Source organism: Talpa occidentalis, unplaced genomic scaffold (assembly GCF_014898055.3).
Source record: "Talpa occidentalis isolate TD23 unplaced genomic scaffold, MPIMG_talOcc4v2.1 talOcc4.8, whole genome shotgun sequence".
NCBI lineage: Eukaryota > Metazoa > Chordata > Mammalia > Eulipotyphla > Talpidae > Talpa > Talpa occidentalis.
The window spans coordinates 112,387,421-113,464,074 of NW_023605194.1; the positions used below are offsets into that span (position 1 = coordinate 112,387,421).

The 1,076,654-nt window shown below is 47.9% G+C and overlaps 14 protein-coding genes and 6 long non-coding RNA genes across 41 annotated transcripts; 12 read left to right on the forward strand and 8 right to left on the reverse strand.

Moving 5' to 3' along the window:
• The first annotated feature begins 549 nt into the window (after positions 1–549).
• On the forward strand, positions 550–125,314 carry RNF150 (ring finger protein 150). 2 transcript variants are annotated; one of them, XM_037497294.2, is made up of 7 exons: positions 550–1,040; positions 78,107–78,357; positions 81,529–81,600; positions 82,785–82,867; positions 101,981–102,077; positions 106,528–106,738; positions 123,543–125,314. In XM_037497294.2, exons 1-7 carry the CDS (start codon positions 560–562, stop codon positions 123,656–123,658), a joined length of 1,311 nt encoding a protein of 436 aa, XP_037353191.1. In that variant the 5' UTR covers positions 550–559; the 3' UTR covers positions 123,659–125,314. The 2 variants fall into 2 exon arrangements, with proteins under 2 accessions (XP_037353191.1, XP_037353192.1); XM_037497295.2 differs by lacking the exon at positions 123,543–125,314 and adding an exon at positions 109,281–111,523.
• Positions 125,315–145,903: 20,589 nt separating this feature from the next.
• LOC119233477 (uncharacterized) lies at positions 145,904–159,183 on the forward strand. 2 transcript variants are annotated; one of them, XR_005122409.2, is made up of 3 exons: positions 145,904–146,174; positions 154,164–154,343; positions 155,580–159,183. It is a non-coding gene; the product is annotated as an uncharacterized LOC119233477 (long non-coding RNA). The 2 variants fall into 2 exon arrangements; XR_008550025.1 differs by having other exon boundaries at positions 154,164–154,332.
• A 6,117-nt stretch (positions 159,184–165,300) lies between these two features.
• On the forward strand, positions 165,301–232,593 carry TBC1D9 (TBC1 domain family member 9). Of its 2 annotated transcripts, XM_037497877.2 has the most exons (21): positions 165,301–165,466; positions 195,311–195,421; positions 200,185–200,303; positions 206,175–206,403; positions 206,826–207,087; positions 207,582–207,789; positions 211,464–211,670; positions 212,465–212,635; positions 212,867–213,017; positions 214,414–214,628; positions 216,744–216,861; positions 218,778–219,063; positions 219,363–219,492; positions 225,080–225,178; positions 225,332–225,400; positions 226,114–226,354; positions 227,681–227,746; positions 228,576–228,662; positions 229,156–229,230; positions 229,325–229,428; positions 230,524–232,593. In XM_037497877.2, exons 1-21 carry the CDS (start codon positions 165,340–165,342, stop codon positions 231,232–231,234), a joined length of 3,786 nt encoding a protein of 1,261 aa, XP_037353774.1. In that variant the 5' UTR covers positions 165,301–165,339; the 3' UTR covers positions 231,235–232,593. The 2 variants fall into 2 exon arrangements, with proteins under 2 accessions (XP_037353774.1, XP_054545905.1); XM_054689930.1 differs by lacking the exons at positions 165,301–165,466; positions 195,311–195,421; positions 200,185–200,303 and adding an exon at positions 202,756–202,882.
• Positions 232,594–248,095: 15,502 nt separating this feature from the next.
• On the forward strand, positions 248,096–255,104 carry UCP1 (uncoupling protein 1). The gene is made up of 7 exons (XM_037496480.1): positions 248,096–248,224; positions 249,084–249,282; positions 250,881–251,081; positions 251,169–251,270; positions 251,936–252,116; positions 253,734–254,044; positions 254,770–255,104. The coding sequence occupies exons 1-6, from the start codon at positions 248,096–248,098 to the stop codon at positions 253,846–253,848; spliced, it is 927 nt and encodes a 308-aa protein (XP_037352377.1). The 3' UTR covers positions 253,849–254,044; positions 254,770–255,104.
• Positions 255,105–255,718: 614 nt separating this feature from the next.
• On the reverse strand, positions 255,719–267,957 carry ELMOD2 (ELMO domain containing 2). The gene is made up of 9 exons (XM_037496382.2): positions 267,873–267,957; positions 266,725–266,881; positions 265,091–265,119; positions 263,823–263,917; positions 262,840–262,969; positions 262,156–262,289; positions 261,558–261,626; positions 260,367–260,500; positions 255,719–258,974 (listed from the first exon to the last, which is right to left on the reverse strand). Exons 2-9 carry the CDS (start codon positions 266,864–266,866, stop codon positions 258,829–258,831), a joined length of 879 nt encoding a protein of 292 aa, XP_037352279.1. The 5' UTR covers positions 266,867–266,881; positions 267,873–267,957; the 3' UTR covers positions 255,719–258,828.
• A 271-nt stretch (positions 267,958–268,228) lies between these two features.
• Positions 268,229–297,279, forward strand: MGAT4D (MGAT4 family member D). Of its 4 annotated transcripts, none has more exons than XM_054690239.1 (13): positions 268,229–268,501; positions 281,415–281,573; positions 282,625–282,756; positions 284,098–284,231; positions 286,738–286,784; positions 289,531–289,644; positions 289,908–290,021; positions 291,439–291,514; positions 292,748–292,862; positions 293,086–293,216; positions 294,386–294,493; positions 295,578–295,746; positions 297,088–297,279. In XM_054690239.1, the coding sequence occupies exons 2-12, from the start codon at positions 281,465–281,467 to the stop codon at positions 295,590–295,592; spliced, it is 1,095 nt and encodes a 364-aa protein (XP_054546214.1). In that variant the 5' UTR covers positions 268,229–268,501; positions 281,415–281,464; the 3' UTR covers positions 295,593–295,746; positions 297,088–297,279. The 4 variants fall into 4 exon arrangements, with proteins under 4 accessions (XP_054546214.1, XP_054546212.1, XP_054546213.1 ...); XM_054690237.1 differs by lacking the exon at positions 268,229–268,501 and adding an exon at positions 273,160–273,251; XM_054690238.1 differs by lacking the exons at positions 268,229–268,501; positions 297,088–297,279 and adding exons at positions 273,160–273,251; positions 296,136–296,318.
• Positions 297,280–298,122: 843 nt separating this feature from the next.
• On the forward strand, positions 298,123–324,263 carry CLGN (calmegin). 6 transcript variants are annotated; one of them, XM_054690200.1, is made up of 16 exons: positions 298,143–298,174; positions 301,813–301,837; positions 306,392–306,547; positions 308,443–308,516; positions 309,206–309,264; positions 309,596–309,737; positions 312,983–313,064; positions 314,327–314,519; positions 314,757–314,946; positions 316,335–316,448; positions 316,550–316,700; positions 317,926–318,141; positions 319,247–319,372; positions 319,573–319,735; positions 320,598–320,663; positions 322,593–324,263. In XM_054690200.1, exons 3-16 carry the CDS (start codon positions 306,401–306,403, stop codon positions 322,784–322,786), a joined length of 1,917 nt encoding a protein of 638 aa, XP_054546175.1. In that variant the 5' UTR covers positions 298,143–298,174; positions 301,813–301,837; positions 306,392–306,400; the 3' UTR covers positions 322,787–324,263. The 6 variants fall into 6 exon arrangements, with proteins under 6 accessions (XP_054546174.1, XP_054546175.1, XP_054546172.1 ...); XM_054690197.1 differs by lacking the exons at positions 298,143–298,174; positions 301,813–301,837 and adding exons at positions 301,844–302,048; positions 302,718–302,913; XM_054690201.1 differs by lacking the exons at positions 298,143–298,174; positions 301,813–301,837 and adding exons at positions 301,918–302,048; positions 306,126–306,274.
• A 3,310-nt stretch (positions 324,264–327,573) lies between these two features.
• On the reverse strand, positions 327,574–336,770 carry SCOC (short coiled-coil protein). Of its 5 annotated transcripts, none has more exons than XM_037495823.2 (4): positions 336,748–336,770; positions 331,017–331,088; positions 330,573–330,653; positions 327,574–329,204 (listed from the first exon to the last, which is right to left on the reverse strand). In XM_037495823.2, exons 2-4 carry the CDS (start codon positions 331,036–331,038, stop codon positions 329,062–329,064), a joined length of 246 nt encoding a protein of 81 aa, XP_037351720.1. In that variant the 5' UTR covers positions 331,039–331,088; positions 336,748–336,770; the 3' UTR covers positions 327,574–329,061. The 5 variants fall into 5 exon arrangements, with proteins under 5 accessions (XP_037351720.1, XP_037351721.1, XP_037351717.1 ...); XM_037495824.2 differs by lacking the exon at positions 336,748–336,770 and adding an exon at positions 335,793–335,886 and having other exon boundaries at positions 327,576–329,204; positions 330,573–330,656; XM_037495820.2 differs by lacking the exon at positions 336,748–336,770 and adding an exon at positions 334,719–335,190 and having other exon boundaries at positions 327,576–329,204; positions 330,573–330,656.
• Positions 336,130–497,706, forward strand: LOC119233453 (uncharacterized). Of its 3 annotated transcripts, none has more exons than XR_008549795.1 (4): positions 336,130–336,226; positions 340,498–340,538; positions 368,502–368,594; positions 497,528–497,706. It is a non-coding gene; the product is annotated as an uncharacterized LOC119233453 (long non-coding RNA). The 3 variants fall into 3 exon arrangements; XR_005122399.2 differs by lacking the exon at positions 497,528–497,706 and adding an exon at positions 379,339–379,762; XR_005122400.2 differs by lacking the exon at positions 497,528–497,706 and adding an exon at positions 379,585–379,762.
• On the reverse strand, positions 381,912–390,690 carry LOC119233452 (uncharacterized). 3 transcript variants are annotated; one of them, XR_005122398.1, is made up of 4 exons: positions 390,041–390,598; positions 388,978–389,054; positions 382,888–383,273; positions 381,912–382,267 (listed from the first exon to the last, which is right to left on the reverse strand). It is a non-coding gene; the product is annotated as an uncharacterized LOC119233452 (long non-coding RNA). The 3 variants fall into 3 exon arrangements; XR_005122397.1 differs by lacking the exon at positions 381,912–382,267 and adding an exon at positions 390,605–390,690 and having other exon boundaries at positions 382,745–383,273; positions 390,041–390,094; XR_005122396.1 differs by lacking the exon at positions 381,912–382,267 and having other exon boundaries at positions 382,745–383,273.
• Positions 427,165–432,428, reverse strand: LOC119233713 (uncharacterized). The gene is made up of 3 exons (XR_005122445.2): positions 432,265–432,428; positions 427,319–427,454; positions 427,165–427,239 (listed from the first exon to the last, which is right to left on the reverse strand). It is a non-coding gene; the product is annotated as an uncharacterized LOC119233713 (long non-coding RNA).
• Positions 497,707–498,870: 1,164 nt separating the features above from the next.
• On the forward strand, positions 498,871–838,276 carry MAML3 (mastermind like transcriptional coactivator 3). Its single transcript, XM_037496361.2, has 5 exons — positions 498,871–499,932; positions 700,248–701,801; positions 826,873–827,175; positions 830,486–830,570; positions 834,830–838,276. Exons 1-5 carry the CDS (start codon positions 499,474–499,476, stop codon positions 835,825–835,827), a joined length of 3,399 nt encoding a protein of 1,132 aa, XP_037352258.2. The 5' UTR covers positions 498,871–499,473; the 3' UTR covers positions 835,828–838,276.
• A 3,138-nt stretch (positions 838,277–841,414) lies between these two features.
• Positions 841,415–851,177, reverse strand: MGST2 (microsomal glutathione S-transferase 2). 2 transcript variants are annotated; one of them, XM_037497102.2, is made up of 5 exons: positions 851,056–851,177; positions 847,759–847,858; positions 844,779–844,849; positions 842,365–842,446; positions 841,415–841,890 (listed from the first exon to the last, which is right to left on the reverse strand). In XM_037497102.2, exons 1-5 carry the CDS (start codon positions 851,111–851,113, stop codon positions 841,758–841,760), a joined length of 444 nt encoding a protein of 147 aa, XP_037352999.1. In that variant the 5' UTR covers positions 851,114–851,177; the 3' UTR covers positions 841,415–841,757. The 2 variants fall into 2 exon arrangements, with proteins under 2 accessions (XP_037352999.1, XP_037353000.1); XM_037497103.1 differs by lacking the exons at positions 841,415–841,890; positions 844,779–844,849 and having other exon boundaries at positions 842,371–842,446.
• Positions 851,178–902,637: 51,460 nt separating this feature from the next.
• On the forward strand, positions 902,638–934,669 carry SETD7 (SET domain containing 7, histone lysine methyltransferase). The gene is made up of 8 exons (XM_037495579.2): positions 902,638–902,722; positions 909,679–909,808; positions 918,644–918,845; positions 922,325–922,514; positions 923,608–923,689; positions 926,293–926,410; positions 928,619–928,776; positions 931,869–934,669. The coding sequence occupies exons 1-8, from the start codon at positions 902,683–902,685 to the stop codon at positions 932,047–932,049; spliced, it is 1,101 nt and encodes a 366-aa protein (XP_037351476.1). The 5' UTR covers positions 902,638–902,682; the 3' UTR covers positions 932,050–934,669.
• Positions 903,377–907,566, reverse strand: LOC119233343 (uncharacterized). Its single transcript, XR_005122380.1, has 3 exons — positions 907,480–907,566; positions 903,921–904,318; positions 903,377–903,630 (listed from the first exon to the last, which is right to left on the reverse strand). It is a non-coding gene; the product is annotated as an uncharacterized LOC119233343 (long non-coding RNA).
• A 16,054-nt stretch (positions 934,670–950,723) lies between the features above and the next one.
• Positions 950,724–961,648, reverse strand: RAB33B (RAB33B, member RAS oncogene family). Its single transcript, XM_037496825.2, has 2 exons — positions 961,391–961,648; positions 950,724–953,506 (listed from the first exon to the last, which is right to left on the reverse strand). The coding sequence occupies exons 1-2, from the start codon at positions 961,637–961,639 to the stop codon at positions 953,066–953,068; spliced, it is 690 nt and encodes a 229-aa protein (XP_037352722.1). The 5' UTR covers positions 961,640–961,648; the 3' UTR covers positions 950,724–953,065.
• Positions 961,649–973,739: 12,091 nt separating this feature from the next.
• On the reverse strand, positions 973,740–1,041,939 carry NAA15 (N-alpha-acetyltransferase 15, NatA auxiliary subunit). Of its 2 annotated transcripts, none has more exons than XM_037497490.2 (20): positions 1,041,586–1,041,939; positions 1,015,697–1,015,781; positions 1,013,660–1,013,764; positions 1,009,188–1,009,345; positions 1,007,984–1,008,118; positions 1,006,559–1,006,712; positions 1,003,243–1,003,362; positions 1,001,662–1,001,757; positions 1,001,152–1,001,258; positions 999,629–999,701; positions 996,977–997,146; positions 994,702–994,854; positions 994,030–994,158; positions 992,944–993,157; positions 986,509–986,702; positions 981,116–981,224; positions 980,211–980,309; positions 978,880–979,026; positions 977,819–977,916; positions 973,740–976,631 (listed from the first exon to the last, which is right to left on the reverse strand). In XM_037497490.2, exons 1-20 carry the CDS (start codon positions 1,041,637–1,041,639, stop codon positions 976,431–976,433), a joined length of 2,601 nt encoding a protein of 866 aa, XP_037353387.1. In that variant the 5' UTR covers positions 1,041,640–1,041,939; the 3' UTR covers positions 973,740–976,430. The 2 variants fall into 2 exon arrangements, with proteins under 2 accessions (XP_037353387.1, XP_054545964.1); XM_054689989.1 differs by lacking the exon at positions 1,041,586–1,041,939 and adding an exon at positions 1,040,721–1,040,894 and having other exon boundaries at positions 973,741–976,631.
• On the forward strand, positions 1,040,861–1,046,379 carry LOC119234509 (uncharacterized). Its single transcript, XR_005122641.2, has 4 exons — positions 1,040,861–1,041,134; positions 1,045,499–1,045,565; positions 1,045,943–1,046,128; positions 1,046,215–1,046,379. It is a non-coding gene; the product is annotated as an uncharacterized LOC119234509 (long non-coding RNA).
• Positions 1,046,380–1,046,450: 71 nt separating this feature from the next.
• NDUFC1 (NADH:ubiquinone oxidoreductase subunit C1) lies at positions 1,046,451–1,051,166 on the forward strand. Its single transcript, XM_037497491.2, has 4 exons — positions 1,046,451–1,046,518; positions 1,046,921–1,047,024; positions 1,049,573–1,049,652; positions 1,050,880–1,051,166. Exons 1-3 carry the CDS (start codon positions 1,046,452–1,046,454, stop codon positions 1,049,630–1,049,632), a joined length of 231 nt encoding a protein of 76 aa, XP_037353388.1. The 5' UTR covers position 1,046,451; the 3' UTR covers positions 1,049,633–1,049,652; positions 1,050,880–1,051,166.
• Positions 1,051,167–1,055,861: 4,695 nt separating this feature from the next.
• Positions 1,055,862–1,064,873, forward strand: MGARP (mitochondria localized glutamic acid rich protein). Its single transcript, XM_037496315.2, has 4 exons — positions 1,055,862–1,055,937; positions 1,060,612–1,060,715; positions 1,061,381–1,061,477; positions 1,063,534–1,064,873. The coding sequence occupies exons 1-4, from the start codon at positions 1,055,871–1,055,873 to the stop codon at positions 1,063,971–1,063,973; spliced, it is 708 nt and encodes a 235-aa protein (XP_037352212.1). The 5' UTR covers positions 1,055,862–1,055,870; the 3' UTR covers positions 1,063,974–1,064,873.
• Positions 1,064,874–1,076,654: the final 11,781 nt, after the last annotated feature.

The window sequence follows — 1,076,654 nt, forward strand, 5'->3', positions numbered from 1 at the left end:
CGGGCTCCGGCTCCCCGCGCGCGCCCCTCCCGCGGCCAGTGCGCGCCCGGCGCCGGCACCGGCGGAGCCAGGAACCCGGCGCCCCGGACCCAGGACCTCGCGCCGAGGGTCCCCGGGCGCCGCCGCCGGGGCCGCCGCCCGCCCGAGCGCTCGGTCCGGCGCCGGGACCTTCGGCCACGCTCGGGGCGGGCGAGCAGCCGCGCCCGCCGGGGCTGGAGGGCGCAGGGCCGCCCCCGCGCGCGCGCGCCGAGCCCCCGGCCACCCCATGAGAGACGGCGCGGCCCGGCCCAGGCGCAGGACGCTCGGCAGCCGGACCCCCCCGCACGCCCCGAGCGCCCCCGGCCCCCGCGCCCCGCCGGCGCCCGGGCGGCGAAATGCGGCCGCCGCGCTCGGCCTGAAAGGGGAAGAAGCGGCCGGCGCCGCCCGCGCGCTCGGAGCCGCGGCCCCTGCGGCCGGCGCGTGAGCGGGAGGCGCGGCCGGCCCGAGCTCGGCCGGGGCCGGGGCGCAGGCACGGGGCGGGGGCGCGCGGGGGGCGGGGCGGGCGCCCCGGCGGCTCGCCATGGCGCTGTCGCTCATCCAGGCGTGCCGCAGCCTGGCGCTCTCAACATGGCTGCTCTCCTTTTGTTTCGTGCATCTGCTCTGCCTGGACTTCACCGTGGCCGGCAAGGAGGAGTGGTACACCGCCTTCGTGAACATCACCTACGCCGAGCCCGCGCCGGGGCCCGGGGCCGGGCCGGCGGGCGGCGGCCCGGAGCTGCGCTCGGAGCGCAGCGAGTGCGGGCGCTACGGCGAGCACTCGCCCAAGCAGGACGCCCGCGGCGAGGTGGTGCTGGCGAGCTCGGCGCACGAGCGCCTGGCCTGCGACCCCAACACCAAGTTCGCCGCGCCGGCCGGCGGCAGGAGCTGGATCGCGCTCATCCCCAAGGGCAACTGCACCTACGGGGAGAAGATCCGCACCGCGTCCCTGCAGAACGCCTCGGCCGTGGTCATCTTCAACGTGGGCTCCGGCGCCAACGAGACCATCACCATGCCCCACGCAGGTGAGCGCGCGCGCGGGGCCGGGCCCGGGCTGGGGGCGCGCGGCGCGCTGGGCGCTGCTCCGGGCCGGCGCCCCGGGAAGTTTGGCTCGGCGCCCCCCTGGGGTGGACTCTGGGGAGAGCGTGCGCCGCTCGGTCGTGGCTCGCCCAGGTGGGCTCGCTTGTCCGAGGCGGCGCTGGAAGGTGGGGGCCGGCGGCCGGCTCGGGTACCGCCGTCGTGGGCGCCGGCCCGCGGCTGTTGGGAGCCGGGGAGCCGGACCCCGAGCTCTGCGCCCGGCGCGGGCACCGAGGACGCGTCTGTGCCGGCGTTTGCCTGCCCCGAGGCGGGCGGGGTTCTGGGGCGCGCAGCTCCGCGCCGCGAACTTGCTTCTTCAAGTCAGGTTTCGGCTCTTCTGCGCGTCTGAGTCCCCAGCTGGGTGGACACACTTCGCTGGTAAAGCCTAGCCCCGCGCGCCGCCGAGCTGTCACCCTGGGCTGCTGGGGCCTGGCGCGGGGCAAAGAATAACAACCCCCGCGGCCGGGCAGTCGGCCTGGTTCCCGGGCGCTGCCTGTCCGGGCTGGCGCGACCCTAGGCCTGAAGGTGAAGTTAATATGCCGGAGTTTTGCTTTCTGGTGAGAGTGAAAAAAAAAAAAATCAGCCTCTCTTAACAATCACAGGGTGCCGAACTAGAAACACCTCGCTTCCCTAAAACTCAAACATGATGCGTATGCCTGCGGGGTGTAGCCCCGATGCCAGGGGAGGAACCAAAACCAGAAGTCCTCTCCAGCCTCTGCCGGGGAAGCAGCGGTTTGAGCTGCGCGTCTGCTTGGGGCCAGGCGGCTGCTGGTTTCTCTGGGCCTGAGCAGGACCCTCCCCTAGAGTTCTGCTGGGCTGAGGGGGTGGCTTGGAGGGAGGGGCAGGAACAGAGGTGAGAGATGCCTTTGCTGACCACAGTCACCTACTCAAAACCATTATTTTCCTGAAAAGCCAGGTTTTAATGAAGTTAGCTGCAGAAAGGGACCACCGGGCTGGGCAACATCCATGGCAGGAGGGAGGTGCTTCCTGGGCCAAGTTCTCACCCCCAGCGCTCAGCCACCTGTTGGGGAGGTGGAGGAGCTTTCCCTGGTGGGTAATCAGCACCTGCTGTGCTGGACGAGGAAGTTGTGGCCCAAACACCAACAGGTGGGGTGGGGGAGCCTCCATGCTTCTGCCACAGGCTCCCCATGCCAGCTTTAGGGACATTCCATACCCTCTTGAGCTTGATGGTTTTGGGGTGGCATGGCGGGAGCTTGTACTCTGACCTTGAGCCACAGGATAGCAACCGAGTAATTCAGTCAAGGATTTGGAGAATGATGAAGTGTAAATATTAAATACGTTTACAAAGGGGTTACCTAGACCTTGATAGGGGAGGTGAAGGAGGTTCTTTTTAGTTCTTTAAATTCCGAGATTGTGAGCTGAGTGCAGGATTCTGCAAGTGCTTCCCTTGCCCAGCTTTAAAAAACACGGTAAGCTGATTTTCCATACAAATGATGCTTAACACACCATAAAAGAACATTTTATTAATAAATGGGCAGCTGAAGACTCCAAAACATGAAATTCTCTGCAGTCTTATAGTTCTGTTTCCAGTAATGTGCTGATTATTGGGATAATCAGGCCCCGTGGATTCCCATCACTTGACCCGCTGCAGCTGGAGACCTCACTGTGGTCTGAGAGGCGCTGATTCCACTTGCCCCACTGAGGAGCCCCGGGCGGGTAGCCTGGTGCACCTGCACTTACTCTCACATTCCTCTGCGTGCATCGGAAATGGTGCCAGCCCAGTGTTTCTGTCTCCTTTGCTGACTTCCAGAACGTGAAGGTTTAGCTTTTAGTAGTTCAATTTCAGTTCAATTTCTAGATTCATTTTAGATGCCAGCCAGAATCTTATTTTGTAAACATGGAGATGATATGCCAGAGGATTCTTACACTTGTAAATTTTTATATTCAGTCTCAAAAGTTAGTCTGTACTTTTTTTTTTAAATTATTGCTCTCACCTCTCCTCTAAATCCTTTATTTTTGGAACTGAGAGTTTCAGGTGAGAAGGTCTGATTTTAGGGTTATGTAATCTCCACGCAATGAAATTGTGTCAAATAGGAATCATTTCCCCCTCCCCATTCTGTGTAGACATTCTGATTTTTTTTCTTTACCTGCTTTTGGGTTTTTGCCACTTCTGCAATTATGATTTCTCATTCACAAAAACACAACTTCTCCTGGGATAGTCTAGGGATTTGACGCTAACCCGTTTTATATCTCCTAAGAAATGTGACAGCTTTGTTGAGAGAGAATTCAGTCATCCTGACTTGCTTCACCACACGTAACTCCCTCGAACCCCGTCCATATTGCTGAAAATGGCCGCATCCTGTCTTCCGGCTGGGGAATATTCCAGGGTGTGACTGGGCCGCCCGTCCTTGTCCTCCGTCCGCAGGCACCTAGGTTGTTCCACGTCCTAGTTATTGTAGGAAATGCCTCCACAGCATTGTGGAGCACGGAATTGTTTGAGTTGGTGGTTTCATGTTCTTCAAAGGCCCACCAGTGGGATTGCTGGTCAGTACTATTTCCATGTTTAATTATTCAAGGTAAACCCAGACGGCTTTCCAGAATGGCCGCACCAGTTTCCACGCTCACCGGCAGTGGCATTGGGCTCCTCCCTGTGATGTATTGTCGGGGGTCACCTACAATTGTTGTGTGTTGTTTCTGTTAGGCATACCTGGGTGTGCAGCGTGGGGGTCCTCTGGTCACCGCGGATTAACCTCTTGAGGATCGGCCAGTTTGTTTTCCAAAGTGACTGCCGCTTTTCTAGTCCCATCAGCTGGGCAGGGTGACTCCCCACATCCTCAGCAGCAGAGTCAGTGCCTTTTATTGTTGTCACGGTTTATTTGGGGCCATCCCAGGGGTTAAGAAGTAGCTTCTTCATGTGGTTTCGTCTGCATTTCCCTGATGACAAATGGTTACTTTCTAACACTCTTAATTCTTTCCTGCTTTACATTTTGTTCCGTCTCCCTTGTCATTTCTTTTCTGAACTTCAGCTCATACACTTTTTGACCTGGGGACGGGGGAGGAGGCACAGGGAGGGAGAGATTAATACAGAAAATAAATCCACATCTTCCAATTAAAAATAAAATCCCATGGACCTGACATTTCTGGGCCCCTTGAAGGATGCCTTAGCCAGCCTTGCCACGTTTGCCTGTGAAGGAGCAGCAGGAAGGCAGAGTGGAAAGCCAGGCAGGAGCAGGGTCTCCACCTGGTGTAAGCCCTGGGCGTGAACTTTCAGGTAAAGGAAAGGCAGCCAGACAGGCATGGCCTCCCCGGAGCCGGCCCCGCGCCTGTGGAGCTTCTCATACAGTTGACCCTCAGACAACATAGGTCCACATCCGGGGATTCAGCCAGCCCACATTTGAGGTTGGTTTTGAGTTCTTGAAGGCAGAACCAAGGGTCGAAAAATTCTGTTTGTTAATGGACCACCACAGTTCAAACCATGTTCGAGAATCTACTGGTGTAAATATACTGAGGAAAGTGATACCAGAAATGTTGGGAAGCAATTTTGGAAAATCATGAATTGGGGAGTAACTCTCGAGCAAACCACAGAGCTTGTATAAGACTCTGCTTCCTTGCTGTGGGACTTGGGGCAAGTTACTCAACCTCTCTGGGCCTCCTTGTCCTCTGTGAACCAGCTGCTACTATCTTTTTGTAGGACGTACATTTTTCTAGGATATTTGCATGTTTTACATAGGGAAACCTTTTTGGGTATCGATAACATGGGCCTTGCGGCGCTCACGCTGGGCCAGTCATGCTGTAAGCGTTTGTGTAGGAATTTATTTAATTCTCACGCTGGTGCTGGGACTGGAGTGCTGCTGTCCCTGCTTCACAGTGTAGGGCAAGGTAAACAATATCAGGCTTTTCTGCCAGCCTCCCGGCCCCCCAGCACCCCTGCCTGCCATATGCCTGGTAAATTCCATTAAAAGACCTGCAAAAGCCACTGAGGTCTCCAGGACTCTGTCCTCCTTTACCCGGTCTGCTGGATCATAGAAAACCTGCCCTGTGTCGCTCCTGACCCTACAACAGACAGGGAACTAAGGGCGAGAGTAGGGAGGAGACTTCTACCTGGCCATGCAGGTAGAAGGGGTGGAGCCAGGCCCGCACACCTGGGCCAGGCATCTCTGGGTCTGTGCTGTAACCTCTCCACGTGCTGTCCCAACTGGAAAGGCTGCTGTAAGCCCTCGGTGTGGGCTGGATGACTTCATGGGTATGGGAAGTGAGTGAAGTGAATCCTCTTGGGATACTTGAGCAAACCTAAAGGTCAAGTGCACTGTTGAGGGGCAGCCTGCATTTTTGTGGCAGGGGACATGGGACCTGGCCTTGAAATCCTTCGCTGGTGACCCATGACTCTGGGGCAGCCACATCTTCCATCCTGGGCCTTGGTTTTCTCACTTATAAATCAAGAGATTTGGATTTATTAATCGCTAAGAGTGCCCTGTTGTAGCGCCAGCGAGGCACAGAGCAGGATCTCTATGATCCAGGCAGGTGAGTAAAGGAGAGTCCTGGAGCCCTCGGTGGCTTTTTCAGGCTTTTATTATTTTACATGTAGTTTGGCAACCAAGTACACAGCATGCAGGGGGCCTGGGGAGAGGGTGCAGGCAGGCCTCCCAGCCCCCGGCGAATCCTCACTCTTACTGGGCTCTCTGGTGTTCTCTTGTGGGCTCTGCTTCTCTGCTGTTCTTTCTCTTGCTCTTCTTTCTGCTCTTCTACTCCACTGGTGTCCCTGTGACGCCGCCCTTATAAGCCCAATCTCTCAGCCCAGGTGTGCCCATCTATGCAGGTCCACCTCCTACTCCAGGTGCCCACCATCAGGCATGCGTGTAGGACCTCAGGGATCTATCATTAATGCTAATGGCAGGAGGGTGGAAAATCCTGATAATTTTCACTCACCCTACAACTGTATATTCTTGTGTCTTCAAAGATCAGGACATTTTTACTGAAATTCAAATCTCTGGCTGAGCAGAAAATCCATGCAGGGGGCCTGTGTGCCTGTGAGGCTGCAGGTGGCTGCAGCAGAGCAGCAACTGGGCCGTGAGCCTTTGGGTACCCTGGGATGGCGCCACTCACTACGCATCTGGCCTCCATCCCAAGGCCAATGAGTCCAGCTTCGGGGAGTGAAAGTGAGGTCAGTGAGGAGACGTTACTGAAAACAGACTGGGTGGAGTAAAGGGGGAAATCCCTTGGGCTAGAATCACATAGAAATGGAAGCTCTTTCCGTGGGCCTGAAGCTGCTCATGCCTTCAGGTGGGACCTGGTCCCGAGGGTTGTGGGTGCTGAGCCCTGGAGGATGATGCCTGAAGGCCCTTCCCAAGCCTGAGGACTCATGACTTCCTCCCTTAGGTTTTAGGAACATTTCTTGAGAGTCTCCAGTTTGTTTCGCTTTTCTCTAAGATGCCTACAGAAAAGCTATCATTTATCTTAATCTGCCCACCCAGAACAATCCTGCCCTCCCCACTTAGTGTTTGTTTATTTGTTTATTTATTTATTTATTTATTTATTTATTTATTTATTTAGTGCTAGAATGTAGCTCTTCACCTGTCCCTACAGTGGCAGACAGAGATACCCAGTAGCCCAGGACTCCAAACTCTGCTATTAAAAGCCTTCATTCAGCTTCAGGCTTTGATAACAGTCTTGGCAGTGGACTTATATGGTCTGAGCATTTCAAGGAACTATGGCTTGTCTGCTCATTCCAGGCCCCAGAAACACATATCTGAGGGATATGGAAAGATCCTGCCTTCTAATCTCTGGTAAAAACCTCACCTCATCTCTTCTGAAGCCTCTGTTCTTAAAAGTCCTCTGCTCAAAAAGGGAGGAATTTCATCACATGAAATCTGGAAAGATCTGGAAAGAACCTGGGACTTTATAACTCATCCTTCCCTTTTTTTTTAGAAAGTGTTGATTGATACCGATGATGCAAAGTTAATTTGTTTAGAAACCAGGTCAACTTGTGAGGCGAAGGAGCTTGATCGTATTTAGTGTGTTTGTGAACATGAAACTTCATGCCTAAGGAAATTACACTTTGATAAGGCCCAGAAAGTCAGTTTATGCTCAGAGGTATCCTGTGTGTGTATGCTAAAGAGGATCTTTACTTATTGCCAAGTCACTGACGTGACACTGGATTCTGTGTGTTTGATCATGTAAATTGAGAGATGATAATTTTGAATTAAACTGAATAGGATTTGAATTTCATTTTATCTTAGCCCTTAAGAACTACGTTGGTAATATAAAACCCAGAGAAACAAGGCAGCCTTGTGCTGTGCGATTGTCCCCCACCAAGCCTCAACTGTGGTGGCTCTGTAGAAGGGAAACCTTGCCTGCAGGTATTATGTTATCTTGTACTTTAAACTTCCAGAGATTAATCACTTAGCAGCTTATTTCGTGTAGGGTTAGTGTGGTTTTTAGATTGAACTCAAAATATTAATGATGACTTGATCTAGTTCTTTTATTTCTATATGAAAGGGAAATTTCTTTTATTGTTTCAGAAGCATTGATGATAGCTTGATTTAAGTATCCTTTTAAAATATTTGTCAATTTCATTAGTGATATTTAGAAAAACTCAGTAGAAAGAATCATTTGTCAAATGAAAGCTTATGCATTGAAATGTTAGGTTTTTCCATATTTAGTGCATGAACATATATTTCATATCTTTTCATATAGTTCCTATTTTCATATAGTTCATATATTCATTTTTTAAAAGGGTTTGAGAAACAATTTTGTATGAAATATGTGGCTCATTCATGTCCTTTCCAGTACCGATACAGGAGTGCTCCTATCAGATGAGACCCAGCGAATGGCTTGTTTCTCATCCGCTTCTGCCTGCTCTCTCCAGCATGACTGGCTTTTCCTTGCACATTCAGTTTCCACACTGTGGAGGGGCTAAGAGTGGAGGGCTGTCAGAGGTGTCCAAACATACGCAAATGCCTTTTTTTTTTCACCTTGAAGTTTTTCTTTTCCCTGGTTCCTACTTTCTGCAGAAGATTCTTGCCTGGCCCTTCTGTTGCCATGAGCTGACTAATCCACATCAGGAATGTGATTCCCATGACCTGAAGAGTAGGGGGATGACAAGTATGTTCCCCTTGATTTAGCAGGAAGATGCTTGGAATGTTCTTTCTCCCTGAGACCCCCAGGCCTAGCTGCCTCTCTGGGGTCCTCTCTTATCACTAAGACTCCCCAGCTGTTCTGTAAATACCAGCATCCCTCCCTATTTCCCAGCGCTGCTCACACCTACCTTGCTGCCTCATTTGACTGGTCATTCACATGTTTGGCTTCTGTCTCCTCCCACCAGAATGTAAATGCCACAGTAAACATGGCTGTTAGACATGTCTTAGTGAGTGGCAAAGTTCCCAAATCTGGAAGAGTCCCGGATGCATGGAAAGTACTCAAGTAAATACTGAGATCTGTTCAGTAGCCTGGAGCCCAGAAACACAGACTGTGTTAATATTAGTCTCTAATGCCATGAAAAAATGTAAAGCTGGGATGCAGTTGTATTTGTGACTTTGGCATGTATAAATGAAGTCAGGGAGATTCTAATTGGAGTCTCCCATTAATGTGTTTATCCGTCTTGTAGACTGTGGCCTGAGCTGGGTGCCTGGTTTATGTCTTGGGCAGAAGAGGAAAAAGACATACTGGTAACAAGCAGAGGAACACAGGCTTCAAAAACTGTAACCAAATACAACGCTGTGGGCCTGTGTTTATTGTCTTGCAGATTTAAAATACATGTAACGCCCTCCCCTCACCTTATTTTAAACGACATTTACTTTATAGAAAGCTGGAAATACAGAGCATTTAAAAAGAGGAAGGTAATAGAAACCAGGCATCATCCAGCCACTTACTCAACGCTAGTGTCTTTTTATTATGTGGTGTAGACTTCTACCCGTGTGGGAATATTTCACAGGTATGTTTTTGTAGCTTTTTCGAATTTAGCAAGGAAATTTCCAAATGTGCCCTATTTCTAGGCTGTTTCCCCTTCCCCCACACAAACAGCTGCCTCACGTGTCCTTGCGTACCCAACACTGGCGCGTCTGCATGACTGCTGCCTGGGTCAAGTCCCTGCATGGAGGACTGTCCCCTGCATGTAGGAGCTGCAGAGCTGGAGTCTTGGTGGCCCACTTAGTGATGTCTGGGGCCACGCCACCACGTGGCCCCGTTTGGTGCTGCTGATGCTACTTCTCGGTGTCACCTGCTGCCAGTCAGGCCACTTTGACGGCAGGGACAAGAGCACCGGAGGTGGCGAATCCCGGACCAGGAGTCCTGGGCCTTACGCGTGGGGCCCTCCCTTGCCGTTTCCCCATATTTTCCACACCTGGGGCATGTTAAATGCAGATGGAATGGGGGGTTCGGGAACCCAGTTTGGGTTGTGGCCTTGCCTCAAGTTGCCTTTACCGTGGGTGGGGTCATGTCTTCCCTCTGGGTCTCATTTTCTTCCGTTGGACAATGATGGGCAGGTACTCCTGGAGGGGAACTTGGTTTACATGGTGATTCTCTACCCTAGCTGCCCATTATGATCACCCAGGAGTTGAAGCGCTGTTGCTCCCACATGCAGGTACTGAAGTCATTGGTGCGGGGGACTCCCCAGGTGATTCTAATGTGGAGCCAGGTTGACAAATGAATCTGTTGGCCCCTCAGATTCCTGTAGCCCATGATTCTTTACTAGTGAAAGAAATATGCCTATTCCTTTGGTATCAAAACCCTGGTTGCTTTGGATTTCAAAATCCAACATGGAAAAGATTTTTAAAATTACTTAGAATCCTGGGGTTTTATTGCTTAAGTGACCAGTGAGAGTAACCAGACCCCACCATCAATTTTTGCAGAATCTACCCCCCAGGCATTTGCATAGATCCCTGCTCAGTCCCTCCCTTCATCTGAGTGTTTTGATTACTGTAAACATTTCAGCTGTTCCTCAGCCTCTCTTGCCTTTATTTTTCTTCATAGTAGTTAGCGCTACTGAAAATAATTACTTCTGGAAGTTGTCATCATTTCAGTAATTGACTTGACTACTTACTGTCTGTCTCCCCTATGAGACAATGACCTCCATGAGAACGAGGTTCTTGTCTTGCTAACAGCTGTATTCCCACAGTCTGGTACATGAAAGGATTCCAGAAAATATCTGTTAAATAAAAATGTGTCCCCGTCCATGAATCTCAGCTGCATTGCTCACTTAGCAGATGAGGTAATGACTATCTTATGTGTACTTAAGTTGAAGACAAGATTTAACTTGATTAAAAACTTGATTCCTGGGCCTCCCTGGTGGTGCAGGCAGTTGAGCGCCACACTGTGAAGCTGTCCGCAGCCTCTGCAGTGCGGGTACAATCCCGGCCAGCCGGCGAGAATCCCACATGGTGCCGCAGACCTCTCCTGTCTCGCCCGCTGCTCCCCTCAGCAGTGTATTTTGTCAGTCAGCCTGTTCTGTTCCCCACTCTGGCTCTGGTGAATCCTCTCACTCTCCCGCGCATCTGGCCTGTACCCCGGTTCTTGTGTAAAAATAAATAACTTTAAAAAAATTAAAAAAAAAAAACTTGATTCCTTATCCTGGGCACAGTGGAGCTATTCTTGCTGGGCCTGGGTAAAGGATTCTTCTGCTCTCCAACGTGAACTGAACTCTTGACAAGTTACCTCCTGAGAGACGCTTTCTAGCTGTTCAGTGTAGTGAAGAGGGCAAAGGTAGCCCCTGTGTCCATTCTCTTCTGGCTTCCCTTTAGGGTTGGTGGGAGATCCGGAGCAGGAAGCCAGTCATGATTTCCCAAGAGCTTCTTTGATCCTAAGCATTCTGAGGAAACCTGGATTCCGTCTCCTCATGCATGCGCATCTCTGTTTTGCGAGCTTTGCTTTGGTGGTCTCTAAGGGGGCTTTCTATAGGTGATGGAATAGAGCTATCCATTGGAGTCAGCTGTTGTCACACAAAGAAGCAGCTGGGAATAGCACTGCCTGGGTGTTGTTACTGGGAGTAAGACATCTGGTAGACCTGGTACATCAAAGGGACCCCACTGCAACTGGAAGGAAATCTTGTAGGTTGGCAGTAAGCTCTCCCTGTATAGATGTCAAGTATGACTTTGTCTAGGTGCACACAGCTTCATTCCAGGAGAATTTAAAATTAATGGGACTAGAAGGATGTCAGGATTTTTCCAAATGAAGGGAATAGCAAATGACCACTTCAGATAGACCAGGTTGTGACCTTTTGGACAATGAGAGAAAGCTCGAGTTTTCTCTTAAATAAGAGGAATTGGTTGAAGCAGTTATTTGCTGCAGCAATTGAAGTTTGCCCTAGAATGAATTTAATTTGTGCATTTGCATACCTTCACCTTTTAGTCTGGAGAAAACTGTGCATAGAGCACTTCAAGCAAATAGGTGATGTTGTTCATATGAGTTTAATATTTCATTCCTATAGAAAACACATGTTGTCTCATGGATGTCTTCCTTTCATAAATGCCTTGGCTATGTGTAATAACCCATTTTGCTGAGGTTAATTCCCTACCTGGCTGGTTCTCTGGTTGGACTGTGAGCTGAGTGAGGGTGCTTTATGCAGCCAGCACCTTCCTCTCTTGCAACTGGCAACATGCTTCTGGAATGACTCCATCTATGGTAAGATTAGCTAATTGTTCTGATTAATCAGGATCCATTTTGACACCTATTACCTAGTGGTAGGTACTTGATTTTAGACCAAGTATTGAAAAAACATGATTGGTACCTATGAGACATGCCATGCAACTCTAACTCTGCACAGGGAGATAGATGACCCTCTAGCAGGGCAGTGCTGAGAGGCAGAATGTGATGCTTTGTTCTAATTCAAGTTCTGTAGTTAAGATGTCATTAGTCTCTGCCAGCCCCTTGACCTTTGAGTCTGTCTTGAAAACCTACCCACCTAATTAAAGGTCCATTCTTTTAAATGAGAAAGTCTTACTCTTTTTGGTAATGGTAAATGCCTTAGTTTGCTTACTCCTGTCTGAAACTAATCAACTTTTCTATCAAGTTACTATATTAAGTATATCTTAGCTTATTACTCATAAAATGGCTTTTGTGTTTTATTAATTTAGTCATATTGTGAAAAATACATTGTTGGCAAAAAGGAGGAAAAGACATTTTCTTTAGTGAAGCTAATTAGAATTCATTTTGCACCACAGCATAACTGTGAGCCTGCTCGCTATTTTTATATTTAGTCTTTGAAAAGGTAGCACATAATTACTACAGAACAGTTTGTGCATTCCAGAATGAGAGGTGTTTTGGCATTAAAGTGAACATTTGTATGAGTAGATTAAGATACTGGAATAGAGCAAGCTATCACTGTTATGTTAAAACAGTTGTGGTCCATTGATTTGTGAAAATATATTCTGCTGTTTCCTGTTTGTTGTTCATCACATGTACCTCTAGAACAATTTACATAAGGAAAAAGAAAAACAGCTCCAACTTTGGCCCTTGACTGATTTGAGTTTTGGTCACTGAAATGGGGCATCATTTTTTTCAAAGGAACAGGGGCCCCGACTAGGCCTGAAATAGGCCTTCGCTGCGCCTGGTCTGTTTGGTACCTGCCATCTTGCTAACAGACATGCATATCCAGACTGATGGGGTGGGCACCACGGGACTCTCCATCACTGGCCATGCACTGGCTCAGGTGAGATTCCATCCTTTCCTGGCTTTTAGAGGAATAGGAATATGTGGTGAAGTGGAGACTCTACCCATCTGTAGCTTGCAGACAATTTGAATAAGATACTGTTTCAACACCATATAGCTCGTCACCCATAGGTGCACACTTCACATAACACACTTAACCACCGTTCCACACTGAGAAAAACCCAAGATACAGGAACCCAGTGTCATCCAAAGGTCACAGGGTAACAGTTCAGATGGAAGTCAGTGTGACCTGCCTTTGCCTGCCACATCTCATCTGGAAATCCACTGATGGACACAGTATCCTTGAGCTGAGGTTTTTTTTTCCCCCTTCTATGAATCATGTTTCAATGTATTTATGAGAAAAACGTTTCTTAGAGATATTAAACTGTCTGGAAACACTTTTTTCCTATAAAATTGGGTAACATAATGACTCGCTACTGTTATGAAATGTATATTTTCAGCAATGCAATTCTTTGTTACATGAAAAATATTTTTTATTGTATATATAATGTATACATTATTGTGGAATTAATCTTAGTCAAGCCTTGCCCCTGTGAGTAGGGCAGTGTTTTTGGAATGTTATACAAACTACATATTTTCATAAAGTGATTTATTGCCCTTAGTTAAAAATTACTTTTCTGAGAAAATTGAATCAGACTCCTTTTTGTTAATGCCATTAAAAGAAAAGCATCTAGTTGTATTTCTCCTCCTAAATATTTTTAGTTTTGGAAATCATTCTTGTGATGTTCATCTTACTGTGTTTTTCCTGAATTTCTAATTACTATTAACATTTGCAGAACAGTAACAAATCCCATTTACCTGCAATGGGTCAAAATAAAAGAATGATGTGGTCACTGTCAACATGGAATCAAAACTGTGTGTGTCCATGTGTATGCAGTATACAGTTGGTTTAGGATTTTAATTGGGCATAGATGGTGCCTGATTCATGTAAACTCAGAGCAACTTCGCTTGCTCCTTAAATTACTGCGTTCTTGGCCTCTCCAGTGATGCAGCGGGTTGAGCGCAGTGCTGTGAAGCTGTCCGCAGCCTCAGCAGCGTGGGTTCAATTCCCAGCCAGCCAGGGAGCAACCCACATGGCGCAACAGACCTCTCCTGTCTCGCCTGCTGCTCCCCTCAGCAGTGTACTTCAGTCCTTCTGCTTGTTCTGCTCCCTGATCTGTCTCTGGTGAATCCTCTCACCCTCCTACACCTCTGGCCTGTACCCCAGCTCTTGTATAAATAAATAAATCTTTAAAAAAAAACTTGCTGCATTCTTGATTTTAAATAAGATTTTCTTTAATTGCATTTGTGGTTACTCATGCTCAGTAATTCATTTGTCTATTTTTAGTGTTCATTCTGCTACTTATTTTAACATAAATCCCAGGGCTTTCACTTGTAAGGTTCTTATTAGGAAGTATCAGTATCCCTTAATTTTTTTCTTCTGAGCATGTATATGTTGTACATAAAATCTCCTCAAGTACAAGTCAGCCATTAAGGCCATCACATTGTGAGTTTGTGTCTACCTGTAGGTGAGTGGATATATTGTTTCTCTCTGTATTATCAAAATCCTTCCAGATATTTTTTTAATTAACCATAAAATAAAAACGTATTTTATAAATTATAATTTATAAATATAAATAAAACAGGCTAAAAACACCTTGAAGATCAAGTTTAATCATTTTATTGATTAAAATTATTAATCACCATATCAATAAAAAACAGGAAGCCCTAGGAGTTTCCTCATCTTGCTGGAGGTGGCCCAGCAGGTAAGAAGCAGGGCTGGGGGGGAACCTCACTGTCCTCCTTTGTGAAAGAGCCAGAGACCCCTCCAGAGGCTCGGGGCCCCCAGCCTCAGCACCGATGACCCTCTGTGTGCAAGTCCTTTCTTGTCTGGGACACTGGGTCTCGGCGTACTGCTCAGCTCGGGTCTGTGGTTCCTCCTGGGACTTGTCACTCAGGCAGCTTAAGGGATGACCCCCTCCTCAGGGGATCAGCTGCAAGATTTGTTCTCCAGCACGTGCGCTGAGACTGCCAGAAACACGGGTCTCTTTTTAGCCTCTTACTAGTGCTGCTTCTGCCTGGCTTCCAAGCATCTTGCCTCATCATGAGCCTTTTAGGGGAGCCAGCAAGACACTTGGAGAGGAAAGTGTATGCAGGATGCTGTTAGGACTTCCCTCCTGGCTCTTGGGCCCCAGGTCCTGGCAGCTTGGGGTGCCAAGCCTCCCCCCCAGTCCTGGGTGACTGCAGTGAGCCCCAGGCTGCTCCTTTCTCTTTGGCTCCCATGGTTTGCAATGGAAATTGGCAACTTCCCCCATCAAGAACAAAAACCCCAAACCCAGCAGCAAATACAGGCTCATCAGGGTATTTTCCCTGTCTAGGATCTTGGTCCCTCCTGTCCTCATTGCTTTGTTCTCTTGATCTTTTAAATAGCTATTTGATATTTGCTTAATCCAGTTTTATTATGATCAGTGGGGAGCTCATTCTGGTGCATGAACTTGAATGCACCTGTCTGCCCTTGTCTGCCTAACCGGCCAGTCTACCTTAACCGCAGCCTCTTTTTTTTTTAATGGAAATCCTTTATTTTTCCTTTATAAATGCTTTGTTTTTACAAAGAAAATGGGCTAATTTAAAATATAAAGAAGCGGGCCTCCCTGATGGGTGGCTCAGTGGTTGAGGGGTTGAGCGCTGGGTTGCTAAGCTGCCAGCAGCCTCTGCAGCGCCTGTTTGATCCCCAGCTGCTCCCTGGGGCCAGGTGAGGGTCCCGCATGGCGCGCAGACCTCTCCTGCCACCCCGCTGCTCCCCTCAGCAGTGTACTTCGGTCCTTCTGCCTGCTCTGCTCCCCGCTCTGGCTCTGGTGAATTCTCTCACCCTCCTGCGCTTCTGACTGTACCCAGTGCTTGTATAAATAAATAAATAAATAAATCTTTTTTAAAAAATAAAATAAAATATAAAGAAGCAAATCTTCTGAGAGGGAAGGAGGGAGAGGTGGAGATTGGGAGGGAAAGGGAGAGAGAGAACTAAATGAGAGTACACACAGTGGGCATAAGAGATATTGAAAAGTGGGCAAAAGAGATCTCCTTTGGAATACAGTTATTACTCCAAGTTGATTTCTTATCTGAGTCTTCCATATCCTGCACATGTTTGCCTTTGAAATGCTGCCTCTTTTCTGAGGCTTCCCCTCTGCTCCCTCCTAGATGGAAACTCGCCCTTACTTGTTCTGTTAGATTTCTTGACATGATGCTTTACTCAACTCAGAATGTTCTGTATTTTACTTTGGTATATTTGTGTGTGTCTCCATCACTGCTTGTTAGATTGTAAATGCCTGGGAGGTGGGTAATTCCTTCTTCATCTTGATTCCTTTGTACCAGGACATGACACAGGCAGGTGCTCAGAATGTTTTCTAGAGTCGAGATGCCTGCAAGGCACTACCTAGAGGAGACCTCTCGCGGGCGCGGGGCTGAAATGTATACCCTGCTCAGTGTTCTTGGCAGGATGGAAACAGAATCCTGCCAAAGGTAATACTGTATTGGGGATAAAATTGGGCCAGGAGTAAATAGCAAAACAGACCTAATTATCCCCTTTTTTCTTAAATTTAATGGCATCCTCATCATCTCTGCTACTTGATGATCACTGTATTGTACAGTGAGCTGTCACCCAGAGGAGCTCACTGAAAAGTCTCAGATCCCTCGGGGGTTTAGGCTTTTATTGTAACTATAGGTGAGATTAATAAGTTTAAATAACATGCCCCAAGTCACACAGTCCAGTGGCAGAATTAGGTCTTGAGTCACAGTGAAACCCCAGAGCCTGAGCTGTGGGTCGAATGTCTTCTCTTCATCCTACAGTTAATGGTTAAAAAGGAAATTCATGGTTCCTTCTGAAGTGCACAGAGGTCTGTGTGCTTACTGTGTACACTCAATGAATCTATAGCAAGTTCCTTAATATAACCGAACTTCTGTTTTTAACTTGAAAATGGGAATAAGTATGGTACTTGCCAAATTTCTTCGGTACTAAAATGCCACAGATGTTAAGATGCAACAATATTTTGTGTACTTTGGGGTGGGGGAACTATCGCACCTTTGACAGGTATTAATTGTAGGAGCATCCTGATTTCAGAGGTGTGAAGTGTGAGAATGAAATCTTAGAATTGATGGATACACGCCATATTTTCATTACAGGAGCTTTATGAGAGGATGCACAGAAGATACTTAGTGCAGAAGCTGGCACGTGCTAAGTGCTGAATAATTATTAGCTACGTGACTGACAGTATTGGCTCCAGGCCTGTGCGCCCTCTAAGGAGCCTGTGTAACCGTGTGGAAGAACACGGAAAGTACTGAAAGAGAACTTGGTGTTAAACTAGAAAAAAACTGCTTTAAGGAGACAGCCAAGAGCATGCTGGTGCCAAGAAGGCCTGTCAGAATCTACCGAGTTGGAAGTACTCCGAGGAGGGCTGGTCTACCCCAAGGGTGGTCTCCAGATGTGAGATATATCCATGTGCAGGTGCTGAAGAGGGGCCTTACATGTGTGCTTCTGTCTCTAGCGGGGTGTTTCTCCATGCTCATGCATGATGCCACTACCCTGTAGAGATCACATTAAATTGATGTCACCCTTAATTTCAAAGAACACTCAGTGCTAAGAGCCCTATTTTTCATCATGTGTATAGCCATCCCAATTTGTGCATTAGCCCAGAATTTCTTAACTTTTGATATGTTTCAGGTAAAAGAATGAACCTTCAAAAATTATACCCTTGGACTATATTTAATATACTTGTCTATATATTCGACATAGCACTTTCCTCTCTTTGATTTCATTTGGCTGTTGTAACAGCACTTCATAGTTGGGTAAGATGCTATTATCTCAGCAGTTCCTACAGAGGCAGGAATTAAAGCTCACAGCGTTTGAGTCCTTGCCAAAGTAGACTCAGATTCACATCTTCTTTACTCTTAATTCAAAAGGGGTTCTCACTGGGTGGACATTTATTTAGCAACTACTAACTGAGCACTTAGTATGTGCGGGTATATTAAGTCCTTGCTATGCAAACAGCAGGACACCACCTTTTCGCTAAAGCGGGTTACTGTCTAGCAGACAAGAAGGATAGAGTCGATGTGTGATGTTACTAGTGTGAATCTAGTGTTGTGGGAACATCCAGGGCTGATTGAGACTTGAGAGAAACTCTGTAGAGAAGGTCACTGTAAAATACAAGTTGTGAGAAAAGCAGAAGGTGGGGATAGTCGTTTAAGCAGAGGGAACTGACTCTTAATTTGGAATCTTTCTCTAGATTGGTCCAAAGACAGTATCAGGTAAGTTAGTCACTTTGGAGAAAACTTCATTTATAAGCCATTGCTGGGTAGGAATTTGGGGCTTCTATTGCTAATGCTGCCACTGAAATCTCCAGAAAGGATGTTGTTAGTGGCTAGTTGTAGAGAAGTCAGAATACTCTCTAAATTAACACTCAGGGTCAGGGCTATGTGAGGACACAGGGTATCACGAATATCTGGATGCCGGGTCGTGATGGGGTGATGATCTGGAAACTGCAGGTGGAGTATGGAGGTGCAGGGGTGGGTTTGGGGGAGAGAGAAGGAGACAGATCAGTACATCCTCACCTTGGTGCTGAAAGCATCTGAGTTCCCATTTGGGCCTTGCTGGATTGCGACACGCACGTCCTTTCCAGGCTCACCAAGTCGTAAGCGGGCGCTCAGAACCTGCGTGGCTTGAACGACCATCATTGATTGTCCCATTGCAACTGCGGGGACTTCAGCAACCGTTACTTTCTCTTTGCAAAAAGAGATTGAAAATTGGGGCTTCTCTTCAGACTATAGCCAGTGTGGGGCTTGGGGTATGGCACCCTCACACCATCCTTGTGGTTGTGTTTTCACACTGGGTCGTTGACGGCTTCGGCAGGGGACGTGGCTTCACTGTCCCCTTCCTCCTGGTTGTTTTGCAGTGTGTGGGTGCTGAGGTCGTGCTGACTTACAGCGCTGTGACTTAGGGGTACCGGCTCCCTCCTGGAATGTGTGTCTCCACCAGGCAGACCCCCAAAGCTCTCAGAGTTCTCTGTGAGCTGGGCTCCCCACCCACCCCCTCTAGGAGCCTCAATTCTGCAGGTTTCCAGGGACCATTCCTGATGTATAGAGAAATCTGAAGGTAAAGCCATTTAATTCTTTCCCTTAAAGCATGGGAATATTTCACTGCTCTTCTGCCCGAGTTGCTACTCAGCTCTGGCTGCCACTGGCTCTACCAGACTCAGGCAGAAAACAGAGACTTTGCACCGAGGATCTTGCTGGTGGCATGTTGTCCTGGGCAGCTGTAGAGGTGAGTGGGTCAAAAATCTAACAAAGTTTGTTGAGGTTTCTAACCTTGATTTTCAAGTCAGCCCAGTCCTTGTGAAAGGAAGGAAAACAGATCAAACTGCTCTGTGAAGGTGAGACAGTGTAGCAAGATGTTGGGGTCACACCTTTGGAGAAAGATACACTTGCAGTTGTTTAATTGGCAGATTGAGTTAGGTGTATATCTGCCCTAAAACCAAAAACGTGGTCTTTGGAAAGGACCCTGGAGATCCAGCGTTCCAACCTCCTATGCTTACAGCAGCCAGCTGGGCCCAGCGAGGTAAAACTACTCCATGGTCCCATCTCCAGTCAGGGGCACAGTCAAGGTCAGGACCGTGACTCCTGGCCCCAGCACACGGCCAAGCCCACCAGCCTGCCTCTGGGGTCTGGCCACACTGTGGGGTTGTGCTGTGCTTGTGACCTGGGGGTCCCTCCTGCCACAGCGCCAGGGCCTGCCTGCCTGCCACGTCAGGGGCTGATAGCTGGGAGTGGTGGAGTGAAGCTATTCTTGACTTTTGAACAATGCAGGGGTGAGGGGTTTGGGGGGTGGGGAAGATAGTGGGTTCCAACCCCCCTGCTGTAGAAAATCTGCCATAAATCTCATCTCCCCCCAAACTTAACTAACAGCCTTCCATTGACTGGAAACTTACCCACAGCATAGAGATTGTTGTGACGCTGAGTACAAGGTTACAGAGCCCCCAGAGCGCAGGGCCCCAGGCGGGACAGTCCAGGAATGGGATGTTCATTGTCTATTTGCTGGAGAATTCTCAGCACTCAGTACGTCCACAGCGCTGTGGTAGGTGGTATGAGGCCGCAGCCTGCTGGGTGGGAATGGTGGTGGGGAGAGGCACAAGCAAAGTGCAGAGGTGGCTTAGAGGAGGGAAAACAATCAGGCCCAGGGCCCTGGCATCAGAATTAGAGGATGGAGGGAGGGTTGACCATGCCCTGGGGTCCTGTGAGCAGTGAGAGGAATCACTTACACGAGCCATGTGCTTCTCTAAAAGTGTGATCCTTCTGTAAGGTGAACTTCATATTAAGGTGTAATATGTGTATATTTGTGTGATTTGTGTCCAAATCACAAACACATCGTTTAATGGAGTTTGAAAGTCATCACACCCAAATTAAAAATCAAAACACTAACCCACTAGCTCCCCTTATGACCACTTCTAGTCCCTAATCTTCTCAGGAGTAGCACTGGCTCCACTTCAGATTCCATAGACAAGGTTTGTCTGGTTTTGAACTTTCTGTAAGCAGCACCTTGCAGAAGTTTCTCCTCAGTCCAGCACTTTGGCCTACACGTGGTGTTTGTGAGGCCTGTGTGTGTCGTTGCTGGATCATATAATTATAAACTATACTTTGGTAGAGACTAAACTTTTAAAAGAGATCAAAGTGTATTCATCATATTTTTAGTATCGGTATCTACTGCTGTCCTGGTTCAGAGTTGGCACCAGCCAACCCAAATGCAGGGATGGATGATGAAGGAAATTCTTGGGCTGCAAAGCAAGCAAATACGCTCAGCAGTCGTTGGTTCCAGGGTGTTCCTGGCACAGAGCGAGGCCATGCAGCGCTGGGAGGCTCGCTCCAGGTCCCCTGTCCTGTGGACTCATGTCCTATTTGGGAGAAGTCAAGATGCCAAACCACACAGTCCTGCAGATTGTGGTCGGCTCGGGAAACAGCTGGTCTCTGGGAAGCCACATGAAGAGAGTCTAATTGCATTACATTTTCCAGTTACTGAGGCCATGGCTGCATTCAAATGAAGCCCAAAAGATTTTAGCCTGGAGAGCATTAGGGAGCATTAAGTCCCACATCAAGATCTCCTCCCTCTGGTTATTGACCACTGTTAATCACACAGAGGAATTTTGAAGTCACTTCAGGATAAAAGAAAGACAGCACTCATGGTTCTTAAAGTTTCTGGAAATTTCAGCCAAGTGTGCAGAGTACTTTCTCCAACTGGCTAATCAGGACTTAAGATGTTGGTGCAGTTTGCTGTCATGTAAGTCATGGAATGCTCCCCCAGGAGGGACAAGCCCAAGGTCTCATGCAAGGGGAAGGGGCCAGTGGCTAGAGCTGATGAGTGCTCACGGGCTTCAACTATTCTTGGCTCCATATAATCAGCTACTAATGTTCTGGAAAGGATAGAAAGGGAACTGACTTGATCCTATCCTTGACTTTTCATCCATTCTCAAGCCTGATGGTTTCTTAAAGCCGTTGCTTTTTGACCAGTTCAAAGGTCTTTGGCCCAATTCAAGTGAAACAGCTAATGCAATTTCTCAGTAATGGCTCCTGGCTTCATTTTCAAAGGCTTCACAGGTGTCTCTCTCACTGTGTCACCTACCAAGCCCTCCGTGGACTTGAGATGTTTTCATTTCTGAAAGTTTGCTTTCTGTTTTGTTTAAGTTTATTTAGTCGGTTTTTTATCAGATCTTTGATCTTACATTATACTTTTAACCTTTCACACTTTTAAATATAACCTGTCCATTCACCATCCAGCTGCTGCCCACGTGCTCTGCCCGCCTGTGTCTTGCTCGTGGACACTTGCTCTTGCTTTCCTGTGTGTGGGGAGTTGGCCTTGAGCTGAAAGAAAGGGGCCGGCGGGGCACAGCCTGTAGACCCCAGGGTTAGGTGCTAAACCAAGGCAATCTAGTGGACTTGTGACATGGTCTTTAGAAGTTCACATTTTAGCATACATTCTTGAGAAATAAGTAATGCAAAATATATGATTTGAAGGACGTAGAGAGTTAGGCACAGTTACTAAGTGGAAAGAGAGGAAGCATGGACCTTTTGGAGAAAAGGACACATTGGAAGAGTAGAATGGAGTGGGGGAGTAGCAGTGGTCCAGGCTGGCTGGGGTTTGGGAAGGAAAAAAGACTTTGTGGGGAGCAGCCGTTGTGTCTAATGGGCCTCTGGATAGAAGGAGCTGATCCTTTTCCTGGGCTGCCATAACAGATTCCCACTACTGGGTGCCTTAAAATGCTAGAAAATTATTCTCACAGTTGTGGAGGCCAAAAGTCTGAAGTCACAGGGTTCACAGGGTCGCGTTCCTCAGGAAGGCTCTGGGGGACAGTGCCGTTGCCCCCAAAGCTTCTGGTGGCTCTCGGTCTTGCTTGGCTTGAGACTGCCTCGCCCTGAGCTTGCCTGTCTTCATGCGGCCTGTCTCTGAGTCCAGCTCCTGAATATTCCTCTTTCCTCTTAGAAGGACATTAAGGTCCTTAAGTTATATCAACAAAGACCTTTTTTCCAAATAATGTCTCCTCCTCAGAGTCCAGGGTTAGGGCCTGGCATGCTGTTTTAGGAGCCCCCCCCCCCCCCCCAACCCGCTAGAGAGCACAGAAGAGGATATTTAGGAATTTTTTTGCACTGTGGTTACCTCTTCGCTACCTGTCAGAATTTAGGAAAGATGTACTTTTTTTCACCTTCAGAAGTTTTGGGGCTTGTGCTTATCCTTTAGTTTCATGATGCTCTGCTGCGGGCTTGTCACCGCGCCTGGGTTAGGAATAAGGCCTCGCTCGTGCTGGTTGCACTTATGACTTTAATGCTTCCTACCACATGCTAGGGTTTATATCACTGTGAACTGCAATTTATTCCTCTTTTATGCAAATTACTTTTGTAATTTACATTTGTATGCCTGTGTTGAATGAATGCACAGTGAATGAGTGAATGAAAATCTGGAGTCGAGGTAGAAACCCTTCTGCCTCACCCTGCCTTTAGTGGGCATGCTGCAGGACACTGTAGGGGGAGGGAGGAGCCACAAAGTCCTGAGAGATTCTTCTGTCAAGTGTTTCATCTATAAATGGAGAGGTTTGGATTAAATGACCTCAAAGGACCCTTCTAGCTAAGTCCTCTGGTTCAAGTTCATATCCTTGGATTCATTGACCATTTCTAGCTGGTAGTGATTTGTTGTTTCCCCAAGGTTTTCAGTTTTTAGTCTTGTTGCCAGTGTTTGTTTTTTGGAGAGGAGTCAAGACATCAGAGGCGGATGGAGCCCAGCCTCTTGGGGAGTCTCTGGGTCTCATCAACCAGCGTAATCCTGGCTCTCCACTTAGCAAACTCTATTCCAGGTCACCACACTTACACTTCAGTTTTCCCTTGAAGTATTTTGCACAGGTGTTAATTAGCCAGCTGTACCCAAGTAACTTCCTTTATTATATATGTTAAATTCACATAAGTACAATGAAACTGAAACACAGTTGAAGAATCCACTAAGAGTATTTTAATAAAGAGTTGGGTCAACTCTTACTGAAAATATTTCCATTGGTAACTTTAAACTTCTTGGTGACCATGAGGATATCCCTCAACCATCTTGGCCACTTTGGGACCATGTCTTTCTCGCCCACGGCCTGGACAAAGCCTTGCAAGGGGTGAGGGTGAGGTTTGGAGGAAGACACCAAACAAATGCTTGGATCCAGGAGGGTGTTAGACGCCTCTGGTTGCTGTAGCAAATACCATACACGGGGGCACTTAAACAGTAGAAATTTATTTCTCACAGTTCTAGAGACTGGACCGCCAAGGTCAGGGCTGAAGGGTTGGTTTCACTAGCAGACAGTGGCTTTCGTAGATTGCCACCTCGTGCCATGCCCTCACTAGGCGGAGAGTGGCTCTTCCTCTAGTCAAGACACAGCCCTGTGGGATCAGGCCCCATCCTGCGACCTCACTTAACCCTGGTCCTCTCCTCTTGGGCTCTGTCCCCAAATGTGGGCACACCAAGGGTTAGAGCTTCAAGTATGAATTCTAAGAAGATAAATCAGTTCAGAGCAGGCAGGAAACAAGAAGGAAGAGGAGGAATTAGTCATATTAAATAGGTTTTTCTCTGAAACTGCTTTTTGTGCCTGGCAACCACAGATGCCCTATAAATCTTGAGCACATGGCCCTCTCTTTTGCTTTTATATATTCTTTCCAGAGGGCGATTCTGCTTTACACTTGATCCACTTACACAGACAACGTGTGGATCTTGGCGCATGTCATCTGCATTCTGGCCCTTTACTGAGGCTGTTTCTGGTAAAGGGACTGTCTCTGGGAGCCCCTCCACTGGGCAGATTTCTGGAGCCTCAGATGGAAGCGTCCTTTCTTTGTGTCCTGACTCCCTGCGGGCCGGAGGGGCAGGGAGGAGACTTCTTTCCCTTTTCCAGTTCTTTAGCATGAAACCTTGTCGACTTCCAATTAAATTCTTAGCCCCCTCACCTCTAGTCTGCATCCCAGTTCTTGTATGTATAAATAAATACATCTTTAAAAATAAAAGCCTTCAGGAAGTATGGCCAATAATCTGCCTGGCTCTTGTGGAGATGACAGTCCCTTTCTGTGAAGCGGGCCGAGCGGCAGCAAAGCTGGGGCGACCCTACAAGCGGCACCTCTGGCCTGTGCGCGTGACCCCAGGTGTTCACCCGAAAGCAGAGCTGCAGTGCCTGTGGGGCCAGATGCTCCCGGAGGTTTTTGTACAAACGTGTAATTATACTTTGACTGAGAAACAGCATCAAATAGAGTGACCAGAAAATTCTGAGAACCCAGGGGCACATGCAGAACGATTTATGGTTTTAAAAATTAAACACAGTTCTCCACAGGGAGTGGAAATCTGAGCACTGAAAGCTCTTCTATTCCGTTGCTGTTGAATGGCAGGGCATGCGTCATACAAATGCAAGTGAAGGAGTCAGTGGAAGTGGTTCTTTGAACGCACAAAAGATGGCTTATCTCTAGAGGAACTGTCAGTTTTAGAAAATTATCAATCTCTCCTTCCTCCTAAATATAAGGAGACACACTTGCTCACACACTTTTGTTCTAGAAATTCTTGAGCCTCACGCATATCTACGCTTTTGCTTATATTTCTATATTATGCTGGTTAGTGATAATTAGGGTGGTTTCTCCCAATAAAGTTTTGAAGAGATGCATTTAATTCTTTACTAAGAAGAGTTCATAAATCTAAAATATCTAGAGGTGGAACACAAATCCCTCTCGTGGTTAGTAATGCTGTTTTTTTGTTCACTTCAGACAGGGGAGTAAGGTTCTACCAGTTGGTGGAGAGGGTCTTCCTGAGCTTCCCTTGTGTCCTGTTCTCAGTCTGTCCACAGAAGTGGCCTCTCCTGCCATCTGCTTGCTGGGAATGTCATCCTCTGTAACTGGAGCTAGAGGGAGCCCAGAGAGGACAGAGGACGACAACTAGCTCAAAAGAACAGCTCACCTAACATCTGAGCAGCATTGACTTTAGTGACTGAGCGGGCTGTTTGTAGAATTCCCCAATCGTTGACATGTCCTTAGCTCCATTTGTCCAGTGAAGAAACTGATACCCCAGATCATTTGACTTTGAAGCAGCGGAATGGAATTTGGGCCTGGGGTGTCTGATCCCAGCAGGGAATCATTAAACACACTCCTCAGAAAATGCTGATGGGGCAAAGTGAAGAAGAGAAAGTATTAAAGCAGCCCTTTGACTTTCTCAGGGTTTCCATGGCCTGAGAATCAAACCAGGCTGGTTTGATCACCAAATGGGGGGCAGGATATGTTCAGTGCAGGTAGCTGGGGTGGGAGAGCGGAGCCCACACAGCAGCAGAGATGACCTGTCCCGGCGGATTCCATACCAGGCCGCCACAGCAGCTCAGAGCCCTCGTCACTTCTCACGTGAGTCAGAGACACCTGATAACAAACTGTCCCGTGAGAAGCCGAGGGGAGCATTTAGAGCTTGGGAACAGGCTCCAGCAGATAAGCCTCCAAACCCCCACCTCTGTGAGTTGCACTGAGATAGTTTGCATTTGAAATGGGAGACTTTTTAGGAGCCTATCTTTAATCTTAAACTCCTTTTAAAAACTATTTATAGATACAGTCTCCTCTGATTCTGAAAGCAAGCCTGGTAATAATTTAATATGGGAGAGAGTGAAATCATTTCCCTGGCAAAGCAGCAAAGCTCGTCCCCAGCACACCTTATCAGAAATCCCACACGGTCCTCTGAGATTTTGGAGATAAAAGAGACACCTGCTCCTTTAGTTACTGAGGTCCTGTTGGCCTTCTCAGCATTTCCCCCCAGGAAGGTCAAGTCCAGGCACCTCTAGGCCCATGGCTCTCATTCGGGACCGTATTCTCCGAGATCAGTTCAGGCCTATGTGCAACTTCCTCTGCTAGAGGGTGTTGCTTCCACCAGCCACTTCGGTGCTTGATAGATGTCATTCATGATGGGGTTTGAATATATTCTCAGAGTTCAGGATCAGTAATTGCATTAAATTATACTGTGGTTCCTGTAAAGTCGTGCTTCCTTCCCTGCCTGCAAAACCCAGGAGGAAGGGGAACCAGTAAGTAGCAGAACATTTCATCCTTTCAGCATATATAAAGCACATTTTTTTTAGTCCCTTTCAAAATACAAAACTATCTGTTTGGACAGCTCCTGAGACACTGTGGCTTGGTTGTGGGCGTGAGAATGATCTTCAGTGCTAATGTCCTAGAAGCCTCTGCTCACAGCAGAATCTCAGGGCCCGGACCTCCTGGGTTGGAACCTGGATTCCAATGAGACCCCTAGGTGACTCCTGGGCACATTGAAGTTTGAATAGTACTGTTCTAGAAGTTGCTTTGAATTATGGCAGAATTTCCTGCTGGTATTTGATTTTTTTTTTATCTCTTGAAGAATAAAAAAATGTTACCAGGACTCAGCAGTGCTGGCCCCGCACTGTGGCTTCCGGCCTGTGGGGCTGTGCAGATGCAGCGTGAGCAGGTCTGAGAAAACGGCCTTTGTCTGAGCAGAACAAGAGGCCCCATCCTGCTATCTGTGGATTTAAACAGCCTTTCGCCCTGCAAGTGTGTAGGTGGCTCTGCTCCCCCGTAGAATTCCCCTGTGGCTCTCTGCACCATCCTTTCAAGAGCTGGAGGATGTGGTGCTTTCATGGGACAATGTTACCAAACCCAGAAACCTGGAATTTAGCTCTCTGTCATAAGCTAATTAGACCATAGGCCAGAACACTGCCTGCTGCTCCCAGCAGTAAATGAGCGTGTCCCTCCTATCTCCCTCCTAACTTCCTTCCTTCCTCGCCCCCTCCCTTGGTTTTCTGTCTGCTTTTTCCCTTGTTGATAATGCAAAAGTATTTGAGGTCTTCAGCTCTTGAGAATTAATGAGAAATGCTATTCAATTTTCTTATTCTAATTTTTTAAAGACAAAATTCACCACTAAGAACCTGGGAAATACTTTTTGCTTGTGCCATCTCAGTGATAAAACTTACCATATAATTCCAACAATGGAGCCAGTTTTGTTCACTGAGAAAAGTATATCCTCACCCAATCCCAGTAATAGAAAAAGGTATTTTATACGTCACTTTTTCTCAGAGATGTTTAATTTTTACTTGTATCTTTAGGTGATTGTCAAACACTTCATTTGGCTTTTTTTTTGTGCACCTGTTGAAATATTTTCCATCTACCACAAAAAGGCCTTTATGAAAAATGATCTCCTCTGACCTTGAAAAAAGACTAGAGGCTGAAGACTGTGAGAGCCCACTTTTGAGTAAGGTCCTCTGGCAAACAATTATGCAGTGATGTTGACTGATCAAGAAAGCCAGTATGGCTCATTGAGACCAGAGACACTGCCCTTTGCAAGGCAGGGAGATTTACCAAGTCACATCAACGTTCCCTCTGTTGCTTTTGACTGTGTCAAGACAGGCACCAGTTGCTTACCTAGAACAGTCTGATTCTTGCATACCACCATATGGTCACATACCATAGATGTGACCAGCTACAGACTTTGACCTGAAATAGCTTGGCCTCTCATTGCAAGAGCTACAGTAAGTTCATTTGCTTGAACTGTCCGAAAGATTTATCTTACAGTGCAAAGAACTTGAAAGGATGATCTCGAATTTTTGCCCATGAATATTTTATAGGTAACCTTGCTCATGCTAATACATGATTTTATAAATAATCGATTGACATCTGACAACTTATTTTATCCATTATTTAAGCAATTCACATAAAAACTGAATTAGGCAGGCTATGATGTACAAGTAAATAATTCGAAGTTATTAAAAAACATTTGTGGTATAAAAACTTATGTCAAGTACTGTGGCTCTTGGTATAAATTATTCAGACTTCATGCTCACATTAGTAGTCCACCAAGTAGTCTACATTATTTATGTTTCGTGGTTTTAGAAGTTTTTCATGTTTAGGGGGGAAATCTGCTTTGCAAAAACAATTACGAAAATGTTAGAATGAATATTCCAGAGACCTTTGACTTCATAAACTGTCACAGCAGAATGCTACAAAGGTGCTGTTAACTCTTAGAAAATTTTAGAACATGTATATTTGAATTAAAATAATTTCTTTTGACGTTGTCTATCAGTATGGATAACTGCTTCAGCATCAATTCATATTTCTGTGTGCATCCAAAATATTTTGAAAGTGTAAACTAGGAACTTCACTAGGGGCGACGTTAGTATGCTGCTTTCAGATTAGGCTTCAGCGTCTGAATTGCTCATTTGTTCATGGTTCATGCATCGCTTTCCACATCTTCTCCATGGAAAGGAAGCACTGACATTGGTGCAAAGAATAAACTCACCTTGCAGACTGTGGAGATGCACATTTCTGAAATTTGAAGTAGACCGTGGAGAGTGCTAGGATCACTCAGGAAGATTAATTATTAATAGATTAATTATTTTAATGCAGATAGTGACAAGCAATAGCATTTAATAGTTGCACCTGGCTCTGCTGTTCTTGCATCCAGAGGAGGCGAGTCATGCAAAGGAATAATTTCACAATAGGAGGAGTGACTTCATGCTGCTTCATCCCTTTCCAATTTGAACACACTTGGATCAGATGAATCAAATAATGTCGGGAAGGGTGAGCAGATAATCACAAAGAGGAGATTGGGAGGACGAAGCTACCCATGCAGGCAGAATGCCTGACGCGTCTTATTTCAGCTCGAGCAGCTTCAAGCATGTCGGTCTTTTCTGAGGTTACTCTCTAAAGGTCTAAGACTCCAGCTGATTTCAGCATCAAAACAGAGGGATTTGCTAATGGTACATCATCTCCCTTCGGGGATCGCATGCCAGTCACGTCACTTGGTGTGGTTAGATGAGGAGCTTACAAGTGGAAGGAACTGAAGTTTGATGGACAAAGTGAAATGAGTATGGCTCTCACACCCCAGTCGGGAGGAAATCAAAGTCAGTGTTTAGAGGATTTGACTTTAGAAGCAGAAACATCATCAATCCAAACTCAGCAATTTATCTTCAAAGAGTGCATGATAATGAATTTCTTAGCATGCACACACCCTAATGTGCTGCCTCTTAAAACTTGCCGTCACTAGCAAGCATCTCTTGACGGTGAGCCGCTCTCATCCATGTTGGGGCCATTCCACCTTTAGGTAAGCCCAGCATGAGGGTACCCGGCTGATACTAGAGAAGCGGGTTGATCTGGAGACTTGCCTTGTGATGCACATCTTGCTTATTTCAGAATTGTCAGGCTGCTTTGAAAGACACAGCTCAGTGCCAGGCGTCCGCCCTGCCTTTCACCCACAAAGTGAGGGCACCACGCTCAGTCTCTGCTGTGCACACCCACCACCACCACAGTTTTTGTCTGTTGTTATTGATTCTTTAACCCGAATGGAATATAAATATAGCTTGTTAGCTTTTTAAAAAACATTTATTTGTTTATGCATACAAGAGCTGGGGTGTAGACCAGGGGCGTAGGGGGTGAAAGGATTCAACAGAGACAGAGTGGGGAGCAGAACAGGCAGCTCCACTGAAATAGGCTGCTGAGGGGAGCAGCTGGCATGGCAGGAAAGGTCTGCTGTGCCATGTGGGTCAGCTCCTTGTCTGGGGATTGAACTCAGGCCTCATAGTGCTGAGACTTAACCCCTGCACCACCAGGGAGGCTCTAGCTCATTAGCTTTTTATGCTGGAAGGAAGGTGAATACAAAACAGTAGTCAAAACCGTGGACCTACCTCAGGATTCACAACCTACAGGGCAAATCACAGCATCGCAGCCCATCATGTGAAGGAAGATTCCCTACCCTGTGGACAGCAGAGCGTGAGTGTTTATTTAATCCACAAAGCTTCAGACACTGCCTCTGCCACTTACCCACTGTGTGGTCTGCTTCCCCAGACATAAAACGTGAGCCTTAACAGTTTGTAGCTCTTAGGGCTGCTGCCAGCCTCAAATTGGTTGTGGTGGGCTCAGTGCTTAGAATAGCCAATACACAGCCCAGGCTCAGCGCGTATGCGGGGTTATTGAGCAGCACTGAGGAAGCTGAAAGAGTAAGGAATGCTGGACTCATATGGTTTAATGAGGAAGGTATGTTTTTTAACTTTGATTTTTTTTTTAAACAACAAATGTATTGTAAAAAAACCAAACAATACAAAATTGCCTCCACATAGCATCTCAGCTATCTGAAGAATGCATAGAACAGGTCAGCTGGCCGCGTGCCACGTGCTCAGAGGTGCTATTTCTACACGAAATGTTACAAGGGGGTTTTCCCTCCAAGTGCTTTACACATACACACACACACACACACATATACACACATATCTACAAAGAAATTTAAACTTATCAATTTTTTACAAAGGAAACTTCATTTAAGAAACAGATTTGAACATAATTCTTCACTTTCATATCTCAGTTTACCTTGGGCTAAATAGTTCATTTTATTTTTTTAGGTTAAAACTTTTTTTTCCTGCTGAGAATAAAAATAATCTTCCCAAATCTTCAAATCTTAAGAATGAAAGAATCAAAAACAACTCAACTACAAGTTGAGAAAAGTGTTCAGTGTGCTCCAGCAGTTCTGTTGAACATGATTATCTGATTCCCTTAACTGCTTCAACTGACTTCAAAATCTATGTGCTTCTGGAAGACATTTCCTTTCCTTTTGAAGTTTGGTTTATTTATATCAATTAAAGGCAGAATCTACTTAATTCTGATCCTTTGTGAGGAGGTGGAATATGCTATAATAAGTAAATTTGCTAATGATTCATCTAATGTATGATAAAATAGCTTTAGTGTTATATTTTTGAGTGTATTATTTCTTAATTTTTTTCATGTGCAGTTGCCACTGTCCCCCTCAGCAGAGAGAGCCTGCATTTGCCAGGGTTCCTTGATGCAGTAAGAATTTGACACTTTTCTTTGATGTGCTGTACCTGATGTTCTCGAAACCAAGTGAGACTTCTTTTATCATGAGTTTGATGGCTTTTTCTCACTCACATACTCTCTACTCCATTCTGCCGCCTTTTAGAAGAGCAGTGCTGCATTTTGCTTATTGTGAACCAGCATTTCCACTGGTCCAACAATTTTCAAGGATTATTTCTGTTATATGAAATATTAGGTAACAGTGAACTCCTATTTCCAAGTCCCCCTTTCTTTAAGAGTACATTTTATTTATCCCCAATTTATAAGCAAATAGCACCAGTGGATCTTGGCAATAAATTATGTTTTTATCACCCCAGTTGGCTGAATTAAATTCTGAGTCTCACAGAATTGGCTCTTAAATTGAAAGTCTTCTGTTTCACGTTGCCTGCATGATTTAATAATTATCCCCAAGGCATTCTGTCTTGATCAAAATGTACCATTTCTCCTTTCACACCATTTTTTATTGCCAATTGTTCAACAAAAAACAATAGATGAAGTTGTGTCACTTTAATCACATTCATCAACAATAATAACTTTGAGATGTTTTTGTATATTTCAGCGTAATGGCTTTATGAACCATCCCAGGCTTTGTGACCCCAATTTTATTCATTTTCACGTTTGCTTTAGAAGTTTCTCAGATACTCAATTTGATTTATAGTTCCAATTAGATGTGTGCACTCACATCACCCTTCCATCCTTCCACTGCCCGGTGCAGTCCAAAGCAATGTCTTGCTCCTAATTCTCAGTGTTGGATCATTCCTGCTCATTAGATTGTAAGGTCTGCAGATCCTCTAGCTCAGCCATCCAGAGCAGTTCATCTAAAGAGAGAAAATTGCAACTTAAGTCTTTACTATCAACACATTAAGTTTGTAGGAGGAATTAAGGGGAAAGACTTGTCCTGACATTCAGCTGGTCTCTGTTAAACAGCCCATTTCTAGTGTGTTCAGACCCTGATGAGGTCAGGGGGTGTTTTTAGAACTGAGGTGTGAGGTACATGAATCACGCTCCAGGCGAGGCATCTGGTTATGTATCCGAGTCCCCGGTTCTCCAGCCATAATGTTATAATCTGTGTTCTCCTCTGATGTAGAAATCAAAGGAAAATTAAAATGTGGGTTTCTTTTAGCCCAGTCATCCTGCTCCTTTGAATTCATCCTGAGGAAATTGCCCAAGAGCATAAACACAGAACTCAGTGCAGGGAGCACTGCTGGCGACAGAAAAGAATGGCCTTATTTAGACGCCTCGTGTAGGTGAGGGTGAGTGGACTTGATGAACTACACGGACTTGAATTAGATGGGCCCATCTGCATTGCATGGAATTGTTACCTTTTGGAGTGAAAGATATTTTTATTTATTTAAGACATTTCCCTAAATGCCATTCTATGGTTTTTACAACAAATGTGGCCAGGGCAGGACACACCAACACAGGATTCTGCTACCACTATCTCATGCACTTATTGAATTTCAGCAGTTGTCACTCTCTGAACACATGTGGGTGTGACTGGATTGTGTGTGTGTGTGTGTGCACAGTGCTGTGTGCATATATGTAATTATGCATTGCACACATAGTTCTGCTCTTTGCCAGTGAGAAACGTGTCTGCATAAACATCCCTTACCTACAGACCTCTGTTAAATACTACACCCATCGACTTTAGAGGCACCTGTTTCTGAAGAGAAAGTTGACAAGAGCCAAATTTTTTCTTGAGTATTTGCTCATTGAGAGGGGACTCTTACACCAGCCAGACCATCAGTGACTTTCAGTAAAGTTGTCCCTTTCTGGGATCATGCTCAACGAAATAAGCCGGAAAGAAAAAGACAAATACCGGCTGGTCTCACTCATAGCAGGAATCTAGAAAACCTAAATAAGGGACCAGGAAAAAGAATAACTATAAGAAAGAAAAAATCAAAATCAACAAACAACTATGAACCAGAGACACACTATGGGGGGGAGGGACGGGGAAGGGAGGGTTTGGGGTAAAATCAGGGGCTTGTAATTGTATGGGGAATATAAAAATAAAATTAAAAAAAAGTTGTCCCTTTCTCTGAGTCTCAGTCTATAAATGCATATGTTCTCTGGGGCTTCTTGCTTCATTCCCTCCAGTGTTTTTCCCTGGATGGGGACCAGCTGCTGTGAATCAACCCCCCTGTTCCCCTTCTTGCTGTGTGCATGCGGGGTGCTGTGTTAGAGCAAGCAGCTTTCACTGTTCTGTGCAGGACTGTGTTTCTGGGGGTGTAAGAGGTGATGGCACATGGGTGAAAGGACCCAGGAGGGTGAAGTGGGGTGCAGGTGGAGCAGGGACCCAGTCCTTTCTCCTCTCTTCGGTTCTCTGGCACCTTGGCGGACCCCCAGCAGATGTCCTCTGGACCAGCACAGCCTCATTTTCCTCTCCTCTCTTCTCTCTCTCCTGGGGGGCTCGGCAGGACAGGTCAGGGCTGCTGGGTAATTCTTCATTGCAAGTGGAAGCTTCCACGACCTTTGAGCGACCACAGAAAAAATTTCCTCCCCTAGAAATACAGATCAACTGGGTAAGGACATTCCTGGAGTCCGTCTGAAATTAATTTTAAGGGAAATTGGGCATTTAAAAGTATTAGGTCCCCATTTTTTGTTTTTCAAAGTAAAATGATTTACGACCAACATCTGTGGACAGATCGCTGGAATGTGTTTGTTTCGACGCAGAGTATCCCGTGTCCCCATCTGTGTGGGGCCAGTCTGGGATCAGCTTGGAATTGTGCTTGGAGTTACATGACCAGGGTCTGGATCTGGACCAGCCCCTGCCTTTCTCTGCTACAAAAGGAAATGGGGTGCACCAGGGAGGGACTGGGGGCAGAGGGCCTCCCTGCTCCGTCAGTGGGAGAGGGCGGGGACATTAACACCCCTAGAACACAGTCATGGTGCTTTAACATGTGCAGAAGCTAACAGCTTGAAAAGGTCAACCTTCACATGCTATTTTGGACTTCTTTCTGATGTAGGCAAGCTGTGATAGGTTTCAGCGGGGACACACACACACTCACACACATACACACTCACACACACACTCACACTCTCTCTCTCTCTCCCTCCCTCCCCCCACGGGCTGGGGACGATTCAGACAGGACTTCAAAAACGGAGGTTGAGAGCTTTTTTTTCCTTCCCAGAAGGGGGGAAGAGGTAGCTTGGTATCTAGGGCACATGGCAATTTGAAAAGCAAAGCAATCATGTGATCCAAAAATGTACTGCAAGGGGTGCAACAGCAGGCTGTCTCCTGTATCTTCGCACCTGTTCCCCAGGGCTGACAAGCGGCCTCCTGCCTCCCAGGCCAGGAACCGGTCCTCTTCCTCCGCTCTCTCCTCTCACCACTGGAATAAATGTGAAGGCTGAGCGTGATGGATCGCCTTTGATTTGGATTAATCATCAGCTGGCAAAAACCAAAAACAAAATAAAAACAGCCAGGCGAGCAGAGCAGCACAGATGTTTGGGCCTGAGGAAGCAAACCGCAGCTCGAGAGAATTCCGCGTCCCTCGCGCTCCAGCGGCGGGAGCCGTGACTCACGGAGACGGAGCTCAGTGTCGGCCCTGGTGGGTGTCAGCAGTAACAGTTGTATGAAAGCAGCGTCCCCTCGGCAGCCTCCTCCAGACTTGTGGTCGTGTGTTTCCTAGAATGCTCCAGTGAGAAGTTTACGTAACTTGTCCCAGTCTTGGCAACCCAAGAACCTTCTCTCGTCCAGGCACCAGTGGGAGTTACAGGAAAGAGCATTTTGTTCAAGGGGGAATCTTGGTGTCCACTTACGTAGGGCACAGAATTTGAAAGCTTTGTGGAAATATAGTTTCCCCGGCCCCTGTCCAAGGTTATAAGAAGAGAAATCCCCGTCCGCCACTGATCAGACCAACTGATAACTCACAGCCCTGGACCATGGTGCTGGGTCCCGTCTTAGCTCAGAGCTGGTCCCGGCATTTCTGCATTTTTAAAATGTTCCCATTTCTATCCATTTCCAGTATGTCCCCCTACGTATGTACCCATCTCCTTGGCCTCCTGTGAAGTCATTTTCCCTTACATTTATAATTTATTTCAGTTCTACCCTTCCTGCGGAGACCTTGGCCAAGCAAGATCCCATGTCTGGATTTTAATTTCTTATAAAATATATTCCAAAGATATTTATTCTTAAGTAATATTTACACTTAAGGGTTCCTCTCACCCTTATCTAAATATGGCAGTAGCAATGGATAAGAATGTGTTTGTGCGGTAAAATGGGTCAGTAAGCTGCATCAGTTACAACATCAGCAGAATTGCTTGAATCAGCGACTTAATAAATGTTTATGACCCCAGATCTGAAGCAGAGTTCTGGATGAACGGGACCTGCAGTGAGTGTTCACTGACTTTAATTTCAGATTTGTTGTATTAAAAAATGATTCTGGCTGTAGCAGATAGGGTTGCTATGAACACAGGAGTGCAGAAATCTCTTCACATTAGTGTTTTCTTATCCTTGGGTAAATCCCCAGCAGTGGTGTCGCGGGATCAGATGGCATTTCCAATTTGGTCTGTTTTTCAGGATCTAAATGTCATTGTCCACGGAGGCTGCTCCAAGTTACAGTCCCAACAACAGTGGCTGAGTTTCCCTCTTCACATCCTCATCAGCATTTGTTGTTTCCAGTCTTTTGCACACACAGAAGTGTGAAGTTGCACTTCCAAAATTATACCAGTGGCAAATCAATAAAACTTGGGAAAAGTGATCTTGACAACACTCACCCAGCTCCTGACACACACCTACGCACACAGGAGTGTCTCTGCTCCATGACGAGATGTTTCTGTGTAGCCACCTGTTGGATGTAAAAGCAGGGGCGGCTCCGACACTTCAGTCTTGGGGGTTCAGTTGGGCAAAATCATTCACAACAGACTTGCATTCCCGGAACCAGTACTTTTTAGCCAAAGGCCTTTGTATAAATTTCTTAACCTCGCAAAGCTGCCAGTTCTCTTAGCCGACGTGGGCGTTCTGTGCCAGGTGCCTCCAAGGGTCAGCTGGTAGAATGCTCAGCCCAGCCCCTGCACCGGAGCAGACTCCACGGACAGGAGCTGTGAGTATGCATGAGGACGCTGGGGGATGCGTCCTCTTCCTGAACGAAGACACCTCTTGAGCTCAATAGGTGTCCAGTAAGATATGCTGTGGATTTCAGAGTTTAGATCTTGAGTCATTTGTTTTTCAGCTGTCAAACAATCCTATTATGGAAATATTCAGCAGAGGACGCTGAAAGAACAAGAATGACCTGTGAAAGGTTGGGGTCCACTTTTCGTATATTAGGTTGCACACAATGGGGGCTCCCTCCTCTGTTACCAGGGTTTGAATGTCAACCCACAGTTCCTTTAAGAAGACCAGCCTTTGAGCCTTTGGCAGTGGGGTGTGAAGTTTGTTGTTAGGAGGGCCCGCTAAGCTCAGGTCTGTGTACAGGGCACTAATGGGTCAGGACTGTAATTGTCCATGTTACTTAATGGGTATGATTTTATTGAAATATTTGAATTTACAGCCACGTTCTTCCTGTAGGCAACGTGGGGATCCTTTGGAACAGCCTTATTCTGATGTTAATGACAATTTAACTTCATTTTTGTGGGATATGGTGGTGTTCGCCTCTGATGATGTGATTGTTCTGTGGTTTTGTCAGTAGAATGTGTGGCTGAATAACGCATGTGGTGATGAACCCTTGACCTTGACCAAAAAAATAGGATTTTGGTAAGACAGAATTCATCAATGAAACCATGAAGTATTAATTAGGGAAAAAATTTGAGTTTTAACATCATCAAGGCGTTTTGCTGGCTGCTGTGTGCACGTCCCTTCTCCTGCCCCTCCCAAAAGCCTGATGTGCTGGCTCTGGCGCCGCAAACACCTTGCGTAGAGAAGAGAAGAAAATCAGTGATATCCACAGGTGGATAGCCAGAAAAACCGTTCACTGCAACCCTACTCCAGACCCTGCGATTCCAATGAGAGGTTACAAAGGGCCTGAGTACCTCCCAACTGCTGGTTGCCGTGGGGTGCTCTGAGCCTTAACACGGCCACTTGTGTATTGGGCTTGGGAGCTTATCCGTCTGGGATGACATCAAGGGTGTGGGCCAAGTCTCCTGAGTGCTGTTTTTACCTCTGCGTGTACTGTCACTGTAGGGTAGACTTGACTCTTCCGTAATACAAGAGGGATGATTTCTAATCAAACCTTTGTATCCCATGGATCCAGAGACTGTGTCATTGGCCCGCCCACCTCATCCTTTGCACAGTGTCTTCCCTTCTCTTATTCCAGCCTCCACTTCTCCTGCCCTAAGTGGCTTCATTCTGCATGCGTCCCCAGGGCTGCTGTGGTTAAGGACACTGAGTGCTGGAAATCTGGGCTTAGATGTCAAGATCATGTTTGTAAGAAGAAAGTATTTATGTATTTATATATTTTTCATGTCCTTTTGTAGAACTTCTCTAGGAAAGAGGTTACCACTCACTTATCTTGTGAATTTGACAAGTTTGGCATAAAATTGGACCCGATGTTGCTGAGCAATGAATGTCTGTGCTCAGCCATTTTACAGGAGTGAGTGCTTCGTGAATTCTCGTTCCAAGAAACAGTGAACCTTTGCCGTGTTAGTGGGGAGGCTCTTTGAAAACTCCCCTTGGCTGCCTTCTGTGTGTAGGTTGATATCTTGCCTTTATCAGAGATCCATGGGCCAGTTTGAACAGGGCCTGCCCCTCTGCTTCACAAACACCATGTTTTGTCTTAAAACCTGCACACGCCTCCAGACTCATCACCCACCTCTCTCTTTAGACCATTTCGGTTTTCTTTCCAAATGAGTCTGTGTTATTTATCAGATGGCTCACTTTCCATAAATCACACTTGAACATTTTCCCTACATATTGATACTCAGATTTTATTTTCCAATAAAAAAGACATATTTCCCCCAAATGATCTAATCATCATCAAAACCCATTTTGAATCTGAAAAAAGACCATCTTACAAACTACCAGGTTCTCTCTGAAATAGTTAATCCTCAGTTTACCTGAAATCCTATGCTGAAGACAAGGAGTGCAAGGACTTTGGAAACTTCCCTGAGGGTGCTTTGTACGTGTGTGTTTGGTGAGAATATGAGGAAGAAGGACAGATGCCACCATCCCCAGCAAGAAAGGAGGGACTGAGGAACTGAGAATGATTATGTGACAATCAGAAAATGGAAAAGACCATCACTGGTGCGGGAGCTGGAAGTCTCCACCCTCAACAGGAATTAGCAGTTAGCTCTGACTTGAAGTGTTCAATTTCTGTGTTCTGGTATTTATTTTTCTGTTTGGTGCTGGTGGCAATTGCCATGTCTGTTGCTTTCCTTGTAATTTCAAGATCTGTTTTCTTTAGGACATAGGAAAAATGAGGGATGCAGAAAAGGATCCAGATTGCATTTTTTCAGACTTATCTCATCTTGCATAGAAAGAACCTTTTAAAAAAAAAAAAAAAAAAAGAGCCTCAAGGACAGCCAGCGTGAATTAAACTAGTTGAAATTTTAGAAAGTACCCAGCTTTTAAACTGCCTCCTATTTTTCTTTCATAATAATGCCAGAGGTATTAGATGGCATGTTCAAGAGACCCAGAGGAGTGGACTTGTCCCTTTTGAGATTTGGTTGATTTAGAATTTTGCCTTGAGAAATCTAATTCTGTAGTAGATAAAACGAGCTTCCCATTTTATGTAATGAGACTGGCAGTCTCCAAATGCAAAATGTCCCCTTCAACACACTGCTAAGTAAATTGAATTTCTGTGATTCACTAGAAGTCATTGGGTTTTATTGATTTTCCTTCCCTGTTTTTCCTATAGGCAGGTGAACTGTGAATGGCAATGCCAAAAAACATGTCCAGTAAATACATGTTTAATTTTTTACTGATGATTCCATGTCCATGAATCAGTGACCTCTTGTCAGAAAATCACTCTTTCCGGTCTGGGCCCTCAGAGCTGCAATTATATAACGATGCGGTTGTCGGGATGGACCTTCCTGAAGTAAGTTAGAGCTTATGTTTTCTTTAGGACCTGTCATTCCCTCAAAATACAATGCTTTCAAAGGGCGCACAGGGGCCTGTAGTGTCCTACTGTGGGGTTGGGTCTTACGGGGTGATCATACCTATCGGGGGCGACCCTGTGCTTCTGAAGCACAAACAATGGCTGTGAAGCCACCTTACTTCACTGAGACAGGTAACAGGCGTTCACTGGCCCTTGGCTCTTAGATAGAGTTCATGGCCACTGCAGATGGGGAAAGGCTGGATCTCATTTATTACTCACTTATTTAATGGACGTTGGAAAATTTTATTCAAATCTTTTCTATTTTCGCCCATTATACTTGATCCCAAGCAGATACCTATTGACAGCTCATCCAAGCCGCCGTGTACTTGCGTTCATTCTTGGGTGGTTTTCTTTTTCTGAATTTCTTCCCTGGTAGCAGCCGAGGTCATCCAACTTCTTTTTTAGCCATAATGTCCCACAGAAGAAATGTATTTGAAAAATTCTGCTCCTCATCCGAGAGAGCTGTCCGAACCGAATTTTTAGATGTGTGGTATCTGGGTACTTGGGGTCAGATGTCCCTGCTTGTGAAAAGCACAATTTCTTTGTTGGCTGGGTTCAGGGGAGGCTGTTTCTGCCTGCATATCCTTGGGGCTGCTTCCTGTCTCCTTGTGTTTGCTCTTCCTCATCCCGAGTGTCCTCTCTACCCTCCTGTCCGTCCTCACTGCACCCCAGGGGGTCAGTCCACCCCTTGTTCCTGTCTCTATGCGGCCTTCTCCTTGGCATGTGGTGGTTTGTCTGCTGACATGAGGCGTCAGTGCACTTGTGCCATGTAGACCGCGTTGCCGTCCGTGTGTCTGTCTTCCTCACTGGGCCCTGAACTCCAAGAGGGAAGCCACATTCAGATTCTTGCTGTGAGCTTGGCTGTTACTATAAGCGTAGGCCTAACACTTACTGACATTTTGGTCAATGTTTGGATAACTGTGAACCACAAACCTTCTTTATTTAGAGGTTTTTATTCTGGAACCTGAAAATCAGCCAAGCGTTCTCTTCACCTGGAGGGAGGGAGGGAGGGACCTGACATCCCAGGTTTCTCAGGGCAGGGGATCCAGAACAGTCTCCCTTCACTGCACGTATTAAGATCATCTTATGCATAATTAAAATTCTATAAAATAGAAGTGCTTTCGGGCCTCCCTGGTGGCGCAAGGGGTTAAGACCCAACCTATGAAGCTGTCCGCAGCCACTGCAGCATGAGTTCGATCCCCTGGCCAGCCAGGGAGTTACCACATGGCACAGCAGACCTCTCCTGTCTTGCCTGCTGCTCCCCTCAGCAGTGTATTTCGTCAGTCTGCCTGTTCTGCTCCCTGCTCTGTCTCTGGTGAATCCTCTCGCCCCCTGCATCTCTGGCCTGTGTCCTAGTTTTTGTATGCATAAATAAATAAATTTTTTTTTAAAAAAGAAGTCCATTCACTTAGCATATAATCACATTTTAACATGCTAGCACTTATGACGATTTGCACATTGACTGTTTGAACATACAAATTCCTCCCGCCTAGATATGTTGAGGTGGGAACTGAAATATATTTTGACTGATGGTTTTGTAAGTTTGTGTATTTGTGACACTGGCCAACTGGCATCACTTATCTTCCATTGATTATCTTCCCTTAAATACTAAATGGCATTGAATTGGGTTGCTACCAGCTTTCCTAGGAAAATTGAAATCAACTTTTACAGCTGGAAATAATTTGGACTTTGGCACTGAGCTCCTTAACTTTCTATCTTGGGAAAAATGATGTTTTGATCCCACAGTTTATTGCAAAACGGTTCAAGCTTCTGTTCACACGATGAAAAAAGAAAGCAAGTTATGTTATTTTATTGGGAAACTGGGACCAACACACCTTCAAAGTCATTTGAAAATACCAAATCCTCTCAAGCTATTTTATTTTCTTAGGGGAAAAAAATGAACATTTAATGTTTCATCAGAATCTGTTTAGAGTTTTGTCTTCTTCCAAATTTTCATAATGAAATTGGTTTCTCTAGTTAATTGCCAGTTTATCCTCACATTAAAAAATTTCCCCATAAACATTATTCATTGATTTCTTAAAATCCTTTTAAATAGGATGTACTCACCTCAAGTGGGATGGCTTCATTAAACACCACCTTTGTGAGCCATGGAGTCTCCTGTTGTTTCATAGCTGGGTTCTTAGACTCGCCCTAAGGACTGTGTTTGGTTTTCTTTCTAAGTTACAGTTTTAATTGTGATAGAAAATACATAAAATTACCATCTTAACCGGTGTTAAGTGTACAGTTGAGTAGCATTAAGCACATCTGCATTTTTGTGCAAAAGGTCTCAGAACTTTTTCATCTTGCAAAACTGTAGCTCTCTACCTAGTCAATAGCTCCCACACCCTCCCCAACCCAGCCCTACCAAACACCATTCTTTCTGCTCCAGTAAATTCGACGACTTTACGATAACACACATGAGTAGAATCATACAGTGTTTGTCTTTTTTGACTTGCCTTTTCACTTAGCACAATGTCCTCAACTTTCATCCCTGTTATAGCACGTAACAGGCAATTCTTCCTTTTTGAGACCAAAAGAGCATTTCATTGTCTGTGGCGTGAATCTGCTTTATATCTGTGCATCCGTGGACCCTGGGGTTGTGTCCACCTCTTGCCTCTTGTGAATAATATTGCTGTGAATATAAGTGTGCAAACATCTTTGTGAGAGCCACTTTCAGTTATTTGGCCAGATACACAGAACTGGGTTTGTTGATTGTCTGGTAATCCTGTTGGTCTTTGGGACTCTGCCGAACTGTCTTCCACAGCAGCTGCGTCATCTTACTCTCCCACCAAGAGTGCACAAGGGGCCAGTCGCTCCACATTCTCACCAACATGTTTTCTATGTGTTTGGTTTTTTGATGGTTGCCATCCCGGTACTAGGAGGCGAGTCCTCACTGTGTTTTCATTTGCATTTCTCTGATGATGAGTGATGTTGACTGCCTTTTTATTATGCTTGGTGGCGATTTCTATGTCTTTCGAGAAATGTCTATGCAAATTCTTGCCCACTTTTTAATTGGATATTTTTTGTGTGATTGAGTGCTAGTTCTAGGTATATTCTGAATTTTAACTCCTCACTAGATGTGACTTGCCAATATTTTCTCTCCTTCCACAGTTTGCCTTTTTACTCTTGCTCAGTAGGACTGGCTTTAACACTCGATGTCATCACCTGCGCAGGAACCGACTTTGGCAGATCTGCTGATGTACAACCTATCACTCTGCCCAAATATTGATCAGTACTGACCGGCTCTGTGTGCAGTTAAGGTTGCCCAACTTCCATAACCAATACAGTAGTCATGGTAATATTTTTAAACTTCTGTGCACTGAAGCTGGATTGCAAACAGGTGCTCATACTACTTGTCATTGTAGTGGGTATAAGCTGGTAAGGGTGCTCTGATTTAAGTGCTCTGCCAATAAACAAGGGGGTGGGCAGGAGCAGGGAGGCTGTTTGCTTTAAGTGGTATGTGCTCGGGGTGTAATGGAGGGTGCTTGCTTTGTGTCTTGTGACCTCACCCAGGTACTTAGGAAAGACAGGCGATCCCATGGGGTGATCTGGAAGTCCCTTGGCATTGCATGGGAATACAGCCTGTTTCTATAAGTTATCCAGGAGACAACATGCCAAGTTATCAGGATAGACTCCAAGAAAAAGGCTTTTCTCCCCCACCCCCCTCCCCTCTTGTTTAAGGAAATATGTGCATTCTGTGGTTTCTGCAGAACCTTTTATCTCAGGAATATCAACGTGTTCACAAGTTATATATAGTCAGCCTCTCCATTAAAATGCAGCTCTTGGGTGACTGTCAGAATAGCTGTGATGCTATCTAGGCCACCCACTCTCAGAGCCCAGCCCTTCCTGAGCACTCATGGGAAAAACAGGTGATCCGTGATGTTTATGACATAGTTTAACACATGATATTGAATTGGGAGACTATCAGTTATTTTCTATGACTAATTTCCAAATTTCTCCTAAATTAATGTCTATCAAAGTCAGTCCAAGAAATATTACCTTGTAGGAAATGAGCTTCCTGAACAAAACAGTTTTAAGATTTGAAATATTTTTCACTATTGGATAATATGAAGTATAAAGAGTCCCTATGGGAATTCCATGGTGGTGTGAATTTCAGCAACCTTTCATTTCCACCATAACCCCGGCTCCCACATTGAAGTCCAGAGCCTCAAATACTCAACAGGTCTCCTTTGAAAAGAAATTACAGAATCATAATCAATTTTTAATTTTAAAGAAAGAGCATGGCCCTACAATGTTGCTTTCTTGTATTACTTTGAGGAGTGTGTGTGTGTTCTCTGCTAATAAAATTCATACTCCCTTTGTCGAAAGCACCATAAAACTAGAGTTTCCTAAGGATACTGTCTAGACTGATGATAGCAAAATCCCAAAATTGTCCAGGGGAGACAGACTATTCTTTGGTAAACTGTTGAGCTGTTGGCAAAAGCAAACACTCCACTTAAATGACTAAGCAAATGGTTTCTGAGCCGCTCTGACCCTTCAGAAGCTTCCATAAGGAAGATCTACTAGCTCAATGCGCACAGCTTGTGGCCTTGCCACTCACAGATTAATCACCACGCAGGCTGACTCATCCCAGTCTTGCCTCTAAGTGAATGTCAAATTTAATGAATGCCAAATGTGAGCCCCATCGGCCTTTTTTTTTTTTTGCTTGACATCAGTAACATCTGAATGAGCCATGGTCTGGTGCTCTGTGCAGTGATGTGATTAATTCAACAGAGGGGTTGGGGTCCCAACTTGTCCCCACATGGTGTGGGCAGGAGCCAAAGTTAGATTTCAACAGCATCTGCATCCATAGTATCCTCACCCTTGCTGTCCTTCGTCTGATATTCTAGCTTTAAGAGATTTGCTTTGCATTAGGTATACATCTTGATCAAACAGCATTGGACAATAAACTATTCTAAGTTCATCATCTAATCTTTTTTTTTTTATTTTTTTTTTTTAGATTATTTATTTAATTTTTATTTATACAAGCACTGGGTGCAGTCAGAAGCGCGGGAGGGTGAGAGAATTCACCAGAGCCAGAGCGGGGAGCAGAGCAGGCAGAAGGACCGAAGTACACTGCTGAGGGGAGCAGCGGGCGGCAGGAGAGGTCTGTGCTCCATGTGGGACCCTCCTCCAGTGGCCGGGGAGCAGCCGGGGATCAAACCGGCGCTGCAGAGGCTGCGGGCAGCTTCGCAACCCAGTGCTCAACCGCTGCGCCATCGGGGAGGCCCTCATCATCTAATCTTTAAGAATTCTATTGTAGCATCAGGAAGATGAAAAATCAATGTGTAATCTATATGTCCATGAGAAAGAGACTGGCTGAGTCAAGTGGATTATACCCAGTCAGTCTGGCCAGGCAGGAAGGGCTGCTCTGCTCCATCAAGTCATACAGGGTCCAAGGCCAAGGCTTCACCTTTCTTATCACAGTGCTTCCAAGGTAGATGTGGTTGTGGACATTCAGTTAGCAGGTGGGTTAAGAGAAGGCGCATATGCAGTGCAGGAGGTTTCCTCAACAGGCCAGGTGGGGAGGTGGCAGGCATCCGCCTAAGCTTAATCACATGGTCGTCACATCTAATTGCAAGGGAGGCTGGGAGTTGTAGTCTCTGTGCCCAGAGGAAGAAGCACTGGTTTAGACACCTGCATCCTGTCTCAGCTACAGAGGTGATGGGTGCTGGGCAGAAGCACGTGTGGGGATTGAGGCTTTGCATGGTATACCTGGAGAATGCCCCCTCGTCTCTCTTCTCAGTTGGTGGGTGCACTGTAGAGGAATGGTGGTGTGATGAGCTTACAAGAAAGATGTTCTCCCTGACCGTGCAGAACTGGGGGAGCCTCCAGCTAACCCCTTAGCCAGGTCGCTGTGAGGACAGTCCTCTTGAATCTGGGGAGGTGGCTGCAAAGTACACCTTCATTTGTGTGGCCTGATATGACATCACTCCTCACTCCACCTGTTCAGTCGTCATCAGAGCTTCATATTGCTTATTATGGCAAGAGCTAAAACTCAGCCTAAAAAATATAATTCTGATCTGACAGTTTCCTACTTTCCCACTTTACTTCTTGCCAATTCCTTTGATTTTTTTTTCCCCCTGTGACTGATATTCCTCCCAGATCCTTCTGGGAGGCATTACCAGGTGTGCTGTAGACAGGAAGCGATACAGGAGCAAACACACATGGGACTCACACCACATACCATATGTCCTCTCATGGGCTGTGTACTGGAGGCGCTGAGAAGCTCTGTAGCTTTGATCCCCTAGAATTTACCAAGCTCAACTGTGGCACAAAGTGCGCTGCAAACGCCACCTAAACCTCTTCAGGATGGGCTGCTGTAGACCTGTGTGGGTCTCCACTGGCCATGGGGGATGCCCAGGGCCTCAGCGCACATCTCAGGTTTCAACTGGGCCCCAGGAGTCCTGCTGTTTCTTCCCTGTGTGTCTAATGCGGAAGTAAATCTTTCCCTGTAACATACTCTTACTTCGTCTTTTCTCACTGCACATACACATTTGCTTATGTTTGTTATTCATTAACTATGCGGGCCTCCCTGTGGCACAAGGGGTAAAGACACAACCTATGAAGCTGTCAGTAGCCACTGCAGCATGAGTTCAATCCCCGGCCAGGGAGCTACGCACATGGCACAGCAGACCTCTCCTGTCTCGCCCGCTGCTCTCCTCAGCAGTGTATTTCTGTCAGTCTGCCTGTTCTGTTCCCTGCTCTGTCTCTGGTGGGTCCTCTCACCCCCCACACCTCTGGCCTGTACCCCAGCTCTTGTATCCATAAATAAATCTTTAGAAAAAAAATACTATATGGCTTTTCCTTGTTAATTCCCTTAGTCAGCCTGGGGGTTTCAGCGTACAGAGCAGTACCCGGCTCACAGTGTTACAGTCAGGTTAATTTGTCCTCTCTTTCCTCTCTGCATGTTTTTAAGTTAACGTATTTCAAGTTCTAATTTTATACTTAAGATTTTGCTTTGCATAGATCACCTAAAGTATAAAGCTCATAAGTACCTTATCTTGGAAGAAACCTAGAACAATTTCATTCCAATTAGCTCCCTCCCCTGTTGTTTTTTAGGTCTATTTTTATAAATTTATGGTTGTTATTTTCCCTGTTTAGAGCAATTTATTCTTGTTTTATATAAGCCCCCTCCCCCCTGGTTTTTTGGTGTTTTTTTTTTTTTTTTTTTTTTGACCCATTTCTTCATTCTACCTTTCTTTCTCATGTCTCATTACTTTCTTCTGGGTTTAATTTCCTTATTCCTAAATAATGTATTTTAATTTTTTCTGCCCAAGGTCTTTTAGTCTTAAATGCTAAATCTTTGCCCCAAAATGCCCTTATTTCAACATAATTCTGAAGTGATAGTTTATCAAGCTATGGACTTATAGAGCATTTTCTTTCAGTTCACTAACTCTCCAAATGGGATCTAAGTAACCAACTCAATCCTCAAATGTTTTTTTTTTTTTTTTAAAGATTTATTTATTTATACAAGCACTGGGTACAGTCAGAAGCGCGGGAGGGTGAGAGAATCCACCAGAGCCAGAGCGGGGAGCAGAACAGGTGGACTGATGAAATACACTGCTGAGGGGAGCAGTAGGCGTGGCAGGAGAGGTCTACGCACCATGTGGGACCCTCACGGTGGCCGGGGATCGAACCGGCGCTGCAGAGGCTGCGGGCAGCTTCGCAACCCAGCGCTCAACCGCTGCGCCACCGGGGAGGCCCAATCCTTGAATGTTTTTAGTTGACGTATTCATCATTTCAAGTATAATGTGGCTATTTGTTTTACCTGTCTGATCTTTTTTCATGATCTTCTTTTCTTATGGTTTGCTGACTCCTTTTATGACTTTAATATCTGTTGTGTGTTAATTTACAAGCTCGCTTTGATATTTCCATCTCAGAAATTTCTGAGGAGGGCTAGTCCCACCGCCTGCTCTGCCAACGGAGTCAGTCTTACCCGGGAGGTGTAACTTCCTTGCTTGTTTTGAAGCTGTGAGCTCCTGTTTGGAGGAGCTGAGCCAGTCATGATCCTGTGACCCCAGGATGAGGGTTTACCCAGGAGGTGCTTTGCAGTATTTCTGGGGGCTCTCGGGACACGTGTGTATGTTTAAATATGGGGTGAGACTTATCTATAAGAAATTTGGGAGCAGGTGCTTGTTCCGACTTAGAGGCTGGGCTGAGACCGTTGAGCATGTCCTTGTTTTCTGCTGTGACGGGGGAGACCCCCAACTGCACTTCCCTGTGAAATATTATCCTGTGCCCATCGCTGGGGAGGGGTTGCCAATGGATCTCATGTCTTGAGTCAAACCTTGTTTCTTGTTACGGGGACACCAGATTCTAGTCACCTGGGCCCCAGCCAGGAGCAGCTCGGACCAGCCACCACCTCTACTGACTGCACTTGAGCTCTCGCTTTAGCTCTGACTCTGGCAATTTTCCTTATGCTCCTGCAATCCTAGCTGTTTCTAAGAATGTGTTTTACCACACCTTCTTTTGGGTTCTATTAGAGGTCAGTTTGGAGGCTCTTTATTCTGCCATGTCCCTGGGATATTTCCTTTATCCCTAGGAATTGCCTTCCAGGGCCGGTGGATGCTGGAAGCACGGACGGTACCGAATGCTGCAGATCTTGTCTCTTCCCTGTGCACATCTGTGCCTGTGAGAGTTTAATTTCTATGTCAGGTGCAGCAGGAGACTAACAACAACTAATAATAAAACAACAATTATAACAGTATACGATAATAAATATTCTGTGAATGTGCTCTTTCTCTTCCCCTCTGACTGTCAGAATATCTTATTGTATGTCACATTTTTGGCCGCGGTTGACCGAGGGCAACTGAAACCACAGAAAGCAAAACCGCAAGTCAGGGGCAACAACTGTGTAAGAACATTCTGGCGAAGAAAACAGCAAACAAGTAAGAGAGGCAGGAAGCACAGATGTGGTTATTATTAGGTTTGTCCAGAGATAAACTTCCCAACTTGGCGTCCTGTGGGTCTGTGTGGTTGCTGTGGATGGCGAGCGGAGACATCTTAAGGTGTAAAATGCAAACGAGACTTTGAGGATTTATTACTAAAAAAAATAAAATCATCTCAATCACTTTCATGTTGCTAATGTATTGGAATGATTATTTTGATATGTTGGGTAAAATAAAACTTTGACATTAATATCACCTTATTTTCACTGAAAACTTAAAATTTTATTCATGGTTCCTTATTTGTATCGGCGACAACAAATGCCGGTGGACAGAGGAAGCGCTTAGTCCGCTCACGTGATCTCACTATTTCTGCATTTGGCCTACGAGGCGTCAAGCAATATCTGCAAACACGCCTCCTGCTGGGCCGCTGTGGTCAGGGTCTGGAGTGAGCGGAGAGGACAGTGTGGCCAGTTTGGGCGGAAAGCATTAGGGGAAGTGAGTTTAGAGAAGTGGTTTTGACAGTGCATTGAGTAGAAGAACATGCCTGTCTTCAGGAATAGCCGTCATGTCTTTGCCACATTTGTTGCATGAGGAGCAATGCTTTTCACACAACATCCAACGACAAGCCCATCAGAAAAGGAAGCTCAAAAACATGACCAAAGGCTCTCTTGATACTGATTTTTTTAAATTTTATTTTAAATATTTTATATAATTCTTACATCATTTTTCATTTTTGCACAATGTATGCATTTTCATTTTGGCTATATTCCCCATACAATGGCACCCCCCTTATTTTGACCCTAATCCCTCCTCTTCCTGCTCCCCCACACCCCCCCAGTAGTGTCTCTGGTTTATGGTTGCTTGTTGATTTTGATTTTTACTTTCTCTGACATTTTAACCAATCCGCTTCCCTAACTCAGTTCTCATTCATTCACCATTTGGGTATACAAAGTGAAAAGAAGGTGCTAGAGGTGGGGAACCCTGTGAGCTCAAAGCGTTTGTTTCATCCTGGGCGTTTATGCTGCCTTGGCCACCGGTGGTATTTTGCCTTTACGTCGGGAAATGAACTGGCCCTGGCAAGGTCAGCTGCCCACAGCAAGGGGCAGCTCGTCCTGTCTGTACAGACCCACTGGGCCAGTAACGTAACTTTGTCAGGGTGTTTTGCCGCATTTTGCCCTTTGTCATTAGGCACATCCCACAATAGCCCGTCTCCCCAGCTCTGCCTGCTCTTTTACAGGCGGGAGAGACACCCCTCTCGCCAGGGAGCGCCCCCTCTCTCTCGTTGCCCCTTATTCTTGTCAGTTGGCACCAATGTCTCCACACATTTGCCGGGTCTCCAGTTGTAGGTGCAGCAGCTGCTGCCGGGATTCTGCTGAGCCGAGGAATGGGCACGAGCTGCAGTGCAGATCCTCTGTCTCATGGGGTGCAGGGAGCCAGCAAGCGGGGTGCCTCTGAGCAGACCTCGTGTTTTCTCTTCTGGATCCTCCTGCCTCGGGTGTTGACTCCATCCACGGCCTCTGCCGGGTGGGGAGATCTGCACGGGGTCTCACTAATGGCCTGACACCCACTTGTTGGCCTTACGTGCAGCAGCGGGTCCTTGCTGCTCCCCGGGGCCTCTGAGGGAAATAGGCATGCGGGCCAAATGATTAAAGCCTCTGGAAATGGAAGGCACAGCTACCTTTGAAGTGGAATTATCTGTAACGCGTATCAGCTGTCCTCCTGATTCCATCCTTGTGCTCCACATGCCAGCTCACGAGCAAGGAGCTGTGCATGTGCCTCCAGCCTTAGCCGGGCAGCACAAGGTCTCCAGAGCCCAGTGGAAGGCCAGGTTGAGCCCGATGACTCTCTCTGCCATTTCCTTTAGACTCCTTTGCTTCTGATGCCACTCAGTCATGTCTGTGAACTTTGTGGCCCGAGGGTGCCGCCAGGCTGCAGAGACGAGACAGAGCCTTATCTGTTCATGAGGCTCAGCCAGTGCGTGTTTATCTTCCTGGCCAACGGGAGGGCTAATCTAGGCAGGACCTCAGCTTCCACCCGCTGTGGATCTTAATAAGTTAATCAGTGAAAGAGCTTTAATAACCAAAAGCATCATGACATGCTGATGCGAGTGCCGGTGCCTGGCTTCAGCCTGGCTGGCAGGCCTGTGTGCCGAGGCGGCAGCGACTGTGCTATCAGCTGTGGCGGCCAGGCCTTGCCATAGTCTCCTGACTTGAGAAAGATTGGGAGGAAGATGCCCACACCCCGTGGAATCCTGGGTGGTAGGAAGAGACCTCAGACAAAGAGACCAGACAAAGAAGGTGCTTTCTAGAGCCAGGACACATCATTCCTGGGAGGCCTCTCCCATGGGTGTGAGGCTCACCTGACAGAGGTTAAACCATCCCAACACCTGTTGGCCCCTTAGCCGCATGCCCTGCGAGGCACGCTCTGCCCTTCCCAGCGGCTCACTCTAGAATGTGGAGAGGTATCCTTATACATATAAATGACTCAATGAAACGCTTACCTACTGGGGAGGGGGAGAGACAAATATCTTTTAATATCCCTGCTGAGCAGTCAGTGAGAGCGCAGCAGGTCGAAGCAGTCAAGCACACCCCAGAGGAGCCTATAAAATGCATGTAGCAAAGATTGTCAGGATTTTTCCTGCCATTGACCAATACAACAAATCAAGGAAAAAAATAGAAAGACCAAGGAACAGAAAAGTGAACACCCAGGAGTCACGAGGACTCAGGCAGCACGTCTCAGTGCTGAAGGAGCAGGGCCAGGCAGGTGGTGCACACACACAAACCGAGTCTTGTGCTGCACCTGTACAGGTGAGTCAGGGAGCGCGCCAGGCTACTTTCAGCTTGCAAGCTGGATCTAAAAGGCTCACTATAAAATGCCAGGCTGTCTTGCCTATTTACAGCTCTCTGCTCTGGCAACTTGAGAGGGTCTATCGAAGAACAAAGCAATGACCTTGCTGCTGGAACCTTCTATCATTTCTGAACCTGTTGTTCAGAAAACCATTTGAGTTGCATTAAACCATTGACTTAGCATTAAGGTTCATGAGAGAGACATTTGCTCTTACAGACTTGGAAGCATGGAAAGGTTTTCATATGCATTTCCAGATGGCAGATATTTAAATCTCTGTTTAGTTCTTAAACATATGCTGGGGAATTTGGCAATGGGGGTGGGGCAAGGTGACAGTAATGATTTTGAAAATTGAGCACATATTTCTGATCCTGAAAACGGCTTGCTGGAGAAGTCACTTGAAAACACTCTATATTGTTCTGAGATTTTTTTTTTTTTACAGTAAAATTTCCATTAAAATGAAAGATCTGTTGTTGATTTTCTCCATCTAATAGGACTAACTATAGTCTTTCAGTGACTCTCTTACAAAGCATGACAGTGATACTTTAAAAAGCACCCTTCCTCATACCTGGAGAAAGAAATTTCAATCAGCTACATAGAACTAGGATAGTATCAGCCACAAATAGGTGAAATTATTTTCTTGATGATTGTAGAGTAAGGAAAAATGTCGGGCTTTTCTGCCCTCCCACCAATAGGATAGATGAAGGATCTTTGCGGTCCTGAATGCATGCCTGATGGCGGCACCTGGAGTAGGATGTGGGCATAGGTAGATGGGATTCACCTGGGCTGAGACTAGGCTTTTTTTAAGGGCTGTGTCACAGGGACGTCAGCAGAAGCCAAGAACGAACAGAAGCTGAGAGAGAAGCCAAGAGAGAAGTTGAGATCACCTGAGAGCCCAGATAGCGTGAGGATTTGCTGGGGGCTGGGAGGCCTGCCAGCCTCCCGGCCCCCCAGCACCCCTGCCTGCTGTGTACCTGGTAATCCCAATAAAAGACCTGCAAAAAACCTCCTTTACCCGGTCTGCTGGATCCTAGAAAACCTGCACTGTGGTCCATTCCTGGCCTTACAATGATTATAAGGTACTTCACACTTGACATGCATCTTTTCATCCTAAACCACTGATTTTATTTATATTCGGAGAGCCAGGAATTTGTCTTTTTGTAAACAAGATTAAAACTCTTAATATGGTCTGTACCGGAGCCAGAAATTGTTTCAGGAAACTCTGAGCTCATTTTCATTGCAATTCATTTTTTCAAACATTCTTTGCATAAGGTTTTATTTATTTATATATACATGTATATGTATATTCAGGGACATTTTTGGTGATTTTTCAGATAAACAGGAGGAAAAACCTAGCAATGTTGTATAATTGAGACAACTGCAGGGGGAAAGATGTGTGCAACCTTTCAGTGAATTACCACCTTCCCACTTTATTTCTTTGAGCCAAAAAATGCGGGGTCTTTTTATTGTCCTTATTTTTTTTTAAATGTAATGCATGGTGTAGGGCAAATGTTTGTCAGGTTTTTCTGCCCTCCCACCATTAGGATGGATGATGGCTCTCTGTAGTCCTGAATGCAGGCCTGATGGCGGGCACCTGGAGTGGGGTGTGGGCATGCGTAGGTGTGTACACCTGGGTTGAGACAGGGCTTTTAAGGGCAGCATCACGGGAATGGAACCACCAGCAGAGAAGCAGAAACCACGAGAGAACGCTGGAGAGCCCAGAAAGAGTGAATATGTGGGTGTGTGGTGGCTTTATCCATACCGGCAACTGGAGATGGGGGGTGGTGGGTGAGATCCTCTAGTGGGGAACTCCTTAGCCTATCTTGGTGGAGGTCCAGGTGGTGGAGTACCAGGTCCAGGACCAGGTGGCAAAGGTTAGAGGCAGACAGGATGAACAGAATGAAGATCCTGTTGCTGCAAAGTAATAGCTGGTGCTAATTTGGTGTTTACCACGTGGCTGGTGCTGCTGAGTACTCTCGTGTGTTCAGTCACTCAACACAACACCCTATGAGTTAGCTGATGCTCTTCTCCCTATTTTATAGGTGAGGAAACAGGTTCAGAGAGGTTTAGCAATTTGCCTAAAGTTACACAGTTCGTGCAAGTGTAGGAGCCAGAACTCAAAGCCAACAATTCAATCATCAGAAGACAGTAGTGAAGCACTGCTCGATATCATCTAATTTGAGTCTAATAAAAAATTTAAATCTACGTACAAATAAAGGGACCCACAGAACCTCGAGTGAAGGGACGTGAGATGACATAAAATGCCAAAGGAGGGAGTTTGACTAAGTCTCCCCAGAAAGCAAAAGGTGCAGACGCAGGTATCACCAGGGCCGTGGGGCCCAATTTGCAAGAATCAGGACAAGTGGTGGGGAGCTGCAGCCCTGCTGGGGCAGAGAAGGGCGGTGCTGGGGCCTGGCAGAGCCGGCAGATTTACAGGGATATTGTGGGTGGTGGCCCGTGTGTCCTGGGGTGCATAGCAGGGGAAGTAGGGGCTGTACAGCAAGGCCTTACATGGGGCCACTCACAGAGGACTCTTTAGGAGGAAGAAGAGCAGAGACTCAGACAGACGCTTCTAGATTCTTCTCTCTACCCCATTGTTCTTGCTTGTCCTAACCATGTTCACCAGATTTGTCTTTGAAGATTCAAATGCCGGCAGGTCCTTGAATAAGGTCCTTTTGCTCCACTTGTCATAAAGTTAATGAGAAAAATCCCAGCCTTCCCTATTCGAGCACCTGGTTTCATTAAGTCCTTTTACTTAAAGTCCCAACGTCCAGGAACCTCTCAGATGTTAGTGAGGAAGGAGTCACAGTGTCCTCCCTGGGAAACGGTCTTTTTTTAAAATTGTGGCATCGATGTTGTTCTTTTGGTTTAGCTCAAAGAAGAATTTACACCATCAGACACTGACTTCTTTACACCCTTTAATTTATTGGGGAAGAAATAAATCTTTCTCCCGATTGGAAGGCCCGTTTGGGTTCTTCATCGTCCTGGGGACTTGCTTCTCTGTACGTGGTCCCCGGCGTCCTGGGTTCACAGCAGGGAGCTCGGACGCCCCAGGGTTCACGCTGAATCAGAAGGGCCTCGGCAACTGGTCACAGGGGTTGGTTTTCAGACGTTCTCAGACGTGCCTTCAGCATAAGGCCTGTGTGCTCCTCGCAAGATCTCCTGTGCCTTCGAGGGTTCCGCCCTGAGGCTTCTCACAGATCTCACTCAGCACCTGCACTGGGCTTGGATGCCTTGTTTGCAGACAAATACCGGAAATTTACATGTCCCCACAGTTTCCTTTAAACATCACATGGGTGTGTCTGTGACAACAGCTTGGAGTTATTTTCTTGAGTAAAAAAGTTAAGAGCATTTTTCATATATAAAGAGAAAACACTGCAATACTTATTTATTTTTTTTAATATTTATTTATTTATTTATACAAGCACTGGGTACAGTCAGAAGCGCGGGAGGGCGAGAGAATTCACCAGAGCCAGAGCGGGGAGCAGAGCAGGCAGAAGTGTTATAGAGCAGCCCCGATATTGAACGGGTTCCTGGCTGTGGGTCCTCACCCGCGCGCTTTAAAGGGACTTATGAATACTCCACTACAGGCACACACAGAAGGTTAATAAAAGGTTTATTTACAAGGAAAAAGGAAATAAGGAAAATGTACAACTCAGGGAGAAAATAGGAAAATAAAGTCTTTAATGCGTCCTACCCGATCCAAAGACCTGGAAACCCAAAGTCACTCTCAGAGCTGGCCGGACGCTGCGAGCTGGCGGAGAGCCAAAATGGGGGATCCCCAAAGCCCACGTGTCTGCCTTTTGTATCCACCTGGCTGCTTAACCCCACCCTCAGGTCCCAGCCACCTTCCCTTTGGTGGGGATGGGACTTGGAGTTCCCAGTGTCTTTGCCTTTGACCTGGGGTGGGGGTGGAGTCCACAAAGCCTGTATGGAATTAGCTTTGGGACATCCTGTTCCCCCTAACAGAAGGACCGAAGTACACTGCTGAGGGGAGCAGCGGGCGGCAGGAGAGGTCTGCGCGCCATGTGGGACCCTCCTCCGGTGGCCGGGGAGCAGCCGGGGATGGAACTGGTGCTGCAGAGGCTGCGGGCAGCTTCGCAACCCAGCGCTCAACCGCTGCGCCACCAGGGAGGCCCAACACTTCTTTATATTAACAGTCTCCATTTTTTCCTATGAATCTTTGCACTTGCTGAGATGGTATCTCTCTCTCCCTCTCCTTCCCTCCCTCTTTCTCTGCTCCGCCCCCCCCCACCCCATGCTATTGCCATGCAAGAGGACAGAGGAAGCTGGCCATGCCTTCGCCCACCCACAGCCAGCAAGTCCAATCAGGGACACGCACGTTGAGTCCCGGGCGCGCCAGTGCAGGTTCCTCCAGGTCAGGACCAGGGGCCTCCTCCCAGGACCAGGGTCTCTTCCCTTCTTTTCAAGCAGCTTTGAGGCAGTTCTCCAAGACAGACAACATCTGGGGAGCTTTCATAGCTCAGTGGAGCACCCCGTGTTATGATTTGAATTGTGGCTTTTCGGAAAAAAAGATCCTTTATTTCACAAGAGCCTCAATATGATTGGCAGCAATGCGTGAGTCATTTCTGAACAGAGGAGCTGTGCTCGGAACAGAATGAGGGGCGCGGGAAGGCGGCTCCAGCTCTGGCTAGGAGTCCCCCCACTGTCTCCTTGCTAGCCTGCTCTTTGTTCTCTGCAGCCACCAGGTATAGCTCTTGATAAGCTTTCACAATTCCTTTCACTCGGAGCTGCTTTTTGTGCCTGTGACTCTGCGTTTGGTTTTGCATGGCCTAATGCAGAATTTATAGCCATCGAGTGCATGAAAGTCACTTATATTTTAATTTATTGTTATGGATCTGTTTGTGATGACTTCACAAATTTGAGTCAAACGCAGTGAAGAGAAATAGAAAGGACAGGAGAAGATAACTTATTGAACATCTCAGTGCCGTGTCCTATCCTTTTATCTCGATGGTTCTATTTAACCCTTAGCATTTGTGTCCTTTGTCCTGTTACCTACGTCATCCTCTGCTACAGTGACAGAGCTAAATGCAGTCGAACCTATTAGACTTCAAAGCTGCTTTTTGAGCTGTTTGGGAATTTCATCCGGATAGGGAGGTATCTTAGATAATATATCATAGCTTTGGTTTTTCTCAGAGTGGGAAGAGAAATCTGATGTCCTAACATCTGCATTTCTGAGGGAAGCACAGAACCTTGAGGAGATGAATCGAGCAGGCATGGACCACTCTGTTCAATTGCCAGAAAAGCGAGTTTCTGATAAGCATTTGCCAATGACAGCTCATCCTCCATTTGTCAAGCAGTGCCCATTAGGATGTGGTTTTAAAGAAAATCCACAATTTTCTCTTTTCCTTATGAATTAGTCTGAAGGAGGTAGACCCGGCACCAGGCCTGTGGCTCTCAGAATTACAGTAGGAACAAGCCCAGGGGAAATTGCTTGCCTTCTGGTAACTAGTTGTATCTTAGTATTACAACAAATTCTTTAAAGTTTAAGGCTTTTTGTTGATGGGGAGCACAAGTTACAGCAGAATTGTGTTCAGATTCTAGCGTAGGTGATTGGGATTGCTACTAATAAAACCGAAGATTCTCCTGAGATAAAAAATATTCCATGATTAATGCATATTAAATTAGCTTCAATACTAGCTCTTTGGCCCAAGCAAGAAGAATCTACACTTAAAGAAAATCTTGGCTTCTTCCAGCCTATTTCACCCCCCAATACAAGGGCAGGGCCAGCACAGAACCCGAGCCTCCTGCCTTCAAGACCCTGCTGCAGCACTCCTTGAGTTCCGCCATTGGTTTAAGAGCAATTCTCATGACAAGTCCTGTTAAAAAATTTAGCAGTGTGTCCGCGGGAAATATCCAAATATCTGGCCTCTATCTTAATGGGTTAAATCTGTGCATCTCAAATGTATTTCCAGCATAATTATTCAATTATAAGTAAGGTCAGGCTAATTTATTTAATTCCTTTTTCATGTAGCAATTTTCAAAAGGCCACAGATAAATTAGTACTTAGTGAGTCATTCTGATAGTTATTATGACATTAGACTCACAAAATGCAACTGAAAAGTTTATTATTTATACTTGGTACAATTTGTAATTCTAGCAAAGTGAAATAACTTGATGAAGGATCTGTGTCTCAAGGGGTTAAAATTTGTGAAACCCCCCACCCAAACAAAATGCATGTTGAAATACAACCTTTAAGGCGACATCTCATTTTGGGTGAGGGTGGGGAACAAACAAACCCCATTACTTTTGTCTTGACTTTTTGTCTTGACTAAGTTTACCAAGAACAGCATTAACTATTTTAAACCAACGTGGATAATCTTAAAGTGAGTGTACATTTTAACAGCTTTTGATTTGTGCAGGAAAATTTTATTGCATGTAACTTTTAATTTTTCTCCAAGAGTTATTTAGTCTGCCATGTGCATGGCAACTCAAGGCTGCTCCAAACTGCATCCATGGGTCCATTAAACAATTATGTCCTGTGTAATCACGGCATGTGAGAACGACTCAGGAGGAAAACCTTTTCTTCATCCAGAGCTCTAGAGACTTCACAGGGTTAAAAACTCTAGCCTATATACTGACCCAAGGAATCTAGAATGAATTTTATGAAATCTGTGCTTAGGTATCTTAACCGTCCTTGTTTTTAAACTACTTCAGTGGCTAAAAAGTTGCCACATCTGGGAGAGAAATAGGAGCAGAATTTCCCTAAACTGACTCCCCGGAGAGGTTTACTCCTTCCAGCTGTTCTCAGGCCATTTCAGTTCCCGATATGATCACGCTCCTTCGAGTCTTTGCTAGGAATGGACAGTAGAAGTGTGTCCTGCCCACCGCTCGGGATGGGTCCAGTGATAAAAAATGTTGCCCACAGCCCTGGGACATATTTTCTCTTGCCATCCCCCCGCCCCTTTGCCCCGCCGCCAGGACATTTGCCCCTAGATGTTGCCACATCATGGTACACTGCAAAATAAGAATCCAAACCTTAGACTGAAAATAGCAGCACCCGCCCTCTGGTGGGGCTCCCCAGAGTTGCTGTTCAGCTGTGATGTGTCCGTGTCAACCACAAGAATATTTCCGGCTCTTTCCCTTTCAAGTGCAGCTCAGCCCAGGAGCAGGCCCCTGGCCTCCAGGGGGTGAGTGGCACCTGGGTCTTGTGGCTTCATCCTTATTGTTGTTGGGGCTGCATTTTTTTTAAGGTGATGCTGGTTCCCAACACTGTGGGGATTTGCAGGCACAGGTTCCCGGCACCCCGTCCCCCCCCGAGGCACCCTCACCCGCAGTCCACAGGAGCTCCCCCCAGGCCTCCTCTGGGAGTTTGGGCGTTTCCTTTATTCTGTTTCTCTCATTCCGCAGAGGCGTGAGATGGCCCAGTGTTTCTCTTTCTCCTTCCGACCTTTTTCACGTGAAACCATCCCCTCCAGTCCCAGCCATGATTTTATCTTTTTGTTTTTTGTTGTTGTTTTTTTACAGCTGAGTGACTATTCACTGTGCAGATGCATCTCACTCCGCTCCTGCCCTGGGCACTCGGGCGCTGTCCACCCCGTGTGTTCCAGGCAGGGCCTGTGCCCCTCCCCAGGAGTGTTTTGTTTCTCGGGACGCCCAGGGTGCAGTTGCCTCTGGGGAGCCCCCCGCTGCTTCTTCCTTGACCCTTGCAGGTCTGTCCATGCCGTGGGCTGCCTCCTTCCTGCCCTGTACTGAGGGCCGGGCTTGCGGATGGGTGTCCCCAGCAGCGGGTCCTCGGGCGCAGCTCGCCCGCTTCCCTCCTCGGAGGGTGCAGGCCGCGCCGCAGAGCGGGAGGGGCCTCGGTGGTCAGGGCAGCAGGTCTGTTCCCTAGGCGGGCTCGGTTACACGCCCTATTTTTGGACGTGAACTTGACTCTGAGTGGCATACTTTGCTGTCTGTGTCAGAGATCCTGGAACCCATGAGCTGGAAGGAATTTAGTTATGGTTTGTTTTTCATCTAAGCAGGCTTTTGTGTTAATTGAGGGCTTACATATTTACTCATTTATAAGTGCACAGGTTCCACTCACCCTGCCCCAAACCATAGGTGCCAGCACCCTGTCTACTTCCTCTCCCACCCCCGTTCCCTTCTGGTAACCTGTAAATGTGTTCACTAAGTCCAAGAGTTGTTTTTGCTGGATGTGCCAGTGTCTGTTTTTGGTTATTTATGTCGCACAGATGAATGAAGCCATCTGATCTCTGTCCTTCACGTCTAACTTACTTCACTAAACACAATCACGTTGAGGCCCGTCCATCTTTTTCCAATAGGTACTATTTCATCTTTTTAATAGCTGTGTAGTATTCCATTGAGTAGATATTCCAGTTTCTTTATTCATGTATTAATGGGTGCTTAGGAATTTTTATTCTTGAAACAAATCCTACAGAGTTTGATGGTCCAGTGGAACAGTCTGGGGGGCTAGTGGGGCAGGACCCTGGGCTACTCCTCACACGTTCCTGCAGTTGTACATAGGGGTGTGTTGCGGGGTTCAGCAGTGCCCCTGCTCCCAGCCATTGTAGTTCTGCTTGAGCTCAGCTGCCCTCTCCTGGCACTCCCCTCCCTCCTCCGAGCATCCAGGCTGGCACCTGTCTCTGTCAGCTGGAACTGCCACTACACAACATCACACGCTGAGTGGCTTCCACAGGATTTTACTCTGTGTCAGTTCTGGAGGCAGACAGGCCAAGGGCAAGGTGCCATGGTTGGTTTCTGGTAAGCTTGACGTGTGCTGACTACCTCCTGCCTGGTGTCTTCAGCTGGTAGAAAGAAAGAAAGCTCTATTATCTCTTCTTATAAGGACTCCAGACCTATAGGATTAGGGCTCCATTCTTATGACCCCATTTCATGTTAATGACCTCCATAAAGGCTCTGTCTCCAAATGCAGCCACATCAGCAGAAACAGTTAAGGCCTTAATATGAAATAAAGCCCCCAGGGACTGGACTAGACTCACCGTGGGACAGAGACACGCACACAGTTGTTGGCCTGAGAGCACCCCTCTTGTTGGATTTGAGCTTTTGCCTTTGAGGCAACCCAGTGACCCCCTTCTGTAAGGAGAGGCTCATCTGCTTGCAACTTTTAACACTTTACCTTATTTAAGAACTTTTAGGATTGGGCTGGGTCGGTTGGACTGGCCTAATCTTTGATGTCCACTCCAGATGAACTGGCTCTTGTTTTCGCTGGTTACGAGCACTTCTCTTGGAGGGAGACAAGAAGCTTCAGTCTCCATGAAGTTTCTGAAGGGCTAGAGGGAGCTGAGATGGGGCGGGCCATGATCTGGAAGGCTCTTATGTTTTCAGATCTGATGGCAGCTATTTTTAGGCCCTAGCGGCCAGTTATCACTGTTTTGCCAACAACACATACACGTGCAGTTGTTCTGCATGTCAGACTGGACCAGGCCTGTCATCCTTCCTGCCCAGTGTTTCATGATACATCTCACTGCCTTGCTTAGAATCCGCTCCCCCAAATCTTGCTAATGGCTGAATGCCTGTCAGGTGCTAGAATTTTCACTGGGGGTGAGAAGAGAGGTGAAGCAGCAACTTAACGGTCCTTCTGAGCATTGCAAAGAATATGACTTTAATGTTTATTGAGATAAGGTCCTGGCTGAAGTCAAGCAGGGTGAAGACCTTGGGGACTCATACACAGTCTTTTTTCTCCAGGCCACATAGGCAGCTGGGAGATCATGGGGCCTGAACTAGGGGAGAACGAGGCACCATGATCAGGGCAGATCTGGCTCCAGTTATGTATCCTTGGGTGCTCTCCTCCAGAAATCCCTCCTCCTGCCACCTTCACTGTAGTAGGCAGGTGACAGCCCCAGAAGTGCCCATTCCCAACCCCCATGACCTGTGAATAGGTTGCCTTACCTGGAGAAAGGGACTTTAGAGATTAAGATTAGAGTCTTGAGCTTACCCTGCATTATCCAGTGTCATTATAAGGAAACTTATAAAAAGGAGATGGAATTATAAGGAAACTTACAAAAAGGAGATGGAGGGAGGAGAGGTGACAGAGGAAGCAGAGGTTGGGGTGATGCGGCCACAAGCTGAGGATGTAAGCCACCTCCAGGAGCTCATAAAACCAAGGAAACAATCCTCCCAGAGCCTCCAGAAGGCTCTCAGTCCTGCTGTGACATCTCAGTGTTAGCCCTGGGACATGCATTTCGGACATCTGATCTCAAATCAGTATGAATCTAAGGCAGCATTGCTTTAAGTCACTAAATTTATAATAATCTGTCACAGCAGAGCACACCCTCCAGCAAAGATTGTCCCTCCTAAGAGTGTCATCTCCCATCCTCGACATCCCTCATGCGTCCCAGGAGAGGATTGAGGCCCCTGTTCCTGGTCCCACCCCCCTGTCGCTCTTCTCCAAGGGATTCCCCGACCCCCGTGGCAGAGGAGGCTGTTCTGTCATTGAAGTCAGGTCTCAGTTGGCTTCTGCACCAGCTCAGGCATCCTCAGAGCCCTTGACGTGCCACCAAATCCACCAAACTCCCGTCCTTTTCCAGACCAGCATCAGACCCCTCTCCAGTAGGGTGGTCAGCATCCACAGTCGTGCTAGCGTATGGGAGGGAGGGAGATTGCAAGGTTCTCATTAGCGTGCCCAGCGCACCCTCTTTTCATGGGGGAGGGGCTACTAGAATTATATAATGTGATAAATATCACTACAAAAGCAACCTTGTTACAACATATAAATGCATCAAAGTAATATATTGTACACCTTAAATTTACACACAGTTCTATGTCAAACATAGGCAGTAAAAAAGAATAGTAAAAAAATAGTCATACTTTTTAAGTATCAAAGACAAAGTCTGCCAGATCCAGTTTCCCCTTTGGACGATACATTTCTGAGCCCCTGCTCCCCACTGGGAAGGACCAGCACCGAGAGCTTTGTCACGCTCAGGAAAGAAGGCTTCACCCGGTCACAGGGGGAGCCTGTAGTGGCTCTTCCCACAGCTCCCACAGGCCTGGCCCCTCTGCTCACAGCCCAGGAGGGAGCCCCGGGCCTGCTTGAACAGTCACAGCTGCCTCCGTGTGTCCAGGCCCAAACCAGGGACACAACAGCTCACTCCTGCTCACTCTCCCTTCCTCCTCATCATCACCCTGTTAACGCTGTGTCTCGTTATCCCCAGCAAGCTTGCCTGAAAATTCCCGTGGACTCAAGTGGGAACTCTGAAGGCTGAGAACAAGGTACATGAAAATGTACCCCAGCATGGACATCTCAGAAAGAGCCCAACCTGCAATCCCTACGACCCATTCTTTTGTAACAAGGAATCTGAGAACTTGAAGAATTTTTCATATAATCAATAAAATCCCTTCCTACTAGGAAGAAGCCAGATTTTCTACATTGTATGTATTTTCAGAAAACATTCTGTGTTATTTTAAGAATTTTAATTCTTGGATGACCTCATTAACACTTGGACCATCTGAAAACAAGAACAGTAACGATTCTCATCTTTCTGCATTGGGTGTAATTATTCTATCATCATGCTGAGGAAGGCAGCCGTGCTTTGCTTTGCTTTTGCTTTCTAAATTTATCCTTTAGTTAATATTATTCCCTTATAATTTTTGTTCTTAAGTTCAGTTCGAATATATTTATTTGCCTCCAATTTGAAAAGATGCTTTACTGGTTGCTCGGCAACCTAAACAGTAACTGTCTTTTGCCTTAATTAGAATCCTACCTACTGCTACATTCTTGGCACTCAGAGAGCCCTGTTTCTAGTGAGGAAATGGAGTCTGACGGTTGTAATCTCTGCGGCTGGTTCCGAAGCTCTAAAAACTAATATTTGCAAGTGATTTTCCAAATGAAAGTTGTTTCTGTGAAGAGAGCTATCATTTTCCTTCACTTCAGAGTTGCTTACAAAAGAGAAAAACAGTCATAATTTCCAGAATGATTATGGGAAATGATTAGCACCAGCTAATGGACATGGGGCTTTGGCTGTGAAGGTGGCCCGTGGGAGGCCCACGAGCGTCTGGGGCTGTTTGTGCAGAACGTGGCCCCTGGGCACATGTGACCAGGAAACATGCAGGGGCAGGGGGATGAGAATACCCTGGGTGTGATCTGGAAAATTCAGATAGATACTAAAAATCAGATCCAAAAGAAAGGACAATTCTTTTTCACTTTTTATTAATTACTGACTTTTTTGTTTAATTTGGAAAATACATGTGTTTTCCATAAATCTATTATGTAGGATATCATGTGACTTGCTTTTTTAAAAAAAGTTTATTTTTTTGTTGAAGTAACACTGTGTTATAAGATCATGTGCTGATCTCGTTCTGCCCACTTGTGTCTGTGCAAAATCCTGTTCTCTCCCTTTATAATTAACCTGTTCTTTTGGATATATAAAAAAGGACCGTATATATTTTAGCTGCGCATCATTATAAATCAACAACTGTGTATGCCCCGACGTCATGCTGCTGGTCACAGCCTCTTACACAGTGGGCATAACCCCATTGGCAAGGCGCTTGCTGAATGACTGCTGCCTGGCTGAGACTTTCTAGAACCAGCCTGTCAGCATTTACCTGTCACCTGCTTCCTTACTGTCCTGTCTGAAGCCAGTGAACAATGACTAAGTCCTCAAGATTTATGTGGTAGGCCTCCCTGGTTGCACAAGGGGTTAAGTTCCACACTATGAAGCAATCCGCAGCCTCTGCAGCACAAGTTCCACCCCTGGCGGCCAGAGAGCAACCCACATGACACAGCAGACCTCTCCTGCCTTGCCCGCTGCTCCCCTCAGCAGTGGATTTCAGTGGATCTGCCTGTTCTGCTCCCCACTCTGTCTCTGGTGAATCCTCTCACCCCTGCATCTCTGGCCTGTACCCCAGCTCTTGTATGCATAAGTAAATAAGTCTTAAAAAAAAAATTTATGTGGTAAAAACACAACTAGACAGAAAATTGTGACTTAATGCCCACACGTTTGGTTATAATAGTGTTATAGGAAAAATGCCCATGACTGTTTAAATGACTTTGCTTCTTCCGGGAAGCTTAGCCTGGGTAAAATGACAGCATCCATCTGTCTGACCCTAATTTATCTGCAAGCTACCAGTTGTTTCCTTCTAAGTGTTTTCTAAGCTGCCACCAGCCTCCGTTCAGTTGCGGGCCAGTCTCTATCTAGACTTCAGTTTTCTTCTCTTTTCCAAATAGGGAGTTGGGCTTGGCAAGTGTTTCCTCTCAGAAGTAGAACTTGATGGTCCTGTGACTCTCCACGTCTGGAATCTCTTTTGGTGGGTACTTTTGTCGGATGAGCAGATCTGATCAGCACACATCTGTCTTTATGTTCCATCTGGGTCTACACGGTCTTGGCATAAAAACCTCCCAGCCCATTCTGAAAGTGATGAGTTACCTTGTTAGGAAGAAACACAGAGGAATCCCAGAAGCAGTGTGTAGCCCACCCCTGCATTCTTGGGTCTCAGAGCACTTGGGAAGTTACTGGGCAGCAGTAAGGCTGGAGCTCTGTGACTGGCCAAGGCGCTGGTTGAGCAGGCAACCGAGTGCCTCAGCAAGGACACGCCCCTTCGGCTGCACGTACTCAACTGTGGCTGATACTTCAAGTGTGTAAGCCATTTCCTTGCGGTGCTGGAGGTACCATTGTGCGGTGATTTTAATAAATGTCTGCAAGATAAAAATAAGAGACGGTTTCAAGGTTGGCTCTAAAGTGAAAGGGGGAAGTGAAGTCAAGCACACCATCCACAGATGAGGCCTCAGCTGTCAGCTCCGGGATGAAGCAAGGCGACCTCTCCCTGCTGGAGGAGAACTGTGGCTCCAGAAGGGGTGTGTCTCAATCGAAAAGACAAATGGAGCGAATGTGTCTAAATAAGATGCAAAATGTTATTGGTGAGCATATGGCAGGGACAGTAGCATTTCAGGAAAAATAACAAGGGAAATGTGGCAAATCAGGCAGAAGAGGAAAGAATGCAGCCATTCACTTCAGGAAAACTGACAAAGGTGCATAATTACAGACACTTCTGGCACCACTGGACAGGGTGTGCACCGAGCTCTGCTGGTACGCCCAGGGAGGGGTGAAGTAGGGCTAGGGAAGGTAGACTTATCTCCGGCCGAGGCACACACACCCAGGCCCTGTCCTGAGGGAGTTAGGTCCACAGAAGTGTCCACAAGCATTAATCCAAGAAATAATCGTATAAACATGTTATTCAGAAATATTAAGGGCGACTGAAAAGGACTATCAGGAAGAGTTGGTACCTCTGAGAACCACAGGTTTAAACGTAGCTTTGTCACGGCGAAGAGCTTTTGACTAAGAGAAACATCAATTATATTTGAGGGTTAATGGATTTTCCTTTAAGAAAGAACAATAATTTCTCACCTTAAACAAGCCAGCCAACCCGGCTCAACCACTTTTTGAGTATCTGTAGAATGAAGGAGGAGATAGTGTCAGCTGACGGTCGGGGCCTGACGCCTGGTTCTGTGACTCTGGGCAGCTCCAGAGCCTTCACGTCACTTCGGGCAGAGCAAGCTTGTGTGGCATCTGAAGAGGGCAGAGCTGTGTTTCTGAAACCACATTCTGTGATTTAATTAATATCAGTCATCTCGTCACTGGGGGAGAAGCCAGCTGCATTCCATGAGATTTAGATGCTTTCACTGCGTATTTTTGCTTTTTTTTGGCTTCAATATTATTAGCAAATCTGGGACACGCCTTTAAAATGTCAGCTCCTGAGGAGCAGGGCATGTTGTTTTCTTATCTTTGTCTTCAGACAAGGGTGATTTCACCCACAGAGCCAGCAAGTGAGAGCTGAGGATGCAGGGGCCGGCAGTGCCAACGGCTCCAGTGAGATCCAGTCACTTGTCCCAGACCCATGTTCCAGCGGCCGCCTTTTTTAAAAAAAGGAAAAAGAAACTAAATGTAACATTTTCTGTGGCCCAATATACCCAAAAGAGTGTCATTGCACATGTCATTCCATGTAAAGATGTCTCATCGCTGTCGACTCTGCGTGATCGCTAATGACGGTTTGTGCACCGGCTCCATATTGCACGTCAGCTCATCTCGACTCCGACGCTAGGCTGTCAGCAGACATATTTGATCTGTATTTAGATTTTGTAAAACACTTGAAAAAAGTTGCTTCTCACATCCAGGTTGTTTCAGCTAAACTTAAAAGTCTTCTAATGATCGAACTGAGTAATGGTTTTAAATTAGAATTTAAATTAACTAAAAAAATTCAACCTCCCAGTCATCCTAGCTACATTTCAGGTGCTCATTAACAATGTGCAGTGAGGGCATTGCACAGCGAGCCTTCCAGAAGGACTGACGTGCTCAGTCATTCCAGTGAGTGTCTGCTCAGCGTGCAGAGAGCCCCCTCCCCTCTCTGTGCTGAGTGTGGGGTGCCCAGCTCACTCCAGGGGGTGGTTTGGATGGTGGTGGTCAGAAGCTGTCTGTGACTGTAACCACAACAGGGCAATGGAACATGAGATGGTTTGACTTGGAAGATTCTAGAACTGCTACTGGTGATTTTTTTTTTTTCAGCTAGAAATAATAAGTGGGGAAGAATTCATGTTTTTGCCTTTGCTTTTTTTCTATTTGTAAACCCATTGAAGAGTTTCTTTAAGAAGCTGGGTGAGGGCCTCCCCGGTGGCGCAGCGGTTGAGCGCTGGGTTGCAAAGCTGCCCGCGGCCTCTGCGGCATCGGTTCGATCCCCGGCTGCTCCCCGGCCACCAGAGGAGGGTCCCACATGGCGCGCAGACCTCTCCTGCCGCCCGCTGCTCCCCTCAGCAGTGTACTTCGGTCCTTCTGCCTGCTCTGCTCCCCGCTCTGGCTCTGGTAAATTCTCTCACCCTCCCGCGCTTCTGACTGTACCCAGTGCATGTATAAATAAAACAAACAAACAAATAAAACATGCCTCTATTGAAAAAAAAAAGAAGAAGAAGAAGCTGGGTGATGTGCTAAGGCAGGAACTGTTAGACCAGTGCTTAATAGTCAGTGGATTCTGAAGAGCAATAAAAGAAGAGAAATCCTTTTTGGTACAGTCTTAGTTTGAGTTTCCCCAAAAGCAGACCCAAAACAAGGACTCAACCGCAGGCCATTTGTTTGAGAGTCATTTGCAGGGAGCACCAGTGGGGTTGGGGAGGAGAAACATGACGGGAGGGTAGCCTGTCCAGGGTACGACCCACCATGGGGCCCTGGAGCTTGGTCCTCCTGGGGAGCCCTGGGAGATGGTGTGGAAATAAGCCACAGGTCTTGCATGGGCAAGAGGGAGCCGACCATGTCCATACCAGCTTCCTCATCATTCCCCCAGGACTTAACTGGGGTGCAGGTGACATTCCCCTCCTGTGGCCCACACACTATCAGAGCATGAACTCAAGTGGTCAAGGGAAGCCACAGAGGCAAGGAAATCCAGGCACTGCAGCTGAAAGTCAGGACCGTGTGCCCCGAGATGGTACAGGTCAGGGAGTGCAGGGGAAGAGCGACAGCATCTGCTGTGCACACTCTGACTCAGCGCGGAAGGCACCCACCTGAGGGCACGCAAGGGCCTGTGGAACTCTTCCTAAATTCATGCTCAACCGCCAGCCCTTCCACCTTCTTAGACGTGAGACCCTATAAAATGCAGCCAGAGATCTGTGCCAGAGGCATGAAGACCAAGGAAGCTTAAAGACAGCACACGGCTTTCTAAACGCATTTCATAAACGGTTGCCACACCAGTTACTGGAAGTCACTGATCCAGCCGAAAGGTTTGCAGTTTCTGCTGCTTTGGTGTGGGAGCCCCGCTCCACCGAGAGAGACACAGCCTCCAGCAGGCCCGTTTTTTGCTGTGTTCTCCATGTAGTCATCGCTGGTCTTTTCACTGACCTTAATGTTACTGCTGCGTCCATAGCCCACATCATCTTATATAGGGAAGCCTGTGTGGGAAGTCCCAGCTTCTAGAAACCAAAATAGTCACTTCAGTTGCATTTCAGAAAGGGATTTTCCAATCTGTACTTGTCATAAGGGATTTCTCGTGTCCAGTTTTCAAAGACTTTTGAAGACAACTTTGGAGATTACTAAGAAGCAGCACAGAGATGAATCAAGTAAAGCAATGAGGCATTCATTAGTTACGCAGTGACCTGGGCCTCCCAGGGTGCTGCTGCCAAACAAATCAGCAAAGCATGAGGCGCTGCTTCCCGGGTGTGTCCCCTCTATGCAGCGCCACAGAATATAACGCCATCTACCTCTCAAAGATAGCCAAGGTACTGTGATTGTGTTTTAACTGCAACTCCTCGAAGTTCTTGCCAGACACTGTTAAAAATAATCTAATAGGGAGTAAGCGATGTGATTTCCCCTCCCCCCAGTAATTCAAAGCAAAATAAAACAAATCCACATTTGCTTTGACTCTGTGACTGTTTCAAACTAAAAATTACACCACTTTTGTTTTTTGCTGCCTTGAGAAAGAGAGAGAGCAAGTGATTTGGGCCAGTCCCTGCTCATCCGATTATTATGTTTATCTTTTTCCTTTGAAGATTGGTTTTCTATTCACCTGCCCCAGGGTTTCCTTTCAGTGACCAATGTGCTGTGGAAAGTTAACACTTGCGCGTTGCAGGAATGAATAGCTGGGCACGCTCCCTGGCTGTTGGGAGTCCTGTAGCATTCAGGGCTCTAGACACCTCACAAAGGTGTCTGGACACCCCACCTTTGTTTCTGAGCCCCAGCGGAAGCCAAAACCAGTAGGCACCGTCCCAACTCCACCTTTCTCTGGTCCAGGGGCAGCTGTCTAGCTAGGATGCTCTGAATAACTCTTTGATGTGATGCTGGTATCATACTACCTTATACTTACCGAGCACTTCCTATGTCCTAGGTCAATGATATGTATTGTCTCATTTAATCCTCTCTCTGCCCTTTGGGTTAGCTACATTTGCAATTAGAGATTTGGAGATAATGAGCCTGAACCTTAAAGATTTAGTCCATCTTCCAAGATGACCCAGTTAGAAGTTATGATAAATGACTTGGCCATTTAATTGCATGCATTAAATTATTAGGAAGAGAGATATGCTGGGGAATTTTGGTCTGTCCTATCTTCTGTCCTGTGAATAATGGAGGTTAGTCTGCTCTTTAATGAGACTACATGTATATTTTGTCCAAACAAATTTAGAATTTTGACATTTTCTACATAAGCAGATGTTTCTTTAAGCCTGATTTGCTCAAATAAAAACTGAATTATGTTAAAGATCAGAGTGGTGCAGGATTCTATGATGTTTTATTTCAGCCTGCGTTCTATCATATTATTTTTAACCATTTGAAATTATCACAAAAACTAAAAAGTTATTTTTAATTCTCATTTACTGTCTTTGTTCTAAGAAAATGCTACAGATAAAGCTATAAATAATATACCTTATTTTATATCCATCACTCCCCTACAGTTATTATAAGTGCATAGAAAATTCTACACACTGTAGAAAAGGAAAAAAAATATGAATTTTTTTAAAAGTATGAATCATTGATCATGTTAAGTATGGCTGAGAAACTGACATCAGTTAATTAAGTTACTAGAGTCTCTACAAAGAAAATAAAATTGGCTATTGGTAGCATCTCCTTTAAAGATTGTTTTGCTCTCATAAAAGTTAGTTCTTGAGTGTCTGCCTCTGACTAGAATGACAAATCTCCACTTAAGGGATCTGGTGCATAATTAAAATGCACTCAGTAACCTGCAGCATTTGACATAATTCAGATTTTCAGCAGCGCTTCGTGGGAGCACAGATTAACCAGCTTTTACTCTACAACCCAGATGAACCTTTAACAATTCGAATTCCGAGGACTTCCAGAGAAATATTGACAGCTTGCACGACCAATGATCAGTTTGGTTCCAGAGTGATAAATTTTCACACTTTTAAATTAATCCTACTATGAATTTAAATTTTAATCCCCTGAAAATTAATTTCATTGCAGGTTAGCTGGCACTAGCTGTCCTCAGGGTGGAAGAGCTAACAGGACAAACTTTGGAACCGTATGGAAGATGACTCATTTATGACCCAGAATGACTTTGAATCATACATGTGAGGAAGTCATTTTGCTGGATATGGACATTCTTTTCTGAAATGTACACATGAATACACAGCGGGTATGAATGTGAATTCAAATAAGTGAAGTTTTTGAAACCTAAGAAAGTTTATAGAAGTACAATGAGGTTCATTAACAGTGGTTTTGGATTCGGAAGACCTGGATTTTTAGAATTTTTTTGTTACCACCTGTTTATGTAACATCAGAGCAGAAGACAGCAAACTCAGCCCATATTGCCTTTAGCAAAATAACTGCATAACAGTAGGCTAACTTCAGGTACAGCTTGATCAAGGCTCAAGTTCTGTCAGGATAATTTTCTTTTTTTTTTTTTGTTACCTAATATTATAGATTTACAATACTATATGTATATTTCAGGGATCCAGCTTACCACTCTGTGTAAGCCTCACCTCACCCACCACTGAAGCCCTTCCTCTTTCAGATTGCTGCCGTCTACCCTTCCTGCCCACGCCCTTACCCTCTAGTAACCCTTATTTTTCAACAGTGTAGGACTTTTTTTGTTGTGATCTGTTCATTTGCTTTGGTTATTTATATTTCATAGTTGAGAGAAACTGTTCGCTAATTGTCTTTCTCTTTCTGATTATTTCACTTGGCATAATCAACTCAAGTTCCATCTGCATTGTCCCAAAAGGCAACATTTTATCACTTTTAATAATTGAATAGCATGCCGTTGAGTACAAATACCATAAGTTCTCTGGCCAGCCATGTGTCACTAGGCATAAAGGTTGTTTGCATGTCATGGCTCTTGTGAATAATGCCTCTATGAACATAGGGGGCAGATATCTTTTTGAATCCATGTCTTCATGTTATTTGGAAGAACACCTAGGAGAGGTGTTGCTGGGTCACATGGCACTGCCATTTTTAGATTTTTGAGGAATATCTACACTTAGTAAGTACCAGCTTTCTTTCCCACCAACAGTGGCACCTGCTGCCCCCTCTCTAGCCCTTGTTGTTTCTAATCTTTTTGTTCCAGGATATTGTCACAGGTGTGAGGTGGTCTCTCATATGGTTTGGGTTTGCTTTGCCCTAATAAGTGAAAATGAGCATTTTCATGGGTCCATGAGGCTTTTGCCCCAAAATTTGGGAGCTCTTCCTCTTCCTACATCAGCTCTGTTTCTAGCCTTTTCCCCGAGGGTGCTAAGTGATCCCACGGCTTAACATTGCTCATGCCCCCGTAGACATCAGCAGGAAAAGAGGACATTTGCTTTCTTCATATCTTGAAGAAGTCCCGTGTCCCTCACCAGTGACTGCGAGGGTGGTATGCTGTACCCTGACAGGATTAGGCCTTTGTAGCATAGGGGACACTAAGTCAAAGTGACAGGAAGGTGGGCAGATGCACCCCTGTGTGTGCTTGGCAGTGGTGAAGCAACAGCTGTGATCTCGATAAACGACATCTATTTTATGAGATTTATATGGCGGTTCTCATGCTAAATGCTTCACTGTAAATTTCCACTATTATTGATAGCAACTTTATTCTTAATAGTCAAGAACAGGAAATACTCATCTGTCCACTCCTGGGTGCATAGTCAAGCCGCAGCAGAGCACACTCCATGCCATGGAACGCCAGCCAGCAGGAAGGGAGGGGTCACTGACATGCATGCCAAGATGGATGATGTTAAGGGCATATGTTGATTGGGGGAAAAAAGGCTAATCTCAAAGGGTTATTACTATCAGGGTCCATTTATATAGCATTCTAGAAAGGAAAAAATTTATAGAAATTGAGAATAGATAAATGGACAAACGTTAGGAAGAGGAAGGAATTCCCTTGTGGTGATGGAATATTTCAATATTTTAATTGCAGTCATAGTTCTGTGACTATACGTGTGATAACATATCATAGAAGTTTACACGAAGACATTTGAAAAATCTTTACATGCCAAAATCTGGTTAAATGCAAGTAAATTCTGTAATCGAGTTAATTCTATTGTGCTCATCAGTTTCCTGTTCTGCTCAGGCCCCCACCGCTGGAGGGAGCTGCATGAATGGGGTCTCTGTGGCTATTTTTACCACTTTTCATTCATGTATCATTATCTCAAAATAAAAAGTTTATAAATGAGGGAGGAGGAGAGCGTAAGAAGTATGGAAAACAGAAGAATAAGTGCCACCAAGATAATAGGAACCCCAGGAGAGGAAAAAATATAGGAGGGAATATTTGAATAAACTATAAAGATGATTGTTTTAGAATAAAAGAATAAATCTGAGACCTCAGATTGAAAGTATTCATGTACTAGCTTCTGAATGGTGGTGACATTCAAGGACATCACAGACCGTGCTCAAATATAACTGCAAAAGGTCACAAGGCGGAAGGACAGACGCCCACTTCTAAAGAGCAAGAACTGAGGTGGTGCTGCCGCCTGCAGAGGTGGTGATGGCAATGATGGAAACCCCTGGAATCATGCATCTAGCTCTAGAAATTCAAAAGATCAAGCTGCAACTGATGAAACTTCAAAGAGAAACAGATCAGCAATTGTGTGAGACATTTCAGCACACTCCTTTCAATCATTCAAGCAACAAAAATAAGCTGACATATGGAAGATCTGAATACAATTAATAAATCCAATCAAGGAGCTATGCATCCTCTTCAGAAATGATTTTGTAGTACAATGTTTCTGAACACTCAGGGAAAATCTACCGCCACCTGGAGATGCATTAAATGATTGGGGATCAATATCAAGTGACTATGTTCCTTGACCATAATGCAGACAACAATAAAAAATAAATCTAGTTAGTTTGCAAACTAAGTAGATAGTACTAAAAATATTTTAAAAAACAGAGACTATGTAGTATTTTTCATATAGGGCTAATATTTAATATTTATATTCTTAAATATTTTTTGACATATCTACTATTATGCATAGATCATTTTTTCCATTCTATTTCCTGATTCAGTGTTATTGGTGTATAGAGAGCTCTTCGGTTTTGCATGTCGCTCTTGCATCTTGGATTTTTCTGAGTGTTCTTCTAATTTTGATAGTTGAATTATCTTGGTTTTTTTAAGTGGTCATGTGATTCCCCCAAATAATCACAAAATCCTTTCTGAGATCAACACTCTAATTTCTATGCCTCTTTGCACCAGATAGCACTTTTGCTTGAAATGTTGGCTAATTCATCATCTTATTCATGATTAGTTGTCTTATGATTTGAATTGGAAAACTTTCAATGTTTCTATTTACTGTACTATTTCTGGAAGTTCCTCCATCACATTAAGGAAATTTCACAATAAGAAAGGTTAGTCTGTTAATTTACACTTCTTGATAAGAATCAGGAATGGGGCTGTCTTTGACATACGGCCTCCCTCCCTAAGAACTGGCTGCTCCACCTCCTCTGTCTGGAGTCACAGAAGAGGGGAGAGAGGACCTGAGGGGCACCTGCTTCGTCCTTTCATGCAGAGGAATCAGGAGGGGCAAGCATATTTGCCTCTCACTTCTCAATGGCCAGGTATTAACCACAAAGCCACACCTAGCTGCAAGGGAGGCTGTGGATGAAGGCTTTGTCTGGACAGCCAGTGCCCTACCAAACACTACTCCGGAGAGACCAGATGTCCTAGCACAGCTTGCTACCTAAGATGATCGTGAGCTTGAATCCTTTTGTTTGCTAATGTCCTGAGAAAGCATTAATATATTTTCCAATGTTTAATTCCCTCACATTCCTTGGATCATTGCCATGTGGTCATACTTTGTACTATACTCTTGGATTCTACTCGTGAAAGCTTTATTTAGGATTTTTACATCTGTGTTTAGTTTTAAAATATTTTTAAGGCACAACATGGTGACACTTCACATTTATATGCTGCTTTGCAGTTTTAAAAATCATTTCACCTACATTTTCCTCACTTGAAAGCAGATGATAATCAGGAGCTGACTGTAAAAATAAACAGCAGATATTAAGTTTATAAATAGAAATGATCCACAAATGAAACACTGTAGTCTTTTCTTTTTATTGCCTAAATTCTAAGGGTTCTCAGTGAGACGAAAGTACTGATTAGGGAGGAGAGAGGATGTGGAAAATTGCAAAAGGATTTTTGACTACATAAACCCAGAAACGAATGTTACCACCCTCCAATAGGCACAAGGAGGCTGCAGTATAAATGCCAAGCCCTTGGCTGGCTATCCAGGCATTCTATTACTGTAAGGTTTCAAAACAGCCTGGTTTTGAATTTACAAGGTTTTCCTGATTACTAAGCATCCTCTGGCTTTCTGGACTTTTGTTTTGATTCCTTATCTGCATATCACCAATTAGAGTTGCCACGAAGCATGTCCTGGGAAACGGAAGCACTTGAGCACAGGATGCTCCGGCTGTCTGTCTGGCGGGTTATGTGTGTCCTGGCCACACAGTCTCTCCCAGGGCTGAAGAGCTTGTCCAGATTCACAGTCATTACATAACAGCCATCCCCCAGAAGTGAGCAGTGCCTTTGGGAGGAAAATCGATGGTAGGCTGACATAATTCTGCAAATAGAGGCACTCAATATTAGAGTAGACATCATGGGAAACAGAGAATTGCCCAAATAACAGGCTGCTCTGTAATTTCTGTCCCTGCCAAGCATACATGTTAGCTTCTCTTCCCTGAGGCCAGGAGTATCATAGATTAGATTAGACACTTAGGACAGAATTTAGCTTAGAGGAGAAACTGGACTGGTCTTTCACTGGTACTGTCTATCCCCCACTTCACCCCTGCTTCCTTCTCCCTCACACCCTCCCTCTCACTCCTTCAGGAGCAATTACCTACAATATAAGATCCTCCTTGGTTAACAATGGGGGCTACATCCCCATAATCCACTGTACGTCACAGCTGTCACATTGGAAGTACATTTAACACACAGCCAGCCAAACCCCGTAGCTTAGCCGCTGATTGTGTTGCTTTGCCTGGGACAAGATCAGTATTTAAATCTGAAGTACAGTTTCTAACTGGTGCTACAGTAAACAGACCAGTGCAGGTTCCTTTTGAATGAGTGTTTTTGTGTTCTTTGGGTAGATTCCTAGCAGTGGAATCACTGGGTCATAAGGTAGATCCGTTTTTAGTGTTTTGAGGAATATACGCTATGGAATACTACTCAGCGATCAAAAGAGATGATCTCATGCCACGTGTAGCAACATGGATGCAGCTGGAAGGGATGATGCTAAGTCAAATAAGTCAGAAAGAGAAAGATAAATATCAGATGGTTTCCCTTATAGAAGGAATATAGAGAAATGGAACAAAAGGTCAAGAAAAAAGACAATTTGCAGGCTCAACATAGCACCGAGGCAGACAGCAGGGGAGGGAGTCAAAACAGGGGAGGAAAGAGCACAAGGGACTGTGGTGATGGATCTCAGGTGCCGTGGCGGTGGGAGAACCATGGGAACTACACCTGAGGGGAGATACCAATTATTGTACAAAGATGAACAATTATATGAGAAAATTAATAAATTTAGAAATAAGTTGAAAAATCATAAAGCCAAGCTGTGGCATGTGGGACCGTCCATCCCTGGAGAGTCTGCAGGCTTCTCCCTGGCATGTAGCTGCACATTCCATTTCATCGAGGGCACAGCCTGCTTTTCCCCCACCTCTCAGCCCCCCAACCCCCACGCACAAGTCTCGTTTGTCAGCTTCCATCCTATGGAAGCCTTTTGCCCTGGGCCTGTGCCGTGATCAGACTGATCACCTTATTCATCCAGATCCGCCTCACTGTATCATTTTTGAACCCCCCTGAGCACCCCACTCTTAAATCACCATTCCTATTGGGATAAACGCACAGCCCAGTGTCTCCTCTTACCATGCACACAGAGAAAAGAGCCCACGTTGCCATGTAATTTTTTTTATTGGCACCCTGAAGTTCATAGTGCACACTGGAAATGAATGGGGGGAGGCCAGGTGAAGAGAACCGTGTTCAGTCTGTCTGTCCGCGTGGGTGTCTCAGACGGTGGAGGCACAGACACATGTGGTGTCACTAAGCCCTGAAGTTTAAAATAAGTGCATTAAAATAGTTTTATGTCACCTGACAGGAAGAGAAAATGTTTTCTCACATCCCTGAAAACAGATGATGAGTAATTGAAAATGTGGATAGCCAAACTGTGGTCCAAGCCTATTTATAAAATTTGGAGCTGGGTTTTGAAACAAGCAGCCTGGTTCCAGGGCCCAGCGCTACACTAGACCAGAGACTGTGGTCTCTGATGTATATGCAAATAATAAGAGGATTGTCTGGGGAAGGAGTTGGGGAGGAAGACTTAGGTTACCGGCCTGAATGGGTGAACCTTATAAAAACCAAGGCTAGATGCAAGGGTGTCTAGAATTTAAGGGGAAAATGAGTTGATCCTATCTGCCTCCTGTCTGCCCATCACATGACAAGACCTCTACAAACATTGTACTGATAACAAAAGACATTCAGGTTGCTTCAGACTGAAATGTGAAAAAGTAAAGCTGTAGAATTCTGAAAGCAATTTTTGAATATTTCTATCATCTTGGGCAGAGAAGAGCTTTCTAAACAGTACCAAAACTGGGAACCACAAAGGAATATATTAATAAATATTGATTACCAAGAAATGTAAGACTTGTGCAACTCCAAGCATAGAAAATCTTTTAAAATCCCAAGATCCCTGATCAGATAAAAAATCTAAGTCTAGGGGATTGAGAAGATATGCTTAAAATTTATAAAACAAGGGAGTAAATTAAGTGAAAAATTATATAAATATCTACAAAATAGCCACAGTGCCAGGATGAGCCTCACCAGGTCAGGTCAGTTCAGTCTACAAAGATCATATTTCTGTGCAGACAAAACCTGCCAGCAGCCTAAATCCCTCGCAGAAACCTCAGACCACACTCAGCCCATTAGCCAAAGTAAACATGAAAAGAGAGGCAGCCTCGGAATTGTCAATAAATTCTGTAAAGTTGAAATTGAAGCCATCGGGTTCAGTAATTCCCAGAAATAACAGCCGAATCTAAACACGATGTGGCTTTATGGGTTTACAGTAGGATCAATGTAAAGGTTGTAGGAGTTTTTAAAAATACAGAATTGACGTAGCACACACAGACCCTTTTGTGCGGGGTTAGCTTTTAAAGTATTTATTCAGCCTAAGTGAAATCCCATCAAGGAGTTTAGGATTGAAAACCTGCACAAAGATCAAGGTCCAGTGAAAGCCCGAAGTAACTTCTAAGAGACTGACAACAGCCCGAACAAATGTAACCCGCTTGTTCTACCTGCTGACCGACTCGGCATGGGCCACGGCCAGCTCTGAGCAGTGGCTGGAGCAGCGGTTAGTCTTGTCCGGGACCTACAACATGTTAACGGCATCCTCATTTGCTCCCTGCAGTGTGCAGGGACTCCTGGTAATGAGACATGTCCCCGTGGAAATGAGGCCCATGAGTTCTGCGGGCATGTATTTGAATTGGTGGGGGGCGGGGGATTTCCTGAGAACCCATCCCAGTGAGGCTGATGTTCTGTGCATGCAGCAGTCACGTAGGCGTGTCCAGTTGCTTCACTGGATCTTTGCCGAAACCACTGGCTGAGGCTCGGGGACTCCCCCCACGACGCTGTACTGGCCCCACAGCCTGTCACGAAGAATAGGACAGTGACCAGCTAACTCAGGCCCAAGGGACTCACCCTTTTCCCTTCAAACTGTCCAGCTGCAGGGGTGTCGTGGTGGGAATATTTGAGGGTGGAGGGAAAATAATTTTGGAATTGTCCGTCTGGCCTCCCTCGTCCCTTGCTCGGCCAGATGGTCCCCCACAGCTGAATACACCAAATCAGACTGAGCAGGAAATAGTTCTGAGAGCACTTTGTGTTGGCAAATCATGTGAGAGTCTTTAGGACGCCTTATTTTGGGCAGCTTTGGGTATTTGTTGTGGGAGAAAATCGCCATGGGAATGCTGGAGCTCTGTGATCGAATGTTCTCCGTGTCTGGGGGCCAGTGGGGAGAAGGAGGGTCCCCAGACAGAGGCCGTAAAACTCAGCATTCCACCCCTTTGCCCTGGGGAACAAAGGCCCTTTTCCCCTCCTCCGGGAGATCTTTGACATGTAACATATAACTGTCAACTGGACTAGTCGGGGAAGGGCCGCCCTGACCAGCCCTTGCTGGTTCCAGACCATGAGCTCGTTTTGGCTCCGTACTCAGAGCAGGACAGCAGCCTCGGTGGCTGGAGAGACGCCCCTGGGGTCAGACCTGGCTGCCGGGACCACTGTCAGTTGTCACGATGCCATCATCGTGGGGTTGGGGTTACTTTGTCCAGACCTTTTCCTGTGATGCCCCCTCTCACCTCGCCCCTACTGTCCCTCTCCGGACAGGTGTGGAGGACATCGTGGCCATAATGATTCCTGAGCTGAAAGGGCGGGAGATCGTCAGCCTCCTGGAGCGGAACCTCACCGTCACCATGTACATCACCATCGGCACCCGGAACCTGCAGAAATACGTGAGCCGCACGTCCGTGGTGTTCGTATCCATCTCCTTCATCGTCCTGATGATCATCTCCCTCGCCTGGCTGGTCTTTTATTACATCCAGAGGTTCCGCTATGCAAACGCCAGGGACAGGAACCAGGTAAGAAGCAAAACAGTGAAAAAGAAATTATCAAGAAAGTAAAACCTGTTGTCATAGAAACTTCGGAAAGCACAGACATTAGCAAGACAAAACCAGAGCCCCCAGGGGAACCCCCACTCAAGGTCAACACCATTAGTGTGTTTTCAGACCTTTTCCAAATGCCCGTGTTTTGATGGCTTACTGATGTTGTTCTGTAACACGGAGGTGCTTTGTCCCATATTCCTGCTGCTGAGGTTTTCAATGGTTATTTAATTAGGCACATGGTAAGAGGGGAAAGGGGAAGCGAGCTGAGATTATGTTAACGGTGGCAATATAATGTGGAAAGAGCCAGGATTTCCTCCTGTGAACAGAAGAAAAAGCAGAGTAATTGCTTTTTAAAATAACCTTTAAAAAATTGGAACAGGGCCTCCCCGGTGGCGCAGCGGTTGAGCGCTGGGCTACGAAGCTGCCCACAGCCTCTGCAGCACCGGTTCGACCCCCAGCCACTGGCGAGGGTCCCACATGGCGCGCAGACCTCTCCTGCCGCCCGCTGCTCCCCTCAGCAGTGTACTTCGGTCCTTCTGCCTGCTCTGCTCCCCGCTCTGGCTCTGGTGAATTCTCTCACCCTCCCGCACTTCTGACTGTACCCAGTGCTCGTATAAATAAATAAATAAATGTTTAAAAAAAAATGCACCCAAAAGGATCACATCTAAGCCTGGCTCAGAGAATATGGGACCAACTACTTCCCCATATCCAATTGATGTTACCAGGCATTGCAACAGGCTCTTCCCAGTCATGAGCTCCTGTGGTCTTTCTGGGTGAAATCTCCACTGAGGGCCTCCACGGTGGCGCAGCAGTTGAGCGCTGGGTTGCAAAGCTGCCCGCAGCCTCTGCAGCGCCAGTTCGATCCCCGGCTGCTCCCCGGCCACCAGAGGAGGGTCCCGCATGGCGCACAGACCTCTCCTGCCGCCCGCTGCTCCCCTCAGCAGTGTACTTCGGTCCTTCTGCCTGCTCTGCTCCCCGCTCTGGCTCTGGTGAATTCTCTCACCCTCCCGCGCTTCTGACTGTACCCAGTGCTTGTATAAATAAATAAATAAATAAATAAATAAATAAATAAATAAATCTTATAAAAATATTGGAACAGATAACATATTTACATGGCATAAAATGGTGCACAATGAAAAGTAATTCTCTTTCCATGTCTCTCCCTCTGTTATCAGGTCCTCGCCTGGAATATCTTCTCTTCCATGGTATTTTATGTGCTTACACACACACACACACATACATGCGCATATGCACATTTTTATACAGATGATAGCACACTTCACTCCATACCATTATTTTTCACTTCCTCTTGGAAATTCATTCATATCAGCACTCAACCAAGCTGCCTTTTCTCATTTCTACTGACTATTAGCAACTTATTTTCTATACAAGTAACATTAAACCAGCTTCTATCCATAGACATGTCTTCTCTTACCAAACACACAAAAAAATTTTTTAAATCCAAAAACATGTACTTGAGATGTTGAGCACATTGAAGAAGGTGTCTGTAAGGTACATTCTAGAGGTTTCGTAGCTAGGGAGAGGGTGTGTATATTTTAAACTATGATAGATTCTGCCAAGTTATCTGCCAAAAAGATTGCAGCAATTTATACATTTAATAACAACACACTAATAGTTTATACCAATATAGTTTATAGCTATAATAGCATCTGCTCTTTCCCCATATCCTCACCAGGAGTATATTACAGCTCTTAAATGCTGGGTATGACTTGATTTTGTAAGTCAAAAAATGGTCTCACATTTTTCTTGTTACACTAACACTGAACTTCTTTTCAAGTAAAATTAAAGCAGTGAATGTTTTCTAAATGCTTATAATATTTGACCACTTTTTAATTGAGTTGCTAGCTATCTTCTTATCGATCCATACAAACCCTTTATTAGTCAAAAACTTAGCCCTTTTTGTTTCTTACCCGCCCCCAACTTGTTATTGTCTTTGATTTATCTATGCGTGTTTGCTATGCAGAAATTGGGGAGTTACCAAGAAACTCAACTCAAACTGACAGTAGTAACTGCAAACTGAGGCCAGGATGACGTTTTAAGCTGGAATTACTTAAGTAATTATTTCAATCACTGATTTACCCTGTACAGGTAGATGTAGCTTGCAGGTCTGTCTAAGCATCTGCAAGGATAGAAGTGACGTTGTAGACAAAGCTGTAGCATGAGACCCAGTCTGTGTCTACTACCCCTTGGTATGTGTTCACTCTTTTAAAGAAAATAAACTTGAGAGTTATTTCCAAAAGGAACAAAAGTAGTGAAAGCAAATAGTAATTCTGTTTAAATGTTTGTCCTACTTAACTCAGCTTTCAAATGTTTGCTGCGAATACTCCCCTATTACAGAGCAGAAGGGCATGGACCTGAGGAGGAAACACAACACGTAGAAAACCCACAACAAACCCCTTCTCCTTGGCAGAGTCACCTGAACCCTCTCTAGCCCTGCCCCTCGTCCACTCTTCCTAACTGCCCTGGCTCTGTAGATACCAGGATTCATCAGGATAGTAATTTTGTGTATTAGAAAAATGAGTGTATCATGTTTTATGACAAGGACGGTGGCAGTTCCCCGGGTGTTTGCTTTATAACTATTTGTTACACTGACCACGTTTTATGTGTTTCTCTACATGCACTCACTTCACACAAACCCGAACACCAAGGGAGTGCAGCTGGCGTGTAAGAAAGATGGAACAGGATAGTACAGAGCAAATGTAAACCTAGCTTGGGCTAGAAAAACCCAGGCAATCGTTTAAACCTCCAAATTTCTTTAAATGTGCAGGCTATAAGAAAAAAAAAAAGAGAGATGATCATGAGAAAGAGATGACGCTTCTCCCAGCTGCTCCAGTGTGGCTGTCACCACCAACAGACAGAGCGGCTATAAGCAACACATGGCTAAGCCCCTCCTGTCTTTGCCAGTCTGTGCGGCCTTCGGCTGTGCTGGAGCTGCTGGGCAGGAGGTGCTTCTTGGTGACAAAGCTGTGGGCGAGGCCCCACTTTGCACAGAATCCCCCACATCGCGCCTCTAGGTGCCACTTGTGCACGGCTTCAGGGAGAGCTACCGGGATTTACTAAACACCAGCCGCAAGCGTATCAGGAATGCACGTCTATGTGGCTAACAAGCAGCTTTTGCTTTTTCAGCGTCGACTGGGAGATGCAGCCAAGAAAGCCATCAGCAAGCTCCAGGTCAGGACCATCAAGAGGGGCGACAAGGTAACAGCCTTTTCTCTCTGGTGAGGAGCTTGTTCCAGAAGCTCCCGACCCTCCTGGCCGCCAGGGTAGACCAGAGCGCGGGCTGGGGAAGGGAACCCATAGGATAGGCCTCTCAGGGTTGTTCCTGTACCCTGCTCCACTGAGTATGATTTCAGCCACTGATAAAATGTAGACAACAGAGCCGTTGGATTGAAAGCAGGAGAAACTGAAAAGTAACTGTAGGATAAACAGATGCAGCCAGAATAACGTTACTGTGCAGAAGAGTTACCTGAACTGTGTCCAGAATGGCTTCCTAGCAGTGCAAAGGACCATGTTCAGTCGTCAAGCAATATCGAGCTAAAACTTTAGCTTAATAAGCTAAAATTCATTTAAAAGCAATTCCAAATTTAGAGTACTTTTCTCATTACTTTTTCCCCTCAAACAGAGAGCGATGAAAGAATAAGAGCCGTGGGGCCTCCCTGGTGGCGCAGCGGTTGAGCGCTGGGTTGCGAAGCTGCCCGCAGCCTCTGCAGGGCCGGTTTGATCCCCGGCTGCTCCCCGGCCACCAGAGGAGGGTCCCACATGGCGCGCAGACCTCTCCTGCCGCCCGCTGCTCCCCTCAGCAGTGTCCTTCGGTCCTTCTGCCTGCTCTGCTCCCCGCTCTGGCTCTGGTGAATTCTCTCACCCTCCCGCGCTTCTGACTGTACCTAGTGTTTGTATGTATGTATGTATAAATCAATCAATCAATCAATAAATAAATAAATCTTTAAAAAAAAAAAAAGAATAAGAGCCGTGGCATAAGTAACATCTTATGGGTATTTAAAGAGATTTAGATAGTCACTTGAAAAAATGTTAGACCACTGTTGTAGAGCTGTATACATGCGCTCCTGTCAAATGGAAAGATTAAGTATCATTCAGACAAGTCTCCACAAATAGTGTTTCTCACCCTGGAGATCTTGATATGTCACTTCTAATTCTAATAAATAAATTCTAATAAATAGTGTTGGTAGTAATGGTGCATTAAATCATTGTTTCTTTACGGAAGCACTTTACAAAAGAAAGAAACAGAAAGAGTTTGGAAGGAGGGGAAACTCGGCCACTGTGCAGAAGATTCAGAACGCTGCACCAAGCATGGGGGGTTCGCTTCGGGCCGGCTCCCGCGGGCACGCTGGCGGGCAGGCTCACCTGCACGATCTCTGTTGCAGGAGACAGAGCCTGATTTCGACAACTGTGCCGTCTGCATCGAAGGCTACAAGCCCAATGATGTGGTCCGGATCCTGCCCTGCCGGTGAGTCACTCAGCCCGGTGTTGTTTTTATTTGTTTGTTATTTTATGGATCGTCAGCCGACACTGATTGTGATTCAGAAGTACAGGTCAGCACCTCCTCAATGGATGTCACAAGCCACACCCACCACCAGGACCCCCACAGGGCTCCCCCATGCCCCCCACCACCTCCCCTTCTGTGTTCTCAATTTTATAGTCAGATTTCTAGGGTTCGATATCGGTTTTGTTTGATATGACCCTTTGGTTTTCTCTCTGTATTCCACATATAAGCGAGGCCATTTGCCTTTCTCCTCTGACTTATTTCGCTTGGCATCATCCCCTCCAGCTCCACACACATGGCAGAAGTTCGCCTCCTGGCTGGGGTGTGCCTTTGGTCCTGAGCTGGCTCGGCCCTGCCTGGCCACACGGGCCAGAACAGCCTGCGTAGAGGGCTCTGGGCTTAACAGCAAACAACCTCAGGCCGCTCGTTTTGTATGACCCGTCTCCTAGGGAACATTTTATCTTGTGAAATTAGAATGATTTTTAAGACCCTCTTTGTACCAAAGGAAGCCTCCTGCCCCTGGGAGCCAGGACCCAGGATGCGGGATCCAATGAGGGGCCCGAGTTTTCCTCAACAGCAAATCTGAGAGAACAGAAGAATTCTTGATTTTACAAGTGCTATTTGCATGAAGATAATAAATTCCTAAAAATATTTTATGAAGGGTGAGCAGCCAGAAGATGGTCAGAAGAGGATGGGAAGGCAAAGGCAGATTCCACTTGCCTTGATTTTTCACTAACAGTCGCCTCAGATATTCTAGCATCGGGGAGAGGGTGCCAGCATTTGTAGCTGGAGCCATTCCCAGCTGATCATGGACTCCCCCCAACTGAAGCGCACCATTGAGTTTTCTGGATCCTCTTTATATAGTTAAAGTTATCTAAATCTGCATGTTTTGATAGTCAAATATTTTTAAGTTGCATCAAAGCTGTCCTCCTGAAGCCGAAAGTCGTTTTTTAGTGTTTTTGCACTTGTGCAAAGTCCTAAAAACACAAGTTAAATTATGCCTTGAAGGCACGGGTCTTCAGGTAGAGTAGCTTTCAAATTCTTAGAGTATTTAAGTAAAAAAAAGTAGAAAAAAATCGCACAGCTATCAAGCAACCCATACTTCCTTCCTGCACAAAACAACGCACTTGAACACCCACTAGAAATATAAAGAAATAAAGTAAGTCTTTAGAGGAATGGGTGTGATAATCCCCAAAATGACAAAAAAAAGACCCAAAAAATGTATATCATACTCAAATAGAGGCAGAAACGCGCCCAAGGTATGGGTGGTCCTTGAAATGCTCTGAGGAAAATGCATCCTTAGGGAAGGCCACAGATGCTTGACCTTGCTCAGCCTGTCACAAATCTGGACACTCCGGGAAAGATCTGGGCGTGTCCTCACATGAGCCACTCCAAGCAAGTTCTCTCTCCACGTGACACTAGGCCTGTCCTTGGTGATTTCTAGAGACACTGGCCCAAAATGTAGACAACAGAAGCCTTACAGGGCCTGGTCTCCATCCCTGGTCCTTTTACTAAGGGTTCTCCAAGCCTCATAATGACAAGCTTGCGTGAGCTCCTTACTTGGCTGCTTGGCGATTGTTAGCGGCCATGAGGCTGCTGAGAATAAAAAATACCCAAGGCCTTGTCCTGGGGCGCCGAAGAACTTTACAAACATAATCAGAACAATACATAACATGACTTAGCTCTGTAATAGACCGTATAAAATAGCTTGTTAGGTGAGGCTCGGTCGTGAGGCTCCTCCTCTGTCACCTAGGGGTGGCGCACTGTGGCGGCCACATAGCCCCAACATTTATCAGCCCACCCCACCCCACTGCAAGCAGTACTGGCTGATTTCAGTGTCTGATGATGATATCTCACATAACTTGAGCAGTATTTTGACTTTCAGGATATATTATTATTATTCCGGGTTGCTTTCACAATATCATTTGGGGGAATTATTCATCACAAGAAAATAGCATTTTAATACTTGGCATTAAAAAAAAAAAGCCTCTAGGCACCCTCATCATATTGATGCTACAGCCCATGCCCAGCTCAGCGTGGTCTCAGGCTCTGCTTTGTGCGTCGGTATTTGGTTTTCAGCGCTGTCTTGATTCTGCTTGCTTTCAGCTCCTTCCTGTCCATCTGTTTTTATTTCTTTTTTGTGGGCCTTGCCTTTGATAACAAAATAGACAGCGCATTCCTGAGCACGACAGCTAATTACTGTGTGATCTTGGGCTGGCCACCCCGAGGAGCACACACATTTTTTCCATACTGATTTACAAACCAAGTTACTTGCACGCATGCCCCTTGCTGGTTTCTGCCGGACTGTGTGGACTAATGCCATGTTACCAAACAAGTGCCCTGGCCTTCGCGTTTTGCTGAATGCCTCCCTTGGGCATGTTATTAAGCCTTTGCTCCTGTGAGCACCAGACTTTCTTTCCCATTATTTCCAGGCCGACTCATAGAATTCTTCCTGGCTCCTTGGAGTAAAAGCTGTGACCAAAACTGTGCCCCTAGCTGTCTTCCTCCTCCTCTTCCCTGTGGTCTCTGAACCCCACATGGCTTGCCGCTCCTCTGTTGGTGTCACCCAGGGAGTTAGTTCTGTGACCTATTAAAAATTACTCTCATTTTAGCTCTTTTGTCGATGCTTGGCCAAACTCAGATGACATGGGAAATGCCTTACCCTCATGCTGTGTCGCCATGGAGATCACTAAGTTTAGTCCTGCACAGTCACACCCACCAGCCTCCCTGTCCCCTGGAGTGTGGGTCAGGCCCCCTGGGGAGAGCTGGAGGCCCCAGCTCAGGCAGCACACACAGCCCACAGGGCCAGGCAGCTCTTAGTTTTGGTTTAGATTTGCTCTTAATACACCACCACAGTGTTTTCCAAGGAGCTTTGGGGTTCCTGCAGCGTAGGTATGTTGAAACATACTTTCCGTCTATGTCAGGGCTGGTTTTTGGTGACTCTGTCAGTATTCTTGAGTGTGCATTTTAGCCACCCGATGCCTGGTGGAGGTTGTATTGTCTTGTCTGGAGAATAAGCTGGGTGCCTTGACTCTCCAGGGCTTTCTGCCTGTGTTGTCTCTGCTCTTCTCCATTTTAACCACCCGATTTCAGACACTGGCTGGGAAGGACGGGACCTGTGTGGGCAGAGCAGAAGTCCTTGGTGCCTTTTCTAAGAACAAAGATGTGTGTCTGTCTCTCTGTGCAGACTATGACATGCTTCCTTCTGACTTACCACGATAACATCACCACCAGTTTGCAGGGATGAGAGCTGCTCCTGTACTGTCTTTTCCTTTGATTTTGCAAAGTCTCCTCCACACTTTTACAAAAAAATTGAAGATCTCCCTTGTAACATGCAGATGCAGGCCATAAACTTTCTAGTCCCTGACCCTGCCTGCCTCGTTGGCAGCCACAAACACCTGCAGCAAATGTATGTCAAGAAGAGTATGACGTGTCAGAGAGGTGAACCTCGCTCTGAAGGAATCTGTCCAGTGGGGAGGGACAGGACTTGAGATAAGCAATTGCCACAGAAGTGATATGCACAACAGTAATAGCAAAATGGACAAAAATTCAGGGGGACTAATATCACACTCAAGGAAGTTCATAAAGGCTCCAGAGAAAGGGGAATGTCTTCGTATTTTCTAGCAATGGTCCATCTTGCCCAGTACATCCTTGTTGGAGGAAATGTGTAATATGGATTTCACCTGCCTTGCTCCCTCGAAGAGGTAACAACTGTGAACATTTTAATCTCGTGCCTTTGATTCCCTATGCCTGTTCCGGAGTGGTTGCGATGCTGATGTCAACATCATTTAACAGCCTTCTCTTTGCACTTAAGATTACAGGAATTTGCAAGAATTTGCTCAACATGGTCCTAGATCACTTGTGACTTACGTTGACATTCCTTTGGCCTCAGACTCCCTCTTGGCAGCAGCTGATGAAGTTCTAAGTTGAATAGATCAACCAGACTATGTGGGCGGGGGTGCTTTTGTAGAACCTGCTCCTCTAAAGTCAGGGTCTTTTCAGGAGCCAAGAAGAGTTTTCCACTAAGGTAGAACAGGAACGTGCCTGGTTCCTTTCTGCTTTTTTCTTCAGATCCTGTTGAGGACCTGCGGGCACATCATCACCACACATATACCTACTCTCTCTGTCCACCCCTCTCTTCCCCTGTCCCTCCCTCCCCATCCACACCTCTCCCCCACACTGGGGAAGACAGAAATTCTGCTTTCTGAACCCAGAGCACCATCGGGTTGTATCCCAGTGGCCCAGAGAGGTCAGAGTCCTGCTGGCTTACCATTGTCCAGGTGGGATTGCAAATAAAATCCTCTAAGACTCCAGTTGTTACCTTTGGTAGATGCACCCCAACTTTTAACTTGTTCATAAGCAAAATTCTCCAGATTTTTTTTTTGTATGTTTGATAGGATCTTAAGAACCAAACTACCCAGGGCCAAAGAGGATTTTTCTACCCTCCTTCCTCCTATTTTGCTTTCTTCTTTTACATTAATGACATCCTTTTTGTACATCTGCATTTTCTAAGTCACCTTAAGTCCTTTCTAGAACAAACATTTCCATGTCTTTAAAACTTTGTCAACATCATTTTTAATTGGTCGATAATAGCCCATATTATTTCACTATTTTCACTATTTTTATGGCGGTGAGAGGGTGGGGTGCAGCCTCCCTGACCATGGCCTGTCTGGGCCTGCCCCGAAGCCTGCTTGCTCGGCCTCTCCGTGTCCTGTTCTCACTGGCTGTGTCCCACCATCCCACCTGGCCAGTTGCCGCCTCCCTGCTCCTCCTGACCCTCCAGCGTGGCCCCCATATCACGACACTTCCATGCACCCGAGGGTCCCCACATTTGAGCTCCACACTCTCTCGTGATCCTCCCTCTTGGGTCGGGGAAGTGCTCTCCTTCACTCTCCCCGCCAGATGCAACATGAGATAAGAATTAGAACTTGATTTTAAAAAACGTTGCTGTAATATTTGGAAACTCCAAGAACCATATCCAGTTTTACAGAAAGCACTAAAAATAGACACTAGCCAGATGTTTTCAACCCAGGGACCCATCTAATTTTCAGATGAATCAAATGAACTGACTGTCTTTGTAGACGGAAAATTCCAAATCCCGTATGAGTAAAAAAGCTGGCAGGCTGCTGGGGTGTGTGCGGGACCCTCCTGGGAGCCCCAAGACACAGGAGCTGAGAACAAAGGATGCTTTCTGTGGCCAGGGACCGGCTGTCCCGGCCTCACTCCGCCCTGCCCTGCCTGTTCCGGAGGCCTGATTAGGAGCAGAGAGTTCCCAAGTTCTTTTTTCCTCTCTTTTTGAAAAGAGTGATGCGTGTTGGCTCATTTTCATAAAGTCCAACTTATCCATGTCATGTAAATTAGATTACCAGGGATCTTATTCACAGTATTTGTTTATAGATGTGATTTTTAAAAACACTTTTAGGGTTTCACAGCCAACTGTGGGAAATTTTGAAAATAAAAGCAAAAGTCTCACCACCAGGAAATAATCACTATTAATATATGTATATTTCAAATGCATGTATATAAACACAAACCACATGCACTTTTTAAAAAAATGTGATAGCCAGGTCATTAATACTGGTTTCCATTCTGATTTTTTAAAAGAGACAAATGTGATCAGGAAAATGAATAACTATAAGAAAGTGAAAATCAAAATCAACAAAAACTATGAACCAGAGACACTTTTTGGGGGGTGGGGGCCGGGAGGGGAGGGATTGGGGTCAGAATGGGGCATGTGCAGTTGTATGGGGGAATATAAAAATAAAATTTATTATTAAAAAAATAATAATAAAAGAGACAAATGTGATTTTAACCTGATGAAGCATCTGTATTTGTTAAGCAGTACTTCAAGTATTCAGAGGTTGCCTTGACAAGTGGGGGGGCGCAGACTATTAACAAAATAGCTGAATCTGTAAATGGAATAGTCCCCTTATTCCAAGGTGGGCGGTGTGGGCAGCCCGAAAGGAGCCTGTGGGTGCCTTTCCTCAGGGAGTTCACACCCAGGGTCACGTCCTCAAGCGGGATGTCTGCAGCCCGCACACCAGGTCAGGCTCTCAACCAATCTCTGCACTTACCTTGTTGTTTTTTTTTTTTTTTTTTTTTTTCATTTGAAGTAACATCGCGTTGTAACATTATATAAGCTCTGGGTGTGAATCAATCCAAGTCATCATCTATATATTAAGTTCACCCCTGAAGTCCAATTCTGTCTGTCACCATACATTGATCCCTTTTATTTTTAAAGATTTATTTTATTTATTTATGCATACAAGAGCTGGGGTACAGGCCAGAGTTGCAGGAGGTGAGAGGATTCACCAGAGACAGAGTGGGGAGCAGAACAGGCAGACAGACCGAAGACACTGCTGAGGGAAGCAGCGGGCGCGACAGGAGAGGTCTGCTGCGCCATGTGGGTCAGCTCCCTGGCCAGGGATGGAACTCGTGCTGCAGTGGCTGCGGATAGCTTCATAGTGCTGACACTTAACCCCTTGCACCACCAGGGAGGCCCCCACATTAATCCTGTTTACCCAATTTCCCCGCCCACCTCTTCCCCCTTCCTTTTTGGTTGCCATTAATTGATCTTACAGTCTAAAAGTTTTTATTTCATCCATTTGTTTGGTTTCTCTCTAAACTGCCTGTGAGTGAAATTAGATGTTCGTCTTTCTTCCTTACCCACTCCTCTATCAATGGGCACTTAGGCTGTTTCAAGCTCTTGGCTATTGTAAATAGTGCTGTAGTGAACAGGGACTCAATATCTCTCTTCACATTACTAGGTTTTATTCAGGCAGATACTGAGAAGTAGGATAACTGGATTGTATAGAATTTCTGACTTTTCTTTTCTTGCACAATCTCCAAACTGCTTTCCATATTGGCCACACCAATTTACATTTCCATCAACAGTGCACAGAGTTTCTTTCTCTCCTCATCCTCTCCAATATTTGCTGCTCCTTGTCTTTTTGAATATTAGCACCTCTCACAGGCACAAATATCTCATCATTGTTTTGATTTTCATTTCCCTAATAATAAGAAGAGAGCATTCTTCATGTGCATGTTGGCCATCTGTTTGTCTTCTTCAGATCTTCTGCCCATTTTTTAATTGGGTGGCTTGTTTCTTTTTTGTTGAGTTTAATGAGTTCTTTGTATACCTTGGATGTTAACACCTTGTCAGATGTATAATGTGCAAACATCTCCCCCTTTCAGTTGGATGACTTTTCACTTTGATGATAGCTTCGTTGGCTGCCCAGAAACATTTGGTCTGAGGTGGTCCCATTTATTTTTGCTTTTGTTTCCCTTTCCACCAGAATTAGGTCCCCCAAAGCATCTCTCAGGCCAATACTATTTATCATTAACACTTTTCTATTTAACCTCCAAAAGTGTTTTAACTTCTGAGGTTGTTTTAAAATATTGTGGTGGCTGCATCGCAGTTCATTAGAATTTATTTAACTGCTTTTCTATTGGTCAGTATCTAAGTTGCTTCTAATTTTCATCATGATAAAAAAGACCTTTTTTCCCCTTTATTTATTCTTTGAGATACATTCCTAAAAGTAAACTTACGGTGTCAGAAGTGATCTTTAAAGGTATTGATAAGATTTGTTCTGCTTTCCTGAAAGGTGACAATGACATGTATCCTACAAGCAGGATGTCTGAGTATTGTTCCTTCAGAACCAAGTAGTACTATTGTAAACACCATCTTCACGTAAAGGTAGCACCTAATTTTCACTGGCATGTCTTTGATTCTGTGAGATAACACTGTTGACTCACAGGAGCTCTTTATATATTATAGCTAATGCTAATTGTCCTCGGTTGTAGGATCCTTCCAAATGTCAGAGATGTTAAATTATGGCAGGAAAATAGTATGAACTAAATATTGTAAAATGTACTGTTAACTATTGTTAGAATTACCATTTCCCTTTTTTGGTAAGTAGTACATTTTCTAATTTGAAGTTGATGATGCTTCTTAAGAGAAAAATATTGTTACAGAATTTATGAACTTTTGTTTTGACCTTTTTAATTTTTTCCTCCCCCAAACTAAGAGATCATTAAACTATATCTTCCAGATTTATCTGAAATTTGTTCCTGTAACAACCCACTCAACAGTCATTGTTTATAACCATTATTTTAGAGCCTCATTCTTTCAGATATATAATTTTACATACTCTGCCAAACTGAAAGTTATGTGGTATGGTGGGAGTTTAAAATAACACAACTGCCTTGGAAATGTTTGACAGTTCCCAGCAATGTTAAACACACTCCCCTCTAACCTAGCAATTCCATTCTTGGAGGTACACCCAAGAGAAACGAGTGCATGTGTTCACAGCAGAGTTGGACCAGAGTGCATATCCCATTTTATTATACTAGCCAAGAAACGATAATCATCTGAATGTCTAAAGCAGAAAAGTCTATAAACAGATTGTGGCACATTCACAGAATAAAGTACTCATAAATAAAAGAAACAAGCTATTGACATCCATGAAAAAAATATGTTGAGCAAAAGAAGCCAGACACAAAAGAATACATATCTGATTATTCCATTTATGTGATGTACAGTCATAGGCAAAGCTAACTTGTGGGGAGCCAAGAGATTGAGGAGGAGCATTCTAGAACTCTCCGGGGTGATGGAAGCAGTGTGTACACACGTACGTACATACATACATACATACTTAAATCATATTGCTAAAGATGTGTGCTTTTTATTGGATATTCATTTAAGACAATGGGGGAAATTTTAAGTACCACAGAAACTTTGCTGTGGTCTTGAAAATTTTTCTCATTCTGCACATTGATCAAAATTACATAACATTTTCAAAGTTTGCTGATAGCATTTTCCTAGTCATCTTTCTTTGATGGCTATGTAGGTACTCATGGTCCAAAACCAGCTCTCGGTTACTGTAGGGGATCCCAGGAGGGCCATGAAAGGAGACGCGGTGGTGGAAGAGGAGGCCCCACGTGTCGCTCTGTGTTGTCTGTTCAGCAGAGCAAACGCTGCCTGCAGAGAGAAGTCTTGAACCGTAACGGCCCTGTTAAATATGGCATCCTGACTTCAGCTGTCCCGATGCCCGGCTCCATCAATCACACAGACAGGCGGGAAGAATGCCAAGCAGCATCGCTGCCCAGCCAAGTGATATAATTAGACAGGGGTCAGCTGTAAGCACAGGGCCTCCCTCCTCCAGAGCCAAAGAGGCAAGACCCCCCCACACAGTGAGGGCTCCTCCTGGGGTCCCCCCGAAGTGCATTCCCCAAAAAGCGATATTCCCTCCATGGTCGCTAAAAAAGACATCGAGTTTGGCGGCAAGAGGAGCCGATGCAATGTCTCACACTTTTAAGTTGTTCTTTTCTTTAATGATGTTTCAACCCAGTGCTGTGGGCAACTGGACAAGACAAGTGGCTGTTTACTATATTACATTGAAAGCCGCTGCTCTGTTCACAGCTCCCACACACACTGCGCCCCACCGCTCCCTGTGTTCTGCTAAAAGCAAGACTTTCCTGGGAGAGTTGGGCACAGGACCCAAAGCAAAGTCAGGTTTTCTGATTTTTTTTTTTAAGATTTATTTATTTATTTATACAAGCACTGGGTACAGTCAGAAGCGCGGGAGGGTGAGAGGATTCACCAGAGCCAGAGCGGGGAGCAGAGCAGGCAGAAGGACCGAAGTACACTGCTGAGGGGAGCAGCGGGCGGCAGGAGAGGTCTGCGCGCCATGTGGGACCCTCCTCTGGTGGCCGGGGAGCAGCCGGGGATCGAACCGGCACTGCAGAGGCTGCGGGCAGCTTCACAACCCAGCGCTCAACCGCTGCGCCACCGGGGGGGCGGGGGGGGGGCGGTTTAATTTTTAATTTATTACATCATTGTTAAATTTGGACAGTATTCGATTTCTCCCGTCAGGTGTAGTCCCCGTAGGTCTCCCACTGCCAGAGCACCGTGACGCACCCCTACATCCCCTTGGGGGTCTTCCCTCCCGTGTTGACCCCTCTCCTCCCCCAGCCCACCCTGCCGTGTGCCTCACATCTGTGGTCAGCTGTGGGTTTTGTCTTTTCCCTGACCTGTTGCTGGCTTTCTTGATTATTCCACCTTTAAGTGAAACCATCTGATATTTATCTTTTTCCTTCTGACTGACTTCTTAGAGTATCATCCTTCCAGCTCCACCCACGTGGCCCCAAGTGGCATGAGTTGTACTCCACTGTGTATGTATGTCACATCTTCTGGATCCACTCTTCTGCTTTCATATGCTTTCTGATTTCTTACCCAGGAATCTTGCCACTGTGCTGCTGGCTGTGGGTGGACAACCTCGTCCCTCCTCACCTGCCCCAGCGGGTGGCTCTGCTGGACACCTAGTACCCTAGGAATTTAGTTTTGTCCAAAATTCTGCCCCAGAAATCCTCATCTTGCGCCTTATTATAAGCTCTTGGACATTAAATGTCCAAGAGCCTCCAGGAAACCAAATCAGGTCTGTCCGGCTTTAAGGATTTTACTTTCTCGACAATGATGGTTACTGGGGCCGGGGACGGAGCAGCCTGCTTCACAGAAGGGCAGTGCTGGGCGCAGGCACAGCGGCTCTCTACCCGAGAGAGGTTTGCATGCCGAGTGTGGTTTTTGGTTGGTTTGCTTTTGCCCTGTCCGGGAAGGCTCCCAGCGTAGCACATGGCCTTGCAAAACAGAGTAACTACGTTTGTGACAGTAGCCAAGATACGGTTACTGCCGTCGGGGGTCAACTCCTGTCTTTCCGCTTGAGGCTGCCTCCCCATGTGCACCCAGGAGCTGCGGCTTCATTCTGTCCCGAAGCCATTATGTCAGCCAGGCACTTGGCTCACTAGTAGGATGGCGATGAACGCTGCGAGGTGACATAGTACGGTGTGGTGGAAATGGGTGATGCGTGGCCATCTGGGCGGCTGGGTACGGGACCACAGCCAGCATCTGAGCCAAAGAGAATGCACAGCAAAGGTATGTGTTTCCCTAAGCCAGGGCCATCAGGATGCTGGTGAAGTTCTTTGTGAAGTCACCTGCTTTAGGAGTTGCTGAATGGAATCCCATTTCAGGAAATCAGTGAGAGCAGTTTGAAGTCCTCTGGTCTCTGGGTGGGGCAGGGTGGACTGCATCTCCCCTGCAACATCCATCATGCTGTCCAGCCCTGTTCAGGACGCGCCAGCACCGTCGTGGTCAAATGATGGGAAACCAGACACACCGCGATGCTCTAGGCCCCTCGCCCGGGGTACCCCACAGGCCCGTGTCCTTTGTCCATAGAGTGTAGCAACAACCCTCTAAAGGGAGATGCCGGAGGACGATCCTGCCTCAGAGGTGACTGTCAGGGTGTGTCCCTGTAAGACTCCAGCAGAGGGGAAAGGGAACCCCCACACCCTGTTCTTAGCACCCAGGGTGGTCCCCACACGCTGACACCAGCGCCTGCTGGCTGCTGTGCCCCATGTGGGACTCAGAAGAGGAAAAGAACCAACTCTCCCTGGCGGTTGAGAGGAAAGGGGCGGGGTGTCAGGACCAGAAAGGACATCTGAGCCGTAACTTGACATTTGGGCAAGATTTATTTTTGCATGCCAGAAAAAACAAGTAGGCCATTGCTGAGTGCTGGTGAGAGTGTGGGGTCTGCGAGGAGGCGAGTGGAGGAGGTGATGCCCACCAGCCCAGACACCCGCTCCCTGGGGGCTAAGGCCCTGGGCTGCGCTGCAGGCAGGGGGAGCAGCTGACATACTTCAGGCTGGGGAGCAACACCCCATCTGTATTTTAAAAACTGTAGTGAGAGAGAGACGTCAGACTTGATGGAGAAGAGTGTCATGAAAAGTGAACATGACTTTGCGGGATGCTTACTGCTGCCAAGGCGCACGCTCTGGGGGAGGGCCGTGCTTGCCAGGCCACCTCCCCAGAGCCTCTGGGCAGTGGAGACCAGAGGATGAGGCAGCACTGCCCTCTTCACGCTTAAGTCACGCAGAGTCACAGCGACAGAGCCGAGGCCAGCACGTGGCAGCTTGTCCCTTCTGTAGCTAGGGAGCACAAGGCGCAGGCCCTTCCCTCTGGGCTCGCTGTCCCCAGCCCCGTGACTGAGAGGCTGCCTCCTTGATTGAAGTTGGGGGGGCGTCGTGAGTTGCTCCAACTCCCACATTGCCCGTGACAGCTCCCTAGCAGGGAAGAGGTGATGACGTGTAGAGTTGGGGGAAACACTGACTCTAGAACCTGCTGGGGCTGGGTCTGAGTCCTGGCTCTACAACTCACCAGCTCTTTGGACCATTTATTTTAACAAGCTTGAGCTTCCTCCTCCAAAGGAAGGAAATTTCTGCTTCTTACAGTTGCTGTGAATTGATAATATAGGTAACACGCCTGGTTCGAACTAGGCAGTGAACAACCGATAGAGACTGCTTGTTAATTAGGTCAGTATTTATTAATTTAAAATACATTCATTTGGTTGACAATGTTGAAAATAAGATTCAGATTATCTGGAGAAACATTTGGCTACCCTGTTAGATGCATGTTGCATAACAGGATTCTTAGATCCTATAGTGATCGATAGCCTGTCTGAGAGATATAATTGACATGTTCCTTTCAGTGTATGACATGATGATTCAATATTTTATATATTGTCAAATGATTACCACAGTAAGTCCAGTCAGGACCACCATTTATAGTGACAAGTTTTTTTTTTCTTGTGATGAATCTTTTAAGATTTACTCTTAGTGACTTTCAAATATTACAATACAGTATTACCAACTGTATTGCATTCACCACTAACTGTTATTATCACCACTATGCTGTATATTCTATCCCCATCACTGACTTATTTAAGATCTGGGAGTTTGTACTTTTATTTTTTTTTTAAAGATTTATTTATTTATACAAGAACCGGGGTACAGGCCAGATGCGCGGGAGGTGAGAAGATTCACCAGAGACAGAACAGAACAGGCAGACTGACTGAAATACACTGCTGAGGGGAGCAGCAGGTGAGACAGGAGAGGTCTGCTGCGCCATGTGGGACCCTTGCCAGCCGGCTGTGATCGAACCAGTGCTGCAGAGGCTGTGGACAGCTTCACAGCGCGGCACTCAACCACCTGCGCCACCAGGGGAGGCCTGAGTTTGTACTTTTAACCTTTACTCATTTTGCCCACTTTTCCCCAAGTGTATTTTTTTAAAATAAATTTTATTTTTATATTCTCCATACAATTGCAACCCCCTTATTTTGACCCCAATCCCTCCCCTCCCCGCGCGCCCCCCCATAGAGTGTCTCTGGTTCATAGTTGTTTGTTGATTTTGATTTTCACTTTCTTATAGTTATTCATTTTCCTGGTCCCTTATTTAGGTTTTCTAGATTCCTGCTATGAGTGAGACCATCCGGTGTTTTTCCTTTTTCTTTTTGGCTTATTTCGCTGAGCATGATCCCTTCCAGCGCCATCCATGTTGCTGCAAACTGCATGTGTTTATCTTTTTTGAATGCTGAGTAATATTCCATGGTATATATGGACCACATCTTCTTGATCCAGTCATCTATTTTTGGGCATTTGGGTTGTTTCCAGAGCTTAGTGTATTCTTGAGCATGTTTTCTTTTGTTTTCAGAATCCACGTATAAATGAGATCATATCAATTTGTTTTTCTCTGACTTAATATAATGCCATGTTGGCACAAATGACAGGATTTCCTTCTCTCTGATGGCTGAACAACGTCCAGTGTTGTACTTATACCACATCTTCCTTGTCCATCCATCCCTGGATGAACAATAGGTGGCCTCCTGTGGCATCCCCAACCCTCCTTGTTCTTGGGCTATTGTCTTGATGCCCAGAGTTCCTGCTGGTCAGCTAAGCAAACAGGCAGGCAGGGGACCTCTCACCAGGACAAAAGTCCTGGTATGAGGAACACACTGGGAAACCAGCATCTGCTGAAAAAGCAGGCAGATACTATGGCCATACTAGCAAGATCAGCTAGAACACCTTTCTTGTAAGGATGAGGATAAAGTTAGGTAAGAATAGGGAACAGAGACCCAATGCTTTGATTAGCAGGACCTATGGCACCCCCTGCCCCAAGCAATAGCCCCTGGTCACTCCATCCCAACAGACACCAGACAACAACACACCCCCACTTACACGCCCCCACACATGTCCATCCCCCGCATGCTGGCCTGCCTTCTCTGAACCTGACTATAAATAAAAAACAAGACTGTCTTGGGTCGGGGCTGCACTGTCTGGCATAGTCCTTCTAGGCTTCTCATCAAAGCCCAGTTTTGGACCTTGAGAATCTCCCCTTGTTCCGCATCCTCCCAACGCTCGCTCTGCGAGGCGGCAGCATCCACGTCTTCCCACCTGTCTATAGCATTGCAGTAAACAGGGTGATGATGTCTTTTTTTAGTCTTTTTGTCCTCTTCAAATAAATACCCAGAATTTCTAGATCATATGGTAGTTCTATTTTTAACTTTCTTGAGCACTTGCACCCATTTCTACCCCGCCCACAGTGCACCAGGTCCCTGCTCTGCATCTGCACCAGGACGTGTTCTTTCTGGTCTTTTTCAGTAATAGCCATTCTGGGAGGTGTGAGGTGATGGCTCGTGGTGGTTTTGATTTGTATTTGCCCGAGGGCTAGTGATGTTTGAGCACATTTTTATGTACCTGCTGGCCACATGTATGTCTTCTCTGGAAAAAATATCCAGAGCCTCTGCCCATTTGTTTCATTTTTTTGCTTCTTTTTTTTTGCTGTTGAGTTGTATGAGTTCTTTATATATTTCAGAATACTCTTTAAAGACAGCCTTTGCAAATTATTGGACTGTTTTTCTATTTAAAATGCCAATGAAATTTTAATAGATTGTACTGGGTCTTTAGATTGTGCTTAGTAGTGTGAACATATAAATTTTCTTCAATCCATGAGCATGTAATACCTTTTCATTAATTTTTGTCTTTAATTTATTGTACTGGTGTTTTATACTTTCTAGTTTATAGGTTTTCACCTTCTTGGTTAACTTTATTCCCACATATTTTAGTCTCTGATGCCAATATAAGTGGAACTGGTTTCTTAATTTTTCTGAGAGCACATTATTTGGATATAGCAATGCAAGATTTTTATGATGATTTTGTATCCTGCAACTTTACTCAATTTGTATATTAGGTTTCATAGCGTTTGGGTGGAGTCTTTAGTTTTCTGTGTATAATATGTTATCTGTAGAAAGTGACAGTTTTACTTCCTTTCCAATGTGGGTGCCTTTTATTTCTTTTTCTTGCCTAATTGCACTATGACATTCAATACTAGGTTGAACAGAAGCAGAGAGAGTGGGCATCCTTGTCTTTAAGAAGCATCTTAGAAGAAAAGCTTTCAGATTGTCACTGTGGAGTATAGTGTTCACTGACGGTCTTTGCTGTGTTGAGGTACAAGCCCTCTATATCCACTTTGTTGAAAGTTTTTACCATAAAGATGTTCAATTTTGGCAAAGCTTTTCTGCATCTATTGAGATGACCATGATTTTTATCTTTCATTTTGTCAATGTAAAGAGCACATGGACTGGTTTGTGGATGCTGAAACATCCTTGCACGCCTGGGATAAATCCCACTTGATCATGGTGTATGAGCATCTTAGTGTATTAGTGAATTTGGTTGCTGACATTTTATTGCAAATTTTTGTATCCATGTTCATCGAGGATGTGAGTCACATCTTTAATGAACATCCCACCAAAGGGAGTGCAACGGCCTTGGGGCCAAAAGGAAACCATGACTCTACTCTCAATGACAGAGTGACAGGGTCAAAAAAAAACCCACACAGCGAATGAGCTGGAAAGCCCGCAGCAGCTCCTTTCTCCTCCCGGTGGGGAGAGGACATGTAAGGGAGGGAGATGGACATAAGGTGAAAAGACAACAGAAAACAAGAACTGATCCAGGTGGAAATGAGCTTAGCTGGGTTTGTCCTGACTGCTGGGAAATGTGAACTTGTTACTCATAATGGGCTAAGCATTTTGTGCATTTTGTCACATGTGTGTCAGGTTCTTGGAACGACGCTTTCTTTCTGAGATGGTTGCTTCCCTTTGTGAAGAAGAAGAGTTTTCTCTTCAACCCTCTGTTGTACTTCTAGCTTGTCAAGGTCATTAACAGAACATCTTGTCCCCTTGTCCCCGGTACGTAGTTTCTCGTCACACAGCCCTCGCTAAAACACGGAAGGGACAGTGCTTGACTGTGAATTGTGCAAGTAGGATGAGTGGAGACTGGCTCTGCCTTGGAGTTGTTTACCAACTCATTGATGCATGTCACCAAACTCTAGATTCTGCCCCTGTTCCTTTATTTAATCCTGTGACATTTTTCTTTCCATTTGGGAGGGAAAATACTGTCTTGCAATCCAAATTACAAACACTTCATATTTGATGGTCGACACAAAAACTATGGGGCCAGAAATAATCACATGAACACACCGGGGTTTTGCCCTTAGTTCACCCTTTGATTTTTAAAATTTGAAATTACTTGTTTTCAACATCTGAAAGGTTATTTCTGAAGAGGGTCTTCTAACGTACTGTCTAGAAACGAGATAAAATAGAGTAGTAGTAATAAGATTAACTTGTAGCTGGGCGTGGGGGCTGACTCAGGGCCTGTTAGAAGCTCTGCGGGCATTCTTCCCGCTCATGCACACACACGCGCTCGTTTACTGGCCAACTTACCAATAAGTAACGTCTCACGCATGAGGAGCTGAGTCTTTGCAGGCTGCGCTTACTTGGCGAAGATCAAAAAGTCAAGGAATGATGAGTCGGGGAGTGGGGCCTTTCGCTGTAGGTCCTGGGGGACCTCTGAAGGGCCGTGGTCCTGCCTTGGAGGGAGGGACCTCATTGTATTATTCACTGTCGCCCAGAACAGAATGGAACAAGAGGATGACATAACCAGTGCTTTATTTTAGGAAGATAAATCTGGTGAGGATGAGTGGGCTGCAAAGCCCGGGGGCATGGAGAATGGTTCAGGTGCTATTGCAGCATCACAGAATGAGCTATTACAGAATGAGAGTATGAATGAGCAGCACTCATGTGACAGCCTTTGGGAGAGTGAGTGACCAGGCCCTTGGTAAAGGTCCATTCTTGTAGCAGATTCTCCCTGAGCATCCTATGTGTGCTGCATCCATGCCGGGCGCTGCGGACAGGACAGTGGATTAGGCAGAGAAGTATTGTATTTTGTCTCATGGAATTTAAGGTTCTAATTGGGGGAATGAATCGGCTGGGCCCAGGTTCTCCAGAACCTCCACCAAGAGACTTAATAAATATCCTATTGTGTTTCTATAAATATGACATCTTTTCAAGGCATTGATTTGTCAGAGTATTGACTCAGGTGGCAAGTCGAGTCTGCAGGGCAGGAGCGATGCTGCGGCCTTGAGGCAGGATCCCTTCTTCCACAGGGCGTCCTTAGTTCTGCTCTTCAGACCTTCCAGCTGTTGGCTGAGCCCCTCCCCAGATTATTATTATTAATGTCCTCTATTTAAAATAGCAATTGATTGAATACCTGAGTACTGCGGGCTAACTATCCCATCCCACGGGTGGTGTAAGAATGACAAGTGAACAGAGAAATTTAGAATGTTAGGAAATAACTGCCAGCCTCCGTGGTTGGAGACTCGGGGAGGTGTCTTGGTGTGAATGGATGCATCTCCATTTTACAGATGAGATGACTCGGGGATATCGACCTATTTACGCTCACGACAGCCTTGCTGTCCCTGTGACTCAGCTTACGTGCAGGAAGCCAGAAGCCGGCCTCCCGGGGCAATGGAGGGACCCCCACCCCTTGTTCCCAGGAGCAGCCCCAGTTAGTGAGCAAATTCAGATCAGGAATGGGACCTGAGTGTGGGGCTTAAAGAGAGGGAGGCACGGATTGCTTTCAGAGGAGCAGCGGGTGGCTTCAGCCAGCACCAGCCCCCACCCCCAGGTGGCTTCCTTGGGTGTCTAGTCCCGAGCTTCTGTGCAAGTCAGTCATTGTGCCTGGCACATGCCCTCCCCCGTGTGGACAACGAGTAGGTGGGCCCCACATCTCGGCTCCGACGCTTCTGGGAAGCCTCCCTACCTTCCTGAACTAGGATAAATCTCCGGGTTATAAGCCCCACCGGCTCCCTGTGGCTCTTGGTGGCTTATGTCCGGCTCTCCTGCTCTACAGCCAAGGGGAAGTCAGATCTCGCTGGTGACCTGACATGGAACTTGATCGCTGGCCTCTGCCACCTGTGGGTTATGTGCACGAGTAGAGGAATGAGACACAGACCTTCCCCGCGACACGTCTTCAGTGACACATCCTGTTGCTATGCAACCTCTTCTGATCCCCCCCCTTGGCGTGCGGCTTCTTCTCGGTCCCCAGGGCAGCTTTTCCTGTGCTCTTTTCTAATGTCGGGGTAGCATGAGCCTGACGCCCCTTAGCACAAAGGGGCATGAGAACAAAGACAAAGGAAGAGAAGAGGGAGAGGGGAGAGCCTTGAGTGGGCTTGCTGCGAGCCCCTTAGGAGCCCCCCGTCCTGCCCCAGGTGGGGAATTCTGCCTGTGGTCGGCACAGAGGCTTCCGACGCCGGTGGGCCCTGGTGTCCTTCCACGCGTGGGCTCTTGGGAGCCAAGTTGAGAGAAGGTTCCTTCTGGAGGCCCCTGCACTTACCGAGTCACTCGTGGTCCCACCATGCGTCCAGAGGGCGTGACGAGGACGGGGCAGGAGTCACCCATTGGTGGGACAGGCAGAGGGTCCCGCGCAGCCGCTCCACGTCTGACCGGACAGCCAGCGCCGCCCGTGCAGTCAGCTGTCCCGCCCCTCTGCCCCTCGTGCCCCGGCGAGTGCAGCGAGCCTTGACCCTGCCCTCGTCTTCCGACTGCAGGGAAAGAAATGGCGGGTTGATGTTGATGCACAAGCAGCACCCACGGGGTCTCTGGAAGTCTGCCTGAGAGTCCTCACTTGCATTCTGTCCAGGAAATATCCGTCCCAGTGAGAAAGAAACCTGGGTTTTGACATTCTCTCCACTTTCCGAGCCTCGGACGACTCAGAGGTCAGCCCCACCAGACGGCCCCGGGGTGAGCCGGGCAGGACGGCCCCGGTGCCGGGCGCTGGAGGGCGGCGTCCGGCTCGGGCTGTGGTGGACTCTGCGCAGCTGCGCCGCTCTAAGATGTGTGGTTCTCATTGCAGGCATCTTTTCCACAAGTCCTGTGTTGACCCCTGGCTTCTAGACCACCGCACCTGCCCCATGTGCAAGATGAACATTCTTAAAGCCCTAGGGATCCCGGTAAGCACGGCGCAGCCTGCGGCATCGCTATGTCTGTCTTTCTGCATCACCCCCTCGGCAGGGAGAGCATCTCACCCCTGATTTGCTGTGTCCCCTCTAAGGAGGGCCCTGGAGCGCCCCGTCACGCTTCTCTCAAATGGAGCACGTCACCCCCTCCCCGGCCCTCTCTTGTCTGAGTGTCGATGCTGCTGCTGCGGATCCCCTCCCGGGCACTGTGAGTGCAGGGGCTCCATGGTGTCTGGGGGCCCAGGGCACGTTGTGTCCCCCCCTGGATCCATCACCCAAGGAGACCTGCAGGCCCCAGAAGCACCTGGCCCAGGTCTGGGAGGGGAGACCATCAGGGACTAGCTCAGAGCCTGTGGGGCCCCCCGGGAGCAGGACACCAGAGCCGTTGAGCTCTGGCACCGCCACCACCTGTGCCCTTAGCTGGTTTCTAACATTGAGTCTCTCCTCCCATGCCAGGAGAGCCCACGTGCTGGCCGGGCCCTCCCGGGACAGCCAGACCAGATGTGCTGAAGCCAGCCTGGGGTTAGGGGAGAGCAGGACACAGGAGTGTCTAAAAGCAGCTGGACAAAGAGCATAGGGACCTGCTGCTCCCCACCCCGCTGTCTCTCCTCCAGGCGAACATGAGAGTGTTAACAGTCTGAAGCTGTCACTGGAGGAAGGTCAGATCTCAAAGTTTCTTCAATGCCAAAGGGCGCGCCCAGGACCCACAGCAGGCTGCAGGGGGGGCACCCTGTCCTGTGCTCTCTGCTGATTTTCACGGTGGATGCACCAAGCTCACATAAACCCGGTGACTCTGGCTTTGGGCTCGCTGTTGAGAGGCGATGAATTCGGTTTTCCGACCAGAGCTGTGCATTCAGGGTGCAAATCAGTGACAGCGGGTGTGAGACATTAGCCCAAACCTCCAGCAGGTGCTGCTGATGCGCCAGGTGGGACTCTGTGCTCCCACCTGCAGGTTCTGCTGTGACTGTTCTCCGGGGGAGGGAGTGGGTGAAGGTGTGCACGCGCGTGGGGGTCTGGTCTCCGGCGTCTTTAGATCCTTGCAGCTGACTACCACGTCCTGGACCTACTGCTCAAAACACTTCCAAGGCTCTCAGCATGGACCCCGTGTGCTGGGTCAGGGCAATAAGGCCGAATGGCCTGCGCCAGCTGAATCAGGCACTGAATAGCATCGGCCGCCACGCTTTTCCCGGGGCTCTAACTTTGCCAGAAGCTACTTGCCAACCAGTTGAGGCTCCAGCTAATAACTGTTGTTTAAATATAGTTCTCGGTGGCCTTTTGTCTTATTTCCAAAACTAGTAACGTTTTGGGTGTCAGGCGTTTTGGCTGTGTCTTGACGCCTCCCAAGTCTGGGCAGCATTTTACTTAGGACAACTGAGCGCCAGGAAAGTAAAACATCGTAGCATCTTCTAGATTCTGCCAAGGATTCTTGAAGCCAGGGGACCAGGAACATGACAGGCATCGGATTCATCCCAGAGCCCCCCACCGCCCCCAGGAGGGAGGAGGCAGGTGGGCTGGTGCTTTGTGCACACCATGCCCCTCCATGCATTTCTGGCTTTGTCTTGGGGGGGTGGCGATTCTGAAGTATGGCTCTGGGAGTAACTTGGGCTGTTCTCACTCACTGCACGCTTCGCTGTTGGCCAGCATGTGCCTCCGCTGTCCCAAAGAGGTGACCTGTTGGCTCCTCTCTCTCAACTCCCCATGTCCCCAGCCAGGCCCACAGCCTTCTCACTTAGAAAATGCTTCTGTATAGCTCACTGGGGCCCTTTCCAAGCAGCTTAAACAATTTGTTGTACAATTTTCCTAAGCCCCTTGTACTCCATTTCCTAAGGCACGGTGAAAGGAGCGAGTCTTTCTCTCTGGGAAGCCGTGCTGCGGTCCTTCTGCCTCTGGCGTCTGCCAGGGGTGCCTGCGCCTCCCTCCAGAGGCTGAAGGCTGCCAGCCCTTGAGCTCCGCTCCCCCATCCTCCTCTGGCCAGCGGCCGCTCCCCAAGGACTTAGCTGTAGACCCAACCCATGAGCTTCTCCTGCACAGGGGCAAGGATTCCTGGTGTTAACTGGTTGCCCTGGTGCCTGCCTCTTGCTAAAAGGCGAGCTAGAAAGCTAGGGCTGAGGGCATTTTTGTTTCTTAGTTGATGAATGAGGGCGGAGCAGATGGGGGATATGACGTTTTTATCACAATGGAGCCCTTTACCAATGCATTTTTGGCCAAAGAGAAATAAAATACTGACCTAAAAGGCGGGGATGGGGCCTTTGGGGTCAGGCGTGTTTCCTCACTTCTGCGGTGTCACGATGCTTCCGTCTCGCTCCCGTCCCGCTGGCGTCCGTGCACCTGCCTGGACTCCCATAAGCTGCCCGGGTCTCCCAGGCCCCAGCGAACACCTCCGTCACCGGCAGGCTGCGTAGGACTGTGACTAAAAGGAAACCCACATGGCTGGGTGTTCACAAGCCCCTCACCCTGTGGCAGTGGGGAGGTTTCCCCAGACTAGCCTGGATCCCTTTATTCAAGATGGCATGTACCACGTCTTTGTAAAGAGTTGGGCTGTCATTTTCTCTTAGAGGCATATAACTTGGGTTTTTCAAAAATCTTATCCTGTTTGAATCATTTAGAGCAGAGAGAGACTGTGAGCTTGGTCTGTTAAGTATCTCTAACCCAGTTATTGTTCACACCTGCCAGCTTATTCAGCTAACTCTTTCCATCCCCCTTCAAGATGCAATGCTCTTACTAGCCCACAAAACACCCCGTATCAAAACCACTATTTTTACAGAAATAAAGGGACAAGTATTTCTGTGGCTGCCTTCAAAGGCAGGCGCCCATCTCATCAGGGGGTCTTCTCTCCCCTCATGAATGGCGCCACTTACAAGCGTCCTCGCGTCATATAGAGCAGGAAAAGAATTATTTTCCCTTCTACCCTCCTCGATTCTCTGACCCGGGGCCTGTAAATTACACTGGCTTATTTTGTTTCTGCTGGTCTTAACTGGGAGGAGGATACGTGTGTGATCCCGAAGCTGAAGGTGGGGCTGGCCAGGTGGGGTGCGGGGTGCTGTCGGGGAAGAAAAAGATTCATACCTGTGGGTCTGGGAAGGTGTGCTCCAGGGAGAAGCAGGGCAGGGCACCTGTGGGGGAGGAGCCGCAGGGGAATGGAGAGGCAGGGACAGGAGAGGAAACCTCAGCACAGCCCTCCGGCCTGTTGTGGAGGGTTGGCCCGGAGTGAAGTGGCTTGTGTCAGTGAATTGGCTTGCTGCCAGCAGAGACAGAAGGCAAAAAGCATATAGAGGGAAAGGAGTGAGCTGAGGCTGAGGGTTTAGTGGGGTGATGGGGATTTCCAACCTGACTACTTGGAGCACAGGTGGGGGCACTGGAGACAGCTGAGATCAAGACATGGGACTCCTGCTTTGTGCTCCAGCTCCATCCCCGAGGGGCAGGTTTTCTCTTTGAATGAACTTTGAGCACAATGTCTTCATCGTGGTGTGAACTCGGGATTCTCACCTGATCTTTCCCAGCCTGGTCTTCATCCTTTTTGGTGTAAAACCATTTAATGAGTGTCAAGGCAATGCTGATTTTCAGATCAGAGCAAGAAGATTAATGGCCGTGTTTAGTGTTTCTAAGACTTTCTCCAGTACCTCCCTTCTAAAACCACTTTTATTATAAGTTTGGGTACAGGGATAACAACTTTTGTGTGTGTGGAAGGCATAGAAATTTGTTCATAATCACTTCAACAGCAGAACTAAAGAGTAAAACTTGACCACTAATAGATAGAATTATGACTATTACAGAAATATTCTAATGGCATGACAACCATGCTTGGCCACGGGGCTACCTCTCAAAGCAGAGTGTTCCCAGTTCTGTCGTGGTGCTGCTAGGATATTGGGGGTTCTGTAATGAGTAGGTTATTAAACTAGGTGGTCCCCCACTTTTATGAGTGTAAGAGATTAACTTATTGAATTTACTGTACAATCAGCTGCATTTTACGTAAATAGGGCTTTTTCTACAGCAGGTTTTGGCTTATTTTTAACAAGTAGCCTCAGCCCTGTGGTGAGCCTCACTAATGAGCCATTCAAATGAGGCAGGCCCAGCCTCCTCCTATCTCTTGTCAGTATATCTGCAAACAACGCCTGGGGCTAGTTAGCAGTCTGTCAGCTACTTCCTACATAAGAACAGATACTATGAGAAGGAAGGGCTATCATTACAAATAAATATCATATTGTCCCCTAAGTAGTTATGTCAATGGATTCCACTGCTACTCCTGGAATTAAAACTTTATGTAGATACTCATCTAGCAGAACCATTGGAAAGGGAACTTTGAAAGCTGTTTCTGTACTAACTACAAAAACTATGCATGGAATATTTTTAAAGAAAATGATTCAGGAAGTAGCCTATAGCCATTTCACCTTGAATGTGAGGACCTGCCAATGTGGTCACACACCTCCTTTCCTCCTCCCGTCAGCCCAATGCCGACTGCATGGACGACCTGCCCACCGACTTTGAGGGCTCCCTGGGAGGTCCACCGACCAACCAGATCACAGGCGCCAGCGACACCACCGTGAATGAGAGTTCAGTCACCTTGGACCCTGCCGTCCGGACTGTGGGTGCCTTGCAGGTTGTCCAGGACACAGACCCAGCTCCTCAGGAGGGAGACGCCATCTTCACTGCTAACAGTAAGTGCTGCTGTGTTGGCCATGGCGTTGCCAGAAGGGCTGTTACCTGGGGGGGCTGAAGAAACACTTTTGTCAAGCAGTGCATAGGCCGTGACCAGGCTAAACTGCCAGACCCCTAGCGCTTTGTAGAGGTGGGGGGTGTGGGTAATGGAGGGACAGTCAGCAGGCCTGGCTCTGTCTTCCTGCCACACCCCAGGGTGCCTGAGGCTGGTGCATCTGGCCAGGGAGCAGCCGGGGATTGAACTGGCGCTGCAGAGGCTGCGGGCAGCTTTGCAAGCCAGCGCTCAACCGCTGCGCCACCGGGGAGGCCCACCTTATGGGTATTTCACATGCAGCCTCAGTACTTGCGCACACCATGCCAGCGCCCTATCTTGTGGGTGTTTCTGCCCCCTCTCCTGCATGGGCTGTAAATACCATTCTGTTTGATAGAAGGTGTAAAAATATCAAAATAGCTGCATTAGCATCACAATCTCAAGTACCTACTACTCTTCAGTCAAATACAGCCAGGATGAAAGTTTCAGGAGCTGAGAAAATCAATATGCAAATTAACTTACCTTTAAGGGTGAGAGGGTTGGGGGATGTTGCAATTTTCAAAGTGTTTCTTCTCCCCCTGCTAGAAGCAACCTGTGTGCCATAAAAATGTGGAAATACAGAAAAGCAGATTAAAGCATTTTGGGACATTGCTTTATATATATATATTTGTGATTTGCATAGAATTTATAAAATCATAGTGATTTAAGTACATACCTCATTGAAAGATGAAAAAAAGAATGCAAAAATCACTCAGTTACCCCAACTATGGGGAAATCATAATATTTTGGTGTTTTTCCTGATAATCTTTGGAAACAAAGCCATGGGGGTTGAACTTTTAGTATTGTAATCTGCAGCCTACACAAAAAGTAACTTGAGGCACTACGGCAAAAATCCACCCACGTACAGTTGGAGATAGTAGTTTGGAGATAGGTAAGAGCTTTAACTTTGAAACCTTAAAGCTTAGAGGCACATGAGCCTCAGCACTGAAACACTGACCATTACACAACAGAAAGTTTTTAAAGGAGATTCCAATCCCTTTGTGTTAAAGGTCTAGAGTGATGCTGTCCAGTATTAACATACGTAATTAAAATTTTCTATGGCCATGCTAAAATAGTTAATGGGTGGAGTTTATATTAATATGTCTTATTTAATGCAGAATATTTCACAGTCCAAAATCTGGTGTATAGTGTGCACTCACCACTCCTCTCAAGACGGGCCAGCCCCGCTTCCATTGCTCAGGAGCCACATGTGGCTGCCGTGCTGGAGAACACGGACACAGAAGCCTGCCAATTTAGGGGTCAGAAAAGCACTTAAATCTTCGTCATGACAACAACCCTCTCATTTTGACCAAATTGTGGCTGACTCAAGTTAAGCAATAGATTCTCTTTTCAGAGAAAGATTGTCCCATAATTTCTCCATTTAATGGGTAGCTTCAGTTAGCCTCAATATATCACCATAGTAGGCAAGTGGAGTGTCAGAGGCCTGCTCAAGTTCTGCTAGCAGTTCCAAATACTGCATCCTTAAACTTTTTTGAGCCCTTAAGAAGAGCTAAATCAAAACTGGATCATTTTCCTGGCTATACAATGATTATTTGAGTTTTAAGAGAAAATGCGTCACTTGTCAGATTCCTTATTTTGCAGAGAGGCCACATCCTCCATACACTTTAGTGACGCCCAGGGGACATATAAGAAGGCACAGATGGTAGGTTAAAACAAATCTAAAGATGAAATAGAAAATGATGGTCTATGTCCACATCATTCTTAGTCCCACTGGGTTTTGCTGAGTGTTTCTAACATAGAGGCAGCTGGTAGATGTGTTTTGAATGAGTCGAGAGGACTTGACCTAAGCTTGAAGCAGGGGCCTCTGTTCACAACAAGATCAAGTGCAGCTGATTTCAAAGGAGAGCATTTGGTAAAACCGAGATACAACAGGAGACACCTCACTGTAGTCGAAGACAGACGGGGGATATCAATGTGGCTAGAGATAGCCATCTTAGCACAGAAACGGGATTTTTCTGACAGGATCTTTTTCCTAGACCATTGGTTTCCGACTAGCTGTTCATGGTTTATACCATTCACCAAATGGCTGTAGATTCCTGGCAGGGAAATTCTCTTCTCTGTACAGGCTGGTAAATTGCCTAGTGTTCTAGTCAAATAAATAACTAATATACAAACATAAACGCATGACTAAATGAGGACAAAGATTCATTCTCATCAACATTACTGCAGCCAGCTCACTAATGGTGTCTAAAAATAACATGGAGGAAAAAGTGTAGTTGGATGCAGGAATGCTGCAAGTCACAGTAACTCAGTGGAGGTTGGAACGCACATGTCTGCAGACCCAGGAAATTACTAGAAAATGAGGAATATCAACTAGCAAATACATAGCACCACCTGTGCACTGGGCACCCTCGGAAATACCAGCTTACAACAACCCTGCGAACTTACAGTACAATACGATACAACAACCCTATGATGTCAGTAACATTACCTTCCTCTTACTGATGCAGGGATAAAGGCACAGAGATTAATGCAGTGACCCCGGTCACAGGCTAGTGAGCCCCTCCAGCTCCACAGTGCCCAGAGGACGACCAAGGGGACAGATGGCCAGTGTTGCTCAATCCCTTCTCCTTTATTCTCTTCCTCCCTGTATCTAAATTACTGAAAAATCTAAAAGGTTGGGCTCCTCCTTGCATTCTCATCCCTACCTGTTCCTCTCCTGGGGTCCTTCGAGTCCACACAGAAGCCACTTCAGCTCTAAAGGGGAGAGCGGAGAGCAGGCTGCCTTTAGGGAGACAGTGGGAGAGCCGGCATTAAAGATCCTTTTCCCAGCAAAAGGAAAAGCATTTACAAAGCCAAGGCAATCTGGACGTGTGGCCAGTCTGACATTTGGAGAGGGGCGCCCGTGTGCAGGCCTGAGGTGTCCCCGACACTCCGATGGGAAGCCCCCACCCCATGTCTCCCTCACTCCCACCCAGGCCCCTCTTTACCTGCATGCCTGGTGCCCGGGAACAGCTTTGCCTTCTGAATTCCCAGCCCAGACAGCAGACTGTGGAATTTGCTTCAGCAGGAAAAACATTCCTTCGACCCAAAGGAAAACACAGCTAAACCAACAGCTCTGTGGTCCTGCAGCCTCCAGGCAGGAGCTAGAGAAAGACACAGAGGACAAGGCTACCGCCCTCCCCAAACACCAGCGCCTTCATGTGTCCTCTGAGGGCCCTCAGAGCTGCCCACCGGAGCTGCGGCCCCACCGGGTCTAGCACAGCCGCCAGCTCAGCCCCGCTTGCCATCCTTCCTCAAGCTGCAAGGAGTCAGCAGACCCCCCGGGGGTGGGGAGCTGGAGGCACGTGCAGGGGACAGAATCAAGATGGCAAAGGCAGGAAGCTGCCCACCTGCCACGGGAGCACCGGGAGCCGCCCACGTCCTCAGCTCGGCTCCACAGGACACTGCTGGTCCATGTTCCACCAGCCCGACTGCTGAGGTGTGTTCAGGGGTCCGTGTTGCTGCAGCCACTTTAGACACACTGAGCGTCTACAGGACCCCTGGCCCTGTGTGAAGATCCCTGCATGCCCAGAGTTTTCTACTCTGAGGCAATTGACAGTCCTGACAGTCTCCTCCTTAGGTCCAAGTACAAAGGGTAGCTTTCCCTGACGGCTTTTCCTTTGTGATGCCTGTGAGTCAGGACAGAGGGGTGTCTCCTGCTTACTCACAGGCCTCCTGCTGCCCTCCGTCTGCTGAGGTCCCCTCAGGCCCCAGGAGGTCCCTTGAGGCCATCGTGAACCCAGTGCTGCTCACCCTCCCACGTCGCCTCTCCCTCGCAGCAGCTGTCTCCCACCCCAGCCCACTCAGCCTTCTCCCTGCAGACCCCAGCCAGGCAGAGGCGAAGGCCCCAGTCAGCTCCAGCTTGAGCCAGTTTCTGAGTCGCACCTCCAGGGGACATGATTCAGAGTCTGTTGGGGGCCCTCATCACTGGGTGTGGCAGTGCCCCCCCTTCGATCTTACTCAGCATGGAACTGCCTCTGCAGACTGTTTCCCAGGTCCCGGCCTTCCTCACCTCCACTCTCTCCTGTTTATGTCTCTGAGTGGTTAGTGAGGTCAGAGTCACAACTGACAGCAGAACACAGGCCCAGGGACGGGGCCCAGGGAGGCCGCCTCACATGCTTTGCCGTCCACAACTCTTCTGTGGGCAGAGGCAGGAATGTCCCAGCAGAGAATTCATCCTGGAGAGATGCATCCTGAACAACTTGCTGGTCGCCTTAGCTGCCGTCGCTTCTGGAAGAACCTGGAGAGAGGTCAGCCTTCAGTGGGGGGAAATACATGCTTCAGAAAGCTCTGCTGGGACAGAAATAATTGTCAAAGCACAGCCAAAACTGCAGCCCAGAAACCACTCATGTTAGGAGAAAAATAAGTCACTAACAGCCTGCACCGCCATCACCAAGCACTCCCCGGGGACACACACTCCATGCTAATTATGGAAGAAACTTCCAGACTCTTCATTCAGAGACTGGGTGTCGTCTCTGGGATGATTCACTCTGTCATCTGAGGGACTCGATATAGACCTCTCGGGGGATGCGCCGTTCCTACAGGCACAGGCTCTGAAAACGAGGCCAGAAATGACATTCACGCTGCTTTGTTCTAAGTTTGGATTGGCTATTTTGGGAGCAGTGATGAGGCTTGCAGAACACACACAAGGTGTAACAGCCCCTCAGCTCGCTTTGACCACTGCCCAAACATGAACAAGACAAAGGGGGGGTGGGGCTGGGGCTCTCCTGGGGCCCAGTGTGGACCTCTAGGGTTGATGTGGAATGACAGAGGACAGGAGGGCTGGCACAAACAGCCGATTTCTGCTTCCAGACTTGCTGCTGCAGGGACAAGTAGCAATGTCAAGGTTTGGGGTGACTGCAAAATATTTGGGTGCATCCAGAAATAAGCATGTCTAGATATGGCTTTCCAGGGTTTATAAGGCAGGACCAAGGCAGTGGCCACGTCTGCCTTCTCCACTTGCATCAAAGCTGTGAATGGCACAGCAGCTCCCCTTGACTGCCAATAAGTCTGCTGGCTGGAGCCTGTGATGGAAACTGTCTCCCTCGGTGCCCGTAAGAGTCACGTTAGCCCTGGAAAGATGCTGCTTGGTTTGTGAGGCTCTCCTCTGTGGCAGACAACAGAATCAGGCAACTGTTTAAGAAGTGGGTGAACCACCTTCAGCTCCTTCTGTCGGAAGTGCAATCGCTGCAGAGCATGCCACTGCTCCCCACAGTCGTCTCCATGTGTCCACTGCCCTCTCCCACCCAGGACCCGTCGCCTGTGAGCAGCGCCCCCCACCCACCATGCACTCAATCCTAGGGCCGCATCCGCAGATATGAATGGAGAGCAAGGATAGCGAGACATTTGTGGAAATCACCTAATTAGAGACTGAAACATTTTTGTAAACTCCAAGGAAACCAGGATAATTCAGCACACAGAATTCTCTAAATATCATTTGTATCCTTGCAGAGAAATAAGACAATAATACACTCATGAGCTAGAAACAGGAATTTTCAGAGGTTGAGCAAGAGCTCTTGGAAATTAACAACTACAGCAGAGTGAAGATCCCCACAGATCAGGGATTAACATTCAAGACATACTCAAAAAACTCATAGAATTCAACAATTAAAAGAAAAAAACAATAAATGGGCAGCAGGTGTGAACAATTCACCAAAGAGGAAGGCCAAAAGACACGGAAAAATGTTCACCATCACCTCTCATAAGAGATGCAGATGAAAGCCACAGTGACAGAACACTGCTTACCTGTGAGAATGGCTCGTGTTAAAAATGCCCCCAACAGGTGTTGGCGAGGATGCAGACAAAGAGGAACGCTTTACACTGTTGGTGGAAACGGCAACTGACACAATCATCATGAAAGCCATCTGGATGGGCCTTTCAGAACTAAAAGTGGAAATGCTGTATGATCTGGCAACCCCATTCTTGGGCAAATGGACACAGAATATGAAACCGTCCATCAGAAAACTCATCCCACGGTTCTCACAGCAGCTTTATTTCCCACCGCTGGAACATGGACGTGGTCTAAATGGCCATCGACAGATGCTTGGATCACGCAGATGTGGTACGTGCACGCGATGGAATAGTACACAGCCATAAGAAATGCAGCTGTTGTCAACAAAATGTAGGGAATTTTATGCAGCAAAGTAAGACAATGATAAAAATACTGGACATTTACATAGAAGAAATTTGATAAAACACTTTCAAAAACTAGTGGCTCTGAGGTTGAGGGGGAAAGACAAGTGGGCACAGGGGATGGGGAAGGAGAAAAATCCCCGTAGAATGATTAAAAGATTAAGATAAAATACTATTTGTCTTGTTCTGGTGTGAACTCGAAATGACAAAAACATTTTCTATCAAATTAAGTTTGAAAAATAGGGAAAAACAGGCAAGCGACGTGTCTGAAAAACCCGCTTGTTCACCACCGCTCGCTGCAGCAGCCTCCCCCGCCCACGCGTGCTTTCTGCTGCAGTCAAGTGTGTGGCGACAGCACACTTGGTTCAGAAAATGTGTAAGGCACCAAACTTTTATGAGAGTTCCCCCCTGCATGCTGCGTTTGTATTGTATTTACAGTACGCGCGTGCGTGGGTGTGTTTGCAGTCTTAGTGCTTTCAGTTTTTACAGTAAAATCACTTCCCCGCGCTCAAGCCAATCCTGGGCATCACAATATATCCCTTCCACTCTGTCGCCTTCAGAGTCAAACGATTCCCTCATGTATCATCATTGCCTTTTCAGCATCCCCGGGCAGTAGCTCTGCCACCGCCATAGCCAAGACCCTGTCCTCTCTGACCTTGAGTTTTGCCCCAGCTGCCATTTCACTCTCCCTGAATCTGGTCTTAGCCGTCCTGATCAATCTACTGAAATCTGATCAGGTCACTGTTTTGCTCAAAACATTGTTTCCACGGATGGGTTGAAATTGTGAGCTGGCTCATCTAACCAAGTCATTAGCATTTGGCCTCTGCCTCTCTCACTGCTGTCCCCCGCCAGGCTGGCTCTTAGCATGCAGGCATTTCTGAGCCCCTGTGGTTCCAAAGCCTCCCCACCCCCCTGCTGCTTCCCCTGCCTGTCGCGCGTCCTCCAGACAGGTCCTCGCTGTGTATCCTGAGCATCAATCTCTGCTGCTCCTTCTATAATCAGTTCCTTTCAGACAGTTCCCTCTGCTATGATTTCTTAAGAAAGCATCTATTGGGCCTCCCTGGTGGCGCAGGGGTTAAGACTCAGTGCTTTTCAAGCTATTGCCAGCCACTGCGGCGTGAGCCATCCCGGCCAGGGAGCTACTCACATGGCGCGGCAGACCTCTCCTGTCTCCTGCTGCTCCCCACTCTGTCTCTGGTGAATCCTCTCACCCCCTCACCTCTGACCTACACCCCAGTTCTTATGTGCATAAATAAATAAAAAATCTTTAAAAAAAAAAAAAAGCATCTGTCACCCAGTAAATATATAAAGGTACAGCCTGCGATGGCACACTTGGTGTCAGATGTCCTTAAAGAGTTCCCACTGTGACTTTTCACCTTCACGTTACAGAAGCCAGCGGCGGGTGGCACTGACTCGGTGTCAGTTGACTAAATGAGCAACGTGCTGAATTTTAAATTTTAAAATTTTAAAGAAAGTGAACAGCAGCAACATCTAGAAGGTGCAACATACACTTGCATTTTGTCTGCTAGTGGAAAGAGTAACCTGTGTGTGCACACAGTCTCCCCAGGACAGATGTCCAAGCAGGAGCTGAGGCTCCAGCGGATGGAAGAGCCTCCCCAGAGCCTCTAGGACAATAGCACGGCCTCGCCCCATTTGAGGAGGTCCCCAGTAGCAGGGAGGGAGCAGGACTGTGCCTTGTAGAAGTGTATCGGTGGTTTATTATTTCTCACCACTGAGGCTGTGTCACGGAGCAGCCATGGGGCTAGAGGCTGCGCAGGGAGCGGAGGGGGAGTGGCAGCGAGGGCAAGCCTCGGGGAAGGGCTCGGCCAGCCCCGGCGTCCATTCTGCAATGCCCTGGCGTCGTCCCCAAACCGAGCCCAGACGCCACGCATTTTTGTTTCAGTCCATTGATGCTATTATCTGTGTGAGCCACGAGGAGCAAAGCTGACCCTCCCAGAGATAAGGGGAAGCCACGAGACCTTGGCATTGGACAGAGCTGGGCTCAGGTCCTGGCCTGCCCTCTGCCTCAGCAGCTGTGATCGACCCACAGACCCTCATGGGCCTCCTTTCCCTCGTCCTGAGAACTGTCCAGATGGAAGCCACAGGGGGGCCGTGAGGGGAGGTGCATGGACACCTGTGCAGCTGCCGGGTCAGAGCCCAGCCTCGGGGAGTCACCATGTCGCCCCTGCTGGCCACGCACTGCACCCCTCCCTCGTGAACACACGCGTGACGCACATGCTTATATAACTGGTATCACTGAAACGTCTTGATTTTATAAAAGTACCTACAAAGAGCCTTTGTCAGGTGGAGCCCAAGACCCATTAGCTCTAGGTTGAGTCCAAAACCATTTGCCCGGCATGAACTGGGGCTGCCTTCCTTGGCTTCAGTTACCAGGACCACGTCACTTCCTGAGCCGGAACTGTGTGCACGTGTTACTTCACCTTGTCCGTGATCATGTCAGTGCTACTGTTATCCACTGCCATCTTTATTACTATGATCTCATGTAAAATGGCGACTGTCCTGATAGCCCTGCTTGTAGAGAGGCCACTTGGGTCCAGGTCATCACTGGCCAGCCCGCGAGCCGTCCACAGCTGCTAATGCCGTCTTCACGCCTCCCTGCCCCTGGCTCTGTTTGGCTCTACTTGACACACAGCCGCCCAGCCAAGTCTCAAGTCTCAGTGCTTTCCATATAAAGACCTCCCAGACAGATGATTTGTGATTTCACATTTGCTAAAGCTTGCTGTCCTCTCTGTGTTTGTAAGACAAACCCCAAGAGACAGCTTGAAGCAAAAATTTGCAAAATACCCATTGATATAAACCTTCAAGTTTGCAGCAAATGGGTCCCACACAACCACCAGGTGATGCTTGAAAATGCAGAAGGACAGAACTCACCAGCTTCTTCTCCAGGGGTCCTCGTTGTACTCCCCCCCTCCCTTTAGGGAGAAAATTGTAGAAATCTTCTGGAGGAAAGAAGGTAGATTGTGGTAAGTGATCTAGCCAGACTCCGGTCGCAGCCCCAGGACACCCCTGTGGTGGTATCATGGTCACACGCCCCTGGTCTGGATGAGTGTGGGAATGCCAGGAGGTGGGGCGACTGTCCCTCCTCACGCTTCACCAGGACACAGGGGCAAGGTGAGCCAGCATCCCTGCACACCCCACCCTTTGGCAGTCAACGCCAGCGTGTGCTCATGCAGCTGGCTTCTGTGCAGGTGCACACATTTGCACATCGCATGAGTGTGCACAGATGTTCATGCCTGTGCATGTGTGTGCACACACACCACCAGTCCCCAGGGGTCCAGCTCACCATCCACATCCACCAGGAATTACAGCACTAGGATGCACAGGAATCATCCTAGGCAGAGCCAGCAGGTGCATTTGTGGCTCACGTGACAACTGCTGCTGCTGACTGTGGTCCTATGGCTGCTTTGGCCCTGGCAGTGCTTGTTGTGTTCAGCTGATCGCCAACACCTGCACATGACGGGATTTTACATGCAAATCTGAACTTAGCTGAAAATGCTGGAAATGGCAGCAAGCTGGGCCTCTTCCCTGGCGGTGAAAACTGACCAGACCTGGGAGCAGGCGGCTCCCTCGAGGCAACACACATGCTGGGCAGCTCCTCACCAGCTGCAGCCCCAGAGTCAGGGCAGCCTCAGGCATCAGCGACCCCTCCTGTGCACTGGGGCAGATCAATGTCCTGAATTATCCTGTGAGAGCTCATTAAAAGGTCTCCTGGAGAAGCCACCCAGTGTGAGCGCTGAGGAGCAGCTACACGTTTAATACTCTCACTAGTAACTAATGTTCACCACAGGGAGCAACAATTAGTAGATTTATGGACTGAAGTTCCATCAAAAAATTTTTGTCAAACAACTCATTCATTTGTATAAATAAAGACGCGCCTTCTCAGAGCTGTCAGCACAGGAAGAGCCAGCTGCTCCCCGCTCCTGCACAGCAAGCCCCGGGGAATGGATTTCTTAAGGAAAGACAAGACCATAATGATCCTACAGTGGTTCTTTAAATAGGTTCATTCAGAAATTGGATTTGGAAATCCAAGTTTTTCAGCAGGAACACAATGGCTTAAAAAGCATGTCTTTCCTGTTAGGAAACTGAGGGACATGTGCACAGTGGGAGAGAGGCAACCTGGGCACACATGTGCGTGCAGATGAGAAGCACGTGTGTGTGCTCTGACCACGGTGCACCTGCCTCCACACAGCTTTCGTGGGCACATCTTCCACCCCACTGCCCGTGTTTAGTGAAATCAGTCAGGAAAATGGAAATCACTGTAGGTGCGTCAACATAAAATTAAATCACGAAACTGGGGGGCCTCTCTGGTGGTGCAAGGGGTTAAGCACCTCACTGTGAAGCAATCCGCAGCCTCTGCAGCAGGAGTTCGATCCCCCGGCAGCCAGGGAAAAACCCACATGGTGCAGCAGACCTCTCCTGACTCACCCGCTGCTCCCCTCAGCAGTGTATTTCAGTTAATCTGCCTGTTCTGCTGCCCACTGTGTCTCTGATGAATCCTCTCACCCTCCCACATCTCTGGCCTGTACCCAGCTCTTGTATGCATAAATAAATCTTTAAAAGAAAAAAAGAAACTGGTTACAACATTGAGGGAGATGAACATTTACCTGGCACCATACACAAAATTAACTGATGTTGGGCCAGAGAGCTCACTGTAATTGCTAAAGTTGTAAGACTTCCAGAGAAAAACACAGGAATAAACACTTGCAACTTTTGGGTAGGCAAAGATTATTTAGACGGGACCCAAAAAGCAAGCAGCACAGACCACAAAAATGGACAAGTGGGCTTTTATCAAAATTAAATCCTTTGACTTGCTGAAGGTCATCCTTAAGCAAACAAAGAGGCAAGCCACAGACTGAGAAAAAAAATCATTGCAGTGGTTGTCTCTGATAAACAACTTGCACTGAGAATGTAAAATAAACATACAGCTCAGCGAAAGACAGAATGCCCGAATGAACAATGAGCAGGACGTGTGGTCAAGAGTCCTGTCATGCTGGAAGCTTGATGGGGCTCAGCTTTCCCTGTTCTACTGCTCACCCCACTCAGCACGTCCACATGTGCATCCATGTTTGCATACGAGCGTGCACGCACACACACACACACACACACACACACACACCCCTCTGGTCTAGAACATCACGGAGTATAAGCAAAAAATAAAGCTGACATTGATTGAAGGGGGAAAATGAGCAAAGAACTTGCACACTTTTTAAACAATGACACACACATTGCTTTAAAAACACACAGAATAAAACCATGGTCAGGGAAACACTTGTAGACCCTCCAGCCAGATGCCACCCCAGACCTGCTGGAGTGGCAGTTCTGCAAAGACTGGTGCTCTGTGCCAGCAAGGATGCCAAGGAACCGAGCCCTTCCAGGCTATGTAGAAATGAGAAATAGCAGAGCCACATTCCAAAGCAGAGGTGACATCAGCAAGGGGACATAAGAGAAGGCCCGACCCTGGAGGCGCTAACTCAACAATTCAATGCCTTTTGGAAAAATCTAGAAATTTGTTGGATCACTCACCTGTGTTCCTCAGCATCCCAACTCCTTCCTGAAGAGGGAAAGAGAAGAGTAGAATGTACTTCTAACATTCTGACCTGTCAAGGGCCTGCCTGAGGGCCGATTCTTATTTTGCCTGTGGACAGGACAGACACCAGGTTGAGGATGGACCAAGCAGCCTTGAGGCTTGGGTCCCCCGGGTTCAGCAGTACCACATGTGGACACTAGAGGGCTCCAAACCCCTGAATTGCTGCAGCACCAGAGGGACCCCCAGAGGAGACCCAGGAATGTCTTCAGTTAGGAGGGAGCTCCCAGGAGCCCATGGGGGACACATCCCCAGAAAAGGCTTGAGGCTGCCCAGTGCCTCCAGGGGGGCAGATTGGTGAAAGTTCTTGTACAAACCCAGACTGCCAAACCAGGAGAGGTGCTGCTTTTTTCAAATGCCAGAGCCCCGGGTAAGGCACAGGGCATCCTGAGAAACAGAAAGGCATGTTCAACCACAGAAATAACTCCAGAAACAGACCCAAAGAGATGGAGGTTCTTCCGTTACTTCTGAACTCAGTCACTGAAAGCTTCTCAAAAAAAAAAAAAAAAAAAAAAAAAACACAGGACCAGATGGTTTCACTGGAAAATTCTACCACTCAGAGAAGAATGAAGGCCAGGCTTCCTAAAACACTTGCCAAAAAAGCCGAAGAGGAGGGATCACTTCTGAACTCGTTTTATGAAACCAGCGTTATCCTGATACCCAAAGCCACACAAAGACAACGCTGCCAACACTTCTGGAGCCCGGTCACCTCTCGGAGGCAGAAGGGTAGTTGCCTGCTCTTCCTCCGCCTTCCAGGCTCCCTGGCAGGGCCTGATAAATGGGCTGGAAAGGGGCTTGGGAAATGCAGTCCCAGCCTTCTAGCTTGACGCAATTTAAGAAATGCACGCGGCTGCGTGATCTCTGCCTGCCTCTCCGAACCCTCTGGCAGTGGCCCTTTTTCATTTTTTATTCCGATGCTTTGCACGGTCCTGGGGACACTCCTGTAGCAGGTGCACGGCCAGGAGCGGATGGCTTCCGCAGGTAGTGCTCGCGGCGGTCAGAACACGCCGCTGACCTCATGGATGTGAGCTGGGCTTTGCCTCCTTTCCTGCCAAAACTACTGTAAAATGAGCACAAAACCCACACTGTCCTCTGGGCGCTTGATAAGGTCTCATTCCATGAAGGGCTGTTCATGAAGGATGTCAGTGTCTCAGCAAGTAGAGAAAACCTCCCACGGTGTGAAGTGTCACTGGGAGAGAAAACAGGCTGAAGAGAGAAAAACAGTGAAATTATGACTACGTGATCTGGTTTAATGTACGACGAGCTTGCAGGGAATTCTCCTCCACCAAGTCAAAATAAAAACAAAGCTTCCAACCTCCCCGTCTGGAAGGTGAGACAGAATCTTCCCGATCGGAGCTCATTACCTGCAGCTGTAGAATCACAGAGCAAGAATGCAGAAAGGCAAACATGCCTGTTATGCCCGAATGATTTTAGGAGGCACTTGGCCAAACGGGTAAATTTATATCGCAAGCCTGGAATGTTTCCCAAAGGTGGACAAGTGGTGTCTGTGAGAAAAATTAACAGCCAAGTAGAAATTTTGCAGCGCTGACATCCTGGAGTAACCTGGTTGTCAACAACCCTGCCTGGAGGCGCGAGGGGAGAGTGGGGGCTCCAATTCACCCATCTTTGGGGGTGATGTGCACCCACTTCAGGGTGTGTGTGTGAGCACAGCAGAAGCAGCCTGTAATTTCTTTGCACAGGGCTTGGCAGAAGGAAACCACAGTATGTTCTAGCTATTTATTATTATTATTATTATTATTATTATTATTATTATTATTATTATTATACAACCTGAGGCTCACAGGCCAGAACCTTGCCATTCTCCCTGCAGAAGAAGAAGGAAAATTTAAATCAAATCAGGGGTTTCTTGCCTTAGAAATTCTTGTGAAGCCAAGGAATTCAAATGAACACAAAACACTCTGCATTTGAAGTCTAATTCACTTTCGCACTAAGATCCTGACAGTCAATACCAGGCAATGTCCCAGCTCTGAGAAACCTCAATTCTGAGATGAAAAGCAACTTTGTAACTGAGCCAGCCCCTGGGAGCCTCTGCAGGCCACGGGGTTGACTGGAGAAGATGTCCTGTTTTCAAGAAGACGAGCATCACTAGCGTGGCAGGAAGGATGCTGTTTTTCTTTGAAGTCTTATTTTTCAAGTACATGGGGAACTCAGCTTTTATATAACGAAGGGAGCATCTCCCAGTGCGTGAACCCCAAACCTCCTGCTGGAGCAGGACTCCTGGGGTTTACAGTCATCACCACCTGAGTCTCTCAACACAGCACATGGGCTCTGCGGGCGAGGCTTGTGCACACCAGGCCTCTGTGGCCTGTGCCTCCTCTCATCAAACCGGCAGTAGCATCAGTAACAAATCCCACTCTGAGGGGGAGAATTTCCTTTGGCTTTGAGTAACAGTCGGAGGCAATTAAATAGGAAGGCAGAGACTGTGTGAAAAGTGTCATGTCCAGTTAATGGACAACACGTGGTCAGTGAAACGTAAACCAAAATATGCATTTACAAAGCCACGCCAGTCTTGTGTGGTGAGCGCGCGCGCAGCTCACCAGAGCGCAGTCTGCGGGAGTGCTTCTCAGCCTTCTGTGGATTTCTGAGAGAACCCAATGAAAGCAACTCCTCTCCAAAGCGTTCAGGGAGGGAGGTGAGGAGAGAGTCACACAGCTTGGTCAGATGAAAGGTCCCTGCACCTGACCCAGCGTGAGCCCCGCGCCTGGCGTGAGCTGCGCGGTGCAGAGTCGGGGCTTCCTCCAGCCGGCACGAGCCCAGCCAGCATGAGCCCAGCACGAGCCCAGCCCCGCCTTCCTGGCTAAGGGTTCCCCAGAGGGCGGACGGTTCTGGCGGCCGCTGCCTCGGAGAAGATATATAAGAAGTGCTCAAAATAAAGATGGGGGCAGAGACAGATTTTGGTGAGGGAGAGACTCCATTTCACTGTTGACTCAATGACTCATTTCATCAAATATTGTTGAAAGCCACCACGTTCAAATACTGCCTACCCCCTCCCAAAGCTGTTCCTGATGCTTTGTCCTAGCGGTCGGTCCCCTGATGTTCCTGTGAACGCCACGCACCCGCGGCGCCGGGAGACACACGAGGGTGTGCTTTAGGATGGGTGTCTTCCTGGAAACACCCCGTTCCTCCAAGACCACGCTGTCGCTAACTCACTGTGGCCTGGGTTACATGTCTTCTTCAAAATATCTTAAGAGATTACCGCCCTTGGGCCTCCCTAGTGGCGCAAGGAGTTAAGATGCAACCTATGAAGCAATCTGCAGCCTCTGTAGCACGAGTTTGATCCCTGGCCAGGGAGCTACCCACATGGCGCAGCAGACCTCTCCTGACTCGCCCGCTGCTCCCCTCAGCAGTGTGTTTCAGTCAGTCTGCCTGTTCTGTTCCCCATTCTGTCTCTGATGAATCCTCTCACCGCCCGCACCTCTGGCCTGTACCCCTGTTCTTGTATGCATAAATAAATAAATTTTAAAAAAAAAAGTTTACTGCCCTTTATGAAACTCATTTCCCTACTGTACCTCAACATGAAAGAAATAAGCGATCGTCAGAGCAAAAGTATCATAACCAGCAATATTCCGAGGTTCTCAGCCATCTTGCTGGTCAGTTAGCTGCATGTTTCTTCCACAGGATAATGGGACACACGAGATCTTTTTGGCTTGTGGGCTGTCTTGCTGCATCTGAGCTCCCCCGCCCTGCCTGGCTCCTGGCTTGGCTCTGCACTTAGTTATATCTAAAGAAGAGGGCGGGTTGGGCAATCCAGGTAAAGGGGCGTCCATTGTCCAGTGGCGAATGGAAACCAGATTGTGGCTCAGACCACCCTGCTGTTGATGTACACGAGCTTGACCCTGACACCTCCACAAACTGTGTAAGCCAGTTACAGCCTCATGTCCACCTGCACGCAGGCTCCCTGCCCCCCAGCCACCTACATATGCTATTGCCAATGCCCAGAAGGTCCTTCCTTCTTCATCTGGCTGACACAAATTATCAGTTCAACCTGGCACCCTATGGGAAGCCACCTCCGACCCAGCAGAGGGCACCTGCAACAGCTGGTACCTCCTGCCGCTGAGTGTCACCCCACTGTGTGGTGCCTGACTAGTGACCAGCCTGCCCACTGGACAGTCAGCTCCTGGAGGATGGAGCTGTCTTACTCTCACCTGTATCCCTAGCATCTAGCATAAGCCTTAGCACGTAGTAGGGACTCGTGAATAAGGTAGTCACGGGTGTTCACTTACAGAATGTTTGGGAGTAAAACTGGGGAAAAAATGTTTTAAAGAAAATGAAAATAATTCCCAAAGCCTGAGACAACTCTTACTAGAATGTTTTATTCCTTTGCTTCCAGATAACTTTCTCTGTTGAGCTCACTGCCTAGAAAGCCTCAAGTACTTCTGTTTTTGCTTCACTGCATACTGTTTTCACATGTAACTGCGCATTCTTTGGAAACCGCTTTGTTGTTAAGAAGACTGTCCCTTAGGAATAAGTTAATTCAGATATTCACTATCATTGGACTTTGTTACTTGCAATTTTTGTTGCTATCAATAAGACTTAAGGGAATATTTTTGCATCTCTGATGATTTCTCTATAATTCTGGAAACGTAATTACTGGGTGACAATTTCACAGTTACGCATGCAGTATGTGCCAGTGCCCACCTCAGTCTTAAGTGCAATATCCTATTTTTTTAAAGATTGAAAATTTCATGAACAATTTAAGTCGCTCCCTTTTACCTGTATTTATCAGTCATTTACATTAGATCCTCTGGACCGCCTAACAGTGACGTTTGCCCATGTTTCTGGTGGACTATTGATTTTTCTTATCCAATTAGAAGAGATACAGGGTAAGACGATGCTTAGATTTTTTTGTTTGTTTTACAAAGTAGCCAAGTTTTCTAATACCTTCTCTCACCTTAAATGTTATTAAAAGCCACCATGTTGGCATAGCCAGCGCCCCAGGCACCCTCACGATGAACTGTGCTCTCTCCTCCAGGCGAGGAGCCGGCCGTGAGCAGCGACTCCGACATCTCGCTCATCATGGCCATGGAGGTTGGACTGTCCGACGTAGAACTTTCCACTGACCAAGACTGCGAAGAGGTGAAATCCTGAAATGGTGACTGCGGAAAACAGGGTGACAGGACCCACAGGGAAGGGGGGGGAGTGCCCCACATCTTGGACTGGACGCTACTGGACGCACGGGCCTCCAGCACATCAGGACCCCCCAGGACACGCTCGAGAATGGCAACGAAAAGCAATACCCAAAGTCACGTTCATGGGGCTGCGCTTTCTCCATCTCGCCGTAGCCCGTGTCCTTGGCAGCTCGGGGGAGCCTGAAGCAGAGCCCCTGCCCGTCCTCGCAGCCCACGGCCACAGGGCCTGAGAACGGCTGAGCGGATGCTTTCTGGCCTTCTCAGTTTCTTATCAGCTTCAGGTCTTGTTTTCACGTTCGGGGAATGTGGTGTGACTTCTTTGCCAGTTTCTTTAAGGATGATGTGTAGTTTGTTTTATGTGCACCCTGTTATTTTTCCTTTTCACCCTGGCTTTCAGTTTAGGAACCCCAGTTCCTGGTCTGATCAGGCATCTCTCCATCTCTGACATGAATGGCCTTGACCTTTGGACAAGTGTGCATGACCTTGGGAAGTGCCTCTGCACCCTGAAACAGGCCCAGGCCCGCTGTCCTTGAGGATCCAAATTCAGTTCCAGTGGATCATGAGGATTCCAGCTGCCAGAGACTTGCTCTGATCTCTGGATCTGCCAAGGTCCCGGCTCTGCCCATTCAGCTACACGCACCAGCTGCCCCGGTCAGCTCTGTGGAGGCCCTGGCACCCGAGACGTAAGACCCAGGGAGGCCCTTTGCTGTCTCCAGGTCCCGGTACCTCTGGCTGGGGACTCTGAAATCTTGTCCAGGGCCTACACTAGCCTTCCTGGCTCCAGGGCTGGTAGCTGGGCCTGAAGCCTCATTTAAAACAGGATCCCACCTATTCTCTGGAAAGCAAGAATCTTGTGTTGATTTCTCCAAGGCCACAACAGTCTCTGGTGACCTCCCAAAATAGGCTCTGCTGGAGGTGGAAGCATCAGAAATGACTCAGCACCATGCAGCCGCAGGCCTTGGGCACCCCATCAACCCCTGTCCCTGTCACACCTACCAGACCTCCAGGGAGATCCAGATGACTGCTCGGCAGGCAGCTTCTGGGGCCTGACACCAAGCAAGGCAGGAGGTGTGCTTTGAGAAACCCTTTGCTCTAAATAGTGGAAATTTGCTAAATCAAGTTTCTCCCGACAGAAAGAAAGTGCCAGGGAAAGAGAAAGAAGCGTCAAATGCACAGGGAAACCTGCCCTCGGCTAGAAGCTGCTTGTGTTCTCTCTGCAACCATGATAGAGCTGTGTTATTTCTTCAGCGGCCGCCCAGATGCAGGGGTGACCAGGCAGTGGGTAGCTATCTGGACAATAGTAAGGACCTGGGCCCTGTTGCTGCTGCGTCCATGGCCAGGAAAGCCAGCTTTGCTCCCCGAGGTACCTGCACATTTGACGAGGGCTCCAGCACCTTGGTCCCTCAATGCTCGTCCTAAAGCAGAGCTGGGTCCTCAGGGGACACCACTGCTGCACTTTTTCCCCATTAGCCAGTTGCTGGTTGGCGCTTAGAAGTAGGCAGCAAGGCGAGGAGAATGATCCCTCTTCAGAAAGGTCATCGCTCAGAGTCCAGCACTTCCTGGCCGGAGGGCAGGGGCTGGCGTGGGAAGGCGGGGGTGAAGGGGTTTCCCAGCCAGGACGTGGGGGCCAAGATGAGCCTGCACATGCGGGCGCTGAGCTTCTCCAACTGTCAAGTGCACGAGGCCCACAGGCTGCTTCTGGGCTTGCAACCACAGGGGCGGCGGAGGGGGGGGGTTTTGCAGAAAGCCTTGACGGGGAGCAGGCACCATACCTTGGGGAGGCAGGATCACTTGCCGGACGAGAACAGCGCTTCTGATCCAGCACCCGTGTTGCTGAGGACCGAAAGCTCAGTGCTTGGAGCCGGAAGTCAGGTGGGATCAGAATGGCTCACCTTGTCTCAGGCATCGCTGATCCCTTCAGCTCCGAGTTCTCAGTGCTGACCCTTGACCTAAGGTCGCCCTGCGCCACCTCCCCCTCTCCAGCCAAACGTCCCACCAACTGTTAGATTAAGTGGAATGACAATAATTTAGCAGCAAAAGAAATATAAATTATATTCCCTGCCTTCTGAGTTGGGCATCCCTGATGGCGGGGCACTCGCTGCAGCCGGCGACCAGCTCGCCAGGCCCTGAGTGTGTCTGTGACCACAGGACGCCATCCAGGTGCCGAGGGCCCAGGAGCCTGCGGATCCGACCCCAGCGGGGGTCTGCCAGCCCAAGTCTCGGCAGTTCTCCATCACCAAAGGTTCGTTCTAGAGGATTCTCCTGTGACTCCGGCAGCAAACAAAGTTGAACTGGCACGCAAGGGATCAAGACTGGCAGAAGCTATCCTTGCCCATAGTCTTCCTCACCACGTCCCCCATAAGAAGACACACTGAGGCGGGACCCCGTGACTCACAGACCCCCAAGGGCAGGGGCCCGCTGGACATCCAGGCAGCCTCTGTTTGCAGACGTGCGTGTTCTGTCCGTCCAAGAGAAGTAAAATACAAGTCAGGCGTGTAATTGTCAATTTCTGACCAGCCACATTTTAAAAGGGAAAGAAACGGGGGGAGATCGTTTTAATAAGTGTCTCATTATTGCCACGCCATGGAATCAGTGTAAGAAGTAGAAATGACACACTTCGGTCTTTTTTTGTCGAAGTCTTCTCAGGCCACGCGGGTGCAGCTGTGTGGGCCCGCAGGCCCTCAGCACCCACAGCCCTGGGGCCAGAGCTGCCCCAGCCTCCTCGCAAGCCCCTGCCCATCACAAGAGAAAAGGCTAAAGGCTGAGTCGCCTCCAGAAAGCTCGACCTCACCCAAGTTGCCTAATGAAAGGCCAGAATCGGTTTGTTTTGTAATGAATAAATATTCAGGCGGCCTTTTTGAAATTTCAGCTTCACCTTTCTAAGCAACCACTGCTGCTGCTACTGTTTATCGTTACTTCTGACCAGTCAGGTTTTGTTGTTGTTGTTGTTTTTTAAGTCACACAAACCATGTTGTTTTGGTGCTGAAACAAAATCCTACCCTCCATTGCTAAGAGAGAACCTTAGGCTAAGGCACCCAGGAGCCAGAGAGAATGCGGGCTGCAGTCAGCCAGCTGGGCCTCGACTCCCAGTTTGCCGCCTTCCCTGACAGCTGAAGGTCCTTCCCCAGCTCCAGTACCCCGAGCCCCACAGCTGCGGTTGACATTGCAGGGATCTGGGAGGGAGACATACCAGACCTCACTTGGCCTTGGCCTTGTGGAGAAGCCTTGGGGGCCTGTTACCATCCACCCTCGACTGGCCCAGACATGGCGGTCATGCCTCCGCCCCCAGCCCAGGTTCAGGATAAGAGAAGCAGCATTTCTGTCCCCTGGGAACAGTGCAGGTCACCTCCAAGAACTGCTACCTCCTGTGGCTGGGCCCATGGGACAAGCCGAGCCCTGATCCTCATGGAGACCACAACCAAATGTTAATTTAGTCTCCAGGGACCTGCCAGCCCAGACACGCCATCGTCTCTGTTAGCAGGAAGAGGTGGCCGGCAAGGAGCCAGCAGGAGGGTCAGTCATGACCAGCACGTGGCGCCATGATAACCACATAACCACTCTGTCTGCGGGTCTGTTTGTTTGCTCCCATGCATTTCCCTGGTCCTGACAGAAAAGCCCTGCAAGTCCAGGGGTCTGGGCCGCTCCTCCGAGAACCCACAGCCTGCTGGCCATTGCAGAGAACACCCAGACATCACTGCGGCTGCCACCCTCTCAGAAACAGAAGCGGAGACAGCCCAGGACAGGATTCTTTGAGTTTTGTTTCAGTGAAAATTCTTACAGAGCATAAAAATCAAAATGGCATGCACTTATCCACTGACCGCTTCCCTGAGTGAAAACAAGGAAATCTCATTAAATGGAAACCCTTTCAGAAGACCTGGATGGAGCCACCCCCTCCAGAGAGCCCTCCCAGCCCTCCCCAGGACAGGGGCTCCTGGGCCTCATGCTCTGCGTGGTCTCCCCGACGGCCCCACTCCGTCTGTGCCTCCATCTCTGCCTTCACCAATTGCCGGTGTCCCTCATACACCCCCTGCCTGCTCCCATCTCCCAGGACAGGAAACCTTGGCGGCTGTGGGTCCAGAGTCACACCCTTGGGGTCCCGTGGTCGCTGCTTCGCGTGGCGGTAGCTGTGTCTGCAGCGATGGGGAAGGCAGCTCGCTGGAGGGGGCGGCCCGCGGCCCTTCCTCCCCATGTAGTCTGTTTCCTCCTCCCAGTACAGCCTCGGCTCAGACACGCACAGCAGGTGCCTTACTTCTTCTCTTTGGATGTCCTTGCCAGAAGTTTCCTGGGCACCTAAGGCCAGGGAGCCACTGCAGGGTGTGCCTCACCTACTGTCCACAGCGCTGGGTCCTGCGAGGTGGTCGAGGTGATCACGGGATCCCAGGGGCCAGGGTTTCTCAGGCCCATGCGGGCTGGGCTGTGTCCAGCATCCACTGGTGACCATCTCAGCACGTGCTTCCCTCCTGAGTGAGCCAGGAGGGCGCATTTCCTTAAGGCTGAGAAAGAGACACCGAGACCCCACCCTCCCGGGGGTGCACCGCCGCAGGGCCACCCCCGCAGGCAGTCAGCAGGGAGGAGGAGGTAGGGCCCCCTCCTGGGAGCTGGCAGCAGAGCGGGAAAGCTCAAAGAACCTGGACTCTCTGAATAAATGCTCACCCTTGCCTCTCCGGCTGATCTGGGCGTGGGGATGTGCTTTAAGGGTAAAATACAATAGCAAAGAAGGTTGGGGTCACTGAAAAACTATGTCACCCTGGGAAGCAGGCGGGAGTGTCTCCTTATCTGACCACCTCCCTTTCCCCATTTTTCTTCTCATCTCACAACTCCAGTCCTTGGCAATAGGAACAATAGCTCATGAGGACCCGACGCCAGTGGCCACATGTGTGGGCTCTCGGGCTTTCGATGGCACGATGTTCTCGGAGAAACGAAAGCGATTCCAGGTCCTAGATGCAGGCCTGAGTCGTGGAGCCCTTGCATTGCAAACCTTGCTGGCTCTGTGGGAACCTCTGGGCTCAGTCACCCCTCTCCGTGTCACCCTCTCAGCTCTGCCCGCCTCCAGGACGTCACGATCAAGTGGCTTTTCCTGGAACCTCCGTGTCAAAGCCTCCCTCGTCCCGGGCTGCCGCGGACGCTGGCGCTCACAGCCGCTGGCCCGGTGCGCCCGACGACACCTGTTGACAAGGTAGGAGCAGACATCTCCGGAGAAGCCTGCGGGCCCTGGCAGAGCGAGGGCCGAAGTCCATGGAGAAAGCAGTTGCCAGCTCAGGTGGTCAGCCCGAGTTACCAAAGTCACCATGGCCGCCTCCGGGGCAGGGAGGGTTCGAGGCAGGACCACGTGTACAATGTAAACCAAAGACACTCCCCAGCCAGCGGCTCACACTCCCCGCAGTGACAGCCCGAGCTTCGCCTGGTTTTCTAATCAAGTGAAGGAGGGTCGCCTGGTTAATTAAAACTATAAAAACCCTTATGGGGTCTCCTCCCGAGGCTGACCTCGCTGACTCCAGAAGCTGGAACACGAATGTCTCGTGGTGTCTCTGCCGCACCATCTCGCAAGCCAGGGTCCCGCCCACTCTTTCCCTCAAAAGTTTCAGACAAATCTAGCAATTTATTGAACTCAGAATCCTGTTCTCTTTGAGAATGGGAAGATTTTAAGTAGCCAAAGAATGTTCATATGGAAGAGCTAGGTAGTTACAGCCCATCCCGCTCATTTGAGGAAGACACAACCGTTGCCTGTACTGAAGGGGTGGAGAGCAGGTGCGGGGGGACGGCCTGGGCCAGCTCTCTGGGACTCCTGGCGCCTGCGGTTCTCGAGGGTCAGTGGATGATAGTGCGAGGGTGCAGCGCACACTCTGCTGCAGGAGTACCAGGAGGCGCTCAGCTGGCAGGTTTCCCCGGGACGCCCGATCTCCTGCTCTACCCCTTACCTGCCTTTCATCCTGCAGTGTCCTCAGTTGAGAATTTGGTCCACGTTTATCAAAAAAGGAAAGCATGTCACAAACTCGGGAAAGCTGAAGGCGACCCCCACGCCAGACCTGCTCGCTGTCAGCAGCCTTTGCTTCTGCAGTATGCTAAAGCGAGTTGTTGGCAGAGGAGCCGCCTCCGGCTGGAACGTGTACGTGACCCTCCAAGGCAAGGGCCTGGTGGTTTTGTAACTTATCTGAACTTTATTCTGTCAAATTGCCGGGAAGGTCAATAAACAAACTTCTTTCATATGAATGTAAATGGCGTGAGATACGGATGTGTTTTGTACATGTACATAATAATATATTTACTTCCTGCTTTCACAGTAGAAAACTGAAATGGTGGTTCCATTTTCTAATTAGAAAGAGCTGAGGGTGGGGAGGGGCTGTTATTTTTATAATGGGATATCCCTTATGAAGTAATTTTGTACTTGTGAAAAGTTACATTCCATTCATTTCCTGAAAAAAAAAAGTGGGTTTTGTTCTTTAAAATATTCATGAGCTGGGCGGAGGCTCACTCTGGTTTCCAGTGTAGACGAGACACCCGGTTCTGGAGGCTGCAGGCCATGACCAGCAATTGCCAGTTCAAAAATGTGAAAAGAAGAAAACCCAACTTCTTTGGAACCCCTTCACACCCAGCACTTCACCTACCCCCCAAAGACACATCTACCCCACAGGATGAATTTGCCAGAATGAAATGGTCAGACACGGTATCCTAAGTGTGTTTTACTACCTCCCTACTAGCAAGAAGAAAAAAAATCCATGGGTTTATGTTTCCTTCCTAAACGCAGATTGTATGTTTTTGCTATAAGGTGATGTCACACGCAGCCCGCCCCCGAGCTGGCCTGCTGGCCTCTCCTGTCACCTGTTCTCCAGGTCACAGAACAAAGCTCCCTTGATTCATTGCCACATGACTCAAAACCGTGAAAGTTACTCCTCTTGCCAGGTGTGTGGGCAACTTGGCACTTGGACTTTGGTTTGCTCTCACTGCGGAAAGATGTAGTGGGCCACGTAGCCATCTGGTCCCAGCAGCATCTTCTGGACAAAGTCACAGGCATATTTAAAATAGGGAAGACAGTGTTGGTTTTTTTTCCCCCGTATAAATCTCTTTCCTCACCTCTGGCACCTGCCGACTCCTTCCTAAGCACTTTATCTCTCTCTTGAATTACACAGAAGTTTTAAAAAGCTGTCTTTAAAGGGTCTGTCTCTATCAGGAGACAAGGGCTTTTGCTTTGCTTTGTTCTGTTCTCAGTGTGCTTGGAGGGCGTGAGCGGCCGGCCTGACCCAGGCTGGCGGGGAGACATTTAGGACGACAGTGGGACAGTCGATAATGATATGACTGGGTTATTTTTGTTACCTAGGAGACGATTGTGTAAATAAGTGCAGTTGTGTTCTTATGTACCGGTTACAAAAATTTGCAACTATTAAGGTTTGACAAAAATTGTGAATTCCAGGAAACTTCCTTGCAGAATTTTGTTTGGTTTTGTTTTTTAATAAAATGGAATCTGATGTGCGTGTGATCCTTATTTCCTCTCTGTCCGCCCCCTCTGGAGGTGGCACCACGGCTTTTACTGTATCGATGTTTATCATTAGATCACTTTTATGTTAATAGAGATTTTAAGAGCTTTTTCCCTTCTCTGGCCAGTGAGCGCCAGGTGCCGGAACCACCCCGAGGCCTGAGCCGCCGAGGGAAGCGATCGGGAATTGAAGCAGTTCAGAGGCCGAGCTTGAGGACATCTGTTCAGTGGGACCTGCGGCCTGTTCTGAGCCATCTGGGGCAAGTTTCCCGACGCCAGCACCCTGGAGCCAGCCAGATGGGGCGGCCAAGTCCTTTTCTATATTTACTTGTGCACCATTACGGGATTTACAGTGCAATTCCTTTGCATTAAGGGAATGCTAAGCAAATAAAAAAGATAAGAGCTGCCAGCCTGGGATGGTGGGCAAGGAGAGAGGTGCCCCTTTCCCTGTTCCACCCACTGGATGCTGCAGGCCCCTGGTGGCTCGGCACCTTGTGGGCCCCAGGCTGCAGGTGGGCTGGGCACCCCAGGGCAGTTTGGCCCTTGATGGAAGCCCATCCCCGGCCAGGCAGCCTTCTGGGAACTGAATTCCACGTCTGCTGGCAAATGTCAAACTGCAAAGGGCTGTGGCCTCTGGGTCCTTCCCCACCAAGATGCCACTGCCATGGGGACAGCGCTGGGCATGGCACTGGGCCTTATCCCGCTGGGAGAACAGGTAGAGGACAGGTAGCAAGACGGCTGTCGGCAACAGCAGCGACAGTGCCCTGTCAGGAGATCTGTTATTTTCAGCTGCCTACCTGTCAGGAGCAGTGACTGGGGGGTGACACTATGACCCAAGATCTAGAAGCTTCCTCCTAGCTCTGGCGTCCACAGCCTCCCAGGAGACCAGGGGCTCCCAAATGGGGAAAGGTGTCCTGAGTGGCGGGGGTGGGGGGAAAGGTGCCATGCCCTGGGGTCTGGGAGAAACCACAGCACAGCATCCCGAGGTCAACTCAGGTGGAGTAAGGCTTCGTGCAGCACAGGCTGGCTCCCGGAAGGATGTCATGAGTCAGCGATCGCAATGCGAGTTATTACTTCCCAGATTCATAAGATTGATTTTGTGCTTTCCAACACCGGCTCCCAGGCAACAGCCTTCCCTTGCTCTAGCTCCTGAAAACTGTTTGGCAGGAACTGTACAGGGAGAACTTCTTTTTTCAAATATCACATGAGATTAAATGTCCAGAGACACCCCCCAACTACAGAACACTTAATGATATGGGGTAGAGTATTGGAGATCACCTTTAAGATGACAAGCTAAGCTGGTAGGGAAGAGAAATTCATGGGATTCGGAGACTGTCAGAAAGCAGAACCCACAAGGGAGATGAGCCCCAGGAAAGGAGTCTGCCCCGAGTGTGTGCTGATCCCCAAATGTTCCGGGAGCCACACATTAGGTTTAGTGGTTCTCCTGCTATTTGTCACTTTATTTCATTGTTGTGTATTTTTAAACAACCATTTCTCAATGTAAAAACTGTTCTTAACCCAAAGGTTATTACAAAAGAAAAAAAAAAAAAAGGCCATGGGGATGTTTGAGCTGCTCTACAGGGACAGGAACAGAATTGAGATTCAGAATCAGAAACTGGAACCACACTGCACCCGCCATGGTGGGTGAACCAGGAGACCCCAGAGAGCACGTGATGTTCGTGAACAAGAGTCAGTTCCAGCCATCACCCTACACTTGAGCCCTTCACCCAATTTACCCCTCCTCCCTTCCCTTCTGGTATGTGGACAGCGCTTACCAGTATCTTCTGGTAACCACTATGTTGTTCTTTTAGTCTACGTTTAATTTTGCTTTGTTTTGTTTATTCATTTGTTTTATGTTCCTGTTCACATATGAAATCATACTGAGTTTATCTTTCTTCATCCAATTTATTTCATTAAGCATAATTCCCTGTAGGTCACTTCACATTGTTACAAATGTCAGGATTTTATCTTTCATATTGCCTGAGACATTATACAGACTCAATTCAATCCCTATCAAAACCCCAATGGCATTCTCCATAGAAACAAAACCAAAAAGTCATAAAATTTGGAACTAAAAAAAGCCCCCCAAATAGCCAAAACAATCCTGAGAGAAATAACATAAATGGATATCTCACACCCTGAGTTCAAACTAGATTACAAAATGGAAGTAATCAAAGCAGCATGGTATTGAAATAAAAACAGACACACAGATCAATGGAATAGAATTGGGAGACCAGAAATAAAGACACATATATGAACAACATGACAAAGGAGAAGGGACTGAAAAATGGCTCTTCAATAAATGGTGCTGGGAGAACTGGACAGTGGCATGCAAAAGAAAGAAACCAGATGACTATCTCAGACCATTCACAAAAATTCAAAATAAATTAAAACCTTGAATGCATGTTGCAAAACCATAATATGCATAGAAGAAAACAGACAATTATCTCCTGACAAACCTCAGAGATGCCTTTGAGGACTTTACAGCACAGGAAGCAAAAGCAAAAGTAAACAAAGGGGAAGCTTTCAACTAAAAACTTTCATATGGCCAAAAACAAATTGCATCAAAATGAAAAGGCAACCTACCTTGGGAGAAGATATTTGCAAATCATACATCTACAAAGGGTTAATACCTAAAAATACATTATCAAGGACAAGAACCCTTTGGATTACAAGAAACAAATTGGGGCCTCCCTGGTGGTGCAGCGGTTGAGCACTGGCTGGAGAAGCTGCCCGCAGCCTCTGCAGCGCCAGTTCGATCCCTGGCTGCTCCCCGGCCACCCCCACCCCCGGCCACTGGAGGAGGGTCCCACATGGCGCGCAGACCTCTCCTGCCGCCTGCTGCTCCCCTCAGCAGTGTACTTCGGTCCTTCTGCCTGCTCTGCTCCCCGCTCTGGCTCTGGTGAATTCTCTCACCCTCCCGCGCTTCTGACTATACCCAGTGCTTGTATAAATAAATAAATAAATCTTTTTTTTAAAAAAATGACTTTTTGAATGATATTGTGGAATGTCCTTCTCTGGAAACTTCAGGAACAGAGAACTCAGTGTCCGGAAGAGGCTACATGTTCTTTCTCTTAACATGGGAGACTACACCAGATTAGTTCCATGTCTATTCCAGAATTTTTAGACTATAAATTTATAATTTGTATTGTTACAATGACTTCAATCCAGAGCAACTGGAAAGTGTACTCAGTGAGACTTCTAATATTTGTAACTACATGTCAAAGTTACTGAAAAGGTAATGAGTAGGGTTTGTAGGTGGGGCAGCACTTCATGTTGGGCAGAAGGACCACTCACAAATGCATGAAATGACACCAGGCTCTTGCCCTTTGTGTTGGTTTTTACATAGCTGCGCTGTTTCTCCCAGTAGGCGGCGCTGCTGACCATCAAATGGAAAAGATGCCTGGCTTAGAAGACTCAGGTGCATGGATTCTACGGTGAAGTGTTTGTAGGGTAACTTTGAGGAACATTGGCCGTTCACAAATCTTCTCCAGTAATGCTTATGCGGTAAGAAGAGGGATTAAGGAACAGCAACGAACTTGGTTGGGTGGAGGTGTTCAACAGAACAGAGAAGGTACTTTAGACTAGAAAAACGGAAACTTTAGTCCTGGGTATCACTGAGACCATATATGTCCCAGTGAAAAGCCCCTAAGAAATGCCAAGACTAAAAATGCCTCCTCCTAGGTCACACCTGTGTTCCTGAACAGTCACCAGGAAGGAATGTTCTTAGAGTATCATTTGACAAAGGACTGCAAACGCTTTGTAACATAGCATTTTGATACCGTAATTTCAGGCTTTGAGGCCTAGTCTCCCAGCCAGGAGCAGCTCCCAGGCTGCGGGGGCAGTGCTGAGCCCAGCCACTGGACCACCACAGGTCGGTGTCTCACAAAGCCACAGCGGGAACTTTGCTGATGCTCAGGCAAGCAAGCGAAAAGAGGCAGATTTGCTTAGAGAAAGAAAAAGTCTATTAAGGAGAAAAGGAACAGAAATAAAGTGGGACTCCCAGGTGGATGGAACCAGGCCAGGGAGGGCAAGGGAGCTGAAGTGGAGTCATGTCTCAGGGAATACACACCTGCTCCCCCTGGTTATTCCAAAGCTCCGCCAGTCTCTGTGTGATTGGTGAGTTCTCGGTGGTCTCACTCCCTCTGCCTTAATGTCTCTGTGCCCAGAACTAAGTCTCTGTGTCCCAGCCCTTATCTTCTCATACTGTTCTTTATCATCCTTGTTCCAGAATATCCTGTTGCCCCTAGTCTGGGGGTGGGGGGTTTGATTAGTCTCCGTTGGAATTTGTTGCCCGTATCTCTGGAGCCTTCCTTAATGCTCTTGAAGTTCCTTTCTCCACTGGCCCTGAAGCTGCCTAATTATCCCTAACTTGCCCTAGGACTCAATTCACAATATACAATAGACCATGCACTAAGTCTTTACCTAAACCCAGCACAAGAGCAGCCTATACGCATGCGCCCAGGTTAGCAGACAGCAGTAACTTTGGGGCAGAAAGTTCATGCCAAAACATGGAATTAGCCATATGTCAGAAAATAATGCTGTCACTGCCAATGCCCACTGCTACCAGCCTGGTTATTGCTTCTATGCTTCCTCGGTCATTTTTTCTTAAGTAAACTCAAATTCATATTGACACATTCAAGTTTAGCACCACAAAGTGTTTTAGTTAAGCATTTCTCTATTACACCTACATACACCTTCTTTATTCCATGATGATAGTTCTGAATCTGAAGTACTCGGGAATGACAGACTGACAATAGCTTTTTTTATTATTATTTTTTTTTAGAAATGATGGAAATTTTATTTATTTATTTATTTATTTATTTATTTATTTATACACGCACTGGGTACAGTCAGAAGCGCAGGAGGGTGAGAGAATTCACCAGAGCCAGAGCGGGGAGCAGAGCAGGCAGAAGGACCGAAGTACACTGCTGAGGGGAGCAGCGGGCGGCAGGAGAGGTCTGCGCGCCATGTGGGACCCTCCCCCGGTGGCCAGGGAGCAGCCGGGGATCGAACTGGTGCTGCAGAGGCTGTGGACAGCTTCGCAACCCAGCGCTCAACCGCTGCGCCACCGGGGAGGCCCTGACAATAGCTTTTAATTATTCATTTATGCCATACCCCCCCCCACACACACACACCTCAAAAGCGCTTAGACTTCAGAACTTACTTCTGATGAGATGAAAAACCATTGCTACTGACCTCCGAGGAAGTAAAGCCAGGAAGACAAACAATAAAAGAAAATCTTTGCCCATAATGTGTAGGTTTTGTGACATTTATTCTCGTGACAAAATGTATCCTGTTTTCTGACAAGCTCTTAGGTTATTCAAACCAGATCAATGCTTCAGGTAAAAACTTAATTTAAAAAATATATACAGCATGCACACACACAGTGCAATTTGAAAGACTTAAAAGAATCAAAAAACAAGATAGTAAGGAATTACTAGGACTACAATGATGGGAAATGTAGACCCCACGGGTGCAAATAAAAACAGAAGGGTTTTCCCTCTGAAAGCGGTTATCCACCATAAGGATTCTGGGTTTTCATTTTGCTGGCCTTGTGGGAGAGGAAACGAGACATTAAAGAGACCACATAGAAAAGGAGATCTAACAAGAGATTCCCCTTATCAATAATCGAGGGTGCAAGGGCTGCACCCCCATGCAGCCTATCAAACCAGAATTGTCACACCCCCCCCCCAGTCAAAGGGACCCTAGTGTTGCCTTTATTTTCCAGGGAATTTTAATACTTGAATTTCATTTGCATTTCTCTTAACCCAGTAATACCTCCAAGGGCCTGGCAACATCCTTTCCGGAAAAAGTCATTTTCCTACTAAGTCTCAGATAATTTATCCAACAAATTTTTTAAATCCAAGATTAAGTCAAAAATAACCAGGTACATAAAGAAAGTAAATGCTATATGTGATACTCACCATAAGTGAAAATTATACATTAAGTTATAGAAACAAACTATAAACTATGGTAGTCCCATAGTTTTTTTTTCAAATTTTTGTTTGAAAATTAATATCCAATATATACTTTTATAAAGCATAGAACAATTTCTGGAGGATCAAATGGAAGTTTTATAAATAAGAAATAAAATCACCAAAATTTAGACCCACTCACTGAGCTACAGTAGACTAGACACAAGTGAACACAAAATGACCTGGAAAACAGGGAGCCAGCTGGTGGGTGGTGGGTGTGGTACCAGGTAAAAACGGTGCACCATGGGCTTCCCTGGTGGCACAGGAGGTTAAGACACAACCTATGAAGCTGTCAGCAGCCACTGACGCGTGAGTTTGATCCCCAGCCAGGGAGCAACCCACATGGCACAGCAGACCTCTCCTGTCTCCCCGCTGCTCCCCTCAGCAGTGTATTTCGTCAGTCTGCCTGTTCTGTTCCTCACTCTGTCTCTGGTGAATCCTCTCACCCCCAACATCTCTGGCCTGTACCCCAGTTCTTGTATGCATAAATAAATAAATCTTTAAAAAATAAAAAAGAAAATTTTAATAAGAAAAATTAAAAACTGTGCACCTGAAACCAGTACAGTTTTATGAGCTCATGTTACAGCAATAAAAAGGGAAAACTTTAAATAAATTAAATAAAAGAACCTGCGGAGGCTTCACCAGTCTCAAGACCCCTCCCCTAATCAGTGCCCATTTTCTGTTCCGTTCCTAATACAAACCATGGAGTCGTTTATTGTTCTAAATTTCATCTTTAAGCTGATTGCAATCAGGTTATTCAGAAAAGCGTTGCTTCTTTCCAAAACATGGCACAAAATCCTGGCTGCGTGCCTTGCTCACCGACCTCGGGGACTCCGCAGCTCCTAACTCCCTAATCCCACGGGCCTGCGGTTCGTGGCTGCGGTGTCCGCCTTCATGGGATTCTGCTGTGCTAATGGTGATGTCAACACATTAATCTTCCTTCGGCTTGAAGACCTATTGGCTCTCAGACTCTGAACTGAAAGCTGACTTCCCACTCCATGACACTCCAGCAGTTCCCAGAAAATGGAGCACCAGTAACTATTTTTGTAGAAGCGTCTCAGAAGTAGCCCCGGGGAAATGTCTGTCAAAGCCAGTAGTGTGTGGGCCACACACCTTGACAACAGCAACAACCACGTTACCCTCCTCACAAACCAACTGCGGAACAATGCAGGCTTCTGAGTGCACACGCCACTGCGAGGAGAGCGGACCTCTCACCCTCGAGCTCCCTTGATAAAGCATATGTTCAATAAATCCCCGGCTCCATCGATTTGCCAATTATTTATTGGTTTGCCCAGTTTGAATGGTCTTTTTCATGATGTGAGGATCCATTATGGGCTCAATGCGGTCACCTTTCAAATTTGGGTTACAGAGCTGGTTCTTTCCCATTAGTTCTATCTCTGCAGTTTGATTAACTATCATCAGTGGAAAGATTACTCATTTGTAATCTTATTATAAAGTGATCTAATTAAACAAAATGAACTTATTACTTAAAGCAAGGGAGCCTTTATTTACATTAGTGATTTCCAAGCTGGAGAACCCATTAGCACCACCCAGGGAGATTTTCCACCACCTGATGCCCAGGCTGCATAGACTTTAGCTCCATCAGTGTCTGGGGGTGGGAGCAGGTACCCTACATCCCCAGGTGATTCCAACATGTTTGGGAACTACTGACTTACAGGGAGATTTTTTTTTAAGACTTATCCTAATAGGGAACATCGTGGTATTTTGCCTGCTACGAACCAGGCACTGCTGTAAGCATTTATGAATATAAACTCATTTCACCCTAACTGCATGGCTCTATACTCTCTCTCAACATTACAGTTGATGGAAACAAGTAGCAGAAATTTAGTGATTTGCACGAGCTCACCTGTGTTGTAAACAGCTCAGTGGTGATTTTTGCTTGATAAGTTTGGCTCTTCACCCAGATTCTATTCTGCCTATTACTTTTTGTTATTTTTTCAATGTGTGGATTACAAGGGAGGAAGGAAAAGTTCTTTGACGGATGCTGCTGGGAAACATGGAGAGCCTCATGCAAAAAACACGAAACCAGACCCTAACTTAACTGCAAGCACAGAAATTCAAATGGACTGAAGGCTTGGGGTTAAGACCAGCAACCATGAAACACTGAACACGCAGGAGATGCAAGCCCAACTATCAACTGCAGGGATGTATTTGGGGACGCTACCCAAAGGGAAGAGAAAGAGAAGCAAAAATAAACCAGCAGGACCACATCAGACGAGAAGGCTTCTGCATGCTGAAGAGAAACTACCACAAAGCAGCAAACAGCTGAGCAACAGGAGCGTCTGCACAGCAGTCGGGCGAGAGGCTGTCTCCACCACTCAGAAAACTCAGCACTCCACAACCATTGAGACATGGCCAGAGACTAAGGAGACACTTCTCCAAAGACACACAGATGCCCAAGGGCCACAGGAGGCAAAGCTCAAGGTCACTTGCTGCAGGGAAACGCAGACACTTCTAAGCTGGACACGCAGGGACATGCACCTGCACGAACAGAACCCGCTCTTCCTAGTCACTCCTGACCCACATCTATGTTTATATGTCCCCAAATATTTATTTACTCTCCTTTCCTCGCTGTGGGCCCCAGCTGGCATTAGGCGCACTCTCTGTCTCTGAGGACTCGGCCCCGCCCGAGACTGCCCCGTGCCTGATTTACCTCCTTGCACTTTCTGGCCACAGTCTCAGGACAAAACCCAAGTGCTCACAGGCCCCCAGGCCCAGGAGCAGCACTTACCTTCCTGAGGCTGCAGCAGGAGGCAGAGGGGGCGCTCCCAGCTCCGAGAGGGCCCTGGGCTACCTCCTGCTCTTGGGCACTGGCCTCGGCCTGGGCTTCTGCACCTGTGCTACCCACAACTCTCCGCCGAGCCCCTCGTGGCCTGCAGCTGGAGCCACTTACCTGCCAGGACCCGCCTCCGGGCGCCACAGGGAAGTCCGCAGGGCACATTTTCCAGGGGTGCGTGAGCTGTCTCTGCTCCCAAAGAGGCTGTTGACCACACCTTTCCTTATAGATTAATTTTAAGATCTAGGTCTCTGTTTTCCTCTTCTCCTGCCCATTTACTTTCTTGTCCCAAACTCTCCTGCAGGCCGGGACCCTTTCATCCACCTGGCCTGCTCATCGTCAGGGAAATGCTAATCAAAGCGTCATCTCACACCTGTTAAAACACAAAGACCAACCAGCACTGGCAAGGACCTAGAGGAAAAGGAATCCTGTGGGTAGATGTACTGGGAGTTTCTTCCTATAAAACACTAGGGAGGTTAGAAGAACTACCATTTAACTGGGTAATTCCACTTTGGGGTATTTAGTCAAAGAAAACAAAAACAGCATCTTTGAAAAATATCTGCACTCCTATGTTCATTGCAGCATTATTTACAATTGCCAAAGACATGGAAGCCACTTAAGTGCCCATCAGTGGATGAATGAGTACAGAAAATGTGGTATATAGAAGAAATGTGCACATAGGAATACCACTCAGTCATGCGAGAGAATGAAATCTTGCCGTTTGCAACAGTATGAAAGGCTCTAGGGGGCATTGTACTAAGTACAAATCACAAATCCAACAGAGGACTCGAAAAAACTCTCAAAATCAACAATAAAAGCAAACAATCCAATTAGAAGAAGGGAAAAATGTATGGAGAGACATTACATTGAAAGAGATGAAAAAAAAATATGTGGGCCTCCCCTGGTGGCGCAGGCGATTCAGTGCAGCGCTGTGAAGCTGTCCGCAGCCTCTGCAGTGCCGGTTCGATCCCTGCTGGCCTCGGAGCAACCCACATGGCGAGCAAACCTCTCCTGTCTCGCCCGCTGCTCCCCTCAGCAGTGGATTTCAGTCAGTCTGCCTGTTCTGTTCCCCACTCTGTCTGGTGAATTCTCTCACCCTCCCACGCATCTGGTCTGTACCCTGGTTCTTGAATAAATAAGTAAATAAATAAATCTTTAAAAAAATATGTGAAGTCATTCAAGGAAATGCAAATTAAATCACAACGGGATACTCCAACACACCTCTGGCTACACACACATGAATGAAAAATACAGCCACGTGGCTAAAGTGAAAAAACAGTGACAGCAGCAAACATTGTGAACAAGCTGCCTCGTTTGTGCACTGTTGATGTGTATGTTACAGAAAGGCTTTAAGAGACTCAGATACGGGGGCCTCCCTGGTGGCGCATGGGGTTAAGCACCACACTATGAAGCAATCCTCAGCCTCTGCAGCACGAGTTTGATGCCCAGCTGGCCAGGGAGAAACCCACCACATGGCGAGGCAGACCTCTCCTGTCTCACCTGCTGCTCCCCTAGCAGTGTGTTTCAGCCAGTCTGCCTGTTCTGTTCCCCACTCTGTCTCTGGTGGATCTTCTCACGCCCCATCTCTGGCCTGTACCCCAGCTCTTGTATGCATAAATAAATAAATTTAAAAAAAAGAGACTCAGAAATGAATATCAGGAAATGGGTGGGGAAGAGAAGGGGCATGTGGCTAAGACACCAGTTATAAAGCACCTTGACCTAATTCAATCACACGCCACAATCTCACCAATGTTATAATTTGTGAAATTATGGGTGGTTTTAACTTTTTCCTTATGCTTCTTTATTTCCCCATTTTCAATAAACAAATGACGTGTTTGGTAATGAAAGAAAAAGTCACGTTTAATGAAAACAAGATACAAATGAAAAAGAAGAAAAATAAGGATGGAGAAAAAAAATACTCCTTTGTAGTTTATCCAGGGATAAAAGCAAATGGAGTTAGGGGCTTAAAATCCCAAAGGCCCGCAGTACCTTACTGGAGGAGTCACAGTCAGGTTTAATCCATGAAGAAAGGCCAACGCATCAGGGGCGTGAGGCATGTGCCCACCCAGAACTCTTAACTGCTCAGAAGTACAACTAGTTGGTACATGTCCGCTTCATTCTGGACCATTCTATTTTTTTTTTAAAGATTTATTTATTTATTTAATGCAAGACCTGGGGTACAGACCAGGGGGGAGGTGAGAGGATTCACCAGAGACAGAGTGGGGAGCAGAACAGGCAGACCGACTGAAGCACACTGCTGAGGGGAGCAGCGGGCGAGACAGGGGAGGTCTGCTGTGCCATGTGGGTTTCTCCCTGGCTGGCCGGGGATCGAACTTGTGCTGCAGAGGCTGTGGCTTGCTTCATAGTGCAGAGCTTAACCCCTTGTGCCACCAGGGAGGCCCTTTTCTGGACCATTCTAAATGAAAGGAGAGGCATGAAGGAAAGGGGAGGAGAGAGAACTCCAGGAGAACTCGTGGAGGGCGGGGGAGGGACTTGGAGAAGGACAAGGCGGATGGAGCATGGAGCGGGGCATCCTTGAGTAGGGAAAGGAGCGGCACCTGTTCCTGCTCAGGTGCGGTTACTCAGGCCAGGAGCCAGCCTGGGCCTCAAGCCCTTTTCCATCTTCGCCTGGTTGCTCGTGGTTTGACACCACTTCAAAGTGAACTGAAATTAATGACTGGCAGCCTGGGCCAGCAGGGAGGAAGCAGAAGTGAGATTTTGAGGGGACAGAGAAGACGGGAAGCAGGAGCAGGGGAGCCTTGCTCCCCTCTGAAGCCACCCCAGGAGCCAGGCAGAGTCGGGTGCTTCTCACCGTCTGGATGGGCGGGTGGTTCAGCTCACCAACGAAATCAGACTCAGTAACCGGCTCCCCAACCAGCAACTCATGAGGGGCTCAGCTGCGGGATGAGGCTTCCCATCAAGCACCCTATTAAGAGCACAGAAGACACGAGGGAGAAGCAAATCAAACCGAAAGGGCGGGGCAGCCAGCGTGGCTTCACTTCCCAGAACCATTTCCTACCATCTGTGAGACCAGGAGAAACTTTCTGAACTGCGGGCCGGGCGCAGTTGTTGCTCCCCAGCAGCTCCCCGTTCTTTGGGGGTGGGGGGAAAGGGTGAGAGCTGCTCATTCCAATGAGACACAACCGCCTTCAAATGCAGAGGCGGCCCCAGGCCTGCTGCCTCGCTGCCCCGCCGCCTGCCCCCGTGGGCCCTCGTGGGCAGGGGCTTGCTGGGCCCGCGTGAAAGCAGACGCCCTGGGCCGGACTCCACGGAAGAGAGTGCCCGGGCAAGGGTGCGCAGCCCCCGCTGGCCAGTGACCAACGGTGCCTCATTCCTGAGCCCCACGACACACTCGATGATCTGGCTCCACAGCTGGGTGCACCCCTGCTTTCCTCTGCATCTCTACTCTTCATGAAAACGTTCCCACACCACAAAGTGGGGCCCGAAAAAGCAGCTGACCTGGCAGGGCTCAGTGCACCGCGTCGGCACGCTGGCTGGGCAGTGACTGTGTGGCAGGTTATGCTCTAGGCTTTGGGGTACAGGAGAACAGAAAATAGAGGACCCCTTCCTGCCTGAGTGTAGATTCCAACAGAGGGAAGATGCACAGGAGACTGATAACAAGCAGGACACCCGGTGGGGGCAGCAGCCTGCAGGAGGGGAGTCCCCCCCTGGGTCTCAGGGCTTCCTGGGGGCTGGCTGCATGTTGGGACCTAAAACAAGGAGCCCAGCACTCGGAGCAAAGCCATGTGCCCCGAATACTGACCTCGAGGGGGGCCGGTGGCCAGGGAGGTGGTTTCCCAGGTGAGTGTCATCCATGCTGACCCCACTGTTTCCCCAAAATGGGGGGAACTCGGCTGCATAATTTGTAGTTCCCACTCATCACTAAAAGCGAAAGCGATGTGCCCCCCGTGTCAGCCGTTATGAGCTGTGGCGGGCCAGAAGGGGGAAGTGAAACCTGCCAGAGGAACTCCAGAGCCAGGTCACAGGGTGAAGTTTTCGCGTCCCTGCGCAGAGACAGCCGGGTGTGAGGAGCGCCTCGGTCGTGCAGCCGTCCCTTCACACACAGAACGACGCCGACTCAGAACATCAGAACAGACTGACCCTAGCGCAGGGGACCCAACCCAGGGAAAAAAGGAAAGAGGACTTAAAATCAAGGAAATTTCCTCTGCAATGAGGCCACGTGACCTTAGCACATCTCAGGGAAACGGGGGAGGCTCCTGCAGCAAGGTCCCCGGCGAATAACTGGCCGGCATCCTCCTCGGAGGCTGATGCCACCCGGGGGCTGAGCGTGCGCTGCGCTGTGTGAGCTGGGAAACTAATTCTCACAAGTTCCTGCAAGTTTGGTTCCTCTGCTCTCATTTTTCCCAGTAAGACAGTTAGTTACAGCCATGGAATTTTTTCGTACTTTCTACGCTAAATTCCAGGACAACCTCACTGACATTTTCAGGAAGATGACCTTTAGGCTGGGGGGGGGGTTGTTTCAGTTCTGTCATGGGTTACTGTTTTTCTTTTATTTATTATAAATAATTGCAAATTATTTTTTATTATGATTTTTTTATGCCCAGTAATTTACCTGCCACCAGGTTCGCGTGAGCAGCCACGCACTGTTCTCTGCCTCTGATCGTCCCTTTGGCAGCATCACACGGTCTGGCCATGGCATTCACACCCTGCTCACAGCTCTGAGCTCTGCCTTTGCAATTAAACACACAGTAGGCCCCCAACCTCATGGACTGCATGAACACCTGCAAACGGGGATATCCCCCTACTGAGCACACCCACCAGGAGCCCAGGGAACCCCCCCAGTCTCTGCCAATCAGCCCACCTCCCTGCTGCCCCGCAGGAAGCTGGTAGCAGAGGACACATTTTCACTTCCATGTTCTGAAGGCTGATGCAAATGAGGGGAGCCTCCAGAGCAGCACAGAGCAAGCCAAAGAGCCACTGCAATGCTGGGCCCCCCACCCCACCTGCACCCCAGCTTAAGCTGAGCTGATGCAGATGCACAGAAGTGAACGGCCCGTGTCAGCTGCACCTCTGGAAGCTGGACCACCAGGTTTGGAACGATTCACATGGAACAAAAATTCATAAAGCCATGAAACCTTTAGGAGAGAAAAGCAGATGGATATAGTGTTGAATCGCTGCAGAGATGTCAGAATCAGCAGCCACGGGTCTCAGGGGCCCAAGACCCTGACTCCCACGTGCATGTGGCATGATGTGCACTGGACAAAGCTCATGGGCCTGGAGTGTGGGCCACCTGCATGTCCACTCATTCTACCCACATTTCTCGGGTACCTACTATGCGCCTGTCTCTGCACCAGGGTGCTGAGCTTCAGGTGGAGACTAGTAGATAACAAGCAGGTGAATAAGTAAACCTATAATAAGTGCAGTCAGTGCATTCATTTTTCCAGTAAACATTCCAGTTGTTCAGAAGGCAAAGTCAGAAAGGTCACAGCGCACAGAGTGCTGGGTCCACTGGGCCATTGCGAGGACTCTCAGGCGCCCTTCAGTTCTGAACTGGTGTAGAGAGGTTTGCTCGAATTGCATAGAGCTATGTTGAGAACAAGCGCTTCCTCTGATACATCAAAAACAGTTTAAAACCCCTAATGTGACATTCTGAGTACACCCTGATGCAAAGAAGATAAAAAGAAAGAACACAAAAGGGTAAAGGAAAAGAGAAAGAAAATAACCCAGAGAAAACGAATTTTTATTATGTCTTACCCGGCATAAGTCAATCATTCAGAGAAAATCAGATAATACGCTAATGAGTAAAACCAGCCACGGTGCCACCACGCACTGACCAGAGTTCCGTGTGACTCACATTTGTCTTCTGTCCAGAAAGTCTGCCCATCGCAGTTCCAACATTGCACGGTAAATAAAGATAAAAATGAAGAAAAAAAAAAAGAAAGATAAATATGCGGGAGGAATGAGCACACATCAAGGGCATGTGGAGGTCAGGGAAAGCCGAATGCAAGCAGCACTCCAGCCATCGAGGAGAAACAAAACCAGACTCGAGTTAAGCGGTAAGGGGAGGTCTAGGGAAGAGCCCAGTGTGGACAGAACGCCACTCGGCTGGACACAAGGCAGGGTGGAGGACCAAGGAGGTGCTGAGAAGGTGAAAGGGGTTCGTCCCTGTGATCTGGCCTTCAGGGTGCGCTAATTGGTGCTTATCCAGAGGAAAACCAGGATGCAGCGATGCAAATTGGACCCTCTGCCCACCAGGCTGGGAGAAAGAGTGAGTCTTTCCTGGGGTCTCTGCATTTCAAACAGGGCTCTTGGGTCCTCAGAAACACGGCTCTGGGTAGTGGGAGGTTCCAAAAAGGCAGAGAAAGGGTTTGTAATTGCAACCTTGGTAAGTAAACTGTTCTAGGAGGGGGTTCAGAGGTCTGGCTGTTGCAGGAATTGACTGGAACAAACAGTACATTCTCCTGCAGCCCTGAGCTTTCCCAAGCAGGCACTTAAAAGGGGGCTGGAGTCGTTCTGTGGGTGTGGCCTGGAGCTGTTAGGAATCAGGGAGGGAGGGTGTGTGTGTGTGTGTGTGTGTGTGTGTGTGTGTGTGTGTGTGTGTGTGTGTGTGTGTGTGTGTGTGTGTGTGTGTGTGTGTGTACTGCATACCTTGCAGCCAGGGGAGGGAGGAGTCTGCAGTCTTTTGAGTCTTAGTAGAGAAATAACCTCAAGGAGCTGGCCCAGCGCTGGCCAAGGCGAGTACGAGTCATGACCCAGCTACAGAAGCCTTGTAGAGGCCTCAACTTTATCTCCCTTGCAAAGGACTGATCATTTTATTCAGTGGTTCTGCAAGGCAGACACGTGGAAGGGATCAATCAAGAGGGGAGAGGGAGCAGAGGGAATAGAGGAACTAACAAAAAGCCCCGGGGCAACAGGCCGGCCGTTTGGTAGACGTGGGTTCAGTTCTGACTAAGCTATGCATGGCAGGCTCCTTGCAGGCTTTCGGGCCTGAGGGCCCTGCAAGCTCTTTCCATTTTCCTTCTCCAAGGGTGGTGAGCTTCGTTCAGACAGACACGAGTTCCATGCCCTGTGTGTGTCCGAACAGTGACCCCCAGGCCTGGGGGCCCCCAGAGCTCGCAGAAGAGCCTCCCGGAGACACCGGCCCCTTCTGCCTCCACCCCTCTGACAGAACTCAGCCGCACAGAAGTGCACACAAAATGGCAGCACAGAAAACGGCGGCCCCATCCAGGCAGAGGCCCCAGAAGTCAGGAGTGAGTGCAGCAAACGACCGCGGTTGGCCTGAGGCTTCGATAACCGTGAGAAGGGCGTGAGCAGGAGCCTCGGCCAAAACAAAGTCTGGGCGAAGAAGGTATTTCACTGAAAACCAAGACGGCTGTGACAGCGCGTGTCCACACCCCAGACAACCCAGAGAGTCCAGCTCCTGCTTTATTCTATGTTTTCTGTTAAAGAGACTCATCTTTGGTTTGGAACATGAACCTGAAAGAAAAAAAAGTGAGGCCATTTAGAAGGAATCTTATAACCTCTAAATCAATCTCACGGCACAAAGGAACCATCTCATCATCCTGAAAGAAGCTGCAGAATAAACCGCCCTATGGCTGCAGAGCTGCTGGAGACCCCGAGTCCACCTGGGCCTGTCCCCGCGGTGACGTGTCCGAGCGCGGCCTCAGCCGGCTCCCCAGTGAGGCTGCTGGCTGGAGCATCACTGGCAGAAATGCTTGCAAGAGCAAACTAGAATAATCTGTTCAGCCACAGCGTATGTTGTTAAAATAAAATTTAACCCATACGTGAAAAATCGGGTAATGATGTCCACGTAACATGGGAGTTACATCGGATCAGATCCATTTTTCCCCAGGCAAGGAAATTTGGAAGAGTTGGACTAGAATCAATAACCTTCTAGAAGAAAAACATGAGCACATCAAAAGGAGAATGCGCCTAGAGGAGAGATGCAGTGAAGCACTAGGTGGGGCATTCTGGCTAAAGGCACCACCACAGGACAGCTGGAGGCTGGACTCGGGTAGGGCCACTGTCACAGACCAGAGCGGCACAGGGGAGGCGACTCCTCTCCAAGAGGTGGGGGGTTCAAACGTTCTCAGACGAGCTGCTCCGCACAGAACAGCTTTTCAACCCTATGAACAGCACCCAAATTCAACACCCGCATCCTCATTTGAAAAGTCAATGGGGGCCTCCCCTGGTGGCGCAGCGGTTGAGCGCTGGGCTGCGAGGCTGCCCGCAGCCTCTGCAGCACCGATTCGTTCCCCGGTTGCCGGCGAGGGTCCCACAAATAAATAAATATGTAATAAATAAATAAATATATATATATTTTTTTTAAAGTCAATGGACTTAACAGCCATTAAAAATCCAATATAGGGCCTCCCCGGTGGTGCAGCAGTTGAGCGTTGGGTTGCGGAGGTGCCCGCAGCCTCTGCAGCGCCAGTTCGATCCCCAGCTGCTCCCCGGCCACCAGTGAGGGTCCTACATGGCGTACAGACCTCTCCTGCCGCCCGCTGCTCCCCTCAGCAGTGTACTTTGGTCCTTCTGCCTGTTCTGTTCCCCGCTCTGGCTCTGGTGAATTCTCTCACCCTCCCGCGCTTCTGACTGTATCCAGTGCTTGTATAAATAAATAAATAAATCTTTTAAAAAATCCAATATAAAAAAGGAATGGGAGGCACATAAGACAATGGCAGAAAGCACTGACTCAGGGGCCAGAGTGTGAATTTGAGGCCCAGGTTTGTTATTTTATATCCATGGGACCTTGAACTATTTATCTTCTCTGTACCTGTTTCTGCTGCACAGAGGTACCTAAATCCCTTAGGAAATACCTGGTGCACATATTTTTTTTTATAGGAATTTGAGCTGATTTTTTAATTTCAAAAAATACAACTTAGGTCATTTTAAGTATTGTTTGTGCTTTAACTTATTGGGTGATAGTCATTCTTCAACATTGCAATGGTTACTTAGAAGGCAGAAGGATTATAAAGCGAAAGTGCATTATTACAAATAACCCTTAGATGTAATTAGAGCTTTTAGAGGAGGGATTAGATGCTTGTTCCAGTGCAAACCAGTTCAATCAACAGGCACAAAGAAGACCGTCCAGTGACCTGTCACCTTAGACCCACCTACTTAATAAAATCGCCTCCAGAATGACGAGGCTGACATTTTCTGGACATGCAGCCCACAAAAAGGCATGATGTTGTCGTGGAATTACTACCTGCCTGGGCAACCAAAACTAGGTTATTCCTCCCTGCCCCCCACTCAAAACACCAAGAAGCCCACAGAAAGCCTAACTCACTCTAGGAAGCAAGATGACACCTCAGAAGCCACCCTCTGTTTCCTACTTGATTCAAGTAATTAATTATCTTTGCCAGGAATCTTAGGCTTGGCCTGTCAAGTGGCTGATGCAATCAGACTACGAACCTCTTCTGCTTGGTAACACAATCGCTATTCAATTATTCTTGTCAGCTCATTTCAATTTTTTGCTCAACTACTTTCACATCAGAACATGGAGGATGCCAGTCTGCCCTCCAAACTTGGGGAGATGCCTCCTCTTTCTAGTTGGCCTTAAAAAGACCCCTTCATACTTTCCAAACACATTACCATGTGGTCTCCACATGTGTATAGGCCAAAGCCATACCCTGCCAGGCTGGAGGCCAGACCTGGGGGAGGGGTAGCCCAAGGACAGAGAGAGCAGCAATGTCAAAGCAGTGGAAAAGACACCCCAGGACAGGTCTCCAGCAGCTTGTCAGTGGGGCTGGCCAGCTCAGGACCTCAGTCTCGATTGTCAACGTGGCAAGGGATCTGGGCTGGTCCAGAAGAGTCTTTATCCACAGCCATTATAAAACCTTCAAAATTAAAGAGCCTTAGAAGGAGAAGCAAGAATGATTTTATGGTCCATAAAAAAATTAAATAACTGCCTTTACACCAGCTGTCTTTTCTTCCAGTCTTAGTCCTCAGTGGTTTGATAATTAAATATAATATTTTAAATCCAAGAACTACTATTGAAAATGAGCATAAGCACAAATCCAATTCATCACTTTATTGGGATCAATAAAAATGCTTCATGAATTCTTCATTACAAGTGAAAGTTTTATCCTTTAAACCAGTCTTTTTGTTCACAAATTTGAGTTAAAAATCTTCTAAGCATTACAGAATAAAGGAGTGTTTATTTGATGAGCTCAACCATTGGGTTTTAGCATTCTAGAGCACACATAGAGCCCCCCAGGCATTAATGAGGTTTGGTTCTGCTGGGGGTATTGCTGTCACCGCCCCCCATGGGGATGCTGGTGGTGGCCTCAACTTGCATCATTGTCTGTTCTTCAGGGACCTCACAGGGACAAGGCACCCCACCCAACCCAACACCAAAAGGGGAACTGAAAGAGGAACACACAGCCCAGAGGAATAGAGACAGACCAGGGGCCTATGCACAGCCCCGAACCCCCTGATTCCTGAGACAGTGCAGAGACCAGGCCAGTCCCTCTCTAGGTCACTCAAGACCATGCAGTACTCACACTTCACAAACAGGGACACACCATCTCACTGCATCCCGAGGACAGCAAGTTTACTAAGCTCCCCATGTGCTAAGCACTGCTCAAACCCTGCTGAGGTGTCAGGAGAGGTTGAAATATTTGCCTAAGACCACCAGCTGAGGACAGGCCAGGCCAGGCCGGGCAGGAACCCTGCAGGGTCTCTCCAGAACCATACACTTTTCACCTCTCCCTCGGCTCCCTCCCTTAGCTTCTCTCTGTTTTAATGTCTTCAAAATAAAGATAAAAGTACCCCACTTGTAAAGATCTGCTAAGAATCAGAAAACTGTAAAACCCTCGACGCTGAGTACCAGCCCCTCACTGGCCCAGGCACACTCCTACGTAAGGTCATCCCCAACCTGGGAGTGACAGGCCTGACTCGAATTCCACCTTGGGCAGGTGCACCGCGCAGGTGAGGCAGGTTTGCTTGCAGACACCACAATAAAGCAAATAGCTCAAGAGAGCAAATGACTTGGATTTCTGGATCCCCAGTTCGTAGCAGTTATGTCTCCACTAGACTGGAGCCTGCTGGATGTGCCGCAGCACCTTGTCTACAAAGCTATGATGTACCTGAGTTAAAGCACTGCATTGCTAAAAAACACCATCCGTCAAAAAAGAAATAACTTCCCACCAGCTGAGCCACGGGACAAGGGCCCCGGAGGTGCAGCGAGCAGGTGGCCACAGCCCTTCGACTTGCAGAAGTGCAGTATCTGGGGGGGCGATAAGGGAAGCACGGTGAGACGAGGTGCACCCCACATCTTCTCTCTGCTAATGCCAGACAAAAAGTAAAGCCCATGAAACAAGACGCAATTTGAAAAAATATAACGTGTGGCTTCATCACCGGCCCTCGGGTCATCTCGCTCCGTCGTCTGGAAACCGCCGACTGTGGGGAGTCGCCCGTGTCCCCAGCTTGCCCAGCGTCCCTCACCTGTGCCGGGCAGCTGTCAGCGTGAACACTCCAGCTCCTGTCCTGTCTCAAGGACGTGAGCAGCGCCTTACATGTCCTTCACAACACGACAGTGCGATTTGGGAGTTTTCTCCTCTGGAAATCTCTAGCCCCACACGCTGTGGAAGAGGCATCGCCCTTGCGCTCCGCGACAGCCGTCTTTCGGTCATGTCACAGGAGACTCTACCTTCTCGCCTTGTCTACATTGCAAACCAAACCTTAAATATACCCACAGAAAACGCGTGGCAGCTCGGTCACGCCTGGAGGAGAGAGGCCTGTGGCCCCTTCTGGGCCTCTCTCTGCCTCCCCCCCCCTTCTACGACCACCTCCTCGGGTCAGCTGGGAGCATTGCGGACTTGGCGAGGCCCTCCGTGCCCACCGTTCCCCAAACGCCCCTCGCTGCCATAGTTGAGTGTAGAACCACACCAGGTAGTCCCGGCACTGTAGCAAAGGCGGTCAGGAGTTCGCTGAGGTCACTGGTCTGGCTGAAAACCAAGGATCAGTTCAAAGTGTTACTAGCCCAGCACCGGGCAGAAAAGATGCAGGATACTGCAGGCGGGTTCTGGCTTTTGGGGACGGTTCAGGTGCACAGGAGGAACGCGTGTTAATGTGAGACTTTTTGGCTTTTTCTCTTATCAATCTAGCTGAGGCTAGTCCGATTACTTGCCAATCGAGAAGAACAATAGGAGGATGGTATAATCTGCTTCCGCACTTGACAAAGGTTTTCGCTTCTGGTCTAGCAGGAAGAAAGCTTTCCCTTTTTGAAGGGAAAGAAAGGCAACCTTTTTAAACAGGTTAGGGTTCCAATTAAGGGCCTGGAGAAGGGGGAACTAAGTGAACACTAATACAGTCACAAAGTTATCCCATCACAGTTCGACTAAAAGGGTTTGACCATAAGTGTTTTACTCTCTGCAACCAAGACTGTTCAACTTCCAGGAATAAATCACTCTTCAAAAACCCCTGTTGACATGTATCTCCTTTATATTTCCTTGGGGGTGGAGGAAGTAAATGCTTCTTAAATTTTTTGAGAAATAGGAAAGTTTAAATTGGTTCAGACATATTGAGTTCTACATAAACATTACCAACAACGACAAAAAAAGTTTCCTTGTTCATCAAGAAATGGGCCATGATCCCCCTTAGTCTGACTTGCATACACGTTTCTGAGGATTTGTGGAACTGGGATTTATTATGGTCTTGTGGGATACGACGTTGGAGTAGAATGAAAGTAAGACGTGAGAGGCAGCCTAAGAATCTAGAAGCAATGTTTTGGTTCTGATAGTACCTGAGGACAGGTGGGGTTAGGTGTCCAAGTGTTAGAATTAACTGATCCATAAAAGGATGTCCAGCAGCAGAGGGCCCACGGATTGCAGCAAGAGCCTAGTCACTGTCATGCCCTTTCAAGTATTTCCTAAGCGATTTGTTTCTCTTTTGGATCTTCTTAGGTTTAGTAATTTAGCATTTGAAATTGGGAAATCCCAGTCTGCTTCAGCTGGGCTAAGAGGAGGGCTTATTTGGCCCTTGTTGGAGTCAGGGAGAAAATGAGAAGATCTGAAATCTGGAAATCTTGCAAGATCCTAAGTATGAAGTCTAAAATGAGGGGTATATAAGGGGTTTGCTAACCCAGACAGTTTAAGCTTCAGTAACAGACACGGCACTGACTCCACTAAGTCTTAGGGATAAAATTTTGTTTTATGAAGTCTTAATTTTCAAAAAGAAAACCAATTTTCCATTTGAACTATTTATAGAATCTAATTATCCAGACTACATTTTATTTGATCACTCTAACATTTAGATTGTACTGAATGCAATGACTATATAGAGAGACTTTGTTGAGTCAGACGAGCGTGTTAGACTGAATTCTACTGTTCAGGTCAAGAGGAGGTTCTAGAGGAACACAGCTGTGACTAATTTAAATAGATAGCGTAGAATTTACCAAAGTTAATGCAGCCCTTTCTTACTCTTGAACAAAGTATGCAGATTTTTGCAAATGTGCCAGTTCTCAGAACTGAGAGATGCCTGCCATACATAAAGTGACTTTTGCTTAGGGAAAGAAATCTAACTTCCAAATTTATGTAGCAGTTTCCAAATTTACATAACTCAAATTCACAAACTGTCTAGTTGGGCCTTTCAAAGCCAAGTGTTTTCATTTTGCCCCAATCACATAGTAGGCAGTTTCTCAAGATTGCAAAGCAGCGCCCTTTGCTATGCCTTATGGAAACACGATGCACTCACATCGTGGGGACACTCACATCCAGGGACAGGGACATTTCCTGCTCTCTAGAGTCAAGAATGTGTTTCTTGAGGGAGGTATGCCCTAGGTGTCAGGACTAGGTGGCTAGCCCTAAATCGCGCTCTGGGGAAAACACGTCTCTTTAGGAGCCAATAAGTCTCATTAGAAGCCTGAGCTTTTTGGATAAAGCAGGTCATGTTTTTCTTGTTGAAAACAGGATCTTTGCTTTATTTGCTATTTTCCTCACAAAACATCTGCCTCTGTCTCCTCTTTTCACAGGAGCGGCCTGCAGACACACAGTATGCACACAGCACAGGGCCTTTGCTGCAGAGTGCCTCCCGGACGCCTGGCACATGTCTAAATTCCCCAAAATTAGGATAGAACATATTTTTCTCATAAAATGCAGTATAGAAAAAATTATTATTTTCTCCCCTCAGGAATATATTAATATATTAAAATTCTGAGAGATGGACACGAAAGATTAGAGCCAACACAGGCTGAGATGCGGGTTATTGGACAGGTTCACTCACTAGCTGAGAGTTCATTTTCTCTGATGCTCAGATCTTGGTGGAGGACAGATCACTACCCAGCAAGCGCCCCTGGCCAGAACAGTGAGCTTCAAATCCTGGAGGAGGAGCCTTTGTGTCTGTTGACCCATCCATCAGCCAAACAAGATGGAGAATCCAGGAGCACAGTGTCCTTGTTACCAGCATCCTGAAGGCCCCGCACGGTGAGGCTGTGGTGAGTGAGGGCTGGTGAGTTTTACCAGCCTGGGGTGGGGGTGGGGGGAGACCTCCTGGCTTGGTAACTGCTCTCACTATTTCTATGGGGAAGCATCTCTCTAGCGGTACTTCCAGAACACAGACAGCCAGCAGCCAGGCACCTCCGTGTGCTGAATTTCGGTGATTAATAATTATATGAATAAAATCCACCTCTATTTCTGTCTGGACTTCTCCAATCACTGGTTTAACTAGAAGAAAGATCTGGTTGCTGTGAAGAGCTACCAGACTTGTCAGATGCGTTATTAAATGTGACCTGTTCAAGTCAACACACATTTTAAAATGCCTACTGTGCACCTGGCACTGTGCCAGCTGGTTAAGCCACAAAGTCAGTGATGAAGAGAGAGCGGGGGAAGAAGGGGGGTTGGGGGGAGCAGCAGGGAGCAGGGGAGAAAGGAACGGAGGAGAAAGGTAGTAAGTGGTCAGAGTGGAGGAGACAGTACAGAGGCACTTAGCCTGTGACCTAAGGGGCTTGGAGGAGGTAACAACTCCTGCTGAATGTTGAAAGATGAGACAGTTAGCAACACCACGGCACATGCAAGGGGATTTCACCCTGGGCACATCTGAATGGAGGCTGGAATCACCTGAAGGGAGTAGCTGCCAGAGGCTCAGGAGGGTGAGAGGATTCACCAGAGACAGAGCAGGGAACAGAACAGGCAGACTGAAGAAATACACTGCTGAGGGGAGCAGCAGGCAAGACAGGAGAGGCCTGCTGCGCCATGTGGGTATCTCCCTGGCTGGCCTGGAATCGAACCTGTACTGCAGAGGCTGTGGACAGCTTCACAGTGCTGCGTTCAACCCACTGCGCCACCAGGGAGGCCTGATGAACCCCCTTTTTAACCAACAGCAGCACTCTATAGTGCCTCAAATCTTGCATATTTTAATTTATCAAAATTTCTTATAAGCTCATTTCATAGTGAAGAGACATGTAGAAGGGCCTCGTATTTTCAAAGTTGTGACTTTAATCATTTCTAAGAATTTAGCACAATTCATATCATCTCTTCTGGCAGAAGAACATTCAGGCCATTTGGTCTTTATGCTTATCCACATTCCTGCTTTTTTTGACATAAAACACAAGAAAGCAGACACGCATTCACCTCTGCACACATCCAAGTCTGTGTGTAAGATCAGTTCCTAAGACACGAGATTCTGAGTCAAAGGTATTTGCATTTTTGGATAATGTATGTTTATCTTGCAGGAACTCTTCCAATTCCCAGGACCAGCAGGAGGCATTTGCTCAGTGACACGGCCACCCCTCCCCATGATGTCATTACCTAAGGTCTTTCCTCAACAGCCTCTGTGTGTCCAAACACTTGTGGCTAACCCCAGCCTGCACCTGACCTAGGGAGGAACCCCTGGCTGCTGGGTCACGGTAATCATCTGATCTGCAGAGAGACAGGCAGCCCCGTGATGACACCTGCCCAGATCCTCCTCCTTTTCCACCTGCCGCCACAGGAATTTCTTTACCTCAACTTATCAAGGTCTTCATAGCTTCGACGTTGGACTAGAAAAGAAAGGGAGTCAGATAAAGGTTGGATCTCACTACCACACTCTCAGGGATGTGCTCAGATCTTTAACAAACACTGGGGAGAGGAGATCATTTCTTGAGAAGTCCTGTCCTCGACACTGATGGCAGCTGTGCGGATTAGGTCAGAGGATGGCGCGGGTGTGCTCAGGTGAGGCGGACAGCCTGGCCTCGTGCTCTCCTGTTCCCCCGTGGAGGAGCAGCGTGACTAGAATGGGTGGTTCTCCAAGAAACCTGGGAAGACCAGACTTTTCTCAGCTCTCGATGGACTCTTTCTCCCTACCAAAGGGGATGCCCTGTACAAGTGAGAAATAAGCCTAGAAAATTCTTACAACTTTTGTGTGATGTTTTAGGACTTGCTTTGGGGGCTCAAAGTACAGAACGCAGGGGATTCGTCACCCCTGCAACCCCACATCTCCTGGGCATCAGCAGCCGGGGCTCCTGGGCTCTTGGTGCTGCCGCTGAGCATTCTCCTCCTGCTAATATTTTCTATTTACTGTTAATTGGATATTTGAAATAAGCATCATTTGAAATATCTTCCCCTGAGTTTGGTAGTGAGACATTTACTGCCTCCATGGGCCCCCCCCTCCCCGGAGCAGCCCTGAGGCGGAGAGGAAGAGGCCCTAATTCCACGCTTCAGGCTAACTCTCCACACGGAAACATGCGGAACCCCTGGAGAACAGGGCCAAAGCTGTGCGTCTGGAGGAGCCTTAGCCACGGGCCCAGCCCTCTCTGTGGAGCGTTGCCCTTCACGGCGGTGATGCGCCTCAGTCTGTGTGTTAACAGGCACCAATTGATATTCAGAAAGATGTTCCCGAACATCTTCAGGGATACTTTGAGAAGCCTTACTTTCTCTCCAATGCTCGTCTATCACGCTCCCTTTGTGTGATAAACATTTTTATAATCAGAAAAGCAAAACTATTTTAATCTTGGGGGAAAGTATGGTTAGGTCTGTTGAGAGCTCTAAGTGTATTAAAAATGCAGAGTCACATTCTCTTATGCCACCCCAAGCAAGAGACACTGTCACCCAAACATTTTAGATGAGCGTGGAGGAACAGTTACCTCCAAGCTCCGGGGTCCGGGGTCCAAGCCCATCTTTACAGGGAGAGATTTGCCAGGGTGGCTCAAGAACACTACAAAGATATGTTCTAGATCACCTAGAAATTCCCCTCTTAGAAATTTATACTAAGAGAAAACAACTAGACAGATGTGCAAATATACAGTCAGACATGTTCACCAGAGATGTGTGGTAAGAATATTCTTAAGATGCAAACAATCATGGCAAATGAACTAAATAAAAGAAGGTGCACCACATAATTAAATACTATGTGATCAATAAAGTAATGGTATAAAGGTACGTTTTTTAAAAAATCTGGAACGTGTTCACAGCACCGTTATGTGTAAAGCAAGTTACAAAAGTTCATGTGTCCTGTGAACTTATTTCAAGATACTCTACGCATTTGTAAATTTACTTTTTTCTCTTTGCTTATCTGTGCTTTCTAATTTTTCTATAGTCAATACAACTTACTCATGTGATTAAAATTAAATATCAGAAAGAATATTAATTAGAGATGTTCAGATATGCAAAGTAGTTCGTGTGACCTCATGCACATGCATACACGCGCACACACACACACGCACACACATACACACACACACACCCTATACTACAGGTGGTTACTTGCTCCAGGTTCTAGTAAAATCTAGACTATATAATCTGGCATTAGCTTCTAGTTGTCTCACTGCTGCTATAGAAGCCGGTACATAAAGTTGATTTCCTCCAGGTCACCTCTCACCTGTACTGCTCATTCAGTCACCAATCAGCTACCTTTGTCTGCAATTCTGAGAACTCCTGCACGGTCAAGATAGATTTTCTCATTTCTTTCAAAAAGCTTCTTAATTGAGACTTACAACCTGAGGACCAGAGCAATGGAGAAGGAGGTTTTCTCTAGCTATTTAGTTTTCTTTTCAATAAGTGCTTCCCACCGCAACGTTCTCAGGTGAGTGAGGGTTTTCTATGTGTAAGGAGAGAAAGGGGAAGTTTTGTTTTAAAAAAATCCCATTCTGGGACAGAATGTCTTAAGCTTCCAGTTTGAGTGACTGAGTCATTCCCATTAAAACAAACTGTAATTTTCACTGGAATAGAAATCGTGATTTACCACATCCCTTTGTGTAGAAGATTGCATTTCACAGCCAAGAAGATCACAAGTGACAAAAGATGAAAATTCTCGCCAGTACCATTTATGATGAAAATGCCGATTTCCTTCTAGCCTTCATAGAGCAAATAAAAGACGTCACTGTTGGGTGATATGTCCTGTAAGAGAAATCCCAGGGACACATGCCTAAGAGAGGGCATGGAGAGGCAGGGACAAAAGAAGACTGACAAATACAGAGAGTAATGTTTTGCCTTTTCTTAATCCTGATTACTCAAAATTTTGTCCCTTGGGGTTGAGGTGACCTGAACTCTGTGGGTACAGTAAGTCCATTTTCTCACTTAGTGTTTTGTACCACGTGTTTCTCAAAGACTTGTGATCTTCAAGTGGTTTTTTTCTTTTACAATCTGTAGTCTTCTTTGGGAGCTCTGAAGAGCTGGACAGCAAGAGGGAAAGGATTTAAATAATGAACACATTAGCACTTGTTATTTTGTGTCAGTACTGATGCCTGGGTATTTTTTTTATATCATTTAGCTAAATTCACCATAAAATGTTTTTAAAGATTTGAGATTCAAGATAAAATTAGTATTTCTCTAATGAGAATATCGCCAATGTAAAAATAAGATAGTTAAAAAGGAAACTGCAATTTCCCCTAAAGTCTTAAAGTAGAAAATCTGTGTTAAGCTAACCATCATTAAAAAAGTGTTTGAATAAAACTGTTTAGTCCAAAAAGGTTGATAAAAATGCTAGTTCTTATCTTCAGATTTAAGCGATTGTATTCTATTTAAAAATGAAAACACGGATGTATTAGTTAACAGGGCCACGCACAACTCAGACAAACACTACTTTTAATTTGACATGCTTGGTACTAGCACTTGGGGTGATTTTAAAAATCTGGTTAATGGGGGGCCTCCCCTGGTGGCGCAGCGGTTGAGCGCGGGGCTGCGAAACTGCCCGCAGCCTCTGCAGCACCGGTTTGATCCCCGGCCACCAGGGAGGGTCCCACATGGCACGTAGACCTCTCCTGCCGCCCGCTGCTCCCCTCAGCAGTGTATTTCTTCAGTCTGCCTGTTCTGCTCCCCGCTCTGGCTCTGGTGAATTCTCTTGCCCTCCCGCGCTTCTGACTGTACCCAGTGCTTGTTTAAATAAATAAATAAATCTTAAAAAAAAAAATCTGGTTAATGGGTCTTTTGTGTTTCAAATGAGAGAAACTGGACATGTGAGTAACTAGCAAAAGAAGAACATGACGATGGGGGAAAACTTGATCCCTAAAAGGATCGAGGAGGTTATTTTATAGGCTTCGGGTCTCACAACAGTACCCACATGAACCAGTGTGTCCGCTTAATCGGTGTGGCTGATCCGCTTATGTGAACCAGGGGAGACTTCAGACATTTCCCGGATGGAGGGTGCTTGAAGGCCATGTAATGGGTTAACTCTCAAAATGACTAATTTTATACCAAAAATTAAGTTTAGTGGGAATCTATAAAGTATTGGTGGCATAAAATGTGCATACTCAACTGCCAGACTCGGGAGCTGACCAGTCGTGGCCTGGGCAACAAGATGAGGTGAGCCGATGGGTTTCCCTCATGCATTACAGCTAAGAAACCCCAAGACAAGCATTTCACTAGTGGTGAGAACGACAGCATGAAAGCAACCTTAGAGATGGAGCCAGGGAGGCATCTGTGTGCCATGTGGATGTGGTTAATGGGGCTTTTGTTGTGCATCTACCTGTGTTTGGGTGAGAGAAGAGGCGTGGCGAAATCACCAGAACAAATGTATAGAGGCAAATGGAGAAGCAGGAGGGGCCAAGGAGGTCCCATGCTCCCTGTCCTAGTTTAGTCTGAGTCTTTTTAATAACCTCCTTTTTTTTTTTTTAAAGGCAACTTAAGTGACTTCTCACCAGACTACTAGGTTTGTTAGCATTAAAAAAAAAGAGAGAGAAAAAGTTTTCTACGTGTGTAATACAAAGTATTACAACCAAGCTGATAGAGACATTGAAAACAAATTGTCCACTATCGACTATCTGGCCCACAACCCTGTCACCTTATTCCAATAAGACCTCTCTGAGTCTACTTTGGGGACCACACACCCCGACAGGCCCTGTCCTCTGTGAGCACTCTCCGGGGCGGGCTGCTGGCTCAGGTGTAGCCAATGAGTGGCTCCTAACACCCAGATCATGGTGCTATATAATTGATAGAGCAATTGACACACAATTGATATAATTGTACATATTTCCATTCCTCAGAAAGATGTGACACATAAGATGCAGAGAAGAAGGAAAAGATGCAATTTAGATTTGGGGTCATAATAGTTTCCTAATTAGGAAGACGAGGTTCTATCTCTGCTCCTAATTACCCAAGTGAACCAAGCCAAATTTGTTAGCATGCAACCGTCGGGCACCCAGGGCCCACAAACTCTGAGGGGCTGCGTGCTCTGAGAAGCAGCCCGCCACCTGCACACACAAAGGCAAAGGAAGCAGACTCTTAATGTGGAAGGTGGAATTTAATAGAATTGGTGTGTGCGGAGAGAGGGAGGGAGGTGTTTCAATAGAGCTTTCCCTAGAAAACTCCAAAAATTACCCTCTCGGGAGCAAATGCCCAGACAAACTTGGCCCAAAAGGGACTGCTGAGACCCCAAAATTTGCCATACATCACAAGAAAGGTATCAGGCAGGCCCCAAAGATATGGGACAGGAGAGACTCAAAATTCTAAATACACCACATAGTAATCCACGATGAAGTCAGCATAGTGGCCGCCTTTCTCTCTGCCACGGAGCAGGGCAGCTTCCTGTGTGTCCCTCGCCTTGTGTCTCTTCAAGTATCTCTTCCAAGTGTCTCTACATTTCTTTCCTTCATGTGTCTCCTCCCACGAGTCCCCCTCTAAGTCCCTTCCCCCTTTGTTCCACCTCCCTTTGCAGATCCACCTTGCTTCTTCCCAGCCGCCCCAGCCGAAAGCCCCCTGGGGCGTACTGGGTCTTGCATGCAAGTGGGGCAGCAACAGGGCGCTGCCCACTGCACTGTGATGCTGCTCCCGGTTTACGCAGGTGCATCTGGAACAAAGCCCCTTCCCTTTCTGAGCTTCAGGCTCCTTGTATAGAAGGTGAGAGGCTCAGCATGACCGCTGTCAGAGTCTCTTTAAGCCCCTTTCCTTCCCAAGTCTCTAAATTTGTTTTAAGTTGAGAAATTCAGCACTCAGGAAGCTCCTCTGGGCTTGACAGAGACCTGGTGCCAAGTCTGGGATTTAACAAGGGTCTTCTCCCAGTCTCAGGCCCAGAGCTGCAGTGGAGGATTCTGGAAAAGGCCAGGTGTGCCCCACCCTTCCGTGTGGTCTAAAACCCTTAGCTTATCACTTTTCCAGACACTAACACTTGCTCTTTTTCATGATAGTGAATCAGAAAATGAATCTCTGCTCATACCTTGCTTTATGCTTTCTTCTGGGGGGGCGGTGGGGCATGGGGTCATCTGGCCAGTTCTCCAGCAGTAAGAGAAACAGTGCTTTATTCATTTTTGATTTACAGAACATCACAGAATTCAAAAAGTGGGGGTGGCCCCTGAGTGGAAGCAAGGTAGTTCTATCACAGATCAAACCTATTTTGAAGGATTTTTTTTCGCTCAAACCACACTGCAGTTGACCCTCAAACAATGCCACAGTTAGGGGTGTTTCTCCTCACCCCAAATTGAAAATCTACATATAACTTTTAACTCTCCCAAAGCTTAACTAGTGATAGTCTGTTGTTAATCAGAAGCCTTAAAATAATGTAAAGTCAGTTAACACATCTTGTACGTTACATGTATTAAATAATTATTAAGTCATCTAGTAATTGTTATTAAATGATTAAATCACTTAATCAAATAATTTAATGTAATGCTATAGTAAATAATTGATTAATTGAATAGTAAATACTTAACATTGTGATATTAATAATTCAATATTTTAATAATATTCTTACAATCAAGTAAGCAAGAGAAAAGAAAGTGTTATTGAGAACATCAAAAGGAAGAGAAGATACATCAACACTGTATGTTGATGTCAGTTGTTTGCAAGTTCAAGTCCCTCTGGTCAAGGGTAAACTACCTATGAGAATGGTCCTGGCTGCAGATCTGGTCAGCCTCTTAAAGCTGATATGACAAAACCATGGCTTCTGTATCATCAAGGAGCTTTATGACTTGCCAGGTCGACACTGTGGTAACTGGTTGATCTAGTTTTTCCAGTTGGGCTAGTAACTCAGATCCTCGTGAAGGTCTCCACAGCAGATATCAAAGCTACGGCCAAGGCTTGAATCTCTGAAACCAAATAAGCTTTTCTGTCCCAACTGGTCGCCCCGCCTCCTCTACCTCACCAGACACAGAAATCCCACATACCTTACTAGAACTCCTGCCCTTAGATGGTGAGCAGAGAAGGTCTGTGCATTTAAAAAAAAAAAAAAATTATTGTTCACATGTTTAAAACAAAACTCACGAATTTAGAGATCTAATTGGCTTTCTTCAAGGATTTATGAAATGGTCAGCATCAGGTCCAGATAATGCAACGATTTTCATAAAATGGAGTTGTATTTATTGACAGAAAGAGGGTGGGACCAGAGAAAATATTATCAGGGAAAGCTTCCTTCCGTCGGGAGAAGCCAAGTGGATCTTATCATGCAGATGACCTCAGTGGAGCTGATAGGACACTCCAGATTGATTGGCTAATATCTTTCCTTCTGGAGAGGTTGAAAGCACAATAGGTAATAATTAAGTATGGGTAGGGGCCCAGCCTGAAGAACTCCATTTTGGAACTGTTTTTTCTATTTTTAACACACGCTGCCTTCAGCTAGGGGACTCTGGGAGGAGTTGGCTTCTTTTTCACTGGTTAGGTGAATTCTCTCTGCCGACACTAGAGCTGAATTTTTTTTTTTTTTTTTTTTACCAAATGCTGGATGATAAAATGGTTAGTAAGACTTGGGTGTGAGGGAGGCGCTTGGGAGGTGGGGGTCTGGGCTCTGAAAATACTCTCTTGTTTATTAAATAAGTGTTGTCTCCTTCTGTTCCCTTCCAGTGTCTGGTCTTCTCAGTCCTGACTGGAGCTTCCCACGAGCCCAAGCAAGCAGGCAGAGATTTTTGTGTGTTTTGTTGACTTGTTTTCCCCATAGTCTAGAGCACAGTAGGAATTCTATAATTACACGTTGAAAGAGTGATAAAAGTAAATAGTATTTTGGCACCAATAAATTAAAGAAGCTAAGCTAAAGTCACACACTGGCTGGAGGACAGATGTGGCCAGGTCTACTCTGAGCAGTAAGTAAGGGTCCTCAAAAGACAGCGTGAAGGCTCTGGGTATGTTAGAGGGAAAGGATGTCCTGAGCTAATCCCATACAGGCTTTGTGGACCCCACCCCCACTCCAGACTAAAGCCATCAGGACATTGGGAAAGACAAATCCCATCACCACCAAAGGGAGGGTGGCTGGGACCTGAGGGTGGAGTTGGGCAGCCAGGTTGGATATAAAAACCAAACATGTGGACCTTGGGGGGCTCGCTGTTGCTCGCCTCCTGGCTTCACGGCTCCTGGCTCGCAGCCAGCTCTCAGGGTGCCATTTTGGGATTCCTGATCGGTGGATTGGGTAGGACTCATTTAAACTTTGTCTCCCACTTTTCTCCCTGAGTTGTACATTTCCTCGTTTCCCCTGCCCTTGTAAATAAACCTTTTATGAACCTTTCGCGTGTGCCTGCAGTAGAGCATTGATAAGTCCTTTTAAGCGCGCGGGTGAGGACCCACAGTCAGGCACCCCGTTTTGTATCGGGGCTGCTCTACAACCGGTATACTTACCCTGAAAAAATACCAATTGTGTAAAATAACACCTACAGAAGCACTTCAAGAATATATACATGTATTATTAAAGCAATTGTAACGGACATAAGATGACCGCCTGGTGCTTATTGTGCTTTATTTGTAATGGGTTCTTTGGCTGAAGGCACTGCAGTGCGACCCAAGGAGGCAGGTGTCATTCTCGGGTGTTAAATATGTGAAGTCCTGGCAAATAGCTGGTGGCCTGAAATGTCTTCTAAAGAGCCCAAGGTCAGTCAGTGTGAGGGAGTAAAGGGCCTGCCATTCCCACTGGGAAGGAAACCAAGAGAACAAGTCAGCTGCGCGGGCCAATGTTCACAGCAAGTGTCACCCAACGCTCCGCTGCTCTGGAAAGGGAGCACCCCCGGGGTGTCCACAGCGGAGCCTGGTAAACAAACCCCCATCACCTGGGAAGAAGGGCCTCTTTGCTGGGTGTAGAAAGATCTGATGAGATGTGCAGACCGAGGGGCTGTGATCACCTCGGGACAGCAATCACCCAGACTGGGGGCGGGGTTGGGGGTGTGCAGGGCTCTCCCTGGATAAGGCAGGGGCCTGGTGTTCGAGCTTTAGGTTTCACTGATTTTTCAAAACCTTCATCCATCTAGCAAGTGTGGCTAGACCCCGAATTCTGCCAGGGACAGCCGCGGTGTGGACGCCGGGTCCGAGCGCCGGGGCGGGTTCCGGCTCCTCCGGGGGTGCCGGCGGGTCACGCAGAGCGGTGATGTCATGCCCGAGCCCGGCCGCTGGAATTACAAAGGAATGGCGCGGGGGAGGGGTCGCGGGCGTGACAAGTCTGGCGCAGGACTCGCCCCAGGGAGGCAGGCAACAAAAACATCGCCGCCCATTGGCTGCGTCCACTTCCGACCCGCCGTGCGCCCGGAGGCTGGACCCTCGGGGCGGCGCCGGCCGCGGGGCGGGGACCGGAGCGCACGCCCGGCACACGCCCCCGCCGCGCCCGCCGCGCCCGGGGCTGGGATGGGGTGAGGCCGCGCGCCGGCCGCCGGGTGCCCCGCTGGTTCCGCCCGAGGCCGCCGGCGCGGCGGGGCCGGGTGCGCAGAGCCGGGGGCGCGGACCCGCGCTGTCGTCATCCCTCGCCGTGACCCGCGCGTCCTTCCCGGGCCGGGTGCGCCGCGGCGACTCCAGGGCGCGGAGCGCGCGCTGCTCGCTCGGGGGCGCCGCCGCGTCCCCGCCTGCTCGGGGGCGATCCGGGGCTGAGCGCCCCCGCTCCGCGCCTCCTGCAGCCGCGCTCCCCGCGGCGCGCGGGCCCGGCCGGGCGGGGAGCGGCGGGCCTGGGCGCGGCGCCGGGAGGATGGTGCGCGCCGCGCCCGCGCCCTCGCCGCTGACCCGGGCGCCGCGGGCCGCCGCTGCTGAGGGCGCCGGCCGCCGCCGAGCCTAGGGCCGGGCGCGCCCGGGTGCCGGACCCCACCTGCCGCCCCCCGCCGGCGGCGCGCGGCGGCCGGGACCATGTGGGTGAACCCCGAAGAGGTGCTGCTGGCCAACGCGCTGTGGATCACCGAGAGGGCCAACCCCTACTTCATCCTGCAGCGCAGGAAGGGGCACGCGGGCGACGGCGGCGGCGGAGGGCTGGCCGGTAAGCACCCCGCCGGAATGGGGGCGCCGCCCGCTCCCCCGGGGCTCGAGCGCGCCCGAAGCCCGAGCCGGGCTTCTTTGCGGACCCTGCCGCGCGCGGGGCCTGGGAAGCGGGTGCCGCTGTTGGGGCTGAGATGAGGGAGCCTGGGGCCGGGGAGCGCCAGCCCGCGGGAGTCGGGTGCGGTCATCTGCACCCCCTTTTCATCGCGCTTTATGTATGGGCGGGAGCGGTGGCCGGTGGCTCGCTCTCTGCTTCTCCTTCTGGTGATGGCAGGACCAGGTCTCAGATGCCCTTTTGTTTCCAGGGACGCGGGCAGCGAGGAGCTGACGTGGGGTGGGCATTGCCTGTGCTAGTGTGACCCACGCCAGTGCATGATGAACAATGCATTTTTTTTTTTTTTTGGTGCATCTAAGTAGACGTGCAGCAAGGCAGGTGATGTGTTGTGGAAGAAATGGCTGTGTAACTAACTGCAGTTTAACAATTTTAACACATTCTCTCCTTCCCCGGCCCCTCCACCGGGCATTCCTAACCCTTTAGCTAAAGGCGGGTCTGTTGTTGCTGATTTAAGACCAGTCGGATCCCAGTGGTGCCATCTGAGAACGCTTGACAGGCCTGGCGACAGTCTGGAGCTCACACCATGCTAGAGAGGCTGGACCTGCTGGTTAGAATGTCCAGAAAACTGGGAATACTTTCCACAGTGGAAAAGTTAGGAGGAGAACTAGCAGAGGTTTCACAAGAAAGAGACTGCAGAGAGAGGTCAACCTTGACCTCTGTAGATTGAGGCTATATCCCATCCCCGACCTGGCCCACTAGGTAAATTATTGCTTGCAGAACAGCCAGCTGTAAACTAAAAATTCTTGATCTGGTGTATATTTAGTGTGATTCTCACTCAAGAGTATAGTTTTCTCAGGACTACAATTCAAGCGTCTCATGGTACAAGGTTTTTGAAAGATCCAGCTGGTGCCTTGGAAGGCCTTTAGGGAATCTGGTTTTTCTACATTTTTTGTAGCAAAAAAGAGAAAGGAAATCTGCAGAACTCCGGGCCCTGTTCTGGAAATTCTGATCAGTGGCTTAGAATCAGAATCTCCCAGTTCTTTCTGTAGATGTTGTGGGAGCATCTATACTGACAGGGAGTCGCTTGTCTCATGTGGGGGTCGGCCTGGACTGTCCCTCTTTAAGTATGAAGCATGATGCAGCAACCATCATTTCATGTGTTAACAAAGGACATTTTCTGCCTGGAGTTCACCCTCCTCCACCACGTAACTGCTATTTCTTTTCTAGTATCACTCACTGTAGGTTATAAAAAAACGCAGAATCAGAGTCTTCTTTTTCTACTTAATATTTTTTTGCGCCCCTCCTGACTCAGCTGTAACTGGAGTTCACTTTCATTCTCTTCATTGACGTCAGATGCATAGTCTGTCTTTATAGTGGGGAAATAATAGTTTTATTCACATATTGCTAGAATAATTAAAATTATCCTGAGTAGAAATATTCCTGCCAACAAAAGTTCTTTTCAACTGTGATAAGGTCTGCTCTGGTAGCTTGGTGCCACGTCCACCGTCACAGGAACCTTTCAGGGATTCTCGCACCAGGCTTGGTGTATTCTAGTTCTGATGTGAGTTCATCCACGCGCTCACTAACTCACTAAATCATTTAACAAACATGTGTTGGCACCTTCTGATGTGTCGGTGTCATGGAGCTCACAGCCAAGCGGGAGAAGACCAGTGCTGATAAAATCATTATATAAATTTAATATAAAATTGCCACTCCGTGGGCTTCCAGCAGAAGATGGAAGCCAACGTAGTTCAAAGGAAGAGAGTTTAGTGAAAAGACAACTTTAAAAGGCAGAGGCAGGGGCTCCTGAGCCTGGGAAAGGCGCTGCAGGAGGGCAGTGCTGAGCCCAGGCCTGGGCCAAGGAGCAACATGATCTTACCGGAGCCCCTGTGAGCTGAGCCACCGGAGGATGTGGGGATGTGGTCCTCCAGGGAAGCAGCAGTCTCAGAAATGCAGGCTGCAGCTGCGAGTGAGTGGGGAGGGCATGCTTGCTCACCCTCTCTTCCCCTCCCAGCTTCTGCCACTGCCCTCCACAGTGGAGCCCCATGGAGATCAGGTCCTGGGGATCAGCCTCCCAGGGTGGGCCTGGGAGGTGGGGGCAAGCTGAGAATGGCCAGCACTAATAGCAAAGGGAGATGCTAGTGACTGGTTGGGGAAGGACGGGTGGGGACAAAGAAAGACCCCTGAGAAAGGGCACTTGGCTGGGAAGTGAAGAACAGGCCTGTCGCCGAGGACAGGAGGGAAGCATGCTTGGGTATCCATTGTGGGGGGCTCCAGAGGGTCTCAGGACCTTTGCATCCTGTGCATTACCTGGGCCAGCCGCCGGCTTCTACTCAGCAACCTCCAGCAGGGGAGGGGAGTTTGCTCCGCGTGCAGTGGCCAGGCAGGCTCTGTGTGGGGCCTGGAGAGATGTCAGTGCTGAGAGCTATAAAAGCTAACGGGCCACCGTGAGGACACACACCGTGGTTTTTAAATTAAGCCGGGCTGCTCCCCAGTCCAGACAGTGTGCACAGGTGTGGAGGCCACGAAGTCTTGCGCTGCAGGTGCATCGGGTAGATTGAAGTGGGACTTCACCTGCATACAGAAGTGTGTGAAACAGCCATACAGAGTGCGGTGGTTCATCACTTTGCTGCCTACGCCAACATACAACATAGAACACGTCCATCCCAGGGTGCACCCCAGGACCATCTCCCCATCACTACTGTCCCCTCCCCCAAAGGAAAGCACAGCCATCCTGATGGGCTTTGGTAACTATATGGACTGTGTTTCTCACAGCTTTCCTGCTTTTGCAATATGTTAGTGTTATTTTTAGTTTTATGTGTCTAGAATGATGTGGGAGGTTCCTCGCTGGGTCTGGGAACACGCAAACACGTTTCCAGCTGAGTTCATTGCTTCTTCGCATTAGATCACTTCAGCTTAGGGACGATTTCCTGGGGACCCTCTGCTTTTGGATAGCAGGGAAACCTACAGTTGTGCCAACCAGTGACCTCCCACCAGCAACATGGGCCTTTCCTCCGGTCCGTGTCCTTACCAGCTCTGTCACTCTTTGTAACGTTAGCCATTCTGGTGATGGTGGTGATATAGCACTGTGGGCTAATTTGCCTTTCTGCCTGATGAGGTTGCACACCCTTTCATGTCTATTGGCCATTTGAATTATTTTATGATATGGTTGTTCAAATCTCTTGCCAAATGGTTTGTTTTTATTGATTTGTAGGCATTTTAGTATGTTCTGGCTGTGAGCTCATTACTGGTTTATGTGATGTAAAATCTTCTTTTTGTTGATTGTTTACTCTTTTCATGATGAACAGGTTCTTAATGTCAATATCCAACTCCTTATAGATTCTGCTTCCTTTATTGTTAGTGTTTATTGTGTGCCATTCAAGAAGTCCTTCCATACTCTGAAGTTATAAAGATCTTCATATTAGCCTACAGAAACATTCCTGTTTCAACCCAGAATTTATATTTATAATTCACTGGGAATTCATTTTTGCATATTATATGAGGTAAGATAAGTTTTATTAAAAAATATTTTATGGGCATCCAGCTCGATTTATGGGTGAGACCACCTGTTCCCACCATTCTGTGGCACTGGTGTGTCATTCAGGTACCTGGGTGTGTCTGTTTGGGGCTCGCTCAAGTTTATTCCTTTTGTTTGTTAATAAACACACCATAATTTCATAACAAGAATTTATATTCAGACTGTGTTCTTCATTCTAGAAGAGCTTCTTGGTTATTCTTTGCCTTTTATTTACATTTACACAACATTTTTAATCAGTTTCTTAAGTTCCACCAAAAACAGAACAACTATAGTAATGAAGACATTAAAAATGTTGTGATTTTAATTGAGAATGCATTTAGTCCATAGATAAATTTAGGGAAAATGGATGTCTTTGTAATAATTGTCCATGAACATGGTATGTGCCTCTAAATTTTTTTTTGGACATTTTAAAATTTCTATCAGTGATGTTTCATAGTTTCCTGTGTGGAGAACTTACACCTCTTTTATTAGGTTTATTCCTAGGTATTTCCTGTTTCTTCACTTTGTGGTATATAGTAAATCTAACTTAATATGGCTGTTGATAGATTTTTGGAAACTGTGACTTTAAGTGAAACAATGTATATAACACGAACAGATCCTGGAATAACGTGTTTTAATTCAGTGTTGTCCACCATTATCTCTTCCTCATCAACAATGTTAGGAAACTTCATTGAATGCAACCATGTTATTCAAGCATGTATTATACCTTTGTACCTGCTGTATTGTACCTTTTTAAAATTTCATTTTCCAATTCTTTTTTGCTGACCGATAGAAATATAGTTGTGTTTTATATTGATCTTGTATTCAGAACCTAGCAGACTTATAAAGTGAATCCTAGCACTTTATCTGTGTAGAGTCTTCTGTATTTTCTACATATATAATCATATCATTTGAGAATATTGACAGTTTTGTTTCTTTTTTCCTAACATGTATGCCTTCATTTTTTTCTTTGCCTTTTTCTGCCGGCTAGGATGTCATGTGTGATGTTGAGTAGATGTGCTGGTTGTACAGCTGCTAAGCCCTTCTAAGTCTTAAAAGAAAGACTCAACATCTGTTTACCTCCCAGGGTGATCTTTGTGAATACACTTTTTTTTCATTTTAAGGGAAGTTTTACTACTAGTTTGCCAAAAGTTTTCATTTTTTTTAAAGATTTTATTTATTTATACAAGCACTGGGGTACAGGCCAGAGGCGCGGGATGGTGAGAGAATTCACCAGAGACAGAGCCGGGAGCAGAACAGGCAGAAGGACCGAAGTTCACGAGGCAGGAGAGGTCTGCCCCGCCATGTGGTAATCTTCCTGGCTCGCTGGGAATCGAACCTTTGCTGCAGAGGCTGTGGACAGCTTCACAGTGCTGTGCTCAACCCACTGTGCCACGGGGAGGCCCTGCCAAAAGTTTTTAATTATATATGGAGGTAGATTTCTTTCATATGCTTCTCTATATCCATTAAGGTAATCGTATGATTTTTCTTTTATTTTGTTAATGCGGTCATTTACATTGACTGATTTGAAATGTTTAACCAAACTTACAAATATAAAATAATCCAAAGCAGTTGTGATATATTACTTTTTTATATGTCTCTTAATATCACTTGCTAATCTTTTACTGAGGATCCTTTCAAATTAGTAGGATGGACCTGTAATTTTTCTTTTTCATAACATCCTTGTTTTGGTATTTAGATTATACTGTACTACCTTAAAAAAGAAGATAAAGAATGCTCACTCTTTGTTCTGGTTTCTGTTTTGTGTGATAGTGTATTTCACACCGGCATGTTTGCCAAAATTCACTGTGAAACTGTCCGGCCTGGAAGTTTTCTTTGTGAGAATATTTAAAATTATGAATATTTGACTAAACTTTTAAAACTGCCTAAATAGCACACAGCTAGCCACTTGCTCTAGCAGCCCCCTTTGAAAATACGGTGTCTCTGCAGGACTCCCTGGGGGGTGGCTGCTTGGCCAGAGCCAGCAAAGCGATGCCACCATCTGTAATGGCCCCCAGGTGTCCTGCATTTGACAGAACTGATCTTGAAAGGCTTGAGCCTAGCAGGCCGGAAGGTTGTTAAGCTGCTGCAGATAAGGAAATCTAGCTCTGAAAGGAAGGGAACCCAATTGTGTCTCTTGGGAACAGATGGGGCTGGGATTTGAATCTCTTTGTCTGCCTGAGGGAGGGACTGAAGAGAGGAGTCCATGACTGGGGAGAAGAATACAAAAAGGGGCGAAGAGAAGCCAGGGGTGGGGTTGTCGCCAGAGCCTGGGCCCTCCCAGCAGCCTCCTGGCCAGGAAGGAGCCTGCTCAGTCTGATCCTGCTTCTTGGGAGTGGCACTTGCTTGTTGTAGGAGCCTGACCAGCCAGCCGGGGCCTCATGAGCTGCTGGCCATCCCAACCCTCAGAAGTCCCAGGGGCCCACACTGTCACTGTTCCACTGAAATAAAGGGCACCGACTGCCACTGCGAAAAAGTCATCAGTGACAATGTTAAAAGCTCTCTTAGGAACTTACTCCAAGTTTACTTGCTTGTATATGGAATTGGTCTACAAAGAAAAACATCGACTGCTAAATGCAACTAGTAGCAAGTTTGCTAATAGGGCCCTGCATCCCTTAACAGTGGGAGTGCCTCCTGAGAACCCCATCGTCACGGAAGGTCAGCGTGTGCCAGCCCAGGATACCAGTGCCCTCACAGATGTGGTCCATCCTCGACCAAAATGTTGTTAAGTGACTCACAGCTTTACTTACTGATTAGCAAAATGGAAGCATTTTTCCCAAAAGCAAGTGCCTGTTAACTTGTCGGTTGTGGCACCGGGCAGCCGGCTGCAGGACTTGCGCCTGTGCAGGCAGGGAGTCTGCAAAAGCCATCTCTGGGTTTCCCTACAGAGGTTTGCAAACTTGCCACGTTCCCAGCCTTCTGCAAAGCTGTGCCTTGGACCAGGACAGGGAGGCCTTCCTCACTGTGCAGTTAAGAGGGCATTTGCCTGGGCTGCAGGACCAGGCAAAGGAAGGGCCTGTGTGCCTGGCTTTTCCACAAAGTAGCAGAGATCCACACATACCCCAAGGACGGCAGTCCCTGAGGGTCTGGCTCCCAGAGTAGGGAAATCTCCATCAGCCATTCCATGCAAATCTTTATGGATGTGACTTGTGTCAGGTATCCCAAGGATTTTATTTAGTGCCTGTTTTTTATCCTTTGTAGATATAAAAATATTATTGAGTTTTTTCTTTTAATGGGATCACTTGCATTAGTTCCGTTTCTTTTAGAGACACTTAAACCTGTTGGGCGTCCTTAAGCAGGAAGTCCTTGAACAACCTGAAATTATGTACAAGATTTATGGGATTCATTTGGCATATGCATTCCTCTGGAGCTGAGCTACTGCCATGACCATCAGCTCCCCAAAGCGGATTGTGAGTCAGCAAAATGAAGAGGCAATACCCTGAGGTCTTACCTTGCTCAGCTCTGAAATTTCTGCCCAAGCAATTTTCAGGAATTTATTGTTGTTTGCAGCAGGATTACTATAAATTGTGAGAAGTCTTATATCATTTCCAGGTAATTCTGCTAAGCCTTCCAACCAGTTTCAAAGGTTCCATTTACTACTAAAGTTTAAGCAATAGTTCTCTATGACTGTCTTTGAATAGGGTAATGATAAAAATTGAGTGCTTCTTTCTTCCTCTTAGCCTGATTCCCAGATTGAGGTCCTTCAGCTACACATCTAGGCTTTCATTTTGGGAAGGGCCTTGGGCCTGTGTGTGTGTGTGTGTGTGTGTGTGTGTGTGTGTGTGTGTGTGTGTGTTGGAGGTGGGGGGGGCAGTGAAGCCTGGATAAACCAGTGGAAGGTCTCACCTCTCTGAGGACGTATGTTGCCAACTTCTCCCTTCCCTGGTGATGCTCCTTCGGGAGCAGCCTCTGTCCTTCAGATGTTCTGTGATGTCAAGTAGGCATCTGGTGGGTCACTCCCTGGTTCTCCCTTGTTCATTCTCCTTCCCCACAGGTGAGTGGAGAGAATGGGCTTCATATACAGAACAGGCCCTTCCCTCGGCTGCCTAAATTCAGCTGTCAACCTGATCTCTGCAATTCTGATTGGATGGTCCGGCCAGTCATACTAGATAGACCTCGCTCTTAAACTTGCAGTGAAATGTGCTCATAAATAGCTTCAGGCTGCTCATCCTCAGGACGAGAACTGCAAACCCCTCCTCTTTCCCGCTCTCTGCTGTCACTGGGCCACCACAGTCTCCACTGTGGCGTGCTTGAGTGCGATCGCCTGGGAAGAAGGTGCTGTGTGTCTGTGACTTGAGACATTTGTCTGCTCTCGGCTGTTTCTCTGAACCCTCTGTCCCCTTTGCCCTCATTCTCTCCCTGACCAAAGCCAGTTTTCCCTCTGAAAACCACTACATAACCTCATCTAAATGAAAAAAGTAACATGGACTTTACGGTGTTTTCATAAAGGCATCAGGTAGCTTTGTTTTGAAGAGACCCATGAAGGGATGGACTGTTTTTGCATGTATCCTGATTCCAGGACATTTGACCAAACAGGCATCCTACAGCTTTTCCATAACTGAAATTACTTGAGTTGTCTCCTTGGTAGAAATAGCTGTAATTTTGGAGGTGGGAAAATTGGGTAAAGGGTTCAGTCGTCGGGTGGAGGAGGGAAATCAGAATCGCTCGTAACGTAGCATGGACAGGCCCTGATGTATCAGCCTGTCCGCTCGAAGCCTATATGATGTTGTCACTAACGTCACTTCAGTAAAAATGTCTAAGTCTATGACTTATGATCTGGCCCCTCCCCCTTCTTGTGCCAATAAAAACTTTGGCCTCAGAGACGCCTGTAACTCTCTGTCTTGGAGACATTTCATTCCTCACAAGGGCTGTCCATGAGATGATACAGCCTTTTAGCTGTACCATCTGGGCTGTCAGCACAAGTGCACCTGAAGGCCACTTGCCGATTTCTATTTCGATCGTACTTATGACCCACTTCTTTTTTTATTTAGATGAGCACCAAGATTTTCTAAAATTTTTAGGTGAATAATTTCTTCTTTGCTGCTACTCACCAACTGGATCTTTGCTTTGTTAGAGGCCCCATCATGCTTACACAGAATAGGAGAGAGTGTTTTCAGAAAGCTTGGTAAATGGGGCTGATCTTCTTTGAAAGGACCTTGGAAATGTCCTTCACAACGTAAATGTCAGTATCGATTCCTGTTTGAGATCTTTTATAGAGATAGTTTGATAAAAAAGAAATGCCATCTTTCATTGTAAATTATATTGGTGTGATAAGAGTTTAAGCATTTTTGATGGTTGCTACCTTGAACTTTCTGGAATGAAAGGAAACCTAGCCGTACTATCACTTAAATGTGTGCCCATGGTTTCTCTTTGAGATTGTTTTTCATTTGAAAATAGGGATGGTTTGTCCTGCCCGCCTTGCATGTTTATTGTGAGGGTCAGGTGAGATATTCCTTTGAAAGCCAAAAGCATCTGTCAGGCTTAATGTGATTTTGGATTCTGTGTTCCCAAGAGCAGTCCTCTCGTGTCGTAGTATCCTCCGCCTGCTAACAAAATCAGGAGAAACACAGTGGCAGTATCAAGCATCTACTGAGCTTCCATCAGCTCCATGGCAACGCATCCCCAGTAAAAATAGTCTGTAAGTAAAACACCCTGATTCGCGAGGAGCAAGACAGGAGGGAAGGACATGAAGAAGGGAGAATGAAAGGAGGAAAGGTAAAAGAAGAGGAAGAAAAAAAAAAAGAAAACTGCTTGTTGATGGTAACACCAGCACTGGGCTTGTGCCTTACCAGACCATTTGTCTTTTCAGTGCAGGTGAACTGATTTTTGGCCATCGTAAACTGGTATTATTTTTGCATCACACAGGCAGTTCCATGTACCTTGTTAGGATTTCACTCCAGGACTGGGTAGGAAGCAGAGAGAGAGCCTGCTTCACTGTTTTCAGGAGCTTTTTGTTCCAAGTTTAGTCAGGAAAACTCTGACTTTATGGAAAGAAGTGTATAAACACACACAGCAAGAATCTCAACGTTGTCTGAAGTTGTAGGGATGTTTGCTGAAATTAACAGGGAACCCGAAGACCCGGGCATTCAGCATCAAACTTACAGTCCCAAGAAACCCCTGAAGGATCTGGAAAACATCTCTCAGCAAGAGAAATTTCTCTGGAAAAACATTTTCTTGTTTTCCTGGGCAAGTCTGGTCCTGACACCAACCAGCTAAATTAAGGAGGGATTAGTACCTGGGTGTTTAATAACTCCTGACATTTGAAACTCAAATAATTATTTTTGAGGGGGACTGAAGAAGGAATGGAGGACAGAGGGTGTTACTTATGTTGTAAAGGTCAGTGTTTTCAAACATTAAACACTTAAAAATACATCGCACAAAAAAAGCTCTTTTCCCAAGTATTTTGAAACTTCTTGTTCTCCTAGTCTCTTGTTTTCCACGTGGTGTAGTCGATGGCTTTAGAGATACCTTTCATTGCTGTGAACCATGATTGTGGTAGTATTTAAGAATCCAAGGTAATAAATGGAAATTGGTTTAACTCTGATGTCATTGATACAATCGGGAGGAATTTTGGATTAAGGCAAATTGTGCTTTTCTTGCATTATGGAAATAGCTAGTGGCAAGTCCTTCTTTACACTGGCAGCTGTATCGTGTCACCATGATGCATGTTGTTGCAATGTACAAATATATGTTGTCGCTTAAACTTTATTAATAAGAGTGTTCATTCACTGACCTTCATTCATCCTCTTTGCTATTAGCCCCAGAGTGTTACTGATCAAATAATCACACTGCATGGAAAACCTGGTTTCCTGAGAATAGTGAGGGAGTTCTACGGTGTGGGGAAGTGATGTGTCCCATGGCATAAACAGCTCTGGAAAGACTTGAGATCTATACTGAAACCAGTTTTAACTGGCCATGGTGTGGCTGATATTACTTGACCAAAACCAGCTTTCATTTCATTTCAGTTCATTAAGTAAACACTTAATGAGATGAGAACTGAATAGTGTTTTATTTAGGACATGGAGCACTTACTTGGTGGAAAAATAGTACAATGTCCTAATTGAGAAACTGTTCTGATTTCCCAAAAGTCTGGCATTTGAGACACTTGCATCAGTATGTGGCTATTAAGGCAGAATATGTTTTATGTTTGAATATATTTGCAACTGTACAGAGATAACTTTTCTTTCCAAACAGGACCTAGGACAGGAGTCCGACAGGGCCAAGCAGCTGTCCAGGAAGACTCGCTGTCCTGGAAGACAGCTAGGGGAGGGGAGGCACCAGCTGCCCCGTCCCTCTGAGTCCTATTCCCCTTTAACACCATGGAGCCATTACATGATGTGCATTATTCATACGTACATCAGGACTCTGGTGAGTTCATATTTTCAACTGGTGCTCCCTCTAAGGACAGTCTGGTGTCGAAGAGTGTAGTCTTGTGGTTAAGAGCCTGGCTTTGGGGTCTACTGGAGCAGCTCCTACCTGGGGCTGTAGGCATTTAGTAGGAGGGGTCCTGCTGAATTGAGCACTGAGAAGGTTCAGCCGCCCCACCACCCCAGCAGCCCCCAGGCAGAGTAGGACTCAGTTCCACCCACCCTTATGTGGGGACTTTGTGCCATATAGCCGGCCATATAGCCGGTGGGTACACAGGCTGGTGCTTTGTGAACCCAGATGCTGGCCTCGAAAGCCTGTAGCTGGCCTCCCCCACGCCCACCCCCACCGCCTTGCTTTCCTGGAATCTCAGAAGCAAGTTTCAACGGCCCGTGGCCTGGGCAGTGATGCGGCTGAGCGGATGGGGTGGGCCGGCTCTGGGCGTGACTGCTTCCCCTGAAGAGGTTCTGTCTGCAGCCTTCCCTGTCCTGAGGAGGAGCTGGTCGTGCTGGATGCACGCTGCTTGCTCACTGTGGCGGGGACTGACCTCCAGGCCACGCTGTTAAGTGCTTGAGTCAGAGTTCAACTAGGGGTGAAGCTTTGTGTAGTTCTGAGAAGAGCTCAAGGGGTTGAAGATCTGCTCAATCTGATTAGCCAAGAGTCAGGGGGGAGACGTCGCCCCTGCGGCTAGCCAGCCCTGAGCCTGTGGCCTCTATAGAGAGGCCACGCCACAGTGTCTGAGCAGGGGGCGGTGCTGTGTCCACGTGGAGCCCGAGCTCAGTCCCAGGGAAAGAATTGCTCGAGAGGGGAGTTTTACAAAGGAGGTGGAGGAAGAACCCCTGGCATCCTCATCTCCGTGCCCACGCTGGGCTCTCTGCTGGGCCGATGGACACGAGGGGCTTTGGGAATGGCGGTGGTGGGGTGGTGGGGCGCGAGCTGGTGCTGACACCCTCCTACTCTTTAGCAAAAGAGACATCTCATTGAAAACGGGGCGGGGGCTGGTGGTGTTCAAACCACCTATTTCTAGCAGTCCATGAGGATCAAAGCCAGTGTCCATCTGTATTCATTGCTTTTGTGAGCACTTCCCATTCTGAAATCACAATCTGAAATGTCAGCAGAGAGCAGGTGTGACTTTTGATGGCAATTCCTGGCTATGGTGATTGAGGACTGAGTGACATAAGGGACTCTAGAAAGAAGGAGTAATAACTAAGGCTACAAAGGGCAAACAAAGCAATGCTGGAAAGATCTAGTTTGAGCCCCCCCCCCCAATTTGGTAGAACTGTTACTTTTCTACCATTTCACATTTTTAAAAATTCATGTCATCCAGAAACTGCTTGAATCTGAGAGGTCGTTGTTTCCTTCTTGCCCGTGTTGAGTTGTGGCCCGCGTTCCTGGCTGCTGCTGAACTTGACCTCAGATGATGTGCCCGGAGTCTGTAGCCGTGACCTGTACTGTCACCTGCGCTGGGGTGGAAGGTGTTACTTACCACGTTACGTTCTTTAATAGCTGAAGCCAGCAGTGTCTGTGTGTTTTAGCTTTAGCCTTGACAACAGGCCAGTATCACAGTGACTCCTTCTGTACCTGCCTTGAAAAATAAATGCACAGGGAATTCTATCATTTTCTGGCAGACTTTGGTTTGTAAAGATCATTCTATGTGGAGAAAGACTTTAATTAGTAAAAGCTGATCCCGCTTCTGTATAATCAGAGAGAGAGATTAAGAGAGGAGAAACCAGCCAGTGTCTTGGTTGTTCCATGAGCTCTTTCTATGCCTTTTTCCCTGTTTTTACTCTCTGGCTACCTCATCACTCATTCATTTACTTATCCGTTCACTCAGGCACCCATTAAACCCATATTGAGTCTCTACCACATGTTAGGCACTGAAGATGCATCATCCTTGTGTGTAGGAGACTGGATTCAGCAAGAATCTGCACAGATGTTTAATACTGAATTAGTTTCTTGGTTTTTGTTAAGACTTAATGAGAGACACTTGGAAGTGCAGACTGCAGTGTGTATTCACTCTCTGCAATGAATATTGCTACTGGTGCTGAATGGGGATGGTACTGTCACGGAACCTCGAGGCCACTGTAGACCACTCTGAGTGTCACATGGTGGGCCAGAGGATTGGGGACTCTGCCCCTGGCTGGGAGGGGGTACAAGAAGGGGATCAGGCTGCTCCACCATGGTGGGCAGTGACAAGAACTGGGATTCGAAGGTCAGAGGCAGACTCAGAGGCGAAAGACTGACCCCTCAGAGACTTGGAACTCAGGCCCAGGGCAGAGCCTCTAACTGGGGCAGTGAACAGAGGCGTCCTCTCAACGGCAGGAACTATGGGGGTCTGTGCACCCCCTGAGCCTGAGTTCTCGCCCTAATTTTAGATGTGATAGTCCACTTTTATTAATGATCAATAACATGGTAAAATCTCTCAATACAAGTTTATTCTGGGTTATCAGAAAGATTGCCTTGTGATTACACCTCATGCCAGTGCTCGCATCAGCGCTTGGATTTATGACCTTGGATTTATGACCTTGAAGCTTTGTGTCCATTGTTCTGAGTCCTTGAGAAAATGGCACAAGCAGCTCCAATTCGTAAAAGATGCACTTGGCCCAAAAAAGGCCAGATGTTTCAGCACAGGCCTCCCTAAGGCATCTGGAATTTGAGTGGAGGAGGAGGAGGTCACACCCCTGGCAGAGAGATGGTAGCGGCAGGTGAGCCCAGGAGCCTGGCACAGACCCGCTCCAGGCGGTCAGATTCAAGCAAGCCCCCGTCCTGCTCAGGCTGGCTCCCCCAGCCTTTCACTGGTGGTGTCATCTTGCTGTCTTTATCTTGTAAAGATGTTTTGGTTTATAACTGCAGATGAGCTTCCCCACAAGGAGTTTGTCCTTGGCTTTCTGTGGGTGTGCGTTTAGACAGGCAGCCCTGGGGCTGTGAGAGTGTTTCTAGCTCCAAGGTCCTAACACGCATTTGGGGACCTGCTGGAAAAGAAGGGGCTGTTGCTAAGGGCCCTTAGTGGCTCTCTTGCAAATCTCCCTCCATCCTGAGATTAAATTTATTAATGTTCCAAGCAAAGTAACCTCCTTCGACATAGTCGTAAAGACAATTTTTAAAATGTAGGTTTTTATTAAGAATGCATTTCAAAAACCCAAAGATATTAACAAGTGCACACTGGAGTTCTCGCCCTATTGCCCGAGACTGTGTCTTCCCAGATCCTTCCTCACCTGCAGACGCGTGGCAATAAAGAGCCTCCCCCACATCCCATGGACAAGTCTTTCTGCACTGTGCTTTTTACTGAACAGAGTATTTTCCTGTATCAGGACATAAAATGCCACCTTTCCTTTTTCAATTATATATATATATTTTTCAAATTTTCATAATCTCTGCCAGTGCTGTGTCTTTTTTTTTTTTTTTTTGGTCCCTGTTCCCACCCCTTATACCTTTGGCCTCCTCCCTGCAACCTCAGGAACCTCATTCATGGCATTGACTAGTGTCCACTAGCTTCTGTATGTATTTTATTTTGTCAAATTGCCCACTATGTAAATATCCAGTATTCGTCCAACTCCCCATGATACCCTCACTCCTCCCGTTTTGCTCAAATGGCAACATTCCATCTTCCCACACAGCTGAGCAGGGTTCCAGAGCGTGGACAGACCACGTCTTCTTGGGCCAGGCCTCTGCCAGTGGGCGCGTAGGCTGTTTCCACATCCTCGCCACTGTGAATGGTTCTGTAATCGACACTGCAGAGCACAGAGTTTTGTGGATTGATGCCCGCAAGTGGGATTGCTGGGTCTTATGGTATTTAGTTTTTTATGGAAAACTCAGATTGCTTTCCGTAATGATTTTTTTCTTTTTTATAGCTGGTATTATATTATCTGGTAATGCCATCATTTAACCACTCCCCTACGAATAGACATTGATGTTTTTAAACACTTTCTATAAAACTAATGCCATAGTAAGTAACCTTGTAACCTTGTACCTGTCATGCATCCACGGGAAACATCTGTACAACAGGTAATAAGAAGTGCAGCTGCAGGGCCAGTGGGTACATGCGTTTGGCATTTTGGTAGGTATTGCCAAACACCCTTCTTGGGGGTTTACCAAGTTACACACCCGCCAGCGATGTGTGAGGAGTGCCTGTTTACCCAGTCTTGTTAGAATGTGTTATCAGACTCTGTATTCTCGCCATTCTGATAAGTAAAGACAGTATCTCGGTGGATTTCAAATTTGCATTTTTCTTTTAAGGAGTGTTGAGTGTTTTTCATCTATTTACAAGCTATTGCTGTTTCCTCTTCTTCAAACTGTTGTTCTTTGCTTGTTTTTTGTTTTTTTTTTTTGGAGGGGGGACCCGACTGTGTTTTTTGGGCTAACATTTAGGAACTGTTTGTCTATTAGGAATGTAGGCCTTTGTGATCTGAATTATATCTTTTCTCCCCAGTTTGTCTTTTTCACTTAACTCATGGCAAAAACACCTGTGGGTTTTTTTTTTTGGGAGGGTCGGGGTATGTAGATGAATATCTGTAAACATGCAGTGGATTCTGGATTAGGAATCACAGTTAGAAAGCCTTTTCATGCCGAGATCTACAGGACTTTGGAAGGACGTTTACTCCCGAGGCCGATGAGGCTGCTTTCCTGAGCAACAGCAGAGCTGGGGACGCGGCAGTCGGCTGTGGCTCGTCCTGCCACTCCGGGCTAGAGCACAGTTTCAGGCCAAAAGTGGACGAGGGCATCTTCAGTTGCCTGGTGAACCAGTCAGACTGCCTCCTCCCTGAGCTTGCATCCTGTGTCTTCTTCTTGGTGCTCTTGGAGAGGACAGGCAGAGAGAAGGGCTGAGCGGAAATGGCAGCTGACCCTTACGCTTGCACTAATTAGGCCTGTTGGCTTTAGTCAGTTCATTTCACTAAGGAACCATTATTTGTTATTTCTGTGACCTTTATTCTCTTTATTTTCTTTGGACAGTAATGTTATAAATTGGACAGTAATGTTTAGTTAAAAAATAGGTCTTTGGTCATTAACTTGACGTTCTTATGGTGCCTATACAGTCATATTTCTCCTTTCAGTCATTCTGAGAGTCTGTCCAGAATCAAAGGGAGCTGTCAATGCTCGGAAGTATGATGTCCACCCATCAGGGGGAGGCCTGGCCTATGGTGGTGTCTGCTCCCGAGAAGGCATAATGATGACGTTGTGGTGCATGGACATCCCTCTTAATTAGCGACCCACCCGGGGTCTTGAGAAGAGAAGCAGAGAATGCAGAGCATAGCGGGTAATTACTGGGAATTATTAGAGTTTGTAATTCAAGATGCCATCATCACTGAGACAGAGAGGCCTTTCTCGTTTGCAAGGACGCTAATGAGGGGGTACTGCGGTTCCATCATACAGTTTAATTTAATAGTCTAAGGAAAAATAAAAAGCTCATACCCTCCAAAAGGAGGGTGAAAGGAATAAAGAATAGGGAGAGGAATAAAGAAGGGCAGAGGGTGGGGATTGAGAGCTGATGGGAGAGAAGCTCAGAGAGAAGCTCAGAGAGAAGTTTTCTGGCTGTCAGGGACCAGGCAGGCGCGTTGCTGGCGGAGCCCAGTGTCTGGTACGAAAGGAGGGTGGAGAGTTCGAGGCGAACCTGGGGCTGGGGACGGACGGTGATGGGCTTCCAGGTCAGAGGCGGGCTCCCCACTCCTCCCAGCTCTGTGTTTCCAGGGCTGTGCCTGTTGTGTTTCGTCTTAGCTGCTAAGCATCTTCACTTCCGACAATTTCTAGTAGTCATGCAAGTGGGGGGTGTGGGGAAGGCTGCATTTGTATAGACTGTCAGTAAAAAAAATGAAATGGACGGATTGCTGTAAGGTCTCAAGTAACTAAGGACTGACATGAGGTTGAATGTTCTAGAAACTGGAGAAATTCCTCAGTATTACTCTTATTTGCACTACTTCCCTCTGAGCACCCACAACTTCCTTATAGAAATTAATCCACAAACCGATGCAGTTAAATGATCTCGGGCTTGGAGTCCGCTGCCCTCAGACCAGTGGCCCCAGCTGCCACCTGTGTGGCTCCTCGCCAAGGTGGGGTTCCTGGTGTCCCCATCTGTCCTGTGGGATGACAGGTGTCTGTCTGGCAGAGGGTGTGGTAAGGGTTACACTGGGGAGGTGTACACCCGCCCAGGGGGCCCTGGCAGGTGCCAGCTCCTCGTAGCCCTCATGGTGCTGTTTGTGATCGTTTCTGGGGTCCTTGAGAGTGATACTGTAAGGAGGCATATGGGGTCTATGTTTTCATTTCATCTTCTAGTCAAAATGTGGACGGCCTGTTCCTGAACCCTCCCCCAAACCCTCAGGGAGGGGCTATAGAATTCCAGAACTTCCTTCACCCTTTAGCTCTGCTTATCTGCTGCCTGTCAGGTGTCAGGTGGGAGAGAGACAGGGAGATAGAATGGGTGAGGGAGGGTGGGAGGGAGGGGTACACTGGACTCTCGTGGACAGCCTCACTCGAGCTTCACGTGCTGTTTCTGGGCCTCATTTCCTTGTTTATGAAATGGGAGATCTTGGGGATAAGAACTTACTGTTCTTTGGGGTTTCCCCCTGCAAGGATTCAGGAGGTGATTCTATGTAAGGAATGTTCTCATGTGGAGGAAAGGGCTCAGTGAGCAAAGCCTCCTTACCAAGCCACAGGCTCACCACCCAACCTGCAGCGAAGCCAGATTATTAGGCCCCCAAGGTTTTGAGACAAGAAAGACATCACCACTAGAATACACTCAAACTGGGGTCCACCCCAGCTCTCGGTGCCTGTACGTGCTCCCTCCATTCAGGGCTCGTCCCAGATCCTCAGGATCCGCCCCGCCCTCGGCAGTCGCCCCGTGACATCCACTATGTGCACCCTTGAACCAGCTGAGCAAGGATGGTTTAATGGGTGCTACTTGTAGATGCTGCTTCCCAACCAGATCCTGTTCTCTTCCAAGAGCGCAGGGATAGGTCAGATGCCAGTGCCCCCGGGCACCCTCTACGCGGTGCTCTTTATGATGCGGATGAAAACACGCTCCTCTCGGGCTGACTGTGTTTAGTGCTCCAGCTCTTTAGCCTCCAAGAGCCGTGGCGACTGCTTGCTGAGACCCAGAACATAACCTTGGCAAGCACCTCCTCTAATGGCCGGTCCCTCTGGGTAGAAGAAGGGCGTGTGTGACCTGAGGGTCCCTTCTCGTATATAGAAACCCCGTGTGTTACATACGCAGGACACTCAGCAGTTTCGGTAGCACTTACAGTTTGTCATCTGATTCTTCCCAACACCCTGGGAGATGGGCAGAGAAGATAAAATTATCCCTGACTTCATGGCAGAAACTGTGACTCAGAGAGGCTGAGTGACTTATCTGAAGTCACACAGCTCCTGAGGGGGCTGTGGATACTTGAACCCGTGGCCTCTGGCTGCGCCGCCCACACAGGTGGGCTCTGCCGGGGCTGCGAGGCTGCCCTCCCACCAGAGCAGGACCAGTGCAAGCGTGGTTGGGTGCTTTCTCTGCTCACTGGATGTTCTTCCAGAGGGAAGTTAAGAGGGCTTACTTTTTCTAGGGGATTCCCTGATCATCTTCTGGGAAGTTACTTGAAATGGGCCTGCTGGTAATGTCCTAATGGTTGGACTTGCTTATTGTGAAAGGGTCTCATGCTTATGACTGTTTGCACTGGCCTCTCTGGGTTGGGCCAGGGCCTGTGACCCGGGGCAGAGGTGGGGGGGGGGTGCGGGGGCGGGGTGGGGGGACAGACTCACTCTCTTCAGGGTCCATTCGGAGGAATGAGGATCCAAAAACTATTAGAGGCGGCCCTTCTCATAAAATTTTCCCCAGAACTAGCACAAAGAGAAGCAAAGATCCAGCATCTGTTACATGAGTCACCTCCCGAGGTATATATTTAGACGCATCTTTTTCTTATAAGAAAAATATGTATGTTGCATTTAAATAAAGTGAAGTACATTTGTCATAGGCAAACTATGGAAAAGCTGCATACGATCAGCTCAGCTGAATGACGTCAGTGTGAGTGAACAGTAAAGGGACAGAATCGCGTCATGTGCTCCCAGCTGAGGGGCTCTGGCTGCATACAGAGCTTCTCACGTACGTTCACATCAGACTCAGGAAACAGTTTGTGGGATTCCCGGGAGTCAGGCCCCTCAAGGACCTCTGGGGCCTACCTTGCTCATCTCCACCTCCTGGCGCCCCCCTGGTGGGCTGGGCCTGACAGAGGCAGGAATTCCCCGACCCCCACCTGCCTCTCACAGGCCTTCAGGCTGCAGCTCACACGCCCGTCACATCATCTTCACGCCATGACCGAGCTGTGCAAACAACCTGTTTTCCTGATCTGCGTTCTAGATTTCTCAGAGGCTCTGGCCCTCGACCAGCAAAGATAGCTGGGTCGAGTCGCTGACCTGCCCTTCCTGTTTCCAGGTGCTGCGCCGTGTCCGTGTCCTGGCCTTTTCTGGCCACAGCCACCTGCAGCTGGGAAACTGAGAGCAGAAGTGAGATTATGGCCCTTCTTGAATCATTCATGTCGTGGCTGTGCGGCAGGAGGCCCATGCTGTTCAAAGAAGCCACTCAATTATAATTAGTCTTTTTCCCGGTCCCTTATTTAGGTTTTCTGAATTTCTGCTATGAGCGAGACCATCTGGTATTTTTCTAATTATAATAAAGTAAAAATCACAATCAACAAGCAACTATAAACCAGAGACACACTACAGGGGAGGGGAGGAGGAGGTAGGATCAAAAAAGGGGGGTGGGAATCGTATGGGGACTATAACCAAGATGAAAATGCAAACACTGTGCAAAAATGAAAAATGATGTAAAAATATATAAATATAATTTAAAAAATAATAATAATAAAAGGGGGAAGAAAGAAGCCACTTAAATATTTTTATTTTATAACTGGAGAGTTAAAAAAATGAAACTTGGACTTTTTCCTTCCGCCTGTATCTTTTCCCTCCTTCCTCCTCTCTCCTCCTGTCCGTCTCCCTGGCCACATGACAGGCGGGAGAGCTGGCGCATGTCTTCTGTTTGTGTTTCCTGGGTTCAGGGAACATATGCTGATTCTCTGGAATCGTGGTGTTTCGGGTGGCAGAACAGAATCTGAGGGAGAGAGCGAAACTTCTGTTTTTTCCGAGTACGTGGCTGAGAAACATTGGCGTGAAAGGAATTCTTGCTTTTGACGATCTTTTGACAAAAATTTAAAATATTTTGCTGTAACCCTGTTCTCACTGCATCATTGTTTCATAAAATCCAAAGGTAGAAAGCAAAATTTGAGGGGTTTTTAGAGTCCTCACAACTCTCACCTCAGTTCAGATGAGTGTGCGTGTTGCACATTGTCTGCACACATATATTTTCACGTGTGATCTGCGTGCACCTGTGTCTGCATGTGCGTGCATGTGTGCACGTCATTTTTGCTCAGAGATTAAGGATTGAGGATGAAAGAAACCTATCAAGACCGTCATTAATTTAATTTCCCCATTCACTAAACAGTAATTTAAAAAATAATTTCCCCCACCTTTCATTCTTGTTCATCAGCCTCTAATTGAAGACAAGCTCCGGGACTTGCCAGCGTGGCTGTTGATGGCGATGCTGGGTCTGTTGGGTCAGGACATTATTTATAGCGGGGAAATGGTTTTGGAAACAACTTTCAATCACTGTGCAAAGAAATGTGCCTCCGAACATTGTTGTTATGCTGATGAGACTCTTTCCATCTTTTATCTGGAGTTTTCAGAATAGTTTACAAGCTATTGCTAAATCCCACCTGAACTCGCTCTTAGGAAACGTCAGTTGGGTGTCGTGTATCTAGAGGACTCATCCACGTTGCAGGCCACTCACGAGCGTGGACACCTGGCCAGAACTTGGCAGTGCTTGGCTTTGCAGCCTCCCATTTGGTCCCCAACTTCTGGGAGTTCTCTTTGTCTTCAGGCCCTCCCAGCTCAGTTTTCTCTCGAAAGCTTTATGTGGACTTAGGTGAAGATGGCGCTTACTTGACCCATCACAAACCGACACACCTCTGCAAAGTCTTCGCCAGGGACTCCAGGCTAAGCTGGGGTGGAATCCTCCTGGAGAGGGCCACGGGTGCCCCCAAGTCAGGGCTCCGTGTAACCTGCCTGCTGCTGCAGTGTCTCTTGCCTGTAAATAGCAGGATTGTCTTAATTGCAGCTCTATAGCCACTATTTTTATCTGTTTGGGAATATTTGGATGCAAGGCTGGAAAGCATGTTATTAAATTGCTGCTAATGCCCTGGTTCTTTGTTATGTAACACTTGTCTTGCTGTAGCATGGAAGGAATGTTCACTCAGAAGCCATCTTAGAGGGAGCCAAGAGGTGAGCTAGGGTCTTAGCTGAGCACGTGTGGATGCTGGGAACACGGAGACTCAGTTACCCGGAGAACCTGGGCTTCCTGGCTAGGGTACAGGCCACCTGGAACCAGGCCCGGGAGCTGACGGAGGTAAGGCCAACGGCGGAAGAGCTCAGCCCCCGTCAGCTTCCAGGGCCGCGGTCCCCTTATCTGCCCTTGACCTTTCTGCTCCCTCATCTCTCCTTGCTGATGACTGGCTTCCTCAGCCTCGGCTTCATGTCTTCATTTTTTAAATTACGTTTGAGGTATAGCACTGGTTACAGCTCTGGGTGTGTTCTAGGTGTGCAGGTTCAAGCCTCAGCAGGTGTGTGTCACGACGCCCCCCTCCCCCCCCCACACACGCAAAGCGCTGGTGTTCCTGCTTGAGTGTGATCTGGCCGCTTGCTCCCTCCCGCTTCAGAGAGCCCTTCACCCCCTTTCGTGCTGCAGCTCTGTGGCTTTGCTTTAGCCTCTCTCAGCTCCCTCGCCCTTGAGAGGGACGGTTGGCCTGCTCCTCTTTAACTCGGAGTCTGTCACCGAGAGAGGGGGTCTGCTGATTCCACAGTTTCATCTTTGATAAACTCTTATAGCAGGATTGTCATTATCCTGTCTTGTTATTCCTTTACTAACTCATTTATTGTTGCTTTATTATAATACATGCACATTATGGGCAATCGTGGTTACTACAGAGTTTTAGAACAATATTAAAATTTAGAACAATATAAAAATTACTTACAAAATCAGATCTATTAGTCAGGAGCCTCTGACTCCCTCCCTCTGGGATGTCTCCACCACCACTGTCCTTCCCAGAGGCCCCCTTTATTACAGTTGAAAGCACAACCTCCCCAGCATTTCCAAGGTAGGTATTATTAGCACCTATAACCCCTTTTTTGCCTACAGCCCAAGGCAACACCAGGGGCACTTACCTATTTAATAAATAGTGATGAAGGAAGGTGAAAGCAATTTCGTTCATTTAATTTTTATAATTTTTGTCTTGAGACTATAAACTTGCAGGCTTAAGATAAGCCAGTTACTCAACACCCGGTCTTTACGAGAGGATTAAGCAGTATGTGCTGCGTGCGTGACTATGTGAGAACGTGTAGCACTGATGCTCTTCATATATTAGAGGGGAAAGGTGAACTTCAAAAACAAATTCTAGAAGGCAGATCCCAGGCGGTTCTCCAGTAAAGTGCATCTTTGAGAATGCCACTCTTTAGATACAAACCCCTAGCTGGCTTGCTGTATCCTAGCAACAAGATTACTAACCCATGGTTACAGAAATGAAGTAGCAGCCTTACTATAAACACAGTAACCTTCTACTTACCTGACCTCATGGTCTTTGAATAAAATCCGAAGTAGAAGGGTGGAAGTAATTGAGGGGAAGTTTTTTTATGAAAGTACTGAATGTGCATTTAAGAAAGTTTTGAAAACACAGGAAAAAAATATTATCAGTTTGTCCAACTACATGGTAATTTTTATAATCTTAAAAAATAATACACGATTTATAATAATGCATCTATTTTATAATATAGGTAACATTACACTTGTATTTTGACAGATTAGAATCATATAGAACAAAAACTACAGTTTTGTGCATTTTTCCCCTTGTAACATACTAGATACATTTGGCTCCATTATATGAGGACATGATCTTAAACATCTAAGTGTCATCATATGATATGCTGTAACGCATTTAGAGATCCTAGCTATTATCTTATTGTAAGTTTAAGTTCAGAGTTTTTCCTATTTCCTATTATTTTATTGTGGAAGGGGTGATGCAAATCGGAAGGGTTGGTAGGTATCTGGGGCAGGTGGTTGCTCTTGCAAACGCAGCCCACCTGACAGGTCCTGGGGTGTCATAGGCTGATCCACAAAAGCCCTGAGGGAGGCTTAACTCTTAGAAACAGGTGGACTTCACAGCAATGAGCTGCTCCCACCAGCACCAAAATGGCCTCTCCAGCCTGTCTCTCAAGGCAGACCTTGGCCTTGAGATTGCAGGTTTGTAGACGTCTCTTGCGCCTTGCACCATGCACCATCCAGCTGCACAGACGGCCGCAGCGGTGACTGTCACCAGAGCAGACACCTCCTCTTACTGCACCCAGGCCTTCCCTGCTCGAGGGACTGATTTGCTCAGGTGTCTGAAATGTTTAATAAATCCAGTCCATTGTCATCACGGGGCGATAGCAGAGCAGACTTGGACTCCTGGCAAAGGTGTGGGCCCTGACCCAAGCTTGTCTCTGTAAACACGCAAGGTAAACGCAAGTGCACTGCTTCCCTGACTGTAGACCTGTCGGTGTAGATTTGCTGAACTCAATCAAAACCCAGAGTGTGTGTGTTAGTGGGAGCCTCTCAATGGTAAACTCAGATTATTTCTGACCTAGAACTCTCAGCAAATGTCACACAGCGGGGAAGGCAGACAGCTCACAGACCAGGAAGCTGGGCTGGCGGGCAAACAGGAAAAGATCAGTTTGGCACTGGTCTCAGCCTATCAGTAACCGATGTGTGGCTGCACCGCCTTGGCTTGTTTTGACTGCAAGTTGCCCTCAGCTGTAACTACCAGATGCTTTGAAGAAATGGAGATTTACTGTTTATATGACGCAGAAAAAAACTACACAGTGGCCTTACATTACGGTCACAAGGAGGGAGGGGCGGGGAGCCAAGGGTTTCAGGGCTCGCTCTTTATTGAATTAAAAATAAAGAGTAATTTATTGAATTAAAAAATAAGAGTTGGGACTTAAATCTGGGGGAGAGGAAGAAAGAAAAAGAAAACATACCCACAAGTGACACCAAAGGATCAGTTATGGAGACCAGCCGCAATCTGGGGTGGGGTGGGTGGTGCGCCTGGTGCTGAGCCCTCTTGGAAGTGGCTGTCTCTGTAGCAAAGCTTCAGGCAGGCACTTGCACGACTGAGGGAAAGCCCCCCCTTGAGGGTTTACACGACAGCTACCCAGGCTCCCTAATCATCAGAGAAATGCAAATTTTTACATCAAATCGATACCATTTCACATCCTTGAGGTTGGCAAAAAATATATATGTAATACCAAGTGTTGATGATATTATGGAGAAATAGATATTCTCTCACTTTCCTGGTAAGAGTGTAAAACGTCGAATCCATTTGGAAATCCATTTTATAATATCTAATGATGTTTTAAGATGCACTTAGCCAGGGATCCAGCAGTTCCACCTCGAGTGATAAGCTCACCTGCTTAAGGATCCCTGTGCAAAGAAAATGATCTCAGGGCCAGAAGAAAGAAAAAATTAGAAATAAGCCCAAATGTGCTTTCTTAGGACAATAGAAAGTTCTGGTATATTCATGCAATAGAATATTACACGATATTGAAAGTAAATGAACTAGCTTTACAAATATAACCTGAATAAAATTTACAAACATATGACTGGGTGAAAAAAAAAATTTATTTATCATTCATATAAATTTTAAAATACACATCAGCACTAAGTCTGTATTCACGGACATATAGGCAGTTGATAAAAGTGTAAGTTCTTGGATGGAAAATTACAAAACGGTTGGGAATAGTGACTAGAAAATGAGAACTAGGATGGCGGCTCCAAGGGGACCTTGGCTGTGGGTGTTACATTTCCTGTCTTTTAAAAAAAACCAGCTCTAAGCAGATAAGGGCAAATGTTAAAGTCAGAGCTGTGATTATGTGCCTTCTGTAATCTCCAGAACCTTCTGTGGTTTTGAAATACACGAACGTCTCTGAGAGATTGGGGCTCAGTTCCAGACCCCTGCCATGAGCGGGTATCTCAAGAAAGACAGTCACGTGAACTTTTGGTTTCCCGGTGCGTCTGGAAGTCACGCTTGTACCGCACTGCACTGCCGTCTGTGAGGTGTGCAGTAGCGCGAGGTCTAAGTGACCACTGGGCCTACCTCAGCCAAATGTGACGGGGGCACCCATGGGAGCAGGTGCTGTTGGAAAAATGATGTCGACAGACCTGCTCCAGCCAGGGCTGCCGCTGAATTTCAATTTGTTTTTTGTAAAGAGCACAATAAAGTGACATACAGGAGGGAGGCCTGTGGTTCGTTAAACAATGATCTTACCACACACCGCACTCTCTGAGTGGAGGGTCACCCTTCCCCTATCAGGACAGGGTGAGTTCCCTCTGCTGGCCGCTCTGGCCTGGTCTCTGTAGAGGCCAGCCCCCTCCTGAGGGGTGCAGGGCCCCTGGAATCTGGGTATCGGGGAGGCTGCTTGACGTCTAGCTTTGTGCATTGAGGTGCTGAATTACCCCAGGCCATCGGGGTGGGTTGAGTGTCGTGACAGGCTTGTTCCTATGTGTCCAGCACTCTCCTCAGTGGACACAATCCTCCGGGGGCCCCACCCCTTTGGTGCCCACCCCACGTGCAGAGCCTGCGTGTACCAGTTTTGCAGAATGTTTTCTGCGTTTCCCTGAAAACCACACTTTTCTATTACAAGATGCCTCCAGACTCACAGGTAGATGGAGACAAGAGTTATTTCAAGGACCAAAATTTGATTTCTTTATCTCAGGAGATCAAAGATTGTTTAACCCCCGAAATAGCTTGACTAGAACAGCTGCTAAAACAGCATTTGTGTGGGGAACAAGGGAAGGTTCAGTGTTTTGACAGCTTTTTCAGAGGATGAGTAATAAGACTTCTAAGAAAATCCTGATTGTTGCTCTTTCTTTTTCATTTTTGTTGCTCCAGACCGAGTGTTGTCTGCTGGTGTTCTGTGGGGACAGGGCTGCGGGAGCCAAGTATCTCCTTTCCTCAAGTCTTGACCCCTTGTCTCAGTAGCATTTAGGCAGTTCGGTGACAGCCTAGCTGTTAGATTGGGGTTTTTTTAAAATTTATTTATTTGGGCCTCCCTAGTGGCGCAGGCGGTTGAGCGCCGCACTGTGAAGCTGTCCGCAGCCTCTGCAGTGCAGGTTCAATCCTGGCCAGCCTGCAAGAATCCCACATGGCACGGCAGACATCTCCTGTCTCGCCCGCTGCTCCCCTCAGCAGTGTTTTCGGTCGTCTGCCTGTTCTGCTCCCCACTCTGTCTCTGGTGAATCCTCTCACCCTCCCACGCATCTGGCCTGTACCCCTGTTCTTATATACAAATAAATAAAATATTAAAAAAAAAGATTTATTTATTTATGCATACAAGAACTGGGGTACAGGCCAGAGGTGCAGGGGGTGAGAGGATTCACCAGAGACAGAGTGGGGAGCAAAACAGGCAGACTGACTGAAATACACTGCTGAGGGGAGCAGCAGGCGAGTCAGGCGAGGTCTGCTGTGCCATGTGGGCTGCACCCTGACCAGGGATCAAACTCATGCTACAGAGGCTGTGGACAGCTTCATAGGTTGTGTTGTAACCCCTTGTGCCACCAGGGAGGCCCCTTAGGTTTTTAAAAAAATACCTATCTGTCCCTTCAGCAAAGGCATTGAGGGCTTAGAGCTCCCGGCAGAGGACAAGCCCCGGAGTCAGGATCAACCAGACTTGCCTCCATGGGGGCCTGGCACAAGCGGGGATACATTCAGGACGCCCCAGATTGTATGTTTTTACAATACATATATACCTGTAATAGTTTCATTTCTAAGTTACACATAGCAAGGGATTATTAGTAACTAATAATTAAATAGCACAATTATAACTATATACATAATGAAAGTTATGTGGCTGTGGCCTCCTTCAGTATCTTACTGTACATGGTATTTTTGGACTGTGGTGGATGCGGGTAGCTGCAACCTTGGAAAGTGAAACCATGGGTGACAGGACATTACAATACAGAAGTCAATTGAGATGTTGAGGTTGGGGAAACTGAGGCTAAGGGAGGCTGGGTCTGGGAGCAGAACCGGCAGTGAACAGGACCCAACAGCCTTGCCTGGGGTGCCACGTGCCCTGGGAAGGAGCTATTTGCCGCAATGCCCAATAAAGCACGTGGCCACCCTTTGGCTGCAGCGCTGGTACCTCAAAGTCCATGTGCCTTAGAGCCAGCCTCTGTGACGCCTCCAGCACTGGGGCATTTTATTTCTTGTTTCGATTCAGAGAGGACATTCAGTTGTGAGCCGTGCGTTTGTGTTTCTCGTTGACGGGGAAGGAAAGTCACTGTGGACGCACGCTATTTTGCTTCATCCATCTGCTGAGGATCGGAGCATAATTAGGGGTCTGTGCAGTAAACCCAAGGCACAGCACAGACAACTAAAAAGCACCTGCACAGTGTTGGTTGCAAATTCACCCCTTAGAAAGCTGTGCAGACTCTGAGGATTTTACTTTTAATGTGTTGCACACAGGCCCGAGCAAAGAAATGAATTCATTGCCACTTTGATGAAAGTGTGCTTTTCCTGATGTGCGCAGGGCCACTGATGTCCGCTGTGGTTTGGAGTGAAGCTGAGTGGATTCCTGACCTCCCTTAGGCTTCTAGATTGATCTCTCTAGTTCAGGAAGGCAGTGCTTTACCCATCACTTTACAACTGGGGCAATCAAAGCAACGAGACATGAAATGGCCTGAGACGCAGAACTGGTGAGAAAGGTGACTGCTCCCCGCTTTCCCGGGAACCCAGGTGTAGAAGGAAGGGACTGTCCAAGGTATCATGCAGAGCTGGTCAGATCCAGACCTCAGGACGTGATTCCGTGACAACACACCTCGAGCGGCCAGCAGTGACAGCTTAGGACTTGTGGTTCACATTCCAGAAAATGTCACAAAAAGTCTGCAGCGGACCCCGAGCTTGCCAGGGGGTTGTTGACGTCAGCAGAGCCAGTCCCTGTCATTTCCCTGTCCCAACCTCAACCACCGTCTGTTCTTCCCAGAGCCACTCTTCCGAAACTTTCCATCTAAGTAAAATGGAAAAAGGAGCTCTCGCAGGCCTAAGCCCTCATTCCAACCAGTCTCTTGCCTGAAAAACCCTACCACATTCAGTCTTCTAAACAACCTGTTCAGATCATTGTTTCCCTTGTACAACTGAGAAAAGACAAGGCTTTGGAAAGTGCTTTTCTTTCCCCAAAATGATCCAACTAAGCAGAGCTTCGGATGGGTGTTTCTGAGTCCAAACCCTGCTGTTGGCTGCCCTTCTGATTTGGACTAACTAGGGGGCATTTACTTAATAGGGAGCTTTTGCACTCATTCTGCCAAGTGAGCGATGTGGTTCGGCCCTCAAGATGCACGTGAGTTAGTGTAGGACTGTCGGGTGTTCAGCCCCAGCTCGGGTGGATGAAGGAGGCACAGCTGGAGGGGGCTTGGGTGAAGGGGCTATAGGGGCCTGCACTGCGGAAGGGGAAGACACTGCCTCCTGGCGAGCTGGGTATCGTGGGTGTGACCTCAAACAAAAAGCCATCAGTTATTCCAGCAACAAAACAGTTCTGTTCAGGAACAACAGAAAGGAGGGCAGATGGGAGAGTGTTCGTGGCAAGACCCACATACCAATACATCCCCAAATCCAAGGCTAACAAAAGCACCTCTTCATTCCACTCAAAGGGGAAACCTCACATGCCACATGAGATAAGGTATGTCGGGTCCTGTAGTTTGCTGATTCCCCCCACGTCCATCCCCCAAGAATGGACACCCCTTCTAGCTTCCCGACTTCATTTGAATAGGGTTCCGAGTGTTAATATTCATGTGGTCATCTTACCTCCCAAGAATAAATTGCCAAATTCATTTGTGGACTGTTCGGCCTCACCTGGACTTGGGTGAAGGGAATACTTTTCCCCGGGGCCTGGTCAGGCCCTTGAAGTTCCCTGCCCAGAGACCCCCAGCCCGATTACTGCATCTCTGCAGAGTGTAGACCAGGCTCCAGTTACCTCTGGTTATAACGATTGGTGTGACAAGAGGCAGAGGGCCCTGCTGTCAACGTGGACAGGGCTTTTTCACAGCCTGTGTTCTAAACACAGCATCGAACATGACAGGCTAACAATGCCTTAGGCCACTGTCCGGTTATTCAGGTTAAGGCTGACTTTCTTACATGGAAAAGTGGAGAAAATAACACACCCAGTGTATAATGGAGACTCCAGTGTAGACGTCCTAAATTCCTTATTTATTTTAATTTGAAATAGGCATTTAGAAATAGCACTGTATCCAGGGATGGAATTAGAAGTTTTGCTAAATTTCCTTTATTTTTTTTAAAGATTTATTTATTTATGCATACAGGAACTGGGGTACAGGCCAGAAGTGCAGGGAGTGAGAGGGTTCACCAGAGACAGAGTGGGGAGCAAATCAGGCAGATCTACTGAAATACACTGCTGAGGGGAGCAGCGGGCGAGACAGGAGAGGTCTGCTGTGCCGTGGGGGTAGCTCCCTAGTCAGGGATCGAACTCGTTCTGCAGCAGCTGGGGATAGCGTCATAGTGCTGCAGCCTAACCCCTTGCACCACCAGGGAGGCCTGAATTTCCTTTATTTTTGAAACCCACAATCTATCACTCAGATTGTGCCATGGCTCTTGGTGGTGTTTCGAGCAAGCAGCATCCATCATCATGTCTAAGACGAAGGTTCTGTCGAGTGTGTGCGGTGGGAGAGGGCCTGTTGGGAGCGGCTGTGGGAAGGGGACCCAACAGGAGGGGCGTATTCGCGCAGCTTCTGGGCATCTGGGCAAGCGCGGAGGGGACTTACCCGCCTGCACCCTCTCTGTCCTCAGGGCTCCTGGTGGGGACCCTTGACGTCGTGTTGGACTCCAGCGCCCGGGTGGCCCCTTACCGGATCCTGTACCAGACCCCGGACTCCTTGGTCTACTGGACCATCGCCTGCGGTGAGTGTTCCTGGCATCTGGAAACTTGGAGAAATGTTAGGACTAACAAGTTCCTGCCAGAAAGAAAAGGACCGTTTTGTAGGGCACAGTCACTTGGTATTTTAGGGTAACCACAGCCAGCTTGACAGATGGACCCCAAACCTCAATGCTTAGCGCAATGAAGGCTCCTTTCTCACTGGGGTCCTGTGGCCCCTTCACCTGGAGCGACGTGCTCCTGAGCTCAGAGTCGCCAAGTCAGCCTCTGGGGGGAGGGGGACGTGGGAAGTGGAGGCACACCTGTGTTGAACTTCCTGGGCCCCAAAGGGTCACCCCTCACATCCATCACAATCCACTGGCTAGAATGAGCCCCACAGCCCCAGCCTAAGTCCTGGGCCAGCTGGGATGAGAGGAGCAGTGGAGAACGGGGGTGTTCTAAGAAGTCTCTGGATATCCTAGCCCGGGGCTTTCTGCTGAACAGGACCTTCGTGTTCCCTCCTGGGGACGGTCTGAGTAACGCGCTGGGCTCGTGCTGGCGGGGAGGAGCTGCTGTTGTTGGCTGGCTCACAAGAGTGTCTCGTCCAGAGTGGCCAAGATTTTGTAGCTATCTGTTTGTAGGTGGCTTTCAGTTAACCTTAGGGGGCTAAGCCCACAGAGCGGGCTTCATTGCTTGGAGTGCATCAGCCCCACACTGGACCCCAAGTGTTACAGGAGTTTTTGGGGCCGGGCTGCTCACCACCCATAAACCTGGTGAGAGATGGTGGAAGGAGATCAGGTTTCATCAGGAGTCGGTGGACTTAGGACACACCCACCGCTGTCACCAGGGCCATCTCCCCAGACTGGGGAGCATAGGGGCTCCGATGGGGGGCGGGTAGGATGGGCATGGCCAAAGGGGCTGCATCAGCAGTTCAGGCAAAGGAGGCAGGAGATCCACGCCCCTTGCCCTTCCGAGTGTGGTCCTGGCTGGTTCTGGCGCTGCTGGGCTGCCTTTTGCCATGATGAGTCTGTGGCTCTTCCCTTGGCTGCTGCCTCCATCCGCCCGTTTGCCTGGTTTTCTGGTTTTGTCTGCAAGAAAAGGTAAACAGGAGGAGAGCAAGACAAACGGGCAATTATGGTTACCAGGCTGGTGCCACGCGGGCACTGAACACCTTTAAAACAATTTCATTTCTGTTTTCACATGCCTTTTTTTTTAATTAATAGTCTTTATATTTTGGAAAAGTTTTAGATTCACAGGAAAGCTAAACAGATAGTTCCGAGAGCTCCCATAGGCTTCTACACATGTATTATTAACATCTTGCTACAGAAGATTTGTTTCATTAATTGAAACGCCATTATAAATAAAGTCCATGGTTTATTTAGATTTCCTTAATTTTTGCCTCATGTCCTGTTTTCTGCCCCACAACCTGCTCTGTGTTGTAAATCTGTACTATATTTAGTCGTTCTAACCGGCTCCTCATGAGTGAGGAAGTTTGGAAATAGGAGCATTCAGTTAGGATTAGGGTCTCCCAAGCCCATTTATCAAACTAAATGAGGAACAAGGGGTTGGAGTCAGGGTGCCCCCAACCCAGTGAAAGGTGGAATGGTCAGAACACCACCACAGTGCCAAAGCAAAGGACCAGAGCTTTGGCCAGATAACCTGGGAGACTCATCAGGCCTCTGTAACCTAGGAGACCCCACAGGCCCCACCAGTCAGCCAGAGACACAACGCCAAGACCCAGGGAGACAGTAGAATCCCCACTCCTGGCCACTGTGCCCCCATAAACGTCTGCTTCTTGTCCCCTCAGCAGTTACCCACTCAGGGCCCCCTGCTCAGAGACCTTTCTTGTCTTTCTTTGCTGTCAGTAAACTTAATGCTTTTCCACCTAACTCTGGTCTCGATCTTGAATCCTTTCCTCCCGAGACAAGAACCAGAGCCCTTTGGCATCTGGCTCCCAGACTCCAAGCTGTGGAACTTTCTCAGACTTGCCTTGTTCTTGTTGGTCCCGATGGGGGTAGGTTCGGGTCCAAACAGCCCTCTGTTGGAATTGGTTCTGTGTTTTCTCATGATATGCTCGGGTGATGATTTTCACGACAGAGCTAAGTGTTGTTTTCACCCCCCTCCCACCAAGCCAGGGTGCACACTGTCAGCCCCATTTATGGCTGACGATGGCCATGACCATCCTTTTGGTTGTGACGTCAAGTGTCTCCATCATCACGTTCTGTTTTTCTTCCTCTGTCTACCCTTGACGTCTTTGGAAGGAAGTCACCGCACAGCCCACATTTAAGGAGTGGGGAGTTTGAATGTTTTCAATTGCTTATATCACTATGAAATCATGAATATTTATCTTACACATTAGGGGAGCCCAGTACAAATTTATTTGTTTTGTTACTCAAATCACTCCAGCTTTGGCCACTGGGAGCTCTTTCAGTTGACTTTATTAAGTTTTTAAATTGATCTCTGCCGCGTAGGAAGTGTGCTACGAGACAGACAACAGATCCAGTCTGCTCTTGAGAACACAAGTAAATACCCACGTACAGAGAGCGTGAACAAGACCCCCAGTGCCATTCAATTGCAGGGACCCAATTCAATCCAGGAATCTTGGCCCGCCTGCTGCAGAGCAGGGAAGTTGCATGGTGAGGAAACAGACTGCTGGAAAACTCTGGTGCCCAGCAACACTCCCTTGAGGATTTGATAGTCTGTGGAATTCTAACAGTGCAGTTGTGGCCCCTTAAAGTTGTTCTGCTTGAGACCCAAACAGCTTCCTGGGAAAACATGGGCTGTATCAGGCATTTCTGTTCTGCGTTCCCAGCCTTCTCCCCACTGCCTGATACAACCCGGGCTGTTTCTGGGGCTTTGCCCTTCTATGAAGCAGTGTTCCTCTGAATGCTCAAGTGGGAAGGGGACCAGAGTGACGAGCTGGATCATTCCCGAATTCCTTGCCCATCCAAGCCTATAGAACACTGGGCAGCACTGGTGCTGGCACCATTTATACCACAAGGCCCGTGCTTTCATTTCCCCTGTAAGTAAAGCCTCTCATGGCTTCAGGATCTTGTTATAAGAAACCAGAATGGTTTTAGCTTTTGTGTATATTGATTACCCATAGAGACAGCTCCAGAATCTCCTCCTAGAAGACTCCACGGAAGTGACAACCACGTGAAAGTCTCATTCACCCATTAGTTATTCTCTCTGATCGATTTCCCCACTTAAAACCCAAATTGCTGGCTCCCTTTCATGAGAAGACTTTAAGAGCGGAAGCTGCTACCTTAAAAAGATTCCTTTGATGTGCTGACCTTTCATTTTGTAATTTTAGTGCTTTTTTCCCCCCATAAACTACACAGTTGGTATTTGGTGGGACAGTATGTTGAAAGCTTTTTAATTTACTTGAATATCATACATCGTGGTTGGAAGAGCAGCTTTGGCAGAATGTTGGGTGGGTTGAAGTCATCGCCCTGGGGAGCCCACGGGATGGCAAGACTGTCTGTCCAAGTCCTGGGAGTCCTCGGCACATGCAAGTCAGATTCGCGGAGCACCTGACCGTGTCGTCAGGAGCCCGCTGTCTGCAGGGGAGAGGTGGCCTTCGTGGTGAAGCCTAGGCACGGGGTTTGCCTTACTCTGGAGTCACGGGAAGACCGCAGGAGGGGTCCTCGGAAGCTGGTCTGACCAACTCCCCACAGAATAATCACCTGGACCAGGGCAATCCGAACCATACAGGAGGAGGCGTGGGGAACGGCGAGAATTACCTGATGAAACATAATCTCCATGTGCTTATTTTTATTATCGTCCATCTACCCCAGACTGGTTTGAAGAAATTCATTTTTCGCATGTCCTCGGCACTGAGAACGTCAGTTGGGAGATAATGTCTTTTTCTTTTCATTGGTTCCTGAGGTGAAGCCGCCACCTTCTGTGGTTGTCTCACATGTGTGGTTCTGCCACGAGTTCTAGCCACCGAGGGTGAAGCAGTGCAACCACAAAGTCATTCTTTAATTCTGGAATGAGTGTATTACCTCCTGTGTGGGTGTGTGATGTACAATATATATATGATGCACAGGTGACTTATATTGGAAAAACAACAACAAAACTTTATTCTGCAAGATCCCAGTCCAAGAAAACGGGGAAGAGAATTTAATATTTTCCTACCACATCCTGATGCCCCCGTCACGTGTGGCTTGGGCGGAGTGGCGCCACTCAACTCTGCCGCAGGGAGAGAGCTGCTTAAATCCAAGGTGGCCCGGCGAGGTGCCAGGCGAAGTAGCTTACTTGGCTTATGCTAACCAAATGTAGGACTTGGAGGCCTAGGGATGAGCTCAGCCCATTACAGGGGGGCAGCCGTACTGGGGAGCATCGGGCCCTGTTCCCCAGTGATAGCCCATTTCATGTCTCATTCATAATTGAAGCGAGGGAGGCTGATTTCTTGCCCATTATGGGAGGCAGTTACAGCAGCTCTGTGGCCACAACTCTCTTACTGTTGCAACTTAACAACTGTGACCCAGCACCCTACCCAGGCGCCTCCCGCTGTGCCGGGAAGGTGCTGCACAGAAGAGTGGATGAGAAGACTTGCTGCCTTCCCGCTGAAAAGCATCCTATGAGTTTCTGGACCCCCCTGAGCAGACGCCAGCCTAACACGACGCTCACTCTTGGGCTCTAGGTCCTTGCATATGTGTCCTCTGGGGAAGAGAAAATATTAAAGGCAGAGCTGGATGGAGCCATAGCTCCTTTAAAGGCATTGAATATTAATGACGCAAGCCTGTTTTTTAAAAATATCTTTTAAAGGCTGACATTTACTACTATTGTGTTCGCTTTCATACAGGTGGTTCCAGAAAAGAAATCACCGAACACTGGGAATGGCTTGAGCAGAATCTACTGCAGACGCTCTCTATCTTTGAAAATGAAAACGATATCACCACATTTGTGAGAGGAAAAATACAGGTTTGGGTGCTTTGTTTTTAAAAACATTTTACTTTCAAATGCAGGCGTACCTCACTGTATTGCACTTCATAAAGAGTGCATTTTTTTTTTTTATAAGACCCTCTGCCAAAAAGATAGCTTGCCAAGGTGCAGGTGATGGTTAGCATTTCCTAGCAATAATGAATTTTTAAGTCAAGGTATATACATTGTTTAAGACATGGTACTCTTGCATATATAATAAGCTAGAGTGTGAACGTAACTTCTATATGCACTGGAAAACAAAATAATTCTTGTGATTCTCTTTATTGCTCTACTCACTTTATTGTGACATCTAGAACCAAACCCACAATATCTCTGAGGTTTGCTTGTAATTTAAATTTTACAGAAGAACTGAAAATAACAAATAGGTGTACTTCTCTTCATTTCTCACACTTCAGGCACCCATGTAGATGCTGCTGTGTATTTGCTTTTTTACTTAATACTTCCAGGACAACACTCCATGTTGTTGTGGTTTTTTACTTAAATAGTTGTGTTTTTATTTTAGATAAAAACTTTTTTGAAATAACTTTTAGATTTACTGAAGAATTATAAAGACAGAGCAAGGAATTCGCCTAGGCTCCACACTCAGCGCCCTGGCATCCTATAAAACCAGGCCCATCTGGAAGGGGAGGCAGACATGAAGCCTCCTCCTAGCAGAACCACTATGAGGGCTCAGCTGCCTTCTCCTGTCTTGCCTCAAATGATATTTTTGGGAAGTGGGCGCAGAGAATTACAGGAAGGAAGTGAAGTTTGGAAGTGACAATAGGTGGGAGGAAAAAAAGAAACAGAAAATAGAACAAGGACCAATTATATCAAGTAGCCATTCTTCTCATTTCCTTACACCAAAAATGTCAGATTTAATCCCCTGAAACCAATTATGAGGAAAGAATTGCAATTGTGTGTGAAAGAATGTCATTCACGTGCAAATGAATGGTTTAAAAATTCACAGATTTTTAAAGGGAACCAACAAACATATTTGTTTTGAAATCTAATTATCTTTTATAAATTAAAAATGTAATAATTAGTCTTTTTCCTGGTTCCTTATTTAGGTTAAAAAAATCAAAATCAACAAACAACTATAAACTAGAGACCCAAAGATACACTACAGGGTGGGGATGGGAGGGCAAGAGGAGGGAGTAGGATCGAAACAAGGGGGGGGGTGGGAATTGTATGGGGACTATAACCAAGATGAAAATGCATACACTGTGCAAAAATGATAAATGATGTAAAAAATATATATAATTAAAATAATAATAATAATAATAATAAAGGTAATAATTAACAGGAGGCAAGCATAATCCAAGCACTATAGGTAACATTTTGCTTTTTCCCTAATTTCTAATATGCATTTTATCATATTGTAGCCCCACCGTACACATAATATCATGTCTTTTTCCCTCGATGAATATGAGCTATATTGTTACATAATTTTTAGTTATTTTAATAACCGAATATTATTCCGTAATTGATCTTGTTAGGGGGAAACCATGTCCTGAGCTAATTCCATGCAGGCTTTGTGAACCCCACCCCCACGCCAGACCAAAGCCATCAGGGCATTGGGAAAGACAAATCCCGTCACCACCAAAGGGAAGGTGGCTGGGACCTGAGGTTGGAGTTAAGCAGCCAGGTTGGGTATAAAACCAGACACGTGGGCCTTGTGGGGCTCGCTCTCTCGCTCACCTCCTGGCTTCACAGCTCCTGGCTCGCGGCCAGCTCTCAGAGTGCCATTTGGGATTCCAGATGGGCGGATCGGGTAGGAAGCATTTAAGACTTTAATCTCCCACTTTTCTCCCTGAGTTGTACATTTCCTTATTTGCCCTGCCCTTGTAAATAAACCTTTTATTAACCTTTCGTGTCCACCTGCAGTAGAGCATTGATAAGTCCTTTTAAGCGCACGGGTGAGGACCCACAGTCAGGTACCCCGTTTTGTATTGGGGCTGCCCTGTAACAACCTTACCATTCTTCATTCCCTTTCTAGAAGTTTCATCAGCCTCTAGATTAGTAGGGAGAGGAGAGGGGTACAAACAATAAATAATACAGTGAACATTTTTGTTCATATAAATTTTCCTATAGGTTTTTCCCCTTTGACATGGATTATAAAATCTTTATTGAGAATTAAGCAGTTTACACATGTTTAATGGACCTTGGTAGGTATCGTCAATATATAAGAACCTCTGTGTGATTACGTCATTGCTCAAATTTGGCATTCTAATTGTTTAGATGGATTTTCAAATTTAATAAGTAAATACTGGTACCATTCCTTCAGTTTTCTATCTTTGATTGATGATGAGGTTGAAAGTCTTCATGTTTGCTCGGTTAATTTTCCTGTTTTTGTGAATTACCTTTTTTGTATTTAAACTTTTGTTAGACATGCTGCATATTTGGGTTAGGGTCATTTTTCAGTTAAGTGGACCTGTTGCCTAGAACCAGGGGGATCTATTTTATACTGTAGAATCCACAGGAAGGCGGTATTCCACCCTGTGTTCCATCATCCTATCCTCCTGGCTCAAAAATCACAGCCAACTCAGAAACAGTTCTGCATGCTAGACCCTCTGTCAAAGGTGAGGAGGTCGGGAGGGGCCCTCCAAAGGACTAGTCCCCTTGCTGCCGACCTTAGTTGGCAGGGCTGGTCTGTTGTATTGACCCCAGACGTGTGTCTCAGTTCTACATCTTCACGAATCCTCTTATATTTAAAAACATTTTCTTTTAAATGAACATGCTAGAAATGTGGCACTTAATAGATATTTAGCATAATCTGAACTGACTAATTTTTCACTCAACACATCAGAGTTGTTCCACGCCACGCCCTTCCGATGCTCTCCTTACCCTGACTGCAAGGAAGCCCTGTCCCAGCTGCCGAGAACAGCAGATCCAGCCCAGCCCACTCCCAGGCCCCATGCTCGCTGAGTTGACTGTTAGGATTGCTGAGGGGGGAAAAAAAAAAAAAAAAGATTGCGGAGGGATCCAGCTGCTCTTTATCAGCGGTTCTTGTTCAGAGACTTTTATCGATTCTTTGATTTCTCCTTCCATTCTTGTCTACTTTTTGATCCCTCTCTAATGGCCTGATCGCTTGTGATGTATCATAGGCTGTAGGTCCATTCCCCCGCTGGGAAGGTTTATCTCATCCCTCTTCCTTCTGAACTGGCTTTTCCTCCCTCCCCAGAGGTGCAGTGTCCTCATGCTGCCTCCTGTTTGAAGTTTCCCAATAAGCATCCTACCAAAGCCTGCTCACCCCTAAAATAACCTGCATCCAAAATGCATATCCCTGGCTTCCATGAAAGCCACCATCTCTGTTCTCCCAACAGAGCAGTGTCAAAAGTAATTAGAGGAGACAAACTTATCTTGGATACCCTTAGGGGGAGTGCATTCCCCTCCCAGTGTCTGCCCTGTACCCTCCTGTATGAGCAGGAGTCAGCAACTTGGCACTTAATTTCCCAAGGGTTGCTAACTCTTCAATAATTTTAGATTTAGAAACCTGCAACTCTGGAGGACATAAAAAAATAATAAGATATGACCCCTTAGCATGCCTGCTAATTTGGAAAGACAGCATATACTCATTTAATTATCTTTTATCGATATCAAGTAGGTACTAGATACTGGTGATTAACAATGTTCAAGACACTATATTTGGAACTCATATTTAGTGGTGGATGATCATATAAAAAATATTTTCAGCCAACACATAATTTAAGAGAACATAGATGTGGAATGCTCAACTTTGGTTTAGTATTGGTTCAAGCTTGATTTGGGTAGATGAGGATGGGATTTTATGGCATGAGATACAGATTGGACTTTTCCCCATTTCACTGATAGCCTGTGAGCATTTTTAAGATGGGAATGCTGTAATCACATCCCGCCCAGAAAATGGCTGCACAAAATACGTGGGAAAACCCTTGATGGGAGGCAGTCAGGAAGCTATTGCAGCGGTTCCTGGACTGTGGAGGGGCTGGAGGGGGTCTCTGTTAGAAGGGGCTGCTGGCTGGGGCAGGACTGCCCGTGGGAGTTTGGGTTGGATACAGTACAGGGAGGGGAAAGGTGGTGGTGGTGGTTGGATCCAAAGTGTGCTCAGGTCTTTCAGCGGGGTCTGCTATCTTCCAGTAGGAACCACCATCTTCCAGTAAGTGGCCAAAACCACCAGCAGGCAGGGAGAGAGAGGCCCCGCTATTGTCCTGCAGGCGTTTTAGAAAACATGGTGGTGCGCCTTGGACCACAGACACGCAATTGATTCCACACGAAAAGTGTTGTCCACATAAAGGGCATGGGCACTGCTCAAAGAGGAAAACCCCACAGGAAAGCGTTACCATGGCAACGCTGGAAGAGGCCATACTGTTACCCAGCACGCACTTGGCATTGTTGTAAACAAACGAGCAAAAGCCAAGAGAATCAGTTCATACTGTTCATACTGAGTATATTAAGCATTCTTAGAGCCAAGACAGATTCATAAATGTGTGAAAGAAAATAATCCAAAAAAAGGAAGTCAAAGAGAAGGTCCCGGGTTCCACTGAAGCGCCCACCTGTTCCCTCCCCGCCCCCCAGAGCAGCTCACTGTGAGACCCCGAGGAGAGGAGCCCACGCTGCCAGCCCCCATTCCCTGCGCGTTCATGGAATGACAGGTGTGAAAAGAAAAATAAAAAGACCTCTGGGCTAATAAAAAATGTGCAGTCTAGAATTTTGGATTTTACCCTGGTGGCAGTCGGGAACTACTCAAGATATTGATAAGAAGTTTGTAGTTGAAAAAAGCTTTAGGAAGATAAATTTGTAGGGTGCGTGCAGGATGCACTAGAAGCCTAAGAGCCCCAAGGCATGGACACCAGGTGTGAGGCAGTGGGGACTTCACCCCTGGTGCGGGTGGCAGGGGCTGGGGATTTCCCAGAGTCCAGGGCTGGCAGACTTGGGGAGCTGAGCCCTGGTGTCTGACAGTCCAGAGCTCAGGCCTTCCCAGGGCTACCTTGAGGCCGGAGCGCATGGCAACGAAGTGAGAGCGACTTGATGGTTCTGAAGTCCAAGGTGGAATCCGAGGGGGCATTTTCTGTTGTGAGATAGACGGCTGATCTTTGAGGAACACCTTGACACTTGTCGTTGTTTTGCTACAACCTTGATGAGAAAAAAGGATCCACTTAAAAGTTCCAGTTTCCAGGAACCTACCCCCACACTGGGGAGACTTACTGTACGTAGGAGCCGGTTTGCAGGGAATTGCAGAGAGACGGGATAACCATCAGCTGCCCCTCTGGCTACTATTTGACGGAGCAGTAAGACCTCACCTGCTGGGCAAATAATTCATTTACTGACCAACTGACCAAAATTTGTGTGTCTGATATAACTTTAGCTCTCGTATCCACCCCTTTTCTGTTCAGTTGACTGCGTGTTCCCTGGTGTTATTCATGACCACAAGGCAGTGGACCTGTGGCCAATGGCAGTTAGTGGCTGCTTTGCTTTTCCAGCCCTGGCTGTTCAGGATGTATTTTGTTTGGTCATGTTGCAGAATGGCCACAGTTGACACGAGGGAAACTCTATCAGCACGAGCCAGGGCAAGGAGTGGAAGTAGCAACATCCTTACATCTCATTTGTGAAATAGAACGATGGGCTTCATTCTCAGTGAACATAATACATAATACATGATTATCACCAATAAAAATAATAAAACCCCTGTTGTTTAACTGAAAATCTTCTAGAATGCAAATCCTACTTGGTATTAGTTTAGAACTCGAGGGTTGCCTTTGAAAATAACTTACAAATTTTTTTAAATGCTGAGCCTTAGACTTTTTTTCCCCTTTCCACTGAACACAATATGCAGAAGAAAGTCGCCTGTTCATATTAAGGCCATTTTCTGCTTCATGTCTTATCCCTGCTTAGGGCATCATAGCAGAATACAACAAAATCAATGACGTGAAGGAAGACGATGACACAGAGAAGTTTAAAGAAGCGATTGTGAAATTCCACAGGCTGTTTGGGATGCCCGAGGAAGAGAAACTCGTCAACTACTATTCCTGCAGCTACTGGAAGGGGAAGGTCCCCCGCCAGGGTTGGATGTACCTCAGTATTAACCACCTTTGCTTTTACTCCTTTCTCATGGGGAGGGAAGGTAAGTGGCCTGGAATTTCAGAAGGAAGCTTTGCAAAGTGTACACACTTTGCCCTGAACTCGCACATCCTATCAAAATATCAAGACTAAATCTGTAGTGATGACTGGTTCAACGCTGTGTTTGAACTAGTGAACCAAGTAAATTCAGTAATGATCAGTCTAACATTTGTCTGAAAAAACTTGGTCAATTAATATTCACCAAAGGAATCTTTCGCTTAGTAAGCATAGACTTATATCCATAATAATTATGAACAGAGGATGTGGTAGACGGAATTTGAATCTTAAAACTGGCACACAAAACAATAATAAATACGGGTGCACAAGCTCAGTGAGTCTGTGAGGTTGTAGGTGGGTGGTAAGGCGGCAGCCTCTGGAAGAGATTTCCCGGGTCAGGCCTTGACCCAGCCTTGTTCCCTGTGCCAGCCAAGCTGGTGATCCGGTGGGTGGACATCACGCAGCTGGAGAAGAACGCCACGCTGCTTCTGCCCGACGTGATCAAAGTGAGCACAAGGTCCAGCGAACATTTCTTCTCCGTGTTTCTCAACATCAACGAGACCTTCAAGCTGATGGAACAGCTGGCCAACATTGCCATGAGGCAGCTACTGGACAACGAGGGCTTCGAGCAGGACCGGTCGCTGCCCAAGCTGAAGCGGAAATCGCCTAAGAAGGTGTCTGCTCTGAAACGGTAGGTGACCCAGACTTGGGCCCTCCAGACTGTAGACATAGGAGGACCATTTGCTTGTGAGATTTTTTTTTTTTAAAGATTTATTTATTTATTTATACAAGCACTGGGTACAGTCAGAAGCACGGGAGAGAATTCATCGGAGCCAGAGCGGGGAACAGAACAGGCAGACTGACGAAATACACTGCTGAGGGGAGCAATGGGCGTGGCAGGAGCGGTCTGTCACACCATGTGGAATCCTCGCCAGGGGTCAGGGATCGAACTGGCACTGCAGAGGCTGCGGGCAGCTTTGCAGACTAGCGCTCAACCACTGCACCACCAGGGGAGGCCCCACTTGTGAGATTTAACTTATGCTGGGCAGCTACAAGGGTCCACGCGCGTTTCTGGGTCTCGACACAAGGGTGGGCATGGACACCGATGAAAATGGGAAGGTGGGGGCACATCTGGCAAGGCCCCAGAGCCTGCTCGGGCCTGATAGGGTTGTCATTGCCTTGCAGGGACCTCGATGCCCGGGCAAAGAGTGAGAGGTACCGCGCTCTCTTCCGGCTGCCCAAGGATGAAAAGCTGGACGGCCACACAGACTGCACCCTCTGGACCCCGTTTAACAAAATGCACATTTTGGGACAGATGTTTGTCTCCACCAATTACATCTGCTTTACCAGCAAGGAGGAAAACTTGTGCAGCCTCATCATCCCACTCCGTGAGGTGAGTGCCAGTGGGAGCGGGCGTCTTTGGAGTTGATCTGTATGTCTCTGTGTGAACCAGGGATGGCTTCCTCTTTATTGCTTTCTTTAGGTCATTTATATAATGGAGCTGTCAAGCACAGGGGATTTTTATTTTTTGCTTATCTCCCTTACCAGTGAATATACATTAAATCTTTCACATATTATTTAATATTCTTTTGCAATATAAGTTTTCATGATTACATATTATTTGATTAATTGTATTATATGTACACATTTATATACAATTATATGGATGTAAACATATAGAGAGATTATTCAGTTAGCCGGGGTTGGCTCTTTGCATTGTTTTCAGTTTTCCTCCAGTCGTATGTATAACTTTCCTCACATTATAAATTTTCAGACATTGAATTACTGGATCAAAAAGAATATAAAATGTTAGGCAGTGAAAAAATCTAGTTTTTCATCTTCTAGGATGAACTAACTGGTTTATGACACATTTTGAGGCCAAGATATGTTGTTGGGATGAGTTCTGGAAAGGATAATTCAACAGCTCGTACATTTGGCTCTGAAATGCATTTTGTAACCTTTTCCAACCCATTTGCCTTCTTTGCATGGACTGTTACTAAACTGAATGTTGTTCTTTAAGTCCTGCCCGAATATAATAGCAGAGTCACCCGGCCACTCGGGAAACCCATTCTGGGAGCAGCGTGCTCCGCAGATGTGCAGGGGGCTAGTTGCAGAGCGCCCCGGCCTGTCGTCTGCTTTCCTGCTCCCCACCGCGGGGTGTCAGCTGCTGCCATCTGCAGTACAGCAGTGTGGTGGCCCAGGGGGTGAGGAGTGGTGATGGGCACGCTCAGCCCTCTGAGGCCGTTGGTTTCCCTAAGAGGTGGTGGGGCAGAGCCTTATTTCAGGGTAGATGGAAGAGGGACAGAGCGGAGCCACATGGAGAAATGAAGCGTGTTGTGGTTGGAGGAGGCAGCTTTAAAGAAATGCTCCCCTGAACCCGATGAATCGCTGAGGAATATTAATGGTAGAGCCCTAACCCCAACTAATGGAAGAAGCAAAACCCTAATGTAATTTTTATTACCTTTAGGGAAGGATAAAGACCCTGGGTGGCCCCACCCTCCGCCGGCTCTATCTGGGCAGAGTGGACTGTCCTCGCGCAGGTGCCTCTGGGAGCTGGTTAGGCTGAGGCTCGGCGGGGGTCACTGTGGGGAGGTTTCATCCATCTTGGAAGGACCTGGGTTGTATAGACTAGGAGTTGTTATTTTATTTAATTATTAAAAGTGAATGCAGTCAGTGCCATAAACCAGCATGACCTCAATAAAAATAATAAAGGAAACCATGTACATCCTCTGGGGGTTTGTTGTGCATCTGCAAAAGCTGAAGTGGAAATCGCCTAAGAAGGTGTCTGCTCTGAAATGGTAGATGACCCAGACTTGGGCCCACCAGACTGTAGACATAGGAGGGCCGTTCACTTGTGAGATTATCTTATGCTGGGCAGCTACAAGGGTCCACGCATGTTTCATGGAGGTGAGCAACTTGGGCACACACAGGTGGGCACACATGGGGGTGGGGAGACACCACCACATGCCTTAACTCACTGAATTGCGGTCATGATCTCCATTGTCATTGTAGCTGCTTGAAAATATGTTGTGGATCATTGCTTTGGACATATTCACAGAATATTGTTTGGTCCACATAAAATAAAATAAAATAAGCTGAAGTATTGACTGAAGACTGTCAACATATATTCCACAAGGAGACTCCAGGGAGAGGAGATGGATGCTCAGTGTTTATGCAGAATTGGGTGTAGATCTAAAGAATCACAGAGGCTGCAAAGCAGGAGGAGAGATTGGATTAGATTCCTCCTTAGATAGAGATTCCAGAAGCCTCTCCCCCCACCCCCCAGCACAATTTACCTTGTAAGTGTTCCATATTGCCTCCCAAGGCTTGATTAAACTATTTTATGACCCAGTTGATAACAAAAGCTATCTCAGTAGAGGAATAAATTGTGTGTGGGGTGAAGGGTTACCCCTTCCCAAAGGCACAAAGCTGAGGGGACAGCATCTGGCCCCAGCTCACCTGGCACAGGAAGGTCATCTCAGAGCCAGTGAGCATCTGCAGGTTGCACGCGGGAGGCTCTTGTTTCTGTCTTCGCTGTCAGCGGGATAAAGGATAAAGGACACTTGCTTGACTTCATCTGGACTCTCAAGGCCATCTGTGTTTCAGGCAGTGACCTCAACCCTTGGCATTTGTCATTTAGTCCCAGGTGACCAAAAGAATCAGGAAAAAATGTGTTGTGAACAATGAGTTTGTATCAGTCTTTTTTTTTTTAAGTAGGTATAGAAAATGTCTGCAAGGAAATGTACCAGAACATTAACAGTGTGTATTTCAGCATGGCTAAACTATCGGAAGTGTGTAATGTCTTACATGTAATGGGGAAACCCTTTTAATGATAACTTTTTTTTTCTGTATCACTTGCTATCTTTGTGAAAAAGTTTGTATGCACTGCTCCAGGCATCTCAGCAGATTCCTTTATAAGTGTATATATACAATGAATTACAATATAGAAATAAAATATAGATGGCAGACCCTGCAATCTCCCTCTTTATGGGCCCCAGCCACTCCTGTGTGCACTGGGGGCTGCACAACCTCTTAGGCAGCTCCTATAAGCGTCTGAGTCTTGAGGGGTGATATTTTTAAAGTTCAGCTTTGGAGGAAATATATGTCACAAGCAAATGCTGATGAACACAGGGTAGAGTTGACCCTATCTAGACAGCTTGCAGGTGAATGTGCAGAGGGGAAAAGAAACCTAACTCTGACAGAGTTAGAGTTAAGGGCAAAGGAACATTTATCTAGGGCCACCTTGAGGCTTTTTTCCTAACGGGCTAAAGAAAAGCCGGAATGCATTTAATCTTAGTATCCGTGGGTACAAATCCTATTATAACCCACCAAATAGGTGTCTTCAGAGGTAAAGTAGATGTCACCCCCTACTTCTCTCCCGATATGGTAGACACACACACGCACACACTAGCAGCCAGTGTGGGGTTGCAGCTCAGCTGTTTGCACCTATTCAGGAATGGCACCTTCAAATCTTTAAAGTGGTTAGAGGTGAAGGGATCGTGCCCTGCACACTCGTGAGACTTGAGGGTCGGTGGTGTTTTGAAGACCGCCTATCTTGAAACTTGGTTTTCACCAACCTTGGGTATTTTCTGTCTCTTGTGGGTGATGTCTCAGTGATAGATCTCGCTTGTGGCTCCATGAAGTTTTAATGAAAATCAACGGATTACCTTCCCAGCCGGTCCCTCTGTCTGGGCTCTGTGGCGTGTCGGGCCGGAGCTTGTTGGGGACTGGCGTGGGGTTGTCTGACAGTGTCCCTGGCCTCCACCTACCAGGTGCCAGTGGTCCCCTCCAACAAGCACCTCTCGATGCCCACAAATGCCTCCCGGGGGGAGAAACATCTCCCAGGTTCGAACTAATGATTGGGAAAGCCCAGCAAGACGATGCCAGTTTCTGGTACGAGCCCAGTTTGATTTGTTATGAACTGTTTTATGGGAACAGAATCATAGAATTGCCATTTGCCTCAATAAGAGGTGGGTAGTGACTGGAAAACAGAGACAGGTGCTCAGAGGCAGCCTTGGGGCCACCCCTGGGTGGGAAGTAAGCCTCTTTTTTTCCTGTTCTCTGCAGGTGACGATTGTAGAAAAGGCCGACAGCTCCAGCGTGCTGCCCAGCCCCCTGTCCATCAGCACCAGGAACAAGATGACCTTCCTATTTGCCAACCTGAAAGACAGAGACTTTCTGGTGCAGAGGATCTCAGATTTCCTGCAGCAGACAACCTCCAGGATATACTCGGACAGAGAGCTGGCGGGAAGCTACAATAGCTCAGACGACGAGGTCGGTGAAGACCCTGGGCGTGGGGCTTTACTGGTTCCTGCCCCAAGAGATCACCTCCAGTTCCTTTTGTTTGATCTTTGACCTTTGCAGCCACCTACTGTGATGCCCTAGGTGACAGTTCATTTAAATCTCAGGGAGTTTATATTTGGGGCCATATGCATCATCTGGTCTACCCTTGAAATTCCGCACTTGAAGAAATTAAGTGAAATTAAGTGTCCAGAAGATGCATCCAGCGACTCCGATTCCTATGGTGACATTATGGGGAGTGGTACAAAGGTCACTAAATAAAGTCTCATACCTGACGTACTTCCGATGATGAAGTACATCTTACCTCCCTGTAGAACCAGGCCTTCTCCTAGAGCAAATATTCCAGGAAACTGGAGCCCAGAACATACGTGAACAGCTCCAGCAATAGCGCCAGCTCCTGGCAGCTAAAATACACTGTAGAGATGGTGAGCTCCCACTTGATGCCCCTGCCCACCTGTTACAAGCCCATGCGGGCATTTTTGAGGTGCCAGAAGCTAAAGAGGAGATGACAGAGGTGGTCCCTTAAGCAGCTGATTTAATCTTGATGCACTTTGAAGGGGTCTTCCTCAGAAGAGCAAATGGTCAACCATTGTGTTTGCAAAAATGCATCTAAAATGCAGAGGAAACTTATTTTTGAGTTTTGCAGCTCTGGTGTGGCTGGGACCCTGGCACGTCGGGCCCTGCAGGACACCCCTGGAGCCACGCCCCAGCACTGGTGGGACCCTGTCGGTCCCTACTCACCTCCACCTTGTCCCTGTGCCTCCTAGGTGTACTCTCGGCCCAGCAGCCTGGTGTCCTCCAGCCCCCAGAGAAGCACGGGCTCTGAGGCCGACGGAGAGCGCCCCTTCAACCTGAACGGCGACAGCATCCCCACGGCCACGCAGACGCTGATGACCATGTACCGGCGGCGGTCCCCCGAGGAGTTCAACCCGAAACTGGTGGGTGCCTCCTGCTCCAGAAAAGCTGAGTTTCCTGTTTTCCCGAGATCTTTCCAGAACATAGCCACGCCAGTCACTGGGGGGCTTGTTCTGCTTCTCCTGGAACTTCTCACCATCCTCCGAGCACCCCGGTGTACATACACCACAGGCATACACCACAGGCACATTTAACATAACACACATGAAGGTGCCATGACTTTCTATAAAGTGGTGTTGTGTTCTCTTTTTCAGGCCAAAGAGTTTTTGAAAGAGCAAGCCTGGAAGATACACTTCGCCGAGTACGGGCAAGGGGTCTGCATGTACCGCACGGAGAAAACTCGGGACCTGGTGCTGAAGGGTATCCCCGAGAGTATGCGGGGGGAGCTCTGGCTGCTGCTCTCAGGTACGGCGGGTGACGGCTCCAGGTGTGCAGCCCCTGCTTCCTCATACACGCACCCCCAACCCGGAGCCAACTCGCCCCTCCGGGCCAGTGTTGCTGGGGCAGGCTCGCTCGGCCCTGCCTGGTTCCCTGCCTCTCCGGATGGACCGTGGAAGTCCCTGGGAACAGTGTTGGGCCTGGAAATCTGTCCTTAGGAGGTTTTTTAATAGCTGCTTGCTCTGGAGTGAAAGAGAGCAGGAGGCACGGGGTCCCATGCCTCCCACCGGGCTTGCAAGGTGCCCGATAGTGCCTCCTGGGACGCCACTGTCAACCCGCGAGTGTCTCTCGGCTGAGAGGAGTGTAGGGAGCCCCAGTCAGCACGTTGTGGGTGCAGACCAAGGTCAGGGCTCCCCTTCTGGAGTCACATTGGTTTTTAACATTACATGGGCTTCCAGTGTGCAGCCGTCTGCCCCAGCACCTGTAGACACTCCCTTGTATTTGCCAGCTCAGCTCTGGCTCCCTGCATGCAGGTGACCCCTGTACACGGCCCCCGTCTGGTGACCCTTATGTTGTCCTTGTAGCATGAGGGCTTTTGTTTAATTTGCTCATTTGTTTTCTTTTTTTTTTTTTTTAGTAACTTTTTTTTTTTTTAAAGATTTATTTTATTTATTTATACAAGCACTGGGTACTGGTCAGAAGCACGGGAGGGTGAGAGAATTCCCCAGAGCCAGAGCGGGAAACAGAACAGGCAGACTGATGAAATACACTGCTGAGGGGAGCAGCGGGCGGCAGGAGAGGTCTGCGTGCCATGTGGGACCCTTGCCAATGGCCGGGGATCGAACCGGCGCTGCAGAGGCTGCCGGCAGCTTTGCAGCCCAGTGCTCAGCCGCTGCGCCACCGGGGAGACCCTCATTTATTTTCTTTATCTTCCCACAAGTGAATGAAATCATAGGGTGCTTGTCTTCCTCCATCTGACTTACTTCACTTCATCATCCCTCCAGGGCCATCCATTTGCTGCAAATGGTGGGTCTCGTCTTTTTTTTTAATAGCCGAGTAGCATCCCCCTGTGCACGGCGTCGTCTTTATCCACTCATCCTTAGGTGGGCACTTTTAGGTTGTCTCCAGCTCTTGGCCGCTGTACATAGTGCTGCAGTGACTATGGGGGAGCTTATGTCTCTTCAAGTTGATGTTTTTAATATTCGTCAGATAAATGCCAGGGATAGTTCTAGCATATGGCGTTTCTGGTCTTAATTTTTTAGGGACTTTCCACCCTGTTTTCCAAGGTGACTGCAGGGTTTAACATTCCCAAGCAGTGCACCAGGGCTGCCTCCTCCCCACACCCAGCCCAATACTTGCTTCCTGTCTTCATGAAAATTCAGCTTCCAACCTGTTGACATTGTATCTGTTGGGTATTTCCCAGGTGCCATCAATGAGAAGGCCACGCACCCTGGGTACTATGAGGACCTTGTGGAGAAGTCCATGGGGAAGTACAATCTCGCCACTGAGGAGATTGAGCGGGATCTGCACCGTTCCCTCCCAGAACACCCAGCCTTCCAGAATGAGATGGGCATCGCGGCTCTGCGGAGAGTCCTAACCGCTTATGCTTTTCGAAACCCCAACATAGGGTATTGCCAGGTAAATGTCACAGGTGGTTAATACTTAGAACAATTATTTTCTTAACCAGTTAATAACGAGGAGAAAGGCTTTGTGGTTAGCCTAACTATTGCTGCACGATCGACGTTGTGGCTGGTGATTCTTTGTGCGCGGCTGACCGGCTGTAGGGTGCAGGGTGCTCCATGACATCCCTGCTTGATAACATGCTTCACAGCATCTACACACTAAATGCCAGTAAGACCTCTGGACTATGACAGCCGACAGCACCTGTTGGTGTTACGATGTCTGTGGGTAGAGAAATCTCCAGGGCTGAGAACCACCACACTGCCGGGGGGCCAGGAGATGAGGTTCCTTAGCCCACCACCATGCAGGTCACTTCCACCACTGGGGACCTTAAAGTCACTTCCACCACTCTGGGTAATAGAGAGCCGGTCTGAGCACTGGCCTTAGCTCGGGATTCCAGCTGCTCCAGTGCTTCTGCTTTGCATCCTCCTGAGCAATAATATCCTTGGGATTGGAGCTTTTGTATGCGATGGTTATAATTCTAGATACATCACAATAAATATTTAATTCAGTGTAAAAAGTGTTTGCAATATATACCAACCAAAAGGATCTCTTGTAGTAAAAGTACTTACACTACAATTTAGGATACTAACATTTAAAGGCCACATAATCAGAGAAGGCTCCCTCACTATCCATCTAAAAGCTGAAACAGACTGAACTCTGTACACACACACACAAACACACAGGCATACGTGTGCACATGTGAACACACATGTACACACATGGTGTTGGTCTCCTGTACCAGATTCTTTTATCTCTTTGTTAGCACTTAATTAAACATACCCCCAAATTGATAAATTAACCTTTGCATCTTTATTCTATCTCTTGTAACCAGCATTTAAATCCTATGAAACTTGCTACCAGGGTGTCCCCCTCAGTTCTTAGTCAGTCTAGAGCCTCTTACAAACAGACCGTCAGAAACTTACCTGGATGGAATGACTAAGCAGCGCCCCATGATCATTAATATCTGCTAGAACCAGCAGGGTACTCCTCAAGCAGGACTTTAATAATGATTGCACTTGGGAAAATACTAAGGCAAACATAAGGAGCCTGTTAGAACAAAACTCTTGTTTGACATTTCCATTGTAGAAGTCTGATGAACAGTTACTGGTTTCTACAAGATCAAACAAAATCCAGGAGCTAGTTGACTTCTACTGTAATGGAGTTAACATTTATCTTTTGATCTTCATCTTTTTAATTAATAGGACTGTTAAAGTAGTTGAGCCATGAGTGGTTAGGAGCTATCTGATATTATCTTTTAATAAAGTAGTTGCTTTAGAAGTTCAATCTCTGTTACTTATCACTGGCCATCCTTATCCAGACAAAATAATGGGCGAGGGCTCCACCTTTGAAAGGCTTCTTTGTTCTCTGAATGAGCCTCAAGCCACAGGTACTTGGTTATAGAAACCCTCATGGAGGGTTAAAAAGAAAAGATTTACTTCACTGAGTTAAGGATTAAAAACATCTAGATTTGGGCAGGTTCAAAGCTTTGCCAAACAAAGGCTTTTGGGCCAAGTTTTAGCGTTAGCCTGGAGGCAGAGTTCAGTTCTTGGTGAATTTAGGGCTTCAGGAAGACCCTTAACAGTTACAGAATGAAGAGGTTTTACATCTTTAAAACATTATTAACAGGGCCTCCCTGGTGGCGCAGCAGGTTGAGCAAGGCGCTGTGAAGCTGTCCACAGCCTCTGCAGCATGGGTTCAATTACCAGCCAGCCAGGGAGATTCCCACATGGCGCAGCAGACCACTCCTGTCTAGCCTGCTGCTCCCCTCAGCAGTGTACTTTTAGCCTGTTCTGCTCCCCGCTCTGTCTGGTGAATTCTCGCACCCTCCCGCACCTCTGGCCTGTACCCCAGTGCTTATATAAATAAATAAATCTTTAAAAAAAAATTATAAACAAAACAAAACTCGGAAAAATATGTGGGTGTGGCTTGCAAAGCCTTTACGTATTTATCATGTGGTCTTCTACAGAAGTTTGCTGACCCTGTGAGAATAATTCAGCCCTCTTGTTTCAGACTAAGACAATTGCATATAGGTTAAAACTTACTTGGGAACATCCTCTTTCATTTTTTTAGGCCATGAATATTGTCACATCAGTGCTGCTGCTTTATGCCAAAGAAGAGGAGGCTTTCTGGCTGCTGGTGGCGCTGTGTGAACGCATGCTTCCCGACTACTACAACACCAGGGTCGTGGGTAGGTGGGGTGCAGCTCACGTGTTAGCCCACACCTCACCGGGGACGTTTCTGGAGCCCCCATAGCTGCTGACACACCATTCCCAGTCACCACTGGTGCTTCAGACTTCCATTTGTCCAAAATGGAAGACTGAGAAAAAAGTTTCAGTGATCTTAGATAAAAAGTTTATTAGACATTCAAAGTGAGGATTCAGCAAATTTTACTCTGCAAACTATTCCAGCAAATACGCATTTGAGTTCAGTTTATATAGCTAGGAACAATAAATCATTATCTCAAAAAATGTAATTATTTCAGGGGGGTTGGGAGAGCTTCTGTTTTTCATCTGTAGGTGTAGAGCTTTCAATTTCCAAAGTTATCTAAAGATGTGTTGGTGTTATCTATCCCCAAAGAAAGGCAGATGCCATGACCTAATCTTGTCCCTAATTTCTAGAGAAAGCAAAGGCCGGGTACCCCCTAACTTCTGTATTTATTGGTTCCTTGGTCTTCAGTGGAGGTTGAAAGGTTGATTTACTCTCAGGTGGCATAGTTTTGCTTGGCTGCTTCACAGAACAAGGCCTAGCCTGTTCTGAGTTCAAGTCTATACAGACGGTTTTGCTCTCCAGCTGCTAGACCCGGGTCGGGGGCCTCAGAAGCCAGGTCCCTGTAAACATTCTGTCAACAGTGTGTTCACAGAGGGTTTGAATAAATAGACTGTATACAAAGGAGACCCATGGCGTGGAAGAGGATGCACAGGTGTCACTGTTACAGAGGTGATTCTGTTATAGAGCAACCCCGATATTAAAACGGGTTCCTGGCTGTGGGTCCTCACCCGCGCGCTTTAGAGGGACTTATGAATACTCTACTACAGACACACACAAAAGGGTTAATAAAAGGTTTATTTACAAGAGGAAAGGAAATAAGGAAAATGTACAACTCAGGGAGAAAATAGGGAAATAAAGTCTTTAATGCGTCCTACCCGATCCGCCGACCTGGAAACCCAAAGTCACTCTCAGAGCTGGCAGGACGCTGCGAGCTGGCAGAGAGCCAAAAATGGGGGATCCCCAAAGCCCACGTGTCTGCCTTTTATATCCACCTGGCTGCTTAACCCCACCCTCAGGTCCCAGCCACCTTCCCTTTGGTGGTGATGGGATTTGGAGTTCCCAGTGTCTTTGGCTTTGGCCTGGGGTGGGGATGGAGTCCACAAAGCCTATATGGAATTAGCTTTGGGACATCCTTTTCCCCCTTACAATTCTAGAGCACTGGATGTGGCATCACTCCTTGTCACGTCACATCATGCCACACCACGCACACCGACCATGAACCCAAACAGACGGAAAGCAGAAGTATTCAAAAAAAAAAAGCGCTGTGTGGCACACACAGGAGAAAGTTCATCCAAAGCTAGATTTCTAAGGTATTTTTCAGAGCAGGTTTCATTACAAAGCAAATCACTCTTGTGATATTTAAGCAAATCAATGCTGTTCCTCCTTGCAATCCCTCAAATGTTAAATCAGATCATCGTTTCAGCAGGACAAGCTTTTCATTGCCAGTGTAGTAAAAGGTGCACTTTCTGCCTTCCTCTTACATTGTCTTTATTTCTAAACCTTGGTACACTACTTGGATTCACTGGCAATAGTCTCCAGAAATTTCAGTAAGGTGATCACACCTGTACAGCTGACATGCTTCTAAGTTCATAAAACAGTTATTTAAAAAAAAAAAAAAAACCATTTGCACGTGGAGACCATGTATCCAGAAGATCGATTTTTTAAAATAAGAGTTTGCAAGAAAGGGAGCTGCTGAGACACACACTCCGAGCATATCTGGCGGCCGCTCGCCTGGGCCAGCCGGGAACTGGGGAAACTGGAGGAACTGGGGGGCGGGGCCAGGCCGGCCTGGGTCGTGGGCAGGCGGAACCAGCTGATGTCCCTGGTGTGCCGCAGGTGCGCTGGTGGACCAGGGCGTCTTCGAGGAGCTGGCGCGAGACTACGTCCCGCAGCTGTACGACTGCATGCAGGACCTGGGCGTGATCTCCACCATCTCCCTGTCCTGGTTCCTCACCCTGTTCCTCAGCGTGATGCCCTTCGAGAGCGCAGTCGTGGTCGTCGACTGTTTCTTCTATGAAGGAATCAAAGTGATCTTCCAGCTGGCTCTGGCCGTGCTGGATGCCAACGTGGACAAGCTGCTGAACTGCAAGGATGATGGAGAGGCCATGACCGTCCTGGGAAGGTGGGGTGCAGCCTCACTCTGAAAGTGTTTTGGGGTCTTCCTGTGTGCTCACACCCACCTTCCCCTTGGGTTTGTGAGTCTTAGTGGGCTGACGGGGATGATGATGCCCGATTCTCTCGAGCCTGAAGATTTATTTTCATGGGCCGTATCTTTAGAGGTTGAAGGATTTTCATTCCGAGCTGAAGGAGATTCTTGTCTTTGGCTGTAAGGCGCCGAGCTTGCAGGAGCTGGGTGGAGGCTGTAAGGGGAGGGCGCCAGACTCGCCTCCGGTGACTTGTGGTCCATGCCCTGGTCTCCAGGTACCTGGACAGTGTGACCAACAAAGACAGCACGCTGCCGCCCATCCCCCACCTGCACTCCCTGCTCAGCGACGACGTGGAGCCCTACCCCGAGGTGGACATCTTCAGGCTCATCAGAACCTCCTACGAGGTAGGTGCTACTTCCTGGCTGAGCATGAGGGCAGTCCAGGCGTGAATGAAGGGCCAGCGGCCGTGTCCACACGCTGCCAAGGCCAACCTATAGGTGCGTCTGCTTCCTCCTCCCCCTGAGGACTGGTGGCCGAGACGAGCAGCTGCGGGCTCCAGAGCTGGACACTGAATGAGGCTCGGGCCACCGCACGGATGGCAGGCAAACGCTGGCCGCTGGTCCTTGGCTGTGCTCACTCTGTAGCCTGATTGAGTAGAAGCTCAGGTTCAACTCTGGGGTAAAGGAGGGGCTCTTGAGAGCAGGCCTGGGGAATCCATCCTCTTCCTGTTCCCACGCCCAGTCCTCAGGTCCCTCTAAAGTAGACCAGCCAGTCCTCTTCTGTCCAAGACCCGGGGTTCCCCTCTACTGCACTCGAGGAAAGCCAGTGTCCCGGAGTCCTCATAAAGTGCTGGCTGCCGAACCCCAAACCAGAACTAGATGCTGTGGACCCATAGCATGTGTGGTTTCTGGGGCCCCCAGAACGTCTCCATTTCTTCATTTCCTGGTCCTTGGCTCTGCAAACTTTTACAGACATGATCGTGGCGGGAAAGGCAGATGTATGGGTACCCAGCTGGGACATGCGCTGCCCAGCCCAGATCGGGTGGGATCCCAGCCCAGATCTGGTGGGATGGGATGACTGGTGATGTCAGCGTCCCAGCTAGCAGCAGCCTGGATAAGGGCGGGGGTGGGGGGATGGGGAGGGGTTGGGGGGGTGGCTGAGGTCAAAAAGTCACTCTTGGAACCAAAATTTTGGTGTTTTGTAAAAAATGGTTCGGATCCAGAAACCTTTGCAGGAATGTGTGTCCTGAGCTTGTAAAGGCAGAAAGACTGGTAATTGGCTGTTGCTCCGTGTATACTGAGGACCAAACATTTTTAGTGTTTTGGAATCACAAAACACTAAAAATGTTTATTATTGAAAATGTAGAAAGGGAAAAAATACAAAGAAAAAGCAAATTGTATCCTATGAACAGTTCACCATATTTCCCTCAAGTATGCTTTCATATTGGCGCTATGTAGTTAGAAAGTTCCCACTGTAAAAGTGCTTTGTAACATTCCATTTTTACTTAAAATATACCCCAAGCATTCTCTGATATATTACATAGTTTGAAGACATGATTTTAATAGATTCTTAATATTCTTCTTTAATGAGTATCAAAATTTATGTAACTGGTCTCCTTTTGTTGGGTGTTTGTTTTGTTTGCTTTCAAATTTTCAGGATTTTGCGGCAGACTTACTTTACATACGTGAGATACACAATATCGCGCTGTTACATGATAAGCTTGTACACACTCGCATCTCTGATGATTCTCTCGGAGCCCTTCTTAGGATTGATTTACAGCAATAGGTCAAAGGATGAATTAATTCCAAGCTCCTAGCACACACGAGGCAATTTCCATAAAGATTGTCCCAGTTTATATTTCCAGTAGTGGAGATTCAGGGGAGCTGCTTCACTCCAGTCTGGAAAATGGTTATCATAATGCATTTAAAAAAAAAAAATTGTGGCCTCGGGACTTGTAGATACTACTTTGTCAGCAATTTTGGATGATGATTTCTCCACAAAAAAGCACTCATGTTGTTGAAGGCGGTAGTTCTCATTGCCACTGTTGTTTTTCTAAAGGCACCCCCCTGAAACCCCTATTGTTAAGAGAATTCTGGACCAAGTAATACAGCTTCGCCTGGGACAGTGAGCTTGACCTTGACAGCTTATAGGCCACCAGCGTGCTGAGGTCAGGTCTTGGCCCACTTTTAATGGGGAAAAGAAGAGAATGAGACAGACCAAGGCTGGTCCCCACCTGCGTCCTGTCCGGCTGACCCCTAGCGGGGGGCCCTAGACTGCCAAATATTCTATCACTGGACACGGCAGCAGTTTCCTTCCTGTGTGTGGGAAGACAGCACCTTTTTCTTAGGCCCCTGCTGCATCATCACTGGCCTTGCCGTGCCACTGTTTTATCGTCTTTCTCTGCGCAGTGTCGCTATCTTGCGCCTGAGTGTCCAGCAGCTGCCCAGTGCCTCGGGTCGGCCTAAAGGTAGGAGGTCCTGCCTGCCTGTCTTCTCCCCTCCTAGCCAGTTGCTTGGTGGTTCTCAATTCTGCCTGTGCATTAAAATCACTTAAAAAAAATTCTTAAAGCTAATCCTTTAGAAATAGAAATTCCTAGGCTCGATTCCAAACCAATTTAATCTGAACCTCTGGCGGGAGGCCCAAGAACAAGTATTTTTCTGACGTTCCCCAGGTGATCCTGGTACCCGGTGGACTCAGAATCGCTGCCCTAGATGCATAATGGGGTCAGCCTCTGCAGATGCTGACAGCGGCCTGGCTCAGGCTGAGGGTGACACCCGCATCCTGAAGCAGGCAGTGTGTTTCCTCCTGTGCCTTAAGATAATTAGCCAGGAAACTAGAAAAGTAGGAAAAGACTGAAAGCACATTTAGCTCTGCGATATGGTCACGACGGGCTCCCTAGCATTGTTCAGATTGTGCCTGGGGAGTAGAAATGACATCTTCATTCATAAATGCTGCATGGGGAAATTTTGTGCCTTGTAATTGCTCTCAAGTCCCTGCTGAAGGGCGCAGTGTAGCCAATTTTCTAGGTGTGGCTCCTAAATGTGAGACTGCGGTGCCGCAGACATAGAGGCCAGAGTCGCCTTCAGGTCAGACTCCTGGAACGAGGTGGCCTCCCAGAGGGCGCAGGCCTTGCAGGACGCTGCAGCCACTTCTTCTCATTGGGTGCGCCCCCGGGTGGGGAGGGTGTTGTGGGCTTTGCCACCAGGTAACTGTGGACCCACATGAGGGTGAAAACATAAGCGAAAAGAGGTGAAGCAACTAGTTGTTTCAAACCATGCAGCTTGAAAGTGAGAGTTAGGGTGCAAATAAGATCTCCTAGTGATAAAGCCAGCACCTGAGCTTGTCTGGGTCGCGTGGAGACAGGAGGGTAGGTGGACATGTGCACGAGGTCAGTTGACCCAGTGGAGGCCGGGAGGTGGCCGCCTCGAGACCACCCATCACTCGGCAAGGCTCCCAGCAGCCAATGCAAGTGGAGGATTTTCCTTCACTGCATTATTTCAGCTCCCGCGCAGTAGATGGCCGTGGGGGCAGAAGTCTCGTGGAGAGCTGCGGGGTGGTGCCGGTGGGGAAGGCCCAAGAAACAGCCTCTGTTCACTTGTTCAGAAAGTCTTTAAGATGCGATGCGTGTCTGTCTCCGCCAGACCTCACACTTGGCCCTGGGGATGCAATCAGCACTTGACGTGTTTTTCTTTCTTTTTAACGTATAGATAATTTCAAGCACTGTGCAAGTCAGAAAGATGATGTAATGTATTTCTAGTCACTCAACACCCAGTCCCAACAGTGAGCAGCATTTTCATGATCTCTATTTCATCTACCTTTTTTTTCTGAAATATTTTAAATAAAATCCTTAACACCACATTATTTTACTTATAAACACTTTCTTCTTGTGTCCTTGAAAGAAAAGGCATTGGGGCATGATAGCTTTTGCTAATCTACAGCTTGGATTTCCTGTTTTAATTTTTAAAGCATTTATTCATCCCTCAAAAAAAAAAAATGCAGACTGTGTGTCCTGCTGGAGGTCAGAGCCCAGCTGCTGGGCACCTCCCAGGCGTGCGACTCCTTCTGCAGGCTCTAACTCAGCACCCCGCTTTTGCCACCACCGCCTCTGTGCACTTGGACAAGTCAGTGATTCTGTGAAATTTCTATTGCCTCATCCCTGAAGTGAGATGAGAGGAGCACTTACCTCCTGGGTTACTGTGGGGATTCTGTGTGCCTGGCAAACATCTGCACTTAGCATGAATCAGCACAGTCCTCAGCATGTGGGCAGTGTCTCTGCCCTCATAGGGGGTAATGGGTGATGATAAGTAAAAACCAAAGGAAAGGTAACAGTAAATTCAAGTAAGAAGGAAACAGCAAGAGAGGGTGGCCAGGAGCTGTTCTGCCCCTCCCCGGCTCTGAAGGTTTACGTTGCTGTAGAGCAACAGGTAACAGATACAAGCGGCCCACAGGCGCCAACACAGGGGGTCTGAGGGAAGAGAAAAGCACCCCAGGCAGAGGGGGCGCCGGGGCTCGGGCCCGTGTGATGCGTCCTCTCTGCCCCTGTCTCCTGAATGTTAACGCCATCAACTTATTTCACCTGTTTTTGAACTTCATAAAAGTGGAATTATACAGGATGCGCTATCCAGTTCTGGCTTATTTTGCTCGGTGTTGTGATTACGAGATTTCTCCATGTTGTTCACTTTTATTGCTGCATAATAAATTCCTGTGGGATAAGGTCACCATTTATTCACCTACAGTGTAGGAACATTTGAGTGGGCTCTTGTTTTGGGCTCATGGTGTCACTGTGAATATCCTTGCATATGTCTTTCTTTAAAAATATACACGGGCCTCCCCAGTGGCACAGCGGGTTGAGCGCAGTGCTGTGAAGCTGTCCACAGCCTCTGCAGTGCCAGTTCGATTCCCAGCCGGCCAGGGAGATGCCCACATGGCATGGCAGACCTCTTCTGTCTCACCCACTGCTCCCCTCAGCAGTGTACTTTGGTCTGTCTGCCTGTTCTGCTCCCCACTCTGTCTCTGGTGAATTCTCTTACCCTTCTGTGCCTCTGACTGTGCCCCAGTTCTTGTATAAATAAATAAATCTTTAAAAAAATAAATAAAAATATGCACACTTTTCTTTGAGGCATACCTTAGGAGAGGAATATCTGGGTAATAGGTATGTATCTGTTCAGATGTACTAGATACTGCCAGACAGCTTTCCAAGATGGCTGACCACAGGATATTTTGAGCAGCGGCATGTGAGAGTCTGGTTGTACCATACCCTTTCCAACACTTGACTCTGTCCACCAACTCTTCCTTTACCCCTTAAGTGAACTTTCCATTGCATCATTACTCTTACAGGTTTAAGTCTCATGCTTTGAGCAGAATTTATTCATTTTGCTCCTGCATCACCAAGATATGTAAACTCTTCCATATTCTTGTTCTACCTTCAGACTGGAAGATTCCTTTGTCTTTCCGAATTCAGCTGAACAGACATTCAGGCAGCACTAGTCATGTTGGCGTGTGAACAGATCCCAGCCCACAGGTCTGCCATTCGGAGACACACAGCGTGGGTTCTTGACCAGCACAGATGCTATGGAGCCAGAGACCAAGGCGGGGAGCCTCACACCAGTGTTCCCCCAACCTCCCCGTCTAATCGTTAGCCTATGATACTTCCTTTTAGAAAATTCTTCCATAACGGCACTGTTCTTCCGTACCCAAATGGCCTTTAAAGCCTTAGGTAACATTTCTTCTCCCCATGAACTATTGATTTGAGGGAGACTCATGGATGACTTTGAGTGCAGTTCAGCCACCAGCAAACATGAGAATTTCCTGTTACTTACGGTTGTTAAATGGCTTTACATAAAGTTCCTGTGGGAACAAAGGCGATTGTAGGACGTCTGCTCCTGTGACAGGAAGCTCCTCATGTCTGGATTGTGTCTCTGTCAATCCTATGGACACATCCCTGGGTGCAATAGCAGCCTTCTCAGATAAGCCGGTGTTGCTCCTTTCCAGAAGTTTGGAACTATCCGGGCAGATCTGATCGAGCAGATGCGGTTCAAGCAGAGGCTGAAGGTGATCCAGAGCCTGGAGGACACCACGAAGCGCAACGTGGTGAGTCCAAGAAGTGGCACCGGGTCCCTCCTCCTTCCTCACGCCCATCCCAACTCCTGCTGGACAGACCGAAGATTTAAAAGAAGAAAATCAGGAACTTTCGTGATAGGGACCTTTGAGTCTGTGAACTTCATCGTGTTTGTCTCTCTGTAGGTACGAACCATTGTGACAGAAACTTCCTTTTCCATCGATGAGTTAGAAGAACTCTATGCTCTTTTTAAGGTGAGTTTTGAAGTAGATTTGTATAGATTCAGGAGTGAGTTCAGGTTAATAATCCAATTTTTGTGTCTGGTTGGTTGGTAAGGGATCACACTTACTTCAGCACACATAATGGGAAGATGGGGCTGGGCACACCAGTGGGTGTGTAATATGAAAAATAAACATGATCATAGGTCACTGGAGTTGACGTCCTAAGTCTCTTCTACTCCATATCGTATTTTTAGCTGTTTTCCTGGAAAACGTGACTTTATAATACACATCAGAATGATGTCAATCAAGTTTAAATTCTGCCTGAAACTCTGGCAAATTGTAATTGCCTGTGTTAAGCTGCAACACAGCCTTAAAAGGAGATATGTAGTTAGAATAAGAATAAAGCTGTTCAAATGTCTAAGGAAAAACCTAATTGGTTAGATTTCTGTGATTTCCACTTCATAATTCTGCCTATACCAATCTTATCCTAAATAAGAAATACCGTGTTAGTAAACAAAACATTGTAGGTTCTCCTAGAAAAAAATATTTTTGTAATGATTGTCAGTATCAGCATCGTAGGCAAGTGTGTAATTGAGAACAAAAAAGTTTTGCAAGATGCTTTTCATGCCTTGGCGCGCTCCCTCATTGGGTCGTCTCTCAGCTTGAGCATGTGGGGCCAGCCTGTTCTTCTTGGGATTTGCCGGGACATGAGTCCCCGGTGACCGTCCTGCTCCTCTGATTTGCAGGCAGAGCATCTGACCAGCTGCTACTGGGGCGGGAGCAGCAACGCGCTGGACCGGCACGACCCCAGCCTGCCCTACCTGGAGCAGTACCGCATCGACTTTGACCAGTTCAAGGGCATGTTCGCTTTGCTCTTCCCCTGGGCGTGCGGCGCCCACTCGGACGTGCTGGCATCCCGCCTGTTCCAGCTCTTGGATGAAAATGGAGACTCTCTGATTAACTTCCGAGAGTTTGTCTCAGGGCTAAGTAAGGACATGATGTTATTGCATGAGTTTGAAGGGGAAGATGGGGCAGTAACACCCCCCACACCTGTCCACCTCCCTCCCTGCCTGAGGGCTGCACATAGGGCTCCAATGCTGGGGTTCTGGGCAGAGGGGTACATGTTAACATTTGCAAATGGATTGTAAAATGTGTTTAGAGTGACTGGACCTTTGTTATGATTAGATCTTCCCCTCTCCATTAGACAGTCCTCAGCTGTAGTTAAAAATATATTTTATAGAAACATTTAATAGTATTTAACTAAAAAGTAGAGAAAACTTACATTTCTTCAGTCTAAATGAAAGTCCTTTCTCTGCATTGTGCAAGAGAAAGAAGCATCCATCATGAAAGCAGAGCCCACCGCATCACCCACACCTCATTCCTGCACCTCATACCTCACACCCACACCTCACACCCACACTTCACACCCACACCCATACCTCTCATCCACATCTCACAACTCACACGAAAATAAAGAGGAAGAAAAAGGATGCATTCTGCATATAGATAGTGACAGGGATAAATATATTTCATTCAGTTCCATCTGCTCCAACAAGAAAAATACTCTTCCAGATATTCAAAAGGAAGGGAGGCAAGGGAGGAAGAGTACTTGAGCGTCTTAAAATGCAGCTGAGTTCCTGAGCAAGGAACTGTCATCACCCAGGTCCCTGGGGGACTCCAGAGCTGGTCCAGCCCTTGGGCCATAACTCTTTAAGTTATGTGGATGGACCAGGAGACCAGAGAGATGTTCTAATCAAGTTCTACAAACTAAAACGTGAATTTTGGAAAATATGGGTCTGTGATTTTAAGGTCAATCCCAGGAAGATCCCTCTGGAATCTGGTGAATAGATGATCTCTGTAGAATTAGAAATGAGCTATGGCTAGCAGAAGCCACCCTAGCTGTCTCTCTTTTTGCAACCATGTTGCTGGAGGCAGGTTCTCCAAACATGTCCAGACGCCAGGAAGCAGCTGGTCACTTGACAGGTGACCAGTGCACGGGTATGGAAGATGTGATGGGGGGACAGTGCCCCCACCACAGCGGGATGGTCCCCAGCCCAGTTTCACCTGGGGGCGCCCTAGTACTTGGGGCCTGGGATTTACCCTCTGGGATTGGTCCACCATTTGCAAGGCAGTTATTGCCAAGACCAAATGAGCTCATTCACCGGCACAGTGCCTGCCCCAAAGGACTGGTGATTGTCACCAGTGACTGTTCACCCTGTTGGCAGTGTCTTAGTGGTGGTTAGTGAGGGGAGGCTTCTCAGGAAGTGTTACTGCACACAGGATACATTCACATTGGTGCTTACCTGTTTCCAGGTGCTGCCTGCCATGGGGACCTCACAGAGAAACTCAAACTCCTGTACAAAATGCACGTCTTGCCTGGTAAGTGAGCCACGAAGGTAGCCTGTGTGCCTGCAGCATGACCAGGCCTGAAACGCCTTCCTTTGGTGTGACCCGCATTCCTCTGGTTTACAAAATCCTTCACTGGCCACAAAGAACAAACTGAACAAGACTGTTCACGTCATTCCTGGGTGGGCACATGCCTGGTTCTGTGGGGATCAGCCTGGGCCAGATGGGAGATGTAGGATGGAAAAGGCAGGTTTGCAGGAGAAACCCTCAGTAGCATTGGCAGCTGGACGGGTATAAGGGTTGAGGGGTGCAAAGGTTGAGGGGGGAGAGGGTGTAGCAGACTGAACTTCTGAGTCTTGGGGGACGGTTTTACTACCAACAGAAGCAAGTGGGGAAGATGGTCAGGTTTAAGTTCAATTTTAAACAAAGGTGACCTCCCAGCTAGGATCTATCTAACAAATGCAAAAAAAAAGAAAAAAAAGAAAAACAGAGATAGGGTAAACCTAGATAGATGGGTAGATGATGGTGGATGGATGGGAGGTGGGTGGATGAATGGAAAAAATCTTCACAGCATACAATTTCCTAAAATTTGCCTCATCGTTCCACAGAATTGAGGAATATCCCCAAAAAGGAAGTTGTGAAGGAATACCGGGGCGGGGGGCATTAAAAGGAAGGTGAGGTCAGAAATGGGGTGAACCTGTCAGGTTCTGGACAAAGGAGGCATGCACAGCCGCAAGGACGCACCCCCTCCTGCCTGAGCGACTGCAGCCACTGCTCCTCTGTCAGCACGGTCTCCTCGAATGTGTGCTGTCATGGCGTCTTGGGCCTGGCCACGTGGGGTGACCTTCCCTCCTCTCTCTAGAGCCATCCTCTGACCAAGATGAGCCAGATTCTGCCTTTGAAGCAACTCAGTACTTCTTTGAAGACATTACCCCAGAATGCACACATGGTACGTGACTCACCTCATGCCATTCACATCACATCGGTGCTTACCTGGCGGGAGAATAGCTGCATGTGTCAAGCTTAAGAGGAAGAAACAGCAGAGAAGGGAGGGAAATCAGCATGGGGCCAGCCCTTGTGACATCTTCCCTTAAGTTCCTAACTATAGTCTGAGCCCCACTCATGGAACAGAATTCTGGGGGAGTGTTTCCCCTAGAGATAGGATTGTCAGATAAAGTAGGGACAACCAGTAAAATTTGATTTCAGAAATTATTTTCTTGGCAAAAGTATATCCCATGCAATATTTGGGACACATGTATAGTTTAAAAGAAGTTACTTGTTTATCTCAAATTCAAATTTAACTCGGTGTGCTGGGGTCTTGGCTTCAGCGTGTTAGGTTATATGAGGCATCGTGACACAGAGGCAGCTTTTCTGCCTCTCAGTGCTAAATCTCTGGGAATGTTATATAACATCTTACTTTTTCTTCTGGATGTTTCTGGCAGTGGTTGGACTGGACAGCAGGAGCAAGCACGGGGCAGATGATGGCTTTGTCACTGTCAGCCTGAAGCCAGACAGAGGTACAGCTTTGCTGCTCTCTCTGTTCGCCTCCCTACTAGCTCCACGCTTCTTTTTTGACCTGTGAACACTTAATTCTTGACATTTGGGTTTTAGGGAAGAGGACAAATTCTCAAGAGAATCGCAATTATCTGAGGCTCTGGACCCCAGAAAATAAATCTAAATCAAAGAATGCAAAGGATTTACCCAAATTGAATCAGGTAAGTGCTGAATAGTCCAGTTCCTTCATTTCAAACCTTGAAGGTCTGTTTTGCAGTGACAGATAAATGGAGAGTGAGTACTTCGTAGAGAATGGTAACTGATCTGCTTGGATCTATTTTACGCATGTTTTTGTGCATCAAAATGTGTTTAATTGTAAGGAATTGGCCTCCTCAAAGAAAATGCAAAGGATGAATTACTCAACAAAGGATAAAACAGTGAATGAAGGCACAGTTTTGATTCGAAATGATGGGTACACAAAGATTTCATTCTTTCTACTTTCATGAATCTTAGAAAAATTTCAAAATAAAAGACTGGAAACCTCAATAAGAGACTTATAAAAAATCACATTAATCCAACCTACATTGGAGATCTTTTAGGAATCCTAGTATTTGGGTTTTAATGGAATTAACATGCAGTATAACATTGTATGTTACAGGTGATCATTGAGAATCACCATTAAGTTCAGTTAAAAGTTCCAATCTATCCTTCACCATATCATTACTCACTTTTTCCCAGTTTACCCACACCCACCATTCCCCCAGCGCCCAATTCTGGTAACCAGTAATAGTTCATGTAGCCCAAATGTTTATTGTTGTTTCATTTAGTTCATCTCTTAGTTTTCTCTGTGTAGCTCCTAGGAGTGACATCAGGTGGTGTTTTCTGCCTGGCTTCTGTTACTAAACATAATCCCTCCAGGCCCATCCATGTTGCTGAAAATGTCACGAATTCGTCTTTTTTCATGGCTGAGTCGTATTCCACAGTATATACATACCACATCTTCCCTGTCCCCTCCTCTGTCCATGAGCTCTTAGGTTGTCTACAGTTCTTGGCTACTGTAAATGATGCGGTGATGAAAATGGGGGTGCATATCTCTTCAAATTAGCGTGTTTGTATTATTTGGTTAAATACCCAAAAATGGAATAACTGGATCTTTCGGAATTTTCACTTTTAACTTACTGAGGAATCTCTGTACAGCTTTGCACATTTCCACCAACAGCTTACAAGGGTCCCCTTCATTGGATAAAGTCCAATTGAAAGTCGGCTCCTCTCACCTCTGTGCTCCCCAGCCAAGGTCACGTTCTTTGTGTTCTCAGGGGCAGTTTATCGAACTGTGCAAGACCATGTATAACATGTTCAGCGAGGACCCCAACGAGCAGGAGCTGTACCACGCCACAGCCGCGGTGACCAGCCTCCTGCTGGAGATCGGGGAGGTGGGCAAGCTCTTCGCTCCGCAGCTGGCCAAGGAGAGCGGCGGGCCGACCTGCCACCAGGCCCTCCCGGGAGTCTTCTTCCCCAAGAAGGGCCCGGGCCAGCCCTACACGGTGGAGCCCGTGGAGCCCCTGGCGGCCACTCTGGCAGGCGAGGGTGAGGAGCCATCCCTCGGGGGACAGATGGAGGACATTAAGCTCGAGGACTCCTCGCCCCGAGACAACGGGGCCTGCTCCTCCATGCTGATTTCCGACGACGACACCAAGGACGACAGCTCCATGTCCTCCTACTCGGTGCTGAGCGCCGGCTCCCACGAGGAGGACAAGCTGCAGTGCGAGGACATCGGAGAGGACACGGTCCTGGTGCGCAGCGGCCAGGGCACCGCGGCGCTGCCCCGCAGCACCAGCCTGGACCGGGACTGGGCCATCACCTTCGAGCAGTTCCTGGCCTCCCTCCTGACCGAGCCCGCCCTGGTCAAGTACTTCGACAAGCCGGTGTGCATGATGGCCCGCATCACCAGCGCGAAAAACATCCGGATGATGGGCAAGCCCCTGACCTCCGCCAGTGACTACGAGATCTCTGCCCTGTCGGGCTGAGCTAGCGCCTTCGGGGAGCGGGGAGGTGGGGGGGCCTTTTTTATGTTGTTGGGGGGGGGTCTTTCTTTTAAATTAAATATTTATTAGTATCCGGCTTGAAGCCCAGTGTTTTCATAATATAATACAATGAAAACTGTTGGAGAAACATTTAAACACCTCCGTCTAGGTACAGTTCACTTGTTGGGGAGAGGGTCCTCCAGAATACAGTTTATTCCGTGACTCCAGAAACAGATGACTCCGTCCGTGATATGTGTGTATCATAACTCCTAAAGCTTGCTGTTGAGCTTATACATGGTTTAAAAAATAGTGCTACCGCTCTGGAGGGCCGCGGCCTGGTGGGTTGGGGCTTTTTCAATACAATTAGAGCTGTAGGGAGATGGGATGCCACAAGCCCGGGAATGTTCCTAAATGGGAACGGCCTCCTCGCTGGGGTAAATCCTGCACCACTTTAAGGAGCATGAAAATATTTTTTTTTAAGATTTGAAAAATATTTCATAAATTCCTCTATTCAGAAATCACTGAACAAATAATCCCCTTCAAGGGGAGATGTCAGAGTCCTAAACAATTATGAGAATGGGGTGATTTTTATGTGATGCCAGAACCACACTTCTCCTGACCAATTCGGACAAAGGCCAGACCCATTTTGCATTAAAAACTGTTCTGATGATTTATATCAGCTGCCAGAATTCAGTGGAAACTCTGTTTTATCACAATCTCAACGTGGTGACAAAGGTGATAAGGAGGCTCGGGATTTTTTTTTTTTTTTTGAAAGAGTAAAAGTACTGATGCTTCTGATAAGGATTTTCAGCTTCTTGTTACTGCAAATAAAGCAAAAAATAAAAAAATAAACTTTACCATTTCCATACTTTCTGTAGAGTCACGAAATCATACCATGTATCACACATCTGAACATCTTTCCCGCTAAATCAATGTAGAGATTGTGTAAACTGGGAAAAAAAAAAGCCTGCAAGATAACTGGGTGTTTTAAGCAGAACCTGTCACTTTATATGAAAGAGTAGTCTGTTCTCTCTGCTTCCCGAATGGATGTGGAACGGAAACTAGCGCACCTGCACTTTGAATTCTTGCTTTTTTAAAAATTACTATTTTCATTTTGTCTTTTACAGATGTTGGAGGGTTTTTTTGTCCTTTTCTTGAATTTGTAATCATGGTCACATTTTCTTTGCTTTTTCAGAATATTCCTTTTAAGACATCCCTTTACTTTCTTATCCATGTGTCCTTATTTTAGCAGTTGCTGCCTTTTTTTTTTTTAATTTTGTTTACAGAATGATTTTTAAGCTGTCAAATGAAGTAGTGTTAACCTCAAATAGGATAAATGTGAACCAATAAAATACATCAGATACTCAGATGTGACTTTTATCTGTGTTTGAGTTCCTGCCTAGGGCAATACATTATTCTTTTGACAACTTTACAAAGGAAATTATATTAGGCAACCATTTAACTACGTAAACACGTTTTTATGGGCAAATATTTTGAGATAAGAAATGGAATAGGTAGTGATGTGTGCATGAATAGGTGTATTGACAAGAAAGAAGAGAATTTTCATCACTTATCTAATTATCTTCTTTAACATAAGCCATGAAAGCTTGGACATCCCTTTTTAATTCTTACTGGCGCATCGTGGTGACACGTGTATATTTAATCGAGTAACTAGTCATTTACTCAACTGGACTCTAGATTGCTACATGTTATTCCGGCATGTGTTTCTATCTTTAATGTCACTGAAAAAAATGCTTCAAAAAATAACTGTGAAATCTGACATTCACCCACTCTACCTCACCAAAATCAAGATGGGTTTTGGAAGGACTAAGCATGTGTTTAAATTCATAGCCCCAGAAAAACAGGACCCAGAACCTTCCATTAGCAGGGAGAAGGGGCCTGGATACTGCATCAGCAGAAGGCACAGTGTCTGCTGTGGAAACATCTCATTTGCTCAAGCCCGTCTGAGCACCTCTCATCACACAGCTGCATTATTCTGCCTTCTGCAGGTGTGGGGCACTTGGATTCCACAGGCTGCACACAGAGGACCCTGAGCCTTTGAGCTGGTTATTCCAGCTAAGTTTCTAAGACAAAGAGATTTGTCAACTCGTTCTTCCTCTGCGTTTTCAAAGTGCATTCTCTTGGAAAAGATTTGTGTCCCGCCTATGTTCCCGCGGCTGTGTGACGCCTTCCACCGCCTCTCTGTGGGTTTTCCTCTTTGATTTCAGCTTATCGAGATTTTCTCTCTTCTCTGAGGGGCTGCTTTCAGCCTAGCTATGCCATGACAGCTTCATGCAGCATCGGTGGGTCTCGCTGAAGGTGGTGGATGGCTTCTTGGAATCTGCAACTTGAAGAGCAACAGCCAGAGGAAGCACATCCTTCAGTCACGTTTTCTCAGCCCTCGCCGGGCTGCTGTTCTCCTCGTCGGTGCTACGCTGCAGTGACATTAAATAAAGGACATCACCCGAGACCCGTCGTCAAGCATCGTTAATGGTGTGCTCGGCCCCTGACAGCCGTGTGCGGTACTGGCCTCGGAGCTCTCGCTCGGGAGACTCGAGAGAAATCCACAGGGTCGGGGAGACCCACGTGAAGTCTGGAGGCCGGGAAGTGGCTGAACCAGAGGAACCACAGGTCCTACCACACACCCCATCAGCGTGACTTCTGGTTGTGCGCGCGAGGGGCTGGGCTACGTGGATGTGCCACACGGAGGCACAGGTGCTGAGGAGACGCATCCTCTCCTTCAGTGTGGACCACGGGACCTGGGTGGCTGGGGTTTGGGGGGGGCTCCCCCACATGCTCTGGTCACAGCCTCCTGCCTGTCCCTGTGTGCTGCTCAGCTGTCCCGTGTCAGCCGTGGCCTCCGCGAGGCGCGGTCTGTGGACCTAAAGCAGGGCCCTTAGGTCTCGATGTGACAGTGACGCACGCGCTGGGCAGCTGGTTAAGGCTCCCTGGCCCCATATGCCCCACCCCTCCTGACACGCTCCGGGCTACGGCATCCACTGCTGGCCTGTAAAGAAGAGCAGTTGGCGTGGTGAGGACAAAGCGATTCACATCTTAAAATGACTCTCTTACATGATTTAGGCCCCTGTGCCTTCTGTTCGAAGTGTTCCGGGTAGTCTAATTATTTATAAGGAAAGCACAGGGCTCCAGACCGAGGCATTTTATAGACGGCACAGAGGCACATTTTATAGATGGCCGGAGCTTCCTTACCCGGACTCCCACCCTTACAAGCCCCCCACCCCTGGCGCAGACGGCCGAGCGCCCGCTTCAAGGCTACCACCTGCCCTCACCCTTCACAGCGAGGCCGAACTCCGAGGCCCTCAGTCCTGCACCTTTTTTACAATATTCCCAGGGCCAAGAGCCAGTTAGACTGATGCCACCTTGTTAGGGCCGGGCTGGAGATGATCTTCTGAGACCTAAAATCAGTTTACTGAATTCACTTATTTCATAAATATTGACCACCTACTATGTGCTACTTTAGGCATTAAGGGTACAGCAGCAAATGCACCGATGCAAAGCAAATATCCTGGTCTACAGGGCTATTTATATTGATGAGGGAGATAGACTGTAACCATATGATGGTGGCGTAGGCAATAAAAAAAAGAAGGGGGGCCTCCCTGGTGGCTCAGGAAGTGAAGACAACCTATGAAGCTATCCGCAGTCACTGCAGCATGAGTTCGATCCCCAGCCGGGGAGCTACCCAGATGGCGCAGCAGACCTCGCCTGTCTTCCTGCTGCTCCCCTCAGCCTTGTATTTCAGTCAATCTGTCTGTTCTGCTCCCCACTCTGTCTCTGGTGAATCCTCACACCCCCAGCACCTCTGGCCTGTGCCCCAGTTCTTGTATGCATAAATAAATAAATCTCTTTTTTTTAAAGGGTACAGGGTACAGGCCAAATGTGTGGGAGGGTGAGAGGATTCACCGGAGACAGAGCAGGGAACAGAACAGGCAGACTGACCGAAATACATGGCTGAGGGGAGCAGCGGGGAGACAGGAGAGGTCTGCTGCGCCATGTGGGACACTAGCCGGCCAGCCGGGATGGAACCCACACAGCAGAGGCTGTGAACAGCTTCTCAGTACGGCACTCACCCGCCTGCGCCACCAGGGAGGCCCAATAAATAAATCTTTTTTTTTAAAAAAAAGGAAGGGTAGGGGAGTTGCAAGTGCTGGGGCAGGGAAAAGAGGGAGGGGCTGGTGAGATGGGAAAATGGCGACCTCAGCTATCAACACTCAACACTAAAAAAAGAAATAACAAACAAAACGAAGCAAAACTAGGGAGCAAACAAAACTCAACCAAAACATCTCCTCAGATTGTGAGAACACACGCTACCTGACTGATGCTGGTTCACGTCAGCCTGACATCTGAGCTCACCACGGCCTGGAACTGCTTCTCAGAGCACTGAGGTTTGCTCTTGGCCGGACCCAACGCAGGCTTCGCAGTTCTTGACTTTCCTCCTCTTCCTGTGATCGGTCCCCTCCCTTGCATAGTCTCTGGGACACCAGTATCTTCCAGGTTCCTTTTTCTCTCTAACAAAATCCCTCACCCGCTTTCCTGGGCTGCCTTCCCTTGCCACAGATTTCTTTTGAATTTGTCTTCTAACTGTTGGTGTCTTGTTTTCCACCATAGGGTGTGATTTTCACGAGATCAAATCTGTTACTCTTTTTCTATCTGGCTCCTGGTTTCAGTTTCTCTGGCTCTTAAATGTCATCCACTATGGCAACAATGAAAGAATCAAATGAGAGAGAACGAGGTTACTAAAGCCTCCTTCCTATTAAGCCCAATATCTCGAGTTGCCCGCTCCTGCCGAAGGCTAGTGACTTTCAGCCGGTGCTTCACGCTGCTCACACGTTTACTTTCTCTGCGGAGGAGGAGGTCGTCTCAGGAGCTTTTAAATGGGAGGTGCAGTTTTAAGAGAGATTCTTTTTTTTTAAGATTTATTTATTTATGCATATAGGAGCTGGGGTACAGGCCAGAGTTGTGGGGGGGGGTGAGAGGATTCACCAGAGACAGAGTGGGGAACAGAACAGGCAGACTGACCGAAATCCACTGCTGAGGGGAGCAGCTGGCGAGTCAGGAGAGGTCTGCTGCGCCATGTGGGTTTCTCCCTGGCCAGGGATCGAACTGGTGCTGCAGTGGCTGCAGATTGCTTCATAGGTTTCATCTTAACCCCTTGCACCACCAGGGAGGCCCCAAGAGAGATTCTTAACAGCCGCTTTGAATAGGTCACTGAGCCGAGCTCAGGCAAAGGCTGCTAGCTGGTCCTGTGCTTGGGCATCATAAGCAACCTCGTTCTGTCTATGCCACTGCGCCCCACCAGGGGGCAGTGCCGGGCTGAGGCCCATTCCTGGGACTCAATTTGAGGCCCACATTCCGTATTTTCGGGTGAAAGTTTTACTTCTCCAGTCAAACCCAAAGGGTGTGTTTCCTCTTCGTGCTCAAGACAATTAGGGCAGAAAGGAAATGGAGAGCTCTGAATCCCAGTGTAACTGGAATGATGTGGTCAGGACCAGAGGGACACAGGCATCTGCTCGTGCCACACTCAGCAGGCAAGGCATGTTACTGTGTCACACACACTGGAAGCCCAGGATGGAAGGAAGGAGAGATTAGGTAGCAGAGGGGTGAAGGCCTTCACAACACACACACTGCCTGACACTACAGAGTTCCATGTTTCTGCTTAAAATATTCTTTCCTCTTGGGTTCCTGCCCTTGGGCAACTTCCCTTGGGCCCTGCTGAGCCGGATGGTCTCAGGGGCCGTCCTCCACGCCAGCCAGGCGCAGCCTGGGACACAGGTGACCGCCAGGGGCCAACCCGGACAGGCCAGCTCAGGACACAGTGGGCAGAGGCCAGTTTTCCTGTTCTCACAATCATGGACAAAGGCCTGATCTAGACAGAGTCCCCTTCACCTTGGAAAGTTCTCCACTGTGGCTGCAGCCCCTTTCCTGCCCTGCCAAGGCGGCCACCTCAGGTGCTCTTTTTTTTTTTTTTTTTTAAAGATTTATTTATTCATACAAGCACTGGGCACAGTCAGAAGCACGGGAGGGCGAGAGAATTCACCAGAGCCAGAGCGGGGAGCAGAGCAGGCAGAAGGACCGAAGTACACTGCTGAGGGGAGCAGCGGGCGCCAGGAGAGGTCTGCGCGCCATGTGGGACCCTCCTCCGGTGGCCGGGGAACAGCCGGGGATCGAACCGGCAACACAGAGGCTCCGGGCAGCTTCGCAACCCAGCGCTCAACCGCTGCGCCACCAGGGAGGCCCTCAGGTGCTCTTTTAAGATCTCCTCTAAAAACACAAAAAGGCCGAGTGAAGAAACTTCAACAAAGATCAAAATGACCCAAATTAAATGAGACCCTCCTTTAGGGATGTTGGGGTGCTGCTTGTAAAGTAACGCAGCCACATCCTTTCCAGAGGTATTTGCTGTTCCCAAGGGGCCTTCCTCAGGGAAGCTCACAGCCGCAGCATGGCAGGCAAAGCTGGGGAGCGACCATGAACAACATAAGGTCCTCGGTGAGACATCGAGGGGGATGTTGAGGGGTCGAGTCCACCTCCTTGTGTATTCTTGCCCCACCCCAAAATGCTCAGAGTGGCCACGCTTGGGTCAAGAGTCTTCCTTAAAAAGGAACCACAATCATTTATCTGTTCATAGGAAATCAATTTATAAAGGAAACATGAGACCAGATGCATCAGCAGGTGAGGGGAGGGCAGGAGGGCCGCCCAGCTGTGACTGGACCCCGCCTTCCATCAGGGCTGCCCCCACCCCCCCGCTGATGTCCAATAAATGATGCTGACATCTGAATGGATCCCCTGCTCAGCCTTACTGTTCACCTCGTGACAAGCCTGACGCCTCGGGAAACACAAGTGGTCGAGAGAGCCACGGTGATCTTCATGCGCAAAGTTAGAGAACTAACCAACCCTTACTTTAAATACCAAATCTTATTTTAAAGCTGTGATGATGAAGACGTAGTCACATTGGCACTGGGGTAGACAAGTTGACCAATGGATCAGAAAAAAAGAAGAGCTCAGAAACAGACGTATAAATAAAACACTTGATGTGTGAGGATGGCTGTAGGGGAGAGCATTGGAGAGAGGGCGTCTGCCCTATACATGGCATGATGCATGTGAAAGTGAACGACTTTGACCCCTTCATCAAGGGCAGCAGCGGTGGTGCTTATTCAGCAAGTCCAAGTGGAAATCCCTAAAGGGCTTTTTAAACTGAGCCACAGTTGCCACACCACTTGCCATCTGAGTGCCAATCTGCGTGCCACTTTCCATTCTCCCGCTGAGATTCCCAACACAGAGCCCTCTGCCCCAGGGGACACAGGTACAGCCAGGGCGCACGAAGGTTCAGGGTCACAGGCTAGTGCCCTGGTCCGTCAAGGTCAGCTGGTCCAGGAGGCAACAGGTAACTTCCAGGGAGAAAAGCTGGGCCTTTACAGGTTTCCCGGAGGGCAGGAGTAAGGCGCCCATGGCCCCTCCCTCCCCGACACCTGCGTCTCCCTGGGCTTCCTTTGCCTGTTCCACTTCCAAAGCAGGCCCTGGCCATCCATCTGTCTTGTCTTCACCTGCTTCTTTGCCCTTCCTTCCGTCCAGAGTTCTAGAAGTAAGATTTGTATTGATAGCAGCCCTTAGCTTGTTCCAGGAGCAGTAACCATAGCTTCCATTTAGTCTGTCCTGACTGTATCAACAGCTTATGTACAAAGTATTAGTTCTCATTTTTGTAACAATTAGGCAAGGGGAATATTTACTATTTCCACTTGGAAAGTGAGCTAGATACCTGCTCAGACCCAGAGCATGCAAATAGTAGTAAAGCCAGATTCAGAGTCAAGCTTTTCTGAGCCGCTGCCTGAGGCCTGCCCGCTGGGCACACACCCTCTGCCAGCGACCCCCTGGCCTGAAACTCAGCTTCTGCCCTGGGGTCCTTGGAATTTGCCCGACCTGGGACTGAAGATAATAACAGTTTAATGTTTTAAAGGATCTGAAAGATCCCAGTCCAAGTTCCCCAGTTTTTCTTGAATTGATTCAAGTCAAGACAAGGAAACTGAGACTCAGAATGATTCAGATTAACTCAATTTTATGAGTGTGTATATATATACACAAATAATATTAAATGAGTCCACCTCCCCAAGTCTAAGCTTTTCTTTCCTTTTCATTTGCACCGTGATGATGGAAGATGCCGCAGTTCACAAATTTCTATAGAACAGCAACTCTGAGTAGTCATTGCCAGCAGCTCCCAGATTATTAAGATTTATGATTTATATTAGGAAAGTTTTAATTGGCATGTAAAGGACTGGCTGAAATTTTTAAAGACTCAGGGTTTTTTGTAGCTGATTATGATTAAAAATGTAGATGATGAAGTATTCAGGCAACAGATCTGTGTACAAATGACCTAGAAACCAAGTGGGTGCAATCCACTGCTGAGGGCTGGACCAAGAATCCCTGAAATCGTCATTGCCGGCGGTTAGTGGCATATCTGGAACAGTTGAGTAAGGGGAAAAGGACACTTAGTTCACTTGCCAGCTGGCCCCAGTCAAGTTACTTACCCTCAGGAATGAGTCATTTAGAACCTATACGTGCTGCTGTGTGCCCACCAGTGCAGGGCCAGAGTGCGCGGTGAAACTCCGGGGCCTGGCACCGTCCCACCCACTAGAAGATGCGACTGCAAAGCACAGCCTGGGACGGGCATTTTTTTCACTTTCCTTTTTACACGATTTCCTTGTATTTCCCCAAGTACAGCCTCAAGAATACTGGGGGCAGCTACCTGCTGGGGGGTGGTTTGTCGGGTGGTGCTGGTGCTGGCAAGAACAGCTCTCCAGGGATACAGAAGGCACGCCCCGAGGTCAAGCTTCAGGAGCGCTGCTGACAGGCACACGGGTGTCATGCAGTGCTTGCCCCTTGCTTGATTTGCCAGGTCCCAACTCCGGCAGTGGGTCTTTCTAATAGCAGACGGTATTTCGTGGTTTGGAATCACAGTGAATTTTTCTGTTTGCGGCTCATTCTCCACCTCCCTGTCTCCGTACCTGCTGGTGTTGCCCTGCTGTGGACAGTGAAGCTTCCACACCTGGCGGGCTCCTCACCTGGGACATGACGGGGCCCCCAAACTGACCAGGTTGGGCAAGGCAGGAACTGTGTGAAGGTGTGAAGGTGTGAAGGGGAGAGTTGCTAACCCACCTGCTGGCAGGTGACGGAGGCAGAGAATGAGCACGCCCTGGTCTTGCGGCCCAGGGTGGAGGGGCTGGCCTCGGACACTGCCCTGCAGAATGGGGAAGGCTGTTAATTAGCCTGACTGCAGTGATCGGCTCACTAGTGATCCAGCCATCACAGCGACACCAGTATGGATGAAAAAAGATGGTTCTGAGGGCGGTGTCCTCGTAGAAGGGAATTCTAGGCACACACGTAGAACCCGTGTGAGTTGGCTGACCTCTAAACCCCAAATTGCAGCAAACCACCACAGCTGGAGGAAAGGCATGGGCAGATTCTCACAGCCCTCGAGACTCCACTCAGAGCCGCAAAAATCCCTCTCAGCCATGAGCTTTACTTCCCTGCTGAAGCCCCTCATGCCTGCAAGAGGACAGACGGCAAACCACCCGGGCCTGAACTGCCTCCGAGGCTCTGGTGTGCCCCATGATGGTCCAGCTCATGGGCCAGAAATTCCAGCGAGCTCTGATGTAGCCAAACTCACCCAGCTGGTCCTTGGCGCCCTGTCCTGGCCGTGCTGTCCGTATGCCAGGCTTGGCCTTGCTCCCCACACCCCGGCCTCTGTCCCCAAACGGGTCCTCCCTACCTGCTCCTCAAGACTTGGCTCCACCCCACCTAGTGAGGGCCCACCCCACCTTCCTCTCGGCTCCCGGGCCACCTGGGTGCGTTTCTCACTTGGCACGAAGCATGTTCTGCAATCACGAAGCTGCCTGTACCCTCAAAGCTCAGCACAGGGCATGCAGTGGGCATTCAATAAATGCACACACAGTCACACTTTCATGCAATAGACAATTACTCCAAGAATACCAGACCAGCCCCGCCTGGCAGAGAGCAGCGCCACTAGTGGAGCCCCCAGGAGATGTTCCACACAGAGGTGAGCCCAGCCTGGACAGAGAGGACAGCTCAGAAGGACAGAAGCCAGAGCCGGGAGGGAGCGCGACGCAGAGGACAGCGTCCAGAGAGCAGCCTCCAGGGGGGTTCGGTGCCACTCAGCTGGGTGAAGAAAATCACCCTGCGGTCCGCGGGTTATAGGCAAATAAGGGGAAGGAAGTTTTATTTTCTTACCTACAAGATACGGGCGTTTAAAATATTCGGCAGCACGTGTGCTTCCAAACACGGCTTCTAAGCCCACGAGCAGAAGGTGACAGAATTTTGATGGACGTGTAAGCCCACAAATATATGTGGACATTTTCCAGTTTCAGACACCCTGGCTGTTCCCTCCTGCCCTTTCCAGTCAAGACAAGCACCGGGGCACCAGCGATGTGGGAGATGCTGAATTCCCTTGGGGCAGGCGGTTTGGGGGGACAGGGCTCCCCCTTTATGCGCCCTTAGCATTTTGTTCACCATATTCAAACAACAAAGTGAGGAGAGCTGAAGGCAGGACTGCTGTTTCTGTCTCCATGGACAACACCTGGGGCCGCCAGCTCGCCCCAACCCCCCACCCCCCCCCAGGGCGGCAGCAGGTCTGCTCAGTCCCAGCGCCAGCCTCCACGTCCTGGCTCAGCCCTGACTCCCCGCAGAGAGGTGCCTGCAGCTCCACCGCAGACCTCACAAGGTAACCTCAGCCGGCCTTTGCCCCTTCCCCTGGTGTCCCCGTCACACTCGCCCTGCGGCTGCAATCCTTGACCTTTGGCCAAGTCCCCGCTCTGCCAGGCGGGACGCCCTGCTCTGCAATTTCCCTGTCTGGGAGATGAGGAGGAGGCGGCGCGGAGAGGGTCCTGTCCTGGAACTGGCTGTGACCTCTGACCTGACAACTGTGCCCTTGTCCTCAGCGGAACAGGCACTGGGGTCCCATCTTGCCTGCCCTACGTCATGGCTGTGTCCCAGGTCGCCCAGTCCCGGGCTCAGGGTCTCAGAGCCTGAAGGGACCTTTCACATCTTTCAGTAAAGCCTCCAGCACAAAGCTCTGGTCCTCCCCAATCTGGACAGAGGTGCTCTGTACTACGGCTCTTGCATGTCCTCACAGTACAATCGTTACAGTCCCCATTTTGTGGACAGGAAAACAAGTGTAAAGAGATAAAATAAGTTGCTTGAGGTCATAGAGGGAGCAAGTGGCAGATTAAATCCAGGACCTTCTGACCAAAAAAATCTGATGTTCTAGATGCCTATTATCCCTAACTGCCTGAATCCTGTGCCTGCGCGAGAAAGAATTCATCACCCGAAGTAGCGCTGCATTCTGTCTCCAATCACACTGACTAGTCAAACATTTTTTAAACTTATGTAAAATCTGACCATCTGTAATTTCTGCCCCTTAGCACTATGTTGCCCTTAATACTGTACAGAATAAACTACCCTGCCCGGGGGACGTGCCTCCAGGCGCCAGAAGACAGCAGTGTCCTGGGCGCCAAACCATTTCTTCCTCTCCAGCTTCTGGTTCCTCTGTGGGGCTTCACTCCCTATAAATCTCACTCTCTGAGTCCCATATGTCACCTTCCTGCCCTCTTCCAGAACGTCATGCTGAAATTGAAATTAAGTGGGCTGATTTTTTTAAAGAACATTTTATTCTTTGTAAGTTCCCTAGCATGTATCCAAATCAAATAATTCATAAACAAGCGATTATAAATTTTTTGATATGATTTATAAAAAGCACATGAATATTCCCAGGGATGATACATCTTCAAAGCCTTGAAAAGGATCCTGTCATAAATATTGGCAGAGAAGGACCCTGGATGAAATCAGGTGGAAGGGATCAGGTGCATATGAGGATGGAAAGTAGAGCTTCGCTGGTGAACATGACACAGTTTGTACAGATGCTGATTTTAACGCAGTGCACCTGGAACCTATACACAGCGTTGGAAACCAGTCATTTCAATTTAAAAAAATGAATGTTAATAAGTACAATGGAGAGGCAGTTGGGTATCCTCCAGTGATTGAGAGTTGGAGGGTCATGTCCTGAACATTCCACTCAGTGGCTGTGTGACCTAGGAGCAGTTACTTAATACCTCGGATCCTCTGAGCTCCCTGGTACCAAAGTGTGAAAACCATAGTTTATTCCCCAGAGGACTGAAATAAGGACTAAATGTGCGAAATTTTGTAAACTGCTTAGAATGGTGCCTGGCGCTTTCAGATGCTCTACACGTGTGAAATGCTGGAGGTGGGTAGGCCTGTCCTAGGTTGTGAGGATCAGGTACGCCGGGGGCATGGCACAGAGGGAGGGAGGTCTAGGTAATAAGAGTAACCTGATGATGAGGAACAGTCATTAGGCGAGGTGTCTGAGCTTCAGGAGTTGTTTATCCACACTCAACTGGCTGGTAAGGCTTTAGGACAGAATTTAAACAAGGGTCTGCTGTTCTCTTAACCACACTACTGCACCACCTGCATCTGAATAGACATGAAATAGTTTCTCCTTGACACAGAATTTGACACAGCATCTTTCCCTCCTGGCTGGGCTAGACTAGGAACACCCCCTCCTGCTCTCTCCCTGCTCTTTCCCTATGGCCAAGGGACTTTCCTTTCTGCCTGTATGAATTCATTCCAGTTGACACGTATGGGCTACTGGTCTCACCCATGGGTCTTCAGGCCAACCCACACATGCACACCTAATCCCAAAGCATGCAGCACTGCCACTAAGCTGCTGTCACACACACTAAAGCATATAAGCATCATTCCACATGGGATTTTTTTTTCATATTTTGGCTAATTATCCTAGGGGCCATATCCTGATGTATAACCATGCTTGATGCAGACAAATCATTTTCCAAAAGAACTGTGCAAATTTATAACACCACCATAAATACAGCAATGCTATTAAGACAATCAGTTTTCAACAGCCACAATTTGTTATTACCATACTCATAATCTGTTTATATTTATAGTGCTACATTTATAATGCATATGTACACATTAAACTAATTATAAAGCTGGTTGGGACCACATAACAATTTATTAGGTGAAAGATAGAGAATTGTTAGTGATACTATGTCCACTCTTTTTTTAATGCTAACCTTCTCTCTCTCTCTCTCTCTATATATATATATATATCTTAAAAGTTTATCACTTATACATCATTAAGCTGAAAAAATGAATAAACTTTAAAATTATCTTAAATAATTTGTTATAAACCAGAAACATAGAAAATGTTCTAAACCTTTTGCTATTGTCATAATTTAAATTTGGCTTATCTCGGTAACCTTCCTTCTTTTGTAGCTGCCATTTGCACATTGTGTGTATCACCACATGATGTTTCCTCCCGGGGCCTAGCAGGGAGAGGTGGGCAGGGCAGAACACTGTTCAAACGCAAAGCACCGCTACTCTGATCAGCTAAAGGAGGACCCTGCTCAGCGGCCTCTGGCTGGTCACAGTTGGAGCAAGTGCACTGTCAACGCCGCATTCAGTTTGCAAAGAGGAAGCTCGGTGCACGCACAGGCTGCCTCCTGGCCACGTCACACAGTCCATCGCCCTTGCTCGCAGTGACCTATTCTTTACCTCTTCGCTTCTTCTTTGTGCCAGAAGAGCAGAAATCGGGCCCTCTGGGGATGCCACCCTCTCCCCTACTGTTCTCTCCAACCTGAGGCAAACTTTCCCCCACTTCCCAGCCCCTCTGTAAGGGTGAGGTAACCTGCTCCTTGGAATCCAGAGTCATTTTCCGAATCTTGAACTCCTGTGACCTCCCAAGGGCTCTAGAACTAGGCGTTTGATTTCGGCTTCTTTCCTGATGCTCAGTGGCCGCCTGGAGAGCATCTCCGGGCTCAGTCACCACCGCACCGAGCCCACTCTGTGCTGGAGAAGGGGGTCTCCCTCCCAGCATGTGGGCAGCAGCCAGATGCGCCTTCTCAGAGGACCCCTGTTCTCTGGTCCACGTACACGGCCCTCTCCGCTACGGCTCCTCTCCCCACCTGTGCAGTCTGCTTTGGACTCCACCTTTCCGGCCTTGTGACAGATCATTCCCTTGGTTCCTTCCCTTCCAGTCACTTTCCTTGACCGCCCCCCCCCACATCCGACTCCCACCCCGATGGTCCTACTCTGCCTTTAAAACTTGCAAACACTTTCTTACGAAAACAATAGAACTTTTAGTGATCCTGCTTCTTCTTCAAAGAGCTACTGTGAATATTTTCCTAGCCTACATCCCAAAGTTCTACACCCCCCTCTGTACCAACTCCACACTCGCACTTTGCCCTTGAAGAAAGGGCAAGAGACAGTTAGCCTGGCGTCCAGCCCTCCGGCGCGAGCCTGAAACAACTGCCTTTCGTGGACCTCACAGTTTACGGGTCACGAATTGCAGAGGGATGCTGGATGATGATTTTGTCCCCCCAGTGTGGGTGGAAATAAATCCAGTCTGGGGGCCTGGAGACCCCCGGGGCCTCTCTCAGCGCTCATCTTGCGAGGAGAGAATTCAACATCGAGACCAGAATCAGGAAGCAAAGCAAGAGATTTACTGACAAATAAGAGGAAGGACAGGAAAGCTCTCTGAGCTGAGAGGGGTCGCAAGTGGGTAGCCACCGAGGGGGCAAAAAGCAGGTGTTTATGTGGGTCTAGGGGGCCAGGAGTCGGGGTTCAGCCGCTGGGTGTCTCGGGGTTGTGTCTCTGGCTGATGGGTGGGGCCCGTGGGGTCTCCCGGGTTTCTTGGCCCATCTTCCCGCACAGCTCGGGCCCACTGCTGCAGCAGCGTGTTACCGTGCTGGGGGCACCCTGGCTTCAACTGATTGTTTCTCAATCACATTGATAAATGGACTTGCGGCACCTGGGCTTGGTGCTTGGGGCACCCTGTACCTGACTGGCTGCCTGTACTCGTCTCTCACGTCCTCGTCCGGAATCACGTGATGGTGTTCGCTGGCGAGCGGGATTATCTGGAGTCCAGGGTGGCTACTCCCGTGTCCGCGCCCCGGGGGAGGGTGTCAGTGTCCACCCGGAGCCCCTTCAGAGCGACGGCTCAGGGAAGTTGCATCTCTGACACAGTGGCCCCGGATAGGCTTGGGTTGGGGGTTCACAGGAAAGGTTCACGGGAGTACGAAGAACTAGAGCCCACGCTGCCCCACTTTCACCAAGCCCCACAGCCCGGCCACTGCACCCCAGCTGCTCTCCGGGGGGTGACAGTGAGGCCAGAGCCAAACACAGCGCATTTTTCTTCGGTTCTGTCCTCTTCTGAGGTGTCGTCTGCGCACAGCCTTTTCTTGTCGAGAGTTTGGAGGGGCTTCTCTTGGGGCTTCCCATCTCACTCTCCTGGGCCCTTTGGGGGCTTAGCTCAGAGTCGAGCACAGCAGCGCCTGGCGTGCTGAGGCCGTCCCCCAGCGCCCTGGCTTCTCTGGGAGGAACCGGAGCCAGGTCCGCTCCCTTTTCTCTTGCTCCGGTTTCCCGTGACTTCCCTCCATAATTTTCAAAAGGAATATGAAGGCCCCCGGAAAAACTACATGAACATTCAAAATCCATCTTTAACCAGGACAGTCGGGAAAGTGCCTCCTCTCGGAGCAAAGCCCCATCACCGGTGGGGTTTATCCCTGCAGGTCAGGAGCCAGCCAACTGGGGTCGTGCTTTTATTTTATTTTTTTTTTTTCTGAAAACTAAGAGTCCTGTAATATATATATTTTTACATCATTTTGCTTTTTCGTACAATGTACGCACTTTCATCTCGGTGATAGTCCCGACTGGGGTAATTGTACCTGGATGGAGGCAGAAGCCGGATAAGAGGACAGGACAGGGTCCCAGAGGAGGGGACAGCAGAGGCGCCTGGAGCCAAGGCCTGCATGTCCCTCCACAGGGCACCCTAAGGAGGGGATTAAGGGGGCAGGGAGAGCTCACTCTGTAACAACAGTGCTTGGGAAACTGCCTGCTCTCTAGCACAGCGACTCTTCACTTACACTTATCTCTAGGTCCTTGGACACAGACTTTCAGCTAACCCCACCTAGGGGACCCGGGCCTGGGTGATGAGGAATGCAGCTCCCTTGGGGCCCTGTGGTGTGACCGCTAGCTCATTTGACAAGCTCCCACAAAAAAAGTTCTCATGAAATACTATTTCTTTTAAAAGTTCAGAGTGTTCTTGGTTCCTGCCTGGGCACTTTCCATCTGAACTCGGCTGGAAAGGAGACAGGAGAAGTTAAAGGAGAGCAAAGGAAAGTCAGGGGCTGCAGGGCTCCGTGGAGTCAGAAGATTAAGAGGAGCGCCCCAGTGTTCCCTCGGAGAGCTCCAGACAGGCAGGGCTTTTGACCGGGATCGCAGTGAACCCGCTTGTTTCAGGGATCCCCGTGGAGGGGACACCAGCCTGGGGAGGTGGGGCGCGCCGGGAGCAAGGGATGCCCCGCTCCACCTGGAGCTCAGCATGGAGACCACCAGTTGCACCCCGGGCTTTGGGGAGTGCTAGGGCGGGGTGCAGCTGCAGCTGGGATGCAGGTGGGAGGGGCCCGCCTGGAGACCCGCCCTGCCCAGCACGACTCAGCCCCTGCGGCTGGCAATATAAGCGCCCCAGGGCAAGGCAGGGCGCACGGTGCTTCCAGCCTGGGCGCAGGGCATCTCCAAGAGCCAAGGCGCGGAGCAAGGACACGCCGCCACTCACCCCACGCCTGCACTCCCTGGCAGCCAACTTCTCAGACCACCGGCCTGCAGCTGCACAGTCGGCACTCTCCCCAAAACTGGGCCACTCAGGGCTGAACCGCAGTGCAGAGGCGGGAGAACCTCACCTTGGGGCGGGAGCCCTCCTCTGCTGGCCTGGTGAGGCGCCCGGTTTGTGCTCTGCGTGAAGATGGTCGCCTCCACCGCCCCAGACCAGCCGGCCCCCACCATGCCCATCAAGATCTTCTCCGCAGGGCTGGCGGCCTGCACCGCGGATGTGATCACCTTCCCTCTGGACACCGCCAAAGTCCGGCTCCAGGTAGGCAGGCAAGGTGCAGACGGGCAGAGAGGGGCCTTCCTGGCTGTGGTCTCAACGCCCATCCCACTGGGGCTGGTGGCCACCTTTGATTTGGCCGCTCTCCAGGATGGATGCAGGGGGGAAGGGGAGGTTGGGGGCAGGTAGTTTCTGGAGAGAAACTGAAGCACCACAGGGGTCACAGAGAATGGCTTCACCTTGACTCCTGCCAAACTCCCCAAATGTTAGGGCGCGCCAGGTGTTCTAAGAGCTAAGGCTGTGGGCCTCTCCCAAGTTTAGAAGCAGGTGCTTTCTGCCTTCTTAATTAACAGGGACACCTTCCCATCCCTCTGCCTTAGTTGGGGGTTCTCCAGCATTCATGGGGGGAGGTGGGATGGGGATGTGCAAAAGGTGTATGGTGGCTTCTGTCTCGCTGTCTCTCTCTCTCTCTGTGTGTGTGTGTGTGTGTATAGGTATATATAGAGAGAGCTAGATGGAGATCACAGACACAGATAGATCCACTCTGATATAGATCACACACACACATGTATCTACATATGCAGGTGTAGCTCTCTCTATTAATATAGACAGGTATCTGTATAGGTAGATACTTAGAGAGAGAAACTAAATAGCATCACGTGATGGGACAGGTTACAGATATCACTCTACGAGCACACATAAGCTGTAAGGCAGGTGTACAGAGAAGAGGCTGCTGAGACCAAGAAGGAACAGGACCTAGGAACACAGCAGGATAAATCTTGCCTGAAGTTTTCTCCACAGAGAACAGCCACGGCCTGTCCTTGTGTCCTTGGTTTCTCCTCCCTGGGGTAGGGGGGGGTCCCTACTTGGTGCTCACTTCCCTCTCCCCTGTTCTCATTTCCAGATTCAAGGCGAAACCCCGATCTCCAGTGGCATCAGGTATAAAGGCGTCCTGGGCACCATCACCACCCTGATCAAGACGGAGGGGCCCATGAAGCTCTACAGCGGGCTGCCCGCGGGCATCCAGAGGCAGATCAGCTTCGCCTCTCTGAGGATCGGCCTCTACGACTCCGTGCAGGAGTTCTTCAGCTCGGGCACGGACGGTAGGCGCAGCTGCCGGGCCCCCGCGAGCCCGGCCGCCCTGTCCAGGCACAGTCACTCAGGCTAGTGGCTGCGTGTCACATCCGTGTTTGGACCCCCCCCCCCCCCAAATTCACTTGGTGTTGGCTCACTGCTCGTGGGCTTATGTCTGTCCGAATCATCCAGCCTGGGGCCTGGCTTGGATACGTGTATGTCTTGGAGATGAGGAGGCGGAACAGGTCCTCGTATACCAGGCTGAGGAGTTTGGAGTTTATTCTTCAGTGATGAGAAGTCATTGGCAAATGTGGGCGAGGGGTCATATCAACAATGCGCATGTTCAGAAGACCTCCTTGGTGCAGAACAGAGGCCGGATAGAAAAAGGGAGAGAAAGGGACACTTGGGAAGAGAGGGTGTGAGGAAGGAAGGTGACGGGGAGAAGGAGTCAGGGAGCTTCAGCTTGACTGGATTTGGCTGCCAACTGGACAGAAGGTGGACAGGGAAGGCAGGAATAATTTGTGGAGGGAGGGAGTATAGAAGCTGCCTCAGGGGCAGATAAGAGCTTCAGCTCAGACGTGTGGTGTCCAGCCTGCACCTGCACTTGGACAAACCTCCTGGCTGGACTCCTAGGAGTTCACAGGAGGGACTGTCCATGGGCTGATGGAGCGGAGAGACCTAGTGAGCAAAGGTCTTCAATTAATGCCATTTTAGTCGACATCCTTTCCTTATGACATTGATGAGGACAACAGCATCCCAGCCGCGCAGGAAACAGAAGGGTGTAATCGAGCCTCTGGCTTCCCTTATGTGCTGTTCCGCTTAAATTGGCAGTTTCCAGGAGCCTGTCTAGAACCTAAGTGAGGACTTCCTGTAGTGACAATAGGAGCTCTTAGGTTTCCTTAGCAAAACCCCTTCAGCAGAGTGGAGTCAGGCTGCAGAGGGCTGAGGGAGAAACGAGCCCTGGGCAGTGAAGACAGAGATCACAGCCTCTCCCTCGAGGGCTCCAAGGAAAGGTGTGCATCTGGTGACAGGTGCGCGCCACAGAAGGAAGGCGGCCCTGCTCCCGCCATTAGAAGATGGTTATCTAGACTTTCAGCCCCTGGCTGAGCCCATGTGAAGAGAGGACCGTCCTGATGGTAACGAGAGCTGATGCTAGAGCTGCGTGCTTCCTGCCCGCAGGCCAGTGCTCGGTCCCTCAGCTGCGGTATTTCCACCCACCCGCTGGTTCTAGGAAGTGAACATTGTCATCTCCAATTTGGATTAGGAAACAGAACGACAGACACTGAGAAAGCCCTTGGAGCGATGTTATCGTCCACCCTTTACGTTCAACTGTGGAACAGGGGTGGGCGGCAAGACCTGTAGTCTTATTAAATGGCATCGTCTTGGGTAACATGTGCTCGTTTTTCCAATTTCAAGTGAAGAACCACTTTCTAGCTGCTTTTTTGTCTTTGTCCCCTTCACAGCCTGAACTCCCTCGAGGTTCTGCACCGGGGTCGTGTGTCTGTTGTGGCTCGTTCCACAGACTGTGGGCCCAGCCAGCAGGAGGCCAAGCTCCTCTGGCTACCGGTGCCTTCCCTGGAATTTTTTCTTTTTGTGTGTTAATGACTACTGCTCTCTCTCTGGGCAGGCCCACCCACTCTGGGAAGCAAGATCTCCGCAGGCCTGACGACTGGCGGCGTGGCCGTGTTCATCGGGCAGCCCACGGAGGTGGCGAAGGTCAGGATGCAAGCCCAGAGCCACCTGCACGGCCTCAAGCCCCGCTACACCGGCACCTACAACGCTTACAGAGTCATAGCCACCACGGAAGGCTTCCTGGGGCTTTGGAAAGGTAGCTAAGCCAGGGGTGGTTCAAGCACGCACAGCCAATTAGCACATTGTCACCGAGTGGGGCTCGTGACACTTTCTTGTTTTCCAGGGACCAGTCTCAACCTGACAAGGAATGTGATCATCAACTGCACAGAGCTGGTGATGTATGACCTGATGAAGGAGGCCCTTGTGAAGAACAAGGTGCTAGCAGGTAACAGCTCTGTGATGCAACCGACAGGTCATGCCACAGCTACAATTTCATCTTGGAGTATCTCCAGCCAGGTTTTACTGAAGCCCTTAATTTTGTTTTCCCTTTTTAAAAAAATGACCCCAATCCCACATTTTAGAAGTTTTGCTGCAACAAATTTTTTTTTTTTTTTTTTTTTGCAAAAGAGCAAAGTGCAACTGTATGATGAGGTCAGTGCTCTTCACACCTGATACCATTTACAGGACTTCCTTAGCATCATATTTGTTAGATAGAATTCAGCAGGCGAGGCCTCCCCCAGCTGTAGCCATGCAAGCTGGTTATATGAGGTGTGCCCGTACCAGAGATCCCACCAAATCACACCCGCACAGCTTCTAGAGACACTAAAATTCTCCCCCTTAGATCCCGAATATCTGGCTTTACACAGCACCCTACGGGCACAGAGAAAAAGCACAGGTTGTTTTCCTGGCACTTTTAATTCATGATGCCTCAAGCTCTTGGCTACCTTTCCCAGTGTAAGTCCAACCTTCCTTACTGTATTTTATTTCAGACAAGCAGGTAGCCCTCCTGTGACCCACAGACTCACCAGGCTCTGCTAGGCCCCTGGAAACTAAAAGCTCCGCACCCCCACCCCAAGCCTGAGGCTGACTCGTTCCTCTGCTGCATTTTAGATGACGTCCCCTGCCACGTCGTGTCGGCTCTCGTCGCTGGGTTTTGCACGACGGCGCTGGCTTCCCCGGTGGACGTGGTGAAGACCAGATTCATCAATTCTCCCCCGGGACAGTACCCGCACGTGCACAGCTGCGCGCTGGCCATGCTGCACAAGGAAGGGCTGTCGGCTTTCTTCAAAGGGTACGACCTGATCTTCCATGTCTATGATGTTGAGAGCAGGATGTCTGGGCGCTTGGGACACTGGCCTCACCAAGCAGCTGACCTCTAGCTGACCAGCCTTGGAGTATGCAGTACACTTCGTGTCTGCCTCCTTTGCCAGACACTCCTCCACCAATGCCACTGTGCCAGAAAATTAAGTTGCAATCTTAAGTGGTGATAAAATTTTCTCAACTGTGATCAGACAGGTTCATTGGAAATGGACGTATGACCTTGACCCCAGTATATTGGGAATGTAGGGGGCAGCTGCCTCCTCTGGGCAGGAGAACTATCACAAGTGAGGGAGGGAGGGATAGAGGACTAGGATGAAACCAGGTTTGGTTTTCCCTCTTTTAATTTGTTGGACTCAGATTGTCTTAAAACAAAATTAGACAGAAATCATTGCCACTGGCCCAGAAATGTGATGCTGAAAAGGACTGTTCTGGTCCTCGCTCCCCTCACCTGGGCACTCGTCTTGCGCACTAGATCCGTTTCCCTTAAAGCAGCATTATATGGGAAAACCCCTTCCTCAGTACCAACTGATTTATGATTATTCTCAACAGGGATTAAACTAAGGTACCAGAACATGGCGTCTTTTTTTTTAAGCATCTTTTCATGTACCTGTTGTTGAAAGATAATTTTACAGCCAGATGTCTTTTTTAAAAAAAGTTTCAAGGCAGATTTAACCGCTGACATCTTTTCCTCCTAGACCATTTCATTGCTGCAAATAGGTGTTCAAAATCAATGACTGGATCTGCAGAATTTGGCAGATTCCTTAAACAAGCCCCACCCCAAAGAGGAAAAACAAACAAACAAAAACCCAGCACGTGTAGCTCCTTGACAGAGGAAGGACAGAACTGCCTCTTTCTCTCTTCCTCTCTTCATTCCCTACCTTCCCCGCAGAAGGCCCAGCCAAACAAAAATCACCTCCCTCCGCACCAAGGGAGGAATGTGATTCACAGAGACCAAGGCAGAGGGCGGCTTTGGTCAGAAAGGGAAGAAGGATGTGCTTGTGCACGGGCATCACCTGGGCCCGGCGCCCCAGCGGTGCAGACAGCTCCCCAGGACCGCGCCCCAGAGGTGTAGACAGCTCCCCGGGACGGGACGCGCACCCCAGCGGTGTAGACAGCTCCCCGGGACGGGACGCGCACCCCAGCGGTGTAGACAACTCCCTGGGACGCGACGTGCGCCCCAGCGGTGCAGACAGCTCTCCGGGACCGCGCCCCAGCGTTGTAGACAGCTCCCGGGACGGGACGCGCGCCCCAGCGGTGTAGACAGCTCCCCGGGACGGGACGCGCACCCCAGCGGTGTAGACAACTCCCTGGGACGCGACGTGCGCCCCAGCGGTGCAGACAGCTCTCCGGGACCGCGCCCCAGCGTTGTAGACAGCTCCCCGGGACGGGACGCGCGCCCCAGCGGTGTAGACAGCTCCCCGGGACGGGACGCGCGCCCCAGCGGTGTAGACAGCTCCCCGGGATGCGAGTCCCGCCCAGTGGGGAGGGGCCGAGCCGGGTGTTTCCGCCTCCGCCCCGGAGCCGCGCGGGCAGCGGGCAGCGGGCCGAGGCCCAGCGCTGAAGCGGAGCGTCCACGCGTGTTTTCCAGGTTCGTGCCGTCCTTCCTGCGGCTGGGCTCCTGGACCGTCATCATGTTCGTGTGCTTTGAGCGGCTGAAGCGCGAGCTGATGAAGTCCAGGCAGACGGTGGACTGTGCCACATAGCCCTGCCGGGCCCAGCCCGCGCCGGCTCCAGAGTGAATACTAAAAAATGCCTGTGCACTTCATTTCACCCTAGAAAGATAAATGAGTTCCGCACGAACAGAGTCTGGGGATCTTTTTTTAAACAAAAATGAACACCTGTCTCTCTTATTCTCCTTGTTGGAAGGAGAGGAAAGCAAAACACTCAGTGTGTCTCCTGGTAAGTGTAGGTCCAGACAAGTTATTGTGTCTGATGGACCATTTGGGGGGTGGGGGTATGGAATTTGATGATAGAATAGGAAGAACTTTAATGTATTTTTATTATAATGCAAAGCGATGGAAAAGTGGGTGAAGTGCATTTTTATAAATATAAAAATGAAGGTACTATACTATTACTGTTTTCTTTTTATTTTTTAACCCAGTTGTCAGCTACTCTGTCCAATAAAGTATTGCTGATACCTTTACGCTGGTCTTGCTGCTCCTGTCTCTGAAGAGAAGATTGTCCAGGAGCGGTTGAGTTTTTAGAATAGGCATAAACTTACTTTAAATGTTCTTTGTACAGATTTTAAAATGTCAGTCTATATTTTAGGACCCCTATAGCAGCTTCTGCGCTGAGATACTGTATTCATTTAGGCATTACTGGAATCATGGTATCTCTGAGAATTACAGATTTTTGAATTAAAAGCCCTTGGGTTAGCCAGAGGAGATTCCTGCTGAGGGGGAAATGAATCTTCAGCAACTTAAGTGATTCCAACTTTATTTAACAAGTCCTGAAGCTGATAGTCTCCTTTTGGAGAACAGCAAAATGGGGCAGGAGGCGGGAAGGCTTGAGGGCTAAAGAACAAAGTAGAGACAGAAAGTAACTGCCTGGAGCCACAGTCAACATTTGGGGCGAGCATGCTTGGCCTTCGAGTGACTGAATGTGCTGCATTTCTGGTCATGCAGAGATACTAGAGGGACAAGACGGTGATCTGAGCTTCAGTTTGCTGACTTGGCACCCTGGGTAGGAGAAACTCCATTTTGGGCCTGCAAAGTTGTCTCAACAGCTGTCAGGTACGGTGTAATTCTGCGTTCATAGGCTCCACGTTCCTCTTATGGTTGTGTTTTCTACCCTTAAGACTTCATAAGGGTCCCTCAGGCTTATTTCCCTGTTGTCACCTGTGAAGCAGGGATCCTGCTCTCACCTCAGGGCATGCTGGCCTGACTCCCCTTGTTTGGTCATCACCGGTATCTTTTAGGGTTTCTTCCGGCCTCCAGAGCCCTCTTTGCCCACCTGTGCATTCTGGCAGAGCAGGGAAACAGCCCTGGGGCAGCCCTTGCCAAAGACTGATGGGAGTGTGTAAATATCTGCGCAGCCCCCTTGGGCAGAAACCTCGGAGGGATCAAAATCTTTATACACAGGGCTGTTCTGCTTTAATACAGCAGTGATACAAAAATGAATCTGTGACATACTGCAAAATTAGGGAAAAAAGTTATAGTGCAGTATGAATTACTCATGCCCCTTATAAGATTAGGAATGAGGTAGTAGCTTCTTTTTTTGTTCTCATAACCAATTATTGAATAACATCTTAAACAGATAATCAGTAAAGGAGTTAAAAAGTGAAAAAAAAAAACTGTATATTTTGATTTAGTTTATAGGAACATGATTTTAAAATTACAGAAGCATGGTTTCATTACATACTGGCTTAAATCAAGGATGGGAAGACAGAAGTATTAACGGAAAGCTAATGGCAATTTCAAGATGGATTTTATTTGCTCACAACATTCTGAACAAAATGACATCACATTTCAACAATTTTATTTTACATAAGAACTCAATTGCTATATCCAAAGTAGAGAGAAATCTATTTCTTTAAGTTGCCAACCAGGGCTTTCCCTACTCCCCCCTCCCCCCCAAAAAAAGCTATTGCTTCATTTTTTTTTTTTAATACTTTTTACTGAACAGACACAGGATCGCCCTGGAAGAGTAATGTCATAGTTGCATCTCACCTGCATTACTGAAGCCAGGGGGAAAAACTCCCTCATGGTTTTTCCTAGACTTTTAACAATTTCATAAATCTTTGTTAAAAAACTGCTTGTACAGAGATTCATAAATAAGAAAATGGAAATAAAGCCTCCCCAGACTTGTTATTGAGAACTTAGGCATAACGTTCATCCTGAGAAAATAGCTACTGGTCCCCAATCATTAATTCCAGAAGACAGTAAACATCACCGCCTCCAAGCCACACCTCTTCTCTTCCACACCATGGTAACGGGCAAGCTCCCCTGCTCTGCAAGGGGCACCCCCTCACCCTCGAGTAAGCCTCCTTTGAGCAAACCTTTGACCAAGTTCTATTTCACTCAATGCAAAGAGGAGAAACAGCACATAAACAATTATGAATGCTGGAATTAAAATGAAGAGTACACATTCACATAGAAAAATACATAGAAATACAAGTATCTGTAAAAGTGGGAAAAAAATCAGGATGAACATTTTCAATAAAAAAGATTGTTTTTCTAAACTGTAAATGGTGCCAGTAAGACACTGCTCTTCATATCTGACTACATCACTGTATTTATACACAAACAGAGGCTGGTCTGGGGTCGCTGATATCCCCCGATTTTTCCCATTTCTTTAAGGATTGTCTCTTGGAACATATTCGAGCTACAACCATTATACATCAACTTTTTGATTATTCTTGTCACGAGCACTCTTCAATCTGGCACATACACAAATTCATTCAAACAATGAATGATTCCCTTTTTTGATGCAAAAACAATCTTCCTGCTACTTCAATTCTATCACTACTTTGGTATTTTGTTATTATAGACATGTAAGACTTTACATATGGATTTTAAAGACTACATAAAGTTCTAACACCTATACTGAAAGCAAGGGAAAGCAGGAAGTCAGACACAGTTACATTTTTTTCTGACATGTCACCAGCACATGAAAGTTGCAGGCTTACAGCTGGTGACAGTTAGTTTGGCTTCCAGACTCTGTGAAAGTCTCATTCGTGACTTTCAGACCCCAGCGCTTCAGAATACACAATATGGTTACTGATTATTTGATGCAAAATCAGAACAATGTATTGTTCAAACAGAGGTTGATTCAAACAACATTACTGAGCAAACTTTCTAATGACATTTTTTAGTATTACTAAAAATATTTTTTCTCTTTAATGGGAAAAATTACATAGAATATTTCCCCCATATTTGAATTATTCTTTTATTAAGTATACTAAAGTTTACATCAGTTCAAGATCTCAAGATTAAAACATAAAGGTAAATATTTTCAGCATGAAAATGAAAAGGCGAACAGAACTGCTTTCCATGTAAGAGTGAGGACCCAGATAACGTGAACTTTCAGGGCTGACACCCACTTCTTTTCAGGATTTTGCCACATCTCACAGACCTCTAGCAGGATGATAACGCATTACCACCATTTTAAAAACCAACTTAAGATAATCCCAAGTTTGAGAAGTCTTCTAGAAGAAACCAGTTTTTAAATTTTTATATTGAAAAGTAGTTGAACTACCATGATTATAATTAAAAAATCAAATTTAAAAAAGTTCAATCTTGTTGAGAAAGTAATAATTGTAATGATATTTAATGTATGTGCTGTCCAACACTCTGTGTTACTTTCCAACTGAATAGTCTTCTCTACTCTTCTCTTTGGCAAGTTTGAAGAGGTTTGTTAACAGATATAAACAAATACTCGAAAGTCTAGAGTCCTGACATTACTGAAGAGCCAGTATATATACTTGAGATATACATATTAAAAGATGTGCTAATATTGAGTTTCAGATCAAATCATGTCCTTAACAGGTTGGTCTCTTAGGATTGAACTTAATAATCGAACTTAATAATCAGACAAACCTATCTTTAAACTCTTAGTTTTGCTCGAAGTACCTATATCTAAAACACACACAAAGAAGGAACGGTTCGGAATCTCATCACAACACAATCCTTGACAGCACCTGCTGTCCTCCTGAGATTTTAGGAGAATAAGCTACACAACATGCATAGTCCTCATCCCCTGGCTACTTTAGAATCCCACAGACTGTTAACACAAAAAATATTCATAAAGCCCATACACCACCACTTAGAACGGCAAGGAATCAAAGCAAAGAGCAGCAAATTAAGTCAAATAAACCAGTGGTGTTTAACTCAGATTTTTAAAAAGCTTTATATTTTCCTCTTGATTAAGTTACTACTGAAATAGTAACTGTTCTTTGAATACAAGCAAGATTTTCTTACTAGGTACAACTCATTTCACAAATACACACAGGCAGCAAGGAGACCTCATAAAAGGCCCAAGCAGGAAGGGTCTTTTATAAAACTGAGAGAAATAAATACTGAAGTTGAAAATGGCCTTTAAGCTTTAAAATAACATTGTGATATGTTAACGTATGATACTAAAAAACCAAAACACGTCACCTGTACTGCCATTCTCTTGTTATCTATTATGCTAAATAATCAGAGAAGCTCGTGTCTACCTACAATCTAGTCTCAGGGAGTCACAGCCACATGTGTCGAAGGCGCAAACAAAGAAGAACTATCCTCCCTGTCAATTAACCAAGCAGTAAAATGAAACAAAGAAAGGGCAAAAACAGAACCTACAAACAAAAAACTCTTTAAAGAACTCTGAAAAGATACCAGCCCGACAGCTACAACACATTAAAAATGAAAACTGATTTTTATACATTTTAATCAATCAACCAATTTAAGACAAATACCTGATTTGCACTTTTACACTACATGGGCTAAGTCCCAAGTTCCAAGCTGCAGTTCACGTGACTCTACAGAGGGGCTCTTTGGAAGGGTATGTACCCGTGGAGGACAGTGTATAAACATGTGTAAACATACACTGATTGTCCACTAGCTTTCTTAAATAGAATTTCTGAAATATTTTTGTAGGAAATTATATATAAGGAGTGTAATTGATCAGATAATTTCTATTACAACATATAAATTCTGTTGTGTGTGCAAAATGTGGTAGAAATAGAAGATATTATGGATGATTCATGTTTTTAAAGTAAGCGATACATTATAATCCAGTAAGAGTCCTTTAATTTTTTCATGAAACTTCTCTCGATATATGTTGAAATACATAATGCTTTCTGGCTTTTCTTCAAACCAAAACTTGTCAAATTCATAGACAAGATAACCTGTGGTTGGAGAAAAACAAAATATGAATATAGTCACAAGAGTAAAATCACATCCATGCCATCTCATTTCAAAAAGATAAAACCATCTAGAAAATTAGTATAAAATAGTCAGAAATCATCTTAAGCTACACACCTGAAAAAAAATTAAGAAATATTTTTGTATGCTCAAAATAAATAGCAACTGCATAAAATACTTAGTGTACACTTAACTATATGCCTCAAAAATCAACAAACTCCCTCCTGAGAGGTAAATACTTTCACTTTTTTTTTTTTTTTTTTAAGATTTATTTATTTATTTATACAAGCACTGGGTACAGTCAGAAGCACGGGAGGGTGAGAGAATTCACCAGAGCCAGAGTGGGGAGCAGAGCAGGCAGAAGGACCGAAGTACACTGCTGAGGGGAGCAGCGGGCGGCAGGAGAGGTCTGCGCGCCATGTGGGACCCTCCTCTGGTGGCCGGGGAGCAGCCGGGGATTGAACCGGCGCTGCAGAGGCTGCGGGCAGCTTCGCAACCGCTGCGCCACCGGGGAGGCCCATGAGGTAAATACTTTCAAAAGATACTTCGGGAATAGGAAAAAAGTTATTTCCAAAGACCCCTGAAACACAAAAATGAAAATAACAAGAAAGAGTCCAACATGGATAAAGTACAGGAAAGCTGTTTTCACTTTGATTGCTGAAAGTCAGCATTGTTCCTATTTTTTTCCAATGAATTGCCAACACTGTCTTTTTAAAAGAAGAATAAAAGAACTTTAAAACAGCTTGACATTTTTGTTTACCATTCTAAAGACACAGAAAGATCAAGATGAATATGAAGCCACACTAGTTCTGAATGTTTTGATATTCTGAGATACCTTCAGAAGATGCTTCACTTAATTAAACCTTCAGTGTTCAGAAATGGTCACAATAAAGGTGACCGGAGCAGCAGTAATACTGCCTATTTTGGTAAAATGTTACTAAGCGTCCTCCGCCTAACACCAACAGAACCAGCCCTGAAATATGGGGACTGAAAAGTCTGTTTATATAAAATTTCCTTACAAGAATAACAAGATAATCTTCAAAATTTCCTTGACTTGGCATTCATTACCCAGGATTCAAAAGTGAAATTTTCAGCTGATTGGAAAATGGAAGTTTACAGAAAAACTGCAGAAATCTTCAAGTCACATGCATGTGAAGAAACAGCCTCGCTGCATTTTTTTAAACCAGTAAATATAGAAACTAAAATATTAAGTAATTTTGGGGGCCCATCTTCCATTCTTTTCCAAGGATCCTGAATAATAAAATGACATGCGTAAGTTATAGACTTGCTAGAGCTATTAAATTATACGTGAGACTTTCCTATTGGTTTAAGAATTCTCTTAAGAAACACCTGGCTGCCCTCATGCTAATACTCACAGTAAAACTGATGAAAGTGTTCCAGTGTTGGTGCCCCAGGAACAAAGTTGTAGAGGTGAAACTTCAAAGCTTCACTCTTCAGCAAGCTATAGGCCATCTCTGTGAGATTGATTCCAACTATTGCATAAGAATACCTAGGTCAGAAACATGACCTGTTATACCAGCTAGCCAGACTGCTCACAAAATAAATTTACAGTTATGTAAGCAATTAGTAGGATTAGTTTGAATTAGAACTACTTTGATTTTTTTTCTAAAGAGTACTGATTTTATGAAAATCTCTACATATTCATATTAGGAAAAATCAATCAGAATGGATTTTTTAAAAATTGTTTTTAAAAGGTGGTTGATATTCTGGATTTAATCTAAGAAATAAAAAGCAAGCTCTGATCACATTGACACCTAAATCTGTAAAAAAAAAAATTTTTTTTAAATGATACACTAGGAAATCTGATATTTTCTTCTCCAATATCAGGGTATTTATTTTTATATGTAACACTGTTATATTTTTTTAAAGACCAGGTATCATGGGAATATAAAAGTGAAAAAATAATGATAAAGGTAATAAGGTTGACTCAAAATTTGTGTTTCACGCCACAATTTACAAAGCTATTTTTCATTTTCCCATATCGAAGCTACTTGCTATACCCTTTTTCAAATCTATTTCTCAAAAAAGGAAAAATGTTTTATAAAGGTTTTTCCTTTTCTTCATTTTATAGATCAACTATAGCTGTTGATAAAAATATGTTTTGTATATGTTTTAAAACATACAAAATTGGTCATATTTAGCTTTAAGAATTGTGTAATATCCTTTATAACATTTTTGTTAGTTAAAATATCATTAAGTTCTTTCAATTTTTTTTTTTTTTAACTTTAGGTCTTTATTTGAGGTTCACAGCAAAACTGAGCAGAATAAACAGAGATGTCCAAACTCCCTGCACTCCCTACTCATGCACAGCTCCCCCCTTTGCCAACCTCCCCCAACACGGTGTATATTTGTCACAGTTAATGAATGTACATTGACATATCATAGTGTCCCCAAGTTCACGGCTGACCTTACTAGGGTTCAGCTATAGCTCAGCAAACTATAGATCATCAAACCACAGATCATCAAACCAACTTGAACTTCAACTATAGATCATCAAACCAACTGGAATTTGAGAGCGTATAGTTTCTTTAATATATCCAGCTTACCCTAACTTTGGATGATTTGAGCGGGAAAGGATCTGATGGGCCTCACTGGTATAATTTTCACTGAAATACCTAAGAAAAGATTTAAGAAAAATAATGAAGTCAATATGTTTTTCAAATTAAAGATCACCAAAAGCAACTGAAAAAGCTACTATCAAGATAACAGTCCCAGTACTGCCACAAACATTGAAAAAGCACCCAAGCCCATCCCAAATCAGTGGTTTAGATGACTTGTCATAGATGGTGACGAGTATTTTTATTCTCATCTCATCTGACATAGTTCCCAAAATAGAATCAGAGACTCAATAGAGACAGGCAAGATAAAAAAAGTAGGAGTGTATATAATTTCTTAGTATCAGAAGGAAAATCAAGAAGCATAGGAACAGGGAAGATATTGGTAAGGAAAGAAATCACACATATACAAGTATATTTCCAATGTCTTGATACTGTTGCCAATACATTAGAAAATATTTTTTTAGCACTGCAGCTATTAAAATTCATATAGTATAAAACAACTAGAGCAATTTCTATTAGAATTTAACCAAATTGGAGATTACATGAAAGTTTATTTACAGAAGGAAAGAAAGTTTATTTCACTTACACAAGATTGATTAATCCAAGTATGCCCATGCCTCTGAAGTCTGTTTTGGGATCATCACCCTGGAAACCAATGTCAGCCCACTGCTTGGAGATTCTAGCCTTCAACTTTTTCGTGGGCATTAGAAGATTCCAAAGCTGTACAAACATGCTTTCATATTACAAATAATAGTGATGCTCTTAATTTACCAAGACATTCCCTCCTATAGTTGATGTCACTCGTAAGCTGAAAGCTTTCAATTAAACAACTTGTGTAGACAAATCATAGGTGCAACAGAGACTATTTAGGAACTTTTCAATTATCCTTAAAAAATGCAGCACACTCATTCCTATCTAAAAGGCTTAACTTATACAAGTTATTCATATAAAAAGGGTGTGTATGAGGGGGAACCTGAAGCTTCTGGATTCATCCTTTTTGGCTGACAAGATGTCCCTTTATATAAGTTTGTAACTTATCTCAATTAAAAGCAATAAATAAAATGTACTTGAATATTTTAATGATGCTTAATTAGAAAATTATAACAGTTAATAAACATCTTTCACCAATATCATAAAATGCTCTAAAGGACAAAGAAATGGGAGGGCTGTACACATTAGCCTCTAGAGTTTGTGCAAGGACCTGACTGACTCAAGCCTGAATTTTTTCTCCAGTGCCCCATAACTACAAACACAGAAAACAGAAACCTACCTTGAGAAGCAGCTCTTCATGCTGCAGGTTATCAGAATCATACGGCCTTTTCCTTACGCTTTCCACATCCAAATAGAGCTGTTTATAGCCAGTTATCTGCAGTAAGCATGCCTTCATGCAGATTTGAAAACTGAAAATGATAAAAATTATTTTTAAAAAATTTTACCTTCTTGTCACAATGAAGTAATCACTTTCAGTTTCATATAATAAATATCCAGGGCTTCCATAAACACAAAACACTACACAAAGTCCTCAGGGACAGGGTGGGAATGGCCAACTTTACACCTGTGAGGGTCTGTTCTCTTTTCATGTTTTCCTTGGGCAACTTCGTGCATTCCCCAATCTTTATTGCCAGATATCATCAACAGGTTACCTTAGTTCTCCCAAGCATAATAGCCCTCTCCATGAAGAAGTGTGCTCGTCATCTAAATCTAATACCCTCTGAATCTACTAATGACACCGGTAACCTTCAAGTTCTGGCCTTTCAGGTCTCTCAGTATATCAAGAGATCCTATCTCAAAAACGTCCCTCCAAGCAATTATCCATTGCCCCTTTTGTGTTTATGGCTTTGTCATCTCTTGCTTGAACGACACAGTTCCTAACTCTTCTTTGTTCGTTGTTCTTATTTCCTCTACCAATGACACAGGCCCAGGGCCTGGACTCAAGCCACCAGGGCCTTCCTGGAGGAGGAAGAGGAGCTGAATTTGAATGGACATAGTTACCGAAGGTAATGAATTCTGGGAAAGTAAGGGTAAGTTACCTTAAAGGCAGATTACCGTAAATGAGCAAGATGCTGGCATGTAAACCAAGGGGGGTAGGTTTTGGTCCTGCCTCTAACACAATCTCTCCGGAACCACTAGTCCTCATCCCGGAGAGTAAAAGGGTTCAATCAGATATTTCCATGACCCCTTCAGCGCTAATGCTTTCCAGCTGTGTGACTGCCCACCCCCATGGCCCCATGTACGTGCACGATGGCAGCAAACCTTGAGTCCTTCTCCAGTTTAATATTCTTTTCCCTCATTATATCTTCTACACACTTGTCCACTGCACTCTGAACAAGTGTCGAGTTCCGTAAAACCTATTTATGTGGGGAAAAAACGCAGGTGAAAAATCCCTTGCAGCTGGAAAAGAAAAGCATGCTGGGAGACATGCAGTGAGCTTTACAAAGTTAATGGGCAAAATGAAAGCTAAGTTGCTTCACAACTTCACTAGGGCTAAAATCATAAATTAATTATTAATTCTTAATTAATAAAAGGGAAGAAGCATGATGTATCAGATGAGGATTTCCTTAACTGAGAACTGGCTGATGAGCTCTTAGCCAATGAGCTACCACCATGGTGTGCTTATGAGGCAGAGACTTTTTCGTATAATTAGAAAATTACAAAACAAAAATGTACACAAAGTTTTAATTCAGAAGTCAATGTTTTAAATGCAGAAGACACAAAGAAAACTCAAATAATGTTGTAATATTATCACCAGTGACAGTCACTGGTAACAGACTAACATATATCCTTCCAGTCTTTTTTCTATGCACATGAAACAGATTTCTTAACTAGTAACTCTCCACCCTTCACTTGGACTTAGACGTGTACTTAACTTTAGCCAATGAGGTATCTATGTGTTTGGGCTTTCCTCAATCCACTGTGAAAAGAACCTACTATTTTTCTAACCTGCACCCCAGAAAGAAACAATTGGAACAGACCTAAACTTGGCAAGAATGAAGAAACACCGACACCTGAGTGTGAAATTAATAACGTATGTATTGATAGATGTTCCTGAGATTTTGTAATATTAGACAGCAAAGGCTGAGTGATTCATAGCATGAGGAATGACTTTTTTTTGGATCAAACAGCACATGGCTCAGGGTTTTCTATAACTATCCCAAACCGCTTAGCTTCCTTTCACTTAAGAATCACTTTAGGACACAGTCAAAATAGTTTGCCCTCTAAAACCCTGCTTTTCTAAAACTATCAAGTTGAGGCAAAAACAAAGAAGCAAGCATAACTTCAGAACAGGACAAATTATACAAATAACTTCTTTATGCAAATAGAGTACAGACACACACACAGGCAGAGAGAAAATATTATAGACTGTTACTTCTAAAGTGGGAGAATTTCACTCAATATTCTTTCTGCAAAGACTCTTCTACTAGGACATTAAAAATAATTAATTCTAAATTTGAAGCATGCTTTTATAGAAAAAGTATCTCCAAGTTAAATTTTCTAGAATTACCACCTTGATATGATCCTACCTTATTCTTGGAGTATGTTAAGGAATTTTCTGAAATGGAAAAAGAAAAAAAAAAAAAGAATGTTATCATTCAGGAAGACTTACAGATCTAGAAGATAATTTCTATATGAGCAACATAACACTGAAAACTTTTATCTTACTTGTACAGAGAAGTAGATATGATTGCAAAATCCTCAAGCCCAAAGAACATTTTAGGGCCACAAAGATGAGGCCAACCTAGTGTCCCCGGGGTTACCTGTTTCCAGGTGGGCCCCCAAGTGCCTGCTAACCACTGCACATTCACAGCTGCTTCAGAATAGCTCAGGTCCCAGAAACTGGGTGTGACCACAGCAAAAGTGCTCTCTGCTACATTTTCTTCATTTGTAGCCTTATGGAGCATGCTCCAAGATTTGCGAAGCAAGCAACTGTATCCTTCACAATGAAGGGGGCAAAAATAATGACTTTGGATTATTTGGCTAACCATCTTCAAACCAGGCAGACAGCAAAACAATTCTCCATTCATGAGAATTGTTTCCGGTCTCAAGAATCACAAAGTTAAGTCTATGAAAGAAATTTTCTGACACATTTCTCATCAATTTGAAAAATGCTTCTGCCATGAAATAAAACCTTAACATGCTCTTCTTCACACCAGACACCCTATCCAATTCAGCCAAGATTTTTTACCAAGAGGTGCTTAGTTCTTTTCAGAGGTATCAAAGGGCAAATCAAAAGAGCAGGCAATAATTGAAGTAGGTCATATAATTGTGAGAAAACTAGGGGAGTAATTAAACTTCCATCATCGAGCTGCCCTGAGGTTTACTCTTTCAGGTCTAACAGCATTGCCTTGGATACCAGTTCCCACTCCCTAAATCTTACAGGGGTGGATCTCTTACTTGAAGCACACTCCAAACACCAACAAGGATCTAGTTAATTCATGATTTTCCATTTAACCTCTTGAACATGAACAGCCTGACCCCTACTTCCTCCCTTGGCCAAAATGATCCCATCACACTCCTCACTTGTGTGTGTTCTAATTCAAAGCAGTATTTTCTCTTAAGCATTGGAAATGAATGAATTTTCAAAGTACTAGAACAGCACTGTTCAACAGGAATATCCTGTAGGCCAACATGTGAACCACGAGTTTCTTTAAATTGTTGAGGAAGTCCTACGAATATATTTGAACCCAATATCCAATCTATTATCGCAACATAAAGTGAACATAATTACAAATGCTATATTTTTACATGATTTTTTCATATAAACTCTTTGAACCGGAGTGTATGTCTTATATTTTTCCACATCACAGAACACATTTCAAGGGCTCAACAGCTAAGTGGGGTTACTGGCTAGAGTACTGGGCAGTGCAGATTTTGAGTCTAACCATCTTTCCTAGAGAATCTGTGGTTGCCCACTGTTGCCCTCACCTGAGTGAAAATTTCCAAGGGCTTATAGAAGTATAGAGAAATTAAAGCATCATCAGTTTCTTCTTCTATAAAATCATACATTTTCAGAGCTGGAAGGATTCAATGCTAGATTTCAGAAGATGAAACTGAGTTTAAGTAACTTGATTTAGGAGAGTAAGCACATGTCACTATGAGCACTGAGAAAGAATTCATTCAAATATTAGTTTTTAATATTTTTGTCCAGTAACATTACCTATCCTGTGTGTCCTTTGTGCACCTACATAGGTGTCAAAAATCCGCTGCAATTCACACTTGCCAGTCATCTGTCGTAGGAGCCATTTCATCCAAAATCGGAAAAAGTGCCCATAGAAGAACTCCCATAAAGAAATTAACATGTTTTTTTTTTTTCCCTGGAGGAGGAAATATATGATAGGTTTAATGACCTTACATTGGATTTTAGAATGGAAAACTCAGCTTATCCACCTCATCAAATCCCAAACGCTGGCCACGCTCTCTACGACGTTACCCTTTGGGGTCTGCTCAGTGGTCTGTGTTCAGGCGTCGAGGAGACAATGACAGGGGTGCTAAAGTCCACTGGGACGAGAGGACGGCTGGCCAAACGGCCAGTTTATCCCTTTTCAAAAAGTAACTGTAAAAACCAGCGCTGCTGAGATGCAAGCTCGGTTCCCCGTTTCAACTTGATGCTTGAGAATTGGGGCTCGGGAGTTCAAGAACAGGGAGACCCCAACTAAGCAACAACTCCACGGAATGCACCACAATGCGGGAATGTTTTTCAAAGTCCTGAGCCCCCGTGGGAGACCCCACCACACCTGTCGCCCGCGGGGAGCCGCCCCGCACGAGCGCCCTCGCGGGGTTCGCCGCCCCGGGCCGCGGGGCGAGAGGGGTTCGCGCACCCCCGGGCCAATTCTGGGTTTCCAGTCAACATGTGAGGGCGGAACCGCGAGCGGCAATGAATCCACCCCCGACCCCACGGGGTCTTTATGGCCGCAGGAAAGTCCTCCGTCGCCAGAGAAGCGGGGGGCTGGGGGGAGCAGGGGGGGCGGGGGGGCAGCGGGGGTCACTCGGGGCCACGGGCGAGCGCGCCCCCCGCCTGCCCGCGGGCGCCCGTCTCCAGGGGCCGGGCGGGCGGACTCGAGGCCCCGCGGGTCAGGGCCGCGGCGGGGCCCGCCCGAACGGGACTCGGGGCGAGTCCCCCGCCCGCGGACGGGCTGCCCGGGGAGGCGCGGGGCTCGCGGGCCCGGACCTCGGGGAGGCGGCCCCTTCCGGACGCGGCCGACCCCGCCGCGCGGCCCGCGCGGGTGACGGCGGCCCCAGCCCCGCCGGGCGCCCGGCGCAGCCGCACGGCGCCGCGCGGGCGAGAGGAAGAGAAGCGGCGGCCACCTCACTGCAGCGGGAGGCTGGGGCCGCCCTGCCTCGGTTTCCCCACCGCGAGCAGCCGGCAGCGGAAACGACGCGCGCGGAGGGCTCCCTGCAAGCACCGCGACCCGGAAGTCGGGGGCGGGGCCGCGGGAACGCCCGCCCCCGGCCGCGGCCAGGCCCCGCCCCCGGCCCGCCGGCCTCTCCCTATTGGCTCGCGCTCCACCAATGGCTCGCGCTGCCAGGAGGTCAACCCGAACGAATCTAGGGACGCCCGGCGGTTGCCCTGGCAACGACGCCCGGCGACACGCCCCGCGCGAGGGATTGGTCGCTCCAGGCGGAGCTGCTGAGGCGCCTCTCACCTGAAGCCTCAGGTAATCTTTGCTCAGGTTTCGGGGGGGCGCTGCTCCCACACCGCGAGCCCTGTGTGTTGGGTGATTTTCCTAGAGCCAGTATAAAAGATAAAAGGGCTTTCGCCGATATTGATCTTCATTCCGTGAAGTAACTCAGCTGCCTCACTTCGTGGCTGAGGAGATGGAGCCTCGCCCCGGAGGACTGCGGTGGCCGGCGTGGCCGAGGAGAGCCCCGATGTCGAGAGAAGATGGAGCTTTGCCCTCCCGCTAATAATTAACGCCTAACGGCTGGTTCGTCAAGTATGTATTCCTTAGCGGGTTGTTTTTTAAAAAATAATCCCACCTCAGGGCCTCCCCAGTGGCGCAGCGGGTCGAGCTCAGCGCACTGAAGCTGTCCGCAGCCTCTGCAGCGCGGGTTCGAGCCCAGGCAGGCGAGGGAGCTACCCACATGGCGCGGCAGACCTCTCCTGTCTCGCCCGCTGCTCGCTCCCCTCAGCAGTGTGTTTCAGTCAGTCTGCCTGTTCTGCTCCCCACTCTGTCTCTGGTGAATCCTCTCACCCCCACCCCCGCACTTCTGGTCTGCACCCGGGTTCTTGTATGTCTAAATAAATACATTTTTAAGAAAAAAAATCCCACCTCAAACAGCATAGTCATTCATTCAACAGTTATTTGTTGATTGCTTATTATACACCAGGCAGTGTTCAAAAAGGGAGTCATATTCTGAACGCAAATATTTTGTAGGTCAGGAGATGGTAAAGTGAGGGGTGCTGAGGGACCGGTGGGCAGGAAAATGGGGAGCCACTGCTTAATGAGTAGTTGTCTCCTTTTGGAGTGACAAAATATTCTGGAACTAGATAGGTGTGATGGTTCCGGAATATACTAAATACTACTGAGTGGTACATTTTAAATGGCTAAACTACTAAATTTAATGTTATGTGTATCATATCACAATAATTAAAAGAAGAATGTGTCCCTCTTTTAAAAGTACAATAAAGTGAGGCGCATTAGGCAGTTGCCCAGAGAGATGTCTCTTCAGAGGAGGGAGTGTCCGTGTTGAGGTGACCTTAGAGCTGTGTCCAGAATGAAGTATGGACGTGAGCTGTAAGGATTCTGGAGAAAGTGTTCCAGGCACTGGCATCACAAGCGCAAAGGCCTTCAATCAAGGGCATGCCTCATAGGCCAGAGGGACAGCAAGAAGGCCGGTGTGACTGGAGGAGAAAGCAGAGGGAGAGCAAAATGTAAGTACAAAGATAGCTTCCTCCTGCCCACCCCAGGCGCCTGCTTAGGAGCGGCTAGTATTAGTTTCATGTTCAGATCTCCAGGAGAATTCCTCGTAAGCGTGTTTGTGTTTATTCCCTCCATCCCTGTTAACACAGATCAAAGCAGCAGAACACACTTAGCCACACTTCAACCAACATTAAAAAAAAAAAATACTAATTGTAAAATACCAGACACGTGAAGGGCACATAAGCCATCATCCCTGACCATAGAAGCAGCCAACTTGGTAATGAAGTCTGGATGTATCCTACAATACTAATAGCGTAACGTCTTATGTCTTGAAGGAAACTTAGAAAGCATCTTATTGGATATTCTATTGTACAGAAAAAGGTTCGAAAGGTAAAGAACACAATTTGGAAAACTAAGAAGTAGAAACTAAATTCTGTTTCAGGAAACTCTCTCTGATTACACAAGACCTTCTTCACATAATAGAAATGAGATAACCCTAAAATACTTTTTTTTAAAGATTTATTTATTTATGCATACAAGAGCTGGGGTACAGGCCAGGCATGTGGGGGGTGAGAGGATTCACCAGACACAGAGTGGGGAACAGAACAGGCAGACTGACTGAAATACACTGCTGAGGGCAGCAGCGGGCGAGACAGGAGAGGTTTGCCATGTCATGTGGGTTGCTCCCTGGCTGGCCGGGGATCAAACTCGTGTTGCAGAGGCTGTGGACCACTTCATAGTGCAGTGCTTAACCCCTTGCGCCACCAGGAGGGCCCCTAGAATACCTTTTGACATGCTGTGTTGTGTGTAGGAATGGGGAAAGGAGCTCTTCTTGTCTCCTGTTGACCCACTCTATCCACATTCCTCAAAGAAGAGACTGCTACCCTTTTTGGTCAGACCTGAAGAGTGAGTCGAGCTGCATTTATCGGACGCAGCGTTACTGTGCGTGACCGTGTCGTGGGCATATGACTGCCCACTCTCTTCTCCACTAGTTAATTTGTCTGGATCTGGCAGATGTAAGCCAGGGAGCCTGGTCTCTCTTTCTCTTATTCTCTTTGGTTTCATCCATGTGGTTGGCTACATGGTGGTTAAGTCCTAAGGTTAGAAATCTGTCTTCAAGGAGGTAGCACGTTGCTCTCTGAACTTAACTGTGTGCTTCTTGGCCTTAGGAGATGCGCCCACCTGGAAAACAAAGGCTATGGTGAAATGGAGTTTGGGTCCGTTTTGAGTAGTGCTCGGTTTCTTGCATTCTCAACAGTGCAAGGCAGTGTTAATGGAAAGAGTTGTTTGGTATGATTGTTAATCAACAGCTGGGTGCAATGTCCAGCATTTGATCCATAGAAGATCCAAAGAAATGTGCATGCCCCATTGGAGTGTGTAAAGTCTGAAATTTAGCAAGTGTGTGCTGAGAAGGGAAACTTTACACTCTTCAGCTAACAGTGAAATGGACTACTTCTGTGAAAGCATTTAAAATATTCAGAACAGTGACTGCCCTGTTTGGTTTTGTGAGATCTGTATTGCATCATCCTCAAACTATGTTAGGTTCTGTGGCAGAAACTTTGACGTTGACGGACACGTAATGCTGCCGCCTTGTGGGGACCACTGGGATTTTTGAACTCACACAGTTCCTGGTGGTGGCGCTACAGAGCCAGTTTGCTTGTTGGGTTCCTATGGAAACAGTCCCCACAGCTGAAGAGTGTCAGATTGTGTTTAAGATACGAACTACCTGTGAGAGAGGTGGTGAGAGAGAGGAAGCTTCACAACAAACTCTGGCATCGGATGGCACTTAGGTGGCGAGAGCTGGCTCTGAGGCCTTCCCATACACACGAGCTGCAACTTCACCGCCTTAAAATGACCTTAACTGGCAACCCACTTCTGGCGCTGAGCAATCTGTAGCTCATGACTCTCCCCCAGCCCGGAACAAGCTTCTTGCTTCACCCAGGACAGGGCCTGCATGAATAGAAACGCCAGTATGAATGTCAGCTACTCTTTGCTCTGTCCCCCGCCATGACCGTGGAGGCACCCAGGTTTAGAGAGGATTAAGAACCTGCCCCAACATTGTGCTGCTGCTGGGCCAGGGCACTGTTTGCGCTCCCAGGCAGTGTTGTACATGTTCCATCTTTGACGTGGATGTTCTGTTTGTCAGCCTGAGAACATCCTCCCCCTTCTTAGTTACGCTCATTTCTTGAGTCCAACAACTAGTCACTGATTTCTTTGGTGGATCAAATGTTTTGAGAAGCATTACAATTTTGAAGTCGGGTAAGATGATGTGGCAGAGATGGAGAGTTGACATGGAAATCCTGTCACCCCTTCCCATGACAATATGTTGATAGGAAGCATCTGGCCCAGCCAGGGCCTGCCTTTCTTAGTTCCTTCTCACCAACAGAATTTGAGCAGAATTAAGGTACATTAATTCTGGTCCTGATTTCTTCTCCATTTTTTCCCCCTCCAGTCCCCCAGTGGAGAGGAAAGAATTCTACAGCCCTGGAGGAGAGGGGAAGCCGAGATGGAAGGGCCGGGGACTCTGAGTGACCCAAGCTGGTGGGCGGTCCTGGGATATTACCTGAGCAGGCGCTAAACCTCTACTGTGAAGCCATGGAGGTTCAGGAGTTTACCGGTTCCCAGAACTGATTTGAATTAAGTCGTTGCTAATCTATTTTAAATCACTGTTATGAAGTAAATAACTAGTGAATAGGAAGAAAATGTGCTTACTTTGACTTGGGTCACGTGTGACTTGGGTCACGTAAAGATTTGATTTACAGTGACACAGTTTTAGTAAAATGCCAGAACATGCAGGAATTCTCCAAAGCTTGCTGCTTACCCCTTTGGCTCTAAAAGCATCAATGCTCTGCAGGCAAGGAGTTTGACACATGAAACCTGAGGAGTAAATTAATTCTTCTTCTGGGCCTCCCTGGTGGCGCAGGCGTTAAAGTCGCAGCACTGTCAAGCTATTGCCAGCCACTGTGGCATGAGTTCCATCCCCCTGGCCAGGGAGCCGACCCACATGGCCAGGGGACATCTCCTGTCCCGCTGCTCCCCGCAGCAGTGCATGTCAGTGGATCTGCCTGTTCTGCTCCGCACGGTGTCTCTGGTGAGTCCTCTCACACACAACCCCACCTGTGGCCCACACCCCGGTTCTTGTATGCATACATAAGCAAAAATAAAAATAATTCATTCTGCCGTGCTTGGCATCAGGTCTCTGGGTTTTCCAAAAGAGCTGTGCTGTGTGATAAACAGAGCATTTGCTCCCCGGGGGCTCGCTTGGTTTCCTCCCTCTGACACCTGTGCAAAGCCCTTCAGACTCAGCATCAGTTAGAGCTGAACTCGGAGAAATCGAGCAACTAGAAGCCGGGGTGACCGAGAGCCTTTCCACCAGGTTAGCGGGATCGACAACCCCCCACTTCTCTGGGCGAGCGCAGTGCTCCCGCTGGACCTCGGGCTCACGAGGCCCCGTGTTTTTCAGGTGTGAAATGACCTTCACAATAACGTTATTCTTGGGGAGGGGGTTGTGCGGACTTAACGAGATAAAACATGCAACGTGTTCAGCCCAGAGCCCGGCACAAAAGCCACTTCCCACTCCAGGAAAGTCAAGCGGGGGCGCCCGGCACGCGCCTGCATCGATGGCCTCAACCGCCGCGAGCGCGCGGGCCGGGGTCCGCGGCCAACGGTGCGGGGCCGGGGCGCGGGGCCGTCGCTGGGACCCGCGACGCTGGGGCGCAGGGGCGCGCTCCCCGCTGCCGCCCGGCCCCCTCCATGAGGACCCGGCGGGGGCGCCTCCTGCTCGGCGGCTGCGGCTTCTGGGTCTCCAGGATGCCGCGGCTTGGTAAGCGGGGGCTCCCCGCGCCGTCCCGGCTGCCCCGGGTTGCTGCGGGCCGGGTCGGGAAGAAGGGGCGCTGCGGCGGGGCCTGCTCCCTCGCCCGGGGGCTCTCCGGAGGCAGCGCCCCGCCCCGCCCCGCGGCGGTTAAGCCGCAACAGGCGCCCGGGGCTCCGGCCGTGACCCGGCCCGGCGCGCGCTGGCGGATCGGCCGCGGGGACCCGGGCCCTGCCCTGACCGCGGACGGGGCCGCCCCGAGCGCCGGGGTCCGTCTGCGCCCGGCTCCCCCCGCGTCTCCGCCCGGGGCTCCCAGAACCGCGAGCACGGACGGCGGGTCTCCAAGGACCCCGCGCGCGCGGCGCCGTCTTCCTCCTGCGTGGCCCGCGCGGTGTCCCCAGCTGCACCTCCCACCTCCCGAAGCTGGAAAGGGGGGCGAAGCGGGAGAGGCACCCGGATCGAGCAGAGAAGGCCTTGGGCGCCTGGCCCTCACCAGGGGCCCAGGTGGCCTCACCGGGTAGAGCACGCCCGGGGCGCTCTGTGGGGTGCCAGGTTAGCAGGAAAAAATAGAAGTTGTCGGGTTCCATTTGGATTTCAGGTCACGAATCTTTTTAGTATAAAAATTGTGGGGAATAGAGGAACACATAAAAAAAATTGAAATTGAAATTTAACTGTTTCCTGTGTTTTCTCTAGTTGTCCGTAGTGGAACATTTTGGCTTTCTCAGAGTTGAAGTTTGAATTTAAGGCTTAGGAATCTTGGGAACCAGCCCAGTGTTCCAAGAGTGCCCCCAGGTGGTTTGGGTTAATTTCCCCCTTCTTGAACACGTTCAGGACTGAAGAGGCTCAGTGTGGAGGATCACGCTTGGAAGTGGCTACGTTTTCGACTTCTCCTAGTAATAATTTTGCCATGCGCACACAATACCAACATTCCACCCATTTGTCTCAAAGATTGGAAATATATATTTGATTTGTACGACTACACTTTAGTCATTTTATGCATTTTCTCTCTTCACTTTCTATAAAGAACATTATCCAAATTATTGACTTTGGAACAATAGTGAACACTTGCATGACCAAAAAAAAAAAATGGTTACTTGTAAGTTGAAAGCAAAAGGTGAACTTTTGATGGTAATTTTGAAAGCAGCTTAGAGTGGGTACCTCAGAAGATGTTTTAATAAGAAACTGTAGCCTTTGAGATACTTAAAAGCATGTAGGTGTGTAATACGGGGAAAGGCTGTGGTTCTGCTAATCATATGTGTGCTCTGCACGTCCATATGTGTCCACTGCTGTTGTTCCAGTGCAGAAGGGCGCTGCTGCGGCTCTTGGGGACGCCCCATCCTTAACAGAGGGGTCTAATAGGCTTTCCATTGCTGTGTCTGCTTCTGTGAAACTTTGCTCCAAAGCCCTTCAGAAGTCAACCCCAGATAACTGTACATCAGCAAAAGAAAACAGACTCCACTTGGGTTTGCAAAACTCTGATCTGTGGTTGTAATTCTTGTCAATGAAAGCTGGAGACTATTTAATGGGTATGAATACATGAATAATACATTTAAATAATACATTCAAGTGGTCTGCCATGCCATTTCTCTCTTTCTACCCCTGAGAGAATGCATGGCTTCCCCTTCTATGCCTCACCACGTCACACATCTGCATTTGTCCCCCTTCCTAGTCTGGAATGCCCTGCCCTACCCTATCCTGTGCTCTGCTGTGTGGCAAACTTGTCTTCATTTTCAAGTTCTCAAATATTTCCTATTTTCCAAACGCTTTCCGATCCTCCCCCATTCCTCAGGCCTCCTTAAGAATTAATCAGGGCCTCCCCTGGTGGTGCAGGCAGTTGAGCAAGGCGCTGTGAAGCTGTCCCCAGCCTCTGCAGCGCCAGTTCGATCCCTGCTGGACGGCGAGGGTCTCACATGGCGCGGCAGACCGCTCCTGTCTCGCCCGCTGCTCCCCTCAGCAGTGTATTTCGTTCATCTGCCTGTTCTGTTCCCTGCTCTGTCTCTGGTGAATCCTCTCATGCTCCCTCGCATCTGGCCTGTACCCTGGTTCTTGTATAAATAAATCTTTAAAAAAAAAAGAATTAATCATTAAGAATTACTCCTGCCCCCCTTTGCATATGGCACTTGGGGGATGATTCCACTTGGGCCTTTATATTATAACAAGTTGTTTAAATCTACGCTCCTTTCCTGCGCCACTTGCCGCCTGACTGTCAGTTAATTTAGAGCAGGACCTGACTTAATCCCTGTTTTTTCCACCTGTCACAGGGCACCGTGACGATATGTATTAAATGGAAAGAAAAGTGACTCTCAACTTGCTTCTCCTTAGGGGAGGTCTTTAGCCAATGAAATAGGGTGGAAAAGTCAGGTCACTGCCATGCTCTATAGGACTTTGCATATAAGGCAAGTCTTTTGGATTTTATTCAGTAAGCATCAAGGGAACCATTTAGGCTTCAAGCAGTATTTCCAGAAGATTAATTGTGAATTGGAGGTGAGAGACCAATTAAGAGGCAATTATAATAGTGCAGCTGGCAGCAATAAAGGCCTGAACTATGGCACAGTCAATGATGAGAAAAGATTAAACAATTAGAGAGGTCTGTACCAATGCTTCCAAGTTTAATATGCATACCAATCACCTGTGAATCTTATAAAACTACAGCTGCTGACTCAAAGGACTGGTTGGGATGAGGCCTGAGATCCTGCATTTCTCTTTTTTTTTAAGATTTATTTATGGATACAAGAGTTGGGGAATAGGCCAGAGGTTCCGGGGAAGGGGTGAGAGGATTCACCAGAGACAGAGTGGGGAGCAGAATAGGCAGATTGACTGATAAACACTGCTAAGGGGAGCAGCTGGTGAGATAGGAGAGGTCTGCTGTGCCATGTGGGTCAGCTCCCTGGCCAGGGATTGAACTTGTGCTGCAGAGGCTGCACATAGCTTTATAGTGCTGAGACTTACCCCCTTGCGCCACAGGGGAGGCCCCGATCTTGCATTTCTAATAAACTCACAGCTGGTGCGCCATCAACCCCATTGTCCAATATGTCCAATACGGAGGGCGTGGTGCGTATACACAATGGAATATTACTCGGCTGTAAAAAGATCTGCTGTGAGCAGCAACGTGGCTGGACCTGCAGGAGATGATGCCAAAATGGCAAATGTCAGAATGAGAAAGACAAATACCATGTGAGTCACTCATCTGTGCAAGATGAGACTATAAGAACAGAACAGTGGTTACTAGAAGGGAAGGGGGGAAGTCAGGTGGGCAAATCAAGCAAAAGGGGGTGCAGCATGGACTTTGGTGACCTTCAGATGGTCTAGCAGGTGTTGATTTATAAGGACATGCACTTGAAATTTATGCTCTGTTAAAGTCATATGTTACTGCAGTTAAAAAAATTGTTTTAAATTGTATCATTTTGACAAGGCTTCTTTTCACTATTCCTTTAAGATTTAGCACCTGAATTAAGATGGGCTGTAGGTGTAAAAATGCACACAGAATTTGGAATACATAGTACAAGAAAAACAATGTCAGCTATTCCATTAATTATTTTTCTTTCTGTCGATTACCTGTTGAAGAGATATTTTGGAAAAGAACAGAGACTGGATTGAATAAAATATTTTCTTTATAATGGCTTAATTGCTTTAAAAATTATGTTTCTTGCAGTAACGTTGAATACAACACTATTTTTTTAGGGCTATGTATAGTTTCATACCTCTCTATGTTGTTTTACCTTTTTTAATGTGGCTGCTAGAAAACTCAGAATTACGGATGTGATTTGCATTTTCTCTCTCCTGGAGCTCAGGGCCTCGTGCCTGCCGTGAGAGCAAAGCTCAGTGATTCTTGGGGGGGGCCCTGGGCCCCTGGGTCTGGGTGGGAGCCTCACCGCCATCGTGCACAGCGCACACGCAGGTTTTTGTATTTGTTTTCACAATTCCACCACAGTTGACTCCAAACATTGGATTATTATTTCAAACCTTTGTGAAAACAATTTTATAACATTCATCCTCACAAAGCACCTGTGTGGGTTTGCAAGTAATAAAAAGATTTTAACTAGAATATCAATGAATTGAAGAATAGTTAAGAATGTGCAAGGCGCAGATCTAAGACTAGAGGTCCCACCTTGTAGCATTTCTGTGTGGTTGTTTCTGCAAATACTTCTTCCCCTAGAGAAAACCCTTTCTTTTTGTGTTTACGAAATGGCTCCCTCTGGGAGTGGCTTGCATTGTGGAAACCCGGACTGTTGCATCACCCATAACACATCAGCTCCAAGCACGGGATTCCTTTCACAGAGAACATTAAGAGGGATCCCTGATAACCTAGGGCTGCACTCCGTGAACGACATCCATGTAAAAAATTCGTCAGCGTCCTCAGAGAGCATCCACTCTGAATGTGCAAGGGTTATCCGGGGTAGGGCAGCTCTTTGATTAAGGCATGACCCAGGCCGCAAATCACCCATCGGTGCCCACCCGATGAGCCCTTCACTCCTACTGTGTTTTTTCAGTCAATCAGATGTCCCTGTGGGAGCTCATGGCCAGGCACAGCTGCAGGCACTGGGAACTGAGCGCTCAGGAAAGTCAAAGTTCTTGCTGAGCTCAAGTGTACATTCTAGAGCTCTGGAGAGAGACATGAAGAGACTAAACACATAAGAAGTCACGTAGTGGTGAGGGATTTAGAACGTGAGAGGATGAAGGGAGAGAGGACGCAGGGTTTCTCCTAGGATGGCAAGCGAGGCATCTCCAGGGACGGCTGCCAGGTCAGTGTCTGGCTGTGGGGCTGGCCATTCTGTGCTGAGAAATTTGCCAGAACCAAAGCCCTCAGGTGGGCGAGCAGTACCTGCCAGCTCAGCTAGGAGGCCCAGGAAGCAGGAGCTGAGGCCCAGGCTGTGGGCCTTCCTCTTGGGAAGAGACCTTGCTTGTTTCTCTGTGTGTGATGAGACATCCCTGCAGAGTCTGGGACGAGGGAATGGTATTATCCAATTTTTGTCACCACTGTACACAGTTGTGTTTGTAAAAGGTGGAGACACTAAATGTTTCAACCCAAATGCATCATATGGCTTTTTTACCTTAATTAAAAAAAAAATCCGTCTGTAATTTATTGACCTCCAAGCTGTTCATTTATCTTTTATTCCACCTAAAATCATTAGTCAATTTCTATGCTTTCCCTGCTAATTGAACAGAATTTTTTCATAGCCTTGTGTCTCTAACCAATTTTTTGGTGTATATTTTGTTATTTGACTCAATGACAAAGAATTGTTTTGTTTTCATCATAGGTTATACCTTTTTCAGTACAAAATGAACCAGTTTATTTTGGCATAAGGCCTTTTCCCGGCATTACTGTGTCTGACATTTAATTATTAAAGTTAGAGGGAAGAGGGGAGGTTAAGTAAAAGTCCCCAACCACGTACAACAGAACATTTATAGCGGTTATTTTCAGGTGGTGGGATTGCAATGTACTTTTTTCTTTTTCTGTCTTTATCTAAAATTTTAACCCATGTATTGCTTCTCTAATCAGCTGTTCAAATATCTTAACAAAGCAACCAAGGTGGGAAGCTACGTTATTCTCCTTTTCTCTGGGCCATTTCACAGTTCCTTTGTATCGCTTAGACGGCAACTTCAGTTGTGTTAACAGGTACCCACCTGGCACCTGATTTGACCTTTGAATAATGAACTGGGGTGGAGCTTCTGTTCCCTAACCTCATTTGAGGTGCTGGGTTCCATCCATCTTGTGACTCCATCTCTGGGGTATTGCCTTCATTTGCACAATCCAGGCCAGGTCACGCCTGTCCACACTCTCCCAGAGGACGGGTGAAAAGAGCAAGGGAGATACACCCTTTCCTCTGAGTGTGGGGCCCATGGTGCATCCAGCTTCTCCTAGGCTGCATTGGATGCGACTTGACACCATGGTCATTTAACAGCAAGGCCCCTGAGGAGTCAGGTGGGAGTGGCAGCCTGAAAGTTCTATCTCTGGGAGGTGGAAGGAGGATCAGCAGGTGATTAGGCCGTTGGCCAGACCTTGTAGGTGCAGAGGCTTCGGTAGTAGGATTCTCTCCCATCTCACAGTGGAAGTTGCTTACAGAAAAAAGGCAGGAGAGCCGTGAAGAGAGATAAAGCCACGCATGAGTGATTACAGAGAACAGTTTCCCTTCTGTCTGTCTCTTTTGTGATCCTTTTAAGACTCCAGCTAAACTCCATCCTCCTGCTTTCCTAGAAAGCAATTTCATATTTTTCAAGCTTTCCGTAATTTGTTCTCCACCCTCATTCTCAGCAGATAACTGCGCTCCCCTTTTCACTGAGAAATAGAAGCAATAAGAGAGGTTCCCTGTAGCCCGTGATCAATGGAAAGCCTGACTTAGTTGGGCTGGTGCCCCGTGTTTACGGGTGACCCGTCTCATTATTGAAGCCGTGACCTGTACGTCCATCCAGCACTCCCTACACCCCAGCCCCGGGCCCATCCGCTCTCGTCCACTTTCACACACGTCATCAGTTTTTCCCTTTTCCCTGGATGAGATGCGTCAGCATACAGACATACTGTCTCTTGCCCATCCTGAAAAGAAAAATAAAGAATTCTCTCTCTCCTCCCACTTCCCATTCTGCTGACTTGGCTGCTCTCCTCCCCCTCTTACAGCAAACCTCCCCCAAAAGGCTGTGCTGCCCACTCCCTAGGCCCTCTCCTCTGGTCCTCTCCCAGACCTCCTCCACTTGTGCTCCCTCCCCATCACCCCATCAGAAGCACCTGCTCCCCCATCACCAGGACTGTGCAGTGCTGAAGTCATGGTGCTTTTTTGGCAAGAATGAAATTATTTCATAATGTTTTGTTTTTTAAAAAATCACTTTTACATCATTATTCTTCTGCAAGGTTGTTTTCCTGACTGTGTTGTATGCCACTGGTACATGGATAAAGAGTAGTCCATTGATAATGATCATGGTAGACACCTCACATGGCATAAGCACATTAGCACATTACATATTGCATCTTTTTTAAAAAAGATTTATTTATTTATGCATACAAGACCTGGGGTACAGGCCAGAGGTGGGAGGGGGTGAGAGGATTCACCAGAGATGGATTGGGGAGCAGAAAAGGCAGATTGATGGAAGTACACTGCTGAGGGGAGCAGTGGGCGAGTAGGAGAGGTCTGCTGAGCCATGTGGGTTGCTCCCTGGCCGGCCAGGGGATCAAACTCGTGCTGCAGTGGCTGCAGACAGCTTCATAGGTTGTGTCCTAACCCCTTACACCACCAGGGAGGCCCCTATATATTACATCTTAGTAGCTTCTCTGAGGCAAGATTCTTCTATATCCCTGTAAGCAAGAGGGAACAGAAGCCAGCTAAAATTAAATAGCTTTCCCAAGATTATACGAATATCAAGTGGCAAAACTAGGTTTCAGTTATACATGATTTAACACAAGAACGACTAGGAGCTCTTCAAAATATATTCTGTAGTTTATTCAACATATTTCTTATTCTTGAGCACTTCGGTTGTTCCTGACTTACAATGATAAAATTGCTCCCTGTGTTGAGCATTCTTTTTTTTTTTTTTTTAAGATTTGTTTATTTATTTATACAAGCGCTGGGGTACAGTCAGAAGCACGGGAGGGTGAGAGAATTCACCAGAGCCAGAGTGGGGAGCAGAACAGGCAGACTGACGAAGTACACTGCTGAGGGGAGCAGTGGGCAGCAAGAGAGGTCTGCACACCATGTGGCACCCTTGCTGGGCGGCCGGGAATCCAACCAGCGCTGCAGAGGCTGCAGGCAGCTTTGCAACCCAGCACTCAACTGCTGCGCCACCACCGGGGAGGGCCTGTGTTGAGCATTCTTAAGAGTCAACTCAGTGTACCTATCTATGGTGATTTTCTTGATCTTAGCCAAAAGGCCAAGAAACAATATGGTCATTTTCACTAGATAAATTCTTTTTCCAAATTTTTGGTTTCTCCAATGATAAAACTAGTGCATATGCAGAATGGAAGATTTGGGAAAACACAGACATGCACAACATAAGCAAAAACCCTCGAAAGGCCACCTTCAAGATAGTTCTGCTTGAACATTTACTGTTCGTATCTAGCACTCTGTACACACATATGGTGCTTGTTATAGCTATATTGAAACGTATCTTTTACACATTGTATATTACAGAAAATTGTGTGATACCATTGCCACATGCACAAACATACACATTATGTTGTATTTGCAGGTAATCAATTAACTCTTTGGAGGAAACGTACTTTGGAATTTGAGGAAAATATGCACTTCTTAAAAAACAAAACTGAAAATAACTTCCAAGAATTGATGAAAACCTTGACAATAATGTACAATCAAAGTCCACAGAGAGAAGATCTACCAGTAAATACAGGTTTGTGTGGGATGGTGGGTTTGTTTTATGTTTTGTTTTTAGACCCGTAGGGTTTATGCCTTCTGATTTCAGGCATATCTCCCTGGTGCAAAAATCAGGTAGGAGACATGACTGCTGCCCTTCTGCTCTCCCCCACTCTGAAACCATCTTCCTTTCTGTTTCTGTGGGTTGCATCACCTGCCATACCCACCCTGTAGGTGCAGCCAGAGTGTGAGCATCAGCTCTTGCTTCCATATCAGCCCTTCAGCATCCTGTGATTCCTCACCCCGTGTGACCCCCACAGGTCTGCCGGCCTTTGTCAGCACCATCTCCATCACCCTGGGCAGGCCTCAGGTTTCACCTGCACAATGCTGACACACACCTGTCTTCTCTCTCCAGTCCTGTCCCCACCTGTCTCTTCTCACCGGAGCCTGTGCAGAGGCTCCCCAGCCTATGCATCAGCCTTCATGGCTCCCCATTTTTCCAGGATAAAAAGTCCTGCCTCCTATTCCCGCTTTGTCATCAGATTCCTAACCCTTCACCCCTGACAACCTGGTTAGGGATCTTTTGATTTCATCCATGTATCCATTTTTTTCTGTAATGCCACACTGTCTTGTGTTAAAATTGGGTAGGATGAGATCTCCAACTTTGTTCTTTTTCAAAATTGTAGTGGCAAATTCAAGTGGGTGGTGCAGATGAAGTCTCTACGTGTTGAGGGGCTAAAAAAACAAATAATGAAGATGTAGACGTTAATGATGTGACATTAATTATAGGAGAAGACTGGACCACTGTAGTGTGTTTTTCTTGTACTTCTCCCTTTGGGACTGATATTTCTATTTCTTCTAGTTGTGTAGCTCATGGTGCTAAATTTAGCTATTTTTAAATAAATACAAATAATCTCTGAACCTTTTCTCATAGGCTTATGAATTAGGTAATTTACATTTCATAATATTTCTCATATTGAAATTAAATCTGTGAATTAATGTATTAACCCTCATTTAAGAAAAATTATACCAAAGGGAGAAATATCCCTATGGTCATGAACTCAACCCCTATTTTCTCTCTTTTTCAGCTGTGAAGAATATACTGGATAAGAATAAAACGGTACCCAATACATTTGAAGTCTTAAAGTTGTTTTTCCCTCATCTAAGGAAAGTAGGCAGAATTTATCCTGACGTAATAATTGGCAAAGAGAGAGCAGGAGGTAAGAAAACTTGGAGTTGGAAAATCAAATGCAGATGCTTTGCTCTTTGTTGTGTTTTTTTTTTTTTTTTTTTTTGTCCCTCAAATTTTATTGATTTGCCTCTCTACTTTGGGGAACAAGCTTTTAAATTTTGAATGCAATCCATTAATATGATACTTAGATTGATACATAGACCCCAGGTCTATCTGGCATTAATTTGGATTACTCGAAGTCAGCATATTGTTTGCCAGAAAAAATAGAGCTCACTCCACATTTAAAATTGAATTCTGTTTTAACATAGGTGCTTTGAAATTCAGAAGTCAGTATAAGTCAAACTTCTCAGAAGCATCTGCTAAGAGCTTGGCAGCTCTTTCTTTCCTCCCTTGGTTCTGGCTGATCTGTTCTTAAGTAGTTATCTTCCTCTCTCCCCAAATTTTTGGGGAACCACGTCCGTCAACAAAAGCTTTTCAGGCCATGGGGTGTTTTGGGCTAAGCATAGAAGGATGACTTCAGTTCAGCAGGTATTTTTTTTAAGATTGATTTATTTATGCATATGAGAACTGGGGTACAGGCCAGAGATATGGGGAGGGTGAAAGGATTCACCAGAGACAGAGTGGAGAACAGAACAGGCGGATTGATGGAAATCCACTGCTGAGGGGAGCAGCTGGGGAGACAAGAGAGGTCTGCTACGCCATATGGGTTAGCTCCCTGGCCGTGCTGCAGTGGCTGGTGATAGCTTCATAGTGCTGAGACTTAATCCCTTGCGCCACCAGGGAGGCCCCAAGTTCAGCAGGTATTCAAGAAGAGGAAAAGCATTGGAGTCAGAAGCAAGTCTACCAGGGTGAATGTCAGGCCACCACCTGGCCATGCGGTGAGCTGGTCTCTCAGGAGGCAGCAATCGGCAGCCCACAGGCCTCGTTTGTCTGCCCTGAAATACAGAAATTTCTCCATATATTGTTTCACGAATGAAAATATTTCATAGTGTTTTTCCTATATTGTGTCCCAGCATCTCTTCAGGAAGAAAAATAGAGCACCAGCCAGTTGATGTTTCACACCCATATAGCTGAAAACACTCGGAAATGGAGTGTCTGGTTTTCTTGGTCCAGCCCCTGAGATCCTACCCCTGGGGAATGTCTTAGCATGGATGTAACACATCTACTAGCAGGACTCCACAGAGGGGACTTCCGCAAACCAAAAATGAAAAATGTGATAAATATTAGCAGTGCTTGGGGTGATGTTCATAATATTGTTTCAAACGCTCTTTGTCTGGCCCCACGGCCACCCCAGTGGGCTTAGGCAGTAGCGCTGAATTGAGTTTCTCCTGGGGGTTGAAATGATGGGTCTGTGTCACTGTGTCTGCAGTTTCTTTTGCGCTGGGTATTCCCACTGTGAACAGAGGAGATCGCGGGTACCTGAAGCAAACCCTGACCTCGCTCATTTCCAGGATGACTCTCTCAGAGCAGAAGGACTCCGTGGTGATCGTCTCCATTGCCGACGTACGTATGACAAGCACATGGCTGTCTGCTCCTCCCTCACCTCCAAGTACCCTTCCTAAAGGCCATCCTGAATTTTTAGAAGGCTATTTAGAATTTTTCTCATCAATTTAAAAAAATGCAATTCAAAGATGCCTTTTCTTTTTTTTTTTTTGGATAGCACCCAATAGACTTGTCAGCCACTCTCAAGAAGGAATGAAATATGTAACTCTAAACAGAAAGCAATAATGGTTCCATGTGGAGAAATAAGATTGCATTGTTAAGTGTGTTCACGGAGTCCCTCCTACCACATAGCAAGGAAATTAGAGACATAAACACAACGCCATGGTTGATGCTGCGTGAGAAAACCCGCCCAGCCCAGTAAAAGGTTGGCATGGGACTCAAGAGATGATTTACATCAAGTCACAGTACCACTCATTGAGGGGCCCCTACCTATATCTGAGTGGTTGTAGGTGATTTTTATCTGAATTATTTATAACCAGCATTACATCTGTGAAGCAGGCATTACTGTCCTGACCTCTAGAGCTTAAAGAAAATGAGTAACTTGTCTGATAACTAGATCAGATTCGATTCTACCCTTCTCTCGTGTACCCATAGTTTTCCCTTTTGCCTCTGAGGCCACATCAAACTCTAATGTTCTATGTAAATAAGACCTTTTGGAGGGGAATTTGGTGATATCTACCTCATTTTCAGTATGTATATCCATCACATCAGGAATAATCCTGACAAGATGATAAGGCAAGAATTTCAAAATAATAAAAATATGACAGGGGGCCTCCTCGGTGGCACAGCGGTTGAGCGCTGGGTTGTGAAGCTGTCCGCAGCCTCTGCAGCACTGGTTGGATCTCCGGCCGCCGGGTGAGGGTCCCACCTGGGCGCAGACCTCTCCTGTTGCCCGCTGCTCCCCTCAGCAGTGTACTTCTTCAGTCTGCCTGTTCTGCTCCCCATTCTGGCGCTGGTGAATTCTCTCACCCTCCCGTGCTTCTGACTGTACCCAGTGCTTGTATAAATAAATAAATACATCTTTAAAAAAATAAATAAAAATATGACAGGATCGCCTGGTAGTCAAGAACACAGATTCAGGATCTAAGTTGCTGAGATTCGAGTGCCAACTTCTCCTCCTCCTGGCTTGTGAACTTGAGCAATTTACTTCTCTTTGCTTCACTTCCTTACCTGTGAGATAGTGATGCTAATATTCCCTGTATTGTAGGGTTGCTTCGGCAATTAGATTAGCTCAGGAAGATGCGTGACTCGCAGTAAGCGTTCAGCAAGCAATTATTACAGAGATTTTCGGTGCACTTCTGACATCTCCAGACAACCAACATATCCATCCAGAAGAGGCCAATGAAAGACTTCTCTTTCCATTGTAAACACCTGTAACCCCTGGAAGGCGAATGAGTATCTATAGTCACTGACATAAAATGATGTGCATATTATATTGCTGAGTGAGAAAAGCTGTAAAGCATCACATCTACCACAATAGTGTATGTAAAATGTGACAAAGATGAAAGTAGAAAGGATGAAAAAATGACATACAGAAAGAAAAAAGAGAATGAGCAAACTTTGGAAAAATGGTCTCCAAAACATACATAAGGTTATCCAGAATTAGAGAGAGCATTTTCCTCCTTCCTTTCTTTTTCCTTATTGTTAGAATTTCCAGTAAGAAACTTATCTTTGAATTCCCCCTCCCCCCAAAAAATCTCAAGCCACAGGGGAATAGAAAAATATAAAAAGGCTAAACAATCATTGTCTCCAAGTTTAATTCTTAACTTTGGTGGCCTGTGCATAATCTCCACTTTTGCCACAAATGCTGTGTTACATGTTACAGTCTTTATTTTTTGGCCACTCACACAAGGAACATCTACCTAAAGTGTCTGAACCGATAATAAAATATTGTTGGACAAATTTTAAAATTTTGAGTGGAATATAGAATGCTTAATTAAAAAGTGTAACTTCAGTACTGTTGATGTTTCAGTGTTTTAACAAAGAGCTGGTGATTCATTTTATGACTCTCTCCAGAACCTTAAGTACCATAATAGATGCACCTGCATCATAATTGAGATTTTTAAACAAACATCTAACTAGATGCAGTCAGAGTTGCCAAGGTACTGCTCAAATTTCACCCTAGAACTGTCCTTGTTCAAAGTAATTTCATATTATTGGGGAAATGCAGTCTAGCTTTTGGAGTAAACTTCCTAGCAGATGATTCTTGTAAGATTAAGACATTTACAAAAAGAACCATTCTTTGAAATAAACCAGTCATCTTCAGGAAACAAGGTTTTCTGATACATGAGATTTTGCATATTAATTTTTGAGAGTTATGTGTGGTGATATATGTCATACTGAGACTAAGGAAGAATGAGATATTTTAAATTCTTTCTACAAAGTGGAAACACTAAAAAATATTCGGACGTAATTACCTTCTGTACCTAGATTTACAGGTGGCAAAAATGTTTGTAGTAAAACCATAAGGCACACTTAGTTAAACATATTTTTTTCTCTTTTTTAGAGTAATGAAGATTATTTTAAATCTGTTGTTGACATGATTACAAAAAAGTAAGTACCACTTAATAAATGTTAGCACAGTTGTTCTTTCATTTTTCTGCCCCACCTTGTTTCATCCAATTATGTGATCATTTTTGTTAGTGATCATGTCCTTTCTTTAATGTACTTTTTAATTTTATATATTTTTTACATCATTTTTCATTTTTGCACAATGTATGCATTTTCATCTTGGTTATAGTCCCCACACAATTCCCACCCCCCTTGTTTGATCCTACTCCCTCCTCTCTCTCCCCCCTGTAGTGTGTCTCTGGTTTACAGTTGCTTGCTGATTTTGATTTTTACTTTATTATAGTCTTTTTCCTGGTCCCTTATTTACGGTTTTCTAATTCCTGCTATGAGTGAGACCATCCGGTATTTTTCTTTTTCTTTCTGGCTTATTTCACTGAGCATGATCCCTCCTAGCTCCATCTACATTGCTGATGATGTTCTTTTTAACGCGGGTCTCTATTCCGAAAGAACCTGTCATGCCAGTTGTGACAGATGTATCTTAATCATGTCCCCTAACTATGTAGGGGAAATGGCATTAAAATTAAAATTCTTATCTTCATACTATTATTTTTATAATATCTATTCTCCATGAAGTCCATTGCCTCTGCGAGAAGCCAACCAGGTTCTTTTTAAGACATTCTTGGGTTTCTTTCTGCAAGAAGTTTCGTTTACTTCTGCTTGCAGTTTCCCTCTGGGAGAAGCAGTGCTCCCTGGGGAACCCGCCTGACGTTGTTTACCAGTTGAGATGCTGCGGCTCTAACAGGTCCAGGTTCACACCCAGCCAGTCTTCCCATTCGCTGTGTTCACGGGGACAGTTCAACCAGCTTGAAAGCGCACAGCGAGGAACAAGCGCTGTCTTCATGGCGGGAAGGAGCCGGGGGATTTCACTCTACCTGTGGGGAGCAAGAAGGACTTTCTGGAGAGGTTAACAAATCTATCTGAGTTTAAAGCTATAAATAAACATTCCTCGGGCAGACAAAAGGAGAAAGGGAGCGTCTGGGAGACAAAACTGCTTCAGAAGGCAGAAAGGTCCAAGAGAGGGAGCATGATAGATTTTTTTTTTATGAGTATGTTAACCTAAAAATAAAACGAAGAAATGAGAGGCAAGCATGTATTTGGGATTAAAGAGCTACAATTCAGGTAGAGACCTAAATTAAATTAAAGAGCTACACAGTTTCAGGTAGAGGCCTAAAATGTGCCCGCAAGAAGGGATAACAGTTGGGGGTGGGGGGGTTTTACAGGGAGAAAGGAAAAATAGAAGTGGTTAAAGAGAAGGTTCAGTAGCATTTACGTGCTTAACCTCTTCCTGGCTGTACATCATCAGTCACTGATACCGTCCTCTGGCAAAAGTCCACAACCACCAGGCCACGGGCCCAGGATGTCCCTTCTCCTGCCAGGTTCACGTTTGCTGTTTGGCCTAATCCAAGGGTCTTAGGCCCAACACGAGCAGATGGTAAGGGACTCGGCCTCAGGACCACTCTGACCCTCGCTGAAAATGACTTATGTCTGTTTCTCACAAACATGTCCTGGAACACAGGTGCTGGGCTTGGGTCAGTGGGAGATAAGGCAGGCCAGCATGGGATCATGGAGAGCTAAGGAATATGCTCTTTCTGTAAAGACATCTTCCGTAAGCTGGATCTAGCCAACTGACAAGTTTGGCAGTTATTCAGTTAATATGCCATAATGACTCAAATGTGAGCAGTCGTGGGGGACTGATGTTATTTAACTAGAGCTTGGTGATTGAAATTATTTCACAGTGGAGTTGTGCAAAGCACAAGCTGCCTGTTTTGCGCATAATTGACTTCAGGGATATAAAACTCTACGCTGCTTTTTCACCTAACAGTATAAAATAAACAATTACTTGAGGCATTAACATTTTAATAAGCACTGCTATACCTAAATGTAAATCTTAAAGTCATACTCTCTGCCTCTACAGGAAAACCATTTAAAATGCTCTACCTGGCCTCCTACCCTTTACCTTAATGGCACAAGTCATACCTTGCAGCTCTTGTGTGCAGTATCATAGCTATTTGATGATTCCCTAGTGGTATATAGATATTAAATTTTAAAAATAAAGATTCTAAAGAGCATACATCGTCCTCCAATGAGTTGTGAGCAAAAGTCGCACTTCATACTAGCTGGCCATTGCCATTCAGGAGGACTTTATTAAGCTCAAAATTAGGCCCTTAAAAAAACTAGCTAATCTTGCTCTTTTGCAGTTACCATATTATCCTGACTCATTCATTCCATTGTCTTGAATCTGTCAGAGTACATACCTGATTATAAACTTTAAAAAATCAAAGTACTTATGTGATTTTTATGTGAGGAAATCAGTTTTGTATATGTTGATTTTTTTTATGTACCCATCACTAATTCACAAAAGAAATACTCTGGCTAAAAAATATGAATTTTATGAGGTTGATTTGTATCAACATGTGAAATAATTCAAATCAAAAGCAAGGCTACTAGACAGGGAGGAAATGGAGGGAAGACTCAGCGGGGAGGAGCCCCAGCAGACTGTGGTGGAGAACTGTGGGCACCTTGGGGGTGGGTGTGGCCAGCACCTGAGAAGACGTGATCCTGTGCCTCTGACTCACGGCGTTTTGTAAACCAGTGTTACCTCAATTAAAAAAAAGTTTTTTATATAAAAAATATTATGTGGCCATGCATAAGGAATTCTCTTTAAGTGTTTATGTTATTTTGGGAATCAAATATTCAGTTACCATCCTCCCTTCACTTCTATTTATAGATTCAAACAGCAACTACAGTCTGGATCTTTGGAGGTCATTTCGATACCTGCCCTTTTTTATCCAAGCACGTTACATGCCATGCCATCAACCGAGGACTCGCACAAATTAGAGAGGTAACACATTAGAAAATAGTATCCTTGAAGCTCTAGCTTCTCCTGATGAGATGGGAGAATCCACTGTCTACACAACTGCCAGCCCCTGTTGGCTTCTTGGCTCTATGTTGAGTGACATCGTGGGTGGCATGAATTCAGCCACTTAGAGCATTTACACCATGGGGATAGGCGGGAGCTACAGTCAGGGCTCCTCTGCTCTGGCCCCAAGAGCTCATTTGTTCAGCTTGTACCACCATCGCACACCACCACTGGTCTGTGTTCAGGTTTTCAGACAGCCGTTGGCAAACGTGTAATGAGGGGAAAAAAGAGAGCCTGGGTTATAAACCATTACCCTGGCTTCCAGCCTCACTCTCCTGTTTGCTGATCATCCTAGGCAGGTAATTTAACCTTTTTTCCCTTGGTTTCCACAACTTTCCAGTGTGTAATAAAATTTACATTACACTTGTGAAAATAAAAATGTTAGTATTTTTTAAAAGAGTTTTGAGAAATTACAATCTCTTTCTGCAGAAAAAAAGATTATCATCGATTGGTTGTAAAAGTGGTAGGTAGCATAAGAAACATAACATGATGGTTCCACAAAACTTAAAAGGACAGACATCATATTTCAGAGAAAGTTGTTATCCCAGGAAACTTTTTTAAAATAAATTTTTATTGTGGAGACATTGGTTTACACCTTTACACAGGTTTCAGTGTCCAACATGATAACTGACATCAGTATTCTATACATCATGATCGCCAGGGAAAGCCTAGCAACAGGAAACCTGTAAGCTCTGTTTTGTTTTAAAATAATACATGGTCAGAATCTGGGAATCTTCTAACGGTTTTGTTTTGCTTTTACTTGGTCACCGGTGTTATAACCAGTCGTAAAGCTGGGAGATGGGTGATGTCGCAGATCCTGTTTTTCCTTCTGCCCTTTATGTCTCTGTCAGTGTTTCCTGTTTGAGCTCTCTCCCCACATGGTTCCACTCATCACCTCTGCTCCCGTTCCTCAGCCTGGGATTTGGATCAGGCCTTTAAAGGCTATTTGCTTTTCTGAACCCTCTCCTGGCCTCCCCTCCAGGCTGTAACAGAAGAATCCTTCTCCACACTGTAACAGAAGAATCCTTTTTCCAATGAGCTCAAGTCCAAGGTTTCCTGCCTGTCCCCTCATGGTCTGGTGCCTGCCAGCTTCTCGCCACCACCTTCTCTTCCATCAGCTATATCTGCTCTGGACCTGAGGCCACGTGCTCTAGAACAGGTTTGGGCGTTTGCCCCACTGAGCCTCGGCACTGGAAGTCCGCTGCCTCCTGCCCCATGCTCCCTGTCTCAGTGGAAGTCACCGTTGCCATTATTCTCTATGGCACTTGTCTCTTGGTTCCAATTATACTGTTTTCCCACCATTTCATAATAGACTAGAAGACACAGCAGGGCAAGAACTGCCTCATACGCTCCCCTTTGTGTCTTCAGAACACAGCCTTACTAGCTGAGGATTAAATTAAACTTTCCACGTACTTTCATTTGAACAACGCCTAAGATCAGTGAGAATATTTACTTTATTACATAGATCAGAAGCAAACTAACGAAAACATAAAATTTTATTTTATTGCTGTTTTAGTGATGGTAGACACGGTCCACTGAACAAAGATGAAAAACTTCTTAGTACAACTTTTTAGTATAACCTGCTCAGTTTTAGTTAATGTGGAGAGCATTCTATATTAGTAGAGTATATTTGAAAGTTTGTTATTTTAATGACTGGAATGTATTTATAAATAGAAATGAAATGATAATGACAGATATAAACATTTTATTATTTAGATGGCGAAGCAAACAAGTATTGGATTTTTGTTTTTTGATGCTATATGCCCAACCCAAGGCCATGTATTATCTACAGGTGAGACCTTGACATATACATAATTTCAAGTGAGAGTATTATGTTCTCCCATCCTCCTTCGATTTCTTACTTCCTCTTGTCTTATTGCACCTTTCTTTATACTCAGAAAACACTCATTATGTGAAAAGGCCAACAGGAAGCTAAAAAATGATTATATCTCAGTCTTGCAGAAGAAATTACAGTTACCAGAAGACTAGAAAGAAATTCTCAAATTATAATAGAAATGGCACCACCTACATTTCTCTGCACACAGCTTATTAAGCAGACATATTTTGAGCACTTGTCTTGGCTACCCCATGCTGCCTCACATTTTATGGGTAACTCAGTTCCATAGTACCTCACTGTGTTTGTAGAATAGGTCAATTAAATGGAACTTGTACCTCCTAAATTCCTGGGTATTGTCAAACAGGATGGTAAATAATGGTAGCGTTGCCAACAGTAAGTGCCTCCTTCAGTCTGTGAGTCGATGTGCAGCTGTGAGAAAGAGCTTGCAGACTATCCTTGGAGAACAGAGGGAGTTAGAAAAAGGCCTGAGGCAAGATGCTTCCTTGAAGTGTATCCCTTGTACTGGAGGAAAAAGGAAAATCCTTTTCCGCCCCTAGGTCATGACAGTGCAGTGGAAGTGGCAGAGCGGCCATGTCCTCTCCCAGGTAGAGACAGTGCAGTTCTATTTTGTGCTCTGGCCTGGTGCCTGCTGATGTCCACATTTTTCTGAACGACTTAGGGCCTCCTTACTCAATAGATTACACATAACATACATTAAGTAAAAAAAGAAAATTCTATTTATAGTGCCCCACCACTTCCCCTCCACTGTGGAGAACTGGGGGGATTTCTTCGCACCATCACTCTCTCCACCTGGGTGTGGGTGAGAGGGACTGTTCCCTCTGTCACCTCTCTGCCAGCAAACATCAAGCAGTAGAACACAGCGCCTGTCGCCTGAGCCTAGGGCCAGCTAGTTCCCGACCAGACATGGAGATATTTGTGAGGATGAAAATGGATGCAGATAAAAGAGACACTTCCAAAGACAATTTAGATTGGATGATGCATATTAGTCTTTAGGAAAGAGCAGATAATCCCTGGTTTCAGAATCTGAAAGTAAAAATTAAGTAACCTAAATACTCAAAGTAAATTGAACTAAAAATAAAATTACCTCATAAGAACATATTTTCAGTGTATTCTGAATTATTTAATGGATGCACGAAAGGTGCTAATGTCTTTTTGCTTTATTTCCAGCTAGAAGATGATATCATAGCTAAAAAGATGTACCTTACAAAAATCACAGATTTTGTACATAATATCTCCTCAAATAACTGGCTTTATATTGAGTTTTCAGTTCTTGGGTTCATAGGTAAGCAATGGATGTATTTCTAATAGTAATCATTAATACTAAAGCACACAAACTATTTTGATTTTTTTGCTACAACTTCATTAAGTTTACTTCTAAGGGAGAGGATATATTTAATTTTTTTTTTTTTTTGCTCTTTTCCTGAATGACAAACTATATATAGAGGTTATGATATATGATGTAAACACTCCAGGCTTATTTGGACTTGTTTACTTTTTCTCCATAGGAAAGCTATTTAAATCTGAGGACTTAATTGATTTTGTGCGTTTTTTTTTAATGTTCTACAAAGATAAACCTATAGACTTGCTCTTGGGGGACATTTTTCAGGTAAAGATGTGTAATCCAGGAGAAACGCCTGTGAGTATATTTTTACTTTGTAAATACTATTTTAAGAAAATATTATCTTTCTAATTAACTAAAATTTGTTTACCTAACTAAATTTGATGAGTGCATGAATTTTTTTACTTCCCATGTTCTAAATTTTTATTGACTCTTATTCCTACTAAATGAAGTAATGAGAGGCCAAAGATGCAGTGAAAAGTGGAAAAAAAGGACTGTGAACAAACTGTAAAAATTAATACTAAAAAATAAAATAAAATAGAAGGTATAAATCCAAGCATTAATTAATTCTATCAATTAATTACTTTACAATTATAAAAATAATCCTTTTACACAATATTTTCTTATATGTCTGTACTGAGTACAAATGCATTTAAATAAAGCTGCTATTGAGGACTCTTTATATAAACTTGAGATGTGTTTGTATGAGTTTTCTGTGTATACAGCATATAAAAGAATTCTCAGATCAATCAGAACTTCAAGTATTCGTTTTTAATAGGAGTAGTGTCACAGTCACCTTTCTTCTTTTTGCTTTTAAAGAGATTATCAATTTTCTTTCCCATGTTGTATAATCATTAAGTATATTATCAGCTCTTTATTTATGATATACATTTTTATTGAGGTAACATTAGGTTACAACACAATGTATGATTTGGAGGTATAGGATCACCCCCACCAACACACCCATAATAATCCTCCACCATGGCCCACTGTGCTAATCAGATACATTTTACTATTTAAGAAGAAATTGAGGAGGATATAATTCAGCATCGGAATTAATCAGTGAATATAGGAAGAGAAAGTATAATGTATAAGAGAGAGATAGGAAAATACTAATAACTTCATTTGTATTATGAGAATAAAAAGAGGAGAGGAAAATTATAGCTTATACAGCTTTATTTCGCCTGATTTCCTAAAAGAAAATTATATATACATATCACATATATATATCATATATTATATACACAATCACACATATGTATATCATATAAATAATGATCTAAAACCCTTAAAATTGTCTTTTTTATTATTCGTATGAAAAATACTGGAAATTAAATGTTTTGTTTAAATTTTAAAATATTCCTGTAAAACTCTGGCAAAACAAAAAATTCTGCCATCAATAAATGCAATAAAAAGGTATTAGAGCTTTAATGGAAGATTGCTATTCCTTTTAATTTCTCCCCCAGGAAAAATGTTCAGAACGAAATAAGCAAATTCGTATTCGATATCAACCTTCTCTTTTCCAGCATGTGGGTATACAGTCATCGTTGCCTGGAAAAGAACAATATCTCAAAGTAAGATTTGGAAATTTAACTTGAGTAATTATGCAATGTTTCCTGAACATGTCAGATACTGTTTAGAACAGCAGTGATGAGGATGTGAGAGAGTCCGTCTCACATGGCACCTGTCGCTGTGGGGGTGGGGGGGGTCTTCTCCCACCCCCATTACTTGTCACCTGTCAGGTAGAAAAATCCAGCCTGGATACACTTCTTTACCCAACCGTTCCCAGCTGTGCTGTTCAAATAATAAAACTAAAAAGGTGTTTTGAAAGTCATAATAAAATTCACTATTTTAGTCTAAATTTCAAAATTATACAACAGGAATATTTAAAAAATTAAATGCCCCTATTATTGAAATTAATTATAGCAACATTCTTTTTTCCAGGCCACTGTATTCCAGATGAAGAAAAATTCAGCATCATTTCTTTTTAGTCATTCTTGAATTTTTCATCATTTTTGGAAACAATGGTCCTTTCCATCTACTTAGCACCTTGGTGGGGTAGAAGCAGCAAAGACCTCACAGAGTCAATATACCTTGATTTCACTTGGGGTGACCCCAGGACTGTATACATGACAAGGGACAAACCCTCCTGCTCCTCCCAGTGGAGCTTAAATTAGTTGACGGAGGCGTTTCCACACTGCACACAGCACTGCAGACTCAGCCCTTAGTGTCTCCTAAATGTTAGCTCCAGCTCATGAGGTGAAATTCAAGATTAACATTTGAGTTTAAATGAAGTATTTATTGAACCAGACAAAGAAGCGGCTAGAACAATACAAATGGGTAATTTACAAATATGCAAGAATTAACACCTTCAAGCTACATAGAACAGTTGCAGATGATGCAAAAGGAGATGGGACTGTATTTTCCATTTGTTGGTGCTTTTCTTCCACTAAATTTTTTGGCAGATAAGCTATCTCGACCTGACCTTTGTAAATTCATGAAAGATTTAGTAGAATGTACATCCGCTTATTCGTATTTTGAGGTTATAATCTTAGCTTTTTTTTTTCTCCTTATACTTCATACCACAGAGTAGATAAAATTAACAATTTAATGATATGTCTATTGTAATTATATTTTAATTTTTTTAAATTTGAACAGGATATTTATTATTAGGAGTTTCATAATTCTAACACCTTCTAAAAACATGATCAGAAGTTCATTCTTTGGAAAAAATGGCATAACAAGGATTAAACTATTCCCAACTTTCTTCATAGTGGATAAGAAACTATGATCATATTTTTATAAATAAACATTCAATAATAAAGCAGTAAGTATGAAACGATACAAATATATAGAAAATTACTAAATATTTCTTAATCTTGTTGTATTTTATAGCACTATGTTCTGTGTATATTTTAGTTTCATATAGCGTTTTCCCTATTGAAAACAATTTCTGGGAAATAATGAACCAGCCATTTGATAAGATTGGGAGTATTTTGTCTTTTTATTTTATTTTTTTAATGTTTATTGAGGTAATGTTGATTTACAACACTGTAACTATTTTTTAGGGGTATGGATTCACACCTTTACAAATATAAGTTATCACTCTACACCCATCAAGACCTTGAGCTATTTAGATGTTTCCAAACTGGCCAATATTCTGTGTTAGAAGGACCAATTAGTATTTCCATTTCCCCCTTTTATCCTACACTGTAGAATGGACAAAGAATTTAGACAGTGGAGCCGAGACTGCAGTTTAATTCTTACCAGAAGATGGTTGAGCCTCTTAGACATTGTGCTGGATGACCAAGGCCAGATGCAGAAGACTGTCTGCTTTCTGGTTCTGTTTGTAGGACGTTCTAGAAAAGGGAGATCTTCATGCCCCGTTATGATTTTAATTTGCACTGAACGATGACCTTTTCATGCGGTGTGTGGATATGTGAACATGCATGTATGCTCATAGGTATATTTTTATTAAGAGTATCTTTCTCATGACATAAACATCTTTCGTGAAGTGCTTATTCAAGTATTTGCCTATTTTAAATTTTTGAGAAGCCTCCACACTGTCTCCTCTGGGGGCTGGACCAGTCTACATACCCAGCAACAAACAGGGATCCTGTGTCCAGGTGTCCTCTCCGACACCAGCTGTTTATGGGCTTTTTGAGAGAAGCCATTCTCACAGGTGTGAGCTGATCCCTCATTGTGACTTTGATTTGCATTTCCCAGATGACGATGAACATTTTTCTCATGTGGCCGCTGGCCATCTGTGTGTCTCCTCTGAAGTGTCTACGTACATGCCTGTTTTTTGATTGGGTGGTTTTGTTGAGTTGTGTGAGTCCTTGGTCATCTTGGCGATCAGCCCTTTGTCGGATGTACGATGCGCAGTTATTTTCTCCTGTTCGGTAGGGTGTCTTTTCATTTGATGGTTTTCATTCACTGTGCAGAAGTTTTTTTTTTTTTTTTTTTAATACGGTGGAGCCCCATTTTGCATCCAGATTTTGAGTCATAGCTGGAATACATCTCTCCCAGGCTTCAGAGTCACCTGTATGTTGTTTTGGTACTTGCATATTTTCATTTTTATTCAGGTTTCCTTTGCGGTTTACTTTTGTAGAGATCGAGGGGTTGATGTATCGCCTTTAGCTCAAATCCCCCATTAAAATTTTTACAGCTTCTTCGGGACCGGCTGAGTGGACATGCAGAGGCCCTGCTCGAGCAGGTCGCGCGTCTCTGCTGTATGCCGCGGAATTGTGTTTAATAATACAGGTTGGAAAGACTGAAGAAGAGCATCAAGGGGATGATGCTGTTCCGAAGCGCTCAGATAAAAATTTGCCCCCCCCCTTTTTCCCCAATAAACAAAGCACCCCCCAAACACGCTTCTGAAGTGTCCAAGGTCTAGAATCGGAGCCTTGGGACGGGCGCGCTGTGGGAAGCGCCCGGCGAGCCGCCGTCGGGCGGGGACCCCCGAGCGCCCCGGCCCGCGACCCCCGACCCCGGGAGGAATCAGAGGCCGAAAGTTTGTCCCCCGCTGCACCTGCGAGGCGGCGCGCCGGGCCCAGAGTCGGGGCTCGCGTGACGGACAAACAGCAGAGGCCGCGCGAGCCGCGCCCTGGGCCGACAGCGGGTGGTTCGCGCCGCGCGGCGCCTGCACCCCCGGCGCGCGGCTCGGGGGGGGGGGGGGGGGGACCCGCGTCCTCGGGGTGGCCGGGGCTGGCAGCGGGCGCGGAGCCCAGACATGCGGACGAGTCTCTCGAAAGCCGTTTCGGCGGGAAGAACAGGTCCTGCAGCGCGTGAACCCGAACACGCGCCGGCACGCGCCCCCAAAACAGGGGCCTGCCCGGCGGGAGCTCCGCGGCTGGGCGCTGCGCGAAGGCGCGACTGACGGGCCATGCGGGGCCCCGGGCGCGAGCCGGGAGGGGTGGCGGCAGGGCGCAGGGGCGGGGTCCCGGGTCGGGGTGCTGGGAGGGGGTTGGAGGGGGCGGGGGTCCGGGGGGGGGCGGCCGGGACCGGCGGGGGCTGGTGGGGGGGCGGCGGGGACCGGCGGGGGGCCTGGGGGGGTCCGGCGCGGGGGGCGCGCGGGGGCGGGCTCGTCCGCGGCCGTTGCGCCCCGGCTCGGGCGCGCGCCCGGCCCCGCGCTCCCCCGGCGCTCGCGCAGGCGCAGTTGGCAGCGGCTGGGCGGCCGCGGCGCTGGGCTGAGACGCCGCCGGGGGAGCGGCCGGACACCTGCGCCGCCGCCGCGGGACGGGCCCGCCGGACAGGTGCGTGGCGGGGGGCGCCGGCCGCGTCTCCGCCCCGCCGGCCGCGCCCCTCGCCTCGCCTCGCCGCCCGGGGCGGGGGCCGGGAGCCGCGGGCGGGCCGGGGGCCGGGGCCGGGGGCTCCGCGCCGGGTCGACTCGACGGGCGCCCGGGGCGCTCTGCCGCCTGCCGCGCCGGGGGCCGCCCGGGCCCCTCCGCGCCCTCCCCGGGCCGGGGCGTCGGGTCCGTTACTCCGGCCGTTGCGCGTCCGCCCCGGGGCGCGCGCCCGAGGCCGGCGGCGGGGCCGGGGCGCGCCCGAGCGCTGCTCCCCGCGCGGCTGCTCGCCCCGAGGCCGTGGGGACCCGCCGCCGTCGGGGGCGCGGCCGGCTGGGGGGCGGGGGGGCGGGTCCAGCCGGCGCGCGGGCCCGAGGTGCTCGGGGGCCTCCAGCGCGCCCGGGCGGGGCGGGCCGGCCGCGTCCTGGACTCTCGCTCTGGAGCCTCGTTGGCGCCTCCAGCCCGGCTCGGGCCGCCCTCGAGGGGCGTCTCTGTCCAGCGCCTGCCGGAGCCGCGGGGCCGGGGGCGGCGCCTGCTGGGGTTCGGGCCGCGGCGGCGGGAGGGGCAGGGCCGGCGCCCGCGGCGGGACTCCGGCTCCCCCGACGGGAGACACCCCGCTGCCTTCGCGCTCCCAGCACCCTCGGCCGGTGCCCTCGGCGCGCCTGGGCCGCCCTCCCCGCCGGGGACGGTCCCTCACCCCGAGGCCTCCTCGCCAGACCCGCCCGGCAGGTGGTTGCTCTTCCCGCGGGCCTGGGTAGTCCCTGCGGGGACGTTGGCGGCGTCGGTGGGCGCGTTGCTGCCCTTGCTGGTGCCCAGCTCCCAGGGGAGCGCGGTGCTCCCGGCGGGCGGCAGGTGCCTGGCGGCCTGATTCACCCACCTTGTCACTCGAGCCATGGAAAGCGCAGGCCCAGAGCAGTTCCCCCCCCTTGCCTTTTATTTTTATTTATTTTTTTAATTAAATTTTATTTTTATATTCCCCGTACAATTGCAACCCCCTTATTTTGACCCCAATCCCTCCCCTCCCGCCCCCCACCCCCAAAAAGTGTCTCTGGTTCATAGTTTTTTGTTGATTTTGATTTTCACTTTCTTATAGTTATTCATTTTCTTGGTCCCTTATTTAGGTTTTCTAGATTCCTGCTATGAGTGAGACCACCCGGTATTTTTCTTTTTCTTTCTGGCTTATTTCGCTGAGCATGATCCCTTCCAGCGCCATCCATGTTGCTGCAAACTGCATGTGTTTATCTTTTTTGAATGCTGAGTAATATTCCATGGTGTATATGGACCACATCTTCTTGATCCAGTCATCTGTTTTTGGGCATTTGGGTTGTTTCCAAAGCTGAGCTATTGTAAACAGTGCTGCTCCACTTGCCTTTTAAACAGAACTAGATACTCTGTGCGATCGGGCCGTTCCAGGTCCTTCTGTCACAGCAGCCGAGTTCCTGACGCTGCCCCACACAGAGATTCTTAGGTGATTTTCAAGCTCTGCTCGGAGGCAGGCCGTGGTGGGGCTGCATCGCCAGCCATGAAAACCCTGCAGCGGGAAGGCAGCCCAGTTGTAAGAAACTGCACACAGAGCAGCGGCTGGAATGTGCACAGGGGCCGGGGGTGCAGAGAGAGTGAAGTGAGTTGAAGGGGCATAATTGATGCTGAGAACTGCTGAACATTTTTATACACAGGTAGTAAAATAAGACGACTTCTTCAGAAGACCCATGCTAGAGGGAAGCCAGGGGATGGATTTGGCAATTGGATAGACTGGAAGTGAAGAGGCAAAGTGCGGGTTTACCAACCCCTTTCAGAAACGGAGGGCTCTTAAACTAAGACGGTAGCAGAGGGATAGACAGACAGTAGGGAGCCCCCAAGTGCAGAGGTGCAGGTTTGGGAGGAAAGAACCAAGTTCAAGTTAGTGGTGACGGGCAACCAAAGAGTGAGCTCCTGCTGTGGCTAGGACTTGGGAGTCATGTGTTAGTCCTTGTAGGTTGCAGCCAGGAGTATATGCAATGCCAGGAGAGAGCCTGGGGACAGAATCCTGAGGGGCAGCCGCTTTTGGGAAGACCAGGCAGCATGCATGGCAGAGGCAGAGAAAAGGAAGCGCATCAGGGATCCAGAATGGCGCCTTAGAAACCTAGGGAGTACAGCTCCCCGAGGAGGCAGCTGCGGCTCTGGGAAGTGCTGTTGCCATTGTCAGGTAGGCCTGGTTGGTCAGGAAGGCTTTGAAGAAGCCAGAATTAAGGACAGGAATCATAAGGGGCATTCATTTTTCATTGCGACCATAACAAATTGCCACAATCAGCAGCTTAGAGAAACGCAAATTCCTTTTCTTGCAGTTCTCCAGGGCAGAATCTGACACAGGTCTCGGAGCTAAAATCAAGCGCCCCTTGCTGGAAGCTCTGGGGAGAACCCGCTTCCTTGCTGGTCCAGGTTGATGGCAGAACTCAGTCGCTTGCAGTTGGGGAAATGTGGTCCCTGAAGAGAGCTGTCTTGGGTTTCTGGACCCCGCTCACCTTCCTTGGCTCCTGGCCCTCTCCTCAGTCCCTAGGTTGGGCGGAGAGACCCTCTCTCCAGTCTGTCCTGCTTATAGCTTCCCCTTCTGAGTTCCTCGGGATTACACTGGGCCCACCTGGATGACCCAGGCCTCCTCTTCCTGTTTTAAGGTCAGCTAATTAGCAGCCGTAACTGCAGCTGCAGTGTCCCTTTCACTCTGAAATTACACTCACAGACCCAAGGGCCAGGGAGCGGGCATCTTTGGGGAGTCAGTGTACCTGCTATAGGACGTTGTGATCGTATTGACGTTCATCTGGATGCTGTTGTTAAGGGAAGGAGATACCTAGAGGCATTTATAACAGCTAGCATTGATAACCGTAGTTGTGACAGTCAGCATCACTGTTTACCCTTGAGCTTTTTTGACTGAGAAGTGGGGGAATTGTCTTAAATATGCTTGTAAGGGCAGGAAGGACTCGGGACAGGTTTTCTGATCCAGCAGACGGGGTAAAGGAGGAGAGAGGCCCGGAGCCCTGGGTGGCTTTTGCAGGCTTTTATTGAGATTTACCGGGTACACAGCAGGCAGGGGTGATGGGGGGCCGGGAGGCGGGCAGGCCTCCCAGCCCCCAGCAAGTCTTCACTCTCTCTGGGCTCTCCGGCCTTCTCTGGTGGCCATTTCTTCTCTCGTGGTTCTTCTGCTCTCGTGGTACTCTGCTGCTTTCTCTGCTGCTCTGTTTCTGCTGGCGTCCCCGTGACGCCGCCCTTAAAAGCCCAGTCTCAGCCCCGGTGAATCCCACCTACCTATGCCCACACCCCGCTCCAGGTGCCCGCCGTCAGGCATACATTCAGGACCGCAGGGTTCCGTCATCCATCCTGATGGCGGGAGGGCAGAAAAGCCTGATGCTTTTACCTTACCCTGCAATGCTGAAGTTTGTGTGACGTCTTTGTAAAATTGTATAGTAGTATGCAAACATAATGCCGTAAGGTTTTTGTGTTTGTTAGTATCCTGAAATCTTTTTGACGGTCACTTAGCTAAACGTCTGCATAAATGTAATTCGGATATACATTTTAAAGTATAAAACCCACACAACTTAATAAGAAAATATTTACTCTTTTTTCTTCAATCTTAGAGGCCTAGAACCCGGATGTCATTGGGTGAGGATTTAATTGTTGTTCTTCTGGCCTCGGCGCCGTGGTGAAAGGAACGCGTAGAGCTGGAACTAGACTCGGAGTCGTGGCTCCTGCGCCCAGCGGTCTTGCGTGTCCTCGGCCAAGTGCCTCTCCCCAGCCTCGCTCTCTGTGGGACAGACACCGGCGCCTTCGTCACGGAGTGCTGCAGGGTCTGCGTCCGTGGGCTCGACACACTGTAGGTTCTCACGACAGCACCGCCGGCCCCATCCCCTCTTCCGTGGGTTCCTCTGTGTCCTGCCGCCGTGGCCCTGCCCAGGAATCAGGGCTTTCGCGCCCCGCCTCTCTCTAGCTGTAGCTTCCTCGGGGAGGCTTCTCTGACCTTCTCCTACCACATACATGATGAAATCTTCCAGCTTCCTTCCTTTACTGTCTCTTGCTATGTTTGCGTGACGTTTCTGGTTGTTTGTTTGATACCTACTTTTCCATGCGAGACTGAAGCTCTGTGAGCTCAGGGCCAGGTCTGTTTTACTTACTACCGTAAATTCATTGTCAGCCGTCGTACCTGGCACATAAAGGACAGTCACAAATAGCTGTCTGCCAGCTGACCACCCTGAATTTCTCAAAAAGTTAGCCTTCGTGACGTTAAGGAACCCCTGACGCATCTTAGTTTCTTCTTTGAGGAAATAGTTGCATTTCAAGCAGAGTCCTACAGCTGCCTGGGAAGAAGCTGCCTCGCCACGCCTACCTGCCTCTCTCCTTCATTTGTGGTGCCCTCAACGTGAATTTTCTCTGTGCCACATAGCCAGGCAATTCCAAGAATACCTTCTAATTCTGGTGAAAATTTGTGAGATGTGGTCACAGAAAACCTTTTTAATCTGAATTTTTTGTTTACTGCCTTTTCTAGTAAACTGGGGGTTGCGTTGTTACAATGAAGCATGTCTACAGTAAACTTCCAAGAAACTCCCGATGAGAGATGTTCTTAGAGAAGCAGAGTAGAGTTAAAAAAGTATACGTTACTACCCTCATGTTAAATTAGATCATAAAACTGCAAACCTTATCAAGACCAGGATCTCTTTTTTTCTATGGAAATGTTTTCACTGGTAAGTTTTAACAATGAAATGTACGTGTTAGACGACCAGTATTAGAACCACTGACAAGACTATTTCTCACTCATAAAACCATAGCTAAAGACACCTGTCATATATAGGATTCAGGAGTTTTCTGTGTGTTAAATTCTAGAAAAGGATTCCCCCAGCCTCCTGCAAAGACCTTGTAGACTTTCATGGGCAGGGAAAACGCCCTCATTTTATTTTTGGTTTCCCCCTAATTGCCTAGAAACCCTTCTGCTAAATATACTGCCGCTGTGCTGGGGCAACAAACACATCCCGGTTGGTTGCTTGGTAACATCTATTTCCCTCCCCCATAACCTTTCCTTCCTATCACTCCTGCGTGCGGACATCCTATGAGCACATCGGCTGCTGTTCACCGCAAACCAGCGCTTTCTGGGCACCATGAATCCAAAAGCGAGAGGCCTGGCCCTCGGGGAGCTGCTGTTCTGGTCTGTTTTGTGTTTTGCTCTTTGCCACCTGCTGCCCGTGTGGAACCATGTGGCGTCGGCATCGCCCTGCACAGCCGAGAGCGAGTCGCTGTGGTGTTCCCGTGAGCATTGTTTGGGAAGTGGTGCTGTCCGGTCCACTTGAACCTCGTGTGTGGCCAGAGGCAGGCGTAGTCATTCCTGTGGTTGGTGCCGCCGAATGGCCTGTGCTGAGGCCATTGCTGAGTGGCCTGTGCTGGCCTGTGCTGAATGGCCAGGTCCAGTGCTGAGCGTTTCTCTGACCTCAGCCCTTTGGTGCTTGCGGCTGGAGACCTTCAGACGCCTGGGTCGGGCCAGGCCTGCTTGGACTGCTTGTGGCCCTGTTGCCGGTCAGTCTCCAAGAAAGCTTTATTTTCAACGGTTTCTGTTGTTGTGATTTTTTTCCCCCACTTTTTGCTGTATTTCATGGAGTATTTTCTTTGTTTCTAGGACCTTCCAATTTAGGGAAAGAAACACTGTTGTAGTTAGTAGATTAGTTAAGGTTCAAATAGAAGCTAAAATAAGATCTCAGAGCCCCCACATGATTTCTGGTTTCTGGTGTGGACCCCAGGGGACCCAGATATTTGGTGAGACGTCCTGCTGTGTACATGAATGTGCCTTTGGGTGGGATTAACATTTAACTTGTAGACTGACTGGAGCAGATTGCCCTCCCCCAGGAGGCTGAGCCTCGTTCAGTCACTAGCAGGCAGGACAGAACAGAAAGTCTGACCCTTGGGTGAGGACGAGGGGGCGCCTCCTGCCCAGCTTTTCTTGTCTTTGGACTTGACCTGAAACATCAGCGCTCTGGTCCAGGCTGCTGCCGCCAGGTGGGAACTGGCACCACTGGCTCGCTGGATCCGCACCACTCGGTCCGATCCACACCTGACTCCAAAGATAACAAGCCTTTTTGACAAAAGAAGTGTGGCTGCCCTGGCAACCTGCCTGTGCTGCACCACAGGTCCTGGGGCGGTGCTGTCTTTCCCTCCACGCTGCAGCTGCCCTGACGTAGCAGTGCACGGTGCATCCACCAGTACATGAGCTATTTTACACCTGGTGGTTTGGGGCTGTCACAGAGATCCAATAGGGCACAGAGACTGCTTTTAAGTGATACTGGTGAAATCCTTTGTGGTGGATCAGGCCAAGATCCTTGGTCTTGGTCCAGAGACTGGGGAGGATGGTGTCTGATACTTGGCCAGAGTCACTCACACTTCAGTTTTCAGCGGCTCAGCAGCCGTACAGGGAACACACGCTAGGTCAGAGAGGCCTGCAGACGCCTGTGCTTCCCAGGCCACCCTCGGTCACGACAGCAGAAATGCCGTTTGGTGGTTTTCGGCAACCTGTATGGCGCGAGGAATACACAGCTGCTCGGGCCCTTTTATGCCCCTGGCCATGCAGCTCAGCAGTTCTGCCTCGATCACACCCGACGAGACTCTGGCAACCACCATTTCCCCTTGTCTTGGAAAGGTGGGAAGAACTGGGATGTCGCAGACACAGTTGGGGCGCTCTGGTTGGAGTGAAAGCAGGCCTCCCAAAGTGGGACTGCCTGCTCGCTCTCCCCCAGGCCCCCGGCAGCCAGCCCGGTGCCCCAGAGCTCCAAGGAGACACGGAGCACATACTTTTCAATAAATTATTGAGAAACCCAAGTATCCTTTCATTCTGAAGGCGAGGATGCGGCCCTAATTTAATAGTGACATTTGTTATTGCTGCTGTTACTAATGCATGTATTTCTCTTTTACTCAAATGTGATTGAGTGAAGCAAAACACCTTTACTACATGATGTCCATCACGGAAGGCTCTTGCACTTTGAGAAAATGAACCTTCTAAGGTTATTAACAGTAATGCAGATGCATTCGCTCCTGTGCCCAAAAGTGGAAAGCTAAGTACAGTTAGCAAGTCAGATTGATGTCTGTGTTCACTTCCCATCCAGTCCACCACTTGAGGGTGACTCAAGGAGTCAAGCTCTTGTAGCAGGTGACAGCTAATGACATTTTTGTGTTCTTTGTCCATGAAGATGGCAGCATTAACACACCTTTAATATAGAATATTCAAATTCGGTAGATCGAGGGGGTTTCTTTTAACATGCATTTTCAGAGTAACTTAGAGTTGTGCTGGTGAGCTTTAGAGATCAAGGCTGCTGGACCCACGCATGCTTGTGAAGTGTCCATCTCTTGAAGTAGTCAATTCGGTTGAGTTAACTACATGGAAAAATGCCTTTTGTAATCTGATGTTTGTTTGTTTTTTAAAGATTTATTTATTTATTTATACAAGCACTGGGTACATTCAGAAGCACAGGAGGGTGAAAGAATTCACCAGAGCCAGAGCAGGGAGCAGAACAGGCAGACTGACGAAGTACACTGCTGAGGGGAGCAGCGGGCATGGCAGGGGAGGTCTGCGCGCCATGTGGGACCCTCGCCAGCAGCGGGGGATCGCACCGGCGCTGCAGAGGCTGCAGACAGCTTCGCAGCCCAGCGCTCAACCACTGCGCCAGCAGGGGAGGCCCTATTTGCTTTTTCTTAAGCTGAGATTTGATGTCAGCTGAAGATGATCACAGTACATTGTGAACAGACTTTCTCTTTAGTTTTTTTTTGGTGTTTACAGATAAATGTATTTAGGTTTTATAATTCTAAAATTTCCAATTGCATGTCATATACACTTAATTAACCTTATAGTGACAAAGTGGCCACACTGTCATGAAACGTGGCCTCTGTGGACACTTAGGAATCACGTCCTCTTTTCAAGGCTGCACAAGGGCACCAGGTCCTCGCCCGCCTTCTCTCCAGGATCTGTGCTGCTGGCTGTTTTCAGAGGCCGGACTGCAGCTCCACAGTCTGTGTCCTGTGAGATTGGAAGTTGGTGTTTTCACTTGTTCAGACAGCTTTGTTAATAAGGTTAGAAAGTTTAACAATTAAATCCTCATTTAGACTAAAGGAAGCATTAAGGAGACGGTGTTGTGCCTTTGGCACATATGATCGTTCTTCTCACTTGGTTTTATTTTCACTTCACAGACGGTCAATATGCGTTTCCACAGCTCTTGGCTGTGTCTGGGTCTTCTGTTCGTCTCTGTTAACACAGAATCCATAGATGATGGTGTTGAAATGGTGGAAGACTTTGATGAAAATTCAGAAGAGGTTGATATGAAGGAAGGAGAACTCTCCCCCGAGGTGAGGTTACTGAGAAGTGAGCTGTGACTTGCTCCCCTGCCTGACTGATGCGTGGAGTGACTGGTCTCTCAGGTGGTGGCGAGGGGTGGTGACTCACATCTGGAGAGTCGTGAACTGACTCCCTCAGTCTATACAGCGTGTAAGCCAGTGTTGCCTCAATAAAAAGAATACAATTAAAAAACTTGCAATAATTCTAATAGTCTTCATTTTCTAAGTAAATGTAAAAGTAAACGGGGAGAAGTCTTTTGCGGCTAGCATAGGGGTTTGTCACTGGCTAGCAGGAGGACTGAACGCGTTAGCTCAGAAAGGTTTTCAGTCTTATTTCTGACGCTGCCAGGAGAACGGATCAGAATGGGCGGTGACGGCGAGGCGGCCACGCCGGGGCTCCCTGGTTCTGACCCAGTGGGAACATCTGTGTTTTGAGGAATTCTCAGATCTAATATTGAAACCGTCAGGATTTTTTCCAGAAGTAGTTTTGGTGGTGAGAAAGCGTCAGTTGCGTTTCTCGTGCCAACTTGAAGCGCCGCGGAGCGCTGCGCGCAGTTGCTGAAGCCGTCCTTGCTAGCGCACTCGGTGTTCACATGTTGAAGGTGAATAGTTTTTTCTCCTGATAAATTTTAAACCCCACAGGATATTTCTTTTAAGTCCTAATCTCTGAGTGACAGAAAGTAGCCCCGGCGCTAGGGAGGACGTGGGGACAGCTACTGGAGGGGCGGCGGCGTGGCTGGCTGGCCCCTGCCACCCTCTGTGTTGGGAGATGGTAGGTGAGAAAGAGCAGTTGTCCGTGTGATGCAAGGACGGTAAGTAGGTGTGAACAAAGGGCTAGAGAGACTGCAGGGGGCGACAGGGTGGCCAGGCCAGAGGACGCCCCGCGGGCCCACAGCCCCTGCTGCCAGGGGTGGAGAGGGAGGAGCGAGCGGGAACTTTGAGGGGCTGGCAGTGTTGGCAGCAGAGTCTTGACCCTGAAGGTGATTAGGTGCTTCATTGCGAACTTTCCTCCCTTAAAGAGGAAAAGTACTCGCAGGGCAGGGCAGGGCGGGGCAGGGCGGGGCAGGGGAATCAGAAGAGCGCTGCTGCATCCCTCTCCCAAGATGGGGACGACACATCGCAGTTGACCCTGCGGCTCAGCTCGCTCGGCTGAGTCAGAAAGGGCCCCGCTCCTCACCCACTCAAATTATCTTTTGACAGTTTGTCAGTAAGTTTTTTTTCATCACTTGAGCAGTGTTGTGGGCACATGCAGCGGCTGAGTGTGTTAGCTCTGGGGTCAGACTATCGGATTCACGTCTCCTCCTCCTCCTCCTCCTGTGGCTGTGGGGCTGGGAAGCGGCTTTGCCCGCCCTGAGGCCCCGTGTGTCAATATGTGGAGTGTCAGGCTGAACAGAACCTCGAGGTCACCTCAAGCAGCTCCTCCTCTTCACTGTCAGCGCGAGAGCCCGAGGCGCTGCAGCAGGCCAGGGCGTGGGCTGCGGTGTTGCCTAGCCAGTGTCTCTGGCTTCTCATTTTTCAAAACGATCTCCCTTCCTCCTCTAGGCCTACAGCGGGACATGTGAGAATTCATTTTAAACTAGTCTATGTGCCTACTAAGTTTTTTTGTCTTACATGCTGTTAGGTCACGCTATTTACTTTGCTTGTGATGATCTTTATCCCCCAGTATTGCCACCTGCTAAATTCCTTTCGAGGCTGAGTCAGGGCTGGTATGTTCTCTGCATGTGACATTTGCCCATCTCTGTGCTGCTTTATTCTTTCATATCTTGTCACCACCAGGTTCAGAGATTTGAAGTCAGAGACCTCATCTCATGTCTGTGTTACTTATGTGTACTTTTCTGACCTAGTGAGATTATTTAAAGTACTTGTAGAGATGAATAACTTTAGATTTTTAAAAATCTGTTTTCTAGATAAATTATAAGACACCTCAACCTATAGGAGAAGTATATTTTACAGAAACTTTTGATAATGGAAGGTTGGCTGGGTGAGTATTCATTCAAAGGAAGGTTTTCCTTGACTTGGTTAGCTTTTGATGTTCTTGGTTTTTGGTTTATGAGAATTGCCTCTGCTGCAGAACTGTCAGAAGTGTAAAGTCCTTCATCTGACAGTGTCAATCAGTAGCTTAACATGTTTTTTAGCCATAGAAATATTTAAATTGAATAGTTATTTACGAAAATATACAAATGAATTGTGGATAGAAGTGAAAACATAACATTTCTTCATTCCTTAGGGAAATTATTAATAATTTCAGATGACAAAATCAGGTTAATGTTCCACCCTAAATAATGGTAAAAACAGTATGGCAGTTATCATTTATTGATTGCATATGCTGGACACTGTCCTAGGTAGGTAGGTAAGCACAACCTTTGCTGCATTTTCAGGGGAGGAAATTGAGGCTCGGTAGACTATCATGTCTGTGATCATGCAGCTAGTAAATTGCAGGTTCTAAATTTGATTTAACTGCAGCTTTGCAGGATTAAGTATAGCTATTCTTATTCAGCCTCTCAGTATTCATTTATATTTGAATGAAAAGTAATGCTGGATTATCTTTTGTTGTGTTACTAATACGCATATATAAAGCTATACCTATAAAGATCTAGCTATATGCATCTGTATCAATAAATTGCGGCATTTTATTTTTAATGGTATGCATTTTCTTTGCCTTATTTATAGGTGGGTCTTATCCAAAGCAAAGAAAGATGATGCAGATGAGGATATTTCTATATATGACGGTAAAAAATTAGTTTAACTATTTGCTGTTACCAGTATGGCACCATTCACTAGCTTTGAGATGGTATTTCTATTAAATATCTGTGAGGGGCCTGAGGCCACATCCTGCTTCACAGTAGGAGACTCAGTTTTTGTCTTGTTTCCAGTATTTGGGGGGGGTCCCAGTATTTTGGGGGTTACCCAGCCTGAAGCCGTTGCCCCATCTTCTGACTGCAGAGCTGAGCTTCCCATGCTTAGTCTTTTGTATGTCCTGAAACAGAATGATAAATTCTGCTTATGATTAATTACTAAGTCAGCATATGTTACTTTAATTTGTATCACCTTGTATTGTAGGAAGATGGGAAATAGAAGAACTGAGAGAGAACCGCGTGCCTGGTGACCGGGGGCTGGTGCTCAAGTCCAGAGCGAAGCACCACGCCATCTCCGCTGTCCTGGCCAAGCCCTTCGTCTTTGCCGACAAGCCTCTGATCATCCAGTAAGTGGATGGTGTTGAATGCTTTCCCTGAAATTTATGGGTGTTTTACGTGCCCAGCCGTTTGAACAAAAGTTGGTTTTAGATGATGGGTATAAAGTCCAGCTTCTCCCTTTAGTGGCCCTGACTGAAGTACACATGCATGTCTGTACTTAACCAGCCTGAGGCTTTGAGTGAAAAGCAAGTTAATTAAAAGGTTAGGTAATGTATGCTATAATACATGAAATTCTGCCATTGTAGACTTTATAGTACATGCTAAAATCACTTTTAACCCTTAAAACTATTTGCTGTCAAGACACTCTGTATTCAGAGCAGCACATTAAACATCACTGTTAAACCAGAGATGTGAGCCTCAGCAGCAGGTTTCATTTACCGGGAGATGCTGACTGTCTCTACCCTGCGCCAGGCAGCTGCTGGCATGCGCGGCCCCAGAACCACTATAGATCCTTCCAGCTGCTTCACCCCTGCCTGTTCTAAAAGCAGAATAGAGCCATGCAAATGCAGTGATAAAACCAATAAAGTTTAAATCAAAAACAAAGACCAGGAAATGTATGCATGTTACTTCCCACCTTTCATCAGAAGAGGTGGCTGTCCAGAGTTAATTCAGCCTAGGGAATGGTGTTAGCTGCAAACAGTGTCACTCCAGAGTCCTTTTTGATGTTTGCTAACACGATAAACATGTTTCTATGTGGTATAAGTAAAATTCATTTTGCGTTTTAGAACTTTTCAAAAAACATTGGCATAATTGACTTAATTTTTCAGTAAGTTTAAATATTAAGTAATGTCAGAGAACATACAACAATTATTTGAACAAATTTAAAATATTGTTGGGAGTACTTATTGGCACTAATATTTGAGCTTCATGTTGTTTATAATTATTCTGGACTTGATTTTTCTTATTCCTAAAAGTGGGAGGTAATATTATTCAGTTAAAACTTAGGTGGATAGCATATACTCTCACTTTCTGTTTTGATCCTTTGTGACTTCAGTGAAAAAGCAAAAGGAAAAAAAATATATAAAGCATAACGTGGCAGAAAATGAATCAGATTTACTGTGTTCAGTATAAATTACTGGTAGGCAAGTAAGCAGAAGATAGCTTGCAAGATTAGAAACAAAGGTTGGAAAAAAGTCTAAAAAATTATTAAAGTAATTATGAAACTAATTTCCTGAAAAAGCAAGAACCAGGAAGAATTGAATGGCAGTCTCTGATATGCTTGAAAACAGTTCAAAGCACAGTGGACGTTTCTCTTAATATCGATAAAATAAATATTAAATACCATGACTACTATGTATTCGTTATTAATTTTGTAGTGGCTTTTTCCAAACTGTATAATGTTAATACCCATTATGTTATCATACAAATTTTAGAAACTAAGAATAAAATAACCTTAGACATGAGGAAGGATATTTACCCATTAACGACTTTGAGAAGTTCTCTATTTAAAAACAAGGTTTTAACTTTTGCGCTGTGGTTCCCAGATATTTGTGACCACAGTTCTTTTCCCCTGACAGTAATCACTGCTTCATGAAAGAGCTGGGGAATGCTCTGGAGACAGTGAGGTTAGCCTCTGCCTACGGCCTCATTTTTCCTGACTAAAGCTTAGCAGCAAACTTCTCGATGCCATTTCCCTGATCCACTAATCCCTTGTGAATTATTCATCGGAAACACAGGTTAATGATCTGGACACTCTGCAGGTCAGCAGTGTGAACAGACACATGACTGAGGCTGTGAGGCAATGAAGTTATTTGTACAAATTTACGGACATTTCAGAAAACTGTTCTTCTAGTCCCTACCTTTTTTTGCAGAGCTCTGTCCTTAGCTCGCCTCTAGTAAAATTCTCTTGTTTTACCCAAAATAGTGGGTATCTACCTCTAACCACATCCTGCAGCATTTATTTGACTTTATAGTTGTCAAAGACTTGTTCCATGAAGAAAATGTCTTTGCCAGCTGTTGCTAAAAATAAAAAGTAAGATCTTGAGGAAAACAGACTGTCCTTTATTTTAAAAATGAAAAAGAACTAGACAAAACCTTTCTTCTTGTCATAACAGAAGCAACCTTATTGGGTGTTTATTTGCCCCGATGCGTATGACGCCCCTCCGCCTTGGTGGGCTCGTGCCGTGTGGCCAGGCAGCCCGGGGTGGTTGGCACCTGGACCTGGCCTCTCCACTCAGCGGCCTGGAGCAAGTGGCAGAATGAGGATGCGTCTCTGGTCTCTCTGACTCCAAAGTTCATGCCGCGGCCACTTCTGTAGACACCTCTAGTCATTAAACAGAGTGGGAGGTGGGCGGGGGGGGGGGTCTCCCATAATCCAGTGAAAACTCAGAGACAATCTCTGAATTTCCTCTGTTCTTTTCAATAGCAAAGATAGACACTAACTGGGTTCAAGCTGTTTTGTATGCTATTTTATTTTTTCCTTTCTTGTCACTAAAGTTTCCTGAAATATTTTAAACTACAGTCCTTTATTCAGTATTGACTTGTTCCTTTCGCATCTCCAATTTCTGTCTCCTTTTAATTCATTCACTTTGATAGCCATTTCTTCATCAGTTTTTGTCACGTGCAATACATCAATTTGCTGGTCTCTTCCCATACTGTGGGCAAGGCTCTGTCTTACTGCACAAACAAGAGTATTTCCTTACGTGAGAAAAGAAAAGAGCTGCCAACTTGCACTGAGAATTATGCAATGTTGTGGCCCCAGGTCACCCCCTTTCAGCTCTTACCTTGTATCTGCTGTGTCTATTAATTAAGATTCTGAAATCTCCTTGCTGGGGATACTGAAACACACATCTATTTAACATGTTTTAGGGGTAGTTGAGCCAAAAGGCAAACTAGCAGTGAACTGAATAAGCTCATCAGCAGTTTCCAAAAGATCTGTTGCTACAGCTCCTGTCTTCATGGTCTGTGTTTTTTACTTCATAAAGAATGTGTATAGAGCCTGCCTTATCTGATGTCCCGTTTCCACTAGTAGTTTTATTCAGTGTATCTCATTCTGAATTTAGCAGTGTCGATGGAAAAATTATTTCAACAATTGGTTGATTTCTCTCTTGCTGATGTTAATCATTCTATTTTTAACGTTTTAAGGAGTTGCAGCAAGGAAACATTTCTGCTTATTTTCCCTACATGCTTTACATGAGTTTCTGGTAATGTCAAACATTTGTGTTTAAATGAATTGAGAGTATTACATTAGATTGTGAAGAACAATCAGTAACTTTTATTTATCAGCAGTGTGATTCTTTTTCCCTTCATTTAGATATGAAGTAAATTTTCAAGATGGTATTGATTGTGGAGGTGCATACATTAAACTCCTAGCAGACACTGATGGTTTGAATCTGGTATGATATTTTAATGTTTAAGAAAACCTTATTAAAGTTAATAAGTCTATTTAAGGAGTAATTGATGAAATTGAAATTTTCATTTTCAACTGAAATCGAAAAGAACTTTGAAAATCTTTATTCACCGTGAGTCTCTGTGGCTTTGTAGTGTTCCTGCCTGTCCAGCTTGTCAGCTGAGGGGGCAGTTTTGTCCTCTTGAGCAACATAAGACAACTTTACCTATTTACCATGTCTGTAAATAAAAAGTAATGTGCTTATAAAAGTCCTTGAAAGGTCCACTTATGTCCTTTACAAAACAAGAACCTTAAGTTTGTTCAGGGAAGTGAGGGCACAGCGGGCAAATGAGATGCCAGCTCAGGTGTTGGCAGCCCATGGTGAGAGCCAAGTTAAAAATGTTCTTGCTGGTGATGCAGCTTCGGGGCTGTGTTAGTACCTTCTGCAGCTGGGACGGGAGTCTCACCATTCTCCTGCAGGAGGCCCAGCCAGGGTCTCTGCCCTAATAGAAAGGGGTGAGGCCCAGCGCTTGCTGTAGGGGACCCACATGCTGTCACTAGGACCAGGCCAAGGGGAGGCCCGGGGTGGTGAGTGTTGAAGCTTGTTTCTTAAGGGCAATAATAGAAGCTAATGCCACATATTTTTCTAAACACTTTGATTAACTCAGAGAAACCCTGTAAGGTAGGTACTGGTGCCGCCTGTATTTTAGAGGCGATAAAGTGGAACTGTGAGAGGTTAAGAAGTTTGCTCCAGGCCACAGGCAGCTAGAACCCCAGTGTCCACCCGCCCAGGCCCTGAGCCTGCGCCTGCAGCTGCAGGAGGAAGGCGGGAGGAGGAGGGAGGCGGGAGGCGGGAGGCGGGAAGAGCGCACCAGTGTCTGCATCTAGTCTCTTTCCACTCATTTCCTGGGGTCCCCCTGAGAAGGCGCTTGCTCGCTGTGGCCGGCAGGTCAGAAGCGCGCTTTCCTCTCAGTTTGGTCTCTGCAGCAGTGACCGTGCAGACTTACATAGCGTGATTAAAGCTTAGGAAGATGTTACTGGGCTGGTTTCAGAGTCTCGCCTACCTCATCAGGGAGGAAGTAGTATGTGCTTTAAAAAATATATTTTGAAATAGGATGTGTCATTTTCTTCGTCTGTGATTATCACTGGTCAAGGGGGTCTTTGAGTCAGTGCGTGGTCACTTCTGTGAACGCTGCCCAGTTGGAGAGAGTAGGGCAGTTCTTCACATGATAGTTCTGGGCTAATCCCATCACTCATCTCTCTTTGAAGGAAAACTTTCATGATAAAACATCTTATACCATTATGTTTGGACCAGATAAATGTGGCGAAGATTATAAACTTCACTTTATCTTCAGACACAAACATCCCAAAACTGGAGTTTTTGAAGAGAAACACGCCAAGCCTCCCGACGTAGATCTTAAAAAGTTCTTTACGGACAGGAGGACGCATCTCTACACCCTCGGTAGGTCCCCTTCGTTCTTCGGTCCTCGCGTGTTGGGGCCTGACGTTGCCATGACATTTCACAGCAGGCGCTTCGGCAGGAACAAGCATCCTTTGTGGTGTACCTGTAGCACATTGGTAATAACGCTTTCTGGTTGAGAGACTATTTTGCCCTGGAAATTTAGGGTAGTTTCATTATTTAGAAGATTATCTTTAAAATACCTATGAATATGATGTTTGTTTTTGAATTGGTTTTCAGTGTTGAATCCAGATGACACATTTGAAGTATTGATTGATCAAATCGTTGTAAACAAAGGAAGTCTGCTAGAGGATGTGGTTCCTCCCATCAACCCTCCTAAAGAAGTTGAAGATCCCAGTGACAAAAAGCCTGATGATTGGGATGAGAGAGCAAAAATCCCGGATCCTTCTGCAGTCAAACCAGAGGACTGGTAAGCTGAGGGCTCAGTCCTAGCAAACCCCAACTTGGCATAATTAATCAATGAGACATAACATGTCAGTGACTTCTATAACCGCTGAAGTATATTCTTTGAACTTTTTTTTTTTTATTGTTTTGGGTGAGATTCTTTCTTAAAATGGATTTTGTGCTCTCCTGCCTTTTAATTATCTGAATTTCTATTTAATCATAATTTTGATTGTGTTTCCTTTTTCGGAACATTTTTACTTTTTTATACTGTCAGTGATGTGGGTCTAAAACGCCACCACTTTAATTCCTCGTTGGCCTCCGTCAGCACGTGCACGCTTCGTGGAGTCTGTCTTTCCAGTGAGTGGTGATTGGTCTTACGGTCAGGGCAGCCTTGACGCTTTATAAAACTATGTAGGATTCACTCAGGCCATTGTGCTTAGCCATTTTACTGGCTGGGTATTTGCATTGTTTTTATTCTGCAGGATATGAGTATTTTCCTTTACACAGATGCATTCAGCTCCTGAGCGCCCATGGCTTGAGAGTTACCTGCGTCTCTCTCTACTTGCCGAGGCCGCCTTTGTCCTTCAAGTATTTTGTAATTTCTCCATAAGGATCTTGTTAATTCCTAAGAATCTATTTTTTGATTCCCTCCTCATTGGGTAACCACATCCTCTAGCAGACTTCCTTTGTTTACAACGATTTGCTCAATCAATCAATCAGTCTGCCTTTTTGTATTTCACCCATCATGTTATCTATTGCTGTGTAATGAATGACCCCAAAACTTAACAATCAAGGGCAACCCCGGTATCTCCCTCTGCCCCTGAGGGTCTGCACTGGGCGTGGCCAGTGGAGCATCAGGTAGGGCAGCCCTGGGCTCTCTTCGAGGTTGCTGACGCTGACCCGAGGGCTGGACGCTGGCTCTGGGGGTTTGGCCTGGGGGCTGCGGGCTCTGCCTTCCTAGTGGCAGAAGACATAGGCAGATGAGAGTTGGGGGCTCTGGGGACAGGTGTAGCCCACAGACAGCAGGTAGGAAATGCTTTTTGGTGCCTTCTGAGTTTTTTATTACTTTTTTATTTTTATTTTTTAAAGATTTATTTATTTATTTATACAAGCACTGGGTACAGTCAGAAGCGCGGGAGGGCGAGAGAATTCACCAGAGCCAGAGCAGGGAGCAGAGCAGGCAGAAGGACCGAAGTACACTGCTGAGGGGAGCAGCGGGCGGCAGGAGAGGTCTACATCACTATGTGGGGTTCTCCCTGGCAGGCAGGAAATCGAACCGGCACTGCAGAGGCTGCGGGCAGCTTCGCCAGCCAGCACTCATCTGCTGCGCCACCGGGGAGGCCCTTTTTCTGAGTTTTTTAAAGTGCACTTTTAAGCTTCCCGAATTCTGGCCTAAAATGCTGTATTTAATAGGGATGACAGTGAACCTGCCCAAATAGAAGACTCAAGTGTCGTCAAGCCCGAGGGCTGGCTGGACGACGAGCCGCAGCTCATCCCAGACCCGCACGCCGAGAAGCCAGCTGACTGGTAAGGGCTTCACGCCTGTGTCACTGCCTTTCTTGTCGCACCTGCGGGCTCCTGACGCGAGGCTTGAGGCCACCGCATGTGCTGTGTTCTTGTGCCCTCAGGAACGAAGACATGGACGGGGAGTGGGAAGCACCTCGAATTTCTAACCCAGCGTGTCAGGTTGGGTGTGGTGAGTGGCAGCCCCCCATGATAGACAACCCGAAATACAAAGGCGTCTGGAGGCCTCCGATGATAGACAATCCGGGCTACCAGGTACTATGCTGCCCCGCGGTGGGGTGACCATGTGGTCGCGTCTGGCTCTCGATAGTTAACTGTGAAATTCGATGTGTGGTGGTGCACCTTAGCTGTCCTCTAGAGGTCTGAGAAAAGACACTCCAAATAGAAATATTTATATCTAAAAAATAAAACATGCATTATTTAGTTATCTGTAGGGATAAGGTTAAAAGTTGAAGATCACGAACTTTGTACTATTAATGGTCACTTGGGAATCAAGTTCTGTTTTAGAATTAAATACAAGAGACGAGTTCTGACCAAGGGGAGTCACGTCACACATTTCAGTGATTAATTGGTGGTTGGGTCCTACCCTTCATTAATGTGCTCCTTACTTTATTGTATTATTAAATTTTGGATTTTTTGCTAGTATGAGTCAGACCGCTTGAGTGTGTCTGGCTTTTTGTAGAAGTCCCTGCGTTACCCATTTAACCCTGCAGTTTGTCTTATTCATTGACATTTTCTAACCTTTAGCACATGTGGATTATACATCCTAATTTCTCACTGAAGTTTTCTTTATAGCATTTATCCCACCTACAGGAGCCAGGTCTGTCTTGGTGGTCACTGTGTCCCTAGCTGTGGCGCCGTGCCTGGCCCAGGGCTAGTCCGTGAGTGACCACAGTGTGGCGCTCGTTTGCGTTGGCTGAGTTTAGTCATTTGACATGTAACAAGGCTTCTAGGCTGCGAGGTTTGGCCTTGAATGAGCAGGGATATCAGCTGTCTCCTTCTGTTCAAAGGAGTGGCTCCATTTTTGACCCAGAGTGACCTCTCTGATTTGGGCCTTTTTAGTAACATTTTGTCTTGACTAACTTCACTAATTGAAAAAAAAAAAGTTATCTAAAAAAAAAAAAACCACACCTATCTTTACTAATTAAAAAACAAACAAACAAACAAAAAACCAACTAAAGTAGTATCCCCTGGCTGTCAAATTTAATACCTCCAGTTTCTGTGTGTTCAATTTTCAGTTTGCTTTTTTTTTTTTTTGACAGAGTTGAAAGTCAGTGTTATTCATAGGGAACATCCTATGCAGAATAAGCAGGAACAAGATTTTTGTTTCAAGCAAATTTAGTGAACTAATATCAGTTAAAAGCATTTTGTTTTCTCCAGTTAAAGTTGCTGAGTTCATTCAACAGCCACAGCGTAGTGAGCAGCATTCTCAGTGAAATTGTCTTATTTAAACGTGTCTTCAAATTTTCTTTTCCCTCAGGGAGTCTGGAGTCCTCGAAAAATTCCTAATCCAGATTATTTTGAAGATGACCATCCGTTCCTGCTGACTCCGTTCCGCGCTCTTGGTTTAGAGCTTTGGTCCATGACCTCTGATATCTACTTTGATAATTTCATTATCTGTTCCGAAAAAGAAGTGGCAGATCGCTGGGCTGCAGATGGTTGGGGAGTCAAAATAATGGTTGCAAATGCCAATGAGGTACAGTATTGAGCATTTAGAAAATAGAACATGGCCCAGGTCATAGATTAGACAAACGGCCCTATGTACGTTAGATAAAATGTGCAGTAATTACTAAATGTCAAAGAAATGTACTTATGTTGATCTAGACAGAATATTTGGCTTTATTATAAACTACATATGTGTTAAAGTCTTTATTTCATTTATTAAGTTATGATAGCTTTAATGGAATGTAACGCCTATTTGAAAACAAGACTACTTAATATCTTTGTCACCTGGCCAATTCAAGACCTAAATGGTAATATTAATCCAAATATGATTTTATGTTCATTTTAATTATCCTTGACTTGGCGTGCAGAGAATTTTAACATAACATTATTATTGAATTGTGTCTCAATTTTTTTCCCCCCAAATCTTAACACTGTTTTGAAAAGGTTAAGCTAAATATTTCAACACAGTGCATCTTGGAGAATGTATCTTTAAACTCAATCATGTAAAGAAAAATTCATACCTTAAATTGGTTTTTTAGGGAGCACTAGAAAAAAACATCAAAAAAGTAGGTAAAGAAAGAGGGATTCTCATTTTGAAACTCTTTTAACCAACATATTTGATGAGTTTTTATTTTACTTTAATAAGAAACAATTCTCTTACTGAAACTTAGGTGTAAAGTTTTTTTCATAAAAAAGGAGAATAATAATACTTGGTTGATTTGACTAATGAGCCCTGTGAAAGTACAGGATGTGTTGCCAGAGTTGTATATTTCTAAATGAACCAGATAAATACACCCATAGAGAGTAGTTCTGTCCTGAAATTTACAAAAGAAGGAAATTGTTGTTGTTCTTGCCTGCTGGTGGGTGGCAGGTCCCAGGGTGAGCTAGCTCTCCTGCTCCAGAGCCACTGGCAGCAACAGGGACACGTGCTGATAAACTAACTTGCAAGTCTACAAAGTGTAAGATGGGAAAATAAAAGGATTTTTGGCTTACAGGTTCATCACTCCTTCATATAAAATGCCTTGGTGGAGGGTTTTGTTGTTTTTTTGTTGTGTTTGTTTGTTTGCTTTTTGTGGGTTGTGTTTCCTCGTGAAGGTTTGGAAAGTCTGAGCTTCATTCTTGCCGTTTCCTCCCAGCCTGGTATATTGAGGCAGCTAATGACAGCCGCAGACGAGCGCCCGTGGCTTTGGATCATTTATCTCATGACAGCAGGACTTCCGATTGTGTTGATTATTTCATTTTGTTGGCCACGAAAAGTAAAGGTAAAGAGAATGAATTCCCTTCAACTTAGAAGAAAAGTCTGTTCATGTTTCGGAGTTCTGTGACGTGAGCGAGTGCTTCTTAAAATTAATAAACTAGATTTCCTTTAAGTTTTACTGACAGTTCACAGTGTCTGATATTGCAAAAAAATTTTAATAATGCTTCGATTTTAGTAAAAATAACTTCTGTTAAATTGTCGCAGAAAAAATATGAAGAAGCTGAGTATAAAAACACTGATCTGTGCAAACCCCAGACCAAGGGGGCACTAGAGCAAGAAGTGAAGGAAGAGAAGGCAGCCCTGGAGGAGAAGCCAGCAGACCTGGAAGAGGAAAAAAAACAGAGTGACGGCGAAATTCTTGAAAAAGGTAAAGATGGAGGTAGTGACTTACAATGGGAGCCCTGGCAAAGCTCATAAAAACAGCAGATCAAAAGGCACCTGCTTATTGTCAAGTTTATACATCTGAATCCCCCAAAACACGTGACTGCTGCAGATGGTGTGACCAACGGGCCCTTCTGGGTTTTGTCTTCTAGAAAGAGAGACTTAGACATCGGTCAGTCGTTTCAGAGCCCAGCAACTATAGGCCCCCTCTGCCTTAGCTTTTTGCAAGGACTTCTCTTGCCTCCGAGGAGCAGATGAGGTGGAGTGTGTGAGCAGGGGCTTCGGAAGGAATAGGCAGGGGTTGCGGCAGGACACAAACACCAGGCCTTCCCTTGCTGCTGTTCCCAGCAAGGCGGCTGCTGTTCCCAGCTTGATTCCTGAGGGATGGCTGGAACACATGCCCCTTCTCACCCACTCTGACTCTGAAGGCATCAGCTTCTAGGTCACATTCCACTGACCTCCTCCCACACATTTAGGGAGAAATAAACCTCCGCATTTGCTAGGTATCTCACGCCAAGTTTGGGACAGAGCGCTTTACAATTAAATTATAGGATACAGCTTTTAATTTAGCAGTTGATGAAAATTGATTTCAAAACTTCTCTCTCTCGAGCACACACAGTGTCTTGGGTTTTCATCACTGAAGCCTAAAAGTTTCAAACTTACCCTTTTCTTAAATAGATGATTTGTTTATAAAAAATGGGATAAAGTGATGAATATTTGTAATTAAAAAATTCTAGAGGGAGAAATTGCTATTAAACATTGGAATGTAAATACTCTTGATTATATCTAATGCTTTTTAGTGGGGAAACCCTAATTCGCTCAGTCTTTAATAAAATATCTTTTTCCAGAAGAGGAAGGTGAGCCTGAGGAAAAGAGTGAAGAAGAAATTGAAATCATAGAAGGACAAGAAGAAGGTAATAAATCAAATAAGTCTGGATCAGAGGATGAGGTAAGCTTCGTCAAGATAAGCTAACTTCTGTGTATTATCATTGTCCCTCAAAAGCTTCTCCAGTAACCTCACTCACGTCAGTAACAGTCTGGCTTGTGACGAATGTCTTGCTATATTTCCCCCAGCTTTCATAAGAGCCTCCATATTGTCTTTTAAATGTCTTGATAAAGAAGGCAAGAAAATACTATAATTTATATCAGGCCTTTACAGAACAGAGCGCCGCATCTCTCAGAGGTGATGTTTTATCACTAGATTTCTAGTGAGAACGTCAGACCGTCTGAGAGGTGAAAGGCAATGCTGCTTATTACAGGTTTCGTAATCACTATTGTAAAATCATCCTCAATCATCCTTAATAATTTACTGTCGCATTTTGAAGTATTTCATTCACTGGGCAGTGGAGTACTATCTGCCTACTTAGGTGTTTTTTCTTACATCTTTTTTTTTAATTTAAATATTTTATTTTATATAATTCTTACATCTTTTTTTTCATCTTTGCACAATGTATGCATTTTCGTTTTGATTATATTCCATGTACAATTGCACCCCCCCCCCTTATTTTGGCTCTAGTCCTTCCTTTCCCCCCCCCCTCCCCAGTATGTCTCTGGTTTATAGTTGCTTGTTGATTTTGATTTTTACTTTGTATTGATTAGTCTTTTTCCTGGTCTCTTATTTAGGTTTTCTGAATTCCTGCTATGAGTGAGACCATCCGGTATTTTTCTTATATCTTTTAACAAACTAGTTTTCCTATTTACTGGCGAGATCTGCCCCTCTTTTTATCCTGTGCCTCATTTTTTCAGTCTATCATGCAATCAGACTTTATCCTGGTTGTCATTCAGAGCCAGAGCTTGCTTTTCACCAGTGTCTACCCAAAGCCTGTTTTCTCTGCTTCTCCAGCCCTTTAAGAGCTGCCTGGTCTTAGCCGACAGAACTGCATCCGCATCACTTGGGGCTGCCTGGTCTATTCATGCCATGAAATGACCTGCTTTGTCTCTTTGAAGACGTCTCCCCAATAAACTTGTTTTATGATTGTTTCATTGTTTCCTAAAGTACATATGCAGGTTACTGGTCTTAACCACCTGTCCGGGCCACTGTCTAGCATGAATGTGTGGGGGCGCATTGTTCCAGGGCCGAGCCTTAGACACTCACTGTTTCAGCCTTCACGCTCTTCACAGTTAATGTTCATTCATTGATTTGAATATTCCACTTACATTTTACTTCACAAAACTTTCTGTGCACCTTTAAATATATCTTAATCCTGCCTCCCAGCTTTTAGTCTTCTTACAGGTATTTTAGAGAGAGGCAAAGAAGTCAATTTTTATGTAGTATGTAACTATGAGAAATAACTATTTTGTGTCAGGCCATAATACCTTCATTATTTTATTTTGTTACATGAGTTTATAAATGTAAATGCTTCTTTTGAATGCCTAAGAATGAAACAACCTAAACCATAAATTTGGTATTTCCCTTTCTTCTCTCCTAATTTTTCTCAAAGTTCTCTGTGCCAGAAGTTCTGAGAAAGTCTCTGTGAGCCAGCTCAGCAGCTCATCACCTGCATGAATGTTGTGAATAGTGTTTAATGTCCCACAGTACAGATGTCACATAGCCTTTACTGTGACATCAGAATCAGGTTCTAAATCGTGAAATAGAATCATGAGTTGTTAGCAGTCTTCCGTGACAGACGCGTGTTTGATAAGCGGCGTTATTCTGAGCACGTGATCGGGCCAGAAGAACAAACTGAAACACCAGTTTGCCTGCAGTCTGATCAGCTGCCCAGAGATGGCATCTGACTGAGAGAGCATGTATTTTAGAGCAGAAAAAGTGTTGTTGTTGTTTGCTTACCCATTTTCCTGCTACTCATTGTACAAAATAAACACTCTATGACTCTCTTTCCTAGATGAAAGAAGCAGACGAGAGCACGGGGTCTGGAGATGGGCCTGTCAAGTCCGTGCGCAAAAGGCGAGTCCGCAAGGAGTGAGGCCGCGAGTGTCCACGCCGCGGGGGTGTCCGGAGTCAGGTGCCGCCCGGCCCGCTCTGCTGCTAGCCACATTATCCCTTCAGACATTTATTTTAGGAAAAGAAAACCTTTGAAGTTACCTGGTCTGTAAATTTAGAATAAAAGAAAAGTGACACGTTACCTATCAGATTTCAGAGACTGGTATCATTAGGAGTGCCACAGTTTTAATAGTTCGGAGAACGTTTTGGGTTGTGGAGGGTGAAATAATATGCAGCAGCTCTGCTGCTGTTGGGGGAGAACTCAGTTACTGGAATTTCCTCTTCAAGGTTCTGCTTCAGTATAACTGGTGGTTTTATAATAAAAGCCAGAGTGTGTTCTGTTGTACAGAGCTACATGCAATAAAGTTTCTGTATGGTTGTTTGATCCTATCAGCAATTGAAAGTGTTGTATGTGACCCACACTCACCTGGTTTGTGTCAAATTATAGTCATGGTCTCTTGTTCACTCAGTTTATAGATTCTTTTAAAGAGGTGCTTTGTTGACAGGCAAGTCGACGAAACAAACGTCTGTCATTCATAGAATCACTGGCTATTAGTGCAGCATATTTTACATTTGATAACAAAAATAATAGGTTTCTCGAAATGAAATGGTGTACATATTTTTCCCAAACCTTTACAGTTTTCTGCTAGAATGGCTTGCCCTAGTCACAGGCAAGCTCATGCATAGATTGCTCTGGAAATAAAATTTAAAGCTTTTTTCATTCTTTAAATTATACCACTCTCTAATAGGGAAATGATTGTCAAGGCGTCTTTAAGTTATTCTCCTTTATCTGATAATTAAGAGTCCAGTGGCTAATGACGATCAGTCATCATGCTTTGTGTTTTCATCTCATTTCCCACTCTAAGTCTGTTCTCTCATCAGCTGCACAGCTGCCTCTAAGGTAGACAGCAGCCCCTCCAGCTGCCTCCCCCAGTGACGGGACCACATCAGAATGGAGACATTATTCCACTGGAAATAGTTTAAGAGCTTTTCATGTTAAGGTGACAGGTCAGACCCCGGGGAGCTGATAGCACAGAACCGCCCACACAGCAGCCACCGCAGAGATGGTCCCCAGTGATGCTTTGACCCCTCGCAGACTTGCTTACTCGGTCAGGGGGCACCTCCCAACTGAGTCCCCATGCAGCCCCCTCTCCAGCAGCACATTTGGAGCCTTCGTGTAAGGAAGACCAGTCTGTGGATCTTCCTTGTGTGAAAGGAAGCCGAACCCAGCCAGTAGCAACTATTTGTTCGCTGTCCTGGAGTGGAGACTGCAAGTACACGCTGGGTTCCCCTGGCGGGTTCTGCGTGTCCCCGCGTCAGGGCTGGACAGTCTGGCCACCCGGTCGCCACACTTTGTTCATGACTCCCTGGACTTACCACGTCCACGAGGACACCCTTCTCTTGCTCTGTATTTGAATGTCCAAGCGAACTAGACGTATTGAGCGATTCCAGATGAGAGTGTGGCTGAGCGTGAACTACTCCTTTAGGGGAGAAACCCTTTCTTACTTTTATGGAAACCTTGCCTGACAAATGTCTTGTATGAATATTTTTCCTAAAGATTTATTAAAGCTGTTTTTACTTTCTCAGTTGCAGATTCATTTCAACTTTGTTTGGTTAGACTCCATGAGCTTGCAGAGGTCAACCCCGAGCAGCCAGTTTTGTAGGCTCACTAACACTGCCTGTGGCGCACCCCCGGTGCAGGTGTGCTGTGGCTGAGAGGTTTCACCAAAACCTAAACTGAGAAACGTGTGCCAGAGACCCACGCAGTAGACGGGGAGCGAGGCGGCCTTTTCCTTCTGCCACCCTACTCTGACCTGTTCAATGACTTAAATTTCATCCTTCTGTCTAGTAAAGGGGGAAAATCAATGTATTTTGCCTTTGTATGAGCGACCTTTCTAGATGTTTTTAATTTGACTGGCTCTGGTTGCTGCTTTTTCTGAGGTCTTCACGAGGGCCTGGCTTCCATGGGCGTTGCTCTGGGAAGAGTCCTCTGACCTGAGGCCCGGGTGGAATGGCTACCGCGTTCCAACCAGCTGCTCACAACAGATTTAATTTCCTTAAAAACTTCAGTTACTGTTCGAAAAAGGTTTTGTGTATGATTAGAACTGTTCAGAAGAGGTAAAACAGAAACATAGTCTAGGCTCTACAGAGGTTTTAAATTCTCAAGGGTGGCTCTGTTTTAACTTCAGCAGGCCTTAGAGGTGGCTAGTAGCTGAGAACTCCTACCTCTTCTGTAAATGATTAAGACCTAACAGCATTTCTACGTAGGTTTTAATGATCTCTTCAAAAATCCTAGCTCCCGTGCATTTTCATAGCACAACAGCTGTGAGAAGTTTAGCAAATGATCCCTAATCTGACAGGTCAGAGGAGGTAGGTTGGTAGGAGAGAAAAATGGGTGGGGAAAGGCATTTGGATTGGTCTCTAGCTACTCAGCGCAGGGAGGAGGAGCAGCAGCTGTGGAGAAGACCCGCACCCCTGGAGAACCATCTTGGCGCCACATCTCTCAGCACATCTTTGTAAGTCGAAGCAATTTTACATTCTCTGTCATTTGGGAGGGTGTTCTTTTTAAATGAGCACGTATCAATATTTAAAAAGGCAACCAAGAATATATAAATCAGTGGCAATCAGGAATTGTGAAATGAATTTGGTAATAGAAATATATTTTTCCTTGGGAGGGGTAATGACCTTGGTAAAATAAATCTTACTTGTGTGGGACAGAATTCATTTGCACCTCTATGGTAAGGCCCATTTACATGCTGCCCACTTTTAATAATTCGAGGACTTGTGTAATAGCCGGGCTAGAGACGGTGAGAGGGGCCCTACAGTGTCTGCTGTCGGGGTCACCGGAAGCATGCTCCACGCGACGCCTGCTGCCCCACTGGAGAGATGCTAATGAGCCGCCTTTTGCCCATTTGAATGTCTTTCACAATTTGTAAAAATTTGGAAGTAATTTAGAGCTTTAAAGACATAGCCACTTGACGAGCCATCTATAAACCAGCTGCAAAACAAAGTAAATTAACAGTTGATTATAATGTATTACTTTAGCTTTTGTCATCTCTCTCCAACACTCTTTTCCACCCTAAGATAAATTAGGGCCTAAGACCAACATCAAGTCCATTTTATAATAAATTTGTCTTTAATACCATTTATCTCTGTAAGTAAAATTAATGGTAACTTGTTTTTCAGATGAGTAAGAGGCAATTAAGTCATTCTCTCCCAATTCTTAAACAGCCTTTTATGAATCACAGTCTCTGTTCTTCATCTACAAAGGTCTTGACAACTAAAGTAATCTCAGATCCTTGCTATGTTTGATGACATCACATTAAAAAAATAACTGATGACTGCCACGGGGGGCGGGGGGGTGTGATAAGAGGGAAAAAAATTATTGGGAAAGAAAGGCTTTTAAAGGCTTTCAAAAGTTTCTTTTGGAAAAGACTAGATCAGAGGGAAGAGTAGGAATGGAAATGTGCCCTTATTAACTGGTGAGAACGACACGCTTAGATGATTTGGGTTACTTTTCTACAAAATGTATTGTTCCTATAGACGATTCCAAAATTCAAAGTCTCTGAAAATTGAATGTTTGATCATGTTTGTCCCCAAAACTCATTCAACAGCTAACAGCTGACCTACCCTGACAGAGTTTATATTGTCTTTACCACACCTAATACTATCTTCTGTATTTTGGTACAAAAAATATCTATTTGATTACATACAGGTGCTTCCCCAAATCACACTGGCATATGAGTCATACTACTTTATGAAATATGAAAAATTCCAAATTCTGAGCCAGCTAATCCCATCCAAAAATTCCAAGTAAGAATGACAATGTGGCATAATTTGCCATAGTTAAGTGGAAAGGGAACATAGAGACAAATTTTAGATGGAATCAATGTCAGAATCAAGAGATGTTCTACTGGGGAACCCTGAGGAAAAGGGTATGTCAGTTTTCCCTGCCAGTCAGCATTCTACCAGGATTTAGAGCCAGGAGTTAAGTGTTTAAGAAATGACCCTGACAGATTTAAACTGTAAGGCAGATGTTACTTGGGTCTCTTCACACAGGTGTCCAGACTACCGCAATAGGCAGACAAACAGCTGGAGATTTATAGTCAGAGCAAGTGGCAGGAGGTGAGTACAAGATTAAGGGGAGACATCAAGGGTAGTGGGAAGTTTACCGTGTTAAAAGGATGCTTGCTGAAGGCAGGGCAGGGTAATCAGGTGTTACGGGTAGGGAAATTTTAAGCTGACTTAGCAGGATTTTTGTTCCAATCTGGAAATGGTAACTGGACAAGGAAGGGTGATGTATGTTCCATGTGTGGGAAGAAGGTGCAGAGACTTTGTAGTAACAGGGCTGTGACTGGGCTGCTAGTTGTCACCAAAGCCCTCTTTCTGCTTCCATAGTAATATAAAGTTGTGACTGGAATTTGGCTTCCAGCCAGGGAACACATTTCTCAGCTCCTCCGCATCGCATCTAGAAGTAATTAAATCTGCATGCCACTGGGATGTAAGATAGACCCATTTCCAGGCACGCCCCACCCATAACAACTGGCTTATATGCAACATGCTTTTTCTGTAACAGAGAATGGGGTTGGAGTGGCTTAGAAGCCATAGCTGATAATGGCAGAACATCCTCAAGTCCCTGAGTGAGATTACAGGAACAAAATGTGCTAGCTTGCAATGCTTGTATTAGTTGGGAGAGAAACTTCTGTATTATTTTATATTTTTTATCATTATGTTTCGTTATGGAAGCTTAGCTTATCCCAAAAATTGCAACCACATTTCCTCTGACAACTTTAGATTCTTTCCTTTGAATTCTTTGCTTTTATTTTTAAAATGTGCATATATTTTAATAATAAGTATATTATTCCCCTAAACATCAAGTAACTTACATAAACAAAATTTGCTACTTAAACTGAGGCTCTGAACAACGCTGGATACACCACTATATATCCTGGTTATTTAGACAAACATATCAAAACACACAAATCTCTGAAACAACTTTTTATTAAACAGCAAAAACATAACTGCAACACAATTTTAAATGTTTGTAAATTAGTTCACAAAAGGATGTAAAATGTTTGCAGCGTGACTCATGTCCATGCAGCTGAGCTGTCTGTGGACCCTACACCAGTGCAAACATCACTTTATTCCATGATTACAGGAGCCTAAGTCTAGCAACCATAAGCCGTATCGGCGCGTCCCTCTCCCTAGGTAACCCCATTCCTCATACTGACTTTACCAAGTGGAATTTACAAAGTACATTTTTAAAAATTGCTAAAGAATGACTACAACTCTGAGAACCAAGTGGTTGGTCTGCAGAAAACTGCAGGAGTGGTGAGACGAAATACTGAAAAAAGTACCCATTAGTACGCATGTAAAACTTCCCCGTTCTATTCATGATTCTGATACTAACACACTCAAGAGATTGTGCAAACGTTGATCTTCTGAGTACTACAAAAAAAACCTTAAACCCAAGCTCTGCAATATTCTTCTCCAGATGTGGAGAAGGCTAGTAAAGCAATCCATGTTCGTGTATATTCCCCAAAGATCTAACTTGTGCCAGAAATAACACAAATCTGATGTAAAAACATTTGAAGTTGTTTACCAAGTACTTTTCTCCAACTTACTTCTATTTTTCTTCAAAAATTTCTATTTCAAACATCAAACAGAACTCACCTTTTCATATACCAAGTAAGTTAACTCCCAGTTTGACAATTAAGCTCCAAGGAAAAATCATTTTTAGAGCCTCTGTTTCCAGCTGATTAAAGAGAAACCATCAGCACTATCCCTATCACTGAAAGTAAAAAACAAGTCCTAATTTAGACAGTATCTTATTTTGGTTAAGTTTCAACAGTTAAGCTCAGGTTATTTTCACAGATGATAACTAATGAAATTACTTTTACAAATGCGAAACCGATTTTTCCCTAGGGGAAGGGAGGTGGGAAGGAAGAAGCAAATGGAGCAGAGGCACAAGACGGTGGACAGGTACATAAAGCTGTGCATTCAGTACATGATTTGGTCACTTTCACAACATGGCGGTTATTTTCTCGTTTCTCTTACTATGCCTAATAAAAGACAGTGCTAAACCTATAAATCAAAGGAAATTCCGTAAAACATTCATTTTCAAGTTTCATAAATATATGCATTTCTAATTATAAAGTCTCTACAATACATTTGCACGTTTTCATAGACTAACATAATACACAAACTCATGAAGTCTTCTGTTATGCTCTTAATTTTGCCTAGATCTGACATCATCTCCATAAATATTCCATGAAGCCACAAACAAAAGTACTATAACCTTGGAAGCTATCCAAAGTTTAAAGAAAAAAAGACCAGCAGCAATTCCATAAAACCAAAGGGACAGCAATCCCTTACTTTCTTTTGCTTTTTGTGTCAGTTGTTTGAAAAACACTAGAAGCTGACATGAGATTTTCTATATATTGTCCAAGAACTTGATTTTCCGATTTTAGCTTCAGATTTTCTTCCTTAACTGCATCTACTCTTGCAGAGAGATCTATATTTAAAAAAAAAAAAAAAAGGCATTATCAATAAAATGATGGCAATAGTTTCACATACTAAATGCTTTTTAAGATCCATTCTTCAAAGAGATTACCACAACCCTTAAGTTTTCTGTGTTTAAATTTAGATTACTTCAAAAGCTAAGGAAACAGAGTAAACAGTGCAAATCAATAGCCAACATTCCTAATAGAGTTCACGTCAAGACTAAGTATTGCTCTTTGTAAACAGCATTTAGGTTGCATATCTAATACTTCAAACGGTTATTTAAAAAAAAAATCTTGATTTTAACATGAATTTTGGCTCAAGACTTGCCAACATAAAGCTATATTAAAAATGTTTAGAATTCATATACTGGACATAGGCAGTTTCCAAGGTGATATTTTTATATTAGCAAGAAATTCCAAACACCCAGTTTTTGATCAAATAAAACATTACCTCCTTCCCCTCACTTAACTACTAAGTATTAAGCGCCTTCTAGGAGCCGGGCATCGCCCTACAGGCCAGGGTAGCAAAAAGAAAGGCCCTTGCCCTGGCTGAGCTTACCTTGTGATGTGCATGTGACGCACGTCCATTTAAGGGGGCTCAGAGTAAGGGTCAGGAATTCAGAGGTAAGGGTCACAGGAAGCAAAGAGAAGTTATCTTTTTACACGGGCTAGTCAGGCGTGGCTACTCTGATGAAGGGGATTTGACCACAGACCGCAAGGAAGTGAGGGAATGGCACTGGAGGTAGGCAAGTAACTGAGAGAGAGAGATGTAAGCAGGAAGGAACAGCAACTGCTGAGCCCTGCGTACAAACGCGTGAAAGAAGAGCAGGGAGGTAGGAGTGGGGATGTCTGAGGAAGAGTAACACAAGCCTGAGAGGCACAAGGGAGTATGGCCCTTCCGACAGTCACCTGGCATTTTATTAACTGTGACAGGGTCTGCTCACCTTGGTATCAAAAAAACAAAAACAAAACCTTAATTTTATTAAAAACCAAAAGATATTTCAGTGATTGTGCTTATTTTTTGTAATAACATTTAGAAAAGGAAAAATACCAGATCAATTCCCTTTTAACCTCTGAATCTACAACATTTTTACTTTAGTGAAAGCTTTATTAAAGTGAATTTAGTAACACAATACAGGAACTTAAAGGAGTTTTATGTATTAAATAGCTTATGTTAGATCTTAAAAGGGAAGTGTAAGAACACTATGTGCCTTCCTACTGAAGTGTATCCTAGATCACCAGCCAAAGCTACAGGAAGGGGGGACCATTAAAAAGGACTGAAAAATCAGGCACACTCGCAAACGAAATTTAGCATCATTAATGCTTACAATTTCAATGAGTTAGATGCTGTTCAAGAAAACTACAAAATACAAGCTAACCTTCCAGAGTGTGTTGAAGTTCCAACACTTGATTAATAAGGCGTGTTTTTTCCTCCAGTTCCACCTGATTTTCAGCATCAACTGCTGCAATAAAAAGGTTTATATTTACTATTAACATTAGGTATCATCTGTATAGTGCAGCACTTAAAAATCTGCAAAATATTTTATATTCGTTATTTTACTTGAGTTATATACAAGCCCTGTGACGTAAAAGCTATTCACCCACACTGTAAATAAGGATACCAAGGTGAAGATAAAATGTTTTACCAACATCTCACAGTTAGAGAATGGAAAATGTCTTAAATCCTTTCTAGAACTAGAAGGGATGTATATACACAAATCAGCCAAGATCCAAGCCCCCCAAATACTGCTTTACTGCTCTTTCCATTGTTAATAAAACAAAAGCAGCCACACAACATGAAAAAAGAAAGACAAAGAATATACCATCCATGTCTGCATTCATCATCTTAGGTAACAAACTTTTGGGTCTTGGATACAAAATTCTTGGTGAACGGTCTGCAATTAGAAAAAGTTTGAAACAGACAAACATACCAATAAAATAGAAGCTTGTTTTTAAAAGAAAACTAATTTCACAGGCTTTACTGTTTCTAAGAATAAACACCCAATGGGTAAATAAGCAAAGGATGTGTACAAATAGTTTCCAAAGTAATGTTTTAGTAAGAGAAATGTGGAGTTTCTTGGTAATCAAAGAAATACATAATAAAGCACCACTGTATATTTACTTATCAAGTCACTCTTTAAAGAAGGTAATGAGCAATGCTAGCAAAATTGTGAAAAGCAAGTACAACATATTGGACACAAACTTTAAAAATGCAATTTTGGGGGAAAGCAGTATGGTAATGAGTCATAAAAACATTTAAATATTTTTTTTAGTAACGAATTTTACTCTTATAAGTTTAATCTAAGGAAAACTGCAAAGGAAAATAATACATACATTGAAACCACAATCCAATCTTATTTGCAACCCAGTAAACTATAACCAACAAACTATCCATTCAGGATTTGGTTAATCATAGTTGCAGTTTCTATTTGAGTGGCTACTAAAAGTATTTATGATGACTATAACCACATGTAAAAATGTTTAGAAAATCACATATTCACTGATGTAAATTATGTAAAATAGACATATTGATAAGCAAAATGAAAAAAGCTGTTATATTAGAAGGATGGTGGTAGGGAGAAGACAAATCTCTAAAAATATTCATGTACTGTTTTACATAGTGTTCAATACTGTTTATACAGACAATTCAAAAAATATGTAAATAAATACTAGCATTTTATTGTTTCCATTAAAGGTTCCAAAATGTTAGGGTTCAAAATTCTTGTGAAAAATGTTCTGCTTTATTCCTAACATTCATTTCACATTCCATGAGGTCAAAATTTATTAAATAATGTTATAAGATTATTACTGAAAACAGATTTGTTATCCAGTCTACTCACTTAAGTAACTTAGACCTGTCGGGTTGTTATATTAAGTTCAAATATTTATTAAGCATCTATTATACCCACGGTATTGTTATGCCTCCACAAGCTAAACAGTGGAACCCAAACCTATTGAACAAGGATATTTACATACTGACGCTAGAATCACAATTAAAATTGTAATCGGTGTATAGTATACTCCCTCACAACTTTGGTTAATATGACTGTGACACTTCAGATAGACGAATATGAAAAAGGAATGTTCAGTGAACGTATGTATAAACCATCTCTCAAGTTATCACCCAGTTATCAAACAAAATTAAACATCCGTTACATAGAATCATTAAAGAATTTGTAGCCACAAATGATATAAAATTGATTTAATGCTTGATCTACTCCAATTCTTCTAGCATCTTTCCACTTACTTGGCATTAGAGCTACTCTCACATCTTTTCATATGGGTTTAACTCTCAGGTTCTTTGTATTTCAGAGAAAGTAAGTGTATATATGCACTGTATTTCATATATATAATGCACTTTATACACACACTTACATAAAGACTGATTACTAAACATTTTTTCAAAATGTGTTATTCAACCGTTAATAGTATTCAAAAAGTATTCCTTGCCATCAATCAATATCTCTTCATAACTGAAGAGGAAGAGCTGTTAGCAGTGAAAGATTTAGTTGGCACTTCCCCAAGAACAAAACATTTTTCTTCCTTTTCAACCACTATCTGGCTGACATGCGTCTGGGGGCTAAAGCCAAAAAGCAAAAGTGAGTGTTCTTGGGGCAGATGGCAACCCTAGACAGCAACTTGCCTATTTTTCCTGCTAATTAGTCTAATAAATGTGCTTCCAATTTCTGATATCCAATGTTTTAAAGAATGCAGCTAACACAGAATCTTTATGACAGCTGAGCAGCGTTGTAAGATACAAACCAAAGGAAGAACCATGAAATCAATGCACCTGATTTTGAAATCCGTGTAGGGAAACGGTAGATTTTTTTTTTTTTTGGCTTCTCTTTCAATCTAATACTAAATCAAAAAGTCAACAAAATCTAAGTGTTCTTGACTGACCAATGTAGGTGAAGAAAAGGTAGAGTTATATGAGTTATGTAATTCAAAATAGAAAATCTATGTGTGGTTTATCAACAGTTTGACTTATCGGAAAAACTGGAAGAAAATAAAGCAGGGTCAAGGAAGTTATGAGGAATAATTACTTAGAAAAATACTTTCAATGGTGGGGTGGAGGCAAGACCACAAACAGAGGGCATGCGGACGGTGCACAGGAGACAACACACAACTCTCAAGGAGTACTGTGCACGCACACACGCTGCAGTCCATGTAAGATTGCACCCCAAGCGTTGCACAAGGCAAAACCTGTCTGATGTAAATTATGTAAAATGTACATATTGATAAGCAAAATGAAAAAAGCCGGGCAAAAGGACATTACTCTTTAATGATGCAGACCAGAACATTAAAGCACAACAAAATGAAAAGAAGCAATCCTCTTTTATTGTGATGCCATTAATCAACTGGCCTCAAAATACTACTCTTGAATACAAAGTCTTTCAGTAAATATAAAGAAATAAATATTTACTTTATACAAAAGGTTTGTCGAGCTCTTTATATCAAAGTATTTTAGCCATGGATTTTATTTTCTTTCAAAATAGGATCAGTCCTTAAACTTTGCCATGTCTATGTTCGTAGCACAGTACTATGTCATAATTCAACATAAGATTCTGATAAAATCCTTTTTTCAATATGTAGTTGCTATCACATTGGCCCATTTCCATCTCAGATGTGCTCAAAAGAGCCCCTTTTCAACTCGTATCAGTGTCTGAACACTGGTATGAATGTGGGGTGCTAAGGTTGGTCTGCTTATCCCAAATCTTGGCTCCGAAATGAATATGATTCTCTGAGATTTTCCAACTCTGACTTAAACCTAGGTCAGACCTCTTAAAATTTTTCTCAAAAATCACAGTGAATTTTACTGCCTATCTTTTCTGGTTTTAGGCAGGGGAAGATTAAATCTAGATTTAGATAATTTAAGTCCAGGAAGCAGAAGGCACAGAGAAAAAATACCAAGAAGTTACTAGCATTAGGACAAATCTATTTTCCATGCCCTCACACCTGTGACCAAAGACTACCATAGATCTCTGCCTTCTCCAGTATGCCCAATAGTATTGCAACATCCATGGATTACCTGGATTCAAGTCGCAGCTCTGGTATGTATAAACTCTGGAACCTCAGGCAAGACTAACATGTCAGTCTTAGTTTTTTCAGCCCATAGGTTGTGAGAATTTATGGAGTTGATACATATAATGTGATTGCAACAGTATCTAGTACAAAGCAGGTATTCAATGAACGGTAGCTATTTTCCCTACCATTTAGCAGTAATCCAGGCCACAAAAAAGAATTCATCTGGTCCAGCTGCCTCATTTTACAAATAAATGAATCAAGGCCAGGGATAATGCCTTACCCATACCTGACAGTAGTTCCACAGGGCCAAGAACCAGTGTCCTCGTTCGCTGTCCCCCACCAACCCACCACAGGTGTGCTCACATCTGAAATTTGAGATCTTGAGGCTTTTACCTGACACCTATCCCGTCTCAATCACTCAACTTCTTTGCATCTGAACGGATTTTCGTCATGTCATATTACTGAGACTACTAAAATAATGGCATTGTGCGTTAACTTACTAAATGCTTCACCGACAGTCCTGGTTCATGGAATCAACAAGACTCTGCAATTTACAGATTTGGACACTGTCTCAAAAGGGCCATGCACCCTGACTTAGATTTCACAGCCAAAGCCTGTGCCAAGAATTCGAATTCAGATCTAGGTATACGGGTCCCTGCTCTTCCCATTATGCTCCGGGAGAAACGTAGTAGGGCCACAATCTGTGGTTGCCAAACACTCCGCAAGCCGAGATGTTCAATTCCTTTGATATTTCTACTAAATCACTGACGATAAATTTCATTCCCTTCCAGCTGCACTAACTCTCCACAGGGGTGGCAGGTGCAGATCCGGTCCGCTCCTGCCTGTTCTGGGTTAAATGCAGTTTCAAATGTCACAAGATGAAGGAACTGTTGGCCCGAAGAGGATGTGAGCAGAAGCCAGATGCCCACAGCGAGCCCGGCGAGGGGGAGCCGGGTCCCCGAGCTCCGGGCAGCACCGCGGCCCGCAGAGCCCGGCGGGCGCAGCCCCCGGCGCCGCGTCTGCCCCGGCTGTGACGTCACCGCGGGCGCGCCCCGGTCGCGGACCCCGGCCTGCCGGGAGGGGCCTTTCTCCGTCCCGGCCCCCGCGCCCGCCCGGCAGGGCCCTCCGGGGAAGCGCCCCGCGGAGCCCCCGCAGCCGCCGGCCGCCCTCCGCGCGGGCAGACGTCGCCCGCCCCGCCCGCCCCGTCTCGGCGACCCCGCGCCGCGCCCCGGCCTCCGCGGAGCCCCCGGGACCCCCTGGGCGGCCGGGGCCGCCCCGCGCCCCTCGCACCGCCCCGTTTCGGGGCGCGGGCGCCGGGGGGCTGAGCAGCGGCCTCCGATCGGCGGTGGCCCGAGGCGCGGGGCCCCCCCAAAGGGCCTCCGGGCGGGGAGCAGGGGCGCGGGCGGGGCGCGGGGGTCTGCGGGGGTGAGGCCCGGCCGCCCGCCACAGCCCAGGCCCAGGCCGCGCCCCCCGGCGCCCGGGCCGCGTCCGGCCGCCCCGCCCTCCGGGTCTCGGCGGGGCCGAGGCCGCACTCCGGCCGCTCGGGTCTCCCTCGCCGCCCCGGACGCCCTCACCTGCCACACAGGCGCCCGGAGGGGGGGGATCGCGAGGCCACCTCAGGCCCCGACTCCTGGACCGACTGACCCCGGCCGCTCCGCCCCGCCGCCCAGGGCGCAGGCGCCGGCGCGGGGGGGCCCGCCCCGCCCGCCCCGCCCGCCCCGCCCGCCAATCACGACGCAGGAAAGCGCGCCTGCGCACTAGCTGCCCTGCGCCGCAGGCGTCCCGTCGCCAAACCCCCGGGGCCCGCCTTTTGCCTTAACAAAAGGACACCGGCGCCCAATCAGGAGGGAGGCCGCCGTGGGCGGGCCCAGGGCGCCGCAGCCAATGGCCGCGCAGAGCGGGGAGCCGCCCGGAAGCTGGGGCTGGCGCGGCTGCGCCCGAGCCCTACGGGACTCCGGAAAGCGGGTCCGAACGCCGGCCCGGCAGTCCCGCCGCTGCGGGGAGTGAGGTTGGTACGACCCGCCCCGTCGGGCGAGCGGTCGCGCAAGCCCCGGAAAAGGGCGTCTGTGGACCGGAGCGAGCAGCCCGCGGGGGCGCGGCCCGCCCCCCAGCTGCCCGGCCCCGAGGGGTCCCCGGGGTCAGGCCCGGGCGCTGCCCCCCGCCGGGCTGGCGTCTCCGCGGCGCGCACGGCGCTTGAAGACCAGACTCGAGGCACACCCCAGCGCTCCGGGGGCGCCTTCCCGCCTCGGCCCCTCGCCCGCGGGGTCCGCTCAAGGTCACCCGCGCGGGGCCCGGGGTCGTCGCGCGAGGCGCTTCCCAGGCGCGCCCTGGACGCCGGGCCGCGCCGGCGAGTTTGTGGTGCCTGTTGAGTAAAAGGGGGCGCCGAGGCGGCCCGGCCCTGGCTCGGCGCCGCCGCTCGGCTCCGCGTCGCCCCCCCCCCCGCCCCGGCGCCCCACTGCGGGCCCCGCTGGCCGACCCGAGCCCGCGCCCGCGCCCTCTGGGGGTGCGCTTTAAACACCCCCGACCCACCTTTGAGAACTAGACCTTTGGCTGGACGGACCGGCCACAGTCGAGGGATGTTCCTAGAAGGCACTGTGGGCGCTTCGGAGTGGGAGCAGGAACCGTCCCGCCTAAATGCGACGAGAATGCCGGAGACTAGAGAGGCCAGGGCGGCGGGCGAAGGGCAGCCAGGACAGATTATTCACGATTGTGGACGATTTGGATTCTCTGATTCCAGAAGCACTAACACTTCAGCAGGGCTAAGATAAACAGTCCCGGGTCTGGACCTACTGTGCGGAAACAACAGAACACCAAAGACTGAAGAACTGTTAAAAGCAGTTTTTTTGTTTTTTGTTTTTTGTTTTTGCTAGAAGCACAGGATTTTTTTTTTCCCAGTAAAGTATACATGACATAACAGTTGCCATTTTACCATTTTCAAGTGTCCAGGTCAGTCGTGTTGAGTATATCCACAGTTATGCAACCAACCTCCTCCTCTTCATCTTTCAAAATTGAAACAACCCCCCCCCCACCATTCTGTCTCTGAATCTGACTGAGTTGGATCCTCATTTACTCATGAAGTAGATGAAATCATGCAGGATTTGTCTTTCTGTGGCTGGAACATTTCATTTAGTGTAATAGTCTCAAAGTTTATCTGTGTGGCAACATGTTTCAGAATTTCCTTTTTAAGGCTGAATTGTAGTCTGTTGTGTGTGCGAACCACATTTTATCCCTCCATCCATTGATGGGCATTTGGGTTGCTGCCAACTTCTAGCTAATAAGACTGCTGATGAACTTGGCATGTGCAAATATCTCTTATAAATTCATGGGACTGGACTCACAATTACACAGACTGTCTGGCAGCAGTTGTTGAATTTGATCTCCTAATACTTTGTGTTTGTGTTGACTTTTAGGTTTTTTAATGTCATCGTCTAGTTTGGGTGATGCTGTTTTCATTCAAGGGGGCATGAGAGAACTTGACACGTAATGGAAATATCCTATTGTTGGGGGAAAAGGAAGTCCTGAACAAACTCTTGGGGTTGCCCTGTAACACTCTACTATCTTGATTGGAGTGATGGACGCACAGTGTATAAAATGTCAAATTCATCTGTGACTTAAAATGTGTGTATTTTACTGTGTTTTATTTTTCCTCAATAAAACTGACCTTTTTGTAATGTGAAGGTTAGCTACAATTTCTTTAGGATTTTCACTATGCTAAGCATACTATCTGTGTTATTTTACTCAGTCCCCAAGTAATCCAGTGATCTATGCATTATCAACCCATTATCCAATGACCTAGGCATTATCAATCCATTTTATAGGTGAGGAAATCAAGGCTCAGTGAATGTCTTATCCAGATCAATAGCTAGTGATATAGGCAGAAATCAAACTTCTCTTTTTTATCTATAAACTGAGAATCATAATACCTAGTTAATTGAATTATTGTTAGGGTTTTTAGAATTATGTAAAAATGAAGCACTGCAAAGACATTCCAAACTACAATGAATTTGGATCCACAATTCAAAGAAGGTGGATTGAAACTTAACCTAACCACTCAACTTCCTTATGATACAAACATGTGAACATTCTCTAGCATTTAAACAAGACCTAGGATTTTTGAATGTAACAGTCAAAATATCCAGGATCCAAACCACAGTTATTCAGCTTGTGAAGAATCATAAAAGCCTGAATTCACATGAGAACAACCATCAAGAGATACCAACACTGAGAGGATCTGGAAAAGAGTTTAAGCAGCTATTCTAAAATATTTGAACAAGAAATCATGACAAATCCTGAAATGGAAGTTGTAATCAAATAGCTAAGCAGCACAGTGTAAGTTATAAGATGGATGTCTGGGAGAACATCCATCTGGCAGGATGGAGATCAGAGGAAAGAGTTAGTGAACTTGGGGATAATTAAGTAGAAATTATCCAATCTGAACAACAGAAAAATAATTGATCAAACAAATCCTCAGTAATCTGAGGGACAGTGAAAAAGATCTAGCATTTGTCCCAGTGGAGTCCAGCAGAAGAAGAAGAGCATGATAGTGAAAAATATTTGAAGAAATAATGGCTCCCCAAGTTTGGCAAAAGAATTTCATAAGGGGTGGGTTTGGCTAGGAAAATAATGTCTAACAGTCTTGGAGTGGGGATGGATGAAGAAGCCTTTAGAAAAACATGGACTAGATCCTGAGCACCAGCCTCACTAACATTGTGAAGACTAAGCATTGACTTCCTCATAGAAGAACACGCTGCCTGGGAAATCATCTTGCCAAAGTCCACAACATTGCAACTTGACCTGACCAAGCCCATAAACCAGAACTTTAACAGGAAATATTGAGCACAGGAGAATATGTTGGATAAAATTAGCAAAATCTGGGCCTCCCTCGTGGCGCAAGATGCAACCTATGAAGCTGTCTGCAGCCACGAGTTCGATCCCCTGCCAGGGAGCTGCCCACATCACACAGCAGACCTCTCCTGTCTCCCTGCTGCTCCCCTCAGCAGTGTATTTCAGTAGATCCACCTGTTCTGCTCCCCACTCTGTCTCTGGTGAATCCTCTCACCCCCACACCTCTGGCCTAAACCCCAGTTCTTATATGCATAAATAAATAAATCTTTAAAACAAACAAAAAGATTTATTTAAAAAAATCAGCAAAATCTGGTTATGGTACAAAACAACAACAGGACAAAAAGCATTAAAATCAAAGCCTGTTTCTTCAACAAAAAGAAAATACATTGTACTTGGGGGTTGGGGTGGAAGAAGGGAAAGAAAATTTGTAGATTCAAAAAACACTTAAAACACATAATTTTAAAAAGGAGACCAAAAAGCCAATGGTTTATTATGGAGTCACCCTTAAATAATAAAACCTTTTAAATATAAGAACATTTTTGCCATAAAGTAGGATAATGGTAATTATAGGGTATTTGTCTTTTTTAAAATTCCAGAGCCACACATTACCTTGCTAGATAATTTAAATTTTAAATAAAATCTTTAGAAAAACTAACTGAAAAAGATGACATACAAAAGGATGACTTTTAGATTAGTAAGCAATATATCATTCACAGAATGTTGCAAACTGGATAAAACAGTATTGCTAATAGTTAAACTGTACCCTGGAATAAACAAGAAAAAAATTGAAATAACAGGTGACAAAAAAGATCAACATGCTGAAGCGTACACAAAAAGGAAGTTGAAATTTTATGAAATGCCTTATGAACATTTACTACATATAGATCTAAGTTATGTAGTGCTCCATATTTGCATTATATTTTTCACTGAAAAAAAATGATTTAAAAACAGCCATAAAAGTTTCCTTTTTCTGAATAAGGGAAACATAAAAGACAAATAGAAAACAGTTTTAACTGCATGGACATGTTTGATTACAAGATGAATATTCATTTGATGTAGAAAATCAGATATTCATATTATAAAACAAATAGTATTAATAAAAACGGGGAGAAATACAAACTGAAAGCTGTTGTTAGGTCAATGTATTATGTGAGGGGAAAAATGATAAATCACAAAATGGAGAACTTCAAGATCATTTTGATGTTCCAGTCTGACTTTCTCCACCATGCACATAAAAACTTCTAACTCACTTAATCAGAGGGTTCTAAATACACTGTGGATATTTTAAAATGAAATATGCTAAATGGAGACATTTTGATAATTTTCAAGTGTAACCAGGTGTTGCTACTTTAAGCTCATTAATTTGCAAAATGTGTTTTATCTCTTTCCTAAATAAGACTCACATTTACCTTTTTTACTTATTTCCCTTGGAAGGTTGTTGAATTCATTGGAGAGTAAATGCTGTCCAGAATTTGGTGAGTAAAGAATATAATCTATATGTCAAAACTTGATTTCAAAACTAGACTTACTAGTTCACCATATTGCTGCTTGGTAAATTCAGTTGTTCATGTATACTTTTCTCAAAATATAATTTCCTGATAATAACCAACAGTTGGGTATCTTCATCAGGATTATTTTCATTCTTTTGTTTGATGGAGAAAATATAAGAAGTCACCGGCGTATTTTTAGCATTTCTCAAGTGAGATTTCATAAGGATTTTGGGGTCTCCATGGAATCAAGATTTGAACTTTTTAAAATGAAAAAAAAAAAAAAACCAAAAAAAAATTAGGTATGATTCTATGCAGTCTTTTTTTTTTTTTTTTTGATTCTATGCAGTCTTGATGCTAGACTTCTAGAAAATGTTTTGTCATAATCAGAGTTTCCCAAAGATTGATGCCTGTGCCTCTGGTTGTATATGATCAGCTTTTTGAAATAGCTACACATTTCATTATAATAGGAAAACATGAATAATATAACTAACCTTAATGGGCAGATGTTGATTAGAACAAAGCTAAGTTCAAAAATAATGGTAACTAAATGGATCATTGAACGTAGCAGAAATCACAATGTTGGTATGCAAGTGGCTGGTTCGGGAAATCCTGATCCATCACGCATGCACAAGCATCAGTTTGAAGAAGAAGAAACCTCGATTCCAGATCTGACTCTACCTATCTTTGTTCATTCAATTCTTCATTCTTTTATTATTTTAAAAGTTTAGTTTCATGTTCATTATGAGCTAGATTCTGTGGAGTATCCAACTATAAATTGACCATAAGGCTTTGGTGGATGAGTCACTTGGTTATAGATCTGTGTTTCTTCAATGAGGGCTTGAAATAGAGTTAATTCTGCTTTTCTGAGTTTGTCTAAAATAACATTGAGGCTTTTATCAAATAACATGAGCTGTGAATTGCAGTGAATGGTCCCCCATATTCAAGAGTCCACCTTTGATGGTTTGGTTGTGTCTGACCATCTAATGCTTGGCAAGTTGCTGCCACAGGTTCTGGAAGCTTTCCAGAGTAAGTTGTCTTTGAGCTGCTCGATTCCAACTGTTATGCTTTGGGGATTCTATGATTCTTTATGCATGAATGTAGCATTATCAATCATTTCAGCAAGGTACACGTTCCACTACATTTGTATAAAATAATTTGCTTGAAAATCAAGACTGAACTGAGCTCTGGGAGCACAAAGGGGCTTCTGATTTAATAAGACCTAAAGTGATTCTTTGAAGGGCACAGGAGTCAGGATTACCATGATAACTGGTATGTTACAAGAGAATGCACATGAGTTGCTAGAGGCTCTAAAATGCTAGGCTGCTAATGGCTTTTCTTACTTTCAGTACATAGGCATAATTCTGTTTTCTGTTTATCTGGGGATCTGTCAAGATCCCGGGTTTTATATGACTTACACACCGCTGAGTTAGTGGGATAAGATTGCATGGATGCTGGAGAAAGACACTCAATACCTGGGCAGAGTCCCTGACCATGCCATTCACGGCTCACCAGCAGCGTGCTCTTCGTGCTGGTTTGCGTGCTTCCATGTCCCCTCGGCCCACAGTGGAGGGCAGAGGACCCACGCAGGTGCCTCCACGCACAGTGGAGAGGAGCCCAGGGAAGCCATTGCTTTCACAGAAAGTGGAGGCACACTCACTCTTTAACGGCTGGGGGGGCATGACCTCACCCCTCAGAGTTCTCTGCAAACATACCCCAAGAACTAGTCTGGTACCAGTGGGCAGAGCTCTATGACACTAAGGACTTTTTGCAGACTGCCTCTCCCCAAACCTCTGACTTGAATAATCGTGACTTCTATGACATGTCCCTGTTTTTCTTTTCCCTTCCTATACAACTATCTCAAGAGAAATACTACAAAAAGGCTCCAAGGGCAGGGGTGGGTGTCTATACAGGAAAAAAAAGATCTGCACTAGCTGGCGATTGAGGAAGCATCATTACAAGTCACCACTACAAGTTTGCAATAAATCAAGTTGTATTTTGTAGTTTTTTTCTTTCTAATAAGTGCCATGGGCCTCAACGCAACTCTGCATTTTAACATTTGCAAGAATCTATGTGCTTCAGTAGGTGGACTCAACTCTTAATGTTATCTGAGAAAAGTGTCATCAACTTAAAAAAGTCACGATCCTTGCTGTGCTGCAATGGGAACTCGTGCTTGTCCTGAGGTCTGCTGGGACCAGTAAAGAAGAAAATCCGAGGAACACAGGCTGCCCAGCATGATGGTCTGCAAGCACTAACTTCATCTGAAGAGAAACCTTCTATACCTGATTCTTCAATTCCTTGAGACTACCAGCTCTCTTCTTCCAGCCAAGCCTAGTGCCTACGTGCGTCCATGAATGTTGGTTGAATGACTAAATAAATGTTCATTTCAGTTCCTTAATTTTCTACCTGATAAAATGCCAACATGTCTGTGCTGAATTAAAGGATGATACTGAATTGCCACGGTGTCTTTTCACCTTAGAGCTCCCATCACTGTCAGTTACCTCACTGGGCTCTACCACGGCCCAGCAAAAGGGCAGAAAAGCTGTGAGGTTCTGGTGGAGGCTCTTCACTTACAGAACATCAGGCCCACGTGGGACATCGCTAGCTTGACAGCCAAGTCACTGTGTCATAACATATGTCTCTGACACCTGCAAGGGAGACTCTGAATAAACAAAAGGGCACCAGCAATGCCATTTAGGGGCCAGGAAAGGGAAACTAAGGGACTTGAAGGCATTTACGCTGTTTGCGATGATACACTAGTGACCTCTAGTGGGGAAACTCATTCTAAATAAATTTCTATTTAACAACAAAAGTTTGCTTATTACTTCAATCCTTGTTTCTCCTTAGTTTACTAACATTTTCTACTGTAGAAGGACCTTAATTATGCATGGAGATTTGTCTATATTCATATCCAGATTTTACTATTTTGGAATTTCACAAAATAACAACTTTTGAGTGGAAGAGCTCTCTATGGTCTATCTTGGTTTTACTTCATCCTGTGAGGGAAATGAGACCCAAAGAAGTGACATAGCTGCCTGAAGTCTCACCCCTGGGTGAGAGAGAAACTGCAGCTGAGAAGAAGTCCTGTTTGCAGCTCCACACTGAAGAAGGGTGTGCATGCTGTCCAGTCCCCATGTCACTTGTATTTTGGGTGTGTGCAGAACAGAGCATCTGTCTCTTTCATTCACAGTCTCCAGGCAGAGGATCTGTACCTGAGGAGCCTTACCCTGTCCCATCATACGCTGAGACCCCACCTCTTGAGCCTGGCGCTGACGTCATGTTAAATGAGACTCTTGGGGGTCTCATCTGAATGTCTTGAATACGTTTGAATGTTGTGCATTTGGAAAAATGTAAATTTGAAATGATGTAAATAATTGTGTCCAGAGGATGACTGAGGTGATTTCTGAAATGACCACAAATTCCTTGACATCCTCTCGTTGAAATCTCCTGTGTTCCCTCCCCCTGAATCCAAACAGGCTTGTTTAACTTCCACCCACAGAGTGTGAAATGATCTATGGAATTCACACAGCCTTCCCCCATTCATGTTCTTTGAATGTTTGCTCTGGAGGCAACTGGCCACTGTGAAGAAATTGAGCTTCCCTGAGATGATCATACAGAAAGGCACTGCAGCCAGCAGCTCCAGCCCCATTCCCTGTCGACAGCCAGCAGCCCTGATGGCAGTGAGTGAGCCAGCGTGGCCATCCAACCAAACTTCAGATGACTGCCAGCCAGGCTGACCTCTGACTGCAAGGGAGAACCGCCCAGCTAAGCCCTTCCCGAATCTCTGAGCCTCAAAATAGTGAACAGAATAAAGTGATATGGATTTACAATGCCAAGTTTAGGGGCATAAGTTTAGGGTTGTATAAAAAATAGCAGAAAATATAAAGTAACTTATACTTCTCAAATTATAGTGGACTTTCAGTTAATGTATTAACACACAGCAACCAACTATAGTACATCAAAGAACTCTTAGTCCAAGGGAGCAGATATTTTAATTGATGGAAATAGGAGTTCTCTTTCCTCCAGTGGACCGCAAACTTTAAGACATGTGCATTCTGAAAACATGCACCTAAAAGAAGACGTCTGTGTTCTGCAGCATACAAAAATCAATGGAAAAATATTTTGAACTTATGCATTACTCACTTTAAAGAATTTATAAGTCCTTCAAAGACTTTATTATGTAGCTGGTAAGACACAGTACCCACTTTAGATTGAACAACTATGAAATAGGGTGGTACTAAGAATAAAGAACTTTGGAGAGAGGAGAGGCCAGGGTGGGCCAGGATAAAAATACAGAACACATAGGGCCTCCCCTGTGGCGCAGCATTTGAGCGCTGGGCTGCGAAGCTGCCCACGGCCTCTGCAGCACCAGTTCAATCCCTGGCCGGGGGCGAGAGTCCCACATGTCACGCAGACCTCTCCTGCCACCCGCTGTTCCCCTCAGCAGTGTACTTCGGTCCTTCTGCCTGCTCTGCTCCCCGCTCGGGCTCTGGTGAATTCTCTCACCCTCCCAAACTTCTGACTGTACCCAGAGCTGGTATAAATAAATAAATCAATCTTTAAAAAAAATACAGAATATATAGGGATGGAAACATGACAAATTGACTTTTTCTGACTAGTGTACTTCTTGTTTCCCCAAGTGTAAATTCTATGAGAGTTGACACTTATGCTTAATTCCAATGATACCTCCAGTACCTGGCCTCCAACAGAGATGCAGTATAAACAGGCTGAATGAATGGGTGAATGATACATGTTTGGGAGTAGTAGAGAATAAGTTGAATCTCTAGAGTTTGAACCAGAAAGAATGTATAGATGAAAGTAAATGAAGGAATAAGCTGAGGAAGACACGGGAAGTTGGGCAGAAATTTATTATCGTAGTCTCCTAAGGTGGTGAGTGACATGTTTTGTAGAAAGAATTTGTGGGGGTAGTAAGGAGGGTAGATTGGAGGTAGGAAAAGACTACAGCAGGATGAGTATATAGTAACAATAATAGTAGTTAATATTTACTGAATTCTAGCTCTGAAGCCTGCTGTACTAAGCACATGTTTTTTTTTTTTTTTTTTGGCACATAAGATGACTGAAATTCCAATAGGTTAAGTTATACAACGGTATAAGATCGTTAGAATCACTCAGTCACGCGTGGTTGAGGGGCTGGAATTGGAGGGGTGGGGTAGTACCATGGACAATTTACAGAAAGAGAAAACATGATTTGTTAGCAGATTCAATCTCCCATGGAGGTAAAAGTGAGAGAAGGGCAAAAATGGTTTTTAGTCTCAAATTCTAGAAAAATGATAGTGCCATGTTGCAGCTCTGCCATGTGGCTGGGTTGGCCTGGAATGCCTCCACTGTTTCTAACAGAGGTTCTGCCTCCACTGTTTCTAACAGAGGTCTGAGAGAGAACTAAGCCCTTCTAAGACATCCATTGTATGAAATAAATTCTCTCTTTGCATCTAGAAAGGTGTTCATTCTGCACCAATCCTGGGAAAATTGAGATTTCCTTTGTAAACTACATAACATATACTCAGCCCCTCATCCTTCTCTGGCCTCCTAAATCTCCTCCAGAAAGCTGTGCAACTTTCACCAACAATAGCCTTGTTTGCATGTTCCAACTTGCTGTGAGTTCCTGGCCATTGGAAGTCTCTGTCCACTGAACTTATTTCTTCTTAGACTCAATAGTTTGAATTATTAGTTGTTTTTCTTCTTCTGTTTTGTTTATTGTTTGAACATTTTATAGAACATTTTCTTGGAAAGGACTTTTCCTTCCATCAGTAACTTTGCCTTTTTGAAATGATGAATTCAGAAACCAGACTTTGTAGGTCTATTACACTCTAACATTGTGTATAGCGCCCAGAATTTCTGGAATTCCGCAGACTGAGTGCTGCTCTTCTCACTACTTGAGATGGGTTCTCTTTTCCTACCTTGTAATCCGTATCTGTAAACCCTTTTAGGTAAATCAACCAGCTGACAGAGAAAGGTCTCTACAGTCTCCTAACCATAATTCAGTCACCTTTTTCATTTTCAAATATTAAGTTTGTAGAATTTTCTGGAGGGAATTATTAGGATTGAGATGGTGGCAAGAAAAATTATTGCTATTTCAGATAGAACAATAAAGAACTGAGGGTGGATTTTAGCTAATTATAATAAATAGGATTCACATTTTGAGCCTTTTTTTAAACATATAAGCAGTGACAATGCTGAGAACTTTAAAGATGATTCATTTAGCCAGGAATAATAATTATACAGAATTTTCCATTATACATTCCCCCAAGTTTTACTATATTTGGAAGTAGATTTTTATTTATTTTTTTAAAGATTTATTTATTTATACAATACAAGAACCAGGGTACAGGCCAGATGTATGGGAAGGTGAGAGGATTCACCAGAGACAAAGCTGGGAACAGAACAGGCAGACTGATGAAATACATTGCTGAGGGGAGAAGCAGGAGAGACAGGAGGGGTCTGCTGTGCCATGTGGGACCCTCGCTGGCCAGCCAGGATTGAACCGGCGCTGCAGAATCTGCAGACAACTTCACAGCACTGTGCTCAACTGCCTGTACCACGAGGGGCGGCTCAGATGTAGATTTTTAGTACAAAAATCATGTAATAGATTTACCATCTACTGTTGTCTATAATAATATATACTATTCATTGAGCACTTAGCAGGTGTCAGTTGCTTTTCTAAGGACTATATTATTTAATTCTTAATAAAATTTGCAAGAGGAGGTACTTGCTATCCCCTTGCTATGGAGGAGGAAAATAAAGGATAGACAGATCCAATAACTTTCTCACTGTAGCCACAGCTAGCTGTGCCAGGATTTACTCCCAGGAAGTTCAACTTCAGGCTTTGGAAACTTAATCATTATTCATTGTTGCTTAAGAACAAGGCTTCCTCTCTAAATGAATAATAAATAAGGGAAATTCTAGCCTTAGCAGAGATATTTGTGTGTTAACAGTTAATAAACTAAGCAGCAATGATTGTTACTATCCAGCAACATGAAAATTATGTGTTTAAACCTAAATTTGTCTGAGTCAAAGACTTTCTTTCCATGTATTTAAAATAATGAAACCTTTCTCAAAAGTGATCCAGCTCAGAATAGGGAGGTTTTGCTTTATGTCCAAGTCCTTATACCAGCAATACAACAGGGAATATAGTCAGTGGCTAGGCCAGAGATGCAAAAAGTACAGACAGGCCTCGAGGAGAAAAGGAAGGGAAAGTAAGAAGGAGGGCCTAGGACAGCATGGGGGGAATGGGTAGGGAGGGTGGCACAAGGCAGGAAAGGAAGAAACAAGGCCACAGAGAGCAACCAAGGCAGTGGGAGAGGAAGGTCAGGACAGGAAGCTGAGTGTCTGCATGTCATTCTTAACATCCAGGGGTGCTTGGAAACTGCAGCTTTAAGAGATGGAAACGGGGTGTAATGGAAGTAGGCCCTGGACACCATAATTTCTTCAACAACATCAGCCAGGATTTTGCTTTTTCTCATTAACATTTGAACAAGACAATGTTGAATGAAACAATGTTATTTGAGGAGCTACTGCTGACAAAGTATGCAGAGGGCGGAGGGAAAAGGAAGAAAAAGAAAAGAGGCAGGAGGGACAGCAGTGAGAGACCCTGCTCCTGAATTTTGAGATTCAGACCCATTGAGATGAAGCTTTTTCCCAAAGCAAGAGAGGAGGAACAAGCAAGAAATGGGGGGTAGTGAAGCGACAAAGACAGCTTTGCTCTGTGGCCACGTTTGCCAATGTGATGTATCTGATGTGTGGGCGTAAAGGCCAAAATCCTAACGTGAGTCCTGAATTTGAGACCCATGTAAAAATTCCAACGTTTGGTCTATAGACATAGCCTATCCCTAGCAAAGATAAGGTTAACACCTTTGGGGATTCCAGCCACCTGGTGACAGAGGCATGTGCTGTCTTCACCGCCTTACACCCAGCAGCACTTGCTGCAGGAGAAGCTCAGCTTGAGGCGTAAGCCAGAAGCTGAAGTTACAGTCGGAATCGAGTGCCTGATTCACATTAGGCTCTCGCTAGATATTTGTTAAGTGGATGAGTGAAAAAAGGAACCGTCACCTTTTCCTTGTTTGTTATCCTTCCCTCTCTCTCTCTTAGAGACTAATTTACTAGAAGAATAAATTAAATAAGAGAATATTAATAACTCAAGGCAGTAGGAATAAAGACTATACAAAAAAGTTTTCAAAATATTACGTAGCTCTCCCTCTTTTCCAAGGATATATTAAAGATAATAATCCACTCAACAAATTAGGAAAGTGTAGGGCCTCCCCTGGTGGTGTAGCGGTTGAGTGCTGGGCTGTGAAGCTGTCTGTAGCCTCTGCAGCACCGGTTCGATCCCAGGCTGCCAGTGAGGGTCCCACAAGGCGAGACAGACCTCTCCTGCTGCCCACTGCTCCCCCTCGGCAGTGTATTTCGGTCCTTCTGCCTGCTCTGCTCCCCGCTCTGGCTCTGGTGAATTCTCTCACCCTCCTGCGCTTCTGACTGTACCCAGTGCTTGTATAAATAAATAAATAAATAAATAAAAATTAGGAAGGCGTGTATTCTCATAAAAAGTTTTATATGAAATGAAATGCTGAAAGTCTCAAAATATCTCTCCCCCATGAGACTTGCCAAATACTAAAAGGTAAGGTAGTGAGATATCATTATAATCAGGAATCAAAACTGACCTCACTAGTAAGGGACACATAGAAATTACGGCCACTTGATAGGAGTGTGAGGACGACAGAGGATCAAATCTGTGACATTCCTATCAAATTTACTGATCTTGAGGAACAGACAAAACATACTTTTGAAGTACCAATTTCATAAAAGTCAAGTGAGACTGAGGAATTGTTCCAGAAGATAGAAGGAAACTAAAACATCCTAAGAACTAAGGGCAATGTGTGGCTCTGAACTGGATGCTTTTGCTCTAAAGGTTGTTACCAGGTAACTGGTGACACACGTGTCTTGGGGACTGGGTGAGAGGAATGTGTGAATGTCAATTTTCCAATTTTCATGGTTGTATTGTGATTATGAAGGAGAAGGCCCTTGTTGGTCATAAATGCATGCGAAAGTATGCTGTGGTGACGGGACTTTAGTCTGGCAAATGATTCAGAAAACAGTCCTTCTGACAGAACTTGCAAGTTTTCTGTAGTTCAAAATAAAAATTAAAACAAGTAAGATTTGATTGTGCTGAAATGCATCATTTACAATGTAGGTCTTAATTCCCCCCTCACCCTCTGTGCCTCTGTGCTTCACCCTAATTGTGCCTCTCTACATTTTATTTTTCCAACATTTTGCATGCATCACTAAAATTGCAAAAGGCAGTAGTGATATTTTGGTAGATGTCACTAATCCAAGCACTGGTGTTCTCACAAGCTTCTCAACAGCAGTACTTGTGTTAGGAAGTATATATACTTCCATATATTAGGAAAACTCTAATACTGATCTTACTTCTAAGGAAAAAGTGATTACATAAATATAACATGAAAATATAATAACCTATAATCCCCTCACACTAATAAATAATTTTTCCAAGTTCTCTTCCCATCCTAGTCCCTGTACATAAATTACTTTCACATGGCTGTAGTCACAACACAGATAAAATTTTATGGTCTACCTTTCTTGTATTGGAGAATATTCCAATATTGGTGAGGAGCCTCTGGGGTTCTTCTTGCCCTCTCATTCTATGATTACATTTTTGAAACACTGACCTCATAACATGACTAGGGGATCATATTTCACTACTCAATATCGGCAATGTGTATTCCATATTGCTTCTACCTATTCAGTGCAGTGCCATTGCACTATCTAGCTGGTCATTTCTATCCTGGTTCATTGTCATCTGACAAAGGCTTTGAAGTCACTCATGCCTGGGCTGGAGTCCTGGCTCTGCTTTGTACAAGTCACGAAACCTTTCTGACCCTTGGTTTTCAGTCTAAACAGAGATGATTATGTCTATCATAAAAGACAATGAATGTGAAGTTCTCAGCACAGTGCCTGGTGTGAAATAAGTTCTTAATAAATGTTTGTTATTATCATTATTCTAAGAGATAAATTGTTCATGTATCTAAGATCATGGAATCTAAGAGAGATACATGCCTGGTTAGTAAAATGTGGGTTTACTCCAAATATTTAATTTTGTGACTCTCTTAGTTTCATTTGTGATGAGTGATGGGTTTTTTTTTTTAGAGCATATCAAGTATGCAAAGAGTTAAGTAGGATTGCTACAGAAACCAACTGATTTCCTAATCATCACCAGAATTGAGAACCTGAGGAAAACTAGAGTGACAGCTGATTAATCATCTTTCTCCAACACCTGCTTCTCCAAAAACAGGTTTAAAAAAAAAAAACAACACCTTTTAAACATATAATTATTGGAATACAACAGAGACATCGCACCCAGTTTGCTTTTTAAAAATGATCAGTTAACTATAAATTTAACTAATTCCCTTTACAGTTAAATGAGTACATAATGGGCCTCCCCTGGTGGTGCAGGCAGTTGAGCGCTGGCTGCAAAGCTGCTACAGCCTCTGTAGCGCTGGTTTGATCCCCGGCCGCCAGTGAGGGTCCCACATGGTGCGCAGACCTCTCCTGCTGCCCGCTGCTCCCCTCAGCAGTGTACCTTGGTCTTTCTGCCTGTTCTGCTCCCCGCTCTGGCTCTGGTGAATCCTCTCACCTTCCCGCACTTCTGACTATACCCAGTGCTTGTATAAATAAATAAATAAATCTTTAAAAAAAATAAATAAATGAGTACATATTAGGGAAAAGGATTATGTCCCACCTGACAAGATGGTCCAATAGGGGAGTTACTGTTTGTGTTAGGAAACTGCAGAACTGTTCTTTGAGGAATTCCTTGAAACACTGGCTCTCTGTGGGCGATTGTGTGCTTACTGATCAGTGAGCATTTCACGGAGAGGCACTGGCTGAAAAATTTAGTGTTTAGAGGCCCACAAGCAGGGCCAACTCTGACAGACTCTCTCGAATTATCATCAATTACATTTTGCTTACCACAATTATTTTTACACTATTTTAAAGTGAAAGTGCACGTCAAGGCACATTGGAATAGCACAAAACACAAGCCATTTAAAATTATAAAATTGAAAAAAAAATAAGTAACGTGGTTGAAAAAAACTCTTCAAAGTATTTTTGTAAATAAAACTTTCTAAATAGTGATCAGGACTTTAGAAAAACCCACCCAGAACAAAAATGAAGAAATGTATTCACAACGCAATGGCCTTTTGCCTACTGGCAGGTAGTGATCATTACCAGAAGGGATAAAACACATTTTAATGTGTAAAATGCAAGCTTTTTCAAACAGTTTTTTACTAATGTCATGCTACCCTAAAGGAAAGAACTGCGCATGTGCACAGTCGAGTACCCTGAAGTCATTAAGCTGACTCTGTGTGTGTGTGTGTGTGTGTGTGTGTGTGTGTGTGTGTGTGTGTAGAAACAAGGGAATAATGACTAAGTGGGGAAGAAATCCTGCCATGGGACAACGCCAAGGGGGCTCCCGGTCCCTGGGCCACTCCTGTGGGCTGCCAAGGTCCCTAACGTCCGTGTGTGGAAGCAAAACAAGTCTTTCTAGAACTGTGTTTATGGCTCTGAGATTGCTTGTTCTGAGATGGGTGTGCATGGTATTTTCAGTGGGGTCACTGTTAGCTTTGGGGTCATTTAAGATGTTTATTTTCTGACTGAGGAACACGACTGAAGCTCACCCAGTCTGTCCTTTTCTTTTAAAGTTGTCTTCCTCCTCATTATACTCCAGCTTCTCTTTGAAAAGATTCTCTCTTCTCTCAAAGAGAACCTTCAAAGAGCATCTTGGGGGACACCTAAGGGTCTCTAAGGAAACCAGGCTCCCACCTGCAAATTCTGAACAAGGCGGGCAGGCAAGAGGCCTGTGAGGGGAAGTGTGTCCAAAGATGTCTAACCCAACAGGACCTTGGGGACAGTGGTGATCCCATGCTGGGGACACCACCTGGCCCCCTTCTAAATAGGAAGAGGACCCAGGAAGGGCCAGTATCGAATTAGCTCATGAATCAGGGAAGTGAAATTCACCCCAATTTTGGCCATCTCCTCTGATCATCTCCCTAGCACAACTATGAGGGATTCTGTATAAATGTAACATTAAAAAATTCCTACTCCCTCTTTTTTTAATTGCTGATAATCTAGTGAAGAAGGCAAAAACACATTGCAAATACCAAAGCAGCGGGATGGATGGCTTTGTCTTTTAAAGGAAGAGTCAAAATATTAATACTTATGCTTTGATGAGAAAATTAGGGAACACTTGAGATTACTGAAAACATTCAGATACGGCCCTAACACTCCATTTCTCAAGCTTGTTTATTAAAACTAGTTGTCGCATTGTGCTAGATCGTTTATTTCAGTTAAGTGGATTTCCTCTGATTGAAGATTTTTCCGCAGCCAGAGCACTTACAATTTCTAGTAATACATTAGTGACCCTAGAGCCGTGCCACTCTCAGAAGCTACCGAGAAGCAGAATTAATCTCCTTTTTTCTTATTGAATCTCTTATGCTAAGTCTCTGAGGCATTTTGCTAGACCAGGGGAGGTATTCCTAATGCCACTGTCCATATTATCTGCAGCTTACAGGAACAGACATTCCACTCGGCCAATATCATTATCTAGCCTCTTAAGGATCCCAAATGCCAATTAAGATTTGCTGAAACTTTCTGCCATTGCCATGCAATGGATATCCTTGTTCAATTTCACGAAGAAACTCATTTCTTCCACACTAGAGATGATCTTTTTTGACATCTCTAAGGATGTCGGAATAATCTTTTCAATTAATATTCATGGCCCAATCCATGTACATAGAGATGACGTAGGGAGACCAACATGCACAGTAGACAGTTGTGTCATTCTGGTGTAGCTGTTTCCTGATGCCTCCCCCACCCTGGGCCTGTCATCTGCACAGCAGCCTCCCAAGAGGTCCAGTGCAACCTGCAAAGCCATTAAGAGCAGCATAGCAGACCCTGGGAGCACGGTGCTGGCAGCAAGCTCTCCTCCATTCTCTGTCAGAAAAGAAAAACCCACTCCCTTTTCACACACTAGACTCCTGCAGTGGCCTGCTGTGGCTCGGGGTGTCTCCCAGCTGGGTAGCCACAAGTCTATTTCCTTCTTTAGCCTGTATTATAATGGAGGGTGAGATGAAAAGGAATACAGACCCTTGATACCTTTTACTTGGAGTGCTAACGAATGCAGAGCCTAGTGTCTGATCTTCTGCTTGGCGAAGGGGATGGCAGATGGCCTCCTGAAAGCTTTTCAAGCCCAGGCGGCTTTCAGCCGGGCAGGAGGGGTATTGTTACATTTTCCGTACAGTGGTAGGAAGCAGCACCGAATAAAAGCCCCACAACAATCATGCCACTTCTCTGGGAAGCTTATTACAGGCGTACAATGAGGGCTAATTGGCTGATGCCAAAAGCAGACGCAGAAGTAGCTTTGAATATTATTCAGAAGAGGTTTTCAGAGCACAGAGTCAGGCGTCAAGGAGAACAGCCATTGCAAGAACATCGACTGGGAAGAGGCGAGGGCCAGAATGAAGAGGAAAAAGAAGAGCTGTGTTATTTTGATCAGAAAAGAATCACACTCTTGTTTAAAGAGTTTGCTCACAACCCCCCGCCCCTCCTTCCTCAAGCCTCCTTATCAGGAGGACATGAACAGGCAGTCCCAGCTCACAGAGCAGTGTCCACAGGACCCTGCCGTTACCATGACAACTGCTGCGGCCACATCTCAGAGCCTTTCAAGAAACTTTGTGTGAGCTCCTTGAAGTTGGCAGAGAAGGCCCTGAAATGTGCAGACCATTTACTGCATGCCAAGCTTCCCTTCGTATTTCATTTCATGTTCCACACAATTCCAAGACATTTTCTTAAGATCATTTGCAGTCGACAGAACTGAGGCTCAGGAATGTTAAATAACCCGATCAAAGTCCAACAGAATCAAATGCAGGCATTTCTGACTCCAAAGTTCAAGCCTTCCTGTACGCAAACCCTGAGCCAGGTCCTGCCTGCTACCCAGCCTGCACAGCAGGTGCTCACTAAATGTTTTCTGAAAACAGTCTTCACGGACCAGAAGTGGACCTAAGAAAGGAACTCTGTGAAATCTAAATAATGTAGGAAATCTGACCCTTGGGGTTTTCAATTAGTAGCTGGCCTGCCTAAATGGCCCTCCCCTGCAATAGACCCACAGACACAATCACTTCTTTGGCATAAATGTGCTATTATGTGGCATACATTATGCTAGGTGCCCGAACCACAGACATTTAAAATCTAGGTTCTGTCCACCACCTCCAATCTGATAGGTAGGAACATGCTGTGAGCAACTTAGGTAGGGGAAACTTGGAGCTCTCCAGGGGGAATACCTAACTCAGCCTGGGAGAACGGAGAGAGGTTTCCTGAAGCCACTGAGGCCTGAGTGGTTCTTAAAGGATCAGTAGGCATTATCCGGAGAGGGAAGAGTAAGTAGAACTATTCGGGGCAGCAGGATCAGCATGAACAAAGTCCAGAGGCATGAAATAGGCGTACATGTTACAAGTTACCAAATGAGACCAAACTGTGGCAGGAAAGGACACTGAAGAGATCCCTAGAGCCAGGAAGGAGACTTGCAATGCCACTCCATGTGTCTGGGACTTCTTCTAGCAGGGGGTGCGAGGACTGATTGATTTCTGCAGGGAAAGAGGTTGATATGGCCAGTATGGGGGGAAAGATTTGAAGGAATAAGAAATAGGAAGAGCACTTGGGAGAGTTGTGCTGTGCTTTATGTGGGAGATAAGAGCCTGATCAAGGAAGTGGGGAGAGAGATGGAGGAAGCCAGATTTATTTGAGAAACATTTTCAAGGTCAAGTCCAAAGGAATCAGTGATGGATTGGATTGTGAAAGATGAGAACGGGATGATGACATATGAATTTGCAGTTTAAGGAACCGGGTGGAGGATAGGACCATTCATTACAATTATGAATCAAGAATGGGAGAAGATTTGGGGATTGGGTGGGGCAGATGAGTTTATTTGACACCTGGGACATACTTAGGAATCTTGCAAGCAGCTGGATTATGAATCAGAAAATCATAAGACATAAAGACAAATGATAAAGATTCAAGAACAGAAGTCTGAAAATAGTTTCTTCTGGGCTGTTACACACACCACACAGATGAGTTTTGTTTAGACTCCTGTGATAATTGTTTTTAAAATTAGGACTAGGGGGAAAGGATGGAAGCATCAGGAAGTTGCATACACGTACACACACAATGGTATTTCTGGTGTCTCTTGATGCTGCTGCTTATATGCATTTCTATTCTTCCATAGCAACAGTCAGATGGAAGTGGACACACTCCCTCGCTGAGCTGAGTCCTTGCTCTCCAGGGAGTCATGGTCCTCTTACCTGGCTGGACCCCTGGTTATAAGCTCAGGCTTGGTTCCATTTTATCATCACAATTGCTGTTGTTCATCTTAAGTAGAGTTAAGAGAAATGTAAACTTTTCTGATTCCTTTATCTCAATCAAAACTAGAAAATGAAATCTAGTTCAAGAGGTCTGTGTTTCAAGGGAAATGGTAGAGATGAGCACTGTTCCCATATATTTGATATGCAAACAAAGTCTACCCTTGTTGAAATAATTAATCTTGAGACCATTGTGAAATAAACCGTATTGAGAACAATATCTGCTATGTTTAAAAGATGCCTGATGACTTTCCATTTACTTATTTTTTCTTTAATTTCTTTCATCAATACTTTGTAGTTTTCCGTATACAAGTCCTTAATGTTGGAGTGTCCATACTACCCAAAGCAGTCTATAGATTCAGCACAATTTCTAGCAAAATCCCACTGGCATTTTTTTATAGAAATGAAAAAAACAATTCTAAAATTCATATACAACCACATCAGACTCCAAATAGCCAAAACAATCTTGGGGAGTAATAAAAGAATAAAATTTGAGATAGCACCCTTCCTGATTTCAAAATATATTGCAATGTTACAGTTATTAAAATGGTATGGTACTGGCATAAAGACAGAGACATATAGAACAATGGGACAGAATAGAGAGTCCAGAAATATATACAGAGCCCATGCATATATTGTCAAATGATCTTTAACAAAGGTGCCGACAATAAGGGGAAAGGATAAATAGTGTTGGGAAAACAGGACATATGCAAAAAAATTAAGCTGGACTTCTGTCTTACACCATACAAAAGTCAACTCAAAGTGGATTAGAGTCTTAAATGTAGGTGAGTCCAGAAGCTGTAAAGCTCCTAGAAGAAAATATAGAGGAAAAACTTCATGATGTTGGTCTTAGCAATAATATCATAGATATGTCACCAAAAGCACAGGAAACAAAAGGAAAAAAAAAAAAGGTGAGACAAGACTAAACTGAAAAACCTCTGCATAGTGAAGGAAACAATACAGGGGTTAATTTCTAAAACATATAATGAGCTCCTGCAACTCAATAACAACAACAACAACAAAAATCCCACTAATATCAGACTTAAAATGGGTAAAGGACTTGAAGAAATGTTTTGAAGAAATTTTTTTTTAAAGATTTATTTATTTATTCATACAAGCACTGGGTACAGTCAGAAACATGGGAGGGTGAGAGAATTCATCAGAGCCAGAGCAGGGAGCAGAACAGGCAGAATGACAAAGTACACTGCTGAGGGGAGCAGCGGGAGTGGCGGGAGAGGTCTGCGTGCCATGTGGGACCCTCGCCGGTGGCCGGGGATTGAACCAGCGCTGCAGAGGCTGCCGGGAGCTTTGCAGCCCAGTGCTCAACTGCTGCGCCACCGCGGAGGCCTGACTTGAAGAAATGTTTTATCAAAGAAGCTACACAAATGGCCGATAGGTACATGAAGAGATGCTCAACATCAGGGATATGAAAATCAAAACCATAATAATGTATCATCTTACACCTGATAGGATGACTGCTGAAAAAAAAGACAAGCGTTGGTGAAGATGTAGAGAAATTGAATCACTATACATTGTTGGTGGGAATGTAAAATGGTGCAGCACCTATGGAAAACAGTGTGGAGATTTCTCCAAAAGTTAAAAATAGAATTGCTATATGCTCTAGAAATTCTATTCTGTATATTTCTCAAAAAGAATTAAAATCAGTAACTTACGGAGATATTAGCACTCTCATATTCATTGTTTACAAAAGCCAAGTTGTGGAAACAACCTAAATGTCCATGAACAAATAAATACTTAAAAAATGTGACCTATAAATTTGATGAAATATTATTTGGCCTTAAAAAAGAAAGAAATCCTACAAAACTCCACAACATGGCTAAATCTGGAGATCATTGTGTGAAATATAATAAGCTAGTTGCAGAAGGACAAATACTGTATAATTCCCGTTATATGAGATATCTAAAATAGCCAATAGAGGCAAAGAATAGAATGATTGCCAGAGGCAGTGCCTATAGTGAATAGTACTGTTTTGTACACTTAAAAATATGTTAAGATGGTAATTTCATATTAAATGTTCTTACCATGTTAAAATAAAAGTGAAAAACAAAGGGTGCATGATGAAAAACCTAATAAGCTGGATAAAGACCTGAAATTTCAACAGCTTATTTTGGAATGAGAGCGTAATAAATGAGGACATATCATGGCCTCTATCCTCGATATATCCTGCCTGGCCCTGAAGGTTTCTGAGTGTGAAACTTCTGTTTTCCAGTCACTGTTATGTAGTTTGGGCAGCAAGACTGGAACTAGGAGGGGTAGATGAGGTCCTCTAGAGATGTGTGACTAGAAAGGGAATAAAACTAGGCCGAAGATCGAATCTTGGGGAAACACTTGAGGGAGAGGGTTCCCCAGGGAGCATGAGAATGAAGAAAGGGAGGCCTAAGGGCAACCTGAGAAATGTGGGAGCGTTGAAGCCAAGAGAGCAGAAACACAGGGAGGAAGGAGAAATCAATGCTATCAAATGTCTTTGTTCGGCGTTGTTTATCTCCCACCAGGGGAAGGCCGGTCCGACTTTGGTATTGCCTAGACCAGAGATCCCCAGACCATCCAGGTCCATGATGTCTTGAAGTCTATGTTTCACAGTGCTCTGAAGCCCAGAGAAACACCATGCAGTTCCCTGCATCAAGTATTTAGGTCTAAACACCTTAGTAGGCATTTATGTCCTTCAAACTTGGTATCCATTTGAAAAAACACTACATCTAAATTGAAAGAAATTTCAATTTCTTTTTTCATCTTACTCTTAAGCACAATTACTTATGGGGTACACATACTTATTGGGCACAGGACAACTTCCCCGGATTTTCCAACTGACACTTTCCTTACCTGCTCTACACAAAACTTGCCTTCTATCACAGCACTGAAAGAGACGTCATGGACAGCCATTCAATGTGTCTGACAGAGCCAGTCATTCACAGTGTCTGACAGAGGCTGAGACACATGTGGGTTTGCTCAGTCCCCTGGGCCTCTTGGCCCACAGTTTGGGAACCAGTGGGGTAGACATTACAGGCTGGCAGACCTTTTTTTCTGAAATCCATACAACTAACCTACAGATGAAGTTACGGGCATGACTGGGTTGTGATTTGAACACCTGCCACCACGGCCTGTTTTCAGGGCTCCAACACTGTCAGGAGTAGGATTGGCGAAGGACTTGAAATCCAAAATTTAACTAATGCCTTTGGCCCCCTCGCCAACAAACGTTTCCCCAGACTTAGCAAATATGTTCTTGCTCTTGCCATCCTCCGAAGAAGACAAGAAACAGTGTCAGACGGACTGGGGATGGGGGTGTAAGAGCTGATGAGGACTGGGTCAAAAGCTGTCTTGTTGGCAATCAGCTCCAGGGAAGTGAAGGCCCGACTACATGCATTCAGAAGCAAAGATAATTTGTCCTCGCATGTGCCTTCATGTCTAGCAGCTTCTAGACCCACACATGGCTAGCTGGAGTGTATCTGGGGCAAGTTGTGCAACCTCTCTAGCCCCCTTTTCATGCATAGGTATAATGCAGGTGCAGAACAGCTGGAGGTATTGCAGGCCTGGGTCACTCACTGCGTGACAGCATATGTCACAGTAGAGGGAGTCACACGAGGTCTTGGCTTCCCAGAGCATCTAGTAGTTATGTTTACACTGTACTAGAGAGTCTGTGTAAAGTGTGCGATACCACCATGTCTTCAACAAACTTTAATTCAAGAGTACTTGATTGCTAAAAATATGTGACATGAAGTGAGCACAACAGACGTGCCCAAGGTGGGGCTGCCACCACCTTCACGCTGTGCAGTAGCGTGCCGGTCTCTGTTACAAAAAGAAAAGTTACAGAACCTCTTCATACATGGACAATACCCTCTCCATGCCTTACTCTGGCACAGACTGCGCTATTTGTATGAATTATGTCTACTACACCAACTGCTTTTATTTCAAGATAATGTATTTTCCTATTTTTATTTAATCTAAGACCAAGAATCTCTTGTTAACATGAGCTAACCGAAGCTACCCCATCAAATTTGGTTTCCGCAAAAAACAAAAAAAGCAAGGTGTGTGAGTCCATGTTGTCACAAGTTTTGAAACACTTTCCATTTGCCACCTTGGAGTTCTGAAACAGCTAGACTGGGGAGTGGTCTGTGGCTTTCCTCCCTGGTTGCCAGTCGGACCATCCCTTAAGGCCCTTGGTGCCTTAAGATTCTGAAATGCCTAACCCAAGAGAGGCGGTCTGACTGGGAACAGGGAGCCCTCCCTGCCACTGCCAGCTAGGAGGACAGCTTCCCTCACCCCAGTTAATCCAGCATCCACCCCAGACCGCAGACCTGGGTAGCTAGCTGGACGTGGATGTAGGCCTCTCACAATCTGTACTGGCTGGGGGCTGGAGGGCTGAATTGCAACCCTTGCCCTGCTCCTGCTCGCTCTCTGCTGGCGGCGCAGTGACAGAAGACAGGGACAAGGTCCGTGCAGGGCCAGGGTCTGGATGAGAGAGACTCCCTTCCCTTAGCCACACTGATGATCCTGCCTCCAGGAACGGCCCAGTTACCAGGAGTGAGAGTGCCAGGCTGGGTGAATTCCGAGCAAGCAGGCACTGAGCTAGCTGCACCCGCCCACAGCATCTAGGGCTCCCCACGTACAGGCTCATGGAGCTTTCGAGAAGCTCAGAACAGTTTTATTCCGTCTTTGTTTTCTTCAGTGTGTTCTGCAGCTCTGTCTTTTTCAAAAACACCCTGGTGGGAACATATTAAAGCCAGCGGCATGCCATTTCTTCAACAACCCCAGCACCTTGTACCTTTCCTCGGTGCAGAAAGGCAGAAAGGCTGGCTTTGATTTCCAAAGCCCGGCATGTTTATGCGGTGCCAGGAGGGGCCGCTTAGCTCAGGCAGGCTGGCGGTGTGTGCTAATTGTCTGGCCGCACTTTAGAAAGAGGCTTTTTGAAACTGAGCATTTAGGGAGAAAGTGGAGAAGCGTGGCTGTATGAAAGAGCAATTGATGTTAAATATTCATGCTCTGCTCTCTGTTCATCAAAACCAGCAACCCCATTGCTTAGCTGCAGTCTTGCTGGCTTCTCACTACGCGCTACAAGACAGCATCCACACGTGCACACCCCCCCACCCGAGACGTGGGTGTCTGTAGGTTTGAAGGGTTTCCAGTTTACACTGTGCAATTCAGCACTGTCTGTTTTCTCCAGGATGTTCGATGACCCGCAGTTTTCCCTGCCGTCAGCATTTTAAAACCGCTCCCCTCTTTTTCCCTTCTCTCACATTGCATTCAGCAAACTTTGTCCTGGCTTAAAAAACAGACATTTTCTGAAAAAATCCTTGAAGTGCACTGCAGCAAATTCTAGTTCATTTTTCAGAAATAGCAATATTTTACAAATTAGAGAAGAAACGGACTAAATGAACAAAATATGGTAATAAGATCATTGGTTGTTTTAGTAACAACTTTGAGGTCACGTTTCCCAAGCTTTTAGGAAATGAACATTTGTATCTTTATGTACTGATACTTTTTTTAAGTAGGTGTAATCCAACCACAGGAATCTTAAAAATAATCTCTTAATTTAAAAGGAAGGAGAAAAATAGCTCTTCATTAAAACCTTTATGTTTTATTTTTGTAGCTGTGGGTTGTTTTTTTTTTTTTTCCCCTGATTTCTATAAGGCGAATGGTTTGCCATTATAGTAAAAATCATGAAAAGCTCCGTTTTTGAACAACCACTGAGCAGTGGCTGGGTTCTATCTTTGAGAATCACCAGGTTCTTCCTTACCTCTGTCATCCGTGAGAGGAATGCTGGTGAAGTCGCTGTCCTCGCCTTCCTCCTTGCTGGGGCCGTCCATCTTGTTAGGTTTCCAGGCCTGTTAGTGAGAACTATGAGGGCAGGGGAGAGCGGAAGTTATCTCATGTGATCACTCTTGTTAAATCATTAATAAATGAGCCTTGCAGGTACGAGCTGCTCCTGGCACCTGCCACCCTCTTCCTGCTTCCCACCTGCGAAGTTCATACCTGTGTGTTACCTTCCTAAGTGGAAATGGTCAGAGTCCCAAGTTAAAGAGTTACAGCCCTCTGCCCAGAGCTGTGGAGCTGGCCCTGCTGCATGTACCCTGGCCAGACGACAGCCCTTGCCTTCAATCCAAGGACAGCCGTGCCTACGAACATGGCTCCCAAACCTCTGGACGAGGGTGAATTTTATAGGATGACATATCTTTTGGACACCTACGATAAATTCTCAAAGGTTTTGGTCAGTGACCAGCAGCATGACTTGATGTTGCAGGGGCAAATCATCCAGTATCTCAACACCTCAACTTCCTGGCTATAATGTAAGGATAAGTCTGCTGAAAGGATTTAAAGTAAAAAAGATACATTTGATAAATGTCAACCACAATAATGACCACAAATGATCAGGCCGATGTAAGAATCACATTCTCTGTGTATTGAGCTCATCAGTACCCTCTCATCTTGCTTCAACCTAAGAAAATTCCTTAAAACTGCATGATGTCACTTTTCTCTATCTGAAGAATTCAAACAGAAGATCTAGACAAGTGGAGGAAGCGTTCTTCGACAACTACTTTTCCTGGGCCCTGAGTTGCTCTTCATCTATGTAGACAAACCAAAACTATTTTAAAATTCCAAGTCATCGACTCTTGGGGAAAAAAAAATCAACCAAATTTGATGAGAAATTTTAAGCAGATTTTAAAATTACTACGTGCTTCATCCTGCCCTAAGTGCTTTGAAACATAAGCATTTTTTTTTCTTATTTACCTAACTTCGTTGTGTTGCTATATCAAGCAAAATGGATGTGTGTGGTTAGAAATCTTGAATGTCAAAAATAAATTCACTAGAATAGAATTCCCCTTCAGTTTCCAATTATATTCTATAAATATTGAGTGGCTATTCTATACAAGTCCGACAATTTTGAAGGTTCCAAGTAAGAGAGAGTTACACAACTGTTAATAACCTTATAAAAATTTTCAAAGGCAAGAGTCCTGGAGGCTTAGAGAAGAAGGGAAAGAGGGACTGGTAGATCTTAAAAGGCTTAGAAGAGGTGACATTTGAGATGCATGATCAATGACAGGTGGGATCCAACAGGGAAAAATGGCCTGGTGCTACATGCTTTCTCAGAGAAGGGGTATGGACACAGGCTCAGAGATGGGAAGCCGTTAGGCAATCTTTGGAAAGCAAGACTAGAAGGTACATGTAGCTAAGAGGTGGGAGAAAAGGTAGAAAATAGGAAAGGTCATATCCAAGAGTGCTTTGAAGGCCAAACTGTATTAGGCCAAGTTCTCTAAGAATCTGACAATAAAATGAGATGTAAAGGTTGAGAGAAAATAGGCAGGAAGTCAGGAAAGACTGGGAGAGTCCTAAAACCACGAAGCAAGACCAATCCAGTTTGAAGACAAAGCAGGATGGAAGGTTTAGCTCTTCAGAGTGAGGAAGTTTGAACAAGGCTGGCAAGAAGTACTCAAGCCGAAGACAAGGGATGCTCTCCCTTGGCATTCCAGCAGCACTTGGCTGGGAGTAGCTGGTGAGAAGTGAGGTCTCTGGATGGATTTCAGAACATAGCAGCAAGGGCCTTTGGTCAATTACAGTCTCCATAGTTGGAAATCTTACAAGGCATATACTCATGGCCACCCCATGAACTGCTTTTTTCTAGGAACTCTGGGTATATTCATGGATCAGGACTTTAGGAAGCATAAAAATGCCTCTATTGCCTTCTCCATCCTCTGTCAGTCCTAAATAAAAAAAAAAATAGCACACACTTTAAAAGTACCCATTTTATATGAGGCAACAACCCATGAGATGAGGGACCTGAGATATGGAGAGAGGTTAAATAAAAGACATGCAGCTAAGTGATGGAAGTGGCATTGGGCTTCAAACCCAGGATCTGTGCCCTTAACCACTACATCAACTACTCCTAATAAATTATGGGGTAAGAGAGAAGATCAGAGAAAATTAGTCAGTCTGGCAAAATAATTTAGAAATCAAAGGATGCATTTGATTTATATTGTGTATTTCGGTTTTATTTTTATTACTCATGGCCATTATACTTTTTGTTAGGATTATGTAGACACTTGATTCTTTTGCTTTTTTTTTTTTTTAAAGATTTATTTATTTATACAAGCACTGGGTACAGTCAGAAAGAAGCGCAGGAGGGTGAGAGAATTCACCAGAGCCAGAGCGGGGAGCAGAGCAGGCAGAAGGACTGCAGTACACTGCTGAGGGGAGCAGCGGGCGGCAGGAGAGGTCTGCGCGCCATGTGGGACCCTCCTCCGGTGGCCGGGGAGCAGCCAGGGATCGAACTGGCACTGCAGAGGCTGCGGGCAGCTTCCCAACCCAGCGCTCAACCGCTGCGCCACCAAGGAGGCCCTCTTTTGCTTTCTTTTGGAATACCTTCAAGGATTCTCATGAAGTCTCTATCCTAATGGACAGGAGGATGACAGATATGAAACCCAAGTCAGTCAGCATTGCTACCTCCCATAGTCATTGGGAAAAATTAAAATGGAGAAGATGTTCATTTTCAACTGGAGTGGAGAATTATCATTGGATTTAAATTATCCGTGGTAAATATTTAACCCTATGTTTTCTTCTAATAGTTTTATTGTTTTAACTTTTATATTTATATCGCTCTTCATTTTGAGTCAGTTTTTGTATATGGTGTGCGGTAGGGGGATAGTGTCATTCTTTTTCACTTGGTTTTGCATCTCTACCAATACCATTTGTTGAAGAGAAGTCTTCCTCTCGTTGAATGGTGTTGGTATCCTTGTCAAAATCAATTGACCCTACGTATTTTGGGTTATTTTTGGAAACTCAGTTCCATTTCACTGGTCTATATATCTACCCTGATGCCAGTACCACACTATTCTGATTACTGTAGCTTTGTGGTAAATTTTGAAATTGGAAAGTGTATATGCTCTGACTTTTTCTTTTTAAAATAATGTTTGACTCTCCTTGAAGTTCCGCATAAATTTGAGGATGGGCATGGATTTAGCATTGGTTTCTTAGATTTGACATCAAAAGCACAAGCAACAGAAGAAAAAACAAATTGAACTTTATAAAAATTTAAAATGTTTATGCATCAAAGGATGTTATAAAAAATGTGAATGCAGCATACAGAATGAGAGAATATATCTGTAAATCATGTATTTTATAAGGGTTTAATATCCAGAATATAGTAAGAACTCTTTCAACTTAACCACTGAAAAGACAAACAACCCAATTTTAAAAATAGACTGAGTATTAATAGACATTTCTCCAAAGAAGATACACAAATGGCCAATAAGCATGTGAAAAGATATCCAATATCATTGGTCATTAAGAAAATGCAAATCAAAACCACAATGAGATACCACTTCACACCCACTTTAATAAAGTGAGTGATTGATTTTAATAAATGACTATTAATAAATTCATTTTAATGACTTTAATAAAAACAACAAAAATAGAAACTAAATGTTGGCAAGGGTCTCAGTGTGGGCAAGAAATAAGAACCTTTGTACACTGCTGGTATGATTTTCCACTGTGGAAAAACAGTTTGGCAGTTACTAAAATAGTGAAGCATAGAATTGTTATATTACCCAACAATTCCACTTATAGGTATATACCCAAGAGAAATTAAACATATGTCTGCACAGAAACTTATATATGAATGTGTATAGCAACACTATTCATAGGAGCCCAACGGTAGAAACAACCCAAATGCTCTTCAGTGAATGAATGGATAAATTGTGATACACACACACACACACACACACGCACACACACTAGGATATTGCTGAAAAATAAACAAGAATGAGGTTCTTAGTGGAACCTCAAAAACATAATGTTGGATATAAAGTCATATATTGTATGATCTCTTTTATATGATATATCCTTAAATACCCTAGTCCATAGAGGCAAAATAAGGATTAGTGGTATCAAGGGATGGGATAAGGAGGGGAAATAGAGGAATTATTTAATGGGAATGGGGTATTTTTCTGATGTAATAAAAAAATTAAACTAGAGATAGGTGGTGGTTGCACCACATTAGAAATATACCAAATGCCACTGAATTGTACACTTAATAATGGTTAAGTGCATCTCATGCAATTACATCTCGATTAAATTCTTTTTCTAAAAAAAGATTAAGAAACTCAATCAGAAAAAAACTTACCCATGGTTTGTCTGTCTCTACATAATAGGAATGACTGAATGAATGAAATTAAGTACTCTAAATCATAACATCCTCTCCAATTTCAAATTCAACATGAGACTAGTCTGCCATGTTTCTGTGATAGTATTAATAAATCTAGAATGGGTTTTGTGTCATATGTAGAATGAATCATAGAACTTATAAGACTAGAAAAGGACATTAAGGTCAGGATACAAATATTTATTGTAATATTCATTTTCCCTGAAACATTCAAAACATAAACACTAAGGTCTGTGTGCCTGTATAACAACCTTATATCATCTTCTCTCATTTTTAAAGTGGGGAGTGTGAAATAAAAATGTGTGCTTTATGTGTGTATGTTAATCAGTGATGAGGTAACAGGTGAAAACTGTATAAGATGAAGAGAATTAGTAAACTAATCAGGATTCTCATGCTCCCTTTATCCTGATATCAAAATATCAATATCAGGAATGAAGCACGTTGAAAGCTAATGTTTGCCATGGTTTTCTCAGAGTTTTTCCTAAGTAGTAACCCAAGAAACATCTTCAAGGGCTCTGACTATCCAGTTATGACATCTGAAGAGTATATAATCAGTAGATTCCTGGAGAGAAACTGGCATCTCCAAAGAAGGTGCTAAGCATGTCTTTTCTATATACAAGGTTCTCTTTCTTTAGGAGTAATTTCACATGAATTTATTTGGATATTCTTGACAAATTAGTGCAAATTGGGTTAGTTCAGCCCATTAGCTACAAAGGGAGCATGTGATGGCATAATATGAAGCCAGTGATAATAACTAGTATTTATTGAGCGATTACTCTGTGCTCAGTAGTAATCTAAGTGTTTTTACCTGTAACCATCTCCTTATTCTACACAATAACTCTGTGAGAAAACAGAAACATATGGACAAGATAGTTTGCCAAAGATCCACAGCCAAAGAGATGCGAAGTTGGGAGGGAGGTTATATCCCAAGTCTACTGTGGTTCATGGCTTCTGTAACACACCAACATTAAAATACGCAATCTGGTTAATACTGTATTTTCACACGGTCATTTTATAGATAAAGCTTAAGAACTAAAATTTGGAGAGAAGGAAATAGGAAATTTCACATTTGTGTTCTTCTTTAGGCTACTGTTAATCAGGTTAGCTATTAGTGTGCTTTTTTTTTTTTAAAGATTTATTTTATTTATACAAGAACCGGGGTACAGGCCAGATGCGCGGGAGGGTGAGAGGATTCACCAGAGAGAGAGGGGGGAACAGAACAGGCTGACTGACGAAATATACTGCTGAGGGGAGCAGCGGGCGAGACAGGAGAGGTCTGCTGCACCATGTGGGTTGCTCCAAGGCCAGCGGGGATCAAACCGGCACTGCAGAGGCTGCTCACAGCTTCACAGCACTGTGCTCAACTGCCTGCACCACCAGGGAGGCCCTATTAGTGTGCTTTTAATGCAAGAATTTTTCCTTATCCTGTTCTAAAAGATTTATCTTTTGGTTTTTCACAAGAGTACTTAAATTATATGTTCTTTAAGTCATGTATTCAATTTCAGTAAACATACTGTCACAGGTCAGTAGCTCATGTCAAGGAATCTTTACGTAAGCAATTTTCTTAGGTAATGAGATGATAAATAGAAACACAATTCCTGTCCAGGCTGATGAATATTCCCTCATAAGACATGAACCTAGATTCTTCTGCAACTTTGACTTTCATAATCTACTCACTTAGATGGGCACATAGCAGTACACAAATCCTGGTTAGTAATGGAATTTGATAGCAATTGTTAAAAAAAATGCATATTAGATACAATGTTTTATGATTCAACACAAGGCCAACAAGAGGTTAAGTAATGTTTGTTAGTAGCTCCTGTTTTGCCCAATCACCTTTAGGCAATCTATCCACTGCACACATAGAGGGCAGATTTCACTCCACCATTTATCAAACATTTTGGATTTCCCTGGGATGAGCACATATGGGTGTGCATTGCCCTGGACAGAGATGCCTGGGAGGGGAGGGGAGTCATCCCCAGAGGCCCACCCCATATCCCAGGCCTCACCAGTGTGCTTTCTTCTCATTTGCATCCTGCTAGTGTTGGCTCCACACTGATGCCATGGTGGCTGTTTTTTCATCTCCAATGGGCACAAACTGACTTTATAAATTAAATTCTTGCCCAAAGGAGAAAAACTGCCAGCACGCCTTTCTTGACCTAAAAGTCCTTCATAACATGGAAAGCGTTCTTATTTGGGGTGTCCATTTACCCTAGGCCTTATTAGTGTTACTATCATTATTAGTGTCAAAGCCTCCAAAGTGAGTTGCCTCCAATTATTAAAACAAAAATAAAGCCATGAACTAAATATGACATCAGTCAAATTTCACATGCCCACTAGGAACCCGGAAATGGACCCTGGGCGTGAGAAGCACCCCCTGCGTGAGAAGAACCCCCCATCCTGCAGGGAAAACCGGACTGGTGGCCTGATAAGGTCAGTAAATTCTTAATATTCTGACTGTGTTGGCTCCCTCTGGTGGAGAGATGCCCTGAACATTAATTTTTGGGTGCTCTTTAACAAAAATGCTTCAGTGTTTTGAAACCTCGAGGTCTTTGCTTATTCAAAGTGAGTAATGGGAGATTTTTCTGGGATTGGGTGCTGCTTACACACAGGGTGGCTCCTGGAGCCGTGCGTTGGGGCATGTGAGGGAGGCGCCATCAGCTTGTAGCAGGTGTCAGATGGAATTGCTATCGATGGGCAAAGGGCTTTTCAATTTTTTGTTTTGAAATGTAACAAATAGATCGTCAAGTGTGCAAATGTAAGAGTATATCTCCAACACCCAGATCAAAAAGCATGTCTAGCCCCTCAGGGTAAGACTTTCAGAAAGGTTTGCTCATTAGCATTACAGGTCTATTTTGCAGCAGCGAAAACAGCCTGTAGTTACAGAATTGCTGTCAATAGCCTACCTGAAGGTACCATGAGGAATAACTTGTTAAATGCATTGAGATGAAATTATGTTGGGGACAGAGGTTGACTCTATGGTGACACACGGATATTACTATCCTCCACTGCAAAGTGAAAATTACTCATTTTTGTCCTTTCGCTTGGTTGCAATCTCTTTGCTCTCTCAAACAATTTTCCAATTCTATTCCCTCTCTTCAGTTCAAACCCCCTTGATTGAGTGTTGTGAGCTCAGGACTGCAGGTTCAGAGGAAGGGAGGTGTGATCCCTACCCTCCACAGACTCAGAGGCCAGTTGAGTTTCAAGCAGAAAGAAGAAATGGTTGACTCCAACCTAATTTGTTAAATGGGACAATGATAACAGCTAATATTCAAGGCGTGTGTCCTAGTACCAAGCTTCCTCTTAGGAATTTACCTGCATCTCGTTAGACTCTCCTCATGATTGCCATTGCTTTACCGAAGTGAAAGCAGGACTGGATGGTACCCCAGGATGCGGTAGCTGGTGAGCGTGACCTCAGGATTTGGCTCGGTCACCCACCTCCCTACAGTTGTTCCTCCAGGGTGGGGGAGGCAGGCGCAGAGCACAAAGGGAGCAGGGACACCTTTAGCTATGTGGCCTGTTGACAACTCAGCACTACAGAATAACAGACCATAATGTCTTTCTCTGACCCAGCTCCAGTTCAGACCCCAATTTGCTTTGGAACAAGCCCAAGCAAAAACAGGCTCGGTCACTGTAGAAATTCAAAGGTGTGTTTTATAGGCCCAGGAAATACAGCACACGTTACTCTAACGAACATTGACTGTGGATAGTTATAGCATGAATGTCTCCAAATCACAGCTGATCAATAGAACCAGATGTCAAACAATTTTTAAAGAATTTTTATTTAAATTGGTGAATTACAGGTGCTGCCTACCTGTGAGTGATTTTTTTTTCTTTCAGTCTTGAAAGCTCAGTTAAAAGCAGTACTGTAACCATAGTGAGTTCCAAATAGTTCAAAACAGATCAGTGTAGTGGAGCAAAATTTTGCAATCCCACCCTGAAAGGGTGTTTGCCATGTCCTCTCATCAGAATTTTCTCAAGCTGGCAGTCAGGGGACAAAAGATAGCAGAACCTTCCCCACTCATCGCCGGCGGTCTCTCCCCTCAGCCGCCTCTGTGATGCCTTCACAGGTGGGCTGCTCAGAGGACATGCACCAAATCTAACTGAAGTGAATTTTATTTATCACGGGGTAGGTGCAGGTGGCAATAGAACATCTATGAAAGGGTTGACTGTAGTTATAATGTGTCAGTGTGGAATGTGGGCTTACACTTATGTGACATCAGGTGTGCCGTGAAAGCTGAGGTTTGTGTAATTATTTCAAGAGAAAATAATAGTGGGCATGTTGAGTCAGTTGTCTCGAAGGTTCAGGCCTGCGTACCTCATAGGACCTGTCTACATTGTGATTGGTGATCTGGCTTCCCCCCTTTTATCTTATTAGATTGATCTCTGGTGGCATTTTTGGAATGTTATTGGAATTACAATCTTTTCATGATTTCATAGCTGCATAAAAATTGTAAGCATTTGATATATTTGTGGTCTTATGCATATTCTCAAAACAAGAAGATGAAAAATGTAAACATTACAGGTTGACAACCCATGAGGGGATTTTCACCTTAAAAGTGGGGTCTGTATGTTACTCACGTTTGAGCAACATTGTACTGTAACCCTCAGGCCTATAGAGGGAGACAAACGCAGGCCTTGCTCTGCAGGCGCTGACGTTACCACAGCCCCCACTGCGGTGGACAAAGTGAAGAGGTTACGTGCCAGCTCTCTTCAAGTCACGACACTACACTGACTGCTGTTTGTTTTTTCTACTCTTTCACACTCTTTAAAAGTTCCTGTTCAGCAAGTAGTTTAGTAGGGTTTTTTCCTGCATTCTCTTTGGGGCTCTCCTAGAAATCCTGCTTGATTTTTATTTCACTGTGCTGATGGTTAAATTCATTCTTAGGATGCAAATTCTATGGGGCTGGCAAATGCAGGTTCAAGTATCCACCACTGGGGTATCCTACAGAACTTACCCAGGGCAGCCGCTTTGTAGGAAACCCCTCCCTTCCCCCCAACCTCCGGCCACCCGGGGTCTGCCGTCAGTGTGCCTTTCCCATAATGTCACAAAGATGCCATTATATGGCATGGAAGCTTTGGGGCTGACTTCTTTCCCTCCCCATGCATTTTGGATTCATCCGTGTTATTGCGTGTGAACCAATAGTGAGTTCATCTTCATTGCTGAGCTATAGTCTGTATTCCTGATACATCAAGGTCATCTTTGCCTGAGTCAAGGACATCGTGGTTGTCTCCAGTTTGGGATGACTATGAGTAGTTGTAGACATTGTTATAGGTACACTTCTATGTGAACATAGGTTTTCAACTCAGTTGGAGTTGCAGTAGCATGAATGGCATTTCCTGAGTCATGGTCTAGGTATATGGTTAACTTTGTAAGATGCTACCAAACTGCCTTCCACCGTGCTTGTACTGATTTGTTTGTTCAGTAGCAGTGAATGAGAGATTTTTTTGCTCTGCCTCTTCACCAAGATTCGGGACTGTCAGTTCTTTATTCCAGCAGTTGTAGTAGGTATATAGCACCATCATGTTATGGTTTTTTTTTTTTTTAAATAGAGGCATGTTTTATTTATTTGTTTGTTTGTTTGTTTGTTTTGTTTTGTTTATACAAGCACTGGGTACAGTCAGAAGCGCGGGAGGGTGAGAGAATTCACCAGAGCCAGAGCGGGGAGCAGAGCAGGCAGAAGGACCGAAGGACACTGCTGAGGGGAGCAGCGGGCGGCAGGAGAGGTCTGCGCGCCATGCGGGACCCTCCTCCGGTGGCCGGGGAGCAGCCGGGGATTGAACATGCGCCGCAGAGGCCGCGGGCGGCTTCGCAAGCCAGCGCTCAACCGCTGCGCCACTGGGGAGGCCCATGTTATGGTTTTTATTTGTGTTTTCCTGGTAATAAATGATGCTGAACATCTTTTCTCTGTTTATTTGCCATTGCTTTTCTTTTGTTTGGTGAAATGTCTGTTCAGATCTTTTGCCCATTTTAAAAATTGGATTGTTTCTTTTCTTATTGCTGAGTTTTAAGATATTTTTACTACCATCTATACAAGTTTTTATCAGTATGTGATTTTTAGATATTTTTTCTCTGTAGGACTTATCTTTTCATCTTCTTAACTGTATCTTTTGTAGAGCAAAGATTTAAATTGTAATAAAGTCTAACTCAACAATTTTTTCTTTCCAGATCATATTTTTGGTATTGTATCTAAAAACTTGTTGCCAAATCCGTGATCATACAAACTTTTTACTATATTTTCCTTCTAAACATTTTACATTTAGTTTTTTGATCCATTTTGAGTCAACTTTCATTCAAGGTATGAGGTATATAGAGAGGTTTATGTTTTTGCATATGGATGTCCTTATTCCAAAATCATTTTTTGAAAAGATCTTCGTATATCCATTACATTGCCTTTGCACCTTTTAAAAAATCAGTTGGCTAGATTTCTATGGGTCTATTTATAAATTCCTCATCTCTTCCATCGCTCTAGCCACCTACCCACTATGCACTATTCACTGTCCTGATTACTGTAGCTTTACAGTTAATCTTGAAATCCCATAGTGCACATCCTCCAACATTTTTTTTTCATTTTCCAGAATTGTTTGGCCCTTTGCCTTTCCATATAAATTTTAAAATTGACTTATCATCTATAAAAAGCTTACTGGGATTTGGACTGAGATTGCATCCAGTCTATAGGTCAAATTGGAGGGAAATAACACCCTCATAATAATAGTGCTTCCAAGCCATGAGCAGAGTATATCTATGCATTTAGATTTTCTGTAATATCTTTCATCAATATGTTTTTCAGCATACACAGCCTGAATATATTTAGCTAGATTTTTACCTAACTTAATTTTTTTGGTGTAATTGTAGATGGTATTGTTTCTTGATATCAAATTCCAGTTATTGCCAGAATATAGGAATGTGATTAGCTTTTGTATATTGATCTTTTTAAAATTTACTTATTTCTTCCAGGGGTGATTTTATAAATCCTTGGAGTTGTCCACATTGTCAGTCATGTTGTCTTCAAATAAAGACAGTCATCTTTTTCCATTTGATTCTGTATGCCTTTTTTTTTTTTAAACTTGTTTCACTGCCTGAGGCTTCCAGTGTGATGTTGAATAGGTATAGTAAAAGTAGATAGCCTTGCCTTATTCCTAAGTTAGGGGAGAAGCATTTAATTAAGTATGATGTTAGTTAATAGGTTTTTCATAGATTCTCTACATAAGATTAAGGAAGCTTCCTTCTATTCCTAGTTTTCTGAGTGTTTTCTCATAAGTGAATGTTGAATTTTGTTGATATTTTTGTTCCTATCAAAATGAACTTGTGTGTGTGTGTGTGTGTATATAAAATTATTTTAATGTTGATGTGTGAATTATATTGGTTGATTTTTAAATTTGAACCAGGCTTATATTCTTGTGATCTGGGATAAACCCATTTTGTAATATATTATCTTTTTTTTAAATGTATTGTTAGATTTAATCCATTAATAATTTGTTGAGAATTGTTGCCTTTATATTTATGAGGTATGTTGGTCTATAATTTTATTTTCTTGCAATATACAGTGTGGCTGAGTTTTAGGGTAATGTTGGTCTCACAAAATGAGTTGTGAAATATTCCCTCCTCTTCTGTATTCTGGAGGATTTTGTGTATACTGTGGTTGACATTATTTCTTCCTTGAATGTTTTGTGGAATTCTCTAGTGAAATCATCTGGGTTTTCTCTTTGGAGATTTTTAAACCAAAAATTCAATTTACTTAATAGGTATTGGACTATTCAGGTTAAGTATCTCTTCCTGAGTGAGTTTTGATAGTTAGGGCCTTTCAACAATCAGCAAGTTGATAAATTTATGAACATAGAGTTGGTCATAGTAGCCCCTTATTATAATTTATACCTATGATATCAGTGTATACCTTTTCATCCTGTGAAATTATGCCTTTCACTTTTTTTTTGGTCAACCTGACTGAAGACGTGTGTCAATTTTATGACTATCAAAGAATCAGCTTTTGGTTTCATTGATTATAATGTATTGTTTTTCTGTTTTCAATGTCATTAATTTCTGTTCTCTCTCTATATATATTTTCATATAGTTTTTCTTCATCTCTTTGCTTCAGACTTAATTTGCTCCACTTTAATTTCATAAGGTGGCTGTTTCAGATCTTTGTCTAGTTCTTTTCTAAAAGACACATTTAATGCTACCAATTTCTATCTGAAGATGGTTGACTGCATCCTACAAATTTTGATGTTTTGTCTTTCTATTTTCATTTAGTTCAAAATAATTTCCCTGGAGCCTTACTCTTTGACCCATGGATTATTTAGACACGTGTTGCTTAATTTCAGAAGATTTGGGCATTTACCAGAGATTCTAAATTATGCATGTGTTAAACTGATCTTGGCGCCACTCTGGACGCTTTGTCCTGTTTTCTCCTTACCCTTTTTGCTCCTTGTGTTTCAGTTGGGGTGAACTTTATTGACTATATAAAATTCCTGGATCCTTACCTTGACTATGTCAGTCTGTTGATGAGCCTGTCAAGGATATTCTTCATGTCTGTTACTGAGTTTTTGATTTCTATCATTTTCATTTGATTCTCTTACTGTTTCTCTCTACTGAGATGACCTATCTGATTTTACATCTTGTCTACTTTTTCCACTGGGTCATTTAACATATTAATCATAGTAATTTTTAATTCCCTGTCAGATAAATCTGGCATATGACTGAATCTTGTTCTCAGCATTGCTTTGTCTTTCGAGACTGTGTTTTTTTCTTACCTTTCTTGTATGTCATGTAATTTTTCTGTTGAGAGGTGACTGTGGTATACAGGACAAGAGATGCTAAGTAAATATCTTTCATGCCCAGAGATGAGTATGCTTTTCCTTCTCCAGGGCCTTTAATGTAGGCGTTTGTATTAATCTAGTTAGGAGTTGGACTGGGAGTTTGCTGTTGCTATGGTTACCCTCAGTGCTCCAGAGGCTTCCGATTTTTCCAGTGACTCTGTTTTTTGTCTCTCCTCGTGGTTTTGGGTCTTCATTTGAGCCCCATTGGGGACCCCAGGAAGAGCCTGAATCCTGTAACTCTCCCAACTGTATTCCACTGCGCTGTCAGCATGATGGCGGAAAGGGCCTGGTTCACCTCTTGTGTTCTCGTGAAGCCTCAGCCTTACAGAGACTGGCAGCTGCATCTCCAGTGCTCCTGCCCTTTCTCCAACCGTCTTGTTGGGCCTGCAGATATCCCGCCCCTCCTGCAGTGGGGCCGCTGCTTCTTTGCCCCCACCCCCACTCCCCCACACCCCCACACCCCCTCGCAGTTTCCACCAGTGCTCTCGGGGTTCAGTTTTGATCGCCTTCCCTCTGGAGGTGAAGACTATTGGGGAGCAGAGGAAAGAAGGATCGGCATGGCACTGGGAGTGGCCGCTGCTCACGGCCACCTGACACCTGCGCAGACACTCTCTTGGGCTTCTCCCCTTCTTCCCTGAGCACCTGGCATTCCTGGAGGGAAAAGCTGCACGAGACTGTGACCCCTGCTATGTGTGCTGCTCCCTGGGACTTAACACTCTCTTGCTAGCCCTCACTGAGCCTTTAGCTATTATTTAAACTTTTATAGTTTCATCTTCTTACCAGCTTTTATGGCAGCATCTGCGTCAGGAGAGCAAATGCACCCTAGTTCTCCTGCAGGCCTTTGCCTTTCTCTTGGTTTTCAGGTAGCTGTTTGCCTGCAATGTCAGTTCTTTGATAGCTTTTTAAAAAGTGCTAATTTGAAGTTTATCCAGTTTTTTAATTATTATTAATATTGTAGGGGTAGGAATAATGCCTTCCCCGTACTTAAATCTCTGAGCTTTAACCAGAACCATTATTTATGTTTTAAAATTGAAATTTCATCAGTATTTATCTTGATTTTGAAAGCTGTGGAACAGCAGTCCCCAAATATCTTTCTAGGTATATTTGAAAATTATAAATGGGATTCGCCAGTGAAGAGTTGGAAGGGCATGTGAATGTGAAGGACTAATATTCTGGGTCACTCATTTATATATTTTCCCCTTTATATAGCTTTCTCTTATCACGTTTGGGGCTTGACAGCCTCTGGGGAGGTGTTTGAGAAGACAGAAAGGAGAAGGCACTCCCCAGATTTTCAGGGCTTGTTTTCTAGGTCCTTGAGCTCATACTAGGACTTAGGTTTGCCAAGAAAGAAGCAGATAGAGGTTTGCACGAGGACAGCAGAAGAAAATGAGCCTTCCTAGACCAGAAAAAAGATTCCTGCCCCAGGACCTCTGAATGGAGCAGGACAGAGATCACAAGAACCCCTGGAGCGAGAGCGGCATGCTCTCTGCAGCCACAGGCCCCGCAGCCCCATTATAAGAGACCCTCCCGTGTTAGGTGTGCCTTGAAAACAGCAAACTGCCTCTTGTTTGAGAGCCCTTCACACCAGAGATGAAGTCTTAGTGGACACCTTGGGACAGACGGCACATCCCTGCGTTGTCCACCCACTGACACCTGCACACGGCAGAATATGCTGGACACCAGAGGTGACCTTGAGGGCAGGAGAGCAGGCCCCAGGAATGACAGAGATTGTATTTTCTCATAAGGCTGGAGAGATCGGGGCTCAACGTCAAATTTATTTCTAGAAAATTGAGATTTAATATTGCTTGCACACCTTAATTTGCAGACAGAGAATCACGCCTGCTACTCGAGGGCTCCATTTCCAGGGAGCTAGTGAGAATTTCTGCTTTGTGGAAAATGCTTTGGAGTCTAGTGACTCCGGGATGTTTTCCACTCCAACTATGTGAGGGGTTCAGTGTACCCTCAATTGTACTGATTCCTCCTTGGTGTGTGTGGGGGGTATTGGGGGGGGGTGGAGGCAGCAGGGAGCAAGGGATTTAGAATGAATCCCCAGGTGATTCTGAAAACCCTTCCCCAGGCCAACTTCCTGTGGGTCCCGCCTTCCCTGAGAACCCCTGTTCTCTCTCCTTCTGTGGGCTCTGCTGTCTTTCAACCAGGAAGTCAAAACAAAGACACAGTTTGACTCTTCTACGCAGGGGGTGTGTGCTTACAAAGGTGCATGGGAAGCCAACATGTTTCTGTGAAAACATACAGCTTTCTACATCAGCTGAAATGATTACTGTTATTTGCATTACAAACAACGGCCGAATATGTGTGTTTGTGAATCTGTGGCTAGGAGAGAAAAAAAAAATCTCTGGATTTCCTTTTTGGGTAAAGGTTACTGACTTGGGAAACTGTCCTTCTTCTGACCTGGCCTCCTGCCCAGGTTGTAAGAGGGGTCCCTTGAAACACACATTAGCATCTGAATGAAGCCTCCCATGTGAACACTTGGGAGAATTGCTGGGCATTTCCACCCAGTTGTGTCCCCTTAGGCCCATGCTGGAGGACCACTGCGAGCATCTGACACCCCCAGAGCAGAGATGTGGGTGTGTTCACTGGTGTTTCTTCCTAGGAGACCTCAAGTGACTGGGATCAGGGTGTGTGTAGGGGTTGGGGTGGGAGACGCATTGTTCTTTGTTTCCAGAGTTCTGTCCCAGGTCAGCCCTGTGGGCACCGCAGTTAGGGACCTGCTGGTAGGGCTCCTTGGCTTAATTTGAGAAGTGTTTCACCACTACAAAAGGCCACGGCCACCTGGGATCTTAAAGTTGCTGTTTTGTGCCTAATTCTCTAATCTAATAAAATCATATAGCCCTGTTCTCTCTCCTGGGGGAGAGAAGGCCCGAAGCCAGGAATCTCTTGGAAATTGAAGCAAGAACCAGGGACTAGAGAGACTTTGAAAAATCTGGGTTAGAGTATTCCAAGGCGAGCTGAGAGAGGAAGTTTATCCCTCGGGGTTTATCCGCAGAGCAGAGTATGCTCTGACTCCACCCATGTGGTGCTGCTGGAGGTGCCCTGGGAAGGCCCTGGGGCTTTTCAGAGTGGCTGGATGGGGCCTGCTACTTGGATCTGCCAATCCACGACCTCATGGGAACAGAAGTGTCCTGCAGAGACTGGGGGGAAGGTGTTGGAGAGTTGGATCTGTTTGCCACAATGTGGTTAGGAGCTGCGGCTCCAAGTGAAAGCTGAGTATGATTCCCAGTTCTACCACCTGCTGTTGTGTGACCTCCAGCAGTCACGACAGTACAAAAAGGGGATGAGGTTCCACCTATCCCAAGTGAGGATGAGGTCAGGGAACATGGTCAGAACCTGAAGAGCCACTAAGGAGGTTAGGACTTGCCCGTCATGCTCTTTGGAAATATTGAAACGACAACCAGCAGACTCCTTTGTACTCTTATTCAAAGGTCAGCTCCCCCATTTGCAACCCCCTCCCCAAACCAGAAAAGTCCCACCAGGAAAGGAACGCCCACTGTAATCCAGGAGGAGAGTAGAGATTTGCATTTTTGGTGTTTCACTTACTGAAAAGAGAGAACATTCTTTTCAGGAGACTTGTTGGGGTCCAAGAGCCAGGCGGTTTACATGGGACTCCTACCATTTTATGAGATACTGAAATGTACCCAGACCTCAGAGTCATCATAGGAAGTGGGAGCCAGTGTTTGATTCTCTTGGATTCAAGGTTCTCAGGCCCACTTGGTGGTAGGGGGTTAGTATAAGAAAGACAAAATACAAAATGACAGGAAACCATCTCGGCAGCCAGCAGCCTGCGGGCCTGGGGGGCACTCGCAGCTGTTCAGGCCGGACCCAGTGGCCCACGAGGCCCTGGTCATCTCCCTGCACTCTGAGACCAACTTCTCATTGCCCCTGACTCCGTGTCAGCCGAGCACCTGGCTAGCTTCTCTGCCAGTTTCTACACCTGCTGCTCTTGCTTCCTTGTCTCCTTGAAATTCATACACAAGAGAATCAACCTGGGATACCTTGTTCTGATTTGCAGCTGAGTTCTCACTCATGGGAAGCTCTGGAATCCCCCAAAGAACATAAAGAATGGGATCCAGTTCTTTCATGAAATGATCACTTACTGCCTGACTTTTCCTTACAAGTTGGCAAGAGTCCTGAAACTAATGGCTACCTCTGGTGGGATACTAGCTTAGCCTCTGGGATCTGAGATGCTTATCTCTTAGGTGTACATGGAAGATTTGCAATAAAAGAGATGAATGTCCTTATTACTCTCCGCACTAGCTCATATGCTAAGTTAAAAAAGTTTGATGACTTTTTGCTCACAAGATAGACTTCAGATGAGTTACTGTTCATTTATTTGTTCAAGTAGAAAGGCAGCAATTTGTGACAAATGCCTTGAATGATGTGAAAAGATGGCGCCCCGAGTCAGAAGAGGTACTCAAAGGACCTCGCACCTGGACATTCCAACAGGACGACAGGAATAGAAGCTAAATGACCTCATTTATTATGTCACTTTTCCTGAGTTAGCATGTAAAATGTCATCTCATTTTTACAGAAAATTCACGTGAAGGCCAATGTGACCTTCATATGAATTTCATCCTTGGTGGTTCTATAGGTTGCAAAATTCCTCAATGGCAGAGTGAACAGTGCCTTGGATTAAAAAAAGAAGAAGAAAATCAGCCAAGAGACATTCTGCTGTTTTAGTGACAACTGCAAGTATCTGAGATCAGAACAAAGCTCCCTAAATTTAAGGATGATTTTACTGTAAACTACCAATTAAATATATAATTATGTAATCACATATGAAAATCTGGGTGTCCTTTTTCTTCTGGTGCCCCTGGTTCAAATACAAAGGATATTTTTAGTTCCTGTTTTTCCTTTCTATCAAGCTTGATCAGTGAACAAGAAAGTCTTATCAATCATCTACTTGTTGGGAAGCGTGGAGCTTTTGAACCACATAGCTCATTTCAAAATTAGAATGCCCCGACTTAGGGCCCCACGTCAAGACTTTCCGGAGACAGTTGTCACTAGGTCTTAGGTCTGACATGTGTCTTGGGGTAACAGCAACTAAGAAATGTTCCTTGAGATGGCGTGGGTGGGTGGCACAAAAATAGTTATTTCTATTTTTTTTTAACAAATAAATCCCAAGTCATATTTGTTAGAAAGCTGTGTAGCCATTTCTCCCTTCAATTAAGTGTTCCTCCTAAAGTATCTGCAAAATGAAATTGTTTTAAAAGCCAAGCACATTTTCCCATTGACACATTCCAAAGAGGCATCCTCACGGGATATCTTTGGCGACAGAAACACATTTTATTACTACTAGTAATAATCACGAACATGTCTTGAGGTCCTACGGCATTCCAGGCATTGTCTTCACATAATTGTCTGATTTTATTCCCCCAAATGACAAAAGACGTTGTCCTGATTTCCCAGATAAGTAATCTAAGGAAAAAGGAATTTAAGTCACCCGTCCAAATTCTTATGAGAAAAGGTCTTAGAGAAAGGATGAACTCAAGCCCTGCCCCTTAGCCATCCCCTCACCAACATACCCAGGCTTGCTAAAAGGAAGAGATTTCACTGAGATAAAAATCCAATGTATTTTGGATGGTGGGGCTTCAGGTCTCCACCCTCACCCTAGGACACCACCTAGGATGGCCCCACCGTTTCCTTTCTCTTGGCTGCAGACTGGCTCATGATGGATGGGTGGGAAATGTAAATTGCATGATAGATTCTCTCATTATTGAGGGTATGCATTAACACGCTTCTTCCCTAGGGGTATTTACAGAGTTGGTGGTTTAATTAAATGAATGCAGATATGGTTTCACAAGTGCCACTGAGAAACAGTTGCAGAAATCAGACAAATGAAGTTTTTAAAAGTATGTTTTATTCATGATAAAGACAGGTTTGGAGAGTACGGCTTCCTGTGGCCATCATCTCATCGAGGAAGGGCTGACTCAGCAGAAAGTCTGTCTGTCTGTCTATCTATCTATCTATCTATCTATCTATCTATCTATCTATCTATCTATCTATCTATCAAATAGCTGCATCTGCGATGTCCCACCACTTGAACAAAGTGAGAGCTAGGGCTTCTGGCCTCACAGCAGGTCAGTCTAACCCTCTCATGATTGCCATTTTTAAGGCAGGAGATTAGCAGAGCACACGCACCTTTAGACAAGGAGGCCCCAAAAAAAAGGACAAGAGGGATGTTGTCATGCTTCCAGCTTCACCAAGTAGACAGAGCCCTGCTTGGGGTGCATATGTCTTTCTTTCTAGTTGGTGTTTTCCTGTTGTTTGGGTAGATACCCAGACGTGAAATAGCTGGCTCACGTGTATTTCTATGCTTAATTTTTTAAGAAAATGCCACACTCTGTTCCATAGTTGCCGCACCAGTGTCTGTCCCCACCAAGAGTGCAGGAGGTCTCCCTGTTCTCCACATTGTCGCCGACACTTTTTGAAGAGCTACAAGTACCCCTGTGGTCAATGCAGCACTCCTTGCATTAGGCAAGTTGTGGGAACAACCTAATGCCCGCTGCCGAGTAAGTGGATGCAGATGTGGCCTGCATGCACAATGAATGGACGGGTGGAGTCTTGCTAGTCACTACAGCAAGGATGGGCTTTCAGGAGGTTATGCTCAGTGAAGTACAGTAAAAGGAAAGGCAAATACCATACATTTTCACTCATATCTAGAAGATGAAGAAATCAAACAAACAAACAAAATAAAAACAACCTCTTAGGTTCTGATAGTAGAGTAGAGATGATGAGAGGGCAGCAGGGGAGGGTAAGGCTGGTAAAGGGGGTCAATCGCACAGTGGGTGGGGATCATAGTGTAGCCTGTACAGATGTCCAGCTCCAGTGCTGTTCACCTGAAACTGAAAATTGTCGTAAAACAACAGCATTTCAGTAAAATCAAATGACAACAAAGGACCACGTGGAGGGCTGAGAGAGGAATGTAATTATCCCCAATGCTTTCAGAAGTATGAAAGTGCTAGAAGATTCCCTCAAATGCTGGAAGATTCCCATGAATGCCAGAAACTGTGTGCTCTGCTCTGAGGGTACCCATTGCTTCTTTGGCAATGAGGCAAAGGGCAACATAGATCTCATCACATGGACTGAGGTATCCTGAGGCGCCTGTGGTTCTTTGGGATTTATTGAAAATTTGACCGCAACCTTGTGAACAGCAAGCCAGGAATCCAGTCAGCAGCAGTTGGGCAGCTGGGAGTGCACCCACCAGGGCATCCTAAGAACATGGCTGTCAAGGAGCAGTAGTTTCCTGGGTCTGAGAGGCAGCCACAGCCCATCTGAAATAAGGGACCCTCTCATTAACTCTGCCTCACTCTGGGAATTCAGTAACAGGGCAACCCCCCCAGTACCACTAACTGAAGATCAATTTGACTTGACTTTTCAATTGACAAAATATCAATGTGTAAGAATATCTAACCATTCCTCTCCCACATTTCAAGGATGAATGTCTCAGTTGCTCGGCACCAGTGCCATTGGTGTGCAGGTCAAGAAAATGGATAGAAAGAATTGAGAGAAAACAAAGAGAAGTGACTGGTTCTATGTAGAAAGAGGCATGGAGCCACCTGAAGAAGGAAGAAGACACCCAGGAGCCTAGGAGGAGAGCAAGAGAGAAAAGACGGGAGTGACAGGAGAGGCCACCCGGGCTGAAGATCTTGGAATATTGGAAGAGAGAAATTTGAGGTGCTACCATGACTGTGGATGGGGGCCAGGGGCACTGGGAAAGCAGAAGGGACATTTGCAACGAATTGGCAGGGGGCACTTCTGAGTGACTGTCTTGCCCACATCAAGAACAGCTTTAATGAGGGATCTTGGAATGGATTTATCTTTCTCTTGGATAAGCCAGCAGGAGGGGATAGATGTGAGGAATGCAAAGAAACCCATATTCATTTGCATCTACCTATTTGGCTCTCTCTAGAATGAGTTGTCCTGGAGCCAAGCTTGTCCACATGGTACAAGTGATGATTGCAAGAGGCCAGCAAGTGGCTGGAACACACACAGCAGGATGACAGTGGTTCAAGCACAGTGGTGACAGGGATGTTGTCGAAGATGACCCTTGGCAAAAACTAGAGTCTGAGGGACCTTACTAGTCACACTTCAGCAGGGTCTGTGGATGGTCCTCAGCCTCATTTCTAAAGGCATTTCCTGGACAATGGCCAGCTGGGAAGCAAGGTTCCAACTGATGGTTCCAGGTCAAAGAAAGCTGCTCGGCTGGGATTTGGAAGCACTGGGCCTCGGGATGAGCACTGTCCTCTGACTTCTCATCTGTTTGGTCTGTTTCCTCACCTGGAAAACAACGGACTTGGGAAGAAGCCACTAATGACCCTTTGAGCACTAACATCCCTGATACCTTTCCAGGTTATCCTTCCTTCCTGATGCTTCTGGCGCTCTTGAGTCCTGCCCCAGAGGCTGGCAAACTCCTCTACCCCACCCAGCTACGGAGTCTACTGATACATGCCCCTCCTAGCCAGACCAGCTGGGGAGGGGTTGAAGCATGACTAGAGGAGCAAAGCTGCATGCTCTTGAGTCTGAGCTCTGAGCTGTCTCCAGAAGGGGGAGGCTCTTCACAGCACCCCAGGCACTCTGGGAGCTGTGGAGGGAGGCTCGCGCCTGCGCACAAATTGAGACAGAAGAGCCTTTCTTTGGAACTCAGACAGCTTGCGTAGCAGGGGAAGCAGCTTTGTTTTTCTCCAGACACTTCTCAGAGCTACTGAAACAGCAACTGGATATATATAGGAGGATGACGCATCAACTCTGAGTGGAGATGCTGTTGAGTGCATGCGCACAGACCAGCCTGGAGCTGCAGACGGCCACGTGGGCCTCACCCTGCAGGAACTGACATCCCGGAGCCTCATGGTCACAGCCAGGGTGCCTCCCAGCATTCTCAGAGGTCACCTCCTGTGGCTCTGCCATGCCCACACCATCTTTTTGAATGAAATAATAGGAATCCTCCCAGGTTCCTGAAAATATTAGCTGGCACTTGAAAGTCCTAGAAAATGAGTGGGGGAAACAGAGCAGGTGTTTTGCTCATGGGAAAGGCAAACGCAGATTTGGAAGGTTTGAAGGAGGGAACATGGGCTAAACTCATTCCTGCCAATTTTTAATTATCAGCACAATTAGCAGCCTGGCTTAACAACAAGCGTTATTTTGTCAAGCTCTGTTTAAGAAGCAGCAAATTGCAGCCAGCGCACCAAACTGATGGGTGGTGCAGTGATCATATCCCACCCTCCTAAAGAAATGCACAGGCTCTGTGGTCCTGGCGGGCAGCAGCCCCTGCCACCTGCAAATACCTGCCATCTTCCTCTCTCCACTGACTTTGGTCTGGATCATGTCTCTATTAGGCTATCTGCCCTCTGGCTGATCAATCTGTATTAAGTGAACTATATTAAATCAACACGATATACAGCAATATTAATTTCTTGGGATAAAACAAAAGCAGAGTCTCTTGTCCTCTTATTATCCTGAGCCATAACTGTCATTTGAAATCATTTTAAACTACCTAATATAAAGGCATGCAACCCCTAAAGGTTACTAAGTTGTGTGCCCTTGGGGACAGAATTTCTGGGAGATCCAGGGCTGTCTATCAGGCTTTGGAATGCTTTGGCATGAGTGCCCTTGGGAACACTTGTGTGTGATTTAATGTTACTTAAATCAGGCCTTAGAGACTCAAGTCAAGAATACTCCTCTGATATGTGAGGTCCCCAAGGAACAAGGGGTGCCAAGAAGCAACCACAGAGGACCTCTGTGAGGGAAGGGTGACTGCAGCCACTTCTGGGCCACAAGACATTACCTCTGGGATTGAGTCAGAGGAGCAGAAACCATAGATTGGGGTCAGTTTCTGCTCTTCTGTGCTTCCGCAGAGTCTGCAGCCTTTGGGTTCTGAATCAGGCAGGCCTGGCTGATTCTTCTGAAGAGCTAACCTCAGAGCAGTCGTGGCAGAAGCAATCCCAGACTCCTCAAGAGAGACCTGGACAGTTCCCTGCCTACAACCATAGAAATGGCCATAGACTGAATAGTGTTAATTGCAGAGTCACTGAGAAGATCTTCCCTCAAATATCACCTCATTTGATGCCCAGTTCCACCATTTTCTAGAGACAGGCATTGCTTTCCCTTGAGAGCCATCTGCAAGGACTGTAGGAAGGAATATGATCTTTTCCCCACCTTTCCCTGCTGATACCCACAGATGTACAAGCCCATTTCCTAGGGGTCCTTCCAGCTGGCTTCCAGTGTGATGAGGATGAAGGGAGGCCCTAGCAGGCGATCAGAGGGCAAGGAAAGGGATGAAGTTGGGGTATTTCCATCTCTCTTCTTTCTTCTACCTCTTGGGTATCTCTTGACTTGTTGATGTTTCCTCTGCGGTCCCTGCTCCCACCGGGCACCTCTGCCATGCCTCCAGTGTCTTCTGGATAGTTCAGGCCCTTCTCTCTTGGCACCCCCCAACTCTGGCTGTTACTAATCTCTGCCTCACCATCTTCAGCTCGCTCTCCAGCTCTTCCAGGCTTTTTGTCGCTAGTTCCCCTATTCATTCCCTGTAGTGAACTTCTTGGCGTGGGCTGTTGCTTGTCCCAACCCTGACTTATTCAGAAGGTTATATCTATAGAAACATATTATAATTAAGCCTGATGATTAAGTTGTTCTGCCAAACCTACAGTAGCAGGGAATTCCTGGGAAGCTCAAGAAAGGATTCAAAGGAGAGAAGAGGTGAAGAATTTTCTCAGGGCTTCTCCATCCTCCAGAAGGCCCCTGACTGTCGTGTCGTGGGATGGCTAAGGGGAAGAGCATAACCCAGCAGCCTCTTCCATCATCCTACCTGTTATTCTCTGGCTTTACACCAGGGCGTCTCTGCCCCCGCTGAACTCTGTCGGCAGCACCCATGACTCACGAGCTCGTGACGGCAGCATCGGCCCTAGCCTCGTCGCCTGCACCAGCTCTGCTGCTCCCCTGGCTCCCGGCTCCTCCTCTGCCCCCAGCTTACAGCCTGAGATGCCAGCACTCTGTTCCCATCGTAGGTCCTTGAGCAAGTCAGACTCAGTCCGCACGGGATGCTCTTGCACTCGTTTATTTTTGCTAGAAACTCTGTGGTTTTAATTACGCACGCTTTCCTCTTTGACCGCCAGAGTTTTTTAAGGTCTCCCAGCTCTGAGACGCGCCTCCCGTGTCTTTTGCTGCCGGTGCCTACCCCTCCCACAGCCACTCTGGCAATGACAACATCCAGTGTCTTCCCCAAATATTGATACGCTGCCTAAACAAACCCACTCAACCTGGAGGCTGGGCTGTGTCTGTCTGTCAGGTAGCATGCTTCCTGCGGGAGCAGCGCCAGCCTGAACACCCTCAGATATGTTCTCTTTTTGACAGGCCTTCCCCAGTAGAATGTAGTCTCCTGGCAGGAGGTTTGCTCGTCATTATTTTTATTTCTCCCCGGGCCTTGTGTGTCTAAACTCCATTTGCAATGCAGCTGCTCCCCCCAACCCCCAGCATGAGCCTCCAGAAGGGGATTCTTGCTGATGGCATCTGTGGCAGAGACGAGCTCATGCCTGAAGAGATCAATTATTTATGGCGAATGGCGCCCTAATGGATTGTGCGATCAATAACGCCTATAATAGTACAGCCGTGGACAAATCACAGGCGGGCTAGGACGTGTGTCTACATCATGGGCAGAAGACGGGCCCACCGGATGGCAAGAGGAAGAAAGGGGTGCTCATGACGTCAGCCTCCGAGGGTTCTGGAACAGGAAGGAAGTGCAGCTTGCTTTCTCTGTTTTTAATTTAAAGGGACAAATCACTTTTCAGTCATGGGGAACATGGTTCCCAAATGCCCCCAACATTATCCACTCACTGAAGAGGAGGCTGATGGTGCTAATCTAGCCAAGGATCTCCCCATGTTTCTGAGTTTTCCCAAAAAGCTGAATTTCCCCCTGTGTGCTGGTATTTGTCCTGCCTGCAAGCAATGAAGACGTTAGTCTCCACTGCTTCAGGTTTCAATTGCTCGCCACAGCACTTAACTCCAGGTTGCAGGCAACAACCAGCACCTCATCAGGCCCCTGTGCTCACAGGTGACCCCAACTTTAAATTTTCTGAAGACTGCTTTCTTTGCCAGCTGGAAAACTCCACTGGGATGTCCAACTGGAACTGCAAATTCAGCATGTCCAGAACCAGTGCTGTTGTCTTCACATTTCCCCTGCACCCCTACCTGCTATCTCATCACCCACCTCCCCAAATCCCCGTTTCTCCTCTCTATGCTCTACCATCCTGTCAGTGGCACCACTGCTGTGGTTAGCATGCCAGGACACCATGCCCTGCCGCTCACGGCCAGCTCCATGGCCCTCCCTGGAGCTTCTTCTGAAGTCTGAACCCCACAGTACTTGGGGTTCTCCTGTAGCACTCCTGCCCTTCTAGCTGATGCTGTGATTTTTGTACATGTCACCTCACAAACTACAGGATATGCACCACATCTTAATCATCTCCGAATGTCCCAAAGAGACTGGCCCCACGCTGTGGTAGACTTCAGCAGAGCTCGTTGAACAAATGAAGGAACAGATCTGTGAGCGTGTTGGGGCAGGAGTGGCGCCGGCAGTTTGTTTCCTTTATTGCCTGAACAGGGAAGTGCAGGAGGGGATTAAGTCTCCACAGAGGAGTTCTAGTGAGAGGTCACCCAGGCTGTTTCACTGAGCCCAACCCCCTTTCCAGGATTCTCATAGGAATTTCACGAGGACAGTAATAGTTCCCAGCATTGTTCCCATAGCTGCAGCGGAACAGGGGACTTGGGAGACGATCCCGTAGAAGGGAGGGAGGAATCTGAGCTCTTCTGGATTGTTTGGGCTGTGGAGAAGCCATTTCAGACATCCCCAGGCTCCAGAAGTCTACAAGGGAAAGAAACAGCTCACCATCCACAAGCGCCGAAGAGAGCTGAGGGTCAGCACGCACCACTGTCTGTGGCTTCTTTCATCACTCACAGACACTGATAACCCAGCAAGATTGGCGGCAGGACCACAGGACCTGAGGTTTCACTTCCACGCGCTCCAGACTGTGTCTCAATTTCTGAAGGATCTTGATAGACAAGGTGTAGGCGTAAAACGAAGACAAAATCACTTTTACATAAAATCTGTACAAGTGCCCAGTGAGTCATGGGGCACTCAATAAATGGTGAGTCCTTGCCGCCGCCCTCCAGCTGGTGCCATCTCAGAAGCACGCTCCGTGTAACTCTGGAGAGTAGGCTTTTTGCAGCATCTCTAAAGAAAGCTTTCCTTCAAGCTCTCGGAGAGGGGCAGCCATACATTTGCAGGCAGCCCCTGGGTCTAAGTCTCAGCACATCATACTAAGTTCCAACATGCACTGCACAATCTCTCCTTCTAACTAGACACCGGAGGGCTCAATTGTTATAGTGAGAACCTTAATTTTGTATTTTCTCACTTGGGTGCAATTAAGTTTTCAAACATAAAATTGAGCTAATGTCATCTTTGAGCATTTCCTTTACTTTTTTCTCCTTCTATCGGAAACCACCCCCTGAATACATTTGTCTGTGTGATTGCACAGTCAAGTAAGGACACGTTTAAATATTCAATTAGGTAACTCTCTACAATCTACCTTCATTACTGGCTTCCAACACTATGCACGGAACACCTACCTCAACAGTGTCTCTCGAAATTCTCTTTGGTCTCTTATGAATGACATAAGCATTACTTAGCTGATTTGTTTTCCTGCCTAATCACCTGATTATCACTGAGGCTGATATCCAGGCTGAAGATACTGTTCAGAATGACTTCAGAACTAGAAATAGTATCCGACTTATTTCTAGTGAGTTTTATCCAAGGCTTTTCCATATGAATGGGAGAAAGGAAAACCTTTGGGTAGTCACCTAACTCCACCCAGCATTACGGTAGTTCATTGGCTTGGTGCCTATCCCAAAAATCAAAACCACAATTCTTGACTAGTCCTTCAATTCCTTCCAATTCTTTGAGCAAAGAATGCAAAGGACTGCATTTCCTCCATACCTTTTGATGCCAAATTGGAAACAATCTCTCCTTGTAGTCTATCCACTGATCCTTAGTAGGTCTTCAACAGTAGATCCCTGATGAGGGAATGAGGGAGAGAAAGGAAAAAGTAAATGACAGGAACCCTTTGACCTTCTGCAGTCAGGAGGGGCTAGGACCTTGTCTTACACTTTTGGAATCTAACAACAGCACCTGATCAAAACCATTACTTGTGGCATCAAAAGCATATTCCATGTGCTTTGGGCAATGAGGCTTTCTTTTAGAAACATAAATCCTCATCAAAGGGGTGATTATGTAATTCCACGGCAGGCTGACAATGAGAAATGTGCACCCTACACATATCCTTGTTCGACCGGGACATTTGGTTTTCTAAGGTCGGCAGGAGTGGGCAAGAATCCTACCGAGAAAGTGAGCCCAACCTCACCCCCTGCAGGAAGGGGTGTCGGTGACAGAGTTTGGGAGACTCTCAGTTTGAGTCCTGTGGGGCCAACACAGTTGCCATCTCTGAGCAAGGCTGTAAAGCACTTGCCCCTCTCTGGTAAATAAAAGGGTGGCGAGACTGCACGTGGCAGGGAAGAGTGGGTTGGACTGAATATTTGTGCAGCCTTTGCGTAGAGAAGCGTCAGGAGGAAAACACTTACAAATTTTCTAACTCTACCCCCACCCCAGAAGATGAAGGATTTCTAAATCGAAAAGCCATAGGAAGGACAATCCGCCTTACTATTTTAGAATTTACTAGAAGTAAATATGAAAGAATAGGGCCTCCCCTGGTGGCGCAGCAGTTGAGCACTGGGTAGCGAAGCTGCCGGCAGCCTCCGCAGCACCGGTTCGATCGCCGGGCGAGGGACCCACATGGCGCGCAGACCTCTCCTGCCGCCCGCTGCTCCCCACAGCAGTGTATTTTGTCAGTCTGCCTGTTCTGCTCTCCCCTCTGGCTCTGGTGAATTCTCTCACCCTCCCTCGCTTCTGACTGTACCCAGTGCTTGTATAAATAAATAAATAAATCTTAAAAAAAAAGTAACAAATTAAAAAAAAATGAAAGAACAGAATTCTTTCTACTTACATTCCTCATCAGGTACAGTCACCCTCTTGTCCTGCGATTTTGACTCTGTCCCATCTGAGAATCCCAGAATGGGTCTCCATACTCTGCATCTGTAGTTCCCACCCTTGGGTGACATCTGTCTCTCTCCCTGAACCATGACCTAAAACACCTTTGCTGTTTTTTGTCAGTGTGGCTTATAGTGGCAAGTGTCCCCCCTTGGGTCCCAGCTCTTGACATGTGTGTAATTTAAGAAGGTGGTTGCCTAAACCAACCAGCCTCTCAGACTTAATCCATGGCACCAAGGTGATGTCAGCACCAGCCTTCTGTCCTCAGACAGTGGCTCATTCCAGAAAAAGGCTGCCTTGCCTAAACATTCAGTGCATTTGAGGAAAGGAAATGACATATTTCATCTGGTACCACCAAGTTAATCCATTTCCTTAAAGCCACTCAGATGTTAGAGAACAAAAGCACAATTCCCACCAGTGCTGTTGACATTTTCTGCTTCAGAACCATTCCCTTTCAATCAGAGTAAGTGCTTTACAGGGCCTGGGCTCAGCTTGAACAGCACAGGAGAGAATGAAATACCTGGCATTGGAGCATCCCTGCACACACTGTTCTCCATCCACATGCTTAGTAGTTTCTAGTTCTTTCCCTACCCCAATGCCCAGCCTGGCTACCTACCTTTTCTCCAGTAACATCCTGAGCCTGTGCCAAGGTGCGGTGGTGAGGCCGACAGTCACAGTGTCATAGTGCTCATTGTCTAAGGACTGGGCTTTCTGAGTGGGGCTGGGCACTGGAGGAGAGGCCAGGTTCTGACTGCTGTTCCTCTGCTGTCTAAGGAAACCTGCAGGATATCCATGAATGTGCGGACACTGGCTCTAGCTTGGCCTCTCTATTCAGGGGAGGGTGGGCTTAAATGAGGAAGGAAGAGAGGTGAGACAGAAATCTCTTGCCTCTCTGGCACTCCTGCTTTTTAGGGAGGAAACAATTTTTTGGGTCTTTGCTAACAAATCTTTTGTCATTGGGAGCCTGATGCTCACAAATATAGCAGCGAAGCTGGAATATGCTCACCAAACCTGATACCTTTTTGTCCCAAGCCCACGTCTGGATGACACCACCCAGCCCTCTTTAATAAGATGCAGTCAGGTGACAAGCTCTGGCAGGTGAAAGATGAGAGTGTGTGCATTCCCTCTAAGGCAGGCCCCTAAGATCTCTCGCCAGATCCTGCTTGTTCTCTTAGCCTCAATTAGTGGGTTCTTTGTCAACACCCACCATAAAATTGGGAGCCATGCATTAAAGGCAGAGACTAGGTCCCCAGATGACTGTGGGAACAATGGGCTATGAAGTGAATGAGAAACAGTTTTCATGGTATCGAGATGGTTGTCGCAGCGGTTAGCCTTTCTTACCCTGACTAATACCACTCTCTTTCCACATCAGGCCCCAAATTGTGTACCTTCTGCTCTAAATTTGTATGAGAAATAAAGGCTCACCTAGAGCTTTTAGATCTAAAGAAAGGCAAATGACATTACAATTCCAAGAGAAGGGGTATTCAAATCCTTTGGTCTTACAATTCATTTTTATCCAGTACTGCTCAAAGTGAGGAAATTCCATAGTAAAGCTTTAAGGTGACTCATTTAATCACAGATTTGAGCTCTAGTAGTATTTGTTGAGAAAGAGCCTGACCAGTATTCTATTTAGCTTCCAACTTTAAGAAATTCCCACTGGCAGCTGAAGAGTCCTCATTCCTTGAAAAGGAAAATTAGAAAAGGAAAAGTTTGTGTGTGTGGGGGGGGGCAGGGTTGGCAATTGTGAACACGTCTTTCCTTATAAATTCACGGGACTCCTGAGTTTGTATTTAGCTCAGTGTTTATGTGAAAGTTTCTTGCAGACAAGGCCTGTGCTTTATGGTACTTTATGTCCCTCACAGTGGCTAGTTTACAGTTTGCTGGACATTTTAAAATAAAATCAATCTTTGTCCACCGTGTTCGCATCCTTTGGATCATCTCTCTACTCGGTCATTTGTGTTTTTGGATTCAACAAAAGGCTAACGCAGCAGAAATTAGAGAAATGATGAGCAATTAGCCATGGGGAAGAGAGCAACAGAAGAAAGCCCTGAAAACACCCCTGTGCGTCCCTGAGAGAGAATCCCAGGCCCCTATCCAGGCATTCAGCCTGACCCAGTACTGGGGAGCAAGACAGAGGCTCCCCTTCCCTGCCTGGGTTGATTCTGCCCTGAGAAGGAAGGGACGGCATCCAGGTTCCCAGCTAGAGCCCAGGAAGCATCACTGACCCTGTGAGCCAGGACCGTTCTCCTGCCCCAGTGTGGAGGGGTTTGGGGGCATCCCAGTGATAGGCAAAGGAATGGCCCCACACTCAGGATGACTCAGCGCCACCCTGGGAACCAATAACTGCAGAACAGATGGCCAGGTGGACACCTCGGGGGAGGCCAGTCCAGATGGCGAGTGCTCCTAAGGGCCAGCTGTCCCCTCCCCATACCTGGCACCATGCAAACCACGGAAATGTAACTGCCACCCCGGGGAAGGGGGACAGGAGAAGCCAAACTCATTGAAAATGAATTTCTGCAACCCCAGAAGAATGAGACTTAAAAAAGGCAAACAAAGAATTATATTTCTGACACACCTGAATACGTGGAAGGAAATTGATACCTGTCACGTGTGATCCCAGGAAGGGGTTCTGTTACCCTTCAAGAAGAGGCACAGGGATGGTAGCCGGGCGTGATGCAGATGAGGACGAGCTTGCTCGCTCAACTTGAGTTGAATTTCCACCATTAGGATTTTTTTTCCACCTTTGCTTTAAGACTTTCTTCTTCTTAAAATGTGCTTGCTGTGGAAGGATGTTAACCCTCTTAGTCACAAATTCCGCAATATGAATCAGCTTATCCTGTTTTTCTGACAGCAGGGCGTGAGTGGGGGCTATTTGCTAGAAAATTGCTAGTAAAGAGGAGGGAGGAGCAAGTTGGGGCGGGGGGGATAGAGAGGGAAGGGTGGCCGAGGAGAGACAGAAGAGGAGGGATGAATCAAGGGAGGAAAGACTATGCCAAAAAAAGAGCAGTTCGTGAAGATGGACTTGCCCTATTTGTCATCTTGAGCGCGAGCAGCCACAGGCTGGAGCTGACTCTGTTATTAAAAAGACTCCGCTTTCCCTCCAGGTGGCTGCCCTGCTTGGGAGGTGTGGCCCTCGAGGTGATTCATGTCCAGGTACTATGTGGGCCACAGCGTAGGCCCCAACCTCAATGCCATGTGGTCCCCAGACCTCATTCCCTCTACGAACCTCTAGAACCTTCCAGACTGATGAATTCATTAAGTCTGACAGTACACTTGCCGGGCAGAGGCCTAGTCTGTCAATTTAGTCTTGATAAACATTATTTCAGGAGAGAGCTGGTGCCCCATCCAGGCAGAAAGTGCCCAGGGCTGGCAAAATAGTGGCTTTCTCTTGAGGAGGTAAATCAGCCTTTGGCGCCATGAGGCTGCGGCAGGGACAGAGCATATAAAGCAGGTGCTCGCTGTGACATGAATCTGAAAAGCCGAGCCAGGGGAGGGAGGGCGGGATGCAAGCGAATGTGCGACCGAACCCCGCAGCGAGGCCGGGGACAAGGGCAGGCAGCCCCTCGGCAGCCCCAGAAAGACCCTGTAGAGCAGGAGCGGACAATGCCCGCCCTTTGTTGACAAGTATAGTGAATTATTAAGGTTTTTTCCCTCTTCATCGTGACCCTGTGATGTGGCCTCCCTTCAGACAGGCGGTGTTGACACCGGCTACACGCACAGATCAATAAACGTTTCATAGGCTGTTGAGAAAGCGTGCTCAGAGGCAGCGCGGGCAGGGCCCTCGTCCCCGGCCATGTCACCTGCTTCTCTGGGACACTGGGAGGTCGACGTGGACCAGGGTCCTTCAGTGGCATCCCTGGCGGGCAGAAGAGGCTTTTCCACTGCATCAGGCTGAGTCAGGCTGCTCGGCCGTTCCCACTCACCCAGGCACATGGCCATTCATTAAATCTGCAAATCCGTCTCGAGCTGGCCCAGGGGAACTGCAGTTGTTTTCTGTGCTTCTAATTCAGCACATCAGCCGGGAAAGACCATGCCCCACCCTTCCCAGGGCTGAGGGAGTCAATTTTCCCTTATGTTCAGCCTTTCTGCCTTAGGAGCATGTGGCTGCTGGCGCGGGATTTTGAACAGCCGTTCAGAGTTGATGCTGGTGAATCGTGATGCCAGTGCGGGTTGTGAAGCCCCCTCTGCCCTAGCCCCGGGCCTGCCATAGTCAAGTGTGGATGCACGGTTAGGCAGCTGGGCCCCGGCCGGCGTGTGCCCAGTGCACCCGGAGCAGTCTGAGGCTCACCAGGGAGCTTGTTAAAATCCACAGTCCTGGCTCTGGTGCCCAAAGATGCCCGTGAAACAGGTCTGAGGCAGCGACCCTGGAATTTGCAGAAGCTCTGCAGGTGAGTTTCTTCAGGTGGTCTGCCCCAGGGCAGCCTGGGGGACAGAACAGTGTCCGCATCTGCGGTGTCACTTTCTCTCCTCGCCTTCCTGCTGACGCTCAGCCCTTCCCTCACGGTCCTTCCTGACTGGCTTGATTCCATCACGCCCATGCCAGATCCTCCTTGGCCAGCTCAACTCTGACCACTGACTCCTGGATAGCCCGTGCGGCTTCGGCCCCGTGTGGCAGATGTCACGTTCACATGGGGCCGTGAGAAGTCAGGCTTTCTGGGAGTTGTTTCCACGGTCCAGGCTCAGTGCCCCAACCCCTTACGTGAGGTGCCTTTTCTTCAAGAAGGAAGGAAAGACACTACTAAAACCTCCCAATTATCTGCACTAATGAAGAAACTCATGGCACAGATAATCCAATTAGTTTTATACTTTGAAATTAATTGCACGGTTTCTGGACAGCAGTTATGCCTCTGAACATGCCTTGTTTTTGCTGGTGCGTCTGGTATTTCCTGAGCCACGTGCCGGCTGGCGCTGGAGAGAGGGCCTGTGTGGCATGGCAGGGGGAAGTTTGAATGGGATTTGATTTCAAATTTATTACAAGAACCACATTTCTCCACAGTGTGTAAGCTCTCAAGTCACAGGACCCAGGTATTTGGACACAGGAAACCTTGGACAACAAATACAGGCATCCCTTGTCTTACTGCCTATTACTTCATTGCACTTTGCAGATATTGCAAAGACCCTCCTCCAGCAAAAGTTTCCAACTTGCTGGAGGCTCAGATGCTGGGCAGTGTTTTTTAGCAAGAAAGTATTATTTAACCAGGGTATGCACATGGATTTTTTGTGGACATAATGCTGTTGCACACTTAATATTGACTATGGTATGCTGTGGGCATCACTTTTAGATACACTGGGAAACTCGCTTTAGGCAATATTCACCTTAATGGGATCCAAACCTTAGTATCTCCAAATTCTGTAAGACCAGAACTTCTTCCTACACAGTAGAAAGGGAAGAAATGTGGTGCCAGAGTGGATAGGAGGGCGCCACCAGCTCAACACGTTCACACAACAGTGTCACCAAGGGTTCAGGTCGTAGGGCTGCATCAATGGTTTGTGTAGTTCCTTCTAACCTTGAAGTTCCCTTAACCTAGAACCCACTGCAAACCCAGGGGTCACCACATGGGGCCTCTGGGAGACAGTGAGCCTTTAGCCACTCTCCACTAGCCCAAGAAACAGGACATGGCCACGGCAATTTCCTGCTATCAGAATGTGGATTCATTTCCTCCCAGTCTTTGAACAAGAGAATTCAGTCAGTTTGTCAACCAATTAATGTGTACCCAGACGAACTCTCCAGGGTCCGAGTCCCTTCCTGGCAAAGGGCTGGAAATTAGGTAATTAGATAGCAAATTGAATTCATGTGTGCAGGGAACTTTTATGCTCGAGAGTACACCGAAGCAACAATGTCTTAAATCAGGAGTCAGTCTTCATGTAGGCGACGGGGCCTTCCATGGGATGTAAACTGCAGATGATTTGGCAAGTTATTCCCCCCTCAATAGCCCTTGATATTCTCCTGTTCGTAGGTGGCAGTTGGAGGGACATGGGTGTTCCAGCGGGGCAAATGGGCATGGCACATCTGGCACTTACCTGATGGCCAGCAGCACCTGGGGCTTTGGAAGCCACGGTAGTCGGCACACCTGCCAGTGTGGGTTTTGGGCCTGGGTCACGGGTACCTCTGGGGTTAAGTACTTTGGACATTAACGGGGTTTTTTTTAACGCTTCCCAGTATCACCAAAGTGTAGGAAGTTACGAGAGGGAGAATGCTAAGTCAGGAGTTGGTTTCAGGGACCTCCCCCTAACTTTTCTGCTTCTTGGATTACTTCTCCTTCCTTTCAAAGAGCAACCAGAGGCTGGCTCTGCTTTATTGTCCTCTCGGTAGCGATCTCTGTCAGGCCTGAGTGGGACTGTTTCCCCTCATGGCGGGGTGTGGGTGTGTCACTCAGGGCTCCTTTTTAGAGACCCCTCTGTGGGAGGGCAAGCAGTTGACAGCCTCCAGCTCCTGTGCTTTCGGATCCACTATGGAATCCTGGGCTGCTTGCAATCTTGAGGGCATGGTCGGCTTGCTGGACCCATCAGGTCCTGCCTAATGTAGAATTTGCTAGTGAGCAACTTAGACTCAAGGCCTTCCTGTCAACCCAGCCAACACTGACCTGAACTTCACTGTGGTCCAGAGCGCTTCCTGCTCACTCCTTCCTTCCCTCTCTTCTTTCATGGGTTCCAGACCTATACTGCAGGACAAACACGTCCTACCTGCTGCTGCTTCTCTTTAATCCTTTTTGGTGTTCACTCCAATAAGTATCTTGCATATCTGATTCTGTGAGGGCTCGAAAGACACAGCAGACACCCAGAAGAGTGGCCTGAGAGAGCAAGCGCTGGGCTGGGTTTTAGCACTGGGTTACGTATGAGCTGATTGACAAGGGGGAACCCATCCTGAGTGGCGTGCGAGCTATGGATATGAATATTCCCTGGCACAAGGTGGCAGCCCAGCTGTTCACTCTTTCATGTGTGGTATGTAGTTATTCCTGTGGGGGAGAACGCCTTGCCTGTACAATAACTGAGACATTTGAAAACTATGGGGGTAAGGGGATATGGCCTGCAGGGATGGGAGAGTTTGCTGGCTGCTGTTAAGTTTTACAATGTCCTGCAGGGAAATAATGAGAAACCAAGAGCAGTTAACATACAGCTAAAAGCTAGGCATGGGAGCCAGAGGGCCTTGCTGGTGGTTTATAAAGTGGTTTTCACCTCCTGCAGTGGAAGAGCAGACACAGCCAAGGAGTAAGCTCAGAATCTGATCATTAGGACTGCGAAGCCACAGCAACATTGAAACGCGCAGCCAAGGCAGGCCTGTTATGGAATCGGCTGTGGATGGGAAGCCGACATTCTGAAAACTAAGATCGGGGCGTGTACATGAATGTTCCCAAGGATTTGGTTCTTCAGACTCCTCTGAACCCTTATGGATTTCAGCGGTGACCCCCAGGGTAAGGACAAACATCTTTTCAATTCAGAAAGTTACTGTAGAGCTCTCCCCTCAGCAAGTGACAGACGGTCTCCCACGCCTACCCCAGGAGCTGTCCCATCTCTTATTCTGGCTGCCAGGCCGATAACAAAGATGGAATTTCAACATAATCCAGCTGGGGACGTGTTGTGTTTGATGAGGAAAGGAGATTATATGTCAACGAATCTGCAAAAATTAGCCAACATAAGCCAGCAGAAGCCAGGAGAGTACCCCTGGAAATAGATTTTGAGCATGCTCCATCAAGATGACTGAATGTTAGGCCGGGGTTAGGGGGCGCAAAACAGATGGTCAGCCAGTGGGGGTGCTGATTCATCCCTGCCATCAGAAGAAGGCCCGAGTTGAGGAGCAGGAGCAGAGGATGGTGACTCCAATAAATAGTCATCACCATTTGCTTTATTTCCTGGGCCGGAGAAGATTTTCAGCTCCGGATCCCATTGACTAAAGAGCGGCCAGACCTCTAGGCCAAATGACACTGCCATGCACGGCAGGCGTATACCACATGATGTCCAGTCCTCTCCCAGCGACCCACACACACTGTGGAAGGAGAAACACCTGCATGTTTTGAGGACTAGCCAACACAGATCTAGTGGGCATTGATTCCTGGAGACCTGAAGTATTTCCACAGCCCTCCTGGTAGAGTGAGGGCGCACGGTGCCAGGAAATAAAGAAAGTCCTGGCTAACTCCTGGCTTGCAGTGTGTCCATAGTGCTCCCGACTAGTTGTGTCTCCAGTCCCAAATGTAGACTCGGAATTGATGCACTTGGCAGTTGATGCAGCCCTCCCATCACCTCCTTGGCCTGTTGTATACGTGCTGTCACAGTGGAGAAGGCCAGACAGAAGCCTCCAAAATGCCCCCCGCCCCCATCCCCAGCTAAGATAGTAAATTAAAAACAACATCCTATTTTGGGTTGGGGATTCGTGCTCATTAAAAACTTAATGGATAGTGGGGTGGTGGTCCCCAGTACATCTCTGCTTAATTTGCCCATCTGGCCCCTGCAGAAACCAGCTGGATCCTTGAGAATCAGTAGTGTCTACTTCAGACTGAGCCAAGTGGTCATCCTGATCCACTGCTGTGCCAGAAGGGATTTCATTGTTCAAACAGATCAATAAGCCACAGGTATATGGTGTGTGGCCACCGACTTGGGGACTAAAAAAAAAAATATTCATGACAATTTAATTTTGTTGTGGGGCTTTTTAAACTCACCCTTTGCCAAAATCTAGTCCCAGGAGATCCCGACCATCTGGACATTCTACAGGAAGTCACATTGACCCATTACATTGATGACATCGTGTTGATCGGGCAAGATGAGCAAGAGATTGCTACTCACTAGAGATGCTGGGAAGACATGTATTCCAAGGGGTCAAAGAGAGGCAGAATCTGGGGGCTGCTACTACAGGAAAATCTTGAGGGGTCCAAGGTACTCTCTCTAAGGAAAAGACAAATGTCCTGCATCCTCTGTCACCAAAAAAAAAAAAAAAAGGAAGCACAGCACATGGCCTCCTTGGCCACTTCTGGAGACAGCCCATTCTGTACCAGGAATATTGCTCCATCCCATAAACCAGGGGATACAGAAGCCTGCCAGCTTTCCGGGGGGCCTGGAGCAGGAATGGGCTCGAGCAGCTGCGAGCTGTGGGGCAAGCTGTCCTGCTACTTGGGCCATATGCCCCAGCAGACCCTCTGGTGTTGGAAGTGTCAGGAGTGAAAAAGAAAGAGCGTGGAGTTTATGGCAAGCCCCGGTGAGAACACCACAGCACAGGCCTCGGGTTCTGGAGGGAAGCTGTGCCATCCACAGCGAACTTAGAATCTTTTGAGAAGGCTCCTGGCATGCTTCTGAAGGGTGCTGTGCCACGCGTCCAGACTGTCTGTCGTGATCTGGGATCTGTTGGAACTGCCAAGTCACGAAGCCAGACAAGCTCAGAAGTAGATGGAAACGAATGTGTGGCTTGTTGACAAAGATGTGTCCCATAGGACCACCTGAAGGAGGACAGGGAAGCCCACACTTGACTTAGGGTGGGTGAGCTTGTTAAGAACTGTGAAGGGTCTGAGATTTTATCCTGTTTGTAAGCTGACAAAGTGTCCAGCCACAGTTGTGTGGAGGTTACCAGAAGATCCAAGGTCAAAGACAAGCAACTGGATGACTCAGCATAACAGTAGCCAGAGTAGCAGCATTTTTTTTAAACCAGTTCCCTAAATTCCAGTTTCTGTAAGGCACTGCAAAGAATGAGAGGTGACCCTTGAACTTGGCTTGCATTACAGGACAGAAATCCTCCTTGACGCACAGTGAGATTATCTGCTCTTTTCTCTGGAAGGAGACACTCTTGCTGCCCTCAAAGTCGGCACTATACAAACATCCTAGAGAAGACAGTCTAGAACAAAGGCTCGGTGCCTTTAACCTATAGAAATAGCAGCAACCCCTGGAGAATTGTCTTTCACACAGCTCCACATAGGGTGCAAGTCAAAAGAAAATGGCGGCTGTATTATGGCCATATTTGGATGTGACCCTGGAAGACAAAGAAGAGAAAGAAACCTTCATCAAAGGCTGAGCAATGAGCCCCTGGCCGTCCACTGCAGCCTGAGGTGAGAATTTATAGAGATTCCTGGGCTGACCCAAGGCTGAGAGGTTGGTAAGGAGTCCTTGAGTTCAGACATGTGGGTAGACATGCAGGGTTGAGTGTGAAGTGTCAAGATGGCCAAGGCACTTCAGTACCTACTAAACAAGCTCCCTCATAGAAGAGGACCTGGACCACCATAGACAGAAGGATATAACCAGTTGATGTTAGCCGGGCTTTATCACCAGCTGTCTCAGAACTGACCTCATGGACTAGCAGAAATGGCCCTATGAACAAAGATGGTGACTAGGATGGACCCAAGTATTGGCTTCCACTTAACAAGGCTGATCTAGATGCTGTTTCTTTTGGACGCCTAACCTAGTGGCAACACAGATCAATATTGTGTGCCTGAGGTGGCTATTCTTCAAGGAGACCGATGAGCCATTTGGAGATAAGTCACCATGCTGGAGAGTCAGCAGTCCCTCTACTTGGAGTTAAACAACTACCTCAAGGTATTGGCTGTTCCTGCCCCCAGAGCCTAGGGCAGTGCTGTCTGTTTGTCCCCAGTTCAGAGACCCTTACAACATGGCATCCACAGGGGACCCACTTCACAGCACAGGAATTACAGCAGTGCACACATAGGATTCCTCATTATCACACATCCCACCTCCCACAAATCTACGAGTCTTGGCATTCTGGAAGCACCTTCTAGAAGCTTCTAGCAGCTGAAACACCAGCTAGAGGCCATTCTCTCTAATCACTGATGCCATTCTTCAGGGTGAGGCTGTGCATTAGGTCATAGGCCCCTCAACATGCTCTGTCCCCTGTCAGCAATCAAGGGGTGGAAGCACTTATCATTCCAAGCAGTGCACTGACTCAGCTTATACTTTCTGCCCCCAACCCTGAGCTTCACAGGCTCAGCATCCTGGTCCCCAAAGAGGCACACTTGTAAGGGGGCACAGTGAAGTATATTCTGTGTCTGCTTGCGAGGTGTATTTATGATAGTGTATGTGCTATGTGTGTGAATGTGTCAGAAGTGTCTGTGTGTGCTGCGTGTGACCAGGCGCATGGCATGTGGTATGTGTATGTATGTGCAGTGTTCATAGTGTGGGGTAGATTTTGCATAACGAGTGCATATTCATGTGTGGGGGTGTATGTGGTTTGTAGACAAGTGTTGTGTAGTGTGTTTACATTGTGTGGTATGTGGAGGGGTGTGTGCATAAAGGTGGTGTGTGGTGTGTGCCCATGCACGTCATGTGTATATACACATGTGTAGGGTGTAGGGTGTTGGGTGTCTGGATGTGTGTGGATGTGCAGTATGTACTGGCTGTTATGGGGTATGATTTGTGTGGTTTTGTTCGTGCTTTGTGCAGGCATGAGTGTGTGTAACGTGTACATTGTGTGATGGGTGGGTGTATGTGTGCATGTGTTTGTGATATACAGGTGTATGCACCATGTGTGGGGTGTGGCTAGCAGGCGTGTGTGTGTGTGTGTGAATATGTACTACGGGTGTGGTAGGCACGTGTATTCTATGGGGGTGTTTGTGGGGGGTGTCTATGTATGAGTGTGTATTTGCATGACACGCAGTATATGTGTGTCATCTGCACTTGTGTGCTGTGTGTCTACACGCATGTAGTGTGTCTGCTTGTGGGGTGATGCGCGTGGGCATGTGATGGGATGTGAAGGAGGGTGATGTGTGTGGTGTCAGTGCATATGGTGAGTGCACGAGTGTGTGTGCTGTGTCCCGTGTGTATGAGTGTAGTGTGAGTACAGCTGATGTGTGTCTATGCACGTGCAGTGTGGGCTTGTGTGTGATGCGCTGCGTGTGTAAATGCACGGTGTGTGTGGAGCGCTGTGCGTTGTGGCCCGCGCGAGGCCGGCCTGCGTGGGGCGCGCGCGTCTGTGCGCGTGTGCGCTGTGGATGGGGGTGGGGGTTTGGGGGTGGGGGGGTCTTGGGGCTGAGCAGCTACGGGGGGCAGCTCGCGTCTTCGCTGTCACCTCCTCCCAGGCGCCCTCGCAGCCGGCAGCTCCCCGGGAGCCCCATTTTCCAGGAGCTGGAGCCGCGCCTCCCGGGGTGTCCTTGACAACGGCCGCGGGCGGGGCGGGAACTCACCAACCGTGACATCGGCGGTCACGCTCGCCTGCTCCGCGGCCTGTGAGCTGGGGGCACCGCCGAGGCGCCCGCTCGCCCACGTGGCTTGCCTCTCTCACCGCCGGCTGGCTCGTCAGCCCAGGGCATCTCACTGCACTGGCACCGCCTCTTGGCTCTGTGCTGCCCTGGCAGACACCAGCCCGGGTCTCAGGGCGCCACCGGCTCCGGGGAAGGCTGGAGTCAGAGAGGGCAGGCGCTGGCCGCAGGCCTGATACCCTGTCCCATCCCGCCCTCTTTTGAAAATTCTTTTTAACCATTAAAATGCTTTCCTTTTCTGTTTAGTCTCCTCTCTCCCGCCCAGTGAAACTGGGCACGGTAATAACCACCCCTTACCAAGTGTCTGCTCTGCCTGGTGCCATGGCAGGTGATTCTCCCTGTAGCCCTGCTAGGCCAGCACCCGGATCCCAGCCTGCAGATGAGGAAACTCAGTCTGCAGGAGCAAGGGGTGCACTGAGTGCAGCTGGAGGCATGAGTGCAAAGCCAGGCCCTTCTGGCTCTTGCCTTTGCAAGATTACGCCTGGGGCCACCCACTCAGGGTGTAGTCTTGGCCCACTGGGAGAGGGGAGAGGGGAGAGGGAGAGGGGAGAGGGGTCTCCCCTACCCAACCTTTGTTAGGTACATGTTGCATTTACCTAAATGTTGCAAGGGAAATGTTGCATTCTTACATAAATTCCTCCTGAAATTTGGAAAATCCCAGTTCCCATATTAATTCTCTTGGCATTTCCATGAGCTCAAAACTACAAGTTTAAATCTAGAGCCCCCCAATCTAGCTTTTAACCACCCCAACTGAGAATGCTCCTTCCCTGCTGGCCATGGCGGCATCTACCTGCAAGGGACAGCCCGCCCCGGGCCCTGGCGGCGCGCCAGCGTCACCTTGCCGGCAGTCAGAAAGGACACTCTTCGCCTTTATTTCAGTTCAGGCACCTGGGACGGTGGAAGAACTATTTGTGACAGGGGTGTGCTCTGCACCAGTTTCTTCCCATCGTCTCATTGGCTCTTCTCTCCTTCCGCTCCTTAAGAAAAACCCATTAGTGGTGACAAGGCCGGGCCTGCTGGGAGCGGCAGAAGAAGTGGGGCAGACCGGGAGGACCACAGGCTGGAGGAGACCACGGAGACGCCAGTCTCGTTCGCACCATCTACCAGCTCTGAGATGTGGCAATTTGCTCCGATGCTCTGCGCTGTTTCCTTGCCCGCGGCCTTGGGGACGCGGCATGTGCAGGGCCCCTGCGGGCCCACGGGCTAAGCGCGCCGCGTCGGCCGTGGAGTCAGTGGTTTCAGCTGGAGTGAGCAGGAGGCCGTGTTCCATTTGCATGATTGTACTTTTGTGCAAGCCATTAGTGATGCAGCCGTTTCGTTTTCTACTCTGAAAGAACATAGATTTGATTAATTATAACAAGAATTTTAAATATTTCCATTATTCAGAAATAACCTACAGAGCATCGAAGCTTGTCCCTTCCTGCCTCCCTTCTTTCTCAGGCTTTTTTTTTTTTTTAGAAAGAGATAAATAGCAATTATGTAGTCAGACTGGCTCTTCCTCTCCCTGGTAACAGGCTAAGGCTTAACCTTGATTTAGCAACATCACATCACATCAGGTTCTCTCCACCTTAACGCCGCCCCTGACTCCCTGCTCCAGGGCACAGCCGGGATGGACCCTCACCGAAGCAGAGCGTCCAGATTTGCTTTTAAACAGTTGTCCATCTACTTGAGGTTAGACCCATGCCAGTGGACAAATTTGAAGATTATTTTAGAATTAGGGACGGTCCTGAACGCAGACTGCGTGTGTACCAGGCCGGAGAGCACTGGCGTTCTTTCTGCTTGCGCGTTCTATGATGCAGGGAGGCAGAATCTCTTGACAAAACAAATTAGGAGCAATAGTTTTTTGGCACTTCTTGTGATTCAAGGAGAAACTATTTCTAAATTGTAAGGTATGGGCCTCCCCAGTGGCACAGCAGTTGAGCGCCGTGCTGCGAAGCTTTCCCAGCCTCTGCAGCACCGGTTTGATTCCCCGCTGGCCAGGGAGAACCCCACATGGCGCAGCAGCCCTCTCCTGCCTCACCCCCTGCTCCCCTCAGCAGTATATTTCGTCAGTCTGCCTGTTCTGTTTCCCACTCTGTCTCTGGTGAATCCTCTCACCCTCCCGCACATCTGGCCTGTACCCCGGTTCTTGTATAAATAAATAAATAAATCTTAAAAAAATTGTAAGGTATGGAAAGAAAGAGCAATCAGGTTGACACTGAGGAAAATTAACATCGATAAATAAATTACTTTTACTCAGGTTCTCTCTCGTTCTCGCTCTCTCTCTTACACACACACACACACACACACACACACACACCCCTGAAGATCATCTTCAAACAGAAAGCACAGGTGCACCGAGAGCACTAGAGGTCAGGCCTTCTCATTCACAAAGCTTTAGATTTCACTCAATTTTTAAAACTGGACAATGGGCTTCCAATTTTGTACCCAGGTCTGTCACTAATAGATGACCTCCTCGTTATGGGTGAGGCTATATTTGATGCTAAATTTGCTGCAACTTTTAACAGCATTCTGTCTTGAGACTGAGTTACTGCATCCTGCATGTGTTGGGGTCTTACTTTGATGAAAAATGGGATAAATCAACAAGAGAGTCCTTTCACCCAAGGCCACATTCCTTCCCCACCAAGGTCACATAGACACTAATTGGACAAAATATAAATCATCTTTCTTTCCACATTCAGTTTTAGATCCTGACCTGCCTTGTGTCAAGAAATCACAGGGAGCCAGACCTGTGTCATCAAGGTTGGCTTGATTCACAGGAGATTTGCTCAAATCATAGAGTGATATTAAATGCAATTCCAAAATAAGGAATGGAAGAGTTCAAAGAGATATTTTTAAAAAGCTCACAGAGTTATAGAAAAAGGAGAATCTTGAGTCCATTTGCTTTCCTGTATCATAGAAGTTTGAAGAGAGGAGAAAAATGCACCCTCCTTGGTGACACCTGTCGTGTCTTCCCTGAAAGAGGCAACAGGGAAGGCGTGTGTTCTCACCAACTTTAGGGCTCCTTGGTCTCATCTCCAATTTTTGTAAAGTTCATCAATGTTATCTTTAGTAAAATGGGTAGATCCACTTTATATTTTTCCAGTTAAATATTTGTTTTGAAGGTTTTGCAGAAAATTGTGCTAGGACAGTTTCATTGCAAGTTTTCCCCTTCTCTAATTTCAAAAATGAAACAGGAATACTCACCACAAAGGGAAATATACAACCCTGCCCCCCACCCCACGCTGGGTGCCCTCTAGACAGATCTGAACAGAGGCCAACTGCTATCCACAGCCTTCCATTTCCCAAAAGGTAGGGGCCCCCAAATACATCCTCAGATAAAAACAGGATGCCCATTTCAATTTCAGATAAGCAACAATAACTTTTTTGGTATAAGTGTGTCCTAAATGTTGCAAATGCTTTTTTCTTTGCTAAACTGGCCTAGAGCCCAAAAGCCTTGAAGGAAGCGACCTGAGGAGTCAGCACTAAAGAGACTGATAATCCCACAGAATCAAGAGCAGGAGGTACCTAAACATCATTAAATCAACGTTTCATTTTACAGATGATCAAACACAGGTCAAAGAGATAAAAACCTTTTTCTAGAACACACAGCTATCTAAAAAAAGAGCCATGGCTGACCTGCCCCATCTCCTAGGACAGAGCGGGCTCCCTGCAGGAGCTTGCCCCTCCCCTTGCTCCTGGGAGACTTTAGAATTAGCCAGTGGACAAGTAAACCTCATCTCCGTGCCTCTGGCTAGAAAAGCTATTGGAACAACTCACAAGAAAACTGTCACCTTGGGCCTCCCCGGTGGCGCAGCGGTTGAGCGCTGGGTTGCGAAGCTGCCTGCAGCCTCTGCAGCCGGTTCGATCCCCGGCTGCTCCCCGGCCACCAGAGGAGGGTCCCACATGGCGCGCAGACCTCTCCTGCCGCCCGCTGCTCCCCTCAGCAGTGTACTTCGGTCCTTCTGCCTGCTCTGCTCCCCGCTCTGGCTCTGGTGAATTCTCTCACCCTCCCGCGCTTCTGACTGTACCCAGTGCTTGTATAAACCAAACAAACAAATAATAAATAAATAAATAAGACATGCCTCTAGAAAATTAAAAAAAAAAAAAAAAAAAAAAAACTGTCACCTTGCAGAGAAGGCAAACAGAACAGGCGGCTGTCAAGGGGGGAGGCGGGGCCTGGCAAAGGAGGGCAGTCACAAAGAACAAAGCACAGATTAGCATCTCAATAAATGATCCTGCCACTTAGGCATCACCTGCCAGGCCTTCTCTCAGGGAGGCCCACTCCTGTGAGTGATTTGTGATTACTGTGGTTGGTTACAGAATCTTCCCCTGGGACCTTTCTGAATCAGATAGAAAACCATTTGTCTTTGTTAACCAGGTTGCAGGCCTACCTAGAGCTCCACAGGAGGATGAATTTAAATGACTTCCCCAGAACTCTTCTGAACCTGGGGATCTATGAAAATTTAAACAACTAATATTATAATGTTCAAACCTAAGACTGGAATCAACGCAAAAGTAGCTCAGTGCTATCACAGCGCTTCGATATTACTCACGGCTTTACGGAATCCAGGAAAATCCCTCTGAAGGCCATGGGAATGCCCTGCTCACATTCCTGAAACAGCAGAAGGAGGTGCGGGAGTGCATTTGGTTGATGATGATTAAGGATGCTATTTATATGCATATGGGACACCCAATCTTCTTTCCTTTTGCAAGAGAGACATTCTAGAGAGCCCTCCACGCAGGGAAGCGCCTCCTTTACCTGTGAAGAGGAGCCAGAGGTACCACTTTCCCCAGAGACCCGCTGGTTACTCAAGGGGCTTCATTTCCGGTTCCCCCTCTTCCCTCTCTCCTGCTTTCCTGAAATGAGCGGATGAGAGGTGTGGGGAGATGGTTCACCGAAGCTCTCCGTGTTCCCCCGGCCCCACGTGGCCCTGAGTTGGACACATGCGGAAGGTCGCTGGTTCTCCAGCCCTTGCTGGCTGGCTGCAGGCCTTGCAAAGCAGAGGCCAGGCCCCTGGGACCCAGGGTGACAAATCCTGGGGTGAAAAGGCAGGAAACACAGCCTCGCCTCTGCTGCATCCGCACAGGACCCATATCACCAAAATGTAAGCCAAGTATTTTCTAAGGGGGATCCTTTCAGATATCTGAGGGCTGAGAAAGGCTTCCGGGCTTACCTAGTCTAACCCATTCATTTAACCAGCGAAGAAACTAGGGACTCATTAACAGAATTAATTATTCAGCCTTTAGTAATCGGGGAAGGAGACTCATTAATTTAAATTCCTGGCCTCCCCCAGCCCACCCCCAACTCTTTACTTTGCCCCAGGGGAGAAAGTGAAGTGAGATGGGGACTTTGGGAAGAAGATGACCGCCTACCCTCTCTGTTCTCTCTCTCTTGGGGACAAGTTGTCTGCCAGAAGCATGTTCTGCTCACCTCCTTCAAGGAAAGGGATGGGGCGGTCTGTTCGGGGACAGGGCCATTGTGCAAGTTTGCTTAAATCTGGTGGCTGGCACTTGGAAGACCATTTGTTTTCCCAAACATATACGGCAAACTCTTGAGTATCAATTTTTGTGGCAATATAGATGAAAATTTGGCCTCCACCTCTCTCAGTCCTTTGCTTTCTCAGTGGATTCTAAGCATTTGACCCGCGTCCACCAGGTGCCAATCACTTTGTGAAGTGCTGGGAATGATACAGCAAGAGAAACAAAGCCCTTGCTTTTGTGGCCTATTTAGTTGGTAATAGAGGTTACTAAACTCAAAAATGGGTGTGTAGTTATATGTTTATGTATATCCTGAGGACATATGTTTTCCATGGTACATATATAGGGAAGTGAAAAGATTTGAGGCAGTGGAGAAAGGGAGAGACCATGTTCTAGGTGGAAGTCACTGTATGTGCAAAGGCCCTGTGGTAGACGGCAACATGGCAGGGATGAGGAACTGGATGAAGGCCTGGTTGCAGTGCAGAGAAACAGGGACAGAGTGATCCATGATGAGAGGGAAAGATAGATGGGGCCAAGCCACACAGGTTCTTGAGAACCATGTTAGGAATCTGAGTCTTCAACCTCAGAGCAGGATTTAAGCAGAGAATGGAAAATCTGGGAAGATGACATGAGCACAGATGTAAACTGAACTTTGGCGCTGTCTGTATTGTCAAGAACAGATGGGTTGGGGGTATGGAGGGAATGTAGCTGCCTAGGCAAGAAATGATGACCATCGGGCCTGAGTGGTGGCGGTGAGTAGGGAGAGTGTGAGCTGGAAGTCAGTTTCCTGGCATCAAAGAATCACACGCTTGGCCAACTAGACTTAGTTCACATAGATAATCTTAAAGGAAGCAAAAGTGAATCTCCAGAATTATGTAAATGGTGTGAATTGCAAGTGTGTTGAAGTTCCAGAATCCACTTGGCAAAAATTTGCTTTTGCTAGTGGCTTTGCCACCTTTCACAAAATAAAAAGGGTTTTGATTTTTAATTATTCTTACATTTGTTTTTCTTCTCCCACTCCTCATCTAAATTACATGTGGGAAAATCCTCATTTGAGCCCTCCTCTAGAAACAAGCGTGCATCCTCGGTGGGTAAGATATTTCTTAAGTGATGGATACAGAAATCAATGGCCTTCACGTTCTCTGGATGTGTCTCTAATGCTTTGTTTCGTGCTGTTATGCAGCTTTTCCACTGAAATGGGAAAATAATAATTTCTTTGTCTAAAAATATCTCTTTGTAAATATTCTTCCTAAGTTACTTGAGTGAAACCATTTCCCTCCCTTTTCCACCGAAAGCACAAAGATAACTTATTCCTTGATGAAATTATTGACTATACATCCCACGTGACTTCCTTCAGTAGCGAGTAAATATTCCCTCAATAACAATGGACATGGACTGGAATAAAAGTGGAACTGCGTGGAGAATATGAAAATTCTTAGAGATTTAATAATAAGAGTTCTAAGAGGTTTCAAGCAGGCTGGCCTTACACAGAAGGGACTTGGTGACTCACACCAAGTGGGAGGTGTCTGGGACGTTGTGGGTGTGGCCTCTCCAGAGGGGACCAGATTACCAATTCCTGCTTGGCTAAAAAAAAAAAAATCCAGAGGCCTCCCCAGTGGCGCAGCGGTTGAGCGCTGGGTTGCGAAGCTGCCTGCAGCCTCTGCAGCGCCGGTTCGATCCCCGGCTGCTCCCCGGCCACTGGAGGAGCATCCCACATGGCGCGCAGACCTCTCCTGCCGCCCGCTGCTCCCCTCAGCAGTGTACTTCGGTCCCTCTGCCTGCTCTGCTCCCCGCTCTGGCTCTGGTGAATCCTCTCACCCTCCCTCGCTTCTGACTGTACCCAGTGCATGTATAAATAAATAAATAAATCTTAAAAAAAAACAAAAAAAATCCAGACTCCAGTCTGTGTTGAGGTCTGTCTCTTTGAGCGCCCTAAAGGAAATCAGCACCTGGAGCAATGAACCCGTCTAGCTGCCTTTCATAATCTTCCAGCTCAGACTAGGGCCTATCATGATGCATGAGTATCATTTTGAAGAACGTAAATTTTAGACTAATCTTCAAGGAACTTTTTAAAAAGTCACCTTCAAATATACATAAACTCAAGTTGAGGTTGCAAAAGTGGTCTGTCTGTAAGGAGGAGGAGGAGTAATCGAGCGTTCTGGGTACCTGTGTTGTGGGGGGCAGGGGTGGTCACTAACTGACTGCACAACCCTCTTGGTTAGCTGGGGACCAAGGGGGGCTCCCCGACATGGACCTTTTTGCTTTAAATCTGGGCCAGTTAGGGGAAGACAGAGGTGAGTTTGTCACCCTCCCCCAGTGTACATGGTTTGTTAATTTTCTGAGGACTGATCATGTCAGTCCCTCACTAAGCACCGAGAGCTGCGCCACACTCTGCAGACACTGAGACACACAGACGGGCTCTAAGGCACGAGGTGTGTCCCTTGCCTGAAATTCCTTGGCCCCTTCATTGCTTCCCCGGAGTTTATAACCAGCTTCCATGCCGTTCTCAGTGGTTGCTTACAAAGCATTATTTTCCAGGCACCGTGGTTGGCGCTTGGGGTATGAAGATGAAGGAGAAACTGAGTCTCACCTGAAGGAACTGACTGCCTTGGGGAGAATACAGAGGCATAAAATGCAACATAACTTAGGAGGGGCCGCTGCAAAGCCCGGTGAAGTACCTGGTGCACGCGACCTGGCAGGGCTCAGGTGCCTGAGGCAGGGGCTGTGTGCGCCGGAGGGGCTGTTCGCACAGGTGCAGGTCGAGACTCAGCCAGTAAACCCTCTGCTAGTGCAGAGAGAGAAAGTGGCCTTTCAATGGGGTTGTCGTCTCCATGTGGACAGAGGAAGGCCTTACTGGGAAGGAAAGATTTAAGGTGGACTTGGGGGAACTTGTACTAGAACCGAATAAAGATGAAAGAGGCTCTTGCCCAGATCAAACACACCAGCATAGTATGAACCAAAGATTAGGTCTGTGCACCTCAGGTGCAGACCTAACCATCCACCAACAGAAGATGAATAGGCAGAAGCAGCGCAGAGAGAACTGTGGGTCAGTGTAATGGTGTCCCCAAAGATTTAGACCACAGCAGATGATCCGCCCTTGGTGTTGGCTGGGTTGGACAAAAGAGAATCTCACATAGCGGAGAAGGATCAGGAAAATAAGGGCAGATGACGAAAGGTGGGGAACCGGGGAGAAGTTTGGATTCCTTCCGCAGACCCCGGGGTGCCGCAGAAGTCTCTGGAGAAGGGAAGTCGGATGGGGAAAGCTGTATTTTAAGAAAGTCAATCTGGCAAAATAGAAAGCCCAGGATTGCATGATTTAGAAAAGACTCTAGAAAAGACTTAGAAATGAATTACAACCAAGGGAGTTTTACCATGTGTGGAAGGGAATATTAAAGAAGGTTCCCCTCTTTACCGCAGAATGCAGCTGTTGGTTGAAGAGAGGAAAAGGCTCTTGGCATCTCCCTTAGAGGGTGGAGAAGTTGACGCACCTGCAGGGAGAAACCGGGGCCTCCTGTGCAGAAAGAATCATGGCCCCCATCAGTGAGCCTTTTGCTCCTCTAAGCACCCTTGCAAGAGTGGGAAGGTCACCTCCGTAGAGAAAGCAGTGAGACGTGAGCTTCCAGCTCCCATTTCAAAATAAAAAACAACCAGGAAAATGGTAAAGCCTCTGGATGTCTAGTCTGAATTAAACAAAAGTAGAGAGGAAAAAGTCTCTGTATCATCCATACCTTAGTTCTTTCAAATTCCTTTCCCATAATCTATTTCCATTTCTAATTCTACCTGTACGAAATATAATCATGCCTGCTTGTAATTACTTATGCATACATGAATACTAGTAAGTTAAACTTGTTCATCTATTTACAAAGACAGTGTGATACAGAGTAGCTTAGGAATTGCTTCTTTTTCCTGTGATTTTAAATGTGCAACGAGTTTCTTTCTAAAACACATATTTGCAGATGTCACTTTAAACACTATTTTCTGAGATTATATTTTCCATAGAAAACAGATGTCTGCAATTATCCCTTTTTTGACCTCTGAGACTTATCAAAGTCAAATAGGTAATCATCCAATCAGACGGGCTATCATTATCAGAAGAAAAGTAATTATAATCTGAATATGTTTGAACATGATTATTATAAGCTTTAAACTGTTACACTTTTGATTGGGGCAGAATTGGAAGACATTATCACTTCATAATTCAAATGATGTAACTTCACTTGTTTTTGTCATTTAGAATCTGGAGAGCTAAATTTATTTAACAATATAATTCTTTAAACATGAACAAATTATGCAATAATCTCTTTAAAACCATGAGAATGCTTCTCAAAATCTTGACAGTGAAATTAGGGGAATTTTTTTTCTTTCAAACTGGAGCAAATCAGAGCTCAGCACCAAGCCCCACCGGAGAGGGAAGCCGGAGGCAGACGTGTTCATTTGACAGACATTTTGTGATCAGCTGGTTCTTTTAAAGAGACCAGCGACCTTCCCGGCTCCCTCGAGAGGCCCACCCATTGCTGGCCCAAAGCAAAAGGAGAAGTAGGTCACATGCTGAAATGATGAGCGAGAAAGGGCGTATAAGAAAAAATTACCCTTCATAAGAAAATGTGTAAATAGAGAGGGTATTAAATTCAAGCCCAGAAATTAGAATGTTTTAAAGGACTTGGGGGGAGGGAAAGAGAGGATTGAAAACCGAATGCCCAGGAGCTATTGCGGGAAACAGCCTTTCCCATTGCAAATAATGTTATGAAGACCTGGTAACAGTCCTTCCGTCCAGACGTTTGATTAAGTGTGCGCTTCACTTGGTGAGATCTCTTGCTTCCTCTCTTCATCTTTCTCAAGATCTTTTCCTTTCGCATTCAGCTTTATGCTGGAGCGTTCATCTCTGGAAGGAGAGATGCTCTGGTGGGGTGCTCGAGGTGCTCTGGTGGGGCACCCTGAGTGCTTGCTGGATGCTGAGGGAGTATAAAAATGAGCCCTTGGTGTCATGTGGGGAAATTCTTCTTTTTTCCTTCCCAATTACATGTGTTGAGGTAAAATAGGTTTATGTCTTTGTCACTCCTCGAGGGGTGGTTATAAGGTTAAATCTCTACAAATGTTTATTTTCATACCCTGTCCACCGCAGAGCCCCAGTAAGCCTCCGTCGTGTTCCATTGGGTCCCTTGGCTCCCCCACTGTCAGACCACCACCCGCACCCTCTGGTTCCTTCAGTCTTGCAGTCCAATGTTAAGTTTATTGTTGCCTTGGTTTTATCTGACCCTTTGTTTTGTTTCTCTATATTCCACACAGAAGTGAGACTATCTGGTGTTTGTCTTTCTCCTTCTGCCTTATTTTGCTTAGAATTATCCTTCCTGGTTCCTCCATGTTGTTGCAAATGGCAGGAGTTCATCCTTTTTTTTTTTTTTTTTTTTTAAAGATTTAGTTATTTTTATACAAGAATTGGGGTACAGGCCAGAGATGCAGGGAGGTGAGAGGATTCACCAGAGACAGAGCAGGGAGCAGAACAGGCAGGTGGACTGAAGCACAATGCCGAGAGGAGCAGCGGGCAAGACAGGAGAAGTCTGTCCCGCCACGTGGGTTTCTCCCTGGCTGGCCGGGAATCGAACTCGTGCTGCAGTGGCTGCGGGTTGCTTCATAGATTGCATCTTAACCCCTGGGCCACCAGGGAGGCCCAGGAGTTCATCCTTTTTTATAGCCAAGTAGTCTTCCGTTGTATTCTTGTTGCTCAGACGTATCTGCTGTGTGTGCCCTCCGACAGGGGCATGGACTGAAGGCTCTACAGACATTGGACAGGAGCCCACACAGGATTAGAAAGACACTACATGGTTATGTTTCCAAAAGCACAACATTTCTTATGGCACTGCTTTAAAAGGCACCACTTACAACTCTAGCTCAGCAGAGTGAAGCCCTGAGTCTTCTCCGCAAATACAGCGCAACTTCAGTAAAGGCCAAGTTGGCCCTCACTCTCCCAGCTTCCTTATAGAAAGTACCCCTTTCTTCTTATTAACTCATTTTCTCAACTTGACTTCTCTCCTTCCCTAGCCTCTGCCATGCCGTGTGTCCAGTCCCTTCATGCAACATAGACCTGTGGAGGGCATAGCCCAGCCAGCACTGTGGCGATCACAGTGAACAAATAGAACCATATCTCTACCCTCCCGAAGGCTACGTTCCAGTTCAATTCTTGCTAATGTCAGCTACTGAAATGTTTACTGGTAACAAAGGCATTGACAAGTTCCAAGATTTAAGATAGCACTTCCTTTATCTCCCAGGGCTTCAGTATCTAGGGGGTAGGGCCCGCCACTGCCCTGGGGATTCGAACCCAAGGCAAATGTGAGTGACAACACATAAGCTGCAACCGTCTGTGCCCTGATGAGGGGTGCTTATTGGAATCCTCCACATGCATGGGGTGCTCTTTCCAAGGCTGAGCTGCAAGGAAACCTCTTCCCTGTCCAGAGCTACATGGACTGTGCACGTAGTTTCCTGGGTCTCTCCGTGCCAGAGATGCTGTTTTATGTACATGACTGATGACTGACCACTCTCACCTAGCACAGTGCCGGGCACCGCGTGAGCCCCCAGAAACTTCCAAGTGACTGAGTGGCTGTCAACTTCACTGCAAAAACCTTTGCTGCTCTGATCCGTCCAGTGGGAACTGAGCAACTTGTGTGCTCCCCGTTGGCCCCGGATTCCCAGCCTGATTATCTTGCAAAATGTCAGAGTGGAAATTTCCGCTTGGTTCTGACTCTGAAATTCCTCTATCCCAGACATTTAAGTGATGGCACTGCTTTTCAGTGGAGCTATTTTGTTGGTATTCAGTCCGTGGTGCTGATTGCTCTGTAGGCCCGTGCACTGCTCCTGATGGGTTCAGCTTATTCAAGGGGGCGGCCCAGCTGCATCGCCTTCCCTTCTCTTTGCTTCTAAGCCACTTCCCGGGACCCGGCAGCCAGTGGCGCTCGGGGTTTTCATCAGCTCTTGCACATCACTGCCTCTGGGCCTGGCGGGCCCATCCGTTCCCATCTTTTTGGAAAATCCTGCCTCCTCAGTGTGCGTGGCCTCGTTCTGTCTGACTTTCAAGACCCACCTAGCGAGCGTGTGGGCCTGCCTGGGGCGTCTGCATGGGGGGTACCAGCGAGTGGAATGACTTTTTTTTTTTCACAAAACCTTTTTTTTGGCCACTTTTCCCTGTTATTGCTCAGTGTAATTATTTATGTAGAAACTGTTCCGCGTCAACCTTTGCCCGTCAGTTATCTTCGTATATAGTCGTGGATGCTGCAGGCATGTTTCATCTGCTGGATGGACAGCAGCATAGCAGGTGGACCAGCTTGAGGGGTGAAGTAAGCTGAGGTCCCCACCTGGCGCCACCCTTTGGTGCAGGTAGGACTTGTGGCGGCTGACTCTGCAGACTTCAGCTTTGCTGTGTGCAAACTAGAGTAATTATATTTACCTGTAATAAGCGTGTCACTTTACTCTGATGCTTTGGCCTCTTACTGACTCTAGAAACTGCCTCTCCCAGGACTAGCTGGTGAGGGACTGGCTTGCAGGCTTGCCTTTATGTGCAAACCACAGTCTAGAGCCACCACCTTTATGGGACTCTCCAACCCCCTCAGTAATGGGGCTTTCATATTCCGACAACTGGCACTAACCTCCCAGAGCAGCTGGGGCACCCCCTTGTCCCCGGGGCCCAGCCAACCTAAGCTTATTTGCCCTGCCTTGCCCTTTCCTTCCTGTAGAAGCCACGTTTGTTGCCCGCATCTCCTCTGCTCCCCCGACCTACCTGGCCCTGCTCTGTGTGACCCGCCCCTCTCCTATTTTAGGGAACTGTGAGTAAAACTTTCTTCCTTTGTGACAGCCATATCCGTGTGCCTGTTTGACATCCCTGATTAAAATGAATCCTGGGTACAGTTCAAACACTGCCTCATGGGGATGTAGAGTTGGTTCACAACTGGAGGTGACTTCTGGTGACTTCCAGGGGACATTTGGCAAAGTCTAGAGACATTGTTAGTTATCACACCTGGGGAGAGAGGTGCTATTGGCAGCTAGCAGGGCGAGGCAGCAGATACTATTAAACATCCTCCAAAGCACAGGATGGCCTCACCAGAATTATCTCCCCCAAAATATTAGTGGCGGCTAGACTGAGAAAGCCTGGGAGACAGTGAGGATTCAGGGGTAGGAGAGGAAAGTGCCTGGGCGGTGATTCTCAGACAACGGCGTACATTCCAGTCAGTTTCTAAGAAAACCTGAGATGGGACCCACTGATCTGCATGTCTAACGAATTCCCAGGTGACGCTAATGCGGCTGTCTCAGCACCAACTTTGAAAATCGTTCGCCATAACGTAGATCCATCATTGCTACAGGACCAGGTCCCCAGACCAGAGACTGAGCCCAACTCTTCATTCTCTGCCCCCACCCGCATCACAGGGTTGCAGCAGACATTCCGTGGGAGACGCTGGTGCAGGGTGACATGGGCGCCTTTCTGAGTGGTGCACTTTACTCCCTAAGACACCTTTGGGACTAACGGAGACACCTGTCTGCTAAGGAGCATGTTCTAGTTAGCTACTGCTGCATAACATAGCCCCAAGCTTAGCAACTGGAAATTGCCACCTGGAAGTGTGTTCCATCTCATGACTGTGTGGGTACCCATGTAGAAGGGCACAGCTGGTGTACCCCTGCTTCAGGAGGGGTTGAGGACGCCATGCAGAGATGCTTACCTGGATGCTGTGCTGGTCCACTCGTGAAGGAGACCTTGCTGGGGTGACTAAAGATTGGGCTCTGCTGCCAGTGCCCAACTCAAGCTTAGGAGATCTGGATCTCCTGTTTTAATGGCTGCTCTGCTAAAGAATTCGCTACCAAATTCTTTATAGAAAGATCTCAGAGGGAGCAGAACAGAAAAGCAAATGGCCGTTGTCCTATCTTCTGAACTGCCGGTGCTAAACCCTCTCCCACATCTTCCACTGCAAGCCGGGCAGCTTCTCACGCCTGCCTTGGTCTTAGGACAGTGAGTTGGAATAAGGGTCTTATACCTGTCAGGATGGCCTCCTGCAGCGAAGTCCACCATGAAAGGTCCTCAGCATGAGAAATCACCTCCCCAGGGACACATCCCAGAGGGCGCTTCTCTGCTGTGTCACTTCTCTGCTCCCGGCCCACCAACCCTGATGCCGGTTGTCCCAGGCCTGCTTTTGTGTCTCCAGTGTGATGCCAACTCTGACCAGCTCAGCACGTCAGCAAGGAGCTAAGTGGTGACCTCAGCAGCAACCGAGGATTCGGGTTGTTTCTTTACTCTCCAAGATTCTCCGAAAGGGAAAACAGTCATTTAAAAATGCAGCCTGCGCTCTGCCAGCACAACAAAGGAGCGCCTGGAAATCTTTTATTTCCTCAATGACATTATAATGTATGCTCTGTTTTGTTTTCATCACTTTTATTATCATTTCTTAGCAAAGGCCCGAGTGGCTTGGCTGGGGTAAGGGGAAAAAATGATAACGATTCATTTGTATACATTCGTCCTAGTGGGAATCTGATGGGGTGGAAAGATTATCAGAATATTAAATTAGAGGCTCTCAACACCATTCTCTCTTCTATTTGAAACCAGACACAAGATACAGACGTTACATGGGGCCCACGAAAGTCGCGGTCATCCGTGGCTCACCGTCCCCACCCCCAGAGCACTTGATTATTTTAAGTTGGGTTGACATCAGGACTCCTGTCTCTGCCGTCCTTGATATCCCTACTTTTAATGAATTCTCTAGCTTGTCCCCCTCCCCCCACTGGATCCTCTTAAGTCCTTCCCTTAAGGCAAAGACCCCTGCTTTGGAGGCTGGGATCAGCAAAGCACTCACCCCCTCCCCCAGCTGTCCTGAGACTTTTCAACCAACCTGTTCCGGCAAGTGTTCCCATCCTAGTCCTTTGTGCCACCCCCAAATCAGAGCTGACCAGCTCCTGAGACCAGCCCACCAGTCAGGATCTAACCAGGAAACAGAAACCACAAGGGCTTAGAAGCAGGGCTTGATTACACAAGGGAGGGGAGAGCTGTGAGGCCAGCCAGGGGGCAGCGGGGAATCCAGAGCCTGCAGAGACAGGAAGTTGACCCTGTGGGAGCTGGGGGTGAGGGGGGTTCCGGAAGCTCTGGGGTGGTGTCGCCAGCTGGAGGCTGGACCTGCCCCGCCATGGAGGAGCGGGGGCAGATGGGTTGTGCAGCTGCAAAGAGGAAGGGGAAGAAGTACTGAGAAGTACCTATCTCTCCCTCCCACACACCCCTCCCTCACCTGTCAGTGCCTTTGCCTTGGAAAAGAAACCAACTGGGATCAGATCCCTTTGATTCAGCACAGGGGAGGGAAGGGGCAAGAAGTACCCTGAGAACCCAGCCAGGAGGTGCACTTAACCTTAAGAAGCTATTCCTCTCAGCCCCGCCGTCTCTCCAGCGCCTTGTGCACGTTCGCCCTCCTGACCAAGGTCATGGTCAGCTACCTGGAGGTCTCAGCCGCTGACATCTGTTCTGACTGCACTGATGTAACCTCGTCTAATAACAACCTTTCTCAGTTACGGCCCCACCCTGATGGCATCTCCAGTTTCACTGGACCTGCTTTTCCAGCCTCCTGTTTCTCCCCACTGCTGTTCCTGCTGACTCTCCAGGATTATCTTTCCCAGTTTGCTTATTTGACTTGGTCAAAATCCATTTTTTTGTGCTCTGATCCCAGCTCCCGTGGGCATGGACGGTTTGGTATCCAAGAATCCTTTTCCTCAACCATGGAAGTATTCTCACGTCTTCTCTGGCAGAAGGTGGTGTTTTGCTCTCCTGATACCCCTACTTCAAAGATGAAGGGGGTGCGAGCCACTTCTTTTTATCAAAATTGGGCACTTTAAAAAATATTAGTATTAATGAACTAGCATGCTATACGGCATGTAGTATCCTCTGGATCAGGTGGGGAATTCACACACAGCTGCAGTGCTTTTGAAGAGGAAGGAAGAAAAGAATGAACGAGAAATGCGATGCTTTATGGAATGAATCTACATACAAGATGATACCCCTTGTGCTTTCTAATCATCAAAGGAAACCCCCCTGCTCTGCACAAGAGCTTGTGGGATGGAAACACTTGTGTGGCCAACTTTGAAAATACAGCCAGCCCCAGGCAGAGACTGTGGAGCTCCTCAATCCTAATTCGTAGTTCTCAAGGCTCTCCCTCCCTCCACCTCTCCTTTTTGTTTTCTTATAATACCTAGAGAAGAGAAAATCTAATCTTCGGGAAACAGCACATCTCTGCATATAGCTTGATTGCAGGTGACACCTTGACTGACTTAAGGACTCTTTATTTTCTCTTGATTTTGCAAGACCAGACTCTTGACACCTTCACAATGAACATGTTCTAATACATGAACATAAAGGATCTGAAATCACGACCTGTCTCCAGAGACTGATCCACTTACCACATTGCCTCCAGGTCTGTCCAGCAACACAGCCATCTTCCAGGCACATCTCACACGTTCTCGACAACAGACTTTCTCTGTGCCCATGTCGAGGAGTAGACAGATCCACTCCCGCCCCCGTAGAAGAGGACTGGCAGCCATCAAGTCAGAGAGGGCACCTCAGCATTAACTCCACAAAGCCTCCCCTGCTGGGGGTGGGTGCCTGGGACCTCGTGTGGGGGGTGGGAGATAGCTGCTGACAGCAGCAGACACCACAGTGAAAGGGGTCACCCAGCCCTTCCTTCCTGGCAGCCTTGGTCTTTCCACGGAGAAGGAGGACAAAACCCAGGGAGAGGTGTTTCTGGAGTGACTCGCTCCTACAGGGAGAGAAAGAAGCAGCGCTAACATGCAGGGTCTTTCCTCCTGAAGTTAAGCATCCCACAGAAGCTCGACAGGCCATGCATATTTACTATGAACTAGGTGTCACGTGTCCTTGCGGGCCAGAGCAGCACTGCGCCAAAACACCAAGGCACCAGGAGAGGACAGGCTGATCTAGAGCAACCCGGAGCCTCTCTGGGTTCACGTGCAGGTGCCCCAACAACTACAGCTGTGCTAAGCCTGGCTCCACAGTCTGTGGTTTCCCACCTCTCAGGGCCAACCCCCCTTTCTCATAACAAGTGCTCTGCCACTCCCCTTTCATATCCTGGACAACCTTCATCAACATAACATCCTCGCGCATTTCAAAGAGAAATCAGGGCAAGACCCACAGTGATATTTATAAAGACAAGACACTGTAATACAGTCATGGGTGTTTGGGAGCTGGGGTGCCAGAAGCTCGGTCTCAGTGTGTGGCTTCACTCTGCGGAGAGGAAGCCCCAGAAATGTCCTTACAAAGGCAGCCCACCCAGGTGGTGGGCTCTGCCCACCCTGATGAGTTCTCTGAAGTGGTGAGCAAGTCCCGACAACACCCTGAGCAGAGCAGAGTGCAGTCATCTTCTAGATTTATGGGGTGGTGTAAAATTCAGCGTATCTGAGAACAAGGCAAAAAGGCACCAGATAAATATCAGAAAGGGAGTTAGGTGCTGAGGCAAATCCGGGAGAAGATGCAGAAGTCACGTGGGGCTGGATCATGTTGCTATTGCTGGCCCCCACTGACTAATGGGTAGGACCCCTGTCCTGGTAACACCCCAAAAAGTCCCCCAAATTTCACATGCCCTGGAGGGCATTGAAAACATGCTCTAAAGTGTTCATCAACTAGATTTTTGGAAGTTTTTCTAAGAGCTGGGAATGGTTGGTTCTAGGTATGAGGATGGAGACACGATTATCCCAGTCCCGTGCCGTCGAGGACGCTGAGGTTGATGTGGGAGTGTATGTGGGTGGGGGCAGGCTGACTTGGACCAGCGGGTGTGGGGCAGCCATGCCACTCAGCTTATGTAGTACTACTCCCAGCCAGTGGCACAAGGACAGATTTACCAAAGAGAGAATTTCTCACCACAGACCCCGCATCCCTCCGGGTAACCCGCCGTGACCGTCCACTTGGCACACCGGCGAAACTGAAGCAGTTTCCCAAGGAACTTCCGAGGTCACGGAGCAAGGGTGCGTGTGGCAGGCACGTGTCCAGAACGTGCCCTGCCCAGGACCACGTGGCCTCTGCTGCTGGGCCGCCCTGTCTGTGAGACTTCCCCCACCTGCTCCCGACGGGCGGTCTAGGCGCCCGCGGCATGAAAGAGGCCTGCGGACAATCGCAGAGAATGGCTTCCTTCTGCCCTGTTTCTCTTTCTAAGTCTGACGCCAGCATGTCAGCCACTTTTGGAAAGTGCCCTCGAGCTCAGCCCCTGGCTGGCCCCCATGGCCCTCCCTGATGTCTGTCTCCTCCCTGGGTCTCTCACACGCTGCCTCCATTCTCGCCGCATGAAAACCACCCAAGTAAGGGAGCATAATTGCCTGCCTTCCCTCTGCTTTTCCAATTAGCCTATTTGAGCCTCACTAATTTTCTCTTCACCTCTGCTCACCTCTTGATGATCCACTTGCCGTCAGCGTGGGGATGAGAGCCTGCTTTTACTCCAGAACCTTCTCCAACAAGGGCATGCCTGGACATTGGGGTGTTCCCACCCTCGCCCCCAGCAGCTCAGCCTGTGGTCCCCTGAGAGTTTCTAGGACAGGTCTCGAACCTGACGCCCTGCACACCGCCAGCCCCTCTTTGGCTCCCTGGCCCTCTTCCCAGGTGACTCCGCATGCGGGTGGGCGGCACGGAGGGTCCTGAGCTGAGCTGTGGAGACAAGGGCTGGTTTTCCTCCGGGAAACTTGATGTCAACTAAGTAAACCTCAGTCAGAAGTTCTCTGAAATGTGCTAGTGGCCTGGCAAGGACCCCAAGCCGGACCTCCTCCAGGACGGCGTCCAGCTGCCTGAGGCCAGAGGCCCTGGACAGGGGGACGCACCCAGTTTAGTAGCCGTCACAGGTGCCTGCAACAGTTACGCTGAGGGAGTTTTCAAACCAGCACTTACTCTGTTGTCCTCCCACTGTCTCCTCTGCTGCCGCTCCTTTGTTGCCTCCTTTTCTCTGCTCTGATCCCTGCAACCACGATCACTGGACCCGACACGATGTCAGAAACGAGGACCCAGGAAGGTTTAAAGACAAGAAAAGAGAGAAAGCAGAACGCTCGAGAGCTGTGGGCTGGCGTTGGGGAGATCATGGTTTTAAGCCCCGGTCAACGATGGTGGTCTTCCACATTCAGGCCTGTGAGACCCCGAGACCAAACGGGCTTCTAACAGCACATAACCCCAATGGAGGCGCAGTGGGATGCGTGTGTCCCCGCCATCAGCAAGCACGGGCGCCACAGAGACAGGTCCTGCCGCCTTCCTGTTCTTTCCTGTTCCCCACCCCTCCTTGCTCGCAGCCTCTCCTGCATCAAACACGGGGAAGCATTCCTCTGACGCCAGAAAGTTCTCCCGTGGCTCAACTAGAGATTATGGTCGGCTGCATGGAAATATTTTAAGCTTATGTCCCCGGTAAAGCAAGAGGAAAAATAAACATATTTTATTAGTTGTAATAGAAAGTGGAATATTTGAATTTCTCTTTCAAACATTACACACGTCACCTCTCAGTGATTACAGTGCCGGAAATAAGAAAAGATGGCATTTCTGAGTCATCTCTCTGGAGTTTCAATTCCCCTTTTCCTGCCTGCTCTTCTGTTCTATTGTCTAGATTCTTGACAATAGAACCTGGGCTTGTGGCGTCATCTGGCCCTGGCAGCTCTGGCCTCCCCCTCCAAGCTCTGGGCACGCTCACTGGCCATCTTTATCACCAGCTCCGCTGCCTGGAACTGAACTTGTCCCTGGGGTACAGCTTCCTTCCCTTCCACCCCTTCCCCCCATGCTTCAGCCCCTGGTCCCAGTTCTGCCTGTAAGTAACCCCTTGAAAATCCCGTTTACTTTTCGTCTACCTGGTGACAGGGTATTTGTGCACACGATGTCTCTTTACATGAAGCTCTGAGCTCCGTAAAGGAAGACCTGGGCCTGATCCATCTCCGTCTTTACCACGTCATTTAGCAAGTGCCCCACATGGGGGGCTTCTCCCTGGACAGCTGTGCACGAGTGGAGAGAGGCCCCAGCCTTCACTGTGGGCGCAGTGAAGTCAAAGGGACCTAAACGAGTGGGCAAGGACTGTCCCGGGCGCGGGGAGAGGGCTCTGTCCTCTCAGTGTCTTCCCGAGTGTTGGTCCTTTCAAGTGATCAGGAAGGCCTGGTTGACTGTCTGCCAGAACTCATCTCCGCTGCCGGGCGGGGTGAGGGCATTTTCTTTTCGTTAGTGCTAGAGACACAGAGTCAGGAGTCAGGGCGAGGGGACGTTTGATGCGGCCTTTCCACCATGGCCCCCAGCCGCTGCCTGTGCCGGACTTCCTCCGACATGGAGACTGTCTGCAAACTTGGATGATGTCATCCCAGCCTTTTATTTTCCTATGCGCAGTAAGTGTCGTAAGAATGGGGCTCCAGCTACCTCATCACCTACTTGTTCATCTTTCTGGCTATGATGCCTGGAACACGCGTGCTCCGTAAACACTGCACGACATCAGATGATTCTTATCGCTTAATGTAGAGAATCACATTACAGGTTACAAACACATCATGACACACAATTTTAAGGAAAACTATTAATCAGCTGTTTTCTAATGTTCACAGAAAAGGGTCCTAGAATTAAGATGCTTAAATTAAAAAAAAAATTAATATTAAATCATAGCAATTTTTCCAGTGTGGTCTCCAGAATTACCTGGCATATATTGCAGATGCATTTAATATAGATATGTAGTTTTTCAGATTCCTGTGCCCCTCCACCCCAGAATGATGAATATTATTTCTTGGGGTGAGCCTGAGAACCTTCATCTTACCCATGCACTGTGGGGGTTGCTAAGCTAAAGGCAAGTGTCAGGACATTGTCCGAGAGTGCCAAGGGGGGGCGCCCTCTCCAGGGAGAGTCCACGCATCCATGTGACTCGGCTGAATTATCACAAGACCCAAGGAATTTTTTTTTTTTTAAATAAATTTTATTTTTATATTCCCCATACAATTGCAACCCCCTTATTTTGACTCCCATAGTGTGTCTCTGGTTCATAGATTTTGCTGATTTTGATTTTCACTTTCTTATAGTTATTCATTTTCCTGGTCCCTTATTTAAGTTTTCTAGATTCCTGCTATGAGTGAGACCATCGGGTATTTTTCTTTTTCTTTCTGGCTTATTTCGCTGAGCATGATCCCTTCCAGCGCCACCCATGTTGCTGCAAACTGCATGTGCTTATCTTTTTTGAATGCTGAGTAATATTCCATGGTGTGTATATTCTGCCGCCGGGTTCTTTAAGCTCGGGGTAGATCTCTTTTTGTCGCAGAACCGGGAAATTGTCCAAGATGGCCTCCCCGGGTCCTCTTAGGACAGGTGATACTGTGAGAAATGCTTTCTCTATCATCCCCTCCAATTCAGCCTGCACAGGATCAGAGTCTGTCATTTCTCTGCAGGATGAAAATGGCCTGACTGGTTTGCTTGCCTTTTCAGTTGTTGTTGTTGTTCATTTGTCCTAATATTCTTGACTGCCTGCTTAGTGCAAGGCTGGGGCCAGATATTTGAGAAGAAACTTGCAACATGAACCCACTCACTTGAGGAGCTTAGCACCCAGCATCCAGTGACCCAGCAACCAGTGACGAGAAGTGAGCACATTAAAGCTAGAGAGCAGCTCAGAATAGTCGAGAAAGGCCCGGGAACTGTGTTTGCTAATAAATTAATCATGGAAGTAATCACATCTCAGGGGCTTCTGAGCAGAGAAATAGTTTCAGCAGGGCATGCATTTGAGCTCCAGTGCTAACGAAGGGGAGATTTGTAAAGGCAGAAAGGAGAAGGAAGGGTTGTCTAGGAACTGCAATAGCATGAGCACGATGTGGACATAAACCCTTTGATAGGGTGGAGGTTTAATCTTTCAGAAAGGTGGGGACAGATGAGTAAGCCAGAGACTTATTTTGTGGGTTGGAAGACAGTAGAAGCTTCCATTGCCACACCAAGAACATTTTGGACATTTTTCTATCAGGAAATTGAAGCACAGGGGTCAGCACAGTTTGAAGAAGGTAGTATTTTAATAAGGTCAGTGAAATGGTAGTTTTAGGATGAAGCGTAAAGAGAAAAGGCATGAAATAAGGGCCTCCCCTGGTGGCGCAGGCGGTTGAGCGCTGCACTGTGAAGCTGTCTGCAGCCTCTGCAGCACTGGTTCGATCCTGCCTGGCTGGCGAGGGTCCCACATGGCACAGCAGACCTCTCCTGTCTCGCCCGCTGCTCCCCTCAGCAGTGTATTTCATCAGTCTGCCTGTTCTGTTCCCCGCTCTGTCTCTGGTGAGTCCTCTCACCCTCCCGTGCATCTGGTCTGTACCCTGGTTCTTGTATAAATAAATCTTAAAAAAAAAAGAAAGAAAGAAAAGGCATGAAATAAATAGACCAGCAAGGAGGTGAGTGCAATGGACTGACCAAGCATGAGGTGTGAAGACTAACCTGGTGTAGAGTGTAGTAGAAACAGAAAGAAAGGTTAAGAGGTGGTGTAAGGAAAGAAAGGACAACAGAACCAGTGACCCAGGGTCGGCGAGAGGACTGACACTGGGCATCCTACTCCTCTTGCGTATATTCATCAGTGGTCAGCGGGGCGGGGTGAGCCTCTTGTGGACAAAGGTGTTTCCTCTGGGTCTGAGCCTGGCCGATGCCTGTCGCTATTCACTTATGTCGGCGTCAGCAATAACAGCCTCCGCATTTCCAGGCGTTTCTCTATTGCAATCTAAGGTGTGCTGTTAGCAAAGAAGTGTCCAGTTGCACTTTTTGAGGGAAAGCAGAGTCCAAAAACCAGACTATTGTAGAAGTGGGAAGTCAGGTTTCGGCACATTTGTCCTTCTGTGAAAATCCTCTGGGTCAGGTGTGAGGAAGGAACTACCAGAAACCAAAGATAGATGAGATAAGGGAGGGAGGGAGGGAGGGAGGGAGGAAGGGATGGATGGACGGACAGACGGATGACAGATCGATAGACAGACAGACAGAATTATACCTGGGAAGAAATGATCAGCATCACATGTGCCATCATTTCTGAAAAATTGCCCTTGAGTTTTATCAATAGTTTCTGTGCTGGGTTTGGTTCATAAGCCAGGGAAATGCAAGCTGTTTGCGGGGCTTGCTGACTTAACTCACGTACTCATTCAGAAAGAGAAGGGAAAGCAGAGTCTGAAGCTCTCGAGAAAAAGTGGGTCCTACTCAGACACCATCTAAAGGGCTCTCCTGCGTCTCCCACGAATGGCTCTCTGACCGGATTTGAAACTAAAGAACTGAAGTAACGATAGCACCGGAGAGCACTGGCTTGGCTTCTGCCCCCATCCCAGGGAGAGGCCAATCTATGTGACTGTGCGGAGAGTGTTGGGCCAGTGACAGGCAGGAAATGTCCCAACAGACCCTCCATCGATGGAGACGAGGCTGGAGGTGATTTCTAGACATTTGAAACAGAAGCTGGCTTCAAGGAGAACCACACGATCCTGCAGAAAGTGCTTGATAAGGCTGTATTTCTGGAAGAAAGGACAAGATGAAGCCTCAGTTCAGACAGGGGAAAAAATGGAGAGAAGCAACTTGTTCATAAACATTTCATCACAGTCAGAAAATGGGGGTAATTTCCACATCTGGGTCCGGCCTCCTGGAGCTGAGTGGGCAAGAGGAAAGAGTCTATGGAGCTGAAGGGCTCAAGAGAAGATGGAGAAATAGCACGCCCCACAGACCCCCACCATCAAAGATCCCTGTGAGGTGCGGGTGCCAACTGGGGGCCTCAGCCAGTGGCCGCCTGCTGGAGGAGAGGCAGCAGACAGCAGGAGAAGGAGAGAGAACTATCCTAAGGACCCCCTTCCTGCTGGGGGTTCCAGTTTCCACCAGCTTGTCATCAGCTCTGCCTGGGAATGCTCCCTGCCCAAGGAACAGAGGCTGATACGGGGACCTATGGCACCACAGCTGGGGCACAGAACAGCAGTGGTGCATGGATTCTTCTGGAAGCTCTAGGACCCACCACAGTAGAGGGCTGTCACGTGGAAATAGGAAGCTAAAGACAGTAATGATGAGGATGCTGACAGGCACTCAAATGCTTACAGCGTGTCAGGCACAGTTCTAAGCTCTTCACGCTTTCTGTTGCTTTAAACCCTCACGATGAACTGTTTTTTATTTTTTTTTAAAGATTTATTTATTTATGCATACAAGAGCTGGGATGTAGGCCAGAGGCGCGGGAGGGTGAGAGGATTCACCAGAGACAGATCAGGGAGCAGAACAGGCAGAAGGACTGAGTACACTGCTGAGGGGAGCAGCGGGCGAGACAGGAGAGGTCTGCTGCACCTTGTGGGCAGCTCCCTGGCTGGGGATTGAATTCGTGCTGCGGTGGCTACAGAAAGCTTCATAGGTTGCGTCCTAACCCCTTGCGCCACCAGGGAAGCCCGCACAATGAACTGTTACTATCCACAGATGAGGTGACTGAGGGCCAGAGAGGTTAAATAACTGCCTTTATTTCCATCGCCGGGGCTCCCCATCAAGGCAAGATGCCTCTGCTGACTTGTCTCCTTTTTTTTTTGCCTGAAAAGGAGACAGGAAGAGGAGAAGCACAGATTAGCTGACCCGGGCCTGAGCTGTGCCCTCTCCCCCGAGTGCTTACCCTCACTGAGGCCTGGGCAAAGCCTGCACACCGCTAAATGGAAATCTTCACTTCACTTCCAGATGCCACAAAGGGAAGAAATAAATTTGCTCAGCTTCAGATGTAGCCATCGTCCCCGTCACAAGACAGAGCCTCTCTGTAATGATGAAAAGCACTATAATTTTAACCTTGTTATTGGACTGAGCACAATTTACGCTAGTGATGAAAAAAAAAAGGAAAAGATTTATGAGATGTAAGATAGAAAGATAAACTCTTGTCCCTTAGTGGCTATTACAAACATTGCCAAAATACCATAAATGTGTGAAAGATGACATGATTATTTTTGCATTTCCACTGGGCATTTCCAATATTGTGAGAATTTACAGGGCAGAAGTCCCCAGTCCAGACAGTAGAGCTGGAGGCGGGTGGAGGAAAGACGTGCAGCCACATGCCTGGATCTCTCCCGGGAGGTCCCACTGACCCAGTCTGGGATGGACGGCGAGCAGGTGGCTTCAGGCACAGCGAGCATGCCCAGCGATGGAGCTCACCACACCTGAACATAAAAGCGTCCTTTTTATTTCCCGCCTCCAGTCACCAGCTCCTACCGCAGCTTCAGTGGCTCTACCCTGCCCTGCATTTCATCAGGATATAGCATCAGACCCAGCTCCACCTCAAAACTGGGCACGCGAGAGGGCAGCCATCAGCCAAGGAGACACCAGGAGAACCAGCTGGACACCCAGACACCATCCGCTGGGAAGACCCATCCCCGCCGGGTCCTCCTAGGCAGGCCAGTAATCAGGCAAGCGCCAGACAGAGTGATGAGAGAAAACGTAAAAAAAAAAAGTTGAACAAAAAAGCATGTTTACCTCCTGTCATGGGAGGTGACTGGCCCATGTGGCTCCGGATGCCATCTTAAGCGGCTAAGCTAAGACAGAAGGACTGTGGTGGAGGACAGAAAGAATGACAGCGAGCTGACCAGGGTGGCTGCAGTGGACAAAGGTATACAGGCTTATGTCCCGCCTTCTCCGCTGGAGAGTGGTACAGCGATCGGGCCTTCCCGGGGCACACCCTAACGGAAGCCCACTGTGAATACCTTTGTCAAAAGGGAGCCACGGGAGGATTTTTAAAGAGAAAGGGTGTGGACACCAGCAGGTTGCTTCAGGGAAACCAAACTGAGATCATCCTTGCAGCTGAGCAGTCTGGACGGGCTGTCCTGGAAGGGACAGCAGCAAGAGGCCTGGTCACAGGTAGGTAGTCACGCCTCTGGCTGAGTCAGGGCTGGGATGCAGGTCATGTAGAAGGCCTGGGGGTTCTCTAGATCCCGGCCCCAAACTCCCCTGACCCAGCAACCGACCTGAAAAGCAGGAAGTAAATTTGGGCTTTGACCTCTGGAGAGGGTTGGCTTTAGTGATAGGACAACAGCTACTGGAGAAGCCGGTGTTTCAAGATGTCCTCAGCTCTTCTTGAGGAGTCGGGTACCACATTCTCCACTCCAGGAGCAGCCGCGCTGACGGCTTGAGGTTTCACTTTCCATAACTGAGCATCACTCAGACCGGAGGGGATTTGTAATAGGACTTGCCCATGTCCTAAAGAGAGGTGCTGCCTGAGCAGGTGCTGTGAACACAGTTCTGGACAGCACTTGGGACCTTAGTGATTTGGGGTTCCCTGCACTGAAGTGGGGGCCACATGCCGATGGCCCTGCATTGGATCATGATGACTCCTGCATCAGACCAAGAGCATGCTTGAGTTGCTGTGTTCCATATTTAAATTTAGGCTGCAAATGCAAAGACAGTTTTACAACTCGAAATACACTCTCTACTACAGAGAATGGTGACTGAAGCAAAAGCAAAAATAGCTGCACCCGCCACAGTTTGAGAAAATCTAAATCTGAAGATGATCATTTTTATTTGCATGCTACCAAATAAGGACATGGGGAAGCAATGAGTCACCGGTATTCTCGCACTTACCAGATTCCAACACAGTGTGAGGGTATTCTTTAAAATGAGGTTTCGATATTCTAAAATTTACATGCAGCTTTGCCACCCCCCTCACCCCCAACGTGTCATCTAAGGTCCTCTCAGAAAAGTGGGCCAGATCGCCACTTTCCAGAACAGGGATGGCATCGCTCCCATGAATGATTTCCTTACTCTACAGACTCACAATGATGCGAACGACACCTTACATCTGAAGAGTACCTTAGCTTTTAAAGGTACTTTCACCTACATCCGCTCATTTGATCACATTTGATTCTCACAAAATCCTTGAGGCAAGGTGTTTGCAAGTGTGTGGTTGTCATATTAAAATACCACTGAGCGTGGGTCTTTTTGTAGAGACAGGATGAATCACTAGGAGTAGGAAAAAAGGGAACAAACAAAAGAAAAGTAGGAGATTCTGAGATCTAAGCTCCTTGCTAACATCTTGCCTGGCCCCGTGTAAACCCAAGCTCTTGCCGCGCTGACACCCAGCAGAGAGGTCTGGGAATGGCAACTCAAGTGTGTTTTCTTCTTCTCTGTGCTTTTAGAAGACAGTTTAAAGAGAGTTCGGGAATGTTCTGCCCTTTTGTTTTGAAACTTCCTCTGCTTGTCTGCAGACTGTGAGATGGGTCTATTTGCTTTAAACAGACTGAACAACCTTTAAAAGAAGCAGACTTCTATGACGGGCTGACTTATTTTGGATGTGCAAAGATGTTTACTGAGCTTCTCATCTAAGACTTGAAAATTCTTCCATCTCAGTTAGTGTGACACAGTTGAGGATTTAAAGGGGAGCGCCGTCTGTTGTAGCAGGTTTTGGAAGGTGGCAGGAGAAAAATGTCTCTGTTTTACAGCATGATCAGCAATCTGCCTCTCCCCAAGGATTTTTCATGAATCTTAGAAGGAAATCTGTGTTATTCAAGTTCCCAAGGGCAAACCATCTTTGCCAAGAGGCCACTGAGCACACTTCGCAAAGATGGCAGACATTTCTCCTTATGTTCCTGCCACCAGGTGAGCACTGGTCGGGGAGGGGCGGGACTGAGAGCCCCACCGCGCAGCAAAGTATTTTCTGGAGAGTTGTGGAAGCAAATTGCAATAGGTTTGATATGTCAACTTAGAGCAAGGACTGAACTAAACGATGCTGACACCCACACTGCGTGCTCTCCACAGTGCAGAGGGGAAGAGGGGCAAAGAGGATTGACCGGGTGGCCCACGCCCAGCCACTTCCATGCTGCCCCCCACCAGAGTTACCAGCATCTTCCTGCAGCGCAGTGCTGCCTTGGGGGTCCCTCCTCTCCTGCTGGGAAGGAGGCCCCGAGGGTGAGTCAGGACGCAGCCATCAGAAGCCTGGACTCAAGACACGGGCACTCTGGCGCTGCCGCCATCTCGAATTGTCTGTGTGGCTTTGGACTTTCTGCCTCTTGCATCTGTAAGGCAGGGGAAGTGGCCTAAGTGTTGTCCAGGTCTCCTCACAGCTCCAAAACATTAGCATCCTTTTGGTCAGGAAGGTGGCGGGAGGTGGTGAAGACAGGCATAATTATCCACTAGCTGTGGAAGGACTGACCTTGGAGGTGGCGGGAGTCACCCAGGAGGCATCCTGGCCATGGGCTGGGGACCCAGCGGCCGCCTGCGGGGTGCAGGGGGAGCGAGGCCTGCAGGCAACAGGAGACGGCACGTGGAGCAAAGGCCGCGTCCACCGCAGAAAGGCCAGGCCTGGCCCCAAGCAGGCCCCGCGCCTTTCTGCAGCCTCTCCCCAAGAGCACACCATTAAATGTCAGCCTCAGAAACATTTCCCTTGGCTTTGTTGTTCCAGAACGGATTTCTTTTGTCCTCAATATAATGGATATGCAGAAACAATGATAGAACAGAGATTTTTTTTAAAGCGATGACAAACACAGTGCTGCTTCCTCCCTCCCTCCTTCCTCCTTCGCCCCCCAACCCCCCACTCCCAAATAAATCATTGTTCAAAAAAAAATCCCATTGTCTATTGTCCACAGAGATCAAGATCCGCCTGGAGCGCGGGGGGAGCGCCGCGCCCGCGGCCGGTAGGTGGCGCACGCGGGCAGCGCAGGCGGGAGCGCAGCCGCCGACGGGGGGGCTCGGAGCCGGGGTCTCGCCGCCCGCACCCCGCCCGCCGCGCCTCCTCCCAGCCCCTACCCCACCCGGTGCTAATTGCCGGGGACTCTGCCGGGGCTCGGGTTGAGGGGGAAGAGCGCGGGAAGAGGGGCGAGGGCGGGCGGTGGGGAAGCCGGCTCCGCAGACACAAAGCCTGGGGACCGCGGCTCCCCGAGCCCCCGCTGCGCCCCCACCGCGCCTGAGCCCCAGCGCCCCCTCCCCTGGGCGCTCGGCTCCGAGGCCCGGGAGCCGCGATGGGGGGCCCCGCGCGCCCGCCACCCCCAGGCCCACCCTGCGACTCGGGGTGCCGGGGTGCCGGGGTGCGGTGGCCTGCGGAGGAGACCCGCCCCACTGGCCGCGGGCCGGGCCTCCCAGCAGCAGGGGCTGCCTGGTGGGTGCCCGCGGGGAGCCCGGGCGCCCGGTTGCCAGCAGTGCTGTCTCCCAGAAGGAGCCAGGGGACCCTGCCCCCCCCTTCCCCCCCCCCCCCCTGTGTGGCAGATGCACTGGGACGGCCTTCAGAGTGGTGGATCCCCCAATCTCCATGCTTCAGAGCGGTGGATCCCCCAAACTCCATGCTTCAGAGTGGTGGAGCCCCCAATCTCCATGCTTCAGAGCGGTGGATCCCCCAAACTCCATGCTTCAGAGTGGTGGATCCCCCAATCTCCATGCTTCAGAGCGGTGGATCCCCCAAACTCCATGCTTCAGAGTGGTGGATCCCCCAATCTCCATGCGAGGGGGGAGCTGGTGTTAAGAGATGGCTCTGAAGTCAGAAGCCAGGCCTGAAAGGTGAGCCTTGGCAGCTGGAGCTTGCTGACCTCCAGGAGTGCCCAGCACCCCCACCTTCCAAGTCCCGGCTCTGAAATGTGGCTGCAAGACTCTCACCTGGTAGAGAGACTGGAAGGGTCCGTTGAAAGTGGTGCTTAACTTAGCAGGAGGCCCCCGCAGAGTAGCTGCTATTACTGACTCTCCGACTCTCCTGGAGGGTGGTGCAGTTTGCTGCCCTTGGGAGAAACGCCCAAGCAGCCGCCTAGGCTGAGGAGCGAGGCTTCCACTGGGGAACATCCTCAGCGCGGTGGCTCCTCACAGAAGGAGCCATCAGTCCCTCTGCTGTCCACAGCCCCACATCTGCCTCCAGTCCCCCAGGCTGGGCTGTGGCTGTGTTGGGCCCTGCACCTCCCCTGCCCCTCCCTGCATTCTCACCGTGTCACAGACCCACCCCCAAACCTGGATGGAGGCTTCTGAGAGAGTTGGCACATGGACTTTGGGGTCAAACTACCCAGTTTGGAGTCCGGCTCCCCCATTTGCTAGCTGGAAAGATGGACAAGTCCCCACCCACCCCCCACCCCCGCCCTTGGCTTTGCTGCCTGCCCTGTGAGAGGGGCGTGATAGCTAACCCCATAGACTTCCGCAAAGACTATGGAAGATGTAAACTGTCTGGCATGCACGATCTCTTCAGCAAATTTAAAATTTACAGTTGAAATTAGGTCAGATCATCTTGTTGAGGATAGTGGGATTTCGCTGGAATTTCCGCAGACATCCAGCAAAGGTGAACCCGCAGTGCCTCGCGGTTAGCTTCCTTGTTCCTGCCCATCTGAGTCCATAGGGTTTATTTCCCCTCTGGGAAAAGAGCAGAAATCCGGTGAGGGGATCTTGTGCCCAGGGCCTCACAGAAGTAATTCACACCTAAACAGGCTTATTGACTCTGTGGGGCTACAACATACCAGTTGTAGACCCCTATTCCAGCTGGAAGGGTGTCTGGGGGTGGACCTGACTTTAGAGCTGCATTCTCAGCCATGGCACGTGCCTGATTGCTTGGCTCCATGACGCCTTGTTAGCACTTACCCATGTTCACTGCCACCCACCAGCAGTGCGTGACTGAGCGTGCAGGAGGCCAGGAACAGTTGACACTTCTTTAAAGGACATGGGCATTTCCATGAATATCAGCTTTGTGTAGCTCTTGGGAGAAACTCAGACTTTGGGAAGACCAATTCCCACGGGTAGCAGTAGGGCCTAGAGGCAGCTCTGGTAGCTCCAAGATGGCCCCATGGGCCCTGGCCTCCTGACAGCCATGTCCTAGTGTAGTCCTCTCCCTCCTGAGCAGGGCCAGCTGGTGTACCAAATGAATATTATGAGAGAACAGTGTGTGACTTCCAAGCAAGCACATATAACACAGGTGGCTTCCACTTCGTTCTCCTATGTTTCTTTATTGTGGGGAAAGCTGGCCACCGTGTCAGCTCTAAGGAATGGTCTATGCCTCCTGCCCTCAGCCAGCATCAACCTGCCCGCCAGGTGAGGGAGCCATCTTGGGTGAGGCAGATCCTCTAAGCCTGATCAAGTCTTGGTCTCATGAGAGACCTTGAACAGAAACAGTGCAGTTAAGCCATCCCCAGATTCCTGACTCACAGAACAACTGTGAGACGTAAAAAAAAAGAAAAGAAAAAAAAAAAGACCTATGTGTCAGGGAGCCTACTGTTAATAGGCCCATAGACCAGATGGGAAGAGATAGGTCACCATGCCCTGGAGGGTGCAGAGCCAATCTTCTCCAGACATCAGGTTGAAAGCTAAAGTGGTCAGGTCACTGGTTTCCAGAAGCTTTCCTGGCTATTTCCATTAGTTGTCTGCAGATAGACATGTGTGGCTGAGTCCAGGTACCTGAAGATGCCAAATGCATCCTGGTGCACCATTTTTCTCTAGAAGGGGGTCTCACACGTTTTCACTGCTAGTCATAGTTAAGAACCCTGTGTCTCACTCAAGCAGAGGGAATAATGTTGAACTAACCACATGCTCTTTGAAATCCTGGTCTCTGACGAAATATCTTGCAATGTGGTTAACTCAGTTTCCAGATATGTAAACAAAGCCAAAATATGACTGGACCCCCGTTCCATTCAGCTAGTAGTCTGCAAGTGGCTGTTTTGTGTAGACTCTCAGAGCCCCTGAATCTAGGGCCATAACTTGTCAAAAAAACTTCAACCTCTTAAAAACTCTCCTGATCCCCTAAAATCCACTTCTTATTTTTTATGTGATTCTAAGTTTCAGCATTTTTTTTTCAGAAAGTTTTATTTTTGCTATATTTTTAGATTCAAAAGTATTTGTTTAAGGTGAACAAATGATACAGCATACCCAACCGCTGGAACTGCTTTTTAATTGAGAACAAAAGGGGAATACCTAGGACAAGCATACGCAGTTGCCACGTTTATTGTTTCAGCGAATTTTTGTCAGGTTTGTTTATCTGGGTGTTAATGTGATGATACAGCAATCCTTGGAGAAAGAATAACAAGTACGTTAAAGAACAAATTCTAGATAAAAATGGAAAACAGCCACAACCCACAAGGTCTTCTTTGGGAAGAACTCTTGAAGAAAAACCGACTCACGCTTCACGGAAGAATATGGCGCTGTCATTTTCCCTTTATAGTGCCGGAGTGTTCCTGAACAAAGGCCTCAAGGCATTATCACATCGTCATCTATTTTTTGATGTGATTTCTATTTTCAGGGCCTGGCTTCGCTCCCTCTTTTTTCCTGTTGCAGCTGGTCATTGGTGCCATCTTCGTGGGCCCTATCATGCTCAGTGTGACCAGCCCCACCTGGAGAGTTCACTGTGGTGACCACAGGTCAGCCCCGCCAGGTTCTTGTCCACCCACAGGGCCAGAGGAAGACCTCAAGGATCCACCCCTCCTGCCACACAAGCTAGGGTGGTGTAGTTGGAGGTAATTGGTTTATTCCTAACGGTCAGGAGATGAACTATAGACTACAGGTATTTATCCAAGTCCTGCACATTATTTGAAAAACAAACATAATCAAGTACTTTTTTTTCTCCTTTGCTGGACTTTCTGCTGGTACAACCACACAAGTCCCAACATGTAACATAATCAAAGCAAGCTATATGGTGCTTTGAGATTTATAGAACTCAACTGCCAAGATTGCAGAGTGTGGAAAAGAAGATGGGGTAGATCATCTGTAAACAGCCTTCCAGCTCAAACATTCTGCAATTTAGAGTCTACAAATGACTTTCATCTGATTTTAATATTCACCCATTCAGTCAGACTTCCAACCATAGTTTAAATACCTATTACATGCTAAGCACCGATACACATTCATGAGCCAAACAGACATGGAGTCCTCCATTCAGTCTACAGACGACCCATCCACAAAACAGGGTAACCATACTCACCAAGTCTGCATTCCTGGGGATGGAGGTGCATTTAAATGGATTCAGAGATAGAGAATAACATGGCGTACCTACCTGACCTAAGAGGAAAACATTTAAGTCAACATCCGAACAATGGAAAAAGGTCAACTCAAGCCATGTTCCACTGCGGGAAAAGACCCTGAGAGGAAAAAGGCATGATGTGTGTGAAGAGGAGAACATTATGGGTCCAGATCTTCACAGACCAAAGAACATGCCAGATCATAACCTGCCAGTGTTCGCTTGGGCGATTTATTCTGGCTCCCTGACCAGTTCTTAAATCCCCTTCACAATGCTCCTCTGAACAGCAGTCACCTTGTGCTTGAGTCTTTTCACAAAGGAGAATGCACTGCCTCTTGAGGTGTCCATGCCAGTTTAGATTAAAAATATGAGTATGTCCCAACCAGGAAGCTGGAAGTGGAATCACAAATTGTAGTCACGGGCCTGCATTTGAGGAAAATTTCAAGTTAAAGTGGAAGAAGCTACTTAGAGAGCTGTATTTACCATTCTTCATTATGTGGAATGCCAAGGACATGCAGCAGGGTTTCAAGTTCATTCTCCTTTTCTGGAGGAAAAAATAGGAGAATGATAAGACAGTTCTCACAAACTTTCCACGGTTTTCTATTGTAGCAAAATTCAGGTCAGAATCCTGGCAAGCCAGTGATTGCACAATAAGGTCATCTGTCCCCTTGGAAGGCAGCTGTCTTTGGGCTGCAGTGGTGAGGTGGGAGTGACTTTGCTGTGGTATTTGTGGCTCATCATGTAGAGGAAGCATTGCTGTATCCACCAGTTTTACGAAAGTCTTTGAGAATGTGAGCTGACTGACACACAGCCTGTTGTTGACCTGACTTTAGAAGCTCAGTGGGAGCCCATGAAGATTGGGCCAGTTATTAGCTGGTGTTCACCACAGCAGGTCCCCACTGCCAGCAGTCTCAGACTAGCTCAAGTATTTATTTGTGCCAAAGGACATCAAGAAACCCAAGTTGCTAGATCTTAGAGGTACTTCCAACCTCCCAACGTTGCCACAGGTGCTTCTCCCTTTTAAAGCCCTTTATGAAATGTGACATGGTGACTGCTGAGCCATCCTGCTTGAAACAGTCTCTGAAGGATTTTGCAGAAGGGAAATAGCAGTAAGGGAGTGAAAAGTCAAGAGGTTGACCAGTAGTGAATGTTAACCCATGCGATGGGACTTCTATGGTAGCCAGAAGAATTTCACCACTGAAATGTAAGGAAAAACCTCCACAAACCTTTGTTTTTCAGACAGCAGTCACGCTGTAAGAATATTAAGGCAATAACAAATAAGCTCCGCCCCCCCCCCCCAATAATCAAGAGATCCTGATGAGGCTGGCAGGTGGAGCATGGTGCCCAGGTTGCACCTGGTTCTAGGCCAGACTAATTAAAAATCCACAGACCAGGCCCACAGGTATCAAGCCAGGTTCCTGTGCCAATTCATGAGGATGGCCTGCTAGACCTGTGTCCCATCACAGAACTGGACAGAGTCCCCAGCCTCCCCTGTCGGGTGGGGTTGGGTGATTCAGTCCAGCCACCAGACCAGTTCAGAAATCCCCTTCCCAAAACTCCTCTGAACAGCTGTCACCTTGTGTTTGAGCCTCTTCACAAGGGAGAACGTGCTGCCTCTTGAAGTATCCAGGCCAGTTTAGATTAGAATTACAAATGTGTCCCAGGAAGCTGGAACTGGAATCACAAATGTGTGGATTCATACAAACGTCCCTTCAGACTTGCACCAGGACAGAAGGGACGTCCTCCGGGCTGACCAAGTGTCAAGAAGGAATGTCAACAGGATACTCTTAAAGTATCGCCCTGTGGTGAGCTGAGGTGGGACAGCGCAAGGAGTGGGCCAAAGTCGGACCCCTTTGAAGACACTTTCACATGACTTCTGCCCTGGTGGCTTGGCAGAGACAGCCACAGACCTTGTGGTCAGAAGCACAGAGAAGGGGAGCCCCTCCCCTGGCTGAGCCTGCCCATAGCCGCATCAGGAAGAAGCACATCTGCAAAGCTCACCAGCCCTGTGACCAAGGATGGAGACCGTGAGCCACAGGTCAGTCTTGTCCTTTATGCTGCTCAGAAGCAGTTGTTCATCAGTGTTTGCAGCCCCCCCAGGCCGGGTAGGTTCACCATCGGTTTGAGTGATTTGAAGGAGAGTTTTGGAGTCCTTGGCTTCATTTTCACAGGGCTTAATGGTAAGCAGGGAAAAGCCAGAAGGGAGCAACTTGGGCCCCTGGGAGTCTCTACACACTTTTCTCTGGGCTTTCTCTGGCCTTCTCTCGTGGTCTCTTCCTCTTGTAGCTGTCGCTTGTCCTCTCGTAGCCATTCCACTGTAGCCATCTTTGTCTCTGAGTGACGCCGCCCTTATACCCCTGGCCCCTAGGCTCAGGTGTGCACATTTGCACATGCACACACACCCAACAAGATTAAGGCCGTAGGTGGCAGCCACAGAGGGCAACTTCATTTACCCTACAATCATATGGGACAGTGGGTTCCAGGTCAGGGAGCCCGGATTAACTCCTGATTCCATCACCTAGCTAGGTGACTCTAGGATGGCTTCTCAACCTCACTGAGCACTTTTCTCCAGCTATAAAATGGGAATAGTGATCACCCCCAATTACAGAGGCTCAGTCATGTTATATGTTAGAACTGTGTCTGACACATAGTAGGTGCTCAATAATGTTAGCTAGATTATGACTTCATGACTGGAAGCCAGAGGTCATATCACACAGGTCCATGTTCATCTCTCTGCCATTTATGACTGAACATGGAGGGCAAATTATTAAGAATTTTCAACATAAGTTCCTTCCTCCAGCAAATGCAAATAATACTACTTCAGGGGATTTATACAGATTAGAAAAATAATAGTAGGCCTGAAACACCCACAGCAGGGCCTGGCAGAGTTTGGGGCTCCATAGTGGCAGTTCCTAGCATGAAGCCCTGCGTGTTTAGGGCCTGACAGAGCTGCCCTGAGGGACTTTCTGTGATGTCAGAGGTGTTCCATGTCGGTGCTCCCCCATAGAAGCCACTTGCCCCTTGTGGCTACTGAGCGCTTGGAAGATGACTAGTGCACGTGGAGAACCTAACATTTCATTAGATTCATTTTAATGAATTCCAATTAAAATCTCCACGTGGCTGGTGGCTAACAAGCTGAACAGAGCGCCCGCACCGTTCAGACCTCAGCCTGGCCACCCCAGCCCTTTTCACCGACATGTCTTGCCCATCTTGTTGCCCATTAGAAGCCCTAGCAGGGAGTGAGCAAGGGCGGGGAGAGAATGTGAGTCCTGACTTGGGCAGCTTGGCACTGTGGCATAACAGAAAGAGGAAAGCCGGTGGGTTTAGGGGACTGTCCCATCACCCTCTCCGCACGCTGTTCTTGGGCCAGTCATTTACCATCCTCTTGAGAAGGGGAGCTTTGGTACTGATGTGACTTCAGAGGTGCCACCAGCCCAGGATCACTGAGGAGATAAGAGACATTACTCAGACTGAGGTCATGTTTTAGGTACCGTGGGTTGCATTTCACTGTGCTCGGTGTCTCCCATGTTTAAAGGTGGCGAGTGTAAGTGTTGCTACACAAATTAATAGAAACGAACAGATGGAGGGGAAAATGGAGGCCTTAAGAGAAGCTGACCCCAAGAAAAGGGCTTTGGTGAGAAAGAACAGCTGGCCTGTGGAGGCAGCGCTCTCCCCCACCCCCGTGCAGACTACGGCCCTGCCATCGAGTGGCGAGACCGGGTACGGAAACCGTGGAACCCACAGAACCCTTGGTGTGATTTACTGTTGCCGGGAAGTAAAAGGCCTAAAGGACATTCTGCAAAACAGACCTCCTAGAATCTGCCCTGGTTGAAAGTACACAGGATGAGGGCGCCCCGGTCCATCCTCTGGAGCCGCGGCTACCCAGCCGGGCCACCCGGACTCAGTCTGGCTCATTTCTCTGTTTGATCTTCTGCGCAGTGCACTGGTTGGTCCCTACTCCTTCAAGCTGGGAAGATCTAGCTTAGAGTCCTAGACATTTCAAAGATGCTTTTCCTTGCCAGGAGCCCAAAGTGTGAGAAATTACAGCAGCTAAACCAGGTAGCAATTCCCCACCCCAAACACATAGATCCACCCATATTTTAATCTGCTGGAGAGTGAGGCCACGCTCTGTGGGCTCTGCCCCTCAGTCCCTATCTGAAACAACCTGGGGACCCTAGGGGTGGGACCCCCCTTGGTTCTAAGCATAATTCTAATTGATTAGGTTTGACAGTAATTAAAGCATTTTCTAGATTTGTTTTTAAAAGAGAGCAAAGCAATTCTCACACGAGTATTGGGGGTGAGGGGTGGGGTGGAGGCATCTGTGTCTATAAATGGTGAGATGTAATACATGCTGCTGGTAATTGGGTGAACTGGTTATTAGCAGGAGAAAAACCACAGTAATTTTCAAAATAGAAAAAATTAATGAAACTAGACAGAATGACTGAGTTTATCCACCTGTTTGACTTGACGTCACCTTTCTCCGCCATTTTTACAGTTTCTCTGAGTCAACGCGTTATTTTGAAACTCAACCCTCCTCCTCTGCTCTCCCAAGTCTGCTCCAGGACAGCTAGCTCTCGGGGCCTCCCCGCAGTGCCCCCCATTTCTCCTCACATCTCTCTCTTTCTGTCTGTGTGGATGCTTTCCTGAGAGGAAGTAGGAATCTCTCCTCAGCAGTGCAGTTGCCTGGACCTGAATCTAACAACAGGAAGTGGTGGTTTTAGGGGCTGAGTGGACATAGACATACACAGGCCTTTTTCAGACCACAAATTCCTGGCAGCAGTTGGACATTGAACTGAACCTTGAACCCTAATAACATCAGGAGGAAAGCAAAGGAGCCGAACAGTTAGCCAAGTTCCCTCCCAGGTTGGGTCCTACTATGTCCTCTGCCCCTGGGCTGGTTGTAGTGGATGCACAACAGTCTTCCTGGTGGGCTCGACCTCCTGGTGACAGCCTGTCCCTCTGACCTCCGGGCTAGGAGAGGATCCTTGTCCTTTGTAGGGACCTTATGACGGAATTTATGGCTCTTTTATTAGGTTGGCAGGTGCTTTCCAGGAGGGAGGGAAGGAGCAGCGTCAGTTGCAGGCAGTTTCAGTTTGGAGAACAAGGAAGTAGAAGAACGTAGCCATGTGGTTTTCTGCCGACAGGTTGCAGAATTCTTCAGGCACTGTTGAGAAGAAGCCTGCTGCCCGGTTGAAGTCTAGGTTTCTGGCACGTTAAGGTTAGAGGGATTTCTAGAGCATGAGAAGTATTGGCAGGGAAAGGCATCTAGAGAGGGGTTAAAGAGCAAGCCCCTCAATGTGTTGCACTGCATTGTGTGACACGTCACGCAACGCGTCAAGAGAGCACCCCAGGACTACAGGAGGCTGGGGGGTGGATCCACTGATTTGCTGAGATGCTGATCTCTCTCTCTCTCCCTCGCTCTCCCCCATCATCTTCCAAAGGGGCCTTCTTGGGTGAGTGTAGAGAAAAGCTGTCAACCTCCGAAAGAGGCAAAGATAGCAACTCATTTCCTGGCTTCCTTTCCTTTCATTCAAGAAACCAGTATTCTGACTTTGCCCAGGAAATAAAGAAAAAAAGAGAACCAGATCCCTTTAAAAACAAAACAAAGCAAATAAAGAAAATGGCTTTTTAAAGAAAAGTGTGTGTGCACTTGTGTGTGCACGCGTACATGTGCGAGTGTGTGTGTGTGTCAACAAGGTTCTAGATCCTTTTGGAGTAACACGTAGATGACGAATGATGGCTTCTCTGCCTATTTCAGTCCCTAAAAACCTTTAAACCAGCGTGAGGACAAATGATTCTTTCCATCGCAGAGACTGGGGCTCGGTTCTGTCCTATTTTCTGCGAGATCATCCCATTTCCTCTGGGCTCCGTCCCGTTCTCCCCCAACCCTTGCCAAGCCATCTCTCTTCCATTATTAGTCATTCTAATAAACACTCCTAATAAACACAAACCCCATAAACCAATCCAGGATGCTACTTTTGGCTCCTATGCTGCCTTTAGGGAAGACTGATACCTGCATTAACTTTGTCATCTGTCCTGGAGAAACCCAGCTGAGATCTCTCACATATTCTGTGGCAAGCTGCAGTGTAATGGACATATTTAGTGTGCATTCTCTTGTTAAATGGAATCTGCATTCCTAAGTGAACTGAAAATGCTTAATTATTAATAAGTCCCCCAGGGACTGATGACATTTGGGATGATTTTATCATGCTGTAGATATTTAACAGCATAATGTGTACAGTGGGATCTAATTCACCCTCTTTCGTTTACAAGCACATCCCTCCTCCTCCCAATTAGTGTTGACTCAGATGCTCGTAGATTATGAACACCCAGCCCCTGGTAGAGGTGGAGGGGACTCCTGAGGAATGGGCTGACCTGTGCCGGGGCTGCACTGCAGGGGGGGCCATGAAGAGGCACCGGGAGCTGCCTCCAGGAGCTGGAATTGGTTTGGGGTAGACGGCAAAGCAGGTGCTTCCATGGAGGTGAAGGTTATGGTGACCTCAGAGGGAAGTTTCTGGAAAGATCACAAAACTAGGAATTGGGGTCCAGTTTGGTAGCAATTTGCTGTGTGGCTCGAAGCACATTACTTCAGCCCTCAGAGTTTTCTCTTATGTGTGGAAGGCAGCCTCCTATCTTCCTCCACTCCCTTGTTGAATCGCGTGCGGTGTAGGCGGAAGGACTTCCACGGTGAAAGCACTTCCTAGGAACATACTCAAAGATGCGCAAGAAGAAAATAGCATCTACTAAATCCCTTCAACATTCCAGGGGGTTGGTTGTGTTTGATACTTTCACGAACTTGAAGTCAACCGTCCCATTTATAGAGAAGGAAAGTAAGACTCAGAACCTTTGCCTGAAGTTGCCGGTGAGTGGCAGAGCCAGGCTGAAACCTACAGGGAGAAGGGACATGTTGAGGAGACGAAATGTAATGGGAAAATGCGTCACAACCTTCCTGTTTAAGTAGATATGTGCTGTCAGCCTAAGCGGTGGTGGACGTACGCGTGATGCAATGTGGCATCAGAACGTGAAGTGAAATTTTCGTTTTGTGGCACCAGTCCTGTTCTCGGCACAGTTCTGATATTAAGGGAAACAATCTCTCAATAGGAGCATAGTGTCAAAAATACCTTTCTACAGGCAGCGTGTGGGAAGGTCCGTGTTAGGTCAGGCCCTAGGAGATGAGGCAGCGCTGTCCACTCTCCTCCCGGCTTCCACGGGGGTGATCATTCCTCCATCCTCTGTGTTCGGCCAGGACTGTGGACCCCCACCTGCACACAGATGCTTTGCGCACCTCAGGTCCATGTTTGCAGGGTTGGGCCTGGAGATGGATGATTGGTGGGTGTTGATGAGTGAGACAAGGTGAGGGGGTCAGGGCCAGAGAGCAGAAGCCAGACCATCCCCTCTGCCTGTGACTTCACCTCCCCACTTCCTGCTGGAGTTTCTCCATCTGGCGGCAGCAAGGTGCCTCCGGGCCCCGGTGCTCAGAGTGTCAGGGACATCTCCACAGAGCCTGGGCACTCTGGAGGGCTGGGAGACTCCAGGCCTCCCTTTCCGCGGGAGCATCAAATCTCGTTGGCTGGTCTGAAGAGGGCAGAGCAGATCTTGTTTAAAATAGGATGATCTTCTACCTGCAGAAGGACGTGTGTTTCTGTTTGCGCCCGCGGACGGTATTCCAGGAAGCCTTCTTCAGTGGCTGGGCCTGAATATTCATTTAAGTAATAAGCCAATAAGCAGACACACACACAAGGGACATACAGGAGGGCTGTCATTGCTACGGTACCTTTTGCTACACAGACTTTGCTCTCATGTTTAGCATTTTTATGTGCTCGCCCTCACCACACGCGCACGTGCGTGCACACACACACACACACACAGGGTTGACTGGCACAGCCGTGATATCGTCTCCCCTCATTTAGAGCTGAGCAAACGTTGCCAGGAGCAGCAACGGCCTGTCCCGTCCGCCTGGATAACAGGGGCACGTCAGGGAAATAACCAAGACTCCCATCTGAAGTCAGTGCTTGTTCCTCTCACTACCCCTTTTCTAATCCTGCTGGCTCAGCGCCTCCCTCCCTCTGTTCTTCTACGTCCTCTGTCGCTTATGATAGAGCAGGGCTGTGGGTGTCTTGCCCATGGGCTTCCTGGAGAAGGCTCGCCAGGGCCCTGTTCCTCCCTGTTCCTCCTGGTTCTCGAGCCAGGTGGGCCGGGGAGCAAGTGGCTGCTCCCAGCAAAGTTGACTTCTTCTGCTTGTTCCCCGCGGCTGGCCCAGAAGCAGCTGCCAGAAGTCCCTTCCAGGGCCCAGAGGCCTCCACGGGACCCTCAGAGGCAGAGCCAGTCAAGCTGCGAAGTGATCTTTGGGCTGAAATAGCCATGTTGCCCATGGGGACAGGCCAGTGCTCTGTGCTTTGGAAGTAGACACAGGCTGCACGGACCCAGAAGGAAGACCTGGTTGAACACCCAAAGAGCACTTTAAACTGGGTTTTCTTCTTGTGAGGACTTAAATTGCAAAGAATATCTGAGGCTGAGGAAGAAACACAGGACGCCACTGAGGCCCTTGGGCCTTGCTCAGGTCCAATCGGCAAGGGCCGGAGCTCTCCCCAGCCCCTCCGCCACGCAGCTTGCTATTCTGCTGTTCTAATTCCTTCCCAGTAAGCACCCCTACCTGCCCCCGCCCTGCCAAGTGAGTTCTGTGGAGATGTTTAAACAGTGAACCCAAGAGAGCTCTGCAGGGGAAGACCTACAAGGCCATGGCCTGGCTGCGGAAGCTCAGACAGGACAAATCTTGACAATGCTCTGGTCCACCTCAATGGGCCTTCTGGGAATAGGACCCTGGAAAATGAGCCGCTCCCCTCAGCAGCAGACCCCCCACTGTTCTTTACCCCCCAAGCCCTGCCAGGCTATTTTTGGGCCAGACCTGGCTCTATTGCTGCCCCAGGCCCAGTAGGAGCCTGGGCCCAGAGGCTCAGGTGGGCAGAGGCAGTGTGGGTAGCCCTGCTCTCTCCTGCACAGTCTTCTCCTGCTTTGTGTTGAGGGACTGGGTGACTTGGGTACCCTCCCCAAACTGAGCAGTCTCCCCTCCTTTTCCTGAACAGCATCCTGCTCCCTCACCCACCCACGAGCCCTGCCTGGAAACAGCACATGGGCCGCCCTTCCCCCAGGAGCCAGAAGGGCCAGGGCTGGCCCAGAGCCAGGCTCTGGAGAACCAGCACTGGGCTGGGAGAGGCTCTGGGTGGGGCCGGGAGCCTTGTGTCACATATTCAAGGCCTAATTTTGGATCCGAGTCATACTTGTAGCTCAGCCAGCAAGATCACCGAAGCTCCCAAATGAACCCCCAGCTCCGAGGCAAGACAGAGCAGCCTCTCGCCCACACACTGGCCTCCTCCGGAGGTTAAGTTAGGCCTCTTAGCCTTGTCGCTGGTGTTCTGTTCAGGCCACAGCCCTGGCCTTTCTGCCTTCTGCTCGCTGGAAGGTGCCAAGTTTTCCACCTCTCTCAATGCCGGTGTTCCCCCAGCCAGCAGACATGCCCACCAGAAGCCTGGGTCCCTCCACTGTGCCCCCCACCTCGAGTCCGGCCTGGGGTGCGTGGGCCTGCTGTCAGCGGCCCTGGCACAGATGATGGGCCGGCAGGGCCAGGACTGCTGCAGGTGATAGAGCAGGTCCCTGCCTACTAGCCAGCAAATGACCCTCCCTGATGCGGGAGAGAGGCCAGACAGTCACTGGCCTCTGGGAGCCCCAAGAGAGGGGAGGGCCGCTCCTTCTTTTCTAAGGGCGTGGACGCTTCCTCGGAGAGGGTGCTGCCGCCTCGAGCAGGCTACGGCCTCCCTGGAACTCGGGCATCAGGATGCTTGTTTGCAGAGCTGGCCAGCCCGCCGCCGAGCAGCTGGTTGTAATTATGCGTTGCAGCTTCAGAGGAAGTTGCTGGCTGCTGAGCGGGTGCTGGGCCTGGCTGCACACTGCTGCGGCTGCCGGAACAATGGGGAGAGAAACCAGTGGCAGCAGGCAAAGGGGAGGAGCAGGATGAGGGCGAAGACGGGCAGAGGGGGGCTGAGCTGCTCCTGGGGTTGACGACAGAGAAACCAGGTTTGCGCCCAAGGACCCCGACTCTGGGCCCCAGACTTAACAAGACAAGCCCGTGACCCTGCGAGAACAGCCCCCGACTTACTATTATTTTTTAAAAAGCGGTACCTGCTGAACCCTGTGTTTTGAGAGGTGGGCCTGGCCATCACTGAACGGTGCGCCTCCGCCTGTTTAATCTCCATTGACTGCATCTTTACAGCAGCTGGCCACGGGGAAAAACAAAAGAATTCAGGATGAAAAAGGCAAATCACCCTTGACTGAAAAGTACGGCCGCCGCAGCAGACATCGCAGCGCCTTGCGAAAGGCCGTGCCCGCCGGCCGCGGGGGCCAGGCAGGCGAGGGGGAAACGACGACTTTACAGAAATGAAATGTGGGTTAATTCACAAGTTGTGGGGTATTTCTTTCCTGGATGGAGAGAAGCAGATTCATGTCTGCTTCTTTATACTTTCCAAGATTTCTTCACGTTTCCTAATTAGAACACAGCGGGAACATGACCCCGGAGGAGGAGCTGGAGAGGGGTGTGGGGGCTGCTGGGAAGTGCAGCCCCCCACCCCCAGGGATCTCTCGCGCGGCATGGACAGTCCTGTCCACGCAGACGGCAGCCTGCGCCAACCACAGGCTCAGAGTCCCCAGCGAAGTCTTCAGCAGCCTGTGTGTGTGCCGGCTCGAAGAACAATTCCAAGGCCCCAAATCAGACAAGTGGACAGGCCTGAGATTCCCGTGGCCTCTGGATGACCCCTCTCTGCTTGCACGCCTCCTGATTTATGCTGCTTAAAAAGAGCAGGGGATCTACCTGGTATCGGTCACCCTTGATGTGTAAAGCTGACAGCCTCACACAATGACATATTATTGGCTCGGCTGGTAAATGACGAGGCAATTTCATTACCTTTCCCCCTTGTCCCTGGCCTAGCACAAGATTACTTGAAACGCTATCCATCAGGAGGCGCGAATGCAGAGTGGTGCCAGTCTGGATGTGGGCACAGCTGCCCAGGGGGCCCGATGCTGGCGACGCGTCCAAAGGATGTTTCCGGTAGGGTCCAAGTAGACGATTATTTTTTTTTCCCTTTTTCTTTTCTTTCTCCTAACTGAGGTCCTAGATTCTATACACACACACACACACACACACACACACACACACACACAGGGGAGAGAGAGAGAGAGAGAGAGAGAGAGAGAGATGATTCCTATTTCTGTTGATTCTATTAATTAAACTCTAAAGTGGAAAATTCCAGTCTTCACCTAGTAGACACGTCTCACATACTCCCGAGCCACACACAGCCAGGGGCTACCCTATCACACAGCTCAGAGCAACAGAACATTTCCAGAAAGTTCTATTAAACTACCTGTCCTAGAGCATCTATTTGCTTGGATTTTTTAGAATGCCTTTCCTTTTAGAATACTCTATCAAGAGTTTTTATAAAGGTAAAACTTACTGGCTTCCTCTAGCACCTAGGGGAAGGCTCCCCAATTCCAGTGCGGGGAGGACCTTTTTGAATAAACGGGGTGTGGCAGAATTGACCTTGAAAGGATCTAAAGTCAGTGGGATTGATTCAGGCAGCCTGATCCTACCTATTTCCTTTAAATCCTTTATTTAGAATAGTTCTTGATAACAGCTAGAAGGAGTCTTTATGAGGGCAAGAGGCTAGTCAAGAAAGATGCCAGGGCTTCTGCACCATAATGGAAAGTAAAGCGCGTGTTGTACCCAGGGCAGACTGCATGGCTTGCAAGGTGGCAGAGATGCACTGAGCAGCAAAGTGCTTTGCGGCAGCCAGAAGCGCCCTCAGAGTCCCCGGGAACCGCTAGTCCAGCCACTACCTGTAACCAATGATTCGGATCTTCTGAATGTGTTGGGGGAGCAGGGCAGCTGCACAAAATTAGGCAGAGAAACCCAAAGCCGGGAGCACTGTACCCAAACTAACTACCAGCTAACCCAAGGAAGCAGAGGCTGGGCTGTTGAATTCACCACCATTGCTGGAAGGTGAAAAGTGGCACCGAAACTTTCATTTATTTCCTGTTTTCTCATTTAAAGCAGAACCTGTTGGCATATGGTGCAGAGTTCTAATTTTACGAGATGGTCATCTCAGGTGCCTCTTGGTAAATGCTCCCAACCGGCTCCTTCCCATTGTCTGTAGGAACAAGAGAAATGATACCAAGTCTTAGGGGCAAGGCAGACAGACGAATACCACCGTTACCCCGAGCCTCCCACAATCTCATTTGGGATGCGAGGGTCCAGGGTGCAGGCTCCCCGGTCACAAGTCCTCATGACCGTCTCTGCCGCTCCGTGGTGGTGAGAGCAGTGGCGGGGGACGCCCTGGAGGGGTCACCGGGACATGGCTGCATCCTGAAACACTCAGTCCCAGCCCCTCGAGGAGCAGCCACTACGGGGGGCAGCCACAGACCCGGGCCTCCCCTGGGCTGACTTTCCCATTTGGGGGGAGCCATGTGCACCCCAGCCTCGTGGGAAAGGGAAGCTGAGACTGGGAAGGAAGGCGGGCAGGAGACGAGGCTGACTCTTCAGGTTCAGCTGGGCAAGTTTTGAGGAAGGAATCAGACAGAAACCTTTGTGAGCGATGGCCCTGGCCCTGGCGTCCCTGACCCGCTTCCCAAGGGGAATGGATGGGACTGGGGGGACCAGGATGGTCGAGTGTCCCTACGCCGCTTTGCAGAAAATCTCCTGGGACGGGTGTCCCCGGCAGTGGGGCAGGAGACGGTCTGCCGGCAGCCACGCACCTGAGGCCCAGTCAAACCTGGTTTCTTTCTTTCAACCCGTCTCTCCAGTTTCAGGGGCTCCAGCACTGGCTTTGGGGGAAGCAGCTCCAGGCCCAAGACCTCCACATGGGTGCTTTGGCCATAGTCAGCGTCACCCACCCCCTCTCCTCACGCCCCACCCCCTGGGGCTGTCGGCTCCCCCCTGAAACAAGAGAATCCTCGCTTTCGCTGGATAGGGCAGTGGGCAGGAGGGGCAGCTCCCCCCGGCCTTTGTCCATGGCTGGTGGAGCATTGTTCCACCCCGAGAGCAAGAAAGAAAAACCCCAGTGGTACCCTGATCCCCCACGAACAAATCCTCTGGAAACGAAGCCCTTGATAATGAAGCTGGCTGTTTTCTTTTGCTTTGAGTCTTCATAAATCACAGGCAGCAGCGCTGGCGTGAGCCATATGGCTTGACAGCAAAGCTCCTGCTAAGCCACACAGCTGCACGGGACAAAAATACCTCAGTGAATAGAGTGTGTTGGTCCTGCCGGTTTATGGCATAAATAAGAAATCAGCAAAAATGGAGGGGTTCCCCAGCCTCTTGTCTCTGAGGCGTGTGACCCACGGCTCCCCCTCGGTCCTCTTAGCTGCCCTGTGTCTAGCTGCCTCCCTCCTTCCAGGCCTTGGTCAAGAGAGAGACGAATCTGATCAGGGCTATTTTTATGAATGGACTGATTCAGTGATGGGTGGCCCTTGGGTCTAAGCGAGTTTTAGTCATGCGGAGCCTGCACCAGGTACGCCAACTTGGCCTTTGGGTGCTAACGGGATCCTGAAATACGTCCCCCCTTCTGAAAGTCTTGCTCGAGCACGGAGCGGAGGGCATGCAATGAAATCGCGTGCTCCTTGCCAGCCCCTGACTGACTCCTGGTGGGCCTGGTGACTCTGTGGGCTCAGAAGGGCTGTGTCTCCTCTGCAGAGCCTGGTCCTTGCAAATCCCTACCTTGGCCAGGCTCGGCTCCACCCCTCCAGGCTTGGCCGGGCTGCAGGGTGGCTGATCAGGCTGCGTCCGCGCTCTCCAGCCTAGGCCGCCTGCGGGCTTCACCTTCAAACCTTTTCCCCTCATCTCCGGTGGGTCCCAGATGAGCCCTGACACTCCTGCCCGCCTGAATCCTCTACCTGAGAACTTCTAGAACCTTGTTTTCTGGTGGCCTACTTGGCGTGACTTCGGTTAATATTTAATCATTTCACACTGTACCCACTTCTCTCTCCTCCTCGGATGGGTCCTGATGGCTTCTGGGTAATGCAGCTTCTGACATAAAATGTGCTCTGGATGCATTTGCCTCATTAGCGGAGGTTTTGCTGGATATGGGTCACTTAATATCTGTTAGGTGACTTTATCTCATTTACCTTCAGATTAGGGTATTGTTTAATATGTATTTAGGGCTTTGGCTTTAAGAGATGTATTTTTTTAATTAAATACATATTTTGAGTCCTGACATCTGACATGTTGTGCTTATATATAAAGTGTGTACATAACTTGCCCAAGTTCCGTGACGTATAAATACACTAATGAATGATAGTAAATCACTCTGCACACATAATCCTCTGCTCGTATGTGGCTGGACTAATCAGCCTGACTTCTAACATCCCAAGTCGTATCCAAGTAGTACTGCTTCAGGATCGTGCCCCCCGCCCCCCACCACCCCTCCACCCCATACAGGACAGATTCCTGCCTGCGGGGCTGCTTCGGGACCGGTTTCCAGCCTTGGTTTCTGCTTTGGCTGTAGGTGTGGAAAGACAGGGAGAAAGGCAGGAGACAGGCCACGTTCAGTGATTGTCTTTTCTCTTTGAACTGTCTCGGACTTCCCCGATCCTTCCTGATGTGGAGCGAGAGAATGAACTTCAGTGTCAGAGAGAACTGGATGGGAATCTATTAACCTGTGATCTTGAGCACGTTGTTTAACCTGCTTCCTAAACCTCATTCTCTCATCTTTAAAAAGGGGATGATGAGGTACATTGCCGAGGCCGGCTGTGAAGCTGAAGTGAGCAGCGCAGTCCATCGCGCGTGGCCCTCACACCGGCCCATTCTCCTCTCCCTGCGTAACGCCCATGTCGGTATCAGACAAAGCACATTTAGAAGATAACCTGAGAAAGTATTTCCATCTTGTCCCCATGACCAAAAAAGGTAATGAAGCTAAACTGTCAATTAGAACATGCATCTAGCAAGTTCCATGGGTCCTACCTTGTGGATGTCAAAGCCCCAAGCCACGACCCTCAAGCTCTTCTTTCTACTCATCAGTGAGTGGTCGGCTGGGCTCAGCCCTGTGGGAAAGTGGACATCCCTTAGAAAGGTCCAGCCAGACTCCAGGCTGGAGGAGGACCACGTAAGGCCACAGATCCACCACCACTGACCCACCAAATTTCCACTAAAGTACCACTGTTGAAGACTCATTCCTTTTTGTTTGGAGACAAGCGTGCAACTCAACATCTAGCTTTCTTAAAGATTGGGGGTTTATTGGTTCACATCACTTGGGAGTTAAAGATGGCATCTGGAACATCTGGAGCACACCCACTAAACCAGACACTATGCTGGGACAGGTGACAATGTCATTGGTTAGACTAGGATCACAAGCCTACTCTGGAGCAAGGGATAGAGATAGTCCTAAATGTCTAAATACACGGACAGACAGTGGGTTTAGGGAGTTTTGTCAAAATCTAATGATTTGTTGGGGGCCGGGCAGAAGCAACAGGTTTAGTAAACTACAAGCCACTATAGAATGAAAACATACAGAGGAGTATTATCACATATCAACTGTATAGCAGGCAGGGCCTAGCAGGGAGACAGGAGCCACCCCAGTCATTTTAACAGAGAGAATGTAATACAGGGAATTCCTAACTAGGTACAAAGTTGTTAAGTAGGTAATGAACAGTGTGAAATGAAGCTGTAAAGACTCTAAGGAAGAAGGGATGAGACAGAATTAACTAAATCAAGAAGCCTGGAGGAGATGCCCTACAGCGCTAAATTCAGACCACAGGTGGGGGGGGCGGGGCTGGTGCTGAGGACAGGGGGACAGGGAGCCGCAAAACATGGCCCACTCTGTAAGGGATAGAAAAACGAAATACTCGATTCACTTGCTGCTGTGGGAAGGAACTGCCTCTGTGGAGTAAAGGGTGGCTGGGGGCTGCACAGATGGGGAGCCATCGGTCCCTTCTCCCCTCTAGCCTTGCAGGCTCCCTCTAACCACCTTGATTTTCAGGGTCTAACATGGAGCTGCTGGCAAAGGGCAGCATGGCTTGCAGAGTCTCAGCTCCCGCTTATCTCCTGCAAGCTTTCAGAGTCAGTTAATGCTGCCCCCTCTCCCTGCTTCCCCTGGTCCTCTCATGCACCACACGGCAGCATTCGGCTCGACCGGCGCTGCCTATGGGAGGGGGTCCCCGTACCCAGCCCAGGTGTGGACGAGGCTGTCCCGCCCAGTTTGTGCAGTGCACGCAATGCCATTCAGACGTGGCTTACTCACCCAAGGACACGTTTCCCAGAAGTTTCCCGTCATTCAGCACGCCTGACTCTGTGCAAGGGCCGTGTGGCGCTGAGAGACAGCAGCTTCAGAGCCAGGGGGTAATCACACATCCGTGTGCACTGCCGGCCGCCTTGAAGATGAGCAGGCAGGGAGTGAGTGGGGTAAAGGCGCGGAGATCTGGGCAGCATTGAATAAATAATGCATGGACACCGGAATCACAGTCTCTCCTACCTTCAAAGTTCCTGCTTCCTGGTAGCAGAGGGACTGTGCTGAGTCCCCACTGACCAGAGGAGGCACCCCCAAAAGCAAGCATCTCTCCGACTCATGCTATCCTGCTCGGTCTTCTGTGAGCCTAGTCCAGCTTCCCTCTTTTGTCTAGGCTGGAGGTAGTGGAGGTTTTGATAATTCCTGAGCTGTGTTGACCAGAGTTCAGCTGGAACCTTCCCGATGACTAAGCACAAGCAACCTTGCGAGAGGAAGGAGCCAGTGTGTTTACACAGAATGTTTATCCTTTTCCTAAGGTGGGGTTCTTCTGTTGGTCAAGATTTCTCAATAACTCTATCACTTGAGATTAGCAGTGGCAGCCCAGAGTCCCAGGCAAATTGAATTTCTCTAGTTATTCTAGCCATTCTAGTACGGCCACTTTGGTCAAAGCAGGTGTGTGCTGTGCTTGATAAGGCCAGGTGGAAAACACATATTCTGAGTAAGCAATGAATGTCGGAACATCAAGTACAATTCGGTGAACTTCAATAGAAAGGTTATGAAGCAATACAGCCCTCTCCGCACCAGCGAATTGTAAAGGCTCAACCTTTCAAACGAGGAGAAAAGCTACACAGCACTACCACACCACGGGTCCATTTGGGGTTTATTGTTAGCAAAAGGCTGTCATCAAAACTAATTTGATGCCTATTAATAAATGAGTAATAAATAACTATTGTTCCAAATAAAAACTTTCAGGGAAAATATTCTGGCTATAGAAATCTGCCGTCATAAGTGACTTTGAGCATGATAAAAATTATAAAAATACTCTTATTTCAACACAGTGCTTTATCGTTTTCAAAATGCTTTCACATCTGTCTTCCCATTCAATCCTCACAGGAGCTGTGCAAGGTAGGTAAGATTTATCACTCAGCTTTATAGATTGAAAAAAACAAACAAACAAAAGACAACCAGACTCAGGGAGGCTTAAGCAGTTTGCTTAAGTGGCAAAGGGTGGAGCTGGGGTCAGAAGCAGGACTTCTGGGTTCTACTCGGTCTCTCTTCCGTGCTGCTGCTTTCAGGCTGTGATCAGGTTTCAAAAGTGGGTCACTGTAGCCTGCCATTTCCTCCAGAGGTAAAGGAGCAAGGCGTCTCATCTGAATGTAACTTACAGGGAAGCAAGTCTTGAATTTTGAGATCAACAACAATGACAACAGTAATAATAATTGCTCACGTTTATTGATAGTTACAACTTGTCTAACTCTTCCTTCTGCAACCCCTGAAGCTACTCGAAGTGTATATTTCCTTTAGGTGCATCTTACAGACAAATTGACAAAGCCATATTGTCAATTTCTAAAGTCATTTAGGCAGAACGTTGCAGAACAACATGGAATTGAGGTTCTCCTGATCCCAAACCCATGCTCCTCCCTGCTACCCTGCAGGCTCAGCCAGGGGCAGGGCTGTCCAATTCTCGGTGCAGATCCATCCCACCATCTCAGACCTGCCCCAACCAGAGTATCTGAAAACAGAGCATGAAGCCCAGAGTCACACGTGCACACGTACCTCGCCTGGGAAAGACATAAACTTCAGCTTTGATTTGCTGTCTAATCCCGGTTCAGACCCTCTTTCATCTTCCTCCTCTGTTAAGGGAAGGACACCATCAAGGTCATTTGCCTCTGATTTACCTCCAGTAAGGCTGCTCATCAGCAGGATGGACCTTTGACCAAAAGTGGACCCTTCTGCCTTGCTTTAATATCCCGGAACAAGAGATGTTATGGAAATTCCAGTTATCTCCTGCTTAACTACAGTGGACACTGTTTTCTTTTAAAGTACAGGTCTTTAGGCAGAAACAAAATTCAATGCTGGCATAAGTGGTAGCATTTATTTTTAAATATTCATGCAGAATACCACGTATTTCCCAACATACCGTCTTCTTCTTCTTAGAAGCTTCGTATCATCTTCAAAACATACCAGAGCATTAATCCATATTATGAACTTGGAACTTTCTTTTTTTCTGCTTAAAGTCTAACTTATTTTCAAATTATAAAACTTAAAAGTGCCTGAAACCACAAAACTTTCTTTTTATTGGCAATTATAGCTGAAAAAAGAGCTGAATTTCCCCCCCACCCCAAGATTTTTATAAGGAATTTGTTTTTAGGCTGATGCTTGTTAACTGGAGTCCTTATTTTTTTTTTCCTCAACCAACTTTTAATTTCCTGAAAATTGGGGCTTATGATATGGAGAAGGCACTAACAACTCCTAATCTGGGCTAATGAGCTGGATGGACAAATGAGTGCATGCTACTCCTGGAAGATAATAATGTCCACAGACATTTTTCCCTCCCAATTAACTACAAATGTGATTATCTGAACATACAACCATATTCCTTTAGTAATTATGCTAGACTAACAGTCTAAATTTATTTTATGTAATATTCGTTTTAATAACAACGTCTATTAAAGACATCTGCTGAAAGCCTGCAATACTTATTTCATGGATAGACAGCATACGAGCATACTTTAAGAATTCTGTTTTCAGTTTAAAGTTATGGGCTGTTAAGGAGAAGGTTTATGGGTGTACCATTATTAGCTGGAATTTGAGTCAAATCAAAATCAGGCTCAAGAACTTACTTATCCATAATATTATCAAGGGCCTTTCAAAACATTAAAAAGTTTAACTAAACAAGAATATTAGTATAATTTAATGTTTTACCTGCAGTTCTCAAGGCCATTCAAAACACTTCCCAATCACCAGATTTCAAATCCCTGTGCTAGCCTCTCATCCTAGCGAGACTTTTTAAACCTCAGAGATTTATTCAGCAGGTCCATAGTTTAACTGTGAGAGAAAAAGATATTTATACCTACTGAGTTATTTGACTACAGATGACAAAGAAAAAGTCCCGTATGTCACTCCCCCTCCGTGAGGGTGCCAGCTGAGCCGTGGGGGACTGTGAAGGGCTAGGCTGGTCTGGACGGAAGCCATCGGTGGCCAACACCATGAATCCCTCCCCAGCGGCTAGACTTAGCGCCCCTGTAATTTCATTTTAAAACCTCAATGATCAAGCTTAAAAGAAAGCAATAAAACATATCGCATTTTTACCCTGCGGTTTGAAGAGCCCCCCAATCTCCTTGCCTTGTGGCCTTGACACTTCTTTTGGCATCGCTATTAGTGACACAAGGAGTAATTCACCACTGTCAGGGAATTTGGCTGTTTCATCACCTACATAAGAGACCTGCATAACTCCATGGTGATTGCTGTCTAGATGAGTTATGTGGCTCCTTCATGCACTTTTTGATTGAACAGTGATAACTCAGATAATGCATTATCCTGTGTTCCTCTCGTGAGGAGGCTGCTCTTTTTTCTTACAGAGCAGCGAAAGAAAGACCTCATAGAGGCATTTAAAGTGACATTACCACGCCAAGCCCAACTTATTACCATCAGTCAGGAGCAATTGCTAGGCCAGATTAAATAGAATAAAGGGAAATGTCAGTGACAAAGTTTAGAGCTGGAGCTAATTGGTCATCAAGGTCTCAGAAAAGAGATGAAACAAGTCCTAGGATGTAGCTGATCGAATTTGCTCAATCTCATATCAGGCCTGCCAGAGGGAATCCACTGACTATGCCCTTCACCCATCTGTCCATCCATCCGTCCGGCCGTCACGTGATGCCCATGCTCACTACGTGCCTGAGCTCAGTGATTCAGCAGTGAGCCACACAGATGTGGCGTTGCTTTCCTGGATTTATAGGCTATTGGAAGACAGAAATTAAGTACTTACAAGTGTGATGAATACTAGGAAGGAGACAAGCAGGATGCTCTGGCAGCTTCTCACAGGAGAAACCACCCTACTCAGAGGAGTCAGAGAGACTTCCTGAGAGAAAGGACGCTTCAACTGATACCTGAAGGAGGAGAGGCCAGGAGGGAGTGCCTTCAGCAGAGAAGCAGCAGCAGGAAGTCCCCAGGGCAGGCAGGAAATGCAGGGCAACCGGAAGAGGGAAGTCCACAGTGGGTGGGGCCGGGCAAGGGAGGGGAACTGGTGTAAGAAGAGGCTCCGTGGAGGGGCCAAGCAGGCCAGGAATAGCAAACTGAGAGGCAAACAGAAAAGTGATTTGATTATACATTTGATTATAATATGACTCTAGAGGCATAAAGATCTAGAAAAAAAAGGTTTTATTATGAAATACATATGCTGAGTGTATATCTATTACATGTACTTTATATATTGTGCATAGAAATAGATGTTGCTGTGTATCGTTTAAATAACTTACATTATTCTTAAACTACTGTTATTTATATTGGGTTGTTGGAAAAGTAATGATGTATTTTTTCTTTGAAAAACAGAAAAAAAAATGCATCATGGCGTTTCCAATAATTTCAATGAAAATAACAAAATAATCCGACCTACACAGACCACCCAGCTTTAGAAATACATCTTTGGAGCTTTTAAAATACCCCAATCCACTTCCCAATATATCTCCTCCCCTCCATTTTTATTTATAATTACCATGCGAACGCGTGCGTGTCAGTAAGCAGTTGGTTGATCGTATGTATTTCCCTGGATTTTACAGAAATAGAATTATAACTTATATATTCACTTGAGACTTCCTTTTTGGCACATAGCAGGCTGAGAATCCTTCATGTTGATGGGTCAGCATTGCCTTTTCACGCCGGTAGGAGAACAGAGCTTCAATTTACAGCCAAACTCAATTCATGATAAGAGAGGCAAGAGACTTCACGTTTTGAAAACAAGCCATTCTCAAATGTCGGTTTTCCTTAGTATCTCTAACAGCCACGGAGCTGATAATGGACAATACATCTGCCACATAATACCTGGTATTTGCAAAAGGCTTTGCCTGCGTTCCAGGCAAGCATCTCATGGCGTTTAATCCCCACCAGGTCGGAGGCGGTAGGCCTGCCCCAAATTTCCAGCCGGACGAGTGAGGGGACTGAGTGCTCCAGAGATCAGGTGACTTTGCTAGAGGCCCCTTGATGTGGCAGAGAGGTGCAAAATCCAGTGTTTCGCTCTCCGAGCTGCCGCCAAGTGTTGGGCAAGAGGAAACAAGAATGAGGAGGGGCTGGATGCTTGAATGATTTGAAGACGTCGTGAGCAGTTTTTCCTGATATTTCATCATCTCCTTTCAACCTCTGGTGTGAGTACAAAGACACACACATTCTGATTGAATCCCCAGGTCTGAATTCACCCTTGCTTCTGGCCTCTGGAGAAAGGCAGCCTCACAAATTGCTGCGTTGACCAGGCAAGGGCTACGTCTGTTCTGTTCTCAGATTCGTAGTGTGTGGGGCTGGGAGTGCTGGGATGCATCTGCCACACTCACCTTGCACCTCAAAGTGCTTTCACACGCCTCCTTTGCACTTGCTTCTGACAGCCCAGGAGCCTTCAAGGGTAGCTCTGGCTCCCTGCGCTCTGGACTTGGTGGGGGCTTAGTGACTGTGTGGGAGAGATTGTCGGTGGTAAAGTCCTTACCAAAACCAGACTCTTCTTACCCTGACCCAGTCCTCTCTGTGACAGCACACTCCGTCTACACCCCAGAGTGTTTTCAGTTAGGACGTTAAGGTCACACTGCCTCCGAGCTCCCGAATCTCAGTCGGATGCTGGGTTCTCCAGTGAGCTGACCCAGAGAGGAAGGGTTGGCTGTGCTTCTGCGGGCAGGGTGTGAATTTCCCAGGTTGGTTCTGTGCTCGCAGGGCTTCAGGGAACTTGGAGATGATGTGAAAGATCAAATAATGGCACCCAACTGTCCGCCAGCCTCTAAATTTGCATCTGTGTTTTAATCATCACACTTCTACTCCATTTCCTGGGCTTGAAAATACCTTTGTCTACAAAACAAACCACTTTTTAAATGTGTAAGTTTTCAGCAACTCAAAAAGGCAACAAAACTATGTGCTCTACAATGCTTACTGCAGCACTATTTGCAATAAGCAGGATTTGGAAACAACCGAAGTGCCCGCAGATAGAGGCCTGGGCTGGGGAGACGTGGCCACCCCCTCCCTGGAACACTGTTCAGCTGCCAGGAAAGACAAAATGCAGCCATCCACAGCAACATGGGGGGAGTGAGGAAATTATGTGCAGGAAAGCAAGTCAGATGACAAATATTGGACATTTCTGTAATGGACATTCGACAGAGTAAGATACTTATAAGAATTAGTGGTCATTGATAAACAGTGAGGATTCTGAAGTTAGGAGAGCAGGGGAGGGACAGGGTCAAAGGGGAGAGCAGCGATGGGGCTGGGAGAGGATCAGGGAAACACAAGGAAAGAGGGGTCCTGTTTCCATGAGCCCATAACATCCACTCATCTGTTGCCTCTTGATTCATTCAAAAATAATGCATAGGTTTTATGACCTTGTCTTGCATAAAGGGACCCCCCTTAGGCGGGTTCTCTGCAATGGCTTGGGCCCTCCATCAGTCTCCCCGGGGTGGTGAGTGGCCGCCTACAGGCTGGAGATCCATAGTGGTCCTTTGGCATTTGAGGAGGTTGAATTCACTGCTGGAATTGCTCCGGAGAGACCCTGGGGACCCTTGACCTGTACTGATTTGTAGTTTAGCTGAAACAAATTTGATTAAAGTGAGCTGCAAGGTTGGAGAGTAGCTCGCCAGAGACTTCCGCTACTGAATGAACCTAGTCACTGCTTGTGACCCGAGTCACACACGTACACGTGTGACCTATGAAACAGACTGCCACGGGCTACTCAAATATGAAGGAAATTGTATTTACTTGGTGTGATTAGAGCAATGGTTCCCAATGAGAGTTGATTTTTGTCCCCAGGGGACTTCTGACAATATCTTGAGAGATTTTTGGTTGTTGCAACTGGAGAGAGGGAATGTCGGGGGCAGGAGCAGGACTGTACCATTGCGCACAGGTCAGGGTGCTGCTTCTCCGAGCAGGGTGTCTGCACGCTCCAGGACAACTGTCAGGACAAATGTCGATGGTGCCAAGACTGAGAAACCCAGAATTTGAAAGCTCTTTTCTCCAGTGTTCCAAAATGTTGTGACATTCTTGTAATATATACATTATTACATAATGTCATTACATTTGATTTTCTTTCTGTTTTTTTTTGTTTTTTTTTTTTTCCTTCCTCTGGTAAGCTTTGTCATCCTCAGGCCAATCCATTAATGCATCCTTGCTCTCTGGAGAATTTCTTTTATGATTTGAATCATTTCCTCGGCATTCTTCAAAGGTTGATCATCTGAAGCCAAATGTAAACCTTCTGCTTTTCTGCTCAATCTACTGTGAGGGCAGAATTCACAAAATAGATGCCTTTCTAGGTCTCGGGGCCAAAAAGAGCTCCTCTCTCTTGATGAAGTTCTGTTTTTCAGTTTAGGGGCAGTTACTGCCATGTGTCTCTCTTTGCCTTAACAACTAAAAATTTCAGTTTTTCTCCTCCTGCCTCACTCTCTTGTCCTCTTTATTTTTTTCTTCTCCTTATGTCTCGTTCCTCTCTCTCTCTTCACCTTGGAACATGGTGCTTTTGAAGCACCATTAAGGTGAAATAAAGGAGGCGCCAATGAAAGGAAGAGGGTCTGGATGCTGATTAATTAATTAATTAACCAACTACAACTAGCCCATCCTCCTGTCTCCGTTTCCTTCCTTCCCATTAATTCTTTATGTGTTTCCCCCACGCATAGATCCTCTTCTTTCCTATGGTTTCTGTTCCTTAGCTAATCTCGTTCATAATTGTAAACACAGCCAATTTACTGTCTCTTTCACATTGTTACTGATCTCCTGTCCCTCTTTGATATTTTTGCTCAACCTTTTGTAACAGGGATCGTGGTCCTTGTATGATTTGGAATTTTTGCGTGGGAGTTGTTCTTTTTGGTTTTGTTTGTTTGTTTGTTTGTTTTGAATGGGCTTACTGCTGGCTTTTTGTAGTTGTCATCCCATGCACTTTTATTCGTTGAGGGATGAGTACATATATTCCTTTTGAAAGTTATTAGTAGTAATTTAAAAATATACAGATATGCTATATTCACAGGAAAATTTAATAAAGATATGAAAAACTGCAAGTCTTCATTAGATCATTATGTAAATTGTAATGCAGTGAAATTGTTCTATAGGTGCATGTTATCAAATAAGACCTTGTAAGATGCTGAAATATGAAAGATGAGTCTGTGCTTTTTAAATATAATTTTCTATTGAAGTAACGTCGCATCATCGTAGTATATAGGTTCCAGGTGTACATCATTAGCAATCAACATCTACACACCAAGATGAGTTCACCACTGAGAGTCTTCACCTTGCAACTGACCCCTTATGGCAGTTTACCCGCCCCTGGTCCCCATCCCTTCTGTTAACCATCAATCTGGCCTTAGGGTTTCAGTCTTATTTTTGTTTCATTGAGTGTGTGATTTTGCTTCAGCCCTGGCCTGGAAGTACACTTGTCCTCATCTCGCAGCAACTGTTCCAGTGGCCCCGGCAAATGGACAGGGAGCCGATCTCTCCCCTAACAGCTGCTTCTCTGCTTGGGGCGAGTGTGCACTTCCGTGGCCAGCTGGCCATCTCGGCCCTGGGGGCCAGAGCATAAGTCAGAGGCCATTCTCCCTCCTACTCTGCTGTCCTTTGAGAACCACGGAGTAGCGGTGGTGACAAGCCATGCTCTGTCATCTCGAACGTGGACCCCATAAAGGCAAGGATCCCGCCTGTCTCGATGCTCATTGGGCCATCAGTCCCTGGAGATGCCTGCCCTAAAGCGGGTGCTCGGGGATATTTGCAGAATAAATGAATAATTCAAGATAGATAGATAGATAGATAGATAGATAGATAGATAGATAGATAGAGAGATAGATAGAGAGATAGATGCCTCTCTCATCTACCCCACATGCAAGAATCAAGTCTCGCTCTGCTTCTTTCATCTCTTGCTGCTGGGCTTTGTATCCCATGGGACACCCACCTGTGCCACAGGCACCTGTGCCCACCTGCCCTATTCTCCTCCTGTTCTGCTGACCCCTTAGCCCGCTGCACTCTGTGCCTCTGCCTCCTGCTCTCGGCCACAGCTCTGGGTCAGGTTGTTATGCACATCAGCACTCAGGCCCACTTCCCTTCACAGGGCTGCTTCCTTTGGCTTTAATGAAGCATGAATGAAGAGATGTTGGTTTCACCTGGCAATGCCATTTGCCCCTGTGATTCAGATGGCCCATGGAACCTGTGGCCACATGGGCAACCCTTGACCTCTCACACAACCACATCATGTCCCTGCTGCAGGTCAGGGCAGGTGGAGCCATGACTCGGAGGGCAGCGATGCTTCCAGTCCCCCAAAGCCAGCTGCTTTGGGCTCCAGGCTCCATCTGCTCCTCTTGGGGGCAGAACCTCCGGCCTCTGTACTTTGTGCCCAGCCTGACAACTGGAGCACAGAGCCTAGGCCATTTCTGCGGGCCTTCCTTCTGCCCAGCCCTCTGTTTTGTGGTGGCTGCTGGCCGCCCTGTGTTCTGATACCCCAGAGTATATTATGTGGGGCCCACAAATCCAGCTACACTAAATGAAAAAGGGAATTTGCTGGAAGGATGCTGTGGAACCTCTTGACAGTAAGGAAGAGGCCCCAAGAAACCTGGATCTGGATGGAGCCGCAGGTTTCTCTCCTCTTCTCTTGGCACATCGCGGGCATTTTCCTCAGGCTGCAGGTCTGCCCCTAGGTCCACATTCTGGAAAGTGTTCCCAGTTACAGTTCAGCCACCAGAGCATGGTAGCCTAATTGCCTGTCAGTTTCAACTCAAAATTATGAGGAAAGAGAGTGGGTAGCTAAGCTGGGTCAGGATGTCACTTCGGATGAAATAAATCTCGCCAGGGTGCAGAGTGCAAACAGCCACTGCCACGGAAGCCATTCCTTAATCCATTTAACCAGTATTTCGAGCACCTACTGCATACAATAGGCACTGTGACTTAGGAGCAAAAGGTAGTTTTAGTCCTGAGCCCTGCAGAACTTATAATAAACATAATATTTTATCTGATTCATGAATTAGGAATTGTTGATTGGAGGCGGTTATGGTGATGACAGTCATGAAAACCTCCCCTGGTTCCTGCGGCGGAGACTGTCATTAGAAGACAATCCAACTTCTGCTGCACTGGACCTATCATCTTCCTGGGGAGACCCACCCTCCCCAGGTGTGAAGACATGTTAAGATGACCCTAGGGAGTCACACCCTTGTATACACACCCCACCCCCTCAGGGCAGGCAGAACTTGGGACTTGCTTCTAGGCAATAGAATGGAATAGCAATTGTGTAGCAGAGGGTAGGTGAAGGGATTTTGCAAATGAGTCGCACTTGACTTACCAAAAATACCTCCCCCTGGTTGGGCCTGACTTAATCAGGTGACAGCCCAGAAAAGAGAGTCTCAGACCCTCCCTGAAGTAAGAGGAGTTCCCTGGCCAGCCTTGAAGAAAGAAGCTGCCTTGTGGTGAGGGGGCCCAGGGGAGGAACGTGTAGCAGAGAACCCGAAGCTCCATGAGCTGAGAGCACCCCCTGGCCAGCAGCCGGTATGGAAATGAGCACCTCAGTCCTACAACCACAAGGAACTGTGTTCTGCCAATACCCAGTGTGAACTTGGAAGAGGATAATGAGCTCCAGGAAGGCAGACAGCTCCACCTACCAATGCCTCGACTGCCGCTCAGTGTCTATTGCTCCTGGACCCAACTAAGCGGTGTCTGGGCTTTGTCATAAAGAAGACTCCAGGCCCACATAGCTTTACTACCATGTAGAATCAATAACATCACTAAATAAAATCTTCCATAAAATGAAAAGAGTTCTCAACTCATTTTATGATTCCATCAAGCCTCTAGGCCTCAGCCTTTGATTCCTTCCTCTATCACCTGCCAGGGAGACTCAGGCATCTGCACTTTACTCAGCATTGCCCAGCATTTTGTCTAAGCTTCTAAGAACCACCCTGTTCCCCGGGCCCTTAGCCAGGGTATTAAACCAGCGTCCTGGGAATAAACAATAAATTCTTGTTTATCAAGTCTTTCATTTGACCCCTTTGATCAAACACCCTCAAAATCCAACTCCAGGGGTACATGGTGCACCTGGCACACTGGCAGTTGAAGAACAGCACACATTATGATCTGTATACTATTGTCCTGTGGTTTATGTTAACGTTTGTTATAAATGCACAATACTCCATTATTTTTGCTTTAACATCAATTACTTTTGAACAAGATTTTTAAAAATATGAAGGCTTTTATATATACCAATGCACTTACAATTTCTAATGTTTCTATCCTTTCGTATAGATCCAAATTTCTATCTAGTGTCATTTTCCTCCTTCCTTATCAGTTCGTGGAGTATTGATCTGTTGGTCATAAAGTCTTTCAGCTATTGTGTCCTAAAAAATTTTGCTTCAGTTTTGCTTTCAGAATAAGTTTTTACTGTGCACAGAATTCTAGGTTAAACTTGTTTTTTAAAATTTTCACTCTTTAAAAAGTGCTGCTTCCCATATTATTCTACTTTGTATTTTTCCCACCAAAAAGGCTGCAACAATTTTTATCATCGTCTCTCCTTTCTGATGTGTTTTTTTACTCTTGCAATAAGCTAAAATTTTAAAAATTTCTCCTTATCATTACTTTTTAACAAACTATGAATTTCATTTTTTTTTTTTTTCTGTTTCATTGAGCTGCTTGGAGATTCTTGGATCTATCAATTTACAGCTTTCCTTTTCCTTAAGGAGAATTTTTCATTTTTTTTCCTCAAAAAATGTATTACCCTCTTTTCACTTTGAGCTTTCAAAGACTCCAAGTAAATTTATATCACACTACTTAGAATTCTCCCACATCACATTGATACTCTATTTATTTTGTAAATCATTTTTTTCTGTTTCATTTTCAACAGACTTTATTATATCGTTAAGTACGCCGGACTTTTCTTTAGCATTGTTAATCCAGTGTTCATTCCATGTATTTTTCATTCAAGACATTTTTTATCTCTAAATTTTTAATTTCTGCCTTTTTAAAATCTTTCAAGTCTTGCCTTAAAGTGCTTACAGTCTCCTCCACATTCTTGAACATAGGGAATCCAAAACGTTACAAGAACTTCTGATCCTTCCTAAATTGGCTTCACTTGGGTTTCTCCTTGTGTGTCGTATCCTGGTTCTTTGTTAGTCTAGTCATTTTTATTGGCTGCTGGAAGTTATAAATTTTATTTTGTTGGGGCCTGGATATCTGTGTATTATTATAGATATAAGTTTTGTTCTAGAACATGGTTAAGTTACTTGAAAAGTTTCATGCTTTCAGGACTTATTTTTAAGCTTCTTTTGTAAGACAAAAGCAGTATTTAGTCTCTGGTTGATTCTGTTCCCCTTTTGAGGCAAAACCCTGTGAGTAATGTATCTGATGCCCGTGTGTGAGGTTATTTCACTCTAGCTGAGGGGAACATGAACTATTCCCAGCCGGAGTGATCTCCACACATTGTTGCCTCTGCTCTCCTTGGGGCCCTTTTCCTACCTTTGGGTCATTGTCTCCCGGGTGCCGAGACGAACATTTACCTGCTGACTCAGAGGGCACCCTGTGGCTCTGGGATGTGCTCTGTGCAGCTCTCTTCTGTCCCGTTCACTGACTGATGAACTCCAGTCACCTGGACCTCCTAAACTCCCAAGCCCAGCTTGTCAACTTAGGGAGCTCCCCTCCTGGTACCGTGGCCTGAACACTCTTGCAGTCACTACTCTGGTGGATTGTGAGGACCCTCTGTTGGCTTCCCCTCCTTCAGTGACCACCTACCTGTGCTACTTGTCCAATATCTGGAAAACTTTGTTTCACATATTTTGCCCATAGATTTGAGTCGTTTAAGATAAGAGGGCATGTGGTTAACTCATCGTGGTCAGAAGCAGAAGCCCCTGCTAAGTTGCCATGAATATAGACTAAGACAGCTTTGCCTCCTTGTAGAGGCCCAGTTTCACTGAGCTTGCAGTCTGTCACCACCCGTGGGTTTTTCATTTTTGACATTCAGATTCTTAAAAAGTAAGATGTTCCTGATCATGTTCTTGTCTGATTGATTGAGCCACTGAAAACCAGCTCCTGTATCTATGCTGTTAACTTTCTTCATATTAATTTTGGATCTTTGGTACTTTTGAATCTTATTTCTGCCATCCAGTCTACCATCTATCTCAATTGCTAAGTGAAGATCTCTCTGAACCAACTATATGCCTTGCATTGTTCTAATGATACCAGGGATACACAGCTCTTGCTCTCATGGAGCTGACACTTTGAGAGTGGGGAGAATACCTAATAAACAGATAAAAACAGATTCACAATAAATTATTTCAGCTGATGATACAAGCCTCGGAGAAAGCAAACTCAACGCTGTGGCAGAGAATATCCAAGGTAACCGAGGAGGCTGCCTAAGCTTAGGTTTTCAGGGAAGTTTTTTGTATGGGTTTTTGGTTGCAAACAACAGAAAACATTTCTGCTTACCTTAAACAGAAAGGACATCTTGGGGACGAGCATAAGGTAACTAAGTACTGATAAATAGGCTGCAGAGCCCCGCTTTGGTAGACCCTAAGTTTGGAGAAGCACCGTCAACATAACCCCATGTAGTAGCCTCCACAGCAGCTCAACCCGGCAGCCCTGGTCTCCGTTAGCAGCACACCTCTGGGCACACATGTGGATGGCCACCTGCGAGGAGCTTGCCAGCCTCAGCCACTGCGGCTCTGCAAGGCTTGCCATGCTCCAGCGCCACCGCTGCCCCTTCGTGTCACGCTCTTGAGACTGAGACCCAGGGTCACGAGTGAATTACCTGCTCTCAAGTCAGGTATCCGAGTCTTAGTTTCCATAGGGGAAAAGAGAAATCCAGGGGCCTCCCTGGTGGCTCAGAGGTTTAGCACTGAGCTGCAAAGCTGCCCGCAGCCTCTGCAGCACCAGTTCGATTCCCGGCCTCCAGCAAGGGTCCCACATGGCACGCAGACCTCTCCTGCCGCGCCTGCTGCTCCCCTGAGCAGTGTACTTCATCCGTCTGCCTGTTCTGGTCCCCGCTCTGGCTCTGGTGAATTCTCTCACCCTCCCGCGCTTCTGACTGTACCCAGTGCTTGTATAAATTAATAAATAAGTCTTTTTTAAAAAAAAAGAAAGAAAGAAAAGAGGAATCCAGGCCCTCAGGAGCTGCCAGGGTAGGAACCTAGGATGTTCTGTTGTTGGATGGAAAATAGACAACGTCTCTGGAACCCCCTCTAAAAAGGGGAGATTTGAGTAACAGGAAAACGCAACACTGTGCAGATGTGAAGGAAACACTGAGGGTCGAGAGAACAGCAGAGACACAGACTAACACAGGAGTGAGCGTGATGTTTTCGTGGGACATAACGGTGCTGGTGGCAGGAGCACAGTGATCAAGGGAGAGGGGATCAACAGGTGGGATCCAGGAAGCGGCACAGCCTGACAGGCACCACCGCACAGGGAAACCACTGGAGAGAGAAGGGTTGTAGAAGGGGAGTGATGTGCCTCCTCCTGGTGGTGTTCACTTAATGTTTGGTAGGGTTTTTCTTTCTGGATTTTTCTTTCTTACATATGATGGTAAAAAATGCTGTGGCAACATTTAAAATATTGGAAAGAGTAATTCTAAATCCTCTTCTATGAAGAGCTATGTCCCTGTTGTCTGTCGTCTTCGCTTGTGGCCTACCTGCGCACCTGTTGTTAACAGGCCCTTAGTGCATGTGCTTTCACAGCGTATTCGTTCTACTGAGGATTCTGTATTACATATTGCTCAGTATTGGGGATGATGCTGTGCTGCAAATTTGTCTTTACAGACTTTCTTTAAGATGAGCATTAGGAAGGGTTTGCGGGGTCACTGTCTGTGTAGCCTTCTTGAAAATACACTACAAATTGCCACCGCGACTCTCCGAAAGAGTCGCCGTGATTTCTACTGTAACTGAAGCCCGGGAGTAGATTCGTTTCCCCGGTTATGTAACTGCTGGTTTGTGGAGGAAATATGATCCGGCTCACTCTCATTTTCATTTCTTTGATGCCCGTGCCATGCTCCATGCCACGCTGCCCGCTGAGGTCACAAGGAAGCCGTGGGCGGGGCAGAGGAGGAGGGGAGAGGGAGGCCGTGTTTCCCTGGCCCAGGTTCTGCTTCTAGATGGTGAAGCCACAGTTGGATGTGCCACTCTGCTCCTCCATGCCACCCCTCACCTGTCCCGCCCTGGCATCTCCCATGCTGTGGCTCCCTAGGGATGGCCACTCCAGCCAACTTCAGGGCCTGGGTCATCGTGCTCCCCACCCCCAAGGTTGCCCATGTGTTCAAGGGGCAACCCCTCCTCCCTTCTGTGCTTTTGAATCAGTTTCTTGGGGATCTCCGGTTCCTCGCTGAAAGTCAAAGTCATTTATTCATCTAACAAGTCATCACTCAGGCATGCATCGAAATGCCAGCAGGAAACAGATGGCACACTTGGAGCAGGTACCTGAGGAGGGTTTCATATTTGCAAACAGGGGTAGGAGTTAAGGCAACCACAAGAGGATGGTGGAGCACCCAGAGGCTAGAAGCAAACAGGTGCTGCTGCCTCCTGCCAAGGAAGGAGGGGGAAGAGGTGGCAGGTGCCCAGAGAGAGAGAAAGAGAGAGAGAGAGAGCAGCATGACGGAGAGGGCTGCCCTGCAGCCCCTGTGGCCTCAGGAGGAGGGATGCAGGCGATCTGCGGCAGCCCGACCAGGAGGACACACTCAAACCTCACTGTCCTGCCCCCCATCTGGCCTGGATCTCCCGTTGGCTGAATCTAATCCCGTTGGCCTCTTGGTGGGGACAGGTGTCAGATGATGGCACTGCCCACTCGGACGAGGCTCCTGGGGATGCAGGATGTCCTGAGCATCTTGGGTGACTGATGTAAACAGGTATCAAAACCATGATGGATTTGGCCCAGAGGTTCTTAAGGTTGATAATGCAGCTGCGCTGCCAGTGTTCAGAGGGGGTGGAGAGGAAGATGAGAATCTTGCCAGGAGTGTGCACAGTTCCCAGCCACCTTTGAGCTCTTCCTAACAATGAGCATCCGGGGAGGGCAGTGTTTTCTGTAGTTGCCAGGGCTGCTCTTAGATTCCACGGGAGGCGGGACGCCAGGTCTTATTCTCTCTCTATTTTGAGATGTTCACATCACTCCTGTGACCTGCCGTCCCTTCATCAAGCATATGCTGGTTTCTGAACTAGCAAGCGTGGCCCCCCTCAGGGTTCTGGGAACACAGAGAACCAGGCTACCTGGTGCTTTCCCTCAAGAGGCTGCCAACCTAGTCTGGGAAATCCTACATATAAGCCTTAAATCGGACACAAAACAACAAGCACAGTGAAAGAAATGCCTGAAGGATATAGTGGCATCCCAGAGAAGGTCGGGGAACACCCCCTGGGAAGGGTCAGCTCTTCTGTTGGCCCGGATGCTCCCCTGAGCGCCCTGCACCCACCCCAAGGCCTTCAGTTGGATGGTGAAGCCCAGACCCTCTGACACCCGCTTTGGGCCCGACCCCCACTGCTCTGCAAAGTGTGAACTTGTCTCTCTCATCTTCTAAATATATTGTGTATTTCCTCTTGGATGAAGTATTGCTTCTATTCATCATGTTTTCTCTTATAAAGTTGAATGCAATTTTTTATATATTACAGAAATTATTGTCATGGTTGATGCAGATCTTTCTCACAGCCTGGTTTTCTTCACTTTTAATGTTGGTGATGTTATTTTACATTGCACAGATATTTTAAAAGTCTACTCATTCAAACCTGTCATTTGTCAGTCTTTTCTGTTTAGATTGTTTATGTTTCCTTAAAGCCGAGGACGGTATGATTCCTCCACAGACCTACAAACATTTCATTCTGTTTTCTTCAGACTTTCATGTAATTTTGAATTAATGAGTATTTGCAATCTACTCGAGGATGATGTCTCATGTTCTTTAATCTACAAGCATAAATTATTTCCCCAATATAAATAGTATAATATTTTCTATATTATCACATAACTTACTGATAAAACTTCGGGAAAAGTCCAAATCCAAGTTGGCCACCCAAAACACTAGAAGCTTCCTTGGGGCTTGGTTACCCATGAATCAATAATCTAGATGATCCCCCTGGGCTTCGCCTGTTAAACTGTGTGTGTTCCTTCCATGGACCCTACTCCATAAAGGCTGGGGTCACCTACATCCCCATCACCTAACAGAGCACCTCACACATTTCTTATCTGGCACCATAAACACCTGTGGAGTGAATAATTTTTTTTTTGAAGTAGTCAATAGCTGAGAATCCACCCTCCATTCGTTTAATATTCATCTTCCTGTAAGTCCACAAGGAAAATGTGAAAGAGTCTCAAATGCTAGTTAAGCCACCTGACTTACATCATTTCCTTGATCCACTAGTCTAGGAACCTTATGAAAGGAGAAAATCCTGTTAGGCTTAAGGCATCCCAAGTGGACATGCCCTGACTCCCAATCACCGCTGACTTCTTGTCTAAGTGCTCGCAAAACGTTTGCTTAATAATCTTTTCAAGAACCTTGTCTGACATCATCAGTAAGCCTCTTGGTTTCCAGAATCCGTTTCCACCTTGCCTTCGCTGCTTTTTGAAAATGAGGACAGGGACCCTCTTATCTGGCTCAATATCCTCTTTGCCAAGCAATATTCTGGAAAATAATCATTGCTTAATACATGTGGAATGAATGGATGAGAACAATAGATTGTTATCCACAAAATCTTCTAGACAACATAAGTGAAATTATCTAAATAAACACAGGACACTGGGTAACGCACGCCAACAGCCAGCTCTGGCTGGTGCTTCCTCTGCGTGTGCGGAGGCAGCCCCGAGACCCTCCAGGCACTAGAAGGGACTCGCCATCACTGAGAGGCAAAAGCAGTGAGGGAGCCCCGAAGGGTGTTGCCACGAGGGAGAAGCATTTCTGGGACCACGCACTAACACTCAGGTTCAGTGCTTTGAGCAAGGTGTGACTCAGGCTGGCCAATGTTTGTAGACAGGTGGCTTCAGTTCCAATTTGCTTTGTTTGCAGGTCCTCGTATTTTATTCCTTTGTCAATGGAATGAGAAAGAAAGCAATTTCATGAGTGCTGTGAGTTCATCTTAAGTCTGACCACTTGTGAAGGGATTAAGTTGAGTCACTAGTCTTTGGGTGGGCAGGTGGGATATTTTTGAAACAAAATGAAACGCGTGATAAGGCATCAGCTTTTGAATATTGGACCGAATTCTTTGAAGCCAGTCGCGCCTGGGTGGCGGTGTGCGCTCTTTATCACAAAGCAGGATCGAGCCAGTCCTCCTGAAGCTCAGACTGAAGGTCCTGGTTTCACGGACACACTTGTTCCATGAACTCTTGATAGTGATTGGAAGTGAGCAAATGTGCTTTGGAGAATCTCTTCCACAATGCCCAGTGTGAGAGAGGAATGAGCTCAGGGCTAAGGTACATTCTCCAGCGATGGGTTCTAACCAAGATTACCTGTTGACCTGGAGAGGAGGGTGTGTGGGGGTCAGGTAGCCCCATCAGGGGTCAACAAGGGGTCCTGCTGGCTTATTTGCTCCTCTCCACATCTCCCTGCAGGGCTGACACAAGCCCCGTGGCCCACTGGCTCTTTTTTTTTAAAGATTTATTTATTTATTTATTTATACAAGAACTGGGGTACAGGCCAGATGCGCGGGAGGGTGAGAGGATTCACCAGAGACAGAGCGGGGAACAGAACAGGCGGACTGACGAAACACACTGCTGAGGGGAGCAGCAGGCAAGACAGGAGAGGTCTGCCCCGCCGTGTGGGACCCTCGCTGGCTGGCCGGGATCGAACCGGCGCTGCAGAGGCTGCGAACAGCTTCACAGTGCGGCGCTCAACGGCCTGCGCCACCAGGGGAGGCCCCCACAGGCTCTTGGCTGAGCACTGCCCGTGTCCTCAACCTCTTCCACAAAGGGTTCTTGACCTTCCTCTGTTGACACCTGTGGTTGTGTCTTCCCTGAAGTCCTCTCAGGTGATCTGGTGGTTATTTGCTTATTCCCTAGAGCCAGAAGTGCAGCCAGTTTTCAGTGTTCCCCATTACTGCTTGGAGACCTTGCTACCTGTCCCTTCTAGCATCCCCGCTTGTTCCCCCTCATTTGTGCACCTGTTTGTTGTTATTTTCCCTCGCCTCAACTGCACCGCCCCCCTTTAATTTTCCCCTTACAAAACTAAGGACAAGAACTGCCTAGTCCACTGTTTCCAGTTTCTCTTCTCCATCAGGTTCCCTCTAGCCAGGCTGTCCCCACCAGCAAGCCACTCACACCGCTCTTCTCAAGTCACCAATGGCTCCACCTCGGCCAGCTCCTCATCCAGTTCATCTGTCAACACCTCTCCAGGCTGCGTGTGCCTGGGGAGTCCATGTGCTTCTGGAGAATGGATTGAGGTTCTGGTTTTAGGAAATTAAATTTGTGGGATCTGAACAAACCAATCTATAAGAATATGTCTTACAGCTACTCACCCATCTGCCTTCTCTGAGTTTACGATGATTTATGACAGAGCAGTCGTAAGGAATGCTAATTAGCTTCATTTTTGTACACTTGGATTTCTTGCCAGGGACTGTGGATTGATAGGGGAGGGGGGAATTTTAAGGAACACTGAAATGTTTGTTTTCCGACTGAAACAGCCCTTCCTCTCTTGTCTCTCAATATTTAGAATTGCAGAGGAGTGTTAGGCTGGGGATGCACATTACAGAGCAGCTAACCAAACCTTTCATTTGGTACAGAGGTAAGTCCAGAAAGGCTGAGGGGCCTTTGAAAGTCTCGCGGCCAATTCATGACCCACTTGAAACCAGAATCTGAGCATCTCGATCCAAGTCCAGTATCTGCTGGCACACGCGCTGCGGACCAGCTTCCTTGCAGTTCTCTGAATGTCCACATTCTGAAGTGATGCTTTCAATTCGCTTTGCAAGGCAGCCTTTTATCCCCCCGGACCGTATGGGGTCTTTCAGTCTAACATCCTTTCCGAGATGCTTGCAATTGCTGGGTTTTCTAGCCGTTCTTTCAGTGCGCAGATGCATTTCACTCCCTTTTCCAGGCTCCTTTGTCCTCCTGGAAGGATCGGGATCTTTGACTCCGTCCAAGAACATACTTCACTTATCAGGCCCGAATCTGACAATGACTTTGATTTGTTGCTTTGCCCCCAAGTTGTAAGAGAAGGATGCTTGGCAGGGCCCCAAGGTGCATTCCAGGGCCAAATACTTAAAGATGTTTTCGATTGTGCAACTCTTGAAAATACCATCCCAACATAAAAGCCTACACGGGCAGCTTGTTCAGCCGTCAGTCACGAGTGGCCTCGCTGTCTTCCGCCATGTTTGGGGGTGCAGGCAGGCTCGCAAGCTCCTTGCACTTTGCCCCAGTCTCCTGAGCCCTGCCCATGTTGTTTTGCAATTGAGTTGTTCTTGTAGGTCTGTGTATAATCAGCAACACGGGAGGAGAAACGAGGCAACCCTCTCCCAGCACAGGAAAGACAGAGCTCTCAGGACGGTGAAGAGCCAACACAGACACCCTAATGAGATAAGCTGCTTCCAAGAACGGAGTGAAGCTTGCTGAAAGCTATCACTGTACCCAAAGAAAGGCTGTGTCAACTTTAAAGGGGGCGCTTCCTAGCAGCTCTAATGAAACCAGCTCTCAGCTGTGCCAAGCGCAGTCACGTGCCACCCGCCGCCGAGCCCCACGGCCCACTGCCTCACAGCACGGCCTCTGCGGAGCCCTGGTGCCGAGCAGGCCCCGCCAGGCGGTGTGGACTGGCTCGCTGGCATTCACACGACGCCGAAATCACCTGGCGAGGTGTTCCTCGGCACGTAGGGCCGTTGTTAATTGACACGTGACCGTTGGATCCGGACAGCTTGTCTGTGTCACGCCATCTGTGTGACACTTCATCCTCCCAGCAGCTCTATGGAATATTAGGGATGAGAAACCTGAGGTGCAGAAAGATGAAATTGCTGCCAAGGTCACATTAATACAATGGAGTGGGGGTGGAGAGAGGGCTCCATCCAGGGGGGGCTGACCCCCAAGTCTTCACACTCTCTCCCTGAATCCTCGGGCGCGCTGGAAGCCACGGCCAGAAGAGCTCGTGTCCGCCCTTGGCAGAGCCATGCGGGGACTTGGGGACAAAGTGTGTTCCTCTCGACGACCTACTGGCGAGGCCATCCTGCAGTAGAGAGGAGTCCCTCGAGCTATCCCAGTTATGGGGGGAGTCTCGCTGGCACCCCACTTTCAGATGGTAAGTTGATCTCCCACGGAGCTCTGCCCAGAGAGGGAGAATGAGACCAATACATGCGCCTTCTAATTTTTGCTCAGGTTCTGTGAGGTTTGGTTAATGCGGGCCTGATGGCTCCTCTGAACTCACCCTCTGGATGCTAACAGAGCAGATGCAGGGCCAAGAACCGTCCTGGGGAGATCCAGGTGCTGATTTCTCCCCCAAACTTCAGACATCGTGGCAGCATCAGCCTCTCCTTTGAAGCCGGGACTGTCCTGTCTTCCTTATTAGACTGGTGGCTTCTGGGCGGGAACTGCCTGTGCGTTAGATGTCTCCGCATTCCCCGCTGGGTGTGTCATTGCCCTGCCCACGTCCCTAGAAAATTTCCGTGGCTTCAGCAGACTCCTAACTGCCAGAACGGTGTCCCTGCGGGAAGGGCTGCCCGCTCCGCACCCTCGGAGCAGCGGAAGGCGCGCCGCGGGCTGGAGCCGCCTGGTAACTCATCTGCTCCCTCCCAGTTGCCGACAACCAGAGAGTCCTGGGCGTGGGAGTATAAACGCCCCTTGCTCACCCCTGCAGGTGGGGTAAGAGGGAGGTTCTGCTGCACACTGTTTCCCTGAAGATTAAGTTCCCATCACCTACTCTGGGGTCTCGCTTTATCACATACTCTCACTGGCTGCTTTCCAATCCAGTACTGACTTCTCTGCTTTTCTAGAGCATCCGTGCTCTGCAATACTTGTCTCACAATGATCTGCTGTGGTGGGGACCCGAAGAAGAGGCGTATGGGGCGTATCCTGCCAGAATGCCTGCGTGCCGGGTGTCAGGCAGGGCTGTGAAGAGACAGGGGCTTGTTGAATCCTCGCCAAGGCACTGGGCGGAGGAAGCTCTCTCTGTTGAGAAATCTGAAGCATGGAAGGATCCACAACTGGCCATGGAACCCAGCTGGACACTGAGTCCTCCCCACTCTCTGGCCTGGGGGCCACCCCACTCCACCCTAGTCAGGGCTTCACGCTCCGGGCCAGAGCCGTGCAAATGCGTGTGGAATAAATATGTTGATCTCCCTGGAGCAACCCCTGATGATTTGTCATCCTACTGCCTCTTCTGTGGCTAGATCAGCAACGATAAAACGTGTATCAACATAAGCAAGTGTTTTCAAAACACCTTTTTCTCCCCGTTCTGTCTTTCTTCGTGGAGATTGAGCCTGTGCCAGCGGAAGGCAGGGAGCAGCGTGACTCATAGCAGCCTACTCCGCAGGCTGGTCTGTAAAACCCTCTGCTCACCAACCGGCAACACAGACGCAGCAGCGAGGCGTGGCGGCCGTGCCCACACCTCCGAGCCCGGGGTCATGGCCTGGCCTCGCCAACTCCACAGAGAAGGTAGCTCGGGAAGGCTTGGTGGCTTTTTCTTTTGCCCACCCTTTACCATGGGTTTTCAGAGCGTGTTGCATTAGAAGGTACTGAGTCATCTGATTATGCCAAATGGAAATGAAAGGGCTTAACACGGTTTAAGAAGCAGCCTCAGCGCTCTCCAGCATCAGCCCATCCGTCATTGCTGGGCCAGTGTGGAACACAGAGAGCAGCAATTCCGGTCCTCAGAGTCTTCAGGGCCGAAGAGCAGATTTGAACAACCTAATCTTTCACCAGGGCTAAACACTGCCTCTACCCTTGTGGTGCTTCTCCTGGACCTCGGAACCAGGGTCCTCCTCAGTCATCCAGGGCCAGCACAAAACCCCTTGTGCACTCCTCGGGCACAATTTGGTGGGCAGCTACCTGCAGACAGGCCTCAACACCCCCAAGGGAAGAGCAGCAATGCTGAGTGGTGCCCCCCTACAGACCCGTACGAGGACCCTCCTCGCCCTATGATGAGGTAGATCGTCTGTGAGGCCATAATTGTCCGATCGCGGCTATTGATTAAATGCTGAGAGACCTGCTGAGGTTGCACTTGCTGTCAGACCCACTAGAGATGGCTCTGGGTCTTCCTATAAATTTTTCTTTTCCAGCTGGGCTTCTTTGTGGTCTCGTATTAAAATAGATGCTTCCTAATTAGACAGATCTCTGTCATGAGGATCAATCTAAGAACTTCTGTGGTATTTTCATATTAGATATCTCCCCACAAATCAGCCCTGTGCTCTCCAGCTTTTCTAAATCATAACTCACTGAAGAGCTCCTTAAGCTGGCAACAGCCACATAACTAGTAATTAGTGTCCTGTCAGCTGCTATCAGCAGCATTAGTTTTTAGCTGCTGACATCAGCAAGTCCATCATATATTTAAAGCTGTAGCTACTCATAATTATGATGAATCCATCTGAAAGATCCAATTAATGAGACTTAAAAAAAATAAAACCATGTTTGGGTGAAAGTCTATAAAACAAATTCAAATAAGAATTACAAGTCAAATTTCAGCACAAAACCAAGTATGTAAGAGCACACGGTCCTAGATGGTCTTCAGGCAGTGGTGCAGGCATCTATCATAAATCCACAGACAAGTCTGCTCCTTTCTGATTAGGGGATGGAGTTGTTTGGCCAAGGTTATAGAGAACATCTGTTTTAATGACAGAAGTCAGTAGAAGGGCAGCACTTGGGGTCTCTTCATTTTTTTATTCACTGATTACTCATAAAAGAGTCGGTGATTCTTTTCCAAATAAGTTTTCATTAAAAATAAAACAAAATATATACTTACCTCTTATTCAGGAGGGAAAAAGCACCATAGAAAGCTTGTGTTTACTTGGAAATTCAAAAATTGAAATTTCAGAATAAATCACCATGATTTGAACAAGAGCTGTACAGCTTCTTCAAAGGCGTTGTGGGTGAATGGAGGTGACCTTACTACAGAATAGGAAAAATGGAAGTGCTTCGAAGAAATTAAAAATGAAGAAAAACACCTATTTGATTACAAAAACCCTTTTATAGAGAAATAACACCGTTCTCTATGCAGCGGAGTTCACCTTTAACTTCTTCTATCCCCCCCAATACTATCCAAGTGACATCTATTTTTAGACTTTGTTCTGAGGTTTTGCACCAAATTGATGATTGCTACACCTGCAAAGCCTTACCTATCAAATTGAGTTAGCGTGAACTAGATCGCAATTGCAACTAAACTTATCAGCCTCCAGGAAGCTCAGCCTGCAGCCGCCAAAATACAAGAGCAAAGATTTAATAAAGGAATCCTAAACAGGTAGCATTTTTCTTTCTCCACTATTTGAGACAGTGTTTGTTCATCATATAGAAATGGCAAATATGCATGTTGGAAATTCAGAAAACAAATATGTCAGGAAGCATTTTATGCATCATTTAAAATTGTATTTAAACAGTTCTTCGGCTGTAAATTAAAGAAAGGAGAAAATATGTGCCTAAGCTTTCATAAATGTCATATACCAAATTCATAGAAATTAATAAATACAAATCAAGTACAATTTATCTCTTTTTTTCATTAAATAAAACAGTAATTCACCAAGTCCAGATGGGAGTCACAGACACTAACACATTATTAAAGGGAACCACGATGCTGTATTACCAGGAATGTTAGTAACACATTAGATATGTTACCCAAATGAACAGGAATAAATTAGAAATACCATGTATATTTTATGACATATTGATAGTTTCTCTTCCTTGTTTAATCTGCCCTCTTTTCTTGTAGTTTAACCCTTCCCCTGGGGCAGCAAACGCCATCACTCCATGTCATAAACGAGTGTAGGACAAGGCAATGGCTAATAAACCTGGGGCAGTGGATAATGGGAATATTTATATACTTGGGCAAGGCTGGGGCATAAAAAGTGGGTCCTTCGCTAGCTTTTCTTAACGTTGCCCTGCCCAGCCCTCCAAGCCTGCTTATGCTCTGAAAGAAAGAGTCTCCCTGGGCCAACTTCCCAGGGAGGTTTGTCCCTACCTCCTGGGTCGTAACCTAGCATGTTCTCTGCAGCCTGGTGCCTTCTGGACAAGGAGCTAAGGCGAGAGAGGGGCAGAGATAAAGGTGATTTTCTTCACTAAAAATCATTGCCTCCTTCAGATCATAAAACTAATTGTCCTTATGCAATTCAGAAAATACAGAAATGGATTTAAAAGGGAAAAATAACATCATCTAACCTCCCTGAGACAATTGCTGTTAAATTTTGGTGTGTTTCTTCCTGGTCATATGTATACATACATATATACATGCACACACATATAGATACATGTACATATGTGCACATATATGACTTGAAGTATATCATCTATCCTGCTTTTATTTGTGGACATAGTTCATCTTGTCTGCTCCTGGCTGGTATAGCATTGGACTGCAGACCCTGACAGCTCTGAGTCATCCCCTGCTGTTGGAGACCTACGTTGTTTCCATTCTTGAATGTTCTGAAGCATGCGCTAACCAAGACATTGCTTCAGCATTCTTGTGCCTCTGTGCTTGTTCCTGGAAACACCTTCCCTATCACGCTAAGTGTGCTTCTGTCACATATGGCCAGATTACTTTTCAGAAAAGGTGATACTGATTCACACGGCTAACCGCAATGATTGAGGGTAAAATTTAATGGCAGTATTGCCAGCTCTCAAGATTATAAATAGAAAAACTAAGTGAAAATTTAAGTAAGTGGAAACTTGTGTTTCTTTCTTATTTTAAGCTATAGTTCTATGGTAGATGAATTCTGAAGAACTATTTCAAGTTTTATTGTCTATAAAAATACCCATGCTTATTAAGAAATAGAGAAAATAACAAAGAACATCTGTCTAGCTATAGCCAGAGACAACCATTTAAATTTTTTAATTTAACTTCTCTGATAGATATGTAAATATTATGTACATATCCAATTTAACTATATAATTTTGTAGACTTTTTCACTTAACAAATGTTCAGACATTTTTCCATATCCTGTAAATATAAAGCACCATCTTAAATATTTGCATAGTAATTCTTTATGTACTAGTTGCTTAGCTAGTTCCTTATTCATGGGCATTTAGGTGCCCATGAACATGGAACATTTTGATAATTTTCTTTTAAAATAGGAGATCTCGAAATTTAAATGTTTCACTAAAATATGTCAAGCATACATGAAAGTGTAAAGAATATTATAAGAAACACTTCTAAGCCTAGCACTGAGCTTTAACAGATCTCAACATTTTGCTGTATCTTTTCAAAAAGAAATACTAAAAATATTTTTAAAGAAATGAAACAATATAAGTATGTTCAAGGTCCCAGTTTTCCTATTCCTTCCCTAAAGAGACATCATAGTGTTCTCATGACTAGTTTTATAAAACTTTATATCTATAATTACCTAATATGTCCACGAACAACATGTAGCATTGTCTTTTTCCTTAAGCTTTACATGAATATTATTATTATGTCATATATCCTCCAACCTACATTTTTCACTTAGCATCTGTTCTTTAAGTTCGATCCATATTGAAATAAGCAGCTTTAGGTCATTCATTGTCACAGCTGTTCAGTATTTATGTGTATGACTGTATTGGACAATTTATATCGTCATTCTTCTCTGTTGAAGGAGTTGAGTCGGTTTCCAATATTTTGCGACTACAAGTAACACAGCAATGAATATCCTTGTCCATTACTCATCATAAGAGTCTCTTTTGACTTGAGAATATTCCCTACAAATGGAATTACTGGCTGGCAAAGAGTAAACAACTTAACTTTGCTATTTAAGTTGTCCTCCAAAGTCACACCACAGAGTGCAGGAGAGCCCCTGTCAGAGCGAGGATGGTTATTCTGTCCAGTCTAAAAGCTAGTTTCACTTCCCTGATTATTCCTGATTATTCCTCTTGAAGATGCTTATGGATCATTCTGGTGGTTTTTTTTTTTTCTTTTCTAAATTTTCTGTTTATATCTTTTGACCAGTTGCCTATTGGTTCATTTGTCTTACTAATCCTTCAGGAACTTAATATATGACAAATGTCTTCTCCTCATCTGTAGCTTGCCTTTATATATTCTGGGATTTGTTGTTACAGTTGTGTGATCATTCTTGCTCTTGATTATTTTTCTTTTCTTTTCCAGTTTATACTCTTCTAATCATTATTTTCATCTTATTACATTGTTGAAGAGTGGAGTAATATCAGCTCTCTTTGTACTTTTTGTTTTGAAAGTTCTAAAATTACACAGTCCAGAATAAGAGTTTCTATTGTTTTTTATATTTCTTGCCCATTATCACATTTATTCAGCCTTTCATCCAACACATTCTTACTCAGTGCTTACTCTGTGTCAGGGTTGGATGTAACATGGTGGGAAAGACAGCAGTCAAGGATAACCCTTCCTACCTGACCTGACCAAATGGTAAAATGGAGTCAGAATCTGGGGAGGAGCACCTTGTGTTGGTATGGGGTGAAGGAGACCAAGAGTTCTGCTTGGGATAAGTTAGGTCAGTGGGACTTATTTTGTGTGCAACAAAGATGTCAACTAAGGGGGTGAAGCAAGCAGGCTTTGCCCTTGGATGTCATGAAGGTGCACGTGGTATTGAAAATCATGAAATGGATGAAATCACAAGGGTGGATGGGTGGAGAGGCAGGACACCAGAAAGGCTGGAAGGCTGAACTCCAGGGAGTTTTCACCTTTACATATAAGAAAGATAAGGTGGCACCAGCAAATAAGAATGAGAATGTATGAACACTGTCTAGGGGAAAGACTAGGAGTAGAGATTCACAGAGAAGTGTGGAGGAGAAAGTATTGTAAGAAACAGGAAGAAATGCTCCGTGTCCGAAGCTGCTGAGAAGCTAAAGTATCAACTTTTCATTAAATTTGGCCATGAAACAGTGAAGACTAACGCCTGATTTAGTTGGGTTAAGGAGAAAATTTTAACTAATGAAGTAGGAACCATGAGTCTAGAAGAAGATGAAGAGAATTCCCTTCTACGCATAATTTACTAAGATTTAAAAAAAAAAATTCCTTTTACCCAAATAGAGTTTGCATCTATGGAGAGATTTTTTCCCCCAACCTGACAATGCTGAGTTACATTCACATATTTCACGATGCCAAAACATCCTTACAGGATAGGAGGCTCCTCTTCATTATGATGTATCGTTTATATAGATATATGCATATAGGTATGTAGAGTTTAATTGGCTCTTACATTGCTTAGAGCTTCCCCGTCTTTGTTCACAAATGAGATACTGCTGTTATCATGGTGATCTTTTCTGACAAGTCACACCAGCTTCAGCTTCATAAGATGAATTGTGTCACTTTCTCACCTTTTCGGTTCTCTAAAATAACTTGTATAATACTAGGACTACCTGCTTAATTCCTACAAGAGCCTTTGGGCCCCGGGACCCCAGGTCCTTGGGGCAGGAGGGCAGGAGAGGTGGAGAGTAAGCTGCAGATCCCACCACCCTCAGGGCTACAGGGCTGCTGTGATTGTTGACCGTTGGGTTTTTTTCCTACTTGAGTCAGTTTTGAGGATGTCACTTCTTTTCTCTTTGCTGTCAGATCAGTTCTCTGCCTTTCTGCTGCAAACTGCCTCTCTAGGATTCCAGGTCCATTGGCTAGCAGTGGCCAGTGCTGGGCCCTGGCAGAAGCTCAGGTCAGCAGAAGAGAGAAGTCATTTCTCTTCTTTCCCTGACTCCAGCAGTGGCTGTCTCTTCTAGAATTCCAGCTCTGACCAACAGCTTTCCCGGCGGTCCAGCTCCCTCTCAGCAGCCCAGCCACAAATTCAGCTCCTTCTGTCACCCCGGTTCATAAGCTGCCATCAGGCCCCCTCGCCCCTGGAAAGGTTCTGCAGACACTGATCTCCACCGCCTTTGACTTTCAGCTTCTCCTGTTGCAGTGACTCATTGGACTACCTGGAGATGCTGTTTTCATTCCTGGACCCTGATGGATCCAGATAGTTTGTAGTTTTCTGAAAATTTTTTTCTATTTCATTTGAGTTTTCGAGTTAATTGGCATATATATGGCAATAAATGGCATAAAATTTAATTTGGGTGTTTAGAATCTACCCCCATAGGCAAGCCCTCCCACCCCCGTTACGCACACCACTCTTGCTTATGGGCTGGGGGCGGGGGCTTGTACTATGTTTACTGACTTCATGTACAAAAGTTATCACTGGGAAGAAGACAGGAAGGAAAAGAGCAGTGCAGTCTATAGGAGGGAAATTGGTTGCCATGCAAAAAAAAAAAAAAAAAAGAAGAAAAGGAAAAAAAGCTTTTAATTACACACCAGTTCAGACTTTTGAATTTTTATTTGCCTAGTCAAAGAAGTAGAATTAAAATGGTTTAAAAGAGCAGACCTCAGATTTGTTTGCTTATCTCTTTTCTTTGTTTTCTAGTTTATTAATTTCTGCTTTTAAATTATAGTCACTTCTCACCTTTGACTCTGTCTAGGTTTACTCTGTCCTTCTTATGCACTTATTTTCAGTATTTTTATCTTTTTAATAAATGAGTTTAAGGCTACAATTTATCTTTAAATAACATTTTGGCCTATTGCAATTTGTGACAAGTGGTAATTTCATAGTATTTACTTCTACATATTTTATTATTTCCACTGCGATTTCCTACTGAATGACTGGATTAACATAACATCTTTTCCAAACTATTTCAAGATATCCCAAATATCCTTTTTAGGTTTTCTTTATCACCAGTGTCTAATGTTAATGTAGCATGACAAGAGATTGTGATCTCTATGTCAACCTGACTTTCAAGTTTGTGACCTGATTTGGATGGTCACTTTGTACAAGTTCCACTAGCGCTAGAAATGACAGTGTATTTTCTGTTAGTTGGATATGGGGTTTGTGTACATGTTTGCACACACACATTAACTCAGACTTGATAACTTGATTTTTCAAAATTTTATTCCTTACAATTTCTTCTGATTGAGTGGTTAGTTTTAATATGTGCATTCAGATAACTCACAGTATTTTATAAAATTATCTTTATAATTGCTAGTTTTTTCTTTAATCATATCAGGATGAGATTATTTGCATAGACATTTGATATTTTTATATATACTTGGTGGAATGATACTTATGTAGTATCCCATTTTCATCTTTATAAATGCTTATATTCTATTTTTTTCTGACATTAATAGGTCTCTACCATCTAGGGTGTGTGTGTGTGTGTGTGTGTGTGTGTGTGTCTGCTTGGCATAACTTGTTTCAGTGTTTGTTTTCAGGATCTTTTAAACTACCTATTTTGAAAGAAGTATAGAACTTAACTCTTAACAATTTTATTTATAAAAAATGTAAATACAACATGATGAAAGACAAATATCTATATTTAGTAACTGATTGTATACCAAGAAAATCCAAAGTATAGCAAAGACCTCCTAGAACGTCATAAGTGAGTTCAGCAAGTTTGCAGGACATGAGATAAACATGCAAAAATCAATTTCATTTCTATATACTAACAGAGAGTAAGTGGAAACCAAATTTTTTTTTCAAAATGCAAAACTGTTTACAATTGCTCCAAAGAATATTAAATACTTAAGAATCCCTATGATGAAAATTATAAGATTTTGATGAAAGAAATCAAAGATGACCTGAATAAATGAAAAGACATGCTGTGTTCATTGAAAGGCTAATAAAGATGTCAATTTCCCCAAACTGATATATACTCTTAACGTGATTCCTATGAAAATAACAGTAATGTTTTTTGCAGACATAGTTAAGATTATTCCAAAATTTACATGAAATGGCAGAGGAACTAGAATGCTAGTTCCTTTAAAACCAATTTTGAAAAAGAAAAATAAATAGAACAAATCAGTCTACCTGATTTCAAGACTTCTGTGGTTTCAGTAATTAAGACCGTGGGGTATTGCTGGAGAGACAGACATATCAGTGAAACAGGATAGAGAATCCAGGTGTAGATCCTCATACTTGATATACAAATTAACTAAATCAACTCACAATAAGTCACAACCTTAAATGCAAAACTATGAAAGTTTAGGGGAAAATCGTATGAAAAATATCTTTGGTATCTCGATTAGGCAGAGTTCTTAAATTTGATACCAAAAGCACAAATCCATAAAAGGGAAAAGCTGATCATTTGGACTCTACCAAATTATAAACTCTTGCTCTGAGAAAGTCTCTCTTAAGAAGTTGAGAAAACAAATTACAACTTAGGAGAATATATTTCCAAAACACATCTGACAAATGCCTTGTATCTAGAAAATATAAAGAATTCGCAAAGCATAATAATAAACAATCAGGTTAGAAAATGCACCAAGGACATGAACAGACACGTCACCAATGAGAGCATACAGATGACAAGCAAGCACAGAGAGCCAAGTTCAACTCCATTAGCCTTAAAGGAAATGTAAATTAAAACCACAATGAAATGCTTCTACACACTTATCAGAATAACTAAAATTAAAAATTGTGACTGCACCAAATGCTGGCAAGAATGCAGAGAAACTGGGTCACTCATGTTGCTGGTAAGAAGTGTTAAATGGTGTAGCCACGACGGAGAACAGTTTTCTTTTCAAACTAAACATGTACTTACTGTAAGATTCAGCAACTGCTCTCCTGGGCATTCACCACAGAGAAATGAAAACTTGTGTTCATGCAGAAACTTGTGCATGAATGTTCATAGCAGCTTTATTCATAATAGTCAAAAAACTGGAAACGATGCAATTGTCCTTCCCCGGGTGAATGGATAAACAACCTCAGTATATCCAGGCCTCGGAAGAGTACTCAGCAATAAAAAGGAAGGAATATTGATAAATGCAACAACTTGAATGATCCTCAAGGGAATAGCAAAGGGGGGCAGGGAGAATGGTTATATACTGAATGCTTCCATTTATGTAACACTCTTGAAATAACAAAATTACAGAGATAGAAAAGATAAGTGGTTGCCAGGGCTCAGGGATGGTGAGAGAGGAAGCCATGCGGCTTTAAAAGGGTGGCAGGAGGAGCCTGCTGGTGGGGTGCTGTGTTCTGTGGAGGTGGAGGTGGTAGTTAAGTGACTCTCTAATGCACAGACAATATATTCAGGGATCTTCTGCCTTTGCAATCAAAGACAGCATAATACTGGCAACCTGAAAACTCTTTACAATGTTGTTAACCACTGAAATGCAGTTTCCATAAAAGATGCCGAAATGTGTGTTCTTGGAATTAATCATGATGTGGGATCTACAGTATAATCATCAATGAGAATTATATTTTAATTTCATATTCATACAATACACACAAAATAATAAGTACTCCTGCTGGTTCCCTATTTTAAATCTTAGATACCGCCCAAGTTGATATGTTAAAAAAATTATTCAACTTTTAAGAAATATGTAGACAGTTGGCCTTTTATCAACCAGCAGATTTCCTGTACTGTTGAATTAGAAAATCATTCTGAAGAGACATCCATCTAAAAGTTTAGGAGGTAAAGTTTTAAAGTTGCTAAATGTTTCCTTTGGATGGCCTCTGGAGCACCATTAAGAAACAACTTAGTTCTAAAATAATTGTTCTCAAATTAAGAAGGAATTGTTCCTCAATTAAGAAGGACTTCAAGTCCTTGCCTCAAGTTATCAGTTTTTATAAATATCCATCTGTTGTGTTTTCATTTCCCTTATCATCTTAGTTACATAAACACATCTTCATTTTAAATGTGGGTTTTAAAATAAAAAATGAAATGTATATTTCCAATGTATCATCAATTAAAATATTAATCTGTGGGAGTAGATATGAAAATTTGGCTTACAAAATTTATTGACTAATTAAAAAATAAATTAATAAGTTCTTTTAACAAGAAAAATTCATTTCACAAGTACTCCTGATTAAAGCTATATATCATAATCTTTACTACTCTTATTCTTGTTGCCATCATTTTCCTTCTCTTTCTTGCTTATGCTGAATTGATGAATGACTTTATTCCATTTTAAATTTTCTTCTGCTGCTTTTGAAACTATAAATTACATCCCTGTTCTTGTTGCAGTTACTCTTACATTTTTAACCTATTGAATGATATATATTTTTTAAAAGTTTAAAGTTGTTCTTTATCACCATTCTCCTAAATTCATTAAGGGTTTACATGATTTAGCTATTAATGAGACAACATCTGATATTACTACTACTACTACTATCACCACCGTAGCTTTTCTCCCTTTTATCACACAACATTCACTCAATGGCCCCTTCAATCTGCAGAACAGCCCTGGATGAACTCTTGTGTTTCCCAAGGGCGAGGTGGGTTGAAGTGAGCAAGCCTTACTAATTTTGTTTCATTGCAACCTCAGACTCCAAGAGCTCCTTTTCTTTCAAAGGACCCCAAAGTCCTCAAACAGTTCAATGCGCGTGAATATGCCTCCTCTGAAGGCCAGCGTCCTCTGGAGATCAGCATGCTATGAAGTGCTGGTCTGGACTGACTCAAGTCTGATGTTGACTGTAGCTGTGCGCAGGGTTGGTTGGAGTCACTGAATAACAGGGGAAGGAGACCTTCAGTTTTCAACTTTCTGTAACGTGCTAGACGTGCAAAGGATGAGATTTGTGCACATTTGTGTTTGCACTAGTAACTGCATGCCTGATATGATTGAAATATTTGTCAAGGAAATAAACATCACAATACTCTCATGTTTAAAAAAAAAAGATGTCTGTGTTACGATCACTTTAGCCTGAGACTGCCTTGTTGCTTGGGCTTTGAACAGTGTTTTCAACTTGGAATACAAGCACCCGCAACTCAGCTGTCCCTCGCCAGCGCCCTGTGCCCTCACGTTATTCCTCACACCAAGTGGGGTATGTTTCTTGTTGATTAGCTTTATTTATAGGTGATTGTAGAATTTTAGAGTTGGAAGATGATATAGCCTTCTGATAGCCATAGATAAGGTAACAAAGCACTAGTAAAGTCAGGATCAAAGAGTTAATTAGTACCAGGCCTAGAATTAGAGTTTATGGGTCCTGACTCCTGTCTAATGTCAGCAAAGATGGAAGGGCCTATAAATAAACAGGAATATTTGGTCCATTTCAAAGCCACCTAAGAAATACCTTACATGTTGTGATGAGGCTGTTAGTAGTATAAAAATTGTTACTTCTGACATATTATAAACAAATCAACAATCTCATGGACCCATTATGAGGTACTTAAGAACTTTGTTTGGAGGGCTCTGAAAGCAAAGGAAGGTAGCCAAAGTTGCTCTCTGCAAATGGCAGCTTTCCCAGATGGCCCCAGAAGGAAGAAAGAAGGAACAAATTCATGAATCAGAGTTCTTTTAATAGTTCTGTTATGAGGTCTAATTGTGAGTGTAAGACCCTATGACTTTATCACAGGCTTTAGCAATCTGTTTGAAAATGTTGGCTAAACTCATACTCTTCCAAAAGATACTTAAGATTTGAACAAATACTTGACACTTAAATGAAGACAAACTTATAAAACTCTAAGTTCATCATGTCTACAAAATCACAAAGATTTTATCAGCTCACCCTCAACGGCTGTCTACTTGCAAATGCTTACTTCGTATGTGTCAGGCAATGTCATTTAATCCCCTTATCAGACCAGTGTTATAGGTCTTATAATTGATATGGCCTGCATTTTATACCTAAAGAAACTGAGATTTAGTCCAGTTATGTTAACTGGCCTTGGGTCACCTAGCCAGGAACAGCTGGGTTGGGGTTTGTACCCAAGTCTTTGCAGAGATTAGCTCCAAGTCGCCATGATGTATGGACTCCATTTTGTTACGGGTGGTGATGAGAGTTCATGAAGAAGATATTTTTGGACCCCCAGTGCCTAGAACTGTGCCTGGAATCTCATGGTGCTTAGTAAATATTTGTTGGCTGCACAAACGACTACATCACAAGGATAAAAAGGGTTGCCTGCATCTTCTCATGGGCTTGTAAAACTCCTACCAAGTTTACAAGTTATGTATGATCCAAGAAAGGTTTCAAACAGGTCTTTGCTGTTACCTTGTTAGTCGCGTCCAATTTGCTTCTTAGGTTTGTTAGTATAAACTGCAGAGGAGTCCCCTGAGCCTCCCACTGTCTGTGTACTCTCCTGCTGTGCTGCTCAGCTGTAAACTGATGGAGCGACTGTGTAGTGGGAAATGTTTTTATCCCTGGAAAGTAAATGTAAGCAGTAATCTCTTGCAATCTTTGCTATTCTTCAGTGACTCTTAATGAATTTGCAAGAATCTCATTCTGAATGGGGGAGCTAGCCAGCTCACCCCTTGTCATCTGTGTGACAGCAATAGGGTTATTTCTGCCTCAGTTTCCTCATTCAGGAAATGCTGTGCACCACCCCTCCCCCACCCTGACTTGTGGGAATGAAATGAGTCCGGTCCTGCAAGAAGCATGGCACGGTGCCCACTAAATAGTATGGGCTCAATAAATGTTAACCTTCATGACAGCAAAAGAAATCTTGTTTCAGTTAGTGTATTCAAAGGAACTCCATTCACCAGCCAACAGATATCTCATGCCCCTCCCTTGTGCCCCACACCCCTCCGCTTTCATGGGCCTTCTAGAGGGGTCTTGAAGACAAACGAAATAAGATGTGTCTATGCCTGGTGGTGAATCATGGCTCAAAAAAGGGCAAGAGGATGTGGGGAGGTGGTGAGGAAGGATAATTTCATAGCAGGTGGCCCAGAAGTTCTCTGGGGATACACCTGTAGGGAGTGAGGCAGGACGCTGTGTCTTCTGGGGGTTCCTGGCTTATTAAAAAAAATGAAAAAGCAAGGCAGCCAGAAAGCAGAGTGAGTGAGGAGTGGTAGGAGATGGATCCGGTGAGGTAGAGGGTCAGTGAGATCCTGCAAGGGCCTGGGGTCATGGGGAGGACTTTGGATCTTACCCTCAATGGGACGGGAACCATCACTGGGTTTTCAGCAAAGCATGGACGTGGTCTGATGTGTTGGAGAAAGAGCACTGTGATGTTGGGTGGAGAGGTGACAGTAAAGCGGCAGAGATGGGCAGGAGGAGACCACCTGGGACACTACTGATTGGTCTAGAAGAGAGATGATGGCGATTTGACCAGGAGGACAGCAGGAGGCAAATACATCGTGGTCAGACTCTGGATTTATTTCAAAGGTAGAGCTGATGTGATTTGCCTGGGGTTGGATCTTAGGTGTTCAAGAAAGAGGAAACTCAAAGATGACCCCAACATTTTTATACCTAGACATTGGGAGACTAATTTTGTCATTTTTTTTTCTGTTATGGGGACACTGGAAAGGAAGGATATATTCATCAGAGTTCTCCAGAGAAATGAAACCAGCAGGATAGATTTGTACAGAGTGATTTGTACAGAGTGATTTTTTATAATCATTCATGTGATTATGGAGGCTGACAAGTCCCAGGATCTGCAGGGTGAGCCGCAAACTGAGATCCAGAAGAACCATGGTGTAGTTCCAGCCTTAAGGCAGGCAGGCCAAGAGGCTTCAACCGTTATAAAGTCAAGAAAAATCTCATACCTGCCCCCTCCCCTTGAGGGCTGTCAGGCTGGAGGAATCCTCTCTTTCTTGCAGTCTTTTCTGTTCCTTTCAGATCTTCAACTGATTGGATGAGGCCCACCCTCCATAGGGATGGCAATCTACCTTACTGCCTGTTGATTTACATGTCAATCTCATCTCAAAAGCCCCTCCCAGAAACACCCAGAATGTTTCACCAAGTACCTGAGCATCCCATGGCCCAAAATCAACCATGAAATCAACCATGATGGGAAATATAGGGGAGGAGAATATTTGGTGAGGAAATCAAGAGTTTTGCTTCAGACACGTTAAATTGGAGATATTTATTAGACTGTCAGGGAGAGATGTGGTTAAGCCACTGGGTACAGAGACCAGAATCCTGGAGATACGCTGTTTTCCTTGTCTGCAGGACATCCGTTGTGCAAGCCTGACACGAAATTCCTGTGGTTAACTCAGCTTTGACTCTGCCCTGGTTACTAAGAGAAACTCGCTAATTTACTGACTCTTAATTAGCTATATCAGAAAATGCATTCTTTAAGACTTCACAGCTTCTCACTGTTCTGAATCCTCATCTTTGCTGTTTCATCTTTCTGGAAGTCCTTTGTTCACCTGACCACACAGAAATACCTTCGTAAGGGGCATGAGATGGAATCACCTTCTCCCTGAATCTTTCACTGAATGAGGCAAACTTCTATACAGGCACTACTCAGATTCTCCTTCCTTCCTTTCCTTCTATTTTTCTTTCTTTCCAGAAAATAGAACATTTACATCCTCTATTGCATATACATACATCTTATATGTACATGTACAGTGGAAATAACACAGAAAAGAATAAATGGTAGTAAAAAAGCACCTACAATCCCAGAGTAATGGTATTTAAATCGCTTTCCAGAGTTTGATAGATTCATATACATAAAATTACATAATTTTATTATTTTATAATACTCTTATTTTGGAGTATTTTTATAACTTGTTTTATAACCTGCTTTTTAAAATCAACAATATGTCTGTCAATGTCAATCACGGTGGCTGCACAGGACTCATTTTCACAGTTGCTTATTTGAGTCTGTGGATATAAACTTATCCAGTCCTCAAATAGTAGCTTTTAGTTGTCGTCACCTTTTCATTTTGCTACGAGAAGTAATCAGTGATCCATGTGTAGCTTTCCATGCTTCTTCTAAATTGGTGCTTACATTTTAACATTTAAATATAATACAATTTATCTAAGTATCTAATTGATGGAGATTTCAATCATATCATACATGTACACACACAACATACTGTTGAAAGAATGGAAGAAAAGAAAGAAGGAAAAGGTAGGAAAACAGAATTATTGACTCATCTCCTCAGAGCATTCTGGATTTAGGCCCAACTGGATCCAAGACAGAAACACTGTCACAAGGACTCTCTTTTCTCAGCTCTACTTTCCTCTGGGTTGGCTGTATTTTCAAGCAGTCTTTGTCCATGTTTTTTCCAAGCTGCCCCCCAGGCAGCTCCACACTTACATGGTCCTCGACTTCCATGGTTCCTTGGAGAGAAAAAAAAGTCCCTTTTCTCTTTTCTGGTGGTTCCAGCAAAATTCCTAGAGAGGATTTTAATTGGACCAACCTGAGCCACACGCCCATCATTGAATCAATCACCGTGGTCAAGAAGAAGGGGATCTGGGTGACGGCCCTGGCTCTGAGGTCAGTCTCCTTGCCCTTCTGTAAACATCATGGGCTGAGCAGGTAGGTAAGGTGGTTTTGAAAAGCTACAAAGGCATTCCTTACTAGGTGCAAGAAGCCAAAAACAATAATAGTTCAGGAGGATTAACATCATTTTTAAAAACACGCCAGTGTTTTTGTGGGAGAGAAATAAAGTATTTAATGACTATAAATCTGTGTAACATCTACCTGCAAGTCATCCATGGCTGGAAATTCATCGTAACGGGCAGATGCCATGCTGCTCTATTTTAAGGTTGGGTGCCTCCCGCTCCTTCCCACTAGACTTGTCTTCTCGTCTTCTGCAACGCCTGTCAGTTATCACGCACGGATGGCGAGCAGGGTGGGATCAATGAAACGTCGCCGTCCTGGCCCATCGCTCCGTCCCCGGGTGCGGTCTGCTCCTTCTGGCAGCTGAGCTATTGCGGACCTTTTACTTCTCCCACGCTGAGGATTTTCTGGAACAGAGAATTGGCGGGAGAGGATGCAGGAGAAACGAAAGGCCTCGCAGCCCACTTGGAGACCTGTGTGCAATCTCACCTCCCAAGGGAGCTAACACACACACACACACACACACACGCATCCTAAAATGGTCACAGTCACGTGGAATTCCTTCCTGGCCTCGTTAAAAGACAAAGGAAAGGCAGGGGCATGCCTGGCGGAGGCGTGGGGAGGACCTGGACAGGTTAATCCCTGGGTGACCCTTGAAATCACTTCGCAAAGTAGCTCTCTCCCTCCACGGTCCCAAACATGACCACCCCACTCGGCAAGGCATAAGCCCGCTAGTGTCCAGACACCCCCTCCGAGCAGGCAGCTCACCAGCCACCCCCTTGGCTTGGCTCTCGAGTCTTGTAAACCCACCCGCCACTGTGCAGGGAGCTAATCCTAAGCCCCCAGGACCCCCTGGGGTATGCGCGGCACCTGTTCTAGAAAAGTTTTCTCTTTCTCATCATGCACTCAGGTGGATCTTCCTTACACCAGCCAGCGCTGAGGACCGAGGGGAAACTTGAGGAAGCTGACGTGAAGCTCTTGGATGATGCTCCTGGGCGTCCAAGTGAACCAGCTTGAAGTCAGTGTGAACCGGAGTGTGGTGACGTCAGGAGAGAAGACAGATGTGGCAAGCTGTGCTCAGTGGTGGCTGCGGCGTGGGGGACAGGGGGAGCGCTCGCCAGCAGAGACACTGGAGGCCTTTATTCAAAGGAAATTTTCCTCCAACTTGATAAGAAGGAAGGAGACTGAGTTGATGGGGTCCAAGACCCAGCCTGTTCCTTTTTCCACCCAGCACCAGCATCTGGGGCCTCTCCCAGGGAATTCTTGGGGCTCAATGCAGCTAAAAAACCGCTGATCTGACCTGTCCACTAGAGCAACGGTGACGGATGCCACTCAGAGACGGCCTCGGGGGCCCAGGATTCCTTCCAATGTTCCAAGGGGAGCGCGCCGCTGAGAACCAGACACCAGGCCATGAAACAGATACCTTTGGGTGATTTTTCATCAGAAAATGGAAGTGATGTTTTGATTTCTTAAACTACTGTGCCTTATTATTTTTTACCGTTTGAATGACACGCACAGGGCAGTAACCTTTTCCTTAGGACGGATGTAATTCCACCTAAGCTTAGGTTAATGCCCTCTCCCCCCACAAGCCCCCTTCTTACTAGTTTCGTTTTAATGGTGACAAACCTCTTCCGAGCCCTCCTTCAAACTCGGGTCAATCAAGAACTGCGTGTACTTCCCTGAGGTTAGACTGTTGTGTTCTTTCCAGTTCCTCCTCCCGGCCCGATTCTTAAGCTCCCTTGGGGAGGAAGATGTTTCTGTTCAACTCTGAATCCCTGGCACCTAACACAGGATTTGTCGATAGTCAATAAATATTTGCTGAATGGATGACAATAGCAGGGACAGAATGGCTGGAGGGCCTGACAATAGCAATAAAACAATACAAAGGGGAACCCACACGGAGCGTGAGACACAGGCTGGGGAGCTGACATAGAAGCACAGCCTGGAAACTCTTTAAGCCTTCATGTTGCATCTGTAAAATGGGAGGCATAGCATGGTGCACTTTCACAGGCATGTAGCTACAATTACCTCAAAACCCTTACATCAGCCATGACGCAAAGTAAGTATTCGCGATTCATTCCTCCACCAACTCTCAGCGCTCCAAATAATCCCTTTCGTTCTACTGCTTATTTCTGAGCAGATAAAGTAGGTGGGCCTTTTGCATTAAAACATACATATGTATATAAGAGTGAGAGCGTGTAGTTGAACTTGTGGCAAAGATGCATCTGGGCCAACCCCAGTTTACGGACTTCCCAGGGTTGTGAGGGACACTGCGTTGGTTGGGGGGGCACCTTGGCCAGCAGCTGAAGCAGGCTCTGTGTGAATACGAGTCCTACCCCATTGCTGGTGCGCAGAAGAGTGCAAGGAGAGGGTCTGCAGGTGATGGCTCCACCCTCTGGATATCTCCCACTCTACCTCTCCAAGTCAATTTATAGACTTTCTCCACCCCCTGAGAAATAGCATTATGAAAAATAAATCATCCTCCTATGAGGATGTGAAATGATCCGAAACATTTCCTCCCCAGAATGGCAGCAAGGTGGTCCATCCTTCCCTGTCCTGGGGTCTGCTGCTCCATGCCAGCCCTCCCTTTTCAACTGTGTCACTTCGGCCAATGGCAAATCGTCCTTTCTTGTGTTTGCCTGTTCCCTGAGTAGCTACAGATCTCTGTCCAGGCCCTGAGTGAAATTCAAAGACCAATAAAACACAAGGGAGAGATAGTCAAGTAACCAGACAATTACAAATGTGAATGCCAAGACAGAAATGCTCTGGATTCTAAAGTCCCCAGAAGGGGGACTGAGGGAGGCCCGGTCCAGGTAGTTCTCTGGCAGAATGGTTCCCACGCTGTATCCCTTCCGTTAAAGTGAGATCTGGGTAAAACTCAGTGCTTTTAGTTTCATGGAAAAGTAGAAACTTAACATTAGAAAGAAGCTTAGCAACCTGCTTTATGTCACAGGCCTTCAATGCGAAAATGTGCGTTCTGGAGTCAAACTGCCGGGGGTCAGATGTGATTCTGCCACTTTGCTCTGCGGTTTGGAGAAAGTCCCTTAAGCTTTCCAGGCCTCTGTTTCTTCATAAGCAAAATGGGGCTGAGAATAGAATCTGGAAGAGCAAGTTGACCTCTATAGCAATACCCGGTGCCACTACTGATCCCCAGCAAATCTCTACAACAAAAAGCATGCTTATTCAGTTCTCTGATTAGTTTTTTTTTTTTTAAAGATTTATTTATTTACACATACAAGAACTGGGGTACAGGCCAGAGGTGTGGAGAATGAGAGGATCTACCAGAGACAGAGCGGGGAACAGAATAGGCAGATTGACTGAAATCCACTGCTGAGGGGAGCAGCGGGCCAGACAGGAGAGGTCTGCTGCGCCATGTGGGTCACCTCCCTGGCCAAGGATCGAACTGGTGCTGCGGTAGCTGCAGATAGCTTCACAGTGCTGATGCCTAAATCCTTGCGCCACCAGGAAGGCCCCCAGTTTCTCTGATTAGTCGTTAAATAATTGTTGCTAACGTTAACAGCTTGGCCAATGATAAGCCTGCATATTTCCCCCAATTTCAGAAGCAGTCTAGATCTGACATGAGAGTCAGACCTTGTTTGAGGCAGATGCCTTATTATATCAAATAATTCAGCACCGAGCGTGAAGCAGAATGAAAGGCCTTGCAAAAATGTGTCTGCCGTGGACTTTAGATAACCTTTCTCTGAACGACTGTAAAACTATTATACACGTATTAAAGTACATGAATAAGAAAATAAGCCCCATTCATTCATATTCCTCTCAAAATTTATGAGGTGGTCTAGGGCTTAGTAAACCCCTTCTTAATAAAAAGTGAAAATTAATAATATAAACAGAGTCTTGCTAGGAATATTGAAAGACTTAAGGGAACAAACTTTTGAAACCCTGCGTCAGTGGGGGATGTCACCTACACACCGCTGGTTTACAGGTGGAAGGAGAGCATTAAATAGCGCCAAGCAGCCAGTACTTGTTATACTAGACAGAGAGCAGGCTTCAGAAGTAATGAAACTCTAGATCTTTAAAGATATTACACAATTAAGATTTTCAGTTAAATAAGGCTGACCTTTCTCCCTAATAAGAAGGTTTTATTATATAGAAATAGATATTACTATAATATGTGCAAAATAGGAATGCTGAAAAAGGCAGCCACTTACACCCTTCTGGGAGTTTTGCCTTTGGGTTGCTACCTATCCAGGAAGGTTCAGGAAGGGTCTGGAGCCCTGGGTACAGGCAGGGCAGAGGGTGAGGCTGTGAGGTCTTTGTCAGGAGAGCCTGCCCACACAGCTCTTGTGAACGTAAGTGGATTTACAGCTGCCTTTGATTTTTCCCCTCTCCTACCTTGAGCTTTCTATAGTGGGCTTCATTCTATAGGCCCTACAGGGTTTGGCTATGCTAGCTTAAACAAAGTTAAACAAAGTTCAACATGCTTTGCTGAGAGGCTTCTTGTGGCCTTCAATGTGGACATGGATCTTCCAGAGGGAGATGCATATGCATCATCTCCATACTTGGTTTGGAAGCTTTTCTGCTGAAATATCTCCTAGGCCCAGGTTGTCCAGAACACAGTCTAGAAAACACTATGGAACGCTGCACTGTAAAGCAGAACACGCACATCGGCTTTCATCTGTCAAGGGCAGCACTGTCCCAAGGACATTGGCTGGATGATCTTGCACGTCTGGCTCCTGCTTCTCTCCCCGGCCTCATTGCTCATCACACCCTCTGACACTCACAATCCAGCAGAGGGAACTGCCAGCGGATTTGCTGAAATGACACACCTCAGTCCTAGCTCCAGTGATTTCTCAGCTCCCACCGCACACCCACCACCACGTCTGCTGAATGACTTCTACCCGTTTGTCAGGACGGGCCTGGGGCAGCCTTCTGCACTCACTCGGAGCCTCATTCCCGAATGCCTCATTCCCTTCCATTTTAGTCTCACCCCCACATCTATTGTCCTGAGTCTAGCTGGTCTGGAACCATTTTCTACACACTCTACAGCTGTCTACCCGGTGCTGCCACAAGAACAAGACCTGGTGCACAGAAGCTCATGAGTAGATTTGCAGGAATATGCGCGCCTGCTGCGGGCTGCTGGGCGTTCAGGACTGGCCTCTCTGCGGGCAGGGAGGGCTCCCACTCAGCGCCGCTCACCAAGCACTCTTCGAGGGAAGCCAGTTCAGTTGCTCTACAGTACTACAAGTGGCACACAGACTGTTGTTTCTACACAGACCTTCTTCTAGACCCCGAGACCTCGGCCCTATCAATGGACACGGGACAAAGATGAAGCCATGGCCTAAGAAAAGGGGCTCTGGGCCAACTCCCCAGAACTGCCAACTCGGGCTCGGTGCCAGAGCCCCGACAACCTGAGGTAGGCATGTAGTCATCAGCCCGTGTCTCTCTGGCATCCAGAGAGGCGTCACCAAAGGCCGGGAGGCAGTCTCGGGGTTTCTTTCTCATCACTGCTGTGGCATCTCAGATGCCTTCACGTTCTCAAGTGTCAAACATCGGCTCCGAAGATGGGTGCCAAGCTCCCCTCCGGAAGCTTTGTTTGGTAGCAGATGGTCATAGCATCCGAGTGCCTGGCGGGGAGAAGGGACGAAAATGGCTTCCCTGCAACCCGGGCTTCTCCGTGACTTTCAAGGAGCTCTTTGGGATGTGATCGGCAAGCCCGGTGGGGAGTTATCCTGAGACTCACGTAGCCAGTAGAAAAGCCCCGGCTTCTCCAAGTCAGGCTGATCTTCTGTTGGCGATGGCGTTCACTTCCTCCTTCTCCCTTCCTCTCGTCCTGCACAATTAGGGTAGGTTTCCAACCAAGTGTGTCACCGTGGGGTGCTGCTGGGTTCATTTCCTCAAACACTCTTCTCCCATTTGCCATCGCACAGCCTCCTCACACTTCCTGCCCCCACGTCTGGTCCTGGAGCTGTGGCTGCCACCGCCACCATCTTGAAAAGACAAAAGATGTGTGGGGTGTGTGTGTGTACGTGTGTGTGTGTACCTATCCCATGAACAACCTTTGGTATTGACCACTCATGCACTAAAGTTGGCCAACAATGACTGTGGTTGTGTAAGAATAGCTCCACTTGCCACTGGGGAGCTGAGCTTGGGGGTGAAGCCACAGAGCGTACTGCTCCACCTGCTGCTTCCCCAAAGGGAAGGATGCAAATGCTTGTGTATTTTTGGGTTCCCTTCATGACAGGACAGGTAAGTGGCTTGCTGGGAATGACCACTTCTACTATCGTGATTTTTTTCTCAGATGATAAACTCCATGAAAAATTTAATTCCGAGTCTCAAGAAAAAGGAAGGGTTTGAGAAACCCAAGTCTCAAAACTGAACTAATGCTCCAGTCCCCCAAACTCGCTGCTTCTGTAAATAAAAGGGCCCTCTATAGGTGATGGAGGCCCCGGGGAGCGGGGGGGGGGGCTGTCTAGGAGGAGGGCTAAGAATTTAACTCCAGCAAAGAGAGAGCAGAGTGACTGCAGAGTCATAGCTTCCTTCTGCAGTGAAACCACGTGCTTCCTGGATTAATAGAGATATTATTTAGTGGAGATGTGAAAAAGACAAAGGCCAGGTCGTGATGTCTTTTTCTTATAATTTCTTATAATTTTCTGAATGTCTTTCAAATCTGAATTGTTGCTCTAAAACTCATTCAGTTTAATTTCCTAACAGACTTGAAGGAGGGGTGCGTGTGGTACAGGAGGCTGCAAGCTGACCGGCCAGCCCACCGCAAAAGGGTGGCAACGTCAGTCCCCGCGGCTTGCTCACGCTGCTGTCAGGGCTCAGAGGAAACCTCGCACCACGCGAATCAATATCTTGCTGTCCATTTTCCCATATGGCCCGGTGGATGTTAAAGATCTAGTTCACCATATAGACCTGATTAATTGAAGAAAAATATAGCTTCTTAGTGCTGACATTATGAGGTTAGAAATAGCATCCTATGCTAATCTGCAATGCCAAGAAATGAAGATGGTTTAAATCAGTTCTCATGACTAATGCATGAGATCCAAAGTTCTTTTATTCCTGGCTATTTCAGAAAATTGGGGTGTATTTTTACCCTAAAAAAAACTAATTCGATAAGATTTATGGAGATAATACAAAATGCCTTCTTATTAACAGCTCACCATCAAGAGACTGTCCTCTTCCTGGGGATCACAGAACCGCCGTTTCTCCATTTTAGTTTTAAAAAATTTATGTAGATGCAATGGATTCAAGGATACACTCAAGGATATTATATTTGCTCCTTAGTTGTTGTTACTGTTTTGTTTTGTTTTTTTTTTTTAAGATACTCAATATCTGGGAAGATGCTGGGGAGTTTGGATCGCTTTCTGTGGTGGCCGTTCCATTGGGATAGTGCTGTTGTGGATGGATTTACACCGAAAGAAATCTATCCAGCAATAAAGTAAGCCTGTTATTTTTGCTTGTTTTTGCTTTGGTCATGACAAACTGTGAAATGCTGTGTTTTTCCTATAGCTCCAGTCCATGAAATCTGCAATCTTTCCACTTGATTTGCGAAGGACCCTTAATTACCGCTGTCATTAGCACCTAGTGTTCAAAACAGTCTGTTAAACTGCAATGTGAGTCTCACCTCCACGTCCCTGCCTGCTTTATTTTCCTTTTTTTTGCCAGGGTAAGTAAAAACAATAATTCCCTTAATACCAACAATCATCACAGACAGCGAATGGAATAATCTCCCAACTTTGGGGGGTGCCTCTGCCTTGCGCTTCAGAAATAATTTCGGCGTCTGCGTGGGGACCGGCCTAGAGTTGGGGCAAGTGTCCAGAAGCAGGGCTGGCCCGGCCGGGGCTCCTTACGTGGATTTTAAAAACAAGTCACTCATTGGCCCCTCGCCACCCGGTTGGGGCCGAGTGACAAGCGCCTTGGAGCCTCCAGCCTCTGCGCGCCGGAGCAGGGCTGGGCCGCAGACGGCGCGCGGGCATCACAACAGCCCGGGCTGCCCAGCTCTCCGCCTCGGAATAAGGAAATCCACCGGCGCGGCCCCGCGGCTGTGCCTGGCGCGCGCGCACGGGTGCGCACACACACTCACGGGTGCGCACACACACACACACACGGGTGCGCACACACACGCGCGCGCGCGCAAACACACACACAGACACACACGCGCGCGCGCGCGCACACGGGTCAAAAGTTGATTCATTCCCGGGATCCCGCGGCACCCGCCTCGACCCCCCTCGGGCGGCCCCGGCCCCCGCGCGCGCCGTGGCGAGGTCGGGGCGCGGGCGGGGCGCGCCGGGCGCGGGGGGCGGCGCGGGGGGCGGCGCGGGGGGCGGTGCGCACCGTGCCGCGCCCGCTCCTGCCGGCCGAGTCCGGGCCGGGTTTTGCGCCGCGTCCCCGGCTCGTCTCGCGGCCTCCAGCCGCCGCCGCGGCCGTGTTTACCGAGCCGCGCGCCCTGGTATCACTCCGCTGGCATGGAGGAGGAGGAGGAGGTGGAGGAGCGCGAGGAGGCGGAGGCGCGGAGCTCGCGATCATTGTGATGGTGGCAGGAGCAGCGGCGGCTGCGGCCCGGCCCGGCGTCAGGGGCTGCTCTCCGCGCGCCGCGCCGCCGAGGACCTCGCCGATCTGCGCCGCGGCCGCCGCGGACCGTCCATGCGCCCCCGGCCCCCCGCCCGAGGACGCGGGGTCCGGGCTCCCGTGAAATGCAGCTGGGCGGCCCGCGCGCGCCGGGAACTCGGGGCGGCACAAACACCAAAACTTTTTTGTGGAAGGAAAATGCACTGAGCGGGCTCGCCGGGGACTGAGTGCGCTCGCGCCGCGCGCCCCGGAGGAGCGGCCGCGGGCCAGGGCGGGCTGCTGGGCTGCGGGGACCCTGCGCGCCGGCCGCCGGGGCCCTCCTGGAATTTACTAGCCGGCCCTGGATGATGAAAAGAAGGCGGGCGAGGCGCGGATCGCCCCTGGAGTTGCGCCCCGATTTGCTGCCGGCGCAGTTTGTTGTGATCCTCCTCGTGGATAGGTGCCCGGTGGCACCCCGAGAACAGCCCCCCCTCTCCCCCGCGAGCTGTACAGTTTAAAAAAAAGGAAACAAAAAAACCACCCCAAAATCTCTCTCCCCCCCCTTTTCTTTTCGCCCCGTCGGGATCGCTGTTTCCATCCATGTGCTTGCGTCTCCCCCGCGTTCCACTTAAACTATTTTAATCCTTGGACCCGAGGAGGAGGCTGATCGGGGGGGTGGATAAAAAAAGTTCTTCCAAAATAGTGTGCCCGGGGCGCAGGATGGGGGATTTCGCGGCCCCCGCGGCCGCCGCGAATGGCAGCAGCGTCTGCATCAACAGCAGCCTGAGCGGCGGCCTCGCCGGCGCCGGCCTCGGCGCGAGTGGCGCGCCCGGCGGTGCGCCCGCGGCCCCGGGCGCCGGCCACCCCGCCGCGGGCTGCGGCGGCTCGGGGGGCCCCGGCTCGGCGGCCGTCCCCAAGCACAGCACCGTGGTGGAGCGGCTCCGCCAGCGCATCGAGGGCTGCCGGCGGCACCACGTCAACTGCGAGAACAGGTACCAGCAGGCTCAGGTGGAGCAGCTGGAGCTGGAGCGCCGGGACACCGTGAGCCTCTACCAGCGCACCCTGGAGCAGCGGGCCAAGAAATCGGGCGCCGGCGCGGGCAAGCAGCCGCACCAGAGCAAACCCCAGCAGGATGCGGAGGCCGCCTCGGCGGAGCAGAGGAACCACACGCTGATCATGGTGAGGGCGCACGGGCGGCGGGCCCGGGGCGCGCGCGGGGGGCGCCCCACGGCGCGCGGGGGGCTGGTGGGCACCGCGGGGGAGGCGGGCGGCAGCCCGAGCCGGAGCGCCAACTTTTCCGCGGGCGGAGCGGCCGGCGCCGCCACCCGGGCATCTGTCAGGGCTGTCACAAGGCGGGGGGCGAGGGGGCGCGAGGGGAGAAGCCGGTCACGGCGGCGCGGGGCGGGGGGAGCCGGAGCGCGGCGCCGGAAAAGTTTTTCTTTCCCCTGTCCCTGCCGTGGACGCCGATTTGAAAGCGAGTGAACCCGGAGTTGAAGCCTCGCTCCTCCTCTGCACCCCACCCCTCGCCGCGCCGCCGCGCCTCCCCAGCCCCGGCCCCCCGCGCCCACCCGCCTCGGCGCGGCCGCCGGGAGCTGGGGGCGGTGGGTGCCCCGGAGGCTCCGGGCGGGCGCCGAGCCCTCCGCCCCTGGTGGGGACGTGGGGGAAGGGAGAGGCTCGGGCCGCCTCTCCCCCGCTCGCCCCCTTTGGGCTGGGAAAGTCTGAGAGTTTTGTGAATGAACTTTGAAGTGGGAGAGGCGCGGGCAGGCTGGCTGCGCGCGTGGCCGCGGGCGCGCGCTGGCGAGGGGCGCGGGTGCGCTCCCTGGCGGCGCAGGCCCTGGGCGGGCCCGGCAGGTGGAGCGGAGGGGGGCCGGGGGAGGGAGCGCCGGGCCGGAGCGCGGGGTGCCGGCCCCGCAACTTCGCCCGGAGCCGGCGCCCGCCCCCTCTGGAACTTGCCGGCCCCGGGCCGTCCGCCTCGCGCCCCCCGGCCCGCCCCCCGCCAACTTTCGGGGCCGCTCTCCTAAACCCGGAGGAGTGGAGCGGAGCCGGGAGGTGAAAGAGGCTTAAATGGCTGGGTGGGTGGGTTCGAGGGAGGCGCAGCAGCCAATGGCCTCAGCGCTCGGGGAGGAAGGCGCAGGTCCCACCCCCAGCCCCCGGGGTAGAATCCTTTCTCTTATCTCCCCTCTCCGGCTCTTCGGCTTTCCTCTGCGCGTGGGGGGAGGCCGGAAGCTCGGAAAGGTGTCTGCGCCCTTCCCCCACCGAGACGGCCGCGCGCGCGCGTGGGGCGGGCCGGGCGCCGGGTGCCCCGGGCTCAGGAGCGCGGAGGGACGTGCGCCCTCCCCGCCCGCCCGATCGGTGGCACGGGCGGCCCTCGCGCCCGCGGCCGGGCCACCGCGCAGTCCCTCGGGGGCGCGTCGCGGGCGCCGGGGGGGCGGGGGGTGCCGGGGCCGCGGCGGGCTCCGTCGGGCCGGGCGCGCGGTGACAAAGAGCCGGCGGGGGAGGGGCGAGGCGAGGCCGCGCGCAGGCTCCCCGCCCCCGCCCCGCACGTGAAGAGGAACAATTTGTTTATCTTGGGCCGGAGCAGCTTCCCTCCTCCCCGGGCTCCGGGCCGCGCGGCCCCGCCTCCTCCCCGCCCCGCCCGGCGACCCGGCCGCGTCCCGCCGGCAGCGCCTCCCTCCTCGCCTCTCCCCTCCCCTCGGCTGCCTCCGCCCTCCGCCCTCCCTTCTTTCCTGGGCGGCCGTGGGGGAAGGAGCGGGAGGCGCTTTGTCAGCCCCGCGGCCGGGCCCCCGCCCGCGCGCCCGCCGCCGTGCGCCCCCGTGCGCCCCCGAGCGCGGGGAGGGGGCTCGGGGAAGAGCCGCGGGCCAGCCGGAGCCGGGGAGGGAGGTTCTCCCGTGCAAACAGGAAGCCGAAAACCGCCGGCCCGCGGCAGCCCTTCGGATTGTCCCCAGGGGCGGGGCGGGGCCTGCGTCCGGGTCGGGCCCCCGCGCCCCGGCGACCCCGGCTGCGCTCCGCGGGCGTCCCTCCCCCGCCCCTGGGGCGCCCGGCCCCGGGCGCAGGACGCGCCGGGCGAGCCTGACCGCGCAGTCGGGCCGGAGAGGCCCCGAGCGGGTCGTCCTGGCCTCCCCCGCGCCCCCCGCGCGTGGGCACCCCGCGCGCACGAGCGCGGGGCCGAGGCTGCTCGCGGGGCTCCGGGAGCGCGGTCCCCGGACGCCTGCCCGGGGCTCGCCGCGCGCTCCCCTCGCCGGCCGGGCGCCGCGGGAACAAAAGCCGGTGCCCGTCCGGCGCGGGTCGCTTTTGATCGCGCGCGGGAGGAGGAGAGTCCGGGGCCGCAAAGTTTTCCCACTTGGGTCATGTTCTCAAGGAGGACGGTGTGGGCCCTCGAAGGATGGAGGGAAAATCGGGGTGCGCGCTTGGGCAGGCATGCGCCCGCAGGTGGAGGCGAGCCCCGGAGCCCGACGTTACCTGCAGAGAGTGGCGAGAGCAAGCCAGGCTCACTCTGGAACCTGGAAAGGTGCTCGCTTGGGCAGGAGAGACCTCGGCTGAGGGGTTCCTGGTGACTCCCAGTTCAGCAAGTTAACGGGTAGACGTGAAAAGCGATTGCCTGAAAATCACATTTTTTTCCCCCAGCAATTTTGTGACAGTAATTCAGCTTATTGATTAGACTGAGGTAAACGCCAAGACGCCGCATGGAGCGGGAGTAAATCCTGACTCACCCTGCATTGTGCACACGCAGCCCTGCTGGCACCGTGTGTGTTCTGAGGTGTGTGATGGAAATAAATGGCCGTAAATCTTAGGAGTTTTATGTAAATTCCGTATGCCACAAAAAGGGAAAAAGACAGCCTCGTCCTCTACAAGTTATTTTTCCTTTCAAAATAATTAGTTTAAAAATTCACATGGACCCCTCAAGTGAAAGTGTGTTTCCTTGGGCCTGCGTGCGAGGTAATCTGGAAAACAGACATTGCAAAGAATAGGTTCATACTCACTTTCTTGAATTGGGTGCGGGGTGGCAGGTGTGCTCTGGGGGGGTGGCCAGAGCAATTCTATTGAGTTCCCAGCTTGGCCTGTCTGTTTGGAAAGCCCTAAAGAAAAGCAGGAATCAGCCAGGGCCAAATAATAATAATGGCGATGATAAAAATGAAGAAGAATCGTATTCCTTCCAGCTTTATTGCTCTTGTTTCCCTTCGTAGGGCCAATATGTCCCAGGTACTAAATATCGATTAACTCTCTCTCTGCCCGGCTTGGGTTAAGAAGGCAGACTAATCAGAGCTGCGTGCCTTTTGATTTGTTTTCTTATCTTATACACTTACAAGCATAGGCAGGAAAAACAAACGAGCTAAGAAAAAGCAGGGTGGGTGATGCTAGAAAGAAAAACCTTCCTTGCCTCCAGGCTGCTGGGAGGAGCCTGGGTTTCATCCGAGAGTCCCTAACAGCCCTGTTGGAGACCCGGTCTGAAGCCGCATGACCTCTCGTCACAGTAGCTTCTGGGTTCCGGCCTTGTGGTGGGGTGACACAGCTCCTCTGCACCCCCACTTTAGGCAGAAGCCCCTCAGCCCTCACCCCCAATCGTGGGTGAGAACTGTTGATTCACCTTGTAGAGTCTCTGTTGAAAAGGTGTCTTTTCCTAAAATAGGTTTAATTATTGGTGGCACCAGAAGGAGACACTGTTCATTCTTTGTACCTGGGACTGAAGTCCTGGCTAAAAATTTAAGCAAATTCCAATGGACAAATTCATTTTCAAGCCACAGGTATGTAGATTTCTCAAAGGAGTAATCATCCACGCCCACGGGGAAATGCAGGCATTGAATTTCAAAATGGTGGCAGGCTTGCTTGAGCCTGGAAAGCCACGTTTCCCCCCCATACACACACATTCTCACGCTTTCAGAGTGTGTTTAGTGTATACACTGCCTACAGACGACATAAATCCGTGACACCTGCCCTGAAGAGTTTATCACGTAAAATCCACTTGATGATAATTGTATTGATTACTGAGAAGGCAGCAACTTCTCTGGAATGTTCTCAGCCACTCCTGGAATGGGCCCAGGAAATGTCAACCGATTAGTCCGGTGCTAACCCTCCTGATAAATGAACTGGTTTGCCATTTCTTATCCTGTCGAAGGTAAATTACTGGCTCAGGATCCAGGCTTTTGGGCCAACTTGTCATGTCAGAACATTTCTACATCTTTTCTGGGCACTTCTTCCTGTTCTGCTGCTGTCCTGAGTGATGCACGGTTGTGTCTTGAGAGACCTCCCACAACCCACGCAGGGTGTGCCTTGAGTTCATGAAAAACTTCTCGAAATGTCTTTTCTCGCTGCATCACAAGTGTTTGTCTTTTAACTCTCAAGAAGCATGTTTTGGAAGAAGCTGCGATCCGTGCTTAATTATGGTATTTATGTTCTTTGGTTATGACACATTTTATTTGGTACAGCGATCAGCCAGTTAATCATTAATCATCATCTACAAAATGTTCCTCAGCCTGACTTCCTTCCCAGGCAAAGCTGAGTTTCCAGGCAGGTGGTATATGTGCTACTTTCCATCCTGGCTCAGAGTGAGAAGGTCAAGTTTTGGAATTTTTGTAGTTTTCTATCCCTGATAGGAGGGAAATGAACAGTCCAACTTCATGGTTTGCTGACATTTCGGCACCAAAAGGCCTGTGGATTTGAAACACTAAAACGGAGTTATGCGGTTATTTTCCGAATCCCTCTCTGACTCCACCTTTTGTTTTTAAAGACATTTCCTGACCTGGCTCTTCCATCTTGTTGAGATAAGAATGTGGGCTCCCCCCACCTTCCCTTTCTCCTGCTCCCCCCCCCCACTACTCTGTCACAGAATGTACTGTAGTCTATGAAACCATTTTGCCCGTTACATAGTAATTCTTGGACACATTTGAAGTACTTGTGTTTTATTTTTAAGATTTATTTATTTATTTATACAAGCACTGGGTACAGTCAGGAGCACAGGAGGGTGACAGAATTCACCAGAGCCAGAGCGGGGAGCAGAACAGGCAGACTGATGAAGTACACTGCTGAGGGGAGCAGCGGGTGCGGCAGGAGAGGTCTGCCGGCCATGTTGAATCCTCGCCGGAGGCTGGGGATCGAACCAGCGCTGCAGAGGCTGCGGGCAGCTTCACAACCCAGCGCTCAACCGCTGCGCCACCAGGGAGGCCCTGAAGTACTTGTGTTTTATTGCATGTCTCTGAAGGCATTTCCTGTGTGATTAGTGCTGGGTGTCCGTTAATGAACAGCCCTGGCCTCTGTGCCCAGCGTAGGATGCCTCCATTCTGCCCTTTTCCTCACATTGCCTGTCAGAGGAGACGGTGAAATCAGACACCAGGTTCTTACAAAGAGTCCCCAGACTTTGATATCTGCCTTCTACCCCCTCAGACGTTTTTGCATCTTTCACTCCACTATTCAGAGGCTTCTTGAGTTTTGAGGTCTTGTCTTGGCCGGCTTTGTTTTCCTTTTCCCTCCTGCTCCAGCCGTTTGGTCTCTTCACCAGCCTTTAACACCTTGACCAAAGTGTGGGAAGAAGCGGTGAGAGAAATTTAATGTTGGTGTTTCTATGCTTGTAATTAATGAAACAATGGGATAAAATACTATTTTGGATTGTTTATGGATTTGATTTTGCATGGCACTTACTCTTCATTAGAACAAGTCATAGAGAATAGACCCAATCTTTACATTTTATTCATTCATTCAATAATACTGGCCCACATTCCATGGTGCTTCGTAGAAGTTAAAATGCCCAGTCACATTCTTGCATCCAAGATTTTGCAATGTTTATTTTTGGTAGGCCTTCAATATTATTCTAGCTAGGTTTCAGGAGGTGACACGTTTTTGTTTGTTTGCTTGTTTTTGAATTGTCATCAGCCTCAGACCGAGTCAGGGCCCCTTCCCATGATGTTTTACTTTCCTGTTGTTTCAAACTAATCAGACATCGGTTTCTTTAAAACCAAAACCAAAGCAAAGCAACACAAGATGAATTACAGATGAGCGCCCTGAAGTTGCAGGGTCACCGCAAATGAAACTTTCCTTTAAGGTGCAGCGTGCTTTTCAGACACATTCCGAAAATTCATTCCTCATATTTGTGAGGCTACAAAATCAGCTACCTCTGACTAAAAAAGTCTTTGTTTGCATCTGAGAGAGTTTAAAGAACTAGAGAAGTAAGATTGGATGAGACTGTGCTGGAGGGGGTAGAGGGCCTGCAGTGTGTAAATACTCACAGCACACGGCCTCCCGCTCAGTGGACCAGAGGAGAGCACACTTTTTATCTTTTCTGGTCTGCCTGGCTCGTCCACCTGCTAAGCAGCTGCAGGACCTTGGGTGTGTGCATAAGCAACTCCATTTGGGGAAGAAGAACAGGTTTCCTTTCGGCCTGCGTACAGATTGCACAGAGAAAGAAAACGACTTCTATGACTCAGGGTTTTTAAAAAAGACAGGCTGGCACACTGCTCTTGGGGGAACTTAACACGGATCTCACAAGGCTCGCTGTCCTCGTACTTGCTCTGACATGAGGACGGCGATCCTTAAGAAGAATTTCAGCACCTTTCTAATCGTGTTGCACCTCCCGTTGGTTGGGATGACGTTTATGCTAAAGCAGAATCTTGTAAAGCACCCATAGAAACCTTCCGTGATTTAAGTTTTAACTAGCAATGTACAGAATTTCTAACTCCTTAAATCTCCACCCTCGAGGAGACTCTGGTCCTGTGGTGTTTCCTGGGGTGGCCCCTCTGAGCTCCGCCCGATGTGGGTTCTGTGTGCCTGTGAAGGCGTGAGGGTCCTTCCTGGCGAGCTGCCCACCCCCCGCCCCCCGCTCACGGGATCCTTCTCCACCTCCAGAAAACTCAGGTCTGAACAGGGGTGTCTTTCCCTTCAAAGGAAAAGGCTGAAGTGCTGGGAGTCTGTTTGTTCTGATTCAACCCAGGTCATAACTGTGACTCAGAAGGCCCGCACCGATCTCGGGACCAGCGCCGCTGGTGCCCTTTATTCTCACAGTCGGTGGTTATTTTCCTTTCTTTGATTGTTTGTTAGATGCTGAAAGTAGCTCAGTGATTGAGAGCGAATCTAAAGGGACTGGTACCCTGGGAAGGACTTAAGGGAACGGGTGGGAAGGCAGGAGAGGCAAAGGTGATGAGGATTCTGGAGGCACCTCCCCCATGGGTGGCAGAGGAGACAGGAGAGAGGTGATTGGTTTTGCTCATTTGCGGTAAACAGTGTCCTGGTGCCTGGGGAGTTTACAGAGATCAGGTTTGCTTCTCGTCATCTAGTCTGAACCTGCAGATCTTACTGAAACTTGACTGTATGCATTCTCAAGAGTGAATCATGATACTGTTTATATGTGGGGGGAGTCGTGTTCCTTCAACATTTCCATGTTCTCTGACAGGACGGCTGCCATTTGGAAGGACTTCCTGTAGGATTCCTTTCCATCGTCAATTCTCCATGGGTGGAGACTTTGCAAACCCTTCTATCCCTATCCCCAACACCCCCCGCCTGCCCAGTCCCTGCCGGGGACCCTGAGCAGTGTTGGGCGACATTTTCAGGACTGCTGCCTAGTAGGCGGTAGCCAGCAGGCTGCTAAATACCCTACAGGACACCCATAAGCTCCTATTACACAGTATAAAATACGGTGTTGCTGCCATTGTGAAACCTGCCTTAAACCTGGGGTAGCTCTTAAATGATGAAAATGCACCACGTGTATTTACCACATGGCTTTACTCCGTCTTTCCAGCACGCTTTTTAGGAGTACCTGGGGGCAGTGGATTCCCACTGGGGTCTTGTGAGCACCCAGCCTTTAGCCTCAAGACTGCCCTGACTCTTGGGAGGTGAGCAGGGGTATGGGGTGATTGTTGGGCCACAGGAATTGTCTTGAAGGACTTGATGGTGCAGCCAGTGTGAGGCCAGTTTTTTTGAAGTGCTTTCCCATCCCTTAGTTGTTCAAAGTTGAGTGACGTGAGGCTGCGTGGCCTCTCAAGCACTGTTTGCAGGCCCGGCGGAGACAGAGGGGTGCAGGGACCCGTGGTCTCCGGGGCCTCATGGCAGGGCTCGGTCTCAGGGGAGCTGTGCAAAATGGTCTCTGAGCTTTTATAAGAACGGGCTGATGGAAGTCATTAATAAACTCTTAGAACCAATCCCAGGCTTCGTATCTTCTTGCAAACTTGCTATTCTTTCTTGCATGGCTTTCTACAGGAACATTCACTTCATTATTTTTCCAATAAAATCACTTTGTGGGTGGAGAGGATTCGCTGGCGTGGTGGAGAGTAAGATTAAAGTCTGGCTGATGAGAGGCGCCCATCCCCCCATATCAAGCTTTTAGAGGACAGTAGACATGGGGGGGGGTTGCATTAAGAGAGGGGCGGGCGGGTCGATGCAAGGACTGGAAGTTCGGGGGCAGGAGCTGGAGGCCCTGGAGGTGTTTGGTGTGAGGGTGATGTGGTCGCTTTCTTGAGATACCTGAAGCGCTGTCAGGTGGAGAGGGGATTAGGCGTGCTCTGAGGGCCTCCAGGGGCTAAAGTTTGGATCAGTGATGGGCGGTTATTAAAGAAAAAAAAACAATGACGTGAAAAGCGACCCTATTCAAAGAGCTCTGCTCCAGCGAGGGTTGGTCTTCACAGGCGAGCGGACACTGTCTTGAAAGGCCGTCTCTCCTGCAGCTCCTCTTACTGGAGCGACTCTCCTTCCACCTGACCCCGAAGAGGAGGTGTCTGGAGGCAGCCCGGCCACAGGCTCCTGTTCGTGCCGTGAAAGTGGGACGTTCGCTTCCCTGTGCCGGCTCGGGGTCCCTTCGCCTCGCCGAGCTTTGGGTTTCACGGGCGGGTGTGAGCGGCTCCGTCTGTCAGAGGCGTTCCTGCCGGGGCGCCGTCCCCGGGGCGGCAGCGGGTGCAGGTTGGACGGGTCCTGAAAACCTCAGGCCTGTGAGTTGCCACTTCCCACAGGTTCAATTACCCTGACTAATCCAGTCATCTGTGTAACGCGGTAATGACAACCTGCTGACCCGGCCAACTGTTGAAAACGCACCAAAGTGGACCTGCCTTGACGGTCCCCTCAGAGCACTTGTTTAGACGGTGGAAGGCCCGTCCGGGGAGCGGCACCCGGGAGGCGTCCCCGACAGCCCTTCCTCTGAGCCGCTGCCGTTTGCGTTCTCAGTGGTCACCGCCGCTTCCCCGCGGGGTCGAGACCTGGCCGTGGCCCCACAGAGCTGGGCAGTTTGGCTCAGAACCTGTGCTCTCGGCTGCACCATCCTCCTGCCTGCGCCTGGCGAAGTGTCCCCGAGAGGGCCTGTGGGCAGCGGCGTCTGCTAAAGAGCCGGGAGCACTGCTCACCCCTTGACTTGTCCCGTGTTGTTCAGGCCAATCTGAATGGAGCCCTCGCGTGGGTGCGCAGTGTGTGCAGGGCCTGTGCAGGTGTCTCCCACGCCTCTGGCCTGGTGTGACCTTCCTCTTCCTCTCCCATGTCCCCCTCTGTCCCGGGGACGCAGAGCCTGGAGACTCGTACCAGGTGCATGTGGGCAGCGTTACTGGGGCCACGGGTGGGAATATACGTCATCGGGAGGCCAGAACTTTGGGGTCATTCTCTTCCAAGTCACTCCAGGACACGGGGCCTGCTGCTCCCAAGCATGACCCGGATGCAGCAGCCTCTGAGCAGCCCCACAGAGCGTCTCGGTGAGGAGCCCGCTGGCCGGCTGAGCTGGTGCGGCCCTGTGCTTAGGCGGCCGGAGCGCCGGGGCCTCGCGTGGAAGGCGCTGCAGGGAGATTCCGCTTCAGTGGCTGGAATGGCGAGAGTTGGGTGTTTGTGTGTGTGAAAGACAAACCTTGCGTCTCCTTTTGAAATTCAGCCGTCCCGTACGGGGCCACGGAGACCCTCGCGGTGGCTGCTCTCGGGCGTGTGGTGTCGCCGACCGACAGGCCGGGGCGGCTGCCAGGCTGCAGGTTGGGGGCTGCGTCCCTCCTGAGTGTCCGCTCCCCTTTTTTGTGTTTGCTTCTGGTTTTCCTACCTGTGTTGATTTCTAGCACTTGAATGTTTTCTTTTAGGGATCTTTCCCCCTTGTACAAGGTCCGGAGTGTCCCGCATTTTGCATGAAATACAACCTTTACCTTTATCTTAACTGTAGGCAGATAAATGGTGATTTGTTCTGAATATTAGTTATTTCACAGCTACCTGAGCGCAATTATCAAATTAAAACAGCTTTCCAAAGCCTATTGAGACTACAGCTATGAGGCAATAAACTTCCCAATTCTGATTTCTTTGGAAAATTTGTCCTTTTTTCTCTCTGAAAGAGTGCAGAGATGACCTGTGCTTCGTAATACACGGTTAGAGTCAAGTCTCATCTTACAAAAAGTGAATGTTTTTATTATAATTAAAAATGCATAAATAAAAGAATTTGCAGGATTACATGTATGCAAAGCAATTTCACATATGTCAGCATCTGGCAAAACTTTGTGGATACTAAAGAAATGAAATAAAATTAGTTTAAGTGTTTATGCTCAAGTTTGACTTCGGCCTGTCTCCATGGTAATAACGCCAGAGTCCCAGCGAGGCCGAAACACTCTCTCACATGCTCCCTCTTCTTCTTCCCTGGGCTCCTCCCTCCCAGTGTGGCCCAGTGGCAGCGGCCATGGCATGGTGTCATCTTTAGCCCCCGCAGGCACGTCCTCACAGCTTGGAGCAGAAGAAGGGCACCTCGGGATCCGGCCAAGCTCTTCCCAGCCACACCCGCGGTCACCCCGGGCCAGAGGGCCGCTGATGTTTGGTCCACAGAGGGGGCTTAAAGAGGCAACTCTCTCAGTTCAGAAGTCATTATGGCTACACAGTGGAAGTCCTGTTGGCACTTTAACTAGGAAATCCTAAATGCTTTGCAGCTGCCACTGGTTTTTTAAAAACATGTGCATTTTCTGCAATGAAGCATGAACACAATGGTTTCAGATTTGGACTTTATGCCGCTTCATTCTCAGGACCTATTGAAGGCATATTTGAAAAACATGCTTGTAGATAACCACACTTCAAAAGCATTGTTGGCCGGTGGGATTTGTGAAGACACCAGGTCCCACAGGGACTGGCGACTCTGAGCGTGACAAAGGCTGATGAGTGGCACGCGGGTGGTGATGGCGCCTGGGGCCGTGGGAGTTCAGTGCAGATGGGCTGTTGTTTATTTCAGTGTTTGCTCCTATTCTTAGACTTAAGGGACTGGAGCTGGGTAATTGGGGGTCACTTGTAGGTGGTAGTGGGGAACTCAACGTGGTGGTAGCATAGTGTCCCTATGTCAGATTCTAACCCTGTCCCCCTAAAACCTGTAGAATGTTTGAAACCAGTGCTGTTTCAGTAAAAATACTAGAGAGACAAATAAAGGACTGATAGGAATCCTTCAGGGGCCTTGCATTAACCTCAAGTCTGTGGTTGGAGATGGAATTTATAAGGACAGTGCCAAGTAAGGGAGTGTGGTGACAGTGGGTGCTGGGGGGCACCCCGTCTTTGTTTGCTCCGCTAACGCTGAGGCCCAGCTTGCCTGTGTTGCTGGGCTTGCCAGGGGTTGTGCTTATCTGAGGTCTGGAATGTCAGAGGATTGCAAACCTAAGATTTGCTTCCCTCTTTACCCTGAAGTGACGGCGTAGGCGTTTCTGGCCTTGGCTCCTGGGGGTGGGGCAGCCACATCTGGGGGAGGAGAGGGGAGCACATTGGCCAGCCCGGCCTCCCCTCCGGCCCCTCGCTGAGGCCATCTTCTCCACCTGTGAACAAAGAGTGGCCACTGACTGGTTCTCTGTCTGTGCCTTCACAGTGTCGAGCACACTTGTTTTCTTCAACTTCTCATAATATATGTGTTTATCATACACCGAAGAGCAAGAGATTTGAGAAGAGCGATAATTAGCTTTGACAGACTTTCAGAAATGAAGGGAGTCCATGGCTGGGCATGAGGAAAATGAGCCAGATGAGAAATCCTCCAGTCTCACAGCTCGCGACCCCAGGGGTGGCCCAGGTTGTCAGAAGCAGCAGATTCTTTTGTGATTTTTTTTCTTAAATTTTTTATTATTTTCATGAATTGAAAAAATCTTTTAATTCTCAAAATAGAATTTTTAAATGGAGAAATTCAAGATACTAAGTAATAAAATGGGAGGAAGAAACAGCAAGTCAGCGGCTGGCGTTAAAATTCCTTATGTCGCACGGGGCCCTTTAACGCGGGTCTCTCTCTTAGCATCAGCCTCGCATCCCTTCTGAGGAGCCATTGTCTAGGAGCCAGCTCTCCCTGCACCCAGGGGGCGCGTGCCTTAGGGGAAGTGGCCCCCAAGAAATGTGGTCCATTCACATGAACTCTGCTTCCTCGTCCCAAATTGGGGACCCTTCGTTAAGGGGGCAATTAGCCTATCTCAGAGTCCGCACAAAGGAGATTAACTGCGGGTTGGGTTAAATTACTCCTCCTGTGTGGTGCATTATTTTCTATTTTCTGGATGAAAAAGAAACTTGTGGAAGGGAGTGTGAGGTGACTGTGGCAAACAGGAGGGCAGGTCTGTGAGGTTCCTGTCCCGTCCTGGGAGCTGAGCCAGGCTCCAGGCCGCCTCTCGTTCTGTGGCTCGTCCTTCCCGGTGTAAACCACGCCCTTACCCACGTGGAGAGCGGGGGATAAAGGGTCTGGAGTGTTCTGAGGTGTACTGGCTTAATACTTGTAAGACAGAGAAAGGCTTTTGGGGGGCATTTCACCCAGAAAGGCAGTGCTTAGACAGTTGGCAGCCAAGTTGGGGATGAGCTCCCAGCTGTGGGCAGCAGGGACTTGCTTGGAGGAAGACTCCAAGTGGGTCGGGAGGGTCGTGGGGAGAGCAGACAGCTTTGGGTTTCCCTGTAAATGCACCCCGCGTCCTTGGGGATCAGGGTGAAGCGCTCCTTGAAAATGTCCAGCTTCTCTCTCTCCAGCCAGAGCTGCTCCTGCCTTCCCCCCCACCCCCATCCCTGAGTCTTTTGTTCCATGAATAAATATTATGTGGTTTGGTGCTCATTACTCTTTGATATGAAAAAAGGCAATTCATTAGGTTAGAGGAGGGGGGAGCAGACACCATTTTTCACCCGGTGCATCAAGTGCGGTTACACTGATTTGAATTCCCAGAAAAGTAATAAAACAGTGAAAACCATGATAAAACAGCTCGTGGGCTGACAGCTGGGCGCGGGGAAGGCTGAGGCCTGGCCCAGCCAGCCGAGCCGCAGGACGGGGCTGCCCAGCATATGGTGCCTGGCCGGCCAGTTGTTGAACTCTGCAATGCCTTTTGTTGGGGGGACCCTCCCAGCATTGGGTCTGCGTTAGCAATTCAGAAACTTCTAGTCTCCTTGGCAGGAGGCCTCTGGGCACCTGGCCAGCCTCGCCTAAGGTGGCTGACTCGGGCCATGCCAGAAAAGCTCATGTCATCACACCTTCTTACTTCGCTCACTGCTCAGCCCTCCTTGCAGCGGGTTCGAATCACGATCTCTTCCGGCAGGCCGGGGACTGCCCAACAGAGGGGCATTTTCTCCAGAATATCAAGGAATCACCAGGGTTGCCTCTTCTTGGTTCTCCTGCAGGGAGCGAAGATGGTTCGGTTTTGCTTGTGGTGATTCTGGACGCCCCCTGCACATCACTTCTTCGTTCTAGAATATCTAACACCAACTCCAGCAAGTACATCCAGTCTGGTGTCACCACTGCAAAGAAGAGAGAGCCGGCCTGCTTGCTTTTACAGGGCCGTGCTAAAACCGGCGCGTGGCTAGGCATGGGGCTCCATGCCCAGTGTGCGAGGCTGGCGTGTGCGCGCATAAAGGGCCTGATTAACTTGGCTCTCCTCCACAGCCATCCTTGGCTGCCCTGTTCCGGGCTGCACGATGGAGACCCCGAGTCCTCTCTGCCTTCACCTCTGTAGGGGCAGATCAGCCATTCCGGTGCCTTCACTCTTGACTCCCATGTGCAAGGAAGGTTCTAGAAGGGCCACCAGGCCCGAGAAAGCAGTTCCTGGAACCACAACAGAAGGCGAGTCTCAGACGGTGGCGGCCACGAGGACGAGCTACGTGAAGCTTGTGCTCACACGCTCCGTGAGGGAGAATATTTTTATTTCAGGAGCTTAAAGCAGGAAGCGGGGGGCTGCTCATACCCCAGTGGAGGGGCTGCAGATGTCACCCTGTTTTGGGTCTCCGTGCGACCTGTTTTTCACAGAACGCCCATAAAGGGTATGTTCCGACGCTGGAATGAATGAATTTCTTGTTCTTACGAATCAATGTCATTCCAAGGCCAAGTCTACTGGAAAAAATAGATCTGAGTGTCCATTGGTTTCCCTCGTGTTCTGCTAGAGGCCACATTTAAACACTGGGGCTCTGCTTCTTGGAGAACTGTTTTTTTTTTTACATTTTTGATCACTGACCTTGAAAAAGGATTTCTCAGTGGAGGAAATGGGTCTGTTATAAACCCGCTGCAGGTGGGGACGCCCTGGCCGCAGCATCCAGGGCGCCAGGCTCGTGGTGGGGGGCGCATCGGGAAGGTGACCCGAGGCCTGCTTTCTCTTTACCCGCGAGGCTGGACGTAGGGGCTCCTTGTCCCAGCGACCCCCCACTTCCCACCTGTCCTGGTTAGCGTGATTGCACCACCTAACTGTCCGCGAGTCCTTCTCTCTTGCTTTCCCCCACTTTTCTGAGTTAAATCTTCACCTTCCCTTCCCTGAAGAAATGGAAGCAAAAAGTTGATGACCAAAACATCTGCTGCCCTTGACTCTTCCTTGTCCTCTCCCCGAGGCCACTACAGACACTCCTTGTGCTTGGAAAGCTGAGGGTGGGAAAGAAGATATTTTGGGGTGTTAAGAATGGGTGAAAACGTGCATAGACACGTATCCTTATTTCCATTAAATTAAATTTGTAAATATCTTTCCAGACATTTCCCATTTGCACAGCAGGACTGGGTGGTTAATGGTGCAGCAGGTTTGTGGGACCAGAGCAAGTGGGGCCCCGCCTGGTCCTAGAGCATCAGCTCCGCAGGTGGCAACGCAAAAGTAGAAATGGGCTCGCGAATGTTCTGTCTTCGGGGTGCAGCCTTTCTACTTGGTTGAAGAACGATGAGTCTCAAAATCCAGCTGTGTTGTTTTACAAACTATTAGGAAATACCATCTTTAGGGACTATGGAGACAGTTCAATTAAAAGAAAAACTGGTCCCCCTAATGTGATTCATTTTGTGATCATTTAATACCTAAAGGACGCTTATAATTGAATTTTAGGGTGCTTTGCTTCATTTACATTCCAGCAAGTTAGGAATGCTCTCACTTTGTGGTCTTCTAATCGCTGTCCCAAACATTCACAAAATGCCCTGTGATTCAATTATAAGAATCTTCTGGGGACCGTGTAATTATATACTATCTAGTTATCACTATAAAGCGCCAGGGGATGGCGAGCCAGTGGGGTCACTTTAGTGGCTGGTTGTGCATAACCCTGTAATTGATGGCGCATAGTGCTCTGGGCGAGAAAGACAGATTTTATAAAGAGGCGACCCATCCTGTAAGTGGGGGACGATCTTAGATAAGGGGCTCTATATGATTTTAGGGTCAAGAAAGGGTTACCCAAATAGAACTTTTGAAAGCAAATGCTTATTGATACAGCCCTATTAAATAATTCACTGATGCCTTTGTTCAGAATAAATGAAATGTGACGCCTAAAACTACAGGCCAGAGACCCCACGGTTTGCAGCGAAAGGGGGAGGGTACTTTGTGTCTGCAAAGCTATGTCTTTGTAAAACTAAAATTAAACAAAGGACAATAGGGGAAAATACGCCACACGTAGGAAATAACTTCTAGATTCAGCTGCCTGGTCACTGTCTTTGAATTAAGGAAGGGGAATGAGTGTTTTCAAGGATGTTTGTGGGAGTAAGAAGCCTCCAGCCAGCTCCCCCCGGGCTCCGAGGCGGCATTTACTTGCAGACTTCGCCTTCTTCCCGAGCTCCTTAAAGGGGTCGCCAACTCTCAACAGCAATTGCTTCTGAGCAGTGTTCAAACAACGCTGACACGAGTCCCTCGGTATATCATTATCTGGTCTCATATTTAACCTTTTTCTAATAGCCTCCCTGAAGTCCGGCGTTCTCAGCCAGTGCCAGAGGAAGTTATAAAAGGCGTTTTTCCCCTCTTGACTGCACAGCTGTGAGGAGCATAGTTATCCGAAAGTCCTCTTTGTTCCCCTTCCTTTGTCCTGTGTGGGCCCAGGTCTGCGGAAAGCAGGGACTTGTTGTGGAGCGAGGCCGGCCTCCATGGCAGGTGTCCACACGTGAACGGGAACTTCTCTTTTTCCAGTTTCTACTGAGCCTCTTGCTTGATTAACTCTATTCTTCCGTGAGAGAAGGGCTTCCAGAGAGCGCGCGCCCGGCCTCCTCTGCTGTGCCTGGAGCCTGTCGTGGGCCACACCGCCTGCCGGAGGGTCCGCTGGCAGCTGTGGTCTGAGAGTGGTGGGGATGGGTGCGCTGGTGCCGGCCCCTCTGGGCCCTCCTCACGGTGGCCAGACCTATTGGCCCAGTTGCCACACAGGCTCACAACCACCTGTCCTTGGAAGGTTGCCGCTGTCTTGCTATGAGAAGCACATGGGATGGTGGCAGCTGACGCCTTGCATGGAAATTGGAGGCCGCGTGGGGATCTAGGAAGAGCACCCAGCACGTCTCCCTCTGAGAAGGCCCACGGAAGGCTCCCAAGAACCTTCTCCTTGGCTGTTTCACAGCCTCCTCCTGCGGTGGGGCCCGGTGGCTGACCTTGAACGCTCTGGCTTCATTGTCACCACCAACGGAGATGCAGGAGGCGAGGGGGCGGAGGGCGAGATGGGAGAAGAGAAGGTGTGCAGCGGGCCAGGGCCAGGGCGCCTTGAGGATTGGGGTGTGGACTCTCATTACCTAGCGTTGATTTTTGAACAGCGAGAGAGGAAGCTGCTCCCCCTTCTTGGGTGCGCTTATAGGAATTCCATCAGGGCTTTCCTTCCTGGCCTCTTCCTGGGGCATTTTTGTGGTCCTTGAGCACTGCAGGGAGTCTTCTGCCTCTGCACTGAGGCCTTCTCAGGAGAGGCAGCTATGGTTCTGTGGCAGAAGGGAGAGAGCACCCCTTAACTCTCGTAGTTGGGGTGTCCCTTCCCCCTGCGCTCTCTGGGTGCCTTGCACAACTGAATACTTGTGGGGTTGGGTCTCTACGAAGTCTGCTGCTTTGGGGGCTCCCCCATTTTTCTCTAGGCCTGTTCCTTTGGTTTTCAGACTAACTCATTACCACGCCAGAACCTTGCTCTGGAGGGTCCTATCCTCTCTCCGAGTTTCTGATTATCAAAATAAAAACGCTCTGTGTGACTTTCCTCCCCAGGACAGGAGGCGGCTTGGTGAAGCTGAAACAGTGTCACATTGGGAGCCGGGAAATCAGGTGTCGTCCCAGCTTTGCCGCAGTAAAATGTGTGACCTTGAGAAAGGTGCTTCGTCTCTTAGGACCTCAAAACTCATGGCTGATTTGAATGGTCCGTAGGGATGTTTCCCAGTAGAAAGGAAACAGATTTATGAAATTCAAAATTCTGGTAACTTTGTGCGGTTCCGTGGGTACCACCTGAAATCCGAGGAATAGCTGCTTCTTTCTTTCCGGCGGCCCAGAGACCCCGCCACGGCAGGAACAAAGGCCGGCCTGGAACGGGCCGCAGGTTTTTGTCCAGCAGATCGCAGTGTCCTACGGGGAATTAAGGTGTCTCCAGTTAGGCAAGTCGGCAAGACATGAAGGGGTGTCTGCCTGCCCTCTCTGCTCAGAGCCTGGGCCTCTTGTTGCTGCCTCAGTGTCTCCTACGTTCTGTGCCGTAGGGGGTCCTGTGTTGCTTACGGGTGAGTGACCCGCGCTGGGGGGGTGGGGTGAGCTCCTTTTAAGCACAGCCTGAGCCTCACTCAGAGGAGGAACACAAACTGTGCCTCCTAAATGGGCCCTCACTTCAGTGCTGGCGGGGGTGCTCGTCCTGCCCGCGGTCACTGTGGCGTCACTCTGAATTTCAGCGCGAACGTCTTCAATGTGGCTTGGAGAGGAGGCTACGTGCTCTTTCCCTGGTTGGTTAGAGCCACTTTTCTTGTCTTTCAGTTAACACTTAACCATCTGCCATCCAGTCGTGAAACCAAGTTAAACTCTTTAATACCATTTCTTTGTTGCTGGAATCAAACCTTTTTAAAAAATTTTTTTGATTGAAGCAATGTTGGTCTATCACGTTACATGGGTTTTGTGTTACATTCGGCATCTGGAGTGAACCACTTCCGAACAATTTGTAAGTAAAACTCTTCCCCCAGTAAGGCTGGGTAATAGCCCAAGGATTTTCATCAGCTTCAAAAATTCCTTCTGCAAACTTCAGTTTACATGCCCCTGTAGGAGATCTGTGAGGGGACCCTCCGAATATTTTAATGCTCAGTTTCTGACCAGTGGAATATCTTGGCCTCATCCTGTGCCACTTTGAGTTAGAATTCTTTTAGAAATATGCATTTGGGCAGCTCAAACTGTGAGACAAAAGTGAACCAGTGGTGAGTGCCGGGCTCGTCATATATGCGAGTGGGTGAGCAGCGTCATGCTTGTAGAATAGCTTTCTTCCCTTTAAGATGGTGTGTTGTAGAGTGGGTTTACTAGCACATTCTCTAGGTAAAGAAAAGAATTTCATAAATGAGAATCTTTGGAGCACCTCAATAAAGCAAGATAAGTAACGCAGCCTTTTCAGACGTAGTCATTGTCTAGACTAGCTCTGTACACATAACTATTTTTTCTGGTTACTTAAGCATATTTAAACTTATTTTCTCGAGTGATTTTGGCAAGCATCTGGAAAGACAGGAGCAGGCCTCAGAATGAAGTCGAGTTCAGTGTTTTGCTAACAACTCATATTCTTTTCCCAAGTCCAGGGTGAAAGCAGAAAGTCACTCCAATCAAAATCACGAACTTGGTTGAGTTTAATATTTGTTTTTGGCCTGGGAATTATACAGCTGACTCCATCATTGTGATGGGCGATGGCTTCTTGTTCCGCGCTACAGAAACAAACACCCAAACACTCACCTGCTTGGTTTTAGGTTTGTGGACAGAGGTTCTGTTTTCCTGAGTTAACTATTTCTTATTTCTCTCTTGCGTCTGTGCTTCAGCCAACACCTGCGTAGACTTCTCTTGGTGTCCTTCCACCATTGTAGATTCGAAAGAAAAATAGCAAATATTAGGAAGTTTTGATTGGGAAGGACTGCGCCGACTTTGGCTTTCTTACTTGTTGCCTTGATGGGCCATCAGCTTGTTCCTGCCTCTCCTCTTTGTTCCAGCTGTCTCTCCAGAAGGCCAGGGGAGATTGTTAAGAAGGAAAGAGCTACCCATTCTTTTACCTTCCCCTCTTGGAAATAAACAGTGCTGTCAAAGTCGGTTTTGAATTAATTTGATAAAAAGCAATGAGGGTCGGTGTAAGAATTGAGGGGTGTGTATTTAGCAATTTGGTTGAATCTTGGTCTTACCTGAGAATTGTGCATCACCGTGCTTTGCAATTAATCACTTCTGCAGCGCCTCGTGCGGTCTGGAAGAGGACTTCTGTGATCCTGTTGAGGAGAAAGTGAAAGCAGAGAATGGCGCACATTCCATTTCAGGGGTAGCGCTATCCTCCGCGCACTTGTTCCCTCTGGGGTCCAAAGTCAGAATTGTCCCTGGGCTAGGGCAGATCTGGAGCACCCACCATCTTGGCAGCTGTGCGTGGTGAGACCCTTTCTGAGGCCCACAGAGCACCCCAAATCCTCCAGGTCAGGAGGAAGCCTCTGTTACAAGACCCCATAGCCTGAGGGGAGCCCTGAACCCACAAACTGGACAGGAATTGACTCGTGGTCAGAGCTGGAAGCTCCACGAAGGGGGGGCTCCTGTCTCTCATCCCTTGCTGTAGCTGGGCTTCCAGTAGTGCTTTTGCACACTTAGGTGCTTAGTGCAAAAGCACAAGCTCAGTTAATCTTCTAACTAAACCTGCTTGTCCCAAGTTTTACCCTGCCCCCTCCATCCTTGTCTTTGTATAAACCCCCAGAGTTCTCTCGTGCAAGAGTTTGGTGGAATCCTTCTGGAGCCTTGTGGGTATTTTGGCACTGCACCTCTGGAGGCAACAAGTTGTCTGTTTTCATGAAGAGGACATCCTGTCTTGCCTCTTACTATACTAAAGAAGCCTTTATGGAGAGGTGGGAGGAGAAGTTTGGAGAAAACCAGAGAGGACTGTGTTCAGGTGAGGATGCAGGGCCTCCCCAATCAAAGAGGAGTTGCCTGTCAGTCACCTGGGTCTTGATGTTCTGGTGATGCCCCTGTGAAATGCCGGGTGAAGACAATAATCCTGCGAATTAGTGAAGTGACTTCATTTGGCGGTAGCAGTGGCTCAACGGTTTGATGCCCAGTGGGTTCTCTGCACCTTTTGCTCACAGCTCTTCCTATGCACACACGGCTTTGGGAATGAGAGAAACTGGATACGGAGGCTTGGCTTGCCTGCTGGTGAGTCATGGCCTTGACAGTAAACCTCCGTGCCTTAGTAAAGTGACTTGCCATATGGGCCTCAATTTCCTCACCTGTACAGCGGAGGTAGCACAGCTCCTTCCTCATAGTCCTGACGTGAGAACTGAGAAAGAATTCATGTTGAATTTTCAGTAAAGTTCTGGATACACGCTAAGCATCCTATAAATATCAGCTGTTATTATTAGCACATCGCCACGGTGCCCACTGTGGTGCCTTGTGGTGGCAGGCAGTGGGTAGCCAGCATGTTTCCCTAAAAAAAAACAGAGCACGACTCTGAGGGCGCAGCGGCTGTTGTGAGGAGGAGCCAGGCTTCGGCCGACTCTCTTGTGCTTCCTGCGTGGAGCGTGTCTCGCCTCAAGTGCCAGCCCCGTCGTGGCGACTCTCCACGTGAGTCCAGATTCCTTCTGTGCCTCCTGGGCCGGTCACCTTGGACTTGCCCCTCACTCTCTTCCACTGTTCATTGTTGGCCGTGTGCAGGAGCCGGATGCTGGGCCAGACATCGAGGCAACAGTTGTGTCTGCTCCTGCCCCTCCCTGGGGGAGTTCAGGAGGGTTTGGATGGAAGAAGTGGACGTGGAGACTTGGGGCATGAGCAGTGAACCCCGAGTGTTTTATATTTTTATTTTTTTAAGATTTACTTATTTATGCATACAAGAGCTGGGGTACAGGCCAGAGGTGTGTGTGTGGGGGGGAGAGGATTCACCAGAGACAGAGTGGGGAGCAGGACAAGCAGATTTATTGAAATCCACTGCTGAGGGGAATAGTGGGCAAGACAGGAGAGGTCTGCTGCACCATGTGGGTAGCTCCCTGGCCGGCCAGGGATCAAACTCATGCTGCAGAGGCTGCAAACTGCTTCATAGTTTGTGTCCCAACCCCCTGTGCCACCAGGGAGGCCCCAACCCCGAGTGTTTCATCAGGGGTGCAACAGAAGGTTCAGGCCAGAGAGTGGTGGGAGAACAGGTGGCTCCTCGGAGTGGAGGGCGTCCTGTGCCATGCTCAGAAGCTTAAACCCTATGGTAGATGCCCTCATAGATGAGGGAGTGACACGGGAGGTTGCACTTTAGACAAAGCACTCTGTGGGCGGGCTGAAGGGCGGGTGTGCAGCGCAGGCTGGGTGCGGGAGGTCAGGAGGTGAGTGAGTGCTGCAGCAGGTGCTGCTGAGTGGTAGCGGTGAGTGGTAGATGGAGACGTGAGAGGATTGTCAGAAGATATTAAGGAATAATCCGGTGTGGACAGGGACCATGGAGAGAAGTCTGGGTCACCGCCCGGTCTCTGGCTTGGACGACGGCATTATCACCCAAGATAGGCAGCGCCACGGGCTTTGGATACAGGCGGCCACTCATTTGCGGACAAGTAAAGTTCAATGGGCTGATGGTCCATCCAGAAGGGGTGGCCGGCGGTCATCCGGAGAGGCAGGCCTAGAATTGAGTGGAGGTCTGAGTTAAGGGTGTAGACATGGAAGATGGCTAAGAGTGAAGGAAACTGGCCAGGAGTGGGCGGCGTGAAAGGAGAAGGGAAGGACCAGGAGCCTTGGGACACACAACCGTGGTCTGTGGTGGGCACAGGAGATCCTCGAAGGCAGACTGAAGGAGTCCAGCTGGTGCAGAGCTGCCTGGCGAGGGCCACCTGGAGCATCACCTGCAGCAGGGGGACCAGACAGTGTGGGGAGGCGGGGTGGAAGCTCCCTGCTTTTTCCCTACTGGTTTTAGTGGCGGGAGCGCGCAGAGGCAGTGATAAGAAGGGTGGCGAGAAAAGGCCAGCTGGCCGGGAGAAAACACGTACAGAGGAAGGCAGGGAGTGGCCGGGGACCTCATGCACATTCAAGGTGGGGGGGCTTGCAAGTGGTTGGTCGGCCTCTTGGGCTCTTGGGGGTTGGGGTATCTTGAGTATCTGTGGGTTTGTAGTTTTTACAATGCCTGCACTAGTCTATCATCATCGTCATCATTGTTATTATTATTATTATTTTTAAAAAGGGGTCCATTAACTTGGATTATCGGGTACATAATATACACCCTCCTCTCCCTAGGACAGATATGTCAGCTGATTGGCCTCGTGTGTGAGTGACAACATGTGTGTGGTATGATGTGTGCTCTTGCAAAGGACCAGGAGGAGGAAAAGAGCCACGTGATTGCGATACATTTTTACTGCTGACTTCAGTGTTTCTTAATGTACACATTGTCATAGCTTTTCTTTTGTAAAATGTGTTCTTTTATTGAGTATCAATTTTTACCTGTGAAAATTAATTTCTGTTTTGTTATGTGTTGAGTGTCTTTGAATAGAATGATGTGTATTCCACTGTAGGATATTGAAAAATAAGCTAATGTTGAACTTAATTAAAAAAAAAAAAAACAGCCATTGCCCAGTTCCCTTAATTACAGAGCCTTAGAGAACAATTAATTTCTGTGAATCATTACTTTTGGAAGATTCTGTCCTCTTCTGCACCATCAAATCTGTCTGGGCACTGCATGGCGGGAGTTTTGCAGACTGGGCGTCAACCAGGCTGTGCTGGCTCCGTTGGGCCTCAGATCTGGGCACTTGACCGTGACCCTACTCAGATCTCTGCCATGCACTTCAGGGTGCCCACGGCCCTGCCACCTGCCCCTCAGGGCTTTGCTGTTGCAGGGAATGGGCATCTCCCCTGTTTTTTAATAGTTTGGGAACCGAAGGACAGCGAGGAAGGGTCAGCTCACAACTCTGCGGAGTTGGCCACTGGCCCAGTGGCCGTGAAAGTCCGAACACCAAATCCACCTTCCCTGGGGGCTCCGCTTTTAAAGACGAGCCTTTGCGTCTCTGTCTCCTTTGCTTTGGGCTTCTAGTGGTGCGTTCAGATTTCACTGTGCCTCCCAGAGTGACTTGTCCTGGGTCCCAGACTCTTGAGGGCACTTCCTAACAGGCAGTGCTTCTCTTAAGTGGAGAGAGACTTGAAACATCTGGTGACCCTCCCGAGTTCCCCTGCAGCCCCGCTCAGCAGCGAGGACAGAGCAGCCTCCACACACCTGTGGGGGCAGCAAAAATACGTGCTTGTGGGCCTTCCTGGTGGCGCAAGGGGTTAAGCACCACGCTATGAAGCAGTCCGCAGCCTCTGCAGCATGAGTTCAATCCCCGGCGGCCAGGGAGCAACCCGCATGGCACAGCAGACCTCTCCTGACTCCCCCGCTGCTCCCCTCAGCAGTGTATTTCAGTCAGTCTGCCTGTTCTGCTCCCCACTCTGTCTCTGGTGAGTCCTCTCACCCCCCGTGTCTCTGGTCTGCACCCCAGCTCTTGTAGGCATAAAAAAAAAGTAAGTGCACATGGGGCAGCCTTGGGTACATTTAGGGATGTTCAAGGACGAGCGGTGCTCAGCCACGAGGGAAGGGTGGGTACATCTGGATGTGGGCACAGTGGCCTTGGGGCAGGGTAGAACTGGGCTTAGCAGTGGGCTGCACAGAGTGCACATATGCGAGGCCGTCCGCGATGCTGACCAGAAATGTGTGCGGCCTAACAATGCAGAGTTACTGCAAAAGAAAAGAAAAAGTCAAAAGATGCTCGCAGGTAGGTTAGGGGCTTGGTGTTGTCTCAGTGTCGCCTTTGTCTTTTTGCTCCCCGTGGGCTGGTGTAGGATGCCAGGCAGATACCGTGGGCCTTGTGGTGGGGGGAGACCAGACGGAGACTCAAGGAAACCCTGGAGAGAAACAGCAGGACACACGATAGTAACAACCTCAGCGAGGCGGGTGAGGGAGGCTGCCGTGGCGAGCAGCGCCGTGACTGCTCGTGCTGGGAGTCGAAGAGGCACGAAAACCGGTGAAGTGGTTACTGGTCATGTCTGGAAATTTTGGAGGGAAATCTGACGGGTTTTCCCCAAAAACTGGAGGAGCGCTCAGGGTTTTCACCTCAAACCTCAGTCGCTGTGGGGTTTGTAACGAGGAGGGTTATGTGTCATGATGCTGAATAAAAAAAGACCTTCCCACCCTTCCCTCTCCCCAACACCCAGCCTGTCCCTCTCCCCCTTCTTAAAAAACCAATGAGTGCGTTCCAGGCAGAGCTGAGGGTGGAGAGTAGGACGGGGCCTCTGCCCTGACCCTCCCAGGGCTGTGCTGAGGGTGTTCTCTCTGCGGGCCGGGGAGGGGATTCTCAGAAGCAGAAAGCAGGGGGACCAGGGGAGAGTGTGTTCAGGCAGCTCACCCACTTGGACATCTTGGAATAATTGCTCATCTACTTTTTAAAAACTTTACCCTACGAAGCTTTGTTAAACCAGGCAATGGCCCCCGCCTCCCTGGTGGAGCACAGGGTTGAGCGCAGTGCTGTGAGGCTGTCCTCAGCCTTTGTGGCACGAGTTCGATCCCCGGCCGGCTGGGGAGATACCCACATGGTGCAGCAGACCTCTCCTGTCTTGCCCGCTGCTCGCCTCAGCAGTGTGTTTTGGTACATCTGCTCCCCGCTCTCTCTGGTGAGTATTCTCACCCCCTGCGACTCTGGCCTGCACCCCACTTCTGGGGAAAAAAAAAAAAAACAAAACAGACAGTGGCTCGTCGCTGCATGCTGAGAAGTGATGTGTGCTGGGCCGAGATCTCACTGTTGAGACCTTTTTTAGGACATGTCTTCAGTCATATATGTACCTTTCCCCGGTTTCCAAAATTGCCAGCCCCTTGGTACTTTTACCATTTATTTACTTTGTGTGTGTTTTTGAAAGTCACCTTAAATCTCCTTGGGGGTGAGGTGGGACACATTCACCCGGAGAGCGAGAGCGGCGAGGGTAAAAGCCAGCGCGTGCTCCCTGCTTACCTGCTGGTTTCCGACGGTAGCAAGCTCTTTAGACAGCTACAGAGCTTCACTGGGAGAAGCTGGGAATGCTTGGGATTTCCATTTTTGTCTTAATAAACACGATGACCATACATACTGGTTTAGTGGAGACTGGAGGGGGTGATCGGAGAATAAGGCGAGAGTAAGAAAAGGATTTCAGTTAAGAATTTCCAGCTATTTCCATAAGAAAAGTATTTCCCACCTTGCCATATGAATAAGATCAAAACTCGAAGGACTTGTCAATATTTTCCTAATGTCTTTCTTTAAGAAATAATACTTTCAAGTCCACAAAATGGTCGGATGACTTGGGTTCAAGGTTGATTATTCAGGATTGTATCTAAATATTTTTCTTTAGGTTAATAGTTTGCCTCAGTACCGTTTAGTAGAAATACCTCTAGTATGTTTTCTAAATTTTGTCATGGTTTATAAAACTCGTCCCAATTGCCATCTGAAGGGAACAAAGTCAATTAATTAAATGAAGTCTGTGTTTTGGCTTTGCCAGCTTGAGACTCTATAAGTTAATCGGTGACTACTATGTGAGAATAGAGGCTTCCCTCTCGCCGGCAGAGTCTGCCCAGCCCATCCCTGCTCTTCGTCCCTTTCAGAACGGCGGTTTTATCATCATTGGCAGGCTAAGAACATTTCTGATTATTTCAGAGGAACTTCGGAGCGCTCTGTGAAAATCGGGAGAAAGGCATGTTATGTTGTAAAGTGCTCTAGATATTTTTCTAAGGCTTCAGTGGTCAGATTATTTATGTGAAAATGCCTTGCTTCTCTGGAATATCTCATCGTTGACTGACTGGGACGCCTTAGAGTTGTTTGACCACAGAAGAGTGTCTGTCTTCCAGTGCATAAACATAGTGGACCCCACCTTGTCTTTCTGGAGGATGGTATTGAGGTATTTCTTTGAAAATAAGGAGTCTTTAACATCTGCAGCTTTACCTGGCTCCTGGGGAGCCTCGGTGAAACATCAGTATTTAAATCTCTCAGGCGCAGCTAGAGACAGCCCTGTCTGTGTGCTTCTGAGTCCACTGTGCAAAATAAAACAACCAAAGTCTTCAACTTTATGAAGCTAAGCTTATCATAATTGGGTTGGCCACTTGAAAAATGACTTTGCCTGTTGATGTTTCTCTCAACATCATGCCCAGTGGCAGAATTTTCTGTAAATAGCTCTTCTGTAAACTTAGAAAAGTGCAGACTTTATCAGAAGCTTCAAGTTAGGTCTGTCCCTGAGACTGGATTCAGTGTGGAGCCCAGAGGCCTTGCTGTGACCCGGAGGTGTGTTTTCCCTAGAACCAGCTTTGGTTTTTGAACAACGGTTCACGAGCATCACAGCGTCCCCCTAAGAATGTTCTCCCCCAGGAGCTGTGGCGCTGCAGCTGCCTGTGACGGAGATGCTTTAGCCCCGGGAACGTGGTGAGGGGGACACCTTTTCCTTATCGGTTGGTAATTTCCAAATGCAAAGTGAGAGTTAAAAAAAAGAACAGTTAATAACATAATCCATATGTTTCTCCATGAGGAAGATAAAAAAAGATTAAGGAGAAACTATTCGATCTTAGCTGAGACCCGTCTTTATAATGGGAAAAGATTAATTCTAACTAACTCTATTTAAAATTAGAACTGTGGGAAAAGGATGATAGGCAACCAAATGCGGAAGATTAATGTGGAGGCAGGATGCCTAAGAGTTGGAGCCCCTTAAAATATTAATCTACATCAGACAAATGTGTACAGTCCCGTGTTATCCATAAGAAAATAGAGAAACAAGAATGATATCAGTTTATGCAAAGGCTTCATTACTTTGTCTTTGAGTAATAACTACTTGGGGGACACTCCCAGCTCCATGTGCAGCTTTTTGTCTCCAGGACGGGTGCTAACCTGCAATGTAAGACTGCTCCCCACTTTCCAGGAGACGCTGGGGTCACGTGGTGGGCGTCAGCATTTAACCTCAGGAGACAAACCTGACTTGACTGGAAGTCTCTTCTCAAGCCCACAATGATTATTGATTTGCTTCTCTGCAATATCTAATAGTTGTTGACTTCATGGAGCGATTGAGAGGTCGTGCGGACCCCAGGAGAGCGTCGTGCGGTGCAGCCCGGGGTCTCTGCGGGGTGGCACTGGAGTCTGTGATGATGGCATCTGGGAACCCTGAATGCGCCACCATTTCATCGCGTTAAAGAGATTGGGAGGTGTGAGAAAAGCGTATCCAGGCTGGCGTCAGATTAGTTCGTTAAACTGGCTTCTGTCTACCAGGATCTGAGACTTGAAGGGCGGACTCTGGCTTCCTCTCACGTGCCCTGAAACGAGCAGGCGCATCGACTTTGTGGTACCCTCTTTTATTTTACTTTTTTATGGTATATACATTGCACTTTCTTTTCACATTTTTGTTAAAGTCACGTTGGTTTATAACATCCGAGAGGCTTTGGATTGCATCTCAGTAGAGCCGGCATTCCCTTCATCACCAGAAGTCTAGTTTCCACCGTCACCGTCCAATTGACTGCTTTCACCTGGGCGTGCACCCCTTCCTCATTCCCTGACAACCCCCATTTTGTTTTTCTAGTCTGAGCTTGTTTTTCTTTTGTTTTGCATATTGGATTGTTTTTATTTCTTTTCCACATGAGTGAAAATGTGTGTTTCTCTTGCTCCCTGTGGTAGCACCTTATAAAAATGGCCTCTAGAAAGGGTTGTGCCCCAGAAACTGAATGGGTCTTCCCGTCAGGTGTGACGGGCTGGGAACACACTCTGGAGGTGGCACCACGCCCAACGTTTGCCTTCGTGTCTGTGGAAATGCTGTCAGACACTCCAGAACATGTGGAAGCTGCCTCTACCCAGTCCTCTGGGTAACCAGCCCCCGTTAACTTACAAATTCCATTTCAAAAAGTAGTTTGGTTGGCTTCCCTGGCTGCACTTAGAAAGAAGGACCATGTGTCTGTCCCTGGTGCAGCCAGAGCCCTAGACAGGAGGAGAGAAGAGTCTAGTCAAGGTGGTGCTGAGATCAGAAATGACTGAGCGTGTCATGTTTGAGAGACTGGTGTGGCGCTTACTGCGTACCAGGTGCTGCACCAAGCGCTTTACAGTTGCTGACTCATTTAATCTTGAAAGCAACCGACGAGGCAGGCGTGTTTACAGATGCAGAAACTGAGGCACAGAGCAGGAAGCGTCTCCTGACGAGGTCACGCAGGGCTGTGGTGTGCTCGCAGGCCGACTCTCCCAGAGTCTGTGCTCCTGACGATTATTTTTAAAAAGACTGAACAGTTTTTTTTTTTTTTCTCTTTCCACAGGAAAAACCCTTAAATATTTTGACTTACTGGTTGTAGCTGATATCAGAGAGAAAATCTTTTGTGGCAAATGTCTAACTGTAGACAGAGAAAATCCCTGCTGAGACGGTCGCGAGTCTCACTTTAGAACATTTCGAAGCATTTTAGTGGGTTATTTTCAGGTTGTGCTGCCTTTGTGTCCTTGCATGTACCACGAGGTGTGGTTAGCTGGATGAGGCCTCAAAAACACAGACACGCTGCCCGGAGGGTCACTAGGTGGACGTCTCCCCTCTGCTGGGCATGCTCGGAGAACCCGCCCTGCTCCTGGGGAATCCCCGGCTCTGGTGACCTCATGAGCGATGGAGCTGGACTTTGGGAACTTTTTATTTGCATTTTAATAAAGCCCGGGAAGGTGGCATTCAGTTAGACCAATTTCTCCATTCTCTACTTACGACTCTGGTATTTCATGAATGAAAGACAGAAATTATATTTTGCAAAGGATTTCTGGTCTGGAGTACCCTGCTTTGCCATCGATGGGATATTGAATATTTTCTTAAAGAAATAAATATTCTGTAAATGATACTTAAAATGCTTTGTTTTTAGGATAAAGTTAACTTTGTTTTTGGAGATAGGATTTTTACGTGAGCAGCAGCTGTACAGGAAAGTGTAAGTTTAGGAATTCTCTCCATGAGAAATACCTTTTAAAAGTCTTGCATGCGTGAGAATATTGAGTGTTTAAGAAAATATGAGGGAAGTGTTTGAATCGATGTAGTTAGGAAGCCCAGACGTTTGCTTTTGGATGATGGATGGTAAATGAGGTACAGACTAATGGCCTTTCCCATAATTAGGATTTTGCTTGTAAGAGGACCTAAAAATCACCACGGAGCATGCCAAGGATAAAAGCGGAGACAATCTGCATTTTGAGAACAAGCAGCAGACCTCACTTGTTCTGCTAAAGAAGCAGAGTCTGGCGCTGGCATGTGCCGTGCGGAGAGCTAAGCGTCTTGCTCGCCCTCCCCGGGAAGGTGCCCTGTGCTTCCCAGCAGTCTCGGTGTTGAAGGGAGGTGTAAATCCAGAGTCATCTGGAACCATCCTGCGGCTCTGTGCAAGACAAGTGTTACTGATTCCATTTGGTGGAGCGCCGGCCTTAGCTTCCTGCAGAGCTGCTGCTGTTCTGTTGAGCAAAGCGTGCTTCACTTCCTGCCCTGCCCGGTAGCCACCAGCTCCGGTGGGTTAGCCTGGAAGAGGCCAAAGCTGTGGAGGATGGTGGGAAAAGGCCTCTTTAGAAGAGTGGAGCTGGCGCCAGGGTCAAGGCCACTTTCGGGATCCAAAGGCAGTGGGCCCCACGTGACTTGTGTTTGCTTTTGCTCTTTTCTTCTTTGTCAGCCTTCCTGTCCTTGTACTGTAGGAGAATAGACACCCTCCTGATTTCTGGCATCTGGCACTAGCCCCGCACATGCCAGAGCAAGCTTCTCTGTGTGGGTGTCTTCCCAGGCGACCCCACGAGCAGTGCTGAAAGGCCAGTGTGGAGGAAGGAGTTCCCTGAATGTGAAAATACAAAAAGGCTGAGTCTCAGGGGACCCTGGATAGAGGATGGCGTTGTTTGCAATACATGGGAAAAAAGTAAAAGCTCAGAATATAGGCTTGAAGTCAGACTTGATTATTTTGAGCCCAGATGTTCAGAATTTGTGGTAATTGTAATTTGTTTTTTCTGTATATGAATGAGTACCCATAAACAAATTAGCAGAGAAATAAAACAGGCGTAGGGGAGGATATTTTAATCCATTCAATAAAATAAACTACTTTCATTGAGAAGCATCTATTTTTTTCTAAACAGGGACACAATAAGATAATGGATCTTAAAGGACCATGTATTTAACAAATATTTGCTCTCTGGTTGGTTGTATCTGTTTTGAAGCAGTTCCTACTTTTTGTCTGTAGCAGCTTACCTTCAATTAGCATGAATTAGTAAAAACTTTCTATATTTAAATGGACATCTATACTTCAATGAGAAAACCTAAATTTAAAACGAATGATTTAAAAATCATGATTACTCTCAAAGTCTCCACGATATCATCGCATCTCAAGATCGCCACTACAAATGTTCACGTACTTGTTTTCCATTCTTCAGAAACATTTCAGTTGCCTCAGTTGAGTCTCCACTCACTTTTTCTTCTTGATGCATCCGTTTCAGTTCAAATCAAAGAATGTATCAGGTCATCAAGAAATGAACTTATGCATTGGCCTGCTGGGATTGATGTCTCTCACCTACTCTAGTCCCAGGTCTGCCTGGACCAGTCACCTCCCAGATTTACCCTGGCGTTGGTCTTTTGCACTCATTGACCTGTGAGACTGCAGAGATAAACATTCCCCTTCCTGTATTAACGTACATGCCAAAGTAAAAATAATAAGGTATGTAGGGGAAGGTAAAAAAGCATCAGGCTTTTCTGCCCTCCCGCCATTAGGATTGATGATGGATCTGCGGTCCTGAATGCATGCCTGATGGCGGGCACCTGGAGTAGGGTGTGGGCCTAGGTAGATGGGATTCACCTGGGCTAAGAGACTGGGCTTCTAAGTGCGGCATAACAGGGATGCAAGCAGAGCAGAGCGCATGGAACAACAGAACAGACCACGAGAGAATGCCAGAGAACCCAGAGAGAGTGAAGATTTGCTGGGGGCTGGGAGGCCCGCCAGCCTCCCGGCCCCCCTGCACCCCTGCCTGCCGTGTACCTGGTAAATCCCAATAAAACCCTGCAAAAGTCACCGAGGGCTCCAGGACGCCTCCTTTACCCCGTCTGCTCGAATCACAGAAATCCTGCCCTGTGTCTTCCTGCCGCTACAAGTTATTTCATAGCTTTGCATACTTGTTTATGAATTGTTCATTTTTTTTCTAGCCATAGTTTTATTTTAAAAGTGAAAATTTAGAGTGAAAGCATTTGTGCTAATGAAGAGTGAACACTTGAGTTTCAGGAAGGAGGAAAAACTTGTACTTAAAGACTTAAAAATAAAATGTATTGTTATGGGCTATGAATAGCTCAGAAGTAGTGCTAACTCATGTGGAAGTCTTTGTGGAATAAAATCTTTGGGTAGAAAGGTAATGAACTGAAAACAAATTATTTTACATATCTATATAGGACAAATGTTTAACAAAATCTCAGCAGCATAATTAGTACGTTGCAGTGAAATGAGACTTCGTGTTCTTGTCCTGTGGAATTTTATGGTTCTATCAGAGGAGGTTAGGGCTTTTTATTTAAATAGGACAGTTTGTTTATGAGTTGTAAAAAGTAACGGTAAATTTTCAGCATTAACAACCTAATGCAAAAGAATCAAGACATTTGGAAATTATAACAGTGATAGTATTTGATGATTAGGGGATTATTATTAAATACTTTTGAGATGTGATCATGGTACTATGGTTATATTTTTGCAGAAAGAGGCTGTAACATTCCTAGGTACATTCTGAAATATTTACAGATAAGATATGAAGACTGAGGCCTGCTTTCATATGACATGGAAGGGGAAAGTGAGAGTCATAGTTGTTTGGGCTACTATAACAAATTGCCGCAGACTGGGTAGCTTAGAAGCAGCAGAGATTTCTTGCTCACAGTTCTGGAGGCTGGAAGTCTGAGAGCAGGGTAGGTTGCCATGGGGTCAGGTGAGGGCTGTCTTCCGGGTCATAGGCTTGTCTTTGCCTCCTGACATGGCTGACTTCTCTGTCCTAGTGAAGGGTTTCTCTGGAGCCTCTTTGTAAGGCCACCGATCCCACCCCGAAGACCTCTACCCTCGTGACTTAAGCACCTGCCAAAGGCCCCACCTCCTAATACCAGCATTTCTGGGGATTAGGATTTCAACATGCAAATTCTGGGGGCACATAAACATTCAGACCACAGCACTGGAGGTGAGGTGTAGCAGAAACAGGATAGGCTGGAGGTTGGTGGGCAGTGGGCGTTCATTTCATTTTTCTGACCACTTTTGTATGTTTGAAATTTTCAATAATAGGAAATTTAAAAAAGGATATAAGATGCACAAGTAGACATAAAATTGGTACAATAGAAATGCATTGATATTTTGTCAAAGACAATTAAGGAGAGTTTCCAGGGAGGGAGGCACCTAAAAATATCAGAGGTTTGATTACATTGCAATTATATACAGCTATATACAGTTACATGATTTAGAAACCCAACAATATTGTAGTTTTGTTTAAATTAAGATAAGCCTTCCCTTAGGCGAAAGGAAAGAGAATACTTGCAGTTTTTGGTAAGTCTTTAATTCAGCAAACTTTTTCCTTAAAGCACCTCTGTGCCAGGTACTTGTCAGGTTGCTGGTAATTCAAAGAATATAGATCTGGGCCTTGTACTGAGCTGCTGAGATGTCCACATGTCCTTCCCCAGAAGCCAGTGCTCAGGGCTCTAACAGGAAACCTCATAGGGACGTAGAGGTGGGAATGATTTGATTGACTTTAGTCCGGCAGGCGCCCCTGGACAGGAACACAGCAGGGGACCAGGCCTCTGATGGGGCCTGGAGGGACAAGTAGGAGCGTTCTCAGAGGAGAAGGTGGTGTCCAGCAGGCATGGGCAGCAGCCTCTCCCCTGGAGCAGAGGTGTGAACGTGAGTTCCGACCATGGTCAGAGGTCAGGAGAGTGTGAAGTGCGGTAGGCTCACTGCGGGATGGCGCAGATGCCAGATGTGAAAGATTCAAGATGTGAGTCCTCCCAGCATAGAGGGCAGCAGCCCTTGGACCCACAGCCTGCATTTTCAAGGGGGTGCTTGTCACTGTGAAGGACCAGTTTAACCTTGAGGGGTCCCATGTACCCTGGTTACAGTGTCCCTTTGCCTGGGTAGACAGATCTGTGTGTACAGGTGACATTGGCCAATAAACGGCCAATACGACCCTCTGCTTTGCTGCAGGCAGGCTGCTCCCAGCCCTCAGTGGGCGATCGGTAGCCGTCCTGCTGGTGCTGAGCTATGTGGTAGGGTGGGGAGCCCATCCAGGAGACCCGTCGTCAGATTCTTCACTGCAGTAGAACCCAGAGCCTCTGACACGCAGACCAGTGGAGGGCAGTCTGCTGGCCTCACCGAAGGACCCTTCTCTGGCTGCTAGACCCGGTACTTCTGAGCAGAGCTGGACTCTGACCGGGAAGCAGGGACTGTGGCTAGAAAGCTTCAGCCCTCCCCTGTGCAGCCCTTTCCAAAATTCTGGGAGGGACCCATGGAATTTACATGTAGTAGTCAGGTTTTATTAGTAATCACCCCCTAAGTTCCTTATTAACTACAAAAGCAACTATTGTGACTTTATAGGAGGGAAATCTGAGGCTCACACATCAAATGACCCAACATGGAGGCAAACCAAGATCACATGACTCTTGATTTTGATGCTCAGAGGACATAGATTTCTGTTATTCTGAAAAAAAAAAAAAAAATATATATATATATATATATATATATATATATATATATTACCTGGATGTAATCGTGAGGATACATCATACAAACCCAAGATGAGGGTGATGCTATAGAGGAAAGGCTGTGTCATCTTCCAAAATGTCAAGGTCAGGAAGACCATGGGCTGCTGGAGAGGTCAGGGGAGGGCCGGGATCCAGGGATGGACAACCGGACGGGCACAAAGGACTAGTTGCTCTTTGTGCTGGTTGTGGGAGCTTCTGGAGGAGATCCCTGAATCAGTTTTCAGAACTTTTCTCTTCAAATGAGGTGGTGGTATAGCGAAGAGGCTTGTAAGTGAAGATAATGGAAGAAAAGGCATTATGGGAAACTCACAATTTGCATCTTCTCACACAGGGTGACAGGAAGCCCCTCTGGCAGTCGTAACCTTAGTTTTCCAGCCCCATCCTATGCAGGCCCCTGCATTTGTCCAGCCTGTGTTATCTCCATAATGTTTTTTCAAATTCCACCCTAGGGGAGGGAACAAAACTGGATGACTAAGTGAAACCCTACCTGGTTACATGAAAATGTTTCAGCAAACTGTTGAAGGTTGGCAGAATTGACTGGAATATTCTGGTCACTGGTTGGCCATTTTGATTGGAGATTATTCTACACCCATGTGTTTGCAAGCCTCTCTGCCCATGGTGTCCAGTAGAAAGTGACGCAGATGATTGGATTTTCCTGTAGGAGGATCAGCCACCTTTTCCTCTCATACTATCTTGTTCTGGCTGCCTGGAGGACTGGTAGTGTGGCCCAGCGGTGGTCAAGGGAGAGTGAGAAAGGCCTGTCCACCAGCCCCTGGACAATTAAGCGCCTGTGTCTTTGGCTGGCGGCCTTTCCACGCGAGTCGTGTAAGGTACGAAACGCTACATTCGACGCAGGAGGCAGGTGATGACAGTCACAACTCTGATGTTTTGACAGCTGGGTGACTGTTTTATGACTGTGGTTTATAGGATTTAACCTAAACAAAACATTTTCAGGTTTATTCTGACAGGTGTACAAATACTAATCTAAGAATTAATAGGTTCTGCTTTAAAATCATATTAATTTGTCCTTTTTTTGCGGACAAAGGATTTCACCCTAAGAAATCCCTTGTTTCCTCTGAGTAGAGTATTTCATGCCAGCCACATAGGGCCCGCTTCCTGTCGCCTCTCGGGTGGCTCATGAGTGACGGCGGGTGTGATGGTTCTTCTGTGGCGATGGCCAGAGCGCGGGCAGAGCCCTGGCACCTGCGTCCCGCGAGTTCGCTCTCCCTGTGCCCTTTCGTCCGTGATCTGCTCTTGGTAGTCAGCTTCTCAGGTCCATGTGGCTTTGACTTTGCCTTTCCATTGAATTGCTCTCTCCTTCGCCACAAGGTGCTCCCACAAAAGTGTCTGCTGGCCACAGCTCACTTGTGAAACCACCTGAATGAGGCTTTTCGCAAAGACGGTCATACCATTGCCGAGAGCACAGGCCCGGACCCAAAACGTGGGTAGCACGTGTCCCGGTGCTTCTGGGAGAGTGAGGGAGCAGGCTTGGGGAGCCCTGGGAATAACGCTGTGGGGAAGCGTCTGGTAGAAGGTCCCTGCTGGTGCCCGATGCCGCCCACCCCACCCCCCAGGCACGGCCCAGCCTGCAGCAGTCAGTGTGACTGCGGGACCCAAACACAGCAGGAGGGGACCGTGGCCCCCGTGGCAGGGTGGCCAGGGTGGTCATGGCCTTCAGAAGAGGCCAGCGTGGGGCCGCTCCCTGGTTTCCGCGCTCCCGTTTGGCGTGCTCCTCCGATGGCCGCCAGTGGACCGGGCACGTGTCTGCATCCCTCCGGCTGGTGGTGCCGTCTTGGGCTGCAAAGGGACAGCTCAGGCGTCAGCTGCACTTATACCCGTGGCAGCCTCCTCCTCCTCCCGCCCACCCCTCTCCACTTAAGGTTTCCTTTAGTTTTTGCAAAGCAGCCATGTGAGAGGAATAAAATAATTTTGAAGAGCATTATATGGTGGGAATTTTGACAATGAGTGGAAGATGGTAATTACTCTCTTCCATTAGACTCAGTGGCTTTGGACAGATAAGCTGTATTGAAACGTGTGACCAGGGCAGGGGATCATGGATTGTCTTTCACTGTTGTCATGGCGACAGTGATGCAGGTGGCCTATAACTGCCGGGCTGTCAGATCTTATACATCAAACTGGTGCTAAGTGAAAATATGTTAGAGGCATTGGGGAAAAAATTGCCCGCAGTGTTTATAGGATCGGCTGGAGAAAAGCTAGCCTCGTTCGTTGAAGAAAAGATTTCCGTTAAAAGCTCTAGGTGATTCAGAAGAAGTCGGGGTTTTTACTTTTCATTAATAAGAGGAAAGTGGACTATTAAAAGGGGAAAGAATGCTTCTGGGTGTTGCTCTGCTGTCTGCATGCTCGTCATTAGCACGCTGCCTTGCGCTTCCCCTTGAGCTAACGTGATAAAGCGGTGTTGGCAGAGGAGACTGGACCCCCGCATGGGCCGGGGGCTTCGAAGGGGGTAGGACTGCAGGCCTGCTCGCAGAAAGCAGATGGAGCCCCTTTCTCCAGAGAGAGAGCTCACCAAACTTTCGTTAGTGAGGTGCTAAGAAATCATAGGGGTAGAATTTGAATCCAGCGCTCCCGGTGCTGTGTGTGGGATGGCAGAGGGACTGAGCCCCCGTGACTGTGAGGAGGCTTTCAGATGAGGAGAGGCTCCCCTCTGTCCTGCGGGCACCTCCTCTCCTCTCTTTTATTTCTTCTCGCCCCCTCTTCTCTTTTGTCACTGTCTTGTCTTAAAAATGTGTAAATGCCTTGAGCCGACACCTTCAAACGTGCTCAGCGACAGAGTGAGTGACAGGTGACTTGTCTCTACCTTGCCTTGTCTCTACAAGTGGAATCTGACTTGATCGTTCCCGTTTGCCCCCGACTGTCCTGGAAAAGAGGAAGGAGAACAGGTGTGTTTCCACTTCTACGCGTATTTGAGGCAAGAGAGGCCATGCTCTTCTGGGGTGTTCTGACACCAATTTGCAATGTGGGGGCGAGGGTGCCTTCCCACCAACAGGTAATTCTTGCACACCAGCTGGGTGTCAGCGACTTCAAATCGATGCTGACATTATCTACCCCAGAGATAACATCACGTTCCAAAGGTTAAGGGCCCAGTCCCCCTCCCAAAGCCAGTGGCAAGCCCAGCTGACCGACTGCTATGTCAGGCCCCCGTTCCCACAGCCCCATCCTTGGGGTCAATTAATTTGCTAGAGTGGTTCATAGGACTCAGGACACCTTTTCCTCACCAGATCACTGGGTTATTATCAAAGGAGCAGCAGGTGGAAGATGTGCAGGGGATGTGGCCTGTCAAGGGGGTGGGGTTTCTGTGGCAGCACCAGGGGTGCCGCCCAGCACCACCAGGTGTCCAACCCAGAGGCTCCCCAAGACCCTCCCAAGGGTGTTTGCAGAAGCTTCATTACCCAGGCCTGATTGATGAACTCATTGGCCACTGCTGATTGATCTGACCTCCAGCCCAGCTCCCCTCCCACAGGTCTGGGGTTGGGACTGAAGTTCCACCTTCTAATCACATTGGCTCCCTGGCAACCAGTCTCCATCCCTAGGTGGGGTCCCAAAGTCACCTCACTCACCAACAAAACAAAAACACCTGGGTCGCTCTTATCACTTAGGAAATTCCAAGAGCTTTAGGAGCTCTGTGCCCCTGGAACTGGGTGACGACCAAGACTGTATTTCTACTAGAAGTCACAGTGTTGCACATGCGGTGTAGAGGGAGTCCCCAAGGCAGGACAGGGTGTGTATGGTGGGGGGGTGTCAATGAGTTAAGCATCGGATGCTTCCTGGTAATCCCAGAGTAGGCCGTGCCGCCCAGCTGCTGACATTTCACTTGGTTATCTTCTTTCTCATTTTCGTCAGGACTGAAATCTAAGTTAACAAGAGCAGGAGAAATTGTCTTTCTACACTATTGACATATACTTGACCCGTCAGGGCACTAGTAGGGACTCAGCGTGCAGCGGGCCTGTGCTAACCCCACGTGCATTTAGCTTTTTTTCTTTTTTTTTTTTTTTTTAGCAAGTCGCTGTAACATTTGTTCAGCACCTCACCTGCTTTGTGCTAGGTAAATTATTTAATCCCCACAGTAATCTTGGAAAGCAGATATACCATTATCATTTTGCAGATAAGAACTTTGATAAAACTAAGACCCAAATGTCTGACTGCATAGTCCTGGTATTTTTTTTTTTTTTAATACTATGTGGTTTCAAGAGACCAGCTTTGCCTTCAAGGAGCTCCCAGTTTCACTGGAGCCCCAGGGAAGCATTTAGTCATCACAACACAGCTTGGTAAGGGCTGTGTCAGACACGTGAGGCCTGGAGTGCAAAGCAGGGAACATCTAACTCCCCAGAGGAGCTCCTGGTGGAGCTGGTTATGAAAGATGACTAGACAACCTGAAAGCAGATGAAAAAGAAAGGAAATTTCAGGCTGATGGGCCTTGAGTCAAGACACAGAAGAGTAAGACCGTGGCAGTTACCTGGACTTTGGAATGACAGCGGTGTGTGCTGCGGGTGGGGGAGAGCGGAGACACCCATCACTCCCAGACAAATGATTTAAATAATTCAGATGCGGATGGTCTGCGCTGTCCAGGGACCAAAAGGAAAGGTTCTCGGCTTTAACCCCAAGTGAAAAGTAGTCTCAGGTTGACTCTGGTGCTCACTGCTCCCCAGTGTTTCCACCGTGTTGTCCATGCAGAAAAGGAGGGCTCGGTCCTGTTGTCAGTGATATTCCATGCCTCTGCATGCTGCTTTCGTGAAGACACACTTCTCTTAAGCTGACTTCTTGATTAATAGATTTTATTCCAGAAATTCAGCTCAGGATTTTGCTCAGCCTTGTCTATTTTAGATTAAAAAAATAATAATGAATGGCCCACAAGCTGTCAGCATGGGTACTTCACACTGTATACTTTGCATCACCTCTGGATTACTAATCACCCCTAATTCAACAGAAAGATTATTCACGTAGCCATTCTACTCATTGTTGAGGGAAGAATGACAAAAAAAAAGTCTGTCCAGGTCTCGTTTCCACACAGTCACTGTAGGCCTAGCTTTGTGGTACAGATTTTCCATCGGCCGCCGGGTAGATGTGCAGCCGGAGGGCTGACCGTGCGCGATTTTAAATCTCTTTGATTGGGTGAAAAACAAAAGTTTTAGGAGGCCTTCACTCTTCTATTTAAGGTGCTGTATTGCTGGGTTTTAGTACCAAGTGAGCGTCTTTCTTCGAGAACAGAGGTTGCTGGCGTGACGTGTCTCTGTAGTACATCATGTACCTTTACTGGGAAGAAAATAATGGAGAAATGTCATGGTTTGAGTCATCTCCTGTGAAGTGAAACTCGGCCTCTGCTGTGGTGAAGTGGGGGCGTGCAGTTTTGAGGCTACCGTGGCCGTAGCCAGCGAGACTGAGGACAAAGTGGACGAGCTGTGTCTCCGGGTGAGCGGGTGAGGCTCACCCATTTTGAGGGGCCAGGAGATCGATGTCGTGAGGCTAAGTGTCAGGCATCACAGATCTCCTCTCCCCAAATCCATCATCCCGTCTGGCTCGTGTTTTTATAGAATAATTCACGTCGAAAAGTCATTTTGATTTTTCATCTATTTTTAAAACAATGCTGCGGCATGTCTTAAAGCTTTATAGAAAGTTGTATCTCCAATTTGCTGGTTTAATTCATACAAAGCTGGGATTTCGCATGAAAGGCTTCCTAACATACAAAGAATCTCTGCTCTCCTCAGAACCCAAACACACACATACACATAAACAACAATAAAGCATCCAATTAAGATTTTCAGAACACAAATACCCATTTAAATGCACCTTGCAATTCCCTGCTAGCAGCCCCTTTAGATTATTGTTCTTCTTAAAAGGAAAATCCAATATAGTCGAATGCTTGTGCTTTTAAAATATAAGGCACTCCCTTGCGTTATCTGACAGAGGGAGAAAAGCATGTCATGCTTTTTTAGATTTAACATGTCTTAGCTAATCAGCAAATCTCTTACTAGTTGGGTGTATGATCTATATGGCCAGGCCAGAGGGTCTTTGAAAATTTTCACTTACAAAAAGAATTGCATTGTATATTATCTTGTAATGTTGCCCATAAGCATGTTATGTCCTGCCAGTGGCTTCTAGCAGGAGAGGAGGCAGATGAAAGAGAAAGGCCTGGTCTCCAGCCCTTCCTCACCACTGAATGGCCGGGGGTCTGCAGGCTTCACAGCAAAGCCAGCACCGGGGGGGCTGGAGGGGCTCTTGGCTGAGTACGAATAGGTTTGGGTGTGAGTGCCTTTCCTGCCTCTCTAACAGTCTGTTTTTCTGGATTTCACACTTGACTTTCTGCATTTCAGCCTCCTTCCTCGCCTTTACTCATAGACTGGCCTTCACTCCCTTGACTGTGCGTGACGGGGAATGACAGAGGCCGTTTTCTGTGCACACAGAATGGAGCGGGCATAGGACCGTGAAGCAACCTGGAGCGCAACGGGGTGGATGGTGGGGCGTGGCAGGGAGGCAGGTGCACACCCCAGGTCCACCACAGACTGGCTTTGTGATCTGGGGAGATGTTACGAACTGAATGTCATATCCCTCACAATTGGGGGTTGAAGCTGTAACCCCCCAAAGTGGCTGTATTTGAAGACAGGTACTTTTGGGGGGTAGTAAAGGTTAAAAGAGGCAAAAGGTGGAGCCCTAGCCCAGTGTGACGGGTGCCATTGGGAGAAGAGGGAGAGACACCACGAGAAAAGGCCACGAGAGGGCACGGTGAGAAGGGAGCGCCTGTAAGCCAAGGAGAGAGGCCTCTGGAGAAACCGAGCCTGCTGGCACCTGGGTCGTGGACTTGCAGCTTCCAGCACCAGGCGAGGGTCTGTTTCCCAGGTGTAAGCCAGGCAGTGGTATTTGTTATGGCGGCAGTAGCAGACTGCTGCAGCAGGATTACGAGCATCTCTGGACCTCAGTTTCCCCATCTACACATTGGATGGAGTCAGAAGTCATTCTTATATTGTAGGGTTTTGTACAAGAATGAATAACGTGATGTGGTCATCGTAGTGTCTCAGTAGATGTCATCTCTTATGTGGAGAAATTTCTGCCCATAAACATAGGCTGGTGTTCACTTTCCAGCAGCCCAGATGTTTTGCCAGGTATGTAGCATCACCAGACAGCACACCTCATTACCTATGTGGGTTTCGAGCTTCCTACTGCGTTTTCCCTGGCTGATGTCTTGTAGAAGACCCAGACTTAGGACACAGGTGATTTTTTTCTAGTTCCAACAGGTATTCTGTCTCTTCAAAAGTGACTCAGATTCTCCATATATTTTATTCTTACTTTATTTGTTACACCTTAAAGACAATACAAGGGAAATCTGGCAAATGTCAGACAAATGCTTCTATGACCCAGCACATGGAATTGCATCCTCTATTTCAAGCTATTTTATAAATAAATATTTCAGGCTATATTGTAAATAAATATTTCAGGCTATATTGTAAATAAAAGATATATGTAAAATCATGTATATACATATATATGTAATGAAAAATAACCACATATGGCTGCAAAATACTGATAGTGACATGAGTTTACCTAGCACTTGGGGGACAAGGAACTGAAGATATTTTCAACACTGAAACTCACTTCACTTCTGACTCACACTGACCTAAGAGGAATCAGATAAGCGTGTCCCCATTTGATAGCTGGATAATGTGGGCACATCTTTTTCTTCCTCAAGTGTGAGGGTAGAGGACTAGCATGGAGAGTCCCTGTACAGTGTCCTCCTGGGTTGTGCCTGAAGTTATCTGTTCAGCGCATCTGTCCAAATATTAGGGACAAGTCTCTTCCCTTCTCTAGGGGGAGAGTGGAGCTGGGTTCTGTACCTCCAGGTCTTGCAAGTCAACGCTCTTTGCTAAGCTGCCAGTTAATAAATCAAAGCCTCACACAAATAGTATCGAGCACCTGCTGTATGTCAGGTCTTGTGGGATAACCGCATAGTGAAAGACGTGGGGGCTACTGATCACCTCATGGACGTAGCGAAGCTTCCAGACATGGGGACAGTTGGGACTGAGCACACACTTATAATGTGTCACGCATGTTTGTTTAAGAAATATTCCATTTCAGCCAGTATCCTCTTGACAAATGAGAGAGGCATTCCTCTTGGAGGACAAGTATTCCACTAGGGAAGCTGGGACACTGAACCAACAGTGATTAAGATTGAATCCCAGACTCCTACTGCCCCCAGCAACACATCAAACTTAGTGACTGAAAACTGCCACCATTTCCTTCCATCTGTGATTTTTATGGAGCATGACTTGGAGCAGGGCTCAACAAGGTGGTTCTTCCACTCCACCGGGTGCTCCACTCGCTGTGTGTGGGCATCAGTGATCTGGAAGGTTCAGAGTGGCTGCCCTGCCTGGCACGCTGGCAAGGATGCTTGGAAGGTTGAGTTCCCCTGGGATTATCTCCCTCTCCATGCGGACTCAGGGAGATTTCTCCATTAGGGTAATCAGATTTCTCACAGGGAGACTCAGGCCTCCAAGACCAAGCCAAAGCTGTTAGTCATGTTAAATGCAGTCTTGAAATTGGCACCATGTCACTTGTCTACCCTGTTGGTCAACTCCCATTTGAGGGGAGGAAAACAGATTCACCTTTTGGTGACAGCAGGTGCAAAGAATTTGTGGTCATCTTTAATCTATCCAGATGGCATATATCTTGGTGGTTTGTTGGAGTTTTTTAAAGCATTTTTTAAAAATATACCCAAGATTTCACTTCCAGTTGCATTTATATTTTCTTTTGCCAGAATTTGAAACACCTTGTGTCATTTTTACCTGTTGGTTCTCTCTTTGTCACATAAAAAGTGATAAAACTTGAAGAAATCTTTTTTTAATGTTTAAAATTTGGTCTCTCTCCTGGGGCTCTACCAGTCCCTGGAGGGCCATCGCAGATATCGGTGACAGTAGGCCACACAGCTGAAGTCAGGGCATGGAGAAAGGGCTCTTGGAAGTGAGCGTGGAGTCAGCCAGGAACACCAGGGTGGGTTCCACAGAGGAAGTGGTGTTGAACTGCGCCTGAGGTCTCCACAGATGGGAGGGGGTGCAGCCCAGAGAGGAGAGGCAAGTAGAGGCAGAGCTCCGGAGCAGATGGTGCTTTCTGAAAACAAAGGCAGGGAGCCTGGAAGAGGGGCTGGGTCATTCTGGGGCCAGAAGTGGGGTGGTGCTGGGCTAAGGAACAGATGGGTCCGGGGAGTGTGGACTCTGAATGCAGATTGTGGTGTGTGATCATGGCAGGGTTGTGGCGGGAGTGTTGGGGTCACGTTTCAGATTCAGAATATGCTGTTTCTCGTAGCAGGTTGGGGGTGGAGGTGCAGCCCAGGGCCTGAGACCAGGGTAAGGCACAGTCCAGCGGAGCAGGGGCTGGATGACAGAGTGGGAGAGAAAGGTTTCAGAGAGGGCATGGCGGTGCCACATCCCCTGAAGACCTCACCTGGGTCCCAGCAGTCTGCTTATATTCTTTATCTAATTTACTTCTCTCAAACTCCATTTTTCAAGCGAGGTCACCGAGGTTTACAAACATTCAAGAACCTCCTTGACGCTGAATAGCTAGTGGGACTGAGAGTCACCGCCAAGTGTGTTTGGCTACGAAGCATCTCTGACTTTCCACAAAACCTCATAACCTCACACCTTCAGAATCACTGCAAGCTTCTTCTTTGTGAGACTGGGTGGTTGTGCCAGTAACGAAAATAGGGAATGCAGAATTTTGTTTCAGGCATTGACAAATGCTCGCTCTGAGCTGGGTGTGGGGCGCGTCCAGATCCGTGGCATCCCACCGATTCGAAGATGCTTTTAAAGCACTTGAAGTTCTCAGCTAGTTTCTGTATCAGTTCTCACAGGGAAGAAAACAGCATAAAAGGCATCATGTATGTCAGTTTACCCGATACTGTATTTTTGGTGGAGAAATAATTTTCGGCTTAGTAACTGGTTTCGGGGCACATTAAAATAGGGTAGACAAAGACTCGGTTGTGCCACATATGGAACCTACCAGACATGAGGGCAGGGCCGGGAAGGGAAAAGTCAAGTGAGTCAGAGAGTAATAAGAGACACGCTGCCGAAGTTCCGTGGGAAGTTCCTCTGCGTGGAGCTGCAGAGGCCCCCCCCAGCCTTTTCAGAACGAAAGGCAAGAGGGACACAATGTGTGTCTCCTAAGTTCTGTTTCTGCCTAGATCCCAGAGGCCCTCCAGCCTCCAGGTGCCAGGGGGAGCAGCCTGGCAGGACCAGGTCTTTGGGCTCAAGCGTCAGAGCCCCAAGTGCTAGCGGCCTGATCTCACTTGAAAATGCAAGTCCTGACGCCCATCACGAAAAGTGGAAAGGAAGGGCATCTGGGAGACGTGCACCCCATCCCCTTGGCTTCGTCGCCGCAAGTGCTCAGAGCCCTTGACCAGCCCCGGTGATGTGAAGAGGGCTCAACCGGCTGCTGGTTTCTGTTGCTGAGGCTCCGTGGCTACAGCAGAGCCTGGCATGGAGCAGCTGCCCAGGAACTTACTGAATGGTCGCCTAGCAGCACGTGCCACCTCTGCCAGGTGCGTCACATCTGCCATCTTGTTAAATCCTCACAAAACCAGACCTCGTCCTCCGTTTAGCTGAGAAATCCGTGCCTCGAGAAGTCCTTGCCCAGAGAGCAGCCCACTGCATCTCACAGGGCTGGAATTCAAAGCTGGATTTGCAGAGCTCTGCGTCAGCCTCGCCCTGCTGAGTGTACGAAACCCCATACCACGGTTTCTCCTCTCTTGAGTTGCAGGGAGCTGGTCAGCCACACAACATGCAGCCAGGTATTTTGAAAGAGAGACTGGCTATTGTCACATAACTTTTATTGCAGTATACTGTTGCAGTTGTTACAATTTTAGTTATTGTCATTCACCTCTAACCCGTGCCTCTTAGAGAATCACCTTCCTCACAGGCTTGTCTGTATGGGAAAAAGGCATAATGAGTACAAGTTCAGTGCTCGCTGTGACTTCCGGCAGCGCCTGGGGGTCCAGGACGCCCACTCTCCCCACATAAGGGAGGATACCCTACCGCATGGTGCTGTTCCGGGCAGACTGTCATCTGGGTATAAATCACACGTGCAAAATAGAACTGACCCCAATTTGAAAATTCGAGCACTTAGCAGCTGCCCAGTCCAAGCTGATCACAAGAATCCCCAGTGCCACCTTCTCTCTTGTCCACACTTTGTTCCTTCTTATGGGGAAAAAGAGAAGACTTGAAGATATTTAACTTTCAGTAAAAAAAAAAAAAATATTATTTGCAAGTTAAGTTTCTTAAATCCAGGGGGCTGACCAAAGCCCAAACCAGTCGGTGCTGGCTGGTCAAGCTCCCCGTCCCGGGCCCGTTTGGTCACCCTCTGTGGGGACAAAGATCTGGGAACACTGTGGTGGCGTCTCCTCTCTTGCTAAAAGTGTGCACTCTCCTCTTGTCCTCGGGAGACGTGAGCTAGGGATGCAGTTGTGAAATTTCCGGTTTTTCAGGAATGGTCAGCTAAGTGGCCAAACTTTGGCTTCTGTCTCCCTAGTTCTCTTAACTCTTTGATGTTCCCTAGGTGACTCGGTTTCTTTTCCCCGGTCATTTTCCACATCTGCTTCCCCCTTCTGGCAATATCCTGCCTCCAAGGACATGCTCCTCTAACATCGGCACAGCCCGCAGCCCCTCCAGCCCCACTGCAGCTGTCTTCTGGGAACACGCTCCAGGTACCTCCCGTCCTCCCTCGCCTTGGACGTCCTGGGCTCTCGCTGCTGAGCCACTGATGAAACCACAGCCACGTGACCCAGGCTCCTCTCCCTGCACCCGAGCTGAGGGTCTGCGGCAGAGGGGCACGGCAGTCGGGGAGAGGACAGGAGACAGAGGAGTGTGGCTGCCCAACAGGGAAAACAGCCCAAAATAGAATCACCTCTTTGGACCGGAATTGGAGTCGTGGCCCACCAGTGCTGGGCGAGGATCGGGGGTGTGGGGCAGGCTGCAGCTGGTCGTTTGGGGGCAGGTAGGGTTTCCTGTTTCACTGTTTGTAAATAAAGCTGCCTAAAGCAGCGATTTCTCTGGGGTGTTGCTTTGGGTCGGACACTCTTGGGGAACAGGCTGTGATGTGGTTACGTGAAGCTTCCGTGTCGGTGGCGTGAAGTGGTGCCCCTTCGCCGGGGTGTCTCAGCAGTAACATTTTCAGATAATACAGTCTCTCCCCATAAGCGCTAGAACTAAGGAAAAAAACCCACTTTGATAGAAATCATCCTTAACCTAATTTCCTTTTCTCTGCTAGTGGGGAATTGGACAAAATGCAGCTCTCTCTTGCCACCCCAGTCATCATCATGAAGGTGAATATTGCACCCCCCGTGCGATGGGCTCGGCAGAGTCTGCCAGTATGGGTGGGGCCCTGGCCCTGAGCACACATGCCCCAGCCCGCTGGGTCTTCTGTGTCGTTGTCCCGCCGGTCCCTTCCGCACACGCTCTCACCACACTTCCCCCACCTTGGGGGTCCCTCGGCGCCTCTCCCCAGCCGCCCACTAGATCACATCCACCTGGCTGTGACTGGGGAGTAGATGGCACCAGTTATTGATTGTCGGAGGTGGAGTTAAGCGAGAACACATGGGCTCTGAAGCACGTCCGACGCCCTCACTAAATTCTTTCTTCAAGCTCCAGCGCATGGATGGTCTGCTGTGGATTTGGGCTTCCCAGAAGCGCTTGCTGAGGTTCCTGGCTGTGTTCTAGTTAGTTAAGGTTTCCAGACAAGTGAGCTGTCATTCCGTGACTCATCATGTACTGTTTTAAGCAGCCACAGAGCCTCAGAGAATAAAAGGATGTCTAATCATCTCCCGTTTCCTGTCCTGGTTGACGTCATTTGCATCGTCATCACCTTCAACTCCATCACATTAAGTACCCAGAGAACTTAAGCTGCCAGACAAAATATGTTACCTAGACGCAATCCTTAGTGTCTAGGAGTCTGTCTTCTTTAAATAGATAACAAGATGGATCTAATTCAGACTAAGGTATTGATTGCCCTGCGGTAGTAGACGGCATGAAGCAGCGAGCTGAAGGTGCCATTGCTGTGTGGAGCTGCGCGGGGCTGGTGCCCACTGTCTTGTGCAGGGCTGGTGCCCTCTGTGTGTTGCTGGGTGCTGAGACTCCAAGTAGATGCCTCTCTCTCTCTCTCTCTCTCTCTCTCTCTCACACACACACACACACACACACACACACACACAGTTTCCCAGCAAGTCGCTGGATGCAAGGGCAGAAATGTGCCTGAGTTGCAGGAGCCAGAGGAGGGGCTGCAGCCTGGTGTGGAGGTGCAGGCAAGCAAGATGCTGCCTGGGCTAAATCCTAGTAGTCAGCTTGTGAGCCCAGCGTGGGTGGTGGGAGGGCGGGGCCTGAGCCAGAGCTGGGAGGCAGGAAGCTTGCTCAGGTCACTCTGCAGGTCCCCCCTCCCCCTCGGTGAACCAGGGAAGGGCAGGGTTCCCCAATGTCCTGCTGAGGTGCTTGGAGAGCTGGCAGGGTGGCCACGCTGATGAGGTTAAAAGTTGTAGGTCCCTCCTGGAGGGGGCTCAGAGGTTTGCTTTGTGCACCAAAGGGAGGGCAGGACCCTGGGAGCTGTGAGTGGGGAATGGCTGTAAAGTCAGATCACAAAGCTTGCAGCTGCCGAAGGACATAAGAGGAGCAGAGGAGTGTGACCCCAGCCCGACCACCTGGAGGGCTCACCCCAAAGAGAATGGGATGGGTGTGAGGTTCAGAGGGCTGTACAAGGACCTGCGGCCTGCCCAGGCCGGGCTCTGTGTGACCCTGGAGAATCTGGGGGTGGCGGTCCCACCGATTTGCTGTCAGAGGTGGGAAGAACCCCTGAGGTTGCTGAGGCCACAGAGGTGGGCGCACCGCCTTACAGCTCCCAGCACGGGCTCTGACGACAGGGCCTGGGGGCAGGGTCCACCCCAGCTGCAGGGACGCTGTGTCGTGGGGCTGGCTGCTCCCTGCAGAGGCGGCCGCACGTGCCCCGGGGCCGGGCCTGGTCGTGGCCTGGTGGCGTCCAGGCCTCAGCGGGCAGCTCTGGGGCGAGGGCGGAGTGGAGGAACTTGTTTCTCAGCAAAGTGTCTTTTGGCTTTGAGACAAAAGGAAAAGAACAGCTTATTGCACATTTCATGACCCAGAGCGCCGGCTATTGATCAAGGGGTGGGGAGGGCGCAGGAGCCCGAGCGGGGGGGAGGGGGGCAGGGGGGAGGCGCGGGGTGGGGAGGGGGAGGGGGGGTTGCTCAGGTGAGCAGCAGGTCCGCGACACAGGCGCGCGGGGAGGGGACAGTTCCCTTGCAGGGTCCTGCCTTGGGAAGGGCCGCTCGGCCTCTGCGTCCCCTGGACGCGGCTCGCGCGCCCGGGCAGGGCTGGGAGGACACGGGCCGGGCAGGAGGGCGCAGACGGGCCCCGGGGCAGGTTCTCCGGGCCGGGAGGCCGAGCGGCGAGCGCGGACCGGGTCTCCCCAGGGCGCTGGCCAAGGTCGCCCTCCGGGCCCTGCAGACCCCTGGGGGTCGGGGGCGTCACCGGGGCGCGCGGGCCGGGCGGGGGGGGGGCAGGTGCCTCCTGACAGCCCCTCGGGCCCCTTACCTGGGTGAGGTCGGGGTGTCCACCCGGCACCGCTGGGCGTGACGTCACCCGGCCTGACGCGGCTCATTGGCCGAGAAGTTGGGGCTTATTTTAGCCGGGGCGCTGGGATCCAGCTGGAACAGGTCTCCTCCGGCTCGGCCGGGCGGCGCCGCCCCCCAACCCCGCGCCCCGCCCCCCGCCGGCCGCGGAGAGGCCTGGCAGCTCCCGGTGCAGCAGAGCCCCCGGGTGCGGGCCCTGCAGCCCCCCAGCGCCCCGGGCTGGTCCTGGCAGCGCCCCCCAACCCGGGCTGTGGGTTGCAGGCGTCCCGCCGAGCTGGGGTCACACACCCCGAGGCCCCGACTTCGCCGCGGCCGACCCACCTTTTCCTCCGGGAGTCGGGGTTTAAACCAGGCGTCGGGGCCTCGGGCGGACCAGAACCCCGCGGGCGCCCGGGCTGGGCCGCCCCTTGGCGTCCGGGCGCGTCCCCTGCAAGGGGAGCTGCTGGCACCCCGGGAATGCAGCCCCGCGGGGCGGGTCCCTGCAGACCGAGCCCGAGGGGAGGAAGCAAAGTGTTGGAAAAGCCGAGGCTTGGCTGGGGGGGGGGGTTTGGACCCACTGAGGACCCAAGGACATCGCCAGGAACATGAGAAACCCGGGGTGCGGGGCCGGCCGCTCCCTGCCCCCCTCAGTCACCTCTGCCCCTGCCCGGATCGGCTCTTAAAAATGAAACTAAGAGCAAATTGCCACAAGCCTTGCAAAGGACAATAGGATGCAAATGCAATTTTAGGCGTTTCTACTCAGGAAATTCACGCGTTTCCACACTCGAGGGCCAGGTTAGAGGCGGGTGGACACGCAGTGTGGGCGTCGGGCGCCCAGAGGGGAACGAAGGGTGGGCCCGTGCCAGCCCGTTCACAGCCCCACGTGCCAGCAGTCCTGCGGCCCCTGCTTGGCTCCCCTTGGCTACCACCTTCAGCAGCTCAGATGGCCGCCGCGTGAGCAGCACTGTCTCATCATGGACTGGGCCTTTTTTTTTTTAATAAATTTTATTTTTATATTCCCCATACAATTACAGCCCCCTATCCTTTCCCTGCCCCCCACCCCCCATAGAGTGTCTCTGGTTCATAGTTGTTTGTTGATTTTGATTTTCGCTTTCTTATAGCTATTCAATTTCCTGGTCCCTTATTTGAGTTTTCTAGATTCCTGCTATGAGTGAGACCCTCCGGTATTTTTCTTTTTCTTTCTGGCTTATTTCGCTGAGCATGATCCCTTCCAGCGCCATCCATGTTGCTGCAAACTGCATGTGCTTATCTTTTTTGAATGCTGAGTATGAGTAATCTTCCATGGTCTGGGGCCTTTTAAGCGGCAGATGCCCCTCTCCTGGGAACCAGCTCAGACCCAAGCTGGAGTGCAGCAGGAGGACCTCTGTCCCCCCAAGAGCAACCTCCAGCAGCCAGGGCTCCCCTGGCCTCTGGGAGCCCCTGGAAGTCCTGCCCCAGCTTCCTGTGCAGCCTGGACTGGGCCGGGCCCCTGATGGCACACAATGAAGCGCCAGTGACAGCTGTAATTGGCTGAGAGATAAACCACGTCGAGTGCAGCAGGGAGTTAAGTGGCTAAGTGACAATTACTGCTCTGCAGCCTCCGGGATCCGCGCAGCCCAGCCGTTTGTTCACGGTTTTAAAGGAGCAATAACACATTAATTGGAGGAGGGCTCCATGGTGAACATGCCTCACCCGACTCTCCCCTGGCGTTGTGGAGGAGTCGGAGTCGCTGGCCTGGGAAAGGATGGCTTTGCTGACGGCCCCTCCCCCGGCCCCTCCAGGGGTTTACGGCCTTGGCAAGGGGTGGCCTTGACGCTGGTGAACTGATGGGGGTTTTGTTTGAAGATTTTGTAAAAGGCTCCCTGGTCGGAGGGAGGGACCCATTAACTCACAGTCACTGGATTTTGGGGTTCACATCGGAGAGAGGGGACTGTCCTCTGTCTGAGATGCCATCCTGTCCCCCAGAAGTCCATTAACTGTCTTTTTTTAAAGTTTTATTCCTAAAATCGTCCAGTAGCCAGAGTAATGAACAACAGAGAAGGGTCTCTGCCCTTTTGGGCACAAAGAGAGGGATGGGAAATGTATGAAACAAATTGACCATTTTCCTTACTTGAAGTGAGCATCTTTTTTTTTTTTTAAAGATTTATTTATTTATTTCATACAAGAGCTGGGGTACAGTCAGAAGCGCAGGAGGGTGAGAGGATTCACCAGAGACAGAGCGGGGAGCAGAGCGGGCAGAAGGACCTAAGTACACTGCTGAGGGGAGCAGTGGGCGGCAGGAGAGGTCTGCGCGCCATGTGGGTAGCTCCCTGGCCGGCAGGGAATCGAACCGGCGCTGCAGAGGCGGCAGACAGCCTCTCAACGTGGTGCTCAACTGCTGCACCACCAGGGAGGCCCTGAAGTGAGCATCTTGAGAGAGGGCAGCTGGGGTCCTGTGGAAAGTGGCTGAGGTGGGGAGAGTGAGGTTGCCAGCCCAGGGATCTGTGAAGCGCCACTGAACCCCAGTCATGAACAGCCATTGCAATGACTAGCTGGGGCTCCAGGTAAGCAGACTAAACCAACCGTGAATTAGCTCCAGAGCCTTCTCCTGCATCTGCCTTTCGCGCCATTCACACAAGGTTGCCAGGCTGACTGTCTCTCCAGCTCAGTCTGCTGCTCTCGTCTTCTTGTCTGGCCGGCCTCCTGCAGCCTGGCCAGCTTAGTCATTTTTCACTAACCATCCCTTCTGGTTGGAAGTGTTCTAACTCCTCCTCTTGTATAAAAGAACCTGTCTTAGGAGGTATGCCACTGCTAGCTCTGCGATGCGGCTGCCTGGGGCCTTGGGAAGGCCTCTGGGTAGGGCTTTCTGCTGTGCACATTTCATGAAACCACCTGGCAAAGGTGGAGATGCTGGCTTGTCCAAACAGAAAAGATTTTCTGTCCAATCTGAAGGCAACCAAGACAAGAATCTGCAGTTGTTTAGTAGTGGCAGTAGACTGTCCGAGGAAGGGAATGCATTGTTCCTTTAACTAAAGGTTGTCTACACAGGGCAGGCCTTTGGTTGGTGCTGAGAGTTAAGCCTGTCTGGGTTTGATTTCTGACTGCCAGTTGCTACCCATTTGACCTGGTGAAATTGTTTAATCTCTCAGTTTCTCAATTGTCAAACAAGGATAACAGTGTAACCCATTTTAGGATTGTTCCCAGAGTGAAATGAGTTACTGCAGCCATTAGTAAGGCTGTGGGAAAGTGCTTAGGACAGTCTCTGGGACATAGTAAGTGCTAATTAAATGTCAGCTATTGTTACTGCTATGGTGGCATCGTTATGCCTGTTCCTTACCACTTATCTTTCCTGTGAATCACAGGAGTTATAACAGCATTCTAACATTCCATCAACTGCACGCGGGGCCTGGGCAGTGCAAGAATCATTCTCACGTAGGTTCATTTTACTCTCATCATTAGGTGTACCACACTGGCAAATGACTAGGCAGAAAGGATTCTGTAGAATGTCTGTCTAAAGATTAAAAACAACAATAACACCACCACAACAGGCAGCAAATTACTTGAATACAAACTTGGGTTCATCAATCTTGGAACAAAACAGTGATAGCAAATACAAATGTTCATCACAAGACATTCCTATTAAGACAAGTACTCACTTGTCAGGGCAAACTGCCCAGCTACTGTGTCGTCAACAATAGCATGGGGTTTGGAGAGAGTGTTGTGTTGGTTTTTTTTTTTTTTTTAACACCTTAAATCATTTCATTCACTTACAGCAGAGTTCACTATTTTCAGTGTACTGCCTTGTGGATTTTGGCAAATGCATCGAGTCACGTAACCATTCCCTACAATTAAGATCCAGAACCATTCCCTAACTCCACCCCCAAAGAAACATGTCCTCATACCACTTTGTAGTCAAACCCGTCCCCCTGCCTTTCCGCCCTAGCAACCACCGTCTGCCTCCATCCCTGTGGTTTTGCCTTTTCCAGAATGTCATGTGAATGTGATCATAGAGCATGGAGCCTGCTGCCTCTGACTCCTTCACTTAGCTTAATGCGTTTGCGATTCATTCATGCTGTTGTGTGTATCAGTAAAAAGCTTATTTTTAACTCATAAATGATTAAACTCTAGAGCTGGATGGAATCTTAAATATCAGAGCCAAACATTCTCATTTCCCCGGTGAAGAAACAGAGACCCCCCACCGCGAAGCGACTGACCCCGGATCATGAAGCTAATTACAGAAAGAGCATGAACTTGGAATTCCCTCCTCCTAGTCCAGGCAGCAGCTGTTCAACCTTGCTGGGATTAGCAAGAATGTGTAGCTGATTTTCAAAGGCAAGCTCCATTCTTCTCCTCATGTTTTAGTTAAAGCCAGATCAAGCAAATTATGGTAATTTGCTTACTTATGATAATAATTTGGGGAGGAGCCGATTTCTAGGAGGGGTGGTTCTTGAGCAAGTGTATGGGTTGCTGTCTTGCTGACACATTTCTTCATGGGGCCCATCTGTGTTTGTTCTGGTACCATCATAGGTATGACTTGATAATAAAGCTTAGCCTGGAGGCCTTTTATTTGTTTTCTGTCTGCCAAAACTTCTTTTTGCTGTCTAATTTGTAGGCATATTCTGAATATTATTCTCTTCCTTTTACTTGATGTTTTAAATACTGGTGTGTTTTTAGGTGGCTTATTCTAGAGCAGCTAGTGGGTTCAGATGGGAATTAAGAGCGATTGGCTCCTTAGTTCATTTGTTAAATAATTATTCGTGGAAATTCTACTATGTAGAAAGCACTGAACTATGGAAGATATAATTAAGACACTGTTTTAAGAAGTTTACATTTAAATAGGTACTATGAATAGGAAGTAGTTCTTTTGAGTACACTTAGACTCTTGCTCAGCAGTGTGAAGATATAAAGACGATAATACAAGCTCCCTCTCCTCAAGAAACTCATGAATATCAAAGGGAAGTACAAATAGCAGCCACCAGAAATGTGGATTCTTGGTTGGGAACCAGTTGGAAAATGGCTTGGGGTGCCTGATACCCCCAGATTTTATGTGCAGGAGGAACAAGGTCAGAACTGTGCTAGTAGAAGTTTATTTGGGAGCACCACAGAGGATGGACAGATGGAAGGGCAAAGACAGAAACTGGACAGGAGCTTGCTGGGAAATGCATTGGTCAGGGGAGACAGGAAGAAAACCCAATGGCGCAGTGGGCATGGGAGGAAAGAAGGTGAAAGAGGGAGCATTCACAGAAGATTATGAGGCTGTGCCCTGATGGCTGGGGGGCTGCCCTGGCATGATGGAGACTTGAGGTTTGTCTGGGAGAAGGGTTAATGGAGTGGTGAGTGGGTCGTGGAGAAGGTAGCAAGGGAGAGAGAAAGAGTCTTCTCTCTTTTGGCAGGTCAGTTTTGTTGTTTGAAATCTAGAAACATCTCTGGACAATTTCGTTGTACATACCTGTGAACCTATTAAGTGGGTGGGTGTTATCATTTCCAGAAGGCTAATGTATCTCATTGTCTTCAAGGAGAGAATTCTGGGCTTCATCCTAAAGAGCTGGTAGTGTAGTTAGCTATGATTAAACCATTATTTGGGGCCCGTCTCCCACTGAGGGCATGAGTCAGTGCTTAAAAAGAGGCAGTGTGAGCAGAGGAGACAGTTTACACAGGACAAAATATAGACCAGGGGTGATCTCTCTGAGCGCACACACCCTCCTCAGGAGCCCAAGGGACTTCTATTAATTCAACTTTAGAGTGAAGCTGTGTGACCAGAAAACTAGAAACAGTAAATAGAAGTTTTCAGCCCAGTGTCCTGTGAATTATGGGGAAACATCTTCACCTGAGGCGCTTGGCCACTGTTTCTGCAAATGGGTACAGTGTGTCCTGGGAGAGTCTCACAGCAATTAACAAGAGCTGAAACTGTGCTCCCTGGCAGCGCACGGACTGAAATCAGAAGGTGCCCAGTAGGTTGGCATGGCCCCTCCCGAGGACACACAGGTTTGTGAAGCCTTCCATATTTTTAAGAAAAGAGAAAAGAGCTACAACTTTACTTTTCTTTCCTTTCAACCCAAATTATGGCAAAGAGTGAAGTTTCTTATTGGCAGCGTGATTTACAACAGTGAAATCCCCTGAACAGTACAAATCCCCAAATAACAGAATGTCGAGGCAAATATTGCTTAATAGGATATTTGATTTAACTTCGACTGGGATGCTGCGGCAGGGTTGATGGTGGAGTAATATTTGGTGACCACATGCACAAGATAGTGGGGACCCTCAGATGTCAGCTGGAGAGCATGACCTCACTGAAGACTGGGGTGGGGGTCATACAGGGCCGGGTTAGCAGAGGATCTGTTTTGTGTTTTCACTCTTTTTCCTAAGTGAGTCAGATGGGGATGTGGTCAAGAACAGAAGAGTATTTCCAGTGAGGTAGTTACTGGTCTAAGCTTGCTTCCCCCGACCCTGCTCTCTCACCCCCGCCCCCCACCTCGGGCTGCAGGCTCCATCTGTATTTACTCCACAGCCAAGAGGCCATAGTATGATGAATCTTCCTCATGGGTGAGAACTGAAAGCTGGCCCTTCAGTTCTGATTCCGCAGCACCTGTGGGATCTATAGCCAGTCACATCGTTTTTGATATTTTAAATGTCCTGGTTCTCTGCGTGCTCACACTGATGCTGAGAAGATCATTGACGCAAAACAGAGAAAAGCCCTTGAAGCACTTTGACAAGGAGGCAGTGTAGTGTCTAACTGTATTGTGAGACAAAAGAAAGTAAAAGAGAGAAACCAGAGCTGCACTGGCAGGGGAAAGATGGGTGTGGGGTGGAAGGATGTAGGCTGGGGACCCCCGGGTCTGAGGGCCACATGGGTGAGGGGCCTGTTGGTGTATCGCCCTCCAGCACCTTCAGCTGCTCCCGGTGAGAGGGACTGTGGACTCATCACTGAAGCTTTCACTCTCGTCAGTATGAGCAGAAAGATGCTCTTAAATTGGAAAACAAACACATAGGGAAGGCCTCTAAGAGCCGCTCCCTGGATTCAGCCAAGACTCACGTGAGACCCGCAGAAAGACGGAGCCGCAGTGCAATGGCAGGTGGACCTGAGTTCACTTAGGGCCAGAATTGCCTCCCATCAGGTGAGCATGGACCAGCTGTAGTTAAAGGATGAAGCATCCATTTGCACTGGCAGAAATGGGAGCGGCCTGAGAAGCCATCTGTCACAGGCCACAGATTAAAATCATTGAAAAAGCTGAAACCTCTGGGACTGGGGCTGAACGAGGCCACAGCAGACCCACAGGGAGGATTTGAGGTGCTTCTGCAGGGCCTGGTGCCACCTGCCTTGTTTTGAACTGTTGGGAAGCCAACAGCCAGGTCCCTGCAGGCTAAGCAGGCCCTTGTGCGAGGAGCCAGAGAAGGAACCCAAGTGTTTTCTGAACTCTGGGTCTTGCACAGTGTGTGTACACTTTGGCCAAGCAGATCAAGAACCTCAGCTTTTCCAAGGAGCTCGTGGCAGCAGAGAGGAACTGTCAGAATTGGGCGTCCTGGGCTTTCTCTGCTGTCCTTTTCCAAGAGACTCAAACAGCATGACCCTGAGGTTGAGAGTGACAGCCACCATGTGCGCGCCTGGCCCAGGTAACCAGGGGACAGCCACCGTGTGCACGCCTGGCCCAGGTAACCAGGGACAGGGCTGCAGTGATTGCTCTCTGAGTTTCACACGGGCACCCTCAAGTCAGGGCCCTGTCCCTTGTGAAACTGATGATCCAGACTAGGGGTGTCCTTTGAAGTTCCTGGCTGTTCCGCTTGGACCAGCCCTGTGCCTGCAAAGCAGGATGAGTAACTGGTCCAAATGTTTAAATACCCATTACCTGCTGGTGAGGAGCTTGGGAAGAAATAAGCAAAGAAAACAGGAAAACAGGTTGGGCCACTGCTCGCCCTGCCTTTTGGTTTCCCCACTGCTGTGCCTGGCACGTCCACAGTCCCTTGATCTCGGGGATTCTTCACAGCCGCTGACAGCTCTGCTGTGGTTCGGGAGCAGATCCCAGGAGGCAGAAGCCTGTGGGGGGACTCCCGAGGAAATGTCGGGAACAAGAACACTCACCCACCACCAAACCGTGTGAACGGGCCTTAGAAAAATATTTTCTAAGTCAACTACTGGACTAGGTGGTTCATTGGAGGAAAAAACAAGAATGAAAACGACAACATTTTAAACTGTCAGACCTTTGTGTCTTTCCCATCGTGTGATAAAACCGAGCACAGTGGGATCCAGCCATTTTTCAGTCCTCAGAGTAGGTGAAAGGATTCTCTTTCTCTGAAAGAAGAGTTGCTAAAACTTCCTCTCTTATTTGTTGTTTGTGAGTCTTTTCGCTCTGCAGGTCAGGCAGTAAATGCCGGCTGGAGGCCACGCTTCGTAGCGATTTGAGGTAGAAAGTGGAATATTGGAATAAAACGATGGGGAAGGACATGATGGGGGAAATCCAGGCCATGGCTACTTGGATGCAGGAAGCTGAAGACTTTAAAGAGAAGTTAGCTGTGGGATGGCTGGTCTACTTGTGAGAATGTGTCATGAAATAAACACGGTAATTGTCTGTAAAAGCTGATCCAGAGCGATAACCCGGCCCGACGCTCGCCGGCTGCGTGTGGGTACTTGCGCCGTGCTTGGCTCATGTGGCCACAGAACCTACAAAATAGTTGAGGAGAATTTCATAAGCAAATCAGACACTGAGAGCATCATAACAAGCTGAATAAATGTGGCTGCAGAGTTGTGTGTGCCACAAAAGTGTCCCATCCAAGTGGCCCTCCATGCTGCGTGTCGCGTCCAGCAATTTTTGGTTTTGATCAAGAGTTTGGAAACGTTTCTGTCCAGAGCATGTTGTTAGGGTAACAGGAGTTGTTCATTCCTTGCTGAGAGCTGAGCGAGGGTGACATGGCGCAGATTTTTGAACTTCTGGAAATAACTGGAATTCGGGAGATGATTCAGCTGTTGGTGCTGGCAGTGGGGTTAGCAGTGAGCTGGCTTAGACCCCTAAATGAGTTCCGCTATTAGCAAGTTGGGTTTTATTATTATTGTTGTTGTTGTTATTGTTGTTTTAGATCCAGGGTGCTTCTTTGGCCACTGTGCTTTCAAGTCTGCGGGAGTCCGTGTGGGGGAGCGAGCTGGGGTTGGAGGGGGAGTGGATGGGCCCAATACCGGGGAACAGCCTGGGGGAGAGAGGGGCCTGCTAGCTGATGGTCAAACAAAACAACCCCCAACTCCCACATTGACAAAACATCATTTGGCCTGATTGAAATTTGGAAGACTTAGGGGAAGCTTCTGGTCAAACGGAGAGAAGTGAAAGTAGAGACTTACTGGAGTTTCCTGGAGAGGCTGATCGCACCCGTCGGGGGGCTAACTTCTGCAGCAGCCGCCCCGCCCCAAGCCCACCATGTTAGGAAATCACTGGCTTCAGAAAGTCCCAGGTGTCAGGTCCCAGAAGCGCAACCATGTCTGAGCACACGAGGAGTGTGTTCATCTGCCTGTTTCTCTGACTCTCAGGACTCCATGTTGGATGCCGGGAACCCCTCCATCTGACCTGGGACAAAAAGGAAGCGGGTGTTTTGAATACGGCATGTGGGGGGCCTCCGTGATTCAGCTGTGATTTGCTGAGCGTCAGTGACCGTGAAAGCAGTGGCGCTGTCTCCACACCGAGCCAGGCTGGACCACGTGGGGGAAATTGGGAGAAATAGTATTTCCTTTAAAGACATTAAGCTTTCTGAAGGTGAGCATGAGGTCATGGCAAGAAACAAAACTTTCTTTTTCAGTCCTCTGCTGGGTAGCTGCTGACTGGCGAGGTGGTTTGGGAAATGGCTTTGCCTTCGTCTCTCCTTCCAGAAAACGGCGATCCTGCTTCCCACCGTCCTTCCTCCTAGATTTGTTGTGAATTCAAAATGAAATTGTTCAGAGACGGACGCGCTGTGCTGTGTGTGCATCTGCGACGACTGTTAAAAGTGCGACGGTAGCGCGGCCACGCTGGGCCAGCCTCGCCTGTCGCTGGCCTCAGAGATGGTCCCTTGCTAGACGGAGCCTCACCAGGACATTCGCCTTGAAAGCAGAAACTTTTCGGGGACTGTTGGATTTTAGGGGTGTTGGTGTGAGCTCAGCCCCCCTGGGGACCCAGAAACTCCAACTTTAGGGTACCTGTGCAGTTTTGACAAGGGCCAAAGTAGTTTCTTTCACAAAAAAAAACCCCTGGGTGGTTTCGCTCAGTCCTGGGGAAAGTCTGGTGGGTACCTTCGGGGGCTTCCCCGCGTGACCTGTGAGGCTGCGGGTCCAGGGCAGTGGCTCCATGGAGTCCTGGTAAAGGGCACCCCCTGTGGGCAGAGCCCCAGGTCAGGCCCGGCAGGCGCCCCGAGGAGGGGGGCTGGCATGCCCGCAGAAACAAAGCCTCAGCGAGTATGGGGGTGGGTCCCCTGGGCAGGCCCACCTTCCCTCCAGAGGGAGCCTGCGGCCTCCCCCATGCGCGTGAGGCTTGTTTTAAATGAGACCAGGCCTGAAAAATGACAGGGAAGAAGGGGCAGAATTTCACTGGGAGAACAGAAGGAGAGGACCAGACTCCTCCCGCCGGGCCCCAGGCGGAATAAACTCGCAGGGCGAGTGGAGGAGCAGCAGCGTGTAATAAAACATTCTTTCCTTGAACCCTTTTGACTGGGAAGGAGGCCCAGGGGGAGCACACAGCAGGAATTCTTTCTTTTCTGCTGCTTCCTACTCTGCCCCTTACATTGGCTGGCGGATCTTACCGGCTGCTACTGTGTGCGAGGGAGAAGGAACCGAGCGGCCTGTTTTATGGAGGAGACTGATTAGCTTTGGCCCTGTTTTTGTTGTCGTGGGTGGTGCTACGGATCCTATTTTATGTTTACTGCCCCTTGACATTTCTGAAAAGGAGTCTTCAAAGCAGAAAGTCCTATTCTGAAGACAGGACTCGGGGCAGTAAAGTTGACAGGGAAAGTAAACTGAATAGAAAAAGAAGGCAAGATAAACAACTGCCATTCCACAAAGGCCTTTGATGGGGAGAGGCCCTGCTTGTGACGACCCAGGAGGCACGTCCCCCAGGGAGGGTGTGTGGGTCTGCTCCCCACCTTCCTACCGATGACCTGGCATTTGTAGCCGCTGCTGCATATCACAGCGTTAGATAAAATCAGGCCAATGAGACTTATGTGTTTAGCAATTGGATTTCTCAAACCGAGTTGCTGTTGACTTCTTTTTACCTCCCCGTCTATTTTTCCCTCTGCTCACCCGACATCAGTGGCCTTCGCCTCTTCAGCTGGCCAATGCCTGTGAAATGAGTGAAATTTGCGTTTACATAGCACCCTTGAAACCCACTTGCTTAATATCAGCAAGGCAGTGTCGGGGACACGCCGGCGCTTCCTAGGCAGCGACCAGCCCATGACTCGAGGAGGATTCTGCTGGCGACCTCGGGACTGAGGTATAGACATGCTCGTCCCCAGCCCTTCCGCTGGCGCTCCTGTGTGTACACTGTGGTTTTCTGGGTGTGTCTAATCTTGTGACAGACATTTCTTAGCCCCTTATTTCTTCATAAGTGGGATCAGCTCAGGTCAGGGTAACAAGGAACTAAAGCTTGAAGAGCTTGCCGTCGTCGGGGTGCTCCCCTCAAGCGGGTCATTGGAAGGTGTCTGCCCAGTCTGTGCTGAGGCTTTGAAGCTTGTTCACCCCCACAGAGGTTCCATTTTTATTTCCAGGACCTTTGTTTCGTGACTCCAGTTTGGGCTTGGCAAAGCAGAGGCTCCTTCGCTCTGTTCTTGGGGGGTCCACTGCGAGCTGTGCTCAGCGTACCTGCTGCTTGCTTGGCTCTGCCTTCCGTTGTGCTGCTTACCTCCCGCCCTCGCCGGGTAGGCTACTTTATTCTGATTATCTTCCTCAGTGAGCTGAAAAAGTAAGCTTACTTTCAAAAGGGAGAAATTTTTCATAATGGAAAAAAAAAGATTATAACATTAAAAAATAAGGATGTGGATAGGCCTCCCAAGTCCAAGTACTTACTTAGGTGAAAATATTTAGAGGGTTCCTTTCCCAGGTGTTTATTTTAACATGAATTTATGCAGCTCGTTCAACAAATACTTCTGAAACCTTTGCTCAGTGCCGGACCTTGCAGTGGGCCCCAGAAATGCAGTGTATGGAGACAGACATCGTCCCTGTCCTCGCAGAGCTTAGTGTCTTGCTGGCTTTCAGTTCAGTGCATGCGGACATTCTAAATCAGCGCTCTCCAGCGTGATTCCACCATCTGTCCACTCTGGGGGCTGCCTGCTCCCCCAGACAGCCCACCTGCGTTTGTTTCCCAGTCTGATTTCCTGTATAGAAGAGCAAGGCTGCAAAATCAGGTAGAACCTTGTCAAAGAAGACCCCACCTTCGCCAGGTCCCAAGGATAGTTGCACTTTGAGGTTGCAGCCCTCAGCCCTCAAGCAAACACGTTTTTCTTCTACAGGTGGAAGCTGATAAGATCACATATTGATGATTAATCAAGCACTTGTGAAGTCTGATTTTTCTTAAAATTACCCATCTTGGGGCATTTCCTTGGCTCTTTTTCATGCTTTTCAGAACAGGAAAGTCTGATCTGTCAAGTAGTGAGAATAGTTGGTTGTAGATGGGAGGTAGAGAGGAGAGAACAATTGGGCGACGTGGGGGTTACTGGTTAACCGCATTACTGGCCCACCATGAAATGGCCTGAGAACTTTTAAAAGGTAAAATTCATACAAGAACGACCCATTTTTATCCAGTGTCAACTATGTATCTCATCCTGTTCTTCGTCTTTTATAGATTCAAACAGATTTAATCCTCACTACAGCTCTGTGATGTAGGGGGTACTATTTATCATTTTGAAAGTGAGAGAACAGATTTTACAGTATGTTTAGAATGTGTTTTGAGGACAGGGTCAGGATTCAGTTCCCCATTTTTCGCACTCTTAAGCTGCTAGAGTAAACTGTTGGTGGAGTTAGCTTTCCTGAAGGGTGCTTGTTTTCATTCTTTTACAAATTTGACAACTGGCCCAATTAGTCTGAAAAGTGCCTCGGCAGAGATCATTGTTTACACACTCACATCCACCCCTGTTTTGGAACACTGCTTTGTGAGTTAACCAAGTTCGTGATCATGCCCTGCCTTACCTCTGAGCAAAGTACTTATGATCAGCCTTTCAAACACTCATTGAAAAGACACCTACGATGCACAAAGCCCGTGTGCACTCAAGTTTACCAGCACTTGAACGATCCCCAAGGAGTAAGTGAATGCAAAGGCCGAGAAAGCCATGGTGAGCCTGGTCAAACAAAGTGCCAAAGCCCTTGGCACTCTTCCCACTGAGAGGTGAGGCCGCTGTCTCCTTGCCTCTGGGCAGGTTGTGACCCCCTGGGTCAACAGAACACGTGGAAGAGGTACTTGGTGACTTCCCAGGCTGAGTCAGAAAAAACCACAGTAACTTCCACCCTGTCTTCCTGGACGGTTGCTCTGGGGGAGGCCAGTGCAATGGAAGAGGTCACACGACTTGGGTGCTAGGAGGCCACAGAGATGCAGGCATTGCCCAGGCCCCCTCAATCAACAGCCACCACCACTGTCACCAGGCAGAGGAGCCATGTAGGGTGTCCAGCCCCGCGCAGTCCAGCGAATGCTCAGGGATTGGTGACCACCACCCCAGGGAACCGCAGTGGGCCCTTTGGGGTTCCTGACTCGCCAAAGCAAAATGGTGTTTAAGCCACTGAGCCCTAAGAATGACTTTTATAACCACGGGGACAATTATACATGCAAACTTTCAAATCTTCCAGCTTGGAAACCAAATATCGTGTGGTTCAATGATTTTTTTTCTTTTACTAATTTTATTGGAACGGATCGTAGCTTATAATCTGAGTAAATTGCAGTGTTAATAGTGGTCACTTCATTTAGAGACGAGGTCAATTTGAAATATTTTCTATGTAGTGATTTCTGTATTCATTAAAAATTACCAGTCTTTACTATAATTATTATGTGATCTTTATCCTTCAATTCATCCTTCCTTTTCTGTTCACTGAAAGCAGACAGAATAAGGTTGACATTGATATTTATGTATTTCCTGAAAGTGTACATTTTAAATGCTTGCAGACCTTAAATATGGGCATGAATGTTGTCTTTTGTTTTTTTAAATCACAAATAGAGCTCACTGCCTAATTTTGGCAACGGAGTGTGCTCCGTGCAGAGTAGAGATAATAGCGAAAACTCACCCCTGTCCGCATCATTTACTTTTATACTCTGGGGCCTTATCATTTAATAACATAAAAATTGATAGTTTTATTGTAAATACCACATAGGCTGCCTCCCTCCCCTGACTTATTTGCAAACTCTTGGCCACTTTGATAAATGGACTCAAGTCATGTCCCCGGAGGAGAGGCAAGTAAGGAAGCCCTTTCTGAAAATACTGCATCTCTTTTTCTGTTCCCTCATTTCCTTCATTTCATTTTCTTTTATGCCTTCCCATCTCTCCCCACTTCCTCCCTTCCCCTGGGGTTGTAATAGCTGTTGATTTCCTTGATCACCACCCTGAGTCCCTCTTCCTGCTTCCAGACTAGTGAACATGTTCTAGAGAGCCTTGCTGTTGGCGAGCAAGTGTCCCCAGCGTCCCCTTCAGGGATGTCTCTGTGACCTGTGGCTGAGGTCCCTCCCACAGTCGATGCTGGCCCTGGCCTTTTCCCATCGAAGACTGGAATTCTCCGAGATTAAACGGCCCGTGTTATTCTATGTCCGAATAACCAGCACAAAAAGATTTGTGGTTCACCACTCAGCACAGATGTAGGCCCAAAGTGACGCTAATTGAGACTTAACTGGTGGGTGTCCTCCATGGAAAGCAGCAGCTGGGAGGACGGAACATCAGGTGGGCCCAGGGCGGCCACTGCAGAGCAGGCCAGGCTGTGGCTTCAGGGCTGCTCTGACACAGGCCTCCCTCCGTGTCCTTGACGCTCCTGCCTCTGGTGACCTTCATGGAAAGACAGCCTGTGCTATTATGTAAAATTTATGTAAAATTTTCTCTGTGCCTTCATTTCACTTTACAAATTATATAAAATTTCAGTTTTGAATCCCCAAATTTGACATCAGTCATTTTCAGCAAAAGGCTTTTACTTTCTGCTTCCGTTTTCTTGTGGCTGTACATGGATCCTCAACTAGGGCGGAATCCCTTCCTCTTAGATGAATTCCCAGCACACTGCCATCCACACGCCTGTCCAGGGTGAGCCCGGTCTGAGAGGCGCGTGTCTGGAGAGAACAAACAGTCAGCGGTCAGCGTGGGCGTGGCCTTGCTCAGACCTCTGTGGATCGTGAGCCGAGATGCAGACTGCCCACCAGCTGGCCCTACTGCTTTCCTCCAGGGCCATTCGGGTGCCGTGTTAGCAGCTGAGTCATTTACTCCTTGCACAGCTGCAGAGGTGGCCTCCCCACTTTTATGGCAGAACGTCGAGGCTCAGAGTCATCCCTGATCCTGATCCCTGAGAAAGTTGTGATGCCGACTTTTCACTGCTTCGTTCTGTGCTCTTTCCAGATCCTTATTGCAGCGCACAGGTCTTGAAGAACAGAGGTCCAGCTGGGATGGGCCATCACCTGCCTGATTTGTTCTCACCCCTCCTTTTTGATCTGCACAGTGCACAGACGTGTCCCTGAAAACCACATACAAGATGCTCATAGCTTCTGTGCACTAGGAGGCCTGACTCAGCTCTTACAAGCAGGGAAGGCCTGAGGACACCCTTCTGTAAAGTTAGGATGCCATTCTTTCTTTCATTTTTAACTGGAGTGACACTTGTTTATAACATATGGGCTTCAGGTTGGCTGCCTTACAGTTTGCCATCTGCATAGGCTACATTATGACCCCCCACCCCCGCAAAGGTCTAGTTTCTGTCCTTCAGCAAACAAATGACCCCCTTAACCTGTTCTACCCACCCCCCAACCTCTTCCCCTCTGGGGACCACATTCTGTCATCAGAATCTAAAGATTTGTTTAGATTGGTTAGTCCCTTTGCTTTGATTTTTTTTTTTTGTCTTCTTCATATAGTGAAATCATAGGGTGTTTGTCTTTCTCCATCTGACTTATTTCACTTAGCACCATCCTTTCAAGGTCAATCCATGTTGTCTCTGTCTCAAATAGTAACAATTTCATCTTTTTGATGGCTGAGTAGTATTCCATTGTACATACCTCTTTATCCCATTATTCAATGGTGACATAGCACCTAGTCTGTGTCCCCATAGGTTGGCTGGGTGAATAGTGCTGCAGTGAAGAGGGTGTCACCTGGGACAGGTACACATGGAGCAGCTTCTTCATGCCAGGAGTGGAGCTTTGCTAAGGGTTTGTGGAGCTTACTATTTGGTGGGGGTGCCAGGAGTGCGATGGTGGGGAGACTGGGTAGAGGAAAGCCCTTTTTCTGAGGTGACTGAGGTGATCTCACATGGATTCAGCTAATCTTTCACTTTGGATTTTCATTTTGGCTCCACCTTGAAGTACCTTTGCTTGTCCGTGAAAAGTAAAAAAAAAAAACCTCGGTGCAGATTCCCAAGGTGGTTGGGAAAATGGATCTGCTGTTTGTGTTGATCTGCCAGGAACCAGCAGGCCCAGTCTCCATGGCTACCTCTGCCTTTCCTGGAGGAATCAGCCAGACAGTTCAGTGCTTAAAGTGTGGCAAGGCAAAGCCACCTCCAGCTTAACTCCATCAATGTAGAAACAATGGTCTTGCAGTGTAATTTACTTGACATTGTTGTATGCCATCAATTCAGTAAACTTTGGGTAAGATTATGTTCCCCTTACATTTCCTCTTACATAACATCTTATCAAAACACGAAATAAGATACAATGAGCTGCTCACACCTCTGGCATCAGGGTTATATCCGAAAGCTCAGAGACTCTTACATGAAACAATGACCTATTTCTACCTCCATCTAGTCTTTCCTGTAGTGACTTTATAGGATGTATTTTTTCCTAAAATACCTCCCCAATGATCAGATTCTTCAAAGAGCCCAATCAAAGTGCTCTAAATTTAAAATTTAGGAAACAGAGGCCCACTTATGTGATTAAATATGGATTCTAATCACATTGGTGAAATAGGAAGTTTGATTCTGATTTTCTCTGTAAGTGGAGTTCTCCCAGCCACCACAAGGAGGGAGGCGAGGGGGCACGCCTGCCTCAATATTTCAAAGCGTCCCCCACCCCGACCCCTCCATAATCTGCACTTGCTCCCGCAGCGTCCACCTGCCGCCTGTTGCAAATGTTCTAGAGAGCACCGAGCCGCTCTCATGATGCTGCTGCACATTTAGCAAACTCTTAGGTTTAAAAAAAGGAGAACTTGAAATCTTTTTCCTTTTACTTGTTAAAAATAAGAAAAAGCAAGCAAGGGGAACAGTCCCAGTTTCAGCTGGTCAGGGATGCTCCATGGTAGTTATTGCAGCCACATGCCAGAAAGTTCTGACGATGTTTACAAATGCGAAGGCCATGTGTTCTCTTAACAAGCTTGTACAACCAGAAGGTCCCCAACGTGGAGGGGAAGGGAAAGCTGGGCCCCTGGGGAAGTGGATTAGGAGATCCTTCAAGGCAATTCAGAGTGTGGATCAGCTTCAGCTGGGAGACAGAGGGAGCGCTGGCATCTCCCCACCATGAGTCGGTGTAGGAGGTGGAAGCAGGGTGGGGAAAGCCATCTCTGGTCTCTGGCTGCTCTTGACTTTCCAGATGGGGCCCCTGATCTGAGCCCTTTGTCCACCCCGACCCCTTCCCCCTCCGGGCTGGTGACATCAACTCCTTCTTTGAAGACTGACCAGTTATTATAGTATTGTCCTGCTTTTGAAGTTCACTTCCTCTATCTGTCCCCCTCTGGTTCCCCTTTTTTTAGGTCTGACCTAGTCTTATAGGTCAGCGCTGGTTGACTCTGAACTAGGAAAGGGAGGATTTTGGCTTCCAGGTCTCCTGGGTGCCGCCTGTGCATCTGTGAGCCCGGACCTTGTGCAGGCTCCTCGGTCGCTCTGTCCCCTTTCTTCGCTGTCCCGATCGGGGCCAGTAATGACCCCTGCATGTTGCAGGGATGTAAATCAGCCATGCACGTAACATGCTTGCACAGCGCCTGGCACGCCGAAGATACCTCATGACTGGTAGCCGTGACCGTCATGTTGACAATATGAAGACGAACCCACAGCGACCTGCTGGTGGGCACCTGAAGCTTCTCTTCTCTACGAGCTGTTCCGCGAGCGCCGCTCCCGGGAAGGAATAAAGACAAGTAAGGTCTGGACAAGGAAGGAAGTTAAGAAAGCCTCAAAGTTGCCCAAGTCCATCCTCAAAGTCCGTGTCCCAGAGCGACGGGGTTTCCTCCTGGGGGGACTGGCCCCGTTCTTAGCAGTTCTTGACTCACTGGATCCTGCAAATGTGTGTTTCACATGTGATTGTTAACAGCCGTGACAACTGGTTTCTAAGCCCGTGGCAGATTAGATACAGCAAATTAGAAGGCAAGTCCTGCAGCGAGTCTACAGTGGGCAGAAATAAGGGTAACTCAGTAGCAGGTGGAGGCAAAAAGCAGGGCCAGTTAGAAGCTGACACTGGTCTTGAACCTCAGACGGCATGGGCTCACCCAGAGAGCTTGTTGAACACCGATGGCTCAGCCCACGAGTGTGGATCTGTAAATCCACAGTTGGCCTTTTTTTTTTTTAAAGATTTATTTATTTATGCATACAAGAGCTGGGGTACAGGCCAGAGATGCGGGGGGTGAGAGGATTCACCAGAGACAGAGTGGGGAGCAGATCAGGCAGATTTACTGAAATCCACTGCTGAAGGGAACAGTGGGCAAGACAGGAGAGGTCTGCTGCACCATGTGGGTAGCTCCCTGGCCGGCCGGCCCACTCATGCTGTAGAGGCTCCATATTGCTTCACAGCGAGGTGCTTAACTCCCTTGAGCCACCAGAACTGCCCCCACAGTTGATTTCGAGTGCTTCAGATTCTAGCAAGCTCCCAAGTACTACTGGTCCCTAGACCACAATGGTGCGGAAAAATACCCCAGCCAGTGTATACCGCCTAAAATTTGTGAAGCAGAGATCAAGAAAAAAGTTTAATTTTGTTCACTGTTTTCTATTTAAGAAGGCAACAAGATCTGTGCTCCTCTGTTCTGGGAAGATGGCACGTGGAAAGTAATGAATTAGAAATGGACCTTTTGGGGTGCAAAGAGGGATGCCCTTCAACTGTCCTGCAGAGAGAGAGCTGCCCACGGGGATGCCTGATCCGGGATACCTTGGACGACCAGTCTGCAGATGCGACCACTAGATGTGGGGTGTCCATTTCCACTCACCCGTGCCCTTTGTGATTTGGGGGAGCTATTTATGTTTGTGTGATTGCTGTGCTTCCTCCTTTTCTTCGTGACTTTCTAGACAAAAAATACTTCACAAACAGATGTTTTTTCTGCCACACCAACTGTTGGATTCAGCGTAGCTCTCATAAATAGTCGAGCTTGTTTCAGTGACAGTGTCAAAACACGGGGCTCCGCAGCGGCTGCGACGCAGGCACCATATTGCCATTCTTTTCTCCGCTCCCCCTGCCAGTCGGTGGTGCTTCCTGCCAAGGCCAGAGGCAGCCGGAGGAGCAGGTCAAAGATAAACATGCTTGTTTGCAAAGGAGGCCACTGCTGTTGGCCTCAAACCTTTTCCCTTCCAAACATCAGATTCTTAATTTTTTCATTAATACGAGGCTGACAGGCCTGGAGTGGCTAAAATGATTGCTGGCCACGGTGTCTCTTAGGAACGGCGTGTGGACTTGGTCTGGGTCCTTGCCTCGGACTGGCGTCGGGTGAGCCCTGTTTTGATTACAGAAAGCCTCAGCACCCTCTAGGAGCAGAGCTTCTCGGGACAGTTTTTTGTCTCCTGCGGGTCCAGCGGCACCTGCTCTGTCTCCTCCCATCAGAGGCAGGTTTCCACCTGGGAGGAAATGCCATCCTCCAGGCCACTGGGGGCGTCCTCTCCCGAGGCAGACCGCGCTGTGACTGATCATCTCTGTGCCTTGAGCTGCTTAACTGCCTGGGGGGGTGGGGCGCAGGGTGGGGGGGGCAGTTTTCTTTGAGTCCAGTCCTGGTAATGGAGGATGAGTCTTCCCGGCTGTTTGTTCCCTGAGAGATGAACTGGGGCTCTGGACTTCTGAGTTAAAGCCAAAGGGGGGTGGGAGAAGAGTCTAGATCTGAAACTCCACCTCTGCTCGTGGCTACCTTGCAGAAACCCACATCGCAAGTGCATGCCCTGACGCTCCGGACGCGATGAAGTCTGAGTGTATGTAAAGTCCATGACAAGCACTTAGAATAAAAACAAAGATCTCTGGGACCACAATCGCTTATTCTCCCCGCCCGTTTGGCTGAGCAGATTGTTCTCTGCTGATGTCCTTGAATTTCAGCTAGAACCTGGACCCTCTCATTGGATTTCTGTTTACATGTGATCATGCTGATCGTGGCATTAAAACTGTCATCAGGAATAGATCAAACCTTTTCTCTCTCTGTGGACATATGAAATAAGCAGGACCTGTATTTAAATAGGCCGTGGACTATGTAAGCACACGGGAATATCTTGGACTGCAGTGGTGCTTTAGGTAGGTAGTGGCTAGTCCAACACCGTTTTATAGCTTTAATGTAGGACTTGACCCTCTCTTGTAGGAGACATCCATAAAAGAAGCCAGACTCTTAATTTTCCTTTTAATTTAATGACTGGCTTTGAAATGGCTTTCTCTGCATTTACCGGGACTGGCCGTGGCAACACTCAGCCCGTGCCCTGTTCACAGAAGTCTATCCAGTGTTTTCCAGGACCTGTGTTACCAGGACCAGAGGTTGGGGCTAATGTACGCGAGGTTAGCCCGTCTCCAGTCACACTTTTACTTTGCTTTCAGGTGTGTGCTCTGGTGTGTGGACTTATAGTGGCTGAGCGGACCTTTCCTCAAGACCCTCCTAATCCCAGCTAGATTTTTCCAGACCTTTATGAAGATAAACAAAAGTTAATATCGCTTCATAGGTTACTTCAGATATGAAAAGTAGACCTTTTGAGTTCTAAACATAATAACGCTCATGTTGAAGACAAACCTTTTGCCTGGGTTTGAAATGTCTCTTACCTTTCTATTTGAGAAAGATACCTGTTTGATTTTACTGTTGCGATGACATTGACATCCTCACAATTTCTGCAAAACTAACAAATCTTTTCATTTTTTCCTATCTTGTCACGTGGTCTTGAACTCTTACAGACACGTGTAACATCATCAAGGTCAACTCTCACCCCGCCTCCTTTATCAGAGTTGACTCCTTTCCGTGAGCAATATCCTAATACAAATTTATAAAATTTGTCCTATATCAGACTGTCTACTGGCTCAGACATGGTAATCTCTTTATTGAACATTCATCCTTTACTTTACACACGTATTTTATGCTTTTTCAGTAATAAGGATTTGTTTTATTTCCTTAATAATCAAGTAATGATAATGCCAGAGCCTTCCTTGTCACCTCTGACCCAAATCCCCTGTCGGGAAGTGTTTCTGAGCACATTTCTTAGGAACAGTGTGTTGTCAGTTTTTAAAATTTTCATCCCTAAGTTTGCACTGTGGCGGTACAGCTTTGGGGGACAGGGCCAGCTCTGTGCTTCCAGTCCGTCAGAGCACCCCTCCATTGACTGAGTCTCCCTCCCAAGGGCCCGTCTTTCTGTATAGCCAACTACTTTCAGACTAATTTAAAAATGGAAAATAAACCCGCAGGAGAAATAATGGGAGTTGTTTTGGAGAGCACCGAACTCTCATTCTGGGCTATGTTTAGAATTTCTAGACATGAAGGGACAGTCTCGCCTGAACCCAGTGTGTCGCTGGCAGAACAGACTGGGCTGCCAGCATTTTACGGGCAAGACACAGCCCTCTCAGGGCAAAACGTTTCCCCGGATTTTTTCCCCCTTCCATTTCTCGTTTCTGACTCTGCATGGGCTTTTTTATTGGGCCAATAACGTGAAGATCCATGTTTAAACACAAAAGATTAATTCAGAAGAACAAGTAATTTATCTGAACAAATTCTTTGGTGTGCTTTTCAAAACAACCACCACCAAAATTTTGTAAAACAAACAAAATGCTTAATAGTAGGGCAATAGTGAAACAAAAATAAATGGAAAAGCAAGAAAAAAAAAAAAAAGGCATTCCATAATGATTTGGGCCCTGTGTTGAAATATGGAGACGTGGGGAGGAAACGCTATGAACACCTACGTTAACAACGGTGCTGTAGATATAAAATTTCCCATTTCATAGTTAACCTCCATCTATCCATTCATTAACCAAAATCAAGCAGGAATAATGACAGAACTACCTCAAGTGTTAGTTTATTTTTCTTAGCAAAGTTACTTAAGTTAGTAATTACAGAACTACTGCACCCACCAAAAAAAAAAAAAAAAAAAAAAGAAAAGAAAAAAAAAAGAAATATTTAAGGGGAAAAAAACTATTTCACTTTTAAAAAGAAATGTATGTCACCATCACCCCTTTCCTGGTCCATTATATGTGGATGCTTAATTTTAAAAGGATTTGGCACCTGATTTCTGAGATGAATAAGATAAAACTTTTTCATAAATCTGCCTTCTGACTTTTAGGAGAAGCATTGTTTTTAAAGATAAAATTAATTTTACATTTAATTGGAGGTTAAATTTCAATGGACCTTGACAATCTGGAACCTGGAAGTGAGTTTAAAAACAAAAATAAGACAAAACAAACACTACAAATAAAAAAAGCCACGGAGATGTGTATGCTGGTGGTGGGAGGGAGCCCCGGGCAACTTTGCATTTACCTGTGGCTGGGACCCTCAGGAAGCCCGCCTGGTAGGAAGTAAGCATGCAGAGTATTGTGGGGTGAAGGCAAGAATCTGGGAGAGCGAAGCGGGAAGCAGGGGAAGAAGAAACAGAGCAGACCTGGAGCTCCAAAGTCACAGAAGGTTGTCCCAGAGCCTGCTGAGTTTCATCCCCACCATAGAGATGAGATTTTCTATCTAAGAATTTGTGACTATGAAGAGGTAATGTTTTGGAACTATTTCCACACAAATAGCTTTTACTTCAGTAACTGAGCTTCAGTTATCTGGATTGTTCAGCTCTGTGGAATACTGCATTTCTCTTCAGGCCACACAAGCATTATCTTAGCCATCACCTTGAAGCAGACCAGAGGCTGTGTCTTAGATTTCTTCCATGTTAATACCAACAAATTGATTTATTTTGTCCTTTTCTGTAATTTCAGAAAAGAAATAGAGTCTGGATTAGTCTTTGGGGGCAAATTGTGCTTTTAAATTCTGAAGACATGATTTTTATTCAATACTACCTTTTTTAAAGATACTTTTTATCGTCAAACTTCTGTTAACAAGGAAAGCAAAGTTTTACCGTCTCATTCTCTGATGTGCAAAATTAAGTTGCTTCTGCATGTCTGCGTGGCACACAGGTGAGAAGCAGGCCAACCCAGTGCTTTCCTGTATTTTAACTCGGGGTAGGGGTGGAGACGCAGCTTTGGGGTTAGACCACTGGCACTAAAATCCAGGCTTTGTTGGATTTTTGCCTTCAAATGCTGAGCAAGTGACTTCACCTTGCTAATCCTCCATTTCAACTTCCAGAAAATGGTCCCTATGTCATGAGGCTGTTGGGAGAATCCGTTTCAAGTGCTGGGTTTATGTCCCCTCAGTAAACACTCAAACACTGTAAGCTGTTACCACTGCCCACTGGTTGTTGGCTTTTGTTTTTGTTTTATGGCTAAAAGACTTAGAACCTGCTAGAATCTCTTTTTAATGCCTCAAGGATGTGAAAAGAAAACCGACATTATTTGAAGGTGGTCTGTGTGTCAGGCCTCGAAATAGATGCTTTTTAGGACTTGCGACATTACCCCCTGGGAAACCACAGCACAGGAAGGCTTTCCTCATCCAAACGCGAGACTGGGGGCTGTGCCCACAGCTGCACTGTGTGCCCTTCCAGAAGGTTCTATAATAACCCCCAGGGAGAGTGCAGCGCCTTTCCTTCTGCCAGCGGCCCTGGGCCTTTGTTCTGACGCTGACTCTGTTGCTGCAAGGATGCCTTCTTCTCGTGCACCCCTGTGCTAGTCTGCTGTCGGTTATCTCTCCCCTCGCCAGCTCTCCATTTCCAGGCATTAGAACAACAAGGTTGGTCCTTCATAGAAACAGAAAGCCAGTCATGTGTTGCTTTCCTCTCTTTTAGTGACTGACCGCCCCTTTGTCAGGTGGCCGGGGGAAGTCCTAGGGTTAGGATGGGGGCTCCTCTTCAGGCTGCCTGCTGGCATCCTGTCGGAACTTGCTGGAAGAGCCCCCCGCTCCTGCGATTCTGCACTGTGCGCATTTACCCTCATGTTTTTTTTGGGGGGGTGCTAAGAGCTCCAAAGAGGTTTGTGTTTCTAAGTTTCTTCTCAAACTGGGTTTCTCAAGGATTCTCAAGGAGCTAGAAAGCTAGATTCCAGATATAAGCAAGAGACAGATGTAGTTATGATTTACAAGTTGTCATTTGGAGTGTTGATTCAAGAGAGCAACCCAATAACCTCTTTAAAAGAATCAACAAACAAACCAAAACAATGAGAAACCCACCCAGGGAGCTGTCTGAAGGGGAAACAAAAATTCTCCCTGCTCTCGGATCTTTTTTCAGAGCATTATTGGTGGTTTATCACAGATACTAAGTCTGATTAAAACAAACCAGTGAATGCCAGTAGACGCTAGAACTCCTATGGACGGTGTCGTCACCATCCCTGTTACTTTGAATCCTTTAATTTTAACCAATGAAGGTATCAACAAGAATAACCCATTCTTGAGTGAGAGGGGATTTTGGAGGTCCTTGGCCTCGCCGAAATAATACAGGAATTCCTTCCACGGAGCCCCTGACAGCTGGTCACACACTTGTGTTTTGAATACTTTTTAGTGTCAAGAAGTGTGTTATTTCCAGAGGCAGCGTATTTCACTGTTGGACAGTTCTAGAAGTTATAAAATTTTTCGTATCTGAAGACAAAATTTCTATCTTTCTCACTCCCCTCCACTGGCCCTGGAATATGTCTTAGCTGGTCTACAGTGGTACTTTGTGCAGGGTGGCCAAAGGCTGCCAAGCACTTGTTGGATGGCTGAGTGGAGCCTCCTCCTGGTGTGGGGTATGAGGAGACGAGCCACTAGCAGAAGGTTCAGAGGTGGACCCGGGCTGCTGGGCACTCACACACTCACAGACCACTGAGGAGATGAGGTAAACACACACTAAATTAACTGACAAGGGATAATATGAAAACTGAAGCTCTCTTGCAGCCGTGGAAGTCTTAAAGGAGGAAGCTGCGAGTGGGGATGGTGGGTCTGATTTTTCCAGGCAGCAAAAGTGAGAAAACAGGAGGGTCAGCCTAGGCTTTTGGCAAAGAATGATGAGACCAGCATCCCAGCAGACACAGAGGATGACAACAGAAATCAAGTCAAGTCAGCAGTATATGGAGGAACAGGAAAACCTGCATTAATCAATTGCTCCTTCTTTTACTGTCTTTCAAATCTTAAAAATAACAGATGCAGATAATAAAAATGTGAACCAGACAGCAATGTTTTACATTAGAAGGTGGGGAGGGAGGAGCAAACGTATCTTTCATCCCCTTCCTCATCCTCCCCAGTCCAACCGCAGCTTGAAGCGCCGTGTGTCTGTGAGGAGCTGCCAAAATGGCCCCCTGCGGAACAGGCTGCCCACCCGTGTCTGCAGGGCCCACAGGCCGACAGGGAGTTGCGTATTTGAGTGGTCGAACCTTTGCTGGCGAACTCCGCGGGGTACAAACACATGTGGGTGCTCAACCTCGAGTGCCTGACCTCACACAGCGCAGTGTTAAGTCAATTGGGAAAAAAAAAAATTAGAAATCAGAATGATAGTGGTATTTGCTGACGTGTGAGAATTCTATAAAATTCAAATTTTAGTACCGGTAAATAAAGTTTTGAATCTTGTCAGAAAAAGGTGAGTTACCTAAGAATCTCCATGTTGCCTTTTGACCTGGAAAGGCTAAGCAAACGGGCCTTTTACAGCTATGACTTCCTCAGCCTATTATAATCATTTGGGGGGAAATTTTTTTTCTTGGAGAACGAACACACTTGCTGTGTTCTGATTTGTTTGTGGAAGTGGAATCACGTGGGCCATGTTGTGGCCATGAATTTTAGGTCCGAAGCAACTAAGTGAGGGGTGGTGTTGGCTGTGAAGGTGACCAGGCTGGGGGGGCTGGGGAGTGGGCTAAGGAGCAGGGTACGGCCCTGCAACCATCTAGGGCAGGAGCCGGGGCCTCCCGGACTCCCACAGTAGTGGCAGCAGGTGTGAGCCGTTCCTAAGAATAGTCCAGGGGGTGCGGGAAGCCTGTGGAGAGGAGGTGGGCGCCGCCACAGCAGCCTCATTTCCTGTGGGAGACCTGACGCCCACTGGAAGGAACTGGGGGAGCGGCAGGCCTGGATTTGGCGGCACTTGGGGCGCCCCGAGCAAGTGCCACTTGGGGCGGCACTTGGGGCGCCTCTGACCAGGCCGGTGCCCGAGGTGCACATCAGTCTGGAGAATGTGCACCCCCTTGGCCCAGCATTTGCGTCTCGCCCACTCTGTGGGGTCAATCCCTGGCGCCTGCTCTCAGCCAGGCCCCCCTCCCATGACACCCCCATTGGTGGCTCTCTGGGCGCGGCGTTAAAACCGTGTCTAGAAAAGAAATGAAGCGCAGGGACCAATGTGGCCCCATCTACCTTCCTGAGTAGGGGAAACTTGCAAGTTTAGGGCGAATTTGAGAGGAAGCACCTCATCCTTTAAAGGCAGGCGGGCTGTGAGGGCCCGTGGAGCGGCCTTCCCTGAGGGCCCGCGTCGCAGCCTCGCCGGGGACCTCAGCCGGGTGCCTCGGCCGGGTGTGCGTGGCGCAGGCCGCTGGAGGCCTCTTCAGTGTGGGTGACGTTCTGTAAAAAAGAAGGAAAAACTCAAGGCCGGGCTGTTCGTGAGGCCACAGAGCTGGGGCCCCCCGGGGCTCCCCCTTGTGGCTCGGCCCTCGCCGCCCAGGAGCTGGCGCAGGGCTGCTCGCCCCGGAGCCCGGCCTGGGTTTTCCTCGCCCTCGCCGTCTCCCACACTCTGCCTTTTCCTCTTCACCCCTGTCCTGAGGGCCACTCATGTGACAAGCAGAAACTTTGAGAAGAAAGTCCGTGAACTGACTTCCCAGCTCTGAGACAGGGGTGCGTGAGCACGGGGCGCAGAGGCCTTCCGGACGGGGTGGCCTGTGACCCTGGGGCTGCACTGCCGGTGGCCGAGGTGGGGCTTGGGCTGGAAGCCTGGAGCTGGTTTCTGCACCACCGTGGGGCGCTCTGTGACGCGGGGGCCAGTGCAGAGCCCCTCTGTTTCCCGGGGGGAGCGAGGAGGGTCAGGCTGCTGTCCAGCTGCTGCAGCGGCGTGACAGAGCTAAGAGCGCCTCAGATGAGGGGCCTTGGCCCTGAGCGTGACTCAGGGCCCCTGCGTGTGCTCCTCTGTCATGAAGACGCTTCAGAAATCCTTTGCCAAACGAGGCACGCTCGGCCTCCTGACCCGTTACTTTAATAATCATGCTGGTTTTTTACACCTGATACCTTTATAATGTGGTTTGGGGGGGAAATCGTGGATTCTGTTTGTGACATTATGTCTAGTTCTCACCAGAGGAAAAAAAAATCATGGATTTGTAGTACTTGGGGCATTAACAGGGGCATTTCTGCTCTGCTTTCAGAACAGTATAGCTTTGACTTCCATAATTAAATCAATGAATTTTTCCTCACTGGGACAGAATTTCTGAAATCCAACTATAAACACATAGAATGAAAGAAGCCTGGGCTCTAACTGACACGCTAGTGAATAAACTATGGAAGTGGCGTGTCTTAATACCCTGCTGTGTTACGGCTTCACTGTCATATTTTTCTCCAAGGAGTAAAATTCAGTGGCTCTTGGCTACGTTTCTTTCTTCCCAGGATAATTTAATCAGGTCTCAAGAGGATTGTTAACAGATATGATTCCACCTCAGGCTTCCCTCCTCTTGCGTGGGACGGTGTGGGCTCGGAGCACTGATGTTGTATCTGCGGGTGAGACCCCCTGGCTTGGGAGGAGCTGCTGAGTTGAGGTTCCCAGCAGCTGCAGAGTGAAGGGCTGTTTCCTCATCCGGGTGTCAGCCTTGCGGAGTGAGAAATGCCTCCAGTGGATCCCACATCTGTGGGGCAAATGGTCCCTTGGAAGCATCTGGTAGGTGACACCAGGTTGTACAGCTGTGCTGGGAGCAGCAAGTGTCACTGTCACAGGGCTCCCTCTGCCCTGGAGTGAAGGGGTGAATGGGGCCTGGTGTGTTTGGGGTCATCTGTGCTCTGAGTCCTGGGGCCTGTTGACTGCAAGGGAAGGCCCCACCCAGCCCACCTGAAGGACAGCCTCTCTCTGCAGGCTAGGCTCCTGGGGGTTACAGAGTAGCTTGGCTTGGGGTGATATAGAGGTGAGATAGCCCTTCCAAAGTCTGGTGGGGGACCTAGAACAGAGGGGAAGGGAAAATACTATGAAGAGCAGTACGATGAAGGCCGGGCAAAGCACACCTTGTAATCGGCCCTGGCCTGAGACTTCCAGAACTTCTGTCATGGTTCTCAGAAATTTCCCTTCTACCACAAAGAAAGAAAAAAGAAAAAAAAAAAAATCTCTGTCTTGCAGAGGTATGCTTCTCTCCTGCCACTTTCCACTCCAGAAAGTTAATTTTCAAATGCTAAAATGGTATTTAGGATTTAGCAATAGCTACGATGTTGACTAATTAAAAAAAAAAAAATCCCAAGATTACACAGCCAATTGCTTTTTCAAGCACACCCGATTTTCTTTTCTAGTAGCACCCTGGTGTGAAAACAAAACAAAACCTAGTAAACTCACTGTGGAGTTTCAGATTCATCTGAGCTCATGTTTTTGCTCCGAGAACCCATCTCTCTGCCCACCCGCCACCCTCGCAGCTCCGTGTAATCTCTCCATAGAAAACTGCACAGAAGAAGGCACCGGAGACAGGACCTGTGCGTCATCCATACTCATTAAAAATCACTCCTGTCCAGCTCGTGCGCTCCCCGCCCCCACGGCCAGCTGTTGGTTTTTGCGAACACCCCATTAAGCCTCGCTGGGGAGGGTACCACGCTGGGCTGGGCCCCTGACCCCCCCCCCCCGCCCCCCCCCCTCCACCCCGCCCCCCACCCCACTCCCCGCGCGGAGAGGCGCGGGCCCCACCCTCTGCGCACTGGCTGAGCCAGGTGGCGGCCCTGCCCGCCGGGGCAGGCGCTGTTGCTAAGTGAGCGGCGCCCCATTATACTTAAAGCTGAGCCAATAGCATCCTGACCCCCACGGGCTGGTAAAAGCCGGAGAAAGAGGCTCCCTGCGCGCGGGCTGCGCCGGCCCGCGCCCCTCCCCTCGCCTCCACCTTTTCTTCCCCGCAGGAAGGGAGGAGGCAGGAGACAGGGGCGCGCAGGGGAGAGAGCGAAGGGGAGGAGAATCCTAATCTGTGCGCTGTGCTTGAGATAAATACCAGCTTCCCTTTGTGCGGACAGGGGAGGGTCCCTGCGCCAGCGCGCAGACCTCAGCGCTGCGCGGGGGGCCTCTTTCTGCCCCACGCGGCCTGTGCTGCCAGGGCGCGCACTCAGCGGCAGCCTCCCTCCTGCCTGCTCCTCTCTCTCCCTCTCGCTCCTTCTCTCTCACACACGCGCACACGCGCACACATGCACACACACACGTGCACACCTGCACACACACGCACATGCACGCGCACACATCCACACACGCGCAGACCTGCACACACGCACACACATACATGCATGCACACACGCGCAGACATGCGCACACACATGCACACCTGTACACACATGCACGCATGCACACACACGCAGACATGCACACACAGCATACACATGCACACATGCACACACATGCACACACACCACAGGATTGGCAGACCTCAGCAACCTCTTCTTTCCCTTCACCTTTCCTGTCCCCTTCTGCTTCCTGGTATTCTCTGCCTCCTCCTAGTCCAGAATGTGTTTCCTCGCATGTAAAACTTAACAAAGGGTAATTTCTAGATCCTCCTATGGAGGAAGTCGTCCGCTCATCCTCTGGCCGGGGCAAGACAGGAGGAATATTTATAAAGACAATTAAAAAAAAAAATCCCCTGTGAAGGATGTCCCAGTCTTTGGCAAGGTCTATGCAAGCACACAGTGAAATGAGAGGCTGTTCTTCACTGGATAACTGCCAGTGTAGACAGCCGGTGGTATCGTTCAGATTATACAGAGGAAATGACCTTTCTCCTGTAATTACCTGGATATTTTGGGCAACATCAGACCCGAGTTACCTGGGTAATTATGGCTTTGTAGATTTGACCTTCGAACAAAACAGACCCAGTGACGTTTTCCAGGAGGCTCGGTGCTGTCCTGGGGGGCGAGCGGGGAGGCGGCCCCCCCCATCTGTGGCCATGTGGAGCCCGTCCTGTGTCCTGCAGTCTCCCCTTATTTTTCTGGGGTGGCTTCATGAACTGCCCCTCGTGTGCCTGTTGAAAATAAAAAATAAAAACCTGTGTTTATTTCTCAGACAAGGGCCTTGTGGTTTCCTCCGCCCTATTCCTGGATTTGCCGGGGTGTTTGCTGGGATATCAAAAGGGCGATTCATGGTTCAACTGTCCATTTCCCTCAAGACATTTTCCGTTCCTGCTGGAACTGCTGCCCTGCTCGGAAGCCCAGCCCACTTGCTCACACAGACAGTGATCCTTGTTCTCCTGCTCCACCTGCTGTGTCCAACCTTGATACTAATTTTTGTGTATTTTTTTTTTTTACCTAAAGCAAAATGTTTTCACAACGGGAAGCCTGTGGGAACATATTAACCCAAAGGGAATTACCAGTGAGAAGCCTTACCAAATGCTGAGTAACTGGAACCTTTTCTTTTTGTTTTAAGAGTCTCTCATTTTCTTATCCTCATGAATAAAGCACAGCGAGCGCCACACTCTTGTAGCGCCATTTACAGCTGAGATCCTCATTTCTCTGCTCGCCGTGTCTTCACAGGTAGCCAAATGCTCAGCTCTGAGTGATGCCTTATTTTCTGCTCTGCCCATTTGGTGTGTGTGTGTGTGTGTGTGTGTGTGTGTGTGTGTGTTAACAACAAACTAACAAAAGCAGGCAAAGTTTACAAAAAGAGAGACAGACCAGCACTCCTGTAAAAGGACTGTCCCTCCGCGTCTAGTGGGTTGGCCTCGGCCCTGGTCCTAGCTCGGTGGCTCCATCCCTGGGGTGCGGTCCCCTGGGTGTTGCTCACTTCACTGTTCACACACAGGCGCCTGCTTCTGCCCAGCACACCTGCCAGAACCAGCTCTTCTGCTTTTCTTCTGCGAGACAGCTCTCTTCCTTCAAATCCCTGTTTCATGCCCACCTCCACCGCCCTGAGTTCCTCACTCAGTCCCCAGCCCCTGGGCGAATCCCGAAGGCCCCTACACTTTCCCAGATTTACCCCCATCCAGCTTGCTTTCTAGGCACCGGTCATCACCGATGGCCTTTTACAGGCGTGCTGGTCTGTCTGCTCTGCCTGGACGCCCCATGTGTCCTCCGCTCTCTCCCCCTGTGTCTTTGTTCAATGGGGCCTTCCTTCTAGACACTTCTCTGCCCCCAGTACCCCCCTGCGGCAGTCTGGGTTTCAGAAACCATCTCAGTCTGCACGAGGCAAAGACAAATCGTCATTAGTTATAGAAACACAAACTCGGGTGACGTTGGGGTTGTCATGGCCTGCGGCCGGCGTTTGGAATCTGTGTGTTTACACGCCCTTCCTGCACACACTACTACTTTCTTCTGTGTGCAGTTCACGGGAGGAAACCACGCGAATAAATTCTGTCTTTAAATTATTTAAGCAAAAAGTCCATTTCAAATACAGTTTCCTCTCTGAAACTTTTCTCTCCACCTCTCCCACGCCGGCTGCTGCATGCCAGTCCTCGGAGTGCCAGTGCCTCCTTCCTTGCCCCCTTTTGGAACCTTCCATTTTCTGTTGCACTTGTATTGCTGTGTCCTTTCAAGTGACAGGAGCAGGGAAGGGATCCTCAGCCCAACCCCCCTCCCCTTTCCTGCAAAGCCATGTCAAATAAATGTATAATTGCAGAGGCTGCATTTGCCATGCAGGCCCAGCCTCCATGTGCCCTTCCTGGCCCAATTGCTAAGCCTAAATTCCTCCCGTATAGAAATCCTGAACCTCTGTCTTCCTCACTTTATGTTAAGCTCCACGGGGCCACAACTGTGTCTTCCTCATCTTCACATTTCCCAAATACCTGCCTCCCCAAGTGCCTGTGCCCTCAGACCCTGAAAAATACCCACTCAACTCAGGCATAGTGAATGCCAAGCCTCAAAGGTTATATCTATAGTGCCCCTGGTTCTCAGTCTCTCTGTGCAGAGAAGAATGGACTTGTATGTGAATATTTTAAATTCGATAACTAGATCGCAAAGTTTAGTTGAATATTATTGTCTGGAGAAGCTAGTTTTTGCTCATGCTTATTGATGTTGGTGGGGAGAAGGGGGCTCTACTTATCACTCTCCGGAACGCATCCTGCTGAAACCAGTCACTATCTCACCTGTGCCAAAGGAAGAGGGTTCTGGAGGGTCCCGTGTGGCGTTTCAATGGCCCAGGCTAGAAGTGGCACCTGTCACCGCACCGCGTGTCTGTCTCTGTGGCGTCCATCTAATCAGGAAGGACCACCAAGTGCAGTTCGGCCTGTTCTTTGAAGATCCAGAGCTAGAAATATTTGAAGAGTACATCCATCAACTCCCACATTTTATTATTCATACAAAGGTTTTTAGGTGGAGTTTATATTTAGCATTGAGTTGGGAAGCAGGGAGCAGATTGACCCAAGTCCTCGCGCCCCTGTTCGTGTGGCATGCCGACCCGCGCTCATGCCGACCTGCGCTCACGACTAGATTGCATCGCTTAACTCGCTAAGACTTGGCCGCAGCAGTAAGGGGCTAAGTGGTTCTGTTGTCTCCAAGTCTAAAATGGAGAACTTGCCCATTGTTTACAGCTCTTTGGCTGCTCTTAACAATACTTCAGAAGCTCTCATGTTGGGTAAATTATGCTCCAGGCATGTATCCAACGAGTGCCCCCACCCCCCACCCCCGTTCACTTTGATTGTTGCCATCGTACGGATCATGGGAAATAAACACAAGGTTTTATGCATTTATTGTAAGAAGTTAGAGAGTATACAGGTACTATGTAGTAGCTGTATTATTTTTCATAGCCAAGAGTTGGATGCAACTTAAATGTCCAACAATAGGGGATTAGCGGTTACTTACGGTATGTGTAGAAAATGGCGATATATAGCCATTAGAATTATATTCTAGAAGAAACTTTAATGACATTGAAAAAAAAGTTCACAATATATTGACTACACTAGACTACATTAGACGACAAGATACAGCAGATTCTGCTTTTTTAAAAACACATTATAACCAGAAAGACAAATACTAACATGTGAATGTGAACAGAGTCTGTCTCTTGGTGATAATGAGTGGTTTTGTGCTTTTTTCTTTCAAGTAGCAGGAACCACGTTTGTTGCACAAAGGAGATATGTCTATATACCTGGCCTCTGAAATGTGTTAATTTCGCTGATAACACTGACATGTGTTGCGTTAACATGGTGAGAACACAGACGCGTGTTCATTTCCGACGCTGTACCTGGGGTTTGTGAGCCGTGTGAGTAAGGTACACAGAGGAGCCTGGGCTGTCATGGGAGGAGCCTGGGGCAAGACAGTTCTGGAGCAGAACCGTGGCTCGGGGGACAGGCTGACGTCACTTCACACTTGTCCGGACGCCTCCGTTTACCATCTCTTGCCCTTTCTTCTACAGAGGCGCCGTATAGATCTTCCGTGGCATTTTGACTTGACATTTCACAGCTGCTGCAAATCCACTGAGCGGGGACATGACATTGGCACTTTGAGGCCGCCGGTAGCACGTTGGTTTGTAAAGAGATGCTAAATTTGCTGAGATGGTGAAAAACTGGCATGTATTTATTTCGGGATGCTACTCTGGTGAAATCGGGGCCCGTTCTGGAAGAACTCGAGCGCTCATTCATCTCGTGTTGTGCACTGAGCTCTAATGCCACAGCTGTCACCCGCACTCAATGAGCGACTGTCACATTGTCAATCCACAATAATACGGAACAATTTTCATTCCCCATGTTGAAGTATCGCCATTGTAATATAATTCAGCTCATATTAACAATGCTTTGATGACAATTCCTGCCCGCTCCACCCTCGCGGCCCTCCCTCCTCTTCCCAACCGGAGGGAAATGTATTTTGACAATATCGCCGGTGTTAAGGGGGTTTTGCTTCTAAAACATTTTGGGCCACAGCCCTGCTGGAAACGGCAGAGAACGCGCCAGTTGAATTTTTCCCTTTCTTCTCCTCAACTATCTTGGGATTCGGTAATGCCTTACCCAGAAGAACTGAAGTATTTTTACCCGTTTGTTTTATTTATCCTTAAAACATCCCCATGGAAAAGGAGCCCGTGTTACTATTCTCCTTTTATAAGGAGCATAATTAGAACTCACCTCTTTTCGCTAGAGGTTCATTAGAAAAGGCTGCACATTTTTCCAAGTATCAGCTGCATGTCAGGAGCTGTTTACTTGGGGGAAGTCACTGCTCTAATGAATTTATATTCACTGATTTTCCCTAGAGGGGAAATTGCTTCTATGTATGAGGCTTCACCAACGTTCAAGGTACTTTCCTGTCACAATAGACTCTTTTAAACTGATTGAGTGTGTTGTCTTTGGGAGAATTTTCCCAGGAGCTGAATCTAGGTGGGCACCACCGGTAGGACCACAGTACCCTCCTGTGCACCTGTGTGGGCCCATCCAGGTACGACACTGATATTGGAGGAGAAAAAAATTATGGAGGTGATTGAATGTTTCCACATTTCTGATTTTTCATTCTTCACTGGTCCAACTATTCGTTCCCCAATATGTGGCCAAATGGGTGGGGAAGTGAAGAAGGAAGCTAGATGTCAGAACCCCCTAATTTTTTGACAAGCTCACAAATCCCCCAGATGACGGCTGGAGAAGGTTAGAGTTGTTTCCAGGGGCCTTGTTCTCAGCCTTCGTACCCACTAAAAATCAGCGCTCTCCAAACAGCGCATTCCTCAAATGCAGGGAAGCAAAATTGAGTTCAGCGGGGAGAACGCTGCCTGGGATGAGAGCAGAGCCCTGGCCAGGGAGGCAGATGAGCAGGCAGAACGCTCCTACTTTGGGTCCCTAAATGCAGACTCGAGGTGGAGAGAGGTGAAGGCTCCGAAACAGGAGAGGAGAGTGTCAGACTCTCCTCTGCCCCCAGGCCCCTCCTTCCATTCTCCCACCCACATGGAGACACCCCAGGGATTCAAGTACAGACTGTTACTCAACAGCCTGGAACAGGAAGTGGAGACCCCGCCACTAACTGAAACTCTGAACTTCACATGAAGTTGGCGCCCACATGGAATGTTGCCAGGGCGCCAGGCAGATCGCTCTCCTCCAGCGGAAGCACCTCAGGGCCCACAGGAAGCCCCCAGTGGCTCCTGGCATGCAAAGCTGCCTGTCACTTACTCCCTGGGGCCGGTCAGCCATCAGCCCTGCTCTTGACACCCCCCCCACCCCCCAAAAGGGATGACTGGATCCTGCAGGCTGTGTGTGTGTGTGTGTGTGTGTGTGTGTGTGTGTGTTTGGCTAAGGTGGTTCTCTGGCGTGGACAAGCTCTGCCAGCAGCCTGTCAAGCCATGGTTAGGAACTGCAGCACAGCTTTGCATTCATTCATTCATTCATTCACTCATTCATTCATTCATTCATTCACTCTTGAAATGTTCAGAGCACAGGGTCTGGAGAGGGCCAGCTGGTTCACATCCATGCTCTGCCATCTTCCTGCTGTGCGACTGGGGCACGCTCCTTACTCCTTATTAGTAAAACCTGGATAATAATAGTTCCTGCTTCCCAGGAGTGTTGCAGGATTAAGTGAGTTAACATGGACTCTGAGAGGAGCCATCTCTGGTTCCGGAAATAAGTGAATACAGCAGCCAAGCCTTAGCAGGTCTGACAGAGTCAGGGGCAGTTTGGAGGACATATTAACTCCTCCCTGCCCTCCTCTCAGCTCCTCTCACCTCCTGCTCTGCTTCCCGCTCTACCTGCAGAGACCCGAGAGGGCACCCCCTCTCTCCCGCCCACCCTCTCTCCCGCTGCCTCTGCTTTTCTCATTGAGACCAGAGATTCCTGCTGTTGACAAGAAAAGACCCAGAGGCAGACAGGGCCCCTCTCCTTTACCCCAGCCTCTCCCACGCCCCCCACCACGGTTCTTGAGTGCCCCAGGTCTCCCGCCACCATGCATCCCATGCCCATTTCCTCAGCCCCTGGCGCAGCTTCCTCAGGGGTGCGTCTGCTTGCTGTGGGTCCTGCCTCCCTGGCAGTGGCGAGGATCCTTCTGGGCGCTGACACCTTGTCTTTTCTCCTTGTGGTGGGGAGGCTAGTGATGATACAGGGTGCATTTGCTTCTAGTAGGTAAAAGAAAGATCTGAGAGGCATTTTGTAGTAATGCCATGTCAGCCAAGAAATACAGACATGGGGAGCGGGAGGTGCAGGCCTGGGGCACGGGAGAGCCGCACACATAAATGAGCAGAGAGAACACAGTGTGATGAGACTGTGCAAGGGCTGTGCATGACGAGCTGTGGGCCAGAGAGGGAGTGAAGGAGAGAAGCTTCTGGATCAGGGAAGGGCCTGGTGATTCTGAGAAGGGCAGTGCTTCAAACCGGGCTGTGTTGAGCACACAAACCACCCACGCCAGAGTGAAAATGGCCCTGGAACGCTGGGCTGGTGGGCAGGTGGGCTGCAACAGAGGGTGGGTGCACGATTTCTACCTGGATATGCTCAGCCCCCACCCCCGCCCGGGAACATGCCAGCAGGCAAAGCTGCAGCAATAGTCCCACAAACAGTGGTCTCACCTGCACAGCCCCACCTTGGCTCTCATCCTGAGGGAGCAGATGGCATTCTGTTTCTTGGCCTGACTCAGCCTCCACATTATTCCTGTCCAGACCCGTGTGGCCCTGTCTTCCTGGTTAGCACCCCGAGAGCACCTTCCCAAATACCAGCTGTGTTTGCCCCTGCCCGTCTCTGTCCTGTGTGTTCCGCTCCTCTGTTCATCCTTCTAAGCATCTATGAGGCTAGTGGGGGCACGGAGGAAGGCACAGGAGTGCAGCCCTTGGCCAAGATCATACGTCCAGTGGCGGAGCTGGTGTTCTAGACCCAGACACCTTGGTGCCACATGCATGTTGGAGTCCTCAAGATGCCGCATGTCTCGTAGGCCAAGCCTGGGAGTCTGGGGAGCCAAAGGCGAAACCCTCACCCCAATTGAGACAAGAGATGCATGTAAAGAAAGTAGGCGTCATGGGGGTGTGTTGTGTTGCCTTTTTTTTTCGACAATCCTGAGGTGTTATTTAGACCCCCGAGCTATACCTTAGCAGCCAGCTGTGGGGCCTGGACAAGTCCTTCAGCTTCCCGCCTTACCTATCAAATGAGGGAGCTGGATGGAACCATCTTATTCCAGCCCCCTGGCTGGGAAGCCATGCGGTTCTGCGTTTTCAGGGTGTTGTTTCGTGGAGCGCTCGGCACCAAAAACATCCAGTGCTCTCCAGTGCATCTCCCTCTGTTTCCCTTCCTCACCATGTGGGTTTCTGAAGCACCCTGCTCTCTTTATTAATCACAGAGCCTGTCATCTCCTCAGACTAGTGGAATGGCTAAGGTGCCCTCTGCAGAAGATGTGGTGGCTAATGTTCTCATTACTGACTAATTGGCTAAAGAGACTTCGCTCACATCGCATTTAGCCTGATTGATAGTTTTCTATCACCTGATGGGTGGAATGGACAGCCAGACCAATTATCACCGCAGAGGAAGCCCCGACCGCGGGCAGTGTGGCCTCACACAGAAGGCCCTGATAGAGCGTGTCTGGTGGGGGTGGCCGCCGAGAGTTTGTTAAATGAAATGATTTTCTGGAAAGTACAGTTTGCCATGTCTGGAAATCCATGGACCTCTGGTCACCCTGGGCTCTCCGGGCCTTGTCTTATTGAAGGAGCGTGTGTTTCTGGTTATGTTTCAAACGTGGGTAGCTGGGGTCACCCCACAGCTGGGCAGCTGAGCCCAGGGCTGCGGGAACTGGTCTCCTGCTGCTGGAGCGGAGGTCGGGGTCTCCTTGGCCTGTCACTCACGCCGCAGCTACGTCAGTCCTGTTTTGTAGACATAGGACATCACTCCGATTCCTTTTGTCTTCGTTTTCTCTTTCTGCTACTTGGACTATTTAGAAGAAATAATATTCAGGTCACTTGCTTCGTCATTTAAACTGAGTCCATTTCTTTTAAGTTAATCCATTCATTTCTTGAAATCTCTGTTGAAAGTACAAACTCCAGTTGTAGAGCAGAAAGATAATCATGTGTTAAGGATTCACATTAAAAATCTCAGTCAAGGAATATCCCGCTTACTTTTTTAAAAAGCAAAGGGTCAGAAGTCATTAACGAGCGCTTCTCTGTCAACAGCCTTGAATCGTGAGATTTTTCTGGGAAGGATTTTTCTTAGGAGCTCACGCTCCCAGCAATCTACTGACCCATGTCCCCCACGCAGCCCCTGCAAGCCGAGACCCAGTGTCACTTGCCCCCAAGTGACACGGTCATGTCAACTTATGCTGGGGACCCTTGGAATGGGGGACAACGTGGGGAGGCTATAAACCTTCGAGGTTGAAGCCAGTCTCCGCCAGCGTGGGGAAGTGGGCGGGAGGAAGGAACCCAGGGAACTCTGTCCTCACTGCAGGTCGGTGTCCTGCTCCTGAGCAGCATCTGCCAGGGGCTTGGGTTCCCCCCTTTTTTAAACGACTCCTTTGAGGTGTCATCGATACACTAAAAACTCTACATACTTATGCAACTTGATGGGTGTGGCGATAAGAATCTACCCATGAGACCATCACCACAATCAGGACCAAAAGTATCCTTCCCACCCCTTTATTAGATCTTTAAAAAGATTTCTAAGATATTTTTTTCTTTTAAGCTTAGAGAACCCAATAGAAGGTTGTTATCCTCTTAGAAAATTTATGTACTTATACAAGACAGTACTGTCCATTTAGACCCTCTGTCATACCATAGATTTCCAGAAAGTTCTCAACTCAAATACTGAAACCCATCGACCTGTTTTTGGCAGGTGTTTTTCAGTGGGGTTTGCGAGCATTACTCTGCCTGCTTCTACCCATGTGTATGCCCCACCAGTGCATTATTTGACTTAGTTGTATATGATTAACTGGAATTTATTGCAATCAGTCTAGCAGGGAATCGAAAGACAGTGGTAGCTTTTTCTTTTTGATTACCCTCCCTTCAAATTCAAAGCAAAACAAAAATGTGTTCAGTTACTGCGTAGTTGACTGTATAAGGGTATGAACATTGAACAGTAAAACCTCAACTTGCTAGTAAGAATTTAGCTTACTGGATCACCTCCCCCACTGCTGTCAGTCAAACCACAACCAAACCATCACACATCAGATGTTCGCATGTGAGGAACTAACTGCCAGGCTGAGGCGAGGGAGCTTTCTAATCGGCCTGTGTCTTCCATGAGGTCACTTCTGAGCAGTGAGGACCCCTGTCTCGCCTCTCCTGGCCTTTGGCTGGCTGGCCTCACAGGATTCCTTGCAAGGTCAAGCAGCCTTTTGTCAACACTTGGGCGCTCTACAACAACTGTTGTGTGGTTGTACTGTGGTGGTAGTTTTTTTGTGACTGGCCCACACTGTGAGAAGAGCTGAGTAGGGTGATGATCGTTAGTCACCACAAAACAAATCACGTTCAAGCTGTTGTATCTTCAAAGGCAGGTCGATCGTTACTACAGCTTATGGTGATTTTAAAATAAGAATTGAAACAAAGGATAAAAGTCTTAGCACAGGCAGATGTGGTTCCATTTTTATGATCAATGCCTTGCCAACATTTGAATGTTTACACATTTCTTACATGTACGTTATTCAGTCCCCCACCCCGCAGCCCCTGGGATGGGTGCTGTCACTGTCCCATCTCACACTTGTGGACACTGAGGCCCGGAGACATCCCGCGACTTGCCCAAGGCGACAGAGCTGGTAGGCCTGGAGCTGTTTCAAGTCCAGATGCTGCGCTCCAGACTCAGTGCTCGGCCCACTGCCCTCCTGCCTCGGGCGGCACCTGGCGTCTGGTGACTGCTGATCAGCGGTTGTCAGAGGCCCCGGGCCCTCTGGGCTGCTCAGCTGCCCTTCTGATCTGCTTCCCCATGGGCTCAGAACCACGTCACCTTTCTTCACCCTGTCTTTCAACGTTCATGTTTTCTTGCATTCGTTCCTTTGTGTGTTTTCTTATTTATTCTTTTAACAACAATTCTCTTGACACTGTACTCAAAACTAATAATACAGTTTGGAAAACAACAAAGGGTGTAGCCCTGTGCCGGAGGCGCTCCCAGGCACACGGTGAGGCAGCGTGGTAAGCAGGGTAACCGTGGTCTTCTCTGGGGAGAAGCTATAATTACAGCGGGGGCAGAAAGAGGAGAACACACTGGGCCCCTAGGAGAAGGCCACCTGGGGCGGATGACATTTGGGCTGGGCTTTAAAATGAGCAGGCTCTAACAGGTGGGGAATAAAGGAAGGGCAGAGGGAACAGCAAATGCGAAGGCAAGGATGCGACCGTAGGGCAAAATTCAGCATAGTGATGACAGGTGAGCCTAGAGGTTGGGGGAGAGGCTGTAGGGCCCTGTGTGCCCAGGGCCCTAGGTGTCTCTATTTACATCACTGGACTTCCTAACTCGTCCCTTTCCTGCCTGGATTTCATCTCTTTTTCAAGGCCCCAATCCTGCCTACTCTGGCAAGCCTTTCCTGGACACCCAGTGTGCACGAACTTCTCCCTTTTCTGCACTCCTGCGTTTCATGTTCAGATCTCAGCGACTGTCGCTCACCTGTGGCCATCATGTCATGGACGCAGCCTCTGCGGGTGGTGGCAGCCATGAAGGCTGAGAAGTGCTGAGGCTTGCTTCTCCCTTCTCTTGGTGCGTTGAGTTCGGGGGGCGGGGGGGAATCGCCGAATCTGTTTGGGTCTGTGGATCATGTGAAAGCCGTGCGGGAAGAAGAAACCCGGCTGCATCTTTGCTCTTCTTAAGCTTTTTGAAAGTTCAGACACCAATGAAAGCTCTCAACCCCTGTTCATAGTTACAAATTAGTGGCCTTTTCCAAAAAAACACAATTAATTTCTTTCTCTGGTCTTTTGATCAAAAAAAAAAAAATCAACCAGGGTCTCCCTGGTGGTGCAGGCGGTTGAGCGCTGCACTGTGAAGCTGTCCGCAGCCTCTGCAGTGCGAGTTCAATCCCTGCCGGCCGGCAAGGGTCCCACATGGCACGGCAGACCTCTCCTGTCATGCCCGCTGCTCCCCCCAGCAGTGTACTTCGTCTGTCTGCCTGTTCTGTTCCCCACTCTGTCTCTGGTGAATCCTCTCACACTCCTGCGCATCTGGCCTGTACCCCAGTTCTTGTATAAATAAATAAATAAATCTTTAAAAAGAAAAGAAAATCAACCAGAGCATGAGTGCTAGAAAGAACCTTGATGGTTGAGCAGCCAGTTCCAGCCCCATGTTCTTCTCAAATGAGGAGAGTTTTTTTTTGGTTTTTTTTTTCCCCCCAGTGGCAGAAGTGACACAAATTCATTGTAAGTGATTCTGGACCTTATTCAAAAGTGCAAAGAAAGAAGAATAAAAACGGATGGTATTCCTAGGTCTCGAGCAAGCCTTCCTTGGAATGCGTGGGGAAGTGGCACTGTTAGGTTCAGAGGACCTGGAGTTTAGAAGTCATTTATAACATATGGCAAAAGGCTCCCGCGCAAGCTGACCCATTTGCACCACAACATGGTGTGAGGCTGGTGCTCTTACTTTTGTTGAACATGCAGTAGAAATGGTTTCCAGATAACTAACAGGTTTGATAGGCAAAGAACTTTGAGCCTACGTAGATTTGGGGAGGAGCTGAGTGGAAAACTGAGCTGCTTTTAAAAATCTGGTTTAACAAGGACTGATTAACCAGCTCAGTCTCCTTTGAAAATTTCATATCTGAAATTTCATTCAGATTAAAATTTTTCAGCCGTCAAGACTTAGAAATCCAACAGGTTCTGAGTCCAGGTCATTGGCTGCCAAAAGAAGCCAGAGCAATTTTGTCTGGATCTCATCACTAATTTTCATACCAAGATGCTCAACCTTTTTGAGTGTCCCTGGCTCTTTAAATGAGTGGGCTGAATTAAATTGGGATTGCATTCCATTTCTGTGACTCTAGAACCGTCCATCTAAAGGGTATGAATACAAGAGCTGTGGGAGCACTATTTGGGGGCGGGAAAGTGAGACAGAACTTATTCAAGGATCCCACATTTTATCCATCGAATACTCGCCAGTGAGGGCACGAGGCCCATATGCCAGGGCAGAGACCAGTGAGCCCCAGGGGCTGGTAGAGCAGCTTCCCTTGGTAGAGAGACCAAGCAAGATGGGAGCAGACATGAAGGAGAATTTGAGCCTAGTTCCCAGAACGGAGAGGATCACACTCCGTGGGGAGAAAAAGAAAATCTTTGTGAAAGAAGAAGTTTTTCAGATGCATCTTGGCAAATACAGAGGGTAGAGGAAGTTTCTGAGTCAACTAAACTTGTCATTTTCGAAATACCACGATGACTAACCCTACGAAAGTTTGAAATCTGTGGGTAAAAGTTTCCATCCCACTGCAGTATTATTACAGATTTTAAGTTCAATTCCACGTCGACAAATGTCATTCATTGAAAATCTTTGTAGAACCAATACCGCAAAGCCTTTGCTGATGGATTACTTATTTGAATCAAAATTTAATATAACAGAATTTCCCTGGGAGAATCACGCAGGCTCACTTGTGTGTCATCTCGCTTCCTAACTAGACAGACCAGCCAACTTCTCTGCACGCGGAGCCACGAGAAATCTTTTGTTCTCTCTGGTCTTCTCTAAGAAAAAAGTTACTTCGTTCATTTAAAGATGTTTATTCTTTCTAGACTAGTGTTAGATGGCCACAGAATCTCAGCGTGGCGCTGGGAGGAGGGTAGAGGCCCAGCGTTCTGGTGATGTCATGTGCACACACACACACGACATTCGAGACATTCAGAAAGGGTAGCATGGGAAGGCTAAGGGAGACTCTTCTTTGTCATTAATCTGTGCTCCAGCCCAGTTTTTAGATTTTCTAACAGCCTATCAAGGGCGGTGCTGCCCGTGTCAGCACCAGAGGAGCCCGCGGCCCAGAAGCGTGGCCTCCACAGTCAGCTGTGCTCGGGTTGGATTTCCGTCTCTGCTGTCACTGCCTATAACTGGGGCTGGCGTTTTTCAGATGGTATTATATGCTGACGCTGTGTCACCGACCTCTGTCATTTCTGAATTTCTCATGATCAAAGGCAGGAGCCTCCATCTCTGCCTGACACTGCAGGGCCTCGAGAGGTAATAATGATGATGATTTTTACCATCCCTGGGGTTTAAAATGTCCCCTCTGATAGGAGGCTTGCCCACTGGCAGGGGGTAACCTCAGAACCCTTCCTCCTAAAGCACTTAGCTGGCAGCGGAGGGAAGCGTGGACTTTGCCTCTGTGGACGGGGAGACCAGGCTGGGGGCTGCAGCAAGGCGGAGCCGGAGGAGAGATGCTGAGATAGAGTAAAGGAGCCTTTGAGTTTTGAGAAATACAGGCGCAAACACAGATGGAAAACTGAAAAAGAAAAACGCAAAAATAAGGGAAATAAAGAAAGGCTGAGGAAGCCACGCGCCCTGAAGTGAGCTGTCTCAAGACTGCCGCTGGCTCTCGTGAACCAGCTGGCAGGGACCGATTTGATCCTTCTGTGGCTCGCTCCCTGCCGCCAGAAGAGACCCTCTCCCCTGCTGCGTGCAGACCACTGAGGGCCGGCCCCGGGCCAGAGTGGGGGTTAGTTGTCCAGCGTCTTACCCATGGTAGTTTATCAATAAATGGCTGTCGCTCTACGATGGTTTAACCCGACACCTATATGATGTCACATGCTACCAGCCGTTGATTCAATAGGAGTAAATAAATAATCAAACCCCCTCTCTCCAGTGAAACTTCCAAGAAGTTACTAACGTGGTGGGCATGGCGTTCAAGGGAGGAGGTGCAGTTATCTCAAAAGCACGGCAGAAGGCGTGGAATAAACCACAGGCGTGATCAGTGCCAGGACAGGAGAAGACCAGAGCTGCAGGGGAGGAAGTCAGGGACACAGGCCAGCAGGCACCAGGAGGAGCAGAGGGAAGGCGTGGTGGGAGTTGAAAGAGTGGCCCTTCACTTGCCTCGTGTCTTCTCATTCACAGAAAGGCCGTGTCAGCTCCCAGAAGGGAATGAGTAGGAAGGGAGTGACTCCCCCTCAGACAGAGGAGGAGAGAAACCAGCTTATTTTGTCTCCATCATCTCCGGGTAGCAAACCAAGCTAAGGGTCTTTAAAATATCCTCAGGGATGTTTAAGATGCAGATTTGGGGCCAATACACTTTGATTTATTCCGTGTGAATTTTAAAGAACATGATACATTGACACCTTATTTCAGTTTTGAAAGAAATGCACACATTTGCTAAGCTGGTATAAAAAATGGCATTTAGGTAGTAATTATGGGTGTCTTATTTCAGGCTTTTTAAAAGAAACATAATTGAAGCGATAGATGTAATATTTGCAAATAGTATTATGCTTGCTGATATAGTCATAAGCCCTCTTTTGCTTTAGTCTGTGACTTCTTCCTAGTTGGACTCTTTAAAGCAAATCCTTTTCTTAAACATTTTCCCGATTTAAAAAAAAAATGTGTTTCTGTGCTACAAGACTTGGTGCAAGCCAGTTGTAATTCATCGAGTCTAGCAAGGACCCCTCACCTATTCAGACACCATACATGTGAGACAGGAGTAAAAAGGGCAAGTGTGACTGTCCCTATGTCCAGATACAAGCGTGGCTGCCACCCAGAGCAGAGTGCTAAGTCAGAGGGAGCCTTAGCTTGTGGTCTCAGAGGTATGACAGACAAGGGAGAGTTACCACAAGTGCCAGCGGAGAGAAGGGACCTGTGCCGGAAGTGGGAAACTCATAAACAGGATCACCTTCTTCCCGGCCGAATCAGCGCCTGTGCTGTGCAGAGCAGTTGGTTTTTCTGAGAAGCGGTGCCTGTCCCAGGGGGCAGGAGCAGGTGCGTCCACCGTCACGGACCTGTGGTGGTGTTCACCTTAGAACACGGGGCAGGCTCTTCACTGTGGGGTGAGGGGGTTTCACCACAAAGAGCAGGCATCATCGGGGAACGGGAAGCAGGATGCAGGGGGCATGGACAACCTCAAAAAAATAGGGAAAAAACCAGACACCAGGAGGAAGCTCAGAGTAGATGGAGCTTGTGTGGGGGACGCCCACAAGAGAGCATGAATCATCAAAGAGGTTCTAGAGTTACAACCAAGAAGTATTTATGGCGATCAGGAGTGCAAAGGGTAATAATACAGACATAATAAAGAAGAGAAAGAAAGGCATCCCAGAGAGAAAGGAGGCTTCGCGCTAAATGAATAGGGAGATAAGCTTAATGATTATACTCAAATGACTGAGCTATTGATGGCAAAATGGCTGAGCTTCTGAACTGCTTCTTAACACTGGCCTTTAAGAAGATAAATAAGGATAATTAAACAGTAATGAAGACCCGTTTCATTAAAAAAGAAGAAGAAAACAAATAAATAGGCAAGGTCTTGGATGATGTGTTAACCAGTGTTAATGGAAGTAGTAATGAATTTATCAAAATATGGACACTCTCCTTTGGAAATCATGAAGAATAATGAGAGAGATGGGGGAGTGGAAATAAAAGATGACTATCCAAATCTAAATTGTCCAAGGCCTTGTTGGCAGAGCGATACAGATAATCAAACCACAGATTCATTCTAATATCTTCCTTTAGCCGCTCTTGGCAAAAGCCTTAGCCCGGGAGTGTGCCTATCATAGGGGCTCAGTCTCCAAACTGAGCCGTCTCTCTTGTCGCTGCCCCATCTGTGATGCAGTGATGCTAGTGGAGATTAAAAATAACAGTTGACGAGATCATTTTCCTGGATATTTCACAGAACCCCTGCGTGATTCATTTTTAAATAGAATTAGTCTTAAACCTTTTCCAAGCACAGCACCAGCCCACAGTAAGTATTCCATAGGCAGCTGGTGAATAAATAAATGAATTAGGAAACCAACGCTGCTAACAAATAGGACATTTGAGTGGATAAATACACGAACATTTAGGGGATATTAGAACCATGAGCCACAAACAGCACAGATTTAGAAAGCTTTTTATGTCAGACCAACTTAATTGATTTTTTTTTTTTGAAAATCTGAAAACAAGTGGACAAAAGAATGTGCTACATATATTATTTCTAAATACATCCAGATTTAGTTAACAGAAGAATTGATACCAGGTCTCATGAAATCTGGTTCAGAAAATGAATTCCAAATGACTTGAATGTGTCAAATTGATTGAAAATTGCCTGAAGGACTGAAAGTGTAATGATAAATGGCAATATATTGAGTCTAGGGGAGGGAGGTGTGTTCAGCATGGTCTTATTTCACATCTTCATTAATTATCTAGGAAAGGATGCACACAACACATTCATTAAACTTGTAGAAGCAGCTAAATAGAGAGGTGTTTTCAAACCCTGGGTGAGGCACAGACAATACAAGGGGAAGGGAGTCGGCCTGCCCACGGATAGGACAATGTTCATAGTTTGGGTAAAATCAGCACATGGCCTCAACGTGTTTACTGTCTGCACAGCGCAGGCACCATGGGCATCACACGATGAGTCAAAGAGGCTCAGCAGACAGACAGCAGCACCAGCAATTCACTGTGAGGGGGCATGAAGGACAGAGCAGGAGAAAGAGCACAAGGCTGGGAATAGAGGCCATGGATTCCTAACAGAGCCCCCAGGGCTGCATTTTGACTCACAGTGTAAGAAAAACAAGCAGAGCAAGAGCCATTTGGAGGCACGACTGGGGTTAGATCCAGAGAACGCCCGCCATGTGCCACCACGCAGCAGCCAGGCCCGGGCCTGCCCCTCCCAGCACACGCGGCCCAGGGACTGCAGGCTCCCTCCCAAGGGCTCCTTGACGAGATTCAGGGTTAAAGGGAAAATGCCAGATACTGTTCTTTTTTTAATATATATATATAAATCTTTATTTTTTTTTCAAAGATTTATTTATACAAGCACTGGGTACAGTCAGAAGTGCAGGAGGGCGAGAGAATTCACCAGAGCCAGAGCAGGGAGCAGAGCAGGCAGACTGATGAAATACACTGCTGAGGGGAGCAGCGGGCAGCAGGAGAGGTCTGCGCGCCATGCGGGACCCTCCTCCGGTGGCCGGGGAGCAGCCGGGGATCGAACCGGCGGCGCAGAGTCTGCGGGCAGCTTCGCAAACCAGCGCTCAACCACTGCGCCACCGGGGAGGCCCCAGATACTGTTCTTAATTCAGTTTTGTTTTTTAATTTTGCTCCGAGGATTGAGCCTATGGAAATACACGTCATCGTGTTAGAAAGTATAGCTCATCAATAGGTTCATTAGAATATTATTTATAATTGTATACAAGTGGCAATAAGCCAGTGCCCAGTATTTAGGGAAAATTTCGGCTCAGTCTACTGTTTCCTCTTGAGAGAGTATTCTCCAGCCATTACTGGGTAATTATGAAGAATTTGAAAAGGGGAATGCTTGTATTTTAATGTTAGTTGAGCAAACTAGGATGTGGGATTTGCCGTGAAGTGTGATTGAAAGCAAAAAATGTAGTGTACGTTCAGGAACGAAATATATCAGTGGTTGTCCTTGTGGGATGGGGGAGAGAAGATTCTAGAAAATGTAGTGTTTGTTGAATCTGACCAACTAATTTGTTCAGAGTGTTTATGCTGCCTCTAAAGGCATTTATTTGCATTTTAATATGTTTTGATGAGCTTTAGTAAAGGTACTTAGGGAACGCATAATGATTCCGCTATGTGGTCATTTTCTTTGAGAAAAAAAAACACCTTATTTCCTAATTATTGAGGGGTATTAACCGTCCTGAAGACAGATGTCTATTAAGCACACCTGAAATAGCAAATAGAAGTTTAGCTCTTGGTCTTATAATAAAGGTATAACCCAAGGGAGAAGCCAAAGGTGTGCATTGAAACCACAAGGAGGAACTCAGCTACTCACACACACACTTAAACACACATACATACACAGCCACATAGACACATCAACATAACACATGCACACACATGCACACAACACACACAAACATAAACAACACAGACACACACATTACAAACATGTAAGCAGTGCATACACCACAGACATGTGCACAAACAAACACACATAAACACCTGCAAATCCCAGGAATAAACATCCCTTTTAAGGACAGAGAGCCAGGCAGTGGCAGGGGGTGATGGTTGCTCCCCAGCTCAGGTGAACAGGGCCGCCTGGCTCCTTTTATTTAGTATCTTCCAAGCCGTGGTCGATGTGCGGGGTAAGGAGCATGTCTGGACTGAGACAGAGCCCACCCATCCCCTTGCTGGTCTCGTGAATCCTTCCCCCTCAGCCCCTGCTTGTCCCCCGCCCCACCCTCCACCCCAGGAACACAGTGAGGAACTTGCTTTTAATGACTTGGAAAAACAGAAAGAGTCATGGTGTATTCTCAGGAAGGAAGAGGAGTAAGAAAGTTGAAGACAGTCAGCTTAGCCCGTTGTGGTTTCCAGGAGGATTTTCCAGAGTATTTCAGGCATTTCTCTCACTCGCTAGTAAGTTTGGGCAGAGACTCCGCAGCCCCCCAGGTAGGGTCTCACAGCACCGCACAGGGCCGTGAGCTCTTGTACTTCGCTGTGTCCTTCACCATGTAAGTCAAGCCTTTCCCCTCAATCTGCTTTACTCAAACCACGAGGTCAGAAATTCTTCCCTCTGTGTCCCTTAACAATTTATGTATTTTTATGGTTCCAGTCACTTCTGAATTGAAGCAAGAGCAGTGGTATTGCGTAGTAATTAAGAACACAGACTGCTGGGTTGAAATCTCAACTCTGCCATTCCCTAGCAGGAAGGCAAAGCGTTGACTCTCTCTGTGCCTCGGTTTCCACATCAGTAAAATGGGAAAAACAGCAGTGCGTATCTTACAGATGATGCATATAGACGCTGCTTAGAATAATGTTGATCACATCCGAGGCACTTAGAGAAGTGGTCGTTAGTTATCATTAGTATGTCCCTGCTATAAAAACAAGAAAGTTAAAAAGTCAACCCCGACAATCCTTTGCAAGAAAAAGTAAAAGCTGAAATGCCAGGAGTGGCAACATTTCCCAAGAATTCAGTTGAGAACTTAGCCTAAGAATGCAGTCCTGAAGAATCCGTTGTAAGCGCTTGCTTCATTTCTCTCTACGGGGTGAATAATGTTTATTAAACTTGCATATTTAAATGAAAAAGCACAAGAAACTATTTTAAAAGCCATGTCTGAATGCCAGCAAATGTTTCAAAGGACAAATGTAAGCTTGTTTTAACAATTCTCTACAAATTCTCCCTCCCCACATACCCCCAAAGACCTTTGCAATATTAGCGCCCAGTCTCTCATACAGGGCTGAGTGTCAAAGAGCCTGTTGTCCAGGTGGCTCCTGGGGAAGCAGGCACTCGGAGAGAACTAGCTGTTCTAGAATGTTCCAGGGTACCCACTTTCCTTGCTGCTGACCATGGCCACTTAAGCAGGCCAGTTGCAGATGAACTTAGAAGCATGTGGCTGGACAGAGCCCCTAGTCCTCATGTAATCAGCTCCCTCTGGAAACTGAAGTCCAAGGAAGCCCCATGGCTGCCTGAGGCCACCCAGGAAGGAAAGATGAGAACTTGACCTGCTGTCCTTCTGAGCCAGACTTGCCATCCTCCCTCAGCACAGAGATGCTAATTGCACTTTGCATGACCAAAGGCTCAGGAAAGCCCATTGCATTTGTGAAGCAGGTGTCTCTCCTGAAAGACTTTTCAGAACCTTTAGTGTCTTAAAAGGGGGGATGTTCATGCAGCATTTCTCAGATTTATTAGCGCATGAACCCCTACCCATGCAGCCCTCTACTTAAATGAAGCACACGAGACCAGAACCGAGGGAGAAAGTGATAGCATAAGCTCATGGTATTTATAACAATCATCTTGACCTGTATTTGAACTGGGGTCATACATTCTTCTATTGAGTTAGTAGTGGCAGATGAAGACAGGGAAGGAAAGGTAAAAATTGATTAAACTGCTTATTTAGTGGGCAGAGCCCAGCAGAGATGGGCAGATTTTACTGCTGCTTCTCAATTCCTTGAATTGTATAGAGGAGATGAATTTCTCTTCTGACTATGCCTCTCCTGTCCCATCGCTTCTTCCCTGTTCTACGCAAATTTTGCTATTTCTAGAATCAAGTTAATCTATTGTTCTTTGCTAGGCATCTTATTGATCTTCTATGTTATTAATATTCACTTTTGGCTGCCAGATTAGCTCTAATGAACCATTTACGTTTATTTTTAGCACACTTAGAATGTTGGGATGTATTATCCAGATTGCATTCTGTTATGCAGGAACTGTATCTGGAAGGAATTTGAAATGTCTCCTTTCCCCCTTTTTCCTGTTTTCTCCACTTTAATTTTACCCTGAAGGAAATAAAGGTAGTCCCCAATGTAGGACCAGGCTATTCCAGGAATTTGGGGAGAGAACTCAGAATTTATGGTCCCATTAAAACAAGGTCTCTTGGCCAGCCCACTAGAAAATCATTGAATCCTTAGTGATTAAAATCTATTGTAAAATCTTATTTACAATAAAAAGGAAACATTTTTTTGCAAACATCATTAAATGTGTTCGCCCACTTTTGAAGCAGGTCTCCTCTCTTTCGCTCAGGCTGACTTGCTGCTGGCGTCAGGGGGTAACTCTGGGCCCCTCCGTGGCTCGGGAGGCAGGAGTCCTCGGGGTGGAGTTTGACCAAGGGCTCTGGAGCCGTCTCTGCCGCTCACTTTGGTAGGCATTCAGCTTTGTAGTGGCCCATTTCCACGACTGAATCGGGGATGTTAATGGCTCCTGACTCATAAATCGCCTGCCTCATAGGATGTCACTGACTAGCTGATGATGTCTTTACGACAGCAGGTGATGCTACACAGGGAGGAGCAGCTGGGTGGAGCAAGGCTCAAGCCAAGCCCATTGAGCAGACTTATTAGACCATAACTGGAGTGAGAAGAATGATTTTTAGGAAAGTTAAACTGGACAAAGAGGAGAAATAAGGGTAGACTTCCAACTTAGTTGCGACCTGGAATAGGATGAGGAAGAAGCAATCAAAGAGGGAAGGGAGGGGCCTCCCTGGTGGTGCAAGGGGTTACGTCTCAGCACTATGAAGCTATCACCAGCCACTGAGCCATAAGTTGGATCCCCAGCCAGGGAGCTGACCTACATGGCACAGCAGACCTCTCCTGTCTCACCTGTTGCTCCCCTCAGCAGTGTGTTTCAGTAGATCTGCCCGTTCTGCTCCCCACTCTGTCTCTGGTAAGTCCTCTCACCCACCCACCCCACACCTCTGGCCTGTACCCCAACTCTTGTATGCATAAATGAATAAATCTTAAAAAAAAAAGAGGGAAGGGGGGTAAAAAAAGAGGGAGTCCCTCCACCCGGAGGACTCCTGCCTTCGGAGCTAAGGAGGGGCCCATAGTTACCCCCTGGCTCCAGCAAGTCAGCCTGAGCAAGACAGAGACCTGTTTCAAAAGTGGGTGAACACATTTTATGATGTTTGCAGCAAAATTGCAATGTAGAAATAAGAAATGTAGATATATAGTTTTGCCATTTTGTAGCTTTAAGGCCAAGTCTTATTCCTTAGCTATTCTGAACCTCAGTTTTCTCATTTCATGAACTGGGAATAATAGTATGAGCCTTGCGGGATGATACAAAGATTAAAATGAGGTGTCTGGGGCGCGTGCTACCTGTTAGACTATCAGAACATCGTGGCAGCTGTTGTTCTTAAAGATGCTAGAGACTTCCAGGGAGACATGTTTTCCAGGCCTCCTTAATCTTCGTTCAGTAACCCGTGCTCACTTTTGAAAAAGTAGAAAATTAAAAATACTTAAGTAACGTGTCCAAGGTCACCAGCTACGAAATGGTCACATCTGACTCTCAGAGCTCACACGTGTAATTCCAGAGCCCGGGCCCTCGAATGTCACGACACACACGCCTGTAAGTCCCCATGGAAACAGCGTCGCTGTGTCACTTCTGCAGCCTGTACAGACAGAAAAGAAACACCTCCTGCTCCGCGCAGGTGTCTGTTTCCCCCTCCGTGTAGCTGCAGCGGTGACAGCAGAGGGGCTCCCCGCCCGGGAGCTGCCTTTGGCCTCCGCCTGCTGCACAGCAGCTCCCGGCAACCACCGAGAAGGTCTGTCTTGTGCCCTGACCCCAGCATCAACTTGGGAAAGCTAACCCTCATGATAAAACTCTCCTCCCACCTCCCCAAATCTTTGCAAGTTTTGCAATTTCTCTGTCCAACGACCAGCATCTGATAGTCGTTACAAGGCCTTCAGCCTTCTTTGTGTGAAGTAAACATGATCGGCTTTTTTCTGCCTTCCCCGCCCACTCCCCCTGACAGAATTGCTCCACGCAAGAAACCACAGCAGAAGCCCTAAACAAAGAGGGTTCAGAGCCAAGGCTTGTTTCTTTCCTCTTCATTTTGTAAAACATCCATACACTGTTTACTCCATATCAAACGATTTGAAGCTGTTATAAACAAACCCGGAATCAACTACGTTTGCAAATACCTGAACTGACCAGATGCACAAAAATCACCCATAAGCAAGAGTTTATGGAGCAATTACATTATGTGTTTCTGGAAAGTATTTTTTTTGAAACAAAGGTGCTGTTTTCTTCTTGCAATGGTTTCCAAGTCTTCTCCCTGCCCCCTGGAGAGGCCTGGCTGTCCTGGAGAAACGTAGCAGCAGCTGAGATAGCACAGGCCTCGTTAATACTTAACCCTGAACAAAACAGGGCAGGTAATGACCATTTCTAAGAACTCCAGTGTAGTATAGCAACACAGTTGACAAAGGCAGGAGGGGTTGAGAGGGATGGCATTGCTGTTTGCAGCAGAAAGAACTTTCAGAAGCAAGACATGAGAAAACAAGGGGTGCGCATAAGTCCTGTGTGTTCAGGCCTTTGTCCCTGGAGTCCTGCGAGCTCTTAGAACCCTGTTTAAAGATTTGCAATCTCAATACTGAGAAAGATGGAAACTTAGGGACAGACTTGAGTACCAGGAAATCCTCATTTTGAAGCACCCAGAGCTTCAGTATTTCTCCAGGAAAATGAAGTCGTCTGATCAGCCTGTCTAAATGGTGTCTGCTCGGCGACCTGCCACTCGCTCTTCAGCCATTCCCAGCTGCCCAAGAAGCTGCAGGGTCTCTCTTTTCAAGGAACTTGCAGCGTTTTCTGAAAGGACTTTGGTACTTCCCAGAGTAGCTTACAGGGGTAGTTTAGATTAAGTGGTGTTTCTGGACAGGTGTTTCAGCTCCTAGATTGAGGCGCTGTAAAAAGAAGAAGCTCTAAAGTAGATTGGGGGCTCGCTGCAGCTTATGTTGGTCATCTCCATAAGCAGGAGCCAGTCGCCCGGGAAAGCAGGAGCTACACTCTTCCTGTGCCAGAGGCTTAAGAACCTGCTGGTTGGTTCATTCTTGTTGTTCATCATTCTTAGATATTTATTGACTATCTGGTATGGATCATCCATTTTTCTCAATGCTGGGAATAAAATAATGAACAGAACATTATCCCTGCCCTTAAGAGCTTTAGGTTCAGTGGGGGAGACAGGCAGATAAAGAGGTCATTGCAATGTGGTGAAATAGTGACAGGACACAGAAGGCCTGTTTCACGAGGCCTTCCGAGGGACCTGGGAGGATTTATACACACACAGAAGAATTTTCAGAACCCAAAGATTTAGTAAGATGTCCTCAGTCAAAATGTTGGGTGGGGTGGTTTTCAAAACTTAGAAGAAAATATATCAAATCCCTAGGAAGAATGGCAGGTTAGGGGAACTGTGAGTGGTTCAGCAGGAAGGTGGAGTATAAGGGTAATTTACAGATGAGTCAACACAAAGCAGTAGGAACCCAAGTTGGTCAAGAGATGGAGGTTTGAATAATTTGGAAAAGAGAAAAAATCATTCTCCAATTACTGCATTTTTATATGCAATTGATATGTTTTTTATGTGTTTGAATTGCTAGGTCTAGTAAGGTTTCACCTCTGAGTAATTTTTTGATTTCTAGTTTATGTCAGTTAGTTATTACTATTCTGTGTTACTTACAGAAGTGAGAAAATACCTTGATGTGCATTATCAGGGGAGTAGTAACAAAAATGTTAGTTAAAAAATGCTATCTGTGTGCAATATGAAGACAAATGATATAAAAATTAAACTATCTAGGACCATTCATTTTTTGACCCATTTATTATTTTTTAAGTAATTAAAACACGAGTAGCCGACACCATTTCTAATCAACTTCCTTCCTCCCTCAATAGCAAGCAGTACCTGATAAAAGACTATCAAAAATGCTGGGGATGCATTAATGGCTGCATGGGGACGACAAAGCATAGCCACAAGAGACTATTGGACTTTACCTTTCACCAGAAAAATTAACTGCAAAAGAGGAATTGCATGGAACTGGACTAAACTATTTTTTTTTAAAGATTTATTTATTTATTTATTTATACAAGCACTGGGTACAGTCAGAAGCGCAGGAGGGTGAGAGAATTCACCAGAGCCAGAGCGGGGAGCAGAGCAGGCAGAAGGACCGAAGTACACTGCTGAGGGGAGCAGCGGGCGGCAGGAGAGGTCTGCGCGCCATGTGGGACCCTCCTCTGGTGGCCGGGAAGCAGCCGGGGATCAAACCGGCGCCGGAGGCTTCGGGCAGCTTTGCAACCCAGTGCTCAACCGCTGCGCCACCGGGGAGGCCCTGGACAAAACTATTTTGATTAATGTACTGTTTGACACTGGCAATTCAGAGCCAAGTAACGGCCTTTTGCTATTTTCTATTCCTTTCCATTTAGTAAAATTAGAACAGTAAGATAAACAAAATTGCTTTCCTCATTTGGAACATTTCCTCCATCACTGCTGCAAAAACATCACCGTGTAATTTGACGTATTGATCCTATCCAGTGAGTAGATGTGTGGATATTTGTTTCAATGTTCACATATTCATTTTCCTCTTTATTTTTCCTCTTTACTGCTTGTGTGAAGGGTTTTGATTTCTTATGGTGTCTCACGCATTTGTTTGGGCTTTTTAAACTGATATGTGGGGGAAGGAAACACCTAGATGTTTAAATTAGAATCAGGACTAGTTCTCAAATTTATATTTTACTTCAATTTGGGATAGCGACACCACCAAATTAACTAGCTCTAACTAGCACTGATAATCCTCATTTCTTTTTTAATTTTCTTAATTGAGCTTTTTGAGATAATTGTCAGTTCACATGCAGTTGTAAGGCATGATACAGACAGATCCTGTATCCTTCCGGAGTTTTCCCCTGTGGTGATGCCACACCCACACACTGACATCGATACTGTCAAAATTGAACTACGTGTATCCGCCCAACTCCCTGAATTCCTGTTATACCTGCTCCTCATCCGTTTGAAGAGGTTTCCCACTATTCCTAGGAATTAAGAATATGAAGAAAGAAGAATTTGAAAGAGTAAAGGGGCTTGAATGTTGTAAATCTTTTAGATTATTATTGTTTAGCTTAAGAAGTTGTTATAGATCTTATCGCTTGCTAGATAGATCAGTCTTCAAGATGTATGCTAAATAGGGAAATCCACTTAATAAGAGATTTTCAATTTTGTTTCTTCTTGCTTTTTGAACTTAATTTTGATCCTTTGTTTTTCTTTTTTTAAAATGCAACAGTTCAATACCTTTGTATCATAACTGATCAGTGGATGCCTTTTAATTCATACTTTAGAATAAAATGCTTACAGTGAGTTTATAAAAACATTTCAGAGCTATCTGAAAATAAATTTGAGGGGGGATTCCAAACCAGTCTTTGCTTTATTCTCACTTGCTTTTCAGTGAGAGTTTTTATTTTTAAAGATTTATTTATTTATGAATACAAGAACTAAGATTTATTTATTTATGAATGCAAGAACTAGGGCACAGGCCAGAGGCACGGGAGTGAGAGGATTCACCAGAGACAGAGTGGGAAACAGAAGAAGCAGATTGTGAAACACACTGCTGAGGGAAGCAGCGGGTGAGACAGGAGAGGTCTGCTGTGCCATGTGGGTAGCTTCCTGGCCAGGGTTCGAACTAGTACTGCAGTGGCTGTGGACAGCTTCATAGGTTGCATCTTAACCCCTTGCGCCAACAGGGAGGCCCTCAGTGAGAATTTTGTTGAGAGTATGCAGCACCACTTTCTTCCATACTATCAAACACTTCCAGACCCACTCAGTAAGATGGCGCACCTTTTCAGGGAAGATGCTAAAAACTGAGCAAATATATCCTTAAATTATGAAAAAACAGCAATGGTACAAAGTTAATTGATACAAATTATACTCTGGTAACCCACCATGTCACTCTTCAATATAAATTTTTGTATTACATAGTCTCCTACATGATCGTCCAAACTCTAAGCATCTGGAGAGCAGGTATCATTTCTTTCTTACTTACATATACAAATGAGCCGCTCAATAAATATATGTTAGTTTATGATGGCTGCATAGTAGTCCACTGTTGCATAAACCATCATTTATTCAAGCAGTCCATTATGGTTGAACATTTAGACTGTTCCCAGTTTTTACAGTGATAAGCATATTTAAATCTTTGTACACCCCTCATGATTTGATGGGTCACTTCATTTTAAATCATGCCTGCATTACTTACTTTCTGGTTGTTTGATTGGAAATTTACATCAAGTTGCTTAGCAAATGAGCAAATGATAATATTTTGCTGGTCTGCTGTGGTGTTGGGAAATCAGAACAGTGTTAGATGGCTAGCCTTTAGAATCACAGGAAGATTCACCAGAAAAGATTTAAGGCTGTAACTAAAATTTATAAGACTTTTTTAGCATAAGATCGTGGGAAGTTGGTTGCAAATTGGGTAGCTTCTGGAATGCAGCTCCTGAAGAGGTGGAAGCCTTGTCACATCCTCAAGTGCTTTCAGAATGGCTGAAGGTGCAATGGGAGTTGCAGAGCGTTCCCATTAGAAGGGGCAAAGAGTCCTCGCACCTCAGTAAATACGTATTTACTGAATATCTGTCATGGTCAAGGAAAGGTCTCTTTGGGGGCCTGTGGAGAGGCACACAGATAGCACAAAATATGGTACTTACCCTCACTCAAATATCTTACACCAGATGGGGTGTGGGGCATTAGATGAAGCTCTGTGGCATTGTGGTGAGAGCTCAGGTTCCAGAATTGGACACATTTGGGTGTAAACCATTCTCTTCCAGTTTTCTAACTTAAATAAACTTTCATTTATTCACCTATAAAATGGAAATTAAGATAGCATCTAAGTTTATTTTGAAAAACAAATGGAAAATGCATATAAGACTCTTAGAACAGGGCTTGACATGAGGTAGGTGTAAATTTTTTCTTAAAAAATGAAAAATGGGCACAACAGATAGTATGGCATTATGCCAGAGATGAGGCCAGATTTCAGGGAGATTACTTACAGCTGGCAAGACTGAGGAAGGCGTTATAGAAAAAATAGAATATCACCTGATGTCTTAAAGGATAGTTGGAACTGTAGGTAACTGAGAGGAAGGAATGCATAGCCCAGGAAGGGTGTGTTTATGGGTCTGTAGGTCGACGAGATGGCCAGGGTGAATGCACCCTGAGACACATGAGCACCCTGGTGAGCTCCACACATTTGGCTTCTGAGTATTTGCAGATCATTTCCTAGTGGGAGTGCAGAGGAAAATGAATTTTCAACTAATAAAATAGCTATATTTCTTCATGTTCCTTTATGTTCAAAATAAGATAGCTCTCTCATGCTCTGCATATAACAAGACATTTTAACTTATTTGGACTTGATTTCATTTTACAGTTTGGTTTTTTTTTTACCACTCATAATTGGATGTCGTCAGTCACACTCACATGGATGGAGGCCGTCTGCGTGGCTGCAGGCATGTGCCCTCTGCCAGGGCACTTGGTGTGGATCGGAGTGGGTCTGGTCTGCGTCTCATTAGTGAGCTAAGGAGTTTGAGGGTAGAAACCTAACTTAACCACACCTATTTCTAACTTATTGGTGGTATTCCAGTGCCCCCTATGGGATGGTGCCAGGGCAGCTGTCCCGCTGGGGGTCTACACTATGGAGCCTGAGGGAGCAGTAGCCCTGCCTGGGGCACCAAAGCCTGGAGCCAGATCCTGGGGAAAGGGACTCGCTGGTTAAAAAGGCATGGGTTTATTTTCTGAACAGTGAGGTCTCTTTACAGGCTGTGAAACAGGTGCCAAGATGGCATGTAGGAACATTTATTTGGTGGTAAGATACATGAAAAAAAAAAGGTGAGGAACTCACTTGCTAGGACCTCTGGAAATATAAGTGTGATGTTCTAAGTCCTCACTTTGAGAGTTTTTAAAAATTTTTATATTGATTTTCTTCATCATTGTTAATTTTTGGACAGTATTTGATTTCTCCCCTCAGGTATAGCCCCCATAGCGCTCCCAATACTTCAGCACCCGTGATCCATCACCACAGTCCCTTGTGCTCTTCCCTACCCTGATTTGATCCCTTCTGGATGCCTCAAATCTCTGGTCATCTTGCAAGTTTCGTCTTTTTCCTGACCCTTTGTTTGGCTTCTCTATATTCCACATATATACACAACGGAATACTACTCAGCGATCAAAAAACATAAGCTCATGCTATTTGGGCAAGATGGACGGAGCTGGAAGGGATTATACTAAGCGAAATAAGGCAGAAGGAAAAAGATAACTACAGATGAGTTCTCACTTAGAATGGGAGTGAAGTAGGTGGAAGGAAGCAGAGCTGTAGGCAACAGGAAGAAAGACGAGCTGGCCGGTTATATATACCAGAGGCCGGGGGGGAGGGCGGGAGCTCAGACAACTGAGATACGAAGTCACCTTGACCTTCCAGGTGTGCCTGCCACCAATGTCTGCAGCTCACAGCTTGCGTCTCCTGGTGAATACAGTATCCTAGAAAAAATAATGTAAAAAATATATAAAATAAAATAAAAAATAAATTTAAAATAAAATTAAATAAAATAAGAAACAAACAAAGAAAAACTACAGTATCCTACATTGCCCTACATCGTAGGAACTAAAACTTAGCTTTCAGAAGCAAAACTTGTTTGGGAGTTAAACACACTCCCTCTCTTATCTCAGTTTCCTCATTGAATGGACTCCAAAGTAAAATTGTTTTGGTTGCCAATCTTGGCAGAAATCCCCATTTTTCAAAACTCTATTTTGCCCCTTCCTTGTAAGAAAAATTGTCTGACTGAGTGATAGTAAATAATAGGTAACTCCTTAACTAAGTCTAAGCTCTTGTCGACTTTTTAAAATGAGCTGTACATTCCATTTCTGATATATGTAAAAATTAATTTACTCTTGATAATTTAGAACTTTCGATGATTTAGGCAGAAAGAAATTTCCATTCTAATTCTCCATGAAAATGATTTCCCTCCCCTGCTCCCCTCTCTTTTTTTGGAGGTAGAATGTGTCAGATGAGTGGAATAGGAGAATAAATTGCTTGTATAGCACTTTGTAAAAGTCATTAATGTGTTAATGAAGTGTCCCATCTCCACATGTACAGAAACTTGCCATTCCACAAATGGTTAGATTCGGACGTACATAGCCTGACCTTAAGCCCTAATAAAAAGCATCAGTCATTAATTCACTTGAGCAAAAAGCAAACCAAAACGCCCCCTTGGGATGAAATGCAAGTAAAGTCATCAAAATAAAGTGTTTAGGGCTAACTTGTTGCTCAAATGCTCTTGAATGGAATTATTATTTTACTTTTCTCCCTTATTTCAAATTACAAGTAGCTTCATATTTTTACCAAGTTTATCCCCTCTCCCCATTCCTTTCAAAATATTTTGAATTCTTAACTTTTGGCTGATCCTAAGGATTTTTCCCGACAGGAGCAGATCTTAGGAAGCTGTTGTAGATGTGACTATACCCTCAGTCAGTGACTCGAGCCTGGGGAGGCGGAGTAGAACTCCACTGGCAACACTTACATTTTATTGATTTAGTTCTAGCTAGTAATGTGCTTGAAAACAAACAGCATTTCTTTAAATAAAAATTCTTAGTTCTAATTTTTAAATGATTCAGACTGGTCTCCTCCCTACAAAGGGAATGAATTAAAGAGCAAATATGACTCTACTAACAAATAAGTATATATTTACATGTTCACTTTGAACGAATGCTAACATTTAAAAACATGTCTACCATATGGCCCACACATGGACATTTATTTATTTATTGTATAAATTTTTAATCACCCCAGTCAACACATCAGATTTAAATTTGTTCTTTTGCTGAATGGCTAATCATGCAGCTTAAAATCAAGTGAAATGAGCTTCTTTAGAGAGATCAAGAGCTAACTTTAATTCCTTTTTTGGAAGTGGACCATGGTAGAAAATAAAGAATGACGTTTCTCTGACACTCCATCACTTTTAACAATCTTAATGCACTTTCATAGAAGTGAAGGTAAATTTACCTCTTACACTGGAAACTGAAATTTTTTAGAATATACAAGAGCCTATTTTTTAGAATATACTGCTTCCATACTGAAAACAATCTCTGGGTAACCAAAAGTTCATTACTCTTGTATTCCATCCAGCCTCTTCCCTGACCAAGGCAAGCCCAGCCTTATTGTATCTCAAATGAGCCCAGGTTAAAGCGATAAAATTCCTGTGATTGTAGATACTGTCCTAGGTACTCAATAAGTGAGTCTCGAATGAAATAATATGACTTGCCTCTTATGCCTGGAGTAGTGAGAACAGTTTCCCTAACATAGCTAAGGGGTGACTGTTAACGATGCTTAAAAATGATCACTATATTATAACACACGAGCCATGGAGTAAGAGAATAGAGAGCCATGCAAAGGGTCTTAAGCGTGGTCAGCTTGGTTCGTGGAGGACAAAAATATTTGATAGGAAAGATAGCTTGCCAAGCAGAATGGAGAACAGAGGAAATGCTGGGAGGAGGCATTCTAGACTGAACTGCGGTCCAGAGGCCCCTCCTGTCTTCCTGGCAGCTCCCAGGTGGTAACCCAAGATTCAGTGATGGGCGATGCACAGGACACCTTCACGGGGCTGATGCTCCGAGTTGGTGCAAGCAGATGCCTGTGTCTGTGTGTGGTTCCATGTGGGCCTCGTGGGGCATCCACTGTGTTCTTAGAGTAAGAACTCAAACTCACAGCCACCGTTTGATAGTTATAATTTTTTTTTTAAATTTAAACATCCTTGATTTTTTTTTTTTGCAGTGTAACTGGATTTCTCCCTTCAGGTGGGGTCACCTTAGTTTTCCCACTACCAAAGCACCCACAGTCCTCACCACAGCCACTGTGCTTTCCTTCGTGAATTTTCTACTCCCCTCTCTCCCTGGCCCTCCTGTCCTGAATGTCTCAGATGCCTTGTCTACTTTCAAGGATCCGTCTCACAGTTTCTCTTTGTCTGATCCTCTGGTTTCTCTAATTCCACATATAAGTGAAACCATCTGTTATTTCTTTCTCCTTGGGGCTCACTTCACTTCAAATAACCTCTTTTCGTTCCATGCATGTTGCCGCAAATGGTATGAGTTTATCTATGTTGATCGCTGAGTAGTATTCCATTGTGTATAGACCCCATCTTCTTACTCCACTCAAAATCTTCTGGGGCATTTAGGCTGTTTCCATACTTCAGCTACTGTAACTGGTGCTGCCGTAAACACAGGAGTGTAAACATAGGAGTGCTGTGAACATAGGAGTTTCAAATGTGTGTTTTTGCTCTTAGGAGTGGACTTGCTGGGTCATATGGTAAATCCATTTTTATTGAGGAAGCTCCACACTTCTTTTGCAAGGCCTGGGCCCTTTTAAATATTCAAAGAACACACGGTTAAGCCACTTATGCAACTGATAATTTATGAACAATTTCACTGCCCCTTTTCTGCCAAATCATTTGGTAAAGAGTTTTCATCATGGGGAAATGAACTGGTGGATCTCCTGTGAAGGCTGACAGAATTGTCTGTTTTAATACCAGGCTAGAGTGTGTGTGTGTGTGTGTGTGTGTGTGTGTAAAGGTTGTTTACAGATACAGATTCATCTTTTTTTTTTCGGTTCACATAAATTTTATTTGTTTATTAGAGGAAAACACATTAAGATTATCTGGAAGATGAACTATGTATATTCAATATCTGAAAATCAATATAAAGGCAGGCTTTTCACTGGTGAGGGGAAAAATGGAATAAGATTTGTCATTTGCCTTATCATCTCTTATCGGCCCTGCTTCTCTTTGTCACTCCTTCAGGGACTGGTGTCACGAGGGATGATAAGCATTGTAAACTGTATTCCTAATAAACATCCTTTATTTGAAAAAATGTTTGGTCAGAAAATGTTCTCTGCTCACCACGTGATACGATTCTGAAAGGTCAGCAACCTGTAAACACCATGAAAAAACATTTTTAAAATATTCTAACTCTGGGACGAGCCTAGGGTAAATATCACAAATATTAATCCTAGACATTTGGAATCTCTTTTCTCAGCAGTCCAGACTGACCCAGCAACACCCAACAATGCCATTTCTTCCTGATGAAAAACTCTCTTCCACAGCGGGGCTGAACAAATGACCGACTGACCGCACTCAGGAGGCCTGAAGGGCCGGGTCTTTAAAAAGACTGAGTTTTGGCCCCCGGGCCACGAGCAGGCAGGGTTTCCAGGCGTGAAATCTGAACATTCTCCAGGATGGTTTAGGGGAAGGCACAGGTCAGAGGGGAGCCTGGGGAGCCTGGGGGTGTCCTCTCCTTGCCCAGCTGTTGGTGGAAGGTGCTGCCGCTGGTCTCCCAAGGCCCGTGCTGCGCGCTGCTGTGCTAACAGATCTCTCTCCCCTTCGCTCCAAACAGCTGAAATTAGAAAGGGGGAGAAGGCAGAAGTAACAGGTAGAGGAACCCCCTTTCAATTGTCCCTTCTTTTTGTTTAATAGAACATTATGTTAGTTTCAGGTGTGCAATAGAAAGACGCCACATTTGTATATATAATTGTCATTTCTTTCCTGCCAGTGTAATGAAAGCGCATTTCCTCTGCTCCCAGGCCCGGTTATCCGCATCCTTGTTATTATTTGAGCTACTAGGAATTGGCATTAGGAAGAATCCCAGGAAGTGAAATCTGTAATGTTTATGATTTCTAAGAAGGACTGACCTAGTATTCCTTTGAGATTTTCGGCTCTTTAAATGTGCACGGACAATTTTCCTCAAGTTGATGACAGGGTTTTAGTATTGTGAGCCCGTTCCACCCTTTATCATACGTGCTCTTTTACATCTTACTTTTCTCCTACAGAGATTCGTGTTCTCAACAGTGGAAATTTATGAAAAAAACTTTTTAAACAAAAGGCAGGTAAGAGAGGCGCCTTCTGTAGGTCTTCGTAGAATGTTTGCCCCAGGGACACACGAGTCGAAGGCCACACCCTGAGCTGCAGGATAAATAGTTGTCCAAGGTTCCTTTTCTAAATCATTTCCCACCTCAATCTCATGTTGCCACCAACGGTAGGAAGCTTTCTATTTCTCGGGGATGACCAAGTTTATATTCATGTAAAAGGATATCAGCGCCTGACACAGGTAACCTCTATGTAAATATTAGGTATTAAGAGAGCTACCTGGGGCCTCCCTGGTGGCACAGCGGTTGAGTGCTGGGTTGCAAAGCAGCCCGCAGCCTCTGCAGCGCCGGTTCGATCCCCGGCTGCTCCCTGGCCACAGGAGGAGGGTCCAGCATGGCGCGCAGACCTCTCCTGCTGCCCGCTGCTCCCCTCAGCAGTGTACTTCGGTCCTTCTGCCTGCTCTGCTCCCCGCTCTGGCTCTGGTGAATTCTCTCACCCTCCCGCGCTTTTGACTGGACCCAGTGCTTGTATAAATAAATAAATAAATAAATAACTCTTTTTAAAAAAAAAATCTAAAAAAAAAAAAAAAAAGATAGCTACCTGCCCTTGTTTTAACTTGAGAAAAGACTACAGACTGTCGATTTCCATTCATCCTCTGCTACAGCTGGTTACAGACAGCCTGGCAGTTGTTTGCCCATCCGAGGTCAACAGAGCTACTCTGGTGGAATAGGAAGACATGGCAAGCATTGTTGCCTTTTCTCTACTTGCCCCGGAGTCTTGAAGCGCTCCCTCCTGGCCTTCTTGTCCATTCTACCACCGACCAGGAGAGAGGAGGCTGCGGGTCCCTGCGTCTTCCTCTTCTCCCTGTGGGCACCTGAGATTTAGGGACCAGGCGAGAGCGTTGTCTGGCTCTTCGTTTGTTCCAACAGAAAAAAAAAGAGCCAGCTCATTCCATAAAGTTCACTTACGTTTGGAAAACCCTTGCGTGGCACCTCCCCTTAAGTGGCAGCTCAAAGCAAAGGATGAGCAGACAACCCCCGAAATTCAAGGTCAGGAGACTCAATAATGACTGTTTACCCACCTGGTGCTTTACAACTGCCCAGCATTCCCACAGCTGTCTGGAGGGTGAATCATGTCACAGCGGTGGTCTTTAACACCCTTGGCTGAGACGATTGGAGAGAGAGCAGATTTCCTCAGTCCCTGACAAGACTTGAACTCCCTCTTGCAGTTACAAAAACAATTAAACACGAAATGCTTTTTACTGCAGAGTGTTTGCTTCACGTGTGCATATTAAGATAATTTTTTCAAAGACCTTTGAAATAGGAGCAGATCTCCCTATGAATGTTTATGGCGCTCATTACCAAAATTCATCTCCAGGATGTATGTTTTTCTGTTTTCTCTTTCTAATCTCCTTTTGGGAGGCTGGAGAGTGGGTGGAAATCAATTTTCCCAGCTAGAGCTGAATTTTTCCAGTTAGAAAAGATGTTTCATTTTAATTTGTTGTCTGATGATATTGAATTTTTTTTCCCCCCAATCTGTTGCTACTTTAAAGAGCAAACCCTACCCCTGCGCTCATCCCGGGCCTGGGCTGTTATTCAGCCAGGGCTTTGTTTGTAAACAGACAGTGGTTTTAGAAAGATGTAGACCTGCTGGGTCCAGCGCCCTGGTGGGGCTGCTGCTCAGCTGCCCTCTGGGTTTTTTGCTTTTCCCTGTTTTAGGTTCAGATCTCGGTTCTGAGTTTATTTTCTCCCCCCTACTGTTTTCTAGGCTAAGGGAGATTTTACACCAATTATGTGTGAACTCCCCAGCTCTTCCTCTCTCGAGGGTGACTGAGGAATCATGAGTGAATGAACCTGTTCTGGATCTTTTTGGGGGAAGAGGAGAAATGAAGTAGTGAAATCCTGCCCCCTGCCTTGTCTGGCCAGGCGAGCTGTCTGAACAGGGAACAAGATCGTCACTGTCAGGTTAACTCATTGACGTGGCTTAAAGCCCCTGTCCCCGACCTTTCAACACCCCCCAACTCAGTTACAGCCCACATTTTTCAACCTATGATTCTGGAACAAGTACAGATTTGAACTACTTTGCTGAACTTCATTTTGTCCTCTGAATGATTTCACGAGAAATTCTCAACTCTCGGAAACTGACATCCTCACCGGCTCTTCTGAGAGTTGAACGTGCAGCTGTGTCTGGGGGACGTGGCAGTGGAGAGGTGTGATTTCTCGTCTTTAAGAAAAAAACAAAACAAAAACCTAATTAAAACAGTAGAGATCCTTTTAGCCAGGAAATGACTGTGTGTTTCCACAGTGGAGCAGCTGCTGTGAGCCCATCAGCTGGCAAGATAAGAGCGCGGCTTTGGGGAGGGGGCTCCCCTGCCAGGCATGGCGCCTTCATTGTCTCCCCGGGAGGGAGGCCGCGGGGTGTTCTTTGTCTGCAGTGGGAAGCTGGTGTCCACGCGCGGTCGCTGGCCTCCCGCAGCCTCTGTGCAGCCCACTTCTTTCTCTGCTCGCCTCCCATCCCCCTCGCTGCTTCTCTGCCTGGTTTTACGATTCGAGGGATGGGAGCATTTGGGTGAAATCAGTGCTGAGGAGGTGCCGGTGCCAGAGCACTTCAAAGACGCGAGGAGACCAGATTGGACCCTGTGACAGGGCCCGTGCGCCTGGGGAGAGGGCAGGGCCGTGTTCCTACCCTAAGTTTGCAGTTGGAAGTGCGGGGTGGGTGGGGATGGGGTGGACATGCTGGTGCTTCCTCCGGTGGCTGGTTTCAGCCCCTCCCCCGTCGGGCTGGCGGGGCTGTCACTGCACCCCGGCTTCCGTGCCACTGTGCATAAGAGTCGAAACGCGACAGCAAATGCCTTGTGAAATTAAATGGCCAGGTAGGATGTTCAGAAAGCTTCTAGGGGTGGGGGGAGCCCACATGTATCCACGCTCGGTCTTGTGTAAAGCACTGATGGCTTGGCGGGGCTTTCTTTACTCTAAAGAGCCCATTTACAGCCTCTCCCTCTCCTTCCTCCATTACCTGTAGCTTACAGTGCTTTTTAAGTGCTTCTCTTGCCTGTGCTGAGAGGAGCAGACAAGGGAGGAAGGGTGGTTGACAAGGCTCTTAAAGCCATTTGTAATTTACACAGAAACTTTCCTTGGGGGAACTTAAAGCACTTCACATACGGAAATCATATAACTGGGACCGACTTAATTCAGGGACCGGATCCCTGATCGTTATGAATAAGGAAACCGAGCTCGGCCGAAGCGCTGGGATGCTCCCTGGACGCGGGCAGAGGGCCCACGCCAGCCTGAATCCACTGCTTTTTCAGGATGCCTCAGGGCACAGGCTGCTCGCTGATGCCTTGGCAAGGCGTCCCTGGCAAAATGTCATCGTTCCCTGTGAGACTGCACCCTCTAAGCGATTTCAGACCACGTGCGGGCCCCCAGACATCCACCCCGGGCCCCAACCTTCCAAGCGCTCATTTCTGCTGCCCTTTCCTACCCTGTCTCTCTTCCCTGACCTGCCCTCCCCCCCACTGTGCTCTTTCCTGCCTTATACCCCACGTTCCTCTCCACATTCCTCTCCCAGCTCCTTGGAGATCGCTCCCTAGGTAACCCAGGCCTGACCCATGTTCCCCAAGAAGCAGCGCCAATATCATCTCCAGATGTACCCCAATCTAGGGTGAAAGCCACTGGCCTGGGGACCTGAGGCAGGTCCTGCTGCCAGCGCCAGTTCAGGACACCTGTTAACTCCACTGGATGCCCAGGTGAATTCCCCCCAGTTTAGGGTTCCCTCAGGAAACCTAAATCCACATAGAAGTTTGCAGAGAAGGATCTTGAGGAAGATAGTCCATGCAAACATGAGCCCAGCCCAGCCATGCTGTCGCGATGCGGGCTCCCGGCGACCTGGCTGTGAGGCCGCTGCTGAGCGTGTGCCGCGTCCTTGTCACTGCTCGGCTGCTGCCACCGCGGAGCCGCTCCAACTGGCTCTGTCAGTGCCAACTCCAGGGACTGGTGATGCTGGTGCAGGAGGACCGTGGGGACTTCTGAGGGACAAGGGAGGCTGTGTAATTGGAAAATGAATTCTAATGCACACACGTTTCCTCTCTGCCAAGTTGGCTTGAGTGTATCTAGTAAACAAACCAAGGGATGTGTGAAGCTGTGTGGCTGTTATTTCAGTTGTGCGTGTGCTGCGAATATTCTGCCTCTTCTCCAGAGTGCTGTCGGCTCCTTCTGGGTGCCTGGAAAGATCTGGTGTTGAGGCAGGTGGCCACTTTGTCCTTGGTAGCGATAGCAAGTCTCCCGTCCTGAGCTCTAGTATTTCGAACCTCTCTGCTGGAATTTTAAGTCATTATTGACATCCTGATATTTACAAGTGTATCATGAAAACCATTTTGATAAAAAATCTGGTCTTTTCCTCTTTCCCATCATGACTTATTCATCATCGTGATTTGGGTTTTCTACATCAACGTCTATGTATGTTTTCCCACTTCAGGCCTCAACTGAAATAACTTTTCAGATTTTAAACTTATTCCAAATATAATTTTAAGTTAGACAAACATTTCAGGTAGAGAAAAATCCATAGCATTCATGCGAGTGACTTTCCTCCGTCCATGCCACTATGGAAAAGGCAGGGGTCCAGGTATGAATCTGATTTTATTTACCTTTTTTAAAAGGAAAACAAGTCCCCAGTATGGGTTGATAGTACCTGTTAGGCCAAGGATATGATTGAACAGTGATCAGCTTTTGTGAGACTAAACGTAAATTTCATTATTCAACACCTAAGTTATAGGACTTGGGGGAAAGACTGGTTTTCCTAGAAACATCTGGATAAATTGGGAGACCGTATGATGTTAGTTACTACTCAAAATGAAACCTTTGATGGATCAGAGGTTCACAGGGCAGTGTGTGTGTGTGTGTGTGTGTGTGTGTGTGTGCATGCTCGCGCATGTGTGTGAGTGCATCTGTTCTTTGTCACCTATAATTTTGTTCCATTTCTTACATAAAATGATGACTCAGGAAGAGGTCAGCTCAATTTTTAGATGCAACTTCAGCGACTTTGACTTGTCTCACCAAGTCTGAGACATCTTGGGGCATCTTTTAAGCTCTGTGCTTTCAGTGGAATTCTAAAATCTGTTCCTCACCTTCCCCAAATGTGAGTGTGAGATCAGTTTTCGGGCTATAGGCCATCATATCCCCCATGAAAAAGCAGCTTGGAGCCTTCAAATTGCTTTCATTATAATGAAGAAGCTCTGAAAATGTGTTTTAACATGGTAAGATCTGGTTGAGGCTAAAACTGCAACTGCTTGTGGAGAAAATTGGAATAATATGTTTCACATTTGACACACATCTATTCCGTTCGGGGCTGAAAGAACAAAATCAGTCTGTGGGTTTTTTTTTCTTTTTTTTTTTAAAGATATATTTATTTATTTATACAAGCACTGGGTACAGTCAGAAGCGTGGGAGGGTGAGAGAATTCACCAGAGCCAGAGCGGGGAGCAGAACAGGCAGAAGGACCGAAGTACACTGCTGAGGGGAGCAGCGGGCGGCAGGAGAGGTCTGTGCACCATGTGGGACCCTCGCCGGTGGCCGGGGATCGAACCGGCGCTGCAGAGGCTGAGGGCAGCTTCGCAACCCAGTGCTCAACCACTGCGCCACCGGGGAGGCCCCAATCTGTGTTTTGTAATTTATTTGAGATTTGGTTTTGTGCGCATACTTGCTTTCAAAGGAACAGAAGGTGAAATCTCTTAATTCTTGGCTCCTTGCCGTGGAAGGTGGTATTAATACAGCTGAATCCCTGGACCAGTCTCTGACCTCCTCCACTCCAGTCTTCCTTTTCAGAGAGAGGAGAGGTGGGGGATGAAGGTTGGGTAATGGCCGCGTAGTTTGGTTTTGATGGAAGTAGCGGAGACTAGCAGAGTGATTAAAGGACAAACATTCTGGTCGACTTTTCCCGCTATTGTACCAATTTGTTCCATGATCTCAGGCAAATAGTTTATGTTCCTTTAAGGGGCTGGTATTGATTTTAACTTCACCAGCTGTGGTGAGTTTTAGTTGATGTTGGCAAAGCTCTTTTCATTCCCAGGTTGAATCATGCCATAGGAAGTGCTGTGTTTTTTTTTTTTTCGTTAGGAGATAGGGGAGTAGAGATTATGGATCTTCCACTGCTTTGCTGGCTCTTTTAATCTCATAATTTCAGACATATAGCAATAAAGAGCCATTGAAAGTAGTGAACAGTCTTTATTGAGGTAAACGGAGATGACCGTGACAGTTTTCACATATTAATCAAATGCTACTGCTGTTTAACATTAACAACAGCTCAATCAGACCCTTGCTTGAGATTAACTGGAAAATCTACTGTGACTTTCAAGAGTACGAGCATGCCAAAAAGGTAAGATGTAGACACAATGGGATCTTTTTAAGGAAGATTTTTTAAAATGAGCCTTAATTATTATTAATGTGGTATTTGGTCTAGATGCTTGGTGAAACCGTGGCAGATATATTATAAAAATGGACAATATTTCTCAAAATATGTGTCGTAATTCACTTCAATGAATTGAGGGTCTCATTTACTGAGTTTCTTTTTATTTATTATTTTTAAATTTTATTTTTATATTCCCCATACAATTGCAACCCCCTTATTTTGACCCCAAACCCGCCTTTCCCTGCCCCACCCCCAATACTGTGTCTCTGGTTCATAGTTGTTTGTTGATTTTGATTTTTTATTTCTTATAGTTATTCTTTTTACTGGTCCCTAATTTAGGTTTTCTAGATTCCTGCCACGAGTGAGACCATCTGGTATTTTTCTTTTTCTTTCTGACTTACTTCGCTGAGCATGGTCCCTTCCAGCTCCATCCATGTTGCTGCAAATGGCATGTGTTTATCTTTTTTGATTGCTGAGTAATATTCCATGGTGTATATGGACCACATCTTCTTGATCCAGTCATCTATTTTTGGGCATTTGGGTTGTTTCCATGGCTTAGCTATTGTAAATTGTGCTGCTATAAACATAGGGGTGCAGGTCCTCTTTGGAATCAATGTTTCTATGTCCTTTGGGTAAATACCTAGGAGTGGAATTGCTGGATCATATGGAAGCTCTATCTTTAGTAGGTTGAGGAATCTCCACACAGCTTTCCATAGTGGTTGGACCAGTTTGCACTCCCACCAGCAGTGCAGGAGAGTTCCTTTTTCTCCACATCCTCACCTCATTTACTGAGTTTCTGCTGCACATCCACAACTGGATCTCTCGCTATTTGGACCTAAATTCTTAATTTATCAGTGGTGTTTTTATTCCACAGTTTCAAGTAGGGCCTCAGTTACTTGAAATGAAAAGTGTCTTATCAGACCTACAACGAACTATATAACATTGGACATTATAAAAATCACATTGGGAGGAATATAAATATTCCAAGTGCCTATTTCTATGTAGTATTCACAGCCTTTAAAAATAAATCCTGAGTGAGACTTTCTGGCTCTGGCCTGCTAAGGAGGTCAACAGATCCCTTTTCAAAATCTTATTATGGGTGACTATTTCAAAAAGTAAATATAAAGCTAGGTAAAATGACCAACAAAAATCATAGTAGTACTCTAGAAGCTGAATAATAGCACACACTGATCTCAAAAGTATTCAGACTAGAAAAACTGCTGAGTAGTAGGGGTTTGTGTGATTCTGGACTGAGCTGCAGCCACCCCCACCTTGATCGGTTGTCATGGAGGTTCTGAGGGTAGAAGTTCTGCCCATCCATAAGTTTGGGCAGTTTGCTGCCACCATCAAAAAGGACCGTCCCAATGGAGGATAGTGGCTGATACTCATAATTAGTGGCATTATCAGTGGACATAGTGATCTTGACAGCAAGGAACTGGGGATGGCCAGTTGCTTCTATTATCCAGTTGGAACAAGCATATTCCTCCATAAAAGTGCCCACACATGCAACACACAGCAGAGATTCACGCTCTCTATGCACCCCTAGCCAACCCTGAAGCCCAGCAAATGCACAGAGAAGAAATGAGGAGTTGTGAGGAGCAAAAAACAGACCTGCTTGAAAATGACCTTCACTTTAACCATGCTCCTCTACCTACAAATAGAAAAAAAAAAGGAAGTCTTACTGACCTGAGGTATTTGATCACCATCTCCATCCAATCATTTGCCAACCATGAACACAGTGGTGACAACAGGAAGCTAAGATTAAAAATAAAAACAAGAATTTTTAAAAGTCAGAGAAGAGATATGATAATTTCCCACTGCATGGCACATAGATTTCACAGAATTGTTCCAAGCAAATTAAAGAAACACACAAAACCAGAAACAAGAGTAAACTTAAGGAGAAAATATCACAATCCAGAATTGCTACAAAATATCCATCTTTAATGTCCATTTTCAACAAAATATTATGGAATGTACAGATAAAGAGGATAGTGTGACCTATATTCAGGAATAAAAGTAGTCAGTAGAAACTTTGAGTGTCTTCAATGTTGGGTTTGCAGAAAAAGACTTCAAAATAGCTATTCTAAATATGTTCAACATTATGTATAAAACCAATGTAAGTAGATTGAAATGTGCAGAGCAGACAGACCAGACCAGCAAGAGACAAAAACTAAAACATTCGTTAAAACATTAAGTAAACATAAAGCAATAATGAGTCAACAAATAGAGAATCTCAATAATGAGGTAGAAATTACTTTTAAAAAAAGTTTTTTAATTCTAGAGGCAAAAAGTATGATGAGTAAATCCTCAATTATACTGAATTTATACATCAGTTTAGAGAGCATTTCCATCTCAACAATTTTTAGTCTTCCAGCCTATGAACTGGAGTGTTTTTCCATGTAAGATCTTTAATTTCCCTCAGCCATTTTGTAATTTTTGGTGTACAAGTCTTGAAGTTCTGTTGTTAATGTTAGAGCTAAGTCTTTTTGTGTGTGTGTGATGGGAATGGAATTGGTTTCTTAATTTAATTTTCAGATTATGTGTTGCATATAATGGAAATTTATTTTTGCTCTATTCATCTTATATCCTACAACAATGTTAACCTCATTAATAATAATAACAACAATAATAATAGAAGTGGCAAAGAGCAAATATCCTTGCCTTGTCCTCTTAATGGAAAAGCATCTCATCTTTCACCACTATACATGTTAACTTTGGTTTTTTGTAGATCTCCTTGATCAGATTGAGGAAGTTCTCTTCTTTGCTTAGCTTGTTGAGCGATCTTATTATGGGTGACTATTAGGTTTTGTCAAAGGCTTTTTCTGCATCTATTGAGATGACAATGTGGTTTTTCTTTATTCTGTTAGTATGGTATATTACATCAATTAATTTGTGTATGTTAAACCAACCTTGCAGTAATGGGATAAATTCCACTTGGCCATGGTGCATAATCCCTTTCATTGGTTTCTGGATTCAATCTGTTAATATTTTGTTAAAGATTTTACATCTATGTTCATGAGGAATATTGGTCTTTTCTTGTGATGCCTTTGTCTGGCATTGGTATCAGGATAATACTTGGGCTAAAAAGTTGGGAAATGTTCTCTCCTCTATTTTGGGGAAGATTTAATGAAGGGCTGAACTTACTGTGTGACTCAGTAATACCATTCCTAGGAATTGCCCAAGAGAAGTGAATATATGTCCTCACAAAGGCGTACATAAGTGTTCATAGCAGCATTATTCTTTATAGCCCCAACCTTGAAATAATCTTATTGTCCATCAATATTAAATGGAGAAACAAAATATGGCATAGTTATACAATGAAATACTATGTAGCGATGAAAAGGAATTAACTACTGATGCATGGTATAACTGGAATAAGCCCTGAAAACATTATGCTAGTTAAGAGTCCAGCTACAAAAGACTCCATATCTTATGATTCCAGTTTTATGAAACCTCCAGAAAAGGCAAATTTTGTAAAGGCAGAAAGCAGATTGCTGGTTTCCTGAGAATGTGACATGGAGTCTAACTGTAACAGGCATGATGAGACTTTTTAAAGTGATAGATATGGTCTCCAACTGGCCTGTGGTGATGGCTGCAAAACTATAGCTTTATTTTAAAACCTTTTACACATACGGTAAGAAAATTTTATGACATGTAAATTATACCACAATAAAACCATTTTTCCCAGAAATTTGACAAATATTTTTAGCCTTCAATACCATCATATTCTTTTTTTTTTTTCCAACCACTTCCTTTGTATCATTTTCAAGGATGAAATTTATGGTGGATATATGTGTTAATTGATACTAGTATTGCCATTTAAAGCTAGAAATTATTATTTTTTTAATTCATGTTTTTTATGGTGGCTGCACCATTTTTGAATCCCCATGAACAGAGTGCAAGAGTTCCAGTTTTCAACGGGTGTCTAGGCTTTAAATGCTGGCTTGGGGGAGGCTGATGGTTCTGAGCATCCCGGCTTCTCTCTGGGAAATGCTCCAGGGGCCTCCTCTTTCATTCCTTGTCCCCATGGCCTCGCAACATAGATAAGGCAGCACACGGGAGTAAGAGCAATTTTGATCATGGCATGTGAGTGAATCCGTTCAGGACATTTGATGGGCAAGCAGTGCCTTCAGTGGTGCAGGAGATGGGGGTGCCCTTTGCTGAGATCCTTGCTCCTCTCCCACCCTCTGGGTTGTGCCCGGGGTGGACAGAGTTCCCAAGTCCTGGGTGGTTCTGCTGACAAAGGCAACTTGCAATTCAGTTCCTCTGTGCCCAGCCGCTGCCAGGGGCCAAGCGCACCTCAGTGTCCCGAGTGCTGCCCGTTGTGTGAGCTGGGGGACCCTGCAGCGTATGCTGCTTGATGGTGCTCACCCCTGTTAAGGTCAGGTCAGGGCTCATCATCTCTCGTCTCCATCTGAGGGTCTTGCTTATTCCAGGAGTTGCCTGTTAATAAGAGTTTTTAACTCAGCTTCGTTGTGAAAATTCACGTACAACAAATACTCCCATTTTCAGTGTCCAGTTTGAGCTTCAACAGATGTACACATCTGGAATCAGCCCTTGCTGGCAGCTGAGGACACTGCCACCACCCAAGGGAGCCCTCCTTCGCCCCTGCCTGCCTGGCTCTGTGTGCATTCAGGCCAGGATGTTGAGAGAACAAAGTGGTCTGAGCAGCAGGACGTGGAAGCTCGAATGGCCTCCAGACAGTTCATGCTTGTGTGGGAAACTTACAGAGACAAACTTCGAGAATTAAGTGTGGGCTTGTCTTCAGATGCCCACACCCCTATAATTTGTGGCCACGATTGTTAATCTCGGGGCCCATCTATGCAGTTGCTCTGAGACTGTCCACTGTTTGGACAAAGACTGGTCCTGAACAGGCGGGGAGAGAGGGAGTGGGCGGGGACTCTCAACCTTACACCTCCATGCTCTGTCCTGAGCACCCCCATATGGTGACTGGAGATGAGCATGAAGGGAGAGAAAAAGATTCCACACCTCGAGACGAGCAGAAACCCGGAGGCTGATGTTTCACTGTCTCGTGAAATTCCAGAAAGACATTCATGGTGAAGCCTGACCTGCCCAGCACGAGTGTCGCCACAAAGTGACACCCGAGCCCGAAGCTCATGGCAACTGGCGGGATTCAGAGCAGTAGGTGATGACTCTTCTGTTTGGCCACAGCCTCTGCTCAGTTCTTTTTTTCTAGGCTGTTTGCACGCCTGCAACTGCTGAGTAGGATGTCTTCAATTAAGCCCCCAAACATGTACAAACTGTCATCCCTGGCACAAGAGGGAGAAGAGAATCTTGCTGGGTTAGAAAGCAGCCCTGGTGTCAGGCAGGTGAGCGGTGACTGGAGCCTGGCGTCTGGGTGATGCGGAGAGAGAGAAGCCTGCATTTCCCCCCGCCGGAGGCGTCACGCCCCCCCACCCCATCACTCTCACACCGCCGTGAGCCTTTTCAAACTGGCAGGTCGGCAACCCTCGGGTTGATAGTGCAGAGGCGCTAAGTGTGTTTGATTGGTATCATTACTGGTCTCTAGTAATTGATTACTGTCCACGGTGAAATATTCAGGGCAGGCGCAGAGCCAATAGCAATCACTTAATCCATCATGGCTGTTTGTTCCCCATCTCCCGAGACCTATCAGCCACATGCTATCCGACCCCACCAGGCAAATTGCTGATGGCTGCTTTGTGTGTACAATTTACTGTGTATTTACTGTGTTTCCTGTGTTAACCAAAACCACTCGCTTTAGTGCACAGGGGAGGTTCTTGCTTTGCAAATGTCAAGTTCACTCTCTGGTTAACCTCTTTGGCCCCTTTTCATGGGGATTTGTGATTCATCGGCATTGAATTTTGTTGCTTTAAAAAAAAAGCCGAATGTGGCATCGTCGTTGTATTAGGAATATTAATTGTAAGACTCGAGATAGGTTGATTGGAATAAGATCCTAGAGGGTTGTTTGTAATGCAGATTTTTTAGAAACAAGAAGTGGGAGAATAATGAATAACAACCAGAACTAATCAGTTTTGTGCGAGTGTGCGTGCGCGTGTGCTTAATCCAGTGATAATGACTCAAAGTAGTTATAAAAAGAAGTAGAAATTCAGAGGCTATACCATTTTCTCGGCCTCCTTCCAAGATGCTTTATCCTTGGATCTGGGCGAGTGTGCCTGTCCGTGACGTGCGCTGAGGAACTTCAGCACTCCCCCCAGGAAACACAAAAGGAGGTCAGCTCGGGGGAACAGAGTAAACAAGTGACTCTCGTGTGTGGGAGCACTCTGGTGACAAGTGATTATACTCCTGGACCGAAACCAGCCGAGGCACAGCATGTCCTCAGCAGTCTGGGGGGCCATGGAACCGCCGGGAAGCGCATGCTGGCCTGCTCCCCTCGCCACCCCAGTCCTGCTTGGGGTACAGCTAGAAGAAATGATGTGCCTCTGAGTCTGCCAGTGAAACTGGGGGAGCCAGTGGGAGTGATCCCGGGCAGCACATAGCGGGTGGCACCTTGGAGACACGGGGGAGACCCGTCTGTCTCTAAAACGACTCTGAAAAGAGATTGCATTAAAAATTGATAGAAAATGTTGCAAGAGTTGCTGTGGGGAGCTTTGTTGTCTCTTTTGGAAGTGTTTGGTGTTGTTTGTGACACTCCGTAGTCTCTCTAGCTCATGGGATTCTAAGTCTCCCCAGATAGGGAAAACGGCCATGTGCGCTGTGCCTCTGGGTGAGGCTTCTGGTGGGCACCTGCCTATGCCTGGCAATCTCTAGAAGCACAGAATTGTGATCTTGAGGCACGTGTTCCTCCTGTGAGGCCTCTGAGCTGATGACATGGGCCCCTGGTCTAAGTGACTCCTAAGGTCCTGGGTCACATGTCGCTGCTGATCACAGCCCATCTCAGGTCAGATGAATAGATGAAGCACATCTAAAAGCAGGGCCTTTTACTGCCTACTATGAGACTTCAGTTGTCCAAGCCTGACTTACCCTTCCAGCTGTTACCCCACATGTGATGGGCTTTATGTTTGGGGATCTTAGAGATTTGATCTTCCATGTCCACAGTAAAGTGACCCTCTCTGGAGTCCGTGCTATGGCCCCCCTCACTCCCACTCTTGCGCCAGGGACTTGAGAATTAAAATAGCAATCAGTGGATTCAGCTCTCCTGCCAGGAATTTGTAGCCTGGGCCTGCACTGTGCTCGCACCCACCACCCTTCCGTAGTTCCTTGCCACTCTGTGACACTGAATGCTGCATCCAGTGCCTCTCAAGAAAGATCTGGGCATTCAAGCTGGTCTGAAACAGCTACAATCTGGGTCTATTTTTATGACGTTCTGTAAAAGGCAAAACTAGAGAGAGAGAAAACAGAACAGTGGGTGCCAAGTATTGAGGGGAAGGGAAGCATTGAATGGTTGAAGCCGAGGAGATTCTTTGGATGGTCAAACTATTCGGTAGGATTTCATCGTCATGCCTAAGGGACACTGCATTTGTCAATACCTGTTGAACTTTACAGCATAAAGAATAAAACTTGCTGGAGGCAAATAAAATATTTATATTTAGGAAGTCAGGATTCCAGGACAGAAAGCAGATGTGTCAAACCAATATGTCATGAACACATGAAAAACTTCATGAAGGGAGTGGGGTGTAAAGTGCCATGAGTGGAGATTGCGGAGCTCAGGACAAAAGGAGCTTTGCTTAAGCACTGGACTCACACTGCTGGTGTTTCCTGTGGAAGGACTGATGACCAGCGCGGAGACAAAAGCATGGATCCCGGCGCTGAATGGATGGTGCGTGAGTGGGGTTACTGTTCCTGTGAGGATAGAATGTGATGTGCTGTCCTAGATGGGCGCCTAGAGGAGAAAAATGACAGCAGGTGTAAAATCAGGAAGTCTGAATAGAGGATGAATTTTATTCCATGATAATGTGTCAACGTGGGTTCATCTGTTATGACTAATGCCCCACACTGATATGCTGTTCAAGGAGACACTGGGGCAGGAATATGGGGACCCTCTGTGCCCTCTTTGCAACTTTTCTATAAATTAAAAACTCTTTATTAAGGGCTGAACTGTGTCTCCTCCTCCTCCTCATATGCTGAGGTCCCAACCCACTGGCCCTCAGAACATAACCATATTTTACAGAGAAGGTTTTTAAAGAAGTGATTAAGTTAAAGTGAGGCCAGGAGGGTCGGGCCCTAACCAGAACTGACAGATCCAATACGGTGTCCATAGAGGAAAAGGAAGAGACACCAGCACCAAGGGGCAGCCCTTGAATAGACAGCAGAGGGAGGCCCCTGCAGGCTGTGGACAGAGGCATCAAAACACCCAGCCCCAAGGCACATCATCTCACGCTCCCAGCCTCCAGAAAGTGAGAAAATAAATGTCTGTCATTAACGCCTCCGATCTGTGGTATTTCGTTGTAGCAGCTTCAGCTGACTAATACCCTATTCTGGAAGAAAAGATTATTCTTAAAACCAGTGCTGGCGTTCTTTCAGTTCCCAGCCCGGGGCCTTTCCTGGAATTCTGCTTGTTCAGATCTTGGGGCCACCTGCAGAGGGGCCTTCTCTAACCACACTGTTCTCTCCTTTGCTCACTACCCTTCTTAATCTCCCGGAGGGGGCGGACCACTGACAGGTGTGTCTTATTCCTTCCCTGCCTGTCTTCCTGTGGTGCTCGGGGTTCTTTGAGGAGAGGAGCTCCTGTGTCACTCACTGCTGGGTCCCCAGCACCACACACCCCACAGTGGACACCAGGTAAATAATGCGGAGTGGATAATGGGTCCCGCTGAGTGTGGACTTTGGACTTGGGGCTACTTATTCATGTCTATTATTAGGACAAAAGACCTGTCTGGGTCTAAGTTACTGTGCCCTGACAAGTGTGGCCCGGCCTGGTGGATTTCCCATGTGTTCTCCTGTCTAATGAGCATGAAGCCGCCTGGAACAGAAGCCAGGGGCTGCTGACTTGGCCAGAGGCCTCCCCCTGGCCTTGGAGACTGGGACAAAACCAAGTGGAGTGTGCACAGACAGGGGCTGAGAGCATGTCCGGGGAGCAGGATGGAGCAGAGCATCGGAGCCTAAGGGTGGCCCAGTCTTTGTTCTCTGTGCCTGTAGAGGTTGTACGGTCCACAGGCCCTTCAAGATGAGGTGAGGGATCCCAGAGAGAGGCTCCAGCCTGAGGGTAAAGAGGCCGATGGGACCTCAGGCTTCTGGACAGCTAGCTGGGGCTGGGGGCTGGCCTCGGGCCCTCGGGTTGGAGAACGGGTGGGTGGCCACAGGCCGGGAGTGGTGGCAGGCCAGCCTGCAGAGAGTAGGTAGTCCCGGCTCTACAGCTCTCAGCACCCCTGCCTTCAGGGGCCAGTAGGATGTCCCTGCAGCCCACGACTGTGCTACTTGCTCTGTAAGCCACGAATCCAGCTGTTAGCAGCTGGGCCCAGAGGCTGTGAAGGCGGCCGATGGAGGGCATCACCATGGGCAGTGTGGAAGGGCCTCTGAGGACTGGGTAGGAGGACGGCAGGGCCTCCACGGAGAGGCGTGCCGCTGTGCTCCGGGCACGTGTGGGGAGGCGCGCCGACTCCAGGGAGCGGAGGATTAAGGACGGGGCTGCCAGCCAGATGGGCGCTCACTCACTTCGGGTGCGAGGAAAAGACAACTGGGACGAACATGTTGTGAAGTTCATTTACTGACGCTGTGGCCTTCGTCACCCCCGTTCTTTCAAAGGAGAGTCCAGTGCCTCCCGCGAGGGCTGTCGCGAGGGCGGTGCTCGTGGGGAAGCGACACCAGGGCCGCGCCGGTCGCCCACCCACGCCCCAGCCGCCGCGCCGATCACGACTTCTCGCGCCACAAGGGAAGTTGGCTCTTCTGTTCCTGCCAGTTTGTCTAAAAGTGACGCGTCAGAGCGCCCTTTGAAAGTGAAAGGGGACCGTGTACTTGCTTCAGTGCCAGCTGGGGAGGCAGAAGTGACAACCAGCTTCCTGATTCCGCGTCCTGCTCTGGAGCTGGTTCTGTGGGGACAGGCGGGCCAGGGGGCGATGGAGCTGGGACTGGTGACAGGCTGACCAGCAGGGCTCTGGGGGGGGGGTGTCATCATGGAGGGCCGAAGGGGCCCCCACAAGCAGAGAGGGCAGGGACCCCGGCCCTCTGCCCACCCTCTGGCCTGGACTGGAACAGAGAGGTGGGGCAGTGCCCTGCAGTTGTGTCCACATCTTCTTCGGATGTGGTCAGCCCTGGGAAGTCACGGGAAGCATCTGGGGGATGTGGTGAGGGTGCTGCTGCCCCTTTTCCGGAGCAGGAAGCGCAGGGAGACTGGCCTCTGCTGTGCATTTTTCAAAGCATTTCTAGATCGTCACTGCTGGGAGGCCCTTCCTTCATTGACAGGTGGCACTTGAGATCCACTGGCTCCCCGCTGAGACTCATCTGTCCTCCCGGACATAGCCCCTGGGGAGCTCCAGGAGTGGGAGCAGCCGAGCAAGCTCCCCTCTGCTCAGGGGGCAGCTGCTGCCACGGATGGGCCCAGGAGCCCTGCACCCCCATCAGCTCCTTGCCCTTGCGGCTGAATCAAGAGGGTGATTTGGATGAGCCCTGCTCTGTGATGGGCTTCTGTCTATGTCCCACGTCGGATTCAAACAGAAGGAGCGAGCACAGGCCAGAGGGGAGGGGATTCTAGCCCCAGCTGTGGCACTAACCAGCTGCAGGTCTGGAAGCAAGTCCTGACCTCACTCTGCATCGTCCCTGCCCCCAGCACACCAACCTGAACCCCACCCCAGTGGAAGACCAGAGGGTTGACAGGCTAAGCTCTAAGGGCCCCTTCAGCTTTGGTATCCCCTGGTTCCGTGATTGTGGATTCCCGGGATTTCTGCCCGGAACAGAAGAGAGCAGAGAATGTCTTTTTAACACGTATCTGAAGATTTCATCTGAAAGTTCCTCGTGAGCATTGCCCGTCGTGGCAGACTGTTCCAGAGCAGGAGGATCTGATTGCATTTTAAATGATGAAGTTGCCGGGTTGGGCTTTTCTCCTCCTTACTGTTGCATGGCAAGAAAGGTGTCACCTTCGCAGCATTTGATGATCTCCCCACAGGTGACTGAGGACAGGCTTTCTCGCCCTCAGCACCACTGACATTTTGGGGCAAAGAATTCTCTGTTGTGGGGCCGGCCCTGCCTTTGTAGGATGTGTAGCAACATCCTTGGGCTCTTATCGAAGAAGGTGAGTAGCTGCCACGCCCCACCCTGCCAGGGGGTAGCACTCAAATGTCTCCAGACATCTCCAAAGGTACCCTGGGGCGGCACCCTCCACTGAGAGCTACTGGTGTAGGGAATGCACTTGAAAGGCAGAAAAATAAATATAGAAGAGAACTTAATTATGCAAATGCCTCTGAGGAAAAAAAACACTGCATTTCTAAAAGGGCAGAAGTAAAATTTGAATAAGAGCAGTCAGGACTCTTAAAACTTCTTCCCTCCACGCACCGACCCACGTGCGCCTTCTCCGCTGCTCTTGAGAAAGCTGCAGAGGCCAGAGAGAGACCAGCCTCCTTTTCCTTCCCCGGAGGTGTCACTTATGCTTCCAGATCACACCGGGGGACTAAATGTCTGCTTGCCGTGTTTTAGCAACTTCTGCAGAAATGCACAGCTAAGGTGGTGGCCTCGCCCTGCAGCATCTTCTTGTCCAGCGAACGCCTGCGTGGACTGTGGACGCCACGGGCCCGCTCGCTCTGGCTCCAGCGTGTGTCATCGCAACACGGCGGAGTTGAAAGATTCTTCGTCACCTGCATTGATTATGCTCTGGGAGGAGGAGAAACATAATGAAGAGATGAAGAAAGAAAACCAAGCCCAGAGGCACAGGATCTGTCAGGCCTGTGTGCCGAGTTGTGTTCCCGAGAGCAGATCGAGAACAAATTGTGAAATGTGTGAGCTGGCCCGGCCGCTGGGCTGAAGTTGCCTTAAAAGGAGCCCCGGCTGGCTGCACTGTTCCACTTCCTTCTTTTTCAGTTTCCCCTCAGCCCCTCGCAGCCACGTAAGTGGGCAGAAAATCGCCATCAATTATGTCTCAGAAGCAGCCCAGTGAAATCTGACTGATGTTTGTTTATAAAACTTGGCATCGTTTTCTTTTCCGCACGTTTCCAGTTCCTCTTTTGCCCGTGAACGTTCTCCCTGACTGTCCCTCCCTTCCCCCGTGCCTGGACTCCTCTGCGGTAGCTCTGGCTGTTATTCCTCCAGGCCCTTCCTCTTGCTTCGGCTGCTCCCTCCACTCCACGTTTGTGTTCACCTCTAGATGCAGGTTCCCCATTTCATTAAAGGGCCTCACACCTGTCTCCACATCCACTCAGCCCTCACTCGGCCCCACCCCGGCTCCACTTGTTCCGGGCTCTGGAAGCAGAGCAGGGACTAGGAGACCAGCTGTGGTAGCATCCACGTGAGGAGGGGGGGAGGCCAAGCGCTGCATGTAGCACCACTGGACCGCAATGTTCGCTCAGTGCAAAGACAAGACAAGGAGAAAGCAAAACAACACCAGGCAGGGAGCAAACCCCTACCCTGTGGAGCTGGTTTCACTCAGGGAGACTGTCCAGATGGATACAGACATTTGACAAAATGAATGATACTGTGGGGAGCAAATGGTAGTTGTTAGGGAAAAAATAAAGTAGGGAAGGGAGATTGGGAGGGTGTATGTGTGTGTGTGTGAGTGTGAGTGAAGATGCAACTGTAGTTTTAAATATGGTGACAGGGAACGTGACTTTCAAGTAAATACCTGAAGAGGTTGTGGCAGAGCGTGTGGAAACCTGGGGGCACAACAGCCAAGGTGGGGGAAAGCCTGTGTGGAAGCTGGAAGCAGGCCTGGTGTTTGGGGAGAGGCCTGGGAAGGCTGGTGCAGCGGGGAGTAAATTGGAGGGTTGTGGGGGGTGGAGGAGCAGGTGCTGCAGGGCCCAGAGGCCCACGGCCGGGACCATAGCCTTAACCTGAGAGAGCCTGGCAGCTGCTGGATGGTTCTGAGAAGTCAGCGTGACCTGACTTACAGGCTAATAGGATCATGTCATCTAGTCATCACTTCCCCTACTTAAACCCTTCACTTGACAACATGTAATCCGCTCACCCACAGGTCAGACATGACCCCTCATCCTCCCTGTGTCTGCAAAGCACCTGTCCCACTCACCCTGCAAAGCCTCTGAACTCCCGGCAAGGAAGGATCCCACCCCAGTCAAATTCTAAAATTCTTCCAGCCCCAGCCAAAGTTTCTGCATTTCCAGAAAATCTCGGCCACCCCACAACTGATCTCTCTCCGCTCTGATGTCCTGTTGTGTTGATTATTTACAATGAACATTTGGACTTGATCAAAGGTGACCTTGTACTGGTTTCTAAGCAGGTCTGTGGGTGTCTTACCATAAGGTCCATAAAATTTGAGACTTGGGACACCCTCAGGAATCATCCATGTGGACACCTTCCTTTTACAAATGAGGAAACTGAGGTCCAGCAACGTTTGGGACATCACACAGGTTCACTCAGCTAATCATTCACGCAGCTGTGTAAATAACCTTTATTTAATATATATTATATTAAATAATATAAGTGTATATATATACTTATATATACTTTGGTTTACGACAAATTTATATATACTTTGGTGACTTTGGTTTACAACACTGTATATGACTTAGGGTACAGGTTCACACCTCTACACGGGTATGTTACCACACCACACCCACCTTCAAAGCCACTGTAATCCTCGACCATAGTCATTTGGGACTTTTTGTTAATGACATTATAAGTTCATCACGGGATGATAGCATGTCTCATATGTCTCTAAAATCCCCTATAATAATGGTCAGCATTGTGCTTATGTAACACATGCTTATTAAGTTCAATTAAATATATAAGTAACTTGATTATTTTTGTTTGGTTGTTTTCAAGGCCCTTAATACATCAGCCACATCTTGAGTGCACAGATAGGCTAATTGCAAAAAGTCATGTAAAATACTCATGTGATTGGACTTTGGATTTTAGGGATTAGCTTGTGGATCTGGCTAGATAGGGGAATATAAAAATATGTCTTTCTTGGAGGTTTTTGTTCTGATGAAGTGGTAAAAGATAATTCTATCATCGCTACATGATACAGCTATTTTTGTTACTTCACTAAGATTTATCGAAGCAATTTGGATTAAAAACAATTTTTTGTTTACCATTCTTTACACAAAAAGGAAAGATAGTCATGGCTGAGTCCCATTCTCTGGGCCTTCTCTTTGAAAAATTATTAGTTGTTTTTTTTTTTTAATTTTATTTATTTGTTTGATTGTTTGTTTGTTTTGTTTATACAAGCACTGGGTACAGTCAGAAGCGCGGGAGGGTGAGAGAATTCACCAGAGCCAGAGCGGGGAGCAGAGCAGGCAGAAGGACCGAAGTACACTGCTGAGGGGAGCAGCGGGTGGCAGGAGAGGTCTGCGCGCCATGTGGGACCCTCCTCCGGTGGCTGGGGAGCAGCCGGGAATCGAACCAGCGCCGCAGAGGCTGCGGGCAGCTTCGCAACCCAGCGCTCAACCGCTGCGCCACCGGGGAGGCCCGAAAAATTATTAGTTTTAATCATAGTTGTGAACTTGCAATGTTCGTATATGTTAATGGTCTCCCAGGACTAATTCAGGAAACCTACTTCATACTTTGACCTGGAGATATCCTCATGAAGCTTAGGGTTTACTTGAATACATAGTGCCATGTGGGGGTGACACTACACCCCCTCTTCCAGTAATCAATTATCAGCCAAACCAAGTGGCTTCCAAAAGCTTTGGGTCCAGAAGTGAACTTGTTATACCTAACTTTTAAAATGCTGACCCACCCAAACGAATCAGTAATGACTTTCCAGTGTTTAAATCTTTCCCAATAAGTTCAGCACTGGTTTGCACTTGGAGTTTGGCCTATATCTGATCAAAACAACTAACTAGAGTATGGAAGTGAATTCAGCCAGCTATTGCTATTTATGCAGCTCACGCAAAGCCAACGCAGAACTGAGGTTTGAAACAACTTGGGGAGAAATCCTGCTGGCTTTGGGAAGTCTTTGGAAGTCCGGCATCAAGTGCCCCAGGGTCTGTCTTCATGACCATAGTAGTGCTAACCAGTGGGTTGAGCAACCTGCAGGGCCAAGTTGTTTGATTTATGGCTGCGCCAGGAACACTTTCCCCAACTATTCGTGTCACAGATGGGTATCGGTGGTCACACGTCCAAGAGGAAATGCAAATGACTCCATCAGAGACATCATCTTACTGGAAGAGAATTTGGACGGTATATTCATAGGAAAGATAAGCAAAATATATGGCATTTTGGTGCTTATTCTAGGGAGAGTGTTCCCTACCACATGTTGTTGTATGTTTCTGTGTATATATCTATAGTTTCTAAATACTCTAAATGAGTGATGTTGCTGTAGAATTGTCAAAGCTTCATGCATTTCTTTTCCTACTTAAGATAGAGACAACCCCTCTTTGGCAGTTTTCTTCAGAGTTGACACCTTTTCTCAGTCTTTTAAATCGAGGTATCATTAACATAAAATAAGATTCACGAAGTTCCGGGGTACACTTCTGTACGTTTAGGTAATTGCATGTGCTCGTGAAAGTACCCTCACAGTCGCTAGGAAAACCTTCCCATCTTCTCCAAGCATCCCTTTATTTTGGCATGTTTGTGGCTATTACTTTGTTTGATGGCAACTATTTTAGTGGCTTTGACTTTTAAAGGATTTGAAAAAGTACAAGAAGCTGAGTCCAGTGATGCCTTGGCTGGTGGCCCCAGGGGTACTGGCTCTTGAGCGGCAAACAAGATGTGACTATGAGGTCATGGCATCTGTTTTTGCTATGCCTCGGTTCTACGGCCATTTCATAGTTGAGTTCCAAAAACATTTTGAGTAATGGACTGGACGTTTTTTTGTAACAAACCCTATTATCATTTCTCAGTGTGGCTACTATTACAGAGCACTTACTTGGTTCCTGAAAAGGTTGTGGGTGTTTGCAAACTTAACATTTGGTGTATTTAAGAGAAGGCAAAAGACCTGAGAGAGAGGAAGAAATACGATGCTTTGCGAAGACAAAAGTCTGAATCTTGACTTTACAAGGTGGGTGGGTTCACAAGAGTAACTAGGTTTAGTAGTGAGTGAACCTCACCCACCCCAAGACATCCCCATCACAAAGAACCATTATAAAGGTCACGTCCAAGTCTGGATGAGGTCATTTTTATAGAGTGATAACAACATGGCGGCATCTGAGAAATGGTTCCCAAAGAAACTAAGGGCTAGTCTTGGAGATGGAAATGAAAAAGGCTAAGAAAGTAATTTTTCTTAACCTGGAAAGTGTTAAGTATGGAGTAGATAAAAAGTAAATAGGTTATGGCCATAAGTGAATTTACTACATGGAGATTTAAAGAAACTTTTTAGATCATTGCAGAGAACAATCAGCTAGTGCACAAATAACTCTGTAAGAGAGAAATAAGTCATCAGGGTGGTTGGAGAGCATCCTTACTCTGTCGCTCACTTTTATGCTACTCTGAAGCTCATAAAAAACCACATGCTATTGTGTTTCTGCATCTGGGTGTTCATGAGGATGCAGAGCTTGTGTCAAATAGGAGCATCCTTAAACCTAGTCATACCTGGTGCGTGTCCAGGAATGTGGGGGACGTTGACATTTGAAATAGAATCTGTTGTGCTGGAGCTGGAGAGGGGCCTTTTGACACTCTCAGTACTTTGCTTTACGGTCCCTCGAATGGTGGATGATGGAGAGACTGGGATGAGTCACTCAGGACGTGGACGGTGCCGTGGCAGGTATTGGAAACTCGAGACCATTCAGTGGGGGGCTGTTGGCTGAACTTTTTGAGAAATAGAGAGCAAACGTGGGCTACAAAGAGATTGCTAAGCTAATCCCAAGGTCCTTAAACACAGATATGTTTCTGGAGGCTTCCTTAGCATTCCTGTAAGCTTCTAGTGAAGGGTGCCAGCTACAAATGTACATTCTTGTTTTCTCATCTGTGATCACGGCAAAGTTCACATCCTTATCTGGAAACTGAAAATGATAGAGTAGAGTCATTCCAGCAGCTGCCTGCCTGCGATGTGCTGGGTGTGCTTCTGGGTCTCTGGATATACACTGAGGCCTGGTCGCTGCCCGTGCGGCACTTGTAACGGTGTGAAGATTCGTAGCAGGAGTGGAGATTCCTGCCAGGCATGGGTGGCAGCTGGGAGATCAGGCCTCTTGTCCGTCTGCAGATACTTCTGCTCCGCTAGCTGGGGAGCGACCTCGCCTCCTCACTGGAGAAATCAGTGCTGAGGCCCCAAGAAGGAAGTCAGGACCCACAGCCTCTCATCTAAACTACTTGGCGACCTCCTTACCTCTCTCTGCCTACTAATCTTTTCATCCTCTGGTCCATTCTTAAAACCAGTGCCATTTTCCTCCTCAGGCCCCGAGTAGACCTTTCTGCTGCCCAGGAGGTGTCCCCGCCAGGGCTTCCAGGCCACCTCCATCCCCTCCCTGTACCCCCTCTCTTCTGTGCTCACGCCTTCCCACGCCGCAGCAGCATTTCCCGCTCCTGACCTTTGCTCTTGTTTTTCTTTCTTCTTCGGCTTCTTTCCACCCATCCAAATCCAGCGAAGGTGTTCCAGGCCCAGCTGCAGTGCTGCCTCTTTCAGGAAGCCTGCTGGGAGGCCCCCAGGCCGCTTCGCGGTGGACTCCTCGCGTTTCCACAACACCCATTCGCAGACAACCTGCCCCAGAGTCTCGTGCTGCTTTGATCTGGGTTCATGTTCCTCATTCTGACCCTTCCGCTGACACGCGTCTGGGGAGGCAGGGGTGGCGTCCCTCACCCCCCACTGCCCTCCTGGCCCCTTGTCAATAAAGAAACTCCGTCTAGTGCTGTGGAATGTTGCCCAAGGCGTGATGTTAGTGCAGACCAAGTCCCCCAGCCGGGTTCTTCTCGTCTGCATAGGGCTTCAGGAACTGCAGGGCGTGACGGCGCCTGTATCCGCTGCACACACCGCTTCGCGTCCGAGGCTTCCCCGGGGGGTCGGTGCGGCCGAGGGCCCGGGTCAGGCTCAGCCTTCCCGTGGCAGGCAGCCGGGGTGGTCGGGCTGATGCTGAGCGCGACTCCCCGTCTGCTCCAGCTCTGTGACTATTTGAACAGTGTCTGGAAGCTGTCGGCTGCGAGAGCAGGTAAGTTCCAATGCAGAAGTCAAGATGCAGGCCTGTTAGCATGGAGTCTGTATTGTGCGTTCTTTCACATAAACGTGTTACCGCTGGCAGAAGTGGTGTCAGGGAGCTTTGCAGGTGTCTACGTTTTAATACCCAGATGAAAAGTTTGTTGTAAATGATGAGATGGGGCCATTCTTCGTGCTGCCGAAGGTCCTTGACAAAAGGATGCGCTGAGAGGAGACTGCGCGTGTGCGTGCGTGCGTGTGCTCAGTTTCCAAGTGTACGTTTCTGACGCAGAAGATGCGGGTCGCAGAGGGAGTGAGGTGAAGTGAGGCGTGGTGGGCTCTCGGTCTTTCGTGTTTTAACCCAATCTCTGTGCATCCATTTGGCTTTCTCTGTCGGTCTGTCTCTCTCGCCACATGTCTTTGTCTTCCTGTCTGTTCCGTCTCTGTCTCTCTGTCTCTGACTCTCCCCCTGGGTCTTTGTCTCTCTGTGTCTGTCTCTGTGTCTCTCATCTCTCTATACTACCTTGGGGGTACACAGTGTCCCGTCAACCCAGCACTGACTGGCATCGAGGGGGGGTCTAGAAGAGGAGGGGCTGCAGATGGCCCCTCCTGCACCCCTGCGAGCTCCCCCCTGCAGCTCAGGCCTGTCTTGTCAGAAATTGTGCTGCTCTCAGGGAGCTTTACCTGAGGCCCCCCAGTGACCCACTTACCAGCCCTCTCCATGTGCCTGCTCCTCCCCAGACTCAGGCCACCCGCACCCGTTACCTCTGCTCCCTGGTGCCATCTTGCTTGTGGTCTGGTTCCCCCTCGCTTGTCTGAATGCTTGCAGGCAGGTCGGGGTAGCATGTGGTCAGCTCACACCCCGGATGGGGGACGATGCTGGCAGGACGAGGGATGGACAGACAGGCTTTGCTTCCTGTACCCCCGCCCCCCTGACACACACACACAATCACTGAAGGACAGTTGGAGGCTGTCTCAGCTGTGTATGAAAAAGACCTCTGCCTGTCAACATGGTGGGCACTTGACCTCACAGTCCTTGGTGTCTCATCTGTAAAAGGGGGGTACAAAGACGCTTGGGGGTGGGGTGTGAGGATGAAATTGCCATAGGAGAAGCAGCAGCACTTAGGAGAGCGGCCCACACTGAGCCCTGTGTGCTTGCCAAGCTGTTACTGCTCTGAGTGTGTTATTGCTCCTGATGCTCCGGAATTCAGCTTATGTCCCTTGGCATGCACCTGCCAGGAAGCAGTAGTAGCCTTCTAGACTGGAGGAGAAACTGAGGCACAGAACTAACGTGGCCAGCTAGTGAAGACAGATGGGGTTGTGAGGTTCCGGCTGCTTGATGTAAAATGCACATGAGGTCAGTGGGGGCCTGGCTCCCCGCTGTGTGATCTTGAGGCAGGACACCTGAGCCCATTCCACCATCAGAGGGAGCTTGGGTGAGTGTCTTTGGGTGAGGGAGGTTGACTCGAGGCAGAAGCAAGGTGAGAAAACAACAAAGTGTGGGCCGGCTGCGCAGGGTGGCCGAGGCAGGGTGGCGCGGTCCCTTTGCCCAGGTATCCTAAACAGCCTCTCCCGCCTGTGCCGACAAAGCCAGCCCTGCAGACACTGTGATGTTATGGCTCACTGGTGTCTGTTTTGCTGAGAGCTTTCAGTTTTAGGTACTTCAAGAACCCTCAGACATGGCAGGGATTGCTCCCTTGCTGCCTTCTGCAAGCAGCCTCAGAAAGGCGGGCTGCGGCTGGGAAAATGCCAGGCATGCACAAAAGACATGTGTGGGATGCATAGGGGTGCAGAAAAGACTCATATGGGGGGTGTGGGGGTGCATGCATGTGTGCATATGAGTGCATGTGTGCGTGCCTGTATGCATATGATTGGGTGTGTGCCTATGTGTGTACATGCGTGTGCCTGTGTGTATATGAGGGGTGTGCCTGTGCGTGTACATGTGTATCTATGGAGGGTGTGTATGTTTGGGTGTGGGGGGTGTATGGGAATACGTCTCTTAAAAAGAGAACCAACCTCATATATTTCATATTATTTTTAAGAAGAAATGTGCTCTAAGCCACAGGGAAATAGAGTAAGTTTGTTATTTGAATGCAGCTTGTTCTCAATCTTGTTTCCTTCTTTTCTTTCTTTTCCCAAATGCTACCAACAGCAAGGGCACAAATGGAAGAGGCGGGAAGGTGACCTTGGGGAAAGAGCTGTAAATTGGGGGGGCTGTGACTGCTTTCATCAAACACCCATAAGCGTCTCTGCTTTTTCACCATCCCCTGCTTCTCTTCTTACTCAGCAGAGAGGAATCCCCACTATCTGTGATGATCCCCTAGGAGAGCTGTTTGCCACTGCCCCGGTATATTTTTATTTGTCTGTTTCTCCTGATAGAAAATATAGAGATTTTTTTTTCGTGTTGCTGTTTATTTAAGTATAATGAAATATATACAGCATTAAAAAGTGCATGGAGGGCCTCCCCGGTGGCGCAGCGGTAGAGCGCTGGGTTGCGAAGCTGCCCGCAGCCTCTGCGGCGCCGGTTCGATTCCCGGCTGCTCCCCGGCCACCGGAGGAGGGTCCCACATGGTGCGCAGACCTCTCCTGCCACCCGCTGCTCCCCTCAGCAGTGTACTTCGGTCCTTCTGCCTGTTCTGCTCCCCGCTCTGGCTCTGGTGAATTCTCTCACCCTCCCGCGCTTCTGACTGTACCCAGTGCATGTATAAACAAAACAAATGAACAAACAAATAAATAAATAAATAAAACATGCCTCTATAAAAAAAAAAAAAAAAAAAAACAGAAAAAAAAAAAAAAAAGTGCATGGATACTCGTTTGTTTACCAGATTCTGTCGACGTGTCTTCCATTTCCATGTCCCTATTCGTGTCTTTATCTTTTTTTCCCTGCCCCTAAAAGTTCTTCACTCCCCACGCATCTTCTTGAATGTCCTCAGGTCATAGGACGGCTCGTGGGAAGTCGGAGGGCTCCGTGGCCGTCATTCAGGAAGGTCATATTGTGGATACTTTTTCTTTCGTGATGAGTATCTCTGTCATTTTAAAAGTCCTATAATTAGTCTCTGGCTCATAGAGAAAATCATTTAAAAAAAAACCTCCAATTTTGGTGATGCTCTTGTTACTAGTTTGACTCTATTCGAGACTGATCAGCGGCCAGAATCTCTGGTGACCGTGGAGGTTGGCTGTCGAGCTCCAGGCACTGGTCAGAAACGCCAGGAGAGTCGAAGGCTTTCCCTGGGCTCACAGATCCGGCGGCGGCAGTAGGAAGGCCATCCCATTAATAATCCTGTCAAACAAGAGGCAAACCTAGTGAATTTAAATGCATCTTAGGAAAGGCAAATGCAGAGACTTATTCTGCCTGTTTTACCTTTGATGAGCTCACTTCCACCATTTTTCTAACATGAAAAGCCCTTGCCTGTGTCTCCTCCCTAACATCTGGAGAGTGGCAGGGGGTGGGCCATGCGGGTCTCTGCATGTGTTAGAGTCTAGTGCATGTATCACTAGGGGGGGACGCAGTGAAAATAATTTTAAAAGTTAAAAAAATAGGAAGACTAAAACATTTATATGTGTATAAATATGTATAAATATTGGAGAGCAAATAGGTGCAAACTGCATACAGTGCAAGACACGGAGCTGAGTACAGGGAAGCTGCCTGGGAGACGATTTGACACGGTTTCTCCTCCTGGTCGGCGTCCATCAGTATTTTTTCATGTCCACTGTTCTGCTAAAATTGTTTGTGTTCAGGGTGATGGGTGAGCAATGGTGGCTTCTTACTGGCTTGGTTTTGGCTTTTGTTGATGGACAAAGACACCAGGATAGGTACGATGCACCTGTTCCCCTTTGAGTTAATTACACTACCTGGCCAGAACTTTTTCACAATGTCCTCCTATCCTATGAACCATAACTTTCTTCTAAGGCCTCACTGGCAATAAGCCAGGGTGCTTGTGGGTGAAAATATGGAAGACAGAGATGAATAATCTCAGCTTCAAAGTAGAATGAAGTAATGATATATTAGAAAGAGCCATGTATGCAAAATAAATATGCAAAAGTAGAAACTCACAGGTATGTTATAACTTTTTGCTAAACATGCAGTTTCTTCATGCTAGGGCCCTCTCGAATGCAGAATCATCTTTCTTTTTAATTTGAAGCAAATTATTCTGGATATAGGAGGGGAAATAAAGATTTAAGCTGCCAATATTCTTCAAGATCATCGTTGGGAATAAAAACTGCTGTGATTTCAGCCTTTTCTGCAGGTAGTGGCCCCAGAGACAATTGAACTGAGTCTGATAATTGATAGAAGGAAGCACCACAAACAGAACTGGGGAAGTGAACTCTCAAGGTCATATAGAGAAGCACCAACTTTGAGCATTTTTGGGTCACTGAAGTCCCAATGACTTGCTCAGTGAGATTTTGGGTCCAGGGCACAGTTCATGAGACTGTCTTAAAAAAATAAAAGGGGGAGTTATATTTGGTTGCTAAGGCATAAGGGTTCTGGTCTTCGGTAGCAGAGCAAAAACATTTTAAGAGACACACTGTCTTGGAATTGTGTACTACACACTTACCCATCCCGGGTTCCTACACTTCCGTTATGAAAACAGCCATGTTTGGTATATTGGCTTCACTTGTAATCATGGGCCAGAGCAGACTTGTATCGGTTTGTGATTATGCACATTTCTTCCTAATTCTTTGTTCAGTCAAGTCATGTTGGTGCTTGCAGTCAGCCATCATGGGAGAATTTACACCATGAAAATTGGCAAGCACTATACTCCAGGGCTTGTTTTTGCCTGTAGAGTTGGTTGTTAGATTTTTGCCAGCACCCCACTAGATGGAAAGCCTGATTGAGTTGCATTAATCCAGAGATGGGAGAAATGTAAAGTAGAAGGACCATTGCTTGGAATTTGCAAATTGTCTTCAAGGGGGTAAAAGCTAGTGGGGAGAGCCAGAAACTGAGCAGAGTTTCTCTCTCCATCTGCACCGAGTCCCGCCAACTTACACCCTTTGTATGGCAACCATCCCAAGCCAGGCGGGTTCAAGGTTGATTCGGGCAAATGGAAAAGGAATCTTGGAGCCCAGGTATATCTGACACACCTTTAATGCTGAAACAGGAAACCAGATGGATACACAGGCAGCCCAGCAGGCAGGCAGGCAGGCAGCAGCGGAACCACCTAGCCCGCGCCCTCACATCATCTCCCCCATGATCTCTCCCTCTTGCAATTCATTCATGATTCTCCCACCCCCAGCCTGGGTGTCCTAATTATAGGGTCACGGGCCCCGTGCTCACACTTCTAAGCACTTTCTTACAATAACATGACGTCACGTGTGGGTAATGAAACCTGGGAGGAAACTTCAGCAGCAGGTGGCAGTCAGAGAGGCCAGCGGCTGGAGAGGCCAGTGACTTCATTTTCCTTATGCCGACCCTCGTGGAGTTGCCACAATCCTCTCCGTGAGTTGTAAGAAGTGTTAGAATCCGAAGTGGCTGGTGGCCAGGTCTTGCCCTTCTGGAAGGATTGCCAGGCAGGATCCTCATCTCTGCACAGGCCCCGGTGGAACATAACCAAGGTCCATCTCGGTCAATGATGTAGCACTTCTGGGAGATAGAGCCAACTTCGTCCTCTTAACTTCAAAATATTACTACTTCTACAGCTAATGTTGTGCAGATACTGAATTTGAGGTCCAAGGAGATGTGTAGTCCAAACAGTACAGGTCAGGTCACTGCTTTTATTTATTCTGTATCATCCCGATGCCTTCCTCTGGTGGTCAGGGGCTTGAATAACCGTCAAGAGTTGCTTCTCTCATTGGGATTCTCTGTGCTAATGAACAGTCCGACCCATGCATGGCACATGCCATTCTTCCAGGGTATTTTCAAATCTTGGCACAGGGATTATTGGCCACGGAGACTAGAAAATGAGTATCTGTTTTGTTGGCCACTGCTTCCCGGAGGCTTCTCAGTGTGAGTCCTGTAGATCAGATAGGGCAGTTCTGCTTCTGGCCAGTGACTCAGCCAGTTCCTGCTCCTGTACCCTTGCTACTCAAAGTAGGTCCATGGACCTCTAGCTCCGGCATCAGCTAGGTGCCTGCTTCCAACTCAGCCATCCTACACTTTCCGAGCCAGACGCGGTTTCATGTGGGCCCTGGGCAATTTATAAGAACAGAAAAGTTTGAAAGCCACTCACGGCCTCACCTGTTTGCAAGTTTCATTCCCAAACTATTGAAAAAACTCTGAAGAGCTACCTGAAGAGAATGAGGGCAACCATGAGTTTAAGACACACCAAGAAACAAACTAGAAGTTGGGCAGATGGTGGAAGAATCTGGAAGAATCAATTATATTGGTAGGTAACAGCTTCCCCTTCACCTGACTCTAGTCTCCATGACAAACTGATTTGTTGAGTTAAAAAAGAAGCCAGGCTGTAGTACCTGCAACATAGAGGGGGCAGTACCTCCAACATAGAGGGGGCAGTACCTCCAACATAGAGGGGGTACTACCTCCAATATGGAGACATGACCTAGGGCTTTAAGGGGAACCATATTTTCTGAACTATTTGGCTATTTTAAAACTTGCTTTCACCTGGTTAATCTCACACGCTCATATTAAATAGCAGTTCTCCTCATTCCTCCCTATTTCCCTCTTTCCTGCTTTTTAGAAGTTCAACGTTTTATTTCAGAACAGCCTCAGCTTTATAGGAAGTTAGTCCACACAGCTCCGTGACGCGTCCTGCCCATCTCCCTTGATTTTTGAAGGGGGTTGCATTTTTACTTTCCCTGGGTTGGCAGACTCTCCTGGCTGGGGAAGCAAAGTTACAGCACCTAGCACAAATAGTATTTGATTAAGGTTAATTACAGTGCTGTCACATAAAAAGGGGAGAAAAGAAAGCTGGCTTTTTCAACCAGCAATGAAATAACCTGCTGTCTATCTACTGACTTAATAGCTTTAATTGCCAGAGCATAATCAAGATCTGGTGAATTTGTTTGAACATATCAGCAGGCACCAAATATTTCAATGAGATCAAGTTGTGTAACTAGTTGGGCTCGAGCTGAAACCACTCTGACAAAGTGAGTTTTGTAACCTAAAAGGCAGCACCTGTTGGGAGAGGCCTTCGGGTTCGATTCTCTGCCCTCTTCCGACTGTTACGGATCTACTGTGGCTCCGTCTCTAAAATGTCTGACTTCTTGGCTTGTGGGATGAATGAGGACAGTGTAGTCACACTTCATTTGGAAACTCATTCTACTTCCTATTTATTGAGACTTTTTTCTACAGAGTGCCATACAAGAGTGGGCATTTCCTTTAATAGATGTCACTGGTACACTTTGTACCCTAAGTTGGAGTCATGTGAGAAAGTAATCACTCTTCCACATTTTATTGTCTTCTACTTTTTAGCTCTTAGCAATGCAGAACCAGGAACTCAGGCATAGTAAGACCTTCAGGGTCCACGAAGCCAGACAGGCAGTGACTCTGTCTTAACAGATGATTTTGAAAATGGGTGTAAGGGGCAAGAGAGGACCACTGAGCAGGGTTTCTAGGATCCCATGCAGACCGGGATAAAGGAGGAGAGAGTCCTGGACACCTCAGCGTGTTTTCAGGCTTTTATTGGGGTTCACCAGGCATATGGCAGGCAGAGGTGCTGGGGGGCCGGGAGGCTGGCAGGCCTCCCAGCCCCCAGCAAATCCTCACTCTATCTGGGCTCTCTGGCGTTCTCTCTGCTTCTCTGCTCTTCTGTTCATTCTGCTGCTTCTTGGCTTCTGCTGGCATCCCCTTGACGCCGCCCTTAAAAGCCCAGTCTCAGCCCAGGTGAATCCCATCTACCTATGCCCACACCCTGCTCCAGGTGCCGCCATCAGGCATGCGTTCAGGACCGCAAGGATCCATCATCTATCCTAATGGCGGGAGGGCAGAAAAGCCTGACATTTTCCCTTACCCTACAATGGGGTAGGGGGATAGGGGCTGGCTGAGCACCTGGGGGAACCCAGCAAGGCTTCTGACTGGCTCTTCCCCATTCAGGTACTGGGTACCTGCTTCAGGATAATCTAATGGACGCTTGTCTGTTGGTAGTTACGTATGTGAACCCTTGAGCTTTCTACACACAGAGGTTTGAACGAAAATAACCCTTTGTGGCATGTAAGCATCATTCCTTCCTTACTTAGTCATCAGTGAATTCCTCCGAGGAATTCAAACTCCTGACAAAGCTCCCAGTCAAAATAGTCTCAAAGGGAGGTGAAGGTGGGGGGCATTTTCTTCACTTTCTGAATCAGGTGAAATTGCAAAGAAAAGAAGTGAACCCAGCTCAGTGGTGCCAGTCACCTCCAGGAGGTCTTTCAGGAGAATGGTCATTGTGAGGTGCCAAGACCGTTGAGGGGTGAGAGTTCTGTCTGTTATCCCGTGCACAGGTCTGCTGCTGGGCTGACTGTGCCTCGGAGACTCCAAAAAGGCTCCATGCGTCCCAGCAGAAGTCTCTTGGGTCTCCTCTGGATCACCCAAGGGCTGAGCAAGGGGCCTTAAGTAAAAGGATTGGGGCTGGTGAGAATTCTCCCCATTTCTTTCCCTCTTCCTTCTTTCCCAGCCAGCATTATCCAGGTCTGTTTGCCTCCAGAATTTGCTTACAGGCCCCAACAGGCTGAGACGCCTTTCCAGGCTGCTGAGGGAGTAGTAAAGCTCTTTGTTGCTGATTTTTAGAGGCGGACCCTAGGAAGGAACAGAAATCTAGGGATTTTGCTTTTCAAGTTCCTACTGTTAATTTTTTTGTCTTCACTTTCCTTTGCTTCATCTACCAACTCTTTGAGGCTTAAGAGGCCAAAGTGAAGTCTGTCCTAATTTTAAACTTGCCTCTGTGGCTGCCCTGTAATTTTCACTCCGCAGCCTAAATTGGGACGCGTCTCCATAGGCTGGGCTCAGAACATCTCTCTCTGTGAAGCTTTTCCAAAAGACACTTGGTAGAGCAGCAAACCTCAGCATAAAAAGCCAGGGTCTGTCTTTGTCCGAAGCCCGCCCTGAGAAGGCCTCTGTCCGGCTCCCCGGGTCCTCGGGGAGAGGGGCGCGCTTCTGTTCATGCCCTGATGCCTAAAACTTGAGACATTTCATGGAGATGCTCTCACTCAAATCCTTTTTATTCTGTGTGTATTTCTAAGTTTCACACTTTATCTTTTACCATGAGGTGCATGGAACTCCCTCATTTACCGCGGGCCGAGATCCTCCAGCCTTTTGGAATGACCTCCGACCCTCGGGTTCCCTATCCCCGCCCCGAGTTTCCGGGACAGGCCTGTGCTTGGCTCTCTGTGGTTCTGTCCACCCAACTGCTGCTCTTTGCTTTCCATCCTGTCTGTCCACTGAGTGCCAGGCAGGGTTTGGGGGGAGGGCACTGTGCCCTTAGTGAATGGCTTGGCATGAATGCTCATCCACAGCCGTGGGCTGAGTCGAGCATTTTCTCACCATTTAATCAAGGGGACTCGGGGCCTTAAAACATTCTCCTTCCCTCAGAAACATGGACTGTTTACACTTACTCTGTGTAAATCTGCCACGCATAGAAAGCAGGGGCCTGCAGAAATCAGCAGCCATGATCTTCGATCTTCTATGGGTGACTCCAGGTTTCTGCAGATTAGTCCTTCCCAGGTCACTTGTTCATTTCATCAGGACCCGGCGTGCTCAGAACACCATGGCCTGCCAAGAGCTGAGACCGGAAGGCCCACCCGCTCATGACCACTCATTTGGTCTGTCATCCCACGAGTGCTCCTGCATCAGCCTGAGAGAGCAGCCCTCCTTTCTCCACAGAGCAGGCGGAACGGGCAGCAGATCTGCTGGACTGCTAGCCGCGGTGTTTCAGGGACTGGCGGGCCATGGAGGCCTCGCAATAAGGATTTCAGCCTGAAAGCAGCCCCACAGCCTGAGACATCTGCAAAAAGCTGGGAAAGGCTCTGGACTCTTCTGGGTTGTATCAGATCAATCTGTGGGCTCCCTGGTTTGCACAGGTAGATGCCAAAACCGTGGAGGCCTGAGATTTCCCCCACTTGAGAGCGACCCGATTAGCTGCCTTTCTCGCAGGAAGCTTCTTCAGATGCTTTCCTTTTTCTTCTGGAAAAGACACCCCACAGAAACCCACATGGTGCAGAGCTCAGGTGGTTAGAGGCTGGTGCTCAGAGGAACAAGCTCCTATTTTCGGTCCCGCGGGCTCGTTAGCACCACCTAGAAAAGCAGCCTGCAGACAGCCAGCGAGCACGTGCCTGCCTGGATGCAGCCGTGTGAGGGAAGCCGTGGGAGCTCAGCACACGGTGTCACGCGTGTCATTGTCAGACGTGTTAGCATCAGTGTTAGCATCACTCGTGCCGGTGCTGCTCCAGGGCTCCGAGGGCCAGTTAGGTGCTGCCCCACATGAGGGAGGAGGGACGCAGGTGCATGCATGGGTGTGGGGTCAGACCCCCTAAATTATAGTTATATTAGCAAGTTGCAAATCAATAAAATTGGAGGGGAGGAAATAAGAGAGAGCCCTTTTGGCTGCAGAGGTCGTGCGACCCAGGACTGTGTGTGCAGGCGGCCGCGATTCAGCTCTGGCTTCTCCAACGGGTGACTTCTGCGTGTCCCAAACATCGCCACATCCACTTCTGCCCATCCTTTATGTCCTGCCAAGTGTCCTCTCTTCTAAGAGGCATCCCCAGTCCTGCCCCTGCCAGGAGAGGGCTCCGCTTCCTCGGCGTTCCAGGTGCAATCCTCCACCTGCCCTTACAGCTTTGTGTGTCTACCTGATGTCTCACCTTTCCTGCTGGACTAGAAAGGCCTCGAGAGCAAACACTCTCGGGCCATATTCATGTATGCGTTGGCCTCCTGGTCTTTGGCACGTAGCTCACGGCAAGAAATGTGCATTGAAAGAATAGATGAGTAAGCGAGGACACTGTGGACTTAGGCATCGGCTCGGGGACATCAGTGGCGCACCACAGCTGAGCTTCCTGGAGGGAGAGGGTTCCACGCTCGTGGCTCACCCCCAACAGGTGGGGCCCGGAAACTCAGGAGAGAGGAGACAGACAGACACCGACAGACCTTGTCTCTAGCTCCTTCCAAGCCCGGGCCGGCCCCTAAAATCTCATGTCTTCCTCTTCGTTTGTTACCAGGGTGGGTATTGTTTGTGGAATTCACTCAGGAAAACTTAGTCATTCTCCAGCATAGTTAATATTCAGATAGGAAAAATCTCTTACAGTTTAAATGGTGAATAGATGCTAATTTATACATATATACTTATGCTCGGAATGCCTAATTAATGATCTCCCGTGTCAGTCACGGTATGTTAATGAGCTGCTTTTACTCCCGTGTCATAATTGCAGACTCCTCTCTAGCTTAAGGTTGGGAGAACATTTTAGCTGCGGATTAGCAAATGATGCAAAATAACAACAACAAAACAACTAACAATTATTCAGTGATTCAGAAGTTTAGGAAATGTGCAAGGATATGATCACAACAATTTAGTGTGGAGGAGGCAAGGACAGCCGCCAGCAACGGAGCAGAGCCACCGGCTACTTCCACGGCCCCCCCTTTTGCTGAGGCCCGAAGGGTTGCTTGCGGAGGTCACCGCGCACACAGTTCGTACCTCTTTGCTGTCTTTTTGAGGGGGACTGTCTTGGTTTGTTTCTGTGTTGGGGTTTTTTGTGTCCCTGACCGCAGAGGAGAGGAGAGGGGAAAGTAAAAGCGTTGCTTGCTTGAGAAAGGCCCACCTTTCTCTGGTCCAAGCGCCACGTCCCTCCCCCACCCCGGCCTCCAGCTCTGCGGACAAGCGGCTGCGATGGAGGGAGCACCGGCTGCTGGCTTCTCGCTGCTTGCCTTGTCTTTCTTCCCTTCTAAATGTATTTTGTTTTCTGCCCCAAGCGGGGCCTATTTTTCAGCCATAAACCTTGCCACTTTCTTCCGGCACAGTAAGGTTCGATTTGATTCCTAACTTGCCACTTTGGGGCTGTGTGAACTTGGCCAGGTTAATTGACCTCTCTGAGCCTCCAGGTCTTCACCTGTAGCGGGGGAGAACACCGGGAGGCTTGAATAGACACGAGGACTAAGTCCTGAGATGTGTCTGATGCCCACGCCGGGCCTGCAGCTGGCGGGGCCGCCCCCTGTTGCCTCCCTTTTTCGCCTCCTGCCTTGGAAAAGCTTCCGTGCTCCCCAACAGTCCGGGCTTAACTCCCGGCCCTGCCACGTTCCAGTTGTGCAACCTCAGACAAGTGGCTTAGCCTTGCCGTGCCTCAGTTCCTGCAGACCCGAAATGTCAGTGCTTGGCATTTAGTAAGTGCTCCCCAAAAGTCAGCTGTTACTCTCAGACAGCTTAAGCGCTGGGGACAATGGCCTTCTGCGAGTCGGGCTGGGCATCGGTGTCATCTGGCTGAGGGTCAGGCAACCCTTTTCCTGGCTCCTAAGCAGAGCACCTCAGCCCTTTGTCGGGGACAGCAGGGGACACAGAAGCTTCCAGAGCGCCTGTATAGAGGCCATCGCTTCTGTTCCTCCTTTCCTCTGAGGAGAAATCTGTCTTCTCTGCGAGAGGACACCAGAACAGACTTGTACTACCCCCCGGGAATGCGTGCTGCTCCCGGCTCCCCTGCGCAGGGGCGGAGTCTGGAATGCCCAGTCTCATCTCTCCCTGTGCGCTCCCTCTCCCGCCCTCATGACAGGCTGTGGGAGGAATACAGGGCTTCCAGCCAAGCCTTTCCTCCGAGGCCTCTATTTTCCTTTCTTTTTATGCCAGAGGCAAATAGTTGAGCGTTCTGGCTGGGAGTGAGGCTTCTGAAACCAGTCGGCTAGCCCTGACATTGTAAAGATAACGAATCCTTCTCCAAGTGGAATCGGATCCTGATCTATCACTGCGATGTATAGCTTGGCTTTTTGAGAATGATGAAGTGATGAATTCTAATAACTGGCCCCAAATAAGCAGTCAGATTTAGCTCCTCAAGTTCTCCAGATGTCTCCACAGCAACGGGGTTAGCACTTTACATCGAGAGCCGTGGTTTACAGATATGAAAACACTGTCAGAAAGCCCATCCCTGAATGGTGACATGCCAGAAATTATTGTTCCCATTTTATAGTTAAAACAAAACAAAACTGAAGCCCACAAGGACTAGACGGCTTGTCTACCCGATCCGCAGAGAGGAAGCCGGTTTCCTGGCCGGGGCGCTGGGATTTTAAACCAGTCGTTTGCTTCACAGAAGAGGCAAGATAATTTGTTGCAGGGACAAGTCGTAACTCTCACCCCCCCCCCCACCCCGAATGCTGGCTCCATTGGCTAAACACAGCAGCCCTCCTGACAATCTCCTCTCGAGTCTGGGACAGTGCGGGGTCTCTGCTCCCCGCGTCCCCAAGGACCCAGGCTGGCAGAAGCGCCACCGCCTGACCACAGGGCCGCCTTGGCACATGAGCTCCAGGCTACCTGCAGCAGAGGGAATGTGGGGAACTCACACCTGCGCTTTCTCTGCTCACCGCCAGTGGCCAGCCAGGTGCACGGCCCACACTCCCTGCGTGGGAACCCCGGAGTCCTCCCGAGGACTCAGCAAAGGAGGAGGCCAGCTCTGAGGAGACCGAAGCCTCTCTCTGGGCTTTTATGGGTGGTCTGTTTAAGGTCCTGGGTAACCATCAGCAAAAGAAATTGTCATTCAAACAAAAAGACACCCTACTGAATGAGAGAGAATTTTCAAGAAAGAGGCCCAGTGCTCTGTTGACTTGTGATTGGCAGAGTTAGGAATGACTCGACTCCATGCAGCAGGCGGGACCTCCCAGCCGCGGCGTCCTGTCACTGCTGGCAGGAGAGGAGGCTCCGAGGAGAAAGCTCACCCCGAGCTTCCAGACTCTTGGGAACAGCAGCCACTCCTGCCCGTCCCCGGAGTCTTCAGGGAAAGCACAGTTGTATGTGTTTTTACACGTCAACACTTTGTACTACTGGTTTTCAAAAAAGACCCAGGAGATGAACGTGGTGCCGGGGGACGTTCTCCAGGTGGCCTGCGCAGGGGCTCTCGCAGCGTTGCGCTTTTCGAATGTGACTTCCGACCGGGTGAAAATGCACGTGACAGAACGCGCACAGGTTAAAGCCAGTTGGTGGTGAACGATGAGTCTCTTTTCCATCACTTTCTTCCTGTCTGCTCCTCTCCTCCCCCAAAGGTCCACGGTCACGCTCCCCCCACCCCGGCTTCCCCGTAGTGACATCCAGGCGTGTACCAGTGCAGGCGTGTGCTTTGTATGTTTTAAACCGTGTGCTCCACAGACCACGCTTCACATCCATGTCACGATGTCTCATTACATTGATCATTTTCCTCTGTCATCACAGAGGATTTTATACAAGCAAATAACTTTGGGGGTCGAGAAACTCTGAGCCCCCAGAGGCTTACCAATGTAAGTTTCTCTCTCTCTCATGCAGCCGTCCAGTGTGGGCGTTCATTGTTCACACACCAGTTCCTTCACCTTGACGTTTCTCCATGGATCCTGGAATCTTTGGTTTCAGCCGATGACTGACAAGAGAACGTAGAGGCTGGAGGTGTTTGTGGGGGCAAACATCGTTGACCCTGCAGAGGTGCCAGGGAGCAGTCATCTGGGGTGGAAAGCTGCCCGTTCTGCCCTCGTTCTCATCCCCAAATGTATCCATAACATACTCGTTTCAGTCAGTGCCGTTTCGTTTCCTTCTTGGTCCGTGGGCGTGCAGTAGGGAACTGGGACGGGTCTTTGTACTGTAGCTGTGGCCTGTGAGAGTTTGAGAACCACTACTCTGTACAAAGATCAAGTTCAGCATTTGTCCCTCCTACGGTGTGTGAGCTCAGCCCCCGGGCTGCTCCAGGAACAGGGAAACCCACCGCCTACCTGGCCACTATCAGCCTCCTTCAGCTAAATGGCTTTCCTCCTGTCTAGCCCAGGTAGCACCAGGAATGAATGTTCCGGAATCCCCAAGTCCCAGTCTGCCTGTAAGACATTATAGTAATTTTATAATAGTTCTTTTCAAGCCTTAATTTAATCTCTCTCTTTCACGCTTTGCTTACAAAAATGCCCTTTGTTATCAGAGAATAACATTGAACACAAACAAATCAGCAGCATAAAGAACTTTTGTAAGTTCAGGGTTGGGGAGCGAGAAGCTGGTAAAGGGAGGAGTTGGTGAAGGTGTCTGGCCCTGTCCTCCTCCTCGATTTGAGCCAACAGCAGGCGGAGAGGCCGGTGTCGGCTCCCTCCTCCAAAGCGCTGCCTGCGTCAGCCCCCGGAATAGAAGCATCGGGATGAGCTGGGCTGGCCAGCCGAGAGCGAGCAGGAGGTGAGGCTGTGTGCGCCCACCGTCCGGAGCCTCGCGGGTGGACGCGGGAAGACGGGTGCAGAGGCCTGGCTCCCCTGGCACCGCCGCATCTGTTTTCTCTTCCTGGCCGGTTTGCGTGGACTCTGTGGTCACTGCTCCCCACGTCAGCACATTCAGATCTGCTGATGTGAACGCCGGAGGCAGCATGACGGCTCAGAAGAGGCCTGCAAGGAGAGCAGCCTCAGCAGCGCGATTTTCCTGGTGCGCCAGCCCCTGCCGGCTGCCAGAGCAGGCCCCACTCAAAAGTGCAGTGCGGCTGGGCTTGTGTGGGATGGAGAGGAAGGAAGAAAAGGAGGCTCAGCTCGTTGAGATCTCTTCCTCAGGAAGCACATACTGGTCTCCTACAGGGGCCCTGTCTTTGGGAGCTGAAACAGAAGAGGAACTCCACCAGCTGGCATGGAGGACTGCCAGGGAGGGAGCCAGATTACAGACACCAAACCCGGGCAGAGAGCAGTGGGGAGCCTCGGGCACGGGGTGCTGTTCCCCAGAATCTGGCGGGGAGACCCTTCCCAGAACACCATTGTAAACCCAATGCCCCGCACGTCTTCATGGCAGGCACAGGAGCCCTGGCAAGCCGGGGAGGAAGCCTGCAGTTCCCGCAGGCCAGGGCGGCGCACGACCCGGTGCGTGTCTTTGCAGCCTGCCAAACCACAGCAGTTCACAGCGGGCCTGTGGACCAGCATCTGCTGCAACCAAACTGGTGCCCAGTTCCAGAAGTTTGCTAGTATGTGCACTAGTCCATACATAACTCACCTCCAGCTTCGTGGGTTCTGATAAGAACAAAAGGGACCCAGATGGAGGCTCTGCCCACAAATAATAATTCACGACTCCCGTGAGAGCCTCTTCTGGAGCAAATGATGGGAGTGAGGTTCTGGGGTGAGTTAGCTCTGCCGAGAGAAAGAGCAGGTCGGTTGTAACACACTAGCACACACAGATCCTGTATGTGTCCTGTAGTCTACTTACCTTGCTGTATCTAGACGTCTCTATATCGATGTCTGCGTGTGTCTTATCGATCCAGAGAGTGTGGGATTTATTTTAAGGAATTGGCTCTTGTGATTGTGGGGACTGGCAAGTCCAAAATCTGTAGAGCAAGTTGGCAGAGTGGAGACTGAGGCAAGAGTCGACATGAGTCTTGAGTCCCAAGTCTGCAGGCTGGAAGTACAGGCAGGGTGTGCAGGCGGAACTGCTTCTGCAGAAAGTCTGTCTTTACTCCCAGTGATTGGATGAGTTCCCCCCACGTTTAGGAGGGGGATCAGCTGTCTTCTGAGTCTGCTGACTTAAATGTTGAGCACATCTAGAAAAAATAACCACTGCAACATCTAGGCTGGTATTTGGCCAAATGGCTGGACTCCATAACACGGCCAAGTTGACACATGAAATCCTCCATCACGTGGGGGTTCAGGAGAGTTGAAGTCCTGGAGATGGCTCTTCAGGCAGTCGGCCGGCTAGTCAGAATGAATTTCAGAGGGCGTGGATTTGTCTACATTCCATATTTTGATAAATGTCGTGTCAGTGAAATTTATGTTTGTACATTGAAACAGGAACATGATAGTCACATTCCATAGGTCCACTGGTGAAGAGTTGTGTTCTGAGTGTCTCAGAGGCGTGCTGGCAATTTTCTTGGGGTGGATTGTCTTTGGTGTAATATCTGATCTGATGGGCTTTCTGGAAAATGGTCCTTTCTATCTTGATGTCAGAGGCACAGAACAGGGGCTGGGAGAGAGCACTGTGAGAGCAGGGGTTCAGTTCCTGATGCTGCCTCCCTCCCATAAGGCCCCGAGAGCAGCTGATCACTGAGCCATCTTCTGCACTCTGAGAAGCATGACAGGAAGACTTAGAGACCGCATTGCCAGAGAGAGATGATGGGTCTGCCTGGGTTCAAATCCCAGCCCCAGTACACTCTGCCGGGGCATAGGTTAGCCTCCCTGCCCCTCAGTTTCCTGACATGCACATTGGGGTGGAATAGTTTCTACTAGCTTCTATGTCATAGGGCTCTTGTGAAGATGAAAGAAATTATCAACATCTCTAAGTGTCTCCACCTAGAGCCACGTAAGTGTTTGCTCCCACAGTGACTACTTCCTGGGAATATGAAGAGATAAAGTCTGAGTAGAGGATTGATGTGGTTGAAGAAAGAATTTTAGAATAAATTACACACTGGAACTTCGTGATAATTCAGTCCTTAAGGCCACTGTGTGTGTTGTCATTTAGGGAATTACATTTATAATCCTCTGGAAGGAACTGAAACCGAAATGGTGCCTCCTTCTATGAAATTCTGCCATGGCTGGTGGAGTCCCGGAGCCCTCCTGGGCACTGACGGTGGGTGGGGTCATGGGGCACCTCCCGGGCTCTAGCAAGACACACCGACGCACCAACGAATGTGCAAAGTCTTGGAAGCAATTTCCTGAGGAGCAAATAGCAAATGTGGCCATGGCCATGGTCTAATTGCCTAAGAAATGGTTAAATTCTTTAGTTTTTAGTCCTTTTCTAAGCAGTTACTTGAAAGCTGAAATATTTCCCCTACAGGCCGTGAATAGTTCTAACAGCTAAATGAAGCGCAGGGTAGAGGAGAAGGAATGTTTAGGGGTGCGTTTGCTCCCCTACATTAAACTTGGCAAATTGTTGGGTTTTTTCTGCTTAGGTTTTTGCCTGCTCTGTTTCCATGTTTGACTTTCTGGTGTAGAGTGGTAGCTGTTGTTCTAAAAATTCTAGTCAAAAAGAATGCCAGCTCTCTTTCACAGAGTGCCCTGTGCGTCAAGTTAAATGTGTGACGTGTCTCACCACGTGTCATCTCGAGAATCATCGAACCACGTGGGATTGTTGTCATCACTATTTTCCATTTGGAGAAGCTGAGGCCTGACGAGGTTAACCTGCCCCAGGTTCACGACAGGTGGCCTGGTCCCGGGTAGCCAGAGCACAGGAGGGCAGATGCCTTACCACTATCCTGTGATGCCCTTGACACCCCATAAATTAAAATCAGCCCTCCCCTCTACAGGGGGCTTTGGGGTGCTTTGTCAATTGGGGTTGAGTGGTTCTCTGGTCAATAAATCAGAGCTTAGGTTGACGTGTGGGGAGCTTGTCTTTCTGCAAGAGTTGTTAGGGTCTCACAGAGAAGGCTTTCCCAGGTTCCTGACAGCCAGCCTTGTGGGGAGGGGAGTCTTTGCTGGGGACAGATTTCACCCCCAGAGGAGCTCTGGAGGTGAGACCCAGAGTTGGCCATGGCGTCTCTTTCTGCAGTCCATGCAACCAACAGCCCTCACTGGTCTGAGATGCTCTTTTAATGGCGCTTTAGCACTGGAGGAGGGACAGGAGAGGCCGGGGAACAGTTCACCCAAGTTGTCAAGAAACGCTCTTCTCCAGACATAAAATGAAAGCAGTGCCATTTGCAACTCGACCAGATGTGTGTTTTCAGGAAGAGCGATTCTTTTTGGCAAAGGAGACACTGACATTATCAATGACTGAAGTGAAAAAGCAGCATTTCCGAGAGGTTGCACAACACTCAAAGTCTTCCTCTGTGTTTAGAATAAAACTTTGTGTTTGTACTGTCAGGATGTGAGCTTAATTATAGCGTGTTGCAAACTTTGCTTCTGTACAGGATGTGTGTGTGGAGGGAGGGGGGGGTCTCACATCGCCTGGGGTTCAGGTGCTATTTTTGTTTTCCTTTCAAAGCAACAGGAGAAATTGATATGTTAGTTTAAGAAATAATAGTTAAGTGATAAGCCTCCTGAGGGCAGGAAGTGTGATTTATCCATCTGTTTTAGTCCTTACCATACTACTTAATAGTATTTATTTACTTGAATTAATCGAGGCATTAATTCAACTGAGCTACTTCGATGCCTTCATTTTGATTTTTACTTAAGTAATATATTAGTTATTCTTCTAGAAATAAATTTTCTGGGTTAGAAACTTACATTTTCAAAAACCTACAATAATTCATTGAGTTATGCCCCAGAATTAGCATTCATGTGTTTAATATAGTTATTTTTGACAATCCAGGAATTTCCTTTGTGTCCTTGTACATAACTGCATGTTTAGCATTGCAAAAATATATATATTGCATTGAGATTAGTCACATTGTCAGACTCTCTGCACAGATAGAAAAGCGCATGATTCTACCCTTGTGTCCTTCCTCTCTACCATGAATATTTGCTCAAACTTACATTCCCTGAGTCTGAAAGAATGAGCCTGGATGGTTTGTCTAGATAATTAATAAATTCCATCTCACCTTAAAAAAAACCCACCTTTTAATATGAATCTGATGCATATATTATCTTTAGCTTCTGGATACAAAATTTCTGTGCACATTGCTCATGCTAAGTTTTCAATATTATGTATATTGAATGATTAATTCAAAACAAATCAAGATGGAACCAAGGAAGATGAAGCCATTTGCAAGCTCGATTTGGGAGGGTACAGTGTTCACAAAGTTTATTGGCATTTTCCATTCTGATTCTACCATCATACCATTTGGGGAAACTGAACATTTTCTCATCAGAAGTGCTAAAATAGAAAGCAGTTAATCAGGACCGAGGAGATGTGCGGTGCATACGCTTATTAAGGAGCAATCCGCTGACTCCTTATTACTGCTATTAGTTCCCAGACAGCACCTTCCCCTTCTTTTATTTGTTTCATACAGTGGCTTATTAAAAACCACTGCCTGAAAAATATCCTTCAGTCGGATATATGTGCATAGGTAAGTGAGACAGTCACAATTTAAATCAAATCTTTGATTTGTTTTTATTTATCACGGGGGAAATATGCCTTGAACAAACACTTACTAAGTCCCTATCTAGTGTCAAGCTGTCTAAGCTCGGAAAATAAAGTTTGTGAAGATACTTTAGAGTTAACATGATTTGTTAACACTGAAATATCTTAATGCATTATAACTTTGACTCTAGAATAGACAGGGAAGAGCGTTGTAGAGCACGCTGTTTGTTTGTGGTTTGGTTTTCATGTTAAAGATAAATGTTGGACTATTTCATTCATTAGCAATTATCAACCCATAATGCCAACTATGAAACTTCAGGGCTTATGGAGAAATCTTCAGAAGTGATTCCTAACAAGGTTTTAGACAAAGACACATGGATGTTTTGCGGGGATTCATTTAGGCTTCTGAACTCATCAGAAGCAGGTAGAATGATTCAAATCATCTGCAAGAACAGGAAGAATTACTTGCTTTGGGATAGTTCATTCTTCACCGAGAAACAAAAATGTAAAAAGCAGGGAAGCTCAGCTCTTCTTGATGACCCAAATACTTAAGGCAGAAGAAGGGAGGCAAGAGAATAGGCACGTCCAGAAGAGACCTCAAATGGGAAGGTCCTGGAATTCGCCTTTATCCTGTCCCAGGATTTAGGATGGGGGACTCCTCCTTCGACTGCTTTGCCTTTACAACCTAAGCTGACAATCCCATGCTGAATTCCAGAATTTTAGTAGTAGATAATGAACAGAAAGGAACTGTTTTTCATATGAAATCTAATACTGCAGGAAGACCTCCATTGTAAGCATTGTAAGCAAGCAAATCTGTGTAGGAATTAAATCCAACCCATACACATTTACTCTGGGCCTAGTTATTCCCATTTGGGTTTTAGCCAAACGATATTCTGCGTAATCACTGAGATCTAGCGCTGGTCATTCCTAGAAATGACGGGTTACATTATCTCCTTTGACCCTCAAACACCATTGTGGGCCCATCCCCCAAAGCCCACTTCCACCCCTGGCCCAGGTGACATTGGCTTCCTGTTCTGCTCCAATTCTTCCTTTGTGCCTCTCTACCTCTTCTTTCTCAACCCCTGGCAAGTCCTGACTTAGGAGCCTCAGGTTCTATGACCTGCAGTGTCTCTATTTTTTCCTGGTTAAGTCATGCCTGGCTTCTCCAGAACCCTCCTTAATCTCCTTCTGCTGTAAAGATTGTAAGCTGCTTTTCCCTACAACAGAAGAAACTTCCTGCTCATTAGTGTGATAAGGTTAGAGGGGAGGGGTCCTATTCATAACAACCCTCTAAAAGTTTTTCACTTTAGAAGAATCTTTTTATTTAAGTTAAGTATACAGTTCACATGTATACATTAATTAGATTTTGATTTTGATTTTTGTTAAAAATGACTTGTTTTGTTGAAGATCAAAATGCAAACATTTAAATAAGCATTTCACCTTGGCAAAGATTTAGTATCAGTTGTTTTGAGTTATGATAGTTGTTCTTCTGATACAGCAGAACAAAAAATGGTGCCTAAATTAACCTGTCAGGCTGAAAATGTTTTGTCTCTCCATGACTTCACAGATAGCTGCTTTATTTAGCTTTGAGGAATAAAATAACCAAATCACGATTCAGTTTTCGAATATAACTGCTCTAACATTTATGTGGTTTACACGTAGAATACGTACCTCCTTTAGATGGGGAAACTTGAAGCCTGAGTCATCTGTAATTTGAAGAATGCATGCAACAGGGGCGTGCCTTGTAAGAAAGAGAATAATGAAATTGGGTCTCCTGGAAGTTTGAGTTAAGTCAGCTCACTGATGAATGACTTAAGAAAGCTACAGCCTGGGATAGGGGTGCCAGTGGCCTCTGCCAGGGTCACAGTGTGGAGCTCTCAGATGCTGTGTTTACTCTGGTTCTTCTGGATAGTGTCATGTGTGACATGTGCCAACCTCCCCTCACACCCCTCCCCCCACCACCCCACATTTGTAGCAGGACAGCACAGTGGATGGGGCAACAGCAAGGCTTCACCTGTGGACATCAGCTTAAACACCACTACAGGGCTCATGGTCATGGACCCTGCACCCCTTAGCTGGGCTGTTAAGGACTGTAATGGCCCATTGTCTGGATGTGGTCGCCTTGGTGTTGTGCCTCTTTGTTTTGGTATTTTAGGTTTCTACTGTGATGTAGGACGGGATTGTGTGATTCATTTGGTTATATATAGTCATACTGAAATATAAGGACACATTACACTGAAGAGCCCAAATGCTCTCATTGGTTGCTCTGTGTCTTACGCTCTCCTTACACACACGCACACACACAGACAGACACACACACATATACCTCTCATGCTTATATACATACACAAGTGCCTCAGTTAAGTCTGGTCATTATTATCATTCTTTCTGCCCCCAGACCCACCCCCCACCCTCATCCTGAAAAAAAAATATTTTAATACTACTACCACCACCAAGGGCAAATTAGGATTACCCTAGCTTTGTGGACCAGGCTTAGGCTACAGCGTGACACTCCCGGAGAGAACTTCTTAACAAACATACAAGCACTGTGGAAAGTTCTATGCCTGACTCATCTCACAGCCTCTGTGTGTGGACAGCTTTGTTCAGAACTTCACTCACAGACATACATTCAGGAGCCTGTGGATCATTCTGAGACTCTCCATACTGTAGGGAAACCGAATTTCAAGCACTTGTAACAACTCAGACTGGAACATCTCACAGCCTGAAAAGAATGTTTGAAGACAGAACAAATATTATTTATTACCAAGCTCTGTAATCGGGGCAGCATATGTTGCCAATAATGTACAGCTCAAGCTAGAAATAGAAAACAAAATTAAAAAAACAGCATGTCTTTATGAAAACGAGGAGAGTCTCATGTCATCATAATGAAAGCCTGGACCAGATCGACTTGGTAGGGGTGGAGGACGTTTTAATTTATGATTGTCATTGAACCAACACAAATGTGACATCTAACCCACTCATCAGCATCACTCACATCTATATTTAACGTGAATTACAGGACAGTGTGATTGATAACAAAGTCTGAGAACCGAACCAAATTGGTGCTAAGATGCACAAGTAAGTCTGAGGAGCAGCCGTTCTTGTATCACGTCCTGCGACTGGGACAGGCAGAGCAGGGCTGACCGGCCTTCACAGCACAGGGGGACAGGGCCACGCACCGCCCCGTGGTGTGGTGTGTGCATGGGGAGACAGATGTCATGGCATCCAGGTGAGGCGAGTGAGAAGTCCAGCATGCTGGAAGAAGCCATAGGTCCCCAAGGAAGGCACCAGGCTTTGAAGTTGAGTCTTCAAGCTCATGCACAAGGCAGCTCACACAGATTTGGGAAAACAATTTGCTCACTTTCTCAGCAGACTTTTTGGGCCTAAACCACATACTGTTTCTTGAAGCCTTCTTTATGCCAGCTGATTTAGCTCCCTAAGTGCCACAGAGCTCCTCACTGTTATTCCTTCCTACAGGTGATGGGAGCCAGGCTCGGTGCTGCAAAGGCTGATAGATGCCTGGTTCAAAGTCACATAGCAAGTGAGGGCTGCAGATTCCATCATTCTTCGCTCTCGAGTAAATCTTTAGATATTTCTATAAGCTGAGTGTTTGTACAACCCGCCCCCCCAATTCATCTGTTGAAATCTAATCTCTAAGGCACTTTTGGGGATGTGATATCGTGCTGAGGGTGTATCCCTCATGAATGGGGTTAGTGCCCTTGTAAAATTGGTCAAGATTGTCCTTTGTCCTTCTACTGTGAAAGGACACAGTGAGAAGAAGCCTCAGGCCAGAGAGGGGCCACACCTGGCCATGCTGCACTGTGGTCCCGGTGCCAGCCTCCCAGCCTGGGGGTGACTTCTGTGTATATAAGCCACCCAGTGTCATCGTTGCCGACCGGCCATTCCTTAGTCATGCTTCTATCAGGGGTGGAGAAGATTATTCGGGAAATTGTGTCTGGGAAAGACAATAGATATTCCATATGTTAGAGTAAATGTGTACATTCAGACGTGCTGTGCACTGAACAGACTTGTGAATACCGGGTCATACGTTAAAATTAGCCACTTTATTTTAATTACAATATGTACTATATATAGAGAGAGACATAGATAGCTACCTATATAGCTTCAAACTTTCAACTTTTAGAATTTATCTTTTACATATAAATATATTAACATTTATTAAATATATTAATAAATAATATATTTTACATATAAATATATTAATATAGTATTTGACATAAGTATATATTAAATATATCTTTCCTATGTATGTATATATCTTTAAAGCACCTTGACCAAAGAAAAGATGTCTTCCATTGTCTTGAATTATCTATTTTTGTTTTAATTTGAGTTTTATCTTGATCCCTTATGCAACCCTTGAGGCAAAATGAAATGTTGCCAGTATTTCAAAAAAAGCATCAGGCTATTGAAATATTTCATCTCCTTTCATAATCACCATTACTCTGCCCCAACAGCCACATCCTATCTGAGCCACTAGCACTATTAGAATATGTAAGGTGTAACTGTGTGTGTGTGTGTGTGTGTGTGTGTGTTTGTTGGAACCTCACTGTAATTTCTGGTTTTCCATCTAGAGCTGCCTTGGATCACGTAGGAAACCATACTAACTGACAGTAGACCTGGGTTCTGGGCTTAGGTTGTCTCAAACTGGCTTTGTGACCTGGAACAAATGACTTCACAACTCTGGGTCTTCATTTCCTTTTCTGTAAATAGATGGAGTTGGATGAGGTGATCTCCCCTGCCTATAAGATACTCTGAGCTCCCAATGCCCAGGACTTAGTGCTGCTGCCCCCACCCTTCCATCCTCATTGTTGATCTTCCACCCAAGAACTGAGGACAGTCCACCACACTGGGCAGTCTGGCCCCTATGGGAAAGAGTATGGCGGTGTCTCAAATATTAGAAGTAGATCTACCATAGAATCCTGCATTTGCGCTCCTAGATCTTACTCTGGAGAATGCAGAAACACCGATTCAAAGGAATCCATGTACTCCTGGGTTCGCTGCAGCACTGTTTACAATACCCAGGTTATGGAACAACCTACGTGCCCAACAACAGAGGGGTGTCTGAAGGAAAGATGGTATATACACAATGGAATACTACTGAGCTATGAAAAATGATGAAATCCAGCCATTTGCCATAATAGAACGAAAGGGGGTGCTGCTCAGCAAAATAAGTCAGGAAAAAGACAACTCGTGAATGGGGCCACATACATGTGGACTACAGAGAACTAAGGGCAGGTAGAACCAAGCCAATAACAAACCTTGGGAATCTGACCGCAGAATTGAGGCTAGCAGAGGGGGAGGCTGAGGTGAAGAGCATGGGGGGGGGAGGGAGCCCAGTGGACTGAGGTGAAGGATTATGGGGCCTTGGTGGTGGGTCCCATACATCTCAAGAGGTGGGATCCTATATCACAGTCAGCGTGGCAAACCAGCTTTACCGCAACAAAAAATAATACAATTTTTAAAAAGGACTAAGGCAGTTGAAAACACTTGTGCTCTATTAGTTTCAGAAGATGTCGTTGCCTATACTCTATTTGAGACTCTCTCGGCCTCGGGGTTGACACCAGACTGTAGGGGTGAGGGTGACTTGGTGGCGCAGGAGCCGGGGAACAGGGCGTGCTGCCTGTGATCTCAGAGAAGGGCTTGTACCCGGCAAACAACCAGTTCATCAGGGCTTGTCTCCAGCACCAGCATCAGCAGGGACATCACTGGAAGTCTATGCATCTTGATCTGTCTGGTTGGTGAAATTTTGCAGCCTGGGGAACCTGCGGCAAGTGTGATGTGGTTCATGGAGGCGGTTCTCCTAAATTCACAGGCAGAAGGCATGTCTGCGCGCAGGCGAGGGCCCGGAGAGGCAGGGTGGCGGTGAGGCTGAGTCCTGCTGCTGTTGGCTTTGAGGTTAAGTAATAAACGTGTCCCTGGATTCAGCATTGTCTGGACCAGACTTGGTCATTAGCCCTTAATTCCCTTTGAATCGTCATGGCTGCAAATCCTGTGGTGTTTTGTTGTTCTGCGTTACATCTAGGAATGAGGTGAAGAATAAAATGTTTAGTTCTAGGAAACAAGAGCGCAATAATTACATATCCTTGAGGGATAAAATTGGATAAAATTATGCAGATTGAATTCAGTCCTGAAAGAAAAGTATTTCTATACAACTTTTTATTTTGAGTGTGCCTTTCCGAATATTAAACTGGTAAGAAATACAAGTTGGTGGGCCTCCCCCGGTGGCGCAGCAGTTGAGCGCTGGGCTGCGAGGCTGCCCCCCGCAGCCTCTGCAGCACCGGTTAGTTCCCCGGCTGCCGGCGAGGGTCCCACAAAAAAAAAAAAAAAAAAGAGAAATACAAGTTGGCAATTAGCCCTGCAGCCTCTCTTTCTGTTCTCATGGTCAAAGAAACAAAAATAAAAGTAAAGCAAGTGAAACTGTAACCCAAAATTAAATTTTTTCAATTTAAAAATGAATAGCCAAGTGTTTCTGGACTTCCTTGGGGGTGGCCACATGGCTCAGGCATTGGACACCTGGTGGGCACCAGACCCTCCTTCATAAACTCACAGAACCACCTCCTGGTTCTCACAAGCAAGGGGAGTGTCTCATGCTTGGGCCTCTTGAAAAACCCAAAGGAAGCCGGGATTTCTACAGGACGCCCTTTCAGGGAGTCCCTTTTTAAAAGCTATTCAAGTGCCATTATTAGAAGGTTCAGGGGGCAGGTTAAGAGGAGGATGTGGGTGTAGAGGTATCTTAGAAAATTTCAAAACCATTCTCTTAAAAAAAAAAGCAAAAATCAACAAATGCAAAACAAAGAAACAGCCTCACTCAGGCATGGAGAACCAGTGTTAAAATACAGAAAGCGCCGTTTTTCCTAAGGCAGGGATGGCCCCCGGCGCTGGGTGTGCTGGGCTCGTGACTTCGCTGCGTTCGTGACTTTGCCAGGCGGAGGAGGGCAGAGTGCCAGCCCGATCAGCGCCAGGGTGCGGGAGTGCTCTTGCTTGCTAAATACGAAGCTCCCTGGGTATTGTTTGCTGGATATATGTTTATTGCTTAAATCTATTTCACGTATGTTATTTATTTATAACTTTAAAGATAATTTAATATGTAAAACCTCCTCTGCTGAAATGTGGGTATTAATTTCCAAGCATCATTTATTGCACTTATGGCTGATGGATGGTTATGAGTCAGAACTAATAAACTTGTAAGGATTAATAGAATATTGGGCTGAGAAAAAAAGAAGTGTCTTTTATGTTCTCCTGTGAGTGCCTCTACCGGGAAGGCTGAATTCCATGAGAAGACTGTCGTGTCTTGCTGAGGAGGGGGGTGATGGGCAGGAAGGGGCAACAGTAAAATGGGTGATTAATACCTTCTAATTGAGTGGCTGTTGGCAGCAAGATGTTGCCCAGGACATTAAGTGACCGGCAGAGCAGAGATCTTTCTGGAAACATGGTGACATTCGTGTAGCTGTGTCTGTTCAGTAGATAGATGGGTCCAGGTGATGCCTGGAAATGTGAGCCAGGCACAAGATTCAACCAACAGAGAAGGACTCTCGGCCTTGGGGGTTATCTTCTCTCTGCCACAAGAATCTCGCTCTTCATGTATGTCACAACGCGTTGGGAGGGCCACCAGGTTTAGCAAAACAGCAGCAGCCCACCAGATGGCCTTGACTGTCAGGGACGGGCATGCGTTGAGAGTTGAATGTGGTTTCTTCCCTGCCCCTGGGCTGTGGAGGCCCCTTAGTAGCTCAAGCTTCTAACCGGGGGGAGGGAGCTTTTGCTTCTCTGGACAGAAGGAGAGCCAGGAGCTGAGGAATGGACGGCTCCCTCACCTTCCCTCTGAGGGAGAGGGTGTCAGCGTTCTAATGAATGGAGAGTGACATCATGCAGCGTGGCTGGTGGGGGGGGACACGCTCATCTGCGTTTCCAGGGGACTGGACAGAACCCCCCCTCAGCTTTCACACCATCTCTCACGCCTCGTTGTTTTCCTCCATTTCCTCCCTCCTTCTCCCTCTGCACACTCATGTCCACACACACGCGTAGCCACACACATGTTCACACAGTCACATGCACTCACGTTCCTGGTCACACTGCCCCTCCTGCAGTCACCCACACTCACACTCACACCGTCCTCTTCCTCCCAGTGACTGAATGTGCCAAGCTGACTCACGCACAGACTCATTCACACTCCTATTTACACACACACACACATTGGCTCTCACAAGGCGCATGTCCTCACAAACATTCCTTTTCTCTCTGAGTTTCTCCCTCCCTGCTGTGTGAGCTGCTTGTTTTCAAACAAAGCCCCAGGCTGACCTCAGGAAGCAGAAGGGTACTCTGGGTTAAGAGTGCCTATTACTGTAATCATTTATTAGACCTGAAGTTTGACTGGCCAAATTGGATTAAATAAATATTTAGCAGGCAGAAGCTGTCCTAACTGTGAACTTCAAAGAGCCTGACGGACTCCACTACCGCCGCTGGCCCAGCAGCCAGCGCCAGCTCTCGCAGGAAGGATAGAGGAAAAGACGCTTTTGTGGTTCAACGTTGGTGAAAGTGGACACATTTAAGCAAATCCACATTTATAAGTAGGAAGGCTTTTGTATCGTGTGTTGGCTGGCTCCCCAGCTGCCGCAGCCAGGCCACAAACACGCCCTTCCTATTAAAAAGATGCTCTGGGTGTTTTAGTTAGCCGCCCTCAGCAAACTGCAGAGTAAGGGACAGCGACAAGGTTCCCCTCAAAAGACAAAGAGGTTTGCTCCAAGGACACTTGTGGGCTGGCCTCCTTGGAAAAAAAGCGACAAGGGACTCTGGGGCAAACATGCCTCGAGGGTCACATCTGTCTCTGTGTGCCTGTGGGCACCCCGCCCCCCTCCCTTTTGCCAGCGACATGTTTCCTCGTAGTACATTCTTGGAAACTGGCTTTCCCAGGCGGCTCCTCCCACCTCCCTGCTTCCCTTCTGTGTCACTGTCTTTATGTTCTGCTGCCATCGCCGGCTTCACCTGTTTCTGTGTCCCAGTACATGTCCCAGGGCCGGCGTGGGCGAGGCAGGGCCGCCCTCAAGCCAGCCTGACATAAGGAGACCACAGGCGTCCCAGGGTCAGCTGCTCACCGCCGGTCCGGTGAGCTCTGACCACAGGAAAGCAGGCTCCGGTACAAGACGTGTGCAGTTTGGGCCTCCCTTAAAATGGAGACATGGGACATGGGAGACCCGACTCGTTCTATGAGCATCGCATTCCCTCCCTCCTGTCTCAATCGAGCAAACATGCTTTAAAAAGGACTTTGGGGAACATTTCTTTAGAAATAAAGATTATTAGTTGACTCCCCTAACTTGGGGTTTGTGGTGATGCTCGCTTTTGGTTGGTACATCCGTGCCTAGCAAAGACTTGTTTGGAAATAGTACAATTAGTATTGAAAGAAATAATTTGCAAGGGGGTATTTAAAACTGTTAGCAAGCTGTTTTCCAGCTCCCCTCAAGCACCTTGGAAGTACTCATTTATATGTAAACAATCAATATGCTAATTACAAATAAGCCTTATCTATTTATTAAAGCACTTAATTGACTCCAAGTCACTGTTAACTGAGCAACCCCAACCCGTGCTTGAGGTTAGTACATAATCCTGAGATCAATGAAATTTAACTTCTTTTAAAGTAGTCTACAATTTATTCTTCCTCAAGATGACATGTCCCCATCTCCAGGCAGTCTGAATAGAAGGGAAATAGCAAAAAGTGCCGAAATATTAGAAAATATCAAGATAACCGAAATTTCAGAACCCCATAAGGAATTAATATATCAATGAAGCAATAAATGTCTACGCATTGGGATGGGGGGCATATGGGAGACCTCAGTGCCTTACCCCTCAACTTCGCTGTGAACCACAAATTGCAGTAAAAGAATAGCTTTAATGTTTTTTTAATTGGAGCATAGGAGAAAATCAGTGTCTTGATGTGAGAAAATAAGAACTGAATACTTTTTATTTGCACAATAATTTTTCTTAGTTTGATCAGAGAGGGGTGGTTCAAAACACTGTTCACGTTCTAGGTAAACTGGGAAACTCTTTCTAAAGTACTTTATAAAGACTCTTGTCATGCTCCAGAAAGAGATTCCAGAAACAGGGGTCAGGGAAGGAGACTGACTACCCAGGACTGCTGAGCTGGGAAAGTTTTAGGCAGAGGGGACGGAGGTGCCAGACAGAGACGCAGCCCGAAGACCCCTCTGGGTAGTGGACGGGAGCAGGAGGAGGCATCGGCACGTGTTGAATCACAGAGACACGAGCGCTAAAGTAACCAAGCATGAAGCGTCTCCGCCATTCCAGACAAGGCAAGACGCGTAGAGCAAACCTGTCCTTGGGGCTGGTGAACTTCAGTCGTGAGAAGGACTTCTCGGGCTCCCCCACCTCGTGCAGTGAAGGTTTGGGGAAGGAGACGAGGTAGCAGGGGAGAGCAGCGGCACGCAGGGAGCTTGGGTCTGTGTTTCGTGCCCTGCTGCCGCCACGGTGAGATTCTTAACCTCTCTGACCGGCAGGCCCTGCTGCTCGCCGGGGCCGGGCCCCGGCGTTTTGTCGTCAGCCCCACTGGGATGAGACACAGGACCCGTGACCTAAGTTGTTCCAGGAAAGAGAAGGAAGCATGGGCCCCAGGCATCGGCCCCTCTTCTCCCCTGTTTGTGGGACAGACACAGCGACAGACGCCCTCACCGCCTGTCTACGACCTGCCACTGGCCCAGGCTTGAAATATCTTCAATTTCATAATGAGACGCAAATGAGCCAAAAAAATATGTCATGGACACCGTGGATACTTGGGCACCCTAAGTCACCGACGTACTAGCATGTGGTGAATGGATCCGCCGCACGAAGCGCTGCGTCACGCTCCTCCCCACTGAGCCCTAGAGGCTGGGACTTGGAGGAGGAACCGCTGGTGCTTGGGGACGTCCTTCTAGAGACGCAGGCTTTGTCTCCAGCTCTTCCTTGCCACTGTGAGGTTTGTGACATCCCTGCCGGCCGCCTTGATAAAGATGGCTTTAACGTGGCAGCTCTGGGACGAGGGCGCTTAGCTCCTGGAGGAAGCGCTGTCTGGTGTCTCCGAGCTGCTGAGCGCCTCCAGCGCGGGGCTGCATGCCCATCCCTGCTCCTGGTCCCCCCTACTCATGGAGGCCCATGCTCCTGCTCCCCAACACCCTGGGCACCTTAAGGCATGAGCCCAGGACTCTGCCGGGGATGCACCCTGGGGGAGCTGGGTCTGCTGGTCTCCGCCTTTGTCCAGGGTAGGATTCTCGGCAGAGTCATCCTTTTGACTCCCTGGAGATGAAAAATAACTGTCTTCTACGAGGGTGAGTTCATCTCCACAAAGAGAATAGTGCCATAACTTGTCCTTCTCAGGTGAACATGATCTGTGTTTCTATAGGAGGTGTCTGTTTTAGGAGCCGTTTTAGCAGCGTCGTGCAGTGGGTGCCTGAGGGTAGAAAGACGCCTTTCCTCACAAGGCTCCGGGTTTTCTCACCTACGGTGGGGGGAGGCGACAGTGGGTGCTGACTGGTCCCCACATCTTCACCGGGGTGGGCAGGCATCCACCCCTGACCTCCAGTCGCCAGCGAACCCAGTCTTCCAAGCTACTTCAAGTTTAGCAAAAGAAAAAGGATTTCTCTGTTTTCCTCCATCTCTGCCCTTCCCATGCCCTAGGGCACGGTTGTCTGGCATCCTGCAAAGCATGAACAAATTTAGCTCTTGCCTTTCTTCCTTAAAAAAGAACATCGTATCCAGAGACCTGGGCATGACAACATTGACTGGTAGATGCTTCTCGAGCTGAAAGCCAACTCTTCCCCAGCTGGCCCTGCCTGTGCGGGCCCGGCACGTGCTGACTGCATGGAGGCCAGCATGTCTGCATTCCAGCTCTTCCCAAGAAGAACCCCATCTGAGTAGTGAGCCGACACTGGGAACAGCCGTGAGGTTACACCCTAAATTCCTTGTCCTCAGACCCCCTGTGACTAGAGTGGCATGGCTCTGCTTTAATGGCCTTCAAGTCATAATGGGTAAAATGTGGACAGTTTCCAGTTCAGAGAGCGCTGACGGCCTCACTTCAAAGAAAATACTACTTTGTGGTGATTCTCAGTGCCAAGGACTAACCAACTCTGTGGGTAAATTAATTTCACCATCTCAACATTTCATTTTGCTTTTTAATGGTCTTTGATTCTGTTTGGAGATTTGGTATTGCTGCTACAAAGTAGCAACGTTGTTAGATGTCAAGTTGGAGTGGTCAGATGTCAAGTTGGAAGGTTCTCTCCTCTGCTGTCCCCTTAGAACAAAGCAGCAGCCGATCACAAGGGAAGTGCGCTGTGTTGACTCTGCAGTTGGGGGGTGCTGGACACGTGCCCGCATTCTTGCTGATGTCCTGGTTTCTGACTCGGATCGTTTTTAATCTGCCTCCTTGAAATCTGACATTACTTTGATTCGTTCCTCGCTCACCGCAGATTCTATTGGCGGGTGCTGTTGACTGTGTTCCAGCTGGCTCCTCCTCCTGCCTCTCCATTCTTGCTGCGCTTGCCCCAGATTAGACCCCTTCTGACCCCCTAAGTTGTTCCAAACTGATTTCTTTCCTGCAGAGGTTTCCCTGTCCCTCAAGTCCCCCCTCCATTCTGAGGCCCGCTCTGCACTCCTGTCTGGTCACTTCTTGCTCATAAACTTCCAGGGACTGTTCCTGGTGCTCCGTGGCTCAGCTCCAGCCGTCATGCCCCCTTCGTACACCCTCCTATCCGCCCAGACGTGCTGTTCCCTTCATGCACCTCACCTTGCAAGCTTCCTCTCCCTGCTCTTGGTCCTTCAAACTGTTTCCTTTCCCTGGAGAGCTTTTCCCTAATCTCTGCAGACCTGGTCCCACCCAGCCTTAAGGATCCACATCTTCCTCAGGAAATCATCCTGTATTCCTGTAGAAGGCATCTTCTCCCCTTCTCCACACACCCGCAGCAATCTATGCGTTTCTCCAAACTGTCCTTCCTCCTGGTGTGACTTTCATATATATATTTCCCTGTAGCCTGTGGGCTCCCTGGAGGCAGGCTGCCTGAGTCGGCCTCTTTCACCAGAGCACCTTGTGCCTCAAACAGTACCTGCCACATTCAGACTTGCTAAGTCATAAAGCCGCTTCCAGTCTATGCAATCAGTGGCTTTGGAGCTGATCAAACATAACCACCTCTTAAGTTAAAAGGTAGCTATTATGGGCATCACGCTGATGGAGGGAAAACTTCCCAAGAAAGACAGAGGAAGGCTGAAATGAAGCCAATGCTAGAGTCAGAGTAGTCCTATCAGCTGCTGTATAGCTTTATCTACAAATAGACAGAGAGGTGTGGGTAGAAATGGGTAGAAATGCACATCATCCCAGCTCTGTCTGCTGAGAAGACCTAGAAGCCACACTCTCACTCACACCCACATCGTGTTTCTAAACAGCATTCCCCAAGAAAGGGAGCCGGCCTCCTTAGAGAAGTGGTTGATTCCAGGCCCAAGCAGGCAAAACACAAAATGAGCCCAGAACCCCTTATAGTGTCAATAAATAAGGAAATGCAACCTGCCCCCCCCAACCCACAAGGGCTTGCAAAAGAACACAGGAGTCATCGTAAATATGTTTCCAGTGACCAAAGCTGAACAACTTGGACAGCAAAATAAAGAATGGTCACACTGACTATAAATAAAACATAGACTAAGATAGATCTCTAGGAGTCCCTATGGACGTAAAAACAAAGACAGTAACAAATAGGGGAGAAGGTACGACTCTTCCTTGAGTAGAAATCAGATGATTGCTGTGGAGGGAAAGTGGGAAGCAGACGAGGGCCCGGTTAGGCACACACCACGAAGCCGCTTCAGACGAGAGCCACAGAGGGAAGCCGCCATTAGTGGGTAACTCTGAGGAGAAACAGGATGACCGTCGTCTCACAAATCTCCCCCGCAGTACTTAGTTACTACAGAGAACAAGGTAGTCACTTGGCCTGACCGAGGCAGGAACCGTCACAGGCGTAGGACACGCTGACAGCCCGAATCCTCAGCAGGAGGCACCAAGGCGACAGTCGTCTCTGCAGGTTCTTGCTGAACACGCATAACTTCATTCCAGTCACGATAAAACACCAGACAGCCCCAAACTGAGGGACATTCTACAACCTAACAGTGCAGTTCAGTACTGGGGGGGGCTTTACGAACTGGAGGACCGAGAGGAGGAAGCACAGCTGTGAACAATACTCGGGCATCTTGGACAGGCTCCTGGAACAGAAAAGGACATTCCCCGAAGGTCTGCAGGTTAATTAATAACATTGTATAAATGTTAGTTTCCTGTTCTTGATAATTTGGCTACAGTTCTGTAAGCCATGAACACCAGGGGAAGCAGGGGAAGGGATAAGAAGGGGCTTTTTCTGTAGGTCAAAAAAAAACAGTTTAGAAATTTTTTGTTAAAGAGAGGATATTAGTAATGAATGTTGTAAACATTTCTTTAACCAAAGAGGAGCCAAACTACCTTTAAAGAAAGTCAGGCAGTCACAGCCCGGCGGATTCTCGCTGTTCACGTCTGTTGTTTCCCTCGGTTCTCCATATACCTGATCCTTCAGTGAGGTCTGGAACTAAGGGGCCACTTACCCATGGACTGTTTTCTCTCCTTGGAATCCACGCTCACAGATTCAGCCGCCCACGGGTGTCCGTCGAATCTGCAGATCCTGATCCGAAGATGTGGGGAGGGGCAGGCCTCAAACAAAGGCCAAGTGCATAGGTGTCTGACAGCCTGTTCAAAGGTTCTTTCTTTCCGGCCAGAGAACACAGAACAGAGGACTTTTCTGCGTGTGGGTGTTCGGGTTCGTGATGAGCAGGGCTGAGAACGTCATGGTGCAGGCAACAGCGTTCTGCTCTCCCGGACCTGCCCGGCTTCTCTTAGAGCAATAGAGGTGCCCCGTCTGCCTGAGTTTTCTCCACCCTCTTTTCTTCTTGCCTCCAACCGAGTGCCCTGCTTTCCCCAGTCCCTAGGGGGCCGGAAGGTGGGGCCTGCATTTCTTTTGCCCTCAATGTCATGTCCTTTCCCAGACAAGATGTAGCCCCTTGTCGCCCATCCCTTCCTGCACACCCATTCCCCGGCCATCTGGGTCCCTGTTCTGCAAGCGGAGGGTGCTGAGGCCAGGCGAGCCCCAGTTCCCAAGCTTCCTTCGTACTTAATCCAGTAGTCCCGGGTTTCCAGTAATACCTTATCTCTCAGTCACTTGATCTGATCAGTAGGAGCAGCCACTTCTGCGTGGGGACCCACGAAAGACCTCCCACTCCTGGATGATGCATATTGAGGTGACCACTGGGGTGGCTCAAACATTTTAGGTAGGGTCCCAAATTTAATTTATGCTTTTACTCTAACTTCAAAACCCCATTTTGCTCTAAGGGTTTAATTCTTCTAAGAGAAGCTGACACCCCGTTTTGCTGATCAGGCCTGCCTGCTACAAAATATTGAAGGGAAAGAGTAACAGAAGGTCACCAGACCAGAGTTCTTCCAGTCGTTAATCTAAGTTTTTGCATCACCAGTAACTCAGGTGTGGGATCTCAGGTTTTATTCCTAACAAAGCGTTCCAGCACCTTCTGGTCATCAGAAAGTGATGATCTAAACAGATTCTGAAGTGAGATGAAAAAGAGGTTCATTTCCTGAGGGAAAGAAAGACTTTACATCCGTATCCAGTAGGATGTCAGGAGCGAAGACACACACCTGTGGAGAGAGGGAGTGGGGCGCGGGGCTTGACAGACGGTGGAGTGCCTCCGGCGCCTCATTCAGCGAGGCTAGCAATCGCCCAACCATGTCACGGTGGACATGATTTTCATTTCCTGGTGGGGAGAAGGGATGCCATTTCTTGGTTCAGCGTAGCAGAAGTCAAGATGTTTTACATGGAGGGAGATTTTCATCGTGTGACAAATGAAAATAACAAAAACATTTTCACATAAGTAATATGGAAGGTAAAGATCCCAGATAACGTCAATATACCTTAACCTCAAAAGCTCTTGTGTTTGCAGCACAAGGAAGCAATTGAAAAAGGGGAATCCCCTTATGTCCAACGTGCTCACCTCTCCTCGGAGCGTCTCAGCGTGGCTATTAGCAAAATACCCTCTCCTGCCACGCTTCTCCATCTTTGGAGTAGGTTCCCTTTCTGTGATTTTATATAATTCAGTTGCTGTCTCTGGATTAGAATGACTTTGCCAGATTTGGGGAGTTTCTGTGGAGAGGGAAAAAGAGGAATTTTGGGGTCAGTATCACTTTTTTAATTCCATGGTGGTATTTCAAACACTAGAAGAAAAAAAAGCCACAGCATGCTGTGGGAGTTCACGCCATGTTGAGAAACAGTTCTACCTGCAGACGTCGGGCTCCCAAGCAGAGCTGGGTGGGGCCTCCAGACAGCGGCATCGTACGCCTTCTTTTGCAAAGTTCTTTTCTTTCTTAAAAAAGGCAGGTGGAAAAAAAAAAAAAAAAGGCAGGTGACAGTATCAAGTAAGCAGTCTTTTTCTTTCCAGACAAAGAAACTAAAGAGTAGGCTTATAACCAATAACAGGGTCCTGATGAGGTAGCAAAAAAAGTTATGCTCCTTTTAATAAACTAGGGGAGCATCCAAATAGTCTTCAGAAAGCCCTTCACGGTACAGTTTTAAAAGCTTTGAAAATTATTTGGCAGCTTAAAGATGTAGCTATCTACATTCCTACTACATATTGAAAAGCATGGATGGATGGATGGATGGAGAGAGAGAGAAGCAGGCAGGTGGATAGGTAGGTAGGTAGACAGATGATGGATGGATAGACAGAGAGACAGACGGATGGATGGATGGATGGATGGATGGATGGATGGATGGATGGATGGATGGGTGGATGGATAAAACCCCAGTGGAACGCTTCATTCCCTAATGTGCAGGACAAGCAAAGCATTTATTGTAATTTCCAGAAAGAGTCATACCATAGTGTGCAAGATAGTGCACACTATGGGTCCAAGATAGTGAAGCTTCTCCGTGAAGGTTAAGTCAGGAATCCGAAGAAAATATGGGAACCCACTCCGCTATCCGAGGCTTATGTGAATGCAGCGGCGCCTGCTGGCATCAGCGTCATGGCAGGGAAAGTCGATGTCCCCTACAGTGGCATGACTGTCCCAGGCACTGACAAAGGCCGGGCTGCAGTGTGTGCACCCTGTAGGGGGTCCGGGGTGGCCCTACCGGAGCCTGATGCAGAGAGCAACCAAAAGGCAAGTCTCGGGCACAAGCCCAGGCCTCTGCCGTTCCAGGGATGCGTGTGCTGGTCTGGAGCCCCATGGACGTCTGGGACTGAGTGCTTTTCCGTGTGTTACCCTTCGGGAAGCCTGTAGGGGGGCAGAGCTCCCACCACCTCTCACCTTGGGGCTCCCCTGAGAGTGTGGACCCCGTAGCACTGGCCCCTGGCCTGTGAAGGGTCAGCCCTATCCTCCACGGGGTTGGCTGCGCCGCTGCCCGACCCTGACAGCAGCTCCAGGCTCTGTCTTACCTCACTCCCCGGTGCCAGGAACCCCGGGGTGACAGGGCTGGCCCAGCTTCTGCCCCTGGGTGCCCATGAGCTCTGGGCTCACAAGCACGTTTCTCAGTGTTGCCAGACACATTCTTCGCTGCAGTCCCACTCTTGGTGGGAAAAAAGAGCCTTGACGGGGCAGAATTTTTACATGACAGATGGGGAGAGGCCTAACCAAGCCCCCCGCCCCCTTTCCGTGTCCAGAGGAAAGCGTTCGCCTTTCCACAACTTCTCTTTCTTGGGTGAGAAATGAATTTAAATCTTGTGTCTGACTCCCCTGATTTTTCACACTTAGCTAAGGCAGGAAAGGGATCCACTGCGTTCTTCGCTGGGACCATTAGCCCAGCCCAGTGACCCACGTGCTTCGGAAGCAGCCCTGCCTTCTCCCCTCTGCCCAGTCACCCCTCTGTCATTTTTGCTCACTCTCTGTCGCCTTTGATATGGAAATGATTTTGCACAATAAAAGCCCTTTTTTTATATATAGTGTTTCAGGAATTAAAGGTGAGGGGTGGAGGGTGTTAAGCAGGATGGCAGCTTGTCATGAAGAAGTAAATAAGTGCACCCCTCAGAATCAAGAAAGGAAGGAAGAAGGAGCCAGGTGGGCGAGCAGGCGGGGTGCTGCCGACGGCTGGCTGAGCGCCTGCTCGCCGCTCCTCATTGATCCCCTGCCCTCTGCAGACCTGGCTGCAGCTAAGCCTTGTGTCCTCCACGTGATGCTGAGCCGAATCAGATTTTCCTTTTAGTTGTTCGATCAAATTTTCCTTCCTAGAGCTTAGAAGGCACACTTGGGACCATATAGTAATTGCCTCCCCATGCTGAACCGCTGATACCTTTATTGGATTGGCATAGGGTTTCAGAGGACTGTGTTTAACATGCAGTGAGCCGCAGCAATGCAAACAGCTCCAGTGTTTAAACAAGCATCCATTAGGCCAGGAAACAAGGCAGCACCGGCCCATGTGGTGCTCGGTAGTGCTGGCAGCTCGAGGTGAGCGGGGCAGCTGGGCGCTGCGCGGGAGGGGCCCGCGGGCGCCGAGGAGGTAGCCTCAGACCAGGCGCAGATTCTCCCGTGTGCGGACCAGGCAGTGGAGGGGGGAGGGGAGAGCCATGTTGTGGCGAGGGACTTGTGCAAAGCTCATTAATATCTCATTATGTTAGAATTGCAATCTCCCCGCAGATCGGCATTAACATGTACAGTGCCGGAGGAAGGGCTTCGGGGAGGCGGCAGGCCCCCCTCTTTTGTTTCTGCAAGCCCCAGCAAGCTCCAGATGCTTGTTGTGCACGGAGGGAGTGGTGGTGTTGCACTGGGGAGGGGCGGCTGTGAGAAAACCCCCGCGGGAGCAGTAGTAAGTGGCAGACTTGGTAGAGCCAATGAGACATGAAGTGCCCGGCTCCATCGCGCCGTGGGAGCCAGCAACAGAGCGGGAGGGGGGTTCAGCGAGGAAGCCAGGAAAGGGAAATGGGGGGTCTCATGTGCAAGCCACCCCCCAGCCTGGATGTGAGGGGCACCTGGAGCTAGGCAGACCCACTCCAGATTCAGAGGCATTCACAGCAGGCCTCTAGAGCGTGTGTGACGGCCGCTGAGCTTCTCTAGACTCATGGAGGGTCCTCGGGTCAAGCACGATAGTATTAACTGCAGAGGAGACGGGACTAAGGAGGAGTAGGGAAGAAAAGATGGGGTGTCCGGTAGTGGGGTTGGAAGACCACATCCTCAGCTGTTCCCACCCCCATGTTGGGATCGCTGGGGTGAAGGGTAGGGCACGGAGCAGATAGAAAGCTGGTGCACAGCGGCCTGGTGGTTCCCTTTGCTCTGACCTGTCAGCACCTGTCTGGCTCTGTCCCAGGCGTTTACTCCTTCCAAGCCAGTTCCACCTCGCACCCCTCGAATCCCAGGCCAAGCTCCCAGGGGCTCCAGCACCGGGACCGTGGCCTCCCGGGAGGAAGAACTGGAGTAGCGTTCTGTAGAAATCACGCCTTCCTCGGACACTGAATCCTGCACAAGGATCAGATGTTCTTCTCTGAACAAATATGCATCTGCCACCCGCTAGCAAAAGGCAGTGGTGGCCGCATTGGCAAATAGCAACACCACAGGATACAGCAAGCCTTGGGGAATGGACTGTGCTCAGGATGCGCCCTTCACTCCTGCAGGCCGAGGTGCTCCAAGCATAGCCCAGTTCAGGTGTTACTTCTACCTTTGAATTTTCCTTCTGTGAATGCCTACATGTGTCTGTGTCTAGCATACGTGTGCACACACACACACACACACACACACACACGACCAGCATCCTGGGAGCCGATAGCTAATGAAGGAACAGTGAGCTTGGCACAGAGAGAGACAAGGCCAGTCTTCTTTCTGGTTTGCGAAGACCTCGCTTGTGGTCCCTCTTCGCCCTGGCTTACCGCCTCTTCCCCATGAAACACAGATTACTCATTAACTTCCAGAAAGGCAAAAAAGTTCATGCCGTCATGGAAATCTGTCTGTTTTCCTTTTGGAAAAAACAAGAGCCTTGTTGGCCATTGGTTTTCTATGCACAGCTGTGCTGGTGATGAACAATAAAGGTATTTGATAAACCCAACCAGTTGTATTTGGGTTAGAGACACAGCGGCGGCCCGCAGGTTCTGCTGAGCAGCCCGCGGAACAAGGCGTTCTCAACTACGTGGCTTCTGCCGTAAAAATAATAAAATTCAGCCTTTGTGTATTAAACTCTATTATTCTCGGGGTGACACGGCTTTACCGCATCAAGGCAGAGTCGTAAGAACAAAGCTAGGAAAACCTTCAGTTGCTAGAATCTCATAGTCAAGTATGGGGAAAACACATCTTGTGTGGGTTCACCCTGATCCCATTAGGAAAATAAAGAAACAGAAGGGGGAGAGCCGTGGTCCTGGACAGTCGGCCGGCCCGTGGGGACGTCCCTCTGTGTTCTGCTCGGGCCGGTCCCTGTGGCCAGAAGAACCACTTTCCTGGCCCTCCCGCTTGTCTGCAGCAGCAGCAGGACCACGCCGATCTGTGCTGTCACGTCCTGACACCCCAAGTCGCCCGTCTTAATCCCTTTGCTTTCCGATCTGGGCGATGGAAGCTAAGTTTCACCCAGAGTTCCCACACAACAAAAAATTAATGACAATCAAAGTGGCCATTTAAAGAGAGAAGGAGCAGGATGGAGCAGAATCACGGTTCAGAGTGAAATGGAATTTAACTTTCAGTCAAAAAGAAAAAGTGAGTGCTTCGCCCCTTTCAGCTTTTGACGTGAATAAAAACTTAAAGGGGAATATCCGAAAATCCAGGGTGAGGTGGGCCCGGGGCGCTGCTGTCCGCTCTTCACCCTCCTCACCGAGGGCCATCTCTCAGTCAGCCCAGACGGCTGTTCTATTTTTAAAAATCTCCAGAAAAGGAGATTCTACCACCGACTCAGTAACCCGTTCCAGATCTCTTGTTCCTCGCTGCCAGGATATTTTTTGTCGGAGAGCCCTCGAGGGGGGAAAGACACGCTTTATCTAAGGTCGGGGACTTTACCCTAATCTCCGGGTTTTTACCCCGCAGTGCGTGTGGGGGTGCTCCGAGCCACAGGTGAAGCCGCTCTTCAGTGAAAAATACTGTCTGGCTTTAATGTAGGTTTGTGAGCTTTTGGGAGTCCCCTCAAAATTCCCCTGCGGGCCGGCTGTGCACACAGCCCCGTTTGAGGTAGGAGAGTAAGGCCTCCAACAAACATCGCCACGCTCACCACCTGAGGGGACAGGCACACACCTCAGAGCTGACCGTCTGTCTACACCGGGGTCCGTGCACGTGTGATCACGTTCATTCTTTCTTTCCTTCTTTCCCTCCAGAAATACTGGCCACCTGCCAAGCCCTCTTCCCTGTGCTAAGCACAGGCCTGCACTGTTGTGGGGGAGGAAACCAATCCCATCAAAAATTAGAAACAGGGCCTCCCCTGGTGGCGCAGCAGTTGAGCGCTGGGCTGCAAAGCTGCCCTCAGCCTCTTCAGCATCAGTTCGATCCGCGGCCGCCGGCAAGGGTCCCACATGGCGCGCAGACCTCTCCTGCCGCCCGCTGCTCCCCTCAGCAGTGTACTTGGGTCCTTCTGCCTGCTCTGCTCCCCGCTCTGGCTCTGGTGAATTCTCTCACCCTCCCGCGCTTCTGACTGTACCCAGTGCTTGTATAAATAAATAAATAAATCTTTAAAAAAAAATAAGAAACTAGTTGATTATAAATTGTGATAAATGACATGAAAAAATAAATAAATAAACCAAGTGTGGCGACAGGATGCAGGCGGGATGGTGTGGTGGGAACAGGTTGCTCAGGGACACCTTCCTGAGAAGAAATGGGCTGAAGCCTGAAGGTGACTGGGGGAGCAGGTGGCACACAGAGGGGCAGCAGGTGCCAGAGCAGGAACAGAGAATGGGAGGAGAGGCTGGGAGCGTGCAGGAGAGCAGGGGAGGCCAAGCAGCTTGGGGACCCCAGGTCGCCCAGTGCCTTGGAGACCACGGTCACGGGTTTGACTCTGGAGAAAGGGACCAGGCAGGACATCAGGCAGGAGGACATGCGCTGGTGATGTTGAGCCTCCTCTGGATGCCCCTGGAATGCAGGGAGGACCGGATGCAAGGTGAACGGTTGGCGGGAGGGCTCAAGAGTCCGGTGGGTAGGCGAGAGTGGAGAGAGCCAGTGGAGACTCCAGGCGGACGCGGCGGGTGGAGTGTGGGGCGAGACCCCAGGTGCAGAATTCCACCCACAGGTGCACCCCCTTTCCAGAAAACAACAGACAAAAATCAAAAGTAAAAAAAAGTGACAGGGCCTCCCTGGTGGCGCTAGGGGTTAAGATGCAACCTTTGAAGCTGTCCGCAGCCACTGCAGCACAAGTTCGATCTCCGGCCAGGGAGCTACCCACATGGCGCAGCAGACCTCTCCTGCCTCACCCGCTGCTCCCCTCAGCAGTGGATTTCAGTCAGTCTGCCTGTTCTGTTCCCCACTCTGTCCCTGGTGAATCCTCTCACCCTCCACACCTCTAGCCTGTACCCCACTTCTTGTATGCATAAATAAATAAATCTTTAAAAAAAAAAGTGACTAACCCCTTCCTAAAGTGACTCTCCACAAGTCTCCATTATGTGAAATAAGCAAACATGTGTATGGGACTTAGGCTATAAATTTTAATAAGAGATATAAAATCGTAATAGAAGGTCATGGAATTAGAGGGAACTGTGGGGGTCATTTCCCCTGCCTTCCAGCCAATAAAGACTCCCCTTACAGATTCCTGACAGATGACATGCAGCCTTGGCATGAAAACTCAGGGGACAGGAAGCTCATTAGCCTCACACGGCAGCCCTTTCTATTTTGAATCTCTCTAATTGTTTTTTGAAAGTTCCTCCTTATGTAGAGGCTGAGCTCTTTCCCCCCTGAACTTCCAACCACTGATCTTAGTTCCATATTCCGGAGCTTGACAGATCAAGTCTCATCCTTGTCCCACGGAGCAGTGGTCCACTGTTTCCAGACACGCGTGGCCTTCCTGTTCTCAGCTCTTCTCTTGCTCCTCCATAATATCCTCAGCTCCTTTGCCTGTTTCTCATGGGAGATGGTTTCTAGGCCCTTCTCTGCTGATGAGAAGGAAGATCCCAGAATCAAGCCCAGCCTCCCAGATGCCACCTGCACAGAACACACACAGCCTCCCTTGATCTGGAGAACATGCATTTGTTAATGCAACCTAGAATGGCAAGAGGATTTGGTGTTAAACTTCGAGGAAATCAAGACTGCTTATCAAACAGGTTGCCCTGGATCTTATTTGTGGAAGAGTGGTTCCCAAATTTTTTTGGAGGATCACGGATAACCCAGAATTGCATTGAAACTTTAGACCCTCTCTACTAAAAAAAAGGACACATGCCCACAAAAGAATGAGTTGGGTGTCTCAGAGACCCTAAAATCCGTTTTCACATAAAACTCAAGTTTAAAAAGTGAGCAGTGTCCATATCATGGAACCCTGCCCTGTCATCTAAAATAGTAGATTTCTTTACTTTATATGTGGTAACACCTGGTGTGGGGGTGAAGAATACCCAGTTGAAGCTCCCCAGAGATTATTCTGGATCTACCAGTGGGCGAAAAGGTGGGGAAAGGCTTCCAGCAGCCTTGCTGGACACGGATAGTCCTTACCGTCATCTTCTGAAGTAGGCAGTCTTAGCCCGTCTTACCAGGAAAGTGGAATTTAGAGTCTTTGATAAAGAAACAGCCCCGGGAGGCCATGCCTGCCTCATGCACGGGCCTCATGCCCCTGGCTGGGCCCCTGCCCTGTCAAGGACCAGAGCACAGCGCTGCAGATGCTGTGTGGCTCCCGGGAGATGCGAGCCTGCGCCGGGCCCATTGCAGCCATGTTGTCACATGATTCCAAGTGACTGTGGTCCGCAGGGGCCAGGGTTGGGCTGGGCTGAGTCTGAGGTCAATGTGAGACTGTTCTGAGAACATAGGAACATCCTCGAAGTAAACCCACCTTCGGGTGGTACTTGTTCATGTGTCTGCACAGGGAGGGGAGAGAGCATGTCCAAGGGTGCCATCTGCTCCCACTACCCTTGCTCCCGTCTCCTCGGCCCCCTCTGTTCGGAACAGTTTGGAAAGAAGCCTTCCATCCAGCAGTGCAAAGAGGCATGGGGTGGAGGAGCCTGAGGCTTTGGGAGCAGTTCTTGACTTCCTCACTCTGGCTGCGTGACCTGGGCCGCCCGCACGGGTGGTGTTTGTGACCTTGCAGGGTTCATGTGGGAACCAAGGAAAGGCCGTGGAGTCTCGCAATGTGTGGCGGTCGCAGAACTGATGGTTGGTGTTTGCTGATAACTTCAGGCGCGTGCACTGGCCAGGGCCCTCCTGGGCTGCAGTCCATGTGGCTCAGCAGTGCCTCAGGCTTCCTCCCACTTGGACCTGGACCCCTGAGTGAGTCCAGAGGAATTCCTGCCCCCAGACCCCCTCTCATCACCACCCGCATGGTGCTTAAGATAAGGGGGAGCAGGGAGTGTTCACCTTGGACCCATCCTCCTCGTGAGGCGCCCTGTTGCAGGGGTGGGGCAGAGAACCCCCCCATGCTGGTTAGTGTCCAGCCTCATGAGGGCTCCTGGATGTCACCGTACCTGACACACCCATGTCCAGATGACGCGCGTGGGAACGGAGCAGGTAGTGGTCTCACGGTCATGGGCATCTCAGCGCCAATCTTCGGTCAGCGGTAGGAACAGCAGAGCTAACTCCGGGCTAGGACTTGTCCTGCTTACACAGGTTCTATGAGACTGTCTGAAGGTTCAGTTTAAAAATAGAGACGGGGTCAGCTAACCTCATCATTCTGTGAGTCATTAGATGGTGGCTAGACTCGGTCATCTCCCTCTGCTAATAAGGAAACTGGCTTAATTAACTGAAGGAAATTAACTTGGATCATTTTGCAGCAAGAATCTGTTTCCAAAGAGGGGCTGAGTTTTCCCTTCCTGTGAGCAGCCGCTCACGCCGCCGTGAATTCAAGAGGCTGTCAACTCGCTGTTGATGCCAGTGGACAAATGTGTTTTCCTGATCAAACTCTCCAGCCTTTCTCCTTGTTCCTCCTGCAACCTGGGGCAGAGTAATAAACTCCCAGAATGGTTCTGCAACATGGAAATCATCGTGTGTCTTTGTGATGCAGGAGTCAAATGCCGGTTCTCAGTAAATATAAGCCCCCAATTGACTTACGGTAATTGAATGATTTCAGATTCGTGGCGTGTGTGTTTCCCCTCAGCCACCAGGTTCTCAGCAAGCAGAAAATCACATCAGCAAACCCCACGTTTGAGGCTCAAGTTGGCTCCTCTGAGCTAAAACCCAAAGTACGTAGAAATTGGGTTATCAATTCAAGGCTTGGATCCTTTGTCTGTGGAACCTCGGGGGAGCTGGGATGTGTTTCTCAGGTGACTCTGCGCAAGTGAGAGAAGAAAGGCCACGGAGAGAAAGATGCTTTCGACGCCGCTCCCATTTGTTTTGTTTTCCTTTTCCACCAATTTTATCCTCCATATAATTTCCCTCCCCATTTAATTTTGAATTTTGCTAATTTAGTTCCAGATGTTCCTGTGATCTGTTCGGGCATTCTGCTGTGTGCTCCCCCAGCCGCCCTGTGCTGAAAGCCGGGCCAAGCTCACGGCACAGCTATATTTCTAGAGGAACTGCCACCTTTACAGGATTTACTGAGGTCATTTTCTTTTTTTTTTTCTCCCCACAATATGGTTCTTTGTGAATTAAAATCCTGGTTCCTGGGGCTGAGGTAGGAACAGGGCCTGAGAAGGCCAGCCGCATTGTGATGAATAATAATAATAACTGTCTCCCTCTGCGTGCGCACTCCCAGGCCTGCGGCCTGTGTCTTTCTTAATCTTCTCCGCCTCCCACCTTGCTCGTGGAGGGCCTGGCACATAACTGATGCTCATGAGTGTGCTGAATGAAGGAACTAATTTTTGCAAATCCCTTTATAATTTATGAAAATGCTGCACAGTCAACATGGGGTGGTGATTTTCCAGACCTCCACCAAACCATTTCCTCCTCGTTCCATTATGACTGTGAAATTCGCAGTATGCTTTTCATGAAAAGCCAAAGTCTAAGTAAATACTTTTTTTTTTTCTCTCCTTAATAAGGACCGTGGATAGGAAGGAGGAGGAGGGACGAAAGTTTGTTAACTCCATACGATTCTGGTAAATAAATTTCAAACGTCCTTATCTCAGGGTGTGTCTTCACTCCTGTGGTTTACAGCTCTTCCACTAGGATGCAGGTGGACTTTAACAAAAGCAAGAGGGATGTTTGAAAAGCCGAGGAGCGAGAGGGCAGCCAGGGGAAGACTGGGTGTTTGTTTCTATGACTTGTGTTCTGACTTGGCAAACCCTCCAGGCTGCTCTACTTAAGCAAATAATCTTTGCTGCTTCCATGTCAGCAAGAGCTGGGCTCCTATCCCAAGGTCGCCAGTCAGGCTTTTCTGGATAGACACGATGAAGGACTTCAGCCCTGGCCCGGCTAGGAGTCAGGCAGGAGGCTGCCCCCACACCCGGAGAAGCCCATGGCCCCAGCTTCTCCACCGGGGAGAGTCGTGGGGGGCCAGGCCAGGCTGATTTTTCTTCTAGTGGCTAATCCGTTGAGGTGCGTCACCTGCACTTCCCCATGAAACTCAGATGTGAAAGTAGGAAAATCACTGTATTCCCGAAATCACGGGTATTTCAGCTAAACACCAAAGTCAGCAAAAGCAGACGGACTTAGACATTCTGAAAATTAGAAAAGTCCTTGGTGGTCACAAGGGAAACAAGAACCTCGCTCAGACTTTTGACTCTAAAAAAAAAAAAAAAAATTCAGTGAAATGAAATCCAGAAGAACCTCCAGGTAGTGGCACGAGGGCACAGTTTATTCATCTTTGCTCAGTGTATCCGCCTGCCCCATGCCCATGCGCACCCCCGCATGCCAGTGACAGACAGACAGACAGACAGAAAGAGCCTTTCATGGCAGTGAACTTCCCGTAGTATATACTCCTGAGACAGATGCTGTTACGGTGCAGTGTTACTTCAGGGAAATATAATCATTGGAAATTCAAAGAGGAAAAAAATGAAAAATTTTAGTGAGAACTAGAGTCAAATTAAATGTTACATTGTCTTATTACCTTTCAAAGGGACTCACTGATTTGGAAATAGCCAATTTGACCTTAACACAAGAATGACCTTGGCCTGCTGCAGATTCGTGTTCTGAGGTTCTTTTAGTTCCTGGGACCAAGGTTACAAAGTCCTGCGGACCAGGTGCTTATGCTCCCACCTGGCGTTGCTTGCTGCACAGTTCTTGAGGCTGGAGGTCTGCCATCAAGAGGTCAGCAGGGCCCTGCTCCATCTAGGGGTCTGCGTGGAATCCTTCCTCACCTCTCCCGAGCCTCTGCCTGTCTGCACCATCCTTTGGCCATGCAGCTACACACACCAGGTCCCCGAGTATCATCCTTTCTTCTCCTTCAGTGTCATTTCATAATAACATTGATAAGGAAACAAAAAGAAACGGGGGCAGGGGGCGGGGAGCGCTGTCTTTGGAAGTTGCGTGTCCTCCCGTGTCTGGTGGGCTTTCTCCAGGGGCTGTGGGTTCCTGCCACTTCCCAGAGGCACGCCAGGTGCCAGCGGACCTAGTCAAGCGAACACAGGGGTGCCCTGTCCAGGCCCGGCCCCAGGCTCCTGAGCGTCCGGTAGAGGCCCTGGCCACCCTCCGCCCTGTCCTCCGTTTTGTTCCACTTCCCTGTTGCTCTCTCACCAGTCCGGTTCTTCGTCTCTTTGCTGACTTCTCTCACCTAATGAAGAGGCCCGTCTCCAGCCATGCATTCACTTTCTTAGGGGATCTCTGCACCCCACTGTCTAGGCCGCCCCGCCCGTGTGAATGGATGATTCTCTAGTGAACATCACCTTACTGCTCTTTTTTTTATGTAAGAAAAACAAGGCAAAAGCAGCATCCCACACCTTCCCTCGTGTCCTCTGCATCCTCTTTCCTACCCCTGCCCTCTTCACCCCTGGTGACCTCGCCTCTGTTCTTAATGTCCACTAGTTTGTTTTTACTTTGCATTGTCAGTTCATCTGCTTTGTTTCCCCATAGGTGTGAAATGACCCACTACCTGACCATATCTTTACATCGCCTTATTTCTAAGGCCGTGGTGTCCAGTGTGGGGGGTTGCTGTGCTGGGGTGGACTACTATTCTTGAACATGATGATGATGATGTGAAAAACTTACCTGCCCAGTCTCCACCATCTCTGCCCCAGGAACTGGCACTTCCCAGGCCTCTCATAATTGTTGCCATTCATTTCTTTAAGTGATGTTGAGATGTTTGCATGAGAAGCTCCATAGAAATGTCAAGTATTATGTGTACCTGTTCATTAAATATTCATGTGGCAGGAGAAGGCACCAATGCATTTTGCTGAGTAATTTCCTTAATGCCTTTCCTCCTGGTGACCAACTGTTTTATAGGCTTAATCTGCTTAATCCTTTCCATGAGAGATAGTAGGGGTCACACATGAATATGCCCAATTTCAAATTAGGAATTGAGGTGCAGAAAAGTTAAAAAGAGCCATCAGAGTCACCAAGATGGCTCCGGTTCCAGTGCACGACACCCTTGCAAGGCCCCAGCTCTCAAGCAGAGCCCCCTCCCCTGTGCAAAGTTCCCGCTACCAGCTCCTGGATTTAAAACATAAAAAGAAATTACTAAATGTGATTCAAGGCGTACTTCGCATAATGCATTTCTGTGACACTTCATAGTAATGAGATAATTAGCATGGGTACAGTATTGGAGTATACATATTCTGATAAGTTACAGCTGTAAGAAAGAAATCTGTAATGGCCATTCATCGCTCCATGTTCATTCTGTACGAATCTCAGACTAATAGTGAAGCTGCAGAGTTTCCACCAACCTAAGACAAATTTTATAGTCATCGTTTCTGCCGTTTAGACGAAGACGTTATGAATACAATAGACTCCCTGTAATTTAAACTAATTTGGGCAAACAGCTGCCTGAATTGAGAAAAATCTGAATTGAAGTACAGTAGTAAATATCTACTACATGTGGAATATTTAAAAGTAACAAGTGCAATTCAAGCTACACTATCAAACTGTTAGTAAATAAACATCCTTGGGGAGCACCTTTAATTAATATATGAGAAGATTCATAACACATATATCAATGGTTTATTTAAATTTGAGTCTCTTGAGTCCTTGAGTCCTTGAGACCTATTTCTGTCTTAAGTAGTTTAAGCATTCCTCTTATAATCGTTATTATACCTATTTTTTTTTACATAGTAAGCTCTTTTTTTATACATAAGGATAAATATCAGGTTGGCCTCTAGCCAAGTTCCAGCTAAAGGCAAAATTAGCAGGAATTGGATTAAACAGGTTTTACCACACAATGCATAGAAACAGCGGTGAGCTCAAACTTTTTCATTCTTTCAATTTTGGAATTAGTTACATGTTTAGAAAAGAACCACAATGGTGAAAGGAGACCTAAAATGTCACTTTGGTTCACCTTCCAATTATATCCCAATTAACCTGGAGAGATCTAAATTCTAGCCTGTTAGAACTATATAGGATTATTACTTAGCCCAGGAAAAAAAGAGAGAGCGAGCGACAGGGAATGGGCAAAGGACGCCACAGAACATGCAGCTGGGGCCTGAGGTAGTGACTCTGGGGCCCCTGTCCCTCCAGGGCCCCTGATGCTAGCCTCACGTTAGACCCACATCCCCTCCCCTTCCAGTAAAACCCTTGCAGAGTAGATGACAGAAAAGGTGGACCTCTCCCCGCCATGACCTGTCTAGGGTCTATTACTGCAAGGGGCACCTTCAGACCCTTCACAAGGCTGTTCACAAGGCCGTTTACACAGCGTCGTTCGTGCTGGACGTGGGGAGAACCACACAACAGTCTGGACGTTAACCTGGTTTAGCTACGTCGTGGTTGTCTGGTTGAGGGGGCTCCTTCGGGCGCCTTCCCCACAGACACTGAGCAGCAAAACCAAGTGCTGACCAGCCTGTGGCTGTCGTTGAAAACAGGTCTTGCCAGTCCTCTGCTCCCCGCTCAGCCCCCGACACCAAGGACACTATCCAAAAGTGCAAAACTCTTTTATTTTTTTTTAATTTTTAAATTTTATATATTTTTATATCATTTTTCACTTTTGCACAATGTATGCATTTTCATCTTGGTTATAGTCCCCATACAATTCCCACCCCCTTGTTTTGATCCTATTGCCTCCTCCCCCCCATAGTGTGTCTCTCATTTATAGTTGGTTGTTGATTTTGATTTTTACTTTATTATAATTAGTCTTTTCCTGGTCCCTTATTTAGGTTTTCTAGATTCCTGCTATGAGTGAGACCATCTGGTATTTTTCTTTTTCTTTCTGGCTTATTTCGCTGAGCATGATCCCTTCCAGCTCCACCCATGTTGCTGCAAATGGCATGTGTTTATCTTTTTTGATTGCTGAATAATATTCCGTGGTGTATATGTACCACATCTTCTTGATCCAGTCATCTATTTTTGGGCATTTGGGTTTTTCCATAGCTTACCTATTGTAAATTGTGCTGCTATAAACATAGGGGTGCAAGTGCACTTTTGAATTAATGTTTCTGTGTCCTTTGGGTAAATTAGGAGTGGAATTGCTGGATCATATGGAAGCTCCATCTTTAGCAGATTGAGGAATCTCCACACAGCTCTCCATAGTGGCTGGACCAGTTGCAAAACTCTTTTAAATGAACTGTGTCATTTACATACTTGGCTTTTTGGTTTTTGAAGTTAATTGTGATTAGGACTTGAATGTAATTTTTCTTTTGGATTTACTGAAGCAGAGAAACTGTGGCAGAAGACGAATCAAGTCTTGCTCTCCGACTTAAAATGGAAGCTTAGCTACTCGGTAACTACCTGCCAATGCAGCTGCCCAGCTGGGCCGACAGTGCCATCCATGCAGGGTGACTTTGAGTGAGAACTGTGAGTCATTGACTTGAATCCAGCATCCAAATAGAGACTCATTTCAGCTGGAACCAACAGTGGAAGTGGAGCGGCCCCGCCCTCTCGTTTTATAATTGAGGAAATGGAGGTCCGGAGTGGTTAAGTAACTGCTCCCTGATCACATAATTAAGTTTGTTTAGTTGCCATGCCTTAGTGAGATCTGGGAGGCGCGCAATAGCTCTGCTTTTCAAGTTCCTGACATTCTGCTGTGTACACTCGGGGTATTTTTAAATACTGATAAGCATGTGCGTGCAGGCCTCGTTTAGGGAAGTCGGCGGTGTGGGCAGTCCTCGGTGAAGTCCTTCCAGCGCCTTGCTTGACGCCTCGTATTCAGCCCTTTCTGATTTGTGATGTTTGATTGAACCAAAGGCAACAAAACAGTCACGGCAGTAAAAATCCTCCTTTCTTTTACATGCACGTAACTTCAAAAATAGCCCTAAAGTCAGCGTACGTGGTTACCAAAACAGTTTACTTCTGAACTGAGATCAAGGTGGAAAAAATTCTGCCCCAGGAGAGTTCTAGAGCGTTCTCACCAAGCAGAGTTAGTAGTTACCGAAAACATTATGCAGACTTAACAGCAGCATTATAATGGAAGCTGCATAAATAGTATCTGGATGGCTAGTGAGACGGGTGAAGCCGTGAGGTCACGCTTTTGATTCTTCACTGCTCATGTACATTCGGAGATTTGAACACAAAGTCAGCTAGTTCGGAACCGGTTCCAGGCAAAATGATGGATGAAATAGGGCCTCGGACGGGCACAGGGAATCCTGGCGTTCGTTCTCAGTTCTGCTGAATTGTGGGGTGACCCTCATTGCTCTGCGCCCGTGAGGTCGGGGAGAATTATCATAGGTATAAAGTGACAGTCACAGAGCCTCAGGGTCCGATCATTACTCAGTCTCCTCAGCCCTGGTGGGGAGCTTCTGTCTGCCTTAGACTCGTCTCTGACCTCACTTCTTTGCTAATAGTTAAGGGATGAATGTGAAGTATACTTTGAATTTGGGGATAAAATTGGGAAGTACACACTTTGAAAAATGTATATTGGCAAACTCTGTGCCAGACAGCAATTGTTGCATTTCTTGCGTCGAGACCACGTCTGTGTTGGATCGATTTTTAAGTTCAGGTGGCTTCAGCCACTTGCTTCATCGGAGCCTCAGGAATGACATTGGGTCTCCTTACGGTTCAGTGGTGTCTTCCCCGAAACTCATGTGTTGAAGCCCTGAGCACAGGTACCTCAGGGGTGACTGCATTTGGAGACTGGGCCTTTTGAAAGGTGCTTCTATTAAAATGAGGCCTCTAGGGTGGACCTTAATTCACGTGACTGTATCCTTCTAAGAAGAGAAAACTTGGACACACACACACACACCATGTGAGGATCTGGGGAGACGGTGGCCATGTCTCAGGGGGCAAAGCCTTAAAGGAAGCCCCCCGCCCTGGTGACCCTCTCCCCGCCCCCCCCCCCCCCGCCCCTTGTGGGCTGTCTAGCCTTGGTGTTTTTTATGGCGGCCTGAGCGCATGAATACAGAGCACCTGTAACATCTCACCTGTGCAGCCTTTGTGCTTTCTTTATCCTCTGGAATCTCCACCTCACTACGAATCTTTACCCCCTCAGCCTGCCCATCAGTCCCTGCAGGGGCACTCAGCTCTTCGGGACTGACCCGAAGGCCTGTCCTGTGCCTCTGTCTCCGTGCCTAGTGCAGACCAGCTCCTTGCTCACCCGCGTCCTCCCCTTCCACTCGGTCAGAGGCTGAAAATGAGGCCAGAGACTGATTCGTGTCACTGGTATGTCCCTGGTGCCTGACCCAGACCCCAGCACGCAGTAGGTGTTCTATGAGCTGATCCACAGGAGCAAATGTGTGCAAGGCATCCCTTTACAAAACAGCTCCTCATTGCCCGGCCTCTGCAGAGCCTGAAAGGACGTCTTCGAACCAGACTATGAGTTGTGTTGTTAGTCTGGGCTGCCGTGACAGGTGGTGCTCAGACTGGCTGACTTAGAGGGACACTGGCTGCAAGTTCAAGATCACCAGGGCTGGCGTCTTCTGGGGCGTCTCTGCTGGGCCCCAGACAGGCGTCTTCCCCGTGTCTCCCCTCCGCTGCGTCTTGTCCTGGTCTCCTCTTCCTCACCCAGGTTGAATTGGCGCCTACCGCGAAGTCCTCACTGTAACTAAATGAGCTCTTTAAAGACTCCATCTGGTGAGAACCAATGTGTGGAGACTGCAGTCAGGTCACTGACTGAAATCCAGATCTGTCCTTCACCACCCAGTGTCCCTCCGTCCCCATTTGCTCACCCCGTGAGCCCTGCAGCTTAACACCCGTCATGATGCATGCCCTCCAATGACAAAAATGAGAAAAAGTATCAGAAGAAATCATCTAGAATAACAGATTCATGAGTAAGTGCTGTCTCCAGATACAGCCGCATGGGAGGTCCTGGGAGTGGGAGCTGCCGCCTGGGGATTTGGGGAGGACATGGCTCAGCCTGTAACATGAGTCACTGGTGTGGACACCACAGGTTTTTACCTCCCGGTGTGTCCCAAGGGCAAACACACCAAGGAGTCACCTAAGCTGGTGACTCCTTGCAAGGTCACGTGCTACAGGAGCTTGGACTAAGAGAATATTTTCATCAGGAAAGAAGCATGTTAGAGCTAGTTGATTGTGGTTTGAGGGGTCAGGAATTTCCCCCAACCCCCAATAATAAAGGCCCAGAGGATCAAAGGAAGCCAAGTAGGGTGGTGATAGCTGATGTTGTCATCCTTAAGGGACACCCCCATTCTAAACTGACCAGGACGTGGGGGGCCCCAGGGGAACCAAGTGGTCACATGGTCCTGGAGTTTCTACCCAAGAGATGAAAACATTGGGGGGGCAGAGGTCTTCCTCTGCTCATCCCTGCTGGTGCCCTTCAGGATGGGGAGGGGCCTGGGGACAAGCAGGTCTGTCTGTCTGTCAGCTGAGCTTGGACAGAGAGGACTGAACCTTGCACCCCATGAGGGGTCCACCCAGGCTGGGCCCGGGTGCCCCTGTGTATAACTGAAATGGCCGCCCACAGACATCCACACGAGGGACGGGGGAAGGCTGTGTGATTGCCCCTGACTGTTGCTATAACAACAGCTTCTCAGTCTAATTTCTTTTGAAAAATGAATTTCTGCGGGTGGATGAAGCCAGGCAGCCTCTGCCCGCAGCCGAAAGACCCGCCCTGCGCGGGAAAGCTGCTGCTGTGGGCGAGGGCGTGAGGGTGTGTGGGCACCGCCAGCCAGAGGCTCACACCCAGGTGCCTGAGGGCGAGGGCGTGCAGTCTGCCTGAGGACACCGTCTTCCCCAGCTGACTCGCCCTACAGAGAAAAATCCCCTAGTTCTGCTGCTTTCCTGTTTGTAAACAAAGTTTCTCTGAAGAGAGGTGTGCTGGCAGCCAAGCTCAGGGAGCCCTGAGCTTTCAGCTGGAGTCAGGCTCCATCTAGACGTAAGATGGCCTGTCTGTTTACTCACCAAAGGGGGTGCGTGTGTGTGTGCTGCAGAGAGGGAGACAGACAGAAAGACAGACAGAGAGAAAGAGACAGACAGAAAGAAAGAGAAAAGAGAGACAAAGAGAGCAGGAGGGAGAAATTGGAATTCCCTTCCAGGAGTAACTCCTAGCTTTGCTTTATGCAAACTACAGCTCACTGGGAAGAGCTATGTCCGACCTCCTTGAGGGACAGAGAGGCTTTTTATAGACTCTGAGATCTTATTTCAATTCTTGTGTTTCCCGAGGGAGATCGCGCACGCTGGGATTCTATTTGGAAGCCACAGGTCTGGGTGTGGGGGGCTGTCGCCTCCTGAGCTGGGCAGGACTTCAGGGCCTGGGGCAGGGGCGGTCCCCCACGAGAGGCCAACATCAAAACGAGAATTTCTGATGGAAAAGAAGGGACACTTTGAGTCAACAGTGAAATAAAAATATTCTTGATTCCTCCCCAAGGGAGAGCAAAGTCCTCAGCCTCCCTGAAGTATTTCTCCTCTCCCTCCCAGAAAATAAACAAATCGAAACCTCCCGCTTGGTTCTGACATGCCTGTGCTGTGGTCTGTGCTGTCGGTGCAGGCCTCCCGCTGAGGATGATGCAGATCCGATCTGATCTTTTCATTTGCCCTCTTCCTCCCTATGGCTTTCCCTCCTTCCTCACCAGCCTCCTTCCCTGGCATTTCTTTGCAGCTCTAAATAAAATCCCATTAGGAATTTCAGATTGTAATACAAGGTCATGCACGCAGGCGTGTTTGAATACATAATGTCTGCCTGCCTTCTAGTAAGCGATATCAGGAGATATTCCGAAGGAAATTGTTTCTTGTCCTTAAAAATAAATGTAATGTAATATGTGTGTGTGCTGATGTCAATGAAAAGCAGAACGGTCCAGGGCTCAGGCTGTGGGACTCTCAGGGCACCGATAGAGCTTGGGGGAGCTGTTCTGGCAGAAGCGACCAGGAGGCAGCCGCCTGGAGGATGCTCACATCTGCTCCTCCCGGGCCGCGGCGGTCATCACTTCTCAAAACATGCTACTTTGCAGAGTGGCATTTCCTGGGAGAGGAGCACAGGGCGAGCGAGTGACAGAGATTGAGAGAGAGACTTTTCTGTGAATCAGGCAGAGCTGAGTCCAAGGCACCAACACAGAGCATCCCGCAAACCTGCCCAGAATTTCAGGCGAGGTTGCTCCTGTTGCAACAGGACAGGAGTCGCCAGAGGTAGAGAAGCCGATGCGTGAGAGCAGGGATTTGACAGGCAGGTGGGGCACGAAGTCGAGCTGTGTGCCCTGAGACAATTTACCTAGCCTCTCTGAGTCCGTTGCTCGTCCATATAGAATAACCATCAGGTCACACCAGGGGAATAAATAATGTCAGGCATTTAGCTTGATGCCCCGTAGATAAGCTAAGTAGGATATTCTGTGACAATGATAGCTTGAAACGCTTCATCAGCCGTGAATCAAATTCTCTGATAAAAACTTGGAAGTTTGGAGCTTTCTACTTAAATCTGACTCAGCGCAGATTGGGGGAAAAAATCACCTGTCACTTCTGAAAATTGCCTCAAGGCCACCAGGCTTTCTGAATGGTCCTGCACCCTTGGGCGGGGGCCTAACAGTGTCTCCGGGGCTTCTGTGGAATTCAAGATCTGTGAGGCTTGAAGTATCTCAGTTCCATAGCCCTGTTGATGGGCTGACCCCGAGTTTCACCCATTAACAAAATCACCTTTCTGTTGATGTTGGGTTTGTGTGTATATGTGTACCTTAAAAAAAAAATCAAACCAACAACCTCAATATGTCAGAAATTCCACAGAATTATTAGTCCCGATCAGAATTTCTAAAAACTGGGCACCCTGGGCCAGCCACCTCAGAGTAACCTGCTGTTTTTACTCAGTTTCTTTGGGCCTGTGTCTCTCTTGACTGTAGTAGGTAACGTCTACACTGAATCTACTTTTAGAGCTGCCTCCCACCCAGGCCAGGCCCCTGAAGGCTGTTAAATCAGAGAGTGTGGGAACAGGACCAAGAAGTCCGCATCTTAACAGCATCCCAGGCTCCTTTATAGTTGGGTGGTCACTGGGAAGTTGAACCTCTGAATAAACCTCCAGAGATCCTTCCTAAAGGTGCTGAAATCTGGAAGGTGCTTCCGGACCTGCTTCGCACACTCTTCACATTCTAATTAACTTATCTGATGCATGTGTGTTTGGGGTCCCCCATCAAACACATTAACTAAAGAAGCCAAAGGCACCCGCGTCTTCAGATGCTGGTGTCTGCTGGTAGAACGAGACGAGATCATGTGAAAACCAATTCTGTGATTTGATCAGAGCAGAGCAAAATGACCAAAATGTCCTCTTGAGCCTCTAAATAAGTGACTAGCATCCGTATCAGCTTATGGAGTTGATTTCCAACTCTGGGAAATACTGCGCATCTGGTAGTTGGTGAGGGGAGCTCACTCACGCTCTGGGGAGGGAATGCTTTGGAGGGTGGAGACCAGCAGATGCCTTTGTACAGGGGTTCAAAACTCAACTGAAAATCCCCAGAATCTGGGGTTCAGGTACTTGTCAAACTGATGGCCTTGGTGATATAGTCTGGGCTCTGGCTTCAGTTTTCCCTTCCACGACTCTCTTCATCACCTCCCTGGTCTTCTCCCCAGAGGCTCCCCATAGATACTGAGGGGACATTCCACAAGCCACTTCCTGCACCCTAGTATACCCCAAGTCTTTATACACTTCCTCCCTCTGCAACACTATGGAGGTCAACGCTCAAGCCGCCGACCTAGGGCATCAACCCCATAAATTCAGTGGTTACTCTGGAGCGGTTTTCAGGATCCCAACATTCAGTCAGTGCCCTGAGGGAAAGCGGCGCTGGAGGGTGAGTGCGAGGATCACTTGAGGGCTCACGTGGGAGGGGGGCGAGGGATGAGGGCCGGGACAGGCAAGGGAGACACTGAGGCATGAAGAAACTAGAATTGGTCGGGCGGGGACACTAGGGAATACGGCACCGGAACACGCAGCGCCTCGGAGAGGGCTAAACGCCGCGGGTCCTGAAGCTGCACATCGCAGGGTGGCTGAAGGCTTAGAGCTGACTGGTGTTGGGGCCACAAGAAGGGGAGGAGCCCATCGCTGGGACGGGGGAGCGCAGTGGGGCAGCCCCGCAGGCCGTGGGCAGCTTCCAAAGAGCTGTCGGTGGGGAACGGGCATGGGCAAGTCGTGCGGGTGAAGAAGGCCACGGCCACGGCCTCGGTGCAGGGAATGGTGTGGGAGGAGGCAGGGTGGGCACAGGGGCGCAGGGACGCCACGAGCGAAGGGGTGAATCTGAACTAAGGGCCGCTGGTTTAGGGGGTGGAGGATGAGAAAAAAATTCACAGATGACAGGAACAGACAGTTCTTGGGGTTGAGCTGCGCGTGGGTGGTGGGACGAGGGTGGAATCAGCACGATTCCAGAAACAGCCTGAGAAAGCGCCTGACGCTCACGGCAGAGCCGAGGCCGCTGACGGAGGGTCCTGTGGACCGTGGAGTCAGACTCCAAATCTGAACCCAGGTTGAGCCTTCCCTACCCCACTCGTGTCATCTCCCCACACCTGGATGACCTCTTCCCAAGGGGTTGTGAGAAAACCGCCCTTAGAGTCGTTGGCACCATGCTGCAGTGGCTCTCACCCCCCACCACACACACACGCACACACCTCTGGCCTACACCCCAGTTCTTGGATGCACAAATAAAATAAATCTTAAAAAATAAATTTTGAGTTGTTGGCAGGAGTTGGTCCCCTTCTGTCCCCCTCAAGTCATCGGCAGCAGCAGCAGCTTCCTCATCTTTGTACCCAAGCCCCAGGATCCTGCCCAGTTTCATTCAAAATCAAGGACAAGACAGTAAGAGTTTTCCTTGAACTCACAATCACCGCGAGAATCTCTGCACCATGGCCCAGGGAAGCCCTAAGGGCCTGCGGGGAATTGGGGACCTCCCGGGCCAGCAGAGAAGTGGCCGTCTGAGCCGTGCCCATCCCTGTCCTGGAAGTGACCCCCACCCCCAGAACACTTTGCCCTGTACAACCTCAGACCAGCACATGACTGGCCCCAAAGGTTTGCCGTCATATCAAATGCGATCCTGTGAGGAGATGCTGTAACCACAGGGGCACAGCTAGCCTGACGCTGTTCTGGCTACTGGTCTGTGGTCACAGCACCCCTCCCAAGCCACGTCTCACACACACACACCAGTTTCACAGAAACACAAGCCATCAGGCCACACGGTAGAGGACACTCAGGCTGGAGCCCTTGTTTCCCTCAGAGTCACATTGCGTAACAGCGGCCCGTTGTCCTGGGCGCGGGGTGAGCAGCTTCCCTCAGCGGGAAGGTGCATTCACGGGGGTGACAGTAACACTGGAGCTGGGGAGGGGTGCTCATCAGGGTTTGATCCTCCACAGGGCCAGCCCATACCAAGGCTTCCCGCTTTCTAAGGCAGAAGTGCCAGGGGCTTTCTAAGACCCAGCTGTCCCGGAGGAGGCTGACCTGCATCCTGGGGGCGTCCTGGGGGCGCAGGGGCTGGGAGCACGGGAAGGCCACGTTCCGGGGGCGGGCGGCTTTCTCACTCGCTGAGCGCCGTAGGAGGACCACTTGGCCTGGACCAGGCGTGTCTGTGGCCCTGCCCGCTCCCCGCCTGGCTCCCAAGAGGGCCATCGGGAGAGAGCTAGACCCTCACGGCGCCTGCTTTCCTAGCTCAGGACCATGGACAACGAGACGGGCAGTGGGCCCTACGGGCGCTCTGCTATTTTGGCCACAACGAAACAAAACATAAAAATCGTCATTTAACTTCCTCAGTGGCGTCTTTCTTACACCCCCGAATGTTGAAGCATGAGATATATGTGGAGATTTGGGTTCAGGGGAGAACGTCAGAGCCTCAGGGGAAAGCAGGGAGCTGCCGGAAATGTATTTGATCCGAACCCCAGCCTTGGCGCCTGAGCTGCGTGTGGACAAAAGTGCGGGCCACGCGGCCGGGCGGGAAATGCAAATTTGATTTTTGTTGTTCATATTCAAAAAGCTTCACCAGATGCTTGGACAACATTAGGGGTTTGCTGACTAGGGAGCTGAAACATGATTATTCTATCTATTGGGGGTTTGGAAACCCAGAAAGTAGTCTCTGCTGCGGTTCTGGCTCTTGCTCCCCCTGGATCTCGAAAGTACTAATTGCTCGGCAACCTCATGAGCTTTGGACTTTAGAGGGATTAGTCTCTAGATATAGGGACCTTTAGAGAAAAAAGGGGCAGCGGGCATGACCTTGCTCCCGAATTTTACCTTCTCCGGGACAAAGCAGACTCAGTAGGAAGGTGGAAAGCGTGTGGCAGGTGACCGGGTTGTGGGAAGGTGGATGTTTTCTTGACATGTTTCTGACCAAAAGGGTGTCTAGGTGGGTGAGAGAAGATGGAAGGAGCTGGTGCTTCTGCCTCCTTCACCTTCTACAGGGGAAGTGAGTCCTAAGAGCCACCTCCCCCTGCGAGTCACCAGAAGCGAAAATTCAGCTCACTCACTATCATTTGTTGGCTCAAATTGACCTCGCATCTGGCTTCCAGACAGCTGTGCAGCAAGTACCATGAAACTTTTCTATGGTCAGCTGTCAAATGCTGAAATGAAAATAGTGATAGCTAAGGTGCCAGGGGTGCTGTGGCAGGCTGAGGTGAAGCTCAGGGCCTCCCGTTGCCCTGTAAGTTCATGTTCACAGTAACTCCATGAGTTCGGTGAACTCATTTTGCACATAAGGACACCAAGGCTGAGGGGAGGTCAGATAAGGGTTCCAGGATGCAGTCGCTCAGGGGTATTCACTGAATGTGCGCAGCGATCTCTGGGAAGTCAGCAGTGAACACAGAGAAATCCGACCTCGGCGTCACTCACTCTCTGATGGGGGGTCACCACTAACATTTATGAGTCCCGGCAATATTGACGTCTCTCACTCGAAGTTTGCATGCAGGCATTCTGCTTCTCTTCCTGTTTTCCTGCCCTCCCTGCCTCCTGTAGGGAGGCCCCTCTCAACTAGTGAACGTTGGGGTTCTCAGCCAGGCCCCTCTGTCTACCCGGTCTCGGCCGCCACTGTTTTCCCGAGAAACAAATAGCGTTCGTCTTTATCGGTGCATCCTGCCCCATCCAGCCCTGAGCCCAGAACGGAATGGCGGGCTTGTGCTTTCTAAAACAATTCAAGTTCATTTTTAAGATAATTGCTGTGTTCTTTAAGGTTAGTGTTGCTCGGGAGGTGCCCGGTGCCTTGTTTCCTTCAGGCCCTGAGGCTGGGGCACTTGAACTTGCCCCTTTCAGTGGGAGCCAAGAGTGAGCGCTGCTTGGCTCAGAACCCTGGTTTCCTGGTCTGCCACGATGATGTCCTTTCTCTCAGTTTCTACCTAATGGAATGGAAGGAACCAGGGCTTTCCCTGAAGTCACACCCGGTGTAGCCCAGCTAGGGCCGTGTTTGCTGCCGCTCAGGGGGCTGTGCCAAGTGACCGCAGACGGGGTTGGTGTTGTCATTCAAAACAGAAGATTCAGGAATCAGGGTGAGCCTGGAGTTTTGCTCAAGGATCTTTTCTGTTTACTTTAAAAATAGAATTCTCTACTCATGAAAGAACAGCAATCAAGTGGCTCTTCTTGGAATCCCCCACATCATCTGCAGACAGGCCTTATTGTACTCGGGCCTCCCTAAAACCTGCGGGTTCCACTTGTGAGTGCCCTGAAGTGGGGGGCCTGGCGGGAGCCTGTCTCTCATTGCTTTGCTTGTGTAACATATGACACCTTCGCCAAGAAAAGGCACAGCCTGGCCAAGTGGAGCCTGCTCTGCCGCCTCCCTCCCTCCCAACCTCCAGCCTAAGCTCTGTCAAGTTTCTGAAACCCCTTCCCGCACAACCTCGTCCTTACTGCAATCAGCAGACATTTCCCGAGTACCTACCGTGTGCCTGGCCCTGGGTCTTTGGGGCAGAAAGGAAAGTGAGAGACAGGTGCATTCAGTTTACTGTTAATAAACCCACTGAGTTAGCGAGACTTTTCTTACATATTTGTTTAATAACGATGTAAAATATATACAGAGTTTTAAAATCCAATCTACAAAGCCATTCAGAGAAATCCAGCCTTGTCCCGTCTACCCAATCCTCTCCTTTCCGCTGAAGTTAACAATGGAAAAGTTGTATTTAATTTTCTTTTCCATGTATAAGCATTGAGGTGCATGAATTCCTCTCCCTCCTTCACACTGTACAGATTTTCTCCACCTTGCTCGTCAATTTTTCTTTTTTTTCAACCCACCACCTGCATGGCTTTTTTAAAAAATACTGTATTGCATATGTGTTTATTCATTTACTTTCTATGTATCCTTTATATCTGTCATCAATTCTAGTTTCCCCACTACCATCCCTTATTCCCCCTTGACTGTTCTGCCTCCCCCTCTCTCTTAACCTCAGAAACCTCACTTCTGTCATCAGTGTGTGGTAGTTTATAGTTATTTTGTTTTATTAGTTCACTGACTTTGTTTACTTATATTTTCTCTATGTGAAATCATCCTTTGCCTTTATCTTTCTGGCTCACTTCACTCTGGATATTAACTGGGTTTCTTAACTGAGCCCACTTGGGTGAACTAACACTCGCCAGGGTAGAGATCACCTTAGCAGAACGCAGCATCTCAAAATCAGACACCTGGGTAGGTGGGTCAAAGAAGGTACCTCGTGTAGAAGAGATGGAAGAGAAGACATCCTACGGAAAGTGAAAGCTAAGAACCACCAGAAAGATAAATAGTTACTAGCCAGGGGAAGGTGTATTTTCTAAGAAAAGATCATAATATGTACACCGCCCTAGAGGTAGAAGGAAATTTAGCACATTAAAAAAGACAGAGTTTCAGAAGAGCTGAAAATGTCTGGCCCAGGGGTGGGGCAGTGACACTGAGCAGAGGCAGGGATAGCCCTGGGTGGACGAGCAAGGGCCAGTGAAGTTGGCCCAGTTTGCATTTTATTCTAAAGACAATGGAAAAATTGTGGGATTGTAAGCAGGAAGGGAAGTGTGTTTTTTTTTAATATTTATTTTATTTATTTATGCATACAGGAGTTGGGGTGTGGGCCAGAGGTGCGGGAGGTTAGAGGATTCACCAGAGACAGAGCGGGGAACAGAACAGGCAGATCTATTGAAATGCACTGCTGAGGGGAGCAGCAGGGAGACAGGAGAGGTCTGCCGTGCCATGTGGGTAGCTCCCTGGCTGGGGATCAAACTCCTGCTGCAGTGGGTGCCTATACCTTCATAGTGCTGAGACATAACCCCTGGACCACCAGGGAGGCCTGGACGTGTGTTTTTTGAAAGAGGTGGCAGCATGGACAATAGACACTGGTGGAAAGCAAGACAATGACTAAAAGGATAAAAGCGAGTGGACGGGTGGATTGGTGGTGGCAAGGCCAAGGGACCAGCCGAGGGACTGTTGTCACCATCTAGCAAGAGATAGTGGTATTCTGGCTGTGATCATGGCAGGGAGGGTGGAGGTGAGTGGGCATATTCCAGTGATATTTTGGATGCAGAATCCAAGGACTTGGTGGCTGGCGATGTGGGATGTGTCAAGATGCATTAGTTTCTGACTCAGGTAACTGGGCAGCTACTGAGCTCCAGAGGGCAGAGGTGACGACCACATTTGAGTAGCAAAAGATACCAACGCTGAGAGATGTTGAGTCTGATATGCCTGTGAAGCGTGCAGGAAGGGAGCCCTGAATTAGCGGGACTCTGCAGAGAAGGCTGGGCTGGTGCTTCCTCGGGGCTCAGGCCTGGAGGAGACGGCTGCCGGTGTGGGAACGCCTGCGATGTCTAGGTGAGCATGTAGAGTGGGCACGGAAGGACAAAGACAAACAGCCCCACCATTTAGAAAAGAGAAAGGAGACTCCAGGAGCCTGAGCAGAGAGGGGGGAAAAGGAGCAACCTGGGAGTAGGATTCCCTGGGACTTGGGAACCGGCAGCCGTGTGCTCTTAGAACCCGGGGCCCCCGTAGTGCAAGGCACCTGCAGGTCACCTCAAATAAGAACTGCACGGGAGTTTGGGGTCACATTAACCATTGATCGTCAACTCCGTGCTATTCAGTAAGTGCTAAATATCATATTCTTATCAGGGTGTTAGCGTCATCTGAAATGTGGTTGATTTCATTCCTTGATGTTCCCAATTAGGATGTGACAAGAATTTAAGACAGGCATTAGCATCGTTCCCCAGAGTGATGCCTGTTGACTCAAGTCTCACACCTGGCATTTGCTCGGAAAATAAGGGCAGAGTCTTCCCTCGGAGAGAAGCACTGCCCTGCACGGTCTTTCTTGTCCTCCACCGTCCGCTCTTAAGTTTGTCGTCTCTGAGCCTTGTGGGCTCTGCTCTTGTTAAACTCTTGTCTCACAGAATTTGAATTGAAGCCTGGCCAGTTCTGGAAGCGAAGCGCCACGTCCCTCCTCGGTGCCTACCCTCTTCCCAGCTAGTTCACAGCCGTGCCCACCCCGGGTGTGCAGGCAGCCAGGATTGGCGGCGTAGTCACTCTCTTCCCTGTTTCTTTTCCAGCTGCAAGAGACTGTGAAAAGGAAGTTGGAAGGAGCCCGATCCCCACTCAATGGAGACCAGCAGAACGGCGCCTGCGACGGGAGTTTCTCCCCCACCAGCAAGCGGCTGCGGAAGGACCTTCCGGCGGGGATGGAAGCCATCAACAACCTGCCCAACCACATGCCACTGCCTTCGGCTTCCCCCCTGCACCAGCTTGACCTGAAGCCTTCCCTGCCCTTGCAGAACAGCGGCGCCCACACTCCTGGGCTTCTAGACGACCTCAGCAAGAACGGCAGGCTCCCGGAGATCAAGCTTCCTGTCAACGGTTGCAGCGACCTGGACGAGAGCTTCACCATCTTGCAAGGCAAGGACCTCAAACAAGAGCCTCTCGACGACCCAACTTGCATAGACACGTCCGAAACATCTCTCTCCAATCAGAACAAGCTGTTCTCAGACATTAACCTGAACGATCAGGAGTGGCAAGAACTGATCGATGAACTGGCCAACACGGTTCCTGAGGATGACATACAGGACCTGTTCAACGAGGACTTTGAGGAGAAGAAGGAGCCAGAATTCTCGCAGCCAGCGACCGAGACCCCGCTCTCCCAGGAGAGTGCCAGCGTGAAGAGCGACCCCGCCCACTCTCCTTTCGCCCACGTCTCCATGGCCTCTCCCCAGGCCCGGCCCTCTTCTTCCGGTCCGCCCTTTTCTACTGTCTCCACGGCCGCCAGTTTACCTTCTGTTGCCAGCACGCCCGCTGCTCCAAACCCTGCCAGCTCACCAGCCAACTGTGCAGTCCAGTCCCCTCAAACCCCAAACCCAGCCCACACCCCAGGCCAGGCTCCCCCGCGGCCCGGCAGTGGCTATCTCCTCAACCCGGCGGCCACTGCCAGCTCGGGGCCCGGCACGGACATGTCTCCCGCGGAGCAGCTCAAACAGATGGCTGCGCAGCAGCAGCAGAGGGCCAAGCTCATGCAGCAGAAACAGCAGCAGCAGCAGCAGCAGCAGCAGCAGCAGCAACAGCAGCAGCAGCAGCAGCAACAGCAGCAGCAGCAGCAACATTCGAACCAGACTGCGAGCTGGTCGCCCCTAGGGCCCCCCTCCAGTCCGTACGGCGCAGCTTTCGCTGCAGAAAAACCAAATAGCCCGATGATGTACCCCCAAGCCTTTAACAACCAAAACCCTATAGTGCCTCCCATGGCAAACAACCTGCAGAAGACGACCATGAACAACTACCTCCCTCAGAGCCACATGAATATGATCGGTCAGCAGCCAAATAACTTGGGCACCAGCTCCCTCAACAAAGCGCACAATCTTCTCTCGTATGGCAACACCAAGCCCCTGACCCACTTCAATGCGGACTTGAGTCAGAGAATGACGCCCCCCATGGCCAACCCCAGCAAGGCCCCCCTGATGCCCTTCATGCAGCCCCAGCCGCAGCCGCCCCAGCCGCAGCCGCCGCTCCAGACGCCCCGGGCCCACCTGAGCGAGGACCAGAAGCGCCTGCTTCTCCTGAAGCAGAAAGGAGTGATGGGCCAGCCCCTGGCCTACGCGGCGCTTCCGGCCCACGGCCAGGTAAGTGTGCGCTGAGGCCCTCGGGGTGCCTCTCGGGTTGGGGGGTGGGGGTGCATGGAGACTCCGGGGCGCACTCTCCATGCTCCAGGAACCAGCTTTGATTATCTGCAAAGTCCTCGTGTTGTTGCCAGGTTGGGTTTTCGTTCTTCTTGCTTTCAAGAGATGAAAAGGGCTGGCCCATGGCTTTCCTCTGTGGGGGTGCCTGGGGAGCAGACGTCTCTGTTCCCAGCAGCAGATAAGATGCCCCCAGTGATGTCAGATTCTCTGGGTGGGGGCAGGTGGTGAGGTCATGGCGACCTCCGGGAGGTTCCTCCTCCTGTTGCTTCCGTCCCACGTGGGACAGCCCTAGACTTGGTGGAGGGGGGCAGGAAATTTTAGGGATCAGAAGCAGTTTCATAAGGCCGACCGCCTTCGGCTCACTCGCTGGTGAACAGTGGAAATACGGGTTCTCGTTCATGCTGGGAGTTCTCTGGCTGAGGAGTCCTGTTGTCCATAGATTCTTGGAAGTGGTGCCTTTGAGCGAAATGATGTAGAATGAAAGGAGGTCTCGGTACCAGCCCTCGGTTCACAGCCGCCAAGACTGTTGTTGTTTGTTTTGTTTTGTTTTTTCTCATCAACGCTGTTAAGGAAAAGATGTGCTTTAGGGACACGCTGTATTTCCAGAGTGGAGTGGTGGGTAGTTTTTCGTAGAACTATTTAGCATTTAAGCATCTGTTACTGGACTGATGCAGTGAGAAGTTGCATCAACCGTGATTTGGGGGTACAGAAAAGCCTCTCCAGTTTCTTCCCCTCTGGTTCAGAATTTGGTGGTGACTCCTGTCGCCAAATCAGAGCGTTAAGTCATCTTCCCGTCATTGTCTCCCTGACGTCCTGCTCCAGGGCTTAGGGACCTGCAGTGAGTGAAACCCCCGTTCATTCATTAATCGTCCTACAAATTGTAATAATAAATGGCTTCTCCAATGTGTCTGAATAAAGCAGTGCAGTCCTCAGTATGGCATTACAGTGGGATTTCTCAAGGTACATAAAACAACAAAACTGCAGATTCTTATATCAAGGTCATTAATTTTAGCCAGTACATCATAACTGTAGGTGTGCTGAGATCTAAGACCATCCTCTACCTTGTCAAAACTGATTATTCTATAATTCCTGTAAAATATAGCATAATAAATATGTAGTTGTCTTGAATTACACAAAAATGTTTGTTTCAACGAGTGGCCACTGGTTGGGGGTAACTGCGATACTCATGGGCCATCATTTGCTCCCCTAGTCCTGACCAGTATAGCTCGAAGCCCAGGCCCTTCCATCTAACCCAATACCTCCCTTGCCTTTTAGGGGTTGTGGGGCTCACGCTGTTCTACCCACCCTTAAGAGTGAATCGTGTCATGTTACCGCCAGTTGCTGTTCTGTGCCCCGGCCCTCTTGATGCTGACATTCTCGTCATATTTGGAAATTTTTCAGGAAAGCCTTTGCTTTCGAGGCCCTTCTGTGCAGACAGGTTCTAAGGAGCGCTATATGCCCACAATTGGATGCACAGGAGGTGTGGGAGGTAGTGCGGGCAGACCTTGCATCACTAGACAGCTGTCTGCATCTTGTAACTCCGAGGTGGCCCACCTCAGCCCCCACCCCACCCACTCCGCCTGATGGAAGCTGCAGGGCTAGAGGTGGTGCTGGCCTGCAGAGACAGGCCTGAGCTCCGTAGCTTGGTTGCTGTCCTTCCCAGCCTTCCCAGCCCAAAACCTCACATTGGCTGCTTGCCTGTACACGCCGACCCGCTCCAGAGAAACTGTCTGGAGAAATAAAGACGGAGTGTGGTCAGCATCTGCTGCAACCAGTAGCCTCAGTAGCCAGTAGAAAAAGCGTAATCAAAATGCAAACCTTTAGGCTTTATCTGGGTTTCATTCAAAAAATCTCTACCACTGGAAAGCAACCTCTCCACCCTTCAGTGTAAGTTCTGAAGCAGGCAGAGCAGCAGGCTGTGTATGGGGGGGTTCGGGCTACCCCGTGTGTCAGAGGTTTACAGCATTGCAAGCTGTCAGGAGGGTCTGTCGTTCATCTTAATACAAACCGCGCTTCTCCGTTCGCTGTTTTTACACCAACTTCAGTGAAGCATTTCCCCCGAGCCAGACCAGAGATGATGCATCCCAGCTCCCAGGCTCTGCGGCGCGTGCCTTGTAAACCCGCCTCTCCCCACCCTCACTAAATGGCTTTTGAAAATTGCAAATTTGGGACAGAGTTCCTGTCTTTGCCAGAACATGCATGTTGAAGGCATTTATTTCAGGCCCACACACTGGCCTGGTTATGACTAGCTGAAGCCTGTAGCTGCAGAGGGCATGTTCTCATGTCACGTGAAGAAACGGTGATGGCTTTCTGGATTAAATCCGGGTGCTTCTCTCTTCCACCTCACAAGATACTTTCAAGGTGGACACAATCTCCCTGTTGAGGCCTCATTAGAATAATCATTTCTTAACCTCATAAAGAACCGCCAAGCAAAAGCACATTTTTTAATGAAATATTAACTCAACAATGTTTGAAACACGCTTCAAAATACATATATAAACATGTGAATATCTTTCTGCAAACATACCGCTTATTTCATGCTTTTATCTGATTGTGGAGCAGTATTTACATAGCTCTCAGAATAGTTAATTACACTATAGGCGAGTACATTGCACAAACACTAGCAGGAATTACAGGCGAGATAGAAAAATATAATTATACATAGGTATAGTTCAGATTTGTTTTCTGCTGTCACCACTGAAAATTCACTTTGTTCTTTGTTGCCCACGAGCCGTGATCAGTATTTGTTTTAATAAGTGACTTAACGCCAAAGCCACAGGCAGGAGAACACTGGGACGTTCATTTTGAGATAATTATCTTACACAGATGTTTACTTATTTGGGACATTTGTAGAAAATGCCTTTCTCTCAGGAATGAATAGAAATTTACTCAGTTCCTGAATATTTCAAAAATCAGGAGTCAAAAATAAAGAGAAACCAAAAAAAATTAATTCAAAAATTTTGAATAAGTTCTAGCTAGTAATTCTACTTCTCAGAATTTATGAACTGGACTTTATAATTGGGGAATTGAATGAAGATTTATATACAGAGGTTGTGTGCTTGATATTATCTATGTTAGTGGAAAATGGAGACTCAAATATTTTGGAAAAACAAAGCACATAAAAATCCTGATATTAATGGTTGATCGTGGAAATGCTTATCGGATGGGTGGAATAAGGAGGTCATGCAATTGTCTGCATGTTACTATCCAGGTAGTGTTGATATGTGTAGAAAAATACTGAATAACTAAAATGTTAGCGGTGGTGTTTCTACTTGGTGAGGTCATGAATGATTAAATTACTGTTTTCTTCTTTACACTTTGCCGCCTTTTCTACACTTTTCATCATACATCTATGCTACATTCTAACATCAGAAAAAGAACTTTTTTAAGGAAAGGAAATTCTCTATTTTAAAAAGGTTTAGACTTTGCTAATTCTCTCTTTCTTTTGCTAATTGTTTTTTTAAAAATCCTTGGTTATCCAATTTGCCAGTCGGATTGAAGTGATACCATTATTGTCTATTCATTTACGTGTATTAGTTTCAATTCCCATTTTAGGAGCTAGTTCTAAGATCCTTCTCCCCACAGTCATTCTGCTTTCCTTCCCCCACCCTTTACCCCTCACCATCTTCTCTTAATTCCTACAAAATTTGAGCTAACATGGTGAGAATGAAAAAGTAGCCATAAAATCTCCACTCTTGAAAGCTTTCAAACCTTCTCTGGGCCATGTTTTTCTATTACTTCTTTGATCATTCACCTTTTCCTTTTTTCACTTCTGGAACTCTTTTTTTCATCCTGTATGCCACCTTCTGGATGGCTCTTTAATTTTTAAAAATATGTGTTTCTGTAATCAAGTAGCCACAGCTTCCTTTGAGCATGCCTTTCCTAATGCTGTTACTGGTCAGGAACAGAAGCTGGTCTCTCTCCCCTCCCCCACCCTGCTGCTTTTTGCATAACCTAACACCGTGTCTTAAACATAAGGATGTCATTTGATCGCCATTAACAAAAATGTGTTTACAGTTGATGATTGGCTCCAGTGGAGAGAGCTTTAGCACGAATAACACAGAGCTGCTCTTGAGACCAAATAGAAGAACTGGAAAAGCAGGTCTGCATAGGATCCTTGGGTAGAAGGTGGTTATCTCGTACCAGTGCAACAACAATGAGACTGTGGGCAGCAGACGGGGCCTCTGTCTGACAAACAAAAAAAAACGGTGAACGGACATCGACCACAAGCAGATGACAGCTTGATGCCCAAGGAAGGGTACAGGGACATGCAGAACGCAGAGTCGTTCCTCCGTGGGAGAGTGGGAAGTGAATTCTTTCTAAAATGCAATCTTAATTTTTAGCAGATGAGCCCATAGATCACTCTGCTCCTTGATTCTTTCCGTGGTGTTCTCTGTATTTATTGGAATGAGCCCATAGAGGCACACATTTATGTGCCGGGTGCCCTGTGGGACATGTTATTATAAGCTTTGCAGCCATGCAATACCCGCAGAAAGAACAGAGCACCTATACCCACTGCCCTGGAGGAAAGCCCTTCCAAGGTATGTTTTCTGTAACTTGGAAAACCTGGAGCCCTTTGTTCAGTCTCTTTAAAATATATATTGTTTATTTGATCAAAATAATACATGACTTACCTAAGAAAGGAGACTAGTACTCTAAAGGCTTATGATAAGAAATAGCAGCCGCCTGCGCCATCCCCTGCAATCGTACCGCCTGCTTCCCAAAGACCACTGCTTGAGCGCATTACGTTGTTCCCTCTTATTTGTCTCCATAAAGCACTGTCTCAATTTTTCAGTTATTTCATTCTACACATACCAGGACTTTGCTCATGTGCACTTCCTCCTCGCAGTCATACACAAGCCCTCCCCACACAGTCTGTCATTTTTTCTCTCCCAAACTCTCAGGATAACTAGAAATTAAGTACATTATGATTTCAGAATATTTCATATTTACGTGACTAACTTTTGGGTAATGCCTTACAATTTAGCTGTGTGATATACTCTGATTACATGGCCTTGGCTGTGCAACTTTTGTTTTCCCTGGAATTTATTGCTGCTTTTTTTTTTTTTTTTTTTTTGGTGTGGTCTCTGACCTTCAATCCATCCTTAAACTTTTCTCCCCTGTAAAGCTTTCAGTAAGCTCAAAGACATCAAATGATCTATTGTCCTTATGTTTTCTTTCCTTTTTTATCTCCTCCCTTCCCCACCTCTCGCCCCTGAGGCATTCAGCGGTTCTTCCTGTCCTGAGTCTCTACCACAGTCTTTAGCTTGAACCATCTTGCTTTATTTTGGCTCCCCTGACTGCAGAATTAGATTTAGCTCTCTCTAAGCTGCTAAATCGTTTACCACCCAACCATCTGATTTTCATCTTCCGAGATTTAGTTGATACCCTTCAATTGCTATGGCCATTCCCCAGCCTCTTTGTTCCTGAATGTGCATATCCTTTCTATTCCCCTGTTCTCTCTGTGCTGGGGTGTGGAGAAAGCCACCGCAAATGTGGGTGTTTGACCCACCCCAGACACCCTCTGCCTTTTGGTACCTTTCTGTTTTAATATCAAATTTTGTTTAATGTTGAAATGGAGAGTTTACAAATTTCGCATGATTCTGCCTAACATCTTGGGCTTTAGTAGAGCTGACTTCATAAAACCTAAAGTGCTGCTGTCTTAACATAAAATGGCAAATGTCAAATACGTGTGTTCAAAGGCACAGGCATCGACATGGTCCCCATGCTGTTTTAGGATAAGATCTTGTGATGCCAACCAACCGTTGAGTCATTTCTAGAATCTTGAAAATATTGACTTACTTGAAGGACAGTAAAAACAATTAGGCTCATGACCCTGACTGAGCCAATAGCACCTGGCAACTCAGATGCGAGGTAAAATATTGACAGAACACTCTTTGCTGACTGAATCCAGGGCCTCCCCGCTGAGGGGACCCCAGTGGGCAGAAGAGCTATAAAAACCTGGATAATAAATGAAATGTCCCTGTGGGTCTAAGAAGACATTTCCCTACACATCCTGGCGTTTATTTTGAAAATCCTGATTGATTCTGTCAGAGTCTTAGAAATAAGAGACAGCGAGTAAACAGCAGGAAAGGCAAGAGTTTAGGAAAGGAATCTGTGCTGTAACGGGCACTGTGGAGGAAAGAGGGGTCAGTGAACCCCTGTGAGAATGCTCTCTAAAGGTGGCGTGGGGCGGCCGTGCCCTTGTTTCCTGAGAGAGTTTACAATCCATTAACGGTGCTTCTGAAACCTGTGAGTCTGTAAGATCCCCCAGGGAAGTCGTTCAAGATGCAGGTGACCAGATTCCGCTGCAAAGACTCAGAACAGTCGGTCCGTGGTGGGGTCTGGGGCTGTGATTCTCGCCAGCGGCCCACACCCCCTCTCAGGGAGAAGCGGCCCATGAGCTAACCAGGTCCACGCCAACGGCAGCCGCATCTGTTGCTTTGCTCAGTGTCTGTAGATGCTCCGGCCTGGCAGAGACTGCCTGTGGGACTCTGAATTCTGCGAAGGCCAGGACTTGTGTCATTCCAGGTAAGATGGGAAAATTAAGTCACTCTGAGCTTCATAGGTTTCTTTTTCTTTGGGGGGAGAGGGTGCATATGCTAAGAGATTGATTTTGTGGATCCTAGCTGGTTTTGTAAATCATAGAATTACGCCTGTTGATTTTTTTAATAGGACAAAGGGTCCATCCTCCATGATGCCCACCCCCACTCCCACCGTGGTCAAGGGTGAGGCACCCTCTGGCTCTCCAGGAGAAGGCTGATTATTCCCTCCTGCGTTTCGTGATCTACCAAGGGTTCAGTCTTGTGCATGGCCCGCTGCTTGCCTCTAGGTCTGTAGGGAAGCCCTGGAGGAGGAGATTTCCTGGAATGGAAAGAACACATGTGAAAGGGGGCACAAGGCTCCCTGAAGACCTCTGCTGGACACTCTCCTGGGGCAGGACAGCTCCAGGCACATCGGGGGCCACATCTCGGCGTTCCATGTTCTGACATGGTTGCATCAAGGGTGGCATCCGGGCACCAGGTGTACCAGGCTCTGAGGGGGTATTGGCCAGATGCGCATTTCATGCTCCTAGCTCCCGTTCCTATGGAGGTTTATGCCCCTGCACCCCGGCCCCAGGCCCCACTGCAGGCCCCTGGCGGGGTGCATTCGCACCTATGAGAGCCAAAGGGTCTGTCACAAGTATGGGGAATTGTGGAACTCGACCAAGTACCCCCCACATGTATATTGGCTTCTAAAATTCCAAGTATTATAAACTGAAAAAAGACACCAACATGACATCACCTCAGTGTCTGGCAACGTGCAGGCCTCTTGTGAGGGTGCTGAGGAGGCATGGGGATGGGCAGGATTGGGCGAGCTTAGGCCGCTTCCCGCGAAGGCTGGTGGCCAGAGAGAAGGCGGGCGTTCATGCAGGCCGGAGCGCACTCGAGCAGCCTCTGGGGGAGAGAAGAAAGGAGGTGGTCCAGGCAGAAGCCTCACTTAGGTAACAGAGGGAAGTGGGCAGGCCGTCAGGCGGAAGAAGGGGTTGATCCTGACACTGGAGATGGGGGTTTAGGCTGAGGGTAGTTCGCGTGGGAGAGTAGTGAGGTGGCATTTGCCTGGGAGAAAGCCAGAGAACTTGCTGCGAGAAAACCATCTCTATCTGGATGTGGCCTTTAAAATGTAAGGGAAAACGGCCACATTTACAGAAAAGATAGAACTTGGGGATGTGATAAGATGAAAGGGAAGTTACTCAAATGCTTAGAATCACAAGGTTAAGTATTAGGATCGTGTAACCATTTCCAGAAGGTGACGAGCTTGTCCTCTGTTAATCTAAATATCGAATCTTACTTGTATTTAACAGCAACTCAAACACTTGTTATAATTTCTTATTCTTTAGTTTAGATTTCCCATTGGCTAAGGTACTAGTTCCACACTCAGCAAAAGGTGTGAAGCAAACTCAGCATTTTTTAAAGTTTGTGTTAAATGGAGCCACAAATAGCTGCTCCCCTGCTTCATACCTGGGCTTTCTTCTTTACACATGTTTGTTTTTCAGTAAATTCATATTATTATGAAAGTGGTTATTTTCATTATAGACAGTAGTAACAGACTATCATATGCTCCTTTTGCTTAATATTTCTATTATCAGGATTTACTGGGTCACATCTAGTCTCTCTTCAGCACTATGCGAGGAAATGAGAGAAGCAAGGTTCAGGCTGTAAAACATATCCTGTCATCCTTATCAACTCCTCACAGCAACTCCGCACTTTTCTGGAAGTTACAAAACTTGTTGAAAAAGATGCTATTTCCCAATACAGAGATGTTCTAGTCTATCTTGGTTCTTGAGCTAGTCTCTGTGGAATTAATTGCAAACCAAATGGTTTGCATCTGACCCAGTGCATAAGGAATTAAAGAATCTTTTGTGTTATTAGACTGCCAGTGCATCGTCATGATTGATTAATGTAATACATGAGATTATGAGGCCACCTACATTTTTATTTCCTAAGTGGTAAATATTGACCCCCAAATAGTATCCAAACTGATAACCCCCATTTTTTATTATTATGATTTGTTAGAAGAGCTTCCGTAACAGCTCTCCTGGTTTATTTGGGCTCCTTTTCTACACAGGACTCCCGCCAGTTCACACAGGGCAGCTGCAGCGGGCCTCTTGGCTCACGAGCAGGGCAGTGCCATGCTGAAGCCAGTGAGGAAAAGGGCCAGGCCTGTGTGGAGAGACCAGCCGCTCTGGCTGCCACCGGTCTTGCTGGTGCTTTGTGAGAATTATAACAGAGACTCCGCTCTGAGGAGGCACCCCGGTGGGAGGGCAGCCCCTTTGGCCCTCCACGGGGCACAGTATGCTCCCCACAAACGTCACAACCAGGGGTAGGATCATGCATCCACCCTAGGTGTGCCCCTGTGTGCACATAAGCACACTCGTGCATGCACGCCAATACACGTGCACATTCACACCTGCACACGTGGTCATTGGTGGACCATGTGACATTTGTGAGTGGCCTCAAAGCCACAGACACCTGACCTCACATTAACCTGTCGCTAAGGATGGCTGATGCCCTGGGCCTGTTCTCTGGGGTATTGATGAACCTCATTAATTATGTTGAGTGAAAGAAAAAGATGTGTAGCTGGAGAAGAACCGCTTAGTTCCCCTCAACATGTGCGCTTGGACAACTGACAGAGGGTAGGTCGCAGCCAGCAGGAGAGCCATGGATAAACACTTTCCCCAGGACCCCAGACAGGCCCAGTCTCTGCTCCTGCAGGCCCTTCTCCCACCACATCCAGTTTCTAGCACAGTCTGGGGGGAGCCAGGGTGACGTCCATCCTTAGTAGGGGAGTGGCAGAGAGTGGAGGTCAGGAGCCCACTCTAAACCAGGACAGGCTCGAGTCTGACTTCATCATCTCGTTACCTACAGGGCGTGGGCAGGTCACATAACTGCCTCAGAGCTTTAAGTATTTCATCAAGAAGATGGGGATGGAAACAATCAGGCATTAGGGTGAGTCCACATCTTATATAAAGTATTGAGGATAGTGCCAGACCCGTGGTATGGACTGTATGCATTCTTAAAATTAAAAAACATCAGTCATATCATTTGCTATTATGCTGAAAATCACACCTTTTTAATCCTTTCTCTTATGGATTATTTAGATTAAAACAGGGTGTTTTTTTTTAAAGATTTATTTATTTATGCATACAAGAACTGGGGTACTGGCCAGAGGTACAGGGGGTGAGAGGATTCACCAGAGACAGAGTGGGGAACAGAACAGGCAGAGAATATTTCGACAGAAATACACTGCTGAGGGGAGCAGCGGGCGAGTCAGGAGAGGTCTGCTGTGCCATGTGGGTAGCTCCCTGCCTGGGCATTGAACTCATGCTGCAGTGGCTGCGGACAGCTTCTTAGATTGCGTCTTAATCCCTTGCACCACCAGGGAGGTCCCAAAACAGGGTATTTCAATAAAACTTTTAAGAGAACTCCAAATACACAGGGCAGTATTGGAGAAATTATTGTATTCATGTAACAAATTACATCCAAAACTTAGCAGCTTTAAACAAGCATTTATTATCCACATGGTTTCTGAGGGAATCCAGGAGTGGCTTAGTAGGTCGCTTCTGCCTCCAGATGTCCCTCAGGTAGCAGTTAGTGTTCCGCGGGGCCAGCGGTTCATCTGAAGGTTGGACCCGGGATGGTGAGACATTTTCCTGGGACGCCCTCAAGGCAGCCGCTTCTCCCAGGAGTGGCTCCCAAGGGAGCCTTTATGACAGAGGCTGGACTTCGCCATCACCATCTTCGCTGTTCTACTCATCTGAAGCGAATCATTAAGTCCAGCCATACTCTGGGGGAGGGAATTAGTTCCACCCTCTGAAGAATTCATGGACATATTTGTGGACACCGTAATTATCATGAGAGGCTTTTGACATTTCGGGAAGAGCTTCAATATTATGACCACAGGGAGACTTAGGTTGGGAAGAACTGGGTTGGGACAAATAGGAAAAATCTTTTTTCTCTGTCTTTGATAATCGAGGGAGTGCGTGCATGGGGATGGTGTGCTTGGGGGTGGGTGGGGGTTCAAGGGGATAGGGCGGGAGGTGAGGAGAAAGTCACAGACTTTCACACCTCGAATTTGCTTCTTTTCCCTTCGCAGCCCAGACCTAATATCAAAGCCAAGCCCTACGGCAGGTCATTCATGTTGGATTCTGTGGTCTAATGTGAAGGAGCCTTTGCTTTTAAAGCAGGAGAGAAAAAGCTAGAGAACCTCGCATCTGAGCTGTTCTCCCTGCTACCCCCAACCTGGCTAGTGACATGAGCTTTCACTTCTGCTTTGAGAATTCTTTCCCTCCTCTTGTCACTTGAAGGCAGCGTGCTTTCTGTCCTCTTGTTTCTGTCCCTTCCCTTCCTCAGCTCCGTGCTGTCTTTCCTGCAGAAATGTCCCCTCTGAAAGGCACCACATGCGTCGTGTAGCCACAGGCTTCTGTGGCCCCTCGGAGTCCTCCCTGCCCAGCCCCATCTTCTGCACTTCCCACCTGTCAAGCATGGGCCGTGATGGTCACATAGCGCGTTCCTATTACTGACTATTTCAGGGGCCAAAGCCCTCCGTGCCCAGTGCTGTCCACTTAGTCATCTCTCTCCACGTTTGTATTATTCACAGCAAGATGCATGCACTCAAGTCCTTTAAGTCCTTCAGGCTTTTCTTTCCATTTCCCCTTCAAACATGAATCACCTAGCAACATTTATTGAGGACCAATTGCACACAGCACTGTATTCCCGTCACCACGGGCATCACTAAGGATGGAAAAGGCATAGTCCCTGCCCTTAAGCTTATCCTAGAATAAAAACTGGATTTAAAAAAAAATAGTTTTAATAATAGCAGCATGCAGATTTCTCTTTGTATTCAGCTGAGTGCTGTGCTGTCTGAGTCACAGTGATCCAGGTTGAGGGTTATTCTTTCGTACACCTTTTAATTGAGAAAACTCTTAATTCAGAAAACTGTCCTGTGCAGGAGGTAAACGCGGTGCCTCGATAAGTGTTTCTGTAAGAAAATCCTGTCTTCGGGTTGACTACCTAGAACCATAAGCACGTTTCCCCCAAATCCTGTGAATATTCAGATGTATTTGTAAAACCAAAAAAGTAAAGAAAGCAATTATGAATAATCTGTATTTTTAAAAAGCTACACCCTATTAATATAATAAATAATTAGCTACAACTGGTCATTGAAGTGTGAGCAGAATGATCTGTCAATGGTCTAGTTTTTCTTTTGTGAAAGACCTTGACCTTGTCTTTGAGTTTACTTTACTTTAATGACTGCTGTTCAGAAAGGGGAGTAGGGGGGTTGTGGGTGTGAAGGGTTGATAAGGAATAAAAAGTGCAGGCTGAGGGGGAGCCCACGAAGGGGTGCGGAGGAGTCCTGCAGGCTGCCGGGAGCCCCTGAAAGGGGTATCAGGGCCCAACCTGCTGTTGGGAGGCGACAGGTCGTCACTGGTTTCTGAAAAGAGGAGGGTGCTGTCTTGATCAAAGTGATTGGCTGCACAGATGCTGGGAAATGACAAGCCTGCAACAAAATAATTAGGTCTTGCTTATGTGACCCTGGGAACAGATCCAGAGAACAAGGGAGCAACGGGGGACACAACCATGGACCTGAGTCAGGGGCATGACGGGAAAAGAGGAGTCGAGTTTGCCTTGCAAAGATCTCCCTTAAGAAACGGCAGCCAGAGCTGACCAAGAGGCATGTTGTGACCTGTTTGGCTTCATTGTCAGTTGGACGTTCAATTAAATGTTAGTATATGTGCTGCCGAAGCAAGCACTGGACGTTCAATTAAAGGTGGCTTTCGGCGGAGAAGTAAAGCATGACAGGGTGGACTTCAGGTTCTTCTGTATCCAGGTGGTAATAGGAAATGCATGAGTTGATAAACCACTTCTTCAAGGATGGTTTGTAGAAAAATTATGTAGACTCTACAGCTAGGTCTGGAGATAACTAGAATTAACAACAGAGAAAAAATGACAAGCGCCAAAATACTTTTGTGTGTGTGTGTTTGTGTATTGTGTGAGTGTTTGTGCAAATACACACATGTATGTATTCGAGAAATATCTGGAAACCCATTCATCGTAATGTTAACCAGTTAGTTCTGTAATTATAAATGATGTTTTTCTTCTCCTATCTTTCCTTCTTGTTTATCTGCATTCCCTAATTTTTCCAGTTGAACATGTATTATCTGTGTATGTTTCCTCATAGGGAGAAATCATGTTTAAATTTTTGATGGAATGAAAGCTATAGGAATAGAACTTTCAGCTCAGAATAAGAGGGGACCTTGAAATAATGGTTTCAAGATGAGGAAGCCAAGACACCGAAGGCTACAGGATTTATTATTAAGCTTTCAAAATAACAGTATGAATTTTCTAAAGCGGGGGCTTAAAAATAAGCATGTCAAGGAGAAGAATGGCGCTCACCTTCTAGAACTTTGGATTGATCCAAAGCAGTGGTTCTTAACTAGGGCTGCTTTTGGCGAAGTGGGAAGGGCTGCTACTGACATCTTGTGTGGCAGGAGGAGACCCGGTGTGCCGTTAAACATCCTACAGTGCACAGGAGGCCCCACGACAAAGAACTCTCCCATTCAAAAAACCAGTATTGCCCAAGTTGGAAAACTCTGACCCAAATTGAGATGTGTATGAGTAGCTACCATCCACAGCCTGCTTTGTGTGCCCAGAGCTGTGCTAAGTACTTGACATGAATCACTCATTTCACCTTCAAATGATCTCGAAGCTCAGGCAGACATAGTTAAGGAGCCCGTTCAAGGTCACACTGTGAGCCCTGGAACTGGGAACCAGAGCAAAGCCTTTGATTCCAAACCTGAGCCCTTAAACACCCTGTGGTTTTCCTCCATGTGACACACAGTGACATGGGGACAAGAAAACCATCTGTAGATCACCTCTGACATTCTGACCTCATTTTTCTACCCTTGCCAGAACCACTTTTGTTCTTCTAGAATGTAATCACTGGTAAAAACAAATTTCAGCACCTTTCTGTGTCTCTTCCCTTCACTGCTTCCTCCACCCCATCTCCCAGGCGCTTATTTTTTATGAGTATTATGTGCTATCTTTTGGGCGTTTGCAACCAGTTGGTTATTTGGTTGATTGTGCAAACGAGGGCTGATATATTTCCGGTCTGCAAGCCTTTCGATCATGAAAAAACAATCTGAAAATGTCTGAAAACTCAGACTTTATAGCATCATTTTAGCACATTGGCAAGAACTCAGGCATAGATGTTTGCGTTGTCCTTAGCCAGCTTCCTGGGTCCCTCACCTCGCTCTCTGGATGAAGAATTCTTGTCTCCAACATTCTCAGGTTACCTGGACCTCCTTGTCATTTTCACTGAAGGACACTGCATATTAAAAGCAAAATGGTATTGCCTTTAGAAAGCTGACTTCCTGGGGTCCTTGAAAACATAGATCAACAACTGGGTGGATCTAATTGGCCTGCTTGTCAGCCAGGGTCGGGGAGGAGGCAGAGAGGAGGGGAGAGCAGAGTTCCCGCTGTTGTCTGCTCTCCTGTAGCTCCACTTTGCTGCCAGCATGCACCCCGTCTTTTCTGATTGAAAATGGGGATTTTTTTTTTTAATTTGCCTTAGCTCCACTGAATTACTATGGAAGTAAGACTTGCAAAGCACCAACCAGGCGCAGACCTCGCGTCCCTTGGCTAAGCTTCCACGCCAACTTGGGACTGAAACAATTAGTTGTAAGGTTGACGTGCACAGGAAGACCCACATTGCCCATTTCGGAGTGCCTGCCATTTCTGTGGCTCTCTGAATCCCACAAGACTATTTTAAGTAATAAAATGTCAACAGTAATAAATAAAATTAGGAAGGAAATTTGGATAAACCTATGCACAGGAAAAGACTATTTTAGAATTCTTTTCCTGTGAGCTTTTATTGTCAGGATTAGTTTCTTTTCAATACCAGTGTTATCACTCACAGAAAAGAGAATTGGTTTGTGTCCTTTATCCTGTTTTGGTTTTTAGAGAGAAATTTTACAAATTCATTATTTCTACACGTTCTATATCGTTAAACATGAAGTTATAAAAACTAAAAACCACCATTTTTTTTTTTTTTTTTTACTGAATCCAATGTTGCGAGCATTCTGCTACATGTTCTACTTACAAGACCTCGGTTAATCTTCGCGAGGCTCTCTGGGAAAGTGTCATTAGCTCCGGTTACGTGTGCACGACTGGGCACTTCGCTAGTTCCTGGTGAGCAGAGATTTGAACTCAGATTTCTTTGTGAATTCAGGGCCTCGGCTTTGCTTTACTTCTGCGTAAAACTACCTTCCAGGTTATATATCAAACCCAAATTTCAGTATTATTTTCTTTCAAAGCGCTAACAGCACTTTCACTTATTAATTTATTCGCATCGTATCAAGCTGAGTAGCTAAATGGATTAATTCATAATATCAGATGTGTCTTGAACGATCCTGCGGTTAACATTCCATATATATTTGACCCCAGCAGTGCTGCCTCTGAGTCCCCGCTAAACTTGCAGATAGGACTCCCTGAGGATGGAAGAGGGGACATCACAACTTCCAGCCGACACGGTGCTCCCTCTCTGCCCTCCTAAAGAGCCCCAGTTCTATCACGTGTCAGAGATTTGCTGGAAAATTTTTACATGCACACACTTATACACACACCGACCCAGACCCACATACGTGGACATGCTTACACGTGGACACAGAAAGACACATGCTCAGTCATGGACACACACTTACACACTTACACCACACACTCACAAATATATTTCCATTTCCCAGAAGACCGACTACAGCTCTCCATACAAAAGGAAAAGCTTTGTAAATACTTAAAGGGCTGAACTCATCTCTAGAAAATGGAAAGGAAAATAATTGAATCCCAGAAGAATAATTTTGGTCCATTGGAAGCAGGAACCAGCGCGCTGATTTTTGGATTAGAGTCTTGGGGATCCTGGTCCCCACGGGGGCTGAGACCACCAAGGACCATGGGCTCGGGATAATGCCTCCTCCCCTGCCCGCCCTGGGCTCCTCTGCGAGTTATCAATTCAGTGACTCAAATTACACGGAATCGCGTGCGAGGGGACGGGACAGAGGTGCTGCTTCCTACCTCACAGAAGAGACTAAATAAGGTGCCCACCGAGGGGTGAGTCTGCAGCAGATGCCACGAGTGCCAGCTCAGATTACCGTCTCCCACTTCCCGACTGGTGAAGTGTTTTCCTAGATCCTCAGACCCACTTCCTTAGCATCCTCTTGACCCACAGGTTTTAACTTACTTCCCTTTCCAACTAGCACCTCACTGTGAGAATACAGTGACGAGCCAGGAAAGCATGCATTCCCCAGGCAAACTTGGGTTCACTTGCAGGGGACTCGGAGCTGCCCCTGCCCCCGGGGGTGAGTCCGCGGGTCCGGCCCAGGGGATGCAGAGCCCATAACCATCCACGCTGGTGCTTCTTGAGGGGCCTGGGAACCCCGTCCCGGCTTCCCCGTGTCGTTAGTATGGAGAGACTTGAACAAAAACTCACTTTATTCAGAACATTTCAAGAGCACATTTATTTCATTAACAGAGGCAAGCCTCTTTTAACAAAACATATTTATCAAATGCCTATTATGTGCCTAATAAGGTGGTGGGTGTTATGGGGAACAAAAGCAGCTTAACATGTGGTCCCTGCCCTCAGCGTTTGCTTTCTAATTGGAGAGGCAAGTGAACGAGGCGGCCTGAGATGTATTAGCGGTAGATGCTGATATAATCAAGCACTAAATTGTGCGCGCTTGTGTGGGTGGGCGCACGAGCCTCGCATATCATTCTCTGACCTTGAATTGTACACAAATCATTAGCGTCAAACTGGAATTACCGCCTCCCCCGTCCCCACCCCCGTCTTTGCTTGGCCGACTTCCATCCCAGCCTCTCCCTGGTCTGCAACACACTTTAGAAAAGAGGGGGTGAAATAATACTGCAAGGGAGGGAGGGACATCAGCAAGAATAAAAGGGGTTCCCTGTCTGTGCACAGCTGCCTTGCCGATGGCTTCCATCTTGGACAGTCGCACCAGGGAGCACCCAGTCATCCCGAAAACCAATCTGTGGGACCCATAGGGCTTGTTCCCCCTGTTTACAGCTGAAAGCTGGGCCTCCTGTCTGGCTGAATCTGAAGAGGGAGGGGATGGTGCAAAGTCGGTCTGGCTGATAGGAAGGGGAATCGGCCACACTGAAGGTCCAAACTGCATTGCATGACGCCGCGGAAGTGGCTTGGGGAGTTGGTACAGGGCTGCAGGACGATCGCTGTGCTGGTGAGACAGGCCCCTGCTCTTTCTGAGCCAAGGCCAGAGTAGACATGGTGTGGGCCTGCGGACCATGAGCCTTGCAGGTAGGCATCAGGATCAGGCTGATCCCCGAGTGGGCTACGTTCTGCCATCACACCTTGAGAGCCATGGTGACTAGGGAGACCAGGTCTGAAGGTCATGCCTTTGCTTCCTGGGGGTTCTGCCTCCTGGGCGTCCTGAGCCTCCCAGTTCTCTTCCCACCCCGATCCTGGGCACCCCACAGGCATCTCCTGCATCTGTAGGCCACTCCAGTCCACCCTGTCAAGGTCCACATGCCCTGGCCTTGGCCATTCTTTGGGCCTGTGTGTCCATAGCTGTGTGTCCACCTTCCAGAGAAAAGACCTGAGGAAGCAGACTTGAGGCCCTCTGGGCAGGGTCCCGGGGTTCCCGGTATCAGGAACACAGGCTAGGGGCCCTCCCATTGTGCAGGCTACTTGCCTTGGTGGGGAGGGAGGGATATGTGCAGAGGAAGACCTGATTGGGCCCTTTAAAGATGGGCACCCAGGAAGGAGCCCCTGAATTCTTGTGTCGGGGGCATAACTGAAATGAAGAAAGAAGACTTAGGGAACAGTTGAAGGCAAGGTCATTAAAACTACTCAGTTTTTGGGGGGTGGTGCGGAGAAGACATTAGGTGGGGCCACAGAGGGTGGAGGAGAGGCTGATGGAACGGGAGGGCCAGGCCTGGACCACCTCCACAGAGACAGGGACTCTGAATTTATTATTGTGTTTAGTTAGAGAATGAAAAAAAAAAAAAAAACCTGCTTTTACAGAAGTCAAAGGGCTCTATAATTCAGTGACAAGAGATATGAAAGGCAAAAGAATGATGGTTTGGGAGCTAAAAGCAGAGACGGGAATGATTTCTCCTCAAGGTCAGTCACCTGGCTCCATCTTGCTTGACATCTTCTCCCGCCTGCCTGCTGCGCGCTGGCCTTTAACCCTTTCAGGAGCAGACAGCCCACCTGATAGCGATACCCCGGACAAGAACAGAACTGAAGGCTGATTTTGATTGTCCAAGGAGAGAAAAATTGCCCTTTAGAATCCTGAAGAATAACTTGTAAATATAAATGTTGGCTATTTAGCTGGACAAAGAGGATAGTTGTGTCCTTTGTAGAATCAAAGAGGAAAAGAGATTTTAAATTTTGTACCAATATACTTTGTAGAACTGAAGAAATTCTAATGCTAGTTCAACCTTATAGTTTGACGCCTTCTCCCAAAGGCTTTTCTGTTTTATAAATAAAACATCTGAGTGATCTGACACAAGGACGTGAGTAACAAGTGAACCTTGATGGCAAAAAAGCTTCAAGACACACCTTTGTGTCTGGGCACCTGGATATGTTTTCCTCCGGCCTGAGCTTTATGCCTCATGGGGTTAGTAGGAGGAGAATTGGGGATTCTGTGCAGATTTAACCCCACACCCATCATCCCTTTGTTCCTCGGGACAAGAGCAGGTGGGCATGGCTGACTTCCGGTGTTCAGGAATTTATCATCTGAGATTTTTCTACACCACATGCAAAATCGGACTCACGGTCTGAATAACTAACAGTTGCACTGGAGCATGAATTTGAGGGCAGTTGGAGAGCAAGTAAATCAGAGAGCTGGGATGAGCTCTGGGGCCCAGCGGGGCCCGGACTGTATTTTCCTTCAGCCTCCGCTTCCCTGTCATCTGCCTCGAAGCTCTGCTCCTGAAACGGGAGATTGTTATTATTCCCCACTAGTGTTTAGATGTGACAAATTTTGGTAAGTTCATGTCTAACGTGACCACAGTAGTGATGTCCTTGACACTTACTCAGGAAATTACTTGGGGGACAGGCAGGATTTTAAAAGCTGTCAACATTCCGGCCTCCTGTATTTGTCACGTCATTACGGATCTGAAGGCAGGACCCTCATGAAATATTCAGTTAAGCTTTGCTCTATTTTCCAGGGAAACTTCTCTCTCTTTTAGTATTTGTGAGTCTGTGAATGTTTCTGGATACACTCTCCTCAAATGTCAAGGGTTTGTGGTTCAAGAAAAATGCTTGGTCTGATATTATCACAGAAGGGGGGAGAAAGCACAGCGATTAGGGAGTAACGGGAGCACGCGACACCCATTGTAATTTGTCCACTCGTGGAGCGTTTTATAGTCTTTGAAAGTGAAGACGTTCACCTTCCTTTCGGGGGGGGATGGCGGTATCGCTGTGCACATTGCCTGGATGAAAAAAGGCACAGAGGCCAAGTGGGCGCTCTCCCCCTGAGCTCACCAGATGCCAACGAAGGAACCAGGGCTCGTGGTTCAATAATAAGAGTTGACTTGTTCTTGTCATACTGGGGAGTCAGCCATTAAGCCGCGCGCTGCACAAAGATCAGGTGCTACCTTCGCAGCACCGGAAGGAAGGTCTTTCTATTATTCTTTCCATTTCATAAGAGGAAACGGAAACTTCTTGTTTCAGCAGCCACAGAAAGATCGCGTGACTGGTAGCGGGAGCCAGGGTGCCCGGGCAGCTCCGCCCGCGCCAGACCCCGAGTTACCCCAACACTGCTTCCCCAAGTCAGGTCTCCAGGTACCTCCGCTGTCCTGTCCATCCTCCTTAAGGCGGTCACGGCCGTCCGGTCCGCTCAGGAGCTGCAGCCTCCCTCTGTCCTGTCTGCGAGAGCTGGGATGAGCTCCGGGCCCGGCAGGACCCGGACTGCATTTACATCTCCTGTAAACCACTTCCTGCCTCGGCCAGCGGTAAACCCTCACGGAGGTTAAGCTGACTCCCCACTCTTTTTTCTGTTTGTTTGGCTGTTTAATGTCACTGATATTATGTCAGTGACATAATATGTCTTCTGGCAGTTCGCATGTATCTTCATAATGGCACCTTTAGCGGCCGCCCTTCTGTCTGTGCTCTGGGAGTAGACCCGCCGCTGGTGGAGAGTGTGCTGCGCCCCAGCACACTCTGGGAGACCACCGGGTGGACAGCTCGACTATGGGGTGGCCCGAGCGGCCAGTGCCGAGAGCCAGGACAACACGGCTGGTCGGGATGGAGCAAAGGGCCGTTCGAGGGGACTGTCCCAGGACACGGGGACTCTGAGGCGGGGACTGGACAGTGGGCGCCACGGTGGAGTTTGGAGGCGCTGAGGTGCGGTTGAAACAGGAGAGCGGAAGGGCGCGAGGACCATCGGTGCCAGATCGGCGGTTTCCAAGCTTCTCTGCCCGTCCCTATAACCTGGGATCTTAAAAAAGTTCCAAACAGGCCACGTCCCAGGCACGAGCTCCCGGTCTTGGGGTGGGGCGTGGGCGCCAGCTTTTCAAAGCTGGAGGCGATTCCAGGGAGTAGACAAGTGTGGTAACCACTGGCCTAACCAGCTAGTGAGGACTTAATCCTGGAGAATGAGTAACAGCGGTTTCTAGAAAAGGAAAGACATGACCATACTTGTTCCTGGAAAACAGCCGCTCTTTCTGGTGAACCAGGCAGGGAGTGTCTAGAGAAGCAAGAGTCAGAGAAGTCTTGGACCTTCCCTACTTGTTTCCAGGAGCCCCATGGAAAGGAAATTCCTCTTTGAGAACTTTCTGGAATATGACCTTGACAAATCCCTCTCCCAAATGCTTTTCAGAAAACCCATGAAAGTGTAGAGGGTTCGGGAGTAGAGGGTGACGCCTGCGTCGAGAATCTGTTCCAGACTCTTCCCTCCTCCTTCCCCAGATTCTGGGTTATACTCAGCCTTTATTGGAAAGTGGGTCCTGACCCCCGTGGGTCACAGCCCTCGCCCCGGGAGTAGTTAGTGATGCTGGCAGCTCTGGCTGTGGGTGTTGAAATGTCCTTGTTGATAAATGAAAATCCTTCTGATTTTAAGATGTACATTTTACAGCTTCAAAACCAATCGACGGCCTCTGTCCTGGGGCCTCATGGAAAGACATATGGGGTGACCTCGAAGGACCTTGAACTCCAGGCCCAGCTGTTGTTCTCAGGACCTGGTGGGTGCTCAAGAGGTCAAGGCCCCGGGGCCACAGCCACTCCCAGACCGTGACCCACCAGAGCGGGCCCCTCCCTCCCCCGACTGACCGTGACTCAGAGACGCCCCAGCAGTCACAACGAGCCATCCCAGACCCTTGGCAGCGAGTCCTTCTGACCCACCTCCCTCTCACCTCCTGGGGTCAGACTTACTCTGCGTGGGGACGACTCGCCCAGCCATTCCAGCTATTTCTTTTTTTCTCGCACACGTTTTTCCTTTAAAAAAAAAAAAAATCTTTGCACGCTTGAAGACCTGGGCTCATCCACACTGATCTGGGGGAAGTGTCCGTGGTAGATTGAGGTTTTCACACCGCGCTCATTACAAGCGAGGGAGCTGACCTGTGTCGTCTTGTGCTTCTCTGTACAGTGGGAGCAATTTAAGTGCCTCCCTCATGAAATTGTTGTGAGTAGGACAGGAGGTGACACAGATAAACCCACCAGCTCCCTTCCTGACACTGAGTCCTCGATGTTTCTTACTTTTGAAGCTGACACTGTTGGACGCGTTCTTGATTGCAGCGTATTTCAAGGCACTTTGTATAAGACACAGTAGAACCTCAGCCAGCACTGCTGTCTGGGGACAAGGCTTGCCGGGATGGAGCCGGAGGTGTTTTTCCTGTGAGTGCATACCTGGGGGCTTGACCTGCCCTGCCTCCCGACAGGTGGCCTGGCCTGCCGAGATGGATGGGGAGGACCAGGTCTCGGCTGCCCTCTGATATTGCCGGATTATTATATTTTGAGAGCTGGTGGCAGGAGGGGGGACGCGCAGAGGCGAGGGAGAAACCACACACGGCTCTTCATTGTCCCTCTCATTTCCAGCGCCCGTCTTGTCGTGGTGGACAGATTCTTCTCATCACGACTTTATTACAGATGACCTGATTCTGATCCAGTGGTGATCAATTCAGCCTTAAGTTTTAATTTTCTAAAGTTCTCAGTGCTGGTTAGCTCTCCAGTCCCCAAAGCATGATATCTGGGGTTTGCTGGCCGGGGTGACTCGCAAACTGAAAGCAAAGAGGAGCTGAGGCCAACACCGCACGGGAGGAGGACAGGGCAGCCCATGGCCAGGAGGCCACCCGCGCCCTGCCCTCCGGCTGCAGTCGGAGCCCGGCCACCCCCTTGAACTTCCTGGGGCTTCACATTTCAGAACACAGGACTTCACTCAGCGCTTTTTATTGAGTGTTAACTAGCTGTGTGGGATGCAGAGGAACGTGACAGGCATTCAAGGAACTTACAATGAATTCATTTTTTAAATAAAATCTCCAAATGGAATCATTTCCGCTGGCATTGCAAAAAAAGGAGCCAAGAGTCCTCAGGCAACCCGGCCACCCTTCTGTCTTGGTCAGAAGTTGATGAATGACTTGGAGAAAGGCCTAAAGGGCATATTTATCAAATGGAACTTGAGATGAGGGTGGGAGAAATAATGAATGTGCATTGAAGGAAGGAATGGAGTCCCAAGGAAAACTTGACCATTCAGAATATTGGGCAGAAGTTCCCGAAATAAAGTGTATCGAGAATCAGGGTGAAGTTTGCTGCTTGCTGTGTGACCCGAAACAAGTGACTTAGCTTCTCTGTGTCTTTGGGCCAATAGGTAGGAACAGAGGGGTGACGACAGCCCTCTTGTGCACACACGTGTTCTCAGTATTGGAATCAGCACGTGTCATGGGCTCACAAGCTCGCCTTTGGGTCTGATGAAAGCATGTAGGGGCCCAAAGATGGTGGGGCTGACCCACCGTAGCTGGATCTTGTCAGACCACATTCTACGGCCTGTGTGCAGGTGATGTCACCATGAAGAGAAAGATGGAGAAGCTGGATGGAGTTCAGAGGGAAGACGCCACGAGGGTGGGGAAGTTTAAAGTCATATGATGAAAGGTTGAAAGAACTGAGTCAATATAGTAGAGGAGACAAGGTAGCACATAACAGCATTTTCTAATATCTGAAAGGTTCTCATCTTGTAAATGGTTTAGATTTATTCTTTCCCCAGGGGCCAGAGGTGGGTTTTTCAGAAAGACAAATTTGGGCTCAGTCTAAGGAAGAATTCGCTAATATTCAGAGCGGCTCAAAGATGGTAACAGCTGCTCCAGGAGGCACTGAGGTTCCTCTCACTGGAAATGCTCGCGGCTTATTATCAATGTATTAATTTGTTATAGGCCAAAGATCCAAGACTCCAGATCAGAATCTGGGGGTGGCATGGGGTGTGATGGGTGACTTTCCTTGGGATCCTAGAGCGCACACTCCTTGCTGCCTGTCCTGTCTTTCTTGGGTGTCTGGGAGCCCACGTGCTCCGATTGACTAGATGTGAGCAGACTGCTTGTTGTTTATCTTCCTTAATCTCCTGTAAACCTCTTTCTGCCTCGGCCAGCAGTAAACTCTCACAGAGGTTAAGCTGACTCCCCACTCCTTTTTTTATTTTGTTTGGCTGTTTAATGTCACTGATATTTGTGTTTCCTGTTTGCTTGGTCTATTTGTTGTTTAAAATGACAAAACCTCATTATGCCTATGCTAATTAATGATCTCCTTTTGTGGTGTGTTTTCATGACTTTCTTACTTGGCTCTTGTGCCTTATAGTCACTACTAGACTTTAAAATTTGGACCCACAAAGACACACATGCACACTTTTGCTCCCCCTTGTGCATTCTTGTTTGTTGTTGCGATTAGCCTCTGTGGGTGTGACAAAATAGCACATAGATGTGGTTTACTAGTCAGTCTCCTCTGAGCTGCAAATGAAATTCTTCAATCACAGTCAGTATCAGAATTGCTGCTTTGCTTCTGTTGGGAAGAGGACTCCAGACCTTCCACTGCTCTTCACAGAATCACAAAGGTTAGAGGCAAAGATGGTCATTTTGCTTAAAGGCACACGCTTCTGGCAGTTTACATGTATCTTCAGCCCTGGCCTGAGCGCGTCCCCGTGTCTAGAATGTGGGCGAGGCCCTGCTGCCTGGCCGTGACGCGTGGGGATGAAGCTGTGCATTCGCTGTCATCAGGCCACTTGGTCTGGAGGCCCGGCTTCCACGGTGTCTTTGTAGCCTTTAAGCCACAGAGAGGGTTGAGGTCAATGGCTGCTCGTGTCCCTCCAGGCCTCTGTGTGGCAGGCCCTTGTAACTGTCTTTTCCCACCAGAAGATCCATTCCTGACTTCAGCCCCATCGAATTGTGACTTTGTAGGAGAAACATGTTTTGTCTTATTGCTTAAGAATATACTCCACACCAGCAGCCACCATTTCTTCTCACTCTGCACTTTCCAGAAGGCACCTGTGTCCTATGAGTCTTTCTCTCTCTCACCCTGTGGACACTGAGCACTGGCCAAGGTGTCATCAGGTGGTGCTCAGTAGCTGAGCTCTGGGCCAGGTCCTGGGCTGGTAAGAAGGGGTGGGGGGGTAAAGATAAGACAGTGATTTTGCCGCCAACAGGCTTATGGTCCTTAGGGGACATAGCGAGTGGAGTCCAGAGGAAGGCCATCGCCCCAGACCATGGACAGGGAGGCTGTGTGAGGTGATTCCCTGGGAGAAGCAAGACCTCAACAGTCTGGAGGGTGAACGGGGTTCCAGAACCAACATCAGGACCATTTTTGTGAAGACTCTGTATAAGGGAGCATGGAGGGCCTTCTCCAGAACTGATTTCCTATCTCTGTAATCTCGTGGCTTATTTTTTGCTGCCTTGTGAAAATTAAACTTAGAAAGGAGAGGTTTGTGATCCAGTCTCCATGGGCCTGAACTAGTCTCACGCTTGCCAAACAATATCAAACCCTTGGAGCCCCGGCTAAAGATGAGATAAGGTCTATAAAAGCACTTCGTAAAGGCGAGGGAGTATGTAAATGTGAGGCTTCAAGCTTAGGACCAGGAAACAACCTTTGCGGGAATATTTTTCACTCCTTGTGAATTCCCTGGTGGCTTTAAACCTGAAGAACTGAAATCCTTTGGAGCTGCGCAGCAAAGAACAGCACACCACGCATGCAGATGTGCCTCGCGGTGATAAATCTAGTACCTGTGTTGAAAAGCAGGGAGGGGACGAGAGGCGGGCCTTTTAAAAATTGCTTTTACTGTCAGACATCCCTGAAGCTTTTTTATTTGGACAGATTTCTTTTCTCTCCCATCGACATTGATAAACTTTTCTTTCTGACGTCGGTTCATCTCTTTGCGTGAAATGCTTTTTATCTTGCAGTAGCTTCATTCCCAAAGACCTCCCAGAGTGTCAGGCCCTGAGATTTATTGCCCGCCAGCGTGGAGCACAGGCTGAAGTTCATATTCAAATAGAGTGAGGACAGGATTGCTTAACATGTGACACCTGCTCCAGCTGCACCCTATTCATCCTCCGGTGGGGCTGGTAGGGACCTCAGACGTCCAAACACAGCCGCCTCCAGCGGCGGGAGACACAGCCCAGCACACAGAACCACCCCCAGGATGGAGGCCATTGATTTAGAAATGAAAGTCGACAGAGGTTATCGATTAAACAAGCTTGATTTCCCTTTCTCCTGGGTGAGAGCACATAGATGATTTAGGAAATATGGGGCGCTGGGAGGGAGGCTGAAAAGGCTCACAATGAGCCTTAGGAATCTCAGACCCGGATTCCAGCAGCCTGCGGCCATGGACAGGTCGGGGTGCTCCTGCAGTGGCATGTGCCTCTGCCCCCCACCTCCGTGCTGCAGGAGCCCTAGAGGGGTGCCAGGCTCCACAGCAACCGGCCTCCATGCGCCCTGGTCTTGTGCAGCTCTGATGAGTATCCTGAGTGTGGGGTAGTAGGACCCTTGGCACAGACCCCAAACCACCTCTGGATGAATCCTCTACAGCCTGGGATCATCCACGAAAATATTCCTCCCATTAACAGAAACTAGAGAGATGGTTTGTGTGCAGCCCTGTGTTGAGTGTCGCTGGCCCGCGAGCTCCCACGCCAGTCCTCGATGACCATCTCGGGGACATGTCGGGCGTGGGGGTTAGTGCTGGGGATGGAGGGAAAGGTGACAGCAGTGTAAGATTCCGTGCATAAGTCAGGTTTTGCCGTTCAGCTGCACCGGGTGGGTCTGAGCCAGCCACTCCACCGCTCAGCTTCCTCATTGAGAAATGAAGACCCTGAATTAGTAGCAAAGACTACCGACATTTCTGGCACACTCACCCTCTGCCAGGTGCTAAGCGAAAGGCTTTAAAGACACCCGGCATCTCATCCCCTCTGTCTTCAGGTGTAGAAGTGGAGGTGTGGCGAGGGTCCGGAGACTACCTGGGGTGGCCTCACTGCTGCCAGGTGGAGCTGGTATTGAACCCCACCCAGCTGCCTTGACCTTAGGGGTCCTAGGTTTCCTCCCCCATTGGCAGCCCCTGGCCTCTGACTGGGGAGCCTTAACCCCCGAGCAGGCAGAAGCACAGAGGTGATACTGTCAGCTTTGCTGCTCCCCTCAGCACGGGGCTCACCAGAGAGCATTTGCCTGTTGAACACCTTTGCGTTCCTGCCGCCCAGTCTCCAAAACCCACCAGGCCGTCCTCATCATCCTCAAAGCTTCCATCAGCTTCTCCCTGGATGGGCCCAGCAAGCACCCCTGAGGGCCCCGCCCACTGCCCCTCTTTGTCTGAGCTTGGAAGGACTGTGTGGTCTGTGCCGGACACATCGGCATCCGCTGCGAAGCCAGGTGGCTGGTTTTTGTCATTTTCAAAGCCTCGCTATTACAGTGGCAGAAGGAGCAGCTTTCTCGACACCCCTGGAGATGCATGAAACTTTCAGTCCGCGTTAGCGTGTGCTTGTCGGTGGCGCAAGCAGAGCCGAGAGGCACGGTTTTCTGGGACATGGAGGTGCCGGGTCCGACGGAGCTCTGAGCTGGAGTCGCTTCCTGGTTTTGGTCCCTGAGTCGTCCTGTCATCGCCTCTTCCTCAGATGACAGTGACCGTTTGGGGACTGTGCGTTCCCACCCGCAGGTCATTTTCACTTTCATCACTTCTTTAATCCTCACCCAAGTGGACACGCATTATAAGGAAGGAAACTGAGGCCCGGAGGAGGTACACGAGTTGGCCGGGTCCACCCGACCAGCCAAGGCCAGAGCTGGGGGGCAAACCTCACGTGTCTTTGAGTTTCACAAGAGCTGAGTCTGCGAGGAAGGCGGAGCCATGAGCCGGGGGGCAGTCACGCAGTGGGCAAATGTGAGGTTCCTGGGACAGATGCCGGAGGGTCCAGAAATTGGAAAAGGACCCCTGAGCTAAAAACACCCAGGCCCCCCAGTCTTCACAAACTGGGCTCTTGAACTAGAAAACGGAGTTATTGGTGATGGTCTCTGCTTCCGTGGACCCGTGGTTCTTTCTCTATCTTTGATGTTTTACTCCGTGACCTTAATGTGAGTAGAAGCTGGTTTGCAGAGAGTTTATAAGAAACTATAGTACCCTGAGAATGGCTGTGTGCGGCCAAGTTGCCGTCAAGCTTTGTCCAAAAGCATGCTGATGATGTCCTTGATGAAAGACTGGTAGCAAAATAGAGTTGTGCTCCGAAATGTTTCCAATCATGTAAACGTCTGTACTTCCTCTGAGCCTGAGTCGTCCTGCCAGGTGGGCACAGCTGCTCGGACCAGGGCGAAGGCTGCTGTGTGGCCCGCCCAAGTCCAGTTTCAGTTACCGCAAGACCCAAGGTCATCCGGTCCATAAACCCCTCTCTCTGTTTGTGAGACGGTGTGTGGACTTAGACGGGCGCTTTCCCTCCTCTCTCTCCTGCCAGTGACCCCTCAGCAATGGGCTCAGAAGTTTCTGAGGTCGGTTTCCTGAAGGAAAGACTCTCCTCCCCCAAACTGTTCTTCACAAGCGGCCACTAACCTTCTTCGGTCAGCTACCCTAACTGTGCTTTCCTGTTTCCTTTGCAATCGCGAGGAGTCCTGAAGTCATGTACGCAAAATCCACCTTCTGCAGAAGGGCCGAGCCCACCCAGCCCGTCCCACCCACTCTTCCTCAGCGCCCCATCCATCCTGCCGTTGCAAAGAGACCCGTGAGCGGCCCCGCAGCTGGGTGGCAGTGTTTGAGAGGAGGAAAAGCCTGAAGACAGTCTATGTTCTCAGGCAATCTGGTTGCTCTTCCTTGCTCTTTATCTTCCTTTTCTCCTGCTTTTCCCTCCAAGCTCTAGGGTCTAAAGCCTGGGGCACTGGCACCAGAAAGCAGGTTTTCAGAGAGAAAGGAAGTGGCCTTCCTTTGAGGAGTCCCAGAACACCCAGGAGAGGCAGTCCAGGTGGCATTGAAGTCCATGATGCCAGCGTAGCCCACCTGGGCTGTGGGTAAATCGCACCCCAGAGAAGGCCGTCGTCAGGGCGATGCTCTGTAGCTGCAAAGAGACTGGCCTTCAGTCCCTGGTCTGGTCAGTTCCAGGAGACCCCCGGTAAGGAGTATGCAGAAATATAAAGCCTTCCAAAAGGAGGGAAGAACCTTCCAAAGAACCACCTGAAAGAGGCATATTTGAAAGGAGAACATAATAATTAGGGAAAGTTCTGGAAGCCAAGCAGCCAGAGTAGTGAATGTTAAAAATCCAAGGAAATTCCATCTGAAACTACCATCATTGCCCACTTTTTGGAAAAGAGTTTTTTAAAATATGGGTAATCTTGTAGGGCCAGCCATTCTCCACTTTGGTCGACTGCACCCTGCTTTCTTCCACCTGGCAGAGAGTCCTCTCTGGGTAAACACGTACAGCAAACGTGTCACTCTTCACAACCCTTTAGGAAGCAGAGAAAATATATGAGGTTGGGGTTTGTGGCCAGGCTGGGTGTTGACGACTCAACCTCACTCATGTCGTGGCTCCTAGAGCACCTCAGAAAGCCCCCGTCAAAGTTATCATCCAAGCCAGGACACTTCTGAGGGCCTAAAGGGACACTAGCCAAACGGGTCCAGGACAGGCCGTTGCTAGAGGCCTGAGCTGGTCACCACGGGGCCCTCTGCGCGAGACCCAGTGCTGACCCAGGGCTGGTGACTCAGCTGTCTGGAGGATTAGGTTGCCTTTGTTTAAATGCCTGTTTCTCTTGTACACGGAACCACATGGAGGTGCATTATTTCATAAAAGACTACCTACTCTTTTCTTTTTTATCCTGATACAGACTGCTGGAAAAGTAGCTACTCCATGGTCTAGAAGGGGAAAAAATATTGCTGAATCTTAATAAAATTGCATTTTAAGCAAGCGGGACTTTTTGAGCAAACTACAAAGATGGTCTCTGTGACGGTAGTTCTGCTGTCTGCAAAGCTAAGTGGTGAGCGCCTCGCTTTCTAGACTGTGGCAACGCCCCGGGGTGTGTTTTCTTTCTAGTTAACACACTGGACCATGTTTTCTTATAAGAGAGTTTTCTCGATAGCTTCTGTAAACACCAAATATTATTTAAAATGTGAACCATTCCAGAAAAACAGCCTTTCAGAGTTTTGTGTAAATTTTCAAGAAACCCCAAACGGACCCTAGTGGGGTTTTTGGGTTGGGTACAGGGCACATGAGCCACTGACAGCTGCCTGGTGAAGTCAGTGTCTCCTGTGGGCTGACGGGCTGGCTGGCGGGGCCAGCAGGGTGTTTTTAGGTCCAGCGATCTGCAGACTCAAAATTGGTAACTCTCCCTTCCAGTGAGCATCCCTTCTGCCGGCAGCTTCCTGGCCTTGCATTTCTCCTTCTCAGCAAGCTCCTGATCCCGCCTCTCCTCTGGGGAGAGCCAAGCCCAGAAGTACAGTTTAACCTGTTTATCAGCCATGAGGTCAGACCTTGTCTTATTTTTTTCCTCGTATTCCTAGTAGACGCAGAATCTGAGCCCTCCTTCCCATGTGTCTGCTCTAATCCTTTGCTACAGGAAGTTTCTAGGGACCAATCAGAGCCGAGCAGTTGACACAGCTTTCTCTTTAACCACTTAGTCACTGGCCTGGAGAACCCACTCATCCTGTTACAGAGACACGCTGGAGTGTTCTCACACAGCCGTGCTGCCGGCCTGGGCCTGCTCCCGCGGGCCCCTGTGTCCGTCCCTGTGCCCCCGCCCTGTGGTCAGGACGCAGTAGCTGTTACATCACTGGGGAATGACAGGACTGTGCAGTCTAGTGGCTGTGAGAGGCAATGTGTTTCCACACGTGCGTCCGGAAGAACATTGTCAAGAAGGGGAGCAGGAGAGGCGGCAGAGTTACTGTTGAGCCAAAACAAGAGAAACAAGGAGGAAACAGGAGCTCACCCTGGCAGACTTAAATCCGGGGCCTTTTCAACTCAGCTCATTTTTCTCAGTTGTTTATGATCTCGGCCACAAACAAAGGCCAGCAGGCTGCTGGGGGTACTTCCTGCAGAAAGCGTGTCCCTTTCCTGATTACTATGTCCCCTCTAGCGAGTGTCCCCCAAAGATTGACTTGCTTTTTGTCTAGTCTTTAAGGAAAATATGCCTTATTCACGTGAGAATTTAGGCAAAACAGATTCTCATCTTCCGTGTTTTCTATATATGCTTGGAAGAACATATTTTTTCGATGAAATATTTTTAATCGGTCAAAATTTTATTAGAACTTTGTTATTTTGCTTCGCTTGGGATTTTTAAGTTAACGCTTATTACAATAATTCAGGTTCATTGTAGAAAATGTTTTTTTGAAAAATACAGACAAGCAAAAATAAGAAAATGAAAAAAAATCAATAAAAATCACAATGCCCCAAAGTAACTACTGTCAAAGTGTGTGTGTGTGTGTGTGTGTGTGTGTGTTTGTTTAATGATTAAGGGACTGTTTTTGAGGGGGGACTCTGCACCTTCGACACTGTATATTTGTAGACATGTGCATCACGCGTTGCTGCCGCTGCAGCTGTATGATAGCACGATGTTCCTGGCGACTGGAATATTTAAACAGAAAATATCTGACATGTGCAGCTTCTGTTGGGCTTTAACGGTGCCCTGGTGAGAATCCGCCGCTGATGCTGTCATCTCTGTGCACACACAGACATCCATCCATCATGAATATTTAAAATTCAATCATTAAGTGCAGCGGCCTCAGCGGCGGCATATTTGTTGCAACTGATCAGTCACTAATGGTTTAAAAACTTAGAAATTGGGGGCTGCTTTTGTCACTTAAAGAGGATTATTCCAAGCCACTGAAGCTCCTTGTCAGCGCAGAAAAGTATATCAAGAGAGATGGGATTGCACACCCCAGGGTCACTGAGGACAGATAATTTGCTATGCACACATGCTTAGGAGAAAAGCAGCCACAGGAAGAGAATGGGGACCCCTAAAACAGTCTCCTGCCCAGATCACACACACTACCAAGTAAACAAACAAACAAAATAGTCCCCGGTGTTTGTGGCAGAGTCAGGGGACACGGAGGTTGCTGGCCGGGAGGACCCCCCGCTCAGAGTCCCTGGCTTTGCTGTCCTTTCATTCCTGCCTCCAGATGAACTCCCTCGCCAGGCCAGCCTTCTTCAACAATAGAAGCAGCGCTGGAGTCTATTGTCTCCGTAATCGGGCGAAGTATGTTTTCTTTCATCACCAGGAGCTTGGTGATCAGCAGCCGGGCGTGGCTGTTCCCGAAGCTGTTCCTGAAGAGTCTCTTCTGTGCTTTATTTGAACAGGTCACCAACAGATTCCACTTCCTAGAGCAAGCCTCCGGGCCTCATTGCTTAATCGTTCCCAACTTTTAAATCGTATATTAAAGGCTTTGTTCAGAGGCCCAGAAACGGTATTCCAGCTTCCTTAGCACTTCCCGTGGGAGGGGGTGAAGGGGTCGGATGCGCACAGAAGTGCGTGTAAAACCAGCTTGATTTCGCCCAACCCTTTGGCTCTCTCAGGAGCTACTTTAAAAACATCTGGACAATTGGCTGGGCAGTTTGAATGAGCACGCGCTCTGTTCTGTCTGCTCTGCCCGTGGCACCCACTTCCCACCTTTCCCTGGACTAATATTGATCTGGGCCATCTCAGGAGGGGGGAGCGTGCATGTATTTTCTTAATGCTCTAATTCATGCAATGTGAATAGAAGAGGGGGCGTGGGGGGACGAGGGAGGCTGAGAAAGGAAAGAAGTGGGAAGAAGGAGGAAGATTTGCGGAACAGTGAAATTTGTGCCCATTTGCAAGTCAGTCAAGCTCAGTCCGCGACCCTCTGGCCTGCCTGGATCAGAAACTCCCACACGTGTTCTGTGGCTGGATGGTGTGAGATAAGGCGAATCCAAGCAGTCTCCTTGCACCGTGTGGGGGTCCCCCGGTGCTGCCTTCCTGCTCCTAAAGAGCTTCCTCGGGAAAACCACACGGTTCTCCTCCAAAATAGCAAAATGAAGCCCCTTGATTTTGTAACTTACGGGTTATCTTTCTGTAAGGCCCCGAGATACGCATCTGTAAGTACAGAGACGTGAACATGTTCCATAGAGATGTGTTCGAAGGACTGTAACTGCAGAGACACACTCCATCTGCCTCCAAAAGCCAGTAGGGAATGATTTTAAAATACATCTTTGAATGTAAAATAATATTTACACGACGGTGAATAGATCATTTATTGTTTAAACTCTTTCCCTTACAGACAAAAATGCTTAGTTTGGTGAGAGAATCCAGCTAGGAAGATAAACATAAGGTGCAGTGCCAGCCTGTTACCATCCGTAGCTTAGCCGACCAGGCTCCCGGCAGACTGCAGAAGGGAAACTAAGGCCCAAAAAGATTTTCCCGAAAAGCCGGGAAGTCGGGGAGAAAGCCTTCCAGCGCCCGACTTTGTGGTTACTGTCAAGCTGTCACAAGTAGTGCAGGGGAGTCTGCGTGGGGCATTTCAAACACTATGCATTCTGTTTGTTTGGATGTTGGGATTTCTTCCCGCTTCTAAAAATATATTCTAAAGGGTTAAAGGATCAACACGACCCCATAAACCTTACTCTGACTCAAGATTTACTTAACCCACTGTAATTTTACTACTGCACAGATTCAATCTGTAGAGCAAATAAAAATCATTTGGAAAATGACCTACCTGTGTATTTATTCAGTTTGCATTTCAGAATTATCATAATATCGGGCATAAGGAGATGGCAGTGCCAACGATGCTTCATACAGCACTTGCCTTAGATTTATAAATGGGATTGCTAAAGAGAAACAAAGAAATCACGTCCTAGGAGATGCTTTAGTTCAGAGAAGCATCTGCCTCAAATCCAGAAACACTGAGATAAAGAAAATTGTTTTCACCACAGTTCCCTGGCCTGTTGTGGTCTCAGACCCGCCCATTCCTGGCCACACCCACCATGGGTCTGAAAAATGATAGGGGTGTTACCAACGTGTCCTAATACCTCAGCTTCACAAATGCACTTGGCACACAGCAAAATATGATTTCCTTGCATTTGCTTCGTTTTTCTAACTTCATTTCCTCCCTGTGGGTGTCTCTGCCAGTTTGACCTGATCTGGACACCCTGACCTTGGATAAAGACACCATCTTCTCATTTCGTTCTTATTTTCCACATCTGTCCCTCAGAGAGCTAAGCCCTGCCCCTCTCCATCACCCCACCCGCCTCTCCCCTTGCTTCTCACACCCTTGTCCTTGGCGTGTCCTTGATGTTGGACATTGAGCCACTGTGATTCCCCACACACACATCCTCACCTTGTTATCTGCCCTCGGGATTAGACTTTTGGGATCTAATGAGTAACTGTTTCACTGAAAACCCAACAGAAAAGATTAGGAAGGAGGAGGGAAGGGAAGGAGCCAGGAGAAAAAGGCCCCCTCCAGGAGAAAAACCATGTTACTGTCATAAAGAAGGAAGGGGGTGAACAGTGCCGTCAAGAACCAGCTGCACCGTGACGGGCCTGGCCCAGCCCCGCCGCGCCAGGCGGCTGTGGCTCTCTGGCTTCCGCTCTGCTCACCGAGGCCCGGTCTCTGCTGTCCCATCTTCACATCCAGCTCAGTCTTCCACGGCCTGCGCATTTGGGGCATCTCCCAGAGCTGCTGCAGCTCCCCTCCCCCATCAGTGCACCCCCCACCACCTGATGAGCAGCAGTTGGCCATGGCAAGGGGAGGGGCATAATCTCCAGTGGAGGAAGTCTTCCAAGTCACCGAGCCGACGACGAAGAGCCGTCCACGCCACTCTGACGACCTAATTGTCACGACCCGCTTCAGACGTGTTTGCAGTGATTCTGACACCTTAGGAAAAGCGTCAGGGCTTCAGCAATTCGCAAGTTCACCCATGGTCTACCCCTCTGGAAGGAGTGTGCCCAGCTTGGTAGTGTCAGCCCCTTCCCCACCAATTCTGAGCCTAAGGAACAAGATAAAGACACCATCATGTCACCACCGTCCACGCTGCGGCATCTAATTGATTTTCATCTCAGTTCAGCAGTGTGACCAGAGTATGTTTCAATTACCACCCCCACAGGGGACGCCAGGGGCTGGTAGGGGTGCCCCCGTGCTTCCCTCTTCAAGCAGCAACTTGTGATTCTGGAGGTGGCCATCCCTGTTGAGGAAACTGCCCGACAGACACAGGAGGTGGCAGAGCCCCAGGGAGGCGCCCGGCTATAGCCCAGAGCGGACGAAGGTCTGGGGACAAGCTGGTCCCACACCAAGGGCCCCCCACCCAGCGGGGCAGCTGCTGCAGCCCCCCACTCTACCCTCACTTCACATGTTGGTTGTGAATTTGATAAATGCCATCCTGAAGAGCAATTGATTTATTAATTAGCTGATTCAGAATGTTCTTAGGACTCATTTGGGATACAGAGTCATTATAATTTAAAAATGTCAGTGCAGAGCAATAAAAGACGAAAATGGCACCTCCCAGAGGTCCTGTGGGCAAAGCTTTTTCCTTTGCTGGGTGGGGCTTTTCTCCACGGCCACCAGGCCACCCACACGAGGTCACCCCGTCATGCCGTTGAGGGAGAGCTCCACAAGTGGGGATGTTGGCCCCAGCAGAAACAGCAGGACTCGGATGAGGACGACCAGGCGGGGCAGCCGAGGCTGCTCACTCAGAAAGGCGCCATCTCAGGAGATCAACGAAGGTGCTTCAGGAGTAATTTCTAGAGAAACCCCAACTGGATACAATCCCCTAGATCTATGAAGAGGGAGCCGGCAATTTCTCCCCAACCAAGAGTAGGTGAGCCGGGAAGATAAAGCGATGGGCAGGTTTCACCTCATCCACTGTTACCTAATCCGGGTCCTGCTTCTTTAAACATGGGTCATGAAGACCTGACCATCTAATTGAGGCATCGTGCTCCCGGTATTGGGGAGCACATCTGACATCCTGGTCTGTCAAGCTGTTGGGTGTTTTCCTAATGCGCGCACCAGGGAGGGACGAGCCTCTCACACGCTGGCCTCCAGGAGGAGATGGGGCACTTTGTCTCTATCGCCTGCAGTTTCCACCAAGATGGGGAGCTGGACTGAGGGACATGAGGTCATCGCCGGAGCCCCCACATCAGATGAGCTTTGGGGAGGAGCAGAGCCGCTGTCGTCGTCATGGTGTTGGTCATCCTAGCGTTTCTTTAGACAGAACAGCTGAGGAAAGCATCTGCAGCTGCAAAAAGGAGGCACGTGGTAGTGGATGAAAGTTTTGCTGATGGAACCCGGCCTCAGATAGTCTGGAACCTTCTGGAAGGACCCAGCAGCTTGAGAAAACTTCTCCAGTGACTCCCCAAGTCTGATCGCCTGGTTTCTTGTGTAGGCTGAGTGTTCAAAATGTCGGGGAGCAGCTTGGGAGGTGACGACCTTAACAAGGAAGCCTGGGGGAAGGGTGTGAGTCCTGGGAGTGGGGGTGGTTGTGAGCAAGTCTGTTAATCTCCTTAAGCCTCAGTTTCCTCAGCGCATGTGCGTGCATGTGTGTGTGTGTGTGTATGTGTGTGCGTGTCTGGACGTCCTTCCTCTAGGCTGTGGGAATGGTTACCAGATCAGGTGTGTGAAAGAGACGGACACACAGTAGGTGCTCAGTACGAGCCCCCTTCCTTGCTCCAAGTGTGGGGTGCAGTCTTACCTCGTCTGCACCTCGCTTACCTTGTCTGTAAAGTGAGGGAAGATAACGCCAACAAATATTTGCCTGCCACAAATTCTTCTACTAAAGCCTAGGTTCTTTCGCATCCATCACCCATCCCCCCTTCTTTTCAGCTCCTCTCCTTCCTTGACATCCTTCCAACCCCCGGCGTTCTCACAGAGGACGCCGCTGCCCCGCCGTCCGGCCGGGCGCAGGCCTACGACAGCCTGAGCGTGGGGCTGGCCCCGCGTCCTCCCGTCGCCGCAGGTACTGCCCTCCCCTCCCCCGCCGCCGTGAACTCGGGACCCCTTATTGATCTGTGTGCATCTGGCTCCGCTGCGATACCGGGAAGAATGGAGGTTGCTGGCCCTGGACTTGGTCCTGGACAAATAAATGTGTTTGTCAAAGCCCTTTGCTGACATTGGCTGTCTCAAGCCCAGGTGGCTGGTGGAGGGTAATTAGTCCTCTTTATTGGAGGGACGCGCGGAACTGCCCACCAGTGGACACTGGCTGCTCCCCGCCTTTTCATCATGCTAATGGGCAGCCGGGAAGAAATTTGACTTTCCCCCACTCGCACCAAGCAACACCTATCACACAAAGCATTGTTTCTTCTCACCGCTGATAAGTGTGACTGGTGGAGGCCGGCGATAGGATGCTCATTTTTATCTGCTAAGTGCACAGTGCTTGTAAGAAACCAGCAGTGCCCTTGTTACCACTTGACATGACACTGGGTTTAGCTGTTTACATTGACACGCGGCTGCGGCGCTGTGGAGCTGCAGCCGGGGGTCGGACTCATTAGGGAGCGAAGGGCATGCAGGGAGCCGGGCGGCACCTGCGGGCGGCTCTCTGCTCCGGTTGGGCCCAGCCGAGGCGGGCGCCTGTGTCTTGGAGGGTGCGATATTAACTCTTTGCTTTGTGAGGCTATTCGAGAATCCCTGTTTGTTCTTTGCCCGTGCATGGAGAAGATGAGAGAAAAAGGAAGGTCTGGGAACAGCGCGCACCCCTGTGATGAAAAAAGGGACGCGGTGCCTGCTGAGGGCGGCTTTTCTCTGTGCTAACGTGTGGGTATTTGTTGCCCAGGAGGCTGCTGGGCCAGAGTGAAAGGCACGTGTCTTTCCTGCCTCGGCAAGCAGGGCTGAGCAGCGGAGCAAATTGAGTGGGACTCTGTCCTTAGTCCCTGGTTCCTCCTTCCACCTCCCAGTCTCTGAGTAGGTCTTGACAGCTTTGGTGACTAGGCCACCGGATGGAGCTTGAAGCTGCGTGCCTTTTAGCCCTGGTGTCCTTGGTTTGTTTTGCAATCACTGCAAACAGATGAGTTTCTGAGCTCCTGGAGGAGCTGGAGGTCCGTGGCCTCATGTGTTGCTGCATCCATGTGTCACATATGACACTGTGCTCACACATCGTGTGTCTCACATGATGCTGTGCCCGTGCACCCTTGTGCAGAAAGATGCTGGTGACAGATGAGAAACCACCCGTGCAGCCCACAGCATGGTGTGTGAGAGCCCCTGGTGACAGAGGACACAGCGTTGTCCAGAAGTTCAGGCACCCCAGCAACTAGTACATGCCGGCCACAGAGCTCTCTCCCGACACACCTGCAGGACCTTCCCACCTGGACCGTACCCGAGGGCATAGGATGACCAGTGCAACTCCTCAGGTGGACTAAGACCACGTTAGCAAGTGGCTGCCACATTGCCCTGCCCTCATCCTTGGGCACTGGGCGACCACCTTGGTCAAGAAGGCCCCGTGGCAGGCCTTTCCTTCTAGCTGCTGCTAACATGGGCTGGTGGGGCTGTCTGTCTGCATGATTCTTACCAGGTCGCACCAGGGGAGAGAATCAGGCGTTTCTCCGAAATCTATCGTGTGACATCCTTGCGCTGCCGCATCACGATGCTCTGAGCTTCATCAGCGTCACCATGACTGTCCCTGTCCAAGCGTCAGCAGTTAGCAGGCGGCAAGTTAGCAGAGCCCATGTGTCTGCCTGGCCCGGAGTCACCAGCCACTCTGGGGAGAGCACTTGGGCCCCTGAGCTGTTGGGGTCTGCGCCTTCTTTCCCATATTCCCAAGGCAGGGTCCCCAGCACCGTGGCTTAGTGTGGGCTGCATGTCGTCACGTCTCCACCCTGGGGCTTCCTGGTCCTGGCGCTGCTGGGACTTCATGTCCTGGAGGGGAGAGGTGGGCATGGTGGCGTAGGTACCCAAGGGGCTTGTCTGTTGGGGTGCGGAGAAGTTGAACTTACAGAGTCAGTCACTGTGCTCCAGAGGTTGGTCAGGAAAGTGGGGGAGTTGGTTGGGGCGCTGACCACGCTGGCCACCAGCAGCCCCCTCCCTGCATCGACCCCAGGGCCCCTCCCCACCAGGTCTCCTTCATCTCCACCATCTCCTTGTCTCGGTGCAGGTCATTTATAATCAGCAGTCGTGGCGTACAGGCCTCATTAGTGATATAGCCATTCCTTCAGTGCTTCAGAAATAATCATTTAGAAAAAAATGCAGTTTCCTTCCCTGGAGAGCCCGTGAGTGATGAATTTATTTCAGTTTGGCTGGCTTGGCTGTCTTGCTCAGCCTTATTTCCATATTTATTTCAACAAACAATGTGGGGTGGGAACGAGAAAGCACACGCTGTGCGTGCAGTGGCCGCTCTTCCCCCAGCAGCCCTTCCTAGGGCGGCGCACCGGGGCGCCGGGAGGGCGCCCTTCACTTCAAAGAAGACTGAACCCCTGGCCTGGCATGGGGGACAGTAGCACAGCTGAGCTGGCTGCTGTCATATTTGAAAAAAATGTGGTAACGTGCCAAAGCTGCTGACTCTTCACCTCCTCCCAGTAAAGAAGGGGCCCCGAGGACGCTCCAGGCCCTTGGCCCCTGTGCCGGCGGCATCGGATCCCTGCGAGTGGACAGCGGTGAACTTGGATGCTGAGGGAGAGGCGGCTCCACTCTCTGATTGCCTGGGCACCGCCATTGCGGGGGGTGGGGGGAGGGCACCAGACTTCTAGAAGCTGCTCCCCCCAAGGACAGGCAACTTGACTGAGACCTGGCACTGAGCCCACCTATCATAGGGTGAATGTTTCCCAGCGACCTCAGCCATCGGTGGGGGAAAGGACTCGGAGTGCTCTCTAGGGCCACGTCACCCACCCCGTGTCTGGTCCCCATGAGTCGCCCGGCCCCGGCCCGGCAGTCGCTGTGGATGGCAGCAGCAGCCATCACCACGGCTTTTCCGTCGAGGTGAAGGGACTGGAATATGCCAGTGTCTTGTCCTAGGCATGACGCCACTTTGCTGTGGAAAAGTTAGACCTATTGTACAGGAGAAAGATGGGAGAACGAAGAACAAAAACTTTCATTCGGGCACCTCCCCAGAAGCACTTGCAGAACTTTCGTTTCTCAGAGCTGCATCTTACTAAACTTAGGATTCCTTTCCCTAAGCACTGTGTCGTGCTTTCCCCAGGAGCCTTCAAGCGATAAAAAAGGGGTGCTCAGGGGACGGCGGACAACACCTAGTGGATACTCTCCTCCCCGAAACTGGGCTGGAAATGTACTCACATGGGGCCAATAACCACAGGCAGTAAATGTCCCCAGGGTCGGGAAATACTGCCCAAATGCTCTGGGGTTTCTTCTTGTTGTTGTTGTTTGGTTAGTCGGGTTTAAAAACAAAATCCCGACGCCAAAAGGAAAGCTGAAAATCTCGTGGCCAGTTGCAAAATTACGGTGAGCTCTGCTCCCTGCTAGTGCCCCTATCAAGAGCCACCCTGGGCCACATGAAGAGACTCGTAGCCACTGAGGGATTGGTGGAGAGGCGTGCACAGGGCAACCTCTGCACCTGAGCCATCTCCAGCGAGAGGATCGGGAGGATGGCTCAGCAGCCCGGTCTTTGCCTTCCCGACCGCCCACGCTTCTCAGGAGTGTCGTTAGCACAGGCAGGTCTCACCTGTCTCCTTTTATGTCTGAGGCAGAGAGTACCGAGTTTTTATTCAGCCCATTGTTATTATCCTAACAATGACTTTACCACGACCGTGAGCGGAAAAGGCGGTGCCTTCTCTGTGGCACGGTGTGGACAGTGCGCGGGGGCTCGTGTGCTCGAGTGGCGGGAGACTGCAGTGGTGGGCGGCGGGGTTAGGCTGGAGCACCTTACAGCTCCCCGGAGAAGCAGCCAGTCAGGGCTCGTCGTGGAGGCAGAGTTGGGTTGTGAATGAGAGTCATGATGTGTGATTCCACCAAGAACAAGTGCGTCCACGCTCTCCGGCGCCCCAGGGCCTTTGGAGACAGGTGATGGACGCAGAGAAAGGCCCTCACCCCCGTCAGGGGGGCTCCACTCTCTGCTCAGCAACCAGGGCTTGCTGGGTGGGACTGTGGCACTCCGTTGGTAACTGGTAATCTGAACACCCTCGACACGGCATTAGGACAGCAGCGGTTGGTAACTGAATCGAGTTGATCACCCCTGCTGTTGGGAATAGAACGGGCTCTCGTAACAACCCTCTGAGGGCCCCCATCGCCCCACTCCTGCTCGTGGAACCTTACCCGCGCCGGCCTGTGACTTGACTGTGCTGGTGCTTTTCTCCCGGATGCCCTCCCTGCATTGTTTTCTTTCAGAGGTTTGGTCTCTAGGCCGGAGGACGTCTTCTGAGCACGTGTGCACACCCGTCCGTTTCCGCGTGTGATTCGGGTGTACAGTTCATCTGTAGAAGCTCCACCACGAAAGTGAGGAGCCAGAGGGTGTCTTGATGTCTCCTGGGATTTTAGCCCAGAGAGCGGCGATGGGCTCTGTGTGACCCGCTCTCTCCTGTAGAACCCCAGTTATGCCCTCTGGGGCAACCCTCAGCCCCCTACCTGGGATTCCTGCACCTTCAAGGCTTAGCATAAGAGCCTTTCCCTGCATTATCGGCTTACTGTCTCTTCCATCGTATTGGCGGAATTTTTCTTATAATCTTTGCATTTAGATGTGCTTCCTTTTTAGGTGTCACTGGCCAGTAACACGATATTGCAGGTGCACCGCATAGTAATTTGGAATGTAGACTTTCCGCAATCATCACCACATAAATCTCGTTAACATCTGTCCTATACCTTGCTGTGGCTTTTCCCCTCTTGTGATGTGGACTTTTAAGATCTTCAGCAACTTTCAAATGTCACCGCGCTGTGCGTCCACCCCCACAGCATGTCTTGGAACTGGAGCTTGCTCCCCAGATTTCCTTCTTTGAAACCACAGTCAGTTCCGTCTTCGTGGAAATGATATTTGTCCTTTTGTAATTTTAGGGAGGAAATAAAGAGCCACTCCGGGAGGGTCATAGTGAACTTTGGGTGAGAAGCAGCAGAATGTGACAGGAACACTCCCTGACTGGAGTCGAGAAGGCCAGGTTCAAGTTGGGAGCTGCCACTACCTGGCCGCTCATTTGGCCTCAGTGACTACAGGTCCCTGCGTGATCATAGAAAGGTCCCCAGTGGAGAAATGAGGAGGTTGAATTGACTCATTTCTAGGCCCTTTCAGCCTCAAACCCTTGGTCGGTGAATGTGTTGTGTCCTCTGGGCATCCATAAACCCCTCACAGGCGCTGCCTGGCTTTCTGGCTCCTAGAAAAACCACAGCTCAGGGTCTGGAAGAGGTAGGACAAGAACCGACATGAAGCCACTCTTAGGACACCCCCAATGAGAAGTAAAGGGTGATTCCAGTGTCGTTGTTATGAGCCATGTTGCTGAGCCTTTGTAGGGTGATGTCAGGCGCCGAAGTGTAGCTGAAACCCCTCCACCACTGAGACAGAAATACACACTCACCAGACGGGCTTGCTGCACGAGGGGTCCCCTCTCTCCCTCAGCCTCTGCTCTTATGAACAGGTTTACTTTAGTTAAACTTGTGTTAACTGTAGTTAAATCCAAATTACAGTGCAAGAACACGCATCAGAAGAGGGGGGATCGTCCTGTCTGCTTCCCTGTCCCCGTAACTGGGATTTTTGCCAGTGTTGTCTGCTTCCTCACCCAGCCAGAGTGTGATGGTACCACGGGAGTAAAGCCTTGAACTCCCAGAAGGTTCCTTTCCTCTCGTGAGCAGAACATATCAACTTCACAGGATATAAACATAAAAGCAGGGCTGATTTCATGTTTCACACCCTTTGACCCTACTCAGCTGCCTCCCCTTCCCCCCAAAAAGGGGTGGCCACCCTTGGGTAACTTCTGTGATCAGTACTGAGTCGTCGAAACTGCTTCGTGAGCTGGTTTGGCCCAGCTGGTCTGGGCAGGATTTGAGTTGGGGCCCAGAGGGACATGTGTTAGCACTGGCTGCTCCCTGGGGGACCAGCAGCACTGGGGCCACCTTGGAACTCATTGGAGATGCAGAGGCTCAGACTCCACCCAATGGACCGAATCCAAATCCAGATCTGCACTTTGCCCATGCCCTGGAACCCCTGGCACCTTCACATTGGAAAAGGCTGCACTGGACAGCACTGGACCAGCTTCCCCAGGACACCCAGAGGGGCGGCCCCTTGGGTTTCCTAAAATAGGAACAGGCTGTGTCAGAGATGACATAGCTACAGGGTGACTGTAGCTCTCCCCTCGGAGAGCTGCCTGAGCCTTCCAGCCACCTTGTCACCCACGGAAGACAGTGTTGATCCGAGGGGACCACGGGTCGATGCTCAGCCATGCTGGAAACCCTCAGTACCATCAGTTGCTTCATGTAGACACTGATGGACGTGTGTGAGCCTCTGGGGGGAGCTTTTGTGCAGGAGTGGAGATGAGTCTTCTTTTAAACCCGCGGTGGATTGAAGTCCAATTTCAAGATGGTGGGGTACGGTATTTTCCACTTCTGTTTCCCTGGTGCCTGTCACCAAGTTACAGGGGTGATTTGGGACTTTTGTAAGCATAAAGTTTTCGTGTCAACCCAAAGCATTTTTCTATTTTCCTTTTTGAGTTTCTTTCATTGATGTTTCCTCTTAAAACTCCTGGGTATAGATTTGTCCCACCCTACCCCTCACCCCCCACTATACATCAGAGATGATGCAGGGTCACGTGTGAACAGGGAGGCAGCGATTTTCTTTCCTGAAGTCTTCAGGGGAGAACCCCCTACCCCATCACGAGTCCCCCTTGGTTCCCAGCAGCCACCTCTTTTTACAAGCCCCCAAGTGGCCCCCAGGCCCTAAGCACACAGCAAAGTCCACTTGTCCAGAAGCCACCACCTGGGGTCCTGATGGCAGAGGAGAGCAAACCTCCGCCCAGGCTTCGAAGAGGAAGGAAAAGCAACAGCTGTGCGAAGAAATCCTTTCCTCTTACCTCTCGCCTCCGAACTGGGAGTCCAGACTATTCCTCACCCTATTCCTAAGGCCTGCACCCTGACTGCCTCCCCAAAGCGTTCTAGGGTTTTCTCCGGCCTTTCCTCTCTCCCCCGGCCTGCTCCCTGTCCCCCCCACCCCGCATCCACGCCTCTGCTCTCCACTCCCCGAATCGAACATGTACAGATTTTACGGTTCACTGGAGAATAAGTGGCTGTCATTTCACAGACGGGCCAGGATGTAATTAGCCACAATGCACTGGAGTAATGGAACAGATGTCTCTTTGTAAACTGAGTTTGCTGCCGAGCTCCGCGTGTGTGTGACCTACCCACTGCTGCCGGCGTTGCCATGCTGCCCCCTGCCCCCCACGCTCCCTACCTCTGGGCCCCCCAGCCAGAGGCCGGCTCCTTTGAGAGTGGATTGTGCTGGCCAGGGCTTAGGGTGGGGGGGGTTCCCTCTGTGCTGCCCCCCACCCCCGCTCCTGTCGGCAAGTGACATAAGGAAGAGTGAGTGGGCCGAGGCTCCTTGCCCGGATGAGGAGCCCTTCCCAGCAGAAAAGGGGAGCCCCTCTTATGAGATAATTAGCAGTTTCAAGTCGCACTTATTACTGGGTGATAGCACCCCAGCAAAGTCATAAATTACTGTTATGCTCCCTGGCCTGTTGTTGTTCTTAACAGGCAATAAAGGAGCCGCGTCTCCCTCTTCCAAGGCCCTGACTGGAGAGCGGGCACCCATGTTGGCCCCACCAGCATGTGGCACCCACCCCTCTGCCCGATGGCTTCAGGGACCCTTTGTTCCCACAGAACACGGCCCCCGGGGGCTCTGCTTTTCTACATGTTTCATGTAACATGAACACCTTCTCTTTGAAAAAACAAAATTTAAGTAATAACTTTCATACATTCTTACTTTCGAGGCGGAAGTTTCAATGGAAGATACCAGGCAACACGCCGGAGTGCGCTGTCCCTCCTGGCTCCGGGAGACGACAGTGCAGACCAAAGTGCATCCACCTCCCTGCTCAGCCTCCGCACCTTTTGAGGAAAATGATCTTTATTAAAATAGGTTACATTGAGGGGCCTCCCCGGTGGCGCAGCGGTTGAGCGCTGGGTTGCGAAGCTGCCCGCGGCCTCTGGCGCGCCGGTTCGATCCCCGGCTGCTCCCCGGCCACCGGCGAGGGTGCCACATGGCGCGCAGACCTCTCCTGCCGCCCGCTGCTCCCCTCAGCAGTGTACTTCGGTCCTTCTGCCTGCTCTGCTCCCCGCTCTGGCTCTGGTGAATTCTCTCACCCTCCCGCGCTTCTCACTGTACCCAGTGCTTGTATAAATAAATAAATCAATCTTTAAAAAAAATAAAAAAAAAAAAATAGGTTACATTGAGGGGCCTCCGTTCCCCGGCCCAGCGCGGCCCCCCCATCCTCGGGACACCATGTTTGCTGTGATTGATTCTTTATTCTGGCCACGTGCTGGGAATCTCAGCTTTGGCCACACACAGGAGAGGGGTCCCGTGTCAGGTCGCAGGCTCCGCTTCAGTGCATCTGTGCTTTGTCAAAGGTCCTTGTGGTTCTCGCCCTGGCCGTTGAATCAGGGGGTCCCATCCTCTGGTGAGGAAGAGCAGACGCGGCTACGTCACCAGCCTTTCTCAGTACGCAGGCTGCTGAGGCTCGCCCCCGGGGGCACTGACCACCGCCGGACAGCAGTGTCCATTCCCAAGGCTGGAAGCAGGACCTCAGGCTTGGGTGTGGGACTTGGTGTCGATAAATCCTCAAATGTTTGGTCAATTTGTATTTTTCATTTTAAGATTTGAAGTGTTGATTATTTGTTCCCCAAATAGAGCCAAAGACCTTCATCGTTTAAAAAATCTTCAGCTTTTCAAAATCATTAAAAATTTAAAAACAGCCGTCAAAAGTTAATTTCTACCCTGAGGATTTTCTAATAGCTGAGAGGTGGAAGCAGACCTCTGGTGGATGAAATGGATACTTCTGCGGCTTGAGCAACAGGTAATTGGAAACCTCTTCTCGTGGCCTCACTGCTGTCCCTTCTGATGAAAGCTGAAACCTCCCATATTCTCGGAGGGATTGGGGTGATCGTGATTGTGTCATTGGTGCAAATTTGAAAAAAGGAACTTCTCGTCCCTTTGCTCATGCCCTCGGAGCCGGGCGGCCAGAGGGTGCAGTGCCCGCTGTGCCCCGACGCGGCCCGCTGGTTTTGAGCTGGATTCATAACTCAGAGGTGTCCTTGGGACGCTCAGACTACATCAGAAGTGCCACTGTTGATGTAACTTTCGTGTGATTTCTGCTTCCTAATTAATGTCCAGTGGGACCAGTCTGCAATTTCATCAGTCGGTGATCGCTCATGAGGTCACACTGCGGCCTGCAGGGGAGGGGAGGTGCTAGGACCGTGCCTTATTTTCCTGATCCTCCTCCCAGACCCACACGATGTGCAGAAAGAGTGGGTGATTGTTTGAACGTGAGCTAGCTCTCTAGAGGTGTAGATGACAGGGCATCGTTGGTTACTCTGAAATCACAGCTCTCTGGTACAGCGCGGGTGTGTTAGCATTTTATAGACTCTGTGGTTGAACAGCTTGTCAAGGCTGTCTGGCTCGACCTCTTGCCAAGAGCAGGAGCCTCCTCCAAACCTTGTTGTCAAGTTGGTTGCTGTGCCCTTGCTGGTTATTTATTCTCATTTTTTTTGGATATGGGATGATGACAGTCTTCCCTTGCGGTCAGCTGAAATCTATCTCCATATAACCTGCGCCTTGTTCTTACTCTGTGACAGGGAATAAGTCCACCCCCTTTTTCTCATATGCCACCTTAGAGAACCACCAAGAATGCCCTCATTTCTCCATCTTCTCTTTCCCAGCTTGGACATTTCCAGTCGCCACCCCAGTTCCCTATGTTAGCATGATTATCTGACCGTTTGTCACAAAGGGCCTGCTCACTGACACACTCATAGTAATTGATATATTTTTTTCAAATGAGATTCCCAGATCTATGTGTGAAATCCCAGATGTCATTGGAAATGCAGAGCTCAACAGACGTCAACACAACGTATCTGCAGCCTCAATGTGCTTACACTGATTTAAAACCTCCAATGTGTTCATATAAACCACCCTTAGGCACACTACAAGAACGGTTGGTGTTTGTGAAGCTGCGTACCCCAGGATAATACTTACCTAGTCTGGGAAGATTGTTTCTTGCCGTTGTCATTCTCCCTGGCCCTACGCCAGTGTGCAGACCACTGACACACGCAGAGAGCATCAGCGCTGCCCAGGGCCATACCTCACGACACGATCAAATCCAGACCCTTTGGTGTGTCATCCAGCTTGGTCCACATTCCCAGACTCATCTACTTTCCTGCCCCCCCATATCCTCTGGGGACCCCACAAATGTTCCTTGATCGCAACCTGCCCACCATGTCCTCACGCCGGCTGGGAGACTCCAGCCATGCTGTTTCCATCCACAAATTTCTCCTCATCCTTTCAGGCATAACTCAAGAACCACTTCTTCTGGAAGCTGTCAGGATCTTGACAGAAGGTCACGGTGGAGGGTTCCATGACCAACCCTAGAAGTCAGCGTTTCGTGTGAACTTTTGGTTTTATATTGTGCAGCAGACATAGCTCATTAGCAATGAAAACATGCTTTTAGAAAGAGAGAGCTGCCTTTCCTGCAAAGCATCTCTGGCCCGCTTTTAGCCTTCATCTCCCGGATCATCTCCTACCTCACACGTTCATTGCAATGTTTATCATGGACGTGGCCGCAGGGAACTATTGGTTGCTTCGTTTGGCCTCCATAGACTTTCAACAACTCAATAGTGAGGACTTTGTTTTCCTGCTGCCTTCTGCCGGTGCTGAGGATTTAGTAAGAGGATTTAGTAAGAGGTCATGTGTCACCGACATCTCCACAGCTAGAGACCAGCACTTTAGCTGTCTCTGTGCAAAACAATAATCCAAGACGTTATGTCAAATGCCTCGCTCAAGTAGGGCACCCTGACCAGCGGGTGTTGTGAGCTGACATGAGACACTAGCTTTGGTGGTTGGTTGGGGTATTGTTCTAGGCTTTCTGACCCTGTAGACCACCCCCACACCTATTCCAAATACCATGATTACTCTCTCCTAGGCCATACTGTAGTTGTTTCTGTTGAAATGTTAATGGGTTTTTTGATGACTGTAATTGCATATAGGATCCCACATTGAGGGATGATTATAGGTGCTTATTCACTTACTTTTATAGTCCCTACTATGTGTAGATCAGTCACACAAATAGCATCCAGACGGCAGGTAACGACTGAGTGTAACGAGCAGACAAGACAGTGCTGGAGCCTTCCATGATGTGCTCACTTTTCTAAGAGTTGACATTCCACCACTGTATTTATCATCAATTAAATTTCCCCATATTAGTTATTTGCAGTAATTTTTGAGGCAATCACCTCAGCTCAAATTGCCATAGCAAACCACATAATCTCACCAAATAGAATTATTATCAGCAGTCATCATCCTCATCAATTCTTTATTAAAGACTCATTTCTCAAACCATTTTAAATTGTGGCTTAGAGTAAGTCATTTATAACCACATTTTGGAAATAGGCACATTATATTTCCATTTCATAAATATGCTTTATTAGTAATGAGTAGTATAGGATTAGATTACTCTTCATATTCTCAGCATAGGTTGGAATATGCTTAATTAACAAAGATATTGAATTGGGAAAAAAATGACTGGGCATATTTCTTCTTGGCCAAATTATTGTCTGTTTTTTTCCCTCTAGACCATGGTAATTTTTAATTGCACACACCTGTCCCAGAGGGTATTCCCCAGGGTCTGTGTAGGGAACTCAAAACCTACTAGAAGCAAACTTTCTGCAATGGCTCCTGGGTTCCTGCTCAGTGGCTCCCAGTACTGCCCCAAATCCAATCCCAGCCCCTTTTGGAAGAGCAGCAGCCTCCAGTCTTTGCCAGACATAGTTCGCAAATCATGGAGCAACTTGATCCCTGTCTGGTTGTGAAAAGTTAAAAGTGGCGTTTGAATCCAGAGCTTGGCTGACCGTCACTGACTGGGTGTCCTCAGCTCTGAGAACATGGTCTCCCTCTCCACACTCTAGTTCAGCCGCACTTGTTGGAGGAGCCATGAGCTCCAGAAAGTTACCTGTGTGGAGCTGTCAGTATCCAGACAATCACATGCAGAGACTGTAGTGACCTTGGCCACAAGCATTTCCACTAACCAAAACTTTTTCTTCGTTGCCGTTCTTGTTTTAACAGTGGTAACTGGTTCATAACACTGTGTATGATTCAGAGGCATAGATCACGCCCCTCAGATGTATGTCACCACTCCACCACCCAGGTGCCCATAGTCTTCCATCTTAGGCTTTAGACCCTCTCCCCTCTTTGCTGTCCCGTGCGCCCTCCACTCCCCCTATAGTGGCCTCAAAATAGATCTGCCATATGATCCAGCGATCTCACTTCTAGGTATCTACCCAAAGAACATATTAATAAAAACACTAATTTGAAGGGATATATGTATACACTATGTTCATTGCAGCTCTAATTACAATAATCAAGTTACGGAAACAACCTATGTGTCCGGGGTTAGCAGGTCAGGTAGATCTGGATCTGCACAATGAAATATACTCAGCTATAGAAAAAACAAACTCTTGCGACGTAAACCTTGCAAGATAAACAATTGGGGACAACACGGGTAGAACTGGAGGGGATGATGCTAAGTAAAATAAGTCAGCAGGAGAAAGACAAATATTTATAGGTAGAAAATAGAGAAACAAAGCAAAGGGTCAGATAAAACCAAGCCACTGAAACATTAATTCAAAAGGGCACCTGCACCCCTATGTTTATGGCAGCACTATTTACAATAGCTAAGCTTTGGAAACAGCCCAAATGCCCCAAAATAGATGACTGGATCAAGAAGATGTACATATACACCATGGAATATTACTCAGTAATCAAAACCGATAAACTCAAATGCAATTTGCAGCAACATGGATGGAGCTGGTAGGGATCGTGTTCAGCGAAATAAGCCAGAAAGAAAAAGAAAAATACCGCATGGTCTCACTCATAGCAGGAATCTAGAAAACCTAAAAAGGAAAAAGACTAATTGTAATAATGTAAAACTCAAAATCAACAAGCAACTATACACCAGAGACACTACGGGGCAGGGAAGGAGGGAGTAGGATCAAAACAAGGGGGGTGGGAATTGTATGGGGACTATAACCAAGATGACAATGCATGCAATGTGCAAAAATGAAAAATGATGTAAAAAATATATAAAATTTTAAAATTAAAAATAAATAAAATACTAAAAAAACAAAACAAAAAAACCAAGCCACTAACAACCCTTAGAAACTGACTGCTGTTGTTGTTAATTAGCACTTCTGGTTTACTTCCCTTTTGCCTTCAACTCATATTGGCTTTGTCTGTTGTTATTTTATTTCCCGTGGACAGGTGATCAGGGGCCTTGCGCCTCCTTACTTTATCCTGCATGAGAAGTGTTCTTTCTGTTCTTTGCCATTATTTTTTCCAGGGAATAGGGCTCTTTTTCTGATGGTGCAGCGTGTTCCTGCAAGGGCCCGAATTGTGTTTCAGCCTCGATAAGGCAGTTGTGGACAACCCAACCCAAAGAAGCTTGTTGGCCCCAGCAGCACATAATCCCCCTTGTGCACAGACTGCTCTTGTGCAGATAGTTGTCCGGTGAACAGGAAGAGCCAGAGAAATATGTGAGAGACACATGACTTCTCCCCAGCCATCGGTTGCCCACAATTGTGTCCTAATTGCTGACGACGCCTTTCTATCCATGTTTTGTTCAGAGAGTTGCCCCACGGCTCCTAGTTAGGGGATCCACGTTCATCAGAGCGGGTCCTTCTGTTCACCCCATGAGAGAACAATCCCCAATTAATAAACAGGTAAACACTCGCAGGAACATGGCATTAAGAGACAACCTTCCAACTGCAAGCTCACCTTGGGGGGTAGTTACCTTCCCTGCCCAGGCCACCAGGGCGCCCAGCTGGGTTTGATGTGGAAGCCGGCTGGACTTGGGGTGCTGGGGGTGGGGCTGGCTCAGGGAGGCTGTGCAGTGACAACAAAGAAAGCCAGGGCTGCGGGTCTCCTCTGGGATGGGAAGGGACGGCTTCCCAGTCAGGTTTCCCCTTCATTGCCGAGGGAGAGACCAGTCCAGCTTAGCCAGGAAGATCCGGGCAGCTCCCCATTCCTCCTGCCCGGCTCCGGGGGGGAAAAGCTGGCAGGGGACACAAAGCAGTCCCAGAGCACTCCCCAGACCCGGGTGACAAATGAGGATTGATGCTCAGCTGAGAAGCCATGATGGCCTTATCACTGGCATCATCCTCAAGCACCCCCTCGCCTCTCCTTCCCTTCACAACTGACTGGTCACCTATTGTTCCTCAGCGCCAGCGGCGCTTGTTTGAAGGGCTGTGCAGCATTTGCAGGTATAAAAGAATGTGCGGCTTTTTCCCCCTCGAAGTCATTGTCTATATTTAGGTCAGTGACGTGAGGAGGGATGCTGATGTGTTTGGTACCTCAAGCTGAAAATTGCCTCCCGGATCTGGAGCTGGGACTTAGGCTCACTGGGCGCCCGGCGGTGGGCGCCCAGGGCTCGGATGGGTGGGGGCACCTGCCCCCAGCCGGGGCCTGCATGCTGGGCTAGGTGTGCCCGGAACACCCCCTTTGCCCAGGCCTCCCAAGCCATCCAGCGAGAGGGACTGTGGGATGCAGAGGTGAGAGGGAAGGTCGCAGGAAGTTGCTTTATCCTTTACCTGGAGTCCGTGCAGGCTCAGCTCTGTCAAGTAGAAAACGCGCCAGATCAATCCTTCCCACAAAGGAGCTGCGCCTTTTTAACATGCAAATGTTCAGTCAGGGAGAGTAAATAGACATCTCCTCCTTCGGGGAGCCCGGAGACAATCACAGCCACCCCCACCCCACCCCCAACACCCCTTCCTGCTCTTCCCTTTCCTAGAGAAAGAAATTCTGATTTCCCCCCATTATTCTTACTTTTTTTTTAAGGGAGGGAGGGAGGGGCTTCGCTGAAAGGCTCTTAAGCCACTGTCTTCTACCCCAACTTCCTCCATCTAGATGGGCTTCATTAATTTGATAAGCCGACACCCTAAGACAGAGGCGTGGGGGGCAGGGAAGGGAGATGCAGGCGGGGCTGCCTAGGGGCTGCCCTGAGGTTTGGGAAGATGAACTGCTAATGATGCTGAAGACTGCCTTGCTCAAACTGGGGTCCTCTTTCACTTACTCTGATTGTGCCGCGGGAACTGGAAAATAGGGAGCTGGTTGGAGTGGAGGAGGGAGTGGGCGGCGGAGGGCAGGAGCTGGGGTAAACAGGCAGATGCGCCTCGGAGGAGGAATAAAACCGGTGGGTGACACAGCTTGAATGGCCTTTGCTTTCACAGGGTAGCTGACACCCTCATGCTGCAGACTCAGAAACTAATGGGGGGAAATAGATTAATTTGCTAGGTCATTTATTGAACACCTTGCCCAAGACTTACAAACTATTGAAATGAGCGTAAATTGGCAATATGAATGTTTTGATCAACATCTGTGACCCTGGAATTCAAAGGGAGCAGGAGGCAAACCACAGAGCTGTTGACATTTCAGATGTACTAATCTTCGCCAGTCCTCTCATCTTCTAATGGGAGCGGCTGATCACACCCAAGATAACCAGAGATAGAATCTGCCAAGAGGTCCTAGTTTATGCCATTTGCCCTGGTTTGAGAAGAAAAAAAAAATGATGTATTTGCCCTAATTACACCTCTTAGCAACAGGGAGAAGTAGAAAGGTCCCCAGCTCAATATGATTTTTTTTTTTATTCTCTGTTCCTTGCATAGCTTCCAGATCATTCTCAAGCATTTACTGGAGACAAATGCGCCAGGCATTCTGGGGATGGAAAGCCATTTAAGCAAGGCTTTTTTCCTCATTTTAGGTAGTGGCAACATAAGCAATTTGCTTTTAACAAAATTCTCGACTCTTCTGGAATCACAGACCTAAACCATACACTGACTTGTTTCGCCTCTGAGACAAATACTCAGGTGGGGGTGGGGTGCACATGGGCATCATTAGTTAAGTGAAAACAACCCAGGATCCTCCGCGTCCCACCAGTGTTTCTGCTTCAGTAAATATTTTGCTTCCTCTTCTATTTTACCAGGCGACAGTGATTGCTTGACAGTGTCAGAGCTAACTGCTCCGCGGACGCCAAGAGTCTGAGGGGTCGGAGTGGGGGCAAATATTTCAAACAGATGAATAGTTCTTGGCTTGTAGGCTTATCAATTGTTCGACTAAAATCTGTGTTAGAATGGTGACTAAAATGCCACCGTTAAACAAATACTTGAGCACCTGTTGTGCACAGACCACGGTTCCGGCTGCTTAAAGTACATCTATGTACGAAGGAGATGCAGAAGCCTGGCCACGTGCGGCTTCTGTTCCCTGACATTAAACAGAGTACGAGTCAATTATGCCGTGTGTTTGACCGTGTAAGTGCTGTGGAAGAGAGAGAGCGTAGAGCTGGGTGTCAAAAGATAAACTGAGGCCTATTAAAAATGTTAAGAATTTATTCGAGCAAAAAGAACATTCCAAAGACAAACACTCAGGAGAGACCTTTGTACAGAAAAGGCGGAGGCCAAGCAGGAAAGTATTTAATTGGCTGCCCTATGTGGAGAAACCTCGTTGGCTGTTAGTGATTGGCTGTCCTTGGGTTTTGATTTCTGAAGCTCAGGACATTTACAGGGCTGGGTTTTGGCTTGCTTATGTAGGCTGCTGAGGCATTAGAGCCACCTCAGTTTAATGTCCTCGTTGTTTAATGAATTGAACAGATGGTGGAGTAAAGGACCTGCCTGGGCCATGCGTTTATGAGCTGCTAATGCCTTCAGTCCCACCCCTGTCCTCCTGCCTCCCACTGGGCAGAGCCCACATGGACAACGAGGACAGAAAAGGCCACCACTCAGGTGCAGACACCTGAAGCTGCAGACCACAAGAGCTGTGATGCAGGTGGAGGTGGCAGTAGCCGTAGGTCGTCCTCTCTCTGGTGTGTCTAGGAAAGGATACTGGGTTGGAGGGTAGACAAAGGATGGTTAGCAACCCGTTGGGGTGGAACGCTGACCTCCACCAGGCCCCAGAGCGGTTCAGGATTCCCAGGTAGAGGTGTGGGTTCCTTTTCTGCCTTTACCAGTGGTTCATCGGTCACGACACTCATGTGAGATTTAGCTTTTCCTGACAAAGGTCATAGTCATAGACTCACAAGATACAGGTATTAAAATTTGGCTGACTTGGATGACAGGAATCATTTATCATGCTCTAGGAAGGACTAAGCTAGCATTATGAGTTCCTTAACACCCAGTGACATCCCAAAGGCAAAACTATAAAGTCTCTAGGCTGCCCTTATGTTGTGTCCATTTTATTCACTTAAAAACAGTGGGTTTTTCCCCCTCCCTGCATGTTCTATACCTGCAGCTATATAGAAGCATCAAAGCAAATGCCCCCCACCCACTCCCCTGCCTTGTCTTGGAGCATTTTGGGGAAACATACTAGACAAACCATTTCTTCTGTATTTCAAAGTCAGGGATATGCGTCTTCCCTCGCTATAAAGAGGATGGCATTGATTTGTTTGAAAAGCAAAGGATAGTTCTGAGGCTTCTTTCCTGCTCCTTAACTGGGGCTGAAATTAGGATTCCTGGCTTCCTGCCTGACTAGGGTATGAGATGTGGAACAGATCACTGAAGTGGGCCTGGACGCCCCAGCACAGGCAGCCATTCTGCTGAAGTCCTGATGTCTGTGTACACTTCAGCAACTGCTTTCTTTCTGTCTGTGGTCAGCCAAAGGGAAGAATGGATTCGAAGGAGGCTCTGTTTCTAATGAAGCAGATGCTGTGCTCAAGTGTGGAGAACATTTACCCTGGCAGGAAGGCCCTGCCCATATGTCTGGGGCCAATAAAGAGTCTCCTGAGACTTAAAAACATGAGGCTGATTCTTGCTCCCGCAAACCTGTTGCCCAGAGAGGCAGACTGGAGCTGGCAGGAAGCCTGTGCCCAGAACTCTCACTAGAAACTCAGCACTATGCTCTGAGTGGGAGGCACAGCTCAGCAGTGGCCCTTTCATCCCTGAGCCTTATCCCTGGGGCCCCGCGCCCGTGTTTGCCACAGCGGTAATGACAGTGATGGTGGTGGTGATGAGGGTGGTGATGAGGGTGATGATCGTGATAGTGATGGTGATGGTGGTGAGCGGTGCTCTGGAAGATGGTGGTGGTGGTGGTGGTGAAGATGATCTCTGGTGACAGTGATGGTCAGCGCGACGTTCGCTTGTCTTACTGACAGAGGGTTGATGAAACTGTGTGAACTTTAGAAATTTTTGCTCAATAGTTTATTTCTATCTACTCCGCCATAGGCTTGCTCCATGTGGGCTGGCCAGAAACCTTCAATTTTTGAAAAATACAATTATCTGTGAAGTGCAGTTTTACAAAATGAAGCACACTGAAGTGAGTCTGGCTGTATAGCTCACGTTGGGGTGTAATGTGAAAGGTGTCAGTGTGCCCAGCACAGCACCACGAAGCAAATGAGAGAGCCCACGTCTCGGGAGACTGTCTATGGGGGGGGGGTGTGCAGAAGAAACAGCATCCTCTTCAACATCCAGAAGGAGGCTCCAGACCACAGTGACCTCTAAGAACTTTTGACATAAAGTATCAGCATAAACACTGAGAATTGGTTGAAGAAAGTCTTCAAATCTTAGTAGAGCAGAAAAAAATCCACGTCAAGAATTTGTGAGAAAGCTGCCTAATGACATCTAGCTATTTGTGCTCACCTGCTTTCATAAGTAAGCTCTGAGGACACTGGGTGTTTAGAAAACGAAGTCATAACTGCTTGTGACCACTTGCCTGGGAGCGGTATGACCAGAGTAGAAAGAAATGCCCCAAAAAAGTCAACAGCAAATGCAGGACTAGTCTTGCCAACCTAGCCAACCTAGTCTTGCGGCCCCCACACCATCTTCCCCACGCCAAACCCGAGAAGAAGTAAGATACTAGGGCAACTTCCTATGGAGGATTTTATAGCTGGACACGTGCTTCCTAGGGGACAAAATGCTAACTTCTTAGTGTTACATTCGAGATGATTTATTATCTATTCCCCAATGCCTCTCCAGCTTCTCTCCTCACTCACGGTATCTCTCTCGTCTCCACAGGCAACCACTCTTTCTTCTTTCTCCTGAGTGAGCCAGACACCCCACACTTCAGGGCACTGACCTCGGCCTTTGTGTTCCCTCAGCCGGAAAGGCCTGGAACACTCTGCTTCTTTGTCATCAAGGTCACTATCTACTCTCCGGTCCAGTCAGATGCCACCTCAGTCAGCAGTGACTGACCTTCCTGACCTTCCTTTCCGTACCTGTAGATTTTTAGAGGTGCCTTCCTTTGATGTTTCTTTCATTCTGCCGTGTGTGCCAACTGGTGCTGGAGGGCTCTCTCTCCCCTCCGTTGCCACTCCTCTACAAATGCCAAGCCAAATGACCTCGTGCGGTCGGCGCGTCATGCATGCGGGCTGCATTTAGGCAGATGCTGGGTAGCAGATTCATAGCAAGCTGTTTGAGACAGACCATATGCACAACCATATTTTTCCGACCCCCCCCCCTTAAAAATAAAATCTTGGGACAGAATATTTGAAATCAGGCTTGTCCCAGAGGACCCAGGTCGTGAGGGTCACTGTGTGAGCAACCCCTCCTCGCGGCTGACATGACCGTTCACCGCACTCAGCACTACACTAAGTTCTGTCCACACACCGGCCAACTCGCCCCTCCCAGCAACCTCGTGAGGCTCAACACTTCACAGAGAAGAAACCAAAGCTCGGAGGAGCCCCTTCACCAGGACACCAAAGGGCTGCTGCTTAGGACCCTTGGCCCGCAGCTTCCTCTCCTTCTGTAGCTCTGGAAGGTCCTGGTAGGCATCAATTACATCATCCATACGGGATAGCAGGAATCTGCCTCATTCATCACAGGGAAGTGGGCCTCTCAGCGGACGCTTGTATCTTTTATAAACAATCTCTGAGTTTGATAGATTTGCTCCAACTCTTGTTGATATTCAGCAGCTTCTGATGGTTGTCCTGTTCTGGGGAGGTGCTAGTATGTGTCGATCTGAAGTGGGATGAGCTTCTTTTAGTAAAATAACCACACATAGCAAGTGTATTAATAGAGGTTCTATAAAGAAATGATAGGATGGGCCTCCCTGGTGGAGCAGACAGTCGAACACAGCGCTGTGAAGCTGTCCGCCGCCTCTGCCGTGCCAGTTCTATCCCTGCTGGCCTCGGAGCAACCCACATGGTGAGCAGACCTCTCCTGTCTCACCCGCTGCTCCCCTCAGCAGTGTATTTTGTCAGTCTGCCTGTTCTGCTTCCTGTTCTGTCTCTAGTGAATCCTCTCATCCTCCCGCGCATCTGGCCTGTACCCCGGTTCTTGTATTAAAAAAAAAAAAAGAGGAAATGATAGGATGGATGATGGATGGATGGATAGAGCTATAGCTATTGTATCTAGTCATAGGTGTATAGAAGATTTATAATAGGAATTAGACCATGCGTATGGAGTCGAGAAGTCCTACCATCTGCCATGCACAAGCTGAGAACAAGGGAGCCAAGTGGAGCAAGGGAGCCAGTCTGAGTCTGAATGTCTGAGAGTCAGAAGCAGGAGATGCTGTCCCAGCTCAGGCAAGGAGAGCAAATTGGTCCTTCCTCCTCCTGTTCTTTCTATGAGACCCTCAGTGGACTGGATGATGCCTGCCTGACGAGTGAGAGGGACCGTCTTTATTCAGTCTGCTGACCCAAATGCTACTCTCTTCTGAAACACCATCCCGACATACCCAGATATTTCTTACCAGCTCTCTGGGGATCCCTGAGCCCAGTCAAGTGACACATAAAATTGCCATGACAGGAAGGAATTGTGACTTGTCCTCGGCCAGCCAGAGGAAACATCATGGAAGAGATTAGTCCTGCATTTGCCAATGTTTACTGAGCACACCCTGCGCCTGGGGCAGGAGCTCTGGGACGGGATACTGAATGAAACACAGATTCTTCCTAACCTGATGCAAGGGAGCCTAAGGAGTGAGAATGGGGCTCTGACGGCCCCTGAGGGGTGGGCATTCATGAAATAACCACACAGATGCTTAGGCCAGCCGCAGGAGGAGGGCTTCTTCCGTTGAAAGAAACATGCAAACGGCCATGGACGTGCACAACATAGCTGAGCAGGGGGTGGCCATCGGGAAGATTCTCAGAGTCCTGGACACCAACAGGGGGTAACTATGGGTGGCTCCAGGACCAGCAGTGTTGGTGTCATCTGGGCATTTGTTAGAAGTGTACTCGGTGCACTTCCATCACAGACCCGCGGAGCCAAAATTCTGGGGGCGGGACCAGCATCGTAGGATTTAGCTGCCTGGGCTTCCTGGAGGCCAATGCAGAGAGCCAGAGAAAGTGGGGCGGGTGGGATGGGGGTCTTTTTTTTTTTTTTTAAAGATTTATTTATTTATTTATACAAGCACTGGGTACAGTGAGAAGCGCGGGAGGGTGAGAGAATTCACCAGAGCCAGAGCCGGGAGCAGAGCAGGCAGAAGGACCGAAATACACTGCTGAGCGGAGCAGCAGGCGGCAGGAGAGGTCTGCGCGCCATGGGGGACCCTCCTCCGGTGGGCGGGGAGCAGCCGGGGATCGAACCGGCGGCGCTGCAGAGGCTGCGGGCAGCTTCGCAACCCAGCGCTCAACCGCTGCGCCACCAGGGAGGCCCAGGGATGGGGGTATTCTGGGGGCAGTTTGCATCAGGGTTGTGGCAAGGATTCTGCCCACTCTCCTAAGCACCGTGGAAAGCACTGCAGTGTTAAGCAAAAGGGTGATGTGGTTTTCATCTTGGAAATGCCCCTCTGGCCACCAGTGGAAAAGTGATAGAGGAGAGAGAGGATGTTGACACAAGGGAGCTGAGCGGGTTGAGAGACCGAAGGGCAGTGTCTTGGAATGAGGGCTAGAAGAGTCCGCCCACCCTGCCCCAGAATTTTGGCTCCGCGGGTCTGGGATGGAAGCGCACCGAGTACACTTCCTACAAGTGCCCAGATGTCGCCGACACTGCTGGCTCTGGAGCCACACATTGAGAATAACCTCTAGTTACCCCGTTGGTGTCCAGGACTCTGAGAAATCTTCCCGATGGTCCCTGCCCTGCTCGGCTCCACTGTGCGCATCCATGGCGGTGGATCCAGACGGATGGTGGGGCTCCCGGTCCCTGCGGCACAGAGCTGAGATCATGCATCTCATTGTCTCAGACTGAGTTTGAAGAACCTTTGATAGGTGAGTTAGACCTTGGTAGAAATTGAATGGATAAAAACCAACAAAAACAATAATTCTTGCAGGGAGGTTATGGTAATTGTATCAGCCAACAGGTGGAGATGGAAGTGAGTTTTCTGATTGTTTATGAATTCATTCGTTCATTCATTCTACCTATTATGCCCTCCCACGATCGTAGAAACATCAGAAGGAGAGCAGATGAAGATTAGTAGGTGGAGTGAGGGCAGATCTTGAATTCCGAGCTAATGACTTTGGACGGCCATTGAGCTACGCAGGGTGACACCATGGCAGAGGTTTGCTTGGGCAGCAGTGACCTAGCAGTCTCCTAGGCCCGCAAGAACCTTTAGGGGGAAGACCATCGCAGAACCCCCAAGGGTGCTAGAGGACCACCTCCTTCTTTCTATTTGGGGTATCAAGTAAGCACTGGGGGCGGCTATCAGATTCACATCCATCCATCCATTATATCCGTGCAGACAGCGATCTCTCCAGAGGTTTGGGAAGAGGGAAAGCTACATTTTGGGAGTGTGGAAACTAGGTCATTTTCCCATTCAGTTTTCCATCACCAAGCAGAGGTTGGGTATTTGAGTGGAAGCTGATGCTAATCAGAACTGAAAGACTTCCTCCTAGCCAGAGCCGAAGAGATCAGCTCCGTGGAGTTGGGTGACCCCTCGGGGCAGCGAGAGGAGGCACAGGGCAGCACTGGACTCCTCAAGGGGCAGGGGAGAGTGATGGGGGCCCTCACATGAGAACGAGTACCCTGGTGACCCCCATCTGTTCCTCCTTCCCTCCCGCCCTCCCCCACCGCTGCCATGGAGACAGGCCTGGAATCACAGCCAAGCCTCAGACCCGGAGGAAACAATCCTCCGTTTGAATGGCGCAAGTCGCCCTCAGTGCACAAGGCCTGCGGCCCCACCCCCCACCATCAGGGCCTCCTTACAAACAGCAGCTTTGCGCCAGCAGGTGGGGTGGGCAGCACAGCCCCTTCTCCGGGGGCCCATTCTGCCCTGGACACTTTCCACTTGTTTGTTCCTGAACTCACACCACCGCCACCACGCTGTGGGTCTGCAGGAGCGGCCGTTCCAGATGTGGCCGGCTGCGTCCCTGGGCCCAGCACCACCATGTTCTTTCTCTCTTGTGTCTTCTTGTCACTGCTGTTGACTCACCAGGCTGGGGCTGTTGGAGCTACACTGAATTAGCAACAATGCAATCAACATCTCTATTTTTATCCTTGCTCCCCCACCCCCTCCCCTCCTGACTGACTCACCATTTCTAGGTCTCCGAGCCTGGCAGTCTCGAAAGAATCATGTTGGGGCTGAGTGAAGACATGCACAGATGCGCGTTGCCACCATTCCCTGCAACGCGTCTTTTCTTTCCTGGTTGTTGTTCCTTGTGGCACCGGGTTCAGACATTGCAAGGATTATTTATTATGCTCATCGCCCCTTATTGTCACCGTGTTAGCACTCAACTGCTGTTTATCTCCTGAGGTCTAAGATGAATTGTAGGCACGGGAGGGAGCCCTGATCTGATTTCTGATTTCTGAAAAATTCAGCTCTGCACAGAAACTTTTAACTTGATCCCAGTTGAATTCTGGACGCTGAGCTGGAAACCACATGAAGTATATGCCAAGCAGAATAGAGACAGACCTGCTAGAAATGCACCGTTCATCCTACCTGTCCTTTCTCCCACGCGTCTGCATGCTGATAGCTACATTATTTTATAAAGTACAGAGGTAGACACAAGTGAAGAGTTGGGGTCTGGGGTCTGGTTTGAATTCATGCTGCCATTTAGAACCTGTCATCTTGGGTGAGTTCACCTCTTTCTGTCCTAATTTTCCTTCTAGAAAAATGGATAATTTGACTTCTCATGCGTGTCTCATGGTACATATCTCGTCCAACTGTTTTGAGGGTTAAATAAACTAATGTTTATAAAATGTGTCCAGCACATAATAAGCTCCAATAAGTGTTGGCTGTTGTCACTCAACCGGCCATATTTGCCTGTTTTAGAAAAAATGATTCCTTCCACAAGAGATTTTCCTTTCAACAAGCACAGTTCACCTCAGGAGTTTATCTTCTTCATTTGTGAATTTACAAGCCACCCATTTTAAAGACACTTACATGAACACTACATTACAGAATCAACCTATTTGTCTTTTGTTCATAAGAAGAGCTTTCTCAGCTTCCCAGCGCCTTTCATATTGCCAGAATTTGTGTCTCATTTCTTCAAAATCAGGCTTTGATTCTCATATCATCTAAATCCGGGTGCACTTTCTTCTCCAAATAATTATATTTTACACCCAGTGATTTTTCCTTGGCTTATTTAAGTCTCCCTCATTAGAGTCTAAACCCTACTGCACTCAGATTTCATTTCTCTACCAGCCACAGGAATTGCAGGGAACACTATAGAAGTGCTGCCTCTGTCTTCAGCACCAAGGCTCTCCCCTTGCTCCCAGCCCCTTGGCTGGATGTGGGAAGGAAGGCCAGCCCTGGGCTTGGCAACAGTTGAAAGGAGGGTCCTGGCACTGGGAGGAAGATGGGATCTGGAGCGTCAACCCCAGAAACAATGTTATCACTATAACTTGTCCAATCAAGGGCGGGGGGCCACCGCCCACCTGTCAGCTGTGAGAACTATACCAACAATGATCCGAACCACCATTCAAAGACCCTGTAGACACACCCATCACCTTCCTCCGATGCTGATTCAGTGATAACTAGTGGGCTCCTTGTTTTTCAATCAGCATCTTTTTCAAAGCAACACAGTTTCAGAATTTGAGAGGTCATATGTTTCTGTAAAATTTACAAGATAAAAGGTAGCAACCCTATTCCAACATCTTCCCTTTCCTAGTGCTAGTCCCCCCAAATTTTGAAATATTTCTGTTCTCTTTTCTAATGGGATGAACCTTGTATTTTCAAATAATTCATTTCTATAACTACCTTGTAATTTTGCAGGTTTTAGATACTGATTACTTACCATGGAACTTGTGGATTTACTGCCTTCTTCCTTCTACCTCTCAAATATGTTCCTCTTCTTCCATCTTCCAGATAATTGTTAAATCACAACTTTTGGTGAAGTCAATACTGTGTAAGTGTATGTGTATGTGTGTGTGAGAGAGAGAGAAGAGGAGAGAATGATGGCTAGATAAATGTTCACAGTTGAGTCAAGTGATAGTTGGATTACATTTCTATCTCATACAACTGTTGCTTTTCCTACAATTATTGATTATGTTGCTTAATTTGCTTGCTTGCTTTTCTATTTCCTGTCTGTAGCTCATTCACAGAATCTTCACCAGCAGTATAAATCTCTCAGTACATTTGCAGATGCAGGCAATCAATCCATTTCTTCATGGGCGTCCTCCTGTAGTTCTGCACCTCTCTGCTCCCACCAGCTGGGTGCCCTCATCTTTCTTCCATGTTGGAGCCCCTGTGTGTGGATCCTGAGTCTTCAGAAGCTTGGATGCAGACCTTCCATTGTAATGGAATGTATGCTCAGTAACTGCCTAAGGAAGGATATGGAGAGGCCAACTTTTAAGGTCTTGCATCTTTAAAATTATCTCTGTTTATCTCTGACATCTGACTAGATATGGGATTCCAGGTCGTAAATAGCTCGCAAAAGAAATTTGAAGCACATTGGGCATTTTCATCTGGTTTCCAGAGTCAGTGTCCAAAAGTCCATTATAAATCCTACTCTTGGAATCTTTCAGGATCTTATAAAAATTCTTGGCTTTCTGAAATTTCACAGTGATGTCCCCAAGTGTAGCCCATTTGGCATTCTTTGTTCAAGGAATTATCTAGGTCCTTTCAATATGGTTGCTTGTCTCCTTCAGTTCTGGGAAATTTTCTTGTATCATTTCATTGATTATTTCCTCCAGTTTGTTTTCTCTTGTCTCTCTTTCTGGAGCTCCTATTATTTGGATGTTGTATCTCTTAGACTGATCCCCTTTTTTTTTGTTTTCTATTCTCCACACCTTTGACTTTTGTTCCACTTCTCAAAAGATTTATTTAATCTTACCTAGGCACACTTTAGTTTAATACTATTTCTGCTACCATATTTTTAACTTACTTAAGTTTTGTTTTAATTTTCTAAATGTTTGTTTTTATATCCTCTGGTTCTTAATGCATTGATTCAACAGTTTTTTTCTGAGGCCATATTAATGATTTTTTAAAAGTGTTTTCCTCTTGCCTTTGTTTCTGTTGTCTCTTTTAATTTGTTTGTTTAGACTGCACAGTGATCCTTGCCTACACAATCATTGTTAAGAGAAAGGTATTAGCCATCTCACAGGAGCCTATGTTTATATGTGAGGACTTTCAAGTGGTGGTGACTGGCCTGGAACCCAGTGTGGGGCAACCAAGATCTATTAGGCATTTATCATAAGCTGGTTCATTTCCTTAGAGAGGAGGCTACTAGTCTCCTGTCCAGGAGATGTTACTAAATGCCAGTGTTTTTGAAGCCAAGTGGAAGAAGCATTTGGAATGGAGTAAGGTTGACTTGTAGATTTCCACTTAATTGCCCTGTATCCAGAACAGCACACTCACTTTCAACTGTGCTTAGTGTCCCCATGCCCTATCCCTCTGCTTCCACTTCCTCAAAGAAGAAACCACTATCCTTTCTAGGGTAGGGCAGGAGGAGTGGCAAGGCCATGCACAGAAGGTCTCTGAGTCTCATTCTTCTTAAAGATATTTTCACCTAACCCTCCTACTTTTTAGCCCTGTCTATAATACCCTCATCTCAGAGGTCCCTGCTGTCACCAATCCCTGAGCCTTTTAAGATACTTAACATAATTTGCTTTCTTCTCCTTGGCTTTTTGCTTTTGAAAGTTTAGATTTCAGTTTTTTTGGCTTTGCTAAATTAGTTACCACTTATCTGTCTGCTTTCCAGTCTCCAAAACTATGTTAACATCTCATATCTGTTTTAAGCTCCTTCCTTATCCTCTTCACGTAGAGTTTTGGTTTAAAAAAAAAAATGCCTTTACCATTTTTGTGGAACTTGAGGATGTAAGATGGAAAGGAAATGAAGATAAACATGTATTCAACCTGCCATGCTTAATTGTAATTTATGAAATGACCCTCTCCTTCTAAGGGATACTCTGCTTTCCTGTGCTTCAAAATAAACCTCAACCGGACAAATCCCTTACCCTGGAATATTCCATGTGGGGCTTCCAAGGTAATGTGGCCTGAATCAGGATACCCTGAAAAAATGCAGTGGGATTGGGAGCTCTGCTAACATAACTGTGGTTTCCCAGGAAGAATTCTAATTTTCAGATTATAGCTAAATAATTCTGGATTAAGACCCAGGCTTAAACTCCAGAACAACCTAAGAAACTACCCAAACTCTGAAACTTACTATGAGCTGAAGAAGTCATGTTCCTCTTTTGTATAAGGCACTTTGAAAACGCTGTATAGCATAGTAGGATAGTGCAGCATCAAATGACCAAGTCCTTGGTAGATTAAATTCAAGATCCAGTTCCAGCTCTGCCCCTTAATAGAATGTCACTTGAGACGGCATTTGTTTATTTGGAAGAGACACTCACTACTAGATCAGTCATTTCCCCATGTAATAAGAAGCCAGAGGCAGGTAGATGAGGGGAGATGAAGCTGACTCATGATGTCTTCTGTCTTTTTACTCTAGTCTGTGGCTTTTATCTACATGTTTGGTATCTCAGCTTGTAGACAAGATGGGGTCTCCATCATTCACCTGACATCTGCATTCTAGGCCAGAGGAAAAAGTGAAAAGCAGTAAGGCAGAGGCTCAGGCCAATCACAGATTTCCTCGCATACTTTCCTCGCATATTATTGGCCAGATCCACATGACATGGCCACCCCTAGCTGCAAGGGAGGCGGGGAAATCCCTTCCAAATAGAAAGGGAGGAAAAGGAATATTAGCTAGGCAGTTAACAGTGTCTGCCACACTGGTGTTATTTACTCTCACTTGGCCTCTGAGAGTTGCAGTGAGAAATAAAGGAGAAAATGTTTGATACCTAGCACCATATGTAATATGCCCTCTACAAAAGTCAGTTTCCTCCTCTGTGATCCCTTGCAAGGACCTGATTTCTGAACTCAGCACATCACCCACACAGGCAGCAAAGACTTGTCCAGATGTGTATTATTTAATAAAATTTAAAGGTTTTTTTGAGCATTGCACAAGTCCAATTACCAAATCATTATTAAAAATGAAATTAGGGACTCACAAGTTAAAAAATAATGTGTTTTTAGCATAGACTGTCAGAATATGACACAGGCAAGGAGTATGATTTTACAGTCCATGTCTTATTATAATCCTTAATCTTCCTTCATATGCTTTCTCTTTATAGCCTCCCCACCCACCAACCTCTTTTTACCACACTCTTCCTGTGATCCCTTGAGAGGTTTCGTAATTTGTATTTACTATTATTTATCTGCAAAGCTTTATTACTCAGGCATTGGGCCATGTGTGTGCGTGTGTGTGTGTGAGAGAGAGAGAGAGAGAGAGCGAGCGAGCATGTGTGTGTGTGTGTGTGTGTGTGTTTCTTTAGTCAGCCCCCAAGACGGCTGCCCCTTTGCTGGCTTCACACAGTGAAGACCTTATAAACCTGCTTGGGTGGAGGAGGTGGGAGGCTAATGTGAGGGGAGGGCTGTGCCCAACCAAGTCTACAGCCAAGGATTTATGAAAACTGCCACGGTCTATTAGAGTTTGGGTGTCAGAGGGTGAGAACACAGACAGTTTCTGTGTTTTTATGTCCGTAGAATTTTCCTGCCCAGACATATGATGGAGAGCTCTGCGTCCTGCCTTGTTTCCCACCCCATGCCAGGGACCTGACATGTGCCGGTGCACAGTCTAGCAGAGGACAGGGGCCAAGGTCGTGGCCAAACCTTTGTTTTCCTCTCTCCAGCGAAATGAGCCCTGGTCCCCAGGGAGAGGGGGTAACTGCGAGGGTCTCTGTGCAGTGGAAACAGAAAGAACATTCCAATTCCACAGGAGCCAGGCTGAGCCCTAATATATGTCAGCAGCCGCCAACACATCCTCTCTAGATGAAAACAGAAAGGAAAGAGAAAAGAAACCTCTCCCTTCCCTTGTGTTCCTTTTCGAGCCGGCCTTTGCCTACGTGAGTTCTGCCTTTCTGGGTTGCACCGAATGCCACAGTCCAGAGGAGAAGCTCTTTCACGGGGAAAACAAAAGGCAGCTGTCAGTTTAATCCCAAGCTCCCTGATAACATTCCAGCAGAGTTCCTTTTTCTGGAGATGAAATAAGAACCCTGGCAGGCCCTCTTGACTGGCCACATAAATCATTTGTAGTAATTGCTCTGAGAGAGGAGGGCCTCTCCGGCGCAGCGGTCGGAAGGGGGATGGCACAGCGACTTCTCTCCCTCCTCCCCCCCCACACACACAGAACACCGCCCCCAGCTCATCCCTCCCACATGCACATCACCCACAAGCACACCCCCACTTCTCAGGAGTTGCTCACTCTTGGGGTGGCCTCAGGAAGCCATATGTAAAAAAAAAAAAACAGAAGCCGCAGTACCGAATATGATAAGCAGTTTTCAGGTGCTTCTCCTTGGGCTTCAGCCGATTTCAGTTCTTCTGGAGGACAGTTGGGAGCAGTGTGAGGAGGCTGGCAGCACCAGCCGGAGGCCGCACACAGAGCCAGGCGGTGTGTGACGCTTCGGCTTCTCAAGGCTTGGCCGTGGCCGCGTCTTCCGTGCTGTGCCACCTGCTTCCTCCTCTGCCTTCCCTGGGGGGACGCGAGATGCGGGCCTGAAGTCCCCCACACTGTGACCTGGGGCTGCTGCTGAGGCTTGGCAGTTCCCTGAGGACCGAACGCTCAGAAGCCACAAAGCTGCAGCATGGCTTCCCTCTGTGGCCAGGCCAGGGGGCGACCATCTAGGCACAGGGTCAGGCGTGGCCGGCCCTGCAGAGACTGGCCGCGGCGGGCAGACACACCCTTCCCTGTACCTTGACTGTGTGCACGGAAAATACGGAGGGCACCAGCGATGGGGACCCCTCCAGGCAGGCACGGCTGTGTGACGCGTGACCGGGCGGGTGGCGAGAGGGTGAATGAGGGATGAGCGAGCGCTGCGCTGTGCTCAGGACACGGGCGACACGCGAGGAGCGCGGCAGAGCGTGTGACGGGCGCTCGCTTCACCCCACGCACGCTGCAAGCCGTGACTACACTGAGCGTTGCGCTGCGGGGAGCGGGGAGAAATGGGGGGCAGGAGGCACTGGACATAAGTGGGGAGCGTGTATTTGCCCCCTCACCCTTCAGTCTGACCCTGGCCTCGGCCGGCCGCGAGTCCCAGCTGCTGCCCCACCACGCTGGGCTCCATGGTCTCTTGCTTTTGTTTGATGAGAAAAAATATCCCGGTCGGGGTGGGTCACTGACTTGCTGCACTCTGTGCCCAGGGCCCATCCACCTTCGTCAGGCTAGAGAGACAGGCAACCTTTATTCCCTCTCCAGCCAGCAGTCTGACTTGAGGAGGAGAGCTGACGTGTCAGTGAAGGCCTGTGCTCCCCCTGGGGTACCCTGGACTTAACACTGGGTGTGTTCCACCCCAAGTCACACCAGCCGCTGAGCCGTAGAGTATTTTAGGGTACAGGTGCATGCCTTTGAGGTGTCTTGTGGGGTCTGAGCTCAGCCCCAGGTGGGCCATTCTCTTACCTACTCTACCCACCACCCCAGAAGCAATTTTTCCTTCCTCTCCAGCTCTCAGGCCGGTTGTTGGATGAGCACATGTCTGTGCCTGGGCCACAGAGAGCGCTCCTGTGGAGGGAGAAGCCAGTACGTTACTCTGCTTTCAGGGTGAAGCCTTCCCCCATGTAGGTTAGTCAACTTTTTCTTGACTTTGTAAGGGTGGCATTCTAAATTCACTCACACACACTAAACTAATAGCTTGTATTTTTATGACACGGTCCATGCTGCCAAGCAGCTTTCTATCTTGCAAGTCTTGTCACAAATTGTTACTATTTTTTAAGCTCAAGAAACTAAAACTTAGAGAGAGATGAAGGACTTGCATAGGCTCATAGAGCACATCACTGCCAGAAACAAGGGTGGAAGCCAAGCTGAAGCCAGGAGTCTGGTTTGCCACTGAGCACGTATTGCTCTAAATTATTGTGCTGAGCTTTAATAATTGCTTTTTGTATTGTACTTTGATGCTAAAATGTTTATTTTAGAAAAAATTTTAAATATGCACATTTCTTAAATCATGCACCAGCTTTCCATCCAAGATGATCTCTCTGATACCATTTGAAAGCGATTCATTCCAGTCATTTCTATGCACATAAGACTAATATAAGATTCTCATCTATTCAGCATCAAATCTGTATCTCACTTTTTCCACTGATCATTTTATTGAGAATTTTTCCCTGTCATTAAACATTATTTATAAAACATGATTTTTAATGCCTGCATAATTTCTCCTGGTATGACGATACCATCAATTATTTAAGATTTAATCTGTCCCCTATTGTTGAACATTTTTGTTGTTTACCTTTTTTTGTTTACAAACATCCTTGTAAACACACCTTCAGTGGAATTTCTGATTATTTTATAGGACAGAGTCCGAAAAGAGGAATTGCTGGTTGGAAGTTATTAACAACTTTTTAGGCTCTTGACAGGTGTTGAATAATTGGTTTTCAGAAGGTGCATCCGCTTGTACTGCACATCTCAGTGGGCTCAGTGGGCTCCCTCCACACCTTGTCCAGCCTTGGGAACTGACATTTAAAAAAACTTGCACTGCAATAGTGAAATATAGATTTTGAGCTTTTAATTTGCTTTCATATGATCCTTACTAGGTTGAACATTTCTGTTAAGAATTAGTGGCTGAATTGTATTTTTCATTCATAAACTGTCTTCTACTCAGGCCTGCTCCCCATTTATAGAATAGTTCTTCTATCTAAAAATTTACACATTAGAAATTGCATTTTTTGCAGCTATTGCCACTTTTTAATCTGCCTCTTAATTGTTATAGTTTTTACATAGTTTTAAAATGTTCATTTAATGAAACCTGTTTCCCTGTTCTTTTTTAACTTCAAGTTATTTTATACAGACTTTATGCAAAAAAAAATAAATAAAAGGAAAAAGTCTTCACATCCAAATCATTAAATATTGATTTTTAAAATATCTTTTGGCGTTCATTTTTTACAATTAATTATTTGCTTTTCAGAAATTGTATTTTGTATAGTTGTACGTTGCGTATATTTTAATTTTTCTCCCAACTCTTTTCTCTTTAATAATCCTTTCTTTCTCCATATTTTAAAAATATAATGAAGCCTTGAGATCTCTTTTTGGACTATCATTTCTCTTCCATTGACCCATCAATTCTTAAACTAACAGTACAATTTTTAATAATTCTAGCTTTCTAGTAAGTTTTAATGTCTCATATTGCTCATCTTTAGCTGCTTTAGTGCTTCCTCCCAGTTTATTTTTCTAGAACAACTATAAAAACATTTCATTAAATTTATAAATTAATCCCTCTGGAGTGTTGATTTGAATTGTGTTAAATCTATAAAAATAATTTGGGAAGAATTGAATTCTTCACAATACATAGTCTTTACATTCAAGAATATGAAATTTATCTCCATTCATTCAAGTTTTCTTTTATGATTCTCTAATTTTCTTCATATAGTTCCTATTCATTTCTTATTAAGGTTATTCCTGGGTAACTCAAGTGTTTAATTATTTCTGTTTCTGAAATCGTTGCAAAGTGGCATTTTTAAAAGGAGGGTCCTGATTAGCTAAATTGGGGTCAGACTCTGAGAAACCCAACAGGACCTGACAAGCTAGAAGTCATTAGTAATTAAATAATTTCCATCTGAAAACTAATTGGATTAAATTAACCCATTTTGAGGTATTATTTCTCAGACAAGAACTGTCCAGCTGCTATTCTTATGTCGCCACCGGTGACTATCCCTAATAATACACCCCTCTTAGTCACGGAGTAAGTGGGAAATAAGTGACCGTCAGGCCTGTAATAAATTCATTTTTAAACAAATCGCTATTTGTCCTTCCTAAATGGCAGGGCTGAAGACTTAGCATCCTTGATTTCTAAAGTGACACTTGCCTCTGAAGCCAAGTCACGGGCCTGAACTGAGTAGAACCTTTCTTTTGATTTCCAAAAACATACATTTTTCCCATGCAAGAGTGAACATTTTAGTTTAGTGCTATGTAAGTGTATACACCATACACATTACACATAGGCAACATATGAAATGAATACATTTGTAGAAAGAGGACATTTGACAGAATTGCAGTCTCAGGGCGCCTCTCAAGCCCACTAGCCCAGGCCATCCGTCCAGTCTTCCTGCTCCTGGGATCATGCGCCCTGAAGCACCTGGAGAGACTGTGATTGTGTGTGTAGTTCCGTCACATTTTCCTGAAGACCAGGTTTCCCATCTTTGCCAACTGAGTAAGACCCTCCACCCAGCTGGGAATGAGGGGGCAGCTCCAGGCCTCTCCTCTCCATGTGCCCAGCGCATGTAGCTCTGCAGGGCCAGAGCCCAGCCAGGAACCAGTTCTGCTCCGAGCATGGCCCCTGAGGACGCTGTCAACCCACAGCTCAACACTCAGCATGCCAGCCTCAGGTGACCTGGGCACGCCTCCAGAGCCTCTGCCCAGCTTGAGACTTGGCTCTGCTCTCACTAGTTAATGTACCCTGGGCCCCAGAGCCATCCGTGGCCTGTTTCCCACTCTGTGACATTGAGCTGCAGGAATGAAAGTATCTCACAGCTTTACAGAGGCTCTGGGGAGAGGATGTGTGTAGCTCCATGCCTACCTGGGTACTTCGCGGACTGTGAGGTGCTAGCAGCATGTGGTATTCTTCATGGCTCTGGGGGAGCCTGGTGTGGGGCGTGCAGCTCTCGGGACTTTCCGCTGCCACCCATCTCGCCTCCCCAGGGCCGGCCTCTCTAATGACCCTCTCCCTGCTGCTGCTTGGCCAGCACACGTGGTCACTCACTTCCACACCCCAAACACCTTCCTGCAGGTCCTTCATGACCACATACCCAAGAACCACTGGCTGGGACTTCCATTCTTGTTGTGTTTCACTTAGTAAGATCTGGACTTTTTTGCTTTTATTCCCTCTCCAAAAAAAACCTGCCAGGCTATAATATGGAAGGACATGGTTGGTTTAAAAAAACACACACACACAATTTTTCACCTGGGCACACTGTGTTTTAAAATTGGCACCAAAGCTTCACAGAGAGCTTGGCAGTTGGTATTGCTAAGCATCTTGGCAGAGCCGGAGATCTGGGTACTTGAGGAGGAACATTTACCAAGAGGAGTTATATGATTTCTGAGCGCGTACTATATGCTCATTTAACGCCGTTTGCTACAGAGCACTCTTAGACATGAGACGTTTTTGTCATTTTGGTAATACCTTACATTTCCAAATGCTGTGTAGCTTCCCAAGCGCTTTTACAACGGTTTATTTAATGTTTAAATACACATTTGATGTAATCCTCCCAAAACCCCTGTTAAGAAGGAATGATTATCCTCTTTATAAAAAGAAAGCATGGAGGTTGTCTGGGCCAGAGCCTCACCCTTGACCCCCAGCCCAGCCAGCACCTGCCCCTGTCCCGCCGCCTCCATCTAGCTCTGAGGCTGAGGGCAGCCTCCAGGGAGATGCTGGTCCTACCACAGACTGTCCTGCTCAGTTTGCTTTTTTCCAAGAACATAATGATTGTTCTTTCCTTGTGTCGGCTTTGCGTAGAGGGAGATACAAAGACGTCTGTGTTCAGGGAAGGAACGAAACTTAGAGTAACTGCTCTAGGGGGATGGGAGGCAGCAGGAGGCAATGCAAGGGAGTGGTTTGTGGGAAAACAGTAAACCCACCAGCGGTCTCTGGAAGGGAGAGGCGGGAAGCGAGGAGCGAGGGAGAGGACACAGTGACAGACCGCACCGGCCTCCAGGGAGGGACGCGGGAAAGGCAGAGGCTGTCCTGAAGAGGTGCGCCTCCGTCCCCCTGAGTCACATACGGTGTGCAAACCCGACATGACCACCACCCTACTCTGTCTCTGGTGGATCCTCTCACCCCCCGCATCTCTGGCCTGTGCCCTGGCTCTTGTATGCATAAATAAATAAATCTTTAAAAAAAACACACACACACAATTTTTTTCAAAGGAAGATGCATGGTGTCTCCCACTAGGAGATTCTAATCCTTTTAGGAGCCAACCAGCTCTTTCCAGATGTCCTGTCACAGGACACCTTCAGGCTGCCCACCTTGCACTCTCCCTACCCCATCCAGGACCAGCTCAGCCCCGGTGCGGACCTGCTTCCTCCAGCTCTAACCGTTGCACACTTCCACCTTCCCGGGAGGTGAGCTCTGTGACATCTCACGTGACGTAATGGCATTGTCTTTAGTTGCAAGGAGGAAGGGAAGGCTGTTTTTTTCCTCTTGCTGAGGTACTTTTTATCACATACCCTAGACGTGTTGAAGTAACTGTCATCCAGTGTCACACTTTAGATTTATCTCTTCAGTCCCAGGTGATGCTGTTAGCTTGGTAGTAACTGTGGTTTCTCTGCCCTTCTCCTGGCCCAAGGGTGGCGTCTCGCACTCAGCTGCCAGGACCACCCCTTGACTGGACCTTTTAAATAGCAGCACGTGTGTGTATGTGTGTGTGTGTGTGTGTCTTCTTTTTTTATTACTGTAAAGTGATGTTAACTTGACTGAAGTGAAGTATGAAACTGTGACATCTCACGTGACGTAGATGTCATTGTCTTTAGTTGCAAGAAGGAAGGGAAGGCTGCAGTCCCACCAAGCACCTGCACTGGGTCAGGCACCTTTGACTTGCTCTTTCTCAGGCCTCGCCACAATCCTGTGAACCTTCAGCCCCATTTTACAGATGAGGAAATTGAATTTAAGGAAAATTAGGTAACCTGCCCGGGGCTCGTGTGTCAAATAAGACCTGGACACCTAAGTCCTGACTAAGTCACCGTGCACTCACCCTCGCTCCTGATTTGTGATCCTTTTTAAGCATATATAGTGTAACCTTTGCATAATTGCTAGTGTTGAAGCACAGAACTTCTCCGCCTTATGGCTCATTATCTAATAGTCGGTGTTTGCTATAGAGGTTCTTGAAGGATGAGCTAAACCGTGGCCTGTCCTAATCCGGGCTGCTTGGTTGGCTGGTTTTTGACACATTCCTATAACTTGATTTTCCACTATGGCGGTCCAGTGCCTTTCGAGGCTGGAGCCAGGAGTTCATGCCCTAGGAACCGCAGGCCGCCCCTGCCTGGAGGACTTGAGCCGCCCCTGAGCAGCCGGGAGGGGGGCGTCCCTCAGAATCCATGCAGGATCTTCGTACCAGCTGGGCTGCATTTCAGAATCTACTGCTGTCATTACAAAATAGCTGTTTTCTCTTTAATCTGTGTGCCACATTGCAGCAATTTTCATCAAAAATATATTAAGCCCCTGCTGTAAATTGGCCCCACACACCCTTGTCAGACATGTGAAGCGTAAAATATCTTCTTTTTTCAAAGTTTTTCCTCTCTCTAAAGCCCTAGCAGATAGCGGCAGCTCCTCGCCCTCATAACAGTCCATCATGTCTGTAAGCCAAGGATTATAATGCGTGACGAATCTGATTCAGTGTCAGAGACGGATCTTATTCTTTGTTTGTAAAAATAAAAATCATAGAAAAGGCGTTCCAGAACAAATACTGAAGCCCCCCCCATGTGTCCCCTATCTGATGAAACCTCACCCCAAATTGCCCACCCAAGAGGCCCGTTTCCCGGCCTCAGGGTGGAGCAGTTCTCACGTGCTGCCTCCGGCTTGCCCAGCCCGATGTCCCAGTCTGCAGACTTCAGTGGGGTGGGGGTGTGTCTGCCTGGGAGAGACAGAGGAGAAGCTGTGTGTGTGCAGGTGTGTTTATATCACACATGGGTGTGGGGACACAGCTGGCGACACCCTCTCCCGGAGCAACCGAAGGTCTGGGAGATTCTGCGTTTTCCGTCCCAACGGCAGCCCCATGCATGTTCTCAGTGGGGTCAGCTTGATGCCTCCTTCAAAAGGGTGGGTGCAAAATGCAAGCTCGTGCACCCCTGCTCTCAGCTTCAGGACCGGCCCTCTCTGTGGTGGGGAGGTTTCCAGCCCGGCGCCAAGAGTGTCTGTCTGTGTAATGGAGACCATCAGGCCCCCATTCCTTGCTGGAAAATGCGCTTGGGGTATTTCTCCCACCTTTTCTGTTTCTTGTCCAAGAGAACACAAGAACTGTGGTGCCTTAAACATTCCCCAAAAGCTCCGATCACAAAATAGCTTTGACAATTTAACAGGAAATTGCCTCGATTTTTAAACCATTCTAATTTCACCCTAAACACTCACTAAGATGCCTTCAAACACATTTCCCATGCAGAACGCCTGACGCCCAAGGTAGGACCCCTTCGGATGAATTCAGGTTTAGCTGACATCCTTATAGTCTTGTTTTTAAGAAACAACAGCAGAAGTCGACATTTTAAGGAGCTTCCAAATTTACTTGCTCATTTTCCTCTTCAGCTAAATGTCTGTGAAATTCCACATTACGTTAGGGTGACTGTTGGGTTAGCCTCTTTTTTTATTACTATTGTTAATGAAATTTCAAGTTAGACAGTTTTTCCAGCTTCTCTGCATCTCGGATGGATTATTGTCATACCTGACAGGCAGGATGCAAATCTTCCTCCGCTGCACGGAGCCTTCGCGCCTGACTCCGTGAGGCTGCCCTTTCTCAGCCCTGGGGAAGAACCAATATAACTTCCATCCCCATCACTTTCTAAGAGAGAGGGAGGGAGATGATTTTTTTTTTTCTAAAAAACTTGAGCTATTTGGGAGTGTCGAGGTGTCATTGCCACCACTGCTACCTTCTTCCCGAAGAGAAGCCTCCAGGGCAGGTGCCCTCCTGGCAGCTGCCCCCCATCTGTCAAGTAGTGTGAGCGTAGGAATAATCTCGGCCGGCTCCGCCGAGGAGGAGGCAGGGCCAGCAGCAAGAATGCGTACAGATGTGCTCTTCCAGCATGGCATCCAGATGTGCCCCCTCGAGCTACACTGGAACCACCAAACTGGGAGTAGATAGGGCAGCGTTTTCCCAATGGAAATCCTTTCGAAAGCCAAAGGAGAGCTTTTCAGACACAGCACAGTGTAGCCCAGACATGGGTGGGGTGAATCTCAGTAAGTCATAGGGGTTCACATATAGAACCGGGAAATGGCAAAGACGGAGAGAGGGTGCTTAGAGACGGGGCACGGGCAAGCAGGGCCTGGCATGTCTCTCGAGGCAGGCCAGGGGGTACAAGGGGAGTCAGCACCCAGTGTCCAGCCAACTGATCTTACCACTTGACCAGGTCGCTGGTCCCCCGCCTCTCCGTTCTGCGCCGCTCCTGTGCCCACGCCCACCTCGGAGAGCAGATCTTCCAGGCAGAGCACTAAGCTTGAGCTGCAGGGATGTGAGGGCTTCAAAGGAACGAGGCGTCTTGCTTCAGCTTATTGGAGTAACCCCCATATCATCGATGTTCCAAATATGACATGACATTGAAATGAAGTTGGCACACCTTAATCTTCCTCTGATCATGCCTTGTAATTTCCCGGGATCATGACGGAAAGGGTCACAGCACAAACCTTGGTCCCCCATGTGAACGGCTTCTCACCACACACCTCCCCGGCATGGAGCTGCTGATGCCAAAAGGAGAGTGGCTAAGGGCACTTCCTCCTCGTTAGGAGTGTCAGGTTTCCTCAGGGCATAGCTATGGGGGTATTTTCTGAGGCCCGAGCCCGTCACCACCCTGGGAGGGACCTTCACACATCCACGTGCAGACGCGCGGTCACAGCACGGGTCGCTCTCTGAAGGTGCATTATACCCTCCAGAGCTGAAGAGCTGGTTGCTGGACTCAGGTGGTGTGGCAGGCGAGTGCTTAGGCAGGAAGCAGTAGAAATCAACAGGTGACCCTAAGCAAGAAACACTGGACAGTTCTTGGTTAGCAAAAACAGGAGCACTGTTTGCACAGAGGCTGCCCCAGCCTGCTACGTGCATCGTCCTGATACTGAGACGCTCTTAAGCTTGGAGATTCTGGGACGTCTGGCCCCCCTAGCAGATGGAGCCCCCATAACCGGCTGTCTGCATCGGCTGCTCTGGGGAGGACAGCTTCCCCGTCACTGGCCGGGAGCTAGCTCTTAACAGTAACCTGTGTTGCAGAGGAAGCGACACGAACGTGTGGCTAGAACACAGTGGACTGGAACGGCTGTAAAATGTGCTTGGGGTTCTGGAATAATATTGGTTTTGGAATAAGGTGCCCTGTGGCCAAAACCACTCAGTGGTAAACTTTCAGGTGGGGCATTTCCCTGTCTTATAAGTGAAGCTGCTTGACTCATCTTGAAATTAAGTGCATTAAAAGATAAATAAATGCACTGAAGGGGATACTTACAGTCATTGTGAAAGTTATTTTTATTATATTTCAGAGGAAACTTACAACCTTTTTAAGTCGGGGACAGTTTGTTTGGATAAAGGATACCTTGTTTTCTTCCAGGAAATATATGCTTAAAATATACATGTGTAAACAGTAATATGTATGTATGAACATTAAAGATTTATATAAGGATGAGGTGCTGTGATTATAAAACTGCTGATGAAATTCAGTACATAGTGAGTTAATAAGATATTTAAGCAAAATTACTAAATTTTCATTAAGCTTGATTTAAGGTCATGATGTCAGATTCCTTTTCTATTTAAAATTCCGTTTCATTTTTGTTGATATTGTCCTTTTTTAAATGATCTCACATCTTCTCAAAACTCCCAGGACCAAAAAAATAAAAGGGGGAGACTCTATAAAAATGTTCAAGTTTCTCCATGTTGCTGTAGAAACTTACTCAAAAGCTGATTGTGAGAGGAGATCTTCATGTAAGATTACTCAGGTACAGCGTGATTCATAAGAGCCAAGAGACGGTAACTCAAATGTCCAGCAGATGAGTGGGGAATCCAGATGTAGTCTATACACGCATGGAATATTGTTCACCCTGGAAAAAGAATGAACCTTTTATCCATGCTGTAACATGAGCCCAGAAAACATTGTGGCATGTGAAATTAGCCAGACACAGGACAAATATTGTGCAGTTCTGCTTACATGAGGTGACTAGAGTAGGTGAATTCATCAGTCAGAAAGTAGAATAGTGGTTCCCAGGACCGGGGGGAGTTACTAATTAATATGTACAGTTTCCACTTAGGATAACGGAAGGTTCCGGAAATGGATAGTGGTGATGGTTGTACAGCATCAAGAATGTCTTAAAACCACCAAATTATACACTTAAGAATGGTTAACTGATCATTTTTGTTAGGCATATATTTCATAATTTCTTAGAAAGTGCTTTTATCTACATATCAAGAAAAAAGATCACTCGAATGATTAAAGCAGGGAGGGGGAAGAACAGTATCTCCTAGGGGTTTATTAGCACTGGGCTGTCTGATGGGTTTCCCTTGAGTACTTCGTTCTTCCCTGGAACAGGGCTGGGAGCTGCCTGTAGGCTTTTTATAATTCTTACCATAGCCTGAAAAATTATTATCTTTAGTGCCCTGATTTTACACATGAAAAAACTGATATGGAGTTTACCTGGCTCCCCTGAGGTCACCCAGGCACAAATGGCTGAGGCAGGATCCACGTAGACCCCATGGGGTCCGTGGTCTAGACAGGCTGTTTCCACAAGCAGCATCTTCCATCTGGAAGTCTCCATCTCGGCATCCTTGACATTCCTCCTTCTCTTTATGACACTCCCACCACTGGTTCTTGGCCTTCATCATTGACCTCACATCCCCACTTGAATGAAATGGGCAGTTCACCTGAGACCTACCAGCCCTTTCCTCTTACTTCCAGGCCTCCTGTCCCTCACCTGCTGGCCGCCATGTCCAGTCCTCACCTTGGGATCAGTGCCTTCTGGGTCTCCTTCATTCCAGACATGGACCCTCTCTGTCTGTTTATTGCTAGGGAGAATCCTAGCCCTCGGTGCTCCTTGCCTGCCTCCAGTGGCCTGACGGAGATTCACGTGACTGGCAGCCTTGGGGAGTTGTTAGCTGGAAGGACCTGAATAAGTCGAGTTACCACTTGAGCTTCCAGGCTGGGTCTGGATATCCCACACTCCAAACCTCCATTCTCACAGTCCGCTGACTTCTCCTGAGAATATGCAGGGGCTCAAATCCAGCACAATAAAATCTACCTCACAGATTTCCAAGCCTCCCGGTCACCCACATTTCAGCAGCCTCAGCCCCCCTAGACCTCTCTTAGGAGGTTTCAAGTATTCTGCCTCGTGTTCTTTTCAGCTGTGTGGGAAAAGCCCTTTAGGGGGATAAACCATATTTCACGGCATATTGTCTCCCAGGGGCACTTCGTCCACTGACTGGCACATAGTAGGCATTCAACAGATGAAACAGAATGGACATATTTGCAAAGACTGGACTCGATGGTCTCTGAGGCCACGCTCCAGCCTTGGTCATGGGAAACCAACCTAAGCTGGATCTTTTCATGTCAGTGAAAATTAGCTACAGCCCTAAATAATGACAGAACTTTCTGCCCCCACCACACCCTACACAATAGTGGCTTTAAAAGCTCAGTTTACTTTTCTTCCTATGAAGGAAGTCCAGGAACATGCTGTTCAGGGCTAGCAAGGCAGCTGCAAAGAGCTCTCCAGGCTCCAGCTTCTCCTAGCGTTCCCCTCCTCCATCCCTAGTTTGTGACCCTCGTGGTCTGTGATGGCGCGCCTGGAGCTCCCGCTATCACATACGCGTTCCAGGCAGAACTTTCCTTCCAGGGACAGAAGCTGAAGGCATGCCCTCTTTGAAAGACATACCCAAGATCCACCCGAACTTTCAATTTCATGTCACAGGCCGGAGCTTGGCATCGTTGCCGCATCTCCCTGCAAGAGAAGTTGGGGTTATAGCTCTTTTGGCTGGAGCGCAGCAGTGAAAAATGGGGGCAGTGAGACACGGTGAGCAGCTAGTCATCTCAGACACATTCCTACGGTCGGTACTTTTTAAATTGGGGGGATGTCATTGTCAGGTCCAATCTCCTCGCCCAGCTGTGAGCGGGAAGGAGGGGAGACATCTGGGAGGAAGAGCCAGGGGCAAGAGGCAACATATTTATCTTTTCCTGGATTGTGAGAAAAGAAGCCAAGAAATCACCAGGGAGAGGCATCTCGTGAACAAGCCAATTCTAGTTTCTATTCAATTAAAAGAAAAGCTACCTGAAGAAGGGGCACAGGAGGGCGAGGGGTGCAGGCCCGCTGTCACCCCAGCCCCAGAGGGGGCCAGGCCAGAGAATAAACAGTGGGCTGGAGCTCTGCCTGAGTTTGTCATGTAACATGCGGAGGAAGTGGGAAGCATTTAGGAAATACATTCTCAGCACAGGGAGGACGGGGCTCTTTGAGGATGACCCTGTACCTCAACTTCAGGAGAGGGTCATTAACTTATCTTGAGCTTTGACACACCCCTGAGCATAAAATCTTACCAAAGAGCGCTTCCTTCCACACCTTTTAAAACTCACTGATTTCCAAAAGTGTGGAGCCAGGAGAGGGTGAAATCTCTAAAGCAGAGAGTTAAGCAGGAAGCTTTGAATTGGCACAGTTAATAAAAAATTAAGGATTGCTGTGAGACACTTCAGGCAAAGCTAAACAAATGAGGGGATTGGGTCGTGTGAAAGCAGATGAAATTTAATTTGGTTAAGTGTAAAATAATGCACTTTGGGAAAAATAATGTAAACTTCTCATAATCTCTGCTAGGCGCTGAACTCATAGTAAAATAATTTAAGAGTCACGGCTGATAACTGGGGGGAAATATCTGTCTGGTAAGCCGTGGCAATTTAAAAAGCCAATAGGATGCTTGGGGGGTTCAAAGAAAAATAATATAGAAAATTTAAGATAACATATAAAACATTAGTGCTATTCTGTGTCCAGTTTTGGTTATCACAGGAGATATTAAATCCCAGAGAGGGAACTTGAAAATCGTTTAGAAAAGTAGTGAGACTCAGGATTTATATAAACTTACTGACTTGGAAAATGGCATTTTGGAAGAAGGAAGAGGAGGTGTCAGAGAGCCAGAGTAACTGCTGAGGAAGGTCACCTTCCTCCAGGGCCCTAGGGTGCTGCTGGAAAAAACAGCTCAGTGGATTGAAAGAGAAGATGATCTTTGACCCAGGGTGGTTCCCAGAGTCCCCAGTCCAGGGGGGAATTGTACTTGCTCAGGGGGCACGGAGTTACCTTCACCCCACGTCTGTTCAGCTGGGGATGAGTAAGCCCAGGCTCCAACCCCTGCAGAGGGACAGCCGGGGACGCTCAGCCCAGCCTTGCTCAGAGAGGCTGCCCTAAACGGCTCGGCCGCCAAACCCAGTTGAGTCACGTTCACATCTGTTATATACAGAATATTTATTTTTCCTCCCGCTCGACTCTCATGATTCAGCACTTCCCGCAGCCACCACTGGCAGGGATGCTTCTGGAAGGCAGAGGCTCTTTAAACGGTGCCAAAGGACATCCCGGATGGATGAGAAGCGAGGCTGGGAAGTGCGGCCAGAAACACCTATCATTTCCCTGAGATCAATAGCTCCTGCTCGCCTACTCCAGTGGACGCTGTACTGGCATTAACCTGGCCCTTGACCCCACTTTACCCTCGCCTCCTGAAACACATAATCCCAGGTTATCCATTTTCCAAATATAAGTAACTGCCGCGCATGCTTCCTGCTGTGAGCACAGCCTGACCGGGTCGGCCGCTGTTGTATTGACAGATGTGTCTGTTACCAGCTGGCACCTCGGAGGACCGATTGATGGGCTCACACAAAATCGAGAGATTTATTTGAAGGGCTGAGAGGTCCTTCACGGCATTTCCTCAGTCCAAGATGTCAGTTCTGCCTTAAGAACAGGAAGCCAAAGAGCAACCTGCTTGCACAGGTATTTTGGCTACAGCAAGAAGCCAGCCCCTTCCGAGTCTCAGAAATTAGCTGAGACTCACTGCCTACCCTTCCCTAATGTGTATCAGCTAAGATGAGTCTTGAAGTCCTCAAAATCCCATGAAGCTCCCTCTCTTCCTTATCCCCACATCTGTGAAGCACGTCAGCACGTGTGGCCAGGGCTGCCATAACAGAGCACCACGGGCTGGGTGTTTGGGCACCAAAATTCATTCTCCCCGAGGTCTGGAAGCTGGCCACCTCCAAGACCAGCAATGCACAGGGCTGGTGTCTTCTTCCATTGTCCTCACGCAGGCGTCCCTCTGTGTGCAACTGTGTCCAGTCAGGTTCAATTAGAGCCCACCCAAGGGAGCTCTTCAACACTATTGCATCTTTGAAGACCCTCTCTTCAAAAGCAGTTCCATCCTGAGGTGCTGGGATTAGGGCTTCCACATATGAATTTAGTGAGAGACAGTTTGCTTCCAGCTCTGCTTCTCATCCACTGGGGATGTCCTTTGACAGGATCTAAATAGCTTCTGCTTCTAGAAGCATCCCTGCCAGTGGTTCTGGGAAGTGCTGAATCATGAGAGTCGAGGCTATTTTACCACCATGAACTTAACACTCACGACACTGTGGCTTTCCTGGCCCCTGTGGCAAGCAAATGGGCATTGGCGTTAAACTCATAGCCCCCTTCTCACAGCCATGAGAAGCTTACAAATGACCAGTTGCCCCAGCTCATTTGTCCACCAGGAACCCATCTTAAAGCAGAGCCATCCCAGGACCAAACCCCTCAGTGGCATTTTAAATTCTGGAATTCTGTTTGTTTTACCACAGAAGGAAAAGCTAGGAGTGAGGCGACATGGATGAGAGCACCGATCTCGGCGCACCTGGCCACGGGGCAGCGGCCATATTGTTCTCGCTGGGAGATGTCTTCCCAGACAATTCTCCACAGGGAGACACCAGCCGAGCAACAGCCCGGCAGCCACACGCAGCCTGCTCTTGTCAGTGGGGATCACTGTGTTCCGTACAAAAATAAAAGGCTGCATAGACCGCCCCGTTCACTCATGGGGAACACCCAGATCCCAGAGCAAACAACCATAGCCGTGTTATTCCTCCCTCACAGCCTTCCCAGCAAAGTCAGGGAGACAGATCTGCCGGCACGTTTCTTTGCTGCTCGGAGCCCCGTGCAGATGAGCTGTTTAATATTTTAAACATGCAAATAGCCAAATCCCATCCGCACCCTTGATACTGAGACCTGGCTGTTCCCGGGCAGGCAGGAAGCTGAGGGACAGGCGCTGCTCGGGGGACACCCAGGAGGCCTGTGGCCCGGGGGGCATCCAGAGATCAGTCCTGGTCTTGTCTGCTTTTGTGTCCAAGAAGCCATCTGAGCCTGCCTGGGGTCTTTCTCTGGAGGCAACAAAGAAATGCAGAGAGCACTCCCCCCAGCCCAAGTTAGGAAGCCCCCACTGATCAGAGTCAAGAAGGGCCGATGCCTTGACTACCGCGTCACCGAGAGTGAAGGCCCAAGCAATGGGCGCCCAGCAGTTGTACTGGTGCCTCAGACCCGTTGCGGAGAAAATGCCGCCGTGGCAAGTGGAGAGAGGTGGGGATTTTAAAGAGCAGCACAAAGGTGGCTCCTGGTGGCGGCGTGGAAGAGCGTCAAGGTTGCACACGGCTGCACGGGCACACGCGGGAAGCAGCAGCCCGCACGCAGCGGTGGCCGAGGGCCGTGGAGGAATGGCCGGGCCAGTGGGAGTAAAGCCAGGAAGAGAAGCAGGAAGGGAGGGGTGGAGAGGGCGCCCTGGCACTGCCTAGGCAACCCCGAGCCACCAGCATGGACCCCGGGCTCTCCCTCCACTCGGCTCCTGCCCCTCCCCAGGCCGCTCGCGGTGGCCTTGGATGCAAGACGGTTTTAGAAACAGGACATGGGAAGGAGCTGCTGGACATGCTTCAGGCGGCATGCAAGAGGGAGGGGGGTGGCCAGGAGGCGGCGAGGCAGAGGCAGGGTCTGTGCGTTGATAAGCGGAGCCGAGGCCGGGGCCTGGGTGCCCTGCATGGGTGACTCCTCACAGCCTCCGCCCTCCCGCGGGGCCATTTGCCTGGACTCGCAGGACCAGGGCCTTTTTGTCTCGGCTCCTCTTCTCTGCTCCAGGGACGGCCGGGGGTGGCGTGTGGCTGCTCAAGAAAGTGACCGTCTGCATTCTCATGCCGGTGGCTCCCCTCCGCCCGCCAGCTCTTTCCTTCACCAGGTGGAAAGGCAGGCGGCCTGGCTGACATGCTGGTTAGTCTGAAAACAGAGCGCTAAATGCATAATGAAGAGCCTCCGAGGAGTCAATCTGCATGTTAAAATGCTGCTCGGCAGCCCGGCTGTCACACGACATAATTTGAAGGTGAACGTGCATCCAATCAGACGGCCGGCTGCCGGCTGGCGGGGGCCCGGCTCTTAGGATTACCTGTCTGCTGGGTGGCAGGGAGCCCCAAAATCTGCGCCGAGAGCGATGGGCCCTCTCCTGGCTCTGCCGAATCTGTGCGGTCAGGCTGATGTCAGGGCACAGCCTGGGGGAATGGGGAACTGGCAGGGAAGGGGTGTTGATCGCAGCAGAAAGATGGCTCCGGGGCTGTGGGTGCGTGAGAGTCCAGAGCCCCAGGCAGTAACCAAGGGAAGTGTGGGGTTGAGCTTGGAGCAGAAAAGCCACTGGCACTGGCAGGCGCTGCCCACCCCGCGCTGGGCATTGTAGCTGCCGCTGCAGCTCACAACCCACAACCGCCTTGGCGTGAAGGACGTGTAGATGCCACTTGTGTCCCTGAACCTTTGGCAGCAATTAGGACCTGACTCTGGGGGCAGGACACTGGAGAAGTGAGGTTAGGGCAGAGAAGTGCGCCGCCGGCCCCCAGGTAGCACATGCGGGAATGACGGGTGTCCTGGTCCCTGCCCATCGGCCTGCGCCGCAGCTCTACGGAGCCTGGAAGGGCTTAGAAGGTTTTCTGTTGGGGCCCTGGACTGAGAGGTTTCCAGGTTTCCAGGTTTTCTGTTGGGGCCCTGGACTGAGAGAGGCTGCTTGTGTCTTTTTCCTTTACTTTTTTCCCCCCTAGTTTGATGCCTGCCAGAGCTGCAGCTGAAAGCTAAGCCCTGGGGGAGGAGCGTGCAAGCTGGGGGTTCCATCAAGGTTCCCCTTCTTGAGAGTCTCAGATGCTGAAAACAGGCCACCTCCCTGGCTGGGGATCGAACTCAAGTTGCAGTGGCTACAGATAGCTTCATAGTGAGTGCTGAGGCTTAACCCTTTGTGCCACCAGGGAGGCCCCTAGAATGACTGATTCTTAACCTGATTGTCTAATCTTGATTTACAAGTCGGGCCTCTAGATCTGGCCTTCATTCTAGCACGTTCCCTCTCTCTCCCACAGCCTTCCTAGTTACCTCTCTCTATGCTTGTGCTCCGGGTGCACACCCCGCCATGGAGTTTCCGCATCTACCGTACGGTCTAATCAGGAGCTTAAGTGGGGTGTTAGCACGTGGGAAAAGTTGTGCAGGAATGTTGTCACACATCATGGCTTATGCGCCACATCCTACTCAGCCACCTTGACCTGAGGTCCAGATTTGTTTCCCTGAGTTTGAGAAGAGGACGCTTCACTCTGAATGGCGTGGGTGGCCAGCTTGCATCTTTGAGCGCTTTCTGCTCCCCTTTGCCCACCCCTGAAATTAGAATAATAGCTCATCCTGCCTGAGGCAGAACAAGTGAAGCTGGTGCAGAGGAAACAGCCCTGGTGGTGGCTCTGTGTTCTCGATGTATAAAGATGCTCCGAGATCTTGAGAAGGAAGTTCTTGGCTTCCATTCAGTCCAGTAAGGAATTGGGATATGAGGTTTCCCAGACTCAAATACCACAAGGTCACACCATTAAAACACCTTGTCTCACCTTTCAAGCTGCAGAATTCCTAGTTTTGTGTCAATTTGTAAGTATAACCCTTCCTCAGTTCGGCAACTGAGTGTTCAGGCAATATTCTGACCCAAATCAGAAAGGCTACGTTTTATTGCTCCGTGTTTCAGAGTTTTTCTGGGTTTTCTTCTGCAACTTTCTTTCCCAATGGTGTGCAGCCCCTTTGACGGTAGTAAATGGGATAAGAATTTAAGAGTCACAACCTACGAGGTCAGTGGTGTCCAGAGACAGCACTCTGGGTATGAAGTGAGTGGTGCCAGTTGTAGGGCTGAGCTTGGCAGGGCATCAGGTCTTAAGTGCTGAAATTGTGATTCCAATGGCCGTCCTCATCACATAGGTGAGTGGCCAGAGCCTCTGCAATTCGTGTCATCATAGACGGGAGACCGGGCACAGCCTCACAGGAAACCAAAAGCAGTTTTGTCACAGATGACTTGTGAGTGACACTGGAATGGTGGCAAACACCGGGTGAAGCTTCCATATGCCTTCTGCTGTTCCATGGAATAAACATACAGTTCAGGCACCTACTGAAAAGCTGAGGTTAGCTCAGTCTGTCCTTGGTTTGAGTTTCCTTGCACTATATCCTGGGCTGCAGATTTGAGGTCCCATTTTCCATAGAGATCATGGCACCCAGCGAATTCTCGAACGGACCCAATTCTCTTCTTCTTCCCCACAATGTAGTCATGCTTTCCGAATCTGTGAACAAAGATCAAAGGGCCTCTTGGAACCAAATAGAACTGTACAATAGAACTTTCTGGAATGTGACTGTAGTCTTATATCTGCATGGTCCTATCCAATAGTCCCATGTGGCTGTGTACACTTGAAAGGGGATAGTGTGACTGAGGAACCAAACTTTTCATCTGCACGGTGGCCCTGCATCCTCTGATAAGCTCAGTGAGAGCCCAGGTTGTGGGGCCAAGCACCTCAGCTGGCCTCAAGGATGGAGAACAGCAGCTTCCTACACCCACCTGACAAAGAACAGCACTTACACGCACAACATATGGCTCGTGGCCGACAAAATAAACCAAGACTGATCTGTGACAGAGCAGGGAGAAGCCTGTCTCTGCCTGCCTCCCTCCCCCTCTTTCTATTCTCAGGGAGTGAAGGGCCTGTGTCGTCGGGCCTGGTTATTGTCAAGCTCAATTTGCCATGACTTTTATTTTCCAATAAGCAATCTGGCCAGCTGTGGCTGAAAATGAAATCACCAAAGCAGACGATCCCTCACCCCTCCTCCAATTATTGATTTAGAAAGAATCCAGCCCGGGTCCCAGTCTGTCATCCCGTGCCATGCTCACATCTATCACTGGCAGATCCTAGGATAAGAGAGAGTCTAAGAAATACTTCTTGCAATGGACAGCAGATATTAACTGATATTGCTTAAATATGGGGAGATTGCTCTAGTCTTTCTCAAACATTTTAGACATAATGTCAGATGCAAAAATTAAGGGCTATAAGCCTTAAAAACCACAATTAAAATTGTGATCACTAGGGAGTTTTTTTGAGGGGGAGTCATAAAATGATTTTTAAATTAAGTTTCTGAATTTATTTCCATCGTCTTCGATCACTATCACCCAGCTACTGATCATACTTTGGGACTCGGAACTGAAAGGCAGCAAAGCCTCCCGAAAGCCTGCTAGAGTCCTGCTTTCTGTGAGGTCCAGGAGCCAATCAATCATTAGCATTTATAGAGCCCTCAATCAAAGACTGCCTTCAGCTCTTTGGGGAAATTAAGGGCAAAAATAAAATACAAGCCATTGACCCGGGTCTTAAGGCCTTGGCTAACTGGCTGGTAAGTCACCGCACGCACAGCTTACAGAAATCCTGCCGTCATGTCTTGCAGGGGCCCTGCCCATCTCTCCTTACTCCAATCCAGAATCAAAGTAGGCTCTGCGGAGGCAGCTTTAGGCTGGCTTATGAATTTCCTGTGGGAAGTGAAAGCCACAGGGCCTTATAAATGTTACGGAGGTAGAATTAGCTTTCAGAAAAGACTCAGCCTGTCATGACACTTTATGGGAGAGAAAGAGAATAGAAACCTCCATTCATCCTAACAGGTGATCCAACCCAATGGTTTTCTGGCTCGTAGTAGGCTTACTGCCCCATCCTATTCTTCTTGCACTGCGACTACGCTCTGAGACTGCAGGTCAGCCCTCTGTGCTTTTCCTCTTGCTCAGTGAAACTCTCCTTAAATTCCCCGGCCTTGGAAGGATGACCACTTAGTTTAATTCTTCCCTGGGACGTCAGGGGAATAGGCAAGTTTCCCCACTTCAAAGATGCAAAGCCCTATGAGTCTCCGACCAAGCCCAAAAGATCATCCAGTCCATTCACAATGGCTTCTTTTTCTCACCCCCCTCCGCACCCCTGCTCTCTTGGGATAGCCAGGAACCACCTGCTTTTATAGCCAACCTATTCTTTACTCAACCAGTATTTGTGGCATGACCCCAGGTGTGAGGCCCCTGCTCAAGGCTGGAGGGCACGTCGGTGGGTCTGATGGATGCAGTTCCTGCTCTCGGAGGGCACAGCTAGTGGCTGGAAAAGCCTGCGGAGGTGACACCTGCGCTGAGATGGAAGAGACAAAAAAAGGAGGGAGCCAACCGAGGAGCTAAGACAGGGGTGTCCAAGCTGAGGGGAGCAGCTGGGACAAAGGTAGAACAAAACTGGTTTATTCAGGAATAGCAAGAAAGTCGATGTGGCCTCGGGGAGCCGCAGGGAGGATGGACCGATGACCTGAGGACCCGGAGGTGGGCAGCAGCCAGGTGATGCAAGACCTTGGGGGCCACGGTGAAGATGCGCATGAATTCTGAGCACTGGGAAGTCTCTGGATGGTGTCGGGTTGGTCTGATTTATGATCTAAGCAGCCTTACGAAGAACGGCTTGAGGAAGGAGAGAAGGGTCCGCCTGGCTTGGGTCCCAAAGAGTGACGATGGCGACTTGGGCTGGAAGCTTGTAGTAGGAAACGGGTCAGATTCAGTAAAAGAGCACTGTCTTCTGGGCTTGCTTGTCACTTTTTAAACCATCCCAGGAGAGTGTCCTTTTTGGCTCAGACACCCCGATTTGCCAGTCCCACGGACAGAAGCACGTATCACGTACAGCCCCCTGGACGTGTCTTCATGTTAGAGTTCTTGCTAGACAGTTGCAAACCTGCAGTAAATTATAGCCAAAAAATCATCTTCCAACAGAAAATGAGAGCACAACACCTTCAGCTGACTGCCGCTGATTTTCTGCAAGCACTGGAGAATTGTTTGTGCAGACGCACATGGCCTTTGCCTTGGGTTAATTCATTCAGATCCGGCGTGCTGGTGGCGGGGAAGTACTTATCAGAGTGAGATTTTTATTTCCCATAAAGAAGTTCGATGGCAGAGCTTATCCACTACTTCACGGCGCTGCCCTGACTTCCCTGAGATGGGGAAGGTGCAGGATCTTCTAACAGCTGCAGAGTGAAGGGGAACTAAAGTGTTTCCGAAGCAATCGGAACCATAAAAAATGCTTTCAACTGAGCTGAAGGTATCGGGCTTTGAGGGAACCCTGAGGACAGTGGGAAGGGGATGTCTAAGGAGGCGCGAGGCTCGAGGCGCTCACCCTCCCGCAGTCCACAGATGACACGACTCCTCGTGACTCGTGACTCGTGGGGAAGGTACAGACCACATCAAGGCACCGCGGCGCGTGGGAAGCGCAAGGCTGACCTGCTGTGAGGCAGAAGTCACACAGCATCCTTTCCCCAGAGCTGTGCCCTGCGCTGCTAGCTGCCCCTTCTCTTGCTTCCCAGGCTCAGGCCCAGGATCTAACAGGGAGATTGTAAACTCTGGTTTCATTCCTCATCCTTAATTTAACTAGACAGACCTTCAAAATGGCAACTAAATTACCCTTTGGTGAAATCAAATCTTCCCTGCTAGCCTGCAGCAGAGGCATGGAGACCGCGCAGCTGGCTGATGTGTCCCCGCAGCTCCCATCAGCCCCTCATGGGAGAGGGTGAGCCTCCCGCAAGGGCATCTCCCCTGCTGCTCACCCCCCACCAGTCTTTTTCTCTTCCCCCTGCCAGCCTAGCAGGAGGTTGCTTCAGGCAGTAAAATGTTTATTACCTGTTTATTGTGTGAGTGACTGGGACCTAGGAGGAGAAAATATTTCCCAGTTTACCTAGGGCAATGAAAATAGGATTAAGAGTTCTGAGGGATGTGGAAGGAACAGTATAGAAGCCGGAGAATCACACACCACGTGGCCAGGAGAAGCCGGGCACCCCGCATTATCCTTTCTCGTCATGGTGACTTTCCCGCTTAGTCTCAGGCCCGTGTAACTGACCATTCTGGATCTGGGCACTGCTGGTATTCTGAAGGTAATTCTTCCCCAGAAGAGAGCTGGGCCCCCCTTCTGTTCTCAAATTGCACCCCAAAGACAGGCCATTGACCTGATTGACACTGGCACACGCGTTTTGTCCTCTTTCCTCCAAAGAAGCTACACACAGCTTCGTTTCCACCAGTGTTGCAATGTGAAGTTTCAGCATCACAGAACAGTTCCAGCCATCCTGCCACTGCCGTTTGCACCAAGTTCAGTCATCACGGTCTAGATAATTCACGTCTAAAAGTAAAAAAATGATCACTGTAAATCCAGCAGGTTCTTTTTTTTTTTTTTTAAATAAATTTTATTATTATATTCCCCATACAATTGCAACCCCCTTATTTTGACCCCAATCCCTCCCCTCCCCGCCCCCCCCCCCATAGAGTGTCTCTGGTTCATAGTTGTTTGTTGATTTTGATTTTCACTTTCTTATAGTTATTCATTTTCCTGGTCCCTTATTTAAGTTTTCTAGATTCCTGCTATGAGTGAGACCATCCGGTATTTTTCTTTTTCTTTCTGGCAGGTTCTTAAATGCAATCTTCTCCCTCTCCTCCTACACCTTTCCCCCTTCTCAGGAGTCTACTGTCTTGATTGTTAATGGAGCAACACAGAATTTAAATCCTTTTCATATCTTGCAAAATTATACTTCGTGATCTTTGAGTCTAAATTACGGAGCATAGGGCCGCCCTGGTGGCACAAGGGGTTAGGTCTCAGCACTAGCCACAGCCACTGCAGCACGAGTTCAATCCCCGGCCAGGGAGCTGACCCACAGGGCGCAGCAGACCTCTCCTGTCTCCCCGCTGCCTTCCTCAGCAGTGGATTTCAGTAGATCCACCTGTTCTGCTCCCCACTCTGTCTCTGGTGAGTCCTCTCACCCCTCACACCTCTGGCCTGTACCCCAATTCTTGTATGCATAAATAAATAAATCTTTTTAAAAACTAAACTGCAGGGGCCCCCTAAAAAGCTGTCACTCTCAGAGGGGGGCTACAGGACTGAGCCTTAATTACTTCTGGAGTCTGTTGTCCGCTCATCCATCCATCCATCCTTTGTTAGTTCACTCACTCACTTGTCCCTTGATCCTCTGACAGTCATGGATGGGACCCCGACAACGTGCCTACCTCAGGGGCCCACTTCACATCCTAGCCGTTTGCTTTAGATTCCAAACTGGAAAACTGCTTAGCAGTAAAGTGCACCATTAGAAACAATTTGTATAAGTGACTTCAAGTGGCCCTGCCATTTGTCATTTCTCATCAAACTGAACATTTGCCAGTCCTCTTCTCAAAGCACCCCCTTCAAGTCCGAGGTCCGGGCTGTCAGGGTCTCGCGTACCGTCTGCACATCAGGGATTGTAGTGCGGGCTGTTTGGCGTCGTGTGTCAGTGTGAAGTGTGGGGATGATTTTGCCTGGCAGCTCAGGCCCTACAGATTCATTCCCCACCTACTCTGAAGGGCTGGTGTTATTCATCCAGGAATGGCAGGATCTCCCCTTTAGTTTGCTTGCCCATTTATTTTATTTTCTTCTGTTCCCATGATCACCGAGCCTTTGCAAAGTAATGGACTGTGAGTGGCGAGTCCCCCACACAGTCGCGGCCCCCACACATGGTGGCATCACTTTCCATGAACACACTCTTGACAGTTGTAGCAGCAGGAAGGGCACAGGGCAGGTTTTCTATGATCCGGCAGGCGGGGTAAGGAGAGTCCTGGAGCCCTCAGTGGCTTTCTTCGGCCTTTATTGAGCGTTTGCATGTAGTGCAGCAACCAGGTACATGGCAGGCAGGGGTGCCGGGGGCCAGCCCCCTCCTAGCCTCTGGCAAGTCTTCACTCTGGGCTTCTCCGGCCTTCTTTCTCCCCTTCTCCTGCCTCTTCTGCCTCTCCTCCTGCCCTGGCTTCTCTTGGCAATATCTCAATACTGCAGGCATGGCCCACAGAAGTAATTAACACAACTTATAACAGTGTAACAATGCAGGTGCCCACCATCAGGCCTGCAATCCTAATGGTGAGAGGGCAGCAAAGCCTGAGACTCATTTACCTTACAGCAGTGACGTGTAAAACCTCAGGGAGTGAGAAGCACCCTGTCCCCTCCAGCACAGTCAGGTATTACCTGCTTGAGCCTGGAGACGCGTGCGCCCCTGGTCCTTTCGGGACATCCTTCTTGGGGGATGAAGAAGCAGACACACTAGAAGGGATTTAAGATTTGATGAACACCATGCTGAAGAGTGCAGGGCCGGGCAGCCATTTTGTTGCAGTCAGATCTGGAGACCCTGGGTGTGTGGAGACCAGCCATGCAGAGCTGGAAGCCAAGCTGAGGACCCCCAGCTTCTGCACTTCCGTTTTATAGACTGGTTTTCCTGCAACTTTCAGTAAACTACCGATAAAGTGTGTGGTTAGAAATGTAGCACTTGATATATTCAAGCTGCTTTCGCTGTAACATTGCCGTAGATCATCGAGCTGGAAGAGAACACTTTTGTTCAGGGCTGGACCCCTGTCCCGTGATCCTTGGGTCCTGACTGCGTTCTCCACACTCTCTGGCTCCCCAGCCTCGCACAGACATCTCCAGTGATGGAAAATCCCCCAGGCCTTTCTGTGTGGGCAGCTCCTCCTTCTAGGTCTCGCTGTAACTCAGGTGCACATGAATGTAGAGCCAAGAGTCTTAAGGAAACTTGTTTAAAATGCCAAGGTGAACTCTTGCCCCTTGCAACAACATGGCTGGAACTGGAGGGGGTGGTGCTAAGTGAAATAAGTAAGAAGGAGAAAGACAAATATTGATGCAAACCAACCCAATAGCAAACCCTAGAAATCTGTCTGCAGAATTCAGGCTACCAGAGGGGAAGAGAGGAAAGCTATGTACAGAGGGTCCAGAGGACTGTGGGGGACTATGGGTGTCTTGGTGGTGGATGTGGTAACATACACCTGGAGAGGTGTGATCCTAGACCTCGGAGTCATATACAGTATGGTGAGCCAGTGTTACCTCATTAAAAAATAAAAAAAACTGACATAGCAATAATTCACCTGAGGAAGTATAATATCTTCTAATTTTTTTTTGCCTTAAAACCGAGGGTAGGGGTGGTTAAAGATCCAACACTAAACTTCAGTGTGCAAAAGCAGTCCCCAGGTGAGCTTATTCAAAATGAAGGTTGTCAGGCCCCACCCCAGAGAGTCCAGCCTGGGATGGGCCCCTGGAATCTGAATCCCCAAAGCACCTCCACTGGTTCTGGTTCCAGTGGTCACTCTGGGCCACCTAAATGAAGAGACTCTGGCTGAGGCCTGTTTTCTCAACCAGATATTTGCTGTCTGATAAACTAAGGGTTGCCGAAGAAATCTTTCACACCTGTTTTCTCAACCAGAAAATTATTTCCAACAGCTAAACTCTGGAGACGTAGCATGCAGATTAACTGGTGAGCTTTGCCCATTATTTCACATCCTGCAGGCCCCACTACTTACCCAGGAAATAATGTTTTGGGTCTCCATGAATCTTACTCCCCACGCTTCTGGGTGGGCGAGGTAAACAGGAGCGTCGGTACTGATCCTGACGGACGCCACCCTCTTCCTCAGCAGCTGACCTGTTAGGTAGCGTTAGGTCCACTAAAGTGGCTGCTTGCAGGGACGGACAATGCCCGAGGGTCCCTTTTCGTGGAGAAAGCACCTTACCTGCTAGACCATCGCCTGTGCCCTGGGGTTCACTCCTAGAAGAGCTCCAAGGGCCAGCTTCTGTCCCTGGACCTGTCATAGAAAATCGCGCGTAACTGCCCAAGACCTTCCCCGAATACAACCTCACCCCCCCTTGTCATTTTGTAACCAAGGCTAGAACATGGGGGGAAACTTCACAAATGAAAAGAAGCTGGGAAAGACTTGCCGTATTGTAGAGGACTCTCTAGAAGGAAGATGTGGAGTAGGTCCCTCAGGACAGTCTTCGTCTCAGGCATCCTGGCCACCCAGACCTCCTAGAGAATTTTCTAGAACATACCACCTCCTCTAGCCCTTGGACCTCTCACCACCTCCAGGCAGCCTTCCCCTCATCCTGGCTCCTTCCACTCATTCTATCCATCCGCCCATCCTGCTGGGCCTATTTTCCTGTAAAACATACACTGGAGCCAGATTCTGTCAAGAGAAACTTCCTCTTATGGCTGGTGCTTTGTGTAGCAGGTTTTTTTCTTCAGGACCAGGAGATCTGAGGGTCTTTGAGTTCACCTTTGGGCTGAGGGCAATCGCACTAATCCCACAAAGAGGCCAGCAGTGAGCTGGCTTCATTCCAGGGAAGAGGCCAAAACGGGAGGGGCAGATGTTTTATTTTTAGGAAGAAAGAGCCACTTTCCGACTGAGCGCCCGCCTCGCCCTCTGCCATCGGGATCTATTCCCTTCTTGAGCCAACCTTGCTCCTCCCATCCAGCCAGAGGGGCCGGGGCGGAGCCTGTTACCAGGGACACAAACAGAATAGTCCTTTTGAAGGAAAAAGTGTAAGTTAAGAACTAAAGCTGGGACTCTAGGCCTCCTCCACCCTCATCCCGTCCATGGGATTAACTAGACTCCAGAGAGCTTCCACCCTAAGCCCATTTAAACCAGGGTGTCCAACGATTTCGTTTCCAATGCCATTATTTACCTTACTTATATTCTGAAGTAATGAAAATATATCTGAGGATGTCTCTGAATCCTTCTAGCTGAGAAAAGGAGCCTTTTGGAAGGTCCTCAGAGCCGCTCATGTGGCTGGTTGATAAGCATTCTGTGTAGACAGGCAGGCAGGCAGGCAGATAGACAGACCGACAGGCAGGCAGACAAATGATAGATGGATTCACTGGGGATTGTGCTGTAAGACACACCACTCAAAATGCTTTTCTGAGAAAAGGCTCCTTCTGTGAGCTCGCGGTCACGGCAGTGCAGATGCCTGCTCCCTGGCTCCCAGCACGGAGGGCGGAGCTCGTGAGTCAGGGCAGCCTTGTTTGTGTCCTGAGCCCTGACATGCGTCCTCAAGAGAGCGTGTCTTGACTAGCCTCACGGCTACTACCTCAGGATTTGGGGAGCTCATTGTCCTCGGTGGTGGGGGGAGCTCCCCTGGTCAGAGGAGCTCAGGCCCTGCCGACCCATTCTTGGCTCCTGGCCACATCCTGGAAATCCAGGGGCTCAGGGGCCTCCGACCTGTGCTCCAGGAGGGCCCCTGCGGCTGCTGGGCCTGGAATCCTTTTAGTGAACGCAGGCGGTGAGCTTTTTCTCTTTAGACTGGAATATTCTTCTTAACACCCTGCCCCTACCAAAGCAACCACACCCAGCACCGGGCTGAGCCACAAGCTGGGCTCCCAGCCCCCACCCCTGCAGAGTCGCCCACACTTGTGCAAGGCTGACTGGGGCCAAGTGAATGTGAACAGTCTTGTCTTGTGTGACCAAACGGGGGGATCTGGTGTAGACGCAACAAGAAGCAGGTAGGTCAAGAGCGAATGCCCAGCAGTTAGGCCAAGAGAGCCCAGAGGGCCCTCAGCCTTGACTTCTGCCCACCAGACCCAGGGCTCTGCCCCCACTGCAGTAGGACTGCCCCCCCACCCCTGGTCCCATGGCACCTTCTTGCCATCCTGTGATGCCAAGCGCAGTCCTGGGGTCGGCACTCACACTGCCCCGGTTCCTAGGTATTGCTAGCCCCGCCCGAGGGTCTGGTGCCCTTCCCCGCATAGTGTTGATGCGCGGAAGGCGGCGCTTACACGTGCGCAGACTGGCGCTCGATTATCACCGCCTCCTTCCATGATTAACAGGGTCGTCAACTTCTAAAGGCGTTCCAAGGAAAACGTCTATGATATGATTTCAAATTTTATTTTTTAGTTTTGAAGAAAGACAAAACAGAAAAACAGAAACAAAATCCCCAAAATCCCTTAGATCGCCTTCCCCGTCTCCCCACCCCGCCACCCCCTTCACTTTGGCAGCCCCAGTTACCAGTGTCCACTAGTGTTTTATTTTGCTTTGTCAGTTCATCTGCTTTGTTCCCTTATAGTTCCCATTGTAAGTGAAATTACGCAATATTTGTCTTTCTCTTTCTGGCTAACTTCACTCTATAACCCCCTCAAGAGCCTTCCATGTTGCTGCAAATGGCAAACCGTTGCTGGTGTCTGAACAGCATCCCGTTGTGTAGAGACCACATCTTTTTACCCCTCATCTATCACCTTAGGCTGCTTCTCAGTTTCCAGACCTTAAACACCTCACGCCCTTTGCCACTTAGGCATCCTCCAAAAACTATCTTGACATGAAGGAGGCCACCCTTAAAATATTTTAGAGGCTGCACGTACAACTATTATACGGAAATGCTGCAGCCCACATGGCATTTCCTTAACTTTGCACTTTCAAGCCCAGTGAAGCCCAAATCAGGGTAACCGGATGCCATTTAATGAAATGTTAAAACTCCAATTACAGTTCCTTAGAAATCATTTAACAACATTCATGACAGCATGGAAAGAGGCAAAGGAAGTGTTCAAAATCCCTCCATCCTAACACAACGAGGCATTTCGATTTCGTGAGGCTCCCTTCCAGACTGAGACAGCGTGCGTGCATATTGTGGCCCAGATGCACCCGTTACCACCACGGGGAACTCACAATTCTTGATCCGATTTAGATGTTCGGGCAGGACAGATGAGAGAAGCGGAGAGCCAAGAAAATAAATAATAAGCACCTCAGTCATGCGGGGCCGCGACTGCCCGGGAGCAGGTGGGCCCCGCTCATCCTCCAGGAAGACCGACCAGCCCCAGGGCTGCCGATGACCCCGCCACCACCCTCACCCGAGCGGGCGCCTCTACCTGCTGCCGGGCCCGTCTGCGTCCGGTGCTCCAGACCCCACCCTGCTTTGTGCGCCCCCCGCCCCCCCCCCCCGCCCGCCCGGAGCAGCTAGAGAAGAGCACAGCTGGTGACAGCGGCCCCACCGGTTGAGCTTGAAAGCGGGGATCCCGGCATCCCTGCTGCTCTGCCAGGGTGTGGGCTCGGTTTTGCCGGCCTGAGTGGGTGCCGCGCACAGGGAGCACGGTCAAGCGGCCTGTGGGTGCCACCTTCCTGCTCACCTGCAGATGTCGCTGGTCCTCCCCGCTTTCCATGGAGTGACCCCTGCCAAGGGCCTGGGGTGTCCAGCGTCACAGCACGTGAGCGCGGGATAGCTCTCCTACCCCCCAGGCCATGGGGTGCTCTTCACTAGTGTCATAGGCCAGGGGGCTGGGACCGGACACTACGCAGGAGCCCAGGTCACTGACTGAAGGTGAGGGTGTTGGACCTGCAGGCCGTCCTGTGCTCCCCCGGGACACCCACTCCACTCGCTCCCCACCGGCCGGCAGCTCTGCCAGGCCAGCAACCGACTCCGTCCAGGCCTTTCCAGCGGGACGCAGCAGGCAGGGCACGGGGATGCTGAAAAGGGCATCGAGCAAAATGATGTTTAAAAATAAACGTGCCCAGACCAGGACGGGGAGGCTGGCCGGCGGCAGGACACGCGCCAGGGAGGCGACCTCTTTCTGGCGCTGCCGTTTCTGTCTCACGTTATTAAAAAATCATATATCGACGACGGCCTTCGGTTTCCCGGCTCGGGGAAGCTATTTATTCCTGAAAAGCGGCAGAGGTAGGCAGCGGCTTCCTCCACTTTGGCTTGGCTCCTATCACACGTTTTGGGATCTCGGCGCCCACCTCCCCCCGCGCCCCTTTCTTTGTATGTTTGGAAAAGGAATTTGTCCACTCAGTATTATTTCAGCAACAAAAGCACGTCCACTGGGGCTATTTTTAGCCTGTCAGGTGCACCTGCTGCCGAGAGCTCGGCCCAGGCTTGCGTGGGACTCTGCGACCCTCTGCTTCCAAAGGTGGCCTGCCGGGCCCTCGACCACTGCCGCCCCTTCCAGGAGCCATCAGCTTCTGCACACGCAGGGATATCTTTAGCTGTGACTGCAGAGGCTTCCTGTGGAGCAGCAGGAGGCAGCCCTCCATGCACGCGGCTAAATATACTCCGTCCAGCACAGGGGCCAGCGTGGGGCTGGGATCCGTGCTGAACAGGCCCTTCCAGTTGGATTGATTAAGCCGTTTTGTTTGCTTTGGCAATTGAAGTCGTTTCACCTTCCCCAGGGCTTTTAACACCTAAGCTTCATTTTCTCTCCTGACTTATGAGCCAACCAGAAGCCTCGAGCAGGGATGTGTTAGCGCCCTGCGCCTCCTCACCTTGCACTTATAAACACACGCCCCAGAGCAGGGACCCCTCATAGGGCGCACACATTCGCACACCCACCTCTCTTTAGCTTTGCCTTAGTCTTTCGGGAGAGGAAAGAGATGCCAGGATTTTCTTTAAGGAATGGAGACTTTGGGGACTTGAAAAAGGAAAAGAATGTTCAGTTCCTTGCAGTCCTGGTAGGAGGCTTGTGGGAGGAGGCATCTCTCTTGAGTTAGTGCTTGTCCACAGGCGACGCTTGGACCTTTCTGCCTGACCCTGAAGAGTTCGACTGTGGCTCTTGATGTCCTCAGGTTCTCAAGAAGGTTCTGCTCCTCCTGACCCCTCAGAACCACTATTGTAGGTCAGTTTTCCTATAACCAAGACCAGCCCATCCCAGGCCACACGGAGGTTGGGATGAGGACTCTGGACCACCCACGGTGCGCCCCCAGCCTTGCCTCCCCATGGAGGCTGTGCACTAGCGCCTGGTCTCCCCCATGCGTAGGCACCCCTGAGAAGGTCATGAGGGCGAGGGTAGCCTGAGGACTGTTCATCCCCTCCGCCCACTTCCCACCCCAGGTGCTCCCTGGGGGCGCACACTCTGGCCATCGGTCTAGTGGCAGAGTCTTGTCTGACGCCAGTACCTTCTCTCCAGGACCATGGGAGATGCTGCCAAGGGACTCCCAGCTCGCGCCTCTGCAGTCAGCTTGTGGTTTATGATGCCGAATAGTTCTGTGCCTCTGTGCTATGAGGATGGGGGGCTGTGCCTCTGCGCTGTCCGGATAGGGGGCTGTGCCTCTGCACTGTGAGGTTGGGGCCCTGCAACTCTGTGCTGTGAGGACAGGGGCATTGTGATTGTTTGCAGTGAGCAAAGACCATTGCTTGGCACGATGCAGAAGTCAGGGGCAGTCATGAAAGCAAAGGTATAAGCAGTGGGTTTGTGAAATCAGCAAGACAGGCGAACAAGAGACGCAAATGAATAATAATAATAATAACTCTCCCTTCTTCGTGCTGACTAGAGCCAGGTGCTGCGCCAAGCAAGTTATATATAGTAACTCAGAGAACCCCCACTACAATCCTGTGAGCTTGCAGCCTTTCTGTTACCAATCTTTCCGGCAGTACAAGCATACCATATTTATTGGGCACCTGCTATGTGTTAGGCACTGGGCTGGACGCTGGGGATACAGCAGCAAACAAAATAAACAAGGTTTGCCCTCATGGAGCAGAGCAGATAGACAGGAAAGAAACCATTGCAGAAGCAATTCCTGGAGGGAGGGGCCCTTGGGATTCTGCAGCTTGGGCCAGAGCTGCTCATCGTGTGAGTCTGTGCCTGTGTCCTGCCAGCTCTCAGACACCCCCAGGGGACGCCAGACTCTCGCCCCTTCCACCCTCCCCAGGCCCCTTGTTCTGATCTTCCAGGCCCCTTGTTCTGACCTCTCACTGCACTTGCCTCAGCTCTTTGCCAGCATCTGTTCACGGGTCTGTTTTCTCTCTGGCCTGGATGTTTCCTCGGAGCCCATAGGTTCATCTTTGTTGCTTCTGTCCAGAAGCACCGGCCTCCACCTGGACACCAGTGCCAGGCAGTGCTCGTTGCATGAACAGGCACCTGGGCCCGAGGACTCGCCCCAGCACAAAGGTTAGGCGGCGGCCAGTTGTCGCTAGTGGGTCCAGTGGGAGGTCGGTGGGTGCAGACAGAGGCCATGACTGCTGGAGCGAGAGAAAAAAAAGGAAGGGGAGCGGCTGTCTGTTGCACACTTTCCCACCCCCTTAAGGCTGCCCACCCAAGCTCTCTGAACAGTTGCAGTGACCGTGACCAAGAACTTGCTGCTTCGTCGAGCAGTCTGTTCCTTTGGCACATCTGTTGAGAAGTTCTCCCTTCTGTTAAGCAAACTCTGCTGAAGACTTTTCGAGGTTTGTGCTCAAGGACAGCAGAATCATTTCGCTGTCTTCTAACAACCTTTCACGTGTCTGAAGACCGTGATCCTAGTGTGTGTGAGACTCATTTTTCCTTCCCAGTCACCCCGTTCCTCACTGTCCCCTCGCACAGCTGGACAACCTTTCAGATGCCTCCTGAAGGGGCGAGACTCTGACGGCTCCGTTTCCATCCTGCACCGACAGCTTTGCTGGAACCGCGAGGTTCCGGTCTCGCCGCTCCTGTGCGCAACAACCATGCCTGTCGTTCGGTCGTTCTGATGCCGCCAGCTCCTGGCTACCCAGCAGGCCGCAGGCCCTGAGCCAGGCTGTGCCCACCATGAGGCCTTCAGTGCCTTCCTACCGTAACCCTCCCCTCTTCACCGAGGCTGAGTGAGGTTAAGTAATTTGCTCAAAATGCTGGATTTGAACCCAGCAGACTTTCCATCCAAACCCCACATTCTATTTAACCCACTGCCCTACTTTCCATCCTGAACTTTTGTACGGCTGATTTTTTTCATGTAAATTCTAGATTTTTCTCTGTTTAGTTTGATCTGAGTTTCTACTCAAGAATTCCACATGCAGACTTTTGAGCTCATCTTTTAGGGTTCATATCACATCAGCCACCTGTTTCCAGGTCAGTGACCTCATAACTCCCCCCTCCCAGAATTTTTCCCTGGCTGACCCCTGCTGGGCACCTGTGGGCACAGACTTCCCATCAGTTTCCCAGCAACATGCCTTTGAAGTCTCTGCACCTTTTCCCATTTTGTCCAAAAGTCACCTTGAGAGAGTTTGTTAAATACCACGTTGGTCTGAGATCCGTCAATGTGGCAGGTTAACAACCCTCAGAAAGGCTGTGAAGGGGGCCTCGGTGTTCTATGTATATTCACGAGATCTGTGTTTAATCTTTCGTTCCTAACACTTTGCCAGAATCAACATCGTGTTTCCCTTTCCCCCAGGCAAAGGTGAGCTCTCACCTCGGCTCTGGGCTTCCATCTGCATGCCAGCCTTCCATCATCCGTGCATTCATGCTCAGTGTCGATAGTGTTTCCACAACCACAGATGCTAAAAAAATTTATTTTAGATCGTTTTTCCTAAATATTAGAGCAGGCATGCGTCTTATGAAAACACGGGCCGTACAAGTCTAAGTAAAAAACATGAAACAAAGTCTCCCGCCAATCCTCAAGACAGCTTCTGACATCTCCTAATTCTCTCTGTAATCTCGAAGGCAGTTTGCCTGGGGCTAGCAAGATCTACGAGCAGGATCTAGGTTGAGTTTTCCACGTGTGGATGGAGGCCTACAACCCAAAAGCAGCTAGGAAACTGGAGGAAAAGATGTGGTTGGGGTTTGGAGGAAGGTGGGGTTCTTGGGGCAGTCATGGGGTGTGCAGTGATGGGAGGCGGGGTGACCCAGTGAGTCCCAAGGACACCTGCCAGGTCCCGCCACGTCATTGAGGGGCTGCTACCTGAGGCAGCTGTGGGCCTCCGCCTGGTGGTGTTTTCCCCAAAGGGTTGGCAAACTGCTCTTCTGCTGTGGGTTCCTCCCTCTGCCGTAACTGTGGCGCCCCGCACTCTCCAGCTTGAAGTCTTATCTGGACACATTTCTCTCTTCCCCTCAAACGTCAGTTTGAACATGAGGGATTAGAAGAGGAATCACATGGGCGAGAAGGTTCCCCCTGGGTGACTGTGATAGGTCGGACATCTGTCTCCAAACACATTATGTTCGGCTGAGACGCAATCTCTCAGTCAATCACCGTGACTTTTCACAGATGGATGGATGGATGGACCAACCGCTAATAAAATGTCTTTAGATTCTCACCCAGAGAAGTTCAGGTGCAGCTGCCCAGAGGTCCCTTCCAGCTCAGTGATTCTTTGAATGTGTGATTGATATTTTAGAAGCAGGGACATCACTTGGTACAGCTGTCAGCAGCTGGCCTTTGTCACGAAGCTCCAGTGCTGTCCAGGGAAAGATGGCGAAGATACGAATCGTGCAGAAGCACTTGGGGAAGACATAGTAGCCTCGATGGAGGGCACGGGCGTGGAAAAGGCACTTTGTTAGTGGAAATGAAGGGGGCCTGGTGGGCGGAGGGACAGAAGGGTGTTTGATGACATAGAACATAATCAAGTGGTTGAACATGGCAGGTAGGAATCCAAGAAGCTGCAGTAACTATTATGCCAAGAACTTTACCCCAAAAGGCAACAGGGGGTCGTACAGGAAGAGTCTCAGACACAGGTCAAGCCCCCCCTGCGTGGGGATTCACAGTCACTGCTGTCTGTGTGGGGCCAGTCGGCAGACACTAGCCGAGTCCGGACGGAAAGTTGCCAGGTGGAGACAAGGGAGTGTAGGGGCCTGACCCTGTCGGTGGCACCCCCAGCCAGCTTAGCCCAGGCCGCATGCTACGGCGGGTCAGTCCGGGGTGCGTGATACCGCCGATGTGCACACTGGCTCGTCCAGGCAGCTTCCCTGCGGGGTGCATGCGGGCCCAGGGGAAGGTTTGGGCTTGCTGCCCTTCTCCCAGGCACAGCCCTTGGTGGTGGGTGTGAGATGGTGGAGGGGCGGCTTCTAAGACCGTCTTGCTCTCGTCAGCCCCATGTGACTCCGTTAGAGACCAGCACCCTCCCGGCTTCAGCTTGTCTTGAAGGGGGCATGATAAATCCTCTCAAAATCAAAGATCCGGGCCTCCCCTGGTGGTGCAGCGGTTGAGCGCTGGGCTGCGAGGCTGCCCGCGGTCTCTGCTGCGCTGGTTCGATCCCCAGCCGCCAGCGAGGGTCCCACATGGCACACAGGCCTCTCCTGCCGTGCCCGCTGCTCCCCTCAGCAGTGTGTCAGTCGTCAGTCTGACTGTTCTGCTCCCCGCTCTGGCTCTGGTGAATTCTCTCACCCTCCTGCGCTTCTGACTGCACCCAGTGCTTGTATAAATAAATACATAAATCTAAAAAAAAATCAAAGATCCACGTCATTCAGCACCAAGATAGACTTTAAAAGTAATAACCAATTGTCAACACGTGGTATTTTTCAAAGGCATCAACTTTCCTCACGTTTAAAACACACAAAACGACTGATGGATTGAAATCCAAAGCTTCGAGGCACTTTTCCTCTGCAGCAACCTCCATGCCGTAAGCTCTGTCCGAAGATTTTTTCCTCTTTGCTGCGTGCAGCTGCCCTGATCCATGGTGCCGGTGCGAGTGAGCAGCCAGCCCCTGAGCTAACATTCCACGTCCATCCCCACGTGTAGCTCTGTTCTCCCGACACCACTGGAGGTTTTTTAATGCAAGTTTTTCAGAGCTCGGACCTTGACTTCAAACTTGTGAAAGCTGTTTGCTCCACGGTGTCTGAAGTGAATTAGAAACCATGGGGTTAGGGTTTGGGTGGTTTTCCTATTTAAACTATTGCCTAAAAGCCAGACAACCAGAAATGAGTCAGGAACTTGCTAGTCTCTGGTGTTCACCAGCAGAACCCCCATGCTTTCTGCGGTAGGTGGATGTTCATCTAACACCAACATGCCTAAAGCTCACTGTTGCCTTTTTTTTTCGTTTGTTTTGTTTTTGCTGTGGTTGTAAACCACACATCGGGACCCCAAAAGCAATTTGAAAGGCTGAATCAAATCAATCGTAATTGCAAGAGAGCAGTGGATTCTAACCCGATTGGGGGCTGTCGCGGCTGCTGTAAGGCAGGGCAAGGTCCAAGCCAGATGACAAGGGCGGGCTCTCTGCAGTGTCCTCTCAGCGCCTACAGGTGTGACCCAGGCGTCCAGCTGCTGAAACATGGGACAGCACAGCAGCTGTCACTCATAAGAACTGGTGCCAGCCAGCTGGCCAAGCCAACGACAGGAGCAGAGACGTGCCTTTTCATTCTGATGCACAGGGCCTGCCCTGCGCAGACAGCTGGAGAATCTCAGGTGACAGTCCTGGGAGCAGCTCACCGCCCTGAGAGGCAGGGCAGAGGCCATCTGTGGTCAGATGCTGGTTACGGAGACCCGTGACTGCCCCGCCCGCTCCCCAGACTTCAAGAAGGAGAAACTGAGGGAGAAGCGTGGACGGCGACTTGCTCTAAGTTCATGTTATTTGCAGGGGCTTCCGTTCTAGTCCTTAGGAAGGAAAAATGCAGAGTTATAATTGCCCTGGGACAAGGGGCATTTTTAACACTGAATCCTAAGTGTCATCAAGGGACCTGATTAGAGTCAGGTCAGATCGAGGTTAGATCTTTCCAGAAGGCAATTCGGGACTGTGTTCCAAAACACGAGCCTTAAAAATATTCATGCCCCTTGACACAGAATTTTTACTTCTGGGAAGTTATTCAAAGGAAATAACCAGAAATATGCACAAAGGTTGAAGTACATGCTTGTCCATTCCAATGCGAATTAAAATGGTGAAAAATTGAAAATGAATCAAATGTCCACAAGAGACGATTGGCTAAATCAGTAACTTCTCTGCACAGTGAAATTTGGCTGAATACTTCAGAAGAAAATTCACCAATGTTGGCCATTTTGTGATATTAGTGATTCCCAGCAATTCTGCTTTGCTGTTTTATATTTTTCTGTGTCATCCAAAATCACCTGTAGTGGATTCTAACCCGATTGGGGGCAAATTTAGAATTTAGAAAAATTTAGAATCAAGAGGAAAACCAGTTTTAAAGAAACATAAGATCATGTTTACATTTATGAATTTAAAACCACCTGTAATTCACCCTAACCTGACTCTGTTTCACGTGTTAGCGCCTGTTGCACACTTAGGTCTGACACAGTTACAGACACACCTGCCAGTTTATATTCCGCTCTTCAGCTAACATTGTGGCTCCAGATTGCACATAGTCTATACTTTTGTCCCATGGTCTGTAAAGTCCTAACACTGCAACGTCCCATCGTATTAATGTTCAGTCACACAGTAGGTAGTACTGCTGGCCTTGGGTGAAGAGAGCTTTCATTAACTCCACCCCAAAGCCCCAGACAGAATGAATCACCCCTCGTTTGTGTTTGCTCATTACCTAATTCTTGTGTCCGAGCTTTTCTCCCCCTTGTGAAGAAGCTGCCTACAGCCCAGGCCTGGGCTGTGCTGGCCCATCTCTGCTCAGTGAAGGTGGACGTGTGAAGGGAAAGAGAGCCGGACCCACAGACAGACAGCAGACACGAGCAGGACTAGGGTTTGATGGTTTAATGCCTTCTTGGCCCGAGGAGCCTTACACACTAACTCACCTGACCATTTTATTAAATTCTATTTTATTTTCACGATGAGTTTTTGACCCTGAGTTATAAACGCCTCTTTGTAATAGCTCTTACCACCTCCTCCAACTTGGCTTTAACTTTTTAATCAGGTTTTTCCCATTAGGCATTTGCCACATTCCTTTCCAAAGTTGTGTCAATATCCATCATAGCAGTGAAAATGCTTCTAACAATCAACCGATAAATAAAATTAAAGGAAAGGGACAAAGAAAGGAAGGCTGCTCAACGGGCATAGAATTTCTGTTTGGGATGAGGAGAAAGTTCTAGAAAGAAATAGGGCAATGGCCACACAATGTGATGAATGTCCTTAAAGTCACTGGTTTGTACATGTAGAAATTATTAAAATAATAACTGTTCTGTTGCATATATTTTACAGGAAGGGGGGAGGCGGAGCGAAGGCTGGAAGGAAGGTCAGGCGGGTGGAGGGATGGTGGGCGGGAGGAGGGGAAACAGAATTGAGTCATGCGGCGCCCACTCTTCCTATAAATCTGCTTTTTATTAGTCGAGCCCTTCCCTGAGCCAGATACAAGACTGCAGTAAGTCTTTCTGAAGACAGGGAAAATAAATTTCTCAGGTTTGTATTGTATCCTATTATCTTGACCAAGCAGATAGGTGCACGTATTCCCCCAGCCTGCAGAGATGTCCCGTCCCCCCCCCCTTCCTTCCAGGCAGGCTTCCCAGGGGCGCCCCAGGAGGCGGCTGGCGGCCACCAGCTTGGCTTAGCAGCCTGGAGATCTGTGTTTATCCAGGTGGGGGGTCAATTTCTCCTCCCTCAAAACGGTTGCCTGTGCTGAGCTCTTTTTTTTCTCTAGAATCAAACTAGCGTCATGTAGATGCTAGTCTTGTGTTGGCTGGAGCAGCCGTATTCTCTGTACACACGCTCTGCGGAGGAAATACCTGCGGCACCACCCAGCGCCGACTGCACTGGCATTTAGAGAAACGCAGAAGGTTTTGTGCCGAGTCTTGCTGGGAAGGAGACCAGGAGAGGGAAGCCCGGCCTCCGAGGCCCCTCTCGCCCCCTCGGCCTCTCTCCTGCTTCCCAGAGGACAGAGGGCAGAGCTGTCGTCACTGTCACCTGGTCAGACCTGGGGTGTGGGCACAGGGGGCGCAGGGAGACCCTGTCAGGGAGGGCGCCGCCTGGGGTGGAGAGAGGCCCCCCCAAGGCCCCGGAGCCACGGGCACAGACGCCGGGTCTCAGAGCCCAGACAGTCCCATGATGGAAGTGAGGACGCAGCTCGCGAGCACAGCTCGCCCCGGGTGTGGCTGAGGCAGCGTTTGTGTTTCTTTCTAGTCATGCCCAGTGTGCGTCTAAAATGTATGAATTTTCGAGTTGGTGAAATGAGCTATATTAGGGAGAACCCGAAGATCCCCTCTGCAGCATTTTGTAGAAATCCCTGGAATTTCTGCGCACAGGGAGAGCTGGAATCCGCATCCCTGGGACCCGGCCCGAGCGGCCCGTCCTGTGTCCCACCCTGAGGAGCAAGCGCCTCTGGAAGGGAGGCCGCTTGGGCTGCGGGTGGGTGGACACCACTCTCGTCCTCATCGGGGATCGGAGCTTTCCTGGGAGCTGGAGACCCCACGCGGCCCTGTGGAGGCAGACGCGGGAGAGGGGCTTTGAGGGGACGTGTCGCTACCCGACCAGCAGACGCTGCCTGCCACCTGCTCGCTCTGCGTCTGGCTCCAGAGCCTGAGGCCGGCCTGGCTTTCACCCCGAGCACCGTCGGCACGGGAGGGACGGGGGCCTGCGGAGACAACGTGCCTGGACACCTCCCTCCTGCTGCCCGTAAAAAGATGGTCACATTTAACTCAGGCGAAAGCAGAAATGTCAGACAGCAGAAAAACTTCTCCCCAAACCTCCTCCCGCCCCCATAAAAAAAACTGTGGGGTGGGGAGGGGTGAAAATGGGCAAGGAGGTTCAAGGGTGGGAAATACTAGGATGGAAATGGATGGCTAACTTTGAAATGTAAAAGGCACTGATCTTACCTCATGGGGGGGGGGGTAACAATATAAAGGGAAAGTAACGGAGCCTAAGGCGCCCCCTTCCAACGCCCTTTTCCCGGCTGCACGGGGGTGGCTTCCGCATCAGGCCAGGCCCAGTGAGCAGTGGAGGGGCCAGTGCAGCCTGAGAGACGCCTCAGGGCCCAGGCCCAGCTCGTCTGTAAGCTCAGGGTCAAAGATTTCAGCCTTAATGTCCCCAAGGAACAAAGGGAGAGAAATCACCCAAAGCTGCACCAGGCCGACTCGCTCGTCCACACCGTTCGCCGGGACCGGCCCTCTCCCCTCCCTGTGCTGAGCATTGAACCATCCTGTGGGCCTCGAGCTTTTTCAGCAGTTTAGCGCCCATGGGGGTGGCATGTTCAGAGAGCTGCCTCCCGCCAAAGGGAAGAGCAGCAGCGTGGGGCTGCTGTGAACGGCACCTGGCTCATCCGCGGAGGGCGCCTCCTCTGTGGGCAGTGGCTGTGTGTCCTAAAGCAGCGTGTGCTTTGCCCTGTCTGAGCACACCCCTCCTCTCTGCCGAGCGCCGAGTCAAAGGTTGGGTTGTTTGTCGCAGGCAGTTTGGGGACCCCTATGGGGGAGAGAAGGTGCCCCATCTGTCCTGCGTCACTGACCGCCCCGTCCCCCAGGCTGGCGTTCTGGAAACCCTCAGCAACCAAGCACACCCCAGACTCGCCTGTGCAGGCTGGTGTACACTTGAGCTTTTCCACGAAGGGGACATTGTGTCCCCCGGGGATGGGAGTCTCCTGACAGGCCTGCCCCCCACCCCAGATTCCACCTGCAGTGTGGCCACGGTACCGGGTGCTGAAGGCCCTGGGGGATGCCTGGAGCCAGCAAAGCTTTTGCTGAAGCAGGAGGCATGTCTGAATGGAAAGAAAACCTCAGTGGCAGGTGACTTCCCCACAGCGACGCTCAGGCGCTGACTCTGGGGTGAGGCTGGCGCCGAGGGCAGGTGCTTTTGGGCCACGCATGAAATGAGAAGAAATCAAAGTTGTGAGCACAGCCCAGCCCGTGGATCTCCGTTCTGCTCAGCAAGCCCCTCGTTTGCTTATTTGTTCTGCTTGTTGGTTTTACATGTGGCCGAGTATCTCTGAGAAAAATCCACTCTGAAATCTGGAAACTGAAACTAAAAATGGCACCAGGGCTGTGAGCCTGGGCCAGCGTCCAGCGCAGGCGGAGCCGCCGCGTCCTTGAGCCAGACCCGGGACCCGGGTTGAGGGGCCTTGGCAATGGCGGCCACCCACCTGGGCAGAGGCCCTGCCCAAAGCCCTCAGCAGAAGTGAGTCCGGGCACCCACCTCGCAGGGCCCTCCCCAGGCGGGTGGGGGTCTGGCTGCCGCCTCCACTGAGGCTCTGCCCCCAGTAGCCTCGGGGGGTGCCAGCAGTAGCTGGAACCCTGACCCACAAATCTCCAGGGAGATGGTGGCTGAGACGGCCCCTCCTCCCCTGCTCTCCTTGAATGTTCTCTGCGACCACCTCCAAGAGCAATGAGCGATCTGCCTCACCAGCCCTGCCCCACGCTTCTCCCTGGGGCTCGGCGCGGCCACACGTGCGCGCGTACAGCGAATCTCCAGTCGGAAGCGAGCCCCGAGGTAAGCACAGAAGGACTGTCACTCCCCCAGTTTTTTCTCTGTCCCTTGATGGGGACCTGAGACTGATTTAAAGTTCAATTTCGAGGTTCGCCGTCCCCACCTCCCTTCCTTGGCAGGCTCCCAGCCGTTTATAGTTACTCTTCGCTTCCAGAGAAAGGCCTGGGCTCAGGAGATGCCATCACCGCAGCTCAAGAAATCGTCTGTTCTTAAGGGAGGAAGTGGAGGAACACGAGGGAGGCGTCACTGGCTGGAGCAGAATCAAGTGTGTCTGGAGAGGCCCGGGGAGGAGGCCAGGATGTCCGCGTCAGAGCTGGGCCTTGCTCAGGTGGCAAATCCTGAGCTCCCTGCCCCACGCCCACGTTCATCAGCGCAACCCCCACTCTGCCTTAACCCCCAGGGGCAGTCAAGGTGGAGAGAAGTGGTCTGGGGTCACGCTTTTCCTTTTAAAGATTTATTTATTTATTTATTTATGCATACAAGAACTTGGGTGTCCGTCAGAGGTGGGGGGGGGGTGAGAGGATCCACCAGAGACAGAGTGGGGAGCAGAACAGGCAGATTGACTGGCATACACCGCTGAGGGGAGCAGCGGGCGAGACAGGAGAGGTCTGCCGCACCATGTGGGTATCTTCCCGGCCGGCTGGGGATCTAACTGGTGCTACAGTGGCTGGTAATAGCTTCACAGAGCTGTCTTTAACCCCTGCACCACCAGGGAAGCCCCTGGGGCATCCTTGAAAGAGGGGAGCAGTTACAGATGAAGCATAGGCACCTGAGTGATTCGTGTGTTGTAAAGGGCTCTCCGGAATCAGAACGTAGGAGATGGGGGTTATTAAGTCAGACAGAAGAAGAATTAGCACGAGTCCCTTTGGGGGACAGTGGGGGGGGCTGGGCATTTGAGGTGATTTTATGGTAAGGAGGCCGGACTTGGCTTTTGCTGCTGGCAGGAAGGCCTAGGAAGTGGTGACGCATCCCAGCTGTTTAGGAAAAACATTTATGCCTTTGGTGGGTTAAGTGACGAAAGCTCTGTGGCACAGAACCCCATCTCGGAAGGCGACTGCTGCTGTCAGCACCAGAGAATTTAGTCGCCCCCAAAATGAAAGTGTCACATGCACTTCGCCTTCAGTCTAGGGTCTGGCTCCCTAGTTAGTGATCAGCTTCATTTTTGTCGTAAGCCAAAGAGTGGCGGACAGGGACATCTTCCTTGGTAACGCTGGGGAACCCGTCGGACATCGGGAAGGAGCAAAACAGGAGCTGACGATGTAGGCTCGCCCTGAAGTCTCTAACCCCTCGTGACAATTAGTGGGGGTGGTGCTGGAGCACAGCTGCTGTGTCAGGCCCAGAGAAGTAGAGGGGAGGAGCACTTGGGGAGCAGGATCCTCAGCCCTGCGGGAGCCTGTGTCTGGGTGGCAGGTGTGACGTGCCCCACAGGAGCCATCATCCGGGGAAATGCTCTTAAAGGGCTCTGTGTCCGGTCAGGCCGTTTCCATCCCAGCTTGTCCCCGACTCTTCCCAGGGGTGCCAGAAGACCGGGGCCTCTCCCATGCCTTGGGTCACCAGGTAGAGTTGCAAAATGAAGATGTGCAAATAGGGTTTCCCTCCTCCCCCTGTAGAAAAAGGGCATGTTTTTGTTTTTTTTAAATAAATAAATGATAACCAGAACGTGTTTATTGATCCTAACAGGCTAAGTGTTCAGGTCAAGTGAGAGCCCAACTTGAACCTGAAGAAGACTAAAGGCCCAGGGTGAGGTGGTCCCCTGACCTTAGGGGAGCCCCCTCCTGGGCTCACTCTCACCGTGCACCAGGTTATCAGCCCAAATCTCTAAACATGTAAGGTCCCAGCCCCAGATTTCTAAAGGTTACTAATTTTTTTTTTCTACTTTCTTCTGTCCTCCGGAGTCCTGGCCTCCGCAGACACTACCACAAGGGCTTCCTGCCCTCAGAGTGGGGGCGCCCTCCCCAGAACCAGCAGGTGACCACACCTGGCTGCCCACATAGGTCACAAACCCCACAGAGCAGGCCAAATCTTCTCTGACAGAATCTTCTGGAGGTAGGGAGAGCAGAGGGCCAAGAGCTAGCCGCTTCTCAGTGGTCCTTCCCAGGCAGCCGGAGCCCATCCCTGGAGGGCCTGGGGAGGAGGGATCTGGAGAGGACGGAAGAAGGGTCTTCCCTCTCCGGGCACCCTTCAGCTCCGCTCTCCTTCCCTCTTCCTGACTGTGGCTGGTGGTAGTGAGTGCTCCTGTGGTGGCGTGGCTGGGGCGGGTCTATAAATGGAAATGTTGGCCTCCCTCCCAGGATAACACCAGATAGGCCCCCCGGCATCGGTTATGCAATCTCTGCTTTGATGACTTCATCAGGGAGAGGGGGGCAATGAAAGTGAAAGGCACACGTTGGGGGAATAGTAGCTCCAGAGCAAATCTCTTCCCAGCAGCTTGTCTGCAGACAGCTGAGCCCCCTCCCCCCGCCCCATCTGCAAGTGAAGGAGAGAAAGGAGTCGAGGCTGGTGCGAAAGCCTAACTCCAGGTGCAGCTGACAAACCACCTGCAGGTGCTCGCGTGGACAGCGCGGCCACCTGTCTGCGGGCAGAGGCCCTGCCCGGCTCTGCGGTGGGCATCTCTCAGCCCTGGGCCTGGGGTCTGCCGCGACCCTGGAGCAGACAGCACACGGAGACAGACGACAGTTCCCACACAACTCTCGTGCTCTTAGACGCTACAGGCTGGGCTGTTTTCTGTGGAGAAAAACCACAGAGCACAGGTTGTGCCACAGAGGGCAGCTGGTGCAGGTGGGTCAGAGAATTTGAGGAGCGGGTGCCCTCAGAGCCCGCCCTGACGGGGATGTTGCTGTGGGGGAAGTCGGCCTGGTTGCTGAACCTGTAGCCAAACCCCGTTTGTTCCCGATCCTCCCACCTCCAGGTCTGGATGGAGAATTGCCGTTGAGGCTCCTCCTGCACGCCTCAGAACTTCAGGTGGGCTCGGGCAGAACAGCCCAGGTGCCAGACACGGCAGGGCCATCCCATTCCATGCTGGGCTGAGTATGCTTGGCTTGGCGAGGCTTCTGCGGTGGGCGGGGGAGATTCTATTATAATTTTATGGAGCTGCTGGAGGTTGGCCATCTAGGTTTCTTTTTTTTTTTTTTTTTTTTAATTTTTTTAAATATTTATTTATTTATTATTTTTTTTTTTTTTTAATAAATTTTATTGTTATATTCCCCATACAATTGCAGCCTCCCCATTCTGACCCCAATCCCTCCCCTCCCACCCCCGCCCCCTAAAAGTGTCTCTGGTTCATAGTTTTTTGTTGATTTTGATTTTCACTTTCTTATAGTTATTCATTTTCCTGATCCCTTATTTAAGTTTTCTAGATTCCTGCTATGAGTGAGACCATCCTGTATTTTTCTTTTTCTTTTTGGCTTATTTCGCTGAGCATGATCCCTTCCAGCGCCATCCATGTTGCTGCAAATTGCATGTGTTTATCTTTTTTGAATGCTGAGTAATATTCCATGGTATATATGTACCACATCTTCTTGATCCAGTCATCTATTTTTGGGCATTTGGGTTGTTTCCAAAGCTTAGCTATTGTAAACAGTGCTGCTATAAACATAGGGGTGCAGGTGCTCTTTGGAATTGATGTTTCTGTGTCCTTTGGGTAAATACCTAGGAGTGGAATTGCTGGATCATATGGAAGCTCTATGTTTAGTAGGTCCAGAAATCTCCATACAGCTTTCCACAGTGGTTGGACCAGTTTGCACTCCCACCAACAGTGCAGAAGAGTTCCTTTTTCTCCACACCCTCGCCAACATTTGTTGTTGCTAGTTTTTTTAATATGTGCCATTCTCACTGGTGTAAGATGGTATCTCATGGTAGTTTTGATTTGCATTTCCCTGATGGCAAGTGATGTTGAACATTTTTTCATATGCCTGTTGGCCATTTGCATTTCCTCTTCAGAGAAGTTTCTTTTAAGCTCTTCTGCCCATTTTTTGACTGGATTATTTTCTTTGTTGTTGTTGAGTCTCATCAGCTCTTTGCAGATTTTTGTGATCAGTCCTTATCATTAGTGTTGGGTGCAAAAATGTTCTCCCAGTTGGTGGGGTTTCTCTTTGTTTTTGTTATTGTCTCTTTTGCTGTGCAAAAGCTCTTTAATTTGATGTAGTCCCAGCTATTTATCTTTGCCTTCACTATCACTGCTTTGGGTGATGTGTCTGTAAAGATGTCTTTGATGTGCAAATCACGTAGTGTTTCGCCTATATTTCCTTCTATGTATTTTATGGTTTCAGGTCTTATCTCTAGTTCTTTAATCCATTTTGAGTTGATTTTTGTGTATGGTGTGAGGTAGTGGTCAAGCTTCATTCTTTTGCATGTAGCGACCCAGTTTTCCCAGCACCATTTATTGAACAAACTTTCTTTGCTCCAATGCATATTCTTTGCTCCTTTGTCAAAGATTAGTTGACCATAAATCTGTGGGTTTATTTCTGGATTTTCTATTCGATTCCATTGGTCTATATGTCTGTTCTTGTTCCAATACCATGCAGTTTTGATGATTATGGCTTTGTAGTATAGTTTGAAGTCTGGGAGTCTGATGCCTCCATTCCCTTCTTTTTTTTTCAGGAAAGCTTTGGCTATTCGGGGTTTTTGGTGATTCCATATGAATTTCATCAATAATTGTTCTATTTCTTTGAAGAATGACATTGAAATTTTGATTGGAATAGCATTGAATCTGTATATTGCTTTTGGTAGGATGGCCATTTTAATAATGTTTATTCTTCCAATCCATGAGCAGGGGATGTCTCTCCATTTCTTTGTGTCTTCTTCTATTTCTTTTAACAGTGTTTTATAGTTTTCTTTGTATAGGTCCTTTACCTCTTTTGTTAGATTTATTCCCAAATATTTGATTTTTTTTGTTTCAATAACAAAAGGGATGGTCTTTTTGATTTCTTCTTCTTCAGATTTATTGTTTGTGTATAGGAAGGCTACTGACTTTTGCGTGTTGATTTTGTATCCTGCCACTTTACTGAACTGATTGATGAGTTGAATTAGCTTTTCTGTGGAGTTTTTGGGGTTCTCTATGTATAATATCATATCGTCTGCAAATAGTGATAGTTTGACTTCTTCTTTTCCTATTTGGATTCCTTGGATGTCTTTCTCTTGTCTTATTGCCCTGGCTAGGACTTCCAGTATTATATTGAAAAGCAATGGTGAGAGTGGACATCCTTGTCTTGTTCCAGATCTTAATGGAATTGCTTTCAGCTTTTCACCATTGAGAATGATACTGGCTGTTGGCTTGTCATAGATGGCCTTTATGATGTTGAGGTATGTTCCTTGTATCCCCAGAATTTCAAGGGCTTTTATCATGAATGGGTGTTGCACTTTGTCGAAAGCTTTCTCAGCATCTATTGATATTATCATATGGTTTTTATATTTCTTTTTGTTGATGTGTTGGATAACGTTGATTGATTTTCGGACGTTAAACCATCCTTGTGCCCCTGGAATGAATCCAACTTGGTCGTGGTGAATTATCTTATGGATACATTGTTGGATTCTGATAGCTAAAATTTTATTGAGGATTTTTGCATCAGTGTTCATTAGGGAGATTGGCCTATAGTTTTCCTTTTTTGTGTTGTCCTTGTTCGGTTTTGGTATTAGTGTAATGTTGGCTTCATAAAACGTGTTGGTATTGTCCCTTCCTTCTCAATTTTTTGGAAGAGTTTGTGAAGGATAGGCACTAATTCGTCTCTGAATGTTTGGTAGAATTCATTTGTAAATCCATCAGGTCCTGGGCTTTTGTTTTTGGGGAGGTTTTTTATTACCATTTCAATTTCGCTAATTGTAATTGGTCTGTTTAGGTGTTCTATTTCTTCTTTATCTAGCTTTGGGTGATTGTAGAGTTGTAGGAATTTGTCCATCTCCTCTAGATTGTTAAACTTGTTTCCATATAACTGTTCATAGTAGTTACTGATTATTCTTTGATTTCTGCTGTGTCCGTTGTGATTTCTCCTCTTTCATTGATGATCCTGTTTATTTGTGCTTTCTCCCTTTTTTCCTTTGTGAGCCTGGCTAGGGTTTGTCTATTTTATTGATTTTTTCAAAAAACCAGCTCTTGGTTTCATTGATCTTTTGGATTGTTTTTTTAGTTTCAATTTCATTTATTTCTGCTTTGGTTTTATTATTTCTTTTCTTCTACTGGTTTTGGGGTTTTTTTGTTGTTCTTTTTCTAGATCTTTGAGCTTCGAGATGAGGTTGTTTCTTTGCGTTCTTTCTTGTTTCTTGATGTGAGCTTCTATTGCTATATATTTTCCTCTTATTACTGCTTTTGCTGCATCCCATACATTTAGGATATTAGTGTCCTCCTTGTCGTTCAATTCAAAAAATTTTTTAATTTCTTCTTTGATCTCCTCATTAGTCCAATGGTCTTCCAGTAGTGTGGTTTTTAATCTCCATGAGGTAGGAAAGTTCCTTGCCTTCTTTTTATGGTTTATTTCTAGTTTGATGCCTTCATGGTCAGAAAAGATGGTTGATATGATTTCAATCTTGGTGTATCTGTTGATGTTTGTCTTGTGCCCCAGTATGTGATCGATCCTGGAGAATGATCCGTGTGCGCTTGAGAAAAATGTGTACTCCGTTTTTTTGGGGTTTAGTGTTCTATAGATGTCTGTTAAGCCTAATTGCTCTAGGTCCTTATTTAGAGCTTTGGTTTCTTTACTTATTTTTTGTCTTGTTGATCTATCCATTGTTGATAGTGGTGTGTTGAAGTCTCCCACTACGTATGTGTTTTCTCTGATGTCTGTTTTCAGAGAGGACAACAGTTGTCTGATATATTTTGGTGCCCCTTCGTTTGGTGAGTATATGTTAATGAGTGTTATTTCTTCTTGAAGTAATGTCCCCTTGATCATAATGTAGTGACCATTGGGGTCTCTTTTTATCTTTTTGAGTTTGAAATCTGTTTTATCTGATATAAGTATAGCTGTTCCTGCTTTCTTTTTTGGTCCATTTGCTTGTAGTATTGTTTTCCATCCTTTAACTTTGAGCCTATTTTTATCTTTTGTAGCTAAATGTGTTTCCTGGAGACAGCAAAAGGTTGGGTTTTGTTTCTTAATCCAGGCTGCCACTCTGTGTCTTTTTATTGAAGAGTTTAGTCCATTTACATTTAGAGTTAATATTGATATGTTAACATCTGTATTTGCCATTGTGTTTGTCTTTCCTTTGATTTTATTTATTCTTTTTTTTTTTGGCCTTCTTTCATTGTTATTCGTCCCTCTGAGGTTCTGGCTTTAGGACTCCTTGTAGTATTTTTTGGAGTGGGGGTTTAGTTGCAATGAAATTCCGGAGTTTCTGTTTGTCTGGGAAGGTCCATATTCTTTCTTCAAAGAGGAAGGAGAGCTTTGCGGGATAGAGTATTCTTGGTTGGCATCTGTTTTCTTGGAGTCTGTTGACTATGTCCCTCCACTCTCTCCTTGCCCGTAGTGTTTCTTCAGAGAAGTCTGATGTCAGCCTGATTGGTTTTCCTTTGAATGTTATCTGTTTCTTCCCTCTTGCCAGCTTCATTATTTTTTCCTTGTCCTGGATTCTTGGGAGCTTTACTATTATGTGTCTTGCTGTATTTTTCCTTTCGTCGTGGAAGTTTGGTGTTCTTCTTGCTTCTTGTATATCAATTTTCAGTTCCTTCTTCACATTTGGGAAGTTCTCTTCAATTATCTCTTTGAATATTTTCTCTGTTCCTACATCTCTCTCCTCTCCTTCTGGTATTCCTATAACTCTTATATTTCCTTTCCTCATGGAGTCAGATAGTTCCCGAAGTCTTTCTTCGTTCTTTTTCCTTCGTACTTCTCTTTCCTTTTCTGTTTTGGTTCTTTTTATTTCTGTGTCTTCAAGATTACTTATTCGTTCTTCCATTTCATCTATTCTGCTTTCATTGCTTTTCCCAGAATTCTTTAGTTCTTCCATTAATTCTTTGATCTCCTGCATTTCTTTTACTTCCCTCTTTAGGGACTCAATTTCTTTCTTCTGACCATTGTTTTCCCTCTCTAGGGACTCAATTGCATTCTTCTGATCGTTGATTATTTTTCCCTTATCATTGTTTTCCTTTATGACTTCTGTCAGTTTTTTAATCACGGCAATTTTAAATTCTCTTTCTGGAAGGCTCAGAAATTCTTCCAAGTTATTGTCTTTGCAATCTGGGGGCTGGCTTTCTTTTTGTGGTGTGCTTTTTCTCTGGAGAGTTGCTAGGTTGCGTGTGGTTCTTCTCCTCCCTACTGTCTGTTTTCTAATTTGCCGTATGCGTTGGGACACTGTGTTGTTGGGACTGGCCGGCATCTTGGGTGGGCTTCTCTGTTCCCCTCTGGTTCTTCCAGGAGTCATCTGTCAGTTTCAAGCAGCCTTTAATGGAGAAAGGTCCCTGTTCTAAAATGCCGATGTGGGGACACACTCCCCTGTGCGCCTGGTCTGCCCCGGCGGTGGGTTCCTGCTCCCCTCTGGGCTTGGACTGCAGGCCAGAGGGGGTCTGGCGTGGGCGAACTTCCCCCGCTCACCTCTGGCTCCTGAGGAAGCCTTCTGCAGGTAGTCTTTACTGAAGAAATGTCCCTGTTCTAAAATGGTGATGTGGGACACACTCCCTGCGCGTCTGGTCTCAGGCACACTCTTCTGCGCGCCTGGTCTGCCCCGGCTGTGGGTGCTCGCTCTCCCTGTGGGCTCAGACTACTTGTTCGGAAGGAGCCAGGTGTGGGCTAACTCCCCAGCTGGCCACTAGCTCCTTCAGTAGCCTGTGCTGGGGTCAAGTCGCTAGGTGGCGCCAGAGATCTCTCCTAGAGCCCTTGGGGAGCTGATTTTCCACCCCGTGGGACAGGGAGCAGAGTGGGGATGGTAGGGTACACCTCAACGGCTTTGGGGTGCTGTGTCTGCCTTGTGCCCCACCGTCGTGGGGAACCCACGCCCCTAATTTCGTGCCCCGGGTCTCAGTTCCAAAGCCCTCAGTTCCAGGACGCGGGCTGTAGCCCAGATCAGTGGCGCGGGAATGGCGCCTTTTGAATCCCGCTCCCCTGCCTGGGCGCCTTGTTCCTGCTCACTCAGGGAGGGCCTCCGCCGTCTCCCCGCAAGCCTAGGTCGCAGGCGCGGGGACCTGGGCAGCTGCGATCCGGTCTGGATCCGCGCCACTTTCCGCGCAGGCTTACCGGGCGGCCGGGGCTGTGTGCTGGGGCTGGTCTCCTCCTGGGGGGCGGGGCTCTCTTTAATGGCGCCTGGAGTTCACCTCCGCGGCGGATCCTGCAGGGTTCGCCTCAGCTCCCGTTCACGGGGTGTGGTGGCTGCAATAGTTCCTTTCCACTCCCAGTCCCGCTTGCTGTGTCCGTTTTTCTTGTTGGCCGTTTTGGTTTGTTGTTTCCTCCTCTCTGCGGTCGGAGAGTGCCGCCTCTGTGGGCGGGGGAGGGGAGCAGGGTTCTGCGCTTCCCTCCCTTCTAGTCCTCTTTTATGGCCACTTTCTTCTTTGGGTAGTTTGCTGGCGTCACCCGTTTATCTTCCGTGTCCCAGTTCTCACTGGGACCTGCCGCTTTTCCTCCCTATTAACTTTTTTTTAATGGGAGATCTTACTCATCTTACTCGCAGAGTCTCCTCGCCGCCATGTTGCTCCGCCCCTTTTCTTCAATAATCCATCTAGGTTTCTTAACCTAAAAATTCATCAGCGGGCAAAGTGGGCTTCTTTGGGATCAAGGAATTGCAATTTAGAGAGCACAGGTTCAAGGAGAAATGCAATGTGTCCTGAAGAGTCTTCTTAGGGACAGAGAAAGAAGGGTGAGCTCACAGGTCAGGGACTAGTCGGGGGGAGTGTCCAGGGGAGGGTCACAGGTTCACGTTGGGAAAGGGCCACTCGTGTCCTTCAGATCGTCTCCCTCCTGCTGCTGGCTTCTTAGACTGTTGGCTCTCAGGCTGGCCCATGTAAGATAATTCCTCTAAAATAGCCCTGACTCCATTTTAAAATGGCTCCACTTATGTCAGCTCTTCAGAGGTCTTTGACTGTTTGCTACTCTAAATCATTCGAGCTATTCAAGACCAATCTTTGCATAAAGCTGTGATTCTTTCCATGGGGTGAGTTCTTAGAGGTGGATTGTCAGGGTATGAAGTAGTCAAGTGGGTCACCACGCCGTCCCTGGGCTCCTGTCCACCTGAACCACCCAAGACTCGGCTGTGAAGCCTCCCTGCTCCTGCCACAGTCAGGTGCTCGCACCCCGGCTCCCTTGTTGGCTGCGTCCTCACAGGAGGCCCCCCACTCTGGAGAGCGGCAATCAGCTACCCAGGAAATTCGGGGAGCCTCACCCCTTGCCAGAATTTTGGAGTCCCTTGAAAATAAGCAAATGACCTCCTTGGTGTCAATGGAAGAGATTTAATTTTTTAGAGCACCAGTTGTTTTTTTAATAATATGTACTGAAGTAGTGGGTTCACAATAGAGAATTTGAAAGAGTATAAAACTTTAAAAATCAATCAATTATAATCCTATCTAACAGGATTATTCTGTGACTGCGGTTTTAGAAACTGCTCCCCCCGCCTTTAACTATACATTGTAAGCTTTCTTCTATGTGATTAGTCTGAGAAGGCAGGATTTTTATTGGCTGCCTAGTATTCATGATATGGATGTACCATAATTTATTTAATCAGCTCCTATTGTTGCACACTAATGAACTTTTAACCAATTTAGTGTTGCTGTGGTGGTGGCATTCATCACAGGCTCAAGAGCACTCTCTAATTTACATCAAAGGCAAATGAAAAGCATAACTCTCAAAGTTGTGTTTCCAGTGAAAGGATCTTTGTAAGTAGGTTCAAAGCACTGATAAGCACATGTGGTATTTGTGTTGCTTTTCCCCCAAGACAGTCCTTGAAAGCCTGGCCTCGCCGTGCTGGCTTGCCAGTGTCCTGCACTGCACGCCTGTGTCCACGCTTTCTCCCCTCCTGGACGAGGCCCCACGCGCCAGCTGGGAGACGCCATCCATGACAGGCCCATCCCTCCTTCTCCTCCCCACTCATACGTGATACTGGTTTAGGGGAGAAATCATCATAGCCAATTAGTCAGTTCAGTTCAGCAAATATTTATTCTGCGCTGGCTGCTGGAGGACCTGCGAGAGCTGCAGACCTGGGATGACGCCGTCAGGGCCTCCCCCGGCCAGAAACTCATAACTTGTCAGCGTCTGGGCAGCTGGAACTTTCCAGCACCAGGAACATGAGCGTGGACAGTACATTCCTGTATGGGTGGGGGGTGGGGAGGGGGGTTGGCTGGAAGGACATCCAAAAACATTTAGAGTTATAATATTGCAATGTTGAAAGTGAACATTGCCCTTTTTTTCTTTATATGCTTAATCGGCGTTTTCAGATTTTCCCAGCGATCAGGGAGGAAATCAGCAAAAGATATTTTTTTAAATAGTCGCATGAATGGCTAAGCAACCTAGAAAGGAAATCACGATGAAAGTCTTGGCCTTGTTGTTTTCGGAGCTAAACGGGAACCAGACAACTCCCTGACTTTCTCGAACTTTGTGACCGAGAGGGTGTAGCAGCAACAGAATGAGAAGCTCTTTGGTATTTGCTTAGGGTATGCGGTCCCCGGGCCCAGCATGGAGCCCAGTCTCCGCCTGGCCTTGGGCCTCGCGGTGGGAACCGTCCTGCTCACTCGCTGGACCCAGACCGTGGCTGGCCCGCGGAGCAGACCTCACCCTGGGCGTGAGATGCCGCCCGTTCAGCGGCGAGCTTCCTAAACTGATGCGCTGCCTCAAAACTTCATCCTGTTGGGGCCACGCATGATAAAACCAACCTTTTTATCCAACCTCTTTACTAATCTGCTGAAAGAGAGGGGCGCGGAGGGGTAGCCTCTGCTGTGAATTTACTGGGAGCCAACGCGCCAGACCCACGGTGAGAAATGGTGCTGGACAAAGACTGGGTGAAAGACGCCACCCGGCTGAAGCCGAGCTTCTGCCTGACACTTGATCAGCTTCAAAGGCAACTCTAAGGTTTTATTTTGTTTCTTCCACTCACGGTTGAACAGTCTAATCAAATGGCCTTTCCTTAAATATCAGAGTGGGGACCACAGCAGCACCCTAACTTGGGGTATCAGGCAACACACCGAAAGTGATGTATACTTTTGTGTTCTTTCAGTTTCATCCTCGATCCCAATAGAATTTCTCTCTTTGTAGTCTGTGCTCATTCCTCTCCCTCTGCACCCTTCCCCGTTTTTTACTCCAGAATCCTCTTGGGTGATCTGCTCAGTTTAGGTGCATGTAATACTCAGTGGGAAAGCAGGACCCCAGAAACACCCCCGCCACTGTGCCGTATCAGACAAGCTACCCCGCCTCTCAAGAGACTTGGGGACTTTTCATCAGCAAAATGAGTTTCCTTGTGCAGGTGAGAGCACCTAGCGGAGCGTTTGACAAACATTAGGCGGCCCAGAAGTTATCCCCTCTGGTCTTTTCCATGTTTAAAGAACCTTTCCAGCCAGAAGCGGGGCTTGCCTCAAATCACAGCTTTCCATGGGGCGGACCAGAGGACAGGAAGTCTGGTGCGTCTGGTGCTCCCTGAGCTCGGGCACCACCAGCCTCACCCCTTCCTAGCTCAGCTGGACAACACCCGGCCACCATAGCAGAGTTGCAACTGGAGTACTCACTTTCTGGAAGAATCCTGGCCATGGGCTTCTTTCAGAATTCTTGGGTTTGCATTGCCAGAGCAATGCAATTGCTCTGAACACCTGGAGAGTTTCCGCCCCAAATGCAGGAGTTGCAGTAGACACCTCAGCCACTTAGAGCGCTGACCTGCTCTGGGGAGTGCTGGGTTTGCCGCCACACACCAGCGGAGCGCTCAGATGCTCCAGCTTGTAGGCAGTGCCTAGAAACAGGACTCGGCCCCATGGCCCTCAAACTGTCCAGCATGGCGACAGTCATGGCCTGGGGGGCTTTCAAAAATCCCTAGAGCTTCCGAAGTGCGTCCTGGGAATTTGCATTTCTAACAAGCTCCGGCTGGTGCCAATGCTGCTGGCCAAAGAAGCGCACTTTGAGAACCCCGGATCTGCAGCTCTACTTCCTAGCAGCCCACACTGGGGATAGGGGAGGTTTCCACATCTTCTTAGGCATTTCCTTTCTGTACAGCGTCATTAACTTTTATCTCCAGTGTGAAGGAGTCTTTTAAGTATGACTTTCACGTGGAGGGATGGGGGGGAGCAGTCACATGGCTTCCCTGACCTGACAGTGCCAGCTCTGCCCGCCGCCTGCAGCCAGCCCAGGGAAGGGGTGGGCGGTGGGTCCTCCTCCGGCCACCGGTGCACCCCCATACCAGCAAGTGTGATGTCCGTGAAATGGTAGCTTCCACCTGTGAATAGGCTTCCTCCTTCTGAAACTTGACGCTTAAACAGAACCTTTGCAGGAGAAACCCCTGGATAGAGAGGCTGGACACACAGGAGCCTCCTGACATACAGATCTAGGCAACATCCATTCCCGCTGGAGAGCCGGGTGGTGGTGGTTGTTTTTAATTACTTGACCCTGTTCAGTGTGTGCACAGACCTGTTTCCAGGACACCCTTGTTGCTTGGGGTATTGACCGCTTTTTCACTTTTCCCTACCGCAAGCAGCACCCCCAACCCCACCCCACGCCCCGCTCCTTCCAGGCCACCGGTTCTCACGGTTGGGGGGAAGGGAGCATGCACCCCCTCCGGCCCCCAAGCGCAGTGACCCAGTGGGGTCCTCCCCACGCGTACCGCCCGGCATTTCTTTGTTCGGTTCCCTGCGCCCACCCGGAGGCACCTCGGCCCGGCGGGGCGCACGGCCCCCCCTGACGTCCCCGAGGACCTGGAAGCACACAGGCCGCGTGGAGAGGCCAGACTGCGCCGCAGGGGCTTCTTAGTAAAACCCTAAATTCCATTTCGGCGGCTCGAGGCCGCGCGCGAGGGCACAGCCGGCCCCGGGGCTCGCCCGGCAGCGCCGCCTCCCCGCGCGCGCGGCTTTGTGCAGCCGGAGCGGGCGCCCAGCTCGGCGCCCCCGGCCCGGGCTCGCCCCGCGCCCCCCACCCCTCCGCGGGCCCCGCGCGTCCCTCCAGCCCCAGCCCTCGCCACCCCGCGCGCCCCCCCTGGAGCCGGCGACGAGGCGGTAATAAGAACCCAGGCGGCGTCGGCGGGGGGCGGGGACGCACCCCGAGATGCGCGGCCGCGGAGCGAGAGCTCATTTTGTGTAAAGAGGCCGCGAGTCACCAGGGAATTCCCGGATTGTCTGGGCTGCCGAGTGTGGTGTCCATCAGGCGCGCGGCGCCATCTGCTCGGCTCGGCGCGCGCAGTTGCCAGGCTACCTGCGGCCGCGGACACTTGACTGCCCGGCCCGGCGCGCGGCCCCGGCCGGCGGGGGGCGGGGGGCGGGGGGCGGGGGGCGGGGGGGGCCCCCGAGTCCTGATTGAGCCATCTGCGCGCGGGCGCGGCGCGGGCGCACACCACCATCTGCCGGGGCCGCGGGGAACAGCAGCCGCCGCGCCCGCGTCCCCCCACGGGCACCCCAAGTCAGTCGCGCCCGCCCCCCCGCCCCCGGCATCACCGCCGCCCCCCGCAGCCTTTTGTGAGCCCCACTTTCCAAGGAAGCCGCGCGCTTCGGGGGCCGCCCGCAGCCCCGGCCCCGCGCCCCGAACACGACTCCTGTTCGTGGAAACACTGAGACAGTTTCCCCGCGCGCAGATTTATAAACAGCTGGCGGCTCCTGGGGGGTGTTTGTGCCACAGCTGTTTTTTGAAGTAGAAAACTGCCTCTTTGGGGAGGGAGGGAGGGTGTCCTTGGCACCTCCTACCTCTCTCCAGCCCTTGGAAGATGGCAGAGATCTTTTCTCTGGAGGGAGAAGATTTGTCCAAGGGCTTGGCTGGTTTTGCTCCCCCACCACACACACACCCCTTTATTTCACTGGCAGGTGAGAGCGCTTGGGGAGGAGGAAGCGGGGTAGCCAGCCCCTTGGGGAAGAGCCTTGGAGGTGGAGCCTGGAGCAGGGGTGGTGGTTGTGCCGGGGGTGGAATGGGGAACCAGTAATTAAAACTAAAAATACTGCATCGTTTGGCTGCCAGCTTTACACTTCTGGTGAAGAAAGCTCGGCCGCTTTCCCGTAATTGCACACCCAGTGTGTGTCCGCCTGAGAAGCAAGAGCGGGGGCTTGAAGTCCTGAAACTGGGCAGAGACACTGCTCATTACGGCCTCCTAGGCTGCAGGTTAAAAGCCTCTTGTAATGTGAACCTGTTAATGGCCTCCGCCCGCTCCATTTGGAAGGCAGGTGTCTGGGTGCGCTTTGCACTTGGCAGTACACTCGAATGCACCCCCGAGGCTGGGGCTGCAGGTGCCACTGCACCCTCAAATTTGGAGAAGCTTGTTGGGGAAGCCCTGAAGGTGTTATCATCACGGATCCGCGGGTGTTTCGGGGTGGGGGGCACTCCTTAGCAGGCGCCTTACCCAACACCTCTGTCTTCAGGTCTTCAGTGAGAAACCAGCCGCCAGGACCTGGCAGAGGGACGCGCTTGGGGAAATGGGTTTTCTGTTTTCTGTCTTCCCTTTGGCCCCAGGAAGAAGCGGCCTGAAGCACTTACATGCACCAGCATCTTCTCACAAGCCTCTCGCTTTCTTTTTGGTAGAGAAAAGGCAGGGCAGGCCACGCATCACCGCTTACCCTCTGGGCACGCACCCAGTTCTGGGGCGCTCCCTTGGGACAGGAACACGGGGCCCTGGGCGCACAGGCCGGCCAGCCCACTCATCAAATCAAGCCGAAGAAAACCTTATCTTCCCATAGGTCCCCTTTTCTTTGCAACTCTCTTTATCAAAACTGGAAACTGGAATCTCCTGAAACACACATAGCCGTATAGCTGTATTTCTGCTCATCGGTGAGCTGGTCCTCACTGCGAACTGCTTAAAGTGTTAAGTCAATCAGCGTTTGTCTCTAAAGGTGACAAGAAGCAGCTTTATCCCTTGGAGCAAGTGCTTGGGAAACAGCAAATTCAGCAGCCTCGCCCAGTGTCTGTTAACGCCTGTTCATAGGTTCTGGGAAAGCACGGCTGTGAGTGAAGCGGTGGATGACGAAACCAGTCCTCTGACCACAGATTGAGTTCTATGTCGGCTGACATTTTTTTTTCTCATCGATGTTATCACAAAACTGTTATTCAAGAACCTGCTGGATGAAGGGGAAAGGGAAGATGCTAAAACAGCTTGAGCCTTTGTGGGCCAGTCATAAAATCAAATTTTGTGTTGCACACGGCATGCCGGCATGTTTGCATATAAGGCCTTTTGGTAACATAAGAACTTGATAGCTCTCCCCCTGGTGACTGCCAGTAATCTCCGCCTAGTAATTTGGAGAGAAAACACAGTAACTTCTGCAATGTACCTCGTGCTGAAGAAACAGAACGTGAGCACTGACCAGGGCCAACTGTCTGGTCTCCAGCAGCTCTCGGGCACTCTTGCTCGTGCCCGTGTTCTAGGAAGGGCTGGAGGTGAGGGGCAAATACTGAGTTTACACCCCGGTCAGTGTTCCAGTTCTTTCATTTTCTATCCATGTGCCCCCGCCCAGGTTCTACACTCATCAAACGCTGTTTCCCGGAGGAGTGCTGGGCTTTGGTGGGGTGGTGTTGCTTGCTTTGTTTTGTTTGGGTGGAGCCAGGGAAGAGGAGCACCGAAGACATCCAGGGGCCGCGCAGCTGGAAGGGCTGTGTGCAAGGCCCAGTCCCACACTAGGGTCCGGGGTGTGGCCGCCCTGGCTATGGGGAATCCAATCCTGGTCTGTGTCTCTAGAAGAGACTGAGATCAAACTCAACTGTATGTCTGCAGAGGAAAGAGCAAGCGTGGTTGACTAAATCTATGTTAAAGCAGTAGCAGAGGAGAAATATTAAAATCCAGTTTGGATTAAACCACTTGTTAAATAACCCTCGTCATTCACGTTCATTTCCTATTGATGCCACCTCATGTCGCCCCAGCAGGCCTGAGTGTGTCCTTACACATCAGCCCATTTGTGTGTGTGTCAGACACCAGCTCCTCTGTGCTCAGAGAAGTTATTTGAAACTTGAACGAATGAAAAGAAATATTTCTGCAGAAAGTTCAGACAATTCCTGCCACTACCAGGTGTGCTTGGCAGAATGAACCAGAAAGGAAATGACTGGAAACTGAATCCTTGGGCCACACCCTCCCCTTCCCAGCAACTTTTTTCCCTCGTGGGCTACACTGTCCATTCGTTACAGACTCTCCTCCGTGCACATTCTCCAGCTAGCCACTGGGGCTGGGTATGAGAAGGTCTCCACTACTTTAAAAGTTGCCATTTTTTGACTGATTGACACAATTACAGATTCAAGAAACCCGGTTTAACCCTTCCACATTTCAGTTACCCCAGACATACAAGACTCACTTCTGTGTTCAAAGATGTTGGGAGATTGTGTGTCCCACCGTCAATAACTCGCACTGGGAGGACTTTTTTTTAATATAATCAAAGCTTTCAAATGTTGCGATTTATTAGAATTCCACCAAATAGCACATCTGTCAATTAATCACGTCCAGGAGGCTTCTAGAATGTGTGTCCTGCTAGCCAAGAATTGCATTTTGTCCAGGTAGGCAATAAGGACTAAGTTTCCAGACTTAGAGTGAGCCTGAGGACTTACTCCTGGGCTTTGGAGGAACAAAGAGATGGGAGCTGAAAACCCACTCCTGGTCTCTCTGCCGGTCCCATCCAGAACAGGCTAACTTGGGCTCCGGCTTCCCGGCCACGCTCCATGTCTGTCCCGCATGGCCTCTCAGTCCCACTGTGGTCCACCAGGTTTGTCATGAAATATAACCCGTGGCACTCGGCACCACCGGCCCACAAGCCCAGGCCTCGGCCAGTTCCCTGTCCTGTTTCTCTTCAGATGTTCAGCAGCTGCATTCTCTTCTCTTCCTGTCCCTCCAGGAGCAGCACCCAGTGGGGCTCCCTCGGACTACGGGCCCCATGCCGTCCTCCGTGCCCCCTGGCTCAGGCGGCATGGTCTCGGGAGCGGGCCCTGCAGGCCCCAGCTTTCTGGGCAGCCAGCCGCAGGCCGCCATCATGAAACAGATGCTCATCGACCAGCGGGCCCAGCTGATGGAGCAACAGAAGCAGCAGTTCCTACGGGAGCAAAGGCAGCAGCAGCAACAGCAGCAACAGCAGCAGCAGCAGCAGCAGCAGCAACAACAGCAGCAGCAGCAGCAGCAGCAGCAGCTTCTGGTGGAGCAGGTAACCCACGGTGCAGTGCACCCCTTCAGCACCCGGGGTCGGGGAGGGAGCCTTGTTCATCCGCTGCTTCAGAATATTCACGGCCTGGCATTTTCCAGGAGCACAGAAGACCTGCAGGACTCAGACCTTTCAATGAGTTAGGCTTTTTCTTAGAATGAATGCGTTCGTTCTTAAAAGACCGACTGCAGCCATCAGCTTGAAGGCCCATTTGCCAGAGACATTTTTTCAATTCACCCCTTTTCTTCTGGTTTCTGGAACTGGGTCTGCGAAATCAGCGTGGGGGCAGGGGTGGGGACTGGCTGACATTCTTTTAATATTTCTAGCATGAAGAAAAAGAGAAAATAATTCAGAGAATCTTGTTTCTTAGAGGGCAGTCTCAGGAGGAGGGTTGAGAATTCCACAGACTTAGTCATGAACAATGGGCAGGAACAGTAGCAGGAGAGCAGGCCCCTCAAACTACCTGGAAACCTCAGTCAGGGCCACAGAGCGGTTGCCAACTTAGGGGAATCCCTACCAGCTTTTACAGCAGCCCAGGAAATCTTTAAAAGAAGACCCAACCCAGGCCTCCCCTGGTGGCACAGGCGGTTGAGCGCCACGCTGCGAGGCTGTCCGCAGCCTCTGCAGCTCTGGTTCCATCCCAGCCGGCCGGCAAGCTACCCACATGGCACCGCAGACCTCTCCTGTCGTGCCCGCTGCTCCCTTCAGCAATGTAGTTCGTCAGTCTGCCTGTTCTGCTCCCCGCTCTGTCTCTGGTGAATCCTCTCACCCTCCCGTGCATCTGCCTGTGCCCAGGTTCTTGTACGTATAAATAAATAACTCTAAAAAAAAAAAGAAAGAGAGAAAAAGACCCAACCCAAACAAAGCTTTATCCTGGTGTCTTCGTCCACCCGTGCCATGTAATTCCTCCAGCTTTGAAAGGAAGCCTTCCCGGGGCTGTGAGGTCTGTGCCTGATTTAGTGTTATTTCAGGAAGGCCTGAGAGCGTGCCCACAGATCCCTAGAGGATTTCTGGGGGGTCTATACAGGGCATCTCGTGCTTTCTTTATAGCAGGTGGAAGGAATAGTAGGAGACTCAAAGCCCAACAGATCTGCCTCCACAGCTATCCTTCTAGAATGTTCCTAACGGAATCAGAATTCTGGCAATGTACAAGCCTCCTCCACCACATGGTTACAAGACACAATGGGGGACGCAGGCAGGTGGAGGCCCCCACTAGCAAGGCCAGCATGACGGGGACACCAGTCATTCCCCTAAGAGAAGAATTAGACAGCGCGCACAGCTCACTCTGTGTTCGATTTTTTTGCTTTTGTTCCTGAACAGCTGTGTAATTATCTCCCTTCTTACCGAGGTCAGTCAGCCGCCTGGCAGCTCTTGTACAAACAAACCTTGTCCCTCTCACCCCGCATAAGGTGTGTGACAGGGAACCTCGCTCGTGTCTCTCGGGCTGTGATAAATGGGCTGCTGAGGGGACGAGGGCTGGGTGAAGCCTCGCCACAGCTGATCCCGGGAAACGTCAGGTGTGCCGAGACCCCGGGGGTGGCCTGTGGCACCTGTGCCGTGACCACAGGGGTGGGGGGCAGGCTGACAGGCAGCCCCCTCCATGAGGTCAGCAGGCACTGGGATGAGGAGGGAGCAGAGAGAGGAGAAAGCTGCCTCTGACACCCCAACTAAGAAGTAAAAGAACGGGGGGCCTTCAGATCCCAGAAGTGGCCACAGGATGACCCCAGAGTAGGAGGTGAGAGAATGGGGCTGCCTCAGGACCCCCACCTCAGGACACACAGAAATACAGCGCTCCTTGGAAAAGGTGGGAAAAGAGGAAGCTGCAGACATGTCCTGTAATTCCTTGGCAGTTGTACCAGGAGACGGCGAGGGGCCAGGGGAAGATCACCCGCCAGCTCAGAAAGTACCAGACCTTTGCTCTTGGCACAATTTCTAGAAAAGCCACTTACCCTCACTCTTCACCTGCCAGGTTAGGGGTCACCACTTCCCAGCCGTCGCTGCTGTAAGGGTCACACGGGACCCAGGGCTGCAGGAACTGCACAGGTGTATGGGCCTGTCCTCCCACCTGCCCAACGTGACCCGAGAGATGACACTGCATGTCCCCTCACCGGTGCCCGGGGACAGGCCCTCGGGGGTGGGGCCAGAGGGAGACTGTCCACGGTCTGTCCAGGGAAGGACTGTCCTCTCAACACCCTGCCAAGCTCCTTGGTCTTTGCAGCAGCTTCGAAAGCCTTCAGTTTTGAAAAAAGCAAATTGGAAACACGGGTTTCTGGAAGGACATGGGCGGGGAAACAGAGGGATGTGGGCGCTGCAGACCCTTTAAAATGATTGGGAACTTTAAGATGATGCCGGGTGGCCTGGGAAATCGGAGCAGAGCAGGTTGAAAGGGGATCAACCTCAAAGGCCAGCGCCTCTCCTCCATCCCCAGAGGTGCCTGAATTTCACACCTGCAGGAAACATCAGAGATCTCAAGGTCCCTTTACTTTACAGATGAGGAAACTGAGGCCGCAGACAATAGGTGATTTATGGGAGGACACCGAGCTAGGCAGAAACCCCCAGGACTGCTGCGGCCCGGCCCTAGCGGGCCATCCGAGCTTATCCCCAGTTGTTGGTGGGACAGTTCAGTTCCGACATAACATGGGGAGTTTAGAAGCCTTTAAGTCCTCAGCTTCCTGTCAGTCACGCCCATCTATGGCCGCCTAAACATTTAGCTTCTGGTCTCCCCATTGTCTGCACAATTAATTAATTTCAACAGTTTGTGCAAAACGCACTGGTGGGCACCGCAGGATGGGGCGAGCGGCCGAGGCTGCTCTTTTATCTGGTTGCCAGAGGCTGGCTGGCCTGGTGGAGAAATAGGGGAAAAAAGAAAGAAAATTATAGAGCGGCTCGGGGGGAAAAAGAGAGACAGAAAATAGAAATAAACACTTGTGTGACGAAGTGGTCAATGTGTGTTATTTTTATAATGAACACTCCGCAGAGCAGGGCCGCGGGGTGAGGTCTCCGCAGCCCTCGGGAGGCGCGTCATGAATATTCAGCAGCTGCCGGAGGAGGCTGAGGACAGGCCAAGGTCACACCACCCCTTTGCAGCAGTTGGGCAGCTTCATGGCTCAGGGGGCTGAGGGGCTCCGGGGCTGTCTGCTCCAGAGCTGTGCGCGGGGTCCCTGGACTGTGTTCATTTTACGAAAACCCGCCAGCTTTCTGTGCACGGCCCGATGCACTTGCTCCTTAGTACACACTTTCATTTTGTATAACGCTGCTCCCAGCCTGGCCTCCTGCTGCCCCTCACCTCTGCCCTCTGCCTCTGTCTTTCCAGCAGCTGCAGCAGCCTCACCTGCCCCGGCAGCACCTGCAGCCGCAGCGGAACCCCTACCCGGTGCAGCAGGTCAACCAGTTCCAAGGTAAGGCCCGGGCACCTCGTCCGCCTTCTGCCCCGCAGCTGGGCACGGACACGGGTGTGCAGCCAGTGACGTGCCCTCACACGCTGTGTACGTGTGTGTGTGTGAGTGCGCACTCGTGTGTGCCTTAAATATTCAGAATATTTAAGAACAAGAGTATCAACCAATCAGAACACATGCTGGAGGCCCCTGCCATGCTGGGTGGTCCCTCCTTGGTCGCCGGGCCCCAGGGTGGGGTTGGGGTCCTGGTGGGCCAGGAAGGAGTGGGCCTGAACCCGGGGCGGTTGTTCTTTACCAGATTACACGAGCATTTCAGTAGTGAACCACCAGGAAGGACACCCTGGTCGCCGCAGCTTTAGGTCACCCGGGTGACGCAGCGAGGACAATCCTGCCCCGCACCTTACTTGCCAGTCCCCGCCAGTCAGCTGGTCAGAGCCCGCACTTCCAGCCGCCAGCGCTGGGCTGAAGAATCTGGCTGCATGTGAGCACAAACAGGGCCTGGAGTGTGACTGGAGTGTCTCCATCCCGCCGCCAGAGGAGAAAATCCCAAACCATGACCCCTGGGGGGCCCCTGGCGCACCGCACGCCCAGCATTGTCTGCCTTTGAGAGTAGAAGCTCCACTGAGTATCATACCCTCCTGTCTGCACCAGAGAGAGCCCTTGAGGCTCTTGTCGGGGGTGAGCCTGAGGGGACCCTTCCATCTCATCCAGGCGAGTTTTCAGGGATTTACAGGCATCACCTAGCACTGGAAATCCTACCTCCGCCATCCTTGTCATCTGTGCACCCCAACTTCTCAAGGGTAAAGAATCTGCCTGAAGCAATGAAGCTCCTTGTAAAAAATATGCATGACATATAAGCACATGAGGCTCTGAGTGTCCTGTCACTAGCCTTGCCCTCCTTCGTGGGCTTTGGGTGAAAAATTCATGATCTGAAAAACCCTGTTTTTCAGTCTCTGGGTTGCAACGCGCAAGGAGGTGGTGAAGACAGCTGAGTGGACCACAGCCAACACTTTTTAAATGAAATACAGTAGAAACGACCAGGGAGGTGAAAACGAGGACTTTGGTTCCTGCTATGAGCCGCCATGCTCATGGGCCAGCTCACGCTCCGAGAGCCGTGTCTGGGGGGCCTGAGGCTGTGGGTGTTCGCTGCCAGCTCCCCTGAGGCTTGCCCGAAACAAAACTAGGCTCCAGTTGGAGCCACTTCCTTCCACCCTGGGGCTTTGAACTTGACCCAGGGATGGGGCAAAAGGAATCAAGCGTCCGCAGGCATCTGTGGCTAAATTAGGCAGCGTCCTTTGAAGACTTGCCTTTCTCACTGTCAGTGGTTGGAAGTAGTTTTTGTTACAGACCCAGCGCTCCTCATACCTGCAGTCTCAGACCTTAACCTGTATCAGGGTCACCCACAGAACTTGCTAAGATACAGCCCGATTCCCAACCCACCCCAGAGTTTCTGAGCCAAGAATTTCCATTTCTACTAAGTTCGCCGGAGTTCCTGAGTCTAGAGGTGGGGGAGGGCCACACTTTGAGAACAGGTGCTTTACATTATGAACAAATTAAAAACATCAAATCTGATCAACCTGGCAGCGTGTCTCTGGGGTTTTCTAGATTCATCGCATTTATTTTATTTTTAGAATAAAGGGACCCACCAAAATTTAATAATTCTTCTATAGTATGAGTTACTTTGAATACTTTGGGTCCAATTTAAAAATTCTACTCTAGACCATTTCTAAAAACCCAAATCTTGGGTAATCAAACTGAAAATGTAGCTGCTCTTAAACTAAACCACCAGCAACATTATAGGGTCCTCGAACTGGTTAATAAATTTTTTACAATTTTCAGTGTTTTCCTAACACCCCAATATCACAGCCCCATGTTTCCTAACAGCCCCAAATATGAACAAGGAGCAGATGCTTTGCTGCAGAGAATAGCCAGTGGACAGGGAGGAAATGTCCTCCTAGGAGAGAAGTTCTGTTAGAATAACTTAAACAAGAACCTGTGGTGGTCTCACCCTCACGCACTCCCAAGGCTTAAAGGACCCTCTTTCTTGCGTTCTGAACCTCTGGGCAATGTTCCAAGCCTCTGGGGATGCTTACTTTTCATCAACACAGGCTCTTGTGAGTAAAAGTAGAACATGGACCCTTCCAAGAAATAAATTGCATATTATCAATAACCTCTATTTGAATATAGATTGACTGTGGTGTTGTGATATTAACCAGCAAACAAGAAAATTAATTTGACTGTAGCATCTCACCATAGTATGTTTTAGACAAAAAGAAAAAAAGGAAGACTGTTTTAACATTGGAATTTTTTTTCTTGTGTATATTTTAAGTTATTGAAGGCAAGAAAATTATGAAAGGCTTTTGAGTGTCTCATAGTTTGAAAATAATGATTTTTAAGTGCCCTTCCCCCCATCAGAATTACACCCCCGTCAATCGTTTACACTACGTAAAAATAAAGGTTGATGGAATAATGTTTCAGTATCTCTAAAAAGCTTCACAGTAGTTCAGTTCTTTAAAAAAAGGAACCTATTTCTCATTCACAAAATTCCTCCAGACAATACCAGCCCCTCAACTTACCCCATACAAACCTACAACAAAAATGCCCCAAATAGGAACGGCTCTCATCTGTTTCCTGCAGCCCAGTCTCTGTAATTTGGGTCTCGCTAATCAGTCGCTGAGTCAGCAATATTTTCCCTTCAGTTTTTAATAATTCAATAACCCACTTTACCACCATTGATCAGATTGGCCACGTGATTGATACAAATTTAGCTTGTTAAGATCACAGAACTTCATACGAAGATTACAAGCTGCAGTATATATGACCATTCAGTGTTTGATCAGGAACTTTTGATTTTTAAGAATCACTTCAATATAATTAAGCTTAAATCAACCAAAAAACCCAAAACAACTCTGGAAATCCCTGCGTCATCATTCCAGTTTCCCCATAGCGCCATTTTGTTTTTCCACGCAGCTTAATACTGACCTCAAGCCATAAAAATAATAATGAGAATTCCTATAATTTTCTTTCTTAAAGAAAATATGGAGATGCATTTGCTGTCCAGAAATCAATAACCCCATCAGGGAAACACAAACAGACTTCACTTACCTGCCAGGTGCCAAGTTGAGCAAACTCCCTCAGCGTCATCTGGTTTCTCAGCCGGTCACACGTGGGATCAAATTTGCTTACGATCAGGACTGGCTCCCAAGCTGCAGCTTTTCTGAACATCCATGGAGAAGCTATTTTTCTTTTTCTCACAGACTTAATCATCAGCAAGGATATAGAAAAATCCATGCGTGTGCAACCCCCGGCCCTTACAGCATTGACTGGGGTGCTGAGAGTGGCATTTCTCTTCTCCTGGCTGATCAGGAAATTTCCCGGGAATGTGTAAAAAAGGACTCAGTCTCCTGCCTATTTAGAGTTGAGCAGAACGCTCTTAAACAGTAAAACCATGGTAGCAAACCCCCAAAAGCAGGCGTCATTTGGAAGGAGTGGACTTCACTGGAGACATGCATGAAGTTCACTGCCAAGTAGCAAGTAGCAGGATGATTTCTTTTTTGAGCTCAGGAAACCGGCCAGGCTACCCTGACATGTTATGATGCAGACAATCTGGAGCATGTGGAAGTCTGCAGAGTGGATCCAAAAAATATCCCATCTGTCGAAAGAGCTTCTTAGCAGAAGCAATGGCCTTTAACCTCTCCAATCCTACTCAAGTCTTAAGGGAAATTAGTCTAATGGTCTTTATTGACAGTATTCTCCACTGAACCGTGTTCCACTTCACAAATAGAATATGCAAAGTGATCAACCGTTTTGCCTTAATTTGGCCCAGGAGGTGAATTCCCTCTCACCTCTAAGGAAATTGCTGTCTTATTGGCTGAGGATGGCAGCATATCAAAAAGAGTGAGAAACAATTTGCCTCTGAAATGCGAATAAAAATAAAATCAGGGTGTAGAGCAAGTGGGAGAATCCAACCACAGCAGTGAGTGCACAGTGTATCCTAACTTTGTGCATGTCCATTATAGGTAAACGATGGTCAGCAGTGGCCAATCTTTAGATGGTGGAATTCCAGCGATTCTAATTTCTATCTTCATGCATTTCGGTATTTTTCAGTTTTCACAATCAGCTTATGTTATAAACAGAAAAAAAAATCGCTTTTATGCAGACTTTATTTTTTGAGTAGTTTCTGTCGTATAAAAGAATCCAGCCCCTTGCTGAGGCGCATGCTTGTCGAGACGATGACCCTGCCTGTGCTTTGCTCCCGGCAGGTTCTCCCCAGGACATCGCGGCCGTGAGAAGCCAAGCAGCCCTTCAGAATATGAGGAATTCGCGGTTGATGGCCCAGAACGCAGGCATGATGGGAATGGGTCCCTCCCAGAACCCAGGGACAGTGGCCACGGCAGCTGCCCCGTCGGAGATGGGCCTGGCCCCTTACAGCTCCACCCCTACCAGCCAGCCAGGAGTGTACAGTATGAGCACAGGCATGACCCAAATGCTGCAGCACCCAAACCAAAGCGGCCTGAGCATGGCACACAACCCCGCCCCGGGGCCGAGGCCGCCTGCCTCTGGGCAGGGGGTCGGGATGGTCAGTGGTTTTGGGCAGAGCATGCTGGTGAACTCGGCCATCCCCCAGCAGCACCAGCAAATGAAAGGGCCAGTGGGCCAGGCCTTGCCGAGACCCCAGGGCCCACCGAGGCTGCAGAACCTCATGGGAGCGGTGCAGCAGGGCGCACAGAGCTGGCCGCAGAGGGGCCTGCAGGGGCTGCCCGGGAGGACTAGTGGAGAGCTGGGGGCATTCAACAATGGTGCCAGCTACCCACTTGCGGCTGGCCAGCCACGGCTGAGCAAGCAGCACTTCCCGCAGGGCCTGAGCCAGGTGGTGGATGCTAACACGGGCGCAGTGAGAACCCTCAATCCGGCCGCCATGGGCCGGCAGATGATGCCCCCGCTCCCAGGGCAGCCAGGCGCCGGCCAGGCCCGGCCCATGGTCATGTCTGGCCTGAGCCAGGGCATCCCTGGCATGCCAGCGTTCAGCCAGGCCCCAGCACAGCAGCAGATGCCCGGCGGCAGCTTTGCCACGAACAGCCAGAGCCAAGGCTACGAACGGAATCCGCCCCCGGATTTGTCCTACGGCTACAGCGGCGAAGCCGCCGGGGCTGCCTTCCCGGGGCTCCCGGACAGCACCGACCTGGTGGACTCCATCATCAAAGGGGGGCAGGGCGACGAGTGGATGCAGGAGCTGGACGAATTGTTTGGAAACCCCTAGTCACGGGGAACCCCCAGAGCCACGATTCCGGTGGTCAAAGCTTAAACCACAAAAAGAAACAGGATGTCACCCATCCTTGTTTTTTTGTTTTTTTGACCCACGTAAACTGAGCAAAACTACAGCTGGCTGACGGGAAGACAGGCGCCGATCCACCGCCCTGTGGGCCTCCTTCCACCTGATTCTCACACCGCCACCGTCCAGACGCCGTGCAGACCCTGCTGCCAGAGAGGGGGCCGCCCCAGGGCAGGTGGGGCACCGAGTGAAGCCCCTCTGCCAGGCGCGCCCTGGGGCCACCGGGCCCAGCGTGAGCTGCTCCGGCCAGGGGACTGCTGTGCAGCCGGGACCGGCAGCCCCTCCTGGCCCAGGGCCGGAGACCGCAGGTTTGGAGACATAAGAGACAGAGCCCCGGACCCCCAGAGCCGCACCGTGGCTGCTGGCGGGTAGCGGGCCAGCGCACTGTGGGTCCGCGAGGCGCTCGGCTCGGGCAGGAGCCGCGTCGGGCTGCGTGGCCGCTGCGCTGTTTGAAGGGTCGACACGAAGAGCAGGACATGTCACGGGGACACAGCAAAGGCTCCTTGAGGCCCATCTGCTGCCGTGCAATGACCCTTCACGAGGAGAACCAAGAAGGCTTGGAGAAGGGTCCGTCCAGCAGTCCGGGAGGCCCTGCAAGAGGGACCACAGCGGCCCTCACTTGGGATGGGGCTGGAGCCCCCGGGGCCGGGACTCTGCTGCCGCACCTGGCCGTGGCATCCAAGACTGAGGCCGCGGGGCCGAGTTCCCGGCCAGGTGTGCCAGCCTGGCTGCCCCTCCCTTCCCCTCCAGCCCCACGGCCTGCACTTTCCTCACAGACTATCCAAGAAGAGATGAAGCCTTTGTCTTTAGGGAGCCTGGGCAGGGCCAGAATAAATGCAAGAAGAACTTAGACAAGGCGGGAGACGCAAAGGCAGCGCTGGGTTGTCTTTCAGGATCGGGCAAAGCTGAGTGAATCGCACCCACCTGGAGCTCGGCAGGCGGCTCTGGTGCGCGTGGAGGATTAACACGGAGCCGCCCGGGGTCCTGCTGGGGTCTCAGGCTCTGGATCTCCTTGGACAACCCAAAATCAGCCTCACCCTTCCATGGAGAGACAAATCTAAAGCCCGGAGAGAGGGGCAGAACTGACCAGTCAGTCGCTTCACCTACACATTTTGACGATGAACAGGAGGCAGACACGGAGGGGCCAAGCAGTCCGCTGCAGAGCTTCAAGGACAGCTGTTCTCTCTGGAACTCACTCAAATCCACCTAAAGCAAAATCCGTCGGCTGGGACCAACCTCCGTGCCCTGATCCCATAATCAGCGAGGCCATCTCGTCCTGGCCTCCTGTCCCGTCCCGTCCCGTGGGGTGTCGACTGTCCTGAGCGGAGTCACTTCCTCTCCCTGCCCCTCCCATCACACGACCCACCACGCCAGAGCCCGGCCTCAACGCCGGCCTGGCCTCCTCTCTGGGAAAGTCCCAAGAAGGGGTGTTGGGATGGAAAGGGGGGGGTGAGGGAGGGGGCCGGGGACAGGCAGACACTGCCTTGACCTGCCCGCCATGTCCCAAGGTTATAGGTCTCCTGAGCGAGGGCAGAGGAGGCCAGGCAGGTGCAGCGGGCAGCGGCGCGGCTGCCGCTGGGAAGAGCTGGTGGCAGGTGACTCCCTGCGGGGGGCGCTGCCACCAGGGGAGCAGAAGAAAACCAAAAAAGAAAAGTGAAGACACAGACTACGTCATTACCTTTTTCTGAAAGGTGCAGGAAATAAAGATAAAAGCAATGATGAGAAACTGGAGGTGGCCGATGGAGCGGGAGGGGGCTCCGCTATCTTTCAAAAGCTTCCTCCAAGTGCTTCATACTGGGACCAACTCTAGGAAGAGGTAGATTTTAATAAGGTTGTTTTTGTTTTGGTTTTGTTTTTTCTATGGTGCTGATGTATATGTAATGTCGAAAAAAAAGTTATTTGTAAATAAGTTTTTACAATACTGCAGATATCACTGGGTCTACTATCTGTAAAAAATATACATATAAATATATATATACTGTTTGTTTAAAAATAGAGTATTTTTATTTCCTTCCTTAACTCATCATCACAGCAGTGGTATTGCACTTCAGGAGACATCTAATTACTAATTTGTACTGTATGACCGACGGCAACTTGCTCCATTTTATTCAGATTTTCTAGTTTTCTGTTTTTATTTTGTACATTGAGCATTGCTTATTTCCTTTTAAGAAATGTACAGAATTCTGAAATGTAGAGATGAAGTGATGTTGACATACCACTTTTAAAGAAAAAAAAACAATAAAAGATCCTTATCTGAAGCTATCCAAAGTAGAGTTCATTTGAGGGTTATCGCTGGTTCTCCAGCCTTAATTACGCAGACATCTCATGCCCGGGTTTTCATTGATTAACTGCAGTTCTTGTCGCAACATTTTGATATCATTATTTAAATGTTTATTTAACAGTTGCGATCCCTCAGCCATCCCCAGCCTTTTGAATTCAGCCTCACAACGAAAGCTTCCCAGGCCTGCGGTCAGAAGGACGTGGCGGTGGGAAGAGGAGAGTCGGCATGAAAGGGACACGCTGAGGTCCTCGTGCAGCTTCAGGACCGTAACGATCCAACTTCCAACCGGTGCGTTCAGAGGACTTGGAAAACTGATACACAATCTTGTATTCAAAAAAGAAAAACCAGGGACTGTATGGGGGGCAGTGATGCGGCCGTCTCCCACCCCGCAGTGGACACTGTCCATGCACAACCCCTGTGCCCGCTCCCCCAGCCCAGGCGCGCGGCTTTGAGGGGGGCAGGCAGGCCTGGCTCCGCACCGCCGAAAGTGTGAGATGTTGAAGGTCCCCAGGTTGACCTTAGCCGGGAGCGGGAAAGCCCAGAACGCTCACCCCAGGGTGGGGTGCCCGGCCCTCCGCAGGGTCCTGAGAGGCTGGGGCTTGGCCAGAAGTTGCCCCTTGCTGGGCTTCTTGCCTTCTCCCTCCTGGGGGCTCCTCTCCTGTCTCCCCGCTCCCCGGGGCCCTTTGCTCAGGAATCCTGCGCCGAGGCCGAGCCCCCCCACCCACCCCACCCCCGCCGGAGCCCTGGCCCTGGACTCCCACCAAGAAGAGTTAGAAGCGTCAGGAAGCAGCACATTTCCAAACTGGGTTGAGCAGATATAGGGGCCATGAAAGCATGAAAAAGTCATCAATGACAGACCTAAAACAAGGGGGAACTGTAACGCATACAGCCTGAGGGAAGCACGCATGGACTGAGGAAGAGGAGGCCCCCAATTCACATAGGCTGTGATTCCGACACCCCACAAACCACCCAGAGAGAGCCCCAGGCAGGGCCGAGACCCCGGGATGCACAGGCAGGAGCAGAACCACTTGGGCAGGAAGGGGTGGGGGGGAGGCCTCAGAGGGAAAGGAGCCGCCTCCCGGGATAATGGAAACCACGAGCCTGCGCTCCCCAGGAAGACTCAGCCCAGGTGGGGGGGGGGGGTGCCGGGCCCTCTGGAGGAGCTGCCCAGCCTGTGGCGTTCTCCCGCGGAAGATGCTTCTGGAGAAAACGGGTGGAGAACGGTGGCTCCGTAGCTGTCGTTAGCAGCGTGTCTCCACCACACCCGCCACGTCCAGCCCCAGGAGGCCTGTCTGTTTCCTTCCTTGCCTGTTTTCTCTCTCGCTTTCCCCTTTCAGTTCTCGCCTCTATTCTCCTTTTTGTTGTTAAGTTCTAAAGTCCGCTCCCTCGCTGGTGTCATGCGGACCAGCCTCCCGACTCCTGGCTCGCGGCAAGCAACAGGTGGAGGCAGCGACCACATGCCTGGGCCCAAGCCCCGACCCCCAGGACTGCTGGGGGCAGGCGAATGCCGGGCTCTGGTCGTACCTGGACCCCAAGTCAGTGCCCAACCCAGACAGCTGCCAAGACCCCGGTTCTAGGTTTGCACTTCCTTCAGGGTTTGAAGCTTTACGCCATGAAAAGTTTCAAATAACCAGAAAAGGCGGAGGAGGCAGCGTGCCTACAGGACAGCCCCTCCGGCCAGGTCTCAGCTCTGCTGAGACTTGGCCTCCCTCCTTCACACACGTCTTTTGTGCATCTCCAGCCTCCTCTCAACTCACAACCCCAAGATCCAGGCTGCCCCTCCCTGACCACAGTATCGTTACAGCACCCGACACGGTTAACGTGAGGCCCCCAACACGGTCACCTTTGCCCTGTGTTCAAATCACCCCAAGTGACTGCCACCCTGTTTATTTCTAGCCAGGGCTGGATTGACCCCCCACCACACACATCGCCATTGGGTATTTAGGGTTCTTAAGACACTGAAAAGTTCTCCTCTGCCCCTTTTTTCATGACATTGACTTTTTGAGGCAATGAATCCAATTGCCAAAAATAAAATCAATTTACTAATACACATCAGAGCATACGGCAAAGCGGAAACGCGGTCCTCTGGCCAGCTGGTTTGCTCCCTGGAGCCATGTCAGGGAACGGAAATAAGCAAGCGGCACCTCGGGCCAACAGTCCACACCAAGGCAGCAGCTCCTGTGATGCGGATGGTTCAAAGCACAAAGCTGCTGACGGCGTACATTGTTCAAACTCTGTGTATTTATCATTTACGTCTTTAAACAATTCCAATTTAGAAGCAAACTAGACACTGTTTGAAAATCCTCAAATGTAAGATTTGGAAAGTTGGGCTTTGTTGCCACTTTCCTAGGATCTGATTATCTGGCCGTGCCTTGGGATCGAAGCTGTGTGTTGTTGCAATGTAGGAAACACAACGTCACCACCCGAGTCACCCCAGCTCTTTGGAATAGTAAAAAGTGAAAAGACCAGAGGATCACGGCACTGATGAGTATTAGCCCCACTTTACCCAAGAGAAAACTGAGGCAGAGGTCTGGGGAGTATAGGGAGAGGTCAGCCCCCCAGGCTCTGGACCCCGCCCTCTGTGCCTCTCCACCTCTGCTGATGAGGTGCCTGGTCCAGAGTCAAACTCTCGGCGAGGAGGGAATTGGACTCGCATCTGAACACCCCATTCCCAGATCAACGTGCGCTCAGTGTGCCCTGGGACTGGAAGCGCTGCTGTTTGGGGTGTAGGCGCAGGTCCCCCCTACTCTTCTGGAAGCATGAGTACTTACTGGCCTTTATTTCTCTTTATTATTCACAGCCTTTGTAATGTCCTGTGTACACACACACACACACACACACACACACACGGCTGATAAACAGCTTTGAAAGATGCCCACACCGGAGTCTAGGCCGTGCGCCTTTCTCTGGGAAATCTGACAGTGTTGTTTTCGTGATGTTAAAATATGTTCTCTATGCTCGAAACGCCGTTTCCATAAGGCCCCTGCAGAGGATGAGGTCGACCTCATTTTGCAGAGCAAGAAAGTGAACCGAGGTTGTCTGTGTGGTGCCGGCCAACGACCGTGCTCCAGGTCACCACAGCCGCCTGCTTAAACCCCGCCAGACACGGGAGGCGCAGGGCACCAGCCCAGGCCCCACCAGACACGGGAGGTGCAAGAAAATAAAACTTTGCTTTTTTTTTTTTTTTTAAAGATTTATTTATTTATTTATTTATTTATTTATTTGTTTGTTTGTTTGTTTATACAAGCACTGGGTACAGTCAGAAGCGCGGGAGGGCGAGAGAATTCACCAGAGCCAGAGCGGGGAGCAGAGCAGGCAGAAGGACCGAAGGACACTGCTGAGGGGAGCAGCGGGTGGCAGGAGAGGTCTGCGCGCCATGTGGGACCCTCCTCCGGTGGCCGGGGAGCAGCCGGGGATCGAACTAGCGCTGCAGAGGCCGGGGGCAGCCTCACAACCCAGCGCTCAACCGCTGCGCCACTGGGGAGGCCTAACTTTGCTTTTTTTAATTGAAGCAGAATCCCCATAAAACCTTCAGGGTAAAACAGCTTCTGCGCATCAAGGAGCAAGGGAGGCGGAATCAGAAGGACCTCTTCAGTTTCTTGGCAACGTCGAGGTCCAGGTATTCATCCAGAAGGCTGTTGGCAATGCCCAGGGCACCTAGGAGGGTCATCAAGGCCAAAACCCCCAGACTCCACCGGAAGCACGTGATCCTGCGGGGCAGACACAGGGGAGCAGCTGACATTCTAGGCCACAGCAAAGCGCTGCACCTGGGTGGCTGCCCAGCATCCTCAGTGCCCACAGCACCCATGACCTCTGCCATCTGAAGACTGGGACTCGTCACACAAGCTACAAGGGACGCCTGGCCACAGAGTTAATTGATTCATTTGGACAGTCAAGGATTAGCAAGGCTGGGCAGGGTGATCTGCTTGGTAACTTCTTGGAAGCATTGCAGAATTTTGGCAAGGAGTGGAAGATGCTGGAAACGGCACATCTGGAGCGTGGTTTCCTGTTTGCAGTTTCCGGTCTCACCTCCTTGTACATGATCTGGTGAGACTTGGCCCACGGCCACATGGGTCACTTTTACGATCACACCAGCCCTGCTACAAACACACTCTGGGCAGGACACAAGGGCAGGCTCCAGCCGGCTATTTGTGCCCAGACGCCAGATTGTGGGTTCTCCTTACCTCTTTTTAGCAGCTTCTGAATAACCCCAGAAGTACTCGTGACGGGCATACATGTACACCAGGCCCAGGCCAGAAGCGAAAACTAGAGGAGGTAGAACAGAGACGACACGGAATAGGAGGCAGTCTCTCAATGTGTGAAAACTGAACATACTCACAAAACATTTATCAAAAGACTTGTGTCCAGAAGACACAGAGAACTCTGACAAATCAATCATGAAAAGCAACTTTATTTTTCAAATGGGCAAAATATTTAAATAGCTAACTCACATAGGAAGATATATAAATGCACCTATAACATAAGCACATGACAAACTTGACTGCATTCTCCATCAGCAAATTACAGCTGAAAACCACGATGTCATTATTGTACAGCCCCTGCGCCTCCCCCAGTGGCTTGAGTCTAAAAAGACTGACAGGGGCCTCCCTGGTGGCGCAGCGGTTGAGTGCTGGGCTGCAAAGCTGCCCGTAGCCTCTGCAGCTCCAGTTCCATCCCCGGCCGCCTGTGAGGGTCCCACATGGCGCGCAGACCTCTCCTGCCGCCCGCTGCTCCCCTCAGCAGTGTACTTCGGTCCTTCTGCCTGTTCTGCTCCCTGCTCTGGCTCTGGTGAATTCTCTCACCCTCCAGTGCTTGTATAAATAAATAAATAAAGCTTAAAAATAAATAAATAAATAAATAAATAAATAAATAAATAAATAAATAAATAAGACTGACAGGCAGAGCGCTGGTGAACCAGGAACCGCTCACATTATTGGTGGGGATGCAAAATGAATGGGCTGGGGCAGCAGGGAGGGAGGAAGCCGCCCAGGAGGCGGTGAGGGATAGTGAGGGATGGGCAGGTGCCTGGGCTGGGGCCTGAGGGTGAGAATGGCCAGCAGGAGTCAGCAGGTGGGAAGCTTCTGAGCATGCCTGGTGGTGAAACGCCCCACCCGGGAGTAACTCCCCAAGGCCTGCTGGGACGCATCCGGGGCAGTGAGTTGGTGACTTAGTTCACATGAGAAAGAAGAATAAAACCAGATAACCCAGAAACCCTTCCTGCCGGGCAGTCGGCCTTGTCCCGCCCATCACTGTGAAACCCAGCAGCAGAGAAGGCAGGCTACCAAGAGGCCCTCACCTTCTTAGCCGCCAATGCCTCTCACCTGACAAGGAACAACGGCTTTTTTTCCACGCCCTCCAGGGACAAAAACGGTGAGTTGGGATAAAGTTAAGACTTTCTGTAAGGGAAGTTTTATCTGAATTTCCTTCCGTGACAGTCAAAACTGCGAGAAAGAAGGGGCTGTCTTTGAAACAGCTGGGGAGTGTTTGTTTAAATTGTGGCAACCAAGTGTCCGACCCAGAACAGGCAATGAGCTTATCAGAAAGAAAATGGGGTAAAATTTCTCCAACTAAGGAAGGTGAGCTGGTCTGACCCCCTGTCGAGGGGCAGGGGGAGTCTGGGGGTGCCCTCAGTTCACTAGGATACCCTTACCAAATAGAAAGGGGTATTTGGGGGGTATTTGGGATACCCCTTACCAAGAAGTTGTAGGATTGCTACATATAACAAAAGAACTATGTCCTTGGTAGCCTTCAGTATATGAATTGTGGGGTGAGTATCTAGGGACCCTGCTCCATCCCTGAAGGCTAGCTTTCTCCTAGGTTGGCAAAACTGAAGTCTGATAAGTCACTGAACCTCTCTGCACTTGAGGTTGTTCCCCTGTTAAGTAGGAACATGGACCCTCGTAGGAAGGCTGCTGGTCCTGTAAGAGCTACTTAATGTGTAAAACTTAAAAGCACACAGGTGCATAATCAGTGCCCAGTAAACCTTAGCTCTCACGATGAGAGTGGCTGTTCATTCTGTGTTCTGTCCTGCAGGAAATCAGAATTAGGGTAGCAGCTTTGAAGACAACACTCACATAGTCTGTATCCTGGTGTGCCCAGCTTAGAGTTTGTTCCACAGTTTTTCAAAATTACTGAATTAAATTGGAATGAAGCCACATTAGTCTGTCAGCACACAGTGCCCTTGAGCACACAGATGTGGATTCTTCTGTTTTAAACAATTTCCAGGATCAGCAGACACGTGGCTTCATATCTACTCTTTTTTTTTTAAGATTTATTTGTTTATGCATATAAGAGCTGGGGTACAGGCCAGAGATGCAGGGGGTGAGAGGATTCACTAGAGACAAAGTGGGGAACAGAACAGGCAGACTGACTGAAATACACTGCTGAGGGGAGCAGCGGGGAGACAGGAGGGGTCTACTGCGCCATGTTGGTCACCTCCCTGGCCAGGGATCAAACTTGTGCTGCAGTGACTGCGGATAGCTTCATAGGTTGCGTCTTAACCCCTCGCGCCACCAGGGAGGCCCCTTCATATCTACTCTTAGTAGTTCTGAGGACCATAGTCACCATTAGCACTGAGTTGACAGTATTTTAAAATTACCTTGGTTGAAATACCATCCAGCTATCCACAGTGTGACCAGGAACACCGGGTAAAACTCCACGCAGTTTTGCCTGCAGGAAAAAATTAAGACATGGGTTATTTTATGAGAAAATTTTACTCTAGAACAATGAGTTTTATTCTAGAGGTAAATGTTCAATCTTTTCTTACAAAAATAATATAGGAGTTTACATCAAGAACTTAAATCTCCTGTCAGGTAAAATGAGTCTTCCCAAAGAGGACTCAGACTGTTAACCTCCAAGAGGGCCAGGAACCCCTCTCCTCTGAGCCAGTGGCCGGTGCTCGCAATGAATCGTGGCAGTTTTCCAAACACAGGCTTCAAGATGTCCTGATTCCGAGCCTAAAGATCATTTGGTGTCTTATCTAAAGAATCCAAAAAATAACACAATTGATCCTAAATGGATTTCTCCCTCCACATCCCCTCCTATCCATTGCCTTCCAATTGACTTACTGAGCACATTAAAATATGATCTTTAAATCATTCCCCTAAAACCTTCGTGAGAAAGCGACTGAGCACAGTTCAGTCCCGTCTTGCAGAGGCAAAAGGTAAAGCCATGAGGCCGAGCCCACTGCACTTTGCAGAGAAAGTGCAACCACGTCTCCTCCAGATTCCAAAGCTCTGTCCTACCATCGAGTCAGGTTGCCACTATTCATAGAAGACGCTGAAGGAAATCTTGACGCTATTTTAAGCAGAAGGGAATAGTTCTCTGAGAACTATAATTAATTCATCTGCACCTAGCCAAGGGAAAAAATGAATTATGCTCATCCTCCCCTCTGAATGGCACCCCCGGTGATCCTGGCCCGGTTGGCGACGCCCTTGGCTGGCAATATCACAGCCACCAAGTGCTTTGACTTGTAATGAAGTCTTGAGGTGATCCGAGTAGAAGAGTCACGGCCTGCAGAATTCTACATGATCCTGCGACCTTAGATGGGCCTTCAAGCTTGAGTACTTAAGCTTATGAGGCACTTGACCCAGAAATTGTTGATTCTGTCTCTTGAAGACCCGAGTCCTCTAGCCCAGTCACTGTGAGTGATTTTGTTTAATTAAAAAATGTGTTTTCCTTTGTTTTTGTAACAAAGATGACAACACAGAAGTTCCCGAATGTCCCGCCACCCACAGACAACCAAGTGCACAGGGCCTCAAGGAGCAGTTCCCTCTGAAATACAGAACCTGGCTGAGTGACTCCTAGCAAGGGGGCGGGTAAGAAAATACCCTCACTGAACAGGCAGGAGATACACTAACCAGAGACACCACCCCCAGCCCAGCTTCCTGCAGCTGGAAGGAATCCTCAGCTCCCAGCTTCGCTCTGAGTAATAGCTTGGATTGCACATCTGGATTGCCACCTGAGGACCAGGTTCCCCCAAATACCTAGCCCTCAACAAGCATGCACCCACGGGAGCCACAGGACCAGAGCAAGCCAAGAAGCAGTTCCTAAGAAACACCCACTGCCCAGCCGTCCCTATCGGGGTAAATCCACACTTGACAAGCTGCTGCCTGGGGGTTCAACTTAGCCTGAAACCAATGGAGTAACAATTTAGAATTTGAACCGCAGAGGATCTTTTTCTTTGAGGGTACCATCACGTTTCTAAAATCCTAGGAAGATGTCATCTTCTATCACACAGACTTGCTAGAGTAAAAATTGGACCCCAGTAATACAGAAGGATGAAAACATAATTTTGTAATTATTGGGATACTTTAATGTGTGTACTTTTGGACTTGAAGGCCTTCAGGTTATTTAAGGAAATTTGATAGCTTGGATTCTGATATTAAATCAAGTCCTAAAAGTGGGTGTCAGGTTGCAGTCCCCATGAACGAGGGAGGAAACTGGCTTTGTTCATCCCCAGCCCCTGCGTCCTGTCCCCCCCAACTTAGCCTCAGAGTCCCCAGGAAGTTTACTGAAGTTCTTGAAAGTGCTTTACATTAACGAAGTGTCTGCTGTGTGACTCTCCAATATTTCGTTGTATCGTTCTTACTCTGCTACACGTAATTCTCTCAAAATCCCCCCATTTTTGTTGAAAATGCCTGTATTTCTCCCTTTCTCAAGGCTGCGTATGTAACCACATCTTCTTCATCCAACCATCAAGCACCCTGACTTATCCAGACTGATTCAAGACATAAGTGAAAAACCCAGATAGTCCCACAATCACTAAAGAAATTCAATCCCATAGTCTAAATTTTTTCCACAAGAAAAAGCATCAGCTCCAGGTCATTTAACAAGCAAATTCTCTCAACTCTGAAGGAACACACTCTTCCACTCTTATTAAATTTCTCTGAGAAAAAAAATTCTCTACTCATTCTGTGAGACGAGTGTATTCTTGATATAAAAGGAGTCAAGGACCCCACAAGAGAGGAAACCACAGGCCAGCCTCACCCAAGAACACGGGGACGAGCCCCGGAGCGCCCCAGGAGCCAAGCGCTGCGTGAATGGGGATGTGTTTTAGAGCCGAGCTGCGGGGTGGAGTAGTCTTGCCGCAGACTCACGGTATTTGTGGAGGAACATTCTGTGTGGGCCTGAGGAGGCCAGAACAGGGAGAGCAACACGCTGAGGGCACACATGGCACGAGGCCGGCCCAGCTGCGGTGTCTGCCTTTAGGAAATGGGTCCTGAGCAGAGGATCACGCTGCCCGGCCTCAGTTCTCGAGAGCAAAGGAAGAAAGGAAGACAGGCACGGAGAGCGCACCTCATCCAGCTTGAGGCTGCTGAACCCTCTGACTGAGGCACCCCATCTGGAGGCAGGGTCTGGCCCTCCCCAGATGCTAGCCTCCTCGGCAGGTGCTCTGAACTGCTCGGGTAGGTGGAGTGTTCCCACGCCGGGAGATGTCAGGCTTCAAGGGCCCTAGGGAGGGTCCTGGACTGGCACGGTGCTTAGTTCTAGGGGGCCTCTGCTCCGCACCCCTTCCTCCGTCAGAACATGTGGACATGGCAGGTGCGGGGACCCAGAGGCTCAGGAGCGTTACTTACTGTGCACGGAATATTCTCTCAAACTCTGGTGACCCAGAGACGGCAGGGGCTGTGATTTTGTACTTTAATCTTGCTTTTCCTACATGCAAAGCAAAGTAACCTGCAAGCAAAGAGGAACTGATGTTAAAAATGTGGCACCTCTATAGAGCAGACACACTACAGTGGGGGGCGGCAGGAAGAGAAGAGGGATCTGGGTCAGAAAAAGTGGGTGGGAATTGTGTGGGGAATATAACCAAAACGAAAATGCATACATTATACAAAAATGAAAAATGATGTAAGATTTATATAAAATAAAATTATTTAAAAAATAATGTGGCACCTCACTGTTCATTAGGAGAGTACATTTAAACCACAGTGAGGTGCCACTACCCACCTACTAAATGCTTAAAACTAAAGACAGGCGAGGTTGTGAGAGTGATTGGAACATTCTCGCACCGCTGGCGGGAACCTGAAAGCACAACCATTTAGAAAACCGTCCGCAAGGAATTTCTCAATTAGACGTACTTGGACTATGTGACTCAGTTATTCCACTTGAGGGCATCTCCCCAAGAGAAATGAAATCGCGGGCACCCAGAGACTCCATGCAAATGTTCACAATCGATTTGTTTGTAACCGCTAAGGTTAGGAAAGACTCTGTGGTAGCTAATTTTATGTGTCAGCTGGGCTAAGCCACAGTGACCAGTCTAGATATTGCTGTGAAGGTGATTTTTAGATGTGATTAACATTTGTATCCATAGACTTGGAAAAAAAGATTATTCTGGTTAATGTGGGTGGGCCTCATCCAATCAGTTGAAGGTCTTAAAAGACTGAGGTGGCCCAGAGGAAGGAATTCTGTCTGCAAACTAAAGAGGCTTCGTTAATTTGCTGGAGCTTCCAGCCTTCTAGAACTTCCTTTAATTTCAGACTTGCCAGCCCCTACAACTGCATGAACCAATTTCTTAAAGTGTGTGTGTGTGTGGGGGGGGTTCTATTGGTTCTGTTTATGTGGGGCACCCTGACTAACACAGATGTCTATGAACAAGTGAGCTGGTTTGGTCTACGTGGTGCATTCATACAACGGGTGATCACTCGACAATAAACAGGAATGAACTACCCATACGTGAACAGCTTAGATGAATCTCAGAAAAACTATGCTGAATGAAAGATACAAAAAAAAGTTTACTGTATACTTTCATTTAAATAGAATTCTTAAAAATGCAAATGAGGGCCTCCCTGATGGCGCAGGGGTTAAATTAAAGTCTCAGCTTTATCAAGTTATCGCCAGCCACTGCAGCCTGAGTTCGCTCCCCGGCCAGGGAGCTGACCCACATGGCCCAGCAGACCTCTCCTGTCTCCCCACTGCTCCCCTCAGCAGTGTTTTCTGTAGATCTGCCTCTTCTGCTCCCCTCTCTGCCTCTGGTGGAACCTCTCACCACCCACCACATCTGGCCTGCACCTCAGTTCTTGTGTGCATAAATAAATAAAAATGAATCTTGAAAAGAGTATTTTTTAAAAATGTAAATGAATCTATAGGGACATAAAGCAGGTCCATGGTTCCCTGGAGATGAGGAAGACCAAAAACAAGTGTTGCTGAGGATGTGAGGATCCCTTGTGCACTGTTGGCGGGAATGAGGACTGTTTTCCAGTCCCACTGGAAAACAATATAAAGTATCCTCAGAACATTCAAAATAGACTTATCATACGATCTAGCAAGTCCACACATAGGTATCTGTCTGAAGAATAGGAAAACACTAACTCTGAAAGACACATGCACCCCTATGCTCATTACAGCACTATTAACAAGAGCCAATATGTGGAGACAACCTCACCGTCCAAGGATGTTCAAGACCAGTGGATTAAGATGTGGTCTATATTATATTCCGTGGAATACTACTCAGCTGTAAAAGAGAAAAGGAAATCTTGCCATATGTGGCAACGTGGGGGAACTGGAAGGAAATTGTATTAAGCGAAATAAGTTAGAAGGAGAAAGACAAATACATGATTTGATTTTACTCAAATATGGAATGCAAAGAGGGAAAAAAAAAAAAACAAAGGAACAGACCAAACCAAAACAAATTCTTAGAATGACACTAGAACTGAGGTTACCAGGGGGTTCAGGCAGGTGGGAGGGAAGGGTGGAGGAGGCCCCACGGACTGTGGTCGGGGTGATTGATGCTTTGGTGGCGGGGGTGGTGGTAACATACATTTGAAAAGGTGCCAGCCTGCATCCCTAAAACACACCATTGGACACCGGCATCACCTCAGTAAAAAGAACCTTCTTTTGTTCTAGGCCAGGGTGTGCGTGTCTCCCTGGGGGTCCACACTTCCCTACTCACTTTTGGTTATTGTTTCTGAATAAACCCATTTTGCTGGTGAAATAATCAAACCACAAAATGTGTGCCAGATGGTCTAATATTTTTGCACGTTCACTAACCAGACTAGCTAGAGAAACACTGAGCGGGCGTGCCTCAGGCCCGGGCTATCCCGTCCCTGCCACTCCCCAGCCCACAGCCCAGCCCTGCTTCCCAGTGCCAGCCCACTTGCGTCTTAGTAAGGAGTAAGCAGCCTCGCTCACCAGTGCCCCCCTCCTGTCATTATGTCAGGTCACCTGGTAGCTGCGATCAGGTGAACTGAGCCTCTGTGACCTCCCTCCTGGGAAAAAGCCTCAGTTTAACCAAACAATGCAGATACTGAACCGTCCTAGTGAGAGGCTTTAAAATTTAGAATGAGTTTTTTAGCTGAATCTCATACTTTGCCAGGAGATCTTTTCAACCTGATAATCATACGTGCCACTGGCAGTTTATTTAAGAAAACACTTTAAGGAAAATGGAATGGAGAAATCGCAGCCCTGGCCGAGGACAGGACAGTGTGCCTTGGGGACACACCGAGCTCGAGCTCACACCCAGGTCCGCTCTGGGTCAGGGTGCTCCCGGGCTCCTGGGACTGGCTGGGGCCCGACCACCCGCAGGCAGAATCTCTGAGCTCCTGGAACCACCTTGCCCCCAGGGGAACAACTCCTGGGCAGTTCTGCCTGTCCCCAGGGGCCTGGGTCCGAGCCTGCGCAGACTGGGCTCTGAGGAACACCAAGGCCACCAACAAGTACCCAGTAAGTGTGAAACACAACACCCCACCTCCCTCCCTCTACCACATACACCCCAACACACACCACGTCTATCAAACACACACGCACCACGCACACATACCACCTGCACCAAATGCACACAGCACACATCACATGCCTCACACAACACATACTTCACACACCTCACAACTCTCCCCCACCCCCCCCTACACACACACACTGCCTGGGACTCTTACTTTGCTGACAGGCAGAAAGGACAGAGACGGCAGCCAGCAAGACTGAATGCCCAGCCATCTTTCAACGGGACTCGCTGGCACCCGGAACTATTTGCAGAAATCCCGGGGACGATAACAAGCTGACCTTCCTTATAAGTAAACAAAGCTGGGTAGGAAGCTAAAAAAAAAAAAAAGCCACTGAAAGTGCGGGTGACCTTTGCTCTGGAACAGGCCTGGAAGGCCTCCTGCAGCTGCGCCTGCACTGAGACCCTCTTCTTGCACACCTCAGCCCCCTCCCCAACTCCAAGGCCCTGCTGAGACCTTTCTCACCTCCAGAGGAAAAAGTGAGGGGTTGAAAGCATTTCCTTAACCCCACTGAGATTTATTTTTTTTTAAGTTTAGTTTTTTATTTATACAAGAGCAGGGGTACAGGCCAGATGTGTGGGAGGGGGAGAGGATTCACCAGAGACAGAGCGGGGAACAGAACAGGCAGACTGATGAAATACACTGCTGAGGGGAGCAGCGGGCGAGACAGGAGAGATTTGCTCGCCATGTGGGTTGCTCGGCAGCCGGCGGGGATCGAACTCGTGCTGCAGAGGCTGCGGACAGCTTCATAGCGCTGCGCTCAACCACCTGCACCATCGGGGAGGCCCCCCACTGAGGTTTAAATGCCAATTTAAATGGATTCTGGCTTTGTTCCCATAAAAGGCAGACCCAGGATCTGAACCCAAGTCCGCAGCTGTCTCCTGTGGCAAGCTGTTCCACTGTCGCCTTCACCCACTGTGGTCTCACTTTAAAAACAAGACCAAAATACTAGGGTCTGTGTTCTGAGAAGGAAGAGGGCACCAGAGGAAATAAGAGAGGCAATATTTAAATCACCCTCAGCTGGGCCCAGGGCCCCGCCACAATCAGAAAATGTCCCCGGTGGGCCTCCCCGGTGGCACAGCAGTTGAGCGCTGGGCTGTGAAGCCGCCCGCAGCCTCTGCAGTGCCAGTTCCATGCCTGGCCCCTGGCGAGGGTCCCACATGGCGTTCAGACCTCTCCTGCTGCCCGCTGCTCCCCTCAGCAGTGTATTTCGTCGGTCTGCCTGTCCTGTTCCCCGCTCTGGCTCTGGTGAATTCTCTCACCCTCCCACGCTTCTGACTGTACCCAGTGCTTGTATAAGTAAATCAATAAATCCTTAAAAGAAAAAAGAAAAGAAAATGTCCCCAGCAAGAACAGTCCCTCCCACAGCGGGTCTTGGGTCTTCCAGAACCTTTCATCACTCTATGTCCCCTCTGTCAACACCAGCCTTTTGCTCCTAAAGATGTAGATTCCCACAAAACAAAGTTGGTGCCCCCCCCTCGCCCGATCCCCACCCCAGCTGACATGGAGGGAGCCCCTCACACAGGCCCTTGCCTGGACACTTCATGAGGACACAGCCTTGGGCAGGACACCTCCACTCTCTGAGCCTCAGTTTGACCAGAGGGGCTGGTGAATGCTAACGGAAATTTAGAGGAACAGGGCCTCTCGGAGGCTGGAGTGAGTAACGTGCACAAAGCACTTCATGTAGCACGTGGCACCTGAAGACGTGTTCTCCGTCTTTGTTAAATAAGCACATAAAGGATTAGGAAAGTACTTAGCATATAACGGACCTCCTGTCAAAGGTAGACTTTTTCAGGCAGAAAGCTGCCTCTCGAGCAAATACACAATGAAAGCACATCAAAGGTTTTATTGGGTCCATTAAGGAGAGGAGCTGTACAACATTTTAACTAGAAACACACACAAAACTCAACTAAGCAAAATTTAAAGATCTGATTGACTTTATTCAGCAGTTCATAAATCGGGCCGCATCCAGTTCACAGAGATACAGGAGACAGGACGGAGCACAGGGGAGCTGCACAAAGCGATGGGCTTTTACAGGCCCGAGGGAGCAGAACAAGGAAGCCACACCAGGCAAAAAGCTGGCGGTTCTTGCAAGGTCACCTTCATTTTGGGGGTGGCGGAGTCTGACTTAACTGGCCAGAGGTTCCTGATTATCTGCTTCAAGGAGACTTTGGGGACATGGGGCTTAGCATAAGTGGCTCCATTTTGGGCCTGCATATCTTGCTTTTAACACAAAGGAGTAAAGCATGCCAAGATTAATTTACAAACTCAGTGAGTCCTCGCCTGACATTACTGACAGGTTCTAGGAAACTGCGACTTACAGCAAAACGGGGAATAAAGAAACCAGGGCCCCCAGAGGCCTCAGCAGGAGTTACGTGCCTATGGCAGATTTCTAACCACGAAAACATCACCCAGCTTCTTAGTGAAGATCCCAAACATGCCTAACAACCAACACTCATTTGTGTTCACTCCTGCTTATCCCAGGCTAGGGTGGAGGGCGGAGGGTCCTTCGGATGCGGGAACCCCCTCACCATGGACGGGACGCCCTGCACTGAAGGGTGTATCACACACACACACACACACACTCCACCTTGGAGAATTGAGAGAGCCAGTGAACCTCGCCTGCCCATCTCTGGGGTGTGTGAGGAGCCCAGGGTGCCGGGGAAGCCCACTGGACCCCGCAGAAAGTGCCAGCTCCACACACAGCGTCCCGGCAGAGAAGCAGCTGCTTTTTCTCATCAGTGTTATAATGAAGCAACAGTGAACAACCCAGGACCTGCGTGGCTCAGGCCTCGGATGACCACAGGGACACCTGCCTGGGCAGGCCTGTCCCTCCAGGCTCCGGGCAAAAACCGGAGAGCAGAAGGGAGCTACCAGGTGCCCGGGGCGTGTGATGAAGCGAGCAGGACCAGGGTCTCCGCTCCCCTCCCTCCAGCGCGTGGGCCGGGCGGGGAGGCCTGTTTGTTGAGAAGGTCATTTTACAAAGCAAAGCACCCTTACGGTTCCTGGGAAGGCACAGATTTCCCAGAAGAATGGAAACAGCTTCCGGGTGGCTTTTGGCAGTCAGAGAAGGTCTCAGCCTGCGTTGCCTTAAGTTTGCACAGGGTTTAGGGGCGGATAAAGTCAGCAGGATCCAGAGACCAGCTGGGAGATTAGAAACCCTCCAACTGGATACCTCCCAGCACATGGAGCCCTACACACACCACACACACACACACACACATACTCCTCACACAACCACACACACTCCTCACACACACTCCACAGACACATACTCCTCACACAACCACATACACTCCTCACACACACTCCACAGACACATACTCTTCACACAACCACACACTCCTCACACAACCACACACACTCCTCGCACGTACCACACTCCACACACACCACACACACTCCACACACACCACACACACGCCTCACACAACCACACACACTCCTCACACACACCACATACACTCCTCATACACACCACACGCACACCACACACTCTTCACATGCACCACACATTCCTCACACACACACTACACACACTCCTTACACTACCACACATGCTCCTCACACACCACACACACACCACTGAAAAGTTCTGGCACAGTAAAGAGAGAGTCAGGCCTAGTTTCTGAAAGGCAGAGATTTTATTGCTCTCTCGGGCAAGGTTCACCAACCCCCACAGAGGCCAGAGAAGTCTCACCCTTGGGGGAGGAGGGTGAGCTTTGATAGGGCGGGGTCTGACCTTGGCAGGAGGTGGAGAATGCGGAGTCAAAGTTGCTTTTCTTTTTTTAAAGATTTATTTATTTATTTACACAAGCACTGGGTACAGTCAGAAGCGCGGGAGGGTGAGAGAATTCACCAGAGCCAGAGCGGGGAGCAGAGCAGGCAGATGGACCGAAATACACTGCTGAGGGGAGCAGCGGGCGGCAGGAGAGGTCTGCGCGCCATGTGGGACCCTCCTCTGGTGGCCGGGGAGCAGCCGGGGATCGAACCAGCACTGCAGAGGCTGTGGGCAGCTTCGCAACCCAGCGCTCAACCGCTGCGCCACCAGGAGGCCCCGAAGTTGCTTTTCAAAGAAGTTTTTTTTTCTCTCAGAACTGGTTGTTCTTTCATTGCTGCTTATGAGGTCCAGCTCTAGCTGGTCTCCGGGATGCAGGTTGCAGCAGTTTCAAGTTCCCCCTTTTCTGTCCCATCCCTGCCCCGGCCTAGACCTTACAACCACCACACACACACTCACACACACACTCCTCACACACACCACACTCACAATCACACACATACACACACACACACTCAGATTCATTCACATGCTCACCCATACATTCACCTAAAGAACCTCACACACTAACACACGTGCACACTCAAAACACCTATGCACACATTCAGAATACATACCCCACACCCCTCTGCACATTCACACTCCAGTGCTCATGGAGGACTTGGACCTCAGAACTAACATAATAAACAAACAAGGCCCGTTTCCAGGCTCCCACACCTTACACAAAGGCTTGCATCAAAGGCAGGATAACAGGCTGCGTGTTGGCAGCCACACAGCACCAGAAGGGGGAGCACCGTTGGTTTGCCTCGTTCCCTTAATCGTTACTCATTTTTTACCTCAAAAGTATTTGGAATCAAGTGCTTCCGCACAGGCTGTTGGCACGAGCTCCCTGTCCAGTGGGGAGAAGCAGGCTTTCCCTCCACGGGGCCGGGCGCAGAGCCCAGTTCCTGGACCTGCGGGGCCAGAGCAGCGAAGGGCAGGGAGAGGGACCAGAGACCCGAGCACCTGGCGGGGCCTCTGGTGCAGTACAGGGCCCTGCCCCCACCCCAGCGACCCCCACGCACAGAACTGTCTCCACAGTCTGCACAGTCATTCGGTGGAGTACACGTTTGAGTGATTCCCACTTTTCAGAGAGAGAGGCTCAGAGGTTAGTGACTTGCCCAGGGTCAGCCCAGCCCAACCCTAGTGGTCTCAAACCCTTGGCTCTGCACTTTGGTCACATGTTGGAGGTGCGTGTGTGTGTGTGTGTGTGTGTTTGCATGTTTGCGCGCTCGTCTGTGTCTCTCCTGCAATTCCCACCCGTGTCCTCAGGTTCAGTCTGGCTTCTGCTCCAAAGCACCCCAGGCAATGCTCGTCTGTGGCAAGGTGGAGAACCACCAGGTAAACAGTCCCACCTGGGCCTCAGCACCCACAAAGGCCTCACACATGCAGGCTGTAGGCCCTCCGGGGCCGTGATGGAGCTTTTATTTCCTGCTGGCTGCATGTGAACGGCCTCTGGTAATGCACCCTGTGAGATCATAAATGGCTCCCACTTCACAGATAAGGAGGCTGAGGCCACGGGGGGCAGCTTAGCGGTCAGCTCACAGAGAGCAGTCAGGGCGCAGGGGACACCCCCCTCCCTCTGGGTCTTTCTAAGGCTGGACAAACAAGTTAACAGCGACAGCTTAGTTGGAGAAATAACCACATCTGAATAACATATGCATGGGGAATTTTTTTAAAGGTTTATTTTTTATTATGCACACAAGAACTGGGGTACAGGCTAGAGGTATGGGGGGTGAGAGGATTCACCAGAGACAGAGCGGGGAACAGAACAGGCAGACGGACTGAAACACACTGCTGAGGGGAGCAGCAGCAGACGCGGTCTGCTGCGCCATGTGGGTAGCTCCCTGGCCAGGCATCCAGCTCGTCCTGCCGTGGCTGCCGACAGCTTGGTAAGTTGCGGCTTAACCCCTTGCGCCACCTGGGAGGCCCGCGTGGGGAACTGACATGCTTGTAAATTCTACAGAATAAGAGTGGACTTGGGGTGTTGAAACTGCATTTAGGGACGTGGCGAGTCAAGGAGTTGGAGGGGAAACTTCACGCGGCCGGCCAGGAGGGGGCGCCCTCGTCCTCACGCAGAGCCAGAGGAGCTGCTCAGCAGAAGCCGAGCTGCTCACACACCTGCTCCTGGGTGCGCCCCCAGGCTATGTCCTCCCAGGTTATGAAAGGGGAGCAAGGGTTATTTCTCCAGTGAAGACAAGGGCAGGCGCTTAGGACCTGAGGGTGTCTTCTAGGGGAGGGTGAAGGACTTAGGACGGAAGCTACTCAGCCTCAAGAGATTTCTTCGCTCTCAGCTCAAAATCCTTTGCAGGGGAGAGTGGGTGTCTTGAGACTGGTCCAGAGAATCCTTCAGGAATGAGCACCCCGATGTGGGGCTGGGGCTGGGGGGTGAATGAGCAAGCTGGTGGAAGACAAAGTGAGCACCCGGGCAGCGGGGGAGGCCGAGGACGGTGGCAGAAGGGGGGTGCTGGAAGTGTGCCCCCCACCCGTCCTCAGGAGGCAGCCCAGGAGGGAAGCTGCAGGGTGCAAGGAGGTCTCCCCCAGAGCGCCTGGGGGCCTGGCTGGAGGAGGGAGAAGACCAACGGGGAGGGAGTCAAGGCCTGGACGGGGGACAGGGGTGCTCCCAGAGACCCACAGAGAGGCCCCCCGGCCGGAGCCCACATCCCATGTCCCTGTCGTCGGCAGCACCTGCCGCTAACTATGGGTGAACTGGCTTTCCCAGAGGCCCAGGCTGCCTCTTTATATATATAAAAAAAAAAAGATTTATTTATGCATGCAAGAACTGGGATACAGGCCAGAGGTGTGGGGGGGTAGGAGGATTCACCAGAGACAGAACGGGGAGCAGAACAGGCAGACGACAGAAACACACTGCTGAGGGGAGCAGCCGGGAGACAGGAGAGGTCTGCAGCGCCATGTGGGTAGCTCCCTGGCCGGCCGGGGATGGAACTTGTGCTGCAGAGGCTGCGGATGGCTTCACAGTGCGGTGCTTAACCTCTTGAGCCACCAGGGAGGCCCCCCAGGCCGCTTCTTAAATACACACCCACTTCACCGAGGAGGCTCCTGGAGTTGGCGGCCCCAAGGGGGATCTCCCGCCGCAGGTGACACTGAAGTTTCTGGGCCCCAGAGGAGGGCCGCTCACCTGCTCCGATCCTAAACCACAGCGCCGCTCCTCGCTCGGCCTTAGGTTTAGATGTTATTTTGCGTGGGGTGCATGGCCCGGCTCCGTCAGCCTCCCGTGGAGACAGTGAAGGCACCCACTTTGGGGGGGTCGGTCGCGGGGGACAAAGGAGGCTGCAGTCTCCCCGACGGTCCCTCTGGGGCTTGCGAAGCAAAAGGAAAAGGCCAGCCAGCCCTTCTTGATGGGGAAACACAGAAGGTCAAAGCTTGAAAACAAATAACTAAAAGCCACTCTCACTGGCACAGCGGAAACTGCTCAGGTATAAAAAAAAAAAGATGAAATCTCGCCCTGCGTGACCCCAAGGATGGCCCTGGGGCGCGGTGATGCCAGGCGAGGTGATTCACGTGTGTGGCAAAGGAGCACAGAAACAAACCAAAACCAAACCCCAAACAAGTCCTCGGGTTCTGAACACAGCAGGGAGGTTGTGGGGGGCAGAGAGGGTGGGGGGCAGGTAGCAGCAGGTAAAGGGGGGCAGCCCCAGGAGGGCGGGGGGAACACTGGGCTCGGGGGTGGCCGCAGCGTGTGCAGCGCGCAGCTGTGCGGCGGGCCCTGGAGCCACGGCCAGGTCGTGAGCCGCTGTTTCTGCAGCAAAAAAAAGGAATCAATAAGGTTGAGGAGGCAGCGTCTGAAGAGACACGCGTGCACGCGCCCCCGGCTCCGGGCCCGCGCCCCCTGGGACCGCAGCGCAGCCCCCCGCAGCGCGTCTCTCCCGCCCTCGCCAGCATCTGGTGTTGCTGGTCTTTTTTTTTTTTTCTCTCTGTTTTATTTTTTGACTTTTTTTTTATTTTATTTTTATATTCTCCATACAATTGCAGCCCCCTTATTTTGACCCCAGTCCCTCCCCTCCCCGCCCCCCGCCCCCCATAGAGTGTCTCTGGTTCATAGTTGTTTGTTGGTTTTGATATTTTCTTTCTTTTAGTTATTCTTTTTCCTGGTCCCTTATTTAAGTTTTCTAGATTCCTGCTATGAGTGAGACCCTCCGGGATTTTTCTTTTTCTTTCTGGCTTATTTCGCTGAGCATGATCCCTTCCAGCGCCATCCATGTTGCTGCAAATTGCATGTGTTTATCCTTTTTGAATGCTGAGTAATATTCCATGGTGTGTATGTACCACATCTTCTTGATCCAGTCATCTATTTTTGGGCATTTGGGCTGTTTCCAAAGCTTAGCTATTGTAAACAGTGCTGTATAAACATAGGGGTGCAGGTGTTCTTTGGAATTGATGTTTCTGTGTCCTTTGGGTAAATACCCAGGAGTGGAATTGCTGGATCCTATGGAAGCTCTATGTTTAGTAGGTCCAGAAATCTCCACACAGCTCTCCATGGTGCTGGACCAGTGCGCTCTCCCCCCAGCAGGGCAGGAGAGGCTGCTGCTGGTCTTCGTATCAGGCGGTTCTCCTGGCGGAGGGGGGGGGCGTCTGGGGGGTTTTGCTCTGCGTTTCCCTGACGCCCGCGATGCTGACCCGCGCTCGTGGCCTGCGGCGCCTGCGCTTGCTCTTCGGAGAAGTTTCTTTTTAGCTCCTCTGCCCATTTTTTGATGGATCACCCAGGATGGAAAGGCACACATTGTGCAAAAATGAAAAATGACGTAGGAATTATGTAAAATAAAATGATTTTTATAAAAATGAAATCAAGCTGATCACTTTCCAGAACTCGCCCTGCGGAGGCACCCGCGGGGGACACGGCGCCGCGAGCCCGTCCCCCCACCCCCCGCCCGGCCAGCGCGCCCCGCCCGGGCTCCGGGTCTGCGCCGCGGGCCCCGCTCCTCGCCGAGGGACCCCAGAGCCGGGGCCCGCGGCCGGCGGGCTCTGCGCCTCCTTCTCGGGGCTCCCCGCCGCCCCTCGCCCGCGCGGCGTCTCCCCGCCCCCCCGCCCCCCGCCGCCAGGCGTCCTCCGAGCCGCCGCCCCCCAAAGCCACGGGCCAGGAGTTCCAGACGAAGCCGCTTCACCCGCCCGGCCCGCGCCCCGCCTCCGCGAGCGCCTTCCCGGGTCCCCCCGGCCGGCGCCGCCTCCCCCGGGGTTGCCGCGGGGCGTCCGGGGCTCCCCGCGAGGACCCGGCGCTGCGGAGGCGCAGGCCCGGGCGGGGTGCTGTGCCGCGCCGCGCCGCGAGAGGGCGCCAGGCGCCGCTGCCCGCGCGGCCGGGGGGCTGCGGGGGGGCGGCCGCACCGGGTGTCGCTGGGTCCTCTCAGTCGCCGAGGCCCCCAGGTGCGCCCGCGGCCAGCCCCCCTGCGCCCCCCTGCGCCCCACTGCGCCCCGCTAGCAGCAGAACCCAGGCCCAGGGAAATGGTCGTTTTAAAACCGAACCCTGAACTCCGGGGTGACGTGTCCCGTCACCGGGTGATGGACGGACTCGGCCTCCCGGTGTGAGGTTCACCCTCCCGGATACCCCCCAGCCCGTGGGTGGGCAGACTTGGGGGGCCCGGGGGGGCCTGAGACGCTCCCCCAGGCTCTGGGCCGGGGGCTGCGGCGGCGCGTCCCGAGGGCCCGGGGGGGGGGGGAGGGGCCGCGCGCGGGTCTGGCTGGTGGGGGGGCCGCGGCGGGGCCAGAGGGTTGGGGGGTCCAGTGTTTCTGGGCTCTGACTCCAGCAACCGGCGGGGGGGGAGGTGCAGCCTGCAGGGGCCGCGGGCCCAGAGGAGGGGGCTCCGGGAGACGGGGCAGAGGGGGCGCCGGGTCAGCACCGTGGCCCCGGGCCCGCAGGCCGCCTTGAGCAGAGGGACGTGCGCAGCCGCCCCCGCCCCGGGCCCCCCGCTCCCCGCTCCCCGACGGCGGGACCCGCGTCCGCACAAGGGGAGCTCCCCGGTGCCCCGGGGCGGGGCGACGCCAGCCCCGTGCTTCTAAAGACGGGCTGGGGGTGTCGGGGCTGCTTCCAGGCGTGTTGGAGGCGCCGCGGCCTCCCCAGCAGCCCCCCCACCCCCCCCCACCCCCCCGCCTGCGGGCGCAGCGCAGCGACCCCGGCGCCGTCCAGCCAAGGTCGCTGGAGGTCACAGCCCTGGGGCGCCCGGCGCGGGCGGGGGAGCCCCCTCGGCCCTCACCCCGGCAGGGGGAGCCAGTCCGGCCCGAGCGCCCCGGCGGGGCCCTGGTGAGGGCAGGTTTCGGGGCTCCCCCAGCCACTCCCACCTGTTGGCCCCGCACGGGCCCAGGCCCTCGACACCCTCCAGTCCGGCGCTGGGGGGAGAGCTCGGGGAGAAACTTTGGATTATTTATAAAACCGTGTCGGGGAGAGGCGGGACGGGCGTGGGGGAGGGAGGGCGAGGGCGGCCGCCCCGAGGCCTGGGGCCCTGCGCGCCCCGACCTGCCAGTCCTGGGGACCCGTGTTTTGGGGGCACGGAGGCTCACGAGATGCCCAGGAGCTTGCAGCCGAGTCCATGCAGGGCCAGGGGCCGCCTCAGGTGCCAGGCCGGGGCCCTCGCACTTTCCCCCAGGGTCTCGGGGTCCACCCGACCTCCGCGGAGCCGAGGCGCCCCCCGGGGCTTCTCCCCGGCCCAGGGCGAGGCGCAGGCCGCGTGCACCGCCCGGGGGCGCCGCCAAGGGCGCGCGGGAGCCCCGAGGCCGCCGAGACCGGGGCGCGCGGGGCGCGAGGATGTCGGAGCGGAGTCCGCTCAGGCCAGCGAGGCTGCCGCCCCCCGCCCCCCCCCGCCGCCCCCGCCGCCCCCCGCCGCCCCCCCGGGATCCCGGCCGCTCTCCAGGCCGTGAACGCTCTGGCTGCGGGCTCCTCCCCGCGCACTGCGGCCCGCAGCGCTGCTGCTCCTTCTCCCCACCCCGCCACGGCGCGCCTGGGGGGTCCAGCGGGGCCGAGCAGGCCTGGGCGCTGCCCGTGCAAGCGGGGGCACGTCCCGGCACATCCCCTGCACCCCCAGCACACGCACACCCCGCAGCCACACAGCACAGTCACACACACACAGTCACACAGCACAGCAGCCGCACACACACAGCACAGCACACACACCACAACGTCACCAGCAAAACATTCACAGAAACACATCGTGACAGTCACACATGCACAGCACACAGCACATGCCACATCACGAGTAACACCACCACACACACGCCGTAACAGTCACGCGCACAGCACCACCCACATGCACAGCACACCAGCTGCAGGCATCACAAAGGTCTCCATCACAACCGCCGCACGCAACATTCTCTCAACGCACATCACAGCACTCACACACGCACGGTCACACGTGCTCACGCGAGCTGACCTCCAGGCCTGTGGGCTCAGGCTGCCATAGGGGAGCACACACCCCCGGCCACACCCTGGGCAGCCTGGCCTGGGGGGCCTGTCCCTTCCCTGCCCCTCCCAGGCAGCCCCTGGCCCTACCCTGGGGCCTCCACTCCCGGCAGGTGCTCCGCAGGTGCTCCGGCCCCTTCTCAGGTGTAAGGCAGCCAACCCATTCCGGGCAGGCTTATGAACGGTTCTAGCAGCCACATGCTCTTCGCCGTGGTTTGTCGTCGCTGCACCCCTCGGTACACTCCACTCCTCCACCCTCGCACCGCAGCACCACCCCGCACCCTGCGGCGCCCCCCTTATAAACCAGTCTCTTAGCTCAGGTGCACCCACCTACGCAGGCCCACACCCCACTCCAGGCGCCCGCCGTCAGGCCTGCACTCAGGACCGCAGGGTTGCGTCCTCCATCCTGATGGCGGGAGGGCAGAAAGCCTGATACCTTTTACCTACCCTCCATCAGGTGTCTGCCCCGCTGCCCCCCGCTGCGTCCTCACCTGCTCGCTCTGTCGCGTCCTCTCCGAGAAGGACACGGGGGACAAGGACCCACATGAGCTGCCTCTGCTGTTTACTGACCTCTTTAAAGATCCCCCAATACATCGCCTTCTGAGATGGGTTAGGGCTTCAACACATGGGTCTGGGGGATGATTCGGCCGTGGCAGGACCCGGCCATGGGCCCGTGTGCACCCTGAGAAGCCGAGGGGGACGGCGCCGGGGCCTGTTCCGCGCGGCCGTGCATCGCAGCCTGTCCAGGGCCCGGTGGCATCGCGCAGGCTGCAGCCTGGACGCACCTCTTCAACCCACAGCTCGAGGGAAGGCGCCAGTGGTGTATAATATTCCAGAGCGGCCCCCGGGCCTCCCCGCCCAGGGACGCGGCCCCTCCAGCCCGCCCTTCATCCCGGCCCTGTCCTGGCACGCGCGGCCGCAGCGATGCCCACAGCCTCCCCTGCCAACAGGAGAAGGAGAGGCACCAGCGGGGCCGCCCTGGCCTTCGGCGCCCGGGCTGCAGTCACCGCGGTCTGGGTGTCGGCCTCTAACCGCTCCCCGGACCCCTCGGCACCGGCTGCCCGGGGTGGGGAGGGGATCATCCCGCCTCCCTGGATGCCCAGCAACACATTCGTGCGTGTTTCCATCTCGCGCCTGCACCCTCACCACAGGCTTCCACACGCAGGGGCTTTTCCCTCGTGCACAAACCCTTATGGCAGAAGCCGTTGGCCTAACCTCGTGCAAGCTCCCCGCCACCATCCCTCCTGCCCGCTGCTCTGGGCGGCGGGTGGCTGGCACCGACAGGGTGGAAACTGGCACTGACAGGGTGGAAACTGGCACTGACAGCGTGGAAACTGGCACTGACCTCTCACAAAAACTTGGAAGCCAGCAGGTGGGGGATCCGGGCCCACCTCAGGAGGGCGGTCTCTCGCTGTCTGCCGTCCTGAAAGAGCAGACTAGAAGCCTAGAGATAGAGAAAATAGATACACCCGTCAAAATAAAAGATGAAGGCGCTCAAAGCAGTGAAACTTAGAACAGAACCGCGGGAAAGTGCCCAGGTGCCAGGGGGTGACTGTTCAGTCAACGCAGCAGCGCAGCGGGAGGCCACGGGTGGGTTTCACACACAGGCGGCCCTCGCCGAGCGCCAGGCCAGCAGCAGAGCTAAAGGCGAAGTATGTGTTTACATGTACATGATTCCTGCGGCATAGAAACACATGTGATGTGTACTTACACACATCTGGTGATTCGGAGGGAAGCCTGCGAGGGTTACAGCGGCCAAACACGTAATGAATGTGTGGGACGTGGCAGAAAAGAAATGCAGAGCCTGGGGGAGGCCCGAGGAGCACAGAGCGGCGCTGCCCACGGGACTCAGAGGCAGGGTGGGAGATATAAAAAGCTCATCAATAATGTTTATCTTGATTACGTGTTGAAATAATTGAGTTAATAAGATACATGATTGAAATGAATGCTTTTTTTACTTTTCAATATGGTTTTGAGAAAAACTGAGATGACACCTGTGTTTGTGTTTACGGCTTGCCTCGGGTTTCTACTGGACTTCTGCTGGTTTGGAGTTTCATGTTGATGGGGTCTTTTTTCCTCCACCACTCCAAAAATAGGACCCCGCTTCCAGGACACCTCCCAGGAGGCTTTCCCTGGTGACTGACTCGGTCAACAGCCCATCCTTAAGCCAACCTCTGGCAAGAAAGTGGAATTTAAAATGGCTGAACAAAATCACGATGGTCCCTGACTGGGAAATGGAGTTCCCCTCACAGAGCCTGTGAAGCACAGCCAGGAAGACACCACCTCCAAGTCAGCGCCCCCCGCGGGGGCACAGGCAGCCCAAGTGTCTGCTTCATCACGCCAGTCGTGTTCGTCGTGGAGAAGCTGCCTTACCCAGCTACCGGACCTGTTCTCTAGCTAGGTGAGTGTAGACGGGTTCCATGTCTACCGCCCTGAAGACATGAGAGTCTGGCAGTTTGTAGGGACAGGACAGGGCATAGGGCAGGTTTTCTGACCCAGCAAACTGGGTGTAAGGGCCGGACAGGGCACAAGGCAGGTCTTCTGATCCAGCAGACCGGGTAAAGGAGGACTCAGAGTCCTCAGTGGTTTTTTTGCAGGTCTTTTATTGGGGTTCACCAGGCATATGGCAGGCAGGGGTGCTGGGGGGCCGGGAGGCTGGCAGCAAATCCTCACTCTCTCTGGGCTCTCTGGTGATCTCGGCTTCTCTTCAGCTTCTGCTGCTGCTTTCTCAGCTTCTGCTGCTGCTGGCGTCCCCATGACGCCGCCCAGGTGAATCCCATCTACCTACGCCCACACCCTATTCCAGGTGCCGCCATCAGGCATGCATTCAGGACAAGGATCCATCATCCATCCTGATGGCGGAAGGGCAGAAAAGCCTGATACCTTTTACCTTACCCTACACCGGGTCAAGGAAGAGTCAAAGCCCTCAGTGGCTTTTGCAGGTCTTTTATTTAGATTTACCAGGTACACAGTGCAGGCAGGGGTGCTGGCAGGCCTCCCAGCCCCCAGCAAATCCCCACTCTATCTGGGCTCTCCGGCCTTCTCTGCTTCTCTCTCGGCTTCCGTTCATTCTCGGCTTCTGCTGGCGTCCCCGTGACGCCGTCCTTAAAAGCCCAGTCTCAGCCCAGGTGAATCCCATCTACCTAGGCCCTCACCCTGCTCCAGGTGCCCGCCATCAGGCATGCATTCAGGACCGCGAGGATCCACCATCTATCCTGATGGCGGGAGGGCAGAAAAGCCTGACATTTTTCCTTACCCTACACAGTTTCACCCAAACTTTTTTTTTATTTCAAGGGTTTATTAGGGTTATCAAATCTTCCAACATGTGCCAATCAGTTCCAGTCTTCTAAAACAATATTTGTGCCTGTTTCTTTTTAGGTGGTGCTTTTTTTTTTTTTTTAACTACAGAAAAAAAAAAAAAGAACTGGTAGAATATTCCGAGGGATGTGGAGCAACCAAAGAGAAATGTTATCCTTCCTAGGAGACAGGATTTTATGGGATTCCTGATCTTTTTTGTATCTGATTGTTGAGATCTTGACAGCTTTTCAATTGAGTAAGATGGTCCTGTCTGTTAAACTAATTGTAGCTGTTCACTCCACTGTATAATTTTACAACATTTCAGCTTCAAATAGAATGGCTTCAATAAACATAAAGCAGACTGACACATCCCAGATTTGTGCAGTTTATTTTATACCAAGAAATTGCATTTAGAGATTTCCAGACACATGCTATAAACGAAGATTCAACAGGAAGTTTCTATCACTTCCTTTAGAACTGACCTAGATCCCAAAAATATCTGAGTGGGCTCTAACCAGGAATTTCTTCTCTTGCTGCCATTATTCACACTGGATTTGCTGAAGACGCTCCTCCTCCTCCGAGGGTCTAGTGGTCGTGGCGGGAGCCATCTTACAATGCCAAGCAGACATTACCACAGAGTTCTAAGCAACCCACCTCTGTCCAGTTGAAGAGGGAGCTCAGACCTCTGTGCTCCCCACTGGAATAGCTGAACCCGTGGCCTTTCCTCCTGGACAAGCTCAGATATTTCTAGGCTGAGCAGCCCCACGGGGGCTACACCCTCCCCAGACCACACACCAGGCCCCCGTGGACTTTAGGGAACCGGGTGGTGAACTAGCAGGTGCGTGTGCACCAATGTGCATGTGCACCATCATGCATGTGCACCATCATGCATGTGCACCATCACGCGTGTGCATCGGCACCGTGGTATGGCGGTGCTCGTGTTCCAAGCACACTGCCAGATCAACCCAAGAGCGTGCCCAAAATGAGGGAAGGGTCGTCACAGACAGACTCATGTAGGTTTTATGGTGCTCGAGGCCTCAACATAAACACAGAACATTCTCCCGCCTCCTCTGCCCGTCATCTACTCTGGAACAAGAACACGAGTCTGCTGCTGCTTGGGAATGCGCGTGCTCCGAGCAGGTGGAGGCTCCTTCACAGAAGCTGTTCTCTCCTGTCAGAGGCTCCTCCAGCCAAGTCGCTGAGTAGCGGGAATTCCCTCTTGTCCTTCCTTCTTTCTCTTTACTTTGCTTCTTCCTTCTTTCTTTTTCTTATCCTTTAATTAGGCAAATAAGTACTGAACATCACCACACACATCCTGGCCTCGCGGAGCTGACAGTCTGGTGAAGGAATCAGCCCAAACATTTGTATGTCCACGCCAGTTTAATTCTTTTTTTTTTAAATAATTGCCAACCAAAATATTTCTCAAAAGCCATTCAGTAAATATTTTATGTCAAGACACCACACATGCAAAATGAAAACAAAAACAATACTTCTCATGGATGACCGTGGTTTTCACTGGGAGATTTTTGCACGCCGACCACGGCTGGAGAGAAACGTGTTCCGTTTTATTTTTCAGCTGCTCTTCTTCTGCTTCTCTAGCTCAGTCGCCGGACTGAGGGCAAGGTTATTCTTGCCCCTGAGTTGTCTAGACGGCCTTCCAGCTGAGTCAGCGCAAGTGCACAAACCAGATACACCTGTGCAGGATCCCGTTTTCACCCGGAGTCCCAGCAACCGAGGCCAAGCTGTGTCTTGTTAGTAACAGTTCCCAGGAACTTAACAGTGAAACTTCCAGGGAGCCTCTGGGTGGTGCTTCACACACACCGTCACCTAGAGATACACAGGGTGGAGATTACACTGGTTTACATTTATTTTGCAGTGAAATTAAAACCAGTGTAATCTCTACCCCGCAAAAATGAAAAATGATGTAAAAAACATACAAAATTAAAATAATAATAATAATAAATAAAAAGAAGTCAGATGCAATTTAAAACAAAAATAAATTTCACTGCAAAAGATTTATAAAGGGGAATTGGATGGGAGACCCAAGAAGCCCCCTCCCCCAAGCTGAGTGTACACCCCTCACCCACATGCACCCCCACACCTTGGCTGTTTTGTTTTTCACTGCTCTGGACACCTTCCATCTACTTTGTGATTGAATTATTTATGTTTTCTGTTATCTGCTTCACGTTCGCGTGGACATATGCTGAGCACGTCGCAGTTTCGGCCTCCACCCTGCCCCCCGCAAAGTGAGCCTCTAAGAGGACGGAAGTTTTCTCTGTTTTGCTTAATGATGCATTCTAAGCCCAATAAATTTTTCTCCAGGCTCCCCTGCAACAGGAGATGCCTTGTGACTCATTTCGATAATGAGGTAGAAGCAAGAAACCTGCTGCATGGAAACTCTTGGGAATACAACATTTTCATCATTGTTTAAAAAAAACTGCAGACTCACCTAGCCCAACCCTGCTGCCCTTCACCTGCTTGCTCCACGTCCTGCTTGGAGCACAGGTGTGGCCGGGAGGTGGAGCAGCCTTGTAGGGATGGCTGAGTGGGAAGCGGGAGGTGCTGCAGGTCCCTGGTGACATGCGTGAGCAGCTGTCCCCAGACTCACCACCCCCAGCCCATTGCTACATCAGGAAAATGAGCTGCAATCTCTCGTGAGGGCTGCAACACCCCAAGACTACACCGCAGCCCCAACAACGTGGTACCGGCTGTTGTTCCCTCTCTTGGCTCTAAGAAGAGTGAAATTTCTCCACGTTGTATGGGGAAAAGATAGACAGGACGCAGGTCTTCATATGTTTAATTCTAGCATCCTTTCATGGTAAAAATACTCACCCAACTAGGAATAGAAGGGAACTTCTAAGAGAAGCTAATAAAAGGCTTCTATGAAACTCCCACAGTGAACACACTCAGTGGGGAGAAGCTGGAAGCCTGCCCTCCAGCTTGGGAAGGAGACAGCAAACTGTTCTTGTCACTTCTCTGAACACTCTTCTGAACGCTGCGGATTCTAGGTGGGGCAATCGGGCCAGGAAATAAAAGGCATACAGCTGGAAAGGAAGGTAAAACTATATTTGCATCAGATGTAATCTTGCATAGAGTAAATCCTAAATTATCCAGCAAAAAAAAAACCCTAACTATTAGAATTAACAAATGAGTTCTGCAAATTTGCAGGATACAATATCAATATGCAAAATCAATTGTACTTGTATCTACTAACAATGGGCAACCTGAGGGTAAAGAAAGCAAATCAGTTTACAAGAGCATCAAAAGTAATAAACTATCAAGGACTGAATTTAACAAAAGAAATGTAATACGTGCAGCCTGCCAACTGCAAAGTATCATTGAAAGAAATTAAAGACTCGAATAAATGGCAAAACTTCCTGAGCTCCTGGGTTAAGAGACAAGACTGTTAACACGTCCCTGCTCCCTCACCTGCTCCCTCACCCCAACAGACACAACATGATCCTTATCAATATTGCAGCTGCCCTTTTGTTGCAGAACTGAATAACGGATCCTAAAATTCATATGGAAATACAGGGGGCCCGGAATCACCAAAGCAGTATGGGCAAATCCGGAGGACTCATCAGAGGACTCATCCTTCTCAATTTAAAACTGTTTACAAAGCAGCAATACCCAACACTGTGCTTCCAGCGTAAGAAACATCACTGCAGTCGAACAGAACCGAGAGTCCAGATTTTAACCCAAAAACGCATCACAGCCCCAGGGCAGGCCGGTTCCGGGAGGACCTGCGGCGGGGACACGGTGGCCCAGTTTGGTCCAGGTCCAAGGTGAGGCGGTCACAGCCGCCTTCAACTGCAGGCCTCCCACCCACAAAGAAGACGTGACAAGGGAGAAAGTCAGAGCGCTGTGCAGGAAAATTCTTAGTGGTGCCAAATCCCAAGCCCCTGGCATCTCCATGGGCACAAGGGTGGAAAGGCATATTCTTGAAATAACAAGATTTCGCTCACCTGACATTATAGTTTTGCTATTAAATACAGACAATTCTTTGCCTTGTTTTCTTAGCTGTGGTGCTTCTCTGCTTCACTTGCTTCCAAACCCCTTAATTGCACCCTTTAGTAATTCCCTGCTCCCCGAGTCTTCACCAGCAAGCCGGTCTACCTCCTCTCCCTCTCTCCCTCTCTCTCTCTCACACACACACACACACACACAGGACGTTCTCATCACAGCAGCAAGAAGTTCATTAGCCACGTGGATTTGGGATTTAAACTGATGATGAAACTTTGCACCCAAGTGTCACTTTTGATTTACTTGTGTCCATCGGGCCTGTCCCCAAGGTCTCAGCTCATGTTCTTATCCATAAAATGAAGGTAATAAAAATACCCACCTGGGGTGTGGGGAGGTGGTGGTGTTCCAGAGGGCTGTGTATGGGATACTGATCCAGCGGCCCGCGCTCGGAGCTGTCCCGTGATGGCTCGTAGCAGCTGTGGCCACGGCAACCTGCTGCAGGGGAGAGATGTGTGCAGAAATAAACTCATCCCGGGCTAGGTTCATCCTGTTATTCAGGGGAGAAGGAGACAGACAGACAGAGACAGACAGAGACACCCTCACTCACCCATACAGGAACAAAATTGATATTTGAAAACAACAATAACAAAAATAATTCCTGTAACAGTAGCAATTTCCCTAGACATAATATCTCCCATGTTCGAGAGCTGACCTGTCTCTGTGGGACAAGGGAGCTGACACGCTTCCAGCAAAGCTATCCCTTTCCACAAATGGGGTAGGGGAACTAGGCTTCCCCATAAAGTTATTCAGGGATAGAAAAATATATGCTGGAAAGAGGTAACAGAAGCAAGACTTATTTTAGAAAAAACGCAGGCAGGGTGTGTGAAATTACTAGCTGTCCCCAATAAGGAAACAAGGACTTTGAAGCGATGAGAGCCTAGTGGTCAGCGCTCAGCCTCCAACCAAGACAGAGGTGAGGGATGAGGCGCCACGGTATCTTTAGAGATCTAGGCAGCCCTGCATGAAACACACCTAGAAAAAGGAGTCAAGGAAAAGGATAATGCAGCCCAGCTTATCCTGTAAAAAGTGTCTGGCTTTGAATTTTTAATTTTTTTTTTTTAAATAGAGGCATGTTTTATTTATTTATTTGTTTGTTTGTTTGTTTATTTTTGTTTATTTGGGTACAGTCAGAAGCACGGGAGGGTGAGAGAATTCACCAGAGCCAGAGCGGGGAGCAGAGCAGGCAGAAGGACCGAAGGACACTGCTGAGGGGAGCAGCGGGTGGCAGGAGAGGTCTGTGCGCCATGCGGGACCCTCCTCCGGTGGCCGGGGAGCAGCCGGGGATCGAACCGGCGCTGCAGAGGCTGCGGGCAGCTTCGCAACCCAGCGCTCAACCGCTGCGCCACCGGGGAGGCCCAAAAAGTGTCTGGCTTTGAAGTGAAGTCACTGACACGTGCTGAGGGGAATGTCTTTGTGAAAACAACCACTGACTGGTTTGCAGATTTTTTTTCCTGCTGAGTTGGTTCATTGCATGGATTGACTCGGTTCCCCGCGAGACGATTTGGGAGTCTTTGGTGCAAAGGCATCGTCATTAGCTTTTATCACAATTTGAACAGAAACAGCCCTTCCTTGGGCTGGTCTGTGGACCTTGGTCAGCAGAGAGGTACACATCTGGGGCCTGGCCAGCTCCTGAGAGCAGGACGGCTCTTGCCTTCCAAGGCCGACTCGGGGCAGCCCCCAATGTCCAGCAGAGACCCTGCACTGGATTTGGACTTTCTCTCCACCTCAGGTTCCAGCTGTCTGCATCTTACTGTGGGCACCCAGATGCTCCACAGAACCAAGCCACAGAACCTGCTAGAACCTTGCCAACCCAGCTGGAGAGAGAGGCCTCCTCGAGTGACTTGAACAGTCCCTCCCCATTCCCATTACTAAAAAAAAAAAAAAAAACTATTCCAGGTCCTGGCCCTGCCCTGGGAGAGTTTCTTTTCTGTAACTGAGGGAGGCTTGCAGAGGAGACGGTCCTGGAGCACCCAGGCCTCTACAGCCTGCTCCGGCGAGCTCCCCGGGGGCTCGCACAACAGAACCTGGTTTCCTCGCAGTTCTGGAGGTGGACGTCTACCTCAAGGTGCCAGCAAAAATAAACTCATTTGTTGATTCTTGCACCTTCTCACTTTCCCGGCACGTGGAAAGGGGATAGAGCGCACTCTGGAGTTGCCCCCGTTCCTTTTAAGGAGACCAGCCCCAGCGGATTGGGTGACCTCCTTGAGTCTTACCAAGGTAAAGACTTTATCTCCAAATACAGCACACTGGAGACAAGGGCTTCAACCTGCGGGCTTGGGGCCCTGCATGCACCCGTGAACCTTGAAATGTAGGCACGAGGAGGAGAAGCCATGCAGACTGGGAGGAGGTGATGTGGCCAGAGGGCCAGACTGGACAGATGTGGCCACGAGCCAAGCATGTCTGGAGCCCCCAGTGAGGGGGAGCGCAGGAAAGCAGGTGCCGAGACGGTGGAGGCTGGGGACGGAGTGTGACCTGTCAACACCTTGTTTCAGGCTTGCAGACATGTTAACAAACAATGCTCTAGTGTTTGAAGCAACCAGCCCCAGAACACGCATGTCCCTTGGCCTCACAGACCAGGACAGGCCCCTGCTGGCCGGGCCGCGGGCCCTCTGCCTATCACGCTGGATTGTCAGTGTGCCCAGCCAGTCTCCAGGCAGACCACGAGTTCCTGAGGACAGAGGCTCCGCCGTCCTTGCTCGCTGCAGCTTCCCCAGCCACGCAGGTGCGCCATAAATATCCGGAGTTGGAACTAAATGAGCTGCTACTGAGTTCTTGGCTGGGAGAGTTGTTAAGTAACAAGCTGAGCGTGCAAACAAGCTGGGGAAGTTATTCCCCCACAGGAGACAGTTCAGTCTTCAGAAATAAAGAGGTAAGAGTTTGTCCAGCGACCACGAAAAGAACTTTCAAGGGCTGTTGGGTCCGGACTGTGACCCTGGGGGGGGGTGGGGGGGGAATAAGGTTTTCCCAGCTGCTTGAGCTCTGGTGCCCTCTGGTGACAGGAATGCATTGTCTCTCATTCTAAATGGGTCCAGATTGACACGGATCTAGTTACCTTCTGTTGTGTGGAATTTTCTCATCATGGAGAAATTGAATTTTGTCCTTACAGTTAAATCTATTGGAATTGCGTATTGAACCATAAAGTCGATAAAAGTTCCATAACGCACGCAGCCTCCCAGCATTTGCAGTCTCCTTTTGAAGATATTAAGATTCTCTTGTGCAATACACAGTTTCAGATCACTTTGTCTACACTTTATCCTCAGGTAGTCGTGGTCTTTATGGTCAAATTTACCATTAGCAAAACAAACACTGTCTTGTTAAGTGGTTGCTCACAATTCTAAGACTTACAGTGATTTCCAAAGCCCTGAAATCTTTATTATGATTAAAAACCCAGTTGTTGTCTTGGGGGTTGTTTTTTTGTTGTTTTTTTTTTTTTTTAACAAGCCACACGTGTTAGACCGCGCGTGTGCTGTTTGTAAATGAGAGGTTCTGGGTCTGGCTGCCTGTCTGTAAACAGACTGACTTTATCTTCTGAGCTGGGGAAATGCTGACAGCTACATTGTCTTTGATTTTAATTCTGTGTGAGTTGCAAAGCCAGACGGTTCCACATGGCAACCGCATGTATGAATGTGCTCAGCCTCACGTCAAAGGTGTGTTGTTCGAAATGTCATTTAAGATGATTTGAGAGGGTGGGGGAAATAAATCTTTTCTCACCAATTATATAATCATTTTAGCTATAATTTATGATCCCTTCTAATTGATCTTTACCAGATCGCATCAAACTGCTAATGTTTTAGTCTGAGGTTTTTCTGATCCCAGCCATTTAGTGAAATAGCACTAATTGCACTTGAGAGCTGCTATATTAGGCTCTCAACACTGGTTTCTTCTCTAAATTTAAGAATCCTTCTTATAACGTAAACAACTACCCTCTGATTTTGTTTGTTCTATATATTCAGAGTTTCACTTTCCCATTTGCTCAAAGCATTTGTATGTACCCTCCAGTCCCTGATGTCCCCAGCGTGCTGTTAATAAGGAGCCAGAACTCAGCCTGATGATGCAACTGGTTTCTGGAAGATGCAACTATTTGCAAGATGATTTTTTAATGGTGAGACTTTACAGCTTGTTTTCTGTAGAGAGAAATGGGTTAAGAAAGATATACATATTGGAATGAGCCAGAGAGGGAATTGTTTTAAAGATTTGGGAGGCAAGAGAATATAATAATTGACTGTAAATTCTAAAAACAGTTTGCCTGGGTGTAAAATCAGTGTTGCTGCTTACTAGTTCTGTATAACCTTGGAAAAATCACTTTATATTCATATTCCCTATTTGTAAAACAGCAGTAGAGACAGTAACTATCTTTTTAAATGATTAATAATCCCAAATAGCAAAAAAAAAAAAAAAAAATCTTGGGGGAAAAAAAGCTGAAGGCATCACAGAATTTTATTTCAAAACATACCACAAAACGACAGCAATTTAAACAGAATGGTACTGACAAAAAAGACTAGATCAGTGGAACAGAACAGAGAACCCTGAAATAAATCCATGCTCATATGATCTGAACTGAGTTCAAACCAGGCAGACAACCATCAAGGCAGGAAGCAGAGGTCAGATTCTGGGTGAGTTTTGAACATGGGCCCAATGGGCTTAGGCAAGAGACCAGAGGTCAGACTCAAGAGAAAAGTAAAAGAGAGGTTAAAGACCATTGTACTTGTTTCCTGCGGCAGCCATAACATGACACCACATACCTGGCAGCTTAAAGCCACAAAAAATGTCCTCTCTACCCTTTTAAAGGCCAGAAATCTGAAGTAAAGGGCTGGCTGGGCAACTCTGTCTCTAGCAGCTCTAAGGAAGTTTCCAAACTATCGCCGCAGAAGAGTATAGTCATCTCAGGAGTCAACACAACAATTTGACAAGTGATAAAACCCCTGAATTCCACCGTCTTGACGAAAGTCTGTTTCACAACGACTGACATCTGGTTGAATCGATCTATGTCAGTAAACATCCAAACCAAGTTGTTTGTCATTCCGGGTGGAAACAGCAGTGGGATGATTGACTGGAGTTTCCACAAAATGGGCGTCCAGAAGCTACAGCTTAAATCTTAGTAGTTTCGTTTGTGTATGTTTGTTTAGTGCATGATAATGAATGGTTGAATTAGAGAAATGAGTGCTAATTCCTGACGAATCCATCTTGTAGAAATGGCTTCTGACTTCCTGTAACCAAAATATCTCAAGCTTCACTAGTCTGTGACCACAGATGGGATTTCATCAAGATGAATACCCACATCTCCATGACTCACAGCTTCCACTGGCCTGACTCGAAAGTTCCTTCCCTCTGGGAATCCTCAGGGTGTGTATTTATATCGTCCCCAAAGCTGCAAGCAAGCTTGAGAGGGGACATCAACTATGACCCCAGAAAATTTCCCTAAACTGGGGACCCCTGTCCCTGCTCCACTGGCCTCGAGCCCCTAGGCACCCCCAGAAGTTGGTCGCCCTAAAACTCCACGTGGGAGATGCCTCATCTCTCTTTGAAGTAAGAAACCCACTAGTTACGCTCAGCTGCTCAGCCATTGAAAACACGAGATTCTTGGGTCCAGGATGTCTGGAGTTGCGTCCGTCTGCCCTCGGGCTGTTCCAAGGTGCCGGCACTATAGCCATTCAACTTATCTAACTTCCTTTTAAGGCTCATTTTCCACAGATGCAACTAAGTCAAACCCCAAGATAAGCATGCACTACCAGAGACCCCTCATAAGCACAAAGCCCATGACGCTGGCTCCTGGTGACAGGGGGACACCAGCGGAATTCCCCCAGCCTTGACCCAAAGCCCAAGGAAACAGAGGGACCCTGTAAGTGGAGACCAGAACTATTTCTTTCTCCACGCTCGCTCTCTCGGAGACACCCTGTCAGGTCATTGGCAGAGAGAAAAGGATCCAGCATTCTAGAGTTTCCCAACTGTGGGTCCAATTTATATTAGTCATGCAACAAGAGGAAGAAATTTTATTTGAGTGTTTACTAAGCATTATATATATATATATATATATATATATATATATATATATATATATAAAATACAAAGCCTTATTTAATGCCTGCATGGAGCTTATGTTGTGAACTTAGTATCCTAGTTTTGCTAAAAAGTAAGATTCAGAAAGTTTTGTGACAAGGCCCCATTGCCAGGGATGCTGGACCCAGGAGCCCAGCCCAGGACACCCGCAAAGCCTGAGCTCTTTTTAAGCACACCACGTTGGCTCTTCATATTCAGATGGAAAAACAGCACCCCCAACCTGCTCTGAAGCAGGAAAGCCCTTCACAGAGTGACTTTTTTGAAGGCTCCTTTGGACATCCCTGCAGAGATTTGTTCTGTGTTCCAGAAAGACTTATCTGAGGGAGGAAAAAAACACATCCTTTATCAATCCTCCCCAGACGCGTCATGTTCAGCGGCCACAGGAGACCTGGTTCCCGGCAGCCTCCCTGTCTCCAAGGACTGGAACCTAGAAGCTATGGCTGTGTTGGGGAGCCAAACCCAGGAAGGGCTCTTCCTTGTGGTCCTCAAGCTCGGTATTTACTTTATTTAGGGGCTGTGTGTCTTCGGAAAAGTTATGGCAATGGCCAGGGCTTCCTGAACCCCCACATCTGGAGGCTAGGTGTGGTAATGCTCCCTCCAACCTCACCAGCACCCCCAGCCCCATGAAACCCCCAGGGAATGTAAGAGGGCACTGGTGAAGTTGCTTATAGGGAGCTCCAAGTTCCTGAGGAAGATTCTAGATCACCAGAGGATGCTCCATGTTATTATTTCAGAATCCAGGGAGTAATGTCACAAAGTCACCACTCTGGTGCAATTCACCACCAAGCAAGTTCACTAAAGATGAATTCAGAGATGAAAAATAAAATGGTGGTTAAATGTTTTATTGCACCACATACCCAATGGCTATTTTGAAATCAAAGGCCTGTGAAATGTTATTCTTTACATTTTTTTCATCAGATGATCGGGGCTGTTTGGTGAATTAAGTGAAATTTCACTTGAGAATTATGTTGCTTTTTTACTGCCCCCCCATGAGGGATTCATTTTATTTTAACTCTTCTCATCCAAATGGAACATCAAATTGAAGTCTAGAGGAAAAAACTGTGACAATCTGCTCCTTTTCGTCAACATAATTGTGTAAGACTTTAAAAAAAAAATCAGTTCAGTTATTAGCTGCAAGAAATGAAACAGATAATGAAAACCTCATGACACCGATGAGCCCACCATCCTTCCGGGGACTGAATCGAAGCTTCGAGGTAAAATGCACCGTCAGAACCAACTCCTTTGCATCCCTTCTTATAGGAGGCTAGATAGAAGAGCCAGCGTCTCCATGTCATTATTCCTGCCCCTCGGGCATATTGGATTATGAATTAAGGCAGCGATGCAACCTCCGAATCGCCTTAAAGGGGAAGCAGGAGGTTGGGGCGCCCCTCAGGGGTGCTCCTGCAGTCATTTACCATCACTGTGTCATCTCACTCTCTTGCCGTCACCTAGTGACATCAGAGGCATTGAATCTGGAGACTGAAGTGGCAGCCAAGGCCCCTGGGCTGCAGTCAGTACTTAGGAGACCTGGAAAGAGGGCCCGCCCCGTGGGAAGGTCAGCCAATGAGAGGCTGCTGTGGTGATGTAATGCCTTTCTCCCTGGCGCGTCCTTGGTTGAACAGAAACAAAGATAACAAGGCGCTCCAGGAGTTTGTGAATTTCTGCCTGAATGACTCCTGGCATGTTGCAGTGATGCCAGGAAGCTGCTCTGTACTTAAGGAATGGCAGAGATGTCACATGTGGCACCAGGCAGCCACCGGAAGGGACAAATAGATCACAGCTGCCTCAGAACAGCAGCTGACTGTCCCTAGGGTTTGCAGCCTCCCCCGGCTGGGTGGACCGGACCCTGGGCAGGGTGGTTCAGAACAGTTTCCAACACCACCCGGCAGTTCCCCAGCCCTCAGCAGACCCTGAGTGGGGCATCCTGCGCGTTTAACTCAGTCTGACATGCAGTGTCTGGAGCTAGACTGGGAAACGACTGGGCACCCAGGACCCCCAAACCTGCCTGCTCTAAATAGGTTCTGCCATGAGCCACATCAAGATAAAACAGTCCTTCAATGGAAAGGAACTTTATTTTTTTTTTTTAATAGAGGCATGTTTTATTTATTTATTTATTTGTTTGTTTGTTTGTTTGTTTGTTTATACATGCACTGGGTACAGTCAGAAGCGCGGGAGGGTGAGAGAATTCACCAGAGCCAGAGCAGGGAACAGAACAGGCAGAAGGACCGAAGTATACTGCTGAGGGGAGCAGCGGGCGGCAGGAGAGGTCTGCGTGCCATGTGGGACCCTCCTCTGGTGGCCGGGGAGCAGCCGGGGATCGAACCTGCGTCGCAGAGGGCGCGGGCAGCTTCGCAACCCAGCGCTCAACCGCTGCGCCACCGGGGAGGCCCTGGAAAGGAACTTTAATACAATTAGTGTGCAATACAGAGACGGGGAAGACTACAGTTCCCAAATCAAGCACCCACAGTCACCCATGCCCTCGTGGGTAAATGTCCAGCCAGACAGGGCCGGCCCAATGCAAGGCCCGAGAGCTGCCCCAAGTCTAAAGCTCCTTCCCGTGGGGGCCCATAGGAAAGGGGCAGTCGGGACCAGACAAGTCTGGGAGAAAAGAGCAAAATCAAAATCCAAGTCAGAATTGCCATCGTTAACCTCCCCACGGGTCTCACCCCGGTCTGTGTCAGCCGGTCCAGGACCAAGAAGCAAGCGCAGCTTCTTTTCACGTCTCTGCTCCATGCGCCTCCTCCAGGCCTCCTGGTTCTCCATCCTGCCTCCTGCCTCCTCCAGTCCCCTCTCAAGCTTCTTCTCCCCGCTCAGCTCCACCCTCCTTGGGGTGGTGCAGGAAACCTGGAACCTCCCCTTTCCCTGGGGACCCCCCTGTTACAGCATCACAGTAGACACCAGATTGTTAATTGTGCTTCTGCCCAAGTGGTGATTAAACCAGAGGTTCCCGCAACCCCTCTCCAGGTTTGATTGATTCCCTGGAGCGGCTGGCAGAGCCCAGAGAAACACGTCATGTTTGCCAGCTTACGGTAAGGACACTGTAAGGAATCCTGTGCAGAGGTCCCTATGGCGACGCCAGCCGCTTCTGTCCCCACGGAGCTGGTGAGCCCCACTTCCTGCACAGGGATGTTTCCATCAACCCTGAGGCTCATCAAACCTTATTGTTTAAGAATTTTTCTCTCACTTAAACTACAGCTGAGTTCATTGGTGTATCCCTGCCACCTAGAAGGAGGCCTGGCACCTAGTAGGTGTTAAATTAATACTTGTTGAATGAGTGAGTGAGTGAGTGAGTGAGTGAGTAAGTGAGTGAATAAATGCCATGACGTTACTTCTGAGGGGCTAAGGACAAAGTCCCCGAGGAAGTTCTATTTCTGCTGATGTTAAAGAAAATTTGCTCAGCTCAAATTCTACTGAACGAATGTATATTAACCACAGTCTCAGGAGACTAATGTATATACTGTTTATTACCATGCAGTGGGAGATATACTTGATTTAATATTTCCCTAGAAGCACCCCAAAAAGCTCCAAGGGGAACGATCTTTGGCATTACTAAGATTCTGTTCAGCTGAGCAAGAGTTAGAGACCTCTCAGGAAGCCACATTCTCAGAAGGTTAAAATAGAAGAGCTCATAGTTCAGTGAAACAGTAAAATGGCAAATACACAGATTTTAAAGACATTCCTCCACTTGCACAAAGCCACACACGCCCCCCCCACCCCAGGCCTTCCCACATGGATCAGAGTCTCACCCCTCTCTTGGGAGTGCTGAGGACCCGCAGGCGCAGCAAAGCTCTGTGGCTGGCCACGGCCCCTCCCCAAGCTTCCAGGCCAGGAGTGGTGGTTTCGCATTTGCCTGAAAACCTATTCTCACCAAGTCAGTTTTCTTCTCCACTCTTCTGGTTCCTGACACCCTTTCCACTCAGGAATCTTGCGTGACTCCTGTGCACCTCTTCCAGGAAGGCCTCCATGTGTTTGCCTGCTCTCTCTAGGTCTCTCTCTCTCTGTAGGACTATGCGCCTGTGTCTTGTGTGACTCTCCATGCATCTGCTTGGGTGTCTGGATTTAGAATGTCACAGAACAGTCAGGCTCCGCCTCACAGGACCAGAGGGGTTTTCACCTCATGCTGAAGCCCTCCCACCTCTGTGGCGCACACGGTGCAGACCTGTGCAGCTGAGCCTTGAAAGCCCAGGTCTGAGCTGCATGGATGCACATTTAAGTGGATTTTCTTGTAAACACAAGACAGGAATGTACAGTATCGATAAACATCATACAAGGGCTGTAAATGTATTTCCTCTCCCTTATGATTTTCTAGTAACACTTTCTTTTTGCTGGCTTCTTCCTGTACTGTGAGAATACTGAACATGGCACATGTACCATAGGAAGCGGGTGTCCTGTTGATGTGAAGGCGTCCCGTCAACAACAGGCTCCAAGGAGCTAAGCTGGAGGAAGTTTCGAGCTACATGTAGATTTTTTTTTACTACAGGGGTGCTGGCACCCCGCATCCCTGTGCCCCTCAAGGGTCAAATGCTTTTGCTCTCACGTGTCCTCTGGGGACACTTGGTGGACTGCTGGCTGCCCTGAAGTGGTCATCTGTTTAAATCAGATGAAAGTGGAGTCAAGGAAGAATCTAGAAGACCAGGCCCCACGTGGACCTGAGGAAGCTCCCCCTTGCTGAGCCACAGAGAAGAAGGGAAGGAGTTAATGTGAGTGCTGGTAGAGCTCAGAAGAGCATTTTGCTCGTGAAAACTGAAAATAGCATGTGGAAGTAGGACATTGGAGCCTTATGGAAAAGAATTAAAGGATATTTTGTAAGAAATGCTGGGAGGAAGGTAGGATCGGCAGCCCGGGGGGCCTGCCACGCTGCGGATCCGAAGGGTCATTTGGAGCTCAGGAAACACAATAAAGATAATGTCTTGAAATGAGGATTTTTCTCCATCGAACTTTCTGACTGGAGCCTGGTCTCAGGCCTCCACTTAACACCAGACGGCACATGGTGTCCTCCCAGCATGGTGCTGGGGCCGTCACAGATACCCCGAGCCCCAATAATGTTCCTACGAAGTCTGGGGAAGACGTGTCCACAGGACAGTCAGGTGGGGGAGGCGCCTCTGTGGCCTCTGCGGCCAGGAGGCTCTGGCCATCCCTGGTCAGCAGTCAGCGGCCTCTCTGAGCTGCTGCCTCCCTCCTTCCCGCTGGGACCGGCTTGGCCCCGAGCCCGAGGTCAGCATTTCCTGTGACAGGCGTGCGTGCTTAGGGCTGTACCTGTCCGCACCACGTCTCGTGACACGGGGCTGCAGTTGGTGCACATGGCACTTCTGGGCAAATTAGACAAGGTGTCCCCTCATCTGATAAAGCTGCTGTAACTATGGCAGCTCCTGAATAACAATGTTTAATTCAATGTCATTTTGTCGTGACATTGATGAGAAACGAGAGGCCCCAGGCAGAGCGAGTGTGCGGGCGTGTGTCCCGGGATGCGGGGACTTCCCGTCCAGGGTTTTGATCTTGAGCTGGCAGGAGAGTCCCTGAAACTGAACTGAAAAGAGGGCTGGGAAATGAGTGAGTGAGTGAGTGAGTGAGTGAATGAATGAATGCAAATGACTCTTGGCTATGAGAAGTGTTTGGGGTCTTTATTTTGAAAGTTGTTTCTCTCTGTGACTAGCAACCTGCCCTGAGAACTTAAGTCCTATTGACAGCAATTCGCCTGTGGTGACACCGTCCTCCTTATCGGTAGTCAGGGAACTTTCCAAGAACCTATCAAGGACTTTAAGAGAGAGGATCCGTCTGCCCGACTCCCTCAGCCCCTGCAGGAAGCCCGTCCTGGGGGTGAGTGTGCTCAAAGCACAGAGCCTAAAACCAAAGCATTTTTTTTTTTTTGAAAGTTTTGGAAATTTTGATAGAAATCAATATTTATTATTCACTATAAATTAACTGTTCAATAAAATGTATAGTTTGCCTTTTTTCTGTCAGTCATCTTTTTTTTTTTTTTTTTTTTTTTTTTAATATTAAATTTTATTTTTATATTCCCCCATACAATTGCAAACGCCCCATTCTGACCCAATCCTTCCCCTCCCGCCCCCCACCCCCAAAAAGTGTCTCTGGTTCATAGTTTTTTGTTGATTTTGATTTTCACTTTCTTATATTCATTTTCCTGGTCCCTTATTTAAGTTTTCTAGATTCCTGCTATGAGTGAGACCATCCGGTATTTTTCTTTTTCTTTTTGGCTTATTTCGCTGAGCATGATCCCTTCCAGTGCCATCCATGTTGCTGCAAATTGCATGTGTTTATCTTTTTTGAATGCTGAGTAATATTCCATGGTGTATATGTACCACATCTTCTTGATCCAGTCATCTATTTTTGGGCATTTGGGTTGTTTCCAAAGCTTAGCTATTGTAAACAGTGCTGCTATAAACATAGGAGTGCAGGTGCTCTTTGGAATTGATGTTTCTGTGTCCTTTGGGTAAATACCTAGGAGTGGAATTGCTGGATCATATGGAAGCTCTATGTTTAGTAGGTCCAGAAATCTCCACACAGCTCTCCATAGTGGTTGGACCAGTTTGCACTCCCACCAACAGTGCACAAGAGTTCCTTTTTCTCCACATCCTCGCCAACATTTGTTGTTGCTAGTTTTTTTAATATGTGCCATTCTCACTGGTGTAAGATGGTATCTCATGGTAGTTTTGATTTGCATTTCCCTGATTACAAGTGATGTTGAACATTTTTTCATATGCCTGTTGGCCATTTGCATTTCCTCTTCAGAGAAGTTTCTTTTTAGCTCTTCTGCCCATTTTTTGACTGGATTATTTTCTTTGTTGTTGCTGAGTCTCATCAGCTCTTTGCAGATTTTTGTGATCAATCCTTTATCATTAGTGTTGGGTGCAAAAATGTTCTCCCAGTTGGTGGGGTTTCTCTTTGTTTTCGTTATTGTCTCTTTTGCTGTGCAGAAGCTCTTTAATTTGATGTAGTCCCAGCTGTTTATCTTTCTCTTCACTATCACTGCTTAAAACCAAAGCATTTTAGATTCAAACTCTAGTTCAGCCTCTTCCAGGAATGAGACCTTGAACCAACTGCTTAACTTCCCCGGGGCGCCAGACTCCCCCGCTGTAAAACAGGGGTGCTGCACCTAACCACAATTCAATAGGACTGAGAACACCACCAGGGGGCCTGTGCTTGGACCCGGACAGCCTCAATAACGCATGTGTTGTGGTTAAAACCAGGGTTGATTGGAGCAAATAGACCCGCATAGACGTAACTCGTGTGCACTGGGCCCCTGAAGTCCCCTGTTCCCCCAGAGAGGGGTGCGGGTCTCCGCTCAGAGAGGCGCACCCCGGGAAGGCCCAGAAGAGGCTGCTGCCCTGGCGCTCCTCGGCGGCAGGGAGCAGGCCTGTTGGAGAGGAGGCCTGGACTCGCCTTGGCCTCTCCTTGCTGGCTAGTCAGACTCACGGGACTGCCACGTTGCTGCCACAGCGGAGGAAGGGGTCCCCCCACCCCGGGCCGGTGATAGCCTCGCCGGGGCGCACCCACGGGAAAACGCGCAAGGAGACGGGCACCCACTTGTCCACAGCAGGCTGGACCCCAGCGTGTCCAGTTTCCACGGCTGGCGTGGGGGCGGGGAGCCTGCTGCCTTAGCTCCAAGCCAGCCTTGAAATCACTAAACCCGTTAAATGTAAACGAATTCCAACTCTCTTAGGGTCCTAAGCTGGAAAGGACATTGGGGGCAGTGTCATTTGATCCTATACTTGGGACAAAGGCGGACTCAAAAAGGGCGATTTACCTGGTTATGGGTGAGAAGTGGCAGAGCGGGGCCTCGAACCTTCTCCCCATTCCATTTCCTCTGAAATGACAAGGAAGCATAGCGCTTGCCCGCAGGGGCCTGCTTCCAGCGCTCACCTACACAGAAAAAAATCTAAAGAAAAGGAGCTTCCAGAGTAAACCCATAGAGCAGTGGGACCTAGAGGTGACTGATTTTGCCCAAAACCTGCGCCCTTATCTTGCTAATTTAACCCCAAAACATGATGAGGAGAACTTGCCGATTACAACCTCCAAGACGTGGTCAAGGGCTGCTCAGAGGAAAGCCGGCCGCTTCACCCCGCTGGGTTTAGAAGGAGGGGTGTGAAGGAAGGGCTTGCGCAACGCAAGAAGATAGAAAAAGAGCAACTTTTAAATCTAAAGGAAGTGGAAGGAATCAAAGATGAAAGAGGGACACGTGGGGCTCAGAACACAGAGGGCGGCCCGGGGAGGACACTCCGGGCTCTGGCACTTTCATGCTTGGGCTCCACAGTGTCCTTTCGAGGAGGTTTGTGTGGCAGACAGCTTTGGGGAGCACCGCTCTGCAGAGCCCAGGGTACATTTCATGCACAATTCTTTATTTACAAAATAACACCATTGCCCTGGTTTCCAGGCTCAGAAGCACCTGTTCTTGGGGTAACAAGGACAGTCAGATCATCAGAAAGAGTATCTTGGTGCCTGTTAGTGCGTTACAGGTTCACTCAACCTACTGCCACTCTTGATGGTCCGTAATGGCACCCCCATGATGAGACAGCCGTGGTTCCCACCAGCACCATCAGCACCACCCGAATACACATCCTCCTGGGTTATAAAACCAAGTTATGAAAAATATAACGATGGGGAAATTAAAATATAAAATAAAAACCACAAGATGCCAAGTAACAAAAAGAAAAAAGAAATAAAACATTCAGAAAATGAGTTCAGTGGATATTATTGGAAAGTTCCAGAATTTATGAACATGGAAATGTAAGACTAGAGATAATCCAATATAAAAATAAAATAATTTCCATGGTGAAATGGGATAAAAATGTCTGAATGCATAAAGAAAATGTATTTTCAAGGATCAAGGGGTAAAACTGATTTAAGTGGGCACACCAAAGGGAAAGTAATGCCGTGGAATATTGTCCAGCACTAACAAGAAATGACTACCAAGGCACAGAGGGACCTGGAGGGCCCTGAAATGCACCTCACTGAGTGAATGACGTCAGCTGCAGAGGTCCATACTGCATGATTCCAACCGTGGGACATTCTGGGAAAAGTACCAGGATGGAGACAGAGTTTCAGGGGTTGGGAGGGCTTGGCAGGGTGGGGGTATATATGGGGGGAGTGCGGAGGCCTGGTAGGCAGCGAAGCTCTTCACCATCCTGCAGGGCAGCTCCAGGCCATTCGAACACATTTGTCAAGAGCGAGCCGGGATGTGAACTGTGCCCTTGGCTGATGCGGATGCAGGCTCGGCTGATAAGTGAGCAACACCCCATGGTGATAACACCCCGCCACCAGATGTTGATAGTGGGGAGCCTGTCAATTTGTGGGGGCCGCGTGCATGTAGAAATTCCCAATTGTGCTGCAAGCCTAAAACTGCCCTCAAACATAAAGCCTGGTTCTTAAAAGTGCAGCTTCTCGAGCCCACCCCAGACCAACGAGTCACACGTGGACAGAGGAGCCCCGCAAGCAGGGTCCCCAAGCCCCCCTCCTTCCCCACCCTGGGTCTTGGCATCTGTCAGGCCTACTTCCTGTTGGTTGCATCAAAACTACTCAAAAGGAAAGCATGCCAGTCCTGGGCGCCCCTCGCTATAAATAGTGAACACTTGGCGCGGCAGCTGGAGTCTGGCCCTTTGGCCCAGGCCCCAGCCTCCCCAGCCTCGGGGACAGCTGCTCAGGACACAGAGCTGGGGAGCAGGGAGCGCCCCATCTCCAGGGCCAGCACCTTACAGTTAGGCAGTCTTGCCGGGGGAGATTAGGAAAGCAAAGTCTCAGCTGTGTTTTATTTTTTTTAAACAAATTGAGAACCAATTAGGGCCCCACCTGCCCTAATCCTAATACCTGTGGGGTTTAAAGAAACCAGGAGACCCGAAGATCAGGCAGCCAAACTGGAAGGCCCGGAGACCTGAATCCCTTCCCTGGGTTTGTCACTGATTCACCAGATGATCTTGGGGATATTACTTAAGTTTTTTTTTTTTTTTTTTTTTTTTTTTTTATAGAGGCATGCTTTATTTATTTGTTTTTTGCTGGTTTCTTTGTTTGTTTTGTTTATACATGCACTGGGTACAGTCAGAAGCGCGGGAGGGCGAGAGAATTCACCAGAGCCAGAGCGGGGAGCAGAGCAGGCAGAAGGACCGAAGTACACTGCTGAGGGGAGCAGCGGGCGGCAGGAGAGGTCTGCGCGCCATGTGGGACCCTCCTCCGGTGGCCGGGGAGCAGCCGGGGATCGAACCGGCGCCGCAGAGGCCGCGCGCAGCTTCGCAACCCAGCGCTCAACCGCTGCGCCACCGGGGAGGCCCATATTACTTAAGTTTTTAATTCTTAAGCAGCCCTGTGTGTGAAGTCAGCTCCCGTTCTCAGTCCATCGCGGACTGGGGGGGTGGGGGGGGCTCATTACGGGAAAGTAGAAGGGTTTTAAAAGAAAAGAGCCACAGCAGAGGGGGCCCTGAGGAAGAGGGGGTCTGGCCCCGCCTCCGCAGAGACTCAGGGGGCAACTGGGGAAGGGTTTGTATTTTTAAAGCCCTTGGCTCCTAGGCCCTCGTAGCCGGAGCTGCTAACGCGCGGTGACCAGATTCTGGATTCCTGAGTTCTCCCCCAAACAGGGGTAACGGAGATGATCCTGCAGCTGCCCAGCAGGACTTGATTCTGCTTATGCCGTTCAGCACAAGGGAGTCAGCCTCAGGGCCTGTGTGCTGCTCCCCAAGACACAGGTGGGGGCTCTGTCCGAGCAGTGTCCACCAGCCTCGGGACAAGGCTGGGTCCTTTCTTGGCTCTTCTGTCCGTGAGGCCGCGCCGGCTCTCCACCCGCGCCTGGGAGCCCTCGCGGGGGCCGACGGCTTCTGCTTCATCGGCCGCTGGGGCTTGTGAGTGGTGGAAACTCACTCCGGCTACAGTAGGTCTGGGGAGGCCTTCCTTCTCAGACGGGACAGTCACCGTGAGCGTGTGGGCAGGCGACTGTCCTCACTTCTCCTGTGGAGAAAGTGCCACTTTCTACTTTCTCACGACCCGGCTGGCCGCGGCCCGAGGTCCCGTGCAGTGTCGTGGGGTTCCCTGCGACTCCCCAGACCCGTCTCCTGCCTGACACACCAGGGCTGCCACCGGTTTGGCCATTTCAGGCCTTGGCTCTTTCCTCTGACCTGGGGGACAGGGGAGAGGTGGGGCGGGCAGGTGGGGGTGCCTTTGTGCAGCTCGCTCTTGCCCATGGCTACTTCCATCAGATGTTGTGCTCCCACGGTGGGTGTGTAGGTAAACAGAGGACACCTGTGCAAAAACTGGACGAGCTGTTTCAGTCAAAGGGCCTAAGCTGCAGGCCTCATCTCTTCCTGGACAGTCTCTCCCAGCACAAGCCCTTCGAGGTCTGTGGTGACCACCCACCTGCTTTCGGGGGCTGCTGGAGAACTGCACCCTTTCTCTGCCATCCCTCCCTGCTCCAATTCTCAATCCCCATCTCTTGAAAGAAAGATAAAAGAAGAGGGCCTCCCCGGTGGCGCAGCCGGTTGAGTGCAGTGCTGTGAAGCTGTCCGCAGCCTCTGCAGCGCGTGTTCAATTCCCAGCCGGCTAAGGAACTACCCACATGGCACAGCAGACCTGTCCTGTCTCGCCCACTGCTCCCCTCAGCAGTGTTTTTGGTCCATCCATCTGTCTGTTCTGCTCCTTGCTCTGTCTCTGGTGAATTCTGTCACACCCCCCCCCCAACACACACACACACACACACACCCCTCTGGCCTATGCCCCAGCCCTTGTGTAAATAAATAAATCTTTAAAAAAAAAAAGATAAAAGAAGAGTGAATGGATTCCTGCCCACATTTGAGGGAGCCTCACACACTTTCTCCCACTTTCACCTGCTCCTTACAGGGGACAGCACCTGCCTCCTGCGCACCCCAACTGCCTGGGGTCATTGTTTCCCGAGGGGTAGGATTTTATCACCAAAAGGAGGCTGATTGTTGCTTGCACAGCCTTCTTTTACAGAGGAAACCAAAGCTTAGAGGGAAGAAACTATCTGGACCTATGCTTGGTCTAGAAATTTCATTGTTAATTTATGAAGTGATGGAATGATAATCGCTATATCAAAGAACTGAGAAACCTTCAGAAGCAAAGAATGGGTCTGGGCTATAAATGACATCTGAGCATGTCTTTGAGGAATGAAGCAGGAGGGAGTCCCGCACCCAGGACTCAGCGCTCACCCCTCTGTGACGGCAGCGAACTCAGCCGCAATCGCGGAGAGCGAAAGGAAGCTTTCGGAAGATGGGGTCCCGGAGGCCGCCTGATTCCTTCCCAGGGTTACAGACTGCTCCTCCCAATGCTCCGGGGCGAGGGAGGTGCCCTCCAGGTCTCCTGTACCCCTCGAGAAAAGCAACCAAGACTTCTACAGCCCTTCCCGATCTGACTTCCTTGTTCTACTCAATTTATGCCAGAAGCCTTGGGTTGTGTTGTTTTTTTTTTTTTTTTTAAGATTAATTTTTATTTATTTATGAATGCAAGAACTGGGTACAGACCAGAGATGTGGGGGGTGACAGGATTCACCAGAGACAGAGAGGGGAGCAGAACTGGCGAATCTACCAAAATCCACTGCTGAGAGGAGCAGTTGGGGAGTCAGGAGAGGTCTGCTGCGCCATGTGTGTTGCTCCCTGGCTGAGGATTGAACTCGTGCTGCAGTAGCTGGTGCTAGTTTGACAGGGAGGCCCAGAAGCCTTGGGTTTTGTCCCCCAAAGTTGGGCACCCTGCCAAGTGGACCCCCATCATCAGGGCGGAGGGTGGGCCTGGGGGAATTCTAAAGTAAGGGAGCCTCCCGTCTTGGCCGCCTTCCCTCCCCCGACCCCCGCCCCTGCCCCGACCGGGTTCCCTGTAGGAGCTGGTCCTCGAGCCCACCCCAACACAGCTCCGGGGCTGGAGAAGTGAAGCAGCAGCTCACGGAGGTGCGGCTGGATTGAACCCAGGTCTACTCAGCTTCAACACCCAACGTCCTGACCTGACTGCTACCTCTTCCCACGCCAGCCTAACTCCAGAGCTGTCCTGCCCACCAAGCCGCAGCTTCAGCCGGAGCTGGCTCTGCTCCTCCTGTGCGTCCCTCACGCTCATCCTGAGGGAAGCAGTTTCCTCCAGCTCTTCTCTCTGGCACATTCCCTCCCTGCCCGTCCGTTCCCCCGCCCCCCACAAGTGAACCTAATGTAATCACGGTTACTGTTGGGTCTGAAACCCCTCTTGGTTGAATACTCCCCATTTGTTCACATGGCCCAACCTGCCTTGATTCCGCTCTCGTCACATCCTCACCATTCCAAAGGGCTCTAAAAGATCATTTTGGGCTCACATGTCTCACTACAACGGGGAATTTTGAAATTATTTCTAAGGTTCAATGGAGTGCGGCCCTGGAAGAAATGACTGGTAGAACAGGGAGAGGGTGCCAGGACCCCTGGCCTAGGGCAGCTGCCAGGATCACCCTCTTTGGGTTTGTCTCTCTGTTACGTAAGTGGAATTTTGGTTCACACAGTGTATATAAAGGCTTTCCTGCCTTCTATCCTTCTTCAGGAAATCTGTTCACATGCAGAAACGCCCGTTTTCTGATGGCTGCCCTGGTCTAAAACTCTCATTTGGGAGCGATGCCTGGAAAACCTGCAAATGTCTCCGTGAGCCCCCGGGGTGGAGTTGTCAGCTTGGGCTCCAGAAAAAGAAACTCCCTTGTGTTTTTGTCATTGTAGGCCAACTCTTCCCACACTGTTATTCAAGAAGCATCTGACTTCTACTACTTTTTATCCCATGCATAATGTTTTAAGAAAAGCCCTAGAGAAGTGTAATAATAGCAAGGACGCCTCCTGCGTACATGGGAAAGACCCAGCAAGGCTGAGTAACTCGCTCCAGCCTCCCCACCTTCATGGGCCATTTCTGACAGAAAGGCAGATGTTGTCATGTTAAAAGAGGTCACTACTGTGGATCCTAATCCCATACGACTTGGTCCTTAAATGATATAAAAAAATACATTAAATAAATAAATAAATAAATAAATAATGTAAGAGGCAATGATAATCGTAGAAGTTTGGTAATGGTTATTTTGATGTTCAGTTTAATACTCTTCTACTTTGGTATATTTTGAACATTTTCTATAACAAAAATTAAAATAAGTAAACTTAGAAAAAAATGAGGAAATTAAGACACAGAAAAGACAGGCACACCGGGAGGAACCATGGGCAGACCCACAGGGAGAAGATGCCACGTGACTGAAGCGATGAGCCAACAAGCCAAGGATGGTCCAAGACCGCTGGGAACACCAGAGCTAAAAAGAGACAAGAAGGATTCCCCTACCTGTTCCTTGCAGGGCAACCCCAGGGGGAAATGTAGTGATTCCAGTTGTGAGTCCTCACCTGTGTGGGACAAGACCCTAAAGCAGATGTGCAGAGAAAGATTTTTAAAGAGGCTTATTTACAAGAAGAAATGAGAAGAGAACGCAGAGAGACAGAGGATGAAGGGCGGGGGAATTAATTTGTTGACATTTTTATATCAGCAAAACCCTCTGAGCTGAGACACCAGGGTGCAGGTGGAAGCCAAGAAAAGCAAGGAATGAAAGCATATGTGTGTTCAATTATAAGCCAAGCATGGCTACTTAACTCCAACCCTAGTTCCCAGAGGCCCCCTGTTCAGGAAGTCAGGTTCATGGCATGCCAGGAGTTGTAGTCCTTGGCTCCTGCAATTGCTTTTACATGAAGATGGGGTGGGGGGAGCGGGGTACAGTCCAGTAAAGACACAAGGGGATGGAGTTCATTTGTTTACTGGCTCAGAGTTTGCTCCTTATTGTTCCTCTAGCAGCTTCAGAGAGGGTGATGGCCCTGCTGATACCTTGATGTCAGACTTCTAGCCTCTAGAAGCAAACATGTATGTGATGCATTCCACATCCCTCTAATTAAAGAGAGATGACATATATGATATAATCCTTATTTTTCCAATGAGACCCCCCCTCCATTAGCCCAGTTGAATATATTAACTATTAAGACCATAGATGAAATGTCTAATATTTAATATTTTAATTTGGCTGCACATACACTTAAATCACATTACATAAAACAAAGTCTTCATTTTAAAATATTGCTATTTTGACCTCACATTTCATGAAACAATCTTACTCAAACACTTCACATATACTTTCGACATCTGTGTTGTCATCATCGAAAGAGCCCTCTTTTGGGATCATCTAACCCAGTTTTCCCAAGCACATCTCTGCCTAAGCACCTAAAACTCCCTATAAGTCACTGTCATTGGAAATGTTACCTCATTTTGTGTTGGTCCTCTAAATTTATGCTCACTGCAAGTACAACCACCATGATTACCTTTCAGCGAGCTTTCAGAGTTCACTGACAATGATACACAACACCACTACTGTGTGGTTCACTTTGCAGCAATAATTACTAAGTGTTCAATCTCTCTGCCTCCTACTTTATCAAGTCTATCAGGAAACCCTCCCTACAGGCTTCCAAAGTCAGGGTGGATTGCAGTTATTTAAGGTGAATGGGTCTTTCCCAAATAGAACACTTTCTTTTCAAAGTAACATGAGAGATTTTATAGGAACCCCACATCAGGAGACCCCCTGCTTTCAGAGGCTTAACTTTTTAAGTGTTGAAGGTTTTGACCTCAAAGTAGTACAAAGATCAGATGGGGGGAGAGGCCCGAAACTACTTAGTAGTAATTTCAATGATAAATGGTAATGTTCAGTGATAAAACCAAAACTGAAACTCTTTTTTTTTTCTTTTTTTTTTGTGGGACCCTTGCTGGTGGCCGGGGATCGAACCAGCACTGCAGAGGCTGGTTTTTTTTTTAATTGTATTATTATAATTAATTGTATTATTTTTTTAATTGTATTATCATGTTTAATTTTTTAATTGTATTATTTTTTTAAATTGTATTATCATGTTTAAACTTAGGTATCTCAAGCAGAAATCCCTGGCAAAACTCAGGAGTGACTGCTAAGTGCTCAGATCTTGGCTCTGTGAAAGAATTCTCCCCTATTGATTCTAACTTCCAGAATTCAATAGAATTCCGTGGGTGGATGTGTTAGTGTCAGCCCCACCCCGCACCCTCCAGCCCTTCATTGGAGGTGGATCTGGGAATGCTCCCCCACACAAGCTCACACCGGCCTCGGCCCTACTGTTCCCAGTGAGCCAACAATTTTGCCTGAGACAGGCTGGCGGTGTGGCCCTGAGAGCAGGCTTCCACCCCCGCCTGAGGTCTACCACACCCTGATCTTACCACCCACCTCACTCTCCTGTGTTGGCAGCCACTTTTCCTCAAGCCCTAGCATTCCAGACAAACACCTAAATTGTATTTCTTATTCATTTTCCCTGTTTTGATTCCTAGAATTTCAGCATTTTTTTCCACTGAGCATTGTGGGTTAAATAGGCTTTTGTGGGCTGGTCTGGGCACATTGTTTCCAGTGAAAAATGCATCCTTGTTGGAAGCACACAACATACACAAAGAACAGTCGGAAACACAACCTCTTTGTGGGGAGGCCTGTCCGGTGCATCAGCCTTAAGGCCCACAAGGTTCTCTTCAAAGCTCGGCAGCCTGTTTAAAAAAAATCTCAATGAGAGACAGAAAGCGCGAGCTGGTCGCCTGCAGGAATCCTAAGAAACAGGACATCTTGGTTCTTCACTCCTCTTTTTGACTGGGAGAGGGGAGAGGGCTAGAAATGAAGAGATAAAATTGCCTCTTCCCCATTAAGAAAACGCCAGCCCTCTGAGGTGGTGGTGGGAGGTGATAAAAATGTTGTCACTTGACAAAAATGATTTGTTCAATGAATTAAATTATCCACCACCATATATTATGCACCACACTGTGTTAGGGCAGCCGGAGCCTGCGGGTGAGGCTTGTCACCAGCTCCACAGGAAAGGTGGAGCTTCTCATTCCCCTTCCCTCGAGCTCTCAGAACGGGGGCTCCTGGGGACAAGGGGTGGAGTGGAGCTGCCCTATGGACTTTGAAAAGAGGGAGCACAGGCAGCCCATTCTCTTCTCTGCCACCGGAGGCTCCTGCTTGCACCCAGGTCTCTGCTCAGCAGAAACACTCTGGAGCAGGACGGAGAGCATCTGGCCCTGCGCTAGCCAGTAAGTATTCTTTTCCTGTCTTTCCTCTCTCAGCTCACTCCTTTCTCACTCCCTATGCAAATCAATCTTTCTAATTCTTGTTTTCCCTCTCTGTGTGTGTCTGCTTTGGGGACTTTGTCCTGCAGTCTTCAACTTGCGGGTGAGGACTCACAAACCAGGTCACCCTGGTCTCCCCCAGGTTTGCCCCTTAACAATAAATGTTCCCCTGAAAACTGACAAAACAAACAAGGTCTGTGGGGAAACTGAATAGGTAGCAGAAGAAAACAAGCAAGAGCAAGTACAGTCATGACAGATGATGGACTTAAACAGAAGTATTAAACAGGAGGCTCCCCGGGGAGATGTTCCTGGTTGGATGGCCACGAAAGACCGAAACCCCACAAAGACAGAAGGAAGAGTCTTCCATGCGATGGCAACAGTGAGTGCAAATGCCCTGAGGTCTGAGAACGAGATTATATTCCAGGATCAAAAGGGAGGAGTGTCTGCAGCAGAGTAAATTCTCACTTAACATCCTAGTAGGTTCTTAGAATCTGTGACTTTAAGCAAAACAACTTACAGTGAATCCAGGTCCTCAGATAATGAAGTTGAATGAAACAGCATGGTCTGAAGAACCTGCTGCAGAGCCGCTAAGACGGAGGGAGGGGGTGCAAGAGTTACTTGCCGAGGAGGGAGCGACCGAGTCCTGTAGGGCCTTGGGGCCAGGGCGCACCTGTAGGTCTGCTCCTAAGTGCAGGTTCAAGCAGGGCCCAGGAGGAGCAGAAGTGAACCGTCAGTTCAGATGGGTGGCTGCGGCGCTCTGCGCGTCCCGCCAGCCCGGCTCTTAAAGTCTTTCCTGCCGTGCATTGATCGATACTCACAGCCACTCCTTGGAGTGGGGAGCACTAACATTTCCATATTACACATGAAGAAAATAAAGCTGGGCCTCCCTGGCGGTGCAGCGGGTTGAGCGCTGCGCTGTGAAGCTGTCCACAGCCTCTGCAGTGCGGGTTCGATTCCAGGCCAGCCAGGGAGAAACCCACATGGCGCAGCAGACCTCTCCTGTCTCGCCCGCTACTCCCTTCAGCAGTGCTTTCAGTCTGTCTGCCTGTTCTGCTCCCCACTCCGTCTCTGGTGAATCCTCTCACCACCACCCCCCACATCTGGCCTGTACCCCAGCTCTTGTATGCATAAATAAATAAATCTTAAAAAAAAAAAAAGGCTTAAAGGTCTTTAAAAAAAAAAAAAAGAAAGCTGGGAAAAAGTAAAGAAACTTGCCTCTGTCAGTGGGGTTTTTTTTATAACAACCTTTTCATAATTATACAAGATAAAAATATTATAACTTCATGTGGCTTTTCATTTAAATTAAAATTAACTTAAGTTTTTTAATTTAAAGGGATTTTGACAAGTTTCAAGATTTCTTCCTTCAAATTTTATTAACTTGTAGCGTCCGGGGTACATTTGCACACCTCATATGGGCACATGCCTCACTCCCGCCCCACCGCACCTCCGGAGCCCGGCCAGAGGCCTCTCCCTTCCCTTCTCCGGGCTCCTCCCTCCACCCTGTTCCCTCACTTTATATCTCAGAGTGTAAGAATGATCTTTGCTGGGCTTTGCCAGTTTGTGTTCTTGGGTTATTGACATTGCACAAATCAGTATCTGTCTGTCACTTGTTGACTTACTTCACTCAGCATAATCACCTCCAGACCCATCCATTTGTCCCAAAAGGTGCTATTTCATCATTTTTAAATAGCTGAGCAGTTTTCCATTGAGCAGACACTGCACAGTTTCTCTGTCCAGGCAACTATGTCGGGCACTCGGACCATAACTACCGTCAGCATTTTGGCTTGTATCTTTCCAGATGGTATGCTATGCAAATATGTTATCTACTGTTCTCTGAGGCATGTGACTGCTTACTTCTATGTATGACATAATTCCTAGATTATAGATTTTTACATTTTTATCATTAATTTTAGGAACACTGTCTACAAGTCCATCTGGAATGGCAGGACGAAAAAATTGCCTAATTGTGATACACAAAATGGAGTATACTATTAGAATACTAATTGATATGAAATATTAATTTAGAGTGGATGTAATTGGGAAAATACAGTGCATTATGTACCCTATCAATTCATTTGTCTATGCTTATATATTTTTAGAAGTTGTCTGAGAGGATAAATACCATATTGTTTATAGAGGCCTGCTGAGGAATTTCCAGTGATTTTTTATTTTGCTGTCTTTTTTTTTTTTTTTTTGATATTCTATCTAATAGCTTTACTGTTGGAGGTAGCCCTAAATTCTTAAGAGGCGGAACAAACACAAAAATTAACATCAGACACATTAGTAAAAGAAAAAGACCAAATTTATTAACATACAAATGGAGAACTGGAGAGTTTACATGGCTGTACATTCTAATGCAAATAGGGGGAGCCAGGGGTATATCTCCTGCATTAAGGGACCTGGGCATACAGAGAGGGAAGGGGACCTCACCCCACCAGGAGGGATCACCTCAGAGGACAAAACCCCACCTCTGGGTGTTTGCCCTGTCCCTGGACAGGCTCCTCCCACAGAACGCCTGTTCTGGAGAAGACCCTGATCCTAGGTCACCTGCATACTTTAAGTAAAGGGCAGCAGCTCCTCCCGAGGCTCACAAGCCTCAACTGTCCTTCGTCCCTCAGCTAAGCTGGGGTCAAGTGGGACACCTCAGTCAAAGTGCCCCTCCAGAGTCAAGTTCAAAGCTCTCGGCCACCAGCGGCCAGGCACACACGAGCCCTCGTAGTGTCTCCCTCAAAGCCCACCTTGCACGGCTCCAGGGAACCTGACCTGAAGCTTCCCCTAGAACTTTCCCTTGCTGGGCCACCTCCTGGAATCTCGGCTTCACCTCTGTTTTCCTTTTTCTTTTTAGATATTTAATTATTTTTGCATAGGCCAGAGGTGTGGGGGGTGAGAGGACTCACCAGAGACAGAGTGGGGAGCACATCAGGCAGATCTACTGAAATACACTGCTGAGGGGAGCAGCGGGGAGACTAGAGAGGTCTGCTGCGCCGTGTGGGTCAGCTCCCTGGCCGGGGATGGAACTCAGCCCGTAGCGGTGACCGAGCTAAGACTTAACCCCTGCGCCACAAGGGAGGGCCCACCTCTGTCTTATTATTGCCCTTTCCTCCTTATGTGCCTCTTCCTGGCTTGGGCAGCGGCTGTCCACTCCCACTCTCACTAGTTACAGAAACTCAGTCTCGGATTTCCTTATCCCTGGCCGGAGATCACACTCCACAGGTCACTTCCAGGGCACATGAATCAAGCGAGACAGCGGCCCTCTGGGAACACCATCCCCTCCCCCTGTTCTCCTGCCCGTCCGCGCCCACCTCTCAAGGAGCCCCTTGTTCTTCACGAGAGGTGCAGGGTGGCTGAAGGAGAGGTGGGCCTTGATTTAAGCCCCAGTCAAGCACATTTTGTCATAGAATCCCGGCAAGTCTTTAGACCACCCAGCTCTTGGGGGTTGCTACGAAATAGAAATGAGCTCACAGATGCCAAATTACTTTCTATTCAAGACAAAGCTCTCCAAATACTACCCAAGCATATAGCAGCAAGAGAAATGGTCCCTTGGATGGAAAGGAACCTATAAATAAAATAAATCCACAGTATAACCCAAAATCTTTCAATAAACACAGGTTTTTTTCAGATAGGTTATTTTTAAATAAAGAAGTTAGTTGCAAAATGCGCAAATCTCACACGAGATTGATGAGTGGGAAAGGCAGGTCGATTCCCCTCTACCAGCTCATATGCTACCAAGACTGAGCCTGGCCTGCCTTAGCCTCCAGCTTCCGGCACACCTGCGGGCTGGAGGGCAGCAGGGCAGGTGGCCTGGAGAAGGGGAGCCCTCGGTGCACTGGAGGCACCCTGCTCCCCGCTGAGCAAGCCTGGGCTGCCTACCCTGCTGGGGAACCATGCTTCGCCCCAACGCTAGGTGTTGCCCAGAGGGCCAGTGGGAAGAGACGCTGCCCACCAAATTCAGCCCACCCTACAGGGGGCTGCCTGACTGGCATTGCTCCAGGGAGCTGATGCAGGTGGGTGCCGTGTGGATGCGTCTCTACACTCCTCACCGTCAACACGGGAGCATCATTCCTGGGCTCCATAAGTGTGTCTGGAAGATTCCAAAAGATCGGCCACAGCGTCTTTTCCTTGGAATTGTTTATCGACTCAGCAAGGAGAATCAATAGGCCCCTTAATGACCTGAAAAGGCTCTCCCTGTCATAAAGGACACAAGGCGGGTGCCAGCAGAGTGTATGCAAGGTACCGGAAGTGGGTGTCTCAGCCTCAGGTCTCGCTGGTGTGGGCACCTAGGGGTGTCATGTCAATGTTAGGTGTCCTAGAAATCCTTCCTTGGTCTCTCCAGGTTAACAAGACCGTGTGAGTATCTCTGCTCTGGACACTGAGTTCAAAAACTGAGGCCTGTTTGGACAGTGGGAATGCTGGGCTCGCCTATGAGACAGTGGGCGGCATTGGACCTCAAGGTGAAATTCACAGCAAAGGAGACCCTCTCCTCTCCCACGCAGAAGAGGAAATCCATCCCTAAGCCAGTGCCCAGGGAAGCTGGACAGTTCGGAGGACAGCACACATGGGCCTTTGTAGCCCTTCATAGCCCTGAATCTCTTCATCCAAAGTGCATCGTAGCCCAGGGGCAGGCAGGGTGCCATTGGTGACCCAGGAGGCAGAAAGGAGGAGCTTCTCCGAGGACTGGGAACCAGCTCGCTCTCAGAAAAAACTAGCAAAATGTGCCTGCACGGTGAAGTGACTAGCATTCCGTGGGAACAAACCAAGATGGCAAGTGAATTTGTGACTGAAGAGTCACAAATTTGGAGAAACCCCATATTCACATCGGTGATTCAACTGGAAGACCAGGAAGGTGGAAATACAAGGTGATGGCGACTTCAAAACAGCACAGGCGGTTGAGCGCAGCCCTGTGAAGCTGTCCGCAGCCTCTGCAGCGCAGGTTCGATCCGGGCCAGTCAGGGAGATTCCCACACGGCGCGGCAGACCTCTCCTGTCACGCCTACTGCTCCCCTCATCAGTGTATTTCGTCAGTCTGGCTGTTCTGTTCCCTGCTCTGTCCCCGGTGAATCCTCTCACCTGGCCTGTACCCCGGCTCTTATATAAAAATAAATAAATCTTTAAAAAAGAAAAACCAGCTGGCTGGAGAGAGGCTGTGTGGAGGAGCCGGTGGAAGAGAGAGAGCAAAACAAAACCCAAAGTTTCAGAAGCTGGGGGATGGGGGCGCAGCTGCCTTCCTGCAGGACACAGTGTCAGGAGCGTTTCTCCTGTGGCCCCACGCCCAGTTTCACTTTCTCTAATTCCAAGCCTCCTGAACACCATCTGGACTGACTCCAGCTTCTCAAGCACGTCTACGTAGAGCCTGTGCTTGCCAGGCCAGGCCAGCGCTCTGGTCTGCGGCCATAATTCGGGTTTGTACATCAGTCCCTGGAGTCGTTAGTGTGAGTCCCCCCAGAAAGGTGAGGACCTGAGCCCCGAGTGAGGTGGGGTCGTGTGCTGTGACAGCCCACTCGCGCTCTGTGCACTGATGCTGGTGCACACGGCGTGTCCACCCGCGGCCCGCCTCACATTTGCCTACGGTCACCTGTGCAACACACGCGTCATCTGCAGCCGTCCTTTTTTGTAAACAATGAAATAAAACTTAGGAAAACACATTTGTCTTTGATGGTCGTTATATTTTTCAAACTTCTGCATCCTATCGATTTTTCCAAAGTAATTTCTAAGCAATTGGCTCTCTGAAAAAGGTTTCCAATTTTTCTTTTTTCCTTTTTAAATTAATTCACTCAGCAGCCTCCCCAGATACAAGCCTGGCAAGGGTCGTCACCTCCCAAGTGCAGAGACCCAAAGAACCGGGCACACCGCAGACGAAGAACATTCGCCCAGACTGGACCCCAGCAGGGAAATCTGGGCTGTCTCCCATCCCCCATGCCCCAGAAGAGCTAAATTTAGTTTACTGGCTGCACTGCCATGACTGGAACATGTTGCAAGAACAAGAAGCAAGCGAAAGGGAAAAAAAAGCAGCTGCGTGTGGAGAGAGGCTCTTGAATGTCAGGACAAGCAGGGAATCTTCTCGATTATCTAACGCGCTTCCTCGGGTCAGGTCGCCCTGCCCTCTCCTGCCGCACTCCTGTTGCTGTAACCGAATCAGGTCGCCCTGCGTCCGACAGGCCTGCTCACAACGGCAGGCATGTCTATTTCCAGCAGGGTGAATTTTCTCCGTCTCTGCCTCTGCTGCCAGACCTTCACTGGTGCCCTTGATGTTCCCTTGTGCGCTGGCCCCGCGCTGTAAATGCTCCCCTTTCATGCGCATCTCCTCCTCCTCCCCGCCTGCTCCTCCCCGGCTCCTGCAGTTGTCACTGACACAGGGAGCTGCTTGATCAGTGACTCGGTGATTGTGAATCCCAGGACCTTGGTCCCCTTGAAGGGCCCCTGCGCCCCGTCCTAGAGCCAGATCAAGGTCCCTGCCTTGACTCTCAGCACCCCCGAGAGCTGCCCTCTCCTTTTTCTGCCCTGCCCTGGCTCCTTCCTGCTCTGTTTAGTTTTTCAAGGTGGACAGAGAAGACTGGAGCTTAGAATTTCTGAAGTCCAGTGTCCTCACTGACGGGTGGGGAAGGTAAGGGTCGGAGAGCTCCGCTGGCCACGTGCACGGCCGGTTCCTGCAGGAGCCCGGCCCGGTGTGAGCCGGGGGGCAACGTCTTCAGGAGCGAGTAGTGCCCGAGGAGACTCGTCGCCCATCCAGGCGTCCCTTCTCCTTGCTGCCCGGTCTCCCAGGGCCAGGACACCAGGGCCGGGGTCCCAGGGACACCTGGACCGGGTTTTCCTCCCCATAGCGCAGAGCACGGAGCCCTAGAAAGTGCCTGCCCCCCTCCAGCCCAAGCAGAGGTGGGGCGGGGGATCGGAGACCGCCTGCAAGGTGAGTCTGGACTCAGCCCTGCACCTGCTGGGTTCCTGCAGGTCACCACGCGTGCCCTTGTCTCCCGCATACCAGCCGCCCGTGACGTACAGTGGTGGCAAAACTTAAATCACTGGTGAGTGGGCACCGGTCTCTGCTGGAAAAAGACAAGGACGGCAACGTGCACGAACCATCTCAGCACTCGATGCCTGCCGTACTGGGGGGGGCTTAGGTGTCCCGAGGTGCGCGTGAAGGGGGGTGTGCCTGGGAGGCGCAGGAAGCAGCCCGCGGGTCTAGAAGCTGCTCCTCAGGCGAGCACGGGAGCAGCAGCGCCAGGCCTGGCTGCGGGTGTCCGGGGGCGCGTCCTTCCGGGGGCCATGGCCGTGCCTCCTTGGGACCTGCCGCGTGGGGAGCCGCCATGCCGCCCCAGGCACGGGGTGAGGAGCACCCCTGGTTTTCTAGCCCACGGCCGGCCGCATCGCTGGGGACGGCACGACAGCGGAGAACGGCGGGCGCCAGGGGAAGAGCCTGAGAAACGCGCTCCCGGTGAGGAAGCTGGGAGAGGACGTGATGGCAGCCCGGGGCGAAAGTGAAACAACTGCTCCCCGGCTCTGGGCCTGGGCGTCACAGGACACAGGGGAAGGCCCGGCGAGAAGGACCCGGCGCTGCTGACAGAAGCAGCACCTTCCTCTCGGCACCCTTGCCCGGGCCCGGCCTGCCCCCCTGCACCGGGCTGAGGCGGCGGGTCTGGGGAGGGGACAGTGCACAAGCCGCCTCGGGAGGGGCGCGTGGGTCTGGGGGACTCGCAAGCACCTTCTCCCCCGACTCTGGCCCCCGAGCCAGGGGAAACGCACGCAGGGAGGCCGGGCTGGGGCTGCTGCCGACCCGGGCAAGGCTGTCACCCTCCGTGCCGGCGGGAAGACCCGGGTCCCCCAGGCCTGCTCCCCTGCGGGCCACATGCGGGGCCTTGGTGGGGGTGCAGGGAGGGCGGGAGCACGAGGCAGTCTGGGTGACCAGTGCCGGGGAGGCGTTGGGGGCAACCTCACGGTGCCTCAGATGCCTCCTGCGAACTAAGGACGGGGCAGGGCACCTGCCACAGACGCCTCCCGCCCCCAGCCCCCAAGAGCCGCCACCCAGGAAGGGGCCTCCCGCTTGGCCAAAACTACCTTTTGAAGGAAGTTTTCTTCCAACCTCCCTCCACCTACCTCAGCCCCCTTTACTAAAGGAATAAGCTGGGCTTGCTTTCCCGAAGCTTCAGGGTCTTCTTTGTGCCCAGAAAATAAACTGGAAACCAGGGAAGGAGAAGGGCAGCGAGTGTGTTTCTGTGCACTGGTGTGACACGTCCCGGAGGAGGGTAAGGGGCGGGGGGCTGAGAAAATATATCCTTTCATCAACTCCGGAGTGACCGCTTCAGTACACATGACTGTCCGAAAACCAGAAACAGGACCTGCCGGGTGGTGCACGATGAAGCAGTCCGCCGCCTCCGGAGCACGAGTTCCATCCCCGGCCAGCGAGCTACCCACACGGCGCGGCAGACCTCTGCTGTCTCCCCGCTGCTCCCCTCAGCAGTGGATTTCAGTGGATCCGCCTGTTCTGCTCCCCACTCTGTCTCTGGTGGATCCTCTGCCCTACACCCCAGCTCTTGTATGCATAAATAAATCAATCTTTAAAATAAATAAATAAATATCAGAAATAAAATTCTGTCTTGTGTGAGGCTGATGCTGGAAAAGTGGCTTTTTCATCTTCCACTGCAAGAGACCCGGCCATGACTTTGCAGCCCAAATGCGTCTGCACTGCAGACCTTGCAGGAGGCTAAACTGAAGCCAGGAGACCTCGGAGAGGTGTAAGGTAAGGCAGCAGGAGACCCCTGAGTGGCCAGCCTAAGGGGCGTGGGGGAGTCACACAGCGGCTGAGGGGCAGCTGGGGCCCTCTGAGTGCCCCAGCCTGAGGCTCGCCCTGACCTTGGCATCGGGGCTGGCGGGGTGGCCCCTGCAGGGACCCAGGCTCCACCCCAGCCCAGCAGCCTTCCTTGTCTTTTTGAAGCGTCAAAGGAGGCGGGCGTCCCTGGCAGTGTGGGGGACAGGAACCCCAGCAGAGCCGCCTTTTTCTGAGAGGAAACAGGTAATTTAAGAAGAAACACAATACCTGGCTCTCCAGCCAGCAGCAGGCCGGCCTCCAGGGGCCTGGAAGTCCTTTGAAGCCCCCCAAGCCTCGCCCGTGGTTTAGAAAACAGAGCAGGACAACTTGCCTCGCGCCTCGCGCCCCGCGCCCCTCCTCCGCGGCAGCTGTTCTGGCAGGTGCCCAGGGCGACACCCGCGATGCCCGATGCCCAACGCCCGATGCCCGATGCCGGGGACACGGTGCACATCGCGTCCCCCCAAGCGGCTTCGCAGCCGCCCGCCGCTGCCGCCACCTGTGGGGGCCTGAGGGCGCCGCGTGGCCCGCGACCTGCCCCCCTAAAGCGCCGCGCTGCGTGGGGCTGGGGCGGGGGGGGGGTGGACAGACGACGGGGCGCGCCAGGCGGAGGGTCCCCCGTCAGCCCCGGCGCGAGGAGGCCCCTGCCCGGCCTCCGCGGCCCTGGTTGGGGGGCGCTGCCGCGGGGCCGTGCGGACGCCCCGATCTCGGCCCGGCCGGGTGGCAGCCCCGGGTGAAGTGGGGGCGCGGGCGAGAGGAAGTTGAGGCGCGGGGCGCCAAAGGGCCCTCCCGGCTCCCCCTGCTCTCGGGGGCCGCGCCGCGGGGGCGTCCGAGTCGCCCCGGGCACAGGTGCAGGGCGGGCGCGCCAGCCCCCCAAGTCCCGGGCCCGCGGCCCCAGGGGCCCCCGAGCCCGGGCGCGCAGCCCCGCGCGGGGCGCCCCGAGCCCCCCCGGCCGCGCGCCCCCGACGGAGACCCGCGCGCGCCCCGAGCCCCGCTTCTGGGGGCCGGCGCCGTCCGTCGCGCGGGCGGCGGCCCGGGGTGAGGTCGGCGCCTCGCCGCGCGCCGCGGAGCCGGGGCCGCGGGAAGTTGCGCGGCGGCGCCAGCCTCGGCGGCTCGGGGCGCGGCGGGCCGGGCGGGCGGGCGCGGGGGGCGGGCGGGCGCCGGCGGCAGGGGGAGGCCGCGCGCGGCTCCTCCTCTTCCTCCGCCTCCTCCAAACTCGCAGGGCGCAGCCGGCGCCGGGCCGCGAGCGCCGGAGGACGGAGCGGCCGCGCCCCGCGGAGGCCCAGCGCCATGGACAGCGACGACGAGATGGTGGAGGAGGCCGTGGAAGGTACGGGCGCGCGGCCGGGGGCGCCGGGGGGCGCGCGGGGGGCGCGCGGGGGGTGGCGGCTCCCCTGGCGCGCCGGGCCCGGCTCGGGCGCCCCCCAGGCCGCGGGGGCGCGCGGGGGCGCGGGGCGCGGGCCCGGCCGGGCCCCTGGAGACGCGGCGGCTCGCGCGCGCCCGGCCGCCCCCACCCCTGCCCGGCGGCCGCGCGCCCCGCGCCCAGGCCTGGCCCCGGCGGGAGGCAGGGGAGGGCGCGCGGGAGGCGCCCCCGGCCCCGCGCCCGCCGCCGAGCCGCCCCCGCCGGCCTCGGGCCCGCGGCGCCCCCGGCCGCCGACCGGCCCCCCGCGCGCCCCGCGGGACCGCGTCCGGGTCGGGTCCCCCCGCGGCGCGGGGCCGGCACGTGGCCGCCGCCCCGCGCTGGAGACGGGCGGCTGGAGCGCGCGGGGGGCCGGGGGGGGACCTGGCCTCGGCGGCCCCCCGCGCACTCGGCGCCCCCCCGCGGGCAGCCCGGGGCGCCCCGCGCGGGCCCAGATCGCCGGGTGACACTTAACTTTCCGGGCTGCACGCGGTTGGCTGCGGGTGAGCTCACCCCGCGTCTCCCCGCCCCTGCGCCGCGCCCCTCCCCCGCTTCTCGCCACTTTGTTTTGCTGAGTTTCTCCACCTCTTTTTTTTTTTTTTTTTTGCTAGTTCTCAAAAGCGATGTGGGGACGTTATACAATCTCGCTGTTTGTCTCATGAGATGTTAGGATTTTGTAACAGTGAACACGGGAAACGCTCTCCGGAGCATTCTCTCTCTGTATTCTACCCCAGACGGTGCGTCGTGACGCTTTGGCGGTGCTGTGCGCCTTCACTCCAGAATCTCTCAAAGCCGGCGTCTGAGGAAGATAATTTTTGGTCTTTGGTGGAATCTGGTTTCTAGACAGTTTGTGGAAACAAGTTCTCATCAGTGGTGACGTGCATGTAGCAACACCCCCAAAATAATCAAGAGCCGCAGCGACGGCTGCGTGGGGAGAGGAAATGGGGTTTGCTCGCAGGCAGGTGGGCGCCCCGTGGCGGGGAGGGCTGGGGCCGGCCAGGTGGGACAGGAGGGCCGGGAGCGGCCAGGTGGGACAGCCTCTGCGCCCCGGGGGTGCGTCCTGCTGTCACTCCCCAAACTTCCTATTTCCTCTCCGCCCCGAGGCTGCTGGTGGCGGTTCTGCACTCACAGCTGGTGGCGGTTCTGCTGTCACGCGCTCCGCGGCTGCCTGGCTCTCTGGGCTGGACTGTTGGGGCCTAGTGACAGCCTCTTCCGCCTTAAGTTGGGAACCCGGGTACCCCCTGTTGTCCGAGCGGATGACCCAGGGTGACAGGCTGTCTGGGTGGGGAGGGCTTGCTTTCTCTCGCGCTTCAAAGTTTACTTTTTCCTGGAAAATGGGATGCGGGCCCCGCCAGCAGGCTACAGCGCCTTCACCCTGGAAGCTGTTTGGAAACAGAGTGTCCTGGTCAGCAGGCTCCTTGCAGTGGACAAGCAGCTTGAGAAGTTTATGATGGAGAAGTTTATTGAGGTTGTTTTGCTCTTGACCAGTGATAGAAACGCGGAGCTGCTGGCCTGAGCAAGGTGACCCTGCAAGAGAGCAGCCAGAGTGAGTGGCCAGCGTCAGAGCTCGCCTGACGGGGCCCGGGGCACGATTCATACGCAGGCCCGGTCGGCTGGCTTAAGTCTGGAACGTGCGGAGCAACCGGGGACCCGTGCCCGCTCGCTGTCCCTCAGTCCCCAGCTCTCTCCAAATCCTGAGAAGCTTCTGAGGCTCAAACCCGCACCTGCCAGGGACTCCTCTCCGGCCACCCTTGGCTCCTCCAGGGGACTGCGGCCAGCTCTGCCTGACATGCGTGGGCGCGGCTGAAAGCTGCCTGGCTGTCTCGGCGACGGTGCCCGCCTGCCCGGCTCTCCGCAAGCAGCACCTGTCTGTTCTCAGTGGGATGGTGGTCTGAGCTCTTGCTCGCTGCTCCGGCTGGTGAGCTGCCTGTGCCCAGCCTCCCCCCGTGCTGAGCGCTTCATTCACAGTGTCCGCTTGGTCTTTATCAGCGGGTGCGGATGTTATCTCGGTTTCGCAGAGGAGGAAACTGAGGCACGGAGGAGTTATGCACTAGTGCAAGGGCACTCTGGGGAGGAGGCGACCTTGGCCTCCAGGACTCCACTCGGGCCTTCCAACTGTCCACTACATTTTTTTCTTCTTTATTTTGAATGAGTCACTCAGTATATGACTTGCGTGGTCACTGGGTTTGGAGGCCAGTTTGGAAGTCCAGGCAGTGTTTCTCCCGCGTTCTTCAGAGGCTGCTCTGGCAGTCAAGTAACCTCAGAAAGCCATGGCGGGGAGGGGCTTCGCCGCCTCTCAGAGGATGCTCTTTCTTCCTCCTCAGAAATCTACTCTGCGGCAGAAATTGGTCATATCAGGACTTGTGTCCTGTCCTACACCTGTGGGTCTCTGTCAGGGTGGAAGTGTAGCCCCGGGCAGTTTGGAAACGCAAAGTGAGGAACTCCTGCGGGGCGAGGGTGGGGGGGTCTTGCACCGGAGCAGCCTGCTCCTCCAGAAGGGCAGGGGCCCTGGGCCTCAGAGGCCAGAGGAGGCCACCTGAGAGCTTCTGTGGCTTTTTATTTTTTAAGGATCTATTTATTTATGCACACAAGAACTGGGGTGCAGGCCATATGTGCGGAGGGTGAGAGGATTCACCAGAGACAGAGCAGGGAACAGAACAGGCGGATCTACTGAAACACACTGCTGAGGGGAGCAGCGGGTGTGCCAGGAGAGGTCTGCTGCGCCATGCGGGTTCTCTCTGGCCGACTGGGGGATTGAACTCGTGCTGCAGAAGTGCGGATTGCTTCGTAGTACGGTGCTTAACCCCTTGCGCCACCAGGGAGGCCCTACTGTGGCTTTTTAAAAACATTTTGAGCCTCTTTGGTTCACTGGGGAGTGAGATTTAGGAATATTCATCAGCGTATGTATTTCTTTGGCGATAGCTGTGAATTCAAGATAGTCCCTAATATAATTTCAAATAAATGTATCTACACAGGGTAGATTATGGTGGTTGAGAAGGAAATAAGGGGGGTGGGGGTGTTGGGCAGAGTTGAGAAGGGGACTTTGAGCAAAGACACAGAGGTGTGGACTGCAGCAAGCCAGAGATCGGAGCACAGCTCCAGGGAGAGCGACAGACCAGGTGAGCAGGTGAGGAGCACTCAGTAGGTCTGCCACAAGGCTTCCAGGGCAGGGATAAAGGGAAAACCTAGGAAGGTCGGAACTCTCTCCCTAACTAAGGAGCCAGAATGACAAACAAGCACCTCAGTGTTCCCTTCAAAACACTAAGAATATTTTTTCATGGTCTCCCTAATGCCTTATCCCGCCTGGCTCTCCAAGACAGCCCCGCTCTGCACTCGGAAAATACTTGCTAAGAGGCTGTGGCCGCAGATTACATCTGTGCCCTCACCACCGGGCAGGAGCTCTGGCAAAGATCGATGCTCAGAAATCAAATCAGGTTTTAACAGCCCGTGCAAATGCAGCATCATGGGGACGTACTCCTGGCATTAAGCAGACAGTAAGTTTGCCTTTTATTGTGACTTTTTTGTAAGAAAGCAATTCAATTCTACAAACCAACTATGCATGTGAGGCTCAGGGTCTGCCATTCTGAAGGACACACACACACACGCACACTTAGCTCTCCTAAGGAAGCCTGAGGCAGTAACCAGCACCGTGACCTGGAGGGAATTTCTGCACCCAGGGCTCTGTCCCTGAGCTGAGCACAGACCTGGCTCTCAGCGGGTTACAGGAAAAGCTCAGGGGCAACCCGAGGGGAAAAACTGAACTTTCTGTCTGCTCCATAGATAACGGTCTTCAGAATAAAGTGAAAAAGTGGATTTGTGAGACCAATACCCCCCGCCCCCGACTTCTATAAATGTTTCAAACCATGCCGCAGACAGCGGGACTTGCGTGAGCTGGGAGGGCACTGCCAGCACAGGGCTGGTGTTCTCGTGCCTTCTCCCTGTTGTCCGGGGCCTGTCTGCTGGGGACTGGCCTGGGAGGCTCCAGGTGGCTTGTGTTTACCAATCACCCTCAGTCCAGGCAGGCAGGACTAGTGTTCCTCTGAGCTGCCAGTGCTTGGAAGGCACAGGAGTGGGCAACCGAGATACACTGTTAAGACTCCCGGCGGTTCTGCGATCACCATCGTCACTACACGAGCTCGCCACCTCTCCCGGGCCCGCCTGCATCTGCCGGCCGGGGGCGTCCACTCCCGCCATCGGCGGGGAAGGAAGGGCGGTCAGCGCCTTTGCCTTTTTATCTTCAGAGAAAGGGACCTGAAAGACTGCACGGGGGCCTGTCCTTGGTGTGCTCAGAGTGGTTCTGTGCTTCCTCCTCCATCAGACTGGAATTTGGGGGATCCTGGGGGCGTTAAATGAGATAGCAGGAGAGCCGTTGCCCCCGTCCCGGGCACAGCAGGGATGCAGCCTTTCTCTTCTCTGTGTGTCACATCCTGGTCCATGAGCTTGACTCTGGCTAACAAGTGGTCCATGACCTGCCTGCCCGGTGGCACTCGAGCGGGCGCGTCTGACACTGACGCTGGGAGGACCGAGGGCTGAGGGAGGCCCCTCTCCCCGACATTTCCTTCTTTGCAAGAGTGTCTCCCTTGTTACTGTTTTGGTTGTGGCTGCTGTTTTACATAGGAAGTTCAACTGCTAGGAAACCACTCCAGTCTACGCGGTGTTTGGGGGTAGGGGACATGAAGGATCGATACCTTTGTTTTCCAGCTGCTGTTCATTGGCCTGTTGGTTGATCACACTGTCTGAGATGGAGACAAAACAACCGAGCCAGAACAGGGGTCCTGCAGGGGTCTGATAGAGGGAGATTCTAGAACATTCTCTTTAGAATGGCAGGAAGTGCTGCGACCTTCTGTCCACACACAGTCTGGGGCCATGGAGTGGCATCTCTCCTGGATCCTCTCCCCGGGGGGCTCAGAGGTGACGGGTCCCCTCACTGGCCTGTGGGAAGAGGCTGTGACAGTCTCCCTCATGGAGTGAGGTTGACATTTTGCTTTCACCCCACTTGGGATGAGCACTGTTGGAGTGACAGGACACTCCCATCTCCTCTGATATCTGAATGCCATCGCTGAGGGCGCCCTGGCAGGGGGACTTACTCAGAAACAGGCTGGGCCTATTGTGGAGGGAGGTTGGAAATGAATCCACCTTTGTTTCCCCCCCTTCATGCTCATATCTATCAGCATATTCCTACTCATCTAAAGTAGAATAACAAATTATCAAATATTAACTTCTTAATGTCTGAAATATTAACTTTTTATCAAATATTAACTTTGTAATGTCTGAAATATGGAAACTGTTTTCTCTAAGGAAAGCATTTGCAGCAAATCAGTTCACATCTCAGGCTAAAAGGATTGCTTTGATATTTACACCTAAATTGAAAGTAGAGTATTAAATGCCTAGGCATGTTAACAGCTACATTTAATTTGATCCCAATAATGTCTTATAAAAGAAAGCTTTTAGCTATGCACTGGCTTTTTTTTTTTTAATAAAAAAAAGGATTTATTTCAATGAGAAAATGCCATCGCAGATATTTAGAAAATAATTGTCCAAAGTATTTCTTATGACTCAGGTGTCATTGAATTATGTCACCTACAGTGGGTTTGTGAAGAAGAAGAAAGCGATTATAGCCTCGTTCCCTCCTAACCATTAATTTCCTGGTTCTTGGTGAAAAATCTGTGTTAAGAGGAAAGGAACCATGTCAACTACCATTTATTTAAGTAGCCGTGTTCGATTATAATACGTCAGGTAGCTCGTTCTACAGTCAGATGCAGCCATAAAGCCAATATATTTGTTCATTGTCATGTGTATGTGATCAATAATACAAATAAAGCATTTTTGTTCTCCGTGAGAGTGCTTCCCGCCTCTTCCGAGGGGTGATGCTCTTTTATCGTTTTAGAAGAAGTCCCTTTAGGAGGCGAAGCATTCATCGTGGCGATATGATTTGTTTCTTTTTATGTCTGTGACCCATCTGGAAGCCGTGTTTAAGTGTTTACTGCGCCGGCACCACATGCAGTGGTTAATGTTTCCATACCTTCTTCAGCCGTGACCCCGGTCGTTAACCCAGGAAAAAGCCAGTAGATTAACTGCCTTCATTTTCAGCATCTCTGCAAAAATCTGCTCCCCAGAATGAGGTGGTTTCTGGGCTTTGTGAAACATCTAGACAGTGATAAAAACCTGAGCGTTGGCTGTAAACACACTACAGGAAGATGCCAGCCGCCTGTGATCCCGGCGAAAGGGTGACTGAAAGATCACAGGGTAACAGCTGCCACCAAGGCGCAAACTCGCCACTTAAATAGCCATGTAGACCCTGGAAAACCCGAGACTCTGAACACAGTCAGCGGGGCCGGGACAAAGCTACCATGAAACATTCAAAACTGAAAGATTTTGTAAAGGAAAGAAATGTGTTCAAGGTTCAACGGAAGTTCAAGTGTAGAAGGACTCTGAGTTCCCGCGTCAGGGCAGTGAGGTGGACGGATATAGGGCAGTTTCGGAGACGTGGCTCTGTCCTCACTGCGGGGGGTGACAGGTGGCAGTGGGGCGCCCCGAAGCCTCTGGCTAACCTCGCCGGACTGTCTCATGACAGGTGAAATCAGATTGTGCGCTTAGCTCTGGACTTAGCCGACTCATTCCCAGCGTCTACGCGGCAGGGGCCTCTGAGGTGGGGCTGGCTGTCTCCGGCACGTGTCAGACACAGACGTGGCTGCGCGCAGCTCGGGCCCCAGGGAAGGGACGCGCGTTCCGGGTTCGTGTGCTGGAGAGTGTCCCCTGCCTGGACCGGTTGCTCTGCAGAGTCTGAGCAGCGGTCAGGTCAACACTGCCCTGCAGGCAGAGGACTCTCCCAGGCAGGGGCGCGGCCGGCCACCGTTCCCCCACTGACCTGTGGCTCCTTTGTCCAGGGCACCTGGACGACGATGGGTTACCCCACGGGCTCTGCGCCATCACCTACTCCTCTGCGGACAGATTCGAGGGTAACTTCGTGCACGGAGAGAAGAACGGACGGGGGAAGTTCTTCTTCTTTGACGGCAGGTAACACTCTACACTTTCCATTTGTGGTCTGGGGCTAACAGGTGACTTTATTCACAAGAATGATACAAATGAAAGAATGTAAGTGAATGGCTTGGTTACAAGTTAAAGAACAAATCAGAGTAACCCTGCATGCAGGCACTGTGTGGGGGCAGGGAATGGGGGGCCAGCGGGGACGGAGCTCCCCACAGCAGGCGAAAGGGCTCCTCTGTGCCAGGTGGGGGTCTGCACAGGCTGGTTAGCGCATCAGCCCATTCCCTGGTGGACTGGCCCTGCCTGATCAGGGGCGCATCTTGGTGAAATCACCCAGGGTTTTTCTCGAGGATCAGTCGTGGAGTCACTTGCCATGACTAAACCCAGTACATGTCTTAGAAAGACCTACCCGCTTTCTACCCAAAGCAGCGCCTAAATCTACACCTGTCTAGTAACCTTTCCCCCAAACGTTCCACTGCTCGGTGGCATCAGTGCTCCCGTCCTCAGGGGCCACTTCTTGACTTGGTGAAGGAAACATGGCCGCCTCATGGTTTCTGCAGCATCATCAATTTCTTCCGAGATCGGGCAAGAGAATAAGTAGCCAAGTTCTCCAAAGCCACAGCCTGGCGGGTCGACCTAGCAGGGTCAGGATCCAGGACGCCTGGTCTTGGGTGCGGTCCCTTAAGGCTGGCATTGCCACAGCTGTGCTGTCTCTGCTCTGCCGCTAGTTAAATCATTTTCACGGTAAAGCTAAGGTCTGCTTTGGCCTCTCGTGATCCCGCTGACCTGTCCAGAGGGGACCTTCGCCTGCCTCTTGTCCGTAACTTTTCTGGAAAGTGTCACCTTCGCCTCTTGCTGCAGTTGTTTTTTCATTCATTCAACAAATATAAATACCCTATTCCCCTACATAACATTTAGGGGACAAGGTTAATAATAGATAGGTGCAGATTTAGGGGCTGCTTTTTGGTAGGTCTTTTTAAGGGGCATCCCAGATTCGGGCATGGCAAGTCACCACTGCAACTCACAAACCCGGAGTTCCCCTTGAGGGCAAGATGAGTTTGAGCTCATCTTCCGTTCTTCTTAGCACTCCCTTGATACTAAAAAAAAAAAAAGAGAAAAAGAAAGAGAAAGAGAAAGAATGCTGAATGGTTATGGGAGCTGAAAGAGAGGGGTAGGATCCATGCGTCCCTCTCGCGCTCTCTCTTTCTCTCTCTGCATCTGAGGGGTTGGTGATCCTACCCTGTCGTGGATCAGTTCTGGGGCCCACACCCCCAGCAGTCTGGCTCAGTGCAGGTCACGTCTTACCGCATACCCTGACACAGCAATAAAGGGCTAGAACAGGCTTTGGAACCAGTGTGTCAAGAACGAGCACCATGTCAGCTCCAAGACACCAACCCCATCAAGCCCAAGGGCACCACACAGGAGTCTGAGACGCCCCAGCTCCTCCCTCCCTCTGTGAGACTAGTCAGGCCAGCTCCCAGCCGCATCTCCAGTTACTCCAGTTGCCCCACGTGTGGTCCACATGCAGCAATTGGGGTGTGTGTCAGGACATGTAAAGGCTGGACCAAGCCTAGGTCAGCTTAAAGCGGTTGTCTGTGGCTCCCTGGAATGGGGATTTCCCATCAGTTGTTGACTTTTTTCTTTAAGAAAAAAACCTCCCAGGAGCCTCCCCAGTGGCACAAGGTGTTAAGTCCCAGCACTATGAATCTATCCGCAGCTTCTGCAGCACGAGTTCGATCCCCGGCCAGGGAGCAATCCACATGGCCCAGCAGACCTCTCCTGGCTCGCCTGCTGCTCCCCTCAGCAGTGAATTTCAATAGATCTGCCTGTTCTGCTCCCCACTCTGTCTCTGGTGAATCCTCTCACACCCCACACCTCTGGCCTACATGCCAGTTCTCGTATACATAAATAAATAAAAAATAAATCTTTAAAAAAAATTAACTGAAGAACAGATAAATACGTGCATGGATGGACATAAAACCTGAAACCATAAAAAACATCGAGGAAAACACACACAAAATACCCCATGACATAGGCTTCAGTGATGTCTCAATGGCAAGACAACCGAAAGAGAATACAAACAGAGGGAACTACCTCACACCAAAAGGCTTCTGCACAGTGAAAGAAAATATCACTAAAACGAAATAACAAAAAACTCTGCTGAAATATTTGTGGGGGGAAAAGTCTACATCTCTGTCTATTAATTTTTCTTGCAATTACCACTTCCAACTTTCAGAGTTGGGTGCGTTGGGTAAAGTAAATGGGAATCCCTATGCTATTACTGCCAGGCAAGAGGTTTTCATTTGGAGAAATCTCCCCACAGAGGCTTCAAAATCAAGGTTTTGAAATAACAGGTGTAGAAACCAAAAGTTTCTGTTGGGGCTTAAGAAACTCGTTGAAACCTGTACTGTGGGTTGATTTTCCCATTAAAGAGTTTGTTTCAATTTCGGAGCTTTGTTTAGAAAATCAGAGTATAGAAACAAGTTTTTTAAAAGAACAGAAAGTTAAAAAAAAAAGTTTAAGACTAAATAGAATTAAAATGAACAAAATAATTAAAGAAAAAGAAAATGGCAAAGCCTAATGACAGAGCCGGCCTGATGCATCCTAATCTGTAAAACTTGGATCCAGGTGTGTGATCTTAAACTATTGAGTTTCAATTCACATACAAAAAGCTGCACATATTTAATGTATACAACTTGATTAGCTTGAAGCTAAGTTTATATCCATGAAACTTTCACTGTCATCTATTCCATATGTTGGGTGTGTGATTTATGGGAAGTCCTTTAAACACATGAATTTATAGCAATAAAGTCCTAGAATTAATTTTCCCTTGACATAGACTGTGATACACCTGAATAGGAATTTTGAATATTCAGATCATCAGGAAAGTAGCCCTGTCACATTTTTTTAACCAAGTCCTTCACAGAAACAGAGTTTTTTGTTTTTTTGTTTTTTTTTTTAATGGGACCCTCGCCAGCGGCCGGGGATTGAACCGGCGCTGCAGAGGCTACGGGCAGCCTCACGGCCCAGCGCTCAACCGCTGCGCCACCAGGGGAGGCCCAGAATGTTTTTATTTTTAATAAAAAACTTCAAGAAACACAGAAATGTAAAAAATGAATTTTCTCCTTTTTTCTGACCCGAACCCTCCCGTCACAGGGCACCACTGTTGACCGAGAATTTAAGCCTCTTACTTCAATACACCCACGGTGAAGTGAGGAAGTAACTGTCTACTTGCAGTCACTTTAAACAGCCACGGCGCGTATGATTTCCCTTCTTACTACATCTCCACCTCAAAACATGGCTAGTCTTGAGGTCTCTATCGCGTGTCCCCTTCAGTGCACGACAAGAGGTGAAGCAGAAGAGCCTGTGGCTGCGCCTGCCCCTCGCTGCCCGCGTGCACCCCGCAGGGAGAAACGATGGGAAAATGGACCTTATTTTGAAAATTGGCTCTTCCCACAGCTGTTCTTTTCTATTTTCCCCCCTTTCGGGAGGAAAGAAGAAAACTACCCTGAGGTTGGGCCATTGGGGCGTCACTTGGTCCTGGTGCCTTTGTGCCCGAGTGTCCCGCGGGCATGGCTGGGGCTCAGGAGCAAGCTGAGGGGACACAGCTCGAGTTTATGTTGCTCCCCGACTCTGCATGTTCTTTTAATGTATTCTTTCTCTTCACTGCCCTCCTTTCAGCCAGCATCTGTGGCTATCGGGACATTTTACCTGGGCGTCTCAATCCCCAGAGTGGCCCAAGAGGAGGCGAGAAGGCTGGCGCTGGGCTGTGTGACTTTGGGGGTCACGTGGTTTTGGCCTGATTGTGAGGTAGAGATGAGGTGTTTGTTCAGTTTTAATTTTTTTTTTAAGATTTATTTATACAAGAACCAGGGTACAGACCAGATGTGCAGGAGGGTGAGAGGATTCACCAGAGCCAGAGTGGGGAACAGAACAGGCAGACTGACGATATACACTGCTGAGGGGAGCAGCGGGCGGCAGGAGAGGTCTACTGCGCCATGTGGGACCCTTGCCGGCTGGCCGGGATCAAACTGGTGCTGCAGAGGCTGAGGACAGCTTCACAGCGCTGCGCTCAACCGCCTGCGCCACCAGGGGAGGCCCCAGTTTTAATTTTTTTAAAGATTTATTTTTATTTATGCAGACAAGAGCTGGGGTGCGGGCCAGAGGTGTGGGAGTGAGAGGACTCACCAGAGACGGAGTGAGGAGCAGAGTAGGAGGATCTACTGAAATACCCTGCTGAGGGGAGCAGGCGAGACAGGAGAGGTCTGCTGTGCCATGTGGGTAGCTCCCTGGCTGGGGATCGAACTCATGCTGCAGTGGCTGGGAATAGCTTGATAGCACTGAGACTTAATCCCCTGTGCCACCAGGGAGGCCCAGTTTTAATTTTTGAATATCTACTGTGGGTGCTTCCTGATGGCCAGGTCTATTTCAGAGTGCTGTTTACTGCTCCTTGGCTGCTGCCTCCTGAGCCCTGGGCACTGCTGAGGTCGACCAGCTGCACTACCTGGTAGGGTGAAGTGCGCCCCCGAGGTGGTCATTGACCCGATGGCCCGTGTGGGGCTCCGTTCTATTGACAAGCCACCCAATAGGGCTGCGGCTTCCCAGGTGACTGGTCCACACGGGCTTTTCTGGAGAGTTTTTAGAAAGCACTTGGTCACACTTTTGAGAAAGCAGAGCAGGAATGGGCGGCTGAAGGTCCCAGATCCCAACCTCTCACAGAAGGCCAAAGTCCTTCCTGTGTTCCTGACACTCATCCACTTTTACTAAAACCAGCACAACAAATATATTCTAGGGTGACAATGTGTGTGACATCCCGGGGCGGGGAAGGTTACCCACAGAACTGGGAATACCCATCATGTGTTGGGTCCTGGGCCTGTTGGCTTCAGAACAACCTGTGAAGCCGCTTGATGACCCTATTTTATATGAGGATATTAACCCTTTGCACTCCGCTGTCCCCTCTCAGGGGACATCGGAATTCTAGCACATCACTCGGATGTCCCCTCTCAGGGGACATTGCAATTTATTAGTGATTATGGGGAATTGAGGTTATTTTAACGCAACTTTTTGAGACATGCATGTTTCCCTGAAGTCTTATCTTGAAATGGCACAAGAAATTAAATCAAAATATCATAAAATGGTTCGGAGTGCAAAGGGTTAAGGCTCAGAAGACTAACTTCCCAGGGTCGCCTGGATGCTGCGAGTTGGAGCTGTACTTCAGTCAAGGTGAGCTCAATTCCAGAGTCCTCCCTCTTCATTCTGTGCCCTGCCCTCCTCTGAAACTAGGTCTGTCCCTGCCGACCTTTCTTCCCTGCCTTAATTTCACCTGAGGTCACACCTTCACTTTAATTGTGAGTTCAAAGGAACCCGGGGCAAATGCAGCTACTTTCTTGTAGGCGTTCTCACAGGCTGGTAGGAGCTCGGCAGATTGATGGAAGGTTTTGTTGAACAGTCAGCTTAGAAGACTCCTATTCTAGGAGTTGGCCTCCTGGAATTTCTGTTTCCTCATTTATAAAAAGAGGATAATTATGCCCACCTTTCCTAGTTATTGTAAAGATTGAGAAAACCTGTAAAGGCCTTGTAGCTGAGTGGTACCTAGTTGGGGGCTCTTGGATTTTATTCTCTTATTCTCTACCTGCTATTCCCCTGGCCTTGATGTGTGGACACAGAGCATACATAAATTTAAGGGGTACAATGTGATGATTGATACATGTGTATATTGTGAAGTGATTACCAAAATTAGGTTAGTTACCACCTCTGTGCCCTCACATTGCTAATGTGTGTGTGTGTGTGCTGATAATGTTTAAATTCTACTCTCTTAACTTGCGAGTATGTGATGCAATATTGTCACTGTGTGGCCATCAGTTCCTGGCCTTGCTCTGTTCCTGAAGATGAAATGACAGGAAACCAGGCAAAAGCAGCTGAAACCAAGATGGAGAACTTTTGTAGTGAGTCACTAGCCCTTTTCCTTGATGAATGATGCCAACCCGTTCACCAGACAGCGCTGAGTTAGGATAACATCAGAACAGGGCATGCTGACCCACACAGCTCCCGCGGCCCTGGCTCGGCCAGCCTGAGAGGTGGGAGGTGGTCTTTGAGACTAGTCCACCATCTCCTCTGGCCACACGCCTGATCCAACCCGATTTCCTCCCACCAACTCCCATCTCTGGAGTTTTGGCTTCCAAGTGGCGCAGCCAGATCTGCTCCAGCAGCACCGCTGGCGGCCGCGCCCACCACGCACGTTTCCACCCTGTTCTTTAGGAGCCCCAGGACTTAGTCCTCTTCAGCTGGACTGTGTTTCCTGGGGCCAGTGCCTGCGCCTGCCCCACCTCCCAGCCCCTGGAAACCACCACCCCGGCCTCTGTTTCACGAGCTGGCCCTCGGCGTTCTGGGTGTGAGGGAGGACAGAGTGACACTGCGCCCTCCTTCTGTCGCCTACACATGCCCCTCCTGCCCACTGGGCTCCTCTGGGGCCAGATGACTAATAAAGCAGCATCACAAGGGTTAGCAAAGGAAAATCCATCCTTTTCATCACACACACACACACACACACACACACACACACACACACACACACACACACACACACACACACACACACACACACACACACACACACGGGCTCAGGCACCTGGGGCGTCCCGGAGAGGGAGAGACTCGGCCTGACGGGGGGAGTGAGACCTCGGCCTGCCCTGTGGGGAAGATTCTCGGGTAGGGAGGACATGTTTGAGGATAAGCCTACACCTGGAGGAGACCCCCAGACTATGTTCTTCTAGGGCATAAAAGGGGGAGCCGTGATGCGTCTCTGAGTAGAAGGGAGAAGCTTAGGATGTAAAGATCTCTTCTCTCTCTCTCTTTCTTCTTTTTTGAGCATCTCTCCTTGGGTTAAGGTCAGGTGAAGGCCGTAGGCAAGGACGGAAGCTTCTCCTGGCTGTCAGGGCCTTCACTGCCCTCAATGCCAGACCATCTGCATCTGTCAGTAGTGACTGGAGACTCCCTAGGGCTCGCGAGCCTGCCGGCCTCTGGTTTCCCTTTCCAGTAACTGCGGGAGACGCTCGCTGGGCAGAGCCAGGACGGCCCGGCTGACCCTTGTGGGAGCCTGGCCCCAGCGTTCCCTCTCAGTTTCCTCTTGTCAAAGCAGAATGACCCCACTTCCCATGACCATCCTTGTGTGCAGGAAACTCCTCTTAAACACACGCAGCGTTGGTGTGTTGGGCGAGGGTGCGGCTGGATAATGCCCCATTTGTTCCGACAAAGGGCTCGCGCGCAGCTGGGCCCACCGCGCGCAGCTGGCCCCCAGTGCAGGCGCGGAGAGGCGAGCCTCAGCCCTGGCAGAGGGCCGTAGCAGCGGGCCCTTGGCGGGAAGGTGCTGGGGAGCAGCTGGGGGGCTGGACACGCCAGGGGGAGCATGGGCGACTCCCTGTTATTTAACACTCCAGACACCCAGCCCTCTCGATGTGCTGCTAAGCCGGGGAGGTCTTCCTAGCCCGGCCTCTCAGGACATGATCACACCCATGCACACAGTCACGTTCTCAGGGCCGCCGGGAGCCGAAGTCTGCAGGGCTCAGGTGTAACAAATAAAGCTCCAGGGCAACTAGTGCAGTGGGAGTGGGGCGAGCCCACGGAAGAGCGCGTCACTGCGTCTCCGCCAGGTGCTCGTTGCTCACCTGACATGGGGACGCACCTGGCATCGTGTCCCTCCTGGCGGCCCTCTCGTCACACGGCTGCTGCGGTCCCTCCGGTGCCACATGTGCTCCGTCGTGAGTTGCCCTTCGCCAAGGTGGTTCTTTTCTCATCGTGGAGCCTGATGACGGTCGAGTCGCATCAGTTCCAGCCTCCCTGATGTAGAGTGCTGATTATTTATGCGAGGGCTCGGCCGAAGAGCTCGTTCTTCTCTTCATGAGTGTATCAAGCCTGTTTGTCATGGATAGTACAAACAAAACCGAAAGAGGACGATTTATCTCCTTGGGAGGCTACAAGTAGTGTAATTACAATGTAATCAGAGGCCAGCGCTGCTTAGCCTGTGCTCTTCGCTTAACAATTACAGATCATTCTGAACTTGAGGGAATGAACGATCAGAGCTACAGATCATAGCTGAACTCGAGGGAATGAATGATACCGCGTATTTTGAAATAATCTGACAACCATTTTTGCTGAACAGCTCACCTGGTAAAAATCTGACCCTGCCTTCCCCTTATTCCACACGTCAGCCTGGAAGGGAATTCTTCTTCGGGACTGCGGGGCCCAAACTCCACCAGCTGCTGATGAGACCACGACGAGTGTAGGCACGTCCATGAGCACATGAATACGCACACGCGTGTGCACTTAAGGAAGGCCCCATAGAGGTCCCGCAGGGATGGAAGGGGAGTCTCTTGACACAGTGATTATGGTTGTCCCCAATAACTAACGCGTTAATGACGAAACAGCATGAGGCATCTCCACGCTCTAAATCACGTTGGTGGCGTAGAGGCCACTCTAGACAAGCGTTTGGAGCCTGGGACGCTGCCCGTGGGCGCCGGCCTCCGCTGAGGGAGCCACGCGGAGCGGCTGTAAGCGGAGAGGCTGACTCCCGCGTGTCCATGGCCGGGGTGGTCGCGACTCGCCTTGGACACATTAGATGAGGCTGGTTCCCAGCGTCCGCCTGTGGCCCCAGCTCTGTTTCCTGCAAAGGACTAATCAGAACCGGGAGATTGGGGTTTGAATCTTCCTCTCTTCTGATCTTCCCCCGAGTCTCCTTCCCCCCACACCCCCCACCCTGCAAGCCAGAATCCGGGAGGCGCTCTGATGCCAGGTCAAGATGGAGACGGGGCGGCTCTGGGGTGGCGCCTGGGCTGACTATGCTCTTCTCTGTCCTCCCTTCCCTGACAGCACCCTGGAGGGCTACTACGTGGACGACGCCCTGCAGGGCCAGGGCGTGTACACCTACGAGGACGGGGGCGTGCTGCAGGGCACCTACGTGGACGGGGAGCTGAACGGCCCGGCCCAGGAGTACGACACGGACGGACGGGTGATCTTCAAGGGCCAGTACAAGGACAACATCCGGCACGGCGTGTGCTGGATCTACTACCCAGTAAGCCAGTCGCTGCGCCTCTCGCGGGGAAGCAGCACGTTTTAAAACGGGGCTTTGACGCTTCCCAGTGACTAGTCAGACGCCTCCTCTGTGTGAACCTGGGTGACGCGAGGAGACGCAGGCCCTTGGCTCTGCGAGGAATCCTTTTTCAGTGTTGTTTTAGATTAAAACCAAATGGGAACGAAATTGACCTTATGGGCCACTAGTCAAGACAAAAATGTGTTGCTTTTTAAAAATCTTCCTTTGTACATTGAAAGGAGTGGAAGGTTTCATTGTGATTGAATTTATTGTTTCTCATAGGTGAGAATAAATCCAGATTTTACAAACCTGTCCCCTACTTTTAAAGGTCCGTTATGGCTAATTTAGTGATTAAATGAAGATGATTATAATTAACTTGCCTTTGGGTATTTGATAACAGTTTATGCTATTTCTAGGGTTTATTAGAGTAAAAAGATGTGGCAAAAACCCTGGGTAGGAGTTAAAGCTCCCAATTTTTGTTTGCATTTCAAATGTCCCATTTGTTGTTAGTGAAGTTTCAGAAAATAGACCTTAGAAAGTATCTAATTTTGTCCAGAATTTAAGTCAAAACACATTTCTTTCTTATTCTAAACCCTGTCTTTTTTTTTTTTTTTAAGATTTATTTATTCATGCACACAAGAGCTGGGGTACAAGCCAGAGATGTTGGGGGTGAGAGGATTCACCAGAGAATTAAAAATTATTAATAAAAACAAATCACCAATTATACATATAACAAGAAAAGCAACCTCAGCTAAACCTATGTCCATATTATTGACTTAAAAAATAAGCCCATCTCTGGGAAGGTATAAGAAAAGGACATTGTAAAACACTTAGAAATCGTTCCTAAAGCATTTACCTGGGCCTTGGGCGGGGTCTGCGGTAGATGAGATGTCTTCAGCACTGCCGAGCAAGCCGGCAGGAAGGGGCATGAGACACAAGAACTTTCTAGTTTGGGAGGATGGAAACTCCCGTTGCTCTTAGCAGGCAGGCTGAGCATCTGGCTCTGACGATACTGTGAACCCTGAAGTCCGGGCCAGTGGATCATGCTTGAGAGCCAGTACGGGAGACTGGAGTGTGGCTTCCCTGACCCTCCCCCCATCCCTGCTTTGGTGACTGTGATGAGTTAAGTCCCTCGGTGGGACCAAAGACGCAGCAAGGCGAACGGGTCCACCTCACCCAATGTAGTTGCAACTTGAGACCTAAGTTTGCAGCTCCACTCTAGCCTTTACTGTCATTATTAATGCTATTAAGCACAGTGAGGACTCTGCTGTTGGAAGGAAGCACCGGGGAGCTTTCCAGTTAACTTGGTTGACAACACTAGTTTTACATACGGCTTCTCTTGGCAGTTTGGGGGAATGAATCACACCCCTTGGCTTTCTGGATCTGAGGCAGTGCAGAACTAGACCCCAGGTCTCGGGGATCCAGGTGCTGGTTTATTGTGGTGATGCTGATGGGCCTGTGGTGTGGCCCCAAAGCCAAACAGGCTTCTACTCCTGCTCTGAACTGACTAGAGAAGTTTCAGGCTCCCAAGGTTAGGGGCTGCCTGGGGCTGCTTCCCAAGCGGAGGACAGGAACGGAGAGGGACACACTGGCGGTCTGCAGCACTGGCAGGTCACCACATCAGGAGAAGGGGGCTGAAAGGAGGCATCACACCCGACCCTGGCCAGCCCTGGGGGTCTGGGCTGCAGGCCTGCCTGCTCATTACTGCAATGAACGGCTCCTCCTCCTACCAGGGGGAGCCACTGAGCAGAGGTGAGAAAGCAGCTTCTCTTCCCGGGCCCTCCCTGGGGGCTGACCAGGGTGGTTTTATAACTTGGGCCAAAGCAGGAACAAGGGGAGAAGAATGAATGGTTCACCCATAGTATTTGTCAGCTCACCCTAAAAGGAGTTTGCTTCTTTCAAAATTTAACCTTGGAACAGTGATGAAACGTTTTAAATTAAATATTCATAACTCCTTTTGGAAATAGAAGGAGCTCTGCTCTATCCATCTCTGCAAGTAAATTCACTCCTCTCAGCCAGATGTTTAAAGCCCTTGTGGGCGGGTGGGGAATGTGAGACGGTGTTCTCTTGTAACTACGGAACGGTGGTGCTGGCTTATCTCTGTCACAGGATGTAAGACGCGCTCTTGCTCTGTGGCGACCATGAAGCCTGGAGGCAGATCCTACAGAGAGAGGATCATCCCCGGTTATGCTGAGCTCTTAAGAATTAGCTTGGGGAGGAGAAAGCAATAAATACATCCCTAATGCACTTTCTAGCCATGAAAAAGAAATGCTTCCAAGCATTCCTCTTTCTATGGAAGTGCTGTGATTCGTTTTTTAATTGCTAACCTTTGTTTTCCAAAAAGCAATTAGACTTCAGTGAACTGTAGACCCCACGCATCTGAAACTGTTTATTCCTCCCTCTCTGTCTCTCTGGAAGTAGCATTTGGATCACTCAGAAGTCCTCCTACATGACTGACTTTGAGTAGCCGTTTCTGGAGCCTGGGATTTGGGGCAACAACCAGGCTTTTAGAGGGGGTCAGGGGGTTACTATTGTCATCAAGTCCACGATGGTCTTCGGTTTTCAAAGCTTAAGGACCATAAGGACCTTCTCTACGGGGAAAGAGAGAGAGAGAGAAAAGGAAATATTTCTCATACCCTAGGTTAGATTAGTTTTTGATCATTTATTTGATTATTTTGGGTGTCCCAGCTCAATTCAAACATTATTTATGGCCCAACTACTGTGCCCCAGCAATTACCAGGATGCAGAATTAGCTGCCACCGCTGCCCTACTGCACATCAGGACCCTCAGGAATAGGGCAGGTGCAGTTACAGCGGGAGCCTGGGAGGACGCAGGAGGGAGGCTAAGTGGAAAGAGCGGGAGAAAGGAGTGATGAGGGGGTAGAGCTTGGCTGACCTTCTTCCATCCTTCCAACTCGAAACAAGCTGATGGGACGGGATGCCCGGGCACATCCCAAGTCCCTTCATCTCTCTCTTAGGAGAGGGGGCGGTGCTCTCTGCTCCTGCCTGATAAACACATGAAGTACATTTGAGGTAGAGGTTTTCTTGATAGACGGGAAATCCAGGCTGAATGGTCTACACCTCGGGTGAGCCTGGTTCCCGCAGGCACCGGTCACCACACTTGCTGTTGGCCTCGGCTATGCTTAGTCACGTTTCCTTGCCGTGTCTCTAACTAGCATACGACGCAGCGCTTTTGTTTCCTACATAACAAACCAAGATAGAACAACTTGTCCAAGATGACAAAGTGTACCTCAGTCTCCGACTTTCTAAATCCCACACATGTAACTTCAGCGGTTTTGGGGATGTGGTGGGATGGGGGTGGCATCGTGATTTTCTCACTCGCGTGAAAAGTCCGAGTTTTTAAATTGTCACGATCCGCATTATCGCTGTTACCGCTGGGAGAGCAGAGAAGGCGCGCCCGTGCTGCCGGGTGACACCTTCTGGCTCTGGCTTCTCCATCAGGACGGCGGCAGCCTGGTCGGAGACGTGAATGAAGACGGGGAGATGACTGGGGAGAAGATCGCCTACGTGTACCCCGACGGGAGGACGGCGCTTTATGGAAAGTTCATCGACGGGGAGATGATAGAAGGGAGACTGGCCACCCTCACGTCCACTGAAGAAGGGAGACCTCACTTTGAGCTGGCGCCTGCAGGTGAGCTAACCCCAGAGCCGGTAGATGTAGCGGCGTGATGGGCACAGGGCAGGTTCTCCATGATCCGGCAGGCGGGTAAAGGAGAGTCATAGAGCCCCCAGTGGCTTTCTCAGGCTTTTTTTTTTTTTAAGATTTATTTATTTATGCATACAAGAGCCCAGCTCTTGGGGTCCCCTCCGCCCTCTTAGGCCTCTCAGCTCTGCTAAGGGCTATGTAACCAGTTTCCTGAATTAAATTCTTTGAAACCCTCAAATGGACTGTTTTCTGCTTAGATACTGATGGATCTGGATTGTTTTTCTAACTTTGAGTTTGAGGCATTAATTTGGGATCTGATTATATTACAGAAACAGAGAGGACCTGGTAGTCACTGGTAACCACCAAGAAATTGCTTAATGGGATTATTTATGCTGCCTTAGTGCCTAAAATAATTGACTTTGCAGGGGGGAGTCCTCTGGTTCCAAAGACTTGTGTCTTTACTTTTTAGTTTCTGCAACTGGGAGGCTTGGTTGTGCTCTCAGCTGATCCTTTGCAAAGAAATATGTTGACTCTAGGACAGTTGGGCACCTTAGTTTCTGGAATAAATTACTGATTGACTTCTGAACCACCATAATAGAAACGAGATGACTTGATCAATGCTTTATCAAAAGCAGTGCTGTTCCCCTTCATTCTGGAGAGGCTGTTATTTCAGTGAAGGAGACCATCGCCAAGGCTACAGACTGGGTCTAGTATGAAGAAAATCACAGGAGAATTTCAAAACCATTATCCAATCTGTTCTAACCAGACAGCTCACAATTTCATGACATGTTCTTGCTTTTCAAATTTCAATTATACAAGCATCTTTTAAACCATTTGTATAAAGAAAATCAAAAGCAAAAAGGGCCCCTGAGCTCCATCTGATGGCTGTTCATTGAGATCTGGATATAAACTCGCGTCCATCCCAGAAATACCATTTATATTGCAGAGTTACACTCGCGTTGGTATCATTTGAATCATGTGGGGGATATTTAACTCTCCCTCCCCCTTGGGGAGAGAGAAACATTTATGCTGCCCTCCCTGACTCCGTTCCTGCCCTGACACCTTTGTTTGTTTTCAGGCCCAGCATTCCATTTTGATAAGTCGACTTCTTCTTGCATTTCTACCAACGCTCTTCTTCCAGATCCTTATGAAGCAGAGAGGTAACCTTTCCTGGTGATTTCAATGGTTATGTGAGATTAAGTAACTCCAGGATGGAGACGAATGTTCCTCTGTGGCTCCGTGGGCCAAGTTCCTGAGCAGCAAAATCATTCCTCGTTTTCTGAGGGAGAGTGATTTCATCTTCCTCTAGAGCCAGTCAGTGTGAAAGAGTCTCTCCACCCATAAGGCACGGCCTAGACGCAGACACAGAGAGAAGGGAGCCCTGCGGTTGGCGAGGCCCCGTCCCACTGCCCCTTGCTGGGGCTCCGGCCCAGTCTCTGCACCCCCTGGGGCCCAGGGGAGCATTTCACACTGTTAAAGCTCCAGCCAGGGGGAACAGAAGGCTCCTTCCCCGCCCAACCCAGCCGGGCTCTGGAAGACAAGATAATGTCCTGGTTCACTTAGGGGAGACGGGGTGAAGCAAAGCAAAGAAGCACAGGGACATGCCCGCTTACAAGTGGCAGGTTCTGGACTCCACACGCTCACGCCCAGCGTTCCAGTCTTGTCCACGCGCCAGCTCCCGCGTCCCTGGGTCCCTGCCGGGGCGCCTTCTTGAGATGCTGGCCTCGGAGCAAGAGCGCCATCTGCGCTGAGCTCTTTGCCTCACTCTTTGTGAGTCCGGCGTCCACTTCACTGCTTGCCCCTGCCGTGTAGGGGTCACCCTAACCCTTCCAGGATTAATTGACAGCTGTGCCCCCACAGGTCAAAGGAATGAACAGCTACTTTCTTGAGACTAGGTTCCGGCCCCCTTACAAAGGGAGGGGCTGCTCTGTTGTTAGCCCCCAAACTCAGCATCATAACCAGTGTCTCGGCCTTGTGTTCCTCTGGGGGGACGACCTCTCACCCTGCCCGCCCTCAGTGGCTGAGCAAACTGCCCTTCGCGTGCACACTCCCGCTTCTGCCAGCTGGCTGAGGTCAGCCGCGTCGACCGGGCTCAGCGGGGCTCAGTGAGGCCAGGCTGGACTCCAGGCTCCAAGTTGGGCTGGGGTCTGTCTGCACTCTGGCCAGCACTCAGCCGTGGAAGTCACGCCCCCCGGCACCTTCTCATGGAGATGAATGGAAACCCTGGCAGGAACCAGCTGGGCCCTCACCACCCCAGACCTGGCACACCCCTGCTCCCATGTTCTGGAAGCAAAGCAGCATGTAGGGCCAGGCCCAGAGCAGGCTGGCGGGCTGCATCCTCCGATGCCCAGGGCAGAGGGGCCCGCAGGCCAGGTGGCAGAGAGGAAGTCAAGCGCTGGCAGCTGTCATCAGTGTTCCCATCCATGAAATAAGGCTCACATCAATGCACCAAAAATTATAGACCCCCCAGTCCCCCAGAGTCACTGCACCACAGAGCCAAAGAGCTGAAGTGGCTGTTGATTAAATCTTTAAATTTTTAAAGATTTAATTAAATCTTATTAAATCTTTAACTTTTTTTTCTACTGAATTCATGGTTTGTAACATCCTGTCAGTTTCAGGCAGCCAGCACTGCAGTTGGACCCCCGTGTCTAAGGCACCATGTTCACCACCAAAGCCCAGTTTCCATCCCCCACCACCAGCACACCCCTTTTACCTGATTTATCCAGCCCCTCTTCTACCTGCTATTCTGGTAGCTACGCTTGTTCTTAGCACCTGTATTTATTTTTGTTTTGTTTTGCTTGCTTGTGTTGTTTCTTCATCTGCCACACAGGCATGGTATCATAGGATGTCTGTCTCCCGCTCACTCATTTCACTAAGCGGCAACCCTCGAGGCCCATCTATGCTGTTGCAATGCAGGTTTTCATGCTGTTATTATTTTGTATAGCTGTGTAATATTCCATTGTGTCTATACCCCGCATCCTTATTCATTAACCCTTCCATGGTTACTGACATTGTTCCCAGCTGTTGGCTACAGTGAATCCTGCATAACTGGGACACAAACCTCTTGCACGTATCCTGTCTGTATTCATGGGTGGTCTTTTCTTGTAAACCATGGGCTGGCAAATGTGCTGTCAAGGGCCACACAGTAACTATTGTAGGCTTCTTCGTTCTCTGTTGCACCTACTCAGTTCTGCCTTCGTAGCACTAAGCAGCTGTAGACAATATCACACAAATTGCTGTCTCAATAAAACTCTCGGGAAGGTAAGCAGCTGCCAGTTTTGGCTCTTAGACAATAGTTAACTGCCCCATTTTCAGCTCCTTTGTGAGGAAGTGCACATTGGGTTTATCTTATAAATGATCACTCTTGTATGTAAAAGTTCCATCTTGGGGTTTCATGAACACAGACATACCCTCGTGGGTCACTGACCGACCTGAGTATAGTTTGAATTCGCTTTGGAAAATGCCTTACTTGTTCAGGAAGACAGTGAACATTGTCGTTAGTTAAAAGCAAAAAATAAATAAATAAAATAAGCTTCTATCAAGCATTGAAGTGCTTTAGGAATAAGACATAAGTACCATTTCATTCATTTCCATGCCAAATAGCAAACATTTAGTTTAATGTTTTCTCCTTTACTCCCGTCCTCGTTGGGTTATTATCAGGAGCTGACATTTTGGACTCGGGCACCATAATGAGATTTTGGCACTTGATATAGGGGCGACATATCTAACCAAAAACGTCACTGTTTGACTCTGTTCTGTTTAGGGTTTATGTCGCCGAATCTCTCATTTCCAGCGCTGGAGAAGGGCTGTTTTCCAAGGTAGCGGCGGGACCTAACACTGTCATGTCTTTTTATAATGGAGTCCGAATTACCCACCAAGAGGTGAGTGAGGCGCAGGGGCAAAGCAGCTTCAAGGCTTGTTTCAGACACCTTGGTTTCCCCATTAGCCCCTTGGAACACAGGGGAAATCTAGAAGTACGAAGAAGCCAGCAGCTGGGCTTTCTCTTATAAAAGTAATTGTATATTTCCATAGAACAGTCTTCAGCAAAAGTACCATGGACCGGGTGGCTTATAAACAACAGGAATCTATTTCTTCCAGTGCTGGAGGTTGGGGTGTCCACGGCCAAGGTGCCGGCAGACCCGGTGCCTGGTGAGAACCCACTGCTGGTTCCTAAACCGCCCTCCTTGCTGTGGCCTCACAATGGGGGAGGAACCAGCTATTTCTTCAGGGCCTCTGTTATTTTTTTTAACTGAGGTAACATCAGCTGACATTGTTTTTGGTACTTTGGAAGTACAGTATCCCCGCACCCGTTAGTGCACCTCCCCGGAGTCCACCAGCTAGTTCACCGTGCTCCCTGCCATCTTTGTTCTCACCTGTCCTCCTCCTCCGCCCCTTCTGGAGGCTTCTCTTCTGCCATCAGCTTTCAAGGGTTAGTTTTAAAGCTTACCTTTATCTGACTTTTCATTTGATCTCTCTCTATATTCTACATATCAGTGATACCATCTGGTATTTATTTTTCTGCATCTGACTTTTTTCACTTTCAGCTCCATCCATGTTGCTGCAAATGGCATGAGTTTATCCTTTCGATGGTTGAGTAGTATTCCATTGGATATATACCACATCTTCTTGATCCAGTCATCTTTTTTTTGTTTTTTTTTTTTAAAGATTTATTTTTATTTATTTATACAAGCACTGGGCACAGTCAGAAGCGCGGGAGGGTGAGAGAATTCGCCAGAGCCAGCACGGGGAGCAGAGCAGGCAGAAGGACCGAAGTACACTGCTGAGGGGAGCAGCGGGCGGCAGGAGAGGTCTGCGCGCCATGTGGGACCCTCCTCCGGTGGCCGGGGAGCAGCCGGGGATCAAACCGGTGCTGCAGAGGCTGCGGGCAGCTTCGCAACCCAGCGCTGAACCGCTGCGCCACTGGGGAGGCCCATCCAGTCATCTGTTTTGATTGCTTCTATAGTTTGGCTAGTGTAAACAATGCTGTAGTAAACATGGGAGTACAAATTTCTTTTCAAATTAATATTTATTAAATATTTCAGGTAGATGCTTAGGAGGGGAATTACTGGGCCATACGGCAGATCTAGTTTTAATCTTTTGAGTCACCTCCATGCCGCTTCCATAGGGGCTGAGCCGGCTGCATCCCCACCACAGTGTATGGGGGTTCCACATCCTCCCCAGCCAGGGCCTCTTAAATAAGGCGCTGATCCTATAAGGATGCTCTGCCTGCCCCGCTAGCCTCCCCAAGGCCCCACCCCCAAACACCATCACCTGGGGGACTAGGGTCCTACACATGACCTGGGAGGACACAGACATTCAGTCTGTCACACATGCCTTCCTCATTATGGGGCGGCAGTTTGATTGCGTGTCGGTCTGCAACTGCTCTGTAGAATGTGGGGTGGGCAGAGTCCCAGAAAATACAACTTCTCTGTAGAATCAGCGGGAGGCCGCTGCTTCGGCCTGGACTTTGCCTGGGGCCTGAAAAGTTGAGACTCTGTGGCGCTCTGTCTGTAATCACTCTGTGACCTATGCTTTGTAGGATGACCCCACTTCTGCTGGTGCAAGCCATACTGGGTAGTCTCCATCTTACCTGGAAGGGTCCTATTGCCAAAAAAGCAAAAAAATAAAAGATCAGGAGCTCGATGACCTCTGGCCTTGAAGACACAATCATTGATACATTTACCAGGTTTCACACACATGGTGTTGGTAGGAGGTCACCTCAAGAATGGCAAACACTCTCCTGGGCCTGGGATCTGAAACGCAGCTGTCAGTTTATGAGAAACCTGTTCTAGCCCCATTTAAAATGGCGGGGGGGGGGGGGGTGCCTCCGTCCATTGTTGGGAGCAGCTGCTGTTCTCACAAGAGGGGCAGAAGCAGGAAGATGCCATCATGACCGTCGTGGGTTCAGAACTTTCCATCCTTCTTTTCACACAAGATAAGGAAAAATCCTGGTACCAGCTGGGGCAGGCGGTGGGGCGAGGCTCTTCTCACCACAGGGGGATGTTCAAGGAAAATGAGTCAGCGCCTCTGACGTCCCCAGGGGTCCCGGGCCAGAGGGCTTCTCTGATGCTCCTGCCTCTGTCCTGCAGGTGGACAGCAGGGACTGGGCCCTGAACGGGAACACCCTCTCCCTGGATGAGGAGACCGTCATCGACGTCCCTGAGCCCTACAACCACCTCTCCAAGTACTGTGCCTCCTTGGGACACAAGGCGAATCACTCCTTCACCCCGAACTGCGTCTACGACATGTGAGTCTGACGCCCCCTGCCTCAATACCCCGGCCGGGGAGGGCACGAGGGCGCTGCTCCCTCAGGCTCTCCAGGGGCCTCACAGTTACCACCTGAGGCTGGGATCCGAAAGGCCCCCTCTTTGGCCTTGGCAAGCTAAGAAATGGGCTTCAAAGTAGAAACACTCTCCTTAGGGTTGCTGGGGTGTGTGTGCGCGCGCGCGTGTAAGTGCGCACGTGTGAGTGCGCGTGTGTGAGTTCTTCAGTTGTCTCCTTCTACAAAGTGTCTCACGCAAGATGGTGTAATTTGGAACAATAATATAAATTGAAATAATCCCGCATAATGGAGATCAGGGAAGCCTCTGAGGGGAAGGCAGGAGGGAGACAGCTCCAAGCCCAGACAGAGGTCTCGGTGCTGGGAACGACCTGTGGGCGGCGTCCGTAGGGCTCCACATTGAAAAGGAGTCCGAATCGGACTCGGCCACAAGGTGGGTGAGCCCTGGACGCGCTGCCAAGTGCCAGGAGCCGGGCAGGAAAGGCTTGTGTGCGGCGCCTGGCGCCTGGACGCTGCTGTGGCCAAATTCCTGGGGACAGAAGGTTGTGCAGCGACTGCCTGGGCCTGAAGGGGGCTGGTGCCCAGGAAGATGGGGTTTCCTTGGAGGGAGACAGACTGTTCTAGACAGTGACGGTGGTCCCGCCCCGGAAAACCCCTGTATCGTGCACTTCACATGGAAATTTGATGATCCATGAATTATATCTCAGCAAAGCTATTAGGAAATCAAACCATCCTGCCCCCCTGTTGGGGCTGGGCCCTCCCCTGGCAACCCCGTGGAGCCTCTTCTTAGAAACCTCCACTGATGGAGAACTGACTGCAGGCCACCGAGGCAGCTGTCTGGACAGATGCAAATAGGTGACGAAACTGCCTCTGGGCTGCGATCACAAAGTTCTCTGTGGAGCCCCGGGATTTCCCTGTAACCCCCTAGTCATCCCTTTCCTTCTCCAGCGCCCTTCAATCTCTTGTCCACACAGTAACCCTGCAAATATTTTAGCAGGTCTCATGCCTCCCTCCCCCACAGTGTTCCCGTCCCCCACCTGTGCCTGCAGGGATACAGCTGGGGTTCTGGAAGCATCATCGCTGCTCTCCTTTAGTTCATCCTGAGCATGACCTTCTTCCCGGGATCCAGGCAACCCTGCAGCCTGTTCTCGCCAGTTCTGTCTCACCGCCCCCGTCCGCCATCTCGTGAACAGACGCAGGATCAGCTCATGTGCATTCAATCTGCAGGAAAATTGCCAGAGTTTGAACGTCCCTTCCCTCATCTCTGAGATGGCTTAAAAATTGTTCTGGCAGAGCCTTGCTCTCCTTGGCGGCCAGCAGCATGTACTGAAGCCACCACTTGTGTTTAAAGGGCGGGTGGAAATGGCAGAGGACGTGTGTCATGCGAAATGAGACTGACGCTGTCATTAACGCCGAGGCTTTTGTGGCGCGTGTGAACTAGGCCAGCGTAGCAAGCCCCGTGAAGCAGAGCGAACACACTCAGGGCGCCCTTCGGGACAAATCCTTCCTTGATTTCATGCAAGGTCATGATGCTTCTCACCAAAAAAAAAAAAAGAGAGAGAGCGCAGGACACAAGAAAGAAACCATTTGGGCAAAATCAAGTCTCTGCATGTGAGGATTTACCCCCCTTTCTTTCAAGCCCAGTTTGACCAATTCATTATTGGGGCAAAGGGAAGACTCCCTGAGTAATAATCAAATATAAAATTCAGATACCAATTCATGGCATTATGCGCTTCTAGAATCATGTGTCTTGTGCTGGACACTATTGCAAGCCAGGAGATAGCTGGAGAGAGATGACGTGGACGTAGCGTTTGTGACAGTGCACTGCATGTCTGCACCAGCGACACTGTCATTGTCCATCTCTTCCTGGGCCCGATTTACAAATTAGACTTGATCATCAGTGCCCTCCGTGGGAAAAATCAACACGGAGAGGTTTCTGTGCTCTGCTTGGTCTCCAGCATCTGGGAGCATAACTCCCCCCATAGGGGGTCTGCTGTGTTTCACACAAAAGATGTCCCAAAACTACAGACACACCCCGTTCCCCACCACCCATAGAAGCAAGAGCCAAGTGCTCACCCCCTGCCCCATGCCAGCTCCCCCGAGGCCACCGAACCTTCTCCTTGGTGTCTCTGCCCTCGACTCAGTGTGCCAGTAAGTAAAAGGGTCTTCCTGGCCGGTGCGATGCTTGTGCAGCTCTTCTGGGGGTTGAAGCTCTGAGGTAACTGAGTCTATTCTTCCTCCCCTGCTGGGAGCAGCACAGGGGGCCTGGCTGGTGTACCCCGTCCAGCAGTAGCCTGGCCCTATGAGGAGAGATCACTCCCTTCACTGGCCGCTTCACAGGGAAATGTTACAGAAACAGGTTGGGCAAGTCAATAAAATTTGATTAAAAAAAATAAAGAAATGGCCAGCAGGAGCCTCTAGACTCCCCTGCTGGAAGGAAATCACCTGCTTTTATGCGGGGAAGTAAGGCTTCATCTAGGCAGGGAGAATAGAGAGGTTTTTGCTGTTGAAAATCCACAAGGCTCTTTCTTCCCCTGGAAAAGCCGCCCAGAGCTGGGGACCTGGTGCCCCAGGGCAGCGGAGGGAACCACCGGGCAGCTGCAGGACCCGTTTCCCATTAGGGACAGCCTGTGGTTGTTGCGCATGATTGTCCGGTGAGAAATGCGAGCATCAGATCTGCTCCAGAAAGGAAGACAGCGCAGTGCGTGGTTCTTACATTCTGAAGGGCAGACCCTCCGCAGGGGTGTTAAAATGCAGCTGCGACAGGACACAGTAGAATCCCTGGAGTCTAAAATTCTAGGAGATGCACCAAATTAACAGACTTTCTAATTTTTAAAAACTGCTCATGTTTTTTTAAAAAATCAAATCAAATGCAGCTGCCTGGCCAGCAGGTCTGGGGAGGGGCTAACGGTCCCCTGCCCGGCGGGATGCTCCCTGGCCCCCACCCCAGAGGTTTAGGGGCTCCACGCAGGGCGGGCAGTTCCTCGGGGCCCTCTCCCTGCCCTCGGCCACGTCCTGAGGGTCTGGCCCAGGGGTGACTGCCTGTCCTCCCTGTGCAGGTTCATGCACCCCCGCTTCGGGCCCATCAAATGCATCCGCACCCTCGGGGCAGTGGAGGCCGAGGAGGAGCTCACCGTGGCCTACGGGTACGACCACAGCCCCCCGGGGAAGAGCGGCCCGGAGGCCCCTGAGTGGTACCAGGTGGAGCTGAGGGCCTTCCAGGCCGCCCAGCAGAAGTGAGGCCCGCCGGGGCCGGGACCTGGACCAGACCTGGATCTATGCACTTCGCTCCCGACCGCGCCGCGGGCCTGCTGCGCCGCGTCCACCCTCCTGCTCCACGTTAGCAACGACCTTCTCGCGTCCTAACTAGGTTTGACTGTGTTACTCACCCCAGATCTACAATTAGCTAGCCTTGCGACCGCGTTCTGCTGCGAGGTACTGTCGGGAGGTGACATGAGCCAGCCTGAGCTCTGGGTGGTGAGTCTGGAGCTGCACCCCATTCAGAGATGCCAAACGATCAGGCTGCAAAAGGGGGGGGGGCTTTTGGGTCATTTTTTAGTCGGTGGTTTTTCCATGATTTCTTTTTCCTAGGGCCAATGCAAACTGCATTGTTCTCACACTTGCATAGGCACTGTGCGGAGAGTAGGAATTCCTCCATTTTTATTCTCGAAATGTAGTCGAATTTGCCTTTTAACCTTTGATCTGTATCTTGCAATAGAACGGCTTTGTTTTTTTCCCCTCGTGGACAGAACCCACTTTTTGAGTTATTCACCCTTCCACTCCTGTTCTCTAGCTTAGGTATCTTTTACAAGAGTAAACTTCCCAGTGGATTTTGCATCCACGCCAGCCCAGCGCGTAGGTCTCTCTGGCGCTTTCTATATCAGCGTTCCATTATCCTGTCCTAATATAAGGAACTGGCTTCTAGGGCCAGGATATTATTATAGAATTATTATTCTCGCATGTAAACAAAGATATCTTTGCTTTAAGATGTGAGAAGAAATGAATTTCATTTGTTTGCGTTAAGTTATGGAAGAGTTGTAATATATACGTTAAGGCAGAAGAGAGGGAAAAGGATGTTTCTCAAGCAGTAACTGTGGCAATTTTGCAATATCTTTAATTGCACTCGTGATTTTTTCTCCTGGGGTGCACATTAAATGCACGTACCACAGAGCAGTCTGGCTCGGGACGCAGGGCATTGAATTCAAAATTAAGTAGCAAACTTGAGTTCTAACACAGAATTCAAAAGTTGTGATTTTTTTCTTTTAATCGCTACTGTTAGGCGAGGCATACTGGTCACTAGGAACAACTCAAACCTTAAAGCTAAACCTCTTCATCATTGTAAGTTCAGGGCACTTACCTGCTTCAGAGCATCGTGAATTTCGAGTTAACACCTGTACAGTTTAAAAGCAACACTATCCATAGCATTTCAGCTATTTTGCCAGCCATGTGTGATCACAACTGCAGAAATAGAGTAGAACCCTGTTTTTTAGTTCAGCTGATTAGGTGTGTATTCTCTGGGGTGGCTCTGAGTGGACTCTGGGCGTCTGGGGATTTTGTATGCATCCTCTCCACATGCCAAAGCCGGGTCTTCTCCAGATGCCTCCAGTGGCGGCTGGGAGGTCCGGATGGGCAGCTGCTCTGGCCGGTAAGTGTCCCCCTGGCCTCTGTCGCCCGGTCAGCCTAGTCTTGAAAGCTTGCTTCTTCCCCACCCTGGCAGGCAGGGGCCCTGGGGGGAGCCGCAGGCACAGCTGGGAAGAGAAGAGAAAAGAAACAGCCGAAGGAAGTTGCCTAGTCCCTGCCAGGGGCACCTCGCTCTGAGGGGGACCTTGACAAACGTGCCTGTTCCGGGGCTGCTTCCAATTTCTGGTTCAGGTGGCCCCGGCACAGGACCCAGCCTCCCGGGAGTGGCAGAAGCCACCCTTCCCGTTGACGGTCAGGCTTCCCGGGGCTGCCTTCTGCCCAGCTCTGGGGACACAGCTGATGGCTCAGACACGGGGCCGCAGGGCCTCCAGAAAGCTCTCCCGCAGAGGGAGTTGCATCGAGTTCTTAGGTGAAAGACGCCAGGATAGGATCGCTTCTATTCTGTAGAAACACACCCTTCTGGAAACGGCCCCCCTAGGGGGGAGGCCTCAGGACTCTTGTTGGGAGAGGTGCTGTCATCCCCTGGGAACAAGTGGGCGTGGAGCCTGGACAGGGAGGCACAGTTTGCCCTGGGTGCAGCAAAGCTCAGAAGGATGCCTGTCCTGAGGGGAGACTGTTGTAGGGGGCTGAGGGAGGGCGAGTCTGTCCTCAGGGGCTCCTCTGGGTATCCCATGCAAATGGAATTTTTCCTTTTTTTTTTTTGGTAAAAGGAATTGAAGTAGTGATTAACCCACTAATCCATCCTCCGCCTTAGACACTGAATGCTAATACTAACTTGAACCCCCAGCGAGTGCCTGTGACCTTCAGGTAAACTCAAGGACACACCCGAGCGGAGTCTCCATCATTCGGGCTCTTTCTGCTGCCCCCTCTCTGCCATCTCGCTCCAGGCCCTGTGCACAGCCTCCAGCCGGCCTCCCCGCCTGCTCAGAACTCCCTCCTCTCCCACGGCCCCGCTCTCTGACCTGCGAGGGGGGGAGGCTGTGTGTGTGTGTGCACACGTGTGCGCATGCACACCCCTTGTACCTCTCACTAAGTCTCTGTCTGACTCTGTTGCTCCCTCTCCCCTCCCCACCCCCAACACACACACACACACACACACACACACACACACACACGTAAAGCTTTGTTTGGGGTCAAATGTAGCCTGAGAGTCGCTGATCTGTAGGTAGATCAAGTCGGGGGGTTAAGTTTCCACAAGGAACGAAGTGGTGAGGAGGGAGGGAGGGTGGGTGGGAAGGTGGGCTCCTTGTTTGAGCCAAAGGAAGAGGGGAGCCCCTGGGGTGGAGTTTTCTAGTGCATCTTCACATCCACGGTGGGGGGTCGGGGAGAGAGGTCAGTAAACAGCGGGATCCGGTCATTTCATCAGCATCGTAATCACTAGAGAAACGTGGACGCTGCCATGTGGCGGAGAATAAGGAAATCCCCAAACCCACAGCACCCATGAGTGGGGTGATGTGGACGACCCAGGAGTCCACCCAGAGCCAGCCCAGCCCCCGCATGCCTAGATCTTTCCTGAGCTGCTGTCCTAGAACGAGCTATCCCCTCGCACTCGACTTAGGAATAGGAACTAATCTCTGGAGGTGTGTCCCCAAATGGACACTTGGCTGGGTGAGCAAAACGAGTGTAAAGATGGAATTTCTGGCACAAAGGATTGATGAGCTTCAAAAGCAAAGGCCGGGAAGACTCGAGGTCTGCAGTACCTGTTCTCTGCCCCGCTTCCTCCCCACCCACCTGAGAAACCAAGAAGGGATTGGTTTTCAAGACCTCTTTGAACCTGTCTGGGGCTGTAGGGAAACTTATTTGGTCCTCTAGGGGTTCTTCACACTTGAAAAACGGTTTCTTTATCACCAACAACCTGAAGAGGCCACGGGGAAGCCGTGTCAGCCCTTCGCGGTGCCTGTTCCGGGAGGGCGTGACTGCCAACAGCGGGGTTCAGGGTTTTCTCAGTGGTGTTCGGTGGCACTTTTGTAACGTCCCTCTCGTAGATCCCACTTTGAATCACTCTTTGCAAAGTACATTTACGATCTTCCAAGAAGGTATAGTTTTCTGTTTTGCTTTGTTTTCAAATCTTTGCCTCAAGTTTCTGTCTTAGGAGTAGTGATTTCGAATCCAGACATCTTTTGTTTTAGAAAAACAAGCAAAAACTGTGTTGTGAGGCTGATACGTTGTAATGTTTAGTTGCCACAGATCAAAGGTTCACAAACTATTGAATTTGCATCCACTTGAGGTTCCTCCAGTGATTGTTTTTTCTTTCATCTTTCCCTTCAGAAATCGGAGGCCTCGGCAAGGTCACTGTTTTCTCTTACTTTACAAATTCTAAATTGTAATCGTTTTTATTTCGCCAAATGTGTACATAACCTGTTCAAAGCAATGAAACTATTTCAAGCCATACAACCACCGGGGTGCAACCCCTCTTCACAAATTTTAATGTGTTTGTATGTAAATAGATGTTTGTATGAAATATTTTCAGGGTAGAATGACTATATTTAAATGAAGTTGAATTCTTCCAGTGCTATTTCAACCGATCACAAAATTTTTGGTGAGAATTCTGAGTCTATTGAGATACAAATCAATTTTGATTTTTAAAAATCGAAAGCCTACAGAGAACTCGACCGTCGTGGCGCCCGGCGAGCTCGCTGGGCCGTGGAGAGAGTTCTGTAGGCTTCCCCAGTGCCTCAGCCGCTTCCTGGTGTAAGTCAGGTGCTCGTGAAGGTGTGTCCACCTTTCCGTGACATCACTCGGGGCCTTGGAGGGCCCGGTGCAGTTATCTGGAGCACAATTTCTCTGCAGGGCAGCAGAATCTGAAGCCAGATGTGGCCATGTAAACCGGGGGACCGGGTGTTTTGGGCCACCCTCCGCCGCCACCCTTACTGCCTAGTCTCACACGTCAGGGAGGCTGCCCTCAGTGGAGTTGGGGTTCAGACCCCGGGGTGGGACTTCACGGTTTGGCCAGCGGCCCCTGCCTCCAGACCTCCACCTCGAGAGAGGACAGAGGCGGGTGCCGCGGCCAGGGCCCAGGCCCAGCACAGATCACTCGCGTCTCCGCTCTGGGGACTATGCACCTCGCACCGAGCTTCCGCCCAGGGGGAGACAGCCTCGGATCACGCCCACCCTTGCTCCCTGTCCGTGACTTTCCACACCGTTGTTCCAAGTTGTTTTACCCTCAAGACCAATCGCATCCCTTGGCCATAACCCCACCCTCGGGCCCTCCACGTCAGGGGCCGCGCCCTCACAACGACACCAACCCAGTGGGTTTTGTTGTCTCCCGCTTTGGTCCTGGATCTAAGGAAATGACACACATTACGACAAATTTCACTGTGTATACTAGCAATATGTACACACATGCCAATGTATCTTAACCTATCTGCGTGGTACATTTTGGATTACTCTGATCAATCTCGATTCGTGTATGGAAAACACAGGGACCACGTGAAGCTTGTGCATCCTAGAGGACATTAGGGTCATAGCTCTGAGCTCCCTACTTCTAAAGTTTCTCCTCCTGGGTTTTTCTATGTTCTCTTTTTATCCTGAAATGCATTTACCAGGTTGTGAGGTATGTTTCAGGACCGAAAGCCAGGGGGACGCTTTCGGCGTTTATTGCCACCCGAAGCCGACCCCATCGCCGTTCGTGAGTATCTTTGATTGGTCTTTTGTGGAATCTGAACTAAATCTATGAGCCTTATTCAATATCTATAATTCTATGATTTTTTTAAATTATGGGAAATTAATGAAAGATGTTTACATGAATAATGTTTGCCCTTACTGTGTTATGAGTGAGTTTTTTGTAGTGTGTCTGGGTGCATGTGCAAGAGAGTAGGAAAAATGTTTCTGAAACAAAACTTGACAAATATTTGTAATGAAAAGTCAATTTAAAGATTGCTATAATTGCGCTATAGAAACAATGCAAGTATTAAACAAGATATACAATCATCTGCCTTCGTCTTCCTTCGGGTGTCGGGGGGCCTGCTGTGTTTCTGATGACGCGCCTGCCCGCATGCCAGAGGACGCGGGCTCCGCACTGAAGTGACTGTAAAATACGAGCCATTTACCACTGACCAGGCACTGCAGGAAGAGCTGCGGGGAGGGATGAGGCCACACACCCCCGAATCTGGAAAACTGGCGACAGCAGCCCAACCTGGGACTATGTAAATATTAAGGGTGTGGAAGGCAAATGAGGTGATGAGGACAGTTACCTGAAAGATGGGAAACATCGGTTACAGACCCCAACAACCAACAAGTGCGCGCTCGGAGACCCTCTAGGAGAGAGAGTTCGCCAGTGATTCGGCAGCCAGGGGAGATTTAGTAAAGCCGTGTGCACGAGGGCGCCAGTGCTGGGAGAGGGTGTTGTTAGCCCTGCTCCCCAATGGAAACTAGGAAGGGGGTTTCAGAGGTGGGTCTGTCAGGAAGCAGATGGGCAGAGCACCCTTGGGTGTCAGGCTGGATGACACTGGGGCACGTGCACATGGGTCACGGGCCTTCATACATTCGTGTCTCACTAGCATCTAGTTCCCACCCAGGGTGTGTGTTCGTGCTAATGAGACCTTGGTTGCTGGTCTCAGGGAGGATTTTCACCAACTGCACAGGGGAGCCCTTGGCCCCCAAGAAATTGTGAAGCAGCTGTTGGTCAGGACACAGCACCTTGTCTGGGCGGGGCGCCTTTGGGCAGCCTGTGGAGCAGGTTGTTGAAGGAGATGTCGGGGCCACCTGCCAGCTCGTGATTTCTCTACCTGCCGAGCAGGACAAGGGGCGGCTCTCACCCTGTTCACCTGAACGCGCTCACTTCAACTCTGTTTAGAGAAGACAAGGGACGTTTGAAAGCTGGTGAGGGAGATTTGGAACAACTGAGTGGAAGAACCTAGAAACCATTGTTCCTGCCCAAATCACGGCCTTCCCAAGCTCCCCTACAGTGTTTCCACAGCACACAAGCCCGGGGCATGGGGTGCAGGTCACACTGCTGTGAGCTGGGTGTGGTGTCCAGTACCCCAAAGCTGTGAGTTCTGCTAAGCTGGGCTACGTGAGGCACACGCAGATGCCAAACTGAAGCAGACGCTGAGAATTGCTTTATTTTTACCTCCCTCGGTTGCCCGATCCTTAACCTTATCACAGAGCCTTCCAGAGAAGGAAGAAAACCAAAGCCAGCGAGATGACTAAATCCAGCCCGGTGTTGGCTCAACCTCACCGCCTGGGCAAAGACACCCAAGTGCCCCGTCTTTGGGGCAGCTCTCACCACGCCACACGAGTCGATAGTCTTCCTCCTCGTGGGGGAGAGGAGTGTGAGATTAAAAATTCAATACAAACTGGGTAAGTCTAAGATGCTAAATTCTCAAAAGTGAAACATCACACAACTTTTTGTGGGTGAAGATGGTGTGAATTCGAGGGTGGTAGAATAGGCAACGTGAGGGGGTGGAGACCACATTATTTTAACCTCAGTAATCATCCCACAAAAACCTCTTACTGGGCCTCCCCGGTGGCGCAGTGGTTGAGCGCTGGGTTGCGAAGCTGCCCGCGGCCTCTGCGGCGCCGGTTCGATCCCCGGCTGCTACACATGGCGCGCAGACCTCTCCTGCCGCCCGCTGCTCCCCTCAGCAGTGTACTTCAGTCCTTCTGCCTGCTCTGCTCCCCGCTCTGGCTCTGGTGAATTCTCTCACCCTCCCACGCTTCTGACTGTACCCAGTGCATGCCACATGCTTACTACATACCTGCCTTTGGGTTTTATTACACCTGTAGAGGCCACATGAAGTTTGGCATCCCCAGTAGTGTCCGTCAGGCACACGTTCTCTCGTCCAGGGGTCACTGTTAACAAACCAGCAGGGAACAAAAAGTCAGATGTTTCTGTTGAGCTAACAGTTCTGGGACGACACACGTCACAGACGCATGGAGTGTCTGCCGGTACCAGGCAGGTATGTGAACAACACCAGGGGTGCAGTGTGGAGGGAGGGGGTACGGGGGAGACTCAGGGGCACCTCCCTGGGAAAGAAAGCACAGTGGGCTTCTGGAGAGCAGGCTTCTGGGGAGGGGTGCAGGCCCAGAGGGGCTGCAGGGAGCCAAGCCCAGGGGCCTGCACTGCTCTCTACAGGCCCCAGACAATCCTGTGGACTTTGTAACTCAGTGCGATGGGGAGTCAAACAGTGATGTAACGTACATTTGCTCTTAAAAATAAGCCAGCATTGTCCAGCCTGGCTTGCCACAGATTCCAAAAGCACTTGGGATATTTTCACAGCTATCAGCCCCTCCCAGGGGGGCTATACAGGGAAGTGTGGTCAGACCGTCCCTCCTAGCCCAGGATCAGGCTGGAGGACAGCCTGGAGTGGGGGTGGCGACCCCAGGAAGCCAGAGGTCCTGGTGGGTGAGACAGACGGGGCCACAGTGATGACAAATGACTGAATTTGGGGTAACCCACATGGCAGAAACAATAGGATTTGCAGAGATGTCTAGTTAAGTATTTTTTCCCTAATATTGATTTGTATTTGCATACAAGAACTGGGGTGCAGGCCAGAGGTACAGGGAGGGGGATGAGAGGACTCACCAGAGACAGAGTGGGGAGCAGAACAGGCGGATCCACTGAAATCCACCGCTGAGGGGAGCAGCGGGGAGACAAGAGAGGTCTGCTGCGCCCAGGGTCAGCTCCCTGGCCAGTGTAGGGGCAGGAACAGGCCCTAGCAGGTTTTCTATGATCCAGCAGAAAGGTAAAGGAGGAGTCAGAGTCCTGGAGCCCTCAGTGGCTTTTGCAGGTTTTTTACTTAGATTTACCAGGCATATGCCAGGCAGGGGTGCTGGGGGGCCGGGAGGCTGACAGGCCTCCCAGCCCCCAGCAAGTCTTCACTCTATCTGGGCTCTCTGGCCTTCTCTCGTGTTCTCTCTGCTTCTCTGCTCTCCTGCTTCCGTTCGTTCTTGGCTTCTGCTGGCGTCCCCGTGACGCTGCCCTTATAAACTCAGTCTCTCAGCCCAGGTGTGCCCACTCCAGGCGCCCGCCATCAGGCATGCGTTCAGGACCACAGGGCTCCCTCATCTATCCTAATGGAGGGAGGGCAGAAAAGTCTGATGCTTTCACCTTACCCTGCACCAGGGATCAAACTCATGCTGTGGTGGCTGCTAATAGCTTCATAGTGACTTTAACCCCTTGAGCCACCAGGGAGGCCCCAGTTAAGTATTTTTAAATGCAGGTTTTATTATCATTCGGGTGTGAAGAGGTCAGCAGGCCGGGAGACAAGCTCATCACAGCTCCCAGGGGGAGGGGCCAGCCAGAAAGCGGGGAGACGGGTGGGCAGTGTTCAGGAGGCAGGGGAGCAGGGAAAATTCTGGGCCAGAGTGTTTGCTGTGGTTTCTGGGGAGCAAGAGGGAGGCAGGATAAGCAGGCTTAGACTCACCTGGTTTGAGCAGTTTCAAGCGACTCGGCGGGGTCAGGCCATGGCGCTGTACTGGCTGCTGCTGTGGGCTCCGGGGCGGCCAGCACAGGAATTGCTGGCTCTCCCTAGGAGCTGGTAGCCCAGGCTCCCAGTGTCCAAATAAAAAGGATGCTTCCTGCCCTGGGAAGCAAGGACTCTAAGAGAACGCCGCCTTTGGCCTGAGCAACTGAAAGAAAGGAGCCATCGATGGTGAAAACAGCTAATCCTGCATGGGAGTCACCTGTGCGCCCAGGTGTCCTTTCTAAAGCAAGGCCATTCTCCGCGGCCCAGCGCCCTCTGCTGGTGAGGATGGTCCTCGCACTTTCTGATGGAGCTCCAAAAACAAAAAGCACTTTAGCAAAAGGATATTTTAATACATTTTATTTTATTTTATTTTTTAAAACTTGCCCAAGGTCACAAGTAGTGATTTTTTGAAGATTTATTTATTTATTCATACAAGCACTGGGTAGAGTCAGAAGCGCGGGAGGGTGAGAGAATCCACCAAAGCCAGAGAAGGAAACAGAACAGGCAGACTGACAGGGTTCACTGCTGGGGGGAGCAGCGGGCGGCTGGGGAGGTCTGTCGCACCATGTGGGATCCTTGCCGGTGGCTGGGGATCGAACCGGCGCTGCAGAGGCCGTGGGCAGCTTCGCAGCCCAGCGCTCAACCCCTGCGCCACCAGGGGAGGCCCCTTTAATAAATTTTAAAAACAAACATGAAGACTGGGCGGATGTTGATTTATGTTTCAACTTTTGAGTAACCAAATGGAAACACCACTTTTAAGTGGTTTTTGTTTTTATTTTGCCCACGTCTCAAAAGGGCTAATAGTACCTTTGGTGCGTGCAGTAGATTAGGTTGAACACAGATTATTTGTCTTTCTTTTAAGCAAACAAGCATTTTTATGTCATGAAGCACTTTAAAAATCTGTCTCTGGCCAGACACAGTTTTTTTTTGCAGAACATGGGTTAAGAGTCATGAGTCTGGGGGCCTCCCTGGTGGTGCAGCGGTTGAGCTCTGGGTGGCAAAGCTGCCCGCAGCCTCTGCAGCGCCGGTTCGATCCCCGGCTGCTCCCCGGCCACGGGAGGAGGGTCCCGCATGGCGCGCAGACCTCTCCTGCCGCCCGCTGCTCCCCTCAGCAGTGTCCTTCGGTCCTTCTGCCTGCTCTGCTCCCCGCTCTGGCTCTGGTGAATTCTCTCACCCTCCTGTGCTTCTGACTGTGCCCAGTGGTTGTATAAATAAAAGTAAGTAAATCTTTAAAATAAATAAATAAATAAAATTATCAAGTATCTTTAAAAAAAAAAAAGAGTCATGAGTCTGAGGCGAGTCAGACCTCTCCGTCTCACCTGCTGCTCCCCTCAGCAGTGTATTTCAGTCAGTCTGCCTGTTCTGTTCCCCGCTCTGACTCTGGTGAATCCTCTCACCCTCCCGCACATCTGGCCTGCACCCCAGCTCTTTTATAAATAAATAAATCTTTAAAAAAAAAAAGAGTCATGAGTCTGCAATACACCTTGACCTCCTAGATCTAGGTCCTTCGTAATGAGTCAGCTGTGGTGCAGGGAGAGAGTGTTGGGCCAGGGCGAGTGACCCTCCAGCTTCCCTGTGCACAAACTGCTCATGGCTTCCGGAGGCGGCAGCTGCTTCACGGACGCAGCTTCCTGACTTTCTCCTGGACGCGAGAAGCTGGCTCCAGCTGGGATGGGAGTTAGTTTCTCCAAAATGAGGAAATCTTGCAGAGCTTGAAATAAAAACAGAGCCACACCAGCTTACCATGTGGTGGGGTCTACACTGGGAGGAGCTGTGTCCCCCCCCACAGCTCCCCAACACACACCTAAATGGGAAACAATCCCTTAAAATGGAGATATTAGAGAAATCTCTCAAAATGTCATCCCAAGAAGAGCTGTTCAAATACAGTGGCCCTGTGTAGTGGGGCCTAAAGCAGGTCACCCCCTAATATGCCAGAGCATCACGCTGATTATTTTGAATGAACGTCGCTTGAGAAACAGCCAGTGTGAGCAGGGCAGTCAGGCCTGGCCCTCGCCCCAGCCCAGGAGGTAGAGACCGCCGTACCGCCAAGAGGAGCACTTCAGGGCCGAGAAATCCCGTAGCCTCTGCTCGGGCCCTTGTTGAAGAGCCCGGCCTCTCTTTGTCGTGTTGCTTCTTCACCATGTTTTTGTCTAAAAGGTAGATCAACTGGCCGCTTCGGTCACTGTGCACGGCCTCTCTCTGGGAGGGCTCCAGACCCGTGAGACCAGCTTTGGTTTTCCCTCCTGCGCCTCTGTCTGGTATCCATTTAGATGAGGCCAAGTCAAAGGAACTTAGAAGGCGAGGACGCGTCCCTCCCCGAGTGTGTGCAGCAGGAGCTCGCCCTCCCGGGGAGGAGTCTGCGCCGGTGCCTGTTGCCAGACACAGCTGCCCCCAGGAATCAACAGTCCCTCCCTGGGAGCCATTTTAAGTTCCCGGCAGAGGTAGCTCCAGTCACCAGAGAAAGACAAGCCAGCGCTCAAGCCGCAGGACTTGAGTCAATGAACCGCCTCTGATGTCTGGAATGTCCCTCGAGTCGCGGGAGGCGGGCCCGCGTGGGGACAGGGTGGCCGGGCAGAGGCCAGGCAGGGCGCGGGGCCCACTGTCGCATTCTGTGTGCTGTCAGGGGTTTCCATGTCGCAGAGTACAATGCTAGAAAGACCTTTTTAATACGAGGAAGTTGACACTGAAAAGCCAAAACACCAGCAGCACAGAGGCAGACCCCCTGCCTCAGGGAATAAGGGCCTGCCTTGAACTCCCCCGGCCCTCGGCAAAGGGAGCCCCTTGGGGGATGCGTGCAGGGCATGTGCCATTCTGGTGTGAAGCCCACGCTCTGCCTTCCTGATCTGGCTCAGGGAGCCCTTGGGATTGTCCGTCTACACACACACACACACACACACACACACACACCCCCTGCGATGCTCAGCCAGTGCTCAACCCTCCCTTCCCCAAGAGTCATCTTCATGACCTGGAGCTACTCGAAGATTCTGGGTTTGATTCTACTCTAGGGATTTGTTTGCTGCCTCATCCCATACTGAAAAAATACCCAGCTTCTGAGCCCATAAAGATAAGCACTTGGAAACTTCCAGCATCCTGAGCGTGCCCTGGTGTGACCTGGGGAAGAAGCCAGCCAGGTGGATGGACACTTCCTCCCGCCAGGCTGTTCCTTGACCGCTGGGCTCACAATTGTCTCATTTATTGGCTGTTTACTCTGCCCCCAGCGTTGCACTGGGTACTTTCCATTAGTTCTCACATTTAATGTTTACAATAGGAAGCCTGTGGCATATGAGCACTTGGGAAAAAGTTCCAGCCTAGCTGGTTAAAGGACGAAAAAATGCATGAAAGTTTTCTTGAAAGGGATTGTTTATTAACCTGGAAATATATATATACCTATGTTGAAGACTCACTGCATGTAAGTGATAATTCTATATTCTGGCTATCATGTAGATGATAGATAGATGATAGACAGGTAGGTAGATAGACAGACAGATAGACAGATAGACAGATAGATAGACAGGAGAGGGGTAGAGATGAACAGTAGAGCTAGATAGAGATATAGACTATTAAGAAGTACTTTTCTAGGTAGAATTTCATTGCAAATAATTATCAAGAGTTTCCCACTTAAGATGCTACAACTAGTAAATCCACTTCACCAGGCACTCGTGAACCCCTATGGGTGTGATCCACGGAGGGTGCAGGAACTGCTGGGCCTGCTGCCACCCTCTGCAGGAGACGCAGCATCAGCTACCCGTCTCCCCCGTGGAAAGCACGTGCCTGGCGCCCACTGTGACTCCCCTGTTGGTACCAGCAATGCCCAGCGCCCGTGTTTCCACCATCACGTCCACACACACAGATTCTCAAGTTCCTCCCCCAGCGCATCGGCTTCCACACCTGCTGGGCTCAGGTCTCCCCGCTGTATCCTTCTGTTTGGTGGAAAAATACTTCCTCGTAGAACAAGACACCGTTGATGATGCACGTGACTCTTTCCAAAGTCTGGTCTGATAACCTGGCACCTCCCGGCGCCTTTTCAACCCCGGCCATTGCCCCGTGTCCTGGACTTGAACACTGAGTCGAAGAATCTGCCGGAGACACTGCAGGCACGCGGGCCAGGCCAGGCTGCTGCTGGCCGCGCGGGGAGGGCAGGGAAAGAGCAGCGCAGCCGTGCACTTCGCCCTCCCTGACATGCAGGGCCTTGACGGAGCCGGCAACATCGCCCCACCCAGGCCCGGCTCCTTCGGCAAGAATCAGGCGAGGCAGCTGCAGACTCTGGACCACAGGCTGGGCCACCCAAAAGCCCCTCCCGAGGCCCCGCTCCTCCCCCCTTCCTGCCCTAAAACATCCCCACTCCGGGAATCCAGGCAGCGCTCGCTGAATTCATCCAGCTCCATGTTTTGGGGCTCCAGGACCAGGTGGTTACCAGGAGGAGATCCCCAATGGTGCGTGCCAGGAGCGTTTATCAGGTGCTGCTGCTTCGATTTTAAAAAGGGTTTGATTTAAAAAAGAATCTCTTGCAGCAGGGTCTGGCCGTCACACCCGGTTCCCATGCCCAGAGGGTCGCCACCCCGAACTCCCTGGGAACAGAAGTGCCTCGCTCAGGACCCTTCTGGGTCAGACCCTACATATGGCTCCATGTGACTGTTCACTCGTGTCCTTTAATATCCCCTGTAATTAGCTAACAATCCTGTAATTAGCTAGCAATCCAGTGAGTAAAGGGGTTCCCTGAGTCCTGTGAGCTGCTCTAGCGAATTAATTGAACCCCAAGAGGGAATTACGGGACCCTCCAATGATAGCCAGTGACAGCCTGGACTTGGAGTTGGCATCTGATGTGGGGGCGACCTTGTGGGACTGAGTCCTTAACCAGTGGCATCAACACATCTCCAGGCAGCGTGAGAACTGAGTTCTATTTATTGGGCGCCCCGTTAGTGTCCACTGAGAACTGGAGAATTGCTTGGAGGTGGGAAACACCACAGAAAAGATATCTATGAAAAATCTACAGCACAGCACATCTCCTATTTAATAATTAAATGCCAAAATCGTGTTAAGGTCAGGAATAAGATCTATTCAGCTGTGACGACCGTTCCTGTTTAATATTATGTTGGATAATTTGCCACGCTGCAGTGAAATAAAATAAATGTAAAAGATGTACAGGAATTGGAACAAAAGTTGTTCTATCTGCAGATGAGATGATTACACAGACCACGCAAAACAAGACGGTATGTAAATAATTAGAATTAATGTTTCACTTCCTTCCTAGATAAAATCAATACTATACAAAAACCAGTTGTATTTCCATACACGGGTAACAAGCAATTAAAAAATGAAAGTCTGTGGCTTTAAAGTGGAACATAAAGTTCTTAAAAATAAATAAAACCAAGTCCTTTAAGAAGGAAACAATAGGGGCCTCCCAGATGGTGCAGGGGTTAAACTCTCAGCGCTATGAAGCTATCCTGGCTACTGCAGCACGAATTCAATTCCAGGCCAGGAAGGAGACCCACATGGCGCAGCAGACCGCTCCTGTCTCCCGGCTGCTCCCTCAGCAGTGGATTTCAGTCAATCCACCTGTTCTGCTCCCCACTCTGTCTCTGGTGAATCCTCTCACCCCCCCCACACACACACACACCTCTGGCCTACACCCCAGTTCTTGTATGCATAAATAAATAAATCTTAAAAAAAAGAAGGGCCTCCCCTGGTGGCGCAGCGGTAGAACACTGGGCTGCAAAGCTGCCCGCAGCCTCTGCAGCGCCGGTTCAATCCCTGGACGCCAGCGAGGGTCCCACATGGCGCGCAGACCTCTCCTGCCTCCCGCTGCTCCCCTCAGCAGTGTGTTTCATCAGTCTGTTCTGTTCCCCGCTCTGGCTCTGGTGAATTCTCTCACCCCCCTCCTCCACGCTTCTGACTGTACCCAGTGCTTGTATAAATAAATAAATAACTCTTTAAAAAAAGAAGAAAACCATAAAATATGAGTGATTGTTGCCAACCTGTCATTGTCCCTAATTTAAAAACTAAATATTATATGTATGTGTACAGAATATGTAGGATTTGGTAATATCCTCAGTTTCAGACCGATACTGGGGTCCAGGAAATTATGCCCCGTGAATAAGGGGGGACAATGTATATGATGCTGGCCACAAAGGTACAGAGACCGTGGCACACACCCAGCGCGGTGTGTCGTGAGGACACCATAAGCAGAGCAAGGAGACCGGCTCTCCTCCACACCCCCGCATACGGCTGTTTTGCAGAACATTTTGAAAGCGGGCTGCTGACATCTGGACACTTCATCCCTAAATACTTCCACGTGCACCCCACCCAATTCTCCCACTTAGCCTCAACGCCGCTGCCACGACTACTGAATCAACAGCCGTCCCCTGCCGCCATCCACGCGCAGCTGCGCTCACAGGCCCCGGCTCTTCTCTGGGAGTCTCGCTCCACAGCGTAGCAAATATGCTCAACTGCCCCCGGAGTCGTGTTTTTCTGAAAAAGATTTTTGAATGTTTTCGCTACAAGTAGAGAATTTAATTCACAACCAAGCTGGGGACAGGGTCCTTTTGAAGGGAAATAACCTAACATAATTGTTTTCAAATATAATTACCATTTTCCTGAGCATTAACATTTTATCAAGTAATAATATGTGTAATTTTTCATTTGTAGGCATTTAATTAACTTTCTTAATTTTATTTTCATATTTTGGGGTCAATCCTTTTTTTGCTCAAAAACTTAAAGGCCTTCAGAAAGCTCCTGGGTTCCAGGCCGGGTGCAGAAGCTGCCTCGAGTGAAAGACGCCTGCAGGGCCTGGGAGGAGGGCAGGAGACGGGTGAGGGTCCCTGGAGGGGCACCCAAAATAGAAACGGCTTCCTGCAGGGGCTCCTCCTGACACAGCTGCTGCTGTCCATGCTCCAAAAACTGGGCTGAAGCCAGAAGTCCCGAGGCTCCGCGGGGAAGAAAGTGTGAGAGAGAAAAGCCACTTCTCGGCAGCTTCCTGTCAGCAGAGATGGGTGATCTCTGCGGGAATTGGCCTCTGACGTGGCATGAAGTCAGGCCAGAGCCTCAGCATGGGGGGCATGTGTTTTGGAAGGGTCAGTAGGTTTCTGCTTGCTTGTTTCTGCTGTGGAAGAGATCTGAAATTCGAGGTACCTAATCCAAACGCAGCCCCAAAAGAGGCCGGCTGTACAGGGCATCTGGGGCTGACAGATGCGTAAGGCAACACACAGAAGAAATCAGAGGAGCTTGTATTAGCCACTTCCGGGTCAGCTGCCGAAGAATGTAGTCCTACCCATGTCTCAGGATTTCACCGGCAGAGAGCAATCTAACGATAACAGTCTTCAGGCATAAAAGTGGGAGGGGAGGGTACTATTATGGACCCCATTTTGCAATTGGGGAAACTGAGGCTGAGAGTTGTGACAGGGTGCGCAGAGGGACTTCTTGCCGAGATTCAGCTGGCAGACCTGGACCTCGCCTGCCTCAGTGCAAGAAAAAGATGAGGAATGCAGTCTTTTAATTTCATTATCTTTTCTGAAACTAAGAAATGCTGCTGCACTTTGTTAAGCTCAGCAAAGCAGTGAAAAGCAGTGGCTACATCCGTCCTTTCATGGAGCAAAACTCCCGGAAGGCGTGTCTTCTCGGCAGTCTTAATGCAATATTGCTATGCACCGTGCTGGGCAGGAATTGCTCATTTCCACCAAGCATGACTCAACCACCAGGAATCTTTTTCTCTTGAAAGCCCTTGGAGCCGAATTGCTCAGGAATCAAGAGGAATGGCTTAAAGGATATGAGATTTTCAAATGGTAAGGAGGGTGATTGCATAGGCAACAGCTGCTACTCAAATTCTGTTACACAGAACCAAGGCCACTGGAAGGAGGCAGGGCTAATGGCTCTGGTGCCTCCTGCTCCACACCAGGGCACACCCCAGAGGAGGGGGCCAGGCCAAGGGGCTCAGTACAGACCCTCAGGCTGCAGCAGCTCCTGTCTCTGCCTGCTCCTGCTCACTAACCAGGCCCCTAGCCGCGAAGCCAGGACATCTGCTGGGCCGGTTCAGACCGTGCCTGAGCGTACCCATCACTAGTCTTCAGCCTCATTAGACCTTATCAGAAAAAGCGTGTTAGCCACTTCCTCCCTGGTGGCGCAGCGGTTTAAGTCTCGCACTATCAAGCTATCTGCAGCCACTAGAGCTTGAGTTCCCTGCCAGGGAGCTACCCACATGGCGCTGCAGACCTCTCCTGCTTCACCCATTGCTCCCCTCATCAGTGTATTTCAGTCAGTCTGCCTGTTCTGCTCCCCACTCTGTCTCTGATGAATCCTCACTCACTCAACCCCGGTCCCTCTGGCCTATATATACCCCAGTTCCTGTATGCATAAATAAATCTTTAAAAAAGATATGTGTGGGCCTCCCAGGTGGCGCAAGGGGTTAAGCACCGCATTATGAAGCAATCCGCAGCCTCTGCAGCACGAGTTCGATCCCCAGCCAGCCAGGGAGAAACCCACATGGCGCAGCAGACCTCTCCTGACTCGATCACTGCTCCCCTCAGCAGTGTACTTCAGTCAGTCTGCCTGTTCTGCTCCCCACTCTGTCTCTGGTGAATCCTCTCACCCCGCGCATCTCTGGCCTGTACCCCAGCTCTTGCATGCATAAATAAATCAATCTTTAAAAAAAAAATAAAAATGTGTGAGCCAGCATTTCCAAGGCATGGTTACTGGCTCATCTGAAATTATAAACACAATCTAAACTGATAATACCAAGTAGATTCAAGGATAAAGCAAAACAATGTTTTTAAATAATCATTTTATTTCTGTTCATTTAACGATCTAAGATGTTTTTATTCACACTCACGCATGCACGCACGCACACACACAAGCCTATTTTGCTGATCTCTTTGACTGGAAGAGATGAAATTAAATAGCCTCACTATTTTAGACATCTCAATTTAACACTCTACAATAAAGCAAGTCAAAGGTCTGTTTCCATGTCCAGTTTATGCTGATACTTGTATTTAATGATTCTCAAAGCTTAAAACAACTCACAAAGTTCCTTGGGTCCAAATAATAGAAAAGCATCGACCACAGTCTTATTAAACCCGGATGCCAAGTTTTCTATTCAATTCCACCCACCAGCTTTGCAAAGGTTTTCCTGGAATTCATTTGCCGGATTCCCACCTCCCTAACTGATGCTCGCGAAGTTAACTAGGGTGTTGCGTTTATATTTTTAACAAGCAGATCCCAGTCTAGTGTAAGTTCGAGTGACGCACTTACAAAATGATATTTGCAAAAGGTAACTCTTTTGGCTTGTAATAGCAAAAGACTGGAAACCTAAACGCTCATCCACAGGGGGTGGTCTAGATAGAGGAAGTCAACTAGAGGAATTCCATGAGGTCTAAGAAGGACGCAGTTTGTTTTATATATATATTAAAATGCATCTTATATTTAGATATATAAAATATGTAAATGTATATATTCTATAAGAATTCATCTCCAAGATATTTTGGTGTTATGTGACGAAACCGTGAGGACGCTGGCAGCAGGCGCTCACCCTCTGGAAGGACCGTCAGTCAGTGTGGGTGGAAAACCACAGTGTTCCACTGTGCACACTTACTCCCGTCTTTCTTGTACATCTTACAGTGTTCATGCTGCAAAGCCTGCAGTATGTGGCACTTTTTCACTGAGGTGTTCTTAAAGGAGTTGGATTACTCGGTTGCACAAATTAAAAAATGTATTAACTAATTTTAATACCTGTGTTTTTTTCCCCTTGTGAAGGTTCAACCCCAAATGTATTTACAAACACACTTCCATCGGGTGAGTTTTTGTGTGTTTCTAACTTGTTAAGTATTACTTGGAAGCCAGGGAGAAGAGATTTTGTTTTATTTTACACACAACTTAGCACCAACAAACGGAAATGAAACACAATTTATTTATGGTAAAGCTGGTTTATTGGACTTCAGGAGGAAAACGTTACAGTGACACTTTTCCACCACGAAATTATTTTACTTCAGTTTTGATTTCATGAGGAAGTGTATCAGCAATTTGCTATCAATACAGCATTATCATTAATAGTTAACTAATTAAATTCTGGATTAGCTTCCTTTGGTGTTCACAAATTAAGACTTTCCCCCAAAACTTATCTGATGTTTTCCCTTAAAAGTCAGTTAGAACAAATTCACACAGAGGTAACAAAGTGTGTGACTTGTGTGTTAAAAATGGTTGGTTGGTTGATAGTCACCATTTTGTAAGTGATTTCTCAATAGTCAATGAAATGCTTTAAAAATATTTTGGAAGGTATTTAAAAGTGTATCCCCATTCACTGATAAGTATGTTCTTTTAAAAGATAATATACATCGAAAAATTAAAACAAAACATTATAAATGAGCTACAAATATTTTTAAATAAATATTAAAGTGAAAAAATAAGTTGTTTCCTAGAACTATAAAGGATACTTACTACTAACGTCTTACAAAAAGAAATAATGCTAAATTTTTTTAATCCATTAATAACATGCTGAAAAAACATAAATGTGCTTGGAAAAGTCTGTAAACTTTCTCTCCCCATGTTAGAAAATGTTTTGAAAATCAATAACAGATTCCCTTCTTTAAAACTCTGACTCCTACACCCATCACAATTATTACAGCTGTCATTGTTTTCCTATAAAAAAAGACACAAATCAACATTAACTTAGATGGCCAAACCATTTTCAAGTCTAGCATAAGAAAAATGAATTACTCTCCCTATACATGAATAAAGCCAACTTATTTGTTCTTAAATCTAATATTTAAAATTATTATTGTTCTCATCTAGTGCATTCACTAGCATTATCATGTTTCTATAATTCAGTTAACCAGTTAGGACCACCATAACAATTAAAGAAAGTCCTAAACTAGATTTGGTTTCTGATTTAATTGGTTTCCCATATTCTGAAACTAGTGTAATTACAATCATCTTTTGGCTTAATTTCTTCTAAAATCATCAAGGACAGCAATCTAACAGAATTAGCAAACGTGCACACTTCAGTTCGAGGTCATGGCTTACACTCCATTCGTGTAATAGCTTCATATGCAAGCTTACTGTTCTCCATGTGCAAACTTGGAAATTCAAAATAAAAGTATTTAGGGTAAAAAAATCTTTTGGAATAGTCTTTCCGTCACTGAGGGGCAGTCAAGGTATTTTCCAAGATCTAGCCTATTTTTTCATGCAGAGGAGGAATAGCTTGTTGTGTCCATAAAATTTTAAGAATTGATGTGCTGTAACCTCCATAATACAATTATAGAGGTATATGTAGACTCCAAATAATCAGATGGATGCCCCCGGAGCTACAATCCAAATGGAAGATGATTCGTTAACTCAGCCTTTACTAGTTAAATGGATTGGAAGTGGGGGAGGCCATGCCAGACACAGCTTGAAATAATTAGAGGCTAATAGGTCTCCTGTGCGACCCGGAACCTTGCTTACCTTCCCCTCCTGTAATAACTCCTCAACTGCTCTCAGTTAGGTCTTCTCTGTTTAAAGATATCAAAATAAAGTATAAAGCACCTTATTATATCATTTCATTTGCAATAAAATCTGACTGACTTTTGCACACAATAAAATCAAGTAAAAAAATTCAAATCACTATTTTACAAAACAACGACTTCTGTAGACCTGATTGATAATGCTTAGAGATATCAAGTGTCTAGAACTGTTGGAAAAGGCATTCTTTGAGGACTGAGAACCAGAAAACATTCTATGTCTTCTCCTCCCACTAGAATTAAAGTCCTGGCTCTAAAATGTACCCATAATAATGCATGTAGGTACACGAATAGTACAAGGAAGGAACTCCAGGGAGGCAAATACCAGGTTTTATCTACTGAGAACACTTCCATTCAAGATTATACCAGCAAATATGTAGTAAACCCTATTTTTTTTTTTCAGCCCCAGGAACAGATTGAACTCAAATTTCATCATACCCTCATTTGAAGGCTCTTTTATTGAGCTCCCAAAGATGTTCAAATTCACCCTACCTTTGCTTCAATTTCAACCTCACCTGCAAACCTGCAACCTGCAACTTTTGCCTGGTATTGTCACAGTGACAAGCTTTATTAAGTAGAAACAAAATACAAAAGTGAGCAATGATAAATAGCAAAGTGTCAGGAAGATCCATTACACATGAGATTAAATCTTATGACTTATCATTGTCATACTTCAAAAGTATTTTTTTTTAGTCAAAATTAGATCATATAATGAAGACTTATTTAGCACCAGCACGTCATTGCAGGCTTGGGTCCAGGCTTCAGGATAATTCCATTATCTGGGGGTTGACTAAGCATTAATGGTTTGTGGCTCTTAAGCTTATGAGCCAAGGTCATAAATATGGCCTCCACATGGTCATTATCATTGGGGTTTTTAGCAGAGGTTTCAAACAAAGGCATACTGTGCGTGTCAGCAAATTTTTGTGCCAAGTCTGTAGGTACCTGAATGGCACTTCTCAAGTCACACTTATTTCCAACAAGAATCCGTGGAATATCATTGGCGAGCAAGTGCTGCTTGCATTCTTCTATCCAAGATGGCAGACTATGAAAACTCGCCATGTTGGTCATGTCATACACGAAGACAACAGCGTGCACATTTCTGTAGTAGTGCTGCACCATGCTCTTCCTGAATCGTTCTTGTCCCGCTGTGTCCCACAATTGGATCTGAAAAAGAAAAAAAACTGGAAATTTCATTCCAATTGTACATATAAAAGAATGTAATCACTTCTGCGTGGTCTTTGGTACTTCTTCACAGATAATACTGGCTTCCCTTCCATAATGGCCTTCGAGTACATAACGTTCAGTGTTATTTGTAGGGTCTAGAGTTTCTGACACTAGTCTACTTACCACATAATAAATACAAGTGTCAGGACAAATATTCTAATTTAGCATTTTAGTGTCAGTAAATCAAATTTCTTTGGGTAAAATTATACCTCAAAAAATGACTTTGAAATGTTAAGAAAAAAATTATCTATCAAGTTAGAGAGAAACATATTATGACTGATTCCTATAAATTTGGTTACTCTGTGTCCTTTCCTACCTCTTACTAGTCTAATTTAAAATAGTAAACTTAGGACAGAAGTTGAAAGTCAGGAGGTTTAGCCCTACACCAACATATAGACACATGTAACTGCACAAAATCCAGGCCCCCTGAAAATCTTAAAAGACTAGAAAACCATTTATCTACCTTAAACATCTCTATCAAGGAAGATATTCTAGTATTTTCTAATGGAATATGGAGGAAATGATATCTAAAGCTAAATATAAGTCAGACATTATAATTCCCTTAAAATCTTGAATTATCCAACCTTTGTTTACTTCCTCCACTTATATAAGGAGGGAACTGGTCACAGTGGAAAAAACTAGAAGCTGAGAGACTTGTTCTATTTGTAGATAGTCCCAGTATAGACTCTGAGTCTACAATGGTGATTTCTCATAGAGCAATAGAGAAGCAGCAGGAAATTGAGTTTAAATCTACAGATCTATTCTGACTAAAAGGAAAACAGGCACTCACTACTTATTAACTAACTGAATTGAGTAGTGCTAACTACTTTTGGAAACATGGTGATAGTTCATGAAAATGAAATTGTCTAATCATTACATTGATCATGAAAGATATTTGAAGACATAAAAGAAACTATTATACAATAATCGACATAATATTAAGTTACAAGTAAGATCGAAGGCACAAGTGCTCAGAACATGGCAATATATGCTAAGTTCTCAACTAAGATGTAATGAATGTAAAATACATTTAAAAAATGTACTACTCCCAGGCTCTCCAAACTTCATCAGTTCAGATTTTTTCATGTTTTTGGTTGCTCTTTTTCACCTAAATTTCTTCATTTTCTTAATATTCCTTCTTTCTTCTCAGTTAACATAAACCTAGTTTTCTCCCAGGAGAAACATGAAACGCCACCCAAACCTGATTTCTCAGGCTCCCTTGGAACAACGGGCGCCCACGTGACACAGTTACTATCCCGTGAACAGGCTTCTGGGCGAGGCTTCCGGGAAAATGACTGATTCGTAATTTTGCAGAAAGCAGAGCACCTGACAGGCGCCTCCTGCACCTCTCTCTCTCTACCCTGCCAGCCAAAGGAGCAGTAGCTCACATCTGGAGGTTCAGCTGTCGCCTCCTGAGCGCCAAGTCTTGAAAGCCACACACAAGGACAGCAGAGCACAGTCCAGCACTGCCTGGGCCCAGCCGACTGGGGGCACCACACGACTGCTGCCTCTGGTTCCCCTCAGCTCACCCAGAAGCTAGTGCCGTCCTAAAGCTACTGGTCATGTACAGAAAAGACTCAGTATCATCTAAGTCAGAGACAGAAGGAAACAGATGTCAGCAAAGCAAACTAAGAACTAACATCTAAGACTATTTATTTTTTTTTTCTGTTTGTGTGTTTTTTTTTTTTTTTTTAAATAATAAATTTTATTTTTATATTCCCCATACAATTGCAACCCCCCATTTTTAAACCAACACTTAGTTACGCAATGCCTACCGTGTGCTGGCAGGCTACTCTTAGAATACCTTTGGGTCTTAGCCTCAACAGTAAGAGGCAAATTTAGCTTCAACCCAGTAAAAAAAGTAATCGAGACTAGTTCCACAGACTAAGCAAAGGACTAAGAAAGCAACTGTACAATTCTTTAAAAATACAACTTTCCTTTTTTTGAAAGCAAAGAACTTTACCCCAACTAACAACGTAAGAATAAAAACACTCAACATACAATGAAAAATGCTTCAAATTACAGATGGCAAACCTGATGACAAAGCCATGGTAATAAATACTGTGTGGTACTGGCATAAGACTGGACACGGAGATCAACAGAACAAACTGGAGTCCAGAAGTAAATGGGTGTATCTGTGGTTAACTGATTTACAGTAAGTGCCAAGACACTTCTATAAAGGAAAGAACTTTCATTTCAGTAATGACCCGGGACAACATGGAAGAGATAAGGTTGGCCCCTATCTCACACCATATATAGAAGTTTTACCAAATGGATGAAAAAAAGTCTTAGAAGAAAATGTAAGGGTGAATCTTCATGACTTTGGACTAGGGAATGTTTCTTAGATATCATACCTTAAAGCACAAGCAACCAATGAAAAAATAAAAGACGGAACTTCACTAAAACTTAAAATGTTTATGCTTCAAAGAACATGGTCAACATAGTAAAAAGACAACTCACAAAATGGGAGAAAATATCTGCAAATAACATAGAGATCGGAGTCTAGTCTCCAGGACATTTACTTACTCACTAATAAAAAGACAACCTAACTTTAAAAACCAGTGAAGGATCTGAATAGACATTTCTTCAAAGAAAATCTCCTAGTAGCCAATAAACACACAAACGGACACTCAAATCATTAGCTATTAAGACAATGCAAATCAAAAGCACAACACACTACCACCTTACACACTCTAGGATGAGGAGGGGGAGGAATAATTTTTAAAAAGCAAGAAAGGTAAGTGTTGGCAGAGACGTAGAAAAACCGAGCCCTTGTGCACTGCTGGTGGAGGTGTAAGGCAGAGCAGCCACCTTAGCGAAGAGCTTGCAGTTCCTCAAAACGTTAAACATAATATAATTTCACCCTAAATGATGAAGTACTGCCACGAGGTGGGTGCGCCTCTGAAACGCTATGAGAGGTCAGGCACAAAGTCACATACTCAGTTACGTGACGGACGCGTCCCCTTACGAGACAGAACCAGCCCAAGCAGGTCCACAGAGACAGAGCCCAGACGGCCACGGCCAGGGACCGGGGAGTGGAGGAAACGCTAAGTGAGTGAGGGGTTTCCCTCGGGAGGGATGGAAATATTTGGAAACGAGACAGAAGGGGTGGTGATATAATATTATGAACCACTAACTGCCACTGAATTGTTCACTTTAAAGTAGTTAATTTTATGTTATTTGAATTTCAATCTAATATACTATTAGGAAAAAAAACTGAAGTCTTGACACACGACTCAGCCACTCACTCCTAGGTGTCTAGCCTAGAGAACTGGAAACCCATGTTCACATGAAAACTTGTAAACAGATGTTCAGGGCATCCTTATTCATAATGGCCAAGGGTGGAAATACCCAAATACCTGTCAACTGACGAACACATAAAAAAAAGTATATCCACATAATGGAACAGTATTCAGTCGTGAAAAGGCATGAAGTCCTACTATCAGCTACAACATGGATGAATCTTGTAAACTTCATGCTCAGCGAAAGAAGCCAGCCACACAGGGCTCCCGTTGCAAACTTCTATGTGCACGAAAGGTCTGGTAGAGGCAAATTCACAGAGACAGACACAGACTGGAGGGAAGGGAAGGAACATGACTGCTGGTGGGTACGGGTTTCTTTTTGGAGAGATGGAATGTTCTAGGATGAGCAGTGATGATGGTTGCACAGTCTTGTAAAATACTAAAAACTAGGGGTCTCCCCAGTGGCGCAGCAGGTAGAGCACAGTGCTGTGAAGCTGTCCGCAGCCTCTGCAGCGCGGGTTTGTTTCCCGGCAGGCCAGGGAGATTCCCACATGGCACAGCAGACCTCTCCTGCCGCCCGCTGCTCCCCTCAGTAGTGTATTCCGTCAGTCTGCCTGTTCTGCTCCCCGCTCTGTCTCTGGTGAATCCTCTCACCTTCCTGCTCCTCTAGCCTGTACCCCAGCTCTTGTATAAATAAAAAATAAATCTTTAAAAACAAAAAAACACTGAATTGCATATTTTAAAGCGTAAATCCTTCAGTGTGTGAATTAAATCTCAGTGTGTAAGAGAAAAAGAAAACCACTTCGAATGGTATCTTTAGCATTTAGAAAGATGTTCTGGCAATATTTGGATGACCTGTATAAAAACTGTCCAACAAAATCGGACCTGCTCTTTTCTCTCTTGATAACATTGCCTGTCATTCTGGTATTCAAAAATCATTCCACAAATGAAGAATGAGTTATGTTTCAAATAATGCATATTCATCGTTTAATTAAAAGCACACAGCAAGGAAAGATACCAAAATATTAATGATGGCTGTCTCTTTCAGGCCATTTCCCCCTTAATTACTACTTTTCTATTTCATCAAAAATATGAATTTCTTTTACAAAAACAAACTACACTTTAGGTCAACAGTATTATTGACCCAACAAACTCCTCTTTCCCCTCAAACCTGCTCAAAACTCTTTTCTAATCATATCAAGACTTTCAGGAAACAAGAATGAAGTAATAATGCTTGACACTTGGCTGCTGAGCCAGAAAAGCAGTCACCATGTCAATGAGGCCTTCGGGAAGCTACAACACTTCATTCAGAACTGGTAAGACAGGCAGTGGGCACAGGCAGGGCACAGGCAGTGCCGAGGTGGGGCCAGGCGCGGCGGCAGCAGTGGGTGGGTGGTTCTGTAGCGCTCACAGCAGCTGCTGGAAATGGCTCTTCCCCGGGGCACATCACTGACGTGGGGCCCTCTGACCTCGACCTGGGCTCCAAACTTCACCTTCCTACGCATGATTATTTCCCCTGGTTCCAAGCCCACATTCCTGCAGCTGAGATTTTCCATGTGAACATACCGTCTCCACAAGCAAATGACTAAAACAAAACTTTTTACAGAACCCCTCAACATGCAGAGTTCCAGACGCACTTTCATCTCTGCCGACGCCCACCGACCTGTCCAGCAGCCCCTCCTCCTGCTCACGCAGCGCCTGCTCCCCCAGCCTGTGGCCTCTGCCAACCGCCCTCTCTCTACGTGCGCTCCCCCATCACCTCAATTCTGGGATCCAGTGCGGCATCCACACACCCAACACTGACTTCTTGGGTGCCTGGGAGCAGAGCTGGACCAGGCAAGGGGACGGGATCACCAGACAGGCCCTGGCCTGGAAGCAGGGGCGGAAACGGAAGAAAGGAGGCGGCCACTGGAAGGCTCCGTAAGGTGCCAAGGGCCACGCAGGAAGAAGCGAGAGTGGAGGAGGGTGGGGAGCGCTGAAGAGATGAGCAGACACCCGAGCTGTGCATGATGCGGGGACAGCCCAGGGGAGGGGAAGTGGGAAACACAAGAGGAAGCCAGGCCAGCCCCTCGCCGGCTGGACAGACGGACGTGAAGGACCTTGCTGGGGAGCGTCAGACCGGCAGCCTGAGCGCCACGGCGGGCCCACGTTGAGGAGCCCCGGCATGCCCGGCAGGGGTGAGCCTGCTCCGGCGCCTGGTGACCCGCTGCGGGCCACAGCGTGAGGAGGAGCTGAGGCTGAGCGCAGGGCGGCAGGTGCGCTGAGCCGCTGCGGCAGCTGAAAGGGGTCAAGAGACCTGACTTAGGGTTTTGAGGAAAGGATGAAAAAGGGAAATGGCGCAGGTAGGAAGCCAGCTGCACACGGGACAGGCGCGGGGCGGGTCTGCAGGGTGAGGAGGAGAACAGGGCCACGAAGAGGCCCGCGGAGCCCCAAGAGGGGCGGTTCTGCCAGGAGGACAGCTCACCGCAGACAACCGAGGCGAAGGAGTGGATCCTCCAAAGCCCTGTCGGGACAGGAGGGAATCAGAGCCGGAGGCAGGAGGGGGCCGCACAGAGGTTTGGAAGTTACACCCCAGAAGTGACAGCTGAAGCCGAGGCACTTCTAAGGCGGGAATGGGGACAGGGACACGGCAAGGGGCAGCCCGAGTCCCGGGCGCTCCAGAACTCCCAGGCCGTCGCCCGTGAACAGAGTGGAGCCCAGACCCCTTAGCTTTGTTGTTCAAACTCTTCACAGATGTTCTTACCGACACCTCCTCCCTTAACACTTGCCACAGGAACACAACCTGTTGCAGCAGGTGCTCGTACACTCTTAGCTGCCCCCCACGCCAGCCTAACGCTGCATTATCACCCCAATTTTTGGAAGAGAAAAGAGACTTGGAAAGATTAAGGAACCTGCCCGTGGACTAGGGTCACCATCTGCCCCGGTTCGCCTGGGCCTGAGGAGGTTCCTGGAGTATGAGGTTCCAGTTTTAAAACTGGGACTTTCGCCCTCCTGCAACCATGCAGGCCTCTCTCAGCAAACCTGTCCCTTTTGGGGCAGCTCTTCCTGCACGCTTGTGTCTATACAAGTGTCTTTTACTGTCCTATCCCTTTTCTCATAAACCTGCTCTTTAAATATCAAAAATAAATAAATAAATATAAAACTGGGACTTTCTTGGGTAAAGTGGCTCACCCTACTAAGCACCCATGGCCCACCCTACCCTCCACAGGTCCAGACCAGCGGCAGCTGGCCCAATCGGCTGGGGGTCAGCCGGACTCCAAAGCCCCCGCACTTTCTGACAGAACTGCTTCTCCTAAATGCAACTCCCTCCCCAGCCTCACAAGTTCTGTTCATTTCTCCCCCCAGGTACCAGGGCCCAACCAATTCTGATGAAGTACATTCAGTCTCTTCTTTCCCTACCTTCTCCTCTCAGTGTATACAAATCTCTCTGGACTCCCTAAAACAATGCATCAAAGGACCACCCCTGGCAGCCCGGAGCAGGACAATGGACACTAGTGAAAGCCGAAGGCAAAAAAGGCCCTGGAGAGGCTGATTTCTTTCAACCCTATTTACCCTTTCCATCAGCAGCGGGGTAACACCCACTCAGGGACAGGGGTGTGCAGTGATTGGGTAACTTACAAATACACTGTTCTTGGATATGGAGGTAGGAAGCAAGCACTGAGCTTACCCCCTCCCCACCCTTCCCAGTGGGGGAATCAGGTAGAGATGATCAGTCTAACTGAAAGCCAAAAAACAAAAAGGGCAATTCTAGCGATGCCTGCTTTAAGATGGTACCAGCAGCTGGCTAAAGGGTTGCTGGCGACCTGGACTGAAGAAGCGTCTGTAAGGCTACACCACCAGGAGGCCTCGGCCCTGTCACTGATCCTCACTCCTCAGTGTCTCCAGCGCCGTCCTGGTCTTGGTGGGTCTACTGCCTTCTCCACTCTTCCCGTGTCCCCAGTCTCAGGAGCCACCAAGAACTAAAGACTGGGAAGAGGGGAAGAGGGTGGCACCAAGACATGTGCTCCTGGCAACTCAAGTGGAAACTATTATGTCTAGAAAGTTTCTGCAAGAAAATAGATTTTTCTACCCCACTCACAGTGTCATACAGAAACCACAGGGGCCAAACTGTCTGCAGAATACCTGAGCACTTCCTCAAAGGCTCAATTTCCACAATTCCTACTAGCAGCGCTCAGATGAATGTTTGCCAAACAGTGCTTATTAAATGAACCGTCTGTGCTTGAGAAAGTCACTGCTTTCCCTTCTCTTTCTTCGCTGACTCCAGGCCACGGGCCTCAGGAGCGAGGGGCGCCCGCTCCCACACGCTGCTACTCCACGTGCGGTCCGCGGACCGGCTGCGCGGGCTCTACCTGTGGCCTCAGCAGGGCGGAACCTGCATTAGAAACAAAACAAGCTCCCCGGGGATCCCTCACGCACATGAAAGTCAGGGAAGCTGCCCTGAGGTCTGCTGGGCGCACGTCCTCCGGGTCTGCAGGTCGGCGAGGGGGCGCTGGGCGCCCCCCCTGCGCCGGGCCAGCGCGCACCCCGCGGCGGGCTCGGGCGCCGTCCCCGGGGCGCCTCCCCGACGGCCGCGGCCGCTCACCTTGATGCGCTCCCCGTCGATCTCCACCGCGCGCTCTCGGAAGTCCACCCCGATGGTGGCCTCCGTGCGGTCCGGGAAGCGGCCGGCGCAGAAGCGGTACGTCAGGCACGTCTTGCCCACGTTGGAGTCGCCGATCACGATGATCTTGAAGATGCGGGAGCGCGCCGGCGGCAGAGACCCCGAGGCCCCGGCCACTGCCCCGCTGGCCGAGAGGCTGGCCTCGAGCGACGACTCCATGTCCGAGGCCATTCTCGGGACCCGCCCGCGCCGCGGCGGACGCGACGCAGCCCCGCCGCGAGTGACGCCACGGCCGCGCGCCCCGCCCGCCGGCCTCGCCGCGCGCGTGCGCAGCCCCGTCGCCGAACTACCAAGCCCCGCCCCCGGCCCCCGGCCCCGCCCCTGCCCGGTGGCCGGCCTACCAGGCTCCGCCCCTGGACACCAGGCCCCGCCCCTGCCCGGTCGCCGGCCTACCAAGCCCCGCCCCCGGCACCCAGGCCCCGCCCCTACACGCCCAGGCCCCGCCACAAGAGTGCGGCGCCCACCGCCCAGCCGCGCGAGCCCTGGTCCCCCGGCCCCACCCAGCGTCCCTCGGGCGCGCGCGCGGCCACCTGGGAAGGCGCGGGGCCGCCGGGGCCTCCGCGCGGGTAGGGCCTGGCCTGCTGAGCGCCCGGCCCGGCCCGGCTCTGGCTCCGGGGCGTCCGAGGCCCCCGCCCTCCCGGGGCAGCCGCGCCGTCCTGGGGGCGGGTAGCGCCGCGGGGCGCCCCGAGGGAGGAGGCGCCGGGGGCGGCTCGCGAGAGGTCCGGGCCGTGGGGGCGGCCCGGAGCTGGGCGCGGGGCCTCGGGGCGCCCGCGGGCTTGTCGGGGGGCCGGCGGGAGTCGCGCAGACCTGCCCTGGGCGCCCCCAGGCTGTGTGCCTGTCCCCCAGCACCCCCGAGCAGGTGGAGGGGGGGCCTTGGGACTTGTGTTACAGGCAGGGACGGGGGCGGCCCAGACCCCCGCAAGCCCACAGGTTCTGCCACCCGCTGCGTCAACACAAAACATGTGAGACTTTAATGGGGAGGAACTTTAATACAATTAGGAGACAACTCAGGAGAGACAAAGAATCTAGTTTCTAGATCAAGTAGATCAAGCACCCAAAGTTTCCCGTCCCCTCGCGGGTCACAGTCCACCCAAGCGGGACTGGCCCAGAGCAAGGCCCCAAAGCTGCCCCAAGTCTAAAGCACCTGCCAGTGGGAACCCACAGAAAAGGGTCAGAAACAACCAGACAAGTCTGGGAGGAAAAGAGCAAAAGCAAAACCGATATAAAAGCTGCCATTGTCACCTCCCCACGGGTCTCACCCATGTCTGTGTCACCCAGTCCACGACCACAAGGCAAGCGCAGTTTCTTCACCGGTCTCTAGGCTCCATGTGCCTCCTCCAGGTCTCCTTCTGGCTCCATCCTGCCTCCTTCCTTCTCAGTCTCCTCTGCAGCTTCTTCTCTCCCTGCTCAGATCCACCCTCCTTTGGGTGGGGCAGGGAACCTGGAACCTTCCCCTATCCTGGGGACAACCCCCACCCCTTACAGTTGAGCCCAGCAGTTGTTTGGAGATGACCTCCCTGGTGGTTGTGAAAGCCTCCTGTCCTGGTGAGGTCTCCCTTCTTTGTTACACGGAGCGCACGCTCACGTTGACTTGCACGCTGCTTAAGGAAAATGTTCATTGGAGAACACTCAGCCTTAATGAATCTTGTCGGGAGGAACCCCCTCCTCCAGAGGAAAGCTAATGTTAAATCATTCAACTGGTCCAAAACGTGTAAACATTGCTTTTTATGAGTTTTGTTTTGCAATGAGGAGGTTTTTGTTGTTTTTTTTTTTTTTCTGTTTGAGCAGATGATTATGTGTTTTGGAAGGTAAGGCTGATAGAGGGGAGGAACATGGCAGGCGTTAGAGTGAGGGGAGCATTAGAGCACAAAAGGAGATAAACGGTTTATTCCGATGGGTAAAATGAAAATGTAGTCAGCAAATTCATGCTAGAACCTGAGCTTGCCCAGAGTTAACAGGAATCTACAGGAACCTTAATATATAATCATGCCTATCAGGGTAGAAAACTCTATACAGTCAGCAACGTACAAAAGCCTGTTGGCCAGAAAAAAAAAAAAAAGTTTATTCAGCTATATGTTTATCTGAGTTATTTCCATGAAGCTGAATCACCCCAAAAACTATTAGAGACATGTGGAATATATTCTCTAATCTACTCGACCAATCCCATTCAAAGGAGAGAATGTGAAAATTTAAGGACAAAAAGCAGTTGAAATCAAAGCTGTGGATAATCAGGTAATCTCAAAGTATGATGAAAAAAATCAACATCTTTGCACCCCAAGACCCTTTTTTTATTTATTTTTTTGTATTCTGGCTTTCAGTTTAGCTCTTGCTAAAAACTGTGTCAGAAACTATTTTGTCTGTTTATCCAACCTTATCCATATTTCAAATCTTGGCTCAAAAGTCTTGTGTCTGTGAAGCTTTTCTGATGACTTACATTCTATGATTTATTCTTTTTTTTTCTTAAAGATTTATTCATTTATGCATACAAGAGCTGGGTACAGGCCAGAGATGTGGGGGGTGAGAGGACTCACCAGAGACAGAGTGGGGAGCAGAACAGGCAGATTGACTGAAATACACTGCTGAGGGGAGCAGCAGGCGAGACAGGAGAGGTCTGCTGCGCCATGTGGTTTCTCCCTGGCCAGCCAGGGATTGAACTTGTGCTGCAGAGGCTGCGGATGGCGTCATAGTGCACTGCTTAACCCTTGCGCCTCCAGGGAGGCCTTTTTTTTTTTTTCCCCCTTGCTTTATTCTAATATACATTTTGGGGTATTGCTCATTTGGTCTTTGAATACCACCTTCCCAGACTGTTTCATTTATGTACTGTGTCCCACTAACCAGGTCATCAACTCTTGATGTTGGACTGAAAGCTCAGTGATACTTGGCAAAATATGAATAAATGAGTGAACTAAGAAATTTCTGGTGTAAAGATGGTCAATCTGAACCAATCTTACACAGCTGGAATTTGCTCAGAGAATATTTCCAGAAATCTTGAGTCTTTGACTGAGAATGGTACTCCATAAGACCAGGCAAAGATCACCTACCAAAGAAAGAACATCTATCAGGGCCTCCCTGGTGGCACAGGAGTTAAAAACACAACACTAACAAGCTATTGGCAGCCACTGCAGTATAAATTCAATCCCTGGCCAGGGAGCTGACCCCCATGACACAGCAGACCTCTCCTCCCTCATCCCTTGCTCCTCTCAGTAGTGTATTTCAGTAGATCTGCCTGTTTTGTTCCCTGCTCTGTATCTGGTGAGTCCTCACACACACACACACACACACACACACACACACACACACACACCCCTCCTCCCCTGCGCCACCTCTAGCCTACAGTGTGGGCCTTAAATATGGGCAGTTTCTTGTGTATAAAATAAACCTTCATAAAACTATTTTAAAAATACACTTCCCTGAAAGGACGATCATTCATCTTTTAAGCCATTTTGTCTCTGATTAACAAAGTTTTTAAAATATCAGTCTCTATGTGTGAAATTGCTCGTTACTAGGGAATAAGTATGAGGGAAGCTTGAAATTCAGAGCATCGCCAGATAATGGAATAAATTGTGCTCTCACTGTCTCAGGCAATAATATAAACAGGCCGTTAATAAAGACTTCAATTTCAATCAAATTCTTCATTTACCTGAAGCTCCAGGCACTGTGGTCTAGTTGTCGATTCAGTGCATCGAGTCCTCACTTAGGTCCTCATGAGGGTCCTGGCAGCTGCGACTTGAAGGGGAATGCTCTGAAGACAGCAGGTCCTCCAGGACCCTCATTTTGCTCAACATTGCAGGACCTTTTGGTCGGCAACTTTATAACAAAACGCCGTTGAACAAGGATGTTATGAGAAGCCCCGCTGTTTACTGAAAGGGACTGTGCCCAATTGTGGCGGCTCCTGCCTCCATGGCTGGCAATACCACTGTTGCCACCATTGATCTCCAGTAATTGGATGAAATAAAGAGTGGCTGTACTGTGGATGCTCACAAATAGAGTACGTAAGACCCCCTTCCCCTGTGCGCTGGACTGGACAGTCAATGACGGGTAAGATCGGGGGCAGACTAAAGAAGGCACTGGCCAGCCGCATGTCTGCGACTCCTGACGACCTAAGACAGGCGCAGTCCCCGCGGGGATTCAGCATCATAAACTTTGGCGTTCATGTTAAGCAGAAAAGACCCCCTCTGATGTTACAGGAAAGGATTGCTGTGCATCGGCGCCATAAGCAACCAACAAACACTGCCTGAAAACACGGAGACACACACCGTTAATCTTTACCTTACAGTTCAGTAGCCCTGTGCTGCACTGCCCAGCTGTGTGCTTTAAACTGGTTTAGCTGCATTTAGAACATGCTTAAATATATGACTAAGAAAAAGTAATCATTGTGATTTTATAGTAAATGCTAATAATAATAATATGTGGTAATTAAAAACTAATGTTATGATAAATATATAAAACATGATCATAATAAAAATCATGTAGGTAATATTTAAGTTAAGGTTAGGATAACAAAGACCTCCTCTGAGTAAATCACAGTAAGTGCTTGATTCATCGATAATTGTACTTAAATGGAATTTAGGTGAAAAACAATATGTAATATTCTTGCTATGTTTCACTGCATATCTAATGTATGATTTACCACAAACTGTGAAAAATAATCTTAGGTAATTGTCACAGAAATGTATAAAAAGAGAAGGTTGATGTTAATAAATTGCACTCAGATTTTCACTCTCCCTTGAGTGTGTCTGTGTGTCATTCTTGTCCCTCGCCCTAATTCCTTCGACCACCTTTCGCTCGTTCTCAATCCCTGAGACTGTCTCGATCTCCCGCCGCCGCTGGGCTGGTCCGCGGCACCCAATTCCTCTTTTATGTTGCTGCTCAAGGACCACACAGAGGCACCGATCACATTGCCTGGCATGGGGTGTGGTGCTGCCAGGCCGCCCCACAGGTGCCTGCCTCCCCCTGGCAGGGGCTATGCCCTAGGACACCTCATGCTGCAGGCTCCCCTGTGTGTGTCTCTCTCCACATCACTAAGATGAAAGAACTCACCTGACCCCTGTCCTGAGGTGGTGGGCCAGGGAGTAAGTAGGCGGTGCAGTACAGGCTGTGGGTGCCAAGAGGACAGACACCACGTCAGCTCTAAAGGGCACCAGGAGCAGTTGGGGTTTAGGGAAGTCTAGTGGGGAGAATTTCATCTAAAATGAAAACATGGAGTAAGAGGAGGGAAGTGAGGAAACAAGAGGTTTGAGGGGTAAGGAAGGGGTTCTGCAGGGCCCTGGGAGCTGTTTCTTTCTAGAAGCCACGGGGGTTTCTGAAGGTTTTTAAGACAGGGAATGAGGTAACTAGATTTGTATTTTAGAAATGATTTCCTGGTTGTATTTGGGGAACAAATTAAAAGGTGCTAAAATTGGAGGGGGAGACTAGTTAGGTTATCTGAGTAATTTAGGCAGAAGGTGGCGATGCCATCCAGGGTGTAAACACGGGAATGCAGAGGCGAGGGTGGGTGGAAGGTGTCTTGCAGATGTAATGAATGTAACCTGCTAATCCCCGGGAACGAGGAAAAGGGAAACTCGACGGATGCTTCCATGTTTCCAGCGTGACAACTGAGCCACTGGCGGTGCCTGAAACAGAGGAGCAGGTTTTGAGGGAAATATTATAAAATTCCGTTTTAGCTCCTGCTCAGCTGCAGGAGCCGCATCTTCGCGGCATCCCAGCGCAGGGTCTGCTCGCCGACGGGTGCAGGGTGATGCCCGTGGGTGGGGAGGGCCGCGCGGCTCGCTGGCGACCGCGGACAGCGCGGGAGGGTTGGGGACCGCTGACAGCGCCCAGGGGTGCTTCAGGACTGTGCGGAGAATCAAAATGAGCAAGCACAGGGCCGGGGAGGAAGATGAGCAGAGAGAACTTGAGGCCTGGCCCAGGAGACTCCCTGTTCTCATCCCACCTCTTACAGGCAGCGCGTCCCGTTGCTCCCTGGAGCTCCCGCTCTGCACGGATCCAGGCAGCCCCGGCTGTCCCCGCACACACTGACCTTCTCTCCTCTCAAGCACAGGCTTGCAGCGCAAGCACCAGGTCTCTCCCATCACTGGATTCCCAGGACTTAGCGTAGTGCCTGGAAGACAATCTTTACAGACTTGGATGAAATAGTTTATGATGGAAAAATGCACTGAGTACTTGCTATGCTTCAGGGACTGTATCTATGAGGCCTGTCCTAACAGCCATGGCACTGAGACTCAGAAAAGGGAATAGCGTCAGTCCCCAGCCCTGGGGATCGCTGCTCTCACACTACGACACTCCAGAAGGCTGGTGAATGAAACCTTACAAAATCAGGGGGAAAGGCCAGTTGCACCTTATGCAAAGAACCAATACTGATCCTCACACTGAAGAGTGCGGCCTTCCTGAGAAAGAGCGGGGGTCTGCCTGTGGGGGGTCTGCTGCAGCTCGGGATGGGGAAGGACACACAAAGCAATGTCCGCATAAAGTGCGTCGCAAATATTAGAGGGGATAAACAGGGGTCTCCTTGGTGGCACAGGGGTTTAAGTCTCAGCACTATGAAGTTTTCGGGCAGCCACTGTGGCATGAGTTCAAGCCCTGGCCAGGGAGCTGACCCACACGGCACAACAGACCTCTCCTGTCTCGCCCGCTGCTCTCCTCAGCAGTGGATTTCAGTAGATCTGTCTATTCTGCCCTCCACTCAGTCTCTGGTGAATCCTCTTACCGCCTCTGGTCTACACCCCAGTTCTTATATCCATTAATAAAATCTTTAAAAAAATAATTTAAAAAAAGGGACAAACAATACATAGTTTAGAAAAATGCCCATTTTTTTATTTCAACAATTCTTTCTTCTAAAGAAGTTCTGAATAGCACAAGGCATTTAACTTCCATGACAGCTCTTTAGGCAAACTGACGGCCCCAGGAACACAACACGTGGGTTAGTTTGTCTTGAATGGTAAACCTGAGTTTAAGTTTCTGCTTTAACATCTACAGTTCTGTGCCCTTGAGCACCCTCTGATCAGGGAGAGACACGGGAGAGCCGGGGGCTCTGAACTGGCCGGCCGCCAGCTGCACAGTCCCCTGGCGAGAAGGGCACGAGGCCCCACACGAGGAAACTACACACAGGCGTGTGTTACTGGGTTCTCCCTTCCTATTGCAAAATGCTATCACACGTCCTGTCCCTCCTGCTTTGCATTTTCTTGTCATTCTTCTAAAAAAGTACTCTTGGGCCTCCCCGGTGGCGCAGCGGTTGAGCGCTGGGTTGCGAAGCTGCCCGCAGCCTCTGCAGCGCCGGTTCGATCCCCAGCTGCTCCCCGGCCACAGGAGGAGGGTCCCACATGGCGCGCAGACCTCTCCTGCCGCCCGCTGCTCCCCTCAGCAGTGTCCTTCGGTCCTTCTGCCTGCTCTGCTCCCCGCTCTGGCTCTGGTGAATTCTCTCACCCTCCCGCGCTTCTGACTGTACCCAGTGCTTGTATAAATAAATAAATCTTAAAAAAAATAATAAATAAAATGTACTCTTAACCTCTTGGGAGACTATAGGAACAAAACAGCATTTATTTCAATAGATGATTGTTTTCCTGCTTTGAGTGAATATTATCCAGCAAGTTTGTCAAACCACATTTTCAGTGAGGAATAAACATTTTTTTAATTATAAAAAAAGTATCCCATATAAACCCAAAATTAGCGAAAACATCAAATCTTAATGTCTTGCCACATTTGCCTCAAATCTGGCTTTTTATTTTTATTTATTTATTTTATTTATTTATACAAGCACTGGGTACAGTCAGAAGCGCGGGAGGGTGAGAGAATTCACCAGAGCCAGAGCGGGGAGCAGAGCAGGCAGGAGGACCGAAGGACACTGCTGAGGGGAGCAGCGGGCGGCAGGAGAGGTCTGCGCGCCTTGTGGGACCCTCCTCCGGTGGCCGGGGAGCAGCCGGGGATCGAACCGGTGCTGCAGAAGCTGCGGGCAGCTTCTCAACCCAGCGCTCAACCGCTGCGCCACCGGGGAGGCCCTCAAATCTGGCTTTTTAAAGAAATAAAAATTGTAGGCCTCCTATGTGCCTTTTCCTCCTCCAAAAAGAACCAATGTCCTGAATTTTGTTTCTAATTCCCAGGCTAATGTTGAAAAGTACATATAAACTTGAACATGCTGGCCAATGTACTGCAGTAGACAAATCAGGAGGATCAAGTAGGTACTGACAGTTAAGCAGAAAAGAATGTCCTTTTGCAAATACTAATGTTTATCTTGATAGGCCGTGGTGACCACTTCGTGGGGATACAGCATGTTACTTGCTCCTCCCACCTAGAAATCTTAGTATCTTGCCTAAGATGCCTGAGCCAAAACTTAAAGCTAGTCCTGTCTGACCTTAACACTTACCAGTACGCTTACAGCTGTACCAAACTGCAGTGTTTCCACTGAAAGCTGGCACCAGTCACAAGATCTGAGGTCACTCAAGCGTGAGCCAAGCCTCCCTGTGTCAGGCCTTCCAGTCGGCAAAGGTGGGGGCATCCAAGTCTGTGAACCCCAGAGTGGTGAGAAACAGCACCGACACAAGGATCCTCGTGGAAAACTCTCTCACCAGTTAAGAAGAAACTAGAGGGGCCTCCCTGGTCGTGAAAGGGGTTAAGCACCGCACTATGAAGCAATCCACAGCCTCCCAGCACAGTTCCATCCCCGGCCAGGGAGCAACCCACATGGCGCAGCAGACCTCTTCTGACTTGCCCGCTGCTCCCCTCAGCAGTGTATTTCAGTCTGTTCCCCGCTCTGCCTCTGGTGAATCCTCTCACCCCACTGCACCTCTGGCCTGTACCCCAGCTCTTGTATGCATAAGTAAATAAATCTTTTTTTAAAGAAGAAACTAGAAGGAACTAAAGTTGGCATATACTCATCAAGGATAGTGGTTCTCAGTGGAGGTTCACCTTAAAATCACCGGGGTGGTCTTCAAAGAATAAAAGCAGGGCCTCCCTGATGGTGCAAGGGGTTAAGACACAACCTATGAAGCTGTCCACAGCACTGCAGCACGAGGTCAATCCCCGGCCTGCCAGGGGGCAACCCACATGGTGCAGCAAACCTCTCCTGCCTCGCCCGCTGCTCCCCTCAGCAGTGTATTTCCATCGACCTGTTCTGTTCCCCACTCTGTCTCTGGTGAATCCTCTCACCCTCCACATCCCTGGCCTGTACCCCAGTTCTTGTATGCATAAATACTCTTTAAGAAAAATAATAATAAAAGCAAAAGGACTAACACCCTGGCCTGACTCCAGTCAGTTGAATCAGATTCGTTGCAGGTGGGTCTCTCTCAGCACCGAGCTTTGTTTGCAGTTCCTGTAACATATAGTCAGGGTTAAGTGTCTGACTTCAAAGCGCTGCCTGCCCTGAGGGGTCAGCTGAGGACCACAACCATCGGTGACTGCAGCCATTGGTGTGAAGTGACACGTTTAGGAAGAGCCTTTGCAGATCCCTGGTGTTTCCTTTCTTGAAGTGGCTCAAGTGGGTGGTGGAAACCACCTTCTAGGAAGTGGAGTGTGCTACCAGCCCCCTCAAGCGGTTTGAAAGATGAAAACAGGGCCTCCCCGGTGGCGCAGCGGTTGAGCGCTGGGTTGCGAAGTTGCCCGCAGCCTCTGCAGCGCCGGTTCGATCCCCGGCTGTTCCCCGGCCACAGGAGGAGGGTCCAGCATGGTGCGCAGACCTCTCCTGCCGCCCGCTGCTCCCCTCAGCAGTGTACTTCGGTCCTTCTGCCTGCTCTGCTCCCCGCTCTGGCTCTGGTGAATCCTCTCACCCTCCCGCGCTTCTGTGCTCAGTGCTTGTATAAATAAAAATAAATCTTTAAAAAAATAAATAAATCTTTTAAAAAAAGAAAGATGAAAACAACTAGTGAGTGACCAGTTTGTAGTAATTTAGTTCCCCTGCACAGGACGTTAGCTGGGTGGCTGGCTGCTAAGACACGTGGACTAGTCACTGCCCACTAGTGCCCCGATGGCAGGCAACTGAGGAAGTTAAGGTTGTTCTCCAGTCACAGCCATTCCTCTCACCAAGTGTGTGTGTGTGTGTGGGGGGGGGGGGAGCTGAGGAAGAGCCAAAATTAGATGTGAGGGATCTGCTCCACGTAAATGAGATATGAATGGACCTGTGGTATTTTGCAAAATTCCCCCAAGACCAAGAGAGAGGAATAAGGGGAGGATGGATAGGGTATTCTAAACAGGTAAGAGATAAAAAATTTGTGAGTCTTTATAAGGTACCTGAAAGTTAATAGTACTTTATTGCTATTTTCTACAATCTGTAGGGCAATATTAATATTCACAGCAATTTTAACAAGGATTTGAGCATCTACTATGTACTGTCCTAGTCACTATACCTTTATACTAAAATGTACCCAGTGTAAATCCTTAAGATTTCATACATCACAATAGAAATGGATTTACATGAGCCCAAACCAAAGCATTGATCATTTAACTTTATATTGTAATTAGACAGTTCTTAATTGAAAAAAAAAATCCTACTAGGTAAATGGAAAATGCCGTGTGAAATGGTATGTGTGAAATAACAAGTAGGCTCTGGAAATAAAACTTTTTAAATTATTAAAAAAATACAAGTGGAAAGCAGTTGGCTTATTCTTAGTTTCTTTCCAATCAATGAACATCTGAGCAAATACAACACAACACACACTTCTGAGTACTTCTGCTGCTGTTAACTCGCAGTACGTCTTCGTACTGAGTCCACAAAGGGAAGAATTAGCATTTAGTATTCCACCGTTCAGAACTTAAGGAAGAAAAGGCAAGCATCTGGGAAACGGGCCTTTCCATTATTGAAGATCTCAGCCAGCAATATGGCTATTCGAAGGCAAGTAAGTAGTTCAAAAGACGAGAGGTGGTAGGTAGCTCACTTAGTTGTTCACAATGAAGAAACACCGGTTCTGGAAGAACTTTAGAAAACCCAGCTCCTAGCTCAGTTATGGTGAGACATCAAGCGCTAGACAGGGGACCTGATAAATTGTCAGATGAAAGTTAGCAAGTGGCCAGTCTATAAAAGGCCAAATGTTAGGAAACTAGTGATTGGAAAGACCGCCAGCGTGGCATGGGGGCTGGGGGGCTTCTTGTTTGCTGGACAAGGAACAAGTAACTAGACAGAGAAGGCAAATATCATTAGCTGAAAGCAAGCTGTGGGATCCAGAACACGGTCCAGCAATCTTCGCTCTTACGTTGCTTCTAAATGAGAAGGAAACCTGCACTTATTGAGGTGGAGCTGGATTCAGAAACAGGAAAAAAAATCTGTGTATCACAGGTAAGAAAAATTTCCATCAACTTGTCACCGTCAGCTTTGTTTTTGTCCAGTTAGGAAGCTGTGCCACTTGCATGGCATGACAGAGACCTTTAAAATAGACACAGAGGTCCGTTCAAAAAAAAGACAAAAAACCAGTGGTCTCGTTGGACTGCCCGCCGTCAAGGGCCGCGCTCTCGGCAGCCCCGCGGCAGCCTGGGCAGCGCCCCCGGGTCCCTGGCGACTCCACGCGCGTCCCGGGTGGCCGGCTCGGGGAAGCCCTAAGCAGCTCCTCGCGCCTCTCTCCTTCCTCGGGCTCAGTCCCGAGCTGGCACTGCCGCAGCTGCAGCCGGGTGCACGCAGGCGGGGCCCTTTCCTTCTGCTCTTCACGTCCCCGCGGGCAGGGCTGGCCCCCAGGTCGCGGCGCCCCACAGCCCGCAGAACCTGGGGGCGCCCCTGGGCTCCGCCGCAGCAGCACCCCCGCGGCTCTCCGCGCCCTCTCCCGGGCCGCGGGCCGGAAGGTCCAGGTGCGATTCTACAAAGCAAAGCGCGAACTTCCCCGCAGAGTCCCGGTGCGCTCCCCGGCAGGTCTCGGCCATCACACTGCGCGCTCGCGGCGGGCTCCCCGCGGCCGCTCGGGGCGGGCTCCGGGCGCAGGGCCGGGCCTCGGGCCTCGGGCCTCGGCCGCGCGGGGGTCGGGTCGGGCCCCGCCTGAGGGCGCACCTGCCCGGCATCTCGGGAGCGAGCGATCTCCACGGGCGCGGGCAGCACCTACCGCGTCTGCGGCGTCTGGTAAGAAAATCCACCGCTTCAGCCGCTACCACCTCAACACGCCCCGGGCGGCAGCCCAGACGCTCCCAGGCTGTGCGGAAGGGGCTCCCCTCGGGCTCTCACAGCCTACCTGAGTCTAGCCACGCTCCTCCGGCCTCTCTGACCTCCACAGCTTCATTTCACTGCTCTGGCGACAGGTGCGCCAGGGAGCGCCCGGCCCCGCGAGGAGGAGCCCGGTAAGCCCCAGAAAAGCGCCCCGGCCACGCTCCCGGCCACGCTCGCTCGGGGCCGGGCAGGCAGCGCAGTGTGGACGATGTAGGACTCGCTAAGTAAGCCTGAGTGAACTAACCTAGTCAGATTTTAGTTTTTAAATGAGAAATGACAAGAGTAGTAAATATAAAGAAAAACAAAGAGAACTTTACTTTCCTATGTTAATACAGGTTAAGGGACCCTTTTCTTCTCGAAAGGGTTGGTAACACCAGTTCTTGGTAATAAACATAAGGCACTTGTTTCGAGTACAACGTCACTGCATCGTCTCCCCACTCTTCTTCCTAACCCTGTTCCCTCCCACCCCACCCCCAACACACAGAAGCGTTTGATTTGGAATTAATAGGGTGAATGAGGCAAATGTGAGATGATCCGTTGATGCTACTCAGAGCAATCTAGTACAGTACAGTGCGGTAGGGTGAGGTCTGGACAGAAAATGAACCCTGTCAAGGTCCTCTGACGCCAGACAATGTATCCACTATCAAGTGAACCTGAAAGAAAATAAAATATTTATTCAATAGTTCCAGAAAATTGGGTTGGAATACAATATACATGTCAGGAACTTAGCTCCTCGTGGGTGGCATCTGCATCGAGAATCCCGAGTCCTTACGGATATCCATCTAAGACAATCTACATCATTTGAACATTGTCAAGACAAATATATGAATTGCATTTCAATATACAGTAGAGTTTAAACATAATTCACACATACACCCCTAGTATATGGCTGGTGCCTCCTGCACACGAGTTAGTGGCAGAGATGGCACTAGTGTTCTTTCCAACAATGAGAACTTCCGTTGAAGTTTTTAAAAGGTTGGGGTTTGGTTGTTTTTTGTTTGTTTTTTTTGCCATCTGTTAAGATGTTCCTGAGACAGGGCCAGTTAACAGAACACAGCGAAGCACTGGAGTTCTACCTGAACTTCTCTTTACCTCACAAAACACTGAGACTGGGAGGTGGAACGCAGCTCACGTACGATGGAAGGTTGAGCTTAGCACGACTGTTCAGTCAGTAACAGAACCAGGTCTCCTGAAAATTCCCTTGAAATACACTTTCCATAAACTAAAAGGACCACAGAAAGGCCAATTATATATACAACTGATTGATTTTACTTAATCAGATCTTGCAAATGCAACAAGAAAATGGAGCGTGGGAATATGGAGCTAGTTGTCAGTATAAGGTTGAACATCTTAAGGCCCATTTTCTTGATTAAAATAGTTTTCCATTTTCCTTTTAAATATGAATTAAAGCACCTGCTGCCACCCTTGCCTTCAGTGACATCTTCCTGTGGGACCAGCTCCACGCTGGCACCACAGAATCCCTGCCACCGGGCCCTGGTAGTGCAGAGATGCCCGCCTGTCCTAGCCTCACAGCCATCACACTGCCTCTGGCTCACACCTCTGTATCTACCTGTGTTTTTTCACAGAAGCCCAACACAGATTAGTTGAAATATTCACACCACTGTTTTTCAAAACAATTTATTGCGTCATATTTGGTACCTTATGTTTGACAACAAAAAGGAAATTACATCTGTAACTGCAGGAAAAAGAAGCTGGTCTGTTATTGAAAAAAAAAATCTTGGGCCCTTTAAAAATTACAAAGTCTTGGGCTTGCCTGAAACAACTGAGCAAGAAATATATTCTTAGAAATGTAGGGCTTCAAGTATTACAAACCTGTGACACTGTGGAAAAATTCCAGAGGTATCTAAACTGCAGCACTTTTTTTCTGCATATCGTGAACAAGGCCTGCTGAGGTTTTAACTATTAGTCTCTTGATCAGTCATAGAATGGGAGTCAGGAGTTCTGCTCTTTAACTTCAAGCCATGGTAGATTTTCTTTTTTCACTTTTTGGTGAAAAAAAATCATGCTTGCTAATTAGTTGGTGCCACATCACAGTGCATTTGGTTCTTGCATTACAGTTTTAACAAGTTTGGCTGAAACAATGCTGAAATGTTTGCATTGTTATTTTAGTTCTTCAAGTTTTAGTTAAAATTGAGATTGTTCCAACTGGTTCCTTCAGTTAAAAACTGTGGTACAAGAACACCGAACTGATCATGTACAGTGAATTTTGGAAACACAACAAGCGTATCGAATACCCTCTAGGTTTCTTATAATTCTGCTTGGTATCTAAATGTCCCAGCTTCTACAACATCAAGCGTCTGTTGTAGGTTTCTCTGTATAGTGATTCACATTGCGTACTTCCTATGGTCAGAACCAACCCCGTAACAAAATCAGTCAGATGCTAAAGCCCCAACAACTTTGTGCTCAGTGAAAGAATCCAGTGCTAAAACAGCATTTATGCTGTCTGAGATATAGTAAAATCTCACAAGACAAATTTAAAGTAATATTTCTGCCACACACCTGCTTTGTTAGCTGTAACAGCCTCCAGATTTTATATAAATTAGTTTAAAAACATGGGTGGGTAGGTAGGAATAGGATATGGTATCTTTTTTTAACCCCTCAATTTTAGCAGCTTTTAATTTTTTTAAGAAACTGAACCTATATCCTGTAATATGTTAGATATTTTATATATACTTTTTCAGCAGGATAGAAAACGTAAAACACTATTTGAAGGCAAGAACATTTACTCTTCTCATTCTGTGTAAGTTAGAGCAATGCAGCAGGTGCGTGACAAAAATATTATACACTAGATATGGTCCAAAGTCATTCCATTTGCTTGTTTAATGGTGTTCAAATTTCATTGGCCAGTTCTTCAGGTTCTGCAGAACTATCTCCGTTAACTGTGATCTTCATATCCTCTTCATATCCAGGAGGCATGAAAGCCAAAGCATAAGGGAAAAGCTTATGACAATTTGCTCTATAAACTTCAGCAGCTTCTTTACAGTCTCCTAGGCTACCATCACACAAGGCTTCTAATACCTCCATACATGTCTAAACAAAGAGAAAAGGTCAGGTTATATAACTTGTCAAAAATAATTGTTATGGTGAATTTATCAGACAGATAAATACAAGTACAAATACAAGATTTCCAAAATAATAGTCAAATGTACATATTTACGACAGCCAAAAACATTTAGTCCCACATATACATTCCATCAGAAACTTTCCAGAACTGCATCGTTTATTCAAAAGCACCCATGTATGTATGGGGTCAGGACTCAAGAGAAGCTAGTAAGGGGTAGGGGGAAACCTCACCTCAGTCTAGCCTGCCCCTATGAATAAATGACTGTAAAGATGTACACGCCAGTGTCAATCACGGAACTTAAGTCTTTTAATTGTTTTGGAGGCTTGAAGCAGTTGGAAAAATTAAGTACTGCTTCTCAACCTTGTATTCAAATTAAAGTTTAAGGTATATTCGCTAAGTGATCAGGAAAGAGTTTCAAATACAAAGTGCATGTATGCAAGACAAACGGGTTCGTGAAAATTGATCATTTTTTCAACCTAAGTAGGTCTGCTGCATTGATTTTAAAATAATCCATCTTGACTTGTATTTATCATGTTTTTAATTTTTCCACCTTTTTACTTGGAAATATACGTTCCAGATATATAATAAATACCTCACAGACTTGTCTGTCTAAACTCATGATCACTTATTAGCAACCAATAAATAAAAGCTTTTCTTTCTTGAAGACATTTTTCCTTCTTTTGTTTTTAAAGGAATATACTTAACAGTCTCTGTGCAAGTGCTTTTTTATCTGTCAGTCATCACATGAAGTCATTGTTTTTAGTCTAAACTAGAAAACTGTATCCAGCAACACACCCATTATTCTCTCCTCTATTTGACACCGAGTACTTTCATTTAACCTCAGGTAAATACACTGTAAATGTCACTGAGGCCACTGCTGGCTCGGAAATGCAGACATGAATCGAAATACAAAACAAACTGCGGAATGTACACATCATTGTACTGAAACATACATCTAAAAAATACTATTCTAAGAGATGTGAAATGAGTTATTGAATGCCAAGTGGCATGCTGTGCATATACAGTCCTAAAGAGAGTTCAGATAAGTTTCTGATACAGATTCATAATGGTTTGAAGAATGTGTAAGTAACTAAAACAACAACGTGAAAAAACAGCCGGTACCACTACAGAAAGATGACGAAGAGCTCTTTACCTGGAGGTTTCTGTTGGTGAGGGATTCATCGAGTGTTGTTGCCAACTCTATAGCTCGCTTCTGACTAGAAGTATCTAAATAATATACCATTTTGGCAGCTAAATGAGAAGGAAAAAGGAAATTTGTTTTTCTGCCATAGTAAAACCAGAATCTTCAACCATAAACGTTAGATGAAAGTTACGTGTGCATGCAGTGTGGCACTATTAGAAAAAACAACATCTGAAACAATGTTAATTCAGAATTCCACAAAAGCACTCCAAGTTGCTGGGCTTCCTCCTCAGCGGGCACTCTAACAACACACACCACCAGCACAACAGGGCCATGGAGCCAGACCTGGGCTCAGTGCACAGACCCTTCCTTGTCTAGGAGATGGTTCCAGATGCACAGTATTTTCAAGTTGGTATCTTACAGAGCAGGAGAAATGGAAGGTAGTGGACACATCCAAATGAATTTTAAGAACATATTGATAGAAAAGTTAAATGTTCCTCCTTCATGATATGTAACAGAAAGCTAAATCCAGTTGTGCTTGTTTCACTGTAATGTCCATGCTGAACCAGGAAAAACTACTGATTTTGAGTCATAGCAGTAAGTTTGTCTAAGAAATATAGGAAGCATATTTAAGCTGTCTGTTTTCATGGGATTAAAATGTGACACATACAAGGCCTCCCTGGTGCCACAGCGGTTGAGCACTGGGCTGCGAAGCTGCCCGCAGCCTCTGCAGAGCCGGTTCGATCCCCGGCTGCCAGTGAGGGTCCCCACATGGCGCGACAGATCTCTCCTGCTGCGCCCACTGCTCCCCTCAGCAGTGTGTTTCGTCAGTCTGCCTGTTCTGTTCCCCGCTCTGGCTCTGATGAATTCTCTCACCCTCCCGTGCTGCTGACTGTACCCAGGGCTTGTATAAATAAATAAATAAATAAATAAATCTTAGGGGGAGAAAAAAAAAGTGACACACATAAATATTCCCTTTCCATGCTAAAAATGTGTAACCTTCTCAATGATCCATTAAAATAAAAACACATTGTTTTAGAAGTCTAAGATAAGAACAAAAATAAAGTGATTACCTGATAATCTGTGTGGCAATGAATCAGAATTCCTTTTCAGAAAAGTTTCATTAAAATTCTTTGGATTCGTTGCTCCAAAAAGACGACTCATTTCTTGTTTTAATACTGTTCTAACTGTATCAGGTAAATCTTTACTTTCAGACACTGCTAACGAATTAAAAACAAATTCTATTAGCACTATAGCCATTAGTTCTATATTCTGATAGTGTGCAGTTGAAAAATCACTTATGAAGACAATTATACAGAAAGACTGAAAATCCTACTGATAATTCAACAACTAGAGTTTCCCGATATAAGTTTAAAGTATGAGTATCAGGAAAATATCTAATGATTTTCTAAAGGCACTCACAGATGGTTCATTTCAAAAAAACTTCAGAAAGCAAGATGACAACAGATGTAGTTCCACCGTGAGCCCCTAGGGGCTGCTCTCCTCAACTTGAAAGGGTGTCTGTAAAGCAGGGGCTTGAAGGAACCTACCTGGTAAATAACATAACAAACAGGTAGTGCTGACAACAGCACCATGGTCCTCACCTTCTCATCTTTTTCTACACACAAGTAAGCATTCCAATTTAACCATTTTAACGGAAAACATGGTTGACTTTATTGACCTTAGTTTTCAGGGACTATGTGAACAGAGCTACCACTATATAATTAGCTCCAAGGGCGCACCTATGTATTGTTCGGTAATGAGTACATTGTAGTTATCCTACATGCAAGCCTCGGGACTTGGAAATGGAAAAGTCGACCCTGGCATCTATGAAATGAGTCCCAGGGACACCTGTGTTGTTATTATTTTGTTATAGAGAAACAGTCTAGAACTTGGAGCCACTGTGATTTGGGAATGGATCCACACTTGGACAAATCTCAATCTCTCTGATCTTATTTCTTGATCTGTAAAGCTGAAGTGATATCTAACTGCAAAGGATCACAATAAGGAAAAGCTACATATAAAAGTGCTAACTAAACATGATGCCTATGTTCCTAAACTATTACTTCAAAACTAAGCATTCTCTGAAAGTACCAAATACAGTTAAGGAACTCTGTGGGACACAGCAAAGATGCCCCTATTTTGTATCTCTGCAGTGTCCCAGATACCTCTGCAGCACACACCCATCTAACAAAGATAAGCAGTCCACCAGGTTCCCACAGGCTTTCTAAAGAGACAGTGCATTTTTATCACTGCAAATCATCACCGTTTCCTCTAAGTTTAGTCAAAATAAGGATCACTTTGCAAATCTCCTCCTGACAATGATCTCAGCTGAATACATACAACAGTGGACATAGTTAATGCTATCGACTACAGCATCAAGTAATGAAAACCAAAAGCATACCAGTGTTGAAGAGTCGGATCATACACTCGTGAAGCCAGGGGTGACTAGAATCAATAGCAAATGCCCTCTTTACTGACTGTAGCATCAAAAGAAACTTTTCTACAAAAAGAAAAAAATATATTTTCATCATTTCGTAGCATTAGATGCCTTCTTTGGACTAAGGCCTCACAAGTGGAAAAGCTAGTTTAGAGTTAATTGCTTTGCACAGAACACATCACTGAAGCAGTGATTTCCTCAGATTAGCAACAAGTCATTATTTTTTCATGGCATTTGTTGAGAAAGTTTTATGAAGTATAACAAACTTAGCTAGCATTCACCAGTATTTGAAATAATGCCACATAAACAAAGACCCTTCTTTTATCATTTATTCACACACACTTGTGTTTTCTTACTGGATATGCATCCTTTCCATGGACCTTTTCTTTTAGAAATATGATCCATCCTTTCGGAAACACCACAAATACCACATCTTTCAGAGAATAGCAGCTTACATTTATCTAATGTTTATTGTGTACCAGGTGCTATTCTAAACTCTGTATGTACTAATTTTATCTACATATGTACTTGACAGTTGCTATATTTGAACATAACATCTATTGATTTTAATGTCCTAGAAGAAATAATTGTGTCACTGTACCACCCTACATATTGTGTAACACTAACAAAACTACACGAATTACCAAAACTAATCACATGGGTATGCAGAATAGCAAAGTGGTGAGGAAGAAAGAGATCAAAAGATAACAGAGCCTGTCTCCTGTGGGCTAAGTCTGTAGCAGGCATTTCCATAGGAAACTGCACTGGTATTTGATAATGCAGACGCCAACAGTGCTGAGGACATTAGTTGGATTATGTAAAAATACAGTGATCAGCTTTGTCAGGGTGAGTATACCCTCATTGCCTACCTTTCCTAAAGTAAATCTCAAAGGCAAAAAGATGAGTTTCTATCTTGTTCTTCACCAAGTTCTTCAACGGGGTTAAAAACTTAATAGCTTCTTCCAATGGAGTTTCAACCTAACAAAAATAAAAGATATTACACAATTTAGGGGAGATGTGATTTTTCTCTATTAAAATTACCTTTTAAAAAAAAAATCACTTATCAGTCATCCAGAAATACAGTGTCATGTTTAACCTCCTATTATCTAAAGGAAGATGGTCTCGTTGTTGCTGCCTAAGTAACAATCCCCACCTAAGCCCGCAGAATGGGCACCCTAACGCAGAAACTCTGACTTTGATCTTCTCTTTCACACGGAGCACAGAGCTGAGCATGCAAGTACTCCGTAAGTTTTGGATCTACGCAGACTCTAAATTCATTTAAACAAGTGAACCACGTGAACAGAGAAATATTTATAATTATAGCTCATTGTATTCATTAATAATATACTTCAATTATTAAGCTAATAAACCATTGTAATTATAACTATTTCACATAACTATGGTTTGACCCAAGAAACACTACTATTTGTAGGCATCTCTCCCTACGAGTCTGATGGCTATACCTGAAGTAGGAAGGGGGGTTTGAAACTCAGGGATTTGTCACTGGTTCTTAATCATGTACATTTCATTGCTGTGGATAGTAATTATGCAAAAATTAAGAAGATAAAATAGAACCAGGGAAAGGCTATAGGAGAAACAGATAAGATAGGCAAGGAAAGGAGAAAAAAGAGAGAAGATGGATGTGGAATAGGATGTGGAGGGTAAGGAGGTCACCAGAGAGACCATGACATAACGAATGTTTTTAAATTCTAACAGAGTAAATATAATCAAGCTATTGAAAAAGTTACAGTAGGCATTGTCTTCCTTCATATTTATTTAGATTAAATATCCTCACGTCTTCAGATGCCACACTAATGGTAAGATGACATTTGAAAAGATTTGCATGTAGAGACCTGTCTCCACACCCTTTATTAATCCTAAATGTCACACACTACTGGGCACGGGCAATGTTAGAACATATCTGTGCTGTCGTTATACTCTGACTGAGGATGGAGACAAGACTGTTCTCCGTAGGCCCGGGTGGGCGTGGGGACTACTACCGTATTTATTGGGGCACTGAACAGCTGGATTCTGTACCGCCTTCTCTCCTTGCAGAGGCAATAATTATTTACCCTCATGGAATTTGGATTTGCATTATCTACCCAACATGCCTCTGACAATATAATAACCGTGGTTTCATCAGCACAAATTCCAAGCAAGGAAATTATTTTACAGCATTAAAAAACAAGGTAAGCAATGCAGCAATGGCTACTGGGTTGACTCCGCTCTAGTGTATAAAGCAGTTGGTATTATTCTGAAGGATGGAGCCCTTACAGAAAATAACTTAAGATGGTGCTGCCGCCGTATCCGCCATATTAGATACCAAGAGATGAGGGGTAAAAGCCTTTCTCACACATATGTAAATATTTTGCTTTTTATTCCCATGACTCTGTGTTCCACCCAGTTGGAATTGGTGGCACAAAGGGGAGCGATGCCTACCAGGGAAAGACAAAGAGCAAGACATCGAAACTGCCACCCAGGTATGTCCAGCTTCTCCTGCCTGAAATGAGGGTCTCTATACTAAGCTGGGTCAATCACACCCAGGAGATTTGGCTCTTACAAAATGGGAACAAGGAATACAGGGAAGCAGAATCAATATAAGCACTATACTCACCACTGATACCAACTATTGGAACTTGGAGAGAGAAAATAGAAATCAATTCTTCCTGTAATTCTAATAAATGAGAACAATGTCCCCAGAGGCGATCTGGATGTGACCCCACATCTTTCTGTGCACCTCTCATCTAATACTGTCAGGTGAAATGTCAGCATTTAAATCTACCCAGAGAGCCACAATAAAGGTAACTACAGTCTACGTTTGCATATATAAAGCATGGTAAGATTTTATACATATACACAAAAGCCTATAAATTAGGGTTGAGGTTCTAAAATCAGTGCTTAAATGGGAAAAAGTCAGAACTACCCTGGAGAGTCCCTTAAGACAAGCACAGAGATGGGCCTCCCCTGGTGGCGCAATGGTTGAGCGCTGGGCTGCGAAGCTGCCCGCAGCCTCTGCAGCGCAGGTTCAATCCCTGGCTGCCGGCGAGGGTCCCACATGCGCGACAGACCTCTCCTGCTGCGCCCGCTGCTTCCCTCAGCAGTGTACTTCGGTCCATCTGCCTGCTCTGTTCCCCGCTCTGGCTCTGGTGAATCCTCTCACCCTCCCGCGCTTCTGAATGTACCCAGTGCTTGTATAAAAATAAATAAATCTCTTAAAAAAAAAAAAAAAAAGACAGGCAGAGAGATATGAATCTGTAACATCATTAGCTTGCATTATGTCCATTAAAACCAAGTATTTGAGAAATAAAATCACTATCACAGTCTAAGAGACACACAAACCTCAGATGGGCGAAGCACACTGGTAATGAAGTCGTAGTGAGGCCCCCCAGCCCCTCCCCACACACTTGGCTGGGGTCCTGGGCTCACTGAGCAGAGGGCTAAACTGAACTCCAGCATCACCCACTCTTCTATGGGTAAAACAAAGTACATTCCATTCCTGCAGGCTTGAATTTACCTAAGTTAAAAGATGTGGAATGGGTCTGATTTAAGACACTGCAAGGGCACTTTTGTCACGTGTCATTTTGAAATTTATAAACTGACCTAAATTATAAAATTTAATCCGGTTGCTAAGATACACTGCATAGGCGCACAGCAACAGAGTTCAAACTTTCAGTCCTATACAGACAGAACACAAAGGACGTGTTCCCTGGTAAGAAACATAAGTGGTCCTAACAGGAAAACCAACCCTCTGAGATGAATGCTGGCAGAAAGCCAGGGGAACGCGGCATGGAGGGCGCATGAGGGAATCCCCAAAAAAATCCCGACACAGAGAAAGCAAGCACTCAGAATGGTGGGGCAGCGGCCGTGGGGCGACAGTGCTCTAGCGCTAACAGGCCGGCCAGACCGGCCCTTGCAGTCCACCTTATTCCTGAAGATCACACTTCTCCAAGAAGCCTGAAAGGTCAATCTCCTATGCTTCCTGACTTCAGGATGTATTTCCCCAATGAGCTACCAATAACAGTGAAAAGATAGGACCTTTTTTCCGAGAAGGTATGTGATTATTTGTGAAAAGGTGTCAAACATTCTTGTGGAGTCTAATCTCTGTGGTTCCTAAACGGTAATGCCGCTGTGAGGCACTACTGTCCATCTGCTGTGGTACAATTCTAAAACATTTCCCAATCTATCGTCACGTATGTATCAATATTTTCCTAGTTGTAGAGCAGTCAATGACTTTAAATTCTTAGTTACTAAAACTAAATCCGAGGGCAATGTCACCAATTATGAAATTGCCTAAGCACAGTAAACCAAGCAATTATTTTCACAAAGAGTGGGAGGATTTCAGGGGCCAGAAGTGCACGGTGTGTTATTAATCAAAATGGTTCACCTGGGGCCTCCCTGGTGGTGCAAGGGGTTAAGCACTATATTATGAAGCAATCCGCAGCCTCTGCAGCACAAGTTTGATCTTCCCGCCTGCCAGGGAGCTACCCACATGGCGCAGCAGACCTCTCATGTCTCCCCGCTGCTTCCCTCAGCAGTGTACTTCAGTAGCTCCACCTGTTCTGTTCCCCCACTCTGTCTCTGGTGAGTCCTATCACCACCCCCCACATATCTGACCTGTACCCCAGCTCTTGTATGCATAAATAAATAAATCTTTAAAAAAAAAAAAAGATTCATGTGGAAATGAATACCTTGGTCTCAGATAATGGTTAAAAATGACAAATAAGATTTTGGCTTGGGGAAAAATATTTAGGGATTTTTAAGATATAGGCTCAAATAGCAAAATCCAATTAAAAAAAAAAAGTAAACTGACTGTCTGGGTACGCGACACATCCAGGTCTCATTGACAAGCATGAGTTAGCCTGCTGATAAGCATTTGCATGTTACCACTTAAACACTACATTCTTACACGCTTTCTCTAGTCCTAACATCTTCATCCAGCAGGGACTTTTCCCTAGTTCCATTAATAGATGGGAAAACCATCAGAGAGGTCACACTGTCTAAGACACACAGTGAAATATAAGAGCTGATGTGAGAACCTAGATCACGAAGACAAAAGCCCAAACACCCCACTAGCCCATACGCTATTACTCTGGATGAGAATCATTCTTTCAAGTTTTAAATGTGAAATACAATGAGGAAAAAAAAATTATGAAGAATAAAAATTAAAAGCATATTTTGCTTTAAAATCTTTAATCAAATTGATTTTAGAAAATAGTATAAAATGGGCCCCCCAGGTGGCGCAAAGGGTTAGGTCTTAGCACTATGAAGCTACCGCCAGCCTCTGAAGCACAAGTTCAATCCCTGGCTGGCCAGGGAGATACCCACATGGCGCAACAGACCTCTCCTGTCTTGCCTGCTGCTCCCCTCAGCAGTGCATTTCAGTCAGTCTCCGCCTGTTCTGTCCTCGCTCTGTCTCTGGTGAATCCTCTCACCCTCCCCCCCACCTTGCCCCTCTGGCTTACACCCCAGCTCTTGTACACATAAATAAATCTTTAAAAAATAAAAGAAAGTAATATAAAATGACAATAGGAGGGATGGTGCTAGTGGGGGAAAGATTGATGTGATAGGATTTCCAGAATTTGTTGTCAGGTGAAGAGAGGATATAATGTTAAGGTGCAAAAGACTTAGACAAGAGGAGTAAGAATATATAATTGCATTTGTGCAAAAAGAGATGAAGAGAACTTAATAAAGACAAATTTAGTAAAAAGTCATACCTATAAGGATCTGCTAAGAACTGGGTAAAGCAGGAATAGAAGTAAAGGGTGTTTAAATAAAATTTTGTATATAATTGTGATTTTTGCACCATGTATATTTTAACATGCAGAAATAAATTTTATATTTAAATTATTTTTAAAAAGCAGTCTTTAGTACTGAATGAAAAACATTGAGGGGTTGGGAAGGAAAAATACAACCCAAATCAGCAGCTCAGTGGGGCCAGACAAGAAGCTGAAGTAACAGTCACCTGGGCTGACTGATTTGTGTTTTGGTTTCAAATTGCAAGACATTAGTCACATTAGCCACCTCTGGGGCATTTCCACAACTAAATCTTTAGTCACGATGACTCAAAAGCAGAAATCAGGAATCACAATCAAAAGAGTCATGTTTAAGATACCAGGTTGGGGGGGGGGGGAATGATACCAGGTTGCCTAATACCAGCTCACATTACCCGTCAACAACATGTATCGTTTGTCTAAGCAACAACAAATGACAATAACCAGCTGTGAGATTTTCCTCAATTGTACTAAATGCTGTGATTAAGTACCTTGGCCAATTTCTCGGGGATAAGTTCTTCTTTTGGACCTCCAATTTCCTCATCATCATCATCCTTCTTCTTTTTCTGATTTCTCTGCTGCTTTTCTTTTTCTGCATTTTTTTTCTCTTCTTCTAGCTGGGCTTTCTTTTGAGCTCTTCTTTGTTTATTACGTAGTTTCTTTAACTCTTTGTCAGACATGTTTGCTGTAGGCAGTAAGTGTTAATGACATTATAAGCATGCTTGGTACCTCATTAATAAAAATAAAAAAGAAATCATAAGCATGCTAATCTGATTTGTAATGATCAAGTGCTATTTAACATCCCCACAGAGCTTCTGTAAAGAATGCTGCGTCCCGTGCACATGCGTGTGCCTTGCAGTGGCGCCACAGCTGCGGGCCAGCACTGCCCCCTCTCCACACGTGTGTTTTTGAAGTCAGGTGGAGACCTGGTGCTGTAACCATAGCCAGGCAGAAATGCATCCAGAATCCTCCAGCATATTAAACTACTTGCAATTCCAGGACCATAACAAGCTGTCTCTTATCTTGATGGCTCAGCCCTTGCTCGCTCTCTCAGACATGGCTTCTCCATCTCACCGGTCACTCCTGCTCCCCTCTACGCTGCCACTGTCCCTTGCTTATCCTGTTCTGTCACAATACTTTTTCAGTGAGCTCCTTGGCAGTGGAGACCTTGTCTTACTTGCAATCTTTGTTTCCCCAGGGCCTAATAGCATACCAACATACAGAAAATGCAAGTATCTATTGATGGAATAATGAATAACTACACGCTAAGTTGTAAATTTGACAATGAAAATGGACGCTATCCCTTAAGATGCAAGCTCTGCAGTGCCTTAAAGAATGATTGCTTCAAGAAAAGTATGCTATAATAAAAGTGAAACTCTATATTGATTAGACTTTAAGCAATAAATCTGAAAGCTTTATGTTCACTCAGCATTTATTTGAATGACAACTATTAATAACCAAGAAGTCATGCAAAATATACCATTATTGTGTTGGTTTAAATTATGCCCACAGATCTTCCCTTCAAAGGTCAATTCCCCCATCCCTTAAATGTGAGCTATAGTACTGACTCACTTCTAGGGAATAGAATGTCATTAGAGATATTAAGTATATGATATAGAAGGTTAGGTCACTAAAAACACTGTGGCTTCCTCCTTGCTTTTTTTTTGAGTCACTCAGAGGAAGCCTGTGGCAATGTTCCAGGGAAATGCAAACCCTCCATGGACAGATCCCCATGGCCAGTGCAGGTACCCCTGGCTGAGAATGTAAGTCACCCTGCAAGGTATCCCCAACTGAAGTGCTTGTGTACCTGGAAATCACTCTCACTCAACAGGCCAATTCATTTGATGCATTTTATAAAATGTGTTGCTAACTTTCTACCTCTAAATGACTATAACATCTTCACTGTAAGCCCTCACTTGCAGCCTCTTCAAAATCCAGACTTCTCTTAATAGTCTAAGACTCTTTGAGCTTCCATCAATGCTCTTCTGCAAGTCTGTCCATGTTTGCCTCTCTGCTTCCAAAGTCACTCCAACGTTTTAGGTTTTTGTTGCAGCTGCACCCTACTTTCAGGCACCAGAACTGACACTTGCTATGTAACAAATTGCCCATATTTAGCAGGATATTTATTACCTCAGAGTTACTGTGGCCAGAAATTCAGAAGTCACTTAGTAGGGTGATTTTGAAATACTGAGAGTCTCTGAAGGATTGACTTGAGTCAGGGATACCTTGCAGGGTGACTTGCATTCTCAGCCAGGGGTACTTGCTGGAGGGGGAACACTTCTGTGTCTGGTCTTTAATCCAGGTCATTAGAAGTGTCTCTATATCTGTTCTAGGCCCTTCTCAAATTTTTGTTAGGCTCTCCTTGCTTCCAATGAAGAAGATCCTTTAACAGCTTCCATCTCTTTGTTTCTCTTCAAGATGGCAGCCGCGGTGGCATGGGCACACCTGACCGGTGAGCTACAGCCAGCCCTGGGTTTCCCCTTAGTCCTTTGTCACTTTTAACTTCATTTCCAGATCAGTCACTGGTCATGACCTCTTACCAGCAGCATTAACAGTAGCCTTCTTACTTTTAGAGGCTATGATGAACAAAACAGCATGTGACTGCATCAAGCTCAAGTGGAAAAAATGCTCTTGAGATGCAATAAATGTGAGCTTCTGAGGCTGCCACTGGCACTAAAATATGGCATTTTAGTAGGACCAAAAATTAAATCCTGGAAACACAAGATTATGAAAGAGTAGTAACATACAGACCTTGTAATGGTCTGTGAAATAACTTGCAACCTCATCTACACATGATATAATACAGACATTATTTTACTTAATATTATCAACAACTTCATAGGTCAAAGAATATTTTATGTATGAGAAAACTGAGCTGTCAAAAGAAAAAAAAACCTTAGAGTGACAGTAACAGGCAGAGCAGGAATTTAAGTCCATTTCAATCTGACTCCGAAGTCTGGGCTCATTCTTTCCACTATTCCACGCGAGGTAGCAGCAACTTGTTCAATAACAGGACAAATACTAAATACTTTCAGTTCTGCAAGTCACAGAATTTTGCTGCAAATCAAACTGCTGAATCGCTGAAGCAGTCTACATACTATGTAAGCAGAGGGCTAACCCCAACCAAATAAAACTTCATTTACCAAAACAAGGAACAGTATGGATTTGGTTCAGTGGCTACAGTTTGACCCTATCTACTATAGTTTGACCCTGTCTATTCTACGTCTGCCGCTGCTTCAAAAAGGACTTCATTAAAATAGAGTTGCCCTGCAAAACAGAGACAGGAACACCCACATAGAAAATTAATACAAAAAAATAAAAGTGCAAATCCTTTCTCGCTTAAGTCAGCACTGGTTATCTGGATAAGCACTGTCTTGACTTTACATCAATTAGCTGTTTCTTCAGTGGTGATAGTAAAGGTTCTGAATTTTAGCTTAAGAGAAGCCCAAGGAAATTTCTACTATGCTAGAAGACAATTTTATACGTTTTAAAGTGTGAGTATGTGCAGGTACATATGTGTATACATAGAAAGCAACATCTGTGCCTAGACTACATGATCCAGCCAAACTACATCCACATATGAAGGCAAAATAAAAACAAATGTGGCTATATAATGACTCTCAAGTTCACTGAAAAGACACAGACAGAAGACTTGAAAAATAACTTGTCAACCAATGAAAGGGAACAAATCTTCACTATAAATACTGATGTTTATGGTGAAACATCAGAAGCACTCTAATAAAGATTAAGAGGTTGCAAGGACACCATTGTTCCTATTAATCAGCACTGTTTTAGGAACCCTAACCGATGCATTAGGCACAGAGAAGAAAAAGAGGTATAAATACTGAAAGAAGATAAGTACTCTTTACAGACTGACATAATAGCCTACATAGAGCATTTTTTAAAACCAACTGAGAAAACTACTACACCTAATATCAGAATTCAACAAGAATATATAAAAACTATATATTAAATTTGCCAGCAATGACAATTACATCAAAAATAAGTAGAGGTTGGGCCTCCCCAGTGGTACACAGCGCTGTGAGGCTGTCCTCAGCCTCCGTGGCACCTGTTTGATTCCCAGCCGGCCAGGGAGAGTCCCACATGGTGCAGAGACAGATCTCTCCTGTCTCGCCCGCTGCTCCCCTCAGCAGTGTATTTCGGTCCTTTCTGCCTGTTCTGCTCCCTGCTCTGTCTCTGGTGAATTCTCTCACCAGAGAGAGAATTCTCTCTCCCGCACCTCTAGCCTGTATCCCCGTGTTTGTATAAATAAATAAATCTTTTTTTTTTTTTAAAAATAAGAGGTTATATACAGTATCAAAGATTTAAACATTTAGTTTCCCCACCCAAATAGTAACCTGTACATTAAATATAATTTGAGATAAAACTCCCAAAGAAATTTTCCAGAAAACAAGCTAATTTTATAGTACATGCATAACCAAAAATTTGCATACAAAATCAAGAAAAATCTGCAAACAGAATCAGATTAAGAGAAAAGCAGATTGTAAGAGCAGAATCATCTGTGTACAGATGTCAGTACCATGGTTGCCCTGTGTCTTTACCGCAGGCTTTGCTATGTTAGCACGAGACACAAACTGCCTTCTCAGAGTTTAGTGCACAATTAAAGAAGTGTTTTAATCAGTGGGGAGTATGCCGATCTGCTCAATACGGTTGAAGAGTCAGCAGTCTATCTGGAGGTCTAAAGAAAGCCACCATACACCTCTCACATTACATACAAAAACTATCTAAAAACTAAATAATAAAAAAATAAGAAAACAAATATTTATAAACATATTAATTCTGAAGTGAAAAAGAACCCAAACGCCATAAAAAATTTTTATCTCTAAAAACTTAAGCTTTTACATAATGAAAGGCATGCACTATACAGATAAAACTAACATAATGAAAGAAATTATTTACAGTCCACAAACAAAAAAGTCCCAAATGGACATAGCACTATAAATTAAAAAGTTTAAAGATAAAATAGACAAAAGGTATTAATGGGCAACTCACAGAAAAAACCCAAAGGCCACATGAAAACATGCAGATGCCCCATGCCTCGAAATCTAAGAACTGTAAATTAGGCACCCCCCCCCCAAAAAAAAATAAACCAAGAATGTAAAGGATAGATAATTTTCAATGCAGGTAATATAGTAAAATAAAAGGTGATCTCAGTAGAGTGGCAGTGGCAGTAAACACTGATGAACCTTTCATGGAAGGCAATTTGAAACTATTTCAAATTCTCATACTTTGTGACCCTGCAATTTTCACCTCTAACAATCCCCGCTGAACAAATGTGTACAACAGATGATGATACACAGTATCCAAACATGGTGCAAAACCTTTGAAAACGGAAGGAAAAAATTGTAAGTTGTACAACACTGGGTATTTAGCATCCCATTTTACTTAAAAAGTAAAAAGTGAAACCAAGCAATTACAATGAGTCACACTGAAATGTGTGTAGAGTAATGGACAGATGAGCTCTGGCAACTGTAACTGTGCACAAAGGAAAGACATCTCTCCCAGGGACAGCCTGGTGGAAGTGGATGTAGGTAGGAAAAAAGGAAAAGCAATTTTCACATTTGTTAGGTATGTTTCTGAATTGTCTCAACTTCACATAATTTGAGTAATGTGTGTGTTATTTGTGTAATGTGAAGAGGAGTGAGGGCCGAGAAGTGAACAGAGAGGACAGATGCCAGGGGCCCACGGAAGCTCCCGGCTTTAACTATAGACTGTCCCGTAGCTTCTCACTGGCATTTTCTTTCCGTGGAAGAGGCAATGAACGAGGGGCAAAGAGAGGTTCAAAAGTGCAGAGCCTCTCAGAAAGTTCTAAACTGTGCTTAGGCAATGGGAAGTAAAGTTTAATAAATTAACAAAACTATGCAAAAGGAGGAAGGATACAAAAAAAAAATAACCAACCATAACCTCAGAAGAGGATTAACTCAAAACCTAAGACAAAAAATCCAGACAGGGCCTCCCCGGTGGCGCAGCGGTTGAGCGCTGGGTTGCAAAGCTGCCCGCAGCCTCTGCAGTGCCGGTTCGATTCCCAACTGCTCCCCGGCCACTGGAGGAGGGTCCCGCATGGCGCGCAGACCTCTCCTGCCACCCGCTGCTCCCCTCAGCAGTGTACTTCGGTCCTTCTGCCTGCTCTGCTCCCTGCTCTGGCTCTGGTGAATTCTCTCACCCTCCCGCACTTCTGACTGTACACAGTGCTTGTATAAATAAATAAATAAATCTTTAAAAAAAAAAAAAAAAAAAACATTTTTTATTAAAAAAAAAAAAAAAAAATCCAGACACTTTTATTCTCAACTCCTGTAACAATTTTGCCGTGAATCAGACACTACATATTTGGAAGCACAGCTGGTTTCTATCCTTTTCCATGCCTAGATTACTTTCAATTATATGATACTGCTTCCAAATTATCACGAGTTAGACTCTTCCTTACATGTCCTGACCTGCTGTTATAAAAATGGAACGTAAAAAAACCTGTAAAAATGTAAGTTACTGAGCAATTTTACCACCACAATTCCAAGCTGACTTTCAATGTTCAAGCAATATCCATCTTTTAGCAGGTTAATGAGAGATTACAATTAAAAAGAAGCATAACTAGATATACTGACAGTCAACATACCATAAAATGTATAGCTAACAATTTACAATAGTGGGTAAACCAGATATTAAATTTAAAACTCATGAAATTCAACTTCTTAAAAGCTAATGGTCACTTACAAAGTAAATTCTTTACTCTACTTTTAAAATATAAATCATATTTTTTGTTATTGTTGCTTAACTTAAAATGACCATCATTTGGTAAGCATGGAGGCATCTCAGAAGGTGCTGAAATAAAGTTCAGGAAAAATCTGCATTACACAAGGACATTAATTCACACAAACACCACACCAACAAGAAACCTCTGAAAAGTATACCTGTATCAGCTTCATGCTCTTTATTCTCATCGGTGAGAGGGTTGTCGTGAAGCTTTAAATAGATCTCTATAGCAATTCTCGCTGCCTTGAAGTAAAATGGATGTTGTCGAAGTACATCTTCTAGTTTTAATAAGTCCACATATGATCTAAGGGTAATCTTCCTCATACAGTATGTATGAAAGTCAAACTGGTCATCAGTGATTTCTATGAAATGCTAATAAAATTACCTTTTATTATATTGGAGTATAGCGATGTCAAAAAAATACTACAAAAATCAAAGCATTAGAATTACTTCTTCTCTTGGCATGAAAAAATTAGTAAAATATATAAAATTATAGTCATATAAAATTATGATTCAACATAAATGTTTTGTGTATCAAATAAGCAAATGTAACTGGCAATCATCTAGCATGGTATATGGAATATAGCAGGCACTAAATTGTATTTCCCTTATAAAAATGAAATACAGTGCTTTAAAATATATACATTTCTTTCTTAATCACACTTAAATAAAGCTGTGATATATCAAACATAATTAATATACATAATGGTACAGTATAGTAGACCTACACATTATGTTAAACATTCAGCTTTTATGTTTAGAATGGTTGGCAAATGATAGTAATTGGTAATTTTTCTGAGGACACACCTGAATCCTATATAATAAAACTAATAAAATGCTGGTATGTGGGAAAGAAGTCAACTAGCAAGTAAATCAAGCAACAAAACACATAATTAAGCTCTGGGGTTGTTTACCTCCTAAAAGGTCAAATGCAAAATTACATAAACCTTTTTCCTGTGAAAAACACATAAAAGTAAGTAAACTACTAGTGCTAGAAATGAATCAAAGTAGAGGACTAAGAAAACAGTGAACTTATCAGAAAATGTGGAATTACATAGGGTACAGAAATACTGTGGCATTTCAAAGCTTGTACCTATACGTGTATCAGCACTCAATCCCATGACAAAGAGTTCTCTAGGATGACTTAATGAGCTTTTGTATGTGAAGCAGCAGTACCATTTGGAAAGAAAAATAAAAAAAATAGAAACATAGCCAAGATAAAACTCATCGTACACAGTACTTACTCTCTCAATCTCATGACACTTCTTAAGTGCTTCACCAAATTTATTCATCGCCTTATAAGCCTGGGCACATTCTGTCTGGAACCACATACATTGCATTTCGTTTAAATTCTCCACCGCTGATGTTCCTTCCTACATGAAAGTCACATATATTCAAGACATTTCTTACCAAATAAATTATTCCAACATAGGAATTATTTATGAAGGAACAAATAATCAACTGATTTAAATTCTTTCAAAATCATTTTCTATTACTTTACCCCATCTCAGAGTAAGAGGGAAGAGTTGATGTGAAATTTAAAATAATATTTGTAATTATTAAAAATGTTCATTATTATTATTATTTATACTTTGTAAATGATTAATCAAAAAATCAACATAATTGGGGTTGAAAATTAACATAACAAACAGGATACTCGGTATCAGCTTCCCCCAGTCTAAAAATTTCATCTGAACACACACCAATATAAATCAGTTTTGAAGTTCAATGTACAATCATCCAAAAAGAAAAAAATCATCTAAAAAAAGAAAAATAGCTTTATATTAATACTGATTTCTAATGTTTCTTCATTAAGTAACTATTTCGCTGTTAAAAATATTAGGAACAGTGAAAAACAGCAAAGTATATTCCTACAAATGGGCTTAGTCCTAAATAAGAACATCAGTTGTACAAACCCTTGTAAACTTTGAGCACATTTCTTCAGCCTCTTTTATCAGATTGGCTTTTAGCATGTATTTTGCACACTTGGAGTTGATAAATCTGTCTGCGGTGTCCAAGGCCTGGGCTTCGTCCATCCACCTCGCAGCTTCTTTAATATTCCCAGCATGCTTACAGGATACAAAAGCAAAATAAACTAATCAATATGATAATTGTATTACACAGGTAATTTGTTCCCTGCTGATTAATAACACAAAAGACAAGGTGTTCTTCTGAATCTTAAGATCCTAAATAAGTGTAGGTGCATCCACTCTGCCGTAACAGACGTTTTGATACCTTTCTAGTCATGTAGAATGTAGGTTCTCTGACAGTAAAGATTTGTTTTGAGAATTTTATCTACTCCTATAATGTCACTGCCTACAACAGCACCTGACCCATACTACTCTAATGATTGAATCAAAGAAAATAATTGCAATCTTTAAGACAACACAATGTAATTCAATGCAGAAGTCATAAATGAGAAACAGATGGTCAAATTTAAACTCCAAAGGAACCACAAAAACATTACTCATTATGAGCACTGGTAGACATTCCACAATGACCCTCATTATCATTCTCCTGTCTAATTTGCTTAGCAAAGCCACAAAGCTAATGAACATAAACTGACTTTGAAAGGTGCTTTTAAAATATTAATTTCAATGTATCTTGGTAAATAAATTATTGGTTTCTACCTTCCCCCAAAACCACTTATTAATAAACTATTTGTATTAACAGAAAAAACCCAACTTTATCTAAGAAGATCTTTCTTGGAACATATGACTGGAGATTCTCAAGCAGGACCCAGGAATTGAGGAGGCAAAAGAAAGAATATGTAAAATTCGTAACAGAGTCTTCAGTTTCATTTCATTAAGATTACCAGAAACTGATTCAACATCATACTTGAATGTTAATAGAAACAAACATTACACAGCAAATAATTACTTTTGATTATATTAATACCTCACAAGCATATATGTGAATACATCAGAATTTATACTATGAATAACCATCATATGTCTATAGGCAGTCAAACAGACGAAGTTAGCCTCACCATGACAAATCTAAAGATAATGGGACACTCCAATATCAAGGGAAATAAAAGCAAAATATCAACAAACAGGACTCCATCAAACTAAAAAGCTTTTGGACTGAGAAAGAAATTACCACTAAAACAAAAGGCAACCTGTAGGCTGGGAAAAGATACTTACACATCACACATCCAACAAGGGACTAATTTCCAAAATATATAAAGAATCCATACAGCCCCACAACAAAAAAAATCAACCAAATCAAAAAAACTGACCAAAGACCATGTGAACACCTAGACGGCCTACAGGTGCAGGAAAAACTCATCATCACTGACTATAAGAAAAATGCAAATCAAGACCACAATGAGTTATCACCTCACTCCTGTGAGAATGGCCTGTATCAAAAACACCAGAAACAAAAGCTGGTGAGGACGTGGAGAAAAAAGAACATGTGCCCACAGGGGAAGGGATGTAATTTGGTGCAGCCTCTATGGGAAACAGTATGAGGAGTCCTCAAAAAATTAAAAGTGAAAACCTCATCTGATCCAGCAATACCACTGCTACAGACTTACCCACAGAACAGGAAAGCGCTAATAGGAAGAGCTATGCACACCTGTGTTCCCAGCGGTATCCCTGACAATAGTCAGGCCATGGAACAGGCCAAAATGCCTAATGACAGACAACTAAACTGTGGAATACATGCACAATAGAATACTGCTCAGCTGTTCTCAAAGATGACAGTGCCTACTAGGACAAAATAGATGGATCTGAAACTAATTACACGAAGCGGACAAATGAGAAAGTTAAAGACAGTTATCAGATGGTTTCACTCATTCACGGAATAGAAACAACCAAAGAAAAACTGGCAAAGCACAGCAAAAACAATTCTTAGGTGCTGTGGAAAATACCAGAGGGAGGATGGAGGTGGAGGGGATGAGGAGCCCGGGAGATGGGGAGGGAAGGTGGCAACGTGCTGGCACTGGAGAGCTGATGGAGGAGTGAGCCCAGAGCGAATACAGAGGTGTGAAGTTGTACTACCCAAATTATGGTTATGTAAATGACTGGCATCAATAACATTTGAGAGGAAAATAAAACACTTGTTGTACCATTGTTATTCCATGGTTCATGAACGATCAGAATATGCCATTTCTCACTGCACTTAGAATAGAAAATACAGAAAAAATTTGTCTCATTACCTTTTAAGAAAAAAGGAAAAGATTTTTACCTTGTAGATTTTAGCTTTCACGAGAAAGAGTTCTATCAGCGTGGGCGTGCTCTCAATAGCGGTATTGATGTACTCCAGGGCAATGGAAGGCTGGCCGATTTTGTCATAATGTTGCGCCAAGTAGTACTGGACCCAAAGCAATGTGGTTGGTGGTTCCTCTTTCCCATCATCTTTAAAAAGCAGGGGAGGCAAAGGAAAGAAACCAAGATTAGCCGTTACATATATCAAGAGAACACCTACCTCAAAATGGCTCTTTATTAATAAGGAAAGTAGTTTGAGACATGTTGAGATCTTTGTTATCTAGCTATAAAACTACTGTTAAATTTATAAGATCTTTGAAAATGACCAAACTTTCTTGTATCATTACAGTCGCTAGCATAATCCCTTGCATTCAGTAAGAATTTCATATAATAAACCAAGTAAGTGAGATCAAAGTTACAACTAATTACCTACCAAGGAAACGGAAAAGGGTGGCTGTGGCAAGCTGTACACTCAGATTATGAGAGTGTCTTGATCAGGATGTTATTTATGAAGGGGAAGCCTGAGGCATGTAAGAAACTTTCCACTAATGTGACTTTAAAACTGGGGGGGGGGGGGGCCCGCAGAGCTCAGTTTTCTTGATTGGGTTTCTAGATAATGTATTAAACCATACATAAGTATATTTATAATGTGGTTAATTAGCAATCCTTAACATATTTTAATATTAAGCTGACTATGCAAAGATGTATAATTTAAGTGGAATAAAAACCATACCAAAAAATAAGATAAATAAAAATGATTACTCTATATTTCATAATATATTTCATAATTTAATACACTCACAACAAAATGTGTAAGTACACAACCCACACATTTAAAAATGCTTTTTTAATACAAATTTCTAAAATCTGATATCTGCTTTCAAAGAAAGCAACGAGTGTTCATCTTTATCCTAGTAAAAGTAGGATGGCTCAGTGGACAAACAATAGGAGTGGAACTCACCAACTCCCGATCTGAAAGATCTGCAACAAAAGTGCTGCATATTCTTGGGCATGTCATTGAACCTCTTCCACATTTGTAAAATATGTAGGAAAATGCTGATAATCAAAGGAACATCATGATGATTAACCAATGAAGCCATGGTAATAACGCCTTCTAAAATGTATTATTCAAATAATCTGAGAACCTAGATACAACGATCAACCCAATAGCAACAAGCACCCCAGGTCCCATACTGGGCTCCCCATTGCAGGAACCAGGAGGGCTCTTTGGAAAAACAACTGCTTCCAGGTTGGCTGTGGGCAGTGTACAAGATGAACTGGAATATCTTGCCATAGCAAACTGTAAGGAAGCTATCAACTACTACCATGGTGTGTTAAGTCTGGGGCCATCTTAAAACACAATGACTGAAAGTATCAAGTATGTTTACATCCATGAATTTATAATTTATACCTTTAAAACATGCTTGGGCATCTTATCCTTGAAGAATACTACTAGATCAAATCATTATATTGAAAACAGATAAAAAACAACCACAATAAAAAAGCAGGTGCAGGGAAGAAAGGACAGCATTTATCTTGCTTTCCTATATACAATCTGAAATACCGGATATAACGAAAGATAACTTCTCTTTTAAGATAATAAAAAGTGAATGACCAAGTTCCCGAAAGTTGCTAACATATAAAAACAAACACTATATGACTCCTGATGGAAGAAGACATCACCACAGGTAAAAAAAAAAATCACCCCTCTTATATTTAGAACAAAATCAGTGCATCCCTGGTGGCACAAGGGGTTAAGCACAGCACTGCGCAGCTATCTGAAGCCTCTGCAGCACAAGTTTGATCCCCTGCTGACCAGGGAGCTACCCACATGGTGCAGCAGACCTCTCCTCTCTCGCCCACTGCTTACCTCAGCACTGTATTTCAGTCGGTCTGCCTGTTCTGCGCCCCACTGTCTCTGGTGAATCCTCTCACCCATGCAACTCTGGCTATACCCCAGCTCTTGTATGCATAAATAAATAAATTGTTTTTAAAAAAAGAATCATTTGAACCTCCTTGAGCCCTTACTCAGGCCTCAGAAGTCTGCAATGCTGATGCTGCTTTGTATCTGTTCTTCCAGCAAGTCATTAGCTTTACATGGATGCTGAGCAGCACCTGAAGGGCCTACTGCAACTGAAGAAGTGAATTTTAGTTTAACTTTAAAAATTGTAAGTCAGCCAGCTAATGGCTTTCTTAGTGGACGGCATAGCTTTACAGCCAACCACCAATTTATGAAAAATTCAGAGACTAGAACACCATGGGGGGGGGGGGGGTCGGGGTGGGGGGTGAGGTAGAGGTGCAGTCAGCAACATCTAGAGACTGAAGGAAAAACACAGATTTCTTCAACAATAAGTCCCAGGAAGAGTAGATGGAGGAAAAAACTCTAGGTTAAAAGAGAGTTAAAAGACATACCAACTACACTAGAAATACTCATCTTGATCTCCACTCAAAAGTAACTTCAAAAACAAAGTGACATTTCTAAAAGCTGGAAATAAATGCAAATGTGAATCTTTTTCTTTATGAACAGTCAGGTGTGCCGGCGAATGACGGTTATGAGCTTTAGCACACTGGGAACCCGAGGATGACACGACGCAACATTTGGGATATGCTTGGGAATAACCTCAGCACTTACCATTGGGGTTAAATAACCGGCAACTCTTCAGGGAGGTTTCATAGCCCACTACCAGCTCTTCTATGATTGCCACCTGCAGTGCAAACATACACACACGCTGAATTAAAAACTCACATGTATGCAGTTACAATAACAGATATTTGCGCAAATGGTGCGCACCATTTGCTATTAAAGGGCTAAATAAACATTACCACACACCCTGTACCCATGGATGAAGATTTAAATGCTCATTTTCCCATTTTTCCAGGTGTGTATTGGAGCAAAACTTTCTTTAAAAAATTACTGGCAACTTCTTTCCTGCTAGGAAATAAAGCATCAAGCTGAACTAGAAATCAGGAAAAGGATGGACAGAAGGAGGTGACTTTGTGGGCATTTTTATTTCAATTCTCATAAATTGCACCCACAGATAACATATGCTCTTTGGGAATCAAGAATTAAATGCTATGTGGAAAGAGAAATGACCCAAGTAGATGACAGCATCAAGTGTAATTTCAGTCCGGGGCAAGCTCTAGCACATCAGAAACAGCAAACAGCAGGTGGGTTTCTGAGGTCCACAAGAAAGAGGGACCGGCCCAGCGTCTGTCTCCTGAATCATGACCACACTACTTGTTCCAGGTTTCCTAAGAGATCTGTGAGTATTTTTAATTTTTAATTCTTTTCTTTGCTTAAGCCATCTATAATGACTCTGTCACAACACAAACCACTTAAATGACTTCAACTTAACCAACTCAGCAGATTAACGCCAGCTCTTCCATTACCTCAGAAAACTGTGAGGACTGAATGGTCACAACATATAGAATTTACTAAAGACTGCTTCACAAGCATCAAAGTCTTACTCTACCCAAACTGGATTAACACAATTTTATGAATGTGATTTATGCAATAAATAAAGAGAAAAGAGTCGTCAATAAAGCCCATACCTTGGGCCTCTCAACAGAAGACTGATAAATAAGTGTTAGTTTGTCCCATCTCTGTGATTCTTCCCTTTAAACTCAATCATTTTAAATCCAATCAACATGTCTTGGTGCAAGCAAAAAAATTCAAATTAAGATTAAAATATCCTCTTAGCAAGCATTTGGAACTGACAATACATCGTTGAAACAGTAAGTTAACATACTGGGACAGCAAACTCTTCTGATGCAACTTTTTCTACCAAACAAAAAAGGACAAAGATTATGAAGCTAAAACTTAGTTTAATAAAAAGAATCACTTCTGACTTTCACCATGAGCAGAGATTAAATGCTACAGAAACCACAACCTTGCCAACCTCTCATACCTACAACTGACTCATTAAAGGATATAGCAGAAATCAAAGACAAAAAAAAAAGCAAATAATCAGTAAGTTATTTAGCTAACGAGAGAAGAGGATGAAAAGGAGCTGAGACAAGTAGAAGTATTGAAACTGCACCCCAGGAAGCCTGAGGCCTGACTCACAGAGAGTACACAGTGTGACAGAGCTGCGAGCCTATGGTTCCACATGCTGAGCAGAGAAATCATAATTTAAAAAATGTGGTTTACTTTACCTTTTCTTTATCTTTGTATAATGACCTCAAAGTATTGAAGACTGGTGGGCAACCCTTGCTGAAATTCATCCTTAGGAACTTATCCAAACATTCTTTAAACTTCTCACCTTGGAATAAAAAAATCCTGTCGGCTTACATTTACCCAAGCAACTCTAACAGACACTTTATTTAATCTGCATACTATATATTTAAAACCAAGGAAAGAGGGTCTCCCTGGTGGCGCAGGGGTTAAAGACATAGTGCTAGCAAGCTATTGCCAGTCATTGCTGCATGAGTTCGATCCCGCCCAGTGAGGTGACCCACATGGCACAGCAGACCTCTCCTGCAGTGTATTTCAATCAGCCTGTTCTGCTCCCCACTGTCTCTGGTGAATCCTCCCACCCCCGCACCTCTGGCCTACACCCCAGCTCTTATATGCATAAATATATCTTAAAAAAAAAAAAAAAAAAAACAAGGGAAGAAATTAAATCCTAACATCATTTCCGCTCCTTGGCAATTATTCTCATTTACCAGATAAAAAGTTTAATGGCAGTCTTCTTGGCACCAGTCCCCTGGGATATTTAGTCCAGGCTTCTTCATAAATTTTTAGTCGCTCTAACATATTAGCTGCAGACAAAAACAACTTCTCTTAATATGATGTTATAAATTGTACATTTTTCTAGCAAATTACAAATTTCTCAGTCTATAAAAATTATATTAAATGGAAAATTTAAGATGGAAGAAAATATTTGTAATCTAATCACCCAAATGTATCAACAGTAGTTTTAGACCATTTCTTTCTAATGTGCTCATATTTAGATATCTTTAATCATGTAAAATATGTAATTTTCCTTTATCTTGTTCTGCTTTAAGAAGACTGAAAATCTGAGGATTCTTTTACTTTCATTCTGAGAAAATTCTGGGCATTATGTCTCTATATATTGCTTCTTCACTATTCTCTTTAGTCTCCCCTTTGATTTATCTCGGAGCTTCTGGATCTACCCACTATGCTCTATTTCTCCACATTTCCTTTGTATTTTCTTTTACTCTCAGTGAGAGCTCCCCTCAGTTGAATCTTCCTCTTCACTATTTTTCCTCACTTGTGACCTCTCTTCTACTTAATCTATTAAGTTTTTTATGTCAGCAAGTAGGCATTTATTGCCCCAGTTCCTCACTGGTACCTTCTCATTTTCCTTATTTCATGGTTACAAGTTCCTTCCTTCATCTTAAGACTCCTCCACTGTCTCCACACTCCCTTGTGCTGGCACTGGTGATGACCCCCTGTGGGTTCCAAGGGCACACGCCAACTGTGTCACTATCAGTGTATCACGAAGGCTACCTACACCAGCCTTGAGGGAATATAATTTCAAATCAAGTCATCCTGGCTAATGAGCCGGCCTGTTTGTAGACATGTTTCCGGGTCTGCCCTCACAAGTAGGTCCCATACCTGGGAGAGGACTTGAGTTTACCTGCTAGGGTCCAGGTGGCCACAGAAGTTCTGCTCGCTTCTTTCCTTTAGGGAGACATCTCTTTCCGAGGAAATATCCCTTTCATGTTTTTTATGTTACTATGCATTTGCGAATCTTTTAAGTCGTTTCTAAAATACTCTTCTCAACTATTTCTAAGAATTTTAGTAGTAGATGAGAGGTTTCAGAAAATGCTGTCTTTCAGGGCCTCCCTGGTAGCGCAAGGGGTTAAGCACCGCACTATGAAGCAATCCACAGTCTCTGCAGCATAAGTTCGATCCCCGGCTGGCCAGGGAGAAACCCACATGGCACAGCAGACCTCTCCTGTCTCACCTACTGCTCCCCTCAGCAGTGTGCTTCAGTCAGTCTGCCTGTTCTTCTCCCCGCTCTGTCTCTGGTGAATCCTCTCACCGGCCCCCCTCCATATCTCTGGTCTGTACCCCAGCACTTGTATGCATAAATAAATAAATCTTAAAAAAAAAAAATGCTGTCTTTCATATTAAATGGAAGTTTGCAAAGATAGTTCTGTATTCATATTTTGAAACAATTCTTAACCACTATTTTTCCAGTTATGCTTTTCAATAAGTTAATAAAATATATATCAGCAAAGAAAGCACTTAACATTTAGAGAGTGCTGAAATACTACCTGGCTTCAGTGCCTTTTCCAAGCCTTTGTAGTAGGCCCAGTTCTCAGGATTCCTCTCTTGTAATCCCCTATAAACATCAGCTGCATCTTCCAAACGACATAATTGCAACAGAAGTTCCCCTGATAAAAACAAATGAATTTAACTAAATAAATCTTCCAATTAGAACTTTAACTTTTCCTCAAAGTTTCTCTTAAGATCTGTTCAGTGTCAGGAAGTAGATGGAGGATTTGAGATCCTCCCAAGTTTCCAATTCCCTTCAACAAGACTTTGTATCAGGTTAGGAAATTATTTAGACTATTTTTGAGGATGAAATTATTTAGAAATGCCGCCCTCTTCACCACCTCAATTCAGTTACTCGTCTAACTCCAGGTCATTTTCCCAAATTCACTGAACACACTGACACTAAGCCATCATCCACTGATCAACTATTGCTGGCATCACAGAAACAATTTCAACATGCAAACTAACTGATCTAATCCAGTACCCTAACCTTATGTCCCTGAATCAACCATAAAACAGTAACTGCTGTGGCAGCCCATAATCACGGCCACATCCAAAACTTCCCTTTTCTTTCTTCCAACCACCGAGCAGGCATCTTGCTTTATGCTCAGCTGTCTTGACTTTCTTATCTCACTAATCCTACTCTTCAACCTTAGAGAAAAAACCATTCCCTTTTCTTCAGACCTTTCAACACATATAGAGTGCTACAGCGTGGCCAATCCCAGCCCTGAATGACATTAGCAGCCTCAAATACCAAAATCAACCTTGAAATCTGGCTCCCTTGTATACCAGTGTTAAGGCCTAGATCACCCCAATTGTTTGCTCCATATCTTTCTACAAAAGGAAGCAAGCCATGAGTTGAATGGACAGAGGCAATGGTTTCACCAGAAATATATGAGCTCCAAACTCCTATTTAGTCTCAAACAATGCTTGGGGTCTTTTTCCTTATTCTTAAATGGCTTCCATTCTACCAAAGGTATTTTCAAACAATGACTTCACCCTTGGATCTGTTGTTCTCATCAGATAATAAATATAAACACTGAGTGTTTACTGTGTGCCAGTGATTTAGCTGTTTCACCTGATTATCTAATGCAGTTGTCAAAGTTCTACTAGAGAGGCCACTACTATTTCATTTTAAAATGACAGAACTTAAGCAAACTTTTTGGGGGTTAACCGGAGGAGTCAGGATTTGAGTCCAAGCAATTAGATTAAAATAGCCCATATTCTCAATGTCTAATCAGTCATTCTCAACTGAAGTTACTTTAGCCACCCAAGGGATATTTGGCAAAATCTAGAGACCTTTCTGGATGTCACAGTGAAGAGGAGGTGCTACTGGTATCTGCTGGAGGGAAGCTAACAGTGCCAAGGCGGACAGACAGCCTGCTCTATGCTAAGCCAAAGCCTACTTCAGCAAGCAACTTTTCTCCCCTACACTACACCATTCCTCATTTAATTCCCTTAATCTTTCCCCAACTTTTCTTTATGTAAAGAACTGGTATGATTAAGAATTAACAATGAAACTGTCACTGTCCACTCACCCGATCTAGGAAGTTCTCTAAGTTATCTTGATCAACTCATCCTCTCCTCCAGCTCACCACTCTCAACAATGTCTTTATTGCTGGCAATTCCAAAGATGGATTCTACTCTTGGTTCCCTTCTATTCTCTTTATGTATCCTGTCCCCAGTATCTCTCTCACTGTAGGCATTCAATGCATATTTTGTAGAATGAACCAATGGATGTTTCCTATTCGCTTACAAAGTGGAAGCAACTAAAAGAGAACATCCAAAACCCCACAATACATCTACACACATACTTGCCCACAGACGCAGCATCTCGTTTACTATGAGTAAACTATGTTCTTATCTAAAATTAATCCTTCAACATACTAGATTAATCCTTTCCTCTGTATCAAATGTTCTGTCTTGACTGAATCATTCTCCTCCGGTGAGCAGAAGCATGTGCTGTCAAGTACCTTCCTTTCATCCTGTGGACCATTTCACCTACCACCACCCTGTCTGCATCTGTTTCCCTTCAACAGCAAAACTCCTTGAGTCACTAATGCATACTATTTTCAATTCTTCTACTTCCGATCACATTTAAATCTACTTGATTTGTTTGCGCTTTTACCACCCTACTTCCAAATGATGGAAGTACTTTTGACAAGATCGCCTATGACCTCCAAACTGATAATACCCACTGGTCAGTGAGTCCTCATCTAAATGAGCATAGCTGCCATTCTTCCTCACTAATCAGGTAATCAACAGATCAAGTGAAACAAAGTACTTAAGAGCACTCTGAAAAATTATTGTGTATTTTCATAAAGAAACCGAAGCCTAAGGTTTCCCCCATGTCAGACAGCTACTAAGTAGCCCATGAAGGACCACTGACTGGTATTTTTCCGATCCTGACCTTTCCATTCTATCAGAAATCTCTTCATAACTAACTGACCACTCAGCCACAACTACTGAACTCCAGGATCTTTGGACATGTAGTTTTTCTTGCCTGTAGCATTTACCTCTACTGTTATTTCATCTATATAATGGGTATATTCACTGTGTACACACACAGCACACTTTTCTAGTATTGAAATTTAAGGGAACCAAAGGAATTTAAACCCAGCAAACTTCAGTTTCTTGTACTAGCAAGGGCAAAAAAGAAAAAAATTTAAGATTGTAATTCTTAGAAATTACTTGTATTTTCAATTTTTTGTTAATTCTTCTTTCACTTTCCATAATCACTTCCTCAACTTTGAGAACTATAAGATTTCTTTTTCTCAGCTTTCTAATAAATGGCAACATTGAAGAACCTTATTGAGGGATATAAGCCATCTATTACAATCCACACATATGAAACCAAATCTCTGGTTTCAAGCCATGTCCAGAGAGACAATGATATAATTATAAAAACCCTAGGAATGTCCTGTAGTAATCTCTGGTTTATCAATATATGCTACTAGTAATAAAGAAGCTAACAAGCAGTTTCTAAGAAATTTAATCTTCTGTCTTAGGAAATTAAGTAATTGTCTCCAATGTTGTGAGCAAACCCTGTATTTTCTGATCAAATATACTTTAAAGAAATTAATATATTGAATCACTTCATTCAATTTTTTTATTATTTGCAATTATTTTTTCTTTATCAATATCCATTGTTTAAATATTTTTCCAAATTATTCAAAGCGCATGAATTACAAATAGGTTTTCTATCTTCAAAAATGTGTATTATACACAATTTATCTGCAGCAACTAGATTTTTCAGACTTGCTCTTTGGCATAGTTACATAAAACAGTAAACGACATTCTTAAAAAAAAAAATACCTTTGGTTTCTTCTACAGCAAGTTTATCACAAATCTGCTTTTCATAGGTACAAAGATGTTCCAGGGCTTCTCTATAGAGACCTGCTTCCCGAAGAACTTGATTTTGATATAAAAGTAGTTCACTATATTCATAATCCACTTTATCAGGTGATGTCTATAAGTGGATATAAGGAATACTAATTGTAAGGATTGTTTTCATATTAGGAAATTTTTTACATACAAATGCATATAAGAGGTAAATAGATATTAGCTTATTGACGAAACTTTTTAAAAATTCCCAAATACCTGTTTAGGGAGCAACTTAGCAAGCAATGACAATAATACTTACAATCCATTGAATAAGTATCCAATAAATCCTTACCATTTCATAATCTTCTAATAAATGGTAAGCAATTAGTAAATAAAAATCCTTCTAATAAATGGTAAGCAAATAGTAAATAAAAAGGCAAGGAAGAAAAGTGCTTACTTAATGGTAAAATATTAAATAAATCTAGAAGGAACTCACGAATCACCATTTTGCAGCTGTCACAGGAATCACTGATTAACGGCAAGAATCATAATCAGTGATACCAAAATTAGTGGCAAAAACCTGATAAGGAACAACAGGCTACTCATTAAGTCTCAAGTTACTTATTAAAAACAAAGAGGAAAAAAATACCAAGTTTATAGTGAAGAAAAATGACAGAAATCACCTTACAAATAATCAGATACAACAGACATCATGTGTTTCATATGTAGACATCATGTTACCACTGTGCCTCTCAAGGTGAGAGAACAGTGCGTCTGTGATTTCCTGCAAAAAATGCACAACTATACCTAATAGTGAGAAATAGCAAACAAATCCAAATTGATGGACATTCCACAAAGGCGCCATCCCTGGATTCTTCAAAACTATCAATTGTCATGAAACACAAAGAAATCTTTGAAACTATTCCAAATTAAAAAGAGACTCAAGGAAAATAACAAGTGAATGCAAGGTATGGTTCTAAATTGAATCCTGAAGTGAAAAAGAAATTGCTAGAAAAGATATAAGTAAGACAATTAGTAAGTCTTAAATATGGCCTGTGGATTAGAAAATAATCTATCAATGTTAAATTTCCTAATGCCTGATAATTTGTACATATTATCTGTAAAGATGCAACTAGAGTTATTCTTATACCATACACTGAAACACTTACGAACAAAAGTACGATGTCTCCATTTCCAAATGTTTTGGGAACAAAATTAAACAGAGGAGTAGATATTGTCGAATAAATGTGTAAAATATTAGCAATTAGTGAGTGTGGACTCCTATATGGAGTTCTTTTTCATTATTCTTCTCTGTAAGTTTGTAAGTTCTCTGTCAAGTCTGAAACTATTTCAAAATAAAGCTATCAAGTTCATGTAATCTTCTTTTTCATTATTCTTAGACTCAGACTAATTTACCTGTTGTGTTTTCCTAAATTCTTCTAAAATCTTTGCTGCCATTTCATAATCTTCTAATAAATGGTAAGCAATAGCATAGCCGATCCATGATGCTCTCTGTGCAGGTCGAAGCTGGAGTAACTGATACCTCGTTTCCTTTAAGGGGGGAAGAAAACAACACTTTTTCTTAGATTTACAGTTAAAGCAAATTTTTCCTTAAAAGATCATATTTACCCCACAACAGTGAGGAATATGCAGCACAGAGCTTAGAACAATAATAGAAAACAGTTTCAAACAGAGGCAAAGAGGTATTTGTGAAAAGACACAAATGACGCCACGCCTCCAAGATAACTGTCTAAAATCTTTTTTTTTTTTTAAGATTTATTTTATTTATTTATACTGGGGTGTAGGCCAGAGATGCGGGAAAGACGATTCACCAAAGACAGAGTAGGGAGCTGAGCAGGCAGATCTACTGAAATACACTATTGTGGGGAGCAGCAGGTGAGCCAGGGGAGGTCTCCTATGCCACGTGGGTCAGCTCCCTGGCCGGAGATGGAACTCAGGACACAGTGGCTGCAGATAGCTTGAGAGAGACTTTAACCCCTGTGCCACCAGGGAGGCCCCTGTTTAAACTCTTTCAAAAATCCTTTTTTATTTGTGCATCTACTAACTCTAACAAAAGAGATAGAATGGAAAAGAGTACAAAAGAAAAAAATTATTCAAAATTTATTTAAAAACTACAGTGAGTGCCCAACCTCTAAGTTAACATCCACAGAAACAACTCAGTGGGTAGTACATGCAGAAGAAGATAAAATAAGTCTAAGGAGAGCCAAATGATTTCAAAGATAAAACGTAGCTACCAAGAGACTATTCTCAATGCAGGTAAGCAGAAGGCAAAAATATGTGTTTCCCTGGAAAATGTGAGAAATAAAGGTACTATTTACATGTTTGCAATAGAAGTTTTATACATACATGATAATTTTCACTGAATTAACTCAAGTCTACATAAAACCCAAATCTCATTCACAGTAAAATACATTCTTTAAAGTTGTTATTCTAGACATACATATAATCACCATTGGAAGAAAGAGATGATCCAATTGGGAAGAGGAGATAATTCAATTTTTAAAATAGAAGGTTTATTATAAAAGACGTATTCAAAAAAATTTTTAAAGATCTTAACACCAGTTTCCCCTTAGGATAAAAAAGCCTCTATTTTACTTACCCTATAACCTTCAAGATCTCGCATTTGTATCTGTAGTAAGGAAAGGTCCCTTAAGATTTGAAGATTGTCTTTATCCCATTTTAGCGCGTTTCTGTAACACTTAATAGCTTCATCATATTTCTTGTCTGACCTCTGAAGAAGCCCATAAACGTGCCAACCTAAACAATTTTGTTAAGGACACAACCTACAAGTCAAGAAATAATATTCCAATATTTACCAGGAAACTTGGAGAACTATAGCTATTTACAAACTAAGAGCTTAAAAAGGGAAGCAATATAAAGCTAGAAGGCGGTTTAATATACAATGGAAAACAGCACAGCTTCTTGAGCCAGAGAAAATTAGGTCTTGCCTGCCTTATTAGATCTGTGACCTTCAACACGTTATTTAGTCTAATTATGTTTCTTCAGTTATAAAGTATAAACAGAAATAGTCTATACAGCAAAATACAATGGTTTGGTGACTAGGTGGAATACCGTATATAAAATGCTTACTGGCTGGCAGAAATAAATGCTAGGCACGACCTTAATTATTAAAAAGAAAAAGAAGTATCTGTAACATAATTAAATCATAGATTTTCCTTTCTCTAGTTAGAAGTACACAACTGCACATAAAACAACATTCATTCACTTAACAAATCATTAAAATTTCTTTTTTTTTTTTTTAATAGAGGCATGTTATTTATTTATTTATTTATTTTGTTTGTTTGTTTGCTTTGTTTATACATGCACTGGGTACAGTCAGAAGCGCGGAGGGTGAAGAATTCACCAGAGCCAGGGCGGGGAGCAGAGCAGGCAGAAGACCGAAGTACACTGCTGAGGGGAGCAGCGGGCGGCAGGAGAGGTCTGCGCGCCATGTGGGACCCTCCTCTGGTGGCCAGGGAGCAGCCGGGGATCGAACCGGCGCTGCAGCCGCGGGCAGCTTTGCAACCCAGCGCTCAACCGCTGCGCCACCTGGGAGGCCCATCATTAAAATTTCTTAATAGTCAGGATGTGTAAATGATCAAAAAGGATAGTCTCCTGCATTCAAAGTCTGCGTAAATGACACAAATACATAAGCAAAATCATAGTAGGTCATACAAAACATTATGAAGAGTGGACATTCGTAAAAGCTGGCCCCCTAACATATGTAAGGTCTGTCTACGTTAGCGCTTAACTACTACAATACTACCCAGCTTCCACCCTCAGTCTCTCTACTTTTTTCTCCTGCCAGAGTAACTTTTCTAAAACACACATAATCAAAAGAAAATCTTCACATTCCAAAAACTTATTTTTCTTGTAGATCAGTTTCAAACTTCTCAATCTAACAACTTTCATGCCAGGGATCCTCAACACAGTCAGTAAAATACAGACTGCCTAGGGCAGCATGTATGACTGAAAACACATTTAATATAAATTTTACTGAAAAGTAACCTTTATTTAACATAATTGCTTAATATAAATGACAAAGTGCAGTTTAGCAAAATCTTTTCATTTGGTTGGAATATGATTTTAAAAGCCTAACATAAGACACATCAGCCTTCATAATCTGATCCCACTGCTCCTTATTTGTCACCAGTGCCCTGCAACTTCAAAGACTTGATCACCTCTCTCAAGCATGGGCACCAATCCTCTGGTCCCCGCCTCCTATAGTGGCAATGAAAGTTTACTGCTCTCTCCTGCACATCCAGTGAGGTTGGGCAACTCTTCTTCAACTTCATGCTGTCTGGACTACGTGACCACCACCGGCACCACTGCAAGAGAAGAAGGCCAGGGACTTCATAGATCACTTGCTTTTTGTTTTATTAAGCTAAAGGGTAGTTGCCCTGTAACATTACTTCAGGTGTACAATTTGATTTGATATTTGCATATACTGCAAAATGGTCACCACAATAAGTCTAGTTAACACCCATCACCATACATAGTTAGCAAAAAATTATTTTTCTTGTGATTGAGAACTTTTTTTTTTTTTTTAATTTATACATGCACTGGGTACAGTCAGAAGCGCGGGAGGGTGAGAGAATTCATCAGAGCCAGAGCAGGGAGCAGAACAGGCAGAAGGACCGAAGTACACTGCTGAGGGGAGCAGTGGGCGGCAGGAGAGGTCTGCGCGCCATGAGGGATCCTCCTCCGGTGGCCGGGGAGCAGTCGGGGATCGAACCTGCGCTGCAGAGACTGCGGGCAGCTTCACAACCCAGCGCTCAACCGCTGTGCCACTGGGGAGGCCCTGATTGAGAACTTTTAAGAGGTCTACCATCAGTAACTTTAAAATATGCAATCCTGTGTTAGCCACAGGCACCACGCAATACAGCACATCTCCAGGACTCATTTATTTTATAACTGGGATATGTGCTTTATGCTCCACTACCCAAGCTCCCTCTGGCAACCACCAATTTGTTCTCTGGACTTATGAACTCAGAATCTTTGGGGCTGTTCTATTGTTTTGTCTTTATTCCACATTTAAGTAAGGTCATACCACATTCTGTCTTTCTGACTTTATTTCACTTAGCATGATGCACTCATGGTCCATATGCTGTCACAAAGAGTAAGACTTCACCCTTTATGTTATGTATGACTGATTATATCCTTGTGTGTCTGTATGTGCACACACATTTTCTTTACAAAATTGTCTATCAACAGACACTTAGCTTGTTTCTATGACTTAGCAACTGTAAGTAACAGCTGCAATGAACCTGGGGGTGCATATACCTTTTCAAGTTAGTGTTTTCACTTTCTTGAAATAGATACCCAGAAGTGGAAGTACAGGGTCACATGGTGGTTTTCTTTTTCATTTTTTGAGGACCCGCCACACTGTTTTCCACGGTGGCCATGTACATATTTTCTCATCAGCCATACCAGTTTACATTCCTATCAGAGTGCACAAGGGCTATAACAGCCTTTGAACTGCCTCTGATCTCTACCTCCCAAAAAATTATCCCCGGAGTGTTTAATGTTACTGAAAATTTAAAGAAACCTATCCATCAGGAGGAACCCGGTTAAACAAATCATGGTAATATACAATCATTAAAATCAATGAAAAGATAGCAACAACAGCCGTATTAATTATTCTTTGCTTACTTTTTTAGTTTCTGTTACTCCCAACTCACTTCTGCTTTACCAGATTAGGTATAATTTTTCAATAAGCTGTAACATTTTATGTAGCACTGGAAAGTGTTCTGTGGATGCGTCTAATAAGTATCCTTCCTCAAAAGGCTAAGTTCTTTGAGAACAAAATCCATCTTTGCCTCACTATGCCAGGGGCCTGCTAACACTTGAAAATATACTGTTTCAGCACTTAAAATTGCTTTAGTACACAAAACAGATAAAGAAATATTTGTTTAAAAACTATCTAAAAAATAACAACCCACAATTTTTTTTCTATGTTCCCTAGGCATTTGTACTTGTTCATAACCCTCACACTGCCCGAACAAAATAAAATTTATGAGGTATAGGTGTACTTAGCTTTTTCAGGCACTAATGTTAAGCATCTTACTATCTCATCATTAACCCTCTACACCCCCACAGTGATGTGGATATAATTACTGTCGTTTTACAAATGAGGTAACTACACCCTAAAATCACAGGAGGAAACTGCGCTCTCAATATCAACCAGCACTATATTGCCTCTCTAATGGTCCATATTGTATTGCCTCTAAATTTATGAAGAGGGGGCCTCCCCGGTGGTGCAGCAGTTGAGCGCTGGGTTGTGAAACTGCCCGCAGCCTCTGCAGCGCTGGTTCGATCCCCCGCTGCTCCCCGGCCACCGGAGGGTCCCACATGGTGCGCAGACCTCTCCTGCCGCTCCCTGCTCCCCTCAGCAGTGTACTTCGGTCCTTCTGCCTGTTCTGCTCCCCGCTCTGGCTCTGGTGAATTCTTTCACCCTCCCGCGCTTCTGACTGTACCCAGTGCTTGTATGAATAAATAAATAAATGTAAAAAATAAATAAATAAATAAATGTATGAGGAGGGTGGGCCTTCCTGGTGGTTCAAGGGGTTTAAGACGCAACCTATGAAGCTGTCCATAGCCACTGCAGCAAGAGTTCGATCCCTGGCCGGGGAGCTACCCACATGGCACAGCAGATCTCTCCTGACTCGCCTGCTACTCCCCTCAGCAGGGTATTTCAGTCAATCCACTTGTTCTGCTCCTAGCTCTGTCTCTGGTGAATCCTCTCACCCACCACACTTCTGGCCTGTACCCCAGTTGTTGTATGCATAAATAAATAAATCTTTAAAAAAAAATTTATGAAAAGGGTGAATCTGCATAATGTATAGAAAGAATTTCCATAGACATTTTAAAAAGAAGGTCCCAATTATCTATGACTATATATAATACTAGAATGTGTAACTATATAAAAATGTTCCCTGAATGAAGGAAGTTGCTGTTATCCAATTTAAGAAAGAATCATCTCTGGAGTTACAGGGTTAGAAGACTCTAACAGATCTAACACTCAAAATTACAACCTTAGCTTAAGACACCCCAATCTTCCAAAAAGGATACACACATGACTCTTCAAGTCATTCCTCAATCCTCTACGAACCAATTCGTAAGCCTCTTCCTTTTTTCCCAAACAGTTCAGTGTTAATCCTTTCATAGCCAGGGTTTCTATTAAAAAGGAAGGAAGAAAAAGAAAAGAAATTAACATCTGAAAAAATAAACTAAAACTGTAATCATAATCTCAAAAACAAAGTCCGATTATCGTAAGTATTTAAAAATTTAAAGGAGATTACTGGGAAATTTTCCAAATTTGTACAGAATTAAAATATTTAAAAAACTGACAAACTGAGCACACACACATTTCTGAAATGTGTGTTTCAGAAAATGAGCACAAATTGCACACTGGAAAGAAAATCTGGTTAACTCATATGTCAACAAGATGCAGTGACTCTGTTACTGTTCTTCAGAGGAATTCCATGGAGGAACTTGTAAAATAAAGCTCCTTTAAAGTGTGAAAAACTTTATCTTAAAAAGACTGTTTCTGTGAACCCAAGTTACATGAAGATTAAATGTACTAGTCAATGATTAAAAGATAGACATCAATTTTCTACATTTCTGATTTTCAAACTTTTAAAATAAATTCATTGGGATTACTACTGAATATACAAGTAAAAGATATCAGAGACATAGCATTTGCAATCAACAGACTGAAATAGTTGCATAAACCATTAAGTTTTCAGAAAAGGAAAAAGATTTCTCATATGTATCTTATAAAGCATAAAAGAATAAAAAGAACTCATGATTTTATCTGCCTTCTATGACTAAAACTTAGAATTTACAAAAGAATTAGAAGATAAAGATTAGTGGTATGATCCTGAAAAAAATCAACATTAATTGGAAAATTCACATAAGGAAGTGGAAGGGAAAGGGGGCAAAACTATGTATAAATTTATTTTTTTCATGTGTAAATTTAAAGGAAAAGGTAGCAAACAAAATATTTGCCAAGTAGGCAAATTAGCAAGCTACTGCAGAAAATATCTTTGTTGTCAAAGAGGTAAAAATCTATTTCTTACAAGTTTATCGGTCACTATTAAGTGTCTTAATTTCATTCAGGGTTCCCTTAAGTTTAAAGCAAACCATAACCTTAAGTACTGTTAAAAAAAAAAACAACTTTCATTATTTATGACACTTGCTATACAGATCTGCTAAAATAGAGGAAACACCACATTTTATAAAGAATGGAAGCAGGAGCTCCACCACACTGAACGCTATCATGATTACCTTAGCAAGAGTTAGGGACTGGCAGGCGTACTTCAGAAATGAACAGAGAAAAACCTAACATCCAGCTGGCCAGCAAAAAGAAGTACGTTTTAACAATGAAAAGGGGAGAGAGAACCCTAGACACTTTTATTCCCACTGCTTTCCATAGCCAAACAATTGTATTCTCGTGAAAGAACTAGAAGAGCGCTTCAGCACCACTCCTGGCTCCACTTGGCGATACCTAGAGAACAGTAGCCAATCGAAACCTCGGGCAGCCTAAGTGCATCCAGGTCAGACGGCCAAAAGCTTCTTTTCCCTTTGCCTCTTCTCAAGTGTAGCTACACATTCTCCCCTTGCTTTACAGACATTTCACCACCCAATAGTCTATCCTCACCTAGGCAAAAGCTACATAAATTTTCAGTACATTACAAAATAAAAATTATATCTTAAATATGAATTAAGATACAATGTTCAATAGAAAGATGTTGGTTCAGAGCAAAAGACCAGACACTTAGGGAATAAGCTTGCTGTAAAGGATAAAATGTCTTCAGCTCAACTGAAGATGTAAAGCAAATTTTCTTCTAACATCTTAAATAAACTTATTTACTAAAATCAGCACATTGGTCATCCTAGGATCACCTGCTAATATATTCAATACAGAAGTAAGTCATAATTCATGTAGAATGTGTCGCTGTTTTGACAATTCAAAATACTGTTTTAAGCATCTTTTCACAGGAGTCAAGGATGAGAGTAACAGCACCCAAAAAAACTGAAGACAGACAAGTAAACAAAACTTAATCTACTTATACTTACAAGTAAGTGTATGCTATTTACACTTACCTCCATGCTCTGCAAATTTGGGATTAGAGAGGATTTGTTTACAGAATTTCAATCCATTTCTATACTGTTTATGCTCATAACATCTCTGTTAAAACAAAAAAGAAAAATTTGCGTTTAGGAAGAAATGCAAGCAATTTGAAATTCAATGCTAAGTTCTGGACTCTGTTAAAGGCAACAAAAAGAACCATACTCTCCTAAGTCCCACCAAAATGCCAGTTAGTATGTATATGCGTATCTAATATGAACACTTAGCAATAACATGTAATATATGATATTGCATATCAATCTATTGATCTGTCTAGTTCAAATACACAAAGTAAAACAAAGAAACAGAATATAAATACAGGAAAAATAAAATCATGAGCTCATCCAAAAGATCTAATATGTGTTAGATAAATAAAAACTGATAAAAAGTAAAGGTGTACAAACTGCATTTTAAAATACTATTTTTTTACTAAAGGCAAGTCTCTCAGGTCCAATGGGACAAGTGCATGTGAACCAATGGGTGGCGGGAAGGAGGAAAGACCCACACCAGTTACATCACAGTGAAATTTCAAAGCCTGGAAATAAAGAAAGCTGCTTCAAAACATCACAAAAGAAAAGAAAGTCACACAACAAATATCTACATTCAGAAGGACACAGAACTTTTATTCCAAATAATAATGGAATGCTGCTGAAAGGCTGAAAACTATATATAGCCTTCAAAACTCAAAGCAAAAGTAAGTTTCAACCCAGAATTCTATAGTCAGTCAAATTATCAATCAAGAATACAAGTAAAATAGCACTGTAAAATTTCTGAGAAAGCTAAAGTTTTATCTTTGTGCACTTAAAAGCTATTAAAATAATCAAAAACAACATGGACCTTAGTAAATAAGGAATTTAATGTAAAAAAAAAAAAATTCCAGAACAACTACAAAATGAAGCAGGAAGCCAAACATTACTAAGGGATAAATTTCCACCAATTGGTGTACCTCACAATATGGAAAATAGTATTTATAAGCACATGGCAGAATTGTAAGTACATTTGAAGAAAATGAGCAATAGATCTACCAAGAACTAGGCAGCTGAATAACTAAGACAGCTACTGAATCCAGGAAAAATAAAAGCATGTTTAAGAAAAGAATGGTCTTAGTGACATATTTGACTTAACAGTGAACATTATATGCATAATAACATAATTTTAAGTATTCAATTCAATACTAGTTTACAAACATTGTGATACAACCATGGTGAGTAATGCGTTAAAAAGAAATGGGCAAAATGTGAATGATGAGTTTTTAAGTCTTCATTTCTCATTAAACAGAAGTCAACAAATATCTAAAAGTCACTTAAAAAAATAAACAGTGATATATGTAAACAGCAAAAAATCAACACCAATGAAAGTGGCTAGCAAACCCGAGGATCCTTGACTCTGGAGTGGAAATAGGATATATTTTTTCCACCGAAAACCTTTAAGAGCTATTTGACATTTAAGTATCAACATGTGCTTTCATTATAATTTTTTTCAAGATTTTTTTTTAAGATTTATTTTTTTAAATAGAGGCATGTTTTTATTTGTTTGTTGTTTGTTTTTTGTTTATACATGCACTGGGTACAGTCAGAAGTTCGGGAGGGTGAGAGAATTCACCAGAGCCAGAGCGGGGAGCAGAGCAGGCAGAAGGACTGACGTACACTGCTGAGGGGAGCAGCGGGCGGCAGGAGAGGTCTGCGCGCCATGTGGACCCTCGCCAGCGCCGGGGGATCGAACTGGCGCCGCAGAGGCTGTGGGCAGCTTCGCAACCCAGCGCTCATCCGCTGTGCCACCGGGGAGGCCCTTAAGATTTATTTATTTATACAAGCACTGGGTACAGTCAGAAGCGCGGGAGGGTGAGAGAATTCACCAGAGCCAGAGCGGGGAGCAGAGCAGGCAGAAGGACCGAAGTACACTGCTGAGGGGAGCAGCGGGCGGCAGGAGAGGTCTGCGCGCCATGTGGGACCCCCTCCCGTGGCCGGGGAGCATCCAGGGATCCAACCGGCGCAGCTGAGGCTGCAGGCAGCTTCGCAACCCAGCGCTCAACCGCTGCGCCACCGGGGAGGCCCTTTTTCAAGATTTTTTTTTAAAGATTTATTTATTTATACAAGAGCCGGGGTACAGGCAAGACACAAGGAGGGTGAGAGGATTCACCAGAAACAAAGCAGGGAACAGAACAGGCAGACTGACAAAAATACACTGCTGACGGGAGAGCAGCAAGACAGGAGAGGTCTGCTCACCATGTGGGTTGCTCTGAGGCCGGCAGGGATCGAATCGGCGCTGCGGACAGCTTCACAGCGCTGCGCTCAACCGCCTGCACCACCAGGGAGGCCCTCATTATAAATTTTTTAAAGATCTATTATTTATGCAGACAAGAACTGGGTACAGGCCAGAGGTGTGGGGTGTGAGAGGATTCACCAGAGAGACAGAGTGGGGAGCAGAGCAAGCAGACTGACTGAAATACACTGCTGAGGGGAGCAGCAGGCAAGTCAGGAGAAGTTTGCTGCGCCATGTGGGTAGCTCCCTGGCAGGGGATCAAACTCGTGCTGCAGTGGCTGCGGATTGCTTCATAGGTTACATGTAAACCCCTGAGCCACCAGGGAGGCCCTCATTATAATTTTTTAAAGAAATGTATGTTACAGAAAGAAAGATGATACCCTATGCCAGAATTCAATGTCTCAAGTTTAAACAAATTTGATTCACAACTTTTGAACCACTATATTCAATATCTAGGAGGAATAGTTAATGCAATGCTGACACAAGTCACAGTGAAAAAAATGTGTATGTATACATATATATAAAATTCAGATTAGTATATAAAAAAACTTTCTTTCATATAATTCGAGTTAAAATATTCAGGATTCTAATTGTTTTTTTCATGGTCTTACTAGATACATCTTACATTGTTTACAGCACTACAGCTTTCAAAGAAATTTTATACTAACATCTCATTTGTTCATCATGATACTTCTAGAAACTAAGCACAAAAAGTTCTACTCTTGTTGTACAGGAAGGATTCAGAAAACAAGCCATTACCAGAAGCCATGTACGGAGAGAGTGAGATTTACATTAGAGTCTAGACCCTCTGAGTCCCAGTTCAGAATTCTTTCTAATTTTATTAAATTTTAATTAGCCTAAATGTGACTGCAACTAAGAGTTTTAATCCTTTATCAGATCTAACAAATTCAACTGTTCAACTTTTTCTTAATTACTTAAATTACAGACAAAAAATCCAAAAATAAGGTGAAAAAAATGAGCACACATACAGAATTACAAACTGAGTAACTTCCCCAAAAAATAGCTCACCAAGTAAAAATTAAAAACCAAATTCCACTTTCTTTGAATGAGGCATACTATAGCACTTGCTTTATATTATCACACTTCAGAACAGTAATTACATTTCAGTTGCTAATTATTATGTTTCCAATTAATGAAATTTGGCTGTCTTTCTTATTGAAACTATATTCAATGTCATTAACCCAATTATCTCCCTCAACCTGACATGTAAAAATAATTCATACCCGCAGACTACTAAAAATTCAGTCTCCTGCCAAATCAAGAATAGTCATGCATTTAAGGAAATGGATCTCAACTTTTTTCCTAAAGGTACCACCTTCTACAACTGGTTATTCATTCATTACAAAGGAGAGTATTATTTCCAGTTTGATTGAAGGTCACAACATAAGTCTAACGTACGTATCTCATTACATTTTCCTTCAAATTCTGCTTTGGGGAAGGATAATCTATATTAGCAAACAGGGTTAACAAGAAAAATAGGAACTAGTGTATCATCCTTCCACAACTTTCTATCCCGGATCCAACATATTATAAGACCAGATCTATCTACTTTTAACAAAAGTTTTTGTCTAATTAAAATAAAAGTTTTAAAAAGCAGTCTTAAAATAGAAGATACAGTCATGAGGAGCCTTTGAACCACTCAAAAAGTGTATACAAAATACTAGGTTTACATGTGTGTGTTTTAAATCACATGTAACACCATCACTAAAGTTGATTCTACAGGACTGTGTGGAGGGAATATATTACATTCTTACCCAAAACAAGAAGCATAATTTTTTGTAACTTAAGTTTACTTAAGTAAATGCAAAATACTACATAACATTGAGAACAGATTTCATATTTAATTCATTTAAAAAAGGTTTTGTAAAACAATGTGACAAACAGATCTGTGAATTCTCCACAGTAAAATTAAGTAAAATACAGGTCTACAACTTTTTCAAAGAAGAAATGCAAATTACCAACAGGATGACACAGAATACAAATCACAATGAGAATGCCCATAAAAATATTGGATGGGCCTCCCTGGCAGCGCAAGGGGGCAAAGCACAGCACTGTGAAGCTATCTGAAGCCTCTGCAGCATGAATTCAATCCCCAGCCAGGGAGCTACCCACTGGCACAGCAGACCTCTCCTGACTCGCCTTCTGCTCCCCTCAGCAGCGTATTCCAGTCAGTCTGCCTGTTCTGCTCCCCACTCTGTCTCTGGTGAATCCTCTCACCCCCGACACCTCTGGCCTGTACCCCAGCTCTTGTATGCATAAATAAATTTTAAAAAATACAAGACTACAATTCCATTTCTGAAACTCTTGTATTTGGGGGAAAAAATCTTTTATTTTTAGAAGATTTATTTTTATTTATGTATGCATACAAGAACTGGGGTGTAGGCCAGCAGGCAGTGAAGGGGTGAGAGGACTCACCAGAGACAGAGTGGGGAACAGAACAGGTGGATGTACTTAAATACACTGCTGAGGGGAGCAGCAGGTGAGACAGGAGACGTCTGCCTTGCCATATGTGGGTTAGCTCCCTGGCTGGGGATCAAACTCATGCTGCAATGGCTGGTAATAGCTTCATAGTGCTGACACTTTAACCCCTGAGCCACCAGGGTGGCCCTATTTGGGAAAATTTTTAAAATATTAGAACTTGTGAGTAAAGGTTTCCCTTGGTAAGGAATGACTGTTGTAGTACTCTCTTTGTTCTTGTGGGCATATGTTAATTCAAAATTAAATACAATAATAGTAGAAACAAGAGTATTATCTTTGATCAGCAGTTAAATTTTAACATTAATACTGTACTATAATAAAGCAAAACAGGACATAATTAAAACAGAATAAACTGTTCTACTAGATTAAAAAAAAAAAAAATGCCCATGTGCTACAAGCTTAGCCCTGCCTCCAAATGCATAGAAATAACTGACATCCTGTCAAGCATAAACCTGGCAAGTAAATATTAAAGAACTATTTTCAGCCATTAGACAGAGAGCTAACACAGGACTGTGTGATCTTAGAAGAGAAACAAGGTAATTCCCAAGAAAATCCTTTTTTCTGCCTAGAGGCATTTTTCAGACAGTAGAGTAAGGAGGGGGAGCCAAACAGAGCATGGCATCTTCATGGATCTAAGCAGACAGGGCTAGTAACTGCTCTGATGGCTGGAATATTTCGGAGCAGAAAATCAGTGAGACTGTTCAAGATGAGGCTTCAGAAATCTGTGCCGGAATCACTAGTCAAATATAAAGTAAAAAAATCAAATATAAGGCTGAACAAGTCCGATGCAAGCGTCTACTGAAGCTGGGTAAGGTTCAAACACCAACTAGCACAAGCTGAACTACTGGTGCTCACACGTGGCTGGGCGACCTCTGAGTTCCAAACACCCATCAAAGGATTTAGTTAAACATGCCAGGATTCAGCAGATACAGGCCACACCTTCAGGGTAGGCTAATCAAGGCCCACTTTCATTCACACTTAAAAACAAATCCTGAAAAGATCAAGCCAAATAAATAACCATAAAAGTAAACCCAGAACAATTAACAGGAAAAGAACAAACAACTTATCTGCCAAAACAAACCTCAAAGGCGACAGGATCCAGATATTCAAAGTCCTAGTGTCCACAACACCCAGTATTATGAAAAAAGATAATTATAAGAAATGTGAAACAGGAAATTGCCATATACAACCAAAGGGGATAAAAAAATCAAAAGCAACAGAAACAAGATGGAAGGAACAAAGACTTTTAAAAGTCACTATTATGTAATGGTAAAAATTTTAAGGAAAATATGGAGACAATGAAGAAACAAACATAAATCCCAACAGAGAAACAGAAATTATTAAAAAATGGAAATTTCCGAGCAACAAAATACGATATCAAAAAAGAAAAGTTAACAATACTGGTTCAAAATATTACAATGCAGCAAACTTAGAGCCAATGCAGCAAACATAAACCACTGCACAGAGGTTGCAGTACACCTGGAAACCTATAACAGACATATCCAACACGGAAAGGAACAATACCAAGTGGACTAAATGGTCTCACATATGTAAGGCACGGGAGTTCAGGAAGTTGAAAGTATGGAAATTGTGCAAATTTGATAAAAACCCTAAACTCACAAATCTAAGAATTCCAACAAAACCTATCTGGAAAAACTAAAAACATCACAGCCCAAATGCTGGAAAATAACAATAAAAAATTTTAAAATCAGTCAGAAAAAAAGGAATTGGGGGCTTCCCTGGTGGCGTGGGGGTTAGGTCTCAGTATCACCTGCCACTGCAGCACCAATTCAATCCCCAGCCAGGGAGCTGACCCACATGGTACAGCAGACCTCTCCTCTCTCCCTGCTGCTCCCCTCAGCAGTGGATTTCAGTAGATATACCTCTCTTCTGCTCCCCACTCTGGCTCTCCCCCCCTGGCAGCACCTCTGGCCTACAACCCAGTTCTTGCATGCATAAATAAATAAAAATAAAAAAGGAGGAGCCTCCCTGGTGGTGAAAGGGGTTAAGCACCGCACTCTGAAGCAAACCGGCGCTGGGTTGCGAAGCTGCCTGCAGCCTCTGGCAGTGCCGGTTCAATCCCCGACCGCTGGACAAGGGTCCCACATGATGCGCAGACCTCTCCTGCCGCCCGCTGCTCCCCTCAGCAGTGTATTTCGTCAATCTGCCTGTTCTGCTCCCTGCTCTGGCTCTGGTGAATTCTCTTACCCTCCCACACTTCTGACTGTACCCAGTGCTCGCATAAATAAATAAATAAATAAATAAATAAATAAATAAATAAATAAATGAATGAATGAATGAATAAGTCTTAAAAAAAAAAAAAAGGAATTAGGAAAACAAGAGCAATTTAAGCAAGAAGGAGGTAAGACCAGAATCAATGAAATGAAATAGAAGAAAAACAAAGGAAATCAGTAAACAAAAATTTGGTTCTTTAGGATGATCAATCAAATTGATAAACCTCTAGCCAGAGAGAGCAGTAATCACAAAAGTACCCAAAACAGTAGAGTAGTTAGAACCCCACTTTCTAGTCAGAGGGTGACAACAGTCCCAAAAAAACACGCAGCAGGAAGATGACAGAGGAGAAACCAGGGAAAGGAAACTACAAAGATGCTTATGACTTCCACAGTCCACCCCCCCAAACTGCAAGTACACAGATCTGATCCTATTCACAACAACCAAAGGCTTTGAGAACCCCACCTAACAGACACAAAATGTCCAGACCCCGGACTGGTTACTAAACAGGATTTTGATAACTGATATATCAGAACCACAAACCACATGAGGAGTTGGGACATATAGCTTGAACCTAGCCCAATGTACTGCAACAATATTCTCCACAGGATTTAAACAAGATCCAGAGTCTGATAAACTGATATTCAAAATATCCAGAATAGGACCTCCCTGGTGGCGCAAGGGGTTAAGCACCGCACTATGAAGCAGCCCACATGGTGCAGCAGACCTCTCTCATCTTGCCCTCTGCTCCCCTCAGCAGTGTATTTCAGTCAATCTGCCTGTTCTGTTGTTTCCCACTGTCTCTGGTGAAACCTCTCACTTCCCACGCCTCTGGCCGGTATGCATAAATAAATAAATAAATCTTTAAAAAAAAAAAAAAAAACCTTAAATTAGCCATCATAAAAATCCTGGTGAAAGCAATTAGTAAACACTCTAAAACACTTTTTGAGGAGAGGAGAGTTAAAAAGCCTACTATGGCCTCATTAGTAGAATGGAGTTAAGAATCAGGGGCCTTCCTGGTGGTGCGAAGCGGCCTATGGGGCGGTTCGCAGGAACTGCTGCATGAGTTCAGTCCCTGGCCGGCCAGGGAGCAGCCCACATGGCACAGCAGACCTCTCCTGTCTCGCCCGCTGCTCCCCTCAACAGTATACTTTGGTCGATCTGCCTGTTCTGTTCTCCACTCTGTCTCTGGTGAATCCTCTCACCTCCCCCACATCTCTGGCCTGTGCCCCAGCTCTTGTACGCATAAATAAATAAGTCTTTAAAAAAAAAAGAAGAATCGGTGTACTGTAAAATAGATGAATGAAATGTATCCAACCTGAAAAAAAGAGACTGAGTAAATAAACAGATTAAAAAAAAGTCTTATGCAGCTGTGACCTTGGGAAGGGGACCCTCTAGGTGGCCAGACCCAGTCCACCAGCACTGAGGCTGAGGTGGGACACTATGTCTGAGACCCCCAATGTTAAGAACAGCATTATAATGCTGAAAATAATTCCACTTATCTTCCTAGAATACCCTCTAGTTTCACTGATAAGACTATGAATCCTCCCAAAAAAAAAAAAAAAAAAGGTTAAAAAAAAACCTCCAAAATGCTTGACTGCTTATATAAATAGAACAGTTAGACAAGCTGTGAAAAAAAAAATACATAAGGTTATCAACTGCAGAGAGTTCATTATCCTCCAAATCCTTGTTATAGTAAAAACATCTCCTGGAAGTAGGAACTGTGACATGGCGAAATGAGGTAATCACATCAATAAAAGATAGTAACACAAAATATTTAAATTTAATATATATGTTTTGGATTTGGCATTAGGATGACATGGTTTTCTTTAGTATTAAATATACTTTCCCATCCTTTCCCCCAGCTAATGCAAAAAACATTTTTATTCTTCTAAACTGATGCATTGTACTGCAGCCTCAAATCCAGCTCAATAGGAAAAGCCAAAGTTGGCTTTAAGAGTCAGCCATGCTGGGGATTTCTTTTTTTTCTTTTCTTTTCTTTCTTTTTTTTTTAAGATTTATTTAGTGGCCTCCCTTGTGGCGCAAGGGGTTAAGCACAGCACTATGGGGCAGTCCACAGCCTCTGCGGTGTGGGTTCGATCCCTGGCTGGCCAGGGAGCAACCCACATGGGGAAGCAGACCTCTCCTGCCTCACCCGCTGCTCCCCTCAGACTGACTGTTTCAGTCAGTCTGCCTGTTCTGTTCCCCGCTCTGTCTCTGGTGAATCCTCTCACCACATGCACCTCTGGCCTGTACCCCCAGCTGTTGTATGCATGGATAGATCTTTAAAAAAAATTTTTTTTTTAATTAGAAAAAAAGAGATTTATTTATGCATACAAGAACTGGGGTACAGGCCAGAGGTGCAGGGAGGCGGGGATGGAAGGACATTGAGAGGATTCAACAGACAAAGTGGGGAGCAGAACAGGCGGATCTACCGAAATATACTGCTGAGGGGAGCAGCAGGGAGAGAGGGGAGGTCTGCTGCAATTGAACTGGAACTAGAACTCTTGCTGCTGTGGCTGGCAGTAGATTGACAGTGCTGTGTCTTTAACCCCTGCACCACCAGGGAGGCCCTGTCTGGGGATTTCTTCAAAATAACCCAGGAGTACACATACAGATGAAAAAGAATGAACCAAAGGTAACTGTCAAACCTGGGATACAGGTTCATCATACAGTGGTTTTTTTGTTTGTCTGGGTTTTTTTTTTTTTTTTGGGGGGGGGGTCTTTTGCATAGAAGAACTGTGGTACAGACCAGAGGTGTGGGTGGAATGAGAGGATTCACCAGAGACAGAGTGGGGCGCAGAACAGCCAGATTTACGGAAATCCACTGCTGAGGGGAGCAGCAGGTGAGACAGGAGAGGTCTGCTGCACCATGTGTGGATTAGTGCCCTGGCCGGGATCTAACTCAGGTCATAGCAATGGTAGCACTGAGACTTAACCCCTAGGCCACCAGGGAGGCCCTATACAGTTCTCTTTATTATTTTTATATGTTTAAAATGTTTCATGATTGGGCCTCCCCTGGTGGCGCAGCGGTTGAGCACTGAGTTGCGAGGCTGCCCGCAGCCTCTGCAGCGCCGGTTCCATCCCCAGGTCCCACACACAAAAAAAAAAGTTTCATGATTAAAAAGCTAAAAAATCATAGGTTTGCCAAAATGAAATCAAGCAGCACTAACTAACTTGTTAGGAGAGTGGATGGCCCTCAGTAGCACCAGTGGATTAGAACTATTTTCTAATAGTCATGGTACTTGCTGTAGAGCAGAGAGCTATAGAAAATGGACACACACAGCCTGAAGAGCCAGAGTCTAGAGCTGCAGCTATTTAACATTTTAATTAACTAATATTAAATAAAATTTAAATTTCTTCAGTAAAGATCCTCAGTATCATCACCCACTTCTCAGATGTTCCATAGCGACCTCTCACTACTGCCTGCTTTACTGGACAGTTAAAAAACAGAACAATTGCATCATCACAAAAAATACTACAGGACAACACTAATTTAGAGTTCCAACAGTTCCGTGTCACTGCCTAACTAGACTCATTGGAGCCTCAACTGTGTCGCCTCCAGAAAGTGACCATTAATGACCTTGCAGAGTGTAGGTAAGAATTAAATGTAAACACATAGAAAGCACAAGGGGAAGCACTTGATAAAAGGGTTTAAATAAAGCACTACAGTATCAGTTAGTTACAATATTTAGACCCAATCAGTTTCAATGATTAGAGAAAAACCTGAAAGCAGAAACTGAAATAAAATACACAATCAGGGATTAAGTCTCTGCTATCACTGCGACTGCCCACCTTCATAGCCTGAGTTGGAACCCCAGCCAGGGAGCTGACCCAGTATGTGGTGCAGCAGACCTCTCCTGACTCACCCACTGCTCCCCTCAGCAGTGTATTCAGTAATCAGCCTGCTTTGCTCCCCACTCTGTCTCTGGTGAATCCTCTCACTCCCTGCACCTCTGACCTATACCCTAGTTCTTCTAAATATAATAAAATCTTAAATTAAAAGAAAACAAGGGATCTCTGGAAAACTACTTTTATCCTCCCTTTCCTAAAACTATTTTAGTTGGTTCTGTTTGCACACAATTAGGTTATCATTTTCATAATCATGAAATTTCTGGTAAACTACTATGAAAACAATGCTAACAATACTTTCACTCCTCCTAGATTTTTTAAAATTTATTTATTTATGCATACAAGAGCTGGAGTATAGGCCAGAGATGCGGGGGGGGTGGGGGGGAGGAGGATTCACGAGAGACAGAGTGGGGAACAGAACAGGCAGATTGACCGAAGTACACTGCTGAGGGGAGCAGCAGGCGAGACAGGAGAGGTCTGCTGCGCCATGTGAGTAGCTCCCTGGCCGGCCAGGGATCAAACTCGTGCTGCAGAGGCTACGGATTGCCTCATGGTGCTGTGCCACCAGGAAGGCCCTTCTTCCAGAATTTTAAAATATAAGTTTGTCTCACTGCTATAACAGAAAGACAAAATAAGACCCACTGGGATTAATCAGGCTATTTTATTGGATCTCTTAGAAGAAAATTTAAGCATCATCTGTTGTGAGTGGTCAAACAGTACATATCCGGGGCAAGTTCATTCTTAACTAAAACACTTTTAGACATACTGAGTCACACAATGTCCTGATAACTTCTTTACTGTTTCGAGTAAGAGTTTCATTTTCTATCAATCAGGTTAAATGCATTTATTCTTTTAGCTGCTCCTTCTAAGAAGTTTTAAATCCTTAGACACTCTGGGTGTTCCTCTTGAGATTGGTGCAATATTGTTCCCATATTTTTATATTTTTTAGAACTAGTCGAATTTCTTTTTCTTTTTTTTTAAAGATTGATTTATTGATTTATTGATTTATTGATTTATACAAGCACTGGGTACAGTCAGAATCACAGGAGGGTGAGAGAATTCACCAGAGCCAGAGCGGAGAGCAGAACAGGCAGACTGACGAAATACACTGCTGAGAGGAGCAGCGGGCGCAGTAGGAGAGGTCTGAGCGCCATGTGGGACCCTTGCCCGGCGGCAGGGGATCGAACCGGCATTGCAGAGACTGCGGGGCCGTTTTGCCGCCCAGTGCTCAACCGCTATACCACCGGGGGAGGCCCACTAGTCGAATTTCAAACAATAAACTGGATACTTTAAACAAGGTTTCTAATTTTTTTTAAATTTTTAATACTTCTATCACAATTCACACAAGGCATTTCAATATTTCAATAGTATCAAGTATACAGTCTAAAAATAAAAAAACACGAGAATTTTACACCAGTACTTTCGGGGTATTATCAGCACTAGGGAAACAATGGTCCATATCTGGAGAAGTTTTGGACCCAGAAGTTAAGATTACAGGCATAGACTGTGACATATGTGACAATCACCATTGGCATTCTTGATCCTATAACCTGCTAGTACACTGTAAACTGTGACAGATTTCAATCTTACCTACACCCGCCCTCCACCCCCACCCCCCAGCACTGAATTGTATTACTTGAGGGGAAGAAAAAAAGGCTGAAGGAGGATTTAAGATTCACGCTTAAGGCCCTCCCCTGGTGGCAACAGTGGTTGAGCGCTGGGCGGCAAAGCTGCCCCGCAGCCTCTGCAGCGCTGGTTCGATCCCCGGCCGCCGGGAGAGGGTCCTACATGGCGCGCAGACTTCTCCTGCCGCCCGGCTGCTCCCCTCAGCAGTGTACTTTGGTCCTTCTGCCTGTTCTGCTCCCCGCTCTGGCTCTGGTGAATTCTCTCATCCTCCCGCGCTTCTGACTGTACCCAGTGCTTAAATAAATAAATCTTTAAAAAAAGAAAAAAGAAAAAAAAGATTCACACTTAACATAATCATTCTATTAAAGGAATGTTAGGAGCTATGAACTCTGCTGCTAGGGATAAGACAAAATTCAATAAAACCAAAGTGTGTATCTATGATGGCGTGGCAGCTCTATAACAGAACCTTATAATTATATTAAGGATAAGCACTTCTAGAAGAGTGTGAACAGAGCCAGGGAATGGCCCTGAGGATGCAGGACCAGACATACAGCCAACTTAATCAATTACATAAAATTTTAGTTGCAAGTTATTTTAAAGAAAGAACTATTATTTCAAGTATACCACATAAAAATAAAGATGAACTCTGTAAGACAATGGCTGCCTCTTTCTGAACACTTCACAAATCCTCATAGGAACCACACAGACCACCAAAGAGGGTAAATGACATCACCCGTAGTCAGCATTATAAGGGGAGACAACTAAAAACTCCCTTTCACATGCAAGAACACAAATATCCAATGAGGGCCTCCCCGGTGGCACAGCGGGTTGAGCACAGAGCTGTGAGGCTGTCTGCAGCCTCTGCAGTGTGGGCTCGATTCCCGGCCGGCCAGGGAGATTCCCACATGGCGCAGCAGACCTCTCCTGCCTTGCTGCTCCCCTCAGCAGTGTATTTCAGTGCTTCTGCCTGTTCTGTTCCCCACTGACTCTGATGAATCCTCTCACCCGGCGACCCCTGGCATCTCTGGCCTGTACCCAGCTCTTGCATGCATAAATAAATCTTTAAAAACAAAAAAACAAAAAACAAATACCCAACGAGTTTCAATGAGGACTATCCAAAAGAGCAATTACACAGGGCTCCAGTAGAACTGAACACATGCAGTGTTAACTGGGTGGGATTCACGCTCGGGAGAGGGTCCCACCAAGACGATGTACTGAGACATGATGGATAAAAGCAACAACCATCAGAGAGTCAAAAAGAAAAGGCTTAATAAAGTCTCGAGACCAAAGAAGGCAATTTCAGCACAGTTCTGGAAGCAACTAAGAAGGAGGAAGTGTCCCAGGGAGGTCTGATGGAGAGAAGGAAGCCATGAAGATAAAGGCCCCACAAAAACAAGACAGGACTAGAAGGTAAGAGGAAGGTCTATTTAATATAGTGCATTTCACTGTAGCAAAAAACAAGGACTGATAGTCTAAGGAAGTTACCCAAACCTCATTCCAAAAATAAAACTGCCTCCACTGATGATCCAGTAAAATACATCACAAGTAATTTGAGGGCCTCCCTGGAGGCACAAAGGTTAAGACGCAACCTATGAAGCAATCCATAGCCACTGCAGCACAAGATCGATTCCCAGCCGGCCAGGGAGCAGCCCACATGGTGCAGGAGACCTCTCCTGACTTACCCCGCTGCTCCCCTCAGCAGTGTACTTTGGTCAATCTGCCTGTTCTGTTCCCCACTCTGTCTCTGGTGAATCCTCCACCTCCCCACACACCTCTGGCCTGTACCCCAGCTCTTGTATGCATAAATAAATAAATCTTAAAAAAAAAAACACAAAACTTGAACTGAAGAAAGAACCCACCATCCATAGCAAGTTACTTATAGAATAAAATAAAAATTGGCAGATGAAAACACACCAAAAACCCTAGCAAGAGAGGAAGGATATCACACAACACTTCATCCCAAAATAAAAATAACAGATGCAGACATAAAAGAACACCTCATACCAGATAATCAAAATTTAAAACAGTGGACAAAAAAACAGAAAGATGTAAAACAGGAACTGATTTTAACAAAGAAAAATAATCTCAGAAATGAAGACTAAATTAGAAGCTATATGACTTAGAGAGACAGGAATGCTTCTCAAGTAAATGAAAAAAACAGAGGTGAAAAGAATGGAAAGAAAAATTGTAGATATAAAAGAATATCCAACAAGCAAAGATCACTAACAATGAAAACAAAGTTAGAGTATTTAGAACAGTAAGTCTCAAATTAAAAAAATAATAATAATAATAATACTTACATACAGAAACTACACAGGGGCCTCCCGGTGGTGCAAGGGGTTAAGCACAGCACTGAAGCTATCCAAAGCCTCTGCAGCACAAGTTCTATCCCCTGCAGGCCAGGGAGCTACCCACATGCTCAGCAGAGCTCTCCTGCCTCGCACACTGCTCCCCTCAAAGGTCAGTCTGCATGTTCTGTTCCCCACCCCACCTCTGGTAAATCCTCTCACCACCCCCTCCCGCACTCTGGCCTGTACCACAGCTCTTGTATGCATAAATAACTCTTAAAAAAATAAATAAACTACACACTAGGGAAATTTTATCCAGAAGAGTTGACATGGAAACATGTCCTGGTAAACCAATTCAATATCAGAAAAAAAGAAAAGCCCCCCCAAAAGAAAGACCAATTCATCTACAAGGGGAAAAAAAAATCAGGTTGGCATCAGCAATATGCAAGCAGGACAACTGCAACTGCAGGGCAGTATTTTCAAGAAACTTCATAAGATGCCAGTCAAGAATTTTATATCCAGGCAAACCGTCTCTCAAATATCAAAACCAGAAAAACAATTTTTACATGTAAGAACTTGAGATGGGCTTCTCTGGTGACGCAACGGGTTAAGCACAGCACTATGAAGCTATCCACAGCCTCTGCAGCATGAGTTCGATCGCTGGCCAGCCAGGGAGCTAACCACATGGCACAGCAGACCTCTCCTGACTTGCCAGGTATTCCCTCAGCAGTGTATTTCAGTTACTCTGCCTGTTCTGTTCCCCACTCTGTCTCTGATGAATCCTCTCATCCCTCACACCCCACCTCCCCTGCAGCTCTGGCCTACACCCCAGCTCTTATATGCATGGATAGACAGAATAAATCTTTTAAAATAAATGAATAAAATATCAAACTGAGTAACAGACACTGGGAAAGGATAATATAAAATGACAATGAAGTCAAGTCAATGAAAAAGCTAAAGTTCTTAATAAACTGTACACGACACAACAAACTATAAATACTAAAACACATTGCTTTACCACTTGCCAGGTACTTTCAGACACATCTCACTACCTGACCAGTGAGACTGATTAGAAAAGCTATGTTTTTCTCTTTCTCTCAGATTTACAAACTGAGTCTTTAAAATAATTGATTAAAAATAATGGATAAAGTGAAAGAGTCAGGATTAGAACCCAGAACTCTTCTGTTGTTATTTCCACTAAGAACTCCCCTATATTTAGCACTAAAATTGCTTGAAAACACATAATAAAGTAACATTTTATTTCCTTGTTTAAGTAACACATTAATGTTTGAAATGTTTTTTTTTAAATATTAATTTCGGCCTCCTTGGTGGCGCAAGGGGTTAAGACACAACCTATGAAGCTATTCGCAGCCTCTGCAGTATGAGTTCGAACCCTGGCCAGGGAGCTACCCACATGGTGCAGCAGACCTCTCCTGACTCACCCGCTGCTCCCCTCAGCAGTGTATTTCAATCAATCCACCTGTTCTGCTCCCCACTGTCTCTGGTGAGTCCTCTCACTCCCAACACCTCTAGCCTGTACCCCAGCTCTTGTATGCATAAATAAATAAATCTTTTAAAAAAATAAATGTCACATTTCACATTTGCTTCTAAGGGATTTTGTCAACCAAAAATACTAGGGTAAACACATAAAAACCGCACCCAACTAAAACAAGCTACACAGATAGGCACAGCACAAACACTGGCCCCCAACATCTACCAGTTACTTTGGTTCATGAGTCACACCCATCCTATCTGATGTACAACTTTCCCTCAGAGTTCAGAAAAGCTTCCTTCCATCACTCCACAAATTCCAGGTCTTGTCGGAGATAAAGTGCAGTTTCTACACTGTAGTATGTATTTGCTATCCATTTAACTTAAGTAAAAATGTGCTATCATGTTTAGTAGCTTCTTATCTTTGCCTTTTATCTTTCACTAATGAAATCGGAATGCCCAACTACACTTTTCCCACAAGTCCTGTGGCTTTTACTGCATGCTGTTGCACAGTGTAGTGACTTTGAGGATCCATGTCTGATGCAGCACCACTGACAGCATGTAAAACAATTATACACACGCTTTAACAAAGTAATAAAAAATATTGGCTATACTTATAATTTCCTCAGAGAAATGATGCAAGGTTTATATCCACCAATGTATTAAAAAAAAAAAAAACTAACAAAATCTGACTCAAAATAAAAGCTTCATCACAGCTAGTTTACTTCATTTCCAAATCTAGAGATTCTGACTCAATTTTCATGCACTGGTATCAAAGGCGATCGTGCAATCTCCAATGAGACCTCTCTGAAAAATAAAGAGTACCATATTAAGTATAAACCATTATCATGAGAGGGAAAAAATAATTAACCGGAACAATCATTTGTGGAACTAGAGAGTCAACCGTAAGGGTTTTCTTTTGCCCAGGCCTCTTTTTAAAAGTAAACTTTCATTTCTTTTTAAATATACAATCATTAAAACTCTTACAGATGCCATACAAAAATGTTTAAATGTTCTCCTCTATAATAAAATCAAATGAAGCCATCAAGATCAAAAATATCACTGGAGGCCCTCCCTGGTGGCACAAGGGGTTAAGGCTCAGCACAATGAAGCTATTGCCAGCCAATGTGGCGCAAGTTCAATCCCCAGCCAGGGAGGTGACCCACATGGCGCAGCAGACTTCTCCCGTCTCGCCTGCTGCTCCCTTCAGCAGCGTATTCCAGTAGATCCGCCTGTACTGCTCCCCACTGTCTCTGGTGGATACTCACACTCACACACCCCCACACCCCCTCTGGCATACACCCCAGTTCTTCTGTGCAAAAATAAATAACATTTTTTAAAAAGAATTTTGTTTTTTCTCTCTTCAACAGGATTACTGTCTATAAATAGAGAGCAAAGTTGTGCTTAGATGTGAATGCTGATTTTTGGCAAGACTCACTTATTAGTCTGAGTGACTTACTCTGCCACACCAGTTTTGCCTTTCCAAATTTTAAGACTTCAATTAGGGCCTCCCTGGTGGCGCAAGGGGTTAAGACGCAATCTATGAAGCTATCCGCAGCCTCTGCAGCACGACTTCCATCCCCACGGCGCAGCAGACCTCTCCTGACTAGCCCACTGCTCCTCTCAGCAGTGTATTTCGGTCAGTCTGCCTGTTCTGCTCCCAGCTCTGTCTCTCGTGAATCTTCTCACGCCCCCACACCTCTGGCCTGTACCCCAGTTCTTGTATGCATAAATAAATAAATCTTAAAAAAAAAAAAAGAATTCAAATAGATTTTAACATTTTCTCAAAATCACAAAGCAACTCTAAACTACAAAAAGGGTCCCTTCTAGTTTGTTTTCCGGTTTGATAATATCATATACATGGTCCTCACCCCGACTTTGAATCAGAATCAGTTGCAGAGCTTTATGAAACCACAGATGACTGAGTGCTATGCTACTATCTGATTCAGCAGCCTCCTCACGACATTCTCATTTAATCCAGATGCCATTTTTCCTCCAATGCTAAAACCACCAAAAAAGAAACAATGAAGTTTTCCTCTTCTTATGTTTCTGCAATGGCAGAAAGGCCACGGTAAACAAACCAATACTATGATTCATTCAGAAATGAAACTTCAAGGTCTTACTGAGGAATACAGGTTCTGCCTGCCATCCCACAATTACCTCATATAATAATGTACTCTACCATGCCAAGGCCCAGCTTAACTCTCTTCTCCAAAAATTTTTACACAAGCACACAATCCGAACATGATCTGTTGCCCTATATTCACTGTTATGAAGCTCACTTCATATTAAAATATTAAATTAAATAGTGACTATAGTGCATTACTATAACCAACGGAGATACAGCAACTAACAGAGTAAGTTTCTATACTCATAAAACTACATTTCAATTGTGGAAGGTAGGAAAAATTACATACACACACATAGGGAAAGAAATTAAAGAAGAAAATAAAAAAACTGAGGGGCCTCCCTGTTGGCGCAAGGGGTTAAGTCTCAGCACTATCAAGCTATTTGCAGCCCGGCCAGGAGCTGCCCCACAGAGCGCAGCAGACCTCTCCGTTCTGGTCCGCTGCTCCCCTCAGCAGTGTATTTCAGTAGATCCGCCTGTTCTGCTCCACACTCTGTCTCTGGTGAATCCTGTCACCCCCCCCCCAAACCTCTGGCCTACACCCCAGCACTTGTATGCATAAGCCAATAAAATAAATCTTTAGAAAAAGAAAATTCTCAACAGTCCTGTGCACATGATCACTTACATGACCTAGCTTTTTATATTCAAAAACACTTTCATGAACGAAGAAGAGACGTGTGAATCAACGCTCTGTGAGAACGGCACTGTCCAAAGCAGGAATACTAAAGGAGCCGCACCCTAAGCTATGAGATGCCCCAATCACACAGGGCACTATGACCCTCTCTGTGGAAGCTGTCTCTCAACCCACCCTGCAAAACGATAGTTGGAACGGCAGCTCCGTTACCATCAAATACTGCAGTCTGGGTAATCCCCAATAACCACCCACGCCTGTAAGACTTTGAACTGCCCACAGAAGTGACTATTAAACTCAGTTCCTTGATTAAGCTTTTGTCTGCTTTTCTGAAAATAGTGTTGTCTACTCTATTAAAAATTAAGCTGTGGTCATTCTTTTTTTTTTTTTAAACCAGAGTACTGTATAGTCTCCAAATAATCCACAAACAAGTATTTTAACTGACTCTCTTAATCCAAAGAATCACTTTTGAAACATTGCGGGTTTCTAACACAATAAGTCATGGGGGGAAAAAAATACATGCTTTGTCAATTTAAATAAAAACATTATACATAGATATCTATACATACATATATATTTGTCCATATTAAACTTCATTCCAAAAAGAATTTAGGGCAGGAAAAAAAAGAAAATTTTTAAAAAAGAATATAGGGCAGAAATTTAAAAGAAAAACAAAATAATAAACTTGCTACATTATCAGTTTTTTTCTCCCCATTTTTTTAAAAAGATTTATCTTTCTTTCTTTAATTTATTTATACATGCACTGGGTACAGTCAGAAGCGCGGGAGGGTGAGAGAATTCACCAGAGCCAGAGCGGGGAGCAGAGCAGGCAGAAGGACCGAAGTACACTGCTGAGGGGAGCAGCGGGCGGCAGGAGAGGTCTGCGCGCCATGTGGGACACTCCTCTGGTGGCCGGGGAGCAGCCGGGGATTGAACCAGCGCCGCAGAGGCTGCAGGCAGCTTTGCAACCCAGCGCTCAGCCGCTGCGCCACCGGGGAGGCCCTTTTTCCCCCCCCATTTTATGAAGTTTTCTTCACATCAAATTTTTGACATATATACTTTGTAAGTTTCATAAGAATGTGCAATATGTATGTTATAGCAAAACTGCATTTCATTTTCTAGCATACTTTATTTTTTTTGAAGTTTTTTTTTTTTAAAGATTTATTTATTTATACAAGAACTGGGGTACAGGCCAGAGGCATGGGAGGGTGAGAGAATTCACCAGAGACAGAGAGGGGAGAAGAACAGGCAGAGAGACCAAAGACACTGCTGAGGGGAGCAGCGGGCGAGTCAGGAGAGGTCTGCCGCGCCATGTGGGTAGCTCCCTGGCCCGCGGGAACCAAGCCCGGGCTGCGGAGGCTGCGGACTGCTTCCTAGCAGGCGCTCAACCTGCTGTGCCACCGGGGAGGCCCCATTTTCTATCATACTTTAAAGCAGAAACTTGTTCTAGTTTAAACATTTAATTAGCTACTCTATACAGAATGGGACCTCACAACAGCTAAAACTTTGTTTCCATTTTTTTTTTTGTTATATTCTAACATTTTCTAACAAGCAAAATATATTAGAGCCATTTCAAGGTTACCGCCCATACCCAGTTACAAAACTACAATTGTTACTAAGTCAGATGATTTTCCATGTACATATGGAAGTCTACTTAACAATTCCTAATCTTAATTTCACCTGCAACTAATCCCAACCTAAGCATCTTTTAACTGTAAAAACAGCACTTTTTCTGTAGAAAGCATTAAGTCTTGTGAAATAATTGACCTACAATAGATGTTGGTATCTCCAATGGTTAGCCACCTAACAATTATTACAACTCTTTTACTTACAAAGAACTGCCTCTCCCTAAAACAGATAAAACACTAGCAAGTGTGGTGTAAGTGGCCTGGGAGTAAACAAAAACAAAACCACTAAATATCAGTCTGTTACCCTAATAAAATTGTCTGTGCCTTAACACATTTTTGAGAATAAAAATTTCTAAAAGTCTACTATCCAAAATGTTAACCATTCACACATGGCTATTTGAATCTAAACTGAAGTTTAGGGCCTCCCTGGTGGCCCAAGGGGTTAAGGCGCAACCTATGAAGCTATCTGCAGCCTCTGCAGCAGGAGTTCAAGCCCCAGCCAGGGAGCAACCCACATGGTGCAGCAGACCTCTCCTGCCTCGCCTGCTGCTCCCCTCAGCAGTGTATTTCAGTCAATCTGCCTGCTCTGTTCCCCGTTCTGTCTCTGGCGAATAATCCTACCCCCCCACACCTCTGGCCTGTACCCCAGTTCTTGCATGCATAAATAAATAAATCTTTAAATAAATAAACAAACTTAAGTTTAAAATTTTGCTCCTCAATCGCTATCCATATTTCAAATGTATAATAACTGCCCATAGCTAATGGCAACACTGCATTAGAGAAAGCTGTTATAAAACTTTTTTCCATCATTACTAAAAGTTCTACTGTGCAGTAAAAATGGTTGCATTTTCACTAAATCACAAATATTGTTACCATAGTATGCCAACTTCATTTATGCCTTTTCTAAAAAAGGAAAAACCTGTCCTTTAGACTTTTAACTAACTTCAATCATTCTGGCAAAAATCCAAAAATAGATTAATGTACATTATTTTAAGTACTCCCAACTTAAACGTTTTCCTCATAGCTCACATTCACGTCTGAAGAAAGCAAAGCACCAACAGTCACCAACCTAACAACACTTCACCACAAGGCATCGGTGTATGTCCAACTTTTCCAAAAGTGGGCTAAATCTGAAAAAGCATGGGTTTCTCTCTACCCTGGCAGCTTCATTTTCCCTACCTTCACCCTAGGTTCTAAGAAAGAGGTAGGGAACTTCCCTAATGGCGCAAGGGGTTAAGTCTCAGCACTATAAAGCTATAGCCAGCCACAGTGTCATGAGTTTGATCCCCAGCCAGGGAGCTACCCACATGGCACAGCAGACCTCTCCTACCTCGCCGGCTGCTCCCCTCAGCAGTGTATTTCAGTCAATCCTCCTGTTCTGCTCCCCACTCTGTCTGGTGAATCCTCTCACCATCACCTTCCCCCATCTCTGGCCTACACCCCAGCTCCTGTATGTATGCATAAATAAATAAATCTTAAAAAACAAAGAGGTATGAAGATCTGGCAATGTCCCACAAACTAGTGCCACAATTTTCCCTTTTTTGGACATTTTTAAACGATAAGCCTAACATTTCTTTTTCATTATCAAATGTCTTTATTGTTACTGAAGTACCACTGTTCTACACCCTTGACAGCACTTTGATGATACAGGAATCCCCCTCAGCTGCAGCCACCACCAGACTCCCACCACCAGGCAAGGGACTTAGTGTCCAAAACTGTTACAATAGAGGTTAACTGCAACAACAAAAAATTATGAAAGATGGCTTCTGGCAAACACAAATTCCTCAAACTAAACTACCTAGTATCACATTAAATTCATCCCCCACCCTTTCTCTAGACAATTATAGACACATTTTGTAGTCCTTGGACCAAATTTAGTCAAAAGATACAATAATATGGAAAAGATGGGCTAAATATCCAACAAAATTTAATCTCAGATAGCAAGGAGACTAGAAGTCAAGAAATTCCACTGCAGAAAATCTCAATTTTCTTGCCAACAAACATGTAAACTAGGCTTCACTTGAAAACTTAAGGCCTCTTATTTTTTTTTTTTAAATACAAACTAACTTCATGGTACAAGTAACAAAGTATCAGCTCAAAAACTGAATGTATCTGAAATGAACTAACAGTTTGCACCCCCAACATTCACTAGAAGTCTCTTGGGTATGTCCAGTTCCTTTCTTTACTGAAGGGGGGTGGGGGGGAGAGCATAAAAATCAAAGAGCAGGGCCTCCCCTGGTGGTGCAGGCAGTTGAGCGATGGGCTGTGAAGCTGGGCTGTGAAGCTGTCCGCAGCCTCTGCAGCACCGCTTCAATCCCAGGCAGGCGGGGGAGATACCTGCATGGGGCGGCAGACCTCTCCTGTCTCGCTGGCTGCTCCCCTCAGCAATGTATTTCCATCAATATGCCTGTTCTGCTCCCCAATATGTCTCTGCTGAATCCCCTCCCCCTCCCCCACATCTGGCCTGAACCCGGTTCTTGTATGCATGAATGAAAAAAATCTCTTAAAAAAAAATCAAAAGGGCCTCCCCGGTGGCGCAGAGGTTGAGCAGCTGCCTGAAGCCTCTGCAGCGCCGGTTCGATCCCTGGCCGCCGGGCGAGGGTCCCACATGGCGCGCAGACCTCTCCTGCCGCCCGCTGCTCCCCTCAGCAGTGTACTTCGGTCCTTCTGCCTGCTCTGCTCCCCGCTCTGGCTCTGGTGAGTTCTCTCACCCTCCCGCGCTTCTGATTGTACCCAGTGCTTGTATAAATAAATAAATAAATAAATCTTTAAAAAAAAAAAAAAAAAGAACACAATTTAAAAAAAAAAAAATCAAAAGAGCAAACTTGCAAACTTGCTATTACAATGGAGAAGCAATGTTAAAGAACTAAATATTAAATATACTTTTGGTAAGTAGTATCTTTTTCTTCATTTTAGTCATTTTCACATTTCTTTGGCACACACCTTTATCGCAATAGTTTAGCACTTTGATTTTAGCCCCACTAGGGCCACCAAAATAATTGTTTACAATATTTAATCAAAAATTGCCATTCTATCAACCATTAAACAAACTGTGGTATATCCATATCAGAGAATTCTACTCAGTACAAAGAGAAACTACTGATACACCTCCAAAACTTGGGTGAATGTCAAGGCAACTGTGTTGATTACAAAAGGACAATCCTAAGAAAATTAAATACTGTGTGACTCTTTCCAGTAAACATTCCCGAAGAAAGAGAACAGGCCAGTAATGCTGATGGGAGAGGGTATGGGGGTGAGGGGGTCGGCTATAGAAGGGCAACTGAGGGCCCTTGAGCCTGGGTACAGTACACTGGGCACAGTACACCGACTGTAGAGGTGGCTACCTGGGCCACACTCGTGAGGAGGTAACACTGCACTGAGCTACAGAAACACATTAGTACAAGTAAAAGGGACATTTCTATACTTAATATTGGTAGAGCTTAAGTACCAATGTCAGGATACTGAAGTTTTGAAGGCACTATTAAGCATTTGAGAAACTGAGTAAAGGGTACACAGGATCTATTTTTTGCTAAAGCTACATGTGAATCCACATTTATCTCAAAATTCGCAGTCTGATTTAAGAAGCATTCCCCTAGGAAATAGGGGAATTTTAATATGACCCGGCCAGGAGAGAATACTGGGGAGTGATTGTCAACGGGACAGTGGTGATACGGGACAGTGTCCTTCTGCAAGCTCTGTCTGCAACTTACTTTTTAAAACTCCTTTATACATGTATGGGGAGAGACAGGCAAAGTAAATTTGGCAAAATTTTGAATATTAAATCTAGGTGAAGGGGAGTGCCTCTTGTACACCTCTCAATTTTTCAGCTTTAAATTTCTTCAAAATATAGAGTGGGGGAGATTAAGGAAAAGTTGCTATCCTGAAACTACACCCTAGTCCCACCTGCACTCCAATGAGTCTTAAAACAAAACAAAAATTGCTATTAAAAGATTTCAAGGTAACTAAGAGTTACATGACATTGGCTGTGACTTTGATATGTTCTTCAACTTAAGTTCACTAAATCTGTGGGGCTAACGGACAGTTTTGTAAAAATCGAAGTTAGCGGAACACGAATTTTCCTTATGTCTAGTAATCCTGGGTCTCCAGCGCGGTTCTACTTTCAAATGGGTAAAATAAATTAAAATTGGAAAAGCAAAAGCTGGCACTGCAGACACCACAAACGTCTAAAGTCTCAAATTTGGTAAATACAGTGGATCCTCTCACAAAGAAATGTCTGCATGGAAGGCACAGACCCCACACCAAATGCCAAACCAAAACGGCGCCGCACGGTGTGCCTGACAGCGCCAAGGCCACAAGACACATTCTACGACGTTCACGGTCCCCCAACACCCCTGCCCTTGCCATGTTAAAGACGACTGCGGAGCGCACGCGTTAGACACGCAGGCATCGGGGGAGCCTGGGCCTGCGTCAAAAAGGATGCATCGCAAAAGTTCTTTCTTCTATTTCTCTGCTGCTGACGCGGGTCTCGGTGTTCACACACTTCAGTCCACGAGAACCTTCGCGACCGGCGCGTCTCCGCCGAAAGCTCCCAACTTTTCACTTCCCCCCGGCCCGCCCCCCGCCACGGGCCCCACCTCCGAGGAGGGCGATGGGGTGGGGCTGCTTCCCGCTCGGAAACTAAGAAATAAATGCCTCTTCCCGACTCCGGCGAGGCGGGGGAAAGGCCGAGGAGCTGCCGGCGCGAGCGTGGAACGACCTCCGGGGCGCCGGGGTGGAGAGGCGCCCCTCCCCCGCAGGCTCCCCGCCCGCCTCCAGGTCAGTCCGTGACCCCGGCCGGGCGGGGACAGGTGACTCCCCGAGGAGAGCGAGAGGGAGGGAGCCCCCGCGCGGGGCAATGAATGAGCCGAGCCGCGGCCGCACCACCTGTTCCTCCCCGGGCCCGCCCGGCCCGCCCGCGGGGCGCCCGCGCCGCCGCCGCCGCCGCCCGGGCGCGCGCCCCCCGCTCGAGGCCGGGCCTCCGCCGCCGCGGCCGGGCGGCCGAGCGCGGCGATCGAGGCCTAGTCCGGAGCCGCGGCCTCGGGCGCGGGGACCCGGGCCCGGCCCGGCGCGCGCCCGGCTCCGAGCGGGCCGCGGGCGAGAGCGGCCCGGCCCGGCGGCGAAGGCGGGGTCCGGCGAGGGCGGCGCGGCGCCCGCGGGCCCGGGGCAGGGTGACAGGCCCGGGTCCCGGCTCCATCCTGCCCGCCGCCGGCCGCGGCCGCGCACTCACCAAGATCCGCTTGAAGAGCGCGTTCTCCTTGGGCGGGAGGCTCACGGCCGGCATCGCTCCGGCTGCTCCCGCGGCCGCGCCGCCGCCCGGCTCGGTCAGGCTGTGTGTCCGGCCGCCGCCGCCGCTCCCGGGCCGCCTCAGCCTTGATGCCCGCGCCGCCGCCGCCCCGGGCCTCGGGGGTCACCGCGCCGCCGCGCCCCGACGCCCCCGGCCCCTCGTGGTCTTTTTTCCTTTCTCACTTCTCGCCGCCGCGCCTCCCCCCACGGGTCTCCGTCGGCGGTTCACGTGGTAACTGAACAGACCGACAGAGGCAGCCAAAATGGCGGCCGCGCAGCGCTTTCCCACCCGGGTCACGCCGCGCAGCGCGCAGGCGCGGTGACCCCTGGCCCCGCCTCCTCGGCCCAGGCGCCTGCCGGGTAGTGGGGAGGCGGCGGGCGGCCGCGCCGAGCGCCGGGGTCCGGGCCGGGGGTCCCGGGGCTCCCCGGGGGGCTGGCGGGGTCGCAGCCGGAGGCCCAGTGCCGGCGCACCGGGGCCGCCCGCGAACGCGGGGCCCCGTCTGCGGTGGAGGCGGAGGGGAGAGCAACGGCGGCGCCCCGGCGGGGCCGGTGCGCAGATCTGCGGGGAACCGGGCTTCGCCGAGGCGGAGAGCGTGAAAGCGCCTGACCGCTAAGTGGGCCCGGCGGGGCCTGCGTGGCCAGCGGCATCGCCGGAGACGCGCCTGCAGGGTTATTAACGAGGCCCGCGGCGCCGTGGCGCTGCCGAAGCTGTGGCTGAAGGTGAAAGCGCGCTGTGCCTTCACGGTGGAGCCCAGACAGTGCAGGGTGGTGACTGCGTGACCTTGGGACGGGAGCGCTCGGGGCACCTGCCTGCCCCGGAGCTGGCTTCACGCTGGTGCCGCAGACTTCGACTCTCAAGGAACCCCATAGCCAGACGTCTTCAGATCTTAGAAGCTGCAGAGGAGCTGCCCAGAAGGATACTAGAGAGAACTGATGCAGCAGGCAAGGTCAAACTGGATGCTACGAAATAGGGCCACTTCCACAAATACAAGGCGCTTTATAAACAATCGACAATAAAACTGTTTTTTAAAGTGACCTTTCATTGAGGAGCTACTATTTTTTTTAAAGATTTATTTATTTATGCATACAAGAGCTGGGGCACAGGCCATGGGTGTGGGGGGTGAGAGGATTCACCAGAGACAGAGTGGGGAGCAGAATACGCAAATTGACAAATTGACGGAAGTACACTACTGACGGGATCAGGGGGTGAGTCAGGAGAGGTCTGCTGCACCATGTGGGTAGCTCCCTGGCCAGGGATCAACTTATGCAGAAGAGACTGCAAACTGCTTCATAGGTTGCGTCTTAACCCCTTGCGCCACCAGGGAGGCCCAAGGAGTTACAATTTTTCAATTCATACGAGCCATTTTTACCTTTGCCTATTTTTTTTTAATATTTATTCATACAAGAGCTGGGGCACAGGCCAGAGATGTGGGGTGATGAGAGGATTCACCAGAGACAGAGTGGGGAACAGAGCAGGCAGACTGACTGAAATACAGTGCTGAGGGGAGCAGCGGGTGGGTCACCTCCCTGGTCAGGGATAGAACTCATGCTGCAGTGGCTGCAGATTGCTTCACAGGTTGCGTCTTAACCCCTTGTGCCACCAGGGAGGCCCCACCTTTGCCTATTTTTAACCATCCCTCTCCCTGCCCTGAAGTCCACCAAGCATTCTTTGTATCCTGTATCTTAAATACATGTAATGGCTTTGCTTGTTTGAATTTACACAGATATTTTACCTTTTCAACTTGTTCTTTAACCCTACCTGGGAGGGGTTAGGCTGAGTAAAGTGTTTCCCAGTAAAAAAATCTGACACTAAAACAAGTTTTCTAGCTGCTATCTTAAATACCCTCCTTTTTAGCCTGGGTTATAAATAAGGTTTAATCAGTCAAATCCTGGAATTTCCTCAAATTCTGTAATCTCTCTTCGAAAGATTCTATTAAGGAAACTATCTACAGGGCATCACATTTGAGATTTGGAATATGGCCAGTTTTTTTAACCATAAGTTTTTTAAAAAAAATTATTTATTTATGCATACAAGAGCGGGGGTGTAGTAGCCATGTGGGTTAGCTCCCTGGCTGGGGATGGAACTTGTGCTGCAGTGGCTGCCAATAGCTTCACAATGCTGAGACTTAACCTCTTGGCCAACAGGGAGGCCCAAATTATAACTTTTTTTTCAAGTAAAACTAAGAACAAACTTAGAATTCACAATACTGGTTACTTAGTGATAACCTTCAAGCTTCACTGCCCCCAAAAAATTTTTCAACTGTCTGCACTATTATTAAAAGATAAGAAAATTGTCTAGCCAGATGATTAATAATGTTAGCTCAGCTTACTACCTTGCAAACTTTAATTCTACAAAAGGGACTTGTAAAGTGAAAAATCTCCATCTTCGGTCCTCCCTGGTGGCACAGGGGTTAAAGTCTCAAGGCTGTCAAGCTATTGCTAGCCAGCCATTGCAGCAAGAGTTTGATCCCAGGCCAGGGAGCCAACCCACACAGCTCAACAGAACTCTCTGCCTCGCCTACTGCTCCCCACAATAGTGTATTTCAGCAGATCTCCCTGTTTTGCTTCCCATTCTGTCTCTGGTATATCCTCTCACCACTCCCCCCAACACACACCCCTCTGGCCTACACCCCAGTTCTTGTATGCATAAATAAAAATAAATCTTAAAAATTCTCCATCTTCATTTATATGAGATTATTGAATTTTTACATCTTATTCAGAACTTAAATTTTAAAGAAATACAGCATAAAAAAATCTATATATTTGCCACCCAAGTTGAAAAATATTTATATTTTGTGATTGCTTCTGTTTTGTTTTTTAATAAAAACTGGCAAATTCAGCAGGAACCCCTTCCCTCTCCAGATGCTGAGTTTGATAATAGCATAATATTCTCATGCATCATGAATCAATAAACATACATAGTGTTTTACATTTTATGCTGTTTTCACATCTTTTCCTTAACTCCTTGGGAGATGAGTTGAGTAAGGGGTGTTTCCCAGTGGGAAAATTTGGGGTGAAAACTCAGTTGCTATCTGCTAATTCAATTCCCCCCTCCCTTTGCTTAGGTCATAAATAAGCTTTTAGCATTCAAATTCTGGCAGACATTTAAATGAATGTCATATAACAACTTTTACCAAAGTATCATAGTTCTTAGCTCCTGGCTGGAGTTGCTTTATCAGGATTCTTTTCAAGATGGTATTTCACCTAAGACTGCCTACTCCAAATATAGGATTCCATCAGTTCCAACATACTGAGAGAAATGTGCTTATACTTCATCAGTTTCCCAAAATATGCACTAGTAAAAGGATACTGAAACCCAAAGAATGAAACAGCCTTTTCCAACAGCAGTACTGAAGTCAGTAATTTGGTCACTGGCTCTGTATACTCTGACTAAGTGGCTTCTGTTCTAACTTGTTGGATACTGGCAAACACTATGTCAGAACAAGTTTACAAGGGATGGTGTAGAAAGGATATACAACTGACAGGTTGCTGAGTGGACAAGAAACAAAGAAGTTGAGAAGCCACAACTGACTCAGCACATTACCTAGGTGGTTTGCTTCCTTGAGCAAAGCCCAGGAGCATCAAACTAGGTTACAAGCCATAAAGTGACTCAGTTTAGCAATCCATTTAACTATTGTTTGCAGATAAAAAGTGAATCAGAAAGCACAATATAGTATTTTACTTTGGTCAGTAATTTTTGGTTTAAAAATTTTAATATATTGCTAAAGTAAATATAGAAGGAAAAAGATACTTGTTAACATACATTTGCATTTTACAATGAGCCTAACTGGCACTAGGTTTAAAGGATTAAAATGTTTTATCTTTTTTACCTATGCATGTTTTTCCATGGTCTTCAGGCAACAGATTGTATTGAAAATGGAATGCACGGAAATCTGGATCACTTGTGAAAGAGCAAACCTATTGGTCAGTACTTGTCTTTGATCGTCAAAACCAAGTTAATTTACAACTAACATACACTTTCTAAGCTTTCCCACGAATCTATAGGATAGGTGGTATGTCACAGATGTAAAGCTGAACTGGGTAATAGAGAAGTTAAGTAATTTACCTAAAATGTTACAGTTAAAAGTGGCTAGTAGCAATGGGGTTTTGTACTTGGCACTTTGAATCCTACTCTACAGTGCACGGTCTCAGGGGACTGTCCACAGCCTGAGAGGTCAGCTAAGGGGGATCACTGTATCTGGGGTCTGGAGACTTGAGACTGAACCCCACCTCCCCCAGCTGTGTGATCTTGAGTCGGTCAGGGCACTTGTAAACCACCAGAATAATTCTCTTCCTCGCAGGGTTGCGAGACTTTACCACAATAGTGCATGCAACCGGCCTTTACACCTGTCACTGGTCTTTTCAAAGAGAGGGTATAACGTCACCTGGGATGACAGCTAGCCCGCTTTGAGCGTCATCTATAATTTGCGGGTGATCTCGGGACGTCAGGCGGTCATTGTGAAGATGAAATGAAACAGGCTTATAAGGTATTTGATGCATTCATGCCCAGTGCCTGGCACACAGAATTCAATCAAAATAATAGTTATTATTCAACACCACATTTCATTTTCAGTTTTCTGGCTCAGGAAGATTGCCGCAGCCCTCTTGATGAGGATTCCCGCGGAGGGGTCTGAAATACACTCAGAGAACAGAGACGTAGAAAACCACCATTTTCCCCCGTATCACCTTTAATCGCTTCCTCCCCAACCTCTCTACACGCGGCCCAGAGCTGCGACGCCCAGAGGGCACGCCCGCAGGCCCGCGCCTGCGCAGTGGGCGCGCCCGCGCTTCCGGCCGCCGACCCGGCAACATGGCGGCGCCCGCGTGGCTGCGCCGCTGCTCCCGGCTGCTGGCCCCGGCCAGGCTCCCGAGCGTTTGTGAGTGTCCCACTGGCGCCGGCCGACCGGGCCTCCCAGCCGCGGCCTCCCGGGGCGGACTGAGGGGTCGGGGGGGCGGGGGCGGCCCGACCTCGTCGGCCGTGACCTTCGCGCGCCCTCATCCCTGCGCCGCGCTCCGGGCCCCGCCGCCCCCGCGGCCCCGCGCTCGCCTCCTCGCCTCGCCTCGCCCTGCCGCCTCCTGCCGCCGGCGCGTGCTGGGGGCCCCGGGGAGCCCCAGCCCGCCCACCCGGCTTTGGGGGCGCGCGGGGACTGGCGGCCGGAAACTGACGTCCGGGCCCCGAGTGTTTGGCCGCTTAAGGGGGCGCTGGAGGGGGAGCACGGCGGGCGGGCGCGGGCGGCCTCCCCTCCGGGCGCGCCCTGACCGCCCGCTGTCCCCCGCAGCCGCCGCGCGGGCGAAGTTCTACGTGCGGGACCCGCCTCACGCCCAGCCCGACTGGCTGAAAGTTGGCCTGACCTTGGGCACCTCGGCCTTTCTGTGGTTCTATGTAAGTCTCGACTCCCCGCTGGCCGAACCCCGGCAAGCGGGAGGTCGTGGGGGCTGGAGTGGGGCCGTGGCGGTGTGGCCAGGGACGAAGGAGAAATGCTGATGTTAGGGGGAAAGGATGTCCTGAGCTAATCCCATGCAGGCTTTGTGGACTCCACCCCCACGCCAGACCAAAGCCATCAGGACATGGGGAAAGACACATCCTGTCACCACCAAAGGGAAGGTGGCTGGGACCTGAGGTTGGAGTTAAGCAGCCAGGTGGGGTATAAAACCAGACACGTGGGCCTTGGGGGGCTCGCTCTGTCGCTCGCCTCCTGGCTTCACCCTCCTGGCCCGCGGCCAGCTCTCAGGTGCCATTTGGGATTCCAGATCGGCGGATCAGGTAGGACGCATTTAAAACTTTGTCTCCCACTTTTCTCCCTGAGCTGTACATTTCCTCGTTTCCCCTTCCCTTGTGAATAACCTTTTATGAACCTTTCACGTGTGCCTGCAGTAGAGCATTGATAAGTCCTTTTAAGCGCCCGGGTGAGGACCCACAGTCAGGCACCCCGTTTTGTATCGGGGCTGCCCTGTAACACTAAGATTTCACTGGAGTGGAGAAAGGATGATGAGCCTGAAGGTCTTTTCTTTGCTTAAGCAGGGTTTGCGGGGAATAGCAGTTTTCACCAAATAATAATATTTTGTTTCTTAGAATGGATTGAGTCTGGTTGCGGTGTCCTAAGGGACTTTTTTCAGGTGCCGTGTACAAATGAAATCCCATGAAACCTCAAGACGTTAGATTTTAACCAGTGTATTAAATCCATTGTTGGAAATTGTACTTGGGTGTGCGACATACTTTTTTTTTTTTTTGTCCTTCCATGTAAGCATTCATTTAACATCTTCAGCAGCACCATTCCTCGGTGCTGCTGTTGTTGACCTTTCTCTGGTGGAAAAAAACACTTAGAGAAATTAGTTTGCTGAATCCAGTTCACTCTGACTTCAGAGCTATGTTATAAGTCACTGTGAAACACTGCCTTTTGCTACCTTTTTTAAAGTTGATTGAAGTATTTATGCTATATTTAAAGTTTTTGTTTGTGTCCAGTGGCTTTGGGCCTTCTTCCACTGCCCCCATCTCTCCAGCTCTCTAAATCGCCTAAATTGGATTTTCTCATTGAAGTAGTTAACTGTTTGACATAGGAAAGGAATAAGAGATGTTGAAAGTCACAACTTAACAGTAACTAATCTTTTTCAATAATGTTTGTTATAATGGAGTTCCCAGTTTAAAGTTGACCTTAAAGTTCACTCAGAAGCTGATTGAAGTTGGATGGTTTACTGCAGCCACCATAACCCCATGTCAACCATTGTTCCACTTGCATGTTCTGTCACAGTGGGTCTAGAAGTGACTGCCTTCCATGACATCTAATTCATGTACTTCTTTTTAAAGATTTATTTTTATTTATTTACTTATGCATGCACTGGGCACAGTCAGAAGCGCGGGAGGGTGAGAGAATCCACCAGAGCCAGAGCGGGGAGCAGAGCAGGCAGAAGGACCGAAGTACACTACTGAGGGGAGCAGCAGGCGGCAGGAAAGGTCTGCCTGCGGGCCATCTGGGACCCTCCGGTGGAGGGTGAGAGAATCCACCAGAGCCAGAGCGGGGAGCAGAGCAGGCAGAAGGACCGAAGTACACTACTGAGGGGAGCAGCAGGCGGCAGGAAAGGTCTGCCTGCGGGCCATCTGGGACCCTCCTCCGGAGGGCGGGGAGCAGCTGGGGATCGAACCGGTGCAGCAGAGGCTGCGGGCAGCTTCACAACCCGGCGCTCAACTGCTGCGCCACCGGGGAGGCCCTAATTCATGTACTTCTAGTTCAGGGAGTCATTCAGCATATTAGATGTTTAAGGCTAGCTGTTTAACACACACACATACCAATTGACCCCTTAATAGCCAAGTTCTGCTGTGTCCTGTTAATTCAGTCCTTCTGTGCTAAGGCATCCATTCCATTGGTTACCCATAGAATGAAGTGCTATAGAGCAGTCCTCCATTATCCTGGTTTCACTTTCCGTGATTTCAATTACCCTGGTCCAAAAATATCTTGAGAGCATACAGTCACATAATTTTCATGACAGTATATTGTTGTAATTGTTCTATTTATTATCAGGTATTACTGGTGATCTCATACCATGCTTGATCTACACATTATGCTTTATTCTAGACATGTATGCAGTATATATGCCTCTTAGTACTGCCCATAGTTTCAGGCATCCACTAGGGTCTTGAAATGTATCCCCTGAGGAAAAGGTGGGACTACTATATTTGGCAGAATTTCAGTTGAAACTTAAGGATTGCCTTCTCAAGTTTAACATTGTTGGATTGGGGTGAACAAGTATCTATCATTCATAGTTTTGGACTTTTGAGTTTCCTTACTTTTTATTTCTAACTAGAATAGAATAGTTGTAATTCTTTTAATCTATCATCAATCCTCTGGCAAAATATAAGTACTCGTAGTTAACCACCTCCTCTATAAGTTGCCAGAAAGATTACATTTCTGATTTTAACTGTTATTTAATTCTAGCTCATCAAGCAGCATAATGAAGATGTTTTAGAGTATAAAAGAAGGAATGGATTGGAATAAACTTTTGGAATACTAACACAGTAAGTGTACAGTTTTATAGGCGGAAAAGATTATGCAAGTTAATTTGACCTCTTTAATGTATTTTGTTGTTTTTTTTTTTTCAATTTTTACTTTTAGCACCTATATTCCTATCTGTGACAATATTTTTTTTTTAAAGATTTATTTGTGCATACAAGAACTGGGGTGCAGGGCACAGGTGTGGGGGTTGAGAGCGTTCACCAGAGACAGCGGGGAGCAGAATAGGCAGATTGAAATACACTGCTTAGGGGAGCAGCAGGCGAGAAGACAGGAGAGATTTGCTACACCATATGTGGGTCATCTCCCTGGCCAGGAATTAAATTCTGGTCATAGAAGTGATAGTGCTGCGACTTAACCCGTAGGCTGCCAGGGAGGCCCCTAGTTTCTTTAATGGTGCTTTACAGAGTACCTTCACAGCATTTAAAACTAGTTATCACACATAATAAATGTTTTTTTGACACATAGCGTGCTTGAGTACAAATGCCATGACAACAGGAACCATCTATTTTACTAATCATCATGTACTGGACAACTTGCCAGGTGCTGGCAGTTTAGTGTTGGCAGAACGGATTCATGGAGAAGTATGGTAGGTTGTCCAAGTTTTTTTTCATGACTGTCACTACAGCTGACAATTTCTGGTAAAACTCAAGCTATTAACAAGACAGCCTACTGTGTATGATCTGTGATTTAAAAGAGAGTTTATTTTATTTATTTTATTTATGCATACATATTTTTGTGGGTTCTATATATTTCTGAAAATCTTAGTGTTAATCCTTTTGTAAAATGAAAAATCAACCTGATTATCTCCTGGATTAGGTTGGTCACAGCATATCTGTCTGCTGGGTAATAAACAGCATAGTGCTCCCGCGTGCACTTTTTTCCATATTAACTCTCAGACTCAGCTTTGTAGGGTTTGATGATCCACATTTTCACTCTTTCTATTAATATCACCTTGCCCATTTCACTACCTTAATTACCCAATCAAGAGGTAAATAAAAATGAAATAGATATTTAAATCAAAACCAGATGCTAACAACAAAAGCAACAGATGCTTTTGCCATTTTTGTGGCTCAGGTGGTATTTTTTTCTAAAACATGGTAAAAGGATGGGTTGATAAACTTTTTAGATTTGTTATCTAGATTATCCTAAGGTGAATTATTCAGTGTGGTCTAATTTTAGTATTTCTGCTAGTTACTGCTAATTTTTTCATTCTTTTTCTCTTATTGTAGGTATGCTCCGTAGAGTGATAAAACAGTTCCTCTGGATCCCAGTCTGTTGAGTTTTTAATGTGAGATGTTATATGTGAATATTTGTCAAGCCAGCATTTGTGTTTTACATCATTACATGAAAAAATAAAAATCCTCCTGTATTCAGACTCTGTATATTGTGACAACATGTGTGATTCTAAGGTCCATTGTAAGAAGTATTTCACTGTGGATGGTGCCATCTGCTACCAGGGTCAGCAGCAAAGAAATCTGATAAGAAAGTTTATTAAGGAGATAGTTTCAGAAATACAGCTGAAGGATTTACACCTTATGTCAACTTTTAATTTCTTTTTTTCCTTTTTTTTTAAAGTTTTATTTAAAATCTTTATGAGAGCTGGGTTGTAGGCAGAGGTGCACAGGAGGCAGGGGATGAGAGGATCCATCAGAGACAGAGTAGGGAACAGAACAGGCAGATCTACTGAAATATACTGCCGAGGGGGAGCAGCGGGTGAAATAGGAGAGGTCTGCTGCACCATTTGGGTTGCTCCTGGCTGGTGGGGGGTTGAACTTGGTTACAGTGGCTGGCAATAGCTTGACAGTGGTGAGACTTTAACCCTGTACCACAGGGAGGCCCCTGAACCTGAATTTTTATTTTTTTAATTTTTTAAAGGTTTATTAATGCATACAAGAGTTGGGGTACAGGCCAGAGGTGCAGGGGTGGGGGTTGAGAGGATTCACCAGAGACAGAGTCAGGGGCAGAACAAGCAGAATGAAATACACTGCTGAGGGGAGCAGAGTGCGAGACAGGAGAGGTCTACGCCATGTGGCCTGTTTCCCTGGCCGGAGATCAAACTCATGCTGCAACAGCTGCAGACAGGAGGCCCTGGACCTGAATTTTTAATAGTACTTAAATTTAAATGGGCCTAGCTGTAGACTAGTAAATAACACCTAGCATTGAGCTACATAGTAACATTGATAATGCTTTCGAAATTACTGAAACCTAACAAACTGTTAAGCTAATAAGTTAAGAGGACATAGAAAAACCCAGACCCCAGGAACAGCAGTGGGCCCTAAATTAATTGGGTCCTGGAACTCATTTGTCAAAACCCTTGCTGTTGGCTCTGCTCTGCTCTGCTTTATCTCCCTCGCACACAGACCTCCCCCCAGGCCACACTGTAAAGGAAAGACCATAGTCAGCAGTTCCTGGCTTCACAAAGCCTCAGTTCAAGAGTAGCTGGACTGAACAAGAATTAATTTCTCAAGAAGAACTGTGGTACGATGGTGGATCCTTTAGTAAACCTGTGAAATGGGATCAAGTTTTTCATTCAATTAAAATCAAATAAACCTCTTCCCAGATTTATTTCCTGAGTCACTTAAATTATTTTCTTAAATTGCCATGGGAAAAACGGGCTATAAACTCAGTTGTAGGTATAAGAAACTTAAGGGTTAAATTGTGTCTTCCCAAAAGATGTGCAAGTCATTACCACAAGTATCTCAGAATGGGACTTGGAAATAGGGTGGTTGTAGATGTCAGTTAAAGTTATGTATCGATACTGAAGTGGGTGGCTCTTGATTCCATGTAACTAGTAGATTGTAAGAAGAGACATGGAAAAGACAGGCAGAGTTTGGAGGGAAGCATCCACTAGCCAACAATTCCCAGCAAAAATCAGCAGCTTTCAGAGGAGGCCAACCCTGCCAACCCCTGGATTTGAGATGTCTGGCCTCCAGAACAATGAGAAGCAATTGCTGCTGTTTGCCATTTGTTACAGTAGTCTTAGGAAACAATACAGAAATGTTCTTTATTTTACTACAGAGGAGCGTACTGAGTGACCTTCAAGTCTGAAAATTTACCACCTTGATTACCTTTTCCCCTTCATTTTAGCGTAAATATTTTAGGCCATCAAAAGCATTCTCACAAGGACTTTAATTGCTATGGATTCTTCTTCCTAGATTCTTCTAAATGGTTTCACTCTGTATTCATACTGATCTATTGAAAATACAGGTTACGGCCTGAGAATTCAGTGTTAAGGAAAACAAAGCTGTTGCTAGATTTCTGTGGAGACTCGCAAATCCCTCAGTCTTTGAAAACGACTTTCAACTACACAGCACTTAAGCTGGAATAAGTGATGAATGTTCCCCCGGAGGACCCTTGTAATATGCTTTCAAGACTGAAATCCTTGTCAACAGTCACAATTAGGTTGAGGTCATCCTGGATGAGCCAGGCTATCTCCGCCCCTCGACACATGTTTTCCCTACCGGACCTAGGAAAATGTCAAGGCTGTGCCCAAGGTAACGCTGAACAACGTGACCAACAGCCAGAGACTTGTCTGAGCCAGAGAGGCTTCTTTAGCAAAGACCCAATGTTAAATTCTCTCAGGTTTGGGAGAAAAAGGTAAACCTGCCCAGTCTTGGGAAATGTTTAGTCAAGAAGTGACAAATAGAAAACCACATTTCCTACCAGAGCTGTCAGAAGGATAGAAAATTTCTTTTCACCTCTTTTGCTTCCCACTGTGTCTCTGGTGAATCCTCTCCCCTCCAACTTCTGGCCTACACCCCAGTCCTTGTATGCATAAAGAAAATAAAAATAAATCTTACCAAAAAAAATTCCTTTCCATCCAGGAGACATTCAGCTTTTAGTAAAATGTAAAGGGCTCTGGAGAAGTGCACTATTTATCTCACAGTTGTAACCTGTCCCAGCTGGGATGGCCACCTCTGACCTGGAGGACACCACTAGCTGAGCCTCCATCTCCTGAGAAGTACGTGGGCCTGTCACAGGCTCCCACAAGGAGAGCAGTAAGGGAGCCTCAGCTTCTGCTTCAGCTGGGAGTCAGCATCCGGACTGCCTGCTCCAATTATCGGAGCACATTCCATACTTAATGCAGCTCAGGGCTCACCTCAACCCTAGGAATAAAGACATGTCCTTATGCAAGTCAGGTTTCTGGCTTCTAGACACCCACTCTTAACCACACTGTTAAACTAGCATAGCTTTTAGGTATTATGGGCATCATCAGTATCCCCTTGCTCCCCCTCCTTAGAATTGTTAAGAAGTACACAGATGTGCTAATACTTTGAGAAAAGCTTTTTAAAGCTATATGTATGTCATTTGCACATTGTTTAAACCTAAGTCTTAGCTTACTTTTATTATCAATATCTGGTCAGAGGTTTCCATGTGACCTTACACCCCAGGGTATCTCAGAGAGGATGCTGTCTGTTTAACCTGCAACCATAACCTCTCATGCCCTGGAACAGTGCCTAACGCACGCTTGTGAAAAAAATGACTGATCCCAGTGTCCTGCAAGCCATTGTCATTTTCAAAGCTTTACTAGAAAGAATCCTTGTAGGGGAGCCTCCAATGCATTAAATAACAGTATCATGCATGTGTTAATTCACTGAAATGCATTTACTGCCCTTGATCATGTATTTCCCTGTTAAAATTCAGAACTGAGTACACCAAGAAAAGAACGGGCAGGAGTGGTAGACCAATTGGGTTTAGTTGTCAATCTGGTCCGACTGCAGCGGTTCATTACACGTTCTGCACAGGGAGTGAGAAAGCTAATCGCTAGTTGCCAGAGGATGTGGGCTTGATGCTGATCAAAGGCAGCCAGCTTACTGATCTCCTCTCAGGAGCACTGGCTTGGGGGAGGAGGGTGAGTCTTGCCCCTCCTGTGCTGCTGAGAAATCTAACTCTGACTCGACTCAGAGGACCCAGAGCCCTTGTTCAGCATTTGATTAAGCACTAGGGACAGCAAACCATGCCAAGTATCAAAAACCAGCTCTGACCACGGATTTGTACTCTTCGGGTGGGAATCTGTTAAACATTAGAATCGGGTTCAGCACTAGAACCTCTGATCAATGTTTAGTCATTCACAAAGCCATAGAGCCTTTTTAACATGTCAAGTGTTGTCTAAGCAGTCAAGAGGCAAACACAGGGATCACTGAAGTGGCAGACGATCCTTCCACATGAACCATTCAGAAAATGTTAAAGCATAAATGACTGGTTTCCATATTCAAACCATGACAAATTCGTGTAGCCACGATGAGACAAGTAATTGAAATCTGGGGGGAGAACTAATGATGTTGCAATTTTTTTAAATTTTTTAAAGATTTATTTAATTATTTATCTATCTATTTATTTATTTATTTATCTATTTGTTTATTTATTTATACAAGCACTGGGTAGAGTCAGAGGCGCGGGAGGGTGAGAGAATTCACCAGAGCCAGAGCGGGGAGCAGAGCAGGCAGAAGGACCGAAGGACACTGCTGAGGGGAGCAGCGGGCGGCAGGAGAGGTCTGCGCGCCATGCGGGACCCTCCTCCGGTGGCCGGGGAGCAGCCGGGGATCGAACCGGCGTCACAGAGGCCGCGGGGAGCTTCGCAACCCAGCGCTCAACCGCTGCGCCACCGGGGAGGCCGTTTGCGCTCAACCGCTGCGCCACCGGGGAGGCCCAATAATGTTGCATTTTTAAATCGATGTGGAAATACTCATTTTCCACCCCAAAGAGGTGTCCATAGCACTGGGCAGTTTATGCTTAAAGCCCAGCCTCGGCTTTCATCCCCTGGCCTGAGAGCTTCCCTTCCGCGCCGCGCCGAGGCCGTCTCTGGCCTCACCTCTTCCCCCGGACACTTCCCATCCTGGGAAGCTTCTCGCCCTGGGAACGCCCCAGGAGTGCTCAGCCCTGTCCCTGTCTTACTCGGGGTGCGACCCGGGCCCTCGCCAGTCTGCTCCGAGGAGGGGCACCCGCGCGCCCCACGGGCCGGCTGGGACGCGATCTGGGGTCCCCAAATCTTTCCTGAGGTGCGGCCGCTCCTCAGAGCCTCGCCCTGGGGAGAAGCAGCTGGTGCTGGAGATGGGGGGGGGGGTGGGGGTGGGGGGGGTGGGGGGCGGAGCCCCGCGCCCGCCCATCCTCGCTCGCTCCCGGGGCCGTCCTCGCGGGCTGGACTGGGGTCCGCGCCCCTCCCGGGGGCGGGGCCCCCCGGCCTCCCGGCGTCTGGCTGCGGGAGCCGAGACCCGGCGAGATGTCCCTCCTCCGCGCGCTCTCCCGGGCCCTGGCGCCCCGCGGGCCGGCGCCGCCTCGGAAGCACGGTGGGTGCCCAGACGGCCAGACCCGAGCCGGACCCGCGCCTGGGGGCCCCTGGACGGGTGGGCCCGCGGGAGCGAGCGCGACCCGAAGCAGTGGAGGCCAGAAGTTGGGGGTCGGAGGTGGCGCAAGTGGGGGGAGGTCGCAGGTAGACGCCCCGCAGTTTGGGGAGACCAAGAAGCAGGGGGCTCGCCGCGCGGCTGCGGGCCCGGAGCCGTCCTCGGCAGCGGCGGGCCCCTCGCCTCTCTGCTGTGAGATGGGGCGAGCAGGAGCGCGCGTTTAAACGAATGAACGCGGAGCCGAAGGCGCTGGAGAGCCCGGGCGCCAGGGCCAGGGCGCCCCTCCCCGCGGGAGCCGGGGGACGCGGCGCGGCCAGGGGCGCACGGGCGGCGGGGGCAGAGGGGCCGGCGCCCCATGCGCCCGCCTCGGCCGGACCCCGCGGCCGGGCCCCGCACCCCGAGGAGAAAGCCCCCCTCTGGGCGCCGCGGTCGCCCTGGGGCTCGCGGGCGCGGCCGTCCCGTGTCCGTCACCTCCAGACTGGGGCTGCGTCGGGCAGGGGAGGCGTTGGGAGCGCCCCAAAAGGGAGGTCGCTGCGAGAGAGGGCCGTGGACAGACTCTCAAAGGACGGACACGAAGCGCCCGGCACAGCCTGGAACATTCCACGAGGTCTTTTCCACGCCTGCAGCCGCGGGCCGGGGCGCCCCCCCCCCCCCGCTTCCAAGCCGGCGAGGGGCGCGACCAGGGCAGCCCCCCGGAAAGTCCTCGGTTCTCCCTGCTCGTCACTTACTTTCTAGGCTTGCGAGCGAGCTTTAGCCGCCCGCGCGCCTTCCAGCCGGCAGGAGAGAGAAAAGACTCCCGCGGAAAGTTCGACGGCCGAGCCCCCCAGTTTGATGAGCACGTGTGATGGCGGGAGGGGGGGCTGTCGGGCGGGGGAGGGGCTGTCCGGCGAGGGGAGGGGCTGTCCGGCGAGGGGAGGGGCTGTCCGGCGAGGGGAGGGGCTGTCCGGCGAGGGGAGGGGCTGTCCGGCGAGGGGAGGGGCTGTCCAGCGAGGGGAGGGGCTGTCCAGCGAGGGGAGGGGCTGTCCAGGGAGGGGAGGGCCTGTCCAGGGAGGGGGGGCTGTCCAGCGAGGGGAGGGGCTGTCCGGCGAGGGGAGGGGCTGTCCGGCGAGGGGAGGGGCTGTCCAGGGAGGGGAGGGCCTGTCCAGGGAGGGGGGGCTGTCCAGCGAGGGGAGGGGCTGTCCGGCGAGGGGAGGGGCTGTCCAGCGAGGGGGGGCTGTCCCGCGAGGGGAGGGCTGTCCAGCGAGGGGAGGGGCTGTCCAGCGAGGGGGGGGCTGTCCAGCGAGGCCGCCGGCTTGCTCACCGGTGCTGGAGGGAGAGGTTCTGTTGCAAGTCACAGAAATCGGACGTCTTCGTTTTCCTTGATCTTTATGCCAACCAAGACAGAGCAAATCCCCCTCCCACGACGAACCAGGGAGAACCCATTTATTTTAGACTTCTGCAACTGTTGGGCCGTCGTGGCTGGGGCGCGGTGGGGAGCAGGAGGAGGCCCTGAAAATGACCTTATCGCTCCGCACCCCACTCCCAGCGTCTTCACCCACAAATACACCCACTTTTTTTTCTTTCTTTCTTTCTTTTTTTTTTTTGTAGCTGCACGTTTCAAAGATTTTTCCTTCCCAACCTTCCTAAGCCGTTTTGAAATTCTAAATAAGTAGTTAGCAGTACCGGCTGTGGTAGTATTTGACTTTCTCTAATTTCACTTAGCTACGATTTCTGCAGCCCTGATTTATGTATTTTCAGAACTGTCATTGACTGGAAACTTGGCTTCATTCATGGACATTAGTTAGCCTTATCTTGGTATTTTCTACTTTGATGAAAAATAAGGTTGTTTCCATTTTTTTTGAAGGATAAAATTTTCACTGTGCTTCGTCTAATTTTGTTCTCCTCGTTTTTGCTTTTAAAAATACAGCTTTTAATGAGTAAATAATTTATGTTTGTAATAGATCATCGGGGACAGTACAGAAAAACAAGACAGAACTCATTTGTAATCCTACTATTCAATAATACACTATATTTTTATATATACAGTATTCCAAACCTTTTTGCCTTTCCAGTATTTTTTTTCTGTTTGCACGTTACTTTCACAAATCTGAGATAGTTTGATATAGATTATTGTGCTTTAACTTTTCACTTAATGTATTATGAGTATTTTCTCACATAAGCAAATATTCTACAAAAATTGTGTCTAATTGTTTCACATTATATTTATTTTAGGAACATGCTAAAATTCTTTAATTATTGAATATTTGTCATTTCACCACTCTTTTAGATAACTTTGCCATAATTGTATGTAATTGCTTAACTAAATATGTTTATTTTATTGCCTTCTTTTTGATATTTACATCTGGTTGAGACCTATAAAAACTATAGATTCCCTATTTAACGATGGATGTATTTTTTAAAGATTTATTTATTTATACATACAACTGGGGTACAGACCAGAGGTGCAGGGGGTAAGAGGATTCACCAGAGACAGAGTGGGGAAAAGAATAGGCAGAGCTACTGAAATCCACTGCTGAGGGGAGCAGCGGGAGAGTAGGAGAGGTCTGCTGCGCCATTTGGGTAACTTCCTGGCCTGATGGGCATAGAACTTGTGCTGCAGAGGCTGCGAATAGCCTCATAGTGCCGTGCTTAACCCTTGCACCACCAGGGAGGCCCCTGGGTGTATTTTTAAACCAATTGATGCTCCCACTGCAAGACACAACCTTAAACGCTTATAACCTCTTTGGGCACATTTTTATGAAAAAAAAAATTTTTTTTCTAAGAGATGGGCATTTACATCCAAGCTAAGAATGTAAATATGTAATCTTCCCAATATTATGCCTGCTGAGATTAGTGGTCACTACAAATGCCTGCAGCCTTGCCCATTGCATCAGAACCTCTTCCCAGTTCCTTCCCACACTCTGGATGTCCAGCCACCTGGCTTTCCCAGACACACAGGCGTGAGCCCTTGCACCCGGAGTGTTTCCTGTTTCCAGTGCCATTTCCACGACCCCTTCTTTATCTGACAAACTCCTATTTTCCTTCCAAACTCAGCTCACAGCTCTTCAATTGTGACAGCTACATTGAGCTAAAGAGCTGAGTTTTTTCACTGCATTTCATGCTATTCTCGCAACTTGGCTTAGATCTAACATAGCATTTATTATAATGCATGGCAATTATTTGTCAACAAATATTTGTCTGTACAGCTGTCTCCTTTTAGACTGTGAGCTAATTGAGGCCAGGGACCTTGTGTGTCTTCTTTGAGTTCTGTCCTCTGTACTTCTGACAATGCCAAACAGAGATTGGTGCTCAACTGTATTTGTTGAATAATTAAATAAATGTCTGTGCTTTTTTATCTTTAAAATGGACAATGGAAAATGGGGAGCCTCCCTGGTGGCACAAGAGGTTAAGTCTCAGCACTAGTTAGCTGTCACCAGTTACTGCAGCAATCCCGGCCAGGGAGCTACCCACATGGCGCAACAAACCCCTCCTGTCTCACCTGCTGCTCCCCTCAGCAGTGTATTTCAGTAGATCCGACTGTTCCGCTCCCCACTCTGTCTCTGGTGAATCCTCTCACCCCCCAAACCTCTGACCTACACCCCAGTTCTTGTATGCATAAATAAATAAAATAAATATTTTAATTAATTAATTAATTAAAATAGAAAATGTGAGCTATATGAACTTTAAGATGCTTCTAGCTTTAAGGCTATTGTAAAAATTTTATATGGTATATAAAAATTCTAGCACTAGAGTAAACATAGTTGATATAACAATATAGTCCCTTTAGCTAATCCCATTAGTTTGTACACAATTATATTTCAGATATAAACTTGTTGCAATATTTATCTTTATAAAGTTTATATCTCCTCTAAAGGTTTCATATTAGAAAAATCAAAGTGTCTACCTATACCTACTTTTGTATTATAAATTAATAGAAATGTGACTGATTTAACATAAATTTTAAGTACAAATATATTTAATCCACTTTTGGGGGAAAAGTCATGTTTTCCATTGAATCTCGTGGTAGAGTGTGCATAGGTAATAGATTTCTTTTCCTGATCTGCGTCTCATGTGACTATCCGAATTGCCTCATATCCCTTCATTTCCCCATCCCCCAAGTGCACCCCTTCCAAGGAAAGGACGGTCTTCAAGGTTTCATCCGATGACAGGTTTCCTACAGACTTATCGCCTTAGATAGGGAGACTGTCAAGTTGAATTATTGCCCTTATAATTCTGCATCAAGCTAAAATCACTTGATGTTAATAGAGTCTAGGTTCAATAAGGGCGAAAACATTTTTTTAAGATTTTTTTATTTATTTATACAAGAACCAGGGTACAGGCCAGAGGTTTTGGGGGTAAGAGGATTCACCAGAGACAGAGTGGGGAGCAGAATAGGCAGACAGACTTAAAGCACTGCTGAGGGGAGCAGCGGGTGAGACAGGAGAGGTCTGCCATGCCATGTGGGTATCTTGCCGGCCGGCTGGGATCAAACCTGCACTGCAGAGGCTGCAGACAGCTTCACAGCGCTGCACTCAACAGCCTGTGCCACCAGGGGAGGCCCCAAAAGCATTTTTTAAACTATAATTATTTAAAGCAGTTTTGCTTAGTGATGGCGCTAACTGTTTCAACTTATTTTCCTAGCATCTCTTCGTTGGATATCATTTAACAAATTCCCTGGATCATCAGGATCAAACGTGATTTATTACCTGGCTGTAGGGATCACAGTCAGTGCTGGTGGATATTATGTAAGTGTTTGAAACAGGGCTAGGAATTCATACATTACCTGTGATAAAACTCAAAGCAATGACAAGGTCAGAACCAAGTACAGAGAATTCCCATGTGTTCCTTGTCCTTCTCAGCCCCCTTTCACCTGTGGACTATCTTGTTTTAGGTTGGCACATTTTTTGTGACAACATGAGCTAATTTAAATTGTCTAGTGGAGTTCCATGCTGTGGACGGGCATGTTGCGTGGTGTCCACATTATGAATGAACCAGTTTTCCAACCATGCACCTGTTATAGGACATCAAGTCCAGTTCTAGCTTTGGTTGTTCAAATAAAGCTACCTTACACATTGTGTCCAGGTTTTTGTGAGCCTGCAAAATTCCATTTCTCTGGAGTAAATGCTGCAGGGTGTCTGTAAACGCCTGGCAGAATGTTTTGATTCTAGTAGTTTAAGTTTTCCCCTTTGTCTTTGTCGCATCAGGCATATTTTCAGTTTTCTTGATCCCTTTCATAGCAGCTGTTTCTTTCCTTTCCTGAAACATTCTACCTAATGGCAAAGGCTTCCAAAGGGGAAGCAAAAGTATGCACAGAGCTCACCGGTCTATCTTTGAATTGTCTATACTTTTTAACTTGGCATGATGAACTTTGGAGCTCAAGCAATAAACTCGAGTACACATTTCCTTTCAGGCTTACAGGAGAATAGTCCCATCAGACCAAGCCAAACACATCGAACATGTGGCCAATTTCAGAGATAAAACTAGAGCAGAGTTACATCCTCCTCAAGGTAAAGTGAGTTGATTTTTTTTCCTCCAGGTACTAATTTTTGTCATCTTAGTCTAGTAAGAAACATTATTTGCTTTGGGCTTCTTTAAGATTTACTTATTTATGTATACAAGGACTGGGGTACAGGCCAGACGTATGGAATGGAGGGTGGAGGATTCGCCAGAGACAGAGTGGGGAGCAGAACAGGCAGACTGACTGAAATACACTGCTGAGGGGAGCAGCAGGTGGGACAGGAGAGGTCTGCTGCGCCGTGTTGGTAGCTCCCTGGCCGGCTGGGGATTAAACTTGTGCTGCGAGGCCGTGGATAGCATCACAGTTCTGTGCTAAAGCCATTGCGCCACCAGCAAGGCCCCTTAAATGACTTTAAAAAAAAAAATCAACAGTTTCAAAGCCTATTTCTCACTTTCCTTCTCCAGAGACAACCAATAACACCAGTTTCTTTCAATTCTTCTGAAAGCCTTTTGCAATATAACTACCCAGGTCTATAACTTACCCTCTTTCCCCCCCACCATCCATTACGTCCCTTCTCTTTCCCCCCACCCTCCCTCACAGTGTTTACTGACATGCATTAGTTTTTGCACTTTACTTAGTCATCTGCTCTGTAAATGTCCGGTATTTGTTTTTATCATTCTGACGTGCTTTACTACACTTAATTCTCTCAGACACTCTCCATTTTGTTCGAAATAGCTGCTTGTTATCTTTCTTCATGGCTGAATAGTATTCCATAGTGTGGACAGACCACCTCTTCTTGATCCAGTCTTCTTTTTTTTTTAAACATTTTATTTATTTATTTTAAAGATTTATTTATTTGTTTATACATGCACTGGGCACAGTCAGAAGCGCGGGAGGGTGAGAGAATTCACCAGAGCCAGAGCGGGGAGCAGAGCAGGCAGAAGGACCGAAGGACACTGCTGAGGGGAGCAGCGGGCGGCAGGAGAGGTCTGACGCCATGCGGGACCCTCCTCCGGTGGCCGGGGAGCAGCCGGGGATCGAACCGGCGCCGCAGAGGCCGCGGGCAGCTTCGCAACCCAGCGCTCAACCGCTGCGCCACCGGAGAGGCCCGATCCAGTCCTCTCTTGATGGGCATTTAGGTTGTTTCCATGTCCTCGCTGTTGTGAATAAGGAAGGCTGCAGTAGACATTGTAGACACATAGTTTTTGCATTGGTAGCTTGACATTCTGTGGATAGCTGCCCAAGAGTGGGATGGCTGGCTCTTATAGTATTTTCCATTTTTAGTTTTTTTTTAAAAGATTTATTCTTAAAAAAAAATTATTTATTTATGCATACAAGAACTGGGGTACAGGCCAGAGGTGCTGGGGGTGAGAGGATTCACCAGAGCCAGAGCAGGGAGCAGAGCAGGCAGACTGACTGAACACACTGCTGAGGGGAACAGAGGGTGAGACAGGAGAGGTCTGCTGCGACATGTCGGTGGCTCCCTGGCCGGCTGGCTGGGGCTCAAACTCACGCTGTAGAGACTGCAAATAGCTTTGTAGTGCTGTGCTTAACCCCTTGCACCACCAGGGAGGCCCCATTTTTAGTTTTTTAAGGTAAATGCAGATCACATTCTGGAATAGCTGCTCCAGTTCACATTGGTGACAATTACTATTTTCCTTTTGTCCTAACACCAGCCGTGTGCACTCTGTACTTGGTCTTTTCCTTGCTCTTCTCACTAACAGTCCACCATGAAGATCACTACTTAATAGTACACACAGCTCTGTCCACTGCATTCCCATGCTCTTTAAATTAATAATTTGGGAACTCCCTGGTGGCGCAGGGGTTAAATACAGCACTATCAAGCTATCACCAGCCACTAAAGCACGAGTTCGAATCCCCAGCCAGCCTGAGAGCAACCTATGTGGTGCAGCAGACCTCTCCTGCCTCGCCTGCTGCTCTCAGCAGTGTATTTCAGTCAGTCCGCCTGTTCTGTTCCCCACTCTGTCTCTAGTGAATCCTCTCACCTCCCACACCTCTGGCTTACACCCCAGTTCTTATTATATGTATAAACAAATAAATCTTTAAAAAAATTAATAATTTGCTTAATTGATTAAATCTTAAAGGCGAAAAAGAGAGCCTGGCTGGAGCTGAGAAGGCCAGTCTGGCTGCCCCTGTGGTCTCGTTCCTGGAAGCAGAGGTGGTAGATGCTCAAGAAATTCCAGAGGCTACGATGGTGATGGTCGCTGTCCCAGAAGAGACTGCAGCCTGCCCGGGGCAGGTCGAGGCTGCCCAGATGGAGTCACCCCCTGGACCTGAGGCTCCCAAGGCAGCAGCCAGGGAAACCAAGGACGTCAGGCCTGACCCCGCCACAGAGGCTGCGGAAGCAGCTCCTGGGGAAGCGGCTGCCATCCATGATGATAAAAGCACAGCCCAGAAGGAAAGCTCTGGTGAACCAGCTAAGCTAGAGGAAGAATGTTGTGCCATGCAGACAGAGTCCTCTGCCAGGGAGGGTGCCCGGGGAGAAGCTGGCACTGCTGCGGAGGCCTCCTCAGAGGAAGGCTGACCTCAGCCGGCTGAGAGTCTGCTAGGTGCTTTCATATTGCTAGTAATCTTAGCTTTCCAAAAAGGCTTCTTTTCTAGAAAACTTTCATGGACCTTGAGGGCTTTGGTATCTACTGCTAGACTTCAGGATTTAAGATTTGAGATTTCACATCTGAAGAGTTTTCTACTCTCTGAAATCAGCAGGGAAGAGCTTGAAAATTTCATCTTTGAAATTTTACATCCTAGGAATTGAGCTATCTGTGCCACCAGTGTTCACGTTAATTTTGCTATTCCTTTACCTTTAATGTGTGTAAATCTAGATCTTGAGTTTTGACTTGATCTCATTTCAATAAAATGGGAAAGTAAAAGTGTTGCTTCTACTTTTCTTAATGAATATTTATATGTTTAAATAATATATACTAACACATACAACATATGAACACTGCATTATTATCCAGAAAACATAATCTATGGAGAATTTTGCATATAATGGTGAACTCTGCATATAATAATATATTATTATTAGGTAGGGGACTGTGCCCTTATTTTCCAGTTCAATTCAGCTCAGTTGAAACAATATTGAGGATTTATACTTAGGGTCAGGAATAACTCTTTACTCATTCTTCATTGATTCATGTATTCAACAAATACTAACTGAGTACCTGTGAATTATCAAGCCTTGTTTTAAGTGCTGAAATTTAAAAAAAAAGATAAAAATTCCTGCCTTCTCCATTTTTATGTTTTAGAGTGTAACCAAATAATCAACAAGATAAGAAAACAACATGATGTATTAGAAACATGCTTAAAAAAGAAGCCACGGAAGTAAAGGGACTGTAAGTGCTGATTGGGGGAAAGCAGTGTTTTAATTGGAGTGAACAGAGAAGACCTTACTAAGAACGTACCTGTGAGTAGGTTTGTGTGGTGTGTATGTGTGTGTCTGTCTGTCTGTCTGAGAACCAGCTCCAGCTTCTGTCCAGACGACCGTTGTCATACAAGTGACCACAGGCAACCAGAAACAAGCCCTCCACCTGAACACAAACCAAACTGCTGAGGCACAAAATTGTGAGCAAATAATTTGGTTGTGTGCTAAGTCTCCTACACAGTTGTGTAGGCAGAGACCTCTGGGTGAGACAGCCTGGATAGAGCACCGAGGTTTGAACTGGGTGCAGATGAGGCTTCAGTGTGGCTGCACTTCGTGTTCCTCCACAGTATGAGGAGAGAATGAGTTGTCTTGGCAGATCCGGAATGTGTCTGGCTTAAACTCCCGGCCAATTGTTGCATTTCCTGACATTTTTTTTTTTTTTTTTTTTTTTTTAGGACTACGAAATGCCAAAACGTGACTGCATACAGAAGGATTTTCTTTGAAAATTTCCTTTGAAAATTTAGTCATTATTTAAAACAAACTTTTGAAGCAACAGCTACCAAGTCCAGTACCTATTATTAAACTTTTTGGTTTTAAGAACCAATGTAATGGGGCCTCCCCGGTGGCGCCGGTTTGATCCCCGGCTGCTCCCCGGCCACCAGAGGAGGGTCCCGCATGGCGCGCAGACCTCTCCTGCCGCCCGCTGCTCCCCTCAGCAGTGTACTTCGGTCCTTCTGCCTGCTCTGCTCCCCGCTCTGGCTCTGGTGAATTCTCTCGCCCTCCCGCGCTTCTGACTGTACCCAGTGCTTGTATAAATAAATAAATCTTAAAAACAAAAACAAAAACAAACCTGTAAAAAAAAACAAAACAATGTTATGAAAGTATAAGAACAGTATTCCACACGCAGAAAGTTTTTTATCAGACCGCTGAGTGATTATATTTATTTATGTATTTATTTACTTTTTATTGAGGCAAATGGTTTCAATATTGTATGTTTTAGAGATGCAGATTCACACTTCTTCAAATGTATGTCACCTCCCCATACCCATCACCCAAGCACCCATAATCCTCCACCACAGGGGCCTCCTTGGTGGCGCAAAGGATTAAGTCTCAGCACTATGAAGCTATCCACAACCCCTGCAGCCAGAGGTCGATCCCTGGCTGGCCAGGGAGCTACACACATAGTGCAGCAGACCTCTGCTATCTTGCCCACTGCTCCCCTCAGCAGTGTATTTCAGTCATTCTGCCTGTTCTGTTTCCCACACTGTCTCTGGTGACTCCTCTTATCCCCCTGCACCTCTGTCCTATACCCCAACTCTTGTATGCATAAATAAATAAATCTTAAAGAAAAATTTCTCCACCAGTCTCTTGGGCCCCTCCCCCCATGCTCCCCAATCCTACTCTGGTAGCCACAATTCTATAGTCAGATCCAAAAGTTTGTTTTGGTTTGGTTTTGTCTGTTCCTTTGCACTGTTTATTCATATTCCACAAATGAGTGAAATTATCCTGTATTTGTCTTTCTCCTCCAGACTTATTTCCACTTAGCATCATCCCCTCCATTTCCATCCCTGTTGCCACAAATGGCAAGATTTCATCTTTTTTTTTTATAGCTGAGTATCATTCCATTTTATATAATTTTTTTAAAATTTATATAATTTTTTAAATTTAAATTTATATGATCTTTAAATTTACTTTTTACAATGTTTGCTTTGTTTTTATTGACTGATTTTAATATAATAAAAATTTACATATAAAAAGCCTAAATGGGATAAATGGAATGTGAGGTCTAGAATGTGCAAGTCACTATAAAAGATAAAAATTGGCAGCAGTATCAGACAAGCAAGTTATTTTTCTTTGATGTAGACAAGGATATAAAGGAGGATTGAGTTTAGAAAATGCAACACATCAGCCACATACCCATGGCTAATGCCATGGGTACTGGACTTGGTAGCTGTTGCTTCAAAAGTTTGTTTTAAATAACGAATAAATTTTCAAAGAAAATCCTTCTGTATGCAGTCACGTTTTGGCATTTCGTAGTTCTAAAAAAAAAAAAATGTCAATGTCAATTCAACTTTCCCTTGAATTGTTGAGAGGGGTATATACTGCAGTCTTGAACAATGGAGCTGAGATAACTACTCTATTTTTTTTCTTTTAACTAAGTTTTATAGTTTTCTCACTTTTTAAAAATGTGAACTTTCTATTATGAAGTTCATTGTGTTCTAAAGCCAGCTTTTGAGAATTGAAGCTGGATTTAGGGAAGATTAGTATCTGAGTGTGCTAGTAATTTCTGTGCCAAGTATTTGGCCTGTCAGATAACATCTGTTAACCAGAAGCAATGCTCCCCATTATAATAAAGCACAGTGTATAATGTTTCTTCATTTAAAAACAACTCTAAAGAAATTTCTAGAAAAATATGTATTTTGTTTAAAACTTTGGGGTTAAGTTTTCAGTGGACATGTTAGAGGTATTTGGAAAGTTAAATATTAATATTTGAGTTTTTCACATGGATATAGGATGTTAAGAAATCTTTGCCCCAATTAATAATGAACATAAAAATGTTTATTTTCTGAGATTCTTTCTTTCTTTTTTTTTTTTTTAAAGATTTATTTATACAAGCACTGGGTGCAGTCAGAAGCGCGGGAGAGTGAGAGAATTCACCAGAGCCAGAGTGGGGAGCAGAGAAGGCAGACCGACGAAATGCACTGCTGAGGGGAGCAGCGGGCGGGGCAGGAGAGGTCTGCTGCACCATGTGGGTAGCTCCCTGTTGGCTGTGTTTAGACATGACTTTTTTTTGTTTTTGTTTTTGTTTTTTTTTTAAAGATTTATTTATTTATTTATTTATTTATGCAAGCACTGGGTACAGTCAGAAGCATGGGAGGGCGAGAGAATTCACCAGAGCCAGAGCGGGGAGAAGAACAGGCAGAAGGACTGAAGTACACCGCTGAGGGGAGCAGCCGGGCGGCAGGAGAGGTCTGCGCGCCATATGGGACCCTCGCTGGTGGCCGGGGATCGAACCGGCTCTGCTTCGCAACCCAGTGCTCAACCGCTGCGCCACCAGGGGAGGCCCTAGACATGACTCTTCAGAAGGGTGACCGAGTTGTCCTCAGCCAAAAGTTGACCAGACATGCCCAATATCTTCCTATTATTCCTTAAAACCCACTCAGAAATCAAGTCAACATGATAAAGTTGGCAGGAGAGCAGTAAGTGCCTGCGAGGACTTTGCCCAGCGATAACTCACTGCAGATGATATGTCCATGGACACAGGCGGTGAAGTAGGGTTCCCAGTACCCTCTTAGGACTTTTTGACCTGTGGGCTGCTTTGGTTCCAGTAATATTTCCTCTTTCTCCCCCAAAGTCCATTTCCAGTTCCTCCTAACTCAGCATCAACTGGAAGTAGACTCTCTCGTGTCCCATCAGCCTCTCAGTGGCCTGAAGTCAGACCCTGTGGAGCAGCGTCGTGTGGATGAGTGTGTCTCATCATGCCCCCATAGTCTGTAGACTAATATTAAGTGTGTGGTTAAAAACATATATAGTTAAGGGGCTTCCCTGGTGGCCCAAGTGATTGGGATGCAGCCTATGGAGCTCTCCGCAGACTCTGCAGCACAGGTTCAATCCCCCGGCCAGTGAGTGACCCACAGGGCACAGCAGACCTCTCATGTCTTGCCCTCTGCTCGCCTCAGTGTATTTCAGTAGATTGCCTGTTTTGTTCCCCACTCAGTCTCTGGTGAATCCTCTCACCACCTGCATCTCTGGCCTGTACCACTTTCTTGTATGCATAAATAAATAAATCTAAAAAAAAACAAAAACAAGATCTCCTTAATTTTAAAGCAAATATATATCTCACAGCTTCTTTATCTACTCGTGCAAACCCGGACACTGACTATTTCCACATTTGAGCATGTGAATAATGCTGCAATGAACTTGGGTCTGAGAGTCTTGAAGTCTAAGCTACGTTTCTGTTAGCCCCAGTGTCCCCCTCTGACTACTGACACAGGCCTCTGCCCACTGCCTGGGGCTCTTAGTGTCCTCTTAGAAGTGGCCTTCTCGGTGCAGTCTTCCCCACTGTCGCAGGCAGATGTTTTTTTCACGGGATCCCCTAGTACCCGGGAAGAGAGCAGTTGCCGCCGCGAGCACACGCCAGGACCAGTCATCCGCTGCCTCCTGCGGTCCAGGGCCTTCAAAGGGGCTGCTTTCTTCAGACAGTCCCTCCCTAGAGTCCATTCCTCTGTCCCCAGCCACTACTAACTACTCTCTGCCTCCAGAGCTTGGCCTTGGCAGCCTTGTCATGCAAGTGGAATTGCAGAACATGTGGCCTCTCCAGTCTCCGTTCTTTCACTTCTCATCATTCATTTATTTTTAGAAACTGGAGAAAAATGCTTATGGATGCTTAATGAGTTTACCTGAAAAGAGAAAATATAGAAGAAGCTTTATGGACTGCTAGCGTCGGAGGAAGACCAGGGATGTCCCCGGCTCAGGGTTCTGCTGTTCCGCGCCTCCCCCTGGTGGTCAAAATGCAACAAGGCCCGTGTGCAGCTCGGCCTCCCGGGAGAGGCCTTGCGTTTGGGGATTTCAGTTGAGAAGTGTCAGTTTGGTTTATCTGGAGGTCTTTCACAAAGCAAAGCGGTGGGAGGCCTGATCTGCAACGCACTGTTACTCCCAACGCCGTTAGAGATGCGCGTTTACATTTTTCTGCAAGGGGTGCAAGACCAGCAAGGCCGCATCCCAAACTGGCAATAACCAAGCTGAAGACTGGCCAAGTGAGTTATTATGGTAACAGGGGGTCCCCCAGGAAAGGGGAGGTTCCAGGCTCCCTGCCGCACCCAAGGGGGGTGGAGCTGAGCAGGGAGGAGGCGCAGCCGGAGAGGAGAAGAAGCAAGAGGGAGGCAGGAGGCCTGGGGTGGGGGGGCTGGAGCAGAGGCGCGTGCTGCTTGGTCCTGGGCCGGCCAACGCAGACGGGGGTGAGACCCGTGGGGAGGTGAGCGATGGCAGCTTTTATCTCGACATTGCTTTCGGCTCCTTCTGTCGCAGACATGCTGGGCCCCTTCTGCCGCTTTTCTATGGGCTCCCACCAGGCGGTGCCTTAGACCTGAGGCAGGCTCTCCAGCCTCAGGGGCCCTGCTTTGGGCCTACCCTGTTTGGGCATTTACCCACCCGTGAGTGATGGGTAACTTTGGGTGTTTGATTTGGAAACTGTATTCTTTGTCTTTTTCTTAAAAAAAAAAAAAAAAAAAAAAGATTTATTTACTTATGCAAACAAGAGCTGGGGTACAGGCCAGAGGTGGGGGGGGGGGCATGAGAGGATTCACCAGAGACCCAGTGGGGAGCAGAACAGGCAGATCTACTGAAATACACTGTTGAGGGGAGCAGCGGGTGAGTGAGGAGAGGTCTGCTGCGCCATTTAATTTAAATGCCGCTGGCTTCTGTAATGTCTAAGCACTCTCTGCCAAATTTTGGGCTTAGACAATCACCGCCTGGAGACTGCAGTAGTTAGGCCCCACCTATAGATCCATCCTCTAGGGGCCTTCCTGGTGGCGCCGGCATTAAGTCTCAGCGCTATCAAGTTATCACCAGCCACTGCAACAGCTGCCCGCATGGCGCAGCAGACCTCTCCTGACTCGCCTGCTGCTCCCCTCAGCAGTGTATTCCAGTCAGTCTGCCTGTTCTGTTCCCCACTCTATCTCTGGTGAATCCTCTCACCCTCTCTCGCATTTGGCCTGTACCCCGGTTCTTGTATAGACAAAATAAGTCTTTTTAAAAAAAAGAATGGAAACAGTTGGCATTGCCTGGGGTACAAGAAGGCCCTGCATTCTTGTTTCTTGTTATTAGTGGGTCCTGGGAGCCCGACTAAGTTGTGTTTGTGGGGAGTGGCCCCACAAAGTCAAGCACACGCACCACGCTTGGTGTCACCAATCTCCTTTTGCAGCAGGCAGGCCATGGAGGGGGAAGCTTTACTTTAGCCATTTAAAGATTTCAGCACAGCTTTGTCCCTGGCTCTTCTGAGCCACTGTCATTGGGAGTTCAGTACATACTTGAGGGTATGAGAAAGAAGATGGGGTGCCCTTGCGCTGGTATCTAGTTCCTGCCATTTAATAGGTATCACATCAATAATAAACTATGGGTCAATGGCAAATCAATATTAAAGACTGAAAATTCAACAGAACAATATAAAAGCAATTAATAAAAATAACACAATTTCCCCACCATATAAGTCTTGGAAAAACACCAAAACTGACTTAAAATAAATGTAAAGCACCTTATAAGAACATATAGGACATCCTGATGAAAAGCTGAAAGGCAATATAAATATATATATTTTTGAGATTCCTCTTAGCTCCTTATTCTAGTCCTGCCTCAATAGCTGAGTACTGGTCATTCTATGCCTGGCTTCCTGCTTCTCTGGCTTCCACCGCTATGGCCTCAGAAAGAGGACTTATAAAAATCAGAAAGCCTGGATACAAATTCCAACTCACTTAGCCCTAGTGACAAAAACAAGTGACTTCATTTAATAATCCTAACTAAAGGTGGAGTGTGGGGAAGCATGTACCCCCTTTCTCCGCCTCTCCTGTGCTGGAAGCTTGCTTTTCTGCTTTGTACTGATCACAAAGGGACTTTCTCCCCATTCACACTGGGTGACTAATAGAACTGATAGTTAATCCTTGTTAACATTTTAATTTTCTTTCCCCTCCCAGGTAATCAAATAAAAATGCCACCTTTGTGAATGGACTTTGATATCCTCCAGGAGAAGAATATAATCAAGTTTAGGCTTGTTGAGCTGTGACCTGGTCTACTTCATGCCCTTCAGTTGCATGTCAAAGGTATAGCCTGTTCATAAGAAGAGCATGGTAGGAGTGTGGGCTCGCTAGACTTAGTGGCCTGGCCTGTTCAGCCACAGTTATTGTCACCTGCAGTTCTGCATTCCTATACAAGGTTAGAACTGCCCTTCAGAAACCAGTCGATCAATCAGTCATAGGGGGCCAAACCTTACAAGTTGCCTCTCAAATCAATCAAGAGCAGAAAGCTTGATCATGCTGGGAAGGCTATGCCTCACGAGGTATGACCGAGCCTATGCCTCGACACCTTGGGGGTCGAGGACCAATGTATGGCAAGGGACCCCAGAAGCTGTCCAGTAGAATGCCTGGTTGATAAGATTAGAACCATGGCCGGGGTTCTGGGGTCTGGTTTCGATTACAACATTGGTCGTCAAGCTGATAACAATTATCTGGTCAGCAGACTCATGCCCTCCAAGCCCTAGATGACATTCTTTAGTGTCACCCATCCATTTCTCCTTGTCCTCCTACCCCACATAACTGATGCGGGGTTATTCTATCAATAAAAAAGGCCAGGCTCTTGCTCTTCCGCAGCATCCTGCATTGTGCAGCCTGCTCCACAACACCCGTTTCTTTATCGGTGTGGTGTTGCCTGATGCAATAAGTGATGCCCAAGCAGGGAAGCATTGTAGGAGAAACTGGCCTTCCACCCCGGAGCGGACCTCATGGAGAAGGCCCAGAGGACACAGAGCGGAGTCTGGAGTGCTCCTGCTTCAGGCTTGGCCTGGCTGCATTACTCGCTTGCCACTGGTCTTGGGAAAGCTGTCCTATTCCTTTAGTTACCGCTGAAGGTTTCACTATCTGAAAATTATAGTAACAGCATCCTGGGGGGAATGTTATAAGGATTGAGAGAAAAGACGAGAAGAAAGCACGCATTCAATCGACAATATTAAGATGATGCTAAATGTTTATCTTTTTTAAAAAAATATTTATTTATTTATGCATACAAGAACTGGGATACAGGTCAGAGGTACAGGGAGGAGAGAGGATTCACCAGAGACAGGGTGGGGAACAGAACAGGCAGATAGAATGAAGTACATAGCTGAGGGGAGCAGCGGGCGAGTCAGGAGAGGTCTGCTGTGCCATGTGGGTCAGCTCCCTGTCCTGGTATCGAACTTGTATGCAGAGGCTGCAGATAGCTCCACAGTGCTGTGATTAAGCCCTTGTGCCACCAGGGAGGACCTTCATATACATTTCATTTGAACTTTTCAGTGTAAGAGTAAAGGTAAGGAAGCAAAATCTGCTTATAAAATGGGTTTTTATCATTGAAAATACTAGAAATTCTAACTAAAGTGTAATCCATCTTAAACACTTCAAATATTTTAGTAAAGCAATACAATGTTTTTAAAAGTGACCTATTTGCTGATAGCAGTAATAAGATGCTTTCAACCATGGCACTCTTTCAAAAGAAGGCAGACCTAGAAATACATCCAAGACTCAAATTATGAAACGACTGTTTATTAGAAACATTACATGGTAAGATTACAGGTGTAACTAATGAGGATTTAAATTCCCTCAAAATTTAAACTTTTTAAAATTAAATATTTATTTATGCACACAAGAGCTGGGGTACAGGCCAGAGGTGTGGGGGTGAGAGGACTCACCAGAGACAGAGTGGGGAACAAAACAGGCAGACTGACTGAAATACACTGCTGAGGGGAGCAGTGGGGAGACAGGAGAGGTCTGCTGTGCCATGTGGGTCAGCTCCCTGGCCAGGGATTTACCTTACGCTGCAGTGGCTGAGGATAGCTTCATAGTGCTCTGCCTTAACCCCTTGCACCACCAGGGAGGCCCCTAAAATTAGTTTTTATTTGGAAATTGATGATAACGTATTAGTGAATCACTTGTACCACAACCTGAGGTCTTTAGGGTGCTCCACTGCAAAGTTTCTGGGTTTCTTACTTGGCTGTCTACCCAAGGGATGTTGTTCCAAGACCCCCTGTCTAAGAGCTGCCTCAGAGACATCTAGTTTGGCATCTTCAAGGACAATACCAAGAAGCAGATTGCTCCATCTCCTACTGTACCAGTTAGTGATTGCAACACTACTTCTGGGTAGCAAATCACCCAAAACAGTGCTTACCACAACAATCCTTTCCCCTGCCTGTCCCTGTTCCATGCTGGGGAGGGTTTTATGTTTTTGTTTTTGTTTCATTTTTTAAAAATAAAGTAGAGTAGGGAACAGAACAGGCAGATCTACGGAAATACACTGCTGAGGGGAGCGGTGGGTGAGACAGGAGAGGTCTGCTGTGCCCTGTGGGTAGCTCCCTGGCTGGCTGGTGATTGAACTGTGTCTCCGTGGCTAGTGATAGCTTGGTAAGCGCTGTGTTTAACCCCTTCATCACCAGGGAGGCCGTAGAGAGGGTTCCAAGCCAGTCTCTCATTGTTCTTGGGGCAGCAGAGCCGCCAGGCAAGGGCTTCCCCGGGGGAAGGCAGGAGTGCTGGAAGGAGCAGAAACAAGCAGTGCCTCTCCAGGTCAGGCTGGGAATCCTCTCTTGCTGTCGGTCTGCCCATATTCCTTTGGCCAAAAGCAAGTGTAATGATCTAACCCCAACCTAAGTGGGGTGGAGAAACATTCCAGCCCCGATGGGGTTTGCCCGCCTGGAGAGAGGGGTGGGAGCGAGGCTCCTTCTCGCCCACCGAGGTGCACCCGGGACTTTCCTGCGATTTCCAGTTAGCAGCGGGGGAAAACACTTCCCTTCTCCGGGTGGCTGACATGACAGCAGGAGTGATTTGGAGCAGGAGAGACCTGGGCCTCACGCTGGGAACCAGGCTTTGTCCGCGCAAGCCCCTTCGGCGGCGGGGTTATTGTCAAGGGGGTGCGGTGTCTCCTCGCACCCCTTAATTCCTTGCAAAGGTCAGGGCGGACAAGGATTCGCCTACTTGGCAGATTATTTTGCCGACAAAGGGGATTTAAAATACGGCCTTGGAAAGAGCAGTTACAGGTCTGCACGGCGTGAGGCTGCAGCTGTGGCGGGTGCAGCGTCGCCGGGATTCGGTCGGGAGCCCCTCAAACTTCAGCGGAGCTGCCGGGACCCCGACCCGACCCTGCCGGGGCCAGGTTCCCCTCGATGGAGAAGCAACACTTTCCTGAGCGCGGGGTTCCCACAGTTCCTCGGCAAGGCAGGAGGCGACGCCCGCCTCTCCCCAACGGACACTCATCCCTTTAAAAAGAGGGGGCGCGTCTTCAGGGCCTCCCGCGGGCCCCCCTGGGGTTCCCTCACCTCGGCCCTACTCTGGAGTCATTTTCTTGGCTCCCACGTTACTTTCGAGCTCGGCTCCCGCTCCCATTCCTCGGGGTTTCTCCTTCGCTCCCCGCCGGTCGCGGGGCGGCGCCGGGGGCCGGCGGGGCCCCGACCCCAGCGGGCAGCGGGGCGCCCCGGGACGGGGCCCTTCCTCAGCCGCGCGGCCGGGGCGGCCCGAGGGTCCGCGCGGAGGGAGCCCGCGGGGCGCGCCGCCCGCCGCGCCGCCGGCCTTTGTGCGCTCGAGGGCGCGGAGCGGGCCCGGCCCGCGGCCCCCTTTGTGCGGCGGGGGGGCCGGCGCGCGGCCGGGGGGCGGCCCGCGCTCGAGTCCGCGGGCGCGGAGTTACTTCCCGCGGCGGCCGGCGGGCGCGACAAAGGCGCGGGCCGGGCGCCCTCGCGCCGCAGCTGCGCGCTGGGCCCCGCCGCGCCGCGCCGCCACCGCGGGCGCCAACCGCCGCGCCGCCCGGCCGTTGGGCGGGGGTCACTTCTGGGAACGGGGCGGGGCCGGGCGGGGCGGGGCGCGCGCGTCACGGGGCGGGGCCGTCGCGGGGGCGGGGCCGGGGCCGGCCGCCCGCCCCCCGCCGGGTGGCCGCGCGGGGCCGAGGGGCGGGCGCGGCGGGGACCCCGGCCAGGAGTTTCCCCGCCCCGGGCCCCGAGCGTGTCACCCTGGCGGGGGCGGCGCCGGCCCCGGGGGAGCCGGGCGGGCGTCCGGGCGGGCGCGGGCCGGGCCGGGGGCGCGGGCGGGCGGCGGGCGGCGGGCGCTGCAGGTGCACGCGCGGCCCCGCCACCCCCGCCCCGGGCCGGGGCCGCCGCGCCGGGGCGCCCGCAGCGGGGAGCGGCGCGCGCCGGCGGCCGGGCGGCGCGGGAAGTTGGGCCGCTCGCGGCTGACAGGCCCGGCCCCCCCGCGCGGCGGGAGGGGCGCTCGCGGCGCGGGCGGGGCGGGGCGGCGGCCGGGGAGTCGGGGCGCGGCGGGGGCGGAGCCGAGCGGGCGCGGCCGGCGGGCGGGGGCCGAGGGCCGAGGGCGGGGCCCCCATTGCTCCCCGCGCCGGGCTCAGCGTCGCCGCCGTCGCCGCGGCGGTTGGGGGCGCGGGCGGGGCGCGGGCGGGCGGCGGGCGGCGGGCGCCGCGTTGTCTCCTCCTCGCGCGGGGCGGCGGCGGCGGCGGGCCCGCTCCCCCCGGACGCCCGGCCCTCGGCGGCGGCGGCGCGGGGCCGGGGGCGAGGCGGCGGCGCGGCGAGCAGGTAAGAGCGCGGCGGCGGGACCGGGGCCGTCCCGAGAGCCGCCGCCGCCCGCGCCCGCCCCGCGGGCCGCGGGCCCGGCGCTCCCGGGGGCGGCGGCGGCGGGGCCGGCCGGCGGCTCCGGGCAACGGCCGGCGCGGGCCGGGGCCGGGGCCGGGGCGCGGGCCGGGGCGCGGGGCGCGGGGGAGGGGCGCGCGGCTGTTTACGCGGCGGCGGCGCCTCGGCCGGCGGCGGGCGCTGCTCCGCGGGGGCCGCGGCGGGCGGCGGCGGCGGAGGAAGCGCGTCCCGGGCGCGGCGCGGCGGCGGGGCCGGCGGCTTCCTGCCCGTCGGGCCCGGGGCCTCCCCGGCGGCGGCAGGTTGCGGGTCCCTCACTCCCCCGCCCGGGGGGCGCCCCGCGCCGCCGGCCGCGGGCTCTGCCTTTTTCAAACGAAACAAAAACGGGCTCAGCCGCTCGCGCGCCCCGGAGCCGCCCGCCCGCCCGCCCGCCTCGGCGGCCCCGCGCGCCCGGACCGGGGGGCGGGGGCGGGGGGCGCGCTCGC

Coding starts and splice junctions, on each gene's coding strand:
- RNF150 (XM_037497294.2), top strand. CDS start 560: ATGGCGCTGTCGCTCATCCAGGCGTGCCGCAGCCTGGCGCTCTCAACA. Junction 1,041..78,106: donor CATCACCATGCCCCACGCAG/GTGAGCGCGCGC, acceptor CTCTCCGGACAG/GTGTGGAGGACATCGTGGCC. Junction 82,868..101,980: donor GTCCGGATCCTGCCCTGCCG/GTGAGTCACTCA, acceptor TTCTCATTGCAG/GCATCTTTTCCACAAGTCCT.
- TBC1D9 (XM_037497877.2), top strand. CDS start 165,340: ATGTGGGTGAACCCCGAAGAGGTGCTGCTGGCCAACGCGCTGTGGATC. Junction 212,636..212,866: donor AGGAGTTCAACCCGAAACTG/GTGGGTGCCTCC, acceptor TCTCTTTTTCAG/GCCAAAGAGTTTTTGAAAGA. Junction 225,179..225,331: donor ACACCACGAAGCGCAACGTG/GTGAGTCCAAGA, acceptor GTCTCTCTGTAG/GTACGAACCATTGTGACAGA.
- UCP1 (XM_037496480.1), top strand. CDS start 248,096: ATGGTCGCCTCCACCGCCCCAGACCAGCCGGCCCCCACCATGCCCATC. Junction 248,225..249,083: donor CCGCCAAAGTCCGGCTCCAG/GTAGGCAGGCAA, acceptor TCTCATTTCCAG/ATTCAAGGCGAAACCCCGAT. Junction 252,117..253,733: donor CTGTCGGCTTTCTTCAAAGG/GTACGACCTGAT, acceptor CGTGTTTTCCAG/GTTCGTGCCGTCCTTCCTGC.
- ELMOD2 (XM_037496382.2), bottom strand. CDS start 266,866: ATGTTAATTTCTTTATGGGAGTTCTTCTATGGGCACTTTTTCCGATTT. Junction 262,970..263,822: donor AAACTGGAGAAGGACTCAAG/GTTTGCTGCCAT, acceptor TATCATTTTCAG/TTTTCAAATCTGCATGAAGG. Junction 261,627..262,155: donor CTTGGATTAATCAATCTTGT/GTAAGTGAAATA, acceptor ATCTTTTCTTAG/GTATTTCAGTGAAAATTATA.
- MGAT4D (XM_054690237.1), top strand. CDS start 273,182: ATGAGGACCCGGCGGGGGCGCCTCCTGCTCGGCGGCTGCGGCTTCTGG. Junction 291,515..292,747: donor AGGCCATGTATTATCTACAG/GTGAGACCTTGA, acceptor CTTTATTTCCAG/CTAGAAGATGATATCATAGC. Junction 292,863..293,085: donor TTCAGTTCTTGGGTTCATAG/GTAAGCAATGGA, acceptor TTTTCTCCATAG/GAAAGCTATTTAAATCTGAG.
- CLGN (XM_054690197.1), top strand. Junction 316,701..317,925: donor TAGACAATCCGGGCTACCAG/GTACTATGCTGC, acceptor CTTTTCCCTCAG/GGAGTCTGGAGTCCTCGAAA. Junction 318,142..319,246: donor TGGTTGCAAATGCCAATGAG/GTACAGTATTGA, acceptor GTTTCCTCCCAG/CCTGGTATATTGAGGCAGCT.
- SCOC (XM_037495824.2), bottom strand. CDS start 331,038: ATGATGAATGCAGACATGGATG. Junction 330,657..331,016: donor GATGAATGCAGACATGGATG/GTATATTCTTTG, acceptor TTTTTATTGCAG/CAGTTGATGCTGAAAATCAG. Junction 329,205..330,572: donor ACTTCAACACACTCTGGAAG/GTTAGCTTGTAT, acceptor TTTTAAATATAG/ATCTCTCTGCAAGAGTAGAT.
- MAML3 (XM_037496361.2), top strand. CDS start 499,474: ATGGGGGATTTCGCGGCCCCCGCGGCCGCCGCGAATGGCAGCAGCGTC. Junction 499,933..700,247: donor GGAACCACACGCTGATCATG/GTGAGGGCGCAC, acceptor TTTCTTTTCCAG/CTGCAAGAGACTGTGAAAAG. Junction 827,176..830,485: donor AGCAGCTTCTGGTGGAGCAG/GTAACCCACGGT, acceptor CTGTCTTTCCAG/CAGCTGCAGCAGCCTCACCT.
- MGST2 (XM_037497102.2), bottom strand. CDS start 851,113: ATGGCTGGGCATTCAGTCTTGCTGGCTGCCGTCTCTGTCCTTTCTGCC. Junction 844,850..847,758: donor GAGAGAATATTCCGTGCACA/GTAAGTAACGCT, acceptor TTTTTCCTGCAG/GCAAAACTGCGTGGAGTTTT. Junction 841,891..842,364: donor TCAGAAGCTGCTAAAAAGAG/GTAAGGAGAACC, acceptor TCTGCCCCGCAG/GATCACGTGCTTCCGGTGGA.
- SETD7 (XM_037495579.2), top strand. CDS start 902,683: ATGGACAGCGACGACGAGATGGTGGAGGAGGCCGTGGAAG. Junction 918,846..922,324: donor TGTGCTGGATCTACTACCCA/GTAAGCCAGTCG, acceptor CTTCTCCATCAG/GACGGCGGCAGCCTGGTCGG. Junction 926,411..928,618: donor TCCGAATTACCCACCAAGAG/GTGAGTGAGGCG, acceptor TCTGTCCTGCAG/GTGGACAGCAGGGACTGGGC.
- RAB33B (XM_037496825.2), bottom strand. CDS start 961,639: ATGGCCTCGGACATGGAGTCGTCGCTCGAGGCCAGCCTCTCGGCCAGC. Junction 953,507..961,390: donor TCGACGGGGAGCGCATCAAG/GTGAGCGGCCGC, acceptor TTTCTTTTTCAG/ATCCAATTGTGGGACACAGC.
- NAA15 (XM_037497490.2), bottom strand. CDS start 1,041,639: ATGCCGGCCGTGAGCCTCCCGCCCAAGGAGAACGCGCTCTTCAAGCGG. Junction 1,001,758..1,003,242: donor GGAAAAGGCACTGAAGCCAG/GTAGTATTTCAG, acceptor TTTTGTCTGCAG/CTAATATGTTAGAGCGACTA. Junction 980,310..981,115: donor TGAGATTTACTTTAGGAAAG/GTAGGCAATGAG, acceptor TTCTTTTTGTAG/AAAAGTTTCTTTTGATGCTA.
- NDUFC1 (XM_037497491.2), top strand. CDS start 1,046,452: ATGGCGGCGCCCGCGTGGCTGCGCCGCTGCTCCCGGCTGCTGGCCCCG. Junction 1,046,519..1,046,920: donor GGCCAGGCTCCCGAGCGTTT/GTGAGTGTCCCA, acceptor TGTCCCCCGCAG/CCGCCGCGCGGGCGAAGTTC. Junction 1,047,025..1,049,572: donor CGGCCTTTCTGTGGTTCTAT/GTAAGTCTCGAC, acceptor ATTTAATTCTAG/CTCATCAAGCAGCATAATGA.
- MGARP (XM_037496315.2), top strand. CDS start 1,055,871: ATGTCCCTCCTCCGCGCGCTCTCCCGGGCCCTGGCGCCCCGCGGGCCG. Junction 1,055,938..1,060,611: donor GGCGCCGCCTCGGAAGCACG/GTGGGTGCCCAG, acceptor TTATTTTCCTAG/CATCTCTTCGTTGGATATCA. Junction 1,061,478..1,063,533: donor AGAGTTACATCCTCCTCAAG/GTAAAGTGAGTT, acceptor TAAATCTTAAAG/GCGAAAAAGAGAGCCTGGCT.